This window comes from Periplaneta americana, chromosome 2 (assembly GCF_040183065.1).
Source record: "Periplaneta americana isolate PAMFEO1 chromosome 2, P.americana_PAMFEO1_priV1, whole genome shotgun sequence".
NCBI classification, from domain to species: Eukaryota; Metazoa; Arthropoda; class Insecta; order Blattodea; family Blattidae; genus Periplaneta; species Periplaneta americana.
In genome coordinates this window covers 124,939,561-126,092,993 of record NC_091118.1, presented here as the reverse complement: position 1 = coordinate 126,092,993, position 1,153,433 = coordinate 124,939,561, and the positions used below count along the sequence as shown (strand labels likewise).

Sequence of the window (1,153,433 nt, the reverse complement as noted above, 5' to 3'; positions counted from 1 at the left end):
GCAGTAATAGTACGTTAGCTTAGCAATCCATTATTTTATAATACAAATTTTAACTACGCTCAATCGAATCATGTTAAAATACATAAAATAGACTATAGCCTATATACAATAAATGCAATGCAAAAAAAAAATTGGGTAATGAGCCAAGCAGATTATGTTGCGCTGTTGTAAAAGTTGTTGCTTCTGAGATTCAATTAAAAACTTTCTTATCGGAGTACATCCGTTATCAACGCACTTTTTATATAATATAATATAATATAATATAATATAATATAATATAATATAATACAATACAATACAATACAATACAATACAATACAATACAATACAATACAATACAATACAATACAATACAATACAATACAATACAATATAATATAATATAATATAATATAATATAATAATAAATATGTAGCCGAAAATTTTCTGATAATTTTCGCTTTTCCAAAAATAATTGGTATAACATGTATAATTATTCATCCTGAGATCGAAAATCACTTTTTTGACATTTTTGTTTGTATGTCTGTCTGTCTGGATATTTGTTACCTTTTCACGCGATAATGGCTGAACGGATTTCGATGAAAATTGAAATATAAATTAAGTTCGTTGTAATTTAGATTTTAGGGTATATGGCATTCAAAATACTTCATTTAACGGGGCCTGAATTAAATCGAAATATCTCGCTTATTATTGTTTTTTTTTGTGAAAAATGTTACATAAGAAAAGTTTCTTTAAAAATGATTTCCGATAAGTTTTATTCTATGCAAAATTTGGTAGGTCTGATAGACTTTTAAAATAACAATACAATACGTTTTACCGCCGCCTCAGATTGTAGCGTTGTTGTTCCTGCAGTAATTCCCATGTGCAAAATATAAAATTTTTTAGTAGGAAGAAAAAACACATTTATTCATACCATGGCAATGGTACATAGGAGATCGTGAATTCTTACATTTTCGAAAGAAAGAAATATAATTACATATCACTGTTTATGCTGTATCACTATTTAAGTTATTTGAAGGTTTCAGAACAATAGTGGGCCAAGCGCCATTTACTGAAAACGTAGGAAACAAGGGTTAAAATTAAGTTATTACCATAATTCAATGGAACCATATAGCAGGTAATATAAAGTTTACACATTAAAACTAAATTATATGTCAATCTTCATTAAACTATAGTTGCGTGTAATTACAAATAAGAAACATGTTAAAGGAATTCTCATTGCACCAAATGAGTGCTCTCTGGACCAAAATGATCGCAATTTAATTATTTAAATACAATTTCAATTAAGTAACATATTAAACGATTTGTCCTTCTAACAAACACGAATGTTCCCTTGGATCAAACGTCCTATTTCAATTATGTAATTACTTTATATTTATTTCTAACAGGTGCAGCGGAGCGCACGGGTACGGCTAGTATATAATATATATAAACATTGTAAACCTGTGAACTATTTTTAAGTAATGAACACCATTGTCGTCACTTCAGCGCTTGTCCGAATGTTCCGCTGCGCTGATCGGTCTTCTGTAGATTTGTATTCATTTGAAGATACATAATTTGTCCATTCTATGCAAAAGGCGAAGCGAAGCTACTAGATCAGCCATCTTCAAATGGCCTAACCACTAGTTTGGAGCGCCGAGTCGTTGGTTGAGGAGGGAAGTGCAGTGACAATTCAGCTTTGTGGAAAGAGTCATTCCTGTTTACACAATGTCAAGGAATGTCCACGTGCTTGGTTTGTGGCAAGATATTAAATAATCGAAAGAAATTTAACCTACAACGCCGTTATTCCATTTGTCACGAGAATAATGAAGAGCAATATCAGAGGGGAGAACGAATTGCTTTCATCCAGCAATAAAAGGACGCCATAAAGTTAACTTTGGTTTTTCAAACTGCCCTACTTGAAGAATTTCCAAAGTATTTAAGGACCTTTATATGGGATCTGAATCTAGATTCCAGGATATGGAAAAACTTGAGTGGCACTTTCACATTTTTGCTACTCCATTTCCTATTTACTATATATTGTAAATGCTGAATACCAAATGGAAATAATTTATTTGCAAAATGACACAGAATAGAAAGATAAATTCAAACATGATTTTGTTGAGTTTTGTAATGCATCTTCCCTCACCCCCGAGAAAAACTTCGTCTACATAGGCGCTCTGCACATATGTTATGTATGTTCGCGACCACGTATATGCGTGAGTAGTTATTTTTAATAAATTCCATCACAAAAGCGAAATTTCTGATAATAATTTACAATGTGCCCTTTCATTGTGTTGTACAGGAACTATTACAATGATATTGACAAGCTAGCGAGGGAAAAACGAATTAAAAATCCAGAAAAACCAACGCTCATGATTAGGGAAAATAACATCTTATCATTTTCTATAAAAATCATATATAATTTACTTTAGTCTTGTAACAGAAAGAATTATATGTTTCGTATATTGTAAATAAGAATAAATATTGATTTTGTTATATATAGTGTCAGATACAAAATGAATAATTAATTTTACTTTATTCGCGCCCCTAGCCTTGGTCTTATACAAGGCTACTAACCCGGTCCATGGTGAGCAGGGCAGACAGTTGTCATAACTGTACACACATGGATAGTTCTCGACAGACGCGTCCAAGTCGCGGGGGTGGGCACCTTAATGGTGGCTAAGTTCTGTCGGGGACTCAGTGTCTCAGGGTATAATGAGACCCCCTGCACAGGGTAACGTGCGAAGACTCCAACGGTCACCAGGACGACATGGGAATTTTACCTTAGTTCGGTTTGAGGAGCGGGAGGAGCAACCCTCGCTGTAGGGGTTGGTACACAGCGATGTTTGGCTGGAAACATTAAGGTAGCAGCCCTACCACCAGTCTTACCCTGCGCATCGCTCGTGACGAGGCCAGGGGACATCTTTATTACTGAGAATCTCTCCAGGTAGCGACGATCTGAACATAGAACTTTTGAAATATGCCCCAGTGGGAATAAAACAACGCTTACTGAATATATTAAACATCTGTTGGATAACATATAAAATACCAGAAGAATGGACAAAAGCAATAGTAATCCCAGTATATAAAAAAGGTGACCGCGGAAATCCCTACAATTATCGAGACATTAGTCTATTGAACTCCACTTACAAACTCTGCGCTAAAATAATTACTCGCCGTTTGAACACCATTAGTGAAACAAAATTAGACGAAATACAATGTGGATTTAGGAAAGGACGGTCTTGTGACGATTGTGTGTTTGTGATGCAACAAATAATCCAGAAAAGAAGAGAATTTAATCTCCCTACATACATAATGTTCGTGGATTACGAAAAAGCCTTTGACAAGGTTTTAAGAAATAAATTATGAAATATACTGTCCAAAGAAGTATATCCAACACACCTAGTGAAAACAGTTAAAAGCTTATACGAGACAAGAATATCAGTAAGAACAGGAAACAAGACGAGTGATACAATAATTGTAAATCAGGGTGTTAAACAAGGCTGCCCTTTATCTCCAACATTATTCAATATATACATAGATAAAGCCACAGAAGAATGGCAGAATAAAATAACAACCGGCATAAATATAGGCACGACATTATTGAAGTCCATGCTTTTTGCTGACGATCAGATCTTGATGGCAGAATCGGAGGATGACTTACAGGTGGCAGCTTATCAACTACAATTAATAATGGAAAAATATAATCTTAAAATTTCTAATCATAAAACAAAAACAATGGCATTTGAAGGAGTTGATCACAGAAGACGTAAAATAGTTTTAAATCATGAAATCATAGAACAGGTATCCTCATTTAACTATTTAGGCTGCAATATATCATACGTAAAAGAACAAGACGTCAAAAATAAAATGAGTAAATTCCAACAGATGTGTGGAACAATACGAAGGACCTTAAAAAATAAAACACAACGTTCAACACAATTAAAATTTTATACAACGTTAGCTGTCCCACTATTAATCTATGGTTCAGAAAATTGGTCTATAAACCGAGCAACTAAAAAGAAAATTGAATCCAGTGAAATGAAATTCCTTCGAATTGTTGCTGGTCTCACTCTTTTAGATCATCAAAAGAACAAAAATATACGAGAACAACTAAATATTTTTAATTTGACTGAGAAAATACAACAACAAAAACATAATTGGTACCAACATATAAGAAGAATGAATGACGACCGGTTACCTAAAGTAATACTGAACTATGAACCAAGAGGACACAGAAATGTTGGTAGACCAAGAACAAGATGGATAGACGACATAAACTTTGAAGACGGAACAGGCCAATAGGCCTAATCCCTGTGGTTGATGATGATGATGATGATGATGATGATAGTTTATTCGCAAGACTTTAACAAAAGAATGACATGACTTAAAAATTAGCAATGAGTTCGATTTGTTTAATATTTTGTCACAGTGTAAATAGGTCTGTTTGTTCTCAATTACTTTAAAATAAAAAAAACTTATTTAGGTAATTAAAAAATGTTTTAATACGAAAAAGAAAAGTGCAATTTCATGTTTGCTATATTAAACTATATATTATTATACAGTTATTCTTAAAATATATATTTGTATATTTCATGTATTTAAGTATTTATTTTGATTATAATTATTAGAGATTGATTAGAAGGATGGAACAAGTGAAAGCATGCCATTGCCTTCACCTGATTCCTTCCTCTCAACTCTTGCTGCACAGTTGGCCTCTAAGGGACAGAACTGAACTAGAGAGCAAACGATGCCTCCACCATAGAGCACTGATATGATACTCCTGTACTAGATAGAGTTTAATGTTACAAATATCCTTATTTAAGCCCCAACATATTTCCTTCAATTGTAATATTATCTTAATTAAATGAATCTGGATTACCCAAACATAATTCGTACTTTTTATCGAGACAACATTTATACCCGCATTCAGGAACATAAGTTAATTAGGTGATAAAATATGTTTGATGTTTGTAATTCCACATAATGAATTTAAAGAGCGTGGATTTCCCTTGTGTCCTCCCTGCCGGCAGGATTGTGTAGTAGACTCTATTGACTGTAAAATCTCTTCACAGTTTGTTCCCATTGTTCAAAATCATCCATGCAGGTCCCCTACAATGAGCGACTACAACTCTTGTCGGATCTCATTCCCACGCCTTCTAGTTATGTATCACACGCTTTAATGGTAGAGTGGGATACCATGTGGAATGCATGTTGTTTTAAAGGTGGTAGCGCCGAGACGTATGAACCGAGAATAAAAATAATATTTTTAAACCAAGGCTCAATAAACGATTCCAAAAATGAGTACAATTGTTTAATTCATCCTTAAACATGTTGGCCACATCATTAGTATTCTATTACATAATATTTAAGTACGATGGAAAATTTATTTTTTAAATTGAAAAATGTGCTATTCAGGTAGAATTATTCAGGTATCAGGATGGGAACACATAAAAAGGATAAGATCCGGTTTTTCCAACCTTTGTTAAATTATAACAGTGTGTTATTCCATTTTAACTGTAAACTTAACAGTTGAAGCCGCCCTTAGTGGCACAATTGGTATAGCGCTGGCCTTTTGTGCCCGAGGTTGCGGGTTCGATCCCTGCCCATGTCATTAGGTTTAGTGGCATTACGGGACAAAATTCCGGCACACCGGCGACGCTGATATAATCTCGGCAGTTGCGAGCGTTGTTAATTTAATCATAATTTAAATTTAAATGTCACATGGAGAGAGTACTCTTTAAATTGTTTCTGAAGATGTTCTCTTAATTTTTTCCAGATATGTCTGCTACAAGTTTCATAGTAACTGGTAATTCTGAAATTATTCTACGCTTGGCTAACCAATTCCTTATTTAATTCGATAATAGTCCGGAATAATTTTTTCCTAGACATTACAATGACGAAATTCCTCTATAGTTATTGCGACCCATTGTCACCCTTTCCTTCATAGATAGGTACTAATATGGCTGTACTCCATGCTTTCGGCACTTTATTATGAAAAGAATGGACAAACTGGCTTTTGGGATCGTAAGGGAACCGCTAAATGAAAGTGAAACAATCTTAAGAAAGAAAAAAGTGAAGAAGTTGAATACAGTATTAGTTATATTAATTACCATGCAGTGCTAATGTCAGGACTCTCTTCAGTGTTGTCGTGTGTTTGAGATTTTGTAGCTACATTCCTCTTCTTGTAACACTTCATTTACTTTCTTGCCTTTCTCCCTGATCACGTATATAACAGATTGGCCATCGTTATGTTAAAAACGGTAGCATGTAGAAGAGAACAACCACCAGGATCGCCACCGTTGATTTAAAACAACAGCAAGGTATAAGTATAGTTGTTCCATGTAATTCAAATGGGAATTATGTCGTGATTCTTTCTACTGTCGCTAGATGGCAGTATAGTAAACTTGGTAAACTTTGTTGACGTCAAACCTATAAGGCTGAGCAATCTGTTTGTTATGTAGTGATCAGGGCTTTTCTCTACAGTACTCTACAATTTATCGATCCCCTGATTTAACCTCTTGTGACTTTTGTCCCTGGGGATATGTAGGAGACAAAAAGTACAAAAATAATCCATGAACAGTGAAATAACTGAAAAATAACACACGGGAAATCATCACCTCTGAATTGAAATTGCAACGAGTGAAGCAGCACTTCTTAGAAACAGTTACGACAATTAATATTTGGAACAAGATAGCAAACAGTTTCAGCACTTCCTTTTTTAATTTGGGTGATGTTTTAATTGCTTATATTTTTTTCTACATTACACGAAGGAGAGGTCTGAAGACTAGCACTGCAGTCCGAGGCTTATTGTGCCTCATCGCTTCTTAGATGTGGAAATGGCTGTTGAAATTATTAGAACGGTCGCTCTCCTGTAGATATTGTGCTCAGCTGTGTGATTCCATCTGTCGATTCAACTATGTAGGATCAAGGTCAGGTGAAGGCCAGATAATGTACCCGTTTATCCCCGAAAAGCTTACTATGTATGATCAGACTGATGCCATCTGAACGCCAGTCACTGTACTACATACAGCTGCACCATTTTAAGAGATTCTATAACAAGAGTTATGAATATTTAAATTGGAGAGCGTCTGTGGAATAATGCAGGTAATCGGGAGAACCTTCAGAGAAACACTCAGAAATCTTCACTTTGTCCACCACAAATACGAATCCGCCATCGTCAGGATTTGAACTCGATTTCGCAGTCATCTTAAGCCAATGCTCTGTCAACTGAACTACGCAGGTTTATATTACATTACAGGTTTACATTACATATTACATGCATTATTACTGAATAATGTTTTAGTTTCTATTCCTTAATATTACTGAATATAATCAGTTACAAACATAATTTACTCGCCAAAATTAAGACAGGAAGTGTTAAGAATGTGTATAAAATTGCTTATTAAGTGCCGCAAGAAAGAAAGAAGTATAACATGAATGCACTCGTCACAAAACAAACAATTTAAAATTGTTAAGCATATTCCTTATCCATTTTTACATTATTTTCCCTATTATTTCCGCATTCAAATCAATTTTATCCTTGATACGTTATCACCCGTAGTTCGGGAATTAAATATTGGAAAATTATTGCTATTATTTCCAACACAGTGAGCTGGATCGTCCCTTGAATATACGAACGAAATATAACAAGCATTGTAAAGTCTGCAATATGCCTTAAAATACCTTAAAAAGGAATAATGATGGGAAGAGAGAAATCAGATAAGTTGAAGAGGTAATAAAAAGAGAAGAGTTGGAGGAAGAAGATGGAAAATTACGAAGAAGTTAGAAATTGAACAGGGGAAGGGTGGAATATTGAAGGGGTTGAAATAAGAGGCTTTCAGACGGAAGGAAACATATATTGTTAACATAATATGTAAAAATGTAAAAAAAAAAAAAAGTTAAAAAAGTTTTCTCAGTGTATCCGAGTTAATTCAGCGATGTCTGGTGGATATTGTCCCCAAGCTAGTTCGCTGCCAGACGTGCCCCCTCCTCTTTCAACCCTCTCCCTATAGATTTCGACTTAAGAAAACTTTCTTCTCCTGACTTTTCAGATCAAACTTTGAACTCGAAAAAAGAAAGAATCATAACTTCAATGAAGCATGGTTTATTAGAAACGCAAAGATAAGTTCTCTCAAGATGCAAATTACTTCGAGAGAACACCACCGCGAAGTTGTTTTGATATTGTGCGGCCCTCATACACGATAACGCTATGTTACTATTACACAATTAACCTAGCTCTCATTCAATACAGATTTCATTCATTAATTCATTCATAGTTTTCTACCCAAGGGCAGGTGTTTCACTGCAAACCCAGAATTCTCCAATCTTTCTTATTTTCTGCCTTTCTCTTAGGTTCCGATTATGATCCATATATCTTAATGTTGTTTTCTTGTTTATCATCTGATATGTTCTTCTGCCTCGAACTCTTCTCCGTTCACCATTCCTTCCAGTGCATCCTTTAGAAGGCAGTTTCTTCTCAGCCAGCGACACTGCCAATTTCTTTTTCTCTTCCTGATCAGTTATAGCATCATTCTTTCTTCACCCACTCTTTCCAACACAGCTTCATTTCTTATGCAGTCTGTCCATTTCACATGTACCATTCTTCTCGACATCCACATTTGAAATGTTTCTATACGTTTCTCTTCACTTCCTCGTAATTTTCATGTTTCTTAACTAGTACAGTACCACACTACACACAAAGTTTCACTAGTCTCTCCCTTAGTTCTTTTTCTAGTTGTCTTCCTTTTGAAATACTATAATAATACAATATTATTTTGTTTGTACAGGATTCTGCTCACCACATTATTTATTCTTCGTTACTATTATATGTGCCTTAATTATAGCTCTATTACGTGAAATTCCAATTAATTACAAATGTATCAGAAATATGCGACAGTGCACCGGGCCAATATATTCTTTACAAGATGCTCAAAATCATCGCAAGATTTCCTTTATTTTCACAAGTTCACTTCTTCGATTTGCTTTTATATTCATATTCTCATTTTCCATTATCTTATTCTGTAGTAGTAAGAGATTTCTTGACACATTCCTCCTACACTTCGCGTCAAACGTCATACATAATACGTCGTTCAATGATTTCATCATAGGAGTGCAGGGTTTCCTAATCAATGAGTACCGCTATCATCGGAGACAATATTGGCCCTGGGTGATATTTTATTTAGAAATTCATTAACTTTCCAAGAAGGATAAAGAGAATGAATTACTAACGCTCGAAGAAGAACCATAATTTCAGCTCAAATAGTTTTCTTTGTTCAAATATTACAACGACGCGGGTAGTAGCAACAATGTTGAACGGCAAAGTAATGGGGAACTGGTTAATCTCTCCATCCCTGTTTCCGTCTATCTTCGTCTCACTCTCTCTCGTACGGGGCAACTATGTTACTACGTCGCATCGTTGTGCTATTGGTTCTCACCATATGCATAAGGTTTTCATTTTAGTATAACTACATCTTCTCTCTGACGGTTTCTAATCTAAGTATGAGAAAATGTTAGTTGTCACACTTAGGGCCGATTGTATAAACCATTTAATCTTAGATCAGAGGTTAAATTGATCCTTGTTCTAGCTGAACTTGGGATTTTGTGTTGTATAAAGTCTAATCTGAGATTAATTTGTCTCAAACTAAAGTCAACTTTGACTGAAGAAATTTCTCCGATTAAGTTAGATGGTCCAAGTTCAGTTATTTTTTCTGTTTGAAATATACGAGTGACATATTGTGCAAATAAAAATCCATTATTATTATTATTATTATTATTATTATTATTATTATTATTATTATTATTATTATTATTATTAGTATTATTGTTATTATTATTATTAATATTAATATTAATAGATATGGTAGGTATATTTATATATTTTTTTTTTCAATTGCTTGCCTTCATACACAAACAATCTTATATTTTATAAGGTTCTATCGTGTTCAGCAGTATCAAATAACATAACCTATAATTATATTGTTTATAACAACCATTAATTATTAATGGATATGATAGGTACATTCATAAATTTTCAATTAACTGTGTTACTAAACGAAAATTGTCGTTTTATAAAGCTTTATTATGTTTAGCAGTATCAATCACCATAACATGATAACAATTTGGAGAACAGTCAACTTTCTTATTGTCCGCCATTATTTACAGTGCACAAAACAAACCAGTGTCTCCAACAGAGTGTACGGAAATTCGTCAAAACGTAGTTGTAAAGTCGCTAGATTTCTCATTATCAACAAAGAAAGATTAAATTTTGTCACTATGGGGTGCTAAATCCCTATTTAAGCAATATAAAACTCAAAAGAAATTGTTGTTTAAAAAAAGAGTTAAAGTCGCTAGATTGGCAACACTGAACAAACCTGTACAACATGGTCCGCGCATCACATATTTCACCTGTTTATGCGATGTTGCCAAATCCTTTTCACGTGAACTTAGATTGCATTTGAACCAAGGTAATTTGATTGCAGAAAAGTTTTATACAATAGAAGAAGTGTCTGAACTCGGTTCACTTTTCGATCTTCGATCAAAGTTGATCTTTAGTCAGGGAGTTTTATACAATTGGGCCTTAGCGTTTCACAGTATCTCACATGTGCTCAATTGCGTTGAGATCTAAAGTCTCTCTGAGCTAATCTAATTGGTGGAAGAATTCGATGCAGAACTACTTTCTGATATAAAGCTGAGCTAGTTATCTCACAGTTGTGAAGGGACTGTTGTGGTGATAATATTCTGCAATAGAATTACAGCGAGTATACAGGGTGTTTTTAGAATTCAACCAAAGAAAGTTTAGAGGTTTTAGACGGGTCCTAGGTAAGTATCTAGAAATAGGGAATTAGGAGTCTTCGGGTTCAAACTTGCATGTAATGGTGTGAAATATTTTTTGCGTCAGTACGCCACTGATTGAAACTGCACGTGGAATAGCAATACATTTGGAAATACGTCGAATATAATATTGCTGTGTGTCTGTGGCATAATCGGTAAATATTGTAAATGTGTTCTGAAAGAGGATGAGATAGAAAGTTCAAATTTCAGCAGATAATTTTGTTTGTTTTTTTTTTTTGTTTGTTTTACTTAGGGTATGCAACTTTAAAAAGCCAGCTCTACTTATTTTGTAATGCACAGTTTTAGAAAAAACGGTCTATCGCAGAGATATCGGTACCAAAGTTTTGTCGCACAGATACTGTCTCAGAAAGACGTTAGTGCGCATGGTCAGAGGATGTGCAACCTGGTTCACAAGAAGACTAGATGAGGAATAAAATTAGTTTTCTTACGTTGTATGTCTGATCATGCGCACTGTCTCCTTTCTGGGACTTATAAAGTATATGTGCGACAAAACTTTTTTCTAAGACTGTACGTGATAATGACTGTAATTGTTTAGAAGTTTGAAGAAGGAATGTAGTTTGGGAAATACGTATTCATTAGTGTGGACAAGTCTCGGTATATAATATATCAATTAAATTGTAGTGTACATAAATTGTGCATACCAGTATTCTGTTTAACAGAAAATATCTTAACAAAATGGAGGAAGTAAGCAATATTCAGGAATTACAGTACGGTACGTACGTATATTGTAATAAAGGAAAACAAATTATTATTTCACTACTCACTGTCAGTTGGAAAATAAGATACGGGAATTGTTCAAAGTAGCGACCTCCGCCTTAAATACAGTATTTTTCACCAACAAATCAAATACTTTTTGACACACCTACGTGGAAACTGCTGTTTTTCATAAAACATTACAACTTACTTAAAAATGACTTTTAAGAAACCCGGAGGTAGGCTACATTGCCCTCCTCACATAAGTCCGCCATCGATCCCTATCCTGAGCAAGATTAATCCAGACTCCATCATCATATCCCACCTCCCTCAAATCCAATTCATTATTATCCCTCCATCCACATCTCGGCCTCCCCAAAGTTTTCTCCCTCCGGCCTCCCAACTAACACTCTATATGCATTTCAGGATTCGTCCATACGTGCTACGTGCCCTGCCCATCTCAAACGTCTGGATGTAATATTCCTAATAAAATTATGTCAGGTGAAGAATACAAAGCGTGCTATGTGTAACTTTCTCCATTCTCCTGTAACTTCGTCCCTCTTAGCTCCAAATATTTTCCTAAGCACCTTATTCTCGAATACCCTTAACCTCTGTTCTTCTTTCAAAGTGAGAATCCAAGTTTCACAGCAATACAGAACAACCGGTAATATAACTGTTTTATAAATTCTAACTTTCAGGTTTTTTGATAGCAGTCTGAATGACAAAAGATTCTCAACCTAATAATAACACGCATTTCCTATATTTATTCTGTGTTTAATTTCCTCTCGAGTGTCATTTATATTTGTTACTGTTACTCCAAGATATTTGAACTTCTCCGCCTTTTAAAAAGATAAATTTCCAATTTTTATATTTTCATTTCGTGCTATGTTCTGATCACAGGTTCCTAAAAAGCCAATTGTACGAGTAAGTAAATAAATAAGTAAGTAAGTGTCCAGGGATATTGGATATGTATACAGTGTTGACATCAGAAGATACATATCCTCAGTTGTCCAGAAGTTACAATACTGTGGTTTCAGTCTCAGCTGAATGAAATGGATAAAATTCCGACGAAATTCGTAGATCATTTTTCGACGATTTTCAATTTCGACTCTAAATAATGTCTGCAGTTGAAAACGTCTTTGAACAAAATGATACTGCTGCTGCTGCTTTCTGATGACATGAGCATAGCTCAGCCGTGGCGAAAATGTGATCGTGCGCCGAGCCACTGTGTAACCTGCAAAGTGCATAGTATGAATGGAGGGAGGCGGACACCCGAAGGAGAAGTGAAGCAACTGTCTGACTTATTAACGGGTTTTCATTTTCTTTACGTCAAGCATTTAAATATAATTTTTATACAGTATAAGATTACAAACTAATGTTCAGTACGTGTAACGAGAAAGAAATGAATAAGAAAACATAGGACACATTATCACAACCTAAAATTAACTGTCTTCAGAATATCTCTGCGACAAATTTTCAAAATAAGTAATTATGTCACTTTCTGCCAGTCGTAGTTGTTCACGAAGGTATTTTCTGTCAGTCGCTATTTTTACTATTTTCATTTTTGAAATGACTTCAACAGAGCAAGCGAAAGAACAAAGTTTCGGATATTTATTTTTTGGCAAAGATTTAAAACGTTCAACATTTGTCAAGTCCTTACATCTAGCTTTTATTTAACATCACATTGTAAATCTGTGAGTTTAAATTTTAATTAAAGTTTAGCTAACCGCATTATTCGTACATCTGCTGAAAAAGAATCGACGTACAGAGATGATAATGATAATAATAATAATAATAATAATAATAATAATAATAATAATGCTTAACATTTTAATGTTTCATGAGTGACATGTAGTATAATGTCGTTTTGTTATACAACCGTTTTCCTCGTAATACTTGTGAACAAATCATACATTTAATATTCTCACCATATTGGCAGCAAAAAAAAAAAAAAAAATGCGCCCTACCATCCTACTTGAAACTTTCGATTTTGTAGAGGTACATAGTTTCGAGAGAGACATTGCGACGATACGCCACTCTCAGGTCAGAGACAAATACAAATGGAACGGAGTTTGACTCCAGTGAGTGAGAGGATGGGAGTTGGGGAGGTAGGAAGGAAGACAAATATATAGCTATCATTGCGAGCCACAATGTGTTCGCGAGTCACATTTTCGCCACGGCTGGCATAGCTGTTTAGAATAACCAACACCGATATAAATGTAAACACTAGTGCCTGTACCATAGAATCTCTGTCTTTCTACACTTACCAGTTTTCATAGTAATCATTCGGCTAAAATATTAAGGTCTAGTGCTGAGTTATTGCATATTTGCAAGAGTGTTTCTCAACTATAATGTCCTTCTGGAAGAAACTGATGTTTCGCCGACTGCGCAGTCCATATCATAAAATATTTGTCTCAGTATCAACTATATTCTAACAATTAAAATATTTCTCTGTTACTGTGAAATAGTATGTATACCAATGGAATTGTATTTTCATTTTTTAATTTTGTTACCTGCCTCCCATTGGAGGTAACCCAGAAGGACACAGTATGCTCTCCTAATGAATTTAACAGTAAATGTTTTACAGTACATAAATATTTGTTGACAGAAATTTAAAATAAACATATATGAATTATAAAGTGAAACATGTCTCATTAACTATTAAGACTGCTTGAAATCATAAACACTAATGAACGTATCTCAGTTTCTGAACTCATTGTTACACAGTTAAATACATTTCATAAAATATATATGACATTTAAATATAAATGAATTTAATTACGTTCTGCATAACTATTTTAATGCTGAACAACAGCGTAATTAGCGCACCATGTTGTTAAATGTACAACTTCATTATTCATTAGTTCTGCGTTATAATTTTATTATGTTAGTACTGGGTATCTGTCCAAAGCATATTTACTCTATACAGCAGTATTATAAAATTGGTTTTCATTTTGTTTATATGCTGTTAAAATGATTGATAACAAACGATATGATAGTTTATAAATTGGTTATTAATTTGTACTGAGTGAAATTTCAGCGACGTTCTTTGCATAGACTTACACCGCCAATGAAGTTTACTTGTGAAACAGAAACTAATAATTACAGCTCTTTTCCACGGAATTAAATGGTGCTAACGTTCGAATAATTTTTTAAACATATTTTACGTTGCGACTTCAATTATTTATTTATCAATTTGTTTACATGTATTTATGTGAATAATGTAGTTACTTATATATTTATTTCCATTTTTATTGACTTCTTATTTATATACTTATTCAGTCTCTTCTTTAATTATCTACTTATTTATTTAACTACGTAACTATTTCTCTATGTACGTATATATTTACGTATTTATTTATTTCCTTATTGAAATAGGCTAGTTATTTCATTTTTTATCCTTTTCTTATTTAGGTAGCCATTAGCCTACCTATTTACTCACTTATCGTTTATTTACTTAGTTATTTATTTATTTGTTCCTTTATAATGATATTATTTATTTTCCTATTAATTATTTTTGTTTAGTGTGCGATTTATTTTGTCGTTTATGTAGGTATTTATTCATTTATTTAGTCGTTCATTTATTTATTTATTTATTTAGTCATTTATTATCCCTCCATTGACCCACCCAACCACACATCCACCCACCTACCCACCCACCCAACCACCCACCCACGCACTCTCCCACCCACCCACCCCATCCATCCATTAGTATTAGCGTTTTTGCTCTTACCGATGTCTATATTAGGCGTACTTAAAATTCACTGCTATAAATAATCGAACGAGAAAGAAGTAAAAAATGAAATTATTATTATTATTATTATTATTATTATTATTATTATTATTATTATTATTATTAAATATACATTCTAATGGCGGGTACACTGTGCGGTGACAGTGGTCCCAAAGAACAATTCAAAAACAAACTCTAAATTAAAAATTCACTACTTTAATAATCCTTTCATAAAGAAATAATAATAATATAGTATTAATAATAATAATAATATTAATATTAATAATCATCGTAAATCTTACTGCTGTATCACTCCGAAGTTTTACTCGACCCTTAACAGGCAGATCGTGGCTTCCCATTTGTGATTGAGTTAGCTCTTATTATTTTCGATTTCAAACGATTATTAAAAAAAATCACCACATTGATTTTGGTAATCTTCTATAAACGAAACATCCCAATCAAATCACGATAGCTTATTACATATATTCCTCCATATTATTTTTCCGTCTTTCTGCCATGTGTTCGCATGAAAAATCACTGTCCATCCGCAAATAGTACTATTGCCCACTTGCTCCCTGTCAACAGTGGAACTGTACTTCCGCTTGATACTGTGGAATGATTAGCAGAGCATTGCACGTTTTCTTGCATTCACTTTTGATTCCTGGAGTTTTTTCTGACAGTCCATACTTTAGGCTGGTTCACAATAAACCGGGAACGGAAACGACAGCGAGAACGAGAACGGAAATACATTTATTTTAACATTATTTCCGTCCTCGTTCTCGTTTCCGTTCCCGGTTTATTGTGAACCAGCCTTTACAGTGACGTTTCTTTCTGCGAGATGATTTCTGACCTGAACTGCTGTCGTGTGTCCATTTCGCAAGATATGGAGAATAAGAACCTATCATTTCAGATGGGAATAAATCTCTTAACGTATTATGACTGATCGTCTTAGTTGTGTATGGTGTTAGAGAAAGTTGTAGGTTATGTTGGACGCTACCAAAGACATATTCATGCCATTAACAATAAAACGAAACTTTGGTACGGCGCAGAAGGCGGAAGAGGCACCTTTTTCTCTTGGGGTAACAAAAGATCCGTGCCCGAGGAAACATGGCTAAAGACTTCAACGGCGATACTAATATACTGGTAAAGGCGCAAGATTCAGGCCTCCCTGTGGGGATTACGTAGTACGCAAGGAAGCAAGTTCATAGGCTTAGAGGAGGAGACTCTCCATAGAACTCATCCTGCAAGACGCTGGTTCCGTACTCAGGGGAATCTTTATTACTCAAAGGCTAATATGAAGAACAAATGGACTGATATAACCAATGACGACACCGGAAAACTAACAAGGACAATGCTTTTGGAGCAATTGCTACATGGAATGTCAAAGGGCTAAGGCAAAAATTTCCATGTAGACCGAATTCTCTTAGACAAACTACCAAGCCAAGCATAGATTTATCACCCTGTGGGATAGCGTGACCTGGGTACACCAAGGACGAGATGGAAGTATTCAGTTAGCCTCGGAATGGGACAGCAATGACTCAGCCTTCATAGGAAGAAGGAGAAGAATAAGGACCGTAGAATGAATGCTTCGTCCATCCCCAATTAACGCGACATGTCTCACAACATTTCCTACTTAAGAGCCATTTCAATTAGTCAAATATGAAAGGAAAATTTAAGAATAATCTCTACTTGAGACAGGAAATTGCTTTATACAAACTTCTTCACTTTGCAATGTTTTTATTTACATATTAACTATGATTCTATGAAACAGATTTTTAGTTTCCTATTAGAATTGTACATCAGTAAATAAGTCCAAATGCACTGTCAGCACATTCCATGAGCTTTAAAATTATACAACTACGGTAAATAGCATTTAACTTGGTAGACAATTATAATATAAATCTTTTCTTTTCCGATTTTGAAGGATCTAATTAAATATTTTAGTTGTTGTTTTACAGTTACATCTTACAGTGTTGGCGAACTACTTACGTCACATTTATCTACTTTTAGACATTTTACTAGAACAACTCGTTCTTCTCCATCAAATCCTTCATAGCCAGCTAGCTACAACCCTACATAAGAACACATTCTCCCATTCTACGTACATATATTAAAACATCTATGCAAAGTAGAGGATTCAGCGCGGATCATGTCTATGGATTTAGACGCAGTCTCTTCTTGGACTTAAACTCTTACATCTCCGCCTGCCAAAGCACTGCGCTAGCAGCTCGGACCACGAGGTGCCCTGGGCCCGAGCTCGTGGCAAACCTGTGGCAGCTGCCACCATTGGCCGAGCTTAACATCACTGGTATATTGGATCGACATTACATGTATTTAAATCGTGTTATTAGTCACGAAGTTAGTGTCGGAACGGATCACCCTGAAAACGTTATTTTACCGTTTCCGTCCTGGTACTCCTATGTCGGTTTGGTTTTGAAGACTTTTCACGTCAAATAGCATTATTATTATGTATTCCAGTCTTATAAATAATACAGGTTGTAATACACTCAGGGACAAAAAAAAAAACCGGACACTTCTATATTTGCTTGTATTTTGTTGCCAATTATTTCAAAATGAAACAAAACCCATTTAAACAAAATAATGTTTCATTTAGCACCTTATACGACAACATTTGAAAAAAAAAAGTCTCTGATGAGAAAATTTACAAAAAATTACAAAGGGCGTATAACTATGGCATCGTTTGATCTAACTGATTTTTCATTTTATGGTGCCTTAAACATTAAAAACTCTTTTTAATAACGGATATTACCCCCTCTGGCTTGAATAACTGCATCCATACGTCTTGGCATGCTCTCAATTTGGTTAGCAATGTCTTCTTGAGGAATAAGTTCCCATTCTTCGCCAAGTGCTCGCCTCAACTCTTGTAACGATTCTGGTCTCGGTCGTCTATTCTTAACACGCCGTCCCAACATGTCCCACACGTGTTCAATTGGGTTCATGTCTGGACTCCTTGCTGGCCATGGAAGAACATGGATTCCCACTTCTTGGAGATAATCTCCGACCGCATGGGCAATATGCGGCCGTGCATTATCATGCATTAAAACAAAATTATCGCCTACAAATTGGCCAAATGGCACAACATGATCAGCCAAACATTCATTTATATACCTATCAGCTGTTAGTCTTCCATTTTCAACAAAAACCAACTCTGTACGAGCATCCGTACACACTCCTGCCCAAACCATCACTCCACCACCTCCATACGGCACATTTTCGGAAATGCAACACTGTGAAAATCGTTCTCCCCTCCTTCTCCAAACTCTTTCACGTCCATCAGGTGAGCACAGATTGAAACGGGACTCATCGGTGAACAGAACACAGCTCCACTGTCCATTTCTCCAATCCCTGTGATCATTTGCAAAACGCAGTCGTTCAACTCGATGCATCCTGAGAAGTCTGGGACCAGTTGCAGGTTTACTTGATATCAGTCCACTTGCTTTCAACCTCCTTCTAACTGTTTTGGCCGAAATTGGCGTCCATGCATGTTAACAAATTTGCTGGGCTACAGTAGTAGCTGGCAGGTTGCGCTCCCTAAGAACTCTCAACACCATATACCTGTTTTCATTTGGATTTGTAGCTCTTGGACGACCCGAACCTGGTCTTCTGGTAATTCTAGGGTCTCTCTATACCGTTTTATGGCATCATGGGTTGTGCTTCTAGCCATATTCATAACATTTGCAATGTAACGTACACTGCGTCCATCATCGTAAAGGGCTACAGCTCGAGCCACATCTTCAGGTCGCATCTTGTTTTAAGATAAATGTTACAACCCCACTTAAACTCAGAAAATGTAAAAATAAAGAAATAACGAATGATAGCGATAATGAAGCACAAAATGGTTGAGACAAAATTGTTATAGCTAAGACTCGGAAAGCAAAATTGGAATATTCGGTTGTAATGGCTTGTTTATAAAACAAAAAACAATCAACAATGTATACACGTCTCCATGACAACAGATGGCTACCATAATATTGTATGAGAAGATAATGTTTTGAAAAATACCAGCAAATATTAAAGTGTCCGGTTTTTTTGTCCCTGAGTGTATTATTTGAAATAATTATTTGAGTAAGTGTTATTGTTAATTACAAATCTTCTTGCATGACTAATTTATTATTCTGTATTAATAATCCTGCTCTTGTTAATTATGAATTACCCAATTCATTAGGCCTATTATTTTATTTTCAGTGTTTAGTTCATTTCCCCCCACCCTTTCACTTATTGAAATCCTACAATATAGTCTTTTAATTCACATGACTGTCTTTCAGAAAGACTTTTACACTGATCGAATTTTTTTTCTATTTATCATTAATATTTTTTAGGATTGCTTTGTTTTACGAATCCTTCATACTAATCATTAAAGACCAGCATTTAGTCACCAAGTGAACAAAACAGGTTAGTTGTACTGTGGGGTGTAGATGATAGTTTACTCATGCAGCGCATTCAGTATAGTCAGCGCAGAAGTTAATATAAAAAAAACCGATGGTAACATGGTTAGGTGTCGATTATTAGTATGATAAAAATGTTCTTTACAGAACAATATAGGAAATTTAAACATACAACCACATCATAAACACACAAACCACTCCACCTCACCTGATTCGATTACATATTAGTAAAGATTTGTATATTTCGGTGAACAAGGATCGTACATCAATGTACTACATTTTCAGTATCTTCTTGTGAAATTTATATAAGTTTTCCGAAGTAGAAACATTGCTTATTTGAAAGAAGAAGAACACTTTTCGTTTGAAAATATTTAAAATGTAACCTACATAATCATAGGCTCATTGAATTTAAAAAGAACTACTGAATATTACAGTTGTATATGAGGTCAGACTTGGAATCTAATATTTGAACAGAGGTTATAGTTTTTAATTGTTGTGAAGTCTTGCAATATTTGTATATCGTCGGCTTACAAGCAAAACACATGAAGTCAAAAATATTATTTCTGAAAAAAAAAAAAAAAAAAAAAAAAAAAAGTGTATCTACAGAGTGATACAAAAGTCGTTTACAACGTTTGAGGGATGGTAGGGGAGGTCAAGAGGAACAACTTTTTTTATGTACGAAAATTTATGTACATTGCACATCGACCGTTTTGTCGCTAGGGGCGCTGATAAGGTGGAGCGGTGTTAGGGGCTAGGAGCGCGCACTTTCAGCACAGATTTTCATTTAATATGTGAGCTGGCATTGTAGGCGATCATCTAGTTGAATCTTACATTTTACCCAACTGACTACGTGGAGACATTATAACCTGTTTATACGTAACGTCTTACCACAGCTCTTTGAGCCTGTTCCACTGACACTCAGACAACAACTATGGTTTCAGCATGACGGTGCTCCTGCACATTATGCCATCGCTGTTAGGAGCTGCATCAATTGAAGGTTCCCCAATCGTTGGATTTCTTTCTGTGAGGGGTGATGAAACGTCTCATATACTCGATCCCTGTAGATCCCGCAGAAAGTTTAGTTACTCGTGTTGCTGCAGCAGCAATGGTCATCGGGGAAACTCCTGGCATATTTTAACATACCAGAGAATCAATGGTATGCAGATATTACCTCTGTGTTGAAGTCAATGGCGGGCTATTTGAACAACGTCTGTAAGTTAAACATGTGAACTCACCATTTCGTGGAAATGGTACTTAGTACGTAGTGTTGTGACTCACTATAAGAGGAAATCTGTTGATGTGACATGAATTTTGTACCTACATTAAAAAGTTATTCATCTTGACCTCATCTATCACACCTTAAACGTTGTAAACGACTTTTGGATCATGGAGGATTCGCACTCCACCTTATAAGCGCCCCTAGCGGCGAAACGGTCGATGTACATGAATTTTCGTACATAAAAAAGTTGTTTCTCTTGACCTCCCCTACCATCCCTCAAACATTATAAACGACTTTTTGGATCACTCTGTAGAGTAGCCTAGATAATGTGAGTGTTATGTGTAAGAACTTAGAATTGGAAAATGAAATACACTTAAAGAGAAACAACTTACTAAAATAATATTTTATGGAATCAGTTATGTCAGAACAAAAACACTTTATTCTCAAAATTAATACTTTTGACTTCCTGTGTTTTGCTTATAAACCGACGTTATGTTTTTTTAGTCAATTGTCCGAAGACAGACTTGAACCTCATAAATGACACCAGTAAGACATTGCTCATGAGGTAACTAAGCTAGTATTTTGCATATAACAATTATAATTTATTATATAGCTTAGACTATTTATTTTTAAAAATTATAAGCAATCATGTACGTTTTTTCTATAATATCAAAAATTATCTTTCCTAGAAAAGTGTTTTGCAGATGGAATACACTAATTTATTTCGTGAGTTGATTGTACAAGTTTATATATATATATATATATATATATATATATATATATATATATATATATATATATATGCCGCCGAGTATAAATAGTTGAGTCCTTGCCACATATTTCCATTTCGAAGGTTTTCGTTCAAAATATTTCTTACAGTAACACTAATCTTGCAATATATATTATTCGTTAACAGACTAAATTTTATATTGATCATGTTTAATTCTATTGATTAATTACCTATTGTTTTATAATTACACTTATATATTATATTCATTTCATTTTACAGGTTTTAAGGTACACAATATTTGCGAAGAGGAATACCTTATCATCAGACATCGGATTCTAGGGCAAATGCCTATTTTGTTTCTTTAGGAGAAAAGTAAAAGTAACTATTAATATTTGTGTTTCATGGAAAGAGTTTTATAGTGCCCTAAAATGCCCTAAAACGGTTATTAGAGCCTAATTTGTTAATATTCGCCTAAAAATGCCTAACTCACTGTAAAGTTTCGCATTTTACTCTTACTTTTTATAATTTATACATGCGTTCACTGCGAAATTTAAGGCATTTAAAAAGTGGAAAGTTTGCTTGACACCGGCCATGAAACCATTGATAAAGGAAACAAAATGTTTTGAATCTCACGACACTCGCAATAGATTTCACCGAATTTAACATGTTTGGAGGCATAAATGCCGACAAAGAACCAACCTTAGTTTTGAAGCAGGCAACAATCACAACATGTGCTGCTACCGATTCAGAGATATACTATACTATAAAAATGACTGTTTTCGGTCTGAAACCGATTAGCTATATTGCCCTTCAGAGTGTCATAAAATCACAATTTTTGGAGAAAGAGTGTTTTTGAAATATTTATGAAAAGTCGTAAAACTGCGAATTAGTAGGGTAAACCGTTACAAAATATTTAAAAGAATGGCCCTCCTACTGTTAACACTATCAGGAAATGCAACAATAAGTGGAACTTTGTATTTTTGTCCAATTGAATCTCAATAACAACGGTTCATTTGAATGCTCGTTAACAGTTGCTCTTTCCCTCACCTTATTTGTGTTGAGAAGTTTTGAGCGGTAGGACGTTTTCCTGTGAAGTTTAACGCGATAATGCCGAAAAATATAAGTGCAAAATCTACATTGATCCGGCAATGGCTAACAGAATATTCAGAATTCACTTATGATGGAAAAATAATATTCTGCAAGATTTGTAGCAAACAGGTATGTAACAATAGTTGAAATATATAAATTCTATTAATTTTAATGAGTAGGCCTATAATATTTATACATTGACTGAGCTATCCTGAGGTATAATTCTTTTTAAGACCACTACACTTTAACCTTTTAAATTCCGATAGTTAAAGTATTTGCCGGTCATTAAAATTTTGATTGTTCGAACCCACTAACTTTGTGATAGAAATACGGCAATACAACAATTAGGATTTTATTTTAATTCAGTTTACTTTACATTTTTAGATTTCGCAAGAAAAGAAGTGCCACCTAAAGCAGCATGTGCAAGGAGCGGCTCATAAGGCTAAAGCTCAGCAGAAAAATCAACTGCAACAAACTTTACTAACACAGCCTACTTCATCCAATCTCAGCAGCAATTTAACCAGAGCGTTTGTTGCTGCTAACATTCCCTGGAATGCAATTGAAAATCCGGTTTTAAGACAGTTTTTACAAAAATACTGCAAACAAAATATCCCATCTGAGTCGACCCTAAGAAAAAATTACTTAGACAGAATATACAATGAAACTTTAGCTTCCATTCGGGAGGATATAGGTGATTCTTACATATGGGTCTCTGTGGATGAAACCTCAGATCCTATGAATAGGTATATAGCAAATATGGTAGTAGGAAAACTTAGTCCTGATGGACCTTCGATTCCACACCTCGTATGTGTTAAGGAACTTTCGAAAGTGAATAGCCAAGCCATTGCTTATTTTGTAAATAAAGGCCTACAGTCTTTATACTCAGGTAATATGGACGGTTCTAAAGTTCTGTTGTTTTGTACTGATGCTGCCTCATACATGGTTGCTGCAGCTCCACTTCTTAAAACATTTTATCCTAACCTCACGCATGTAACCTGTCTAGCACATGGCCTTCACAGGGTTTCTGAAACAATCCGGAATGAATTTTCTCTTGTCAATTCGTTTATTTCTAACACAAAAAAATGTTTTTGTAAAGCCCCATCCAGGATTTCAATATTCAGAGAGAACTTTCCAGATATCCCACTCCCACCTCAGCCGGTTGTTACACGATGGGGAACCTGGATTCAGTCAGTGGTGTATTATTCTAAGTATTTTAAAGAAGTGGTCACAGTTATTGATAAATTACCTGAAACTGATAGTGCAGCGTGTGTGAAAGCAGTTAGAGATTGTCTGAATGACTCACGAGTGAAAAACGATATTGCCTACATAACATCAAACTTTTCTTTAATACCTGCAAGCATTGAACAATTAGAACGTGAAAAACAATCTCTTTGTAGCCAAATAGCAATAGTAAAAGAAGCTCAAGTGAACATAGATTCTGCTTTGGGCGAAACTGGGAAAAAAGTTAAAAATAAGTGGGACAACGTATTAAATAAGAATGTAGGATTTTCATTGTTGGAAAAAGTATCAAGAGTGATATCGGGGGAAAGTGTAAATGTTCCAGTAAGTATTGATGTTTCTATTGTACCTAATTTAAAATTTGCGCCTCTCACATCAGTTTCGGTTGAAAGAAGTTTTTCTGCTTTCAAAATGATTCCCAGTGACAAAAGGCAAAGGTTTAACTGTGGAGAATTTAGAAAAAATTCTGGTGGTGTACTGTGCAGATAATTATAATAAAGTCTGAGCATGGAACTGAATTTCAATACCTTAAAATGAGTAATCTTGATATCAGTAATCATTATTTCATTAGTTTCAATATATTAAATTTGTGCAGCTCTGTTTATAAATATAATATAGTATTCTTTTTTAATGTTTAAACATACTTTTTTGTGCGTATTTTAGTGTATAACTAAAAATTTCAGTGAAAGAAATAAGTATGATACCTTGATGTGCCTAAAATGCCTATTTTCATTAAAATAGAGCCTAATTTTACAAATTTTGAGCTTATTTTAGGCGCCTAAAACTACAATTTTAGTGCCTAAAAATCCGATGTCTACTTATTATGTTCTATGAAAGACCTGGAGTTGGTTTATTTTCTGTCCAGCTACACTACATCCTGTTATTAAAGGTAAGAAGTTTTAAGAATTTATATACTAAACCGTTTTGTCTCCTACTCATTCTATCACATTTTGAATTCGTAATCCAGTAGAGAATCTCCTTTTATTTCACCACCACCAACTTCTTCAGCCCGGACTCTTTAAGCTTGCTTAAAATATCGTAGCAACGGCAGCAACAATTTCACCTGTGTTGAGCTCTAGCGCAATAATTAAACTCGACGACTATTCCTAACTTAGCGACAGGTTATGCTCGTAACACGACCGAGATTTGATACAACTCAATTCCTCAATCTCATAAAATGTTATGTGTCGTATGTTCTTCTCAGTAGGCCTATGACCACATATTCGCATAGGCAGTGTGTTACCAATAACATAAAGCCATCGGCTTACTTATATTAATTTCAATACGTCTTGTTTTGTGAAAATATGTAACTGGATGCAAAAACATGGCTTGCACTACTGTTTTTAGTTGTATAATGTGATTTTTAGATTAGAATGATGAAAAACATAGCTAATTATGTTGAAGTGAAGTAAATGAAACAATAATATATTGATGCGAATTAAATTTAAAAATTTAATGAAATGTAAACAATAAAGATAGTTTCATTTATTCTACGCAGAAATATTCAGTTTGTGAGATGTGTTAGAATTACCATTTAATACGTGCTTGTGTGTGATGCCAATGAATCGCAATGGAAGGAGGAGAAAATGGGAGAAGAAACAATTCAAACGTAAGCAATTCCACTTTCTCGGAAGAGAATTTGGGTCTGTGAGGAAGTACCTGTGTGAGTTCCAAGCCTATTGGCCACTTTTCTCACTCTGTTTTTCACCGTTCCGTTGATAGAACTTAAGATAATTTTTGAGCGGAAAAAGCCGAAATTGGACGTAACCTAATAATGGAAGTAAGCAATATGTTATCAGCCCACTAGCATTCACCATATGTAATGCGGAATTGTCGAACATCATTAGATTTCCTATCGATGTTGACAAAAATCAGGATCCTACTCACAATAGTTACCGAATAAGAGATTGTTAAACATTGAGGGGGGGGGAAACAAAGCCTATGTTTTCTGAAAAATAGAAACTATAAACTTGCCACCAATATGATATTATAGTTTTTTGTTACATAGAACATGAACTAATCGCTCTGAAAATGTGCAAGGGTATTTGACTTCCATTATGTATATATTTAATGTTTAATTCATTTTTATTATCAAATAGGCTATCCTTTATTACAAAACATGCCCTGCCACAGATTTCAGACATAACTTCAGTTGCTTACTTCTTTCTAAGATATTTCACAGATAGATTTGAGATTATCATTAAATTATCAAATTTTAAATTTATTTTCATTGTGCTTTTTAAATACGAGTTGCCACAAAAGATACTGTATATTAATTACCATGGTCCGGATTTTGATGACCTAAAATTTCTTGGAAAATTACCTATAAAATGACTCTAAAATGTAATGAAAATGACCTAATAATTACAAAACATGACCTGAAAATTGGAAGTTTTATTTCAATTAATAATTGTTTATAGTATACTACTGTACGAAAGTTATAGAGTAGAGGTTATTGAATTAGTAGGCATAGACACTTAATTTTTAGTAATTATTAAAAAGTAAAAAACAAGAACAAAATTAACGAATTAGTTGAATTCATTAGATAATTTAAATAATTAATTAAAAATTCACAATCCCAGAGCATCATTTTTCTCTTTGGAACTTCTGTAAAGAAAGAAAGAAAAAAATTAGGGCTTGAAATGTTGGATTACAGTAGCTGAGTAATTGTATTTAAATGTTTTATGAAAAAAAAAATAAACATATCAACCATTCAGCATTGCAGTAGATCAGTGGTCGTCAGCACTCGCTGAAATGGGTAAAATGCAAGGAGCGCAACAAAATATGCTCCGTCGTGCAGAAGGGATAGGGAGATTGCATACCCGCCAGCAGCCACGGGTCCACGCTGGTGCTGTAAGAGACCCGCGGGTAAGAGAGCCGAGTGCAGTATGCTCATGACCACTGTAGTAGATCACTGTGAACATACGGAGATGGTCGAAGGCAAATGACCGCCGATTGTCTACCAGGAGACTTTTGTATATAGAGAAGATCCTCTCCTCATCCGAAGAAACAATGCTTACATATTTGAAATACACTAGGTCACTGGAGGGTGAGTTCTTGTTTAATATCTGATATGTCAAACATGTCTCTCGATAGCGCTTTTAAAATTCTGCACAATGTATTGAAACCTTCGTTTTTCCCAAGGGCACACTTCAGCTTACTTGCCACCATTTTTCCAACTTCACCTAATCCACTATCCATATCTAGTTTTATTTTCTTTACAAGCGCCACTGATTCCACCAGAGCCATTCCTTTTTTCTGAAATTGCGCTATAGCTGGTAATATAGACTCAAAATGTGACTTGATGTACGCAAATTTATCATTCCGTTCACTATTTGAATACAATAATGGGAATTTTGAACAGACTTCGCGTCCTCCGATTTAAGACCATCGACAACTGTTTTAACAATTTCAAAATTGTCACAATAATAAATGAAAGCATCCATCCAAGTAACCCAAAGTATGATCATGGGTTCCGGCGGAAGAGGAACGTTCGAAGCTAGGGATTTAAAGTGTTCCCTTCGCGATGGGGCCTTCACAAAGTTTTTGTGAGTGTGTGTGTGTGTGTGTGTGTGTGCGTGTGTGCGTGCGTGCGTGCGTGTGTGTGTTTTTTTTTTTTTGGAGACTACGTCGTCAACTTCAGAAAAGTTTTTTTCAAAACAGCAGTTCCGCTAATTTTAGCAATTATATAACAGATGCATTAATAAATAATAATTGTCTGAGTTAGGAAGGGATTTTCTGTCTAATTCGCCTCAGCGTTGGTGGTAGAAAGCATTTCGTCGTTCCGCTTTTAAGCAATTGCCGTTTTTGTGGACATAGGCTATATCTGCAAACACTTATGTTAATTTGAAGTAGTGGAGTGTCGAAATGCTGTCCCTCTGCTAAGATTCTTGCCTCACAACATTTAAAAATAATAATAATAATAATAATAATAATAATGATTTATTTAACCTGGCAGAGTTAAGGCCATACGGCCTTCTCTAACACTCAACCAGGAGTAAAGACTGCGTTACAAAAACACTACAAATTTACAAATTACACTACAATTTTACGCACAAAATTGAATAAGATAATAATAATAATAAAAAATAAACAACAAATAAGAAACAAATCGGACATAATATATAACATACAGAAAGAAAGAAAAAAGCATAATAATATGTGAACAGCAGGTCAAAATAAATGAGGCATACAAAAAAAAGACAATTATTCATAATAATAATAATAATAATAATAATAATAATAATAATAATAATAATAAAATAAGAATAGTAATAATGATGATAATAATAATAATAATAATAATAATAATAATAATAATAGTAGTAATAAAATAGTGCAGTACAAAGTATACAGTGAATACAATATTTCTAAGTACACACAATAAGGAAAATTAAGATTATATATAGCTCAACTTATCACATTAGAGATATAACATTATCGGAAAATATGAAAACAAAAATATAAAATAAGTTGAATATCATTAGAACATAAAAAAAAATGTGAAAACGTGGAAACATGCAATACAACACTTGTCATAATAGTAAGTTAGTTTGGCAACTCGTCATAAGATAATTTTCTAACTTTGATTTGAAAGAATTCAATGTTCGGCAGCCCTTGACTTCAGGCGGCAGAGAGTTCCAGTGACGAGAGGTAGCAACAGTGAAGGATGAGGAATACAGAGACGATGCGTGAAGTGGAATTTCTAGCGTGTTATCGCGTTGTGATCGAGTATTAATATTATGATAGCGAGAGAGAGTATGAAATCGAGCGAATAAATAATAGGGGGATGAAGAGTGCATAATTCGATATAAGAGAGAAAGTGAGTGCAGATTTCTCCTCTCATGTAACCTAAGCCATGATAACTTCTTGAAAGAAGGTGAGATATGATCATAGTATCGAACATTACAAATGAAGCGGACGCACGCGTTATGAACACGCTGTAGTTTCTGAGCGGAATCAATCCTGAGATCACTGAACAAAACGTCGCAATAATCGAAGTGAGGTAGAATGAGTGTCTGTACCAGCGTCTGTTTTAATTTAGATGGATAATGATACAATCTTTTTAGTGAATGGAGAATAGAGAATGCCTTCTTACATGTATATTTAATATGCGTATCCCAATTGAGATTAGATTCGAAATGTACTCCGAGATTTTTGACGGTAGAGCTAAACGGGATGATTGTTTTATTCAGTTTCACAGGCGGAATATTCAGGTCGTTGACTTCAGGAATTAATCTACGGTTCGCGAACAGAATAGCCTGTGATTTACATGCGTTTAGGTTAAGCCCAAATTGTTGAGACCAGGAAGAGATGGAATCAAGATCTTCATTCAGACTATTAATGCTATCGTTTAGTGCGTCGGGACGGGCTGAAATATACAATTGAACGTCGTCTGCATATATTTGATATCTGCAGTGCTTAAATGAGTTGGAAATTCCATTTATATAAATAGAGAAGAGCAAGGGGCCTAATACTGATCCCTGAGGAACTCCTGTATCTACAGTACGCCAGGAAGAGAAACGATTATTAGATACGACACGCTGCTGGCGGCCAGTAAGGTAGGAGTACATCCAGGTGATAGCACTATCAGAAAGGTGTAGCGTTTGTAGTTTAGTTAATAGTAGATCGAAGTCAACAGAATCAAAGGCTTTGCTATAGTCCAATAAAACTAGTACAGTAGCCTGTCGTTTATCCATGGCTGCGCGTATGTCCTCAGTAACATTCAACAAAGCAGTAGAAGTGCTATGGCCATTTCTGAATCCTGATTGTAAAGGGTCTAAAAGATTAAATTCTATTAGGTAGTCTGACAACTGCTTATGAATGATGCGTTCCAGAGCTTTAGATAAAACGGGAAGAATGGAGATTGGCCTATAGTCTTTTGCAGAAGTAGGTGAATTTACTTTAGGAAGTGGGCGTACCAAGGCTGTTTTCCAGAGTTGCGGATAAACAGACGTGATAATTGAAGAATTGAAAATATGAGTTATTACGGGAAGCACGACATCGACTAACTTATTGATAAAGACTATGCTTATGTTATCAGTGCCTTGTGCTTTAGATTTAATGCTTTTAAGAGCCCTTCTTTGGTAGCAATACGGTCAAGTTCTTTTTCTGTGATTTCTGTGATGTAGGTAATTTCTGTACGAATAGCTTCTTTAAATTTATTTAGGTTATGTTGTTTGTTGGCATACTCTCTCTCTCTCTCTCATTCATGGATGGCTTCTAAACAGGCACTTTTCTCGTCCAATTTGTCTTCACTAAGAACATATCTACTTTTAATTTTTCTTCTTGTTCAGCAATGTTCCCATGGCATGATGTTTTGTCATTAATTTGTAAATCATAAACCTATTAAGAATCTGTGAATTTGGAAATACTTTCACGAAAGTTCTTATGACATATCTAATGGCCATGTTCAGCGAAAGTGTGAAATATAAATGCTATTCAACAGAATATAATTATGTTGTCACAACAGAGTCAATGACGCTGCTGAGCTACTGAGTGAGCACAACTTGGCTTGCTAGCGAGAATAATAGCTTGTTTGTATGAGCAGTACTGCATTTTTTCCTCGCCCATCTCCGCCTATGTCAGACACTCGCTGTAATGAAGGAAAATCGACTAATGAAAAGAGAAGAATAGGATCGGACATTAGATGGAAATAGAGGAAGAAGATGGGCACATAAACAATGGATGGATAGTGAGTACATATAATTAGATACAGGAACTTGAACAGGGAACATGCAGGTTGCACAACTTACTATAAGAGAATAAATATTAGAAGTGATTAGATTTGCTTTCTTTATTGATATTTTCACATGTACATCGTAATTCACAAATAAAAACTGCTTTTTTTTGGCTCGTCTGAAGCTTGAGTAATTACGATTTGGTCGTACAAAAGAACGAGTATGCAATTATTAGATCTCATAGAGCTTGTAAGTTGCGAGTTCGATTTAGAATGACTGCGGGGTATTACATCTAAAGAAAGGCTCGGATCTGTATTTGAGGAAGATCATTTCTTAAAAATAACCGCATAACTTTTACTGAAAAACTCACGTTCTATCTTTCAGTAGATCACGTACTCGTTTCGGATATTTTTATTTATTTTATTTATTTCACGTATTTTGTGATACCTACCGTGTATCTCGGTGTGAACTGACTCTTTAATTTGTGAATCGTGTAACATTTTCTATGCGTCACTAAGATCTTTTGAGTGAGGAAAGGAATATAGTTCTTAGAGTTTACTTCGTTTATTTTTCCACTTCGTCTTTCATATGATTTAATTTCAGCGACAAAGCGTAAATTTTATCTCTCTTTAGAATTGCAAAAGCTATTGCAGAGAAAAGACATGTCAATGATGGACTATAAATTTAGTAAAGTCGCTGGGATAACTTCAGTACATTGCAGGCCCTGTTGTATCGGAGAGCAAGCTGGTAGATTGATCTGTATTCTGGACAGGATCGCTCTTCAAATATTCCTGCCAGCTGGGGGCCCCCGTTGCCTCAACAATGTGGGCACTGCTGCCACCACCGAACTTGATTATCATCAGCTAATTGCCACCCTCAACCCTTCGCAAGGGGGTGAAACACGCTACTGGGGGCGCCGGAAGTAAACAAAAACAATGCAGTGTCCGTGCAACAAGACCGAAGCGACTTGTGCTGACAAAACGTGTAATTAAGCCCCATCAGTATCGACGCAGCGTAATCCTCGATTTCATTGTTGTGAGGCATTTTTACCTTCAAACGAGGCACAATATAGAGGATGTGTTTAATTTATGTGACTGCTATAAATTCTCTCCGCGCGGCTGAAAAGTACATAATGAAACTGAGTTAGCTTTTCAAATTTATTATATGTGGAATACATAATTTACTGTATAATGCGTGAATATGGAGGATAAATGATCATGTTTTGTGACTGACGCGAAAATATACAATTTACGATCGCTAGAAGCGTTTCTATAACCAGAAACTAATTTATCTTCATTTACCCCCTAATTGTCATCGTCATTAAACATTTCAAGGATAATGGTTTCTTATTATAGATTAATTAATTTGTTCTACAGAATAATATCTGTAATTTTGACAATTAATATTTGAGGAGAAAAATTCGCTCCGGCGCCGGGGATTGAACTCGTGTCCTTGGTTCTACGTACCAAGCGCTCTGACCACTGAGCTACGCCGAATTCAATCCACAGTACCGGATCGAAACTTACTCCTTCAGTGTGGCCTGACTCCAAGTTAGGCATATATGCTGACGTATATGTCCAATGTCAACTGCCATTATATTGGGACAATACGTCAGCATATATGCCTAACTTGGAGTCAGGCCACAAAGGGAAACATTGAAGGAGGAAGGTTCGATCCGGTGCTCAGTAGTCAGAGCGCTTGATACGTAGAACCAAGGACCGGGTTCGATCCCCGGCGCCGGAGCGAATTTTTCTCCTCAAATATTAATAATGGTTTCTGTTCACCTGTTCCATCTTAGACTTCAACCGTCAGTATGTGAAGTATCTTATTATTAGTTGTTAATGTGGATATGAAGTTCACATATTTAGTAATTTTTTTTTCAAATTAGTTAATTTCAATTTTTGCAAAATTTAATTACCACTTGTACCCTCCTATTCGCATATATTTCAAATCGATGGATTCAAATCCGAATTTATCTATATGTTTAGCAGTTCAACTTTCAATACCATAAAAATAAAACAAAGAAGACTACAGTATTGTACAATTTTATTTTTAAATTGTTTCGTAATTTGTTGAGTTTCAGAGTATGATTAATAATGTCTGATGTTTTTAAAATCTTTGAAATTTTACTCTCAAAGTCTTTTCATTTCCATATGAAACTACGTATACTTCCTAGGTAGTTGCCTCGTTAAGTTTGTTCTTAATTATAATTAGTATTTCGCTTCTCTCTGAGTTTTTATCTCCAAACGTTATAACTGTAGATTTTGATGTTCAAAATGTTAACAAACTAGAATACCTATAATATATAATCTGTTATTTAACAACGCTATATAATATATAATCTGTTATTTAACAACGCTATATCAATTACGAAGTTATATAATATAGTCTACGAGTTTAGTAAAACTCTGAAATATTTTGATTACTTGAATACGATAATTCACCACGTGAATACCTGATACATCCTTAAAGTTGGGGAAACATGAAAAAACGAAGTAAACAGTCAAACCAGGAATTGAACCATCACCCGATTGCAGCCATGAGCACGAGTTTTGCTTGTTGAAGTTTGAACCATACCTGTAGTAACAGACGCTTCTCAATAATTTATTCCACAAGGACTGGGTTTATAAAGTATTTAGTTCCTGGATATAATTAATTGAAAAATTAAAGTAAATTATCCCCATTCCTACCTTTACAACCAGTCCGCACAAGTAAAATATATAGCTATTAATACCGTCCATCCATCGGTTCTTCGAGCATTATGTTCGGTAATGAATCGAATACCGATGATTTCTCCTGCTGTAAAGCGATTGTCAGAAAATCCCATTCAGGATTCTCAGACTCATCTCGCTATCACCAATTAATTGCAACACTGATGTCTGTCCGTTCTTAGTTTAGGTCCTAATGTACACATTGACCACGTGCTAATGATCGCAAGGTATTGTACTCACAGAGAAGTAGAGCACAGGACAAATGGAAAACAGAAATATGATGGTCGCGTGAGTACAGAGCGCATTGATACAATTTGTTTGTTTATATTACTGTCCATTCTAAGAGTGGACGGAGTATAGATAACTAGGCAGTTCTAAAAAATCGACAGGTGTGTAGCCTTACTTAGATGTATATTTTTACGTAGACCTACGTGTTCATGGTGCGAGGAAAGAAACAAGTAGAGTACAACGGTGATGGGAAGAAATGGATAACAAGGTGCAGGCAAGAAGAACAAGGTAAAGGCAAGGTGAACAAGTTGACGGCAAGGAGAACAAGGGGAAGGCAAAGAGAGCAAGAGAAAGGCAAGGATAATAAGGGAAGTCTATGAGAACAATAGAAGGTTGGGAGGACAAGGGGTAGGCTAGGCGAACAAGGAGTGTAAGAGGAGAACAGGGCAAAGACAGGAAGAACAAGGAGAAGGTTAGGAAAACAAAGGGATGGCGAGGAGAATAAAGGAAAATCTAGGAGAACTAGGTAAATAAAAGGAGAACAGTTCTAATGTAAGGAGAATAGGTGTCATATAAGTTGAGCAGGAGCATGTATTGAGTACAGGAGTAATGCAAGGAGAAGAGGAGAAAATATAAGGAAAACGTGGAAACTACCGTATAAGGAAAACAGGAGGAACTGAAAGAGAATAGGGAGAATGTGAGGAAAATTTTGGTAATGTAAGGAGAACCATTTTCTTAACAAAAAATTGCTAACAATAAACAAAAAAAAAAAAGTAATGGGTCTTCTAAATAAATATTTTCAGGTTAGTTACGCAATTTTCAGATGAACTCGTTACTAACATTATTGTCGACGTTAGTGTTAGTGTTAAAATAAAATATTGTAATGGATCTTCCAGTCAACTTGTAACCAGAAGCAAAGAATATAGAAGGAAGACCAACTGAAAAGTGGATGGAAGGAATGAGATGGAGGGAATGAGATGAAGGAATGAGATGAGGATGAAAGGATTACAAGATGCATATTCATTGTATAAGGGACAGTGGAGGAAAAAATAAGTGAACAATATTTCATGGTGTACAAGTTTGTTTGATTGTGGAAAACTGCAGCATTGTAGAAAATTCTATGAAAGGTAGCTCAAGATTTAAAATTTTAAATTCACAGTCGCACACCACACGCGCTTACGGTTTTGTTTTCAAATCTGTTCTCTCTCATCAATTTCTCATTGTTCATAATAATAATTATTGTATATGTAGTGCTCAATCGTGAAGTAAATTTCAAAATGTGTTCAATTAAATGACTTTCCTATTGAGGTTTGTTTGTTTGTTTTCATTAGCGAAATATGAACTCAAATATTCAGAAAATGCGAGTAGCTCCTCTGCAGGGGCTTGGAAATCTGACCTAGCCAAAATGTAAAAAACAAATTACACAAACACTTCTAATTTTATTCTGAAACATCGTTTATTTCACGTTCGTACTACAATTCTGTCTGTTTCAAATGTAAGAATGGAGTGGCGTTGTATATATGTGAGTGTGAGTGTGTATGTGTGAAAGACAGTAAATCTGTGAAAGAAAGTGTGTGAGAAAGGATCAGCATGTGAACGAGGCTGAGTGAAAGAGAGTGCATGCATAAGTGTGTGAGGGAGAGTGTGTGTGAAAGAGAGTGGGTATGAGTGGTAATGTCCTACAATGTTCGAACATGAGAGAGACAACTAAGACATTAAAAATGTCATCTTATTTCATATCAAAAACTAATCGTAAGATCTGTGATAAAATCCGTAAGCGGTTAAAATTTGAATGGGTAGGATTGGAGAATAGCGAAAAATTTTTTAACAAGGTGGAACAAACAAAATAAGCCTCCTTTTGCACAGCGAACACCGGCGAATATCGAACTTCGCCATAGTGGACAAACTTGAACCGAACATAGCGCCTGTAATGCACGACGTTAGTGTAAGAGTGTGTGACAGAAAATGAGTGTATGTGAGACAGAGAGAGATAGAAAATCTGTGAAAAAGAGAGAGAGAGTGAGTGTGTGTGTAAAATAAAGTGAATATGTGAAAGAGAGTAGGTGTGTGTGAGATTGGAAGTGAAAGATATTGTGTGTGAGTGTGTACGAGATTACATCTGTGAGAGAGAGTATGTGTGAAAGAGACTGAGAGTGTGAGGGTGTGTGTGTGTCTAGGATTGTGTGAGAGTGCGTGTGTGTGAGTGAAAGAGAGGGTGTGAGAGTGAGAGTTTGTAAGTGAGTTTGTGGGAGAGAGAGTGAGTGTGTGTGAGAAGAGAGAGTGAGAGAAAGTTAGTGTGAAAGTGAGTATGAGATAGAGTGTGTGTGTGTGTGTGTGTGTGTGTGAGTAAGGAAACAGATTAGCTCGTAATTCATGTATGTGATCTAGAAATGAGAAAAATAATCATAATATTTTTATAAATGTGTGTGGGTTTTATAGAAAAAAATAAATAAAAAGAAAAAGCTATCGACTAAACAATATTATATTTTTTCAAGAATACTTTCATTGTTATGTTCGTATTATTATTATTATTATTATTATTATTATTATTATTATTATTATTATTGGTATTATTATTATTATTATTATTATTATTATTATTATTATTATTATTAAGTATTATAGATTTTAATATTGTGTACAATAAAATGATTTCATTATGTCACTGTATGAAAATGAGATACGCGACCCCTTGTCCATCTCTGTACAAACATTGGTTGACCGGAGGAAGGTTAAAGCATTTTCTTGTCTTTAAACCATAAATGAAATTCATTTTCTGTGCTTCTTAGAGTTTCAGCATATTCTTCGAAGTAAGGTCCACCACGAACTGGAAAAGAAACAATGTTTCGGGAAATGAGAGGTGTCCTACCTCGTTCTAATAGAGTAGTTTCATAATACTGATCGCTTGACTATACTCGTTTTGCATGATAACATAATACGACGTTTATTAATTTAAAATACGTGGTACATTCATTAAGTTCTGAGACTGAGGGTATAGTGGCGGTGTGGTGCACTAGAACGGATAGGTGGCGCCGTGATGTGGTACCTTGTCAGTTAGTCTCTCGTCCCAGCATCATACAGTTACGTGCATATAGTGTAAGCAGAACTACGGTCTTTGTTGTGACGGTGATTTGAATGCGCGCGTCGGAATTCGAGTATGTTGCAGTTTGAGCAACGGGCAAACGTCACGTTCTGTCAGAAATTAGGCGAAACTGCTATAACCGATCATAACTGGAGACGAAACATGGTGTTTCCTTTACGATCCGCAACTGAAGCGACAATCCGCCACCTGGAAAACGCCATTATTTCCACGACAGAAAAATCCGCAACAAGACAGGTCAAAAAGCAAGGTGATGCTTTAACAGTTTTTTTTATTCAAATGGAATTGTTCACATAGAATTCATCCCACAAGGTGCAACTGTAGACAAGATCCTCTACAAAGAGATTCTTGGCCGTTTACGCAATTCAATTCGTCGTAAGCGTCCTGAGCTTTGGCATAGGAAGAATTGGCTGTTGCTACACGACAACGCCCCTGCACATCGCTCCATCCTTGTCCAAGAGGAACTTGCAAGGCAACAAGTCGCTGTTTTGCCACACCTTCCGTACTCACCTGATCTCGTACCATGCGATTTTTTTTCTCTTTCCCCTCATGAAATCAATCCTACGTGGGCGTAATTTTTATGCGGCCGGAAAGGTCATGACTGTCACAAGAGAAGCCATACGGCATCTTACTGCCAACATCTTTCAGCAGTGCTTCCAGCAGTTACACCAACGTTGGCAGACGTGCATAGACGCCAACGGCGACTATATTGAGGGAGGATGTCGATCTGTTTAAGTGTACGCCGTATCACGCGGCATCTTCTGAGACATCCAGATTCTTGTGGGTGCCTACCCTTCAGGCGTCAGTGTCAGAACTTAATGACTGTACCACGTACATAATACCCTATTGGATGCTTCTCCATGTCTTTCACACAATACACCTCTGAGAGAGTAACTGACCATTTGAAATTAATGTCTTTCTGCCATATGGAAGGGAATATGCCACTTCAGATAAAGAGATACCTACATTTGTTTGATGGTTTGTTTTTCCTCTTTTGCAAATATTTATTCATAAGTGGAATATTTCACCTTCATTTTAGTGTAACTGTTCACTTGTAGAGCCTGATCACAAACTTGTGGCACCAACATGCTCGAACTTCTTTCTGAGGTTTCGGAGTGTGGGATTCTGTGTGCGCGGGCGACTGCTTACTCAGAGAGAGTACTGTCCAAACCCCCCCTCCACCAAGACTCTAGGGAGAGTCCATGTAAGTGGATGCTAATTCGTCTTTCGCGCAGCTGCCACGAGTTTGCGATCGGGCTCTACGTTTCGATTGCAATAAATCTTAGTTAAAATATGACTCATTGTGTATTTGTTTAATTAGGGAGATAGTTATTGTGGATGCAGTGTAGAATACACATTTCTAAATTTAAAACAATAAGAAATAATGGGGATAATACCCACATTACATAGCTTATGCTTCATTTAATGAGATTTTTTCATTGTATCTGATCAAGTCGGTTTAATTAATTCTCAGCAGTGCATTAAGCGTATAATACACAGAAAGAATGAGATAAAAAGTCCTTTACCTATTGTTTGTTTCTGAATTCACTCATACTGCGTCATGCCTCAGGGAAATTACATGCACTTGGGAGGTAGATAGAGCAGCTCAGTCTGCCGTACCATTTTATCATCACTTTGCTTATTTTGTAGTACAGCAGCAGCGCCACCTCCTGATTCCAGACATAATAAAACAAAAGAATGTTATTACGTTGACAAATATTAATTAACTAACAGTAGTTTACAATAGCTTTACTAGATGAGCTTGTATTTAATTATGTTGGAAAACATAGTGGCTAATAATAACAGTAAATTGGTAACAACGTCGTAGGCTTGCCAAGCAAGCCATTTAAATTTGCCGTGCTATTGTTAACATTGTACAGAGCAAGTTCAGGACAGTTTTATGACGAGTTTAAAGTCCAGGGCATGTTGGAGATCAGTGATATTGTGATAAGGCACCGGTGTTACCAATTTAGGGGAAACAACGATAAATTAATGGGAAGAAGAGACCATAATTGGATCCAAATTTTGTGTTCCTGATGTGCGATTTTATGGCTTTTTTATTGGACACAAATTAGGAGACCTAGTTGGTCAGAGTATCATTGAATATTTCAAACATCCTCAAGAAATACGGAGCAAAATACCATCGCGACCAACGTTATGCACGAACGGTGACGGGGGGGGGGGGCGAGACTACAAGGATTGAGAAAATACTACATGTCGGAAGCAGAACGAAAACGAGAATACAAGAACTGGTTCAGGGCCGCGTGAGAGGAAATTAGCATAGTCGAAACAAAGTTACTGTAAATATACAGGGTGTTTCCGTGATGATACAAACTTTCAGGGACGATCAAGAAGGGTAAATCTTTCAATTTGAGTTAAGGAACTCCGATCCGAAAACTCGTCCGTCATAAGTTATATGCTAAAACAGTTTTTCGTAGGTTGCAGGCGATTTAACACTAGTAAGTGTAGACAACTCGACCAACATCAAGGCTTACATCATGAGGGGTTGGGAAAGAAAACGCCGCGAATGAAATGCAGATGGCGTGAGTTTAAACTTTGGCACTGCAATGAAGATGACACGATGTGTGTCTGACGTGATCAGTCCTAATGTAGGTAACTTTGGCTAATTTCGTGACATGGGTAATTTCGTGATATTCATTTTTAAATTTAGGCCTACTACGAAATTATGCCAGCCAAATAGTATAAATGGGAGATGACGTACTACAACATAGATTTTGTTCAATGCGCTCTTGCAGTGACATGAGCGGATTTTTTGGAAATTACTTAAAGAGTTGGCAGGGCAGGGTTTGGAATTGAACGGGTTACATCAGCTTCTTGTCTATGCAGATGACGTGAATATGTTAGGAGAAAATACACAAACGGTTAGGGAAAACACGGAAATTTTACTTGAAGCAAGTAAAGCGATCGGTTTGGAAGTAAATCCCGAAAAGACAAAGTATATGATTATGTCTCGTGACGGGAATATTGTACGAAATGGAAATATAAATATTGGACATTTATCCTTCGAAGAGGTGGAAAAATTAAAATATCTTGGAGCAACAGTAACAAATATAAATGACACTCGGGAGGAAATTAAACGCAGAATAAATATGGGAAATGCGTGTTATTATTCGGTTGAGAAGCTCTTATCATCCAGTCTGCTGTCCAAAAATCTGAAAGTTAGAATTTATAAAACAGTTATATTACCGGTTGTTCTATATGGCTGTGAAACTTGGACTCTCACTCTGAGAGAGGAACATAGGTTAAGGGTGTTTGAGAATAAGGTGCTTAGGAAAATATTTGGGGCTAAGCGGGATGAAGTTACAGGAGAATGGAGAAAGTTACACAACACAGAACTACACGCATTGTATTCTTCACCTGACATAATTAGGAACTTGAAATCCAGACGTTTGAGATGGGCAGGACATGTAGCACGTATGGGCGAATCCAGAAATGCATATAGAGTGTTAGTTGGGAGACCGGAGGGAAAGAGACCTTTAGGGAGGCCGAGACGTAGATGGGAGGATAATATTAAAATGGATTTGAGGGAGGTGGGGTATGATGATAGAGACTGGCTTAATCTTGCACAGGATAGGGACCGATGGCGGGCTTATGTGAGGGCGGCAATGAACCTTCGGGTTCCTTAAAAGCCATTTGTAAGTAAGTAAGTAAGTAAGTTGTGACATCTATAGCTTTGAATTTGTGCGTGAACACACCACCCGATTTTCTTTGTTAAAAGAAGAGTCTTTTGTTGTGTTTTGTGATCCAAATTGTTTCCAATGGTAAGTACTGATATTGTATATTTCTTGGTGAAAAATATATCGCTATCATTGCACTGATCATGTAACAGAGTCTTATCTTGGGAAGTTATTTTCTTAGTGTTTTTCTCATTCCACGAGGCCATTTTGTTCTCCTTAAATTTTTTCTATGCCATAACAACACGCCCTAGTGAAAGAAATATCAAATGCATGAAACGTAAAATATTTGTGTATATTCATAGCATCTCTGATATATTCTGCATGGCGAGAATGTTGCAGATAGCAGATAAGGAAATGCGGAAAGAAATACGATATCAATTATATGATTGTGTCTTAAAGAAATGAAAACTGCGCAGAGAAAGCTCGTCTTTTTCTGGCAAGTTCGACGAGAACTAAAAGGGACCAAAGCAACAGTCAATGGGAATAACATTTCCAGCCTCTCAAATGAGCTAAAACAGTACACAACGAAAGAGCATCATCTTACGAGCCAAACAAAGATAATCTCTGCTTAAATAAAGGCCGAATGATAAGCCCAATGACTAGTTGCGATCTTGCTCTGCTCAGGGAATTTCGAGGACGCCAAGCATGGTGAAAGACACGTCAGTTGTGATCAGTTGTTACATGAATTACGTCAAGACCTTTCAAAATAGAGAAAGAAATTTAATTGTTTGCTTTGTAAGTATGAATCTGACTGAGGAATTTAAAATTTGACTGAATATGCCGAAATATATTTTCAATTTAAGGGCTATCACGAAAATACCCTTGTACTGTCAAGAAATGACACCAGTCTTTTTACAGGGTGTTTCTAAATTAGACCGATAAACTTTTGGGTCGGATAGATAACCTCCTTTCAAACACTTTTCGTTAAAAAAACCCATGGGCTAGGACGCTTCGTTTCAGTGCAAGAATGGTTTAATGCTACCATCCAGTTTGTTTATTCCGTGAGTACAGTATTATTCTTCGATCCGGTTTGTTTATTTCCTCAGCTCGGTATCGTGAATTAACCAATTTTATTACAACCTGTGGTTTATGAAACCCCTGTTGACTCTGAAGAAGATCTTGCAACACACATTGTCTGGGTAGTAGCTGAAATCAGTGAATTTATTTTATTTTATTGGGTTATTTTACGACGCTGTATCAACATCTAGGTTATTTAGCGTCTGAATGATATGAAGGTGATAATGCCGGTGAAATGAGTCCGGGGTCCAGCACCGAAAGTTACCCAGCATTTGCTCGTATTGGGTTGAGGGAAAACCCCGAAAAAACCTCAACCAGGTAACTTGCCCCTACCGGGATTCGAACCCGGGCCACCTGGTTTCGCGGCCAGACGAAGGTGTGGACGAAATCAGTGAAAGCCTGGCGTTTTTGAAAGGGCACGACAAAGTATGGCACGTCGATGCAATGCTTGTCTAGAAATCAATGAACGTGTGTTTCTGCACTTGTTATAGTAATGAGACAGTAATGCAGTGGATCCATCCTTCTAATTTAACACTGAAGTGAATGTTTTTCCTTTTCACTCGGTTTGTTCTGTTTGTGTTTTTCTGTATGTTTGGGTCAATAAATTGTGCTTCTAACATTAATGATTTGTTTATTCACTTTTCACGTAACTAATTACTTCAATCCCTTCCTGTATGATCGAACCATGTAATGACATACACCTTTAACAAAAACTATTTGAAAGAAGGTTATTTATGTGATCCCAAAGTTTGTCGGTCTAATTTAGAAACACCCTGTAGAGTGCTAATTTTTTTATGTATTGCTTGTTTCTAACTAGTGTATAAATTTATTTGAGGTAAAATTGCTGACATGTAGCTTCCTGAAATCTAATAAAGTACGAATATGTGAGATCATGCCTTAACCGTCCGCCCTGTTTCTGTATTAAGGGTTAAACTCGCGAGTCACGAAATGCCGACCACTGATCTAGGATCTCAACGTTCCTTCAGTCTGTCTTCCTCCACAACTCGCTTGGGCATTTGAATTGACGAAGTGGGATATTACGCTGAACATTTGGAAGAGATAGCTAATGTGAATGGATTGCCAGCAGATCTGTCACAGCTATGAAAGAACTGTCGCATGTTAGCAGTTTGAAGAGGGATGTTGTTTACATCCATTCTGAAGTTTCCTTTCTGTCTCAGTGCATAACGGAAGTTGAAGTAGCTGGAAAATCCTTTACATCTGTAGTTAAGGGAGGAGAAAGCAAACTTAAAAAGTTAAACAGGAATATTTAGTAGCTACAGTAATCAATTAAATAAAAAATAATTATACGCCACTGTTACCCATTGCATCCATTCAGTTTGTAAGATATTTTTAATGTCCTTATGATCAAAGTTTTGCCAGTAATGAGATCCATGCACCCCGGTATTTGTTTTTTGTGCCGCTTTAGATCAAGAGAAAAAAATATATATTACTTTTCATATTTCTTTCCCCCTTTGAATAATAGAGATATATACTGTAATGTAAAAATTTATATATCACGTTCTATGTTACTGAGAAAGAAAGTAGTACCGGGGTACGTGCTCCGCACCCTTCTGAACATGATTATCAAATTTAATGATTAACTCTTTAAAACTCTCAGCAGAAAAGCAAGCTGAAGTAAAACAAAAATGTCGAAAAATACAAGTGGTGGGTGGGACGGTGGCTGGGGAGATATAAACGCAGCGCAAGCTTTTAAAAATGGCGACATAAAGACATATAGGGACACCAAATTAGTAGATATCCTACTTAGACTGCTGAGAACTTTTCAACATAAAAATAAAAAAAAACGTGATTTTTTATCCCAAACAACATTTTCAGTGATCCATCGCCATAATATTTTAATCAACGACATATGGTACATATAAAAATGCAAAAATTAACAAATGAAAAACGTATTTTTTACCCAACACATTCATGTGTTTTTACCTCTAATATTATAACAGTTGTAATGTTTTAATGAAGTGATATGTGAATGGTCTAATATATCGGCCTGCTCCCTGCCCTGAAGCCTTGCTCTTTGTTTATACCAGAAACGTTCTTTGTTTTAAATAAACAATGTGTACATTTCACACACACACATCTACACACGTGCGCGCGCAATTCAATACTTGGTTGCGTATGATTCCTACGATCGCAGTTCGTAATACAAATTAACGTAACAGTTTCACAAACAGTTACATGCATTACTTAAATTATTTCTGAAATCTGAAGAAAACATACTCACAGAAACTAATAGATTAAATAGGATATAGAATGAAACGTTCCACACGTAAATTATTCCGTCACTACCGCATAAGAAAGGTTTAAAATTTGAGAAGTCTCAGTGAAGGCGCAAACAAAGCCGATGGATTCTGGAGGCTTAAAGAGAAACTTAGAACTTAATTTAGGCCGCAGATCTTCTTCGCATTCTCAAAGAGAGTGGGAATTAGATGAGGCAGAACGCAGCGTCTTGCTGCAGTGCAGCGGTTTGTTTATTCTTCCTGTTTGAGTTTCACTTCAGATTTGAACTAGAGACGCCTTGTGTCCCGCATCCCGCAACACACAGTCTAATTAAGGAAGAGCACAATGTATCCGCACAATTATTGCATTTTCCTACTTAAGAAGTCTCTCAAACTTCTCACGTCCCAGGTTAAACAATATGACACTGCGACACAGTTGAACAAGATGGCCACGCCTGTGTGAAGTTACAACCACCAAAGAAAGTTGCTGCATTTTCACAAAATTAAATTTGTAATTAATAAGGAATTTTATTAGGAACAAATGTATTATTTACAGGGTGGTAGTGATATACTTTTGCATATTGAAGAGGGCAATGGCATACAATAAAATATATTTAAAAACTTATTATTCGTCTTGTAATTAAGACCATACTTTATTAAAAAATTAGACAAAGTCCGCGCTTGGCAACAGCGCATCGCCGACTCACCTACTAAAACACACAAAAATACTATTATTCTCTCTCCAGGGGAGGGAAAAAAAACTTGGTCTTTTCTCGCACGCAGGCCGCTCGGGTGGGCCATTTTACTACCCAGGATGGAATGGCGTGCATACCCTAAGGCCCCTCACGCTACAGATCCCCCTGCGTCACCTTTAAACTCTCCTTTTGCCTATATGATCCCATAACCTTTTCACGTATGCCTCACTGCGGTCCCTTAATCCCGGGTCCAAGGCTTACCATGAGCCCAGTGGAGAGCCCACTGTGCATAGCGCTACCACCAATAACAAATGACCGCATATCTACGGGGTCCAAGTTTGGAGGCGGCCCGCAGCCGAACCTACATCGGAGCAAGCATGAAACCTAGGATGAAAAAGGGAAAATATAATTATTATGATGAAATGAATCCTAGGTCCAAGTCGAAAGTTACGTAGCAATTCTGGTTCAATTGGTTCAGGAAAAACCTCGGAGAAACCTCAACCTGATAATTTGCTCAACTAGGATTTGAAAACGAGCCCGCTCGTTCACGGTCAGACGTGCTAATCGTTCCTCCGCAGCGGTGGACTACATACACTCACATTCGCAATCACACTCGGTCTCAATGTCAGCGTTCCGTCACTTAGTCATGCCAGTATAATTTGGTAGACTTCCTAATGTCTGGAAATGAAGATACGTGTTAATTCTGTGTTATTTAATTTTGAAGAAAACCGTCCATTTGATTTAAAAACTGAAAAGGAATGAATTATTCCTTGGAAGTTTTGTAATTGCAAGAGTAAACCTCAGAATCGTACTGAAGTACTTATCGAGTAAAAGTATTAAAACTTAGAATAAAATAATTTTATCTAAGAAAAGTATTCATTTGGGACTAATATCACAGTCTAGTATATACAGTCACGAAGCGCAATATGTAGTAAATATGCATCCATAGATAGTTGCTAACCACTTGGATCGCTAATATCGCCTCATTACAGGCAATACGAAATAGTACCGGCACAGACTATTGTTCCTAGCACCCTCACAACTCAAGCTTCGTGACTGTATATACTAGACTGTGCTAATTTGGTATTAGAATTTTTTGTTGTGAACTTACTCTCTCCAAGGAATAAGCTCTTTAAATCTGCAGAGTAGGCTATTTTATTTGGTTTATTTTACGACGTTTTATCAACTGCGACTGCTATCTCTCGTCTGAGTGAAATAAAGTTGATAATGCCAGCAAAATGAGTCGAATGCCGAAAGTCACCTGGAATTTTCTAGAAATAGGTTGAGGGAAAACCGCGGTAAAACCTCGACCAGATAATTTGCCCCAACCAGGATTTTAACAGGGAGCCGCTCGTTTCACGGTCAGACATGTTAAACAGTGCACAGCGATGGATTGTGCAGAGTTATATTACTTCCACTCTATATATACAGGGTGTCCGGGAAAAAATTTACCAATAAGAAAGTTTAATAACTCACCAAATAATTGATGGATGAAAATGCTGCTTGCGGGAATTGACAAAGGGACTTCCAAAGTTTCGAATGACCACTAATAAACTTCTATCTGTGCACCTCTTGTAGTACGACAGATGTCCAGGCGATATTCAAGTTCTTGCCATGTGTTTCGTAACATCTCTGGAGTGACAGTTGCGCAAGCAGCGACAATTCTCCGACGCAGATCCTCCAAATCTGCCACTACAGTCTTGTACACTATGTCTTTTATGTATCCCCAAAAAAAGAAGTCCAGTAGGGTTAGGTCTAGGGATCTGGGGGGCCATGCTGTAGGTCCACCTCGACCAATCTATCGCTGAGGAAAGCATTCATTCAAGTGATCTGTAACATGTAATGTATAATGAGGCGGAGCTCCGTCTTGTTGGAAAACATATCCCTGTGGAATTTGAGGAATGGCATAATTTTGCAGCATATCAAGATACACATTTCCATTGATAGTGTTTTCCACAAAAAAGAACGGTCCAATCACAGTTTCATGTGTAAGTCCGCACCAAACATTAATCTTAGGGCTGTCTCTTTCCAATTCCTTCACTACATGCGGATTTTCTGATCCCCAGATGCGACAATTATGCCTGTTGACGATCCCACAGACGTGGAAGGTGGACTCATCACTAAACACGACCTTCTGCAGATATCCATTTTCAATATAAATTTTCAACAGCATGTCACTAGCGAAATCATATCGTGCAGGCAAGTCGTTTGGTTTCAACTTTTGAACCAATTGAATCTTGTATGCATGCAGACGTAACCTCTTGTGCAGAACATCGTGGATAGTTAACTTTGGAATTGCAAGTGCCCTGCTGGCACGGCGAACAGACTTCCACGGGCTCCGTTGGAAAGCTTGCTGAATTCTGTCGACTTGCGTTTCTGTCACTTTCTTCCCGCGTGGTGTTTTCTCTACAAGAGAACCGGTCTCAAGAAGCTTTCTATGCCAAGTTGTTATTGTGTGCCTATCTGGTGGTTGCTTCTCAGGCCACTGTTGTCTAAATCTTCTCTCCACTATCTTCGGATACTTGAATTCGGCAAGCCAATAGCAGCATTGAACTTTTTGTTGCGCTGTGAACGCCATTTTAATTACAGCTATGTCAACAACAATGACCAAATGTTGCCAACATCACACATAAAACTTAAAATGTCCCTCTTTCATTCGCCGCAAATTTCATTTTCCTATCTCTATTATTACGCGAGTTATTAAACTTTCTCATTGGTAAATTTTGTCCCGGACACAGTGTATATAAAACAAAATTTGTACAGTACACACTGTGTCTTTTCCTGTAGCGAAACCATTCAGTAGCTACATCGCTCCTATCGGCGGAATTGGGAATATAGCCACCAAAGCTTTTAACTGTGCACCATTTCATTTCCAAAGAAAAGTCAGAAACCAGTGACATCAATGGAAAGCAATAACATGGTAATCATTTCGTGACACTCTGTACATATACAGGGTGGAAGTGAAATAACTCAGTAAAATTTCAGAGTGAATAACTCATGTTGTATGTAACAAAAAAGTGTAATACCATATTGGTGGAAAGTCCATAGTTTTCTGAAGAAAAAAATTTCCCAAATGTTTAACACACTCTTATTCAGTAATTATTGCTAGTAGGATCGTGATTTTTGTCCATATCGATAGAAAATCTAATAAAGAATCATTTATCCCTCTGGCGTATTTCAATAGCGTGGACGAGTTTAGTGTAAATTTAATTAAATACCACTAATTTGAAGCCACTGACCGATGCGACCACTTGCAACATTATAGCCAAGAAGGAAGATGGAGCGAAGACAGACAAAGTTCGTTGATTTTCAACTTAATTTTCTGATTAACCATGTATTTAAGGCCTAAGCACAAAATGTAATATAGATTTACTATTCATTTAAGTGTATTCTATCGTCCCTTTCAATTTGCATAATTATTTCACTTCCACTCTGTATACAGTATACATGGTTTAAATAATTTCAGAATGTTAAAGGATGCCATACCAGATAGCCTATTGTAATTTTAGACATTTCATTCGTATGTATTAAGTTTAATATAATGCCTTGGTGTGCACACTCGTACGAGAACGTTGTTTCGTGTAGCGTAGCACATGTTGTTACCGTAGGCAAGGAAATGAATAGGAAATTGTATTCAACGCGTATTACTTTCTTCTACCGTGGCCGGCAAATATTACCCTCCGAGAAAAAAAAAAGCAGTGATTTATCACGTGGAACAGCGGCATTCACGTCGTTATAAAGATGCTATAAAGCAGAACCTCGAGTAATGAAATGACAAATAGCACAATGACTTTTGAGACAAGCATCATTAATTTTTCTTTAGGAGACCGTATTTATTTCAATGTTTAGATTTACATTACTCTACAGAATTAGGTGGTCTCTGTCGCCCTTATTTGATGATCTGGAACTTTGCTCGGGAAAAGGACTCAGACGTGATGAGTTTTCTACATTTCGAATATATATATATATATACATATATATATATATATATATATATATATATATATATATATATATATACATACACTTTTAATATTATTTTTTCTACAAATTTCAATGCTGTCTACATTTAATTTTACACGTAAATTTAATGTATAGAATGAATAAATATTGAGAAGTACATTGAAATTGGTTACATAGTTTCTTCACTATGAAAATTTTAATTGCGAATGAATATTTATACAGAAATTAAAACAACGCCACATTGAAATACCAATATAACAAAAGCCCACAAAATTTTGCTTGATATTTGAGAATGGCAGAATATTAATTTTTTCCAGTTGCATATTTTATATATTATATACAATTACTAATTTATAAATCTTCTCACCATTCGTGAGCTGCCACAAGGGACAAAGAGTACTTAACCATATAAATGTTTACAAGTTCATTGAACCATTGATTTTGTTTTAACAATGAAACTCCTATAAGTACATAGCTGCAAATACGTTTTGAGATTAGTGGAAATATGCCTAGTTTTAGAGAGGTAAGTGTTACAAAAAAGTAAAGAATGCTAATGAACTTAGTTTGATTTCGAATATAGGTGATGCTTTAGGAGAGCAATTGATCCTTTCAATGCAGCTAAGGTTACAATCGGAATAATAGATGTAGGTATTCCAAGCCTCTTAAACACATCTTTCATGAAGAGAGTAGCGGTACCTTTTGCTCCAGCCAGAAGTCCGATTACTTCAAGCTCTTTTAGCTGGTATTTTTTAAGGTAATAGGGAATGGTAGGATTGTATATGTTCTTTTTTTCATTATCCACTTCTGCTGGCTGTTCCTCATCCGTTTCGAAACGCACCAGTGGGTTCAATTATGTATCCAGATCTTATATTATAGAAATTAAATTTGTTTAAATTTATTAATTTATAATAATTTATTTTCATGTAAAATCATCTCAATAGTAGTAATTTTAGTCATAATAATTTTTCCTCATTCTTCATAGGCCTACAGGAAAATGAGAAAGTCTTCCACGTGATTAATGTATCCAGAGATATTGATACTTTAATACAACGTTTTTTTAATTATTGTTTTTAAACGTTTATCCAGTATTAAAGTTGCCATTGTGATGAAAATATTTAAGAAATTTCAATATAGAGTTTAACGTTAAGCGTATGGCAAGGCTGCGGAATCTCTCTACTCTCTAATATATCCTAACTCCAAACAGTAAGAGATGGGTAAAACTGAATCTACCAGCCATCTTTTATGGTTTAGCTGTAGAAAGCTGTTGAAAGTCGGTAAAATTTGAAAATGTATCAATGTTTTTAGGTTATTGTTTAAACGATGCAATATTTTATTTCAGAATAAAACAAACATAATACGTGGATAGATCAATCTTTATTCTTTCCTTTATATATAACTCTGTCTTATAAAAATACACCATATGTAAAGCATTAATAATCCAATTGCATCAGTGTTTCATGCTACTGATCCCTCAATATTAACGTTATTCAACGTTAAAAATGTAATACATTATATACGAGAAAAACAAATGAGTATTCCCAAACGCTTCTTTACATTGCCTCTGACAGTATTTAAAATGTACCTGCCTTAATACACAGGATGTAAAAAAATGTAATTATATTTTCATCATTGCTTCCTGTATACTTCGTACAAGTAAGTGTAGCAGTCAAATAAATTGGTACATATTTTACATCCATTCCACGGGATTTTTTTTATTCAACAAACATAGATATTGTACAGGAGCGTTATGTATATTCTCTAGAAAGCACTTTGCGCGATTATTCTGTAGTTGTGAAAGTTCACTATTTCCCTTTGAAATCAGCGCTGCATTTTCTAACAGCGGCACATCAAGATATACAGGTCAGACAAATGAACGTCCGAAACCATTCAGGTGCGTTACCAACTGCATGAATGTGGTCTTTATTTACGAGCTTTCATACATGAAATATTGACTTTCCTCTGTTCAAAAATGAGGCTTTTATAATAATTGCTGTTTTGTGTCTTTGGATGACCTAGCCCTATCTCAAAGGAAATTATGGAACAAAAACAACAGTAGGTACTATTATTCAGCACTCAAGAGTATTTATCCTACAAGTGTGTGTTGATATTTCATCAACTTTCCTGTAAAAATAACAGTCGTTCTTTTAAAGTCTGTAGAAAACAATATTCATTGAATGGTTTGTATGTATGAACGGGATCAGAGAGATTATATCGTATTTTTATTATCATCATCGTCTTTATTATCTGAATGGAATTTAATTATACCGGTAAAATGAAGAAGGTCAATACATATCCAGAAATTACTTAATCGTAGCTATTTCAAATATTAATTCACTCAAAATAACCTATGAAACCAATAGTAACTGATAATAAAGTAATAGTTTACATGAATATGTTTATGGTAAGTGAATATGAAATTAATATTAGAGAGGCAATTTTTTGAATGATTATTGAAATAAAACATTTTATTCTTTCTTCTTAAACCCTCTATAATACTCGTACTTAAAATCATCAATGGAAAGGAGCAAAACCGCTTTTTAGTAATAAAGATGTATTAGTAATTAATGATCTTAAGTTATTATAGACGTAATAGATCGACAATTGATACGATGTTTTGTATTCGACAGATATTGGAGACAAAATGGGTGTAGAAGGGCACATTACATCTGTTATTCATAGATTTCTAAAAAGGCATATGAACTCGGTTGAGAAAGAAGTTTTCTATAATATTGGTATTGAATTTGGTATTCACAAGAATCTGGTTCGATTAATTAAAATGTGTCTCAGTGAAACTTACAGCAGAGTCCGTATAGGTCAGTTTCTGTCGAATGCTTTTCCAATTCACTGCGGGCTAAAACAAGGAGATGCGCTATCACCTTTACTTTTTAACTTTGCTGTAGAATATTACATTAGGAAAGGCAAGAAAAACAAACAGGGTTTGAAATTGATAGGGTTACACTAACTGTTTCTTTATGCAGATGACGTGAATCTGTTAGTAGAAAATCCACAAACTATTAGGGAAAACACGGGAATTTTACTTGAAGCAAGTAAGGAGATGGGTTTGGAAGTAAATTCCGAGAAAACAAAGTACGTATATGATTTTGTTTCGTGACTAGAACATAGTAAGAAATGAAATTATAAAAACTGCTAATTTATCCTTAGAAAATGCTATTATTCGGTTTAGTTTTTGTCATCCAGTACGCTTTCAAACAAACAAAGTTAGGATTTATAAAACAGTCATATTACCGGTTGTTCTGCACTTACGATTGTGAAACATGTACTCTCACTTTTAGAGAGGAAGAAAGGTTAAGGTTGTTCGAGAATAATGTGCATAGGAAAATATCTGGGACTAAGAGGGATGTAGTTACAGGAGAATGGAAAATGTTACACAACGCAGAACTGCACACATTGTATTCTTCATCTAACATAATCAGAAAAATTAAATCAAGACACTTGAGATGGGCAGGGCATGTAGCACATATGGGCGAATCTAGAAATGCATATAGACATATAGAGTATTACTTTGGAAGACCTGAAGGGAAAAATACCTTTGGGGAGGCCGAGACGTAGATGGGACGATAATATGAAATTGGTTTTGAGAGGGGTGGGATATGATGTTAGGGACTGATTTAATCTTGCTCAGTATAGGGAGCGATGGCGAGCTTATGTGAAAGCAGCAATGAGTCTCAGAGTTCCTTATATGTGTGTGTGTGTGTGTATTTTTTGTCAGTTATTGATTTTCTAGTAATTAAAAAAGTAGAGTTGATAATAAGAGAGGAACAGAGGTTAAGGGTGTTTGAGAATAAGGTGCTTAGGAAAATATTTGTGGCTAAGAGGAATGAAGTTACAGGATAATGGAGAAACTTACATAACGCAGAACTGCATGCATTTTATTCTTCACCTCACATAATCAGGAACATTAAATCTGGATGTTTGAGATAGGCAGGGCATGTAGCACGTATGGGGGAATCCAGAAATGCATATAGAGTGTTAGTTAGGAGGCCGGAGGGAATAAAATCCCTGGGGAGGCCGAGACTTAGATGGGAGGATAATATAAAAATGGATTTGAGGGAGTTGGGATACGATGATAGAGAATGGATTAATCTTGCTCAGGATAGGGACCGATGGCGAGGTTGTGTGAGGGCGGCAATGAACCTGTGGGTTCCTTAAAAGCAATAAGTAAGTATAGTTGATGATACTAGGGTTTGTACAATAAAGTAAGTTATTGAGGCTAATGTTGTGTATGTATTTGAGAAAGATTATATTAAGTTAATTTCTAATCCGATTCGCGCTCCTAATTATGAATTTGACGAAATTGAAATTAACTTCTATCTTATTAGGATTATCAATAAGAGGATGCCACCAGCGTAGTTCAGTCGGCAGAGCGATCCGGAGTTGCGCTCGGGTGTGGTTTTGATTCCCGCTTGTGCTCATTACACAAGTTTTTCCCAATCGTAAGGCGAATGTCAGGTAATCTATGGCGGATCCTCGCCTTCATCTCGCCAAATACCATCTCGCTATCATCAATCCCATCTACACTAAATAACCTAGTAGTTGATACTACGCCATTAAATAACGAAGTAAAAAATTAATAAGAGAATTTTTATTGAATTATTGGTCATTATAGAACATAGGATTTCCTCCATAATCAATTTAAATGGTTTTGACTTGGACATACTTCAAATATTTCATTACAATATAGTGACAAAATAGAATACACTGCTGAGTTTGCATCGAATCACCTTCCCTTGGGTAGAAAACTGTTAATGAAGGAACAAACGAAAGAAGGAATGAACAAACGAACGAAGGAACGAACGAACGAAGGAATGAAGGAATGAACGAATGGAAGAAAGAACAAATTAATGAATTATGGAACAAACGAATGAATAAACAAGTGAGCGAGCGAGTGATCGAGTGAGTGGGCGAATATATTATACCTGTAAAGATAAGGGGGAAGATTTAGGTATGACCGCTACTTCATATTCATAGTATGTTAATGGATTATAAATGTGCGGTATATCAAATTGTAAAACTAAATTTTATTTATTTATTTACTTGGTTATTTTACGACGCTGTACCAACTACGAGGTTAATTAGCCTCGATGGAATTGGTGATAGTGAGATGATATTGCGCGAGATGAGGCCGAGGATTCGCCATAGATTACCTGACATTTGTCTTACGATTGGGGAAAACCTCGGAAAAATCCAATCAGGTAGGCCCTAATCAGCCCAAGCGGGATTCGAACCTTCGCCCGAGCGCAACTCCGTATCGTCAGGCAAGCGCCTTAGCCGACAGAGATACGCTGGTGGCTTTGTAAAACTTTGTAAAACCTTATAAGTTTCAATGTATTTGGTTGGTTAATAAAATATTGAAATTAAACCTGACAATTCTCATTATAAAAATTCTAAAAATATAGAAATCGCATGAAATGATAATAGTCACCTACTGCATAATAAGTCTTTTAACTGCATGCTCCTTCTTTTGATTCATATCAGCCTACAATTCGTGTCTTGGCTACGGAGACACTCTGTATATACAAGAGCATAATCCTGAATTAAATTGGTGTGGAATACTGCGAGTGTCTTGGTGCGACGTATCATGAAGTGGCATCGCAAGCTAATGTTACGCAGCAATTCTCTCCCGTGCACACCGCGATCGGAGTCCGGAGCGCGGAGTAGCAGCGACTAAACTCATTACGATGGTCTGACTCGAAGTCTGTCAAGATTAGCAATTACGTGATGCACCCCTTTCTGCTGCGAGACGCCCGCCCGTCACAATCGCTTATTGTGTTGAGAGGCAGCAAGAAAACTGCAGGAACAATAAGACTCTCTCTTTATTAGGGACAGAGACTTGGAAATTGTACAGTACAAACTCCACGCGTATGTTTATAGTTACAAATCATCAACATCATAATCCGTCACCATTACCAGCATCATCATTAGCATAAAAAACATTTGAGCAACAGTGACATTTGATTACACTGAACAACAAGAATTTTGCTCCGACTTAAAACAATGTGTCCCTTATGGTTTGGTATGCGTTGAATACCGAAATGCATCTCTTTTCTTCGTATCACGTAAGATTTTTAAGATATACTATGATTTCACTTTTCAATAAGCGCTCCCCAGGAAACATCTGACGCGGGTTGGGGGTTGTAAACTAAAAAAAAAAAAGCTAATGCATTTTATGAGTTTGTGACCTATTTCCGGCTTCTTATGGTTGTTGGCATGTTCTTTCGTACTTGTAATAAATAAATAGATATTGGTCCCTTCTATTCAGTAAATTTCATAATAGTTCAAAGTGAAGTCTACGCATTGAAGAAACAAGAGTATGGTTTTCAGTATTTAAAAGAAACATTTACCAGTTTGAGTGAAGGAAAATTAAAAGAGGGCATTTTCATCGGTCGACAAATTCGCACAAAATTATGGCTGACCCTTTGTTTGAGGAAAAACTTTCCCTTACAGGAAAAATAGCAAAGCGCGGTTACAAAGATATTTGCTCAAATTTCCTTGGAAATTCTACGGCAGACAACTACATCCAACTTGTGGAAACCATGTTAAGTGCATATGAGAAAATGGGGTGTAATATGTCTCTCATAACACACTTTTCACATTTTCATTTGGATTTCCTTCCTCCTAATCTTGGAGCGGTAAGCTACGAACATATTTCATCAAGAAATATCTGAAATGAAAAGGCGATATAGACTCTAAAGAAAGATCATCATCCAGCATGCTTGCAGATTATTGTTGGTTCTTTGTAAAAGACATTTCCGGGTCTAGTTATAAACGGAAGTCATCCAGAAAATTGTTTTACATAGTAAGTTAAAATTCCTATATTTCTCTCATTATACGCATGAAATTTTTTTATTGTTGTGTTTTTTGTGTTTTAAACTATGTAACATCATTTTTGTATTCACTACACATTTTTCAAGTATTATGAGACATTTTTAATCCCTAGACTGTTGTAATTTTAACAGTAGCAGTGAAAAATAAAAAAAGAAGTTTATTCATTAAAAAAAATCTATTCACTTTCCCCGGAAATGGTAGGCCTACTTGATGGGGAAATTTGGATTTGAAATTCAGATATAAGGCACACATATTAATAATATTTACCTATTTTTATTTCGGAGAAAGACAAAAAGTAAAAATTTTTTGTTCAGTATCATCATCATCATCATCATCATCATCATCATCAGTAACAGCAGTAACATCATAATCAGCAGCATTATCAGCATAGTCACACATCACCTTCATGATCATAATCAGTAGAACAACTCTCCGTGTGTATGAATCTAGTCCAGTACCATGAAGAGTCGTTTAATATAAAGAAAAAAAGCTTGTGTTCTCAGAATGCATAATATATTTTTAAGCATAAAAACTTTTCACATCATATTTTTACTTTTAAAAAATATGTATTTATATATTCATTGCCTACCCACTTTCACTTGCATGATTCGATTCGTATTCCGCATATTGCGGTTATTTGAAAAAAACATATTAATGATTAAATTCGAGGAGACAACTTCAGCTCTTACACTTTCTTGGCCTAATCAATATCCCTCTTCGAAAACTTAGTGCCTTTGTATCGGAGTACGGTACACAATAAGTAGGCTACACAAATTATATTAGTCAAAGTAGGATTTAAAAGTTAAGAGGTTTCATAAGTAGCGGTTGAACTTTTTACAAAATATAAAGTAACTTGATTACCACTTCATGTATTTTGTTCACATTTTTCACACTTATTCTACATGATTTTAGCTTCAAATTGATATATAATATATCTAGTAACCATGAATATGTTTGAAAGTTTGAATTTTTCCAAGAAAAATATCGTGCCTTACAAAAAAATGTTTAAACTAAACTCAGAAAATAATAGACATTTACTATTTTTTCTTAAGGATTTGGGTACAGTTTACAGCGGTACAATTTTGGAAACATTCAATATTTTTTCCTCCATTACTGTATCTGGTACAATAATGAAAATTAGTATGTGTAAAACAATGTCCCTCTGCTATATGAAAGGAATAGGCTATTTTGACGATTTAAAAATATTATTTACATTTATTTTTTTTTCTGAATTCAGTTCATTGTGCAGTAATGAAACATTTCCCAGATAACTCAAAAACTATTCAACATTCTGTGATAATTTTTTTTTGTGTATTTATGCATGTCATATCTACAATATGGTGCAATATCACGTCTCTACCTTTGATAGATTGTCTGAAAAAAGATAAATTCATTTTTTAAAATGCCCAAAGATCAGTATTTTCTTGTAACACAAAATGAAAAAATGTTATTTATTAAGGAATGTAGTTGAAAGAGCATGGTACTGTAACACGAGTTTCAGTAATAAAATAAAATAGGAAGAATATGAAAAAGTTTAATTTCATGAGAGAAACGCTTCATCAATGCACATTAAACTGCCATTTTGAATTTAAAAAAAATATAAATAATTTTTTTAATCATTAAAATATTTTTTTCATGTAGCAGGACAGTGTTTTACACATATCAAGTTTCATTATTGTACAAGATACAGTGATGGAGAAAAAAAATGGTGATTAATCCCAAAAATATTACTGCTGTAAACTGCACTTAACCCCTTAAATCTAAGATCATAATCTGAAAATTGGGTCACAATGAGCATACATAGAGACAAAGATTTCAAAACTGCGATTTTTGATCTCAGGATAGTTAATTATACACGTGAACACAAGTTATTTTTGGAAAAGCGAAATTTACCGGAAAAATTTTGGTTACAAATTTATTAGCCTATTAGTACAGATTTAAACTTAGCCTAATTGAGTGTAATCTTGAGAGATCTTCGGTAAACGAAGGTTCAAAATTCCAAAAATACGAACATTTATTGCAGTATATTCTACTGTTCTGTACTGTTTTATATTATATGTAGTAGTAGTAGTAGTAGTAGCAGTAGCAGTAGCAGTAGCAGTAGTAGGTTTATTTTGCCTGGCAGAGTTAAGGCCATGAGGCCTTCTCTTCCACTCAACCAGGTTTCAATAGTATACATGAAATACAAAATTAGATTACAAAACAACACAAAAGAAAATACCTTAGAAATTAAATAAAATATAGTAGAAAATTACAAAAGTCAAGATCAGTTACATAATATAAAATTACAAAGAGTCAAGATCGGTTACATAATATATAAAATAAAGTAGAAAGTTACACATAGTCAAAATCAGTTATACAGGGTGTTTCAAAATACGGGTCTTAATTACAGGTATGTATTTCCCACATGTAGAAAATCAAAATAGTTCATTACAACATGTGTCCGGAAATGCTTCATTTCCGAGTTATGGCCTTCACAACATTGAAATTCACCGGAACGTTTTTCTTTCCGCAGGTCGTTGTCATTACAGAAGATGTTCAAAATGTCTACCTCCTGCTTGAATACAGACCTCACATCGATGTCTCATTGACCTGCGAACACGATCCCAAACTCCAGGAGTATTGCGTATGTCCTCAGAACATGCCACAATTCGATTCCGAAGGGATTCCAAATCAGGCACCGGAGACGAATAAACCAATGATTTTAAATGGCCCCACAAGTAGAAATCGAGAGGGTTCAGATCAGGTGAGCGTGGAGGCCAAGCAATTGGGCCACTTCTACCTATCCATCGATCAGGAAACCTTCGATCCAAGTACCGGCGAGCCGTACGTCTGAAGTGTGCAGGAGCGCCATCATGTAAGAAGTGAATGTGTTGACGATTGATCAGTGGAGTGTCTTCTAAAACATGAGGTACGGTATGGTGTTTTCCAGGAAGTTTGTGTACGCCTGCCACGTAAGTCTGTTTACAAGTACATGGGGTCCAACTAATCGATCACCAATGATACCGGCCCACATGTTGAGGGAGAACCGCACCTGGTGATGAGATGGATCAGTTGCACGTGGGTTTTCATACGCCCATACATGCTGATTGTGGAAATTTGTTATGCCATCTCGTGTGAACTGTGCTTCATCTGTAAATAATACTAAGGCAGGAAAGTTCGGATTTACACCACACTGCTGCAAGAACCATTGACAGAACCTTACTCGTGCAGGGTAATCTGCTGGTGACAAGGCCTGTACACGTTGCAAATGATAAGGATACAATTGATACTCTTTCAACAGTCTCCAGACAGTCGTATGAGGAACATTGACTTGCAACGCTACCCTTCGTGTGCTGATAGAAGGAGTCATGTTCACAGCCTCCAGAATCTCCTCCTGTACTTCTGGAGTTGTAGATCTTGGTCGTCCCCTTCCCAAACCAGGAGAGTTAAATTTTCCATACTCGCACAGACGGTAATGGAGACGTACAAATGTCTTCCGATCTGGACATTGTCGCTGTGGGTACCTCTCCTGATACAAACGACGAGCCAGCGCAGCATTGCCGTCCGCCTTACCGTACATGAAGTGTATCTCTGCCAGCTCTTGATTTCAATACATGTCGCACAGTCTAACGCCTACACGACACTGAATGTAACCTTCGCCTCGGAATGAACTGTCAGAGTGCCCTCTTAATGTCTCCTTTGACGGCAACGACCTGCGGAAAGAAAAACGTTCCGGTGAATTTCAATGTTGTGAAGGCCATAACTCGGAAATGAAGCATTTCCGGACACATGTTGTAATGAACTATTTTGATTGTCTACATGTGGGAAATACATACCCTGAAATTATGCCCCGTATATTTTAAACATTCTGTATAACATAAGGGGAATATACACACTCACACACACACACACACACACACACACACAAACACAAATTATAAGACCTAAAATGCCCGAGATATATTCGACGATTAATTCACTTGATATATATTATACAGTTAATATACTAATAGGAGAATACATGTGGGTTACAAGACATAAAATGTTGATTAGCAAAGTCGTACTAAATGGCATACAAACACAAATGATTAAGTAATATATCAAGATAATAAAAAAAAGAAAAGAGAAAAAAATAAGAAGAGAGAGGAGAAAAAAATAACAACTTGGTCATTTAAGACTATTTAGAAACTTTCGCAAGAGTCTAGTTCTGTTCATTAAAAACATTTCTAAGTAGGATGTACTTAAAAGATTTTAGACTCCGACTGCTCCTGATTTCCTGTGACAAGGAATTCCAAGAACGAATTGTGTGTATTGTGAAGGAAGCAAAGTAGAGAGATGTTTGATAGAATGGAATTGATTGAACAAGGTTATGCTGTGAACGTGTATCACGGTTGTGGTGGGATGCTAAAAGTGTGAAGCGAGGAACTAGGTAAATAGGTGTGGAATTATTTTAAATCTGATACAGCAAACAGAGTGAATGAACTGAACGTCTCTCCCGTAAACGAAGCCAAGATAATTGAAAGAAATACTCGGTGACATGATCATAGCGACGGCTGTTAAAAATGAAACTAACACAAGCACTATGAACACATATGTACAGGGTTGAATTTAGAAAGCTGTGTTGGTTCAATGGTTATTTTAACACGAAAATAAAAGTTTCTATACGTAGAAATATTCGTCCTCCTTAGTTACACCATCTCATTAGCACTTGCGTGCTCTTCGAACAAAACATTGATTCACTTAAGAAACAAGAGTTGAAATATGTATTTTTATTTTGAGAGAATATCTCACGGGGCCTTGGCAGCTTTCAATCCAGCTCTCGCCTCGCTTCCTCGACCCTTTTAAATTACACTCAGCTCCTCTGTTTCCGGCATTGTGGAACACTCTCACGTAATTATTCGCTGTGTACAGCGAGAGATGGAAGAGACCGGGACTGCACATTTCCGCTTTAAATGGAATAACAGATGTATCACCAACTAGATCGGTGACGGCTGTTCCCAAGATAAACAATGGTTGTCAGGATCTACAGCTTATCTTGCACGGGTTTGTCTCTGATTCTGATAAGTTATATTCAGAATCAAAATAATATGTTATTGTATTGAGCTCACCTCGAGAGAAAAAATGTAGCTCAAAAATGTAATTACTAACATTATTAATGTCTATAACCTCATAGGAATACATTGTGTCCGTGTATCATCTTTTTCATTATATATTAGAAAAATATATATGTCTCCAGTTATGAGTAGGCCTATAATTCAGTCAATATTTGAGGACAGCGAAGATTACAACGGTTATGAACAAAACTATATAAAACTGAAATTGTACAGAATAGAATAATACCTTTTAAGGAAATGAAACAGTTGAATGAAAATTAAATACACAATATTATACAGGCTGTTAAAAAAAGTATCCAATATTTTATGAGGTGATAGTATGCATTAAAACAAGAAAAAAAGTCTAATAAGCATGGGTCCTACAACACACACATTCTGAGATCTGAACACTTGTTCATAGGAGGTGCTTATTGTGACGTCCATTTATGGCAATGCATTTTTCTGCCCTATAATATAGGAGGCTATCAGATAATTATACTGTAGTTGACATCCCTGACATGGAATACTGATACGTCGCAAGGAACACTGAAAAGAAAGTTTGGTTGCGAATATGAGCGGGGTTCGGCAGAAATTTTGTTGTGAAATTTCGTAATCAGCACGTGTGGGCTGATGAAAATTCCCATGCACTTGAAGAAATAGGGCATCAGCATCGATTCTCAATCAAGGTATGAGCAGGCGTTCTTGGCGATAGATTAAGGGCCATACGTGGTACCTAACTGGGACTCGTTATCAGGACTTTCTTATTAACGTATTGCCTACCTTGCTGGAGTATGTGCCATGTCAGCAAAGACTAGAGATGTGGTTCATGCATGATGGCACACCAGCACATTTTTTCCGCAATGAGCGTGAACACCTGACGCTGACATTTCAGGATCGCGGGATTGATTAGGGAAGCCCCACACCTTGGTCTGCTCGTTCCTCAAATCTAAATCCCCTAGACTTTTTGTTATCAAGTACAACGAGGTCAATTTAAAAGAGTGTGTGATTCCTTACGCCGAAGGGCAAAGGAATGCATTTGCCATGAATGGACGTCACCTTCGATGAACAAGTGTTCAGATCTCAGAAAGTATGTGTTGTAGGACCCATATTTATTCGACATTTCTTCTAGTTTTCATGCATACTAGCACTCTGTATATATTTTTAATTTGTTATTTAATGACACTGAATCAACTACTAGATTATTTTGCGTCGGTGGAATTTGAAATAGCGAGTTGGTATGAGACCGAAGATATGCCATACATTCATTATCTTGATATTCGTCTTACAGTTGGAGAAAACCTCGAAAAAAAAACCAACCAGGTAATCAGCCCAAACGGAATCGAACCCACGCCCGAGCGCAACTTCGGTTCAGCAAAGCAAACGCTCTACCACCTGCGCTACGCCGATGGCACTCAATATTTAACGCAACCCGTAACTACACCAGAATAAATAAGTAAATAAATAAATAAATAAATAAATAAATAAATAAATAAATACTACCCGCTAAAGCGACGCGGAAAATATGTGCAACTATTATTCTGACGTCATTGTATCGTAACATAAAAAGACATGTCCACACCTGTGGAGTAACGGTCAGCGCGTCTGGCCGCGAAACAAGGTGGCCCGGGTTCGAATCCCGGTTGGGGCAAGTTACTTGGTTGAGGTATTTTCCGGGGTTTTCCCTCAACCCAATACGAGCAAATGCTGGGTAACTTTCGGTGCTGGACCCCGGACTCATTTCACCTACATTATCTTCTTCATATCATTCAGACGCTAAATAACCCAGATGTTGATACAGCGTCGTAAAATAGCCCAATTAAAAAAAAAGACATCTAGTCGACTGCAGCGCCCTGACGTACAAGGCCAAGTCGGAAGTTCGCCTTGTCGGGCAGTGTACAATGATTAACACAACACAACAAATCCTTTCTAATGTCTCTCGAATGTCACATTTTTTTCTTTAGCAAAGTCAATGGCCATAACTTCGATCAATACGAATACTGATATATTAACAGGCGCACTTAATGAAACTACTGGTAAAATATTGCACTGCTGTAATGTTAATAAATTAAGATCAAATGACGAGAAAATATTTGATATTAAATGTAACATTAATCGTCCAGGGTATGATTTTGATAATTTTTTTAATTTCTCGGCATTCATATTTATCCTGATTTAGGATGGGGTACGCATGTAAATTCTATGGCTAATAGAATTAGTAAAGGTATATTAATTTTAAGATAGTTAAGTCACAGTCTGGTTCAAGTTCTTTATCGATGATTTTCGTTCAAAGTCACCTTAGTAATGGGACACTGTTATGGGGGAATCATAGCTTAGCTTGACTATGAAAGTTCTTATTTTGCAAAAGAGAGCTGTAAGGATCATTTGTGGAGGCCCTTTAAGATCGCATTACAAACCACTTTTTATCAAGTTGGGTATACTTACTTTGCCATCGTTATATATTTTGAGCTGCCTTCTTTATATGAAGAAAAAAGTTTTAAATTCAACTTCCAATGTTTATCTTCATGATTATTCCACCTATAATAGAAATAACATTTTCCTAATAAGAATAAATTTAGTATCGCTCAAAATAGTTTTGATACGGTTGCAATAAGACTTTATAATAGATTACCTTCTTACATAAAGGAAACTTCTTTTCAAATATTTAAGAGGTTTCTCAAGACTAAATTGAAGGTATATCCTCTTTATGGTCTTGAGAAATATTTTAATATTAATTAGTAGTACTTTTTGTTTTAACGTTGCTATACATTTTTTTAATGTCCCCAGCATAAATGACAAAAAATATTTTTTGTTGGGTAGTATTATTAATTAAAATTATAAATGTGTAATTATAATTAATTTAGTCTTGCAATATCTGTTTAGTCATTAGTCGAATGAGCAAAGACGTCTGAATAGAACTGTTACAAGAAGATTAAATATTGCTGTATGCAATAAAAATAATTTATCTTGGAAATTCGTTTTGCCTAGAGCCGAACTCCACCGTTTCTTTTGCCATTTTATTTCACTAAACAGAAAAAACATGAAGAAAATCATTTGCTATATTGATTGGAGTATATTACTGTTAAGTATTTCAAAGGAAGGTCCACTAATTTTTATTAAAATATATTAAATATAATTTTCATTACTTGTGAATAATTAAAATGATGTAATAAATATGAACATACTCCTACAAGAAATTGAGAGAAATCATTGTACATAAATAGAGAGCGTGGCTAAAATATGTTTTCGAAACCGTGAATTCTTAATACCTATATTTTCCTAAAATTTTAAATATAATCATAGTTATTTATGACACAAGTGCTAAAATGGCATTCTATTTTGTGGTTAGGAATGTTTTCAAAAAGGCCTTGCTGGTTTAAAAAGAGTTTGCCGGACTTCACTGCTGTATTCCCCTTCATTATAATAGTAAAACTGTATCACATGAAAAACAAGCGGTGGTATAGCTCAGTGGTGTACTGCAGATGGAGAAGTACCATGTCCCAACCAAGTTCGACTTTAATAGTATATAATTACATTTAATTCTTAATAATTATTTATATATAGTCATCAATGAATTATTTTTGGAAGTAATTTATTTAATGTTCGTTTCTTAACCAAAAATATTAATTTCTAAAGGAAGACCTTGTATGTTCTGAACCACTTTATTGATCAGATGCGATTGCTGCCGGGTGACATCTGGCGGGAAAAAATTGACGCAAATAGTTGAAGGTCAGTGTTACAACACTTTTCGCACGCTATCGTATAACAGTAAATTTTAACATCCCGTTTGCCTGACATAAAAAGTCTAATTTTAGGGACAGCTGTTTTAAAATTTATTTTTTCACCATTGTAATATTACCTACAGTATTTATATTTTCTATGAGGACAAATTCAAAATGTAACAACTCGATATCGTGTAGTACAGAACTTCCCGATAGTCCACTCCACTTTGAATATTGAATGGTGAAATATTTTCGTTACATAAAAATTACATTTTCCTGAGAATGAAACAAACCCTCGTGAAATTGTTCCAGTTCCTTTCAAAATACATGTCGTTTTCTATTATATCTTGCTCTTATCTCCAGGCAGTAAAATACAATAACCACTCATACAATATGTGGTAGTAATTTCAGTTTCTACTCAGTCAATATCCTACAGAAAATAATGGTATAAACAAAGATAAAAGTTATTGCCTGAGGATCTCACTCAATTAAATGAATATGTTAATGAAATAGAGTAACCAGACGTAAATTGCAGGAGACTACAGAAATGGAAATTTCCTGAAGGTACAGGGTGCAAAATACAAGTATCTGTTACAGAAGTATTGATAAGATGGTCTTAAAACTCACAAAATGATACGTATGACGGAGAGATCTGCCTTTCTTAGAAATAATAATAAAATGAAAGCGGTGGAGAAACATTCAACATAACTCCGCAGAGGCAGTATTTTCTGTGTCTTTCAATAATCATTTACTGCCGTAAAATGGAATGAATAAGGAAGCAGGAAGTGAATAGGGACCAACTTTTTATCATTTTCTCTTTCTTTGTGTCAGAGATTAAATATAATAATAAGAGTGTTTATGTTTTCATTAATAATCAGCGAGCAAATAAACACTCGTATTATTATACATTTACTCTTTGACACAAATAAATTAAAAATAATAAAACTTCGTCCCTATTCACTCCCTGCGTCCCTATTTACCCCATTTTATGGTACTGTAAAAGTGATTCTTTTAATATCATCTGTGTTCGAAAATTTCTAACAAATATCGAATTTCTTTTGCTAAAACTGTATTATTTCAGTCAAAGTCAGAATAACAACTTCTGTGTATGCGAACCCAGGACTAAGTAATTACTCGAAAACAATGATACAGGTTTTATACAGTTTCAAAAAGAAAAAAGCAAAGGGGTAGTTTCAGATCACATGATGCATTACGAATTTTGGATCCAGAATTTGTAGGGAAGTTAAATATATACTTTATTCCATTGTAACATTCGATCATACACTCGGTCCGACAGAGGAATAGGCAATTGTAAATAGTTTGTTATTGACTCAAGAATATATAGAATGGAAGTGAAATAACTTTGCAGATTTGCAGAACGAATAGCACTTATATGTAACAAGAAACAGTAAAAACATATTGCTGTAAAGTTTATAGTTTTTTTTTTTCAGAAAATAAATGTTTCTTCACAAATGTTTAGCACCCTGTTATTCGGTAACTATTGCGAGTGGGGTCGTGATTTTTGACAATATCGGTAGGAAATCTAATACAGAATCATTTACCCCTCTAGGGTATTTCAGTAGCGTGGATTGTTTTCGTGTAAATTTAATTTAAAAACACTAATTTCAAACCACTGAATAATGCCAACAGTAGTCAGAGAGTACTTCACCTAGCGAGACAGGCCGAGTTCGTTGACCTCTTACATCTGTATTACGAAAAGTGTATGTTAGCGGTGATGTTGCTAGACTGCTGAAAATTCCAACTTAATTTTCCAATTAATTGTGCATTTGCAGTACTCACAAAACGTAATATATGCTTTTCTGTTAATTTAAGTGTACACTATCGTGCCCTTCAATATGCAAGATTATTTCACTTTCACCTTGTATACAGATATATATTCAAAGGGACATACATGAAATCATAAAGTACATAATCTGTCATTTATTTCTTGAAGATGACGTCCTTTAAGTAACTACCATTGAGATGCAAAAGTGCTTCATCAGACATCCACAAAGTTTCAGTAAAATATTAATCTTCATCCATAGAAATTAAAATCTCCTCACAAAACGCTCTTTAAATTTCTCTCGCAGTGTTGACTTGTATTCCTATAAACTAGTATTTGAAAGAATTCCCGAGTGTCCACAGACTTTCTCTCGTCGTTCACGTCTTGTAGGTCTGTGAACTTGTCCCTCAGCGAAAGCTCACGTATCCATAGAGTGCAGCAGCAGACTCGCTCTTCGCTCTCATTGTCCGCGCCGGCTTGTTGATTGAATTAACCCGGGCCGCCGCACGATTACTCGTTAGTTACTGCAGCTCAGGTAATTCAATTCTGCGCCGTCCTGCAATGCCAGGCAGTACGTCTTCATCTTTGACGGCTACTGAGGTCCATTCTACTAACTTATCATCTCCACCTACGAACATAGTAGCTAGTTGCGGAAGCATGCAAATGCATGTCTTGCACAATTTCATAATACGGTAAGTACAAAATGGACGGCTGGCGTATCCACACTAGAACAGATGTTTGAAGCACAGAAAACTCTTTGAATACGTTTGTGAAAAATGATACATACATACACACATACATACACACATACATACATACATACATACATACATACATACATACATACATACATACATACATACATACATACATACATACATACATACATACATACATACATACATACATACATACATACATACATACATACATACATACATACATACGTTGTAAACATATTATGTTAACAATTCTTTCTCGTACCAATATACTTCCATAGAATGTAAAGTATTGGCAATAAAAGCCGGACCGACCCTTGTAGCTGATTTCAGAGCCTTGTTCACTCCAGAGCACGATAGGCTGGTAACTAAGACTTTCGTGGTTCGAATCCTGCCTGGGAAGGAAACTTTTTCTTGTTCCTTATTCAAATTTATTCCCAATACTTTTCAATTGCTGGTAAAGTTCTTGTTCTGGCAATAATAAGTTAATTAAGTAGTAACATATCGCTGCAATCGAAAATTATTGGGAATAAATTTGAATATAAGACAAAAAAGAGTTTCCTTCCCAGGCAGGATTCGAACCAGTCTATCGTGCTCTGGAGTGAACAAGGCTCTGAAATCAGCTAGAAGGTTCGGTCCGGTTTTTTTGCCACTACTGTACTTAATTATGAAAATTGTTTAAATTGCAATATGACAAAATGTATTGTAGTAATATACATTTGCATTATGAACAAATAATAGAAATATGATAATAACGACGAAATTATCAAACGCTTCAAAAGAGATTGCATCTTTATGCAAAAGATGCAGGGATGCGCAATTTTATAATTTGCGATGAACTTAACTGGCCTAGACGTAAAGAATTCAGCAATAACACAGATTTAAAATCTCTCAATCAATCCGCCACTGATTTAAAGTGCGTGTTTGTGTACGCTTATTCTAAAAGAATTGTCAGCGTGCGTTCTGGAGTCTTAATATATCTGTTGTACTGAATTTCGAATCTGTTTCAAATAGAAAAAATGTAACTTCATTACACTGAAGATCTCTTGTCTAGATAAAGCAACGGCTTTCAGAGTTAAAAAAACCAATCATTAAACATAAATTTTCTGTTGCAGTCTCGTAGAAAGCAGCTGAAAATTCCATACGTGAAATATAAAAGGAAACTCTCTCACTTCACTTTTCTCGCCAGCCAGAGTTAGAGGTTAATTTTACTCCATGCAAATTATAATGGTTATGTTGTAATTATGCATATTATACTGAAGCGTGTGAATAATTAGAAAGAATATAGCTAGTAAACGCAAAATATTCAGATAGTTCAATCTTGATGAATTACGAATAATTTATTATTCCATTTTAAATTATATTCTGTAAAATATTTCAAGCTTTTGACAATGTAATCGGTCGTTGTTTTAACCCCGCTCTGGTCGCTTTAAGAGCATTTTACTAAGGAGGTGTCATATTCAAGTGACAATCACATCAACATGAAGGGGTTGTAAGTTTGTTCCTCTCTGTATCTGACTTCATAAGTGTTGGATATTAGCTACATACTAGAAGAACTTTCTTCGAACACCACACGGTACACTCTGTAGAGAAAATATTTTTCAGTCCAGTAACTCAGTTGTGATGGAATAAACTCTGTCATGCATTCGTAAATGAAATAGATTTATAATCCTATTCAGGTTTGTTATTTGTTTTGAGAAGTTCCTAAACATGTCCTTGAATGCAGGGATTTCCCTTCCTAAATGAAATAAAATCATGTATTTTACAGTACAGAAATCCAATTGAACACAAATAGAGCCGGAAAGTGTTAAAGCAGGTATTGAAATTTTTTGAAGAAGTTATATATTGTGATACATCAAAAGAATGCCCTAAGTACTGGACAGTGATTATTGTACGATTAAATTTCAATATTTATGTACTCCTACTGTTAGTGCTCATATTCGAGTAAAAGTTGCCATGCTTACACAATAAATCGTTCTGAATTCAGTGGGATAAAAGACAACTAACTTGTTTCTTATGTAAGTGCAAATAAAGAAAGGTCGTAACTGATAACCTGTTTTCCTACTTTGCTAAATATACCTCAAACTTTAAGTACATACGTATTACTTGCTACAATCTTCAATCATATTCCTTTTCTGATTAAGTTATCAAGCAATGTATATTGTAGTCCACCGCTGTGTAGTAATGATCAGCACGTCTGGCTATGAAACGAGCGGGTACAGGTTCAAATTCTGGTTAGGGCAAATTAACTACTTGGGGTTTTTCCGGGGTTTTCCCTCAAACAATTGAAGCAGAATTGCTGGGTAATTGTCGGAATTGGATCTCGTACACATTTCTTTATCATTAATTCACATATCATCATCATCATCATCATCATCATCATCATCATCATCCATACAATATCCCGGGTTAAGTTCACGGTGCGGCATGATATAGGCTATTTGTACAAGAGCACGGCCGTTCGGCTACTCAATCATTCAAAAGAATAGGAGCGATAAGCACAATAAGCCTCAGGCTGCAAACCTTCGGGTCCCTCCTCCGTATAAGAAACAGAGAGAGAGAGAGAGAGAGAGAGGGAGAGAGAGAGAGAGAGAGAGAAATGTATATTATAAATTGTAAACCATTATTTAGTTAAATATTCAAAATTAGTGGAACAGAAAAAAATTAAACTTGATTAGATTTTTTTTTCCATTTTCACAGTGTATATATCTTTTTTTACGTTACGTATGTGATATTCTAATACCCTTAGGGCACGCGCAAGACGGAGCCTGGTTCGTAGTTGGTAGCTTCACCGGTTACCTAGTCGGAAGAATGCCCGAACGTTAAGCAATGGAGACGTGGAAGACGAGGCCTGGTCGGTAGAATCTCGTCTTTCACGTCTCCATTGCTTAACGTTCGGGTGTTCTTCCGACTAGGTAACCGGTCATGCTACCAACTACCAACGAGGCTCCGTCTTGCGCGTACCCTTAGGTGTACTTCATAGAGCATAGGTAGCAGAAAACACTGTAAAATATAATCTAAATAGATTCAATAATTTTAAATAAAAATGCACTTAAGTTTGAGAAACCTCAATTTACGGAAAACTGAACTTAAAAACAAAAAGAGACGTATAAATTACATGCGCCGCCATATTTAAAGAGACCTAATAAAGGCCTTATCTACAGAGATACCGCCTATGTATGCGTGTGTGTTTTGTTTAAAAGAGCAAGTTCTATACTTTTTTAAACGCAAAATGATCGGAGTTTACGCTCCAGATCACTACCCAATACCCTCAAGAAAACACGTGTTCTAACTTCAGCTAGATATTTAATGCCTTTTAAAAGTTACAACAGAATATGTCCAATGCTACACTAGTCTCGGCAAACACTCGAACGGTACTGTATATAGCCATCTCTGCCGGGTTAAAAGACAGTAAGTCAATTCTTGATTAAATGGACGTTTTGATAGATTTCGTATATTTTTCTGGATTTAATAGAGAATGAGACGTACCTATTATACATTCTAGCTTAGTTTTACCATGATGAGTAACTCGTAAACACAACAGAAACATAAATATAAAATTGAAGACCTAACATTCTAAATGTGCTAACTGTATTTTTTTTTTTTTTCAAATTTCATTTAATTCAATCTAAAGGAGGAACATCCATATGAGAATATCGTACTAAATCGTCTTTGTTGTAGCTTAACTGTATGTGAATTTTCTTTGCACCAAAAGACGGTTTTGTTGGTATCTCAACATGCATTTCGCTTTGTGTTTTTCAATACCTCAGAGTTGTTTTTGGCACTTTGCACATTTGGAATGTTAGATTCTCAATTATTAAACTATTACAACAGTTTGCTTTCATTACCACAATACTGAAAGAAATGTCTTGTACCTTTTTTAACAATGACCAATTCAATTACTTTCTTTTTCGTTAAAACATTTACGGAGTTTCTGAGAAATTATATATACTTATGGAAGTGGAGAAAAGAATACAACTATTAAACTTCACTTCAACATTGTAACTTGTGAGCCGACGAAAAGAAGTTACCGAGACGTCCAGCAGAACTCAAACATAAGAGCAATTCTAGGGGCGTAGGGTGGGAAGGGGCTGGGTGCGAGGGAGGAACTGCGAGTTAAAACAGAACGTCATTATTTCCAATTACCAGAGAGTTGAACCACGTCAAAGGCCTTCCCTTCCATTTTCTTTTCTTTTAGTCTCTATTCTTTCCTAATTTCCTCTTACAACAAGAGAGAGTTTTCTTTTACCCCTTTTATTGTCTTAAAGTCTTTCCGGTGGGCAGCTGGTCTTCTCGTGATGTGTTGATTGGCTAAATAACACACAGAGGTATTTACACCGCTCTTCAGTTTATGAAGTTAACAGTGGATGAAGCCACTTCTAAAACTAATGTAGAGAGAATTCTCTCCTTATTACATTCTCCGCGGCAGGAACACTATCTTTTCCTTTCATCTTCAAGAGATAATAAATTTGTTTCACTCCCTTCATGTAGCGCAAGTCTTTGTGTAAAAGTTTTATTTCTCAACACAGAAGACACAATTATGATTTTGGGTGAAATATTGCGCAACTTTTATGTTTGAAGTAATACAAACATAGATTTTTCGTTTTCCGATGAAGAAAAAACGCAAACCTTTTCCAGAAGTCTGAATACGTATAGGTTATTCGTTATCTTTTGACACCAAATGTTTATGTGCGCTGTTGCTCTTAGTAAGAAACTTAAGGTGGAGGTAAGCGAGTTAGCTATACCTGCAAGTGGAAGTGTAGCGAGGGAAGGAAGCTTTACAGTCCACTTCTTCTTTCCCCTTACGCGCAGGTAGATTTCACGAGATAACGAGTGGCCTATAACATTGATAACTGTTACCGTGCAAGGTGTAATCTCGTATAGTGTCGTTCTTAAACTAAGCAATGACTTGTAATCAATCCGTGTAATAACAGGGGAAGTCGATCCATCAGCAAAACACGAGACTCAGCCGATACTTTCGATAAGAAAATTGGTAAAGTTAGACGTTTGTTAATATTTACTAAGAGTAGTTCAAAATAATGAAAGTCGGGAAGAGGAATATCGGCCGGAGTAGGCTGTAGGGGTATTGATAATTAAGGGTTTCTATTGGTAGGCATGATTAGCATATCTGATGTTGTTCCTCCAAACAAAATGGAAAATTAAAAGCGACTGTTTCTAGATAGAAACATCCAAAGGTGAATAGTCAGGTACAATTTGTTTTTTTAATTGCAGAAGGGCTGAAATCTAGCACAAAATAGTTGCAGTATACGAAGAGACATGCCTTTGTAAATCAGCTGTAATGGTTTGATGTACGCAGTTTCATTCCTGCCGAAAATCTCTGCAGATAATCCACGACCAGGACAAGCGCTCAAGGCTGTCAAGACAAATTCAATTCAACATATTGATGCTTTTGTCCTAGAGAATGGGAGAATATCAATAGAGAATTTACTTTATTACTGATCATCAGCCATGGATGTCCATAATATTCTCCAAAAAAATCTGCATTGTCGCAAAATTTGCGCGCTATGGGTGCCACATACTTTAACTGCTAAACACAAAGCCGAATGTGTGAGAATTTTCCATCAGAACCTCATGTAATATAAATAAGAATATGATCACTTTTTCCATCGTTTGTGATAAATGATGAGTCCTAGTGCTATTATTTTGAGCGACGCCCATGTCGGTCCCATATGGAATGGAAACGTCAAAATAATCTCATCTTAGAAGTAAATGGAAAGAAGATCTTATTATCGGGTTTTTCTTCATTATCGAGGTCCATTGCTAGTGGGAATTTTGGAGCGTGAACAATTATATTGGGCAACAAATTTTGACTTCGATCATTGCACGAACTTTGAGATATGATCTATACATTTCGGATGTGCTGAATAAAATCTACAATCACTTATTTTGTATCATAAAAGAATTTTTTGGCAAAGTGGGGATTAAAGCAGTACTAGTAGCCAAATTTATCAACTTCGTGAGATATATTTTCTTTATTTTGTTTTGTTTTAATCTGTAAAATAATCATGCATTCACTATTGAATGATTGTCAAAAGGAAAAAAAATTGTTTGTTTCTTCATAATTATGTATAATTGATTGATTAATGCTTGATATTCTATATCAAAATGCTTATTTGTAACATTTAATTACCGGTATGTCAAATCATAAAAAGGAGATTATAAGTTGACTACTATAACACTGGAATTGCCTATTAGTCTTTTACCAAAAGCTATAGGCCTAATAGTTTTCTTCTTTCAATCATTTACGTTATTTTCAGATAAAAGAAAAATAGAAAAATAAATTGACTACTGTAATAATGACACGATTTATGTTTTAGAAAAGTTCTTGAGGTGACTGTTACACTTAAACATAGACCTATAAACCAGAAGCAATCGCAAAAAAATGTCCTTTTGTTGTATGTTGTCTATGAGTAGAGCTAGAATTCGTATGTAGAAGAGCTAATATTTTTAGTCGGTATAGCCGGTATAGAGCAAGCCATGCTCCCCCCCCCCACTCCTTATACTTACCATTCTTGTCATTCAGTACTTCCAATAGTTAGCGCTAAGGTTATTTAATCCTCTTAACCACCACTTACAAAACAGCGGGAGTTTAAAAACTGCATTTTCTAGTCCTTGTGACTTTTCTTGCATTTCGAGTCTTGTCAACTGGGCTTAAAACCTTTTTAACCGTCATCACATCGACTCAACTATATTCGGCGTCATTCTTAACTCTTACTACATATAAATCCTAGCTCTGACTATGAGTATACAGTCAATGGTGGATGTATACCCTCTTAAGTGCTCCTGATTTCGCCAGTTTTTTTTTTTCGAAAAATAAACATGCCCTTGATCTATGCTACTGCTTCATTACAACACTGATAGAACCATGAAAATAATGTTAACAGCTGCTCTTCGCGGGTACGTCTGTCCTTGAGAAATCACGTGGCTTGAATCAGCGCCTCTGATTTGCCGTATGGATTATTCTTCTTTATACGAAATGTATATATGTACAGATTCGTGTTTGTTCTCAACAACGCATTTTCACAGACATGCATCATGTGAAACGTTCGAGTTTGCTTAAATTGCACTATGTATTTACATTCCGCTCATCCTGTAAGTTCCGTTCCAAATTGTGTCTTATCTTTTTTTAAAATTGTTGACATGCTTCTGTGCGTGGTCTGTTTTCTGTAATTGTATGTATATGTGTGTGTAGCCTATTTTTTTTAATTGAGAACATCGACTGCATGCCCCATTACATAGTAATATTACATGCATTACACTGGACAATTGTATGTGTGTGTATATATATATATATATATATATATATATATATATATATATATATATGTATGTATGTATGTATGTATGTATGTATGTATGCATGTATGTATGCATGTACTTTTTATATAATTACAGCATGCCCCATTATCTAAGTAATTCTACATGCTTTCACTTTCTATGTAGTACAAATATATATATATATATATATATATATACATACAATATTTACAATTTCTTAATCTTAATTTACTTAAAATGTCTATGTATGTATGTATGTATGCATATATGTATGTATGTATGGTCCTTGCGTTGTATCACATATTTTTAACACTGTAGTAGCGCCTGTTAATGTCACACATTTCTAAACTCACTTTTAGTTGCTATTTTATCACACATTTTTGTTTTACACTATATTAGTTGCTGTTTTGTCACAAGTTTATAGATTTTATAAATTGATTGAACGCTTTGAGGTAACTGTTCACAAGCTGTTGGCAAGTCAGTGGCCAATCTCCTCCGTTCATCCTGATGTCTCTCATGAGCGATGTCCTCTGCTGTGTGGTGTCTGCACATTCATAAATAAGATGATTCACTGTTTGCTGTCCTCTGCCACATGTACATGTTGGGTCGTCTATGATGTGGAATCTGTGAAGGTATGACTTGGTTCTGCCGTGTCATGTGATAACTGCTGTGAATTCTGGAGTTGAAGGTATTGATAATTTTAGTCTCTGCTTAATTGACGGGAAGAAGGACTTCGTTTTGCACCTTTGGTTGTTTTATTCCATCTATCTTGCCATTTCTGTATTCCTATTTCTTTTATTTTTGTATCTATTGTTGATTTTGGGGTTTTTCTGTAAATGATTTCTATAGTGTCATCGTTAGCAGCTTGCTTTGCTTAATTATCTGCCATTTCATTGCCGGCTATGCCTATGTATACATGTATGTCAAAATACATTATAAGTTAGAGTTAAAGAAGTACATATTTGTATTATATTGGTTTAATTTGATTATAAGATGTTTCATGCTATCATTGGTATTTTCTTAAAGTCTGTGCCAATTGTTTCATTCAAAGTTTGTCTTTGGTTCCCTGTGTTGAGATAGATTTATAAAAGCCTTCATACTGCCATTGTTCATAATAATGTGAATGACTTCCTGTTGAAGAGCCTCACAGAAATCTTTGATACGGATACCTCTCTGCGGGAGAACTTATTCATAATTCCGCAGACTTTTTTTTCATACTCGGCGTTAACTGCAATTGATACTTGTCGTGGTAAAGGGACTATATTAATGTTTTTCATATTCTTGTGTGTCGCTACATTTGTGGTGTTTGACTTGTTATTAAAACCCTCTGATGTAAGAGTGTGACATTAAGATTTGTTGACCGTTAGTTAGCTTCGTAAGTCCATCTCTGTGATTTCTTGATACTATTAATATACACATGGAGTCATTTCGTCTCTTATTTTGCACACAAATGTTGCAGAAAAACAAATCTATCAATGGCCGCAGAGCAGAAGGACTTACCTCTGTCTCTCCAAGTAGAAATATAACGAAGGTGCAATAGCAGCTGAAACTTGGAGACGTGTGACACTGCGACATGAAAGCCTGCCAACAAACAATTGTGTAGCTTCTGCACATTATCCACGTCCCTACCTGGTTGATACCCCGCGAGAAATTGTGATAAATAAGATATAATGGAATTGACTGGGCATGTGGACGCGGGCTTGTTGGCAGCGCTAAATGATTTACTGCCCATCACGGGGCGATTCTCATTACAAATACGGTTACATAATCATCGGCGTGTGTCGCTAAATGAGCAAGCCGTGTTCCGTGACTCGACCTGTCATAAATCAGGCCTTGTTGAATAATGATAATTAACATATAATATAAATGACGAGGATAGCGACAGTCGCGCAACATCGACACAACCTGGCTCTTACAGCATGCCATGGCTAGCTCCAAGTTCGGTCAAACAGTGCTATTATCCTTTACTAATAGCAGTGCAAGTTAGGACAAGAATATTAGCTTGAAGGATGGGTGGAGCGGAGAAAAATTCTTTCCGGCACTGGGATTCGAACCCGGGTTTTCAGCTCTAAGACGGCGCTCATTCCGTCGGATCCCGGCCACTCAGTCACTCGTAATGAGTGCACCTCAGCACATTAGTATACTGGAAATTGTGCCACTGTCAAACATTTGTGGCACAGTGCATGAGGATTGGCCACTAAAGGGAAACTAAGAGGTGGAACTTAAACTGATAGGATTCAATCCGGCATCGGAATTGGAATCCGGTGTGGCTTACTGGAAAGAGCGTCAACATTTAGTTCGAATCCCGTTGCCAGAGAGAATTTTTCTCCGCTCCACCCGTCCTTAATCAATTTAAATTAAGAATTAAGAATTACATACTTTTACATGAAATTGATTTGTCAGTGTTAGCCGATTTTTATAGGTTATTCTGCGTCTATATAAAATTATCGTTTAGGCCTATCATAAAGAAGAATTAGGATATGAATAGTAAATAACTTAATTATGTATCATGTTTAGTTAATATTTCATTATAGCCCATGTAAGCTTGCTAATGTGCATGAAAATTATTTCTATATTTAAGTATGACTTTCCTATTTTTGTCATTATTTCATTATGTATTTTACTTCTGGTAGTGTGAAAGAGACCTCATGGCCTTAACTCTACCAGAATAGATAGATAGATAGATAGATAGATAGATAGATAGATAGATAGATAGATAGATAGATAGATAGATAGATAGATAGATAGATAGATAGATAGATAGATAGATAGATAGATAGATAGATAGATAGATAGATAGATAGATAGATAGATAGATAGATAGATAGATAGATAGATAGATAGATAGATAGATAGATAGATAGATAGATAGATAGATAGATAGATAGATAGATAGATAGATAGATAGATAGATAGATAGATAGATAGATAGATAGATAGATAGATAGATAGATAGATAGATAGATAGATAGATAGATAGATAGATAGATAGATAGATAGATAGATAGATAGATAGATAGATAGATAGATAGATAGATAGATAGATAGATAGATAGATAGATAGATAGATAGATAGATAGATAGATAGATAGATAGATAGATAGATAGATAGATAGATAGATAGATAGATAGATAGATAGATAGATAGATAGATAGATAGATAGATAGATAGATAGATAGATAGATAGATAGATAGATAGATAGATAGATAGATAGATAGATAGATAGATAGATAGATAGATAGATAGATAGATAGATAGATAGATAGATAGATAGATAGATAGATAGATAGATAGATAGATAGATAGATAGATAGATAGATAGATAGATAGATAGATAGATAGATAGATAGATAGATAGATAGATAGATAGATAGATAGATAGATAGATAGATAGATAGATAGATAGATAGATAGATAGATAGATAGATAGATAGAGAGATAGGTAGGTAGGTAGGTAGGTAGGTAGGCAGGCAGGCAGGCAGGCAGGCAGGCAGGCAGGCAGGCAGACAGGCAGACAGATAAATTTTCCTTCATCCTATGGAAATGCAGAATTTCTGCACGGAAGTGTCGTACGTACTTGTACATCGTAATAATATAAGAATATTAGTGCCAACGATGGGAATACTCTGCAGTCATCACTTACATGGTGATGGCAAACAGGGGGACAAGGATGGATTAAAATGAAGTAAAATTGGGATAGTATTGAAAGAAATGATTCAGGTGGGTTGAAATAAAATAATTTCCTTTCTTACAGTGACAAGGTCCCTTATCTTGCTGCCCCGACGCTAAGAGATGGGTCATAGATGTCGCTTACGTGTAAGAAATGTATATCACTAAAAGCGCTACACACGACCCAATCTGCAGGGTCCGATTTGCAGGGCGGTTGGGTCGGACGATCTGGTTCTGCTCTCCACACGACCCAACCTGCAGTAGGCCGATTCGCTCCGTTGTGAAAAGATATATCATGGCTAGTTCACTTTCCAAGGTTCAAAAAATTGGAATTGCATTGAGTTTCTTGTTACAGAACGATAAACAGGTACTATATGACAAAAATATTTTCCGATTAAAAAATATTTAGGCATATATATATATATATATATATATATATATATATATATATATACAGTATATATACAGTATATATATATATATATATATATATCTTTTTCACAATTGAAAATGTTGGCAGTTCACTCTGTAGTGATTAAGCGTTTTCCTCATAACTTAAAAATTTGTTAACTTTTCATGTTCTCTCTTTTTTTATTTTATTGCTGAAACTTATGTTTACAATATTATGCTCTTTCAACTACATTCCTTAATAAATAATATTTCTTTTTATTTTGTGTTGTAGAAAATACTGATGTTTGACCACTTTTTAAAATGAATTTATTTTTTATCAGAAAATCTATCAACTGTAGAGGAGTGATCTTGCATCATATTGTAGATATGACATGCATAAATACACACACAAAAATTTCATCACAGAATATTGGATAGTTTTTGAGTTATGTGGGAAACGCATCATCACTGCACAGTGAACTGAATTTAAAAAAAAAAAAAAAGTAAATTTTTTTAACCGTAAAAATATATTTTTTTTTTTTTCATATAGCAGAAGGACAGTTGTCTATGCGGATGACTTGAATTTGTTAGGAGAAAATCCACAAACGATTAGGGAAAACACAGAAATTTCACTTGAAGCAAGTAAAGAGATAGGTTTGGAAGTAAATCCTGAAAAGACAAAGTATATGATTATGTCTCGTGACGAGAATATTGTATGAAATGGAAATATAAAAATTGGAAATTTATCTTTTGAAGAGGTGCAAAATTCAAATACCTGGGAGCAAAAGTAACAAATATAAATGATACTCGGGAGGAAATTAAACACAGAAGAAATATGGGAAATGCCTGTTATTATTCGGTTGAGAAGCTTTTATCATCCAGTCTGCTGTCAAAAATCTGAAAATTAGAATTTATAAAACAGTTATATTACCGGGTGTTCTTTATGGTTGTGAAACGTGGACTCTCACTTTGAGAGAGGAATATAGGTTAAGGGTGTTTGAGAATAAAGTGTTTAGGAAAATATTTGGGGCTAAGAGGGATGAAGTTACAGGAGAATGGAGAAAGTTACATAACACAGAACTGCACGCATTGTATTCTTCATCTGACATAATTAGGAACATTAAATTCAGACGTTTGATATGGGCAGGGCATGTAGCACGTATGGGCGACTCCAGATATGGATATAGAGTGTTAGTTGGGAGGCCGGAGAGAAAAAGGCCTTTGGGGAGGCCGAGACGTAGATGGGAAGATATTAAAATGGAATTGAGGGAGGTGGGATATGATGATAGAGACTGGATTAATCTTGCTCAGGATAGGGACCAATGACAGGCTTATGTGAGGGCGGCAATGAACCTCCGGGTTCCTTAAAAGCCAGTAAGTAAGTAAGTAAGTAAGTAAGTAAGTAAGTAAGTAAGTAAGTAAGTAAGTAAGTAAGTAAGTAAGTAAGTAAGTAAGTAAGTAAGTAAGCAGAAGGACAGTGTTTTGTACATATTAATTTTCATTATTGTACAAGACACATTAATGGAGGAAAAAATGTTTAATATTTCCAAAATTGTACTGCTGTAAGCTGTACCTAATCTATTAAAAATAAGAAAACATTTAAACTCTTCTCATATTTTCGACAAAGCATAGATGTGCATATTGATAACGTTGATCCTATTGTGTTGGAATGCTGTGCACTACATAATTTGTATTTTTCGAGAAGAATTTCTGAAACCTGATTACGCATATCTCTATTCAGATAATTTGCGTTTGAAATGTCCCATAAACAAGGCATATCTTTATACAGTTCAAGAATATCCCTCCAGACTTCTTTCTCCTTTTCCGTCATTTCACGTCGCACTCACTGTCACTGTTCTCAGTTCCTCATAAACGCCACTTCTGCAAGCTGCAACTGACAAGAAATCTGCCCGATCGTGCTACACACGACCCAACTTGCAGGGTGTTGGAGTGGGGGAGTCGGCAGATGGGTGGCTGCCCGAACCAACCACCCGACACGAGGTTTGTTGTCCCAGCAAGCCTACACACCACCCGATCGGCAGGGTCTCTGCAAATCGGACCCTGCAGATTGGGTCGTGTGTAGCCGCTTTAAGGGTGCAGTTACACCATTGGCCTGCAAAAGTTTAGTGAAATTCATTTTTTTTAATATCTCAGCCACTATAAAAGCTAAATGAACAAAACTTTTGATCCTTGGGTGTTTCCGAGGTGGTGTTACAAACCTTCAGGGATGATGGTGAAGGGGCTCATGTATCAATTTGAGATAAGAAACCTTGGTCCGGAAATGACCGAGTCGAAAGTTACAAGTAAAACTAGTTGTGTGGAAATGAAATAATTTTATTCCTCTGTACACCTTATTTACGTGTATTTATCTGTACATCTTACAAATACTGTATTCATCTGACATTATTTACGTTGTCTACTTACAGTCTTCCATTCACAGCGCTGTCTGAGGGATGGGGACAGGAAACTACACTAAAGCAATGCAGATAGCGTAATGTGCAACGGACATGGTCGGTCCTGATATGCACGTCTGTAGACAGCAGTGTATGTGTACAAGTTGCAGTGTCCAGTCGATCAGTCCTAGTGAAATGGAGAAGTACACGAGAACGGAATAAGTAGACCTGATTTTCGAATACGAATGAGCCAATGGGAACAGTAGACAAGCTCACAGATTGTATCGGGTCAAAGTTCCCGCGTAGGAGACACCCGGTCCATATCATTTTTCCACGACTGTTCCAAAAGTTAAGGGAAGAAGGGCACATGTTGCCAAATTACAATTCCACTTGCACACAAATGTTTTTGCTTATAACTTTCGACTCAGTCATTTCTGGACCATGGTTTCTGATCTCAAATGGATACATGTGCCCTTCGCCACCATCCCTGAAATTTTGTAACACCACCTCGGAAACAACCTGTATATACATTACATTTTATAAAACATTATTCAGAATATTAAAATAGCTAATAATTACCTGTAAAACATCCAGGTTGCATAATTTCTTTACACAACCATAAAGCATTTACATAACAAAATACACGCTTAATTAAATATCTGCATGTTTATTATATTGGAATGTTTTAAAGACCTACATCAACAACATAGTCTAGGATCTTTTACCTATTCCTTTAGGAAATATTTCTTTCTTAATAAAAATGTAGAAAATTTAATATTGGACATAACGATTAAGAAAAAATATATTTCATGAAGGAATAGGTAAATGATACCAGACTACATTGTTGCATGTATTTAATGAATTGTATATTTTATTATATAAATGCTTTAAAGTTGTAAAAAAGTTATGCAAGTTTGATATTACTTTACAGGTAATTATTAGCTATTTTAATAATTTATATTATAAAGTGTAATGTATGTATATTAAGCATGAATTTTTTTTCAATTAGCTTTTATACTAGCTAAGACATAAAAAAATTAATTTCACTAAATTTTTTTCAGGCCAATGGTGTACTTTCCTCTTAAGTTAGGCGCTCACGGGGAAAAAAAATTCATTCGGATTTTTATTAAAGCAGGGTATCGCTCACTTGTTCATATTTCCGAATCAATCATCGAATAGTGTTGTAATTTACCGCCAGAGCGCATTATTTCATTGTATTGTTCTGAACTGAACAAGGAAATAAAATGAATAGCGGATTCATAATTGATCCAACTGTAAAGATGGATACATACTGAAATCAACCTTCTGAGGTACATCATGAAAAATGCTATATATAAAATTCCACTATACCATACTATAAGGAAAAATATCATTTAACATCAATCGAAATTATTGGATTACTGATTGGGGCTAAAGGAACCATCACAAATACTACATAGGCCCTACACTTCTTTATTCTTATCTAGATATCTTTCGCCGATTGTCCGTAGCAGCCCAATTGCATCTCTTGTACCTTTTCCCTTCCTGAAGCCAAACTGCTCTTCTTCCAACTGTTCTTCCATCTTAGAATATAAACGTCGATTCAGTATTCGCAAGAGAATCTTCTCCGAGTGCGATATTAGTCCTGAACTCCTTACATTGCTTGGCATTTTATATATATATATGTATATATATATATATATATATATATATATATATATATATACACATGGTGAAATTGATATAGTTAAGGACCTACTGTATTATGCGTTTTGTAATTAAGTGCATGGTCAATTAGAAAATTAGGATGAAATTCTGCGTAGTTTGGCAACAGCGCGTCACCGGTTCACTACAGAAGCACACACGGACACTCGGTCTGAAGAGAAGGGTTCCGTCCCTTAGTCACCCCAGTAGGGTTGCCAGACTTTCCAATGGCACAATATGTTTTTTTTTTTATTTTATTTATAATAAAACGGATTCTTTTATTGAAGAAAACTGCAATTCTTAGCTTCTCTAATGATGGGGCGAAAATTAGAATCGTAAGGATGGTACTTACCGAGTTAAACAGTGTTAACATTTAAATGAACATACTTTTTGGGAAAAAAGTATTCCTTTCGGACTAATATGGTATTAGAATTTTTACTTTACTCTGTCCAACGAGTAAACTGTTGAAATCTGCAGAGTTATGCTTCCACTCTGTATGTGAATTAAATTACAAAGATCCATTTAAAAACGAAATTAAAACAACAGGATGAATTATTTTAAGTTCATAACACAATGGCAAATTCTAAGTTATCATTGCAAATAATGCGTAAATTGAAGTGACTTAGTCCAAGCATATTTTATTTTTATTTATTTATTTACTTACTTATATATCCTATATTTATTTATGTATTTAATTATTTATTTATTTATTTATATATTTATTTATTTATTTGTTTTTTCGTTCGTTCGTTCATTCATTTATTTATTCTGGTAGAGTTAAGGACATGAGGCCTTCTCTTCCACACTACCAAAAGTGAAATATGCATTGAAACAATAACAAATAAAGTAATATTAACAATAAGACATTATAAAATCATATCACGTTTACATATACAGTAGAGCATCGATTATCCGAATACCGATCAACCGAAACATCGGTTAACCGAAAGCGTTTCAGTCGGCAAATTCAAATTTGCGCTCGCGCGCGCCATGTAGAAGTTTCGCTGGCGCTGATTGCGAGATTTAGCGGCAAAAAAAAAAAAAAAAAAAAGAAAAAACTAGTCTCAGCTCTGAAGCAAAGAAAAAAATTGGGCTTCTTTTCCTAAACTTTACGCCTACTTTATTAGCCATTTTGAACTTGTCAAACTAGGCTAGTCAGTTTTCTATGTTATTTGTAAGACGTGTGATACAAAATATATACTGTATTTACAGTTTTGTGTTTAATATCAGTGTTTCTTTGTTTCATACTACTCCTATGACACCGGTACAAATTGTTTTCGTAAATGACTGGTTATCCGAACATCCCTCGTCCCCAATTGTATCGGATAATCGATGGTCTACTGTACTTAAAGTAATATTGACTAAACATGTTCGATAATAAGAAAGTAATTTATGTGAGAACGAAAAGCGTTTCCGGCTTTAATATTATTGTTAGTATTATTACTATATTATTACTGTTATTATTATTATTATTATTATTATTATTATTATTATTGTTGTTGTTGTTGTTGTTGTTGTTGTTGTTGTTGTAGTGTAGTCGAGGAGTGGATTGTAGCCTACCAGAGTAGCGTCTTCTACGATTCGTTTATATTTCTCGCCATCAATTTACTTTAGATCCAAAATGTAGAACACGTTCTCTGCAGAAAAGCACACACTCCTGTTTAGACTTTACACGGAAAATTTTTTCTTGTGATCTCGAAAAGAAAAGAATCCAGTCGAAGCCGCTTACTCGGCAAAATGGCGGTAACGACGAATTTCCTGTGCTAATAATGGCGGCAGATCTTCTGCAAACAGCGCTGCTACGGATACCACCTCATTAAATTCAGAACGGTCGGCCAGGGCAGAGCTCTTCCTAAGTTCATTACAGACACTGGCCTTTCCCTTCTGCATCCGCTTTGTGCCAAACAAGCTTTAACCCGCTCACACACCCGACTTATCATTAAATTCTCTGTATCCTCTCATTGCAGGCTTCTGTGTGAATCCATTGTACCATCTTTGAAATGCCCACTCAGTTATTCAGATACAGGAGCTCTGTGTGGTGGTATTCGTCTTCAGTGAGGAATGAAGTAATAGCAAGAACTACAACTCCAACATTATTCAGAATTTCACGTCGTCGAAATTGCTTTATTGCTGACCGGGACTGGGGCTGGGTAGTCTAAGCATATGCCTATTACTCTTCAACCTTTGAATCTATCAATTTACAATTCTTACAGCATTCACACCATATTAGTATAGATATTTTGGTTTTCAGGTTATCTTCCTATCCCATATACGAAATTTTATAAAAAATTTTAATCCTACGAATAATCATTATTTAAGTTAAAAACATGAATATTTTAGGAACATTTTTCTCAGAAATTACAGGGTGATCCGTTTGGGTATGCATAAAATAAAAACACCGTAAAACATTTACTACTGCACTATATTTGTTGAAACACTGAAAGATGGGAGATTCCTCAGAGCTCAACATGACCCCCATTGCGCACCCTGCACAACTCATAACGGTGATGCAATTCGGCCCATGTCCGTTTTAACATAAGAGGGTAGATTTGTTGAAAGCTTGAGTAATTTTTACTCTCAGATCATCAATGTTCCTGGGTTTCTGTGAATAGACAATATCTTTAACAAAACCCCACACGAAGAAGTCAGGAGGGATTAGATCTGGGGAGTTTGGGAGCCAAGCGTAGAGATAGCTCCTTCTCGTACTGGGTTTCGCCTCGACCTCCTGCATGTTTTTTTTAACACAACCTGTTTCTACTTCGATACCACAACATAATGCTATCGTATTTAGGTACATTATGCACACCATACTCACATCGAGTCCACACCTGTGGAGTAACGATCAGCGCGTCTGGCCGCGAAACCAGGTGCTCGGGTTCGAATCCCGGTCGGGACAAGTTACCTGGTTGAGGTTTTTCCGTGGTTTTCCCTCAACCCTATATGAGCAAATGCTGGGTAACTTTCGGTGTTGGACCCCGACTCATTTCACCTTCATATCATTCAGACGGTAAATAACCTAAGATGTTGATACAGCGTCGTAAAATAACCCAATAAAATAAAAATAAATACTCTCATCGAATTTTCCTTTGGAATCTTTTAACGCACTCAAATTTAGCAGAGGCCTACCACAGAACACATAGTGCCCGCTGTTGATTTGTAGTAGCCATTTTAATCATCTACGATTTCCATTTGTCCTTTCATATTGTGCATTATCGATTGTCATATATGGAAACTACCATCTTTTAATCATAATATAACCAGCAAGAAAGTTTTCCTACTATCATAATAGCTTTATAATGTGACACCAGCTGGATTGTTCTGGTTGCCTCAGGAGTATGCGTGCACATCTAGTGAGAAGGAAGGCGCGGAGAAACGGAAACTCGAGCTTCGGTAGGAGCTGTAGCGCGGTACGGAGCGAGGAGAGTAGGCTGCGGTGACGGCGCGGAAGGAGAGAGCAAGGGAAACATCTAGAAGCAGAATTCTCTCGAAGATCCTGAAAGCCAAGCGAATTGAAGTTTCTGGAAAAGATGTGGTGTAATAAATAACACCGTGAGTGCCGACAGAAGGATCAGTCAGTCAGTCAGTCTTGAGTCCTCAAGTCTTGTCTTGGACAGCAGCGAGCGACGGGGACCTGAGTTCGACGTGCAGTGAACTTGAGTGAGTGAGTCCGTAACTGTGGCAGTGTCCAGGCGAGTGCGACGCAGTTCGGGAGACCTGAGTTCGACGTGCAGTGAACTTGAGTGAGTGAGTCCGTAACTGTGGCAGTGTCCAGGCGAGTGCGACGTAGTTCGGAAGACCTGAGTTCGACGTGCAGTGAACTTGAGTGAGTGAGTCCGTAACTGTGGCAGTGTCCAGGCGAGTGCGACGTAGTTCGGACGACCTGAGTTCGACGTGCAGTGAACTTGAGTGAGTGAGTCCGTAACTGTGGCAGTGTCCAGGCGAGTGCGACGCAGTTCGGGAGACCTGAGTTTGACGTGCAGTGAACTTAAACAATGAGCTAGAAGAACTAGCCAAGGCAAGCGAACTGTGAACTGAGAACTGACAGTTTTGTTTTCCACATAGTGCATTGTGCACATTAATTGAAATTAGGAGTACATTGTTGTTGTTCTCAATAATAAACGTCATGTATTGACATTGTCGTCGTGTGGAGTGCAATAACGATTATTGTGTTGCTGTGTTGAGTGGAATACCCATTATTGTAGGGTGAATTATTAAGAATAAAAGTCACATTGTTGTCTGATGTGTGGTGGTTAAAGTAGAAATAAAAGTCACAATAATAATAAATTAATATTATCCATACCCAAACGGATCAGACTGTATTTTGGTTTTCATATTATCTTTCTATGTCATATACGTAATTTTATATTTAAAAAATGTAATCCTACAAATAATCAGCAAATTTAAATTAAAAACATTAATATTTTTGGAACATTTTCTCAGAAACTACTAAGGCTCAGAGACTGAAATTTTACACACTCCTTTTTATATAGTAGTGAAGACCCATGGCCACTTTCACTTTCAAAATACAAATTAATGATTTTACAACCAGGAAACTAAAAAAAATATGAAACTTTTAAACTGAAGTTTTCAGTATGGAAAATATTCTTTTTTATTGAACATACTCATAATATGATGAACATGGCAGAAAATATAATCATCTGCAGTGTAAATGTGCTTGAATTTTTTTGTAACCTGTAGTTCAAAGGATTTCTGAGAAACTTGTTCCTAAAGGACCCATGTGTTTACCTTAGAGGTAATGAATATTTTTCAGGTTTAATATTTTTTTTATAGAACTAAGTATATAAGGTAGAAAGATAATTAATCTAAAAGCAAAAATATACCAGTTAATATTATATGTATGCCGTAAAAAGTGTAAATTGCTAGATTCAAATGTTGACGAGTAAGAGCAATATTTCTTCATCCCTACATAAGAGCCGTAAGTTCAGACTATCCAGTTCCTTTTCAATTAAATAACATAAAATCAAGGCCCGCTTCGAAATGCACGCCTTTTATTTATCTCATAATCAGGCGACATTGTAAAGAGGTGACATTGTAAGGATGTAAAAAATACTTCGGTAATTTCCCGCCAATTCAAGCTTCCAGGATCACTTATGTCGGAAAATAGGTTTTCTGGATTACGTCTGTCAGTTTACAGCTATTTTCTCTAATTATTGGGTGGATTTTGTTCATATTTGATGTTCACTATTGACTATGACATAAAATGTTATATATGTAATGTAATCTTTCATCTTTCCGACCAATCTAACAGAAATTAGCTTCTAATAACTTTCTAAATCTTAATAGTGGAGTACCAACAATTCTCTCTTTTTTTTACTTTTTTTTAAACACATTACCGGTAGGCTACTTCTGTTCTAAGGTTTTTGTACTGTATCTCCGAGCACGAACCATGTTCATTCGAATAGTATTATTACTTTTTCTTTTTATTATTATTAACCCTTAAATTGACAAGGTATCCTATAGGATACAACAGGTTAATAGGCTGTATGCCATAACTTTAATTGAACAATAGAAAAAAAAATTGGTAGGAAAATTAAAATTTCACAATACTACAATATTGTACAACATACAAAATATGGACATTACGATAGTTGTTTTCTTTACAATCCGACAAGGTTTAATAAACTAGTGTGAGAAATGAAGTTTTGCCAATTTTTCCTCATATTTTTTTGGTATCCTTCCGAAGATGTTTATCCCACCATATAGAATTTAAACATGTTACAATTTACAAATATTTCAATTATTTTTAACAAAGCTACATTTGAAAGAACTCAGATAAAATGCTAATATTTAACTGTGCATGTTATAAACAATGAAATGTTACACATTTGGAACTTGAAGATAAAATGCTCTGGCATATATGCTCCTTTGGGTACATGTTTCGCCCTGCCTTCGACGTGCACGGACAATTCTGATTTATAAGGATGGTGATCCAGATATTCTTAAGAATTGGCGTCGAATTACGATCTATTCTGTTCTGCGCAGAATTATTGAGCGTGTATTAGATATCAAGTTACGATCTAATCTTGATTTAAATCTTAACCAACGAGGTTTTATGTCTGGTCCAGGTGTTTTCCTAAATTCCTCTATTGTTAATGGATGCCTTAATGATTCAAAACTTAATAAAAAGGATTGTTGTGTAGTCTTTCTGGACATTTCTAAGGCGTTTGATCATGTCTCTCATCAACACATTGAACAAACCCTCAATGCTATGCCTATACCTCCAAAACTCAAGACGCTTATAACATCGCTTTTAATAGGAAATTCTACTACTATCACTATTAATAAAACTACAAAGACAGCCCCTATAATGATCGAGCAAGGAGTTGCACAGGGGGCTCCACTCTCACCAATTCTATTCAATGTTGCCATTGACTTCGTGATGAAGGAATTAAGCGAAAGTAATATCGCTGGAGAATATGGATACAATATATCACCTCAATTAAATAATCTTTCCATTCTTGCATTTGCGGATGATCTCGTATTACTGTGTAAAAGTAAATCTGCTCCTCAATATTCAACATCACTGACTATGAATTCCTTAGGCTAGAATTGGTCTTGAAGTAAACCTGCATAAAAGTAATGTTATACACCTACGTAAAGGATGTCTCTGCCCTGATTCCCTTACCTTGATCGATGGACCAGAAATATCTTGCATCAAATCAGATGAAGTCATCAGATATCTTGGCATTACTTTTAATGATGAAATAAAATTTAGTGCGGCGGAACTAATTGAAAAACTGACAAAAAATCTTAATCAGCTGGTCACTCCACCCTTACTAATCCCGGACCAAAAGATAAATATTTTAAATCAATATATCTGCCCTCGGTTTACCCCTTCCAATGTGCTCCTTTAAAAGATCTTAAAGAGAAATTTCTATCCGATATTGACAAATAAATTCACAGTGCTGTTAAGGAAATAATTAACATTCCTACTGACACCCCGGATGCTATGTTGTATGCACCAAGAAGATTGCGAGGTTTAGGAGTCTTTAAAGCCCAGTGGGAAGCTTACCTTCAGCATTTAAATATTTGTCAAAGACTTTTACACGTTGACAACCCTCATGTAGCAGCCACTCTGAATCTTCCAAACGAAACTGAATATTGCATCCAACAATTACCAATTACCTTGGATTGCTCTGAACGTATTTCTTCTCAAAAACTAAGAAAAGCATTGCGTGAAGATTCTTTTCATCAATGGAGCAAATTGAAAAGTAAAGGTTTGGGAGTTGTTTTCTATTCTCACTGGAAGAAAGGTAATTCGTGGATCTCAACCAAAAAGGAACTTTCGAACAGTCAGTGGACGCAAGTCATTAAGATGGACTGTAATACAATACCTTTACGTACTCTCCCTGGTAGAACTCTTGACTCAACCCGTTGCAGAAGATGCGACGAGCAAGAAACGCTTCCTCACGTCTTGGGTTTCTGCCATCATGGAGAATTACTCCGAATCAACAGACATAATACGGTTCGTTCTCTCATCCCATCTTCAATCCGTCAGAATGCTTCCTATGACGTTTATGAGGAGGTTGGTTGCTTCTCCTCTGATGGCTCTACTAGACGTGCTGATATCATCATAATTGATCGGCAGGAGGATAAGGGTGTCATTCTTGATCCCACAATCCGTTTCGAGATGCACGAGAAACAGCCACAAGAGGTGTGTCGTGAAAAATAAGTCATATATGAACCTTGTTGTCAGCATCTTGGAGCACAATACCACATGACACATTGGACAGTTTTTGGGCTCATGTTCGGTGCCCGTGGCACGATCCCAAGAGAAACTTTAAATCAACTTAAACAATTTAAAATTTAGGATGCAACGATTAATGCCATAGGATCTCATATGTTAAAATCATCCTTAGCTATTATTAGTAATCATTTGTACCCAACAAACTTTTATTGTAAGTGATTTCCTATGTTTTCATATCATTTATTTTAATGTTGTCATTTTCCTTTAAAATTGTCACACAATTGGTTTTAATGATTATTCTTTAAGAATTGATTAGTACGCCGATCTATTCGAACCCTTATGTAGGGCGGTTTTTTATTACAATTAAATTATTTATGCAATCCCTTGGAGTCATGACGCTAAAGTTTTGGTATCTCAAATCGGCCAAATTTTGATCTCCACTACTGGTTATCGACGTTGCATTACTTATTTGCGTCAACGCTTAAGTATTACTATTCAACGCGGAAATGCAATGAGCGTTTTAGGTACTCTTCCCGAATCCAGCCCTTTGGAAGAACTCTTTCTTCTGTAAAATTTATTAAGTATTATGTGTGTAAATATTTGTATTTAGTTAAAAGTTAAAAATTAATTTAAGTTATTTATTTATATATGTTTAAGTTCTTATATAATTGAGGGGTTCGGGAGTAAAACATGGTAAGCGACGTGTTAGTGTTTTGAAGTTATTAGGTAGGTAAACATTTATACATGCAACAGTTTGTATAGTTACCAGGAAAGTAAAACCTGTATACGTCTACCGTCTGTTGAGATATTGGAAAACTAACTACTGCATTAGACGCAGAATGTAAGATACCATATTATACGTTACATATCTCATTTTTGATCAAAAATATTAGTTACACAGAAAATAAAATAATTGTTCTTTTTGTCTCTTGATAATGGTGAGCACAAGTTTAAGTACAGTACTAATTTTAGTCGGTTTTTTTTTTTTTTTTTTTTTTTCACATATAAAATGATAACTGATTTAGTACTTCTTTGGCTTCCCGTTTCTGTGCATAACTATCTGAAACTTATTTCGCATGGGACAAATAAGTCTCTATTTCTTGCCATTTTTTCAGAAGCATCTTAGTAATGGCATGTTTACTTTATGTATTGAAATGGGAAGTGTTCAACATAAGAAATAACGAGCGAGATGGCTCATTGGTAAAGCACTCCACTCGGATTCAATTCCTGGTGACGATCATTCTGGTTCTTGCATTTCCAGTCGCGATATGACCTATGAGTTAAATCGACTAATAATAAATACAGCTAAAAGAAGGTAAACATTAAAGATCACATACAGCGCTCACATACTTAATAAGATACTCTGCAAGACACCGGCTGGAAAATTCGCCTAAAAATTTCTTCGTCGTCTTTCACAGGAAACTGGATCCCTAGACTTCAGTACGAGAGGCTACGAAGTTGCTCATGGTAAAGCCGTATAAAATTACTATGGTAAAGACATTAAGCCAGGTGGTTCATTACCTGGGAGTAGATTTTGTGAAAGCTTTTTGAGTAAAATGCATGATGGGGAAATTGATCCTAATCTCTTTTTATTTTAGGACGAATCTTGCTTCCAACTACAGATTTGTGTTAATATGCAAGAAATGATTGCTAAATAACAAGTAGACAGTTCCAGCATCTTCTTGGATGACATGAGCGGACACTTAACTATATAGGAATAAAAGTAAATAGTACTTTATTAGTTAATATCGCGAGATTAACCGTGAAATGTTATTGACGGCCGGCCGGGAGAGCATGCTCCACGGCCCGAGAACTACTTTCATAGTAACTTGCTCAGTCAGTAGAGGAGGAGAAGTAATTCTTGTTACATTAAAAATTACGCAAACAGTGATTTTCTGATCAAATTTAAAATACTATAGACTTTCAACATAATAATGTTATTCTTTGGCTTTCCTCGAGCGAATCCTCGGCCTCATCTCGCCTAATACCATCTCGCTATCACCAATCTCATTAACGACAAAATAATAATATAGACCTAACCATACATTTTAGTTGCTCCAATATCCCAAATTTTTTGGCAGAGTATATTGCTATAAACTGTGGGGATCCTAAAGAAAATTGATGTGGATTCAAAAGACAGAAGGCTGTGTAGTAACCTTTATATGAAACGAGTCAAAGTCAGGATAGGAGAAGAAATGTCAGAAGTAAGTGAACTTGGAAGAGGATTACGTCAAGGATGTCCTTTATCAACTTTCTTGTTCAACATCTACTTGGAGGATTTAGTAAAGAATTGTTTTCAGAACATGGAAAAAGTGATAGTAGGAGGAAGAAGAAGAAAGTGCATAAGATTTACTGATTATATGGCGTTATTAGCATAAGAGGAGATGATACTAATGGATATGCTACTGGAGCTAAATGACAGCTGTGAGCAGTATGGAATGAAGATAAATGCAAATGAAACGAAGACCATGGTCATAGAAAGGAAAATAAAGAAGATAAACTTCCGAATTCTAAATGAGGCAGTAGAGCAATTGGACAGCTTGAAATAATTGGGATGTACTGTAAGCAGTAACATGATCTACTACCAGGAAGTCAAAAGGAGAATAGCAATGACCAAGGAAGCTTTTAATAGAAAAAGGAGCATCTGCTGTGGACCTCTGGAAAAGAACTAAGGAAGAGACTAGTGGAGTGCTTTGAATGGAGTGTGGCATTGTATGGGTGCAGAAACATTGACATTATGACAAAGTGAAAAGAAGGGAATAGAGGTATTTGAAACGTGGATAATAAGAAGAATGGAATGTGTGAAGTGGACAGACAGAATAAGAAACGAAGCTGTATTGGAAAGAGTGGGTGAAGAAAGAATTATGCTGTAACTGATCAGGAAGAGGAAAAGAAATTGGTTAGGTTACTGGCTGAGAAGAAACTGCCTATTGAAGAATGAACGGGAGAAGAGTTCGGGGTAGAAGAAGATATCAGATATTTATTTATTTATTTATTTATTTATTTATTTATTTATTTATTTATTTATTTATTTATTTATTTATTTATTTATTTATTTATTTATTTATTTATTTATTTATTTATTTATTTATTTATTTATTTATTTAAATATACAGAATACAGAATATAATTACAACTATAGAAATAGAAATAAAATAATGCAATCAATATAAAAAAGGAGATACAGTAATATTAACAAAATTTGAGGACCGAATGAGCAGCGCTCGTGTTCGGTCGCAGTTCAGATATGTTATTAATAGGCATATAAGAGAATATACAAAATAAAATAAAATAGGAACTAAAATTAAAATTACAGCTACAGTGAAATTATATAATACAATAGGCCTATATTAATATAAGAGGAATATAGAAAATGAAATAAAATAAAATAAGAAATAAAAATTAAAATAACAGAGGCAATGAATTTATATAATATAATATTAAGATAGAGAAGAATAATATCGTACGTGAATAAAGTAGGACAATTTATAAAAAAAAATATATAAATTCCAAAATTATAGAATACAAATATAATATTGGCGACTAGAGAGAGTTGGGTTTGCAGTGAAAGACCTGTCTTTGGCAGAACACAATGAATGAACGAATGAATATGTAAAATATAATCATTTTCCATGTGTTCTTCTTAATCCCTTCCGAGTAACAAAGTAATTGTGCTTTGATGCGAGAGTTTCAGAACTTGAAGACTGACAATAAAACACATTATGTGCCCAATCCACATTGTAAGGCAATACTGTTGTGATAGCTTCCAGTTTCAGAGGAACGTAAACACTGCAAGTTCAGGACCGAGAATTAAAACCAAAACACAAACGGAGTAATCCAGTGTGAGGATGGACGGGCAAGTCTGCGTGGACGGTTCGTTTACCACCGCCATATAAATCAAACAAGTGAAAATTATTGTCCACTAACTGTCATGCAGTGTGTCGGACCGCGCAACAATACCCGCGACGTCACAATAAATGTCCGCGCCCGCTGACACTGCCGGGAAAAATAATATTAATAATGGAAATGGTGGAGAAGGCTCAGGGCGCGATATCGTGGGGCCACAGTTTTCTCACTCATGCATTACTGATTATAAAATTACAGTACACGAAGGAACAGAATTCATACAGGAATATTTAAGATGCAAAACTATTATGTGAATTCACAGGCCTGACTTGGAGCAATACAGAAAATTCATACCAGTCGAATTCCCTATGCGTGAGAGATAATGGAATATTATGTACAGCAAAATATCGCTGGGTGAGAATAAAAGTGTTCTTTGTACATTCAGTCTTATTTTACAGGAGAGAACACTGAAGATTCTGGGCCATCAGTCTTCTGGTTTCCCGTTATAACTTGATCAAAATTCCTGGAGGCTGCAGATGAATAAGTTTGCTGCATTTCATAATGTGATCCTTGTTCATAACTGTTTGCTCTTGAGTGCATATTATGGTAAAATTGTAAATTATGTTTTATTTGAGGGGTTAGGTACAGCTTACAGCAGTAAAATTTTGGAAAGATTCAAAATTTTTTTCCTCCATTACTATATCTTGTACAATAATGAATATTAGTATGTGTAAAACACCGTCTATCTGCTGTATGAAAAAAAATTACCATTAAAAAAAATTATATTTTTTTTAATTCAGTTCACTGTGCAGTGATGAAGCATTTCTCACATAACTCAAAAACTATCCAACAGTCTGTAAGAAATTGTTTGTGTGCATTTATGCGTGTCATATCTACAATATGGTATAAGATCACTTCTCTACCTTTGATAGATTGTCTGATAAAAATACATTCATTCTAAAAAGTGATCAAAATCAGTATTTTCTTCCAACACAAAATAAAAAAAAAATATATATTATTTATTAAGGAAGTAGTTGAAAGAGCATGATATTATAAACATGAGTTTCAGCAATAAAATAAAAGAGAGAGAACATGAAAAATTTAACAAGTTTATGAGTTATGATGGAAACGCTTCATCACTGCTTAGTAGTTAGAGCACTTGGTAGGTAGAACCAAGGACTCGGGTTCGATCCTCGGCGCCGCAATGAATTTTCCTCCTCTAATAACTATTGTTACCATAACAGATATATTCTGTAGGACCAAAAATTAATCTTTACGTAGACGTCGCCGGTTTTCGGAATTTATGTGTAAACTCCTGTTGCATCTCTGTATGTGTTAAAACACGCAATCGAACACCGACCGTAAAATAAATTTTTAAAATTATGTTTTATTTAACGACGCTCGCAACTGCTGAGGATATATCAGCGTCGCCGGTGTGCCGGGATTTGGTCCCGCAGGAATTCTTTTACATGCCTCTGAATCTAGTGACTTAAGCCTTTTGCATTTAAACACACTTAATGCCATCGACCTGGGCCGGGATCGAACCCGCAACCTCGGGCACAGCGTTATACCGTCTGTGCCACCCAGGGCGACCACCGATAATAGCCACCAGGTTTTCAATAATCAAGATACTAATAGATTAGTCTAAAACAATAAAGAAATTCCAACATTTACTCAAATGTAGATCGAGACTTTGTGTCCACCCTGTACTATTATGGCCTGTGCAGTATTTTTATTGCTGTAGCTAAATGACTGGACATGTTTGCACAATTAATATAACTTACTGCAACTTGGAAGAGCAGCTTTTCTAATACTAGGAAAGGGAGATTCCCAATTTTGTGTTAAATACAGAATTGTGCATAATCTGTATCTTATACGCAAAAACTACTAATGTTTTCGATATCAGGGCGTTAGATTTGGTTTTTATACTCGTAATACAAATATTCCGTGCCGAAAAATCGCCGCAGGCCTGTGACCTGAATCGGTTGAAATACGTTGTACTCCTGAATTCTTCCTACATCTTAGATCTGGTACTATCAGTTTATTTCTTTGTTTGTGCTTATTTCAATCTATAAAATAGTATATGAGAAGAAGGCATTCGCGTTTTCACCACGAAGATAACAGTGACGTACTATACCTGGTATGGTTTATCTTGTCTCAATAGCAATAAAACCAAGTCCCTTCAAATGAGGGTGGAGAGGATTGTAAATTTTTAGGATTCCTTTCAAAATCTTGTTATTGTACAGGCTAACGGAACTCAGTTTGTTGAAAGACAAGCTCAGTGACGGAACTATACAGTACGAAGAGAGATATTTTATTACTTTATTTTGCGCTATAGAATGTATCAACTACTCCCTTCCGCCACTGGCATCGCTTCACTCCCCCCATCGCAATAACAATACAGGCGAGGTAAGACATATCTCCTTTGTCTCTCTTTTCACAGTGAGACAAGATTCATCACACAGGCTTTACTGGCCCAAAAGACTAACCATAAGATTAAAATTCTTAATTGTTGTAATGAATAACCTATTTAAATTTTGAAATTTGTATATCATGAAAGTGTGACGATTATACAGAATTCAAATGCAGTATGCCATGATTTCTTTATTTATATTTGTTACAATATCTGAAATTATTTAACAATTACTTCAATACTCGTATGTGTAAAACTTTTCAATTACGTATTGTACGTTAGAAGATATTTTAAGTTGGAATGTAGTACATTTTTGTTATTTCCTTCAGGTTCACTGTATCTCTGCTTCTTTTGGACGTTGTTTGACAGATAGCACAGTTTTGCTTGATCATGATAGAGTAGAATTCCTGCAAGGAGAAAGTAATAACAAAATATAATATTTATACAGTCGGGACCAGACTGAAGGGGCCATGACATCTCTCTTCGAGGCTATCACAAGGTCTTCACGTTTCCTACTGAGATGTATTAAGGCTGACAGAAACAAAAGCAACAAGTCTCTCCACCCACGCGCCTTTTAACAGGACTTCAGTTCTGCTCTGACAACGGAGGGAGGAAGTTCCCATCCCACCCCTGATGTAGTGGTGACATGCGTGACAGCAAAGCGTTTGTTTTCCACTCCCGCTGGACGCCGTGCCACGGCCAGATTGGTCTCCCGGGACTCCGTCTGTATAAATGATATCCGTTTCAAATGCATCTGTTCCTGCAGTGATTTCAGCTTCTGTATAAATGATATTCATTCCAAATAAATTTGTTACTGCATACATATATTTCCCCTCGGGTTGGGTTCCGCGGTCTTGGTAATAAATGGGCGGTCAGCTTGCTCGCAATTCTTTTGGAATCTCACCCTCTGAATCTCATTCCCTAGTACTGGCCATGATGTGTTTCCTGTGGTTTTATATGAGGACCTTCATATTAGTACATATTTACCTCACAAATACGAATTTTCCAGGATTGAATTTCCTTAAGGGGTTAGGTACAGCTTACAGTAGTACATTTTTTGGAAATATTCAACATTTTTTTCCTCTATTACTCTATCTCCTACAATAATGAAAATTGGTATGTGTAAAACATTGTCCTTGTGCTATATGAAAAAAAAAATACGATTTAAAAATAGTACATTATGCAACCAGCCTATAACGGTAGTAATTAAGACGCGAGTATGTTTATGAAACGAGCTCAAGCGAGTTTCATAATTTTCATACGAGCGTCTTAATTGCCATTATAGGCAAGTTTCATACGACTTTTTATGCTCGACCATATTTCTAACTTCAAATTATTCATAAGTATTCATATTATTCCCATCTGAGTGGGGAGCGGAAGTGACCTTGTGCAATCTCGTAAATTGTGAGATGTGCGCAGACGCGAAAGTATTGATTTTTTCCGAGGAACAAATATCATTGACCTTGATATAATCTAGAGAGTAAAATGAACATTAATCTTGATATAACCTGGAAATAGATTTAGAATTGAAAAACGAGATGACAAGTTGAATTTATTTGAATATTATTTGCAATTAACGATAATTATTATAGTAACAGAACATAACCTCCTGCGACAGTATTGGATTTCCAGCCTCCGTGACGTTTCGCTAGTTGTCTTTCGAGTGCATATCCGAGAATAATCGATACTTGCGCTTTCATATTGCTTTCTGATTGGTGGAAAACCTGAACTTTAATGAATATGTGTACTTTAATGAGGTCCATTAAAGGGCTGCTACCAGGTGTATAATTACTACATTTCGGCATGGTCGAGCATAAAATTATTTATATTACTTTTTTTTTTTTTTTCAAAATTCATAATGGTGGTAGTTCACTGTGCAGTGATGAAGCGTTTCTCTCATAACTCATAAACTTGTTAACTTTTTTTATGTTCTCTCTCTTTTAGTTTATTGCTAAAATTCATGTTTACAATATCATGCTCTTTCAACTACATCTCTTAATAAATAATGTATTTTTATATATTTAGTTTTAGAAGAAAATACTGATATTTTACCATTTTTAATGAATTTATTTTTTATCAGACAATCTATTAAAGGTAGAAAAGTGATCTTGCATCATATTATAGATATGACATGCATAAATACACACAAAAAGTGTCAACACAGAATGTTGGATATTTTTTTAGTTAAGTGGGAAACGCTTCATCACTGCACAGTGAACTAAATTTTGGAAAAAAAAAAAGTAAATATCTTTTTTAAATCGTAAAAATATTTTTTTCATATAGCAGAAGGACAGTGTTTTACACATACTAATTTTGCTAATTTTCATTATTGTATAAGATACAGTAATGGAGGAAAAAAATATGTTGAATATTTCCTACATTTTACTGCTGTAAGCTGTATCTAACCCTTAGGAGTGCAGTTTAAAAAGCCTTTTTTTATTTAGTAATGCATCTCTTCATCATTCGAGTGTATACGTTTTACGTAGATAAGTATAAACGAGGCAGGGGCTTTCATTTTTTCGAGCTATATCTAAATACCTATCATTTGGGCGAATTTTATCCATAATTTGGGCTAAGAATTTCAGAAGGAAATTAATCATTTGGGCGAGTGTGGCGAGAAATTTGAGAGTCATGTCATTGTTTGCCTTGGTATCTATTAGCCCAAACGCTAAATGTAACCTAATCTAAGCAATTAATTTTACCCTTTGGAATACTTCTTGTTTATCGCAACTCGTTCTGTAGGTCTATTATCTTTTATTATTCTTATTCCTTACATTATTGTTAATTGAAATAATTTTTATATGACCATCTTCTTGGATTTCCATTAACGTTGAATTATGACGTGAATGTTTGAGTGCAGATGATAAAAGTGTTTATTGTAAGAGCTATGAAAATAATCTCGACCATTACTACTTGTTCTTCGATCTTCGGTTGGCTGTGCAACCTAAAATTGAGGTGGAAATGTAGTTATCTAGCACGTAATCAACAAAGTCTTTCACGCCATTTGGAGAAATTTCTATGAATTCCACAAAACCTCAATGGCTTTCTCAAAATATGCTATGAAATATTTTATTTGAAACAATTTCTATTTCGAAAAGGAACCAAAAACGAGCAAAATTGTATTAAACTTTTTTATTTGAAATATCTTGAAGAATATCCCTCTAAAATTAATAGCATTATTTACGGTACATATGAGCAAATTCTGGGTAACTTTCTGTGCTGGACCCCGGACTCATTTCACCGTCATTATCACCTTCATATCATTCAGACGCTAAATAACATGAGATGTTGATACAGCGTCGTAAAATAACCGACTACAAAAATTTTTGGTACGTAAACTCTCATATCTTATATTTGTAGATTTAATTTGTAAAATACCGTGTTCTTAAGATTGATAGTACAGTGGATTCTCCTAAGTTCGACTGAACAGAATTGAAAGTTCAATCCAATAAGGATAGTGGGTGTCGCAGGTGAAATGAATACAAATTCTTATTGGTTATCCATCAACGAATGTAGTACTGTACTTGCATTTCCTACCCGTCCCGAGACTTGTGTATGCGCTTCTAATACCACAGTGGGTTTCGACAGTTCCGTCTCACAAACGATACAGTTCTCAAATAGAAAAAAGAATATTTCATTAATTTAAAATCTGTGATTAAATATGGATGTACTAATCAATAAAATATTCTGTTTTCCTTTAACAAAAGTATCACTACAAGACACAGAACCAATTTCCATTCAAATGGCAAACCCATTTCTTAGTGCCCGTATAGGGGCATGTCTAATTCTCCTACGTAAGCAGTCGAACTATGGGATGTCGAACTTGTTTTCTGTCGAACTTAAGAGCTACTACGCGACCAAGGCGGGACCCGTCGTGGCAGAATGAGGAACTCCGTGCTCGGTGCGTATGTTTACTGCTCGAGTGTCGTCACATCCAATACCTAGCGTTTCAATCTGGTTGCAATGCCGCGTATAGGAAGACGTGTGTTTCGTAGCCAAGCACGGAGCGTTATTTATAATGCCATAAAGTTTAGAGATGAAGAAAAGACAACTGGTTTATTCCTACTTCTGTCGAAGGCAACAGAGCGTGCTGCAGCTATTGTGAAGGCAAATAAGGAAACAATTAGTAGTCCACACCTGTGGAGTAACGATTAGCTTTTCTGGCCGCGAAACCAGGTGGCCCGGGTTCTTTCCCTGTCGGGGCAAGTTACCTGATTGAGGTTTTTCCGGGGTTTTCCTTCAACCAAATATGAGCAAATGCTGGGTAACTATCGGTGCTGGATCCCGGACTGATTTCACCGACATTATCACCATCTCATTCAGACGCTAAATAACCTAAGATGTTGATAAAGCGTCGTAAAATAACATACTAAAAACAATTAGTAGGATTAGAAAAGGAGGTAAAGAATGAGAAATGCTAAGGTAAGAAATGATATCAAATGCAATATTGTACAAAATACGGTAGCTACTTTAGTTTACGTTACTTTCGATTCATGTTCTCTCCTTTACGAACACCGATGTTGTGGTGTTTTTTCTGAATAGATTTCTGTGTGTCTAAGCATATGATAAATAAATAAACAATAAACTATAACTTATACGAATATATAGCATATAAAGCGTATTAATAATAACGAAACAAGAGCACAGTTCAGCATGTGCTTCATTTTGCATCTGATGCGGACTTTACAGCACGGCCTGTGTTGTGAAGCGAATCGCAGCGCCACCAAACTAAACGGTTCCCGCCTTGGTCGCGTAGTACCACTGTAGTTTAATTATTTGTTTATATTTCGACTGTACGTAAATGTTATTGCCAGTGACCTTGCACCCACATCCAGCACATACCAATATACAATATTGTAACAAAAGCTGCTTCACAGTTCATAACGGGAAAGTATCCTAAATAATGACTGTGTATTCTCTTTTACAAAAAAGTTAGACTGACAATACACATATATTTTTTTTTCTGGGGAAACCATGACAGTTCTAGAATAACCAACATTTGACGTTTTCCTTTACTTATTTATGCTCTACCGCCAGTATTTTTGGACAGTTTGTATCGTTTGCATCATGTATGTATTTATCTGATATCAGCTAATGCACGACTCGTGGACAAAATTAAGGAGCTTATACAGTACATATTTTTAAACGAAACACAGTAGCCTGTTGTACAAAAGAAATAGTTCCGGGACAAAGTTGAAAGTGCGAATAAAAATCTGTATTTATGTTCAGCGATGCAAGTTATGTGCTACCAGTTGCAGTAATCCACGTGTAAATATAACGTTATCTATGTACTACGTCGTAAAGAAACGTGAGCTGCGAAGATTAAAGTAATAGCACTATTCATAACTTAATCTCTATTTATTATGATTGTGTAAATATTTCAGACTATTTGAGAAAATACTTTTTTTTTTTCTTTTCCGGCCTTTCTTTGCTGAGAGATAGTTCTTTTTATTAGCGAGTTAGATAGAAAAAGATGGTCTCGCTTATATCTTGCGAGGTTATAGCTCTTGACGTTCAAAAATGAAATTAAGTGTTGAGCGGACCTCCACCAGAACTTGAGAGCTGACTAAGTTCGTAGAAGCGGATCTTGTTTTGGTTTTGACATAGACAAGTTTGAGAGGAATTAAGAGAAGTTGAGAACTTTTGACGAAGAAAGTATAATCTTTTATTTTTACTCATTTGGAAATTGAAGTGCTTGGTAATTTGATTCCCCAGCTTCGTAACTTAGCTTCGTAAGTAGAGTTCAGTACTCATTGGTTGCACAAAGTACAGACAGTGCGAAATGTGACACATTATGAGCAGTGGACACGGGAAATGTAATTTAAATTTTTTGTTCCATATTATTTTAGTATTATATTTTACTAAATATAGCATCAGTAATATAACTGAAAGAAAATAAAAAAAATTCAAAACTTTCACACAAATATACAAAGGCAAATATGATTATAAAGTATCCTGAAGAAGTGCCAGAAAGGAGATAAGATAGGCCTTCAAAAAATTAAAGTGTTTTTATTTTCCACACGTTATCAAATGTATGAGAGAGAGTATCGGGAAGAGTTGCCACCTTGGTAGCTCAGTTAGCAGATTATTAGCTAACGATGGCTGCGGACTCGGGTTCAAATCTCGAAAATAGGAGGCAGGTCGTTTTTTTAATGGTAAAAACGAAGGTAACTGAGAGTTTTTCTTGAGTTCTGCAGTTCCCTCTTTCCTTCTCCATTTAAATATTCATCATGATTTTCACAGTATGCTCCCAAAATAATGCAGCTGAATGTAGTATGGTCACTAACGCGCAGATGGCATTAGTCGCAACTCGGGTAGTGAAACTGCGCTCTAGTGGCACTTCACAGGATCTTGAGTCTACATGACTGAATCGACAGATAGAACCACATAGCTGAATCACGATATCTACAAGAATGCTGCCATTGGGACTCGAAAAACCGTTTTCACACAAAGAAGTGGCAAATTATAGTACGTTTCGTGTCTCGTGGTTTTGTACACCCTTCGACTTGAATTTGTTACGTAATTATTGATGGCGGGAATATTAAAGCTCGCTTTATTGCCTCTCTTAGTAGCGCTTGTGGTCGTATGAGTAATTTAAGTTAATGCGTACAGGATTCTTCATTATTAAAATACAAAAATGAAGGTAAAGGAATAATAAAAGCGCCTATTCCATTAAATCAACACTTACTTGCGTGGATATAAACTACAGGTTTCGAATCACGCAACAACATCAATAAATGGGGCTTAATTCCAAGTAGATCTATAAATAATTTAATATCGTAGAATGTATGAGGAAAGAAATAAACATTCACACATCAACAGAGGTTCGCCAAATCAACTTCAATTACCGTGTTATTTCACATCTACTTATTTCCAGTAGCATCAAACATTTCTCTCATTTACCAGTTCACCAGTGAAGTGTGAGAATCCGTTCAATTTCAACCAGACACTGGTATATAGTCAATTTTATAACGTGTAAAATATATAAACTGTCAAAATTACATAGACGGTATATACCGGTCAACTGAACATAATGTCTAGTAAAATTCAGTTACTTTTTGTAATTATATTTTAATTTGTAAATTACCAAGTTTTTAAGATTGATAGTACTATAGTTCAATATTTTTTTTTCCATTTTCACCAGGCATGCCACAAATCAGACTCTAAAGCTTTGGTTTCTCTGAACCGACGCATGCGTTATGCGAGGCCCGCCTCGCACAAATCCGGTCTACAGAAGAGATAGTGAGTGGTTTCTATAACTGCGAAATGCGAGGTCTGCGCGCCTCACAGTTATAGAAACCACTCAGTCAGCGTATTCCGAATCTCACCGGTCCGGTAGCATCAATGACGTCACGTTGCAACGAAAATAAGGAACAAAACTGCTGGAAGAATCGATGCTGTCATGGCGACTGTGTAAGTGGTTATCTGTGCTACGCTAGCAAAATTTTGCGTAATTTCCGTACTGCCATCTCGTTCAAAGAAAAGAGATCATAAACAACTTATTTCTTGAACCGGTAGTAATAACTGGTCCGTTGACATGTTCGCTCATAAGCTATTAACATATTGTTTTTACGTTGTGCTCATTACAAACAATACAGCAGAACACACCGCCATGACACAACAGTGCACGATGTCATTCGTCTGCTAATTCCCGCCCTATACAAGAACCAATCAGATTCACTGATGGCGGCTAATGGAGACTACCACCACCTCTGCAAGTTGATGGCACCGGTGCGACACCGGTGGAGCATCAATGACGTCATCGGTGGAATTCGGAACACCGTGATGCCATCGGATTGCTCACCGGTGAGATTCGGAATACGCTCAGTATCTCGTCTGTAGTCCGGATTTGTGCGAAGCGGGCCTCGCACCTCGCATCTCGCATGCGTCGGTTCAGAAAAACGAAGGCTTTAATGTGCAGTTATGTGCGCGGATCGCCTGTCTGTGCAGACTGCATCATGTTCTTAGCTGGAGGGGTGTACAATAATCTATTCTGCGCTTCTAGGGTTAGATTAAACAGACATTTGGACATTATAAACACACTTATCAGAAGGAATAAAACATGGTTATTATCAGTGTCTATGTTTGACAATTGTAATATAAGAAACTTTAAGCTTACTCAGTTATATTTCATAAAGTAGTGGTTTGTAAAGCATAATTTATTAATTTGATTTTTATATAGCATTTGAAAAAAAAAAAAAAAAAAAGAATATTGCGGTAATTTCGAAACAACAAAAAAACGAACAAGTATTTCACTTTACGTAGTATGTACTAATTATTTTAAAGTAATAGACCCTACTCTTTCATTGTTCGTCAAGCGTTATTATTTATTGGGACCATTGGTACACAAATGTTGAAGAAAATATTATACTCCCAATTAATTACATGTAGTAGGACATTGTGAAGTTTTTACACTGAAATAATTTCCTTGCTGTATATCAATATAAATTAAGATTAATATTAATAAATAATATAGCCTAAATTAAGCTTAGAATTTAAATTCACATATAGTTTATTTGAAAAAACGTTAAGAGCAAGTATCGACAAGTTGGGAGCGTTACTGAAAGAAATTAAAAGTGTACTTCACAAGCTGTGAAGCTACGATATTTTATTTATGTTAGGTTTAAAGATTTATTAATGTAGGAGTATATTAGCATAATATAGTGACGTGAGATGGAAAATTTGCCATTATATATTTTTCCAGAAAAATTTTCCGCCTTGCAAATAGTTGCTTTCTTCGCTCCTTACAACCTCAAGAGCCTTACATGTATTCTTCCCTACATTCTCATCACTTACCAGCTTATGAAATGAAAGTCGTAAGTCGTCTAATCTTTGATGGCTGTGTTAGTACAGACTCCAAAAAACCCGCGCTGGTGTCACGTTTGTCTTGCCGTGAGAGTACTGATTAAGAAATAAGCACTGGAAATATCACATTTTGAAAACTTTACTAATCTCATGTAAACTGTCGCAACACTGTTACCTCGACATGGACTGATGAAAGCCTTTCATTTTAAAATAATTATTGTTGGCTGAGGAAAACTTTATAACAATTAATATGTTATATTCGTAATTTCTCTTCTTCGTTATCTGTGAACTCCTCACTTTATTTAATCATAACTATACTTCGTTGAATTGCCACACGGAGCATGCTATCAGGTAGCCGATGTACGGTAGTATAGAGGAGGTGAGCGACCTCCCGGTCTCGTAGAAGCAGCAGTTCATGTTAAGAGTTGTGACCGGTCCAAATAGATAGAGCAGTTACAGCTAATGTATACCTATGTAAGCACTTGTTTTTGCATTACTGTGATTGGAATAATCAAAGGTTAACATTTGTTCAGTGCAGACAAGAATTAAATCAAACATACTACAATGAGAGTGTTGCTGTTCTAAACAATTGCTCCTGGAACATCCTTACCCCCGCAGCCAGTCTTGACCCGTTGGGGAACGTGGTTGGATTCTGTTAATTGTTATGCAGAACATTACGGAAAAATAATGAATGTAATTCATGCATTGGATAGCACAGACAGTTCCGCTGTTGCAGCTGTAAAATTATTGCTTTCTGAACAGCTATTGGAAGACATTCTGTTCATTGATTTTAATTTTAAAATCGTGTACAAAAGCATCATCCTGTTAGAACCGTGTAAACTACAACTCTCAGAAGCCCTTAATATAGTGGATTAAGTATCACAAACCATTATGCAAAATAACAATTAACTAATTTCAGGAAAAGTGGAATGTAAGTTGAGAAACATTATTTCTAAAAATTCTGCCTATTCACAATTTCGTATTATAATGATGTACTATCAGGTCACGACAAGACATCTGAAGTTGGTGTACTAAAAAGTAGCGACTTTCGGTTCTTCTAATATGCACGTATTACATCGTGTGATGTTGAACGTACATTTTTCCATTTCGGAGGAGGTTACTTTGCAGTCGCTCAAAATGTACGTAGCTCTTCACTGTAATGTATATATTCAAAAATGATGTGACTATCTTACATTAAATTTTAAGAGTTAGGGCCTAATATATCTCACTATAAAATAATTGTGTATTTACATGTTTAGACATTTCCTACTTCAATGATCAATCATTATATTTCTTGAATGCAGGATACAGGTTTTATTGTAACCGCAGTATACTGCTCAGTGTTTACATCAGACGCATATTCCATCCTTCGCACGCCCCTTTCTCATACAGTCTATACCGCGTGCACAGTAAACCTTGCGCATCTCGTGGCAATTCCACGAAGTCTAATCATAACACATTCACAGACAGCCAAATCAGTACCCGTATTGAAACTGCGTTACTGAAACAAAAGCTGATATTTTATGCTGTTGCAGGTCTGTATAGCCCTGTCGCGTGCCCCTCCAAAGCGATTCACTCCCTCCAGGTAGGGGAATATAAAGTGCACATCGCACAGAGACTACTGCACAATGTGCAGGGTTTTAGCATGCCTGATTTTGACTGAACGTAAATGCCAGTGCCAGTGACCTTGCGCCTAACACACACACCAATACACAACAGAGCAATAAACGACTACTTCAACATACGTACTGGGTAAAGTAAATACTGACTCTCTATTCTCATTTTAAAAAATAGACTTAAAAAACACTTCTTTTCAGGGAAAACCTTGACTGTTAGAGAAAAGAACCACTTCACTTTGTTTTTGAGTTATTTATGCTTTACCGCCAGTAATTATTTTGGCAGTTTATATCTTTTACATTTTTTATATTGCCAGTCCGTCTTGTTCCCAAAGATTCGCAATTGTTTCTTAGTTGTTAGGACACGCAAATATTTAGAAGACATCTCTTGTTATATTTGTATTCCCATGCTATCGCTTTGTGTTCCCATTGTATCCTTGTATTTTCTCTCTTCCTTCTTGTATTCTACTTCTCCTCCATACAGTCCTCTTGTTCTACTTGTAATTCTCTCTTAGCGAACAACTTCTACATATACTAAAGCTATGCATCCGTGGAAAGGTCACCGCTTCCAATCTTACAAGCAAACATTCTGATGGGGCAGATAAAAAAGTTAAATTTTTATCTTTTACCAAATTAATTATGTCAAAAGAACTGTTTATACAAATTTTGGCCACTCGACCGCAATTACGAGGGCCGTAAAAAATAAGTTCTCCAGGGGCGTTAACAGAAAGAAAACACAATTTCATTAGAACAATTTATTGAAACTAGGGTGCAGACGGTTCTCAAACGCTGGCTCCGATCCCAGGCGGCTGACTTCTACGACACAAGGATACAAAAATTGGTCCCATGATATGACAAATGTTTCAAATATAGTGGGGAATATGTTGAAAAATGGCGCAACCATTGCTGTATCTGTAAATCTTTCCATGCAATAGTGCTTTTTTCTGTAAACGGGCCTAGGCAAAATTACTTTCTGGACGGCCTCGTAATTGCGGTCGCGTGGCAAAAATTTGTATAAGCACTTGTTTTGACATTATTAACATGGTGGAAGAAAAAAAAATAACTTTTTTATCTGCCCCCAACGGAATGTTTGCTTCTTAGTTCTACATAAAGAAATGGAGCATAGTATCGTAAGGCTATATACTCGTTGATTTCATTTAAAACTGATTTGTTATAAGGTTTCAACGGATTAATGTTATTGTAGTGTTTGTTCCAATTTTATTGCCTGTTAAATAAATTGCTTTCTTCATTTCATTGCATATCTTTCCCGGTTTCTTTGTTCTTCTTTTTTTCTGTTTCATGTCTTTCATACTTTATTGTAATTGACTCTAGATTGGTTCGAATACCATTTTTATAAAGCTTTATTCTATTGGAAGTCGATAATATTTATACAGATTCTCTCTTATTTGTTGTTTATTAACTGCAGTTTCTTATACAATTACGAGGTTTGGAATCTCATTTTACCACAGTATATTCGATTTGTCAACGTCTTCGGTTGGTATCACACAGTTATACCCAGGGAGCAAAAAAATATATTACCTTCACATTATTATTTTTTTTTAGAAGTTCAGTTCTTTTTTCGTATGTTCTATTCGTTGAGTCAGAAATAAATACAAATTTTTTCCATCATTATTACTACTATTATTATTATTATTATTATTATTATTATTATTATTATTATTTCTTCACTTACATATTCACTTTACTTTTTCTTAAAAATTTCTCATAATTATCTCTCAGCAGTACAATTTACTTTAAATTAGGCTTACACTTATTTTACATAATTTCTTTTGTTTAAATATCAATGTGATAATTATTATTAGGAAATTGTGATGTAGTTAATGTGATGTTTACTCTTCGGAACTGTTTTACATTCTATCGATTTTTTTTTTTAATATTGGCTACGTAAATATTACATAAAGTAAGGAACATCTAAATTTGATTTCTGTGTCGTATTGCTTCAGGATAATACGTAAAAGTGTGAAAATATTATTTCTGAAAATTAGTTATGAATTTTAAAGTACTGTGCTAAACTCCTACGGCCATTCTGGATGTAATTATTTCAAAATATTATATGAAACGAAGAACTTGAGGGATACCTTAGCTCTACGATAGTACGGCTACAATTTTCCTCTTTGCCTGCAGCAATTATATTACGGGAAGCATAAAATCTCTTTTTTTAATCATTCATTAAAAGTTTTGATACCACCATTTCCAGTTTAATCTCTAGTGCAGAGTGTAGAACACTTTTTGTATTGTCTACATATGGAGAATACATTACCTTGAAATTATGCCCTCTATTTTTGAAACCCCCTATATAGGCAGGTAGGTAGACAGATACCTATACATAATATAGGTATATTGATATATTGGATTAGGTTACATATAATTTCGGTATAATGAGTATATAAAGGTAATATAAGGTCAGTAAATAATAAAAAAATTGCTTAAAATATCTGAATATATACAAACATTTACTGAGGATTTCAACTACCCCGCTTTTTATAAGGAAGGTGCTGAAAAGCTTGGGAACATGAGGGCTAATATGTTGCATTTTCCTTTGGAATAATTATCGTCTTTCAAGTGGGAACCAACAATATTTTTTAGAAGTGTAATTCAGATACAACATTATATAAATTTAACATTGTGAATATCAAACACACAATGATTGTGAACCGAAGTATATGGATACCTTATTTTAGTTATGCAGTTAAGCACATAAACTTTTCAACAATAAAATTAAATTTACATAGAGCCAATGCTATGTTAAGGAATATTTAATGCATGTTTGGAGCTTAATTTGCACATTTTAAGGAAACAGTTTAATCCATATTAAAGTACATCTAAGAGTATAAATTTCTTAATATTAGCGAGTACAAGAAGTACTACATGATTTGTTGTAAGTAAGGATTATGTAAAATAACGCATTAATTTGTTTCGCTTCTGGTATCTGTCTAATGTTCGATAGGCCCTCGTATTCCAAATGGACCTCGTATGTTCCGGCAATCCTTGACACTAATGTTCAATTTTACTTTACTTCGAAAGAAAGGTATATTAAGATCTCATCCCCCTTAAAAACAGAAAAGCCTTTAGCTGGTTTTGAAGCCGGGAATCTCGGAACTAATTAATCACAAACTTAATAATTTCCCGACCACTGGGAACGACATTTAAGAAAATCGTATAATATTTATGCTTGATTTTTTATCATAGTTTGTAGATGTTTATTTCTCTGCAAGGAATAAAGGACAATAAAAGCAAACTTAAATTTATGTAACCTGCAGTGCTTGCACTCTCTTGTTTTCTCTAGATAAAGAATTGCAAACGAAGATGCTTTACGCTCCAAAGTCGAGATGTGATATTTCTCCCTGCCTCTATAAGTGTGGATCGCGGACTCTAGCTTCGTCTACTGAAAGGAACATCAAGGAGCTTTGCTCGTCGTCTTTTTACCATGGCCTCTAGCGGTAATTAACCCCGTCATTTAAAGCGCGTTCAAAAGGACTCGGAGCAGTCTCGGGCGTTCTCTTTAAGAGCCACAAGCGTAAGGCATCTTGTAAAGATCTATGTATAAAAGCATCATTACGTCAACTCAAATATTGACGCAACAAAATGCGACATTGTAGAGAGGCAATGAACTTCATCTCTTTCTGTGTTTTCATCAGTAATAATAATAATAATAATAATAATAATAATAATAATAATAATAATAATAATAATAATAATAATAATAATAATATAATATTTAAGGGATTGTTATCGTATAATCTGGATATAGGTTATGGCATATCCAGATGTTACTAAGGAATAGGAGAATTGAGGCCGAAGGAACGGAGAGTGAGAGGAGAATAATAAGCAGAGAGAATAGAGAGAGGGATAACGTAGGAGACAGCGAAATGGAGGGAAGATTAGAATTGCAGAGCAGTATGGGGGACGATGAGATAATAAGAAATAGCGAAGAAACCCAGCAGGGCAGCGAGAAGGAAAAGGGAGAAGAGTGGATGATACTAGGACAGCTAGGAATTTTAATGAATCATATTTCAGAACAAATGAAGCAGAATTTCGACCAAATGAAACAGGATAATTCAGAACAATTGTAACAGAGTTTGAAACAAGTGGATGAAAGATTAGGTCAGAGTACAGAGCATGTGAAGCAAATTTCAGAACAATTGAAGCAAAATTTTGAACAAATGAAACAGGATAACTCAGAACAAATGAAAAAAATGGATGAAAGATTAGGTCAGAATACAGAGCAAGCGAAGCAAATTTCAGAACAAATAAAGCAAATAGATGAGAGGCTAGGCCAAAAGACTGAACAACTGATGAGGCAAATGGACAGCAAACTATCAGAAATGGAGAGCAGGATAGGAGAAAATTCCAGAGAGATTAGGAAACCGGTGAACCAGCTAATAGAGAGTCAAATAGAAAACTTGGAGGGGAAGATAGTTAAAAATAGTGCGGAGACGGAGGACCAGCTAGGGATCGTAGTAGACAAGATGGCGGAGAATATGAAGGAACTAGAGGAAAAGGTGAGAAACAGCACAATGGCAGAGAACGACAAGCTGAGGTCGGCTATAGAGGGAACGGTAGATGAGAAGTTGCAAGGGATGGACCGGGAGATAGAGGCAATTAGGCGAGTGGTGAGAGACCAGGGAAAGGAAGAGAGGGAACGCCTTGAGAGTTTAGAATCAAGATGGAATTCGATACAAGATAGGATCCATGGAGTCACAGTCGATAATTCAACTAGCGGACCGAGCGTGAGCGGAACGCCTAGCGGGAGCAGTAGTATGGAGTTAGGAAATATAGTAGGAGGTGGTAGCATAAGTAGTCCTGTGGTCGGGGAGAACTAAGACCCCAGAAATCATGATCCATGTAATGTAAATATTGTAAATGAGAGGTCATCTTTAGGTCGTCCACAGTACGCCACGCATATTATTAATGAAATTGGTTATCCCGTATTTGATGAGGTGGACTTCTCAAACCCTCACTGTTATATCCGCGAATTGGAAACGCATTTTCACGTGAAAGGGGTACCAGAGGAACTAAAAATGACCGTCGTGAGAAAAAGTCAGAGAGGACGGCCACTTAATTGGGTTCTCGTAGCGTTAGACGCACAGGTTAGCTACGAAGAATTCAAAACAAAGTTCTCTGACCGGTATTGGGGGCAGAGGAAATAGCAGAAAATTAGGAAAGAAATCAATGACAGCAGGTTTGGTGCTAAGAAAGGCATATCGATGATTGATTACTTTATGGAGCTTGTCAAAAAGGGAAATAGTCTAAATCCACCAATACCAGATTCCGAATTAATACAAACTATCATACCCCATTACCCGGAAAATATCAGGTATAATTTAATCATCGCGGGACCCCGAGATTTTGGGGAAACAATTGACCTCCTGACCGCGCTAATAACTCAGGCATGACACACAACGGAGGCGAAAATTGTGGCGCAACAAATTGTGTAGAAAGGAGAACGCAGGGTTATTCCAGCCACTCGAAGGCGGAGAGAGGGGCACATGGCGCCCTCTCACCCCCTAGAGGGAACATGAATCTAAATAATAATTGGGTAGCTGAGAGACAACAAGGCTATGGGCATAATAATAATAATAATAATAATAATAATAATAATAATAATAATAATAATAATACTCGTGGTCAAAGTGGCATTGTCAGCCCAAACAGAAATAGGAGGGATAGTCAACCTGTTAGGAATATGTACAACCGCAGTAATCTTGGATTTGACCGCGGTAGCGGAAATAATATGAACAGGATGAGAACTAATGGGGCGGTCCAGTACGCAGAATTAATCATATGAGATGGTACACGGATAGAGATGCAGATATGCACCCTAGGGACAGCAACCCACCCCATTGGTTAAGAAATAGAAGATACAGGCAAGGATTCTGGCAGCCTAATTTTGGTAGGGGCTGGAATAACAGGGAAGACTGTAGGAGGCAAGAATAAGAAAGAGACCGCAGAAATGCGTTGTCGGTGGCGGCGCAACAGGGAAATAATAGAATGCCAGCCACGTGTAGCAATGAGTATGACAGGCCGGTAAGTCCGGGTAGAGATCATTCAGTGAGGAGAAATGAAAGGAGAGATGAGCGTGGAAATGGGTCCGTTTCGGAAAACTAGAATACAGAAGTCTTGAGGACTCGGAGATTCCTGCAGCCGAATGTCATAGGACACTGTCTGAAGGGTCCGCAAACGCGATAAATATAAAAAGGACGAATGAAATCACATGCCGAGAAACTGAGAATAAGGGCATATACACATTACCCTGCATAGAGGTAAAGATTTTTGGTATTGATTGTTATGTACTGTTAGATTCCGGGTCAACCAACAATGTGTGCAGCATGGAGTTTTTTTTTTTTTTTCAGAAAATTAAAGATTCAGGAGTAAAGTTGCAGGTACTTCCGATTTGCTCACTGCACTGCGCAGATGCGTTAGGGAAGAAGCGGGAGAAGGTTAGATTCCAGGTGCTTTTCGAGATCGAATGTGGAGATCTAAGACTACAGGCAATTTTCTTCAATTAACCATGGACGTTATAATTGGTGTAGAGAGTTTTTACGAATGGCAGGCATTATTAGATTTCGGAGGAAATAATTTAGGCGTGATCACTCAAGAGGGAAACATGGGACACGTACCGTTTAGCACAGGGGGCGTATTGACCGAAGAAGATGAGAGATCGGAAGGGGAAAGAGAGCTGCAGGAGGAATTATTCTTTGTGGAGCATATTAGAATTTGTAAGAATACCGTAATTAAGATTAATCCATGGGAAAACGAGGGCCGTAAGAAGGGAACATGTAATGTAGACTGCGGGAATTGTGATTTATGCATTGTAGAATTAGCCCGGGTGAAGCCATTACGAAATAGACACTTGTGTGAAAGTGACATTGATAACGCGGTAGGATCGCGATATTGTGTAAACGAAGTAGCCGCCGCGAACAATAGAATTGATTTGGGTACGTTCGAGACAGTGAATAGGAAAGTCAGTGAAGCATACGGGCTTAGTGAGGGAGAGAGGAAACAATTGATGGACGTGGTAGTAGACAATCTAGATGTATTTTCAGATACGCCGGGGTTGTGTAATGTGCACACGCATAAAATTCATATAGAGGGATTAGGAATATTTCGGCATAAGTGTAGGCCCATTCCTTTTTCGATATGAGAGCAGGCAGACGAGGTCATTAACAACATGTTAAGGGACGGAATAATTGAAGTATCGGAATCTCCTTATGTAAACGCCTTATGTTGGGTGAGAAAGCAAAACGGTAGCTTACGGTTCACGATAGATACCCGACACGTTAACTCTTTTTCAGTCCGAGACAACTTCCGCACGGAACCCATAGATACACTTCTAAGTAGAATGACCAATTGTTCAGTGTTCACAAGCTTAGATTTAACGAGTTCATTTTGGCAGATACCTTTAGATGAAGAGTCAAGAAAGTATACAGCGTTTTTACATAACGGACGTGTATATCAGTACACGAGATGCCCTTTTGGTATTGCAAGTTCAGGATCGGCGTTATTAAGAGCACTCGATAGAATTTTCATGGACTCCACAAAAGAGCTCTTAGCACAGTATGTGGACGACTTTTTGATATACGTATGGGAACGATATACAGAAACACATTCGAGATATTGATTTTGTCTTAAGTAAACTCAGGGAAGCTGGCATGACAGTAAAATTAGGAAAGACGGCGTTCTTCAAAATTGAAACCGAATTCCTGGGTTATGTGATTTTAAACGGAAGAAGTTAGCAGGTTCGGAGATATCTAGGTATCCTCCAATACCAAAATAGGTTCTTGGTTAATTTCGCGCGACACGTGCATCCACTTAAGGAACTCCTAAAGATAGATACACCGTTTAGATGGGGAGCGGCGGAACAAGAAGGTTTCGATCGAAGAAACTGTTGTTCGCCGACTCGATTCTGTTGGAAAGGCCTAACGACAGCCTACCTTACCAGATCTACACTGATGCGTCTTCGTATGGTTATGGCGCAGTACTGTGTCAAACAAGCGAAGACAACGAACGACACGTGATTGCCACGGCCTCGAGAGGTTTGTCGCGTACGGAAAGTAATGCATCAATCACGAAGTTGGAAATTTCTGTAGTGTACTTTGCACTACAGAAGTTTCGGCAATACATTTTCAATCGTCAGATTGTAGTGTATACCGATCACGTGAGTTTAGGCTTCCTAAACCGGTGCAAACTAACCAACTCTAGGATATCTAGGTACGTACATGAAATTCTCGCATATGACGTAACAATAAAGCATATTCCGGGATCAGAGAATATCTTCGGAGATTGTCTGTCCCGTTTGAATTGGAAATCGGGGCTGCCGGAAACTATTACGGCCCCTAAATATGAGATCGCGGTCATGAAAATTCATTCCACCGGGAATAGCTCACTCTCGGGTAGATTTCGTAGGATTGCAGATTTGCAAGATGCGGACCCCGCGATGAGAGATATGAAGAACACGGCTAAAGAGATCTCACAGGCTCAAGGTGAGTCCATTAGTCTGCGCTCTGAAGTATTATACAAGTTACACGGTAGAGATGTCCAGAAATGGAAGGTATACATTCCTACAAGCATGGAAGAAGAACTGATTCGTGATTTTCACATATCAATGAGTCATTCAGGGAGTGAGAGAGTTTCGCTAACCCTGGCTGAATCAGTTTACATCAAACAATTGGCAAGAAAAGTTAGGCAAGTTGTATCATGCTGTGTAATATGTCAGAAGGCAAAACCTCCGAATGTAAATTATTAAATTAAATTAAAGGTTCATATGAATGTTGTAAATAATGTATGTAAATAGTGTGAGGGAGGACTAACGAGTATGTTTGAATGGTGACTGTGTGCACAGAGAGATTGTTTAAAAACATATATGTCATGTTTATTTTAGAAATTGTATATAGTTGAGTAAGATGGCGTGTATCCTGGCTGATCGCGATAGGGACAACGGTAGATTGGTATGAATCGAAGGCGAGATATCCCAACAATGAAAGTTCTTTAGGGGAATTTCCATTGTTGAGAAAGGGGCATTTGAAGCGGTAGTCGGATGGTCTAGTAATAGGAAGAGATATTTCTTTTATATCAAATACGGTATAGCTTCATCTCTGATATTTCTTCCTTTCTTAAGTTGTTCGAACCCAAGCGATTGTGGGCGGCGAAGCGCATAATGGTTGTTTTGTCCCCATAGACTTGCAGGCGGCAATTACCTTAAGCCTAAGTGTGTGGGCACTCAACCCGAAGACGCGTGCAAGGTTATTGAACTCTAGCGCATCGTAGGTTCTAGAAGCGTGGAGTTTTCATTGTCGAGGAACGCGCGCGATGTCTTAAGCTAGCCAACAGAAAAGTAGCGTCATGAGAGCGCGTCATCACGGCAGGTATTTAAACGTGTGGCGAACCAAGACGCGCTCTCATACAATTCCCGGCCATTGAGCCGATCGTGGTGGTAAAGTAGCGAACCCGAATGGTCTGTTTTCGAGTTTGTGACTTACTCGGGAAAAAGTATTGGTGATTTAAACAGGCGTTCGATAAAAGAAAAACGTTGCCGAGATTACGGAGAAGATAACAGCCAGTAGTCCGTCGTTCATACTCACGTAGGGACGTGATCATAATAAACTAGATTGGTGGAAGTTTACTCCATGGTTTTTTCATTGTGTTCGTGTGATCGGCAAAAAAATCACAATAAAATCCTTCACCCACAAAACCACAGTTTCCCTGAAAAGAGATCATCTCCACCGTGGGACAGCAGCGTGTATCGGCGTCCCAGCTGAGTTATCCGATCTGGACTTTGTCGGCGATGCGGCAGAGGAAGTAGAGAGCAACCATCGTGATTGGCGCCCACGTAGACCAACACACACGTATGACCGTCGCAATAGAATAGTATGAAAAGGGAAACAGGTGTTGAAAAGGAATAGGTACTGGACCTTATTATTACAAACATTCCTAATGCACGGTTATACTGTAGATGATTATAATCAATGTGGTTGTGAAAATATAATTTATTGTCGATTAATACACAGAGGCCTCTAATAAAATATTTTCTGTTATTTAAAATATTTTTTAGATATAGTTATATTTTAGTAAAGAAGTTTTCCGAGAAAATTATATTACGTAGGTTTTGGATTCATTAATCATCATCCCGTTATCAAGTGACAAATTTGCAATTGAATTAATGTTATCTTGAAGAAATTGACAGTCGGCATTATATTTGATTTTTCGACAGATTTTAATACATAGTCAGAATTTATTCTTTTACAAACGTCATCAATGAAGATTAAAAATAGGAGAGGTCCCAAAGTTGAGCCCTGGGGCACACCACAAATAATACTAAATGGAACAGAGAGAGTATTCGACAGTCTTATACATGATTGTCTATCATGTATTTAATTTTCAAACCAGTTTACGTAGCAAACCCATAGTCCTATTTATCTAATTTAGACAATAGAATACAGTGTGGAACTACATCAAAGGCTTCACTGAAATAAAAGTAGGCCTATATTGCATTTGTTTGAACCTGGGATTCAACAACTGGTACTGTCTGATTCAAATAAGGAACTAGGTTAGTTGTAGTGGATTTGGATTTAGAAAATCCGTATTGTGCAGAATTTAATTTTTAACATGAAATGAAATATATTTGTGAATTATGGTTTCAAAACGATGGCTCAGAACGAGACTGTTACAACTCAAAAATATAGATTTTTCAGTACAGCCATTTAAAGTTTTCCATTGTAGATGGTAAATCAGAAAATCATGGCACAACAATGAAAATTGGTATATATAATCATTATTGTTATAGAAGGTTATTGAAAAATTAATTTTGTCGTTATTTGTTTTATGTAACTTGTATGTGACATTTTTTTTGAGTTGTAACAGTTTCGCATTAAAATATTGTGACAAAATTTCTCAGATATTACAGTATTCCGTAATATATTATTACTTGCAACAGGTTTTTCCTTACATCACTCTGTAATAAATTTAGATAATACAATGGAAAAATGTGTCAAATGTAGATATTGGTTAGTGTCGGGATTACTACAACAATAAAAGAAATAAATTACACCAACCAGGATGACTGCAACAATAATAAGAAATAAATTGCGTCATGTGGCCTAGTTGCCTCATGAGTGATGCCTTATTGGTGTAACTTAGGCCTATGAGGTTCAAACCTGTCTTCGAACAGTCGACTAAACATCAACATGTAGTGAGAAAAAACATGTTTGGTTGTTATTCAAATGTAGCATTATTTTCTTCAACACCATTGGAAACTTTCAAACTTTTACACAGATCAAGCACATTTTCCCCCCACATCTATCCCTGGAGGCGAAGAAAATACTGGCTTTGGTATTGCTAGAGAAGAATTGCGCTTCCGCCTTTGTCGACTACTTATTTGTTCATAGGAGTGCTTATAGAAGATGGGGAAAGGATTATGTTTTCTGACCTCCACGATCTTCATAGTAGACTGGTTTATATTATCACCATTTTTATTTCTGGAAAAATTATTTCCCACTTGTTGTGTTAAGTCTTTCAAATCTAAGATATCTGGTGTATCTAGTTCATTGACTTTGTATATATTGCCTTTTTTCTTGGGCAATTTCAGTACTGGTACCCATTGCGTTGGCAGTAATATAGGTCCTTCTCTGATAACTTCCCCCCTTCAACAGTTGAGTGCATAGAGTCATTCTCATTCTAGGTATACTTGCGACTAAAAATTTCTGTGTTATGACATTAACACAGGTTACTGATGCAGTACAGAAATAATGAGGCAATGAATTTGTTCTTGTTTTACCCAACACAATTGTCTGAAAACATAATTACCTGGTTTGTTACTGTGTTGGGCAAAGAAATAAGAAATTATAGAGGCATGTGCCAATCTCTTTTAGCCAAGCCCTCATGCCAAAAATAACAATGGCACTGGCTGTTTGCGATGTCATATATTGTGAGATTGTAACAGGACAGTTTCTTTTTTATAATATTAAGAGGAACACTCATCACAAGGTGAAAGAAGAACTGCCTGAAGATCAAAGTAGCACACAACTTTGCTTGGATCCTGTTTTCTGATTCAATATCTTTAGTCTTTGTAGCCCTTCATGTTGCTTCTTCTTTTATATATCTATTATAACTTTCTTGCAGTTAATTTCTCTGTTTCTGTATTATTGTTACATGCACTATGTACACATCATTAACCTTTCTTAAAGATATAAAATAAAATATTAAGTGAATTAAATACTGATGTATAAGAATATTCACGATGATTAATGTTTCAATACTACGTTGATGGTGAAGACAAAATTAATAATAACATTGTTTTTAAACAATGCAGCCAGTATTAGGCTATCATTATTGTATGAACTTATTATCAGATGTGCCAAATCTAAACTCGAAGCATGGATATTTTCAATGCGAAAGTGTTACAAGTCAAAATGGAACATTGCTTTTAGTAACAATGTTTGCAGTTGAGAATGGAAAACTGTTACAACCCAAAATATAACACTTTCCAATTGAGAAAAAGACTAAATAGTATAATTTTAAAACTGTTATATGTGCATTTATGTCCCACTAGGAAATTTGTAGAGTTGTAACAATTTCACATAGCATAGTTCTCAATTGAAGTGTTCAAATGACGGTAATAACTCAAAAAGTGAATTTTTTTAGTTGTAACAGTCTCGTTCTGAGCCATCGAAAAATTTTTGAGGAATTATTTAAAATAAAGATTGGTCTGTAGTTGCGAACTACATTTTTGAAAGACAGGAATAATTGTTGCTTGTTTGCAATATGATGAAAATACCCCAGTTTTCAAATTTAAGTTAAATATGTGACCTAACAAAGGTTTAAGAATTTCAGAACACTCTTTAATTATAAAATTTGAAATGCCATCAGTCCCCATTGATTTAGTCGGCTTTAATTTTTTTATTTATTCCTTTACATCATCATGTGTTACTGTAGGTATAGATAAACTGTCTGTACAATTGTTTTTACTGTATTCTATTCTATCTTACGATTAAGTTCTTAATGGTTCGCAAATGCATTGGCAATATCTTTTACATCAATAAAGTGTTTATCTGCAATGATAACTTCATATGCATGGTTATCAGTTTTTCCAAATTGTTTAACATATTTCCAAAATTTCTTAGGTTCTTTTTTTTTTTAAGGCAAATTAATTTATCACTTTTGATTTTAAATTTTACTAGTTTTGTATAATTACAAGAAGTTTAATAATACACATGTTTTGAATTTTTCTTATATTTTTATGTGCCTTATTTGTTTCTAATAAACTCACGAAAGCTATTTGAAAACCATCGAGGGTATTTAGATCTTTTAGTCATTGTGACTGGAATTGCCCGAGATATGGTAATTTTAACAATTGAACATATTGAATTAGTTGCAACATTTACGTCATTAGTTTGATACAATTCCATTCATAATTATATAGACTAACGTAAAGATTCAAGTAATCACTTTGCTCATAATTTTGAGAAAAACTTAGTTGATTATGATTAGAATAACTTCAAGATTTATTAAGAGGGGTGGATGATAGTATTTTGTAACACTACAGAATGAGTGGCCAGTTTGACATCACACTCAGAAACATTTGCAAAAATTAAGTCTAGCAGGTTCCTGTTATTAACTATAAAGTTAATTTGTTTCAGGCTGATATAACTTAGGGATGAAATAACTCTTGTGATTTGATTGTGGCATAATAATGTATATCTTTAGAACAATAACCAGATGTCCAATTCATACCAGGAGCGTTGAAATGGCCAAGGATTAATATTCTATAATTGTGTCAGTCTAGATTGAATTCAACAAAATTAAGATAGGATTTTAAAGTTTTAAGATCAGTATCTGGTAAAAAGTAATGATTGCCAATTAATATATTATAGCCAGCCTTCGAAAATATTTGAATCCATACACATTCACTGTTAAATTCCAGGTCATGTCTCCGATATACTCCAGATGTTTAGTTGTTGACCACTATTAATACACCACCATCACCACCACCACCACGAGTTTTATTGGAATCCTTCAGTTTTCTATCCTCACGAAAAATATTTTAATAGTTAGGAAATAAATTATTTTTAGTCGGCAAGCTCATGTAGCCATGTTTCAGTAAGACAAATAATTTTATAATTATTACTTACTACATTTTCAGAAAGTTTCTTCATTTTTGTAGTCTATCCTCTGACATTTTAAATGACACTCGGGAGGAAATTAAACGCAGAATAAATATGGGAAATGCGTGTTATTATTCGGTTGAGAAGCTGTTATCATCTAGTCTGCTATCAAAAAATCTGAAAGTTAGAATTTATAAAACAGTTATATTACCGGTTTTTCTGTATGGTTGTGAAACTTGGACTCTCACTCTGAGAGAGGAACATAGGTTAAGGGTGTTTGAGAATAAGGTGCTTAGGAAAATATTTGGGGCTAAGCAGGATGAAGTTACAGGAGAATGGAGAAAGTTACACAACGCAGAACTGCACGCATTGTATTCTTCACCTGACATAATTAGGAACATTAAATCTAGACGTTTGAGGTGGGCAGGGCATGTAGCACGTATGGGCGAATCCAGCAATGCATATAGAGTGTTAGTTGGGAGACCGGAGGGAAAAAGACCTTTGGGGAGGCCGAGACGTAGATGGGAGGATAATATTAAAATGGATTTAAGGGAGGTGGGGTATGATGATAGAGACTGGATTAATCTTGAACAGGATAGGGACGGATGGCGGGCTTATGTGAGGGCGGCAATGAACCTTCGGGTTCCTTAAAAGCCATTTGTAAGTAAGTAAGTAATCCTCTGACATTTAATTAATAGATTTCAAGACGACTACTTGAATTGTACATTGTGTGTCTCTTGTAGAACTAAGAGACATCCTTCTTGGGTCCCTCAGGTTCACTACTGGTATTACCAAAATATTCAGGCTTCAAATTTCGAAAAAAAGGAGCTATTAGGTAATCAGCAGGCCATACACCTGTGTTATGTTCGGTATTTAGTTTTTAACTTGGTTACCACCAGCGACCTTAAGTTGATTAGATTCTTAGGAGAATCCTTGTCCAGTTTTTACTATCAACCCTTCAATTAGGCCTACATCCTAATTCAGAAAGACGAGCATTTAGACGTAAATTTCCTGGCAGCTCGCTTCCAACACGGAAAGAAATATTAAAGTTAGTAGGTAAAATAGATTTTGTGACTGACCGGAAAAGAAAACGAGGACGTCTTGTGTTTACAAAAGAAAATCTTGATGAAAAAGGTGTCTTGGAATGTTGTCGAAATTCTCCTTTCCACACTTCACGTACGTCTTCAAGATGAATTTACCACGACACAGTGAATATCTCACGTTTGCACAACACTATTGTACTGTAATGAACTCTCACTCACGACTGCACAACACAACCGTCCAATTCCGACTCTCAGTAAGGGTGGGCATATATGAAGATTTCATGACTTTGGCAGCAGATATTGGTTTCAGCAATGTGCTCAAGGATAGTAATGGAAATCCTTTCCAAATAAGCGAAGTGAAAAGTGTAAGAGTAGAGAACGAAACGTATTAGAAAAGTATTTTACAAAAATTCCTATGCGGAAATAGAATTTCAAAATGGAGATATTTCGAAAGGTAGAAGAAATAAGTCAAGTATCACCATCAGCAACATTTTTGACAAGATTGTTTCAAAAGCTGCTTATCAGAATAAACAACGAATTTCTAACAAAAAGGCACGGTTTACTGTTACACCTGTTAAAAAATTGTATTCGAAATATGTAGTTACCCTGTACCGGTACCCTTTTATTTGTTTTTTTTTTCATTAATCATTATCAGACATCGGATTCTAGGGCAAATGCCTATTTTGTTTCTTTAGGAGAAAAGTAAAAATAATTATTAATATTTGTGTTTCATGGAAATTGAAAGGTTTTCAAAGAGTTTTATAGTGCCCTAAAATGCCCTAAAACGGTTATTAGAGCCTAATTTGTTAATATTCGCCTAAAAATGCCTAACTCACTGTAAAGTTTCGCATTTTACTCTTACTTTTTATAATTTATACATGCATTCACTGTGAAATTTAAGGCATTTAAAAAGTGGAAAGTTTGCTTCACACCGGCCATGAAACCATTGATAAAGGAAACAAAATGTTTTGAATCTCACGACACTCGCAATAGATTTCACCGAATTTAACATGTTTGGAGGCATAAATGCCGACAAAGAACCAACCTTAGTTTTGAAGCAGGCAACAATGACAACATGTGCTGCTACCGATTCAGAGATATACTATACTATAAAAATGACTGTTTTCGGTCTGAAACCGATTAGCTGTACTGCCCTTCAGAGTGTCATAAAACCACAATTTTTGGAGAAAGAGTGTTTTTGAAATATTTATGAAAAGTCGTAAAACTGCGAATTAGTAGGGTAAACCGTTACAAAATATTTAAAAGAATGGCCCTCCTAGTGTTAACACTACCAGGAAATGCAACAATAAGTGGAACTTTGTATTTTTGTCCAATTGAATCTCAATAACAACGGTTCATTTGAATGCTCGTTAACAGTTGCTCTTTCCCTCACCTTATTTGTGTTGAGAAGTTTTGAGCGGTAGGACGTTTTCCTGTGAAGTTTAACGCGATAATTCCGAAAAATATAAGTGCAAAATCTACATTGATCCGGCAATGGCTAACAGAATATTCAGAATTCACTTATGATGGAAAAATAATATTCTGCAACATTTGTAGCAAACTGGTATGTAACAATAGTTGAAATATATAAATTCTATTAATTTTAATGAGTAGGCCTATAATATTTATACATTGACTGAGCTATCCTGAGGTATAATTCTTTTTAAGACCACTACACTTTAACCTTTTAAATTCCGATAGTTAAAGTATTTGCAGGTCATTAAAATTTTGATTGTTCGAACCCACTAACTTTGTGATAGAAATACGGCAATACAACAATTAGGATTTTATTTTAATTCAGTTTACTTTACATTTTTAGATTTCGCAAGAAAATAAGTGCCACCTAAAGCAGCATGTGCAAGGAGCGGCTCATAAGGCTAAAGCTCAGCAGAAAAATCAACTCCAACAAACTTTACTAACACAGCCTACTTCATCCAATCTCAACACCAATTTCTATGCTGATTTAACTAGAGCGTTTGTTGCTGCTAACATTCCCTGGAATGCAATTGAAAATCCGGTTTTAAGACAGTTTTTACAAAAATACTGCAAACAAAATATCCCATCTGAGTCGACCCTAAGAAAAAATTACTTAGAATATGCAATGAAACTTTAGCTTCCATTCGGGAGGATATAGGTGATTCTTACATATGGGTCTCTGTGGATGAAACCTCAGATCCTATGAATAGGTATATAGCAAATATGGTAGTAGGAAAACTTAGTCCTGATGGACCTTCGACTCCACACCTCGTATGTGTTAAGGAACTTTCGAAAGTGAATAGCCAAGCCATTGCTTATTTTGTAAATAAAGGCCTACAGTCTTTATACTCAGGTAATATAGACGATTCTAAAGTTCTGTTGTTTTGTACTGATGCTGCCTCATACATGGTTGCTGCAGCTCCACTTCTTAAAACATTTTATCCTAACCTCACGCATGTAACCTGTCTAGCAAATGGCCTTCACAGGGTTTCTGAAACAATCCGGAATGAATTTCCTCTTGTCAATTCGTTTATTTCTAACACAAAAAAATGTTTTTGTAAAGCCCCATCCAGGATTTCAATATTCAGAGAGAACTTTCCAGATATCCCACTCCCACCTCAGCCGGTTGTTACACGATGGGGAACCTGGATTCAGTCAGTGGTGTATTATTCTAAGTATTTTAAAGAAGTGGTCACAGTTATTGATAAATTACCTGAAACTGATAGTGCAGCGTGTGTGAAAGCAGTGAAAGATTGTCTGAATGACTCACGAGTGAAAAACGATATTGCCTACATAACATCAAACTTTTCTTTCATACCTGCAAGCATTGAACAATTAGAACGTGAAAAACAATCTCTTTGTAGCCAAATAGCGATAGAAAAAAGAAAGCAGAAGTGAACGTACATTCTGCTTTGGGCGAAACTGGGAAAAAAGTTAAAAATAAGTGGGACAACGTATTAAATAAGAATGTAGGATTTTCATTGTTGGAAAAAGTATCAAGAGTGATATCGGGGGAAAGTGTAAATGTTCCAGTAAGTATTGATGTTTCTATTGTACCTAATTTAAAATTTGCGCCTCTCACATCAGTTTCGGTTGAAAGAAGTTTTTCTGCTTTTAAAAATGATTCTCAGAGACAAAAAACAAAGGTTAACTGTGGAGAATTTGGAAAAAATTCTGGTGGTGTACTGTGCAGATAATTATAATAAAGTCTGAGCATGGAACTGAATTTCAATAACTTAAAATGAGTAATCTTAAATCAATAATCATTATTTCATTAGTTTCAATATATTAAATTTGTGCAGCTCTGTTTATAAATATAATATAGTATTCTTTTTTAATGTTTAAACATACCTTTTTGTGCGTATTTTAGTGTATAACTAAAAATTTCAGTGAAAGAAATAAGTATGATACCTTGATGTGCCTAAAATGCCTATTTTCATTAAAATAGAGCCTAATTTTACAAATTTTGAGCTTATTTTAGGCGCCTAAAACTGCAATTTTTAGTGCCTAAAAATCCGATGTCTAATCATTATGCACTAAGTGATTTTGTGAGCATTTGAAGTGAAATAAAATTAATATTTATTAGTGTACTTTAATGGTTAATAATAATAATAATAACAATAAAAATGACACAGGTCAAAATAGATCTATGTGGATTTATTCCGCAATTATACATACAAATCTATACACTAACAGAATTTGCTCTTAAATCTAGTTCACGGGTCTTTTGACAGTATGTGCTTTGCAAAACATTTGCTACTTTGTAGGGTACGTCCCCTGACCTACGATTAAAATCCAACTAGTCTCTATAAAGCACACAGATTCGTACGCAAGTGGTACATACAAACCACATTATAGCAAATATACCCTAACCCAGACCTGCAGAACTGTAGCTCCTCAGAGCGACTGCTTTCCTCCCGTTTCTTCGTTTCTTACCCCACCCACCTATTCTACCTGTGCGGTCACGGCGTTCTAGTTACGCTCGGCTGCATCAACATTCATTCTCGCGGTGGAAGTCGATCATCCCCAATAGAAGTGGAGTGAGGCTGACGTCATAGTTCCCCTACTTGCGAGTTCTGCAGGCCTGCCCTAACCTATCTTATTAACGGACATAACAGTGAATAATTCAGGAGTTTTGATTATCAGGTAAAATTAAGTGATCAAAATTATATCCTTAGGGGATAGTATTTAAGTTAGTTTCAAAATGTTGACTTCCTTACGAAGTGCTTGAAACATGCTTTTTACCATGAGAAGAAAGTAGACTTCCGACTTCATAGTTTTGTTCAGTATAAATTTCCGAACATAATGCTTTTTTTTTTCAATTGCTTCTCCTGAAAATTCACATTTTTCCAGTTGTGTTACTCTTCTTCCGGGCTAGCGATTAATGCATGTTAAGACAACAATCAGTTCACCTATAGAATTTTAATGTGCTTTCAATAATGCTGTTTATAAAGAGAATCCATTGTGATGCTAAAATATTATATTCCAAGATTTTCAGGGAAGACATATTTTCAGCAAGCTTGGTACCAAATATTGACAACTTTGACCCGAACAAATGTAACATTTTAAAATTCCTTTGCAAGACGAAATGTTATATTTGTTCGGATCAAATTTCTGCATATTTAAATGACAAAACTAAAATTCTTTCAAAAATGTATTACTATAATACACTTTTCTCTCTTAAATTGACTAAGGATTTTGGGAATTAAATCAATGGCTTTCCCAAAACACAGTATGAATAATAATATAAAACTATTTTTATGTCGGCAAGGAAGCAAAACCGAGCGAAATTGTATTTCAATTTTTGTTTGAATTATTCCAAATACTGTAATAAGCTAATAACCCTCTGAGATTAATGACATTACTTACGGTTCAGCATATATATATATATATATATATATATATATATATATATACACAATGTCTTGTGTTGTCGGTAATGATGTTCGCAAAGTAAATGTGTGTTCAGTGCAAAATATGTCTAATTATATCCGATTTTATTGTAGAAAGAGTGTAGCTCCATTATTTATTAGACTATAATTTCACACTCCTAAATTCCTGATTACAGACTAACAAATGAATGAAACTGCTAGGTACCTAGGACATATTCTGAAAAAGAAAAGAAGCTAAGTTAAAATATGAATCCTTTTAGAATGTTTCGTGTTTTTTTCCACAACTTTGTAAAAGTGGAGCTACCTCATTCTTGCAGGGAGTCCTTCACATTGCTCTCTGTCTTACCTTGAATATATGAAGCGCTTTCCTCAAAATGCGGCCACGCCATTGCTCTCTTCTATTACGTTTATTATACAAAGTTCTATCTTCATAATAAAGCAACTTTATTGGTCTATGCTTTACCTAGATTACACGTATGAATGTCTCTGCTCATATTGCGGCAACGTTACTGTTCTTTTTCTCACCTCGTTTGTCTTGATTGTATGAAGTTCTGTGCTCAAAATGCAACATTGTCACTTGCCTCTCGTCTCACCTCAGTGATGGTAAGTCATTTTGGCAAAAGTTATCTCCTTTTTTCACTTTAAAATATCTTTTAGAGTGAAAGTTTCTCCTGAGGTTCATATTTGTTAATAAAAATAACACATTTAGACAAAATTGATAACAATGAATCGAACAGATGAGAATCCCCTTTCTTGCCGGCCTAGTGATGAAGCAAATATGTAGTCCCTAAACGTTGAATGTTTCTCCATCAGTGTTTCCAGGTTTTATAAGACGGAAATCCCTACAGATGTTTAAAAAATTGCCACAATAGCAAAAAACAATTCTACGTTGGTAAAATCACAGCTCAACGGTCCCATTTCATATGGATGTAGATCTGTAGAGGATAAAAAAAGCTTGTATTTACAGTTAAATTGAGTTTCCTCGTCCTCACCGACTATAAATAATTATAATTTAGCAATTCTTGTGTTACAGGATAATCATAGCACACCTTTTTTAAGTTTCGCATGTCTAATTTTGAACGCAAAAGCGATTAGACAATGCCTGTGAAGAGTGTATCTATTTATTTATTTCTTGTTGTAATGTCAGAAATAATAAAAAAAAATACGCGTTCCACAGAAGTATTAGAGTGCGACTCAGTAAGACAAAGTTTGGCAAGTTTCGCAGTATTTTGAAACATTAATTGATAGTTGACATTTTGTCATACCTGAAATTTTTTCCAAAATTCCAGAATTGGCAGCAATAAATATGCCGATTTTTCTTTGGCGGAGACAAAATTTGGGAAAAACCTTCTAGTATCGAATGAGGCTTAGCTTGTGTGTATGAGTGAGAGACAAGGAATATACAGGGTGTTAAAAAAGTATCCAATATTTTAGGAGGAGCTAGTATGTATCAAAACAAGAAAATAATGCCTAATAAACATGAGTCCTACAACACATACTTTCTGAGACCTGAATACTTGTTCACAGGAGGTGCTCAATGTGACGTGCATTCATGGCAATGCATTCCTCTGCCTTTCGGCGTAAGGAATCACGCACTCTTTCAAATTTGTTTTAATACGTTCGTAAGAAAGTTCTGATAACGAGCCCCAGTTAATCTCTGTGGTAGCACGTATGGCCCTTTCAATCTATCACCAAGAACGCCTGCCCATACGTTGATTGAGAATCGGTGCTAATGCCTTGTTTCTTCAACTGCAAGGGGATTTTCATCAGCCTACACATGCTGATTACGAAAATTCACAACACCATCTCTGCTGAACCCCGCTCATATCCGCAATCAGACTTCTTTTTGCAGTGTTTCTTGCGACGTACCATTATTCCATGCCAGGGTTGTCAACTACGGTATGATTATCTGGTAGTCTGCTGTATTGTAGGGCAGAAAAGTGCATTGTCATGAATGGACGTCACATTGAGCACCTCCTATGAACAAGTGTTCAGATCTCAGAAAGTATGTGTTGTAGGACTCATGTTTATTAGACATTATTGTCTTGTTTTGATGCATAATATCACCTCCTAAATTATTGGATGCTTTCTCTTTTAACATTCTATATTCACTTGGCACCTGCATAGTTGATGAATACCCTATTGCTTATTTTGCTATCTCATTAATCCTGAATGGTGTTTTCTTTCTTTTTGCGTGCCCAAATGAAAGGAAAAGAGAGAGGAGAGATTACTAAAAGACTGGTGAATCTATAAATGCTTATTTCATCGCTCTTGATTGTAAAATGAAGGCGATTTTGCCCATAGCACAATAGAATATTGATCAGCTATTTCATGTCACGAGGCCTGTAGTATCCCAGTATGTTAGGCTCCTTCTTCCGCTTTAATGAGAGTAAATAATTGATCACGAGTAGCCTAATAAGACAGTAGACAAAATAGAAGAAAAGCGCACACTGAAAATACCTATATCGTGCAGCTATTAAAAAAAAATTCTAAACCCATTTTCGTGAGACAAATTCCTCAGCTGAAGGATAATTCCCTATATATGGCAACACTGCTCTCCATCTACAACAGGGTATAACAAACAAAAAATGTTGCACCAACATTTTATAAACAATTTTCACATTTTAACCGAAGTTCAATAGATTTTTTTTACTATCACTCAACTTGTTTAACAGCTTTTGACAGTCAAATAACAAGAAAGTCTAGTTGAAGTAATGTAAGTAGTCCACACCTGTGGAGTAACAGCGCGTCTGGCCGCGAAACCAGGTGGCCCGGGTTCGAATCCCGGTCGAGACAAGTTACCTGGTTGAGGTTTTTCCGGGGTTTTCCCTCAACCCAATTTTAGCAAATTCTGGGTAACTTTCGGTGCTGGACCCCGGGCTCATTTCACCGGCATTATCACCTTCATCTCATTCAGACGCCAAATAACCTAAGATGTTAATACAGCGTCGTAAAATAACCTACTTAAAAATTGTAAGTAACATTCAAAAGTCACAGTGTCTTACACAGTTGGTTAAATAACATCTTTAAGCAATTAAGTTATCTATTGTTGAGCTTAATCATTATTTGCTTTATTATGTCAGGTTTGTATTGTTAGTGTTATAAATTGTTTGCTTTCTCCTAAATTAGTAAATTTTTCATAAACACAGGCAAAATAATAAACATCTCTCTTTTCCCAAAATCGATAACTCATTTAAACGGAAAATTGAAATTTTCTTCGACTTTCGCTCTCGGTAGCGTAGTTGGTATAGCGCTAGGTGCTCGAAGGTGCGGGTTCGATCCCGGCCCATGTCAATGGCATTTAAGTGTGTTTAAATGCAAAAGGCTCATGTCAGTAGATTCACTGGCATGTAAAAGAACTCCTGCGGGACAAAATTCCGGCACACCGGCGACGCTGATATAACCTCTGCAGTTGCGAGCGTCGTTAAATAAACCATAATTTAAATTTATTTTCCTTCGACTTATTATTATTAGTCTTTCACCTAAAATCTCTACACATATTGCAACAACACTTTTGACCTCTGTTTGATATTCTTTATATAGACTCTCAAAGCAATGTGTTTTGGACCGTCCTATGTAACTGTGTTCTTTATCTATGCTTAACCTCGTTTTATCTCCTCTTGTTTCTCGTAACACTCTCCGGACCTCTCTCTCAGCCTCTCTTCCATATCTCACGGAGGATTACCCGATGTCCAGTTTGTGGCCAAGCAAGCCTGTGCAGCGATACAGTGGTACGAGCGGCTCGCAGTATTTTTAAATGTAATTAAGGTCGAACAATGAATTCTAAATCACCTTTGCCTCACCACAATTATTGTAAACTTATATTGTACAGGAAAAGTGTAGCCTACTTTAGATTTATCACTTCTAATCTAAGAGAAAACCATGTACTATATTTGAATGATTGTTTACTTCCACTTAAGAAAGATTCGAACATACTGGAAAGGAGTAATGGAATAGTCTATGAAAATCACTTTAATTACGGTTATTTTTTTTTCATTTCATTTATTGTATTCCATAGATCTTACATTAGCATTGAAGAATTAAAATGTGGAACAAGTCACAATTTTACAAGATTACAATTTTTGGCGAAATGAAGTGAGGTGAGGTGATGCCGAGGATTCGCCATAAATTATCTGGCATTTGCCTTTTGGTTGGGGAAAACCTCGGAAAAACACAACCAGGTAATGAGACCAAACTGGGATGAAACCCAAGTACGAGCGCAGCTCCGAATCAGCATGCTAGCGAGTCTGTCGACTGAGCTATGTTGGTGGCTCTACAAAAGATATACAGTACATAGCAGATGATTAAATTTACAAATATAAACAGTTATTCACCAGTTGACTTATAATATATAATATATGGCAAGTAAGTTAATTCAATTTAAAAGCATAAAATTTATCAATTATTACCATGCCCCATTTACTCTAGGAATATAATATAATTATACATACATTTACAAACACATACACACACACACACACACACACACACATATATATATATATATATATATATATATATATATATATATATATACTTATGGCTTTTGAGGAACCCAGAGGTTCGTGCCACCCTCACATAAACCCGCCATCGATCTCTATCCTGAGCAAGATCAATCCAGTCTCTATCATCATATTCCACCTCCTTCAAATACATTTTAAAATTATCCTTCCATCTACGTCTCGGCCTTCACAAATGTCTTTTTCCCTCCGGCCTCCCAACTAACACACTATATGCATTTCTGGATTCACCCACATGTGTTACATGTCCTGCCCATCTAAAACGTCTGGATTTAATGTTCCTAATTATGTCAGGTTAAGAATAAAATGCATGCAGTTCTGCGTTGTGTAACTTTCTCCATTCTCCTGATCTAACCCAAGCCCGAGCACAGCTCCGGATCAGCAGGCTAGCGAGTCTGCCTACTGAGCTACATTGGTGGCTCTACAAAAGATATACAGTGCATAGCAGATGATTAAATTTACAAATCTAAACAACTGTTCATCATTTGAGTTATTCAATACACTCTTTTATCACTTATATAATCACTGATGAACTACTAAGTTATTTAACTTAAATAACAACTTCACTGTGTTAACATTTTAAATTATGGTGTTATTTTACCAGATAAACTTGTTTCGATGTTATTTGCATCATCCATTTGATTACTTACTTACTGGCTTTTAAGAAACACGGAGGTTTATTTCAGTGCGCACATAAGCCCGCCATGGGCCCCTATCCTGAGCAAGATTAATCCAGTCTATCATCATATCCCATTTCAAATCCATTTTAATATTATCTTCCCACTTACGTCTCGGCCTCTACAAAGGTCTTCGTCCCTCCGGCCTCACAAACTAACAATCTATATGCATTTCTGGATTCGCCCATACATGCTATATGCCCTGCCCATCTCAAACGTCTGGATTTAATGTTCCTAATTATGTCAGGTGAAGAATACAATGCTTGCAGTTTTGTGTTGTGTAACTTTCTCCATTCTCCTGTAACTTCATCCCTCTTAGTCGCAAAATATTTTCCTAAGCACCTTATTCTCAAACATCCTTAACCTATATTCCTCTCTCAAAGTGGGAGTCCAAGTTTCACAACCGTGAAGAACAACCGGTAATATAACTGTTTTATGAATTCTAAATTTCAGATTTTTTGACAGCAGACTAGATGATAAAAGCTTCTCAACCGAATAATAAAAGCCATTTCCCAGATTCATTCTGTGTTTAATTTCCTCTCGAGTATCATTTATATTTGTTACTGATGCTCCCAGGTATTTGAATTTTTCCACCTCTTCGAAGGATAAATTTCCAATTTTTTTATTTCCATTTCGTACAATATTCTGGTCGTGAGACATCATCCATTTGATTAGGATTTGAAAATGATGCAAACAACATTGACACTAGTTACTCGGGTAAAATAAAACCCATGATTTAAAATGTTAACACTGTGAATTCATTATTTATTTAAGTTAAATGATATAGTAGTTAGTCAGATATATACATTCGAGTTCATATCCCTTCCCTTTCTACTCCGATTGGTCACAATGTCATTGGTCTTCCGTATGTATGTATGTATGTATGTATGTATGTATGTATGTATGTATGTATGTATGTATGTATGTATGTATGTATGTATGCGTGCACGTGTGTACGTACGTATGTATGTAAGTATGTATGTACGCGTGTACGTATGTATGTATGTAGGTCCTATGTATGTATGTATGTATGTATGTATGTATGTATGTATGTATGTATGTATGTATGTAATATCTCCATTAAGATATGAGAAGAGATATTCTTGTATTTGTAGGTCTGAAAAATTTAGGCGTGCGTTTTGACAGTATATTACAGATTAAATGAAATATACGAATACCAGAGAAATGAAATATCACGGATAACGTAATATCACGGATAACGTCGTGGAGATTTATTGGAGGAATTGATCAGAATATTTTCTAGATAACAATCCCGAGGGTTACGTCGCGTCCACTAGATGTATGTGGAGCTGTTCATTTATCTTTCCTGTGGAAGTTGTAATGACCGATAAGTACGTTTAAACTTTATCTTTATATAACAGTGTTTTATGTTTACAAGCGTCAGTATTCGGAAAGTCTACATTTCGGCGTAGCAAACCAGAACTATAGTCGATCCAGTAAATCTGTACCAATATTAATTTAAATTTAATATAAAGCGTAAGGAATTTTCTCTCAACAACGTGGTATAGTTTACTAACGTATCATATAAATTATTGTATTTGAACATATATAGAATAAATCGGACATAAGAGGCGAATTCAGTAAAATGTCGCTAAGAACTACCAAGTCGGCACTCGTATGACGATGTAATAATACAGAGACAGAACATATTGCAGGCTTATTATTATTTATAACTTTTCAGAAATAGCTTTACTTTTCCCAGAGAGTTCAAAGCTCATAAGTTCTCTTATTGTATGAAGTACAAGGGTAAGGTAAATAACTTTCAGTTTGTAGGTATTACTTTGTTTATATTCTTATTTTCTTCCTTAATAATACAAAATGCGCTTGAAAAGCAGCATATTTTCGAATAATTAAAAAGACATCATGTTCCGGATGCAAGGCGACTAAATACAGTAGGATCGTTTTAAGAGATGAATGAGAAAGGGAAATGAAACTTAAAAGTCTAATATCATTAAAGTAGTTTGTGAACGGTTTCTGAGATATTCATAGAAATAAAAGGGAACAGATAGCAATATTGGAACATGCGTGCGCCGTAGCTTATAGTAAGAACCTTATGGTGGACGTAAGTGAGCTAGCTAGCTGCAAGTAGGTTTCACGAGATAACGAATGATCTATAACAGCAGGCCTAGCACTTGAGTCGGGAAATAACACCACATATGAGTAATTATGTACGTAACCACACGAAAGTTTTAGTAATCTAACGCCTCATAGACACTGGTGGCTGTGCATTTCCTCTTTTCCGCTCTAGTTTTCCTCCTATCTTCACTGTATGCACGGTTGCCACGTCTTCCTGTCACACATCTCGTTCAATGACGTTAGGTCCAACAGTCATTGTTACGCAACTAGCCAGTAAGGACACATTTGTTGATCTTTGCTCTACATAATCTCTGAACATCAAACCTCCATTGTCTCCCATTTTCCAGGAATATCCATTCCAAAATTGAACTAAAAATTCCACTTTTCTCAACACTCGTTAAAAAAAAGACAATTATATAACACATTAATTTAGTTGCTTTCCACTTTATCTATGACTTCCTATGAAATAAAGCTGGCAATACGTACCTAATTAAATTTTGTATGATATAAGTCATCAAATTATTCCACGTGGCAAATGATAAGCACATGCATTAAAATATAATCGAAGGAAATGGTTACGGGTTATTTTTCCGAAACCATTTATTCCGAAATGTATTTTTTTCCGAAGGTCGAAAGTTCGTATGTAAAGTTTTCCTCAGACATTTTCTGAAGTTTATTTTATCCGAATGTCATTAATTCCTAAATTTCAAAATAATTTAATAAAACACCAAACAATAGATCTTGTAAACTGTGATTTATTGAAAGAAAAATTAAAATGCATATGAGTTCACAGTAACAGTAGCAGTACCAGTAAAGGTTCATGAAGTAAAGTGGCCTAGAGTTCTAAAAACACAGTGAAATAGTAGTATGCGTTACAAGAGCGATATGTTGAGGTTTTCATGTTCGAGAAAGAGTTTGAAAAAGCGAAACGTAGTTGAGCTTTTTTAATTTCCGAGAATTGAAAGAAAACATACCGCTCGTGTATCGTACATTATTTTGTGCGAAGATCGTTTATTACATACCTGAAAGAGGAATTTCTAATTAGTTGCAATGAAATCTCCATCTTGGTTTCTGTTCAATGACGGAAAATTTGCAAAACAAAAATATCTATCTTCAACATTGTTGCTTTAAAATTTTTTCTGTGTTTACTATACTCCAGCATGCCGTTAACAAGTGAAAAAAGCCAAAACAGAAAAACCTATAGACAAAATACTCATTATCAAACCCAACTGTCTTAGAGTAGATAAAGCAATAATTTTCTTTAAATCATATTCAAAGTTAGACCCTGATATACGTCTGTCTTTTTTTCCCCCAGTCTATGGAATCTTGTTGATTTTTTCACGGCTTCCTTAATGTTACTTGCATCACGAATGCAGTAACTTTAGTGGAGTTGTAGAGTTTACTTAATTTTTGCAAATATTTAAAAACAATAATTAACAGTGCAATTTAGGTGAAATTGCAGTGGTAAGTTTCCAATTTATAATTATTATTACTATATTGAACGTCTCTGAAAATAATGTGTTAAAAGCCAAAAGCAGTAAAATCAATATGTCTCTTAAGCGGTAAGAAGAGAGAAATTGTTATGTGTGTTAGGTTGGAAATACTGAATGTGGAATTTTAGACTTTCCGCGGATTGGTTTTGTGCGGAAACCAAGCAAATACGCACGATCTCGCACAAAAATATTTTCTGCTGCGCTATAATTTTGTATGCAGAACGTAACATGGCAACAACCCTTTATTGTATTTAGGTATTGCGCGAAATGTATCTAGGAGACACGATTCGGAAAATCGAGTTTCGGAATATACAGTATGTACATTCGGAAAAATCGCTTCGGAAAAACAGAATCGGAAATTTTTTTTCGGAAAGTAGAAACATTCCGAATAAATGCTATTCGAAATATTCGATTCGGGAAAAAAGGACCGCAAGGGAAGGAAGTAACGCCATTCTTTCTTTGCACTAAATACCTAAATCAAGCACCGTATAACATTTCTGTCAGTAATAAAATACGAAGCTGTAGCTAACTTCGAAGAAATCGACTAATGAACTCGTGGCGCAAAATTACTTCCTTCCTAACTAACATCTCCCTTCGTTCTTCATTTGTCATCTTGAAAGAAGGTCGCAAGTAATCTCTTGAATGTTTGTCGACGTGACAGACTCGTAAACTTAATTCTTTCAGCCCGTCTTTGTGAAACCTTCATGAGGCGGAGTTCTCATCATTAATTTACATCCGCTGTTAACCAAGATGAAACACGTCGCCGCACGCTGACCTATGAAACGTTAAAGCTACAAGGCCCAGGGGACTCACTTATTATGTAGTACACGTGATGGCTCGAATTGTACACCATTGTTAATTAAGACACATCGCTGGATATTACTTCCATTTTATCTGTCTCCAATGCATCCAGTGCTAGTGTTCCTGCTTCACTTAGTATTAAAAAAAAAAAAAATCACGAAGAGTTCATAGTACTAAGGGAAGGAGAGGTAGAGACGAGCCTAATTTACTTTAGCGGTTCTATAATATTGAAAATTAAGTGCATAATTAAATGCAGAATATAAAATATTAACTTTATATTGTTCTAAAAATTTAATCCTTTATAAAAATGGATAACTATTTCCAATGTCTATCAATATGATCTGTGTCTGTGCAGATTTTATGTTTATATTTACTCTATGTATGTATGTATGTATGCAATGTAATGTGTGTGTGCGTGCGTGTGTGTGTGTGTGTAGGGTAAATGTTTGTAATATTGTGATACTAATAATGTTATGATAGTACTTTTTTTTTTGTCCACACCTGTGGAGTAACGGTCAGCGCGTCTGGCCGCGAAACTAGGTGGCCCGGGTTCGAATCCCGGTCAGGACAAGTTACCTGCTTGAGGTTTTTTCCGGGGTTTTCCCTCAACCCAATACGAGCAAATGCTGGGTAACTTTCGGTGCTGGACCCCGGACTCATTTCATCGGCATAATCACCTTCATTTCATTCAGACGCTAAATAACATAGATGTTGATACAGCGTCGTAAAATAACCCAATAAAATAACAATAATAGTACTTTTTGAGAATTTTTTACAATTTTACTGAGCAAGAGAACGACCGGTTTTGTGCAGAAACTTGTCCACGAATATTTTCTTAATACGTTGACGCAAAAAACAGATCTTCCTCTCGCTCAGTAAAATTGTAAAAAATTCTCAGAAAGAACTATCATAATATTATTATTATCACAATATTACTAACCTTTACCCTACGTACTGTAAACGGGTACGTGTACATGAAACAACACACTTGCTTTGTCTTCGTGCATAAATTACTGTACCCCAGAAAAACAGTAAAAACAGTAAAATACACATGATTCTCCATATTTATGAAGTTTCTCTCCACGCCAAACGAAGGTGCATTTTCTACTATCATTGCACAGTTACTGCTGCCCTTTCTACGGTAGTAACTTTCATTTCTAGAACCTGTTTAGTGGGAAATATTTATAAACAACTTGTAAAGAATGCAAGTGTGTCCTATTTGTCTTAAAAGAAATGTTCAATGTCCTCCTCCTGTTTTAATGCACAGGGTGATTAACGAGGATTTTCCGCCACTTACGGAGCTTATTTCAGAAGACATTCTGAGCAAAAGGTGACATATAAACATGTGTCCTAATCGTAATATTTTCAGAGTTACGCTAATTTAAAGTTTTTAGTTGCTTACTTTCTCTAGTTTTAAGGGTAAATGAATATTACAGATAGGGAATGAACTATTCAGAAATATCATTTCTTTAATTGACTATTGTTCTGAAGCTGAAAATATGTTGTTAATTGCTTTGTACAGATTTTGTTTTTTTTTTTCAATTTTTAATTAAAAATGACATCACTCTTACGCACTTATCACAACATTTGTTCGACTTAATGAATTCGTTACAGTTCAATTCTGCATCCTAATGTACAGTCTTAAAGAATTTACAAGAGTGGCGTGATTTGTAACAATTGTTGTGATAAGTCCGTAAGAAAAATATAATTTTATACAGTAGTTAAAATCGAAAAACAATTCTGAACGAAGCAATTATGTAATTCAGAACACATTTTTTAGCTTCAGAATACTAGCTAATTAAAGAAATGATACTCCTAAATAATTTATTCTTTATCTGTAATATTCTTTCACTTTTAAAACTAAAGAATAGTGATATTTTACAAACGACTTAAAATTAGTGTAGGTCTGAAAATATTGAGAATGTTTACAGTATGTTTTTTGCTCAAAATGTCTTTGGAAATATACTCCGTAAGTGGCGGTATCTCCTCGTGAATCATCCTGTATATCGGATTTCTTTGAAGATTATTCTGGATTTTCGATTATTTAGTGGGAAAAATATTTATAAACAACTTAAGAACAATTCAGGTGCGTCTTACTTTCCTTACAAGAGATGTTCAGCGCCCTCCTGCTTTAATGCATTTCTGATTTCATTGAGGATTTTTCTGGAATTTTTTACTAATCTCTTCTTGCGAAATATTCGAAGCGACTTGTTGGTTATTTTCATCCGCTTTTATCATAAATTAAAGATACATGAATTCGCCTCAATAAGTTGTACACCATTCTCAGATAATAAAAAAAAAATACACAATAACTTGCACTACTCTACGTAGAAATGAATAATTCCTTCACTGTTCTGAAGCCATTAGGGAAAAGCACAATAGCTTCCACTACGTAACGCAACAATGAATAATTCTTTCTCTAACTCAGAGCACACTGCTGTGAACTGCATGCTTATAACGCCCGACAAACGTCTTTCATCTTCGGAGCGTACGACAGGCGTACTGTGGGAGGAAACGTTTCTGTACGTCCCATTACGTCATATTCATAGGACCTTCTTTCTGTAATTTAAAATATTGATCGTTCAAATAAGCCTTCTGTTATTTAGGGCTTACAGGACTTATCAGTTTCTGGCTTAGTAGTTAGTCTTCTAGGGCCATATTCATAGACATTCTTAGCGCAGGCTTCCGGTGGATGATCAGAGAATTAACGTTTTTCGTATTCATAAACCAGTGTTAGCGATATGATATGATATGATATGATATGATATGATATGATATGATATGATATGATATGATATGATATGATATGATATGATATGATATGATATGAATCCTATACAAGTAACCAGTCGATAGCCGGGGCTTGGTTAGCACGCTCGAAGTGCTGGCTAGCGAAATGTCTATGAATAGCACACTCAGGTTTTCTTTACATAATTAGCCGTTCAGATTTTTTCACATGCTTCGTTGCTCAGGATTTTTATACGTTCCTCGCTATTGAAGTTTTCTTTATATGCGTCCCTTTTGACGTTTTCTTCTCACAGTTTACTCTTCAGGGTTTCCCAAATAATTGTCTGTACTTTCCCGTCGTCGGTTCGTTATCGTTCCAATATTACCGTTTGATCATATTGTCTGCGAATAAACATTGCGTTTAAATAAGAAGTGTTTTAAATGTGATTATGTTACTTTTTTTACTAATCGTTTGCCTATTTACAGCAGTAATGGAATGCTATTTGTTTCTGTATGGGGTAGATTGGTTGCGCTAAAATACTGTTGTTAGCTAGCCTACACTTCTTGTGGAAGACCAAAGAACTTAATTTAGTTTTAACTGAGCTGAAAAATTACTTACTTAAGGTCTCCAATTTTACTCCTAGTTGTGTTTTATGTTTGTGCGACCAGCCGTGCGGCCCCCAGAGGCTGTCCGGACCAACAATACGTTCTAGTTTAGTCCACAAGCCATCTCCCTCTTACTCCAGCTCCTCCTTATACTACAACCCAATTTTGTTGTGAAAAAAATACCAATTTGATGCCTGAAAGAAAATTTATCTTTCAATTACTCGTATAGACAGTTTCCTACAGTCCTTTAGGAATGTTAGGCTAGGGGGTCTGTTTTTATAAAGTCCAATATTTCAGATATCTTTGGTAAGCTAATTCAGACACGTTTTAGGATACTAATTTTTTTTTCTGTGGCTTCAAAGAGATTTTTGTATTTTCGAGGAAAGACTTCTAGTCACCCGCTGTGTAGTCTATTGCTGATGCTTTTGTTTTGAAGATAGTTTTGACCTAATATTTTCTTAATTTCTGTGGAAAAATTATCCCTTTTGTTCCTGCACCATTACATTGTTATTTGAAACAGGTTACAGGAAAAGGTGGAGAGAGTATATTTTTTAGTTGGTTATTTAACGACACTGTATCAACTACTAGGTTATTTAGCGTCGATAAGATTGGTGATAATGAGATGGTATTTGGAGAGATGAGGCCGAGGATTCGCCATAGATTACCTGGCATTCAACTTACGGTTGGGGAAAACCTCGGAAAAATCCAATCAGGTAATCAGCCTAAGCGGGGATCGAACCCGCACCCAAGCGCAACTTCAGACCGGTAGGCAAGCACCTTAATCGACTGAGCCACGCCGGTGGCTGAGAGAGTATATGAGAAACACAATACTAACTTGTAGTCTACACCTAACCTTATTATCAATCTTTATTATACTGTATATATATATATATATATATATATATATATATATATATATATATATATATATATAATCTGTCATTTAACGACGCTTTATCAACATATTTAAATACATATATACACACGTGAAACAGACATACAGACACAGGGTGCTTCAGGATGAATGTAAAATATTTCGGGATGTGTAGTTTGGGTTAACCTGCATTGACTTAACCTGATATACCTAGGTCCGAAGTCAAACGATTTGGAAGAAATTAACATGAGGAATACTGGAACGTCTTGCGGTTCCATGTACTGTACTTGACGTGTTACGTCAGATGTTTTGCACAGGACATCATCTGGGAACCGCAACGCCTCATAACTGAATATATGTTCACTTGACATGTAAGTTGAGTTGTATCCTTTTTTATTGCTACAATGTTGTGTTTACATTGCTTTTAATTCTTCAGTAGACTGTAGTATTGTTGAGTACATTGCTCTCACAATACTGTAGTCCTGTGTTTCGTTAGAGACATGAGGTGCCATTCGTGTGTTCTCTTAGTGAATATGCAGATATGCTTTCTGTTTCTGGATTTTGTGCAATTGTTGTTATTGAACAGAGACGACGTTTTCCCAGTTGAAGGGTTACATCTAGCCGTGTGTTGTCCCATTTATCTGAAACTGACAAACTACCAAGTGTTCCATTGAGGTCGGAAAGATAATCGGTACGTGCCTGATATGAATTTATTGGAAAATGGACTCTCTTGCTCAGAAATGACCGGAAATTGTAAACAGACCACTTGCCCGCCAAGCCTATTGTTTGAGACAGAACACACCCGTTTTTATGCTGATAAGTAAACACGGCAGTTCCAGTGGCGGACAGTAAGAAAAGAGCTAGTCTTTGTGTATTACCTCTTCTGTAAGGGAATACATTTAGTTAAAGGCATACAAAATAAATTATTAATGAAGTTGAGCGACGTGGAGTAATCAATTCAGTGGCGGATACGTATTATTTAGAATCAACTCTTCAGCAAGATGAAGTATATTAATTGTAAACATGGCTCAAAATGTCTCAATTAATAGAGGACGCATTAAAAGTATGTAGGTGGCTTATATGCCTTCTGAAGAGATAGCTTTGCGCATACTCTGCAAGGTTGAAGCCGTATTTCAATTGAGTAATGCATGGCAAGAATAAGGCGAAGGTCGGCTGAAAGACAACAGGAAACAGGATTACAAAACAAAAATTACGGCTCCTTAACAAGATGCCATATTTGGGAAGAACTTCAGCTTCATCCTAACTTCTTCGAACATTTAATTAATCAGCGCAATATTGTTTGAGAGCTGCGACAGACAGCAATATTGAAAGGATTAATTATTAAATAATATATGTGTGGGGGGAATTGAAAGGTTAAAATATTATATAGTACTAAATTAAGTTGAAATTTCAGCAGTAAAATGTCTTTGTTGTGTTCATTAATTTCTGATCTGTGGCTTTAAAGGGGCGTTCGTTAAGTTTTCTTTGTTTACTTACACACTTAAAAAAACAACATTTATCATTAATAGTAATCGTATAAATGAAACTGAAAATTGATTAATGTGTTTTTTTGTATGGTTTAAATTTTATGGTCGTACAGAAGAGGTAATACGCAAAGACTAACTACTTTCCTACTGTCCGCCACTGAGTCTTCCGAGTTTACTAATGACTATATGAGTATAACCATGAGCGTGTTCAGTCTCAAATAGTAGGCTTTTACATTTTCCGGCCTTTTCTGGGTATGAGGATACAACGAAATTGTAGATTGGCTTCATGTACTGGAATGTCCCGTTCGGGTGTATGACGAATCCTGCAGCCTTGGTTCAATTCATGGAATCCATAATAAGGGCAACTTTACTCATTTGTCTTGTGTAATTATTTTCTTTTCTTTCAGAGTTTGTACTCAATGCGAAATACAGTTTATTAGAACATCACAATATACAGCGTTTTCAAGAATGTATCATATCACAGTCTTCTAAAACGTAGAAATACGTTTATAATATTAGGAGTAACGCTTTCTATTGCTTGTCTGATACTTTCCTTGAGGACGAAAAGATCATTAGGCCCAATGTTTTCACTGTAAACCTCATTGTTGACATAAACCCAAAGGAAGAAATCTAATTGGAGTAAGATCTGGACTTCTTGCGGGCCAAGTGATGGGTGCATTTTTGTCAGTCTGGATATCTACTGTTTAGTTAGGCGGCGCTTCATCTTGTTGAAATATGATCTGAATTTTAGCGTCTTACATTTGTTCAATTGAGGTACCGGTAACAAAGTTCTTTAACATGGTTGGTTTCAGTAAAGAAAATGAGACCAAAAATCTGGTTATACATTAGGTAGCACCAAACGTTCACCTAAGACAAATCTCGAATGTGTTCATATGTGACGTGTGGATTTTCAGAGCCCCAAATGTGGCTATTGTGCCTATTTACACAACCACTGATATGGAATGTTGTCTCATCCGATGAAAGCATCTTAATTATCTAGAAATCCTGATTCATTGTCAATTTTTTGTAGCATGATAACAACGAATTCAATCTTATGTTCCTTGTACACTGAATAGCTTTACAATGTTCTTATTTCAGCATATAAATTTAGGTTCAGTTTAGATTTAAAATCTCTCCTGGCCCATGTAATTATGATCATCCCATCATATCATGGGGATAATATACAGTTACTCCGGTTTCAGGTGCCCCAAACTCAGAAGTGAATTACACCTCAGGTCACACGATCAGATTGATCAGTCTTATAGGCTTTGAAGGCAACAACTTTCATCAATTTCACTATGCTGCCATCTACCGACTGCAGAAGAAGTCAGACTATAAATCTCATTTAAATTGCATGTAGCAACTGTACTTCCATCAAGCGATCGTTACCAATCAACAGTGACGGTCCTGGTGGTTGTTCTTTCACACATGTTACCGTTTTTAACATGGGGATGGCAATCTGTTCTATCTATGTGATCAGAAGTGACACCTAAGCCACTGTCAGGAGAGAAGGTAAAAAATGTCGAAAGACAATCTGGTGGTAATGGGAAAAAAGTAACAACAATCACTTTTATTATAAGAACAATGACAGGAAACAAAATTATATTAACACTGTTTTTCTAGTTACTGAAGTAACCAAGCGAGTTGGCTTAACGTTTGAGACTCGCATGCGGAAGGTTCCGGGTTCAAACCTTATAGCCGTTCAATCTGACGAGATTTTTCAAGGTTTCTCTCAGTCACAAAGGCAAATGTCGTATTTTAAAATTTGCATACTACTATATGATTAATTACCACTTCAATCACCATTAGCCTATCCTAAACTTTAATTAAAACGTAAAATCAGTTACATGAGCACAAATATCTCTAGCACACGACACTAGAAACAGGAACTGAACAATAGACAAATCGGCCTACTGATACATGTATCCAAGGATCCTATACATGCGATATGACCACAGATGTTAAAGCGTGTATAAATATACTTAACAAAATAAAAAAGAGAAAGAAAATAAAAACGCATGAACGCATTTTTTTTTAATTACTGAATTTACAAGAGAAATTAAACATTTAATAAAAATGACTTAAGTATAACGACAGCAACAACGAGAGAAATAAATCCACGTGAATGTAATCTTTTTGATTACTTACTTACTTACAAATGACTTTTAAGGAACCCGCAGGTTCATTGCCGCCCTCACATAGCCCGCCATCGGATTCCTATCCTCCTGCAAGATTAATCCAGTCTCTATCTTATTCCACCTCCCTCAAATCCATTTTAATATTATCCTCCCATCTACGTCTCGGTCTCCCTAAAGGGTATTTTTCCTTCCGGCCTCCCAACTAACACTCCACATGCATTTATGGATTCGCCCATACTTGTGACATGCCCTGCCCATCTCAAACGTCTGGATTTAATGTTCCTAATTATGTCAGGTGAAGAATACAAAGCGTGCAGTTCTGCGCTGTGTAACTTTCTCCATTCTCCTGTACTTTCAACTCTCTTAACCCCAAATAATTTCCTAAGTACTTTATTCTCAAAGACCCTTAATCTCTGTTTCTCTCTCAAAGTGAGAGTCCAATTTTCACAACCATACAAAACAACGGGAATATAAGTGTTTTATAAATTCTAACTTTGAGATTTTTTGACAGCAGGCGAGATGACAAAATCTTCTGAACCGAATAATAACAGGCATTTCAGTCTTCCTGATTTCCTGAATTAAATAAAAATACCTTTCAATCAATTACACGCAATACAAACTTAACGGCAACTTCATCATACTCCACCATTCATTCTCGAAGATCCTGTAAAATTTTAACTGAGAGAAACCTCGTTGAAGAATTTAGGGCCTACTGTAAGCCTATTTAATTTGGCAAGACGGGCGTTAAGCCAAAGGGAGTGGAAGTAAAAAATAAATGGTTATGAATTAAGTTAAATAATTCTGTGCCTCATTTTACGCTCACTGTAATGTGTTTGGAGGCTTCTTTCATCTGTCGAATTTCATCCGCAACGCTTCAGCTCATCTGTCGGTTATGCGCTTACCTGTCTGACTCTGCATAACGAACTCGAGTGTTTTGTTGTCAGGTCGTGCACTTCGCTAAACTACTGATTCCAGGAACAAGTTATCATGCCGCTTACGTATTATAATCTGCTCTCACTGTTGGGTTTTTATTTAAGCGGAGTTAGCGCTAATAATGTGAAAGTAACACACACACACATACACACACACACTGATATACATATACTGTACACACACATACATACAGAGTGAACCGTAAGTAATGCCATTAATTGCGGTGGATGATTCTTTTAGTAAAGAGCAAAAAAAAGTCAAATACCATTTTGCTGTATTTTAAATAGTTTTCCAGAAAAACGTGAGTTTTAAACTGCATGAATTATGAGGTCGTGCAACGTTGTAGTCAGTAGGCAGTGCACATGAGGTTGTGTTGGTCTGAACAACCCTTCACCTAGCTTGTGCTGAATAGGGAAGTGGAAGGTCATTGCTATGTACAGTTTCCCTGGAAAAGGATAAGACGATTGAATATTCCTAAGTCTCAGATGTAAGACACTGCGCATGATCGGAGACCAGAGCACTGATACACAAGATAACGAATATTGAGTTACTTAAATTCAGGCTACTTGGTTTGTTACTAGCATCGTTCCGAAATTCACTTCAAAACTGCAAAAAATATTATGATTAAAGATGAGGGATTTGTGCGGTTTGTCGTCAGGTTGCGTGTGAATAGACATTATACAGATGTATGCCCAGTGCCTGTGTTGACTTCCGACGTAAACAAACTACACGAAGATTACAGTCTAAAAATGACAAATGCAACGCTCCGTTAAGGTCTAGCAGATGACAGTATACAAATATGAGGAATATGTAGAAACATTAGTATAGTTAGAAGAAGAAACTTGCCTTTATGATTCATCCATAGCTTCAAAGCCATCACAAGCCGAATTGCACTGCACTACTCTCTTAAATTATCGAATGTCAAACGTCGTCGTCGATCACTCAAACAGTTTTTAAACTGCGAAAAGCTTCTTTCACCGTCACAGGACGTTAACGGTGCATATGTCAAGTATACTATACTATCGTCTGATGATTTTGCATTATTCAGCATGTTACAAATTGTTAAATAGCTCTTTTTTTTTTTGCTATTTATTCTTTATTCTCTGTGTGCAAGGTCCTGGAGGTTGTTTCTTGATTTTTTCTGACACCTCTTTTATTATTGCTATTCAATCAGATACATAGTCTTTACGGAGAGTTGTCTGATTCGGAACGCGCTGCTTGGCATATTTTTCCAAAAATCCTCGAACGGAATATTTGCTTTAATCATCATCGCACATAAATCCTTAGAAATTCTGATTTTGCATTTGATAATAATTTTGATGTTGAGGGAATCAGCACCTTTAAAGCGAGTGCAATATTGTCTTTATTTTTTCTGCTGTTACAATGCCTTTCTACGTCATACTTCCTACATAATATTGTAATTTCATACTCACATACTGTAAATACAATTCTGTTTGCTTGGATGCGCAACGTATCACTGCTCTATCTCCGTAACGAAGTATTTAATTTCACATCCTTTGCTTAGTTTCCGTCATTGTAGGTAACTACTGCTCACTACTTCCGTTCACCACTGCAGTGCATTGCACTATGAAGGCCTGTGTTCGTTTCGTGTTGTTATGATAAGACGGCAAGTAGGCAAATGGATAGCGTGTAGTTGCATTTCTTTTGGTTGCACTGGACGTAGTCGTTCACCTGTCTGTCCACCTATTCATTCATTCATTCATTCATTCATTCATTCATTCATTCATTCATTCATTCATTCATTCATTCATTCATTCATTCATTCATTCATTTTATTCCATGAGCAATGAAGCTTTAAGATGTGGAACATGTCAACATTTTACAATATTACAATTACAATTTTTACAAATTTGTATAGTTTTACAATTTAGTAATTTTCTACAATCCTTACAATTTTGTACAATTTTTTTACATTTTGGCGAGATGTAGTGAGATGAAATGAGGTCCGAGGATTCGCCAAAATATTACCCGGCATTTGCCTTTTCGGTGGGGGAAACCTCGGAAAAACCCAACCAGGTAATCAAATCAAAGGGGGTAATCAAATCAAAGGGGTTGATGCCAAGGACTCGCCATAGACCATCCGGCTTCAGTCCCACGGCTGGGGAAAACCTCCGAAGAAACCAAAGTCCAAAGGGGGATCCAACCCAAGCCCGAACGCAGCTCCGGATCAGCAGCCGAGCGAGTCTGCCGACTAAGCTACATCGATGGCTCTACTAAAAGTATACAATACATAGCCAATCAGATTATTAAATTTAGAAACGCAAACGATCATTCATAAGTTGAGCTATATTATAATACAAAACAATTTAATTAAATTTAAGGCATAAACAATTCAACCAGTTGTGATATACAGAAATTGATAATACATATCATGCAAACTACTTCAAATTACAAACACAAACAATTTATCAGTAGAGCTATATAGATTACTATTCAATTTAAAGCATATACAATTCATCGGCCAAAACTATACAAATATATACAATACAAAGTAGCATACTTTCATTAAGCTATACAAATTTGTGCAATTAATATCAAGTAGATTAATTCAATTTATAATCATAAACAATTCATCAGTTGAGCTATACATATTACCATTCAATTTACAGTAGGTCTATATACAATTCATCAGTAGAGCTACACAGACTAGTAATCATTTTAAGAACATATACAATTCATCAGCCAAACTATACAAACATATACAATCAAATTAGTTCAATTTACAAACTTATTTTCGTTAAGCTATACAATTCATATGAAGTAGATTAATTCAATTTATAAGCTTAAACAATTCATCAGTTGACCTTTACAGTATGCTATTCAATTTACAGTACATACAATTCATCAGTATTTCTAAACAAAAAATACAATACATAGTAAACACATTAAGTCAATAAACAGATTCAGTCAACGTGTTTTTCGTGCTGCGCACAAACCCCTTATCTTTAATGATAATATTACATAAATAAAAGATAAATATATACATAAATCGTGTAGTTAAATCGACAATGGACCTTCATGACTAGATCGACACTCCGCACAGAAAGGAAAGCTTTCATGTCGTTTCAATAGCTCAGACGGTAAGACTTCTGCGTGTTGTGTAGAAGAGTGCGAGTTCGATTCTTAGTCTACACAACGATTTTTTTTTGTCTAAATAACGTTGAAATAGCTAAGTAACGTTGAAATAGAGTTTTAGAAAGTCCTGAGATTAATGTTAATGATCGCAAACAATACAAAATTACAAGTTATAATATTATAAACGTTAATCTAATGAATGCATTTATACACACACATATACAATGTAAATGCATATATATTAAAAACTAACAATTAAAATGAAATTAAAAAATATATATAATAATAGACAAACTTTTACAAAGGTTTAGAGTCCTTAGGCTAAGTCATTTGTTGAGTAATTATTACAATCTTTTATTAATAGCTTTCCCATATGTGTAAGAAATGCACTCGCACAAAACAATTTTTGTTAAAAGTATGGCTTTGGATTATTTCATTCTCACCCCTTCAAATAATTTTAACTATTTAATCTACGTTAGGTTTAATTTCATTATCTGAATTTTGTACTTTTTTATTCAAATATATTCTATTTCCCTATTTCATAATTTTTTATAAATTACACTGTACTTCTTGCAGTATCTAAGAACATGAGGATCATTACATTGCAACTCATTACATATAGATTCTTCTTTTTAATACATGAGATTTTGAAGTCCCTGCGTTATCTACATATTTTTACTTTTGAATTTTTTCACAACATTGAGTGAAGAACATCCACTGAAATTATTATGAAATTAAGTGAAAAATTCAATACATTTACTCTTAATATCAGTAGTACCAGTATCATATATGTTTTTCAAAGATTCATTTTGTAGACATAAATGTAAATAATCACTAGATACAGCATTTACGATCCTTTCGTAGTCTTTAAATTAATATTTTGAAATTGTTCAGTGACATTGGAAACACTCAGGATTTGTTTATCATGTTCAGACAAGCCATTGATTATAAGTTCTGTAGAATAGGAATTCAGTCTAATTCTGTGTACAAAAATGTATCAATGGCTGTACTACTTCAGCTTGTATGCTGTGGGAAAATGACTCTGCGACTAAGGTTTCCAATTTCAAGGAGTGAATTTGATTTACTTTTACGGAAAAGTTCCGAGAGATAATCTATGTTTATGTCACTACAGATCACAAATTCCATATGAGATTTCTAAAGTCTTTTCTTTACAAATTCAATGTTGGCTATAAATATTAATAAATAATGTAAGAAATATGAATGATTGTAGTTATAAGTCTGATTTATATTATAAAAAGCAAGAAGTTACATTCCTTGGCAAGATTCGAACTTTCGATGTCGGTTTTGTCGTCCAACGCACAACCACGGACCTATTCAATTCTTATGTTAATAACGTACAATTTAGCTGTAGCAATGTGGTGTCATAACTTGGGGGTTGCTTACTTAATGTAATTAGATTTAATTTAATTAGTTTCGCAACAATTGGACTTCCTGTTATATCCTGCTATTTAGATATTTAATTTAGGGTTGATTTATTAACTCTTACTATGCAAGATGCCTCTTATTTCAATAATTCTATATCACGTTAAATAGTCATTGTCTACACTAATGTATTATCGTCATCCCTTATTACTAGACATCGGATTTTTAGGCACTAAAAATTGCAGTTTTAGGCGCCTAAAATAAGCTCAAAATTTTTAAAACTAGGCTCTATATTAATGAAAATAAGCATTTTACGCACATCAAGGTATCATACTTATTTCTTTCACTGAAATTTTTAGTTATGCACTATAAAATACGCACAAAAAAGTATGTTTAAACATTAAAAAAGAATACTATATTATATTTATAAACAGAGCTGCACAAATTTAATATATTGAAACTAATGAAATAATTATTATTGATATCAAGATTACTCATTTTAAGTTATTGAAATTCAGTTCCATGCTCAGACTTTATTATAATTATCTGCACAGTACACCACCAGAATTTTTTCTAAATTCTCCACAGTTAACCTTTGCCTTTTGTCACTGAGAATCATTTTGAAAGCAGAAAAACTTCTTTCAACCGAAACTGATGTGAGAGGCGCAAATTTTAAATTAGGTACAATAGAAACATCAATACTTACTGGAACATTTACACTTTCCCCCCAATACTTTTTCCAACAATGAAAATGCTACATTCTTATTTAATACGTTGTCCCACTTATTTTTAACTTTTTTCCCAGTTTCGCCCAAAGCAGAATGTATGTTCACTTGAGCTTCCTTTACTATCGCTATTTGGCTACAAAGAGATTGTTTTTCACGTTCTAATTGTTCAATGCTTGCAGGTATGAAAGAAAAGTTTGATGTTATGTAGGCAATATCGTTTTTCACTCGTGAGTCATTCAGACAATCTTTCACTGCTTTCACACACGCTGCACTACAGTTTCAGGTAATTTATCAATAACTGTGACCACTTCTTTAAAATACTTAGAATAATACACCACTGACTGAATCCAGGTTCCCCATCGTGTAACAACCGGCTGAGGTGGGAGTGGGATATCTGGAAAGTTCTCTCTGAATATTGAAATCCTGGATGGGGCTTTACAAAAACATTTTTTTGTGTTAGAAATAAACGAATTGACAAGAGGAAATTCATTCCGGATTGTTTCAGAAACCCTGTGAAGGCCATGTGCTAGACAGGTTACATGCGTGAGGTTAGGATACAATGTTTTAAGAAGTGGAGCTGCAGCAACCATGTATGAGGCAGCATCAGTACAAAACAACAGAACTTTAGAATCGTCTATATAACCTGAGTATAAAGACTGTAGGCCTTTATTTACAAAATAAGCAATGGCTTGGCTATTCACTTTCGAAAGTTCCTTAACACATACGAGGTGTGGAATCGAAGGTCCATCAGGACTAAGTTTTCCTACTACCATATTTGCTATATACCTATTCATAGGATCTGAGGTTTCATCCACAGAGACCCATATGTAAGAATCACCTATATCCTCCCGAATGGAAGCTAAAGTTTCATTGTATATTCTGTCTAAGTAATTTTTTCTTAGGGTCGACTCAGATGGGATATTTTGTTTGCAGTATTTTTGTAAAAAGTGTCTTAAAACCGGATTTTCAATTGCATTCCAGGGAATGTTAGCAGCAACAAATGCTCTGGTTAAATCAGCATAGAAATTTCTGCTGAGATTGGATGAAGTAGGCTGTGTTAGTAAAGTTTGTTGGAGTTGATTTTTCTGCTGAGCTTTAGCCTTATGAGCCGCCCCTTGCACATGCTGCTTTAGGTGGCACTTCTTTTCTTGCGAAATCTAAAAATGTAAAGTAAACTGAATTAAAATAAAATCCTAATTGTTGTATTGCCGTATTTCTATCACAAAGTTAGTGGGTTCGAACAATAAAAATTTTAATGACCTGCAAATACTTTAACTATCGGAATTTAAAAGGTTAAAGTGTAGTGGTCTTAAAAAGAATTATACCTCAGGATAGCTCAGTCAATGTATAAATATTATAGGCCTACTCATTAAAATTAATAGAATTTATATATTTCAACTATTGATACATACCTGTTTGCTACAAATCTTGCAGAATATTATTTTTCCATCATAAGTGAATTCTGAATATTCTGTTAGCCATTGCCGGATCAATGTAGATTTTGCACTTATATTTTTCGGCATTATCGCGTTAAACTTCACAGGAAAACGTCCTACCGCTCAAAAATTCTCAACACAAATAAGGTGAGGGAAAGAGCAACTGTTAACGAGCATTCAAATGAACCGTTGTTATTGAGATTCAATTGGACAAAAATACAAAGTTCCACTTATTGTTGCATTTCCTGGTAGTGTTAACACTAGGAGGGCCATTCTTTTAAATATTTTGTAACGGTTTACCTTACTAATTCGCAGTTTTACGACTTTTCATAAATATTTCAAAAACACTCTTTCTCCAAAAATTGTGATTTTATGACACTCTGAAGGGCAGTACAGCTAATCGGTTTCAGACGGAAAACAGTCATTTTTATAGTATAGTATATCTCTGAATCGGTAGCAGCACATGTTGTGATTGTTGCCTGCTTCAAAACTAAGGTTGGTTCTTTGTCGGCATTTATGCCTCCAAACATGTTAAATTCGGTGAAATCTATTGCGAGTGTCGTGAGATTCAAAACATTTTGTTTCCTTTATCAATGGTTTCATGGCCGGTGTGAAGCAAACTTTCCACTTTTTAAATGCCTTAAATTTCGCAGTGAATGCATGTGTAAATTATAAATAGTAAGAGTAAAATGCGAAACTTTACAGTGAGTTAGGCATTTTTAGGCGAATATTAACAAATTAGGCTCTAATAACCGTTTTAGGGCATTTTAGGGCACTATAAAACTCTTTGAATACCTTTCAATTTCCATGAAGCACAAATATTAATAATAATTTTTACTTTTCTCCTAAAGAAACAAAATAGGCATGTGCCCTAGAATCCTATGTCTGCTTATTACTCATCGTAATGGCGAACCGACGTGACATGAGACAGCGAGTTATAGCTCTAGTTGAGGCTAGATTAGGGCTAGATCTGCTGGCCGTTTGGTCGGTGTTCCTGGAAGTACAGCCGCGAGGTGGGTTCATCGTTACCAAAATTTAGGGGAGGTCGAAAATCGCCCTAATCCTGGGCGTCCGCGGATTTCTTCATTGGAAGAGGATGCTCTCTTATTCGAGACAGTTCGACAGGACCCCTTTCTGACTGCTAACGAAATAAGTGCAACATCTAACTTTTCCGGCTCTTCACAGACTGTGATCAGCAGGTTGAGGAACCGCGGTATTAGGAGCCGGAGGGCTGCGCAAATGGAAATATTGGGGAAAGCACAAGCTGTCGAACGTCTTGCCTTCGCTACCAATCGAGTGGATTTCGATTCGAGAAATGTAATTTTCTCCGACGAAACAACCATCTCGAGTGATTACGAAGGTCCTGTCCGTGCCTACCGTGAGGATGGTCTTCGACATGATCAGACCTATGTGCACCGACGTGAAAGATCGGGGCGCTTTAGCATATCGTGTTGGGGGTGGATGTCTTACGATGGACCTGGCGTTATAGAACGCATCGATGGCCGGTTTAATGCGGAAACTTACGAGCACATTCTGAAAAATATATTCCTTCCCTCCGCCCGAGAACGTTTTCCCGAAGGAATATTGCTGTTCCAGCAGGATAACCATCCCGTGCACTATGCTGCAAGCATTCAAAGATGGCTTCAAAGGAGACCAGAGATCGAAATCGTTAATTAGCCTCCGAAGTCACCTGATTTGAATGTCATCGAAAATTTATGGGCGGAATTGAAAAAGAGAAGGATAGCCACCTATGCCCACCGACGCCCTCGAAATCGAGACGTATTTTGTGGGATCAAGTTGTTGACACCTTGGAAGATCTCGCCGGGGATCAGAACTTATTCCACAATCTCGTGACATCCATGCCGGATCGATTTAGAGCTGTAATAGAAGCTGATGGCATGTGGACAAGATTTTAAGTTAGAAGGTCTCTTTCTGTTTCTTATGATTTTTGGTTGAGGAAGAATACTTTTAACTTCGAAGTAAGATTTATTTTTTTGACGAGGTTCAGCCCACTTGTAAGACCCAGAAATTGGGCATAAATTATTCCATGTTTTTGGACAAATTAGACAGTCGACGAACTCTGAACAAATTAATTACACCTCAATAAAAAAAAAGTTTTACCCGGGATCGAACACGAGACGTTGCGGTTATACAGTGGAACCGACACGCTACTATATGAGCTACCGAGACAAGACAGTGAAAGCAGCAGTCCAGAATGTAGATCCCTTAGCAGGCATTTGCCATTCGGTACAGTGAAGCAATGCTATTTTGTGACTCGAGCTATGTTGTGAAATCCTGACCTTAAATGGCAGTCTTCTTCGTGATCCTTATTCTGATCCTTGTCCTTGTTGTGGTCCTTGTAACAATTCTTGTACTATTTGTCATGGTATGTATCGTTACGTCGATATCGAGTGAACCGCGCTGTAGAACTTTAACTTCCGACGACCAAGAATCGTCTCATTCTTTTTCAGGGTAACTGTACATTTTATTTAAACGTGTAGGCCTAAGAAAAAATACAGATGATGGATATACGGTTTAATTATTCTGATTAAACTGTGTTATAGAACGGAAAATGAACAATGCTCATTTCACATTAAAGAAAATCATGGAATATGGAAAATAAACTCTACAGCCTAATTTTAATGAAATGTTCAGAGAACGCAGAATAGTACATTATGCAACGAGCCTATCATGATAGTAATTAAGACGCGAGTATGTTTGTTTATGAAACGAGCGCAAGCTAGTTTCATAATTTTCATACGAGCGTCTTAATTACCATTATAGACAAGTTTCATACGACTTTTTATGCTCGACCATATTTCTAACTTGAAATTATTCAGAAGTATTCATTTTATTCGTATCTGACTGAAGATCGGAAGTGATCTTGTGCATAGCTCGTAAAGTGTGAAATGTGAGCAGACGCGAAAGTATTGATTTTTTCCGAGGAACAATAATGTCATTGACCTTGATGTAATCTAGAGAATAACATGAACTAATTTAGATATAACCTGAAAATTGATTTAGAATTGAAAAACGAGATGACAAATAGAATTTATTTGAATATTATTTACAATTAACGCTAATTATTATAGTAACAGAACATAACCTTCTGCCTCCGTGACGTTTCCCTCGTTGTCTTGCGGTTGCATATCCGAGAATAATAAAAAAACCTGAACTTTAATGAATAGGTGTACTTTATTGACATGCATTAAAGGACTGCTACCAGGTGTATAATTACTACATTTCGGCATGGTCGAGCATAAAATAAGTTACGCTTATCTCAAAATAAATTTAAAACTTTAAGAAACATGTCTACACTCCCATTTCAATTGAACATTAAAGAGAACGAATATAATAATGATGCTTATTTCACATTATAAAAGGAAAATTTTAAAAAACATCTAACACTGTTCAGGCAAAAACAATAATGCGATATTGTTATTTGAAGGGTTCAGAGCCATAGTGGGCCAAGCGCCATTTATTAAAAACGAAGAAAGTGAGGGTTAAAGTTAAGTGAATATCATAGTTTAATGAAGATTGACATATAATTTAGTTTTAATGTGTATACTTTATATTATTTGCTATATGTTTCCATTGAATCATGGTAATAACTTCATTTTAACACTTGTTTTCTACGGATTTAGTAAATGGCGCTTGGCCCACTATGGTTCTGAACCCCTCATTTAACTTGAACAAATTTAAAGATAATATTTTTAAATTCTTTCGATTTAATTTTAAATATTCGGTGAACACAGGCTTTAGATAGGGTAAGCTTATTTTACGTTTTAAAAATTGATGTGTAAAATGTAAGACTGGCTAATTATACATTTGCTTCAAATCCGAGATCTAGTGATTACTTCCTTTGGGATTCCATGAAGGCGAAAATATTCGTCATTTAACAACAAAGAATCGAGGAGTTGAAAAACTATATTCGTCAAGAAATGACAGCAATACGGAAGAACATGACTAACGGAGCAGTGGAGAACTTCAAGACAAGACTACTAAGTATGTGTATATGCAACCGTGGCAAGCATTTGATTGAAATTATAGTTACAAAGAAACAATGAAGCAACTTCTTTGTTATAAATAACTATTTTATACTTTGTAACATTTTAATTTTAATAATTGATTAAATGGCTATCTTACTCGTGTTAATTATGTAAGGATGTGCGGCTTACAGCTGTTTCGGTGCTATTCGACACCATCATCAGAGTCTACTAGATCTCGGTGCTGTCCCAACTTCGCTGCCTGTTGTGTGGGTGCGTTCGTGTGATGAAGAGTTGTGTCAAATGGTGTGTGTGTTCTGAAATTGATCTGTTTGTTGAGAATTTGACTGGAGTGTGTTTTAGTCTGTCTGTATATTTCATATTGTTCTAGTGTGTTGAGTTTTTGGTTTTTGGGTTGTATGTGTAGGATTTTCATGTCTGTATTTATGTTATTGTATGTGTGGTTAGCATTAGTTATGTGTTCGGCATGTTTTAATATTTCTTTTCGGAACGAATAGTTACATTTGTTCCGATCAAATTTCTGCTCATTTAAAGGACAAAACTAAAATTCTTTCAAACATTTATTGTCATAATACATGCTCTCTTAAATTGACTGATCATATCGAGAATTAAATCAATTGTTTTCCCGAAACACGCTATGAAATGTTTCATGTAAAACAATTTTATCTCGAAAAGGAAGAAAAAAGAGAAGAATTTTATTAATCTTTTGTTGAAATATCTCAAAGAATAACCCATTGATATTATGATATTACTCATGGCTCACACTGTATAGACAGGCAGAGAAATAGGGATGCTAGAAATGTAAATTAACACTACAATGTGAGTATAGGTTTTTCGCAGCGTCAAAATATTTTCTCTGAATACTTCGTATATCTACAAAATAACAAGGTAATAGAGATTATAAGTCTAATATCGCACTCGACGAAGATTCTCTTGCGAATATTGAATCGACGTTTATATTCTAAGATGGAAGATCAGTTGGCAGTTTGGCTTCAGGAAGGGGAAAGGTACGAGAGATGCAATTGGACTGCTATGGACAATTGGCGAAAGATACCTATAGGCCTAGAAGAATAAAGGAGTGTATGTAGTATTTGTAGACCTAGAAAAGGTTTTTGACAGAGTGGATTGGAATAAACTGATGGGGAACCTATAGAAAATTGGTGTGGATTGGAAAGAGAGAAAACTGTTCAGTAATCTTTATATGAAACGAGTGAAAGTCAGGATAGGAGAAGAAATGTCTGAAGGAAGTGAAATTGGGAGAAGAGTACGTCAAGGATATCCTTTATCACCTACCCTGGATCTACTTGGAGGATTTAGTAAAGAACGTTTTTCATAAAATGGGAGGAATGATAGTAGGAGGAAGAATAATAAAGTGCATAAGACTTTCTGATGATATGGAGTTGTTAGCAGAGAAGGAAATGATACTAAATGATATGCCACTGGAGCTAAATGACAACTGTGAGCAGTATGGGATGAACATAAATGTAAATAAGACGAAGACCATGGTTGTAGGAAGAATAATGCAGAATATAAACTTGAGAATTATAAATGAGGCAGTAGAGCAAGTGGACAACTTCAAATACTTGGAGTGTACTATAAGCAGTAATATAAGCTGCTACCAGGAAGTCAAAAGGAGGATAACAATGGCAAATGAAGCTTTTAATAGAAAAAGGGGCATCTTCTGCGGACCTCTGGAAAAAGAACAAAGGAAGAGACTAGTGAAGTGCTTTGTGTGGAGTGTAGCATTATATGGGGCAGAAACATGGACATTACGACGAAGTGATGAGAAGCGATTAGAAGTACTTGAAATGTGGATATGGAGAAGAATGGTGCATGTGAAATGGACAGACAGAATAAGAAATGAAGCTGTGTTAGAAAGAGTGGGTGAAGAAAGAATGATGCTGAAAATGATCAGGAACAGGAAAAGGAATTAGTTGAGAAGAAAGAGCCTGCTGAAGGATGCACTGAAAGGAATGGTGAACGGGAGAAGAGTTGGGGGTAGAAGAAGATATCTGATGATAGACGACATTAAGATATATGGATCATATGACGAAATAAAGAGGAAGGCAGAGAATAGGAAAGACTGGAGAAAGCTGGGTTTGCAGTGAAAGATCTGCTCTTGGGCAGAACACTAAATGAATGAATGACAGACTTAGTCCCAATGAGAGGAAGTTCATTCCCTGCTATCTTAATAAGAACCTCACCCAAATATGCTATATTTCTAGCAACAGACCGTAGTAGAGAACATTTTAACATTTCTAGCAGAAAGTGAAACGAAGGAACTACCACACTGCAGACTCCTCCAAGGCAGAAGAATTTCATCTCCCCACAGGCGCGAGTGGGGTTAAACTTGTAATCCCTGAGCTGCAATACAACTACAAACGATTCGTGCGCCACGCAACATCAAACTTCGGCTTGCATTTGTCTCCCGTCCCTGGCGATGCAACAGTCCCTGCACACGCACGGACGACCGCCGGATCGTATCAGTGGAGAGCGCTGCAGAGGGAAAGGTGAAACCAGTGTCAGTGCTCTTCTGTTCCTTATTCAGGACAGCCAGAGCCTGTCTTGCGATGGAGTGATTACTGTACATGTTAATATACCCGAATTACGTAGGTAGTATTTTAGTATTTATTTATTTAACCTGGTAGAGATAAGGCCATCAGGCCTTCTCTGCCCCTCTACCAGGGGATTACAACTATAATATGAAGAATAAAATTACAATTAATATTAAATTTACAATTACAATTACAATAAGAATTAAAGTACGACAAGATTACCTGATTAATGAAAGCTAGACAATTTATCATGGAAGTTAAGAACAAAGAATATTTTTGTATTTACTGAATTACAAATTAAACCTAGAATTACAAAATTCTATAGTGATGAAATTACCATATACTGAGATATTTTGTGACAGATTAAGAGAACTATTTACAAGAAACCATGTCTGAACGAGTCTCAATTACTGACCAAGTGCCTAGTAAGCTTGCGTTTGAATTCAATTTTATTTCGACAGTCCCTGATGCTAGCAGGTAACAAATTCCAGAGTCTTGGCAGGGCTATTGTGAAAGAGGATGAGTATGAGGAGGTGTGTAAATGAGATTGCGCGGGCAGTGGATTTTAATCTCTAATTCGCCACGCCATGGTATATATATGATGGCATATATGCCCGATTTAAAAAAAAAAACGAATGTCTTGTCTTGTCTTGTCTTGCCTTTTCGACGGCTGGAATCGAATTGGTCCATTATGTTCTCTGTATACGCCATGATTGTCTAAGTCCGACAGGTGGCTCGGGTGGCATTCATGAATCCAACCATGATCTGGTTACGTACACCAAAAATTATTGGTACACTCCTTTCCCTATAAGATCTGTATAAAGGGCAAGTTTAAGAAAATATGTTCGTTTCTTAATGTAATGTAAAACTAAAAGTCGTTCACTGAAATTACAACAATAACACAAAATAATTATTTACAAAATAAAATCCATTTTCTGATTTCAGAAAAGGTATTGGCACATTATATTAATACATACGATAGGTATCTGTAATGTATTTTCAGTATCCTTTATGCAAGCCATTAGCTCTGATGACAGCTTCCAGACGTCTCGGCATTGCATGAATCAAATTTATCGCCGTTTCGGGGGAAATTGCAGATCACACATCCAAGAACCCTCTTAAGCTCTTCTTTATTAGATGGGCGTATCTTGGCCTTTTCTCTTCCGAGATAATGTAATTACTAAGTTCCCTCTCTTTGAGGTTGTGGCTGATATGTACATATATTATCAGCCAGCACATCTCACTTGACTGTATGTGTCAGAGGAAGAACAAATTGTTTGTATACTTCTGAAGTCAGATTAGAGTAATTTGTAACTGGTCAGCGATATATGCAATGGAGGGGGATAGAAACTGGCTACCCTATTTAATTATCTTCTGGCTTAGTTGCCCTATGAGTAGTGCGTTGTTGGTATCACGAATTTTCAACCTGTCTTCGACAGAGAAAAAACGAGGCAGACTACAAGTCTGCATTTCACGAGAAGATCCAAGCAAGGAATGCGAGTTTTCCCCCCACTCTTATAACCTACCCTCGACACGGAACCGATCGGCCATTCATTGAACCTTGTTTATCGCAGCCTACCAATGAAACCACTCCCATCCATCTGCTCCTTCAAGAATGCTGAGTTACTGGCTTACACTCCCCTCTTACCCCGCAAGGATCATACTCACTTCGCAGGGATCCTCTCGTGAAATTTGGACAGTAGGCGTGTGCACCTTGTTTTGTGTGTGTCCTTGTTGTCTTAGGTACTGGATTTGCTTTTTGCTAATCCATGCTCATATTACACAAATGTTTTGAGTCTGTCCACAAAACTTACAAGAATAAAGGTAACACGGAACAATGGGACAAATCCTTGGCGCTACATATCTGCAAAGTAAAATACTGATGTTCTGACAGTAATCTCGAATAATTAATTATTCAGTCGTTGTTTCCTGCTGGTACATGAGACGAGATACATTCGTTGCCACATCAACACGACATGGAAATAAACCACGAAAACATAACAAACAGCTCTGAATGACATTTGCATGACAGTATAAAATACAGTTCATCAAACATAACCCCTGGAAAGGGCATATTCGATTCCATGGATTAATAAAAACATTGAACGCACGTGGAGTATTATGCTGCAAATATCTGATGCATATGAGCCATACGGCTTCTGTTGTAACGTAACCAACACGAAAAGCATATAATTCTGTTCATAAAATATGTAGGTTTCGCACATAATGTATAAGGTATTGTTGAATGTTAGTACTAACCGAATGTTTCATATATTGGACTCAGTGACATCACTGTTATCATACTTATTTTTAAGGGGGAGGTTCACCTTACCAATTGCATAAAATAGGTGTAATATAACATTTTAATTTCTCCGATCTTACATCCCTCGTGAAATGAAATTTGACATACTTAAAGTATTTTGCATATGTTTTACTCTACATTTTTAATATTTTAAATGATCTCTGTCTGTTCAATAGTAATATTAGTGTCCGAAATTTTGAAAAAAAAAAATGGTGCACTGCGTTTTCCGCGGGTAAGAGACGCTAGCCCCAGGGTGCTCTGTGCTGACGACCCCTGCTCTACAATGTTTTAGTAATTACGTGTGCAAAATAAATTAAAATAGGCCTAATTCACTTCTCTCTTGAAAATATTTTTTCTTAAATTTTTATGTAATGAATTATATTTTAACATTTGTCCACCGAGTTAGCTCTGTGGTAGCATGTCTGCCTTCAGACTAGCCGGCGCGGGCTCGATTCCCGGCGGGGTCAGAAATTTTCATCCAAAATTTCTACCTCGGGACTAGGAGAGATGGCGGTGCGCAACTTCTAATCACTAAATTGTGCACCAATATGCCTGAGATAAATCCCAAATCTCTCCACAGTGCATATGAAGGGAAGGCATATGTCACTGTTGATAGTGAGCGATTCGTCCGTCTGACGGGGACGTTAAGCCTGGCGGCCCTCTTGGTGCCATTTAATAGGAGTAGGCTACATGCCGGCACAGGGTTTCCCCTTCTCCCTTCCTAATCATCATCATCATCATCATCATCATCATCATCATCATCATCATCATCATCATCATCATCACTCATTCCAGACACTACACTTATACGGACACTTACATATACACTCACCCTAGTATAGTCGGAGGCACCGATTTTGGCAGATGACCTCGATGACATTTCCAGTAGGCGAGCCAGTATTGTTTGTGTAAGCTGCGAGAATGAGAAGCGATAACATTCTGAGTCGTTCGTATTTTCATAACAGCAGCTCATATCAATTATCCTTATTATGAAACACACCACGGTACAGTTCTACTCAAAGAATACCTTTAATAAATGTAAATGACTTCCGTTCGCAATGATTTTACAATACGTCTCCTACATTTTCTAAATAAAATTAATTCTTAATTAAAAGGAAAAAGCATTGCATTGCGTATATATATATATATATATATATATATATATATATATATATATATATATATAATCCTACCCTTACCAGATCAATATACAAGATTTGTCCAGTAATAATCTAGGGATCTTCTACTGGTGGTACGACAATTCAAGTTAATAAAATTACGATTCTTCTTAATAATCAAAATATAATTTGGTTAATTGGGTAAAATTGCATGCTGCGGAAGTTAGATTTATATAAGAGTATAATAAATAGGATTGTAATGGATATTACAAGGGCAATAATTTCTTCACACGCACATTGTGAATAGAACAGAGAAGAAAGCATTTTAAAATATTCGAAATCGTACAAAATATCGGAGAAACCAATTTTTCCTGCACAAATTGCACCAATTAAAACATAATTACCATTTCACAATAAATACTGTACTTTATGGATTCTAAAAAGTTATTTATTAATCTAGAGGTATTGGCTGATGACTATACTCAATTCCAGCACAACATTCATTCAAAATATGTAGAAATTACACTTTGGATTTTACTAAATGTATAGGCCTACTATCAAAAGGTGTTACATACCCCCTTAAATACTGTACATGTGTTACCTGTGCGATATCCGATGTTTAATTTTTTAAAATATAATTCATAGTACTGAAACTGCCATATTCAATTCGCACAAATTATATTATTCGTAATTTTCTCTCGAAAACCCCTAAGATATCTAATTTAATTTTTCACCCATTTTTGTCCCACTCCACCACTTTAGGGACAAAGTCGGACTAAAAATACCTTATTCGTATTGTGTGATCGCAAAGATCCCCAGATATCGACTTTCATCGAGATCGGATGACATGAGATTTCTCACTTCCTTCTGCCTTTTCATCAGTACCTTAGGATATGGTATTTAAAAATTTAAGAATGTTAAACCAATATTGTAAAGAGTAACCTTCATTTTAAATTTTACGTCTCTAGTTAAATATAGTTTAATGAATTTTTTAAATCGTCGACTTCTTTCTCTCTCCTCTCTGCTCGGAAGTAAAAAAACTGAACTTATTTCAAGGGAGTAGCCTACATGAAATTGAATTTTTTTACTTTCCTTATACATTTTAGAAACAATTCTGAGATATGAGATGAATAGTCTAACCCAATTTTATGAGTGAATCTTTGTTTTAAATTTAAAGGCTGCACGTCTGCTGGTTAAAAAAAAAAATAAATCGGTATAATTATTTTGATCATTACTGCTTCCCATTTTCCATCCCTTAATGTTCGTATTTCGTAAAACTCAGTCTTATCTATTGACTAAGGATTAACATATTTCCATATATACAATAGATTATATTTCCATTTCGTACAATATTCTGGTCACGAGACATAATCATATACTTTGTCTTTTCGGGATTTACTACCAAACCTATCGCTTTATTTGCTTCAAGTAAAATTTCCGTGTTTTCCCTAATCGTTTGTGGAGTTTTTCCTAACATATTCACGTCATCCGCATAGACAAAAAGCTGATGTAACCCGTTCAATTCCAAACCTCTCTGTTATCCTGAACTTTCCTAATGGCATATTCTAGAGCGAAGTTAAAAAGTAAAGGTGATAGTGCATCTCCTTGCTTTAGCCCTCAGTGAATTGGAAAAGCATCAGATAGAAACTGGCCTATACGGACTCTGCTGTAAGTTTCATTGAGACACATTTTAATTAATCGAACAAGTTTCTTGGGAATACCAAAGACACATATAGACTACTGCATTATTTGTTTAGTTTTTGGAGATGAGTGTCCAGAGTGCACAAATACTCGGGCGTGCATGTTTACTCTTATGTCCTACCCATTCCAATGCGACAGAGATAACAGCCGATCTTGCAGCGGTGAGAACTCGCTCTCCAGTACACATCAAGAAAATCCATCTGCCAAAATCCCTGGCGCGACCTATACATGACATAACTTACCACAGATACATATCATGTTCAGTGTGGTCCGCCAAAAGTGGTGTACAACTAGAAAATGGGTCACAGTCCTGCCATCTATCCGCAATATGCGGAACCCGAATCACGTAAAATGAAGTGGGTAGGCATTGGATATATACTACATACATACAATTATTTTAATATTTTCATGACACATGTTATTTAAAAATAATCAACAAATGACGTGGCAAATATTTTAATATAGCCTATGTTATTAAGGTGAAAAAAATGTAAGCATACAAAGTTTCATAAAAATATTTCAAAATTTTTTTGAGTTATTACGAAAAATGTACGTCAAATTTAAATTTTCGGAACGAGCGACAAAGAATGAATTTAACGTGACGGAAAATTGACGTGTGTGAATGCTAAAAAGCTATATTTCGGACATTAAAATACAGATAGCCTATACAACAAATTCTTTCATCACAAGAGAGAGAAGCCGCGAATCCAGGTGGCCCGGGTTCGATTCTCGGTCGGGGCAAGTTACTTGGTTGAGGTTTTTCCAGGGTTTTCCCTCAACCCAATTTGAGCAAATGTTGGACAACTATGGGTGCTGGACCCCAGACTCATTTCACCGGCACTATCACCTTCATCTCATTCAGACGCTAAATAACCTAAGATGTTGATAAAACATCGTAAAATATCCTACTTAGGAAAGAGAAAAGTGTATTTTAAAAAGAAAATATTACTTACTTACTTACTTACTTAGTTACTGCTTTTAAGGAACTCGGAGGTTCATTGCCGCCCTCACATAAGTCCGCCATTGGTCCCTATCCTGAGAAAGATTAATCCAGTCCCTACCATGATATCCCACCTCCCTCAGATCCATTTCAATATTGTCCTCCCATCTACGTCTCGGCATCCCCAAAGGTCTTATTCCCTCCGGCCTCCCAACTAACATTCTATATGCATTTCTGGATTCGCCCATACGTGCTACATGCCCTGCCCATCTCAAACATCTGGAAAAAAATGTTACATTGGAAAATAGAAGTTTTTAACCCATGAAGATGTACAGTCCCTCTTAATAGAATTGATTCATATTCAATAGTTCTGTCTTTTTCCATAAAACAATATTTCTATTTCCAGCTGGTTGGCATATATTTTCACGTCTTTACATTTTATGTCATAATAATAATCCTTCTATTGTTCGTTGTCATGCTGGATGGTCTAGCTAATACCATACCAGCAGCTGAATCTGAAGTTGATAAGTTCAAACCTGTCAGAGGAAAGGAATTTCATAACCTTCCTCCGGGATGGTTGTTAAGCTGGGAGGCCCACGTCATATATTTACTAGTGATGGGGTGTGATTTTGAAGACCTGTGATTTTGTCGCTGTGACAGGTTTGTCATTGGTTCCGACTGTGACTGTAATTTCAAAATCACAGCTCCGAGAAATCGCCTTCTCATACCGATACGTGATTCATAGCCATGGCGACTCATGTAATGAGAGCTCCAGAGTCCAGATAACTACAAGTTGACTTGAAGGACAACATATCTGGGATCTAATTAACTATCTTCCTACTCTAGAAGTTAAGGAGGGCAACTCTCTGGTACTGAAGCTGTAATGACTCAACTTCGTAAATATTCTAGGGACAAATCACTGCAACGCATGTCAGACTGTGTTTCGTTTTTAGTATACTCGCCATGCTAATCACTATTATTGATATTAAGACATAACAGAGGTATATCAATTCAATTCACCAGAAGAACGAATATGTGAAAGAGAAGAATAAACTCATCACTGGTCATCAGTTAGAAGTAATGGTTTGGGTGTCAAAACGTAGATTCCATAACATTCGATTAATGAGATTGTACAGAAATCAGTAATCATTGTCAAATTGTTAAATTCATGTAAATTAATCGCCGTTAGCAATATGGAATATTCATTAGCACTATATTTAATCAAAACATTTTAATGTTTCCCATCACGAGGCGAGATATGTTTATGTTCACCGTTCTACTGCGACGCATGTTTATACAGTATAACTTTTATTCTGCTCTACATATGTGAAATCGCATCCTGATTCGTATTCGGTACATTACAGGCTGTACTATGCCTTTTGATCATCGTTTCATTGTGTTACTAACATCCTCAAAAAATGGCTGGTGTTGTAGCTACGTATTATTTGGCAAGCATATACAATTCTCCCACGAAGCGTTGCTTCATCCTCCACAGGAGTCCTGTACACAAACAACTTGAAGTACCCCTACTCAAAGAAGTCTAACGGGTTTAGATCAGGAGAACGCGGAGGCCAAGCAATTAATCCACCTCTATCTATTCAGTTACCAAACATTACGTATAGCGCCAATTTTTAAGGCGTTAGTAACTCGATGAAACGGCGAATAGAGGGATGCAATATGGGAGGAGGTGGGTATTTTGAACATTTCTTGTAAGGTACTGGTACTCAAGAGAGGGGATCCAATTCCATCTCCCAACAATTTCTCAACTGTAATATTTAATTCTTTTATTCATTTGTTATTGTTACAACTTTCATTAAATTAATGCTGTCCCTACATCTCAATATTCCAGTTATTTTCTAATAATAATGTTGCTACGACGGAGAGTAAGCAGTAACCTTAATAATTGTTTTATTAATTGAATATGTGCAATAAGACTACAAACACTTTATCACTTTTCAACATAGTATAACAAGAACATTTGCATTTATCGTAGTGGGGATTATGTTGAAACGTAATGAAGTGTATGTAGTCTTATTGTACATATTCAATTAATAAAACAATTATTAAGGTTAATGTTTTACTCTCCCTCGTATTTGATGAATATTGTATGTTTATTCATAATATGACATTGAGTATAACTTTAACAGATTACATGGTGTTAATTCATATTAATATAATATAGTGTTTAAAAATAAATGTCATAATCATTTTGTTCATATTTTAACCTTTTTATTGATTTTGTGTATTTCATAATATTCAAATTGTATAAAATTGTTAATTTTCTGTATTCCTCAGTAGCATTTCTGTGGAGTTAAAAATGTTACAAACTTCTATGATGTGTAATATGTCTTTCAATAACATACAATCCTATATTTCGTTTAGTGTACAAAACATATTGATGGATTAACGGTCTATGTTGGCCGTCCGATAGTAAATTTATAAGCGGAATTACGATGTAACAGTTTTGTTCCTCCTGCATAGTTAGCAGATGGTAACACAGACCGTTATTCGGCCCAATGCTTCAATTCTTGTTTGCGAAATGATTCAGGATATGTATGCCAATTTGTAGGATATCAGTTTTGAGGCTGGAGTATATTTATCTTTCTCATAGTAAAAACACAAGAAGCAAAATAATTTTAATGTTGCTAAATAAGAATTTCGTGGATAAGTTTATCGCTGCATAAAATTACAAATTATGCCCAAATTTTGTACCTCTTAAAGAGATTTTGGATTTACATCATATATATATTTTTTTTAATGTTGAAGTTTCATTCTTACTGAGTGATTTATATTAAACATGCACAATGTAAGATTGACTGTTTTGAGTAGAAACAGTATTTTAAACTAGTTGACTTTCAACAATCTGGTACTGTTCCCTCCCGTTCATGGTGATTGTCTTTCTCTTTCTCTCTCCCCTGCGTCACTGAGTTTCAACTGTAGGGATGGCATATTCTTGTTTGATGTAGTATTTGTAATCCTGCATTTTGTCGGTTGTTGCAGACACTGACGGTGTTGTTGAATGAGTGTCTCATTTTATTGTATCAGAAGTCAGATTAGTGGTGCACCTGGATGGAGTGAGAAGTGAGTGATCGGAGAGATCAGCTATCAGTCCTGAGAATGTAAGTGGATTCATGCAAGTTTTTCTTAATTTGTACTAGTAGCGAAAACAATTTCTATATTGCCTTTCTCTCTACAGTAGAAAATTATGATAAATTATAATTTCTTTGCCGTCTTGTATAAACCTGTCAATTGCATGGGTAGAGTGGGTCATTTACTAAAGTGACTTATAGGATAATCGTAAGAATTCGGAAATTGTTACAGCAATATCGTTTTCAAATTATGAAGTTTTTTCTCATTAACCTATTCGCATTAGCGAGAAACTTATTGGCTATACAAAAAGTATCATATGTAGCAGTTGTGTAGGATTGAATTCAACTATGCCAGTGACTAAAATGTCTAGTGTGCTTTCAAATTGTGCCGAATCTGGTGTAATACATTTCAGTTCTATAAAAGTATTAGCAAGATACATATCCTTTCTCGGACATTGACAAAATCCTATTTCTGATTAAAGTTTACGATCTTATAAACTTGTGCTCTGTTATAAATAACATACTTTTTATTTAGACGAGGCAACATTTTTCTTACCGAAACACAAAACTATATTACAAATGATTAGTGTTTTCTGTATTTCCCGAAATCGTAAATTAATCCCTCGTATAAGCTTATAATAGTTTCGTGTTTTTTGTCTATCTCAGTTTTATTATACGTATTTGCGTACACAAGACTCAGAATCCTAATGTAATACGAGTTGTAAGCTGACCAATATTTTATTAATAATAGAATTCTCTCTTAAATCCAATTCAAGGGTCTTCTGATCGTACGTGCTGTGTAAAACAAGTCCTACTTTGTAGGTTTCACGCCCCCCCCCCACCTATGATTAGATCCAATCACTCTCCAAAAGAACACAAGATTAAAATGAAAATGGCACAAACAAAATACATTATATATTATATCATAACCTAAACAGGCATAAAAGTGTATAATTGAGTAGTTACCATTATCCCTTCGTCAGTTCGCATCATACACTTCAACAGCTGAATTTCTAATCTGTCTCACCTTCAAGAGGAACAATCTAGTCTTTTGTTCGCATTCTCTATTCCCCATGAGGTCAAGACATGCAAGCGAACTCCTATTCTGACTTAACATCGAGGGTGGTAGATATTTTCTCCGGATAACCTCTGGATAATAATATCCCTATGGCAGCAGAAATGTTGTTCTTAAGAATAACGAAATTAAGAAACATATTATTATTATTATTATTATTATTATTATTATTATTATTATTATTATTATTATTATTATTGGATATATGAAAATGCATATGTCATAATTGAGAAGTATTGAATTGAACCATGCTGATGTCTGAAGTGAAATAGATTAATTTGGAATTTGTTAACATTCCAGCATAATATAGGCCTACAGTATGTGTGATTTCTATTTCTCTATTGATTGCATATGATGTTACCTCTTTTGGGAACAATGAAGATAGATAATATTGAATATGTCCTGAAAATGATACTCAAAAACTTATATTTTTAGGAGGTAAAGTTTTCTTTGCAGTCGTAGAAAACTAGGTATATTAGATAGAAATGAATTCTATATTTTCTCAATTCTAAAAGGTAACTTAAAACACTATATTTAGGCCTAATAATTCAGTGCCAATACATTCATCTTAATGATTCTTACGTGTATTTTTGTTGTAGAAGTTGTACATATAAATATTAAGAGTAAGTTCTTGCCAAGCCAATATAAAAACAGTATATCAAAGAAGAAAAATTCTATTTCAAAATCTCGATCACTGACGCCATACTGTGTTCCATAATATCTGACAGGCAACGTAAACATTGCCGACAGAGGAAAGGAGAAAGATAATTTCTACTGATCCCATGCTTATCTTCAAGTTGGACGGTCTGAAGCGTCCTACCTCCGCCCAATTTCAACATACTGTAAGTCTGGAATGTGACTTCTGTCAATGGGTGAGTAGCAATTAATTATCTTTCTCTTTTCCTCTGCCGGCAATGTTTATTTTGTCTGTCATATAGTATAGGTGTACGTATTACTAACTCGTATGTCCAATAAATTATACTTTCTTAGTTTATGCTTAATAATTTACTTTACACGGTGGCTGTGATTATTTTTTGTATCCCACGGATTTGATCGTTTTTGTAGGAAGCTCTGCTATAACTTGAACAAACCCAATCACTAGAGGAGAACAAATTGTAGCTTTAAGAATGAAACTTTGTTTCAAGCGATAAAACAAGTATGATGATTTTATAGGATGTGAATAATACTATAACAACCATCAAAAATAAAATCCATCCTATAGAGTTGTGCCCTATACTACCATTTGTAGAACTGTAAATCTATCGAGTTCAAGTCTTAACTGTTTTCATTATTTCGTTCGCTATAATTTAAACAAAAGTGTACTTTGTGAATCTCTTTACCGGAAGACTTTTTCAATTGTCTACTTTTCATTTACCTCTTCCCTGTGAAAACTGTTAGTATAGATGTCTTTCATAGGTAAAACGCCGTTTGTTTTACAATATTATGGTCTAAAACTTCTTTTAATTTTACCTGAACAAAAATGTCTTTTTCAGGTCTATGTATGTAGCTTATGTGTGCACTGTATATACGCCTACATTATTTGTATTTATGCGTATGAACTTTTCTGTTTATTGTTTACCGATAAATATTACATTTGTGCAAGACCGGCTAAGTTGACAGCCATGTTGTTTATTCTAGGGAGATATTATTTCAAGGAGTTCGTATTTTACTTTTTCGTTGTTACATTTAATAAGACATTTTAAATTGTTCTGTGCTCTTTTTTCCCAGTTTTAAATATGCGAATTAACTATAGGTACTCGTTTTCTAATCTCTTGGTATTTTTCATTCCTAAAATATTTTCTTTCTTAATTTTGAGATTTCGTGTGGAAGTTTTCTACTCAATATTTTAACAGCTTTTTGGTAATCCAATCCGCTCCTATATATTTTCTGCTTTCAAGTGCCATAACGTTTATAACTTCCATTGTGGTTTCCAATTCCACGTTGGGAGTATCACTGGTTGGCAGTATAGATCTCATTCAGGTATAGGTTTCACTTATTTTCCTCAGTTTTAGTGTTGATAATAAATCCATTTGATTCGTAAAATTAAAAGCTTCACCTTTTCTTTTATATTTCGTTACACTTAAGCCTATATGCCAATCCAGTTTCCAAATATGACCGACCTGTTTCTGGTTAAATTTAGTAGAGGGCCTCTCACGGATAGAGATTTTTACATGTCATAAATACACGCCATGATCACACAGCTTCGCTTGCCTTCCGGATGGCGTCATGCTAAAGACTTTTAATCTCTTTGAAATTAGCTTTGCCGTAGATCAAATTTTAACCCTTGAATCTCGCATGTTAACAGTGAGAATATCGTCGTTGTTGCTGCAATAACTTCTATGTGCAAAATATGAAATTGTTCAGTAGGCAGAAAAACACATTTATTCTTTCTCTGGTAGCAGTACATAGAAGATTGTGTTTTCTTACATTTTCGAAAGAAAGAAATATAATTACATATAGGAGACCTTATTATTTGCTATATCACTATTTAAATTATTTAATAGAGCAAAAATCTGAAAATCTATAAATATGTCACATGAGTTATTGCAGGGACAACGACGATATGCTTGTTAGGTTTTAGTAATGCAAATCAAAGGCGCAGACTTCTTTGGAATATTTGGGAAGAGAAGGCAAGACTGTATAAACGTTTGAGAGTGCACGACTGTGGAGTAACGGTTAGCATGTCTGACCATGAAACGAGCGGGTCCGTGTTCGAATCCTAGTTAGGACAAGTTATCTAGTTGAAGTTTTTTCCGAGAATTTCCCTCAGTCCATTAAATGCAAATGTGGGATAACTTTCGGCGCCGGACTCTGGTCTCATTTCCCTGGCATTATTATCTCTATTTCACTCACGCTAGATAACTACCGCAGTTGGTAAAGCGTCGTAAAATAAACCAATTGAAGAAAGTTTGAGAAAATTGAATTGATGTTTCTCAAAAATGTCGTTAAGTATGTTTTAGATATTAACATCGTCTGATTTTGCATGCAGTATCTATGGAAATTGTTAAATTCAAGATGGTTGAAAACTATGGCCTTTAAACACTTCATTTTCCCTTTCACTGCTTTGCTCACCCTTGGTTGTAGCGATGATGAACATTGGCTATTAATTTTACTGCTACTACTACAACCCAATTTAACATTGTTTCCGTTAATTTCAGTTTTATTTTGAATAGATTTCTTTATTAAGAATTTATCTATTAGACCAGGGCTGGGCACATTACGTGATTCTGAGAAATGAGCGCTGTGTGCTTTAAAGAGCGGGTCTCGCGAGCGGTGTGATGTATGCATACTGAACGTCATTCAGTGTCGGTGCAGTGGTGACTGTGCAGTATGACGGCGAACTTTGAAGACGGAGCTTCCGCTCATACACTAAAGCGTCCCGCTACTCCCAATGCTTTTAATGTATCATGGGAGGAGAAGTTCTTTTTGGTAGAGAGGAGTGGAATAGCAAAGTGTTTAATTTGTCATAAAACACTCCAACTGATTAAAAAGTTCAATATCCAACGACATTATTCTTTACAATATGCTACTGAATATGACAAATATGTTGGTAATGAACGCCATAAATTAATACAACTTAAAGAAAATGCTTCTCAGGTGCATTATATTAGAGTATCTATTTGATATTTACATTGCACTATAAGTTATTATACATTTAGTAATGTATAATTTTAAATTATACAAGTATTATGATATATAATAAATAATATATCATATTATATATCATGAACTGTAATATACTATACTATGATATATCATAATATTTGTATAATTTAAAATTATATATATTACTAAATCTACTATAATAACTTATGACGCAATATAAATGTTGAGTAAATACTCTAATATAATGTACGAGTACCTGAGAAACATTTTCTTTAAGTTGTATTAATTTATGGTCATATCATATCACATATCATATATATTATATTATATTATATTATATATTATATTATATTATATTATATCATATTAACTTATATTATGTTATATTATATTATATTATATTATATTATATTATATTATATTATATTATATTATATTATATTATATTATATTATATTATATTATATTATATATTAACAGAATGACAATAATGCAATTAGTGAATCGGCTATGAGAATTAGCTACAAAATTTGCCAAGAAATTGCAAAGGAATTGAAAACATTCAACGAACGTAATTTTCTCAAGCGATGTTTAATTATATTGGCAGATGAACTCTGTCCACAGCAAGTAAGGGAAGTGGAAGCCATACACCTGTCTCGTAGAACTGTGGTGAGGAGATTGCAGTATGTGCGTATGGGTTATGTAAATAAGCCTAATGATTTGTGTGTGTGCATAGAGAGAGCGAAGTTTATTTCATTAAATTAATAAGAGTGTTATAAATTCTGTAATGTACAATGGATTGATGTAATACTCTTATAAACTATTATGTACTGACAGACTGAATGACGAGAACAACCATGACTCTTGTTATATTAATGCAGGGAAGGTAGCTGTAATGTGAGTCCGCCACTGCGTGAGCGTTCTGCTCTGGCTTGGAATTGAAGTGCCTTGCGGAGCGAGAGCAGCTCTAGCAGACTAAATGGAGCCGCTCTCATGCCCGGCCCTGTATTAGACCTATAAATAATAGTTCCATCGCAGTCGCTGATCACCAGGCTTCGAGACTTCGGACCCAATAGAGCAGTTCAGTGGGAAATGCGCATAACGGCGTACTGAGTATAGTGGTAAAGCGTACAGTGGGAGGGGATACTGTAGAATGAATGCCAACAAATACGCAAGGGAAAACTCTCTGGATTTGACGGTTCTGATGAATAATTTGGTTTGCATACAAACTTATTTTCAAACTGTGTCAGAAACTATTACACTGTTAGAAAAGTCAGAGTAAGAGATGCCGGAAGCCCTCAAATTAGTTGAGGAAATGACAGAGAATTAATGAGACAACAAGTACACCGGTTACTGAACGTGTAAAACAGAAGTGGAAATCAATTTTATGTAAAAGTAACGGACATGGAACATTGTGTAATATAAACAGCAAATTAGTGGATATAGAGTCACCCGAGAATAAAGAACTGTCTCTTAGAGACTGCAATGATGTTAGGTTTCTTCGTTTGGTCCTATCGCGTCATGCGACATAGAGCGCAGCTTTTTACAGTACAAATTGTGTTTGGCAGATAACCGAAAAAGATTTACGTTTGAGACACTGAAAATGTATCTTCTAGTACATTGCAATTCGGTACTGTAACTGCACTTGCTAAAGACGACCAATAGGATAAATGAAGAAATTAAAATTGCTACATGTTTATTTCCACCATTAACACTGTGTATAATTAAACACAAATGCTTATAAAAGACAGGAGAATAAATGCTTTTCACTTTCTTTTGACATTGTCATTGTGTAATGTATATTTACTTTCAGAATGTACATATGTGTGTGTTCCCCCATACTACCGTACTCTATTCTAAATAGCAACGTTGTTATACCTCAACACATCTCTACCTTTCACTACCTGCAGTGAGTCAACAACCTATAGTACATGCACAGTAAAGTTATTGTATCGGGTCCCAAGTCTCGAAGCCTGCTGATCACTTAACAAGCCCACACCCGCTATGGCGATAATCAAAGAAAAAGATCACTGAAACTGCATGTTGATAACGGTTACTTTTAAATTTCGAAAGAAATTTAATTTTTATGAAATAATAGTGAACATTAGTAATATTTTATTAACTGATATTGGACAAAAACGCAGTCTAATATACTGTTTTTTTTTTACTTTTATTTATCTTTTTACAAGGGAGGGACCCGAAGTCTTACACTGTTGCCTGAGGCTTATTGTACTTACCACTCCTGTTCTGTGATTGATACCGGCCGTGTCGTAATCTTAACCCTGGCCATTATATGGATAATGATGATGGTGGTGATATGTGAATTAATGATGGCGAAAAGAGTCCGAAGTCCAACGCCGAAAATTAACCAGCAATTCTGCTTCGATTGGTTGAGGGAAAACCACCTAGGTAACTTGTCCAACGAGGATTTTGACTCAGGCTCTTCTTTTCACGGTCAGCTGTACTAATCGTTACTCCATAGCGGTTGACTGAATTCACTATTCATTTCAACGGTTAATTCCGTGATATTATTTCTGCTTGTTAATACTTATGACCATTACTTTTCGATTGCAATAGTTCAAAAATTTGAACTGAACTGAAAAAATGTGGACCATAGACAAAGAAGTTGAGTCACGATTGCATTATATGTTTCACCTATCTCAAATACAGGGGGAATGAAATGGTGGGGGAAAACTGTGACATGAGGCATTAACATGTCCGTTATGGCATGTGGTCATCTCCATGCCTTTTAAACAACAAATTATGCCGTAGTACATTTTTTAATCAAAGGAATTATTTTTTAACACTAGAAATGTCTTTTCGATTATTGGGGGTGGGGTCGAGGCCCCCCCATTAATTAAATTTGAAGGGGGCAACGCTCCAGGCTGTAGAAGTTATGGGAACATAAACTTTCTTGCCCCCCCCCAGCCCCAAAGTCGGCGGGAATTCACATAAACAAATATCAGCTCCTACACCAAAATTGTAAGGCTCTGAAATTTTACTATGTGATCAAATATTTTTTTTTTGTCCCTGGCGTACCTGAAGGAATGAGAAGTTTGGCTCCTTATCCTAGTTGCGCTCAGGCGTGGTTTGGAATCCTGTTTCAACTAATTTCCTGGTTTCAATTTTTCCGAGGTTCTTTCCAACTACTGGGTGAACAGTATAGAGCAGAACAGAAACCTCGCGCGGCTTTGAGTCCCCCACCTCCGCGCGCATAGCCGGCCGGCCGTGAAATCTGTTCTGCTCTATACTGTTCACACAGTATAAGACGATTGTCATGTAACTTTATTGAGATTCCACATACGCGTCTTGTAAACTAGTATCTCATTATCGCCAATTTCACCGAAGCTGGTTAACCTCGCTATTGATACAGCGTTGTAATAAAACCCGATTTTAAAATCCTCTATTTAAGTCAATTCCTTAGCTAAGTTGCCTTTCTTTGCCAGTCATAGGGCACTGAACTGCTCATCGTCGTCTGTAATAGGTTTTTCTGCTTGCGAAATAAAATAATGTAACAAATCGGTGAAGGAATCCACGAAAAGGTCCGGAAATATATCCTGAAAGTCTAAAGAATGACGTTTATAACTTTTTATACGATATGGAAGTGATCTGCCGTACGGAATATACGCACTGCTCCCCGAAAAGGTATTACATTGTATTCTGTGTCCACAAGAACAAACTTGCTATTACCGCTTTCCACTTTGTCCCACAAATTTTGTTCCGAGTTGTATCGAATGTAATACAAGGATATTGGATAGCGGTGTAACTTCTTTATGGAGTGTTTTATTTTTTACTTCAGTTGAATGCCTATCAGCGTCGCGATTGTTTTTAGCTTCGGGGAACCAGAAAAATCAATCGTGATAAAAGCTATGACCTGGACGATTGTTATTTCGTTGCGGCAAACAGTTACCAACTTTACAACATAACTGTATCATCGGAACGATTCTTCATAATCCTCTACTTCGACGTAATCATCATCATCATCATCATCATCATCATCATCATCACCTGTCATCGTCGTCGTCATAATCAGCTTCTATGCTGAGGTCTTACGTTGAATTCCAAATGTGTAGGCCTAACTTTTAATTGGTCTTGGTTATCACTACACAGAGTAGCAGGGGACTAAAGAGGACCCTTTTAAGAGCTGATTCAGGTGAGTGGTTTAACATAAAAGTGTAATATCATTGTGGTGTTTTATGAGCAGGTTTTCAGAAAAATAGAATTTTTATTTGAATTTTGAAATGCGTATTCCGCGAAAATCGGACACGTTGGAAGGATGATGTTGCTGGACTTCGTAGAGGAAAATATATAACGAAAAATATTAATTATACGGGACTCACCTTACCGGCCCTATGAAGAATGCAAAAGGAATGCATCAACTGTTACTCCAAAGCTACTTAAAACCACGACCCTATTCGCCAGCTTCCGAATTGATGTCTACAATACAACCTTAATAAAAAATATTAACGAATCACTATATAAAGAAGTGAATATGTAATGCATGTATGTATGTATGTATGTATGTATGTATGTATGTATTTTTTATTAACTCAACCTGCATGCTCCATTACTATGGAGTAATATTACATGCAATGATATTATCTTGGTATACTGTACATGCTATGTTAACTAAATATTACAGTTACTTTCTTACAAGATGATGGATATACAAATTATTCTTTTCATTGTAACTTATTAAAATCTATACTATTTGCATTTTTAATGAAGTTTGTGGTATATTCTGAGATCAGTTTATTTTTGTTGACTGGCCAATTTTCTAACCATAGAACTTTTGCTTTCAAAGTTTCTCTTTCCTGCTGTATTAATTTACAATCATATAAATTATAAGGTGATCCACTGATTGTTCTGCTGTATTACAAGTGCACATAGGATTGTCTATAATTTTATACTTGTGTAAATATGCTTTTATATTACCATGACCTGTTATCAAAGTTGTACAATTAGGACAGGTATTAATTTTGAGTTTTAGTCTCTGGACTACATTTGGGAGAAAAGATTTTGTAGTTACACCTTTCGTCGTTTGGTCCCATTCTCTTTGCCAAGTCACTACACTATTTTCACTCATTTCACTTAACACTACACTTTTCGGGATCCTGTTGTAACACTCGTCGATCTCCCTGCTGGTTGCTGCCTCCTTCGCGAGTCGATCTGAAATCTCGTTTCCGTGATGCCCTGCGTGTGCCTTGATCCATCTACATTCTATGTTCCATCCCTGCAGCTCCATCTCCTTCGTCTTTCTCGTTATTTCTTCAATCAAGTTAGTGTGAATTTTTCGGTTCTTCAGCGACTGTAAAGTTATACGGCTATCAGTGTGTATTGTAACTGTTCTTTGTCCATTTGATTGCTGTAAGTGTTGTAGTGCTTTCAATATCGCTAGCTGTTCTGCCTGATTGTTTGTGCATTTCCTGTTTAACTTGTACTTCATCTGGGCTATAAGATTACTGATGGTGAATAATGCTATACCTAATCCTGTGCCTTCTGTACTCTTACTACCGTCTGTATATACCTGTAGTTGATGCTGGCTGTCTTTTTCGTCATCTACAACTTTGACGAAGTCCGCTGGGTGAGACCAGAACTTCACTTCTATTTCTCTATCTGTCAAGTTACCTTTCTCTCTTATGTACTCATAGTATTTTGAAAATTCCTCTATTTTAATATTAATTGGTGTTAGACCTGTTACCAAGCATAGTGCTTCATTTGAAACTGTTCGATAACCCTAAGCTATTTTTATGTTTATAAGTCTTTGAACTCTTATTAGCTTAGTGATGTAGCATTTGTTGTCTAAGATTCCTTTCCAAACCGGTGCTCCATACAGGATCAGGGGTAAGATTCCTCCTGTATATATTATTCTTAAAGCCCTGTGCTGCAGTCCCCATGTTAATTTCGCCGATTTAGAAAGCTGAAATATGAGTTCAGTACATTTATCTGAGATGTAGTTCACGTGTTCTCTGAAAGTGATTTTCTGTCGAATATTATTCCTAAATATTTAATGCTGTTGACCTGTTCAAGCATTTTATAATTCATGTAGATTTCTATATTTTTTCTCTCTCGGCGCGTTCTACGAGTTATGAGCATTACTTTTGTTTTCTTTCGTTGAATTCTAGCTTGTTGTTTCTGGCCCACTTTGAAATTTTATCCAGTACCAAATTCATGTAATTTTTTGGCTTCAATAACAGATTCTCCTTTACATAATATAATTAGGTCATCGGCGAATGCTATTGTTTTTGTTTTGCTTGTGTATTTCAGATTCAGTAGAGAGTTGTACATTAGATTCCAAAATCCAGGTTCACAGCATGAACCTTGTGGGCATCCTTTAGTGATTGTCCTTTCGATTTTGAAGTTATTATTTGACATTATTGCAGTTCGTTGGCTGAAGTGTGCTTTACTAAGTAAGTACAGATTTTTTAGGGCAGTTATGTTCCTTCAGTCCTTTCAAGATGCTGGGCCACCATGCCGCGTCGAAGGCTCCTTTAACATCTAAGCTGGCCATAACCACAACATTCCTTTTTTCAGTTCTGATTCTATGAATTTCTTGGCTTCCAAAGCTGCGTCTGTTGTGTTCTTTTGTGGCGTGAATCCGAACTGGTTTCCCTGCATTAGTTCATATGTGTACAAATGGTGATTGATTCTATTGATAAGTAACTTTTCAAGCACCTTTCCTAGTGTATTTAAAAGGCTAATTGGACGGTATTTAGATGGATCCCTGTTGTTTTCTTTGCCTGGTTTTATTATAGGAATTATTTGTGCAGTTTTCCAAGCCTTTGGGTAGCATCCTCTTTTTAAGCATTCGTTGAAAATTGTGGTTACAAATTTGGGAAGTGTTATAAAGGTTCTTAAAAGAATGTCTGCTTTAATCCCATCAATTCCTGGAGTCTTTCTCTGGGCTGAAGTCTTCGATAGCCTGCTTTATTTCTTCCTGGGAAAATTCTACGTCATCGCTGGTGTTGACTGTTTCGGCCACCAGTCTTCTTATCCTTGTATGGAGATTGGTATCGTTTTCTTCCTTGTCCTCGGTAATCAGGTGATTCATAATTAAATTCATTGTCTCTTCTATATTAGTGATTTCTGTGCCATCAGGTTTTTGCAAATGGTCATTATACTCTTGTTTTACAGTTTTCCTATTGCTAGTTTGCAAACTGCCGTCCAAGGATTGGTGGTGGGCGTTATGTTACAGAACTCCTTCCATGAATTGATTTTTCCTTTCTAATTTGTGCTTGATATTTTTTCTTTTCCTCAAAATATTGACGTTTCCTATTTTCTCTTAACCCAGATAAGCCCAAAAATTTTTTGTGATAAAAATAGAGTAGCACATTAGTTACTCTAAAAAATCGGTTAAATGATGTTGAAATAAACTGAAACAAGGAACGTATATTTTCTAAAGCTAACAAATACTACCAACATTATCGCACAACTTATAAAATGTCCCTAACACCAACAATGACATAATATCCGAAGGCACTGCAACTGTCCTTAAAAAAGGACGGTGGGAAAATCTGGGTTAATTCCTCATTATTTTTTGTTCTCTGAAATCGCCTTCTTAATGCATTTATTTTCTTTGTCGTGACGGTTAGATTGTCTGAACATGAAGGTACTGATTTTTAATTAAGTGACTTGCTTATTGGATTAATAGTTTTGAAAGTTTTTCCACAAGCAGATTGTATTGCCTTTGTAAATGTTTCTATGATACCTTCTATGTCAGGTACTTGTGTTGCTACTTTTGCCAAATTCATGTCTAGGTCTGCTGTTTCCTCTCCAAGGTCGATATAGTTGAAATTTGTTGACATTTCTTTTGTTATATTGTGGTCAAATTCTTGTACTTTATTGTCTTTTACTGCATATCGAATACCCTGATAATTGTATGTATGGTTGTAGCAATCGGTCATTCCTATATTATATTTAAGGATGTTGTGATCAGAGCAGCTCTCTTCAACGCTGATTTCCCAATTGTTGACGTCTGCTAGAAGATGAGTATTGATGATCGTTAAATCAATGTTGCTTGACCCTCTGCTGTTCTCGAATGTAAATCTTTCACTTTTCTGGTTTACTATATGGAGTTGTTTGCTTGCTATGAATTCTTCCAGTTTCCTGCCTCTTGCATCGGACAAAACGTCATGCCAAGTTGTGGATCGGGAGTTTGTGTCTATGGTCATTAAGATTTTTTCTCCATTGGAAAATTGTAGTAACTCCTCTACCTTTGTAAAGTTTTGTTCTATAGGGACCTCAATGTCAAAATACATACTGGCTGCAAACAGTCGCTGTTTTCCATACATTACTTCTATTAGGACAGTGTCTTCGTTTGACAGCTTCGTTACGAGAACAGCGTCTATTCTATTGTTTGGAATTACTATCGCTGCTCGATTTTTACCGGTTCCTGAAGTGAATACTCTGTACTTCTTGTTAATTCCTACTGGTGTATTTTGATGCAAGTAAGGTTCTTGAATGAATATAATCTGTAGTTCATCCTCTTCTATTACAGTAGCGTGCAAATTAATCCGAACACGACATATTTTTACATTTTCTGTCATTGTTGGCCTCACAGCTGCTCATACCGCTTTAATTGACATCTGTAGTACGTGTAATTCCATTGTTGAAGGTCTGTCATTATTTTTTTTATAATATGCGACATTTTGCCTGTCGTTTTGTACTTATAAGCATTCAGTTGTGTTGAAGACATTACTGCAATCCTGTGTACATTCTGTCGTCTTCACAAATGGATACAACTCCACGAAAACGGTCTAAAATTATAACATTAGTAGAGCATTCTTTATGACACAGAGGCAAATTGCTGCAGAATGTCACATCGGTTTGGCTACTGTTAATTCGATCATAAAACGGTACAGGGAGACTGGATCCATCACACCCCAGAAAAAAGGAAACTGTGGCCGGAAAAGGAAGACTTCACCTGCAGATGATCGTTTAATTGTCAGGAAAAGTAAATTAAATCCTAGACTAACTGCTGTCGACTTAACCCGCGAGTTAATGGTTACCACTGGGGCGTAGGCTTTTGGAAGCTGGACGAAGGGCTCGTAAGCCTATTAAGAAGCAACTGCTAACCCCTGTTATGTGCAAAAAACGCGTAATGTGGGCAAAATTACATCAACACTGGACAGATAATGACTGGAAGAATGTACTTTTTTCCGATGAGTCTCATTTCGAGGTCCACGGCCACCGTGTTTCTTACATACGGAAAGGATCCGAAAAAGTAACAGCAGCTCATCTCCAACAAGCACCCAAATACCCCTCTAAAGTAATGTTTTGGGGTTGTTTAACACATGAAGGGCCTGGAGCATTAATACCTATCAAGGGAATGATGCATTCTGACTTATTGGAAACCAGAATCGTACCCCAGCTGCAAAAATCATTTCCGGATGGCAGAGGTGTGTTCCAACAAGACCTGGCACCATGCCATACGTCTCGAAAAACTACAGAATTCTTCAACAAGAAGAATATTCAGGTACTCCCCTGGCCAGGCAACTCACCCGACATCAGCCCCATTGAGAACATGTGGTCAATTTGCAAAAGAAGAATGCAAAAAATGGATTGTTCCACAAAGGAGAAGATGATTTCTGCCCTCATTGGTGTATGGTTTCGCGATGAAGAAATGAAGACTATTTGTGGGAAATTAGTGGAATCCATGCCAAATCGTCTCAGAGCTGTTATTAGGAACAAGGGAGGCCACATAGATTACTGAGGAATGTCTTAGATCCTTTTTTTTTATCCCGTTTGAGTGTTTTTGCATAAGCAATTACGTTGTTCGGATTAATTTGCACGCTACTGTATATTCATCAAGTTGTCGGTGGCGGCCCTTGAGTGCTGTATATTTATTTGGAGGCATCGTATCCAGTTGCGCGTTTTGTAGTGTGAAGCCATGTTAGATTGATTATTAGAATGTATGTATTTATGTATGTATGTAATTATGTTTGTATGTATGTTTATATATGTATATATATATATCGTATTTGTAACGAGTCAAAGTCAGAATAGCAGGAGGGAGCGAAATAGAGAGAGGAGTTCGTCAAGAATGCGCTTTATTACCTACCCTGTTCCACATTTATTTGGAGAATTTAGTGAAGAGCTGTTTTCAGAACATGGGAGGAGTGGTAATAGGAGGAGAAAGAATAAAGTGCATAATATTTGCTGATGATATGGCGTTGTTAGCAGAAGTGAAAACAATACTAAGAGATATGCTACTGGAACTAAATGACAGCTGTGAGGAGTATGGGTTGAAGATAAAAGCAAACAAGATGAAGACCATGGTCATACGAAGAAAAGTAAAGAAAATAAACTTGCGAGTTCCAAATGAGGCAGTAGAGCAAGTGCACAGCTTAAAATCGAGTGCTGTAGCATGATAGAAGATGTAGTTATGATAAAATTGAAAACAGGAAGCGAAAGGTTAACAATATTAATTACGGAGATATTGAAATGAATTTCCAGTAGTAATATAGGTTTTAAGTGGTATATGTTGTTCAACAGCACGAAGTAATTAGAGCTTGTAGCACAAGAAACGAAACAATGGGGCGGAGTGATTACAATGATACGAGTCGTGATATGTGCTCGGCCCTGGAAGAAGTAGGAATTCTGCTCTTGAGCAGAATGCTTAACATTTCAGTTTGGGATAATAGAAATAACTGTTGAATTAACAGAGAGAAGACTACCCGTCAGAAATTTCAATTGCTCTACAATTGAATAATTATCAACAATTCTGCTTTCACAACCCGTGTGAATATACTGTAGAGTATTAGTTCACAAATTGTGGATCACGACTCCATGTCGGTCGTGTAAGGCGTTGAAGGGGAGTGGGTAGTGATGTCAGTGCGATTGAAGAATTTCAGTACAAAAGTTTAGTTCAATATTTTTTTTCTAGGCTTTAGTGTTCAGAGTAGAGTAAATATTTCCATGGTTATACAATCAGTTATTACGAATTCAGCGGTATTAAATAAAACTAATTAGTTTCTTATCCAAGTGCAAAAAAAAGATCCTAACTGATAACCTGCTTTTCCACTTTGTTGAATGCACCTCAAAATTCAGGTGCACATTACTTGCTACAATCTTTACTTATATATCCTGTACCATACTTCTTTAAGCTATGAAGTAATGCATGTTGTAAATCTTAAAGAAAAATTTAGTTTCAAAAATTTTATCAACAACTTCCGTCATTTTTAAATGCATATATATGTTTTTATCGTGTCATGTGTATAATATTCAAAAGCCCATAGGTCTATTTTGTAGAACACAGGCTGCAGAATATGCTGTAAATTTTTCATGTAAATAGATTCAGTAGTTTCAGAGAAAAGTTCACCTAAGTTTGAAAAATATAAAATTACGGAAAACTGCATTAAAAAAAGATGTGTATGAGTTATTTACATGTAGGATGACCAGATTGACAGCAATAAAAAAGGGGACACAAAACTTAAAAAAGAGGATATTGTTCGGAAAAATTAAGATAGAAACTATGAACTTAGATTTAGGCTTAGGCCTATATTATACTTTTAATTACGTCAATATCTTTTTTATTGCAAAATATTTACAGTACAGAATTAGGCTTATATCCTATTCCACGTATGTTTCTATTACAAAATAATTATGAAAGATCTTAATAACAGTAATTTTACAGTTAGCTACATATGAAAGTCATGAGAACTATAATAGAATTATTAAAGAAGACAGGATATTCTTCTTCTTCTTCTCCCTTCAAGGTTTAGGTGATATCACCTGTTCCGGTCTCTATCGTCCAGCCACCTCTTGCGAGGTCTACCCAGATCCCTTTTCCCGATCGGGCGATAATTCATTATCTTCTTTGGTAGCCTATGACAGAATATTTATGTTTATATTTACATTCGCACCTCGATTTACTATCTACCTCTGAACAACGACTATGATGAGGAGGAGCAAAAGGAATTATGTTCGTTGGCAAAGAGTATATTTCGTCGAAGCTGCTGCCACCTACAGGCAAATTACTTCAAAAGGCGTCAAATCAGATAATTTCAAAATATCAGGCATACAAATTACGAAAAGGAGGACATTTCTTCATTCTTTTTAAATCCGCTTGAACCCCGGACAAAGGCCTAAAAAGGAGGACATGTCGGGACAAAAGAGGACGTCTGGTAACCCTATTTACATGCGGCACCAAGTTTAAAGAAGTTATTTATAGGGATTATTTGCTTACATATTGTTTTAAAGAAAACGTTTTGTACTCATACGTTCAGCTTACATTAATCACCGGTAGGAAAGCGGAATAGTAGTAGTTCATTTCTTTCGCAGCTTTTTGCACAGGGGTAGGTCTTTCACTGCAAACCCAGCGTTCTCCAATCGTTCCCCTTTCCCGCCTTCCTCTTAGTCTCCACATAAGATCCATATATCTTAATGTTGTATATTATTTGATATCTTCTTCTGCCCTAATTCTTGTTCCGTGTGCACATAATATATCCTAGTACAAGCACAGGCAGAGAACGCTTGAAACTACACTACCGGTACTCTTATTGCACTATCGGCAGACGAATAAAAGATGTTAAGTCACTCCACTCTGTTAAAGGTGGCACAGGCTACAAAAACAATTTTGAATGTTAAAAATGATTGTCATATCAGACAGATGAATTTTTTAACTTGTGGCCACATTTTTGTCATTATTTTTCATATAATGAAATGGAAAATACAATGAGTAAAGCCCATTTTGACTAAATAATCCTGTCCCAAGATGTGTCACGACTTCAAATAACCAGGAGTTTTGAATAACTTATTTCACGAATTTTTCCCCAGGTTGGATTTCATTATAGATATTGAATATGAACAAAATCCGTCATGTAGCTTAGGAAAAAAGGCTATACAGGATGGAAGTGAAATAAGTCTACACTTTTTTAGAGCGAATATGTCATGCTGTATGTACCAAAAAAGTGTATTATCATATTGGTGGAAACTTCATAGTTTTCTTAGAAAAGAAATGTATTCTCAAATGTGTACCATCCTCTTATTGGGTAACTATTGCGGATTGGATCGTGATATTTGTCTACATCGATAGAAAATCTAGTAAAGAATTATTTATCCCTCTGGCGTATTTCAATGTCTTGGACGGTTTTCATATAAATTTAATTTTAGAAACCATAAATTTCAAACCACCGAACGATGCAATTCACATAGCGTTGTAGCTAGAGAAGAGAGCTGAGGCAGTTCACGCACGCTGTGTTCGTCGATCTCTTACATCTGTATTGCGATACGGAAGGACACTTTTAGCGGCGAGGTTGCTAGACTGCTGGAACTTCCAACTTCTTCATCATCATCATCATCATCATCATCATCATCATCATCATCATCATCCATCACGAATTAGACCTGTGTAGATCTGTTTCGGTCCCATCTACCAGTCTTCTAAAGGATCTTCCTAACCGTCGATGTCCTCTTGGTTGATATTGCATCATCATTTTGAGGATTCTTTAATTGTCCATTCGTTTTACACGGTGTAGCCAGTTTAGTTTGTATCTGTTGATTTTTTCTTCTACTGACTCTACTTCTAATTGTTCCAGTATTTCTTCATTCCTTTTTCGATCTAAAGGAGTACATCCTGCTGTCCGTCTGAGAAATTTCATTTCCGTTGCTTTGATTTTGTTCATATCTCTTTTCCTTAATGTCCAAATCTCACTTCCGTGTAAAAGGGAGGGCAATGCTAGAGTATTATATATTTTTTTATTCTTGTGGATTTTTGTACTAATTTAGCTTTTAATGTATTATTAATTATTCCTAAAATTTGTATAAATTTGGTGATTTTCTTGTTCACATATTTTTCATTTTGATATTTCACAACCCAGATAATTGAAATTTTGTACTTGTTCTAGGCATTGGTCATTATGTATTATCTTACTCCTGATTGGATCTTGTCCCAAAAATGCCATTACTTTTGATTTTTGTTCTGAAATCTCCAGCCCAAAATCAGATAATATTGTATTTAATATATATAGTCCTCTTTGTAAGTTATCCTCATAATTGGAAATAATAACTTGATCATCTGCAGAGAGCAGGGTATTTAATGTTAAGGTACTGGTTATTATGATTCCTGATGTATAGATTTGGTTCCATTTAGAAATGATTTCATTCATGTAAATATTAAATAGTGTTGGAGATAATGGGCAACCTTGTCTAACTCCATTATTAACATATTTTCTTTCGGATATACGATTATTTATTTTGACACTTATTTTATTGTCAGTGTAGATTTCTATTATGTTATGTAATAGCAGATTTGGTATATTTTTTTCTTGTAAAATGTCAAATACAAGGTCTCTTCGAACCTTGTCAAAAGCTTTCACAAATTCGATAAATGTTATGTGGGTTTCTAAATTAAATTCACTTATTTTTTCTAATAGTAATAATTTCGAACTTAATTTTCTAATTAATCATAAAATATATAGTAGGTTTTCTATTCATTTAAGGGTACCATATCGTCCTTTCAAAGCTGTAAGGTTATTTCATTTCCACTCTGTATACAGCAAGGAAGGAAGAGACACAACCAAAATAATGAACTAAATTCTGATGGGTAAAGGGGTAGAAACATGCCGAAACTTCCTACTTGTTCTCTAATATAGATTCTGCAAATTTTATAGCTTTACAGTTCTTTCACTACACTTCGTATATTTACAGTGTCGAAAGGGAATAAATTAGTGTGTGAAGAAGACTCAGAGTGAAGATGGATGCTGTTTGTGTTGAGACAGGTGAGGAGTTGACAGCTGAAGAGAAGAAGATGGAAGGCAGGAGAGTCTGATATTCTGCTGATGAATAATTCACAGCTGAAGGAGGCCAGGCCACTGCAGCTTGATGGAAGTCCGAGCCACGATGCGAAACCGCGGGTTGATGATGTTAAGCTTTAATTGTGTAACCGCAGCCCAGTGTCAGCTCTCGGCACAGGAGTGTGGTCACGTGGTTTCAGGTTGGATGCACGCTTTGGGAATTACTGATTTCCGGTATAGACAATCAGTTACGTTTTCGTGAGAATATTTTAAATCATCATCTCTTTTTCGTCCTAATCGTCGTCATCGTAATTATCATCACCACCACCACCATCTTCTTTTCTTCTTCTTATCCTTATTCTTCTTTTTGACTAGAGTATGCTCAGCAGTTTCATTTTCCTTGAAATTCTTGAAGATCATTCTTTATGTTGCAATGCATTGTTGTTTTATGCAGTAGTATAATTAGGCATTGACAACCATGTAATTATTATACTGTTACTAATTTCGCCAAAAACAAATAACAATTCATTCTCTTATGTGCTGCTTTTAATTGGAACATCGTTACTGTGCCTCCAAAATCTGCTATATGTCTTTTAAAAGATTTTGCAGGATAAAGAACAAAGCATTTTCGCTTTTGACTCCCTTGATTTTCAAAACTACTTTCTGTACAATTTCAATGATTAGCCTACATGATAAATGATGAAATTATACCGAAAGTAGCTTTGCATATCTAAGAAATTAAAAGTGACAGTGTTTTTTTTTCTTTCTCCTGCAATATCGTTGTATAAACACAGCGGATTTTGGAGGAATAGCGACGATATACTTTTTTCATTCACTTTAGATTTCTTTTGTAATTGTATTGATATACAGTATATATTTACGAGAAATGTAAAAACTGTAAAATGTAAAAGTTATTATAACTGGAGTGGGGATATTGATGAGGTGCATCAGCCTGGGTAGCGCAGTCGGTATAAGTGTGTTTAAATGGGACAGGCTCATGTCAGTAGATTTACTAGCATGTAAAATAACTCTGCGGGACAAAATTCCGGGACAACGGCGACACTGATATAACCTCGGCAGTTGCGAGCATCGTTAAATAAACCGCAATTTAATTAATTTGATGAGGTGTAATAAATTATGTTTCTTTCAACTTCAAAACGATGCTCTTTTGTACAGTAATTCATTTTATGTTATAACCAAACAACATTAATTTTATGTTGTATTTTTTTTTTAATTTTGTCATTTTTATCTCATGGGTAGTTTTAAAAATCATTTTCTCCCATTCTTATTTATTTCAGTAACATTTGTTTTTTAAATATCCTTTTATTTTTCACAAATCTTACATAAAAATTATTTTTCACTCTTACTCTTGTAAGTACTGTAAATTGTTATTACATTGATTCTAAGGAAGGAAATCTGTTTTACCGTTATTTCCTTGGTTTCTAAAGACCCTCAGGTAGGTAAAGTAAAAACAAATGCCAAGATACTAGGGAGGATCGGAAAGTAACGCACAACAATTTATTTACGGTATACTAATTTGGTTAGGACGTTCAAAGTTGCCAGATAGTTTGAATCTTGCGCTACAGACAGCAATGATTCGATCAGATGTCACCCTAGCGGAACGAGCGGTAACTACTGAATAAATATGGAACGTGTGCCAGCATCGTCTACTTGTGAAGGTGTAGTCCGTTTTTTCTGAGCAAAACAAAAAAGTCCGAGTGAAATCCACAGGGAAATGTTGGAGGTGTATGGTGCTGATTTCTGAACAGTAGCAACATCTTCAGGTGGTGTAGGTTCTTCGAAGAGGGCCGAGTAAATCTTATCGACGAAGCAAGTTCCGGCCGACCAGTGACCGCTGCAACACCACCCATTGTCAGAAGCATTGAGGCGGCAGTCACCCATCCTACAATCCAGACCTCATACCGTCTGAGTTTCGCCTCTTCTGACCAATGAAAAAATTCCTAGGATGTCAACGCTTTGGTTCGGATGAAGAAGTGAAATCAATCGTGCGCAGATGGTTATACGTCCAGAAAACGGTGTTTTATGAACGAGGTGTACTGAATCTGGTATCACGATGGGGAAAATTTGTCGAGAGACTTGGTTCCTGTGTTGAAAAATAGGTAAAACCTGTAGCTTTGTACAAATATGACAATAAAAATTATTGAACTGCTGAGACAACTGATGATCGTATGAACCCAGAATGTGACATAAAACCTATTACTATATAATTTTGTGCGGAGAATAATTGAGTTTGTTTGCTGCCATATAAGTCATCTGATAATGCAACAGAAAACAGTATTTTTTGTGAACATAGCCTAAATAATAAATACGAGTACATGGATATGCTATCAACAATATGAAGAGAATGAATAATGTCTACAAGAGAATGTAAATAAATAAATATTGAAATAGCTGAGCCCAAATAGTAGAACAAATAAAAGCCCATGGAACGTTCTCCCGGAGTAAATACTTTATAACTTCCGTAAAAGAGCCAATGATGAAAATGTGAAGTAAATACATATTTGAACAGAAAGGAATATTGAACTAGAAACTCAGTCAGATTGGAGAGAGGAAGCATACACTCCGAGCGATAGAGATTCCTTCGGAGGAGTTAGTCCAAGATAAGAATGACAAGGCAACTGCTTCTCGGCACTGAATTCAGTCTAGTGTCCAGTAAGTAAGTAGATAAGTTGATATAGGCCTATATCAGTGCTGTCATGGTAATTTTTCTCTTGGCCATACGCCCCGCCCCTAGTTTTCACCCTTGAAATATATTTTACTCTCCTCTCTCTATCTCTCCGACAGTCATTTAATGATTTTTTCAATACTAAAGAAGTAAAAAAATAGTTTTTAATTTTACAACAAGCTTGATTTAAAGAATACACCATGTAGCCCCACCGTAGATGCACATTTGTCTCGATGAATCTTGGAGTGTATATTTGCAGAACTTCTTATTTTTAAACCATTACTTTATATAATTCTGGATTCCAGTGTTGCAGAGTTGAACAATTTTTGTTTATGAACATCAAACAAAATACATTAGGAACAGCAAGAAATGATCTCAGATCTGTACAGATCTCCGCGTACAAACCTTAGGTATCCATATGCCGTATGGCTCCGTAGCTTACAGACATTTTTTCCCCCATACGATTAATTGAAACAATTGTAGGTTGCCATATGATGTATGGCCCCGTGTGGCCTCCATGACAGCACTGCATATACCTATCGCAAGTCAAACTCAACTAGTCGAACTGTTATCGATGTAATTTTACCTTAAGGATTTAATAGAGTAGAAATCTTATTACAAGATCAGATCATCTTAATACAAATTATCATAGGCTACAATGGCCTAGTTGCCTCATAAATGTTGCCTTTTTGGATCACTTGTGAGGTTCAAACCTGACTAAACAACAATATAGTTATTTTAGGCGATGAGATGCCAGGACGGTAGGGGAGAAAAATAAAAAATAAAAATATATATATAGGCATAAAACATGGAACGTTCAAAGAGAAATCGAAAATCTAACCAGTTCATTTGTTATTTGTTAATAGTGGAATGGCTAGAGAAAGAACAGGCTATATGATCCTAAGGATATTTACATTTCACAGTAGGCAGTGTAATTAATGGCTATTTTTACGACTAAAAATTACGGGATACATATTTCATACTTGGTCTGATTGAAATTCTGGCTGATACGTACATCTATATTAGCCAATACATCTCACTTGACGATATGTGTCAGAGGAAGAACAGTTGTTTGTATGCATCTGAAGTCCGGTTAGTGCCTTATTGTAACATGTAGCTAGTCGGCGATGTATGCAATGGAGGGGGAAAGGAACTGGTCACCCTACTCCATTATCTCTTGAATTAAGTACCTCATGAGCAGGCTTCGGTTCTGGCTGCAGAAACGCTTGAAGTTCAGAATGCACGGTCGATAGTGTTGTGTTGGTCGAGTGGACTGGGAGATAGAGCACGCCGTTACTTCGTGTCTCAACATGTAAACAGTCCGTCATAGTACGACACAAAATATATTTCACCTGTACAGATGCAGTATATACAGTACATTCCTAGTGTGGACAATAATTGTCTACCATTAAATATTAACGTGAGTTCTAACCTTCAATCAGGTGTCCCTTCGCCGAAGCCTGTTTCACGTAAAGCAGCCAAGCTGCAATACACACAACGGTAATGCACTTTACGGATCCACCTGTGCTGTTGCAGTCACCCCACAAGGGTCATGACGTCACTTGTACTCCGCGTACTCTAAACCTCATACTGGTTACTCTGGGTTCCTAGGCCGAAGCCTGCTCATGAGTGATTACTTATTGGTATCATTTATGAGGTTCAGATCTGTCTTCGGACAGTTGACCAAACAACATATTTCTTACAAGTTAAGGATCTATTTATTTCATAGTATAGCAGTAACATTTTGACAAGACGTTTTTTGAACTATACCTCTACAATTAAACAAACATGCTATGTGTTTTCGTACATATGTATATCTTTATACATATATAATTTCTTAATGTGATGTGCACGATTTTACATAATTTTCAGTGAAGCTGACATCCTATTTCTGTTTACAAAAGATACCTAAATGTTAAACATTTTGACAGCAGACTAGAGGAAAATTGCGCCAGTAAATATGATACAAATAATATTATGGAATTGGTAGTGCCAGTCATGTGTCCAGGATCTTCAAATCAGTTGCAGCACAGTTTGGAAAATTTCTATGAAGAAATTTTTGTCTCTGTAGCCATAAAACTAAAACCAATGTTTACTGTCAATGAAAGCAATAAACAGAAATTATATGATTTTTTTTTTTATTTTTTTACTTTTGTTCTCGGGTTTAACTTGATAATTTATTAGCTGAATAAAGTTTTCTGACAGACGAAGCTCACTAATTCTTTCTTACAGAGTTAACATACTTAATGGAAGGATTTGGTCGAAAAATGAGTCCATGGTTTAATGCAACAAGATCTTCATGATTCTAAGCACATTATATTTCATACTTCACTTTGCAATTCACCATTGGTCCTTATTTCTTCCAAGAAGACGAAAATGGAATAATGGAATCTGTGACAGTAAAAGGGATGCTCTACTGCAGTCTGCTACGGAACTTCGTCACCCCTGGACTGAGGAATTACGACCTGTAAAACAATCTTTATAGAAGATGATGCACCGCCCCACATACACACCTGTGCATAACTATTAATTTCATGGATCTTTGGCGATCCTGTCATGAATAGCCTTCTTCCAAAAATAAAACCTTCAAGATCTCCAGATCTCAATGCGGCTGACTTTTGGTTGTGTGGTTACCTTAAAGAACGAGTTTCCGTGGCGCATCCAAAATCCATACAGCAACTGAAAGATGTTATGTAACAAAAATTGTGAATATTTCGAGACATATCTGCAAAATATAATATCGCAGAAGGAATGTACATGGCAATTATTGTCCAGAGACTAAGTCCACCTGGGAATGACTGTGGAATTATCGTGTGCTCTGTTTTTACACGCTTGCTTTTCCCCATAGGAAGATTCGAAGCCCTATGTTTGTAATTAAAAGAAAGAGCTCTATCGCTAAGCCGTAAACACTTCGTAGGGAACATGTCGTTTTGTGATATATACCCTAGATACGTCGCTTCTACGACGTGATTTCATCCTCGGATCTCGATGCTTGATATTTTCCCGTGTGAACCTCGCGTAAACCCGAGCGATATTTAGACAAATTCACGCTGTAGGAGAACGATCATTTTCCGTATTGAAGGGTGTACGTATTGAATAAAAGAACAGCGGACATATTCCCAATGCTTTGTAAAATGAAACCCCGTTGTTTATCCAATGTAGTGAATTTTCTTTGTTTGTTTTTTTCACCTCAAATATAAAATACAGAGTGAACATTAATTGTTGAGAACATTTAAATTTAAAGTTTAGTGTGTTCTAATTTGCTTTTTATTATTATTTTGTTTTCAGGTCAATATAAAGATCAAAGAAATTGCGAAATTTAGTGGTGTTACTCTGCTAAAGATTATTACTTATCATTGTTGCTTAAAAAAAGGTTCCGTGCTACGTTTGACGGACGTGCATGATGTACTCAGAAATAAATATTTTGCGATATGCTAAATCCCACAGAAATGGTGGAACTGTAACTAATGCTAAACGTATGGGTTTATTGAGATTTGTACGCAATGAACAAACCACTGAAATAGTGAAAATTGCCATCACAAAGAATCCAATGAAGTCTGCAAGAATGTTATCGCAATAATTAGGTGTCAATACAAAAACAGTGCGCAAAATCTGAGAAAAGTTATGAACTTGTAGACTTCAAGTAGACTTTCCCAGAAGATGAAATCGGCTTATTGGCAATGTAGTTTGGCACTGGCACTATGCCAAACTATGATGGGATTTATACTTACTTATTTACAAATGGCCTTTAAAGAACCCAGAGGTTCATTCTTGCTCCCACATAAGTGCGTTTTCAGTCCCAATCCTGAGTAAGAGTAATTCAGTCCCTAGCATCATATCCCACCTTCCTCAAAGCCATTTTAATATTATCCTCCCACCTACATCTCGGTCTCCTCAAAAATCGTTTCTTGGGGTTTCGTAACATGCTCTTTTTTTTGCGGTGATGGATTGTTGGATTTATACTAGCGAATCCAAATTTTAGAGACAGGCTCACATGTTTGATGAAGGGCACTTCCACTTACCCGAGTAAGTGAATAAGCAAAATGTGCGAATATGGAGGGGAGTAAACCCATGTGAAATTCATGAACGTCTTTTATATAATGTGTGTGTGTATGTGCGTATCTAACGCAGGGTTGCAGAACTGGGGAAGAGAGGGGTGGAAACATGGGGAAAGAGTTCGTTCCCTCATCCACAAGGCCGGAGCCTTCAATGACGTCTGTTTGACGTTTGACATGCACACCGTTCTCTCTTCTCCTCTCCCCCTACCGACAATGACGCGAGAGTAGAAGGGAAGGGATGAGTTACGTGTTCGGGATTATAACGCGTGCTTCAATTGGAGCACAGTTTTGCATCCCTGATCTAATGCCTACCCACTTCACTTTGCGTGATTCGGGTTCCGCATACTGCGGATAGATGGCAGGACTGTGACCCATTTTCAAATTGCACACCACTTCGGCGGGCCACGTTATGCATGATGTATATCTGTGAAGAGTTATGTCGTGTAGTAGAGTGAGTATATGTTAAGTGTTCGTGTAAGAATAGTGTAGGAATGGGTGAGGATGAGGATGGTGAGGAAGGGAGAAGGGGAACCCCGGTGCCGGCACGTAGCCTACTCCTATCTAATAGCACAAAGGGGGCCGCCAGGCTTAGCGTCCCCATCCGACGGACGAATCATTATCAACAGTGACATATGCCTTTCCTTCATATGTACTGCAGAGAGATTTGGGATTTAACCCAGGCATATTGGTGCACAATTTAGTAATTAGAAGTTGCGCAACACCACTTCTCCTAGTCCCGAGTTAGAAATTTTACTCCCGTCGGGAATCGAACCCGGGCCAGCTAACTCGGCGGACCCTTTACATAAGGTAAAAAATACTAAGCAATCCTTGAGCAGCGATATTTGAGTAATTTTTAGCAAAATAAAATTCCACTGTTGCTGCTCAGTGTTGGAAATAAAGCTTTCATTGCAATACACCACTAAATTTCGCAATTATTTATCTTTGTATTGATCTGAAAAAAATCAATTAGTATACACGAAAGTTTAAACTTTATTGTGGTCATTGTCACCTTGTATTTAATACAATTTCAATGTGAAGTAACTTTTAAATTACTTTATGTCACTTTGAGCTCAATATGTCACTATTTCATTTTACAATTTGTACCGCATTGCTGCTGTAGTAGATATTTCTGACGCGACGTATATCTCACAATAACAATAATTTCCAGACTGTATTGCTGACGCAAGTCTTTATGTTAGTCCCGCACAAATTGTGCAGTCCCTTCCACATCGCCGTTACGTCTGTGTTATTCTGCTGCCTTTGCTCCACAGTCTACATTCTTGACGCGAGGCGACCTCACACATTGTACTCTGTTCGTTGCGGGTTTCCCTAATTCCCCAATACATGCAGCAACATCGCTATGCACACAGTTCATAAGAGCGGCGCTCCAGTGTTTGTCACTGAACGCAGTGTTAATAACAGCAGGCAGCGCTAACGAGCTGGTACTAGCGCAAGTTAACACGACGCAACTACAGTCATAAAGGTTCACTCGAAATTCGTAATGTGCGTTAGGAACTTATATTATAACCATTCTCTGCTACAGTGTCACGATTACATTTAGTTGAAAAGGTGTTTTGTACTATAGAACATTCTCTGAACAATGGGTTGCGTACGCCAGGAAATACAGGAGTAATATAATATGCAATAACTAATGAAGTTAACCTTTTATTGTATGTACTGAATATATTTTAATTACATACACATTACCCACAAGTTTATTTTACACATAATTTTAATTTGTCAATATACAGAGTGGACGTGAAATAACCCTGCAGACGTGCAGAGCGAGTAGCTCATGTTGTATGTAAGAAAAAACTATATCATACTGATGAAAAGCTCATAGTTTGAATAATTTCGAGGAAAAAATTGTTCTGGGGCAAGATATCGATCCCGGGACCTCTCGTTGAACTTACCAGCGCTCTACCAACTGAGCTACCCAGAAACTCCAACCGACACCGTCTCAAGTTTTCCACTTATATCCACACAACTCGAGTGAGCTAACAAGACGCCAGAGACCCACATCAGTGCACACAAACTCTGTGTCACTTTGAATTGTGGTTTTCTATTAACGTACCTATGCAAGTATATATTATGCAAGTCTAGAGCGCTGGTACGTTCAACCAGAGGTCTCGAAATCGATACCCGGCTCCGAAACAATTTTTCCCTAGAAATTATTCAAGTCTGCTTCACAGGGATAAATGAAGCTCCTTTATAAGTATTTTTTGTTCCAAGTAATGTTTTGAATTCTGTATGTAAATTTGTTAATAGTTTATTACTATTATTTACATATAAGGGTTTAATATTATTAACGGTAATATTTATGTACCGTTCATTATCTTTTTTTACCTGAAAAACTAGACTTGCATAGCCCATAGTTTTCTCAGAAAAAATGTCCCCCCCCCCAAATGTTTAACATTCTCTTATTCGGTAACTCTTGCGAGTAGGTTTGTGATTTTTGTCTATATCCATAAAAAAAAAATAATAGAAAATTATTTAAACCTCTGGCGTATTCCAATAACGAGGACAGTTTTCGTGTAAATTTAATTTAAAAACTGCTAATTTGAAGCCACTGACCAATGCGACCAGCTTGCAAAATTGTAGCCAGAAAGGGACATGGGTAGGGTGACCAGATTCACATTGATAAAAAAGAAGACAAGAAGCTTAAAAAATGGAACATTGTTGGAAAAAAGAAGACAGAAAATATGTACTTACATTTAGGCTTAGGGCTATATTATACTTTAATTTATACATTTCATTACAAAATATTTACAGAACAGATTTAGGGTTATATCATATTAAAAGTATTTTATTACAAAATAATTATGAAAAACTTAATAGTAATGATTTTACGAGTGATGTTAAACGACGTTAGGGATATAATTTCATGTGGAAGAGTCTATATTTATTTTCGGGAGTCTGAAATTAGGGCTCAGTGTTTAGTTTATGCAACAGCTATTATCAATGTTAGAAAAATTATAGAGCTCGTATGAAATATAAAATATTCAGTGTGGAGGTGGCGTAGAACTTGAACGTAAAGCAGCTCTGAAAAACTTCGTAATGATAAATTTGTGTCATATATTTCTCTTTGTTTGCACCATCGAAACATCTCGTTCATACTTATCCCATCTTGCCTTCCGCTGAAAACCGGTTCTCGTGCGTGAAATGTGTGTGGCGTTTGTCTTGCACACTGCAGGAATCTGCCCATCACTGGTTTGAAGGCTTAGGGTGCTATTTATAGACATTTCGCTAGCCCGCGCTACGAGCGTGCTAAACTAGTCCCGGCTATCGACTGATTACTTGTACAGGATTCATATCATATCATATCGCTAACAGTGGTTTATGAATACGAAAAACGTTAGTCCGCTGATCATCCACCGGAAGCCTGCGCTAAAAACACGGCCCGTAAAGTTTTGATGGAACAAGGTAGAATAATACATAAGTAACTCTTCAGAATTAATCCCTTGTGTATAAATGATTGATTCACGAAATTTCGATTTGATACGGGCGATTGTTGGGTGTTTTAATCTAGGAACTGCAATAAGTGTTTTATTCATGCAGTTAAATATTTTATTGGGTTATTTTACGACGCTTTATCAACATCTCGGTTTATTTGGCGTCTGAATGAGATGAAGGTGATAATACCGGTGAAATGAGTCCGGGATCCAACACCAAAAATTACCCAGCAATTGCTCATATTGGGTTGGGGGAAAACCACGGAAAAAAAACTCAATCAGGTAACTTGCCCCGACTGGGAATCGAACCCGGGCCACCTAGTTTCGTGGCCAGACGCGCTAACCGTTACTCCACAGGTATGGACATTCATGCAATTCTATTCGTAACTAAAAATCAGTAACATTTTCATTGTTGTTGAGTTGTATTATTCAATGAGTCAAAAACACCTTAAACTTCTAAAATATGTATCCGAAACATAATTTATTATTTAGTAGACATTGAGTACGCAGTCATTACGAATACAAAAATATAATGTAAAGATAAATTGTCTTTTTATGAGTCGAGTGATGTCATGTGGTACACTAGAGGAAACAATACCTGTCTTGTGACTTTATCATGTGCCGTAGCTATATCACGAATGGATATGGAGGAGGAAGCTAGATTTTGATCTGAGATGAACTTCCGTTCGGTAAATTCGTATAGCTTGGGTGAACAGTATAGAGCTAGGCTCGCGGACGTGGGGAATTCAAGGCCGCGCGATGCCGTGAAACCTGTTCTGCTCTATACTGCTCACCCAGTACATCATCATCATCATCATCATCATTATCATCATCATCCTTGCAGGTATTGGGCCTAGTGGCCTGTTTCGGTCTCCGTCCATATTTTCAGGGGACTTTCCAAAGATCGTATTCCATGCGGTATATAGCGGAGAATTTGTCTTGGGAGTCTGGAACGGTCCATCCTATTGACATGGTTAAGCCATTTTTGTCTGTAATGGTTGAGATGTTCATAAATAGGTGTAATTTTCAATTCTTTTGTAATTAGTTCATTCCTTTTGTTGTCAAACAAGCTGTAGCCGGCAGTTATCCTTAGAAATCTCATTTCCGCAGTTGTTAGGCGTTGAACATCTGAGTTTCCGACAGTCCAGGCCTTACTACCATACATGAGGACAGGTCTTGCTAGAACTTTATATTCTTTTAACCTGTTATGTTTTTGGGTTTTCGTGGTTGTGAAAACCTGGTTTATGGTTCTTAAGGCTCCATTAAAGTGTTGAATATTTTCAGATATATCAGTAACAGGTAAATATGTCAAATTATAACCTAAATTTTTTAATGAGTTTACCTGTTCTAACGTATGGGTTCCAATGCAAATTTACTCCTAACTGGCAGTTTATTTTGGAACGCCATAATTTTTGTGTTGTTTGGAGAAATTTTCATATTCAAATTTTGTGCTGTTATATTCAGATGATATATTAAGTATTGCAGCTCGTCTTCATTTGTAGCAAAAAGAACTTGCTCTTCCGCATATAATAATGTATCTAGAGTACATTATACATAGCATCATGAAACAAACTTTCTTTCTGATAGTTTATTCTTTCTCCTTTCGCACAGCTTATATGCCAGGTCTCGTCTCCTCACCTATACGAAGAAATCAATACGGGTTCAATCATTGAAAGAATACACTTAACTTTTACATTGTCAAGTTCGTAATTAGTCTCATTTTTTGTTAATTATACGCTAATGGATAACGTAGTATTAACTTCAGTTTTATATTTTCTATTTTGGTTGCATTTGAAACAAAATATTTTGATGGACGACGTGACGCTAGCAGCCACTGTAATGAACACAGTCTCCTTTTTCATTTCCCAACTATGTTGCTTCCGCTTGGTCTTCTGTTGACAGAGAGTTAATTGATATATTTATTCGATAAATGAATAACAAGTCGGAAAGTAACATGGAACCCCATGTCTCCGGGATACAACACACAGGCCTGCAGCTATCTGTTACCTAAAGCGCGTTGTTTATTATGTATTCGGAACAAGTCAGATTGCTTTAATAACTGCGAGCATCTCAGTGTATAATTTTACTCTTTTTAGAGCTGTACTACCCGTGCTTGAACTTCCGTTGAGTGATTACTGTGCTCGCAGTTACATGCAACTTCAAACATTGCTGAGAGCGATAATATTTAAAGGCTATTAGCATAACTTAATTAACAAATAATATAAAGCCGAGAATCCTGTGTAATATATTTCATACTACGTAAAACAAATGCACACTTGAATGAAAGCACTCCAGTCAATATTTACCTTCTAATTTTTGCCCAAGTTTTCTGATTCCTTCAGGCACGCAAAACCCAAGTAGTCTTCTATACTGTAATGAAATAGACTACAAATGATGTTCTAGATATTGAGCTAGGACTCTGGAAAATTCTGCAAGACTAAAATTTTCCTAAGACGCAGAATGTTACAGTGAGCGTTAATAAAACTAGCAGTTTGGTGTCCATAAAAGCATCGCAAGTTTTAATTTTTATACTTCTCGAAGAACAACAAATAAAAAAGGGATTTTAAGAATTAAGCAAAATAACTTGTCTCATCGTCCCGCACTGTAGCTGCGCAGTATATGGCGTAATGTCGTGGACTAGCGATGCAGAATAAAACTGGTTCGAAGCCATGGGGGGGGGGGGAATTCTTAGAAATTTGTTACGTAATATGTATTATATATCTTTCGCGTGTTAAATATTGCAGTACCTGGTTAACTAGTTTCAGCCTGTTATTGGCCATCTTCAGGACTGGTTGTTGCTGGTCTTGGTGCCTTTTGTTTGTTTTTCCTGTGGGGGTGAATTTGTAATGTGGAGTCAAAGAGTGTGTGTCTTCTGAAATTGAGTTGTATGTTGAGGAAAAAAACACATCCAAACGAAATTATTAACACAACTCAGGTTCAGAACATACACTCTTTGACTCCACATTACTACTACTACTACTACTACTACTACTACTACTACTACTACTACTACTACTACTACTACTACTGCTGCCATTACATTGTTTTCTGCATTGCTATTATTCATATTTGCTGTGCAATTTATACAAGGTTAGTGGAAGAGAAGGCCTTATGGCCTTAACTCTGCAAGTAAAAGTAAATCAATTAAATAAACAAATAATTTAAATTGTAGGAACGATCATCGTGGTATCAGTCTTTAGTACTATAATGCATTGTAAACAGTCTCTGAGATCTGATTTTGAATCATGAATAGAACCTCAAAGGGAGCACAAGATGCAAGTGTTCCCTGATAGTAACTGTAGCACGTGGCAAACATGACGTCATGTCAATATAGTCTCTAAACAACTAACCTTATCTCCGTACGCCCTGCGCCTGAATACGTTCCCTAATCATAATCGTATTATCATAGTATTGATACAATAGTACCGAGAAGGAATACAAAACGTTTCCTTCCACCATGTACGATTTTTAATATTCTCATTGTTCATTTTCACTGGATTCTTCTTTTTCACTGTGAAATTCGATTCACATAATACAGAAGATTTATTAGGATATCGATCACGACCGCTGTGGAGTAACGATTAGCATGTATGACTGTGAAACGAACGGGCCCCTTGTTCAAATGTTGGATGGGACAAGTTACCTGGGTTTTTCCCTCAACCACATTTGCTGCTTAACTTTCGGCCTTGAATCCTACACACATTTCGCTGGCATTATCACCTTCATTTCACTCATACGCTAGATAACCAACGCAATTGATAAACCGTCGTAAAATAACTTAATTAAAGAGAAGGGAAAACCTATCATTGTTACGGAAATTCTTTACAGACTGTTCCATTATCATGCGTCGATATTGAATCTAAACGTTCTTTAATTCGGCTATTGGGATAATGATACCCTTAAAAAAACGTGTAAATGTTTTTTTCTCTCGTTAAAAGTAATATTAAAGAAGTAGGTACCAACATGAAGAGTGGGAAGACGACCAACCAAGTGAGGGCTTGACAGCTTGTGGATTGGGAAATGTTAGTGACTGAAGTTCTAAGTAATGCGTTTCTTATACTGCAGCGTCCCACCCGGTTTCCATCTCTGTCTGCCCAGTTATCCATCATCCTTTGCTCTCCGATGTCGTCGCTCTTAACTTGTCTTCATGAACTGTTCACAGTAACAACTACCGAAATGTAATGTAAAGTTGTAGTTCAAAGCTAAGAGCGGTTTGTCTCCATTTATCGGCTTTGGTAGTCGAGTGAGACAGAAGCATGCTTTCCATTTTATCTGAGATTCTTTGCTTCAGATTCGACCAAGGACGATGGATTTTTAAGAGCGATAATTTACATTGCCCATAAGGGCTACCTTCGGAAGGGACGTAAAGTCGATAGGTTTTCCTTCTACAGGGTCCTTAATATTATGTACAGTACGATTATTAATTCTGACAGTCGCCGATAATGTGCGCCTTGGTCAGGCGAGTCCATTAAGTACGCCAAGGGATGTTCAGGTTAGTCTGTCGTCTGCAGTCAGAGCGATCGGATGTCACGCATGCGGTATAGCAGTACTGCATTCCTCTACCGACATCTAGCCCTTATCTCTACTCCGGAACTCTCCCCACTACTTCTATTACTTAACCTCTTTCGCGTCGCTGAGTTGTCACGACTAAATAATCCAGGGGATCTGACTCCCGGGCGATAGGTCAAGCATCAGCCAATAAAATGCTGCCTACAACAGCGAAAGCAGAAATTGAATAACAAATCTACCTTACAGTATAGATGTTGAAGGTGTCTTTCCCTTAAGTTGCATTTTGTAGTGGACAAAATATATAATATTAATTATTGTTAAAGGCGTTTGACAAAGTGGATTGGAACAAATTGATGGAAATCCTGAAGATAATAGGTGTTGAATGGAAAGAGAGGAGACTCTTCAGTAATCTTTATCTGAAACAACGACTCAAAGTGAGGATAAGAGAAGAAATGCCAGAAGAAAATGAAATAGGGAGAGGAGTATGACAAAGATGCACTTTATCACCTACCCTGTTCAACATTTACTTGAAGGATTTAGTGAAGAACTGTTTTCAGAACATGGAAGGGGTGACAGTAGAAGGAGGAAGAAGAAGAATAAATAAAGAATAAAGTGCATAACATTTGCTGATTGTATGGCGTTGTTAGCAGAAGAGGAGATGACACTAAGAGATATGCTACTGGCGCTAAATGACAACTGTGAGCGATATGGAATGAAGGTAAATGCAAACAAGACGAAGACCATGGTTGTCGGAAGGAAAATAATGAAGGTAAACGTGCGAATTCGAAATGAGACAGTTGAGCAAGTGAACAGCTTCAAGTACATGGAGTGTACTATAAGCAGTAATATGAGCTGCTGCCAGGAAGTCAAAAGGAGGATAGCAATGGCAAAGGAAAGTTTTAACAGAAAAAGGAGCATCTTCTGTGGACTTCTTGAAAAAGAACTAAGGAAGACACTAGTGAAATGCCTTTTTTCGTATGTGGAACTGTATAGAGCAGAAACATGGACATTACGACGAATGAAGAAAAGCGACTAGAAGCATTTGAAATGTGGATATGTGGAAGAATGGAACGTGTGAAATGGACTGACAGAATAAGAAATGAAGTTGTACTTGAAGATAGCATGATGCTGAAACTGATCAGGAAGAGAACAAGGAATTGGTTGGATCATTGGCTGAGAAGAAACTGACTACTGAAAGATGCACTGGAAGGAATGGTAAACGGGAAAAGAGTTCTGGGCAGAAGAAGATATCACATGATAAACAACATTAAGAGTTGTGGATCATATGAGGAGACAAAGAGGAAGGCGGAAAATAGGAAAGTTTGAAGAATGGTGAGTTTGCAGTGAAAGACCTGCCCTTGGGCAGAACACTGTGTATGTAGGCTATATATGTATGATGCAAGGTTTCTAAGCAAACTGACGCAGATATATCAAGATATACCAGTTGTAAAAAAATGTCATCTTTTAAAATAATATTGATTTTATTTTCTTATTCTGATCTAAAATACATTTTCTAATGAAACTATTAGACATATATAACTATGGTCCTGGAACACAACTATGGTCCACAATACAACCATTCAAAGGCCTACTGGCCTTAGCTCTGCCAGATTAAATAAATAAATTATTATTAATTATTAAGTTATTAAATTTTGTACTCTATAACGTAATACCTCGTTTATCTGTATTTTTGCTGTACTGTGGTTTGAAGTAAACTCATTGCAGCTATTTACGAACGGTCTATGTTTAATTCTACAATGTTCTTTGAATGGTTGTTTCATGGAGCATATTTGTGTTCCGGGACGATAGCTATGGGAAATGACGGTATTTAATGTGTGTTTATTTCATTATGTGTTGTTGTGAATGTGTGTAAAATTTCACTGTTCTATCTATAATATATAATTCCTGAGAAAGTGGGGCATTTGTCTAAAAAACTACAAAATATCAGCATTATATTCAAAATCCAAAGCTTTTTTAAGACCTTAAATTTTTATACAATCTGCGTTGGTTTGCTTAGAAACCTGGTATCTCTATTCTGTAAAAATTTCAGTGTATCTCCAATAGTTTCTGAGATAATTAGTAAATAAAAAAGTAATTGCAAATTGGCGCATTACCGAATATGGTATTTGATATCTTAATTTTGGAGCCCATTTCATAGTCTTATCGAATATCTTTTAGACAACTAGAGTGCTACGCTTAGACATTTCGCTAGCCCGCGCTACGAGCATGCTAAACTAGCCCCGGCTATCGACTGCTTACTTGTACAGCAGTAGTGTCAGAGTTGTAAGCTCCAAAGAACGGAGCTTGAACTTGCTTATTTTTGTGGAAACACCGGAGCACGCAACGAGTCTAGTGGAGCGCTCCGCTCCGTTTAGTCTCTGTCTGGCAACGCTGTTGTACAGGATTCATATCATATATCATATCATATCATATCATATCATATCATATCATATCATATCATATCATATCATATCATATCATATCATATATCATATCATATCATATCATATCATATCATATCATATCATATCATATCATATATCGCTAACACTGGTTTATGAATGCGAAAAACGTTAGTTCGCTGATCATCCACTGCCCGCGCTAAGAATGTCTATGAATATGGCCTCTAATGTCTAATTTTTAGAGCCTGAAAATTCACTACTGCTATTTATTACTTACAGTTCGTATTTGCATCATTATTTGTATATTAAATCCTTCGCTAATAGTGTCTGAAATAGTGTGAGTTTTGAAGGTTTTAAAATTTATGATTTTATTGGATTTCTATGTCATTAATAATGTTAAGAAAATATGTCTACTTGCGAATTTTCTTAAGAAACATAATACTGCTTATAATAATAAGGAGATTTAGTAGGAAGTACTGTAAAATAAAATAAATCGGAAGCAGCATAGGAATATTAGATAAAAAGCGTTCACTATCGTAAATTTCAGTACTGCATTGATGCCGTAAGATGAAACGAATAAGATAAGACAGAGCTGAATTGGACTGTATTGCAGTCGTACTGAATTACTGCACAGAGTGCATTTTCTCACCGTCCTCACGTTGTTTTGCCGATCACTGCGGAGACATGTCCGAACCAATTGTCTGGAATTTTCTTTACGACACTTCCTGTAAACTGAAATCACTGTCATTACAAAAACAAAGACAAAAGCGGTAAATGGGAAATGGAACGGAAGGCGAATTTTCGCGACCGTTACTGCACGATTTAGATTCCAGAATTGGAACAGAGTCTTATATTTGAAATGGTGTTAAAAATGACAGTTAAAACCCACGTCAGTTTTTGTTAGAGTAAGTAGTTTTATGAAATTAAATTGTTCTTTTGGGTTAGCTGTATACGTTTTTATTTTCAGATTGCCAACCTTATTGACGATCCCATTTTAGTATTTCGTAAAGATTTTTATCGATTTCTATTTCTGTAAATCTGTGCACATTACATTTATAATATGAGAATTTGTTAGAAATTTCAATTGCGAGTACTTAGTTATTCAATTCTTTTTGCTGAGCGTAGTAGTTGCTCTTGGTTTCGAATGGAAGGCGAATTACATAGCACCGTGTGATGATTATTTAAGCAATGTTGGAACGTTGGTAAGGATAATGGGAGTATTGCATTGTATTGTATTTATTAACATTCCATGGTATTCATACATGCTTACAGCTAGAATATGGAACAAGTAAAAAAAAAATTAATACTATTATAAAATCTTAATTTATAGTCACAGTCTAGATGAAATATATACAGACGAGATTTACAATATAGTCTACTAGTACAAGACATAGTTTTAGTATCAATTTTATGAAGTGTTATTGAATGTCATGAATTCACCTACCGAATAGAAGGTGTGAGAAATTAGATACTTCTTTAATTTGGCCCTAAATAATTTTATGTTTTGAGTTTCATTTTTTATATCGATAGGGAGGCTATTAAAAATTTTTACTGCCATATAACGCACTCCTTTTTGATAGCACGATAGACTTGCCGATGGAGTATGAAAGTCATTTTTTTGACATGTATTTATGCTATGAACTGTTGAATTAGTTACAAAGTTTTCACGATTACATACGAGGAAGACTATTAATGAAAAGATATACTGACAAGCCATGGGCATTATTTGTAATTTTTTGAAAATAGTCCTACACGACTCCCTACATTTCGCACCTACTATTATTCTAATTACTCTTTTTTGTAATAGAAATATATTGTTACTATCTGTGGAATTTCCCCAGAATATTATTCCAAAACTCATTACCGAGTGGAAGTATGCAAAGTATATTGTTTTTAAGGTATTGATATTTACTATCTTTTGCATAGATATAATAGCAAAACAAGCTGAATTTTGTTTGGGGGTAATTTCTTTAATATGATTTTTCCAATTTAACACATTATCGATTTTTAAGCCAAGAAATTTGGTTGTTGTTGTTTCGAATAGGGATCTATTGTTAATTATTGCGCTAGAAATTTGCGACGTTGAATTTGGACAGGATTTAAATTTAATTATGTTAGTTTTGTTACAATTTAATACTAATTTATTGACTGAGAACCAGTCACACATTTTGAAGAGAATTTCCTCTGTTGAAGATGGGAATGTGTTGGAGTTATTGGCTGTAATTACTATACTTGTGTCATCTCCAATTAATATGGGATGACCTACATCTTTTATAAGGGGGGCAAGATCATTTATAAACACTAGAAAAAGTAGGGGACCTAATATTGATCCTTGAGGAATTCCATTATTAATAGTTCCCCATGTCGATGTAGATTTCATAGTTGTATCACAGTCTACTATATACAGTCGCGAAGTTTGAGGTGCTTTTTGCAAATCTCGTGATAAAGCGCTCCAAGCGGTTAGCAACTAGAAACAATAGACTGTCCATGGTCGACTTTGGACTGTGTCGTATTTCTATCGAGTGCTAGCTCGTTGCGTATTTCACATTGATGCTTGTGAAATGTTCGTTATTGGTTATAATGAAAATGTTAATGGCTAAAATATAATATTTGTAATAATAATATGGGACAAGGAGGAGACGTTTGTAGTGCTATAAATTGTAGCAACAGTAAGAGAAAGAGGCCAAAGTTATCCTTTTTCCGAAAGATTCAGAAAGGTTCCTGGGTTTCCACAAGAATGCTGTGCAGAAACAAAACTGTTAATTTGAACTTCTTTGTGACTGTTAGAATATATTATATCCTTAAATTTCACAATGAAATGTTTCAGTCTAACCGAAAGGACATTAGATACCGGCCAAAGTTCTGTCACTTAGGCTGCTAAATTTCCAGAGAAATAAAGGTTAGGTCTACTTTTTTTTCAGAGGATATATTTTTAATTGTAGCTATTACTTTTGTTATTATTTTTATTTCTTATTTTACTAAAGACGTAGAAAAATTAAGTTTGTTTTAATGAACTTTACTGATCACGTTTTATTTTCAATTCTGGTGGGATTATTATTGCTTAGGCCTAATTTTTTCTTCAAAGGATATGTTTTTAATTATAGCTGTTAATTTTGTTGTTATTTTTATTCGTTGCTTTAACTAGAGACGTAGAAAAAGTCTGTTACAATAAAATGTATTGATCAGGTTTTATTTCCAATTCTGGTGTGATTATTATTGCTTAACCTCATCCCATTTTGTTAAATACGTAAGCCTACACTACAAGTACCGGTACACGTAAGTTACTCCATTAATTCATATTTCCATTATTATTGTTGTAAAGAGAAATGCAAATTAATATTTATTGGTTTCAATTCATAGTTAATTATCGCTATAATCTTGAATGAGTGAAGCTATTATAGTAAATTTCAGTTCGTTTTGCACAAACAAAAATTATATTAACTTATTTCTTGCAGGTATAATATACTTCATTAAAATAATAAATTAACTTTATGCATTTAATATTTCAATAATGGAAGGAAGGTGTTGATTTTTCCAAAAGAACACGACAACGAAAGTGTAACATATTTTGTCGTCTGCTAGGAGAGAGATCTGCGATGATGAGGCGATAGTAGCGATCCTAGTGGTGGGCAACTACCCCTGTTTGCATTTTTACTACATATTGAGCTTCGCGACTGTATATAGTAGACTGTGGTTGTATTGATTTCAACTTTCTGTTTCCTATCTATGAGATATGTGTGAAACCATTGGTGTGCAACACCTTTAATTCCATAATAATCTAATTTATCTAGCAGCATTTTATGATTTATACAGTCAAATGATTTGGATAAATCACAGAAAATCCCTCCAACTTGTAATTTTTTATTTACTGCCTCCAGAATTTTGTCAGTTAAACTAAATGTTGCATTTTCTGTGCCTTTATTTTTCCTAAATCCAAATTGTTCTGGGACTAAAATGTTGTATCTTTCTAGATGATGATATAATCTTTTATACATTACTTTTTCAAAGATTTTGGGGGAGACTGGTAGAAGTGATATGGGTCTGTAATTTTCTGAAGACGTTGTTTCTCCCTTTTTGAAGATAGGAATAACCACTGAATATTTTAATCTCTCGGGAAATATACCATTGAACATTGAATAGTTACATAAATAACTTAATGGCCCAGCTATAATATGTGAACTCGCTTTTAATATTTTGCTTGTTATTTCATCATACCCTGAGGAGTTTTTTTACTTTAGATTTTTAATAATTGCAATTATTTCTTGTTTGTTTGTTGGAAATATTTGAATATTTGGGAATTTTGTCGGAAAATATTGTGTTAAAGAATCTAAACTGTTAGTAACATTATCTTGGGGGATGTTGAGGTTATCAGTTATTGTAAGAAAATATTTGTTAAATATGTTTGCAATTTCATTTGGGTCTGACGTTTTTGTATTGTTAGATATAACGGTATAGTTTGTTACTTTACTTTTTGATCGTCCACTTTCTTTTTTAATTATGTTCCAAGTTGTTTTGATTTTATTATCAGAGTTTTGTATTGTTGTATTATAGTGTAATTCTTTAGCTTTTTGAATTACTTTGTGTAATATTTTTGAATAATTTTTATAGTGTTGTTTTAAGTTTGTATCATTACTACTTCTGCTCTGTATGTATAATGATCTCTTGGTTTTGCATCAGATTTTATTACCTTGTGTAATCCATCTATTGTTACATATTGTTTCATTTTTATACTTTACAGGAAAACTGGATTCAAATATATTTAGAAATGTTTTATGAAACTCGTTGAATTTACTGTTCATATCACTTTGACTGTATACTGATTCCCATGTTTCATTTTTAAGATTTATTTCAAAATCATTTAATGATTCCCTGTTTATATTTCTGAATCTCACTTTAGTTGGTTTTTTGATGATGTGTTAATATTTATACTTAGGAGTTGAGCATCGTGATCCGGAAGACCATTAATTATTGGGGTTGTTTGAGATATACTTATTTTTTCTTTTCCGATGAATATGTTGTCTATTGCAGTAGCTGAATCCCCTTGCATTCTGGTCGGAAAGTTTACTGTGTAAATTAAATTGAAAGATGCTAGCAATGAATTTAGTTGACCTTTCCTATTGCTTTCTGTTAGATAATCGACATTGATGTCTCAGCAAATAATGCATTCACGTTTCAGTTTCTGTAAGTATTCTAGTGAATAAAATTTTCGTAGTCTCCAGATGGTGCTCTATATAGACATATTATAATGAAATTATATGTTTCATTTTCTAATTCAACAGCACAAATTTCTAAATCCCTGTCTTTGCAAAAATGTGAAAGATCAATATTTTTGAATTTAAGGTCAGATCTGAGAAATACACTCACGCCTCCATCCTCAAGAGTTTGTCTGCAGTAACTAGAACCTAATTTATATCCTTTCGGTGAGAGAGACAATATTTCCTGTTGTTTCATATGGTGTTCGGTAATACATAGCACATTCGGATTTAAATGTTCGGAAACTAAGGATGCAAGGAGTTCATCAGTCTTATTTCTTATACTTCTTATATTCTGATGGAATACACTGAATGTTGATTGTATTACGATTTGTTGATTCTGTTTATTATTATTATTGTTGTTATTTTGACTTTTTTATTTACCCTAAAAAAGGACAAGCCCTATGACGGATTACAACAGGAATTTTATTGTCACACTTGCCATGGTCACATTGAAGACTGTCAGCAATGAGACGCGTTAGCGAGTCCTTGCCTCGAGAATTCAAATGCAGTCCATGATTAGTGTATTCCTCTCTTACAATGGAGGATGTGTCTATAATATTAATGTGGGCCATGTCCCTCTCCAATTGAGCCAAGTCAATCCTCAGATTTACACTCTCAACCCTCCTATTCATCCACGGCTTGTCATGCCTCTGGAAAAGGTTCACAAAACCCACATTCGTATGGCCACTCTTCCGTGCAATGTTGTGTATATCTCCATCAATTGAATAATTGAGGTTCCTGTCTAGGCTGTTTCCTGCATCCCCCACTATAATTACATGATCTTCTTTATCAAGATCTTTAGCAAGCGCAGATAGATCCCCTACAACATTGGACAGAGAAGCATTGGGTTTGAAAAAGCTGGTAACAGCATATTTCTCACCCAGTGAAGCCTGGAGCCGTTGACTTATTCCTCTACCATGGCTGCTACCTAACAAAAGTATCTTCTTCCTACGCTTGGGCTCCGATACCGAGTTGGAAGGAGCATCAGATTCAGGTTCTAGAGAACCCAGAACAGAGAATCTGCTGCTCAGTTCCACTTCAGTGCTAGAGGTAGCAGTGGCAGTACTAGGGACACTGGAACTCTTCCCTTTACGCTTCTGATTAAAGACCACCTTAAACTCTGGTGATTTACTTCTAACTTTAGTCTTTATAGATTTCAAGGCTGCAATTTCCTCATTAGCAAGCTCTAATTGTCTGCGTAAATGGGTGATGGTTTCCGCCTGTTCCTTTACAATATCTAATTGTTTACAATATTTACATTTCCATTGACTATTTACATTTTCAGCATTAGTATTTGCACAGTCCCAATGAAACCATATATTACATTGTATACAATTTACACCTTGACAGACTTTCCTTCGACATGCACCACACTTATCTGACATAATGCACATTTTCACTTCACTCACTTCACTTCACTTCACTAATGTTCTATTACTCACACTAGCACATACACTTTTTGACTTTACTATGCTAAACTAAATTAGGCCTAAACTATAACAAGACACGAAGTTGTATTATTCTTATATTTAATCTTACCTCTTAATATATCACTTCACTTCACTTGTATTATTCACACGGCACACGACACTAGCACAAACACTTCTAAGCTTTACTATACTAAACTAAATTAGGCCTAGACTATAATAAGACACGAAATTATTCTTACATTTAACTTCACCTCTTACCTAATATATTTTGTTCTTTACAAGTAGTTTCACAACAGTTCAATATTATAAAATATAAATATGTACAGCAAAAATACAATGAGTCAGAGTGGTTTTAGCACTGGTCAGATACTATTCAATTTCAATATGGCGGCCGGATCAGCTGATTGGGAGTCTAGGAACTAATATTCAATTATAACTATTTTAGTTTTTACGTATTTATGAAATTTATATGTGTAACTGTAGGAAACAAGTTAAATATTTAGTTTATATTAATATTTTCCGATTAAAACACTGTTTTACCTCTGGATTGTTTAACAAATACGGAGCTTACTTTTGCTGCTGAAGTACGTAACCAGTGCTGCCACCACCACCACCACCACGCGAAAGCTTACAATCAAGCACAGTTTTGTTAAAGCAGAAATGAGAGTTGGCTACACCGCGTATGTATTTTAGTAAATATTATGATGATTGGATTTTCTCGAATTTTTTGTTTTATCCTTGATTTTGCTTTACTAATTTATCAACATAACCATACTGTATAACATGATCCTATCTGACCACTTTATATAGGCTACTACAAGGTAGTCCAAAAGTTACTGTCCATTTCTACAACAGTTAAATACTTATAAGAAACCATTGAAAACAGTTTTGAATAGATTTCTCGAATCAGGTACTGTGCGGAAAAGTATGTTTTAACGTCACAGATCGTCATCAGTAGTTTATCAGCATACAGAATTAAAACAATTTGAATGACAACGAAAAACGATTGTCAGTAATGTTTCTTTCACACTGTATTGTAAGTAAATTATAAATGGATTAATGAATTAATGTTTACGAATTACAAATAAGTTTTCACATTGTTACAGAAAAAAATAAATATATGACAGAAAATTAAATAAATACAGATAGGAGTACAGGGTTGTTTCCGATCTCTGGTAACGATTTTTGAATGACGTCATGTGCGTCAGGAGTCACACGACAAATGAACTGTGGTCAGAGGTGATTGACCAGTAGTTAGTGATTTTATAGTCAGAGTTCACGGTGTCTCACAGCACCAATGCCAAGAAAATCGAGCCTTTTTGGAAGGGGTGCATTAAAAACCTTCCCGATGCCAAGTATCGATAAGTGAAAATCATAGGACCCTGCAAAAAACGTGGTTTCGTTATTTCCAAGAAAGGCATCATCTGTGTACTTAATAGAGTCTACGACTGGCAAATCTCGAATGAGGTTAATTCCAGAGGGGAAAAAAGGAAGAAAATCTACCCCTCATCACAAGCCGCAATACCCCAGGATATAATACAAATTAATTCCATCCGAGCTTTACGAGTCTTATTAAGTACACAGAAGATGTCTTTGTTGTAGATAACGAAGCCACGTTTTTTGCAGGCTTCTATTAGGCCCATTTTCACTTAACTATACTTGGCATCGGAAAGATTCTTAATGTACCCCTCCCAAAAAAGGCTCGATTTTCTTGGGAATTGGTGTTGTGAGACACCGTGAACTCTGACTATGAAATCACTAACTGCTGGTCTGCCAACTCTGACCACAGTTCAGTTATCGTGTGACTCCTCACGCACATGAAGTCATTCCAAAATCGTTATCAGAGATCGGAAACAACCCTGTATAAACGGAACAAGTCAATGACAGGAAATATTATAACGAACAAGGGAATATACAATGAAAAACCTATAACTAGATATAATATGCTCTACATACAGTATTCGCTACTAGCATTTTCAACATCCTATCTACATTCTCTGATCACTACTAATATTTTCAAATCCTATCTAGATTCTCTGATCACTACACATTAGCTGCACTCAGTACTTCGTTACTGAAACTTCCTGAACAGGCTCTGTAGTTCACTGCTCATTAATATAAAATCACTGCACACAATCCATAACTCACTGCACTTTTATCTAAAAACACTGCACACACACACTGTATCTTACTGCGCTTTCAACTAAAAACACTGAACACAATCTATAACTCACTGCACTTTCATTTAAAATCACTGCATACACTCTGTAACTTATTGTACTTTTATCTAAAAACACTACACACTTTCTATAACTCACTGCACTTTCACCTAAAAACACTGCACAATCTATAACTCACTGCACTTTCATCTAAAAACACTGCACACACTCTGTAACTTACTGCACTTTCATTTAAAACACTGCACACTCTCTATAACTCACTACACTTTCATCTAAAAACACTGCACACAATCTATAACTCACTGCACTTTTATCTAAAAACACTGCGCACACACACACACACACACACACACACACACACACACACACACACACACACACACTCTATCTTACTGCACTTTCAACTAAAAACACTGCACAATCTATAACTCACAGCACTTTTATCTAAAAACACTGTATCTTACTGCACTTTCAACTAAAAACACTGCACAATCTATAACTCACAGCACTTTTATCTAAAAACACTGCACACACTGTATCTTACTGCACTTTCAACTAAAAACACTGCACAATCTATAACTCACAGCACTTTTATCTAAAAACACTGCACACACTGTATCTTACTGCACTTTCAACTAAAAACACTGCACAATATATAACTCACAGCACTTTTATCTAAAAATACTGCACACACACTGTATCTTACTGCACTTTCAACTAAAAACACTGCACAATCTATAACTCACAGCACTTTTATCTAAAAACACTGCACACACACTGTATCTTACTGCACTTTCAACTAAAAACACTGCACAATCTATAACTCACACCACTTTTATCTAAAAACACTGTATCTTACTGCACTTTCAACTAAAAACACTGCACAATATATAACTCACAGCACTTTTATCTAAAAATACTGCACACACACTGTATCTTACTGCACTTTCAACTAAAAACACTGCACAATCTATAACTCACAGCACTTTTATCTAAAAACACTGCACACACACTGTATCTTACTGCACTTTCAACTAAAAACACTGCACAATCTATAATTCACAGCACTTTTATCTAAAAACACTGAACACACACTGTATCTTACTGCACTTTCAACTAAAAACACTGCACAATCTATAATTCACAGCACTTTTATCTAAAAATACTGCACACACACTGTATCTTACTGCACTTTCAACTAAAAACACTGCACAATCTATACCTCACAGCACTTTTATCTAAAAACACTGCACACACACTGTAACTTACTGCACTTTCAACTAAAAACACTGCACAATCTATAACTCACAGCACTTTTATCTAAAAACACTGCACACACTGTATCTTACTGCACTTTCAACTAAAAACACTGCACAATCTATAACTCACAGCACTTTTATCTAAAAACACTGCACACACACTGTATCTTACTGCACTTTCAACTAAAAACACTGCACAATCTATAACTCACAGCACTTTTATCTAAAAACACTGCACACACACTGTATCTTACTGCACTTTCAACTAAAAACACTGCACAATCTATAACTCACAGCACTTTTATCTAAAAACACTGCACACACACTGTATCTTACTGCACTTTCAACTAAAAACACTGCACAATCTATAATTCACAGCATTTTTATCTAAAAACAGTGCACACACACTGTATCTTACTGCACTTTCAACTAAAAACACTGCAGAATCTATAACTCACAGCACTTTTATATAAAAACACTGCACACACACTGTATCTTACTGCACTTTCAACTAAAAACACTGCACAATCTATAATTCACAGCACTTTTATCTAAAAACACTGCACACACACTGTATCTTACTGCACTTTCAACTAAAAACACTGCACAATCTATAACTCACAACACTTTCATCTAAAACCACTGCACACACTCTGTAACTTACTGCACTTTCACCTAAAACACTGCACACTCTCTATAACTCACTGCACTTTCTTCTAAAAACACTGCACACACTCTGTAACTTACTGCACTTTCACCTAAAACACTGCACACTCTCTATAAGTCACTGCATTTTCATCTAAAAACACTGTACACACTCTGTAACTTCTACACTTTTATCTATAACTCTATAACTCACTGCACTTACACTGCTACTCACTGTAACTCATTCACTTTCACTGTAAATGTACTCATTACTCGGTTAGTGTAACTCACTGAACTAGCTCTGTACCTCACTGCGATTTTCACTACACCACACTGCGCACACAAATATTATCACGCATAACCTTTCACTATTAAGCTCTGCTCACTCACTATAGTCTAACTCACTCACGTTTACTATAAATCTAACAAATAGCTAGCATATTATGCTACCGTTTATTAGTGAAGTCCTTAAGTCTATTTGTTTAATGTTTTTGATTATTGGTTAAGTCTTTAGTAATTCTGCAGACAGAGCATTTCAATTCCTCTCATTACGATTGAGGAAATAAAATTTTCCAATTTCTGTTCTTTGTTTTCTTTCCTTTAATTTATGTGAATGTTCGTTCCCTGAGGAGTAATTTGGAGCCAGCAAAATAATTTTTTTTTTTTTTTTTTTTTTTTTTTTTTTTTTTTTTTTTTTTTTTTTTTTTTTTTTCCAGACAGACTCGCCTTTATACATTTCGAACATTGCGCATAAACGAACTCGTGTTCTTTTGTCTGTGAGTGTGCTAACACTTCCATGCGAAAACACAGAGAGGAGTTGGATATTCATCAAAATATTATCAGTGGCGTAACCAGTAAGTCTGTCATTGGGCCACCTCCAATGTCTCTTGCTCTTCTGCATGCTACTCACAGTCACACATCCTTCATTCTTATTGATGTGATTGACTTGGGCAGGAAGTAGTTCATCTTCATAACCGATTATTTTATTTTATTGGGTTATTTTACGACGCTGTATCAACATCTCAAGTTATTTAGCGTCTGAATGATATGAAGGTGATAATGCTGGTGAAATGAGTCCGGGGTCCAGCACCGAAAGTTACCCAGCATTTACTCGTATTGGGTTGAGGGAAAACCCCGGAAAAACCTCAATCAGGTAACTTGTCCCGACCGGGATTCGAACCCGGGCCACCTGGTTTCGCGGTCAGACGCGCTGACCGTTACTCCACAGGTGTGGACTTCATAACCGATGTTAGCATATTCTCCAATAGAGAGTTCATCATAGATGCTTCTTTTTGACAATAATTGTCGCGGTGGAGACTTTTTTTTTTTTTTTCAATGTTGATGCTTCATTATCAAGATATGGTGAATGTTTTCCTCGAATCCTTCAGTCAGATCCTCCTGTGTAATGGTCTGGTCAGATACCCTATCAACTTCTACTGACAAATATTTAGGTTTTCTTCAATAAATTCTCTCGATACAGCAGCCCGACTCCGTCTGATGTTGGACGCTAGTCTCTCCTTGAGGTTATCAGACTGGCATGAAATTCTTTACTAAAGTCATCTCCTGACAAGTTGTTTTGAAATGTTTCCTCTGTTCTTTTCTTCCATTCTGGTCCACGCAGGCTTTCTTAAGATACCTTTCTAAGTTCTCTGGTCATGTAATTGCGTTTTCCAGGAAATTTTTCATAATTTCTAACTATTTTCTGTCCATTTTCCTGGAAAAGAAAGTATGGCATAAAGTTACCCCAACCTGCATATTGACTGAATTGTTTTTAAATACAAAAATCTCATGTATTATTAATAATAGTGATCATAATTGCATTTTATAATTATTTCATTATACAGGGTGTAAGTAGTATAAGTGCCATTAATTTAACTGATGATTATTCATGACGTATGGAAGAAATAATGTCCTCACAATTTTTCTAATCCAATATTTAACTAATTAATTATTAAAGTTTACAATATTAGACGTTTTACAACTTTTCTGGATGGGGAGGAGAGCACACAGTACAGCTCAAGTATGTACAGACATACCGGAACAAAACAGATGTTCTATTCTAATGCAGGGGCGGACCAGGACATCTGTTGTTTACATAAAACGAACAACAAACGCACACTTTTAATATAATTAGTGGATTGAAAGATTTCCAGTACAGACCTATTATTTAGTCCTGACAGGTCGACGACGCGAAAGAGCGGAAGTAATAGGAGTAGTGGGGAGAGTTCCGGAGTAGAGATAATGGCGAGCGGTCAGTAAAGGAATGCAGTACAGCTTAACTGTGCTGGAAACATATAGCTCTACCTCACGCATGACATCCGTTCGCTCTGAAGGCTAATACGTTTGATCTGACTGCATTTTCAACTATTAGTGATTGTTGGTTGGCTTTTCCATTAACAAGTTATTCATGTCGATTCTTGAAAAATTTCCCACTATTTCAACCTGCACAACAAATTACATTAAAATAATCCATTGATTTATCGTATGTACCAACTACTTTATTAACATAAACCATTTGTAACAATTCTCTTTAAACTCTTATCTATAAGTTTATGTTCACCAAATTCCTCTTATTTTCTAGACCGAAATGTCGTCTGATTTATGTTTTATATAAATCTCAACTGAACAGTTGAGGCATTGAATTTTACCTTCATGAGAAAATAGTCTTGTTCCTATGTTTCTTGGAAATTAAAACGAAATCTACAATTAATTTACCATGCTCCACCACTTTACACACCCCTCATTAGAACGCTATGGTGCCGAGTTCGACCTCTGCTTGCTGTGTACGTACACGCAGACAGGTAGAATATTTGTGAAAGGAAAAATGAAGGGGTGGTTTATACAGTGCCCTTTCGGGAACATAGTGCCCACCCTGCCTTAGTGAGTAGTGTGATAAAATGTTCCTTATATTTTTCAATTGGAAGGGCCTGTCATTACATCTTTCTTCACTGGCTAGCTGCTGAAATGCTTACCTCATAGCCTTGAACTAAGAGAATCTGTCGCCACCATTCCTTATTACGTAAGTTCGACAATGAAAAGTACAGCAAAATGGCCTTCACAATTGCGAGCTTGAAGGACCTGTTGTAGATATCCTTGTTTAGATATTCCCCAGTGATCTGTGTAGCACAATGTCTCTTATTGTGTTGGACTGGACACTCGCCAAGTCCTAGTGATTGGAGGAAAAGGCTTAAATCGATTAATCATTCCCGATTCGACAGCCTCGATATTTCACTACGACTTCTGGAGGCGAGGCGGGCAATCTGTTCTGGTGCCGGCCCACCCCAGTATCGTGTCCCTGTTTCTCACATTGCAGGGCTCCTAGTCTCACACCAAATGATTACACTTTCCACAGTCCATACTTCGATGTAATAGTTACTTTCATAATTTCAATTATGTTCGTTAACAACATCACCACCACCATCTATATCGTCAATCTGTTTCTCCTTTTGCTTATCATTATCATTATTATTATTATTATTATTATTATTATTATTATTATTATTATTATTATTATTATTATTATTGATCAAACAGTGAAAGACGTAGGCCTGGTGACATTTTCTGGTCTCATTATCGTTCCAATATATTTCTAATGAGGCGACGTTCGCTCCGTTTTTCTGTCGGATGGTATTTGAAATTTAAATTCGATAATAACTCATTTTATACAATCTTTGGACATTCAGTCCCCATTTATTTCTGTAGTGATGGATTTAGTCAAGAACTGATTCAGCTTAAAGTTACAGTAATATTTCTGTTCGTTTTGTGATTCTGCCATGTCTATTTTGCTGTCCGATATTATGGTTGTTATTATTATTAGTATTACTATTATTATTATTAGTATTACTATTATTATTATTATTATTATTATTATTATTATTATTATTGCCTTCTTTAGGAAGTCGAGCTGTAGATGGGAGGATAATATTGAAATGTATTTGAGGGAGGTGGGATATGATACTAGGGACTGCATTAATCTTCCTGAGGATAGAGAACAATGGTGGACGTATGTGAGCGTGGAACTGTAATTAAGTATAATTGTTATTATTATTATTATTATTATTATTATTATTATTATTATTATTATTATTATTATTATTATTATTATTATTATAAACGTTCAACCAGCTACAACGGCTGGGGAGATCATCGTCCTGACCACACGTTACCTCCAATCTGGTTGGATGATCGTCCACCTCTGCTTCGGCATGTGGACGTGAGGCCTGCAGCCGGCTGGTTGGTCATGGTTCTTCATGGACTGTCTGCCTTGGATTATTATTATTATCATTATTATTATTATTTTTGTTATTGTTATTATTGTTATTGTGATTGTTATTTTTATTGTTAGTTTTAGTGCTGTTGCTATTAGTATTACTGTTTCTATTATTATTATTATTATTATTATTATTATTATTAAGAGGAACAAAGGTTAAGGTTGTTTGAGAATAAGGTGCTTAGGAAAATATTTGGTGCTAAGAGGGATGAAGTTAGAGGAGAATGGAGAACGTTACACAACACAGTACTGCATGCATTATATTCTTCACCTGACATAATTAGGAACATTAAATCCAGACGTTTGAGATGGGCATGGCATGTCGCACGTATGGGCGAATCCAGAAATGCATATAGAGTGTTAGTTGGGAGGCCGGAGGGAAAAAGACCTTTGGGGAGGCAGAGACGTAGATGGGAAGATAATATTAAAATGGATTTGAGGGAGGTGGGATATGATGATAGAGACTGGATTAATCTTGCTCAAGATAGGGACCAATGGCGGGCTTATGTGAGGGAGGCAATGAACTTCCGGGTTCCTTAAAAGTCCGTAAGTAAGTATTATTATTATTATTATTATTATTATTATTATTGTTATTATTATTATTAGTTACAGCTAACCTTATGGATTTCCTCAAATTCCTGTCACTTCTTTACTACCGGACAGATTTTTAAATGTATACAGGATATACAGTATAATTTTTACAGGTTAAACTATAACAAACATTCATTATGAAGTTGTGGTGTAATGAAGTAACAATTTTTGTACGGTAAATTAAAAAATAATTTCGGGTACATAAAAGCTATTGAGTCAAAATCACATACTCTCACAAGCATACGATTAGTATGAGACATTCAGATAGATGTTAAAACCGAAAAAGTCATTGCTGTCCATTCTCTCTTCGGTAATATAACTTTTTGAATTTATTTTGCTACAAAACAACCTCTGGTTATGTTCTCTGTCAAATTTCTCCGTGCTAACCACATTAACTGCATTGTCTTTAATCATTCCAACAGAATTAAGCGCTGTGAAGGGTCGATACATAACTTCCGTAGGCCCAGAGTACAGCGGATACGTCCATAAAGCTTCATTTAGCTCGGTGTTGTGTTCCAAGTTTAATGTACGAAACTCCGCGAAGTCAGAATTACATTTTCATGTTCCCGTAATTCACTGTTAGGTTCAAAATGCATGGCAACTCTATAAAGGAGAACTCTCGTGTTAAGTTAGTGGGCCACTTTAATACAAAGTTGTTGACGGAGCGGGTCTACGGCTCAAGTATGGGATAAATCAGCCAGTGGGCACATTGCGGATGTAATTCTATTGAATCTCACGGGTAACTGTGTAATGTAATCGACCATTTGCAACGGGAGATCAAGATGACTACTGTGCGAGAAATTTCCAACACGTTCCTCATTTCGTAATTTCTACTACTTTTCTTTATATCTGTATGAAAACGTTTCTATTTCCAGACGGTGAAATCTATTAATGAAACGAATGTAGGCCTAAGCTTATATTAGAGAAACTTAATTAAATTAAATGTATTATATTGATTCATAAATCATTACGCGTAAGACTATAATTTTTTATATTTTATTATTTATTTATTTAAATTTTATATCGGTGGTTTACTACTACATTATTCATGTAGCTTTGAAATATAACATGGACAAAAGAGAATATGGAGCATGACGGTCTTCCTTCATACCCTTCTCCACTTAACTACAGAAACGTGCAACGGATAAACAGCTGAGTCGCCATTTCTTGAAGTCACTGTCATATGCCAAATGTTTTCAAACTATGATCCGTGAAACCGCTGTATTCCGCGAGACCATGATCGTTTAAATATACAGGGTATTTAAAAAGTATCCAATATTTTGGGAGGTGACAGGCTATTAGGCATCTTTTATTTTCTTTTTATTTTTTTTTCTTGGGTTATTTTACGACGCTGTATCAACATCTAGGTTATTTAGCGTCTGAATGATATGAAGGTGATAAAGCCGGTGAAATGAGTCCGGGGTCCAACACCGAAAGTTACCCAGCATTTGCTCGTATTGGGTTGAGGGAAAACCCCGGAAAAAACCTCAACCAGGTAGCTTGCCCGACAGAGATTCGAACCCGGGCCACCTGGTTTCGCGGCCAGACGCGCTGACCGTTACTCCACAGGTGTGGGCTTAGTATGCATCAAAACAAGGAAAAAATGTCCAATAAACATGGGTCCTACAACACATACTTTCTGAGATCTGAACACTTGTTCATAGGAAGTGCTCAATGTGACGTCCATTTATGGCAAAGCATTTTTCTGCCCTACATACAGCAGACTACCAGATAATCATATCGTAGTCGACACCCATGGCATTGAATAATGATACGTCGCAAGGAATACTGAAGACAAAAGTTTGGTTGCGGTTATGAGCGGGGGTTCAGCAGAGATGGTGTTATGAATTTTCGTAATCAGCATGTGTGGGCTGATGAAAATTCCCTTGCAGTGGAAGAAATAAGGCATCAGCACCGATTCTCAATTAACGTATGGGCAGACTTTCTTGGTGATAGATTAAGGGTCATACGTGCTACCACAGAGATTAACTGGGGCTTTCTAATTAATGTATTGCCTACCTTGCTGGAGAATGTGCCATGTCAGCAAAGACTACAGATGTGGTTCATGCATGATGACACACAACCACATTTTTCAGCAATGAACTTGAGCACTTGAAGCTGACATTTCAGGACCGCTGTATTGATTGGGGAGGCCCCACACCTTGGCCTGCTCGTCCCTCAAACCTAAATCCCCTAGATTTTGGTTATCAAGAACAACCAGGTCATTTTCAAAGAGTGCGTGATCCCTTACGTCGAAGAGCAGAGGAACTGTCATAAATGGACGTCACATTGAGCACCTCCTACAAACAAAGTGTTCAGATCTCAGAAAGTAGCCTATGTGTTATAGGACCCATGTTTATTCGATAGCCTATTGTTTCTTGTTTTGATGCATACTAGCACTTTTTAACACCCTGTATATTAATTAATAGTCAATAAAACAAAGTTTGTATAAAACGAACAAAATTATTTTAGAAACAATTTATACTTATACACTTATGTATTTTCACTAATGTATTTGTCCAAATAATGAATTAAAGAAATGCGCAATTACATACGAAGTTTTATATGTTATTGAAGTTCCACAATTTCATATTTAACTAAAGGTTTTCCGCGGAAAAATTTTCGTAAATAATGATCATAGAAATTACTTCTACATCGTTCCTTTCATAACATAAAAATCATATTAAACCTCAAAAGACTATACTTGTTTCTCTGTCAGTTTAGTCGCCTAATGACGATACAAATTTTCTGTAGACCTAAGGAACTTTATAAACTACTAAATATGAATTCATTAAGGGGGAATGCATAGGCCTACTTTTACACCTTAAAAGTCTGTTATGTAAAATACAATACAAAATTTAGATTTAAACACCAGCTATTGAAGTACATTTTTAAAAGGATCTATTTTAGTTCTGAAGTTATGATTTTTAATGCAATAATCATGCTTCCTAGTTAAATATTTTGTCAAAAAATAAATAATAAAATAACTTGAAAGCCTATAAATAAATAAATAAGTAAATAAATAAATAAATAAGTAAATAAGTAAATAAATAAGTAAAGAAATAAATAAGTAAATAAATAAATAAATGAGAGTGAGTGAGTGAGTAAATCAATCAATAAATCAATACATAAATACATAAATGGTAAGTTGAAAAGCTAAATAAATAGTTAAATAAATAAAACAGCCATGTTTAATCTACCAAAATGAAAGAAAAAGACAAAAAAAAAAAACACGAAGAAGTTGAAAATTTAACGAGTTAAGATTCAGTTTGTGACATAGGAACTAACAGCTATTTTCAAATATTAAATAATTGTTTTAAAAACATTAAAAAAAAATTGGAAGCGGCCTCAATATATTAAAATAAGGTTATTCGCGTATTAATTTGCAACACTGCATAAGCCATACAAAAAGAATTGAAAATTATTAATTTTTAATGTTGTAAATGCATGTGATTCTTTAAAGTAAGATTACTTAACCATACACAAAGCTTCAAAATAATAATTGTCTAAAATAGAACATACCTTCAAACCTAATCCTTTGATGAAGTCTAGGCCTATCACTCGTAAAATGGTCTATTACATTAATTATAATCGATTGAATTAAATTAGCTCATAAATTTACTACTTTACCTTATAGGTTTATCTAAATTTAAATAAATATGTAGTCTACCAGTCGTTAATTTAACTGAAGAATATTGCTGGAGAACCTTTTAAGTGTAGTGTAAATATTCGTAATTTATATATGTATTGTATTGATTAAGGCTGGTTGCGTGGAAGACAAGGCCTTATGGCCTTAACGCTGCCAGCGAAAATAAAACATCATTATTATTATTGTTATTATTATTATTATTATTATTATTATTATTATTATTACCGAGAGGGCTGGCGGCGTGGTAGAGGGCTGGCCTTGCATTCGGGAGGTCCGGGGTTCGATCCCAGGAGCCGGTGATCCTAACTGAGGTTTTCCATGGTTTCCTCAGTTATTTCCAGGCAAATGCCGGGATTGTACCTCTTGAAAGCCCGGCCATGGACGGCGATCCTTCCCTTAATCCTTTCATATGTGTGAGTGAATGCTGTGTAATGTCTTAAATGTTTGTATTGTATCGGAGGTGGCCCTGGCATTGAGCTGATCCCTCATCCGGGGAGGCCCTCCATGTCCTTGTGTGGTCAAAAAAGTATGTATGTGATCCATAGATTAATTCCTCTCCCGACAGGCCGCGGCCCTGTAAGGCCCGGGAGGCGTGGGTCGTGTAAAGGAACCTTAAAAAAAAAGGGAGAGGTTAAACTAGGGGAAAGAAAGAAAGAAAATTATTATTATTATTATTATTATTATTATTATTATTATTATTATTATTATTATTATTATTATTTTATGGAATCCTATTTTAATTATATCTTCTTTTTAGTAGGTGACTGTAAGTCTGAATATCTACGCCCGATTTCTTTTCTTACTGTAGTAATGCCAACGTCAGTTGCATTCAGTGTTTAGTGATTACAGTGCAGTGAACAGTTCCGATCAGTGATAATTTATAGCGTCAATGAAATGTGTCCTATAGTTTCAGTGAAATGTGTCATAGTGCCACCACAGGGAGTGAGATGAGAGTAAAGTGAAAGACTATTGAAACTTATGTAGGGCCTATACTAAATTATGTAGTTTACAATTCATTTTAATATATCAATATGCCTGGTAAATTATTAATAAGTATTTAATGAATTTCAATCTTAAGGCATATAAACTTGCAAATGTTTATTTGCTATTTAAGAACAATATATGAACGTTTTCGCCGTTTAGGGCATCTTCAGATATAACAAAACATATTATCTGGACCTATGATAACATATTATGCAAATTACAAGGAAAATAGAGAACAATATATGTGGTACATGAAATTCATGAGCTTTATGTAGATATAACATGAAACAGGATGAATATTGAGATAATCTTTGAATTTGAACTTAGACTGGACGAATATTTTATTTTATACATATAGCTCATGTTACAATTAATATACAATGTTTAAAATTTGTCAATGATGTTAATTTTAAATTTTAAAATGATGATAATAAAATATTTAAAGTAATCATGGCTGAAAGTTGTCGTAAGTTACAAGATAGTATGCGTAGTTAATGTTCTTGTGTTTTGTAATTATTTCGCTTAGAGAGGCCGTTTTCATTAAAATGCCAACGGCCTCTCTAAGCGAAGTATGCGTAGTTAATGTTCTTGTGTTTTGTAATTATTTCGCTTAGAGAGGCCGTTTTCATTCAAATGCCAACGGCCTCTCTAAGCGAAATAATTACAAAACACAAGAACATTAACTACGCATACTATCTTGTAACTTACGACAACTTTCAGCCATGATTACTTTAAATATTTTATTATCATCATTTTAAAATTTTAAATTAACATCATTGACAAATTTTAAACATTGTATATTAATTGTAACATGAGCTATATGTATAAAATAAAATATTCGTCCAGTCTAAGTTCAAATTCAAAGATTATCTCAATATTCATCCTGTTTCATGTTATACCTACATAAAGCTCATGAATTTCATGTACCACATATATTGTTCTCTATTTTCCTTATAATTTGCATAATATGTTATCATAGGTCCAGATAATATGTTTTGTTATATCTGAAGATGCCCTAAACGGCGAAAACGTTCATATATTGTTATTAAATAGCAAATAAACATTTGCAAGTTTATATGCCTTAAGATTGAAATTCATTAAATACTTATTAATAAATTATGTAGGTTGTATTGTAAAATTAGGTATTTTATTTATGTTTTATTATTATTGTGTTAAATTGTATTGTGTATTCTTATTGTAGTGTGTATAAAATTGTATATGTATTGTAAAATTATATTGTGTACTGTAAATTTTATTGTGTATTGCTTATCATTTTATTGTGTATTGTTTATATTGTGTACACCACTACCACCGGTTGCTTGCCCACTTGTAGCGTAAATAAATACATACATGCATACATACATACATGCATGCATACATACATACACACATACATACATACATACACACATACATACATACATACATACATACATACATACATACATACATACATACATACATACATACATACATACATACATACATACATACATACATACATACATACATACATACATACATACATACATACATACATACATACATACATACTCATTAAACTGCCACCACTTTCGATTACTCTACAAAAGGAGTTTGTTAAGGCATCGTATCGTGTTTCTGAATTAAAAAAACTGTGCCGGAGTACTTATTCTCCCATCTGTAATCATTACCCGTTGGAGAACGAAGTTAAACGCATGCAATAATAGCACTGTGACAATTTCCGATCAGCAACGAAAGTGAATCAGTCATATGATTACAGTGATGCCGTAGCAATTAAAATGTTCCAAAAACTGTTTAATGATCCAGTCGTTGAATACAATATAAATTATATTTAGGCGAATTTTAGGTTTCTGTCAGATACGGTAGCAGCCTTAGAAACATACGGTGCAGATCTCGCTTCTAATATACCACTGATTACAATAGCCTATATTATTGTTTATAATCTGATCATGCTGATGATTAAATTTAGAAACGCAAGTGTACGAAAACGAAAAAGATTTCATTACCTATACAGGGTGTTAAAAAGTATCCAATATTCTAGGAGGAGCTAGTATGTATCAAAACAAGAAAATAATGTCTAATAAACATGGATCCTGCAACACATACTATTTGAGATATGACCACTTGTTCATAGCAGGTGCTCAATATGACGTCCATTCATGGCAGTGCATTCCTCTGGCCTTGAGCGTAAGAAATCATGCACTATTAGAAATTGACCTGGTTGCTCTTGATAACCTAAAACCTTGGAGATTTAGGTTTGGGGAACGAGCAGGCCAAGATGTGGGGCCTCCCCAGTCAGTCCTGAAATGTCAGCGACGGTGTTCACGCTCATTGCGAAAAAAATGTGCTGGTGTGCTATCATGCATGAACCATATCTGTAGTCTTTGCTGACATGGCACATACTCCAGCAATGAAGGCAATACGTTAATAAGGAAGTCCTGATAACGAGCCCCAGTTAATTTCTGTGGTAGCACGTATGGCTCTTAGTCTATCACCTAGAACGCCTGTCCATACGTTGATTGGGAATCGGTGCTGATGCATTGTCTCTTCAACTACAGGGGAATTTTCATCAGCCCACACATGCTGATTACGAAAATTCACAACACCATCTCTGCTGAACCCCGCTCATATCCGCAACCAAACTTTTGTTTTCAGTATTCCATGCCAAGGGTGTCAAATACGATATGATTATCTGGTAGTCTGCTGTATTGTAGAGCAAAGGAATGCATTGCCATAAATGGACGTCACATTGAGCACCTCCTATGAACAAGTATTCAGATCTCAGAAAGTAATGCCTATGTGTTGTAGGACCCATGCTTATTATACATTTTTTTCTTGTTTGATGCGTACTATCACCTCCTAAATTTTGGATAATTTTTAACATTCTGTATAAATAATAGATTAATTTACAATGACTGTTAATTTATCACTAGTTCAGAAATATAAATTAAATTTGTAAAGTTAATCAACAGAAAATAAAAACATGTCTTAATAATCTGAGTTCTCTTGAATCAACTGTAGGCTACTGCTGCCAGCATCAGACAATTTCTGGTTGTTCAACCCCATTCCCCGCCACGTAAACATACTACGCTGCGTTGTAAGTGAGTATAAATACTTTTTCCTAAGTCTAGTGATGATAGTGGTGAGCGACGTTTACCGGTGAAACTTTTCTTTTAGGTACGGAAGATTTTTCTAACGTCAACCACGTTTCTATTATTTTAAACTTATCCGAGACTGAAAGCATGTGGCATGTATTTTGGAGAGGTGTAGGGGAAAGGAGTCGATATTCACTGCAGTTTGTATAAGCTTCGCAGGCTCTCGCGTAAATTGCGTCCTTACTTATCACGGGAGAGCGCTATAAAGATGTTCGTGCACCAGATTGTGCCGGACCACGTTTTTCCTTCCTACTCGATATCGGAAGCACGTACTCTCCAGGCCAACTCATCTTTCAAAACACAAAAACTAAATTCAGCCTCTGCCGCCAGCAAACCATAGCACTACCGCTGCTGCATTGTGAACTTCATAAATTATATACAAAGCGGCCGGCACGACCCTCTGCTGGAGAAGAGAAAGAACATGGCGCACCGAAACATCGGACTACTATATTGTTGTCAGAGTTTGAATTATCGAACATGGACACAGGTTCTTGGAAACCAACTATTCATGAAGAAAACAGTTAATTGGATTCAGCTTCTGGCGTGAAAACTACGGAAAGAAGCCTTTTCAAAGTAGACCATGTTTTGCTGCATGAGATAGGTTAATAATTCATCAAGGAAAGTATATCAGCCGCAAAAAACTCTCATTACTTGCACCCAAGAATTCTTCCACTTTTTCCCCTTTGTTATAGTTTTCATAAGCGTATTCCTAATCCGAATTTACCCAATACAGTATTCATAGCAGATTTTTCTTTGTGTGGCATTGTAAGAATAATGGTCTATACAGTAGCAATTTGTTACTTTGCGATTAAAAAGTTTTCATTTTGCTTTCAAATTATCTGGACACTTTCGGGCAAAACGAAAAACATTGTGTTATGTTATTGGAACAAGAAAGATTTAATATACCAGCTTAAAATATATTCCAACTTTTTGGTTGGAGATTGTAGCAGGTAAAATTAATTTCTGTTCACTTATTACATTTTGTGGCAAACAAATAGGCCTACGAAATTTTTCTGTCGTAGAAGTGCGGCAGCCACTGCATATTGATTCTCAAATATTTCTAAGTATGGAATTCAACAAATACTATCCTTCTCCTGGCTGCAGTGCTTTGCAGACATCAAATAAAGTATTATTTATTGATGTCAGAACAGCAGCTAATAAATAATGCTTCTTCTTTCATTATAAGACACGCAATATTTTGCTCAGCGATTTGAAATCTTGGCACGAAGCAAATTAATTTCTGTTTATTGACTGCAGCCAACAAAATAAATTTGTTATTGCAGTTTGTGGGTACCAATCTAGAATTTGTCACCCAACAAATAAATACGTTATCGATTGGCGATTTCAATTTATGGCAGATTAATTTTGTATGGCTGCAGAATGTTCAGACCGAAAAATGGAGTACTACCCTACGACTGCAAGAGTATGAGAGGAGGAAATAGGTTTAAGCTGTACGGTTTTGTTAGTGTTAGATACCAAAAATTAGAATCCTGTTCTGTGACTTCAGAGTGTGAATGGTAACATACTACTGGAACTCCTTATAGGTGTATCCTTGCACATAAGACAAGAAATGTGGTTTATGATGGCCGAGCACCGGCTCATTTCCAACGAAGTATTCGCCGCAATCTTGATAATGCTTTTCCTGGACAATGGTGGGTCTGTTATGTGGCCTCCTCGTTCACCGAAACTTGATTCTTTAGACTTCTTATGTTGACATTTGTATTGTTTAGTTTATAGTACTCCAGTGTATTATGTGAAAACTTTGCAAGAGCATATTTTTGAAGCGTGTTGATGTTGGTTCGTATGCGACCAATTAGGTGTGTAACTATTAATCCAGATCACTTATTAACAGATTGATCAGCCTTATGAATTTGAAGGTAACAACTTTTATCAATTTCACTATGCTGCCATCTAGCGACTGCAGAAGAAGTCACGTTAGATATAATTCTGTATTTATATTGTGTGATTGTTTAGGGACCATATTTTCTGTAATAACGATAAGTACGAAACTATCCACAATTTAAGCAAAAAAAAAAAAACTCGCTATATTTGTATCATTGTGCGAAAAATGTGAATAAACACGAAATACACCCCATCAATCCAAACACTACGAAATGCATTCATTCGTTCGTTCATTCATTTTTGGAGTCTGTACTAATACAGCCATCAAAAGTTACACGACTTACGACTTCTATTTGATAAGCTGATAAGTGGTGAGAATTCTGAGTGAGGAATACATGTGAGGCTTTTGAGGCTGTAAGAGAGCGAAGTAAAGAACTATTTGCAAGGTGGAAAAATTTTCTAGAAAAAAATGTCAAATTTTCCTACTCAACGTCACTATATTATGTTAATATACTTACGTTAATAATTCTTTAAACCTGACATAATGAGAAAGTCGTCGCTTCACAGCTAGTGAAGTACAGTTCTTTCAGTAACGCTCCCAACTTGCTAATTGCTCTCAACGTTTTCCAAATAAAATTCTAAGCTTAATTTATATAATTTGTTAATATTAATGTTAATCTATATTGACATATAGCAAGAAATGATTTCTGTGTAAAAACCTCACAACTATATGTAATTGGGAGTAAAAAATTTTATTTTAAATTTGTGTACCAATGTTCTCAATAATACTTGACGAACAATGAAAGAGCATTATTTTAAAATAATTAGTGCCTACTACATAAAATGAAATAGCTTACTGTGTTTGTTTTTTGTTGTTTCGAAATAATTGCAATATTTATATTTTCTTCAAAATCTGTATAAAAATCATGTTAAAAATAATGCTTTACAAACCACTGCTTTGTGAAATATAACTGAGTAAGCCTAATGTTTCTTGTATCACAACTGTCAAATATAGACACTAGCAATAATTGTGTTTTTGTCCTTCTGCTAAGTACAGAGTACAGAGGTGCACTCATTACGAGTGACTAAATTGCCAGGTCCGAAGGAATATGGCGGCGTCTTGAATCACAAAGTGATTACTTACGCTTTATCATATTACTATGATGTACCGAAGTACATATGGATTTTCAGTGCAGTAATTCTGCGTTTCCATATTAAATTAATTTATTTATTTATTTAAATTCAAATATACAGAATAAAGAAATATAATTACAAAAACAAACAAAGATAAATACAAATAAAATAATACAAGCAATATAAAAAGAAGATACAGTAGTATTAACAAAATTTGAGACCGAATGAGCAGCGCTCGTGCTCGGTCGCAGTTCAGATATAATATTAAAATAAAAAATAATAATAATAATATAAATAAATAAGTAAAATAAAATAGGAACTAAAATATAATTACAGCGGCAATGGAATTAAGTATATACTATAATATTAACACTAGAGAAGAATAATATCGCACGTGAAAAGTAGGATTAATATATATTTCAAAATTATAGAATACAAATATAATATAGGTTGATTAATTCATACACATAGGCTATAAATTTATTTAATCAAATTTAAGATATTAACCCGTTTCTAATTTTCTTGTTATATGTTAGTGGGTTACATGTTAGAAGTTCTGGGTGTAATTTAGTTAAAGCATTGTACAACCGAGGGCCAAAATTTATGCTATGCTTTAGACCAGCAGATGTGAGACATTTAGGTTCTACTAATGTTGAATTAATATTTCGTCTTGTGTCATAATTGTGTGTCTGTAATACAAACTTATTACGATTTTTATGATAAAATTTTAACAGCGTATACTTATAAATTTGTTCAATATTAAATACATTAAATTCAGAATAAATTAATTTAGTTGGATAATCGAAACGTTTCTTCAAACAAATTTTAATTATTCGTTTTTGTAGTAAATTTAACGGACTAAGATTAATTTTTGTACTTCCACCCCAAACAATTATACCATATTGAATGATAGACTGAATAATGGCCAAATAAACATTTCGTAAAACTCTAATAGGTAAGTAGCAGCGAAGATTAACGAATTTATAAATTGTTTTACGAAGCCTCTTACAAAGATAAGTAATGTGATGAGGCCATTTTAAATTCTGATCAATAATGATACCCAGATATTTTACATACGTGGCTTCTTTCAAAGGTGGACATTTACAACTTTTGGGATCTAAACAATTTTCACTGTGTATTATTAGTCGATATTTATCGCTAAATTTTAAATTTTGAACACTGGCAGCTGTTAACGAAAAAGGAACTAAAGTTGATTTAAGATATATTTAAAGAAAGGAAGTTGGAATTAAGCCATTTTTTAACAATGTCAGCACCTACATTAGCATTTCTATATGCTTCCTGCCAAGAAAAACCACTGAAAATAACTACTGTATCATCCGCATATGAATATATAGATCCATTAAATGTTTCTAAATTTATATTTAGCAGATCATTAACATATATTAGAAATAAAATAGGTCCCAAAATTGTTCCTTGCGGTACACCTATATCAATATATTTGTATTCACTAAATTGATCTTCAATTTTGGTCATTTGCCTTCTGTTACTAAAATATGATTGGAATAATTTTAAAACTATACCTCTGACTCCAATAGTATGTAGTTTGTCCAAAAGTAAATTATGATTGATAGTGTCAAAAGCTTTCCGTAGATCCAAGAAAATACCCAAACATTTGTTTCCGATATCTAGTTCATTGATAATTTTTCCAGTAACATTAATAAGAGCATCATCAGTAGAAATATTATTGCGGAAACCAAACTGATTTTTAGAGAGGATTTTATGTTTTTCTAAATAATTTATTAATCTATTCTTTAAACATTTTTCAAGCAATTTGGAAAATGTTGGAAGTAAAGATATAGGTCTATAGTTATTTAAATTATTTTTATCTCCAGATTTGTATATTGGAATTACTATGGCACATTTCAAAACATCTGGGAATATACCTTGCACAAAACATAAGTTAAAAGCATGAACCATGGGTTTTAATATATATTTGATAATAATTTTGAAAGTATTATTCTTAATTCCATCTATACCAGGAGCAACATTATTTTTTAACTTTTTAACCAAAATAATAATTTCATCTTCAGTTACAGGGAAAAGAAACATGGAGGAAGCTAAATGTTCATCTTGTGTCTCATTTTGTAGAGAAGAGTTAAAATTTGACTTATTAATGTTAGAAGTAACTTTGTGTCCTATCTCTGAAAAATAATTATTAAATTCGTTTGCAATCTCTTTTCTGCAATTTAATATTTCACCCTTATCGTTTTTTAACTCCTTGATTGGCTGTTTATTTTGTACATTTACATCTGTAGCTTCATTTATAACTTGCCAGAATTTTTTAGGTTCATTTTTGTATCTATCAAATTTGGATTCATAATATTTAATTTTCGTTTTTCGAATGACAAGAGTTAACATATTTCTATATGCTCTGTAGTAATTTTTTAGTTGTACGTTACTTGGATTCTTTTTAACTTTTAAAGCAAGTTTGTCTCTTGTACGAATAGAATTAATAATGCCGGCCGTGATCCAGGGTTTTATTTTCTTGGATTTATTAGAAATTTTCTGATTACTTTTTATAATAGTATGTTTATCTATATACTTTATGATTAAATTGTAGAAAATTTGAAAACAGGCATTGGCATCATTACAATTATAGACCGACTCCCAGGTTTCTTTTAGAAAATCTGTAATCAAATCAGGATAATTAATTTTTTGCATATTTTGTGATGAGAGAGTAACAGACGGCCTGGAATTGTATTCATTGTTAGACATTTTTAATAAACTAAAAACAATATAGTGATCGGTAATAGCACTAGATAGAACGCCAGGTATGAAGCTATAATTATTTTGAGTTTTTAGAAATATATGGTCGATGCATGTGCCAGAAGTTATTGAAGGCCTAGTGATGGCATTTAAATAATTTACAAAACCATATTCATGGAGAACATTCATATATTTACTGCCAATTAAATCTATACTATTTTCTAATATGTCTATGTTTATGTCTCCAACAATAATATGGTTGCGACAACCTTCTAAATTGGATAAATACTGTTCTAAATTGTCTATGAAATCATTTTTATTGTTTTTAGGGGATCTATAAATGGCGGTGAAAAAAAATTCACTCTTATCAAGCTTAATCTTAAAATGAAGTGAATTACAGTGCTCAATTTCAGCTTCTATTACACTAATATCAATGCTATTTTTAAAGTATATTACTATTCCATCGCATTTATTGTATTTATTAACTTTTACCAATTTATTGTATCCATTAATATCATAGCCAAAATCGTGACATAACCAAGTTTCCGTTAAAATGATAATGTCAAAATCATGAGTGAAGCTTTATAATAATGCACATAATTCCAGGAAATAGATAAGGGTGAGCGGTCGGTAAAGGAATGCAGTACAGCTTAACTGTACTGGAAGCAGAATGCTATACCGCATGCGTGACAACCGATCGCTCTGACTGCAGGCAACAGACTAACCTGAAGATCCCTTGGCGTAACTTAATGGACTCGCCTGACCCAGGCACAGATTGCCGGCCACTGTCAGGACTAAATAATCGTACTGTACTTCGATACATCATAGTAACTTGACCTTGATGTCCAACAGCCTTCTCTCCATATTGCGCTGACACACTTATATCTTCTTGGTTCGATTCTTTGTGAAAGATCACTTCTGGCCTGTATGACGCCGATGACGCAGGTTTGAAGGATTTAAAATCTTTGTCTGGGGTTAATGGATTTATCCAAGAGTATAGATATTGGACTTCAAAACTTTCCCCAGACAAGTCCTACTCTTCTATGGAGCTTGTTATCTATCTTTCCTGTCATGCTTATTGTTTGTCCCCTCAGAGCGAGGAATTTACTACAATTGGAGCTTTAAATAATAGGAAAATAGAATTAATAGTTACATAAATATGTTATTAATGTCACTGTTATGTAATTATGGTGGAATTGGTAGCAAGATGGTATTAATTTATTCAGTTTAGTCTGAGGATTTGTTGTGTGATTGTAGATTGTGGAGACCAACAAACAGAATCCTACTCTGTGATTGCAGAGTGTTAGTTAGCAAACACACTTAAGCTGTATAATTGTAGAATGTGGAGGCCAACTGTTACTCCGCTGAATGCAGTGTGTGGCAGCCAACAAATATACTCCTGCTCTCTAACATTTTACCTCGTGAAACTTTTCATTTTCTTGCTCAGATTTTCGCGCTTCGTATAATATTAATACGCACATAAAACTCATAACCCTTTTTATTCTCCGCTTCCCAACTTACAACGTAAATGGAAAGCCGTTTCTTTCCGTCCTCTTCCTTATTTTTTCTTCCTTCTACAGTAAGAGAAGGAAAAGATTAGTGGGGAAGTTTCAGTGTATATTTTATGTACTCGAAGCTCAACCCATGCATGTAATCCGATTTTAATGAAATTCCTCCAACTTGGGTATGTTATGAGGCAGTAAGGAACTTCTGAGTGTGCTTAAATATTTTCAAGATACAGAACACATAGTGAGGTCTACAATATTTGCTGCTCGTTGCACATCCTCGTTTAAGGATAAGAAGCGATTTGCATGCATGTAGGAAGTAGACTAAGTTTCATCAATGAATATAATTTTTTTAATCCCAGGTCTGCAGAGTTTTATCGAGTCGCCAAAGACCAGAAATACGATGTAATAAATTATTTTTCTTATCGCTATGTACGTACTTGATTTTTTGTTTTTCAATGTAGCTCAAACGATTATGTCCGGCTACATATTAAAATAAAAATAAAGAATTTTATTCAGTGCTGTAGTTGGGCCGGTACGGACCGATATGCCATACCGTCTAAAATAAAAACTAGCTCTTACCGTACCGGAAAAATTATAGACTCGAAAATATAATATTTATGTTTAAATAGTCTTTAATATACTTTGAAATGGAGGATATTAGTTATTTGAAGAACATTTTGATTTTGATAGCCTATCTGGCATAAAATTAACGGCTAGCATCTCATACCTTTTGCTTAAAAGCTTGTCCATTCGTATTATCGAAAACCATGTCTGACACTTCAGGAGTAATTGTGATTTGTTAATTTCAACTTGTATACCGCAGTCGTACGTATATCTATAAGTAATTATTGACGCTAACTTTATGGCATGGTGCCTGGAGAAATCTGCTACACTGATTCGTTAATTTCAAAACTTGCGTAGTTGTCTTCGTACAACACTAATTTTATGATGTGGCGCCTCAAGAATTCTGCTGAACTGATTGGCTAATTTTAAAACTCGCTCAGGTGTAATGCTAGCACTTTGCTACAAGAGGGAAATATTATTAATTTTCGTGCGTTCATAAATATTGAGCTCTGTTACATGTTATAGATTCTATACCAATTTAAACAGAAGAATGTGAATGAGCATTACTGTAATGAACGATATCTGCACTAAGAAAATGAATAAGTTACTCTTCCAGTAAAAGATGTTTTTTAGGTTTTTGTCCCTAAAAAGTGTTGGGTCACCATTGTCAGCGTTTAATTTCTTGCTTTACATAAAATTGTGGCTGCGATCCGGAAGGAGGTCTGCAGAGGGGATTGCACGATGAAAATGTAATCTTGCAAAAGAAGATCAGTACGAGTCCATATAGTCTAGTCTGATCAAGAAGATTTCAAAAGTACCCCCTAAAATTTATTTCTAACTACAGCACTGATTTTATGCATAGGAGGCAAGTGAAATATTTGTATTACTCTTAAGAATTTATTTTAAATCATGCTGACCATATAACAAGCTTATCTCGCTACTTGTGAATTCTATGGGTGGAAGTGGTATATCATTAGGTTTCAGTAGAGACAGGAGCATATGTCGTGCCACAGCTTTTGACGATTAATTCAATAAGGTTTAAGGTGTGATCATTTGAGTCGTCTTCGAGAGCGAAATGTAGATGACTTTTGAAGTACTATTTAGATTATACAGTAAAACGTAGTGAAAAATTCCTACCAGTATGCAACCACACTTACATCTCAGCTGTACCAAGATCCACTCTGTGTTGTAAATAGGGAATAATACGTTCACATTAATTTTAATTTTGCCTTTGAGATTTTGTGTGAGCTTCTCGAAAATTGTACATTGTCTCGCAAAACGTTTGTCTGATATACTGTAGTTTTCCTCGTTCTTAAGTTGGTATTATTTGTACTCACCCCAGAAAAGTAGCGTAGGCGGCACATAGCCTCTCCGCAGGTAACAACCCAACTTTCCTCACAACAGAAAGGTTGAACTAAGCTAGTTGATTCTAAACTTAAAGAGAATCATTTATGTTTACTCAGTGGTCTAGGTAAATTTAATAAACATGGCATTTTGTAGCTTCTAACGCCACGGCTCTTTGCATTATGATGCGCTTCTAGCTTATTTTCCTTTGGCTTTTGCCATAGTAATAACTAGGGCCAGGATTTATATGCACAAAAAGTCAGATATATGCAAAATCAAACTAGAAATATGTAAAAACATGCAAAATAAATATAACATATCAAGTATCGGTAGCAATTAACAAAGTTTTATATAGAACACTGTCGACCTGGTTGGTGAATTGGTATAGCGCTGGCCTTCTATGCCCAAGGTTGCGGGTTCGATCCCGGGCCAGGTCGATGGCATTTAATTGTGCTTAAATGCGACGGGCTCATGTCAGTAGATTTACTGGCATATAAAAGAACTCCCGCGGGACAAAATTCCGGCACATCCGGCGACGCTGATATAACCTCTTCAGTTGCGAGCGTCGTTAAATAAAACATAACATTATAGAACACTGTGAGCATGTGCAGTGCTTGTAGTTAGGCAATATGGGAATACATTTTAAAACCTTCTTGCCCACATATAAGGCGATTCTCGACTAAGAGTGGGCCCATATTTTGTTTCTAGTACTGTATATTTGAAATGAATTGTTAGAGAAAAAAAATACCGTTTCCAAGAAGATAAATTTTAACATATCCGATTTTATTAATTTCACATTTGTGCAAGTATCTTTCTCGTTTCCGATTGACATTATAACCTTTGCATTCTTAACTACCAAAATACAAATTATAATATTTAAATAATTAGGTACTTACATGTTTTTCACAAATTCTCAGAACACGGTCGTTCCGTCTGTCCTCAAGCCTTCTTTATTTGTTACCCATTGCTTCAGGGTGCTCTGGTGCGATGATTTTGTAGATCAGCAAGTTCGAGTAAAACGAATTTCCTTATGCGCTGAAATTTTGTGCTCTCTTTCTCTTTTCATTTCTATCCTTTTCATAACTACTTATTTTGGGAAATTATAAATAGAAAATAAGCGTACGTTTATATAAATACAAATTGCAACTATTTATACAGTATTAGGGGAGAGTCGGGTAGTATCGGACATCGGGTAATATTGGACAGTGAGTTTCTTTCATCTACCACACGATGATAGTACCTGATTGACATGGTTACGTTTCTGTGATGTCGCATAGAGAAACGTAACCATGTCATTCAGGTACTACCATATGGTGGTAGATGAAAGAAACGCACTGTCCGATATTACCCGATGTCCGATACTACCCGACTCTCCCCTATATGATACCGCTCTGAAAAATCAACTAGTCACTACCTCCTGAATACTATGACGAATTGCTCCGGAGAGGAAAAATGGCGAAATAAACACGCGGCAACTAATCGCGGTTTCGTAACTAAGCGAAGTTGTTGGTGCATCGGTTTATAATCTTATTAGTTAATCATGGGTATCCAACAACGCATTCTAACCGAGATTGATACTCTGGGCCATTAGTGTTATCTTTAAGACATTAGAATAGCTACGAAAAATGTCATGGGTGGCAATTGTAATTACAGAAATGTTTCTACTTGTGTTCTATTCTGTGTGCGAAATGTGACGAAATTTGAAATGTGGAATTGCTAGAGAGCAGATGAAACCAGTCATCTGTCAGATGCTGGATCTTAAGTTAAGCGCATTCCGCATGTTGTATCAGAATGTAGTTCCCAATTACATAGCATGGAGCATGTCAAGGTGATTTGTTCCCACATTGTTCAGTTGTATGCATGGTCGAACTAATATACTTGCTCAGTAACTACAAACACAATTCAGTACGCCTGCTCAACCTTTATTCATGGTCGACGAACTTCGCAGTAATATATGCAAAATTATTATCTCTTGTTAACTAATTAGCAAAGTTAATACTTAATGTGCCTGCCGTGGTTTATACCATCCGCCATGCTTCATATATTTGAATTTAATCTTTGACTATGGATAGGATTATTCCTGTTTTGTCAATGCTGTGCTACGTTCTATAGCGAGGTAGACAGTTGTCCGGCACGGTATCGACCGTATATTGTAAGATTGTTTATCTACTGTATGTACCGTACTATTAAAAGTGAGAACATAGTTTTTATATGGACGTGATTTGAACTGGAAACGTTATATTCATATGGAACTTGAAGTGCATTGAAATGTTATAGGGGCACATGGTCAATCGTTTAAAATTATAATCAATTAGATTTGTTATTTAAAACTAAATTATATGAGGGAAAACAAATTTAATTTCTGCATTAAACACTAAGCAGTAGTGGTCGTACTTTGTCCCATAAGGCTACAAGATTAGGTATGTATTACTTGAGATTTTTTATGTAGACGACGCACGTCCATCCAGCAAGCGAGGACCTTGACTGTTTCGTCAAGTGGGGCAGAACAAAATATCAACCACTTAAAAATTCACTAATATTTACAATTTAAATTATATTTACACTATGTAAGCTAGAATACGCTATTTTTTATATTTACACTAACACAAAAAATGTAGGCCTACATTGATCAAACATTATTTACACTATTATGATTATGTACAGTAGTGGCAAAAAAAAAAAAAACCCCCGGACCGACCTTTGTAGCTGATTTCAGAGCCTTGTTCATTCTAGAGCACGATAGACTGGTAACTAAGACTTTCGTGGTTCGAATCCTGCCTGGGAAGAAAACTTTTCTTTGTTCCTTATTCAAATTTATTCCCAATACTTATCGATTGCTGGTAAAATTCATGTTCTGGGAATAATAAGTTAATTAAGTAATAAAATATCGCTGCATATGTTTCTGCATTGATGTTACTCGTATTTAAATTGCTACATGTTTTTATACTGTAGGGCCTACTTGTCGAGTGAAAGTGAAGACTTTAATATGGCCTTAACTCTGCCAGTGCCAGTAAAAAGTAATTAAATAAATAAATGAGCAAATAAATTTAAATAGGAATTTAAAATAGGAAAAGTCATCGTAGTATCAATCTATGTCAATAGAATGAATTTTCAACAGTCTCCGAGGTATAAGTTTTGAATCATGAATAGAACGTTAACTAGAGCACAAACAAGATGCAAGTGTGCCACGCGCCAAATAATGTCACGCCAATATAGATATGAAGTCCACACCTGTGGAGTAACGGTTAGCGCATCTGGCCCCGAAACCATGTGGCCCGTGTTCGATTCCCGATCGGAACAGGTTAACTGGTTGAGTTTTTTCCGAGGTTTTCCCTCAACCCAATATGAGCAAATGCTGGGTAACTTTCGGTGCTTGACCCCGGACGCATTTCACCGGCATTATCACCATCTCATTCTAACGCTAAATAACCTAAGTTGGCGATAAAGCGTCGTAAAATAAACTACTAAAATAAGAAATAGACTATGAACAGATAGATGGATATATGTATTTATTTATTTATTTTATTATATATATATTTTTTCTCCTTTTTATTCAGTATGCTCCACTGCAGTAATGCAATACTACACACATTTGTTGCTACACTGTTTTTACATTTTGTCTGAATTTAAAACAAAAACTAATAGTATACTATATTTATTTATTTATTTATTATGTATATATTTATTTATTCATTCATTCATTCATTCATTTATTTATACAGATGTACTATAGCCTATTACCAGAATTTTCTGTGAAATCGAATGCACGGGTCTTCTGACAATACGTGCTGTGTACCTAAAACAAGTTCTACTTTGTAGGTTTACACCTTGCTTACCTATGATTAGATCCAATCACTCTCTAAAATAACACACAGATTAAAATGAAAATGTAACAAACAAAACACATTATACAGGGACATCATTTTATTTTTACTTCAATTTTTATTGTACCTGAATTTTTTAGTGTACTTCACTCCCACCCCTTCTACTGATTAAGTTCAACCGTCTTGCACACAGATCCAAGACCGCATATAAGCTTACAGTTATAGTAAACAGTACGTTCCAGAAATATGTTCGCGTTTTCCAGTGACGAAAGAGCTTTAAATATTGAATCATTTTCGCACAGGTACTGTCGTCCATTTGCCTACGTCGTATCCCGGTTTCCCCCACCAGATTTTATTCGCCAGCTAGTGGTTAGGCTGTCTTAGATCTTTTCTGAGAACATTAATTTCTGTTAGTAATTAGACGTCTACGTAATATTATACAACTGTTTAAAATAACTTAAATAAAAGGGCCTCGTTAAGTAATTAACTTTCACGTGATTTCCCTCCTTTCTACGATCCTACGACATAACCACTCGGACGGACAGTAGATAGTATGTCTGAATAATCTTATCTTTTCGGATCGGGCAGAAGTGAAGATTGAATTTACAGTACGTAAGGTACTCTTTTATAGAGTAGGTACAGAATTATTTCAACATGAGTTACTAGTACGAAGGACGAAACTGGTAATTGGGATTAGGTACAATAATCTATAGTGCGATAATATGCACATTAGAACTGAAGCCTGTGTCGAAATGAACGGCCACCATTTTAAAAAATGTGTTTAAATATCCATATTATGGTTATTTTTCAATTTAACTTCATTCTCTATATTGTACGCTAATGTGGTGTAGACAGTATAATATACACTGCATAATGAATACGTCCACATGGACAGCTCAGTTCGTGAGTAAAAACACTCATTGTTAATACAGTACTGTATTTTGATTAAACAAAAACTTAATGAAAATTATCAAAGTCAAAAGCGCGATATTTCCTAGTTAACGTAAATGGATGAACTACTTTTCTTCCCTCCTATACCTAGTAAAGTGATTTGTTTGTATATTACGCCAGTATCATCGAACTTCAGTCGTGGAAGGGGTAGCAAACGGCGTTGATCTAGAGGTATAGCCAAGTTAATATTAAAAATGTTAGTAAAAATAAAATGATGTCCCTGTATAATATATCACAACCTAAAACAGACATAAAAGTGTATAATTGAGTAGACTATGAACAACTAACCTTAACTCCGTACTCCCTAGTAATAAACTATAAATTACCTTTCGCTACGTGTTGCTTTCTGCAAAATACATTCTTTCGAATATGATTGATTGTGAAGGTCCGTTAATGCTAAAGCACTCAAGTCTAATCTTGGCTTTTTCTAGGGTCATACTTCTGAATGGGGTCGACAGTAGATAAATCTCGGAAGATGGAAAGTCGTGGGCCGGGTCACGTGCTTTAATTTAGATGCAAACTGCTTCAGCCCGCTTCATGCGTATCACGAAGCGAATTCCAAAACCGGCGAAATGAAGTCTTGAAATATTAATATGCTTAAAAAGCTGCCGGCGGTACCGCAGCGCCTCGTTGAGTCGCAATGAGCCGTGTGCATAAAGGAGAGCTATGTCGCTGTAAAGTGGGCCTGCTGATTCGATTTATGCTGTGCGCTCTTCCGACGCTAACGGCTGTCTTGATGAGCAATGGAAGCGATCGTAAGAAGTTCAACTCATCCTTGTTTAATTCCCCTTCCTTTAAAAACAGGACAACATCATCTCCGAGCTGGTGGCAGCTCAGTTTCACAGCAAGTACTTCCATTAGCTTAGGAGTCGTTCACATTGAATGTAGCTCAGAGTACGTTTAACATATTATTTAATGATTCTCCTTCTAATGGAACCTGGATGTAAAGATCCACTCAACTCTCGTCTAATAAATTGTTGCTATTTTCTCGACAAGAATACATGTAATGTGTATTAATTCGTTTTAAAAGGAGTAGGCCCTATATATTTTAAGGATACAATTTTGTCAATTTTATTTGAAAAAATTATATTTTTCGTCTTTAAAATGAAAAAAAAAAAAAATTCTGTATGGTTCAGAGAACCTCTCCACAAATTTTCATACAGGTAAGTCCTTCCAAACAGTTGATATGGCCGACATTTAGTTAAGGTGTTAGGTACAACTTACAGCAGTAACATTTTTGGCAATATTCAACATTTTTTCATCCATTACTGTATCTTCTATAATAATGAAAATTGGTATGTGTAAAACACTGTCCTTCTGCTATATGAAAAAAAAATTTTTACAATTAAAAAAAATTGTATATTTTTTCCAAAATTCAAAATAGTGGCAGTTTACTGTGCAGTGATGAAGCGTTTTCCTCATAACTCATAAACTTGTTAACTTGTTCATGTTCTCTCTCTTTTATTTTATTGCTGAAACTGATGTTTACAATATCGTGCTCTTTGAACTACATTCCTTTATAAATAATTTTTTTTAAATTTTGTGTTAGAAAAAAATACCGATATTTGACCATTTTTTAAAGGAATTTATTTTTTATGAGACAATCTATCAAAGGTAGAGAAGTGATCTTGCATTATATTGTATACATGACATGCATAAATACATACAAAACACTTCATCATAGAATGTTGGATAGTTTTAAGTTATGTGGGAAACGCTTCATCACTGCACAGTGAATTTTGGAGAAAAAAAAATATATACGTATATATAATTTTTTTAACGTAAAAATATTTTTTTTTCATATAGGAGAAGGACAGTGTTTTACACATACCAATTTTCATTATTTTACAAGATACAGCAATGGAGAAAAAAATTTTTGAATATTTCCAAAATGTTATTTGCTGTAAGCAATACCTAACCCCTTAAAAGGTTGTATGCACTGGATGGTTCTTTTAATCTAAAAACACAATTTTCTCTACTTGCATTTTTCTTTTACAAATTTTATGCTATGTGTGTTACTATGATGTACAAGGAACCCAGACATAGCATAAACAGTTGTAAATTTAGGGTAAATCAACATGAGAGCTCGTAATGCCTCAATCACGTCAACTTTAACAATGAAAGTGTTGGATGATTATTTTTTCAAAGTGAGAAATGCTACACTGCACTCAGTACTTTTATATCCTTAAACTAGCTCATTGTTTTAACCCTTTCTGTGAGTACATTAACATTATTAACATTATTAACATTTATCTGTATAATATTTCATGGGTTAAATAATTAATTTAAATTTACGTAAAATGAACATGAATCATATACTTCGTATTTTTCAATTTTTCGAATCATTAGTTTACTGGCACGCTTAAATAATTTTTATATTTCAATCTTTAAGTCCAAACTGAAATGATTAATTAATTTATCTACCGACTCCCCTACATAATTATAAATTACCATATTCATTCTACGCTTCATGTAATTAAGCGGAAATCTATGGTCTCTATCTATCCCTCACGTACAGATTAAACCTATACCTACCTATAGTCAAGGAACAGCAAACCTCTTTCATCGGTCAACAAGTTTCGTTCCCTGGTCATCACCTTTTTCATCATGGTTTCGGAATGGAATTTACGGGACGGGGGCACTGAGACCTTTCTAGATCTATTGCGCTAACCCTCAAACTAGGCGTATTCCCAGCCCACACCGTCTGACTACACTAAGGTTCGCTGCGTACCCAGGCAACCCCCTCGTCACCAGGAGGCTATCGGGGAGTGCTATGGAATGATGACGAAATGGAGAAATGGTGATGGAATAATGTAGATGGCTAATATGGGAAATCGGAGAAACCCAAGAGAAAACTCCAACTGCGATCTTGTCTGCCACAAGTGTCACTATGGATTTTCAATGCAAAACCCCAGACCAGACCGGGACACGAATCCGGGCCGCCAGCGTGACAGGCTGGAGGTCTGGCCACTCAGCCACTGCAGGCTTTGTCGTCATCATCTTCAGCGTTATGTAAATTTGAACCATTGTAGCTCAACGCATGGGAGTGTTGTTATCAATTACTATTAGATACCGCTACCATAAATAACAAGTATAGCACAAGGTCCAGCATGGCATAAAGGCATACACATTGTTCCATTAGGAGTGTGGTAAATTTCCGTTCCTCTGCTGAGAATCGAACCTTGGTTTATAAATTGTAACAGAAAGCTGCATAATGCCCTTACAAACCTGAGAAAAATATATATTTTTATAATGATACTATGACCAATCTAAATGAAATCTCCACCACAATTCAGTTTAAAAAATTTTCTGTATTCTGAACAAAATTAGTTGATTGTCCATGTACGGTATAATGAATTAGTTAATAATCCCATGCACAGAGTAAGTAATGACTTCAATGTTGGTGGAAACGTGTGTTAGGATATAAAATCGTAAGTGGAGCTCCGACTGGGCTTCCTCTTCAGAACAGCCACCCGCATTACTCTGCTGTCATCTGACTTCCACCGCGTCATATTTCTCCTCTGTTAGCACGCTGCCACCAGTCGCATTCCAGAATTAATGTGGATAATTATTGTGTGAAATTAACGAGAAGGCGGCTTTGTCTTCATATCTTGCTTGCTTTAATCTTAATCTCTCAGCATAACAAACTTTGTGTGACTTTCATTTCCTCTAAAGCCCGAAAAAATTTCGTTCCGTTGAGAATGGTGACTTAAGTAAAAGTTTCCTCTAGCCTTAAACCTTTCAGAATTCAACTTATTGATTAAACGCGTGATACGTCTTTTATTGAAAGTTACACAATTCTGCAGAAGTGGTGGTATGTATGTATGTATGTATGTATGTATGTATGTATGTATGTATGTATGTATGTATGTATGTATGTATGTATGTATGTATGTATGTATGTATTTACGTATGTATGTATGTATAAAAGCTATATTTTGTATTATGATTATGATTATTATGATGATGATGATGATGATTATTATTATTATTATTATTATTATTATTATTATTATTATTATTATTATTATTATATCTGTAAGTCGATCCTTTTTCAGCAGGTGTACGAATAATCCCGAAAAGACTAAGTATATGATTATGTCTCGTGACCAGAATATTGTACGAAATGGAACTATAAAAATTGGAGATTTATCTTTCGAAGAGGTGGAAAAATTCAAATATCTTGGAGCAACAGTAACAAACATAAATGACACTCGGGATGAAATTAAACGCAGAAGAAATATGGGAAATGCCTGTTATTATTCGGTTGAGAAGCTTCAGTCATCTAGTCTTCTTTCAAAAAATCTGAAAGTTAGAATTTATAACACAGTTATATTACCGGTTGTTCTGTATGGTTGTGAAACTTGGACTCTCGCTTTGAGAGAGGAACAGAGATTAAGGGTGTTTGAGAATACGGTTCTTAGGAAAATATTTAGGGCTAAGAGGGATGAAGTTAGAGGAGAATGGAGAAAGTTACACAACGCAGAGCTGCACGCATTGTATTCTTCACCTGACATAATTAGGAACATAAAATCCAGACGTTTGAGATGAGCAGGACATGTAGCACGTATGAGCGAATCTAGAAATGCATAAGTTTATAGAGTGTTAGTTGGGAGGCCGGAGGGAAAAATACCTTTGGGGAGGCCGAGACGTAGGTGGGAAGATAATATTAAAATGGATTTGAGGGAGGTGGGATATGATGGTAGAAACTGGATTAATCTTGCTCAGGATAGGGACCAATGGCGGGCTTATGTGAGGGCGGCAATGAACCTCCGGGTTTCTTAAAAGCCAGTAAGTAAGTAAGTACGAATAATGCGGTTAGATCTTCAATTTAAACTTACAGATTTACAATGTAATGTTAAAATGGAAGCTAGATATAAGGACTTGACAAATGTTGAATTTTTCAAATCTTTGCCAAAAAATAAACATCCAAAGCTTCGTTCTTTCGCTTGCTCTGTTGATGGCATGTTCGCTACAACTTACGTTTGTGAAAAATTATTTTCAACAATGAAAATAGTAAAAACCAAATTTAGATCACGACTGAGAGACAAATAGCTTCGTGATCAACCACGACTGCAGTAAGTGACATAATTCCTGATTTTGAAACTCTGTCGCAGAGACATTCTGAAGACAGTTAATTTTAGGTTGTGATCATGTGTCCTATGTTTTCTTATTCATTTCTTTCTTCGTTACAAGTACTAAACATTAGTTTGTAACCTTATACTGTATAAACTTATATTTAAGTGCTTGATGCAAGGAAAATGAAAATCCGTTAATAAGTCAAACAGTTGCTTCACTTCCCCTTCGGGTGTCCGCCTTCCTCCATAGGTGCTATACACATTGCAGGTTACTCAGTGGCTCGGCGTACGATCACATTTTCGCCACGGCTGCCATAATACTGACCCTCATCAATGACAGTAAATATTCGTAACATGAAAAATGTACGTGGCCCCTTGAAGTGGACTGACATTAATTCCATAGAATTTGAAATGAAATATCATAACTAATGTAATTAAAAACTTCTGAAATTTTTCATATTTAATTTAGACGAAACCAAACTCGTGTACATGTACATGTTCGTTTCGTGATTATGCAGACCTATTGTTACAGATACAACAGAGCAGTGTGTATATCGCAACCGCAGGTACCAACGTCACGAATCAAGTATTACTGAGCGAATTTCTGATCAAATATTTACCCGCTGCAAGAGCAGTCTGAACACTTCGCCGTGAGAGTATGAGAGTGGAATGTCGTTAATAACTCGATTACATGCGCGTAACTCTCTCTCTCAGGTCTTCCGTGTATCTCATGCGTCTTAAGCACTGGATTTGTTACAATTAGTAACGGATTGTACTCTCATAACAGCATAATATGATATCCTGCAAGAATGTAATAAAGGAAAGTTTCCGTAACTTTATTGCTAAAGCTATGTTACTATAGTATATAAAAATAAATAAATTGTAGTGACACATCTCATTTTATCACCAGCAATGAAAAACGTCCACTCCACTCCGTCATCAGATATCACTAGAAGTTGTTCGGGACTCTCCTCTTTAACAACGAAAAAAAAAAATCGCAATCTTTCTCACACTAGTCGACTGTGCATGCACCAGATTGCTCCTGATGTCGCAGACTGATGATTGGAAAAATGGTGATTAGTGTGATAACAGACTGTAGAAATATTTTCCGAATGACTGCCTGCATTGAGAAAATTGGAGAAACCAAGAGATGAGAAGCTCCCCTGTGTCATTGTCAATCATAAGTCACTTTGGATTTTTATCAAATATTCAACCTGTATGAAACTCGAATCCGCACCGCTTGCGTAACATGCTCGCTATTTAATATGTAGCAGGAATTTTAAAAATTAAGCACGTTCCTATTACTATAAATGTTTGTGTATGAATGTATAATATATTTAGTTGCCTTGGATATTAATAATTTTGTTATTTGAAGAAGAAGAATTAAATTTTGCAAACGAGTTAGTTCAGGAGGTCCTGAAAGTTGTCCAAAAAGTTCTGTTTTAATAATTACATCTCCTTTCATTTATACATATTTATTTATTTTATTTATTTATTTATTTATTTATTTATTTATTTATTTATTTATTTATTTATTTATTTATTTATTTATTTATTTATTTATTTATTTATTTATTTATTTATTTATTTATTTATTTATTTATTTATTTATTTATTTATTTATTTATTCATTCATTCATTCATTCATTCATTCATCCATTTATTTTTTTATTTATTTACATTTATTTATTTACTTATTTTGCTAATAATTGTAACATAAAATATAATATAAAGAGACAAATTTTAGCTCGCCCCTGAAAGAGTACAACTCGTGCTCAGGAGCGGATTCGTGAATTGAAATTAAAATGTATAATACGATTTGTCTTATGTCTACTACGCAATAAGAATATATCAATTTAAATTTACAATTTTTCAATTTTTATAAAATCATTACATAACTTTTTAAATTGATTACTAGAACTATTAGATTTGACAAGATTAGGATATTTAAATATAAATTTGTTATATATTCTTGCGCCTAAATTACTACTATGATTAAATACTCAGCAGTCTTGCATTTTGATTCAAACAATCTTCAAGAATTCATACCTTTTGTTTGATAACTATGAGAATACAATTTAAAATTATTTCTTTTTTATGTGTGAATTTTATTAATACAATATAATACATTTGTCTTATTTTAAGAAATTGAAGTCCTAAAAGAATTTTGAGATGGAAAATCAATAGGTTTATGAAGGCATATTTTAATTATTTTCTTCTATAATAAATAAAGTGGATTAAAATTGGATTGAAATGAGCTACCCCATCCTATAATTCCATACATAATTACCGATTGAAATAAAGTTAAGTATATTGTGCGTAATAAACGTATTGACAAGTAATTCCTCAATAAAACGAAATAATATGCCTGTATCATTTTTCGTAATTTATTACGAATGTAATTAATGTGTTGGTTCCATTTTAAATGATTGTCTACAATTATGCCTAAATACTTAACTTCAGAGGACTCCTTAATAATAATAATAATAATAATAATCGGACATTTACACTGTATAAGGCAACAATTAGAGTTATGTAATTTAATACTGAATTTTATAGATGTAGGAGGTTTGTTACATTTTTCAGATAATGAGAATGGAATAATAGAAAGATAATTTGTCGAAGAATTTTTTATTAATTTAAGTCCATTATTTGAATTATTATATGCATCATACCAGGTTTTTTCACCAAAAAGTAAAACTGTGTCATCTGCATTTTAAATGTGCGATAACAAATGCTACATTGACGGCGTTAGAAATTCTATATAGGCCCTATGCCCAGTTTATAAATGTTAAAAAAGAAAAGCAGGTTTATTCATTCGCAATAAAATGAAATAGATCTTATCATTTCCGTAAAATTTACAGATTGTGGAGTTTATTCGTTTAATTAATTAATTAATTACTTTATTTATTTATTTATTTATTTATTTAATATCGAAATAAGGGCAAACCGGATATATATTTGAGTTACAGATACATCACTGTTAATAATTATAATAGTATAATTATTTATAAGAATCAATGAATGACGTGTATTTAGATATAATATACAGTGTCTCCCGTGAACCCCCAACATTTAAAAGTTTATTTTTAATTTAATATCCGGATATATAGCTGAGATTCTGATCTGAAAATAATCGCAAATTCAAAACGTTTATTTAGTAGTTTCGTAGTACGCCTACACGCTACAGCCAGTAACGCCGCAACAGTGAATCATTCATAAAATGGCGATTCTTTGCGAGCGTACTCATATTGTTTGGTTGTATACAGAGACAAAATTTGTTATTAAATTGCAAAGAAACTTCCATCGTGCCTACAATAAGGACCCGACGCTACGTAAAACTATCAAGAAACGAAGACAGGAATCCTGGTATCCAGGAAGAGGCTATTAAAACTGTGCGGAGATTGAAAGGAGTCCAAAGAAGTTAATCAGACAAGCAGCGAGAGAACTTGGAATGAAACGGTTAACAGTACACAGAATTTTCCACCAACGATTACATTTTCATGCCTGTAAGATACAGATTTTAGAGGAATAAAATCCGACGGCCAACCAAAGCAAAAGTCATTAGCAATCGAATGCTGGATTGCATTGCTGATGACAAAAACGTTTTATCGCACATAATGGTTTCAGGCGAGGCTTCCTTTCATCTTTCAGAAGAAGTCAATCGCCACAATGTTTGAATTTGGGGCTCCGAAAATTCCCATGTATTCACAGTAAATATGCTCCATGCCACATGGCGTAAAATCGAGTAAGACTGGACATTCTTCGTGCGCCCTTATACAAGTGCACTGAACTGAAAACTTTGTGAGTTTTACAATCATTTTCGTACGTAGCGTATACAATTTCTTCCTTTAACTCTATGTGTTTAAAACGTTAGAAGTTCATAGTTGACACAATGCATTATACAACATATATGCAATTAATGTTATAAAACATGAAACAAAACATGCAAATAAAGAAAATCTATAAAACTGATAATAAAATATCAAGGATTCTGAAAATACACTGCTTACAAATGGTAGAAAGTGTTTGTAACAGAGGTCATTGGTGAGAATTTGATGTAGCCTGTGTATGTATATGTATTTATTCACACTCCAAATGGGTATATACCCGGTGGCAGTGGTAACTAATTACACTCAATAATGACAATTAATAATAAACATAATTCATAAAATATACAATGAATTATAGTAATAATAATATAATAAAGATAATAATAATAATAATAATGATAATAATAATATAATAAAGATGATGATGATAATAATAATAATAATAATAATAATAATAATAATAATAATAACAACAACATCAGGGAGTATCCTAAATTAAATGAAGCACGATCACTTAAAATAACATTTAAAGTAAATCTAATTTGATCTTAATCGTAAGTTCCAACTAAAACCCACGAGTATGATATGTTCATACCTACACAAGTATCTTTCAGCACTACACATCTCACTCACTGCACTGGAAGTACGACACATTTCACTGATTCTACCCTGATTTCACTAACACTTCAAAAACATTTCACCGTTTACATGAAGAGGATTGAAGAATTAATTAGTATTAATAGGACCCTTTCCTCTGATTGAGGTTCTGGCTGATAGGTACATCTATTATCAGGCAGTATATCTCACTTGACGATATGTGTCAGAGGGAGAACAATTTTTGTATGCATCTGAAGTCTGATTAGTGGAATATGTAGCTAATCGGCTATGTATGCATTGGAGGGGGAAAGGAACTGGCCACCCTACGCCATTATCTCCTGGTCTAGTTGCCTCATAAGTGATGCCTTATTGGTGTTACTTGTGAGGTTCAAATCTGTCATCGGACAGTTGACTAAACAACAAAAATAGGACCCTATTACTTTCGTTCAGCTACAAAATTTGTTTGTATCTTTGAAAACAAAGTAAAGAGCACATAACTGATTATTAATTTTAATTACAATTATAGTTGGCACTTTTACTATATTGAAACGCTGCAAATATTACTGAAATCTACTATGTTTAGTTTTGCAAATTATCAGGATAAAATTTGGTATCATAAAAATTGTAAATTTATCCTTTGAAAAGGTGTAAAAATTCTAGTAGGCCTACCTTGGAGCAGCAGTAACAAATATATTTGACACTCGGGAGGAAATTAAACGCAGAATAAACATGGAAAACGTCTGATATTTACTAGGGGAAATAGACCTTTGGGGAGGCAGAGATGTAGAGAGAGGATAATATTAAAATAGATTTGAGGGAGGTGGAATGTGATGGCAGGGACTGAATTCATTTTCCTCAGTATAAGGACCGATGACTGGCTTACGTGAGGGCAACAATTAACCTTCAGGTTTTTTTAGTAGGTTATTTTACGACGCTGTATAACCATCTCAGGTTATTTAGCGTTTGAATGAGATGAAAGTAATAATGCCGGTGAAATGAGTCAGGGGCCCAGCACCGATAGTTACCCAGCATTTTCTCATATTGGGTTGAGGGAAAATCCCGGAAAAACCTCAACCAGGTAATTTGCCCGACCGGGATTCGAACCCGGGCCACCTGGTTTCGCGGCCAGTCTCGCTAACCGTTACTCCATAGGTGTGGACTAGAGCTGTGCGTTTTACCTTTGAAGCCTACCTGCCCCGTGTCATTCGGAATACGTGTGACATTTCGCTCTTGACCATGTAATCAACAGGCCGAGCGCAAGCTTGCCTGGCAGTACCCGCTCCTTCTCATACCAAGCGTAGCATGACCCAAGCGAGCCCAATGGGTTGTTACGAAGCCTGTGTGTAGTTTAACTGTACGCTATAGATTCTCAATAAGTTGAAGACAAGTTAAGATGCGGAGACTATGTTTTGGTTCATGGAAATAGGAATGGGTCTGAAGCTGGAAAAAATTCTCTTGTGTAAGTGAAAAAAGAAACACCAAAAACGTATGGGTGCTGCGAAATGCAATACGTGTGGACATATTTTAAAAGTGAAAACAGGTACTTCAAGCATGTTGCTTCATATAAAGTGGAAAGAAATGTTCAACACGGGTCAAATATTTTGAAAATTGATAAGGATTTTTTAGTGGAAAGGTGTGTGGAAATTTGCGCGAAAGACTTGAGACCATTTTCTACTGTGGAAGAGGAAGGATTCTTAAAGTTAGGACAGGCCCTATTGGATATACAGTGATGGACAAAAGTATTCGGAAAAGTAATGATTAATGTTTTAACTACTTGTGGGAGGGAATGTAATGAAGAGAAAAGATAATGCTTGTGAAAATAAATAATTGTATTATCATATGTTATAGATGTATACAGAAAATAATCAATTCAACAACTCTTCAATAAAAGAAAAAAACATTGTACGATTCGGCTACAAGACGCTTGGACAAAAGTATTCGAAAATAGACACAAAATACAAACAAAACAATCTTTAGTACTTAATTGCCCACCCTTTCCTGAGAGTGACTTCTTTCAATCGTGCAGGCATGGAAGAAACTAATTTTTCAGTGATATTCTGCCCTAATTCATGCCATTCCTCTAGAATGTTCTGTTTGATATCATTCTTGTTGGATATTCGATGATTCCGGACTCATTTCTCCAGTTAAAACCACAAGAGTTCGATTGGATTCAAGTCAGGGGATTGGGGTGGAGTGTACAAAGTAGACAATCCATAAACGAACAATTTCTGCGGTATGTTTTGGGTCATTATCTTGTTGAAAATAATAATCCCATGAAAGACCAAGTTTATCTGCGCTCTTCTTAAGATTGTCCTGCAATATCTGCTTATTCTTGAACTTTTCCATGGGTAAATTGTCAATAAATACCAGTTCTCCTACACCAGTGGCCGGCATGCACCCCCACCCTCCATGCTTAACTGTTGATAGTATATTCTTCTGGTCCAGTTCTGTGTTCGGTTTTCTCCAGACCAAAAGTCGTCCATCAGAATGAAATATATTAAATGTACTTTCATATGAAAATATAATCTTGTTCCAGAACCCTACATCTTTGTCGGCATATTCATTTGCGAACAGAAATCTCTTCTTTTTATTCACCTTGCTTATACACAGATTTCTCCTTGGCACCCTGGCATTGTACCCGGCCCGATGAAGAGTTCTGGTTACCGTTTTCGGATGAACAATATTGTACCAAAATCGTCCTGCAATTAGCTGCTGTTTCTGATGCACTCACCTTTGGATTTTTCTTTACTGTCTTAATAATGTCTCTTTCTTCCCTGTTGCTTAGCTTTCGTGAACGACCTGTGCGCTATCTATATATTAATGTCTTCCGCTCTCCAATATTTTTTATGATACTATACAATGTAGAATAGCTTCTGTTGATAGCCTTAGCAATTTCGATATTCGTTTTTTGTTGTTTGTGTAAATTTATAATAATTTCTTCTTTCTTCAATAGTTGTCCTATTATACTAGCACGTGTTACAGCTTTGCGTATCAGGAGAATACTGTGCCTCATTCGACTATCGACTACATCAAAACGATGCGGTTTGAAGCACTAGTGAGTGTATACACAGATGCTTACTGTATAGTTTGTCTCCACGACTGCAATATTCGAAAACTTCTGTCCTAGCATACTATGGTTCAAACGGTTGCCAGTTGCTCTATGGTCTGTGTGACATCGATTTCTCAGTGTAAACACAAACAATAAGGAATTATTTTATAATACAAAGAAAAATGAATACAATTATAATGTTTATTTCGTCAGAATGTTGAATTTAATATCGATTAAGGGTTCATACGAATACTTCTGTCCATCACTGTATTTTTGTCCTTAAAACACTATTTATTTAGGCCTATCTCAATAATTGAAGTTTTACGAGAAATAAACTTTGAAATTAACAATAAAATAAAAAGTTAATAGTTATCTTAGACACAACTTTTATACTTATTGAATCCAGCTAACTACACACAAAACAAAACAGAAGAGACACGGTAAGAGCCTGCCATCCTAGGAGCAAGCTCACGTGGAACCCGACTCACACACAACACACAAACTTGTTTCTACTGTTGGGTTAAATACTCTCTTGCCTGTTCACCAGTCCAAGCAGGTCGGGCAGACTGGATGTTGCTGTATGCACAGCTCTAGTGTGGACTTCAGGTTCTTAAAAAGTAATTTGTAAGTAATTGTTTTAAATCTGATCCTTTCATGTACAGTGGCAAAAAACACTTCTCTCTTTGATCCTTTGCACTGTTCTGACATTGCTTGTTACAGTCTTCAAGAATTTGTTCCATCACCGTTTACTAATGTAGGTTTATGTAAAATGGGTGTAAGAAGGAAAGAGATTTGAATCGGCAGCCATTTTGGTTAATTAATTTCATCACCCAGTGTACTTCCAGTTCAGATTTACGTACTTCAATATAATGCGTTCTATAAGAGTATGTCAACAAATTAGTAGGCCTATACATAAACATATATGAAATTGTATATGAAAAGAATAGAAGGTGAAAGAAATGTGAATATTACGGTGTCGGTTAAAAATCTGGAGGCATATACATACTGTACATGTTTTCTCTACAGGCTACCGTGTAACTATTACAGAATTCTCCACCTCGTAAAAGCGAGCTGGAGAATTCCCATTTTTCTGCTAGTCTAAAGTAAGGATATATTTCAGACCTGTTCCTTTATTAATGAAAAATGTATCTACTCACGCGAGGTATTTCATTTGCGTCTTGTGTTTTCTTTAGTCCGCCTCCAACACCCTCTACATTTCCAACACAAGGAAGCGTCATTTCCGCCGCTGTTTGTAATTGTTTTGTTTAGATTTCGTAGACATAAGCGAACATTAAGGTTGCTCAGTACTGTACATTCATTGTACTTGAAAGTTTTTCCGTTTGTACCGTATAATTAATACAGTGTATGTCACAGATTTTTTTTCGCTGTATTAAGTTTTATTAGCATTACATTTTAAAGTGGTCCAGACAACATAGTGTTTTCCTCTGGGTACTCCGGTTCCCAACAGTTCTCTATCATAACCATAATTAACCAATTCTAGTGCAGTAGGCCTATAGACACATCGCTTGTTGTGCACACTGAATAATATCCGATGAACTACGTATGTGGACTATGCTTCTCGACACTATCGATGGTTGTCGTAGAATCAGGGCAAATAACGGAAAGTTAAGGGTCCTTCTTGCATAAAATTATTTCGGCTATTAAAATTCCCGATAATCACATATTTTTAAGTTTCGATTATTTTCAATTTGTTAATAGGCTTATTTTGTATAATAGCCGTCTGTATGATTATCAAGTACAATATAGTTATTTAATACTATAGTACATTTAAAAGATTAACTTTTTCGGCAATATTTGCCATCTTCAGATCTACAACAATAGGCCTAACACATAAATATGAACAACGTACATCAACATTTTGTTAAGATGAAGGGGTTTCTGATTTGGTAGTATTTTTATGTTTTAAGTACATTAGAAAATAATACAGTCTGAACTTTAACAATGTCCAACTGTATGTTTTGACAGTCCAAGAAATCCCTTTCTCTGAAAAATAACGATATTAAATAATTTTATTCTCATGCTCTGTGAAACGATATTACAGTTGGTCTGTGGAATCATCTTATTAGTTCCTAGGCAAACCGGATATATGTACAATAGTGGTAAAAAAAATCCGGACCGACCCTTGAAGTTTATCACAGAGCCTTGTTCACTCCAGAGCAAGATAGACTGGTAACTAAGATTTTCGTGGTGCGAATCCTGCCTGGGAAAGAAACTTTTTTTTCCTTCCTTAGTCAAATTTATTCCCAATACTTTTCGATTGCTGGTAAAATTCATGTTCTGGGAATAATACGTTAATTAAGCAGTAAAATATCGCTGCAATCAAAAATTATTGGCAATAAATTTGAATAAGGAACAAAAAAATGTTTCCTTCCCAGGCAGGATTCGAACCACGAAAGTCTTAGTTACCAATCTATCGTGCTCTGGAGTGAACAAGACTCTGAAATAGCTACAAGGGTCGGTCCGGTTTTTTTTTGCCACTGCTGTACTATAAATACTTTTGGAAATAGTGTATATAATTTTATATTGGATACGTTTCATTGGAATATCCAGGATATAATATCACTTGCTAATAGACAGGTTGTTACTCGTGGACTGATGCATGTAATTAAATTTTGTTTAAAAGTGCATTTTCCACTTGAACGGTATGCCTTCACAGTGTTGGTTACATGACTAATTATTAATAATAATTCTTACTATTACATTTTTATTATGTTATATTACTTTTGACCAATAAAACGGTAGGGAACGACGTGTTTCAACCAATCATGCTTCCATATCTTACAATTTTTATTACTTTCATAGCATTTGGTTTTTATCACCTCCCTAGCATGTGTTGCTTTTTTTTGCCAACATTGTACTTTCAATAATTGTACCTTTTAAATTATTCATGTTTATTCCATCATCCTTAGTGTAAAACTCTTCTATCGTTTTATTTGATTTATATTTTTTTTGGTTATATTATTGCTTCTGCTGTATGAAACTATGCATAGTCACGTATCAGAGATTTTTTAATATACAGGGTGATCCGTTTAGGTATGGATACAATAAAAACACCGTAAAACATTTACTACTAAATTCTATTTGTTGAAACTTTGTGCATACAACACTGAAAGATGGGAGATTCCTCAGAGCTCACTATGGCTCCCATTGCGCACCCTGCACAACTCATAAAGGTTATGCAATTCAGCTTATGTCAGTTGTAACATAAGAGGGGTGATATATTGAAAAGCTTGAGTAATTTTTACTCTAAGATCATCATTGTTCCTGGGTTTCTGTGAATAGACAATATCTTTAACAAGACCCCACACGAAGAAGTCAGGGGGGGTTAGTTCTGGGGAGTTTGGGGCCCAAGCTAAGAGATAGCTGCTTCTCGTACTGGGTTTCTCCTGCGACCTTCTGTGTGTTTTTTTTTAAACACAGAACCTGTTTCTACAAATGTTCGATACCACAACTTTATGTAATCGTATTTAGGTACATTACGCACACCATACTCACATCGAAATTCCGTTTGGACTCTTTTAACACTTTCAAATTTAGCATATCAAAGAATACATTGTGCCCGCTGTTGATTTGTAGTACCATATTAATCATCTATGATTTTCATTTGCCTTTCAGATTATGCATTGTTTAATGTCATATAAATGGAAATTATCATCTTTTAATCATAATATAACCAGCAATAAATTTTCTACTAGCCTATCATAATAACTTCTTAATAATAAATTAATATTACGTATACCTAAACGGATAAGACTGTGTATTGATAACTATTCTGTTATTATTGTATTGTTTACGTAATGTTAATATAATGCATGATTTCAAAAAAGAAAACTCATCTGTTATTAAATAATTATGCAAACAGGAATGTGTAACACGTTTATTTTTTTCGCCGAATATTCTCCGTTAAATAATGTTGATAATTGAAGTGGAATGCAACTGTTTTAATAAAAATTAAACTGAATCAACAAAGCCTTCTTCACTAGTAATCTTCCAGATAGTTCAATGAAGATTGTATAGTGGGCACAACTAATAACAAGAAAACAGCTAATCATAGCACACTACTGACATCTAGCGGAATATTTGTGATAATGAGATGGTACAATGAAACATAAGGCAGTTAGTAGTCAATTAATATTTTATTGTATCAGAGTACTTTACAGCATTTCTTCTAATCTTTGTATACTTTGTTCTAATCGTGTAATAGTCAATTAAATCGCACTCGAGTTTTGATTTTCTCTAGATAAATCAAGCCCTCTAGTGAGATTACTCTCGATAATGATGATGTATGTATGTATTTATTCACACTGCAGTGGATATATACCCGGTGGCAGTGGTAACTAATTACACTCAATAATGACAATAAAAATCTTATTAATTAAAAATACAATTAATAATACTAATAATTAATACTAAAAATAATTAATAACAACAACAACAACAACAGGGAATATACTAAATTAAATGAAACGATCACTTAAAATAACATTTGAAATAAATCTAGTTTGTATCTTAAAACTAAGATCGAACTAAAACCCACGAGTATGATATGTTCATATCTGCACAAGTACCTTTCAAATTACACTCATTTCGCTGTCAACTCACTCACTGCAATGGAATTACGACACATTTCACTGATTCTATCCTGATTTCACTAACACTTCAAAAACATTTCACTGTTCAAATACTATGCACTGCCACTATAAACTATAAAGCTTCACTAACAGGAACACGTTTCACTTACACAGCACACTTTACTGACACGACATACTTCTTCACTGATACAACACACTTCACTGACACAACATAATTCTTCACTGATACAACACTTCAATAACAACATATCATTTACACCCTTTAAATATTGTGTATAATTACCGTCTATTAGTAAGGTCCTTAAGCCTATTTTTAAATACATTTTTGGTTGTTGGTGAAGCCTTTAGTAAGTCTGCAGGTAAAGCATTCCAGTCCCTGATAGTACGATTGAGAAAAGAAAACTTTCCAGTGTCCGTCCTCTGCCTTCTTTCCCTCAATTTATATGAGTGGCCGTTCCTTGAAGAGTAATTTGGCGGCTGCAACCTAATTTTTATTTCTCTCCAGGCAGGCTCACCTCAGTATGTTTTGAACAGTGCGCATAATCGAATTCGCGTTCTCCTGTCCGTGAGTGTGTCCCATTTTAATGGTGAATTTTTCCGACAACACTTGAGAGCCCGTTTTTTAATCTTTTCCAGTGTCTTAATATGTTCTAATCTGTGAGGATCCCAACATGCAGCACCATATTCCATTACTGGACGTACTAGTGATTTATATGCAATCTCTTTTGATTTATCAGAACCTTTTCTTAGTACCCTCATCACAAAGTGTAACGCTCTCCATGCTTTTCCCGCTGTGTCTGTAACGTGTTCCCCCAGCCGAGATCGCTGCTAAAATGTTATCCCGAGGTATTTACATTTATTAACTTCCGGAATGGTTTCACCCCCTAACGTATACGATGCGACTATTTTATTTCTTTTCCTTGTAAAGCTGATGGCTTTGCTCTTTAGAGAATTTATTTTCATTTTGTTGGCTATTGCCCAATCGTTTATTCTATTGAGGTCATTCTGGAGAAGAGTAGTATCTTCATGGCTTTTTATTTCCCTGTATACCATACAATCACCCGCGAATAAGCGAACCCTAGACAAGATATTAACTGGCAGATCATTTACAAAAGCCAAGAATAGAAGAGGCCCCAAGACACCCCCCTGCGGGACTCAAGAAGTAATTTCAATTGGGTTCGATAATTCCTCCCCTACCCGTACTCTCTGAGTGCGACAAGTTAAAAATTCCTTGATCCACTGGAGCACTCTGAAGTCAATCCCCGTTGATTGTAGTTTAACCAACAATATATCGTGTGGAACTACATCGAATGGGCGTGAAAAGTCAATAATCACTGCATCTACTTGGCTATTGGAATCTATTCCGTCTTCTAAATCCTGAAATACCGTTACTAATTGACTCTCACATGAATAACCCCCGCGAAATCCATGCTGACAGTTATGTAACCAATTTGAGTCATCCCACCAATTTGAGTCATCCCATGATAATCATAATAATAACGATAATGATAATAATATTAATAATCTAAAATATAATATAATTAGTAATAAAACTCAAGTATTATACTGCTTTCCAACAAATTTTCATCTTGTCTTCGAAAAAGTAGGCCTAAATCAATTTGAATCACGATATTTGTTCTGAACTTGTTCTTTTACACCTATAATTTTAAAATACAAATTCTTGTTTCGCTCATATCTTTTGCCATCAAAATCTCTATCTAATGAAGCAATCATAAATTTAAGTCCAAGCAGAGTTCTTGTTAAAATATAGTTTACACTACACCTTCAGTAGTTTGTCGAGTATAGAAAAGTTTTCTTCTTTGAAAAATTATACCAGGACTCTACAGTTGAAGCACTTGTATATCAGCGTACGTTCTTGTACTCTTTTCGTTGGTATCACTATCATCCATAACATAAATAGAAATCCCTGTTGAGCTATCCATTCACTTCAGCAATGTATCACTGATATTGAAAGTTTGTTTCCTAAATGGACAATGACCATTAAAAATGACAAGTCCAAATTTATGACGTTGTATTGCAGCTATATGGAGAGAGCATTCAGTTCATGTAAAAAAATTTAACCCCATTCAAATGTCGCACTGTACAATAGTGGGATACACTAATCGATAGAAAACTTCTCTGGAGCCATTACATCAAGTCGGTCACAAGTCTGCTGCAAGTGCACTTTCCTTTATTCAGTAGTTCAGTCACCCTTTGTGTATATGAACTGATGTAAATGAATAAATAAGTAAATAAATCAGTAAATAAATATGCAAATAAACAAGTGAATAAATAAATTAATAAACGAGTAAATAAATGAGTGAATGAATAAACAATTAAACAAGTAAATAAACAAGTAAATAAATAAATGAATAAAGAAATAAGTAAATGAATAAACAATAAATAAAAATAGATAAATAAACAAGTAAATAAGTAAATAAATAAATAGTGAAATAAAAAAGAACTAAGGAACCTTGAAACACAAAAATATTGAATTGTAGTTTAAAAATTATTAGATATTTCTACTAAATCATCGCAAACAAACAATATTAACAATGATATCATACTATCGAAATTTGCAAAATACTAATTAAATTTACAATCACCTTTCACGCAGGAGAAGCATCAACGACATCTACGAACAGACTAATGTGAATAACTTATTAGCAAATTATGACGCAAGCTCACAACTCACTGGGGAAGAATCCTCGTTCTCCTCTTAGAATCTTAACGGAAAGCGGGACATATTTGGAACTGTATTCATGGAATAGCAAAAAAAAAATAAATTCCATTAATATGATGCTATGATAAATTTCTTTCGATGCAAAGCGAAGTATAATGAACCCCGTAAGTGTTACAGCATATCTCATCGGAGTTAAAAATATCTCATAACGCGATAATTTATCGCATATTTGGCAATGCTGAATGCAAATCTGTTAGGACCTGTATTGCATGGTAAAGAATAATAACTCTATATAATAAAATTTTATTATTACAAATTCGTGAACTTCAAACCTTCTCGTCTCTAAACACCATGTGCTAGTAAATTCATGTTGGGGTTTTAAATGATCATATAGAACTAATTATAATGAAATATGATGAACCTGTGAAACAGCTACAAAATGACAAAAACCTCTAGTGAGATTACTTTAGATAAAACATATAAAAACGAGAAAAATATCAAGTTGAGCACAAAATGTGGTAAATAAAATGGCAAGTCAGAACGAACATAAATATTATATTACTTTATCCTTAACATTCTCACAGAACATGTTTCTTGTTTAGTCAACTGCCCGAAGACAGGTCTGAATCTCACAAGTGATACCAACATAGCATCACTTATAGCCCTAGCTAATTCATTAGGTCACAGTAAGGAGTACTATAGGCTGTGTGCTCTTTCGATAATTTTAATAAATTCCGGTTGCTTCAAGCGAATCTCTTTTTATGCGAGCATAATTCGCTCGTATCGTTTTAGGTGTATTAATTTAAGTAAAGTTAATAGAAGATTTTAAATTCTTTCTTATGCTTTCAAAACATATGCTTTCCTTTAAAGCTTTTTAACTTTAATTGTTTAAATTATCTAAAAATTTTATTAATATTGGGTGGATAATATAATATAGAAAATATGCATTAATATAATTTAGAGCGCTCTTCGCTCGAAGGAAATGCCTTCGAATGCGGAACCTTCGAACGAATACGAAGGAGCAAAACATTTGCATTGCAGTACTCTGCACTGGTTCCGATCTCAGGACGCAGACTTCTACGACACAGGGATACAAAAAATTGATCCCACTCTAAGGCAAACGTCTCATTTCCGGTGGAGAATATGTTGAAAGATAGTTCAACAAAATCTGTATCTGTTTCAATAAATTTTTCCTTGAAATTGTGTTTTCTTTCTGTAAACGGCGCCAGGGAATCTAACTTTCTTCGAGGCTCTCATAACTGCGCTCGAGTGGCCAAAATTTGTACAGGGACATCATTTTATTTTTACTAACATTTTTAATATTAACCTGTCTATACCTTTAGAGAACCGGAAACACCTCTTGCTCCCCCCTCCAAGACTGGAGTTCGATGATACTGGCGTAAAACACAAATCACTCTACTAGGTATAGGATGGAAGAAAAGTAGTTCATCCATTTACGTAAACTAGGAAATATCGCGAATTTGAATTTCATAATTTTCATTAGGTTTTTCTTTAAACAAAGTACAGTACTGTATTAAGAATAAGTGGTGTTTTTACTCACGAAGTGAGTTATCCATGCGAACGTATTCATTATGCAGTGTATATTATACTGTCTACAGCACATTAGCGTACAATATAGAGAAAGAAGTTAAATTGAAAAATAACCATAATATGAATATTTAAACACAATTTTGAAAATGGTGGCCGTTCATTTCGGTACAGGCTTCAGTTCTTTTGTGCATATTATCGCACTATAGACTATTGCATCTAATTCCAATTGCCAATTTCGTCCTTCGTACTAGTAACTCATGTTGAAATAATTCTGTACCTACTCTACGTACTGTGAATTCAATCTCCACTTCTGCCCGACCCGAAAATATAAAATTACTCAGACATGCTATCTACTGTCCGTCCAAGTGGTTATGCCGCAGGATTGTAGAAAGAGAGGAAATCACGTGACAGTTAATTACTTAACGAGGCCCTTTTATTTAAGTTAAATTAAACAGCTGTATAATATTACGTAAACGTCCAATTCCTAACAGAAATTAATGTTTTCAGAAAAGAGCTAAGACAGCCCAGCTTTTACAGAGGGGCGAGCAGAAGCAGGTGGGGGAAATCGGGATGCGACGTAGGCAAACGGACAGTACCTGTGCGAAAATATGATTCAATATTGAAAGCTCTTTCGTCACTGGAAAACGCGAACATATTTCTGGAACGTACTATACTCAGTAACTCAGTACTGCTTACTATCTGCGGTCTTGGTTCTGTGTGGAGTTGGAACTTCCTTAGCAGAAGGGGTGGGAGTGAAGTACATTCAAAAACTCAGGTACAATAAAAATTGAAGTAAAAATAAAATGATGTCCCTGTATAAGCACTTGTTTCGACATTATTAACATGGTGGAAGAAATGAAATGAATTTTTTATCTGCCAAATGAGAATTTTTCCTTTTGAGCTTCGAAACATTGAAGCTTTTCACGTAAGGCGGTCGTTAAAGATAATATGCCCTACTAATCAGTGATTTCAGTTGAGCCACAGAGCAGTGCGATTCGGAAGCGCTGTTGAGTGGTTTTGTATGAAACTGCACATAATATATTAAACTTCCTCTGGTGGATGAAAGTTTGTATAAGAGCAGACAGAAGTAGCCTACGTACTCAAACTTTTAATGCAATATTTTGTTACAATTACATAATATAAGGACCAATATTTTACGTGACAATGAAAGGAAATGGATTCTGAATTAAAAAGAAAAATTAAAATTTTCCTAACCACAAAACCAACTGGTCCGCCGAGTTAGCTCGGTGGTAGCGTGTTTGCCTCCAGACTAGCCGGCCCGGGTTCGATTCCCGACGGGGTCAGCAATTTTAATATAAATCATTAGGTTGGGCACCAAAATGCCTGGGTTGAATCTCAAATCTCTCCGCAGTGCATATGAAGAGAAGGCATACGTCTCTGTTGATAGTGATTCGTCCGTCGGATGGGGACGTTAAGCCTGGCGGCTCCCTTGGTGCTATTCGACAGGGGTAGGCTACATGCCGGCACCGAGTTTCCCCTTCTCCCTTCCTCATCTTCATGATCACTCATTCCCTACACTACACTTACACGAACACTTACACATACACTCACCCAAAGTACACGACATAACTCTTTCACAGATACAGATCGTGTACAGTGTGGCCCGCCACAGCGGGTCACAGTTCTGCCATCTATCCGCACCATGCGGAACCCCAATCACGCAAGTGATGTGGGTAGGCATTGGATACACACACACACACACAACTAACTGACGGAAGACTATAAGGTATTGAACTATTTCCAGGATGGATGTTCCAATGCATATAAAGCAAAAATGTAATAGGTAACAGAATAACAATTCGAATTTCTATTATTTGCACAGTTTAATTTCAAAACATTAATTACCGTTATCAATAATACTGTTGTATACGGTATTTAAATATTTATTGTTCATGCCACAGTAACGACTTATTTCCTTCCACTCAACTTCACGTGATAAAGATACAGTGCTTGTAAATCGGCCTTGTTTGAAAACTGGGACTTTTAAATAAACAAGGTGCAGGTAGTGAGAATAACGTTAGTGACTTTCCCCTTGGGATGACGGAGCTATGTACGAAATCGCCACTTACAAGCATTACGACCTTAGTGTGACCACGAGCAATTGCTAGGATCAAACTCAAGAACAGTGGCTGAAGAAATTTATGGCTTGTTTCAACTGATATCCGATAAGAAACCCGTACAAACCCACCGTCTGCTGGCTTAGCTAGCAAACAGCGATAGTGGGAGAAATTAGCCGAATTTATAAGGGACGGTGGTACAAAAGGGTGAAGGAAGGAGCGAGAAGGGATAAGAATACAAAAGTTTTGGCCTTTATGGCATTCGCTCTCGGTAGAAGTGTAGAGTCAGTAGATAGTTCAGTGCAATTGAAAAAAATAGCATATTTATCAAGGCGAGATAGATTGCTGAAATATAAATCCAAGCACAGAATGTAAGTAATACTGCAAATATATTCCGAAGAAAGATTAAATCAGGCCGGTTGAATCATATACTTCAAGACATAATCGATCATATGATGCCAAGATGAACTAGATTGGCACGACACGTTCTCGCTGTTAAAAATGAATGTAAAATAATAGGGCTACATCTTGATTACACAACTTTCAATACTGTATAACTTCGGAATATGTATTAAATGACTTTCTCGTGTTAAATTCTATCGTACTTGGTTTACATGTTTCGACCTGTTATTGGTCTTCTTCAGAACTGGTCGTTGCTAGTCTTGGCGCCTCTTTTGTCCTGTGGGGATGTGTTTGTGTAGTATAATGTGGAGTCAAAGAGTGTGTGTGTACTGAAAAACACACAAAAACACATCCAAATGAAATTCTCAACACACAACTAAATTTCAGAACACACACACTTTTTGACTCCACATTACACTACACAAACACAATCCCACAGGAAACAAAACAAGAGGCGCCAAGACCAGCAACGATCAGTTCTGAAGAAGACCAATAACAGGTCAAAACATGTAAGCCAGGTACGATAGAATTTATAATACACATAACGAAGTAAAATAATAGCCTACAATATTCTCTGTTATGAATTTAGGCCTTTTGATCTGTTTCCATATGAAGAGAGTTTGTCTGCCTCTCTGGTTAGAGAGTGTTCAACATCTATTCTTCCCCTAGGTCTATAATCTAGTAAGAGGGATGGTATTCTGTTAGATTTCATCCTTTGGATGTGCTGGTACAAGTTATCCTGTAGTTCAACTATCCTTTCATTGAAACTAGATATTTTGAGATATTTTCTAATATCTTCATATATATTTTCTTATCTAGAGTGTTAATCCCAACTACTATTGTGTCAGTTTTCCTTTTAACCGAACTCTTTAGTCCAGTTATTACGTGCATAAGTTAAATAGGTACTGCCATCATTTTATAAAATTTTAACGGTTTAGTTTCAGTGTTTGTTCTAATTTTTATTGTTCTACGCAATGTTCCACACATTCTATAAAATCTTTTTCATTTCTTTCTCGTAGTAAAACACATTAAATCCTAAATAATTTAAGTTGTTGAATAAAAAAATAGTCAATGTCTTAAAAACCCTTCATACACTATTAGAGTCTATACACAATTTACAAAATAAGTAGGCTATAGTATTCTGAAATAAAATACCTTGCATTACAATACACAACATTGTACTTAATAGTGTAAATAATGTTCGATCAATGTAGACCTGCATAGTGTAAATATTCAAATAGCGTATTCTAGTGTACATAGTGTATTAATATGAATTGTAAATATTAGTGTAATTGTTAAAGCGGTCATGTTTTGTTTTGCCGAACTTGACCCAAGAGGAGCCGCGTGAGTAAACACAAGTATCTACTTCTCTCGCTACATGCACGTCATCCGCTACAGTAAAAACTCCAGTAATAAGTACTTAAGCTTGGAGCCTATATAGTACAATGCCTACTTCTCGGTCTACTAAAAAATATTAATTCGGTCCTCCGTTTCTGAGACATATCCAGAAACGTATTATTTAATTAATATAAAGCTCAGTTGATGTTAGACCATATGCAGATACTGTGCTACTACTGTGTATACTGGAGGGATATTCTTTGATTTACCCAAAGTATTTGATCGTATAAATCATAAGATGCTGCTAGACAAATTAGATTATTATGGAATTAAAGGCATTGCACACCGATTTCACTCACATCTCATAGATAGAAAACAGAAAATCGAAATCGATACAACTGTGAAATCTGTCTCGACATGGGGAACTATTAATAATGGAATTCCTCAAGGGTCAATATTAGATCCTTTACTTTTTTTAGTGTTCATAAATGATCTCGGTTCCTCTAATAAAATATGAAGGTCATCCCAGATGACACAAGTATAGTAATTACAGCCAGTAACTCTAACACATTCCAATCTTCAACAGAGGCAATTCTCCTCAAAATATGTGATACGTTCTCAGTCAAATTCTGCAGTGCCTGGGAAAAGTGACATAAGTCAGTTTCCACAAACCTTTTTCGATAATTTATAGACAACTGTCAAAGCGAGAGCCGTGTTGTGACTGATCCTCTCTCCGTTCTTACACTTTCAATTTCCTCATTCGTTTTGATTTTACTATGCCCTTGAAGTCAGGATGACTATTATTAGTAGGCTCCGTATTTCAGCTACCTATAAACTGGAAAGAAATTGCCTGATTTGAAGTGTATGTGACGTCACAGCGCAGGTACAGATACGTTCGTATACAAAATAGTTACGCATCCTCTGCACTCTTCTTCTAGAAAGTCAAAACCAGGACGCAGTAATAGTGAGTAGTCTTATCGATCACTGCTCTTACTAGTCGTATTATTTAAATAACTACATCTTTGTGGCTGATTGAAGGTTCATTGCAGAGGTAAAATGCCTTAATTAAGACGCTCAAGCATGTAATATTGCAGAGCATAGTTGAGGATATTTGAACTAATATTTTCACTGTCAATATAGAGAACATTACATATAAATTATGTAAAATGAACATAAACGTGACAAAAATAGTGCACTGAATACCAAAAGGCACAGAAAGTGTGTTGAACGTAATCAAAAGAACCAGTACCATCAAAATCTGAAAATTATGAAGATAATAACTCGACGTTTAGCATGGATTTCTGTAGCCTACCATTTTATTCAGTGCCAACATCCCAATTAATAAATTAAATAATCTACATTTTAGGGAATTTCTAGGGAAGTACATAGAAAATTAGTGTATTTTCAGTGACGAGCGAAATGCAATATCCTAATGAAATACGAAAAAATATCAGACAATAGGAATATCTTGTACTATGCCATGAACCAATAACGTCATGTGCAATTGAAAGAATTTCTTACAATATAAAATCATTTCAAGTTCCGTAATTTACGAATGCACATTATTATTATTATTATTATTATTATTATTATTATTATTATTAGTATTATTAGTATTATTAGTCACTGCACAGATCACGACAAAAATGAACATCACTGCTCAAGCATGTGTTTATTAGTAGCCTATAGCTTCAGAATGTCGGAAGTTGACTGTACTCCAGGAACACGCAGCGACGACCTGTTTGTTTATATTCTTATCCGTTGCATTACCTGTGTTCGGCGTACTATATACTCAATGTGTCTTTAACTTCAGTCTTTAGGTAGCTGGAATACGAAGCCTAATTATTAGCAACAGACATACGCAAACTATTTCTCAGGTTATTGTCACTCATCCTCACTCTGTTGACTTTTTAGAAGTCTTGTAACAGAATATGCCTGATCATAGACATATGTACTTCCAAATATGGCTATTTTTCTTGCTGCATTTTGCTTCAAGTGTACTATTATCAGTACTTGAGGTATTGATGAACTTTTCACGAAGCCGATACGGTCGCACCTTAAGTCGATCATTTCCATTTGTATGGTGCGTCCTGAATACCTTTCAAATCTATTGTAAATAGGGTATCAAAACAGAGAATCATATTTCCATTTTCTCCTTGCTCTCGATAACTTGTTTTGAATTGCTTCTCTAGATGTCTTAGAACACCTAAAAATCCTTCTAGAGAAATATTCGCACAGTTATATAATGCTTTAAGTTTCGGAAAGTGCAGTAGATTTCCGCCTTCCAACTCTTCTATCCACAATAGTAGTTTATTTGGAATCCTCGTATTAAATCCCACAACACTGATATCAGCATATTTTTCTCCGTAGTGGAACATTCAAGTCGTTCAAGTAACCAACCAGGTCTGTGAGAAAAGCTAGACTTGCAATCCATTCTGGGTTTTCGATCTCGTCTGTAGAATTGCCTTTCTTCTGTAAAAATTACAGAATACTTCCTCTTAGGTGAAAAAATCTCTCCAAGACTTTTCTCCGGCTTAGCCAGCGTACTTCAGTGATAATGGTATATCGATGTAGTCCGCATCAATAGAGATTAAAAATTCTCTTAACTGCCGGTGATGGAGAGCATTTGACCTTAAGGAATTTAGTCACTTTTATGACAGTCTCAATTACATCTTTAATTGAAAAACTTTCAGCAGAGAGTGCTTCTCTATGAATAAGACAATGGACTGGGTGAAAATGGACAGGGTCAGTTGACTCAAGTTCTGATTTTAGACGTCCTACGAAGCCTTGCTTTTGGCCGACCATTGTTGGAACACAATCCGTAACAATAAGTACAATATTCTTTAGCGATAATACTTTTCTATGTAGTAGTTGTTTAATACATAAAAATCACGCTTCGTTGTTGTATCTTTCACGAGTATTATGTCCAATAATTCTTTTATTACATCAACATTTTTTGTCACCCCTCTAATAAACACACACAACTGTTCAATATCACTAACATCTTTACTCTCATCTAGGGCAAGTGAATAATACCTTAGTTCGTGTGTCATAATTTTTATGAGTTGGTACTCTGTCTGAAACCATGTCTTGAATCCTACTGAAAATCGTGTTTCTGGATCAATACAGTGCATTATATTTAGAAGCGTCTGTGAGGAAATATGTTTGACGGCACTAGCAATACAATTCTCAATGTAATCACCGTCTGTAAATGGATGACATCCCGAAGCTATGTGATGAGCTAATTCATAGCTAGCCAAGAGAATTGCCTCCGATCAACACGCATTGTTTACATCCTAAAAAAATAAAATCCCAAAACATATTACAGCCAAACTCTAAACAAATTCAACATAACTATATATTGCTTACTTTAGAATAGGCATTCTCAACCGGGTACTCTTTTAATGAAATCTGGTGCTCTCGCCAAGCGAGTAAAAAGGTTCTGGCGAGCACGAACTCTCCTTAGATTCTTTTTTCAATCCAGACTTTGTTGTACGAGCGAAACAAAAGGTCTTCCTATCCATCCATTATAAAATCTTAGAGATCTCATAAGCCTCGTATTTCATGGTGTAAAACTCCATTCAATTCAGTGTGGACTTAATCAGAAAAATTGAGATTGTTCAAGAGAATAATATGTCTCCTCCAGTGGAACTTCAATTGATAAACCTTCAATCCCTCTTTGCCCAAAAATATTTGTTAAAAAAAATAAATTCATAGCCTTTGGCAAGCAGGAGATACAAAAATGCTCCAAACACTGTGGAGTTATTCTCTTAAATATCTGGCTACTAGTATGTTTGGGACAAACTACCTATGTGAAAAAACTTTCTCACTTATGACATACCTCAAGAACAAAGCACGATCTCCGTTAACTAATTCACATCTGCAGAAATGTTTACGTATAGCTTACAAACGATTTCTCCTTGGTTCACTAAAATTCTGAGTAACATTTAAGTTTAAGGATATCATTATACTTGTAAATGTTTTAAAATTATTTGTTTGTTTATTTTATTTCTGTATTCATATAGGCCCATTAGATCTATTTGATTTCACAGCGCTCGCTTATTTAATATTATATGTGGGTGGTGCTCACAATCTTCAAAAGGTTGAGAACCCCTGCTTTAGAACATTTTTCCTTCAATCAATCCAGTAGAATAGTCCTTTCATCATCCTGAAATTGTGCAAAATCGTTCTTATGCTTGGTATCATAATGCTGTTTTATATTATATTTTTAATTGCAATGTTTAAGTTACATAGCAAACATTTACTAGATGTGCCAAAATTCTGCTTTTCCCAAGCAGGATCAAAATATTTAATATTACTTCACGAACAGTTGATACATATGCACATGAAGCCATCGCTATCACTTAACTAGCACCGAGTCAACAGGATTGTTAGGTCTATATATGCAATTTGTTCTGTTGACTCGGTGCTAAAAATATACTGTAGCAAATATTATAAATAACAGTAATACAGAAAACTATGGAATAATAATAATAATAGTCATATTAATAATAATGATAATAATAATAGTAATAATAATAATAATAATAATAATAATAATAATAGCAATCGTAATAACTGTAGTAACATAAAAGGAGTTCACGTTCAGATCTCGATGACATTGATAGTTTCATGGCTTGCCACAGAGTCATAGGTCAAGCCACTGCCACAGGTAGAAGAAATAAAATGACATCGCTGTCTTAGGCCATATTGCGTAGCCTATGTCGAATTTTTGGTATTTATGAGTAGGCCGTAAACTTCAGTTCATTAAACGGTACGTTTCTGGCTATATTCTCAGTAACGGATGGGTCGAATTAATATATTTTTTTTTGGTACTCGGATAGAGTTTATCATACCCTTTAAAGTAAGGTTCTTGAAGATATGGGTAGAATAATTTCGAGGGAAAAATTGTTCCGGAGCCGGGTATCGAACCCGGGACCTTTGGTTTAACGTACCAACGCTCTACCACTGAGCTACTCGGGAACTCTAACCGACACCGATCCAATTTTTCCCTCTATATCCACAGACCTCAAAGTGGGCTGACAACCGTCAAGCAACCAACTTCGAGTGCACACTAACTCCGTGTGACTTAAATTGTTGGTACGTTAAACCAAAGGTCCCGGGTTCGATACCCGGCTCCGGAACAATTTTTCCCTCGAAATTATTCAAATCAACTTTACAGGGAGTTATACCTGAAAATCTTGATTTGCATATGGGTAGAAATTTGAAATTCAAAAGTGGAGTGGAGTTAAACAAATGGAACAAAACATTCAATCAGTGGTGGACTTTGAAAGTCCCTCTCGACAAGTAAAGCGACCTGATTTTCCTCGAAATTCTATACGCTGCACATCTAAAATTATTCAGATCAGAAACTTCGAAATACACACACGAAAGTGAAAACAGAAACACTTTTCTGGCTCCTGCAGTCCTCTGATCAGCACGGTACAGGGCTACCTCTGAGGCAACATAGCACAACAAATGACAGGGAAAAACATCCAATCCCGCGGAAGAAAGATAAATCTCTTCCATTGTCTACTCTGGGAATTAATCCACGACGTTCTTTGATTTGAAACAACTCGTACCCTATTATGTATGATTTACTAAAACTTTCAATTGTTTGATTTTGATACATGGATTACCGAATTGAACATTACGCTTCGTTAAGATCAGTGTGTGAAGACTCAGTTAAACTTTAGTAAAGATTTTTTTTGACAAACTGGAATTTCAATACATAGTTTACTAGTATTCATCCCAATTTCAATCATCTACGTCTTATTAACGGACATTGCTAGGTATTTCAATGTCTGTTCTTGTCCCCTTGTATAATTTTGTTGTTAATTTTCGAGTTAGAAACTTGAATAACTATATTAAATCTATGAATCATTAATATTCAATGTAATATTTTACAGCTTCGTAGAGAACACATATAAAATTGTGAATATCTATGGACTGTGTTCCATTCACGACAAATAATAATATATTGTTTTTTCAGTTAAACGGAAACTATAACTGACCAATGTTTCAGAGACAAAATAATACTAGTATTTTGTTGCCTTGTGTTTGTTCTGCTTTTAGATAAATATTAATATTTAATTCAAAGTGCAAGTAACATTTTTAAAATGTTCGTCACCTTTAATGTATTTAACTTAAATATCTCAAACGATATTACTGACAAAATTAGTTAGGAGTAGATTTCATTGAACTTGTATTTCAACCTCGGTTTATGAAGTTTTAGTTACTGTCTATTAATTTCTTTTTATGGCTTATCATAGAAAGAATTAAAATTTATAGAAGGATATGAATTTTTCTAAACTTTATTCAGAAGGCTTCCTTTCATAGGTTGAATTGAATTATTGCACCCTCCTTCTGGTTATTTTCCTTTGTCTACAAATGTACGTTTTGTTGGAAGATACAGTAAGTTAATAATTTTTCAATTTCGTGGGGAAGCGTGAAGTTTCTGCATTCACCCTTCGTCTGCGACTTCTACCCCCAGCGTGGGAATATAAATCGGGATATTTTCTCCGTTCGCCCTTCCTCTTGTTTTCCATTGAAGAGGAACAAAGTTTTAAGTTCAACCGTTTCTACAAGATGCAGATTCATGTAGTAGGAGGTCTGGAAATAGTTGCTGCCATCACAATCTCTACACAGAGGCTAAGTTTGTCCAATTAATCTCATTTATAGATTGATCTCGCGTCATTCTGATGAACTCTAAATTGGCAATAATTGTTTTCGTGCAATGTTCTTTTCCTATAGATTAATTCTTACGTTCTGTATATTGAAAGTGGTTATTTATGTTGTCCAGAGCTATACACTACCAGAATTTTAAAACAGAGCCTTTACCATGAAATTAGGAATGGGTTTTGGTGGGAAAGATAGGGTTGACAAAGGCTAATGTCGATGGAGTTGGGAAAGAAGAGAATGATTTCCCGGTATTACAACGAGAAAAAAGTACAGGAGTTGGCGTAGCAAGTGGTGTCATAACGCAACTGAACCTCTAAAGCAGTGGTCGGCAAAGATTGTCATATAAAATACAACCCGCAAAACAGAGCAAAGGGAAAGGTGGGAGGGTGAGGTATAACAGGAGAAGGCGGGGAACATGTTCACTATTGCACGTTTTAAGTTCGCAGAGACTGATAGTGAAATACCCAACTTTGAATGAATAAGTCATGGCTCAGGTGAGGGAGATCATGTCTTCCTCCTCCATCTGCTTGTGTGTTAGGAGATTGACTCACGAAATGCCGACCACTGCTCTAAATTTTCTGTACTTAACTTCATAGAAGAAAAGAAATGGGAAATTAAGCTAGTTCTGAAAATGTAATATTTTAGATTAATATTTATATCGAAATCATCAGAAGCAATTTTATGAATACTCAAAGATAAACATCACGAGAAATATTTATTTGATTATACTCAAGATATACTATTAAGGTTTTCTTGATTACAATTTTAAACAACAATGTAACATCACAAAGTGATGCAATTGAAGAGTGGATCCCAAAACGTCGCTCAGTTTCTTTGGTCATTTTTATGATTTATGCATATATTGTATGATAATATTTGAGATCTCTGTCATATTTTAAGATTTTCTTCTAAAACAACGCCAACCTTTTTCTAAAACTTTGTGATAATGTCCATGTAACTTGAAAACTTGCTTAGTTGGCAGAGCGGTGGATAAAATATTAATAGCCCAGTCCCTTAATAAAAATGCTCTTAATGCCTTTTGGCATCACACTATTTGTGTCATTCGCTACTTAATAGCGTTTCCTAAAATAAACATTCCAGTTTTCTTATTTTTTTTCTGTGTGATGGTCATAGCGCTCATTTGATTCATTTCCATAATAGGCTATATTCGTTAATTTTATTTCGTATTGAGATAATTAAAATTGTTTAAAATATAATTATATTCTTTTATTTTTCGTTCTAATGGATTTTTATTTTTATAAGAAAGAAGCAAATACTTCTACTACAGTCAAACGAAACCCCGTAAGTATTTCTTGCGAACCACATATCAATTATTTTACATGGATCATCGTTATCCTTTACCACAGGTTTCGATTGACTGCAGTGCATGGGTTTGAACATACGATCTTAGACTAGTTATGTTGACCAATATTATAACTAACAGTCCTTCAAAAGTTTACGTTTTTTTTTATCCTAGCGGGGCTAGTTTTTCGAAGTGTTCCGAGATCCGTTATCTTTTTCTTTATTCCATTTCGACGGCCCAGTTCAAAAGGGAAAGAACTGAAAATGTAAAAATTTTAGGAACACGAATTTCAAAGTTTTATGTTGGTTAAAAATCCAATAAACACACTCCAATTTAAAACTTTTGGTATATATAAAGCATCATTAAGAGAATTTTGAGTAATTTCAACGATCCTTTGATTTTTTACAGCAAAATAAAGCTTTAAAATTCAGATTTCTCAAAACTTTAAATTTTGAGTTGTTTCCGTTTTGAACTGGATCGTCGATATGTGAAGTAATCGTCAGTTAGTTAAAATAGATAGAAAGAATGACATACAATCCGAAAATATTCACCCAATTTTTTTATGAAATAAATACTATGTTTACCGTAAAATTACTGAATATGTTTCTTTGCAATAAGGTTACGAGTTTAAAATATTTATTTCACTTAAAATGTATGCACAAAAGAAATTGTAACACAAGATTTTCTACCTAGAATGTTTTAGTGAAATGTTATTTAAAAAAACAAGTTGGGTTCACTTTTGTTATATGGCCAGAGGTCTGAATCGGACGTTTTCGCTCGAGCGCCAAGTAGTTCATAGCATAATCCGATAGGTAACGCACATGCATGATGGGTAAAATTGTCTTGAGCGATAAATCCTCGAACGATATAAGCCGAGCGTTAGACATTAGTTCTTGTTACAGTGATGAACTGTGTAGTAACATCATAGATGTTTATCATTTCAAAACTTTGCAGTGTTTAATTAACCTCTCCATAGTACAACTACAAAACTTGCTTTAAAATGTAATATAAATGTTGTAGGTAAATGTTTTTTTTTTTTTCCACTCACACAGGAGTGATTTTGTTTTTGCCATATCTGATAGATGTTATTGGATGTAAATGTAATTATTATAAACGGAGAACACAATCACGATAATGCAAGAAATGTATCAAGTTTTCTAGTAATAATAGTAATAATCTCTAATAATTAGTGTATCAATATTTGCGTCTGTAACAGTTGTGCAGCATGATTATTCGTTTTATTATATTTTCTGTGACGTTATCTCTGTACTAATATTGTTATTAATTATAATAATATTTTGTAAAAAGTTTCTACATTGTCGCAGTATAGTATAGACGGAACACTATGTATGGACCTATCATGTTATAAGTATATGTGGTAAATCAAATATTGAATAATTATTAATTAGGAATAATAACTGTATATCGAAGTTTGTCATACTATTTTATTTATAACTTCATGTTACTGTTTTGGTACGTTCCATTAGACGTTTGTCATAAACGCAGAAAATAAAGCCTTATTTTTACCGTGTGAGCAAAACATATGTGTATCTTATCTGTCGCCTTCCATACAAGATAAGACATGTTGGTGAGATGACCTTGTACTGTGCTTCTATTTATTACGAGCGTATCACGACCGATCTTATCTCACTCGAGCGTGCGACATTCGACCGAGTTCAAGCGAGCGATTTAACTCCAATGCAGCACTCTGTACACTATCCAGCTCTGCCTCAGTGCGTGATGTATTGGCAGCAAGAAAACCTTGTAAAAACTCGCTATTGCTTATAAACTGCGAGAATCTCTTACAGTAAAACCGACTCAGTAGAATCCCCAGTGCTCATCCATACTTGAAATATTCATGTGTAGTAATTTTCACAACACAAAATAGCTGACTGTTCATATTTTAATATTTTTTTCTATACCATAATCAGATGAGGATCAATATGAATCCGATGCTACTATCGGTGCTGAAACGAAGGGAGTTGAGATAACCATACCAGAGAAAATTACTGAAGCCACCAGTTCTGATATATTGCCTTCTATTACTTCACTGTAGTCTCCTATGGTGGTTCTTATGCGTTTCAGAAGTGATATTTAAACTGGTCTTTATTTCAACTTCCTTAGCAACCTAAACAACGGCTTTATTTATAGCACTGAACTAAAAGATTTTAAGGGGAAACGTAGGCTCAAATACATTGTTATACGTAATTAATCACTGATCTCACCATTTTTTAGATATCCATCTGAAATTTGGTACAAGTATTTACAATGACTAACTCTATTATGATACTTAATTACAATATCTTAACTTGTAAGAAAGCTAATTACTAACCCACCTAACCTAACATGATATCACAAAGTATAAGAAACATTTTCTCATGACATATTAAAGATATGGTTCTGAAATGTTCTCTACATTATATGTAACACATATCGGAAGACAATTTGAAAACTTCAAGTGATTTCTTCAAAATAAATTTAAAAAATGTAGTAGTATTTAAAGCAATAATATTGTTGTTTCACCAAGTAAAGTTCTTTAAATATCCATCTAAAAACAAATTTTCTGCAGGGACGTTTGCATTATGCAATAATAAGGGAGTGTGAAAAATTTCATTACTTTATTTCAAATAGTTTCTGAGAAAATGAGAGAATTGGGTACTGCGAATAACAAGTCGTAAAGTTTGAATATGCATGCCATATGATTAATTATTATTTTTTATCTCTTGTGACCACAAGAACAACAACAACAGTTGTTTATAGCACACGAAAGAATTGATAAATCAATTATTCTAAATCCTGTAGAAAAGAATTTTTAGAGTTATTTTCTAGCCCAATTCCCTCTCCATTTTTTTTTCTAGAATACTCTTTGGCTCTTCTTGATTATTAATAAACCCATTTAGACTAACATTTGGGCCGTAAAATTTTGTGGAGAGATTCCCAACACAATGCAATCTCTTTTAGACTAGTTCTTAGAAAATGTGATTTTTGGTCAGCTCGAACCTACATCTCCTCCTATTAAAACTTATTAATTCTCTGCTGTGGATTAAAAATTTTTCCATGACAACCAACATATTAGCAACCATAAAACCCATACATTAATTCATTTATAATTGCTTCACAAACACACCACAAAGAAAAATCCTACGTATAATTTAAAATTAAATTTAGATACCGGTAATGGATAAAATATTGTATAGCACATGAGAGTAGACAGATTTTATGCTCTCGTGGAAATTATCACTTTCGACTTCGTCTCGGACGCTAAATTTATACTCGCCCATAAAATATAATTTTAATCTCTTATACTATAAATTACTATTTTCGAACTTGTTTGAAAGAAATAAGTCTAGAACGTTATCATTACTAATGTTTCCCAAGAGAAGAGAGGATAAATGTCAGCATGCCGATTTCACACGCTGTATCTCTGATTTTCGATCTTTATTACCTCCAAACAATCCTCCTCCGTTTCTGTATCGAAGTCTGGTATGTCAGTTTTATTCTATCCCTGTCTGTCTGCTGTTACAAATTCCATATGTATTGTAGCCTTTCGGATGAATAACCTAGCCTTTGATCTATTCTGTTAAGGGACCCCAATACTTTGTGTCCTGAACGAAACTGTTGTGGTTTAATTCTATGAAGTTTGAAATTAAATTAGCGATTTAGATCTCGCACTTTGAAATAGCACTGTAGGGTCCGACGGTGTAACTTTCGACGAGTCTAGGTAACTTTTACACTATTATTTAACCTATTTTACGAGGATAGTGACTGGGTTTTCATATTCATAGAACAATTTCTGCAATACTGTAACCTGCTATTTATTCCATAAACTATTGTATGTACAGTAGTGCAAAAAAAAAAAGACCGGACCGACCCTTGTAGCTGATACAAAAGAATCCTGTGCTGTGTATTATCTCAAACTGTGGTAATTTCAATATGGATAGTGAAGCCAGGGGTATGTACTGCTATTTAATGTAAAAATACGCAGATATCTTTGCCGAATAGAGGTACAAATGTAATATTGATGCCAGATGAAAATAAAACCCAGTCCACACTTGTGGAGTAACGGTTAGCACGTCTAGCCGCGAAACCTGGTGACCCGGGTTCGATTCCCGGTCTGGGCAAGTTACCTGGTTGGGGTTTTTTCCGGGGGTTTTCCTTCAACCCAATATGAGCAAATGCTAGGTAACTTTCGGTGCTGGACCCCGGACTCATTTCACCGGTATTATCACCTTCATATCATTCAGACGCTAAATAACCTAGATTTTGATAAAGCGTCGTAAAATAACCTACTAAAGAATAATAAAATAAAATTCTCAAAGTTTTTTCGTCTGTAAGTTTTGAGGCACCGAAGGAAACGAAAGACAGTAAGAATCGAACAAATGCAATAAATTTCATTGTTACAATTAATTGTACAAGATGGATGTGTTTTGTGACTAGCAAAATTTGAATCTGTGACACTGAAATCAGCTACAAGGGTCGGTACGGTTTTTTTTTTGCCACTGCTGTACATAGAAAACATCTAATTCGTATGTAAATTTCTTTCTGTACCGTTCACACAAGTATGCAATAATGATATCCATTAATATTTTGTTTTTGCTTCAAAATAACGCACTGTCTGGGATATTATGTCGAAGTTGTAAAAGTTGGATAATCTGTACTAATCGAAGTTATTTGGATGTATCTGTTCATAGTAAACTGTTGCCAAGAAATTATTTATATTATTACTTAAGAATTTCATTAATAGTGCTATTCAAATATTCGTGCCTAAATTCAATGAATAGATCAATGAACGGTAATCATAGAGAGAGTAGAGCTATCGTTAGACAAGTATCGTTAATGAGAAAGAAAGTCAGTGTCTCCACGACGATTTTAAAAGGCGAAGATCGATCCTATTTGGCAAGTCGCCGAAAGCCTCGAAATGTATTAAGAGAATATAGTGGACTTGCTCGTATCTTCTGTGTGTGCACTGGGGCTCTGGAATTACACACAATGCCATCATGATGTAGTACCTCAGACCTAATTGTGGACATCTCCGTAATAGCACCATTATATTATCATTCTTTGTATGAATGGGACTTGAAAATCTGAAGAATAATTGTATTTAATTAAAAGTAATACTCTGTACGAACGCTGCATAATGACACAATCTACTAATTATGATAATAGTGAATATGCAAATGATTTGTTCAATAATCCCATACAGCGCTAAAATCCTACATTCAATATAGGGTCAAGTAGGGCCTAATATGATACAGTAAAATAAGTCGGGCTAATCTGAGAGAGACTTTAAAATGTACCAAAATCCAGGTTTTTTTAAATATTTAAAACTGTGATTATGGAAGTACATTTTTATGTTTTTTGAGGAGCAATATTGAAAAACGTTTTAAAAAATCATTATTAGGCTCATAAATGCATAAAAAATACAATTTTTGTTCAAAAACGTTGACGCGATGCTCGGTTACTTTTGTTACTATTCTTGAATGAATAAAGATAGAATACTTTTTTTAATTTTGTTTTGCTCAGAATACTGTTAACTTCATTTTTCTCTAAAAAAGAAAAGCTCTGAATGTTGATCAGTAATTAGTGTGTGAAAGAAAAGGGATATTATGATACACAATTTTAGGACTATTATAATATACTTTCAGGGTAGTTATGATGCGCTAGAAGAGCTGTTATGATATTATGTTTACTGTGAAGGAAATTTACCAATTTGATAAATTTTCTAACTTTATTGCATTACTTCTTGAGGGATATTTCATAATATCTCAGCTCTTGAAGATTGTTTGAATTGACATGTTGGCACCTACGGGGCAGTATATATATATCATTATTTTAAAATGTATTTTAAAAGTATTTTAGCACTACAAACTGTGTAATTGTTTGCTCATTCTGACTTGTTAAACGAAAGAAACTCATTGGGACATTAAGCTAAATTATAGTATTGGCAATAAGGTGTTAATATTACAGTAAATTATGTAAATGTTGTGAGAAAAAGAGGTCATTAGAAAACGTGCTAATTCTTAGTCAATATTTAAGTGTTTTTATCTCACTTTTAGAGGTGATACATTAAGCATATGCATGTATCAGTATAGCCTTACTTCAGTGCTCTGTATAATATGGCCAGTTTAATAGCACTGTATCACAAAGCCCACACAGAAGTCTATTATGATAGACTGATTTTGTTTCAATTTTATCCATTTTTACAAATAAATCAATTTTACTCCAAATCATTTATGTCTGAAGTAGCACATGATACGATTTTTAAATTTGTATATCCTTAGGTAGAAAAATTACAGTGAAAGATTAATTTGTGTATCAAAACAGCCCTACTTGACCCTACAAGCTTTCATAATCACAATCACTGTAATGCTAAACGACACGATGATTATCTCGGACCTCTTTCTAAGGCCGATCTCGTCTAATTTTTCATCAGTTAGAACGCTTGGTTTTCTAGTTTTCTTTATGTTTAACACGGATCCAGTCTCTTTAATTTTTTCTAGTAATCTGCATATCGTTTAATTATTGGAAATACATACGTTGGGAAATTTCTCTATAAAATTAAGCTTAAATTCCATATACGACTCTGTTCTTTCATAATATAACAATAAACACTCGTTGCTCTCTAGTGTATAACATAGTGAACGAAACTACACACATTAAGAATGGACAAACGTATACTCAATTACACAGCAAACGAAACTGAACGAGGCTGAGCAATACGCACTGTTTAAAGCTAAGACATCTGCAAGATTAATGTTGTTACTAGAAACGAGGGAGGTCGCCGTCTGCGCAATCGGTGAGTGCTGTCTTCCTGCCCAGCTAATACTTTTCGAGCAACGCCGGAGACCTCGAGTTGCGTCGTACGTGAGAAATCCGTTATAATACTATGTCCGTGGGCATCTCCAGCTCATTACCGAAGGAAGATCCTCTGTCTACAAACTACGGCTATTAGTGGTACTGTGAACTTTCTGTACCTAAAGGAAACAATACCGATGTAGTATAACATAAGTAACAACAGATTAGTAGAATATTATCCGACCAAAGGTTTTTATTGGAGAATCTTACCTAATAATGATAACTGTCTTTTTATCAGGAATGGTTTTGCTCATATTAAAAAGTTGTTACATAGAAACAAACCTGTCCTATATCTATGTACTCCATTGCTGAGTGGCCCTAGTGTTCAGATTTTTGTTTTACGATTATTGTTTCGAAAATACGAATCCGGTATAATATATCAATATGTTATTGATAGAACCGATACCGGTACTTAACTATACAAAAGACAAAATTATTACATGAAACAGATAATTCATTTGAACACACATTTCATTTTTATTGGTCAATAAAGACGAAGATTTTTTTTTGGAAAATATTCTTTCCTTTGTAAGGGGGAAGTTTTGCTTCCTGGACAATATTAAATACATGACTTCACTGGTTTAAGTACACTTTGCTCACATCCTTTTTCAATTTAGTTATTTAATGACGCTGTATCAACTACTAAAATATTTAGAGTCCATGAAATTTGTGATGGTGAGATGGTATATGGCGAAATGAGGCCGATAAAACTAGCTACACGACACATGAAATTTTAATAATAATAATAATAATAATAATAATAATAATAATAATAATAATAGTACAGTAACCTAGGCAGAATTTTGGGTGTGATTTGATGAAATAATATAAATTTTTTACCACAACCGTATAATTAGCGGGATTAAATAATGCTAACATTTACTATAAATCGTAGTGCAAATAATTTAATAGTAAGAAAGCGTAAAATGTAGAAATGGTATCACAATATTGGCTGGATAAATACGACAGATTTTTCTGTGTTTCACGTGCTACACAAAGAAAATTTCTTCCGTAACTTGGAATATTTTCCATTTATAGCCTAATAAAGTGTTTTTGTGACTTAAATAATGGAATTTTGATAAAAAAAATCACAATAGTATACTAGTGTAGAAAAATATACAAATATAACGACGAAGTATCGCTTATGCTCTTGAACTAATAAGTAAATGAGATAAAAGTAATTTTACTGTGGAAAAAATATAGAACCAATTGGTGTGAAATTCCATTCTTATCTATTGTGCCTTAAATGAAGTGGACTACAGCATAGTGGACGACTGCCTCGAGAGGCCAAAAAGAACAAGAAGAAAATCAATAGATCCGGATTCGGAGGCTGGAATCATGACCTCGAATGTACGCAGAGCGATGTGTGTGTCGTAGAACGTTACACACCTCCTGATGCTCTGTGCTGAACGGAGATTCCGTTTTGGAGGGAGAAACCAAATTAGGAAGTAACACATCACCAATATAGTTTCAAATTTCACGAATTAAACACAACGGTGACTTTGTTGTTGAATTACGAAGTTAAATTAAAACTTATAAACAACAAACCTTACATGATATTGTTTGGGTTATGAATTATACATCCTTTAAATAAGTGGTCGTCAGCACTCGCTAAAATGTGTAACGGGTAAACAGTGCATCGTAATATGCCCCATTGTGCACCAGGAAGAGGGAGAGAGCATACCCGACAGCAGCCACGGATGCACTATAGTGCAGTCTCTTATCCGCGGGTAAGGGACGCTAGCCCGAGAAGGCACTGTGCTGATGACCGCAGCTTTAAATGGAGATTAGATCTATTTTCTTTCTCGTATTGAGTTGTCTTAAGTGGTAGCTTTGCTTCAGATTTATTTCTACAAAGATTTCTTTTCTAGTGCAGAAATACCTCGCCTCTGGAATTCGTTACCTAATGATGTCAGGGACTGCCGGACCCTATCACAATTCAAAATTAAATTGGAAATTTTTGTCTTATTTTAATGGTTTTTAGTTATTGCTTGAAGTGTTGATTTGTTTTTTTTTTTTTTACTCTAGATTAAAATTGCAAGTTCCTTGTTTATGTTAGTTAATTAGTTAGAATACAATTAATTACGATACTTGACCACTCATTTAAAATTTGTGTGATTGCAACCTGTATATATTTTTGTGTGTCTTGATTTGTTTATAGTATGTCTTCTTTCTTTTTATTTCTATTATTGCATATGTATTTCTGGTGGTGTGGAAGAGAAGGCCTGATGGCCTTAACGACACCAGAATAAATAAATAAATAAATAAATAAATAAATAAATAAATAAATAAATAAATAAATAAATAAATAAATAAATAAGTATATTAATAAATAACTAAGTAAGTAAATAAGTAACTAACTGAGTAACTAAGCAATTAAGTAAGTAACTAAGTGAGTAAATAAGTAAATAAATAAATAAATAAATAAATAAACTTCTCAGGTTACAATCTTTATGATGTATGGGACTTTTGATTGAAGAAGGAACAAGTCACATTTGTAATGGAGAAAGTTTCAGCAGGGGTTGTTATCGAATCTATGCCATTTTCCCATTTTAAGCATAAATAATATTCAGGTCTAGTCTTATTCCATTACCATTACTATATGACCATTTTGTACAGAGAGATTCAGTAACTATTTTACAAAATTTTAGGGATGATAGAGGAGACAATTATGAACTTTCATATAGGTACCTATGTCCGGAAACGTTTCGTTTGGTAGTAAAAAGCCAAGATTTGTTAGTCAATGTAACCAACTAGATTCGAAGTGAAGGCCATCCTTTTGAAGTTTGATTGCAGACCACTTGTTCCTGTAAACGTTGGTGATTTCTCATAAACATGGTATAAGCTAGTTGGCACCGTGAATGATATTATGATTGATTGAACCTTGAAACTTGCTGGTATGCATTTCATTTATGGAAGAGTAAAAGATGTTTATGAGAAATCACCAACATTTGCAAGAATATGTCGTCTGCAGCCAAATTTCAAAAAGATGACCCTGAGTTCGATTCTAGTTGGCTACACTGACTAACATATCTACACTTGTAACAACGAAACAGAACGTTTCCGGACATAGGCTCCTATAAGAAAGTTGTTCATATTGATGAACTCTATCATCCCTAAAATGTTGTAACATAGCCACTAAATCACCCTGCATATGGAACGTAAACAGCAACGTTGCGATCTCTGTTGAACCTCTCTGAGGAAAAAGAAAGCGATAGTCTATGACAATGATCGTCAGCACTCGCTGAATTGGGTTACGGTAAGCAGTGCATAGCAAAATGCATCCTCGTGCAGGAGGAAGCATACCCGCCAGCAGCCTCGGATGCACGCTGGTGCTGTAAGAGAACTGCGGGTAAGAGACGCTAGCCCGAGAGTGCAGTGTTCTGATGACCGCTGTTCTATGACTAGAATAAGAGCGATCGTACTGCACAGGTGACGTAACAGCGGCGCGCTGTGTTCTAGTACAAGCAACTCCGTTCCACAAATAGAACGGTTGGGTAATACACAGCACTCGCCGATCACCGGCTGTTAATGCGCAGAGAGGGCTAGTGTGGGAACGAGCAGGGCTGTCTGCATCGAAATCTTGAAGGGTGCTATTCATAGACATTTCGCAGAACGCGCCAGGAGCGTGCTAAACTAGCCCCGGCTATCCACTGGTTACTTTTACAGAATTCAAATCATATCCTACCGCTAATACTGGTTTATGAATACGAAAAACGCTGATCATCCACCGGAAGCCCGCGCTAAAAATGTCTATGAATACGGCCCGAAATGTTTATTTATTTAATCTGGCGGAGTTAAGGCCATCAGACCTTCTCTACCACACCACCAGAATACAAAATGGACACATACAAAAAACAAATGCAGAGAGAATAAGTAAATGAGAAATGAAGCGAGCGAATTGGTTCATGCGTTCCGCATGGGACTCGCATTCGGGAGGTCCGTGGTTCGATTTCCGGACCGACCTACCTGACTGTGGTTTTTCCACAGTTACTTAGGCAAATGCGGGTTGGAATTTTCATTCCCACGGTCCATTTCCCTTCCCTTTCCGTGTAGGAAAAGAATTTAGCTTTCGTATCATTAATCTTCATTTCATTCAATAGACATATTCAGGTCAAGACGCATGTCTTCATCCTCTTACGACAGGGGGCGTCCTCTCCCCAACCGTTCCTGCGTTCCCAGCTTTCCGCAACATCTCTGCCAGGATGTATTCCTTAAGAGCACTTCCAAGGACGCTTCGACACCTTACAGTGGCCGTGGGAATGGATCCTGTGCTGCTTGGTCACCTTGGCAGTATGAACTTACAGCGGAAGGGGAGTAGGAGACTCCCATTGGATGAGCTGGTGAGGTGTCACAAGCGGCCGGTGGGCTGGTACACCCTCATCCTCATTCGTCCCATAAATTCGGGGTGCACAGTAGGCCTCAGTATGGCCGACCTGCAAAGAGTCGTCCTAACTCGTTGCCGACCCAAGTGGCGCAAGCCGTAGAGGCACGCAATGACTCTACGGCTTGGTCCGAAGGGTTGTGGGTTCGAGTCCCGCCTCGGGCATGGGTCTTGTGTTTGTGTTAGTTTAGTAAACAGAAATCAGAAAAACTGGAACGTGAAAAAACAGAAATCTTTCGGAAAATGGCCTCTGGCCGGATATAGAAATTAAAAAAAAAAAAGTAGAAGAGGAATAAAAAAGTAAAAAAAAAGATTTGAAAAAAAAAACCCTAGTAGACACCGTGACCTAACCTTGCCCGACCTAAATAAGAAATACAATTAAGATTACAAATACAAAAAGGAGAAATGCAAAATGCGAGAAATAAAAAAAAATACAAATAGAAAGATAAGACTACAATGGGCACAAATTGCATTATCATAGACAAATTTTAACAAACAAGCAATTGTAACGTTGAAATAATTCAAAATAACGAATCAAATTTTACTACTCGTATTATGTTGCTTTCAAGCAGCATTTTTTACGGCCAAGAATTGCATTCTCTGTATGACTACTGTACCTGAATAAATTGAACTTTGAGAAGAGATAATTATGTTTAGGAAATAGTGTTGTCACTTTACACCAATATACTGTAGTTAAGTTAATTCGGCCACAGAAGACGGTGATATGAGGTTAGTCATACAGAGATGAAATTCATGATCGTAAAAATGTTGTTTTAAAGCAGCATCATATAAGTAGCACAATTTGATTTGTTATATTGAATTATTTCAACATCACAATTTGCTTCCTTATTAAAATGAGTGTATGATAAAGTTATGCAATTTGTGTTCTTTTGTCTTGTATGTTTTTGGAAAATATAATTTCAATTAATGCTTCGCCATAAATGTAACTAAAACCTTGTGCATCCTTCATGTTTATTGTACTGCACGTCCTCTCCTCACACGTTACCTGCACTTTGTTTACATTCTCACTGTGCCTAAACGAGACGCTCTACTGTACATGAATAAAACAATAAACCCACCAAAGGTAATATTATTATTATTATTATTATTATTATTATTATTATTATTATTATTATTATTATTATTATTATTATTATTATTATTGGTGATTAAAGAAAATGATTAAATACTAGAAGTAAGTAGCCTAACTGATTGCACAATTAAGAAAAACAAAACAGTAAGAATGTCGAAACATTTGCAATAAGTTAGTGTACTCAGTTTACTGTATTGCACTATTGGCAATAAGAAGATGCTTAATAAGTTTGTTTTTGAATATGTTAAATTCCGACAGCCCCTAATGCCACTGGGTAGGGTATTTCACAAGTGCGATAGCAAGATTATGACGATGAATACGACTACGAGAATGACGTGTTGGTATGGTTAATATGCGACTATTATAATACATCTGAAACAAATAAAAATAGCGTATCATATAATTAACAGACAAATCGAAGAGCAGACTGAGTTAGTAGTGAATTTGAAGAGATGTATGAATAGAAACGAGGGCGACTGTCCTAGAATCACTGTCTGGACTGGATTGCTTCCGTTGTTTAAGTTACAGTTAGCTAATTATATTTACTTGGCTGGTGTGCTTGCTCTATATACCAAACCCACATCGCAGTACTAGTAATATACAGCCGTAAACACAATGCGGATACGGTTAACTGGTCGTTAATTTAATTGAGATTGTTGTCATGCTACCCATTTAATTAAATCAGTTTATTTACACAGATATAAAAAATATTCTCTTCTGATGCGTCATATTCGGCCACAGATTTGAATTTTTTTGTTGGGCAGGACGCGGGTAGACTACATGACTCTCTCTGAAAAAAAATGATTTGCATGTATCGTCTTTTGTATGTCCTGGTTACCTTAATCCAGCGATATTATTTCAACATGTACGAATAGCACTTGAAGCAGCACGCGTGCAAGGGACGTAGGCTAGATTCACATAGCTTTGACTTATATACTTGACCCATAAGATCGAATGCTGTATGTGATGGCGAAATAGCGATGACTTTATCCTGAACTGAGTTACATGTTTTATCAACTTTATATGGGGTTAAGATTTAATACGTGATTTAAAACCGTTTGTTTTTTATAAGGAAAGCGTTAACATAACATATTTTGTAAGTTCTGTTAGGAAATTTACAAACAGTATCATTACGTTTATACAAGAGTGGAACCGGTAAAGTGTTAAAATGCTGTGACTGAAATCATAACTTTTTTTGCAACATAAGCTCATTGCTACGTTCAGTTGCAATTTTTTTGTAACTCAACGAGAATTTATTTCGTCACATTATTTTTTTTTGTCGAATATGTGATAATTAAACAAAGTATATATATTTATATATTTACATACTAGCCGTACCCGTGCGCTCCGCTGCACCCGTTAGAAATAAATATAAAGTAATTACATAATTAAAATAGGACATTTGATCCAGGGAACATTTGTGTTTGATAGAAGGATAAATCCTTTAATATGTTACTTAATTTAAATTGTATTTAAAATATTAAAATGCGATCATTTTGATCCAGAGACCACTCATTGGTGCAATGACAATTCCTTTAACATGTTTCTTAATTATTATAACCAATTACTGTATTTTGGAAAAGCGAAAATTAACAAAAAAAATTTGGCTACAGATTTATTATTATGTTTATATTATATTATGTAAAAAGTGTGTTGATAACGGATGTACTCGAATTAGAAAGTTTTTAATTTGTTGTGGGAGCTCTTGAATCTCAGGAGGAACAGCTTTTACAACAGCGCAACATAATCTGCTTGGCTCATTACGCAATTTTTTTGCATTGCATTTATTGCATATATATTTTATGTATTTTAACACGATTCAATTGAGCATAGTTAAAATTTGAATTATACAACAATAGATTGCTAAGCTAACGTAACTGCATACGAAATCGATACACTCTCATTGTTCGTTAATTCTCTGAGATAAAAATGAATATATTCATAAACATTATTTTAAGAAATACAGGAAATGAATATACAGAATAACCTATCACGTTTTCTTTGCATAAGAAGCTATTTTAGGCTGGTATTCATAGTCGACACTTTCGATTAAAGTGTCCTTTGGAAGACGCAAAGTATCACTTTTCCGTTGCACAGTCGACACTTTGGTGCAAAGGAACACTTTGGATGAAAGTGTAGTTCCGACCACACTTTGAGCCGAAAGTGGCACTTTGTATAAAAATGGCGGACGTCTTGGAAGTTGTCGAATTATTAGAACGTGCGGAAGAGCTGGCACAATTAGTGGACAATGTACAAATTAGAGAGAGGACTAAAGACAATCCCGTGGAATTTTATAATGATATAGAATTAAAAAAACGGTTCCGATTTGATAAAGAAACTTATTGAGACTGCTTATATTTTCGATGGCTGGATGACAAAAACGAATAATAGACGTTTGCCAGTGCCTCCAATAATACAGTTATTGACTGCATTAAAATTCTATGCTACAGATATGTACCATACATTAATATATATAATATTATAGTTCAGATATTTCTGTAGTAACATTCGTATATTTAGGCTATAACCTCAATTCAATGAAGTGATATGTAGGTAGATATGCCTATATAACCTTTTTTTATTACTGAAACGAATTTTTTAACTTAAATAATATTAAACTACTAACTTCAATCTAATGTAGGCATAATTATTTTAAATTAGCATTGAGAGACCTCGCGTGCCTGCCTTCTAAGTAGATTCCATAATTATATTGGGTTTAAAATGATTTTGATTTTTGTTGACTACCTGTATTTTGAGATAAGATTTATCTTGATGTTGATATAATCATTACTGTTTTGATACCCCGGTACCGGTAATATATATTTTCACGCCGGTAAGCAATACGCCTACTGTCTTTAGTTCATGTGCAGTCATAAACTCACCATGAAGAGAGATCTCATACTATTAGGCCTATTTTGTTTTGCATTATAGAAACATTTGGCATTCAAAATATTCCTGAAGAGCAGGCAATAATGGAAACGAGAGAGAGAAAACAGTAGTAGTAGTAGTAATAATAGTAGTAGTAATGTGTTTATCTCATTCTTTTTTTACTTCTATTCACTATTCACGAAAAAGACAAAAATGAAAATAACGGAAATAACACGATATATCAATGAAGCAGATACGTATAAAACCTAACCTAACGATATAAATTTAATGATTATATATATGTATATATATATACATACATACACAAAACTTAACCTACTCAGTCCAACTTAACCTAACTATATAAACTAATAGAAGATATGTAGGCTACAAAATCTAACCGAACTGTATAAATCAGTGGAACGGATACATACAAAATCTAACTTAGCGACATAAATCAATGAAAAAGATATGTACAGAACCTAATCTAACTATGTAAATTAATGGATCAGTTATGTACGGTACTGTACAAAACCTAACCTAATTTCACCAGCAGTATCACTATTTAATATCTCAGTTCACAAAGTGCAGTCGTAGAGAACGGTTGTGTAGTAAGCGGCATATGCAAGTAGGTTAGCGTGTGAAGAAGGTATGGGCGACGACCTAAATTCTTACAGGGCGCGAATCGGGTGCTTCAATGCAAGGCAGTGTTGCAGATGTTCAAAAGGTGATAATGTAATAGTGTCGGATAGAATCAACATATTTGTGGCAGCGGCTGCTTTATCAATTCTACTGATTATTGGAAATGTGGAGTTAAACCCTGGTCCTGGAGATACAGAAGGAAGAGTCTACAGTGATGAAGTGTTTCAAAGAGAATGGATAAACTATATGAAAGAAACGAGAGAAGACAGACTGAAGGCAAGTGTTCTACTAAACAAAGTAGCAAGTGATATAGATACATTAGTAAACAGGTACACTGAAGTGGAAAAGAAGTTAAAGGAGGTTATCCAAGAGCAGGCTGTGTTAAAATCGATAGTTAAAAAATGGGAAAATGATAGCAGAATTAATAACATTGTAATTTATGGTGTTGAAGAGTGCAATCATGAAAAAGGGATTGATACTGGTTACGTGGTGTTAGAATTATTAACTAAGTATTTCAGTCTAAACTTGGACATAAGTGCGATAAATAACGCGTATAGAGTAGGTAAGGGAAATAAAAGACCAATTATTGTGAAATTGAACAGTTACTTTATCAAAGAACACATCATTGCCAATACGCGTCAACTCAAAGGCACAAATATATTCATAGAAAATGACTTTGCAAAAGAAATTAGAGAGAAACGAAAGAAGTTAATTCCAATATTAAAAGAAGCTCGAGGTAAAGGATTTAGGGCAACTTTAGTAAAAGATAAAATGAAGATAAACGGAAACATAGTTAACGTAGAGTCCTTAAATAATCAAAACATTGAGGATTTATTCAGTTGCGGTAACAAGAACAGAAATAAGGAAATAGAGACTTGTGGAAATAGAGCATCATCTACACCTCACGTAAACAGAAGAAGTGCATCACGAAACAGGAAGTCTAGAAGCGCAGAGAGGACTGATAAGAATAGTAACTCATCAAGTGGGCAGAAGAAATCAGAAATAACAAATAGAAGAATTGATGAGCTTACGGGAGTGAATGATATTAGAGCATACCTAAGTAAACTAGAGAACACTGTTTTCACAGATCCCTTTAGAAGAAAGAAGAGTGAAGAAGGACAACCTAGTATTGAAGAAGATGCAGGAACCAGTGAAGATGCTGTTTGGGGAGCTGAGGCACAGACTGAGAGAACAACCAGTGAGGGTAGGCTGAGGCGCGCAAGTGAAAACTCAACAAGGAGAAGCGATTGTGGATCAACCGGCAAAGTCAGTGATCAATTTATAAGAATGCCACATGCCGTTGGTAGTCCGGGGTGCGCGAGAGGAAGTGCTATAGTATGGAGGAACTGTGCGTTACCGACCGATGGAATAGAAGAAGGTGACGAACAGTTATTAAGAGGTAAATTGACAAATAGAAACTCTATCAGAAATAAAGTAGATTCAATCAAAACTATAGATACTGAACGAAACTACCTACTAAGAGATAGGCATCAGCTAAGACTAAATTTTCCTAAAATTAGAAACACATATTATTAATTAAATTAGATAAGCAGACAGGTTTTGTAAATAAGATAGAGTTACGTCAAAGTTTTAAAATAATAAAAGTTGAAAATAGAGAATTAAGGTAGTTATTAATGTATTCCGATAGCTATATTACTCGTATTTAGTAAAGGTTCAGAAGATAATTTTGACTTTATGAATTGCTTTACTAATATGTTTTAATTTTAATAATAATGCATTTATAATAAATTTAGTAGGCATTATAATAGTAATGAATTGATAATGAGTACATGAGACACAATTATGAAACTAAATTGAGGTTGATTATGTAAGCAACTTGGCAAGTTTGTGTTTAAGCTGGTATGTGATAGTCTTCATTGAAGTTACGCAAACGTTTCAGCTGACAAGGAAATATTGTAAGAAATAAAGATTAACCTACATATAGAATGTATCGAGTCAGCTAATTCAGGTTCATGACTTACATTATGTCGACATCTGATCACATTTTTTTATAATAATAAGTTATTATGTAATGTAAGACCTGAATAATTACAATTAAATTGTGAAAAGGAGCAGATAAATAAGATTTAATGTATTAATGGTTATCATTATTGGTTTAAACATGCACTAAAACCAGACGTAAGTGCAAGTTTGAACCAATAAATTATTGAGATTTGCGTTAAAATAATGAGTCTAGGAAATTGTATATTTAGTATGTAGAACTACATTTGTTTATAGATCTTTTGTTATATTATTAAGTTTTGTACTTGTGAACTATATCAATAAATCAATCAATCAATACATTCACTATTTAATAAAATGTTATATATCTGAACTGACTGAAATAATCTAAACTATCGGTAACAAAAACTAGAAAGTGAAATAAAACATCTTTAAATATATATTTTGTTCCTCGCGCAAACAATAGGCTCCCAATTCAAATCACAAGCATTGTAATTTGTAGGTTATAGGTCATTAATTTGTTATTGTTTGTTCACTTGTTTTGAAAGGCATTGTGGGACTTCTGTTACCAACCAAATTGTAACTCTACACTTTGCTGGCGTAAAGTGACACTTTGTGAAGTGCACTTCTTCAATCGTCTATGAATACCACTAATATGAAAGAGCCACTTTCGTCAAAAGTGTCACTTTGCAAAGTAGTGATATAAAGTGTCGACTATGAATACCAGCCTTAATCTTACCTGTCCTCAATTCACTCACAAGTTACTGTAATAACATTATAGCATTATGCCCATCCAGAGAAACTACACTTTCCAATGATGAAATAATAATTAATTATACAAATCGGTTAATTTAGCTTCCGATATTACTTCATACAAACACAGAAACATTGTCTGTATGCTATGTTTCATAGCTTTCGATTGACGAAGTCATTTGTTTTTTATTTCAATACACTGCCTTTGATGGCAGTTATTTTAATTTTAAAACTCATTTATCTCATTAACTATCAGTCCTATCAAAATTTTTCGAAGAATAAAACTCATCAGAAATCATTTTTAAAGAAACTTTTGTTATGTAACATTTTTCACAAAAATCAATAATAAGCGAGATATTTCGATTTATTTAATTCAGACCCCCTTATAACCCCCCTTTTAAATAATGTATTTTGAATGCCATATAGCCTAAAATCTAAGTTACAACGAACTTAATTTATATTCCAATTTTCATCGGAATCCGTTCAGCCATTATCTCGTGAAAAGGTAACAAACATACAGACAGACATACAAACAAAAATTTCAAAAAACCGATTTTCGGTTTCAGGGTAGTTAATTATATATGTTACGACCAATTATTTTTGATAAATCGAAAATTAGCAGAAAACGTTCGGCTACAGATGTATTATTAGTATACGAGATTTATTATTTGTTTGTGTTCTAGAAAGTTCTTTCTTGACATTAAAATGCATTAGGAATAAAAGTACATGTGTTAAAAATTGAAAAAAAAATAATAGTTTTCATTAGCGTAAAATTGTAATTTTAAAATATTCAAATTAAAGCTGTTTTTACCGGCGTATTTATTAATTTAGAAATCTTTCAGCATGGAATTTGGATGGTCAAATGTGTTGTTAATCAAGTGTCGTAATTAAAAATCGTCAGCAGAAAAGTTGAAAAAATGAATTTTGGCGGGGTTTTGCAAGTTTCGGATTGCTGTAGCGGTGTATTCTGTATTAGTACAAGGAACTATCGTTCCACAAACAGAATTGTTGGATAATAGAGTCCTATTCCACATAATTATCATTAGTTCATAACCATAGTAAAATTGAGAGCGGAATGAACCAAAGAGTCCAATGCGGTGGTGGTGGTGGTGGTGGTGGTGGTGGTGGTGGTGGTGGTGGTGGTGGTGGTGGTGGTGGTGGTGGTGGTGGTGGTGGTGGTGGTGGTGGTGATTACATTCAAATTGACATTTGTATGAGAACTATGATTCTGCTTTCTAATAATAACACAATAAATAACAGCTTCAGATTCTAATATAGAATCCCGACCTTCCACTGATGTTACGTGGTTGAAGTTTCCCCAGTTCTTTCTCTAGAAACGTGACACTTCCACGAATATTTTGAATACAGACCTTGACGAATACTCTTTGATGACTGCAAACGCCGCTGAAAGAAATATAAATCATATTTGGAATAAAGTCTAGAGATGTCTGCAACTATTAAGAAGCCAGATATTTTAAAGTCTCTTGAATTTAACTCGTATTTCAAGGGAGGTTATTCTCCATGAAGGTTCTTGGTTTGTCCTGAAAAAGAGTCAAAAGCCCTGGAGTTCATGATAGACCCTCATTCAAATCACATTTTAATTTCTGGCTGTAGAAACTAAAAAGAAAAGAAGTAAAAATTCCGCACAAAGCGAGCTGGCTGTGGAAGTGAACGGCTCCGCTGTTAATTGTTCATTATGTGAGCGATAATTACTGCGCCGACCGGCCGGCCGGGGGCTTAATATCCACTTCTTTCATTCGTCTCTGAATTCAGTCCAATCAGCTAACTGCAATTGGGAAAGATATTTCTTGGAACTTTTTCAAGGATAAAATCATGCATATTTTTGTTCGTTATGCAAAGCAACCTTCTGGTAAGATAAGGTAGTGTCATGTGAAATGTCTACATTAATAATTGAATATTGTACACGTTTTACCATCAACTAAAATAACCTTAAAATCTGTCTTCAATATAAAAATATTGTACCTAATGTGTTCTGCTGTTTCTTTTCGACAGGTATCAGCGATATCAGCTATCGCTGATACTGGGTAAAAGGAGAGGAATGTAAAATACCATCTCAATCACTAGCACCACCATAATCATTAATAAATATTGCACATTGTTTCGTAAATTTGCTAAATCTAACATAACTTTTAAATGTTCTAAATACGTTTCTAATTACATTTCTCTTGGTTGGAAGATTAAAATTTGTCGACGCATCCTGTTTAATATATTTCTAACACTTCGAATACGTACCATCAAAATTGTTGTAACATTTTCTTCAGATGACTGTATAATTTCATCGTTTTTAAAGTGGAACGTTTAAGTGGGCTCTGTTTGGGAAAAATTTCGTTACGGTTTCTGTAACACTCTACTCGCATCTTCCTCGTTAGCGAAAAAGTGCCGGTGCAACCCACAAGTACTGGGTGTTCATTTCAAAGTGTGTCATGACGTCACTGTTGTGAGTCGGCGATTTGAATCGAGTTTCAGCTTTTATGTCAATCTGAACTTGAGAAGTGTACGGTATAACTTGAACGTCGTAGCAACAGATGGCGGCCTGTACGGTCTGTGTGCTACCATAACCTCTTTCGAACTGTGTTTTGCGCGGGAAAGTCGTACGCAGGGTATTTGTTATCATCGGATGCGTACCGCAACATTCCACAACTCAAATCAAATGCTCCGTGTCTATGTTGACCGTCCACGTTAATGTCAAAAAATACGTAAGTAATCGTCTTAACCCTCTCGCCATATCCCGACAATAAGAAAAAAAACTCATCTCAGTACGTGTTTCCAAACAGTTCACATTCCTGCTACTACCGGCTTTACCGTATGTATCGGTACGTACTCTTCAGAATGAATGCAGTACTTGCTAGACAACTTCTCTGGAACTTAGGTAATACGCCTCTGTGGAAGTGTAGGAAGATTGAATTCTCTAGGCTCATAGGCTAGCCACATGACGACATACGGCGAGCCATGACACATTTTGAACTGAACACGCAGTATTATTGCTCTTTAAAGGCAGCGGGCCGATGTAAATCGCAAAGTTTAAAGATACAAATAAAATAACTCTTAACAATGCAACATACATAATGACGTTTAATTTACTTCATACATATCATAATCTACAAGTATCAAAATCCATTAAATCATACGTCTACAAATAGCATAAACGTTCCTCGCAATTACAAGGATTTTACAAATCATCTTCTTGTTTACTGGGTTATTTAACGACGCTGTATAAACTACTAGGTTATTTAGCCTCGATGGTATTTGTCGAGATGAGGCCGAGGATTCGCCTAGATTACCTGGCATTCGCCTTATGATTGGGAAAACTTGGAAAAAAAACCCAACCAGGTAATCAGCCCAAGCAGGAATCGAACCCGCTCCCGAGCGCAACTCCGGATCGACAGGCAAGCGCCTAACCAACTGAGCTACCCTGGTGGCTATTAATCATCTTCCATCTTTTTTTATTTAATATAGGCCTACATGTATACATCTTAAGTCGTTTTCATCCACCGCTGTGGAGAAACTGTTGGCATATCTGACCGTGAAACGAGAGGGTTCGGGTTCAAATCCTGGTAGGGACAAATTACATGGCTGAGGTTTTTTCCGGGGTTTTCCCTTAACCCATTAAAAGAAGAATGCTGGGTAACTTTCGGCGCTGGATACTGGACTCATTCCGCTGGCATTACCACCTCCACCTCATTCAGGCACTAGATAAACTTAACAGTTGATAAAGCGTCGTAAAATTACCAATTAAAGAGTAATAGTTTTCAAAATTATCTTATATTAAAATAATTCAGTTGTCACTAACCCAATTACTGACGAATGGATATCATTTGGGCGCCACCGGCGTAGCTCAGGAGGTAGCGCGTTTGTCTGCGCTCGGGCGTGGGTTCGATTCCCGCTTGGACTGATTGCATGGTTGAGTTTTTTCCGAGGTTCTCCCCAACAGTAAGGCGAATGTCAGGTAATCTATGGCGAATCCTTATCTCGCCAAATACCATCTCACCATCATAATCCCATGGATGCCAAATAACTAAGTCGTTAATATAGTCGTCAAATAACCAACTTGAAAAAGTTATAGGGCTTTCAATTCTTTCGTGTATTTTAAATAATCCTATACATGGAGTTTGTGTTTGGTTTTTAAATTATAATCTGGTTTTTAAATTATAATATTTTCTAAGTCTTGCTTGATTCGTTCGATGCATATTATGTTCCCACGCCTCCACGATTTTTCATTTAATATATTTAAATTCAGTACATTTTCCTTCCATATTTAATTTTTCATAATTTGTGTATCATTTAACTATTTTATAAAATTATTTTTCTATTAACTTAATTTTTGTACAACTTCTTCTCTCTTACATTTCTTGGTTGTTAAATAATAACAGTTTTAATTATAGGCCTATTAATACTGTTGGAAACAATTTCATCTAGATTTGCTTGTATTAAATAGATTCCACTCCAAAAGTATTTATGAAGTAGAAAATTGTTTAAAAATTTGATTTTAAGTTTTGTAACTAATCCAGTATTCCCATTTCATATATATTGATAACATTTGAATTTATATTTTACTATTATATTGTTATAGTTGTTTCTTACTATTACACGTTTGTGAGTGTACGAAATAATCTGTTATAGGTAGCTATTATATATAATTTAAATAATAATCAGTAACGTTGACATAATCAATGAAAAGCAATTACATTATCTCACTTTGAAATTGGTCCTTATTCTTTTCATATTCTTAAGTCAAAGCGAAATAAATAACCTGACGTTCACTAGCATTTAGTTCTTAACGTGTAATGATATCAAGAGAAGATCCTCCTTTACGGATATGAACGCTATTAAAAGACCAATAACATCTGAGACCTTTCCACTCCCGTGAGCTAGCTAATCTATGTGCACTTTGAAACAGGTAAGAGCCAGTGAAATTCGTTTCAAAGATGTTTAATAGGATTCGAGAAACAGAAAACTCAACTTCCTTTGCTTGCGTTTATGGGTGGCATAAAATTCGTCCGGCATTACTCGATGGGAACTTTCAGCGCACCATCTACAAGTGCTTTATATTCTTTTACTGTAGTGTAATAAAACGGAATGGAATCCAGAGACTGAAAGCTTAGTTCTTAACTTTACATATTCGACAGCATTTCACTTATATTTTGTCTCGTTTGGATATTGCATTCCTCTTTACTTGCCAGTAAATGAGAATTTTCATGTTCAAAGAGGTCCATTGCTACAATTATTCTGTCTTTATTCCACATTCATCATTTTCATAGTTACTGGCTTCGAGAAGTTTTATTGAGAGATGGATGTTATCATAATTTTGACAAAGTTTAAGGAGACGTATTGACATAGAAAATAAAATTGTAGTTAGAGTTCAGTCGTAATGTGCTGGTTATGCACCTGACAAAAAAGCTAGAGACTTGACTTCATGCAATTATTGTTACTAAAAGTGGCATGGGTTATGCCAGAAATTATAAGTCTACTTCACTCCCATGTTTCACTTGTTCTCTCGAAGTTTCTGTAGAATGGTGATAGTCTCATTCTTCATATCTCACTATACTTCTTATCTCGTTTCTCTTTCGTCTCGTTTCTCTTACCTATACTCTAACCACAACATAAATACCAGATCTTATCTGTGACACGCTAAGTATACCTTTTCATAGAACATCTTTTTATTCATCATCTTTTACATTATCCACCTCGCGACAATGGAATTCCTTGTCACAAAGTATTAGGGGCTGCAATACAAAAACTATTTAAAAAAATAGCTTAAAGGATAACCTTTTTAGCAATTCACTCCAATCATACTGACTTGAACTATCACTGGCTACATTGTTACTTATTACTTTAGACATCATCCTGATAGCGCTGTATTTTCAAAATTGTCTCATAATAATCTCTTTCTATTAGCTAATATTATTTGAAGTATATTAAATTCTATGTAGTTTGGCTTAATTCTGCTACACAGTTTGCATTTCATTGTTTAATTAATACTTCATAGTATTTTGCTGCTTAATTATAAATAACTCTTGTATACTTGTAACTCTTATCTAAATCAAATTGTTGAATTTTTTGTAGCTTGTAAGTTCATACATATATATGTAGATATACTTTTTGGTGGTTGAGTGGAAGAGAAGGCCTTACGACCTTAACTCTGCCAGCTAAAATAAATTATTATTATTATTATTATTATTATTATTATTATTATTATTATTATTATTATTATTAGTTTATTATTATTATTATTATTATTATTATTATTATTATTATTATTTTCCAGTTTTAACTTAAGTTTTGTGAAGTCTTCAGAGAGGCACATTCTGGACAAAGGAAGTTCATATAATATGGTGTGGAAATTGAAAAATTAAATTCTGATTAACTCTTATGCCACGGTTATTGCCAGAGAAGCTCTGTTCTTGAAATAAGATTTTCAGTGGAAACATCATACACATCATTTGAGTGAGTCCAGAATTTATTATTCAGTGAATGGAGCGAAACACTTAGGCTGACAATATACTGCCTCGGACATTCTGTCTCGGACAGAACGTTTTGTCTCAGACCGTTTGATGTGAGGGTGATCATACGCATTCTTATGAGGCTGCAACATACTGCATCGTACGAATATCCTGGCATGAATGTCCAACACAGCATACTGCAGTCTCATGTGTATGAATGCGTGTAATAACACTCACATCGGACAGTCCGAGACAAATCCATCCTGTCTGAGACAGAATATCCAAAGCAGTATGCTTCCGACCTTAAACGAAATGTTGCTCTACATCCTCTTGAAACTTTACGATGGAAATTCTTGTGTTACTGTTATTAAAATGTGTTATTCCCCTAGTCTAAATTTTTTTATAGTTATGTGAACTAGCAATTTCGAGGTCTGCAATGATTATTCTTTTCAGCCAACGTAATGCAAAGGTGTTATAATTTTGGTAAATATTTTTCGTGTTACATTAATCTATAGGCCTATTACACGCCAATTCTGTCGTTCTAGAGTGAAGGTATCGACTATCTATTTCCCATATTATATTTTATTCAAGAGCTCATGAATGTTACTGGGCGCAATATGTACATATTTCGGGAACTCTTACACCCAACGCTGCTTCACATCAACGATATCAACCTCGGTTTGGGGTGGATGGTTTAGGTATGCTATCTCACGGAGAGAAGCGAAATTTACAAGGTTATTAGATGATCTTGATTCACATATTTCAGAAATTATAATCAATCATTTATCGAAATAATAATTGTAATTATACAACGTAGTTGGACTTATGAAACTATCATTGAATTTTGTTTGCTTTGATTTAATTTTTATACTTTGAACCCATGACTTAATTATAAATCAAAATTTTAATTTACACAATATTTTTAAATGGTTTTATTAGAATATTTGGGGCTTCCATTCAGAAGACAAATTTTATTCATTGTGAAGTTCTCATTCATTCATAGTTTTCATCCCAATGATATATTTTTCGCTGCAAACTCAGCATTCTTTAGTCTGCCCTTTTTCCGCCTTCCTCTTAATCTCCGCAGAGGAGCTATATATCTTAATATTATCTGTCATCTGGTGTCTTTTCCTGCCACAAAACGTTTCTCCCTTTCACTATTCTACAATTCTCAGGAAGAGGCCTTGTCTTCTATCCAGAGTTGTTAAGATTTTTCACTAAAATTCCAGATTTCGCATTTCACAGTTAACACATAAACTTTTGCAATCCTTTCACTGGAACTTTATGAATCATCCTTTTTACAGCCGGGATTTAGCCCCATCCGATTTTGATTTCTTTGGGCCACTGATGGAGAAAAACAATTTATGTTTTATGGAAACGTATAAAAAGATCCTATCATAGATATAGTAGAGGAGGCAATACCTGGCTTGTGATTTTATCACGCACAGTGGATATCTCGAATAGGTATGGACGGGGAAAATTATTTTTTAGTCTGAGATGAACTTCCGAGTCGGTAGATTCGTCTAATATCAACCAAACCGAAACAAACTTTGTTTCTGATATCCCATCCTTTCGCCTCTCGCATAGCCACATGCCAGGTCTCGCCTCTGGATCTGTAGTTTGGAACATCAATAGCCGGATTTCTACAGAGAAGAAACCTTCAAGCTTGTGTTATGTGATGTGTATAAATCATCTCGAAGACTAAGTAGAAAAGTAGTAGGCCTATTTAGTTTGCAGTTCAATATTTTGATTGTAATCTATTCGTAAGCTATACAGAAAACCTTAACAAACTTACTTCGTAACTAATGAAGTCGATTATATATTTTTTGTTACTCACGAGTGGAAAATCGATGGAGAGACTGGAATGTATTTCTGTAACCCACATACTGGACGAATGACCTTATCGTGTGCAGGGGGTTTCAATGTAGTATCTGCTGTCCTTACTTTTGTTTCGAAGTAATTCAAAGCCGAGCGCTCGCCGGGGCTCTGCGGCGAGAACCACTAATATTGCGGCCGCTCAAGTTTCTTTATTTCCCACGTCTCTGTCTTCACTCTCAGGAGAATAATATCGCGAAAGTTGCTGATTGAGTTTCAAACTGGCGCTTGTATTATAATATTATATACACTGCTTCGGAACGCAATCCGACTGTACTATAGTAACTCTGCGGTACTTTGTTACCGCACTCACATACTACAGAACGTAGTTTCTGTTCGTGCTACACAATAATATATTGTGGTATAGTACACGGACATGTGGCCGCTTCTGTTGCTGAAGTGCTAGCGCTCTGTTCTTCCAGCCAGGCGGTACGGGTTCAGTTCTCTGTAAGGTCGTGATGATATTTATTTAATTAATTAATTAATTAATTTATTTATTTATTTTATTTTATTTTGTTAATAATTGTAGCATAAAGTATAATATATACAGAAAAACTTTAGCTCGCCCCTGAAAGAGTAGAACTCGTGCTCAGGGGCGGATTCCTGAATTGAAATTAAGAAGTATATAAAACAATTTGTCCTATGTCTACTACGCAATAAGAATATATAAATTTAAATTTACAATTTTTCAATTTTTATAAAATCCATACCTAACTTTTTAAATTTAATACTAGAACTATTAGAATTGACAAGATTATTTAATTTAGGGTAAACATTGGTAATTTCGTGGCAGTGGTTATTTCGTGATACTTTTTCTTTGCTCTTTTGTGAACTAACCAATGGTGTTACGAGATCCAAATTTCCGCCAAGGGATTGAATATGTTGTCCAGTTTCCAGAAACATACAGCTAAGCTTGGTGTGACTATTGTAGTTGCTTCAGTGAGCATTTATGTTTGGAGAGAGCAAGTTTGCGTCGACTTCTCAGGCATACAAATTTTGTGGATGTTTGTAATTACATTACAGGCTTATTACTAAAGGTAAGCATATGATATTTGGTACTAAGATTTATTGTATCTTCAAGAAATTTTAGGAAATGTTTTTGGAATTTTAGATACATCTGTAGTCGCCATATAGGCTTAGCTTTACAAATAGAAATCTTAGCTGTTTGAGGCGAAATTTTGTTGAGCATTAAGTGTTACAATTTTTAAAATATTATAAAATGTATTACAATAGGAATTTTAGAAATCTGAAGACAAGATGTGATAACAAAAAGGAAAACGGAGACGCAATGGGTTCAGTTAGCTTCTGTTTGATTTGTTATCATGCTAAGTGTCAATGATAAGTGCTAGAAGACTTGCAAGAATTGTGACAGAAGAGGGAACATGGCTCCACCATTTTGGACCGGAGACAGAGGCAGACAATGGAGTGGCATAATGCAAATTCACCAAAGAAATAGAAATTCAAAAGTACACCTTCGGCAGGAAACGTTATGGCTACTGTGTTTTTCGATTCAGAAGGACTCTTGCTTGTGGACATCATGCCACACGGAACCACCATTAATTCTGACGGGTGTGTTGCAACTCTCAAGAAACTTCAAGTTCGACTGAGTCGTGTTCGACGACATCGGAAGAAGCAGGATGTTCTGCTATTGCACGACAACGCACAGCCATATGTCGGTCACAAGACCACAGACCAGATCAGAAAATGCAGATAGACAACACTGAAACCTCCGCCTTACAGTCCTGAACTGGAACCGTGCGATTACCAAAACCTGAAGGATCCCTTCGCGGAACGAGGTTAGAAGATGACTCCCTTGTGCACGCTGCTAAAGAGTGGCTCAGACGTGTTGGTCCAGACTTTTACCATGCTGGTCTACAGGTCCTCGTTCCTAGGTTACGTAAGGCAGTTGAAAGGGACAGGGATTATGTAGAAAAGTGACATTTTGTTCCTTAAGGATGCATCTACATTCTGTGAAAATAGCAAAGCTGTAGGATAAAAATATAATTTTTAAACAAACGTTATGCATTGCTTTTGGACTTACCCTAGTAATATAGGCTATAGTAAAGTCCGTAATAAAAGTGTTCACCCTTTCAGGGCAAAGAAGTTCCCTTTTCAATTTCAATTTTTACTTTGATTTGATTCTTATTATGTGTTGATATGTATTTCTATGTTTTCTTGCTATGAATATTAGACGGAATTACTGTGTTTGAAGTCTTGTAACAATAAATGAGAATTTCATTTGACTTTAATGCATTTTTCCACAATTCTTCTACCTCTCACGAAATTATCAATGCAATATCACGAAATTACCAAGGTTATCACGAAATAACCAACTTATCAGCTTAAGTTGTAAAAGTGGTTTTTGGCACATATTCAAAAACGTATCCAATCTTTTATGTCTCCAGATTTGTACAGCAAGTTATCGTCTTTTAGATGAAAAAATCGGAATAAGGATATATTTACACATTTGCATTTTAAATTAGTTTTCATGAAATTATCACGAAATTACCAATGTTTACCCTATATTAAAATATCCTAAATTTGAATAGGTTAGCTTAAAACCACGTAAGTCACTCATTTTGTCATTTTCGTTTTATGAGAGAGAAAAAAAAGAAAGCTGCAGCCTAGACGCATATTCTATTTTGAAACACCATAAATGTGGTGTACGGAATGGTTGTGAGGACAACGTATAGTATATAGTTGATTTGGTTTTCAAGCTCTGTAAGTCACGAATTTGCGGTGTTTCTCAACGTAAACGTGTTTCACCCCTAGATTGAGTCTCTTATAGTTAGTTGTTGATAACTAGATACCGGAATCTTAGCCAATACTCTTTGAAGTTAAGTGAGTACGGAGTTCTTGCATTGAGAAAAATGACTTGACGAAGAGTAGTGGCGCGTGGTGCTGTACGATTAAAACAGATTACTCCCGCAGTCGTGTTGTGTATTACAAAAGAATAAACATGATTTTTGCTGTACCCTTTAACTAAAAATGTAATTGTTTCACAGGAACTATCTTAATGAAATTGTAAGTCTATATTACAACAGAGTAGGCGACACAGAATTCCAGTATGTCTCTGAATATGTGTATTTGGGTCAACTGGTTACCTTCACACACAGAAACCACAAAGAGATTAATAGAAGAATTTCATCGGCATGGAAGGCGTTCTGGAGCCTGAAGTTCATATGGATGGACAAGACAATCAACTGCAAGCTCAAGTTCGAGGCACTAGAGACATTTATAATCCCAGTTTTGCTATACGGCTGCCGAACTTGGACACTGTTCGAGAGACAACGCTCAAGTATACAAACATACCAGAGGAGGATGCAAAGAAAAATACTGGGCATCACGCTACGAGACAGAACGGCAAACGAAACACTACAAAGACTGACGAACACTACTGACGCAGCAGAATGATCCACGGTAACGAAGTGGACCTGGGGGGGGGGGACATGTGGCGAGACTACACCAGACAATATGGACCCATGTAGTCACGATGTGGGACCCCTATGTCGGAAAGAGAGGACAGGGAATACCACGGCTTAGCTGGTCTGACATGTTAGCCAGGGAGGCGGGGAAACAATGGTCGAGGACAGCAAAGAACAGAGTTTTGTGGAAAGAACTAGGGAAGGCCATGGTAAATAGATAACATAATCAGTGTTAAGAGAGTGTAAATAGTAAAGTCAGTATTTGTGAAAGTGTGAGATAAATGTTTTAAATAGTAACGTCAGTGTTGAGAAAGTGTTAGTTGAATAGTGTAAATAGCAATCAGCATTTTTCAAAGTGCTGGTGTTAGTATTATGTGCACACTTCATTAAACGAAGAAAGAACAAAGTGCTGAGACTAAGTAAAGTTTAACAGGGTTAGTAACTATGTCACGACAGTAGGCTATACATGACAAAATCGCCTGGATTGGCTCACCAAGCGAGTATACTTGAGCCATCCCTGTCGAGGAGGTTCTAGCAAACATGGGACATCATGGCAAGCATTCATTCATTCATTCATTCATTCATTCATTCATTCATTCATTCATTCATTCATTCATATTACAACAATATTTGATGCAAAATGTTAACTTAAAATGCTACTATATCAGAGGCGCTATTCTTAAGATGTTAAGACTATATTACAATAATCTTTGATGTAAAATTTTAACTTAAAATGTCACTGTTTTATAGGTACCACTCTTAATGCAATGTTTAAGCCCATAGTACAATAATCTTTATTGTAAAATTTCGACTCAAAGTACCGGTACAACTGTAACACAGATACTGCCCTGAATGAAAAGTTAAAGTCTAAATTACAATAATCTTTTCTGTTAAATTTAACTTAATAAACATTGCTAAACTGAAGTATACTGTACTTGTTTAGGAGTAAGGAATCTGTTGTAGAGTGACCTGTAGTGCGCGTTATTTGTCTTTGTGAGTAGGGTATCTACTGAAGGACATGTGATGTAATTTACGCTTATGTACACTCATTCCAATGCTATGGGACTAAAAAAACTGCCTTTATTGATAATAGACATGTCACTCATACAATAAAGCAAGTTGTGCTCAATTTATTATAGTATTCGTTCTGATTATTTATATTGTACGAACATGTCTTCAATGGACGACTGTGAGGTACGTGAACCCAGGTCTTCAGATGCCCACTCTTGAGCCTCATTTTCATTGACGGTCTTATTGTCTTGTGTCAACTTGAATGAAAGTGGGCTGAGACTAACCTTATTAACCTGTACATTGTGGACGTCGCTATCTGACACCAGCTCTGAAGAAAGATTTTCCACGAATTTCGTAACAAATGTGACGAAACAGATAACCGACAGTTAGCTAAACTGAAAATGACTCTTTCAAATTCATCTTTTTTTACAGTTGCCACGAAGTTAATATAACTTTCTTCGTTTGCAAGAATCCTTGTAAGAATACTTTTCCGATAGGCAATTTTATGTTCCGGTTAACATTCTGATACATAGGTTGCATGTTTGGACAAGTATACAACAGGAGCAGGAGCAGGAGAATGGGATCTCTCGAGCCTGATAAGATTACTGCGTCCTTGGATTTACAGATTCTTAGGATAATAAAGTCCCTATTGTATTAAGAAAGTATAAAAAGAACATCTTAGAGATTTTCTATTAACCAATAATAGTTTTATAACATTACAAAAGTGAATTGTGCAGGCATGAGATATTTCACTTTTAACATCCTTATATTCAACGTTTATAAGGTTATAGTTTTTTATATGAAATTAGAGATATTCTTTAATAATTCTTCATTTACGGTAGACTTAAATGGGTATTCGATTTAAATATAATATTACGAATCCATATTTTCTTGAAGTGAAGCTTCTCAATGCAAGGTACTAATTCAATGGTGTAAAAAATTCTATCTTGAACGTTTTAAGAGGGATTTGTGTGTTGTTGCTATAGAATTGAGTACTTACGTTGTTGTGTTATCGCATAAATAAAGTTGCTGATGTTTGCTGCTTACAACATTTTACAGAAATTAATGCACAAATTAGTAAAAATGAGGATGCCGCCGGGCAGTGCCTCTTGTGTGTTGTGTTATGATGTTATGCAGTTATATCCTGTGAATTAAGTTTTATTTTTAGAAGATTTTTGCTACAAAAATATATTATATATCAAAATAACGGACTGAACGAACGACAGCATGGAGTGAAAGAAAGCTGTCGAAAATTGTGCCAAAAACTAAAAAGAGTAGGCTAGACCGAATGAGAACAAGGAAAATATCATTCTCTATCCTCTCCTCTACAGTTCAGTTACAAAGTAAAGAATCAAAAAAAATATAATGCTTGAAAATTTAAAAAGGTAACTATACATTTTCAGACTAAAAAGATTCACTACACACTATACCAGATGTCTTTGGAGCAGACCATAACAAGGGTCTCAATGCATCTCATGTTTTCGCTGAGCTCCCATTGGTTGGCGAGTCATTACTTAGCTGAGAGCGTTGTAGACACCAGCGCGTGCATATCCTGGTTACGAGACGGTATTCAGAGACGCGTCCACTACTACAGTTCTATTGTGCCTACCATCTGTGCGGTGTATGAGCAGACGACAGCAGTACAACTAGTGACTGATGCAAGAAGGTATGTTCAAAGACACATTACTTTAATTTTCACTTTTCGTTATAAGAATGTAATCGGTCACTTAACTCATAAACAGACATTTAGTATCGTGTGAACCGCGCTCTCTTGCATTTCGTTCCGTTGTTTATATCTGCTCCAAAGACATTTGGTATAGAGTGTAGTTGCCTCTCGTAAAGGTAATACACCCGTTATTTTTCTAGGCGCTACTCCTGTCTATATATTTAAGAAAAATATGAAAACAATTTTTCTTATACCCTAACACGATGTCAGGAACCCAATTTCATTTTTATTTCTTTCCGTCGAATTGTTCCTTCTATGCATATTTGGATCCTGAAATTTGACATAATTGTAGGAACTTATTATTCAGATGTAAAATGTTCATTTAAAGAGAGTTTTTATCGTTTCAAGCTCTTTATACCTAATTAGATTCAAAATCTTTAAGAAAAGCGTCGTGCGATATAGGCTACTAGCAACTAGGTAATTCAACTTCAGTTTTAGACCTCTATAAATTCGTGTCGCATTTTATACTATCTTTGTCTCTATCTCGAATATAAATCCACAATAATTTACAACCGCTGCTAGGTGCTTCTCTTATGTAAATGCTTGGATCGTGTAAGGAATCTGTGATTACTAAGGGAAATGTAATGTTTAAGGACGGGTATTAAGAGTATTTACAATTCGCTTTCCTGAGAATGTGAAGTCTTTCGCTGCTAGTAACCGTATACAGGGGGAGGAAATGTTCTACTAGACAAGTTAAAATAACGAATAATTATATAATTAGAGATAAAATAAATTCAAGTAAGCACACGCTCGTGTGTTCAAATTTGTACACAATCCACTGTAGTAGATTAATATAAACAATTTAAACGCCGTTTTAAACTTACTTATTTTTACATAGAAACATTATTAAACAATATGAGAACTATACAGAACTGCTCAGACAATTCGGAACTGTGAGGGACTGGTCGGATGGCTGATGGAATGTTTGGATAGGAGATTGTATATTTGCTTTTAGATGTCATACCCTGTTCTGTTGGAGTCAAAAGTAAGAGTCTGTATTATGATTTGTTGGGTCTCTCCAAATCATTGGTACGGCAAACCTCATGGCTAGATTTTTCCCCTTTAATCAGTATTTGAGGTACAAGTTTTGCAACAAATATTAGGGGCCCATTTTTATCAAAATCGCCTATTTTTGTACTCGAAATATAATCCGTATGGGTTTTAGAGTTAAAGGGGTTAATTTGTAGTTTTGTTTAACTGGAACGAACTCACCACAAATACGCTATAGCAGAAACTGTCGGTTTTGTTAACATTTTACGAGACATTTTACACTTATCCGGTATAACATAAACTATTAATTATCATTCAAGCACACTTTAAAGAAATACACGTCATATACAGAATACTAACACGACAGAAATCTCCTGGTAAACTGAAGCGATCTCATACGGCGAACCTGTTTCGCTTCCTCCAAATGGAACTGAAAAGGGCAATACAATAATTTCCGCTTCTAGAAGTGGTTTTGGCAGGGTCTATTGCAAAATATAAACTACAGCAATGTAATTAAAGTAATCTCAAGTAAAATAAGGTAAACTCAAGCGAATTCATACCGCAAACCTGTTTCACTCTCTCCAAATTTAGGCCTACTCGTAAAAGACAATAAAATAATTTCCGTTTCTACAAGTGCTTCTAAAATTGTTCCCTACTTATACTAATAATTTTTTCACATAATGGAGCGTCACATTTGTAAAACAATATAGCTACAAACGAAATATTGTGACTTTTTAAATAAAATGCATAGAAAATGAATTGTATTGTTCACCTCGAAACCCGAACTGATGGAACATTTTGCTTAACTTTTTTAAATTCAGGAGGTCGAAAGTAGTAAGAATTTTTTAGATTTATGTCTGGCGGAAAATGACTATAGAGCAGTATATTTATCCCTTTCGAACCGAAAACTTTTATCTTTTAATATGTGCAAATAGCATTTATGTATTTAACCACAATTGCATAAGATAAATTCTGACAGTTCTAACAATAAATTTGTATGTTGAGGTACAGCTTATCGGACTTCAGAATGGTTCTCAAATTCTATATTTGAAGAGTTTATATTCCATGTAATTTTTTTTAATATTAAACACTGATTTTGGTATTATTAGTCTATACTACTTTGGAAATCTTAGAATAATGATCAATAAGAGCTGTTAGTTTCATTATAATAGAACAAAATTAAATATTTAGACTTTTTCTTGAATTTCATATTAAACTACTTCAAAATTATATTCTGAGATGTAAATGACGACCCGGTTATGAGTAGATCTAATTATATTTCCTAAATTTAAACCATCGTAATTATTACTGGAAATAATTGTTTTATACATACACATTAATCCTAAGATAAATCGTCGGTGTTTTGAACGGATATTTGAACATATAACGTACATAGAAAATGGAATCATTGTAGCAAAATAAAGTACAACACACTCTAGAAAAGAAAACTGCGATTCTCAGGAAAATTGCAAACGCTCAAAAGTCGTCTGAGTGTTAGAACATAACCCTCCGCTATCTAGCAATCTTCATAAAATTAACGCGTGAAATATCTTTGGGGAGGGATACCATCGCCATAACAGCAAACGACTATCGTAGAGTTACAACGGATGCAGGGGAGGAAAACATTTGCTGGAGATAGTATGAAGGCGGAGAATTGTAGTGGAGTGCAGATCGACGTTCGGAGTGACGGCGATGCATCTGGGGTTAAAGTTGTGCTTTCAGTATGATTCACCCTTGGCAGGCTTACTTCCAATAAAAAAAGGCAAACGTGATTCGATCCAAACCGGGTCCTTTAAGACACTCTGCCTAAGGGTACTTGCAAAGTTGAATTGTACTGAAAGTCAGTAGTCCTTTTTTATACTCAGTCTTTCCCGTCATATCTTTCACCATCCATATAGTATTATCCTTTCTGTATTAGTTAGCTTGCCTGATAATGAAGTAAGAGGTACCCGGCTCGACATCTGTCCATACCTTCCAAAAATTGGACAGGTGGCGAACTCCCGTTAAAGAAAACCCGATTAGGCTAATTGAATGTGTAGGGATTAGTAACACTGACCTCTAATCCGACTTTAAGTTACGCATTTTGTTACTAAAATGGGAAAATTTTCCATCGGAATGATACGTTATGGTTATATATATATATATATATATATATATATATATATATATACTTTTATTTAGTTTGTTTGATGATATCAATAAACATTTGACTTCGTAAGTTCAACAATCTTCAAAAGCTTTTTGAGTATTTCTGCATTAGAAAATCGATAAAGATTTATGAATTCTTGTGTAAAAATATTCAAAACATTCTCTGGGTAAATATTTAAAATAGTAATTGAAACGGTCGTTTTAAAAAGGAGTCATCTTCACTTCCTTAAATTTTACAGGACAGACATAAACTGTTTTAATCCCCTCATAATGCCGAAAATTTTGAACAATAATTGTGAGCTTTCTTTCCAAAACTCACTACCTGCAAACTTGAAGTTTCCAACTAAGAGTGGATTCATATCTTTGAGGTTAGGTATCCACCGGTGACATTATTTTATCCAAAATAATACTAAAACCCTGTGAATTATCAATGAAAACAATGCAATTTTTTCCATAACTAATTAAATCCAGAGTAAAAATAGCTACTTTATTTCCATGTAACACTATATCTACAGGACCGCAACAGAAATTCTCCAAGAGAAGAAAATTACATGAAAAATGATGTAAGTATAAATTCCTTCTTGATTTTTGCTCGTAGCGATGGTAGCAGAAATTTGCGTTTCTTCTAAAAAAAGACTTTTGGAGAAAGCTAACAATTTCGTATCATTAAAGGACATTGGACATGCTATAAAAAAAGTATACATAACCATTGTTGGCTATACAGGGTGCCCAGGAAAATTATTTTTCTTTCGCGGAGATGTCCGTTTTCAAAATGAATTTGGGTTTGTAAAAGTTTAAGTCCCTTTTTATAAATGACACTTGTACTTTTAAAAAATACAAATAACTCGTCAAAACCTTCCTAGAACAACTTATATAATAGGTAAAATAAGTGTGAGAAAAGCTAAAGTCCAAGAACTTCGTCCATTATAGTTGTCTATTAGTTCCTCTTTAAGTAAGGGGCACGGTCTAGGAACTGCCCTCACACGTAGCCCGCTTGGGTGGACCCATTGTACTGCCCCGAATAGAATAATGTGTATGCCCTTCGGGCTACAGATTCCTCTGGGGGCCGCCTCCGAACTCCCCAAATCCTAGAGAATCACTTTACCTTTCCGCATAGGCATCACGCGGTCCCTCAACCCCGTCCCGTAAGCTATCATGAGTTCATTGCAGGGCCAACGGTACATAGCACTACCACTCGCAACTAATGACCACATATCACGGCGTCAAAGATCGGTGGCGGTCTGCAGCCGATACTGCATTGGAACAAGCCGGAATGTGGGAAAAAACTAAAATTATGATAATGGTGATGGTGATGAAAGATGGGAAGCATAATTATGAAGGCGAAATGAATTCGAGGTCCAACGCCGAAAGTTACACAATATCTCTGCTTTAATTGGTTGAGGGAAATCTCGGAAAAACCCTGAACCAAATAACTTGTCCCAACAAGGATTTGATCGTCTTGTTTCACAGGAACATTCTCAATAAACTGGTAGGCGTAGATTTTGTGACAATCGTCACCTGAAATCTTTCGTGAACTAGAACCGGCTGATTTTCATCTCGTGTCTTGAGGACTTTCATTATTACTCTTCAAATAACATTATCGCTCACCTCTTCATAAGCATAAATAAATAAGTGTACACGACTAACACAGGCAGATGATTGCTAGTTAACTAATGATAAGACCACTGCTTCAGCCAAAATGGGAGCTTGGGGAGAGTATCACCTGTGAAGATAGGCGTCAGTGCGAACGTCACACAGGTCATTTTGAAAACGTGTTATTTCTAGGAGACGACCCGTTCTCAAAATGAACGCTTCAGTGTGACCTTGTCTAAAAGTGCTTTAACGAATGAAGAACGTCCTGTTTTCGTATGGAATATATGAGTGTACGCTTTAGGAATGGGAATCCGTCAAATAGTGAATTTTTGTAAAAATTGGAGATGATCCGTTTTCAAAACGACCTATTCAGTTGTGTTCATAATGTTTAAAACAAATTAAAATAGGTCCAACGGGCTCCATACACTATCATTTTCGACTTCAATGAAATCCTTTCATATGAAAAAGAACAGTTTGAACTCTTTTGCTTGATCTCCACACATTGTTGTCAGATTTATATTTCACATCATCCATATATTTTTGGTACTAGTTTAAATATACAGGTTGGAAAGTAAGGTAGTACATTAATTGAATCGGTCATTGCAGAAAGGGGATAAGTAATGAAAAACGCGAAAATGAGTTAAGAGTGCCATTGCTTTCTCCAGACCTATACACACATTTCCATACAGAAATGGGACAAATTTGCTCATTCTCAACGCAAAGCAGAGTATCATAAGCAGCGCAGTCATTGCAAAAAGAGGACAAGTCAGCGACTTACCTTCTTTCTGCACTGACTGACGACGTGACGCAACTGAGTGCCGCGGATCTAACAAGTTACGCGCCCATCAGCTGATAAGGAAAATGACACATAAGCTAGAAGAAAACTGTGTTATTAGTGGTAAACGTAAACGCAATGAAATTAACTACCGCAGAAATGTAAATAAGAAAAATAAACTGAAGGCACTGGAACGTCAAATACCAATGGGAAGTCTGTAGCAGCCCGTACGACGGAGAACAATGTGGGTAAGAAACTACTCATTGTTTGTTTAGACGCAACTTTGGGTCATCAATTTTCAACATTCACAATTTCAAAGACCATACGGCGCACTTTTATTCCTATCATGAAGGTATAGGCCACAAATCTTCAAATGAAGTATGTTCCTTCTGAACTACATTGAAAATAATGTCCCTTCTTCTCTGATAACTGTGGAGGGCAAAATAAAAATCTTACCTTAATTCGACTGTTGCTTGCACTGACCCAAATGGGGAGATTTAACAAAATCTTTCATTATTTTCCACAATGAGGCCATTCATTTCTTCCCTGTGCCCGCAACTTTGGTGTAGTGAAGCGCAAACTAAGGAAGACAGACAGGGTATACAGTATGTGCCAGACCAATACAATAACTTGATCTATCAGGCAAATATAGACAACAGATTTTCTGTAGAATCAGTTACTATTGATAATATTTTGAATTTTAGATACTGGAGGCCAGAGTATTACAAGAAAACCACCTGCTCATTAGACACACTGAGGAAGAAAGGGAAAGATAAGAATATATTTTCTTCAGCACAATTCAGTGAATTTGTTTACTCTAAAGATGATCCAGGATATGTGACTGCCAGTTTGTTCATTGGTAGTGAAATGAGGAAACACAGATTCTTTATGAAAAGCCCAGGTTCTGGACGCATAGTAATGCCTACACAAAAGCATGCAATAGGAAAATTCCCATTAAAACGAAAAAAAACTTGGAGACGTTCCATTGGAACACACTTTCTTTTGCGAAGAGATCCTGAACTGGCCACCTTGTGACAAGGAATCTACAAATTACGTGGCTTCCAACGTCTAACAATACACTCTATAACAATTGAAACAAATGATTTTGTGTAATACTTTAGTGAATTTTTATTGTACTCTGCTATATGCAGTTTTTAAGTATCAGTTTAAAAGTAGAGTTTTTATTTAAAACTGTGATATAAAATCACATATTGGTACATTTCTGTAGTAACAATGATTAAAATGCAAAAATAATTATGTAAATGGTGACAGTAATGTAGTAATTACACACAAAAACATCGTTATCATAGTAATTATTAACATTTAGTTGGTTTTCAAATATTACATTAGCCCAAAATTGTAAATTATATATTTTTTCTTTTATATTTAACAATTGCTTGCAGAAAGGGGATAAGTCATGGTTCGATTAAACAACTTTAAACAAAAGTGTTTGAGATGTCAGATGCCTAACATGATGTATTATACTTCACTATTCAGAAAAAATAAGAAAAAATATTTATAATGATTACTCCAGTATTGGAAGAAGAAAACAGTTTTTATTGATTATCTCAAAAGTAAGATTTTATGACTTATCCCCTTTCTGCAATGACCGATTGAATTGATAGGAGCGATAGATCTCATTATTTAGAGTAAGTTTTGTCAAATAAAACAAATTATAGGGCTTACGGATAGTGAGATAATTACTAGTGTTTCGAAAGCGCTGACGCAATTGCAAGATGTCTCAACGCCGTATAAGTAGTACCCCACACCCCATGTGGTCAGCGACTTGAAGGGGGTGGGTTAAGTTCAACTACCTTTCACCGTGTACCTTGCAAAAATTACCTACTTAAACTCCGTATATGGACGTAACTGTTATTTGTTTAGTTTGTGTGATTTAATGTCAGGAAATGTAAATTAATAACCCGAATGTACAAAATAGCTCCTATTCGGGCGCAGTTCAACAATGAATACAGAATTATCAACTTACAATGCAATACACTAACAATTCAATACTAAGTATGGCGTAATAATTTTAATGTAAGCAAGGAATACGTACAGTAATAACAAGAAATAACGTGAAAATCACGAAATTATGTCCAAATTAGTGAAAACACTTAGGATTGAAGTTTCAGTTACAATTAAAGAAAAAAGAAAACTGTTGTAACTTTGTGAACAAGATGTAATTAACATTACAGTTTGTTGTTTTACGAATCACTAATTCTGGGCGTTAATAATGAAATAAAGAGTAATAATCTGTATAGACCATATTGCACTCGCATCTTACAGGTACTGTTCAAAATGTCCACCATTAGCATGCGTGCAGCTTTCACTTCTTCTAGTCCTAATTATGACTAACTCTGGCTAGTAGTATTTCACTGTTCCAAATTTTTTCGTGACCTGGATCATGTCTAAGTACTCACGATTTGTGAATTCTGGCATCTCGTAATATTGAAATAAACTAAACTGTATCGCATATGTATCAAATATGAATGAGGTCTCGCCCACCTCATTATATTTTGCTCGACTAGTATGACTAGTCAGTTTGTTTTTATACCATTAAGTACGAGAAAAATTCGTACCGGCACCGGGAATCGAACCCAGGACCTCTCAGCTGTGCGCGCTGAGTGATCTCTAACCAACTGACCTATGCCGAGACCCGATTCACGACGCCGGCCGAACTCCTCTCGTAGTATCGTGTTACGGCCTTACTGCCTGCACTTGAGACGATACACGTCATATATGTACAGGAGCGCATATTACATGACTTTATGGCCATATTCAACAACAGTTTCTTTAAACTGTTAACATCATATATGTATCAAATATGAATGTTGAATATGGCCATAAAGTCATGTAATATGCGCTCCTGTACATATATGACGTGTATCGTCTCAAGTGCAGGCAGTAAGGCCGTAACACGATACTACGAGAGGAGTTCGGCCGGCGTCGTGAATCGGGTCCCGGCATAGCTCAGTTGGTTAGAGAGCACTCAGCGCGCACAGCTGAGAGGTCCTGGGTTCGATTCCCGGTGCCGGTACGAATTTTTCTCGTACTTAATGGTATATAAACTGTATCGCTGTACGTTCAGCTGCACACTAATGCAATGTAAAAATCACACCTGATCAGTTGTGGGTACTACGCAAACAGTCTGCCGTCTCGACAGCGATGCCAGATTTTTAGACCTTCTGTACGTGACTCGACAATCAATGTTCCAATGTTTCTTCACTCGATTAATTCGAAATCTGTGAATTTTCTAATTAAAATGCTGTCGCAACGTGAACATAACAAACGTTCTCTTCGTTGTTATTCAAGAAATTAAACAGTGTTTTAAACAGTATTCGTAAAATTCGCGATCGAAATGTCGGCGTAAAAGTATTGTTTTTGTTTCTTTGTTTTTTGTTTTTTTTTGTTTTTGTTTGTTTGTTTGTTTGTTTTTTCAGAAATCTCGCAAAAACTAGCAAAATGGTATTAGACTTTTTTGTTATTTTGTTTTGAGGAATTACATCCTGCAATCAATATACTACCTTACCTTCCACTCTGTATTCACATAATACTTCAAGTATTTGCATTTCATATTACTCACATGTATTTTACAATATCCATTACATATTGTTCCACGGTTTTCACGTGAATTTTGTATAGGGTAGGAATAAATCAGCTCCCTTTTTTAGATTCTGAATATAATTATAGTTTCCTTCAAGTACGACTACTTTAAATCACGCTTAATTTCCTCAGAGTGCATCTGTTCAGAATATTCCTGGCCGGATGCTCACATTGCAGAATATCTATTATTTTTACGCAGTTTCCTCATTATTTCCATTTCAACTTATCCCTATATTTTTCTCGGATACATCTTTGAGAATATACATATCGTTTCTTCATCCATTTTGGAAAATGTTTGGAGTATTTCTGTTTCAGATTATATATAAATATATCCGCGTGTACTTCAGAATAGTTGCGTAATTTTCTCCGAAAATTTCTTTATCAGAACATTCACATTTTCTTCTGAAAGTTACTTTCGTTTCAGAATATTCATAAAATTATATTTCTCTTTGAGATTACGTGTTGTTTCATCTTAGAATATCCGTATTTTTCTCCTAGATATTATTTAAATTATTCGTATAGCCATTTGTGGGCACTTCTATTTCAGGATTTACGTAGAGCCTAACCCCGAGTAACTTTAAATTATGGTTTATTTAACGACGCTTGCAACTACCGGTGTGCCGGAATTTTGTCCCGCAGGAGTTCTTTTACATGCTAGTAAATCTACTAACATGAGCCTGTCGCATTTAAGCACACTTAAATGCCATCTACCTGGGTCGGGATCGAACCCGCAACCTCGACACAGAAGGCCAGCGTTATACCAACTGCGCTACCGAGGTCGACAACCCCGAATATTTTCGTTTCAGAAACTCTATATAATTTTTCCATGGTAGTTTTCCACAATATTTGTATATAATTTCCTTATTCTGTCTTTTCTGAATATCAACACTGTTTTCTTCTAGTATTTTAATTTCAGAATATCCTTACAATTTTATCCGAGTACTTCAGTTTCAGAATATATGTGTAATTTTTTGTCAGTACAGTAGAGTATTGATTATCCGAAACAATTGGGGAGGGGGGGGTGTTTTGATAACTGATTTTTCGGATAACCGATCATTACCGAAAACAAATTGTACCGGTGTCATAGGAGAAGTGTGAAACAAAGAAACACTGATATTAAACACAAAACTGTACATACAGTATATATTTTGTATCACACGTCTTACAAATAACACAGAGAACTGACTAGCCTAGTTTGAAAAGGTCAACATGGTTAAGAAATAACGCCTACAGTTTAGGAAAAGAAGTGCAAATAATTTTCTTTTGCTTCAGAGCTGAGACTCGCTTTTTTTCCGCTAAAGCTCGCAAACAGCGCTAGCGAAACTTCTACATGGCGCGCGCGCAAATTTGAATTTGCCGATTGGAACGCTTTCGGTTAACCGATATTTCAGTTGATCGGATAATCGATACTCTACTGTATTTTAGTTTCAGCTGTATAGTTTGTTGTACTCGAGAATTTTCTTCCAATATATCCATACCTCTTCTTTCGAAGTATTTTTCTTGTGATGATATAGTCCCACTAATTCCTCATTCTTTTTAAAGCACCGATTAATTCTAAGTGACGTTTTCTGCTATTGTCCCCATTCTCGTCAGATTCGGAAACATAAAACTTTCCACACTACTTGCATTTAAAAAAACCTCACACCATGGTCACATCCCGACGCAATGATTGCATCTATAAAAATGTGATTTTTACATTAATAATTATATTGTATCCAAAATGTTGTTTTAAAACTACATTATTAAACCGGTCACGATTTAATGCTGTACACACAAATGGAGGTACTGAATGACCTTTAGTTTCAAATTACTCTGAAATGAAAGTCATATTAACATCTGCATCTTTTACCTTAAATTTTATTTCTGTCGTCGATTTGCAAAAGGGGACACGTCCAAAGTGACAAAGTGTTGGGAAATCGTAAAACAACCATAGCAAACTTAAAAAATTAAAATGTTCATTGATCCTGATGTATGTACCCATAGTGATCTAGTTAGAAAAAATGAACATTTTAATTTAACTTAGTTATAGTTTTTGCGATTTTCCAACACTTTGTTATTTAGGACATGTCCTCTTTTGCAAATCGACGAAAGATTTGATCTTTCTTCAAATGTGATTTTTATTGTAAAAGTTGCCTCTATAAATTGAGATTTTTATGTTATGGTACATAATTATAGCAAGTTACATGTAGGGGCGTTTAGGGACATCTCGACACGCTAAGAAAAGTTGTTAGTTTTGAGCCAAATTTGTCAATTTAATTCTTATTTTTTCCCCTAATATGTATGGGCATGTTTTCCGTATATTTCATATATGAAGGGTTCAGAGCCATAGTGGGCCAAGCGCCATATATTAAAAACGAAGAAAACAAGGACTAAAATTAAGTGATTACCATAATTTAATGAAACATATAGCAAATAATATAAAGTATGAACATTAAAATTAAATGGCATGTCACTCTTCATTAACCTTCCTTTCTCTGTTTTTAATAAATGGCGCTTGGCCCACTATGGCTCTGAATCTTTCATATCTGGTGCCAGTATAATCATTTTATATCTTTATAATAAAAAAAAATACAAATCGATGTCGAAATGTCGACTTCTTCCATAATTATGGAGATTATAGTATAGATAGATGGTTTGAATTTTGTGTATTTTCCATGATCTTTGAAAATTACTATATTTTCTTAGCACATATTCCAATGCTTACAATACTTAAATTCCTAGACAACACAACTAGCATGTGTTCCTCCCTCTTCCATTATGAACATATCTATAGAGTGGAAATACGTTGATGATCTCCCAACCACGATGTGGAAAAGAAGAAGATCGGAATGTCTCTCGATATACTTCAGCATTCTGCATTGATAGCCTCAATGCACTTCGCATGAAAGGAACTTTTCTTTCCAAAGGAGAATTTTACGACTTAGCAGTCGGATTGGGGTCATTAGATAGAGACAGTAAAATGCGGTTTTCATCCCAGATCTTGCCGAAGAATTATTCTACCTGTTCCAAGTCTTTCTTTTATTTCACAGTATCCCAATGGTGTGTTCTGATTTATGGCCACACTATATCGTATGATCAATCGTGTAGCTCAGCTGGTAAAGTAACTGACTACGGGCTGGAAAGTCAATTCCTGATGGTGACGAGATTTTTCTCATAGTTATAACTTCCAAAACGGCCCCGGAATGTAATTCCTTCTGTCATATAAATTACCGGATATTTTCCGAGAATAAAAGGCGGTCGAAGCATGGTTACGACCACGTCACCTCATTTCATTGCTGAGGTCACGCCAGCATGTAGATCTGTCTCCATGGTCCCCATGCGCCTTCATAGTGTCTGAAGAAGATGCCTTTACCCAGTACGACCGGCGCTGCGCCTGAACTTGCGGAATCATAAAGAAGTTCACCTGTAATGGTCTTTGACTAGTTGAAGCGGGGAAAACGGGATAAATCTGAATACATACATACTCACATCCACTCGCACACATACACATATAAATGCCCGCACGTACACCTATCAAAACAAAGAAGTGGCCGCTCTCTAGAAACTAAGTTCCTTCGGCTATCTCCGCTACAATTCGGAGACAGGGGATGTTACATGTTGTCGGACCACGTTGCCTGATATCTACAGTTATTTATTTTTTTAGTTGGTTATTTAACGACGTTGTATCAACTACTAGGTTATTTAGCGCCGATTACATTGGTGATAACGAGATGAGGCCGAGGATTCGCCATAGATTATTTCACATTCACCTTACGGTTGGGGAAACCTCGGAAAAAATCCAGCCAAACGGGAATCGAACCCGGCCCCGAGCGCAACTTCAGACCGGGAGGCAAGAACCTTAACCGACTGAGCCACGCCGGTGACCTTCTACAGTTATAATTAAAGTCTTCTATGTGTTACTGTTGTAGCGTAATGGTAGCGTTTCGAGTTGATATTCATGAAGTCATGCGTTCGAATACAGAATAATACTTTTTATGTTTTCTTCTATTTTTAAAAGAGATAGGAAATAGAATTGCTCCTCTCTCTTTTACTACTGTTTTAGTAATTAACATCAGGTTCCCGAATGCTTCTGCCATGAATTTATCATTATTTATCATGACATTATGGCTGAAAATGGAAAGAAAAATAAAGATTTTATTCTCAACAAAAATAACTTTCGTGCATAAACAAAACAAACTTACTGGCTTCTGTGTTAGAAAATTCAAACAATTAAAAGTCCAAAAAACAAAACAAAATGCCACGATTTAATATTTAGTCCATCTTCCTCCCATCTCCATCACATGTTGCAGTCGAGTGGGCATGGAATCGACTAGTTTTTTTAGTTCTCAGCCACGGTATCCCAGGCATCCTGGAGGAGTATTCACAAATCATCAGGACGTCTTGGAGGAGGATTGGGCTAATTGTTCCGCATATGCTTCTTTACTTGTGTCCCCATAATTCAGTCGGAAGTATGTCGGAATTTAGATATCAACGTCTCAGGTTCAAATCCTTGTCACTCCTTTTCAATTTATTGTGTTACAGGATATTATAATATAAGAAGAAAAAACTAACACTAGTATTATGCAAATGTATTGTTTTAAATCTAACATCAAATTTATAGCACTTATATCGCTAAAGGACGATAACAGAATAGTTTTGTTCAATTAGGTTTAGTACTAACTGAGATATAAGAGAAATGAATTTTATTAAATTTTTGCAGACCAGTGGTGAACGTATCCCATTAAACTATTGAAACTCAAATTTATTGACCTCAAAACAAATTGGACGACTTAAAGTTAATTAATTTGTTTGTATTACCTACTATTTCATAGTTATTTCACTTTCATGTTATTAGTGGAAATCTGGAAGTAATTAACAACTCAAAGTTATCAGCACATTTCTGTATCTCTGTTTATTTTCGTTCTGTTTCATATTCCCTCTAGTCATCTACTGGTATTGCGGACTAGTGCTAACAACGTATAATCTCGTTGTGTGCTTTTACGTGCCACTAACTATCACTTGACCCCACAAACACAAAACAACTCACGTAATACATATCAAACTCTATGATAGTCAAACCCGGAACCCAAGTGTTCTAGTTAAACTAGTGTTCCCCAGTAGCGGTAAGTAGGTTAAGAGAACACATTCATATTAAACATCGATATTTATGTAAAGGACTCTTCTCTTTACAAAGCTGTAGATTACAGGCTTCAAACCAAACCGAAAGCTGAGAGTTTTAAAAGGTAGTGGCATTAGAGTGGCTTCCTTCGTGAGGGAACTAAATATGTCAGGAACATACTGTAAATTTATGACACATGAAAAACTTTTGTCCCGCGTCGTAACGTCGTGGTCTAAAGCAGGGGTGAGCCCGTTAAGAGTATCAGGTGAGGGGTGGGCACACAATCCCCTTACCGCAAATCTAGTCTTTCAGGTAAAGCTCCCTGTAAAGCACATTTGAATAATTTCAAATTGTTTCGGGGCCGGGTATCGATCCCGGGACCTCTGGTTGAACGTACCAGCGCTCTTACCAACTGAGCTACCCGGGAACTCCACCCGACGGGAGTCCCGGGATCGATACCCGGTCCCGGAACAATTTTTCCCTTGAAATTATTCAATCCAGTTACCCCTATTAATACCTCAAATATACACACTTACTTAAAAATGGCTTTTAAGGAACCCGGAGGTTCATTGCCGCCCTCACATAAGCCCGCCATCAGTCCCTATCCTAAGCAAGATTAATCCTGTCTGTACAATCATATCCCACCGCCCTCAAATCTATTTTATATTATCCTCTCATATACATTTCGGCCTCCCCAAAGGTCTTTTTCCTTCCGGCCTCCCAACTAACACTCTATATGCATTTCTGGATTCGCCCATTCGTGCTACATGCCCTGCCATCTCAAATGTTTGGATTTAATATTCCCAATTATGTTAGATGAAGAATACAATGCGTGCAGTTCTGTGTTGTGTAACTTTCTCCATTCTCCTGTAACTTCATACCTCTTAGCCCAAAATATTTTCCTAAGCTCCTTACACTATTTATTTAATTTCCATCTTAATGCAGACAAACATTCACTTTACATTAACATTGTGTCTTAAGCGTCAAAAGGGTCAGTACGTCCCCCATCATTCTCCTCACACAAAATAATGCGTCGCGAGGTATGATATTCGCATTAGCATTGCTGGTGTAAACTGTTGGGAAGCGTGTCATACGGTGTCCTTCAGTTCATCAACGGTGTTGTACAGTTCCTGTGCAACAGTGCTCATGATGGAACTGCACAGCGCATTGCTACAGATTGTGAGGCCAGGGCTGCGAGGTAGACAATCGAGAGGAGCTGGTAAGATGGTCGACCCACACCTAATCCAGCTTTGTTGAAACCTGCGAATTCCAAATGAGACAGTAGACCATGTGGACAGTTTCAAATACTTGGGATGTACTATAAGCAGTAACATGAGCTGCAGCCAGGAAGTCAAAAGAAGGATAGCAATGGTAAAGGACGCTATTAATAGAAAAAGGAGCATCTTCTTCGGAACTCTGGTAAAAGAACTAAAGAAGAGATTAGTGAAGTGCTTTGTGTAGAGTGTGGCATTGTTATGGGACAGAAACATGGATATTACGAGGAGAAGAGTAGTGAATAGAAGCATTTGAAATGTGGATATGGAGAAGAACGGAGCGTGTGAAATGGACAGACAGAATAAGGAATGAAGCTGTGTTGGAAAGAGTGGGTGAAGAAAGAATGTTGCTGAGACTGATCAGAAAGAGAAAAAGGAATTGGTTAGGTCACTGGCTATGGAGAAACTTTTCTACTGAAGGATCCACTGGAAGGAATGGTGAATTGGAGAAGAGTTCGGGGCAGAAGAAGACGACATTAAGAAAAGTGGATCGTATGCGGAAACTAAGAGGAAGGCAGAATATAGGAAAGATTGGAGAATGCTGGGTTTTCAGTGAAAGACTTGCCCTCGATTAAAAATAAAGAAAAAAATAGCCGTTAATAATACAACACGTAAATTGCATGACTATCGGCTAGATTCACAATCCTTGTACATAGGAGCCAATTCTTTAAATATCTGTATCATCACAATAACACTCAACCGACTATTTAGTAAGCTACATCATTCTTCGCAGTGAAAGAATCCTTCCCAGTCGGTTGTGTTTAAAATGAAACCTAATGAATATTACTCCAGGAATTGCAGTAAAAGCATTGAATGGGAACGATACAAATGAAAGGACGGATTCTAAACTGGCCCTAAGTCCAAATGGCAAATTATGGGAAAATGACAAAAACTGATAAATAAATATGACGCCCTTAGATCCGTTTGAAAAAACATATGGAGAAACTAAGTCAAGACTTAGCAGAGCCTACGTTGGATCTGTGCAATAATCGTATTACCTTCTTCGATACCAGGAAAACCGTCACACCATATGAATACTAAGTTATTCAGCATTAATAAATGTAGGATGAGTCAGTGTTAGCCTATTCATATTTCTAAGAGGGGTTGGTCTTGTCTTTTATCTTACCACTCCATTACACGTTGAATCCTGAATTCGCAAGTTTGTCCCTCTTCGCTATCCGTACAGTCGAGTTGATTTAAAATGAAACACTTTTCATAAAGTCAAGAAAACAGCCTATTGACGGGATCACATTCGCCATGATTTCTTCACATGGCATTATCATTATTAGTTCAATACACTGCTCCGTCGATTTAGTAGAAAGTCAATGTTCACTTACTTAGATATTACATGCGGACCAGTCCCCTGCATTCGGCAAGCAGTATCTTTTGCAAGAGCAGTGGTAAAGGTACCCACTCATTACGTATGTAAAAATGCTGGCATATTAATTTTATTATACTTGTTGATAATTATTACATTATGTTATATTTTCTATTGCAATATCAACTCTTGTTTTTCCTTGCTTGAATACGTAAAACATTATTATTATTCCATTAATAACTAATGCATAATAATAATAATACTAATAATAATAATAATAATAATAATAATAATAATAATAATAATAATAATAATTTATTTTTAGTATAACATCAATCATAACATTTTGTTAATTCTTATATAATTACAATGCAGTTTGGTGGTACAAATATATTTTGGGGTACGTTAGCAAAAAAGTTGGACAGCACTGACGTAAACAAAGTTAACGAATATTATGGACAGTAAATATCGATCATACGGGAATGGGTATTTAAGAGTTGTTAATTCATTATAAAAATCGAATCTGATACAATGTTAATACAAATTAATTTTATTTCCTAGAACATTATATATAAAGAAAATACAATAATAAATTAGTGAATGAATAAATGAGTAAATATGTATATATAAAGAAAAAAAATATATATAATAATAAATAAGTAAAAAAGGAAGGAAGGATAGATGGAATGAGTGAGTGAGTGAGTAATGAAGAAAGGCAAGAAGGAATGAATGAATGTAGGAGTAATTGAATGAATGAATGAATGAATGAATGAATGAATGAATGAATGAATGAATGAATGAATGAATGAATGAATGAATGAATGAATGTTTGAATGAATAAGTCAATAAGGAAATAAATCAGTAAATAAAGAAATAAGTAAAGCAAGTAATAGAAATAAATAAATAAATAGTACCTTACTCTCTCCATGAATATTTATAATATTTGTGCCGTCTTTAAGGCGTTGAATAGTATTTATTTTGTCAGAAATACTCAGACTTGAACGTGTTTGTGACACGATGCCTTACCGGTAAGCGGGGGCTTGGATTCTCGTCACAACGACAGACAACGTTATATTTTCTGCTTTTGATTCTACTAAATGGACGGAGAAGTGTACCATAGCACTGGTTAAGTTCATGGTGGAATGTACTGTATTATCACAAAGAGTGCGGCCGTTCGGCGACAAATATTATTCTCAGAATAGGAGTAGTAAGCACAATAAGTACCATGCTGAGGTGCAAACCTTCGGGCATCTCCTCAGTGAAAAAAAAAAAAAAAAAACAAGCCGGAATCGAACCCTCGTCCTAGCGCAGCTTTGCATCAGCAGACAAATGCGATACCGCCTGATCCACGCCAGGATAATAGCGTTTTGAATCTGGTACACTGAATTGCATTAAAGCCCTCTAGTTCTTTAATCGTACTCACAACGAAACTACGTCTTCTACTACCACCCCTACAGTGCACGTGCGGTTTGACTCGCCTATCTTGTGTAGGCTATTCCTGTTTTCAGTGGTGTTAAGTTTCTCCTCAGTAGGTATAGTAGTAACTTGGGAATTAACAGTGGTATAAAATCCAATTCCCTCTCGACGAGACAAGGAGAATAAGGGAAAAACATGAAAAAAGTGACGTCAAGGAGAACAAGGAGAACTGGGCAAAAGGGGGAATAGGAGGACAATGGAAGATACGGAGAAAATTGGGAGGATAAGTAGAAAAAGAGAATACAATATTAGAACGAAGGGAGGACCAGTATATTGAAGGCAAGAGGACAAAAAGAGAAAAGAAGGAGAACGAAGTGATCACGAGGAGAACAAGGGCGATAGAAAAACAAGGGGATTACAAGGAGAACAAGAGAAAGATAACGAGAACACTGGGAAGACAAGTAGGAGGTGGAAAGTCGAGGAGAAGTAAAGCCAGGACGACGAGAACAAGGAGAAGACGAGGAGATTAATGGGGAGACGAGGGAATAAGGGGAAGACGAGGAGATTAATGGGGAGACGATGAGAGCAAGGGGAAGAAAGGACAACTAAGGGAAGACGAATAGTGCTACGATAAGATGACGAGAGCATAGGGAAGACGAGGAGAGCAAGGGAAGAGAAGACGAATAAGGGAAAGACGAGGTGAACAAGGAGAAGACGAGGAAAACAAGGGGAACACTAGGACAAAAACGGTAAGACAGGAGATAAAGGATAAGACGACGAGAACAAGGGAAGACGATGAGAAAAATGGGAAGGTAAAAAGAAGAAAGGGAATACGAGGAGAGCAAGAGACAGATGAGGAGAACAGTAGATAGACGAGGAGAGCAAGGGGAAGACGAGGAGAATAATGGGAAGGCGAAAAGAAGGGGAAGACGAGGAGAACAAGAAATAGACTTGGAGAGCAAGTAGAAGACGAAGAGAAGATACGAATATGAGGAGAACAAGAGGGAGACGAGAAGAGAGTAAGATGAGAAGAAGGTGAAGACGAGGAGAGCAAGGGGAAGACGAGGAGAAGATGGGAAGATGAGGAGAACAAGAGGGAGTCGAGAAGTGGGTTAAGATGAGAGCAAGGGGAAGACGAGGAGAACAAGGGGAAGACGAGGAGAACAAGGGGAAGATGAGGAGAATAATGGGAAGACGAAAAGAGGGGGGAAACGAGAACAAGGAATAGACGTGGAGAGCAAGGGGAAGACGAAGAGAAGATAGGCATATGAGGAGAAGAAGAGGGAGACGAGAAGAGGGTAAGATGAGAAGAAGATGAAGGCGAGGAGAACAAGTGAAAGACGAGGAGAACAATGGGAAGACGAGAATAAGGGGAAGACGGGGAGAACAAGGAGAAGAAAAGGAGAGCGAGGGATAGATGAGAACAAGAGGCAGACGGGAAGAACAAGGGAAGACAGGAAGAAGAAGACAAAGAAAAAACTTAGCTCAACGTGAGTTATGCAGCTTAGTAAACCTTTGAACCCGTCGTGTTTCTCCACTATCAAGTGTTTTAGTGAAATTCAGTGTGGCCGAGAAACTAATGGACATTTCTTTTCGATAATGATGCACATATATATTCATCAAGGTGCTCAGCATTAAACTTATTGGAAAGTATCGCTCTTAGTTCTAAATTTGTCTTAAGTCATGCCATGAATATTTCTTCATTTGAATGTAATGTCCGGCGAAGTCTTTATTCAAGCCCGGAATTGTGTTTAGTCTGTTATGAAACCACCACTGTGAGTCTTTTCAGAGTCAGGTTGAGAAAAGCTAATATTGGAGTAGGCCGAACGCTTGTATGAACATGAAAGTCGCCTTTGTGAGTCATTCAGGTTTGAGTTCATCCCTGCAGATAAAAAGCGTAATTTTTGTTGTGACCAGAGAGTTCTAGGTCCGGCTGCCTCGCTCGTTCGTGGTCTGTGTGGCCGTGAGTCCAGTCCCCGGATGTCAGGACCGCAATTGTCAGGCGATAGACATTTGTCTGAGTTAATGAGATCAGGGACAGACGCCTTTAGGGAGGGACGTCGTGGTGGTGCCCCCTGTCAGTCCCGCCCGACAATATGCGATTACTGATTCATAGCGTCTCTTTCCTTTCTTCTCTGTATTGCCGCACATATTCTTTTCTATAGATCAGGCATCACCTCTGATTGAGTTCATGGCTGATATGTACACTCTACAGGGACATCATTTTATTTGTACTTCAATTTTTATTGTACCTGAGTTTTTTAATGTACTTCACTCCCACCCCTTCTACTAATGAAGTTCAACCGCCTTCCACACAGATCCAAGACTGCCTATACAGTCATAGTATTCTTACGGTCATTGTAAACAGTACGTTCCAGAAATATGTTCGCGTTTTCCAGTGACGAAAGAGCTTTCAATATTGAATCATTTTCGCACAGGTACTGTCGTCCATTTGCCTACGTCGTATCCCGGTTTCCCCCACCAGCTTTTATTCGCCAGCTAGTGGCTGGGCTGTCTTTTCTGAGAACATTAATTTCTGTTAGGAATTGGACGTCTACGTAATATTATACAACTGTTTAAAATAACTTAAATGAAAGGGCCTCGTTAAGTAATTAACTGTCATGTGATTTCCTCCCTTTCTACAACCCTACGACATAACCACTTAGACGGTCAGTAGATAGTATGTCTGAGTAATTTTATCTTTTCGGATCGGGCAGAAGTGAAGATTGAATTTACAGTACGTAAGGTACCCTTTTATAGAGTAGGTAGGGAATTATTTCAACATGAGTTACTAGTACGAAGAACGAAACTAGTAATTGCAGTTAGGTACAATAGTCTATAGTGCGATAAATTCACGTTAGAATTGAAGCCTGTATCGAAATGAACGGCCACCATTTTCAAAAATATGTTTAAATTTCCACATTATGATTATTTTTCAATTTAACTTCAGTCTCTATATTGTACGCTAATGTGCTGTAGACAGTATAATATACACTGCAAAATGAATACGTCCACATGGACGGCTTAGTTCGTGAGTAAAAACACGCATTGTTAATACTGTACTGTATTTTGATTAAACAAAAACCTAATGAAAATGATCAAACTCAAAAGCGCAATATTTCCTAGTTTACGTAAATGGATGAACTACTTTTCTTCCCTCCTATACCTAGTAAAGTGATTTGTTTGTATATTACGCCAATATCATCGAACTCCAGTCGTGGAAGGGGGTAGCAAACGGCGTTGATCCAGAGGTATAGGCAAGTTAATATTAAAAATGTTAGTAAAAATAAAATGATGTCCTTGTATTATCAGGCAGTACATCTCACTTGACGACATGTGTCAGAGGAAGAACAATTGTTTGTATGCATTTGAAGCCTGATTAGCATAATACATTACTAGTCAGCAATGTATGCAATAGAGGGGCAAAGGAATTATCTCCTGGCCTAGTTGCCTCATGAGTGATGCCATGTTCGTGTCACTTACGGGTTCAGATCTGTCTTCGGACAGCTGACTAAAAAATAACAGATCAAGCATCAGTATGACAGGTAACTCAAATAAATAAACCGTTCGTGATGTGTATCGTATGGAAGGTAAGATAAATCTGTTATAATATTATGAATGGAGAACAGTTCAAATAATTAATAGGTAAAATACTGTTCTCCAACCAGGATATCAACCGTGAAAGGAATGTGCTTACTATTGCGTCATCTTTTGGAGCGAAGTAGATAGATAATATTATCGTTATAACGTCAGTTTAAAAACCATGCGCTCTCCTGCATATGCTATTTCCTTTATGGAGAGATTAAAAGTCCAGGAGATTAACAGTGATCTAATTTTGTAACTAGGGTAGTATAAATATGTGTGTGTCAATGTTATTGTTTGTGCTGTGAGAGCTAGCCAATAGAGATACGAATACCCACGTGTATGACCTTATGACATCTTATGACATCAACATTCATTCACAGCATCACCCCGCTGCGTTTCATTCCGCAAAGACTTTCTCGTAGTTGGAGCGCAGTATTGGAAATTAAGAAAAATTGGGAGAGATTAAACACTGACCGGAGATTCCTAGAATCACTCTACTTGCGTGAAACTTTAAAGTTGTTGGTGATTGTTATGTGTAGAAATAGAGACTGTGGACGTACGGAGATAAGGTTAGTTGTTCATAGACTATATTGATGTGACGTCATGTTTCGCGCGCGACACGGGTACCTAGGGAACATTTGTTTGTTATGTAGTTGACATTTATTCATGATTCAAAACTAGACTCCGCACACTGTTCACAATGCATTCTAGTCATAAATGATATTACGATTATTTTTCCTACAATTTAAATTATTTATTTAATTGATTTATTTTTACTGCCAGAGTTTAAGGTCTATGTTTTCTCTTCCACTCAACCAGTATAAAATACAATGCAAATATTGTAAATAACAGTAATAAGGTACAGAAAACATTGAAATAATAATAATAATAATAATAATAATAATAATAATAATAATAATAATAATAATAATAACAGTAACAATGAGAACAAAATGTAGATGTGTTTAGTTATATGTAATCCCAGCAGTTTAACAATTACAATTTAGTGTTAAATAAGATAATTTGGACCGAAGGACTGATTAACATAATGAAGAAAAATTGATACATTAAAAATAAAAATCATATTTCCCAAAAATAATATTTGAAGAATAACCATATTATAGGGACGGAAAGCAGTTTTTTGACAATCGGCTTTTGAAAGTAGTCAATATCTGCCAGCCCCTTTACACTATGTACAGTAGAATATGCTATTTTTACTATTTACACTACTATAAAGAATGTAGGATTACTTTGATCAAACATACTGTATATACACTACTATGCATTTTATACAAAATAAGTAGGCTTATAGTATTATTAGATAAATTACCTTGGATTGCAATACTTAAGTTATTTACACTATGTACACCAGAATAAGCTATTTTTACTATACACTATCATAAAGGATGTAGTCGGCCTGAGTGGTGCAGTCGGTAGAGTACTGGCCTTCTGAGCCGGAGGTTGCGGGTTCAATCCCGGACCAGGTCGATTGCAAGTGTGCTTAAATGCTACAGGCTCATGTCAGTAGATTTACTGGCATGTAAAAGAACTCCCGCGAGACAAAATTCCGGCACGTCGGCGACGCTGATAATATAACCTCAGTAGTTGCGAACGCTATTAAATAAAATATAAGTTACATAAATAATGTAGGCCTACACTGATCACACATTATTTATACTTTTATGTGCAGTGTTGCGAAAATACGGTCGCTAGAGATGTGATTTAAAACAATCATAGGTCACCACTTGATGATAATCATCTTAGCATAATCATAAAAGAAAGAATTATATCTTGTAGTGAATAATGTAAAAAGTGCAAGAAAATAAATGCAGCATTCGCTACTCGATCCACTGTTAATATATTGAATATAATGTACTATTCGGGACAGCTATCTTTACCGGCGTCTTGTTCCTAAATCAACTCGAACGCTCTGCGATTTCGGGAGTACACTCAACAGCAAATATTGATGTAATCAGTTGTTACTCTGTCACTGTGCGAAAAGGAAGTTACTTCGGGACAGCGTTGCCAACCCTGAGGCTTGACTGGATTGCACAATTGGTTCCAAATTATTGTACTTTAGATTGGAGGATTGTACACTACATATAAAATAGGCCTATTTTGATTATTTTGTCTGAACTCTCTCCACAGTGTTTTATGTAAACGATTTTTTAAAATTCTTATAAGGAAATAATTGTTATAAACTAAATATCAGCACATAAAATGATTTTTTAAACACTTTGTTGTCTCCGTACCTTGGGAGGATCCTCTGAAGAATGAACAACAGCAGGAACATAACAGCCAGAACATACATATAGCCCTTTTACAGTTTGTTTCATCACAGCAAATCCAAGTTTTAAATTAAGGAATTGTTTACCATAATTTTCTACAATTTTATTTTCGTCTTATATATTTAGGTACTCTGGATGTAGATTTGTTGGGAGTAGGACCTACTAGGGCCACTATCACCATCATCTGATTCCATTGCGACTATTTCACGTCAGAAACTACCACAATGACACCTGATTTCTTACTGCCCGTACACTACCACAAAACACGACTGGCACAAGCAAGTATATACCTATTATATTAAATTTAATAGGCTGTTTCTTGTTCCTTTATATGTACAAAATAGGCCCATATATTGAATATGTTTATTTCCTTTTTCTGTTATGGGGTTCTCAAAACATTACTTACTTACTTATTGGCTTTTAAGGAACCCGGAGGTTCATTGCCGCCCTCACATAAGCCCGCCATTGATCCCTATCCTGAGCAAGATTAATCCAGTCTCTATCATCATATCCCACCTCCCTCGAATACATTTCAATATTATCCTCCCATCTACGTCTCGGCCTCCCCAAAGGTCGTTTTCCCTCCGGCCTCCCAACTAACATTCTATATGCATTTCTGGATTCGCCCATACGTGCTACATGCCCTGGCCATCTCAAACGTCTGGATTTAATGTTCCTAATTATGTCAGGTGAACAATACAATGCGTGCAGCTCTGCGTTGTGTAACTTTCTCCATTCTCCTGTAACTTGATCCCTCTTAGTCCCAAATATTTTCCTAAGCACCTTATTCTCAAACACCCTTAATCTCTGTTCCTCTCTCAAAGTGAGAGTCCAAGTTTCACAACCATACAGAACAACCGGCAATATAACAGTTTTATAAATTCTAACTTTTAGATTTTTTGACAGCAGACTAGATGGCAAAAGCTTCTCCACCGAATAATAACAGGCATTTCCCATATTTATTCTGCGTTTAATTTCCTCCCGAGTGTCATTTATATTTGTTACTGTTGCTCCAAGATATTTGAATTTTTCCACCTCTTCGAAGGATAAATCTCCAATTTTTATATTTCCATTTTGTACAATATTCTGGTCACTAAACATAATCATATACTCTGTCTTTTCGGGATTTACTTCCAATCCTATCGCTTTACTTGCTTCAAGTAGAATTTCCGTGTTTTCCCTAATCGCTTATGGATTTTCTCCTAACATATTCACGTCATCCGCATAGACAAGAAGCTGATGTAGGCTAACACGTTCAATTCCAAACCCTCTCTGTTATCCTGGACTTCCCTAATAGCATATTCTAGAGCGAAATTAAAAAGTAGAGGTGACAATGCATCTCCCTGCTTTAGCCCGCAGTGAATTGGAAAAGCATCAGATAGAATCTGACCTATACGGACTCTGCTGTAAGTTTCACTAAGACACATTTTAATTAATCGAACTAGTTTCTTGGGAATACCAAATTCAATAAGAATATCATATAAAACTTCTCTCTTAACCGAGTCATATGCCCTTTTTAAATCTATGAATAACTGATGTGCTGTACTCTTATACTCCCATTTTTTCTCCAATATCTGTCGAATACAAAAAATCTAATCAATAGTCGATCTATTACACCTAGAACCACATTGATGATCCCCAATAATTTCATCTATATATGGAGTTAATCTTCTCAAAAGGATATTCGACAAAATTTTATACGACGTCAACAAAAGTGATATTCCTCGAAAGTTACTACAGTTAGTCTTGTCTCCCTTCTTAAACATAGGTACGATTATGGACTCCTTCCATTGTTCTGGTAAAATTTCCTTTTCCCAAATTGCAAGTACAAGTTTATAAATTTTGCTAGATAATGCGCTTCCACCCTCTTGTATTAATTCCGCTGGAATTTGATCAATACCTGGAGACTTGTACTTTTTCAGATTTTCTATTGCAATTTCGACTTCAGAAAGTGTGGGGTCCGGTATAAATGGCTCAGTAGTTTGTATTTCAATTTCGTCCCGATCATTTCTATTTGGCCTATGTATATTTAGTAGTCGCCCAAAATAGTTTTTCCATCTGTTCAAGATTGAATGAGAGTGTGCAAGCAAGTCGCCATTCTCATCCTTAATCACATTTACCCTTGGCTGATATCCGTTCTTAAATTCCTTTATACCTTTATATAAATCTCGAATGTTTTTATTCTTACTATTTGTTTCTATCTCACTCAGTTTTTCCTTCTAGTAATCTCTCTTTTTATTCCTAAGGGTACGACTTGCTTCCCGTCTTTCATTGAAATAATTATCTCTATTCTCCTCAATTGGATCCTGTAAGAATTTCAATTTTGCTTGTTTCCTTCTATCTACTACAATGGAATAATCTTCATCAAACCACTTTTTCTCTTTCTTAGTTTCATGATAGCCTATGCTCTGCTCAGCTGCAATTTTGATATTATCTCGGATATTGTCCCACACGCTATTAACGTCTAACTCGTCCTTAGCTTCGTCGGAAGTTGCTAAAGCAGCAAACCTATTTGAAATTTCAACCTGATAACGTTGCTTAGTTTTGTCGTCCTTTAATTTCAGAATATTGAATCTACTAATATTAGCTTGTTGCTCTACTCGCTTAGCTACTGATAGTCTTTCCCTTAATTCTCCAATTACCAAATAATGGTCAGAATTACAGTCTGCCCCCCTGAAAGTTCGAATGTCTACTATACTAGTGTGCCTTCTTTTATCTATCAAAATGTGATCTATCTGGTTATGTGTTATTCCGTCTGGAGAAGTCCACGTATATTTATGTATATTCTTATGGGGGAATGTGGTACTCTTGACAATTAAATTTTTTGATGTGGCAAAGTTGACTAACCTAACTCCATTGTCATTACTACTTATGTGTAGGCTCTCTTTTCCAATTGTTGGTTTAAAAATATCCTCCCGTCCTACTTTAGCATTGAAATCCCCCAATAAAACTTTCATGTGATATCTAGGCAAATGATCAAAAGTGTGTTCCAATTCCTCATAGAAGCTATCCTTTATATGGTCGTCTTTTTCTTCTGTAGGGGCGTGAGCATTTATAACTACGATATCGCACCATCTACCCTTAAGTACTAAATACGATAACCTGTCACTGATAAATTCGACCTTTTTTACTGCTGATTTTATTCTTTTATGTACAAAGAATCCTGTTCCTAATTGGTGATTAATGTTTCCTTCCCCATAATACAACAAGTAATCTCCTATTTGTGATATGCCATTCCCATCTAACCTAACCTCTTGTACTCCCACGAAGTCTATTCTATATCTAGCTAGTTCTTTTGCTACTAATGTTGCCCCTCCTGTTCTATATAGACTTGTAACATTCCAAGTACCAAATCTCAAAACCTTATTCCTTTGCTGTGATCGTGCCAGAGAATCAGTCCCATTCCGAGGCTTATTTGAAGGATTCGTAACAAGCTGTTTTTTACGGTGATGGGTTGTTAGCCCTTCGCCCAACCCCAAGCTGGAGGACCACCCCTTATCGGCTGTCCACGACTGCTTATTCAATATATTCGCAGCTACCCTCCATATCTGGAGGCCGCCTCCTCTATCCGCAACCTGAGGACGCGCAACTTGAGGACGTGAGGTGATAGGGACCCACAATACATAGTCTCAAAACATTACAACCAACTTAATAGTTATTACAAGCTTATGTAGCTACAGTAATTATGTTTATACTATTGAGAGGATTGGAGAGACCATTTCTCTGAGATATTAGGAAATAAACAGAGGAATGCTTGTCAGCCACAATTATTGGTTACTACTTGATTTCTTGTCACTATAACAGGGCTGGGCATCGGGAGCGGAACCAGTCTCTAAACGGGGACGCTTAATATTCATCCGTCACTATATCAACGCTGCGCGGTGTTCGGCGGGGAAGAAAGGGGATAGAGAGAAATCATATGGCTCCCCGTGAGAGAGTAGAATCCGCTCTTGCTGCCCAGCCCTGCACTATAATAATGTTCACCAAAATCAAGTTGTCATGTCACCTGGGCTTGGAGACATAGAAAAACAATGTTTTAGAAATACATTTTGCGACAGTCGACTTAAACAGTAATTGTAACGCAGAAGTGCTACATGCAGAAACTACTATAAATGTATAAACGAAATATACCCGTAATACTTAGAGAAATATGTATATGAAATTTCATTGTAATAAATATTTAAAATCCTCTCCTTTTGACATGTTTTACCCTCATTGCCAATAGGATCCTACATTTTAAACGCTATCCCCCGTATCGCACGATCGCACATAATACCAAGTTATCGCACATGCACGATCCATATTGTATGGTTGGAACACTGTTTCCGAAGTATTTTATACGTAGTGGTAGCATAGTGTGTAATTTTTTAAACATGGAAACTCCGCCTAGGAAGTCACCGCGGGAAAAATACGTTCGCAAAGTAGAAAAATAAAATATAAAATATTTAATTTGTGTAAAGAAGAAAAAAGAGTGGTCTAGCTACGCCGGTGTAAAATTTCTACCTCGGGACTAGAAGAGATGGCGGTGCACAACTTCTAATCACTAAACTGTGCACCAATACGCCTGGGTTAAATCCCAAATCTCTCCGCAGTGCATAAGCAGAGAAGGTACATTATTTCACTGTCGATAGAGATTCGTGCATCGGATGGGGACTTGAAGTCTCTTGGTGCTATTCGACAGGAGTAGGCTACGTGCCGGCATCGTGTTTTCCCTTGTCTCTTCCTCACCGTCATCATTCTCACCCATTCTCTGCACTACATTTACACGAACACTTACACATACACTCATCCTAATACACGACATAACTCTTCACAAATACACATCATGCATAACGTGGCCTGCCTGCATAACGTAGTGGTAGCATAGTGTGTAATTTTTTAAACATGGAAACTCCGCCTAGGAAGTCACCGCGGGAAAAATACGTTCGCAAAGTAGAAAAATAAAATATAAAATATTTAATTTGTGTAAAGAAGAAAAAAGAGTGGTCTAGCTACGCCGGTGTAAAATTTCTACCTCGGGACTAGAAGAGATGGCGGTGCACAACTTCTAATCACTAAACTGTGCACCAATACGCCTGGGTTAAATCCCAAATCTCTCCGCAGTGCATAAGCAGAGAAGGTACATTATTTCACTGTCGATAGAGATTCGTGCATCGGATGGGGACTTGAAGTCTCTTGGTGCTATTCGACAGGAGTAGGCTACGTGCCGGCATCGTGTTTTCCCTTGTCTCTTCCTCACCGTCATCATTCTCACCCATTCTCTGCACTACATTTACACGAACACTTACACATACACTCATCCTAATACACGACATAACTCTTCACAAATACACATCATGCATAACGTGGCCTGCCGAAGTAGTGTGCAACTTAAAAAACGGTTCACAGTCCTGCCATCTATATCCGCAGTATGCGCAATCCAAATCACACAAGTGAAGTGGGTAGGCATTAGGTACACATACACACATGTGGTTCTGGAATTCAGCGCTGTAGAGTTGGACCATTTATGTTTATGGATATTAAAGAAGATATATTAAGAACAGCAAGAGATGATCTAATATCAGTACAGATCTTCGATGGGGAAGAAAAGATTCTCCCCATACGATTCATTAAAAAACTGTAGGTTCCCTTACGCCGTATGGTACCGTATGACCCCCATGACAGCACTGATACTAATACCACAGTCTACTATATACAGTCACAAAGCTTGGGGTGATTGTTTGCATTTGTCGCGATAGTTGCTTGCCGCTTGGAGCGCTGTGAGTACTAGGAACAATAGACTGTGTCACTGCCATCGTGATCTAATAAACGCCGTAAGGCAGACCATGTGTCTCGCTTAACCCGATCACGAAGGGCGGCGTTTCAACCATATACATTAATTGGAATGCTTAAAGAGTAACATATATTTCTCTAAAAGGTAGTGTAATTGCATTAATAAAATTTAAAACAGTGATTAGGAGACACTTCAATCATAATTCCTTGCTAGCTAAGGTGTAATATTATTTTTGGTGTGAAAATTACGTTGTTCGTACGTGTAATACCTGCCTTTATTTCGATTAAATATTGCGAAATTCTTGTACATTCATTTATGCACGATTCAATAATTTTCAGTTGCACCGTACCAATATTTAAATATGTTGAAATTATAGGTTATGTTTACTGTACCAGTTGCCCATTCCTGTCTAATTTTAGTGGTCTCTAATGCCCTGCCACTACATATGTACGTTATATCATATGAAAATTATAGGTTATGTTTACTATATTTAACTTATATTCCTATATTCGCAATTATACAGTATGACACCCGCCACATTCTATTTGTCTGTATTTTAATACTACAATTGAGACTGAATTATTGTATTTATATACTACCTAAGAGACGAAGTAACACAATCATACTTACACTAATTTCATAGGAGTGGTATGGTAAATTTTCTGTCAACAATTAAGGAAGGTAGATGTGCTAAATTAAAATCACAATATAAATTAATTTTTATTGAACCTCAAAATAGCTTCCAGCTAAACTTAAAATGTAGATGCGAACAGATTATGTTAACTCTTAAAATTCTCTTCACATTGAAATAACACAGTTTTGTAATTATTTCTGCAACATATTATGCAACAAGAAGTAAACGGAACTTATGGACACATTACACTAAATAAAACTTAGCAATGATACGCAATAAAGTTATAATATAATATTTCACTGAACTACATACACTGAAATAGAAAACCCGAACATACATTACGGCCTGGTCTAGATCGAAAAGGCATTGACTGTGCCGTATTTCGCTTTGTTGTGAAAAGTTGTGTAAACTGTGCAATGTTCTTTATCGGTTGTAATAACTGTAAATGGTCAAAATACAATAATTTGAATAATAATATGGGACAAGGAGACGTTTGTGGTTCTATAAATATTGTAAGAAAAAGAGGTCAGAGTTATCCTTCTTCCGAAAGATCCAGGAAGGTGACTTTATAAAATATGATATATGATTTATGAAAATAATATATAAACCTTATGTGTTTCATATTTCAAAAGTGGAAGGAAGGTGTTAATTTTTTCAAAAGAATACGATATCTAAAGTACAATACATTTTATCGTCTGCTGGGGAAAGGGTCTGTGATCAGGCGATAGTAGCGATCCTGGTGGTTAGCAACTATCTATGGATGCATATTTCAACTGTCTATGTTTGCATATTTAATAAGTATTGAGCTTCGTGACTGTATATACTAGACTGTGCTAATACTGTACTGTAGTTAGCTACTCACACAACACTATCCCTATCGTTTACAGTCCCAGGTTACCTAGATTGCTTCTTCCACCACTTCTTCCATACAAGATGTAGGCCTACTCGCAACGCGTACACATTACGAGCAACAGGATATTTGTCCGGACTCTATTAATAAGGTATAACTCACCAAATATAAATGAACTTTCTTATTTCAATTCGTTACCTTATACAATTGATCTCAAATTCGACATGTAGCTGCAAAAATGTGTACCATTTTAATATCTCCCTTTTTTTTCTTTCTAAAACTAACACCATTGTCCAGTCCTGGCTTGAAGCTTCAGAACCTATTTTTATTGCAGTGTCTTAATTTTCATATTTATAAACTACGTACAACGCAGTAATCACAAATTTGAACTATCTGTCTATGTAAAGCGAGATGACAGTGCCACGTGATATGGACAGGTTTTCAACCAATACACAGAATCCCCATATTTCAGATAAAATGGGAAAATAAAATAGGGAGAAAAGAGTTTATTGAGTAATATGAAAGTTGGGCAAATGTATTGCTTACTGCTATATACAGAAAGCAATTTGAAACTTGTTATTGGCTTTCTATACATGTGGACAACCCCACGGGAAAAAATATATATTACTAATGTAAATTACGTTCTCTCGAAAGCACTGTGATTTCATCATTCGACATCCTTTGATAATTGAGTGGAAGATAAGAGTAAAATCAAACAGAATTACTTTTTAAAATGAAAAATAATTAATAGTTATTGTAACAAAATCATTTTTAATACATTATACAGGGCTTACAATTCAAAACTTCCAAGTTCATATAATTAAATTTAATTTAATTTAAACAAAAATCACGTCAATTTAGATATTGAGGGGGAAGTATGAAACCAGACTTAATTGCATTTTAGATTTACCCCCACCCCCCAGCCACCCCTACTTTGAAATATCAAATGACTGCCCTATATTTTTATACTTAAATATGAAAGAGTATTCAATTGTTTATACACATCATTCGTTTTCGCATCTTTTGTTTTCTGTCGCCTGGCAACCTGGATTGTTGTTATTGTTGATTAGAGCTGAAGAGAATAAAGCTACAAAAACGTATTGAGCATTTCATGTAATAGTTGTTTGTGTATTAAATTATTTTAAAACGGTGTATACTCTACAAAAGAGAACATAAATCACCCTTATTGATTAAATTTAGGAAATTACACAAAATAAGCTGTGTTTTCATCCTACAATCCATTGATAATAACAAAAATACAGGTTGCCAGGCGACAATAGAAAACAAAAGATGCGAAAACAAATGAATGAGGTGTATAACAATTGAATGTCCTTTCATATTTAGGTATAAATATATAGGGATGCCATTTGAAGTTTCAAAGTGGGTGTGGCTAGGAGTGAAATCTAAAATGCAATTAAGCCTGGTTTCAGACTTCCCCCCTCAATATCTAAATAGACATTTTTTTTTCTTTAAGTTCAATTCAAATTAAGTAATTAGCTATTTAGACTGGGAAGTTTTGAAATGAAAGCCCTGTATGTAAGAAGCTTAGGTCCACCGCAGTGTAACGATTAGCATGTCTGACCGTGAAACGAGTGGGCTCTGATTAAAAGCCTGGTTGGAACAGGTTACCTGGCTGAGGTTTTTCCGGAGTTTTCCTACTTATTAAGAGCAAATTCTGGGTAACCTTCGGTGCCGGACCCTGGACTCATTACGTTGGAATTATTCAATAGATAGCTTTAGCAATTGATAAAGCGTCGTAAATTGAACCATTAAAAAGAAGAAAAAAAGAAAATAATTGAAAAATATTATTATATGAAGAGTCCACTGCAAGAATGATGGATGTCACTTTCTTGTCGAAAATGAACCAAGACTGTCAATGCATAGCTTAAGACATATAGAATGTACATACAGAGTTATATGGCATTAAGACTGATAGTCATTGTCCAGTAATGATCGGAAAATCACAGTTAAGGTTTGAGCGCTAAGCATTTCAAACTTTCAATTGCTTCTCCTGCAAAATTTGTTTCAAATGACATCCATCATTCTTGCAGTGGACTCTTCATATAGTATTATTTTATATAAAGTTAAATTTGGCTTAAAGCACTTATATCGCTATTCTCTTTTTCTCATAAAAACGTATCACGGTCTTTCTCTCCTTCGTTCAAAATAGGATTAATGTGCTATGTTTCTTCCTACGAAGTTTCAATTTCGACTCGACAGTTCGACTTTAATAAAATTCTTACTTTTCTTGAAATTTTAATTAATCTCATCATGTCACTTAACTTCATGTATCATTTAGTTTGAAATACTAGGTCAATCCTGTTGTTAGGTACTGCTATTACTGTTGCTGCTGTCACTGCTATTATTAGTATTGTTGCTATTGCTGTTGTTACTGTTACTGCTACTCTTGTTGTTGCTGCTGTTGATGTTGCTGCTTCTGTTGTTGTTACTGCTATTGTTAGTATTGTTGCTATTGCTATTGCTACTGTTGCTGCTTTTTTGTTGTTATTGCTATTATTAGTACCGTTGCTATTGCTGTTGCTACTGCCCCTGCTGCTGTTGTTGCTGCTACTGCTATTATTAGTATTGTTGGTGTCCACCGCGTGGAGCAGTGGTATGCAAGTCGGAATGCGAAACTGCGGGCCCGAATTCGAATCATGGTTGGGACAAGCTACTTGCTTGAGGTTTTTTCTGGGTTTTTCCTCAACCCATTAAGAGCAAATTCTGGGTAACTTTCGGTACTGGATCCTGGACTCATTTCGTCTCCATTATCACCTTCATATCATTCAGACGCTAGATAATCATAGTAGTTGATAAAGCGTCGTAAAATAATCCAGTAAAAATTGAAACACGTATTGTTGGTATTGTTGTTGCTACTCTTGTTGTTGTTGTTATTGCTGCTGCTGATTTGCTGCTTGTTGTTGTTACTGCTATTATTAGTATTGTTGTTGCTTCTGATGTTACTGCTGCTGTTGTTACTGCTATTATTAGTACTGTTGCTATTGCTATTGTTTCTGTTGCAGCTACTGTTGTTGCTGCTGTTGCTGCTGCTGTTGTTACTGCTATTATTAGTATTGTTGTTGCTGCTGATGTTGTTACTGCTATTATTAGTATTGCTGTTGCTGCTGATGTTACTACTGCTGTTGTTACTGCTATTATTAGGATTGTTGCTGCTGCTGCTGATTTGCTGCTTGTTGTTACTGCTATTATTAGTATTGTTGTTGCTGCTGATGTTACTGCAGCTGTTGTTACTGCTATTATTAGGATTGTTGCTATTGCTATTGTTACTGTTGCAGCTACTATTGTTGCTGCTGTTGTTACTGATATTATTAGTATTGTTGTTGCTGTTGATGTTATTGCTGCTGTTGTTACTGCTATTATTAGTATTGTTGCTATTGCTGATTTGCTGATTGTTGTTGTTACTGCTATTAGTATTGTTGTTGCTGTTGATGTTACTGCAGCTGTTGTTGCTGCTATTATTAGGATTGTTGCTATTACTATTGTTACTGTTGCAGCTACTGTTGTTGCTGCTGCTGTTGTTACTGCTATTATTAGTATTGTTGTTGCTGCTGATGTTACTGCTGCTGTTACTGCTATTATTAGTATTGTTGTTGCTGCTGATGTTACTGCTATTATTAGTATTGTTGTTGCTGCTGATGTTACTGCTATTATTAGTATTGTTGTTGCTGCTGATGTTACTGCTGCTATTAGTATTGTTGTTGCTGCTGATGTTACTGCTATTATTAGTATTGTTGTTGCTGCTGATGTTACTGCTGCTATTGTTACTGCTATTATTAGTATTGTTGTTGCTGCTGATGTTAATGCTGCTTTTGTTGCTGCTACTAGTATTGTTGATGCTGCTGATTTGCTGCTTGTTGTTACTGCTATTATTAGTAATGTTGTTGCTGCTGATGTTACTGCTGCTGTTATTACTACTATTATTAGGATTTTTGCTATTGCTATTGTTACTGTTGCTGCTACTGTTGTTGCTGTTGCTGCTGCTTCTGTTGTTACTCCTATTATTAGTATTGTTGCTGTTGCTACTGCTGTTATTAGTATTGCTTCTGTTGCTGCTACTGTTGGTGGTGCTAGTGCTGGTGCTGTTGCTGTTGGTTTCTAATGTGGAGTCGCCACTAGCAATCAATGCATCAGCGATTTTGCTTTCCAATGTTTGCATGTATGATGTTTTCTTCTCCTGTGAGGTCTTCACAGGATGCCAGGTGTTGATCATCCATGATATCTTCTTCATGTTAAAGCTGGCAATTTGACAATTGATTGCATGTAATCGATATAAATGATTCCCGAGCATCGGAATCCCGTACTACACCTCCAGTCTATTTCGACGTTGCAGATGATAGACTAAATGAGGGGAAGTGAGTGTCGGTGGAATAATAGAGGGAGACGGTGGCACCAGCGAATAGGGATTATAAAGAATGGACACTTCGCGTCGGTACCTTTGATGTAGCCGGACCGATTTCAATTACCTTCAAGCCAGCTAGAGCGTCAGATTCTGTTTTCTCCCTAGAGTTGGCGCGGACATCACACCAGCTAGCAGTCGACACAGCGGAAGTATAACACATACAATTAATACATCTAGGTACATTATGTACTCAAATAAAATAAATTGGATCCATAAAATAATAAATCCTTCATTAACTGTAATGTCTAGACTCTAGAGTTCCTTCATAATGAGAGTTCAGACGTTGATCCCAACAACAATTAAAATATGTAATGATTTGATAGCGCTGAAAATGGAAAAACAAAACTCTTACGAGAAGTAAAACCATATACCTATATTATATTATATACAAATATTAAACGAATTCGATACTTAATTTTATAATGTATTATATTATTTTATAATATAATGTATTATATCTGAAATATAAAATATTATTATTACAACTAGTTTGTCACTGAGAAATATTTATTTGAAGCAAAGCGTTACTGGATTATGCAATAAGGTAGGCGATGTTTGGATCCTGTGCCTTAATTCTATTCTCAATTATTATCTTAGCTTATGCTCGATTACACTACCTCTAGCGCTTGAAAGTGGAACTAGCCGCTGGCGCACAGAGAAATAAAACACAGGAAAATTCGCTCAGTGTCCATTCTTTATAATCCCTATTCGCTGGTGGCACCCCGAGAAAACCCCTCTGTAACGTTTGCTCGTCCCCAAAAATTCTATCACTACCTCTGCTGGTGTCAAACCTGTGCCGCCTGGGTGGAAGCCCTGTCGCTAGCACTTGAACTACAAACGCAGAGAGGCGCAGAGTCACACAGTTGAACAAAATGTCGTGAGAACTTGCATGACGGAATGTAGCCAAAGATTGTCACTGACCAAGATTCGCATCGTCTACGCACGTTAGTGAGGACAGACGGTTTGCCTTTCCAGAATATATGAAAAACTTTTCTTTATGAAATCGTAACAGACCGTTTGCAAATTTTCCTTACGCTGAGTTTCGAAGATGCTCTCACAAGCAATCATTCTCATGGGGGCAGATGAAAAACTTATTTTTTTTTCCTTCCCCCATGTTAATGGTCCGGCGTCGTGGTGTAAGGCATCCTGCCCAGGACTCGCGTTACGGAATGCTAGTTGGAGTCCTCATGGGGGAAGAAATTTTCTCATGAAATTTTGGCCAGTGTATAGGACCGGTCCTCCCCCACTATCGTGATGCACTTGTGGAGGTACGATAGGTAGCGAAAATCCGGTTTCGCAAACCAGCTATAATGGCTTGGGGAATCATCGTGCTAACCACACGATACCTCCATTCTGGTTGGATGATCGTCCACCTCTGTTTCGGCTTGTGGACGTGAGGTCAGTGCCGGCAGGTCGGTCTTGGCCCTTCGTGGGCTGTAGCGCCACGGATTTACTTTTATTTTTACCATGTTAATGACGTCAAAACAAGTGCCACTCGAGCGCAATTACATGGACCGTAAGAAATTAAGTTTTTCTGTGGCTATTTACAGAAAGAAAACACAACTTCATTGGAAATATTTATTGGACCAGATACAAAAATTGTTGAGCTATTTTTAAACATATTATCCAATGGAATTGAAACATTTTTCATAGGTCTACCGTTGGATCGACAGAGAGGTGCAGACGGCTCTCACACACTGGTTCCAATCCCAGGCGGCAGACTTCTACGACACAGGGATACAAAAGTTGATCCCACAATATGACAAATGTCTCAATTCCGGTGGAAAATATATTGATAAATAACTCAACAATAGCTGTATCTATTTCAGTAAATCTTTCCATGAAATTGTTTCCTTTCTGTAAACGTCCCCAGGGAAACTTATTTTTACGGCCCTTGTAATTGCGCTCGAGTGGCCAAAATTTGTATAAGTACGTGTTTTGAAATTATTAACACAGTGGAAGAAAAAATAACTTTTTTATTTGACCCCATGAGAATGTTTCCTTGCCAGAGGACCACAATAACAAACGGAGTGCTAATGGACTACCGCGTCTGTGTAGATCAGCCGTGGCGAAAATGCGACTCACGAGCACATTGTGGCTCGCAATGATAGCTGTGCATTTCTCTTGCTTCCTAATTCCCCCAACCCCCACCCTCTCACTCACTGGAGTCAAACTCCGTTCCATTTGTATTTGTCTCTGACCTGCGAGTGGCGTATCGTCGCAATGTCTCTCTCGAAACCATGTACCTCTACAAAAACGAAAGTTTCAAGTAGGATGGGAGGACGAGGTTTTTTGCTGCCAATGTGGTGAGAATATCAAATGTATGATTTGTTCACAAGTATTACGAGGAAAACGGTTGTATAACATAAAACGACATTATACTACATGTTACTCATGAAACATTAAAAGGTTAAATGTTATTGTTATTATTATTTCGATCCTTTTTCAGCAGATGTACGAATAATGCAGTTAGGTCTTCAAATTAAACTCACAGATTTACAATGTAGGCCTAATGTTACAATAAAGCTAGATGCAAGGACTTGACTAATGTTGAACTTTTCAAATCTTTGCCAAAAAATAAATATCCGAAGCTTCGTTCTTTCGCTTGCTCTGTTGAAGCCATGTTCGCTATAACTTACGTTTGTGAATAATTATTTTCAACAATGAAAATAGTAAAAACCTAATTTAGATTACGACTGGTAGACAGATATATTCGTGATCTACTACGACTGGCTGTAAGTGACATAATTCCTGATTTTGAAACTTTGTCGCAGAGACATTCTGATGACAGTTAATTTTAGGTTGTGATAATGTGTCCTATGTTTTTTTTTTTTGTTCATTTCTTTCTTCATTACACGTACTAAACATTAGTTTGTAACATTATGCTCTATAAAATTATATTTAAGTGCTTGACATGAGGAAGATGAAAATCCGTTAATAAGTCAGCTAGTTACTTCACTTCCCCTTCGGGTGTCCGCCTCCTTCCATAGATGCTATGCACGTTGCAGGTTACACAGTGACTAGGCGCACGGCTGGTACAGATAATACGGAAAACAGTAAACGATAACAATAGACGTGTTTAAGCTCATAATTATCTCCTTAAAATGACTTCGCCGACCCCAACTTCTCTATCTCAAAATGTTATGTAAAGCATTATCTATCTCCTGTTTAATTTTTTTCACGTTTTTATGTTAGCGGGAAGAAAGAGCGTTCAAACAGACAAAGAATAAAATGCAATGGACTCGTAAACAAGATTGTTTCCCTGCCGGCAGCTTGTAACTACTTAACTGCTTCTTGAAATTGTTATTCAAATACTATGCAAATTCGTTGATGTAAATAAACGTCAAAAAGATTATGTCATCTTTCAAATATTGCAACGATGGATGTAAGAACGAAGAAGAAAAATAATCTCGTTCCTCTGTTTCCCCTCTAGAAAGCCATAAAAGAGTAAAAGAGAGCAAGGAATCACTTTAGTAAATCGCTTTGTTGGGTCTCCACATGGTTACAACGTAGTGCGACCATTCTGATACTTTTATCTCTATTTTTCACTCCACTTCAATAGCGAAACTCTCAAAATATTAGTCCAGCTCAGAGTGCCTAGCATTTATATAGCCACTTTTTATAGTTTGTAGTGGAACAAGAGCTATTTCCGAAATAAGAAAGACACATTTAACAATGGACGCCATGAGATCTGTTGTAAGTTGCACAATGTCAGAAGAAGAATAGGACAGAACTGTCTTGTGTTCTGTGCCGGAACCATAAAGAAATGAAAAGGCCGGTACCGCGTAAAATGAAGTTCTGGCATTAAAGTATTGTCCTAATTCGCGAACTGTATAAACGTAGATATTGTATTAGTTCATAATGTCTCCACCTCTTTAGTTCTATGTACTGTTCAGTGTGGGATTACTTCAATAAATCCCTTGCAAATGGAAACGCGATTTTTTGCCATAGATTTTCAACTTCCTCCTTTAATCGCCTGTAATTCCACTCCACGATAAATTTCAAATTGGCATGTTTCCCCCAACTCTGTTCCATGAATATAATTTGCTCTCGATGCGCATACCTTTCGTACAGAATTGGTGTCACCATTCACTACGTTATGGGAAGTCGGGTGTGCATGAAACTTCACCTAAAGTAGTAGTCTTGTGTTGCTGGACTCACTTGTTTCTTATCTTAAAGCCATTTTGAGAAATTAAAGGAATCATGATCATTTCCATTAATCAGAGAAACTAATTCCATAATTTCTTCTCAATAGTGCATCCTGTTTTAATGCATTACTTTTACTAGTATTAGTATTATTAGTGTTATTACTATTAGAAGACGGACTGTCATTCATAGCCTATTTCATTTCATTCCATTCACATTTCAAGAGGTTTTTCCAAAGTGACATAAATACAAAATGAATGATTTTTCATATTTACTTTCATAAAAAAGTAGAGAGGTTCCCTCATCTTATAGCAAAAGTTTTAGTCTCAACACGTCTTATATCCCATTTTAATAGATATCTGAAAGCTGGGCTTATTTTCAATGTGATGGAACTTAAATGTGTATTTATTTTCAATGTATCTTATATCCGTTTCGACTGGCTCTGTGGATGCCTCGTGATTAGACGCGGAAACATGGCTATTTACAACTGGTAGTATTGGGGACTTATTTCATGATTGATAGTGATGCATCAAAATCAAGGCTAACTGAATATATTTTGTGATGGTTGCAGTGCCCCGAAAAAAGAAATTATGCTAACAATGCTTAGCAAAGTTGCTTGTCACTGACCAGTTTGTCATTAATGTAAACATAACATTTCCTGTGACGGGACATACAGAGAGAGGCAGCGAAAAGATACCGCACTATACAGGGGACGTCGGGGAACAGATTGCCCGCAATCGATTGCTCGACTCACCGGTAAGCTGTAGCAGAGCGTGCGGGCGTTCAGTTTCATTACTGTAGACTTAAGTTATTAGTTAAGGATTACCTATTGAATTAATTAATGAATTTATGAATGAATGAATTAATTAATTTATGAATGAATGAATGAATGAGTTGATGAAGTTGAAAATTGATGTAGATCATCAAAGCAGCTGTTGAAAATGATGTCCAGCGTTCTGGACACAAATGTTGCACCGTGTTAAAAATTCCGAAACACTCGTTGTATCTCCGCCTCTGAAATTTCAGATATCACTCGTTAGATTTCATTCTCCAGTTTATATTGCTTTTCTTTCTCAGTCAAAATTAAAAAAAAAAAAAAAAATGGCAGCAGTATGTTTTGCATATATCGTTCCGAGTTAACGGTATCATAAAAGAAAACAGTTAATGTTTCTGCTTGCAGTAATGTCACACCAAACTGGCCGTGAAGAGGAGTTTTATGCACTACATGAAAATTGTCGGCGTCCCAATACCTTAAATTCTGAGAATTCATATATCCACTTAAATAGAAATAAACTTCGTCACAATTAAGAGATGGGGATCGCCAATACCATCATGGACAGATTGCAGCATCCATCGAGAGAAATTTACGCTGAAAGCGGATCCCGTTGTGTTAGCTGATGAACCACTGACACTTTGTACGAATGAAAGTGTAGCATTTTCAGTCCCCGTAATGCCGATCTTTGTGAAATACCACACTTCTAGTCCATCGTCGTGAAGATTTTCTCGGGCTGGTTTCAATTCTTGCTTGAATATCTGCAAGGTTTCTCCTCTGTTAATACCCTCTACTGCGGTTCCCTCTTTTTGTTTAAAACAGAGTCTGTTTCTCGCCGTTTTCTGAATAAGTTAGTTATGTATTGTCTCTACTCGTCAACTAAACACTCCGTATGCTTCTCGCTGTCCGCGCACTCCATCCCCACCACTCGGAAGTTTTAGGACTACAGTAGTGAAACTGAACGCCTGCCACTCTGCTACAGCAACCGGTGAGTCGAGCAGTGGGTTGCGGGCAAACTGTTACCCGTCGTTTCTTGCATACTGCGGTAACTTCTCGCAACCTATCTGTGTATTTAGTCACTTGTCTCTAAGTCGTGAATTTAGAAGGGTCGAAAAGTTACTGCGGAAAAGCGAAAATGTCCTATTGCCTATTGAGTGTAACAATATTTTGGAAACGTTGGTACTGCACATGTTCTTGGCAAGAAATAGCATCTCTACACATGGAAATCCTCAGCTAGGGAACACATTAAATCGAAAGTGGATTTTAATATCTCAGAGTTGAAATCTATTGAGATAAATGCAAAGTGTTCTACAAACACATATATTCAGGGATATCAGAATATTTTCACACACTGTTGAAGAGGGATAAAAACGGCCGCCTCTAGAGCCCTGACAAGAACAGTTAGGCCATCCAGTGAAACAGAAGAATCTGAAAAACTTGAAGATATTCTAAATAAACTCGGCATAACTTAGAATTATCCTGCAATGCAATTTCATCAACAAGTGTTTTCCTTAGCTTGCTATATTCATAATGATAGTGCCAGTGATGACGATGATAAAAGACAGTGTAATGTATTTCATGCTCTGAACATTTATTTTTAAATGATTTTTTCTTATGTAAGTGCTGTAACTGGTGGACTTCATTCATAATCAATATCTGAAATATAAGTGTACATTGTTGTGTTCAAACATTATTTAAATGCTCATAAATGTCACTCAAAGCATATGTCAATAAATAATTTAGTTCCAAAACTTCTTAACTCCAGATTACATGAGGTAATTATCACCATTTTCAATGATACGAGAATTTTAAAACACAGTGTCACGATGTGTATACAAGTAATGCACGAAACTACATATTATCATGTCAGAATTCAGTTATAAGAAAATAAAAAAAATTGCAGTTTTTCAGATTTTGATATCATGGATTTACGTCACTGTGGAAATAAGTTCTTCATTTAACGCTTAGAGAAAAATGAATTTAGGTCCATTTACCCCAATTCCAGTATCCCAATTTCTGTATAGACGTTACACGCAATCACAGGGATTTCCTTAAATACCGTGTCACTTTTTATTGCTAAATGTAGAATGAAGACAAACGTATCAGCCACCAAAGTAACTCCAGAAGAAATCGCAAACAAGCAAGAACCTCACCATCTGTTCGTTACAATTTGACCGATGTTGATTCCACGAACTAGCAGAGTGCATCGTATCTCGCCAAGAAATTGTGCAGCTCTTGACTTGTTCCACATGTTAGAGCTTCATTACTGATGTAAGATCTACGGAATACAATAAATGAAATGAAATGAAAATTAAATATCCCTCAACGAATACATAGATCCTCTCAGTGCCCTGAGCTCTGTAATCGCCGACAAAGGTTTGTATAGAACAAAAGTGGCGACATAAGCGCGCAGCGATCGTGTAATATTGAACGCGTAGTAGTTCTGAAGAGGACTAACAATGAAGTCGAAACTAGCCAAATAAGTAATTTATCACTTAGTTTCAATTTAACACTACAAAGTTCTTTCCATAACTAAATTTTAAGTGAGAGAGATCCTTTATTTTCTTATGATATAATTATTTAGTTCACATATTGCCTGCGTTTTTTTTTATTGAAATATTAAACTTCCTGTGCTGTTATTTATAATCTGAAGTTTCTACAGGGATATCGTTTTATTTTTACTTCAATTTTTATTGTACCTGAATTTTTTAATGTACTTCACTCCCATCTCTTCTACTAATGAGGTTCCAACTGTCCTCCACACAGAACCAAGGCTGCATATAGTAAACAGTACTGAGTTAGTGAGTATATTAGGCCTACGTTCCAGAAATATGTTCGCGTTTTCCAGTGACGAAAGAACTTTCAATATTGAATCCTATTTTCGCAAAGGTACTGTCGTCCGTTTGCCTACGTTGCATCCCGATTTCCCCCACCCGCTTCTGCTCGCTCCTCTATAAAAGTTAGTGGCTGGGCTGCCGTAGCTCTTTTCTGAAAACATCAATTTCTGTTAGGAATTGGATATCTACGTAATATTATACATCTGTTTAAAATAACTTACATGAAAGGGTCTCGTTAAATAATTAACTCAAGTGATTTCCCCCCTATCTACGATCCTGCGACATAACACTTGGACGGACAGTAGATAGCATGTCTGAGTAATTTTATCTGTGCGGGTACTCTTTTATAGAGTAGGTATAGAAATATTTCAACACGAGTTACTAGTACCAAGGACGAAACTGGTAAATGAATTAGACGAAATAGTCTAAAGTGCGATGATATGCACAAAAGAACTGAAGCCTGTATCGAAATAAACGGCCACCATTTTCAAAAATGTGTTTAATTATCCATATTATGATTATTTTTCAATATAACTTCATTCTCTATATTGTACACTAATGTGCTGTAGACAGTATAATATACACTGCATAATGAATACGTCCGCATGGATAACTCAGTTCGTGAGTAAAAACACTTTTTGTTAATATTGTACTGTATTTTGGTTCAACAAAAACCTAATGAAAATTATCAAACTGAAAATTGCGATATTTCCCTGTTTACGTAAATGGATAAACTACTTTTTTTCCCTCCTGTACCTAGTAAAGTGACTTATTTGTATTTTACGCCAGTATCATCGAACTCCAGTCGTGGAAGGGGGTAGCAAACGGTGTTTCCGGTTCGCTACTTTAATCCAAAGATATAGCCAGGTTAATATTAGAAATCTTAGTAAAAATAAAATGATGTCCCTGTATATTATGTACTTTCTATTTAGTCTTTAATAAGTGAATTTTCCCGTTTCCCCTTGTGATCAAGATTGCAATTAAGTAGTTTCAAATCGAATGGAAGCCTAGTAGCCTATTTCAGATTATACAGGGTAGATGTGAAATAACCCTGCATATATTCAGAGTTAATAGTTAATGTTATATGTAACAAAAAAGTGAAATACCATATTGGTAGAAAGTTCATAGTTTTCTCATAAAAAATGTTTTCCCCCAAATGTTTAACACCCTCTTATTCGGTAACAATTGCGAGTAGGATCGTGACTTTTGTCCATATAGAAGGAAAATGTAATAAAGAATAATTGATCCCTCTGGCGTATTTCAATAGCGTGGACGGTTTTCGTGTAAATTTAACTTACAAAACGACTTATTTGAAGCCACTGAACGATGTGAGTAGATTGCAAAGTCGTAGCGAGAGAAGGAGGTTCGCGTAGAGCAGGGATACAGAACTGGCGAGAGAGGGGTGAAAAACATGAGGATAGGGTTGGTTCCCCGTCCACAGTCCACCGGCGTTGAATGATGTATCTATGGCCCGTACGCAATCATATACAGACACGGAATACAAATCTCTCCCCTACCAAGTCAATGACGCAAGGGTGGAAGGAAGGGTGAGTGACGTATTCGATGAGTGACCTAACGCCACAATTATCGCCCAGTTCTGCAAGCCTGGCGTAGAAAATTGACCGAGTTCGTTGACCTCTTAAATCTGTAAAACGATATGAAAATAAACTGTGTTAGCGGCGATGTTGCCAGATTGCTGAAACTTCCAATTTAATTTTATAATTAACCGTGCATTTAATCACAAAACGTAATATAGGTTTTCTATTCATTTAAGTGTACCTTATCGTCCATTTCAATCTGCAGGATTATTTCATTTCCACCGCGCATAAGAAATACGTAGGCTATAGCAGCTGTAGGTTACAGTATAATAGAACTGTTGATTTTAAATTGTAATAAAATGTTACGTAACCTTGATAAATATCACGAATCGAATGGAAAGAGTTCCCTAAATTCGAATCATAAAGCTTCTGCTTATAATTCTTCTAGTGTAGATATTTGTCCCAGAGCACTCTTGGCTTAATTCTACACATGTGTTTACACGAATTGTCATATTACTCAAAATTATGTGCTGTGTAAATTTTTCTGCGTATCTAACGACTTGGTCCAAAGTTAATATGAATATACATCAATATTCATTATGTATGAGGTCTCGCCCACCTCATTGAATATTACACGTCTAATATGAAGTAGTCAATGTGTATTATTACCATTTAATACGAGAAAAATTCGTACCGGCACCGGGAATCGAACCCATACATAATGAATATTGATGCATTAACTGTTAACAGTTGTTACAAACTGTTGTTGAATATGGCCACAAAGTCATATATATATATATATATATATATATATATATATGCGCTCCTGCTCCTGAGACGTATATCGTCTCAAATGCAGGTAGTAAGGCAGTAAAAACATTACGAGAGAGGTTCGGCCGGCGCCGTGGATCGTGTCCCGGCAGAGCTCAGTTGGAAAGAGCGCTCAGCGCGCAGAGCTGAGAGGTCCTGGGTTCGATTCCCGGTGCCGGTACGAATTTTTCTCGTATTAAATGGTAATAATCAGGGAACGGATTTATATGGACTAAAAATATATGAAATATGTAAATATATATGTAGTTATTTTTACCAAAATATGGAATTAAATATGGATTTTTACCAAAATATGGAATTAAATATGGACTTAAAATTATAAAAAAATGACTATGTACGTTAAATATTGGTACATTTTAATCAAACTAAACAAAAAATATAATGGACGTACCTTATCTTCCAATGTAGTTTCAACAAAACACAATTTTTATTGTCTGTTACCATAACAATAGGTTACAAACATTTCTTTCAAGTGCTGAAAAGTGAATCTTCTTCTATTGTCTCTGAGGATAGATTTATACTGACTAAATGAGCGTTCGACGTCACAAGAAGTAACTGGTACATAATTCAATTTCACAATGTCTGCTGGGGATAAGTCCAAGTTAATCTTCACTGTTGATTCACCACTCATCACAGCAACAACCTTTTGTAGTTCTTCATATCCAGGGTTTTTTGAAAGTACAGTGTCCACCTTAGCTCTTACTGCATCTGCAACTTTACCTCTACCACGATTCAGTTGTTCCACAGTACTATTTATAATTTCAAAACTTTCAGATAGTGAAAGGTGCCTATTTTGGAGACTTTTGAGCGTTTTTATGATGCATGAAAATGTATGCTGAATGTGAGCTAAGTCATTCTTCATACTTATGTCACAGGTAACTGTTTTCGCAGTATCAATTGAGACTGCATCTTCAGAGTCCAATGCAAGGAGAACATTGTTAATAGAGTCTATATGTTCGGCATAATATTCAACTGCTTCTAGCCATGTACCCCATCTAGTTAAAATTGGCTTTGGTGGCAATGGAATTTCAGGGTACATTTCTTTCAACACGTTAACTCTACTGGGAGCTTTGAGAAATACTTTTTTCACTGATGAAATCAACAAATCTACTTTAGGGAAATTGTCTCTGACCACTTCTGCCACACGATGAAATGCATGCGCCACACAAGTAAAATGAGTCAATTTAGGATATACAACAGATAATGCTTGTCCAGCTTTGACCATATAAGGGGCAGCATCGCTAATAAAGAATAACACATTATCGTACATAATACCCTTTGGCCACAGGATACCCATAGCTTCGTTGAACAGTTTAACTATAGTTTTGTTATTGCACTTTTCTAGAACATCACAATGTAAAAGAATTCGTTCAGAATATTGTTCACTTAACAAACCGATAACTACATTACCAACAAGTCTACCTTCTTTGTCGGGAGTCTCATCAATGGAAACCCAAATTGAACTATCTTTAATTTCATCTCTTATCTTCTGTATTGTCTCATCGTAGATGGATGGAGCATACGTCTTCCTAAGTGTTGACTCATCCGGGATTGTATGTTGAGTATATTTTTCAAGGAATTCCCTGAAGACCTTATTCTTTAGTTTGTAGAGAGGAATATCAGCAGAGATGAGAGAACGGCACAGGTCGATGTTAAACTCAGATCTTACATTCGATGTTGTTGGTTGTGTTAAAAACAATTGTCTCTGCTTGGAATTTAGTTGTTTGTTGGCCTGATGTTTACTAGTTGTAATGTGTTGTTGCACCAGGAACTTTTGTGTAGATGATACTGCACACTGACACAAATTACAAAATAATATTTTATTGTCAGTTGATAAACCATCTTCTTTAAATTCTGAAATGTAACTTGTTAGTTTTGATTTTAAATTGACTGAATGACGTACTTTTGGCATATTTACCGTCTTTATAGTATGATTTACAAAACTGAACCTATGTGTACTCTGACTGGCATTTAACTGTTGAGCTGCACAACTGAAGTCTGTTAAAAATTTTAAATTAAATTAATACAGTTTTGTAACTTACTTTCCCATTGTTGATAGGACTGCTAATTTTCAAATAACTCTGATGTTAAAGGGATTACTGAACATGTGTTTAAATCTCTATTGTTGAAATGTATTTTTAAAAGTTAATGGAATTTTGTTTTGTTTTATTGTTAAACCTAATATAATATGGACTGTTTTATATGAAATATGGAAAATATATGGAAATTAACGAAAATATGTACTAAACTCTAAAATATGGAAAAATATGGAAAATAAAAGTAGGATTTTTCAACCCTACACATTGTGAAACATAAAGATAATGCAAAATATAAATTATATTAGCTTTATAAGTAAATATGTATTTACATATAAATCCTTTCCCTGGTAATAATTAATATGAATATGTTACCAAATGACTGTGATGATCATTTCAGCGAATTACAAACCACTCTACGAGTATATATGAAATATTTCACTACCTAACAGCTTTCAGCGATTTGTCATAAAGGATGTTAAAACATCTCGGGATGTTCTAAAATAATTAATCTAATTAACTATATTTTATACTCAAAATATATATTATCCATGTTATGCGGAACGATTAACTAAATAATTTTCATGAGACCAGCCTCATGGTCTAGTGGTCAGAGCTTCTGGCTATAGGTCATGAGGTCCCGGGTTCGATTCCCGGTTAGAGAACAGGAATTTTTCCTTAAAGGGGATTATTCCTGTGTTCGTCCATGGTCTGGAATTTAGGTTAAATTTAGATTTAAGACCTCTCCTGGCACCACATTATCATAATCATCCTATCACATCATCGGGGTAATGTAACTGCGCCTTCCAGACGCCCCAACCTCAGAAGTGGGTTACAACTAAGCCATGGCCAGGAGAGAAGACCTGAAATGTCGAAAAGACAACCTGATGGCATTGGATTAAAAAAAATAATAATTTTCATGAATACGCACGGCCTGCAGGAAATGTTGAAGTAAGATCGTTAAATATAGTACTTCTGAATATATAACTATTAATTACGTCTGTAATCATTTTGGTTTGAGTTTCGTGTTTGCATTATTCCGTCTAAATGTAGTATAAAGCCATTATTTCATGCAGTAATAGATTACGAATGAAGCACACGAATTTAAAACTCCCATTTCATCTAGAAAACGAAAGCCTTAAACGACGCCTGTGATAAATTGCCTGAGAGACAAATGAGGAAGCCAAGAGTTCATTTGTGTGAGGAAAGGCTTTACATATAACAAGGCTAGGAGAACTAAGGACGCGGTAAATTACCTTTCCAACCGAAGCGCCGCAAACCAGCAGTTGTAGAGGGAAGAATTGTAACTAGTACGGGATAGCTGCTCCCCCAGACTTACTCTCAGACATATAATATGCATATAGATGACATACACAGTGCTGGGTTTAAGTATACTTACTTTAAATGAATATCGTATTATCAGAGGCCCAATGCTACAGTGTATAATTATACAGCTTCATGTACTTCGGAATAGTTACTTAATCAGATTTCATATTGCACAGTTCAGTTAAATTGAAAAAAAAAAAACATCCTTTCTGGACGAAGTTCGTACGTCATTCATCGTTGAATGCTTAACAAAATTATCAACTTGGTTAAAATTCTGTATCTATGACTAGTTCGTTCCCGAACAAGTTAGGAAACTTAACGATTAGTAGGTATATCCTGGAGTTTATGTTCAAACTGTAACCTTAAATGCTTACATCAGAACGCTACGAAAGATAAAACCTAGTTCGATACATAGTAATAATAATAATAATAATAATAATAATAATAATAATAATAATAATAATAATGGCCATGTATTGTGGGTCCCTATCACCACGGCATGGCGCGTCCTCAGGTTGCGGATCGAAGAGACGGCCTCCAGATATGGAGGGTAGCTGTGAATATATTGAATAAGTTTGGAATTGAACGGATTACATTAGCTGCTTGTCTATGTGGATGACATGAATATGTTAGGAAAAAAATCCACAAACGATTAGGGAAAACACAGGAATTTTACTTGAAGCAAGTAAAGAAATACGTTTGGAAGTAAATCCCGAAAAGACAAAGTATATCATTATGTCTCGTGACAAGAATATTGTACGAAATGGAAATATAAAAATTGTAAATTTATTCTTTGAAGAGGTGGAAAAATTCAAATACCTGCGAGCAACTGTAACAAATATAAATAATATTCGGGAGGAAATTAAACACAGAATAAATATGAGAAATGTCAATTATTATTCGGTTGAGAAGCTTTTATCATCTAGTCTGCTGAAAGTTAGAATTTATAAAACAGTTATATCACCGGTTGTTCTTATGGTTGTGAAACTTGGACTCTCACTTTGAGAGAGGAACATAGGTTAAGGTTGTTTGAGAATAAGATGCTTAGGAAAATATTTGGGGCTAAGATGGAATGAAGTTACAGGAGAATGGAGAAAGTTACACAACACAGAACTGCACGCATTGTATTCTTCACCTGACATAATTAAGAACATTAAATCCAGACGTTTGAGATCGGCCGGGCATGTAGCACGTATGGGCGAATCCAGAAATGTATATAGTGTGTTAGTTGGGAGGCCGGAGGGAAAAGACCTTTGGGGAGACCAATGCGTAGATGGGCGGATAATATTAAAATGGGTTTGAGGGAGGTGGGACATGATGATAGAGACTGGATTAATCTTGCACAGGATAAGGACCGATGGCGGGCTTATTTGAGGGCGGCAATGAACCTGCGGGCTCCTTAAAAGCCATTTGTAAGTAAGTAGGTAATGTTTGATTACATAACAGACTTTTACTACATGTGCCAAAATTCTGACATAAGAAAAGCTTTTCCTAAGCAGAATCAAAATATTTAATACCACTTGACGAACAAGTTGACGTAGATGCACACGAAGCCATCGCTATCACTTAACTAAGCACGGAGTCAACAAAACAAATCGCACATATAACACTCTTGCACGTGCATACAAATAGTTCACGTTCAGACCTCGATAGGCATTGATAGCTTATTGGCTTTCCCAAGGAGCCATAGATGAAGCCACTGCCACAGGTAGAAGAAATTGACATCGCTGGCCAGAGACTACCTAACATTCGCCTTACGGTTGGAGAAAACTTTGGAAAAATCCAACCAGTCTCAAGCGGGAATGGAACCCACGCTCGAGCTCAACTCCGGATCAACATGCAAATGGGCTGCCTACTGAGCTACGCCACTGGCATGGTGTTGTTACTTGACATAATAATATATAGGGTACATTCAATCGTTTTCTAACATGTCCAGTTAAATAGGCCTACATTTAGAGAAACAGTCGCCATTCAGTATGTTGAAATGTAGCTGTTCTCTGAAGTACTGCGTTCAGAAATTCAAACAGAGCTCCAATTATATTCGATTTAGTAGCCAACATGGGGGAGTAGAATTTAATTCCGTGCATGCAAGAGAATTGAACAGTAATATCTGGCTAGTCTGTGTATTGAGCGCAAAGTATCTGTAGTGGCGAAGGAATTCTCCTCACGAAATCGGAAACGCGAAGAGGCGGAAGCGTTGCTAAGTGACTTGAAGAGCCTCTCGCAATAAACGAGGCCTGCACATACTTCACCTTCCTTCCCCTTTCCACTCCACGCATTCAGGACATCCTGTCTTCTTTTCCTTTCCACTCTCTTTCCTTTTTCATTTTCCTCCTCCCCTTCCTGAGACTTAAAACATTTCTCCCAAAACAGGTTCTGCCGTTGTAACGTAAGCAAGATTTTCTGTCATTTGAGTCTCTTCCTTTTACTCCGACTCCCTCACCGTCTGATTTTATTTTTATCGTGCTCTTCTCTTTTATACAGAATGCTGCTCTTGCTTACGACTAGTGTGGGATTGATGCCAACATCGGGAAATTTCAGCAGGTATGACGAAAATAAACTCAGTCTACTATTATAGTAAGTTATTATTATAAAGTCTGATTAACTTAGAAATTTGATGAAGGATGGATAGAACAGAGAAAAATTCTCTCCGGCACCGGGACTCGAACCCGGATTTTCAGCTGCTCTGCATGAGGTTAGACCATCAAAGAGAAAACTGAGACGCGGAACCTAAACTAGAGGATTCGATCCGGCATCGGAACTGGAATCCGGTATAGCTTAGTGGATAAAGTGTCAGCATATATAGCTGAATACCTGGATTCGATATGATAAGCAGAATTCCTGCACGGAAATATCAAATGTACTTAGGTACATCATAATAATGTTAGAACTGTGAATTAAGTAAAAAAAAATTGCTTGCATGTACAGATGTGTATCATTCGTTAATGGATGAGACAAAATAAATATAAGCATAACACACACACTTGCTTTTAAGGGAAATTTGAGTTCTTATTGTAAGTTTACCGGTTACTACTTTAAATATTGAAGTGGGAGGAAAGTGACTGAAGAAAATGTTTGCAGTACGGCAAACGGAGATTGTTTAATCATTAATTAGATTTGTATAACGTAAACTAAGCTTTTCTTATTGCCTGTGTTCACCGAATATCCACTTAAAAAAATCTAAAAGTTCAAAACTAATATTTTTAATTTAGTTCGTTTAACGTAAATTAAGCATATCGTATTTTTACTTTTTCCTTAGAGTTTAAATGTTTTAAAGTTTTGTTTTTATAACACGACATAAGCACCATTATTGTTTACATTCTCTAGAATATTCAGTTGAGGTGAAAGAGTATAAATATGTATTTAATCTTATGTAATTTATTTTGAAACAAGTGTATCTTATCGCCTGCGTTTTCTGAACGTTTAATTAAAATTAGGTTGTAGAGTTTATTTTAAATTTTCCAAGATTTTATTTAATGTAAAATGAGCAGTGTCCATTCTCTGCTCTCCAACACAGATTAGACACAAAAATTAAACCACAGTCTAGTGTATACAGTCGCGAAGCTCAATACGTAGTAAATATGCAAACATTAGATAGTTGCTCACCACTAGGATCGCCAATATCGCTTCATTACAGGCAATGCAAAATAGAACCGTCAAGGTCTATTGTTTCTAGCACCCTCAAAACTCAAGCTTCGTGACTGTATATAGTAGACTGTGATTAAACAATAGCAGTATCAGCTTTATTTTCTTCTTACGATTTTAAAAATCAATGTGCAGTAGTGGCAAAAAAAAAACCGGACCGACCACTGTAGCTGATTTCAGAGCCTTGTTCCTCCAGAGCACGATAGACTGGTAACTAAGACTTTCGTATTTCGAATCCTGCCTGGGAAGAACAATTTTTTTGTTCCTTATTCAAATTTATTCCCAATACTTCTCGATTGCAGCGATATTTTACTACTTAATTAACTTATTATTCCCAGAACATGAATTTTACCATCTTACTTTCTAATGAATTTCGAAATGGGCTACGTCAGCAATCGAAATTACAACAATTTCAATAGATTACTCGCTATCTTGTGAATGCAGACGTGGCATGCGCAGTGGCTCATTTCTGGGACTTCGATTATTATTTAGTCGGTCCGGTTTTTTTTTTTTTTTTTGCCACTGGAGTACTTGGCAATGGCCTTCAACTTCCCTGTTCATAACAAGCCAGTGAATGGTGTGTTCAGAGTAACGCATCCATATGTGCACTCCCTAGTCACTGCACAGTGTTGTACAGTTTCTTAATTCATGCATTTTAAAATTCACATTTTTCTGGTAAACTATTCAAAATACAGAAAATGGTATTTGACTTTTTTGTTGCTCTTTACTGAAGGAATCATCCACCAGAATTAATGACTTTACTTAGGATTCAGTTAACATTCACAAAGCATTTTTCAAGTGGTTTGTTAGTTCTTCACAGGAGCCGTATGTCTAATGTAAATTAAACATTAAGATAGACTAGAGAGACATAGTTTCAGATTGCTGATATTTTAATGTAATTTCATAATTATGCCTTGGTGTACATGTTTCCGGTAAAGTAAGTAACATTTTTAGGGACAAGCATCCAAAGTGTATTTGCTAAGGTCTATATTAAGGCAAAATATCTCACTGGAAGAAAAAGAAAAGTATCACTTTGTAACATTCAGATATCTTGAGTTTTAGATTAGTATTCTTCCTCGCAGTTCCGATAGTTATTACCAGGGAAAGGATTTATATGTAAATACATATTTACTTATAAAGCTAATATAATTTATATTTTGCATTATCTTTATGTTTCACAATGTGTAGGGTTGAAAAATCCTACTTTTATTTTCCATATTTTTCCATATTTTAGAGTTTAGTACATATTTTCGTTAATTTCCATATATTTTCCATATTTCATATAAAACAGTCCATATTATATTAGGTTTAACAATAAAACAAAACAAAATTCCATTAACTTTTAAAAATACATTTCAACAATAGAGATTTAAACACATGTTCAGTAATCCCTTTAACATCAGAGTTATTTGAAAATTAGCAGTCCTATCAACAATGGGAAAGTAAGTTACAAAACTGTATTAATTTAATTTAAAATTTTTAACAGACTTCAGTTGTGCAGCTCAACAGTTAAATGCCAGTCAGAGTACACATAGGTTCAGTTTTGTAAATCATACTATAAAGACGGTAAATATGCCAAAAGTACGTCATTCAGTCAATTTAAAATCAAAACTAACAAGTTACATTTCAGAATTTAAAGAAGATGGTTTATCAACTGACAATAAAATATTATTTTGTAATTTGTGTCAGTGTGCAGTATCATCTACACAAAAGTTCCTGGTGCAACAACACATTACAACTAGTAAACATCAGGCCAACAAACAACTAAATTCCAAGCAGAGACAATTGTTTTTAACACAACCAACAACATCGAATGTAAGATCTGAGTTTAACATCGACCTGTGCCGTTCTCTCATCTCTGCTGATATTCCTCTCTACAAACTAAAGAATAAGGTCTTCAGGGAATTCCTTGAAAAATATACTCAACATACAATCCCGGATGAGTCAACACTTAGGAAGACGTATGCTCCATCCATCTACGATGAGACAATACAGAAGATAAGAGATGAAATTAAAGATAGTTCAATTTGGGTTTCCATTGATGAGACTCCCGACAAAGAAGGTAGACTTGTTGGTAATGTAGTTATCGGTTTGTTAAGTGAACAATATTCTGAACGAATTCTTTTACATTGTGATGTTCTAGAAAAGTGCAATAACAAAACTATAGTTAAACTGTTCAACGAAGCTATGGGTATCCTGTGGCCAAAGGGTATTATGTACGATAATGTGTTATTCTTTATTAGCGATGCTGCCCCTTATATGGTCAAAGCTGGACAAGCATTATCTGTTGTATATCCTAAATTGACTCATTTTACTTGTGTGGCGCATGCATTTCATCGTGTGGCAGAAGTGGTCAGAGACAATTTCCCTAAAGTAGATTTGTTGATTTCATCAGTGAAAAAAGTATTTCTCAAAGCTCCCAGTAGAGTTAACGTGTTGAAAGAAATGTACCCTGAAATTCCATTGCCACCAAAGCCAATTTTAACTAGATGGGGTACATGGCTAGAAGCAGTTGAATATTATGCCGAACATATAGACTCTATTAACAATGTTCTCCTTGCATTGGACTCTGAAGATGCAGTCTCAATTGATACTGCGAAAACAGTTACCTGTGACATAAGTGTGAAGAATGACTTAGCTCACATTCAGCATACATTTTCATGCATCATAAAAACGCTCAAAAGTCTCCAAAATAGGCACCTTTCACTATCTGAAAGTTTTGAAATTATAAATAGTACTGTGGAACAACTGAATCGTGGTAGAGGTAAAGTTGCAGATGCAGTAAGAGCTAAGGTGGACACTGTACTTTCAAAAAACCCTGGATATGAAGAACTACAAAAGGTTGTTGCTGTGATGAGTGGTGAATCAACAGTGAAGATTAACTTGGACTTATCCCCAGCAGACATTGTGAAATTGAATTATGTACCAGTTACTTCTTGTGACGTCGAACGCTCTTTTAGTCAGTATAAATCTATCCTCAGAGACAATAGAAGAAGATTCACTTTTCAGCACTTGAAAGAAATGTTTGTAACCTATTGTTATGGTAACAGACAATAAAAATTGTGTTTTGTTGAAACTACATTGGAAGATAAGGTACGTCCATTATATTTTTTGTTTAGTTTGATTAAAATGTACCAATATTTAACGTACATAGTCATTTTTTTATAATTTTAAGTCCATATTTAATTCCATATTTTGGTAAAAATCCATATTTAATTCCATATTTTGGTAAAAATAACTACATATATATTTACATATTTCATATATTTTTAGTCCATATAAATCCGTTCCCTGGTTATTACGTTTCCTGTTTCGTTTGTTGTGTGCATTAAACGATAGACAAAGTGAATAGGCGGATTGTTTCATGACATGGCGCCTGGAGCACTTCCCAAGCCACTGAATAGTTCTTGGTAGAGTTAATGACTTTGGCGGCAAGTCCTCTGAGAGCTGACCGAAGATGATACAATTTGTGAGCTGGCTGAGGGCCAGCATCTGCAGGGATAAGTGAGGTAAATATCTCCTTAAAGGGAATGGGAGAACATAGGCAAATTGAATCTTAGCAGAAGACACTGGAGATATTGTGGCGTGTACGTACCCTCTTGTGGTAGGGAACTCGCCTAGCACAATGAATGTGTGAACGATTTTAGGACTATAACGAATACCTTTAAGGGCCGTATTCATAAACATTCTTAGCGCGGGCTTCCGGTGGATGATCAGCGAACTAACGTTTTTCGTATTCATAAACCAGTGTTAGCGATATGATATGAATCCTGTACAAGTATCCAGTCGATAGCCGGGGCTAGTTTAGCACGCTCATAGCGCGGGCTAGTGGAATGTCTATGAATAGCACCCTTAATTTCCAACGGTGTGTCGATATAAGTTCGGCAGGATTAATATTCGCAATGATGTTCCTAATATGCCTGATTAGACACCAAACATAAAATGCAGTCGAACCTCCGTACATCGAACTTTTTCTTTTCACATCATTATTTCATTACATACAACATTATTGTGTAATATGGAAAGAGAAATAACTTGAGTATAAAGTAACAGAGAGAGAGTTTGGAAATGATCGGGTTACATCAGCTTCTTGTCTATGCGGATGACAAACGATTAGGGAAAACACAGAAATTTTACTAGAAGCAAGTAAACATAATATATGTTTAGAAGTAAATCCGGAAAAGACTAATTATATGATTATGTCTCGTGACCAGAATATTATATGAAATTGAAATATAAAAATTGGAAATATATCCTTCGAAGAGATGGAAAAATTCAAATATCTTGGAGCAACAGTAACAAATATAAAAATACACTCGGGAGGAAATTAAACGTAAAATAAATATGGGAAATTCCTGTTATTATTCGGTTGAGAAGCTTTTGATATCCAGTCTGCTGTGAAAAAATCTGAAAGTTAGAATTTATAAAGCAGTTATACTACCGATTGTTCTTTATGGTTGTGTAACTTGGACTCTCACTTTGAGGGAGCAACAGAGGTTAAGGGTGTTTGAGAATAAGATTCTTAGGAAAATATTTGGGGCTAGGAGGGATGAAGTTACAGGAGAATGGAGAAAGTTACACAACACAGAACTGGACGCATTGTATTTTTCACCTGACATAATTAAGTAAATTAAATCCAGACGTTTGAGATGGACAGGGCATGTAGCACGTATGGGCGAATCCAGAAATGCATATAGAGTGTTAGTTGGGAGCCTGGAGGGAAAAATACCTTTTTGGGAGGGGGGCCGAGACGTAGTTGGGAAGATAATATTAAAATGGATTTGAGGGAGGTGGGATATGATGATAGAGACTGGATTAATCTTGCTCAGGATAGGGACCAATGGCGGGCTTATGTGAGGGCGGCAATAACCTCCGGGTTCCTTATAAGCCAGTAAGTAAGTAAGTATGTCTTTTTTATGTATATGTTCCTTTTACAAACAATTGCCTAGAGACAGATTTCCTCTTAATATAAAATATTTACATGTGCGAAGTTGATAAATAAGCCGAAAATACAATAAAATCACTTTACATTACGCAGTATTTCTTGTACATGTAAGATGACGTAGGCCTATATTTAAGTCTAATAAATTACCAAAAATGAACATTCCCTTCTAATTTAGTTATATATTATACTAAATTATACATTTATCATTTGGCAGTAATGATGGTATATTTTATATTATTGTGTGGAGGCACCTATAAAAAACTACCTCAAATGCGTTAGATTTAAATGAAAAAATCATATCTATCAATATTTTCGTGAGAAAAAAAAAATCCTCATAACCAAAAAAAAATCTGCGGTGAAACAGCCCATTTAGAGCCAGGGTCAACCTGCTGAATGCTGGGTTTACGTCCACATGCTTCCGTAGAGGTGAACGATCATCCGATCATAACGGAGACATTGTATGTTTAGCACGATGAACCTCCCAGGCGTTATAGCTGATTGCCATAACCAAACTTCGCAGTCTATCGTAGGTCTCCAAATGCATCAAGATGCTGAGTGGGCACGGATCCCATAGTCTACATTGGCCGAAAGTTCATGAGAAAATTTATTCCCCATGAGGATTCGAAGCAGCAGGTATTCCGTAACGCGAGTACAATTTATGACGCCACGACATGGGACCATAGCTAGAATAGCAGTTTGGAAAATTGCACATGCTGCTGTTACTTTTCTTTGTGTTTGGATAAAAAATTGTTGTTTTTGTTGCTTTGGATATATTTGACAACTGCATTACAATACAATACAGTAACTTATATACGTGCTATGGTGGTGGTAGACTGAAATGGCCAACAAGACTGTTATTTCTCTGTGAACGTTTACAAATTTCTAGAATATTATCATTCGGTGATGGAGGCAGGCAGGATATGTTCTGGGTGCTACACTAAGAATGCCTTGCAGTGAGACTCGCTAACATCCGAGGGATGCCAGTCAAGAATATCTATGTGACGTTTCGCTGCTATTCCCGAGTGGTTTGTCTTATCTGGTGACCACTATTAGGGACCTTACACTAGACCGACTTTTAGCCGCCAAGGTCGACTGCAAAAAGCAGTCGACCTTACCTTTTTGTCGCGGGGACGCAGTCGGTAATGTATTTAAATGGAAAACGTCGGTTGCTTTACACACGAGCGCTGACCCCGACGGCAGACCGATTGCATCCGCTGTCTTGCAATAGGTCCCCGCGACCGGCGGCAGTGTTTTCTGCTTACACACGGACGACTTTTATCCGCCAAGGTCGGCGACACGCAATGGTTCAAAACATAAATTTAGCTGTATATAATTATTATATTTTCTCCTATTTAACAGATTATCATGTAACTTTGTACAGTAGTTACAAGTAGTACATTTTTTTTTTTTGTATACAAACTCTAATTACGTTTGTACCTGTATAAACGAAACTACCCGCTATAGGAGGTGCGTTTAGAAAAAATTAATAACTTTTCTCCTATTTAACAGATATTCATGAACCTCTGTACAGTAGATACAGGTAGTATATTTGTTTTGTATACAAACTTTGATAACGTTTTTATAAGGAAAACTACACCTTATGGGATGCACTTAAAGAAAATTAACAACTTTTCTCCTATGTAAAAGATTTTCTTAAAATTTTGTGTAATAGTTTCGGATAGTATATTTGTTTTGTATACACACTCTGATTACGTTGGTACAAGGGGAACTACCCCTTACAGAGAGTGTATTTAGAGAAAAATTAATAACTTTTCACCTATTTAACAGATTTTCATGAAACTTTACAGTAGTTACAGGTAGTATATTTGTTTTGTATAGAAATTCTTGTTACGTTTGAGGGAAACTACACCTCATAAGGGGTACATATAGAGAAAATTAATAACTTTTCTCCTACCCAACAGATTTTCATTAAAATTTGCACACTAGTGATAGGTAGTATATTTGTTTTGTATACTAACTCTCATTACATTTGTGTAAAAGAAATTGTCCCATTGTAGGGGTGAATGTAGGTAAAATTAGTCGCTTTTCTCATACGAAACAGATTTTCATCGAAATTGTACACTAGTTAAGGGTAACATACTGTATTTGTTTTGTATACCAGCTTAATTATATTTGTGTAAAGAAAAGTACCCCATTATAGGAGTGAATTTAGACAAATTTAGTAAGTTTTCTTCTATCTAACAGATTATGATCAAACTTTGTACAGTTGTTGGAGGTAACATATTTATTTTGTAACAAGAGCACAGTTTTCTCAGAAGTTAGTGGAATAGGTTTTTATGACAGCTGACATGTACGCTCTTTTTATTTTGTGGCACGTTTCGGTGTAGTAATTGTAATTTTCTTCACAAAGTTAGCAGCATCTTTCTTTCCCTGATCGTTCAAGCTTATCCGTGTAAGAAAGAGAAGTTACTCCTTGTTTTTAGACTGCAGTGTGTTTTTTTAGTTGGTAATTTAATGATCTGTATCAACCACTAGATAATTTAGCGTAGATGAGATTGGTGATAGCGAGATGTTATTTGGCGAGATGAGACCGAGGATTCGGCATAGATAACCTGACACTCGCTTACTGTTGAAGAAAACCAAAAAAAAAAAAAAAAAAATCCAACAGGTAATCAGTTCAAGCGGGAATCGAATCCACGCCCGAGTGCAACTCCGGATCGACAGGCAAACACCTCAACCAACTGACTCCAGTGACCTGCAGTATGTTCCTAGCTTTCCTTCTCTCATACCTTTCAGTAGATTCAGAAAAAATTTTCCTAGGTCTGCACCGTTTGTCACTTTTTCCAAACGATGATCGAATGATAACCCTGACATTATGAAGTAGTGAAGAAAATGATCTTCATGGGCTCGAAGCTCGTGAAAAAGGCAGTGAAATTGGCCATATGCGCTCATTGAGTGAGAATCCGATGTATCCAATATTTTCTATGTTATCACGTCTTTTTCTAGGTCGGAGGAGAAATAATAAAAGTAGTTCTTCCTCGACGTGAATTATTGTAATGCGAGTGAATAATGACGCACCTTTTGCAGTTCGACTGCCGCCGGAACCGACGACACACAACGCTCGTATCGACTGCAGAGTCGCTCATGTAGACTGCTTCGCTAAAAGTCGCTCTGTGTAAGGGCCCTTAGTTGGGACTTTGGGATCTGCCATTGTTGTTTTTTGCTATATATGTACGGGCGAGAAAGCCACGCATATTTTTCCAATTTTAGTCCCTCCAATTTCCTTGAAGTTATATGTTTTAAGGCTCAATAATAAAATATTACTCCTTCGAAGGTAAGGCCCAAATACAAAAATCTCGCACCGTGGTCTATAATGTAAATTTTTATGTCATATCATTCATAATATTGATTTGCTTTCAGTACTCGATATACTTCGAAAAGTATTCAAGATGAAATAAACTATACCTAAACATCTTAGGAAAAGATCACACTGATCGTGTATCTACTGAACCTGCATACGGTAATTATAGGGGAACAACTCACAAAACTCCATTGGTCTGCGCATGCGTCAATCTTAAAGAGTGACACCACACTATTTACCTCCTCCTTCCTAATTGTCAGCCAATAGTAGCGCGTACTGATAACAGTGATGCGTCAGATGACTTGTCAGTCTGTAGCCACAATGATTCAGATTAATGGAAGGATAATCATGACTCCGCCTCCAGCACAACGGTGTACAACGGAGTTTTGCCAGTTGTAGGCCTATAATAGACCGCGAAACTTCATGATATTGAATGTATTTAGACATCTGCAAAACATAAAGTCACGTATTATTGATGTCATAAAACTGCTGCAATAGGTAAAAGACTCACTCGAAGCAGTTCCTGTATCATAAGGTAAAGAAAGCAGCGTCTGCAAAATTTAAGCGTGTGTTAGGAAATAAGAAGAAATGCTCCAAATTGCCAACATTCTCAAAGGAAAATGTGAAAGTCACTGAAATTCGGAATATTTCTGCTTACAATTGTCTACCAGTCACATAATGTCATGTCGAGAGATCGTTTTCGGCAGAAAACTAATTCCAACAGATAGGAGAAGTTTCACAGTAGAGAAATCGTTTGTTGTTGTCTGCCATAATAATTACGTGAAAAGCAAATAAAGTATAAAAAGTTGGAAAGTTAAATATGTACCAATTCAAATATTTATGTAAATGAGTAATTAATTAATACATTTACAGAAAAAGTAGATCCAATAAAAATATTGATGACTTGATGACAATTATTACTTTAACTTTTTTTCATTTATATCGTATTATTAAACCAAATATAAACATATTTCAATTTATAACGTATATTTCAATATACTTGCATGCATATTTTCTGAATTTTTGTACATAAAGTTCCGTGGTCTAGTTACTAACAATAAAAAAGAGTCACATCGTCAACCTAGATCTACTTGTACCGTTTAGGTAAATACTGGTATTAGTAAACCAAGTTCTTGAAGAATAAATAGAAAATATGTATAATTCAAATCCGTTGCATAGTTTTAGTTAATGATTGGTAGTTACGGCGCAATACTAGAAAGCTAGAGGTTGCAAATTCGAGTGCTGATGGCATCACTGGATTTTTATTTTCGTCTAATAACTCGAAAGTCTTTGAAACGACTCAGCGTCGAACATAAATTAGTACTGGGAAGTTATGTTTGAGAGATTGGTTGAAGCCTCAGCGCTGTTTAGTTACAGCAACTAACAAGCGTTTCCAAGTGGCTCTGCCAAGTAGCTCAAACGCGCCACCAATTAGCATGGTTTATTAAGTAAATGATCGAAGCCTCAGCGCTGTTTAGTTACAGCGACTAACAAGCGCTTCCAAGTGGCTCTGCCTAGTAGCTCAAACGCACCATCAATTAGCATGGCTTATTAAGTATATTTGTCGCTTTTTTTCAACTGCTCCATTGACTTTTAACTAAAACTTGCAGCGGTGCTGGGCTACTGGTAGTCCTGATGCAATTTATGTTTAAATTTCTCCATTGTGCTTTGTCAGAGGCAGAAATTCTTATCATTTAGTGATGCCGTGTGAAACGGCAGTTAAGCTTCCGCTTATCTTCAGGCGTTTTTCACAATTATGTTATTTACAATTGAGAATTTCATATCTGAAAAATTGTGTAGAATTATTGTAAAAAATGACTAGCACGTCTCAACAGTGAAGAACAACAGATAATACAGATTGCAATAAACTATAATACAAATCTCAGAAAAGAGAGCAAGAATATCTAAATAAATGATATATCAACTTACGCTTTAATAGATAACGAGACACCGGCATCGCTCAGTCGGCTGAGGCGCTTGCTTGCCGATCCGAAGTTTCACTCGAGCTTGGGTTCAAGTACCGCTTAGGCTGATTACCTGGTTGGGGGGTTTTCCGAGGTTTTCCCCAACCGTAAGGCGACTATCAGGTAATCTATGGCGAATCTTCGTCGTCATCTCACCAAATGCAATCTAGCTATCACCAATCCCATCGACGTTAAATAACCGAGTTTTTGATACAGCGTCCTTAAATAATCAACTAAAATATAGTGTCGAAATGGGGTCAAATTATTTCTGATGGTGCTGCTGTTTCTGGTAATGATTTCAGATATATTCGGAAAAGACGAATTATTCTGTACTATCGTAAGGAACAGAGCAATTGCGTGCATTTAATTGAATTGTGAAATCAATTTCAATCTCACTGTTGTGAGCTAACGGAAACAACTGCAAAAGTTTGCTTTCATTCCAAGAACATTTAAACATTATAGACTGAGTTATAAACTTTGCTGTACTAAAGGAAACTCCAGCTTTAAACATAACAAGCTCTTTAGCTAACTACGGTTGCTTCAAGTTTGTCATATCTAGCAAAATCTATAAATTCCAAGTTGAATCCAACAGATGAAGTGACAATTTGAAACTGTAACATAGACATCACCATTGCTAACCAACCTGGAATTGGACGTACTTCCTTGCCAACAAGGTCTGCACGACTTGTGAAGTAATTTTAATTTACCAAGTTTAAGTATAAAAGAAACTGTCATTATTTTGTTTTGTTTTTCTTTTATTCTCTTTTGTTTTTAGTTTCGTTTATGTTTTTTTCTGTGGTTTGTTTAGTTTTGGTTTCTTAGACTCTCGTTGTTTTTAGTTTTGAGTTTAGTTTTGTGATTCGCTTTTTTGCTTTGTGTTTTGTTTTTCTTTTGCGTTTCGTTTTCCTTTGAGCCTTTGTTTTATTTTACGTTTTGTTTGTTCGTTTGTATAGCCTATATGCGCTTGTATTCTATAGTTACATAATTACCTGCTTACAAATAACTCGGAGGTTCATTGCCCACCTCACGTAAGCCCGCCATCGGTCCTTGTCCTGAGCAAGGTTAGTCCAGCAACTAGCATCATATCCCAACCCCCTTAAATCCATTTTAATATTGCCCTCTCATCTACATCTCTGCCTCCCCAAAGGTCTTTTTTCCCTCAGGTCTTCCGACTAATATTATTCTGGATTCATTCATATCGAACTCCCAGTAAAATAGTGTCGTAACTCGAAAATTGTGATTTGTAAAAATATGCTATTTCCCAGTATAATACTGTAAAAATATTTTAATAAATAGGTATAGTAGCTATCGCCTGTCTTCTTCGGAAAAAGGGTTGGGAAGTTCATGAAGAGGTCCACTGTATTTCTGAAGACGACTCTCACAGAAGAGCGGATATAATAGCAATAAACAGGCAAACGACAAAAGGCTATTATCATAGATCCAACTATACGCATGGAGAGAGATCTAAACCAAGCTCATCAAGTTGATCATGAAAAGAAGGCCATTTAGGAACCTTGTATTCCCTACTTTAGTGCCAAGTACAACATCCCTCTCTTCAATTGGTCAGTGACAGGTTTATTTTTTGGTGCTTGGAGTTCTTTATCAAAATTTACATATAATGTTTTAAAACAGTTATCAATATCATCTTTTGAAATTCAAAAAATCATCTCACAAAATCTTAAAGATTCCCTGCAGATTATACAATTTCATTTATACCACTCAGAAGGCCTTAATTAAGGATATGTTAATTTTAAATAATATCTTTTATTTATAAGTATAATTTTAAAGTCATCTTCTAATATTTTATTTTATAATATTGATAATCAGTGGTGCTTAATTATTACCTTTTATTTTTATAACAATATTCTTATTTAATTAATTATATTTTTATTTGCTATTAATTTCCGGATCCTCGTGGTCATCCTTAATTAAGACCGGACGATTTATTTCTCTCTCTCTCTTATTAGAATATCATAACTCCAACTTGTAAAACAGTGTTGGAAATAATTTCACGAAAGTACTAAGTAATTTTCAACATAGGACAGTAATTTACTAGGTGTTCGGTATGTGCTACATTCCCTGCTCATCTCAAACATCTGAATATAGTGTAATGTAGAGTTACATTGATTTAAATATATTCTCTTTATACATGCGTGTACATCAGAGAAATATTAAGAGAAATCACCTTGGAGATTATGACAAAGATGAATAATTATTCTGCACCTCGAGTATATGTCCCTGAAAATAAAACCACACTTAGTATATGTTTGTGTTAAAATACACAAAAAATTTTCTCCCCCTTCGTAAAACAATATTTCAATATTACATATTATATTTTTGCTAATTCAGTTGAGAGGGTAGCCTACTTTACAGGTGATTAGAAATTAGACAATATAACTGGAATGCGTTCTACAATGTAGCAAACAATTAGAATTTATTTTATATTCCGTTAAAGGCCGGGCCAGGTAGTTAGCTGTATAGGACGTTCCCCCTTAGGCGCCGCGATCTGAAGGCTCGTGGGATCGAATCCCTTGTCGGGAATGGATGAATGTCCCTTGTTAATGTCCTGTTCTGTATGTGTCTCAATACGCTCTGCTAATTTCAAGTTAGGGAGGTCACAAATGTGTTGATATGTAGTATTTGTTTGTGTCCATAGAATTGTCCCCTCCCCTATAGGAATTTGTCTATAAGACCTATAAAAGGAAAAGTTAAACGACCAATGAAAAGGAATATACAGTTAAATGCTTACATTTCAGACATATTAATTTCCACTGTTTTGCAATGTAATGGAGATCGTAATGGGGAAAAATCGTGGAATTTTTTGCGCATATGTTTGTAAACTTTGCACATTCCATTCTTTTCCTTCTAGAAGCTCATAAACGATGTAAAGTTAAAGAGCTGTGCGAGCCACAATGTTTCTACAAAGGAATCCCATTGTACACAAATACAAAAGAAGTTAATGACTCGAGAAGACAGTGTTCGTTGAGAACTTCATTTTGTATGTGTCCTTAATTGTGTTGCTCGTACCGGTATGTAGTTTGTAAGCAGACATACAATTAATTACGAAGAACGAGTTTAAACTGTTCTCTTTACTCTGATGACTATGACTAGCGCAAACGGAGAGAAACGAGAGGGAAAATTAAAATCTTTCACATTGTTTTGCATTGAACATGTAGCCTACTTGTGATCACTCCATCGCATGAATTTTTCAACTATTTTGAGTACCGATAATTGATATAGAATATTCCTCTGCGTGTATCTCCTCTATTACTCCCTTCTTTCCATAATATATGGGTCATTCTCTGAGTCCGCAGCAATAGAGAGGATCAGAAATGAAAAATTATAAATTCCCCAGAGTACTTGAAACACTTCAGTTTAAGTGAACTGATTTATTGCACACGCTTTTTATACTTATCAGAACATTTAATTGAAATATTAATATGATTGATGTTGCCGAGCTATTTTAGTTCCTGCTTTATGGTAACACAAAGGATAGTAACTCAGGGGACATTTGGTTATGTTTAGATTTTTTATAATTTTAAAAATGCCTATATCACGTTGAGGTTATGTTATACAGGCTGATTCACGAGGATTTACTCTCCTTTACGGAGCTTATTTCCGAAAACATTCTGAGAAAAAAATGTCATATAAACATGGGTCGTATTCTCAATATTTACAGAGTTACGTTTCGTTATTGGAACGCATTGCTGTGAACGCGTGATCTTGGTCAGCGTGCAGTCAGCAGCCAGCGCGAGCGCTACGGAAATCAAAGATAGCCGTATGCAGTTACGTAGAGCGTCGAGTGCCGTTCACAAGCGTGCGGCCAAGTGTACTCAAGCGGACGGCGACATTTTTAAAAATGTGTTGTAAACTCTCCAAGACTGTAAATTAGGATGCAAAATTGAACTGCAAATAATTAAGTCGGTGGAAGTGGTGTGATTTATAATAATTGTTGTGATAAGTGTGTAAGAATAATGTAATTTTCTAGTTAATAACAGAAAAAGATGTCTGTACGAAGAAACTAAGGAGTTCACAGCACATTTTTAGCTGAATAGTACTTGCCAATTGAAGAAATATTTCTGAATGGTTCATTCTATATTTGTATTATACTTTTACCTTCAACTAAAGAAAACACGTATTTTACAAACAAATTTAAATTAGTTTAACTCTGAAAATATTGAGAATAGGAACTATGTTTATATGACATTTTTTGCTCAAAATATCTTCAGAAATAAGCTCGATAAAGGATTGTAAATCCTCCTGAATCACCCTGTATAAACAAAGGAACAAGTCGTACATTTACTGAAAAATAATTGACATTTCAGTATTATTATTACTGTCGAAATATTAAATAACTCAAAGGACATATACTTAACCTAACCTAACTCCATATATGTATCACTTGAAGCACAATAACACACTGTAAAGCAATTCTTCTTATTTCCATCTATATTTATGGGAGGAATATGCTCTGATAACAGCACACTCTACAGTAGAGACCAGAAACAAATTGCAAATATATAACTATTACCATAGATATATTAGGTAACACCAAGAACATCAATATTCTATGGCGCATTTGAAAATTACTTTCTAAGTTTAAGTTGCATAGAGTGAGCATATAAAGTGCCTAGGTTTGGTATTAATTTAGTAGGAGTTAGTTTTCAAACAAGTGCATCTGAATCTTCCCACCATCTGTGAAGTTATAAAGGGATATTATTTCAATTTTGTGGTTGTAAACAATTTGTACAGTATTTACAAGTACTTCGACTAGCTTATGGAAATCATTTTAATATATATCATACTTTGAAGCACAACAAGTATTGTCCCAATAATTGTTCTTTGTGTTCTACTGATTACACTGCTCTACAAAATCAAACTTTTCTTAATCATCAGAAATGAAAATATGCGTCTCTAGATCAGTTTTCATATTGATTATGAAAATAATTTTTAATTTTTTACAGTACAGTATATGATATGTTATTGCGGCAGTACATATTGATATCAGTAAATCTACGACCTAAAATATGATGAAATTATAATAATAAACATACTTTCTGTGATTAAAAAGTAGATGACTTCCTCTTTTATGTCTTATGGAGCATCCCGGTACAACATCCAGCAGTAATCCGCAATCATGGAATGATTCCCGAAACCTTGGTAACGTTGCTCCATTGACTTTATATCCTGGTGGAAACGTTCCCCTTGCTCATCGCTTATTTCACCAAGGTTTTCTGGGAATAATTCTAGTTGGGAATGCAGGAAATGAACTTTTAATGATATACGATACTCAAGTTTCTTGTATGAGTGTAGAAGTTGCGGATATCATTCTTGAAATCAGGAGCTTTCTTCGTGCCTAAGAAATTGCCGCAAACCCATTTGAAATTTTCCCAAGCTCCTTGTTCTTTGTCTGTTAGAATAGTAAAGAAAGCTTCATCTTTAAGGGTTTCTCAGATTTTAGGTCCAGCGAAGATACTTTCCGTCAATTTTGCTTCGCTAAAACGAGGAAATTTTTCTCTCAGATATTGAAATCCTTGTGACTCTGTCTTCGCCATTGTCTTTACTATGCACTTCATCAGTCCCAATTTTATATATAGGGGAGGAAGAAATACCTTCTTGAGATTCACAAGAGATTGGTATTTAATAGTATGTTCTCCTGGTTCATACATATTCCTTAGTTCCCAGTTATGTTTAATATAATGCTGATCTGTATTGCGGCTATCCCAAAGGCATAAGAAATAGCAAAACTTTGTGAAGTAGGCTTGCATGCCCATCAATATGCCAAAAACCTGAGATCTCCACAGATATTCCACTGGTAACGATCAGAACAAAGTGACTCTAGTAGCAGTTTCATGTTGTCATAGGTTTCTTGAGATGTACAGAATGAGCAATTGGAATGGAATGTTTCAAATTACCATTATGGAGAAGTACAGCCTTCAGAGTTCGCTGTGAGGAGTCAATGAATAGTCTCCAATCTGATGGTATATGCTCTTGATGCAGTTTTGTGAATAGGACATTAATGTTATGACAATAAACCATTGGACCAGCAACCACAAAAAATTGCTTTTAAGTTCCGATCCCTTATACGGAAATGGCAAACTCTGACATTATCATTTAACATGTCCTTTCCTTCAGTCTAGACGCAAGAAGTTCTGCTTTGTATTTCGGTAAAGAGATATCTATAATTAAATCATTCAGTTCCTGCTGATTAAAAGGTGTCGGCTCTCGACATGGGAACGATACATCGGTATCCAAATTTGGATTCAATATGTCTTACAATAGGCTATATAGGTTTTCCTATAAATTTATCGGGGTTTATGTGGAGTTATTATCAACAAAAAATCCACACCAGACAACTCCGATAATTCCTGACAGATGGTGCTAAAGAAGGTAGACAGTTGCATAATTGTGCAACTTTTAAATATTCAATACAATCAATTCCTTGCTCCAATTGACTGGACTGGAATTCGAATTCAAACTGTTTAATATGCAGCACCAAATTCAAAATGAAGCGTGTGCGAACGTGAGACAGACGGGAGATTTATCTACTACTGTTTTAATATGGTGTTTGGGAATAAGGTGCTTAGGAAAATATTTGGGGCTAAGAGGGATGAAGTTACAAGAGAATGGAGAAAGTTACACAACACAGAACTACACGCATTGTATTCTTCACCTGACATAATTAGGAACATTAAATCCAGACGTTTGAGATGGGCAGGGCATGTAGCACGTATGGGCGAATCCAGAAATGCATATTGAGTGTTAGTTTGGAGGCCGGAGGGAAAAAGACCTTTGGGAAGGCCGAAATGTAGATGGGAAGATAATATTAAAATGGATTTGAGGGAGGTGGGATATCATGATAGAGAATGGATTTATCTTGCTCAGGATAGGGACCAATGGCGGGCTTATGTGAGGGCGGCAATGAAACTCCGGGTTCCTTAAAAGCCAGTAAGTAAGTAAGTAAGTAAGTAAGTAAGTAAGTAAGTAAGTACTGTTTTAATATTGTTCTTAATGTTCTCCAAACCAGGAGCATCTCCCACCATGAAAGGAAAGCGTCTGACCACAAAACGCGTATCAAAACATTTATTTCCATATCTGAAATTGAAAGAGAAACGAGGATAATTACAGATGTGACATTTATTTTGTTTATGGCTATTAAGTTATTCCTTTTAGTGCATAAAAATTCTATCTCTATCATCATCAACAATGTTGTTTGGAATGTTGGAGTGTAACAATAACTTGCAATGTGAACTTACTATAGAACATGGGTGTCCAAACGCCTATTGAACGAGGAGATATTGCACGTCAAGCAGCTCTGCTGAGATCAATAACTTTCCATATCAACTAGGAAAAACTACCTTAAAGAATATGCGCTGCAGGTTGCTTAGGCCAGAGGTTACCTCGTACGAGTTGCAATAATGAGCCATTGAGAGCAGAAGTGGTGTAAGTCAAAAATCGGTAATGAGGGGTTAAAGTAAACATTCTGTAAAATACAGCTCAAAGTAGCAATTACTTATTTACAAATGGCTTTTAAGGAACCCGAAGGTTCATTGCCGCCTTCACATAAGCCCACCATCGGTCCCTATCCTGTGCAAGATTAATCCAGTCTCTATCATCATATCCTACCTCCCTCAAATCCATTATAATATTATCCTCCCATCTACGTCTCGGTCTTTTTCCCTCCGATCTCCCAACTAACACTCTATATGCATTTCTGTATTCGCCCATACGTGCTAGATGCCCTGCCCATCGCAAACGTCTGGATATAATGTTCCTAATTATGTCAGGTGAAGAATACAATACGTGCACAGTTCTGTGTTGTGTAACTTCCTCCATTCTCCTGTAACTTCATCCCTCTTAGCCCCAAATATCCTCCTAAGCACCTTATTTTCAAATACTCTTAACCTATGTTCCTCTCTCAGAGTGAGAGTCCAAGTTTCACAACCGTGCAGAACAACCGGTAATATAACTGTTTTATAAATTCTAACTTTCAGATTTTTTGACAGCAGACTAGATGATAAAAGCTTCTCAACCGAATAATAACACGCATTTCCCATATTTATTCTGTGTTTAATTTCCTCCCGAGTGTAATTTATATTTGTTACTGTTGCTCCAAGATATTTGAATTTTTCCACCCCTTCCTTTATCCTTCAAAGTAGTAATTAATATTCAATTTATTGAAACTATTAGTAGTCAGTGAATACCACGAAGGATGTATTAATTGCTACTTTACGCTGTATTTTACAGAATTTTTACTTTAAACCTTATTACCCAATTTTGACTTACACCACTTCTGCTCTGAACGGCTCCATTGGCCATCTACATATGCTATAGAAGTATTGTATCAAATCAATTGTAAAGTTTGTTGAAACTTGTAACATTCTAAGTAGGCCTACGGTTTACTTACATTTAAAAATAATTACAATTTCTATTTACTTATGTTTAAAAATGATTACGTTTTTAGGTAGAAAAGAGTATTATATCTGTGTCCCGGATTGAATCCTATATAAAATTAGAATGATTGAATCGTGTTCCAGTATCAAATTCTCAGTCATGTAGGGTTCATTAACTCTTTCCCACTATATAATTGAAGCTCACCTTACCTCCACCATAATTTTGATTAAGGTTAGGACTTACATCACATAACATTGAAAATTTATTGTTTATTGTTACAAATTTTATGTTTATGCTTTTGACTGTTATGATGTTAATTTCAATGGTAAAAAGGAATACTAAAATTTAAGTAATTTTATTGTAATACAGTAAATGTACACCTGAAAATGCAATTAGCTTACAGAATAGCGATATATCAATAGGTTTTCTGTATCGATTATCGAAATTAGGTTTGTTATATCACGGCCGACTTGACGCTCACTTCGCTTCTCCTTTACCGGCCTTGCCAATACATTTTGATCCTGTGTTAAAGTTGTAATCGAGAATATATTAAATTCCCGCCAGATGGTACTGACTGCCAAAGTTCACTGAGGAATGTGTGAAGTATGGTTTCTTGTACGATTATACTTAGTAATATCGTGCTTCTTTCTACTGGTATGTGAGTTTATTATGATGTGATTCAAAGTGACGTATTGTTGTGTACCATTGTGTACTTCGAATAGAAAAAAAAGTGGAGGAACAATATCATTCCACGAATTTCCGAGTGCCAGGGAAAGATGATTATGTCTTGTGACCAGAATAATGTACGAAACGGAAAAATTGGAGATTTATCCTTCGAAGAGGTGGAAAAATTCAAATATCTTGGAGCAACAGTAACAAATATAATTGACACTCGGGAAGAAATTAAATGCAGAATAAATATCGGAAATGCCTCTTATTGTTCGGTTGAGAAGTTTTTGTCATCTACCCTGCTGTCAAAAAATCGGAAAGTTAGAATCTATAAAACAGTTATATTACTGGTTGTTCTGTATAGTTGTGAAACTTGGACTCTCACTTTGAGAGAGGAACAGAGATTAAAGGTAATTTCGAGGAGAAAATTGTTCCGGGGCCGAGCGTCGAACCCGGAATTTGCAGAGATTAAGAGTGTTTGAGAATAAGGTTCTTAGGAAAATATTTGGGGCTAATAGGGATGAAGTTACAGGAGAATGGAGACAGTTACACAACGCAGAACTGCTCGCATTCTATTCTTCACCTGACATAATTAGAAACATAAAATCCAGACGTTCGAGATGGGCAGGGCATGTAGTATGTATGGGCGAATCCAGAAATGCATATAGAGTGTTAGTTGGGAGGCCGGAGAGAATAAGACCTTGGAGAGGCCGAGACGTAGATGGGAGGATAATATTAAAATGGATTTGAGGGAGGTGGGATATGATGGTAGGGACTGGATTAATCTTGCTCAGGATACGGACTGATGACGGGCTTATGTGAAGGAGGTAATGAACCTCCGGGTTCCTTAAAAGCCTTAAGTAAGTAAGTAAGTAAGTAAGGGAAAGATGCGAAAATGGCTTAAAGTGATTTCACGCCAGGACTTTGTTGCAGAAGCAACTCCCCATCTTCAGTCGTTTGTAGTTTACATTTCAGGGAAGAAGAGTATTGTAATAATGGGAAATTTAGACGATTAAAACCAAATGCTGTGCCAATAATATTCCCTCATTATCTTAGGTATAAAGTGACAGATATCAAAAGACCAAGACGAACAGTTACTAAAACTGATCTTCCTCCATCCAAGAAACGCAAGTCTTTTAGTAATATTGGTTTTTCACTATTTGAACAATATGTTCCGAGTGGCTCAGCATAAGTTAATGACATTCCCGTCTTGCCATTTGAAAATGACCATATAGCGACGCAAACAGACGTTGTAAACTTTGACGAGCTAAAATGAAATATTAACAGATTGTATGTGAAAATTACACAACTAAATCAGGTATTTCAAGAGAAAGATGAGATAACAAAAACAACCGCAAAACTCCAACTAATTGAAAGAGATCTGTTACATAAAGAAATGGAAAATGTAAAGAAAGAGGCCGATAAGACAGTATTCATGCAAAATTTATTCTAGATCAGCTGCTTAATCATCGAAAGAGAATACCAAACAAGAATATATTAGAAAATTTGTGTTCAGAAATTGAGCCGTTACTGTGTAGATGCCAATTTGTGATGAAGACTGCCAAAAACGAATTGCTGATATCATTGCTATGAAATTTGTTAGGCCACTTCTAGATAACATTGCAGCAGCTTTAGCTGAAAAGCTTGTTCCTTCGAAGAATGCGGCTTATAATCTACTGAGTCGCAATATCTTGAAACTATGATTCTTGAATTTGCAATATCAAGTGGAATGCATCAGTGTAGTGAGTGAAATTATAAAATTTAGTACAAGTTATGGTAAATAATTACCCAAGTGATTACTTTGAAACATCGCAGTTTAGCCTGGGGGTGCTACTCAGCGAATGAACTACAAAATTACGTATTTGTCATCATGTTATTTAAACTGAACAGGTTACTATGAGTTACTTTCCCTGTGTTTAAACTTCCGCTTTTACCATAATGAACAGAACTAAACATAATAATATTTATTATCTGATTTATTATTTATAAATGTTATTATTATTCTTTAATCATTTATTTTAATTCATATTGAGTATTTCTTCTGTGGACACCAAACCTTGGCAGACAGCGCCTCGTGGTGGAATTAAAAAACAAACCAATTTCAGAATAAGATTACTATTGTCAAGGCCGTAAACAAAGAAGCAAACGGAGCATCAAGTCGGCCTTGGTTATATATTGCAATATCAATATATCTGTATTTAAATTATTTCCTCCATCACTATCCGGCTCTGATTTTTTCCCTGGGAGATATTCATAATTATTATGATCTCAACTCTAAACTGTGATTAAGTAGGGGACAATTACCACATTTTAACTCTTACACATGCCGTCATTGCTTTTGTCTTATTTATTGTATCAATTTTATATATCCAAGTAGCACGGCAAACTAGCTGTGGGTGTTGTGAGAATTAAACAATATAAAACATTTTCAACAATTTTGTACATAAAGCATTCTATCTGCTTAAAAAGAGAGAATTTTATACCATTTTCACATGGCTGACAGTCTATCATTTCCCCTAATTATCTAAAAAACTGTACGTGCTAGAAAAAAACTAATCACAGATTTGAAATCAGCAATCCAAACGTAGCCAAATCCGCATATTACTTGTCTTGATGAATTTTCTTTTTAGACCAGTGTTATTTTAAAAAATATTTATATAGTGCAACGGTTGTTCTGCGCTGCACGTTGGTTGCGCCATTTGCGACGGTCAATGCGTGTGTGTTGGTCCACGTGGGCGCCAATCACGATGGTTGCTCTCTCCTTCCTCTGCCGCGTCGCCGACAGAGTCCAGATCGGTTATGCTCAGCTGGGACGCCAATACATGCTGCTGTCCCACGGTGGAGATGATCTCTTTTCAGGGACACTGTGGTTTTGTGGGTGAAGGATTTTAATGTGATCTTTGTAGGTCACACGAACACAATGAGGAAAACCAAGGAGTAAAGTTCCACTAATCTGATTTATTATGATCACGTCCCTACGTGAGTATGAACGACGGAATACTGGCTGTTGTCTTCTCTATAATCTCGGCAACGTTTTTCTATATCTAATGCCTGTTTAAATCACCCTCACTATTTACCGAGTAAGTCACAAACTCAAAAACACGAAGTCTCCACTTTACCAATTCGATCGGCTCAATGGCCGGAATTATATCAGACACCGATCGGCTCAATGGCCGGGAACTGAATGAGAGCGTGTCTTCGGTCACCGCACGTTCAAATACCTGCTGTGGTGACGCGCTCTGATGATGCTACCTTTTGTTTAGGCTAGCTAAAGCCATCGCGCGCGTTCCTCGACAAGGAAAACCCATGCTAGAGTTCAACAGCCTTTCGCGCGTCTTCCGGTTGAGTGCCCACACACTTAGGCTTAATGTGCTAGGCGCCTGCAAGACTGTGAGTAACAAAACACCTATTATACTGCTTCGCCACTCACAACAGCTTGGGTTCGACCACCTTGAGAAACGAAGGAATATAAGATGAAGCTATACCGTATTTTATATAACAGAAATATCTCTTCCTATCGCTAGACCACCCGACTACAGCTTCAAAAGTAAATATGAAATATAGTAGTGATATTTGCCATGGACAGAGGTTGCAGCGAAACTCGAGAATGACTCATATAAAGTATATTTTATTTTCCTTCATGTTATTTCAAGCAGCATAATTATTTTCTTCATTTTTTTTTCTAAATTCTTCTTGGAATCTTCATTCACTTACTTCTTCATTCCAATAATTTTACTCTACTGACTTCTTTTTAATTTATGTATCTCTAATTTCATGTTGCTAACTTCCCCTCTCCTATCCTTACCTTATCTTTTCTTTCCTTTCTCCTCTCGTCACCTCACCACTCTTGTCCTCTCCTCTTTTCCTCCTGTGCTCTTTTTAAATGTATTTTATTAGTTACATTTTAAATTTTATATTATCTCTTATTCTCTTTACTTCTTAATTACATCAATTATAAACCAAATATTGAGAGCTGCTGAAAGGAAGATTTTTCTTGATTGTTACGCATATACACGAATTTTATCATCGCTGAACGGAAAAAGTGTCTTTCCATGACCGGAAATAAATGTGGGTTTCTAAGTTATCAAAATCGGGAAAGAAATAACACATTTCTGCCGCAGAAGACAAAGTATTATTTCGCTCCCTAACGAAGACAGATTTTATCAATGAAACATAATCCTTGTTGCTGTTAGATTTCTTTAGCGTTTGTGGGTATGCGGCTGATAAAATAGCTCCAGCGAACTTCAATAACAGGAATTTGACAAATAAGATGCGACAATTTACTCCCGATCGTGGAAAAAAAAAAATTGGTATGCAGGCCTACACCACGGGATCGAAAAGAATTTTTCCCTCTGTATATTTTTAGGAACACGGATTTATGTCCCTCGGGCTAAAATCATGTACACCGAAAAAAAAAAACATGCATACCTCTCCATTAGTGCACAATCACAGTCTAGTAGATACAGTCACGAAGGTCAATAAGTAGTAAATATGCATCCATAGATAGTTGCTGACCACTAGGATCACTAATATCGCCTCATTACAGATAATGCGAAACAGTTCCTGCACAGTCTATTGTTCCTAGCACCCTCACAACTCAAGCTTCGTGACTGTATATACTAGACTGTGGTACAATACAGGCCTACTATTTTTTCAAGCCGTCCGTTTGTCTGCCTGTCTGTGTACAGAGATTACTCCTAAACTAATTGTCAGATTTTCTGTTAATCTTCACTTTTACGTCTACATGTATCAGGTAATTATGCTCATAATCTAGACCTAAAATCATTTTATGTAAAGAGTTCATGTCTTCATTTATAATTTACAATGAAATAATAGCAAGTTAATTCCAACAGTTGCCTCTCATTGTTTTGTGTCTTGCCATTCTTTGTTTTTCTCTTTTCTCCTTATCCTAGATGGCACTTTATCCCTTCCAGTGATTGTTCGATTAAATTTCGGAGTAGTTGTCGTTGTGTTAATGTATGCTGGCATGCGCTGCTGAGGGTTCACGTTGTTGCCATAACACCACCGCACTGCCTCAGGGAAGGATTCGATGCTCAAGTTAAACAGAACAGAGTTCTACCCTTCTAGCCTATTATGTCTCCAACAAGTTCTTAGTTTCTTATAAACATTGTGTTCACTTAACATGGACCGTGTTCAGTCGAAGATATTACAGGCTGGGTTGTCCGTTACAGTTTGCCATTGGGTGTTTAAGGAAAATTTCAAACCCTCACTGTCTTTTGTTATTTACACAATCTGGGATTCCTATACGAAGCTAATTACAACATTTAGGGTGCTATTCATAGACATTTCGCTAGGCCCGCTACGAGCGTGCTAAACTAACCCCGACTTTGCCAGAGGAGGGACGAATTATTCATATCGCTAACATTGGTTTATGAATATGAAAAACGTTAGTTTCGCTGATAATCCACCGGAATCCCGCGCTAAATGTCTATGAATATGGCCCTTAGACTTTTCAGTTCTAGTTAAAACCTACAGTTATTCGAAAAATTACGATAGAGGTTTATTCATTAAAAATGTGTTAAGATGTTAAGTATTTTTTTAACATCGAGCTTATTGCATTTTATTTTTCAGTACTTTTGTTAGTAAAATAAGAATAAATTCTACAATCAATTTAGACTAGTGAATCAGTAAGAACTATATATGTATGTAAAAATTGGGTAAAACGTGTTTTAACAATACCTCTATCAAGAAGTCACTACGATTGATATTAAAGTTATCTTATAATCAAATATGAAATCAATTAGTTGTGTGTATTTTTCGTTTTTCTATTATATAGGCCTACCAATCTACATTCGGACTATACTTCGTTCCATAATGTCTGACAGGAGAAGTGAACATTGCCGGCACAGGAGGAGAGAAGTATAATTGCCATTCAACCAATGACAGAGGTCTCATTCCACGCTTGACTCAAGTTGGGCGGTCTGAAGCTTTTTACCCCCGCCCAACTTCAAGACAAACGTCGAATGGGACCTCTGCATTGGATGAATAGCAATTATACTTCTCTCCTCCTATGCTAGCAGTGTTTACTTCTCCTGTGAGATGTTATGGAACGAAGTATAATATTACTCGACCAAGCCGAGTGGAGCCCCGGGCGTAATGTAAACTATCGCGATGCGGTATTACGAACGAAGCAGCAGTAGCGTCACGGTTCGGGCTGCACGACTCCACTGGTCTTCATCGAGTAATAACAGAGGTTGTATAAGTTTATTTGGATCTACTGGAACGTAGCTACACCGTTTCTGAAGGAACTATGCACCATTTGTATAACCGCATTAGGATGCAAATGTCAGATAACAGGATTTCTCAAGTGATGAATTGGTCTACACAAATCAGGCCATAGAAATCATTAGGCTATTGTTTAAAGAAACGAACATAGAATACTGCAACATTCATTTTAATATTATAATGTTATTCAGAATTCAATCCCATCGAAACAATAATAATGCTTATACTCGTAGATTATTCCAATCATAGACCTAACAGTGTTAGTTGTGTGAATATATATATATATATATATATATATATATATATATATATATATATATATATATTGTTTCAACATTAATCAAATCTTCCGATAGCCCATATCTATTCTCTGTTGTTTTATTGATCTTCTTGCGGATATAGTTCTAGCATATCGCGCCTTATACCATCCCTCCATGTTGTTTTGGTCCTCATCTCTTGCGCTTTCCTTGAGGTATCCATTTCAGTCTGCTTCTCTGTAGTTGTCGCACTTCCATCCGTTTTACGTTGCCATTCCATTGTGATTGTTATATTCTAATGTAGTCCAAAATTGTACTATCTATATTGGATTTTTATCTCATGATTATAGCATATATCTACTTTTATTTCTTCTGGAGATACGAGCTGCTCTACGACAAAATTTATTTCTGTTCTGAGTAATGTTAATTTTGTTATTTTCTTTAGTGGTCAAATTTCTACACCATAACTAATTAGGCCTATAATATTTATAATGCCATTCTATGTCTTGATATTAAATTTGCCATATCGGTATTAAAATATGGCAAATTTACTTTCATTATTCCTTCTTCATAATCTCCAACATGATTTATCTTATTCATAATCATTCGTTTCCTTGGCTGTATTTTTTATTTCGTTGTGGAATTTTCTAATCATGGTAATTAGGCTATATAAGTTCAGAAATAACATATTCATACCTTACGAGGTTCAAACCTGTCTTCTGAAATTTGACTAAAAATCACAAAACTACACACACGTACGGTGCTTAAATGCGACAGGCTCATGTCAGTAGATTTACTAACATGTAAAAGAACTCCTACGGGACAAAATTCCGGCACACCGGTGACGCTGATATAACCTCTGCAGTTGCGAGCGACGTTAAATAAACCATAATTTAATTTTAACACACATAGACTTGGAAGATATCGCAATATGTCTGTTGAAAATTATAGTGTATTGTATTTATTTACATTTCATGATATTCGTACATTGCTTTACAGATAGAATATGGAACATGTCAAAATATCTTAATAGTAAGTATAAAGACTTAATTATAGTCACAGTCTAGTAAGCAATTTAATATTTAATTTAGCTAGTAAGCAAAGTGAGAACAAATTCACAAATATACAACAAAAATGTTTCTAGTTGAATGTATAGTTGAAATATATATACATAAGAGTTATACAAGTAGAAATAATGTTCCCACAGAATAGCCAGAAGGTTTAGATACGAGGGTTATTCAATAAAGCCTGTGCAATACAATGCACTTGTCCCACCTCCGTTGGCACTCTAGGAAGACAATCTCGAAGCCGTCCTTTGATAAAAACTTCAAAATCGCGTCTAAAGCTTTCACTGCCTGAATTTCATTGTCAAAACGACGTCCCTTAATATCCTTTTTGACGTCAGGTAAAGGAAGAAGTCACAGAGACCGAGGTCTGGACTGTAAGAAGGGTGTTTCCAGTAGCTATACACTTCGACACAACTCTGTTTCTGTTCAGGAGTGAGCAGCAGCGATATCCATCGGGGACACACTCTAGACATGTGCAAATGGTGCGTAAAAAGAGTATGAGCGCTACCAGTCGATATGTTAAGAATGTGTACAGACTGCCTAACAGTGAGACGTGAGTATAGCAAGAGCCCAAATGTTTATAGTTGTCTCTGTTAAGGCTATATCTGGTGCAACTTCTCCTCCCTGCAATTCACAACTTTACCGGCCATCGAAAACAAGCTCGACGAGACATGACAGACTCACCAAAACTCTCCTCTGTTCTTCATAAGTGGCTGAAGCAATTTTGTTCAGGCGAACACAAAATTTTACTGCGTAACGCTGTTCACGAAAATCAGGTATATTGCAAATATTGAGGCGAAACGCACACATATATATCAGTACACTGCTACAGCTCAACTAAGAGGACAAGGTGAACGAAATCGTATGTGTTTATGGGTCTAAGTATGTAGTTTATTCACATACCGAGAGATGGCATGCACAGTCACTTTTAGTTGTCTGGTCTTGAAGATATTACAACAGGCTTTAGCAATAAATCTTATACTGCAGATTTTCTACTAGACATTGCAAAAGCATTTGAGTCCGTGTGGCACTATGGACTACTTTATAAATTACTCCCCCATTTTCCAGATGCTCTCACAAGACTTAATGCGAGCTATCTTCATCAAAGGACTTACTTTGTTAAAGTTGACGGCCATCTGTCTACTGTACATCACATCAATGGCGGAGTTCCTCAAGGATCTGTGATCGGCCCTATCCTCTACTGCATATACAGGATGTTTAAAAAATACGGGGCATAATTTCAGGTATGTATTTTCCACATATAGACAATCAAAATAGTTCATTACAACATATGTCCGGAAATGCTTTATTTCCGAGTTATGGCCTTCACAACATTGAAATTCACCGGAACGTTTTTCTTTCCGCAGGTCGTTGCCGTCAAAGGAGACATTAAGAGGGCACTTTGACAGTTCATTCCGAGGCGAAGGTTACATTCAGTTTTGTGTAGGCGTTAGACTGTGCGACATGTATTCAAATCAAGAGCTGGCAGGGATACACTTCATGCACGGTAAGGCGGACGGCAGTGCTGCGCTGGCTCGTCGTTTGTACCAGGAGAGGTACCCGCAGCGACAATGTCCAGATCGGAAGACATTTGTACGTCTCCATTACCGTCTGTGCGAGTATGGAAAATTTAACTCTCCTGGTTTGGGAAGGGGACGACCAAGATCTACAACTCCAGAAGTACAGGAGGAGATTCTGGAGGCTGTGAACATGACTCCTCCTATCAGCACACGAAGGGTAGCGTTGCAAGTCAATGTTCCTCATACGACTGTCTGGAGACTGTTGAAAGAGTATCAATTGCATCCTTATCATTTGCAACGTGTGCAGGCCCTGTCTGTCACCAGCAGATTATCCTGCAAGAGTTAGGTTCTGTCAGTGGTTCTTGCAGCAGTGTGGTGTAAATCCGAACTTTTCTGCCTTAGTATTATTTACAGATGAAGCACAGTTCACACGAGATGGCATAACAAATTTCCACAATCAACATGTATGGGCGTATGAAAACCCACGTGCAACTGTTCCATCTCATCACCAGATGCGGTTCTCCCTCAACATGTGGGCCGTTATCATTGGTGATCGATTCGTTGGACCCCATGTACTTGTAAACAGACTTATGGGGCAGGCGTACACAAACTTCCTGGAAAACACCATACCTCATGTTTTAGAAGACACTCCACTGATCATTCGTCAACACATTCACTTCTTGCATGATGGCGCTCCCGCACACTTCAGTCGTACAGCTCGCCGGTACTTGGATCGAAGGTTTCCTGATCGATGGATAGGTAGAGGTGGCCCAATTGCTTGGCATCCACGCTCACCTGATCTGAACCCTCTCGATTTCTACTTGTGGGGCCATTTAAAATCATTGGTTTATTCGTCTCCGGTGCCTGATTTGGAATCCCTTCGGAATCGAATTCTGGCATGTTCTGAGGACATACGCAATACTCCTGGAGTTTGGGATCGTGTTCGCAGGTCAATGAGACGTCGATGTGAGGACTGTATTCAAGCAGGAGGTGGACATTTTGAACATCTTCTGTAATGACAACGACCTGCGGAAAGAAAAACGTTCCGGTGAATTTCAATGTTGTGAAGGCCATAACTCGGAAATGAAGCATTTCCGGACACATGTTGTAATGAACTTTTTGGTTGTCCACATGTGGGAAATAAATACCTGAAATATGCCCCGTATTTTTTAAGCACCCTGTATACTTCTGATTTACCAACATCTTTACAAATAACAACATCTATGTATGCTGATGAAACCATAATTTACTGCATTAAATCTCATCCAAACGTAGCTATTGCCGCCATTCAAAGACATGTGAGTTTCATTGAACGATGCTTCCTATGTTGGAGAATACAAATCAACCCTGACAAGTGCGAATCCATAATTTTCACAAAGTGCACCAAAAAAACCTGGTAGTAAACTTACATTATATATGTCAGTCCCTGCAATATGTTGATCAAGTTAAATATCTAGGACTCATCCTTGACAAACTTTTACTCTGGACACAACACATCAAATCTACTACTGTTAAAGCTACTGCTCGGACTTTTCAAATTTATTCATTACTGCGACCTCCTGTGCTCAGTTTGAAACAGAAGACAAATCTTTATAGACAATTAATTCTTCCAATTCTGACTTTTGCTTCTCCTGCCTGGTTTTACGCAACTCGGACTAACCTCAAGCCACTACAAACAACGCAAAACAGAGCTCTCCGGATCATCCATACCTGCGATTGGTTTAAAAGTAATATACAAGTTCATGAAGATCTACAGGTTGACTATCTCTACACTCATCTTCTACAAGCTACAAGACACTTCTACCAGAAAATTCATTCCAGTCACAACCCACTCATCTCATCATTAGGAAGTTATGATTCTCGGCAATTCACCAAATTCAGGACACCAAAATCTATCATTAATCCTTAGGCTTTTAGTGCATTGACTAGTTCTTCTTTATTCTCATTCTGATGGTATCACCACTGAATCTTGATTTAGTGGTTTTCTCCCACTTGTTTTCCTCTCATGTTGTTCAGTTTATATGCGTAGGCAAAAAACCTAGTTTTTTGACACTACTTCTTTATCAATTATACATTTAAAAAAATCTTCGTAGCAGTCACACACTACTTCGGTTGATGGCCGCCAGGAAGACTAAGATCAGGACTACAACAACCAGTTGTTTATCAAATTCAAAACCTCTACACCGAATCAAACATTATCTGAGAATCATATTATCAAAGTTAGACAACTCCATTTTTTGTGATTTCGTGATATTGATTGTTCCTCATAGAATTTTATATGCTGAATGCGATTCTGGAACAGCTTAGGTTCAAAAACGAACAGAACAAAGCGAAAATAGCACTTAATTGTTCGCTTTAGAATCGAAATGTAGACAATTCCACTGTGGCTTGGTTTCAAATTAGGAGAATTTCTTCAGTAGCCAATAAGAAGCCCACAGTCATACCAACTTTTCCCATCACGCATAGCGAATCCAACATGGTTGATTGTTTATATAATCGGTTTGTGGATGAATAACTACTGTTTTACGTAAATTTGCTTTGAAACCGAGTTAGAAGAAACTTAGATTCAAAATTAGACATTTTAACTTTAAATATGGCTTCATTTGGTTTCAAAAACAGACAACTCCACTTTAAATATGACTTAATTTGATTTCAAAAACAGACAACTCCATGACTTACTTTCAGAGATGGACAACTCCACTTTTTAAACTTAGATTTCGACCTGAATATTAATTTTAATTACATTTTGAGAATAAAAAAATATTTATGTGGCCCATGAGAATGTTTAAAAAAAATGTACGTATAACGGTGACATTGGTTTCCAAGGATCTAGTTTTCCGCCTCTCCTGTAAAAAAGCAAAGTGCAGTTGTCCAACTTTGATACCAAGCTTCTCATCTGTACAAATTAGCAAGAGGAGAGACATAGAAGGAGTATCTAATAAAGGTTCATGAGAAACAAGAGTGTTCCTAGTAGAAATACTGAGAAAATAAACTATAGAACATTATGTAATAAACTGATACTGAAATTCAGATGGAGACTCTTGGAGTGTACTCATTGCATTATCCACTTTAAGCTACTAATTGGAATACCCAATCATGACACAGTTTCAGTGGCGGCTCTTGGGTATTGAATTAAGGGGGGCTGCATACAAAAATAAACCAAGCAACTTACTTTATTTAAGGATTAGTTCCATGCGCCTTGTCTTGTTGCTTGCAAACTTTTGAATCATCATCTTATTAAAATCCGATAAATCGTTTAACATAATGTTTATAATGCGGTCAGTCTCTCTTCTCTCGTCGTATTTATAAGATAAGATTTTACTCTCTTCAAACACGAAAAGCAACGTTCAGGTTCGGAAGTTGTCATTGGTATAGTGATGGCTATGCGTAGTAGTTTCACAACTTCTGAAAATGAGGCCTGCAAGTTCTCACATAGAAGAGAGTGCAAGAGGTTGACTGCGTCACTGATATTTCTGAATTCTTGTCTCTGATACAACACAGTGAGTTCCGTTTTTATTTTGTCTTTATCGAACATTGAAAAAAGCTTCACACATACATTTAGATCATTTTCAGGAAAAGAGCTTTTGTAGCATTCAAATTTTTCTTGACACAGAAGAGAAGATAATATCAGATGATCTATGAACTGGAATCGGGTGTTAGCTTGTGTGATAATGAGGTCACACACTTTCTTGGTTGCCGCAACCCTCGTCTGAATCCCTTCGTCCTTACGACGCTTTTTAGGGTTTTCATTTTCACAGATCTCGCTGCTCAACTGTGCACTGTTCCGTATTGTCTGTATGGCATTAACAAAGCTTGATATGCAGCGTCGGCCTCGGTAGCATAGTCGGTTGCGAGTTCGATCCCGGCCCAGGTCGATGGCATTTAAGTGTGTTTAAATGAGACAGGCTTATGTCAGTAGATTTACTGGCATTTAAAAGAATCCTGCGGGACAAAATTCCGGCACACCGGCGACGCTGATATAACCCCTGCAGTTGCGAGTGTCGTTAAATAAATCATAATTTAATTTTTTATATGCAGATTTGAACCTTAGAAATATCTAACTGGCGATGTTGTAGTTGGTTGTGTAATATATCTACATGATACATCAATAAATGAAAAAAGCTGAGCGAGAAATTGAGTTCAGGATCTTCAAGAGTACGCACCAGGGCGCTTGCCTCATTTATTATGATGTTAGATATTTCAGATTCTATTATGGTTTGAAAACATTTTAGCAATGCATCCTCCTTATCATGAACAACATTTACTGCTCTTATTTTAAAACTCCATCTTGTTGCCCCAGCTGATGGAATTGTCTTTGAAACACATTAATCTAATACAAACTGTGTGGAGATCGAGAGAAGAAAGCAGGGATACTGGATAAATTAGCAAAACAATATGCGAGCCTTTGTATTTTGTTTAGCAGCTCTTTCCATTATGAGATTCAACTGATGGGCACTTACTTTCACATTTCTCCTGAATTGTTAAGGTACTGAACTGAATAGACTGTAAATATTGTACAGAATTAAACATTGTTGCACTTGTTATACTCACATTAAAGGAAATGTATTTAAAACTGCGCGCTACTGACAAACTGCTGCAAATTTTTCAGCGCCTGGAAACTCTGGATTCATGGCAAGGGACGGCAGAGGGAGGGGTAAAACTAACGCACAAAGCATCCGAGACGAGACTGGCAGCTCCAGGGGAGGAAGTAGCTTCACCCTATAGTCCTTGTCTCTGGTTTCGCTCTGCCAGCACCAGGGGAGGAAGTGACTTCACTAACGATTGCATGTCAATGAGAGCGAATTTTTTTTTTTTAAATTCGAGCCGCTAAATGGAGACTGTATAATAATTAATGTATTTCACAACATAAAACGAGATAAGAGTCACAAATGTCTGGAGGTGCTGCAGCTCCGCAGACCCCTTCGAAAGCCGCCCCTGCACAGTTTGCAATTTAATCATCATAGAACTCAAGCGAAGGACTACAACTAGTGGCATACAAGATAAGGAGAACAGCTACTCGAAACATGACTGAAAAGAACTTTTTTTCTCATAACTCGAAATTATGATTTTCGTGTTTACTTTCAGTCGTTTACAGAAATATGTGTGCCCAATTTATTCTGTAGGATGACCGAAACTGGTAGACAAGGTCTTGATATTTACTTGCACTGTAATGGCTACGTGCATCAACCTCTGTTAAAGTGTAGCAACATGGTTATAAAGTAACAGCAATAAAATATAACAAATACCAATTGCTTAATGGTTAGCGGACACCTCATTTAACAGCGATAAAACCTGAGATGGAACACTGACTGTTCCTATAAAGTGACAAGAGGAAAGAATCCATGTCTCTGCAAAGTTGATAGTCGGCGACTAAAAACGACTGCGTTCAATGATTTCGACATCGTTGACGAATGTAGTCTATATTAATTGTTGCATTTTCTTGTCTTTCGGCCCTGTTAACTTTGCGTATTCACTTTGTTAATTCGGTGATCTTGGGTTAAGATCTTACAAAATAAACAAATAACGTGAGTGTGAGATATTAATAGATCCCATTACTAGATATAAAAATGTAATAAAAATAATAATCATAAAGGAAATAAGATGTTATTTATTTATTTATTTATTTATTTATTTATTTATTTATTTATTTATTTATTTATTTATTTCTACTGGCAGAGTTAAGGCCATAAAACCTTCTCTTCTACTCAACTAGTATTAGAACAATAGCAAATATAGGATGAAAATGGCAGAAATACAGAAACAATATACAAATAAAAATAATAATAATAATAATAATAATAATAATAATAATAATAATAATAATAATAATAATAATAACTAAATCGAAACAAGTTTAGTTACATGTAATTTTAAGGATCAAACAATTATAGTAATGTCAATCTAAATAATTGTTAAAATAATAAAGAAAATTTATATGTTAAAAAGAAAAGTCATATATTAGAAAAAAATTACATTTTAGGAACGCTCACAGTCTAAGCAGTATATTTGACAACTAGGTTGTGAAAGTAGTAAATTTCTGACAGCTCCTTAAGGTCTTAAGGATGAGGTAGGGAGTTCCAATGACGAGAAATTGAAACAGTGAATGATGAAGAGTATCGGGAAGTGAATAATTTGAAGGTAAAAATTGTTTCGGGGCCGGGTATCGATCCCGGGACACTTCGCTTAGCGCACGAATGCTCTACCGACTGAGCTACCCCACCGACACCGTCGCAATTCTTCCCTTTATATCTACACAACTCAAATGGGCTGACAAGACGCCAGAACCCAACTTTGAGTGCACACATTTCTGTGTGACTTTAATTATGGCTTTCTGTTAACGTACCCACAATTACTGCTTCACAGGGAGCTTCTACCTGAAATCCAGATTTGCAGTATCGGGAAGTGTGTTTTTTGTTTGTTTTTTTTTTAATTTAAACTAGCTATAGTTTCCTGTTTCCTGCTGTTGATGGATATTGTCTCAATGTAATATAGCCACAAAACCATAATCTGAAAATATATTTATTATTATGCTTTCATGCTTTACTTTAAATTTATCTGCGTGATTCACTTTCAAACTAATCTTTCGAACACTATCTACATTTGTGAGAAATTTTGTCGTTTATTTTTACAGAAATTCCACTTAACTCGTGTCACAATTATTATTGTTACTGCATATTTTATTATTCATAATTTAATGAAATAAGTTTGCTTATACGGCTTTATTTATATTTTAAAATAAATGACAACACTGGTATAAAATGGAAAAAAATGTACACACACAAACGAGTATATGAGTCCTACAATACATACCTATATTACGTGACACATTACTATGAGCATCAGGACGTCTGACAAAGCTAACTGATGTCATATCTCCATCCATCTTCCTCGTGGATTACATCCGGCTACAATCCCTTTGCTCGCGTATTTTCAAACCTATTTGAGTATTCAAATCGTGTAATGCAGGAGACTTTCATCCTTTCATTACGAATCAGAGATAATGCTCAAATGCATCATAGGACCGATATGAATTGGATATAGGATTCATCAGGATATACATAAGATAATAAAGCCCGGTTTTTATGCTAGTCTGTAGTTCCTGTCTTATAGGATATATGTGGTCCTATTGAAATACTCGACACAAAGAATGTAGAATGAATTGTACAGAGGCAGTTTTATTAATTTCCAGGCAAAGCCTATCAGCAACGTCGAGAAGTGCAGGCAGTGCAACTTCTTCTGAAATATATATACTTTTCACTCTCATTGGCTTGATATTCGAAAAGTTGACCGTATTTATATAATTAAGATGTGCGCGACATTTTGTAATTCAGTTACATTCTGCTATGTTTTGACATGTAGACTTCAAGTTAACGGAATGGATTAGATCAGGGTACATTAGATTAGATTTAAAGAGTTAGAGCTCTATTACACTAGGTAGGCAATCGATTGCATGCAACCGATTGCAATCTACGTGCCAAACAGTTTCACGCTAAGTAAACAGCACTGCAATCAGTTTAGAGAACGTTTCAGAGTGAATGTAAGTGAAGCCGAGGCCCCGGTATATACCGGATACCGGGGACCTCGGTCAAGCTTAGTCGGGAAAATGTCGTCGAGTAATGCAGAACTACTGCTTCTCGCCTTGTTGAAGTCGGGAAAGAAATTTACCAGAACACTTTCCCAGGCATTTACTTTTGCACTTTTGTTTGAGTACTCTTCTGAACTGCTGTCCCACAAGGCAGGAGATTTCTCAACTTCACATATAAAATCTTGTTTATTAACTTTGCTCTCAAACGACTTCTTTACTTATTTCGTCAAGTTTTCCTTCTTCGTATTGTTCATCGTTGTTTGCAGTTCTTCCTTCATCGCACTGTTACCTGTTGTCCGCTTCTCTGCATCCGTGAAAGTACAAAATACGCGCAAAGAACCAAACGACACAAACGTGCAGTCCGCGTCAACTGTCTCTGCTGAGGATTTGTTGACAAGTCTCGAGTCTGCGCGCGCAGGCGAGTTTCATGCAATTAGTTTCGTAGTGTAATGTGCTCCATTTCGGTCAATGCCCTGCAACGACTGCATGAAACTAAAAGTTGCAAGAGCAGTTTTATGGCCTGCAACTAACTTGCAATCTATTTCCGAATGTGTAACTAATTGCAGTAAGTGTAATAGCTCCAATTTAAACCAATACCCCGCAACTTCTTTCGAAATCAGTTGCATGCAATCGATTGCCTAGTGTAACAGAGTTCTAGAGACCTGCATTTACGAATTTCACTCGGGGTATTAAGTAAGCTGATTATAGCTTCCAGGTTCTTTGTTGCTTTATCTCCCATTTCTATTTTCGGAATATCTTAAAATATTTCATCATCATCTTCATCACGGCATAAGCCTTGTGGCTCGTTCCGTCTTCAAGAAAACTGATCCGACCATCTCATCCGTGGCCTGCCGACATTTCTTCTACCCACAGGTTTATATTTATTTATTATTTGTGGTATACGATCTTCATCCATTCTTTGTATATGATCTTGCCATCTTTGTCTGTATTCAATGATTGTTTCATTTAGACTCTGAATTTCTAATTCTTTTCTAATAATTTCATTTCTCTTTTTGTGTATGAGTCTATAACCTGCCACCTGTCTCAAAAATTTTATCTCAGCAGCCTCTATTTTCTTCTGTTGTGAGATAGTCAAGACCCAACTTTCACATCCATAAAGCAAGGTTGGGATCGCCATTACTTTGTAAAGTTTTAACAGTGTTGCTCTATTACAATTTTTAAAAGTTCTTTTTATTGTATCACATAGTGTTTGGAATTTGTTTAATAGTGTTTGGAATTTGTTTAATTTATTTTGCACATCTCTATTGCCGGTATGTGACACAATGTAACAAAGATAATTAAAATCACTTTGTTGTTGGATGGACTTATTATTTATGCAAATTTTTGCTCTTAACAAATCTCTTCCTTTAAGAGCCATTATTTTCGTTTTTTCATGTGAGATCTTAAAATATTTAAATATCACATTCTTAGTGCTGTTCTGTTTTCTGTTTGCGCTTTCATATAACATGTTGAAATTATTAGATACATCTGTTATTGTTCTTCCCCATCACTGTTACAATAATCGTAATACAGTAACCTATATTAAGTGTTTGAACATATCTGTATTAGTCATTTCAAAACTGTCGTTTAGAATCTTAGTAACTGATCCTGAGAATTTGGACATCCCTGTATTAGTGCACTTCCTTTCCTCCCTTAGAATCGTCGTGCTCCATAAACAGTAGAGATGAAGTCGCAGTATAAGTAGAGAAAGACAGAAGAAAGATTGAGAAGGAAGCTGTGGCAGGGGGAGAGACGCTGGACTGTTCTCCGTGCAAAGACCTGAGATATTATTGTTCTAGCAAACTGGGGTAGTCATGACGAGGTACTCCGTTACGGTAAGCACAAATTACAACTTTCACCGAGGAGAGGAAGAAGACAGCTTGGGAAACTCATTAAGTCTGTCGAAGAAGCCGGATGAGAGCGCCGTGACGTAATGCATCAAAATATCGCGCGTGAAAATACCGCAACGAATTCGAAGAAGAAATGTCATCAACTTTATCATGATCCTATCACTCTACAATGTGTTAGTCCTAGAATAATAAGTTACGGCTTGAGAAGGCGGTTTTCACGCCATCAACATTGAATGACCCAGTGAAATGAAGAGAATAAAACTACAAAGACTATTGTTGATTTCAGGATATTTCAGATTACAACACAATTTAATATTTACCCTTAAGCAGTCGCGTGTAACTTTGTGACATGTCGCGTGGAGTGTTGCTGACACCACAAATTTAATAGGTTCTTATTGGCTATTTTTTCTAGTGAACAATTAAAATATTGCTCTTTTTATTTATACAACTATATGAAATACTTTAATACATATCACAATGTTATAATTAATTACTATTAATATTTAAATATTGGTTCATATGTAATATTCGAACGTCTTCACTCCCAATCAAAATTTACTTTTTATCTTTTTCCAGACAATTTTCTTGACCTTTTTTTGCTCATACTGTTCTCCAACCAGTAGATCAACCGTGAAAGGAATGTGCTTACTATTGCGTCATCTATTGGAACGAAGTAGACAGATAATATTACCGTCATAACGTCAGTTTAAAAACCATGCGCTCTCCTGCATATGTTATTTCCTGCATGAAGAGATTAAAAGACCAGGAGATTAACAGTAATCTAATTTTGTAACTAGGGTAGTAGGGTAAACTGTATAGTGATTGACCACTTAAGCTAATGAATAATAAAACAATGAAATAGCGGAAAACAGTGGTAACTTATTGAGAGAATTTTAAAGGCATTGGGTCAAGTGAAGATTCAGAAACAAATCAAAATCAATAAACAAAAGAAAAAATAAAATTTTAATGCAAAGATAAATTAAATAAACACAACAAGTCCACTTTTACAGTTATTGACCGTCTACTGCACAGTTATTGACCACACGCTTATTAGTGATTGACCGTCTACTGCACAGTTATTGAATACTCATTTATTAGTGATTGGACAACACATTTTCACAATTTTCACTTTTTTCTTGTCTGTTTCGTTTCTCTTCTTCTGATCTTTCTCATTAAGAACTATTCGCCACCGGCGTAGCTCTGTCGGCAAAGGTGTTTGCCTGCCGATCCGAAGTTTCGTTCGGGCGCGGGTTCAATTCCCGCTTGGGCTGATTACCTGGTTGGGTTTTTCCAAGGTTTTGCCCAACCGTAAGGCAAATTTCAGGTAATCTATGACGAATCCTCGGCCTCATCTCGCCAAATACCATCTCGCTATCATCAATCTCATCGACGCTAAATAACCTCGTAGTTGATACAGTGTCGTTAAATAACCAAGATAAAAAATAAGAAAAGAACTCTTCTCGCTGCCTTTTCTTTCATTTCTTATTCGCTTCCTTTCTTCTCTTGCCCCTTCTTCCATTTTTCTCTTTTGTGCCTTATCAGAAGCAAGTGTGTGTCATTTCTCTGATGTTATTACAAATGGCTTCACCCAGCATTGGACGAGGACCAAAGAACACTTTTCCTTCAACGGAATATTTGTTTCTGGACGCTAAGGTTGATTTTAGGACACCAAACTTCTTGGCAGCTTCATTTAAATCAAATCCACTGCGGACAGGTTCTGTAGCGTTTCGTAAAGCTTCCCCTGTATAATGCACTTTACCTGGCTTAGGCATTATACTATAGTGTCAGTCCTGTAAAAATCCCCATCATTTAACCGATAACATATATAGAATTGGAGCAAATTGGTAATTATTCTAACAAATAATTTATGAACGACCAATCACTGTAGTTTGCAGACATACACTTTATAGTGATTGACCACGGCGCATTTTTATGTCATATAAAAACTTTAACAAAATAATATTCTGTGGACGGAAACCTTATACCTTTTCTCACACTGTGAGTGTAAAAACGAGCACCAGAATTTATGTATCCTTTGCAGAATAAATAAATTATTCTTAGCAATTTCTCTAGTTACTTGCACTTGTTTACGTTCAGGTGCATTTCCAATCGATTTCAGTCCTCTCAGACAACAGACACGAACTCAGTGGGATGAACAGCGACAACTAACCACAAATAAGGGTTGTTACTAGAGGTATATGCAGCAAAAAGTGAAATCACGATCGTGGTTTATTCACAATATACTTGAAAAAAGGAACCGGTCAATCACCGTATACTGGTCAATAACTACTTAGTTTACCCTATCAATATGTGTGTATCAATGTTATGGTTTGTGCTGTGAGAGCTAGCCAATAGAGATAAGAGTACCTACGTGTGTGAAATTATGACATCTTATGACATCAACATTCATTCACAGCATTACCCCGCTTAGTCTCATTCCCCAAAGACTTTATCCTGGTTGGAATACAGTAGTCACTACTTGCTATTCATTGTTATTATTTGTTACCAAGTATGTGTCACTATTTAAAAGAGAAGCATTGTTGTAACTTCGTCACCCCACACCACTTAAACCCTTATTATCTCGAATATGCTAATTCAGATTTCAAACATGTTCACGGTTATTGTTGCCTTACCAATTCTCAGAAAGGTACTGAAAGTTTCAGAAGTTCAGGCTCACTCAATATGTAGTTAACAGCCCCGTATATGTGACTGGGATGTTTACAACACCCCGCACGACTACTTAAGGGTTAAGCAAACCTATTCTTCAACAGTTTAAAACAAGTTAGAGGGTAATAAATGTCGAAGTTTTAATTTACGTTATTTTCAAATTTTTAAAGGCATTTGGCAATGTGCCAAGTTGTTCTGTCTCAAACTGCTGGTTCCGCAACTTTTTCCAAAAAATCCTTACGTTAGGCTGTTGAACCTAAAGAGGTGGGCTCTTTCTGTGAAAGATTTTGTACAGAATTGGAGTTGTACTATATCTATATTTTAAAGTAAAGACAAATATATAGAATGTTGCAACTTGTATTTATAATATATCTTATGAAAATAGTAATTTTATGTACCTTTACAAGAAGTATTATATTTGTAAATTTATATATTATATTTCTTACCCGACTGTATTTTACGATCAGCGTGTTTTAGCAAGACTACAGACACTACACATTCAACAGTCCTTTCTTACTTTAGAGCAGAATGGTACGAGTTCATTTAAGAAAATGAAGCAAAGTACCCGTTGCCGAGCTCTACTTATTATGAAGCTAAGGATTACGGCCTATAATTTCCTTCGCGTACACAAATCCTTGTATATGATGATGATGATGATGATGATGATGATGATGGTAATTATTTACTAGTGCCTAGTTTTTGGAAACCATTGCTCTATTTAATATAACAGTAGCATGGATAAATATATAATAGAATGCGAAACTTACTGAGTTTCCCGTAACACATCCTAGAGGCGCTAATGTAGAAACTGATCTTGCTGCCATCTGTTGGACGGAGGAGAACTTATTACATCTAGCAGCGTGCCCAGTAGCGAAAACAAAAACTAATTACTCCATGCATTTAGCAGCGCACCTGGTGACGAAAACGTTACACTATGCAGAAAATATTCCTTCCCTCCCATCCTCATCGATATTCGCATCTAACCCAATTTAAAATAAAACATTTACATTTTTATTTCTCACACCATCTTCCACTGAAAATTCTTACCGGAGTCAACAGGAAGATAAAAGTGGCGGTCTATTTTACGCTACCCAATTAAAATATAACCAAACAGACACATAAAATAAAGCAAAATATTAAATGATTGGAATTGTATTTTTTGGGTATTTAGTGTACAGTGCAATGAAAAAGTCTGTTCAAGTTATTATATTACTATTACTTTACAATACATTCAACGACACTATTTTTACAACGTCCATAAAGATCACTGTTTAACATACACTGCTTATACACACACTTAAGTATCACTTAATTTCCACTCATTAGCAAGTTTCTGGCTGCCATCTAGCCTTCTCGAGCATCGTCTGTTCGTCTCGAACGAACGGATAAATAGAGAACTCTGGGTAATCTACCCAACACGTAGTTCTAAGGTTCACCACCCACGACGTTGGGCGCTGATCATCTTATTTGCACCCCCTTCCGTCAGATGGTGCTGACCGCAGTTTCGCATCCTATTATATATTCATCCATGACAGTAATATGTGACGAAATGATTAGCTCATTGACGAGACCGCTCAAAATGAAATTGGCTGTAAATATTTCGTGGAAGTAACTCCACTTGGTTTCGAGGAACATTCAGAATAAGCGAACAGCTTTACAGGAAAACGGTCCTCATTTAGAGAGTTTGCTACAAATAACAGATTTGCACAACTGGGTACTTAACATCTGAGCCAAATATTGGTGGCATTATCATTTCCGTAGCGGCGACGGTAGGGGAAAGTGCCCTCCCCTCTGTGCGTGTTTGGTTTAGGTCTTAGCCAAACATTGGTATGAGCAGTCGAACATTCTTTCTGTAACGGCTGGCGGAATAGGAAAGTGCTTCCCCCTCTAATTGTATTGGTCTCAGATCTAATCTTACCAGTTATACGCTTTCATTTTCAATCAAGAAAAATGATTACACGGGGTTAATATATAGGAAAGAGGCAGACAAGGGCGCTTAAATCACATTTGAGTCGGTTTTTTTTAGAAACCCCACCAGTCAAATTTTAATAAAACTGAGTTTATTGCTAATTTCTATTCTATAGGGTTAGATATACTACTTTGTATAAAAATATCACAAGTCACATGGTATTTTTGTTGTGACATGTGCGCTTGAAAATTAGATTTCGTGGAGAAGGCCCATACGTCAGATGACACAGAATGAACAAAACTATAGTCTAAGTTGTTGTGTTTGGTAAACTAACTATTTTGTGTCTGAATTTTGGATTTGTTAGAATAATGTTGTCTTTTTTTTATAATGTATTATTCTTCATGTAGAACTTTATTATTTAGGCTATATCCTTACTAACATTTCGTACAGGTTAAACTAAGATTTGCTCAAATAAAACAAAAATTATGAATTAATATTAGAGGAGAAAAATTCGCCGCGGCGCCGGGGATCGAACACGGGTCCTTGGTATAATGGCAGTTAACTTAATATGCCAATGTACATGTCGAACTTTGAGTCAGGCCACAAAGGGAAAGACACTGGAGGAGAGGGAGTCTATACCTGTGGAGTAACGGTCAGCGCGTCTGGCCGCGAAACCAGGTGGCCTAGGTTCGAATCCCGGTCGGGGCAAGTTACCTGATTGAGGTTTTTCCGGGGTTTTCCCTCAACCCAATACGAGCAAATGCTGGGTAACTTTCGGTGCTGGACCCTGGACTCATATCACCTTCATTTCATTCAGACGCTAAATAACCTAGATGTTGATACAGCGTCGTAAAATAACGAATAAAAAAAATGAGAGGGACTCTATCCGGTGCTGTGGATTGAACTTCGGCGTAGCTCAATGGTTAGAGCGCTCGGTACGTAGAACCAAGGTCCCGACGCCGGAGCGAATTTTTCTCCTCTAATATTAATTGTTACCGTAACAGACATAATCTCTAGGACAAAAAATTAAACTTTACGTAGATTCTTCGAGCAGCAGTGCATATTACTGTACAGATTACTGTGCATATTACTGTGGAATCCCGGCCATCAAGTCACTCGACTGAGTGTGCTCCTTGTATAATGCAATTGACTTAATATGTCAATATAGCCTATATGTCGAACTTGGAGTCAGGCCACAAAGGGAAAAACACTGGAGGAGAAGGATTCGATCCGGTGCTGTGGCTTGAACTTCGGCATAGCTCAATGGTTAGAGCGCTCGGTACGTAGAACCAGGGACGCGGGTTCGATCCTCGGCGAATTTTTTTCCTCTAATATTGTTACCGTAACAGACATAATGTGTAGGGCCAAAAATTAATCTTTACGTAGAAAAATTATGAAGTCGGCTTCTAAAAACTGGTTTTGAGAATTAAATTAGTATTATTTTTAACCTAATTTTCAATTATTTCATGAAATAAAGACTTTTTTATTAAATCTTTGCCAGATTTTGAGAAAGCCCGTAAGTGAAATATTTTCAAATGTGAATATTTAGTCCTATTCTATTTTAAAAATATTTTTTTGCGTATAGAAATATTCGTTATGTTTTTACCAACATTTCCCATTTGAAATATTCCAATTCTTAACTCATTCCTTTCTTTTAAACAGTTTTTTTTTTGTGTTTCCCTAAAACTTTATATTACGTGACTTAAGGGTTTGTTAAAAAACTGATTCATTTTTATCTTAGAGAAGAAAACTCCTACATAAAGCTTAACAGCTCTTTCAAAGTTCTGGTAACTCCTTTATATGAGAACTTTTATACTCAGATTCCTTACAACAATAAACCGAAAATTGTTAATAAATTAACACTCGAAAGAAAGAAGACATGACATATCCAAATAAAAGACTCACATTTTAAACAGTATTGAGAGATTGAAACAGGAAAAAAATGAGTAACTCCGATAGCCAAAAAGGAAAATATACGTAGATTACAACCCATCAGCAGAAACTGTAGCTGTACAAGACTTGGAGCAGAGTTAAGTTTGAAACAACTCCCTGTATTTTCTTTGTTTTCACCGCTATAAGAGACAGGACCGTTAGTTATTGATTATTTTCTCTATATAAACCGTTAACTCAAGTCTAAAGTACTCGTAATGTTGGACGTTTTACTTCTCGTCGGCGTAAAGAAACGGAGTTTAATATTCCTCTTTGCAGCGTGTGTAAAGGAATTGCATTAACTTGGTTTGTGGAATAGGAAACAGTTAAACGGAAGGAGGCATTGCAACTGAAATTATGGCTGGAGTAATCCAGGAATTGCAATGAAGGAGAGGATCGTACAAGAGAGAGGCGGGCAGAGCCGAAACAAACCAGTCGCTACGGCAATAAACAAATACAGAGCAGAGATGAAAACACAGGGAATATAGATTACGGGATAGTAAGAGGGGACGTGTTGACTACAGAAAAGCATCTCGACGCCACTAAACAGCGCCAGTTCCTGCCATGCTTTACAGTAAATTACTTTCACGGTATTAAGATATTTTTATCTCTTGTCCTACTTGTTTGTGTTAAACTATATATGCAGTATAAAAATACCTAAATAAATAGTTTTATACAAATATATCTTAATAATAATAATAATAATAATAATAATAATAATTCTTTATTTATACTGGCAGAGTTAAGGCCTTAGGGCCTTCTCTTACACTCTACCAGGTCACAAAGTAGTTAAAACTTAACAAAAAGTTAAAGAACAGAATACTAACATATTACAAAAAAAAATAATAGCATAATAAAATCGACACTAAACAACATGAAAATAATACCATAATAGAAAAAAAAAGAAAGTAAAATACATTGGAATATAGTGAAAGCAACTCATTTAGTAAAAATGGTTTATATGGAAAAACGTAAGAAAGAATATATCAAAATGGAATGTAATAAAATAATAATAAAAAAGAAAATAAATACGAAAATTAAATAAAATTCACGATAAAAAGGCTATGATAATAAATTCATCGGCTGATAAAGAGAACAAAAAGGGGAAAGGAAGGAAAAAGGAATATATAGCCTATATTTTTACAAAACTATGGCAGAGAAAAAGGGCTTAAGGAATCTAATTCAAAAAGTGCAATTTTAATTAATTTTTGAAACTAGACAATGTTCGACAGTCCCTGACATGTTGTGGTAGAGAGTTCCAGAGATGAGATGCAGAGACGGTGAAAGATGAAAAGTAGAAGGATGTTCTATGTTTAGGAATGGAGAGTGTGATATGGTGTTGTGAGCGAGTATCTATTTCGTGATATGAGGACAAATGTTGAAAACGAGAAGCTAGGTAGCTAGGGTTAGAGGTTTGAAGAATATTAAAGAGTAAAGTGAGAGAGTGAATAGTTCTTCGCTTTTTGAGACGGACTCAGGACAGCATATTTAGTGAAGGTATGATACGGTCAGATCTACGGACGTTGCAAATAAATCGAACGCATGCATTATAAACACGCTGTAGTCTGTCAGTCTAATGTTAAGGTCAGTGTAGAGAGTGTCACAGTAATCAAAATGAGGCATCAAGAGCGACTACGAGAAGCAACGGAAGGAGATTTCGAATTCTTTTTAGTGTGTGAATTTTCATAAAAATTATTTTACATAAATGACTTAAATGACTTATTTTAATAAACGTTTCAGTTTACATACGGGCACGCTAATGGATAGTTCTGGTTTGCTTTGACTTTGACTAGTGGGGTAATTATGAGCCAGCCCACCGCTGTGGAATAACGGTTAGCGCGTTTGTACGTGAAACGAGCGCCCTATCATTTCAGCTAGTAAAGCGGATAAGCCTTAGCAGACCCTACATTAGGGTGGAGTGAATCTATACATGAAATTGTTTTTTATCTGTTTTGTAAATGTAATAGTTGCAAAAATCTGTCTTTTCACGTAACTTAGGAATGTGAAAAATATGGAGTTTCTATATTTAATTTCTGAGGTGCCCCAAGGGCTTTGAAGTTTCTTAAAATTATACTTTTTTTTGCGTTTTTACATATTTATTCTATTATTTTGTTTTTCATTATACAGCTGGAGAATTGCTGTAAAATCATATATTTAAACTTTATTTGGAAGACTTTAAATGGGGTTGCAGTAAACAGTATTTTTCTCTATTGATCATGATAAGCACGAATCAATTGTAATGTTCTTTTATGACTGACTGTCGGAATAGATGCCTTTATCCAGATTTCCTTACTTTTGATAGCAACTCTTTCTGAAATCTCTCCAATTGTAGATTCTTTTGACTTGAAGTCAGGTTTTAATTAATTTTTCATACATAGATAAAATTTCATTACGTCATGATATTAGGTAATTGTGATGGGTTCAGCCTCTTCATCATTCCGAGTACAGGGCAGAAGGTCAGGTGTTCTGTCTCAGTTTATTTATTTATTTATTTAACTAGCTAGCGAGTACAACTTAAAATTATGAAACATAAATGTTTCTAGCCACTACCATAAGAGCTAGGCTCATGTACGGTGTGGTCTTATCCAATAATAGGCCTATAGGTTAACATAAAATTCACAACGACAGTTTTTAGTAAACTTCTAACTAATAAATAACATACAAGGGAAAAAAAAAGAAGAAAGAGAAAGAGAGAGAAAAACACATTTAATATAAATTGACAATCAGACAGAAGCCAGTGATATTTAATTAAAAACATGAATATAGTCGACAGAAATAAAAGGTAAAAAAATACATTTGTTACTATTATATATAATGAATAACTTTATAAATTTTTTAAAAGCTTCAATTTTAAGATATTTCAAATTTGCAAAACGGTTTGTAATTTTATTATAAATTCTTGGACCGAAACTAGCACCATGTTTAAGACCTGCACTTTTAGAGTCATTGTTCTGATTTAAACGCTTTGCAACTTCAGAAGAATGAATTTCCATTAGGCCTAATCATATTAATTATATCATACCTAAGAGTTTTGTGATTATACCCAATTTTCTTATAAATTGAGGTTTCTGTGTCATTTCAAGATGAAATAACAGAAGACCAGAAATATGCAGAGTCTTTTTAACATATATTTTTAAAACATTTTTCTAGTATCCTATTCAGATTAAACAACTGGAGAACGTTCTCTCGCTAAAAAAAATCTGAATCTCCAAATGTTGTGAAAATTTCAAATTATGTTGCTCTTGGGGCACCTTTAAATATTAAGCTAAAGGAAAAAAAATTGCATTGTTCTTTATGATATCACCCCACACCTTTTCCCTGGTATAACATTTAGATTCTATAAACTTCATATTTTCACTCCACGCTACCCTACATATTATCTATAATTATAATATCTCACCTCATCCATTTGACGTAGCCTGCATTTGGCGCACAAGCTTCAACTGATGATGTAATCATGCCATTTACCTAACAACAACACCATTTCAAAACTATTTTTAAAATATTTTAATTAGAATCGTTTATTCTCGAATTTAAAATGAATATTATGTTAAGAAAACTTCGACATCTGGCGTCAAATAAGTTACGTCACACTCTTCTGACGTCAGTTGCTTAGTAACGGCAATAAGTTTTGTCTCATTATTCTGACAACTCTTCCTTACCAACTGACCTTTCAGACGAAACACTGTAATTCCATTGTAAATACGTGTACATATATGTGGTATACATTTAACAATGAAGTATAAAAGGAATAATATATCATCATCATCATCATCAAATATGTCGGCCTCGGTAGTCGGTATAGCGCTGGCCTTCTGTGCTCGAGATTGAGAGTTCGATCCCGGTTCAGGTCGATGAAATTTAAGTATGCTTAAATGCGACAGGCTCATGTCAGTAGATTTGCTGGCATGTAAAAGAACTGCGGACAAAATTCTGGCACACTGGCGACGCTGATATAATCTCTGCAGTTGCGAGCGTCGTTAAATAAAACATAATTTAATTTTTCATCAAATATATCATGGTTTAGGCCTTCAAGCCTGTTCAATTTCCAGAAATCAAAACTGTTCTCTCCATCTCTTTCTTAGCCTGCCAGATCCCTTCTACCAACTGGTTGATATAGGAACATCTGTACAGGTTCTCATCAGATATTGGTACCACTGCCGTCTAGGAGAGTCTATGAAGTCAAGAAGAGATTGTATTTGTAACTCTTCACGAATTTCACAATTTCTCTTCTGATCTTCCAATCACAATATAACATACAATAAATGAAGAGTCCACTGCAAGTATGATGGATGTCACTTTCTTGTCGAAAATAAACCAAGACTGTCAATGCATAGCATAAGACATATAGAATGTACATACAGAGTTATATGGCATTAACACTGATAGTCATTGTCCAGTAATGATCGGAAAATCACAGTTAAGTTTTGAGCGCTAAGCATTTCAAACTTCAATTGCTTCTCCTGCAAAATGTATTCCAAATGACATCCATCATTCTTGCAGTGAACTCTTCAAATAATTTCAAAACCTGACGTCAAATAAGCTACGTTACACTCTTCTAAGGTCAGTTGCTTAATATCGGCAATGCGTTTTGTCACATTATTCTGACGACACTTCATTAGCAATGTATCTTTCAGGCGAAACATTGTAATTCCATTGTAAACATTTGTAAAGATATGTGATACACATTTAATGGAGAAGTAGGTTATAGAGGAAAGTGAAACATTAACGGTCTTACTAATACAAACTCTATATACAGACGTTTAACTAACTTATACAATGAGTAGCTCGTTCATACGTCATGTGTAAGTTCCTTACTAATAATCACTAAATACGTCGTGTATAACAGTATAACTAGCCACCGGCGTGGCTCAGTCGGTTAAGGCGCTTGCCTGCCGGTCTGAAGTTTCGTTTGGGCGCGGGTTCGATCCCCGCTTGGACTGATTACCTGGTATGGTTTTTACGAGGTTTTCCCCAACCGTAATTTGAATACAAGGTAATCTCTGGCGAATCCTCGGCCTCATCTCGCCAAATATCATCTCGCTATCACCAATCTCATCGACGCTAAATAGCCTAGTAGTTGATACAGCGTCGTTAAATAACCAACTAAAATAAACAGCATAATTGTTACACAGCTACGTCATAGTTTCGTCATTACTTCATTACGAAAGGTAATAGAATATCTGAGGTGGCGTGTTAAGTATCGATAGTAAAACTGGCTCTAATCGATTACCACATTATATTTTGGTCAAAGAGTACAAGCTACAGCAATATTATTCTAATTATTATGTGCCCTTTGGTTCGTTCTTCTGTGGTTACAAGGCAACCGTCATCATAAAATGGCAGTCGATACAAACAGCTGTTAGAGGGGCGGCCATTTTTTCTCTATATACAACGCTTAAACTAGGGGTTTCGTGTCTATAACTACTGTATAGCAATTCCCATTGTATAGTTATAGCCTGTTTATATATCCATCGCTTATGCATGGTTTGTTAGTCATGTTTTTGTCTCAATTCTGCATAAGTCTCGTATAAAAACTATACACGGTTTATTAGTAAGATTGTAAGAATATAATATATACAGAATGTAACTAAAAAAGTGGGCAAAACTTCAGGTACGGATTCCTCATTTATGAGGTTATATGAATATGGGTCTAGAAAGCCTTCATTTCTGAGAAGGCTTGCAAGCATGATCATTGTGCATTCCAGTACGTTTATATTCAAATTTATAGCAAATTTTCAAGCATATCCTTCCCGCTTCATTGGTTCTACCTACGAGTGTGTTGGCGCTCGCTGACGTTGAGCATACTCAGTCTAGTTAGCTGATGTCATCACATTGCATTATTAATACTCGATTAATACACCTTTAATAAGGTTGTGCAAATGACATAGAATTTGGTTGGACATGAGATTTGTAATCTCAATTACTTTAGGAATTTATTTCGAAAATTCCAGTGTATCTTCTATATTAGTCTGTATTAAATTTCAGGCACTCCCTGTTCAAGTTTACTTAAGTATTTCATGTTTACTCTCAAACTTATCTTTTTCATTTAACAAATGTAAGATATATTATAACATTGTGTGGAAAAGTAGTGGAAAGATTCTACTAGAATACAGAATATATTTGTCATGTTCCATTCTTCCGTTTTCTGTCTGTAGAAGACTACGTTGTGAAATTGTAACAATCATATCACGGCTCTCTTCTTGTCATCTCTATGGAATTTCTGTCTGCCAAAACGGTCCTCCAGGGCAGTAGAATGTAGTCTCTCAGCGCAGCTTCAAGACTGAAGCCGGATGGTCCAAGATTTCGTCTTCGAAACTGTGCACGATTCTGTGATTTGAGTTGACACTCGCGTTTTGTGCAGAATTGACACAACGTGCTGACTCATTTAGAGACAGACTTAATGCAGAAATTTTGTGTAGGCCTACCTATTATGTACGATAACGTTATTTACAGATATTACTTTTGCTGAAAGCTCTCAGCGATACGAATTTGAATAAAAATAAAAATCGATGTTGTTAACGTAAAAGATAAAGCCCAACTGGTAACCTTACAGGCTTACATTATGTGTATACTGTAGAGACTAAAGTCATAGGTTCGAGTTCCACCTTGGCAAGGATTTTGGTAATTAAAATCAAGAGACGTTGTTTCTTTTCTTTTTTTTAAGAGGAGGAGCGGAGAAAGGATGTCATTCCGATCCCGCCATTTCACCAGGAGGCTGCTTATTTTGTAAGAGATAAATATCTGAACAACATAGAAATCGGTCACTGACAAGATTCAACAAATGAAAACAGATATGAACAAGGAAAGAGGAATAGCAGTAAAAGAGATCAAGAGAAACAGTAAAACACAGGATGAAAACTGGTAAAAATGTGGGGGAACAGTGGAAGGGAAATAAAATAAAAATAAAGAACGAAAAGGGGAGAGGAAAGGTTGACATAAGATAATATTATGTGAAAGAGAAACAAAAAGTGCAATTGATAGAAAATTAACAAAGGTAAAATAGAAGGAAGAATAAAAGGTTAAAGGAAAAGGGAATGAAAATAAAAAAGGAGGAGAAATAACAGAGTAGAAGAAGGTATGAAAATAAGAAAGGACGATAAATGATAGGTAAATCGACAGGAAATGGAAATAAGAAAGGAGGAGGAATAAAAGTCTAAGAGAAGAGGAAATTAAAGTAAGAAAGAGGGGCAATGAAAGGGTGATAAAGGAGGGAATGAAAATAAGATAGAGGAGTGATACAAGGGTAAGAAAGGAGGGAATGAAAATAAGAAAGGAGGAGGAATAAAAAGTTAACAGAAGAGGGAATGGAAATAAGAAGGAAACCATAAGGTTAAGAGAATAGAAAATTAATGTAAGAAAAGGGTGGAAATGAGAGTGTGAGCCAAGAGTGATTGAAAATAAGAAAGGAAGAGTTAGAATAACAAATAAGAAGGAATAAAAGGATAAGGCAAGCGGGAATTAAAATAAGAAAGAGTGGAAAAAATTAAAGGGTGAGAAAAGAGAATAATAATAAGAAAGGAGGTACCTGTTTCAATAAATCTTTCCATGCAATTGTGCATTTTTTTCTGTAAACGACCCTAGGAAAATCATTTTCTGGACGGCTTCGTAATTGTGGTCGACTGGTCAAAATTTGTATAAGCACTTCTTTTGACATTATTAACTTCATTGAAGAAAAATAATTAACTCTTTTATCTGCCCCATTATAATGTTGGCTTGTAAGTTTAAAAAACCTTAGTTGACTAGTTTCGACTTGGAAGCCATCTTCAGAACCGCATGGTCCTTACGTCTTCCGGTTTCTTCGCCCCGTTGGGGGCTCGTTTGTGTAGTTAATACGAGTAGATCGACTAAAGCTCTCTTTCAGAGACGGCGTGTCATTATGTACAGTAGTGGCATAGAAAACCGGACTGACCCCTGTAGCTAATTTCATAGCCTTATTTACTCCAGAGCACGATAGACTGGTAACTAAGACTTTCGTGATTCGAATCCTGCCTGGGAAGGATTTTTTTTTTGTTCCTTATTCAAATGTATTCCCAATACTTTTCGATTCCAGCGATATTTTACTACTTAATTAACTTACTATTCCCAGAACATGAATTTTACCAGCAATCGAAAAGTATTGGGAATAAATTTGAATAAGGAATAAAAATAAGTTTCTTTCTCAGGTAGGAGTTGAACCACGAAAGTCTTAGGTACCAGTCTATCGTGCTCTGGAGTGAACAAGGCTCTGAAATCAGCTACAAGGGTCGGTCCGGCTTTTTTTTGCCACAACTGTACTTGCTACTTTCTTAATATTGCATTTTATCTGAGGTGACCTTTTAAGATTTTGCAATCCATTCCAATTACAACTTTGTTTTCTACATAAAGATTGGATATTTATATGCTCAATTATATGACATTTTTTTATTTTCATGATATTCTATACATTTCATATTGTATTTATATTAATCATATCAATAATGCTTTTTTCGTAATCTGTAAATTCCATACATTTACATCTATATATATATATATATATATATATATATATATATGTTTTCGATTAGTTATAATTAGTTCTAATTAAATATACAGTGTTAGCGTGACCGTTACTTTCTATCTCCATTCTGTTTTTCAGAAATTATAATATCCATTATTAGATTTTTAAACGGGCTTGTAAGATCGTCACATAGACTTTACAGCAAGTGTTTCAATTTGCTATTTATTCCTCCAAAATCATCACAATTTTGCCTATCTCCATTCTTAACTTAATTGGAATGTATTATTGCTGTTGTTTAATCATCCGGGTTAATTCCATATTTCCATATTAACACGGCATAATTCTGTATTAAAATTGGTATGTTTTGGATTTGAGGTTTACCGTTTGAAAATGTGTAGGGGAGACTGTTGTACCTTTAGCATAATGTACCTTTGAACATTTTTTTTTTTGTTTTTTAATTTTTGCTGCTACCTAGAGGGCTCAAAATGAAGTAGATTGTAGAGAATGCCGCTAAGTAGCTCTGGTCGTAGTTTCAGTTTGATTTATTGCAAAGTGTGAGTTCCGTGGACAAAAGTAGTTTTTTAGTACCAAAAGTAAACATTACGTTCATTGATGTATGTTTTCTAACACAAAACCAGATTGCATTTGTTAATATCTTTCAAGTACGGTGTGTTCCCTATCATCTGGTGAGTAATAACATATTTTAATTTCCATGGTTTATTTGACTCTCTAGTTTTCGGAGCCATATTTGTTTAAACGTGCATCCTCTTGTACCTTTGAACACAAAACATCTTGTACCAAGGAACATGTTCCAAATTACACGATACTATCGATTTTTGTTTTTCTTTTATTTTAAGGTCATGTCACGAAGTAAGTCTGGAATTAGAGAGGTCCCCAATTGATTCGGATGTCTTGAAGAAAGCTGTTGAAGCAGTTATTGCTTCTCCAGGAAATAAAATCTAAATCAGAGAAGCCTGCTCTGGTTTATGATTAAAAATACATTTTAGATATGATTGTCAGTTTTTACAGCTATATTTCCACCTATATTTCATGTGTTCCAACTTACAAGAGGGTATGTTCCAGGGTACATGATCCTGTTGTACCTTTGAACACATTACATATCTCTTCATTTTATTTTTTCCATCCTTAATAGATATGTAAAACAGTAAAATACATACAGGAAGTTGTAAAGGAATCTTCAATAATTATTTCAAACATTTTTTTCATTTAAAAAATTTCATTTCCCAAAATTAAAAAAAAATAAAATGTGAAAAGTGTTTAAAGGTACAACAGTCTCCCCTATATTAAACCACTAAACTTGATTCCACTTACTTTGTACTTCTAATGAATTAATTTATTTTTACGTGTGAATTAATGTATATTTGAAATCACTATTTTTATTTGAGTGCGGAGAATGAATATAAGAAATTGTATCTCTAAATCATACAAAAACTACCCTGTCGTAAATATATTACGCAGAGAGGCCAACGCATTCTTTCCAGTTGACGTAGCCCATTGTGGAAGATGGTCGTGTATCATGTTATAATCCAATTTTATTGTGTAGAAGCAGTTGGCGTAGTAGAAGGAAAGAGACAGAGAACGAGAGAGAGAAAAGGGGTAAAGTGAAAAGAGAGGCAATAGATTCGATGTTATCTGGAATAAGTTTAAGAGGGCATAAGTAATAAATTCTAAGATTATATAAGCCTAAATGTATACAGCGGTATTGATTTTATTTCTTAGAATCTAAAATATTATTAGTAGCATAAAATTATTTATTCGTATTTGTTTTGTAATACAGAATATTATTCACATTATTAATAACATTACTTACTTAAGACATTTATTGCTAATTTGCCCTTATGTGGAAACTTTATCGTAGTGTGAAAATATCAAATAGTAAGTATGTATGCATTTTAGTAAGAAGAAATAGGAGTTTTAAATGCAGAGGCTTAAGGGCGGAGGTGCACCATTGGCTTGTAAATATTCAGTGAAGTTAATTTTTTATATCTCGGCTAAATGAACGAAACTTTTCATGCTTAATATACATTCGTTATACTTTATAAAACACTATTCAGAATATTAAGATAGCTAATACTTGTAAAAATAAAATCAAATTTGCATATTTTTTACAACCGTAAAGCATTTCGATTAATTAAATATCTGCATGATTCATTTACAAAAATATTCTAAAGAGCTACATCAGCAACATAGTCTATGATCTTTTACTCATTCCTTCAGGAAATATTTGTTTCCTTATCAAATTTAGAAAATTTAATATTGAAGGTAAGTATTAAGAAAAAAAAAATATTGTACTAAGCGGAAACCACGCCAAAAAAAACTTCAAAGTTTTCAGTGTAAAGTCCCTCAAGTTTTTGATCACGTTGAATAGTCTGAAAGTTTATTTGAATACTTCCTGGGTTCCAGTTATGAAAAATAGCTTTTGACAACTGTTTCAAGAGACAGACTTCGCTTAGGTTAGCTCATTTTCTCCAGTAATGGAGTCAGTATAATTATTGTGAAATATCCAGTGTTTCTATATTTATGACACAGTGGAATTCCAAAAGCTTTCATTTTGTTGAACATCTTGGACATGTTGAACGTGATGCTCAAATCATAATGAGTTTTGAAGAATAGTTTTTGGATACAGATTCAAGAGATAGATTCATCTTTTTACATTTCCTCTAGTAAAGGAACCCAAAACCACCACTAAAACGGAGAATAACAATAACTATACCTTTTCCATGCCGTGGACATCTAGAATAAGAATATATTTTGGTGGGTGATACGGATTGAGCTAGATGTGAGACATTTATATATGGCCCAGAAATATAGATACGCAGCGAACCTGAGAACAACCAACTGATGCGGGAGCACATTTTATATATTTATTTATTTATTTATTTATTTATTTATTTATTTATTTATTTATTTATTTATTTATTTCAAATATACAGAATAAAGAAATATAATTACAAAACAAACAAAGAGAAATACAAATAAAATAATACAAGCAATATAAAAAGAAGATACAGTAGTATTAACAAAATTTGAGACCGAATGAGCAGCGCTCGTGCTCGGTCGCAGTTCAGATATAATATTAAAATAAATAATAATAATAATATAAATATATAAGTAAAATAAAATAGGAACTAAAATATAATTACAGCGGCAATGGAATTATATAATATAATATTAACACTATAGAAGAATAATATCGCACGTGAAAATTAGGACTAATATATATTTCAAAATTATAGAATACAAATATAATATAGGTTGATTAATTCATACACATAGGCTATAAATTTATGTAATCAAATTGAAGATATTAACACGTTTCTAATTTTCTTGTTATATGTTAGTGGGTTACATGTTAGAAGTTCTGGGTGTAATTTAGTTAAAGCATTGTACAACCGAGGGCCAAAATTTATGCTATGCTTTAGACCAGCAGATGTGAGACATTTAGGTTCTACTAATGTTGAATTAATATTTCGTCTTGTGTCATAATTGTGTGTCTGTAATACAAACTTAGTGCATACATTTTATCTTTCCACGCTCGCATGTGTGCTGAGTTGAGGGTTTACGTATGCCTGATTCAGACGGCAAGCGGCATAATTCTAGTCCCTGTGCGGGTCGCATTTAACGGAATTAACCCACGCGGAGGCACTGTAGTGGATAAAAGGGAATTCAATCACTTTACATGGATTCCTATTCTAGAATTGAAGTAGCCAGTCGGAGAAGCGTGCCAATGAAGATAACGTCATTTTCAGGAAGGCAAAAAGAAACGTTTCCGTTATTATAACTAAGAAAGTTACCGTTGTCACAAAAGTATATGTCAGAGATCTAGTTTCGGCAGAATGTGTTAAATTTTAATGTTGTTATGTCATACCATTACGGATTTATGACTTTTTAACATCTGAAATTGGCTCCTTGTTCTATAGGACAAGAGGAGCATTATGCGATAATATGCACAAATAAATAAAATAACAAATAAATTTTCATCTCAAATCTCAAACTTTTCATTATTTATAAATCACCAATATCAAGTATATTGTTCTTATTCAATGAGACAAGATCAGGGAAACTCAGATCTTCAAGAAGAGTTACCAACGTATCCAACGTTTAATATGAAGATTATAGACATTCACAAAGATCACACAACGTTTCCTTCTTTAGCCATTCGTATGACGGCCAAAATATATATTTTATGTTGTTTTTTATGGACCCAATTACAGTAATAGCACATTTCTTCAACTAAACAAGATATTTGGTGCATTTTTCTTACATTTTCAGTGGAGGTATTGGGTCATTCTTACCACCAACAGTTTCCCTACCTAACGGAGAATGTTATTGTATCAAAAAGTGAAAGTCACTAATGTCATCTGCGCCCTACTCCAAATAAATTGTTCTAATCGATCCTCCCTATGTGTTTTCGAAGTTTTCGTGAAACATTTTCAGACAGTATGTATAAATATTTAACTTAGATGACTGAAAACAGTTGTTTCAAAAGTCAGATACTCTTACAACATAAGAACGGAGGTAAATCTTCCTATCTTGCAGGTAATGTAAACCACTTCCACTAGTTTTACATCTAGGACGTTATCATTAACATAACTTGCTACATCAGGCGTTCTCAACCTGGTGCTCTTTTAATTACATTTGGTGAACCTGATGCTCTTTTAATAACATTTGGTGCTTTCGTCATAAGAGTAAAAATGTGCTCGCGAGCACGAATGATCCTGAGGTCCTTTTTTTCAATTCAAACTTTGTTGTACAGCCTGAACACATAGTGTTCCTCTTCGTCCACTACACTATTTTAGCAACCTAATACGTCATCCCGAATTTCATGCTGTAGGCCTATAACCCCTTTCAATCTAGTGTGGAGTTAATCAGTAACATCAAGATTATTCAAGAGAATAATATGGCTCCTCGTGAGAAACTTCAATTGATAGATCTGCAGTCCTCCTTATCGCTGAAATATTTATTTTAAAATGAGAAATTCATAGTCTTTTGGGAGCATAAAATACACAAAGACTCCAAATAATGCGAAGTATTTCTATCAAACATTTGACTACATTAAGGACAACTGATCTATGCGAAAAAAAACTTTCTCACTTATGAAATAGCTCAATAACAAAGCACGATCCCGATTAACTGATCTACAGGACTGTTTCTTCTTGGACATCAATAAAATTGTGACATTAAAATTCAGATATCATTACCCTGGTGAGTGTTTTAAAATTTTATTTGCTTATTCGTCTATTTAATCTTGTGTATTCGTATAATCCTATTAAACTTATTCGATTCCATGGTGCTCGCTGAATTAGTATCACGTGTAGGCAGTGCTCACAATCTTAGAAAAGGTTGAGAACCCCTGTGCTACACTTTAATGGAATACTAGGCCTGTAAGTCTTGACCTCAGGAACAAAATGTGACACGCAGATACTGACCATCAATCTGAATGTCGCGCAAATTAAGTCATAAAATATTTATGCGCTTTAAAATGTTGCAACTACTCTGCAACGCGTGAGGATGAATAATTCACGAGAGTCAACAGCTGGATAATTTAACAGCTACTATGTTGTTAACCGTCTACGTGATTGTTATATTTATGTAACACTTCGTTTGCACCACATCCTGCGTCTGATATAGCACGCACTTCATATGAACCTAAGTGTGAGAATATTTCGCAATACGTATCCACATATATCCAATAATCAGACATAAAATTTCAAATTACCAATTATTCGCTCCATCGAAGTGAATCTACAGTATATAATGACTGAAATTTTATAACCCGCTCATAAATCTATCTTATAGCTACAGTTTGATATTTTATTATTAGCGGGAGACGTTAAACTCTAGCACTAAATACTCATTACCAGTCTTAGGAAGTTCGTACCACAACATTGCTCTCAGGTTGAGTGCAGCCAGGCATATAGATTTATTTATTTTATTGGATTATTTTACGACGCTATATCGACATCTAGGTTATTTAGCGTCTGAATGATATGAAGGTGATAATGCCGGTGAAATGAGTCCGGGGTCCAGCACCGAAATTTACCCAGCATTTGCTAGTATTGGGTTGAGGAAAAACCCCGGAAAAAACCTCAACCAGGTAACTTGCCCCGAACGGGATTCGAACCCGGGCCACCTGGTTTCGCAGCCAGACGCGTTGACCATTACTCCATAGGTGTGGACATATAGATTTATTGCACTGGTATACTATACTTTGTTCATATAAACAACGCACAGTATATGGGTGAACGAAACTATGAGTGGATGACTTGCCTCACTACATTACAATAATATCCACAGTTGAGAAACTTCAATTACGTATTACTCGACCGAGGCGAGTGGAGCCACGAGCGTGATGCCAACTATAGCGATGACCCTCTATGAACGCAGGAGCAGTACAAGTGGCGCTGCGGGCCGCAGGACTCCATTGACTCGGTCGAGTAATACTAACGTTCGCAGAAGAGTTGTGCAATTTAACGAACGGTTTTAAACGTAACAGAAGTTAAATCCACCTGAAGTTGTGTGTGTGAGTGTGGGCGCGCGCCCCATATACGTATTCGTATTAGTTCCATATAAATAGGCCTACTTTTCTGAAAAAAAAAATTCCCTAAATGTTAACCCAGATTTACTCTATAAGTACTATGAGTACGATTCTGATTATTACTCTTATCATTACTTACTTACTTACTTACAAATGGCTTTTAAGGAACCCGGAGGTTCATTGCCACCCTCACATAAGCCCGCCGTCGGTCCCTATCCTATGCAAGATTAATCCATTCTGTATCATCATATCCCACCTTCCTCAAATCCATTTTAATATTATCCTCCCATCTACGCTTCGGCCTCCATAAAGGTCTTTTTCCCTCCGGCCTCCCAACTAACACTCTATATGCATTTCTGGATTCTCCCATACGTGCTACATGCCCTGCCCATCTTAAACGTCTGGATTTAATATTCCTAATTATGTCAGGTGAAGAATACAATGCGTGCAGTTCTGCGTTGTCTTTCTTCATTCTCCTGTAACTTCATCCCTCTTAGCCCCAAATATTTTCCTAAGAACATTATTCTCAAACACCCTTAACCTATGTTCCTCTCTCAGAGTGAGAGTCCAAGTTTCACAACCATAAAGAACAACCGGTAATATAACTATTTTATAAATTCTAACTTTCAGATTTTTTGACAGCATACTAGATGACAAAAGCTTCTCAACCGAATAATAACAGGCATTTCCCATATTTATTCTGCGTTTAATTTCCTCCCGAGTGTCATTTATATTTGTTACTGTTGCTCCAAGATATTTGAATTTTTCAACCTCTTCGAAGGATAAATTTCCAATTTTTATGTTTCCATTTCGTACAATATCCTAGTCACGAGACATAATTATATACTTTGTCTTTTCGGGATTTACTTCCAAACCTATCGCTTTACTTGCGTCAAGTAAAATTTCTGTGTTTTCCCTAATCGTTTGTGGATTCTCTCCTAATATATTCACGTCATCCGCGTAGACAAGGTGCTGATGTAACCCGTTCGATTCCAAACCCTGTCTGTTATCCTGAACATTCCTAATGGCATATTCTAAAGTGAAGTTAAAAAGTGATGGTGGTAGTGCATCTCCTTGCTTTAGCCCGCAGTGAATTAGGAAAGCATCAGATAGAAACTGGCCTATACGGACTCTGCTGTAAGTTTCACTCAGACAAATTTTAATTAGTCGAACTAGTTCCTTGGGAATACCAAATTCAATAAGAATATTATATGAAACTTCTCCCTTAATCGAGTGAGATACCTTTTGAAATATATGAATAACTGATGGACTGTATCCTTCCTACTCCCATTTTTTCTCCAATATCTGTCGAATACAAAAAATCTGATTAATAGTCGATGTATTACACCTAAAACCGCACTGATCATCCCCAATAATTTCATCTACGTACGGAGTTAATCTTCTCAAAAGAATATTGGACAAAATTTTGTACGACGTCAACAAAAGTGATATTCCTCGAAAGTGACCACAGTTAGCCTTACCCCCCTTCTTAAAATTAGGTACAATTATGGACTCCTTCCATTGAGCTGGTACAATTTCCTTTTCCCATATAGCAAATGCAAGCTTATAAATTTCGCTAGATACTGCGCTTCCACCCTCTTATATTAATTCTGCTGGAATTTGATCGATTCTTGGAGACGTGTACTTTTTCAGATTTTCTATCGCAATTTCGACTTCAGAAAGTGTGGGTTCGGGTATAAATGGCACAGCAGTTTGTATTTGAATTTCGTCCGGATTATTTAGCCTAGTCTATATTTGGCCTTTGTACATTTAGTAGTTATCATTAGAGAAAAGCATAAGGAATGATTTATTCATTTGTAATTTTCCAATCAAATGGACAGTTTCCTTGCAACTTCAATAAAAATATTAACACGTGCCGCCATTTCCTGCCAGTAGGAAGTCTGGCAACACTACTGTAGTGACTAAGGTAGTGTTGTTCAGACCGAGTGCGTGTATGCTTTCTTACATGAGCCGGTGAGGCGCTGTTGCCAAACTACGCAGACTTGCATTTAATTGCAAAACACACAAGAGATTTTTTAAAATTTATTTCTAATATATTCCATTGCCCCTACAATCAGAACAACTGAAAAATAATATACAATCACCACATCTATATGACTTTCAACCTGTACAGGGCGCATAGTGAGCCAAAGTAATCCTAAATACATGAATCCTTCTCTAGGCCAGCCTTCTGAAAGCCAAGCCAAGCCAATCCAAAGCTAAGGATAAGATATTTGCTTGCTTATATAATCTGAAATGTGATTAGTATAATGTGTAAATAGTCAGCGAAGTACGCAATGGAGGAAGGAGGGAACTAATCACCCTACCCCTTTACCTTCTGGCTTAGTTGCCTCATGAATGATGCCTTATTTGTGTCACTTATGAAGTTCAAACCTTTCTTCGGACAGTTGACTGAAGAACAAAATATTTGATGGAATGAGATTTGTGGAGTATCATTCCTTCTGCGTAACTCAGACTGTAGGTGTGTTTGCCTATTGATCGGATGTCCAATCGTGCGTGGGTTCGGTTTCCGCTTGGGCTGACTACCTGCCTGTTTCTTTTTTACGTTTTCCCACAACTGTAAATCGAATGTAATGTTTTTACATGACGAATTCTGTTCCCATTTCACCAAATACGATCTCGCTGTTACTATTGCATAGATGCTAAAAACATTATAGTTGATGCAGAGTCGCTAATAGCCTACTAAATAGTGACTTCGAATTAATAGGTCCATTTAATTGCGTGGAAAGTTTCTATTCTCGCTTGGGTGTTACTGTGTTACTGTGATAGTTAGATGAAATAATTAATTCATATTATTTAGGAATATAATTATGAGTGAAATACGTCTAATGCAATTTATGTGTTGTAGCTATTATTAATATTATTTTTCCTTCCTATCTTTATTGAATATATCTGCACATTATTTACAATGGAATTATCCAATTTTATCGTTGCTAAGCAATTCATTACAGATGCTAACGAACTGAATTCAAATGTTGAAATTTTTATAACAAATTAATCATTTTACACTCCGAACATAAACGTTTTGTGGTAAAATTAATACTAATGCAGTCATTATAGGTTGGTTTGAATACTAACGGACATAACTACAGTATATTATAACAGATAATAGAGAGTTTTTGCCACACTGGTTGTTGTTCACGGGAAAGTGTGAAGTCACATGATCGGTGTTTTACACATGCGTTACTTTATCGTTACCAGAAATTCTGCTACGGTAACATGTCACTCCCATTCGTGTATCCTGAAGCTTCATCGTGAGCAGAATAGCACAGGAATTGCTGCGTTTCAACATTAATGATGACCTTTTTTTTCTTTGTTAGGAGGGAGGTAACATCCCACGCACTACGACCTTGAGGTCTATTGTACAACCCCCGATATGGGATGAGTTCGTGCCCACCGATCCTCTACGCGCACCGACCTAACCACTTGACCCCCTTAACGACCGGTCCCTACAGCCAACAGAGTCCATATACCACTCCTGCTTCGGCAACCCTCCTCAAGGCTCCCTTAACGTCCGAGGCTGAAGTCCCCCTCCGAGAAGGTCTGCCCCAAGTTCCGTTGCAGAATCTGTCCATCATCACTCGAATACAGTCCACGGAGGCCGGTCGAGAGAGCCAGCAGCTTCGGAGGGCCGCATGTAGAGCGATCTGAAAACCAGAAGAAGTAACGGGATGATGAATGAAAGGATGATAGGGGAAGAAAATAAGTGGCGAAGATGAGGGGGGGGGTTCCAATCGCATGATAAAGTTACCTCATATTCATCCATAGGAGTGAGGGGAAAACCCCGATAAAACCTCACTTGGGCAACTCGTTCCTACCGGGAATCGAACCTGGGCCCGCTGGATTCAGAGTTAGACTCGCTCAGCCACAATGGTGGACTTAATGATGACTTACTATTAATGCGTGAAGTAATTGCAACTAATCCCTAAATGTGTGGTAAGATAGTCATAAGAAAAGAGTGACTGCAACTGGAAAACCTTTGAAGACAAAATGTAAGTACAAAGCAAGAAACAAAACAGCTTCATAATTCAACAATGATCTTAGCTTATCACATTATTTATATTTGGTTGAATATATATGAATAAACATGCATAATTATTAGGGATGGTAGATTTTCGCAATAATGTTTTAATACGAAGTGTACCCAAATACTGTAAAAATAAGTAATTTAATATATTTTAAAAGCATGTTAAGCATATAGGGTAGTGTAATTTTTAAATCCGCGATAAAATATAAAATTAAATACAAAATGCGAAATATATGTGTTTCTTCCATTTTCCTTGTCTTCATCGTATTCAGTGACAGATGGCTGGACAAAAACTATTTTTATGGCAACCGCTATTTTAGTCACGTGACATCAGATATTTTTTTTTCCATACTGCTTTTCGTTTACAGTAAACTGTAAAGTCACATGATCAATGTTCTACGCATGCGTTACCAGAAATCCAGACACGTTAACACGATAATTCCATGTTTATTGTAATGCTTTATCATTATCAGAATGGCGCAGTAAAGGCCACGTTTCAACATTGATGACTTAATATTAATGCGTGCATAATTGCAAGTAATCCGTATGAAAACTTAAAACTGTAGAAAGATATTCATGAAAAAAAAAACAGTGACTGCAACTGGAAAACATTTCTCCCTACGAGACAATAAAGAGCTTATTATGAGTCATCTTATCAAACTATGGAGGAAATCTGACACTGAAAATGTACGAAAGTAAATATAAATATGAAATATTAAATCAAATTATTTCCTTCATTAAAATGATAATGTACGTACAAGGCAAGAAACAAAACAGCTTCACAATAATTCAATAATGGTCTTAGTTTATCGCATTATGTAAATTCAGTTTAATATATGACATGAATAAACATGCATGGTTATTAGGAACGTCTGTTATTTATCAGACAGTACATCTTACTTGACGATATATGTGAGAGGAAGAACAATTGTTTGTACGCATCTGAAGTCTGAATAGTACAATATGTATGTAATGGAGGGGGAAAGGAACTGGCCACCCTATCGCATTATCTCCTGGCCTAGTTGCCTCACAAGTGGCTTCTTGGTATCACTGTGAGGTTCAGACCTGTCTTCGGAGAGTTTACCTAACAACAACAATTATTAGGGATGGTAGAGCTATACAATAATGATTTAATGTAAAGTGTATCCAAATGATGCAAAAATAAGTAATTTGATGTTAAGTATATTGGTGTAGTTCTTAAATTCGCGATATAATGTGAAAGTGAATATAAAATGCGAAATGTTTGTGTTTATTCCATTTTCCTTGTCTTCACCGTATTCAGTGACAGATGGCTGGCCAAAAACTATTTTCATGGCAAAGCCCGCTGTTGTACTTACAGTATTACTGTTTACTGTAACGAGAAACACGTTGTGACAAAAATTCTCTAATCACAAAATACGGTAAAAGAACAGTTTGTGAATATAGTATAATGACTCCAAATTTGCATTTTTAACCTCGTGAAAAAACAAGGTCGTGGATTAGTATAATGGATCACAATTTTTGTTTTATCCTACATCAGGTATGCTCAAAATTGTAAAAGCGCCGATTACACGGATGATGCTGCACTGCATAACACACACAATGTACGACCTGGGCTCCGCAACTATATTGCAGCACCGCCAGAGGCACAGCTCTCACTGTCTTACAAATAGGGATAATAAACTGAATTTGAAAAAGAAAAGAGTATACACTGCAATATTCAGTTATTACATTATTTATTATATTTTATACAGTTATGATACTATTATATCATAAATAATGTTATTTTCATATTCCACATTCAACATGTGTATTCTTTTCTGCAAGTAATCGGAAATCTATTTCCAACGAATTTACTGCAATGCACAAAAGATTCTCATCTGTTAATCGGGATCTAAGTTTGGATTTTTGGATTTAGCAACCTTCATTCTCGAAAATAATTGTTTGCACACATATTTCGAGTGACGGCGAATAAGCTCATCTTGGGATATTGCGTTTTGTTCATTTTTTAACACTTCTATGCTTGGCAAGTCATATTCTCTGCATTTAGTTCAGAATAATTCTGCGTTACTTTGTAAATCAATTAACTCGTCCTGGAACTGCACTCTCACAGATTGTACTAAATTTATTATGAAAGATTAACAAAAAGATTAATATCACTTTCCGTACGTCTAAAATCATTAAATCTATGTTCTGTGAATTCACATTTGAGCTGTTCCAGTACAGAGATGTAATTAACTATATTTTGTTCAGGCACCATACATCTCTTTACAAGTTCACCATCCGTGAAGGGTTTTTAGTGCCTTAGCTAATTCCCAACATACTACATAACTTGCTCCTAAACAAAGACTCTGAACTGTAAGACTGTCTTCAATGTTTGGCCTATCATGAAGTGCTTTCAATTTTTGAAACTTTATTGCACGTTGCACCCCTGAAAAATTATTTTATCATAACATGTATTTCTATTGGAATAAAATCACCACAATAACAAGAGTTGTAGTAGTAATAACAATAATAATAATAATAATAATAATAATAATAATAATAATAATAATAATAATAATAATAATGTTGATATATGAATAGGCCTACATATTACAGAAAACAGCTTCCCTGTCAATTCGGCATGTTCTGGATGGCAGAGCGTATAATGTTTTATGTTGCTCAGTAGTATTCCTGACAATACCTTACAACATAATAAACACTTTACGTTTTCACAACAAAAAGTCTTCCTCCCACACTGTACGGAATGATCGTTTGCTTACAGAAGGTTTTGGCTCTGTCATTGTCCCGCACTGTTCGTACGTTTACAAAGTACTTTAGTTGCCTTCCGCAGCCATCCGTCGAGCTTCGAACGAGGAACAGCACGCTCTACATTCGAAGGTTGTGATTACAGAACGTAATCGGGAGTCAGAGAATGAGCATACCTGTCCTACATCATTAGGCCTACATATTTTTATTTTTGCGATAAAACGTGATAATGTATGTTCCCAATCCTATCCTGTTTGTGTTTTATGTTACGGTTTATTCAGTAATTTTCGTTGCTTGTATAATGGGCGGAGTGATGCAGACTTGATTCATCCACATCTGTTGAATTTTGACACACAAATCTAAATATAGGCCTTCCTTTATTTTTACCATAATTTTTCAGCATTGCAAGACTAATTAAAATTGGCTCTGGTTATAGTGGGAAGACTTTTCATTCTCTACTGCAGGTATTTATATGATTTCTGACCTTCTATTTCCAATACTTTTATTGGTAACTATAGTAGGTTGTTATTCATATTGGATGACCTACGTGATTTGAAGGTTAGTGGGGTTTAATTGTGTTTCGATGCTGCGCTCAGTCTAGGGATCGAATTCTGTTTTGACTGATTACTTTGCTGGGTTTTATTTTCCAAGGTTTTTCTGTATATTTCTATCCTTCGGCGGATGCTCGAACTCAACTCTGCAAATAAAATCTATTACCAATTCAGCAGAAGCTAAATAAAGTTCGGTTAATATTCCGTCGTCGAATAACCGTTTAAAATACTGTTAATAATAATACATTTATTATTATTATTATTATTATTATTATTATTATTGTTATTGTTATTATTATTATTATTATTATTATTATTATTATTATTATTATTATTATTATTATTATTATTATATATTTGACGTAATAACAATAAAGAAATTGACAGAATTTTTCAGAAATTGGTTTTCGTATTTGCATGAAAATGTTATTTCTTGAAATTCCTTTCATTGCTTGCACAATTTTTTCTTATTACAGATTCCAGATGTCGATGGTAAAGAAGTGATACCTCATATCTGTGAATTTGCAGGGGAAACTGAATACTGTTTTAAAGATTAATTTTTCTCAAAATATAATAAGTAATTTATACAAGGTGTGAGGGGTATAAGTGCTGTCCTTTTCAAAGTCATGGGGACGGTCTACAGGATCAAAAAATGTTCATACAACATAGGGTCAAAACTTGATAGTTTTCCGAGAAAAAATGTTTATTTCCTTATTTCATTTGCGTTAAATTGCTTATATTGTTAGTATAATTATGAAAACAATTACATCAATAGGTATATCTAGTAAAGAGTTCATATTAGTTTAAATAAATATTTGTGAGATGGTGTGCCAATCTTCCTTGATACCGTTGTTCCATTGTAGCAATGTCTTGGTGGAATCGCTCTCCCTGCTCATCACTTACAGTCTCCAGGTTCTCAGGAAAGAAATCCAAATGTGAATGTAAGAAGTGGATCTTCAGTTACATACTGCAGGCTATTTTTTTTGTAGTTTCTTAGTAACGTCTCTATTAATTGGGGATAATTTTCTGCCTTGTGATTCTCTAAAAAAGAGCATAACTGAGAACGCGACATGTCAGTCACTCACAATACCGCTGCGGAAAACGAAATCACTTTAGAAGAAAAAGTTGTAATACTTTTTTGTTGGTCATTTAGTGATAAAGCATAATCCCAAAGAAAATTTTAATCAGTCAATTATTGTGTTATTTGGAAGAGTTTTTGTATGTTTATCGTGACTGACTAACTGTAATTTAATTTCCAGTACACATAATTATAGTGATCTTAAGTTATTTAGAACCTTAGAATACGCCAACTAATTTCATATTTACTTCAAAATATAGTATACGAAAAAGAGGGCTTGAAATAAAACAAATTTACATCTCCAAATTGTGACATGAAACATAAGTATCTTTACGTCTTTTTTTAAGTGTTTGGACCATGACAAGATCTGCAGCAAGTTATAGACTAAAAGCCTAGATCATATATACCCTAATTGCTCTGCGTTATAGGCTTTGACGGTAACAACTTTTGTCAGGTTTACTATGCTGCCATCTACTTGTTACATAAGGAGTCACGTCATAACTCCCATTTGAATTGCATTAGCGACTATACTGCCATCTCGTGTTCGTTTACGGCGGACGGGTAGCGATCCTGGCGGCGGTTCTCTTCAAAGTGCGACCGATTTTAAAATAGGAATGAGTAATCTATATGTGATCTGGGCTAAAAGAAAGAGTATTTGAAACATCCTCTTACGGAATAAGGCAATTTAAAGTATACACAAACATTTCTTAAACAAAAATAGTCCTACATCAATTTATTTTAAAAAGTTCATCTCGGTATGACATTTTCATGGAATTGCTCTATTAGGCCTATGTCCGCTAGTTATTCCGAATGAAACAAAACAAATTAATCTAAAGAAATGAAGATAACTGACGCATTAATAAATAATATCGGGACTATAAATAGAGAGAAAGACCCTATTAAACATTAACCAATGATAAAAGCGACTATTATAAACGTTTGAAAGCCGAAAGAACAACATAATAATTAACAGATTGAATGCACATGTTTAATATACAATTATCATACGAAAAGATTCACATGAATTCTAACAACCAACCCCGATTTCTCATGCGAACCCATTAAATACCTCCCACATATCTGGACTGATATTTGGACTGCCTAAACAAAAGTGAACGTAATTGAAGAACAAATACAAAAAAATAAATACATAATATTCCGGACAAGCAAATGAAAATGGTTATAGTAAAACTTTAATTAAGGAATAAATCAACAAAAAAGAGAACTCTATAAACAGAAAAATATCATAAAACTAACAAGATGCGAAAAAAAAAATCTAAATCTTCGTCGTCCCTTACTTACAATAAATACATATCAAACAAACTAAAATGTTCTTCACTTAAAAAATATGTGTGTATATCCAATGCCCACTCACTTCACTTGCGTGATTCGGGTTCTGCATATTGCGGATAGATGGCAGAACTCTGACTCATTTTCTAGTTGTACACCACTTCGGTGGGTCACACTGTACATGATGTGTATCTGTGGAGAGTTATGTCGTGTACTAGGGTGAGAGTATATAAACATAACATTCAAAATTAACAATAAGATGAACAACAATATTAACAACGCATTAAATAACATAGATAAGCTTAATAGGAAAGGAATATACATTATAAAATACAATACATGCGAACAAAAATATATAGGTAAAACGAAACGGAACTGCAAAACAAGATATAAGCCTAAAGAAAATGTAATATTTCAAACTTTAGACATAATAAAGAAAAATCTATGTACGCAGTACACTTGATCAATACAGGACATGAACTAGGCCAATGAAAAATTTACACTAAATATCCCTAAAACCTATAGCGATAACAAATTTATCAGTGTAGTAGAAGAATATTACATATCAAAATATTACAATAATGACAAAACCTTAATTAACGAAAACTTCTTAAACTTTCGGAATCCTGTATACAATATTTAAATAGTTTCATACATATTTTCATTACGCAAGCCTAAAGCCAACGTTACAAACTCAACAATAGCCAGTATGCTACAACATCTAAAAGAGAACAGACTACTACAACTCGTTCATCAATATACACACACAAGTTCACTATAAAACTTTCACATAAATCCTTTTACGATAATATAACTTACACCATAATAATATCATTCACAGAATAATATGAAACTACATTGAGAATTATTTTCTTCAAAAACTGAATTATAGTAACAATCGTCCACTTAATAATGGAAACGTATAATGCATGTAAATTTGTTAATATTTACTGTATATTGCCATTTAAATTTCAATCCAAGTAACCAAAATATTTATTTAAATTAGTCTATTTCAACCTAAAATGAACGTATATATTTTAAATATTATTCAAGAATGACTTAATAGCACATCAATAAAATTTCATCGAGCACAAAATAGGCTTAAAAACAACAAACAGAAGACGAAAATTTCATTTTGTATTACGTAGAATCATTACACATCTCAACAGACAACACGACATTAACGAAATATTACGAATTATTTCAGAAATTGTGACAAATATAAAAAGAAGACATAAATTACATCAACAAAGCTTTACATAAATTGAGTATATATTACAAACACAGTATCATATAAATTTAAACACAAACTTTGATAAACGTATTTAATTTAAAATTGTGGCAATTTAAAATACATAATGTAACTGAAACCATTGTAATATGAGTTTTATGTATTTCAGTACTAAATAGAATATAATTAGTTATATAATGTAGAATGTAGACGTATTTATAACCTAAACATTTTTCCAAGAAGTAAAATACATAATATTCGTGAGTCATTATTACTTAAGTTATTATTATAACACCAATTTGATGGTTTACTATAAGAGGAAACAAAAATTACACTATGTAATTTAGATATCGTAGAAGCATAATTGTCTTTGATGAGACGTAAAAGGCGAAAATATTTATACATTATTTAATATTTAACATGGATTAACAAATGTTAATATTAAATTGATAAGTCATAAAATTGAACAATTTTTAACATTATTGTATGTAAAAGTGAACTCTTAAATCAGACACTCTGTACAGTTTGTTTGTGATAAACCGCTGATGTCTGTCACTGAATACATGTTATTTGTTACTATGCTAACAACCAAACAAACAAAAGACGATCAAAATATAAAGCAAACAAATCTCATGATCTGTTCTGAAGACAAGTTAGAACTTCAAAGCAAATTTGAGTTCAATACTCTTCAGAGTCAACGTAAGGACAAACTCCTTACTAACTCTGAACTAAGCATTTTCAGGGAAATGCTTATATTAAAGTGTTGAAAGTTTTGTTTTTAGGAATATATCTTATGTACAATCTGTATTATTCTCCTTTTACAGTGTCTACCCGTTTACGCGGCCTCATGCTTAACATTCGGCAGGTCTTTGAAATTTAATTGTATTATTGTTTTCAATTGCTTGTGTCGCCGCCTAAATTTCAATGTTGCAACCAATAAGCTGCTTCCATTATAAAATGACATCTACTTGTCTAATCCACGTGGACTAAAACCGACGTTGCAATGTCTTGTGCTGAGGACGAACATTAAGGTATATGATCAAAAATTATTATTAAAGAGATATTATTAAGAGTTAAGAATGTGAACGTACTCGTATATGAAATAATAATAATAATAATAATAATAATAATAATAATAATAATAATAATAATAATAGTCATTTAACAATATAACAAACTAGTGCTTATTCTTATCGAGGAAGTAGACGTGACAACGTAACGCTTAGTGAAACCTACAGAGCAACAATCGGTCGGCAAAATTATGTTTTAAAAGCACACAACACGTTATTGTATGATGTCGACATGTTAAGTATGAGGCCGCGGCGATAATACAAATATGTAGATGAATTCGACTGATAATTTTGAAAACATCTCTTTGTGAAACATAACAATTACATACAGTACTCATTTTTTCGAAAGCAAGAAATGGATCGAAATGTGATCTGCCAGATAGAGTCATGTTCTGAAAACGTGTTAAAGAAACATCTATAAAACAAATAATTACAATGGTGACAGATGTAATATATTATAATAATTTCTTCAGCAGTGAAGTGTTTGTAGGATAATTTTAGTTTCACTTAGAGGAAACTGTGTCATGGATTTTCCTTATTCTCGTCCGGTCTGCAGTCTGGTAGTTGAAGATCTTCGTGTCTACGTGGGTGAGAATTCAATCACATGGCTGTGATTCTGCACGTGCGGGATCCCACACATGACTACTATACTAATCAGCTCTGATCAAACAACATTCCATAAATAATTTGATGCACAGAGCTAATGACAGAGACGTGCTTCAAGAGACAAGGTCCACGCTTATTGAATCTTCCAATCATATGTCCCACAGAAGCGTCTCAGTTGTGAGATGAAAGAGACTCTCTGAGTGGACAAAGGATATCCTTTTGTCCATTTGCAGGAATAGGATTTTGGGTGTACATAAAGCTTCATCCCATCATGTAACACGCTTTCCTTATATTATTCGAGCAAAAAGACTTATTCGCTCTCCGCTTTGTTCGAGCAAGCATCCGGACTTTTCTTTCATTTTTGTCATGAATTTTAAAGACGTTATACAAAATTCTGCACGTCCATGGTACTCTGTTTGCCGCAAATAACGTAGGTTACCAACACGGCATTTCTGGTATCCTAAGTCAAGATAATTTAATGCTGACGATTTTATAAAAAGTGATTCAAAAGTTTGAGTCACAATAAAGTAAAGTCTGAGAAACTTTTCATTAAAAAAGTTCATATATGGGTCAGATATAATATAATTTAATATCTCTTGCCAGTCATGGATTACTTCCTGAGCTACTTTTATCCTATAAAATATTCGGCTGGATGATAATGAGTTTTTTTTCTCCTTTTTATTCTGTATGCTCCATTGCAGTAATGCAATACTACACACATTTGTCGCTATACTATTTTTACATTCTGCCTGAACTTTAAAAAACTAATAGTAAACTATTTGTAACAATAGTAGTGCTTTGATTATTTACAATATTTACAAGGATGTAAAGTCAACTCACTGAATAGAGTTTATGAATTACTTATAATTATTTTAAGATATACGTCCCTCCTCTGGCAAACTAGCGAAAGTGACAAATTAGCGAATCTTCAATTAAGGTCTACATTGTACAACCTATATAAGAACTACACTCTGGCAAAGTATCGTATCTGCAGCTCCTTCTTTATGGCTACAATAAGCTGTGCTTTTTTTCACCGAATTACGAAGCTAGTATATTAGACTATGCAGAAGTAGCGAATCTGCACTGTTGTTAGTTTACCATAGTCATTATTGTGGAAGTCGTCAACACTCACTACGGAAAATTAACGGAAGTGTCTGATCAGCTGTGTAATTGTTAGAATTTTCCCGCGGTTTTTGTTTGTCGCGAGTTTTTTCTGGACATATTAAATATCTCCGAAGATTTAGTCAGGGGGGCACTATGTAGGCTAAAGTCACTGAACAACGAATTTTACTTCCTGAGATGAGAGGGACACATGAACCAAAGAACAAGCTTAATACAGAAGACGAAGCATTCATTAGGGAACACATACTGTCTTTCCCGAGCGTAGAATCACACTACTGCCGGAGGAAAAGTGAATACAGATATCTGGAATCCAATCTAAACATTACAAAAATGTATGAACTGTACGAAAAGAAATGTCGTGACTCAGAAACAAGATATTGTGCAAGTAGGCCTGTTGAAAAGTACAGGAGAATCTTCCGTGAATACAAAATTACCTTCCATGTTCCTAAAAAGGATCACTGCAAAATTTGTTCAGTATATATATTTTTAGTAGGTTATTTTACGACGCTTTATCAATGTCTTAGGTTATTTAGCGTCTGAATGAGATTAAGGTGATAATGCCGGTGAAGTGAGTCCGGGGTCTAGCACCGAAAGTTACCCAGCATTTACTCGTATAGGGTTGAGGGAAAACTCCGGAAAAAAACCTCAACCAGGTAACTTGCCCGACCGGGAATCGAACCCAGGCCACCTGGTTTCACGGCTGTAGGAAAAAGAAAACAGGAAAATTAACTGAAAATGAAAAAGAATCGTACAAAGAACATGCGAAGAGGAAAGAAGCTGCCCGTAATTTGAAAGACGTTGGTAAAGAGAAAGCAAAGAATGACAAAACAATGTTGGCTTTTGAATTCGATTCGCAGGCTGTTTTAAGTACCCCAAAAGGAGCTCAGGGCCCATTTTTCTATGTAAGGAAGCTGACTGTGTATAATTTAACAGTTTACAATTTAGGTGATGCTTCAGTAGAATGTTTTATATGGGATGAGACTGAAGAAAAGAGAGGAAGCGTGGAAATTTCAACTTGCATTTACTCCTCTTACCTCATGAAATACCCTAATGCTGAGACTGTAATGATGATGTCAGACAATTGCGGAGGACAGCAAAAAAATACAAATTTTGTATGTATGTGTCTAGAAGCAGTAAAAAAGCATCCAAAAATTCAGCAGATTGATCATATTTATTTTGAGTCAGGACATAGTTTAATGGAGTGCGACTCTATACATGAAAACATATTTATGTCTGCAAAACAACTCCCAGTGTACACTCCAGAAGGGTGGGTTCAACAGATAAGGAATGCACGTAAGAATCCATCACCCTACAATGTCTCTTCATTGGTACATGATGACTTCCTTGACTTAAACCAAAACAAGAATAATTTTACAGCTGAGGAAGAGAATGCTTCACCTTCCGACAAACGGTGTGGTTTCGTTACACAAAGGATGCACCATGTACGGTTCAGATAAAGACTGGGTATGAAGATAGCTACTTCGAAAGGTTCACTTTCAAGCAACGAAGGGGCCGCCCATTAAAGTCTGAACCAGTGAAACCTTACTGTGCAAGATTATGTATATCTCATGCCAAACGAAAGGATCTGCAAAAACTTTGTGATGACCTGCAAATACCGAAGGCATATCATGGATTTTATGAAAGACTTCCATCATCAACTGTGAGAAATGTTTTAGCAGAGCCAAATATTTCAGAGGAGTCAGACCAAGAATAGATTGGAAATGTATTATTAAATAAAACAAAAGTCTTTTTTAACCATTACTGACAAAAAAAAGTTGTTTCATTATTTCTTGAATGTGCCCTCAACTCGTAAAGTCCATACCTGGGTGGAGTAACGGTTAACGCGTCTAGCCGCGAAACCAGGTGGCCTGGGTTCGATTCCCGGTCGGTGCAAGTTACCTGGTTGAGGTTTTTTCCAGGGTTTTCCCTCAACCCAATATGAGCAAATGCTGGGTAACTTTCGGCATTATCACCTTCATCTCATTCAGACGCTAAATAACCTAATCTGTTGATAAAGCGTCGTAAAATAAACTACTAAAATAAAAAAAATCAACTCGTAAATTAAATGTTCTAATAAAATATTACATACACTTCTTATTTGCTTTCAATCCCTCTAAATGTATCTACTTAAATCATAATCATTAGTAAAACAATAACGGTTGTAGTGCAGATTCAACACTTTACACCATGATGACAGATGGGATGTGTAATAATATCACTCAGGCAAAGTAACGAAACTGCCATTTCTGCCCTTAAGAAAAAGAAAAGCACACAAACCGAAACTAATCTCAAACAAGTTGGTAAAATAGTTTTTTAACACATGAAACAAACCATGTAAGAATAATACTTGATTTTACGTGAGCAATCAAAGTTTGTTTTAACTCTCCTGAAAAATTAACAATTTCCACTTTCGCTAGTTTGCCAGAGGAGGGACGAATGACTTGAATACTAATACTAACACTGGTCAACAATGATTTTGTTAAACATTTCTGCTGTTTCTTATGTAATTTCATCTGCTGATTCCAAAACTGAAGTCAGAATTTTTCTATCACCCACATTTTTTTTTTTTTGTAATTTTAGAAAAATTGGTTCATTTTTATTGCTATCGGTATACATTCCTTAACCTCTGTGTTCGATATAGTCTAAGTGAACTGAAAATCTAGAACGGAGTGATAAAAGTGTCAATTTTGAATGAATTAGTGGAGTGTAATAGGAAGCTAAGTAAAACGATAGAGATAATGAAAATAGGTGAGGAGTATGGAGGGGGAGGCTAGCTAAGATAGTGAATTATAATATGTAGAAAATTAGTGAGATCTGAAAATGAAATGTGCACAAGAAACAGACATAGTAACGAACATATTGGACATTGGTGTAGTATGTTTTAATAATAAGTAAAACAATGTGTGTTCGATATAAGTGTACTGAAAATCAAGAACAGAGTCGTAAAAGTGTCAATTTTGAATGATCAAAATGGGGTCGAAAGTTAAATTATAAGAGCGTGTACAAAAGGTATAGCTGTAATGAATGTAATTGTGGCACCAGATACAAATTGTGAGGTCCACATTACATTGATGGAAATGTTGACATCAAATATAATATATATCATATCATACAGTCCTTAACATACTACTCAAAAGAAAATATTTCATTTTATTGCGTTAACAATTGATCTATTACTCTAGATAATTTTATTGTTGCCTGTGAAGTCAGAATTCATAAAAACTAATTTTATTCCTCATTAGACTGTAAAAGTTAGTATTAATTATCAGTTGAGTTGGAGTTACATGAAACAAGTTTCATAATCTGTCTTTCCTTTGTCCTAATTTTAATAATGGTGAAAGTATGTTATAAAGTGAAACATATCTCGAAATATTGTGTAAATTAGATAAACAATTTTTGTTGCGTTTTTGGTTAGTTAACTTTTAAAGCACACCTTGAATAAAATAGGAATTTACACAAATCCAAATTGCCCTCTATGCAACAAAGAAGAAGAAATGACTGAAGATCATCTACAAACCTGTGAAGTTCTACCTGATGGATCCACCACAGAGAAATATTGGAGAGCAAGAACGCTAATGGCTTCGTTGCCAAAGCCCGGCATTAGATAACAACAACAACAACAACAACAACAACAACAACTTTTAAAGCACACTTTTACTACACTAGTTAAAAGAGCTTACGAGTGTTATTTAAGTGTTAAGACATCGTCAATTTTTGCACTACAAAAAACGAAACACTTCGTCGCATAAAAATTTGTCATTGTTAAAAATGCGTTCTAAATTCAATAAATTATGTAATATATGGGATCCAGCTTTCGCCATTTCTTACATCAAATACAAACTCTATTTTTTACAATTATTTATGGCAGTTGATTTAAAATAATAGTAATTGTTGTCTATTTGTTGCTTTATAACCTTCATTTATACATACTACATTCTTGTATTTATTCTGTATTGATCTATTTTTTTTTAATTTGTATTTCTATTTTCCAATTGCATTTATATCTGTTTATTTTATGTATTTCATTTTCATTTTATATTTGTATTTATATCTGTATCTTATTAACCTATATCTGTATTTATCTCTTGTTTCATTTTTTTCACTTTCATGGCATAAATAACTCCAAATCTGTACTGTCTATTGCAACTAGAGCATTGGCCTATTGTAGACAAATATATATACAGGGTGAGTCAGGAGGAAAGTTACATGGTTTGAAAGGTGATAATATTGTTGATTGTGAACAAAAAAGTTTATATGAACATTTTATATCCTGTTTTTAACGGTCTCAAAGGAAACTAATGGAAACAATGAGGAACGAAAAAATTGCCTGTGATGGTAAATTAAAACATTGTTACCTTATGTTCTGTTCAATTGTGTACTTTTCTTTACAGAACATGTTCAAAGAGTCCACCGTCAACTTCAATGCACATTGCAGCTCTTGTAGACAGTTACTGATTCTGACAAACCTTTTCTTGAGCACAAGCATGTAAAATGCGAGAGACTGCGCTTGTTCGTAGACTTCGCTCTTAAGCCAATAGGGTAAGGTCGGGTGACCTCGGTGGACAAGAAATGACTTCACTGCGGCCGATCCAACGTCCAGGATCCTTCTACAACCTAATATCGTTTTGGTTGCGTCCGCATGTGGGCGCTGATGAACGACATGAGACTGACGCCCGTGATTTTCAAACAGCTGTAAGTCGGTTAATGTTAAGAACAGAGCATATATTTATATAAACTGTTCTGTTCAGAATCACCAATAATATTATCCCTCACACTATGTACCTTTCATGCTGGGTAACTTTCGGTGCTGAACCCCGGACTCATTTCACAGGCATTATCACCTTCATCTCATTCAGACGCTAAATAACCTAAGCTGTTGATAAAGCGTCGTAAAATAACCTACTAAAGAAATATACCTTTCTCCCTGGTTTGCGCTGTATAATAGAATAGTGGCTCTTCTATTTCCCATTTTGAGTAATACTTAATCATTTTTGTATAATCTGATTAAATTTTAGATGCGGGCATAAAAATTTCATTAATCTCTTACAGTTTTACTCCCATCTAATAAATGTAAAAATAAATAATCACACTGCTACTGGTAATTGTCAGCAACCCGCGTGGCTCAGGTGATATCTAGTATTTCTGGTACTGAAATACTGCGTTCCGGAAGCCATCGCAAGGACGCACTGACTTGCTGCAACGTTTTATTAAATTGCGTATTATTTTCTGTTTGCACTATTGCTAGCGTATGATTTGTTTAATGGTTTTTTGAAGGTTGAATCAATTTAGTCGAAATGAAACTTTATTTTAGTATGTCATTCACTTCGGGGAATATTTACTCTAGAAATAATAAAGCTATAAATAGAATATAAATGATGTAGCAGCCTTATAATTATGTCTGTGTATATTATTTTCTTCTGAAGCAATTAATTTAGTTACACGGCAGTGCTCTATTAAAGAAAACAACCGGCGCTTCATAAATTTCAGTATATGAATTTACTGTTTTATATTTATTTCTTGCTGTAACTAAAGCAAAACAATACTCATGTTTGATTTACAATTGGAGTTGTTTTATTTGCGAAGATATAATTGACGAATTTCTACTAACCGAAAATTCCGTTAAAATGTATAATGTGTTTTTTATTTACATATTTTACATTCTCATTACTCGAAATAAAGAGAACGTGATGTGATATCAACAGTCAATTTCGATATTTTCCTGACATTACAACTTTTCAGCAGCAATGATAATGAAAACATGCTATTCAAATAGAAGTCTCTCTGCCTATTTCTGTATATTTATCGGAGAATAATGTATGAGTAAATGAAATAGAATGAAGTTAGTAATCAATTAAAGAGTCTTCACTTGACATCAAAATATAGTATGGCGCATTTCAAACTAAAAACAAAATGTTGTGCAATTGAAACAAAAAAATGGAATGCATTTATTCAGTGGAAATTAATTATAGCTATTTCCTTTTAAATTAATTGGGGTGTCTATATCTATGTTTTAAAAATTACCTAATATTTTATGTAGAGTTATAATTACATTCCGTTAAAGAAATTTTAACTACAGTAACTTCTAGACTTAGACATAGGCCATAATTCTACGATATTTTTTCAGAAAATAACTAAGCTTGCCGATGCTCAATTGACCAATGGCAATCGAATTAAATTAATAGTTTTATACTGCTCAAAACCAATACCGGTAAGTGGCTTTTTTGTTTACTGAGTTAAATTGCTTTATTACAATTTGGTGGAAAGTTTAAGGCGAAATGCTACCAAACAAACGCGTTCATCAGGTGCAAAAGGTTGATGTAGAATTGTCATTAATTATAGCAATAAAATTGTACTATTAATTACTATTAAAGTGAGTTCGTAACAAAATGCATAATGTATAATTATCAAATACAAATAAATAATTACTAATTCAAAATGATGTGCTATATAATTACATATATATGCATACAGGGAGAACAGTAGATATTGTCATTAATTTTAGGGGTTATTCTTTGAAATATTTCAAACAGAGTTTAATATAATTTTGCTCGTGTTTTATATATGTAATATTTCCTAGAATGTTTTGGGAAAGTCATTAATTCCCAATATATTCTGTCAATTTAAGAGAGCAGAGTATTATGATAGTAAATGATAGAAAGAATTTTAGTTTTGTCCTTCACATGTGCAGAAATTTGATCTGAACAAATGTAACTTTTAGTTCTGCAAAGGAATTTTACAATGTTACATATTTTATTCGGATCAAATTTCAACACATTTAAAGAACAAAACTAAAATTATTTCAAGCACTTATTGCCATAATACACTGCTCTTTTAAATTGACGATACATATTAGGAATTAAATCAATGGCTTTCCCATAACACGCTATGAAATGTTTCATATAAAACAATTTTTATCTCGAAAAGGAAGTAGAAACAAGCAACTTCCTTGTTTGTAATGTCTCGAAAAATTACCCCCTGAATTTAATGGCGTTACTTACGATTCATCCTATATACTATATATATTTACTTAATTTCCTACACCGGGAGTCGAATCTCGAACCATTTTTCTGGGAATCAAACACACTTTTTTACATAGCCACAGCGGCAGACTTTATATATTGTACAGTAGTGGCAAAAAAAAACCGAACCGACCCCTGTAGCTGATTTCAGAGCCTTGTTCACTCATGATCACGATAAGACTTTCGTGGTTCGAATCCTGCCTGGGAAGGAAACTTTTTTTTTTTCCTTATTCAAATTTATTCCCAATACTTTTCGATTGCTGGTAAAATTCATGTTCTGGGAATAATAAGTTAATTAAGTAGTAAAATATCGCTGCATTCGAAAAGTATTGGGAATAAATTTGAATAAGGAATAAAAATAAGTTTCCTTCCCAGGCAGGATCCGAACCACGAAAGTCTTAGTTACCAGTCTACCGTGCTCTGGAGTGAACAAGGCTTTGAAGTCAGTTACAAAGGTCGGTCCGGTTTTTTTGCCACTACTGTACAAAACCGAGTCCGGTATATATATATATATATATATATATATATATATATATATATATATATATATATATATAATTTCACAATAAATTATATAATAACTTAAGCATTTGAAAAGAAAGTGTTGTAATATATTAATCTCAAATTTTTATTTGTTAGGAGGCCAAAGCCTTTATGTTTTTCAAATATATATCGACAAATTTCATATAGGCCCTACAAAAAACTTAGGCATGTATTTACCTCATAACCTCTACTATCTCAGAAAAATAATGTAAAACACTCATGCAATAATATTAATTTTTCACGTGGGAATGTTCCATTTATAGTTCTCTGCCTTACAGCAGTTTTTCACCTCAAACCCAGCATTCTCTAATATTCTCTATTTTTCATCTTTCTCTTAGTATCTGCATTCGATTTATATGTCTTAATGCTGTCTATGATCAGATATCGTCTTCTTTCCCGAACCTTCCTCCAATTCACTATTCCTTCCATTTCATTCTTCAGTAGGCAGTTCCTCCTTAGTGACCCAGCTAATTTCTTTCTCTCTTTCTGATCGATTTCAGCATTACTATTTGTTCACCCAATTTTTCTAGCACAGCTTCATTTATCTAGCTGAATATAAGTCGTGATAATTTTCTGTCTTAATTTCATTCTGCTTTAAACTCATGTTTCTTGTCATGAGATAATTAATTCTCTGCCTTCGGCCTCCAAATAATTATTACAAGAAATAATCCGTTAAACTAAATGAAATTATCAAAACACTTTCAGCACTTGAGACATTACTATTAACAGTCTCTGATTTCAGTTAAGAGCGCTTCATTATTATAGAGTATCATCTCTTGCCCTAAATGAATGTCTTATACGTAAATTTTTTATTTTATTTTATTGGGTTATTTTACGACGCTGTATCAACATCTAGGTTATTTAGCGTCTGAATGAAATGAAGGTGATAATGCCGGTGAAATGAGTCCGGGGTCCAGCACCGAAAGTTACCCAGCATTTGCTCGTATTGGGTTGAGGGAAAACCCCGGAAAAAACCTCAACCAGGTAACTTTCCCCGACCGGGATTCGAACCTGGGCCACCTGGTTTCGAGGCCAGACGCGCTGACCGTTACGCCACAGGTGTGGACCCGTAAATGTACGGAAGCAAAGTACAGCATTTCTTTTAGCATTAGTATCAGATTTAAATGCCGACTTCAGTGAATAAATAAACAAAACTGTAAATGATTACACTATACGTATAAATTTATATCTAAATGTCTGATAAAAGAATTTCATAAATATATGTAAACGAAGTCAAAGGTAATAATTTTTTAGTTAAAGATATTCGGAACAACGCGTTTGTGCCTGTTATCAGAAAATGTATCATGCTTTTGCGCTAAAACGCTTGTGCACCAAGTACTTAATATTTGTTGTTTCTTAGGTTGGCAATGGTCTGGCTGATGCATCCTACTTGCTACTGCGATTAGTATTTACCAGTAATTCAAACTAGCCTATTGTTGTATACAGTAAATAGTTTATCGTGGTTCAGACTTAGCAGAGACCGATATAATACAATAATTTTATATTACTACAGTCTAGTCACGAAGCTCAATATGTAATAAATATGTTGTTATCTAATGCTGGGCTTTGGCAACGAAGCCATTAGCGCTCTTGCTCTCCAATATTTCTCTGTAGTGGATCCATCATTTAGAACTTCAGTCATTTCTTCTTCTTTGTTGCATAGATGACAATTTGGATTCGTGTAAATTGCTATTTTATTCAGCAATAAATATGCATCCATAGATAGTTGCTAACCACTAGGATCGCTACTATCGCTTCATTACAGACTATGCGAAATAGTACCTGCACAGTCTATTTTTCCTAGCAACCTCATCAACTCAAGCTTCGTGATTGATACAGAGTGTCGTATTACTACAATAATTGCTAGATAGCAATTTTCTTTCACTAGACGTTTTCTAGACTACATTGAACCCATATCCCTTAACCGCAAGTGGTTTACAACAATTAAAATGTTGTGGTAAATTAAATGTATTAATTCACAATGCTAATTTAATTGTATGTATGTATTTATTTACACTGCAAGTGGGCAAGTACCCGGTGGCAGTGGTATACACAATATAAACAATACACAATATAATTTACAATACAATACAATTTTACAATACACATACAATTTTATACACAATACAATAAGAATACACGATACAATTGAACACAATAATAACACATAGATAAAATACCTAATTTTACAATACTACCTACATAATTATGTATAGGCCCTACGTAAGTTTCAATAGTCTTTCACTTTACTCTCATCTCAAAAATGACGCATTTCACTGACACTTTAGCACACATTTCACTGACACTTTGTAACACATTTCACTGACACTATAGAACATATTTCATTGACGCTATAAATTATCACTGATCGGAACTATTCACTGCACTGTAAAACTATAACCACTGACTCACCTCGCTTCACTGATACAACAGTTCAAATAAGTTAAATAATTACACACTTATGCATACTTATAAAGAGAACTACATTTAAACTAAACATTTCTTGTCTGAGGCCCTCTTACACGCTATTTTTAAATAATTTACAATTCGAACCAAGGAAGTAACTCGTCAGACTAAATAAATACATGTCACATTAAAAAATTAAATATTAAATGTCACCTTAATTTTAATTTGCACTTTATACACAACTTTTTAAGTTATTCTTAAATCTCCTTAAGGAAGGACAGCCCTCAAAGACCGCTGCAGGTAGGTCATTCCAATCATTTATAGTTCTATTTAAACATGAGAATTTACCTACATCCGTTCTCTGTTCCCTACATTTGATTTTAAAATCATGATCGTTCCTACCATAGTACGTTGGCTTTTCTAACCGAGCCGTTATGTCTATCCATGCTTCCTGACCTAGATGTGCTCTATACAATGATGTTATTCTAGTTGTCCTACGTCTGTTTTCCAAAGTTTCGAATTGTATGTATTTATTTACACTGCAAGTGGGCAAGCACCTGGTGGCAGTGGTATACACAATATAAACAATACACAATAAAATTTACAGTACACAATATAATTTTACAAGACATATACAATTTTATACACAATACAATTTAACACAATCATAATAAAACTTAAATAAAATACCTAATTTTACAATACAACCTACATAATTATATATAGGTCCTACATAAGTTTCAATAGTCTTTCACTTTACTCTCATCTCACTCCCTGTAGTGGCACTATGACGCATTTCACTGACACTTCAGCACACATTTCACTGACACTCTGTAACACATTTCACTGACACTCTATAACACATTTCACTGAACTATAGGACACATTTCATTAACGCTATAAATTATCACTGATCGGAACTGTTCACTGCACTGTAAAACCATAACTTCACTGACTCACCTCGCTTCACTGATACAACAGTTCAAATAAGTCAAATAATTACACCCTTATGCATACTTATAAACAGAACTACATTTAAACTAAACATTTCTAGTCTAAGGCCCTCTTACACGCTATTTTTAAATAATTTATAATTCGAACCAAGGAAGTAACTCGTCAGGCTAGATAAATACATGTCACCTTAAAAAATTAAATGTTGAATGTCACCTCAATTTTAATTTGCACTTTATACACAACTTTTTAAGTTATTCTTGAATCTCCTTAAGGAAGGACAGCCCTCAAAGACCGCTGCAGGTACGTCATTCCAATCATTTATAGTTCTATTTAAAAAAGAGAATTTACCGACATCCGTTTTCTGTTTCCTACATTTGATTTTAAAATCATGATCGTTCCTACCATAGTACGTTGGCTTTTCTAACCGAGCCGTTATGTCTACCCATGCTTTCTGACCTAGATGTGCTCTATACAATGATGTTATTCTAGTTGTCCTACGTCTGTTTTCCAAAGTTTCCCATCTAAGTTCTTTTATCGTATCGTTTCCATTTTCTCTTTTACCTTTAACAAATTTAGCTGCCCTATACTGGATTCTTTCTAAGGAATTTATCTGATATATTCTATAGGGATCCCAACATGTAGTTCCGTATTCCATTAACGGTCGCACTAACGTTAGATATGCTATTTCCCTCGTTTTGGGGCTAGCCTTTCTCAAGATTCTCATAATAAAGTGAAGTGCCCTCCATGCTTTACCCGTAACATTATCAACATGCTCTCCCGAAGAAAGTTTGGAGTTTAAATACACTCCTAGGTATTTACAACATTGTACTTGCGGAATTACAACACCACTGAATTCGTAATTAAGACTAGTTTCCTCTCGGGTTTTACAAAATGTTATAGATTTACTTTTAGAACCATTTCATCCTATGCATTAACGCCCAGTTATAAATTTTATTCAAGTCTGTTTGAATAGCATCTACATCTGAATTATTTCTAATCTTTCTATAGATAATACAGTCGTCTGGAAATAGCCTCACATTTGATGTAATATTCTGGCATAGGTCATTTACGTATATTATAAAGAGTAATGGACCCAGAACGCTGCCCTGTGGCACCTCTGAACTTATATTTCTAATTTCCGATATTTCATGACCTACTCTAACTCTCTGGGTTCTACCTTTTAAGAATTCTTGAATCCATAGCACCACTCTTTTATCTATTCCTAACCTACTTAACTTATCTATTAATATGTCATGTGGCACCAAATCAAATGCTTTCGAAAAATCAATCACAATTGCATCGATTCTTCCGCCTCTATCTACCTCTTCAGCTAGATCCTGAACCAGCGATGTAATTTGACTATCACATGAGAAGCCTTACCTAAACCCATGCTGCCGATGTAAAACCAGCCTTTCGCGTTTAGAACATGACGAATATAATCCGATATCAATGCTCCATGACTTTACATACGACAGATGTAAGGCTAATCGGTCTGTAGTTTCCGACATCTAATTTATTTCCACCTTTATGTATGGGTACCACTATAGCTGATTTCCAGTCACATGGAATAGCTGCATTGTTTATGGAAACATGAAATATACGCATTAAGTATGGAATTATGGCCTCGGAACCTAATTTAAGAATCTCTGTAGCAATACTATCTGGTCCTCGAGACATCCGATTTTTTAATTTCGTTATTCTCTCTCTAACCCCTTTGGAAGTTATTTTGAAAGTCGAATTTGGTTCACATTCACAGTCTGTGACACAACCACTCCTATCAGCGGTATTATTATTATTATTATTATTATTATTATTATTATTATTATTATTATTATTATCATTATTATTATTATGATTCAAAACCGAAATGAAATAGGAATTTAATAAGTCGGCCTTTTCTTTGTCATCAGTTATACTTTCTCCGTTTTGATTACGTAAAAGCACTACTCCTTCATTTTTACTTTTCACCTGCGTACATAATTATAAAACTGTCTCCAATTGTTACTTTCATCTTCTTTTAAAATGGTTTTTAGAAAATTTTTCTGAGCTAACCTTTCTTCACACTCAAGTTTCTTAATTAATTCGACATATTTTTCCCAATGCTCAAGGCTTCATTTACGTTTACTAAATGCGCGCCTTGTCTTTTTCTTTAAGTAGCGAATATAATTAGTGTAATATTCTGGGTCCGGATTTTTCTTAATTATTTTAGAAGGTACACATTTTACTAATTCCTCGAAAATTATATTCTTAAATTTATGCCACACATTTTCCATATTTCATTTAGTCCTTAGAAAGTCATCATGCTTTTGTCGTAGAAACGTTTGTAATTCATGGACATCGGTTTTGTTGAAGTTCCAGACAGACACTGGACTTGACCTCGGATTTACTGTGTTTTGCCAGAAGATTTCTAATAAGGCGCTATTGTGATCACTTATTTTATGAAGACTTTCAGAGTTGACAAAGAGAGAGACTGATCTTAGTAGGTAAACATCTAAGAGGGCATTGTCACGCGTCGGACCATTTACTACCTGCGTGAAATCTTTACGCCAGATCAATTCATTAACAAGGGTTTGTGCATCTGAATTTGTACCTTAAATCCCGTTCCAGTTAATTTTCGGGAGGTTTAGATCCCCAGCAATTACTACGTTTCGGTCTTCTGATACTGTATTAAGACATTCATTTAGTTTTTGCAAAGTTAAATTGTTTAATTCACTGGGTGGTCTGTAACATGCTATTAAATCTAAGGTTTCCCGTCCATTTCTTATCTGAACATTCAATATTTCAACTTCCTCATGTATCCACAGAAGATTGCTACTTATTTCTATCTTATTACAAACGAAAACTCCCCCTCCCTGCTCACTTCTGTCCATTCTGAAGACTCTATAATCCGACCTAAAAATTTCCGAGTCATTTATGTCTTCTCTAAGCCATGATTCCGTCCCAATTATTACATATGGATTATAAACATCGACCAAGTTCCAAAACGGAATAAGTGTATTTCTAATACTTCGGCAATTAACCAATTAATGATGATCTGAAGGAATCTACGCAAGTTAAGTACTTAGGAATGATTATTGATAGAATTTAAGTTGTGATGAACATATTATTTCTTCTTTATGTATCAGACTTCCTAAAACAATTTATAAATTAGTAATCCTTCGCTCTTGCATCCCTACAAATATTGTGCGATTAGTTTATTTAGGTTTGGTTGAATCCGTCATCCAGTATGGTATAATCGGATGGGGAGGAGTAACTATATTTACACTTTCTCCGCTCATATTGCTTCAAAAATGATAATTAAAATTTGCTTAAACAAGACAATTGATTATCCAATAAATTTGATTTGTTCTGATTTTAGTGTTTTCGAAATTGAACAAATATATAAATATAAATTATTAAAATAATATCATAAAAATTATCTGAAATATAAAGAAGAGAACAATATGTTTATCCCACCAGAAGAAATTTGACATATCCTTTAGCTGAACCTAAATGTTACACAATCACTGGAATAAATCAAGGTTGTACAACTCTACTTAGATAACGAATCCTGACCTAAGTTATTTCCAGTTTAATAAATTTGAGAAAAAAAAATAAGCAAATTATTTTGTACTCATGTCCCTTTTTCGTTTTCTTAATTTCAATATACCGTTTATTCATTCCAACTTATATTTTGTTCTTGATATGATTCTCTATTTTTATCTTCGTAATTGTGTCTGTTTTGTAATAATTGTATTGGTTTTGTAATTTTATTGAATCTATGTTATGACCTTTAGTACAAAATGTAGTTATTTATAGAAACCGCCCAGAACACGAACTTGCTCAAACGATTGTGCGTTACGTAAATAATATGTATTTAGTTTGTATTTTATGTAACAATAAATACTAAATAATAAATTATTGTTTGCAGTATATATTGATCTGGTGTGGTTAAAATCATGCTCTTTATAAAATTATATATATGTCAGTACTCTCTACAAACTCAACATAAGTATTTTCCACAAAACTTTTAATTCGTTATTATTTGAAGTTTTAATGTGTATGGGTTGTTCCTAAGTGACATTTTCTCTACGGACTCTGATAACTAGCTTTAGAAATAATTTACTAAGGTCTTTCGTGCAAGTCTTTAATGGCACTTCTTTTCCACAATGCGCGAACTATTGAACGTATTAAACTTCTCTCGTTAGTTTCATAATTGTAACTGTCATGCTCACTAAGTCTCGAATAGTTATTATTTTCGATCTACAAGATTTGTTCGTGCACAGCCAACAGATGCAAACGTCTGTATGTGCATATGCTTCACGACACTCATAAGCATCTTTAACAAGTAAGGCTTCTTTCGCAATAAGCGATCGATCGACTTGTAAAATACATTTTAATACAGAATCGGCCACTTCGCTTCCATACGAGGCAACTGCAGTTGACGAACTGGTCAACAGATCTTTACAATCGCTCACTACCGCAAGTTGTCCAGACTATAGCCGCACCGAATCGAGACGTGACCACCGAGAGAAACGCTCGAAGTGGGGCGTTATTTTCAATTGCGCCATTCATACTAGGCGATCGATCGGTTCAACTATCATTCTTCTGCAGTCTTGCTTCGGAACAGCGTGCATTGTTCTCTTATGCTAATTCATCGATTGTAAATGTAGATAATCAAATGTCTTTTTGCACAACGAAAATATTAAAAATTTCCTCTCATACTAACATAGATTGTCATGAAGTGTATAGAACAATCTATTTTCAAATCGTGCACTCATAATAGGATGAACGTTGCATTTTCTTACCCTCCTACGTTTCCTACGTTTAAATAGAAAACGAAAGCAACTATTTCCTTCTTCGGCACCATCATGAATAATAGAAAGGGAAATATGCAGTTGATGAGATAGCCGCTCTTTCAGTCGTCACTTCGACGTCTAGTGTGAAAGAGGCTTAAGTCACTTCCTCGAGTCAAACCTTGCCCCACAATTTGTCTCTAGGGTGACATTTCGCGAATGTAAGCAATATCACCCTACGTCTGCCATTTTGTTAACTATTGTATATGCCTACTAATATCAACATAATTATCACTTTCTAATTTTCGAGTGTATTGTGACGTAGAAAGATTCTGGCGTTATCATATTGCGGCGCAATTACATTTTTGCTTAAAACATTCCAAAGAGACGCGATCGCCCTAGAGAAAACCATCTGTGTGTAATTCGAAGGACAAAAGTCATCTTTACATTTTGATGCAACTTAAATGAATGTATTTAGGTGTATGTTTGAATAGATCTAACAGTTCAGGAAAAACTGTGAATCGTAGGCCTAATACAATTCCGTACGAGATAAAAAAGAATTCAATTGTAACAAAACTCGTACAGCGTGTAATGGAAAAGTGTTAGCCACACATATTTTTGTATTATGTGAAAATCACAAATGTGGTGATGACGTTAGTATACACTGGCTAACATTTAATAATAATAATAATAATAATAATAATAATAATAATAATAATAATAATAATAATAATAATAATGTTTCCATACTTCGCAGATATTAATACTTGTATTCGGTAATTTTTATATAAGTATAGCCATAGTACAAGAAGTAAATTGCAATTAAATATCTCAGTAAACAGAAGACTACAATAATAAATAGAGAGAAAGCGTAGAATGAATAGAACTACCTGGAATACCATATAAACTGCTTCATTACAAACCAGTTGAAAGGAGAAACATAGGACGTCCAAGAAAACGCTGATCAGACAAATATTAAACCACTTTGAAACTGGAACAAACATGACTTAATCCGTGTCGTAAAATATGATGATGCTGATGATGAAATTATTTCTACTTGTTTATTGACAAATGTCCCAGACCAAGCCACATAATCTCGGCCCTGAGTGAAGATTGTCTCATTGAAATAGATTTCTCTTCCCTTGTCATAACATATTTGTAAAACGTAAGTGATCTTACATTATGAGAGTTGTGAAACTTTCGTAGGTGTCACGGGTGTTTTTGGACGAAAATTCAATTTATTTCTGAGTCAATATTCGAAGCATATATCAAAGTAAAATAATTTTAATATATAGCGAAATAAAAAGACGAACTATTCTTCTCTAGATCCCATGCAAAATTGTACTGTTTAATTCGATATGTAGGCCGGAATTAATTTTTGCAATAACACGACTGGTCCAAAAAGGGGCTTCAAGAACCTAAACGGCTGCAAGTATTGGACATATGCCTAACGAAGAATATTAAATATCAATATAATATGTTTAATTCTGTATTATTATGACATACAGCTGTATTTTAATTACATCTAATATTGTTTTATTATGTATGAAAATTGGCTTTCAAACGTTGTCAACACTTATTGTGAAGAATATAGGTCAACAAAACATATAGAAAGCTACACTTTAATATGAACTGAAGAATGGTAAACAATATCTCTTCAGCATTGCCATTATTAAAACAAATAGAACAAAATTAATATTTACAATGGTAACATGTTTTAATGTTGTAGTTAAAGATATTTTTAAAAGCTAAAAATGAGATAAATATGCAGACGGTTTTAGTAACAGACAGTAGTGTTGTCTGGGGAACGAGTTGTGCTATTTACCAAACATTCAATCGACTTCTAGGCAATGTCGGCACTTGGTACTTGTGTAAATGGTGTATATAAGAACTTATTATAGCAAATTTATAATGTAAAAACATTGAGAATAACTGAGATTCCAACCTACTACAATCATTGCTATCTGGTTTAAACTCATGCTTAAGCCACCTACGCTACAATGGCTCATACTTTAATCCGGCTTATTAGGTAGCTTTCTCAGTCATCTTCGTTTCGATCAATTTTGTATCCCGTTTCGATAGATTTAATATTTATCAATTTTATTGCTATTTCTTTCTTCAGAGGCCCTGATGCAGCTAGAATCAAGCCTTTGTTTTATTTTATAACATACATTTTAGAACGAAATACAGCACATTTGCATGGTTTGTGTCATCTTGTGAACTGGAACTTCAAGAAGACAAGTATGCGCAATGTTCTATTTCTGAAACTTAGACATTTGTTGCTGGCCCATTCTTTTTTTAACCCTATTGTACATCTTGCTGGGTTGAAACATGAGGCCCACCATTGTATTTTTATTTGTATAATCATTCCAGGCTTTCTTGACGAACTATTCTCTTGCATTTGTTGTTTTCTTGTGCTCCGTGATCGTTGTAGTTTTATCTTCAAGTAAACTTTCGACTGTAATAATTCATTTAATACGTTTGTAAGTACGAGTGTAGAGGGATGCGACATATGGAATATATATCCTAAGTCTTTCACACGCTTGTGGTATGACCCTGCTTCATATTTGTTGTGCTAGGAGAGTTTAACGAGGCTCAGCCCACAACTCGAATGGGAATCTGCAAATATCTGTTTGAATATAATGTGTTTAGTATAAAATTGGTAAAGTGGGATGATTTTTAATGGGTAGGAGCTATACTGAATAGTTCAATAAACGAACCTCCTAGAAAAGACAACTCAAATACAATTTTAGCCATATCCCAACCTCAGAGTTGTGGTCTTCATAAAGTGCTTTCAAAGCACCGTTTGAAATATGTCTATACCATGATAGCCGTAAGTGAAATCGACAGCTTTTTGTCATTGCATTACAAAATATTTCTTTAACTGAGATAAGTTATGCGCCCTATTTTAAAGTCTAGTAGGCCTATCGCTAATTTGGGTGCGCTCAAATCCAAAGGATGAACACAATGTCTTGATCAAGCGCAACATCATTTCATACTGCTGTTCGGTTTAAATGACAATAAGCAAAATACTAATTTTATGGACTGTTCCATATGTAATAGGTGCATGGTCTACTCCCAATATCGGAAATTCATAATATTTTCATTTGTCTTTGCCTATGTTGCCACATTTCATTCGAAAACTATTACCACAAAAATTACACTGAACAACAAGAATTTTGCTCTCACGTAAAACAATGTGTCCCTTATGGATTGATGTTCGCTGAATCCGAAAATGCATCTCTTTTCTTCGTATCACGTAAGGTTTTTAAGATATACTATGATTTCACTTTTCGATAAGCGATCCCCCATGAAACATCTGGCGCTGGTTGGGGGTATAAGCCAAAACAAAAGCTAATGCATTTTACGAGTTTATGACTTATTTCCTGTTTCTTATGATTGTTGGGAAGTTATTTAGTACTTCCAATAAATAAACAGAAATTGGTCCCTTCTATTAAGTAAATTTCATAACAGTTCAAAGTGAGATGTATGCAATGAACAAACAAGGGTGTGGTTTTCAATATTTAAAGGAAACGTTTACCAGTTTGAGTGAAGGCAAATTAAAACAGGGCAACTTTCATCAGTCCACAAATTCACAGAGAATTGGCTGACCCTTTGTTTGAGGAAACACTTTTCCTTACAGAAAGAATGGCATGGCGTCCTTTCAAACTTTGCTCAACTTTCCTTGGAAATTCTTGGGCAGACAACTACATAAAGCTTATTGTGGAAACCATGTTAAGTTCATATGACAAAATAGAGTGTAATATGTCCCTCAAAATATACTTTTTACATTCTTATTTGGATTTCTTCCCTCCTAACTTAAGAACGGTAAGCGACGAGCATGGGGAAAGATTTCATCAAGAAATATCTGAAATGGAAAGGCAAGATAAAGGAAGATCATCATCCAGCATGCTTGCAGATTATTGTTGGTTGCTTGTAAAATATAGTCTCGGATCTAGTTATAAACAGAAGTCATCCAGAAATGTAAATTCAAATTCCGAGATTTTTCTCATTATATACATGAAATATTTTTATTGTTGTTGTGTTTTAAACTATGTAACTTCATTTTTGTATCCAGTACACATTTTTTCAAGTATTGTGAGGCATTTTGAATCCGTAGTGTGTTGTAATTTTATTAGTAGCATTGAAAAATTAAAAACAAACAAGTTTTGTTATAAAAAATTCAATTCATTTTCCCCGGAAAATGGTACGTGATGGGGCAATTTGAATTTTAAATTCAGATTTAGGACACACATATTAGTACTATTTTTATTTCGGAGCAAGACAAAAAGTAAAAATTTGTTGTTCAGTGTTATCAGCCCATAACCGGGAATTTTAGAGTGCACGACTTCACCGCCCATTAGCGCGTTCTTTATTATTATTTTTTTGTGCTTGTAGGCTGACGCATTTTTCTGTCACTACGCTCTTATATCCGGCTCTGGAATTTATAGACTTATTCACGTCAAAATCCTAACTACGTAATGAAGCTAATCGGGAATTGAACTTACTTCAGACTGCTGGGAGTGCAGCGTGGTTCCACTACACCATGTCAACGGCATTTTGAAGTTCATATCTCTCTGATTTAATACCTTAAGTTTATTTTTACTCGTATGGTGAACACTAAGTCGAATTCACCAATTCTGCGGCTAGAACTTTTTGTAAAATTAGTTTCATAAATATATGCATGAACTATTTACAGTTTCTTAACAGGTAGACTGGTATCTTGACAGCCTATAAGAATTCTTGCAATGAGAAATTAAAAAGTTAAGTTTTGTGATCCATTTCCCAATTCTTTGTGGAATAGTTCTTGTGTAGGAGTGTGAGGGACGCGGGCGCACAGACGACTCAAATTGCGCATGCCCGGACGACGCATCTCCAGTTGTGGCGAGGGAGCGTGTCCTGTGTTGATATTCAGTTGATTCCTGGTCGCGGTAACAAGTGAATACGACGTTTGACAGACTCGTTCGGGCAACTGATGTCACTAGTGTTGTTTCTTATAGAAGACGTTGTCAACCGCATTATTCAAATGAAGAACCTATTCTAAGCGTTCGTAATTCATCACAAGGCCAGTTTCGCCCAGTTTACAAAATCCATACTGACAGTATTTCTCTTGTAAACTGAAAAGAAAAGAAAAAGACGTTAAATGTTGCTTTCTAAATTCGAGCTTTGTGGATTATATATTATTATGTTAAGGGACAGCTAGAACTAGATCCAGTTGGCAATTACATAAAAGAAGACTTTGTTACATCGAAAACTTTCGACGTATGTGTTCTTAAAAGACTAAATGATGTACACATCAGAACGTTTTATGAAATGTTTCGCAATAAACAACAGTCTTCTTCTATCATAGCAAAATCTTCCGTAATAAGAAAAAAAGGCTAATTTCGTTGTTTTCAAAATCTAGTTCGTAAGTACTTAAAATAAACTCTAAATATCTGGTACTTTAAATTGACTTAATTGTCCTTAAACTATTAAAATAATATGTACACAACAGTACACTTTCCATATGTCTGAAATGAATTCAAGGACACTCTCATTGTAGTATTCCAATTGGTGTGCGAGAAGTCACAAATTAATACTGTTGTTGAAAATATTACCTTATGAATATTAGTGCACTTTTGAGTTTTGTGTGTGTCGCTTTGCAAAAAATAAGTGAGTGCTGACAAAAACACACCCATGACAGTGAAACTTTAAACAGAGAACTTCGAACAGTTTTGTATCTTTGGATCACAAGATTGGCCACACAACAATGATGCGTTCGCATTGGACTATGGAGTTAATCTGCCTCGCCCTGACCCTGCTTTTAACACGTAAGTACTGACTTCCGTAGTTGGTATCATTATAATCATGGGCGCATGTTAGAGAAACTGTTGTCTAATGAAACTACTCTGATCTTTCCTTTAATAGCCGGTTTAATTGCTCGATTATCTTGCAATATGAGGAGTCCTGCCCTCGAAGGTTTGCAGTTGTAACGTTTGAGTATTTTCGTAATGCCTTTTACTAGAAAGCATAATCCTCATCGCTTCAATTCGATATTATCTGAGTGGAAGGTCGTAGTGGGCAAACTGCGACTTTGTGCCATAGCTATAAGCGCATCTTTACATTGTTTATGTGACTCCACGTAACAAGATGACAGTATTTTTAACGAGATTATAAATACTGTTCCTTCTTCCTTCAAATGTTGACTTTATTAATCGTTGCGAACACGGTAGGCACTTTTAAGTAATAATAATAATAATAATAATAATAATAATAATAATAATAATAATAATAATAATAACGCCAGTCTTCGATATGTCCCCACGTCACATACGGGATTGACGTCTGATTTGTTTTTCGTTATGCATTAGATGGGTTAAATCAGACGTATCTAAGCAATAGGTATAGCTCGCACAAGAAACGATTACCGAAAAGCAATGATGGCGTTGCTGTCTGTTTTGATGTGTGTATGTAGGCACACCGAGGGGGGAGAGGTGCGAGTCGATGGAGGTACTGTCTCTTCCAAGAAATGAAAAAATGAGGACATGGCTATGGAAATAAAGAACGTAGCAAGAGAAAAATTCGAAGCTAATTAAACGCGCAACATACAGTGTGCATCACGAGGTTTTTCCCCCGGTTTATTGAGATGATTCCTGGTGTTATTTGGAACAAAAATGTAAATACAATAATGGGGTGACATTCATAATTAAGGAGTTACGGCAATTTGAAAAAAGCAGAAAAAACTTTTTATTTGAGAATGTCACTGACAAAAATGGAAATCATAGTTAGAATACAAAGAAGTGTTTAATTTTGTACCAGTCTCTTGCATGTAGAGTGGATTTAAAGCAAATGTTCAAAATTTCCTCTCTGCAGCTGAAGGTAAAAATTCGCACGGGTGTGAACCGCGCGTGTAACATTTCGTAACTTCACATGTTCGTTCCTTATTGTCGCTGCGCCCTCGAGAATCCCTTGAATCAATTCTTCTCGTGTAATCTGCTACACGATGTCTTTCATCCACCCCCAGATGCAGTAATCTAGGGTGTTAAATCTGGGGATCTGGCAGCAAACGGTTGGCATGATCATGTGGTTCTAAATGCTGCACTTTTGGCACATGAAAAGGATACAGTACGTTCTCATGAAGAATTATCCATGCCTTGGAATGTGAAACGTTAAATCCTCCCCCTACACATCATTAGTCCTGCACAAACATGTCTAGCGCTACATACACCATGGCGTGTTTCGAAAATCTGTTGTAACTCCTTAATTATGAATGTCACTCCATTACTGTATTTACATTTTTTTTTTGTTCCAAATAACACCAGGAATCACCTCCATAAACTGGGGGAAAATCTCGTGATACACCCTGTATGTTTACGAATGAATGAAATAATAATACCGTGCGATACAAGACACGTATTCACATGCAGTGGAACAAACTAAAGTCGTAATGTAACTATCACAACGCAAGACTGATTCTATCGATGTCATTTCTCTTCAGACTGTACTCTTGAATATCATTAAAGTTATCTCGTGACCTTTCCTGTCGCCCGCTCTTCCTTATCGCAGTGTTTGATTCGCAATCCTTCCGTCGTATTCCGTGCTTGCTAGACCTTATACAGTCGGAGGCAACGATTTTGGCAGGTGACTTCGATGACATTTCCAGTAGACGAGCCAATATTGTTTGTGTAAGCTGCATGAATGAGATGCGATAACATTCTGAATCGTTTATATTTTCATACCAGTCGCTCTTATCTATGATCATTATTATGAAACACACCATGGGACAGTCCGATTCCAAGAATACCTTAAATACATATAAATGACTTGAAAAGTTATTTGAAGGGAGTACATGAAATAGATTTTTTTTTACATTCCTTATAGATTTTATAAACAATTCTGAGAGATGAGATGAATAGTCTAACCCAATTTTATGAGTGAATCTTTGTTTTAAATTTAAAATCTGCACGTCTGCTGGTTAAAAAAATATATCGGTAGACCTATAATTATTCTGATCATTACTGCCTCTCATTTACCAACTCTTAATGTTCGTATTTCGTAAAACTCAGTCTTATCTATTGACTAAGGATTAACAGAAACCTACGTAGACTGTAGGGTTTAAGGAGCTTTAAGTTGATGAATCAGTCAGTCTGTTGATTATAGAATAGTTTTTTTTATTATATTGGTTTATTATATATAATAGATCACAGACACATTACATACAACAATTTTACGCAAAGATATATTATTATTTAAATACAATTTCTACGTTTTACCTATTAACATATTTGTTTTGTCTTGCACTAGCTTTCATTTTTTTATTATATAGATTGTCTTTATAGTAACGAGGAAAAGGCTGTACAGCGGCAACTGGAATTATCTCGAAAAATGTGTGCCGGGAACTGGTACCTTTTCATATACTACATGCACACACTATAGATTACTGTAGTTCTATAGTTTAGCTATACGTGTACAGTTTTGAAAGTGACTAGCCATCTAAGTCATCTCGGGTCTGTATGTTTACCCTTATGTCCTATCCATTCCAGCTTCAGTTTGCTTGCTGCAGAGATATCAGCCGAACTTGCATCGGTGAGTAACTCGCTCTGGAGTTCAGATTAACAAAATCTAGCTACCAAAATCGCTGGCTCCTACTACAGCGCCGAATCACTGCTGAATGCAGCCCGCAATATTTCCATATACGTTTGAGGAGTGGGGATGAAGAGATAGCTGATACAAATGACAGTGTGTGGCAGCAGTGGATTACTTCATTTAGCTGTTACCATTGGCTGTTTATTTGTCGAATTATCAACATAAATATTATATGCCTATATTTACACAAAATTATTCAATGAAATATTTCCTTAGAGTATTTTTTTAATATAAAACAATTAACATATCTTTGAAAATTAATATAATGCATATTACTCTCTTCAGTGATTCAATGTGTAATGCTTCTTATAGGCTAAAGTATTTCACATACTAATGAACTGTTATTAACTAATTATTAATTACTTCGTTTCTATATCAATTCAATGCACAATTCACTTAAAAGAACGTAGTTTATATGTGTGTGTCTGTGTCTGTGTAATAATTAAGTAATAATTATGTTTAACCATTATTGTTCCCTAATCTTCTTCATCGACTCGAGCAAAAAAGACTTCAAAATCTGATGTTACAATAATAATGATTTATTTTTGCTGGCAGAGTTAGGGCCGTAAAGCCTTCTCTTCCACTCAACCAGCAAAAAGTATATATACATATGCATGAACTTACAAAGAAGTCAACAATTTGATTTAGATGAGTCACATGTATACAAGAGTTATTTACGAATCTGATGTAGTCAAATGTAAGCCTAAGTGTGTCAAAATGTTCTTGTCCAATATACGTATCATGTATTTTGAATTCACAATCTTCATCTGTGAAAAAAATTGACACATTACTTAACACATTAAGGTTGAAGCATACATAAATTGCATGAAACAAGTAAATAAATAAATAATAATAATAATAATAATAATAATAATAATAATAATAATAATAATAATAATATCATCCTCTAATTGAGGTTCTGGCTGATATGTACATCTATTATCAGGAAGTACATCTCACTTGACTATATGTGTCGGAAGAAGAATAATTGTTTGTATGCATCTGAAACCTGACTAGTGTAATATGTAGTCGGTGATGTGTGCAATAGAGGGGGAAAGGAACTGGCCACTCTAACCCCATTAACTGCTGGCCTAGTTGCTTCATAAGTGGTGCCTTCTTTGTATCACTTGTGAGGTTCAAACGTGTCTTCGGACACTTCAGTAAATAATAATAGTAATAATAATAATAATAATAATAATAATAATAATACTATTATTATTATTATTATTATTATTAATAATACATACAGTATTACACACCAGTCGACTATATAGCGTTATAAATGTTTAAAGAATATCATGTAATATGACAAGTACGTTTTTTCTCCCGTTAGTAACGTGAGGAAATACCGAAGTTTCATCAAAACAATAATAATAATAATTACAATCACCACCATTACAATCGACGTGATTTGTTAGGTTTTGAGGCTTGTTCCAACTTAAAAAATATGGAGTTATTATTTTGGATAGCTCTGATGAAAATCCTCGGTCCCTTTGTGCCTGTACGGAATGAGACAGTTCTAACGACAGAAATACTGGACGTAGACATATATGTGGACTTTATCTAGTCTATGGACAGCAGAGAGCAGTAGCCTGCACTGAGACATACACAGGACAGAGAATTAACAAGGGGCATTCATCCATACAGAACCCGTGAACTTGGGATCGCACAACCTAATGGGTTCTTATGCTACTCAAATTGTTATAAAGTATTAAATAATAATGCAAATAAATGAATAATTAATGTTAATCATTCATGCTTCCAGAAGTGTTTTTCGAAATCAAAGTAGCCACTAACCACGTCTCTCGGGTACATTCTTAATCTTTTTCTTCTTCTTGTTGTTGTTGTTATTATTATTTTTATTATTATTATTTTTATTATTATTATTATTATTATTATTATTATTATTATTATTATTATTATTATTATTATTATTGTTGTTGTTCTTTCGATAAGTGTAGAATTTCAGTGTCTCGCAATTTCTTCAATTCACGACTATTTTACTATTCCAATAAATTTGAAAATGTTTACCATGGTACACTTACTGTATGATCATGGCACTTCGTTAAGTTTGCTAAACATATTTCAATTCTATCACAATAACAATGGTCCACACCTGTGGAGTAACGGTTAGCGCGTCTGGCCCCGAAGCTAGGTGGCTCAGGTTCGATTCCCGGTCGGGGCAAATTACATGGTTGAGGTTTTTCCCTGGGTTTTCCCTCAACCCAATATGAGCAAATGCTGAGTAACTTTCGGTGCTGGACCCTGGACTCATTTCACCGACATTATCACCTTCATCTCATTAAGACGCTAAATAACCTGAGATGTTGATAAAGCGTCGTAAAGAACTTAACCTACTAAAAACCATTGCAATATGGTTCTGCGATTGTAGCTTAGGAAAGGTTCTTCTGGAAAACGAAAATTGAACATGAGAAAGCAAAGAACTAATGCCACGAGAGAAGAAGCAAAAGTAAAAAAATAAAAAAGAAATGTGGGAACAAGTACCAAATATAATTTGTTGAAGCACACAGAAAATAATAAGAAAAGAGGAAAACAGAAGTTGGCGACAAAAAAAAATGCATCGCGTATCCCTTTACACGTTGCTTTGGTTTTATTCCGTTGAATACTGTTGACTGAGTGAGTGGTCTGTGCTACATTTGGTTTCATGAGTTTACTGTAAACCAAAGCTACATGGAGTGTCTTCCGCGACCCTGGATATCTGAATGTAGACATACTACGTATTGTTTACACCAACTTAGTCAAATCACTTCCTTTGTATGTACTATGCACAGGAACCATGCCGTCAAGGCATCAAATACAGTTCCGTTTATTAAAGTTCTGTTTATTAGAATGGCTTATTGTGATACATTTTTGGACAGGTCTTGACGAGCTTAATTGAAATACTGAATGATAAATACATAGTGTCATTTAATAAAGAACAAGGTTGGTATTCGTATCTCGTTAATAAAAAACGCTATAATGTTGTCTCCACATCAGTATTATTTCCCCCTTTCAGTTGTAAACCTTTTGTATGAAATAATTTTTCATTTGGTGCTTGCGTACAAAGTTATTTTGGGTGGTCAAAAAATATATATTTGTATGCATATACAGGGTGGAAGGGAACCGATACACCAAAATTTAAACGTGATTCTATAATTTTATTACACTTTTCCTTCGATGAAACACCGTTAAACAGGAAAAAAAAAAACCGTCTTTGCTAAATGTTTGCAGCATTCTATTGCGGTAATGGTCCGAGAGAAATGGCTCATTCGTATACAAGCAGATAGGTGAAAATAATTTTTACAGCTAATGTCTTGAATCTTTTTTTGCAAACTCAACCGTTTAGCCGTGAATTTAAATTGAATAGTTGCAAAAATGGTTACAATAAATCTTGCAATGCAGCGCACTGTCGCGGGTCTCCGACCGAATACAGCAGAGGGGGAGGGGAGGGTAATGAGTGCAGGCCGCGCTAGCTAGAATTATTGCAGTAGCAGTGATCTTGCCAAACCTTCATAGAAACGTAAAGATTTCCTCTAAAACGGTAAAAGTTAAAGAAAAATCTTATTTAGATTTTTCAAATCTCTCCTCATGATTTATTGCCAGTTTCACTTTGGTGCAGAGGCTTTATATGTAGGCTTTATATACAGAATGATTTAAGAGGATTTACCGCCACTTACGGAACTTGTTTCCAAAAACATTCTGAGCAAAAAAGTCATAAATCATGTGTCCTAGTCTCAATATTTTCAGAGTTACACTAATTTCAAGTTGTTAGTAAAATTCATTCATTCATTCATTCATTTCATTCATTTATTTTATTCCATAGATCTTACATGAGCAATGAAGTTTTAAGATGTGGAACATGTCAACATTTTACAATATTACAATTACAATTTTTACAAATTTTTATAGTTTTACAATTTAGTAATTTTCTACAATTTTTACAATTTTGTACAATTTTTTTACATTTTTTATTTAGTATTAAGGGTAAAAGAATATTACAAATAGAGAATGAACCATTCGGAAGTAGAATTGGCTAGTATTCTGAAGCTAAAAATGTGTTGCTAATTTACTTTGTACAGATATTGTTTTTTTTTCAGTTTTTAATTAAAAACATCATTCTCACGCAATTATCACAACAATTGTTACAAAATGACTTTATGAACTTGATGCTTTACAGTAAATTTAATTCTATATCCTAATGTATACTCTTAAAGAATTTACAAGAATGGCGTGATTTGTAACAATTGTTGTGACAAATGCATAAGAAAAATTAATTTTGTAGTTAAAAATCGGAAGGAAAAAAAAATCTGTACGAAGCAACAATGGAATTAGAAACACATTTTTAGCTTCAGAATACTAGCCAATTAAAGAAATACTTCGGAATAGTTCATTCTCTATCTGTAATATCTTTTTTCCTTAAAACTAAATAATATTGGTATTTTACAGTCAACTTCAAATTAGTGTAACTCTGAAAATATTGAGAGTAGTACCCATGTTTACATGATACTTTTTGCTCAGAATGTCTTCTGAAATAAGTTCCATAAGTGGCAGTAAATCCTCGTGCATCACCATATATATCGGCACAAGTCTCTGCGTATAAAAAAGCTGCGTAATAACTTCTTATATGTATATGTAGTTATTCAAAAAGTTGGAAAGTCCAGACCTATGGAGTAACGGTTAACGCGTCTGATATGAAAACAGGTGGCCCGTGTTCGAATCCTGGTTGGGGTCAAGTTACCTCGTTGAGGATTTTTCAGAGGTTTTCCCTCAACCCAATAAGAGCAAATGCTGGGTAACTATCGGTGCTGGACTCCGAACTCATTTCACCGGCATTGTCACCTTCATTCCATTCGGACGCTAAATACAGTAGAGCGTCTCGTTTAGGCACAGTGAAAACGTAAACAAAGTGCAGGTAACATGTGGGACGAGTACGAGCAGTACGATAAACAAGGTTTTAGTTACAACATTTAAGGCGGAGCAGTAATTGAAATTATATTTTCCAAAATCACACAAAATAAAAGAACAGAAATTGTATAACGTTATCATATACACAGTTTAACAAACAAGCAATTGTAATGTTGAAATAATTCAATATAACAAATCAAATTTTGCTACTTATATGATGTTGTTTTCGAGTAGCATTTTTACGGCCACGAATTTCATTCTTTGTATGACTAACATAATATCGTCTTCTGTGGCCGAATTAACAAAACTAGTATATTGGTCTGAAGTGTTAACACTATTTCCTAATCACAATTTTCTCTTCTCAAAGTCTAGTTTTTTTCAGGTAGACCAATATACTGTAGTTTTGTTAATTAGGCCACAGAAGACGGTGGTATGTTAGTCATACAGAGAATGAAATTCATGACCGTAAAAAATGCTACTTGAAAGCAGCATCATATAGGCTAAGTAGCAAAATTTGATTTGTTCTATTCAATTATTTCAACATTACAATTGCTTGTCTGTTAAAATGTGTATATGTTAACGTTATGCAATTTCTGTTCTTTTATTTTGTGTGATTTTGGAAAATATAATTTCAATTAATGCTCCGCCATAAATGTTGTAACTAAAACCTTGTGCATCCCTCGTGTTTATCGTACTGTTCGTCCTCCCCCCACACGTTACCTGCACTTTGTTTACGTTTTCACTGTGCCTAAACGAGACGCTCTACTGCAGTCATGTCAATTGATGCCCATAGGAGCAAGAGCGCGCTTTATAGCTCAGGAGAGCCTGAGCGCTTTACAGCGGAAAGGAAAGAGACAGACGAAAGAGATAGTAGCCTATATGCCGCTTGGTCGAGCTATATTCAGGGATGGCCAGCACTGATTAAATGGATAAAGGGAAGAGAATTTATTAAAACTTTATCCATGTTAATTTTTAGATTTGTCTGAGAAGTAGCCTATAAGTGCATTGTAAGAATGTAAGTTTTAATTTTAATGCTAATTTTTCACAAGTTTGATTTTTTTATTCAAAAGAAATATTTTCTCATTTTTTAATAGAAAAGTGAAATTTTCAGATATAGGCCTATTTATTTAGTAACCTTACACAATGTTTTCGTAAATCTAATACACCGTAAATAGTATTACTGAAGATAGTGTATTGAAAAATTTGAAAATATTCGCATGGAAAGTGTTTGTAAAGAAATGAATTAACAAAGCAACTGCTGTTACATCATAAGCAAAAGATACGTGTCCATGTGTTGTAAAAATGTCAGCTCTATAGCTTTAGCATATTTCGAGAAAATAATTTAATGTTCTGATGTTATGAAGTTGCTCACCAATATCACCTTAAAAGCATAATGCGATAAGAGTTTTGTTATGGAATATCAGTTACACTTAAAACATATACAGCACCTACGTAACTTTGTTTTGTACTGTAATATTGTTTTATTGATTACTCTTGTAAGGCTGAAGTTACCATCAATATCAACTCCAACTTAACATGTCACACTCAATCTCTTTTTTTGGGATATCACTTTCTTTATGAATGATGTGTTTCATCCATTTAGTACAGTATAGTTGTACTACTATGGAATTTATGTGAATATTCCTTCTTAACTCTTTATTATGTTATTAATATTTAAAGCACAACTGCAATATTAAGAAATTGGTATTAGTACTTTTGTTTTACAGGAAATATAGATAATACCAAACACAAATAAGCCATATAAAAATAACGACATAAAATTTCACGTTCCGTCTGAAGTTTGTGCACCGCTGTTTTCTTAATCTAACAGACTGCTTATTCATATACACAACCCTATCTCTTTCCATACTAAGCGCTTGATGCCCGCGCACGACGTCAAGGTCAGAAAAATGCACTTGCTTTGACATCAGTGCTCTACTGTAACCTGATATGAGACAGCTTCGTAAAATAACACACTTAAAAACATTGGAAATAATAAATGTATGCTTATGAATCTCATTACAAAAGTGTAAAGGAAAGCGATCTGTAGGAATATACTCTTTTCAATATGGAAAAAAAATATATTTTTTATGATGTTTAGGTGATTTACTCCTTAAATGTTTGTGTTCTGGTTTTTACGATCGCACTCATTTGTTGATGATGCGTAAAATATGAATTCACTATAACATAACTAGTTTCATTTTATACTCCATTAACATAATCCACATAATGTGAAAATATAAGGACTCACAGTATGTACGTACATAATATTTTTAAGTGAGACAGTAAATTTATTTCCATTAATTAATTGTTATTTTGGCAATCTAACTAAAGTTTGTCGTAAAACCAAACTTGATTTCTGATATGTTTCCATCGCTGGTTTCACTGTCATGCAAAATTCTTCGAACGTGTACTTCTTATATAATCAAACGTTCTGATTGTGTTTCGTGAACTGAACGGCACTAGCTCGAAGTCAATCCTTCGTGCTGGTCCCGCCCCTTTTTCTTGCTCGGAAACTCCAACAAACCACTAAAAAAATTATCGCCCACTTAAACGCTTTAATGTTGGATTGTATTGTCTTTGACTCCTTGCGAGCTGTGGGTGAATGCTTCAGCATATTTCAACCACAGTCCACCGCTGTGGCTATTGCAAAGACTTCTGTACTTCTACATGAAGAAAACTCTGACTCCATTTCCTATAGGAAAGTAAAAATTTCTTATCTCTTGGAAATAAATGATTTTTGCCACAAGTTTGTCATCAATACCGACCTTACGTTACGCAGATTACGTGACCAGTTTGTCCCACTACTTGCTAGTGTGTTCTTAATTCGAAATTATTTTGAAAATTTCTCGCGAACTTTTTCCATTCTGTAATTTTTTACCCAGTATTTTGCAATATAGTCCTATTAATGTTAGCATGTATTTCAAACGAATGTAACATTTATAAAAACCTGCAAGATAAGACGTCCCGAGCCATAGCGTCGTGATCTAAGATGTCATGTGTAGGAATGGATGCTAGTTCGAATCCTCATGGAGAAAAAAATTCTGGTGAAATTTTGGCCAGTTGATGGGACCTCTACCCTCCCAACATCGTGATAAATTTAGGGATCTACGGTTTGTAGCAAAATCCTGTTTCTGAAACCAGCTATAACGGCCTAGGGGAGGATCATCATGCTGACTACCAGATACCCCGTCCTCGTTGGATGATCGTTAACCTCTTCTGAGGCATGTAGACGTGAGCCCAGCAGTCGACTGGCCTGCCTTGGCTCTTCGTAGGCTGTTCCTGCAACAGATTTCATTGGATTGCAAGAAAGACTATACGATGGAAGGTTAGTGCCCTTTGACTCCTGAAGACTTAAAGAATCAGTCACTCTTATTTCATTACCTGTACGTCCTCTTGAATTGCATCAACAAAGAGCTGCTTTTAATATTGGAGGAGAAAAATTCGCTCCGGCGCCGGGGATCGAACCCGGGTCCTTGGTTCTGCTTACCAAGTGCTCTCACCATTAAGCTACGCCGAAATCCACTCCACAGCACCGGATCGAACTCCCCTCCTCCAATGATTTTCCTTTTGTGGCCTAACTACAAGTTGGGCACGTATGTTGACATTTTATTAAGTCAACTGCCATTATACAAGGGGCGCACTCAGTTGAATGACTTGATGGCCGGAATTCCACAGTCATATGCACAGTAATCTGTACAGTAGTATGCACTGTTGCTACCATAACATATATATATATATATATATATATATATATATATATATATATATATATTCTGTAGGACCAATAAAATAATCTTTAGAAAATTCTCCTGGTAACAGTATATATTTTTTTACAGATTACTGTGCATATTACTGTGGAATCCCGGCCATCAAGTCACTCAACTGAGAGCGCTTCTTGTGTAATGGCAATTGATTTAATAAAATGTCAACATACGTGCCCAACTTGGAGTCAGGCCACAAAGGGAAAAACACTGGAGGAAGGGAGTTTGATCCGGTGCTGTGGATTGGACTTCGGCGTAGCTCAATAGTGAGAGCGCTTGGTACGTAGAATCAGGGACTCGGGTTTGATCCCCGGCGCCGGAGCGAATTTTTCTCCTCCAATATTAATTGTTACCATAACAGATATATTCTGTAGGACCAATAAAATAATAATCTTTAGCAAAAAAAGAGTTACTTTGTTTACCCTGTCCTCTTAATTCAGGTTTATTTTCTGTTAAAATTTAAGGAGAGTTGTTATTCATTTTTGTTATTGATTTTTAATTATTGCGTCCAGCGTCAAAGTTTACACCAAACGTGGGAAATTCGGCAACGTCACTGGACTATAGCGCTGTGTTTATTCCACACGCTTCCCTCTCCTCATTCATATCAATCGTGCTACCATTTATGTTAATAGTGATGTGTTTTGCTTATTTATGGATATACAGTACATGATAGCCTACTATTCTTTTTCATAAATGATGTAATTAACAATAACGGTAATTATTATTGTATAAGAAATTCAATATATTACAGAAGTTGGAACTTTGTAATAACAGTAATCTCACTAGAGGTTTTGATTTATCTAGAGAAAATTGAAACTCGAGTGGAATTTAATTGACTATTACACGATTAGAATTAAGTATATAAAGATTATTAGGAATAAAGTACTCTAAAACAACAAAATATTAATTGACTTACTGAAATTATATTTCACTAATGTTAGCGTCATCAAAATATTTGAACGGATCCGCTATTTTCAGTCGTATATCTATGCGGGAAACATATGACGATCGCAAAGCATGTTTTTAGTACCGTAAAGAATTTGCAGTTTGAAATATTGATAAAAACAAATAAAAAATAGAAGGAAAGTAATAAAATAAATACTAGGGAAATATGTATGTATTTATTTACACTGCAAGTGGGCAAGCACCCGGTGGCAGTGGTATATACAATATAAACAATACACAATCAAATTTACAATATACAATACAATTTTACAATACACATACAATTTTATACACAATACAATAAGAATACACAATACAATTTAACACAATAATAATAAACTTATATAAAATACCTAATTTTACAATACAACCTACATAATTATGTATAGGCCCTACATAAGTTTCAATAGTCTTTCACTTTACTCTCATCTCATTCGCTGTAGTGGCATTATGACGCATTTCACTGACACTTTAGCACACAATTCACTGACGCTCTGTAACACATTTCGCTGACACTATAGAACACATTTCATTGACGCTATAAATTATCACTGATCGGAACTGTTCACTGCACTGTAAAACCATAACTTCACTGATACAACAGTTCAAATAAGTCAAATAATTACATCCTTATGCATACTTATAAACAGAACTACATTTAAACTAAACGTTTCTAGTCTAAGGCCCTCTTACACGCTATTTTTAAATAATTTACAATTCAAACCAAGGAAGTAACTCGTCAGGCTAGATAAATACATGTCACCTTAAAAAATTAAATGTTGAATGTCACCTCAATTTTAATTTGCACTTTATACACAACTTTTTAAGTTATTCTTGAATCTCCTTAAGGAAGGACAGCCCTCAAGGACCGCTGCAGGTAGGTCATTCCAATCATTTATAGTTCTATTTAAAAATGAGAATTTACCTACATCCGTTTTCTGTTTCCTACATTTGATTTTAAAATCATGATTGTTCCTACCATAGTACGTTGGCTTTTCTAACCGAGCCGTTATGTCTACCCATACTTTCTGACCTGGATGTGCTCTATACAATGATGTTATTCTAGTTGTCCTACGTCTGTTTTCCAAAGTTTCCCATTTAAGTTCTTTTATCGTATCGTTTCCATCTTCTCTTTTACCTTTCAAATTTAGCTGCCCTATACTGGATATGTTTTCATAAGTATCTCAGAAAGTTGTTTTTGGCACTTAGCGCATTATGTCCTCAATTTTATTCGGATAGGCGTAGGCTTATAGTCAACTGGCTTAACACGACAGTTTCATTATGAGTGAAGCAATTGACACCGATAATAATCGAAATGCTAGAGAGCATCGGGGCTCGAGTGTTGTTGGGTTTATGTGGATTTTATGGTAGGTTTTCTGATGGTAATTCAGTTTTCCCTACCTTTATTCCATTATTTCTCAACCATCTTCATATTCTTGCTATGGTAGGCCTATTTGGTTCCCCTCCTATGGTGAATCTAGGACAACGCTAAAGGAGCGGCAAAAGTTTCAGCTTCGGCGCATAACTCCTAGATTTAAAAGCTTGAACAAATGACACAAGACCAAGTACTCGTCATTGGAGAAGAAAGTTTAAACATTCAATTTATTAATTAAGCAACTTACTTTTAGAACCATAAAGCCTGAATTTTGTAATTGAGTAATCGAAAGTGTGACTTGGGTGAGTGGTAAATTATTTCATATTATCTTTTAAATTATAATTCGTTAGAATCTATAAACAGTGATACCAATAAAAGCACCTTTAAGGTCTGGATTATTGATTTGCAACACATACAACTTGTAAATAAAATGCCGTACACCTTTTGACATGGAAAATTGTCCTGTAGCGTGAGTTTGCCTAACGAAAATGTCGTTCGGGTTGACGCGAGATTCACGCATACATACATTAAGTATCGAGGCCCCAGGATGAAGTCAAGTCGTAGCTGCGACATATCTACAGTATATGTCTTAACATGACATATTCCCTACGAAGCCCTTATGGCTTAGGGATATAGCTCTTGCTTCTCATTACAAAGACAGGGCTTCGAACGCGTGTAAACACAACGAACTATTCCGAGGTGGGACTTAGTCTCTGAACAGCGACCAATTTCCGTGTCAGAGAGAGTACATATATTATTTTCGCGGTACTGGTATTTTCATGTAATTCTTAAGAAAGAACAAAAATAAATTTAAATGGTTAATACATTATTAACATGAAACATTTTATTCCATTGCTGAACTATGGTATACGAGAACCACTACTGCGGAGTAACGGTTAGCACGTCTGAACGTGAAACGAGCGGGCCAGGATTGATATTCTAGTTGGAGCAAGTTACCTGGTTGAGGTCGGTTTCCGAGGTTTTCCCTCAACCAATTGCAGAGTAACTGCTGGGTAAGTTTCGGCGTTGGACCTCGGATTCATTTCGCCATCATAATTACACTTTCTCTCTTTCATTACCATCTCCGTTTCTTCCCAAGGTTACGGGCTCGCTCCGATATAGAGTCGCCTAGTGGCCGCCGCCAAACTTGGACCACGTGGATATATGGTCATTTGTTGTTGGTGGTAGCACTATGCTGGCGGGCTTATGTGAACCTTCGGGTTCCTTAAAAGCCATTTGTAAGTAAGTAAGTAAGTAAGGTAGCACTATGCACCGTGGACTCATGATAACTTTCGGGACCGCGATGAGGCCTGCGCGGAAAGGTAAAGAGATCATGTAGGCTATAGGGAAGTTCGGTGGCGGCGTGCGGTGGGCCTTAGGATGTGCACACCATTCAATTCCGGGTAGTACAATGGGCTCACCCGAGCGGCCTGTGTGTGAGGTCCCAATCAGTGCCCTCCCCTAAAGGAGATACAGTATAATAGATAGATGGTAATGGCTAATGGCCACGTGTATAAACTTCGGTTAGTGTAACTACCGGTTAAATTTACCACCTAACCCGTGGTTAGGGCTGAAACAGGAGATTAACCACGGTATTTTATAACCGGCCATATTCGAGGGGTTAAAGGAGATAACCAGTGATCAGTGAGCTTAATAAAAGATATCCATAGCTGATTATTTCGAAGTCTATTATTATTATTATTATCATTATTATTATTATTATTATTATTATTATTATTATTATTATTATTATTATTATTGTACATAATCATATGGATAGGGATGATGGTGAGCGTGAAGTTTCAGTAGTGGAAAGAGAATTCTTCTTAGAAATTATAGGTGATAGAAAATTTCAGAATGGAATTTGTTTATCCGCTGCAACAAATGGATAAATCCGAATAATCCACAAGCTGTCCTATTTCTCACATGAATTGGTTGCTTACATTACGATTCTTTGCAACTGATATTTTCGGTATTTTGAGAGGGAACACTCAAGTATCTTTTTCCCTACATCGCAGGCTGAATAAGCTGTTCATGTGACTTTTGGTTAAGTTCAGTTTGGATTTCTAAGGCCCGGTTTTATAAATACGGTTAATCTAAATATTATGTTAGACCCAGGTTAAACGTAACTGTGAGTTTAACTCAACGTGCCGTATTACAGAGTCTCTGTTAAGTTAAACCGTGGTGGAATACGATGGTATTACTGCTAGAAAAGAAAAGAAGACGATCGCAGCCGTTTAATTACATTATTGATTTAAAATAGCAGACAGTCGTGGAGAATCTTCATTAAGAAACATCATTGTTCTTCGATATCAGAGAGAGTATCGTAAAAAAAAACCTATAGAGGACCAATGCTGCGTACTTCAATATGCTTGTCAGACTTAACCTCAAATAGTTTCTTAACGCTGGCTACTAACGTTATACTCTCAAACACAATGCAGCCAAACTAAACGTTGCATGATCATGCGCAACGTCAGTAACACCATACAGAATCAACTGAGAAATGAAATAATAATATTAGTGTGCGTATTTTATGTGTTGTTTAGAATGTTTATGAAACAATTCAGTCAATACAATTATTTTTATGAGTCTAGTAAAATTAGGTAATATTATTGATGTGTTTATAAATCAGGCCCCATAGTAAATCTTACCAGGAGACTGTCTGCCACACACAGTACAATGCTCAATAGGTTTATAGTAGATTTATATACATCTTCCAAATCTTCCGTGGTTTTCAGTATGCCTACTACCAGAGGAAAAATAGCGCAGCGCAACTAGTAATTGATGCAGAGATTCAACAGAATGTTTTCAAAAGTAAGAAAGATATCATTTATCTTTTCAAATAATCTTTAAATTCAATCCCTAAAACACATATTTTTGCACTTTCTCATTTTTTCTGTTGCATGTTGTATCCGAGTTTCAATTTTTCGAAACCAGGTTATGACTATAAAGCCTAATTCTGAAGGTTAGGACTCTCTGCTTCGAAAGCCTCAATCTGTTTTACAACTTATATTCATTTATATTTCAAAGTGATGCACTCTATTTCGAAAAATTCTTGGCCGCCTTGGTCGTTCAGTAATATTGATCACTCACTTATCGTCACTCATAAGTTCTTGGAAAACATCCGCAATATTCATGTGTAAGCTATTGCGGGAACCGCCATCTTGTACTGTTGAACCTTGAACTACAATTTAAACGGCAGAGGACTGCCGATCAAGTTAAACTCAAGTTAACTCAAGATTAACGGGTAGTTAAGGTTTATAATACGAAGCAGAACGAAAAAACTTCAGTTTAAACTGAAATAAGGTTTAAACGGCGTTTATAATACCTGCCCTAAGAATAATTTGAGTTACGTGTTTTTTGGTTCAGGTTAGCTTTGGTTCCCTTAGCAAAATTTTGGTCTCTAATGTAGTCAAAGTTAATTTGTTTACGTGATATTTGGTTTCTCCCGCCTCACCTATGATTAAAATCCAAACATTCTCCATAAAACATACAGATTAGTAAGGAAGTGGTAGGCAGGGATCGGCAAAAAATGTAATTATGATCACTAGCAATAGTGACGTCTCAATGGCAGCGCAGTAAAGTTTTCTGAACTGACGCATGCGACGTGCGAGGTGCGAGACGGCCTTGCACTCGCACGTCACATGCATCGGTTCAGAAAAACCAAGACTTTAACCGTTTTTGCTTCACCCGCTTCCTTTCATCCAATTCCTACAATCCCAATACATAAGCATCTATCAGTGACGGGTTACTTGCTTAGATGTAATCTAGAGTGCTTCTTCCTCAAAACCTTCAACGTCTGTTCGGAAACGTGTGTTTAAGGAAGAATGGGGCGAACAGTATTTGTTGCGCATATGGTGACAATGAAGACGCCTCTTGTGTTCTAAAATTCTAATAGGCACTTATAAATCAAACATCGAGGGACGTTACGACACGTCATAATGATTATCACGAAATTACAGGTAAGCATGAACATAAGTTATTCAATGTAATTTTAGGGGGAAATGTATACAGCAGAAAATAAAAATAGAAATAATTTTCTTTTCGTAGGGCTGAACGGGGCGAAGCAATTAAAAGATAAAAAAACAAACTAAATTCAAATATTAGTTCTGATACTAAAATATGATGATAGAAGGTACGAGTCAAAGGGAACTCCATGCAAGTTATGTTATTGTTTTGGAAATCGAAAAAACATTGAAGTCCTATAATGAAGTACAGTTCATTAAAACATGTGTGAGTAAAGGTTGCTATCATTATTTGTCCCGAATATGATGTTTTTGACAGTATGAAATTATCCACTCGAACAATACAAAGGAGGGTAAGAGATATTAAAACACTAGCAGAACGAGAAATAAAATCAAATATGCATCAATCTGTGGTCTATTCTCTCGCTTCACGCGGAAACACAGATGCTGATTACGAAGGATCGCTCTGTATAAAAATATTTTCTCGATGTCATTGCACTTGAAGTCAATAGAACTGGAGAAGAGTTATTCGAAACACGAAGAAAATATAAAGAAGAATTGAATTTGACCATAAAGCAACTTGCATGTGTAGTGCTAGACTGGACTCGAAATATGAATAAAAAGCCTACTAGGTGGACTAACCTGTTATTTAAGAGAGCTGAAGATAAATGAGGATATAAAATGATGCCATTGTTTAACACAACAGACTAGCTTAAATGTATTGAAAATGCATTCCATAGAACAATATTAATAGCCCTATTTTAGGTCGCCTGCCGCTGCCCTACCATAGCTGCTATGTTTGGCTCAACATTTTGTATATTTCTGAACAATTGTTTTCAGAATGAAAACTTGTAAAATCTAAACAAAGATCGTGACTAACAGACGAAAATTTATGAGTTGTATTAAGAGTTTAAAATTGTGACGGATTTTCCTAGGTTGTTGTGGCAGAGTAAAATTTAAGATGAAATAAAATATAATTTGTCCATCTATAAATCATTGTTTTTGTTGCCTACGTAAGAAGATTGTGTTGAGAGTCCGCCACTGGGATCCGAACGGAGTTCTCTATACTCTCCGATTGATATTCTCATATACAGGGTGTTTCAAAAATATGGGGCATAATTTCAGGTATTTATTTCCCACATGTAGACAATCAAAATAGTTCATTACAACATGTGTCCGGAAATGCTTTATTTCCGAGTTATGGCCTTCACAACATTGAAATTCACCGGAACGTTTTTCTTTCCGCAGGTCGTTACCGTCAAAGGAGACATTAAGAGGGCACTCTGACAGTTCATTCCGAGGCGAAGGTTACATTCAGTGTTGTGTAGGTGTTAGACTGTGCGACATGTATTCAAATCAAGAGCTGGCAGAGATACACTTCATGTACGGTAAGGCGGACGGCAATGCTGCGCTGGCTCGTCGTTTGTACCAGGAGAGGTACCCACAGCGACAATGTCCAGATCGGAAGACATTTGTACGTCTCCATTACCGTCTGTGCGAGTATGGAAAATTTAACTCTCCTGGTTTGGGAAGGGGACGACCAAGATCTACAACTCGAGAAGTACAGGAGATTCTGGAGGCTGTGAACATTACTCCTTCTATCAGCACACGAAGGGTAGCGTTGCAAGTCAATGCTCCTCATACGACTGTCTGGAGACTGTTGAAAGAGTATCAATTGTATCCTTATCATTTTCAACGTGTACAACTGTCAAAAGAAAAAGTGGCCGCTCTCCTGAAACAAAGTTCCCTTCGGGTATCTTCGCTACAATTCGGAGACAGGCGATGTTACATGTTGTTGGACCACGTTGCCTGATATCTACAGTTATAATTGAAGTATTCTACGTGTTACACTTGTAGCTTAACGGTAGCGTTCAAGCCTCTTATTCATGAGATCCTGCGTTCGACTACAACCTCGTGCTTTTTATGTTCTTTTTTTTCTGTTTTTGAGAGAGACAAACTATACATAATGGCTCCATTCTCTTTTACGATTATTTTAGTAATTAACATCAGGTTCATTAATATATTATGCCATGACTTTATCATTATGATATTGTGGCTGCAAATGGAAAGAAAAAATATTTTATTCTCAATAAAACTATCTTTCGTGGCATAAACAAAACAAATTTACTGGCGTCGGCCTTAAAACATTCAAACAATTAAGCGTTCAAAAAACAAAACAAAAAGCCACAATTCAATATTTAGTCTATCTTCCTCTTATCTCGATCATCTTGCAGTCGAGTGGGCATGGAAACGACTAGTCTTTGCAAATAGCGACTGTTCTTAGACACGATATTCCAGGCATTCTGAACATACATACGTAAGTGTTCTGTCCATGGGCAGGTCTTTCATTGCAAACCCAGCAATCTCCAGTCTTTCCTATTTTCTGCCTTCCTCTTAGTCTCCGCATATGATCCACATATCCTAATGTCGTCTATTATTCTTTTCAACCAGAGACACAACCAATTCCTTTTTCTCTTTCTAATCAGTTTCAGCATCATTCTTTATTGACTCACTTTTTCAAACACAATTTTATTTCTTATTCTGTCTGTCCACTTCACACGCACCATTCTTCTCCACGTCCACATTTCAAATGCTTCAATTCGTTTCTCTTCATTTCGTCGTAATATCCATGTTCCTTCCCCATACAATGCCACACTCCACACAAAGCACTTCATCAGTCTCTTCCTTAGTTATTTTTCCAGAGGTCCGAGTAGATCCTTCTTCTTCTATTAAAAGCTTCCTTTGTTCATGTTTGCAGTTTTTCTTGGGAAGGATAGGTCTAAATGCGGTAACATCCCGTTGCTTTCCGCACACCACTATCTCTTTCGCATCTTATTACATTCCAGGGGGCCCAGAAGAGAGTGGATTTGACTAATTGGGCACTCCGGACTTCACCGAAAGTCACGGCAAGGCTTAAATATTAATTCTATCAGGATGTTTGACCCGATCAGAGACCGGGAAATCTCAATTAGCCTTTGCCCTCCGTATCCTTGACTAGCTTCTACGAATCATCAGAAAATCTTAGAGTGTAATTGGGCCAATTTTTCCGAAAATGTTTCCACACTTTTGCCCTCGTAGCTCAGCGGACGAACGTCGGAATTTAGATGTCAACGTCTCAGGTTCAATTCCTCGTCACTCCTTTTCATTTTATTATGGTTCAAGATAGTATAATGTAATAATACAAAAAGAAAAACTAATACCAGTATAATGTAACTGGATTTTTCCAAACCTAATATTAAATTTATGTTATGTATATCTCTAAAGAACGATTACAATATAAATAACTTGAATATTATTTTTACAGTATCACTAAAGAACGATAACAGAATATAAATGATAAATATCGTTTTGTCTAATTAATATAAGATATTATATAATACGTATTTAATTATCTAAATAAAATAACCTATTTTACAAAGAAAGATGGTTATTTGTGTTATAATAATTACTTACATAAAATACAGATTATTTATATTGCGAAAGAACAATAACAATATAAATAACTTGAACATTATTTTATAATGCTAATGAAGGAAAAGAGAATATAAATGATAACTTGAATATTATTTATATCGCTAAAGAACGATAACAATATAAAAAAACGTGAATATTATTCATATCGGAATTTCACAAATTTATTACAGATGTATTTAAGAAATTGTAGAAGAATAGTAATTAGTAACAGTGTCCTATTTTTTTCTTCTTGGAGCCAAATTTGTAACTTTTAAAAGTGTGGTTACTATGTTGAAGTGTATGTGTTGCAACGGATGCTTGATTTGTTATGTATGTGAGTCAGTTATGGGATGCTTGATATCGTCGCAATGTCGTAATTATAGTTTGATTGTGTTTGTGTGACTATTGTGTATTAATTTATGATGTATGGTACGGAAATCTGCATATTTGTGTTATAGAAGTGTTACTTATGTGTGTTGTTAATGTTTTTGTATGTTTCAAATTGATAACTGATATTTGTTTTGCAATCGCAATGCCTAATTTACGGATTGTTTATGTTTTGTTTACATCGCGTTAGCTAATTTAATTTTCTTTTCCATTTCTCTTTATGCTTATCCTTTTTGTGTATAAAACTATAGCCCTAACATACATATGTAAAATAGGGCTAACCCCCATTGGAGATACAATAATAATAATAATAATAATTATTATTCATATCGTTATAAAACGATAACAGAATACAAATGATGACTTGAATTTTATTCATATCTCTAAAGAACGATAACAAAATATAAATAACATGATCTCCATAAAGAACGATAACTGGATACAAATGATAATTTGAATATCATTTACATCGCTAAAGAACGATTAAAAATTAAAATGAAAACTTGAAGAAGGCCCGAACCCACAATCTTTGCATCATTAAACAAGCACTCTACCGCTGGTCTACGAGACGCAGATATGAAACACTTTCATAGTTCCGGAACTGCTTGTACAAGCACATGCATCGTGTAACATCGCCGCGACCCGAAGTGGACTTTGAAAATATTCGCTGTTCACGAGTGCGGCCACTTTTTTTTTTTTTTGACAACTGTACAGGCCCTGTCACCAGCAGATTACCCTGCACGAGTTAGGTTCTGTCAGTGGTTCTTGCAGCAGTGTGGTGTAAATCCGAACTTTCCTGCCTTAGTATTATTTACAGATGAAGCACAGTTCACACGAGATGGCATAACAAATTTCCACAATCAGCATGTATGGGCGTATGAAAACCCACGTGCAACTGTTCCATCTCATCACCAGGTGCGGTTCTCCCTCAATATGTGGGCCGGTATCATTGGTGATCGATTAGTTGGACCCCATGTACGTACTTGTAAACAGACTTACGGTGCAGGCGTACACAAACTTCCTGAAAAACACTATAACTCATGTTTTAGAAGACACTCCACTGATCAATCGTGAACATATTCACTTCTTGCACGATGGCGCTCCTGCACACTTCAGTCGTACGGCTCGCCGGTACTTGGATCGAAGGTTTCCTGTTCGATGGATAGGTAGAAGTGGCCAAATTTTTTGGCTTCCACGCTCACCTGATCTGAACCCTCTCGATTTCTACTTGTGGGGCCATTTTAAATCATTGGTTTATTCGTCTCCGGTGCCTGATTTGGAATCCCTTCGGAATGGAATTGTGGCATGTTCTGAGGACATACGCAATACTCCTGGAGTTTGGGATCGTGTTCGCAGGTCAATGAGACATCGATGTGAGGTCTGTATTCAAGCAGGAGGTGGACATTTTGAACATCTTCTGTAATGACAACGACCTGCGGAAAGAAAAACGTTCCGGTGAATTTCAATGTTGTGAAGGCCATAACTCGGAAATGAAGCATTTCCGGACACATGTTGTAATGAACTATTTTGATTTTCTACATGTGGGAAATACATACCTGAAATTATGCCCCGACTTTTTGAAACACCCTATATATGTACTGCGGTTTACGTCCAGTGATGTCATCGTGAGGACAGAATCTAATCTAAGCTGTCTCGTTTTGAAGGGGAATAATTCAGACTTTTTGTTCGTATTCTCTGTTCCCCATGAGGTCAAGATATGCAAGCGAACCTCTATTCTAGCATAGAGGGTGGTAGATATTTGTTGGAGCACAGACAGTGTCACTGATTCGAATCCTGATTAACCGAAATGAGAATCGAATCAACGCCCAAGCGCAGGCTCTGATCACCAGGAAAACGCGCTACGTCGGTAACTAATGTGACAATAAGTTGTCAGAGAGAAGACAAAAAATACATGAAGGATAGTTCATGTGCATAGTCAAGTCATCTCATCTATTACAGAAGTTGTTTTCACGCTGTTGTTTGGAGGAACGACTATTCAATTCGTTGTAAGATAAGTATTCGACTGTACTGTACCTGTACCCGCGTGCGCTAATCTGTGTGTGCAGAATTTTATATCCATTTGATAGTTATAATTATACTAGATAATAAACACAATTGTTATTAAATTGAGATTAAGGAAAATTAATTGAACATACCTGCAACATAAACTTCTTGTAGACGGCCTATGTTACATAATTAAATAAATTTTTGCGATGCCAGAATTGGTACATAATGGTAATGGCATTTCTCCAGAGAGGTGTAGTCTTCGCATATGATCCATATATCTTAATGTTGTCTATCATCTGATCTTTTTTCTGTCCAGAACTCTTATCCTATTCACCATTCCTTCCAGTGCATCCTTCAGAAGGCAGATTCCTCTCATTTAGTGACCCAGTTAATTCCTTTTCCTCTTTCTGATCAGTGTCAGCATCATTCTTCCTTCACCCACTCTTTCAAACACAACTTCGTTTCTTATTGTCTGTCAATTTCACACGCTTCATCCTTCTCCATATCCGCATTTCAAATGCTTCTAGTTGCTTCTCTTCACTTCGTCGTAATGTCCATGTTTCTGCCACATACAATGCCACACTCCACACAAAGCACTTCACTAGTCTCTTCCTTAGTTCTTTCTCCAGAGATCCGTTGAGGATGTTCCTTTTTCTATTACAAGCTTCCTTTGCCATTTCTATTCTCCTTTTGACTTCTTGGCAGCAGCTCATGTTACTGCTTATAGTACATCCGAAGTATTTCAAGCTATTCACTTGCTTTACTACCTCGTTTGCAAGTTTACCTTCTTTACTTTTCTTCCTATATCTAAGGCTTTCGTCTTGATGGCATTTATTTCATCCCATAGTGCTCACAGCTATCATTTAGCAACAGTAGCATATCCCTTATTATCATCTCTTCTGCTAACAAAGCCATATCAGCAAATTTTATGCACTTTATTCTTCTTCCTACTGCTATTATAGCATGACAAGTCGCTTCATAATATTTACTTTATGGGACAAGATATGCCGTCATAATAGAAGTCATGACGTCTTAGTTCGTATGGTAATATTTTGACCTCTGGTACAATTATGTGTCATTATGCACGATTTTTACTAAGGATAAAGACGTTCATAATGCTAGGATTGCATAAAATATATTGTAGCGAGGAAGAATAATACTGTAAATAACCCGTGGTAACTAGGGCGAGGTAGGGAAGAAGATGGGAATTTTAGAGTTAATCCCGTAGAATACCCGTCGGCAAATTTGTACCCACGATGACATCACTGAACGCAAGCCGCAATACATAAGTTGTAATATCAATCTAGGAGTATAAAGCACTCCATTCTGGTCACAGTGGCGGTATCTCAACACAAGTATCTGACATAGAATACACAATATTGCTTTATAGATGGACAGATTATATTTTATTTCACCTTTATTTATACTGTGCTACAACAACCTAGGAAAATACGTCACAAATTGCCATTCTTAATACAACTCGTAAATTTTCGTCTGCTAGTGACGATCTTTGTTTAGATATTACAAGTTTTCCTTCAGAAAACAAGTGTTCCGAAATATATTGAATATAGAGCCAAACATAGCGGCAGGCTACCTATGATAGGACTACACAGATTTTCAGTGGAGAGCATTTCAAATAAATCTAAGCCAGTCTGGTATGTTATATAATGGCAACGTTTTATGTCCTCCCTTATTTCCAACTCTCTTAACAACACGTTACTCCAACTAGTAGACTTCTTTAAAGTCGTATTTACTGTAGAGTCCCGTATATTACTACAGATACAAGTTTCTTTATGTTCAGATTCATGTCTTCTACATATTTTCTTCATGTTTGGAATAACTCCTCTCCTGTTGTATTTCCTTTAAGTGCAATGATATCGAGCAAATATTCTTAGACAGAGAGATCCTTCGTAACTCCGCGAGTGAACATTACCAATTCTACTGTATCAATATCTGTGTTTCCACCTAAAGCGAGAGATTAGACCACTGTCATGCATCTTTGATTTCATTTCTCGTTCAGCTGGTGTTTCAGTATCCCTTATCCTCCTTTGCAATGTTCGTGTGGATAATTTCATACTGTTGAACCATCGGATTATTCGGGACAAATAATGTTAGCAACTTTATTCAGACATGTTTCCATGAACTGTCCTCCATTATAGCACTTCAATGATTTTGCGATTTTCAAAGCAATAACTTAACTTGCATGGTGCCCTTTGACTAGTAGCTTGTTGCATCATATTTCTAGTAACGGAACTGTTATTTGAATTTAGTTTTTGAAATTGTTTTAATTGCTTCGTCCCGCCCACCTCTATGAAAAGAACATTATTTTTATCCTCATTTTCTATTATATACATTTCCGTTTACAATTACATTAGATATGTTCATGCTTACCTATGATTTCGTGATAATCTTATGACGTGTCGTAAGTAATGTCGTTATATTTGATTTATAAGTGCCTATTAGAATTTTAGAACACAAGAGGTGTGTACATTGTCACCATGTGCACAACAAATACTGTTCCTCCCATTCTTTCTTAAACACACGTTTCCGAACAGACATTGAAGGTTTTGAGAAAGAAGCGATCTAAATCTTATTAGGTAACCCGCCACTGATAGATGCCTATGTGCTGGAGCTGTAGGAGAGTTGGACGGAAGGTGGGGGGTGAAGCAAAGATAGTTTACTGCGCTGCCCCTTCGACGTCACTGTTGCTAGTGATCGTGATTACTAAACCGCGGGAGTGGGGGCCCTTTACCGTCAAGTTAAGTATGACTGGAGCGTTCCATGGCGAATGTACTGAACTCTCAGGTAAGCAACTCACTGTGCGTGCTTCAGACGTACAGTCTTGAGTATATGAATTGCATCCTTACAATAATCATATATTTCGTACTTACCTAATTAATGCGATATCGACGGAATCTTTTCCTTTACAATAAGGAATTACAATGTACAACTATGTACATACGTAGATTGTCAAAGGAGAAACTTCTGCGTTTATCAGTTAGAATATGTTTGTACTGCGAAAAGCTTCTTTCGACATCGGATGAGGTTAATGGAGAGTACGTGAAAAGGTTTACATTTTCATTTAAGTTTTTGTCCTGATTTTTCACCAAACTGTTCAACACAGCATAGCCATTATTTTTATTACACTACCTAATTTGTCATTTACCTTATCAGGATATAGTCCTTGGAGTATCTTGTTAATTATTTCCGATAATTTCTCAGTTAATTTAATACACCTGGACATTTGTAGACCAGACGTTTCCAGTTGATTATAACTTGTGGCAAGTTTCCGTAATTGGTCTTTATGAATTGTAGATTTTGGTGCATATTTTCTGAAGTCAGGGAATTTGCTGTTGTAATGGCAGCTGAATCTTTGCCATCTAAAGCATGAACAACTAGATTGAATTTATTTTAATGTTCTGCGAAATATAAGGCAGCTTCAAACCAGGTGCTCCATCTACGGATTAAGGTGGAAGGGGGAGATCTGGTGCAATTTCTCGAAATTTTAATATTCTTGAAGGGGCTTTGAGAAATATTTTTTTTACATACGCTATAAAACAGTCCACATCGCTATATAAAGCACGAATAGCTTCAGCAACTCTGTGCAGTTCGTGCGTCAGACAAGTTAAATGCACTATGTTGGAATACCGCTCTTTAAGTTGTTTTGCTGCCTTAATAATATATGGAGCTGCATCAGTGACGAAAAGAAGTATATTATCATATTTAATCCTTTCCGTCTATAAAAGGCGCATAGCCTTATAAAAAAATTGGACAATAGTTGCATGGTTTATCTTTTCCAATTTCTCTGAAGTTAGCACAACTTTTTTTTCCTGCACAGTTCTCGAAAAGTATAAAGACCACCACATTTGCCACATATCTACCACTTACGTCTGTGGATTCATCAACTGAAACCCATTTATTTTTTGATCGTTCACTCTTTCTCGAATTTTGCCAATCGTATTCTGTTACGACATTGGTAAATATTCTTTACGTATTGTTGTTTCTCCTGGGTTATGTTAATTTGTATATTTTCCAGAAATGATCTTAAGTCGGGATTGTCCAAAGTTCTGAATGGATTTTTTTTTTTTGTGTACCAACATGTCACTTAAGTCTATATTGAATTGTGACCAATATTTGAACTCGATTGGTTCTTGTTTGAATTGTGTTCAACATTTTCCTTGTGTTCTTTACTATTACAGTGTCTTTCAAAATAGTGCTTCTTAGTTTGTAATAATCTGAAATTACACACGACACATACAACACTTTCTCATTCTATAATAGCCTAAATATATCGCGTCCGAATTGTTCCATTAAATTATTTAGTATTTCACTTCGTGAACGAGTTGTTTTAGGTATTGTAATATGTGTCATTTCACATACGCAACTTTTCAGTTTGACAGCTAAACAAACTCTGAATGTTTCGGTTTCGATGCATGGAACAGTACGGCGAAAGGCGAGAGAGACTCACGTCATACTCTATACTCGTCTGCATAGTCAACTGCAATCGCCGTATTAAGGCCCGCACTCCCGCGGTATACTGATTACTAGACTTCGTGGAATTGCCACGAGAATCGTAAGGTTTACTACGCACGCGGTATAGACTATATGAGAAAGGGGCGTGCAATGGATGGAGTATGCCTCTAATGTAAACACTGAACAGTATACTACGGTTACAATAAAAACTGCATCCTGCATTCAAGAAATATAATGAATGATCATTGAAGTAGGAAACATCTAAACATGTTAATACACAATTATTTTATAGTGAGATATATTAACTCTTAAAATTTAATGTAATATACTGACATCATTCTTGAATATGTGCATTGCAGTGAAGAGTTACGTACATTTTGAGTGACTGCAAAATGAACCTCCTCCGATGGTCACTCAAACAGTTTTTATATTGGGAAAATGTATGTTCAACAACACACGATGTAATACGTACATATTTGAAGAACGGAAAGTCACTACTTTTTAGTACCGGTACACCAACTTCAGACGTCTTGTCGTGACCTGATGGTACATCATTTATAATACGAAGTTGTAAATAGGCAGAATTTTTAGCAATAATGTTTCTCAACTTACATTTCACTTTTTCTGAAATTAATGAATTGTTATTTTGGATAACGGTTTGTGATACTTTATACACTATATTAAGAGCTTCTGAGAGTTGTAGTTTAGACGATTCTAACAGGATGATGCTTTTGGACACGATCTTAAAATTAGAATCAATGAACAGAATATCTTTCAATAGCTGTTCAGAAGGCAATGATTTTACAGCTGCAACAGCGGAACTGTCTGTACTATCCAATGCGTCAATTACCTCCATTATTTTGCCGTAATGTTCTGCATAATAATTAACAGCATCCAACCACATTCCCCAACGGGTCAAGAATGGCTGCGGGGGTAAGGGTATTCCAGGGGCAATTATTTGGAACAGCAACACTCTCATTGTAGCATTTTTGATTGAATTCTTGTCTGCACTGAACAAATGTTAAGCTTTGACTATTCCAACCACAGTAATGCAAAAATAAGTGCTTACATAGGTATACGTTAGCTGTAGCTGCTCTATCTATTTGGACCGGTCACAACTCTTAACATGAACTGCTTATACTACGAGACCGGGCGGTCGCTCACCTCCTCTATACTACCGTACATCGGCAACCTGAATGCATGCTGCGTGTGGCAATTCAGCGAAGTCTACTGATTACATTTTTGCCGATCCTTGCCTTAGACTGTGGGATATGTGGCAATCTCATTCCTCGTTGTTTCCACGTAGGATTATCAATTATGTCCATGACCTTTCTACATTTCGGGAGACAGTTGCGTATCAGTTGCCCTTAATTATATTTAAGCAACGTCTATTTAGTAATACAGTACGTTCATTTAAATTTGTAACTGTAACTGCGCGGGAATTCTACTGGCTGAAGGTCATGTCATGATTGTAACGATCTCCAAATGTGAATAATTTCAAGGAAAAATTGTTCCGGGGGCGGATATCGATCCCGGGATCCTTCGCTTAGCGCGCGAACTCCCGGGATCGATACCCGGCCCCGGAACAATTTTCCCTTGAAATTATTCAAACCTGCTTTACAGGGAGCTACTACCTGAAACCCAGATTTGTATGATCTCCAAGTGTGTTCAGATTCTTTTAACATTTTTCTTTGTACAATGGGACGGCTACATAGATCATACTTTGTTTTGCATTTCATGAAAGCGATACATTTACAGTGACTGGAAACTGTAAAATCCGATGATAAGCCACTTATGCAAACAGTCTTATTATTTAAATACGCTGTAAATTTATGTCGGTGAGATTCGTAATGGCGAAATGCTATTTCTCGTTACGACTCCAAGATTGAGGCTACTGACATTCTCCTTACAGTTGGGGAAAATATAGAAAGAAACTCAACCAGATTATTGGCGGATAAGATTTCGTTTATTAACCCTATACTACGCTAGCAGCCAATATTATTTATTGAAATATAGATTAAGAATTGAGATAATACGTAATTTTAATGGTTGTCTCTCAAATGGAAGAAACAGATGATGATCTAACCTGTTAAAATCTATTTGGAGGATTTAGCGAAGAACTCTTTTCAGAACATGGGAGGAGTGATATTAGGAAAAAGAAGAATAAAGTGCATAAGATTTGCTGATGATATGGCGTTGTTAGCAGAAGGGGAGACGATGCTAAGGGATATGCTGGAGCTAAATGACAACTGTGAGCAGCGTGGGATAAAGATAAATGCGAGCAAGACAAAGACCATGGTTATCGGATAAAAAAAAAAAGACAGAAGGCAAACTTGTGAATTCAAAATCAGACGGTGGAGCAAGTGGACAGCTTCAAGCAATAACATGAGCTGTTGCCAGTGAGTCAAAAGGAGTATAGGAATGGCAAAGGAACTTTTAATAGAAAAAGGAGCATCTTCTGCGGACCTCTGGAAAAAGGACTAAGGAAGAGACTAGTGAAGAGGTTTGTGCTTTGTGTGGAGTGTGGCATTGTATGGGACCGAAAGATGGAAATTACGACGAAGTGAAGAGAAACGATTAGAATCATTTGAAATGCGGATATGGAGAAGAGTGGAGCGTGTGAAATGGAGAGATAAAATAAAAAATGAAGTTGTGTTAGAAAGAGTGGGTGAAAAAATAATAATGCGAAACTGATCAGGAAGAGAAAAAGAAATTGGTTGGGTCACATGGCTGAGAAGAAATTTCCTGCTTAAGAAAGCACTGGAAGGAATGGTGAACGGGAAAAGACTTCGTTGCAGAAGAAGTTAACAGAGATCGATGACATTAAGATATATGGATCATGTGCGGAGACAAAGAGAAAGGCAGAAAATAGGAAAGATTGGAGAATGCTGGGTTTGCAGTGAAAGACCTGCCCTTGGGAGAAAACTATGAACGATTGAGATGATCAAAGGAAACCCTGGTTATAGACGACCGTCTGACGAGGAGGGGGATAAGAGCGCTATAAGGTTAGACACATAAAATAATTTTTATGCGTAATGTTGGTCAGAGAGGTTTGTGCACTCTTGTATAGGCTTCGCATATTTGTCACAAGAGCTATATTGGATGGAATAGTTTCTCCTGGTACATTAATGACGTCAGTCAAAGGCACAAGCAGGTTACAAGACCTCTGTGAATTCTGACTTTTGTTATGTAGAAGTATACGTTGTTATGTATGTTTGTATGTCGATGAGTTCATTGTGTTGCCGTTCTGTCATAGAGAAGGTGCACCAGGAGGGAAGCAAATGCCTCCACCTATGTCTACACCGCAGTTATTTACTTCAGATCTTGGAAATGATTATTTTTGTGTAAGAAATGGTGACATATTCTTAGAATGTATATTTTTTGTCATTGTAATAGTAGTTATTTCAATAAATTACTGTTTGTATATGTGTATAAAATTTCTGTTGTATATTTATTATCAGATTATTAATTTTGAAATTCAATTGTAATCAATGACGTGGCAAACATATTTCTTCAAAACGTTTCGATTGTGCAAATCATTAAAATTAAGTTGCAGTGTTGTCATGTTATGCTCATTTATAGGCCTATTTTACATTAGCCGTAGGCCTACTGTACTGCCACTTATGCAGTGAGCACCTGACATTTGAACTCCCTCAGTACAAGGCTATATTTCTCGACAAATTCAGAGTGACAAAAATGCGAAGCCTGCTCATGTATAGTCACTTACTTTGAATTTATTTCAGATTAAATAAAAAATGAAGATATACTTATAATTCCAAATTGGAAATTTGTTTATTATTTCATCCTCAAAGACGAGAGAAAAAAATAATCTTAACTATAATGTTGAAGGAGTAGTAGTCTCTCATGGAAAAATTTTCAGGTACTTAGGAATGTATTTTAAGTGATAACTAGACAGTGGATGCGGGATGACTTAAGGAAAAGTGAAGTTGTTTCGTATCAGAGTATATAGCACGTGCCGCGCCGTCCGTCTTTTGTGTACCTGGCGAGTACAGCAGCGTACAAAACGAAATAACTCCTATCCGCTCATAGTAACATTGCAACGCAATGTGTGCAGCTGTGTTATCCTGCTCAAGTATTTAGTACGCGTTGAATATGTTGTGCTGATCCATTCATAATGGCAAAACGTTAAATTCGCTCAGAGATACGAAATGCAATTAAGAAGTATGAGAGTGACATTTTATGTATTAACGAAGACAATATCGTGTGTAATGTATGTAAAATTGAAATAAAAACCAGAACAACTCAGGCTATAAAGAAACGTTGGACCAGTAGGCCTACATCGCACAGGAAATGCGTTGAAATGAAATCTGAGGAACCATTTACATCATCATCATCATAATCATCATTTAGTTGTGCGGGTCTAACGACACGTGCAACATGATGCTCAGTACAAATATTCCTCTAAAAAAATTGAGTGATCTCCATTTTAGAGGTTTTCTTCAGAAATTCTCTCGATACAAAAACTGTTTAAGCGATAGGCGAAGACGATTCAGCTTCGACAACTTACGATAATATATCGTCGTTTACTGCAACGCTGGTAATTGCATCAATGATGACGAGGGCTGTACCTTGCAATGTATGTACTACAGTACGTTATTTTTCTTTTCCTTCTGACTGTACGGAGATACAGTAGCGTGTTGACGTCGTCTGTTTACGTTTAAAACCTGTTGAGCCAATGGTCTGAATGAAAACAAATGTAACGTATAGTAAATGTGCACTTACATTCAACGATAACTCATCCCGCATTCACTGTCTACTGATAACCTTATGTGCGAAGATCAAACAAAACAATGTGACAAAGAAAGCCTGGAAATCTATAGACCTACACATTATCAGGAAAATAGGCCTACTCGGAAAGGAAAGAGACTGTAAGCACCCTTCTGATTGTGAAATATGAAGTGACTTGCTGGAACCCTTATAGAAACTTTTAGAGATGCCCTCATAGAAGGTTGCAGAAAAGAGGAGAAAAATTCTTAAAAAGAGGCAAGGACCATGGGATCGAAATGTAAATGTGGCCTGGATACTCTGGATACTCTGGCCGCTAGGCGTAAAAATTCGACTTGACAGACCGACACATTACTGAAGGAGAGATCCTAGGCTTAAAATGCAGGTAATTGATTTTAATCATTGATTGCCCTATTTCAAAACGACAACTTTTCATCTTCATGCTTTACAACCACAGGATCCTGTAAGTAGGGTTAATTATTGCAATTAGTTTGTGCAGTCCGTTCATAATGGCGACGTGGACCCACTTTTAACGTTCTTCACTGATGAAGCGTGGTTTCATATTCACGGTCACGTTTCTACTCAGAACAACAGATACTGGGCTACCGAAAATCCCAATATTATTCTTGAAGTTCCTCACCACGCTGCAAAGGTTGGAGTTTGGTGTGCAATGAGTGCGAGTAGAATTATCGGTCCCATATTTTTCGACACAACAGTTCATTCACACGTTTATGTAACTTCAATTTTAGACAATTTTTTTCCGCAACTAAAAAGAAATGAAGTATTGAGTGGCTGGTTTCAGCAGGATTCAGCTACAGCGTACACCGCTGCGAATTCTATGCATGAATTGCGAAGTGTGCTTGATGACAGAATAATTATAGGTATCCTGCAACAAAACTCAGCTCAGACTCCTAGCGCCGCGCATGCTATACTCCTCTTACCACCCTGCAATAGGCGGGTTCTTTAATAGGCGGCTACTGGTATAGCTATAATGGCTACGGTTGCGGACATGTGCAATCAAAGAGCAGCTGTAACAATAACCAATTAAGTGAATATAACATTACGAGATGTCAACATCGTCTCTTTCTAAGTCACAATCGGTATATATCTTCACTGGAACTTTCATATTTAAATTATAGATATTTAAATTAAATTAAATTAATATTTAATATAAAGTGCTATGTGACTCCCTGACTCTGTAGCAATAACACGTGTTCAGTCCAGCACAAGAAGATAATACGTGCGCATGCGCATAGTGTCGGTGGTGTGATCAGAGACTGGGAGCATGCTGGGAAAGGGAGCATACGTCATCTGCGCGAGACAGTCACGCCCGCTGGTTTCTGCGCACTGAGTTTTATTTATTGGATGCCTACAGTCGAGAATTGTGGCCACCCCATTCCCCTGACCTATCTCCATGCGATTTTTATTTATGGGGAATGTTAAAGAATAAAGTGTACGCATCAAATCTGCACACGTTACAAGAATTGAAGGACAACATCACGAGAGAAATACAATCAGTCAACATGAACTTTTACGAGTAAACCAGAATTGTTTTCGGAGATATAGGGAATGTGTTCGAGTTGAAGGTCATCACTTTCAACATCTGTTGTGATGCAGGTAAGCCTAATGTTAGTAGAGTAGTTAGTGTTCCGTACCCATGACTTGCCGGTCGTTTACGTGTAACCCTGGCGGCAGGCGCGCCAATCTTCACCCAGTCCAAGGCCGCCGCGGAACGGTCCGGCCGAGCTACGAACGTATTGTAAAATATGAAGGGGTTGGGGCAACATAGTGACAAGCCACACTCAAATTTTACAGAAAAACAACTCTTAAAGGTTTAAGATTTAAGGGCTCTTTCCCTGTAAAATTTGAGTGTGGCTTGTCACTTTGTTGCCGCAAGCCCTTCATATATTACTCGACCGAGGCGGAGTGGAGCCGCGAGCGTAATGTGAACTATCGCGATGACGTAGTTTGAAAGCAGGAGCAGTACAAATGGCGCTCCGGGCTGCAGAACTCCACTGGCCTCGGTCGAGTAATACATATTATTGTATAGCACCAACAGAAACTACGTTCTGTAGTATGTGAGTGTGGTAACGAAGTACCGCAGGCTTACTATGGTACAGTCGGTTTGCGTTCAGAAGCAGTGTACGGATTATCGCATACCTTTGAAATATTATATAAGTTATATTCCTCCGATTTCCTCTTTTTTCTTTAATTCATGAAAAGAATGGAAAATCTAGATGAAAAGCGACATCGAACAAAACTCATGAAGAATATGTTGTTGAGAGCGCCACTAATGTTGCCGCATTCTAATTGCTAATTATATATCGAAATTATAAAAAAGAAAGTCTTGGTGTGGTCCCAAGAAAAGACGAATTAAATCACTGTAGTGAAAAAAAAAAACTTCGCAATTCAGTGCGTAAAGAAGAATGAAAACCAAACAGAGAAGTTTTCGATAACGGTATCAACGGTAGTGACGTTTACATGAACTCTATTAAAGCTTGGTAGACAGTGTAGCGTTCTTGGCTCTTGCCAGCGTGGGAGGGACTACAATTTCTCGCGACGCCCAGTAATCCTCTTTATTAATATTGGCTTAAGAAGGAAGCGAGTGATTTAATAACCTTCGGGCCGTCAGATTGGGGCTGATTCGGATGTCGGAAAGCTCTCCGAGCTTAACCTGTTTGTAAATATTGGATTTAGAAGGCATCGAGCCGGCTGCAGTACACATCAAAGGCGCAGATATGTCTGATTGAAGCCATGGTCACGAGTTCTAATCATGTGTAGGACATAAATGTCTGCTTGAAGTCGTCGTTGTTCTGGTCCTGCGTAGCAATATTTTCACTCCGTGTTCGTAATTTTAAATTCTGATTATACTAACTACACGGAGGAAATATTATACAGTTCAAATGCTTTTATTTCACGATATGCACTTGAAATCTTTTGCGGCAATCATGACGAGAAAATGGATTTTGTCATATCATCTGTAGAGGGCGGAAAAATGTTCGTTACCACGCGATACAAGTTAGTTTGGTCTGAAGTATGGATGACGTCACAGGTACAAGCGCAAGAACTTAAATGCACTACGAGAGGGCGGCAGTACAAATAGGAACCAACAAATGACCTTCAGTGTCAACTTCTAGTCGTGGGGAAGGAAGCCAGGTGTTTACAATATTGTTTATTGCCTTTGTGCAGGTAGTAGTGTTGTGTAAAAGTGATTTAAAATACCGAAGTCGAAGAAATAAATACGGAAGAGAGATTTTGATTCCGTAAGGAGAAAATATTTTCTGTGCCGTGCGCAAATGTGAAATTAAAATACGTAGGAAATATTACATAGAGCCGCATTGTAACAGCAAGAAACATACCGAAAACGTACAAAGGTCTTTGACATCAGATAATGTAAAACATACACGATCTTAATTTAATGTGGATTGTATATAATATGATTATTTCTGAAAATATTCCTCTCAAGAAACTTGATAATCGACATTTTAGAGTTGGTAGGTAGGTAGGTAGGTAGATGGATGGATGGATGGATGGATGGATGGATGGATGGATGGATGGGTGGATAGATATTAGTTCACAAAAGTACAAAACTTAATAATTTAACAATAAGATCTATATACAAAAGTAGTTATACATAATAAATATACAGTTTCCTAAACTAATTAATTTATCGCAAATCTCAATAATTTATTGGTTCAAACTTGCACTTACGTCTGGTTTTAGTGCATGTTTAAGCCAATCGTAATAACCATTAAAACTTTAAACCTTATTTATCTGCTCCTTTTCACAATTTACTACCAAAAATATTTTTACTACTTTTTAAATTTTAACTCTACAATAAACAAGTGTAATTTTTAGGTCTTATTTTACATAATAACTTATTATTTCAAATAGGTGAGCAGATATCGACATACTGTAAGTCATGATCCTGAAATAGCTGAATCGGTACATTCCATATGTAGGTTAATCTTTACTTCTTGAAATATTTTCTTGTCAGCAGAAACGTTTGCGTAACTTCTATGAAGACTACCGCATACCTGTTTAAACACAAACTTGACAAGTTGCTTACATAATCAACCTCAATTTAGTGTCATCATTGTCTCACATGCACTCATTTTCGATTCATTGCTATTATGATGACTAATAAATTTATTATAAATGCATTCTTATTGAATTTAAAATATAGTAGTTAACCAATTTATAAAGTCAAATTATCTTCTGAACCTTTACTAATTAATATAGCTATCGGAATATATTAATAACTTCATAAATTCTCTATTTTCAATTTTTTATTATTTTAAAACCTTGACGTTATTCTATCTTATTTTCAAAATCTGTCTTCTTATGTTATTCAGTTAATAATAATTTTTTATAGTTTTAGGAAAATTTAATCTTTGTTGATGCCTACCTCTTAGTAAGTAGTTTCGTTCAGTATCTATATCCTTGATTGAATTTACTTTATTTCTGTTTAAGTTTCTATTTGTCATTTTACCTCTTATTAACTGTTCGTCACCTGCTTCTACTTCATCGGTCGGTATCGCACAGCTCCTCCATATTGTAGCACTTCCTCTCGAGCACCCCGGACTACCAACGGCCTGTGGCATTCGTATTAACTGATCTTCACTTGCGCTGACCTTGCCGGTTGATCCACAATCACTTCTTGTATTTTCACTCGCGAGCCTCGGACTACCCTCACTAGTCATTCTCTCAGTCTGTGCCACAGCTCACCAAACAGCATCTTCACTTGTTCCAGCATCTTCTTCCATACTAAGTTTTCCTTCTTCACTCTTCTTTCTTCTAAAGGGATCTGTGAAAACAGTGCTGTCTAGTTTACTTAGGTATGCTCTTATATCATTCACTCCTGTAAGCTCATCAATTCTTCTATTTGATATTTCTGATTCCTTCTACCCACTTGATGAGTTACTTTTCTTATCAGTCCTCTCTACGCTTCTAGACTTCTGTTTCGTGATGCACTTCTTTTGTTTACGTGTGGTGGAGATGATGCTCTATTTCCGCAAGTCTCAATTTCCTTATTTCTCTTCTTGTTGCAGCAACTGAATAAATCCTCAATGTTTTGATTATTTAAGGACTCTACGTTAACTGTTTCCGTTTATCTTCATTTTATCTTTTACTAAAGTTGCCCTAAATCCTTTGCCTCGAGCTTCTTTTAATATTGGAATTAATTTCTTTCGTTTCTTTCTAATTTATTTTGCAAAGTCATTTCTATGTAGATATTTGTGCCTTTGAGTTGACGCGTATTGGCAATGATGTGCTTTTTGATAAAGTAACTGTTCAATTTCACAATAATTGGTCTTTTTTTCCGTTACCGACTCTATACGCATTATTTATCGCACTTATGTCCAAGTTTAGACTGAAATAATTAGTTAATAATTCTAACACTACGAAACCAGTATCAATTCCTTTTTCATGATTGCACTCTTCAACACCATAAATTACAATGTTATTAATTCTACTATCATTTTCCCATTTTTCAACTATCGATTTTAACACCACCTGCTCTTGGATAACCTCCTTTTAACTTCTTTTCCACTTCAGTGTATCTGTTTACTAATGAATCTATATCACTTGCTACTTTGTTTAGTAGAACGCTTGACTTTTGTCTGTATTCTCTTGTTTCTTTCATATAGTTTATCCATTCTCTTTGAAACACCTCATCACTGTAGACTCTTCCTTTGTATCTCCAGGACCAGGGTTTAACTCCACATTTCCACTAATCAGTAGAATTGATAAAATAGCCGCGGCCACAAATATGTTGATTCTATCAGACACTTGCATTTTCACCTTTTGAACATCTGCAACACTGCCCTGCATTGAAGCTCCCGATTCGCGCCCTGTAAGAATTTAGTTCGTCGCCCATAACTTCTTCCACGCTAACCTACTTGTATATGCTGCTTACTACACAACCGTTCTCTACGACTGCACTTTGTGAACTGACATTTTAGAGTTGAAAAGGCGAAAGAAAAATTCCATAAATTCTCCAAAAAATACTGGTTACATAGTTATGTGCAGGGAACGGATTTATATGGACTAAAAATATATGAAATATGTAAATATATATGTAGTTATTTTTACCAAAATATGGAATTAAATATGGATTTTTACCAAACTATGGAATTAAATATGGACTTAAAATTATAAAAAAATGACTATGTACGTTAAATATTGGTACATTTTAATCAAACTAAACAAAAAATATAATGGACGTACCTTATCTTCCAATGTAGTTTCAACAAAACACAATTTTTATTGTCTGTTACCATAACAATAGGTTACAAACATTTCTTTCAAGTGCTGAAAAGTGAATCTTCTTCTATTGTCTCTGAGGATAGATTTATACTGACTAAAAGAGCGTTCGACGTCACAAGAAGTAACTGGTACATAATTCAATTTCACAATGTCTGCTGGGGATAAGTCCAAGTTAATCTTCACTGTTGATTCACCACTCATCACAGCAACAACCTTTTGTAGTTCTTCATATCCAGGGTTTTTTGAAAGTACAGTGTCCACCTTAGCTCTTACTGCATCTGCAACTTTACCTCTACCACGATTCAGTTGTTCCACAGTACTATTTATAATTTCAAAACTTTCAGATAGTGAAAGGTGCCTATTTTGGAGACTTTTGAGCGTTTTTATGATGCATGAAAATGTATGCTGAATGTGAGCTAAGTCATTCTTCACACTTATGTCACAGGTAACTGTTTTCGCAGTATCAATTGAGACTGCATCTTCAGAGTCCAATGCAAGGAGAACATTGTTAATAGAGTCTATATGTTCGGCATAATATTCAACTGCTTCTAGCCATGTACCCCATCTAGTTAAAATTGGCTTTGGTGGCAATGGAATTTCAGGGTACATTTCTTTCAACACGTTAACTCTACTGGGAGCTTTGAGAAATACTTTTTTCACTGATGAAATCAACAAATCTACTTTAGGGAAATTGTCTCTGACCACTTCTGCCACACGATGAAATGCATGCGCCACACAAGTAAAATGAGTAATGCTTGTCCAGCTTTGACCATATAAGGGGCAGCATCGCTAATAAAGAATAACACATTATCGTACATAATACCCTTTGGCCACAGGATACCCATAGCTTCGTTGAACAGTTTAACTATAGTTTTGTTATTGCACTTTTCTAGAACATCACAATGTAAAAGAATTCGTTCAGAATATTGTTCACTTAACAAACCGATAACTACATTACCAACAAGTCTACCTTCTTTGTCGGGAGTCTCATCAATGGAAACCCAAATTGAACTATCTTTAATTTCATCTCTTATCTTCTGTATTGTCTCATCGTAGATGGATGGAGCATACGTCTTCCTAAGTGTTGACTCATCCGGGATTGTATGTTGAGTATATTTTTCAAGGAATTCCCTGAAGACCTTATTCTTTAGTTTGTAGAGAGGAATATCAGCAGAGATGAGAGAACGGCACAGGTCGATGTTAAACTCAGATCTTACATTCGATGTTGTTGGTTGTGTTAAAAACAATTGTCTCTGCTTGGAATTTAGTTGTTTGTTGGCCTGATGTTTACTAGTTGTAATGTGTTGTTGCACCAGGAACTTTTGTGTAGATGATACTGCACACTGACACAAATTACAAAATAATATTTTATTGTCAGTTGATAAACCATCTTCTTTAAATTCTGAAATGTAACTTGTTAGTTTTGATTTTAAATTGACTGAATGACGTACTTTTGGCATATTTACCGTCTTTATAGTATGATTTACAAAACTGAACCTATGTGTACTCTGACTGGCATTTAACTGTTGAGCTGCACAACTGAAGTCTGTTAAAAATTTTAAATTAAATTAATACAGTTTTGTAACTTACTTTCCCATTGTTGATAGGACTGCTAATTTTCAAATAACTCTGATGTTAAAGGGATTACTGAACATGTGTTTAAATCTCTATTGTTGAAATGTATTTTTAAAAGTTAATGGAATTTTGTTTTGTTTTATTGTTAAACCTAATATAATATGGACTGTTTTATATGAAATATGGAAAATATATGGAAATTAACGAAAATATGTACTAAACTCTAAAATATGGAAAAATATGGAAAATAAAAGTAGGATTTTTCAACCCTACACATTGTGAAACATAAAGATAATGCAAAATATAAATTATATTAGCTTTATAAGTAAATATGTATTTACATATAAATCCTTTCCCTGGTTATGTGTAACATTTTGAGTGGAGGAAAAAACGACGATACTATGGCGCTTTTTCACTTGCACCTCTAACATCTTGTGACACGGAAAGAAGCTTTTCGATATTGAAAAACTGTTTGAGTGAGAGACGTCGAACTTTCTCTTTCGATAATTTACGAATGTATATTGTGGTTCAGTGTAATGCAACCGTTAATCATCCGGGCGGTGGCAGTTAACATTTGAGGTAAGATTTTAAATCATTATATTACAACTTCATTCCAGTATTTATAGATCGATTGAATGGAGTGATGAGGTCCTCATTACCAGACTGTACTCTCTTGCCGCTGTTTACGTGAGTGAATGATAACACTATAGTCCGTTGATACTGAACTTAAGGCGTAACGCACATTTTTCCGTCCTTTAATCATTTGCCTTCAGATCTGTTATATTGTCTATTTTTCTCTCTTAGTCTCTCTGCTTATGATTCCCGTGTTGGCTGAGAGATTTAGGAAATCATGAGGATGGCCTGGGGTTCAAGTACCGGTTCATTTCAATTATATTGTTAACTTACATTAATCATATTAATAAGAAATAATACACTAAAATTTAGACCACTGCATAGGCATAGTAAAAATGTCAGAATTGTGTGCATAATATCAAGATTAAATCATTATAAAAAGTATAACATTGTTCCTTATTAGTAAAACAAAAATATATATCTTGAATTACTTAATGGCAGAAAAAACGTAACAATAGTATTCTAATAATGTTAGTAGGCCTGTTATTCACATTTCTTCATCGCTTGAAATGAAATCTGGGTCCATATCTTGAATGTTACAATTTGTCTTCAAATTCGCATAGAAATCATGAAAAACTGGATCAGTGCACTTCAGTAAATCGAGGAGAGCTTCCTTTTTTATGCGCTATTGAATTGGGTCCTTCATGGTAGTTTCATGATTCAGTCAATAGTGCAGTATTTCCATGAATTCTGTAATTCAATTTTTTTTTTTAATTTTCGTTTCTTCATGTGATGTTTTGTACAGAATTAAGCCATAATTATTTACCTCCTCCATTTTGCATGATTCCACAAAATTTTTCTTAGTCTTAATTCATTTTCCTGGTCACCACAAGTGATTGAGGAATGCAGCAAAAAAAAAAAAAACTACTTTATACCATTTCGATCACTCTGAAAGAATTTTTAACAAAGGCTGTGCGAACAATCTGGTACCAGTCCTTAGGGTAAAAGATAGCTACATCTGAACCCGTATTTTTTCTTTAAATTACAGAGTGATTATAATCACACTCAACAAGTGAATAACCCGATATTATAAATTTATGATCAATTTTCTGGAAAGTTGTAGTTAACATGAAAATAATATTTGATCATTCCTATTCTGGCCTCCACAAGTGTCATTATAAAAATAATATTAGCCTACATGTTTTACACTAGAAGGAAGATTGGGAAATTTTATAAATACACGATGCTATCTCATTTGCATCCCTCTTAGCAAAGCCTCGTGCCACATGTAGCAAGTTACTTCTTGAGTTGTGTAGTCATGAAGGGTCAAAATGCATGTCCACAACTGCTTTTTTTTTACAGAAAGCAATGTTCGTGTTTAAGTTAGGTGTTGGGAGACATTGCTGTAATTGAAATGCTATGATTCTCGTAAAGTTTTAATTCTTTGAGGCATTTTTATCATCCAGTTTTGTAGTATATAACTTTTTCTGCTTCTTCTTTGTGGTTCGTACACGCATTCTGTACACCTATAATGCTATCATTCGGAAGAATGTTTAGTGTCATCTGGTAATAGTCACACTTATGATAAGTATCAGTCTTTAGTTTTTTGGAAGAGAGAATAAATGAATGAAATATTGTTTTATAGATTGTTCTGTATGCTGGTTGAACCACTTTTCACAGTATGATTTGTACATTACCGATAATATTTAAAGTTTTATTTGTTGCTTTCATTGGAGTAATGACTTTTGCGCATTGAAAAAGACATAATATTACGATTTCTGACCACTTTCTTCATGGTGGTTTTCTCCCTCCCCCCTCTCTTATCTATGTCTGGTATAATGGATGTTTTCCCTAGTTTCTTAGCTAATATCACTTCAATTAATGCTTTAGTTTCACCTGATTATTTTAAGAAATAGCCTTTCCATACCACAAAATTTTCATCATATACATTCAAGGTGTACGCATGAGTAAGAAAACTATTTTTTCCTCCAATTTCTCAACATTTCTTAACCCTCATATCGCTTTATTTGTCTTCTAATAAGGCTAGGAAGAGGTAAGTCACGAATACTCTTGATTTTTAGAGAATAAGTCAATTATTGCTGCGGACATAAACAGGTTAGTCATGAATATACCTGGATCATAATGGAATAAGACAATTTTGATAGCGGCCAGAAACAGATAGGTCATGAATATCAGAAAATGCTTGTTCAACTGGCATATTTCACTAACCTGTTGATTTCTGATATTAAACACAACAATTTTATGGTTCCCCAACTAAAATGAGAGCATACTCGTAGAATTACTGTAAATCAAAAAAAGTCCCTCCTGAAAAATGTTATTTTTTTTTTTTATTTTTTTTTTTTTTTACTTATCTGATTTTCCCCCGGGATAAGATATTTTGTTTGTTTGAGGAATTAACAAAACAAAATTGTTCTTTGTCAAATAGCATTGAATTCTCTTCATCAACTAATTGAGCAATGCTCAAACAATATGTCGATATCGACCCAAACGCGTTCTGTTTTCCAGATAGCTCACAACTTGACAGACCCAAACGTATTATATCCCTCCGCTGTGTCCGCGGGAGCGAAACATGAGTGTAGTGGGAGGGAGGGAGGGAGGGAAGGTTGAGATGACGTCACAGGACATCGAGTTGATGATCACTGGCGTAAGTGGTCTGCGAGAAGAGACCTCGCGGTATTCGAGTTCGGGAAGATATAAGGTTTGTTCCAGCGAGTAATTCAGAACGCGTTCCGAAATATAATACAACTCTAATTATCCGGAATAATGGGGGGGGGGCAGTATGATCAGGATATGCAGGAATCCGGATAATTGGTGGGAATGGAAAGAGTCTAGAAACAATAGTAGTAAGTTACTGCTTTAAAGTGCAAAATGACTATAGGCCTACAGTTCATAATGAACAAAGTTACACATAAGTTATTCAAACAAAATAGAATTTCAATTAGATTAAAATTATAACAACTCTTCATATTCCATACAGAATAGAACTTTACTTATGTATTGTAGTACAGTACATGAAATAATAAGACCTAAACACATGCAACTTTCTTTGAATTAACAATTTCAAACTCTTCTGAAACGTGATTCGGATAATTATCGGCGATACAGATATTTGGAGTTCGGATAATTGGAGTACAATTGTAATGACGAATTCCTTTAGACGCATGCACCATTTGTTTGTAGTGTACTAGTTCTGACAATAGTTCGAAATTTTACGTTGTTGGAACGTTTTTTGAATTCTGCTTTCACTGCCTTCGGACTTTCTTCTCATATTAAAATTTTAAAATTATATTCATCTTCCGAATTTAATTCGTCGTAAAATATATCACTATCACCTTTCAAATCACTCATGATGGACCATTTTTTTTTTATTTTAACCTGCCTGGTCTCCAAGCATTTTAACCGTAACTTCAGATTAAACCATTTGCGCATGCGTCAAGAGTTCAGAATTTCCAGTTCCTGCTCTTAATTGAGAACCAATTTCACTCCTATCGGACGAGTTTTAAAACACGTTGGAATAGGGAACTGGGAGTTCATAAATGGTTCGGAATCAGTTCTAGTCTTGTTTGAACGCACATTGAATTACTGCGCATAGTTTATTTCAATACTACGAAATGCCAGAGTTCACAAATCGTAAATACTAAGACATGATCCAGGTCACGAAAAAATTCGAAACAGTGAAATACTACTAGCCAAAGTTCGTCATAATTGGACTAGAAGATGTGAAAGCTGCACGCACGCTAATGGTGGACATTTTGAACAGTACCTGTAAGATGTGAGTGGAATGTGGTTTACGGAGTTTATTACACTTTATTTCATTATAAACGCCCAGAATTAGTGATTCGTAAAACAACAAACTGTAATGTTAATTACATCTTGTTCACAAAGTTCCATCAGTTCAATTTTTTTTAATTAATTGTAACTGAAACTTCAATCCCAAGTGTTTTCACTGATTTGGACATAATTTCTTGATTTTCACGTTATTTATTGTTATTGCTGTACGTATTTGTTGCTTACATTAAAATTATTACGTCATACTTACTATTCAATTGTTGGTATATTGCATTATAAGTTGATAATTCTGCATTTATTTTTGAACTGCGCCCGGACACGAGCTATTTTGTTCATTTGGATTATTAATTTACATTTTCTGACATTAAATTACACAAACTGAACAAGCAACAGTTACGTCCCTATCTGGAGTTTTTCGTGGGTCATTTTTGTGCGAAGATTTATCCCCAGATTAGCTCGCGAAGTATTGCACCGAAGCTCAGTACATTTGTTTGCTACCATCCTCCTCTCACCTTCTGCAAGGTACACGGTGAAAGGTAGTTCAACTTAACCCACCCCCTTCAAGTCGCTAACCACATGGGATGTGTGGTACTACTTATGCGGCGTTGAGATATCTTGCAATTGCCGTCAGCCCTTTCGAAACACTTGTAATTATCTCACTATCCAGAACTCCTATAATTTTTTTATTTGACAAAACTTACTCTAAATAATGAGTTCTATGGCTCCTGTCACTTAATGTACTACCTTACCTTCCACCCTGTATTTTTGCTTCACTCATCTTCTTGAGAGTTGGATCAGAATACTCGTCATGGGATTACTTAATATACGTAGTTATAGGCTACCTTCCTATTTGGGAAAAATCTCGTAACAACCCCAATCAGATAATCGATTCAAGCTAAATTCGTACCCACACCTTAACTCAATATTGGGTCAGCAGGCAAACGCGTTACCGCCTGAACAACGCAGGTGACCTTTCTCCTCTTCTTGTCGACCTATTTGCGCAGAATCTTTTCGATTCACCTCTTCATATTCTTGGTAGATTCCCCTGTTTCTTCTCTTTGCGTACCGTAATTTTCTTGATCTTTCCTCTTTTCTTTTCGATCCTCCATCTTCTCGTTGATCCTCATTTCGTTTACTTTTCTCTACATATATTTTGCTATTTCAGATATATTTGTGGAATTACTGTAGTAATTTGTATATTATCTAGACACACATTTGTACATTAGTATACATTTTTCAAACGTTCTGAAGTATAGATATGTATTTATATAATAATAATAATAATAATAATAATAATAATAATAATAATAGCTCCGTTTACAGTATTTCCTTAATTTGTAAATCGGGGATTACGAATAGCTTATCGTGGTATTTTTTTTTTCATTGTTTGAAAACCAAAGTTTGTTTTTAGTAGGTTATTTTACAACGCTTTATCAACATCTTAGATTATTTAGCGTCTGAATGATATGAAGGTGATAATGCCGGTGAAATGAGTCCGGGGTCCAGCACCGATAGTTACCCAGCATTTGCTCATATTGAGTTGAGGAAAAACCCCAGAAAAAACCTCAACCAGGTGACTTGCCCCGACCGGGAACCGAATCCTGGTCACCTGGTTTCCCAGACAGACGCGCTAACCGTTACTCCACAGGTGTGGACCCCTAGATTGTTGTTTCACAGTACAATAGAATAAAAATATTCTTTTATCAAGCTCCGATTTGTCTAGGCATGGAAATAAATATGAAATTGAAATTCACCATGTGCCTACCTCATTCAGCAGAATGCCTGCCACCCTGTGGTTGCTAGTGACGTAGTTTCCAATCAAATAAGAGCAAGAACTGAGTCTGTTTTTTTTTCCTCAACTCGTTCGCCAGTGCTGCCCCCCACTTTCTGTGCTATAAATCGCAGTGCGTTACCTCTGTCATTGATGTCAACTGCAGCAACTTGAAGCTTCGTATAGAAAGCGGAATTCCTCTGTTGGGCACCTCTATTAATGCGGTACCACAATACGAACGCATCGCGCCATATCTGTGGTGTGCGGCCCCACTCCACACTCCGAATAACCGAGGATGAAATGTTATATTTTTATCGACGTTGTCATAAACTTGCGTGCGTGTCCTCCGTATGCCAATGACGATGAAAACTTTCCCGTTTCGTTTCAAAAACAGACGCAAGTATGTTTACTGAAAATAATACAAATTCTTCAGTAGAAATTATTTAAAGCCGTTGTTCCTTCTTGACAAACGGTTTCATATGCGTTTGTTAATAGTTGCGTTTTGAACCGGCAGAAAAAAGGGCTAAATAATAATAATAATAATAATAATAATAATAATAATAATAATAATAATAATTTATTTAACCTGGCAGAGTTAAGGCCATACGGCCTTCTCTAACACTCAGCCAGGAGTAAAAACTGCGTTACAAAAAACTCTACAAATTTACAAAGTACACTACAATTTTACACAGAAAACTGAATAGGATAATAATAATAATAATAATAATAATAATAAAATGTAAACAATTAAGTAGAAATCAGACATAATATATAACATACAGAAAGAAAGGAGAAAGCATAATAAAATGTGAACAGCAGGTCAAAATAAATGAGACATACAAAGTATAAAAAATAAGACAATTATTGATAATAATAATAATAATAATAATGATAATAATGATGATAATAATAATAATAATAATAATGATAAAAATAAGAATAGTAATAACAATATTATAATAGTAATAGTAATAAAATAGTGCAGTACAAAGCATACAATGAGTACAATATTTTTAAGTACAAACAGTAAGGAAAATTATGATTATATATAGCTCAACTTATCACATTAGAGATATACCATTATCGGAAAATATGAAAACAAAAATATAAAATAAGTTAAATATTACTAGAACATAAAAAAAATGTGAATACGTGGAAATATGTCATAATAGTAAGTTAGTTTGGCAACTCGTCATAAGATAATTTTCTAATTTGGATTTGAAAGATTTCAATGTTCGGCAGCCCTTGACTTCAGGCGGCAAAGAGTTCCAGTGACGAGAGGTAGCAACAGTGAAAGATGAGGAATACAGAGATGATGTGTGAAGTGGAATTTCTAGCGTAGTCTGGCGTCTGGCATTTGGAACTTGCAAAGCTTGACAGATCCTATTTTTGTTCTTATTTTACATATTCTATTATTCGAAGAAACTACGTATGAGAAAATCAATTCCAATTATTCATTAAACGTAGTTCTTAACGCCATGTGAGAAGAATTAACGATTCATATATTACTTTAATATTATCGCACTGGTTTCTTTTTTTTAATAATTTTTTTTTTATTTGAACGATAGAATTGTAAAATAAATACAAAATATTATGCAATAATATATTGGAGTAATATAATATGTAACCTACATAGATGATATTTTAAAATTCTATTTGATTTATTGAATTTGGAAGATTCATAAAATAAAATATATATATATATATATATATATATTTATTTATTTCATGTAAGAGACACGACCCAATTCACCTTCTATTGTACACAGTAGAGGGACCCTACAACAGCTAACCTAAAACCACTTGTTTCGCTTCTATCGGGCACTAATGTTTAATGGTTCTAAACGTAGTTAGTAATTTTGAGTTGCAAGAATGCCCACTATATTAATGTTTCGCTATAGTCCCCTATACTATAGATCGGACTTCGGTCTTGAGGCCCGGTTGCATACACATTAGTAATTAGAATCCACTTTCGATTGAAATCAGGAAATGAATTTCATTTAGTTCTATATCTATTTTGTATAATATTACTTTTAGATTATCTTCAGTTTATTGCTGATCACCGGGGAGCGAAACTCAGTGTCCGATGGGAGAGAAGCAGTAGTTTTAGGTTAACTGTTCTAGGGTCCTTCTACGGTGTACAATAGAAGGTGGCGTGGGTCGTGCCCCGTTGAACTACTGTGCCTTAGTTTTTCGCTGTTTACTTGCTTTGTGCTGCAGTCGACGAGTAACTTCCTATTTGAATTGGTTATTTTTCGATGCTTTAACAACTGCGACGAGTAGCTTACATCATGGGCTAGAGACCAGAGAATTTCATTATTAATTTTAAAAAATCGTGATAAAAGTATTATATTTCGCGTTTTGTCTCTGATTAGTTGTAAGATAATCGAAAAAAATTCGTGTAAATTGGAAAGCGACATTTACGTGAAAAAATAGCCCTATGTTACGTTTTAGGCGTCAAAGAATGATAAAAATTTTCATATAACAATTTATTCTACATATTAAAATTAAACATAACTTTATAACACTGAGAAAAAAAACATTATTTGTATTATGTAACATCTGTTGTTTTTGTCTGTCGAATGAAAGCATAGCAGAAGTGACAATATTATTTTCTTTCATTCTGCGCCTACGGTCACTAACATTGAAATTACCGGTATTCACTGAGAAAAACTTTTCTGGGTCAACTGTTGTACAAGGAATACAGATACATTTCAACAAAGGAGATGTAAATTCAGGGTAATTCAACATGAGAGGTCGTAATGCCTCAGATACGTCAGCTTTAACATTGTAAGTGTTGGATGATTGTTTCAAACCTATTTCTTTCAAAGTAACAAATGTTACACTGCAATCAGTACTTTTTATATCCTTGAAAAAACTCATTTTGTAACTCTTTCTGTGAGTGCAACAACATGATAACATTTATCTGTACAATATTTGCTGGATTGAATAATTCATTTCAGTTTACAAACAATGAATATGAATCATGTACCTCGTATTTTTCAATTTTCTGAATCACGAGTTTAATTCTTATATTTCAGTCTTTTAAGTCCAAAATGAAATAGTTCATTAATTTGCCTACCGACTCCCCTATATTACTAGAAATTAGTAGCGTGTACTCTTTCCACGGTTCATATCATTATACAAAAATATATAGACTCTGCCTATCCCTCTCCACCGCTGATCATGACTCTACTCACGCGCAAGTAAACAATTCCGTACCTATAGCGCAGCAAACCTGTTTCATCGGGCAACAAGTTTCGCTGTCTGCTGTTCTCATAAATAGGGCGTACATATGAAAACAGCGCGAAATATTAGGAAAAAATGTATTGATAATTTGACCGTCGTCGTCGTCGTCGTCGTCGTCATCATCATCATCATCATCATCATCATCATCATCATCATCATCATCATCATCATCATCATCATCATCATCATCATCATCATCATCATCATCATCATCCTCCTCCTCCTCCTCCTCCTCCTCCTCCTCCTTCTCCTCCTCCTCCTCCTACATGCTGACAATTAATTGCCTCTGTCAATTTACATACATGATTATCTTAGTTCGTCCAACATTTTCTTCTCCCTATCGGTAAGTAGAATTTTATTTTGTAGGGTAATCTGTTAAGATCCATTGTCTGGAGATGGCATATTCACTTACTTCCATATTTCATTATTTTGTCATTAAGACTAAATATTTGTAACTTGGCATGTATATATATTTTATGTTCTGTTTTGCTATGTCCCCATTAGCGTCGTGCATTCCAAGCCTTATGTTCGGTTCAAGATTGTCGAGTATGGGGAATTTCGATATTCGCCAATGTTTGGTATGAGAAAGAAGGCCTGTCATGTTTGTTCCACCTTCTTATAATAACATTCGCTGTTCCTCACTACCAAACTTCATGTTTTAACTGCTTAAGAATTTTAACACAGATCTTGCGATTAATTTCTTATATGAAATAAGAGGAAGTTTGTAATATCTCTCATGTTCGAACATTGCAGGACACTAGTCCCTATATTGCTCTTAAAAATTTCATTCCATCTGCTCGATACGTCTCAATTCCATATAGCATTTTCGGTATCGACATTACTTTGTAAAATTTCATAACAGTATTTTCACTTTTTTGATAAGTTCTTGTTGTTGTTTAGTCTTCTTATTGTATTACTCAACCAAGGCCAGTGGAGTCCTGCAGCCCGGAGCCGTGGTGCTACTGCTACTGCGTTCGTAATACCGCATCGCGATAGTTCACATTACGGCCGCGGCTCCACTCGCCTTGGTCGAGTAATACCATTAATAAGCCGTGAGATTACTCTGCTAATATTTTACACTGTCATAAACGTATGTTTTGTTTATAAGTAGGACGAGATATATGAGGTACTTATTCTGAGTATAAGGACAAAAAGGAGATATTGTAGATTGTTGTTTAGTCAACTGGCCGAAAACAGGTCTGAACCTCACAAGTGATACCAAGAAGGCATCACTTATAAGGCAAGTAGGTCAGGAGATGATGGGGTAAGGTGGCCAGTTTCTTTTTCCCTTCATTGCATACATCGCCGACTAGCTACATATTACACTACTGTTCTCCAACCAGGAGATAAACCGTGAAAGGAATGTGCTTACTATTGCGTAATCTATTGGAGCGAAGTAGATAGATGATATTAGAGTTATAATGTCAGTTTAAAAATCATGCGCTCTCCTCCACATGTTATTTCCTGTATGGAGGGATTAAAAGACCAGGAGATTAACAGTGATCTAATTTTGTAACTAGGGTAGTATAAAAATGTGTTATGATTTGTGCTTTGAGAGATAGCCAATAGAGATATGAGCACCCACGTGTATGACCTTATGACATCTTATGACATCAACATTTATTCACAGCATCACCCCGCTTCCCTTCATTCCCTGGAGAGTTTATCGTGGTTGCAGTGCAGTAGTCAGACTTCATATACAGTATAAAGCTGAAATGTCTAAATAATGGTTACTGAAATGGACAATATTCTCTCAATTTATTGCAAGTAGAAAGTTTGTTTCCTTTACCCTGAAGAAAACACCATTTAATCACTTCTAATTTTCAACCCCTAAATTTACAGTTATAAACACTTAGATTTATATTCGCGCCAGAGCCCTACTTTCTTATATTTATGAAAACTTGTCACAATTTTGTGACTTCTTTGGTGTGGCTTTTCTAGAGTATTATAAAAAAAATTGATTGGAAGTATCTGTAATCATTACTATTAATTATTCAATTTAGAGGCAAGTGCATTTAGTAACAAAAGTCAAGCATGCTTAATCCATTCCCTACCCCAACAGAACAGGGAAGGCTACATTAATAAGAAAAACATGACCAATTCTTTTTCCTGAATTCGGACACAGAATATATAGGGTATTTCAGAAGTCAGTTCAAACATTAAGCCGCTATAAATATTATAATATTTGAGGTAGGGAAAAAACAAAAACATCACAGTGTTGGGCAAATAACGAGGTTTACAAAATATTGGGAATATATCCGTCGTTCTCTTGTTCGACGTACAGCATTCTGTCTGCGACACCATGCACAGCATTTTGCAGATAGTGTCTTGGAATACTGGCAATTTCTTGCGAGTTGGCATCTTTCAGTTGCAGTAGTGTTATTGAATGTGTCAGGAAAACTCTTTTGTAAGGTAATCCCACAACCAAAAGTCGGCCGGATTGAAATCTGGAGATAGCTGAGGCCACATTGTTGGAAAGTGCCTACTAATGACTCGATCGCCAAACATCTGCGTAATTAATTGTTTTGCGGGGATAAAGATGTGGGGTGGAGCGCCATCTTATATGAAGATTATGTTTTCCATATCGTGATTCCTCAGTCTAGGGATAACGAAGTTCTGTAACATGCTGTAGTAGTGCTTCCCGTTTACTGTAACAGTCTGTCTTATTCCATTCTTGTCCATACCTGTTGAGTAACGGTTAGCGCGTCTGGTCGGGAAACCAGGTGACCCGGGTTCGATTACCGGTCGGGGCAAGTTACTTGGTTCAGGTTTTCCCGGGGTTTTCTCTCAACCCATTATGAGCAAATGCAGGGTAACTTTCTTGGTGGACCCCGGATTCATTTTACCGGCATTATCACCTTCATCTCTTTCAGATGCTAAATAACCTAAGATGTTGATGAAGCGTCGTAAAATAACCTACTCAAATTAATGGTGGAGTTAACACGCGTATTTGAGGTTCTTTTTTCGACCAAAGTCATCAATAAACACGCTTCAACAATGTGGCCTCCGCGATGTCCAGATTTCAATACGGCCGACTTTTGGTTTTGGGGTTAGCTTAAACAACGAGTTATTCTGACACATCGAACAACCGTATTGCAACTGAAAGATGCCATCTCGCAAGAAAATGCCAATATTCCAAGACATTATCTGGAAAATGCTGTACATGGTGTCGCAGACAGAATGCTGTACGTTGAACAAGTGAACGGCGGACATCTTCCCAATATTTTGTAAACCCCGTTGTTTGCCCAATACTGTGATGTTTTTGTTTTTTCCCTATCTCAAATATTATAATATTTATAGCGGCTTAATGTTTGAACTGACTTTTGAAATACCCTACATAATACAGTCACCGTATTGACAGATTTAGGCCTACTTAAAATTAAGTCGGTTATTCATTTTTTCTCCATATGCTAATACTTGACGTGCTATTAAAATTTGCGTAATAAAACAGTCCGCAAGACGGAAGAGCTTCGCATACTTCATACACCGCCAGGCGCTCATATCGTTGTATATTTATTCTCCTAATATTCTTAACCGGTTTTGCAGGACACATCACTGTGGTGTAGGAGGAGGAAGGTATTGTCTCTGAATCAACACTACAAGTCTATACATTACGGGCCTTCCTGGACGTAGGATTGGTATAACACTGAGTCAACGCAGAGACATCACAGGATAATCACAAGACAATCTTGCATTGACCTACGCTGTGAAACGAACCATGGACTGCTTGAATGCGCAGCGCGGACGCTACCTAAGAGCCACCGCGGTCATCAGTAAACACTATCTTTAATTGGCGTATATAAACTGTAATAATGACAATACTTATATACGATAAAATTGTTAAAAATGGTATTTTATTTTGTGGGCAGGGCTATTTGCGAATCATAATTTTTTGTAATCATAATTATTTAATTCTTAATTGTGATGTACATACATGCATACATACATACATACATACATACATACATACATACAAGTCGACCTGGTTGGCGAGTTGGTATGGCGCTGGCCTTCTATGCCCAAGGTTGCGGGTTCGATCCCGGGCCAGGTCGATGGCATTTAAATGTGCTTAAATACAACAGGCTCATGTCAGTAGATTTACTGGCATGTAAAAGAACTCCTGCGGGACAAAATTCCGGCACATCCGGCGACGCTGATATAACCTCTGCAGTTGCGAGCGTCGTTAAATAAAACATAACAATTTTTTTACATACATACATACATAAACATAATCCAGTAATTGAAAATATAAAGAAAGAATTGAAAAAATTAGACAGACAGCAATGGACAGTTCTCTTTAGGTGTGTGAAGGCCCATGTCGGAATATTAGGGAATGAGATAGCTGACCGTCTTGCCAAACAAGCCGCCATAGAAGATGAAGGGGAAATAGTTTATAACAAAATACCGAGAGATATCATATTAACAGAAGAGAGAGAAAAGACCTTAAGAAAATGGCAAGAACAGTGGACTATCTCAGCTAAAGGCGCAATAACGAAATCATTCTTCCCATCAATTAAAGACAGACTGAAAATAAAGTTACCTGTCGGGGCTGAATTTACTTCGATTGTGACAGGTCATGGCTTAACAAGATCGTACCTTCACAGATTCAAGATTATTGCAACTCCAACGTGCCCTTGCAGACTAAAAGAAGAACAGACAGTCAACCATATAATATTAAGATGTGCCACACTGATAAAAGAAAGACGAATTCTACGAGCTACTATAATACGCACAGGTCAAACCTGGCCTCCACCTTTTGATCAGTTCACAACATACCTCAATAGCTTTAGAAATTTTATAAAATCCATACAATTTGGCAAAATGTAACAGCAATTGAAATTAGAAATAATATTAACAATGGTGGTAACCTGAAATAGAAGAAGTACAATTAGGCAACACTTGTATGTATACGAATTTCAAGATCTCAATCAAAATTGTAAAAATCTTGTTCTCATGTCATAAATTATGTAACTAATTGTTGTAATATTTTATGTAAAGCATGTAGTATTACTCCATGTAATGGAGCATGCTGATAAAAAAACATTCATACATACATACATACATACATACGTACATACATACATACATACATACATACATACATACATACATACATACATACATACATACATACATACATACATGCTTACCTGTCAGAAAAAGTTTATATTTGCAGAAATGTAATGGTACACATGCGATTGATGTAACATTTTCAGTCGGCATTATGTAAATAGGAACGACTTGTAAAGCCCGTCATTACAGATTGTTTATTTTATAAATTGGCTGGTATTATGCTCAATTGATAATTATATAATCGCCTTGCTCTAAACACAAGTCACTCTGATGTGTTTTATAAAGCGTATCAAAGCAAACACTTGTGCATTATATGTGCACTTGATTAAATTTTAATTACAAGCTGGTTATTACGATGTAAATAAGCCCGTGCACTCAGACATGAACAATGTACTTGTTGGGATCTTCAGTCAATGTATTGGCTCTGCGTCAAGTGTGGTGTTTGAGAGGACTCTACTATTAATTATTGTGACATAGTGCTTACTTTGACAGGTGACACGTGAGGTCTGGTTTCATGTTGATGTGGGGCAAGAATGCTAAAATCATGACTGCGACTAATTATTGCGAACCGCATTAATTTCAAGTCAAAAGCAGATAAAATTCGTATATTTAGTAGGAGGCCTTCGTAGCACAGTTAAAAATGTACATTGTTCCTATGTCATTATAATACAAGCTTGGTACTTGGAGTATGGTATGGGTTAGAGGTGGAGGGTGGAAGAATCGCACGCTCTGTTAGTCCACTGACTTTGTTTATTATACTGCCTTGACTTTTTTACGTTGGAAAAAAATTGATAAATTGTGTCTAGAATAGTATTCTGTAGAGGGAAGAATTATTTTACTGTAGGTGTGGTAAATACAGTGAGATTGGTTGGAGACGCTCGGATTTTGCCAAGAAATGGCACGATCACCAGGAATAGTGCGTCCGCGCGCAAGCAATGAGTGGCACTGCAGTTCCACTATAGTTGTGTTGTGAGAAGTAAGTTGACGGTGGAAGTTGTAATCTTAAAAATCTAAGTTAAGTTTAAAGTACTCCGTGTAGGCTACTGTTGTAATGACTTATTCATTACGTGAACGTATTTATCTACACAATACAGTCTCCCTCGGTAGCGTAGTTGGTATAGCGCTAGCCTTCTATGATGAAGGTTGCGGGTTCGATCCCGGCCGAGGTCGATGGCGTTTAAGTGTGTTTAAATGCGACAGGCTCATGTCAGTAGATTTACTGGCATGTAAAAGAACTCCTGCGTGACAAAATTACGGCACACCGGCGACGCTATATAACCTCTGCAGTTGCGAGCGTCGTTAAATAAACCATAATTTAATTTAATTTATACAGTACATACGAATCGAAAATTTTGTGCGTCGACAAGGTCACAAATTTCAGTTTCAGCGAGCGGATGAAAGCGAGTTAAATGTACGTTACAGAGCTGTGGAAAGTTGCTTCTTTCCCTACTAGCACAATACACATACATAAGGTTCAACTATGTGAAATGGAATCAGCAATACGCTGGGATTTCACCTTCAACACCTTAACGGACACACATTTATGCTCTAATTCAACGGTCATCAGCATGCTGTACTCTCGGGCTAGCGTCTCTTACCCGCAGGTCTCTTACAGCACCAGCGTGCAACCGTGGCTGCTGACTGGTATGCTGTCTCCCTGTCCCTTCTGCACGACGGAGCATATTTTGTTGCACTCCTTGCACTCTACCCATTTCGGCAAGTGCTGACGACCACTGCTCTAATTGAAGTCGGAAGTGCAGTCGAGGATTTGATATATACTTAAAATGGGGCAATATTAGCAAATACAGTTAATTTCACAGTTTAATCTGATTATGATTTTTGGGTGTGCTGGATATTCGTGGGCTTTCACATGTTTTTAAATTTATCATTAGATTAGAGACAAAGTAAATGTCAAATTTTTCGGAAATATATGTTTAATCAGGATACTTCTGGCAGTTTCTCTACCTGTGTACAAAATAAATTGTCTGTATTTTCTATCGCAGAATCGTGTTGAGCAGGAAGCGTGCCTTTGTCTTAAAAAAAATTATTATGCGACGTCTCTTAGAACTGATTATTTTATAAACGAACTTCCTAATAGTATTTAAGGATAGAATTATCGGTCGGAATGTCTAGCTCCCTTGTAACTTTTATTTCTCTGTAACCATGAAAGAAGATGTGCAAATATAATCCATATACTCTGGAATAACCGAAAAATAGCATCCGAGGAAACATAGGCTCTATACCTTGACGGTCACTTCAGAGAGTGATACGTCACTTCTTAAGAAGACTGTACGTCAACACAGAAAGAAAAAAAATACAAATTTGCCAGTATTTAAAATGCAGATACACAAAATTTGGAGCCATACATCCATTACATTCATAATGCATTGTTGAAGAAAAGCTATTTTAAGTTGCGAGTGAAATTTTAGGTTCATATTTTTTCTAACTATTACACAAAATGTTAAAATATTCTTAAATATGCATAATAGTATAGTGCAAATACTTTAAACATTAGCTATATTATGAAGCTGAAATTTTGTGTAGACGTACATTAGTGGCAAAAAAAAAACCGGACCGACCCTTGTAGCTGATTTCAGAGCCTTGTTCACTACAGAGCACGATAGACTGGTAAGTAAGACTGTCGTGGTTCGAATCCTGCCTGGGAAGGAAACTTTTTTTTTTGTTCCTTATTCAAATTCATTTCCAATACTTTTCGATTGGAGCGATATTTTACTACTTAATTAACTTATTATTCCCAGAACATGAATTTTACCAGCAATAGAAAAGTATCGGGAATAAATTTGAAAAAGGAACAAAAAAAGTTTACTTCCTAGGCAGGATTCGAACCACGAAAGTCTTAGTTACCAGTCTATCGTGCTCTGGAATGAATAAGGCTCTGAAATCAGCTCGGTCCGGTTTTTTGCCACTACTGTACAAAAAGTCAAGTACCTTTAAATAAATAAATTTCTAAATTATAGACATCAGCTCAAAGAATTTTGAGTGACCACAAGGGTCCTGAATACAATAAACATGTATAATAATGTGATGTGATACATTAAAGAAAAAAGAGAGTTAATTGTTGAAGGCAAATATAAGTTGATTAATTGAAATAGACTTATTATGTTAAGCCTATTAATGTAATCATTTCAAGAATTTGAAAATAAATTGACTTCTTAATCAGAGTGATTTTTGGTAATTAAATGCAAAAATTTTCAGTCGAATTTAATGAGAGTAGCACTTTTACAGCATAATGTATAATAAGTTTTAATGAAACCATCTGTGCTTATCTATGTTACAATTGTGAATTTTTACATTTATTAATTTTTCACATTAACGTTTTCGGTACGTAGGTGTACCATCTTCAGAAGTATATATGATATTAATTAGAAACCTTGCCAATTGTCGTGTGTATCGTGAACTTCAGTGATTTGTGTGTGTGCTTGATGCACTTATCCATGATATATTATATTTATTACCTTATGATTGTCTTACGGCACTTGATACGCTAATAAATAATTAATAAAACTAAACTTTTAAAAACTAAGTTTGTTTGAATCAATGTTTAAAACCAATATTTAAAACACCGTTATTTAAAACAAATATTTAAAAGGCACATTGGTCGTTGCTAATCCTTCGTAGTCTTGCTTTCAATATTGTGGTATATTATGCTGTTTAATAGGGCAATAATCTTGAGTTATTAAATATCACTATGTCTCACTTTTAGTTGCACTATGTATTATTTTTACCTTAAAATCCTTGTCTTCTATGTCTATCACTTACTGTTCGTATTTTCCACACTTTCACATCAGTGAACTTCACCACAAGCAACTCCAACTCTAGCGTGTCGAAAATACGAACAGTGAGTGATAGACATAGAAGATAAGGATTTTAAGGTAAAAGTAATACATAGTGCAACTAAAAGTGACCCATAGTGATATTTAATAACTCAAGATTATTGCCCTATTCAACAGCATAATATACCACAATAGAGTCATTCCACGTCAAATCGCACAGCAATAAAACACGACTTTCTCGGAAATGGTCGAATTTTTTTTCATGAATTCCAGACATCAAATAAGAAGACCCGTATTTTTTTATTTTCACAATTATTAATTATTTGTGTAGTTATAAATATTTGAAGTTACGCAAATTATGCGCGCACTATTACATAAACTCGCTTGGAACTCTGTGTGTACATATAATTGAGATTTGCGGTTTGGCGCATTTGAAAGACGAAGTACAACACTTTTTATTACTTTAGGTCTATCACAAATAAATTTAAAATTTGCCTATTTTTTTAATCGTTTCTTTTTCTAAGCAAAATTACTATATTAAATAGCCAAGTTAAAAATCTGAAAAAATATAGACTTGTTCGCTGATGTATTATCTGTATTTATAAATATGGGATCGGCACCCATACATTTGTAACAATTTATTTTCCGGAGGCATGCATGCGCTCGCGATGCCCAGCTAATGAACTGCTTGCAGCCATAGGCTAGAAGGCTGCCCGTGGAAATTCCCCGTTGCATCTGATGTCACCATACTAATCATCAAATGATTAATACCTTAAGGAACAGTAAATATCTTATCTAAAATTATTTTATTATTGTCAGCTCAGCTAAGAGGGGAAGCCCTTCACAGTGCTGCATGTTTATGCTGTATAATAGCCAAGTGTTTGATGATAGCAAGGGTGGGTAAGGCAGTAAACAGATGGCAGGAGAGAGAAATAATCAGTTTGGGTTTGAATTTCGCGCAGTGACGTGACTTCTATACAACATGAATGATGGAAAAGATCGCGTAATATATAACAAGTGTTTAAATCCATTTACCTTCCTAATCACGCTTTTAAAAAGAAAAGTACATTAAAACGCGTAAGTCGCGACTTATTGATAAAGCTGAATTTAAAGGAGTCTTTGAGTGTGCAAATATGTGATTTCTTCCGTAAAAATCAATCAATTTCCGCATAGGTCAGGTGAAATTATATGTGAAGCCGGTAGTTCTTGTGATATTAATAAACATGAATCAAATGAAAGTGCGAACAGAAAAAGTGATTATCCCAGTACTTCTTCCAGCAGTTCTATGGATACAGTGCTAGAAATCAGTAATATTGAGGAATTAAACAAGAGTTTGATGTCAATAGAATCCCCTATCAAGAGCAGAAAGATACAACAAAACGATACCCCCGTGAAAAGTTTCAAAAGTAAAAGGCTCCCTAGCATGTTAAGTTTTTCATGTAGAAGATGCATCATCATCCATTCAAAAGTCAGCCATATTTTATTTTTGACGGAATCCAAAGAAAGGCACAACCTGAAAATTACATAGTTATTGCAGACTTTTCTGAAAATTATTCATTTGTAATACAAAATTCAATACAAGGTGTGCATTGGAACATATGCCAAGCCACAATACAATACAATTTTAATTTTACTTCCTACTTTATTTTATTTTAATTCTCTTATAGGCCTATTAATATTATATCTTAACTGTGACCGAACACGAGCGCTGCTCATTCGGTCTCAAATTTTGTTAATACTACTGCATCTCCTTTTTTATATTGATTGTATTATTTTATTTCTATTTCTCTTGTTTGTAATTATATTCTTTATTCTGTATATTTAAATAAATAAATAAATAAACAAATAAATAAATAAATAAATAAATCCTTTCGTAGTATATTTCAAAGGAGATACAGAAATTCGTTATAAAAGTAATGTCATCTCAGAAACCATGAAACATGACACCGATCCCTTTCACTTTTTTCAATCCGAAGCAATCAATTTCTTAAAGCAAGAATTCAACGATATGAAAAAAATCATCTACTTTTCCAATGGATCAAGTTCACAACAATTTTTTTTTTTTTTTTAATAATTGCTTACATGAAGACGATTATGGAATTAGTGCTGAATGACACTTCTTTGCAATGCCGCATGGTAAATGTCCATGTGCTGGCATTGGAGATACTGTTAAAAGACTTGCCACGAGAGTTAGCCTATACAAGATCCTATAACAACACCAAAAAAAAAAAACTGTTTGATTAGTCACAAAAAACATTTTTAACGTGTCATTTATATTTTGTCCATTCAATAAGCACAAAAACCACACTGAAAATTTGCAGGCCAGATACCATAATCTAAAACCAATAACTGGTACATTAAAATTATATTCTTTCATTCCGTTGTCAAAAACTGAAGATTTAGTAAAACAATTTTCTTTCAAGAAAGAAGGTAGGCGAATGAAAATGTAAAGTGTGAATGAAAAGAAACATTTGAAAAGCATAATGTATAATTATTTGAAGATATCATAATAAGTAAATTAGCAGTGTTTCCTCGAGTAACTTGATCCGTACTGAGTGTAATGTTGCAACGTTCAGTCAATTATCCAGCGCCGATAAACCTCTTAGCGCGCTTTAATGCTTCCCGTCCACTGCTGCTGCGCCGACCGCTACACATTCTGTCATAAGTAATTAAATTTCCATTAAACTATTGGAGATCCCATTCTGATTTTTTCTGGGATTATTATTAAGAATACTTCAGTGCACCTAGTAGGCATTTTTTTTAGATTTTTAATAGGGCTATTTCACATTGATGTATATGTTTTAAAAATGGAATTATAAAAAAATTGTAATAATTATATTAAAATTAGTTAGTAAATATTTAATAAAAGACAATACTTTAAGCTTTTAAATGCATTTTTCAAAAAACTTTTAACATCCATATCGTCAGAAATATGACGCTTTAAATGTTGCAATGTGCGACATTTTTAACGAATTTTAACATGTAATATTTTTAAAACATGTGGACTTAGGAGGAAATAAAAATACACTTGTCGGTTTATGAGACCCATAGAGTTGGTAAAAAAAATATAAACGCAATCAGAAATATGAAGGTCAAAATTTGTATAATTTTGTGCGATTTGACGTGGAATGACTCAGTATTGAAAGCAAGACTACGAAGGATTAGCAACGACCAATGTGCCTTTTAAATATTTGTTTTAAATAACGGTGGTTTAAATATTGGTTTTAAACATTGATTCAAACAAACTTAGTTTTTAAAAGTTTAGTTTTATTAATTATTTATTAGCGTATCAAGTGTCGTAAGACAATCATAAGGTAATAAACATGGATAAGTGCATCAAGCACACACACAAATCACTGAAGTTCACGATACACACGACAATTGGCAAGGTTTCTAATTAATATCATATACACGTCTGAAGATGGTACACCTACGTACCGAAAACGTTAATGTGAAAAATTAATAAATGTAAAAATTCACAATTGTAACATGGATAAGCATAGATGGTTTAATTAAAACTTATTATACATTATATTATTGAGAGCTTATCGGAAAACCAAAACAAAATGAAACTTTTACAGAAGTCTACTTTAAAGTTTATCTTATTAAGAACAACAGTAAGAAATGAAGCTCCTTGTATAATTATTTGTTTTTTAGGTAAGTGCACTCGTACGCATTTAGGCTACACAGATATGGGCACGACTAAGTGAATAGAAACGACTAGAAGCATTTTGAAATGTGGATGTGGACAAGAATGGAGAGTGTGAATAGTGGTCTAAGAAAGAATAATGCTGAAAATGATTAAGAAGAGAAAAATAAATTGGCCGGGTTACTAGGTAAGAAGAAGCTGCCGACTTGAAGGATGTAATGAAAGAAAAGTTCGTGGCAGAAGAAGAGTCGATATTAAGACGTATGGATAGTATGAGACGAACAGGAAGGCGAAAAGGAGAGGAGACTGGAGAATGCTTGGTTTGCAGTGAAGGCCTGTTCTTGGTAGAAAACTATTAACGAATGCTTGTATATGCAAATTAAAAAAAAATTCTCGAAGTACGTAATAGTGAGTAAAAAGCCTGCGCCTAAAGGTTATGCCTCAATATAACACAGGATGATTCACGAGGATTTACTGTCGCTTACTGAGCTTATTTCTGAAGATATTCTGAGCAAAAAATGTCACACAAACATTTGTCCTAATCTCAATATTTTCAAAGTTACACTAATTTGAAATTTATTGTAAAATACCTTTTTTTCTTTAGTTTTAAGGGTAAAAGAATAATACAAATAGAGAATGAACTATTCAGAAGTATAATTTCTTTAATTGGCTAGTGTTCTGTTTATTGATTCCGCATCTGAAGAAATCTGCTTGTTTGGAGTTAAATAATTCGTCAAGCCAAATTTGAAAAGCACCTTCGTTTTCTAAGGAGTTCCCATGAAGATTGTTGGACAGAGAACGGATAAGATGGAAATCTGAGGGTGCAATATCTGGAGAATATGGAGGATGTAGAATCAACTCCCAACCAAGCTCCTAAATAACTCCTTTCGTCATGTTGGCGAAGTGCAGGCATGCTTTATAATGTTGGAGCAGCACTTGATGTTGTCTTCCCAGTCGTTTTTCTTCAATTGCGGCCGCAAAATGTCTAAGGAATTGGCAGTGGATACCAGTAGTTATGGTTAGGCTACATTTCTGAGAAGTAATTCATATTATACGACGCTTTTATTCCACCAGATACACATCATCTTCTATGGATGGACACTAACTTTTATACGAGATGTATATTGAAATGACAGAACCGTTTCCTTGCAGTGCTGTCTCTGATTACATTCTTCCCGTACACGGCACAAGTGTTTCGATCCACCTCCACTGTGTTTTCTCTACTATTGAACTCAAAATAGAAGAATATGTCGGAAGTATTAGTTACTTCCTCCATTTGACACTCCATCTGTTTTAGCCCGCAAATAGTACAAAACTGTCTTAAAATCCGCAAAATTCAAGGCGTATTTACAAGTATAACATTCCAAATAACAAGCGACAAATTATAAACGATAAACAATATCATAACAACGCAATGTTCTATGAACAAAACGAAATGAACTTACGTATCAACCTGTTATAGAGGAATTTATGGAGATTTTTCCATGCATAAGGTACAAATACCCTTAAACAAACTTGAAAGATACTTGGAATAAGAAAGCAGACTGCAACAGTATTTACATTCTTCATTTCAGCGAACGAATAATTCTTTAACTATTTATGATTAATACAAATAATATTTTACATTGATTTTTGGTGAATCGATTACATTTTACCGATAGCAAACTGCATAATCGGAGTCTGCGAGCGTCTCAGCCGAGAGTCCGGTCGCTGCGTTGGATTTTCACTACAGTCTATTCACCCAAAGACGACTTGATCGTGACCTGGAGTTTGTATTGCACCGCGCTTGCACTACAGGTTATATCACTGACAACAGACCCGCATACCCTAGATAAGAGTCTAACTTACGATTGTAGCCTTTACGCAGCGGTAAAACTTTGTACCTTTCATTGTACGCCACGGCCGCTTTACTTACTCCACAGAGCCTTGGAATTTATAGCCAGAATCAAGTTGTGAGCCAAGGACCTCGGCACAGAATGGGGAGTCATTTGAGTCTTTTTATTCCTGGTTTGTTCGTACGACATTTTTAGTGCTGCAGAATAACAGCGACAGTTCTTATTTTGGCCACACATTTCGCCAACGCAGGAGAATAATTCTTATTTCCGTACTCAACAAGGAACTCGGGCCACGACGTTAACAGCTCCTACATTATTTAACGCCTCTTCATCAACTGCACTTGTTGTGTAGGTTTAGAGTGAAGCACCTCTCCTCGAGTTGCTCTGTAATGAATGAGTAAAGACAAGGAATTTAAAACACGACTTGACATGGTTACTATAAAACTTCAAACATGGAGTATACTAAAGTCACTGCTTTTTAACGGCGACACAAAAGGAATAGTGAAACTTAACGTTCTTTACAGCGAAACGTAACGGTTATGAAAGACAGTTCTAAACTCTGAAACTATTTGCATTATTATATCTCTATAGATATTACATTGTCCCGCGCCGTGGCATAGTGGTCTAAGGCATCCTGCCTAGGACTCGCGTTACGGAATGCGCGCTGGTTCGATTCCTCATGGGGGAAGAAATTTTCTCATGAAATTTCGGCCAGTGTATGGTACCGGTGCCCACCCAGCATCGTGAAGCATTTGGGGAGCAACGATAGGTAGCGAAATCCGGTTGCGAAAGCCACCTATAACGGCTGGGTGATCATCGTGCTAACAACACGATACCTCCATTCTGGTTGGATGATCGTTCACCTCTGCTTCGGCATGTGGGCGTGAGGCCAGCAGCCGGATGGTCGGTCTAGACCCTTCACAGGCTGTAGCGCCACGATTATTATTATTATTATTATTATTATTATTATTATTATTATTATTATTATTATTATTGTTAGATATTACAAATCTTGCAACTCTTCCCCGATCAACCTAGCTAATATACGACGTACTACTTCTCTGTATTCGTATGGGGTGTCATTTCGTAGATTTACACTAATTAAAAGGCCTTTTCCCTGAAAAAGATATCCACAAGAACATTTTACAATCACGTTTCCACTCACCAAAGTCAGGATTCGTCTGTATAAGTTGTTATCCTTGACCATGGCCCCATTATCGGTGGTACTAATATAGGCCTATACACAAATCGTTTACAGTTGAACCTCGACAAATCGAACCTTGATAAATCCAAAGCCTCGGTAATTCCAAGTTTTAGTGTGCTCCCTTGGATTACACAATAGGTTTGCCAATTCGAATAAAAAGTAACAGATAAATTGAATTTGGAGAGGGGGACATTTCGTGGTGTATATTGTAGAAATTTAACCTCTATAATTCCAATTTAAGGCAATCCGACTCTCTATAAATCGAATCTACCCATGGAAACCTCTATAAATCGAATTTATAATAGACCGATCCTCTATAAATCGAAGCTGCTCAGTCCCCTTCCCTCTGCCAGATTCCTTCCTTTCCACTCGTGTCGTTTTGTTTTTGATTGCCGTCCTTGAGTGAACAGAGTGTAACTGACTGTCAGGTTATTAGTATTAGCACAGTCTTCACGAAGCTTGAGTTTATGAGAGTACTAGAATCAATAGACTGCAGTGTCTGTAATGAGGCGATAGTAGCGATCCTAGTGGTTAGCAACTATCTATGGATGCATATTTACTACGTATTGAGCTTCGTGACAGTATATACTAGACTGTGGTATTAGTCTACTGCTAGGGAACAGGTTATTACTGAAGATTTTTCTGTCATTGTAATAATCAAACTCAAAATTGATGCTCAGACGCTTAAGACTATGAAGCAAACTAAAATTACAGATTATTATAATCAAAATTGTTCTATAAGTAATGTAAGACATCTAAAGTAATATTAAAATTGAACCTCATTTGTTTTAAATTCGGTAAATTGAAGTATTTTGCCGTTCCACTGAAATTCTATTTATCAAGGTTCGAATGTATGTTGCATCAATGATTCATGACATTAACTCTAGACAGGTAATAGTCAAGAAATGTAAACGGTCGTAATTTTTACTACTTGTTTTCACATCTTGAAAATTCTGTTCACTGAACTTTTGTTGCACAGAATGTAATGTGACAAGAGTATACAACCAATATTGTGTCATATTTTGCCCTCCTTACAATTGAGACACAGTAAAGCCCTATATTTTTAACAAAATGGTTTTCTGCAGTATTTGCAATACGACTAAGTTTTTCGTATTTCTAAGGTACTCGACACTGCTCCTTCTTCTTCTTCTTCTTCTTCTTCTTCTTCTTCTTCTTCTTCTTCTTCTTCTTCTTCTTCTTCTTCAATGCCAAAATACAGTATTCTGAACTCTTTAAATTACATATTTACTAAACCGTTAACCAAAACACTTATGAACACATGAATCTTATAATTTTATGTCCTTTCTGAAATTGTGAACTGTTAAATTATTCCGAAAAAAAAAACATTGTATTAGATCTAATCCACATTAAGTTCGCGTACTATAGTTTTATTATTGGTTATTATTTTTAAATTATGTATTTCTTCTAATATCTCTTTATTACTATTTATTGTTAGTAAATCATGTATTTAATTCGCAAATTTGAAATCATCTATGTATTACTGTGGCTAATTATTGTTCTAAAAATAATGTGTTTAATAGCTAAGTATTGTTTTTAAAATAATGTGTTTAATCTGTAACTGTAGTCAATCCATTGTTATTATCTCTTTATTATTAACTATTGCTTTTAAGTCATGTGTTTAATTTATAATTTTACGTCATTTGTTCTGTTATTCTTTTACTTCTTACTTTTGTTTCTAAACTTTTGTATTGCCGAGTATTCTATATTGCTCCTAAAGAATTTCGTTATTCGTTAACTATAAGTCAGTACTTGTGCTATATTTTATTTATTGTAATTGAGGACCGTTTTTGCAAAACTTGCTAACTGCAAAATTTGCAAAATTTGCAAAATTGAGAATTTAGTGGATTCGTTAACATAAAGCACGCCTCTACACGATGTTAAAGTTATCTTAGTAAAATTGACTTATTTCTCTTCATTATAGTGTGTCAAAGTGTGATGGTTGCACTTGAAACCTACTTGTCTCCATTCAGTTTTTTGTCTCTCCTGTAAAATTTAGTTTTTTCAGTTAGCAAGTTTTGCAAAAACAGTCCTCAATTGTTCCTGAATCATGTATGTATTTTGTAACCGTAAATCAACGCTTGCAATATCTTATCACTACTTGTAATTGTTTTATTGTTCAAGAATTAGCCTATGTATTAATGTGAAACTGAAAGCCAGATATTGATTTATCAGTCTACTATTGATTATCTTTTAAAGTTATGTATTTACTCGTACAGTACTTTGAAACGGTTAGACATACTTGTATATCTTTCGCATTGATTATTCCTCAAACATCTAATTAATCTTCAACAGGAGTCAATCTTTCACTAATGTATATGATTCTACATAATCCATGTAATTTGTAACTGTGACCACCATTTTGTATTACCACTTTACTAATGTATTATGTATTTATAACCCTAATATACCTCAGGGTGAAATAGGGTTTATTACATTGGATTAAAAAAAAAGTATTTCTGAATTTTACTTTTTAATTAACTGTTGACAATCTGGCCGCAGATCGAACCCGGACTATCTGGATGGAAGACCGACGCGCTAATACTTGAACCACAGACGCGGCTAGATATGCCTTAACTTTAGACCACGATGCTTCGGCGAGGAACGAAATAAAAGCAAACCTTAAACTTTACCTTATTGTGTAGTAGGCCTACTGGTTTTCCTAAGTAGACTCTCACTAAAGATAAACAATCGTAGTTATTACAATGGGACCTCTGAGATTACAACATATGTTAACTGTAAAGCATCTGAAAGCACATTATCGGAGAGTTCAACACAAGATTTGAATATATGATATGAAGACAATATACAATAAGAATGACATTGGCCTTGTGATCGTTTTAAACGTACTCCTTATGTAATGTGTGTCTTACACCTTATTGCCTAAATTAAAATACAAAGTAATTTTGCCTGAATTTAAGAAGCAATATGAACATAATAATTACATTCGTAGGCCCTATTATAGTATAGCAAACTGCAAACAATTACCATTACATTTTAAGTCTGGAAGTGTTCCATTGAAATCGCTGCAACCAGGGAACAAACAAGCAGCAGCTGACCAGTCAAGTAAATATTGAATTGTTGATTTGCATGAAGCTTTTGTGTGTGTGTTGATTTTGTTTTCAGAAATCAGCAGCACTGCTGTTAGTTTCTAAAGGATAATGTTTAACTTGTTTGTTTGTCAAGGGAAAACATAAGGCAAAGTTGAACTACATAGCAACAATTGCCATAGGACTCCACTCGTTTTCGTATGGCCATATTATTTGTTAATTATCTTGAAAAGGGTGAAATTCAATTGACGGAGAATTATACTGCAATGTATGAGTACTGTAAACTGAATGAATTTTCACATACATTTCTCCTCCATTACCTTCTTCATTTTTTAATTAGAATCCTAGAATCAGAATTGGTCTTGTGTGTTATTTATTGATTTGAATTAAGTTACTTACTGTATTCAGTAAACTGTCCTTGTAAATTTTATGTTATATTATTGGCTAAGACCACACCGTACACGAGCCTGGCTCTTACGGTAGTGGCTAGAAACATTTTTGTTCTACAATTTTCATTTGTACTCACTAGCTAGGTAGTTAAATAAAAAAATAAAAATAAAGAAATATATTATGTAAATTATTACGTTTTATTACATTAAAATATGAAGGTCACTTTGAAAATGATTAACGAAAATCAATAATTTTCAGTTGGACTATTTTAGGTTTTTAAAGAAAGACAATATAGACAGTCGATATCGGGAAGAAGTAGACCAGGATCGTAAAGAAATGTTAAATTTCTGTCATTTGAAAGGAATGAAAAATCACCGCAATGAGGAAGTAAATGAATAATAAAAATAAAGTGAAAAGTAAATAATACATCTTGATTACACAACTTTTAACACTGTATCACTTCGGAATATGTATTATATGATTTGCTTGTGTTAAATTCTATCGTACCTGGTTTACATGTTTCGACCTTTTATGGGTCATACTCAGAACTGGTCGTTTTGGTTTTGGCGCCTCTTGTTTTGTTTCCTGTAAGGGTGTGTTCGTGTGGTGTAATGTAGAGTCAAAGAGTGTGTGTGTGTTCTAAAATTGAGTTATGTTGAGAATTTCATTGGGGTGTGTTTTTGTGTGTGTGTGCATATTTCATATCGTTCTAGTGTGTTTAGTTTCTGGCTTTTTGGTTGGATGTGTAGTATTTCCATGTCTGTGTTGATGTCTCTGTAGGTGTGGTTAGCATTTGTGATGTGTTCTGCATATGTTACAAAATTACAAAACACCTCTACATATGCAGAACACATCACAAATGCTAACCACACCTACAGGGACATTAACACAGACGTGGAAATACTACACATGCAACCAAAAAGCCAGAAACTAAACACACTAGAACAATATGAAATACACACACACACACACACACACACAAAAACACACACCAATGAAATTCTCAACACACAACTCAATTTCAGAACACATACACTCTTTGACTCTACATTACACCACAAGAACACATCCTCACAGGAAATAAAACGAGGCGCCAAGACCAACAACGACCAGTTCTGAGGATGACCCATAAAAGGTCGAAACATGTAAACCAGGTACGATAGAATTTAACACAAGAAAGTCATATAATACATATTCCGAAGTAAATAATTGAGTAAATGTTATAATAAATAGAGAAAGAGAGAGATAGACAGATATAGGAAGATAGATATATGGAAAGGGATACAGATGTGAAGTGGAAGTGAGAGAAATTGTAAGTGTAATGAAGTGAATTAAATATTTCATGTTTTTTAATGTTGTGGGTTGGGAGTAATATCAGGGGTACTATAACTGTAGGAGTATTAGAGAAATAAATTTATGGAAAGAGGTAATGAAGGAGGAAATTTAGGAGTGAAGTGAAGAGAGAAATTTAAATACGTAAATAAATAGAGGACAGAATAGTAGGAAAATAGTAAGTGATGTGATGTAAAAAGAGAAAAGGGAAATGTAAACAAATAATTTCGGAGGAAATAGCTGGAAAATAATGATTAAGAGTAGGTAGATTTGAGAGTAACTATGCCAGCACATATAAATAATAATGCCTTAAATAATGCATGAGTTAACAAATGAAAAAAGCCAGAACAGAAAAGCCTATAGATAAAATACTTATTATTAAACCCAGCTGTCTTAAAGTTGATAAGGCAATGATCCTCTTTAGATCATACTCAAAACTGGCCCCTAAACCAGCTATAAATATTGTTAAACCAGAAACAAGTAAAATAAAAATGTTTAATCAATCACTGAAGACAACTCTAAAACGAAATAAAACAAAAACCCGCAGTAACCGAAGTTGATGAATGAACCAAAGCAGATACTGGAGTAGGTGCTGCTACAGCAGCAGGAAGTCGAGAAGAAAATGGAATTTGAGCTCTCTTAGTTATTGCTGCTAAAACTACAAGGAAAGAAATAATTTCTATTTCAATTCTACCCTTTAACAATTCCAAGTAATAAATATAATTTCATCTACCAAAATTCAACATTCAAGCAATTGCCATTAAGAAACAAATATCCCCAATCCGAGTAGATAATGCAGTAATTATACCTGCATTATAAAACTTAACTTCCTGATAATAAATAACTAAACAATAAGAAACCAAGCCTAAACCATCCCAACCCAAAAAAATTCAAATTCTATTAGGTCTAATAATTAAAAACATTAGGGATATTACAAATATAAGAACCAGCAAAATAAATCGATTAATATTTATATCCCCATCCATATAGTCGTCACTATACAAAATAGCTAAAGAAAAAATAAAAAAAACCCTTAAATATTAAGGTCATTCAATCTAATAAGAAGGTTATAACAACAGACCCAGAATTAAAGCTAATAATATTCCATTCAATAAAATAAATTATATCATTAAGGATAAAATAAAAACCTAAAAAAAACTAAAATAATTAAAAAAATAAGTAAAAGTTTAAATCTAATAAAACAAATTGATATAGCTATACATCATAACCTAAGATAAATAATTTATATCACTGACACCACAAATCAATATTTTATTATATTAAACTACTTAAGTAACTAAAATAAATAAATAAATACATTTATTTATTAAATAATATAAATTATTATAGTAGGGAATATGCAATATTTAATAGGAAAGCGACAAATGGAAAGGACACAGTCTAGGTATAAGAGAGAGAATAGAATAGGATAGATAGGGAGGAATAGATAGCAATTTATTTAAAACAGAAGACTAGGAAGTAATCAGAAAATACTTGGCAAATTAATGTATTAATAGAAAAGGGTGGTATGTATTAAAGGGATGGTGGATCGAAAAGCAGAAATGTGATGGTCCACCATAAGTATGAATGGTAAAGTTGGCTGACAAATATCATATATCATATCTTATGGAGAGGGAAAGGTGATGAGAGAGAGAGAGAGAGAGAGAGAGAAGGAAATGCAATCGACAATTATTTATTTCATCTTCAAGAGTGGTGTGTAACCGTTGAGTCGTAAATACTGTACGTTTGCAGTTATTATTTACTCTATACTAGAACAACTTCGTGTCTAGATTAATAAAATGATATACATGCGACTTGTCTAGAGTGTAGCACTCTGTTTATAGTGTGCTATAGATTCGATTTACAACACGTATGTGCTAATATTACTACACTATCTTTGTCAGTGCTGAACATAACCTTTTCAGTCGGCTAATCTGTTGAGGTGTCTTGCGAACTCAGTGTAATGCAGTGAGATATTCTGTGACAGCAATATCTTGATGAATTACAGGTACGTGGATGAAGTTACACGTCACACCAGTTCACACTCAAGGCGGCGACATTAATACTTGTGGCAGCATCAGAGAAACGCGTCTTGTACTAAGAGAGAAGTAGTATGCTCACTTGTACTTAATTGCAATCGCGTCAGGTTTGGAACAGTGGCGGTACGTAATATCAGTATCGTCGTCGACATTATCATCTTTTCCATTTTAGGTTCATGTCTGTCGGCTTGTTTCCAACTTCCAAGACATCCTCATATCGAGTGTGAAAGCATCTGACAGCTATTACCTCGGTTTATAATATGGTAATTTTTGTCTTGTTTTTGAGAGTTGTCGTTACCAGCCTTCTAACATTGTGTTAATCCCAATTCGTCCTCATCTCTGTTATGCAGTTCCTTATTACTATTTTATTTTAGTAGGTTATTTTACAACGCTTTATCAACATCTTAGATTATTTAGCGTCTAAATGAGTTGAAGATGATAATGCCGGTGAAATGAGTCCGGGGTCAAGCACCGATAGTTACCCAGCATTTGCTCGTAACGGGTTGAAGGGAAAACCCCGGAAAAAAACCTCAACCAGGTAACAATCTAAGAGCAAGATATCTTGCATATCATTCCGAATCTCACCGGACCGGTGGCATCAATGACGTCACGTTGCAGCGAAATAAGGAACAAAACTGCTGGAAGGATTGATGGCTGTCATGGCGACTGTACATGTTGTTGTCTGTGCTACGCTAGCAAAATTTTGCGAAATTTTCGTACTCCCATCTCGTTCAAAGAAAACATAGCATAAACAATTTATTTCTTGAACCAGTAGTAATAACGGGTCCGTTGACATTTTCGCTCATAAGCCATTAACATATTGTTTTTACGTTGTGCTCATTACAAAGAATACAGCAGTACTAAAGCAGAACACACCGCCATGACACAACAGTGCACGATGTTATTCGTCTGCTAATTCCCGCCCTATACAAGAACCAATCAGATTCACTGATGGCGGCTGATGGAGACTGCCACCACCTCTGCAAGTTGATGGCACAGGTGCGACACCGGTGGAGCATCAATGACGTCATCGGTGGAATTCGGAACACCGTGATGCCATCGGATTGCTCACTGGTGAGATTCGAAATACGCTCGAAGGCTGTTACACTCGATTAACAGCTTCGAATCTGCTGTGTTACAACGAATTTTACTAACAAACACATAAGTGATTAGTCTTTTTCTGTTTAATGTTGGATAAAATAGAGCATAATTTAAGTCATGACACATAATGTTCATTAACAAAAGTGTGGTGTTAGATGTAACGTGTTCACCAACTTTAAATGTCATAAAATACAATAAAATAAAACAAAACATATCATATTTATAACTGTTACATAAGATTTATAAAACTAAAGTCATAATACACAAAATTCGTTATCACAATATTTTCTTTTAAAATACTATACGTATGTATGCCATAGAATAAAAATAAAATAAACTAAAATAAAATAAATTATCACAGAAATTTCATTCTGCTAAGGACGGAAGCCAAGACGACAGCATATAACAATGACTAGAACATCTTAAAAGCCATAACTAAATTAACAGAACATACATAATAGACTAGATTTTGGTTAAGTAGGCTAAATAAAGACAGCCTAAATTATCTGTTTTTAAGATTCCTATAGAGTGACATAAAGAGTTAATAAACTGAAAAATATTTCGCTCTGCAACAAAACTTCTATTGGCAATTTGTCATAAACACTCACTGGCTTTTATCTTCAGAGAGAAGTAATTTATTCCAGCTATTTGTAACGGAATCTTGTGTCAGATCATTCCAACAAATGACAATATTGTTAAGTGCATTCTTTATCATGTACTTCTTTAAACTGTCTTTCGTATCTCCAGGTTCTCGTTAATGTGATATAAATTTAATTCTGGTAATATTAAAAAGTACCTCCATTGACCTGTACACGAAGGTTACAACTGCGAGATATGGATTGTTTAGCGCGGTGAAATACTTCAAGATTAGCGTTTATTTCCCGTGCTGCAGCAAATATCCGGGCCACCAGACCGGTTTAACAAAAAGCACTGCACTGAATCAAGACGTACAAAAAAATGTGAATTTGTAGAATCGTCATGAACTGAAGAACATATAGCCTTCTGTCGGTTTACCTTCTGCCGGTTTAATAAAGATGACATTAGAAAAAACTGTTTGTTTTGGTGTACCATACAATCCCCCCCCCACCCCGGAGTTTGTCGGTTTAATTACCTTCCGTGTTTGTGTGTGTGTGTGTTTTTTTTAACTTTAAAGTGTGCATTTTTGGATAGACTTCGGTGTAAGATATAGTAGACAGGGGCGACTGAGTTGGTGTGTTTGTTCTTGTATAGAGGGCGTTGTGATGTATTAATGAGTTAGTCTGCGATTTTTCCTTGCGCAGATTAAAAAGAAAACATTGTTGTCATCTCAATTTCAGTAGTTTTACGTATTTCACAAGTCAATTCAATTTTTGCACAAATTTAGTTTTACAAACAGGAGAAACAAATTTTATCCTGAAAACGTGAAAAGATTTTTGTCACAAAATATCTTGAAAGATAATGAGTTGTATGTATCAAATTGATTTTAATCATTAAATTAGCAATAGCTAATATAACAATAAATAAGGAATTAAAATGACCGTGTTTTTTATGCCGAATAATTTGAATATTTCTTATTATGCTGCTATTATTTTCCTTTTTGTGGTATCCTATACTGCGGTACATTTGTCGGCTTTTCAGATGTTTTAGTGCATATATATATATATATATATATATATATATATATATATATATAACTGAAGTGTGTATTTTGGAAATTTTAGTGCATATTAGCCTACATAGGTATTTTAAGATTGTTACCTTTTACTATACTCCAACCACGAGAAAGTCTTTGGGGAATGAGACGAAGCGGGGTGATGCTGTGAATTAATGTTGATGTCATAAGATGTCATAAGGTCACACACGTGGGTACTCGTATCTGTATTGGCTAGCTCTCACAGAACAAACAATAACATTGATACACACATATTGATACTACCTTAGTTACAAAATTAGATCACTTTTAATCTCCTGGTCTTTTAATCTCTCCATACAGGAAATAACATATGCAGGAGAGCGCATGGTTTTTAAACTGATGTTATAACGGTAATATTATCTATCTACTTCTTTCCAATAGATGACGCAATAGTAAACACATTCCTTTCACGGTTGATCTCCTGGTTGGAGAACAGTAGGTGTGTTTTCCAAATTATATATTACACCTTGTCAAACCTGGCAACCTTTTCATAAAGGAAGCTTAATTTATTATTATTATTATTATTATTATTATTATTATTATTATTATTATTATTATTATTATTATTATATTCTCTTCACTAATAATGACCTTTCTTCTGTAAAATTGCGTATCATGTCACCGCAGGTATTAATGTCTTCTCTTAAATTTAAATTGAATTTTAATTGAATCTATTGAAATATTTTCACATAGATACATAGAGGTTTTCTTTCGCTCCTTCTAAGTGGCATTCATAATTCAGAACTTAAACGTCGTACTAGTAATGGAGGAAAAGTATGTTGTGTTGAATTCTGTCAATTGCTTGAGGCTAAATATTGGTATTTCTAACTAAATTAAGAAATTTAAGTTAATATTTTGTCAGAGACGTCTTGATAACTTTATAAATCACGTTGCATATTACACTGAACAAAATTTAAACTTTGTTTCAGTCCTTTAGACGAAACTATGTAATTTTAACTAAATGAGAGGTGCTGAGTTCATTTCTGAAAACCAGAATTTTCTAACGATTTTTATGCTACACGCACTTCACTTATTTACACAAATTTGTTACACTAGCTCATAAAGTAACCTTTGTTTGACGAAAAATTCACAAATTAAAATGTCTTTTTGATCTTTTATGTTTGTAGACAGCATCTGCAGTCTCTTTGATGAGTGACCAGCAATATTCAGCCAGCATATTTGCATACCACCTTCCACTGAAACACTTTTCTTGCTGAAACCTCTCCCCGTGTTCATCGCTTATAGCACGAAGGTTTTTTTTGGAAAGAAGTCCAGGTGGCAATCAAGAAAGTGTACTCTGTGACATGTTGTATTCCATAAGGTGAAAGTAGTGCAACATTTCACTAACATTAAATAACTTTTTATTTTGGAGAAACAGTACGCGCTGGACAAAAACTAATTGCAGATTCGTTTTTACCATCACAAAATACATCGAATACACATATTTCTATAAAAAGAACAAATTTCATGTTGTACAGTGTCACTAATCGACGAGATTTCTCACTTTTAGGCAACAAAGAACAATATTTTCCTTCGTTCCTCTCCTTTCCTATAAGACTTTTTCCCAAATACGAGAACGTTCTGTAGACTTAACCATTACCGATTTTTGATGTGCTATCAAAACCATATTTACGGACATTAGTTATTATCAGAGTTGGGGGTTTTGTGGATAATATCGTAGCATTTGTAATTTCTAGCACACTACTTATGTTGCAAACACAATGTGCCTGGGCGAGACCCTAGGGACGAGAGGATTGATGAACTGCTTGAAGTCTTTGACCTTCTCATTAACCTAACATGACGCCGAGCCGTCTATTTCTTCTTATTAACTGTTAAACAAATTGTTGCTGACGACTGGAGACGCTGTCTTAAAATGCCGACCTCAACATGGAACCTTGTCTTACTGTGGTGTAGATCAAGAAATCGTCTATATAGTCAGATAAAGCTCCTACGAGAACTGTCGCCGACTCAAATTCCAATAATTTAAAATTTAAATAATGGCGTAAATGATTGTGTTGGCTGGTTTTCGGTAGATAGTCACAAATTTGTCACCACCACCACCACCACCACCACCACCACCACCACCACCACCTCGCTTTGAGATTCGTCTTGAACTTCTTTATTGGAGTTTGTCAACATTTCGATCTTTGCGTTTCTTTCTCCGCTTTGTGTATGAATATAATTTTTGTTTTTGAAATTACATTTTAAGTCTAAGTTGAGTGATATTTTACAGTGTATAAGTAAAATAGCATGTGAAGTCCTCGAAAAATTAGAAGCAATAGTGATCTCAGAATGTGAAATTAAGAAAGAAGAGATGTTCCAGAAGCAATCGGAAAGCATAAAACATCTGTCTTTTAACACGCAGTGCACAGGAATAGCGAACTTATAAAGTAAAAGAAGTAATGCAGAAACAATTACTAGACATATAGTATGCATGAGGGGACATGAGACAATTTCGTAGGACAAATAGAGGATGATGCTCGTGGAAGCGAATTAATGTCATGCAACTTTGTCCAACATATTAACAAGCCTAAATAGACAGTTCAAATATAAGTAATGAAGAAGAATTGAAACATTACGTAGAGCTATAGCGGAACAGTTATGAATAATGATACAACAATATGCAATGCATGAAAGTTTTAGCAAAGGTGTTTATTCTACCACATTTGAACAACTTTAACTTGTATGTGAAAGCGTTGAATTATGTTTATATATGAAGTTCAGGTGAACAATAAGTTGTAACCATAATTTCATGTAATTTTTGTAGCCTTATAGCTCAGATAAGCATCCAGTAACCAGATTATTACTCCGTCCGAAACATTAATAACAATATGCGTTTGGACATTGAAGGATACTGATTATTTTAATAACGAAATTATTAATAAGTGCTTAATCTAGTACGAATTGTAGTAATAACTTCACTTCTCACTTCCCAAGCATAAATGCGATCATCAAAAACTGATGAAGACTGCATACATTTTACTGAGTACTCGCTACTGAGTCACATAACGTAAGCCTAAACATTGATATCAGTAACATACTTCCCCCTACCTCCTCATCTCCCGCTCGTCTCGCTAGTCTTTCTGTCAGGTTAAAAAATAAAGTTTCACTGCCATATCAAAAGATACGCGTTTGTTACTTTATAAATCTGCACTTAAATTTCATTCTCTTAAATTTACTGCACATTTCTAAGATATTATTTTCTCTTTAAGCAATATTTAAAATTTGTTCAAACTAACCTGGATTTTTCAGTTGTTTTAGAAGAGTTAATTCTGTAGAAAGACTTCCCATGTCTTCAGTTCTAAACTCCGTTTGAAATTGTTTTTGTGCATAAGTTCTGTTCACGAAAAGTGACCTACAAGTGTAGCTGATATTAAAAATTGTGGGGAACAAAAGGTTTTAATTACATTGTAGATACTGATGTAGACACATGTATTTAGAACTTTCTGAAAGAATTAGCACAATCGGTTGGAATTTATAGATTTCATTAGCGTTTATACAAATCGCAATTTCGACCCCTGAAACGAACGATTTTCCCATTCGGAAGTCATACACTAACAAACAGAGCGTATTCCGAATCTCACCGGTGAGCAATCCGATGGCATCACGGTGTTCCGAATTCCACCGATGACGTCATTGATGCCCCACCGGTGTCGCACCGGTGCCATCAACTTGCAGAGGTGGTGGCAGTCTCCATCAGCCGCCATCAGTGAATCTGATTGGTCCTTGTATAGGGCGGGAATTAGCAGACGAATAACATCGTGCACTGTTGTGTCATGGCGGTGTGTCCTGCTTTAGTTCTGCTGTATTGTTTGTAATGAGCACAACGTAAAAACAATATGTTAATGGCTTATGAGCGAACATGTTAACGGACCCGTTATGACTACCGGTTCAAGAAATAAATTGTTTATGCTATGTTTTCTTTGAACGAGATGGGAGTACGAAAATTTCGCAAAATTTTGCTAGCGTAGCACAGACAACAACATGTACAGTCGCCATGACAGCCATCGATCCTTCCAGCAGATTTGTTCCTTATTTCGCTGCAAAGTGACGTCATTGATGCCACCGGACCGGTGAGATTCGGAATACGCTGAAACTTATGTTGCTGTGCACGGGATCATAAAATTTTTGACAGATATGTGTGCAGACACATGAATTTAACATTTTTTTAAGGAATTAGAATAATTTGTTGGGATTTGTAATTTTTATACATGTTTTCATAATTAAAAATCTCGCAAATGTACCACAGTACTGGTACAGTAGTGGCAAAAAAAACCGGACCGACTCTTGTAGCTGATTTCAGAGCCTTGTTCACTGCAGAGCACGATAGACTGGTAACTAAGACATTCGTGGTTCGAATCCTGCCTGGAAAGGAAACTATTTCTGTTCCTATTCAAATTTATTCCCAATACTTTTCGATTGCAGTGATATTTCACTACTTAATTAACTTATTATTCCCAGACCATGAATTTTACCAGCAATCGAAAAGTATTGGGAATAAATTTGAATAAGGAACAAAAAAATGTTTCCTTCCCAGGCAGGATTCGAACCACGAAAGTCTTAGTTACCAGTCTATCGTGCTCTGGAGTGAACAAGGCTCTGAAATCAGCTACAAGGGACGGTCCGGTTTTTTGCCACTACTGTGCAAGAGTAGTCACTAATTAGCGTTCTCGTCGTTAACATAGACAAGACGTATACACATTTTACTGTATACGAAACGCGGGCTAGTGTGCCAAATCATAGAGTCCATTAAATCAGTACAGTATGTACTATGGTGTGTTGTGCTATCGATCTGTGTGCGAGCAGCTGCGAGGTCTGATTCAACTGCTTGATGACAATGACCTTCTCATTAACCCACTATGAAGACGGGACCGTCCCCAATGTGACGCCGGGCTTGTTTATTACCGTCTGTTAAAAGTAAATAAACCCGATGTGAGTAGTCCCGCATTCTAGGTTTCTTCGTGGAATATATAGCAAGTACAGAATTGGAAGAAAAGACAAAGGCACAAGTTTCATTATTGAACGAAAAAGGAACTGGTTGAATGATATAATGATGCTGAAACAGATCAGGAAGAGAAAAATGGAATTGGTTACGTCACACTAAGAAGAAACTGTCTAGCTTACCAGGGTTGAACAACGATCGAGAAAGCAAGACTAACAGCTCCCGCAAAACCGAAAACCCGGACGACTATATTGCATACGTCGCGTCGTTGACGTAAATACTGCTTGTATTTCAAAATTTCGGGACTTCGGTAGTGACCAACTCTCGAACGTCAAGCAGCCTTGAATCGCCACAGTTGTTTATACCAGACTGAACATTTATCTACTTTGGCAACTGTTATATCTGTATAAACAATCAAGTAGCTTATTTGAAACATCATCTCTACCTTTCAGTGCGTAATACTCCGTTCTCCAATCTTTATTTACTTACTAGGCCTTACTAAAAGCTAGGAATTTTCTTTTCGTATGTTTGAGATCAAGTGTACAATCTCAAGTATAAAAATATAACGTTTTATTTAACGTTAAATGTTAAGTGTTATATTTTATTTAACAACGCTCGCAACTGCCGAGGTTATATCGGCGTCGCCGGTGTGCTGGAATTTTGTCCCTCAGTAGTTCTTTTACATGCCAGTAAATCTACTGACATGAGCCTGTCGCATTTAAGCACACTTAAATGCCATCTACCTGGCCTGGGATCGAACCCTCAATCTCGGACATAGAAGGGCAGCGCTATACCAACTCCGCCAACCAGGCATACTATTTATTTATTATTTAAAGTTATGTTTTATGTTTCTTAGAAATAAAAAAATTTATTTGAGAATAATTTTTTTCTATTTATATAACCATAGGTAATATATAATAAAACGAGAACATTTTGATAACTAAGATACTTTTCTGTTTGTCTTTTTGTCTCAATTAAACATTTATAATGTTATTTATTTCAATGATGTATGTTAGTCGAAGTTACGAAATCTTTCCACGCCGACCAAATGCTATTTCGCGAATGATGAAGCCACCGGCGTGGCTCAGTCGGTTAAGGCGCTTGCCTACTGGTCTGAAGTTGCGCTCGGGCGCTGGTTCGATCCCCGCTTGGGCTGATGACCTGGTTGGGTTTTTTCCGAGGTTTTCCCCAACCGTAAGGTGAATGCCAGGTAATGTATGGCGAATCCTCGGCCTCATCTCGCCAAATACTATCTCGCTATCACCAATCTCATCGACGCTAAATAACCTAATAGTTGATACAGCGTCGTTAAAGAACCCACTAAGAAGGAGGAGAGAATGATGAGCGATATTCTAAACACACGAGAGTTACGAAACGAGACTCGGAAGATAAATACAACGAACACAGCGAGCGAGATCAGCAGTTAGTTTTGTTCATCTCTACTGCCTACTGAAGGATGCACGGGTGAAAAGTTCGGGGCAGAAGAAGATATCAGACGATAGACGACATTGAGATATATGGATCGTATGCAGAGACTTTAAGGAAAGTATACAATAGGAAAGATTTAAGAATGCTGGGTTTTGCAGTGAAAGACCTACCCTTTAGCACAAAACTGTGTATGTATGAAACTTATCTATTTCAGTCTCAGAAAAGTCTCATTTTTATGGTTTAATATAAACCATTTTATGAATAATTTCATTTATCCGCATATCTGTTATCAAAATCATTATCGCGGATAATCAAGATTCAACTACAGGCGTACCTATAATTTTAACCTTTGAGTTTCTTAATTAAAAGTTACCGCGGATCTATCAAATCCCTACATGTTCGTAAAACGTTTATGCTATTGAAGATTGTTACTGTGGGCATTATTGGAATTTCACAAATTCACAAATTCAAATGTATTTATTTAATACAAAAGGTTTACACTAGTGTATATTAGCATTGCAGCCCGAAAGAGCAGAAGCTCGTGCTCGGGCGCAGTTCAATGAAGTTATATAAAATTTAAGAGTGTTCATTGAGCACAATAATATTAATATATTATAGTAAAATGCAGTCCATGTAAAAACATAATCGAATATTGAAAATAAAAAGTACACGAGCATTAGATTACAATTTAAACTCATACAGCTTAATAAGAGACAAACAAATAATTAATATAATTTGTTTCCTGAATCTATGTGTGTTCAGTGTACTTAGTTCAGGGTAAGCTCTAATTAATGCGTTATATATTCTGGGTCCAAAATTTCTGCTGTGTTTTAACCAGTGGCGGTTCCTCAGGGGAGGGAAGGGAGGAACGTCCTCCTCACGTTTTTCTTCTTTTGAAAGTAAGTACCAAATGAAATATATGCCTTGAAATTCGAGGAAGATTCGATAATTTTTAAGTTCACAACTATAAGAAAACTCCGGTTGATCGAGTTTTAAACGACGTGCACTCATGTGCTGCTAGAAAACTGTGAGAAAGGTGCGAGATTGTTTGTGTGGAGGAAAGTCAATTCATTCCTCCTTTACTGCAGTTAATATACATAGACAACAGCGCACTAGCGGCCAGAGAAAGAAGCAGAGTTTTAAAGCAAGTGAATGAACGGATAGGGAGGAGATCCTCCTCTGAATCAGCGCATGGGCGGGAAATAGAAACCGACTGGTCGTGCAGCAAGCTCGCTACCGCTACCATCTAACGATGCTGCATTCAACCAGATTATAACACATCTAGGAGGAGACATACTAAAAACAGTTTTAACGCAAAGCTATGAAAGACACCATATAAACTTTTTTTTAAAATTATAAATCAAAATATATTATTCATTCCACTTTATATAAACTACTATTCATGGTTTGAAACTTTCCATGATATCTGAAAGTTGAAGTTGGATTTATATAAAACAAAGAGGAAGTAGTTCTACGTTAGTATCGCAGAGCTTTTTGGGGCCCTGAAATTCACTTCCATTCATTGTCTACTAGACAACACAACAGCCAAGTTGTCAGTTTTGTACAAATATATTTGAAATTGAAAGTACTCCAAACTACATTATTTTTAACGAAAGAAAAATTATTCGGCCACCGGCAGCTTTGAACAATAATGGTGCCGTAGTATGACTTTACAAGAACTGACATTCTTCAAAAGCATGTGATACGGAACTTGTAAAATGTATATGTGGCAACACAGACCACGTGGGTGGGTGCAGTCTTCTCGTTTTCCTAACAGATTATTTCTCATTCCCATTTCCGTAAAACGGTTCCGGTTACGTGTTAGTAGATAGTCTCTAACACGTGTGAAGTTGTAGTGTGCGCGAAAAATGCTGTGAGGTTGTGAATTTCCTTGTAATTGTTAATTTGTGCAATTATTGAACAATGAATGGAAGTGAAAACACATTATATTTTGGACAATTTAGGAAATTCAGTTTACAAGAACAGATTATTGCTATAGGCCAACCCTAACACTACCTGGTTTTATATGTATGCATGTAGGCTAATTTATAGCTTGTTTCTCTCAAGAAGGTGTCATTTTGCGCTGTTAACTTCTTTCCTCCTTTTAAGAAATATGCAGGAGCCGCCATTGGCTTTAACCCAGCAGTTGTGTGGCATTTGGGGGTGTTTAGAAAGGAACTGTAGTTATGTCTCGTATGGTATTCATGAGGGTCAAATTTAAATTTACTGTGATTTTTATGGAAGTAAATAAGCAATGTTTGTTTATAAATTTGTTCTAGATTTGATGTTTTTTTTTTTCGTTTCCGCCTTCGTAATCATCGCATTTAATTTTAACAAGGCTGAACCATCTCGTTAATGATTTCATAATTGCTTGCTCATTCAATGAGGCCTATCTCGAGACAACAATGCAATCTTACGGTCACAATACATATCAATATGACGCCTATGAGTTGTTTAAAATTGTAATGAAAAATAATGTCATTACAGACAATTGGATTCATTTGGAAATTAATATCACGGTTAAATACTTAAGAATTCTACTGTGTTAAATTAACTATTTTTGTCTTTATAAACCCCGCATTTATTATTCACTCCCATTTTGTACGAATAATAATGTTATTAAATTGAAATTAAGTCGAATGAATTCATTATGTCAAAATTCGTTTTACCGCGTTGCCGATTATCACGGTTGGCTGGATTCGAAACTACCTTGTTTTATAAATATAATTTCAATCATCTAAGGACTACTGTTACTAATTACGTCACCAAATTAACAGAACATGTGACAAGATCTTTCCAATCTCAAGCGTATAAGCGTTTAACGTTAAAAATACGTTCCAGTTTTTGTGTGTTAGAAATTTTCTCCTTTTTCTACAGGGTAGGTGTATGTATGTGTTTGTTCCACAGTTTCTTAAGTGGTGGTCGTGTACACTGCTGCCAACATAGTCAATCCTGCGGTTTATCTCTATTTCATTGAAGTGAGAATAGTGAGGATTGTAGTCTAGTCCTGGACTGGTGCTGCTAGTGATGATTCTGTACGACTTTCATGTTTTATATGCGGTGTGTAGGCTACATAAAGTCAAAATTGAATGAAACACAAAAATTATAAAAGGAATAAAGGGAGGCTTGTACATTCGCGAATTAATCTCCGAGAAGAGATTTCCTTCTCGGAAAGCAACTTCGTAAAAAAATATTTTTTTTTTTGCGATGATGAAAAATATAATAGGATGTACAGCAGACCGTCAAAGAGAAGCGGAGAGAAAATAAGACGTAATTGGAAAGGAAATATGAAATAAATTATATATGAGTAAGTAAATGTTGAAAGGAAGATACACGGTAGGAAAAAGTAATACGAGACGCTAAGGCAAAGTGATGACAAAAAATTACAGAAGGAAAAATGGAAGCTACGGAGCGAAGGGAATTAAAGAAGAAGGCATTGTATTTAAACTTCGAATTCCTATAAAAGACGCTCAGAGAAGGATAGTAGTGAAGGATAAATTTGACATAGTGTTGTGTAATTTCTCATGCTTTTCGTGTAATTGTTTAAACACACCTTGTTTTGAGTTATTTAACGACGCTGTATCAGCTACTAGGTTATTTAGCGTCGTTGGTGTTTGTGTTGGTGTTAGCGAGATAGTATTTGGCGACATGAGACCGAGGATTTGCCATAGATTACCTGACATTCACCTTACGGTTGGGAAAAACGTCGGACAAAACCCAACCAGATAATTTTACTTGAAGCAAGTAAAGCGATAGGTTTGGAAGTAAACCCCGAAAAGACAAAGTATATGATTATGTCTCGTGATCAGAATATTGTACGAAATGGAAACATAAAAATTGGAGATTTATCTTTCGAAAAGGTGGAAAAATTCAAATATCTTGGAGCAACATTTACAAATATAAATGACACTCGGGAGGAAATTAAACGCAGAATAAATATGGAAATGCCTGTTATTATTCGGTTGAGAAGCTTTTGTCATCTTGTCTGCTATAAAAAAATCTGAAAGTTAGAATTTATAAAACAGTTAAATTACCGGTTGTTCTGTATGTTTGTGAAACTTGGACTCTCACTTTGAGAGAGGAACAGATTCTTAGAAAAAAATTTGGGGCTAAGAGGGATGAAGTTACAGGAGAATGGAGAAAGTTCCACAACGCAGAACTGCACGCTTTGTATTCTTCACCTGACATAATTAGGAACATTAAATCCAGACGTTTGAGGTGGGCAGGGCATGTAGCACGTATGGGCGAATCCATAAATGCATATAGAGTACTAATTGGGAGACCGGAGGGGAAAAGACCATTGGGGAGGCCGAGACGTAGATGGGAGAATAATATTAAAATGGATTTGAGGGAGGTGGGATATGATGCTAGAGACTGAATTAATCTTGCACAGGTTAGGGGACCGATGGCGGGCTTATGTGAGGGTGACAATGACCTGCGGGTTCCTTAAAAGCCATTTGTAAGTAAGTTATGTATACGATGAAGTGCTCGTAAGCTATCCTATCCAGAGAATATATGTACTATGATCGATTTTATATTTCCAGCTATTTTAAATCTAAATCAGGCACGCGCTAATTCCACTTCACAGGATTTCTCCAACGTTTCGCTAGAAAAATATATGAGCTATAGTAGATCCCAGCGAACATAAAATGTACTCCACAAGAAACAGAGTTTTACAAAACATTTACGTGGATGTCAGCATTGAAAACTTGAACTTTACTGAGTTCACGTCATAAGGATCTCTTGAGTGACTGGTCTCCAGCTTGATAAGCTTATCAAGATGCTTGTTAGCTGCGGCACGAAACTTTCAAGTTAGGTCTTACTTCTTTACAGAGGAAGGCCTTGAAGTTGAAACAAAATACTCTTGAAAGATTATAAATACATCTAGCCGAGAAAATACTCAGAGAGAATATTTCATAAGCTTTCATCTCAGAACTTATTTCTCTTTCTATTTCACTACAATTTTGTTGGAGTGTTTGATTAAATCTAAACTTAATATAAGCGTTATGTTTTAAAATGCAGTATCAGTAGCATTATTTAAGGGGACACTCCACTAAAATTGACAATTTGGTTTAACTAATCATTTTTTTTTCAATCAAATTTTACCATGTAAAGGACTGACAAAATCCAAATTTTCAACTGCCAAATGTTTTTAGCTTTTGATTTTTTTTCTATTCTTTTTTTAAATACTTTCAAATCTAAGTTTTTTGTATACTTATTTCAATTTCTAAGCTTAATTTTTTTATATATTCAAGACAGAGAGAAACATTTCTGTGCATTTATTTTGAGTGGTGTGCGGTAGTGTGACGTGAAGGGAAGAGGTGCCTGTGTGTACTGTATGCCATTGTTCGACTGGGCTGCGATGCCTGTTGTCTACATACAGTGTTTCCATGGAATTGCTTCCCCGAAAACGTCATCACTGAACGCCGCTGTTAATTTTATGAAATGCCACATTTATTCCTTGGATTTGTTTATTTAAAATGTTATTTTTCCTAAAATTCAAGAAAAAAATTATTAATAAAATAAACTAGCAGGATTTCTCACAAAATAAATGCATAGAAACGTGCAGCTACCTCATAATTTAAGGAATGCGTTGTGTGATGTTTCCAAAATTATTGCTTAAATGAAGCCTCCCAATTTAAAAAAAGATCACTTTTCCATTTTAGTTGGGAGACCGGAGGGGAAAAGAAGACCTTTGGGGAAGCCGAGACGTAGATGAGAGGATGATATTAAAATGGATTTGAGGGAGGTGGGATAGAGACTGGATTAATCTTGCGGCCACCGGCGTGGCTCAGTCAGTTAAGGCGCTTACCTGCCGATCTGAAGTTGCTCTCGGGCGCGGGTTCGATCCCCGCTTGGACTGATTACATGGTTGGATTTTTTCCGAGGTTTTCCCCAACCGTAAGGTGAATGCCAGATAATCTATGGTAAATCCTCGGCCTCATCTCGCCAAATACCATTTCGCTATCACCAATTCCATCGACGCTAAATGACCTAGTAGTTGATACAGCGTCGTTAAATAACCAACTAAAAAAAAATTATCTTGCACAGGATAGGGACCGATGGCGGGCTTATGTGAGGGCGGCAATGAACCTGCGGGTTCCTTAAAAGCCATTTGTAAGTAGTCTAACTGTACTTCTTCAGAAGGCGCATCTGGTCAGTAAAAAAAGGGCCCAGTCATAATAAACTGTAACACGTAATGAATATCTCGGTTGGTAGAAAATGCGCTCAATTATTGTTTTTCGGACCTTATTGTAACAATGCCGTATTGCAGTGTGTAGAATAACGCCCAGTCATTTACAATAGAGCCCATTTTCTGTCAGCTTCGATCCATAAGACTGTTATTTCTTTAATAGAATTCAGTCAATTTTCTAGTTTAGAGTTTCAGTTTTCATAGTATGACGTCTCATCTGTTTGAATTTACTTCATGTAATAGCTTAGAATTTGTTATGCAAATCGAGTTTTCAGGTATAACTCCCTGTAAAGTTTTTTGAATAATTTCTAGGGAAAAATTGTTCCGGGGCCGGGCATCGAACCAGGGACCTTTGGTTAAACGTACCAATGCTCTACCAACTGGGCTACCCGGGAACTCTACCAGACACCGATCCACCTTCTCCGTCTATATTCACAAACCTCAAAGTGGGCTGACAACCGTCAAGCAACAAACATTGAATGCACACTATCTCTGTGTGATATAAATTGTTGTTTTCTGTTAACGAACAGTGACTTATATTATGCAAATCAAGCTTTCAGGTATAAGTCCCTCTAAAGTTGATTTTCTGTCTTCAAATTATATTTGTGATAAGGATTTAAGAGGACTTTTGTTTCGAAGGTAGTAGTAGCAGCCTATTGTAGAAGAAGGGCTCAATTCTCTAATTTTCAAATTATAACTAAAGCCTACTTAAGCAATCACACAAAGATAAAATTATACCATGACTTCTCGGAAGTGCTTCAAATATTTAGTATGATGTTAAAGAATTAACTTTTACGGTACTTGATAATGATATATTCAGTTTTTTGTTACTCCTGTAAAATTTTAAAAGACGAGTTGGACCCTTCTATGAATAACTGATTGAAATATGTCTTCGAAGTAACTCATTTCAAATTTTTTTCACAATAACATAAAGAAGTTGTCCAGTAATATTCTTTATTCTTTTATACGTGTGGATAGCTCCTATATTTGTTAATTTTCGCATACATTACCAGAACAAAGCTAATTCACAGAGGTAATTTAATCACTAATTAGTAATTAAAAGTTTATTTTGCACTGTTTATACCTGTTTGTGCAGTACTTCATTCTGTTCTTAGAATCGAATTAATTTTATTTACTCTCCGCAAGTTTGAACAACTCTCTCCCAGGAAATGTTTGATTGATATTACACTTGTACTACATCACTTTGTTTAACACTAGTTATTACTCGTACTGGTTGTATAAATGTGACGTGTACAACAATGAATCGTTACGTAAGAGATATTGAAGTCCAGGTCATAAACGAGAAGCAGAGAGAAGTGTTTTTTTGCGAAACAATGCCAGTTTTTTCTGTCTCTTTTCGGTTGTGCTTCTCCTTTATGTTCTATTATATTTTAATTATAGCATATACTTTAAATGACGTCATCATTATACACAACATTTGTGTTAAATAATAGAAAATTCAGGGATCTGTAAAATACTCCAATGAATAAATTTTACCCACTTTAAGCATAACATTCAGGATGATACTTTTTTTTTGCAGGTTTTTAAATTTTGTTCTTACTGCAAGATAGGAATTGTGAAACAAAAGTGGTATAAATGCTTATTATCAATAGAGTGATCAGAGGTCCGGACAGGTTAATTTCTATTAGCTTTGTCCGGGTATCCGGACTGAACTTTCACCGGCCAGTCTTTTGTCCAAATTTAAACGAAATTGCACTTTAATGAGAAATTAATTGAGTGATAATGTTATGTTTGTAATATGAAACTTCTTTTTAAAAGAAATAACATGATTTGAAAATCGCTTGCTTCAAAGTATGGTTGGAAAAATGATAAATGATTAGACCTATTCATCTACGAGGTGAACATCTTAATAGTTCAGGATTTTTCTTTCGCGCAAGTTGGATACTCTGTTAAATGCGCCTAGTCTGCAGTGTTGCCTATTAGAGTCGTGCAGAACCGATTACGAAAAATATAAAGTATATATTATATTGCTATTGAACGCCTTGCGCTGTAGTCAGTATGCAAAGCTCTTCCGTCTTGCGTAGTGTCTCAGTTTCTTTTTAATGAATATTTGAGTTGTTTCTCACTCTTTGTGGGTGGACGGCAAAGGCAGACCACATTGTTTCTTGCAGGAGTACCAAGAACCCTTGTAAGAACGTAATTATCATCGCGTTGGCATACTGTTTAATTTATAATTCTTCTTATCTCACTGCAATCAATCAATCGTCCATCGATCCATCCATCGAATCATTGATTCATTCATCAGTGGATTCATTAACTGATTCAGTGATTCACTGATTGGTTCATTCATTCATTAAGTGATCCATTTATTGATTCAGTCATTTGTTCAGGTAGCCTATTACATTTGGTATCGTCAAGAGCAAAACATATCTTCTTAAGAATGATTTATTAATGAAATATTGCATATGATTAGAGTAATTAAAAGCATTAAGAACTACTGTTTTAGAGGTATGCATTTTGAGTTTAAAGTTTAAACATTACAATAGAATGTACGTATGTACTTATTTTCTCCTCTATTTAGTAAGTAATTGTAATTTATTCTGTTCTTGCATATCTTTACACATCAGATTTCATATCTCTCCCTTAATATTACAACTAGGTAACTGCACGTTTGCATGAAAATGAATTATATACATTTCCTCAATGCTTGAATGAGATTTTGTTTTGTATTAATATTTTGTTTGTAAGAAATAGGTATTATCAAAAGAGCTTACGTCATTAATAATGTTGCAATTAGGTATCTTCACTGACCTACTTGTAGCATATATTATATTCAAACCAGGTTCCTGTAAAATTACGTAATTTGCAGTTACCTAGTTGTAGCATTAAGGTAGCGATATTATACATTAAATTTATTTCCTTTGTTATTACCGGTCTGCATTAATTGTTCATCTATGGTATGTTATGGCGATAAGTGTAATAAAGTATGCACTCAGTTTAGGGGTATATTAAGCAAATATATATTTTTTTAATTACACGTGGTAAATATTTCCTTCAATTCTTACTCCGTTTGTGTACTCAGAAAATATCAGTGTTCTGTCTAGCATGCAAAACATCAGGGGCGATCGTTTGTAATTCGAACATTCGGTCGGATGCTCTATCTTGATAGATGCTCTCTGACAGGTCGAATGAAAACCGGTTGTATGCCTTATTCTGCAGCTCAGCTCTGTATTGCCTATTGTGCCAGAATTACACTCCGCATAGCTGTAATTTGAGCGGTCTCTTGCTCTTAGTTAAAAATAATTTCTCACAAAGAAAAGGAATCATCTGCCTGACAACCAGGTGACTATTCAGATTCAGATTACAATAGAACACAAGAATGTAATTTCATTAATATGAAAACTGTACTGATCTGGAAACTAGCATTACTAACTATAATAAAATTTGATTAACAACATTAATAGTGGAATACAAATGAGAATTTCTTCTTTATAGCGGACAGCATTGCTAGTTTTTCTATAATGAATGTTAAGTAACTTTAATCCTGTTACGCCATTTCCTTGGCGTTATTCTTACGTTTTTTAACGTTTGTTCTTTTTTCGTTTTTCTTGTGTTTTGAGTTATTTTAGAAAATTTACAGCATTTTACAGTTCAGAATAAAAATGTCGAACAGAAAGTGTAAAGTACAAGACGAGCGGTTTGAGATGAAATTTCTATATTATGTCATGACATATTAATGGCATTGTTAAGAAGTTCTCGACATCTTAATGCCTTTAATATTGCCATTTAATAATAGGCTACAATAATTATAGAATAACGAAGAAAATAGTATGTTACGTTATTGAATAGGTATTTATATTTAGCGGTGTATTTATAAAATGGAAATATATGCTCAATCTTGATATTTATGCTATCTACACTGGAGGTCGTACAGGTTAAATAAAGTATTGCGATTCATCTTCTTTGCAACAAGATTATTCTACAGTTTTTATTTCAAATGTTCCGTTCCTCTGAATTATCAGCGCCATCATCATCTTCCAGCCAATAAAGTAAAAGATCATAAGAATAGTGTCCAAATAATACAGTTTGTGACAATATTTAAAACTAAATCTAGTCGACAAATTGAAGTAAGAAGGTAAGAATAAATCAGAAAAAAGTTCCAATAAATCATAATGTGTTAAAAATATAGATATTGAAGAAGTTAAAGAACTAATCCGGGGAAATCGAGAAGTAAATGCCTGTGAAGTAAGAAAGAAAATGAATAACACCGAGAAAACTATTCACTACAGCTGGAATTAAAACAAAATGAGTAAAGTTTTAGTGGCCAAAATGTGACTATAAAACAAGGCAAGAATAATTTGATTTTGTTCTGAACATCTCCCCAACATTACAACAGACAAAGTCACGATCTTGCTTGAATAGGCCATTACACCCATAAAATCAAGATTGGAAGCATTCTGATTTAACCACTACCAAAAATATTTACAGCAAAAATCACGTCAGAGAAATGTAATTACCATAGGTAGGAAGTTTGTACTAAAACAGTAGAATTCTATTGAGTACAGCAAGGTGTATAAATGTCATCCGCGCCTCGCCCTGCTCTCGCACGCTACAGACGATTCACAGTATGTTCACATAAAGTGGCATTCTGTGAAGATGTGTATAGTAGTGAATAGTTTGAAGAATATTGTTAGTTTATATTCATATTTTAGGTTCTGAACAACGTGAGATATTCTGTTATTATTGTATAATTTACGTAATGCTAATATTATGCATGATTCCAAAATTGTGTGTGTGTGTGTGTGTATCTAATGCTCTGGATTTAACAATGAAGTCATCATCCTTCTTGCTTCCCAATATTTTCATGGAAGGTCCACAAATGTCCTAAGAGTTTCACAATTAGCCAGGTGCTCCATCTCCATGTCCTCTTCTCTGGTGCACAGTAAGCATTTAGGTGAATTCAGTACTCCAATACGATGGAGGTGTTTACTGAGGCAATCATGACCAGTAATCAATCTAAACATGGCCACGGTAGATTTTCGAGGTAGATCAAGAATTAGTTTTGGATCTTTGAATAATTCTTTCCATTTTGAATTTTGATGTTTTGCCTGTTCGCTGTAACTTATTCTTTTTATGACTCGCTTTATTGATTCATATGGGAACTTGAAATTTGTTTTTAAGTTGATATAAGTTCCTTTCTTTGCTAACATATCTGCTTTCTCGTTACCGTTCAGTCCGCAGTGGGCCGGGATCCATTGGAAGACCACTTTTTTATTTAGCATTTGAATTTGTTTTTACCATGCAATGAATTTCTTTTACTTTTTCCATTTTAGGGGATGTAGTTGAGCTGATGGACTGGATTGCAGCTTTGGAGTCAGAGAGGATGACTATGTTTTTGCACTGGTTTAGCCAAACAAATACATTTTGAAGTGATCTATAAATGGCTTCAACTTCGCCATCAAAATTTGTTGTGTACTTGCCAACATTTTTATAAAGAGAAAAGTATTGGCAAGTAGCTCCTGCTCCAGCTCCTTCATTTTGATCCATGAGAGATCCATCAGTGTAAATGTACAACCAGTCCTTTTGTGGATATTTTCTATTAATTGTTTGTAGGGCAATGGCTTTTGCTATTTCTGGGTTTATATCTTTTTTGTTGAAGGCTTCATCAAGATCAAGGCAGCAATCTACTTTGAAGTTATTAAGTGGATTATATCGAGACATCAAGTTCTCCTTTTCACTTGGTATTTCTAGAATTTGCTTAAGCTTTTCTACCTCTTGTATGTATCCATTTTGGGTCCTCAATGTAAATTTAGAATCTTTGTATTTACTCCATTTATCCCAATTTGGAAGCCTTCTTAATTTTTCATAGGTTAAAAGGGCTTGTGTTTCAAGATCTGTTACAACTGATTTATTAGATGTGATTATTTGCATGGCTTCAATTGGAGTAGTTTTGATTGCAACAGTGATGAGACGTAAAGCTTGGTTTTGAGTGCGTTCTAATATCTGTTTATTTGTGGTTGATGAGGTTATTAGTGCTTCACCACAGTACGTTAAGATAGGCTTTATGCATGTGTTGTAGGTTGTGTTGAGTATACTCTTTGAGCTACCCTATTTCGTTCCTGCTAGTCGTTTTAGTAATTTAAAACGATTTGTTGCCTTTGTGCTGATCTGTTCAATGTGATTTCTCCATGTGAGCTTATTGTCGAAATGTATACCCAGGTATTTTGCATTTTGATTCCAAAATAGTAAACTCGTGTGTTATTAAATAATTATGCAAAGAGGAGTGTGTAATATATTTATTTTTTTCCCGGATTATTCTTCGTTAAATATTGACGTCTCGTGCTGTTATGCATTCGGTTGCGTTACGGTTAAAGTTCAACATCGGAATTACGATACAAACTTTCCAGCTGTCATTACAATAAAAATGACAAATTTTCTTGAAAACAATTAAAGCAGTCAGAAGCAAATGGTTGCAAGTACACTTACGTTATTTTCCATCAAATGTGATTAAAAGTTACTAAGCATTCGTAAATTCCGTGAAGTTTTAATTTTAAATATTAAAGTGCGATGTGGTTAAAAGATATATATCTTTGGCACTAAAATTTTAATGCTTTAGTTTATCCTGGATGCACTTAAATAATACACACCCCTTTGCTTCTAACCGCCTCAATTAAGAGAGTAATATTATGTGCCACATACGAGATACACTATTATATTCACAAAGTAGTAGTTCACCTGATGATAGTAAGATTATACTCTGTCACATTTCAGATTTGCTCCAGGGACGACTTGTGACGTAGAACGAATATTTTCAGAGTACAAATATTGTTTATTTTTTTTCTGAACACGAAAGGAGTATTTATTTTGATAAAATGAAAATGTTCCATGTTATTTGATATAATGAGGCTAGAATCATAATTGTATAGGCTACTTACAAGGGAAGTACCCCAGCTCGAACGGCTAAAACCGAGTAGAAATGGTTTAAAATACGGAACTGTGCCTGTTCTACAATCCACCAAGATTATTTATCTGTAAAGCTCAGCAGCTGTGTGCAATCCATGTTTGAAGGATGACGAATCTAAAGACTAGAAAGTACAAGTCCCTGAAGAAACAATATCGTGTAACAGACAGTTATGACAAGCAGATCCACAAAAGACATAAATGAGGTATTATTTGGCAAAAAGCTACAATACATTTGCTTTAAACAGTATAATTATATTAACACATGCAGTACGTAACTGTCCATATTTCCCAAAGTAGACGATGTTGCGTTGTGGTACGATCTTCCCTTATTCGTCATCGAAGTGGAAATGTGGAATTTCAATGATGTGAGTAAAACATAATGGAATGGAACAGTATATACACTTGCAAGAGCATCATATGTAAATGCTACATTGTCTTCGGTGCATCCGCACTGCAATAGTCCAATATCAAAAGCCATAGTGGTTACAATATCAAATGATGCAACATGAATATCAACTTCGTAACCCGACCTTTACCACACATATGTTAACATAGATCTGTACCTCGGTGCAGAAAGTTGGTTGCAGATGACAGAGTGAAGGCGAATGATGAAATTTCGATCGGTTTGTCAATTTGCAAGCGTACGAAATCAACAAGACGTCTTCAATAGAGTTTTTAATGTTTAAAAAAATGACATCCAGTCTTCGGTGACAGTATCTGTAACGTAATATCCTTGTTGGAAAAACATTTTTCTATCAGACTGTAGTCTTTGTGTCCTGACCAAGAATCACAAAGTAATAGACCTTTCCCGCCAACACGTTCACAGAGGACCAACGGTAAAAAGCTTTTCATGTGCTCTCTAGTCATGTTTCCATTTTTACTCTCTTCTACATGATGTTCCGTAGACAGATTGCTGCGGACCAAATGTCCCCTGTGTTTTCTGCAAACAAATGTAAACTTGTTCGCCAATCTACCATCCATGGACACAGCCGTATCTATTCTGTAACTGTGTGTGGAGCTATGAACAGACTATACCACACCAGCTGTTGATTTTTCACCTCTATGTGATAATGTTGAAGAAGACGATAGTTAATGAAAAAATTGTCTCTGGTCACTATTCCACATGCTTTCCTTAACTAACTTATTTAATGAACATGTTCACAACTGCCACAAATGTTTGTGCTCTCTGTGTAATAATATGGTATTCTTCAATCTCTTTGCGAGCAATGAACATAGTGATATGCCTGAACGAAATGTTATATTCATCTTTGAAGCCGCTGACGAAATGCAAAGAAGCTTTAAAATTGTCGACAGCGCACGCTTGAATGTGCCAATAGTGGACTACTGATCCATAGTCTCTGGCTCTGTCAAACTGTGCTCTTACAGTCTCTTTTACAGCCTTCAATTTTGATGATTTGTTTCACTTGAAGTAGAGTGGGTCTTCCCTTTTGTGCGTCACATAATCTAAAATTACGTTTCTGTTGAATTTCGAACGAATGCAGATATAACGGTTCATTAGTTTCCTGTAAGAATTATAACTGCTATTAAAATAATCGTGATAAATATTTTCCAATGTTAGGTCATCAATACACTTAACGTACTGGGTCATGATATTTTTGGGGATGAAGGTGTGTATTAACTTTGACTTGCAGTTCCTTCATTTGCTGGATAGGACGTTTCAGAACTGTTGGAACTCTCATATTCATGTGCTGTTTCTTCTCTGCTGTTAGACTCGCAATCACTATTCCTAGCCAGTCTGTCGGCATGTATGTCTATTAAGTTCCTCATAGTATTTTTTTCATTATGTCACGTAACATGTGGCTCATCCTCTACTCCAAGTACATCTTCATTATTCAGTGTGTAAGTTCGATGTATCTTTAAGCGCAGAATGTTAACAACGTTCATAGGATTAATTGGATTCAGCCTACTCATATCTACCGTTAGTACGTGCACTTCACTACCGAACACCGCAACGGTCTCGCTCGTACTGTCTGTGCAGCTACGACGCAACGAGGATAGTACGGTGACATACAGATGGCGGTAATGGCCGCACATGTAGTTTTACAGATGAATGACATCGATAGTTATTCGAAAAGAATCATCATTATATTTTAACAGCGTTTCCAGTACTTGCTAGTATGTTATTTTTAAGGTATGAGTAAATTATTTTAGTTTGGGAGTTACGAAGTTTATAATTACGAATTATTGTTTTTTATATTGTTCGTTAATTATTTTCTTGTTCTAAGGCCGTGAACGATTGGAACACATGTTCGGTTACCACCCGGCTGTACATGTTTGTCGTTCTGGTTCATTAACATTGAAGGATGCCCTATTACAGGCATCGCAAAATTGTATTTCGTGAAACAGCGCCTGAACTCTGACGTAAGTTTCATGTGACAACACCCTTCTCCGCGCTGAACCCCTTCCTCTAGCGTTGTCTGCACTGTCAGGAGTGGTTCATTCTGTTACCCAATACTATCTGAATAGTGATTTGCCGTTAATAACAGATATTTCTGAACAGCTGAACAAACTAAACTGTCGAATTCAAGAACGTGATCAGAACATAGTTGACATGTATAACACGGTGAAATCTTTTCCATGATGATATATGTTTGGAAAAAGCAATTGAAAGAAAATGAAATTCATAATTTTTCTTGTCTGCAGTAACTTTCAAATGCTTCTGATTCATGTATAGATAAATACTAGGACCTCCTGGAAACACTACTTTCAGAATTTAGAAATATAAGATTTTGTGGTTTTAAACAAATGGAAAATAATGTTTCTCTATTTGCAAATCCTTTTAACACACCCATTCCGAAGGTACGACCAGACTTGCAATTTGAGGCTACTTCCCTCCAAAATGACGACACCTTTGTGAAAAGCAACCATAAGAATTGTGTAGATTTAGATGTATTTAAAACTATTGACTCCTCTAAATATCTACGTTTTACAAATTTACTGCCACAATCGCATCTATGCTCGGTTCTCACATAAGCCCGCCATCGGTCCCTATCCTGAGCAAGATTAATCCAGTCTCTACAATGACATCCAACTTCCCTCAAATCCATTTTAATATTATCATCCCATCTACGTCTCGGCCTCCCTAAGGTCTTTTCCCCACCGGCCTTCCAACTAACACTCTATATACATTTCTGCATTCGCCCATGCGTGCTACATGCCCTGCCAATTTCAAACTTCTGGATTTAATGTTCCTAATTATGTCAGGTGAAGAAAACAATGTGTGCAGTTCTGCTTTGTGTAATTTTCCCCATTTTCCTGTAACTTCATCCCTCTTAGTCCCAAATATTTTCCTACGCACCTTATTCTCACACATACTTAACCTCTGTTGCTCTCTCAAGGTGAGAGTCCAAGTTTCACAGCCATACAGAACAACCGGTAATATAACTATTTTATAAATACTAAATTTCAGCTTTTTTGAGAGCAGACTGGAAGACAAAACTTCTCAACCGAATAATGACACGTATTTACCATATTCTGCGTTTAATTTCCTCCCGAGTATCATTCATATTTATTATTGTTGCTCCAAGGTATTTTAAGTTTTCCACCTCTTCATTTTGAATAATCAACAAGACGTTTCTTGTATACATTATAATGTGGATTGAATAATTTAAAAATAACTGCATTCACATATACAACTTTCGAAACTGCTGGAATAGTACACCATTGTCGTCATAAAAGAAATACTGTTGTACGTAAGTAAACCTTTTTAAATAAAATTTCACAAGAAACTCTTCTTCGATTTCCGCGTCACACCACACTTATTACGTCTCGCAAAATGTCATTTAAACAAGCAAATCTAAGCATAGGGCGCTTATCATGATCGAATAGATTGGCCATTAAACTTGGCTTTGTTAGGTTCATGAAAGCCTACCGGTATGTGCTGCTGAAAGTCGTAATATAAGTACTAATTTTCGCTGAAAATTTACGAATCCTCGGACTGAGTTCATAGTTCAAGGAATTTTAAAACCTGAAGAAGTCCTTGTTATTATACGTACCTGTTAGCACGACAGTATGTGAAAGATCAATTAATTTTAGCTCCAGCTGTGGAGGCAAATTTCATGGATTTACGGAATGGCGGCGACAGAAGAGCTCTAATTTGTGTTGAGCCATTTCCATTTAGCGTCTCTGAATACATTTTCTTAATAATGGAATGTTTTCCACTTATTGAGGATAGTCTGTCTTCTTGTCCTATGCATCGCTCCTCTACTTAACGTATACATCAGGGATGAGACGATATTAGCTCCCAATCATGGTAGAAGAGCTCGATCTTGATCACGAGCGCATAGCGCATCCACTACGTAGCGTCGTAACGTAGACAATAGGGATGTACGTACATGCACATGCAGCGACTAAAGGCAGCAATTATTACAATAACTTGCGTTACTAAATTTCTGGCTATGTAATAGGGCTAATTACTAAGTTGTTTAATATACATGTACATATATAAACAAATCGCAAAGGGAAGGGTTTTTTAGGAACAAAAAAAGAAATAGGAAAAGTTAATTGTATGTAAACCATTTTCTTGTTAAAAGCAATTATTTATTATGTAAATACTTCACTTCATTGGTTAGGAGAAACTAATAGGGTCTACCTGCTCGACATGTGTGATCTCTAAGTACTTTTGAGTATTTGTTGAAAAAATAATAATGGCAATATTGATTGAAATAGAGTATATTGATTGTGTGATTGTAAAATGTAGTCCTTACTCTCCAGTCGTGATTATGTAATGAGTTTTCTTAGAGTGATTTGTGAGATGCACGTAACACGAAAAAAACAAATTGATTAAATTAAGATATTGAGAGCCATCGTAATTTTTGTGGTCAATCATTTAAGGGGATATGTATGACTTTCAAAACTTCCACAATTTCGGCCAAAATTTGTGAAATTTAAACTATATATACAGATCTATAATAATATTTGTACAAAATTTTGTGCAATTAGGTCTAATAGTTTTGAAATTATATTTTTAAGTATATTTTATATTGACGTTACTAAAAAAAGCTCCTTGCATCAAAGTTTTCAAAATGTTTAGTTCATATTTGCTAAAAATCCTAAAATAGTTATTGGAATAAAAGTAAATTAGCATTTTGAGCTTAGTAATAGTATAAGTTAAAGTGCAATCAAAGATAGAATATTATTTATAAATTAAAGAAACACGTTGTCTAATAAAAGTAAATATCCAGAAACAAGGAACAAATAAAACATCAACAATACATTTAAAATAAATTAATAAAAGGAATCTAGATACTATCTACTGACCCAAATGTAAATTAATTTACCTTCGATGTCAATTCCGAAATCAATTTATTTCTCTCTTCTCCTGAATAATGCCTATATTTTTTTCATAATGCCGTTTTGTTGCTTTTTTTTGCAAATGATATTTTTTTACACAACAAACACTGGACTTCATCACCATGTTCGAAGCATAAATATTGTATCTTCCACTCTTCCTTGAAAGCTTTAAGCGCTTCCGTTCCGTCATGATGCGCTGTGTTCTAAGATCTGTACATCCTTTACCAATGTTTACAGGTAAAAGAGCTCCGCGCGCGCAGCGGGCATAGAATAGTTCTCGCTTGCAATTATTAGTCACTATCGCAAGACTGGTATACACAGACAACCTTCGCGCAGCTACCCTCTTGGCGTGTTCTAGTAGGGGAAATAATTTAACCCGCGCGCAGAGTAATCTGCCCGCCACGTGCTTAAGACCGCGCGGGCTTGAATATGCACCACTGTAATACGCAGATATCTCGAGGTAGTCCATGACTCCTAGCTGGAGTAATGGATTCGTATCATTGTTCCGACTGCCTGAGAGGATTCGTTGCCCGGTAATTTCTTTCGTACGTTTTAATCAACATTTACCACAACTTTTTCTTATATTTTTTCGTATAATATAGGAAGAAATTACATGGTCTCAGTGATAAAATTATGTTAATATTTATATGTAATTCTTAAGCACGGGACTAAAAACAATCTTAATCTTAATAGTTATTGATACAAAAGTTTAAATATCCATAAAAATGTACAAGACGTTTTAAGTCGATAGTCCAAAGAGATTCATCTTGTATTCGCAATACTTTCAAGTTTGTTAGAGCTCAGAAATGGAAGTCTCAATGCATCAGTGACTTTTGAAGTACCAAACATGATGCTGATGAAGTTAGCGAATATAAAGCCTCAAATACTTAGTGCATTATGCATAGCGTTTCTTATACAGGAATATGAGACGTTGGGAGCGTTATAAATGTATCTTTGAAAGCATTTTGCTAGAAAGAAGTTCTGAAACTTTTACAGTAACTTCCTACCTGTATTTCTTGAAATATGTATAATTCCCGCAACTTTATAGCACAAGCTGTCACATACGAAGTATATAGACGCCAATATCGCAGCGAAAGAAGTATAATTACTTTGTGAGATTACGACTTTATCCGTCATTATTTTTAGTTATGCCCGCAACGCTGTAGTATAAGTTTCATGACTCGTCAATCCATCTTCGGGAATGAGGTAATAAAGATCTAACAAGGAAGACTCAACAAGTGATAATTCATTTTTACAACAATTTTTTCACCATACGTTCTATTTGAAATAAGAAACCTCCCTATAAATTTCTACACCCGGAGAAAGTCTAGTTTTCGAGATATGATTTTTTCAAATTCTTCAATCCAGAGCTATAACAGCTAATGCAAACAGTGCTAGACATATCAGACAATAAATCTCGTCTAGCTGCATACCGTACTGTCAAAATCTCCTTAAATAATACATAATATTCACGAAATTAACTATAGAATAGGCTATGAAGAAATGATAAGGAAATGTAAGCATACCTCAAATTACTCACTGTACTGATCACAATAGTGGAAATCGTTCTAAAAATGCTTAAAACACAGTGGAACTTGGTACCATGGACATTTCAGAAAAATAAGTTTCTCCCGGCTTTGGAGCAGTTCTGTACTTCAACGTGAAAACATAATTCTACAAGAGTGACGAATTTATAGGGTTTTTCGTCAAGATTCCCGGCTTTATGACAGTCATCTTTAAACATATTTATATATCTAGGAGATGAAAGCTGATTATGTGTTAAGGACTGTAATTTTATCACATTATCTCTTTGATGTAATATAATATTCGTGCCAAGTAACAAAAAGAAAAGAAAAAAAAAAAACACAACTTTCGAATACAAAATTTTTCCAAGGCTTAAAGCCATAAACGTCAAGAGCTGAATAATCGGAGTTGTGTGCTTTGGAATTGTTAACACTTCCACCGTTTTACCTTCTGGAGTTATTCTTTGTGTAGCCTGCCTAACTCGGTAATTGGTTCACGAGTCTACCAAAAGAATGCTATGATCACTGACAGATGGAAAGTATACTTCTTGAAACCGCTTGAAGAAGTGAATTTTCATAAGCCTTCCCGATTTTGAGAGCAATGAATAAACAATAGGGGTCTTAAATATTCTCTTCTTCATGAGATTATGAATGTCAAGCGATTATTTTGAAAAATCATATCTCGAATGCTGGGCCTTCTCCGCATGTAGAAATTTATAGGGACATTTCTTATTTCAAATGGAACGTATGGGGGAAAAATTGTTGTGAAAATCCATTATCACAGGGTGAGCTTTCCTTGTAAGTTTTCAGCTATTTACTGATTACAAAGTACGTTCATTATGTTGTCAACTATTGTATAGAAATTAATATATAATGTGTTGTGGGACTTACTTGAATACTTAAAATGGTCGGTTAGCACGTCTAGCCGCGAAACCAGGTGGCCCGGGTTCGATTCCCGGTCGAGGCAAGTTACCTGGTTGAGGTTTTTTCCGGGGTTTTCCCTCAATCCAATATGAGCAAATGCTGGGTAAATTTCGGTGTTGGACCCCGGAATCATTTCACCGGCATTATCATCTTCATCTAATTCAGACGCTAAATAACCTAAGCTGTTGATAAAGCGTCGTAAAATAACCTACTAAAATAAATAAAACTTAAAATGGACAGTTTATAAAAATTAATATTCATTCATTCAGAGTTTTCTGCTAGGGTAAGGTCTTTCACTCACTGCAAACGCAGCATGCTCCAATCTTTCCTATGTTCTGCCTTTCTCTTAGTCTCCGCAAATTATCCATAGACATCAATGCCGTCTACCATGTGATATATTCTTCTGCCACGAACTCTTCTCCCGTTCACCATTCCTTCCAGTGTATTTTTCGATAGGTAGTTTATTCTCAATCACTGACCCAACCAATTTCTTTTTCTCTTCCTGATCAGTTTCAGCATCATTCTTTCTTCACCCACTTTTTCCAACACAGCTTCATTTCTTATTCTGCCTCTCCATTTCACACGCTCCATTCTTATCTATATCCTCATTTCAAATGCTTCTAGTCGCTTCTCTTAACTTTGTCGTTATGTCCATGTTTCTGCCGTATACAATGCCACACTCTACAAAAAGCACTTCAATAGTTTTTTTCTTAATTCTTTTTCCCCGAGGTCCGCAGAAGATGCTCCTTGTTCTATTAAGAGCTTCTTTTACCATTGCTATTCTCCTTTCGACTTCCTGGCAGCAGTTCATATTACTGCATATAGTGCACCCCAAGTATCTGAAGCTGTCCACTTGCTCTACTGCCTTATTTATTTAGAATTCCCATGTTTGTTTTCTTTATTTTTTCCGATAACCATGGTCTTCGCTTTGTTTGCATTTACCTTCATACTATACTGCTCACAGCTGTCATTTAGCTCCAGTAACATATCCCTTAGCATCGTTTCCTCTTATGTTAACAACGCCATATCATCAGCAAATTTTATGCACTTTATTCTTCTTCTTCCTCGTGTCTCCCCTCCCGTGTTCTGGAAGCAGTTTCTCATTAAATCTTTCAAATAGATATTGAACAGGTTATTTCGGACACACTATATATTGGACACATCAAACGAGTAGTTGTCAAGGGAGTTGGTAGTTTGGTGAGCTGAATGTCGAACAATTGGTCCTACTTCGTTCGACAGCATTATATGTGGAGTCTATCATTCATTCATTTAGTGTCCTACGAAAGGGAAGGTCTTTCACTGCAAACCCAGTTTTCTCCAATCGTTCCTATTTTATGCCTTCCTCTTTGTTTCATCATATGATCCATATATCTTAATGTCGTCTATCATCTGATATCTTCTTCTGCCCCGAACTCTTCTCCCGTTCACCATTCCTTCCAGTGCATCCTTCAGTAGGCAGTTTCTTCTCAGCCAGCGACCCAACCAATTCCTTTTCCTCTTCTTGATCAGTAACGTCTATCAATAACATTATTTATTTTGTTCTTTACACACACCTCTGACCAGTCTGCCAGTCGTCGTCTATGGTCTAGTGGTTGTCAAGTTCATCATTACTTCCAAAGTTTGCGGGTTCTTATCCTGTCGTCAGGAATGTATTTTAAGGACGATAATAATTCTTAATAATGCTTTCTACGGAAATGAAGTAGAGCAGGGGTTCCGCATCGTATATTAACGACATGTAAAGACTATAAAATAATCCTCTTTGATGAAGTGCTCCAGGAACCATTTTCCTATCATTGTTCTCGCACGTAAAATATTAGAAATAGAATAAATGATTAAATCAATGGCTAGATACGGGTGGATTATTCCTAAGCTCTACCAAAAATCCATACTATGACTTATAGGGTATAATTGAAGGGTTCAGAGCCGTAACGGGCCAAGCGCCATTTATTTAAAACCGAGAAAGCAAGGGTTAAAGTTAAGTAAATACCATAATTTAATAAAGATTGACACATCATCTAATTTTAATGTGCATACTTTGTTTTACTTGCTATATGTTTCGTTAAATTATGGTAATCACTTAATTTTAACTCTTGTTATCTCCGTTTTTAATAAATGGCGCTTGGCCCACTAAGGCTCGGAACCCTTCAATTGATATAATTGTGGAGATTGAAGGAGGCATTTGAACTCATTATAATAAATAAGAATATATTCCTGACTTTGCAATTAAAGGGCATGGTTAATTAGATAATTAGGCTGAAAGTGTGCATAGTTTGACAACAGTGCATCGCCGGTTCACCTAGGAATACACAAAGTAACTCTGCCTGTGTCATTTCAGTAGAATTGTGAGACATTCTAATAGCAGGAAATAACGATTGTGTTAATTATTTTATTTAATTTACAAGAAAACCTTAATTTTTTAAACTGCAAAAGGGATAAATGATTTCTTTTCAGTTTCTATAATGATATACAGTATATGAAATCATAATCGTAGGGAGAGTACTTATTGAGTAAAACCACAGTGTAATACATACAGTCGCGAAGCTCAATACGTAGTAAATATGCAAACATTGGGTAGTTGCTCACCACTAGGATCGCTAATATCGCCTCATTACAGGCAATGCAAAATAGTACCGTCACAGTCTATTTTTCTAGCACCCTCAAAACTCAAGCTTCGTGACTGTATATAGTAGACTGTGGTAAAACAGTATTAACATTTGGGGATTCTTTTTTCTGTGTAAAGTATTCACGTGGAACTAATGTGGTATTAGAATGTTCTGTTATACTCTATTCAAGAAATAAGCTGTTAAAGTGTGTACAATTATATTACTTCCACTCTACATTTATTAATCGTCGTATTTAAACATGCTTGCATCGACTAGAGATATTCTTCATCCCTGGGCTGAAAATATTGACTTCGCAATGCTGGTTGGGATGGGAGCTAGAGACTAATGCAAAATGTCGCATTCGAGCAGTCTCACAAATTCATCTCTATCTCCGGTGTCGTAAACCACGAACCCAACTTCATTCTCTGCGGTTCCACAAGTGATTGCATGTGCTGATGCAAATTACTGAATACCTACACGTCAGCTTGCACCTGCGGTTTAGCATCACGACCCAACTCTCTTTCAGTTAATACTAAAATATAACAAATGAGAACGTAATGACTTTATTGCTCTCGTTTACACATAATCATGCATATTTGTAGCGCTAGTTTATCATTGTTATCTTTTATGAGGCTCTCAACAGCTCTATAAAGCCGAGTTACTGCTGTTTGAAATTGCTGATTCATTTTATTTCGCGCAAAAACAGATTGCCGGCAAGCAATATGCTGGTTGCGCCAAGCTGGCATGCACATAGAAATAGAAATGATTATGAAGTTATTACTTAGAACGACTAATTATAATCGCGAAGTCACAAATGTTTCTTCATTTTATCGTTTTATTTTATTTCCCGCTATAATCACATTTTATTTAGGCTTATGAATATTAATTTGAAAGAATTCGTCTACGATCTGTTTTCTCTCGTGAAGAAAACTGACAATTCACAAAAGATTATTTTCACGACCAGCGAATGGCTAGTACTTAATAATTTCTCATTAGCCTAACATAAATCTTGCTGCAGATACGTATATAGCCTGTAGGGTGGTAAATGTTCAATGATAGTTTTTATAAGAGACGAATTCTTAGCTTAGAAGCAAACATTCTCATGAGGGCAGATAAAGAAGTTAACTTTTTTCCACCACACTAATAATGTCAAAGAAGTGTTCATACAAATTTTAGCCACTCGACTGAAATTACGAAAGCCGTCCAGAAAGTAAGTTTCCCCGGAGCCGTTTACAGAAAGAGAACAAAATTTCATGGAAATGTTAATTGGAACAGATGCAACAATTGTTGAGCTATTTTTAACATATTCCCCACCGAAATTGAGACATCTATAATACCTTAGGATCAGCTTTTGTATTCTTTTGTCGTAGAAGTCAGCTCAACAAAATAGCTCAACAATTCCTATATCTGTTCGAAATAAAACTTTCAATGAAATTGTGTTTTCTTTCTGTAAACGAGCCCATGGAAACTTACTTTATGTCTGCCCTCGTATTAGCGCTCGAGTAGTCAAAATTTGTATAAGCACTTGTTGTGACATTTAAATGTTAAGTTTTATTTAACGACGCTTACAACTGCAGAAGTTATATCAGCGTCGCCGGATGTGCCGGAATTTTGTCCCGCAGGAGTTCTTTTACACGCCAGTAAATCTACTGACATGAGCCTGTCGCATTTAAGCACACTTAAATGCCACCGACCTGGCCCGGGATCGGACCTGCAACCTTGGGCATAGATTTTGACATTATTAACATGGTTGAAAAAAGAATTAACTTCTTCATCTGCTCCCATGACAATGTTTGCTTGTTAGTATGAACGGAGAAATATTCTACCATTTTGTTCCTTTGCATTTAGGTTTACCAGAAATAATTATTTTACGTGATACATTTTTTATTCCAATACCTTTTATGAACTGATTTAGGAATACACATTTTATAAACACATTTACATTACAGTTCTCAGTTCCAACAAATATTTTGCTTAATGTTTCTGTCACGTTTATGGTTTAAGAGTATTTTAATAATTATCAATGAATGTCTTCAAGTAATGCATATTTGAAATGCGCAAGGTTTGTGGCGTTTTACTGTGCTGCTCGTTCAAAAGACAGTGTTTTTTATATCTTTTCCCCTCAACGCTGCAGAGAATGGGTGTTGCCATATGTTGGTATGTGCTACTAAATTTACTGCGATGTTGAAATTATTTATTGAAAGGAAGTTCTTTTCCACTTAATAAAAAGAAATGACGTAAAGTGTAGAAGTGAAATCTGTTCTTAACTTAAGAATTTTCTCTTTGGCTTTATATGTCATTACACACCTTGCACTCTGTATATTCGTTTCCCAATTCTTTGACAGATCGACCTGGTTGGCAAGTTGGTATAGCGCTGGTCTTCTATGCCCAAGGTTGCGAGTTCGATTCCGGGTCAGGTCGATGGTATTTAAGTGTGCTTAAATGTGACAGGCTCATGAAAGTAGATTTACTGGCACTTAAAAGAACTCCTGCGGGACAAAATTCCGGCACATCCGGCGATGCTGATATAACCTCTGCAGTTGCGAGCGTCGTTAAATAAAACATAACATTTTTCTTTGACATTGAGGCGAGAAGAATGAATATCTGCATTAATAGATAATAAAAAATCTAAATTAATTAGCCTTAAATTTATAAAATATTACAGACTTAAGACATCTGTATTCATATGTAATTTCATTAAATATTATAAATTTAACACATTTGATTTCTTAACAGAAACTTGATGTGCCTTTGCTATCCAGGATGACTGTGTGTATCTTGTATACCTTGCGATTTTGGTGCAAGATCTTGTGCCATGTTGTTAACATAACTTTAAAATCTTAGTAGTTGTACCTAAACATGTAATCGCTGATAGGTTTGTAATTAGCATATAACGGTATTTTACCTAGAGTCAGCTTAAAGTCTGAAAAATGATGACTTTGTACTCAGAAGTTTGATTTATGATTATTAGATACTTAAATTTGAATATTTTCTTGTTAGAGTAACGGATGTGTCTTCTGCAGGTGAAGGTATTTAATTAATATTTAAGGAGAAAAATTCGCTCCTGCGCCGGAGATCGAACCCGGGTCCTTGGTTCTACGTACCAAGCGCTCTGACCACTGAGCTACGCCGAATTAAATCCACGGCACCGGACCGAACTCTTTCCCTACAGTGTTTCCCTTTTTGTGGCCTGACTCCAAGTTGGGCATATACGTTGACGATTATATTTCAAGTCACCTGCCATTGTACAGGGACATCATTTTATTTTTACTTCAATTTTTATTGTACCTGAGTTTTTGAATGTACTTCACTCCCACCCCTTCTACTAAGGAAGTTCCAACTTCACACAGAACCAAGACCGCAGATAGTAAGCAGTACTGAGTTACTGAGTATAGTACGTTCCAGAAATATGTTCGCGTTTTCCAGTGACCAAAGAGCTTTCAATATTGAATCATATTTTCGCACAGATGCTGTCCGTTTGCCTACGTCGCATCCCGATTTCCCCCACCTGCTTCTGCTCGCCCCTCTGTAATAGCTGGGCTGTCTTAGCTCTTTTCTGAAAACATTAATTTCTCTTAGGAATTGGAAGTTTACGTAATATTATACAGCTGTTTAATTTAACTCAAATAAAAGGGCCTCGTTAAGTAATTAACTGTCACGTGATTTCCTCCCTTTCTACAATCCTGCGGCATAACCACTTGGACGGACAGTAGATAGCATGTCTGAGTAATTTTATATTTTCGGGTCGGGCAGAAGTGAAGATTGAATTTACAGTACGTAGAGTAGGTACAGAATTATTTCAACATGAGTTACTAGTACGAAGGACGAAACTGGCAATTGGAATTAGATGCAATAGTCTATAGTGCGATAATATGCACAAAAGAACTGAAGCCTGTATCGAAATGAACGGCCACCATTTTCAAAATTGTGTTTAAATATTCATATTATGATTATTTTTCAATTTAACTTCTTTCTCTATATTGTACGCTAATGTGCTGTAGACAGTATAATATACACTGCATAATGAATACGTTCGCATGGATAACTCACTTCGTGAGTAAAAACACTTATTCTTAATACAGTACTGTACTTTGATTAAAGAAAAACCTAATGAAAATTATCAAACTCAAAATCGCGATATTTCCTAGTTTACGTAAATGGATGAACTACTTTTCTTCCTTCCTATACTTAGTAGACGATTTGTGTTTTACGCCAGTATCATCGAACTCCAGTCTTGGAGGGGGGAGCAAGCGGTGTTTCCGGTTCTCTAAAGATATAGACAGGTTAATATTAAAAATGTTAGTAAAAATAAAATGATGTCCCTGTACAAAGAGCACACTCAGCTGAGTGACTAATGGCCGGGATTCCGCAGTAAAGTGCACAGCAATCTGTACAGAATCATGCACTGCTAGCTAGACGAATTTACTAAAGATGTTATTAATTGGTCCAACGGAATAATATCTGTTATAGTGACAATTAATATTTAGTCACTCAGCTGAGTGCGCTCCTTCTATAATGGCAGTTGACTTGGAATATAAACGTCAACGCATATGCCCAACTTGGAGTCAGGCAAAAAAAGGGGAAACACTGTAGGGAAAGAGTTCGGTTCGGTGCCGTGGATTGAATTCGGCGTAGCTCAGTGGTTAGAGCGCTTGGTACGTAGAACCAAGGACCCGGGTTCGATCCCCGGCGCCGGAGCGAATTTTTCTCCTTAAATATTAATTGTCATTATAACAGATATTATTCTGTTGGACCAATTAATAACATCTTTAGTAAATTTGAAGCTATTTAAGTTATTTTAGTCATAACTTACAGGGTGATTCATGACTAATAACCCGCGCTGTAGGATTCAGTTCTATAGGCCATTTTGAGCATAAAAGTCATATGAACATAGGTCCGATTATCAACCTTGCGACACTGGCTTTACCTTCCCTCCAGCTGTACACCCACCCCTTATCCGGAACACGGAGAAATCGTACCGTGCCCCGTTGTGTAATTTTTGGGCATGTCTGCTCTATACAATGTAAATATATAAAACTTACGTTTTTGTACAAAATTACAATTTATGTACTAGGAGTATAATATTTGTAAATTTAAATATTGTATTTTTATCCGTTAACACTTATCATCAGCATGTTTGCGGCAACCGACCTGATACATCATCTCCACCAGCCCCTTGTTATTACATAGCAGAAAGGTCCGTGTTCAGTTACAATAGTGAAACAGTGTATTCAAACTCGTGCACTAGTATTTGTCAGTGGAAAACTAATCAAAATATGAAATAAGATTTTATGTACTGCTTCGCTTGTTCCTTCGGATATTTTATTCATTCCTTGAAATTGTCTCACATTAAGTTACACTCCATAATTTAATGTTCTCGCCAAGCTTAGACGACCTCACTCACACCACTCTGCTGACTCGTGCCTTACCAAAAACATAATAAAATCGTACGATACATGTCTGTTAGTTATACAGCGTTGTCACATTATGACTCTGAATTAGCCCAGCCGCTGGGCTGAGGCAAGTACGATGTTTTTTTTTTTTTAACAGAGAAGTTAGTAGTTATCGCTTGCGGCAAGATAAGCTGACCTCTCTACTCGGGCTGAGGCACTGCCATCGTGATCTAATACAGGCCGTAAGGCAGACCACGTGACTCGCTTAACAGCTGATCGCGAAGGGCAGTCTTTCAACCATATCAATTAGTTGTAGTACATGAAAAATAACATATATTTCTCTGAAATGCAGTGTAATTGCGTCAGTAAAATTTTAAACAGTGATTGTGAGGCACTTGAGACATAATTCACTTGCAACGTAAGGTATAATATTATTTTTGGTGTAAAAATTACGTTGTTGCAGGCAAAGTTAGTATGTGTAATACCTGCCTTTATTTCGATTAAACATTGCGTCCTTATGTGGTTAAGTGAATTTGTGGTGTTATAAACAGTAAATATGTGTAATAATATACACGTGAAAGTGAAACATTGACTGGGATGTAAAGTAAATTATGATTATGCCTAAGTGCAGCGTTACTGATGTTACTCTTGTCTAATCCATTATTGTTAGTTTACCGTATTTGTTTTATTAAATTTAAGTTATTGCGCCCTTCTTATGTGTAAATAATCTACATTATAAATAATACGACGTTTGATAATATACACAATTTGAACTAAAAGCGAGATACATATAGTATATTGTGAAAAATTATACCTTATAGTTTTCATTAGTGTTACAGTATCTAGTATTGTAATTAATTGAAATAAAGCACGCTCACTTCATTACGAACTTCTTGCACATTCATTTAAGCACGTTTCAACAATTTTCAGTTGCATCGCACGCATATTTTGATGCGTTGAAAATATAGGTTATGTTTACTCTATCAGTACTTGCCTTATTTCTATATTCGCAATTATGCATCATAATTAAGCATAACGCTACGTATAACTTGTGAATGCAATTTGTCTACACTTCAATTGTATTTATTCGTTTCATACGGTACTCCAGTCTGATTAGTTTAATATGTTACCAGGCCTAAACTAGCACTGAGGTAATTAGTTCCCTTCGTATTCATACACCTTGCATATACTAATTAGTTCGGTTAGTTCAGGCTTTTATTATGCCTTGCTTAGAGGATTAAATGCATCTCCACAAAAAATAAATTCAACGGTTTTCAGTTCAGAAATTACCGGAACTATACCTCAGCGCTAGTAAGTAATATAAACGTATGTACATTTCATAGCTGGGAGTGTGGTGAATTTTCTACCTTTAAGTAAGGAAGATAACCGTGTTCTGAAGTTTATCCTAAATATATTCTTCTTTTATTAAATCTCAAAATAGCTTTCGTTCTCAACTTAAAATGTTGACGCAAATAGGTTATGCTAACATGCTGAATTATTTTCACATAAAAATAACACTTTTATAATCCTGCCACATTATGCAACAAATAAATGGAACTTATGCACACATTACATTGAATAACAATTTAATTGTTTTATTTATTTGTTCCCTACTATACTGGGTCGTATTTAATTCTATTTATCTAACCTACCAGATGAAATAACACACAACCGTACGTACCTACTCTAATTTCATAGGAGGGACTGTGGTAAATTTTCTACCTACAAGTAAGGAAGATAGATGTGCTAAATTAAAATCATAATATAAATAATTCTTCTTTATTAAATCTCAAAGTAGCTTCCATTCCAAACTTAAAATGTTGATGCAAACAGGTTATGTTAACATGTAAGACTCCGTTCACATTAAAATAACACAGTTTTGTAATTATTTCTGCAACATATTATGCAATAAGAAGTGAACGTATCTTATACACACATTACACTAAATAAAACTGAGCACCGACACGCATTAAAGTAATATATTTCACTCAGCTCCGTATACTCAAATAGAAAAGCCCGACCCATCGAGTGACGTCACACATCCTGCATTACGGCCTGGTCTAGATCACGATGGCAGTGGCTGAGGCCATCTATGTTTGGCAACGCTGTTATAAAGCAATTCAGTTATCGGACGTGGCCAACTGTATAACATAAACATCGAGAGCATGTTGATGTGACTTCTTTGACTTCTTTCCTCTGAGTTGCGGTCGTCTAAGTTTGGCGAGTACAATATGGTAGGATGTATTATAATTGGTTTTTGCGTATAAATTAATTACATCTCTTAATAAGACGGATTCCATATCATTTATATGTTTTATGTCTAAACAAATATTATGATTCTTAATGAAAGATTTAATTGGAGGCAGCGTTGTCATATAAAACAAACAAGGCCCATGTCAGTGCATTCGGCCGCAATTAATCTATTCAGCACAACGAACGAGCTTCAAGGAAGCAGCTGCACAGCAACAACTTGGCAGAGATAGGCGGTAATTGATGCACCGGCCGATGACACATCGCGGTCTGGACCATAATTTAAACATTGTTGTTATCTAACCGATACGAGACTCACGGCGATCTCTGTAACAATTTCAGAAATATGGAATAGAAATCGGGGAAAGATACTTTGAATTTTACTTAATAAATAACTTTTCTGTGAAGAACAAGATTAGTACTCGTAAATTACAGAATAATCTAAGTGATAGGGTCGAAGTTTTGTGATTTCCCATATAGGCCTAGATAGCGTAAATTAATTTAGAGTATAATATGAAAAGAGTATAATATTAAAGGGACATGTAATAACATTAATTTCCGTTGATTATCAGGTAATTATTTCCAAATATGGAAACAACTTGACAGAAATCAATATAATACATAGGGTGCCGAAAAAATGTATACACACTTTTACAAGGAGATATTTAATATATTTCAAAGTTGGACCGAAAACAACAGTAATGTGTAGTATGATGTCCTCTAATGAGACTCGCATACGTTATGCTAGCGTTGCTGCGCTACAGGTATCAACAACAACAAAATGGAGCAAAGATTGTTTGAACAGCTGAAAGCAATTTTGAAGTGGTATCTATCTGTCTGTCTGTCTGTCTGTCTGTGGGTGTGTGCATCTTTTTGTTTGGTGTGTCTGTGGATATTTATGGCTTCTTGTCTTATGTATCTATGGGTGTGTGCGCCTTCTTGTCTTGTGTGTCTATGAGCATGTACGCTTTCTTGTCTTGTGTGTCTGCGGACATGTTCACCTTCTTGTCTTGTGTCTGTGGGTGTGCGCGGCTATTTGTCTGATGTATCTCTGAGTGTGCTCGCCTTCATGGCCTGTGTGTCTTTGGGTGTGTGCGCCTTCTTTCCTTGTGTGTCTTTGGATGTGTGGGCCCTCTTGTTTTGTCTGTGCGTGTGTTTGTGTGTGTAAGTGTGTGTGCGCGCATACGTCTCTTCTTGTGTTGTCTGTGTGTCTTCGTGTGCGCTTTATTTCTTGTCTTGTCTGTGAATATTTGTGCAGGGCATATTGTCTTGCCTCTGTGTGGGCGTATTGCTAGTCATTTTTTTATTTTACTTTTTCATCTCTTATGTGGTTTCTATCTGTTTGTGTTTTATCTCACTCTGTGTGTGCGTATTTTATTTTTGATTTTTGTTATTTTTTTGTTTCTCTGGATTATGGCTGATATTTTTCTGTCTACTTTTTCCTTCCACATGTATGTTCTTTTTGTTCTGTTCTCTTATGTGTTCTTTTCTTGTGTGTGGTTGTAGTCTGTGTTCCTGTTCTCTTTGACGTACCATGTTTTGTGTCTTGATTGTTTTCTGTATATGTTTGCATCTTTTTGTCTTAGATTTTCTGTTTCCTTTTTGTCATATTTCTTCCTGTGCTCGTTATTATCGTCTTGTACGAAGTATGCTTTTCATGTTCCCGTCCATGTTTCCAACAGTAACTCGTACTCTTCTTATCTTCATTTTTAGTCCCACTTACCTTCTATATATTACGATCTTGTCTTCAACAGACGAAGCTCAATAACTGAGCCATTTGGTCGTGATGTTTGAGTTTGTGTGTTGATTTGCTTGGAGATTATGAAACCAATTCTACCGAGTTAGTAATGTTATGTCTGTCTGCCTCTCAATATAACTTTAGACTGAATTCCTGAGTTTTATTGTAGCCAATATGAAAGTCGTATATCTCTAGATGATCTCCAGACAAACTCGTAAATTTTACAATTCCAAACATTGTCTGCGTTTATTTGTATAAACCGCAACTCTAATCCATAAATATGACTCTGTGTCTATTGAAAAGTGCAAGAATCATGTGCATGGTCAAATGAGTATTTTCTAGACAAAAAAGTGGATAGGAACTTTGGCCATAGATAGGCTAAAGGAACCAACGTGTTATGCACAATATGTATGCCGCATGGACACATTACTTTTACGTGTTTAATCTCTGGATTTTCCCCAACTGTAAGACGAATGTTAGGTAATCTGTGATGAGTCCTAGGCCTCAAATCGCTAAAATACCCTTCCACATACTCCTAGTACGTTAGACATCCCAGTTGATGCAGACATATAATAGACGATTAAGAAAGAATTTGAATATTCTTTGCAGGAAAGCGAGTATTCTTATGACGTAATTATTGAATTTTGTAATATCAAAGTACAGGTACCATGAAGAAGAAACATCTATTAGAATACAAGGTTCAACTTTGAGTTAATTGTCGAAATGTTTCTTTTAAGTAAATGCTCCTGTAAATCTTTCACCACGTTTCTGCGTCTGTTAATATGCGTTCAGTGGACATAACATAGAACACTAGCAATTAGTGTAATTACAATCAAATACATTGATATGATGGGCCACTTAGACACTGATAATGAAACATGAATGTTATTACGCCTATGTATAATTATTTTGTGAAACATTCAGTCAAAATTTGTATATAAAGACTACTAAGAGAATATTGTATGAATATTTCCATACTCTCTGTATATCCTGTCTTTTTTTTCAGTTGAAACATATCTGTGGAATTATTTTGAAGTATCTATTTAAAACTAAATTTCCTTAAGAAGAAAACTAGGTCAAAAGTCAAGTCACAATATCTAGAAAGAGTATTGAATTATCTGACAAATTATTTTTCATGGTAGTCCCTTCTGTGAGTAAGTAAATGAAAAGTTATGTTATAACTGGCATTGATAGTACCTGAGAAACAGAAATAATATTAGCAGTAATTGTACGGTACAGGTAAAGTAATAAGATTTGGTCTTCAAGAAAATGACAGAAAGATACATTCATTTTTAGTCACAGTTCGTAAATATTTTCTGTTAATTACGTCTGAAAAAATCGGGCAACTGGTGCGAAAGGAATTCAGTATAATAGAAGAAATGCAGTAAATGCAATTGATCTTATACGGTCATGAAATCGCATAAGAGATTAAAGACTACCTAAAAAAAGATTTTCCCTAGGAGAAGAGGATGACCACAGAACACACTGAAGCAAGGAATCATGAAGGCTATGGCCGAAAGGAATCTTGGACAAGGAGATTGGGAAGACATGAATTTTAGGGAAGACATAAATGACTCGGAAATTTTTAGGTCGGATTATAGAGTCTTCTGAAAGGATAGAAGTGAAAAGGGAGGGGGAGTTTTCGTTTGTAATAAGATTAGAAATAAGTAGCAATCTTCTGTGGATACATGAGGAAGTTGAAATATTGAATGTTCAGATAAGAAATGGGCGGGAAACCTTAGATGTAATAGCATGTTACAGACCACCCAGTGAATTAAACAATTTAACTTTGCACAAACTAAATGAATATCTTAATACAGTATCAGAAGACCGAAACGTAGTAATTACTGGGGATCTAAACCTCCCGAAAATTAACTGGAACGGGATTTAAGGTACAAATTCAGATGCACAAACCCTCGTTAATGAATTGATCTGGCGTAAAGATTTCACGCAGGTAGTAAATGGTCCGACGCGTGACAATGCCCTCTTAGATGGTTATAAATCTTCTGGGAAAACACAGTAAATCCGAGGTCAAGTCCAGTGTCTGTCTGGAACTTCAACAAAACCGATGTCCATGAATTACAAACGTTTCTACGACAAAAGCATGATGACTTTCTAAGGACTGAAGGAAATATGGAAAATGTATGGCATAAATTTAAGAATATAATTTTCGAGGCATTAGTAAAATGTGTACCTTCTAAAATAATTAAGAAAAATCCGGACCCTGAGTAGTACACTAATTATATTCACTACTTAAAGAAAAAGACAAGGCGCGCATTTAGTAAACGTAAACGAAGCCATAAGCATTGGGAAAAATATGTCGAATTAATTAAGAAACTTAAGTGTGAAAAAAGGATAGCTCAGGAAAATTTTTTAAAAACCATTTTAAAAGAAGATGAAAGTAACAATTGGAGACAGTTTTATAATTATGTACGCAGGAGAAAAGGAAAAAATGAAGGAGTAGTGCTTTTACGAAATCAAAACGGAGAAAGTATAAATGATGACAAAGAAAAGGCCGACTTATTAAATTCCTATTTCATTTCGGTTTTCAATAATAATAAATAATAATAATAATGATGATAATAATGATAATGATAATGATAATGATAATAATAATCCCGCTGATAGGAGTGGTTGTGTCATAGACCGTGAATGTGAACCAAATTCGACTTTCAAAATAACTTCCAAAGGGGTTAGAGAGAGAATAACGAAATTAAAAAGTCGGAAGTCTAGAGGACCAGATAGTATTGCTACAGAGATTCTTAAATTAGGTTCCGAGGCCATAATTCCATACTTAATGCGTATATTTCATGTTTCCAAAAACAATGCAGCTATTCCATGTGACTGGAAATCAGCTATAGTGGCACCCATACATAAAGGTGGAAATAAATTAGATGTCGGAAACTACAGACCGATTAGCCTTACATCTGTCGTATGTAAAGTCATGGAGCATTTGATATCGGATTATATTCGTCATGTTCTAAATGCGAAAGACTGGTTTTACAACCACCAGCATGGTTTTAGGGAAGGCTTCTCATGTGATAGTCAAATTACGTCGCTGGTTCAGGATCTAGCTAAAGAGGTAGATAGAGGCGGAAGAATCGATGCAGTTGTGATTGATTTTTCGAAAGCATTTGATTTGGTGCCACATGACATATTAATAGATAAGTTAAGTAGGCTAGGAATAGATAAAAGAGTGGTGCTATGGATCCAAGAATTCTTAAAAGGTAGAACCCAGAGAGTTAGAGTAGGTCATGAAATATAGGAAATTGGAAATATAAGTTCAGGGGTGCCACAGGGCAGCGTTCTGGGTCCATTACTCTTTATAATATACGTAAATGACCTATGCCAGAATATTACATCAAATGTGAGGCTATTTGCAGATGACTGCATTATCTATAGAAAGATTAGAAATAATTCAGATGTAGATGCTATTCAAACAGACTTGAATTAAATTTATAACTGGGCGTTAATGCATAGGATGAAAATAAATGTTTCTAAAAGTAAATCTATAACATTTTGTAAAACCCGAGAGGAAACCAGTGTTGTAATTCCGCAAGTACAGTGTTGTAAATACCTAGGAGTGTATTTAAACTCCAAATTTTCTTTTTGGGGGGGGTTATTTTACGACGCTGTATCAACATCTGGGTTATTTAGCGTCTGAATGATATGAAGGTGATAATGCCGGTGAAATGAGTCCGGGGTCCAGCACCGAAAGTTACCCAGCATTTGCTCGTATTGGGTTGAGGGAAAACCCCGGAAAAAACTTCAACCAGGTAACTTGCCCCAACCGGGATTCGAACCCGGGCCACCTGGCTTTGCAGTCAGACGCGCTGACCGTTACTCCACAGGTGTGGACTCCAAACTTTCTTGGGGAGAGCATATTGATAATGTTACGGGTAAAGCATGGAGGGCACTTCACTTTATTATGAGAATCTTGAGAAAGGCTAGCCCCAAATCGAGGGAAATAGCATATCTAAAGTTAGTGCTACCGTTAATGGAATACGAAACTACATGTTGGGATCCCTATAGAATATATCAGATGAATTCCTTAGAAAAAATCCAGTACAGGGCAGCTAAATTTGTTAAAGGTAAAAGAGAAAATGGAAACGATACGATAAAAGAACTTAAATGGGATACTTTGGAAAACAGACGTAGGAAAACTAGAATAACATCATTGTATAGAGCACATCTAGGTCAGAAAGCATGAGTAGACATAACGGCTGGGTTAGAAGCCAACGTACTATGGTAGGAACGATCATGATTTTAAAATCAAATGTAGGAAACAGAAAACGGATGTAGGTAAATTCTCATTTTTAAATAGAACTATAAATGATTGGAATGACCTACCTGCAGCGGTCTTTGAGGGCTGTCCTTCCTTAAGAAGTTTCAAGAATAATTTAAAAAGTTGTGTATCAAGTGCAAATTAAAATTAAGGTGACATTTAACATTTAATTTTTTAAGGTGACATGTATTTATTTAGCCTGACGAGTTACTTTCTTGGTTTGAATTGTAAATTATTTAAAAATAGCGTGTAAGAGGGCCTTAGACTAGAAATGTTCAGTTTAAATGTAGTTCTGTTTATAAGTACAGTATGCATAAGGGTGTAATAATTTGGCTTATTTGAACTGTTGAATCAGTGAAGCGAGGTGAGTCAGTGAAGTTATGGTTTTACAGTGCAGTGAATAGTTCCGATCAGTGATAATTTATAGCGTCAATGAAATGTGTTCTATAGTGTCAGTGAAATGTATTATAGTGTGTCAGTGAAATGTGTCCTAAAGTCTCAGTGAAATGCGTCATAGTCCCACTACAGTGAGTGAGATGAGAATAAAGTGAAAGACTATTGAAACTTATGTAGGGCCTATACCTAATTATGTAGGTTGTAATGTAAAATTAGGTATTTTATTTATGTTTTATTATTATTGTGTTAAATTATATTGTGCATTCTTATTGTATTGTGTATAAAATTGTATTGTGTATTGTAAATTTATTGTGTATTACTTATCATTTTTTTGTGTATTGTTTATATTGCGTATACCACTGCCACCGGGTGCTTGCCCACTTGCAGTGTAAATAAATACATACATACATTGAAATTGGTACCGGAAGGCGATCACGTTGCTGTGACACTATGATATATAGGCTACGTATCATACCCTATATTACGTGTCTGAACGGTAGCAGAACACACAGCAAGTCCAATGGAATTCAAAAAGTCTGTGTATAAAAGTGTTTCCACAATTTGTGGAAGCGAGGATATCAAAACAAATGTTTGTAATGATTTAAATCTGTGGGTTGTGTACATTTCCGTAATATCATAATGAAGGGAAAATTTTGATCTTTGAATTTCAGGGTTATCAAAATTAAAGAATTTTTTTCAAAATAAAAATAAAAAAATCACTACGTTTGTTTCCTTCTATTACGGAAGGGATGAGGTGTAACTACATAAACAGCATATGAATTCTTAAAAGTAATAAGCAATGCACTTTCGTATAATTCCACTTCTGATATTTAAAATAACCGTCAGAGCGATTTTGAACAAAATGTTAAACAAATGCATGAATTGTTACTGGAGAGAACCATAACCCTAACCGTAACCATAATTTTATAAATTAATATTTCATTCCACAATCTATATAAAGATATTATTGTTCCACGTCCTTGATTGTTGGTGCCTTAAGTACATACAAAAAAATTATAGTGCCTGAATATTAAATAGATTCACAGAAATGTGACAGGGAGTGTGAGAAGAAAAATTTCCATGTTCTTTTCATGTCACACCCGTAACTATTACATATTAATTTTATTCTGACATTTATAACAAGTTAATTGAAAATATTTTCTCACAGACCCAAAGAACAACATTAATTGTACTACTTCCCATTTTGGCAATTTTGCAAATACGTGCAGGCACAGATTTTTATGGACGTTTATTGCTGCAGATGCCACACCCGTAACCATGGATTAACCCTTTTAACTATTGTAAATTGTGTATGAAATGAAAGGAAGTTGAGAGTTTATTGTTGGGTTGAGACAAGAGAGTAGGCCTACCCAAAGTAAAACCACCTGCAGCGTCTCACAGTGTGCAGTAACGCAAATCTAGCTGACAAAATTTATCATTTCTCTGCATTTCAATAGATTGTTATGAAATATTGTACAGATCTTATAAATATTTCTTGTGAAAACGTAATCAGAGTTTGTACACAAAACATGTGTGCCACCTGTAAGGCATGTACAAAGTTTCGTAACAATCCGTTGGAATGCAGAGAAGTTATTAATTTTGTCCAGCTAGTGATTTGCGTTCTGATTCACTGTGCATTTGATAAGGTTAGATAAAAATGTGTCCAATGTATTTTTAACCTGATGTTCGATGTCATGTGAATAATTTTGCAGGCCTAAAACACTCACAAGTGATTAAAAATTTTCTTATTCCATGATTCCTTTTTGCTGTTAAGCCAAATATGCAAAAGTTACCGTATGTCTCACCACTGAAAAAAAATTACTGATAAATGCGCAAGAACACTCAAACTTTAAAACAAGGATTCTAAGTGATGCTGTATTAAATGATAAAATAATTGTTGTAACCGGACGTGACCGGATATACACACTCACATTATATTTGGAGAACTTTAAAAAAATATTTTTTTTTCAATTGTAACGTTTAAACCCTTCTGTAAGAAGAATAATACTTCACAAACTTCTAATTGAAGTTATATTAGTAAGAACGTACCTAACTGAACAGATTCTATATCTCACAACACAATAAATCATTAACAATTGGCTCTTTTTCACCCACATATTAAGCCTCTCTGTCTACTGCTGAACAGGAGCGAGAAGTGTTAGGAAAAACTCATTGTTCATACCCTTCTAAATATAGCTTGCCGCTCATAATACAGTAAAAGCTTTAACATTTTGCAAATGTTAAAGAACATGAGTTCATATTCACCTATGTCCAACTAAACAAGTAGAAATTTGATTTTTGTCCACCTAGACTTGGAAAATTTCACACTGTGCGTCATGTTTGTCCATTTTAAATACCATCACGATCTAACCGGGGATCGAAACCGGGACGTCTGGATATTATGTTACAGATGGGGCCGTGTCCAAGGTTATGGCTTATTTTACAGTAAAACGTAGAATACATAAAACGTGCTAAATTCAAATGATCATTGTGGAGTAATAAAAATTTTAGGTGAAATACGGAAACTGTCTTCATTAACTTAGATATTGCAGTGGTATATTATTCACTGATGCAAGCTTTTCAGATGAATATTGTCTACTTGTGTTGCAGAATTACTTCGTCGTACCTATTGAAAACGTTGCACATGGCTGCTGCAAGATAAGGCTGTATCTCGCATTTTAGGAGAGTTATTCTGCCTCACGTCTTATAGCGCTTTAATATTAAAACTAAGTTTTTTATGTTCTCCACCGACTTGAGTTTCGTAACATGTTACGTTTTATGGTTCGCTGGTTTAGTTATGGTTGTATCATAGCGTTGTGCGGACAGCATATGAATTACAACTCTTATAATTCTGAGTAGCGGCTTCTCTCACACTGCCAGTATGTCGCTTCTGGCATTACTATACTACGTAGATTTTCAGGGATTATAATGAACTATTGTATTTACAGATGCGAGTACAATTTTCTGCTTTATACAGTGTCCAACTAGACTTTAGTTGAAAATTGAACTACAGATTACGTGAAAATGGAGCTTTTTAAGAGCTTCATTACAAAATGTTTCTGGACTTTTTCAGAATTTGAATTTGTAATCCAAAACGAATAATACAAATGTTTCTTTGATGCATTAATTAAAAATACCGAATTCTACATGATTACAGTGTAATACTTACTTACTGGCTTTTAAGGAACCCAGGTTCATTGCCGCCCTCACATAAGCCCGCCATCATTGGTCCCCATCCTGAGCAAGATTAATCCAGTCTGTACCATCATATCCCACCTCCCTCAAATTTATTTTATTATCTTTCCATCTACGTCTCGGCCTCCCCAAAGGTCTTCTTCCCTCCGACCTACCAACTAACACTATATGCATTTCTGGATTCGCCCATACGTGCTACATGACCTGTCCATCTCAAACGTCTGGATTTAATGTTCCTAATTATGTCACGTGAAGAATACAATGCGTGCAGTTCTGTGTTGTGTAACTTTCTCCATTCTCCTCTAACTTCATCCCTCTTAGCCCCCAAATATTTTCCTAAGTACCTTATTCTCAAACACCCTTAATCTCTGTTCCTCTCTCAAAGTGAGAGTCCAAGTTTCACAACCATAAAGAACAACCGGTAATATAACTGTTTTATAAATTCCAACTTTCAGATTTTTTGACAGAAAACTGGATGATAAAAGCTTCTCAACCGAATAATATCAGACATTTCCCATATTTATTCTGTGTTTAATTTCCTCCCGAGTATCATTTATATATGTTACAGTTGCTCCCAGGTATTTGAATTTTTCCACCTCTTCAAAGGATAAATTTCCAATTTTTACATTTCCATTTCGTACAATATTCTGGTCACGAGACATAATCATATACTTTGTCTTTCGGGGATTTACTTCCAAACCTATCTCTTTATTTGCTTCAAGTAATATTTCCGTGTTTTCCCTAATCGTTTGTGGATTTTCTCCTAACATATTCACGTCATCCGCATAGACAAGCAGCTGATGTAACCCGTTCAATTCCAAACCCTCTCTGTTATCCTGGACTTTCCTAATGGCATACTCTACAGCAAGTTGAAAAGTAAAGGTGATAGTGCACCTCCTTGCTTTAGCCCACAGTGAATTGGAAACGTATCTGACAAAAACTGACCTATACGGACTTTGCTGTACGTTTCACTGAGACACATTTTAATTAATCGAACTAGTTCCTTGGGAATACCAAATTCAATAAGAATATCATATAAAACTTCTCTCTTAACCGAGTCCTATGCCTTTTTAAAATCTATGAATAACTGATGTAGCTTACAGTATAATATGAATGATTATTACAACGTCTCTGCAATGAGTTAATTCACGTATAGAATTAAAGCGAAGTATATTGGAAAGATAAATGCTGTAAATAATATTTAGGAACTCTAATGGAAAGCCATATGGAAAGAGTGTTTATGTTTACATGTTAAAAAATGTAAAACATAATTCAGCATATCGGGATTGGAACCGTCGATTCTGTACTCTAGTCACGAAGGGCCGTATTCATAGACATTCTTAGCGTGGGCTTCCGCTGGATGATCAGCGAACTAACTTTTTTCCTATTCATAAACCAGTGTTAGCAATATGATATGATATGAATCCCGTACAAGTAAACTGTCGATAGTCGGGGCTAGTTTAGCACGCTCGTAATGCGGGATAGCGAAATGTCTATGATTAGCACACATACGCTTTATTCACACGACCAGTTCGCTTGTTTTAAGCATTAGCTGTTTTCATCACGTGGTAGAATGCTCCCGGCTCTTCTGCACATTTCGGTTTTTTTTTTGTTTTTGTTTTTTTTTTTTTTTTCTAAAAAGAAACTATAGCATTTTACGTCTGTATATTAATTTTATACATGTTTTAAATAACCGCGTCATGTTTTATTTTCTTCTCAGGATAGATATGTAATATTTAAACAGAAAAAACAAACAAATTATATGAACTAGGCTTTTTGATCGGAGCTTGCGCATTGTGGCATTCTTTGTCTTATAAAATACTCAAGCCACTCAACATTGTGTCCCTTACTGTACTTAACTCATTTGTAAATGATGTGAAAATAATTGAAACATATAAATAATAAGTGTAAATGTAAATAATAAATTTAAATATTATGGATACAGTAAGATATGGCAAGGAACATAATTAAGCCCATATACTATACTTATCCTGGCTTCGAATACTCCAAGTTATCTCTCAAAATGTCAGTAGACATCCCCTATGTCCTGTGTAATTTTTGTACGCTTTTATATGAATAATAAAGATATATATTATTGTATTCTGAATTTACCATTTAATAGAAAAGTTCATGTATTCAAATTTTATAAAATCGTTTTAAACAAAAGCATTTAAAACCAACCATTTCACGCTACTTATGAAACTTAGTTTTCAGTAAAGTTCGCATACTTGATTATTATGTAGCAGTTCTAAGAGTAGGCTACTATATACATAAATGTATTGTAACTTATTACTTGTAGTCCTGTTGCTACGTGAAAGTAAATTGTTAACTCCCTTTGTTGTCACAGTTCAGAAATTAGAACGCGAAAGTGCCTGAAAATGTCAAACCGCTTTACACATTATCCTAAGCAACGGAGATTTTAAGGGTCAACACTGCGGCTTCTAAGGCCTTTGCTTTCCTCTCTGCATACAGAATATTAGAATCCAAGTTACAAAAGCAATTACTTAATGTCACATAAATCGCTTTATAGTCATTCCCAAGACACATGCAAAGAAGTTCATCATGTAGTCAGAATAAATTAGATTGGGCGGACTATTCATAGAAGAAATGACAGAGTTCTACGTTCTTACCATTTACTAGCTGTAGTCAGAGTTTACATATACGTATTCTTGGCGTACTTACTCCAGAAAGATATTAAAAACTTCTCTTCTTCTTCTTCTTCTTCTTCTTCTTCTTCTTCTTCGTCCTCTTCGAAATTTCATACCTGAGTAGCTCGCCGTTTTTATCTTCACAAATCTCGGTTGCCCCAACCATAAAGCATAAGAGTTCTTTAATCCAAGAAAGAAAAAAAAACACACACGCATACATATATAGCCTATAAGAGCGGTCCACCTTTTCCTTGCTGCGTACCAGTTTATAATTTTCTTAGGCCACATGTCAGGTAGGCGATGTACAGTCCCAGGGGGGGGGGGAAGTTTTCCGACGTTTGAAGATTCTTACAGAGCACGATTCACACCACAACGATTTTGACAACGGTCTTCAACTCAGTATTATTTAAATAGCATTACTGGAAGGCAAGAAATGATTCTGAAAGTAAGATGAAATTAATGCCCAAGAGTCATTATGTAACAAACACGATACAGTACGACAACCCCGATTATGATAAGTCATCGTAAGAATTGCGGTAGTTTTGTGCTTGCGTGCTACTTAAATAAACTTCAGGGTTCGGATATTGTTGAGGAAATATATTTTTAGTTGATTATGCACATTATTTTTCGTTTACAGTCTTTCTCTTTTACTGCAAAATGTATGAATATTCATCTACTATTATGAATTGATAGATTTTCATCGCATCTATTCAATTGCCTTTCGAGTTACGACAACAATCGAAGTAAAATGAATGTAATTACTGCCAAAGCGATCTCGTGTGGACCTCTGCTTTGAGTACTGAGCATGCGCAATGCGTTCAATCTGGGACTTAATCAAGGGGGGGGGATGCATTTTTTTTTTCTGGAACTGTACAGCCTTAGACAGAAGCTTTGTCGCACAGATACTTTATAAGACTCAGAAAGGAGGCGCTAGATCAGAGGACGTGCTACCTGGTTCACAAGGGAAGGACCTGTTGAAGTAATAAAATTAGTTTTATTACTATGATGTACCGAAGTACATATGATATTTCTGTGCAGGGATTCTGCAATGCCATATGGTGAAGAGTGGGTAGAACAGTAAAAAGTTCTCTCCGGCACCGGGACTCGAATCCGGGTTTTCAACTCTACGTGCTCGCTAAGTCATGCAGCATAGTTGAACTTTGCACGTATCGACAGGTAATCGCACCCACCACGTAGTTTACATAAACATATGCATTATGAAACTATACGCGTGTCGAGTCTTTCCATAGGAATCAGAACGCAAATTAAAAATACAGATGTGCCAGAGTGTTCTTAATAAATGATCTATAGTAATCTCAGACCTCGAGTGACATTTATTAGGACTATTTCGTTAATAAAATAAAAATGTAAATAATATATCCCTAAAATTCGTTCACAAAATGTTAACAATTGTATATTTATGAATACTTAACCTATTCAGACATTGTGAAGTCGAAATAGATGAATAACGATTATTGCAATAAAGAAATTGAATGTTATTCAGTATTGCCAATTGAGAAAAGCGAAATACAAGTTTAAAAATGTTAATTACATGTATTGCGCTTTTCTCTTGTTATTATAACAGAAATAAGTTTTCATTATCTACTGAAATCATAATTAAACCTTTTATAGTATAATTACAAATAACCCGATTAGTACATTAATTAAATGAACAATTGTTATGAAGGAGTGTCATTTTCTTTCGATAGAATGGAAATAGAATTATAAGATCAAGATGTAGATGAAGTAGGATTTCGAACTTTATTTAATACAATGGATTCATGCTCATCGATTTACGTGGAAACAGTTGGCGACACTGACTAAACAAAAGAACGACCATGCGATAGATTGATAGTGATAAATCGAGTTGCAGAAATTATCGCGATGTATGACTGATTGGTTGGAATTCAAAATTTCATTACACTTCATTGGCCGAAAATGTAATGACGTCATATAAACGAAATAGTCAACCTTAATTTTTGACAACTTTAAAATGAGACAACGTGAACTCCAATGCAGTACTTGCTCGTTAAATTCCAACTTTCTTGTTACTTCGATAATAATAAACAGGAACTAGTTAACTTTTTGTGACAATAAATATAAGATGTTAGTGTTGCAATTCAACAAAAACTCTTGGAGTGGTTTTATCCTACTAATTTCGTCATGGAGACATATTCAATTTCCAAACACTGTTATAAGAACAGTGCACGACATAGTACAAACGTCGTCCCTTTTGAGCATTGCAAATGGAAAATAGAATACATTTCTTATTCATTTATAATTAAGTTACCCAAGATTCCAATTCTAATTTCAAAATTGTTCGTATAGCTCGAGGGAAGGTGGCATAATTTCAGCACATCATCAGAATTATCTTGCTACTGGTCGTATTCCAGGAAGCCAAGGAAATGCTACGTACGTAGTTTGTCCTCATCAGGACCTGCCGGGAAAACGACTGAGTACTCAGAATATATATAAAACAATTAGGATATAAATAGAGAACGAAGTTAAGGGTAAGGAGACGAAGGGAAAGAGGAAGTAGCAGAGAAATTGAAACGAAGTACAGGTTGGAGCTAGTCGCGGAAAGTCCTTAATTAGCCCGTAACAAATCCCCTTGACTAACGATGTGCAAGTCCAATTGTAACCGAAGACGCAACTCTGTCCCTCCGCCCGTCTCCATTGCTGAATCTTATACTGCAGCAACCGCACGCAATGGCAGTTATTCTCAGTCGTATTTAAAAGTGTTTTCAAATGTGATAAACTGTACAGGCTGAACCATAATTCACACATAATATAAGTTACCACGTAATTTACCATTGCAAACTATGTCCAAATTATTCTTTACAAAAATTGCGCCCTGCCCCTAATTTCCGAGAAAAATTGAGTTCGAATTACAAAATCTGGCAACACTAGATAAACGGCAGCATGAATTCAAAGTTAACCCATCATTACTTATCCACTTCAGTTACGTGTCCTCGTAGTGTAGGGGTAAAGTGAAGGAGTGTGGAACTGCAACATGAGGTTCAGTGGTTCGAGACCGCTAACAAGTTGATTTTCTGTACTTATTTAAATAAATATTTTAACTTTGCTCTAGAGTATGCAATTAGGAAAGTCCAGGATAACAGAGAGGGTTTGGAATTGAACGGGTTACATCAGCTGCTTGTCTATGCGGATGACGTGAATATGTTAGGAGAAAATCCACAAACGATTAGGGAAAACACTGGAATTTTACTTGGAGCAAGTAGAGAGATACGTTTGAAAGTAAATACCGAAAAGACGAAGTATATAATTATATCTCGTGACCAGAATATTGCACGAAATGGGAATATAAAAATTGGAAATTTATCCTTTGAAGAGGTGGAAAAATTCAAATACCTGGGAGCAGCAGTAACAAATATAAATGATACTCGGGAGGAAATTAAACACAGAATAAATATGGGAAATGCCTTTTATTATTCGGTTGAGAAGCTTTTATCAACCAGTCTGGTGTCAAAAAATCTGAAAGTTAGAATTTATAAAACAGTTATATTACCGGTTATTCTTTATGGTTGTGAAACTTGGACTCTGACTTTGAGAGAGGAACACAGGTTAAGGGCGTTTGAAAATAAGGTGCTTAGGAAAATATTTGGTGCTAAGAGGGATGAAGTTACAGGAGAATGGAGAGAGTTACACAACACAGAACTGCACGCATTGTATTCTTCACCTGACATAATTAGGAACATTAAATCCAGAAGTTTGAGGTGGGCAGAGCATGTAGCACGTATGGGCAAATCCAGAAATGCATATAGAGTGTTAGTTGGAAGGCCGGAAGTAAAAAGACATTTAGGGAGGCCGAGACGTAAATGGGAGGATAATATTAAACTGGATTTAAGGGATGTGGGATATGATGATAGACTGGATTAATCTTGATCAGGATAGGGATCAATGGCGGGCTTATGTGAGAGCGGCAATGAACCTGCGGGTTCCTTAAAAGCCAGTAAGTAAGTAATTTAAATAATAAACCCCTTGAGAGCCGATGATCTTGTTGCACGGCTTCATGCGGCTGTAACGACTGTCAATAGGGATTTGTTGCATAACGTACAGCAAGACATTATTAGGCGCGGAGACTTTTGTCGTCGTATGAAGGGTAATGCTTTTGAGCACAAATTATGAATAAATGAAAAACAGTACAATAAGTGTAAAAATGTATTTCAACTAGAACTTTAGAAACGGTATAACATTTAAAAATGCATAATGGGAAGTTACATCAATAAATGAGTTAATGAAAATTCATTGTACTGTAATTCATTTCGAAATAAATGAGTTTCAGAAACAGTAAAATGTTAATATTATATACAATTTTTTACATAAAAATGAGGGTAAGAATGGGCATTCGAACACGTACAGTTACTTGCTTCGATATGAAGATATTCGCATTACCACGTGGTTGTGAAAGCAACGACATGGACCCATTCCCTTCCTATGGTACCTTTATCCATCGTTGCCAGATTGTGTAATTTCAACTCAATTTTTCTCGGAAATTAGAGCCCGGGCGTAATTTTCGGAAAGAATAATTAGGACATAGTTTGCTATGGTAAATTACGTGCTGGTTTGCATATGCGCGAATTATGGTTCACCTTGTATTTCGAACAATGCTCTGTAATGAATTATTGTTTTATAATTTCCAAATTGACCAATAAATATTTGTATAGCAAGTCAAATTTTTTATTTTCAAATGTGTAAATAATACCACCGGAAAAACAGTTATTCAGTTAGTTTAAAAAAACTGTATATATTACATATTTCGAACAATGCTCTATAATGAATTATTATTTTACAGTTGCCAAATTGACCAATAAATATTTGTATAGCAAGTCAAAATTTTTTATTTTAAAATGTGTAAATAAAACCACCGGAAAAACAGTTATTCAGTTAGTTTTAAAAAAACTGTATGTATTACGTATTTCGAATACTGCTCTATAATGAATTACTGTTTTACAGTTGCCAAATTGACCAATAAATATTTGTATAGCAAGTCAAATTTTTATTTTAAAATGTCTAAATAAAACCACCGGAAAAAGGGTTATTCAGTTAGTTTTACAAGACTGTATGTATTACGTTGGCTAACTTATGATTGGGGGAATGAGACTGACCACCTTACCCTATTATCTTCTGGCTTAGTTGCCTCATAATTTATGCCTTATTAGTATCATTTGTGAGGTTCAGACCTGTCTTTGGACAGTTGACTAAACGACAACAACTTATGATTCAAAGACGTTACTTTTATATAATAATATTATTTCATTTTATTCACTACTAATAAAAGATTCGTCAAAATGTTTATTCATTTACTTGTTTGTTTATTTATTCAATCTTATCTGAAAGTACACGGATATGTTGTCCATAAAAGGACTTCGTTCACAGCAATAATATCTTTAGAAAAATAATGATATAAAACGTACGGTCTGACATAGCATTATATCCTTAAAAACTCATCAACAATATAAAAGCATTCCTTTTAAAATTACAATTTTCACAAGACGTTAAAATTATAGACATTAATGTAATTTTAGTGTTTTCAAGCGGTTTATTTTAATGTTTCATACCTAAGAAAACATGACTTTGAAGATTTCGATAAGCGACATACAGAAATTACAAAGTTTCGTCGACCTCTTGTCTCGTACACCAGCTGGGCGTTACTAACTCGATTGAGTCACTGAAGATCACCCCCTTAACTCCCCACTCCACCTTCCCCGGCTGAGACAGTTACAGTATGTTTTGGTGCGATATGAGCGGACAGGAAGTCGGTGGCGGATTGTATGAGGCTTTTACGAACTTTGTGCTCTCGCTGGTCACCTAAAATCCACCACTGATGCATAGAGCATTACTCTGCGTTTGTTTATAAGGCGGTCCCTTCAACTTTCCCTCTTATGTCCAGGACTGGTATAGACCGAGATTTAGACACATTTAATGAAAGGCTGTTTGCATTAATCTAAAAAATTAATTAATTTATAGGCCTAATAGCATAATTTCAGTTAATTTGCGAAACAGTGTGTCGTCGGCATAAATTGAAATTTTACATTCAGGGACACAAAGAGGTAAATCATTCATAGTAACAATAAGTGAAGAGACGGCTTAACTTTGATATCTGAAGCATACTAATGGTAATATTATTAACAGAGGAAATATTTCTATTTACGTACCTCAACTGATTGCTTTCTATTATTAAGTATGAGGCAATGAGGACATTTTTTAATACTCCACAAATCATAAAATTCAAGCTTTTCATGTATTAAATTATGGAGAAAACTTTTAAAGGCATTTGAGAAGTCACAGAGACTAGCTGTACAGTAGCTGTTCATTTTTTCTTCGAAAACTCCCAGAATATAATTAACGAACTGTGTTACAGCATGAGTTTTAGACTTAGATTTTCGAGTTCCATATTGTTGATCACGTAATAAATTACAGGATTCAAAATATATCACAAGTTTATTAAAAAATTACAAGCTCAAAACGTTTAGCAAAGATCGATATCAGTGATGGATAGTTACGAATGCAAATCCTGTTACAATTTTTGTACATTGAAATGTAGAACATCGTCTAAAATATTTATATTCGAAGGAACAAATTCTCTTTCGTTTCCATATAAAGTTGTGACCTTTTTTTTATAAATGTATAGGAACAATAGGTAAATATGAGATTGTCCCCTTGTTAATTCAGTGGGCACATCGATCCCTTACGATGACAATTTTATCGCTAAAAGAACCATATATTCTGGGAGACCCAGATAACTTTATTCAAATATAAACTCTGGCGTAGTTGTAATTGTGGTGGACAAAGGGAAGATTGTGAAGGATTTTATCTTGCGGTTCTCATCAGCAGGCTCCAAAATTTCCCCTTTCATTAAATCTCTGTCTCGAATAATCAGGCATATCCCATGTTTACGGGACGTCGAAACATTCGTTCCCCATGAGAAAGTTCTACGTGAGCTACGAGGGGCCACTGCCAGATGGCTGGTACACAACCCATTTCATCATAAGTGCATGAAAGCCCTAGTACTTGTGAAAACAATGAAACTGTTTCGTCTATGTCCATTTCTAAATATATTCACAGTCCTTAAAAGAGATCGGTTTGCTTAAATAACTCATACACATTGACTGCCTCCGTGGTCTGTTGGTCAGCATACTGGCTTGTAGGTCCAGAGGTCCCAGGTTCTTTAAGAAAAAAAAAAATTACCAGAGTGTCTAGAATCTGGAAAGTTATGTGTGATTGTGAGTGTGCCGGTTAATATTAATTAACCGATCATCACAATATAAAAATACATCAGGACTGTCGCTGGGCAGTAACCTGAATTCACGTTTCAGCGTCACATTGTTGACAAGTAACTCAATCTGTTAGCAAAATCAGAAAGCATATTATAGATGCTATAGAGTTACCAACAACGAAAAAAGAACCATGCACATCACATATTACATTCTTTGATCTACCTTTTCAATATACTAATTAATTAATAATTTAATACTTGTTCAATATGCTGCAAATATAGGATTATTGTGGACAACCTAAATAAATAGACAAATAAATTAAATACAAAATTTATTTAGTGTAATATACAGTAGATCAAAGAAAAGGATAAAATATCCTGCGAAATATTCTACGAGACAATATAAACGTCAACAAAATGGAGTGAACATGTAAATAGCGAGACTATATGACTAAATATGTCTGCCGTTAATCTTAAAATTAAACCAAAAGGCTATCGAAACCTGGAAAGACTGAAAGTCTTGGATAAAATAATAAGCGCCATCTTATGCATAGCGAGAAGTTTTAATGGTCCTGTTGTTATTTTAGAAATATTTAATAAAGATCATTACTAGGCCTGAGAAATATATGCTATTATACTACCAGTACGCTTCGTGCGCCTCTGACTTTGAGTACGTCTCAGAGTTGGGGTGAGTTAACGCAGCGTCTTTCGTTCGTTTGAACTCACGCTTATCATCACGGTAAGATAGTCCTCAGCATTTGGGTGGTTGAAAGCCACTCATTTGACTTCGAAACACAACTATCTGCTAAAGAAAAATTTAAAGACACCATTTTCTTTGTTAAAGAAAAATTGCGTTATTTTAAAGACATTTTATTTTCTGTCTGTAGAAAATACACCTAATATAACATTGACAAATACCAGCCTTTTTATTTCACTATGTTAATATGATAGTCTATTACGTTTTTGTATTACATAATTTTTCATTTCATATATTTGTTGCAGTGAATAACAAACCACATTTTGAAATGTTCAAAGGAGAATGATGGCCTGTTGCTAGAAAACACAGCCTTATATCTACAGAAACTTCGTTCCACTTCTGCAGAAACAGTTCGGGAATATTTGAAATATTTTACACAAGCATTATTTATCTCAAAATCTGTATCTTTATTACAAATTTCCTCATTTGAAATTGTCGCAAATTTCGTCCTCGGCATCTTGCTTTTATTCTTTATTACAAGACGTTGAATGTTGCCTGTTACGAATAGCAGTATTATGTCGTAATGTAACCGATCAACTGAAGTTCACTGCTGAACGAAACACACTGAAATTCCCCACCACAACGCAATTACGTACTGGTACCTAAAATCAGAGGCGCATGAAGCGCAATGTAACTACATACAATTCTTAGCCCTAATCATTACCATTTCCACGAATGATTGATTTCAAAGTTCTGTATTAAAAAAAAAACAATAACAAACAATACAAACACTTCCTTTCAAAATGCCGGCCAGATAAATCGATAGCTTGACTGCATGTGGAGGGTGAGGCAAACTCACGCCTATGTAGAATTATCTCTATTGGAAAGGAAGTAAAGCTGTGGAATACGACACTTTATAGTTATCAACCCAGTTTTAACTCCGAATGCTATCGCCGCGTAATAACCCCTTAAGCACCCACTAAACCATATAGGATGGGCCGGTTTATACCTCGTATCCAATGTCGATCAAGTGTGTTTCAGCAATCAATTACGAAATTATCTCCGGGCTTTCTACCAAAATAAATAGTTCATGCAGGACTAGTTGGTTATCTGGACAAATCTTAAAGATTTGCAACTATCTGAGGGACACCTGTAATTAGCAGGTTTCGCATGTTTGTCACAAGAGCTATATTGAATGGAGTATTTTCTTCTGGTACCTTAATGACGTCAGGCAAAAGCACAAGCAAGTTACAAGACCTGTGCGAGTTCTGACTTGTGTTATGTAGAAGCGCACTGTGTTACATATGTTTGCATATTGATGAGTTCATTGAGATCCCGTTCTATCATAGAGGAGGCACACCAGGAGACAAATGCTGCCACCAATATCTACACTGCAATTATTTATTTCGGAATTTGGAAATGATTATTTTTGTGTAAGGAGTGGTAACATATTCTGAGAAAGTATATACTTTTTGTAATTGTAATAGTAGTTGTGTCAATAAATAGGTGTAAATGATTCTTTGCATATATATGTAAAAGTTCTGTTCTATATTTTTTATCAGATTATTAATTTTTAAAAGCAATTGTAATCAATGGCGTGGCAAACATAAATTAGTTCGAAACGCTTCGATTGTGCAAACCATTAAAATTAAGTTGCAGTGTTGTTCATAATACGCTCCATTATACAGAGTGATTCACGAGGATTTACCGTCACTTACAGAGCTTATTTCCAAAGACATTCTGAGCAAAAAAATGCCATATAAACATGTGTTCTAATCTCAATATTTTCAGAGATGCACTAATTTGAAGTTGTTAGGAAAATACCTTTCTTCTTTAGTTTTAAGTAAAAAAAAAATACCAATAGAGAATGAACTATTCAGAAGTATCATTTCTATAATTTGCTAGTCTTTTGAAGCTAAAAAGAAAACTCAAGAATAATGGTATACTCAAGAATAATGGTATTTTACAAATAATTTCAAATTAGTGTAGCTCTGAAAATATTGAGATTAGGGCAAAAATGTTTATGTGAGATATTTGCTCAGAATGTCTTCGGAAATAAGCTCCATAAGTGACGGTAAATCCTCGTGAATCACTCTGTATTTTACATTTATCGTAGGTGTACTGTACTACTACTTATGCAGTGAGCGCCAGACATTTGAACTCTCTCCGTATAAGGCTATGTATTTCTCGATAAATTCTGTGTGACAAAAATGCGAAGCCTGGTGAAAACATTTCGAACGAAGCAGAATTGCAGCCTCAAATTAAACTTGACTGAATGAGAAAGTACCAATAATTATTTTATTGGATTCAATAATATTATAAGGTCATTGAGACTGTGAAGACGCCTCTGTTTTAGTGCTCAGGTCATCACATGGAACTAAATTTTAAATTCTTCATTAAAATTTACTGCAATCTGTTCGGATGAAATTATTCTCTTATTTCAGAGGAGTTGGATAAAGTTAGAAATGATACGAGTTAAAGATTAATTTTCCTCATTGTGTAACTACCTCTAAATATAGAGTTGTTTATCGAGCGTGGCAAAGAGAATTAATTTTTGATTTGTAATGTTATTGTTTCACATGTCGGTCATTTAGGTCAGTGAGTAGAGCTGGTTAAGGGATTAAATAAAGCTCTCGGATTCAGTCTCTGATAGCAGAAAGATTTCTCTTTACTGAAACTTCCAGAATGATCCCAGAGTTTACTCAACTCTCTATGAAATTGAGTATCGTGTCTTTCTCGGAGATAAAAAGTTGGCAAAAAAGTGGTCCTGACCACGGAAGTACGCAAGTTGTATTACAAAGTTTGAACTGCCTTGAACTTTTAAAAATTACATATTTATATTTCAGTATTTTTTATCAATTATCGTTTTCTCTTATCTAATTTTACACTGTTAGAGAAACAAAATCTACGTCGTCATAAAGCTTAGTCCTCCAATATAATCCCTGTGCTTGGTGTTGCGGCACGACCGAATGATAACAATGCTATCTTCATTGTAGAGAGGCCTACCACCTAGTACCGACCTCGTAATAAAATGAAGCTGGCAAAATATGGAAATTAACTTGTTGCGAAATATATTGAAAACATTATGACAGTTCTGCAGTGCAGATATTATTGTGCATTGTCGATTTAAAACTCATTTGAAGAGCCGTATTCACCCGTTCTTTAGAGTTTTGACTTGATTGTGAAACATTCGTTTAACGTTTTGTGCATTTGACAGTTCACATTTTTAATATTAATATATATATATATATATATATATAATGTATAATAATATGAATAACATATAGCCTACCGTAACATACACTAATAATAATAATAATAATAATAATTATAATAATAATAATAATAATACACAAAATTTAAAATACCACTGTTGTAAATTGTAAGCAGTTTTAATAGAGATCCTCCCCTTTGACAAAATTTTGCGTACGCCACATAATTCTATTGCCTAGGTTATGAAAGCATAGAGATCTACCTACATACTGTCCATTACATTTAATATTATGTTTATACAGGGATATCATTTTATTTTTACTAACATTTTTAATATTAACCTGGCTATAACTTTAGAGAACCGGAAACACCGTTCGCTACCCCCTTCCACGACTGGAGTTCGATGATACTGGCGTAAAACACAAATAAATCACTTTACTAGGTATAGGAGAGATGAAAAGTACGTTATCCATTTACGTAAACTAGGAAATATCGCGATTTTGAGTTCGATAATCTTCATTAGGTTTTTGTTTAACCAAAATGCAGTACTGTATTAACAATAAGTGTTTTTACTCACGAACTGAGTTATCCATGCGCACGTCTTCATTATGCAGTGTATATTATACTGTCTACAGCACATTAGCGTACAATATACAGGAGAATGAAGTTAAATTGAAAAATAATCATAATATGGACATTTGAACACATTTTTGAAAATGGTAGCCGTTCATTTCGATACACGTTTCAATTCTTTTGTGCATATTATCGCACTATAGACTATTGCATCTAATTCCAATTGCCATTTTCGTTCTTCGTACTATTAACTCATGTTGAAATAATTCTGTACCTACTCTATAAAAGAGAACCTTACGTACTGTAAATTCAATCTTCACTTCTGCCCGACCCGCACAGATAAAATTACTCAGACATGCTATCTACTGTCCGTCCAAGTGGTTATGCCGCAGGATCGTAGAAAGGGGGGAAATCACGTGACAGTTAATTACTTAACGAGGCCCTTTTATTTAAGTTATTTTAAACAGTTGTATAATATGACGTAAACCTCCAGTTCCCAATAGAAATTAATGTTTTCAGAAAAGAGCTAAGACAGCTCAGCTTTACAGAGGTGCGTGCAGAAGCAGGTGGGGGAAATCGGGATGCGATGTAGGCAAACGGAGAGTACCTGTGCGAAAATATGATTCAATATTGAAAGCTCTTTCTTCACTGGAAAACGCGAACATATTTCTGGAACGTACTATACTCACTAACTCAGTGCTGTTTACTATATGCGGCCTTGTTTCTGTCTGTAGGACAGTTGGAACTTCATTAGTAGCAGGGGTGGGAGTGAAGTGCATTAAAACTAAGGTACAATAAAAATTGAAGTAAGAATAAAATGATGTCCCTGTATATCGTCGTTGTTCCTGCAATAACTCCTGTGTGACATTTGATCGATTTTCAGATTTTTACTCTATTAAGTAACTTAAATAGTGTTACAGCAAATAATAAAATCTGCTATATGTAATTATATTTTTATGTTTCGAAAATGTAAGAATTCAAGTCTCGTATGCACGGCTGCCATAGGATGAATAAATGTGTTTTTTCTTCCTACTGAAAAATTTTATATTTTGCACATAGGAGTTATTGCAGGAACAACGACGATATGCAAACATATTATCATAAAACCTCTTTATTTACAACATTTTTCTGGCAATAGTAGGGCACATTGTACAGGGACATCAATTTATTTTTACTTCAATTTTTATTGTACCTGAGTTTTGAATGTACTTCACTCCCACCCCTTCTACTAAGGAAGTTCCAACTTCACACAGAACCAAGACCGCAGATAGTAAGCAGTACTGAGTTACTGAGTATAGTACGTTCCAGAAATATGTTCGCGTTTTCCAGTGACGAAAGAGCTTTCAATATTGAATCATATTTTCGCACAGGTACTGTCCGTTTGCCTACGTCGCATCCCGATTTCCCCCACCTGCTTCTGCTCGCCCCTCTGTAATAGCTGGGCTGTCTTAGCTCTTTTCTGAAAACATTAATTTCTCTTAGGAATTGGAAGTTTACGTAATATTATACAGTTGTTTAATTTAACTTAAATAAAAGGGCCTCGTTAAGTAATTAACTGTCACGTGATTTCCTCCCTTTCTACAATCCTGCGGCATAACCACTTGGACGGACAGTAGATAGCATGTCTGAGTAATTTTATATTTTCGGGTCGGGCAGAAGTGAAGATTGAATTTACGGTACGTAGAGTAGGTACAGAATTATTTCAACATGAGTTACTAGTACGAAGGACGAAACTGGCAATTGGAATTAGATGCAATAGTCTATAGTGCGATAATATGCACAAAAGAACTGAAGCCTGTATCGAAATGAACGGCCACCATTTTCAAAATTGTGTTTAAATATTCATATTATGATTATTTTTCAATTTAACTTCTTTCTCTATATTGTACTCTAATGTGCTGTAGACAGTATAATATACACTGCATAATGAATACGTTCGCATGGATAACTCAGTTCGTGAGTAAAAACACTTATTCTTAATACAGTACTGTACTTTGATTAAAGAAAAGCCTAATGAAAATTATCAAACTCAAAATCGCGATATTTCCTATTTTACGTAAATGGATGAACTACTTTTCTTCCTTCCTATACCTAGTAGAGTGATTTGTGTTTTACGCCAGTATCATCGAACTCCAGTCTTGGAGGGGGGGCAAGCGGTGTTTCCGGTTCTCTAAAGGTATAGACAGGTTAATATTAAAAATGTTAGTAATAATAAAATGATGTCCCTGTATATGAAATAATTGAAATTATTTGCCTGTTGCGCTTTTATTGTTAACTATGTTCTTATAATTCTGATGACGTCATCAACACGTATGCTAAATAATACAAGATACATTGGGTAAAATTATTTGAATTTTTAGTTTGTTTTAATTGATTTATTACCAGACAGAATTTTGGGTCCCGATACTGAACGTTAGGTGTATATCAGTTGCAGGGAGGTCATTGAAGTCAATGCTACGCTCCCTCCGTAAGCCAAGGGACGTGACGTTTTGTCGATGCCTGTTTATTACTAATATGAACTAGCTTGTTGATATCCCTGTTTTTCAAACGTACAGACTTTGAATTACTCTTATTTTATGATTTGTAAGGCCTCTGTGGTACATAATTTCCCCATGTGTCTTCTGCCATTGTCTATCAAAGACCTCTTCGTAATCAGCAAATAATATTCACGCTGGTAAATTACACTCTCATCATTGCAGCGCTACAAATATGCAGTTTGAAAATGGGTAACCTTTCCGAAAGTTACATTATTCTAATGTTAATGTGTACTGTAATCATGAAGCTTGATTGATTAATTGCAAAATATAAACTTTAATACCTGTAACGAAGCACGAGTATCCTAATGTTATTTGACATCATATTTCTGTTCTTTTACTACTAAATACTATATATTCGAATTGTATTATGAATATGTTTCTTCTTTTGTTGCAGGTGAGTATCCGTGTCATCAATGCTCATCATTGTGTGTAAGTACTCAGCGCTTTATTTCTATAAGAGAAAATCGTAGTCAAAGTAGGCCTATCTATCGGAATAATAATCTTGAGAAAATATGGTATGGTAAATTTAATTATATTTATTTATTCTTTCACTCATTTATTCATAGTTTCTGTCTATAGGCTCCTTCGCTGTAAACACAACATTTTCCAATCTTCCTTCTTTTTTCACCTTCGTCTTAGTCTCCATATGATCCACTTATGGCTACAAATGATTGGATATGTTCACGCTTACCTATGATTGCGTGATAATCTTATGACGTGTCTTAATGTCGCTAGATGTTTGATTTATAAGTGCTTATTAGAATTTTAGAACACAATAGGCGTCTGCATTGTCATCATATGCACAACAACCTACCTACCTTGCCTCCCGTTTCAGTTACCTGTCATCATATCATAATCTCTTCACACGCACGCAAAATAGCCGCATACTAGCCATACCAACACATAAGACATCATCGTATTCATCATCATACACAATCTCGCTCTCGCGCTTGTGGAATATCCTACCCAGTGACATCAGATACTGTCGGAATTTAGTAGCGTTCAAAAGCAAACTTATTAAGCATTTTCTTACTGCGTAGAGTAGGTTTAATTTTTACTTAATTAATCAAAAAAAAGTTTCTCTCTTCGTAACTTTTACAATAAACTGTCTAGCTTTTATTAGTCAGTTAATCTTTTAGTACTTCGATTTTTAGCGTATTTGTGAATTTAATATTAATTGTAATTATAATTGTAATTGTATTCTTAATATTGTAGTTGTAATCCCCTGGTAGAGGGGAAGAGAAGGCCTGATGGCCTTATCTCTACCAGGTTAAATAAATAAATAAAAACAAATACTGTTCCTCCCATTCTTCCTTAACCAGACGTTTCCGAACAGACGTTGAAGATTTTGAGAAAGAAGCAATCTAAATCTAATCACAATCAGGTAACCCGTCACTGATAGATGGCTGTATACTGGAGTTGTAGGGGAGTTGGACGGAAGGGAGGAGGTGAAGCAAAGACAGTTTACTGCGCTGTCCCTGCGACGTCATTATTGCTAGTGATCACGATGACATTTTTGCCTATCCCTGTTGTACACTGTTACTATTACACAACACTAAAACAAATATTCAAGATTTGTAATACTGCAGCCACTATTTAAATTAAATTAGGGAAAAATCCCAACCATCTAATTCACGCAATCGGGCATCGAATTTACGCCCGAGTGCAGAACCGGATCAGCAGTCAAACGTGCTGTTGTCTAAGCTACGCCGATTTGTAATTTATGTGAAATTAGTTCAAACCCTGTACTTCAGCGATATAACTTATGAAAGAGTAATGTTTCCTTATTAATTCAATCTAACAGATCTATTAAAATACATGTACCAATATTATTTAACCATAATCTGAACTCATTGTAGTAAAAGCCTAGTATAAACGTAAAATAACATAAACATGCAGAAATATGCGAGTAAATGGCCACCTCCTACCCTCCTTTGATTTGTCTCGCTGTTTCCTTACAAAATTAGCAGCGCAAGAATAAAACCACTAGGCTTTGAAGCTTTTAGGTTCTAGTTTCAGTTCTCCTGGCTTCTATCTTCATCTCTACTTCTCTTCCTCTTGAGAGCTTAATTTATTAAAGTGATGGAAAACGGAAACTACTTTTCTTTTCTTTCCTTAGAGTTTGTTTCTGCCCCATCTCTCGAAAACACTACAGAACCTATCTAAAAAAATATAAAGAAAAGATGATAAAAAGGAGGTCACAACCTTCAAAATGTCAGCAAAGTTGTGTTAGAGTTGAGGCGCTTCCAACTTCATAGAGACCTCTATAAAGAGCTCAGAAATATCGTAAAACTTTCCTCGTTTGTTTAATTTTTGGATATGGCCTCAATATCTCACAATTTTGTACATGTTGTAGAAGAACTGAAGGAAGCTTATAGTTTAAACACCAACAAGCTGCAAGAAAAACCTAGAAATAATTTCATTATCCACATAATGATCACTATCCCAGGATTAGGTACGTCCAACTATACCATTATAAGCAGTTAAAAATATTTTATGAGTAAAACATATCTTAAAATTACAATAAAATCATGCCACTTCTTTTAGTTCTGAAGAAGGCTGATAGGAAGTCGAAAATAGTCAACAGGTAATTTACAGCTTAACTTTCATTTGGACATCATAAAGTTGATATTATAACCGTTTTCCTAAGTGATGTAAACTATTAAAGGTATATAACCAAGATGTATAAAGTCGTGTGTTGGAATTGTAAAATATAGTGTAAAATTATGAACAATAAAAAAATAATCTTCTAATTTAAGAAAGGAATGAATAATAGTTTTCATCTTAGAAGTACTTAAATTGACCATTATCTATGAGTGAGAAGTTTATGACGAGGAGCGTTCGTGTCAAAATTTCTCACATAATGGACTTTAAGCCACGTGTAATACCTAGGCTATATAACGTTTTATCTTATCCTAGTATTTATTGTAATTATTTTCCGTCTTATTTATAATATTAGTTAGTCATAATGAATTCTTTAAACAGTAAATTTACAGTACGTAAAAATTCATTTCTTGCTAAGCTGGCGGTCGGATATAAATGAAATATTTATAATTGATTAAATGGCGATCTTATTCGTGTTAATTATATAAGCATGTGTGGCTTACAGCTGTTTCGGTGTTACTTGACACCATCCTCAGAGCCTACTAGATCTCGGCGCTATCTCAACTTCTCTGCCTGTTGTGTGGGTGCGTTAGTGTGATGAAGAGTTGTTTCAAATAGTGTGTGTGTTCTGAAATTGATCTTGTGTTGAGAATTTGATTAGTGTGTGTTTTAGGGTGTCTGTATATTTCATATCGTTCTAGTGTGTTGAGTTTCTGGTTTTTGTTTTGTATGTGTAGGATTGACTATTTAATCAATTATTTATATTAAAGTGTTAAAAGTAGTGCACGAAAGATTCAACATGGATGAAATATTTGTTTCCAATAAGCAAATTATTTTACATATAAATTAATGAGCTATTTCTAACAATGCTAATAGTTTGATAAATAGTACACTGTCACTTGAATAAGATAACTAAAATTATTTGTCTTGTGGAAATTGTCCTGTACAACTTTGAGTTGCTCGTTTTTAATAATTTCCTTTACAATTTTATGAGTACAAGGGGTTTTTCTTGAATGTATTCTTAAGGTACTTGTGCACTACGTTACTTAAATTGTTTGCAATGTGGAGTTGCGCAAGAAAAGTTGAGTTGTTCAATGTAAACAAACGTGCAACATAAAAATTGCATATGCTACTCGCATTTTGCGAATTGTACTTCGTCTCTCATTATCGACATAGTACTTGAAATGAAATGCACTCAAATTCATTACTGATCTTCTATAATGCTAGTTTTACGGTTTTTTTACCTCTTTCTTGCGCACAAATAGCTCAATATTATGCACTGTGATCTGGGCAGTGCATGAACTGAGAAAACTTTGTAGATTGTAGTTAGTTGAATTACTTCTTTGATGAGACTTGCTTAAATTCATTAACGAAACAACTGGTCGCCTATTATGTGGTGCTTAATTTAAATTGTTTGTTATTAATTTTAAAAAATAATAAAATTTCAAACTGTAAAATGGTATCTAATTATTCTAAAGTCATTGCTTTACTATATTCGGTGAAGGAAAAAATTATAAAATGTGTATACCACATTGTAATGCGTCATAAATTTTGTATACGGTAACATAACTGTGCAAATATAGCCCAAATAACCTCAATGCTTACTTCAGTATTACAAATAAAAATATGAAGCTTTAGTAGAGACTAATATCACATAGTATTATTTAGCAGAAGAAATGATAGAACCATTGCTATGTTTTATACATAGTTTGTATTAATTACTGCATATACACTTGACTGTAACTGCTATCATGGTTCGAATTGCATTTAATTCTGGGATTTTGGAAACGGAACTACTTCCACAACAACATAGACCTAATATTTTGGTGGTTATTACGTTGCGTCGGACGCTTTCTGTTATTTCTGAACTGATCTTTGGAACTTGTGCATTTAATACCGAAAAAGAGAGAACTTTTCCTACCATTAGGCTATGATAATCTTAAAATCTGACTATATAGATCAAAGTTTGGAATCGTGAATTGAATTCCTCCTGAAGAAGGAGTTGACGACCGTTGAGATAATATTGTTTCTGTTGCAAAGCGCGGCTAGCTTCCGTCAAGAATCGCTACTGAACGGGAGATAGAGTTACTTAATGCCGAGGGTGAGATAATGCCCGCTTTCCTTGCCCGCTAGCAGTGTTCAGCGCCCGCGCTCGCTATCGGCTGAGTTGATGATCACTGGTCTAGACTTTGTCTACATTACAAGACGTTATTCTGATCGGGGTTTATTGTCAACACTTTATTGAATATGGAACCGATGAATACATCGTCTTATGATATTTTTTTTTTAAGGAGCAACATGAAAATTAACATTTCTTCTGTATGTACGCTATGCTCTCACAGTGCTGTGTCGGTGGGTAAGGGATATTCATGTTCATTTTACCTAATATACATGTTAGATTCAGAGTCCACAGCAACAACCTACATTAGAAAGGAAAAGAACATATAAATAAATAATTCTGATATTATTTTTTTTAATAGCTTCACTAGTTTTGATACATCTATTATATTACAATCAATTGTATGTTTTACAATGAATTCTAATTCTTTTATTCATGGTGATTCAGGAGAAAGAGTAAATATTGTTAGGAATTGATGGTATGGTATGGATCTGTGAAATACCGAATACCAACACCAAAGATATAGTATAAGAATTTAAAAGCTACAGAGAAATACGTGATGAGATGCATGATGGAAACAGTTTAGGCGGGCATGTCAATCGGAACGGAACTCATTCTGTCATGGGTGCACTAAAAGCCTGTTTGTAGAGGTGGGGTGTGACAGCTCCGGAAAAATTGCTGTAATAGATAACAGCGATTTTGTCACAGTGTGATTTTTTCTATTCAGATGATTTTTGGTGATTTCGAATGTTTCTCATCACGAGCCGACAGATGTTTTATGTTTATAGCTCTTCTGCGAATTGATATACGGTGCCATATCTTTAGACTGGGACGATAATTAATTAGATTCCAGTTATTTTGTGCTTCAAGTTCGTATGAATCTTCTGACTTGCAGTTGTCTGGAGCTGTCACATATACGTACATCAGTTGACAGCAACGCTATCAGCCACATGTCCGGCGGAAATGGCAATTTCTCTGAGCTGTGATTTTCTAACTACAGTCAGAGTCAGAATCAGCGACAAACCTGTTACAGTGACAAAATCACAGGTCGTAAAATTACACCACATCACTACTGCTTTGGCTGAAATGCTTGAGGATTCTCCATGTTCTCCCGAGAAACATCTATAGCTATCTGCACTTTCAAATCTAAACTTTCTTCCTTACAAACAATTTCATGAATATTTAATTCAACAAACTGGTATACCCTTTACATAATTTCACCGCCAACAAACTAAGACGGCAGCGCCTTTGTTTCCTCTTCCGCGGCTGCGCTCGGATGTGATTTCAATTCCGATTTAGGGTGATTGCCTGGTCGGTAATCACATGGCGACTTCTTGGTCTCATCCTAACCTAATACCATCTCACTATTACCAAATCTATCGACGATAAGTAGCGTCGTAGTTGATACCAGTTATTAAATTGTTGACTAGAAAAGTATTTGCAAGAAAAAGACGTAAGTTCACATTAGGAGATGGACTCTTACACAACTGAATCATGTCAAGTCTGTCTCCCCTGTGACGGGCTATGCGAAGGAAGTCTTTGCTGTGCCCTCAACCTAACAGCCAGAGCCTTCCGTTGCTCTCTCAAATCCCACCTGACTCGCTCCTTGGCTTACTGACCCCAACTCGCCCCGTCAGAGGAGATTGTGTGTGTCTCACGTCCTATATATAAACCCCAGATTGAAACAGCCAGCCATGCTGTGCTAGAGATATGACATTTTCTTGAAACTACAGAACTACAAATCTAGATATTTTTAGTATACTGAACTAAATCTAATAGGCTTATTCATAGTCCTCAACATCTGTGGCATTATAATCTGCATAAAATATTAAAAACACTGGCCAGCTCGATTGCCACGTACGAGGATTATGAATCGAGTGTAGACATTCAAAAGTAAAGATCTCTAGTAATCGTGCCCGCATAGCATAAGTATAATGTTTCAAATGGCAGAACAAACACAAGACAAGAGACGAGCATCCTGTCTGCGTACTCGTATAAGGGAAAAATTCTTAAAAAATTGTACTGGAAATTATACTAAAATAAAATACTATGCTATGGAACTATCAATAGCAGAGAAAAAGAAAAAGTGGGAGGGAAAATATCATGTCAAACTAAGTTGTAAAAACTAATGCATGTTTTGAGCAATTTAAAACATTCAAATAGAGTTATTTATGCTGTGATATACAGAGCGTTTCCGGGCTGGTGTTACAAACTTTCAGGGATGATGGGGAAGGGCACATGTATCAATTTGAGATAAGAAACCCTGGTCCGGAAATGACTGAGTCGAAAATTGTAAGCAAAAATAGTTGTGTGGAAATGAAATTGTAATTTGGCACCACGAGCCCTCGTTCCCTTAACCTTTGGAACAGTAGTGGAAAGATGGTATGGGCCGGATATCTCCTACGTGGGTACTTGGCCCGATACAATCTGTGATCTTGTCTACTGTTCCCATTGGCTCATCCGTATTCGAAAATCAGGTCTGCATATTCTCGTGTACTCCTCCATTTCACTAGGACTGATCGACTGGACACTGCAACTTGCACACATACACTGCTGTCTACAGACGTGCATATCAGGACCGACCATGTCCGTTACACATTACTGTATCTGTATTGATTTAGTGTAGTTTCTTGTCCCCACCCATCAGACAGCGCACTGAATGGAATACTATAAGTAGACAACGTAAACAACGTCAGATGAATACAGTATGTGTAGGATGTACAGATAAATGCACATAAATAAGGTGTACAGAGGGATAAAATTATTTCATTTCCGCACAAATATTTTTGCTTGTAACTTTCGACTCAGTCATTTCCGGACCAGGGTTCTTATCTCAAATTGATACATGTTCTCTTCCCCATCATCCCTGAAAGTTCGTAACACTAGCCTGGAAACATTCTGTATATTATGAAAATGAAAAAGATGTATCACCTTAGACAAAAAGAATGATAGCTGTTATACGTGAAGTACTCTTTGGAAGACTTCGATTGATGAGAGCTTAGGTTTACAAGTGAACGAATTTTTTATGTAATATTCAGCTATGTTTTTCTTCGCTTTGTTTGTGTGTTGCTTTTTCTGTCTGTTTATAGATCAAGTGTTACAAATAAATAATTTATAACAATGCTAAAGTTTATAATTAATAGGGCTAAAAAAAAGTATTGGCTAAAGGTTACGCTGCATGGTACGTAAAGTTCTTTGTTTGCAAAATGCTTGTGTGCACGCACGACTAGTTACTGTAGCGGCTGTTTATACAGTCCACTCCGTATGAATGAAGTTATAATAGAATTTACATTTACAGGATTACTTATGTTTCAAATAAATTAACTAGGAACAAATGTTAAATTTACAATAAATGTAATTATAAATTAAGTCAAACACAGTTTCCCCGTGTTCTGAACTCAGTCTTTCTATTATCTGTTTTGTTGGATTTTTGTTTAGGCATTTTGTTACAACTTGACGTCACTTAAGCGGGTCAGCTATTGAGGAGAATCGAATGTTCACTCTTTCTGCTCCTTCAGACAGTAGAGACACCAGGAAACGCGACGCATTTTGTTAAGCAATGTATATAAAAATGATTTACTATCCTTTTACCAATACTTTACTTCAGACCTAATAATTAGATACAGCAGCTTTGGAACGTGCCGTTACGATGATAAGCATGTATACAATGTCGCCAGCACATGGACATGACGTTTATCTGTGACGACGTTACTAGAAAAAAATTTGTTAATTTCTCTCTCACTACATCGTTTTGAACATTACTGAGAGGTAGTGACACTATTAAGGACAAGGTCAGGTAGGGTTTGGTGACGAGATAGATTAGGACAAATAGGCCTTTGCCAGAGACAAGGTTAGGTGTAGTTTTATGAGAGAATAGAGTAGTGACAAATGCTTCACGCAAAAATAACATTAAGTCCCTTTGATATATTTCCATTCCTCAAATTCGTCGATTTCAACTATGTTTCCTGTACATTATCTAATTTCTCTTTCATTCCGCTTTGATAACATGTTATGATACCTTCAAAACGTGCATTAAAAATATCCGCCGTTATAATTTGTAAATCTTGCACTTGAAAATGCAGTGAATTCTTAAAAAATACAGGTAAGAGGTATTTGAATATAGTCACGAATTTTAATAGCAACATTCTGATTCTCTTTTGTTTTACATGGCTCGATACGGCCCGGTTACTGGTGGCGAGCGTAGTCGGCGCTATTGTACGATCCACATTATCCACTTGTCCCCAAAAATATATTTAAGGGATGAAAGGAGAAAAGTAAACATTCTTTTCCTAGTCGTATTAACCAGGCGCCTATTCCGTTGCATTATAAACGGAGCGAAAAAAATATTAGAGGAATTAAAATTGGAATCTTCAGAACAATACATTCAAAATTACGGAAACAATGGCTCTAAAACCTTTTTAAGAATTGTTGAAACAAGAGTACTCTACTTTATTTCCTCATAAAGTAAAAGTAACCAGGACATCGAAAACTTGGTAGATGTTTAAAACCAATGAGTAATATTATAGAGCTTCTGAAAAGTAAGAGGTAATTTTATCTCATATTTTCTTCATTTTCTGTACAATCTTAAAAATTATGGCACTGTCTATCACCACAAAAATGTCTCCTTTTTTCGAATATGACAGACAATCTGAAATCACTTTAATCAAATATGTACATTTACACGTCATCTTCAATAAAAACCTATATTGTTTCAGTTTATCGTATGTCTTTACGCCTAGATATAAACCCATGCCTTCAATAGACTCACTGTCAGACCTCTATTGTGAGACTTACTAAGAAGTTGTTACGGCGATGATGAACAAAATTGTTAGGAAAAGAGACGACTGAGAAGATGCACGACATAAAGTGAAAAATTCTCAGTACCGGCCGAAAACATATTCGGAAGTTATTATTTACAAAAGTGAAAAGTAAAGTGCAGTGTATTAAAGGGTGGTTTTATGAAGTATAAAAATGACAGTCATAAAACTAGAGTGTCTTTTTATATTTTATGACTTGTAAAGTTGAGAGTAATAACGGCCAAATGTTGATTAGTAAGATGAGGATAATGAGCCCACATCATTTAGTATGATTCTTTTAACTACTATTAGGGTATCTGTTGTACCTTAGTCCTCTTTGCAGATTCTTCATTTTTTATTAATCAATGTTGGAAATCTTTATACCTTCAGCCGCAAACCGAATTAGCTCATTCACCTCTTAAGCTAGATAGTATCAAACACTCCTTGCTACTGCTCATTGGTGGCTCGTACATACAGAGTGGAAGTGAAATATCCTTAATAGTTCATGTTATATGTAACAAAAACTATAATATCATATTGGTGGAAAGGTCATAGCTTCATTTTCTTCTTCGGAAAAAGAAATTTCCAAATGTTAAACAATCTCTAATTGGGTAACTATTGCGAGTAGAATCATAATTTTCGTCCATATTGATTGGTAATCTAATAACGAACAATTTATCTCTCTGGAGTATTTCATATAAATTTAATTTAAAATTCCCTAAATTCAAACAATTGCACCGAAATAAGCGAACTACAATGTCTAGGCAGAATGCAGCATACGTACGGAGACTCACCGAGTTCGCTGGCCACTTACCTCTGTATCATGAGTAGAGTGTATTAGCGACAAAGTTTCGGGACTACTCAAATTTCAATAGTATATTATGCAACGAACCAATAATGGTAGTAATTAAGACGCGAGTATGTTTATGAAACGAGCGCAAGCGAGTTTCATAATTTTCATACGAGCGTTTTAATTACCATTATAGGCAAATTTCATACGACTTTTTATGCTCGACCATATTTCTAACTTGAAATTATTCATAAGTATTCATGTTATTCTTATCTGACTGGGGAGCGGAACTGACCTTGTGCAGTATCTAGTAAATTGTGAGATGTGCGTAGACGCGAAAGTATTTATTTTTTCCGAGAAAGAAATGTCATTGACCTTGATATAATCTAGAGAGTAAAATAAACATTAATCTTGATATAACCTTGAAATTGGTTTAGACATTTAAAAACGAGATGACAAATCAAATTTATTTGAATATTATTTACAATTAACGCTAATTATTATAGTAACAGAACATAACCTTCTGCGACAGTATAGGATTTCCAGCCTCCGTGACGTTTCGCTAGTTGTCTTTCGAGTGCATATCTTAGGATGATCGATACTTGCGCTTTCATATTGCTACAATGGTGTTTTCTGATCGGTGGAACATCTGAACTTTAATGAATAGGTGTACTTTAATGAGGTCCATTAAAGGGCTGCTACCAGATGTATAATTACTACATTTCGGCATGGTCGAGCATAAACTTAATTTTCTAATTAACCGTACATTTAATCACAAAACGTAATATAGATTTTTTTATTCATTTACGTGTGCCCTATCATCCCTTTCAAGCTGTATGATTATTTCACTTCTACCCTGTGTAAAAACTCATTTCTACTGGTAATGAAAACGGAAGTACCTAGCTTATTTATAGTAAATAACAGGAAATCAAAAGTCATATTTATGTAAACAAAAAATGATTTATTTAATCACGAGCTGATCAGAAACTTTAACGCAGATGATGATCTTATTCAAAATCCGCCTTTTCTTGGGGACATACAAGTTGTGCTAATTTAATGAAGTAGCTACTTTCATAGCTAGTCTGAAGAAAGTATTTCCTTGTGAATTCAGCCCTGTTCTTGTATTTGAGTAATTATTGTTGGTTGTATGTAATTATTTGTTATGAAACTGCTTTTTAGTTTTATCAGCTGTTTAACATGATCAACACCTTCCTGTGGATAAGTTTTATAGGTGTAGTACCTTATATTATCTTGATGATAATAATAAACAGAAATATAGTTCAATGTATAAAACAGAATAAAGATGTTATAAAGAATTATATTTATTTTAATATAATATTAAACGAGATTTTAACAGGTATCGTCATTCTAGTTCTCTGATTGAAGTTCTGACAGATACATCTATTACCAGACAGTATACTATCTCACTTGACGATATGTGTTAAAGGAAGGAACAATTTCTACATACATCTGAAGTCTGATTAGCGAACTATATTTGCAATGGAGGGAGAAACGAACTAGCACCCTACCCATTATCTCTAGAATTAGTTGCCTCTTTTTACTGCTGACTAAAACATACATACATACATACATACATACATACATACATACATACATACATACATACATACATACATACATACATACATACATACATACATACATACATACATACATACATACATACATACATACATACATACGTACAGTGCGTTCGTAGCTCGGCAGGATCGTTACGCGGCGGCCTTACAATTTTACTCACAACACGCGCACAGACATATTTCCCCCACGACAGATCCAACTCGACTGACTGGCGCGTCAGCGGTAGCTACAGCGCTGTTTTCTGGCGGCAGGCGCGCCAATCTTCACAGAGTCCAAGGCCGCCGTGGAACCGTCCGGCCAAGCTACGAACGCACTGTACATACAAGCATACATACATACATACATACATACATACACACATACACACATACATACATACATACATTACCGTACAGTACACATACAGTACAGTATACTTACAAATAAGGGGGTAACTCATTCCCTCATATACATAGAGAGTGGAATTGTTATTAATTCAGTATGTATTTTGATTCCATCCAATAAATGAATTAATTTAAAATAATTATGTTACTGTGTAGGCACCTTTGTACTTTAATTTGTATGTTAAGATAAATTACGAAAACTTAATATGAACTCTAACAAGAGTAAGGACAACTTGCCTAAGCAAGATAACTATTTAGACAGTTTCGAGTATCCACTTCGGGAAAGATCCTCATGCTTCACTCGGTGCTTCATTTAGTTGTCTTCTTCGCTCCTCTCCATCTTTTGTCTTAGATGCCCAGTTCTATAAACGTGAACCTTTAATTTGTCTTCCAAATGTTTTCTCTGTCATATTTTTCTTTGGTCGTTCTTGAGTACCAAGCTCTTCTTACAAAATTACCTGCATATCTCCATCTAATGTACTTATTCAGCGTTGAGGCTTCTTTGTATCTGTTATATTATTTAAAATTAATGCCCAATGAAAGGGACTTCATAAAACCTCTATGGTTATAGAATCTGAAGAAATTCGGCCCAATTATGTTTAAGCTTTTAGAATGGAAACCATTCTAGGAATGGCATGAAAAGTCGCATTCAAACATTGACGGTTAAACAGTAGAGCAGCTGCACGAGACAAGAATGATGAGTATGGTTGTAATATTGGGAACTGATGTGGTGTGTTACAGTGGTTTCAAGTTGACTATCCGTTCAACAGTCAGTACTGTAGCATGCGTAAACAGTGTACCTACTGAATACTAATGCCGCTGGTTAAATGTTCTCAGGCGCATATTTTTGCAGCGGAATTTGGTAAGAGTTTTGAAGTAAATGACGGGAACATTACAGATATTTATATATATATATATATATATATATATATATATATATATATATATATATATCATGTAATACAAACATACGAGGTGACGAGCGATATTATATACAGATACATTGTAGCACAAGAAAAGAAAGGAGGAAACTCTAACCCATGAATAATTCTATGATAATTCTTTTGCACATAACGAAAGATATGTAAAAATATAGCTTTGTAATGCTATGTAGCGTATATTTACTTTTAGAGCTGTCCAGATTTGTTTATGTGAACCTTGTTATTCCCGTAATCGATAGCATAACCAAGTCAATGTCCTCGTAATAGCTCACGTCCCCGGTCTATGTACCATGCTACAGTCAACTTGTGTAATCGGTCCCTAACACTACAAGCCTAATGATGAGAAAATGTACCTTAAATCAGTTAATATGACGTGATATTCTATTTCACCACATAGAAGAGAGTTGTGGGACTTGCATTATTGTACTTTATATGTCGGGTAATTCTGTGAATTTTTACACACTTTTGGGGAAGATAAGTGTTATCATTATGAAATATTCTGGATGGGTGAATGTATGAAAGTACATCGGGTTGCAAATGACCACCTGACGATTCCCCTAATTATATCCATAGGCCTAGTGGATTTTTGGTGTTGTGCGCGAGTCCCCTCCTGTAGAGAACATGTTAAGCAAGAATGTTTTCCTCTAGCGAAAGACTAGTATGTAGGGTTGTCAAAAGTGAAGACCTGGGTTGATGATCGAGTAGAACTTAAAGTGACTAATTGAATCATCACCTTCTCCTCGATTTCCTTATCGTCATGAAGAGTTTAAAGCTGAGATCCACAGTGTGCTTTCTTCATCTTTAATATGTTTTAAAGTTGATAAGTAGGTATGAAATTGCCTTGCACATCAAGCTTTCAGTAAAGTTGATTAGAATAATTTCGAGGGAAAAATTGTTCCGGGGGCGGGTATCGAACCCGGGACCTTTGGTTAAACGTACCAACGCTCTACCAACTGAGCTACCCGGGAACTCTACCAGACACCGATCCAATTGTCTGGTGTTTGGTAGAGTTCCCGGGTAGCTCGGTTTGTAGAGCGTTGGTACGTTTAACCAAAGGTCCCGGGTTCGATACCCGGCTCCGGAACAATTTTTCCCTCGAAATTATTGAAAGTGCCTTATTCGTGAGGGACAGTCCGTATGTTGGCTACAAATTGAAGTAATCTACATTTTTAATGAGACACATGAAGCTATTCTTGCTAGGTGAGAATATTATCGATGTGCAAACAAGCCAAACAAAGAAGAAGCAGTACAAAAATGACGGCACCGCTGCACGAGCGTAGACCCACAGTCTACTATATACAGTCGCGAAGCTCAATATGTAGTAAAAATGCAAACATGGGTAGTTGCCCACCACTAGGATCGCTACTATCTCCTCATCATCACAGATCTCTCCTAGCAGATGACAAAATATGTTACACTTTCGTTGTGTTCTTTTGGAAAAATTAGCACCTTCCTTCCATTATTGAAATTTTAAATGGATAAAGTTCATTTATTATTTTAATGAAGTATATTAAATTCCACCATAAACTCGAAGATACCTGCAAGAAATAGGTTAATATTATTTTTGTTTGTGCAAAACGAACTGAAATTTAGTATAATCGCGTCACCCATTCAATATTATAGCGATAATGAACTATGACACCAATAAATATTAATTTGCATTTCCCTTTACAACAATAATTTAATAACAATAATAATGGAAATATGAATTAATGGGATTAACTTACGTGTACCGGTACTTGTAGTAGTTAACAAAGTGGGATGAGGTTAAGCAATAATAATCACACGAATTGGAAATAAAACGTGATCAATAAATTTTATTGTAACAGACTTACTTTTTCTACGTCTCTAGTAAAGTAACAAATAAAAATAACAACAAAATTAACAGCTATAATTAAAAACATATCCTTTGAAAAAAAAAGTAGGCCTACGTTGTCTGAAAATGTACAATTATTCAAGGAATCAGCTGATACAGACGTAGAATTAGTGCAAAGCTTTTGTTTCTCAGCTGCAGGTAATAACAGAACAGGTTTATTTAAAACATCAAATAAAGTTGGAACTGCATTCCAGATTAATTTATTTTTGTTTTCATTCATAAATTGTGTGTTTTCGAAATGAAGAGAGCAAAACTTTATATTATTATAAAGATATGCTTCATTCTTTGTCATTAGATCTTCCCTCCTGCTGTTTACTAACCACTTTTTGTATCTATAAGCAGGCGCGGATCTAGAATTTAATAATAGGGGGTGCTAATAGTAATTGAGGGGCTGGGTGCAAGAAGGGCATTTTAGAGGATGTGCCCTTTTTGAGTAAAACGCTTTATTGTGTTCTCTGATCTGTTATGCATATGATCACAAAGTTGTAGTTTAGTACTGTGATCATAGAGGTCAGGAGTACCGGTACCCAAAATGTAAAGGCGTGCATAGATAACATTATTACGGTTTGAATTTTCAACATCAATTTTCTCAAAACTTGCATTTGAGAGAAGTGTCTTTCTTGCACCCAACCCCTCGATTAACATATGAATACAGTAGTATAATCATAACACAGAACAATGGAATTAAAAACAAATAAACAAGCCACAACAATATTGTCACTCTTAGGTTCTAAGTCTTCAGTTAGTTCTAATTCTAAAGGAAATGGTGACTGGAATGGAAAGTCGATTAAATGTTACTTACAGTTTAACGAAGCTGAAGTCGTCTGGGATGTTTTCTTGCGAAAAGTTCTATTACTTCGTCCGAACTTACGTCAATGTTACAATGAATGTTGAGCAATACCAAACCATTCAGTCTGTCCTGGTTCATCGTCGATCTGAGGTAGGTTTTCACACGTCTCAGTGTTGAAAATGACCGTTCCGCGGTGCAAGTTGTCACTGGCATGACACATAATATGGTGAGCAGCTTTCTTATATTGGGTAGAAATTATTCCTAGTATGCAGCAAAGCTTCTATAGCCGTGTCTGTTTTTTTTTTTTTTTTTTTTTTTTTTGTTGCTCCTTCCAAAATTGAAACCACAAATGTAGCTCTCCTCTAAGCTCTGGAATAGTTCCTGGCAGATCCTGTTCATAAATCGTTGCAGCTTGTAGGATGACATCGATATTTTTATCAGGATCGTGTAAAAAGTTAGGAATCAAAGATTGGAGTTTAATTACATCACTGTGCCTAGCAGGCGAAAATCGTACTGACAAATCGCTTAGAAGGTGATCAAGAAAAGGAAGAAATACATTGAGGCGGTAATAATCTTCAGGAGACTTAGACGCAACATTATTGCAATGGATTTGTCTGGATGCAACTCGAGGTACATTTACTTCTACGTCTACAGATTGAGCCAATGCAACAGCCTTCTCAAAAAGAAAATTATAAGTGTTATTATCTCGGCAGGCCTGAAGAGTATTCATGACACATTCAACCATCTGGTAGCACTGACTTTGTTCGAGATTTGGGCTCTGTAGCTTCCGCGAAACACACAGTGTTATTCCAATTATTTCTGCTAAAATATGCAATGAAATTATGAACTCGAATTTTAGAATTGTGTTAAGCATCAAATGTGCCTTTGTACCATAGGATCCAAAATCTTCCAGGAATGATATAACTGCGGAGAAAATTTCTAAAAATTGTAACACTGCGTCATGCCGTTCAATCCATCTTGTTTCACACAAGGTCTTTAGTTTCGTTTTCTTGTGTTCAGGGCATATTTGACTAATTTTTTCTTTCATCAAGATTGACCGCTTGCTAGACTCCCTAACATATTTTGCTATTTCAGCTACTGTGTCTACAGTTTGTCTAACACTGGGAACAGAGCACGATTTTGAAAGTGACAAATTTAGACAATGTGAGGCACAGTGCATATAGTATGCGAGAGGCTGCTCTTTTAAAATTCGCGCTTGGACACCGCGAAACTTCCCCGACATATTAGCACCGCCGTCATAACCCTATCCGCGAAGATTCGAAATGTCTAGACCTAAGTCCCACAGTTCACTTAAAACAACTTTTGACAATGCCTCTCCACTTAGATCTTGCACCACTACGAATCTCAAAAATTCCTCATGCAAGTAACACTTTTCTCGGTCTACGAATCGCACACATAATGATAGTTGCTCATTGGAACTGATGTCGGTTGTTTCATCTACTAAGATAGAAAAATATTTACTTTGGTTAACCTCTTCAACAATTTTCTTTTCAATAATGGTGCCACAACAGTTTATGAGATCGTTTTGCGTTGTTTTACTTGTTAGAGATGAGTTTTTGGGGGCATTTTTAAGATGACTATGCAGAATCTCATCACCGGCATCAACGCGATATTTTAGAAGCTCCCTGAAATTACCTTCGTTTTGATTTTCGCTTTCCAAGTCAATCGCACCATCATCCCTGTGTCCTCTTAATGGAATATTTTGTCGGCCGCACAAAATAATTGTTTTTACTATTGGGACAAGTTTCATCCTGTTTTCGCGCACTGTTTGTAACACTTCATTATTCAATTGAACCAGAACGTTCTCTACCTTACCTTCAAACACTTGTTTAAAGTTGTCACATTTTAAGAGAGCAGTTTTATGATAACTGTTCTCTGAATGTCTCCTGAATATTTCAGAGGCCTTTTTTAATTTTCTTAGAGGTTTCGAAACTAAATTCTGTAACGTCACTTTGCTTCGCCCTCCCTCTTTAGATCCGAATAAAACGCACACGTGACAGAACACACCTTCATCCTTCTTACTGTAAGATAGCCATGGAAATCTTTTAAGCCACGCTCGCTGAAATTGTCTAGACTGTCCCGATTCTAGTGTCTTCGGAAATGGATATTTTTCGTCTGGAACCCACGGATTTGTTAGAGCTTTGTATTTTATCTCGTCACTGCATATTTCTTTTTCCACTAAGCAACCAATATCTAATACATTATGAGTCGTCGAACTAGCGTCATCACTTTCACCGCACATAACCGATTCCACTGTTACGGTATTAACAGGCATACACTTTTCTTCATCAGTTGTATCATTGTCATCCGTACTGCACTTTTCTTTCACTTCACCACACGGCTTCTTGATGAATTGTAAGATATTTGTTTGAAACTTACGTTTCGACATTTTATAATTTCTTATAACTGTTACACTAAATAATTCACCTGTACGGACTGATCACTTCTCGTCTCAATTCAGAAGTCGAATGTAGTGGCTATTGTAAAGTACGATAACAAAGGTGTTGGTAGCGGCCTAGCTACAGTGTGGTAGGGGTGGTTACCGTTAGATTTCCGTTCCGAAGTCCGAGCTATTGTTAAACCCCATGGTAACGACCCCTAAGGAATGCGACCACTTACCTGATCTATTCACTGCGAACTGTAAAGAGAGTTTGTATGCGAAAGAAAATAGCAAAATAATATTAAGTTTAGAGAGTGAAGAAATCATATAAGTTATATGAATGAAAAAATAATGCTTTGTACATTTTAAATTTAAAAAAAGTCTTTGAATTGATAGGGGGGGGGTCTATAGCCCCCCAGACCCCCCCTTGTATCCGCGCCTGTCTATAAGTAAAATAAGAAATTGATGTTAGGATTTTTCTTCACGAGCATCAATGTGAAATACGCAACGACCTAGCACTCGATGGAAATGCGACTCGGTCCACTCTAAATCCAAAGTCGACCGTTGGCAGTCTATTGTTTCTAGTTGCTAACCGCTTGGAGCGCTTTATCGCGAGATTTGCAAAAAAACACCAAGCTTCGCGACTGTATATAGTAGACTGTGGTAGACCGCTATTGACGACCAGATCAGTGTATTGATACACGCTTCGTCTTGAGCTGCTGTTGATGGATCCCAGACTCATCACTAAAGCTGAGGCATCTAGGACGTTTGTCGTTAAGTTACGTGCACCTAAACTATAGCATAGCAAGTAGAGAGAGCGGGGGAGGTCAGTGTACAGACTTTGTACGCTGACCTATAAGGTAAACAACAGAGAATAAGGTGTATATTCACATGACAAATAAACTGGAGCTCAGGTCATGTCATCATTACTGGATTTTCGAGTCTGTTGCAGTAATCACTACCTACGTTTTTATTAGATCTTCAACCCTTTTATAATGTGTAGCAAAATAGACTGCAGCATCCAGCCATGTCCACCATCTAATTACAACGGGTTGCGGAGGTAGAGGGGCTCCAGGAGGTATTTCACTGAATTTAGTAACCCGTCTTGGTGCCTTAAACATATTTATTTGACATTCGATATGAAACTGTTCACATCACTGTAGCAGGAGCGAACTTCTTCAAGTATTTGATGTAGTCCATGGTCTAGGATAACTTTCGGCTAAAGTAGTTGAAGTCCCTTACCAACTTTTAACATATAGGCTGGCAACCGTGATGAAAATAACTATACATTATCATTTTTTATATCGTCTGGCATAAGAGGGTAATAGGTGTTTCAAAACTTTGATTATATTTAAATGATCCACATTCTCAAGAATTTCAGAGGTTAATAAAAATGTTTTATTGGGTTTGTGTGGTGGAAGAATGTCCGTAACGACGTTTGGAACAATTTGTCCAACGGCGTCTGTGCTTTCATTAATGAAATACATATTTCACTATCTCCTATACTTAGTCGTATGCGAGATAGGCTATAACATTATAATATCATTTCGGTGTATAGTATTTCCGTAAAGTTGATTGACTAGGGAGTTTCCTTTTCACGTATTTCCGCATAAAGCTTCTAAAGTGTGTATTTTCAACGTTATTTATTGGTATGTTGACACATACCATCGTTTTACATAAATCGTGAAAAACGTCTTTCTGTGTGGTAGACATTTAATTCAAACTTAAATGCAATTCATGACCTTCTTTCTCAGTTGAAACTGTCATCAGTTCTTTATGTTTTTCGTGTTACAATGTTGTGTTACGAATTTACGTCTTTTACCTTTAATTTCTGTGCTACATAAATTTCACAGAATATCTACCCCACTTACTGCGAAATGTTATGTGTCTAGTTTCTCCAGCAACTTGTTTACTATTCATATACTTGATGATTCTGCCGTTATAAATATTATACGTTACGTAAGATAGGTAATATAACTCTAGAGGACTGTTCACTACACAACGTACATGTGTTCTGTTGTCTGAGTCGCATGCCTCTACACAACCACTCCCCCACACCTTCATACTATTTACCTTCGACAAACATCTCTATACAGTTAACTTGATATTGTCCTGCAGTCCTACATGTCTCAGCTTTACTCATCACTAGTGACTATTCGGACTGGCATATCGTCTCCATTCCGTCTGCACAAATCAAGTCGCCAACCTGTTACACATTTTCCTCTCTGACAAATTCCATTCTCCAGAGAACTTTTACAAGGGGTGGTAGACATACGCTACCAGACATTAGCAGAATTTTGTTTCTTTTTGTGAATATCCTTTCTGCCAGAAATTTTGCCAAGAAAAATTTTACAATGAAGCACAGTTCGAAAATGGTACACTATTGCAGAGGTGCCGAAAATTTCCAGTTCCTGCTTTGTTAATTCCCTTGTACCATTTGTACGCAACGCGATCACCTTGACTCTCGGATAATACTGCCATCTAGCGGTGATAACTTCAGGCGTCGCTACTTCGAATTGTATCTTACTGACTTTCCTTTGCACTAAGAAGGCGTTGTTACGAACACTGACTGGCAAGATCTGATAGTTCCTCACGAGTGGCGGTGTAAATGGTTGATGATTTACACAATTAGAAAGAGAAAGAATATTTCGACATCTGCCATTAAAATATATTTTTTTTAAGTCGTAAATCCTTTCATTAATTTCAATATTGATTTCGAAAATTCCCTTCAACAGTTGATGCAGGAGTTAATATAAATAAAATTAAGATATTTTTGGACAAAAACTTTGCTGTAGTACTTTTTTACTAACATTAAGAAAACTTTACTTGTTTGCAATTTCAGCAAAGCCATTATTTTTACATCTTGATTACATAACTCTTAACACTGTATCACTTCGGAATATGTATGGTAAGACTTTCCTGTGTTAAATTTCAACGTACCTCGTTTACATGTTTTGACCTATTTATGGGTCATCTTCAGAACTGGTCGTTGTTGGTCTTGGCGCCACTTGTTCTGTTTTTTGTGAGGGTGTGTTCCTGTGGTATAGTGTAGAGTCAAAGAGTGTCTCTTTTGAAATTAAGTTGTGTGTTGAGAATTTCGTTGGGGTGTGTTTTTGTGTGTCTGTATATTGTTCTAGTGTGTTTAGTTTCTGGCTTTTTGATTGGATGTGTAATATTTCCATTTCTGTGTTGATGCCTCTGTGGGTGTGGTTAGCATTTGTGATGTGTTCTGCATATGTGGAGGTGTTTTGTAATTTTGTTATGGCTGTGATGTGTTCTTTGTAACGTGTGAAACGATCTGCCTGTCTGTCCTATGTAGAAGTTGTTGCAGGTGTTACATTTGAGTTTGTATACGCCTGCGTGGTTGTATTTGTTTGTTTGTGTTGTTATTTTTGCTAGCCCGGAATTCGGGCAGATCAGCCAGAAATGCTGACAAAAACCCTGAATCCTTCACATACCCCACCAAAAAAAAAGGACACAAGGAGCTAAGTTGGGAGACCGTGGAAGTCATGATAGCAGTTAGTGATAATCAGGCTTAGAGACTTTAGACCCGATAGACGAAAACAGTGCGGTTTCAAGTTGGAAAGCAGGACGATAGTGGGAGGGGGTAGTGATGGTAGCGTCCTACCTATCGTCCCATGTGCTTTATTTACTCAGTCATACTCATAAGGCAGGTACTGTTCTGATAATAAAAACAGTTCCGTCCGCCTAGTTCACGTTGTCAGAAGAGAGGGCAGCAGATAGCAGTCTAGTTTTGATGTGTGCATGTGGTTATCTATCTGATTAGTCGAAGAATATAATTAACAGTAAGTATGCCAAAAGTGAAATACTCTAAGACGCATTTATTTGTGCTGGAGTTCGGAAGCGATTATTTTGAAGTTAATGGGGACCATGTTACATTAAATTGTGTCATGTCAGACTAAGGGGAGACAAAAACGATACATTGGGACCCATTGTAACTCCCAAAAACACATTTCACATATAAACATTTTGTCTCTTAACAGAGAAGAAATTCTACCTGTGTCAGATTAACTTATAAATAAAAGATCCGAGTTCTTCCTAGATCTATGTGAAATGATGGTGGCTGTAAATATATCATTTAATAACGTAAATAATCCTAATTTCAAAGCTTTCATGGAAAAATATACCAAGAGAATAGTCAACACTGACTCGACGTTTCGGCAGACATACTTAGAAAGTGATACGATAGAACATTAAGTAACATTAGACAACAAACAGGAAATAATAAAATCTGGGTGTCGATAGATGAAGCCACTGATTCAGCTGGCAGGTGTATAGTAAATGTCATAGTCGGAACCCTCGTGACTGACAGTTCAGTGAGGTTATAGAAAACGTCAATTATTCGTCTGCTAAAGCTCTAAAATTAATTGAGGAGATAACGAAATTAATTCATCAAGCATCCGCTACACCAGCTAGTAATCGTGTTAAACAGAAATTAAGCTCAGTTTTGTGTAAAGACAGTGGATATGCCATATTCTGTGACATAAAAGACATGCTAGCAGGGAAGAAGTCTACGGACACTGCTAGGGTAGCGTAGACAGATTTCAATGATTTAGTGTTTTATCGTTTTGCACCTATTACATCAGGTGATGTACAACGGAGCTTCTCTCAATACAAATTTTGTCTTGCCGACAACCGAAGAAAATTTAGTTTTGAGACCTTGAGAATGTGTGTTGTAGTACATTGTAACAGCTCAAATAGTATTCTAGAAGATAAAGCTGGAAAATAAGTTGAACAGAACATAAATTCTCATTACAGTACATTGTAAATATATTGTGTAGGCTATATTGTGGGGATACCATGGATTGTACAATATAAGTTGTGTAAATTGTGTATGATTCTTATGTATTTTATTTATTTTATTGGGTTATTTTACGACGCTGTATCAACATCTAGGTTATTTAGCGTCTGAATGACATGAAGGTGATAACGCCGGTGAAATGAGTCCGGGGTCCAGCACCGAAAGTTACCCAGCATTTGCTCGTATTGGGTTGAGGGGAAAACCCCGGAAAAAACCTCAACCAGGTAACTTGCCCCGCCGGGCCACCTGGTTTCGCGGCCAGACGCGCTGACCGTTACTCCACAGGTGTGGACATTCTTATGTATGTTGTGTAAGTATTGCACATGTGTTAATGGAAGATGCCGAAAAGAAATGCATATTAATTTATTTTGAAAATTTCGCATTATAGGTTTGTATTTTAATCTACGTATAGATTTTTTTTGGTCCTACAGAATTTTTCTCCTTTTACAATCATTTTATTTTAATGTTTGATGAATTAGTTGTCTTTCTTTGGAACGTCACTATACAGCACCAGCAGACTGGACTGGACTTGGTTTCATGTACACATGTCTTTCCTTCTGCCGACTCCCATCCACCTCAAACACAGTGACAAAGCTGCCTATAGTATGGACTTAGTAAACTTGTTCTGTCGGGTCCAAAATCTCGATGTCTGGTGATAATAATCATTTCCGATACGGCCAATCGATCGGATTCGCTGTCTGGTGTTTAAGAAGCCAGGAACGCGAATACGAAACTGACTCGTACGTGTTCAACTATTACTTCATGTACAGAAGGACGGTCTGTTGATTTCTCTTCACCGAGGCATAAAGTATACTTTTTTTTGCCAAGAAATTTCTGGTCACCATACTTTTTACATACTTGAAGGTTTAAGTCCTGGGCTTAAATTCAGACTACGTTGATTAATAATGGACTTCACGAAAATAGGAAATAAATTCGGTACCTGCAGTGCACACAAGAGTATTTTTGTAAAGCCAGAAGTATGAGATGTGAATACACCATAATCTGTACGGCGTATATGTATATATAAAATTTACACAATTTCATATAATAATTAACTTTTGCATATTGTAATGGCTTCTAACATCATTTTGGCATTTAGGAAAATTGAAATTTAAAATGATGTAGACATCAAAAGTTGTTAGTTTCGTAATGGAATTTTAAGTACATTACTTGCCTGTCAAGTAATCAATAGTATCATGAAAATTAATGGGGTCGAGGGAAAGTTGTGGAACACTGTCACAATAGGAACATTCGTCCGTATATATAAAGGTAGCACCGTGACCATTGTGTATAATATTGACGACCTTTGCCGTTAAGTCACAGTATATAAATAGCTAATTCATTACTATTGCATCAGATATTTAAGTTGTTGAGATGAAAAAATGATCATGGAATATTAGACACACTCGCGACTTCGTCTTCGGATAGGTTGTAAAATATTCTACAACTTTAAAACTTCGAAGTGTTAAAACAGTTAAAATATGTGTTGTAGTTTAAATCGCTTACGCTTAAATTGCAATATTTAAAAACATAACCTCGTTTTTTTCTGTAGTGTTTCAAGATTTTGAAATTTTAAACCTGCACCATATGCAGAACACATCACAAATGCTAACCACACCCACAGAGACATCAACATAGAAATGGAAATATTACACATTCAACCAAAAAGCCAGAAACGAAACACACTAGAACTATATGAAATATACAGTCACACGAAAACACACCCAACGAAATTCTCAACACACAACTCAATTTCAGAACACACACACTCTTTGATTCTACACTATACTACACGAACACACCCTCACAGGAAACAAAACAAGAGGCCAAGACCAACAACGACCAGTTCTGAGGATGACCCATAAATAGGTCGAAACATGTAAACAAGGTACATTAGAATTTAACATAAAGTCTCATCATACATATTCCGAAGTGTTACAGTGTTAAAAGTTCTGTAATAAAGATGTATAATTATATTTATTGTAAAGGAAACGTAATCAAGTAATGAATAACGAAGTAAAGTATTTAACTCTTAGATAAGTTATTTCCACAAAAAATATATATCCATAATATAAATCTGTATATTCTATAATTTGAACTCATAATAGAAATTACGGAAAAACATTAAACAGATTTTAATGAATGACCCCTCACTTTGAAGCTTGGAATCTAAAAATATGCGGAAAAATAGTAGTTCTCAGTGAAATTCCAATTTTCCTACATAATTTTCCTGTTTTCCAAAATCCATCTGTCGTCAGTTTTGGTAAATATTGGCTTTTCAGAATAAAACAAAACACACAAACTATAATAAATAATATCACATATAAAGGCCATGACCTGCAGGATTGCTGACATATTTAGACATATCAGATTCTCTGATATCATAATGCGAATATGTCGATCTTCACTTGTAGGCCTATACTTTTTTCGGGTATATTAATTATTAAAAACTCCAAGACTTACTAAAGAATTTACAGGTCTGATTCGTGTGAAATTGTCTGAATATAGCTGTGTATTGGATATTAAAAACTACAAAACTTAATTATGTTTCATGAAATTATTAAGTTACCATTAAAAATGAAATATTATTATACACTAATGTTTGTGGAAATTGCAACACCAAGAAGGATACATGTGACTGAAATGAAAATGATGCCACAGATTAAGTGTAGTACATGACAATACACAAATGATTAGAATTACATACTTATCTGTACTTGATCTGTGATCGTGAGATTTCAGTATGCGCTGCAATCAGAGATTCTAAGCGTCGTGGCATGGAATCAAAGATGACCTGGATATGTTCTTGGGGAATCGAATCGCGGTTGGGTTTTTCCCGAGATTTTCCCCAAACGTAAAGAAAATGCCAGGAAAATGGCGAATCCTCGGCCTCATCTCGCCAACTATCTTCTTGCTAACCAAAACCCAGAGACACTAAATAACCGCGTATTTGGAACAGCGTCGGTAAATAACTAAGTAAAAATCACTGTAATTTATATAGATATTTTACCTTCGAAATTTTTATCAGAAGTTTTCGACTGAAATTCATAATTATGTAAGATATAATCTCGTTGGTAGAAACATCTTTGGAAATAGTGTCCCTATTATGTAAAAATAAGTTAATAGAAGAAGTTAAAAGAGATTAAGTAAACCGCCATATTATTTTCTTTGTTTAAATTAAAGACGCACTAAACTCTAATGCAAAAATTATGTTACATGTGCACAAGTATGTGGTGAATTGAATTATATATGGTGAATGTTACCAAAATCTACCCGAAAGTTGAGGAAATATATCCCTTAGCAGGCTGATGCGGCATAAGCTAAAGTAAAATTAAGTTTTACATATTAACGATGATAAAATTTTGCGTTTTTGACCATATCGAAACACCTTTTTATCATCACTGACGTAGGTTAGGCTGTAGCATTTTGTCTACTGTTCCGGACAAAATGTATTTTTGAGTACAGGTATAATGGAATAATATTCTATATTCTCCATATTTCTTGTAATTAGATAGCTGAATTCTACCCTTTAGACCAGCGTTGTCAGACACAGCCTAAACGGAGCGGAGCGCTCCACTATAACTCGTTGCGTGCTCCGGTGCTTCCACAGACATAATCAAATTCACGCTCCGACTGGACGTCTCTAGCACCACAACCGGTTTCAGAGCTTACAACTCTGACACTACTGCTATAGACTATAACATAACATCAATCCATCATTAGTTGCATTCCTTAAGACACTGTTATGAAGTACAATTTATATTTATTATGATCATTATTATTGTTGTTATTATTACTATTTTATGATTATTATTATTAGTATTATTATCATATTATTATTATTATTATTATTATTATTATTATTATCATCTGTATTTTAACGCTTTTATTTTGTGAGCTATGAGGTACTAGTCTCGTAGTCTGTTCAACTAAAACTAAGATTTGTAACAGTAAATATTAATATATCTAGCCTGGAGGAACGTTGCTGGACAGCCAGAAGGAAGTAGATAGGCCTAAATTGGAATGAAATGCGATAAATGCTTCGGGATGAAGCCGCGTCAGGCAGGGAAATTCCCCGCAGCTAAGGCGATAGTTGATAAACCCAAAAATAATGACAGCGATGAAGTAAGACGAGAAACATTAATGCTAATATGCCTTGAAGGTCTGGATGAAGCAGCTTCATTGCCGACAACTTAAAGGATATGAGAGGAATATTTGTACGGACTTATTGATAAAGATGTTGCGCTAGACCCGCTAAAATAAAACCAAAATATACCGGGTGAGGCATTTAAAACAGGCCACCTGAATAACACAGCCATTTGTAGTGATAGAAAATAAATCATCACACAAAAGTTTTGGCGTTAAGGGGGACATATTGTGGTCTAGATATTTGTTTGATAGATGCGATGTCATTACGAAAATCAAGAAATTTGTTAGAGGAAAGCTTCAAATAATCACAAACATGCATTGAAACTGTCACAGGTTAACCTAACAGTAAAGCAGGAAAAGTTAATTACCAGAATTGCATAAAAATACCTTTTCTAAAGCCTCCTTAGTACTGTATTATGTTACAAAATACCTGTAGATGCAGTAACTAATGTTTGTGTTATTATTACAGTTATCTTTAACTTTAAAACGATTAGAGATATCTCAAAATGGATTGCACCATTGTTTTTCTCAGAACATTTCACATGATTTCGAGTACTTTCATGACCTCCCTTCCACTTGAATTCTCAAAGTTGCTTTTGAGATAGCTGAGGACTAGAATCGAATATGTCACTAGTAGAGAATTTAGTCTTACAAGTACAGGTAATCGAGAATGAAGCATATGGAAGATATTTATATGGTTCCAGACTTTTGATTCACTCTGTATTTTAAATTCAAATTGAACTGTACTTCAGCAAGAGGACTCTATTAATGTTAAGAGAAAAAGTAAATATAGTAGATCATTAATGAGGGAGCTGTATTACGGTGTTGCGGAACTATGAGGATCTGAATGAGCGCAAGAAGCGGCATAAATAGCATCGATTTTCAAGTCAGTATATTTCGTAAACGAGGAAAAACGAAACACACGACTATCACCAAGTTCTTAACGAACGAAAAATTATTTTAAATATGCATTTGCATTAAATTCAAGCTCCACAACCTGGGACAATTCCCTTGTCAGAATCTTTTCTTCTATACATTTTTTTCATGCTTAGAATAACTCTTCTCCTGTTGTATTTCCTTTAAGTGGCATGACATCGAGCAAATATTTTTATACGGAGAGATCGTTGGTAACTCCGAGGATGAAAATTACGAATTCTGCTGTATTAATATCTGTGTTTTTGCGTAAAACGAGAGAATAGAACACATATTGATGCATTTTTTATTTTATTTATCATTCATCTAGTCTGTTATCCTCCTTTCTATTGTCAATGGTGAAAAATTTCGTACTATTCAATCATCATATTATTCAGGACAAATAATGTTAGGAACTTTATTATAGCACTTGCATGATTTTGCGATTTCCAAAAGCAGTAACATAAAACATAGATTTGTCTTTGGCATATCTTGTTTCCTCATATTTTGGTAATGGAACTATTATTTTAATAGTTTTTATGTTGTACTGTAATTGCTTTTTTTATCCTTCTTTCCTACTGTAGAAGGGAAGAGAAGGCCTGATGGACTTATCTCTACCAGGTTAAATATATATTGCTATACTACTATTGTATACTTTTCCATTTACAATTAGATTAGATATGATCATGCTTGCCTATGATTTCGTGATAATAATTATGGCCTTCTATTCCTGCCATTCTTCCGTAAACATACGTTTTCGAGCAGACGTTGTAGTTTTTAGGAAATAAGCGATTTAATCTAAGCAGGTAACTCGCCACTGATAGATGCTTGTGTACTAAACGATATTTCATACAACTTGAGAGGACGCGAAGGCATTTATTTCCCCTTCTACTTGCCCTGAGTCCGTTAGTGACAGATTGGTAGCTGTTACCTCTTATACCTCCACCCTCCAAGCTGTACACACTAGCAAATAAAATATTAAATAAAATACAGAAGTGAATATAAAATACAGTGTCATAGTTGTTTGACAATTACATGTTAGAGTATATTTTTGTGTAATTCTTACAATATTTTCAACTAATAATTAATTACATTTAGGAATGTCAGTTTGTATTATGAAGTCAGGGGGAAAGAAACATTTCAGATTGTCCCATTGTGTAGACTGTAGAGTAGCAACTAGCGGTGGAGAAAACATTTATCTTTTGTTGTCAGTAGCTTTTTAATGTGCCAGTTAATATAAACAGCAATAAAAATTCAATATAAACGCTTAGTACGGGCTTTCGAAATATAGAGTACCGGTAAACACTTTCAGAAATAAAATTTGTCAATATGTAGAAAGTCAATAATTCGAACGTTTATGAGATGGACAGTAGCATCTTCCCCTTCACTCATGGTAGGAAGTGTGAGTAGAGGGGAAAGCCTATCAACCAAACTGAAATGGGGTTTAGAGATGTGAGGGAGTTGAATGGAAGGGAGGGGTAACACAATAGTAATATGCGTTACAAGAGCGGTGTGTTGACGTTTTCATGTTCGAGGAAAAGATTGAAAAAGCGAAACGTAGTTGAGCTTTTTTAATTTCCGAGAACATGAAAACAAACATACCGCTCGTGTATCATACGTTATTTTGTGCGAAGATCGTTTATTACATACCTGAAAGAGGAATTTCTAATTAGTTGCAATGAAATCTCCATTTTGGTTTCTGTTCAATGACAGCAATTTTGGAAAACAAATATGTATATCTTCAACATTGTTGCTTTAAAATGTTTTCTGTGTTTACTATACTCCAGCAGGCCGTGATATACGTCTGTCTTTCCCCCTCCCCCCAGTCTATAAATGCGAACTTAAAACAAACGGTAAGGTTATGTAATGATTTATTTTTCATTTTAATATTTTAACAATATTACTTATATAACATATTGCAGTAATAACATCGGCATCTGGAATCTTGTTGATTTTTTTACGGCTTCCTTAATGTTACTTGCATTACAAATGCAGTAACTTTTGTGGTGTTGTAGAGTTTACTTAATTTTTGCAAATATTTAAAAACAATAATTAACAGTGCAATTTAGGTGAAATTGCAGTGGTAAGTTTCCAATTTATAATTATTACTATATTGAACGTCTTTAAAAATAATATGTTAAAAGCCTAAAGCAGTAAAGTGAATATCAAACTTAAGGGGTAAGAATAGGGAAATTGTTATGTGTGTTACGTTGGGAATACTGAATGTGGTATTTCACACTTACCGCGTATTGGTTTTGTGCGGAAAGCAAGCAAACACGCACGATCTCGCACAAAGACAGTTTACTGCGCTTCCCCTGCGACGTCACTATTGCTAGTGTTCACGATTACATTTTTGCCGATGCCTGACTTCAACTCACTTGAATTTTCATTATCTTCTCTGTAATCACGGGTTACTTGTGCCCGAGAGTTCATTTCAGTGAAAGAACAGCACATGATAACGGTAACACAGTATGGATTATAAAATGTTTGGAAGTAGTATTTATTTATTTTGATGTTGCATGTCGTATTACATGGTTCGCGGAATGGATTATAGCAACAAATATTCGTAGTGTTCATGTGCAGACGAGGGGAGTGAGTCTTCAATATTAATACGAAACAATGCTCGTCGGAAAAGTGACTGCAGAACCTCGCGTTATACGCAGGGTTATATTTTATGCACAACTACAGTCCCTGTTTTCATTTCACGTTGACGCGTGTTTTGTCAGTAAGTAAAAAATTAAAATACCCACAGGACATTCTCCGCAATACAATTTCGAGGAGGGCTTTTTATATGTATAGGCTGTTATTATGCATAATAGAAATAATACCTTGGAGCACTCATATCTCATATTTGGAATGGGATTTCAAAAAAGATGAACAATGGAGGAAATAACGTAAATTATGAATATTGTTTTCAACGTAATATTCTCTCAATATCTACATCTGTATTACCATAAAGCAAACAATATAATATAATATTATATTATTATGCTGCATTGAACCGAGAAATAAAACTCCATTAAATTTTTTAAATGTTCATTTCATAGTCTGTTTTCCTATAGCCTGAATGAACTCGGGTGCTATTCATAGACATTTCGCTAGTTCGCGCTACGAGCGTGCTAAGCTAGCCCCGGCTATCGACTCGTTACTTGTACAGGATTCATATCATATCGCCAACACTGGTTTATGAATACGAAATACGTTAGTTCGCTGATCATCCACCGGAAGCCCGCGCTAAGAATGTTTATGAATACAGCCATGTTTAACATAAGTACCAATGAACGTAACAATGTACGAGTAGATACTGTATATTACAGTAATTAAATAATTGATATCGTATATTTGCTGCTATCAAATTGTTCTTAGCAGTAGACGTGTTTGCTTACTGATTCGGAGCTGCGATAGGGCGTGGGTTCGATTCCAGCTTTGGCCGAATACTTGCTTTGTTTTTTCAGAGGTTTTCCCAACTATATGTCAAGGAACACTTTGATTCTGATAAATTCGTAAGAAAAATGTAATTTTGTAGTTAAAAGTTGAAAAAAAATTCTGTACGAAGCAACTATAGAATTAGCAACACATTTTTAGCTTCAAAATACTAGCCAATTAAAGAAATTATACTTCTGAATAGTTCATTCCCTAATTGTAATATTCGTTTACCCTTAAAATTGAAGAAAAGAAGGTAACTTTTAACAATTTCAGATTAGTGTAACTCTGAAAATATTGAGAATAGGACCCATATTTATATTACATTTTTTTGCGTAGGTTCGATTCTCGCTTGGGCTGAACACCTGATTGGTTTTTTCCTAGGTTTCCCCAACCATGAGGTAATCTATGACGAATCCTCAGACTCATCTTGTCAAATTCCATCTCTCTATCATCAATCCCATCGACGCCAAATAACCTAATGGTTGATACAGAGTCGTTAAATAACCAAGTATAAAAAAGAAAATAAAGTTACTCCGTTGTGCTGTATTTTTTGAAAAGCTCTTAATGAGCACTATTCAAAAATAAAAAGAATGCATGTTGTGTTCCATTTAAGATAAAAGAGTTGGAGTTACTTCCGGTTAAACCGGAAGTAGAAAAAACTCTGTAATACCATTATTGAGTTCTTAGTACATGGTTATTCCCACATACCAAGTTTAATGTCACTGAACCATATGCTTCAAAAGTTATTTTGGTGGTGCGAGACTTTTAACTAGCCCTGTATAGGGTAAACATTGGTGATTGCGTGATAATTTTATGAAAATTAATTTAAAATTACAAATGTATAAATATTTTCTTATTCCGATTTTTCCATCTAAGAGACGGTAATTTGCTGTACAAATCTAGAGACATAAAAGATTGGATACGTTTTTGAACAATTGCCAAAAACCACTTTTATAGCTTAAGCTAATTGGTGATAACCTTGGTAATTTCGTGATATTACATTGATAATTTCGTGAGAGATAGAAGAATTGTGGAAAAATACGTTAAAGTCAAATGAAATTATCATTTATTATTACAAGACTTCAAATATAGTAATTCCGGCTAATATTCATAGCAAGAAAACATAGAAATACATATCAACATATAATATTAATGAAATCAAAATGAAAATTGAAATTGAAAAGGGATCTTCTTTGCCCTGAAAGGGTGAACATTTTTATTACGGAATTTACTATATGTTACGAGGGTCACTATAAAAGTAATGCACAACATTTATCCAAAAATTACATTATTATCCTACGGCTTTACTATTTTCAGAGAATGTAGATACATCCTTAGGAACAAAATGTCACTTTTCCACATAATCCCCGTCCCTTTCAACTGCCTTACGCCACCTAGGAACGAGGGCCTGTAGACCAGCACGCTAAAAATCTGGATCAACACCTCTGAGCCACTCTTTAGTAGCATGCACAAGGGAGTCATCGTCTAACCTCGTTCCTCGAAGGGATCCTTTAGTTTACCAAAGAAATGGTAATCGCATGGTTCCAGATCAGGACTGCAAGACGGATGTTTCAGTGTTGTCTATACGAGTTTTCTGATCTGGTCTTGTGACTGACATGTGACCATGCGTTGTCGTGCAATAGCAAAACATCCTGCTTTTCCCGATGTGGTCGAACACGACTCATTCGAGCTTGAAGTTTCTTGAGAGTTTCCACATGTGCGTCAGAATTAATGGTGGTTCTGTGTGGCATGATGGCCACAAGCAAGAATCCTTCTGAATCGAAAAATACAGTAGCCATAACTTTTCCTGCCGAAGGCAAAGTTTTGAATCTCTATTTCTTTGGTGAATTTGCATGATGCCACTCCATTGTCTGCCTCTTTGTCTCCGGTTCAAAATGTTTCCATGTTTCATCTCCTGGCACAATTTTTGCAAGTAAGTCATCTCCACCATTCTCATACTGGTCCAAAAGTTCACTGCGCATTGTTTCTCGAGTTCCTTTGTGGACTTTTGTCAGTATCCTCGGAACTCATCTGACAAAAGCTAAGCCTATATGGCGACTATATTTGTATCTAAAATTCCAAAAATATTTTCTAAAATTTCATTAACATATAATAAATCATTGTACCAAATATCATACTCTTACGTTCAGCAATAAGCCTGTATTGCAATTATAAACATCCATAAAATTTCTTACGCCTGAAAAATAGACTCTAACTTGCTCTCTCCAAACACAAAAGCTCACTGAAGCAGCTACAATAATCACACAAAGCGTTGCTCTATGTTTTTGGAAACCGGATAACATATGCAATCCCTTGGCGGAAATTTGAATCTCATAAAATCATTGGTTAGTTCACGAAAGAGCCAGGAAAAAATATCACGAAATAACCACTGCCACAAAATTACCAAGGTTTACCCTATTGCGTGAAAGCAGTACATGAATTTAATACAAGCTTGGCATTACACAAATAAATAAATAATAATAAATAACAGAATTTACTGGGTTTTCTCATACACTTATACACAGTATACTAGTTAACATTATTAATTGTCTGTGACTTGGAGACAGTCCTTTACAGTCTTTCCTCTTAATACTCGTAGTACTTTCTGTTAATAGTTTGTATTATTATTATTATTATTATTATTATTATTATTATTATTATTATTATTATTATTATTATTATTATTATTATAGGATTGACTGTTCTTCAGATTTAATTCCTTCCATTAGATATTCTTAAATCTTAAGGAAAATTGTATTTATTCATTATAATTCCAGTACTCTAATTCCTCTATATCTATCTATATACATTACATACAACCGTAGAAATTTCCTCAAATCATAATATGCACTTTATTTCTGTTTGCATACTATATTTGTGCACCTTTTTCACTAAGTTACATTTTTGTGATGATGAAACGTATATTCTGAGTTAATTACGACGAAATTTTCTGTTGTAGGATTTTGAAGAGTGTATTTCCATATAGATATGGTAAATTAATATTATTTCCTGTAAATTATATCGAATTCTCACCAATTATGCAAAATTACATAATTAACCACTCAAAAAGCTATAGGCCTAAACGTGTCAAACTAGCACCACAGTCAACTCAGCTTTGAAACCGGTTGAGTATCAGCTTACTTCGGCGTCCGACCTTAACTACTCTGGGAACATATTTCGACCAGTTTCGGATGTTACTGATCAAATAAACCGGTGATCACGCGATACTTGCTCTTAGTTTCCAGTTATTTCATCACTAGAACGCAAGGTGAATTAAATTTCGGGCTATAACTTCTTTAAATCCTCTCATTGAGGTTCTGGCTGATATGTAGGGCCTACATCTATTATCAAACAGTATATCTCACTTGATATGTCAGAGGAAGAACAATTGTTTATATGCATCTGAAGTTTGACTATTGTAATATGTAGCTAGTCGGCGATGTATGCAATGGAGGCGGAAAGTAACTGGCCACCCTATCCCATTATCTCCTGGCCTAGTTGCCTCGTAAGTGGTGTCTTCTTGGTATCACTTATGTGGTTCAGACCTGTCCTCGGACAGTTGACTAGACAACAACTTCTTTTATGTCTTTAGCATGAACTTTCTACAATCATGCAAATTTTAAGGATATAATTACTTCATACAATATTACTAATCCTCTGTCTAGAAAAAATGGACACAATAGACAAAACGATACAGAAGGCACAATCAGAATGCAATAAATTGTATGCGTGGTGCAGTTCACTCGACTCCGAAGTCTCGCATTGTGTTACGAAACTGTAGACGTCAATTTTCGCTTGAAGTTGCAAGTATCTCCGCAACGTTTCACACCTCTCATGGAGAACTGATATGCTGGAAACTTTATCGTCACAAAGTACAAGTTTCATATTTCATTGTAAAGCTGTCTGTGACGACAATGTGACACAGGGCGCAGTTTGTAAATTAATACCGCTTATCTTTGTAAATATTGCAGTCACCACATTAGCGTTTGTACAGTCATTCCTCTGATCTTGGAGACTATTACAGTCTCTTTAAATAGTGTTTGTATAGTAGCGTCTCTTCCATTGATAACTATTACTTTCATGTCACACTTTGTATAATAATGCGTCTTATTTCGGCTACAATAAAATTGTAGCTACCAAGTGTAGTGCGTGTACAATAGTGTTGCTTTTCTTGATACAGTACGATTATTCAGTCCTGACAGTCGCCGGTAATGTGCGCCTTGGTCAGGCGAGTCCATTTAGTTACGCCAAGAGGTGTTTGGGTTAGTCACTCGCTTGCCTTTGGAGCGATCGGATGTCATGCGTGCGGTAGAGCGGTATGTTTCTAGTAGAGTTAAGTTGTACTGCATTCCCTTACCGACCGCTCGCCCTTATCTCTACTCCGGAGCTCTCCCCACTACCCCTAGTACTTCCCCTCTTTCGCGTCGCTCAGCCGTCAGGACTAAATAATCGGTCTCAGATTTGGCTGAGCAACAAACCACGTATGCACTGTTTCCTTCACTTCTTGTTCTGTGGTAAATCGATGGCTCCTTAAGGCATCTTTAAGAGGACAAAAAAAAAATGTAAATCTGATGGGCCGAGATCAGGAATGTAAATATGATGCTGGAACACCTAGAAACCCAGTTTTTGGCGGAAGTATGTGGGCGCGCACTGTCATGCAAAAAAAAAAAAAAAAAGTTTCGACAATAAACTTTGGCGTTTGGTACGAACTGAAGACTTCAACTCGTTGTTCGGCATTTCACAATATTACAGTATTGGTACTTGTGAGTCCCAGAAAAGTGTGAGCATCACTTTTCCTGCGGATGGTTGGTTCTTGAATGTATTTTTGACTGAAGAATCGGGGTGTTTCCATTCCATACTCTGGCATTTGCTTTCAAGTTGAAAGAGACGGATCCAATTTTCATCTGCAATGACTATTCGTTTCAAAAAAGCTTCGCCACCGCCTTCCGTTTACTTGAATATTTTGAAGTATTCATTGTATGAAATGCATGTCAACATGAAGATATTTTTTTGAGTATGTTGCTATAGAAAATTTATATTCTTAATTTTTAACAAACGATACAAAGTAGATTCAGGTTGTAGAATAACTCTTCTCGGGTTCTCAGCCAGGTGAGTTGGAGATTAGCTTCCAAGCTTTCGACGGCTAGCTCTGCCATCTTCTTCAGGGACGAAGTGATGTGGGACCACATCTAGCCGGTATATATGCAAAAGTAGGGCTTCCCGCTGCGGGCCAATCAGGAGCTAGTTCCTAGTTCCGACCGCCGGGACTAGGAACTAGCTCCTGATTGGCCCGCAGCGGGAAGCCCTACTTTTGCATATATACCGGCTAGATGTGGTCCCACATCACTTCGTCCCTGAAGAAGATGGCAGAGCTAGCCGTCGAAAGCTTGGAAGCTAATCTCCAACTCACCTGGCTGAGAACCCGAGAAGAGTTATTCTACATCAAACGCCGGGAAAGCCTCAAGTCATACATAGATTCAGGTTAACCGATTCAAGAAAATTTCAATTCCGGAAACTAGATTCGGGACTATGGGTTCGACATAATCGATTCGGGAAAATGTCCATTCCGAAAATTAGGCCTTCGGGATTTTTAGTTCGTGAAAATGGATGGAATGGTTTTGTACAAAGTAGATATGCTTCCAAAGTACGTGATTTTGTATTTTATCGTTTGTGGAAAATGTATTGTTCCTTCTTCTACTAACGTTCATAAACAATTGAGGATCGATATTTTGCAATCGTTAAGCCCGAAACATCGATTTCAGCTGTCATTGAACATAGAGATTTTGCAATGACAGCGACGAAACGTCATCAGTGTTCCTTCTATATCAGTATTAAGTTTCCTTCGAGTACAGGTTAAGTGTAAATGTGTTGCCCTCCTGCATAGGCGGAGAGAGAATATTTTCCTTGGGGGGGGGGCAAAGCAAAACCATAGAATCCCCATATAACGGGGTTACGGGGACATCATTTACTTCCTCCCTCCCGTTATAGCTTGACCATGGTGCAGTATATCGGAATACGATTATTTAATAAAGGTATTTTCAAGGGCATGTTTCTTACAGTGTTACATCCATACCCGCGATGTCTCGCACCGAGTTGTATAGGGCTTGAACTGTAGGTCTAGTACAAATTATAATAGACCAACAGTTCAAGCCCTATACAGCTACTACAAATTATAATAGAGCATAACTTAAAACAATCTCCCTCTTTTTTCTCTCTCTCGTACAGAAACACATACCGTACATACATCAATAAAATTATGTAACAGTGCTAATAGAAACTTTTTCCATGAAGTTTAACTTCCTGAAGATATAATATGAAACGTGAACTCTAATTACACTGATCAACAAAATTAAACATGTTTAAAAAAATAATGAATAAGTGATTCTTATAGCATTTTTCATGCTGATTTGAGATATTTTTCCAAAATGTTTCTATAACGCAAGATTTTTGAGTAATTATATGAAATGTACTTCAGACTTTTGACTATTGATACCTTGTAACATTTTACCTAAAATCATATTTACATAAAATGTGCTTAAATAGATTTTAGGCTATACTTCGTTTGAGAAACATCTCTTTTGAGGGTTCAGCAGTAGTCTGACAGAATATTTGGGCTCCATTTTTCCTGATAGCGCCTTTCCAGTTCATCAAAATCCTGTTGGTAACGCTCCCCAGTTGGTCGCTCACTACCCGAAGGTTTTGAGGAAAGAAAAATTAAATTAGAATCGAAGAAGTTATTTTCAGAGATACATGACACCCCATCACGGTGTAGGTCTGAAACAGCTCGCTGACAAGTTCTCTGTAATCTTCTGATCTGTGGTTCCTAGAAAGTAACAGTCTGTTGAATGATCTTTAGGTTCCCGGCATATCATTGGAACTGGAAAGGCATATGTCGGGATCCTGCTAGCCAACCAGTTAATAGAATCACATGGAGCACAATAGATTTCAGGGGCCCAGTTCATGTCCTCATCTATTTTTCAATCAAAAGAACACTCTTAAGCTCTTTTAAGTAGTGTAGTGACATTCAAAGTTAACTAATCACAAACGCAACAAAAATTGTTTATGTGATTTATACAGTATTTCGAGGTATGTTTCACTTTATAAGATAGGTACTTCTACCACAGTTACAATAAGGACGAAGAAAACACAGGTTATGAAAATTGTCTCTCACAGTCTTACGAGGAATAAAAGTTATTTTTATTAATTGTGACTTCACAGGCAACAGTGATCTAAAGTTGTAGGTCAATTGTTAAAGCAATAAAATGAAATATTTGAAATATTTTCTTTCCATTAGCATGTTAAGAACTGTATATACCAATAAAAATAAATAACTTTTTTCTAAAATTACAAAAAAATGGTGTGTGGTAGAAATTTCTGACTTCATTTTTTGAATCTGCAGATGAAATTACATAAAAAGCAGCAAAAATTGTACATATTTTAACAAAATCATTGTTGACCAGTGTTATGTAATCTCGTCTTTATGTTTACACCTTATACCGGGATAACACTACTTTTTTTTTTTTTTTTGAATTGTTATTCATATTTGTCCAAGTGGCGCTCTGAATACCTGCAGACTTCTAACACATAGGTGCAGGCTGTTACAAAATAAACATTACGGTGCTTCTATTCCTCAAATGAGGTATAGAAATTCATATACATTCAGAAATTGAAAATAAATATTATAGTCCAGACACATGATCTGAAGACATTAATTCATCAATTTAAGAACAGAAACTTGATCATAAACAAAAGCAAAAAACATCTTTTGAATCCAGTATTTTCTAACATTATGATAATAGAAAAAAAATTCAGACAATTTTAGGGGGGTCCCTGCCCCCATGCCTATGCCCTCCTGAAACTTCAGTAGGCATATTGGAACTCAAACATCTCTAAAATTTCGACGAATTATGTTTTCTGTTCTGAAGGATCGTAGTATTATTTTGGTCTCTATTTCATACAATTCTTCAGAGGTTAATTTTAGGAATTGTTATTTTAATGAATAATTATTTACTTGTTATATTTATTTATGTTACTTTATAGTATTCACATTCAAATGTAGGCCTACTGAGAAAATCTGTCTTACAAAATGTGTTATGTTGTATACTCACCACAATTCGAACTTCACTTTCCGTCTTAAGAAACTAGTATATCCATGAAATACAGTAGTACCTGTCAGAAAAATGTTTCCAAGAAAAGATATGAAAAAGAAAAGGATTATAATCTAGCACACCATACGATTGCCAATGTGTGAGTTGCTCATGTGTGTAACTTCATATCACTCTGTCATCAAATGTTCATCGACTTCATAAATTATGTAGAGCTTCGGAAACTTGCGTTTCTCAATACTTTCTTGTCTCTGAGATGCACGAAAGATGCGGGTTCCACTTCGTTAACAAATTGGAATAAGGGGAAAAAAGCGATCTCAGCGAAACTCTGTAGGAACTACTGAAGCAAATTTGATTATCTGTATTTGCAGTTGGAACTATTGGTTATCTACCTTCGGTTTCCTTACACTAAAGACCTAATGCAGAGAGCGGATGACACGAACTGAAAAGTAATGGAGTTGGACATGTAATCATATGAGAGAAAAGTAATTTTAACTACATTTATATTTTATTTCTCATAATCATCACACTAAAGTACAAAGAAAACTATTGTCGTGCAGCAATAATTAATTTCAATAGTTCGCTATTTATTCAAAAATACTCAGGAACAATGGGAATGAAATATACTAGCAGGAGATACTAGTATTACAACATGTGCTTTCCTGGTTGGCAAGTTGGTATAGCGCTGGCCTTCTATGCCCAAGTTTGCGGGTTCGATCCCGGGCCAGGTCGATGGCATTTAAGTGTGCTTAAATGCGACACGCTCATGTCAGTAGATTTACTGGCATGTAAAAGAACTCCTGCGGGACAAAATTCCGGCACATCCGGCGACGCTGATATAACCTCTGCAGTTACGAACGTCGTTAAATAAAACATAACATTAACTTGTGCTTTCGTTTAAAAATATACATCTGCTTTACGGGTTACGAACTGTAGTTGTTACAGTTACACTGCCAAACTGAGAAGCCCGAAAATATTTAATTTTGCTGCAAATATATGTTTGATGAGATGGAGAATGATGAGCAGTTCTTACAGAAGATTGTGTTCATTGTTGAGTTGACGTTCCATATGTGTCTGATCGTGTTCGTCGATTTTTTTTTCGTTTTATTGGGTTATTTTACGACGCTGTATAAACATCTCAGGTTATTTAGCGTCTGAATGAAATGAAGGTGATAATGCCGGTGAAATGAGTCCAGGGTCCAGCACCGAAAGTTACCCAGCATTTACTCGTATTGGGTTGAGGGAAAACCCCGGAAAAAACCTCAACCAGGTAACTTGCCCCGACCAGGATTAGAACACGGGTCACCTGGTTTCGAAGCCAGACGCGCTGACCACTACTCCACAGGTGTGGACTTTGTGTTCGTCGATGTTATGTCAGGATATGGGCTAATAATCTTAGACTTCGAAGTTCAGGTCCCGATGGAGGAGATACAGGTTGACTGATAGCGGAGTGTTGGACAGAGGTGGGGTACAGGCTAGGACTTGTTTACTTTTTCCGGTCTGGCTGTAGGTTTCGTAAGTAGAGCCCGATCGCAAACTCGTGGCACCAACATGCGCGAACTTCTTTCTGAAGCTTCGGAGTGGGAGGTTCTGTGTGTGTGGGCGACTGCTTACTCATAGAGCGTGCTGTTCAAACACAACCCCCTCTCAGCAAGACTCTTGGGCGAGTCCATGTAAGTGGATACCAATTCGTCTTTCGCGCAGGTGCCACGAGTTTGCGATCGGGCTCTACTAGCACTTAAACTGGGACAGTTACGTTAAGTCACTGGGATGTCGAGGACGAAATTGAATTCGAACAAATTTTAAAATATACTTTATTAAATTATTTCCAAAAAAAAAAACTTACAGTATAAATAAGTAATTCTATTTGAAATGGCAAAATGCGTCACAATTGCTGAAAAAACAGCCTAGCTAAAATGTATAATGACATGATTTTGAAAAAAACTTTCCACCAATATGATATTAATTATAGTTTTTGTTACATACTACATGAGCTATTTGCTCTCAAAATCTGCAAGGCTATTTCATTTCCACCATGTACAGAGAAATAAATGTTCTAACTCATGTTTCTGGCTTTGGGTTAGTGCTAGAAATGAGAGGGACCATTAAAAAAAAAGAAAGAAATTTGAACCAGACGGAGACTTAACAAAGAACTACTACGTGATATTGCAATTGCAACGCTAAAAGTATCTACTTTCATATTGAGAAATGGTTTTTACAAATTTAAAAACTACTTCTCTCTTTTCACTCTTAATTCTTAGATCTAATTACTTTGTTACAAATTTTGAATTCTGGCTTTTAAATTCAGTTGTTTTTCATTTGCTTGTATTTATACTTTGCCTTTATGTCGGCCCCTTATTATTAGAGGAAGTCGTTTCAATTTGATTTTTGTCCTACTAGAAGTACGAAACATTCTGAGAAATCTTGAGCTCATGATATTAGAGTTTTTATTGTGTTATTAGACAAAACATAATGTTCCGGCGGTAGTTAATAAGCATAACTGGACCGAGGCGAGTGGAGACGCGCGCTTAATGTGAACTATAGCTATGACGCTATACGAACGCAGGAGCAGTACAAGTGGCGCTCCCGGCTGCAGGACTCCACTGGCCTCGGTCGAGTAATACTAAAGCAGGCCTGCAGAACTGTAACTCTTGAGAGCGACTGCTTTCCTCCCCTCCGCACCCACCTTTTCTACCTGTGCGATCACGGGTTCTAGTTACGCTCGGCTGCATCAACATTCATTCTCGGGGCGGAAGTCGATCATCCCCAATAGAAGTGGAGTGAGGCTGACGTCATAGTTTCCCTACATTGCAAGTTCTGCAGGCCTGTACTAAAGCAACACAGAACATTTTATTGACAACAAATATTCCCAGGTGAGATTATGATAGTATGATCTTGTGTACATTCATAATTGAAACTGAGGTCCTCACCAGTTGCGCACAGTTCTAATAGTCTTTTGCACTTGAAATGGTACTAAACTGATGATTTTATAGCGTTTCCATATAATTTTGATATTGATAAATAAGCACACTTTAATTCAATTACTTTTAATTGCAGGGTCTGTTGGTTTTTTGTGCAATTACATATAACTTCAATGTACAAAGCACATTCAAATTCGATACTTCCATTTTAATTTAACAGTACCACTAGATAAAAGGGTCATATTGCATTATTACTGATACATAAAAACATGATGAGTTTGTTCCATGTGGTCACACTTATGCAGTGGGGATGATTGTCGCTCAGGAAAAAAAAGCTTTTAATGTGCTTTTAGTACTTTATGTTGTGAACGCAGACTCCGAGGGATTAAAAGCTATATAACATATTCGTTATTGGTTATTATGGGGTTAATCAAGTCTCAAATCATGGCCTCCTATATATAAATGTGTTGCAGGATAGGAGAGGCTGATACGCAGCAAAATTGCATTTTTAAAGTAAACAGTGCTCGCCCACTCAAAGCTCAGTCAGTCCTGTTTGAATGCTACACAGCCTGCGACCATTACCCTACTTCACAGATATTAAAGATAATATATTTCCATTTGCTTACGTAAAATGCTTTTAATGTCGTTACAGAAAATTTGTCTGCTCTTATATGTCAAATGGCTTTAAAAACTTGTTCGCTTATTTGGTTTTTAGTCTCTATTATTCCACATTGAGCCATTTGGTAGATGAGAGGGTCTGTCTCGTAATTGGATTCTACATGGTCCGTGTCGAAACCCGCGCCAGTCGGACTATTAGGATACATTATTGTGGGACACATGGTTTTATTCAGTAGGAAAAGGCGTAGAAAATATATACATCATAGTTATCCAAAAACATTCGTTATGTTTTGATAGATCGCTTCGGTTTAGCTAGCATGAGCTGTGTTGCTCTTGCTTGCATTGTGTTTGGTTTCGTTTCATTTGATTCCATTTATGTGCATTAATCCATTATCTTTGTTTTGGTTCAATCAGAGGATTGATTTATTCAGTGCGGTTTACCTTGTTGATTTGACTTGGATCGGATTTGATTTGCTTCGATTACTGGTTTGGTTTGAATTTTCTTAGATAATAATCGGTTTGGTTTTGATTTGTTTCGATTTATTGGTTCTATACTATTTGATTCGTATTGGATTCGCTTGGCGTATTAACTAGGTTTGGATTTCTTTCGCTTATTGGTTTTGTTTATTTAACTGGTTTTGATTGTGTATGTTTATTGGTTTGGTTGTGATTGGTTTTGTCTATTAATTTCATTTTGACTGGCTTTGTTTTTGGTTTGGATTGGCGTAGATTATTGAGTTGGCTTGAATTTGTGTAGCTTTGCGGTTTGGTTTGAATTTGTGTAGCATTTTGGTTTGGTTTGGAGCGACTTGGTTTATTGTTTTGATTTGGATTTACTTGGCTTATTAATTAGGATTTGATTTACATGGCTTATTGGTTTAGATTTTATTGGATCGACTTGGCTTATTGATTTGGATGAAATCTGCTTGACTTATTGATTTGGATTGGATCGGCTTGGCTTATTCATTTGGATTGAATCGACTTGGCTTATTGGTTGAAATTTGATTAACTTGGCTTAATATTTGGATTGGTTCGGCTTGGCTTAATGGTTTGGATTGGTCTAGCTTCATAGTTTCTATTGAATCAGTCTGGCTTATTGGTATGGATTGGTTCGACTAACTGGTTTGCATTCAATTGGCTTGGCTTATTGGTTTGTTTTGGATTGGCATGGTTTATTTGTTTAATTTGGACTGTTGGCTGATTGATTTTTTATAGATCAACTTAGTCTCATTGGTTTTGTTTCGATCGGCTTAGCCTCATTGAGTGTGTTTTGTTCGGCTTGATCTCATTGACATTTCTTTTATGGACTTGGCTTCATTGTTTTGGCTTAGATCCTCTTAGTTAGCCTACATAGTTTCGTTTGGATCGATTAAGGCTCATTCAGTTTGTTTGTATCGGCATATCCTCTTCGACTTTTGCTGGATCAACTTATTCTGATATAGTTTGGTCCGGATTAGCTTGCTCTGTGGGTTTGAGTAGGAGACCCCTACTTTGTTTGGATCGTTATGTCTGGCGATTCCAAGCTACTGTGCAAGGATATTCCTTATAATTACTGACATAAACAACTAGTCCCTGAAGTTGAATGAGACACTCAAGTAACACGAAAAAATATGATATAATGTAAATATACGTGCAATAGAACTATAAATAATTTATTCGGGATTAATAACACTAAATTATATAGCTTAAAACCGAATCACTAAGTCTAAAAAATTATAGTTACAAGATCAGCGGAGAGGTACCAATGATGCAATGAGTAATAGAAGCCGAAAATGCAAAAATGTGACCTTATGAAATGCACTTAGTTCAACCTTAACTTTTTAATCGTCTATGTCTCTTCATCATTGTCAAAAGTCCTAGTATTATGCGCCATATTTATTTGCAGGTCTGATTTATCAAGAATACCAACATGGTAATCATATAAGTACGATTTACTTAGACTTAATGATTTGATATTTTTCTCTTTGCAAACAATAATAATGCAATTTAGTTTCATTGATCCAAAATAAATTATTTATGGCTTTCTTTCACATTGACTTATATTATAAATTATAATATATGTTTTATTTTTATTCGGGTCTCCATTTGAATCCGGTAGTAAATACTCGTAATAAGGAAAAATCGTCCTTGCTCAGTTGTTTGGAGAAGCCGAACATAATTAGTACAACAGAAAAGACGACCCATTAGTCATAGGCTATATCGTCCCAATATAGGCATAAGGGCCAATGTATCATTTTTTTCATAAAATGAGGTATGTTGACTATGTGATTCTATACCGTATTTTTCATCAACATACAAAAGAACTGACGTTTTCTCGCAATATTGTGGCGTAAATGAGAAAATAATGTTGATTGTTGGGGCCGATGTTAATGAGACATGACCACAAAAAGGGCCATCGTCCTATGTTTACAGTATATAAGCGATGTTATGATGTCATAATGACTTACTGATTTTTCTTTTTAAATATCACAGAGATGCAATAAGCAATAAAAATAGAAATAGCTTCCAAAAACACAGTTCTTCCTGTATAAAGCTGTATTTTGCGACATTTTTGTTTCAATTAATTTCTTTAATCTGCGAATGTTGGTTATCCAGCGTGTTTGATGAGCGAATTTCGCTAATAGAATTGTTGTTACTGTGTTACTTATACAGGGACATCATTTTATTTTTACTAAAATTTTCAATATTAACCTGACTATACTTTTGGAATAACGATTGAGAACCGGAAACACTGTTTACTACCCCCTTCCACGACCGAAGTTTGACGACTCTGGTGTAAAATGCAATACAAATAACTTTACTAGGTAGGCTATAGGAGGGAAGAAAAGTAGTGCATCCATTTACGTAAACTAGGAAATGTTACGATTTTGAGTTTGATCATTTTCGTCGGGTTTTTATTTAATCAAAATACAGTACAGCACTAACAGTAAGTATTTTACTCACTAACTGAACTATCCAATCGGACGTATTTATTATGCCATGTATACTATACTGTCTACAGCACATTAGCATACAATATTTACAGTGCATTTAAATTTAAAAAATAATCAAAATATGGATATTTAAACAAATAATTGAAAATGGTGGTCGTTCATTTCGATACAGGCTTCAAATCTTTTGTGCATATTATCAAAAACGTTTTCAAGCATATCTTCTGAAATTGAATGCATGGTTTCTTGAATGTGATTATTTAATTCTTCTATTGTTGTAGGATGTTTAGCAAACACAACTGTTTCACAGTAACCCCAAAGAAATAATGCAAAGCATTCAAATCAGGCGACATGGGGGAGCCATAAGCCTACGCTTGTTGAAGTAATTCTGTACCTACTCTATAACGGTGTACGTTACGTACTGCCAATTCAATCTTCACTTCTGCCCGATTCGCATTGATAAATTTACTCAGATATGTTACTGTATCTACTGTCCGTCCATGTCGTTATGTAGGAGGACCTTAGAAAGGGGGGAAATCACGTGAGAATTCCTTACTTAACGATGCCCTTTTATTTAAATTATTTTAAATAGTTGTATAATGTTAGGTAGAAGTCCAATTCCTAACAGCAAATGTTTTCAGAAAAGAGCTAAGATAGCTCAGCCACTAGCTTTTACAGAGGGGCCAGCAGAAACGGGTGGGGGAAACCGGGATGCGACGTAACTAAACGGACGCACAGTACCTGTGCGAGAATATGATTCAATAGTGAATGAATGCTCTTTCTTCACTGAAAAATGTGATCATATTTCTGAAACATACTATACTCACTCACTCTGTACTGTTTATTTTGACCGTAAGACGACTTTGCGGCTTTGGTTGTATGTGGAAGTTTGCTACTAGAAGGAGTGGGAGTGAAGTACATTCAAAAACTCAGGTGCAATAAAAATTGAAGTAGAAATAAAATGATGTCCCTGTATAATAAATTGCAATATAAATATTTTTTCACCACTGGATGTTTAAAATGTACAACAATAACAGATAAGTTTAAATTTCATTCACTGTTTTTTGTTCTAATGATATTAACAAGAAACTCTGTAAATTGTTACGGTTTCAAAAATGAGGTTAAGTTCGTCGGACTTATAATTTTAGAATAAAGTTTAAGGTTTTTCGAACATTATTTTGCGAAAGTTATTAATATGAACATTTCTGAAGCTAATTAAAATCTTCAATTTGAATTGAGTAAAAATTGTACTTTGAAATATCGAGCTATAATTAGGTCAATAATTAGGGCAAACGTTCAAATCAAATATGGCGGCGTTCTACCACAAGAGCAAACTTCTCAGTTTTTACATTAACTTGGCAGTTAAAAATAAACTCTCTTATCTATTTTGAAACCATTACAGCACCTTGAAATACAGAGTTGTACCAGCATTTTAAGATAGTTATTAAGTAAATTATTAAAGTGGTAATTTTTTAAATGTTTTTTCTCTCTCCTGTAAAATCAACAAATTGTTACGTTGGCCCTTATGCCTATAATGGGACGATATATTTGCATTTCCGAAACGTTGTAAGTACAGTTGAGGAGGCAAGACCTGTCCTGTGTCCTTAACATGTGCCGTGGATATATCACCAATGGGTATGGGGGAAGATATGTTTTAGTCAGAAATGATCTTCCATGTCGGTATATTCGTATAAAATTAACCATCATTAAACCAACTACCTTTTTGGTGGCTTATTCTTTCCTCTCTCGCACTGCTCACATGCCAGGTCTCGCCTCTTCATCTATATGAAATTTCAGGACAGAAGAAAATGACTACTTTAATATGTTACACAGTCGTTTTGGTAGAAAAACTAAGATATCTATGATGGATTTCAGTAAGGAGGCACTCGCAATAGATCCCCGGACATTCAGAATATAAATCAGCTTCATCTCGGTGACATAAGGCCATGTACAGTATGTTTTCTAGCCGAGCCGTATTTCTCATAAGAGTTGACTGTCGCTTCGGAACGTGTTCTCTTGCGAAACATTCTAGCCGTCTTTGTTTCCCTCAAGTTAGAACCAACAACTTGATCCGAGTCGCGAGTTATCGGCTTTGGAACAAAGTCTCTTTCCCTAATCGTTGCCGAAAATAGAAACAAAACGACGACTACGGCGATGTTTCCATATGGTTAATGAGGTGCCGGTTTCTTGCAGGATATATGGAGGTGCTTTTAAACTATGTCAATTTCTACCATAGTAGAATAACAATACATACTGGAGTAGAGGTTAAATGGGATTACCAGGAGAATCTAATACAGGAGTTCTTACCTGTGTGCATGATGTTAGTCTACCAAAGTGTCTCGAAGAAATGAAATCCATATTGTCGTTTCTTTCTACTTCAATTTATTATCAATCACATACAAATAGTTTATTATATCTGCATATTTCGCAGAGTTCAATTCCAAATGGAGTCAATGTGCGATCCTCATAAAATGCCGTCCGTACGACGTGACGACAAGATCGTCAGAAATGGTTTACCGGTTACCATGCTAGCTGCTGGATTCCAAGTTCGGGCTTCAAATTTGACAATGGACGATGGATATTAAGGGCCAATGATTTTTTAAGTTGGTTATTTAACGACGCTGTATCAACTACGAGGTTATTTAGCGTCGATGAGAGTGGTGATTGCGAGATGGTATTTGGCGAGATGAGGCCGAGGATTCGCCATAGATTACCTGGCATTCACCTTACGGTTGGGGAACACCTCGGAAGAAAGCCAACCAGGTAATCAGCCCAAGCGGGAATCGAACCCGCGCCCGAGCGCAGTTTCAGACCGGCAGACAAGCGCTTTAACCGATTGAGCAACGTCGGGGCTATGGACAATGAATTTTAAAGGAGAAAGGACAATAGATTTTAAGTAAAGTGTGATGGATTTTGAAGGGTGATGTACTTTCTTAAGGGTGATGGGTTTAAAAGGATTTTTGTTCTTGTTTAGTCACTGTCCCGAAACGCCTTAGGTCTCGTTAGTCCAGATGCGATAGGAAGCGTTGGTAGTTTTACTGTCCGTGAATTATATTTCCTTGTAAAGGAAATTTGTTATGAATAACTTCAAAATATTGACTTTTTTGTCAAAGTGAAGCTGTTTGAAATTATTAAAATATACACACAGCTCTTTTGTGCTGATCTGTGCCAAAATTAATATACATATTTAATTGAACCGTACAATGTATAAATGTAGTTTAAGCCTCTGCCTTATTCCCGGATATATTTAAAATCAGTTTCCTGAACAACAGTAAAGTTATCGTACTTACAGTTATCAGTGTTTCAACAGGTAACTCTGCCTGGATCTGTGGTAACCTGACTATTAGTACTGATTCGAACAAATATTAATATGTGGTGACACTATATTGCTCTTTCGTAAATTACAATAATTGAGGGGGTTGCCGGAAGAAAGGCGGATAGACCTCTACACCCTTCTTCGGAAAAACGGTTTAAAATGTAGTGAATAATTCGCTAATTATAGTAGCGAAATTTTGTTTTGATTGTACTGTAAATACCTGCAGGACAGGGCTGCGTGCGTGCGTGTGCGATTTAGTCAGTAAGTCTACAAGTAGAGTTAGTGCTTCGCATTACCGCATACTGTACTGTGTGTGTTTTCTCTTGGTAGAGACTAAGTAAATATATATAGTTCAATTTAGTCAGTCCAGTTGTTTCCTTTGACTGGTTTTTATGTTCATTATTGTCCTTGCTTTAAGAGTAAACAAACTTATGAAATTCATAGATTCAGATGGAAATATTTTGTTCTATAAAGAGATTTGTTACAATATTCAGAATTTTGGGCTTATTGTTATCAGGATTATACAAAGAATAAATTTTATTTATTTATGTTCACACGAAATGGAGATTTTCTTTTTCTGTTATATTCAGAGATTTTGCTTTGCGTACTTAATGTCTACTCAGTATATCTGAAATAATGTAAATTACTTTAGAAGTAGATAATAAATATCATAAAATGTATCTTTGTTTCAATTCCGTGTGAAATTTATATCTGAAATCTACATTAAATCCGCTAAGCAAATCATTATATGGATAAAGGGCGTATAGACCGAGGTTTTATATGGTACAAATATAAGGAAATTTAATAATATAAATTGCCTAAATGCTACAAAACATTTTTACTCGCTAAGATTTTTAATTTAATGTATAATTTTGTTCACTATCTGTATAACATTTTATACAGGTGCGTTTTAAAATCTTAAGATTGCCTGTATCTCAGTTCACCATATTGACGTATACGCCCTTTTTCCGGCAAACCCCTCAATTGATACAGCCTACATTTACTCATTTATACTTTCAACATTTTAGCGGTTTCTTTATGTGACTTGCTGTAAACATTCTACGTTCATACAAATATTTGGATACGTGCGTTCGTAAACCTATGTTACTACAGGAAACGTGTGCAAACTAAAGTAAATATATAGTCTATAACTACAAGGTCACTAAAAATTTAGCGGAGATATCTATGGGGAATGAACTATACTAAATATGCAGTACTGTTAGTAGCAAGTTCTGGTAAATCTATATTTTAATTTTTCGGAGAGTAAAAAGAAAATTATTTGTGCATTTAAATCTTTGCGAGAATAACGATTAGTATGTTTGACCTTGAAACGAGCAGGCTCGGGTTCAAATTCTGGATGAGACAAGTTATCTGGTTGAAGTTTTTCCGGGCTTTCCCTCCCACTTTAAGAGGAAATTCTGGGTAACATTTCGGTGCTGGACCCAGCATTAATTTCGCTGACATCGTCACCTTTATTTCACTCAGTCGTTAGATACCCATTGCAGTTGACAAAGTGACGTAAAATAAACCAATTCAAGAAGTCTATGAGCGCAGTTACGTAACTCACTGTTAACTGAAGTGTACCAGAAACTTGGCATAAGAGTGTTATGAAGAATAGGTTATGTACAGGTAGTGCCATAAGTCACGTTACCCCTGTAATAGTGTAATAGTTTTGGAATCAGTCAACATCTGGTTGCTGTGGTACAGCATTCAGGAATATAACAGAAGATTTTCTTCGCAAAACCTCTCGTCGAACATGGCGTCGTATTCAGTTATGTCATGTTAACGACGGTGCATACACAGATCTTCTGGATAAATAAGGTATGTGTATGTATGAGTCGTTAGTTGTGAAATAAATTACGGGGGAGGGTGTTACGTGACTTGTAGCCATACCTGTAGTGCCAGAAAAAGTAATGGGTCGAGTCTTGAAGACAGTCGTCCTGCATGTAGGCAACAACGTTCGCGAGACTGTTCACACGTATAGTCCGGGTCAGCTTACTTCATACCCTAAGGGTGAAACCTAACCATTTTTCCCCCATTACTACATATGCTAGTGGATTGTGGTGATTTTCTAGTTTGCAGGTTGCATTTTTTTTTTTGCCAACTTCGTTTCGAATTTCGATGCTGACAAATACTACAAATGGTAGTGATTTTGTAACTAGTATGTTGGCAGCTGAGATAAATGAAGAGTACACTGCAAGAATGATGGATGTCATTTGGAATACATTTTGCAGGAGAAGCAATTGAAAGTTTGAAATGCTTAGCGCTCAAAGCTTAACTGTGATTTTCCGATCATTATTGGACAATGACTATTAGTGTTAATGCCACATAACTTTATTTGTACATTCTATATGTCTTAAGCTATCCATTGACAGTCATGGTTCATTTTCGACAAGAAAGTGACATCCATCATTCTTGCAGTGGACTCTTCAAACATAGACAATATTTGTCAGTATTGGAGTTCCATGAAATTGAAATTGTACTAGATTTCTGAGCCTGTTACTGGAAGCTAGTGAAATTTGAATATACTAATATTTAATTAATATCACTATTAATATTAATACATAATAGTTATTTTATGTGTTGCGTTGTGGTTATAATTCAAGACTATAGTCAGGTAAGTTTTCGGAGTTAGTACTAATAATTTCATGTGGTCAAACAAAATACGTTTTTAGGTTAGGTATCGTGAGTCAATTGTTTAGTGAAACCGATTGCCAGACAAAATACTTGACATGCTGATCTCTTTCTCGTATAGTTTGCCTACGAAAATATGTTACAAATTATTGAATTATTTAGAATAACCTTCCAACATAAAGTACGGAAAGTAAATAAGTATTTAGTACGAAGGATCGTGTGATATCTAGTAACAGTTGGCAACACTGACAAGATGGCAATATTTGCTGTTTAGGAACTGTTCTTATGTGACCCTCACTATACCATATTTACAGGCGCTTTTGTTTACTGCACATGAGCAATGGCTTGTATCTGAAACTTAGTGAAGTTAGGCGGGCCATTTATTTATTCTGGAACTATACAAAACCCCTTCAATGTAAAATAAACTTTTTCTTACTTGAAAGAATATTAAAAGTCTATCATTGAATAATAATTCAACAGAATAAACAAGAAATTGTTTTAGCATTTCGGGCGTAATAAAGTATGTTACGCTTTACAAAGAACTTAAAAAAAAAGATAATCATGAGAATTTAAGTATCTACTTCCCATACTCCGACCTTTTTTATTACTATTAATAATTCTGGTTGTTATTATTATTGCGACAGATGTAAGAGTTACAGCGATAGGTGTCGTGGACGCGATATCGACAGCAAATCCCGACTGGAGTGCAGCGAACGTAGTGATATGCGGCCACGATCACTTCCAAGTAATAAAGCAAATAAATATGGAAGAGCTGGTCCGCCCTCAAGAACGTAACAGTCCATTAGGTCCATTAGGAGCTGATGCTGCGTGCGTGATCGCGGTAGCCAATGCGGGTTTAGCAGGCAGGTCTCGTTCTTATTGGCTGTGCCCGCTCAAGCGACCCGGGCAGGAATCGGAGAACGCAATTCAGTGGCTGTTTGACAAAGTAATTATTGTGTTTCGCTGATTTTTAATAAAAAAAGGGATCCGAGGAAATTGGAGCAACAAAGAAACGAGATTACCACAATATAGCCAAACTGTTGTACAGAAATATTGCAACCGGAAAGCAAGGGTATTGACAGAGCAGCTGGTTTAGATAAGGCACGTCTGTGTACTTGTTTGAAGAGAATCGAGAATATTGGTTCTCTTCTAGACGACAAAGTAAAGAGGCGAAGTAGAAGCGAATGGAAAGTCGAATCGTTACTTAAATGTCTTAGCGAGGTACCAGAATAGTACCTTTATTAAATTACAAAGACTTAAGCAGAGCCAACATAGCCTGTATAAGACGAAATAAAATTTGATGCTTTCACGGTGATTGAATTGTGAAGAATAGTTTACGATTTTCAACCATGTGTTGATATTACATTTTCTCAAACATTTCGTATCCACTTCCAAGTTTCATCATGACCTGAAATGGTCGTCTAATATTTGGATTGTGCGTAGCTATACCAACCAACCGCTACAATCGGCAAACTCTTCGAAGTCTTTACTGTAAAGTAAAGTAAAAGTAAATCCATGGCCCTACAGCCCTTTGAAGGGCAAAAACCGACCAGCCGGCTGCTGGCTTCATGTCCACATGCCGAAGAGGTGGACGATCATCCAACCAGAATGGAGATATCGTGTGATTAGCACGATTCCCCCAGCCCTTATAGCTGGTGTGCGAAACCGGATTTTCGTTATTTATCGTAGATCCCCAAATGCATCACAATGCTGGGTGGGCACCGGTCCCATACACTGGCCGAAATTTCGTGAGAAAATTTCTTTCTCCATGAGGACTCGAACCAGAGCGCATTTCGTAACACGAGTCATAGAAAGGATGGCTTAGGCCACGACGCCATGGTGCGGGACAGGTCTTTACTGTACAAACTGCAAATAGTTTCCAAACATCAAAATGGAATCAATTCTCATTTTTCTGATTAATATCTAAGCCTATTATATTAAACTACAGAAGACTTACTAAATACAGAATCCGCGCATAATGTCTATAAACATACATTGTAATTTTTGGGGGAGGGGCATGTATTTACTGTCGAACTTAAATTTTGAGACGTATATAATAATAATAATAATAATAATAATAATAATAATAATAATAATAATAATAGTAATAGTAATGACGAAAATAAAAATAATAATAATAATAATAATATAATAATGGTAATGATGAAAATAATAATAATAATAATAATAATAATAATAATAATAATAATAATATGGGCTAAAAATAATCACTTACAAATGGCTTTTAAATAACCCATAGGTTCATTGTCGCCCTCACATAAGCCCGCCATCGGTCCCTATTCTGGACAAGATTAGTCCAGTCCCTACTATAATATCGCACAAATCTGAAAACAATTTGAATATTATCCTCCCATCTATAAATTATAAATTAGAACGGTTTGTTTTTGTAAAGAATAAACATTGAATAGATACAGGCTTTCGTAAATAGCACTGGTGAATAGAGTTGCAAGTGTCCCGTATTTGAGACTATAAAATTTTGTTAACATGTTACGGGAATTTTTCGAAACGGGCATTTATTCGAAAAGATTTCGTCCAGACAAGTATACACACGGTTCAATTTTTTTCCCGTGTATAATGAAATTTAAGTTATGCATGGGCCGTGTTAATACTGCTGTCCACACGAAATCGATTTGAATAAATGCCGGGCCTACCATGTCAACCGATCCTTATTAAACATATACGGACGTCCGAAATTCTGTATTTACAGTTTGGTGAAAGAATTGCCATTTTTCATAGTTTACATTTAATATTCAGTGTCTTTTTTTTACTGTACGGATATCATATTATGTTAAATTATCGCATTACGGATAAAATTTTGAATGTGACATGGCATTGCTTATTTACAGTCCTAATTTTTGCTAGCTTTCAAAAATAATTGGAGGGAAGAATTACTCTGATCTAACGAAAGCTGAGGTTCAAGTTAACTTAAATTTTAATCGTTGTCATTCATTTTTTGAAGCAAATGAGATAAATTCAATTTTGGTAGTTAATGCTAAAAAAAGAAACAAAATATTATTCATAACGTACGTTCTACTATGCAATAATACTTTAAGCGCAAATTCAGTTTATGAAAACGTATATTTTACACTAGAAGTAAGCAGTCTAATGTTACTGGAAAAAAATTAAGAAGAACAAGGCCAATTCAAATTTTTTAAAAGTAAATTCCAAGTAATGAAGCCACAGTTAAACAAGCTCCTAATTGTTGATTCAGTATGAGTGTTTTTAATATGTACAAAATTGTGGCAATAATATGGCGTGGTGTGCATATGAGGTTATGTCAAATTATGTCCATTTTTATTGCAACAAACATAACACATCGGGGCTTGATCTCATCCCGTTTCGTAATGACATTCTGAAAACTGGTAACACTACTGGTCAACAGTGATTTTACTGAATTTAATGTACAATCTGTTCCTTATGTAATTTTGTCCACTGATTCCAAAAATGTAGTCATAATCTTTCGCACATAATTATTTTACCGTTTCATTTTTGTTCTTACGTATTAGCGTGCCCTCATCATGTCGTTGGAAAGAAAAATAAACTTTACTTACTAGTCTATTGGTGTAATTATTGGCTCTTAACTCTAGACTATGGTTGTCTGTGAATAAAAATCCACAAGAAACATAGGACTTCATTGCTAACATGACTGCGCTAATTTATTACCCACTAATTTATTATTTGGAGTTTGTAGTTTGCGTGTTTTATAAGATGAAATAGGTCTAGCAATTTGCATATCCAGAAACTATCAGATCCGTTCTTTTATAGATTTATTTTCCTACTCATTATTCTGGCATACATTATATTTTAGTCTTTGTGCAATAATGATGTATCTTTGTACTGAATTAAAGTTAAACTATGAAAATGGACGATCTTTATCTCAGACACACAAAGACTTTAAACTATAAAGCATGCGTTTCTCTAATATATATGCTGTTGACGGTAGTGGTCATCATAATCATAGTCCTTGCAGGTATTAGGCCTAGTGGTATTGGTGAGAAAGAATTTGTAGGTATTATTATTATTATTATTATTATTATTATTATTATTATTGTATCTCCAATGGGGGGGGGGTAGCCCTATTTTACATATGTATGCTAGGGCTATAGTTTTACACAAACAATATTCCTAACCATAAAACAAATTGAAAAGAAAAATAAATTAGCTTACACAATGGAAATAAAACCTAAACAATCCGTAATTTAAACATTGCGATTGCAAATCAAAGATCAGTCATCAATTGAGACATACAGAAAACAGTTACAACACATAAGCAAAACATTTCTTATAGCGGTACTCTATAACACAATTAAGCAACTTTCCCTAACATACATAATAAATTAATACACAATAGTCACACAATCAAGCATCTCATAACTATGACTCGCATACACAACAAATCAAGCATCCTCTACAACACATACACTTCAACATAATAACCATACATTTAAAAGTTACAAATTTGGCTGCAAAAGAATATATAGGACACTGTTACTAAATACTGTTATTTCTACAAGGTCTTAAATACACCTGTAATAAATATGTGAAATTCCCTTATGCAACATTGCTTCAGAAGAACTGAAGAAGAATTGGTAGGTAAGCATTTGGTTTTCTTCTACTCGGTACTACCTACTAAACTTACGTGTCGAATGATCTGATGAATAGAATTGTAAAAGTATAAGATGCAAAAGTTTCAATTTTTTCTGGGCACGAAAACTAACTTAAATTCGTATAGATTATGGCGATTCTACTTGACTGTAAATCTATTCAAGGTAATGTGATATTTGGACTACTGCTTTTATAAGCCATAGTTTTAACAGTACAATTTTATCTTGGATACATTAATTTCTTGTGCTGATAACCAGCATCTGAATTCGGGCTTGGTTTGGTCTGCATCTCTTCTCAACTTGTGGCCCTCTATCTTAAAGTGATTCTCTTATTTGCCTGTACACAGATGTGGTTATTGCAGTTCAGTATTTTGGATGTTACAAGATCTTTATGTTCGTTGTTTTAACTGGAAGGCATTTGCAGTCCAATTTCAGCCATTCGAGTATAACGACCTATAACAGAAATAAAGAGTAAAAGTCGTGGAGGTGGAGGTTGCCTCTGTATAAGCACGCAGGCAGTTGCATGTATGTTACACAGACCAGTGTAGTCGTTAGCTTAATGCTCCGGGTTCTACAATGGCTGATGATACAGGTACTGGGGTGGGTGGCTTGTTTGTATCGACGCTCTATCGTCTTCTACGCGTTCCCAGAAAATGAAATGGATGCAGGCATATTCATTTTAAAAGTATGACACGTGGAGGGGCAGCTTCCACGGCCTTTGTGATGTATTCCAGTGACTTACATAATGTAAGACCTATGCAGACAGAACGTGTATTTTTCTCGTTGAAAAGGCTGACAGACATTTGATTTTCTGTAAAATATGTTGCAAAAAAGTTTACAATACACGTTAAAAGGCTGTTTCTGATAATTTCTCTTGGTGTACAGGACCATGAACATGCACTAAGTGTTATTAATGTGACAGAGATACAGACAGCGAGAGACAGATAGACTGGCAAAAAGTGATAGAGAGATACAGAGCTATAGAGAGATACAGATCTAGAAAGAGAGGGAATAGAGCGAGTTAAAGACATACAGACTACAGTATAGAAAGAGATAGAAACATTGATATACATATATATAAAATGAGAGAGAGATAAAGATAGGCTATAGAGATAGAGCTAGAGAGATGTAGAGATATATAGAGAGATAAAACCCGTTGTGTTAAAACCACCTATCTTTTTTTCCAACCAAAAAATACCGAGTTTATTAGCACTTTCTTCGGGAGATTTGTATTGAGTAACTAGTTTTTAAGTTACACTATTTTGGAATATTACGTCTGTAACTTATAGAATAAATACAGAATAAAGGCTCATTCACAATGAAAATTAAACATAACATAAGCGTTAACTTGAGGATATAAACGTTACGGTAAAATCAAGAAGTCATACCATCATTCACGATGGGAACATAAACATAACCGCAAACATACTTGGTAACTATGGAAACATAACAACGACGCCATTTCCTCATTTTCTGTCGTATACTTCAGCGCTCCACGATTGTGTTCTGTTTCCAAATCACGTAAGCATAAGCATGAAAGTTTGGAGTTTGAAAACTTTCATGTTAACGTCTTACGGTAATGTTTATGTCAATGCTTATGTGAATCATTGTGAATGATCCCATTTGGTAGCCTGGGCGCAAACTTCTGTGTTTATGCTACGGTTATGTTTAATTTTCATTGTGAATGGGCCTTAATAGTGGATGCAATTGAAGGGTTGATAGCAAAAATCGGACAAGTCCAAAATATTAATTTTTGGGAAAACAAAGGAAAAATTGTCCCTCACGTTTCTCATACAATAAATAATCTGACATACTTTAAAATTTAGAATGAAAAAATGTAGCAGAAAGTAAATCTAAGGAATAAAATATAATGTACATATTCGAAATTATAATATTCATAAATTGTAGTGATTTGAAATAAGTTTAATATTATCTTTAAACTAATTATTTGACACACGGTTTAATTCACATTCCTGATATTGAAAAGGTTAGCCTTTCACAAAGAACCGTGGACGTGAGGTTGGGTTTTCATTAGCGAATATCAAAGTAGACACAACCACATTGTGAGGTGTGCTGTGTGAACTGCTGTGATATTAACACGTGTCAGAGGTTTCGTTCTACTCAAAGCGGATTCCTCCGCTGCATGATTGTAGGCGTCGCATCAGTCCACAGGTCAAACACAGGATCCTGTTTCCAAATTGTCAGCTTCTCAAATAATCCCAAGCTTGTACGAAGTTCCATTTCATGGTTATAGAGCGACTCTGTAAAAGGAAACCTCATCACATAGTGAAGGCTATATTAGCTTTTGATGAGGATATTGTGAGAAATTTGCAGTTAATTTACTGTTAAAAATATTTCGTCACGTACGGTATTTCTGTAGTTGTTTACGTAGAAATTAAATGTCATGTAACTTTTGAAATGTGTAATAGGCCTATATTAAAAGGAGTTTTGCAAATTCGCCTTGTACCGGAATAAATGTTTGAGGAACCACAAGCACACTAAACATACCGAAGAGTTTGTAAGATATTAACTAGAGAATGAGTTATGGAATTCCTTACTTATGGATTGATAAATGTAGTTTGTATTGATATTTTTAAATTTAAGTAGTAGTGAGGAAGGTTGGAATTTTTGGGGCTTTTTGAAAAGATCTTTCCTAGTAATACGTATTTATGGAAAGTAAAGAGTGAGTGAGTGAGTGAGTGAGTGAGTGAGTGAGTGAGTGAGTGAGTGAGTGTGTGAAGGAGGAATGTGGGGTATCCATTTCTGTTCTATAGTAAAGCTAGCTGTCATAATAGCCTCCCTATATGCCTATTGACTGAAAAGAGGATACTTCGCACACCCAGTAAAATTCTGTCGTAAGGTATGCAAAAAATAACATAGGCCTACTATCTATTTTTGTGAATTATTTGCAACGCTAGTTTACTAGTTTGAGGTATGAAATTATAATAATAAATTAGTACATTCTCAAGGTTATTGTTACCTATTTATTAAAACATTCTTATAACAGTATTTTACAAGAAAATAGCATAACTTTACAAGTCGCTATTTTTCAGTTCTTCTTCTTCTTCCTCTTCTTCTTCTTCTTCTTCTTCTTCTTCTTCTTCTTCTTCTTCTTCTTCACATCAAGGATTAGGCTCATGTAGATTCAAATCCTGATTGAGACAAATTACCTGGTTGAGATTTTTTCCGTGTTTCTTTTTTCTTTTCTTTGAACAAATGTTGGGTAACTTTCCATACTGGAAACTGGGCTTATTCCACTGGCATTATCACATTCACCTCATTCAGTCGCTATATAACCACAACATTTGACAAAGAGTCGTAAATAATCAATTAAAAAAAAAGACAATACCTAGAGAATTTTACTCCAGATGTTTCATTGTAAAACGAAACAATAATTAACTCCTAATCTTTCCTACATGCATATTACTTTCTTACTTAATTACTTACTTACTTACTTACTTAATTACTGGCTTTAAGGAACCCGGGGGTTCATTGCCGTCCTTACACAAGCCCGCCATTGGTCCCTATCCAGAGCAAGCTAATCCAGTCTCTATCATCATATCCCACCTCCCACAAATCCATTTTAATATTATCTTCCCATCTACATCTCGGCCTCCCTAAAGGTCTTTTTCCCTCCGGCCTCCCAACTAACACTCTATATGCATTTCTGGATTCCCCCATACGTGCTACATACCCTGCCCATTTCAAACGTCTGGATTTAATGTTCCTAAATATGTCAGGTGAAGAATACAATGCGTGCAGTTCTGTGTTGTGTAACTTTCTCCATTCTCCTGTAACTTCATCCCTCTTAGCCCCAAATATTTTCCTAAGCACCTTATTCTCAAACCCCTTAACCTATGTTCCTCTCTCAAAGTGAGAGTCCAAGTTTCATAACCATAAAGAACAACCGGTAATATAACTGTTTTATCAATTCTAACTTTCAGATATTTTTACAGCAGAGTGGATGATAAAAGCTTCTCAACCGAATAATGACACGCTTTTCCCATATTTATTCTGTGTTTAATTTCCTCCCGAGTATCATTTATATTTGTTACTGTTGCTCCCAGGTATTTGAATTTTTGCACTTCTTCAAAAGATAAATTTCCAATTTTTATATTCCCATTTCGTACAATATTCTGGTCACGAGATATAATCATATACTTTGTCTTTTCGGGATTTACTTCCAAACCCATCTTTTTACTTGCTTCAAGTAAAATTCTCTTGTTTTCCCTAATCGTTTGTGGGTTTTCTCCTAACATATTTACGTCATCCGCATAGACGAGCAGCTGATTTAACCCGTTCAATTCCAAGCCCTCTCTGTTATCCTGGACTTTCCTAATGGCATACTCTAGAGCAAAGTTAAAAAGTAAAGGTGATAGTGCATCTTCTTGCTTTAGTCGGCAGTGAATTGGAAGCGCTTCTGACAGAAATTGACCTATACGGACTCTGCTGCACGTTTCACTGAGACATATTTTAACCTACATGCATATTATTTTATAATATTAGTCGTGTCACCATTTCAGTCTATCACAGTCCTCAAGCGACGTGACACTGAATTAAAAAATTCAGGATGACGCTGAACGTCTCCCCAAACGTGGCGTCTTGTTAAGCAGTCGTAATCTTTGGTCTGCAATTCCGTTTCCTTTGGTTTTTCGGCCCATCTTTACTTTGTTCTTCCCCTGCGTTAAGTAATCGAAATACGGTTTAAATCTTACAGGACTACCTCTTCGGAAGGCATAAATGCCTCCCACATACCTATAATGTATCCTGTATCAATCAATGAGAGATCTAGGGCCATTTTTACAATTAATATATTTAATTTTGCTGAAAACTTGACTCTAAATGCGTATCCACCATTGCACTGATTACTCCACGTCTCTCAGTTTGTTTATTGTGATGTATGGTTTTAATTTTATTGTCATGCAGAAGGGGTAATACGCAACCCTTTCTTACAACCCGCCGCTGGGTCTGTTGTGTTTACTTACGAGCAGAGCTACCAAGTTGGTACCAAAACTGAGTGACCTTGGACTGTATATCTTATTTTATTTCAAGGAGTGCAGTTCGGTGTTCAAAGGAGCCACCGAACTGCACTCCTTGAAATAAAATAAGGTATATCTCTACCGAATGAAAAGTCTAGTGGCGCGGCTCTCAATGCCAGTGAACCAGAACGACAAACATGTAATACAGCCAGGTGGTAACCAAACATGTACTCCAATCGTCCACGGCCTTAGAACAAGAAAATAAGAAACGAATAATGTAAAAAAACAATAAACTTCGTAATTCCAAATCTCAAATAATTTACACATACATATAAAAATAACATACGAAGTACACAATTATGATTCTAGCATTATTATAACAAATAACAATGAACATTTTCATTTTATCAAAAGAAATACTCCTTTTATATTCAGAAAAAAAAATAAAGATAATAATTGTACTCTGAAAATAATCATTCTACGTCACAAGATGTTACTGGAGCATATCTTAAATATGATACTGTAATTCTTACTATCATCAGGTGAACAACTTTGTGAATCTAATAGTGTATCTCGTATGTGGCACATAATATTAAACTCATTATTGTTTTCAAGACAATTTTTCATTTCTATTGTAATGACAGCTAGGAAGTTTGTATCGTAATTCTGATGTTGGACTTGGACTGTAACGCAACCGAATGCATAGCAGCACGAGACGTCAACATTTAATGCAGAATAATCCGGGAAGAAATAAACGTGTTACACACTCCTGTTTGCATAATTATTTAATAATAGATGAGTTTGCAATTTTTTAGAATCTTCCATAATATTAATATTAAGTAAATAATACAATAATAACAAAATAGCTCACTTTGTTCGAAACGTTAACTATTAATGTAAATAAATAATATTCTTCAAACTATTCACGACTGTACATAGCTTCACAGAATGATAGTATACTTTGTTTGTGAACTGAGTTTCGTCTGTAGCGAGCGGGAAGAGGGCGATGCGCGGGTGATGTATACTCCTCGCCGTACTCAACTGGAATCTATGTACTGTTTTGGTACGAACTTCCTAGCTATGTTTGTGAGCATAACCTCGCGCGTGTTCCGTTTCAAACAGCAGGCTTGGAGCGCAAGTGATCCGTTTATATTGTCGGTCCATTTCTTACCCTGAGTTGTAGTGTACGTTGATAGTGCACATTGAACACATTATCATTGCCCGTTCCTTCTTCAGGCCAATAAGTACTGGAATGGCGACCAGAGAAGAGGGCAATACAGTGAGTTGTTTACATTTAATTTTTTACGAACTGAGACACTTCAAATTTATTTCAAATTGGAAATGTTGGTTTTATAACTTAAAGTGCAGTATTTTATGCTCAAAAAATGCTCACAGCAACCCTACATTTCAAACCGCGTAACTCTCCTCATTTGTCATCGTTAGGGTTACCATGAGAAGAAATTCTATAGGAGGACAGTGAATCTAAAATAAGAGGACATTGCTGAAAAAGGAGGACTTTTTAAAAATTGGTATAAACAAAATTAAAGGTAAAAACAATGGCTCACCTTAGTTTTCTCACTAGTTGCTGGATCAGTATTACATCTGTACCCTACTTATCGGTGGAACTCATTTTGTGCACAAGAGCCTGAACAGACAAACATATCTTGTACTAAATAACTATCGAACTGTTCACAGTACATGTCCTTGAAATTATATTTCGCCATGATGTCTGACTGTCTCCGTTAGCATACGATTTCATTCTTTTGTCCATTGAGCAGATATTAGGGAAAATCCTCTCTCAGCACTTCCATTGTGACATGGGATAAATAAATAGAATTGACATATTTTTAAGAGTTCTGAGAAAGTTTCAGTGCTCGCAGAACTATTGAAATTGAAGAATTTGCACCATTGTTTATCTAAACTTAAATCTTTGTCCAAATTAACTTGATTGGCATATCTTTGTATATTGCAGAATAAAACTGATAAAATAGCTCAGAGTCATGAATAGTGACTTTATAGAGTGTAAGAATTCAATCATGTAGATAGGTCATCATATTTTATGCTTTTTGTGCTCCAGCTTCAACCATTGAAAGCAGTGAAATTATTTCATAGCTTTTCACTATTTGTTTAAATATTCTATGCATAATATCGGACATTATTCAATATTCATATTAATTCTAGTTAAAATGCGCCGGACATTTCAATTTTTTTAACGGCTGCCGGACAGAATAAAATGATTAAAAAAGAGGACGTGTCCTCCTTTTGCCGGACGGATGGTAACCCTAGTCACCGTTCCACTCTGCCAATATCAATACTAACCTGCTTTGTAGTCTTACTGTTGGCAGTGCACAGTGAACCAATCGCAACAAGTTGGAATGATACACTTGGCGGTAATACACCGACATGCTTCGACGGTCCTGGATTCTCTGCACACATAACCTGCCCTGCAACCCCAAAAATTGTTTTACAATATTTTTTGAAACGTCCTGTATACGTAAGTGATATTTACTTTAATTTTCTACACTCAAGAAGATGTACAGCTCTTAATGCAGATGCTGGTGTTGGAATAATTTAGAGTGTCCAGTGTTAAGAAAACTTATCCAAAGGATACCGTGATTCTGTCGACGAGTAATGAATTATACAGGGACATCATTTTGTTTTTACTAACATTTCCAATATTAACCTGACTATACCTTTGGATTAACGATTTAGAACCGGAAACACTGTTTGCTAGCCCCTTCCACGACCGAAGTTTGACGACACTAATGTAGAATACAATACAAATAACTTTACTAGGTAGGCTATAGGAGGGAAAAAAATTAGTGCATTCATTTACGTAAACTAGGAAATGTTACGATTTTGAGTTTGATCATTTTCGTCGGGTTTTTGTTTAATCAAAATACAGTATAGTATTAACAGTAAGTATTTTTATTCAAAACTGAACTATTCATTCGGACGTATTTATTATGCAAAGTATAATATACTGTCTACAGCACATTAGCATACAATATTTACAGTTCAGTTAAATTTTAAAAATAATCAAAATATGGATATTTAAACAAATTATTGAAAATGGTGGTCATTCATTTTGATACAGACTTCAGTTATTTTGTGCATATATTAAAAATCGTTTCCAAGCATGTCTTCTGAAATTGAATGTATGGTTTCTTGAATGTAATTGTTTAATTCTGCTTTGTTGCAGGATGTTTAGCAAACACAATTGTTTCACAGTAACCCCAAAGAAATAATGCAAAGCACTCAAATCAGGCGACATGGGGGAGCCATAATCATACGCCTGTTGAAATGATTCTGTACCTACTCTATAACAGTGTACCTTACTGTCAATTCAATCTTCACTTCTGCCCGATCCGCATAGATAAATTTACTTAGATATGGTATCTACAGTCCATCCACATGGTTATGTAGGAGGGTCTTAGAAAGGGGGGAGGGGAATCACGTGACAATTACTTAACTAGGGCCATTTATTTAAATTATTTTAAATAGTTGTATAATATTACGTAGAAGTCCAATTCCTAACAACAAATGTTTTCAGAAAAGAGCTAAGACAACCCAGCCACTAGCCTTTACAGAGGAGCCAACAGAAAATGGATGGGGGAAACCGGGTTGCGACGTAATGAAACGGACGCACAGTACCTGTGCGAAAATATGATTCAATAGTGAATGAATGCTCTTTCTTCACTGAAAACTGCGATCATATTTGTGTAACAGACTATACTCACTCTGTACTGTTTACTATGACTGTAAGACGACTTTGCGGCTTTGGTTGTGTGTGGAAGTTTGCTACTAGGAGTGGGAGTGAAGTACATTAAAAAACCCAGGTACGATAATAATTGAAGTAAAAATAAAATGATGTCCCTGTATATCTTATATAATGCTTGCATGTACATACAGGGTGATTCACGAAGAAAGGTAAAAAAATAGGGTGTGAATTCTGAAGTCATTCTGAGTCAAAAAGTTCATATGAATATAGGTCCGTTTTCGAACGGTTACGGAGCTATGGCTCTTTGATTTCACAAAAACTTCTGAGATTCCATTGTACTAACTCCCATTTAGAGACAGATATCGGGCAAATTTAAAGTTTATATTCACTTATTCATACATACCTAATGTATGTATGCATGTATTTATTCACACTGCAATGGATATATACCCGGTGGCAGTGGTAACTAATTACACTCAAAGACAATAATAAACACAATTAATAAAAATACAATTAATAATAATACTAATAATTAATAATAATAATAATAATAACAACAACAACTGGGAAGATACTCAATTAAATGAAACGATCACTTAAAATAACATTTGAAATAAATCTAATTTGTATCGTAAAACTAAGATCGAACTAAAACCCACGAGTATGATATGTTCATATCTGCACAAGTACCTTTCAAATTACACTCATTTCGCTGTCAATTCACTCACTGCACTGGAATTACGACACATTTCACTGATTCTATCCTGATTTTACTAACACTTCAAAAACATTTCACTGTTCAAATACTTTGCACTGCCACTATAAACTATAAAGCTTCACTGACAGGAACACGTTTCACTTACTCAACACACTTCACTGACCCAACATAATTCTTCACTGATAGAACACTTCAATAACAAAATATCAATTACACCCTTTAAATACTGTGTATAATTATCGTCTATTAGTAAAGTCCTTAAGCCTATTTTTAAATACATTTTTGGTTGTTGGTAAAGCCTTTAGTAAGTCTGCAGGTAAAGCATTCCAGTCCCTGATATTACGATTGAGAAAAGAAAACTTTCCAGTGTCCGTCCTCTGCCTTCTTTCCCTCAATTTATAAGAGTGGTCGTTCCTTGAAGAGTAATTTGGCGGCTGCAACCTATTTTTTATTTCTCTCCAGGCAGGCTCGCCTCTGTATGTTTTGAACAGTGCGCATAATCGAATTCGCGTTCTCCTGTCCGTGAGTGTGTTCCATTTTAATGGTGAATTTTTCCGACAATACTTGAGAGCCCTTTTTTTAATCTTTTCCAGTGTCTTAATATGTTCTAGTCTGTAAGGATATTCCATATTCCATTACTGGACGTACTAGTTATTTATATGCAATCTCTTTGGAGTCTTATCTTAGTACCCTCATCACAAAGTGTAACGCTCTCCATGCTTTTCCCGCTGTGTCTGTAACGTGTTCCCCCCAGCCAAGATTGCTGCTAAATGTTATTCCGAGGTATTTACATTTGTTAACTTCCGGAATGGTTTCACCCCCTAACTTATACGGGATCGATGTTTTCGCACATTTTCAAAGGTACCTCCTTCTGCTTCAATGCACTGTTGCGCTCGGGAGAGTTGCACGTATGTAGCTGTTCTTTATGCCGCATCCAAAATACGGTCGATTAGCGCCTCTCTCGTTTCCCTCCCTTTTGCTATACCAAGTCTTACGTCCAACCCCATAGAAAGTAAGTACTCTTCGATATGGTACCCTTCTGTTCGGAAAGCGTCGTTCATATTCAGCGACGACACGCAAGGAACTTCCATCGCACAAACCATAAACATACACTATATCGGAGTATTCTGCAGTCGAAAATTTATAAGGCATCGTGAAAAACACAATTTAACACTTCTGATAACTGTACCTGTGTAACTACTGTAATGTAGGTAGCTGACTGAACTGCTGTGAATTGATGATAGTATAGGCTATTTGTGCACTTGCAGTCCCATTACTCACCTATGGCTGCGAAAATTGGACACTAAACAGAAATAACAAGAGAAAATTAGAAAGCAGCGAAATGAAATTTCTTCGAAGTGTTGCAGGCCTCGCATTATTAGACGAACAAAAAAGTGAAGATATACGCAATAGATTACAGATATATAATCTTTATGAGCGGGTACAAGCACAAAAACAAAACTGGTACGAACACATCGAACGTATGGAATATTATAGACTTCCTAAAATCGTTCTCAATTATAAACCTATTGGTAGGAGAAGCGTTGGAAGACCTAGAACCCGCTGGATAGATGACACCATCCTTTGAAGTCGGAACAGGCCTAAAGGCCTACACCCTGAAGGTGAAGAAAAGAAGAAGATAGACTATTTGTGTTATCTGCGGGTTCTGTGTCATTGCATCAGATAAGAGCAGGCGATTGGACATTTGTCATGCCCGCATCACCCGGTTTGTTTCTCTTATCTACATCGCTCACAATGCAGATTCCAGTGTTACGTCATTCATAGCGATCTTCACCTAGACCTTGTCTCACGTCGTCATATGGTAACATCTGATTCACATTGGGGCGAGACGTTTTACCAAAAAAATGTATCTAGCTCCGCCATCGTTCGAAAACGGACCTATGTTCATATGAACTTTTTCACTCAAAATGGCTTAAGATATATCCTAAATTTTTTGCCTTTCCTCGTGAATCACCCTGTATTTGTCCGGACAACCTAGTGTAATACAATTCAACAACCTGCCCTTTGCATAACGGCCATTAACACGACATGTAATTAACATGTCCACATTACGAGGAATTTGCAATGTATCATTCTTGTGGGAATAGTGACACTCATTTACAACCTGCAACAATTAATTACCTGGCTAATTAATAAAGCTAGGAAGGTCGAAGCGGCACGCACTGGTCCGTGACATGCACGCACATACGCACCTGCTCTCCTTGCAGAGAAAGAATTTGTGTGTATGATTCTGCTCTCCTTCCATCTTGCTATCATTTTTGCCTCTATCCTTTTCCAATCCTATAAGGCACAATTCTTCATTCTTTAACTTCCTGAGCCCTGAGACTTTTTTGTTTTATTTTTGAAGTTCAATATAATTCTAAATTTGAAAAAAGATTCACTGACATGAGGAGAAGTTATGAAAAAATTCTGCAGGTTACAGTTAAGGCACAAATGTAGGTACATTACACTATACTTAGGGTCTCTGCATATAGGCCACAACTTATATCATAATTTTTAACCTTTAAAATATAATGTTTACTGTATACTTACTTCGGAAGCATGTCCTACGGTGCTTGGCGTTGAGTTGCTGATCGCAATTTTCATGTATAAATAGTATAAATACGCATTTAAATTATTGAATCGATCTTCTTGTGCTTTCTGTTAAGTCCCAAGAGATGTCAGGATCTTGACAAGAACAGGAAAGAACTGATCGATAACCATTCCACCTAATGGAAAATTTGAAAATAAATGCATGTATGAGTATAGTATACTATACTTTAGGACCCACGGGGTTAAGCATTTAGTTATTGTTATATATTTTAAATTTAGTCTGTTTTCACTGTTGTTCTGAGTCAAAACTCTGAAAGAAGAATTGTAGTATTGAATTTTTCCGACGTTTATATCCTGTCTTGTACCTAATTTTGTTACAGAGCTGTGAAATAGATATATTACGAGTTAAAAATATTTTATTTCGTGATATATGTTTCAGAATTCACATAGATACACACCAATAAATTCTAAAAATTGAGTTGACTCGAGCAGTTAAGGAAATGTTCTATTTATTTTTTAACTATCATAAACCTATAAGTTACTAGCAAAGAATATCACTTTTCAGTTAGGTCCTAGCACTAGTTGTTACTCTAAATTGCTATGTGAACCGCCAATTAAACTTCATTCTATTGTTAATTGAAAATTAAATTCAATTAATATAAATATTTTAATTTTATCATGAATAATTTTTAAGAATTCATCCTTAGAGTTAAATAGTTGTATAGGCTAATTCATCTTTGAAATAAAAAGAGCGTTCTGACTTGGTCCGAGTCGGTGAAATGTATATACATGCGTGGAGAGTGGCGTGCGTCGTAGTGAGGTACAATATCCATATAATAGATACATAACTTAAAAAACTATGTACATATATCGGCCTTATTGTTCTTCTTACAGTTACAGATCATGCACCAGATGAATTCTTGTTACCACAGCCAAACAAAATAATCAGAGTTTCTGCAGATTTGAACTTGCGACTCTAGATATTCTTTAATCTTAACGAATGAAAGTTAAAATGTAAGATGGTGAAAAATATTTCAACATATGTTCTCTCAAATTATTCTATAATTTCCAAAACGCACTACCTTCCTTTCTTTTAACACTGATATAGGGAGAAGAATTACTTCATTACAGATTTGTTAATGTAATTCTGAGAAGCAGACGCCTGATACCACAAGTCGTAAGTTTAAAACCAGTCGTAATTGTATATTAGTTTTCACCCCCTTACCCTTAGCCACTTCACTTTGAAATTTCAAATGGCACCTCTATGCAATTAAGATTGGTTTTAAATTTCCCACTCAATATCTAAATTGACGTATTTTGTGTTTAAATAAATTGAAGTTAAATAATTGTTTAGATTGAAAAGTTTTAAATGACTGCTCTGTATGTGAAAGATGAAGTACAGAAGTGATATTTTGTCCTCTTGAGTAATACAAGTTCTCATGTGTCCATACGTAAGCCTGCATGTATGGGTCGTTCTATCTCCGCCAGATCAACCAACAGAATAGGGAGCTTCGGAGACTCTTTATACAGAATGAAATGGAATTTCTGGAGGGAAGCACTGCGATCTTCGAAGATCTATTGCGCTAAACCTCAAACTGGGTGGATTCCCAAACCCACAGCAGCCGACTACACTAAGGTGTCGTTGCGTATCCAGGTTTCGAACAGGCAACTCCACTCGTTTATAAACCAGCCCCTTCCGTGCGTCGCTAGCCGGCGTTCGGGGAATGCTATGGAATGATGAAGAAATAGAGGAAAGTATGGGGGAAGGGAAGAATCCGGAGAGAATTTCCAACTGCGGTCTTGTAGTCAGGAACCGTCCGTAACTATCGTGAGCATGCGCAGTACAGAAAAAGCGTTCCAATACCCTCCAAACCAGTTCTGAACCGGAAACATGTACTGCAGTCGGGCGTTCCAACAAAATTTTGACACGGGTGCGGAACGGTCAGAAGTAGTCAGCGGATTGAGGCATGTACTGATGAGTACGCGAGACGCGCATGCGCATAAGTTCATCAACGTCTCCTGGATACTGAAGAAAGACATGATCGACTCTTCACATCCGTGAGGTTAAGATGAAAAGTGACAGTGTAGACGAATAATAAAACTAGAGATGTAACTTAAATTTTTGCCAAAAAGAAAGAGAATGAAAATTATTTGGGTATTGAAATAGTTAATTACAATTTCAACATGCAACTTTGATTAAAAGTATAATAAATAACGTACATAAATTAATAATTAAAAAAAAATAACTATTTTTAGATGAGAGTCCCCCACTACACGACACTGAATTACCGGAATTCTTGTCTTCCATATTTTTTGTCATCTTTTTACAGGAAATTATCGAAATTTTATTTTCTGCAATTAGAATTAGCTGCGAAATTATAATAATTAAGCATCCCATTCTTGGCAAAGAAGATCACAGTTACAGCATCTCTGAATTTAGTACATAACGATCCGTGAAATCGTTCCAACAGCGTCCTGTTTAGTTTCAATTCCATAGCACAGTGGTCGTCAGCACTCGCTGAAATGTGCAAGGAGTACGCGGTGCAGTCCTGTGTGCACTCTCGTGTAACAGGGAGAGTTAGAGAGCATACCCGCTAGCAGCTACGAGAGCACTATAGTGCACTGCGTTTTCCGCGGGTAAAAGAGGCTAGCCCCAGCGTGCTCTGTGCTGACGACCCCTGGCATAGCAGATGCTCAACTAGCGCGTGCGCATAAGATGGTACAGGAACCGTACATGAACTGATTCATGAACCGCTTGTTGGAACGAACCTTATGGAAAAATCCCAGGCCTGACCGGAACTCGAACTCGGATCGTCTGTGTGGCAGGCCGAAGGTCTGACCAGCGAATAGGGATTATAAAGAATGGACACTTCGCGTCGGTAGCCGGACTGATTTCAATGACCTTCAAGCTAAAGCGTGAGATTCTGCTTTCTCCCTAGAGTTAGCGCTGACATCACACCAGCTAGCAGTCGACACAGCGGAAATATAACACATATAATTAATACATCTAGGTACATTATGTATTAAAATAAAATAAATTGGATCCATAAAATAATAAATCCGTCATTAACTGTAATGTCTAGACTCTAGAGTTCCTGTATAATGAGAGTTGAGACGTTGACCCCAACAACAATTAAAATATGTAATGATTTGATAGCACTGAAAATTGAAAAACAAAACTCTTACGAGGAGTAAAACCATATACCTATATTATATTATATTATATTATATTATATTATATTATATTATATTATATACAAATATTAAACTAATTCGATACGTAATTTTATAATGTATTATATTGTTTTACAATATAATTTATTATATCTGAAATATAAAATATTATTATTACAACTAGTTTGTCACTGAGAAATAAGGAAAAGCTGTTAACTTGAATTTATTTGAAGCAAAGCGTTACTGGATTATGCAATAAGGCAGGCGATGTTTGGATCCTGTGTCTCAAATGTGTTATCAATTATTATCTTAGCGTATGCTCGATTACACTAACCTCTAGCGCTTGAAAGTGGAACTAACCGCTGGCGCACAGAGAAACAAAACACAGGAAAATTCGCTCAGTGTCCATTCTTTATAATCCCTATTCGCTGGTCTGACCATTCAGCCATCACATGGATCTTTTTATACGTAACTATTAGTAATCTAGAACTCACCACCATTAACTTCTACCGATCTGTGGAGAAACCGCGAGGAACATTTTTTCCTCGACTGTGGAGTAAAAACGTAAGATATGAACTCTCTATTTTCTGTCAACTTTATTACACTTCGGGTAAAAAGGGAGAGATTAATAGTATGTGGCAATTAAATCTCTCGTACAAAGAAGATTATTTCCGTTAATTCTAAATTTACAAATTTTTTGGAAATAATAAATCCATATAGAAAAGAACACTTCACACATGCAGAAAAGAATGCAGCTCACATGAACTAGACAATGGAAGCAGCAAGTTGGAGTGCCTGTTATCGTTCTCCTCGATAAACAAGCAAGTTTGGAAAGGACATGAAACACGCAAGCTATAGGCGTAATAATATTTGGCCTACGTCCAGATTATTACAAAATTAATGGAAACGTTATAGGAAGTTAACTGCTCGTGGTAGCATTAATTCTGCATTAAATGTGTACGCCAATCAGCACTATCAGAAACGTCAGTGCGTCATTGTGGAGTTATTTGATTTATACACATATTAATTACTACGCCAAAGCAACAGAAAACAGTTCATTAACGGGGTACATCATATTGCTAGTTTCTGGTTCATGGTAACTATAATTGTGTGATTGAACACAACGAATTTGCGTTTATTGCACAAGCAAATGTTTACGTTTGTCGACTGATGTTTTAATTGATGGAAATTGGTGTCATTATTCTGTGCCCACAGACGTGCCTGATTAAGCTGCATCGATTAATTATATATACAAATATGACCTACATGCCTATTAATCTAAGGTAACATCATTGCCGCATTTGTAGAGTTAATGACGTGTTCATAAAATATACCTGATAACTTACAAAATATCTGAAGGTCATTAATTGGTATCGGTTATCAATAAAGTGGATGTGGCCGACATAATATAGATGCTAACTAGGATTTAAAACTTTTAATTGTACTAGGCCTACATAGAAAAAAAGTTGTCTCGGATGTTGGCTCTAATGATAAGTTAATTGTAGAAGAAAAGTTCCCCATACTTGCACCATACAGCATTAGAAAATCGATTTGTATAGATTGGGATAATCAAGCTCCACTTTCCAGTGAAAGGCAAGAATAGTGCATTTGGAAAGTCTTTCACTTTATAGAGATCTTACGTTTGAACCGCCAATATCGTCTTGATCTCTAATGTTCTCCTGCCAGCGATTAAGTTTTCTGCATAAGGGGTTAGGTACAGCTTATAGCAGAAAAATTTTTGGAAATATTGAACATTTTCTACCTCCATTACTGTATCTTGTACAATAATGAAAATTGGTATGTGTAAAACACTGTCCTTCTGCTATATAAAAAAATACGATTAAAAAAATTATATATTTTCAAAATTGAATATGGCGGCAGTTCACTGTGCAGTGATGAAGCGTTTTCCTCATAACTCATAAACTTGTTAACTTTTCCATGTTCTCTTTTTTATTTTAATGCTCAAATTCATGTTTACAATATAGTGCTCTTTCAACTACATTCCTTAATAAATAATATATTTTTTAATTTTGTTTTAGAAGAAACTACTGACATTTTACCATTTTTAAAATGAACTTCTTTTTTATCACACAATCTATCAAAGGTAGAGAAGTAATCTTGCATCATATTGTAGATATGATATGCGTAAACACACACAAAAAATTTCATCACAGAATTTTGGATAGTTTTTAGTTATGTGGAAAACACTTCATCACTACATAGTGAACTGAATTTTGAAAAAAACAATCTAAATTTCTTTAAATCGTAAAAATATTTTTTTCATGTGGCAGAAGGACAGTGTTTTACACATAATAATAATAATAATAATAATAATAATAATAATAATAATAATAATAATAATAATAATTTAATAATTCTTTATTTATACTGGCAGAGTTAAGGCCATAGGGCCTTCTCTTACACTCTACCAAGTCACAAGATACAGTAATGGAGGAAAAAAATGTTGAATATTTCCAAACTTTTACTGCTGTAAGCTGTAGCTAACCCCTTAAAGGCAGGAATGTCAAACGCCTGTATTACGTGTTCATACTATAAGCAATATAAATCGAACAAGGTTCACTTATCAGCAAGATAAAGCACAATTATCGCTCTTAAGGAAATGTTGTGCGGGTTCTTTAGAGCACGCAGTGCAGGCGTCTTCTTTCCTTGCTTGATAATTTACGATCATGGACTATGTTTATCGATGTGAAAATATTCCTGTGTCACCTAATTTTATATATACAAATGATGTTAAGTCGTCGAAATTGAAACTCCTTTTCCAAAAGAGTATTTTTACAATTTATTATTATTATTATTATTATTATTATTATTATTATTATTATTATTATCATTATTATTATCTAGGATCCTCCTGTTTTTCTCTCTCTTCATAAACTTCGTTGGTTACTCATTCCGATATTATTTCAAGGCTGTACCACATCTTATCTTGCCTTGAAATGCTATATTGTGCATTATTTTATGTTAAATTCTCTGGTATCTCTTATATATGTTTGTCTGTTGTTGCCTTTAGCGCCCTAAATCGTCATTTAGACTGCAACTACGCAACCAATTCTTATACAATTAAAGGGAAACGTATTATTATATTATATTCAAATCCTCATTTCTGAATTTTCTATAAACGTACACTTACTTCTTAGTTAGAAACTATGTCCTGTTGTTACCTTTCGCTACATTTCGAAATATATTTATACTGTATATTAACATATTTACAAATATTCTTTCTTGCGTTCTTTAATTACAGTTTTAATGCCAGCTTGAAGTAGACTTAATCACCGAAAGTCCTCCCCCATTGAGACTCATATATTATTATTATTATTATTATTATTATTATTATTATTATTATTATTATTAAATTTCTTCCTGTAACCACTACAGGTTGCCATCGACAAAGAGTACCATGATACAATAGAGTAAATGCCTTGAGGCTTAGTGATACATTGTTGTTAGAGTGAAAAATAGCAATTTGAATTACTGTATATTGAAACACATGATATTAAACGAAGTAACGTCAAGGAGATGCGAACTGGTCATGGTCCATATGTATGATGCCTGAAAATAGCTATTGAGCCTTTGAGTGCTGCAATTGTTAGATCTCTTAAAATATTTTTATGCAGGCCAAAAAGACTTACAGAAGTCGACTAGGAACCGGGGTATGGTCCCACGGGCTCCTATCATTAGTCCCGTAATGACGATGGATTCCAGATGGTATTTGTTCTTGTTCTTATAAAAACTGATGGAAGGTTCATGTATAAGTTATATATACAAGCACGCACGCTATTTCTTTATCCGATTTGTTCAGCTCTGAAGATGACCACAACACAGCGGTCGAAACGTCAGCCACCAACACCAAGACAATGCGGTATAAGCTCCGAAGTTTATCTAGAGACCAGGCTTATAGCAAGCTTGTCGGACATAAATTATTATAATTTGAGTGCAGTGAAAATATATTTTCTTGTTTGATATCAGTATAATTTGTAAAAGCTGGGCACACTGTGAAATTAAACCGAAAACCCTGTACATTCTTATTATAAAAGAAACGTATTCATCCTAACTTCCTTTTGATTGCTTTAACCGAAATACAGAATGTAATTGGGCACAAAATTTAGGCCTACAAATTTTTTGTAAAATTTAATTAATTTTGAGGTGTAAAATATTATTATTATTATTATTATTATTATTATTATCATCATCATCATCATCATCATCATCATATCATATCATATCATATCATCGTCGTCGTCGTCATCATCATCATCATCATCATCATCATCATCATCATCAGAACCAGAATTATTAAAAGGCCCAACACTTGAATCAAACACCACACAATAATATATGATACATTTGACTGAAGCGAAGAGAAGAAGTGCCACTAAACTCCACTTACGGAATGATGTCGAGAAGTACTACAGTATATTACAGACCTACTCCATGTCAAGAAAACCCTTGCTTACGATAGAAATCTATCTTTATTGCAACTTGATCAGTGTTCGCTTGACACCGGGAGGGCAAGCACGTGCAGTATCTTGCTCTCACGGAGTTTGCCGCTACTTTCTATCTTGTCTTATCTTGTAAAGTCCATAAAAACCTTACGTTCTCCTTTAACTTCATCCCTCTTAGCCCCAAATATTTTCCTAAACATCTTATTCTCAAAAACCCTTAATCTCTGTTCGTCTCTCAAAGTGAGAGTTTTGTTCCAATTGGACAAAGTAAATTTCTTTCAATTGTTACTCCGTTTGTGTACTGGCAAAATTTCGAGAGTTCTTGCATGTTGAGGTGCGCCTGGTGTTCTGTGTAGCCTGCAGAACATTTTGGGGGCCGCTTGTAGTTCGAACATTCGCATTCGGTCGGATGTTTAATCTTGTCGAATGTTCTCTGACCGGTCGAAAATAAATTTTAAGCACTTTTCTACAGCTCTCTACGTGAAATTATATTCGTCTTACAGTTTGTTAAAACATCGGAGAAAAAAATTAACTAACCAGGTAATCAGTCTTAACGGGGATCGTACCCACATTGAACAGTATCTCCGAATTAGCAGGTATAGTGAGGATCACGTAAGTGTAGTTCCTAAAGGTGCAATTTGGCCGTCTCTTCAGTGTTGCCAAATAATACCAGTTATCACCAAAGAGAGAAAAATCACAATGCTACGTACTGAAATAATAATAATGATGATAATAATAATAATAATAATAATAATAATAATAATAATAATGCAGGAATTAACAATAACTATATGTCTTAATTATTCACCACATCTCATCTTTATGTTGCGAGATTTTTTCTACATGATTCAATAATTTAAGAAATAGTATATTTACCTTCTAGAATTCTCTCGTATTATGTTGGTAATTAGGATTAGTACGATCTAATGTTAAAACTTATTTTGTCTGGCAACATTAAATTATTTTTTTTAATTAAAAAGTTTACGATTCACGTGACCTAACCTAAACATGTAGCTTGATCACGTGAAACGATTAGTACGAATTCCGAAAACAGAACACCACTTTAAAATATATAGCATACTTAAAATACTTAGGCCTACAAGCACTTTCTTTCTTGGAGAAGTTGCTACCATGCTATTTCCTCTCTTAGACATTTTAATAAAAATCTAAACACGAAAGACTTTCATTAAAATGTCAATACATTTACATGCATGTTTCATACGAAGTAGGTCTGTAAGTTATATCTTATTTAATTACACTTATCTGAATATAGATTTGAATTGGAATCACAACGAAACGGAACTGAATTGTGTATTGATATTAATATTAATATCGGTATTACTAATTAATTATTAATTCACAAGATTAGGTGCTTGCATTTCCATCAGTTTACTTTACTGCAAACCGAAGTTATTGATGCCAATATAACAGTTAGAAAATACCTGCCAATTGTAGTATTTGTTAGTACCCGAAATTCGAAACGAAGTCGGTAAAAGAAAATTCAACCTGAGAGCTAGAAAATCACTATAATCCACAAGCATATGTAGTAATAGGGGGAAAATGATTAGGTTTCACCCTTACGGTATTAAGTAAGCTAGCCCGGACTATAGTGGCTACAGCCTAAGCTACTTCGTTGACTTTAATAACGTTAGGTTTAAGTAATATGAAATGTGGACATCATTTAAAAGGAAAGCTGGTTCTATGAAAACAACAGTATGTAAATAGCAAGCGAGACGTTTTCTCTCCAACTGTTTTGCCTTCATCATTTCATTTTTGATGGTGATGACATCATCACAATGTTGAAAGCATTTTCCGGTACATTACGTCTTTAAATGAGCCAGCAATAAAACAGTATAGGTATGTGTGGCTTAACTGCAGTGATATTCGCTTTTGATCTCTTCGGAATCAGCAGTTGAATCCCTTTCCTGTTACTAAACCAATCCAATTGGAGCATGGATCGCTATTGTATAACTGGCTATGAATTCCAGAGAGTATTGACAGAGTTAATCATCGCGCAGCGAGAATGCCGCAGGTTGGAGTCTGATTGTAGATACATACATAGGCTATACCTTAATCGGAAGAGAGGAAGTGAATTGAGATAAATGGTTAAGCGCTGTGGAAAAGGATTATTGATTGAAGTCCTTCATACGTAAGTCTATACGTGAAAGAGTGGAACAAGTGCTGCTTATTAATACAACTATATTTCACTTTAAATAGGAAAAGATGAAATAGTGATTTATTCCTATTAAAATAACTTTCTTCAATACCAGTGGCACAGAACGGCCTGGTATCTCAGTTGGTAGAGTAACTTGCTACGGACTGGAAGGTCTAGGGTTCAATCTCTGATTATTTCAGCGGTATTCTTGCTATGAAATGAAATATCGGGTCTTTCCAGGAGTTACAGGCAACAGGAGATTGATACCGAGGTCATAAAAGCATTAAGCATCCTCAAATAACAAGAAGATACTGGTAACCATAGTAACAAATGGAGAAACATTTTATCGGAAATGTTGTAATGTGGATATTTGAAGGGTTCAGAACCATAGTGGGCCAAGCGCCATTTACTAAAACCATAGACAACAAGGGTTAAAATGAAGTTATTACCATAATTCAATGGAAACATATAGCAAGTATTATAAAGTATACATATTAAAACTAAATTATATGTCAATCTTCATTAAACTATGGTATTCACTTAACTTTAACTCTTGTTTTCTCAGTTTTTAATAAATGGCTCTTGGCCCACTATGACTCCGAACCCTTCATTTGATCTATAAAATGAATAATAGTTCAGCAACACTGAGTATGAAAAAAATACGCAGAATGCTTCTCTTTACATGAAAAATATATCCATGAAGAGAAACCTTATTCAAAACCTAGGTCAAGTATAATTATATAATTATTTTTTTATATAGCCTACCTATGTATACATTTTGTATGGTGCAATATCTTTTAAAACAATTGAATTGCTTATAACAATCATTCTTCTACAGCCCAGATATGTGGAAATGACTAAAGCTTTCAGATATAACGAAGAATAAAATTGTTCGAGTGTATACACCAGCCCTTAGAAGTCCGTAGGCCTATAGTTATTAAAGCAAAAATTAAAAGTGCACTTAGGACGCATTATGAGTTTACTGTGATGTGCCACTTATGAGATGCAATATTAGATTGACAAAGCTATTGTTCACTTGATGATATACGAAGAAATACTGTATCATGTTTCAGATTTGCTCCTGTGACGTAGAACGAAGATTTACTGCATGCAAATAGTTTTTCTGAACATAGAAGTAGTATTTCCTTCATTAAAATGAAAATGTACATTGTAAGACGTCTAGAGATACATAGTATCACTATGTACTTCATTAGTTTACTTTTATACCTGTGCGTAAATTATTTTAGACTGAAAATTACGAAGTTTCTAATTGGCAATTAGTGTCTTTTCATATTATTTGCTCATATATTGTGCTTCTTGCTCTTTGCCCACGGATCATTGGCACAAAAACAAGTTTGGTTACTACCCGACTGTACATGTTTGTTGTGCTTGTTTGTTGATGTTTGGAGCTGCGTTACTACTATTCATTCGGCAGAGATATAGTCCGAGCTCACACAAGTTAATACTTTCGGTAACAACTTCCTGGAAATGGTAATGTCCATAACATTTTAACAGTAGAAAATATTACCTGGTTTAAGATGAGTTAAATGACAAGAATTGCCTTGTAATTTGTAACATATGAACCGTTCAGAGCAAAAGTGGTGTAAGTCAAAAATGGGTAATGAGGGTTAAAGTAAACATTCTGTAAAATACAGTGCAAAGTAACAATTAATATTCAATTTATTTAAACTATTAGTAGTCAGTGGATAGCACGAAGGACTTATTAACTACTAGTTTGCTCTGGATTTTACAAAATTTTACTTTAAACCTCATTACCCAATTTTTACTTACACCACTTTTGCTCTGAACGGCTCATATATAAAATTATGAAGAAAGTTTTCCATAGTATGATTTTTAATTTAAAATTTTTTACATAACAGGCACATTAATTTGCGATATACTAGCGTCCGTCTTGCTGTAAAATATTTCTTAGATGATTAATTACAATGCATTGAAACTTCTACAGTAGTGACAAAAAAAATCGAACCGACCCTTGTAGTTGATTTCAGAGCCTTGGTCACTCCAGGGCACGATAGACTGGTAACTAACGAGTAAACCTTCAGGTGGGGTAAAAAAAACAAAGACTTGCCTTTATTACCATTCGATTAAGCATTAAAACCAATGCAAAATACGTAAATTTTACAACTCGAACGCAATGAACACCGGAGATCGCGACCCATAAAGATCAAGTTGACATGGGCTACTTAGATTGCAAACAACTATACCATGTAGCAATGCTAGACGCGTGAGCGAAGACAGTACTGCTATAGACGCGCTGTCAGCTAGTTTGTACCTTGCAGTTTATTGTGTAATGTTATGTGCAGTGAGCTGAAGAAGATGAACCCAGTGAATATAGTGATTAAAATTCTGGATAAACTAAAAGAAGAGGGTTATAAGGAGACAAACTGTGAAATGTCGCGGAAGGAACTTGAAGTTGATGATATATGACTTATTAAAGAGTTATGAATCGGAAGCAGTTGAAGAAAGTCATACTCTGGACATTGATGAAAATGAAGCACGAAATGATGATAATGACATGCCTCATGTACGAGAATGGGAGACTGAAAAAACAAATACTTCGTCAGAAGAGGAATCAAGTACTTCACAAAGTTCCGGTTCTCAATACGCTCCGTCCCCTCCCAAAACACCCCTAGTCATTGACTTTGAAGAAAAATGTAAGGTAATAGAGTATTGGATTCTGCCAGGTGTACCGACAAACAAAAAGAAAAAGTTTAACCATAGGTCAAGGAGCAGTATGAAGCATAAATTCACGTGGTTAACACACGAAAGTCAACTCTACAAAATGAAGCAAGCTGTCGAACAACAAAACGATGTCATGAATAAAATGAAAGAAGTGCACCGAAGAACATTTGAGGAATTCTGTCTGCGGCGGTCGTGGAATGAAATTGTAAAAGAAAGTGACATAAAAAGAATTGCACTGACAACAACTCGTGATTTATTAGGCATAGATCAGAAATACTTCAACGCAAGTCCTACTTGGTTGCATCGCTTTAAAAAGCGTCAGCCGAAAAATAACATCATATGTAACAAAGCGTCAGGTACGCGACAAGACAGCTCTCGAACAATCAAAATTTTCAGACGTGAGTGCGCACCACTTACGGACATGTACGATGATGATCATGTGTTTAATGCCGACGAATGTGGGTTTCATAAGGAAATGCCTTTCGGCAGAACATTAGAACGTCAAGAAACCAGTAAAGTGTATGGTATCGTGCAATCCAAAGGGGCAACTACACATTCCTACACTATAATGCCGGTGGTTTCTAAAGCTGGAAAACTAATGTCAAAGTTACTACTGTTTCTCCAAGAAGTGCAAGAGTTGCGGAACGCATTTTCCAGAGTGACAACCTTGTCGTAAAATGGACGCCGTCGGGAAAAATGACCAAAGAAATATGGATAGAATTTTTACGAGAAATATTCCTCCCTAATTCTGCAACACGCAATCTTCTGCTGTTAGACTCATATGGTGTCCACTGCAACGAAAATACAATTAAGCAACTGTTAGAAGAAGGGGACTATGGTCTTGAAAAATTGGTAGTGAAAATCATACCACCAAATATGACTTATGAATTGCAACCTTTGGACAGGTACTTCTTTCGAATTTACAAGCATATGATTCGACACATTTCTCATAATGTAGATTTTGATGATTCATCTGATACATTACAACAACGCAACAATATACTGAAACTACAGTTGCTTGTTTACCAGCAGTTTCTTTCTCCACGATTCCAACAGGCGCATGGCTATGGTTGGGTGTTAGCTGAATTGGGATCCAGAAGTGGACAACGTTTTCAAAACACTGCAGAGTACTGTAACCGAAATGTACAAGGAATATGTACGATTTGTGCAAAATCAGCCTTTATAAAGTGCGGGTGGTGTACTGACAATTTGTGTTTCCAACATTTTTTTGTTAGCTATCACTGTTGTGAGACATATGTTTCTGGATAAAAACAAATCAGATTCTGGAATACGAGGCATTAAGTAACATGATGACCACATCATCTTTTCCTTCTTATGCAGTAATCTCTAGTTGAAGGTATGTTTTCGTGCTGCTTGAAATCTCGTGTTCTGCGCTGTGTATCGCACTTGATAATTGCAGTCAAGTTACGAAATTTTAGGATTAATCATATTTTATTATGCTGATTCCAAAAATATAAGTTTCATTTTCATTGTTTTTTACCTCAGGTGAAGGTTTACTTGTAAGACTTTCGTAGTTCGAATCCTGCCTGAGATGGAAACTTTTTTTTGTTCCTTATTCAAATTTATTCCCAATACTTTTCGATTGCTGGTAAAATTCATGTTCTAGGAGTAATAAGTTAATTAAGTAGTAAAATATCGCTGCAATCGAAAAGTATTGGGAATAAATTTGAATAAGGAACAAAAAAACTTTCCTTCCCAGCCAGGATTCGAACCACGAAAGTTTTAGTAACCAGTCTATCGTGCCCTGGAGTGAACAAGGCTCTGAAATCAGCTATAAGGGTCAGTCCGGTTTTTTGCTACTACTGTACATATATTTACTGTAAATGAATAAATAATATGACTGAATGAATGAAGTACATTTATTTATACGTAATATGTACAAACACATGTACACATGATCGTTCGCACGAGCCTGTACGGCCACTTCTACTATAATTATGCACAGTTTGAATCTTCAAAGGAATTAACACATAAAGAGATGTAAACAATTATGTTCAGATAAGATATAATATTATTTAATTCGCCGCAGTAGATTAAAAGTTTTTCAGAGATGCAATGCTGAGAGGATAAAAAAGTAGGAGCCTAGAAAATCCGTGTTAGTAGCAAATCTCCCTTATTATGATGCAGTATAAAATGCGAGAAAAACAAACACACTGTTTCAGATGTGTAATAATATTAGTGGCGGACAGTGTGGTTTTGCTGAGTCTCGCTCGTACACAGGACATGGTGTCCTAAAGCTACGAATCTAATTTACTGATTGAATAGCTTGCTATTCTCCTTGATTCGAATTCCATGTCACTGAACTTACTCAACGCTCTGAGATTCTCTATGGCAATACGTGGAATTGATTCCGCTTCCAATTTCAATTTAATTAATGTACTCTGCCTCGGACTTTAAAGCTAAGAATAAAAGAGACATCATAATATTATATGTTACAGACAAAATCCCATATCAACTCCTACATTACACTCCACGGGGCAAAAGAGCAAGAGGATACCCTAAGAAACGTTAGAATGATTAGTTTTATCCGTGAGGATGTATCAGGCGGAGAGGTGAAATCCATGAAGTTTTAGATGATGATGATGACGATGATGATGATGATGATGATGATGATTAAGCTTAGTATTCCGGCTACCTAAAGATTGAAGTTAAAGACACATTGGGTATATAGTACGCCGAACACAGGTAATACAACTGATAAGACTATAAACAAACACGTCGTCGCTGCGTGTTCGTGGAGTACAATCAACTCCCGACATTCTGAAGCTATACTAGTAACACATGCTTGAGCCGTGATGTTCATTTTCGTCGTGATCCTTGCAGTGAATACAGTAGTAACGTGCATTCGTAAGTTACGGAACTTGAACATACGCGGATGTCACTACAAATTATTTTATACTGCAAGAAATTCTTTCAATAGCACATGACGTTATTGATGCATGATATAGTACAAAATATTCCTATTGCCTGATATTTTTTTATGTTTCATTAGGATATTGCATGTCGTTCATCACTGAAAACCCACTAATCTTATATGTACTTTTCTAGAAATTTCCTAAAATGTAGATTATTTAATTCATTAATTGGAATGTTGGCCCTGAACAACATGGTAGGCTATACAAATCCATGCTAAACGTAGAGTTAGGCCTACTATCTTCATAATTTTCAGATTTTGATTGTGCTGGTTCTTTTTGATTATGTTCAACACACTTTTTGTGCCTTTTGGTATTGCAGTGTCTTTCAGTGCACTGTTTTTTTGTCACTTTTACGTTTATTTCACACAATTTATATGTAATGTTTTATATATATTGATAGTGAAGATATTAGTTCAAATATCCTCAACTATGCCCTGCAATATTACACGCTTGAGCGTCTTACCTAAGGCATTTTATCTCTGCAATGAACCTTTAATCAGCCACAAAGATGTAGTTATTTAAATAATACGTCTAGTAAGAGCAGTGATCGATGACTACTCACTATGACTGCGTCCCGATTTTTACTTTCTAGAGGAAGAGAGTAGAGGATGCGTAACTAATCGTATTTTGTATAGGAACGTACTTATACCTGCGCTGTGACGTCACATATACTTCGAATGCGGCAACTTCATTCCAGTTTATAGGTAGCTGTAATACGAAGCCTAATGATATATTTAGGATTTGTTACATAATAACTTGCTGAGTAATGAATCACGTTGCTAGCATTAAAACAAAATGGAATAGTCTGTGAAATTTGTGATCGTAAGTGATGCCATCTTAAATTAGCGGCAACTTTCCTTCATTCGAGAAAGTTCTTCCAATTTTTTTTCGTAATTTTATACTAGAAAGTATTGCTCCGGCTACGTGGCATTTTCCTTCTGAACTCGTTAAATTTCCCTATAATTAGGTAAGACTAGTATCTTTGAGCTTTGTGTACTTTCATTAGTTGTACATCCATTATACTCGGACATCACATTCAAAACGCAATGTAACATGTGTGAGTGACCCGAGTTTAGTACAAAATCACGAGCAATGTCTCCGCTATGGGAGTAAATTGTATTATAGCCTACAGAGTGAACTGTAAGTAATATCACCGTTTTCAAGGGGTTATTTCTTGAGATAACTTATTTCAAACAAAAACGTTTAATACAATTTTGCTCGTTTTTTCTTCCTTTTCGAGATAAAAATTCTTTTATATGGAACATTTCTTAGCGTGTTTTGTGAAAGCCATGGATTTAATTCTCAGTGTGATCAGTCAGTTAAAGAGAGCAGTATATTATGATGATAAATTATTCAGCTACTTTCAGTCTTGTCCTTCAAATGTGCAGAAATCTGAGCAAATGTAACATTGTAAAATTCTTTTGGAGAACGAAAATTTACATTTGATGAAATCAAATTTCTGCACATTTAAAGTACAAATATAAAATTCTTTCAATCATATATTGTCATAATACATATTTCTTCTAAATTAACTGAGCATATTGGGAATTAAACCAATTGCTTTCCCAAAACACGCTATCAAATATTTCATATAAAATAGGGTAATTCCAGGTTAGATGGCCATAGTTTTTTAAATCACTTATAACAGGATAACCGACTGGTAAAGAAATACGAAACAAATCAAATACTGTACGTTCCTTCAACGTTATATTTCACCACTACAGTGCCTCAGGGCGCATAGAATTCACTGATGTAATAAAAAAACAAGTTTCAAATATAATAGGCCAGTGGCCATCTCACCCAACATATGTGGGTGAGATGGCCATAGGATATAGGGATAGATGGGCATCATTATTTTTAAGTAAATTCACAACAATTTTTTGTAAAACAATGAGGTTTTATGCACTGGACACATAAATATAGTGTCTAAGTGCATAATTATGATTGTTTGGAATTTTTCAACAACTTGATTTTTTGTTTTTTTCCTCTTTCAGTGAATTTTCCTTAAAATAACACAGAAATAAATTGAAATGCTTATGAACACATTGTAATAATAATCCGAGGCACGACAGCCCATGAAGGACCATGATCGAACAGCCGGCTGCTGGCCTCACGTCCACATGCTGAAGCAGAGGTGGACGATCATCCAACCAAAATGGCGGTATCGTGTGATTAGCACGATGATCCCCCCAGCCGTTACAGCAGGCTTTTGTAACCGGATTTCGCTACCTATCGTAGCTACCCAAGTGCATCACGATGGTGAGTGGGCACCGGTCCCATACACTGGCTGAAATTTCATGAGAAAATTTCTTCTCCCATGAGGGCTCGAACCAATGTGAATTCCGTAACGCGAGTCCTAGGCAGGATGCCTTTCTGAACGGCTTCGTAATTGCGGTCGAGTGGCCAAAATTTGTATAAGCACTTCTTGTGACATTATTAACATGGTGAAAGAAAAATAGTTACTTTTTTTATCTGCCCCCATCAGAATGCTTGCTTGTCAGCCAGTCAGAGAATATTGCCAACTTCTTCAGCAAAAATGTAAGCGAGACTATAGACATCGGTCCCTGTAAGGGAAAAACCATGTTCCTGCATATTTAATATGGCGAACAAACCTACATTCACTGTCATTGCTATCTGCCACTTGATCCCATTGCACCCTTTGTAGAATTGCCTGTTTTAACTCTTCTTTCCAGGGCTTTTCTTGGAATATAAAATGTAATGAAGGCTTGACGTACAGAATTGCCATATTTAACGGCAAAAGCACGGTTTAAGTCATCTTTATTCCAAAGACGCGGTTGCTGCCGGGCTTGCTTTATATTTTATCGGAATCTAGAAATATCGATACTTTCAACATAAAAATACTCCCCAATTGTAGGCCATCTATCCCGGAAAAATGCTGGCTATCTCTCCTTTTTTACGGGAGAGATGGCCATACCGCGTAATAAAAACTGGCAGCAGTGAAGAGAACAAATACAGTTAAGATAGAATGTTTGAAGATGCCTTACCTCTTTAATAATGTTTCCAGCAAATTTCCTCACAAAACGCAGTATTTTTCTATTGTTATTTCAGGAAGTGTAAAATTATTGCTTGCTCACAAACTTACGAACGGCTACAAAACGCGGATATAATATTACTTTTTCGCAGGTGCAACAATCACTTCGTTTAATTAACATCTGGCGGCAAACCGATTTTCATTCGAAACAGATGATTAGGATAAAAATGAGAGCGGTTGCCCGTCTCGCCCGCATGGCTATTTCCCTCGGAATTACCCTAATTTTCATCTCGAAAAGGAATTAAAAACAAGCCAAATTGTATTAAACTGTTTTGTTTGAAATATTTCAAAGAATAACCTCCTGAAATTAATGACATTACTTGCGATTCACTTTGTATTTGAGTAAAAAAAATGCAGTAAATTCCTTTCTCCGAGTTGGAGATGAACCATTATTATCTGTTTGAAGAGTAATATTTTTTAGAGGAGTTAAGTTTGTATCAACAGATGCGAACATTTACCATAGAATTTGGAGTAAAGAACAATTTCATATTTTTATACATAACATCCAATTCAACATAACAACCTTTTCGCAAGAGTATGCATATTATTTAAAATATTCTCTCTCCATGAAGCCCTATCTCAAATAGGAGTAAATCTTCTTATAGATTTCCAGGTAAATAAAGCAGACTTCAAAATATTCTTTCTAACTGTAAGTAAGTTATATGAGAAATTCTTGTTTCGAAGAAATATTTTTCCAACTTTATGTTAGAATCGTCGTTAGTTACTGAGTTTATAAGTGACCTTTCTTTAGATCAAAATGACGTTTCTCTGTTCCCATAACGTCGATTTAATGTAAATTTTAGTGCAGAGTGTAAATTTTGTTCGCATTGCTGCTATTGGCAACCATGTTCATCAGGAATAGTCTAATGGACAGCTAATGTTCCCAGTTGATTTTAGCCTGGGATAGTAAAAAGACCTTGTTAATAACGCAAAATGCTGAAGTAGAGCTTGTATGTGTAGAGTGACGCTTGATATCATGCGGTAATTAATTACTACTTTAATTATGTATTATGAAATACAGAATTACATAATCGACATTATTAGTACTGGTAATGTAATTGAGTATTAAAAATGATTAATTGCTTCACTAATTGATTATAATTTATGTCCTATCCCGTAATACATACATCAGATACTTATTACTACGTAATATCAAATATCAACAATTATAGTCTCCCCTTTAGCTGAAGTTTCCAGTTACATGTAACAGGATCAGCATTCGATTACAGGTAGGGAATTGCAGACCCAGCTTTCTCATTAGGACTTAGTGTGCTTTCCTCAACCCAATCTTCCGAAGATTTTTGTTGAATTGTTGGTCATTAGAGAAGAGAGGGTTTCCTCTATAAATAATCGTACTGCTAATGTTCCGGGCCGAATTATATTTTTAATTGTTTCAATACACACTATAAATGGTATTAAGATTGGGGGAGTTCCTCACACCTGTGGAGTAGCGGTCAGCGCGTCTGGCCGCGAAACCAGGTTGTTCGGGTTCGAATCCCGGTCGGGGCAAGTTACCTGGTTGAGGTTTTTTCCGGGGATTTCCCTCAGCCCAATACGAGCAAATGCTGGGTAACTTTCGGTGCTGGACCCCGGACTCATTTCACCGGCATTATCACCTTCATTTCATTCAGACGCTAAATAACCTAGATGTTGATACAGCGTCGTAAAATAACCGAATAAAAAATTCTATTCTATCCTGTGCTAAACGGTAGCCTTGCATCATATCTGTCGCATAACGAAAAAATTGCAATTCTTATGAAATTTAAATTTAAATTAACGACGCTCGCAACTGCCGGGGTTATATCAGCATCGCCGGTGTGCCGGAATTTTGTCCCGCAGGAGTTCTTTTACATGCCATTATATCTAGTGACATGAGCCTGTTGCATTTAAGCACACTTAGATGCCATCGACCTGGGCCGGAATTGAACCCGCAATCTGGAGTACAGGCGGCCAGCGCTATACTGTTGAGGTTATGATTGCGTTCCGGATACATTACCCGCCTAAGAAGCGCCATCGTCCTCCATACTACATACGCCTCTCTAGTTACAAAATCCGAGCATCAACCTATATCTGGTGATGGTCTGCCGTACCTTTAAGATCTACATGAGTTTTCTAGTCCCAGTCACAAAAGGAAGAACACAGGAGTCCCCAGTGCTTCTCATGCAAATGCGTAAGTCGTCCAAAATCCGTCACCACTGTCATCTACCAAGCCTTGGACAAATCTTGAGGAATACCGATTATGGCGGGCGATCGATTCGGCATCACAGAAATACAAATAATTTCCTATTTTTCGATGCCGGTACTGAGATGATAATAAATGGGAATTGTAAAGATTGATGGTGAAGTGACTACAGAACTGCCGGATTTATTTATTATAAATACAGACCGATTATTTAGTCCTGGCAGCTCGACGACGTGAAAGAGGAGAAGTAATAGGAAAGTGGGGAGAGCTCCGGAGTAACGGTCTGTAAAGAAATGCAGTACAGCTTAATTGTACTAGAAACATACCGCTCTACCGCACGCATGACATCCAATTGCTCTGAAGACAAGCGACTGACTAACCCAAGCACCCCTTGGCGTGACTAAATGGACTCGCCTGACCCAGGCGCACATTGCCGGCGACGGTCAGGACTTAATAATCGTACTGTACACCCCCACCATCGCCGGGATTTGAACTCGGATCCACAGTCGTCGTAAGCCAGCGCTCTGTCGACTGAGCGAGGAGGGCTGTGTTGATACTATAGCGCATTACTACTGATTACAATAAAACATTGGAAACCAGTAACAAATCCCGTATTTCTGGAAGGGAAATGCATGTTCACTTTCCCTTTGAGATTCGAACGTGGGTTAGCAAGCTTGTTAACTAGAAATGTTACGGTTCTGCTGTGTTATCTCCGTTGCATTTGAAAGCGGATATAGACACTGAGAATATTATACGGCCTGTTGGGGTAGAAATGAAACATTTTGAGTTCATCTAGGCGTGTGATGTCGCTCTTCCGCCACGCTCATGATTTAATTACATGTGTTTACATATACGAGGCTTAGAAGTTAAATGAACAGGGATGTGTGAGGCATTGCCCTCAGGGAAGTCTGAAAAGTCACGTCGTCGTATGGGACCCAACTTATTTGAGTCAAACATTAGCGCAATTACATTTAACACTTACGTGAGGGCACAGAAATCCTGAAGTAGCGAGAGATGTATCCTTAACAATTGAACTTCTACCATTGGGGATTTCTTAATAGTTCTATAGCGATAGCCAGGTTTCTGTATCAGACTTTTGTTTAATAAATAGCAGATTTTTTTTATACAGCAGAGTTATAAATCAACGTGATCGCTTAACAAAATCGTGCACAATATGTCACATTATTGTTCCAGTGCGGTAAAATTTTACAATGCCAACTAAAACGTATTGACATATACAGTGGGTCCCAAATTGATGTATACACATTTTGAAATACTATTTCTCAGCAACGAGATGAGACAGAAATACGATTTTTGAGGTTTTGTATACCTTAACCACAGAACTTTCTAATGCAGCTCAACTAATGGGATTAATGATTAATCAAGAGAAAACTAAGTATATGGTAATGCCTACCGCCAAAACTAGAAACATTCCTCAAAACTATCAGTAGGAGATATGGCGTTTGAAGTAGTTAAACAATTTAAATACTTGGGCGCCATAATCGATTACAATTGCGATATGAGCGTAACTGTTAAGGACAGAATACTGGCAGGTAACAGAGCGTACTTTGTGAATGTTGAATTGCTTAGTACTCGGCTAATTACTAGAACAACCAAACTAAACATATACCACACTTTAGTTCTACCGGTAATAACATATGGATCTGAGACCTGGACACTAACTAAAGTAGAAGAAGATCTCCTACGATGTTTCGAGAGAAAAATCCTAAGAAAAATATACAGACCAGTATATGAAAACAACGAATGGCGGATACGTTATAATGAAGAAATCAATCAACTGATTGGAGCACAAGATATTATTAAATTTATAAAATCCCAGAGGTTGAGATGGCTGGGACACATACAAATAAGGGACGAAAACAGAATTTCCAAAAGAATGTTACAAGAGAAAGTCCACAACAGAAGAAAGAAAGGAAGACCTAAGAAGAGATGGCTGAATGGGGTCATCAAAGACCTAGAAATAATGGGAGTGAGGGGTTGGAAAAGAAGACTGAAGATAGGACAGAATGGAGAACTGTTGTACGAGCGGCCAAAACCCACCTAGGGCTGTAGTGCCAGATGATGATGATGATGATGATGATGATGATGATGATGAAGCCCGCACATTTTTAAAATAGCCCCCTTCCGCCACAGTGCACTCCCAACAACGCCGTGCAACAGCGACATACCAATTGGATTGTTGCTAATGGAATATCCTTACAGGCTTATTCAATCTGAACTCTCAGTTTCTACAGTGTTTGTGGTTTTGTGGCATACACTGTGTCCTTTAGAGCTCCCCATAGGTAGAAGTCTGGAGAGGTTAAATACGGAAATCGAGTCGGGAACTCCGCAGCACTTCCTCTTCATTCTATCCATCTCTGGGTCGACCACATTTAGTGCGTGAACAAGTCTCAGAATGTAAGGCTTCCATTTTTGAGCTCGCAAAATTCGATGAACACTGGATTTGCCTTTACCAATCTCACGAGAACATTGCCTCATTGATTTCTTTTGGGTTTGTGCAAAAGCCTGCATGACTGCATCAACACTCTCGTTATCGGTGGAACTTCTCTTTCTTCCGCATCACCCTTTCAACACATCTTGCACCGTTCCGTCGACTTCAAATGTGTCTCGGATTCTTGTTATGATTAAGCTTTTAGATGGGTGTGTTCCAAATTTAACCCTCCAACGTCGTTGAACCTCAACAACATTCTCCACTTTCAAAAAAAACATTTCAGTATCCACTTACGTTCATCGAACGATAATTGCACCGCCATGTTTGTTTATAAAACAGATGAACATGTTTCCATGCTTTCCACCGCCTTCTGAATCATAAACCGCAAAAATAGTATTTCTATCTCATTTCAAAGAGTGTATACGTCAATTTGTGACACTCTGTATTATGACGGCGTAATTGTATTATGAAATTAATATTATGAAACGATTTTTCGTAATATAACTAATACATCATTGCTGTTATAGCAACTCATTCTTTACAAACACATCATCGCAGTTTAATATTTTCTCTCTTTATTAGTATCGTTTTGGGAGTTCTCGACACTTTTAAGAAAAGTAGCCATTGCGAACACTGTTCCTAATGAAAAATGTTCGAACTACATGAGATCTGTGTTGACTGTGTTTGTAATGTCTGTGTAAGTGAATCTCGTGGCTTCAACTTGTGTTTTACTTTCACAGAAGACAATAAACATTAAATATGAGTTAAGGTTGATCCACAATAAACCAGGAACGGAAACGACAACGAGCACGAGAACGGGAATATTGTTAAAATAGATGTATTTAAATGTGAGCATTCACAATTATCGAGAAGCTTGCTGGAGACCGGGAACGGGAATGTGAAAGTTAATTGTGAATGCTCACATTTAAATACACTTATTTAACAATATTTCCGTTCTCGCTGTCGTTTCCATTCTCGGTTTATTGTGGACCAGCCTTAACACTTTCCTTTTCGGTCATGAAATATAATATACCATTTTTAGTTTATTGGTTTTTACTGTCTCATTCAGGATATTTAGGCGAGATAATCAAAAGGTTCAATTTTGAAACCTCTACAACAGTACATACAGTACATGTTTGTGCAACATTCTTGATGAAGAAAAACCAGTTTCTGGATGCTGTCTGACCGTCTCTCAATTTTGCACAGAATTTACCCTTACATTATGTAGCCATTTTCCTCTTAATCGCTGTATACGTATCAATTCATGATTTTTTCAATTGTACTTCAATAATAGGGAAATAATACTTCATAATCAGCATCTCTGATTATAAAGAGACATCATTTTATTTTACTAACATTTTTAATATTAACCTGTCTATACTTTTAGAGGACCGGAAACACCGCTTGCTCCCCCCTCCACGACTGGAGTTCGATGATACTGGCGTAAAACACAAATCACTCTACTAGGTATAGGAGGGAAGAAAAGTAGTTCATCCATTTACGTAAACTAGGAAATATCGCGATTTTGAGTTTCATAATTTTCATTAGGTTTTTCTTCAATCAAAGTACAGTATTGTATTAAGAATAAGTGTTTTTACTCACGAAGTGAGTTATCCATGCGAACGTATTCATTATGCAATGTATATTATACTGTCTACAGCACATTAGCGTACAATATAGAGAATGAAGTTAAATTGAAAAATAATCATAATATGAATATTTAAACACAATTTTGAAAATGGTGGCCGTTCATTTCGATACAGGCTTCAGTTCTTTTGTGCATATTATCGCACTATAGACTATTGTATCTAATTCCAATTGCCAGTTTCGTCCTTCGTACTAGTAACTCATGTTGAAATAATTCTGTACCTACTCTACGTACTGTAAATTTAATCTTCACTTCTGCCCGACCGGAAAATATAAAATTACTCAGACATGCTATCTACTGTCCGTCCAAGTGGTTATGCCGCAGGATTGTAGAAAGGGAGGAAATCACGTGACAGTTAATTACTTAACGAGGCCCTTTTATTTAAGTTAAATTAAACAGCTGTATAATATTACGTAAACGTCCAATTCCTAAGAGAAATTAATGTTTTCAAAAAAAAGCGCTAAGACAGCACAGCCACTAGTCTTTACAGAGGGGCGAGCAGAAGCAGGTGGGGGAAATCGGGATGCGACGTAGGTAAACGGACAGTACCTGTGCGAAAATATGATTCAATATTGAAAGCTCTTTCGTCACTGGAAAACGCGAACATATTTCAGGAACGTACTATACTCAGTAACTCAGTACTGCTTACTATCTGCGGTCTTGGTTCTGTGTGGAGTTGGAACTTCATTAGTAGAAGGGGTGGGAGTGAAGTACATTCAAAAACTCAGGTACAATAAAAATTGAAGTAAAAATAAAATGATGTCCCTGTATAATGGGCTTTGGTAATGTAGAATTAACGAAGTTAGTCTTTTTGAATGTTACAGAATCCACACCAATACATATTAAAATAATAATAATAATAATAATAATAATAATAATAATAATAATAATAATAATAATAATAATAATAATAATAATAATTTAAGCCTTAGATTTCTAGTGGGGCAAGGCCTCCTACTTGGACAGAAGTGGTTCGAGTCTTGATCATCAGAAGAGCCGACCTGATGGTATATATTAAATTACATTCCTAGTTTTCTTGTCCACTGGTTGTTGCTGCCACTCAAAGTTGGTTGACTGCGTCCTTCCACCGTGTTCTTTGGCGTCCTATTCTGGTCCACAGTCCTAGCTGCAACTTGAACTCGTCCCCCCATCTGGTTCTCGGTCGTCCACGGTTTCTCCAGCCAATTCTTGGATCCCACAGTGCCGCCGTGTGTGCCCATGTGGTAGGTTGCATTCGTACCACGTGTCCTCCCCAACGCCATTACATCCTATTAGCGAGTGTGACCACATCCTCTATGTCGCTTCGTCGTCATACTTCTTCGTTTCCGACTCTGTCCTTCAGGCTTATTCTGAGTATTTTTCTTTCCATTCTTCTTTGAGATCACCATAATTTTAATGCCTGTTTCTTGGTGAGTGACCAGGATTGCTCCCCATACAGAAGTACAGGTGCAATGCAGCTGTTGAAGATCTGCCTCTTCTGCAATTTCTGGCTCTTGTCCATTAGGATGAAGGACAGACTCCAAAACGTTTTCCATACTGATGCTATTGATCTATCGATTTCTTTATCCTGAAATTTTATTACGAAAATATCATGAAAAATGTTAAGTGTACAGATCAAATGTATCCAAATAATCTTCCTCCAGAGGAGTTACATATAGATTTACTCGCTGCATAATGCATCGATGTGTATAGAAGGCTTCTTAATATCCAGATATTATGTAAAACAAGTACGAATATGTAGTCACTGTTTAAGTTTTTCTTCGTTGCTTCTGTTTGTTTTATATTCCTGGGATAAGGGTTGGAATAGAAGAGTAAATTAGTAAGAAATTTCTGAAATTGCGAAAAAGTTTTGTCAGATCGCTTTCCAAATAATTTAACAAATCTGTAATTTTTATTTAACATGATGCTCAATGCAATTATTTGCTTCTTACTTAAGATAGATTGAATGATCAATACTTCTTGAATGCAACCCAAATGTTATATTTAACTACTATTCTCCAGATTTTTATTTGAAAACCAATCATTTGAAATATTTTCTTAACAATCTATTGTTACCGGATCTTTATTACTTTTCAATAAATGCATTGATAAAATACGAATCAGTAAATTTCAGTAACTTCTGAAACTATAGTCGACTGTAAGGTGTTATAAAAATTTAATTATTTTAATATTTCTAACTTTCAATATTTATTCTCACTTTTGTAAACAATACATCTGACATTATCACAACTATTCTAATAAATTTATTATGTAATATAATATGTATGCAATATTAAAGCACCATCATGCATAAAAAAGACACCGGAAATAACTATATTTTATTGTGTTGCTATTTTTAATACAAATTTAATACCTTCTTCTTTTTATTTCAGGTGAGTACCTACCTTTGTCTTCAGTACATGATATTGCGTAAGTATGAAATGCTGTAGCAATAGTGTCTTTGTTTCCACTCTATTTCTCTAATACTATATCACCATAAAATCTGAAATTTGAAGTGTATATACCGACTACGCTACCGAGGCCGATACGGTTCTCTTATGCAGATTTTTAAATAGTATAGAATCCACTATCACTGCTATCTAACAACCTATCTACATACAAACCGCGAGAAATACCCCACATGGTAGACCATCGATTCGGCGTCATGCGAAAATATGAGCCCAACTTTTTGGTTTGGAGATGGTGGTAAAGAATTTAGTAGAGAAAGTCATTTTGAAACATTCATTTAAAACAATGACTGATTGCATCTAATAGCTGGATAAACTTGTATTCTTGATTACAGTCGCGCTCAAACCTCCTGACGTTTGCAGGTGTGTCTGCTTATCGGCGATAGCCAATAGCGGCATGCTGCGTTGCAACATACGCAGACCCGCCGCATAGTCGCCGCTTAGAAATCTCAAAATCAAATAACAAGTTCGCTGGGAAAATTGGTATGTTGTTGGGACCCTGCATGTATATATGATGAATGTTTAATGTTTTCTGAACACATAGAAATAAAAATCACATTTCTACTCCCAGTGGTTCCAGTTTTATGGGTTAATACGGTAAAACCCCGATAAGATGCTGTTCAAGGGACCGCGTGTAAACCTCGTATTAACCGGGACCGCGTATTAGACGGGTATACTAATTTCGACTTATATACAATATCTATTATTATGTTTCTTTATTGAAATACATGATTCATGAAAGGTAATACAGTATTACTCCATTATGTAATTACTGTACTGTACGTTAAAGACATTTACGATATGTACTGTACTCAACTCTTTCGAAAAAAGTAATTTATAATTATTTGTCGTGTGCGTGTTTCCAAGTCCTCATGTTTATCACCTTCACTTTCCTGCGCTTACATCCTTCCGACGTCGCAGCTGCAAAGATTAAGTCGCGATTTTTTATTATTGTCTTTAATGTGGATGATGGGATTTCTAATGAATCAGAGAGTTGTTTCTGATTAATAGTACTGTTTTCATCGTAATTTCGTATGATTTCCAATTTTTCCGTCACAGTAGCTTCTGCCTAATTCCTTTTGTGCTGACTTCCAGCAATGAAGTAGTGGACGATGTTTATACAGCTGCGATGCGATAAGGAATGTTTATCATATGTAAGAATTTTGAGAACCACAAACTTACAGCTTCAAACAAAGGGTCTCTTCAGAATATAAACAGAGTTATCTGTTTTTGAGAGAAGAGAAGAGAAGAGAGACTACTAAATTGAAATGTCAGTTCGATTTCTGATGGTGTTGTGTGCAGTTGGCTCTGTTTAAAGTACGGTATATGAAAGTGTAATGTAATATCTTTTTCATGTGTTGGCAATTTGGCATTCTCAAAACTATTAATATGTCTCTTAGTGAGCCCAGTACAAGTGGGAATGGTGGATCCAGTGAATATGGCAGTAAAATTCGGAAAATGGTGTTTAGTGTTTATATTTTCTTTAGGAAATATTCTTCTGAAGAAATGCGTAAAAATCTTAACTTTTCAAAATGTCAAACACTGACTGCCGAGGCTTGTTCTTTAAGTGTCTCTACAGTGCCCCGTGTATGCAGAGAAGTTAAAAGAGCGCAAACACAGGGTGCCGATAAATTGTTCCATTCTCCTAGAAAGCATAGGCCTATAAATGTTCCTAAAATAGTTACAAATCTAGACGACTTGCAAAAAGACGTTGTACGACGTACAATTTTTTACTTTTACAATAACGGAAAATTTCTGACAGCTGACAAACTAACCGTAGGGCTACTGCTTAGAAAAAAAATTACTCAGGTTCAGTTTCTTCCACTAAAAGATTATTGAATCGGTTGGGATTCCGCTACAGGAAAACCAATGATGGGCGAAAATATCTAATGGAAGGGAATAATATTGTTGCCGCAAGACTGATGTTTCTGCGCTAAATGCACATGATCAGATAGATCATCAGGTGACATAGATTTTTCCTTGATGAAACGTGGGTCAACAAAAATCATTCTCTGAAATATGTTTGGCAAGACTCAAATAGAAATGGAGGTCTTAAAGTGCTTTTAGGAAAGGGAGGTAGACTTATTGTTTGCCATGTAGGATCAGCTGAAACAGGTTTCGTTTCAGGTGGTAAATGAGTTTTCAGATCAAAGAAAACCAGTGATTGTCACAGAGAAATGACGGCACAATCATTTCGCGATTGGTTTTTAACAGATTTCTAAATCATCTAGATTCTAAAGCAAGGGAGTATAATTAGAATAGACAATGCTCCATACCATTCCGTTGGCATTAATAGAACACCAAATACCTCCTCTAAAAAAGATGAAATCAGTGAATGGGTGAAAAGTAAAGGTGTTAGTTTTTCTCCCTCAGAAACTAAGTCAGAACGTTTGGAAAAAGTGTTGCCTTTAAAGCAGTGAAAAAGTATGAACTTTATCAGCTGGCCAATGAAATGGGGCATGAAATGATGACTCCCACCTTATCATTGCCAGTATAATGCAATAGAACTAATTTGGAGCCAGATGAAAAGGGAGGTTGCTAGAAACAACAGAACTTTCAAAATGTGGGATGTGGAAGGACTTGTAAATAAGGAACTTGATAATGTTACAATTGAGGACTGGGTAAAATGCGTGAAACACGCGGTGAAATTACAAGAGGAACATTTCGTTAAAGAGTTTGGCCGGGATAACATTTTAGAACCAGTGGCCATTAATTTACAAGAAGACAGTGACACAGATGACAGTGAAACAGATGGTGAGGGGGCTGACGACGACGATGTTGGCTCACTATTAGCTCTGCCACTGGAGTAGAAATTTTCAGCACAAAAGGTACGTTTTATTAATTCATCATTTTCCTTAAACGGAACACAGGCATATAATAACCGCCATTTTTGTAAGAATGTGCTCTGACAGCATGGACATAATGCTATTTAGGACCATGTCAATTCAATCAATTCATTTGTACAGAAAATTACTATTTAAAATTAATCCTATTATTCAATTTATTTGATCATACTGCGCCTTTATGTCATTCGACAACTTTATTACTTACTTACTTACCTACTTACTTACTTACTTACTTACTTACTTACTTACTTACTTACTTACTTACTTACTGGCTTTTAAGGAACCAGGAGGTTCATTGCCGCCCTCACATAAGCCCGCCATTGATCCTCATCCTGAGCAAGATTAATCCAGTCTCTACCATCATATCCTACCTCCCTCAAATCCATTTTAATATTATCTTCCCATCTACGTCTCGGCCTCCCCAAAGGTCTTTTTCCCGCCGGCCTCCCAACTAACACTCTATATGCATTTCTGGATTCGCCCATACGTGCTACATGCCCTACCCATCTCAAACGTCTGGATTTAATGTTCCTGATTATGTCAGGTGAGGAATACAATGCGTGCAGCTCTGCGTTGTCGACAACTTTATTAACCCTAATAAAAGTAAAACATACAAAAGTGATATAAATTCAGCGATTTACGTCTGACTCAACTAATTTTTCTATATTTTGTGACTTTTAATTTCATTCATTGCAATTTGGAGATAATAACAATTATTATTATTATTATTATTATTATTATTATTATTATTATTATTATTATTATTATTATTAAGTCTTCTGGATCTTCCTATCAAACCAACCTCGGGTAAAGGGTCGCGCTCCACAGTTTTAAAAGTACTGCCGCTGAGTGACAGAGACGGAGAGAGTAGTTGTGACAACGTCGCGCTCGCATGTTACTGGCTTTCACGAAACGTCAGGAGGTTTGAGCGCGACTGTAGTCAAATGGTTCTGCTAGTAAATACTGTATAGTCCTAATGAAATAGCCTATACCCCTGAAATTATTTTCCTTTCTCCTGAAACGGGTGTTATAGATTTGTTAGTTGCACCCTTATTCCTGGGAGTTGTTTAGTCAACTGTCCGAAGGCAGGTTTGAAGCTCATAAGTAACACCAATAAGCCATCACTCATGAAGCAACTAGGCCAGGAGATAATGGGGTAGTAGCCCAGTTCCTTTTTCCCTCCATTGCATACATCGCCGATTAGCTACATGTTCCACTAATCACACTTCAGATGCATGCAAACAATTATTCTTCACTGACACATGTCGTCAAGTGAGATGTACTACCTCATCATATAGTAGATATAGGTACATATCAGCCAGAACCTCAATCAGGAGGTCTTCATAGTCTCCTTAAAATATTAATTTAGAAATCTTCTCACTATTCGTGAGTTGCCACAAGGGACAAAGAGTACTTCACCATATAAATGTTTACAAGTTCAGTGAACCATTAATTTTTGTTGTGACAATGAAATTCCTACAAGTACATAGCTGCAAATACATGTTGTGATTGGTGGAAATATACCTAGTTTTAGACAGGCAAGTGTTACAAAAAAGTAAAGAATGCTAATGAACTTGGTTTCATTTCGAATATAGGTATGCTGCAGGAGAGCAATTTTATTGATCCTTTCAATGCAGCTAAAGTTACAATCGGAATAATAGATGTAGATATTCCAAGCCTCTTAAACACATCTTTCATGAAGAGAGTAGCGGTACCTCTTGCTCCAACCAGAAGTCCGATTACTTCAAGCTCTTCTAGCTGGTACTTTTGGAGGCAATGTGGAATGGTAGGATTGTAGATATTCTTTTTTTCCTTATCCACTTCTACTGGCTGTTCCTCATTCGTTTCTAAACGCATAGTAGGATCAATTATGGATCCAGATCTTGTCGATTCCTTGAAAGTATTATATCTATGCGCCTTGTACTGTGTTAAAAAAATTTAACTCTATTACTGCTCTTTGAAATTTTACTTTGTTGTGATAACTTGATAAGATGTCCTCTGGATAGATAATTCTAATATGTTACAGTAATACTTGCAGGAAAATATCTCCAGTGCTTGGGAAAAGTGACATAAGTCTGTTTCCACAAACCTCTTTTGATAATTTGACAACTTACGGAAAATCTGCTGGCTTGGAAAAAAATACAGAAGTGTTTCTCCCATTACAATAATTCATACAGAAAAAAATCAAATCGACATAAACCAGTGTAAGTTGTCAATAAATTGTCAAAAACGTTTTGTGGAAACTGACTTATGTCACTTTTCCCAAGCACTGCAGATATGTAACTGTATGTACGAAGAAACAAGTTCGCCGTTGTTACTCTACAGCAGCCGTGGCGAAGAAGAGTTCGTGCGCCGACCCACTGTGTAACCTGCAACGTGCATAGCACCTGTGGAGGGAGGCGGAAACCTGAAGGGGAAGTAAAGCACTTTGTCTGACTCAGTAACGGAGTTTCATTTTCCTTATGTCCAGCATTTAAATATAATTTCATACAGTACAAGGCTAAAAACTAATGTTTCTTACGTACAACGAAAAGAGAAATGTACAAGAAAACATAGGCCACATTATCATGACCTGAAATTAATTGTCTTCAGAATGTCTCTGCGACAGAGTTTCAAAATCAGTAATTATGTCATTTACTGCCAGACGTAGTTGGTCACGAAGGTGTTTGCCTGTCAGTCGTGATCTACATTTGGTTTTCACTATTTTCATTATTGAAAATAATTTTTCACAAACGTAAGTTGTAGCGAACATGGCTTCAACAGAGCAAGCGAAAGAACGAAGCTTCGGATACTTATTTTTTGACAAAGATTTGAAAAGTTCAACATCTGTCAAGTCCTTACATCTAGCTTTCATTGCAACATCACATTGTAAATCTGTGAGTTCAAATTGAAGATCTAACCGCATCATTCGTACATCTGCTGAAAAAGGGTCGACGTACAGAGATATGTCATGCTCTAAATTTCTTAAATCATGAAATCTGTGTTCACAAAATTCTTGTTTAAGAATGTTCAGCATCTCAGTGTAATTATGTAATTTATGAGGAGCAATATTTGGAAGAGACTGTAAGCATGGAAAATACTGGAGCTGGGACTCGTTTAAGTGTTCCATCAAGAGCTTCAGCTTTCTTATGAAGCCTGAAGTGTGCTGTGCATTGCAACAACATTTTTCTGGCGACCTCGAAGTCTCACATTTAAGTTGTTCAAATGCTCGCAAATGTCACACAAATAAGCCAAATCACAAATCCAGGTTTCGTCGCTTAGTTCTTGTATTTCCATGCCCTAAAAACAATTATACAATTATCAGAAAGTAAATAAATAAATCGACAAATAGTAAAATTTAGCGACAATAAATTATGGAAGTTTACTGAAATTACCTGCTCTCGCTTAAATGTTGCTACTACTTCACGGAGGTCAAAGAAACGTCGTAACATCGACCCTTTGCTAAGCCACCTAACATCGCAGAAATACTTTAGATCTTCCGTGGATTCTCCAAGGTCTTTAAGCAGTTGTCTGAACTGTCTATGCTTCAACGCACTACCTTTTATTTTATTTATTATCTTTACAACAATATATAGAAGTGATTTCGACGACACTGACTTGGCGCAAAGTGCCTCTTGATGTAAAATACAGTGACTTGCATGAACTTTATTCAGTATATTTCTTTCAACAAGAAAAGTTTTCAATCTTCCAAGAAAGCCCTTACAACTCTTCGCAATTTCCCAAGCTACCAAATAACTAGCGTGGTTCCTTTTCTGTGCCATGCTTTGTGTATTACTAGTAGTCTGGGGTTCATTTCTTTCAATTCCAGCAGTCTATTTGCTCGGTCTAGATCTGTTAACGAAATAAAGAGTATGACTATTCATCCGCAAATAAAGACTGATAATTATTCCGATAACAATAATAACAATAGTAATAATAGTAATAGGCATATAATAATAATAATAATAATAATAATAATAATAATAATAATAACAATAACAATAACAACAATTACCTTTCAATGTTTCATAATGTGGGTGACATGTAGTATAATGCCGTTTTATGTTATACAACCGTTTTCCTTGTAATACTTGCGAACAAATCATACATTTAATATTCTCACCACATTGGCAGCAAAAAAAATGCGTCCTCCCATCCTACTTGAAACTTTCGTTTTTGTAGATGTTCAGTACATGTATTGGAGAGAGACATTGCGACGATACGCCACTCGCAGATCAGAGGCAAATACAAATGGAACGGAGTTTGACTCCAGTGAGTGAGAGGGTGGGGGTTGTGGGAGGTAGAAATGCACAGCTATCACTGCGAGCCACAATGTGCTCGTGAGTGGCATTTTCGCCGCGGCTGCTCTACAGATAGTGTACGCGCGTCCCAAACCAGGAGTCCGTAGTTCTATCTCCGGTGTGGGCGGGATTTAATACTTTTTCTGTTGCTCTTGATGTTATTCCCTTATTCTTTGACGCTTCACAAAGACCTACGTGATACCGAATTCAAAATCAGGGATAGGCCTATCCACAAAGTGAATGTGTCTAAAGCTTTGTCAAGGAAAGTACTGATTTCTGACAGCTGTGTAACGTCTATTTTTGAACTCACTTTTACACTCGCTATCCTCATGGATCAGTCAATAAAAAATGAGTTCGTCACTCGCTTCTCCGGTGCTACAAGGCAAGTGAGGACGGCGCTGATGTGTAGATCTTATTCCATTTGCCATCGATAAACATTTATTTACGCGCTTATCAGTAACGAACACAGCCAGCTTGGATGGCGCAAGCGGTAGAGGCACGACATGTCTTTATTGCTTGGCCTGAACGGCTGTGGGTTCGAGTCCCGCCTCGGGAATGGGTGTTGTGTTCGTACTAGTTCAAGGAAATCAGAAAAACAGAAATAAGATAAACAGAAAAAAAGAAACTTAGAAAAAAAAGTGGTCAGATAGATGACATTATATTAAAAAAAAAAACGCAAAATCTCTGCTTACCTTCTACCTCCAGAGCGAGAAAGGGGTGTATGCTGCTGGCTGGAGCGCTGAACTGTGGTCCTGCACCTTCTATAAGCTTCGCTAGAAATGTCAGAAATCGATTCTTTCCTTGTGCATTAGCTTGTAAATCGATATGAAAGCAGAAGGTGAAACATACAATGGATTAAATAATAATTAGAAGGAATAGCGGAAAAATTAGTGCGTAGTTCAGGCGATAACTACGTTTTCGTGATGAACTGGAACTCTCCTGGGATGTGGGTTCCATTCCCATTTGGGTTGATTACTTGGTTGGGTTTATTCGAAGTTTTTCCCATTATTGTAAGGAGAATGTCAGGTAATGTCATGGAGAATTCTCCGTCTCATCTGCTATCGTCAATTTCATAGACACTAAATAATTTAGTAGTTGATAGATGCTACATAAGACTAAAAACTAGAAAATATCACGCTCAAATTATTTATAAATAAATAACTTTAGCATGATCTGTTCTGTTATGAATGTTCTAGCAATAGTTAATTTGTCTCAAGTGCGCGTTATTTGTTGTATAACTGAACGAAGTGGTAAATGAAACTAATTATAATAAAAAGTTAGCGATAGCTATTCGAGAGACAATAACTGTTTTAATTATGAATTCTGTTATGTAGTTATTTATCCGCATCCAACTTCATTAAAAACAGTAACGTGGTACATCCATGCTTTTTGACCTTTACGAGGGATCGAAATGAGAGGTGAATCTTTTCAAGTTTTGTAGTCTCATATGAAGAGGGTAAAACGACTGAATAAATTCAGTATCGTGTTCATGTCGGAGGAAAATGTTTTGTTTAATTGCGTGATATTTAGAAAATACCCTCTAATGTGGCAGGCAGTCTTTTTCACAGTACTTTCAGTGCAGTAGATTTTTCATTATAGGTCAGAGTTAAAATCGCGGCAAATTAAAGTGGAATTTCGTGTTACAAAAGATTTGAGGAAGTACTCGTATTTCTCGTTATACTTTTGTTTTTCCTTAATTTCAATAATCTGTACTACTTGTATCACAACTTCCCACGTTGAGGGAAATGAACTGAAATTACATATGCAAACACTATTCCATTCTTCGGAACACAATCCGTCCTCCTAATGTCATCACTCATCAGTGAGTTACGCTGATGTTTGGTAGAAATGAATACTACTGCATAATAATAATAATAATAATAATAATAATAATAATAATAATAATAATAATAATAATAATAATAATAATTTACTTCTTTATGTACTTATATTTAATGTGCAGTACAACAGCCAGTGGCCAATTACAGTTCTGCACAAAGAATATAACAATAAAAGTACAAAGAAATAATTAAAATAATGGCAATTAAATAAAATGATATTACAAAGATACCTTATACAAGATGACGAGAATATTTTAATACAACGACAATAATGACATTGAATGGACGGAATAAAATGGATGACTAAACTACATAGAATAATGACAATTAAAAGTAATTGTAATTGAAAATGAAAGGATGGAATCATGTAAATTAATAAACAACAAAATTATATAAAAGGTAACGAGAATAATATTAAAATACATATTTAATCAAAAGACATAAATGAAACTGATATAAAACTCCAAAGTATATACTGCACATTAAATGGATCCAAGTTAATAATAATAATAATAATAATAATAATAATAATAATCATAATAATAATAATAATAATAATACTTGATTGCCAGAACAAAGGTACATATTGATTTTTTTTATAAATAATTTCTCGGATTATGACTGCTGACGCAATCTTTTGATTCTCAAAGCCCACTCTTCACTATTATGCGACCGAGACAGGAATAGAATCGGTGAGTTCGGGAATTACGACCTTCGTACACTAGCATTCCTGCCGTCAGCCCTACCACTCGCTACAGTAGCGCCGTCAGTCCATGCTATTCCGAGCTTGTTTGAGTAATATTTTAGGTCATTAGACTAAATTTCTTCTTTCAATCCTCGATATTGCACAGATCAAATGATGTTTTCTTGCTGGAACCTTACCGATCTCACTCGCCTTTCTCGTCTCACGTTGCTTTTTTATTTAGCTGAACTTTTCTTATGTCTTCGCCTGATAGTAATTCTAGTCACGTACATACATACATACATACATACATACATACATACATACATACATACATAACTATAATGGTCGAGGGTATAGATCGAACAACAGACTCAAGCATCACAACAGTCGCAGAGGGAATACACAACTTATTAAATGTCTACAAATTAATTTAAAACACAAAAGAGTTTCTACTAGCAATCTTATGCACATAATGGAGATAATAACGTGGACATTGCATTTATCCAGGAACCGTACACACTGCAGAACAAAGCGGCAGGAATCACCAGGAAATACAGAATCTTCTCACAAGGAGAAAACCGAATAAGAGCGGCCGTACGTCTTGCAAATGAACGAATAGATGGGGTGCTACTAAATCAGCTATCTGACGAAGATGTGGCAGTTGTAGAAATATTATATAACGATTACAAATTCTACGCAGTTAGCATGTATATGGACATTACAACAGATATCAACAACGACTTCGCAAAATTGGACAAAATATTAGAAGATATGAAAGATGTTGGAATAATATTTTCCATAGACAGTAACTCCAGGGTCAGCGGTATGGCACGACAATAATACTAACATAAGAGGCAGACAAGTTGAAGACTATTTGAGCTCAAAACAATTATATGTAATGAATGAAGTTAGTGAATTCACCACATTTGAGAGCAACACAGGAAAGAGCAATATTGATCTTACAATAACAAATGACAAACTAGTATCCAAAGTGAATGAATGGAAGTGTGGAGAAGAAGAAAGTTGCTCAGACCATCGATTTATTACTTTGAATATAAGCAATCATAAATATTATAATGAGGAAACCTTTCAAGGTACAAAATACATGATAAAAGATGGCCAATTCGAGGATTTCAGTAATAAGATACAAAGAGAATTTTCAAAACGAATACAAAATAAAGTAGATATTAACACAACCGAAGACCTTGACGAGGAACTAAGCAGAATCGCCAACGAAGAAACCAATACAGAAAAACTAGTACGGGAGTATGAAGAATTCATCACAACAGTATGCAGAATGTGTTTCAGAACATCAAATTCAGCACGAAAATTAACCCATAGGAAAACAATTCCATGGTGGACAGACGAGCTAACGATTCTGCGGAAGAAAACAAATTCAACGAGAAGGCGATATCAGAAAACCAAATACAACCAAGAGTTAAGAGAAGAAGGAAGGTATCAATATCTGGAAGCCAAAAGGGAGTATGAGAGAACAATGACTAAGGAAAAAATAAATTCCTGGAAACGGTATTGTAGTCTAACACCATCAAGCAACCCATGGAACGAGGTTTATCGCATAGCATCCGGGAAAACGAGAAAACCCATACCGTTGACAACTCTGAAAAAACCAGATGGCTCTCTTACATCCAGTCTAAAAGAAACATTACAACACATGATAGACTACTTCGTACCAGAAGATGAAGAAGCAGCTGATAACAACTACCATAAACAAGTAAGACAGGCAAACAGAATATCATTAAAAACACAAGATGATGTCGACTTCTCACAACAAGAAATCAGGCGAATTATTGAAAAAAATGGACCCGAATAAATCACCAGGAGATGACTGCATAACTAGCAAGGTTTTACTTCAAGTAGCCAAAATTTTACCGAGATATGTGACAGCCATTTACAATAATTGCCTCAGACAAGCTTACTTTCCTGAACAATGGAAGAAAGCAAGATTACTTCCTATTATAAAGCCAGGTAAAGACGCCAGCATCGAGGTCACAAAATTTAGACCGATAAGCCTCTTAAATACAAGTGGGAAAGTGCTCGAAAAACTACTAATAGACAGAATAATGCATCATATCCAAACCAAAAACTTGATGAATAGCAAGCAGTTTGGCTTCACCCCACAACGAAGTACTGTGGACGCTGTAATGGCACTAAAAGATTGTGTAGAAGAAAGTCTAAGGCAAAACCAGTACTTGGTGCTTGTTAGTCTTGACATCCAGGGTGCCTTCGATTCAGCTTGGTGGCCGAGTATCAAGCAAGCTTTGAGGAAATTCCATTGTCCACGTAACTTGTACAAACTTACAGATAATTATTTCAGCCAAAGAGCAGCAATATTAGCGGCAAACAACATCAAACTCGAGAAGAAAGTAAGTAAAGGCTGCCCTCAAGGATCGTGCTGCGGACCGGGATTCTGGAATATACAGTACGACTCATTACTCAGCCTAGAGTACACAGCAAACACAAAGGTTATAGCATTCGCAGATGACCTCATCGTGATAACAAAGGGGAAAACGATTCTGGAAGCTGAAAATTATGCCAATCTTGAAATGAAAAAGATAGCAGCATGGGCTATAAAGAACAAAACCAAATTTAATGAGCAGAAGTCGAAGACGATGCTAATAACACGAAGGAAACGAAGGGAACAAAAAGATATACACATCTTTCTCAACAACAAGGAACTACAACAAACCGACAAGATTAAATATCTAGGAATTATCATCGACAGGAGATTTAGATTCAACGAACATATTAAATATGTAACAGAAAGATGCACAAGCCTGATTAATGCCCTTTCCAAAACCGCTAAGATAAATTGGGGTCTTAAACACACAGCATTAAGAACCATATATAAAGGTGCAATCCTGACCTTGTTATCGTATGGGGCTCCTGTTTGGATAGATGCCTAGGAGAGGAATTACAACGTCAAAAAACTGAACCAAGTGCAGAGGCTAACAAACATACGTATTGCAAAGGCATTTCGCACCACCTCATATGAAGCATTATGCGTTGTTACTGGACTCACTCCCATTTTGTTCAAGATAGAAGAAATAGTAAACTTGTACTTTGCAAAAACAAGACATAAGTACGATGGTCTAAATCTTGACTACATAATACAGCACAAGAACTGGACACACCCTGCAGAACTCATCGACATAAAAGAAACAGAACAAAATACAGAATATACGTATGAAATATACACGGATGGCAGTAAAAGTAAACGTGGAGTTGGAGCAGGAGTAGCAATATTTCAGAGTAATGAACTAATCCAACAACTAAGATTCAGATTAGACAATAAATGTTCAAATAACCAAGCTGAACAACTTGCTATCATGAAAACGTTAGACAATATAAAACGAGTAAGAACAATAGGTGAAAGACCATTAGACGAAAGACGAATAGCCATGTACACTGATAGTAAAATTACTCTGGACTCTCTAAGGAATGGAAGCAACAACAACAACGTAATTGAAGGCATCCAAACGAATCTACGGCTGGTGGAGAACGACAGATGGCTAGTGGACTTCGGATGGGTCAAGGCTCATGTGGGGAACAACAGTAACGAACTGGCAGATCGTCTAGCGAAGCAGGCAGCGAGTGACGTCGATCTACAGATCTGTTACGACAAGGTCCCGATGAGTGAAGTAAGGAACCAGCTAGCGGTCATATCCAAAGGAAAATGGGAAAGTGAATGGTCAACCACTTCCAAAGGTACTCTAACCAAGGCGTTCTTCCCTAGTGTCCAAGATAGATTGAAGTTGAAGATAGAAGTAACTCCTAACTTGACGACTCTGTTGACCGGGCATGGAAGACTCAACGCATATTTTCATCGATTTAAAATCAAGAATAATGCGACATGTGTCTGTGGGGATGGGGATCAGACAGTGGATCATATCATTTATGACTGTACGACATTAGGAAAGGAAAGAAGAACACTAATCCAGTCTATACATAAATGTGGTGGGAAGTGGCCTGTGGACAAGACAAAATTAGTGAAAAGTTATGTAAAATATTTTATCAAGTTTGCAAATAGTATAGACTTTGAACAACTACAGTAGGCTGGCTAGTATATAAGGATAAGTTATTTTGGAAGATAGGTTAAAAGTCAGAATTAAGTGGTGAGTCAAAAATAGGTTACTTACATTCTGTAAAAAAGCTATAATATTATAGGGTATAATTTATCTGAAAATAGGCTCATAAAGAGATAGTAAATATGTAAATACTGTAAATATTTAAATGCTAGAATATGTAAATAGATTCTTGTACTCCATAGGTTAGAAATAGGAAAATAAGTTATATTAAGAAGTACCAATATTATCTTGGCAGTTACACATAGTAAATGAACTACACTAGTCCATATTTAATCTAGAATGGCAACATAATAATATAATATAATGTAAATGGATTATGTACTTGAAGGTAAACCTAGGCATGTAGTATTACTTTCAATTTGTAATGGAACATGCTGCTCAAAAAAAGGTATACATACATACATACATACATACATACATACATACATACATACATACATACATACATACATACATACATACATACATACATACATACATACATACATACATACATACATACATACATACATACATACATACATACATACATACATACATACATGTTCTGCCCATGGGCAGATCTTTCACTCCAAACCCAGCATTCTCCAATCTTTCCTACTTTCTGTCTTCCTCTTAGTCTTCGCATATGATCCACAATATCTTAATGTCGTCTATCATCTGATATCTTCTTCTGCTCCGAACTCTTCTCCCGTTCACCATTCCTTTCGGTGCATCCTTCAGTAAGCAGTTTCTTCTCAGCCAGTGATCCAACCAATTCCTTTTTCTCTTTCTGATCAGTTTAAACATTATTCTTTCTTCTCCCACTCTTTCCAACACAACTTCATTTTCTTATTCTGTCTGTCCACTTCACACGCTCCCATTTTTCTCCATATCCAAATTTCAAATACTTCTATTCGTTTCTCTTCATTTTGTCATCAAGCCATAAAATTTCATATCGTATCCATATTGTTCCATTTTTGGAGATCTAACATTTCACATAGAGTCTAACCGTCCTTATGCCTAGGGGTTAAAGGGTTCTCCTTTGCACCACAGATAGAGTTCGACAAGCTCTATTCATCCCACAATCAGCAGCTTTCTTCCCACTGAACATTCGTCCGGGTTATGGCGGCGAGAATGTTCGCCATAACCATGTCATTCTAGAGTCCGTGTCTGGAATGTATAGTCCTTACCGACACATTTTGATGGAGATGGAGAGAAAGATCGGCAGGCAAGCGCCTTAACCGACTGAGCTATGCCGGTGGCTTGTGCATATTAGAAGTGAATACAATTCCTAAATGAAATAATTATAAGACTACGTATCCACCATTAGCTATACCAATAGCAGCATCACGTATCTTTTCTTAGATCATAATTTTTTTTTTGTCAAGTTGAGTATAATCCTAGATCATATATGTAAAAGATAGATCATCGCTATGTTAAAATCGTTTGCACTTTGAAGAGAACAACCGCCAGGATCGCCACCCGTCCGCCGTAAACGAACACGAGATGGCAGTACAGTCGCTAATGAAATTCAAATGGGAATTATGACGTGACTCCTTATGTAACAACTAGATGCAGCGTAGTAAACCTGACAAATGTTGTTAACGTCAAAGCCTATAAGGCCGACCTATCTGGGGTATATGATCTAGGATATAATCTACAAATATGTGGAGTAAATACAGAATTTTTCAATATAGAACAAACATCTTTGAGCCATGATACGTTATAAGAAAAAAGAGAGAAAAGAGGAATAAAATTTATATGTCGAATCTGCAGAAAAGACCTGAGATTTCACGAAGATGCAATCTTCCCCCTTTGAGTTTTGAGAGTGTGGGAGATTTCCCGAACCCGCGTCGTATAAGAGCACCCATCTCGGTTTGAATGTGGTATATAAGACCGTCCTATAAAACGTATAACCGTCCTCGATAGTTTGCAATTTTCAGTCAATGTTCCTTTTCTCTTATTTTTCATTTTTTCCCATCTTTGTACTCTATCAACAGTTGTTGCTTTAGTCGTATAAAGCAATGCGACTTTTTATAGCTGTGATATTGTACATGGAAACTGAAGCTGAATGTATAATAGATGTATTATATTCAAACTAAAAAACATTCCGCGTTGTCGCTACTAGCGTTACCGTGTTTATGATTACATCTTAATTTATCACATTTCAATCAGACATTAATGGAAGCACATGTATCGTAATAGAAAATACAATTCTTAGCATGAATTCCTTATAAATTAGCCTACTTTATAAGTTTACTGTCATTCATTTGCGATTGCGGTATCTAAAGAAACCTTTCGCAGAATTAAAGATCACAGATAAGATTAGTTAACCCTCCTGCTATCAAAATCATACATCAATTGTAGTTCAGAATTTGGAATATAAACAATTTATGTAGTATTGATTATAGCGTTACAAAAATGTAAAAATATGAAATAATCACCTTACTTTTAAAAACATAGAATGGTTCAAAAGTTCTCTTCCAGTTTGTTGAAAACGTGCACAAAAATTAATGAACTGTAGATATGTTACTGATGAGTAGACCTCGGATTTTAGGTAAAAACCTATTTTGTTCCCTCATGATATATACAAAATAAAAGTTGTATATATAAGAATTATGGAAATATATGTTCGAAAATGGTGGTCCTATACAACCTAAAAATATCTAATTCCACGTTAGAAACTATTTTTACCTAATTACATTTTCCAATTTCTACAGTTGGTAATATGGAAACGCTGTGTAATTCTGTATGCCAGTCGAGCCTTGACAACAATCGCAGCATAGTTCGTCTCCTCTGTTCATTACAGTGTGAAATTTCAGAGCGAAGACATTGGGCCAAGTGAATAAAAACTAGTTATTGCTTAATCTAGCAAATTTTAAGTTCATACTACCGATTCTGTGAATAAAGTAAAGTTTATTCTTAAACTTATAAGCTATAACTAGAGCTGAATATTACTGAACAAAGTTTATACTAAGGCACGCAGATAAAACTTAAATTTTCCAGCAAGTGCTCTAAAAAGTGTGAATAAAACTCAGTTAAAACTATTTAACTACAAGTTTAGTCTTACGAATTTTCAAGTGTGCCTCTCACCAGACTTAACATCAGTTTGTGAGGCTACATAATACAGAATGGCTGCTTTCATGAATATTCGGAGTCCTAAATTATACAGAGAACGTAAGTCAATGCACACAGTAGACTACCATGGTCTATTCAGATCGAAGAAGAGAACGTTGAATGGCTGGCTGAGTATTTTCTGGGTGATACTTCTGAAACAAGAGGAGGTGCTTTAAGTCAAAAACAGCGAATGGAAACATATCTACGATTCCTAAGTGATCCAGGTTTCCAATCAGGGATCGCACAACACATAGTGGATCGCACAACGGTGTCAGGAAAGATCTTGAAAAACATGAAGAAAAAGCACAGTGGACTGAACGATATGACTTTCCTAATGCAATAGGAGCCATAGATTCAACGCATATTCAAATTCCTCAACCACGAAATAATGGTGACGAATATGTGAATCGGAAAGGTTTTTGCAGCTTAAATGTACAGTGTACTTGTAATGCGAAAGAGGAAATTACTAGTATCGACGTGCAATGGTCGGGATCAATCCACGACAATAGAGTACTAAGGAGATCTGTTATTTATCGGGTGATGAATCAAGGCAACAGTGATGTTCTGTTAGTGGATATGGAATTATGCCTTGGCTGCTTACTCCTTATGCAAATCCACGCACTTCAGAAGAAACAATTTATAATAATCTGCTGAAAAAAACGAGTCATCATAGAAAGGTGTTTTGGACAATTAAAGCGAAGATTCCCTATTCTCAATTTAATACGTGTGAAACTAGATAGAGTGCCGTCTGTGGTTATCAGCTGTGCAGTGCTTCATAACATTGCTAAGTACTTAAATGGTCCACTGGAAGAAGAGGTAGGCGAAGATGATCAATATGAACATGAACATGAAGAGGAAGAGGAAGTGGAAGTGGAAAATGACGATGAGGATGAAGCAAGAATGCGACGCCGAGAAATGTTAAGAAGGGAGGAGATAAAGGATATTAATTTAAGAAACAACGTGTAAATTATTTTCACAATGAAACACAATTTATTTGAAGAAGTTTACATGCAAAACTGAGGGTTACAAACATTGCATTGCATAATTTATTGGGTTAATTTCTCCACCCTCTTCATTGTTAGATTGCAAACGTTTAAGTATAAGTTCCTCTTTCTGTAGTTGCAGGCTAGTTAATTTCAGCTGCTCTAACAATACAAGTCTTTGAAGTTCAGAAGTTGTCAAATCATTTGTCTCAGTTGTCTGTGGCAATGCTGATTCATTCTCTTTAATGGTCTGGGTAGTGATAATGATGATGATGATGATGATGATGGTTCACTCAAGTTTAAATCTTCAGAAGTACCTGAAGACAAAGCTCCTGTAACAATAATAAAAAAATATGTGATATAGCCTATTAGGTGCCAATAATGCTCAAATATAAATATAGGTAAATGTAATAATATTAATAACAGAGCTGTAATTGTTATCATTATTGCAGTGTAATACCTATGTTAGTCAATGTAAAAAGTCGTTAATTATAATGATTTTATTGTTATTATTATTATTATTATTATTATTATTATTATTATTATTATTATTATTATTATTACTAGTAATAAAATGTATGAATAAAATGTATACCTATTGTTAACAATAATTAAAAAAAAAATTAATATTATTAAAATATTACTAATATTGTATTATGAATATACATCACAAAATAATTATAATATTATTAATAAAAATTTATTATTATGAATGATATGAATCAGAGTAAAATTTTATTAACAATACAGTATAGCAGAAATACTAATAGGAGGTTATAATTACCTGCTATTTTGTTGAAAACGAGATTTTCATCAGATGACAGCAAGTCCAGTAATATATTTTTTTTCCCAGTCCTTTAGAACCACTTTCTTATTTCCTGTAGCATTTTTATCCGTCTTCTTTTTCAATTTGGTCTTCATATTTTGTATCTTCTTCTTAAGTTGCTTTTCTGTGATGTCTTTATTAACATTTTTTAAGAATTCATTCCTCAATACAGACACTGATCTTTCTTTTTCATCTCTAATTTTTGGCAGTTGAGACTTGCTAAAAAGTATCTTGTGTTCTGCCAACAACATGACAAATTTCAATTGTGAATCATTATTTGACTCTTGAATTGTTTCTGACCCTGACTCCGACCCTGACTCCGACCCTGACATCCTGCAGCACTGTTCGTTTGCTTGTAAACTACTGCCTTACATTCCCTCAACAACAATACTTTAGGCCTAATACTTGTTAATAAAATCAGACGTGTATTTAACACTGCCGTAATTAAACCAATTTATACAGATTCTTTTGCAGGTGTTCAGTTCAGCACCAGCTAAAGCTTTAAATTTTCCAGCATTAACTTAGAAGTCTAATTTCAGTTTTATTCACACTTTTTCAAGCTAAAGCTAGTGCTTTATCTTAAAACTTGATAGCTAGAGCCATTATTAAAACTTAACACTTAAAGTTGTAACTTGATATTTATTCACCTTTAGTGGAAAGTAAAACATGCCGAAAGTACCGAGTAGCAGGTGATTTCTCCTTCAATATTGAACATGTGATATGAAATGAAGCCACTCACAGCAAAATTGTATTCCGAGTTGGAAGCCTAGCGTGACGTCCGATGTCGAAATGAGTCCTGAGTGGCGATCACAGACTCTTCATTTTTCAAAAATGTCTCTGTGATGAAAGCACTTTGTACACCAGATCAACACCATGTTCTCAACTGAAACTGCATTCTCTCCCTGACCCAACAGTCGTGGTCCCCCTCACTCTATCCCTCCCCTCGCTGCGTATCAATAGTTTGAAATCCATCCGTTCTTTCTGACGCACCCTGTATAATATGTTGTTTACTCAGTTAAGTGTACCCTATCGCCCCTTTCCGCCTCCAGGATTATTTCATTTCCACCAGATATATGAATTTATTAATCTTGATAAAAGAAGCTCATGATCAACAATCACTGAAACTTTTCAAACAAAGATATTTAAAATATTGTCACCTTGTTCCATGGAATTACAGAACTACTATGGTCATCCAAATAGTTTGTAATCCACACTAGTTTAGCCTCGGAAAGTCCTCGGTGCTGTAGCAAGGATTAGAGATTGGAACAAACACAGCGAACAGAAATATATTTAAAATTTTCAGATGGGAATTAATGTTAATCCCTTGAGAATTGTACACCGTCCTTAAAAGTTATTGTTAAATAGTTTTTGTGACTGCAGTATACGAGCTTCGTAAAATCTGTGTGTGTAATCTAGGGAGCAGTACAATAAAACTGCAGAAGCTATATTTTACTTCAAAGCTATTAAAGCCCAGAATGATTCATGAAGACAATTTGCTGGAACATTTCTAGTAAGAGACAAAAGGAAGACTATCTCTGCAGAGTTACACCACAAGACGGGACGTGCTGTGCTTAGCTATCGGCTCAGTTCAGATTCCGACAAGAGTTAATAAGTTTACCTCCCTCAAATGGGACATTTGGGTGCCGAGACAAGAGCTTCTGAAGTGCTGGAGATCTCTAAACGTTGTACAGTCATCACACAAACGTAATTACTATCTCTCATAAGCATAACTTAAATTCAGGAACTTGACTTTATCAATATTGTTCATTATGATATAATCTCTTGTTGTGCTCCATAACTACACATTTGCTGATTAGTATTATTATATCCACGGTGCAATTCGAAAGAGAAATAACTCAAAATTTAAAATTTAGAGACAATTGCATTTTAAAGATTCATGTTGCTATGAAAAATTCAATGAACATCATTTTAATTTGAAACTTATATGGCCAGTCCAAGAAATGTTTAATTTGGCTCAACTAATGTTAAATTAACAGCCTGTTTATTTTTAACTTTTCGTTAATGTATTTTCCATTTCTTCAACATAATTTTGTTTAAAACAACCAACACTTAACTATAACAGTCGTTAACACTATTTTAACTACTCAGTAGCAGTTGGTAATGATTTTGCACATGTAAGGCAATTTTTTATTGGCTGAAATTATTGTTTAAGTTCTGTATTGTAGAGTAAGTCATGAAACATGTATAAAATCATAACTTAGTACAGTAGGCCATGATCGATAAAGAAGAAGAGAAACGAAAGTTGTAGCTTACTACTATAATAATCAGTGGCGCTACAGCCCGTGAAGGGTCTAGACCGACCAGCCGGCTGCTGGCCTAACGCCCAGATGCTGAAGCAGAGATGGACGATCATCCAACCAGAATGGAGGTATCGTGTGGTTAGCACGATGATCCCCCCAGCCATTATAGCTGGTATTCGCAACCGAATTTCGCTACCTATCGTAGCTCCCCAAGTGCATCACGATGCTGGGTGGACACCGGTCCCATACACTGGCCGAAATTTCATGAGAAAAATTTCCCCCCCCCCATGAGGAATCGAACCAGCGCGCATTCCATAACGCGAGTCCTAGGCGGGATGCCTTAGACCGCGACGCCACGGCGAGGGGGACAGGTTACTACTATCGAATAATAATATTATTACAGAGTGAGGTTATAGTAAGTCCTAATGCTAACATATGACTTCTCAACGAAGCAATTTCTGCTGAAACCTTTTTAATATAATACTCACTGTGTATTTTCAAACACTTTTGGCATTGGCTATAGTTAGTTGAAAAGAGCCAGTATCATAGAATCAAGAGTAAATAGTAGATGCTGAATTGGAGTAAGTGGTTCATTTCTGTTTATAGGATTTTCAAATCTGGTTTAAATTACTTGTACAATTTTGAGGCCTACTTGTTTTGAAAATCTATAATTATTGTCACCAATTGAGTATCATGCATAGTATGTAAATCATCATTCCTAGTTACCTTGCCACGTTGAGATCCCGCATTTTCTAAATATTCAATATATAATAGCAGAGTATCAAAATAAGCAGTCGATATGATAATCAGTTCACTTTTGAAGATTATCTTCCCTATATTAGCTTTCAAAGTGTCTTTTAAATGTTATGCTATGTCATTCACGACACATTCCTTAAAGAGAGATATAAAATATTATTTCCACAACTTCTGTTTGAACAGCTATGGTGTCATGTGCCATATTTAATTATCTGTCAAATGAGTTAACTACCTAAAATCAAATTAACAACATTTAACAATCTGTTAAGCCAAACTTGTGTTGAAGACATGAAAAAAACTATATTTAACAAACAATTTAGAGTTTAACATTCGTTAAATGTTCCAACAATACTTGGAGAAATCGGCCAATAATATATTAGCTGAATGCTCCCCGGCTGCGTTGCATTAAGTCGGTTGTCTCCAAATATCTCTACGAACCACTCTTGACATGCCTGTATTAAGTCTGTCTTGAATACACTTGAATAATAAACACACGCTCTTCTAAAGTATACGATCCATTTCAACTGTACTACTTGCCTTTCCACGAACTGAATTGTATTGAGTCTGTTTTCCGATACACGCGAATTGAGGACCGTTTTTGCAAAACTTACTAACTGAAAAAAACTAAATTTTACAGGAGAGACAAAAAACTGAATGAAAACAAATAGGTTATCGGTGCAGCCATAATATTTTGACACACTGTTCATTATAATAATGAAGAGAAATAATTCAATTTTACTAAGATAACTTTAACATCGTGTAGAGGCCTGGTTTATGCTAACCAATCCACCAGAATCTCAATTTTGCAAATTTTGCACTTAGCAAGTTTTGCAAAAACGGTCCTCAATTACGAATAAACACAATCAACAATCAATGATTACACACGCAACCCAACAATCACAAATAAGCCAGCGCACAAGCGCATTGTTGCTACTCCAAGTTGCACCACACAACAGTGATGAATATCTTCATTAGTATTGAAATTATTGAAATAAATTCCGAGTTTGCTAGCGAGTGGGACACACTATATATGTGTGTGTGTATGTGTGTGTTTTTTCAGTGTAAGATTTTTTAACCGATGATGATAGAATATTAGGGTGCTATGCATAGACATTTCGCTAGCCCGCGCTACGAGCGTGCTAAACTAGCCCCGGCTATCGAGTGATTACTTGTATTATACAGGATTCATACCATATCATATCGCTAGCACTGGTTTATGATTACGAAAAACGTTAGTTCGCTGATCATCCACCGAAAGCCCGCGCTAAGAATGTCTATGAATATGGCCCTAAAATTCTAAAAAATGGTTATGGTCCGGGTATACAAATCCCGGGCGCCAGGTCATCACGGCACCTAAAATTTTTTTGTGGCTCCTGAGTTTGTTTACTGAGTTCAAAATTTTTTAGACTAGCCGCCACGGTGGTCTAGTGGCTAGAGCGCAGAATTTATAATTCTGTAATCCCATGTACGATTCTCAGCGTATTCCCAAATTATAACATTTGTTGGGCAAGCCAGTCCAGGGGTTTTTCCGAGGCTCCGGTTTCCTTGTTTCATTCCAAGAAATCATCTCATCTCATCTCATCTCATCTCATCTCATCTCATCTCATCTCATCTCATCTCATCTCATCTCATCTCATCTCATCTCATCTCATCTCATCTCATCCCATCTCATATCTCATATCTCTCACATCTCTCATCTCTCTCACATCTCTCATATCTCTCACATCTCTCATCTCTCTCTCATCTCTCTCATATCATCTCTCTCATATCATCTCTCATCTCTCTCATATCATCTCTCATCTCTCTCATATCATCTCTCATCTCTCTCATATCATCTCTCATCTCTCTCATATCATCTCTCATCTCTCTCATATCATCATCTCTCTCTCATATCATCATCTCTCTCTCATATCATCATCTCTCTCATATCATCATCTCTCTCTCATATCATCTCATCTCATCTCATCTCATCTCATCTCATCTCATCTCATCTCATCTCATCTCATCTCATCTCATCTCATCTCATCTCATCTCATCTCATCGTGAGCGTAGCTTAGACCAGCCTCTAATGGCGCACTCTGGACAACGACTCTGTCGGTCATTTGGTCTACATAACTGGCTTCATATGGCAGAATGATTAACAGTTAAGTATCCACCATTAGTAAGATCAACATACTTTCATTTATTTTATGTTGCTCCGACTAATACATAATGTTAACATAAGCGGTCAAAGAAATAATTTCTCCACCAATATGAAGCCAGTGTGTAGATCAATTTACTGACAGCCCCTCATGGCACCCTACAACTTGGAGTTTTGTTTATCCCTGTATATAATGCATAGGACTAATATTTAATGGTTTAATACATAACATTTATTGTTCATTACACTCGTATTTATTTTAATTTCAAATCACTATAATTATACAGATGGAATTACAATTAAAACAAAGCAGAATAAAATCGAATGTCAATAAATATACTTCAAAGTTATTCACTGCCCTTTAGATCAAAAGGAAATGACTATGCCCTAGCAACTACTCTGAAAATGATAATAGTACAGCAGAAAATGTTTCGAGATGTTGCCGTTTTGAACTGGTGAAATAACAATCTCACAGATCGTGAAGGAAACATTTCGAGTTGTTGTAGTCTTGAACTGCTTGTTTTGATCAGTTCCATATGGATTTAGTCGTTTTATGCAGCGTATACGCAATGTTAAGAATTGTTGCTGTATTAAACTAGGAAGAGTAATTTTGTGCCATTCTGATGGTATGTTTAATTGGAAAAATCAATTTTTTTTAGTTGTTTTCTTTCTGACCTGGGCCATCGATATCTAGATGCATAATTTGCAAAATGATATTCCCATTGTCTCCAGTCACATTACATTAAATAAAGTATTTCCTTTCTTTCATATAGGCCTATTCTATGAATTATAAATTTGTATTGGCATCAAGAAATATTTCAAATTTGCTCACAACAACACAAACATAATAATAGAAATCTTTTGTAGTAACGGTACAACAAAGTTAAGTTTCATAAAATCATACGTCCAGGGTATTGAACGTTACATTTTTGTGCAGACAAAGGTCGATCAAGTCACATAGAGTTTGTGTGCACTCAATGTTGGATCTCTGGCGTCTTGTCAGCCCGCTTGAGGTATGTAAATATAAAGGAGAAAAATTGAGCCGGTGTTTGGTACGTTCTGGGGTAGCTTGGTCGGTAGAACGTTGACGCGCTCAGCCGAAGGTCCCTGATTCGATACATGTACAGTATACATTTGCACAGTATACATTAATAAAAGGTAACAGCAAAACAAATGAAATTATAGGAAATTCGATCCTTAAGAGCCTCGAAATACTATATTAATTAAATGGAATGTAAAGTGCCAATCTTACGTACAATCAATATGGAATGATGTAAGACAATGCTCAAGAATTGGGATCACAAATTTATCTCCCGTATCACATTTTACGTCAGGTAAAAAGAAGCATGCTACCTTTCAGAGGACAGTATTTCGATCACAGAAATAACTGCATAAATTAAATTACAGTCAATACTGGGCCATATAGTTAATCGATTAGCAAGTGTGCAAGAGGAGCTGAGCTACTATGTACTATCGAGACACCACATGAAAATAAATCAACTTTGATTTCCAAGTGGGGTTGTGATAGGAGTGCTGGACATAGTTAATATAAGCAAGCTTTTAAGAAGAATGCTTCTCTGACGAATATTTATTTATTATAATATCTTTTGTACCTTTACAGTTGTATGCTGAATGTTCTGATAAAACAATAATTATGTATTCATTTCATGTCTACCCAATTATTATGTTATTGTTGTTGTTATTGTTGTTATTATTATTATTATTATTATTATTATTATTATTATTATTATTATTATTAAATGTTACTTTTAAGTGCAATTTTATTCAGTTACGTGTTGCAGATTAACATGTTTTGTATATTTATCTACTGCTGGACAATATTATAATTTTATACAGGATGATTCACGAAGATTTACCGTCCCTTACAGAGCTTATTTCCGAAGACATTCTGAGCAAAAAAAAGTCATGTAAACATGTGTCATAATCTCAATATTTTCAGAGTTACACTAATCTGAAGTTGATTGTAAAATATCATTATTCTTTAGTTTTTTAAAGGCAGAAAAATATTACAATAAAAATTAACTATTCAGGAGTAGGCTATCATTTCTTTAATTAGCTGGTAATCTAAAGCTAAAAATTTGTTGTAAATTCCGTAGTTGTTTCATACAGAATTTTTTGTCGATTTATAACTGCAAAATTACGTTTTTCTTACGCATTTATCACAACAATTGTTACAATTCACGCCATTCTTATAAATTCATAAAAATGCATAATTAAACTGTAAAACATCAAGTTCCTAAATTCGCATGATTTGTAACAATTTTTGTGATAAGTGCATAAGAATGATGTAATTTTTTATTAAAATTGAAAAACTAAATTTGTACAAAGCAATTAAAAACACATGTTTAGCTTCGGAACACTAGCCAATTAAAAACGTGATACTTCTGAATAATTCATTTTCTGTTTGTAATATTCTTTTACCCTTAAACCTTAATAAAAAAGGTATTTTACTAACAACTTCGAATCAATGTAACTCTGAAAATATTGAGATTAGGACGCATGTTTATATGACATTTTTTATGCTCAGAATGTCTTCGGAAGTAAGCTCCGTAAGTGGCTGTAAATCCTCGTGAATCACCCTGTAGCTATGTTTTAATTATGTTCCAAAGTGTGATGTATTGTGAAATGTTTAAGATTTTAGATTTTAGGCATATATGCTAATGAAAATAGAGTAAGTTCTTTTATATCTGTTGAGGCAGTGATTAAAATGTTTTCGTGTCAGTCTTATGACTGTCCGAAAATTATTTCTCCAACATTTAATTCTAATTATTTCCGGTTAAAAAGTAATAAAAATTTTCAAATTATTAAACAGTACATCTCAAAAAATCGTCTCAAAATAGAGACTAACCATTCGGCTATTTAGTGACTCAGTTAAGATGAGATAGGCGGGAGGGCATAGATATTAATTAAATTTAAACTAATTGCCAAGGTCATGGGGATATGAATGCAGGTCCGTGGCCCATTTCTTTTAGGGCTCATCCCGACATTTGTCTTAGCGCCTTAGGAAAACCACGGAAAAACCTTAGGCAGAATGAGTTGTCTCAATTTCAGAGACTAACCACTTGACTATTAAGTACAATGACTCAGTGAATCGATGGACATACAGTATACTAGCCAGTTGGCTCTATGATATTTCCATCGATCTACAAGTGGAGATATTGTTAGGGAGTGATTTGTTTAGGCCAGTTAAGACAAGGTCATTTCAAAGCGGTTCCACTATCCAAGGAGTCTCATCGAGCTGAGATGTCACTACCAAAACCTGGGAGTTACGCCAGCTTCCCTGTCCTCCTGTTTCAAGAGTATAGCTACAATAATGTTTCTTTTTAATTGGCCAATTCAAGAATATTCTATGCCAGGCTCCTTAATGTAACGTAATTTTCTGTAATCCGTAGAGGTTCGAACCGGCATCCTCGTTAGTTCAGAAACCTCGCGCATCTGAAATTGTAGTCGAATGATACAGTAAGGATAATATCATATAAAATATTGCTATGCGTGCTTATAGAAGCGACAAATATTTTTGGTCAGCTAGATTGGCGAAATGTCACACTGTGACGCTCTGAATTACCGCTAAGCGGGCTGTTATTTTCCGTCACTTTTCGAACGGTGCTGTACTAAGCGAAATTATGAAGTCAACCGCTACGTACAAGTCCTTAGATACGCATGTGTAATGCTTCGTGAAATTCCTCCAAGAATGTCCGTTGTCAATTCGAAATTTTATATTAGTGCAGGCCCGGTGTTGCATTGACAACAAATTATCGCTATTCCTTTAATATTAGATTGTAAATTCAAGTAGATGTTGAAATAAGTCCTGCAAGATTTATTAACACGTAGAAGAAGAATATTATTTTCGAATATATTTTGTACCTCCGACTTATTTTTGATTTCAGCTGGAATTTTGATTCCGATTTATATTTTGGATATTTTAGCTTCATTTTATTTTTAATGTTCATTGTTTTTAAATTGTTTTTGTCTTCGGAAATATAACCTTCCTCTTCCTAATTTTTAAATTTGTCACTGTTAATTGATTTGATCATCAGATATGATCTGAGAGTCCGACATCTGTGGAGTAATGGTTAATGCGTTTGGCCCAGGTGGCCCGGGTTCGATTCCCGGTCGCGGCAAGTTACCTGGTTTAGGTTTTTTCCGGGGTTTTCCCTCAAACCAACATGAGCAAATGCGATGTAACTTTCGGTGCTGGATCCTCGACTCATTCCACCGACATTATTACCTTCATATCATTCAGACGCTAAATAAACTAAGATGTTGATAAAGCGTCGTAAAATAACGTACTAAAAATGATCTGAGCCGACAAGGGACATTCTCCTGAATACGCAGTCAGAAATAAGTTACGAAACGTTGTCAACTAAAAATAAAGCACGTTTGAAATGTTCTAAGTATAACCACGATTTATGCATTGTCATTAATCATAGGGGAATGGTACAATATCTTACAAATACCTTCCGTTTAGAAGACATTTTTCTCATCTTTTGTCACCAAGCTCGCATAAAAAGCGCTTCCAGAATAGATGACTTCAGTTAGGACTAAGTCAAGTTTCAAAGATGTCTGAAAAGGTTTCCGGGATTTTATCTCTGACCGACATTATGTTCCTTAGAACTCGAGTTCCGGCAGGAATCAGCGTCTTAGTAGAACTCCAGCGTCAGTCTACATGTGCAGCATTTTTCTTCTTGTTTTATCGATCTCTTGCTCAATGTCATCTCCTTACATTGGAAGTTTTGACTAGTATCGGACCTCAGCACAGATTACAAAAAGCACATATTAGATTCTTACGAATAGTAGTAGAAGCAGGAGTAGTAGTGGTAGAGTTGGTGAAGGAGAAGTAGTGGTAGTGATGGTGGTGGTAGGAGTGGTAGTGGTAGGAATAGTAGTGGTAGGAGTATTATTTTTAGTGGTAGTGGTGGTGGTAGGAGTAGTGGTGGTGGTGGTGATGGTAGGAGTGGTAGTGGTGTGGTAGAAGTGGTGGTGATGGTGGTGATGATGGTGGTGGTAGTAGTGGTGGTGGTGGTGGTGGTGGTGGTGGTTTGGTAGAAGTGGTGGTGGTGGTTTGGTAGAAGTGGTGGTGGTGGTGGTGGTAGGAGTAGTAGTGGTGGTGTGGTGGTGATAGGAGTGATGGTGGTGGTAGGAGTGGTGGTGGTGGTAGATGTTATGGTGGTGGTGGTGGTAGGAGTTGTGGTGGTGGTGGTGGTGGTGGTGGTGGTAGTAGTAGTAGTAGTAGTAGCAGTAGTAGTAGTAGTAGTAGTAGTAGCAGTAGCAGTAGCAGTAGCAGTAGCAGCAGCAGCAGCAGTAGTAAAGAATATAATTACAAACAAACAAGAGAAATAGGAATAAAATAATACTAACAATATAAAACAGGAGATACAATAGTATTAACAAAATCTGAGACCGAATGAGTAGTAGTAGCAGCAGCAGTAGCAGCTGGGTAACTTTCGGTGCTGGACCCCGGACTCATTTCACCGGCATTATCACCTTCATCACATTCAGATGCTAAATAACCTTAGATATTGATAAAGCGTCGTAAAATAACGTACTAAAATAAAAAAATATAAATAGCAGCAGCAGCTGCTTTATTTTACCTGGTAGATTTAAAGCCATAAGACCTTTTCTTCTACTAACCCAGATTTGATATCTAAATAAAATTGTGAACGAATATGGAACAAATTAGTTTAAAAATTTAAATTGCAGCAGCTGCTTTATTTTGCCTGGCAGAGTTAAGGCCATATCCGAGTTATATATCTAAATAAAATTATGAACGAATGTGGAAAAAATTAGTTTACAATTTTAAAATTTCAACTTATAGAGATACTTGACGAACATTAAGGGGCACCTTAGCCCCCGAGATTCTTTTCTCGACGAAGGCATGATGATTCATGTAGATCTGTTCGGTACAAAAGGCCGTGACGAGAAATAAAGTATAAGGATTTTATGATTTGAAAGCCATGCATGGTCTGACTGGTTATGGAGCTGGCTTAGCCGGGTAGCACAATCGAGACGCAACTCATTCCATCACGGGTGCACGAAAAACCTAGTTGGACTGAAGTTATTATGGATGCTATATGGAAAATAAAATAAAGAAAGGAAGAATTATAAGGAAGGAAGAAATAAAGGAATGAAGGAAGGAAGAAATGAAGAAAGAAAGAATGGATGGAAGAAAGGAAGGAGAGAAAGAAAGAAACTTAAGTGTGCCAAGAATGAAGTGGATGTGTCAAAGTAGCCTATCTGAATTCAAATCAATAAAATAAACAGCACATATGTATTTCCTTTGTTATTCTTCAAAAGCTAATTAATTAAAACATAGCTAATTTTATTGTATCCATCTTTTATAGATTTCAGAGTGGTCTTTAACAGTGGAACGACATAGGTTAAAGGTAGCGTTAGTGAATTTAAGGCCTGACATTCTCATGCATGGCAGCTGTAATGTGTCGCAGCTAGTTTTTCGCTCCTCGATAGTCTGTACTTTGTCAACGGAGATAACGTCTTTCATGATATCGAAGTAAGAAAATCAAAGAAGTTAAATCATAAGGTCTAGGAAGGCAAAATATTTGGTACCATTCTTAAACAATTTCACAAATGTGCAGACGTGACGAGAAACATAGAAACTGTAACTGCTATTTTACAAGCTGTAGCTTCTTCAGCAAATAATGTGCAACGATCACGACTTGAGGTTATTGTATCAATGCTCACACACATTGAAGAAGATAGTAATTTTCTCGACATAGTTTTCTTTTTTAATGATGTTGCCTTTTCATATACGCAGGAAGATGACTATAGCTGAGGTGTGTTGGGCATTGAGAATGCACACAACATTTTTCAAGCTCGAATTTGATTCATTTAAGATAAATTTCTGGTGTGAATTTAAAGAATAATAATCGGTAATCTGTACAGTTTTGTGTGGTGGTGCAGAGTAGCCTACATTTCAACTTTAAGATAAATCTGGCATTGTTAGTCCAGTGTCTGTGAAACACATAGATATAATTCACTATCTTATTTATTTATTTGTTTCTTTATTTATTTCTTTATTTTTTCATTCATTCATTCATTCATTCATTCATTCATTCATTCATTCATTCATTCATTCATTCATTCATTCATTCATTCATCCATTTATTTATCTATTTAATTATTTCTGCATTTTAACCATGTATATATACAAGCACTTGAAATGCGGATACGGAGAAGGATGAAGCGTCTGAAATGGACAGGTAAGAAACGAAGCTGTGTTGAAAAGAGTGGATAAAAAAAGAATGATACTGAAACTGATCAGAAAGAAAAAAAGGAATTGGCTGGGTCACTGGTTGAGAAGAAACTGCCCACTGAATAATGCACTGGAAGGAATGGTGAACGGGAGAAGAGTTGGTGGCGGAAGAAGATATCAGGTGATATACGACATTAAGATATATGGATCATACTCAGAGACAAAGAGGAAGGCAGAAAATGGGAAATACCGGAGAATTCTGGGTTTGCAGTGAAAGCCCTGCCCTTAGGCAGAACACTATGAATGAATGACAAGTAGCGAAATCCGGTTACGGAAACCAACTATTGGAAGGGTCATCGTGGTAACCACACGATACCTCCGTACGGGTTGAATGATCGTTTATCTGTGTTGAGGCATGTGGACGTGAGGCCAGCAGCCGGCTGGTCAACCTTGGTCCGTCGTGGGCTGTCGCGCGAAGGGTAAAATTCTTTAATTTTAATATATTTTTTTATTTTACTAGGTTATTTAACGACTCTGTATCAACTACAAGGTTATTTAGTTTCGATAGCGAGATGACATTTGGCGAGATGAGGCCGAGGATTCGCCATAGATTACTTGACATTTGTCTTATCGTTGGGGAAAACCTCGGAAAATCAACCCAAGCGGGAATCAAACCCGCGCCCGAACGCAACTCCGGATCAGCAGGCAATCGCCTTAGCCGACTGAGCTACGCCGGTGGCCAATTTATATGTATATATATATATATATATATATATGTATATATATATATAAGTGTATAATAAACTATTTTTCCGCTATAAATTCTAGAGAAATTCTCTATAAACATGGGGCCCCAAATAATGTTTCCAATCGGGCCCCGCAACTCCTAACGCCGGCATTGTTCTCTCTTTCATTCTTACTCAACGTCAGTTACTGTTCAATCAAAAGATTGAGCTGCGTAGCACAGAGATAGAAATTGGCTAATATAAGTATTTTTCCTCCATGTCGTTTCGTAACAGCGTAGAAGCTTAGCATATAAAAATATACAGCATAAACAAGAAGAAAAACATTTTTTCTTTCAGTTTCTTCTATCTTCTTAAAGTCTTCAGTCATTGGTTCAGTAAGAGAAACAAAAGAAAATATTTTGAATAATACATCACAAGTTCCTAACTCTCAGTAAAAATGATGCGAAGAAAGATCAAACAGCGCGTGCACTACAGAAACTTAGAATAACGTCAACGCAGTAAAACGTGTAAAACGATGTTACCCATCATCTGCCATTGTGTGTTTATAAGATGTGTCCGCTGACATAAAACAGAGATCACCCTGCTTTGCGTGGTGAATGTCAAACAGATCATGTGCTCGTGCAAATTGAGATAAGTTAAATACACTCACTCTCTTAACTCCGATGTATTCATTTTCAGACTTAAGTTTCCTCTTAGTTTATAATGCCGTGATTTACATTTTTACATTGTAGAGTGTATGGTTATAATAATGAAGGTATCTCAATACAGACTGATACCGGTGTTTATTTTTGATGAACTATATTGATAGCTCGAAAACTAAAGAAATGAGATTAAATAGTAAAAAGACAGATACAGTTATAATAAATAATAACATTGCTACTGTTCAAGAATTTAAATTTTTGGGTAGTATAATTGACGAGGATGATGCAGCCTTTGAGGATGTAATGATCCGAATAAAATAGTGCATTTGTCTAGTTGTATCCAAAATGGAAATCTTATATTAGCCTATATCTAGATCTACGAAAATTAAAATCCTTAACAATAATGTGAAATCAGTCTTACTATATGGCTGTGAGACATGGAAAACAAGTAAAATTATACAAAATAAACTGCAAACATTTGTTAATAGATGTTTACAGATATAATCACAAATCAGAACTATGGAAGATAACTAATCAGAAAGAAATCACAATAGAAATCAAAAGACGAAAGTGGAATTGGATAGGGCACACAATCAGGAAATAAGATGGAGCAGTAGAAAGAATGGCTTTGGATTGGAACCCCCAGGGTAGTAGAACAAAAGGAAGGCCAAAAAATACATGGAAGAGAACAGTTTTCGAGGAAATTGCTAGGAAGGGGAAAACATGGAGCGAAGTGAGGAAGTTGGCTACTAATAGGGTCCGATGGAGACACTTTGTGAATGCCCTATGCTCCTCATAAGGAGATACAGGAGTTTGATTGATTGATTGATTGATTGATTTATTGATTGATTGACATTGATAGCTCATTGGTGAAGTATGGATGACCATAGATATTCGAAGTTAGATTGAAAGGTCGATTCGAAGTACAGAGATATGGTACATAACAAGAAAGTTGGGTATTGTCTTTTGGATCATAGAGTAACATGAACATTTTGGAAGAATAAAATTAGATACGCAGTTAATTTCAAAACTATTTAGGACTATGGATTCAAATGAATGCAGCATTTAGAGAAGATGAGTAGGGACAGGATGCTGAAACAGTTTCTATGGATTGATCGGGTCGGATTGATTGATTGCTGAATCCGGGAGGAATCCTTGCACTTGGCGTCTAGGTCCATATGCGATGATTGTCTAAGTCTGACGAATGACCTGGATAGCATTAGTGAATCCGACGTATACAGGCTGGCCATCCTCCCTATTCCTGCAGGTAAGGTCCCATCCTCTACTGACGAGTTCGAACCTAGAGTCCGGACCCACAAGCCCTTAGAGCCTAGATCACCATCGGAAACCCGTATTACCCCAAGACACCACCACAGTCTAATTTTACTGTTACAGATAATGGATAAAATGAGGGGGAATGTAAAAGGGAAACTGGAGTACCCGGAGAAAAGCCTGTGCAATATCTGTTTTGTCCACTACAAATTCCACCCAGACAGTAATCCTGTAATCCAACAAGTTATTTCTGCAAGAACCGAAAATAATGATAGGATAATCTTTTCTTCGTCATAAAGTGTAATAGGCCTATAGGCTGTCCTAACAAGAACGTCGGTTTTAATAATGTGAATAAATACAAAAAACAGATAACGGAACATACATCAAGATTTCCTAACCAACAAGATAATGGTTCAATATCTCAACAATATCTTGTTACTGTTAAGGTTCGCGCCACTGCTGTCTCCTTTGTTATATATTTTTGTTGCATTTATTCACATTATTAAGGGCACTGGGTAGTTACAGGGCTGTTTTGAGTGCTCAGAATATAGACATTTTTAAGCTTCTGTATTTTTCCAACTACTACGGAATAATTATAAGGAATTTTGCCACAATATAAAGCTAACTAAGAAGATTGTAATGCATATAGTTAGAAATAATTTCTTTACGGGTTATTTTTTTAGAGTTGTTTTCATTGGCTATGCACTAATCCTTTTCTTAATATTCGGGTACATTTTTTCTCAGAAACTGTTTGAGATATCTTAATGAAATTTTTACTGTACATTTTTAATGACAAATACTACAATTTTCAGCAAAAATGATGAACCGGTGTCTTTTAGTTTATTTTAAAATTATTTTTTATTGCAAAACGTTAAAATTTTCTGAAAACAACATTAAAAAATTATTTTAGTTAATCAATATATTGATCAAATTTGTGGTAGAAATTGTCAGAAATGTTTTTACAATAACATATAAAAATTTGACAGTCGTAGGTCAAACAGTTTCTGAGAAAAGTGTACTTGAATAAGAGCATGCATACAAACAAAAAATTGGTATACAGCCAGTGAAAAAAAATCTTTAAAAAATTAGCCTGTACAGAAATTATTTCCTACTATATGCATTAAAAACTTCTTAGTTAGTTGTATATTGTTGTAAAATTTCATATATTTATCTGTACTAGTTCCAAAAACACAGAGGCTTAAAAATGTCTACATTCTGAGCACTCGAAGCAGCCCTGTAACTACCCAGTGTCCTTAAATCCGGTGTTCATATTGGAACACTCTATATAATAGTCACTTTTATAGCAGAGAACTCTAAATTATCATCAACATGAAGTGATCTGGTTTTCTTCACTTCCTTTTCCCACTAACAAAAGAAAAATAACAACATATCTCCTTTATTCGGTGCTATGATTAATGAAGTTTATTAATTATGATGCTGTTTGTGAAATAGCTTCGTTCAATCACCCACACGGACCACTTTCCGTTGCGATTGTCTTCTAGTTCGATACGGTCAATAGGCATACTAGCCAGAATGAAGTAAATCCACGTGGATAAGATTGCTTTTTTTTATTGGGTTATTTTACGACGCTGTATCAGCATCTAGGTTATTTAGCGTCTGAATGATATGAAGGTGATAATGCCGGTGAAATGAGTCCGGGGTCCAACACCGAAAGTTACCCAGCATTTGAGTTGAGGGAAAACCCCGGAAAAATCCTCAACCAGGTAACTTGCCCCGACCGGGATTCGAACCCGGGCCACCTGGTTTCGCAGCCAGACGCGCTGACCGTTACTCCACAGGTGTGGACGATAAGATTGTTACTTATGGCTCATTATTCTCCTTTGCCAGATATTAAGATGTTTCAACGTTTATAGGCTAATGTGAAAGTTGTACTTAATTACATTAATAACCATCCCCGAGTTCAAGACTTCATTGGATAGTTGCTGTGTTATCTAAAACTCCGACGCTAGTTTCTGGGTTGCATGTTTCGGATCTTCCAAGAGCTCTGACAAGGCAACGGCCAGCAATCACTCTGATTCCACGTCATATTTAGTGATGCGGGCTGACAAACACGAAATGTTCGGTAAACGTCTCCATGTCAGTTTCATTTGTATTTGACTCGAGTTCACTCACAGAACAAACCCAGTCCAATTACGCGTGTTGGTATATGTTTGAGTTTCATGCAATGTAAATAGCGATCAAAGTTTTCCTGAAACTTCAAAATGGAATTACAGTTTGTGCATGATATCAGGAGATGATTTTAGTCTAACCAATGTGAGGGAATAAGTGGTAGTAATGAAGAAGCGTTAAAAACCATTTTTATTGGTCACTTACCGAATTTTTTTCTTCTGTATCTCTGCAAAATATGAAAAGGAGACTGGAATGCAAATTGAATTACTTTCGCAGTTTAATAGAACTTTTTTAAGGCACCACGCTAATTATTTAGAATATAACGTACATCCTAACTGCAATAGTGATAACCCATTTTTCATGGATATTGGTCATCATTAAAATTCGGTATGCAGTCACATTTAACACAAGTTACTTAAGCACAAGTATATGAACAAGGACAGGGGCGGAAAGTACGTCTAGGTACCTTCCTGTGTCTTGTGTATCATTTGTATGTGCAGGTATTACTCGACCAAGGCGAGTGGAGCCGCAGGCATAATGTGAACTATCGCGATGCGGTATTACGAACGCAGGAGTAGTAGCGCCACGGCTCCGGGCTGCAGGACTCCACTGGCCTTGGGCGAGTAATACAGTTGATTGACACAATAAATTGTAGCCTATACAACTGTAAACAATACTTTCATAAAAAAATATTTGGCATATAAAATAATTTACTATATAGCCTATACAACAGGAAATTGCTTTAAGAAAAAGGTTACAAGAAAATTTTGTAACAAATCCAAAAGTTAAAATTAAATGTAAATAAAAAGGAAACGCTGTAGAATTTTAAATTACACAAAAATGTAATAATATGTTACACTTAGCGATTATGTTGAAAGGTAATACAATATTAAATAACTACATAATCTTAATGTTTCGAATAAAACATTTCTTCTTCTCTTTATTAGGCAATGATTGTATATCGAAAAACTTCATTCAGCCTCCTAGAAGTAAATAGTACAAAATGAAAATTGGAATATTAGAGATGTATGCATCGTCCAATATTATTAAATGGCATTGTTCCAGCGGTAACATATGATTGAATCTCTCAGTCACGTCAGTTGTTGCATTTGGAGAATGCCATACAAACAATTTGTCATATGTTTAAGATTGTATTTAAAGATTTACAATAATATTCTATATGAAAATTAATTAAATAAGAAAATATTTGGGGCTAAAAGGGATGAAGTTACAGGAGAATGGAGAAAGTTACATAGCGCAAAACTGCACACATTGTATTCTTCACCTGTCATAATTAGGAACATTAAATCCAGAAGTTTCAGATGGGCAGGGCATGTAGCACGTATGGGCGAGTCTAGAAATACATATAAAGTGTTAGTTGGGAGACCGGAGGGAAAAAGATCTTTGGGGAGGCCGAGATGTAGATGGGAGGATAATATTAAAATGGACTTGAGGGAGGTGGGATATGATGATAAAGAGTGGATTAGTCTTGCTCAGGATAGGGACCTATAGAGGGCTTATGTGAGGGCGGCAATGAACCTGCGAGTTCCTTAAAAGCCATTTGTAAATAAGTATGAAATTAATATTATAATATATTATACGCTATACTTTACATTAAATAAAAAAATGTCAAGCTTCATATCACATTATATTTTTCTTCACATCATATGCCACATCACATTTCATACCGCATCAAATTTAAAACATTGATAAAATGCATGAAATTCCGTCCAATGAACAAATGGCCAAAAACAGATGTGAAAATTTTGCACATCATCTGTAATGAAACACGGCCGGTATTAAGGTAGTGTCAACCATTGGAACAGTGCCACACTTGGCTGATTCGTGGCCGTAATGCATTTCAAACACATTCCGATTTTATAACTCAAAACTTTTGCAGAAAAATGTTTTATGATAAATGAAAGAAGGAACAGGCTGTACGAGAACAGGAAATTGTGTGAATAGAGTCTGGAAGCAGACGTGGAAATCTAATAAGAGCTAACTGCATCGACTTCCATATTCGCTCCTCAAAAAGGAAGTCACATTTCTCTTCTGGCGCGAATATTCTGGTAGTAGCAATTTATTGGGGCGATAGCTCACTTCTGTAAAACATGCTCGACTAACGATCGTGTCTCTTGCCCGTCATTTGCACTTGCATAATTCATGAACATTCGGATTATAAATTGTTTCTCTTACAGTACAATGAGAGAGATGTCTTTATCACGATGCTTGCCATGAAAAGATTGAAGTATTTTAGGAACGTTAATATAAATTAATGTTCTTTGGAGAACACGCTATAATTATTCAAGTTTGACATTAAATTTGACGTGTTTACAAGGATTTGTATTACCGTTACATAACATATATTATATTTCATGAAAATCGGTCCCCCCCCCCCGCTCGTTCTGGTGAACTGAAGAAAAAATGTCATAATCTCTTAGTGATTTCCAATCAAGGAGTCCGTTGTGGCAAAAGAATCTTGCTCTGCATCAGGGATACACCGTCACCAATTTTGGAAGTGACGATGCAGTTTTTTTTTTGTGTGAATTAGAGATGAACAAAACTAACTGCCGCTCTTGCTCGCTATGTTCGTTGCACTTTTCTTTCGAGTCTCATCTTGTAACTCTCGTGCTCTTCGAGTCTTGCTCATAATTATCGAAATAGCATTTGGTCGGCGTGGAAATATTTCGTAATTTTGAATAACATACATCATTGAAATAAATAACATTAAAGATGTTTAACTGATACAAAAAGACAAAAAAACTGTATCATAATTATCAAAATGTTCTGGTTCTATTATCAGATATTACTTTTGGTTATATAAATAGAAAAAAAATTGCATTTCTAAGAAACATAAAACATAATATTAAATAAAGCGTTAATATTTTTTTACTTGAGATTGTACACTTGATCTCAAACATACGAAAAAAAAATTCCTAGCCTTTTAATAAGGGTCTAGTAATTAAATAAAGATTGGGAAACTAACTATTATACACTGAAAGGTAAAGATGATATTTCAAATAGGTTATTTTATTGTTTATACATATATAACAGTTGCCAAAAGAGATGACAGTTCAGACAGGTATAAAAAACTGTAACGATTCAAAGCTGCTTGACGTTCGAAGCCTTGATCGTTTCATTCACTCACAAGCAGCCAACGACATCGTTATTGTCGTGCGGGTTTTCGGCTTTGTGGGCGCTGTTAGTCTTGATTTCTCGATCATTGTTCAACTCTAGTTTGAATTATTTTTGCTTCAGTTCACAAATACAGAGTATGGATCTATGATAAGAAAAGTAATCAATTAAAGCTGTGCAATGTATTTTCTCTTCATAATAAGCGATATTCCGAAATTGGTTCTAACTCACAACAAAGTTGTTTCTTTGGAAACGTATTATGTGTCTTTCACGTGTTAAAATATAATACGTTTCCAAAGTGATATAGGGTTAAAAGTTGTGTAATCAAGATGTATAAAATTGTTTCATTATGGTTGACTTATCGTACGTGTCTGTTACGCTCGTATCAATTTAATATCGCAGAATTTGAGTTTATAATTAAATGAGTAGTTGCATAGGTTTGTAGCTCCTCTCGATACGGGGATATTACTGAGAGGCAACGCTGCTAATTTTGTACTCAACTTCGGCGACTCCATACCCGTAGCGAGAGGAGGAGACGTCATTGGGCGTGGTCCCACAAGTTACAGATATTGTTCATGGCATAACACTAGCATTTGGCTGTGGTTCATATTGTTAATAAACATTCGAAATTGTGTAATTTTTTGTTTCACCACAGATCCCGTATCGAGTGTCCACTGTCCATACTCGGTGCGGACAGAGATGTATTCTACGTCTAAAATAGAAAAAATATTGCTTGCAAAGTGTTTGAAATGTCTTTCTAGTTTTCTGTACGAATAGGTAATCCGAAATATGAGTAATTTACGCTGCAGCTTGTCTGAGTGGTTTAAGTTATCGTCCCTTGCACTAGGGGTACAGAATGAGCCTGGTTCAAGTCTTCGTCAGAGAAGAAAGTTTCTTATGAAATTCGATCAGTATATGGGACATGTACCCACGCAAGAATCGTGATTAATTTGATGAGATGCGGAATCCAGTAAGCGGACGTTACTCCTGAATTAGTTGAAGGATCTTTCATCTCTGCTGAGGTCAATGGGCTCTTGCGGCAAAAATTTGATTTAATTCTTATTAATTTAATTTCGTAACATGTTCTATCCGAGTATGCATAAAGGTTCTAATTTAATTAAATAATCATATTCCGATAGAAATTTATGTTTAGTTTTCTAATCAGAGAGTAGGCCTACATCAGAGCATACAAATTATTTTTCATTATTTCATTGTGGGTTTCAACAGAATTCCCGGAGTACAGACATACGTCTAATTTACACAATTGAATTAATTCGTATACATCTTTTCTTGTCCAGGACGCCATGTATTTTGCAGTTTGTTCCTATAAAAATTTCGAATCTCATTGGTTAATTCCTTCAAAGAATTGTGAAGTCTATGATCAATTAGAACATCTTCTTATTTACTTTCAATACAAGCAAAGACTTTTAAAGTGTTGTGAATGATTTGACAATGAGACTTGTAAAGTATTGGCAAGTCTTATATAGTCTTGTGAAGTGTTGAATTTCACAGAAGATTTCATCGTATAAAGGAGTTTGAGTTTGCCAAGTGAAAACTCATAAACATCTCGTTCCGGGACACGTTATCTAGAAAACTAGTCCCAAATGCATCGGCAACATGTATTTCAACTTGCCAAGCCTCTCTAAAGGAAGAGAAATCAGCTAACTAGTGACCGACTTAAGCCATTTACATAATCAGCCAGTGTTACATCTCTTTTCGATAGTTTAATCTTGCTAAGTGTACATATCGATTAGTCGTTCTAATATCTGAAGAGTTTGTTCTTCCATTCCGCATTATGAAAATTGTACAAATCCTCCGACTTAACCTGTTTTCAGATGCCTGTTTCCGGGATCCTGTAATAATTAAATATCCTTCCTTCTTCCCCTCACTAAGATTGAAGACAGTGACGGCTTCCGGGGATTGTCTGGAATTAACTGGAATTATTGGCCCTACGATAAAATAGCGTGGAAAGCTAGTCTCCTCTTTCTATTCTGTCCCAGACTAAAATTTAATTTCCAATGTATATAAATTCTTACTCGAGTAAAGAAAATCTTCTCAGGGATTCAATTTCTCTTTGCATTCCGCGACCAATTTGTTAATTAAGAAACACTGTAATGAGTTCTGAACTATATACAGTATAAATAAACTTTGTTACGAGATCGTCAAAAGCAGGCATCGCAAAACTGTTTTTCGTGAAACAGCGCCTGAACTCTGACGTAAGTTCCACGTGATAACACCCCTCTCCGCGCTGAACCCCTTCCCCTAGCGTTGTCTGTACTGTCAGCAGTGCCTCACTCTGTTATCCAGTACTATCTGAATAGTGATTTGGCTTTCATAACGGATATTTCTGAACAACTGAACAAGCTAAACTGCCGACTTCAAGGACGTGATCAGAACATAGTTGAGGCGCTGACATGGGAAAGGTAGTAACTGCCAAAAACAAAATTTTTCAGGGGAAGCAAAAAACAAATTTATGAACACTTTCTCACTTACATTATTACAGAAACTGCTTTAAATGAAAGGCATACACTCATGTTTGTGTTAAATATGAAATTTGAAAAGTCTGGCACAGATTTATCTGTGAAATCCTATTTTATGAAAATACAACATTGAAATCACTCCTTAGCCAAACTGAGAATTAACGTTATTTATACATTATGCACAAATTTTTCGGTAAAATGCATGATACTTTTCATCGAGGAAGTCTAACATAGATAACAAGTCTCTCTTCTTGGCATTAGGGACGACTGGTCTTCTTTCAAGGCGTTGCAAGCACTGCAAGTTAGTGATTGACGTTAATGACTGTCCTTTCTTAAAAATCCTGTGCTCTGCCCACATTTCAAGGTCATTAAATGACTGTCTTGTTTTTATTAGAGGAAGATCAGCTCTTGAGAGTCTAATCCAGTTGAGGGTGCTGATTTTGATAGAAGTTGTATTCAAAAACTTGTCACATTTGCAGAAAAGTCGAAGAATTCCTCATCCTTTATTATTATTATTATTATTATTATTATTATTATTATTACTATTATTATTATTATTATTATTATTATTATTATTACATTATTAGGCCTTACCTCTTCTGGAACTATGGTCTTGTATATATTTTTTTTCTTTTCTCTATGATGCCAAATTCCCTACCACATGGCATGTAGGAATGTTCTGAAACCAGGAATTTCAAGTCCACTGAATCAAAATGTTTCTTGGCAATAATGTAAATCAGGACCATTAGAATCATCCGATTCTTATTCTGCCCTACACAGTTAGCAGCCCATATTTGTCTAGACACACTCTGATGTTGTAAAAGGAGCTAATACCTTCTCCGCGCCAACAGCTGTGCACATACAACTTACAACATCTAGTGACTACGTTTCCAACTTCGTTTCATTACATACGGACATACAACCTTCTCTGTGCCATTGGCATAGCCATATTTTACTACCCTCTCAATGAAAAACCTAAAATTCGAATTTTTGGCAGTTACGACCTTTCCCATGTCAATGCCTCAGTTGACATGTATAACGCGATGAAATATTTTTCCATGATGATAAATGTATGGAAAGTGTAATTGAAAGAAAACGAGTTTCATCATTTTTCTTGTCTGAAGTCACATTCAAATATTTCTGATTAAAAATAGATAAATACTGCGACATTCTGGAAACATTTCTTTCAGAATTTAGTGATGGAAAGTTTTGTGATTTTAAACAAATGGAAAGTGTTTATCTCTATTTGCAGATCCTTTTAACTCACCCATTCTGAAGGTATGAGAAAACATACAATTGGACGGAGTTACGCATTAAGAGACCAACCGCCAAAAATGTGTTTTCGAGATACTGACCATTGAAATTAATCTGGTTTTTATTAAACATTTTATGCAAGAATTATTTTAACATCATATTATAACAAAAAGAACACAAATAGGCCAAATACTAAAATCAAGGACTAACCGATTTTTAATAACAATCAGTTGATTTAATATTGCAAAGAGAAATAAATAAATAAATTAATTAATTTTATGCAATAAAGAAATTTTGCTTATAAAAAGCAGCAAAATGCAGATATTCCATTCTTTATTTTATCCGAGTTAAATAATCAAGCCAACCATAGGCTAGATTTCTGCAAAATCTCAATTTTTTTTCAAATTGTCGGTTGGTCTGTTGTGTAAACCCGTCCAGCTTGAGGTTGCTTATCTACAAAATGACACCTTTGTGAAAAGCAACTATAAGGATTGTGTTCGTTTAGATGTATTTAAAAATATTGACTCCTCTAAATATCCACGTCTTAGATCATTTGCTTCACAATCACAGCTATGTTCGGTTCTACGTTTGTGAATAACGTTTTTCAAAATTAAACATATTAAAATAAAAAATGACAGGATTTATAATCGTCATTCACATTTTGGCACTGGTTACTTATTAGACAACCCCTAATTTTGATACCGAATGAAAGTATTGTAATAAATAATAAGAGAATGCAGATGAAAATAATATAAGCCTAAAAAGATATTCATTCCTTCTTTCTCTTGTTATTTCTTTGTTTTGAGCAAAGAAGTAGTGACGATCACAAACCGACTCTTTTCTTAGACATATGTATCGGTACCACCACTATTGAAAAAAAAGAAAACTTGATGGAATGCTTTGACTATTCATTGCAATACAGTGCTGTAGGCTACTGATTGCTATCTGTGAATATTAGTTAATATTGCCAAACATAAGCTCCGTTTGTAACTATTGTTATGACGATTTATTTACAGACACCATTTCCCAGAAAGATGGTCTGGATTTTCACGTCTTCATTACTATTTTAATTTCAAATCCCTGTGTTTATTCTCTAGAAGACAACGGTAATTTTATGAGTTCCACAAATTTTACTGTTGTTTAGTCAACTGTCGGAATATGTTTCCAGAAGCTTGTGTTTTGTGGAGTATGTAGCATAAATCCTAGTATGATATGAAATCATGTCACCAATTTCACCACACTCGCATGGTGAAAATTCTAATAGTTTAATTTTATGCCACTATTTTGGAGCTAAAGCCACAGTTAATTTAATTTTATTAATAATTGAAGCTTTTCCTCTAGTAGCAGAATATTTAATGAACCATGGTTTTCGAAGCTTAAATGGTACAGAACGCTAAAAGCCCAGCGATCAATAATGCATTCAGTATTGTCAATACTCTTAACAAAAAAAAAAATCCAAATGAAATGAATTATATAATTATTATAAAAAAGAAAATAAGAGTTTTGTTAAACCGCTTAATACTGTATTTTGTACTTTAAAGTCTTTTATTTTTTTTTTAATTACATTTTCGAATAATACGTTACATTGCTGTTAATGCGGTATTGGCATTGGAAGGGAAGGGGTAGGTAGACGAATGCAAGTCGCAGTAATCACAGATGGGTTTCAAGGTTACATGCATACCATATTCCTGACTGCCTGCACAGTGGGACAGGAAATAACAATATAATAAATAGAGTGCTTTTAAGACCTGCAATATACAATTATAAATTAAAAGAACATTCTGAGAAAGATGCTATTGTCCGGCTTTGGGAAGAAATATCTCAGGAAATAAATAGCCTACTTCAGGGATGCAGTAACATTATTATTTCTAATATATTATTATTAGGCCGGAGAAATATATGCCGTTATACAACCAGTGCGCTTCGTGCGCCTCTAACTTTGAGTACGTCTCAGAGTTGGGGTGAGTTAACGCAGTGTTTTTCGTTCGTTTGAACTCATGGTTATCATCACGGTAAGAAAGTCCTCAGCATTTGGGTGGTTGAAAGCCACTCCTTTGACTTCGAAACACAACTATCTGCTGAAGAAAAATTTAAAGACATCATTGAAAATGTGGTTTGTTATTCACTGCAACAATATATGAAATGAAAAATTATGTAAAACAAAAACGTAATATACCATCATATTAACATAGTCAAATAATAACGCTGATACTTGTCAGTGTTATATTACGTGTATTTTCTACAGACAGAAAATAAAATGCCTTTAGAATAGTGCAATTTTTCTTTAACAAAGAAAATGATCATTGTCACAAATTTTACATAGAGCTAAATATCTATAATTTGTATGCAGTACTTTTTTCATCTTGTTTGCTACATTTCTTTTCCTATTTCATGTTCCAATTATTCGGTTCGTCACAATTTTATTGACTACATGCTATTTTATGTTTGTAGAAAATACACGTAATATGACATTGACAAGTATCAGCCTTATTATTTCACTATGTTAATATGATAGTGTATTACGTGTTTGTTTTACATAATTTTTCATTTCATATATTGTTGCAGTGAATAACGAAGGAAAATGACTGCTTATGGCTTGAAAACACAGCCTTATATCTAGAGAAACTTTGTTCCACTTTTGCAGAAACAATGGGGGAATATTTGAAATATTTTACACAAGCATTATTTATCTCAAAATCTGTATCATTATTACAGATTTCCTCATTTGAAATTAAGTCCAAATTTCGTCCTTGGCATCTTGCTATTATTCTTCTTTACAGGACGTTGAATGTTGGCTATTACGAATAGCAGTGCCTATTCGGTCGTAATGTAACCGATCAACTGAAGTTCACTGCTGAACGAAACACACTGAAATCCCCCACCACAACACAATTACGTACTGATGTACGCAATGTAACGGCATGCAATTCTAAGCCCTTATTATTATTATTATTATTATTATTATTATTATCGTTGTTATTATTATTATTATTATTATTATTATTATTATTATTATTGCAAATTTGTATCTATCTTACCTACTTTTACTCGTATCTTCCCATTTAAATGGTAAATTGTTATTATTATTATTATTATTATTATTATTATTATTATTATTATTATTTCCATATTCTAATAATTTCCATTCTGTTCACATGTAGAAACCAGCTTTCTCTAAATTTCACGATTATTGTTAAGACTTACGTTTTCTCTAATTAATTTTGTATTTTCATGTTTCGTTTCTTATCAATTCTTCCATCTATTCACTTTTCAGCTTTTTGTTAACTTCAAGCATTCAGACGCATAGAAAGCGAAGGAGTTAATGAAACTTTATAAAACTTTAGAAGTGTGTCAATCCTTACTTCTGTGCGGTGTTCGTCTTATTGCATCACAAAGAAGTTTGAATGTATTCAATATGTCATGAATACTTCTCCTTTTGTCAAATTTATTTCAAACGCTAGAAGATATATTAATTTCTCTAACTTGTTCTACTAATGTAAACTAATGTATTGTTTATCATTGTAAAAGTCCTTGCAAACCCAATTCCTTTCAATGCTGATCTTCCAAATATTTTTACTGTGTTGGAATCAAACTGCATTGCCTAACTAATGTACACCATTGTTCACCATATAGTAATGCAGAATTCCTGCACGTATCATATGTACTTCGGTACATCATAGTAAAGTGTAGATAGAATAAGAAGGTACTTAGGTATTCTGCGACACAGTGAAGATTAAAACTAATAATTTACACAACTGTAATTCTAAAAAATATGTACAGTAGTGGTAAAAAATAACGGACCGACCCTTGTAGTTGATTTCAGAGCCTTGTTCACTCCAGAGCACGATAGACTGGTAACTAAGACTTTCGTGGTTCGAATCCTGCCTGAGAAGGAAACTTTTTTTTGTTCCTTATTCAAATTTATTACCAATACTTTTCGATTGCTAGTAAAATTCATGGGTGTTTGAGAATAAGGTTCTTAGGAAAATATTTGGGGCTAAGAGGGATGAAGTTACAGGAGAATGGAGAAAGTTACACAACGCAGAACTGCACGCATTGTATTCTTCACCTGACATAATTAGGAACATTAAATCCAGACGTTTGCGATGGGCAGGGCATGTAGCACGTATGGGCGAATCCAGAAATGCATATAGAGTGTTAGTTGGGAGACCGGAGGGAAAAAGACCTTTGGGGAGGCCGAGACGTAGATGGGAGGATAATATTGAAATGGATTTGAGGGAGGTGGGATATGATGATAGAGACTGGATTAATCTTGCACAGGATAGGGACCGATGGCGGGCTTATGTGAGGGCGGCAATGAACCTTCGGGTTCCTTAAAAGCCATTTTTAAGTAAGTAAGTAAAATTCATGTTCTGGGAATAATTAGTTAATTAAGTAGTAAAATATCGCTGCAATCGAAAAGTGTTGGGAACAAATTTGAATAAGAAACAAAAAAAAAAAAATTCCTTCCCAGGCAGGATTGGAACCACGAAAGTCTTAGTTACCAGTATATCGTGCTCTGAAGTGAACAAGACTCTGAAATCAGCTACAAGGGTCGGTCCGGTTTTTTTTTTTTTGCCGCTACTGTACGTTTCGCTTGTAATGAAAATATATGAGAAAATCAGAATAGCTGTCAAGGGATAAAATTCAGGAGTAGAGGAATGGCTATGAGTTTATAAAACCGCGTACCCACGAAGCGATACTGATTCATCATGCTTCCTTCGCTCAATGGATACCTTGCCTCGCAGTAGTGCGCAGCTGCCTCGCAAGGTTTCGAGGCTGCCTCTCAACCTTGACCCAAATCCAGTCGGTATTTGGATGCCATCATAGGTGCCTCGCGGTGATTAACTCGCTGTGTGTGGACGGTTCGTTGGTAACGATGCCATCACATCACGCAACCCGATGTTAACTGCCTCAATCGCCGCGCACTAACTGGTGGATCAACTGCTTTTCGATCGTGCCTCGCTACCAAAAGACAAAACCGCGACGCAAACAAGAAGTGAGACTATTTCGAGAGGGGCCGCGCATGGCAGTCTCGCTTCTTGGATATGCGGTTTTCGACTTTTGGCATTCCTCAGGCAAAGTTCCTACAGAGAATGATAGGGCAAAATTAACGCTTTTCTAGCACAGTTAATAGCCTATTTAGAACTTTCCGCAATAAAAAATCATTCTACAATTTTATAAAATAAATTGCTAAGTCAAGCCATAAAATGAAAATTTGTCTTGTATTGTGTAATGAGGTTAGACGCTTCGGATTTCATCTGAGGCTGATTACCAGGCTTCGAGACTTTGGACCCGATACAATAAGTTTACTGTGCGTGTACTATAGGCTGTTGACTCGCTGCAGGTAGTGATGTAGAGATGTGTTGAGGTAACAACATTGCTGTTTAGAGTAGAGTATGGGGAAACATACATATGTACATTGTGAAAGTAAATATACATTACACAATGAAAAAGAACGTGAAAAGCATTTATTTTCCTTTCTTTTATAAGCATTTGTAATTAATTATAGACAGTGTTAATGGTGGAAATAAACATGTAGCAGTTTTAATTTCTTCCTTTAACTTATTGGTCGTCTTTAGGAAGTCCAGTTACAGTACCGAATTGCAATGTACTACAAGATACATTTTCAGTGTCTCAAACATAAATCTTTTTCGGTTATCTGCCAAACACAGTTTGTCCTGTGAAAAGATGCGCTCTAGTCGCATGACGTGATAGGAGCAAAACGAAAAAACCTAAGTCTCTAAGAGACATTCCTTTATTCTAGGGTGACTCTATGTCCACTAATTTGCAGTTTATGTTATATAAAGTTCCATATCCGTTATTTTTACTTAAAATTGATTTCCACTTCTGTTTTACACGTTCAGTAACCGGTGTACTTGGTGACTCATTAAATCTCTGTTTCATTTCCTCAACTAATTTGAGGGCTTCTGGCATCTCTTGCTCTGACTTTTCTAACCGTGTAATAGTTTCAGACACAGTTTGAAAATAGGCTTATATGAAAACCAAAAAATTATTCTTCAGAACCTTCAAATCCGGAGCGCTTTCCTTTGCGTATTTGTTGTCATTCATTCTACAGTACTCTCATCCACTGTACGCTTTACCACTATACTCAGTACGCCGTTATGCGGATTTCCCACTGAACTACTCTATCGGGTCCGAAGTCTCGAAGCCTGCTGATTACAGAACAACTCGGACAAAGTGTGTAACTTTTATTCCTGTGTGCTTGTCTGTAAAAAGAGAGAGAGTGTATTTGAAAATGTGGTTAATAAAATATAGTCCTGCAATTCGTATGAAAACAGCATTATCTATTTAGTAACAGCTGTTGAGGTCATAAAAATTGTTCCACTGTGAATTCATATTTTAACAAGCTGAACAAGGGGAGATGCCAAACAACACACAATTGCATTTCGAGTGTTGATTTCGGTCTACATTGAACAAGTAGAATTCATATAACAAACCGTTAAACTGATCAAAAGCGACGGAAACATATTATTCTGAATTACTGATTGACGTAATGTGTGTTGATATCATTTTATCGACGGGAATTATAAAGAGAAAAAAATAAAACAAATTGTTGTGGAAACCCATTATTAACTATAACAGGATGAGGCAATGGCATCATTTTTTTGACATCCTTAGGCTAAAAAGAACAATATAGCAATAAACAGAAAAGCTACAGGCCAAAATAAAAAATATCTTAAGATAAATATGACAAATTTTTTTTGTCTAAAATATGATTATGTCCATAAAATTTAAACATTTCTGCTAAGTATTCTTTAGATCAGGTCAAGAATATTAGGAAGGCCTTTAAACGTTGCGGTATAGCCAGACATAGCCTTCCATTCTCGACTCGCGCATGACGTCATTGTTCTGGATTACTTATAACCCAAGCCACTGTTTCTGATGTGTGAAATAAGTAATGGGAACGTTGAGAGCGAGTATCTTATCTTTACCGCAGTCTGTGGGCGAGAAGCTGAAAACTGTGATTGGCAGATTACTGACGTCGCTTCTGTTTAGGAGGTGGTATCACTCTCAGCCGAATTGGCAACAGATGTCACTGACTGAAACAGTGTACTCAAGGACATACCCCAGAATCGCAAAGTTCGAGTGTCTTGCCTTTGCCGCCGTCAGTGGGCGATAATACTGATAACTGTGATTGGCAGATTGCTAACGTGACGTGTGGGTGATACCGTTCTCAGCTGCACTGGCAACAAATGGTCACTGACTCAGGGTTGCCAGATGATTCCAGACCAATGTTGCCAACTATACACCTACAGGGCGCCAGAAAATAGCCAGTTATCTCTGAAGTTGATAGTAAAAGGAGTAATAAACTTAAAAAAAACCTACAGTGTAATTATGAACATAACTATTCGTATAATAATTTTATTGTTAATGTTAATATTATTTAATACAAAGATTCAGGATCATTAAATGGCGTTATTCAGCTATGATACTTGCATTTACATACAGATATTACATACTGTAGAAATTGCTTCATTCGAATTTTTCTTAAAATCAGTATCTTCTTGAAGCCAGCCTGAAAATATTAATTTTAATTTTCTGCATTAGGTGTGTTTATAGTCTAATGGTGCATTATTTAAAATGGTAGTGGTTTTGAATTATGACTAAATACCGGTAGCGAATTTTGGGGCTTGAATATATAATTTTAATTAAATTACAATTATATTTAGCCCAGGGCCGCTTCTCCCACGCCTTGTTGTACTTTCTGCACCTCTCATATTTCGGCATCTTCTACATAAACGTTATCACAGTTTAAGAAAGCAACCAAGTGAAGGAATCAGCTAATAGGCCCGGTAAATCGCTGATTTCCCGCTATTATTAATTAACGGCTTACATCTCAACGTCGTTCCTACTAATTAACATGTATTTTAAACTAAAAGTTCAATTGGTAATATAGTCCACTTATTTAATCCATTAATGTAATATGTTTATAAGTATTAATTCCACTTAATTATGTTATTAAAGACATCGTTGTAAATCACAGATCCCCGTGTCATTGCCTGGGAAAGTTTTCTATGCAACCTTGAACGTTAGTCTGCCATCTTTTGAAAATTAAGGGGAATACAATAACTGACGAATATTTACGTTCTGAAGAATATTACGTACAAGGAATCACAGTCACTCGTGTGAAAAAAAAAGTCTTGATTAAATTATTTTTATAATTTTAACAATAAAGACGCCAGAAAGGTAGCCAGGTCGCCAAGTGGAAATTTTCATCGCAACAAGGAACATAAAAGGCGCCAGAATTGCGACAAGTAGCCACATCTGGCAACTCTGCACTGGGCTGGCTTTTTACTCAAGGACACGCGCCAGGAACGCTGGCGCTAGCTGCAATCCCCAATCCAATCTGACCGGTAGGAGCATTTGGTTTCTGCGCACTTCGAAATGTATGTTGCCGGGCTATAATTTTGTTGTTATAGGCAGAAAATGCATGAATATTTATTATGATAATGTGATGTTCCGTTCCATATTCATATTGTCAGGATGATGATAATTATCATTACTATTAATATATGAATGGAATAATTTGTATATCATGAACGTACGGTATATCATATGCTATCTTTTACCAAATTCATACAATATCTCCTTCCTCTGTTTCACATTCCCTCTTTGTAGATGATGTTCTCAAATCAAACATGATTGTATAATTATTTTTCGCTTAACTCCGTAGCATATGTAATGGAGAAGCATGAGCCACTTACGGAATTACAACGATGACATACAAGCAAATCCCTCTAGAATTTTGTTTGTTTACATATTAGCAATAATGTTTGCTTTATAACAGAGGAGTTTCATAAACATGAATATTTTACGAGCGTGGCAAATCGGAGGCGTACTATTTCGCTAGTGTTTCAAGTGGAGCTTTCCTAATAATCCTATATTGGAAAATGTTTTATTTAGCATTACATGTGCCATATGTACTGCGTCAGTGGTTTGCATGTTTATTCGGTTTGTTTACAACAACAAACATCATATTAATATCCATAATGCTATTATAAACAATATCTTTTATGTATTGGATTGATTTCATTTTGATAATGATTACCAGTGACAATGAAGAGATGATTCCATTGCTTAGAAATTAATATTGAACATCCTGGTATAGGATTACAATACTTTTGTAACGTGTATGGAAATCAGCTAATTACAAGTATAGAGGTCCAGATATTTTTTTAGTTGGTTATTTAACGACGCTGTATCAACTACGAGGTTATTTAGCGTCGATGAGAATGGTGATAGCGAGATGGTATTTGGCGAGATGAGGCCGAAGATTCGCCATAGATTACCTGGCATTCACATTACGGTTGGGGAAAATCTCAGAAAAAACCCAACCAGGTAATCAGCCCAAGCGGAGATCGAACCCGCGCCCGAGCGCAACTTCAGACCGGCAGGCAAGCGCCGTAACCAACTGAGCCACGCCGGTGGCTTCCAGATGCTTGTTAACATTACACACCACCACCAAATTTTAAATTTTAGCTTGTATGTTTGAACTTATAATGAATTTTTTGATATATAGGATGTTCTCATGACTATTTTACGAACTTCTGCCTATAGTAGAGAGAGTCAGAATGAATAATCTGTTGTATGAAACCTGTGTCCGGAAACATAACGCTTTAACCACCAACTTATCTTGCTTGCCTTCTGATTCTGAGCTGAGCTCCGTTGTGAGTTCGATTTCCACTTGGGTTGATTACCAGGTAAAGTTTTTTTCAAAAATTTTCCCGAACTGTAAGGCTAATTTCAGGTAATCTATAGCGAATTGTCGGTCTCATCTCGTCAAATACCATCTCGCTGTCACCAATTCCATCGACGTTAAATAACCTCATATTTGATACTATGTTGTTAAATAACGAACTAAAAACATCTCATTTAACATTCGTTCATAAACCATTAAAGCTATTAATGAATTACTGTAATAGGAACAACTGTATAATACGCACGGTAGATCAACGTCGGTAGTCGACGTTGCTCGCTGGCCACTAGTCACCGGGCCGTACCGAGCCGTGTCAAACGAAGACAATCAAATTATAGTAGTAAAATTCGCGACTATATTCTTAAATAATTCACTCCATTAGTTAAGTACAAGGTTTATGCAGTAGAACGACGGTCTTATGAATGCACCAAAAGAAAATGCAGATGTAGTAAGATGTTAAATTAGGTTATCACATCACCACGCAGTGCATTTTCGTTCCCAAACTTACAGTGGATCGAGTAGTTTCTTCTGGTACATCTATTACATCACGTGGATGCATAAGCAGGGTAGAACTGCAAGCAGATACGCATGGAGTAATTAAATAACAATGATGTAATGTATTATAAATATGCCCCTGTAACGTCATATGACATAAAAAGAACATTATCTTTATTTAAACAAAATTTATGTGATGTCAGTAAAAGATTTGCATTTCATAACCTCAGAATATATGTTTTCGTTCACTGCAACGGTATAAGTTTTATAAATGAATACAATATAATATTTTATTACTCAGTCGATGACAAATCAATGTAAAATAATGACTTATTTTATGGTCATTAACTTTATATAAATGAATTACAAAATTGCGAACGTTTTCGCCTATTCAGGCATCCTCAGGCAGAGTTATACAATATCTCAATGTCATATACGTAGCTATTGGTGGTGAGTACTATTTGAATTAATGATGTACAAGCCATCTCCATTATTAAAATGTAATATTACAGGTAGTAAACTTAAATGATGTTAAAAATGTTAAAACCATTTAGTAATTAAACTTCATAATATGTGGAACTCTTTGACTGAACAAGAGTTCCACATATTATGAAGTTTAATTACTAAATGGTTTTAACATTTTTAACATCATTTAAGTTTACTACCTGTAATATTACATTTTAATAATGGAGATGGCTTGTACATCATTAATTCAAATAGTACCCACCACCAATAGCTACGTATATGACATTGAGATATTGTATAACTCTGCCTGAGGATGCCTGAATAGGCGAAAACGTTCGCAATTTTGTAATTCATGTATATAAACTTAATGACTATAAAATAAGTCATTATTTTACATTTATTTGTCATCGACTGAGTAATAAAATATTATATTGTATTCATTTATAGAAATTGACAATCTGAATATTCCATCATGCTTTCTAAGGTATAAGTTTTGATAAAATAATTATTTGTATATATTTTATAAAATGTAAATATTGCTAATTTGTACATTGATTTTTGTTATTATTTTGTCCCTGTAACGTTATGTGACGTAGGAAGAACATTTTCTTAGCTTAAACAAATTTTTGCTGGCAGTTATAGTAAAATATATAAATTTCATAAACTCAGAATAGCCTATATATTTTTGTTTACCGTAACGGAGTTGATTTCGTTAAATGAATTAGCCTAATTGTATAGTATTTTATGTATAGAGTATGTACAGTTAATGTGTATTATATTTATATTATGTTCTATAATATAATTGTATATACCAGGTCAGTATTATTATCGATCTAATTATATGTTCTGTCATATGAAGCACTAATATTTTGTACAGGGCTAGTTTCGCAGTGTCGGTGCATTTATATGTTTAAAAAGTAGCTGGGCAGACCATTTCAATTTAGTAGCAATCCCACTTACAGTTGATTATGGAAGAGTGGAACAGAGAAAAATTCTCTCCGGCACCGGAATTTTAACCCGGGTATTCAGCTTTATGTGCTGACGCTCTATCCACTAAGCCACACCGGATTCCCATCCCGATGTCGGATTGAATCCTCTTGGGTTCCCTCTAGTGGCCTAACTTCATGCACTGCGTCATAGATGTATGACAGTGGCACAATGTCCCCACCTCTAGAGGTGCACTCGTTATGAGTGACTAACTGGCCGGGATCCGACGAAATAAGCGCCGTCTTAAATCACAAAGTGATTATTTTTCGCATATCATATATTACGATGTACCGAAGTACATATGATATTTCAGTGCAGAAATTACAGTTGTCATGCTCCATTATTATTATTATTATTATTATTATTATTATTATTATTATTATTATTATATACCGAACTAGGTTATACCCTTCGTAACGTCCTAACGTAAGCATTTAGGGTCAGAGTTTGAAGTCTAATACTCCAGGATATACTAACCGATAAATTTACTAACTTGTTTGGGAACGAACATGTGCTGCCTGGTTATCACAACGAAATAAAGGGGGGAAAAGGTGTGTTTCAAGGAATATTATTCAAATGAAGGAAAGTAAATTTCCGGTTAACGTTCACCAAAACATTAAGTACGTAATTATGACCGCGCTGCCTTTTATTTGTGGTCTAGAGAAAATACCCCTCGTCTTTTATGAAGACAATTTTTAGCGGCCATCAAAGTATTCACCGCTTTCATCATATTATTGTTTATCAATATTAAGAAACAAAAACTATCTTAAGGGTCATGACCGACAGAAACATATTGGCTGTCTGCGCATGCGTGGACTTGGTTAATAAAATCCTAAACTAACCAAACCAAATCTTCGTACAATATGCAAGATGTGTAACCGGAGCAAGAAGGATCTTCTTCTTGATCTAGAATGTACACACGAAAATAAATTCAAGTAAGGATCATGCTGCCACTGCATGAAAGGTCAGTGTATGCGCAACAGCAAAACTGTTCTTTCGTGAGCCCCTCACCTAAGCCACGTAATCTACTTGAAATATTTCTGCAAGTACATCTTGTCGCTAACAGTGGTGCTATCTCTCAGTAATGTTCAGAACGAAGGGATAGAGAAAAATGAAAAAAAAAAAAAAAAAAAAAAAACTAATTTCTTCTTCTAACGACGCCACAGACCAACGTCGTGTCCTTATGTTGGCGACATTGTGTATTTAGTTAAATTTGGTCGTAATCGTAACGGCATGGTTCAAAGCCACCGTAGCAAATTCTCCAGTTTAGCACAGAAATGTTTCCATGTTACCTTGTGCCAAGACAGCTTTTTAACATTGTCTATTGGCTAAATTGCTTACTGTTTAGGAGTGTTTCACTAGCTAGCTATCATATGTGCACCACCTGAGGCGCCACTTTAATTTAGAAGATAGCCTTTGTCCTCGACTTCGCCAGTTCAGTTCACATTTGTTAATAGTACTGTATGGTTCAGTACACGTTATCATAACTGACATTCACTTTGTGTATGGAACAGCTGGAAGTAGTAGCAACGATATCGAACGTCACCCAGCTCACAACATAGAGCCTAAAGCAAAATTGCTGGTAAGATTAATAACTAAAATCAAGTTTGCTTGAAAATGATGCTATGAAGTGAAAGCAGAATCCTGAATTTGAGCAAGATATTCTTTTATAATTGTAAGGGATCCCTGAGGCGGCAGAGTGTTCAGACCTCCAGCGTATCACGTAGGCAGTCCGGGTTCGAGTTCCGGTAAGGCCTGGGATATCCATTGGAAAAATCCACTGTGACACTTGCGGCATACAATTTCGCATTAGGGGTTTTCCTCGGGGTTCTTCCGTTTCCCAATATTAGACACCTACATAATTCCGTCCACATTTCTCCAATCCGTCATCATCCTATAGGATTCTCCGAACGCCGGCTTGCGGTGTATGCCTGGTCGAAACCTGGGTCCTACGTAGCCAGTGTGTGTTCGGGAATACGCTAGCTTGAGGTTAGCGCAGTAGATCTTGAAAAGTTACAGTGCTTGGCAGTTATATCCCCCTCCCGAAATTACATTCCATTTCAACCTTATAAGGAAAAGTATTTCACCAATACTCGAACACCATCTGTAGACTTAATGGAAATTCCGGAATATCTTCTGCCACTTTTTCATTAACAATATATTTAAGTTAAATAGAGTAAATTGTGCAGTAATATTTTAGCAACAATCACGGTGCCATGCATATAGGCCTACAGCGTTTAAATTTTATGTAATTTGGTACCGGTAATCTGGCTTCCAAGGTGGCACGGCGCATTTTTTGGCCTCTAATTCCTTTAATATTTAAGATAATAATAATAATGGGTGACGGTAGTGATTTCAAAATTTGAAGATGATTATTAATTTTGTGGTGACGAAAGTAGCCTTGCTGGTGAAGATAATGACTTAGATGGCGAAGGTGATAACATTTCGTAGATGATTTCGCAATGACTTTTGTGTTTACGGTAATGACATTGTTGGTAACGGCCGTCATCGTTTGTGGTCATCGTAATGACGTTAATAAAAACCGTAAAATCGTAGATGGTGACGTGATGTCGCAAATGGCGATAGTGATGACGTTGATTTTGACGCTGATGCGTAGATGATGTCAATGATGGTGGTTATCGTAATTGATATTAATTTTCACTCTTATGATGTTGGTAGTGAAGACAATGCCGTTAATAGTTGACGGTAATGACTTCGATACTGATAGTAATTATGAATATGTTTTAGACGTTGCGTATATGACATCGTCTGTAATTTTGGCGGTCACGATATCTACGTGATATTGACGATGATATTTGTGATAACGTTCAACCAATCAAACTCCTGTATCTCCTCATGAGGAGCATAGAGCATTCACAAAGTGGCTCCATCGGACCCTATTTGTAGCAAACTTCTTCACTTCGCTCCATGTTTTCCCCTCCCTAGCAATTTCCTCGAAAACTGTTCTCTTCCATGTATTTTTTGGCCTTCCGCTTGTTCTACTACCCTGGGGGTTCCAATCCAAAGCCATTCTTTCTACTGCTCCATCTTCTTTCCTGATTTTGTGCCCTTATCCAATTCCACTTTCGTCTTTTGATTTCTATTGTGATTTCTTTCTGATTAGTTATCTTCCATAGTTCTGAGTTTGTGATTATATCTGGCCATCTAATTTTTAAAATTCTTCGTAAACATCTATTAACAAATGTTTGCAGTTTATTTTGTATAATTTTACTTGTTTTCCATGTCTCACAGCCATATAATAAGACTGATTACACATTACTGTTAAAGATTTTAATTTTTGTAGATCTAGATATAACATAAGATTTCCATATTAGGAACAACTGGACAAATGCACTATTTGCATTTTTTGTGATAATGTTAATTGTTACAATTAATATGTGCTTCTTTTGTCGATAACGACATTAGGCCTAACAGGACGTTAATGACGTTAGTTATGACGGTGATCTTAACATTGGCTCTAACTTGACGATATTGATATGACGATAATTTTGTTGATGGCTTTCATATTTCATAATGACAGGCTTAATTGTTAAGGTAATGAAATTGCAGTTTATGATGATGACAATGATGATGATGATCGGGGAAGTCAAACTGCTTGCATTACAATTTCAACAAGGTTAACTTTTTTCAAGAAAAAGTACAACCATCGCTCTTAAGAAAATGGTGTGCGGGTTCTTGGGAGCACACAGTGCAGGAGCTTTGACATTGGTGATGGTGATGGTGATGGTGATGGTTGTGATTGTGATTGTTTTTTGAACTGGAAAGTGTAGTTTGTGCATCGCCCTTCTCGAATCGGTGAAATTCAGCGTTATCCACAGCACCGTAAAATTTCACTTCATCCTAACTCCACATTAGCCTCTAAATTTACATTCTTATATTGTGAACACCAGTAGTAGTATCTGAAATAAATACGACAGTAGGAATTATTTTTATGTCACGTTCTTTTGAGACAATATCAACCCCAACCGAATTCTCAGAGTCGCGTTTGAGAAATGAGGAATAAACCTTGTCTATACTAAGTACTCTTCGCTTTCATTCATTCATAGTGTTATGCCCAAGGACAAGTCCTTCACTGCAAACCTAGCATTGTCCACTCTTTTCTATTTCCTGTCTTCCTCTTTGTCTCATATGATCCATATATCTTAATGTCGTCTATCATCTGATATCTTCTTCTACTCGAACTCCTCTCCCGTTGACCATTCCTTCCAGTGCATTATTCAGAAGACAGTTTCTTCTCAACCAGAGACCCAGCCAATTCCTTTTCCCCTTTCTGATCAGTTTCATCATCATTCTTACTTCATCTACTCTTACTCTGTCTATCGACTTCACTCGCTCCATCCTTCTCCATATCCATATTTCAAATGCTTCTATTCGCTTCTCTTCACTCCGTCGCAATATCCATGTTTCTGCCTCATGCAATGCTACACTCCACACAAAGCACTTCACTAGCCTCATGCTTAGTTATTTCTCCAGAGGTCCGCAGAAGATGCTCTCTTTTCTATTAAAAGCTTCCTTTGCCATTTTATCTTCTTTTTGACTTCTTGGCAGCAGCTCATGTTACTGCTTACAGTATACCCAAGTATTTGAACCTGTCCACTTGGTCTACTGCCTCATTTAGAATTCGCAAGTTTACCTTCTTTACTTTTCTTTCTGTGACTAATGGTCTTCGTCTTGTTGGCATTTATCTTCATTCCATACTGCTCACAGCTGTCATTTAGTTCCAGTAGCATATCCCTTAGCATCATCTCCTCTTCTGCTAACAACGACATATCGGCAAATCTTATACACTTTATTTTTCTTTCTGCTACTATCACTCCTCCCATGCTCTGAAAACAGTTCTCCACTAAATCCTCAAAGTAGATGTTGAACAGGGTAGGTGATAAAAGACATCCTTGACGTACGCTACTTTCTATTTCATTTCCGACATTTCTTCTCCTATTCTGACTTTGACTCGTTTAATATAAAGGTTACTGAACAACCTCATGCCTTTCCATCCACATCTACTTTCTTCAGAATGTCCCTCACTTTGTTCCAATCCACTCTGTCAAACGCCTTTTATAGGTCCACAAATCCTATATACACGTCTTTATTCATCTTGAGGAATCTTTCACCTATTGTTCTAGCAGTTCAATTGCATCTCTCGTATCTTTTCCCTTCCTGAAGCAAAACTGCTCTTCTTCCAGCTGTTCTTCCATCTTAGAATATAAACGTCCATTCAGTGTTAGCTGAAGAATCTTCGCTGAGTTTGATAACAGGCTGATAGTTCTCAACTTATTCAATTACTTGGCGTTATTTCTCTTCGGTATTGGAAGCAACACTGTCTCCGTAAAATCTTTAAGCCAGTCGCCTTTCTCATATATTTCATTGCATAATGATAGAATTTGCTTCTTGTCTTCACCCAAGCATTCCATTAATTCAGTGGGGATTCCATCAACTCCTGTTGCTTTCCCATTTTTCATTTCCTTAAGCACTAATTCAACTTCGTCGCTTAAAATTGAATATCCTTTTTCGTCTTTTGATGCGGCTTCTTCGTCTTCTATAGCTAAGTCATCTGGACGATTTCGTGTCTCATATAACTCTTTTACATACGTATTTCGTCCATATGTTTAGTATTTCTAGTTTGTCTGTTGTTTCAATTCCGATGTCCTTCTCTATCAACCACATGGATTTGCTTTTCTTACTTGTGAAGTCGAAACATTTTACTTCGCGATACATTAAATTATATCTTACTTTTCTCTTTAGATCCTCCATTTCTTTACATTTCTCTTTCATCCTGTCTTCCTTCACCTTATCAGTTTCTTTTCTTAGTTCGTTAGTTTTTTTATACCTTCTTCCGTGTGATGTTTTTCCATTATCTCCTTTCCTCCATCTTCTCCAACATTTTCCCTGTGACCCAAAGTTTCTTAATTCTCACACCTTCTCTGTTTTCTATTATTTCTTCTGCTGTTGTTTGTATACAGCTTTATAGATGAGTCCAGTACTCATTACTAAGCTGAGGTGTGGATTCTAATGTAACGGCTTTCTCTTGAAAAAACTCCTTCCTTGTAGGAAGATTTATTTTGTTACAGGAATCGTATATACTGTACAATGTATTATCTATGTAGCGTTCATGGCGGCATGAAGAAATGTCCCTGCAAACATTGTTTTCGGCCGGTTGGAGAATGCAAGGTTATTAAAGTTGAGCCCTCCAGGGATCTGCATTTCATCCACCGATCAACGTACGTGTACAGTCTGAACAAGCCCTCATTGTGCCTCTGATTCGCAACAGCACAATACGCGTTCGCTATAAAATGGCCGTTTACAGAAGAGAAAGATGTTGTTTGTTGTGATCCATGTAATCTGTGTCTAGAGGATTGAAGAATAAAACACCAAAACTTCGGAATATAATGTCCTTTGCTCTGTACATGTTTATTAAGGGAACACCATTCTTCTTTCGGCGAGTGAGTCATAGGCTATCCATTACACTAGTCAATACTGATTGTAGTTATCAAAATGTCATATATTTTGGGGAAAAAATGAAATGGAGTTCAAAATATCGTACTAATCCTTCGAATTTTCGGTCCTGTTTTTTTTTTTTTTGCCACCACTGTACATGAGTCATTCTACGTCAATCGCACAAATTTAATCTCGAATTGACTTTCATGTCTCTGATTTAGATAAAACAAATTTTGCACATTCTATAGATTGAAAAACTAAATACGTGTTTTATTATTGTTGTCTATATCGATTATTGTAGTAGATATGTGTTATCAAAGATTCTGAAATAGTTCGCGCATCATTATTGTTAAACGTGATTATCTCCACTAATAATCATCACAGAGATTTGCTCTTTGTCTCAATTTGAAGGTGATATTACATACTTTGTTCTTCGCATAATAATATAAAAATATAACTTTGTTAACTTTGCTTTAAAAAACATTTAAACACATAAAAATATGTTTTAATGGCTGCTACTTGCTTTAAAATTACAGAAAAAATCCTTAAATACGTTGAAATTATTTTAACCATTCTTAAAAAATCAGAACGCTACTCTCAACCGTTGAAGAATAATTAAATGATTCACCAAGCTGCGCGTCTTGAGTGCGGGGGCTGCATAAGCACTGTTGCAAGATGATGTGCAAGTGCAGCTCTGGATGAGAGTCGTGTGACCACTTTACATTGTTCTACGTTCAGAATATCACTCTTTCGCGTAAATTATGTAATATAGTACTGTATTTAAATATTGTTTTTGTAAAATATACACTTGTAAGAATGATAACTACAGTTTACAATATGTCTACAGTAGTTAAATTGTGACAAGTTACCAGTTTTCCTTCACAGTAGTACAGAGTGTGAAGCATATGAAGAGTTCGCGGGAAAAACGATGAATGTCACATTTCTGTTAAGGATTAGATAATGACCTAATTGAGTCTATAACTGCAAGATGTAGTGCTGTTTATATAGAAAATAAAGGAAAGGATTACTGTATTCGTGGTGATAATTCTTCTTTTTACCATTTTTCATAAGAACAACATTAAATTTCATAGTGATCCATTGAAATAGATGACATCAACCTTAACAAAACTGTGACATTCATCGTTTTTCCCGCGAACTCTTCATATTTCTTATTTGCGAAACTGGAAGTAGAGAAATCAGTGAAATACTAACAGAACGAACTACTTTACGGTATATTTGAAACAAATGTTCTGTGTCTTAAAGTTAAATGACTACCATCAGCCTACTTGATATCTACCATGCTTTTTTTTTTCCTTTATTTACGGCACTTACCCAAGTACAGATTTTCGAAGTTAATTCCGATATGATGATGTGACGGTTTTCCTCGTATTTTACTTCCAAGAAAAACTGTAGCTATATTTTCTGCATCATATCACAAGTTAGTCCATGAGGTTCTTCAGACCTTTCACGCATCACTGCCATCAATCAAGTGACGCATAATATTGTATTATCTTCATTATGCCTGATATTAGAACTTTAAAAGTTAGCTACTTGGTAATTATTATTACGCAAAATATGAAGTTGAGCACTCATCCATTTTAATAAGGGCTGACAGAAGCATTCTTCACAACGTGGTGGGTCGCTTGATATCGAGCCACGTGTATCCGTCATCGCCAGTGACAGCTTCAGGGCCAGATTCTCCCCTCAACTTGGAGATTGCTTTCACTGTACACAACGACGGAGCCGACGTCGTGACACGAGATTTTCACCATGCAATCCCTCTCGTGGCCACAGGAGAAATATTGAATGTTTCCTGCAGTTTCCCGACCACTTCTACCCCACGCTTTACTCAGGTTGTTTGTATAAAGAGGGACATGGTGACAAATATAGCTGCATAATCAACACTCTTGGCTTAAAAATTTTCCATCCATTTTGTTGAAAGGATTAAAGACTCATAATATCATACGCGTTACTTGTCAGTTGCCAAATTTGGTTATGAACTTCACTTATGTTAATGTAGCCTACTGTAGCTACTAGAGATGTGATAAACTGTTCTTTTTAAGAACTAGTTTCGACTATAACTGTTTCATGAACGAAACTGTTCCAAAATAACAGTTTCAAAGAAACAGTTTCATAAGAATATGTTTACAACATCAATGCCAACTGTTCCAAGTGTTCCACCTGTTTCAACCGCTCATCTACTTCGGGAACATGTTTCAAGGCCCTTGAATCGTCTTTAAATCAGCTGTTCAGTGTCCTATGACGACGAAAGATAGTTTTCGTAGGTTATTATTAAGGATACAGTAAATAACAATTCAAAATAAATCGGTTTTAGTAAAAATAACGCATATAACCTTCGGAGATTTTAATAACGATGACATTAGCCGATGATATTTTTCCCGGTATATTAATAATTAACACTATGTCAGGGCACCATGAACATATTCTCAACCAATGGACAGCTAATAATAAGGAGATTTATTAGGGAATTTGATTCGTAAAATTAAATTGCGCGATCCTAAATAGGATAACTTACTGTTGCACGAAGGCCGTGTGGAACATGGATATTATATCTACTTTCGATTGGAGGTCAATGATAGCGCTACACCTGGCCTTTGCAGACAACAAAGAAGAGGAAAAATGTTTAGAAACTGAACTGTTTATCTGTTGGAACCATGTGGAACGTTGAAGTTATCACTGGAGCAGTGGAACACTCTTTGGAACATTTGGAACAGGTTATATCACGAAACTGTTTCGTTCGATTCGAAACAGTTTCAGTTGTGAAACAGTTTCAAATAAACTGTTCCAGCTTTTTTTTTACCCATCTCTAGTAGCTATTACAGTAAATCTACGGTACTAGTAATAATGCTATCACATTAAATTTAAAAATAAAAATAATAATGTATTTGTTTGTTTAATCTGACAAAGTTAAAGCCAGCAGGCATTCTATTGTACCCAGTCGGGCTCTAATTACAATTACAATACACAATGATCCGATACCATCAGCCCATGTAATAAAAATCTGGATTCAGAACTTTGAAGCAACTGGTTCTGCGTTAAAGAAGAAGTCTCCAGGTAAGCAAAGATCTGTACGTACCCCGGAAAACATCAACACCATAACAGTTGCTATGATTCGTAGTCCTAAACCAGCGGTGACCAAAGCGGGTGTCGTGATTATATCGTGTAATCACTGACATTCAAACGGGTACGAGGAGTTTCCTACGTTGCTTTGTGTTTCATTCACGTATTGAAGGCAAGCAGTGGCGGTATCATGTCGCTTTACAAACTCTATCTCTACAAGCAGTAAGAGGTGATTTCGTAAAGAATGGGAAGGAGAACTTTTTTGTTGTTCTGTCGGACAAAATGTAATAGGCCTATGTTTACTTTACTCAACGGTTCAATTAGGAGTAGGCCTATATAGAAACATTAATTGCCACGCTGAGTAATGCATTATTATTATTATTATTATTATTATTATTGTCCAGTAAGAATGTGTTTCTATAATTCTTCTTTACGTGCATGAATATTGATTTTTTTAGATAAAATCATTAGGTTTTATCTCAATTTTAATCTTCTTAATCTTTAGATGAGGATAACAATTTATTGGTTATTAATTTAATAATAATATTGTAGAAAAACTGATTCAATATTATGTGCCAACGAACTATTAAACGCCAGGAATTGACATGTCTTAAATCATAGCCAGGATGAGAAAGATGAGATAAATAAATGTAAGGAAGTCAGCTACCTAATGGGATTTGAAATATCTCGTGCTCTAAAGCCTTTTAATAGAACTGAATTTTTCAAAAGAGTAATGATTAAAATAGCTTAAATAACTTATCCATAAGAAGTTTTTAATTTAAAAAAACTACGAATTTCTAGACCAAGCATCGAGAGAAGAATTTAGAAAATTCCTGATTATATCCAAGAGGAAGGTTAAAAAAAGAAGCAAGAAAAATCGTATATTATTCACTGGCTCTTGATGACAGCAGTGACATTACTGATGCAGCAAAACTTGAGATTTTTATTCGCGGGATTGATCAAGATGTTAGTACAGGTACCACCACTGGTTGTAGTTTTCTTATCAAGTACCTTTCTTCCGTCTCCTCTTTCATAGGCTGTCTGTCGCATGTAATCACTGCCGCTCGAGTTTTGGTCACCGCTGTGACCTAAACGTTCTGCCCGTCGTCATGCAATTTCACTTTACTTGTCAAACACCAGTATATGACTTACACATGCATCCATACAAAATTCAAGCAGTGCAGACATTAAAAGATGCTGATTAAGTAAATCGCATGACTTTTCGCCAAGAATTCTGAATCTAAATGTTAATGGAGACATTGTCCACAATATGCTGATGAATGATGCTCATTTTCATCTCTCTGGATACGCCAATAAACAAAACTTTCGATACTGGTCACGAACTAACCCTTATGAAATGCATGAGGAACGATTACACAGTGTCAAAGTCACAGTTTGATGTGCAGTAGCTTCATTTGGAATCATCGATCCTTGTTTATTAGAGGACGATAATGGGGCATCTGTTACTGTAACATCACAGCGATATGTCCGAATGATTCAAGAATTTTTATTTCCACAAATTGCCAATAATCCTCTCATCAATACAGACACGTAGTTTCAACAGGATGGTTCAACCAGCCACACGGCTAGACTTATACTAGAAGAATGTGTGCAAAGAAATGGGTTCCACCTGCAGGATGTGGTGTTCAGAAAATAAGAATTTCTTTAGGTACAGTAAGTGTTATTGTGTATACTTTAAATGTAAAGTGAAAGTTTCCATTCAAACTAATCAGCGCAATAATTATTAAAAATATTTAATTGCCAGTTTCATTCTCTCACCTTGTAAAAGCACGTGAGAATATTCCGAAAGTATTTTTATTCATTCAAGTAGATTATATGTACGGTAAGCTATATGCGGTCTCCTGTGGTGTATAATAATGGACTCGTTGACAGTGTTGTGTTTATCGTATATGACGTAATCATTTCCGTGGTGAGCGAAGTAAAAAATGATGTCAGTTACGTTTTACCAGATCGTTTAATTTTATCTATTAGTGTTAAAGCAGTAGTTTCCAAGAGCCAGGGATCCGACGCACCGCGGGTGAAATTCTGTTGATACTTGAGGTATACAGCGTCGACTGGTTTTTATAACAGAGTGTCATTGCGTCGCTTTAAGTCAAGATGACTGACACCATGGATCTAGCAGTTATTTGTTAGAATGAGGCAGAGATGGAGGAAATTCTAATGATGTATATATGTAACCTAAATACATTTCCCATTTTCAACAGTGATGTTTTAAGTAGTAAATTTTATTACCGTTATTATCGTATGTTTTAAACATTTTAGTCATTAAATTAAAGTGTTATTATTTTAATATATTTAGTGTAGAAACAGTTGCCATAAATATATTTTATTGTGTATAAGAAATATGTTTTAGTTATGTCAAAATAAACTTGTAGAAATTGCAAGATTTTAGATATTAATTATCTCGCATAGAAGGTTTCCGGATGTGTTATTTAACACAAAAATTAATGAAGCAGCAAATGTCACACAAATCCAAAATGATGTTAATTATATAGTTTATTTTAAATTAACCATCACTATATATGACTACATGATAAAACTATATTTTTAGTTTTGCTTTAAATTAGAGTCAGGATAATCTATCAAAATATGTAATAAGAGACGAATTTGAAGACACAGTAAACTTAATAGGTTTTCCCAATCAACTGACACGCATTCTCTTCTAACGTTATGTTTTTTATAATTATTATTTGATAAAATGTATAAAATGGGGTGATTCCGTACTAAATCCATATATTTTCCATCCATTTCATTGTTGAACTCAAATGCGATTTTTTAACAATCCCGCTGTCAGATGCCGGCTATTCAAGCGAACCTTGACGCAACCTTGTGCAGACTGAGTGTGTGCAGCGGCGTGGCATATATTAGAAACGATCATAACGTAATGTTCTAAGAGATGTCTTTCCTTGAAAACGAAATTCTCTCCCCGCATTACCTGGCGGGACATGCGTGGCTCTTGGATGCCACCGCTTTAGTATATGTCGAATAAATATTTCATACTTCATTGAGATTTATCATTAATTTCAGTGACTGTCTACAGTTCCTCAAGAACAAATGTGAGTTGAAAACAACGAAACCAGCTTTGAACAAAATAAAAAGCCTTTTACCACATCTATGACGAGTGCAATACATGTTGAAGAAGAAGAGAGGGGCTGTATTTCGTACTTTCCTTTGCAATAGATGGTCGAATGAGCTGAATAAGTATTATTTCCAAGTAACTCGGAGACATGCGGGTGAAGTTTTTAAAGAGTAAAAAGTGACAGAGGTTTGAGGAAATCCTTATAAATGATGTAAGATCTCTACAGCAATAAGAGTAATGGAATTATAAATAAATATTATTACTTGCCGTCTATACTAACTTTTTCCACTAACTCACACATAAACATATACAACGCCACCTTAAAAAATCCCAGAGTCATTTGTTTTCATTTTACTATCAGCCTATGAGGCGGCGCGGGTATAAAACACATTGTTATTTTAGAACTCATTATCTCGTTAAAGATTGGTCCTTAACAATTTTGCTTAGAATAAACCTTTTGGGAAAATTTTTTTAAAGCAACTATAGTTTTTTTTTATTTTAGTAGGTTATTTTACGACGCTTTATCAACATCTTAGGTTATTTAGCGTCTGAATGAGGTGAAGGTGATAATGCCAGTGAAATGAGTCCGGGGTCCAGCACCGATAGTTACCCAGCATTTCTTCGCAATGGGTTGAGGGGAAAACCCCGGAAAAAACCTCAACCAGGTATCTTGTCCCGACCTAGAATCGAACCCGGGCCATCTGGTTTCTCGGCCAAACCTCTAACCGTTAGTCCACAGGTGTGGACAACTATAGTTATGCAATGTCGTCGTCGTCGTCGTCCAAACAACTTATGTAATGTTATCCTAAAAAAATAGTAATAAGCGAAATGTTTCAATTTATTTACTTCAGTCACCCTTATATACCCCCTGTTATTTGAGGAAAGTATTTTGAATGCACTATAGCCTAAAATGTAAGTGGGATCCAACTTATTTTACATACAAATTTTCGTAAAAATCGGTACAGCAATTATCACGTGAAAAGGTAACAAACATACAGACATACAAACAAAAATTTAAAAAAATATGCTATTTTCTGTCTCAGGACAGTTCATTAAACATATTAACAGCAATTATTTTTATAAATGCCAGAAAAATTTAGGTTACAATTTTATTAGTAGTATGGATTAATTTCTGCCTCCTATTCATCTCAAATATAAACTTTTGTTGCAGAGAGAAAATGCTACGAAATGCAGTACTAACCTAATATAATACGGATATACCATATTAAAACTGATGGTTTTCTTGTCATTTTAAATTTAGTGGTAAATGTCATAAACCTTGAGGTTTTTTAGTTATCACAAGGTTCAGTTGTCTTTACATAACGTTCCCTGATTCCGTCACCCGGTTCCTTCAAACAGATTTTCTTAATCTGTTATTTTTCATTTTCTGTTTGTTCTTTTTTGTTTTGTATGCTTTGTTTAATGGCAGCCTCTAATATTTGAGGAAACGCTGGTAAATAAATAAAATAGTGATCCTTCGATATACATGTACTCGTATTTATGTTAAAATATTTATTTGTAACAGCTGAACGTAATTTCAATTCAAACAAAAAAACACGTCAATTTAGATATTGAGGGGGAAGTCTGAAACCAGGCTTAATTGCATTTTAGATTTTCTCCCCCACTCCCAATCACTTTGAAATATCAAATGGCATCCCTATATTTTTATACTTAAATATGAAAGAGCATTCAATACTTTATACGTTGTTTTCGCATCTTTTCCTTTCTTTCGTCGCCCAGCAGCCTGTATGTTTGTTATCAATTGATTGTAGGATGAAAACGCAGCTTATTTTGTGTAATTTCCTAAATTTAATCAATGAGGTTGATTTATGTTCTTTCTTGAAGGGTATAAACCATTTTAAAATAATTTAATACACAAACATAATTATTACATGAAATGCTGAATACGTTTTTGTAGCTTCATTCTCTTCAGCTCTAATCAACAGTAACAACAGTCCAGGTTATCAGGCGACGATAGAAAACAAAAGATGCGAATACAAATGAATGAGGTGTATAAACAATTGAATACTCTTTCATACTTAAGTATAAAAATATAAAGTTGCCATTTGAAATTTCAAAGTGGTTTTGGCTGGGGGGTTTATGCAATTAAGCCTGGTTTCAGACTTCCCCCTCAATATCTAAATTGACGTATTTTTTGTTCAAACTGAATTCAGTTTAAATAATTAGTTAGACTGGGAAGTTTTGAAATGAAAGTCCTGTATACTGAAAAGATGTGTCAGTTTTGTATATACAGTAATTAGCAATGCAACTCGAAATGTAATCGAAGACAATGTTTAAACATGTGATACAGTTATTTGCTGTTGGAAGTGAGCATGACACAGTAAAAGAAGACAACGGAAAAATAACAAATGCATGGTGTCATAAACCCTGCCGGTTATGAAAGATTTATAACAAGACATTTGAAGACTGTACTGTACATAAAAAGGCTGAAAGTGCCAATATCGATGAAAATTAGTTTCTCCCCCCCCCCCAAAAAAAGAGTCTATGTCCCTGGCTTATTTAACTAAGAAAAATTATATAAGTTCCATTGTAATTTTATTCAAACCCTAAATTGTATGTATGTATGTATTTATTCACACTGCAAATGGGTATATACCCGGTGGCAGTGGTAACTAATTACACTCAATAATAACAATTAATAATAAACACAACTAATAAAAACAGTAATTAATAATAATAATAAAAAATAATATTAATAAAATAATGATAATAACAAGGAGCATCCTAAATTAAATGAAGCATGGTCACTTAAAATAACATTTAAAGTAAATCTAATTTGCATCTTAACCATAAGTTCACTCGCTCACAGATGTGCAAAACGTATGATATTACTGTTGTGTTTAGATGACTTGGCTGGTCATAACCAAAGAGAGCAGATCGGGTACGTTATCAGTGGACACAAGTTTACTACACCGAGAGCTTTGATTACGTCACGAGGTGGGAGAAGGGGTCTTACCTACCAGGTACAGTCATTGTACGCGCTGAGCTCTCTGATGTTGAACGTGCTGTCTGAGATAGTTTTCAATAGATGTGCATTTCTTGGGTATTTGAATTTCCTGTCTTCTTTATATTCTTCTTTATTGGTCCTTCTACACTATTTTCTGTATTTACTTTTTTCCTATCGCAGTCCTTCTAATTTGTCCTACTTATGTTTACCGTAAGTGCAAAACATTATGAGAACAATGTCGCTGTGATCAATCAATTTGATGCCAATGGGAGCCAGGCAGTTCTCACTGTGCAAATGTTGATTTTTCCACAATTACATGATGATACTGTATTTTGTTTATCTGTGATGATTTTAAATGTGTGTCTAAAACTATAAAACAGTTAGAATCTTCCGATTTAACCATGGAAGAAGCAATCAGCTTAGTAGAAGAACTAGCAAGTCACTGAAACAGGTAACGGGGGGGGGGGATTGGTGGAAGAGTGCAACAAAGGTTGGAAAATATCATAGAAAAGAATACAGGTTATTCCGTAATGTGTGATATGGCGGACAAACTATCAAGAAACGAAACAAATGGAAATAGTAACATAGCATATTTCAAGTTCGCCCCGATCACATCATGCCATGTGGAAAGACGTTTTTCTCACAATCAGTAGGAAAATGCTGCTTCACGGAATATCGTACCCAGTTCACCTCTGAAAGCTTAATGAAGTACGTATATTGTCGTGCATTGTAACAAATGCAGTCATGAAAAAGAGCAAAGTAGTACAAAATAAAATACTATGTTTTCTATATTGTATTTATATACAATATTATTATGTGCATTAATACCTTGTGACACAGAACTATGTATACTTACTTATTTACTTTCAAGGAACCCGGAGGTTCATTGCCGCCCTCACATAAGCCCTCCATTGGTTCCTTTCCTGAGCAAGATTAATCCAGTCTCTATCATCATATCCCACCTCCCTCAAATCCATTTTAATATTATCTTCCCATCTACGTCTCGGTACAGAACTATGTATGTTGTAATTAAATGCACGATATAAACAATTGGTTATTTAATATTATAAAGTGAAATTACTGAAGAATAAAGATAATTTGCTGCAGGAACTGTACTCCAGTCGTTGTTATTGTAGCGACACGATGACATTCCCTCCCCTCCCTTCCTTGCTTCCTAATACATTACGATATAGTGCGTGTAGCAGTTAACTCAACAGTTTACGTACACCAAATGCTCTCTCTAGTCATAACATTATGCGCAGTAAACCAGGAAATTTCATTTGATACAGACAACAACAAAAAAAGTGTGTGTGGGTTAGTCGCTTTTCAATTCCTGTAGAGAGTTCACTTCTTTTTCTTGTGCAAGTGCACAGTATACTAACTATTGCAAAAACATTGTGAATGGAAAAGTGAGAAGAGAAGACTGCATTGTGTTTGGATAGCAGTGAGAGGAAAAACTGTGATCGCCCATGGAGTGCAGGTATGTGAAAAGTGTTTTTCAGCATAGCTATAACTTACGTTAGCATGCATGCAGTTCTCCTTTCCCCTCCTGTCCCACTGAATATGCTGAGAAACTGACTCACTCCACATCACCCCTACTCAAATGTTCCCGCACTACACCGGCCAAGCTATCTAAACACAACAGTACATTACTAGTCTCACAAGAAAGCCCTGTTTTCTACGGTTTTTCTCTTTGGCACTTACAACCTTTTTCATGTCTAGTCTTTATTTATTCTCCAGTTTACGCTTTCTAAAACAGACCAGTAAAACTACCGAAAATCTTGAAAAATACATTGTCCATCTCGGTCGATGTTTTGTTTCAATCGTATTACGAACACAAATGACGAGGAATTGAATTGTCTGCAAGAGAATCATATAGAGGAAATGATTTGTGTGTCCACGTAAATTCTTTCATTAGCCCATGCTATTCCACAGCTTCGTGCCAACTGCAGCGGCGGAGGGAGCAATTTCCTGGAAAAAGTGTGTGCAGCATGACGCGACTTCATCTCCCCATTTCCTATACCCTCACCCCATCATTTGGGCGTCTCCCCCTGCACTTCATCTGCAGTCTACTCAAATTATTGCCAATTGCCCGCAGGCGTTTATTTGTTGGGCCTGTCTGCTTGGACAGTGAATTACTCTCCCGACGCATGCGCACCAAAAGAGCTCTTTATTACGGGAAATTTTTAAGCTTTGGATGACAACTACAGTTATAATCAACACCAGAGCTTCAACTTTAAAGACGTTTGTGTAATGAAAATATACTCGTCTTATATGATAGAGATTTTACCACACTTGCTATTAAATCCGAAGTATGTGTACGATAAAACGATTATCGTAGTTATCTTTGAAAGGTAAATAAACCTGGGTGCCCAGCCGTAGAGCAGTGGAGCGTAATGAGACACTTTTTTGATTCGCAGGATCAGTATAATAATTTACAGACGCTTTATACATTAATATTTGCTATCATAAACGGAAATAATGAATTCCGTCTCACAGGAGCCTTCATTTTAGAAATTGAATCATCTATACTATCAGATTAGAAGAGTTCAGAAACTTCTGAATAAATATTTCTGAGATCTGATCCTATGAAATATAGGATAATATTATGTTAGTAAATGTGCTTGTAGAAAGTAAAAATGAGAAACAATTGTTGCTTTAAAACGTAATACCTTTTTATTGAAATATTTTTATTATTTAAATAAGAAAGGAATTATTTATTTAATGCACACGTACGTCATACAGCAGAAATATTTGCTGTCATGAATGAATGAATATATAAGTAAATAAATTAAAACAAAGTTGTAAGTTCCATCAATTATACATAATACACCATACACCCTTTCGTCATCATTCCAGTCGCACACAATGCACAAACTACGTACTTCCGCATTGTCTACAGGTCTTCGTGATCAGTCAATAGCATCGTCTCATCTACCAACATCACAATAAACAATCCCACTCTCACTTTGCCGATCTATAATTGTCATCGTAGGTTTCCAGGGTGTCAGCCAAGTGCTCGTTGTCTCGCGTGAGGGGAACGATCATCTCTTCTACCGGGTTGTTATTCGCCAGATGGAATGGTACATTGGATGATTGGGATATGCGCAGTGGAATACGTACAAATAAATAGTGTGAATTTTCAGTAACAAATATAATTAACAAAATGGATAACAATTACATGAATGATAGAATGAAAGTTACATGTAAATATGAAATTAAGTGAACGAAAAGATATTGCAAGTTAATCTCAATAACCAATAAACCAATCACTGAATCGTCGAGACTTTAACTAAACTGGGCCAATGTACCTACAAGTCATGATACAATCTGATTAACCAATTCCCAATAACAGGTTGCTGACCTATTAAGCGTTTACCCGTTGGAACATTCTCTCAATACATATATATATATATATATATATATATATATATATATATATCCAACAACATATAAACTTTAACATGAATGCCCAGTCAGTATGCTAACTCATAGCACATGCCCCATTAAATCAGTTACCGTGAAATGCAACAAGCAAATTCAACGTACACATTGACTCAGTATTACACAAAGAATTAACCCAATACAAACTGTCACACGACTGATCAATATACAGATAACTAATTAAACATATGTCTCACATAAACTCTGCACATAATACTGATAATAATCTCTGTACCCTACAATCAAATAATGCCCAAAAGATATATATATATATATATATATATATATATATATATATATATATATATATATATATATACGATAGAAAATATGTAACCGACGATAGTTTCAAATATGAATACTCGTTTGAATAGCAACAGAAACTCAATACACTCGGATTCCTGAATACCAGCGTGTGGAAACTAATGATAACCAACATGGAGTGTCAAGTACTAGAATAATTACGAGACCCATACTATTCTAGTCAATTACACCGCCTATTACGATGTAAGCAAAGAGATCGTAATCACCGCGATATCACCAAAACTGACTTGGAATTTCGATTCAACCTCACACATCAAAATTATATCTCTTCACGTAATCCCAATCACTTAAACCAAGACGTATAATCAGCGAGTGATTTTGATACACGATCCACCAATATACCGCAAACACATACAACCAAATATGAAAATAATATCACAAGCCTAATTTAACTACTCCAGTAATAAATCTGATACAAACTTATAGCAGCAATGAATCCCAAGATATATTCCAAACAAGGTTTCATGTAATCCGTAGATTTCTAAGTGAAATATAATGCACAATTCCCGAACAATCTTACACATCGATTTAAGTCTCAAAGTGTACTTTACAATTCGAGCCCTGCTTCCGGAGTGTAGTAGTATGTAGGAATCCTAGCTCCTGAGTAAAGTTGTCGGTACGCGCGTTGATTCCTGAGTAAAGTTGTCGATACGCGCGTTGATTCCGAAGTAAAGTTGTCGATACGCGCGTTGATTCCTGAGTAAACTCAAATATATCTGAGCGTAGCCAAGTAACCTCCCCTTCCCTCTCTCTTTTGTTTGACGAAACCAACCGGCCAATAGGAAAATTTAGGTATGAAAATGAAAGGAAATGTAGCGCTATCTATGATATGCTGTCTGAGTGCACTCTGTCGGGCGAAGTGACGTACTAGCTGGATGACTGACGCATCGAGCTCGGCTCACGCGGCTTCTTGAGCTGCTTCTTGCGCTGATTCGATTTCTTACACTTGTGGGGTATCGGCTTCTTGAGTCCATGATCTTGCATGAAGCGGATTCCCTGTTTCTCCAGATATTCCTGTATCTTCAGGTCATCCATGCTCTCAACTGCCAGAGAACGCCAGAGTTTCTGGAACTCATCGTACACAGGCAAAGCTCCAGCTTTGTTATTGTAGAACACAATATTCTTCTTGTCAATCGGTCGCGAGGTGTATATGATCTCATTCTGCAAATCCTTGACGGCTTTATCACAATGTGGCAGAGATTGCTGATGTCTTCCAACAGAATTCCTTCAAGACCCTTGAAGTCATGCTGCTTCAACAAACGCAGTTGTTTTGATATTTGGCCAATATTTATAATTTCAAAAATAAAATATTTCCTCCAAAGCAGGTAAATATTGTAATAAATAAAAATCAATGTAATAGTTATATGATCACATTTTATAAGAATCGTTAGAAATTAAAAAATCAGACATGTTTCGAGGTTGTATGCTACCCCATCTTCAATTTGGGAACTGCAATGATATAATAATAGTTAATTATGGTTAAAATTGATTACATATTAAATTGTAAAAATGAATAATTTAATATGTAATGAATTTTAATCATAATTAACAATTTATAATTACATCATTTCAGCTCCCACACTGAAGATGAGACCAGTTTTGTGAGCGCCTGTAATTTCTACACTACATGCCATATTCCAATGAAATAAACGGCTATTGACAGAGAAGGATCAAGTGTCCAACGTGACCTTCAGTTACAGCTGTTGACGTCATCTAGAGGTACTCGGGAGGAAAGAAGTTTACGCACAAATTGGCAGGTCGCAAGGCAGCAATGTATCGCGAGATTGTGGAGCGATAGCACGTTCGCAGTGATGTCAAACGATTAGTGAGTAACCAAGGTACAGTATTTATTTAGCGTCAATCGGCAATCGACAAGTTAAATGGGAAAAATTCGAGAGTGAAGTTGAGTGAAGGGATAAAATGAAAAATGTTGAGGCATATGCAGCGCAAGTGAAAACGGGCATATTAGCAATGAGTACAAACGATAGATCATAGCCGTTACTATAGTATCCGACATGTTTACTCTCAATGCATACAAGCAAGCGACCTGTTATAAATAAAATTACACTTGACTGCTTAAGGTGAGTGCATCCCTTCAATCTTATACCTTACATACAACGTACCATCCCGAGAGACGTATTTATACATGATACAGCTTACCCTGATTTTTTAATGATCGTCAACTGAATTAATTAAAATGTTAAGAATAATTGAAATATTAAAAATTAATTATTTCATAAGTGGAAAGTACTCCTATAAGAAATAATTGTACGGCGTTGCAGGAGCATTATGTATCTTCTCTTGTTTCGGTGCATGTAACTAATTTAACGTTTATTCAGAGAAATTAAATTTGGATGCTCGAAAATTACCTAAGTTACATTTGGCTAAATAGTTTTGTGGCAATTTGATGCTGGCAGGAGTATTAGTTGACGTGCCAGAGGATGTACAAATTTACTATTACGTTTAATTTTTCTAAAGATAGATTCTCCCTTATGATAATTTTTACTTACAGCACTAGTGAGATAAGTAATCATTACAACACAGTTTCCCATTTTGTTAGTGTAGTATGATAAGATATTGCCAACTTTCGAGGCTTGTAATCAACAGTGGTAAGTACGACGAAGTACAAAATCCTTTATCTCCCTTGTTAATTCTTCGTATAACTGTCCTCAATTTTCCAGTAATAAGTTTATAGTGGCTCTATTTTCCACTTCTTCAATATTCTCTACTGTAAGAAAACATGCCATTTTTTCCCTTTCTTCCTACATTGCTCAAGCGAGTCAAATAGTGACAGTGACAGCAACAGCAATGGTCGTTGATTTTAGGTAGTTATACTCGTAATATGATTACTACGAAACGGTAATGTGGCATTGTGCACTATACAAAAGAAATGAAATTTTAACAATACTCTTAAGAATTTGGAAAAATACACAATACACAGATGAAATATCTTATACGACTAGTTGCTAAAGTATCTTTATTGCACTTTTGAGTCTTAGAACACTCCCCATTTTCAATTAGTCGTATAATATACTGTTATTGGTGGATTAGAAAGAAAAGACGCTGTTCAGTACCAATATCTATATGATACAACGAGTCAAAGTCAGGATGGGAGAAGAAATGTCTGTAGGAAGTGAAATAGGGAGAGGAGAATGACAAGGGATGCCCTTTATCACTTACCATGTTCAGCATTTACTTGGAGGAATTAGTGAAGAACTCTTTTCAAAACATGACAGGGGTGATAGTTGGAGGAAAAAGGAATTTAGTGCATAAGATTTTCTGATGATATGGAGTTGTTAGCAGAAGAAGAGACTGTACTAAGGGATATGCTAGTGGAGCTAAATGACAGTTGTCAGCAGTGTGAAATGAAGATAAATGCAAACAAGACGAAAAATATGAAGAAGATAACGTGCCAATACTAGGCTAATGAGGAAGTGGAGTAAGTGAATAGTCTCAGATACCTGGAGTGTACTATAAGGAGGAACATGAGCTGCTGCCACGAAATCAGGAGGAGGATAGGAATGACAAAGGAAGATATTAATGGGGAAAAGGATCATCTTCAGCGGAGTCTGGTAAAAGAACTGAGGAAGAGCCTAGTGAAGGACTTTTATGTGGATCGTGGCATTGTATGGAGCAGAAACATGTCACTTAAGACGAAGTGAAGAGAAACGATCAGAAACATTTGAAATGTGGATATGTTGAAAAAAATGGAAAGTTCGAAATGGACAGACAGAATACGAAATGAAGCTGTGCTGGAAAGAGTGGGTGAAGAAAGAATAAGTAATACTGAAACTTATCAGAAAGAGGAAAAGGAAATGGTTGGGTCACTGGCTGAGAAGAAACTACCTACTGAAGGAGCGGGGAAAGGAGAAAAAGAAATAGAAGTGGAGAGAAAGAACAGGAAACAAATACTTATAGCGGAGATAAAGAGGGAGGGATACGAAGAGAGAGGAAAGAAATAAAAATAAATTAATGGGGAAAAGGAAAGAAAGATGACACAAAAAGGAAAGAATAATTAATTCATGACGTAACTAAAAATAAATGAGTTTTCGAGCGCTGAAATATGTACGTAGGCTAGTTAATTTTTAATTCAGCTTATTATTATTATTATTATTATTATTATTATTATTATTATTATTATTATTATTATTATTATTATCATTATTGTTACTGGCGAATCCAGAAATGCATATAGAGTGTTAGTTGGGAAGCCGGAGGGGAAAAGACCTTTGATGAGGCCAAGACATAAATGGGAAGATAATTTTGAAATGGATTTGAGGGAGGTGGGATATGATGGTAGAGACTGAATTAATCTTGCTCAGGATAGGGACCAATGGCGGGCTTATGTGAGGGCAGCAATGAACTTGCGGGTTCCTTAAAAGCCAGTAAGTATTATTATTATTATTATTATTATTATTATTATTATTATTATTATTATTATTATTATTATTATTATTTATTGTACTACTTTAGGCTCATAATATATGCTGGTAATATTTCATTGCACTGAGTTGTAAGAAGTAAAATGTTGTGGGTAATTGTGTGATGACTTCACTGAATTCTAAAAGCGAGTGTTGTGAATATTTGCAACTGAAACAAGATCTGAACACCTGCTATTAACCAATAACAGGCAATCTGCGGGTGCAGTTGCTACACGTGTCTAATTAAGGAGTTGCGTCACAAAGTAAAGCACATTATCGAGGTTCGTATTGGTCTCCGTGCTTCCCTCGGTGCATTGAAGTGAGGAGGAAGTGATCAATGGCATTCTGGCGCCTCTACTTACAATCACGAACTAATTTGTTGTTCATCTACTAAATTATTATAGCAGATGAGGGCAGCAGATGTTACAGTCTGTGTGACTAGCGTGCGATGAGGTGTAGAGTAATTACGAAGTGCTGGACGTGAATTCACCGCGTTAAGTCGTTAAATTGTCGGAAAGGCGAGAAATGTCAAAATTAATAATAATAATAATAATATAATAATAATAATATAATAATAATGTCACGAAAACATACTGCCACGTATTACTCGACCAGGGCGAGTGGAGCCGCGGGCGTAATGTGAACTATCGCGATGCGGTATTACGAACGCAGGAGCAGTAGCGCCACGGCTCCGGGCTGCAGGACTCCACTGGCTTTGTTCGAGTAATAATTATAATCCGAAAACAAAAACATGTTGGAAAAACAAGAAAATGATGAACTTAACACTGCATCTTGGGACAATCTTTGCATTCCTATTAAGAATATTACTGTTGATATTAATAGTAATAATTATTATTGTTCTTTTTTATGAAGACATGAATGAATATCTATTAAATACAAATAGGTTTTATTTGATAGTTTCAGAAAGATAAGTATGGGTCATTTTCCCGAAAAGGTACATTTTACTGTCACAGCAACGTTTCTCTGAAAAAAAATAAATCTAAGCACTCAGTATTTATATTAAAATTAAAAGTAAAGCCAGGTAAACATATACATACACACAGTTGAAATTGTAAATTAACTTCACAGGGTCCGACATAATGATCTCCCCGGTGAGAAACATAAATAACAAGAGCAACACAGATCCTATTCAAAATTTTATTTTATCATCTTACAGAAGAATATTTGCCATTTTGACATCACTTTGTCTTAAAGATAATATCGTCACGAGATTTACACTCCTCAAACAGTGACCGTGCGACCTTCTTTCTCAAAAACGCATAGCTCTTTTATTCCAAATTGTGAAACAGCACACAAACAGTAACACTTTCACGTCGTCTGACTTAAGAATAATTGGACAGAGTTACGCAATAAGAGACCAAGCGCCAAAAACCTGTTTCGAGATATTGGCCATTGAAATAAATCTGTCTTTATAAAATATTTTATGGAAGAACTATTATAACATTCATACTATTACAAAAAAAGCACAAATAATACGAAAAAATGCTAACCGATTTTTGATAAAGGGCTAGGAGTTTAATTAATATTTCAAAGCAAAATAAATAAATTAATTTTATGCAATAAATGAATTTTTGCTTATACAGTAAATAGCAGCAAAATGCAGATGTCACATTCTTTATTTTTTTCCGAGTTAAATTAGCCTGCCATCAACAGGTTTGTGCAAATATCTGATTTTTTTTTCAAATTGTCGGTTGGTCTATTGTTGCGTAACTCCGTCCAATTGTAGTTCGAGACTCTCTATGTACAGATATGGGATTAAAATTTGGATCGAATCTCGATGGGAGTCCATCTGTATGTAGGCAACAATTTCGCACGACTGTCCACAAGTAGCATATATACAGGGGCTCTTGTTTACTGCACACGCGCAGTGTGTTGTAACGGAACTTACACAATAAGGGAGCTCCAAATTTTATTTCCGTACCTATATAATTATGGTCACGGGAATTCTTTCTGTATGTATTGATGACGTAATTCAGTTTAAGTTATAGTTAATCTCATCTCCTCTTGGAACTATGAACATTTCTATTGCCTTTGAGTTGGTGCGTGTAGTCTCATTTTGTAATTGTAGTTCGTAATTCTTTGTGGTTGGCACAAAATCCTTCTAGTAGTTCGTTGTCATTTCATTCATTATATGACTTTTAGTTATATCTATTCTTTTTAGCAACTTACACCAACTCTATATTCTTCCGGACTGTTTGAATATGTGGTGTCCACACCTGTGAAGTAAAGGTTACCGCGTCTGGCCGCGAAACCAGGTGGCCCGGGTTCGATTCCCGGTCGGGTCAAATTACTTGGTTGAGTTTTTTCCAGGGGTTTTCCTCAACCCAATATGAGCAAATAATGGGTAACTTTCGGAGCTGTACCCCGGACTCATTTCACCGGCATTATCACCATCTCATTCAGACGCTAAATAACCTAAGATGTTGATAAAGCGTCTTAAAATAACCTTCTAAAAATATGTAGTCTGCTTAAAAGTTCTAGGTCTACTGTCTTATGTTGTTATTTGTCTTTTCTATATTTATTCATTTAATTTGATTTTTCGACCTATACTTCTTATGGTTTCTGGATCTATTCAAATTTCTCAGTACTCTGGAACCATTAATGACTTGATTTCATTGAATATTCCAGTTACATTACATGTCACAGTGGACAATATTTTGCTTCTAAATTCTACTGCAAACTCATAAATATTTGTAAAATGTAAGATAGTACATGTGAATGAAGACATTGCATAATTTTCCATTATAATAAATTGTTTCGATATCACGAAAAAACTGTTGCCTCTGTCATTCATTGCATTCAAAAATTAATAAATTTCCTGTGACCAAATTTTATACAATTCATAGAAATTTTCTTTCTCCATTCATTTCTATCTTCCCAGTGACCACTCCACTCTCTTCCTTCATGACAATAACACACTCCCGCCATGTTTTCTTAGATCCTTCTCTCTTTTTCTTCCCAGCTGGGACCTATTCTAAATTGCTGTCTTGTAATCTGCTAGCATCCGTCCTTTTCACATGTTGAAACTATTTTATTTGTTTTAGTTTTCACGAACCGTATAATAGCAATTTTAAAGTTCATTTTTATATTTTATAATTTATAATTCTATGTAGTGTGGAGCACCTTTCCATGGATTCCAATTGTACAATAATTGTTGCTGTATTAGTGAAAACTTCTTAAAAAAACTTTTAATGTATTTAGATATGAATTAAAAGAACATTTAATAGTTTCAATTTAATTTTATTGACAAAATTTAGTACACGTTTTTAACTTCAATGGGCTAATAATGTAACAAAACAACAAAACTCTTTGAAACCTGGAACTTTTTCTCTGTTACTCCGTGATGACAAACCTATTTGTTGTTGAGTTTTGATTGCAAATTTGAGTTACACAATTAAAATCCGGGTAGTGTAAAAGCCTGAAGGTAGCTTATAGACACGCTCATGACCTAGATTATAGATTTAAAAGTACAGGCGATATCACAGACACTACGATGCGATTTTCCTCTGTAGTCTCAGGTGTGTAATTAAGCAGCCTAAATATTACAATGCATTGTGTGTATGTGTTGCGAATTAGGAACATACGAATGCATGCTTTTGTTGTAGATCGGATTATAAAAATCTCACTACACACAGAAGTTAAGCAGTTTTAAGTCTTATAAATTACCTGCTCTAAGCGAAGCAAAAAACCGTGACGTACATGTGTTCCACGCAGATTAAATTCTTTGTCATACACATTCTGCGTTACTGAATCTCTTGTAACATTCATACCGGGGAATAAATTGCGCGTTAAATTACCTGGGGTGATTTGTTGAACTGAATTTGCTAAGAAAGACATTTAGTTTTCTTATGTAAAAGAGGAAAAAATGTAATGTTGTAAAAGTATAATTCGAGATATACATAAAAATATTCCGTTGATCTAAAAAGTTGTTCTCGAAATATCATGTTTTGTGTGCTGTGTGCAGGGATTTCTCACAAACTCTTCGGACAGATTATAACTTACTTACATTTATGTACTGAGTTCGTCTTAGAAGTCAACAACATTTAATGGTGAATAACTCAGAACCAAAGAAGAGGAATTTCGTCATGCCTATTTTCTGTTATGCAGAATAAACAAAGAAATTTAATTTTGTAATTAGTATTAAAAGAAAAACCCCCTCCAGAGAATGTAATTCTTATTTATAGCGCTACTCTTCACCGACTGGTTTTCAATTTTTTGAGTCAAACACGTTTATGAACAACTACATTACTTCAGATACTCTGTAAATGCGGCGCACACTGGAAATTTCTGGAAACAGATGTAGGAGCTCATAGAAATAAAATAGATTGTTTTTGTTCAATAATAAATGAAATTCAGTTTGATAGACAACATTGTTTTTTCTTTAAATTTAATACAAAGTTTATTTCCTAATTTAGATGCTAGAGATTTTTTAAGTTAACAATGTAGGCCTATCAATTTCCGGGCTAAAGCAAGACGATGCACTATCACTTTTATTTTTTAATTTCGCTCTAGTATAGAATATGCCATTAGGAAAGTTCAGAATAACAGAGAGGATTTGGAATTGAAGGGTTACATCAGCTCCTTGTCTTTGCAGATGACGTGAATATGTTAGGAGAAAATCCACAAACGATTAGAGAAAACACGGAAATTTTACTTGAAGCAAGTAAATCGATAGGTTTGGAAGTAAACCCCGAAAAGACGAAGTATATGATTATGTCTCGTGATCAGAATATTCTACGAAATGGAAATATAAAAATTAGAAATTTATCCTTCGAACAGTTGGAAAAATTCAAATATCTTGGAGCAACAGTAACAAATATAAACTATACTCGGGAGGAAATTAAACTCAGAATAAATATGGGCAATGTGTGTTATTGTTCTGTTGAGAAGATTTTGTCATCTAGTCTGCTGTCAAAAAATATGAAAGTTAGAATTTATAAAACAATTGTTCTGTATGGTTGTGAAACTTGGACTCTCACCTTGAGAGAGGAACAGAGATTAAGGGTGTTTGAGAATAAGGTGGTTAGGAAAATATTTGGAATGGAGAAAGTTACACAACACAGAACTCCACGCATTGTATTCTTCACCTGACAATTAGGAACATTAAATCCAGACGTTTGAGATAGGCAGGGCATGTAGGACGTATGGGCGAATCCAGAAATGCATATAGAGTGTTAGTTGGGAGGCCGGAGGGAAAAAGACCTTTGGAGGGGTCGAGACGTAGATGGGAAGATAATATTAAAATGGATTTGAGGGAGGTGGGATATGATGATAGAGAATGGATTAATATTGCTCAAGATAGGGACCAATGGCGGGCTTATGTGACGGCGGCAATGAACCCCCGGGTTCCTTGAAAGCCAGTAAGTAAGTAAGTAAGTAAGTAAGTAAGGAAAATATTTGGGGCTAAGAGGGATGAAGTTACAGGAGAATGGAGAAAGTTGCATAACGCAGAACTGAACGCATTGTATTCTTCACCTGACATAATTAGGAACGTTATATCCAGACATCTGAGATGGGCAGGGCATGTAGCACGTATGGGGGAATCCAGAAATGCATATCGAGTGTTAGTTGGGAGACCGGAGGGAAAAAGACCTTTGGGGATGCCGAGACGCAGATGGAAGGATAATATTAAAATGGAGTTGAGGGAAGTGGAATATGATGATAGAGACTGGATTAATCTTGCAGAGGATAGGGACCGATGGTGGGTTTATATGAGGCCAGCAATGAACCTCCGGGTTCCTTAGTAGCCATTTGTAGGTAAGTGTATCTATGTCATTAATTTTAGTTCACAAGATTTTCGAGATATGATTTGTTTAATGTTTTTAAGTGGTTATTGAAGCCAAAGAATGCATCCTAGGACTAAAAATGCTTTTGGAAATGAAGAACCATCGGCAAGTCCGTGACAGCTGAAAAATAAGTGGAATGCGTAATCAAAAACATGACTAGAATATTTTTTGTATTCAATAGGTAGTTTTGAAAACAGATCACATTATCCTAAGTCGAAAGCAGCAGCGACCCAGAAACAAAATTTGAACCACCTGAAATTTCAAAGTGCGAGTTGTAAGGTACTGCGCATGCCCAGTGCATTCTCAGTGCTTATTGAATATGTGCAGTGTTTTATAAATGAGACTTGGAAAATTCAGGTGGCCCAAATTTTCTTTCTGGAACTGTACATTAAGGGCTATTGTAAAAATAATTATATCCTAATTTTCTTTGTAAAATAAATAATAATTATTAATGAAGATGCTTTTCTAATTCACTGTGGGCTAAAGCAAGGACATGCACAATCACCTTTACTTTTTTAACTTTGCTCTAGAGTATACCACTAGGAAAGTTCAGGATAACAGACAGGGTTTGGAATTGAACGGGTTACATCAGCTGCTTGTCTATGCGAGTGACGTGAATATGTTAGGAAAAAATCCACAAACCATTAGGGAAAATACGGGAATTTTACTTGAAGCAAGTAAAGAGATATGTTTGGAAGTGAATCCCGAAAAGACAAAGTATATGATTATGTCTCGTGACGAGAATATTGAACAATATGTCTCGTGACGAGAATATTGTACGAAATGAAAATATAAAAATTGGAAATTTATCCTTTGAAGAGGTGAAAAAAATTGAAATATCTTGGAGCAATAATAATAAATATAAATGATACTCGGTAGGAAATTAAACACAGAATAAATAAGGGAAATGCCTGTTATTATTCTGTTCAGAAGCTTTTATCATCCAGTCTGCTGTCAAAGAATCTGAAAGTTAGAATTTATGAAACAGTTATATCACCGGTTGTACTGTATGGTTGTGAAACTTGGACTCTCACTTTGAGAGAGGAACACATATTAAGGTGTTTGAGAATAAGGTGCTTAGGAAAATATTTGGGACTAAGAGGGATGAAGTTACAGGAGAATGGAGAAAGTTACACAACACAGAACTGCACGCATTGTATTCTTCACCTGACATAATTAGGAACATTAAATCTAGACGGGAGGATAATATTAAAATGGATTTGAGGGAGTTGGGATATGATGGTAGAGACTGGATTAATCTTGCTTAGGGTAGGGACCAATGGCGGGCTTATGTGACGGCGGCAATGAACCTCCGGCGGGTTCCTTAAAAGCCTGTAAAAATAAGATTTTTCTGCACTTAAAAAAATATACGAAGTAATAGCTTTGTAATAAAATTTTTACTTCTTGTGTACCTTCCACTGGTGTGCCTTTACCTAGTGTACCGGTACCTTCGAAATTTAAAGTACCTATTATTTGTATAATTCCTCAAATTTGAAAAATTCCTAAAATTTATATGAAGAGTGCTTCATTAAAAAAGTCAGAATACCACAAAAAAAGTCAGTTATTCCATTTGAAATGCTAAATTTACTACTTGTGCACTTTAAAGAATATAAATAAAGTTGTCGGTGTCATTAAAATGATCGGGATTTACCTTACATTTAATATAAAGGATTTGTTGCGTTAATAAAGTGATATAGGGAGTGACTGTAGTTTACATAATTACCGTATCTGATAAAACCTGTATTTGAGCTCTATTCACATTTGTAATTTCTCGTAAATAGTGTCTAGCGCTTCGAAAACTCACAATCAGCGACAAATAAAAAAGAAGTGCTAGAATGTCGCCATCAATTCCTTGAAATCTGAAGAGTCTCGCTGCTCATGCGGAATGACGCTATCGACGCTTTCATCACATTGAAAATCCAATCGTTATCCGTCCAATTTAGCGGATAGATTGCTGCAATAAGCCAGCGGCTGACCGGATCGATGGAAATTAATTAAGCATGTATGCTCTCGACTTCATGTAACAGGGATTTAAGTACGCCGCGTTATTGTAACGACCCTGAAGTTTAAGAGACATTTCCTGACTGCTTAAATTGCTTTCATTTGTGTTTGTTGGAACAGTAGAGAAAGTTTGAGAGTGGTAATTGGTCTGAATGGTTTTCAACTAGGATGATACAAAATGATAACGCAAATCCTTTAGTGCGAGTTGCTTTCTTCTCTTTGAGTGATGTGTGTATTTTATACGCTGTGCATCAAGTGATCGAATTTTCAATTGCAGTTTCAAAGAACTCAGGTTCGATTCTAGACAAACAATTCGATATTTGTCTTTTTTCATTAGAATGTTTTTGACTCTCATGGTATTCAACGTGGTGAGAATTTTTTTTTCTCCCCACATTGTACTACACAATAAAATCACATAACGTTTCACCGCCACGTAACGGTTTCTATGTCAGCGACGAAAAGTAGAGAGTCTGTTGGATGACTCGCCCAGAGCTAATCGCCAGAATTGAACGTCAAATGCAATGTAAGGTAGGCCTACATTAAGTGTGTGTAATGAAATATAGTATAATGAATGTTACATTTAATATAGGCCTATATAAGTCACTATAAATCAGGAAATTTCTTTGTTTTGTGTGAATTATAACAGCTGTATTTAACACATTAGGAAAATGCAAAACAACATTAGTAACTGATGCGCGAAGTTTTATAAACTGTATAATAATTGTGTTTCCTAAAATACTTGAAATTTAAATAAGTTATGTGACTTGTGTGTATTGATTTTCTTGGTTTTTACAAATTGGATATTTATTTTAGATGTTATTGTCAATAATGATTAATTAACCTCGTGTACAACTTCAATATTATATCATTTTTTGTATTTAGCATACTTTTTTAGTGCCGATGGCATATTTCACAAGTGTTACGTATTTCTTTCGTATTATAACTTAATATCTGATCCAGCTAATAGTGTTATTGGTTTATCAGTATTGTTTTATTAAAATTATCTGAAATTATTTCCTAGAAAGACTGGTCTTTTTCTAACAAAGTAAGACATCCAATGTTCGTCAAGAAGGCAACAAATAGAAGGAAATTTCCTGGAAAATTGAGTGGTAGTGCTAACCTAGCGTCTGAAGTTCTGAGATATGCCGAAAATTGAAATTTAAAAATGAAGAATCCACTGCAAGAATGATGGATGTCACTTTCTTGTCGAAAATGAACCAAGACTGTCGATACATAGCTTAAGACATACAGAATGTACATACAGAGTTATATGGCATTAACACTGACAGTCATTGTCCAGTAAAGGTCGGAAAATCACAGTTAAGCTTTGAGCGCTAAGCATTTCAAACTTTCAATTGTTTCTTCTGCATAATGTATTCCAAATTACATCCATCATTCTTGCAGTGGACTCTTCAAATTTCTACAAAAAAGCTCCTTCAGTTGTAGAAAACCTAAAGTAAGCCCGTGTTATGTGAGTGATGCTTGCAGATTGTCAGTAAGGATGTATGATCTCTTACAAAGGATTTAACAATTCTGAAACTACAGTTCAAAGAAAATTATTCTAAAATTTTCTGATAGCAAGATCGTTCAAGAGAAATTCATATTTCAACAGAAGATAAGTATAGCAAAATTTATAAATAGACTATTAGGCAAACGATGACAGGAGCGGAAGTAATTTGGCGTGATGAACTCGCTTATCAATCTTTAAAAGTAACGGAATCAATTATGTGTGCCGGCCAGAAATAAAACCTTCAAACCCTGAGTGCTTCATCGTAAATTAAAGCATTCCGTTCCCCCTCATGATCTGGTAATGGAGGTGTAGAACGCCTTCAGACTTTAGAAGGTACTTTAAACACAAACTTGAGATTCTGGGACAGATATTGCTACCATCCATTGTCTACTTAAGGTCGTTTAGGGACATCTCAACACACTAAGGAAAAAATGATAATTTTTGGACCAATTTATGCATATTTTATTCAAATTTTTTCCTCTAATATTTATGCATATGTTTCCCGTACATTTCACATATCTGGTGCCGATATGATCATTTTAACATGTAACAAGTGAAAATAGCCTATTGTTGTGTGATTCCTGGTCAGGTAATACAGATCGTACCCTTCTAGACGCAAGTTTTCCAAACACAGATGTTAAGCTGACGATATTGCCACCGAAAACAACAAAATATTGCCAACCCTTTGATGTTTACTTCTTTCGGCAGTATAAGCTCTATATCAGAAGGATTACTGATTTTGTAAGACTACAATGTGCCAAACCACAAGTGAAGATACATGGTCGTTATTAAATTTCATCATGAAACTTCACTCTGTGATTTAAAATCTTCCCTCAGGATTTGCTGAGAAAATAAGCATTACTGGATTATTTGGTTCCATCCGGGTCACATGACCCGCTCATCTGAGTTTATTGATCTTAAGTTTCCTCACCAGATCAATGTCTTTATACAGATCATAGATCTCACAATTAAACCTTTTTCTCCACACACCATTGTCATTCACGGACCCAAATATCGTCCTCAAAATTTTCCGTTCTAATGCGTTCAATCGATTTTCATTATTTTTACTCAATGACCATGTCTCGGTTGCACATGATAACACTGGCCCAAATATGAATTTTTGTCTTTCGTGATAATTGTTTAGAATTAAAAATCTTTTGTAGTACGTAATATGCTCTATTTGCTAAAACAAGTCTTCTACTGATATCTTCATCTAAACAATTGTTATTTGTTATCAGGGACCCAAGATACAAAAATTCATCAACTATCTCGAACTTAGGGTAAATGTTCCAAATTGGATACTCCGTCCAAAGCTTTCTCTTCTCGCCTCTGAAGTTGAGGTTATCATCAGTTTGGTGTTCTTTTGATTTATTTTAAAGCCAAATGAAGCTGAAGTTTTTTCAAGATTCATATATCCGACTGACTATTATTACAGAGGTGTGAAAATTATTAGAATAATCTTAATTTTAAAGCTTTTTAATAGTTCCTTCACAAATATTAATTGAATTAATGAATATTGATATATATTACTATACTGATGTAGGATATATTTACTACTAACAATGCCGGAAGCATTGTTGTACATTGGTATTTTTCTTATTTTACAATTGTTATGGGAATTCAGAAATTATTATATTATGTTGGCGGAATTGGAAACATAAAAAATTATATGCACAAAACGGATGTATACGTTCATTTGAACCTTCAAAACAATGTAAACGCAAAGAACAATTTGTTTAAAGCATTTCTTAATTAATTTTTTATGTTTCCAATTTCGCCAACATAATATAATAATTTCTGAATTCCCATAACAATTGTAAAATAAGAAAAATACAAATGTGCAACAATGTTTTCCGGCATTGTTAGTAGTAAATATATCCTACATCAGTATAATAATATTATATACCAATATTCATCAATTCAATGAATATTTGTGAAGGAACTATTAAAAAACCTTTAAAATTAAGATTATTCTAATAATTTTCACACCTCTGTATATCGTCAGCATAAGCCATCAGCTGGACAGATTTATTCATGATAGTACCAGATGTATCTATGTTACCCTTACTGATGGCCATTTCAAGAACTAGCCTACATTAAAAAGTAAATAGAGCAACGAATCACCCTGTCTTAGACCTTTTTTGATTCAAATGCTGTAGATAAATCCCCTTGAATTTTTACCATACATTCTGTTTTTTCCATGATTAATTTCAATAGGTAGATTAATTTTAGAAGACCATAAGTTCTCTAAGTCCCTTGTACAGTTCACTCCTCAAGACTGAATCATAGGCAGACTGATAGTGTATGAATAACAAATAAACATCGATTCCATATTCTAAATATTTTTCCAGGACCTGCCTTATACAAAATATTTGATGAATGGTTCCCTTACCTCTGCGGAAACCACACTGATATAATTCTATTTCCAAATTTCTTTAATATTATATACTTACGAAAGGCACTTCTCTCAAATGCAAGTTTTGAGAAAATTGATGTTGAAAATTCGAACCGTAATAATGTTATCTATGCACGCCTTTACATTTTGGGTACTCCTGACCTCTATGATCATAGTATTGAACTACAACTTGGTGATCATATGCATAACAGATCATAGAACACAATGAAGCGTTTTACTCAAAAAGGGCACATCCTCTAAAATGCCTTTCTTGCACCCAGCCCCTCAATTATAATTGATCTGCATCATTTTCGGGTACATTTAGTGGCAGATACTATTAAAATATTCGCGAAATAACTCGGAATAGATCGCAATACCCAGATGAACGAACAAGCAGACGGATAGAAATGTGGTATATCATAGATCACTTTCTCGTTACCCGGAATGCTGAAAACGTAGGTTTATAAAATATTAGCGAATATATCAAAATAAATACAAGGTGATTCGAAAGGTTACTGTGAAATAAGTTATTAGGTGGTGAAGATATTTTGAACAGAAAATATAAATAGACACTGCATTTTTAATACAGCAGAATAATGTCTGAAAACTATAGGAAACAGCTAACATGAAAGAAAACTCGGGAGGGTCTGTATTTAGGGGAAACCCGGCTAATTCCGCTTTACGGGTAATTCCGCTGTAGTGCATATATGATTTTACTGCGGCTTTATAATAGCGTGAACGTAAGTTTTGAGAGGCTGTGAACAGAAGGCATGTCCTCTGCAGTGCTATAGAAAAAAATCAAGGATATTGGTGGACACCTCTGTCGGCAATACATTGACACATCGAAATTTGGCTGTTTTTCGTGTTTTGCTACACCTGTGAAGTTAGTGAACATTGTTACATATAAATTGTTCCTTTTATGTTACTTCAATAATGTATTTCATAATTATTCACTGCTACGGAATTAGCCAAGTCCTATTGCGGATTTATTCTCACTGTTGCGGAATTACCCGAGTTCTTTTTAAACTGTAATGTATGTACAACTAAATATATTTGCATTTTAATAGATCTCTTTATCTCATTTGGTAATGAAAGGTTTCGTCCATGTCTACATACCTTGATAATATTTTTCAATAAACATTTTGATAAAAATATGACAGATTTACTTCTTAATATTGCGGAATTAGCCGAGTCTCCCCTATGACACGGTCTTAAATATCTCAGAAAATAAATATTTTATGAAAACTACTTGCTCCCATCTAAGGAATAAAAATAATGCAGATGTCTTTGCTAGTACGAGTAAATTTGTCCGTGAACTAATTACTTGAATCATAATTCTGAGATCTAAATACATTATAAATAAGAAAATTAACAATCCGACTGCAATAGAAGTCTACTTTCATTATAATTTCATGTGATAACAGAGATATTACAAGATTAAATGATTTTTAATACCGTCGATAGACTTGCTTTCGTTTTAGTTCTAGATGGTTTTCGTGTAACATTTTCCTTCTTTCAACAAGATAATATGATTCGTCAAAATTTTCAACGATTCACCTCGAAACATTGCTTTTATACTTGATATATCTGTAGTATATTGTTTTATATATCTCCCAGCTTGTTTAATATATTACATATTTTGCTTCCGTTGATACGTTTCCTCTCAATTCGAAGGGATTCGTTGCGTTCTCTTATGCTTCATATTCCTGGAAATGTATTATGTTGTTTATTCATTAATTGCAATTTCAGAGCTGCGGTTTTTCTGTTTCAAAGGATTTTCAATATATCCTGTTTCTGTTTCCTGGGTAGTTCTCATAAATTGAAAATGCACACGGCGGAACGACTTTTTCATTCACTTCAATATAACTCACGTCTCGTACTTCTCTGGAGATTTTTCTGGTTCGTGAATACTCTTTGGCTTGTATTTCGAGTTATTTTCTCATGAAACACTTCGACTTCTCCTCCAATCATTTTCCTGCATTCTTAATTCTATACGACTTATTCTTTTGATCTTATCCACCTCAGGACCTTATAGTTTGCTACTGTTCCAATTCTTTCTGCGACGGTCGAATTTGATAGCATAGTGTTACCGTACTTGTCGCTGTCTTGGCAGCCCAGACGGCAAAGCGCTGGCTTACGATGACCACGGAAGCCAATTATATTCCCGGAGATGGCGAAGTTGTAGCTTACTTGTGGCGGTGAAAGTTAAGGCAATAAAGGCTGGTTCACAATAAACCGGGAACGGAAACGACGACAACGAGAACGAGAACGGAAATATTGTTAAAATAAATGTGGCCTATTTAAATGTGAGCATTCACAATTAACTATTGTATTTAAACTAACTATTAAATACATTTATTTTAACAATATTTCCGTTCTCATTGTCATTTCCGTTCCCGGTTTATTGTGAACCAGCCTTGAGTTGTTCCCGGGCTTCTCTTCTTTTTCCCTCGTCTTTTAAGCAACATTTGTCCCATTTATGACCATCCCCGTTTTGAAAAATCAGAACACCATTTATGTTTATATAGTGTCGAATCGATCGTCCGCTATGATGAATTTTCCTTGCGGTTTCTATAAAGCTTGATAGATGTTAGTAATTGTGAATTCTAGATGGCTCATATTTGTATACTTGCAAAAGGGAGATTGAAATCGTTAACGTTCTTCCCTTCTCCTGACGGGGATATGATGTTCAAATAGATCTATGATGTACAGCAGACCATCACCAAGGGCAGAGAAGCAGAACTGACAGAGATGGGTGGAAGCATGGGGAAACCATTGGTTCCCCTTCCACAGTCCACGGGCGTTGAATTACATTTCGGTGATCCGTCCACAACCATGTGGAGGATTGAAGCAAACTGGTACTCACGAACAAAATGACGAAAGTACTTCCGATCACAATAATTATAACACTAAACTTAACCAACAAATTCGAATTAAATGCATTACATAGGCTATCTAATGGTATATAAATGGATACAATACGTAGGCCTATAAATTTAAGAAGAACGTTTTGAAAATATTGAAAAATGCACAATTTCTCATTTAAGTTAAATTTTTTCAAGTGATCTGATGATACTGAATAATGCTTAAACAAAACGCATTCTTGTTATAGTCTTACCAGTTTCGGAAAACTTTAGTAAAAAAAAAATGCTGAGCAAGGTAAACAGGGGTAAGCGGAACTTATAAATTTAATAGTTCAACATTGACATTGAATAACTTACTGGATTGAAATTAAAATTTGTCTCAAATTTGAACAGGTGACCATCAATACCTTACCTAACTATGGTGAAAAAGAAGAAAAATTACGTTATTAAGTTGAGATCCACGAATGCAAAACATATATGTGGGTTCATACGTTACTCTTGGTCCCAGTGCTAGGCTAGTGTAACTTTGTACTTTTCTGCAGCACAGATTAGATTATGTCTTTGGGCAAGTGGATATGAAAGAACATTACATTATGTACAGAATGAGAATTTTATATTTTGGACATTTAATACACTGCAAATATGTAAATGACAAAATGACACATAAACTAAATAAAGAGGATTCTTTCTGTTCCTAAGAACTTTTGCTTAAGATAAATTGAAAAAATCAAAAGACACTTAGAACGAGAATTTTATATTTTGGGCATTTAATGCACAGCAAATATTTAAATTACAAAATTACACATAAAGTAAATAAAAAGCATTCTTTATGTTCATAATAGTTTTTGCTTAAGACAAATTTAAACAATCAAGGGACATATAAAATCAGAATTTTTTATTTTGGGCGCGAAAATGTTTCCAGTCAAGAACATATTATGTGAATTAGCTTCTAGTAGCTTGAACATTTGGTTGTTGGCACCACTTTACAAACTCTCCTTTTTGTGTTTAATGGCATTGTTACACTTGCCTAAAATTACACTAACCCCAGTTCACCTTACTTCCTTTCAAAACACATTGCTATAAACTATCAGATTAAATATCTTATTCTTTTATTGGTATTTAGGCCTGTATAATGTGATTGTATGTAAAAAAATTACTCTTAAACCATTCCTAACATTTTTAAGAGTATAAAATTTACTTATCTTCTAGTTTAATTGAAATATATAATATTGATCTCATAGTAGAAACTAAAATAAATCTAATTTCTCGTGTGAATATAAAGGAAAATAATTTCTGTACTGTCCAAATTTCACGAGAGGATCTCTGCGAGGGGAGTATGGTCCTTGCGGGGTAAGAGGAGAGAGTAAGCCATTAACTCAGAGTTCTTGAAGGAGCAGGTGGATGGGAGTGGTGTCATTGGTTGGCTGGTACAAACAAGGCTCAGTCGATGGCCGACCGGTTCCATGTCGGGGATAGGTTATAAGAGTGGGGGAAAAACTTGCATTCCTTGCTCGGATCTTCTCGTGAAATGCGGATAGTAGTTAACTTAGCATCAATTACAACGTGCGCCAGATTCTTTATGTTAGGTTATACTGCCTTAGGAATGATATCAAATGTGCACCTGTCAATTTATAGCGAGCGTTGCTCTTATTGAAGTTCATTTTCGAAAATGCTTGTTCACATAGAGTATGTATGTAGAACCCTAGATCAATTATATGTAACAGATAACTCCTCGCTGTGTTAAAGTCGACAGCACTTTGAAGAGCAACCGCCAGGATCCGCCACCCGTCCGCCGTAAACGAACACGAGATGGCAGTACAGTCGCTAATGCAATTCAAATGGAAATTATGACGTGACTCCTTATGTAACAACCAGATGGCAGCGTAGTAAACCTGACAAAAGTTGTTAACGTCAAAGCCTATAAGGCCAACCTATCTGTTACATATATGATCTCGGGTAGAACTAAGCACAGAGCTTATACGCGCTTTGTAATTGTTTAAATACACAAGTGATCATTTTCCATTGCTCAAAATCTGGTATTTTCCGAACATCGCGATGAATTCAACCACTAGACAGTGAATGCATACACGCTCTACCGTAACATGTGAATGATCCGTGGTAATGAGGGAAGGGATGAATGACGTATTCCAGCTTGTGACGTATACTATAATTGGGGCTCAGTTTTGCATCTCCGACCAAGGGTATAGCATACGGATTTGATAGCTAAGAGAAATGCGTAGTGTAGTGGTTAGTGGAGCTAAGATTAGCAGACCGGCACAATCGGTAACAAATCTTTTTAATAACGGGTGCATAAAAAGCCTATTTGTACTAAAATTATTAGGGATGCTTATGTCCTATCCGATAAGAACCTCTCTCTCTCTCTCTCTCTATATATATATATATATATATATATATATATATATATATATATATATATACAGTGTTGTTTCCGGACGTTTAGTACCACAGATTGAAATCTGGCTAGGGCGATATAATTATGACAAAAATAAAATTCGCGACTTCCTCGGAATGAAGAACTAAAGCCGTTCGCTCTAGGTGTTAAGATTGATTTACGTCCTAGACTTCAATATTTGTATCAGAATTTAATTTATTTTGCTTAAATTCAACCGATCAAACTATTGTTTGGTAAATTTTAATGTTATATTTTCGGATACGTTATGATCTAGTGCAATATAGCGAAAGGTTGCCTATATCGTACCACTTTTCAGTCTTTGTTTAGTTATTTCAAAATGGGAAGGAATTTTAATAAAATATATTGTTAGACATTGAGACAGTACCTTTGGACACAAAATATATTCTTTTCGGAATTTTTTTATAATTGTCAATTGTTTTTAAAAGGTTTTATTTAAAACTCTACATGTGGTACGATTTATGAGCCTAGTTTCCTAAATCGTACCTAGAGGTTGCTTAAATCGTACCCATTTGTAAAATATATAATTTTCGAAGTGAGAACTATATAAAGAATAACGTAATTCATATTATATTGTTGTCATTTAATATGACATTTTATTAATACAAATTAGAAACTGAAATGTTTTAAGATACAAGAATTATTGTAATATACAAATCTAAAATATTATCAGGATTTAGTAAAACGAAAACACGAAGGGTCACTCAAGATTAAATCCTATTTAACACAAAACAAAGATACCTACTTGTCAGATTCTGTCGTTATACATGTCACAGACAAAATGAGAACGTTCTTGTGCCTTAGAAACTCTTGCACATATCTCATACACCTATTGATTGCATACAGAGGAAGGAATCATATTTTCAATAGCAGTTTCTTCACAAATAAAACAAGACCAGTCCTCTTCTTTTACATGAATATGGATCATGTTAGAAGCTTTTTTCGTTCTTTTTGACAGCTGAGTTGCTTTTTTCTTTGTTTCTTTGAAGTTCCTCTTTTCGGTTTCTTTTACTGCACTTGATTCTTATAGGGACTTGAAGTTAGCACAACAGTTTGCTGAGCACCTTTTCTCGTTCTCGTTTGAACTGAAGTCTTTGGTTTAGGGAGAACCCCGTTCCGTCAACGTTAAATATGTGCAAAGTGCCTATGAATTTCTCGTCGACTACCTTCTCCAAATGATAAAAAAACGCTTTAACAATAGCTTTATTAAACCCTTTGGAAAAAGAAGCAGATATATTTTCGGGTTGCCTAAAACTTAAATTTGGATGTCTCTTCATGAACCCATAACAGCACTTCTTTCTCGCCAATCGTATTTCTTTATTGAGCGGATTAGGAAGATGTGGGTTCGCTTCCAACACATCGGAGGCAAGCTTCCTGACGTCTGTTATAATAGGCTATGTCCACAAAGATATTCTTCAAATATCAGAATATGTTGGACCAATTTCTTTTCTATTTCCCGTGGAACAGCTGTAGCCAATTCCTCCCGTTGACACATTTGCAGGACGATTCAGACCTCTCTTTGCCTTGCCCATAAAATGTCGCTTGAAAGTCGGTTTCGGAATTTCGTACTTACGGCAACATTCATTCAATCTCACTGCTCCCGATCTAAATTAATCCAATACCTTAAGCAAAGCACTTGGTTCCGATTTTCCGTATTCTCGTTTGGCCATTATCTCTCCTGAAATTTTAAAATTTTATGCACCTAACGTTATTTGTTCACGTTGCCAAAACCGTACTGGTACGATATGAGCAACCTTTTAAAGGTACGATTTAGGAAACTAGCACTTCAAGCAAACTATTCATATTATAACTTAAACAAAGCTGTTACAGTGATTATTTTTACCTTTTTAATAATAAAAACAATCTTATATACTAGGTGTAATAAAAGACATTCATTAAACTAACTCACTATTTCAATAAAAGCTTACGGAAGAGTAACAAAATCTTATATGAGAAATCAGAACTTACTATTAAGCATGATTTAATACAGCTGTTGTCTTGAATGAAAGGTGGTAAACTGAACTAGTAACTTATCAGTTTCTATTTGTATTTCGTGAAAAATACCCCAGATTGCTCCTACATGCAATACTTTCCTCAATATTAATAGTGGTACGATTTCGGCGCCGCACCGGTACGATTTAGGCTACTTTCCCCTATATTTAATAATTCAGTCTAAAACTTATCTTGTATCTAATTCTGGACTAGAAAGCCATTACGGTATATAATATTCAAATATCTACTCAGATGGGCAGTAGCACAACGAACAACTACTCAGCACGGCCATAATGCCCATCTACAAAGAGCTAAAACTGTGCACAGAGCTAGATTCGAATATTATAATAATTTACGATGCTCGTGCAAATCTGTTTCAGTCTAAAGTCTCAAAATATATTCTCGCAACCGGACTAATACACCTTTACCCTATGGAACTCGTCATCCGCTAAATATTCGAACTGTGACGTAGGTACTCCATAACTGAACAAGTTAAATTTATATTGACAACAAGGCTGAAAGGTCGTCTATATTAGGATTTCCCTTTCTCTTTTCCCCCGCTTCAGATAGAGAGTTCACTGGTTTAGTCTGTATAGCCACGCGAAATATGGTATTACCTATTGGGAAGGCTGGCTTATGCCGACAGAGGTATTTTAATTTCTCGCCCAGGTTAACTAAATAGCGAAATATTGTTCTCACACTCTATGTATAATTTGAGTTTTCAGGAAAAACGCCAATGAGTAACAGCTGAAAACTAAAAAAAACAAGAGTCTTAGGGCCGTATTCATAGACATTTTTAGCGCGGGTTTCCTGTGGATGATCAGCGTTTTTCGTATTCATAAACCGGTGTTAGCGATAGGATATGATTTGAATTCTGTACAAGTAACCAGTGGATAGCCGGGGCTAGCTTAGTACGCTCGTAGCGCGTGCTGCGAAATGTCTATGAATAGCACCCTAAGAGTCTAAGATATTATCTTTTCTTGTATAGCTATTGTCAGAGAACAACGAAATTATTTTGCCTAGTTCTTTTTAAAATTTTAACTAATTTATTTAAAAATGATTTGTAATACTTAATAATTTCATTGCCTCTGATTGAGGTTCTAGATTATCTATCTAGTACATCTCACTTGACGATGTATGTCAGAGGAAGAACTATTGTTTGTATACATCTGAAGTCTGTTTTATGTGGTTAATTGGCGATGTATGCAATGGAAGGGGAAAGGAACTGGCCACCCTACCCTCTAGTTGACTCGTAAGTGGTGCCTCGTTGGTATCACTTATGAGATTCAGACTTGCCTTCGGACAGTTGACTAAACGACAACAAAATTCATCATAATTTGTATGAAGTATAGATAATTTAATATAAATTTCAATAATATATTTAAATAATATAAAAGGACAAATTAATCAGTAGCGCTAATAGAGTCGTGCACAACCAGTTACGAAAAATATAAATTATTTATTGTTATTGAAACCCTGGCTCTGTAGTCAGTATGCAAAGCTCTTACGTCTCGGGGAGTGTCTCAGGTTCGGTTTAACGAATATTCGAGTTGTTTCTCACTCTTTGTGGCTGGACGGCAAAGACAGACCACATTGAGCCATGCAGGGGTTCAAGAGCCCTTGAAAGGACGCGATTAGCATCGTTTAGGCCCAATATTTAATTGATAATTCTTCTCTCACTACAATCAATTAATAAATCATTGATCCATCCATTCATTCATCTACCCGTCAATTCGATTCATTCATCCACGGATTTATTGATTGATTCATTAACCGATTCATTGATTCACTGATTGGTTCATTAATTAATTAATTCATTCATTCATTCATTCATTCATTCATGTATTGCAGTTGGTATTGTCAAAAGCAAAACGTATATTCTTAGAAATTATTTATCAATGAATTAATTCATCTGCTTAGAGTAATTAAAAACATTAACAACTACTGTTTTAGAGATATGCATTTTGAGTTTAATGTGTAAACGTTGCCATATTATATATATATATATATATATATATATATATATATATATATATATATATATATATATATACTTATTTTCTCTTCTATTTAGTAAGTAATTGTAATTTATTCTCTTCTTGCATTTCCTTATACACCAGATTTCGTATTATGCATTACACTTATTTCTTTTGTTGCTACCGGTGTCCATTTCTTCACCTATATATCGACGGTGTCCAGGTAAAATGGCATTATTCAGAAACAGCTATAATTAAATGTTAGCTCATTATTGTTAGTAATTTTATATGTAAGAATGTAAACGTCAATGTCAAAAAACATATTTTCAAGTTTTGTAATTAAATTTCAATAATATATTTTTTTAATTACACACTGTAAATTTTCTTCAATTGTTACTCCGTTTGTGTACTCAGAAAATGTGTTCTGTATAGCCTGCAAAACATCATGGGCAACCCGGTTTAAATTCGAACATTAGGTCAGATGCTCTACCTTGACGAATCCTCTCTGACCGATCGAATGAGAACCGGTTTTAAGCCCTATTCTGCAGCTCTCTAATGACTAACGTATCTATAATTTAATGTACATTACGTTCAATCTGGATTATAACAGTCTTAGAGCGTTCAATTATGGGTACAACATTCAGTAAGTGAATTATATCAGGCCTGTTACTGTCCATAATCTAGATGTATTATTCATTATGATTTACAACGTAGGTTAGTCTACGGCGCTGAAATTCAGACTGTCTTCCCGGCTGTTAGGTAATGTCCTCCGCCTACACGCTGGACAGAGGCTACAGAACTAAACCTAAGAGGAGTGAATGCCATAGTCCAGGGACGGGGAACTCGTATTGTAAACAGAGCTGTCAGCATTTGAGTATAGTCAAGATCAACTTACTTAATATCCTAAGGGTGAAATCTAACCATTTTTCTCCTATTACTAGATTATGCTAGTGGATTATAGTGATTTTCTAGATGTCAGGTTGAATTTTCTTTTACTAACTTTGTTTTGAATTTCGAGTACTGACAAATACGACAACTGGCAGTTATTTTCTAACTCTTATGTTCGCAGCTATAATTTTGATTTCCAGTAAAGGAAACTGATGAAATTGAAGTATAACTAAGGTTGTGAAATCTTAACGTAATTAGTAATTATTTAGTAACAGAGGTATTAATATTAATGTCGCTATATAATTCTGTTGTATTGCATTGTGATTCCAATTCGATACTATATTCAGATAAGTGTAATTAAATAAGATACAGGCTTTACTTGGTATGAAACATGCACGTGGCTAATGGACATATTTTTTAATAAAATGCCCAAGAGAGGAAATAGCATAGTAGCGACTGAGGAATATGTAATTTAAGCATAAAATACATATTAAAATTTTTAAGTAGGGTATACTGTACATTTCAAAGTGGTATTCCGTTTTCGGAATTCGTACTAGGCCCTAATCATTTCACGTGATCAAACAAAATATATTTTTAGGTTAGGTCTCGTGAATCGTAAACTGTTTAGTCAAAGCAATGAATTTAATGTTGTCAGACAAAACACATTTTAATATTAGGTCATACTAACCTACTAATTACCGATATAATCTGCGAGAGATCAAGGAGGAAAATATTACTCTCACATTATTATTGAACCATTTAGAAAACACCTTCCAACATAAAGATGAGATCTGGTAAATAAGCAAGACATTGTTATTGTTAATAATAATAATAATAATAATATTATTATTATTATTACTATTACTATTAGAGCCTATTATTATTATTATTATTATTATTATTATTATTATTATTATTATTTTAGTACATGACATTGTGACTTTACCCTCTTTGGTGATATCTGGTATTTGTTGGCAGTACTGAAGAGACGATCAAATTAGTCTTTTAGGAACTTAGGTGATCCCCACTAAACCTACGTACAACAGCAACTGTAGCGGTAGAAGCTAAGCACTCTGATAGAGACTGTTCCCCGTCCCTGCCATAGTCAATCCAATGTGTGATCCTAAACAAACAGTATGAGATTTTCTAATGATCAAAACACAGGAGGATGGAAATAAAAAGGGAAGATTCTTAATTAGTTGGCCTATTTTTTTTCGTTTTACAGTAATCTGTAATTGAAGAATGTGATCCCAAAACGCGTCAAGTCCAGTTTTATGAAAGGACTTAGCTAGTCTTTTTATCCACCTGTCTACGGATTGGGCGAGTGTTAAAGTGACAAGCACAATAATACAAACTTTTAGACAAGGATTGGCGTCCTTTCGGGAGAAAATAGGCTTCAAATATAATTTTAAAAGATCTGAAACATAATCATCAAGGCTCGGATTTTGATGACCTAAAAGTTACTAAAATGACCGAAAAATGTCAGAAAATTATCTAGAATTCTAAAAAAAGACCTAAAAATAAACAATCCTATATATAAGAAGTAAAAATCCTACTTCTAATTAAACGCTCTCCTCGCCATTGCAATATGTGACAGTGTACATCTGAAGATTCTGGAATGTAAAGACCTGCGGTTGTCGGCGAGGATATTGTTATGCATTAAGAAGCTTCTTTCCACATCCATGCTGACCGCAGGAGCATACTTGATGAGTGACAGATCATATAATGTTAATTCTTCTTGTATCTGTGCTGTTTTAAACCTTTTTCCTGAGAGTATTTATCGTTGTGCATAAAGTTTGTATCCTTGATTTTTGTCTAACACAATTCCTTTGTTTGAAAGGTAGAGCTTAAAACAATTCAGCCGAGAGCTTCATCTCTTATTCTATTTCTCTCCTTGCTTCTGGCATCATTTAGCCTACTATCGAGAAAACCCTTTCGGATTTCGCATTTGAACGAGTCAGTCAGTACTAATTCCGCGAGGTTTTCTATATTGGGAAATTTTTGTTCGTCTTTCAAGTCTTTAGCTTAAATGACTACAAAATCACCTTAAAATTAAAAAAAAAAAAAGAAAAATACAAAAATTACCTTCAAAATTAAAAAAAAAAAAGGCCTAAGAGATTAAAACATCGAAAAATGATCAGAAATGACGTAAAAGCTCTACATTTCTGTAACAAGCAGCTCGTATCTTGGATTTATTATATTTACGGGCGTTGCAAAGGATGTAAAGAAAAAAAGATGACATGTCATCAAACTTCGCTCCCTGATAATCATATATGAAGGGTTCAGAGTCATAGTGGGCCAAGCGCCATTTATTAAAAACGGAGAAAGCAAGGGTTAAGTTAAGTGAATGCCATAGTTTAATAAGGATTGACATAGCATTTAGTTTTAATGTGTGTACTTTATATTACTTGCTATATGTTTCCATTCAATTATGGTAATAACTTCATTTTAACCTTGGTTTTCTACGGCTTTAGTAAATGGCGCTTGGACCACTTTGGTTCTGAACACTTCATATATGTATAAATCACAAAAATGGTCAAGAATAAGCGAGTTTTGGAATCACACTTTTCAATTGTAGTAAAAAGTACACAGGTCAACCAGTAAAAACATTGAAATTCAACTCAAGGCGAAAGACAGCAAAGATTCACGCATGTAAATCTCTCGCTTAAAGGCATGCGAAACTTTACCTTCTTTCATTTCACGCTCGCTGCTAAAATTGCACTGCATGAAAAGTAAATTAGCTGATTCGATGGGCAGGTGTCGGTGAAATGTTGTGGCTTGGAAGCTGTCACAAAGCTAGTGGACGCTCACCTGTGTCATGTATTTCATGTAGACATCTCTGCAACGTGCTGGTAATTTAACGCGAACTTCGCCGACAAGATCCCCTGTCTGAAAGTTGTCTGTGGTTCCAAATTGCATTAGACAGTCTCTGGGATCGTTCGGTTTGTTGTTGTCGCAGTTTGATAATGGAGTTGTATGGCAATTTACCTAACAGCAGGCCCTATTGCATTGTAGTAGCTCCTTAACAAACGATTCTGTGAAAACGGGTTGTTGAACAGACTTTAACAACCAGAAAGCATAATTTTGTTTCCTCTTCTCGGTTTCTCTTTCATATCGAAAACATTATCTCACTGTCAGTCGATATTCTAAGTAAAATTGTCTAACGAACGAAAATCAATCTTTGTAGTGAAATTTCGTTAAATTGAAACTGACATTTAAAATCATTAGAAGTACTATATGGAATTATGTACTCTGAGCGTTCGCTTCAGGTCTGGGCCGAGAGAGAGGACCGAATCACTGTCAGCTAATGTCCCACCATCTCAAGGTCACGTAATAAGCGTGTATGTGGCGCACTTTATTTCGTAGTTCCCCCGTTCATTGTGCAGTGTACAGTGTGGTAAGTATTTTACAGATGGAGTCTTGTCATGTAGTGTGCGGTATCATTAGTGTCTTGAAGATCAAGATGTGTCGTTACTTTTAGTGTTCTTTCTAATTTAATTTCAGTGTGTACATTAAATTAGATTGTTTGGCCATCGAAATGCCAACAGAAGATCCTGCTAGAACGATGAATTTTTATGTATGACATGGGCAATTGAGAGAGAGATTCGCTAGCGTTCCAGTTTCAATTAGAGAAACAGACAACTTGTTAGATTAAAGAAAACGGAGTCGCCAAACGCTACGAGTATTCCTAAGCCAAAACGAAGGGAGCTAATGTATGTATGTATGTATGTATGTATGTATGTATGTATGTATGTATGTATGTATGTATGTATGTATGTATGTATGTATGTATGTATTTATTCACACTGCAATGGGTATATACCCGGTGGCAGTGGTAACTAATTACACTCAATAATGACAATAATAAACTTATTAATTAAAAATACAATTAATGATAATACTAATAATTAATACTAATAATAATAATAATAATAATAATAATAATAATAATAATAATAATAATAATAGGGAATATCCTAAATTAAATTAAGCACTATCACTTAAAATAACATTTAAAATAAATCTAATTTGTATCTTAAATCTAAGTTCGAACTAAAACCCACGAGTATATGTTCATATCTGCACAAGTACCTTTCAACATTACACTCATTTCGCTGTCAACTCACTCACTGCACTGGAACTACGACACATTTCACTGATTCTATCCTGATTTCACTAACACTTCAAAAACATTTCACTGTTCAAATACTTTGCACTGCCACTATAACCTATACAGCTTCACTGACAGGAACACGTTTCACTTACACAGCACACTTCACTGATACGACATACTCCTTCATTGATACAACACACTTCACTGACACAACATAATTCTTCACTGATACAACACTTCAATAACAACATAGCATTTACACCCTTTAAGTACTGTGTATAATTACCGTCTATTAGTAAGGTCCTTAAGCCTATTTTTAAATACATTTTTGGTTGTTGGTAAAGCCTTTAGTAAGTCTGCAGGTAAAGCATTCCAGTCCCTGATAGTACGATTGAGAAAAGAAAACTTTCCAGTGTCCGTCCTCTGCCTTCTTTCCCTCAATTTATATGAGTGGTCGTTCCTTGAAGAGTAATTTGGCGGCTGCAACCTATTTTTTATTTCTTTCCAGGCAGGCTCACCTCTGTATGTTTTGAACAGTGCGCATAATCGAAAAAACCTCGATGAAAATGGTGAATCAATTGAACGTTCTCTAACGAAATCTGCATGTCGTGTTTAAAATATAGCTTGTGTTTAAAGAATTTCAACCCACAAGTACATTAATCATTTCAGACGAAACCATACAGAGCGGTTAATAATCCAAGAATTTCGGCCTCGTGACGTAAGTCGAGTGAATTCATGGACTTAATAATTATTCTTAACAGATTATTGTTGATGGTATTCTTGATACACATACAGTAATTTTCTCTGATGAGGCATGGTTTCGTTTACGTTGTCATGTTGCTTCAGAAAACAATAGATACTGGAACACAGATAATTCCCCAACAATTAAATAAGTTCCATTACATGAAGACAGTGAAGGCAGAAATGGTATAGTGTGCAGTAACTGCATGAAGAATACTTGTGTCCATATTAAAAAAGAGACACACTAATACTCGTACTATATTTTTAATTGTTGTCAGATGATGAGAGATAAAAAGATGCATGTATTCAACAGTAATCTTCTACAGTCTACACTGCTAATGAATTTTTGGAATTAATGAGAGTGTTGTTTGATGGCAGGATAACTTCTTGTGGTTTGTGGCCCGCACGTTACCCGGATCTAAACGTGTGTGATTCTTACTTCTGGATAACTGTAAAAAATTGATCTACGTAAATAACTCCCAGTATATATAAACTTAAGAAAAACATAAAAATTATAAGAATTACGCAAGAAGAACTTTTGAGAGTCAATTCCGATTTAATTAAGAGGAATATGTGAATTTAGGCGATACCACTTTAAAAAATTTTAACACAGGACTCACTATTATTATTATTATTATTATTATTATTATTATTATTATTATTATTATTATTATTATTATTATATTGTATAACATATGATTGTGTGTATGTTATAATTAATAAAAGTTGTATGTGTTGTACCACTCGGGATGTTACAGGTCGAAATGTCTGCCTACGTCAGCCCAAAACCGAGCCGAACATTTTGTACAATCAGGCATACGGTGCAGATTATTGCATCTGCCTGTGACCTATTCATGGTATTACATTTCTTTCTCCTTTCACGAGTATTGATTCGGGTTTCATTACTTTGTGTAAGGTTAAAATTAACTCCATGGCTCGAACAAGAGAATGTCGAAAGTTTGAAGTAAAAAGTCTTAAGATAATGTTCTTTTTTTAAATTTTGTCAATAAAAATAAAATAAAAATTTCCCTACTAGTACCTTATGAATTTTCTAGAGGTTTATGGGTCTAACAGTCTCCAGATCTAACAATTAAAGTAAGCCTTGATTTCATTTTATTATTCAAAGTTTAGAATCTGTTAAATATTGTTTTGACTACATTAAAAGTGTGGAGCTACTGGAATATTTCATGTGACATGACAACATTAATGCGGTGAAAGGCAGAGAAATTTAATATGGAGCGGACTGTGACTGGAAGAGAGGACGAATATAGCGAGTCTAGTTTTAATGAAGAGAATTCAGTTGGTTAGCTGAGCGTTCATCTCGGAGTGAGAAGTAAAACAAGAATCTGTGCTTTGACTTAGGTGAGCTGAAAATGGAGATATTCTCTTCTTTTTTAAATAACGAAGGATTGCAAATATGCTTAGGGAAATCATACGAGTTCGCTTCACAATTGCGTGCAAAACGATTAAATTTCTTTTGTAAAAAGTAATAAAAATTATTCCAGTCTTTATAAAATTCCCCCGAGATAATGATATCGGAAAAAAAAAGTGTTGTGTTCGAAGCGATAGAATTTTCCTTGTGCTATAAAAGCTATGAACTGCACTCGCATCTGCATTCCTAAGCAAACTCAAGACTCCAGATTCAATTGCATCCGTTTCATTTTTCATGTTCCGAATTTTCCAGAATTTCAATAAAATTCTCTTTTTCAAAACGTTTTGCTATGTGGCTTAATTACGTTAAGTAGCATATAACCTTTGTCTGATTTTAAATTTGGAAAATTGGATTTATTGTGTGTGATAGAGTATCCCTGACTGAGGATGTTAGTAAAATCAACAATTTTTGTTAGTGGGTTATTTTACTACGCTGTATCAACATCTCAGGTTATTTAGCGTCTCAATGAGATGCAGGTGATAATGCCGGTGAAATGAGTCCGGGGTCCAGCACCGATAATTACCCAGCAATTGCTCATATCGGGTTGAGGGAAAACCTCCGGGAAAAACCTCAACCAGGTTAACTTGTCCCGACCGGGATTCGAACCCAGGCCACCTGGTTTCGCGGCCAGACGCGCTAACCGTTACACTAATAATACAACCAGCATAATGCTGAAATCTGAGCGTACGTTAATAGAGAAAATTATAATTTCATTTTTTATTCATAAAATTTAAAATTTGCTAGCTGTTATTCGCTTTACTTCTGTCCTTGCTTGAGAGGGTCTTAGACAAAATTTCTTGCCTTTTATTCTCATACAATTACTTTGTGTAGTTCTTACATGTGTGACTATGTTCTAGTGTTGTATGAAGATTATAGGCATCTCAGCAGCAGAATGTCTCCTGAGATTGTATACCTATTTGATGGGGAAATGCCGGGAAAATAAAACTTGCGTTTGTACACAGTGAGTCTAGATATGAACAGTAGATATGTTTTAAAATAAGTAGATCTAAAACACTCCGGATATTATGTTGGATTGATTCCTTAAAAGTTTAATCTTCATTTCAGTATAATCCTTGATCTATAATATCAGAGTGAAATATAAACACTTTCAGTTAAAGATCTGAGGCAACAGAAATACCATTTCTGATAACATTGCGTGGAACATGACGAGACGTCCGATACGCACGTAAAATTCTAAACAATATTGACGAGGGCTGAATGAAATAAAGAGATCACGTATAGGAATCGATAGCGATATGTCGCCGATCCTACCGTGACTCATCACTTCTGCCGTAACATAATAGAATGGCTTATTGCATCAGCTGGAGGAAGACATTTCCGGCTTAGCCTACTCTTTCAACAGGATGGCGCTCCCCTACACATCTACCGAGATGATCGTCAATACCAAAGGGCCACCTTTCCAGGATGCTGGATTGGCCATGCTCGAAGTTAGGATTTTCCAATGACGCTCTGGCCTTCAAGAACGCCAGATTTAACATCCTGCTTGTGGGAATTCATTAAAAATGAGGTGTAACTTCATTGCTATGGCACCTGCCTACACAGAGCAATATTGATATCTGGGGATGTGCTGGAACTCACCTTGACTGCCGTCTTAACATTTGGTGTGTCACCAATATCGCTCACATCGAACACCTATAATATTCAAGTGAAATGAAATTTATTAGATACTGTTATCATGAATAAGTCGTTTTAAAAATAAGTCAGGTTTCTATTGTGTTACTCCCTCTTAAGGACAGAGGCATGGTTTGGGACTGCTTTCACATGTACGCCGCTTGGGTGGGCCCATTGTGCTATCCACGAGCTACCATGACTCCAGGAGAGAGCTATATAGCTCTACCATCAGCAACTAATGACCACACATCGCGGGGCCCAAGTTCTACAACGAACGCAAGCCCGAAATATTGGAAAGAAGCGGAGTTGATAATTAAAGAGAAGGAAGTGTGCGAATGAGTCCGAGTTCCAACGCCGTAAGTTCTTCTTAAATTGAATGAGAGAAAACGACGGAAAAAACCAAAACCAGACGACTTGTCCCAACCAGGATTTCAACCCTGGGCTGCTAGTTTCACGGTCAGACATGCTACTCGCTATTCTACATCGGTGGACATAAATCAGGTTTAGCCTATTTTTGCATCATTCTTTTTTAATGAAGTTGTATATAGGGTAAAGGTTGGTAATACTGTAATGCGAGTAATATTGCGATAGTTCTTTTTGAGAATTTATTACAATTTTACCTAGCGAGAGGAAGTTCGGTTTTTTGCATCAATGTATGAAGGGAATGTTAGTGGACAAGTTTCTGCACAAAACCGATCCTTCGTTCGGTCAGTAAAATTGTAATAAATTATCAAAAACAACTATCACAATATTACTCGTATCACAATATTAGCAACCTTTACATTAATTCATTATAAAGTTGTATTATGCAACACTCATGTTCAGTTAAATATTAATAAACATTAAGTTCATCCAAACAAAAGAGAACATACATATACAGTGTGTTCACATATACAACTATTTTGATATACGTGTATATTGAAAGTTTATTGTTTCAGTCATTGACTTTACTGTTGTGTATGTTTTAGGTGTTAACCTTTACATTATAAGTTACAAGACGTATAAACGTTTTCGTTGAACAGTGTCAACATCTTCAGATACGAACAATCAATTTTGCAATATAATTACTCTCTACATTCTCTACACATACAATACATGTTTAATGGCATACGGAGATAAAATCTGTTAAAATAATATAATTATAAACACATTAATATTCTAATATTCAAATATAGGTGCGCTAATGTCAACATTTAAAAGTGTACATATAATGTACAATAGAAATACGTTTGCAAGTCTTCACATGTGGGCTGGATTAATAATAAGATAATATTGTGAGCCTAGAAATAGGGTTAAATATAAAATTGAACTGACTATATATCATGTTGTATTATACATGTGAAGATTTGCAATTACAATGTTGTATTACATATTTTAATTCATCTTTAAATGTTGACATTAGCGCACCTATATTTGAATATTAGAATATTAATGTGTTTATAATTATATTATTTTAACAGATTTTATCCCCGTATGCCATTAAACATGTATTGTATGTGTGGAGAATGTAGAGAGTAGTGATATTGCAAAATTGATTGTTCGTATCTGAAGCTGTAGACACTGTTCAATGAAAACGTTTATACATCTTATAACTTATAATGTAAAGGATAACACCTAAAACATACACAACAGTAAAGTCAATGACTGGAACAATAAACTTTCAGTATATATACAGACTTTTCTGAAAATTTACATAAAATGAATTGCAGAATATTTTGATATAGTTTAGTCGACTGGTTATTGATTTTTCTTTGGTTATAGTTACTTCTTATTGGTAGATCTAATTATATCATGTGTTGCCGTCAAGATATTATTTTATAATTAATTCGCCAGCATTAGATTTTAAAAATAATTCGTTCTTTGAAATTATTACATCAAATGCAGTCATTATTTTCTTCGGACAAACCAAACTACGTAATCAACCTAATCAACCTAAAGAGAAATGGAACCCAAGCAAGAGTTCAGCCAGCTCCTCTTTTCTATTCTGCAGCCTGCAGACTGTAGTCCTCAACCGACCGCCAAGTAAGACCGCCAAGCCTACCCGCAGTCTCCGTGAACTCTTGCTTCAGTGTTCGTGCTCGATGCAACGAACTCTAGGCCACAGAGCCCTAGACTGCTGGCCCGCAGAGCCCACGTAGGCCTGCTTGGAGACCGCAGTAATTTCCTTCACAGTTCGTGTGAACTCCGAACCCTCTCAAAGACGACATAGCCTTCCTCTTTCTGTCCCCCTTCAACGATTGATCTATTTGCTTATATAATATTAACCATTCTTTCTGCAATTAATGCATTACAACAAAATATTCCTTTACTTTATGCATAATGTAATATATTCATGTAATTAATCTTATCCTTTACTCTTATTATTTTGAAAGTAACAGTATTGCGAAAATAAACTTTTTCATATTCGAATGAAAAGTAAAATATAGAAAAATACTCTTATTTTATGCAACTTTACGTCAATCCTTCAATACAGAGTGAACAAATAAATGAAATGACAATATTTTCTGACACTATCACCATTCATTCTCATTATTAATTGGATAATAACATATATTCATTGCTCCCAGATGTGTCGTCCATATGAGTTCCGTCGATTATCTTTTCGTCTACTCTTATTTTTCGTCTGCACTACACTGTAAGTAGCCCTAAGCTTGTATCTTTCTCCACTCCCTTTCAATCCACCTATATTATTCATCCACAAGAATTTTTCGTCCATATGATATCACGGTCATACAAAATAACAGTAGTGGTGGTGGTGGTGGTTACTGGCTTTTAAGGAATCCGGAGGTTCATTGCAGCCCTCACATAAGCCCGTCATTGGTCCGTATCCTGAGCAAGATTAATCCCGTCTCTACCATCATGTCCCACCTCCCTCAAATCCATTTTAATATTATCTTTCCATCTACGTCTCGGCCTCCCCAAAGATCTTTTACCCTCCGGTCTCCCAACTAACACTCTATATGCATTTCTGGATTCGCCCATACCTGCTACATTTCCTGGCCCATCTGAAACTTTTGGATTTAATGTTCCTAATTATGTCAGGTGAAGAATATAATGCGTGCAGCTCTGCGTTGTGTAACTTTCTCCATTCTCCTGTAATTTCATCCCTCTTAGCCCCAAATGTTTTCCTAAGAACCTTATTCTCAAACACCCTTAATCTCTGTTCCTCTCTCAAAGTGAGAATCCAAGTTTCATAGCCTTACAGAACAACCGGTAATATAACTGTGTTATAAATTCTAACTTTCAGACTTTTTGACAACAGACTAGATGACAAAAGCTTCTCAACCGAATAATAACAGGCATTTCCCATATTTATTCTGCGTTTAATTTCCTCCCGAGTGTCATTTATATTTGTTACTGTTGCTCCAAGATATTTGAATTTTTCCACCTCTTCGAAGGATAAATCTCCAATTTTTATAGTTCCATTTCGTACAATATTCTGGTCACGAGAAATAATAATAATAATAATAATAATAATAATAATAATAATAATAATAATATGGAATAATAATAAAATTATTATTATTAAGTTTATTACTATTTAATACGAGAAAAATTCGTACCGGCACCGGGAATCGAACCCAGGACCTCTCAGCTCTGCGCGCTGAGCGCTCTTTCCAACTGAGCTATGCCTCGACACGATCAACGGCGCCGGCCGAACCCATCTCGTGGATCGTGTCCCGGCATAGCTCAGTTGGAAAGAGCGCTCAGCACACAGAGCTGAGAGGTCCTGGGTTCGATTCCCGGTGCCGGTACGAATTTTTCTCGTATTAAATAGTAATAATGCGTATTGGCTACTTCATAGTAGCCGTGTAATATTCAATGAGGTGGGCGAGACCTCATACAAAATGAATATGTGATATATTATTAAGTATATTTGTCTCTTCGTCAAAAGATTTGCCTATAATTAATAATGTTCTCTTTCTCCTTGTTGTTCTATCTAATACAATTTAATTTTCTAACTTATGATCCTAAAACACAGGTTAATGTTGTTATGTTTACAACATGTTTGATATCTACCCACAATTTGTTATAGTTACCGTTGCTTCAGGATGTAAACTATCTTTTTAACAGGGAATGAGATGTTTACGTGCCCCACGGATAACTGTAGAATCGGCGTTTATTTTTCCGAAGATCTTTTTCAATGTATTCCAAAATGTCCCAATGTTTAAGTGATGTGTTCTAATGATTTTTTTGAAAACGGAAGTGTCACCCTTCCACATAATTTATTAGTACTCTGTACTCTATTTGTCTCTTAGCCATAGACATTCCAAAATGCGAGTGAAAATTTTGGAAGTAGCCGTCTTCTGCCTCTTGCTAGACGGTCTCTTGCATATATTGCCTCAATGTATCCAAAAAGATCTTGGACAGCATCTTCACAACTGTCTGCTATTTGGTCTAAATTATCTTCTACATCTTCCAATGAAACAAGAGGAAAGATCAGAAGGCGATGAAAGCCAATGCGAACGATATAATTTATGAAATGTTCAGGAAGTTCAAAATTTACTGCGTGACGCCAAATGTTTTAATGAAAAAAGGAATAGATATCCCTTTGCCATACTTTTGGAACGAAATTTGAGCGGCATTTATTGCACTAATTTAGAATTCCACTAAGGTTAAATTGTAGTTTCAATCCGAGTTTATTCCTTGTGCTGTAGTTTTCAAATGCTTTATATACTTTCATTTTTTCTAACGGAAAGTGCATATACGTAGTTTAACCGGAAAAATTTTGTCAAACACAATTCCATTGACTATGTTTGTTTAGCTGTAAAAATTGAAAAGATATTTTATTACTTACAGACATTAGACAGCTAATAAAATGGACGTAGGTCCTAATGTGGAGTGGAGTATCTGTGAACGAAAAATTTTGCTTATGTAAGTTGTTATTCGTGGTAGTGAATATTTTGCCTTATCGTTACAGTTATCTTTTATTCTTATTGCCCTCCACATCAATATCACAATTTTAATAATTTCAACGCCTTCAGTCACTGAACTTCCGCTCAAAATTATAAAATACTGAAATGTTAAAAAAAATGTCTGGGAAGAGTTCCGTAGGCGATTTAAAGATTTTGACCTGCTACGGCCCAAGTTGAATTTGTTTTGTGATCCTTACTCATCAAAGCCAGAAAATATACCAACACAGTCACAATTGACTACCTGAATTGACAAACATCACAAGTCCAAAATTTATCCAATTCGACTGTTTACTTAACAAGTTGTGTTTTACATAGGCTACCATTCTATAACAAAAAATAACCTAAGTCCGACTCTAAACCTGTGTTTTTGGATCATACAAATATTTATTTCAATAATCATAATGCAAGCCTATATAGTTTCTTTGCGGTCCTGAAAAATTTACTTCAATGGACTTGGAATGTTAGCCAATCAGATCTTCCATTAGAACTTATTTTACTGCAGGAACCAACATTTCACAGGACATAAGAAGGCTGGTGTCGGCAAAAATCAGAAAAAGCACTTCAGAAATACGCGAGAAGTCAGGAATTTAAATTTGTTTCTAGAAGTGTGATGATGCTCATATAAATAGAACATGATTATTTAACAGTTAATAATAATTAGGCTAATATAAGCCTCATTATGTAAAACTGCTTAAGTTAAAGAGAAACTATGTTTATTATTTGTTATATCCTACTATTTTATAATTAATTGCATTTATTAGAGAGTATTAGAGAGGTACATGCTGCAAAACGTGCTTTTATTTCTTGTTTTCTTCTCTGAGCGTATCTATTACTGAAGAGCAGTTTAATTTATCTTGCAGCGGTAGGCCAATAGAGTTCATTTTGCTCACCCCTTCTTTTTCACCGCTACTGCCTGTAGAATAGATACATTAGAACCCGTGAGCGCTTCGAAGCACGTAGTCTTTCACTTGCTCTGACCTTGTCATCCCTGAGCTACCCTTTTAGATATGGGCTATTCCATCTCAAATCGACCGAAATATAGAGAAAATTGACTTTGCAATTTTTAAATACAATGAAACTTTTTCTGTCCGTAGACAACTAAGATACAATGCTTTGTACAAAGTTTGAGGCATCAGAACTTCATAGTGTTTAAATTAAAAAATATTTTGATTTATCGTAATTTCATAAAATTAGCAACTTTAAACTGTTGTGCCTCCGAAACCCTTTCACCCAATGATCAAAATCATGGTATATTTTGATGCTGAAAAGTTAAAGTTTATATTGACATGTAAACAGTTTTTCTTACTTTTTATGGAAATGGAGAAATTTCGATTTTTCTTAATTAATAAAACACTTTTGCCCACGAAAAAATATTTTTAAAATATATGGTTAGATTCCGCATTGAAAGTACAAATAAACATGTATTTTTACTGGTGCAACGTTAATAAGAAAGTATTGAAAAATCAAATAAATAAAATAAATAGTACGCGCGTGAGCTAACCAGCTGACTGTGAGACGGGAGCTAGCCTAGGCAAGCAAGGCCAGGAGACATAAACACGTGATGGTTCGTCTATTAGCGCATAGCTGGGTTACCTTTATCACAGGTTTTCATGAACACAGGAGTAAAATGACGCCCAACGGTCCCTTATCTTCATCTCTCGGCCAGTGCGTGCTGTGTTGCGCCTTTCATGTCTAGGCATGTGAAAATAATTTATTTAATACCCCCGAAACTTATTGCCGTGACACTAACCAAACAATGCCGAATCCCTCTTAATAATGCAAGGTTTTTTCTCAATACTTTTTTTTTTTAATTTTTACAAATTGGAAAAAAGCCTAAAAGTAAGTAAAATCAAATTTTCTGTCTCTCTGTATACAATAAAAATAAGGATTACTTCTTATCATAACCTACCAAATGTCAGCTTCAAAATGAGTTCACGTTCAATGTTCTGCAGTAAATGATTCCAGAGTTCTGAGGCTTGTTTTTCTAAAATACGCTAAATTTGTCGCTCAACAATACGAAAACCGTTTGACTTTCGATAGTATATTTTTGCAAATGCACTCTCCTCAGCACCTTGTATAAATAGGAAAAAAATTAGAGTATAAAAAATGCGAGGTTTTTTACTGATCGATTTCATATGGAATAGCCCATATGCAGTGTGCTTTACTTAGCCCGGGAAGTAAAAGCAATGGATGATAAAAGCCTGCATGATATGAAGACGCAAATTACATTGGGCCTGGGATGGCCCAGTGCTCATCTCTACCTCGAAGCTCAACTTCTAAATGCTTTATGTATTGCATGTTCTTTGCTAGTGGACGCAGCCAAGACCCTATTTGTGTCCTAACATGAAGTAATTGTGCAAGTGGTGTTGAACCCATGTGTGGCTGTTACAACGCCGCAGTACATCTTCATTACGTCCACTTTTATTTCATGACTGCATGCATCAACGCACTTCGCACCCTCGCATCGAGGTGTTAAGAGGAAAAAGGCTCGAACGGCTTCTAAACGCTGAAAATATGGCATCTGTAATGATAATTTAACATCGTGTTGCATTATTTATGTTCTCAGCTGTGTGTCCTGCCGTTGTTTTGAGTGACTGTTGTGAATGTAGTGTGTTTTAATTTGATTCATTACAGTAGGTACCAAGCACATCATAAATAATCCAAGAGGAAAGTCAGTATATTAATTCATTTGTCGCTTTATAAAACATTGATACTTCCTAAACTCTTCTCTTAAGGCGAATGTCGAGACTTCAAATCGCTTGTAAGAGTAAAATTCTTTCAGTAACAATGAGATATTTCTGTTACGAAAAGGAGAGAGTCTAAATACAACACATTAGGCAATGATCAATATGTTATATATAATTAATTACTTTCAATAAACCCAAGGCGTCTATTTATAAATCAATTACTCTTCCTGCCACCCAAGTAGAAATGTGAACTAAGATACTTTAATATACGTATAGAGCGTTCGCTTCGTCTCTGGGCCGAGAGAACGGGCCGAATCGCAATCGGTTGATGTGACGCCACTTCAAGTACTGTAATGCCTGTGTATGCTACGTAGAGTATTCAGTAGTTTTCTTTATGGAGCATTGTGCACTCTTAAAAATTAAGACGTGTCGTACAGTGTGAAAATTATGTTAAAAGTCAAGACATGTCCTTAGAGTGTTAGTTCTTTCAAATGTAGGCCACTTTTAGTATATATTGGGCCTAAATTGAACTGATATACCATTGAAAAGCCAGTCTAAAATTTCACGCCATAACAAATAATTATATATGACACGCATGTAAAAACCGAACAATATCGAAATATGTACAGACAATTTAGAGAGATTTCAGTAGGTTCTTCTTCAAAGTGGACAAAAAGAAAACTCGTTCCTTCATTAAGGGAAGCGGGATTGCTAAACGTTATAATTTCTAAGCCCAAAACGACGGATTCTGACAGAACAAAAATTCCGGAACGTCCGCCGGAGGAACTATTGTCTTGTTTCACAGGAAGTAGGCGTTTCATAAACCTCAGCCCATACGGTTATCAAACATTTAACACTGAAACCTTACATCCTTACAGAGTGGCTATAATCCAAGAACTTGGAAAACGTCTGTATACAGGTTAGTAGGGTAGGCTATATATATATATATATATATATATATATATATATATATATTTACTCACTAAGAAATAATAATAATAATAATAATAATAATAATAATAATAATAATAATAATGTGATTGTGTACATGGAATAATTAGTACAGAGGCTACAGATCGAAAGTGCCTCTGACTACATCGCGCGTCTCTCGTCACGCTTGCATGCGCTTTATCGGCCCAGACCCGACCTGAACGCTCTTTATAATAAAATGCACGTAGACTACATTTCTAGGAATTTAAAAGTAAGTTGTAATCATTTTGCCCGCACTTGCTTATATGCCAGAGAATGAACTTTTAACGTCAAGAACGACACAAAATTGGAAGAAAAAAATTGTTAATTGGAAATTTTTTGCTTACAGAATTTTGTTAGACAATATTGAATAATTACCGAAAATAGTAGCGTCTTTTAGAAGGGATCTTGATATGCAGTGTGTTCATCAAGTATGGATTATTACTACGTATAACGTCTTAAATTGTAATTTTACAAAAAGAAAGTTTCATACAAATGTTGGAGATAAAGGCACCGTGCATGGGTCTCAAAATCGTACTGGTGGCGCCGCGCAGTGTCTCAATTCCTAATTAACTACAGGCTCGCAGTCCTTCACTAGTCATGTGTGATATAGAAATTACATGCGGCTTTCTGCCGATAAAAAGTTGTAATATTAGTAAGTACCTATGGGATCATTGATTCATCGTGTTCTGCCCAAGTGCAGATCTTCCACTGCAAACCCAAGAATCTCCAGTCTTTAATTATTTTATAGACTCAGTGGAAAGTTCAGTACTGCTAGAGAAGTGTAAAAATGTAATTACAAAGTTCCTGAAATATCAGTGTAGTTGTTTGATATTTAAATCAGGTTTCAGACCATTGAATGAAGGTGAACAGTCATATTACGAAAACATTGACTGCTGATGTCATGACGTGTGTAATATTTATGTGTATAATGAATGTATAAATTAAGTATTTTAATGTGATTTAATTCTAAAAGTAGTCTTAATTACACTTCCTGAATAATGGGCGACTGCAAATCCTCTAAAACACAACACATAATGAACAATATCATCAACATACTACCTCTGATTGAGGTTCTGGCTGATATGTACATCTGTTATCAGGCTGTACATCTCACTTGACGATATGTGTCAGAGGAAGAACAATATTGTTTGTATGCATATTAAGTCTGACTAGCGTAATTTGTTGCTAGTCGGCGATATATGCAATGGAAGGGAAAAAGAAAGGCCACTCTACCCTATGTTATTCTGGCCTAGTTGCCTCATAAGTGGTGCCTTATTGGTATCACTTATGAGGTTCAAACTTCTCTTTGGACAGTTGAATAAACAACAAGATCAACATGCGGAAGCAGTTCAATTGATAGTTTGTGTAAAATGTTATACTGTGTATTTTAATTCGCTGAATGCACCTTTCAACATGAATTCGAACACTGGCAACGCTGTAAGTAGTTTCGACTTCTTCAACTGTTAATTTACCATCATGCAGATACGGTGGAGTAACAACAATGATCCCTTTGTCGGAGAGGTTTGTTATTATTCCGGGAAAACCTGACTTCATCACCACCTTCTAATAAAGTCAATAATCCGCAATCAGTTGTTATGAATGTGTCACTCGATCTGCCTCGGTAGCATTTAGATTTGAAGGCCACCATCTGATCCACATTGGGTGGCTGTTCCACTTCTGAACAATTAATTGTCACTCTACATTTTTCAATATTGCAGGCATTGTTTCCTGACTACTTTCTCTACTAGGCCAAAACCCAAAATTACAGTAACCATTGTGGATGTCAACAACATTAAAGTGGCGGTGAAAATACATTATAATTATAATTGTACGATTAACTCCGAACATCACCCTCATAGCAGAATACGACAATCCAGTTTTCATTTTAATTGGAAAATATGAGTAGACGATTTTCTTTACTAATCTTACTCTTGGACAGAATTTTTCGAAAGCTTTCGATGTGAAATCCACTAATAAAAAAGAAAAAAATAATAACATGTATAGTCTACATCTTGGGGCGTTTTGACTATCTATGGTAGCTATTTTTGGGTTAAATGATAGAATTGGAAATATTTCTTATTATGATTCTACGGGTATGATTGTGTTTCAATTGGCAGCAATTTTAACAATATATTCGAAACCACAAATGTCACTCCCATTAAGTCTGGTAGTTCTGTCTCATATTTTATTGTAGAATAATTTCGGAAAACTTGCATTTCATTAAACATATCATCTGTTCCTGAACTCTTGTCATAGCATTTCTGCAGTTCGGCATGTAATGGAATAGACACTTGAGTAGACAATTCACACAATTCAATTGTGAAAGAATAAACAAAATCACTAAGAATGGTTTCATTTACTTCTGCCTGTTAGCTACTTCATTTTTCGAAATAACACTTGTTGAGCATTCGCCTTCCATAAAACTTAAATTTTCATCTTTTCTTCTTTATGCGTCTCTTTCGTACCTTTCCGGAGCTAGTTGAGATGAGGCAGTCATTTTCCTGTAATCGTTTATAAAAATACTGGGAACGGTATACTAGTTTTGGGGGTGTTATGATCTAGTTCCCAATAAAATGAACACCGCAAATTTTTGCTGCGGGTGTTGGTTTCCAAGGTGAACCATCAGCACTTGAAATCAAGAATTAAATATCGATATGAATACATTTAAAAAAAAAGTATATTATTATTTATTGTTGCTAATATTATACATAATATATATGTAAAGAACTCAGTAATTATGTACGTTTTGAAATTTAAATGATAAATTCCTGTCGTTGACAACTTAATGGTTATTTATAAACATAATACCATATGCATTCTATTTTTTATATTAGGCCTTGTATACAATAATACTATGATTACAAGCAGTGTAGCCTTATTTACTTTCGTCTGCGTACTGCATGGATCCACAATTAGCATCGTTGCGCTTCAGATTTATGTTTTGGGAATGAATAAAAACAATATCGGTTGGTGTGTTCCTATAAGCATTACTACACTCAAGAACACAGCAATTTGCATTACCTTTCCGCTTTTTAGGATCATCAATATTTCTAATCATTTAACCTGAGATGTTCAGTATATTCATACGCTTCAAGCACAACTTTATCGCTGCTGTCCCGCAGTTAGTAACAACAGTCGCCACCAGAGGAGCTTGCACGGTGCCTAAAGATTATCAGCATTCGAAAAAAGTTAATTAATGAGGCATACGGAGTGTGATAATAAACTTTTTTAATGGCACCGTAATTTAAGATTTGAACAAGAACCAGAAATTGCAGAGCAAGAAGCAGATATTCAACAGCTGTATTGCACCTGTATGGGGCGCAATCCTGGTAACTTACCAAGAAGCAGGCATTAAAATTAGGAAGATGTCAAAGAAGAATGGAAAGGAGAATACTCAGAATAAGCCTGATGGACAGAGTGAGAAACGAAGTACGGCGAAGAAGCGGCATGAAGGACGTGGTCACACTAGCTATAGGATGAAATGGCACTGGGGAGGACACGTGGTAAGAATGCAACCTACCAGATGGGCACACACGACGATATTGTGGGATCCAAGAATGGGCTGGAGAAACCGTGGACGACCGAGAACAAGATGGGGGGACGAGTTCAAGTTGCAGCTAGGAGGACTGTGGACCAGAATAGGACGCCAAAGAACATTGTGGAAGGACGCAGTCAACCAACTTTGAGTGGCAGCAACAACCAGTGCTAGTGTAACTGTGGACAGTAGAACTGGGAATGTAAATAGAGACCATCAGGTCGGCTCTTCTGATAGTCAAGACTCGAACCACCCCTGCCCAAGCAGGAGGCCCTAACCCACTGGGGACCTAGGGCTTATATAATAATAATTATTATTATTATTATTATTATCATTATTGTTATTATTAATTTAACATTTACATATTCCAAATCTCTGTTACATTTTGCGTGTGAATGAGTAGAAATTTTACCCATTCGCCCGTTTCGTGTCCTTTAACATTTATTAAACTTCTTTCATGAGCTTCAAACTTGAGACAAATAACTATGTAAAATCGTGTTGAGTAGGTCATAAAATTAAACAAAACACTAACACTAACCAAACTTTACAATAGATTTCCAAAATGAGAACCATTCACAGTCAAACAATGTTGCAATCTGTAACGAAAGCACTCCATTGCAGTATATCTCACGAATCCGAGTGGTAGCGCGCTGATTTTGATGCCAAACGAAGATCTCGTCTATATCTGTCGATTTAAGCCAGATGTATTCACGTAAAACTCACAGCCGTGTCTCTGACACAGCAACCCCTACATTTTTTTCCATGAAAATGTTTCTTCCTAAATACAAAGTCTGACGTGTCTAAGCTTTCCCCCCCCCCCAAATCCTTTCATTCAGTTTTAATTTCAATTATATGTTACTTTTGCAAAATGCTATAGACCTATATTTTAACTTGCTTGTCAGAAACGACAATGCAGAGACAGAAGTACTACCGATAGCAGACTGGACTAACACTGAGTGTTTCACCTTTACTCATACTTCATTCCGTGCCCGTACAATGTGTGTTTCTTCGGTTTGATGGCGTAAGATGGTCTGCAATAACGGCGTCACGTTGTCACATCACAGCCTCGTTTAACGCCGTTTGGATGTAATTTCCTGCGGCCAGCTGTCAAATCCTTGTCCTGCGTGCACGCTGTCGAATTGGATCTGCGTGTAACTCACACCAGCCGCCCCCCTATGGCTTTGACGGGGTCGATCTCCTCTGTCACAAAGGCGTGTCTACCTCGACACAACAGCTGTCACCTCGAGGATACAACATGAAGCCGTTGGTTGTATCGGATGCGTGGTCACGATATTGGAAGTGCCCCTCCTGCGTTTAATAAACTTCTGGAAACAGAGTTACGCAACACAACCACTGGAAAAAGCTTCCCTGTCCGATCTAATTATCGTGCGATGAATGTGATTATTATCTGTTTGCCATTGGATCGCTGGCAATATTGTTTTACCCATATCACCACCATAATTATTTATATATATATATATATATATATATATATATATAGATTTGTCTTTTGAATTCATTAACAACGTAAAGTAGAGTCATTAAAAGCCCTTAGTTATGGAACCATTTACATTCATTTCCAATCTGACGGTAATGTGCTCAATCATTCAAATTCATTACCATTGTGAACTACTTCTGGTTCTCTCAGAAATTATTCACTTAATTGTAGAACCCTAGATCACATATACCTAGATTGTTCGACCTTATAGGCTTTGACGGTAACAACTTTTGTCAGGTTTACTATGATGCCATCTAGTTGTTACATAAGGAGTCACGTCATAACTCCCATTTGAATTGCATTAGCGACTGTACTGCCATCTTGTGTTCGTTTACGGCGATCCTGGCGGTTGTTCGCTTCAAAGTGCTGCCGATTTTAACATAGGGATGAGCAATCTGTTACATATTATATGATCTAGGGTAGAACTAACCTCATTACAGCAACACAGTCCTCGTTTGCTGAAACTCCCACTTTGTTACTTAGGTGTCTCTTATGGGAGTCTACAAATTAATAGCTGTATGATTTGAGGCTTTCTCGGCGTTGGTTCGCTAATATGTTTTCGCGGGATATCAGCCGAGTTAAGATTTTGGAATGCTCCAAGCTTTCGACTGCTATCTCTGCAGCCATCTTCAGGGAAGTGATGTCCGAACAGAAAGTCGAAAGGTAATATAGATGTTAGGCTGTCTAAGGTGAAACGGGATTGGTTGGCGGATCGGCCAATCCGGGGCCGGGAATTGTCATTCCTCGTAAGCTCCCCCCTCCCGGGATTCCTGTGTGAAGTTTGGCGGGCGGCGAGCCCTGTTCCGCCGGTTGGAATCGGTTGCCGTCCTCGGTCCGTGATCTTCATAACCTTGATTGTAAGAAGGCCTAAGTTGGTCCAAGGCCGGTGTCCATGCCTGACTGAGCTGGAGTCCATTGTCTCTGTTAAAGTTGTTTCTCTCCAGCTTGATCTCTATGGCCTCCTTGATTGTACGATCCCAGTAGTGGCTTGATTTTTTAATGACCTTGGTGTGGTCAAACAGTATTTTATGCTCCTTTTCTATGCTGTGTTGCGCCACTGCAGATTTTTCCGGGTAATAGAGCCCCAGGTTCCTCCTATGCTCTTTGATTCTATCTTCTATTGTGCGGCCAGTCTGCCCTATGTATACTTCGCCGCACTCACATGGAATCTTGTAAATCCCTGGTGTCCTTAGGCCCTGACTGTCTTTAACCTGACGTAGATGACTCCGGATTTTGCTCTGTGGTTTATGGATGGTTTTGATATTTACCTTCTGGAGGATTCTGCTTATTTTGTGTGAAACGCTCCCGCAGAATGGAATGAAAGCTTTCTTTCCCGGTTCTTGCTTGCTGTCTAAGTCTATTGTATTGCTTCTCGTTGTAGCTAGTTTAAGGGCTTTGTTGATGTCTCTCCGGCTGTAGTTGTTTTGTTGTAGTGTTCTACGAAGATGGTCCATTTCTGTAGGCAAGTTGTTGATATCGGATATGACTATGGCGCGATGTAGTAGACTAGTCAGGACGGACTTCTTCTGCGAAGGGTGGTGGAGGCTGAGTGCATTCAGGTACAGATCTGTGTGCGTCGGCTTTCTATATACGCCATGTCCGAGAGTACCATCTGCTTTCCTGTGTATGTGGATATCCAGGAACGGCAGTGAGCCCTCTGACTCCACCTCAATGGTGAACTGGATATTCGCGTGGATGCTGTTGAGGTGTTGTAGGAACTCTTGTAGTTTGTCTTGTCCGTGCGGCCAGACCACGAAGGTGTCGTCTATGTAGCGGAAGAAGTGGCTCGGCTTGTGTGTGGCTGAGTCTAGGGCCTGGTGTTCGAAGTGCTGCATGTAAAAGTTAATTAATAGCTGATTTCAAAAATAACTTATACGCCATTTTTTTCTATTTTCATTTTTTTTTCGGTATTCTTACCTTACACGTGTTGAGATCAAAAACATTCGAAGGTTCCGGATACTTTGCGGTTAAACACGATACTGAACATTGCAGTGAGTGTAAGAACAACCTATTTGGTGGATATAGAAAGCCCAAAAAATCTGAAGAAAACAAGGTTGTTTTGGGTCTCTGTTTTGATTACATGCAAAATGTACAGGTACCACGCACTTTTGTACAAGACGTCTTCTACTTTCGACAGCTTACTGTCTTAGTATTCTGTATTCATAATCTAAAAACTGTGAAGTCTGTTCTCTGCATTTACCACGAAGGCAATGGAAGAAACGATCCAAATGAAGAGTTGATATGAAATTTTGAAGTGGCCCACTGTTGGAATGAAACATGTAGACCTTCCAGCAAAATATTTTTCTATTTTAGTAGGTTATTTTACGATGCTTTATCAACATCTTAGGTTATTTAGCGTCTGAATAAGATGAACGTAATAATGTCGGTGAGTTCGGGGTCCAGCACCGAAAGTCACCCAATATTTGCTCATATTGGAATGAGGGGAAAATTCCGGAAAAACCTCAACAAGGTAACTTGTCCCGACGCGAATCGAAAGCAGGTCACCTTGTTTCGGTGCTAGACACGCTAACCGTTACTCCACAGGTGTGGACTCCATCAGAATAAGGACTGAATATAAGCTACAAAAGATTGAGTGAATGCTTAGTAAATGTGATATGTTATATTTCTATTTCTTCACAGTTAAGACAATTCATTTCATTATGGTTTTGCAGAACATAATATGGATACTTTTGTAAAAAAAACAGTATAATATATTGATAATATAGTACAGCATCACATTTTTCTGTTTATTGTAAAAACAACCTATATCCACAAACTTTAAACAATTAGCTCAGTTGCAAAAAAGCCCTCAGCGCGCAGAGCTGAGAGGTCCCAGGTTCGATTCCTGGTGCCGGAACGAATTTTTCTCGATTTAATGGTGATAATACACATTGACTACTTCATAGTAGTCGTGTTAATATTCAATGAGGATAGCGAGACCTTATATAGCCTAATGAATATTTGATGTATTAAACAATTATAGTTAAATTATTTTTAATTGTGAATGTATGTGCTTCATAACAGGTGTAAACAACGTAATAGGCCTATTTGCTGAACATACAATTTATGAAACAAAAATAATCATAGTTTGAAAATATATATATATATTTCCCCCCCCCCCTAAATTTTACTTTTTGTGATATAGGTTGGTTTTTAAATCAACCATTCAAATGGAACAAATACCTAGAAACTTTCCCATTTATTGCCACTTGCTCCTTTCCGTTCCCACTTTCATGTTCGATATAATTATATGTTGGCATAATATTAAGTCAACTGCCATTATACAAGAAGCGCACTCAATTGAGTAACTTGGTGACCGGGATTCTACAGTACTGTATATGCACTGTTGGACGAAGAATCTACGTAAAGATAATTTTTGGTCCTACAGAATCTGTTATGGTAACAATTATTAATAGAGGAATATGAAGTAAGGCTACAAAGGGAAAAAACACTAGAGGAGAGGTGTTCAATTCGGTGCTGTGGATTGAACTTCGTCGTATCTTACGGTCTTACTAATAAAAACTCTATATACAGACGTTTAACTGTCTTCTACTTATACAATGAGTAGCTCGTTTATAAGTTGTCTGTAAAGTCCTTACTAATAATCACTACATACGTCGTGTATAACAGTATAACTGTTACACAGCTACGTCATAGTTTCATCATTACTTCGTTACGAAAGGTAATAGAATATCAGAGGTTCTCTACTGGATCCGGTAGAGCGCTCTAGTGTGGCGTGTTAAATATCGATAGTACAACTGGCTCTAATCGATTACCACACTACATTTTGGTCAAAGAGTACAAGCTACAGCAATATTATTTTAATAATTCCATAATCTTTGGTTTGTTCTTCTGTGGTTACAATGTAAACATCATCATAAAATGACAGTCGATACGAACAGCTGTTAAAGGGGCGGCCATTTTTTTCGCCATATACAACGCTTAAACAAGGGGTTTCGTGTATATAACTACTGCAAAGCAATTCCCATTGTATAGTTACAGCCTGTTTATATGTCCATAGCTTATTCACGGTTTATTAGTAACGTTTTCTGTCTCAACTCTGCATAAGTCTCGTATAAAAACTATACACGGTTTATTAGTAAGACTGTTAGTGGTTAGAGCGCTTGGTATGTAGAACAAAGGACCTGGAGTCGATCCCCGGCACAGGAGCGAAGTTTTCTCCTCTAAATAACAATAATTACCTTTGTCAAGTGAATTATCGCTTTCGTCATGACCACGGATCTTTCAATAATAATAATAATAATAATAATAATAATAATAATAATAATAATAATAATAATTTATTGTCAGATCAAAGATACATATTGCTTTTTTATATAAAAACTCTCGCACCCTCAGGAAGAATAAGTTACATACTCGTGCTCAGGGGCATTCTACGTAATGTTAAGACATTTTATTAAATAACAGAGAAAAAAAGTAAAAAAATAAAACGAAGAATAAGAAGGGAAACAGATATTACAATAATTGAACTCTAAAGTTTTTCTCTAACTATTAATTTTTAATTGATTTTTCTAATAAGGAGCATTAGCAAATTGTATGTTTGGAAATTTAGCTATTATCATGTTATAAAGCCTTGGACCGAATTTGCTACTGTGATTATATGCTATAGTTGTAGTACATTTAGATACTGTCAAGCATAAAAAATGTTGGTTTTATATATATGTGAATATAAATGAAATATATTTCGGGTTTTATGTACGAAACTCAATAATACATTCTTATAAATTTGATGGAAGTCAGATACTTTAAATTCTGAATACAACAATTCTGAAGGATAGTTAAGAGGTTTATTAAGGCAAATTTTTATTATTATTTTCTGTATCAGAGTTATGACAGACAATATCAATTAAGCGTTTAACTATCTCTCTGTTTTCCTTCACCTTCTCGTTATGTTGCAATGTTGCCAGCCGCTTTTGTCAAGTTGAAAATCAATTCTAGATATGCCAAACGTTGCAAATTATATTGTAGAAACAATGTAAGATTTAGAGTGTTCATGTCGTTTCAAAGCTTTATGGAGATTGTTTACGTCGCTGAAGTCAGTCTTGTTCCATACATTTTTTTCGTTTTTGAACAAAATAGGCTACATGGCCAACAAAACGATTTCCTTATAATACAGCAACCACATAGCCACTCTCTTTTACTGTTTTGCAATAAATTTAACTTTCTCACGCATAATTTTGTTTCTATAAGTTCTTTCAGATCGCACATTGGTGTCCTATTTCAATAATTATTTTCTTTTCAAAAGAGTCCCGAGAACCAAATTCACGTTGTAAAGTTTTTCTATTTGACCATTACACTCGGGAAGTTGAGATTTCATTGTTATTTCTTAGAAACTGAGCTCAACATCTCTCGTCACCCCTCTTCACAAGCCACACGCAGTCAGCAGACTACTCCACTGGTTATAAACTTGCTTCCCTTCCACTCGCTATAAGCCTACATCTCAATTTTATATTTAAAATTACAAGTAATTTAGAATCACATTAAACACCAACCGATAAAATAATGTTAGAGGTCTAATGTAAGACAGGAACGGCACACAATATGTGTAAATGGCGTACAAAAAATGTTATATTTTGCATACAAAAAGAAATTCCCAATTTCCTACACATTTCACGAGGAAGCAGCTGACATAGTGCTGGCTGTGGGCGGAGTGGTGAAGTCTTCCGAAGTTCGAATGGACATAAACGATTTTGCCTCGATAAGTACAGGCACCTCAAGGCCCTAAAGCTAGGCCTATATTACATTATCAAATTTCTGTGTCACAGAAGTTTGATAAAATATATACAGTATGATAAAATCTTTTACAGTGTAATATAGCATCTTTGGTCACATGTAACTGTGATAAAAGTTACGGTCATCATCATACCTTTGATAAAATCTGTGACTGAGAAGAAAGAAAATGGCGGTCATTAAGTACACATGATCTGTGAAACCCACAAAACATTTAATATCACATTACGAGTCACATGAAATGTTTCATCATTCATTATTAAATATTTAGTAGGCCTATATGTAGGATTTCACATCTTCACACTGAAATTCTCTCACAATCAGTAGAGCTGGATGGATTCCTTTTGTATCTTTTCTCCCTACTCCAATCTCTAACCCAAATCGTCGGCTTAGAGCGTAAACATGCTAACTAACAAAAAGGAAATTTTACAGGAGAAACAAAAAACTGAGTATAAATTATCTCCAAGTCTGTACTTTGCATTTGGTCCTAACTTCAGAGTTAATTTATACTCAGTCTTTTGTTTCTCCTGTAAAATTTTCTTTTTATTAGTTTGCAGGGGTTCGAGCCCTCATGGGGGAAGAAATTTTCTCATGAAATTTCGGCCAGTGTATGGGACCGGTGCCCACACAGCATCATGATGCACTTGGGGAGTTACGATAGGTAGCGAAATCCGGTTACGCAAACCAGGTGTAACGGCTGGGAGGCTCATCATGTTAACCACACCATACCTCCATTCTGGTTGGATGATCGTCCACCTCTGCTTCGGCATGTGGCCGTGAGGCCAGCGGCCTGCTGGTAGGTCTTGGCCCTTCAAGGCTGTAGCGCCAGAGATTATTATTATTATTATTATTATTATTATTATTATTATTATTATTATTATTAGTTAGCAGGTTTACACTCTAAGCGACGAAATACGTTTTTTCTTCTGTAGTATTAAGGCAATATAGCTACATTACTGCATTTACAGTTGCAACAAGCATAGATCTGTTGTGGATTCATTATTAGAACTGTGATGGAAGATATGATAAAGACTTTGACATAGTGTAATATACTCAAAATTTTACATTTAATCATATATATTCGATCAAAAATTTTATCGTATTCTGTGACACAGAAATTTGATACTGTAATATAGGCCTAAGAATATGATAAACGAATTCGTCTCCACCAGGACAGGCGCTCAGAAAAAGAATTTTGTAACATTATAACATTACAGAATTCACAGTTCTCAAGATTAAAATATCATTTCTGTAATAAATTTCTTCTTTTCCTCTATATGAACAGGGGAAGGAATGGTTCCCTTTCCTTCCATGTACGGCACGCCAGGGACTGGTAAGCTGCTCCATATTACTGATCACAGACATGTATAGAACTTGGAACGAGGGTCAAATGAGACAAACATTTATATGAATTCTTCGCATTGTTTTTGTGCCTCTTGCCCACCGATGAAGTGAGTTCTGAATATAGCGAAAAATTCTGTGTGTATTACATGCTATATATTTCACGTAAAATACACGTAATTTACATCGCGTAGAAAAACTAATATTTTACACGATTTCATACACGGCGTAATAAATTATTTTCATGGAAGTAAATTAATAAGTTACATACTCTACTACATAGCTTTCGAACCAAGATGTCCTCTCACTACCGTTCTTTGCTTACCTATACCATTGTTTTCCCGCAACTTTCGTAAACATGTCAGACCACATGAGCCGCGGTCTTCTCTGTTCTCTCTTGCCGACTTAGGGGTCCCACATTGTGACTTGACTGGTATAATGTCGCCACGTTTCGCTCCCATATTCATTTCGTTGTTGTGGTACGTTCTGCTACGTCAGTAGTGTTGGTCAGTTTTCAGATGATAGAAAAAATTAATAATTAATATGAAGAGCTCGAGTAAATTACCGCAGGTAATGCACGATAATAGGCTGGAAACACGAGTAATAATTTAACACTTTGCTTATTTAATGTATTACAGCAAGTTTTGAATTTTTTACAATTTTAAAATTTATAGCATAAATTATATATTTTAAGCGTTATTTAATGTATTGGGCCTGCAGCATTTTATTTATTACATTTTTTACAATTGTAACATAAATTACTTATTTTAGCGTATTTTATGCGTAGTTGTTGTTCAGTCAACTGTCCGAATACAGGTCTGGACTTTACAAGTGGTACCAAGAAGAGATCACTTATGAGGAAACTAGGTCAGGAAATAATGTATTAGGGTGGCCAGTTCCTTTCCCCCTCCATTGCATACACCGCCGACTAGCAGTGGCGTAGCCTGGTTTTCAGACTGGGATATGTAACCCAGTTAATATAGTTTGAAAATGGAATTTCCCATATCTGTATCCAGCATAGCGTATATACCGAATACAATTGTATCATGTAATATAAACACTGCACAAACACACGTTTGAGATGGGAAGGACATGTAGCACGTATGGGCGAATCCAGAAATGAATATAGAGTGTTAGTTGGGAGGCCGGAGGGAAAAAGACCTTTGGAGAGGCCGAGACGTAGGTGGGAAGATAATATTAAAATGGATTTGAGGGAGGTGGGATATGATGGTAGAGACTGGATTAATCTTGCTCAGGATAGGGACCAATGGCGGGCTTATGTGAGGGCGGATGAACCTCCGGGTTCCTTAAAAGCCAGTAAGTAAGTAAGTATAAACACTGCATATATCTTCCTTGCTAATACAAATTTACAAGTATATTACGTACCTAGTAAAACATCGACAAATAATAGACACACTGAAAAGTGTTTTAATAAACTTAGTTTAGGACTATGCAGTAAAAATAAAATTAATAAACTCACGTTTACTATCCTTGGAGTTTTTTTTACTTGGTTATATAACGACGCTGTATCAACTACGAGGTTATTTAGCGTTAATGAAGTTGGTGATAGTGAAATGATATTTGGCGAGATGAGGCCGAGGATTCGCCGTTGATTACCTGACATTTACCTTACGGTTGGGGAAAACCGCGGAAAAACCCCAACCAGGTAATCAGCGCAACCGGGAATCGAACCCACGCCCGATTGCAACTCTGGATCGGCAAGCAAGCACCTTAGCCGGCCGAGTTACGCCGATGGCTCTCCTTGGAGTTTCCCCGAACATTTTTAGTCGTTTTTTTTTTTTTTTCAAATATTATATGGTTACAAATATAGTTATGTTTCTTGGCTGCCTTATAAATATTATTTAAATCTTCATAGCCATTGGTATTTCAAACGGACTTTTCATTAGAAAAGAGAAGACAAGACCAGCAAAACAGTTTGTTTAAGGTCTTACAACCGCACAGCCACGACTCACTTTCATAAATCTTTACATTAAAATGTCTTACACACTTTTTTTTTATGTTCGTAGTAATATTCAGTACTGGTTTTGAAGGGGCTGCTTTAATTACGTCTTCTTTTTCACAGAACGTTAAAGTCTGGAAGCTCCTTACCTTCAATTTTTCGATTATACAACAGTTTGTTTCCATATTTGATGCATTGCGACAATGAACACGAAACAATTTCCCTTTCACTCACTGCGTGACCTCTTGGATGTATATTGTCAGCGTACATATCTTGAGCCATAAGCGCGTAACACAAAGATCTTAACCTAAATAATTTATTTCAACACTAGACAATTAAGCTTTCAAAACAGTCTTCAGTGTTCACAAATGAAAAGAGTAACATTTTGGAACAAATAACTCTCTCATCATTCTTTATAAGTCCCTGGAAATAATATTATAACACAAGCATGACTATACTACAATATGTATTACAACGCTATATATCCCCGGAGTCACGAGCATGCTCACTGCACGAGTTTCCTCGGGCTGACGACAGATGTCGTTGAGTCGTTGCGAAGTGTTTTTAAACATCAAGCGGGCCGTGCCCATAGAGTTACAGTATAATTCTTACTAATGGTCGCGCCTTCTGTTCAAGGTCATTAAAACATAGTGCGAATTCAAAATCAAACATTCTGGGAAAACTTGATCTGTCCGAAAACGATTATATGTTACAATATTATAATTCATAATTCAGAGTCACCTTGAAGGAAATTGCAGGGTATGTAACACATCTCCCACATCCATGGACGTTACGCCCCTGCCGACTAGCTACATATATTACATCTACTCAGACTTCAGATGCATCCCTGTGACACACATCGTCAAGTGAGATGTACTGCCTGATAATAGATGTACTTATCAGCCAGAACTTCAATCAGAGGGAGTTACGCATAGTATAGAAATTAATTTTTTATTCGTAACTTTCCAACCCTGTATCTGTATACACTAATTTGGATTATGTTTCATGTGAATCTTTCTAAGATAAACTATATCCTACGACAGTGCTTCCTAACCTTTTTTGACTGACGACACACTTCACTGAACGCCCACGATATCACGACACACTTATTTGATTTTAATAATAATAATAACCACTAATTTTCTTCTGGAGAAAAAGGTGGTCGAACTCTGTGTGGAATATTTTATAGCGGACGGGGAGATTGGGTGTCAAAATTTTTAAATTAGTCCTGAACTCTATGAAAAATATTAAATTTCTGCTCCAATTTTAGGATCAAGAGAGATTATTGTTCACCGGACGGGAATTTTTAACCTCCTTTTCGTTCAACTAAGATTTCCAAGATCTAAGTGAGAGGAAGAATTATATTAAAAACATAGTTATTCACACATATATTGGTTCCATGATGAGAAATTCAACAAAAAGGTGCCGTTCCAGCGCTTTCCGCCAGAAAAAGAGCACTGATCACAACTTCTATGTAGTGTCGAACATCCAGTGTTGTGGACAGCTTGTTGTTAATACGCAATCGAAAATTTTAAAAGAAGAAGCAGCAACTTGAGTGGCATTAGAAAAAAAAAAAAAACAAAAATATGTGTCGAAAATCCCAACTATCTATGCTGAATGTCCTATAAAAGATTATTATCGTTTTTAAAAACTAGCCTACTTAAATTAATGTGAAGTCTGCACTTGGTGGGTTGCATAGAGTTTCACTATACGTGGCCTTATGGTTGAAAAACTGAACTGAGCATTGTTGGAGGTGTTCACGTTTCATTGGTAAAGTCTGTCTCAAAATTAAATGTACCATATCAAAGACCTCGTTGCAAATAAAAATACGCGTTGTAAAGTTTCTGGATACAATAAAACTTATTTTTCAATTCCAAAATTTCGCGACACACTGGTTGGAAACCCCTGTCCTACGAGATAATGAATATCAACAAAATGTATCTAATACTTTAGAATCAATAAGTGTACACTGGCATACAGATGGGAAGTCGGAAACCACATTATTTTGTCAGAGATGCTGAAAACTTGTACGTCTACGAATATCTTTATGTTTTGCAACAAAGAAAGCAAATGATCAGGTTATTAATTGTTAGAGGTATGTCACTGCATCGTCTTCTTTACTATTCGTCAAAACGTCGCTCTCATAACCATATTACCGTTTTTACAGCGCTATGTAGTCTTATTTGTCCCTCTAGTAATGATATTTATACGTTTTATGACAGCATATATTTCACGTCATTCTCACAAAGTAATAAAACCATGAGGGGAACCCTCAGTCTCTGGTGTCATCTTTATAATGCAGTCTCACAGCCAGTTTAATAGGCGGCCTGACAGAAAGCTTACACAAGCGTATAAAACCTGCCCTCTCACAGGAAAGTGCAGAGGGTTTCGCAGTACCATGTTGTAATCGTAAATTTATATACCATCTATTCAGCCTGGAGTATAATAGATATCTTCAATTATATAGGAGCCGCAATATTGCTGCTTTAAACAGTCCCTCTCGATTTATATTCTGTGTTTACAGCATACCTGCATATGTGATTTTAATTACACCGTAGGACATGGGAATGTTTGTTGCAGCAATGGAATAAGAGACATTTAATCACGTGTAGCATTTAAGCTCAATTATAACGTTGTATTTAATTATAGTAAACTACAGTTCATCACTTCCCGCATCGGATGTAATTTTGAAAGGCTCGTTTTAGGAATTTCGCGTTTTTTACTTTACTAAATTTTGGAACTATTACTTCTTGCTGTCCCGGATTCAATACCGGATAATGGTAAGATTTTTCTCGTTATTTAATACCTCCAAAACGGTCCCGATGTCCACTCTTCCTATCAAATTGAGTCACATTTGATTACTCTACGCATCCTGTTACTAGTCGACATAGTGGAGAAGCGAACTGCTTGGGCGCGCTCGTGTCGTTGTGTGTCCTTATTAGTCTCCAGCGAAAATACAGAGAGGACGTGAAATAACTCAGCAGATTTCCAGAGCGAATAGCTCATGTTGTATGTAACAAAAAAGTGTTGTATGGTCAAAAAAAAAAATCCTTCTAATGATTAACACGTTATTCGGTAACTATTGCGGGTAGGATAGTGATTTTTTTTCTATATCGATAGAAAATCGAATAAAGAATCATTTATCCCCCTGGCGTATTTCAATAGCGTGGATGGTTTTCGTGTAAATTTAATTTAAAAACCATTAATTTGAAGCCACCGACCGATACGACCAGCTTGCAACATTATAACCAGAAAGGGAGACTGAAGGAAGTTCACTAAGGCAGACAGACTGAGTTCCTTGACCTCTTACATCTGTATTACGAGAAGAAAGAGGCGACGATGTTGCCAGACTGCTGAAACTTCCAACTTAATTTTCTAATTAACTGTGTATTTAATCACAAAACGTAATATAGGTTTTCGATTAATTTAAGAGTACTCTATCGTTCCTTTCAATCTGCAGGATTATTTCACTTCCACTCTGTATAGTGTATACTCTGCATCATATAAACACTGGAGCATATAAGTGGATACGTAAAAGTGGCTGGAAAGCTGTACACAGTGTTAAATAAACAACTTACTAATGTTATCGTGGTTATTATTATTATTTTTAATGTTATTATTATTATTATTATTATTATTATTATTATTATTATTATTATTATTATTATTATTAAAACTTGTTTATTTATTTTACTTCTAATTTTAAAACAATTTGATATAATACTTAATCGTAATTTAGCAAACATTTTAACTTACGAAATCTCCTTCTTCCTAAAGTAGCTCAACTGCCCACTTCAAACACTCTGTGTACTTGTCGGTGGTGTCAAAAGCAGCTTTTGCATATCACTTTTTATTGAGTTACTTGTTGGAGTTGTTGTTTAGTCCAACTGTGTGAAGAAAGTTTTGAACCTCATAAGTGGCACCAATAAGACATCATTCATGAGGCAACTAGGCCAGGTGATAATGGAGTAGGGTGGCCAGTTCCTTTCCTCCTCCATTATATACAGCGCCGATTAGCTACATATTCCACTAATCAGACTTGAGACGCATACAAACAATTGTTCTTCCTCTGACACATATCGTCAATATTATACTGTCTGACAATAGATGTATATATCAATCAGAACCTCAATCGGAGGTGTTGTTGGTGTTATGTTTTTTTAATTGGTTATTTTACGACTGCTAAGTTTATCTAGCGTCTGAATGAGTTGAAGGTGATGATGTCAGCGAAATGAGTTCAGAGTTTAGCGTCGAAAGTTACCCAGCATTTAATCTTAATGGGTTGAGGGAAAAACCCGGAAATAAACTTTAACCAAGTAGCTTGTCCCAAGCAGGATTTGAACACGGACTTGCACGTTTCACGGTCAGACATGCGGAGTTCTGTTGTCTTATTTATTACTAGCCGTACCTGTGCACTCCGCTGCACCCGTTTTTTAAAATCATATCACACTTTTTTGTTACGTACAACATGAGCCTTGCCAGTATGAGAGGAGAATTTCGACATCGTAGATGAAGTTTACATTTACATTGTTTCTTTCCACCCATAAGCAGTGCTGACTAGATCAAACGCTATGGACAGTACTCTATAACAGAGTCGCCAGTATGAGAGGAGAATTTCGAGCCTTTGGCGTGAGACGAACTCGATAGCTCAGTTGGTAAAGCGCCTGACCGACGTACAGGAAGTCGCAGGTTCAAATCCCGCTCGAGGTTGTGAGATTTTTCTTTCATATATACTATATATACTATATAATATTTATATATTCATTAATATGTCACATCAACGGACGTATATACGTCATCCAACATCGTAAGATGAAGTTTATAATTACATTAATGAAAATAGGATACTTGATCCAGGGAACATTCGTGTTTGATAGAAGGATAAATCGTTTATTATGTTACTTAATTTAAATTGTATTAAACAGATTAAAATGCGATCATTTTGACCCAGAGACCACTCATTTGGTCATAAAAATTATTTTAGGAAATACAGGAAACGAATGTACAGAATAGCCTATCAAGTTTTCTGTGCATAAGAAGCTATTTTAATCTTACCTGTCCTCGATTCACTCAGAAGTTACTGTAATAACATTATAGCATTATGTCCATCTAGAGAAACTACACTTTCCAATGGTGAATTAATAATTAATTATACAAATCGGTTAATTTAGCTTCCGATATTATTTCATACAAACACAGAAACATTCTCTGTAGGCTATGTTTCATAGCTTTCGATTGTTGTCCAAGGCCCCTTTTAAATAAAATATTTTGAATGCCATATAGCCTAAATTCTAAGTTACAACGAATTTAATTTATATTCAAATTTTCATATAAATTGGTTCAGTCATTATCGCATGAAAAGGTAACAAATATCCAGACAGACAGACAGACAGACATACAAACAAAAATGTCAAAAAAGCGATTTTCGGTTTCAGGGCGGTTAATTATATATGTTAGGAACAATTATTTTTGAAAAAAAAAATCGAAAATTACCAGAAAAATTTCGGCTACAGATTTATTATTAGTATAGATAGTAAGGGACATCCATAGCTACAATGCTTCCTTCTGGTAGTCCTGGGATTAACTGTATAGACAACCATTTTAAATAGTTTTCATTATTCATTTCTCTATGATAGTCACCATATTTTGTTTTGGCTTGGTTCATAAAAATTGTCCCCGAAATTAACCTCATTTGACCATTTGCATGGACGACATTCATTCTCTGCCCTGCGTTGTCAATAGGCTACTTTGCTAGTATACACACCAGACGCATTCACATCTTGCCAATTTTTTGGTAGATATAATGCGTATGAAATCACGTTTCGTCGATATGGACTACAGGTTTTTGTTCACCTGTATTATTCTTTCCCATGAAACGAAGATATGCAGCTTGTTTGGCTGCAATATCCGTGCGCAGCATTAGGAAGTGTCGTTTGTTTTTCCAGTTTTTTAATTTGAATTCCACAACTTTAAGTGTGACGATGAAACATGTTTCCAGGTTTCTGTCTAGTGACAGCAGTAATATAATCTATTTTATTTGAAAACTGGTTAATTAATAACCCGGTGAACTAGCATTCACACAAATTTCCAGGCTGTTGACACCCTAGGAAATTCTCTTCCCGAGCCCGGGAATTGAACCCATGACCTACGGATCTGGAGGCCGACATGCTGACCACCAAACCACGGAAACAATTTTATTTGAATTTTGAAACATAATCATTCAGAAAGCATTTTCTGAGGACAAATTTTGTAAATGTTAAGAAGGAAACCAATGTAACCCACAGGCGAAGAGCATTGCTCGTTACTATCTCGTTAGTAATGCACTCAGTTCTCCGCCTTCGGGTGTTCTTGCTGGTCGTCGCACTTCAATGTGTATAATAATCTCTTTAGAGCTCTTCGATCTCTATTTTAAATTATTCTTCAATTTTAGTTTTCATAAAAAATTGTAATCCATCTCTTCCACTATGAGATATTTTGAATTTTAAAAAAGTTTTGAATACTGTTAGACAATATACAGGATGATTCACGAGGATTTATCGTCCTTCACGGAGCTAATTCCGAAGACATTCTGAGTAAAAAATGTCATATAAACATGGATCTTATTCTCAATATGTACATAGTTACGTTTCGTTATTGGACCGCATTGCTGTGAACGCGTGATCTTGGTCAGCGTGCAGTCAGCAGCCAGCGCGAGCGCTACGGAAATCAAAGATAGCCGTATGCAGTTACGTAGCGCGACGAGTGCCGTTCACAAGCGTTCGGCCAAGTGTACTCAAGCGGACGGCGACATTTTTTAAAATGTGTTGTAAAATCTAGAAGACTTTAAATTAGGATGCAAAATTGAACTGCAACTAATAAAGTCGGTGGAAGTGGTGTGACTTGTAATAATTGTATCGATAAGTGCGTAAGAATGATGTAATTTTCTAGTTAAAAATAGAAAAAGGTGTCTTACGAAGCAACTAAGGAGTTCACATCACATTTTTAGCTTCATAATACTTAATACGAAATATTTATTTTCAGTCAATGACTTTACTTTTTAGAAAGTAAACTCATTGACTGAAAATAAATATTTCGTATTATATATCATAGAATTTTCTGAAAATTAATCAAAATGAGTTGCAAAATATTCATAATACTTGCCAATTAAAGGAATGATACTTCTGAATGGTTCATTCTCTATTTGTGTTATTCTTTTACCTTCAAACTAAAGGAAAAACGTAGTTTACAAGCAACTTTAAATTAGTGTAACTCTGAAAATATTGAGAATAGGAACCATGTTTATATGACATGTTTTGCTCAAAATGTCTTCAGAAATAAGCTCGGTAAAGGACGGTAAATCCTCGTGAATCACTCTATATTTGTAATGAATTGCGACACTGTAAAACACCTTGATATTTCCCCCGTTAAAGTAAGTTCAGTGCATATCTGTTTCAGTTCTTCAGTAAAAATCTTGGCATTCGCATGGATAATTATTTCAACTGGGACATGCAAATCACAAAAACCTGCAGAAAAATATATTCTATTATCCATGTGCTAAAAAGGATAAATGTTCATCTCCCCTCTTGCTTAAAAAGTTCCTTGTGCAGACACTTGTATTTCCCTATTTTGACTATGCTGACATTTTACTGACTGACCTCTCCAGCGACAACATAACGAAACTTCAACGTGCTCATAATTTGTTTGTACACTTAGCGGCAAAAAGAATGGGCCGACTCTTGGTCGATAGAAATGCTAAGTTCTATCGCGCGGTTCACTCGTGTAAACGTAACCCAGTGCAAGGCATTGCTGCGGTGTCTCTTCATTGAAAGTCATCTGTCTATAATGTAATAAACCTTACGAGCAGTGTGTGGCCCAGTGGTAAGAAGTCTGACATCCGTGCCAGAGGTTGTCAGTTCGCCTCCTGGTACGGTAAAATTATATTTTTTATTTTAACTTTTACTTAATTTATTAGTTTAAATGTGAAATGGCATTTGTTAACAAACTTCGTTATGCCTGCCTTGTAAAAATATTATTTCCCATCATCTGTGAGCTATTAATAGGTGAGACCTGGCCTGTATAAACAAAAATACTTGTTTCACATCCTAAAAAAAACGGACGCATATCAAACACAAATAAATAATTAAATTAACAAAAACAAACAATTTGTTAATATATTAACAAAACAAGGCTGTGGTGGGCACTAGCATCTCGTCCACAAACCACCTGCGTCAACATCTGCCCTCATTCTGCGCGGCATGGAGTCCACAAGATTATGAAACAGGTCAAAATTCTTGGCCATCTTCTCCCTTACATCTAGAACTCTGTCCCACAATTCCTCAGGTGTCCGAACGGGTGGTTGTTCTGCCCAATTACAGCGTAGGATCCTTTTGACTGCAGCCCACAAATTTTGAAACGGATTCATATCTGGTGAATTTGGAGGCCAGTCGACTGGGTCGACATCACGCCTCCTCGTAAACCATCTTTGAATCCGGTTGGCGGTGTGTATCGGATGATTATCCTGCTGGAAGAAAAGTGTTCCTTCTGGATATCGTTTTCGGGCGGAAGGGATCATTACATTTGCCAAAATGTGTTCGTAGACTTCTGCCGTAAACAGACCGTGGATGCGTTCCAGAAGTCCTGCCCCATCGTATGACATCCACCCCCAACACGCGACCCTCATGCGAAGCGTATCGGTGGTCATTCATACAATAAACTAGGGCAGTACTATAATTGCTATTGGAGACAATTACCTCGTCGGAGAAAATGACATTTCTCCATCAAAGTCCTGTCGGGGAGTAGCATACACAGAATGTTACTGGAGACAATTACCTGGTCGGAGAAAATGACATTTCTCCAATCGAAGTCCTGTCGGAACCAGGGCAATGAGTTATTGTTTCTGTGCCATCTTCAAGCGTAATGACGAGACAGAACGTTATATTAACAGAAAGCAGTATTGCTTGAAAGAGAGCGGGAGGTTGATTATTTATTAGAGTTTGGGCATATTCTAAGATATATCGCCACGTAATTATAGCTTTGCGAGACACATATGATGGCAAATTTGTAATAAAAAAAAAAGAAGATTGGGGGAGATTCGAACCTTGAGCTACTACGATCAATAAAGCAATGCCGTAACAACTTACGCTACTGGAACTGTTTATATCAGTTCGGCATAATACATGGTTTTCCTGTTCATATTCGCTCCGGTCGATTTTGTATAATTATTAATTTTATTATTATTTCACTCTTCAAGGGCTCTGATGTATCTAGAATCAACCCGCCATTCGATTTTATTACATAATTTAGCCTCTTAAACAAAATACAGCAAATTTAAATGGTTTAATTATGTGTTACCTAGTGAACTATGGCGTTGACGAGACGAGCATGCGCAATGTATGTCTCTGGAACTTAGAAATTGTCGGCCGGCCCATTCTTTTTGCCGCTAAGTGTAAGTTTTTTTGTAAGCAATGCACGTAAATATGAGCATATTACCCCATCCCTGAAGCAATAGGTTGGCTTAAACTAGATAAGAAAAGAAATTTACATTCACTTCTCTTTCTCTTCGAAATCTTGAACTCTTCTATTCCTTCGTACCTGTCGTCTCGCTTCACTTGCCTTTCTTCCCACCATAATCTGAACACACTCCCTCGTCATGAAACAATACTAACAATACCATCCCATCGCATCTCCTCATACTCAACCTCTTTCACAATAGCCCTGCCAAGACTCTGGAATTCGCTACCTGCTAGTATCAGGGACTGTCGAAATAAAATTGAATTCAAACGCAAAATTACTAGGCACTTGGTCAGTAATTGATTTCTTGTAAATAGTTTCCTTAATCTATCACAAAATATTTCAATATCCAGTAATGTCATCACTATACAATTTTGTTATCCTAGGTTTAATTTGTAATTCAGTAAATATAAAATATTCTTTGTTTTTTCTATGATAAATTGTCTAGCTTTAATTATTCAGGTAATCTTTTCGTACTTTGATTTTTATTGTAATTGTAATTGTAAATTTAATACTAATTGTAATTTTATTTGTAATTGTAAATTTAATACTAATTGTAATTTTATTCTTCATATTATATTTGGAATCTCCTGGTAGAGGGGCAGAGAAGCCTGACGGCCTTATCTCTACCAGGTTAAATAAATAAATACTAATACTAATACAACAGAATATAAATTCAGTATCTGTAACGAAAAAGCAATGCGAAATTCGCAATATACTGTATGTGCATGAACTTTTTTTGTTGTCTTTAAGTCCTTTATCCATGCACCAAAGGTTTCCCACATATTGGTTAATACTGTGTATAACACATGAAATGTTCTTTTGGGTCTCATATGAGCTATAAATGTGATGTAAACCTCCTTTCAAAATACGGCCATTTAATGAAACCGCTCTCAGCGCCATTATCCCCCCGGTGCATGGATCCTAAACAAAACAATATTTAAAGTAAGGCGTTGGCTCCCCAGACAAAATGAAATACTGCTATCAATTTGCTGGCGGTCATGAACCCATGCTCTTAGGTAGTGGCGGTTCAGACAATAACCTGCGTTCCTTATCGGAGCAGCGCGATGCATTGTGTGCGGAATGTGGCGGTGACAGCATTCCTAACTGCGATTGATAACCCTGTAAAGAATTCGAATTCAGATTCGAGACAGACCTAGGGTTGTGCTGTTGTTTCTCTAGGGATCATTTTCCCATCCCACACATAAACCTCGCCCTTCCTGTTACCGGGGCGAACATTAATGGTGGTGGGAAATGAGGAAATACCGGAGGGATGGCAAGGCAATATAACGGAGCTCTACATTTCCGCAATCCTTCCGAAGTGAGGAGGATGGAAAGGTCACTCTTATGTACAATGATTGAATATCAGCCAAGCGTGAAGTGCGTATAATCAGAATGCTTACAAATGAAGAGTCCACTGCAAGAATGATGGATGTCATTTGGAATACATTTTTCAGGAGAAGCAATTGAAAGTTTCAAATGCTTAGCGCTCAAAGCTTAACTGTAATTTTCCGATCATTACTGGACAATGACTATCAGTGTGAATGCCATATAACTCTCTATGTACATTCTATATGTCTTAAGCTATGCATTGACAGTCTTGGTTCATTTTCGACAAGAAAGTGACATCCGCCATTCTTGCAGTGGACTCTTCAAATGAAAGGTTACATATAGATTATAGTTTCTAGATATGCCTATTCCAGCGTTCTCAGAGAAATAGCGCATGAATGAACACTGATTCCTTCACGTGCTACATGGTTGTGGAGTATATTGCTGTAACGTATTATGTAGCAGTGATCAAAAGACAAAATGAACTTTAGATACAATGCCTCTTTAAAATTTTTGCTAAAAAATGTTATAAACGTAATGAAATTAACTCACAACAGAATAAATTATATTATACTCGTACAAGGTGGTCGACATAAAGTGTTAAAAGTTACTGTCTCTTAAATGGATCAATAAAAATAAATGGCAATTTCCCCAAATCTCATTTGAAAAAAGGGGCTTTGAGATTGCGTAATGGACGTCATGTCGATGTGCCACAGTCATGGGTCACACGGAGTAGCTCTGATATAATAGTAATAATAATTTATTTATTTATTTATTTATGTATTTATTTATTTATTTATTTAATCTGGCAGAGCTAAGGCCAGTAGGCCTTCTCTTCCGCCCAGCCAGACTAATTCGAATTGAATACAATTGGTTACGTAGTTATTACATTAATATCTAGACCATAAAACGACATGAAAGTGAATATTGAAATTAAAAGTAAATGATGAATTATCAGTAATGTTGGTGAGACAATAATAGTTGGAAGAAGAGCAGTTTGGCTTCAGGAAGGGAAAAGGTACGAGAGATGCATTTGCACTGTTACGGACAATCGGCGAGACCTGTTTGTGGACCTAGAAAAGGCGATTGACAGAGTGGATTGGAATAAACTGATGGGGATCCCAAAGAAAATAGGTGTGGATTGGAAAGAGAGAAGACTGTTCAGTAATATTTATATGAAACGAGTCAGTCAGGATGGGAGAAGAAATGTAAGAGGGAAGTGAAATAGGGAGAGGAGTACGTCAAGATTGTCCTTAATCACAAACCCTGTTCAACATCTACTTGGAGGATGTAGTAAATAAGTGTTTTCGGAACATGGGAAGAGCGATAGTAGGAGGAAAAAGAATAAAGTATGTAAGATTTGCTGATAATATGGCGTTGTTAGCAGAAGAGGAAATGATAGTGAAGGGTATGCCACTGGAGTTAAACGACAGCTGTGAGCAGTTTGGGATGAAGATAAACTTGCGAATTCTATATGAGTCCGTAGAAAAAGTGGACAGCTTGAAATACTTGGAGTGTACTATAAACAGTAACATGAGCTGCTGCCAGGAAGTCAAAAGAAGAATAGCAATGGCAAAGGAAGCTTTTACTAGAAAAAGGAGCATCTTCTGCGGACCTCTGGAAAAAGAACTTAAGGAAGAGACTAGTGAAGTGCTTTGTATGGAGTGTGGTATTGTATGGGGAAGGAACATGGTCATTAAGACGAAGTGAAGAGAAGCAGCGAATAGAAGCATTTGAAATGTGGATATGGAGAAGAATGAAACCTGTGAAGTGGACATACAGAATAAGAAATGAAGCTCTGTTGGAAAGAGTGGGTGAAGAAAGAATGATGGTGAAACTTGTCAGGAAGCGGGAAAGGAATTGGTTGGGTCACTGGCTGAGTAAAATGCCTGCTGAAGGATGCACTGGAAGAAATGGTGACCGAGAGAAGAGTTCGGGGTAGAAAAAGATATCAGATTATAGACGACATTAAGATATATGGATCATATGAGGAGACAAAGAGGAAGGCAGAAAGTAGGAAAGATTGGAGAAAGCTGGGTTTGCAGTGAAAGATCTGCCCTTGGTCAGAACACTGATTGAATGAATATCTGTCCAGGTAGAGCGTTGTATCTATGCAAATACTATTGAAAGAAACTGGTAGCCTATGTTAAGAACTCTGTGAAAGAAAAAAAAAACAGTTCTAGGAATTTGGAAAAGCAGGTAATTTCGTGAGGTGTGCTATTCGTAAGAAGGTGCATGAGTATTTTTTCATTAATGAGCCACCTTCTTTAAATGAGATTTTAAACAGTGTTAACGACGGTCCTGTATTACTCTATTTTAAGATATCAGCATTTCATATATTATTGCGATGTTTTGGGTTCCAGTTCACCAGTAGAAAGAAAGTGAATGTGATTATTGACCGGGACGATATCGCGTTATCGAGGCGCAGTGCACTCTGTCCATTCATCTCCTGACAGCTGACAAGAATGGCGGGAGGGGGGATGCGAAACTAGCGCATAGTGTTACATTAGTATGTGTCTTGGCTTGGACAAATAATAGTGTATTATTTAATGGAAAAATTATTTCTAGCTGGAAATTTGGAGGTAGATTGTTTAGATTTGCAGAATGAGGGTGACAGGAGAACACTAACTGAGACGTTCTCTAGAACAAGAACTCGACTACAAAATCTTAAATCTGAGATACAGAGCATCAAACATTTTAAATTTGGTAAGTATAACAGCATTGAAAGGTTCCTAGAAGGCTCTGCTTTTGTTGGAGGGAAATATTTTTTTAGGCGGGAAACCTGCAAAAAAGTATTCTCATTAATCCATTCGTTTAGGCGATTGAAGAATTTTCTACCCTTTTCCATGAAAAAAATCTTAGTGCAAACACTCGTGATGCCCCACTTCGATTACTGTGATATTCTGCTTACTGACTTAAGCGTTACTTCGGCGCAGAGACTACAACGTGTTCATAATATGTGCGTCCGTTTCGTCTGCAATATTCGCCGGGCTGATCACGTAACACCATCCCTCGAAATGTTGTCCTGGCTCCGTCTAGAAGATCGTAGGAAAATCCACTGTCTTTCCCTTCTCTTTCACATATTGCATTTCTCCACTCCTGTCTGTCTTGCGTCTCGTTTTCAAACTTTACTCACCCATCATAATCTAGACACACGATCACAACATTCCTCAATATTATCCATTCCCTCCCACCGAACATCCTCATATTTATCTTCTTTCACTGTGGCTGTTCCTCGGCTTTGGAATTCCCTACCGAGTAATGTCAGGGACTGTCAGACATCAAACCAATTTAAGAATAGGCTAACGAAATATTTTTCTAACAATTCTTGTTAACAATAATAGCTGTTTCAGGTTTCTCAATGTTTAATGGTTTTATATATATATATATATATATATATATATATATATATATATCACAGATAAATATCTAAATTATTTCATCATTATTATTATTATTATTATTATTATTATTATTATTATTATTATTATTATAACTATTTCTTATCAGTGTTTAGTATTGTCACACTAACATTAGTTATCCAACTTTCATTATTTACTTTCATGTTGTTTTATGGTCTAGATATTAAGGTAATAACTATGTAAGCAATTGTATTCAATTAGAATTAGAGTCTGGCTGGGTGGAAGAGAAGGCCTACTGGCCTCAGCTGTGCCAGATTAAATAAATAAATTATTATTATTATTATTATTATTATTATTATTATTATTATTATTATCATATATTATAAAGAATATATGCTGGAAACAGAAAAACAATGTAACCTACGTTAATTTTTTTTTTTCAAGGAAACATCTAAATTTGTATTGGATCACTTTCACTGTCACTGAGCTCTGCTTTTCTTAACAACCAAAAATGTTTTCCACATATTAAGCACAGCATAAGAGCTAAGCGGATTCCTAGTCTCCAGACGGTGGCGGTAAGGTTAGCGCACTCCAGAAGGAATGCTGACAATAACGGAACAAGAAACACGGGCGCTAGAAAAAAGGCGAGTGGTGATAAAAAGAGAAACCAAGATTCAGAAAATGATAGGGAAGAAAGTAGTGAAAAGAATAAGGGTGCGATTGTAAGTGGAAATCTAGTATGTGAAAGTGAAAGCGTGGGGGGAAAAATAAAGGAGGAATAGAAGAAGAAATAAATAGAAAGACAGACAAAGACAGAAATAAGGCAGAGACGAACAGTAAAGAAAGGTCAAAACCTGCGACAGCTGAGGATATAGCAGAGATGTTTGATACGTTTAAAAAAATGTGGATGTGATCAAAAAGTGCAAACAAAGTGAAACTGGAAAAGATCGAGAAGTATAGGGGAGAGAGAAAAAGTGTATAAGCAGATGTGTTGAATAAAATATAAGTAGGCTATTTATGGGAAGTGAGAATAGTGACAATGGATTAAGTGTAAGCAGTATAGTGAGAAAGTGAAAGTGAGCGCAAATAGGAATGAGAGAAAATAGTGAGAAAGGGTTAAGAGAAGTGAACAAGTGACAGCATAAAATTAGTACTTACATTTGAACGTTAGAACAGTAAATGAATATAAGAGAAAGATAGGAGAAAAGGTCAAAGAACAAATAGGACAAATAATTCAATATGATAATTTATAGAGATAAATTGAAATTGAGATTTTAGTGAATTGTAGTTAGAGGATAAAGGGGGTGTGAAAGTAGTATAGAATATCAGATATATTAGGATTAAGGAACAAATAGAGAATAGCAAATGAAATGTAGGAGAAATACTGAAGGTGAGTTTGACCAAATAACAAAAAAGGTACATAGTGTAATTGGGAGTATTTGTGTAGACGTGTACTGCAAATAATGTGTTATTGCAATAATATGTTAATGGTGGCACCGGATACAGAAATGTAAGGTACACCATTACATGTAAATAAGTGCTGTGACGAAATATATCATATCATATATCATATCATATATCATATCATATCATATCATATCATATCATATCATATCATATCATATCATAGCTCGCGCAAGGAACGATTACCGAAAAACGTTACTGTCTGTTTTGACGTGTGTATGTAGGCACACCGATGGAGCGAGAGGTGCGGGGCGATAATAGTATTGTCTCTTCCAAGAAGATGAACAGATGAGGACATCGCCTGTGGAATGAAGAGTGCAGCAAGAGATCAATCCGACGCGAATTAAACGCGCAGCATATGTTTACGAATAAAATAATTATAACCTGCGAGAGGAACGCTCCATCCATCAGTACATAGTATAATAAAATAAAACCACATATTCACACGCAGTGGAACTGAATAAAACATTAATGTAACTATCACAACGCAAGAGTGATTCTATCGATATCGTTTCTCTTCCGAATGTACTCTTGAATATCATTCAAGCTATCTCGTGAACTTTCCTATCGCCCGCTCTTCCTTATCGCTTTGTTTCGTTCGCATTCTTGCCGTCGGTATTCCCTCCTTGCGAGACCTACACTTGCTCCATGAATAAGACAAATTGCACACATTCGGACTGAAATTTAATAGTGCAAGCCTTCGTGATGATTGCACTATTTACACCCTTTCCTCATATCTATTTCTGTTGCGGCTTGCTCAGCGCCTTCTGGCTGCATATACGTGTTTGGGCTCATATAAGCAGTTATTGTGCATAGATTGACATCGCTGGCGTAAGTCATACAGGGACATCATTTTATTTTTACTAACATTTTTAATATTAACCTGGCTATACCTTTAGATAACCGGAAACACAGTTTGCTATCCCCTTCCATGACTGAAGTTCGATGATACTGGCGTAAAATACAAACAAATCACTCTACTAGGTATAGGAGGGAAGAAAAGGAGTTCATCCATTTACGTAAACTAGGAAATAACACGATTTTGAGTTCGATAATTTTCATTAGGTTTTTGTTTAATCAAAATACAGTACTATATTAAGAATAAGTGTTTTTACTCACGAACTGAGTTATCCATGCGAACGTATCCATTATGCAGTGTATATTATACTGTCTACAACACATTAGCGTACAATATAGAGAAAGAAGTTAAATTGAAAAACAATCATAATATGAATATTTAAACACATTTTTTTTAAATGGTGGCTGTTCATTTCGGTACAGGCTTCAGTTCTTTTGTGCATATTGTCGCACTATAGACTATTGCATCTAATTCCAATTGCCAGTTTCGTCCTTCGTACTAGTAACTCATGTTGAAATAATTCTGTACCTGCTCTGTAAAAGAATACTTTACGTACTGTAAATTCAATCTTCACTTCTGCCCGATCCGCACAGATAGAATTACTCAGACATGCTAGCTAGGCCTACTGTCCGTCCAAGTGGTTATGGCGCAGGATCGTAGAAAGGGGGTAAATCACGTGACAGTTAATTACTTAACGAAGCCCTTTTATTTAAGTTATTTTAAACAGTTGTATAATATTACGTAAACGTCCAATTCCTAACAGAAATTAATGTTTTCAGAAAAGAGCTAAGACAGCCCAGCTTTTACAGAGGGGCGAACAGACGCAGGTGGGGGAAATCGGGATGCGACGTAGGGAAACGGACGACAGTACCTGTGCGAAAATATGATTCAATATTGAATGCTCTTTCGTCACTGGAAAACGCGAACATATTTCTGGAACGTACTGTACTCACTAACTCAGTGCTGTTTTCTATATGCGGCCTTGGTTCTGTGTGAAGGACAGTTGGAACTTCATCGGTAGAAGGGGTGGGAATGAAGTACATTCAAAAACTCAGGTACAATAAAAATTGAAGTAAAAATAAAATGATGTCCCTGTAGATAGATATTTGTGTTCGTGGATGTGTGGCGATATACTAATATCGTAAAATCTAGTTCTTGATATGTCTTTTTTCAGTAATGAACGGGAATTTAACCCAGGAACGTCCAATCCGTAATCTGTTGCTTTACCCGTTCTGCTAAGTGATCTACCCAGCCACAAGTGTTTTGTGTTATAGAAAATTATTGCCGAAAAGAACTGGAAGGAAGGGAGTTGTAAGATAAAGAATGTTGGATAATAAGAGGAAATATTAAAGAGAGAGGAAAAAAGGCGAAGAAATTTACGCTAAGGAAAAAGAGATGACAAAATGAGAAATATAATTGAAGACAGAAAGGAATTAAGAAAAAAATATTTAGGTAACACAACAAAACGAAAGGAAATAAGATAATTACAGAGGATGAAAGAAAGCATTGAATTAAAAAATATAGATAGAAAATAAAAAGAATGAAACCAAGAAAGAGTGAAGTAATAGAAAAATTAAGAAAGCAGTGTCATGAAGAAAAATGCAATACAACAGACATACATACGTTAAGTTGTTTTTCTCCAGGGAACATCTCAATTTGTATTGGATCACTTCCACTTGGTGTCACTGGACACTGCTTTTCTTAATAACCAAAAGTGTTTTCTATATATTAAGCACAACATAATATCTCCTACTTGTTCCATATATACGACATACTGCACATTCGGACTTAAATTTATTATATATATAATACTGCAGGGAGCTAATACGAACATTTAAAAAATATGTCCTATAGCAGGGTTGACTTACTGCTAGCTGACTATGTAGCTTTAATCGACATTTCATTACAGAGCACAGAACTCGAGAATTCGACTCCCTCCCACATTTACGGTAAACAGATGCTAATTGTTTGGAAACCATTCTATAGGCACCTCATGAATAAAGCCATACAGCCACCTCAGCATCGTATTGTAGGACGAGTAAAATGATTAATCTTCTCTGACTTTAGTACTCGGCAAGAATGTTGAGATTTTCTGTGCTTTTTGAACAAACATACCTATGGCACTTCTCGAGTGACAGTTCGTACTACTATATTTTTATTATGAATATAACCATCGTGAAGAAATTGAACCTTTTTGTCCGTTTTATTCCATCACACTCCAGACCTTATAAGAATATTACTTATTTTAAATCAGTGGAGCTTTTTGGATATGTCGTCAGCATGGCGCAAACAGACGCTTAATAAAACAAAGGAAAAAATGTACGGTAAGTGACACAAATTCCTGTCGAGAATAGAATACCGTGTCTTCTGGACGTTTAGCCTGGCGATCTTGCCAGACATGAAAGACAAGAACCTCTCATCCCTAGTGGGAGTAAATCTCGTACGGACTGATCCCGGTTGGTATTGATTTCACGAAATCGTTGTAGGACACAATGCACTCTTTCAAACGACACATCCATGGCATTAATCGAGAAATGAATACTTCGTTCATACTCAAAACAATGTGACATGTCTGGTAACATTTAATTTTTTAGTTTGTTGTTTAACGACGCTGTATAAACTACTGAGTTATTCAGCATCGATGGAATTGGTAGTTTAATAGCGAGATGGTATTTGGCGAGATGAGGCCGAGGGTTCGCTATAGATTATCGAAAATGCGCCTTACGGTTGGGGAAAACCCCGGAAGAGACCCAACCAGGTAATCAACCCGGGGATCGAATTCACGCCCGAAAGCAACTCTGGATCTGCAGTCAAGCGCCTCGGCCAACTGAGCTCTGCCAATGGCTGTAACATTTCCTTCCTTTGAAAAGGAATCTCAATTTGATGAATTTAAGCAAAATACATGTTTCCTTTTATTTTATGAAGGAGGGGCCTGAAATGGTTTTTTTTACCTTATCACTCTTTTCTCTAGGAATGATTGATTCCGAATCGCCGCTTTCTTTGTAGATATAGTGACTCAGCTACTGTATGTGGTTCCATCTATCAATTCAGCCATGTAGTCCCAAGGTGTGATGAATTCCTAATAGAGTGCTCTTTCACCCCACGAGAGCGTACTACGCCTTCACAGACCGATGCCATCAGTAAGCAAGCCACAGTACTACACCACGCTCCAAGATTTTGGGTAGATAGTATAAAAATGGTAGTGATGATAGTGTTGAATAATGAAGTCGAGTGTCATAGTTCATTGATGGAGGGGTCAGACATTACTTATGTTTACTCTTACTGGTGACATTCAAATAGTCAATAAAGTAGTCAGTTATTAGACAGAATTAATGCATCATTTGCAATGCAAAACATAGTTGGTTCTCATTTGAAAGAAGAAAGTTGACTCTACAGACGTGGGCAAATTATCAGACTGAAACGTTTCCCTTGGAAACATAATATAATTCGTCATATCAACTATCAGTATAATTCACAGAGTCTCTATTGTTGTAAATATGATTGTTTACATCTTCTGGTATATTTTTTTTCAATGTTTGAATATATTTTGTCTGGCTGTGTTGATACTACTGGTGTTTTAATTATATACTGTAGGAGATATTCAACAGTCTGTTCTCCTATGGCCTGCAAGAAGACCGGACATGAACGAAATTGAAAATCTGTGATCTATACTGAAGAAGAAAGTGAACAAAAAGAGGCTTACAACAAAACATAGACGGCTTACAACAAAACATAGACGGTTTACAACAAAACATGGACTCATATAAGCACTGTCTGATATCTGGTTAAATGACGCTGATTTTCAAAGAAAGTATCAAACTTTGGATTCCAGCATCTCTGACAAAATCAAGGTGTTAATGAAGAATAAGAGAATGTTCACAAAATATTAGTAACTTCCAGAATCAATTTTCTGTTCATTATTTCTGTGCAAAATACATTTTTGTTCATTATTTCTGCCGATAAATACAGCTTCGTTGCATACATAATAAATTTAGTCTAATAATTTGTCTACGTCAGTAATGTCTTTAAAAGTATTTCATGTACAAAAAAATGCATTACGTGTATTAGATGTCTCCTTCGATGCAATTTAACTTCTAATTGTCGGTTTGTGTATATCTTAAATATTTCACACACTATTGGAGGTGAAAGATTTAAGTGTGCCACCCTATATACTTTGGGACAATTTTTCTGTCAGTTTTGAATAAAAATAAGAAATTTGGTTCGTTGGACATTTTTTTTTCGTAAGGATAAAGTTGAATGACAGATTAGGTTTTGCTTTTTCAGGGTTTTGAAAAACGTTAGGTAGGTAGGTAGGTAGGACTCACCTGGACTATAGTAAACTACAGACTTAGTGTGATGGTTACGCCATTGTTGTGTATGAAAATGTCGGGAAAAGTTTATCTGTCGAGCATATAAGAAATGAAATATTTGGAGCAGCGGGGTTGGTGGCTTTACAGCTTTCTCTGTGTTCACGTCATGCCTCTAGAGCAGCGGTGTCCAAAACTCGAACGGTAGTCATTACACACGAGAGACAGTCTATGAAATAAAGAGATGGGGGAGAGGTATATGGCATGAAAACTACAACCAGTGGTGGTTCGTGCACTAACATTGAGTTCTTCATCAATCCGCTAATAAAAATCGCAAGCTTTGCTGTATCAGTAATTCAGTCCTGCCATTTTCTTGCTTTTTTTTTAATATTCCCCGTGAACACAATGAGAAATTTCCTGAATTCTCTTGTAGGTATTTAGTTGAGAAATGCGCAGTTTCTCAAAACTAATTAACAACTTTCATTGGACAAATTATTTCAGCCACTCTGATCATTACGTTTTTATCAAACTCTCCTTCGTTGGAAGTCTTAAGAGAACGAGCTATTTCGTTCGTCACTAGGTAGCTGGCTTCCTTACATTTTATTTATGCAATATTTCTTTCATGACGATGATTTATGGCTGATTTCAGTTTTTGGAGTTTAATAGCTTTTTTCATTACTACACTAGCACGTAATATTCAATCAGCTTCTCTATATTATTCTTATTGTTATTATTATTATTATTATTATTATTATTATTATTATTATTATTATTATTATTATTATTATTATCATTACTATTATTAGTCTATTATTACTACTACTACTGCTGCTACTGGTAATGCTATCAGTAGGCTATTGTTATTAGTATTACCATTATTATTATTATTATTATTATTATTATTATTATTATTATTATATCAATAATTAGTAAATAACTGATAAGTCATCAAAAGATTTAAAAAAATTAAAATGGAGATAGAGCGCAGTCTAGTAATTATTTTATCCTTCAAGGGAAGATGTAGGCCTATATATTCAGAATTATGGTAACACTTCCTGATCAATAATAATAATAATAATAATAATAATAATAATAATAATAATACCTGGTATGCCTATGTATTCAGCGTAATGCCCTGTAATATCGCTTCTATATACTACTACTACGTAATTGAACCGTTGAGCAAAGCAACATATTACATTTTCTCCGACAGAACAGCGAATAAATTCCTCTTCTCATTCTGTACGAAATATTCTGTTCCTGCTAGAGACGAGGGTTTATAGAGCGATATGGTGCCGACACTGCTTACCTTCAGTACGTGAGCGAGACATAGAGCAATGTGCAGGAAACTCCCCTTACCAGTATGAATGTCTGTGATTACACGATGTAATCACGACACCCGCTTTGGGCACCGCTGCTCTTGAGCAACCTGCTACAATTATGAGGTTATTTTGAACTATTTAAATGTGTGTCTTCCTTCTGCATTTTTTTTTATGCATAGGGCGTCGAAGGTTCACCATAAACAATATACGGAGACATAATTATTTCGTATCGTAAGCAACTGTAAAATTGTAGTACAAATATCCGCTAGACCGAGACTATGTGTCAGTCATGCAGTTGCTTATTTCGTGAAATCGGTAACATCATAAATGCCGAATTTATGAATTCAGCAATAAATCTACCTATTTCATAAAATCTACAACAGAGTTGAATTAATAATAAAAAATGCAAAATTTTGCCAATATTCAATATTTCGACGTAACATATAATAATTATATCGATGACACAGCGCACATAGAATGCTTTCATTTTACGAGAAAACTTCCCATCATTTCGCCGCCGGCCGAGTTCCTGCTCTACCTGCCGCAGTGTGGGAAGCCAGTTCTACAAAACGTCCGGTCAATTGCTAAATGTCTCGATTTGCCGGTAGTAACGGAACAGGACACGCAGGAAAGTGTATGCCAGGGTTCCGCTGCAATATAGTTTTCTCGTTATATGATAGCACTGTATATGTTACATGTTAATTATACGATGAAAAGTAATGGAACGGAGAAAAATTCTCTCCGGCGCCGGGATTTGAACCCGGGTTTTCAGCTCTACCTGCTGATGCTTTATCCACTAAGCCACACCGGATACCACCCCGGCGTCTGACAGAATCGTCTCAGATTAAGTTCCAACTCTTGGGTTCCCTCTATTGGCCGCCCTCTGCACTACGTCATAGAGGTATATGAACGTAGGACTGAAGTCCATACATGTGCTGAGGTGCGCTCGTTATGAGTGACTAGTTGGCCGGGATCGGACGGAATAAGCGCCGTCTTAAATCACAAAGTGATTTACGCATATCATGTATATTATATTAATGTACCGAAGTACATATGATATTTCCATGCAGATATTCTGCGTCATCATACGATGAAAGAGTAATGAAGTCACTCATAACGAGTGCACCTCAGAACATGTATGGACTTCAGTCCTACATTCATAGACCTCTATGATGTAGTGCAGAGGGCGGCCAATAGAGGGAACCCAAGAGTTGGAACGTAATCTGAGACGATTCTGTCCGACGCCGGGGTGGTATCCGGTGTGGCTTAGTGGATAAAGCATCAGCACGTAGAGCTGAAAACCCGGGTTCAAATCCCGGCGCCGGAGAGAATTTTTCTCCATTCCATTACTCTTTCATCGTATGATGACGCAGAATATCTGAATGGAAATATCATATGTACTTCGGTACATTAATAGTCTATAATATGCATGTTAATTATAGCTTTTCTCAGTTAATAAATCGTAATGTGCAAGTTCTCATGATACCATTAGTATCTTAAAACATTTCTTCACTTAATATTTAATTCAAATTCGGCATTAGTTGATGTTTGCTTTTCCCACTTGTATACAGTAGTCTAAAATTTGTCATAATTTGTAATGTATTGCACACATTTTACTGAAAACCTATACTTCAACCCGTATTTAGAATTATCAAATATTTCACTTCATTAAAATGATTATACAGTATGTAGGCCTACTGCAACCGACACATGTGAGAGCATAGGTTTATTTTATTGATAACGCGGTGTCTATGTAAATGTGAGATACTGAGCAGAACATGAGCAAACAATATGACTGCTCATTAAACATGTATTGAGTTCGATGAAAATAGAGTTTGAAGCAAATCCTGCTAATAATGGAGTTTATATTATTGTTTGGTATTGTAGCCGCTGTTACTACGAAATTGTAAAGAAGGAATTTAAAAGACGGATCTGTTGAAGATACTGATGGTGAAAGACAGAAAATATATTCCTGTGAATTAAATTCATAAAATGTGGTTAAAAGATTGAGAAAGGGACACTTTTAAAGTTAAGTAAAGCTCTTCGTAAATCTATTGTTATAAATTCTGCTGAAAGTAAAAAAATTAAGACGAATGTATTGGCGAAGCTATCATGGTCATCTGTACTGATAGCCATTGATAGTACTCAGATAACATAAATTATAATGAGTATTGTGTGCTTATAAATAAAATATATTTCAAAGTTACGATTTCAATAAAAAACATATATGAAAACGAAGACTAGAATTTTATTGAAATTTGCACCATAAAATTGTGTTCAATATGAAAACTTCATAAAAATAAAGTCTACAAATAAATGGAAATAATGTGCCAGTATCGTGTTTGTATGACAATTATTTATTTATTTATTTATTTATTTATTTATTTATTTATTTATTTATTTATTTATTTATTTATTTATTTATTTATTTATTTATTTATTTATCCATGGCAACCATACCCTACACCTTTCGTATAAATATTTTCTTCATAAAATTAGAAATAACGAAGTTACAAGAATTGCTCCATGCTTTTTACTCATTCTGTATGTTACAGCTTATTTAAATCCCTTACAGTATTCTTACATATCTTGGTACTGAAAATAAACTTTTCTTAGTCATCATACCACACAGGAACACAGTCATTTTTTATTATCCAATTTAAAAAACTCTATTTCACCCTGAGGTATATTAAGGTTATAGTTGGCATCAAAATACATATTCTATAACCAATAAACAATGGTAAAATTATAATATAAAATTGTGGTCACAGTTACAATTCACATGAATTATGTAGAAGAATGCACCGTAATGAAAAATGGATCCTGTTAAAGATTAATGAGATGTTTGAGGAACAATCAATGCAAAAGGTATACAAGAATGTCTAACCGTTTCAGAGTAAATACACGATCTAAAAAGATAATATAACAAAGTTTGACTTTCACTTTCAAATTAATACTTAATTCATGAACAATGGAACAGTTGAGAGTAATAAAGGGATATTACAAGCAATGATTTACGGTTAAAAGTTACATACGTGATTCAGGAACAAGTGCAATAATTAAAGTAATAACACAAGTAATGACTTAGAACTAACGAATAACGAAATTCTTGAAGGACAATATACAGTATATTAGTAGGGACAATACAAAAGATTTAAAAACAAATGTAAACAGTAAAGGAATAGTAGAAAAATTGACTTAAAATTACAAGTTAAACACATTCTTTTTAAAGCAATAGGGAACAACGAAGAGATACTAATAACAATACACTGACTGTAGTTAGAGATTAAACACATTATTTTAAAAACAAACACGCAAAGGATCAATAGCTATTTTCAGGCATTATATACATGGACCATGACTTTAATTCACACCTTCTTGACGTTACTTCGTATATTATTTTGTGTTTCAGTCTATTTCAATTTGTTATTTTTCACTGTAATAACAAAAATATGTTTCATAAAGCCTCAAGGCTTTCTCTATATTTATTGTATCATGGTACTCTTTGTCAATGGCAACCTGTAATGGTTATAGGAAGAAATATATAATAGCTATTAAATACATTATTTTAGAAGCAATAAATAGCTATACTAAGAGATGACTTAAAATTTACGAATTAGGTTAAATACATTATTTAGTAACAACAAATGGCAATAAGGAGGTATTACAAGAAATGGCTCAAAATTAGAAATAAAATATCTAATTAAAAAAAATTAAAACCAATAGTACATTACAGTATGCGAAATTGAAGACTTACAGTTTCATAATAGTTGATTAGAACCAATACGATTTTTTTTTCCCAGAATAATTTAACATTTTACAATTTCACGAATATTCTATTCAAGAAGGACATGAAATAATTATATGATAGTTGGTAAGTATATTGGTTAACAGTTTGTTAAACGTATAGTTTAAAGTGTTCAGTAACAACTCAAACTCGTATCAAACACAGTCATTTGAAAGCTAGTTTTGTGTAAAAGACTAATTTCTTTATCCCTTGTTAAGAATGTTCTGTTTGATTGTAGAAGACGGACTTTCTTTTACAATCTCATTACCGTTTACACGTAACTGAATATTTATATTTTCTGCATAAGGCTCTATTATTCAAACAGACTCTACCTCTTCTACTATTTTACTGTAATTGAGAAATTGCTAATTTCTTACATAATCCCATAATAAAACTTCATGGGTGTATTAAACATGTTGTATTGTATATAATTATTTATGGTTTCTTAATGTATTTGTATTTAAAATTTGTACTTAAAATCGTGATTAAAAGACACCCTTCCTCTTCAATATATACAGACGCCACTGAAGCCAATTGGCTTGTCGTCAGCACGACACCTCATCCTGCTCGAGGTTGTTCCGTGGTTTCCCTTGAGTAATAAGACAAATGTCGGGATGAGCCCTAAAAGAAATGGCCACGGACCACCTCCCTTCCCCCACTCTTGCTCTTCTACTATAACGAAGAAATTTATAATTTCTTAGATAATCCCATAATATGATATTTATGAGGTTATTATTCAATATCAACAGTTCAGTAAGATATTTATGCTGTAGGCATATTGTATTTTTTTTAATTTTTGTAAATCGGTATAGTGTATATACCCGGGCCAGGGGCAGGTCGATACTCGATGGTATTTAAGTGTGCTTAAATGCGACAAGCTCATGTCAGTAGATTCACTAGCATGTAAAAGAACTCCTGCGGGACAAAATTTCGGAACACTAGCGACGCTGATATAATCTCGGCAGTTGCGAGCGTCGTTAAATAAAACATGACATTTTAATAAAACCAAGAAATTGAAAATGATAACTGTTTGTGAATATAGAGTTCAGACTTTAGAAGCTACTTTATCGAAAAAAATATATGTATACATTTATTGCACTAATTATTTTTTACTGTATGATTAGTATTTTCATGTTAAGCGTTGCTTATATTTGTGTTTGTAAATGCAACATAAATTTATGTTAATAAGGCATTTTTTGTTTTATTTTGTAAATCATTTCGCGATCCCCTCAGCTCTTTAGACGATCCCCCAAGGCGACCCCTACTTTAGGAACTTCTGTTATAGGTCTATCCAAATTACTTTGTTTCTGAATTAATAACATTGCATTCTTGATAGCTACTCTATTAACAAATAGACATATCAAAGAAACCTATTTTACTAACCGTTGTTCGACATTTGGGTAATTGGAAAACTTTTGTTTTTATTTCTGTTAGAATTATTTTCCCAGTTAAATACTGAGCACTCTCGACCGCCTTTTCACTTATTAACATTTTATTACAAAGTTGCAACATTATAAAACTTACACATTTAACAAATTTAACACACTTTAGGAACGACTGCTATTTACCACGTTTCAATATGGCGGGCATTGGTCATGCGTAGAAAAAATTGGCGTACGGATTACAGCACTTTCCATTCTATGTATCACCTATTCATTCTGTTTCAAAGATAAGCAAAACATATAATTTGAACTGAATTTGTACAATATATTGCATCAAGATTGTGATTTTAAATCATTGTTATTGTTGCATGTAAATCAGTAAATAAATTTAATATTGCTTGCATCCCATTCCGCTGAATGTTGGAATCAATTAGGAATGATTTCCGAAAGTAAAATTCAGTATATTAAGCGAAAAGTCTCACATCAGTATCAACAAACTCACTTTTACATCCTTGATGTTCTAGAATTGTTGCAAATTACTTATGACAGATCCTAGTTCTCTGATGCTAAGAGGTTATAATTATGATCTGCTTACTCCTACAAACTACATTGGTCGAGAAAAAGAGTGAATCACATAATATATAAATTTATTATCGTACTTCCATGCCTAAGAGGGGATATACAAGTTTGAGGGTCCAAAAAAAATTATTATTTTTTTTATATAAAGATTGGACACTTATCTCCATGTCAGTGAAGGAATTCTTACGATAGGACATATACAATTTTGTAGATATGACCATAAACGTGCGAGCGTGCGCTTATTTAGCTCTCCAAACATAAGGTATATTACATGCTTATTTCCCGTAAGTTATAGTTTTCAAAACCGTTATTGGGTGATAACTCGATGAGTTTTTAAGATTCCGGAGTAAAATGTTGCATGCAACTGTCTTTCATACTTGTGAACAAGATAAACTACAAGTAACATTTATTGCTTTTTTTCTTTTTTATCTAAAAAAATAGAAAATTTAACTCTCATAAGATTATTAAAAATTATGCTTCTATTCTAGACGTTTCAAAGATAGTAATTCATATTTTTCGTTTGACATTCAGAAAAAAATAGAAAAAAGAATGGCTCAAAAATATTCATATTTGTGAACATTATCATAAAAATGGCACATCAGTGCACAGAAACGGCCCCTTTTTGTTATGATAATAAAATAATAGTGAAACGTTTAGTAACTCGGAAAATAGTGTATAATTTCAGAAGCAGTGAATACTGAACATATCAAATTGCAAGGCAAAAGAGTCATTAGTTGCTGAGAAAAAATATTGAATTTCCCTAATTGTCTAGTGCTCAAATATGTATATCCATCCTTAACTTTGTTAGATTATTACAATTGAAGAGTCCACTCCAAGGATGATGGATGTCATTTGAAATACATTTTGCAGGAGAAGCAATTGAAAGTTTGAAATGCTTAGCGCTCAAAGCTTAACTGTGATTTTCCGATCATTACTGGACAATGACTATCAGTGTTAATGCCATATAACTCTCTATGTACATTCTATATGTCTTAAGCTATGCATTGACAATCTTGGTTCATTTTCGACAAGAAAGTGGCATCCATCATTCTTGCAGTGGACTCTTCAATTGCTTATTACGAAATAACTCAACAAAATATTACGATATACTGTATTCAGGTTACTTCCTTTATAAAAATTTGTTTCATTTGCAATGGGGGGCTGGGTGCAAGAAGGGCATTTTAGAGGATGTGTCCTTTTTGAGTAAAATGCTTCATTGTGTTCTGTGATCTGTTATGCACATGATCACCAAGTTGTAGTTCAATACTGTGATCATAGAGGCCATGAGTACCCAAAATTGAAAGGCGTGCATAAATCACATTATTACGGTTTGAATTTTCAACATCAATTTTCTCAAAACTTGCATATGAGAGAAGTGCCTTTGTTGCACCCAACCCCTCAATTTCTTTTTATTATTATTATTATTATTATTACTATTATTATTACTGTTATTATTATTTATTATTATTATTATTATTATTATTATTATTATTATTATTATTATTATTATTATTATTATTATGCAGTTTAAAATGTATAAGGTTATTCAAAAGTAAGTTCCCATTTTGAAATCGTAATAAGTTTGTCACATTTTTAGATTCCACAAAAATAAAAACACCAATTTGTCCGTAAAGAAATGAGATTTTGTTAAAACACGAAAATATTAAATATGACCACCACCGTATTATTCAATAAGAAATAGTATTTCTTTTATGCTAAACCCGGCAGTAGTAAGCACATTTCTAGGAATGTCTTCAGTGGGATCTGATATTGACTGTTTCAGTTCCTCACGTGTAGTAGGTCTACTAACAAGGGAGGGTTTTCAGTAGGGCACGATAGATTTGGCTGAAAGTGTCAATGTAGATTGATTTAAGGTTCCTGAAAATGATTGTGAAGGTCTGTCGTTTCGGAATTGCATATTTGTGAAAATACAGCAATTTTTAAAATCTGGATTGCATGTCGTTCTTGCGCGCAGATTGCAATCATATCTACTTGCAGAGAGCACTAGAGACGAGAAAATTACTTACTTTCATCCCTGTTAGAAATCTAGAAGTGAAATATGTTCAAGTTTGCATTTAAGACCAAATGGATATTTTTTAAGGTAAACTCACCTGTTACGTTCACACTTGATAATGCGGGTTCACCAAGAAATGTTCAGGACACAGAATCTTTTCATAATACAGGCATCTTATAATGAATGCTTCGTCACACTCATCGACACACAGCCACTATTTCCCACAGGCAACAGTGTTTGAAATACATTTTTGAATGAGTTTATTTTTCTTCCTGTATTATATCGAAATTTTTGCCAAGCATATATTAACACAGCTTGTAGAAGAGGAGAGCAAATCTGATGGTAATAAACTAAGTTAAACTTTAATATAAAATTCTGTCGTCAAAGTTATTATCAGGATGTTCCATAATACTGTGACAGCCCCGTCGAGACTCGATCACGCGTCCCACAGAGGGCAGGGGCGAACGTGGAAGGATCTGGCGACGCGGCAAATGAAGTTGCGCGCGCATCTGCTTCCTGGGGCATGTGCGGCGGCGTAGAGAGGAGAGGAGAGACGGCGACAGCGGCAGTGAGGGGAGAAATCCGATAATTCGAGAGGTGCCATCTTCTAGGCATCTGTCGATTTTTCGCGAAATCGTACTCTCCAGAAACTATGGTTTAGTTATAAAAGAAGAGACGCAAGTGAGCTGAGAGCAGTTGTTGTTGTTGTTGTTGTTGTTGTTGTTGTTGTTGTTGTTGTTGTTGTTGTTGTTGTCGTCGTCGTTGGATAGCAAGCCAGCCAGTCTTGTGTAGCAGTGAAGCCAGGTTCGAGACCGGAGTTCGACTTGAGTTGTGTCCGTAACTGTGGGAGCCGGAAGTCCTGAGTTTGGGTGCAGTGGACCGCAATTGGGGAACCTGAGTTCGAAGTTCAGTGGACTGTCTCTGAAGGTCTGGGGTTCGAGATACTGTGAACTCGAGTGACTGAGCTAGAAGAACTAGCAAAGGCAAACGAACTGTGAACTGAGAACTGACAGTTCTGATTTGTAAATAGTTCTTTGTGAACATTAGTTAAGATTAGCAGTACATTGTTGTTCTCAATAATCCAAGTAAATTGTCATTGTCGTCTGTGGAGTGCAATAACGAATATTGTGTTACTGTGTGGAGTGGAAATCCCATTGTTGATGGGCGTGTTTACATTCAATTATAGAAAGTAATTATTGTTGTTTTGAATAAAAATTACATTATTGTTTTGTATTAAAAAGTTACAATACATTTATGTCTTAAACAGTCCTCCAGTCGTCGAACGACTAGCTTGTACTGTCGGAAGAAATAGATATCCAAAGGCTGAACAAATTGTATGGTTTTTGGCGGGATAATTTCAATCTGCAGCGATTTAATATGAAGAGCATTTTGACTTCTTCATTAGAAAATAAGTCACGTAAAAACTAAAATAAACTCCTTCAAAAATGTACTTCAAACACTATTGTGAAAAGATGCTGTGTCCTGAACATTTCTTGGTGAATCCGCATTATCATGTGTGAACATAACAGATAAATTTGCCTTAAATATTATCTATTCCTTCTTAAATGCCAATGTGAACATATTCCAATTCTAGACTTTTAACAGGGATGGAAGAGAGTAGTTTCCTCGCGTCTAGTGTTCTCTGCAAGTAGGGTATGAACAAGCTGCGCGTAAGAACGACATGCAATCAAATTTTAAAAATTGCTCTTTTCACAAATATGCAATTCCGAAACGAGAGACCTTCGCCAACGTTTTTAGGAACCTTAAATCAGTCTACTTTAACAATTTGTCAAATCCATCGTGTCCTACTGAAAACCCTCCGTTGTAAGAAATACCTTTCCTTTTAGACAACCCCATAACCAGTAGTTAGCTGGATTTATGTCTGGTGACCTAGAAGTCCAACTGTTACCAAAATGCCTACTAATGACATCATCACCAAATGTGTTGCGCAATTTTTTTTATATTATTGTGTATGTGAGGTGGAATCAGTCTTGCATGAAAACAATGTTTTCGATTTTATGATTCTGTAACGCTGGTATTGCAAAGACTTGCAACATTTGAAAATATCGCTGCCCGGTTACCGTTTTTTGTTTGTCCATTTTCAATTTCTTCATAGAAATACGGTTCTATTATGAAATGTGACGTAAAATCACACCAGACAGTACCCTTATTATTATGCAATACTTGCTGTATAAAATTGTGTTCGGATTATCTTCTGCCCATATCCTGCAATTATGAGTATTAAAATTTCCGTTCAATTCGAAATCTGCTTCATCTATCCACAAGATATTGTCTAAACACTCAATGTTAATCTGAATTTGTTTTAACATTTGCAAAGCGAAATTGATACCAATCGGTCTATCTTGTTCTTTGAGTTCAAAACACATTTTCATTTATTTGGGTTAGAACCGAAGCTGTCTCCTCAGAATTCGCCACACTGTTGAATAACTCATGCCCAGACGCTTTCCAACTTTATTAGCGCTACAAACATTATAGTCTGAATTTTCACTAACTCCTGGACTTCTCGTAAAACTAGAGCTAGTGCACCTCGTTTTCTACTAATTTTGGTCTACCCGATCGCTTTCTATCGGCAACTGAGCCATTTTCCTCAAATTTGTTCATCAACTTACGAAATGATTTTATAGAGTAGGGTCCATTTCTCAATCCATGTAACGTTCGATATCTTCTCAATACATGTACGTATTGTCTATTGCAGGCGTCCTCAACTAATCGTAGCGCTAGTTAAGTGAAGCGCCTCGCCTGCTGTGTAGCGATGTCTTTGCAAGCGCACGGACACAGTTCGTTTTCTGTAGTACACAGTAGCGGACCAGAAATGTCAGAAGAAGGGATGTCAGATAGGCCATCCAAGCCATTGAATTGTTATTTTGGGAAGAGTCATTTCTATTTGCTGAAACGTCGGGAGTGTCCATGTGTTTGGTTTGAGGTAAAGTTCTGAATAACGGAAGAAATTTCAACCTACAACGATATTATTCGTCCTATCACTCAAATGATTATGAAAAATATAAGGGTGAAGAACGATCCACTCTCATCCAAAAATTACTAATAACTAATATGTATAATAATAATAATAATAAACTTAACATTACGCATTTTTTTCCTAACTCTTTTGGTACAAAAGTAACTAATTTTTGTAATTCGTTATCATAAAGTAAATTTAATAAGCTCATTTGGCATTTACTATGATTCTAGAAATGAAAATAAGTTTGTCAAATAAACTGTACAGGAAATCAATTCTCTTATATAGGCTGTAGTTTGATGGAGAATAAATACTGAATATAGTTTCTTAATTTGTATTAGTTGTACATATTTGTGGCCTTTATTTTCAGGTAATAATTTATTTTACGATTGTTGAAAAAAGAAATAATTAATGTTAAACATAAAATTGAAAAAATTGTTTCTAGCTTTAGGAACAAAATGGGTCGTTAAAATCAGTGTATTACTCGGCTAATTTCAAGATACTGTATTTAATGTGTTCCGTTTGTTTACTAATTTGCCAGAAGAAATTAATGATGATATGATTAAAATTCTTTAAGTTGTACGTATATTTCAAATAGAAACGCATGGAATGGTGCATAAGCATTGCTTATTAAGCAATAGGCTACAAGAGTATACTGCCACTGACCGCCCCAAAACCATAACGCGTTCTATAGGAGAAGTTGCGAGGCGGATATCGCTCTGCAAAACTTTCCTATACCCTTGCTCTACCATTAGGCGCCCTGAGCCAAAATCACTACTCATCCGTGAACAGTACTTTGACACTAGTGGGTCCACAGTCTAATTCCGGTTCTGTCGCGCGTAGAGTAACCGCACAGCTCGCTGTTGGAGAGTGAGGTGAGAACCAATTGTAGTTCTCTTTGAAGTCAAATTGGCTTCCCAGTGTCTCACTCACAGTGTTGTTCCTTACTGCTTCAGATTATTTATGGCCTGGAGTACGGTCATGTGGAATCTCGCAAAATCTGGACAAAGAACCTTTCATCCATGGATGATACAGGTCTCCGAAGGTCTGATTCCGTCCGTCCGTCCGTTGTCTTTGGTATGTACGGAGTTCACTGAAACGATGAAGCGAAAGTTGGACGCTTCTAAACGACGCACTCATGGTATTAGCCATGAAACGAATGATACGCCCATTCTCAACTAACGCGAGAGATGTCGCAACATTTTCTCTTTAAGAGACATCTATAACTTGTTACACCTGAAGGAGAAACTATAGCAAAACATTTGTTTAGAAATTTGTGCCGCATTTTGATAACCTATCCACTGCTTCCTCACCATCAGTACAACATTGAAAGCGACCTCAGTCACCTATCGTTTAGGCGGGAGAGTTTTTCGTGGGGTGGCATCTTGTCACTTCAAAAATAAAATAGTAATTCATCTCGAAAACACACACATAAAACAACATATACCGTCTCGTAAAAAAAGTCAGTTTTAGAGCAAAATTTTTCGAATTAGAGACCATTCAATTCTATTGTCTTGAACCACCTTACAATGACTTTTGTTATCCCGCGACTGTCCCAGTTTCTGGTTTTTGATACGAAGAATCGATGATACCAGTTTCATCATCTTCCAACATTTGGAAATTTTATTTCACGCACAAAGCGAACCATGGATCGAAATAGATGGTAATAGTCGAAGGCTCAAGAACAGGGCTATATGCAGAATATGGTATCAGTTCCATTTCTTAAAACTCCTGACTTTCTTCCATGGGTTTTCGAACGGTAAGGAGTCTGGCACGTCCTGTTGTAAGAGAAGTATATTTCGAATAAATAATTAAGGGTACCTCTCACTTTAGCTGTTCAGAATAAAGGTCAGTATTGACTCCACGTACCTTTGGGAACAAACTCTCAGTTAATAAAATCTTCAAAATTTCACAGGACTCTTAATATTATTTTGGGGCCGAAACGATTTTAATGACTTCTACAGGCTGACTTGCACGAGCCACTTTTTCGACGTGTCAGGTTTGCGGTAATATAGTATACCCATTTTTCATAACATGTGACAGTTCTCACGATAACTGCCATCCATGGGATTAGCGATATATTGACAATAGAATATAATATCCACTCTGCGTTGAGTTTCTTCGTTGTCAATTCATGAAGTACAGATCTACAACTTCTTTATACGATCGTCTGTCTTAGTGTTGCTCTTTATACCATAGTCTGTCTTAGTGTGGCGTTGTATTATATCTTTTCAAGCACCAAGTTCTTTTGACGGTCTGCAAATACAAGCTGTTAAAAAGTATCCAATATCTCAGGAGGTGACAGTATGCATCAAAACAAGAAAAAAGTCTAATAAACATGGATCCTACAACACACACTTTCAGAGATTTTAACACATTCATAGGAGGTGCTCAATGTGACGTCCATTTATGGCAATGCATTCCTCTGCCCTACAATACAGCAGACTACCAGATTATCATACCGTAGTTGATGGAATACTGATATGTCGCAAGGAATAATGAAGAAAAAAGTTCCGTTGCGAATATGAGCGGAGTAGAGCAGAAGTGGTGTTATGAATTTTCGTAATCAGCATGTGTGGGCTGATGAAAACTCCCATGCACTTGAAGGAATAAGGCATCAGCACAGATTCTCAATCAACATATGGGCAAGCGTTCTTGGTAATAGATTAAGGGCCATACATGTTACCACAGAGATTAACTGGGACTAGTTATCAGGACTTTCTTATTAACGTATTGCCTACCTTGCTGGAGTATGTGCCATTTCAGCAAAGACTACAGATGTGGTTCATGCATGACGGCACACCAGCACTTTTTCTCCGCAATGTACGTGAACACCTGACGCTGATATTTCAGGACCGCTGGATTGATCGGGGAGACCCCGTACCTTGGTCTATTCGTTCCCCAAACCTAAATACCCCAGACTTTTGGTTATCATGGACAACCAAGTCAGTTTTAAAGAGTTCGTGATACCTTATGCCGAAGGGCAGAGAACTGCATTGGCATGAATTGACGTCACATTGAGCACCTCTTATGAACAAGTGTTCACATCTCAGAATGTGTTCTAGGACCCATGTTTATTACCTTGTTTTGATGTATACTAGCACCTCCTAAAATATTGGATACTCTTTTTAACACCTTGCATTTTTTTTTCCCCCCAAAAATTCTTGTATTCTCTATATTTCATACTTTAGATCTTCCAGGATGTTGTAACTAATATCTCCTCCTCCACTATTGAAACCCTGAAACCATCGTTGAGCTACTACATCTCACTAACGACACCTTCAACCTCGAATTCACATATATTTCGAGCAGGGGCAGCAGCTTATAATCTTATTTCTATTAATGCGTCTAGAAAAATTCTAATATCAGAATTCATCACCTCCATTTTGTTTTTTTTGTACTAAAATTGACGACTGTAACATGCAATAATAACCATAGCAACCTATAAATTACATAGCCCAACTACATAGTACATCATTAAAATGTCACAAGATACCAAACTTGAAAAACCGACATTACTTATGAGACGATAGTGTAATAATGTTTATGTTTTTTTTTATAAAATTTTATTTTTATAGGCCTCTCTACCTTTTTGCTGGACAGTGTAAATACGCTCCAACGAACTACGTGATAACCAGACATCGGATTCTAGGGCACATGCCTATTTTGTTTCTTTAGGAGAAAAGTAAAAATTATTATTAATATTTGTGTTTCATGGAAATTGAAAGGTATTCAAAGAGTTTTATAGTGCCCTAAAATGCCCTAAAACGGTTATTAGAGCCTAATTTGTTAATATTCGCCTAAAAATGCCTAACTCACTGTACAGTTTCGCATTTTACTCTTACTTTTTATAATTTATACTTGCATTCACTGCGAAATTTAAGGCATTTAAAAAGTGGAAAGTTTGCTTCACACCGGCCATGAAACCATTGATAAAGGAAACAAAATGTTTTGAATCTCACGACACTAGCAATAGATTTCACCGAATTTAACATGTTTGGAGGCATATATGCCGACAAAGAACCAACCTTAATTTTGAAGCAGGCAACAATCACAACATGTGCTGCTACCGATTCAGAGATATACTATACTATAAAAATGACTGTTTTCGGTCTGAAACCGATTAGCTGTACTGCCCTTCAGAGTGTCATAAAATCACAATTTTTGGAGAAAGAGTGTTTTTGAAATATTTATGAAAAGTCGTAAAACTGCGAATTAGTAGGGTAAACCTTTACAAAATATTTAAAAGAATGGCCCTCCTAGTGTTAACACTACCAGGAAATGCAACAATAAGTGGAACTTTGTATTTTTGTCCAATTGAATCTCAATAACAACGGTTCATTTGAATGCTCGTTAACAGTTGCTCTTTCCCTCACCTTATTTGTGTTGAGAAGTTTTGAGCGGTAGGACGTTTTCCTGTGAAGTTTAACGCGATAATGCCGAAAAATATAAGTGCAAAATCTACATTGATCCGGCAATGGCTAACAGAATATTCAGAATTCACTTATGATGGAAAAATAATATTCTGCAAGATTTGTAGCAAACAGGTATGTAACAATAGTTGAAATATATAAATTATATTAATTTTAATGAGTAGGCCTATAATATTTATACATTGACCGAGCTATCCTGAGGTATAATTCTTTTTAAGACCACTACACTTTAACCTTTTAAATTCCGATAGTTAAAGTATTTGCAGGTCATTAAAATTTTGATTGTTCGAACCCACTAACTTTGTGATAGAAATACGGCAATACAACAATTAGGATTTTATTTTAATTCAGATTACTTTACATTTTTAGATTTCGCAAGAAAAGAAGTGCCACCTAAAGCAGCATGTGCAAGGAGCGGCTCATAAGGCTAAAGCTCAGCAGAAAAATCAACTGCAACAAACTTTACTAACACAGCCTACTTCATCCAATCTCAGCAGCAATTTCTATGCTGATTTAACCAGAGCGTTTGTTGCTGCTAACATTACCTGGAATGCAATTGAAAATCCGGTTTTAAGACAGTTTTTACAAAAATACTGCAAACAAAATATCCCATCTGAGTCGACCCTAAGAAAAAATTACTTAGACAGAATATACAATGAAACTTTAGCTTCCATTCCGGAGGATATAGGTGATTCTTACATATGGGTCTCTGTGTATGAAACCTCAGATCCTATGAATAGGTATATAGCAAATATGGTAGTAGGAAAACTTAGTCCTGATGGACCTTCGATTCCACACCTCGTATGTGTTAAGGAACTTTCGAAAGTGAATAGCCAAGCCATTGCTTATTTTGTAAATAAAGGCCTACAGTCTTTATACTCAGGTAATATAGACGATTCTAAAGTTCTGTTGTTTTGTACTGATGCTGCCTCATACATGGTTGCTGCAGCTCCACTTCTTAAAACATTTTATCCTAACCTGACGCATGTAACCTGTCTAGCATGGCCTTCACAGGGTTTCTGAAACAATCCGGAATGAATTTCCTCTTGTCAATTCGTTTATTTCTAACACAAAAAAAATGTTTTTGTAAAGCCCCATCCAGGATTTCAATATTCAGAGAGAACTTTCCAGATATCCCACTCCCATCTCAGCCGGTTGTTACACGATGGGGAACCTGGATTCAGTCAGTTGTTTATTATTCTAAGTATTTTAAAGAAGTGGTCACAGTTATTGATAAATTACCTGAAACTGATAGTGCAGCGTGTGTGAAAGCAGTGAAAGATTGTCTGAATGACTCACGAGTGAAAAACGATATTGCCTACATAACATCAAACTTTTCTTTCATACCTGCAAGCATTGAACAATTAGAACGTGAAAAACAATCTCTTTGTAGCCAAATAGCAATAGTAAAGGAAGCTCAAGTGAACATACATTCTGCTTTGGGCGAAACTGGGAAAAAAGTTAAAAATAAGTGGGACAACGTATTAAATAAGAATGTAGGATTTTCATTGTTGGAAAAAGTATCAAGAGTGATATCGGGGGAAAGTGTAAATGTTCCAGTAAGTATTGATGTTTCTACCGTATTGTACCTAATTTAAAATTTGCGCCTCTCACATCAGTTTCGGTTGAAAGAAGTTTTTCTGCTTTCAAAATGATTCTCTGTGACAAAAGGCAAAGGTTAACTGTGGAGAATTTAGAAAAAATTCTGGTGGTGTACTGTGCAGAAAATTATAATAAAGTCTGAGCATGGAACTGAATTTCAATAACTTAAAATGAGTAATCTTGATATCAATAATCATTATTTCATTAGTTTCAATATTTTAAATTTGTGCAGCTCTGTTTATAAATATAATATAGTATTCTTTTTTAATGCTTAAACATACTTTTTTGTGCGTATTTTAGTGTATAACTAAAAATTGCAGTGAAAGAAATAAGTATGATACCTTGATGTGCCTAAAATGCCTATTTTCATTAAAATAGAGCCTAATTTTACAAATTTCTAGCTTATTTTAGGCGCCTAAAACTGCAATTTTTAGTGCCTAAAAATCCGATGTCTAGTGATAACATTTCCATTTCTTAAAAAATGAATTATAACTCTCAACAGCTCATGAAACCATTATTGCTGCTCAGTCTTTGTTCATTCGAGTTATTTAATTCTATATAGTTTTGCGCTTAACCCACATGTACAGCCCCAGAAACAAAACATGGGTGTGACTGAGCATGTGCAATATTTTATAACTGGAACAAAGAAGATTAAAATAAAATACTGGATTGTCCTAACAAGATTATAAATAATTCAGAATCCTTGATGAAAAAAGAACTATGAATATGAATGTAGAATTTAAGGTACGCATAATAAGACTCTAAATAATTTAACATGCATATGAGAACGAAATATGAATATCAAACTAGTATAGTGTCATTTTCAGTAATTTTAAATTAAATGAAATAAACAACTTTGTGGATTAATCCAGTAAGACTATAAATAACTAAAAGCAGATACTGAAATAAATACGAATATGAAGGCAAATGGACATTGAAACGATGTGTCAATGTGAATGTAATATTGTATAGGCCTATTATGAATAAAAAGAAGTTACTGAATCGAAGTATAAATGTCTGTACGAAATAAAATGCCGTATAATGTTAAAATGAATCAAGTACCGGTACTTCATTGAAATGTTTACGGGAATGGAAATAAAATCTTAGATTATTATTAAAAATTTTAAATAATATCACTACGTCTTTAATAAGTAAATGATGAATTATTAATTCTAATGAATTAAAAAGTATCCATTGAAACTATGCCTGAATATGATTAGAAAATAGCAGAGTATTCTAATGAGAATTTGCTTATTGATCATAATTATACATATCAAAATGTAATTCCGTTAAGTTTCAAAGAAAGATTACAATAAACAGGAATATATAATGATAATACGATATTCTTGAAATATCCTAGCACAGTAAGTACAAGAACATTGAATAGGAAGTTAGGAAATGGGAACAATATTATCACTTGTTCATTAATAATGTGAAAAGAATTTATTGCATATACATATCTATACGAAATTGGAGAATTTGCATAAACGTAAACAAGATGATTTAACCCATGGAAATAAGGACTCTAATAGTAAAAACAATATCGAGAGCATCATACCGGATGGGCGTACCAACAATTGTTACGTTATTGAAATATTTTAGCGGAACATATTTATGTTTGAAAAAAATTGTTACAGAATTATAATGGGCATGAGAAAGAATGAAATAATGTACTTGTTATGTGGACAAGAATAGAAAAATTCATTCCATATTTTTTTGATTCTAATGTTAACTTGAAGTTTTATTGATACGCCCTTCTGAAATGATGATGCCCACGATATGCTGATAACTTCAGCTCTAAATGTCAAACAAAAAAACTTGTTCAACTGTCACACCTTGAAAGTCTCTGATTGCGTAAGGTTACAAAGTCCAATGCAGAATGTCCAACGCAGTGTGCATACGGTGCAGTAATTTCCAATAAAATGTCCACTACTGAAATGTACACCATGTCGATACAAACACATACATACAAATCTTTATATTGTTCTAGTCTCTTTGGAGTGTATGAAAACGACTTATATATTTCCCTTACTAGAAACTGTAATTGGCGAGGAAAAACTTCGGCAGTCTTTTCTGCGCAAAGGTGAAGGGAATGGATAATACCTTTCAATACTGTCGAATAAGGAACATCATTCTTCAAATGAGATGATACAAAATTGAACGATCCTATCACTACATCAGCACTAACAACCCCAATTCCTACCAGATTTTCTAATTTGAGACCATCACTTTCTAATTTGCTTTTTATAACGTGATAAAATAATATGTTGGGCATCATCCGCACTTAATTGCTATAGATAGTGAAATGACGTTACCATGTCTCTTTTGGCAGAAGGAAAGCATCTCATTATAATACAAAGACGTTTTTGTGCTTACATCAGTTATTAGGGAATTTGAAGTATTTCCTATATCTGAAATTTAAATCCTCTTGCAAACTGCAAGCTAATACCTTTTTTTATCAGCATCTTGCATGTTGTGCGATACATACATACATAAATACATACATACATACATACATACATACATACATACATACATACATACATACATACATACATACTCATTTCATATATATATATATGTGTGTATATATATATATATATATGTATATATATATATATATATATATATATGTATATTGACTGGTAGATACAAAGTGTGGACAAAATCCAAAGAACTGTTTGGAGAATTTTCTGCACATCGTTGGAATAACTAATATACACTTTTTCTCTCTCTGGGATGTTGGGAATAATATGTACCTATGTTTGCGAAAACCTTGAAATTGAACTTCTCGCTTACATTTTGTGTTATGAGAGAATAAAAATTAAATTATTACTTTACTTTGTCTCTTGATTGCTAAGGTAATCAGATAAATAATATATTTCCCATTTTCCATGGGTAAAATTGTTGTTTGTGTATTTAGAGGCTCACACCTTTTCATATTGTAACTGTCTGTAATGATTTCTGTGTGAGTTCTGACCTTTAACGCAAACCTGCAGTCTCGATTGCTGTAGAATCTATATCCTCTATCTATACATTGACGTGTAACGATTTGTTCAAACAATAAATGGTGTAAAAGAAGTTTAAAGTCATTAACTTCTGTGGAGTTTTCCAGTTGTCCCGCTATCGATGGGAAGGGTCTTGTGGGCTGGCTGCGGTTATTAAATTAGTAGCTAATGGAATGGTATGCGGCTTCCATCGTGGGGGAACTCCACCCTTCAGGTAATAGTCACTTTTGAGCGGCAGGTTCAATAAATGTTTCACAACCGCTACCTTGTACAGTCAACGAGATGAAGAGAGAAGTTCTCCACTCCTCCACCCGCAGAGGTCGACCACTATCCAAATGAAATTCAGTATCTATGTAATTTCTCGAAATTGGGTTTTCTATTTCGTTTCAGACCGTTTCTCGTTCTCATGGATTAATACAATTTAGTAGGAGGGTCTTGATCAGTCGTATGTTACATACTTCGACTACCTAAAATAGCATGAAAATTTCATGAATTGGATTATTCGTACGTATTGTATGGCTTGTTTCCTGACTGTGGGCACTTAACAGAAATAATAATCTATCTTCAAAGTACAGGAAATATTTTTCAGGAAAATTTTCAAACGCCGGTAATCGAATCTAAGGTCCCTGGATTTGTAGTTATTAATACATGTCAAATCTAGAGGCAGAAACGGAACTGAATATGCAGTACTTAATTACAGTAATTATTATATTGAAACAAATTACAATAATCTTCAAACAAAATTACAATATATTTCTTTATATTTTATAGTAATCGTCCTTGAAATTATAAATCAATAACTGAATATGTAAGACAAACTGCTTATTATTACGTATGGTAGTGTAACACAGAAGTAGGGCTGAAGAAAAGTATTGATAGCAGGGTAGTAAATAATTTGTATATACATTGTTTACCAAATGCGTCGCGTTGCCGGGTGTCTCTACTGTCTGAAGGAGCACAGACGGTGAACATCCGACTCTCAACAGTAGACCTGCTTAAGTGTGTGAGGTTGTATCAGAATGCCGAAACCAAAATCCAACAAAGAACAGATAACAGGAGGACTGAATTCAGAACACGGGGAAATTGTGTTTGTCTTAATTGATAATGATGTTTTTTTTTTGTAAACTTAATATTTTGTTCCGAGTTAATTAATTTGAAACACAAGTAATCCTGTAAATATAAATTATATTATGAGTTCATTCATACGGAGCGGATTGCACAAGCAGCCGCTACAGTAACTAATCGTGCGTGCACACAAGCATTTTGTAAACACAGAGCTCTACGTACGATGCAGCGTAGCCTATGTATAACCTATATTTTTTGCAGCCCTACTCAGAACAGTATTTGATAGTAACCAGTGAAGCAATGGTTCCCAAGATTCTTGAAGAAGCGACCAACTATTGGACGAGATATTTGTTTGAAAGCTATTGCTACAGTAGGCCTACCGGTGCTAAACTCCATTCGATACAAATCCCTATAAAATCAAAAACAACAATAATTTCATTCAAAGCCAGTGGATACCATCCAACTTGTAATGTACCTATATCTGCTTCACGAGAAATCAGAATATACAAAAGCATATTATTTTCCAGTTCTCTTTTTGCCTTGTTAGGCTGTCCTTCCTTTCTGATATATTTTTCGAACACTTAAAGAATTTGAATAATAGTTTTCAAGTCCAAGATGTTGACATAATAATACCCAGAGATGAAATAGACAGAATTTTTAGGAAACTTTAATTCTGGTCGTTATCACGTGACAAACAGAAATTAAATCCATTGCAGTGTAGTAGGACTAAGTATGATATATGACGAATCTACGATTATTCGTCCCGGAAAAGTCGTACCGCGACAATTCGTCCCAAACTATTCGGCACAACGCGTTTTGGTACCGCTACAAAATTTCTACTGCGACAAATCGTCCCAAACTATTCGTCACAACCCGTTTTGGTACCGCTACAAGATTTCTACCGAGACAAATCGTCCCAAACTATTCGTCACAACGCGTTTTGGTACTGCTACAAGATTTGTACCGCGACAAATCGTCCCAAACTATTCGTCACAATGCGTTTTGGTACCGCTACAAGATTTGTACCGAGACAAATCGTCCCAAACTATTCGTCACAATGCGTTTTGGTACCGCTACAAGAATTGTACCGCGAAAAATCGTCTCAAATTATTCGTCACAACGCGTTTTGGTACCGCTACAAGATTTGTACCGCGACAAATCGTCCCAAAATATTCGTCACAACCCGTTTTGGTACCGCTACAAGATTTGTACCGCGACAATTCTTCTCAAACTATTCGTCACAACGCGTTTTGGTACCGCTACAAGATTTGTACCGCGACAAATCGTCCCAAACTATTCGTCACAATGCGTTTTGGTATCGCTACAAGATTTTTACCGCGACAATTCGTCTCAAACTATTCGTCACAACGCGTTTTGGCACCGCTACAACATTTGTATCGCGATAATCGTCCCATCATATTTTAGTCCCACGTTTATGCCAAATAAGTCATAAATATTTTCAGTTTACTACCGGTATTGAAAGAGAGGAGGCGTCCTTATCATTTTGAAAACGGTCTGGTATGACTTCCAAATCATTCAGGGATTTGGGATCGGGTGGTAAATTTTCTTTACGAACCCTTTGCACCAAATGATTTAAGGTTGGATTTTTTTTTTTTTTTAAGTTTTAAGTACGTCTCACTTGACACCGCACTGAAATGACGATTCACTCTTGAATATGTTGCTTCGTTGGATGACTGAGCTCACTATTTGATCTCTGCTAAAACTTCGATTGCTCTGCACTTGCCCCAATCAGTAGCATGCGTCTGATCATTTCCTTTTAGAACTTGGTGTGACCCTACTTCTAAATGAACTCTAGCAGAACATTCTCCTCTTCTTTCGCATCTCCATTCTGTTTTCTCTCTTCCTTCCCTATGCTTGGTGTACAAATATCCTTTCCAAATTAATTTGATTTTGCCTTTCTGAGATATGGTGAGATGTGGACGTTCCATGATATTTAACCAGTTTGTACAACGAATTTTGATCTTGTTTTAAATTTTCACCTGTTGTTAAGCAACTGCTAATGATTATTGCTAGACAATTGCTTAATTATTGAAATTTCTTAATTATTAAAATTTCGCAATGGGGACAATATATCGTGGTACGTCGTTGATTCGGGACGAAATACAGGGTGTTTCAAAAATACGGGGCATAATTTCAGGTATGTATTTCCCACATGTAGACAATCAAAATAGTTCATTACAACATGTGTCCGGAAATGCTTCATTTCCGAGTTATGGCCTTCACAACATTGAAATTCACCGGAACGTTTTTCTTTCCGCAGGTCGTTGTCATTACAGAACATGTTCAAAATGTCCACCTCCTGCTTGAATACAGACCTCACATCGATGTCTCCTTGACCTGCGAACACGATCCCAAACTCCAGGAGTATTGCGTATGTCCTCAGAACATGCCACAATTCCATTCCGAAGGGATTCCAAATCAGGCACCGGAGACGAATAAACAAATGATTTTAAATGGCCCCACAAGTAGAAATCGAGAGGGTTCAGATCAGGTGAGCGTGGAGGCCAAGCAATTGGGCCACCTCTACCTATCCATCGATCAGGAAACCTTCGATCCAAGTACCGGCGAGCCGTACGACTGATGTGTGCAGGAGCGCCATCATGCAAGAAGTGAATGTGTTGACGATTGATCAGTGGAGTGTCTTCTAAAATATGAGGTATGGTGTTTTCCAGGAAGTTTGTGTACGCCTGCCCCGTAAGTCTGTTTACAAGTACATGGGGTCCAACTAATCAATCACCAATGATACCGGCCCACATGTTGACGGAGATCCGCACCTGGTGAAGAGATGGAACAGTTGCACGTGGTTTTTCTTACGCCCATACATGCTGATTGTGGAAATTTGTTATGCCATCTCGTGTGAACTGTGCTTCATCTGTAAATAATACTAAGGCAGGAAAGTTCGGATTTACACCACACTGCTGCAAGAACCACTGACAGAACCTAACTCGTGCAGGGTAATCTGCTGGTGACAGGGCCTGTACACGTTGAAAATGATAAGGATACAATTGATACTCTTTCAACAGTCTCCAGACAGTCGTATGAGGAACATTGACTTGCAACGCTACCCTTCGTGTGCTGATAGAAGGAGTCATGTTCACAGCCTCCAGAATCTCCTCCTGTACTTCTGGAATTGTAGATCTTGGTCGTCCCCTTCCCAAACCAGGAGAGTTAAATTTTCCATACTCGCACAGACGGTAATGGAGACGTACAAATGTCTTCCGATCTGGACATTGTCGCTGTGGGTACCTCTTCCTGTACAAACGACGAGCCAGCGAAGCATTGCCGTCCGCCTTACCGTACATGAAGTGTATCTCTACCACCTCTTGATTTGAATACATGTCGCACAGTCTAATGCCTACACAACACTGAATGTAACCTTCGCCTCGGAATGAACTGTCAGAGCGCCCTCTTAATGTCTCCTTTGACGGCAACGACCTGCGGAAAGAAAAACGTTCCGGTGAATTTCAATGTTGTGAAGGCCATAACTCGGAAAGAAAGCATTTCCGGACACATGTTGTAATGAACTATTTTGATTGTCTACATGTGGGAAATACATACCTGAAATTATGCCCCGTATTTTTTAAACATCCTGTAAACTAGGAAGAATTTGTCGTGGGACGAATTATTGTTCTTGGAACGAATTGTTGGGGTACAAATTATATTCTTGGGACGAAATGTCGCGGTCCGTATTTCCCGGTACGATTTGTCGAGCTTTCATATACGACAAATACTGAGTTTCCTTTTGTGTGCATGCAATTAAATTTTGCACAATTTTAAACAACTCAGAATAATTACAACATATAGGGATGGATAGTGAATCCGTTCCTACACAGTTGCGTTCATCTGGTTGAAATTCCAAACAGTAATAAGGAAAGACAGATTGAAATGTGTACTCAGGAAGAAAAACCTGGCGGTATATAATCTATATGAATGCGAATAATTTGGATGGTAAATTAATAATATGACATCAAGGACGCTGCAGGGGAAAACGTGTAAGGCTTGGTTGATGATTATGATGACACATAATATGTTACAAAGTATTACCAAATCCTTATGTAACACCTCATTTGAAATTCATCCGACTCAATATGAAGTACTGTTGTTTTACGAAAGGATTACCTAGCAAAATTTTTTGACACACGAAATATCTGAAGCGGGACTTTCCGCTCCTGCTCGGATTGTTCACAAAGCCTCTTCTAGATATGTAAGACTCGAACCTTTCCAAGCATAAAATTCACAACACAATACACATTTAAAACAGACCCGCTGAGAATAGGTTTAATTTGTACTGAAATAAGTTCATGTTGTTATAATAGAAAATCCTTTTTTTTCGTCTCTGGAGTATCTTTATTGCTTGGGATATGATATCCCTAGTGTCAGAAACGGATATGAGATAGAGTCGAGGAAAGAATATATCCTCAATTTAAAAATCTTCTTCTTCTTCTTCTTCTTCCCTTCAAGTATTAGGCCAAATGACCTGTTACGATCTCACAGTTGAATTTTCAATCCAGCGCTTCTTTGGACGACCGAGAGATCTCTTCCCGTTTGGACGATAGTGGAGCATGACTTTTGGGATTCTATCTCTATGCATGCGATGCAGATAATCTATCCAGTTGTTCTGATAATGTTTCACGTGATTAATTACAGCTTCTAGTTGCGATTCTTCCATTACATCTTCATTGCGTTTGTGATATTGTTTCGTATATCCCGCTGTATATCTCATAAATTTCATTTCATTAGCTGTTATTCTGCTCTCGTCTTTCTTCCTCAGTGTCCATGCCGTAACAAAGTACAGGTCTCGCCAAGGTCTTGTATAGGCGAATTCTAGTATGCCTTTGTACTAGGGAAGGTTTCATAATGTTGTTAATTATTCCCATTGATTTGGTATATTTAGACATTTTCTGTGAAATGTCTACTTCATCGAAAAAAGATAATGTGTATCCGAGATATGTAAAATAATTTACTCTTTCTAATATTTTTTAATTCAAACTTATTTTTCTAGGCACAGGGTATTTTCCGCAGAAGGCCATAATTTTAGTTTTTTCTTCATTGATTTTCATACCATATTTAATTCCAATTATGTTAAAATTAAAAATTGAACGTTGTAATTCATCTTCTGAGGATGCCACCAGAGCTAAATCGTCTGCAAAAAGTAATGAATCTAGTTGTAAATGTCTGTTGAGTTGTATATATCCATGAGGCAATTGTTTCCATTCTCCAGAACCTATAAAAAGAGACAGACAGAGATTAAACATGATGTCATATTATTTAGCATGTATAAACATTTTAATTAACATGCTGTAAGTCGGATATGCAGAGATTGTAATACTAGAATGGCGAACTTTCAATTTTGTGTTAAACACAGAATTATGCAAAATCAGTACCTGATACGCAAAAACTATTATTATTTTCAAAAATCAGAGCATCCAATTTGACTGTTATGATGTAAAATATTCCTTGCCGCAAAACCGTCGCAGGCCTGTGTTATTCGTCAATCGATTATATTTTGCCGAACACTGCAAGTTACTCCTTCCATATCTTGTTTTACGTCGAAATTATTTCGCTACCGTGAGCCATCATTCCGTTATCACAGCAGTAGAATAACTTGATGGTGTTTGTGTAAAGGGAAATAAGTCATAAAAATTAGTTTTGAGATGAATTAAAATTAAACTTCCAACCCTTATTGCAAATTTATCATACAAATAAAACAAATAAATTAGTAGCATTATTTTGTTTTTTGTTTTTGTTTGTTTGTTTGTTTTTTTGTTTTTTTTTTTTTTTTTGCACAACCAATTATAGAATTTAACTTGTGTATTCACTTGAGAAAGAAAACTACATGTGCATAAAATTTACAACGCCATTTACCCGAACATCATAGAATTTTGCTCGGCTATTTCTTGTTAAGGACGATATTCAATAATTGCGAATATGCAGTGGCAATAAAAAACTCACGTTTCAGATTAAATCTTATCCAAGAAATGTGCTTCTGTTAGCTGGAAATTAACTTAGAATCTTCAGTGTACAAAATATAGGCATACATACACCCTCACTTAACCGACATCCTCGAGCAAATAATGACCTTCCAAAAACTAAGTAGACATTTGTAATTGAGTGGAATATTTGAGAAAGTATAAAAGAGAAATAAAAACAATTACAGCGATTCTGAGTCACAATGGAAGCCTGCTTATAGTTTAAATTGTGTCCAGAAGCGTGACATACGGAAACGTAAAAGGCTTTACAAACGACTGCACATTGTAACTTGATTAATGTAGGGAGCTCTTAGCTTCAGCTGATTTATGGAAAGCATTTTACATGCCACAATGGGAAATCTGGACGGAGGAACTAGTTATACACCCACCACCATTCACTCCTTCCATGGTGTTGTTGCGTTTAAAGGTGTCAGAGCGCAAGTGAGGTCGCGGTAGACACGTTTGAATGCAACCTTACAGTTCCTCCGCAGCTCAACCGAGTAGCCGCTGTGAATATTGGATTCACACGCAATGGACGAAGAGCCGCTTTGTGCTCTAATTCGCTCCTTTCTCTCGTGCAGCGTCTGGTTTGAAATGCCCTCAAGATTACTACACGCTGCAAACAAGTCCTAAAAGGAGATGATTTAAAGTTTATTAACTTCGAGTAGCTGAGTGTAAATTATGCAGCAGTCCAACCTCTTCTCTATAGAGGGAACGAGGCAGATCGGTTGGGGCATTGTAAGTTCCTCTAATTGGAAAGGATTTACAATTTCGTCAATGTAAATTCCTCTAAAGGTAAAATATTGGACATATATAAATTCGCCTAAATTCAGAACCATTTAACTTTACCCAGAGGACACCAAGAAGAGGCGGTTCTAACAATGCTCCAAAAATTATTGCAGTTTTCCAAATAACTGCAAAAATAATTTGGTAATTCAATGCCTCATCCATATATATATAATTTTGGCTTCGCACAGAACGGTTTAATTGAGTACTACGGGATAATATGCCGCTTTGTCATTTATATTATTATTTAATAGCAAATTCTCTCCCCGCTCACTTTGAAAATGCATATCATCAAATACATTATGAACATCTTCGTCAATGTTGGTAAAAAGGCATCACTTTCACAGTGCATTGCGTGTATTCAATTTTTTAGGTCTGTAGCAACCAATTTAGAAGTAGACTCGCATTAAAGGCTTCTTGCTTGGCTTCTCTTCAGGATTGTCATTTGCTTTTCGTTTTGACTTTGCAGTTATTTGTTAAGGCTGCAAGATTCGATCAGTCTGTGGTTCTTCATTACGAACCTCATTACATGAAATAAAATGTTATTCTATTCAGGGCCTAAAATTATTAAAAGGCAGAACATTTTGTTCCTAGTGCACCGATAATTTTTTCATCAGTGATCAGAGACCGTCCAAAGTAAAACTTGTAATAAATGAATACAATATAATATTTTATTACTCAGTCAATGACAAATTAATAGATTAATACAATTTCCACTAAGTAAAAACAATTACAAGAAAGAATATAATAAAATAATACAGATAGCCAACGAAAATGGCTATAGTACTAATTTGATTAAAAAACTAATAAACAAGAATAAAAGGAAAAAAGAACTAAGCAATATATCTACATTAACAAAACAAGACCAACAAAAAATACTTCAGTTTAACATATAATAAATATATATCTAGCAAATTAGCTAACTTTTTAAAAAAAGAAAATATTTCCATAGCGCACAAACCAACTAATAAACTCGATAACAATTTAAACAATAGACTTCAAGAAGTTAACATACTCCATAATAATGGTATTTACAGATTGGAATGTTTTACATGTAAAGAGAAATATATATAGGACAAACCAAAAGAAATGTCAAAATTAGATACAATGAGCACATTTCTGATTTTAAACATAATCGTAAGAAATCTACATATGCATCTCATCTAATAGATACTGGACATGAATTAGGCCCAGCAAATAAAACCTTAAAAATATTAAAATCAGGAATAGGAACTAACTTGATAAATTCTGCAGAAAAATATTACATTGCTAAACAGATTCAAATAGAGAACAGCATTCTTAATGAAAATTTGACCCAAATCCGAAATCCCCTGTACAACCTCTAACCCCGTCACCACACAATATCCTTCCGCGTGGTTGTTTACACGAATACACACTCCCCCCACGTCATACCAGTTACAGTCCTAATAGCAGCAGGTCGCCTCACGTCTACGTAAGTACGTCCATAATTTAACCCTCCAATTAAGTTTTCATATTCTTCTAAAAATTGATATTAATTATTATTTCATTACAGATAATTTACATAAAACACAGGATGTTTATAGTGATCCATACAGTTGCTAACTATGCAGTTGTCATATTTTAAACGACGTGAGTACTTTTAAATATCCAATCCGATTACAATTTACATTTGATAATTCCCATTTCTATTCGTATTTTTTATATATTTCAGACACATTCACCACTCATTGGACTGAACAAGTGTTCCACATATTATGAAGTTTAATTACTACATGGTTTTTAACATTTTTTAACATTATTTAAGTTTATTACCTGTAATATTACATTTTAATAATGGAGATGTCCTATACATAATTAATTTTAAATAGTACTCACCACCAATAGCTACGTATATGACATTGAGATATTATATAACTCTGCCTGAGGATCCCTGAATAGGCGAAAACGTTCGCAATTTTGTAATTCATGTATATAAACTTAATGACTATAAACTAAGTCATTATTTTACTTTGATTTGTCATTGACTGAGTAATAAAATATTATATTGTATTCATTAAAAAAAATCATTTGTCATTGACTGAGTAATAAAATATTATATTGTATTCATTTATAGAAATTGACAATCTGAATATTCCATCATGCTTTCTAAAACTTGTAATACCTGAACATTGTTCTCTTCTTAACAACACACAAACAACACAAACAAACAAATACAACCACACAGGTGTATACAAACCCAAATATAACACTTGCAACAACTTCTACATATGCAGAACACATCACAAATGCTAACTACACCTACAGAGACATCAACACAGACATGGAAATACAACACATCGAACCAAAAAGCCAGAAACTAAACACACTAGAACAATATGAAATATACAGGCACACAAAAACACACCCTAATGAAATTCTCAACACACAACTCAATTTCAGAACACATACACTCTTCGACTCCAGTTTACACCACACGAACACACCCTAACAGGAAACAAAACAAGAGTCGCCAAGATCAGCAACGACCAGTTCTGAAGATGACCCTTAATAGGTCGAAACATGTAAACAAGGTAACTTACGTCAGAATTTAACACAAGAAAGTCTTATCATAAGTATTCCGAAGTGATACAGTGTTAAAAGTTGTGTAACCAAGATGTATTGGCATTTTATTTATTTTTCAGTATTGGTGCCTATGAATCGGATAGCGACTTAGTCATCATTATTATAATGTTTTTTTTATTACTTCATTTATAAAGTGGAACGATTCCCGGCATGTTATGACTATAGAGCAAAATATTGCGACATGTTTCTATGGTTGAACTGTATACCGTAGATAAAATTCATGACGTAGTCTACTCTTACCCCGATTAGGGGAATTTACCACTGTCAGATAGAGCGCTTAGAGTAATGTTGAGGAATTTTCTTCTTTTTATGGGAATTTAGGCGAATTTACACTTACCGTTTGGCTATGGAACACTTTTCGTTGAGACTTTCTTATTCCACTATTCTGCCCTTACCTAATTATTAATTCATAGCTTTCTGCCTCAAGACAGAACTTACCCTATAAACCCAACATTCTGCAATCTCCCCTAATTTCCGCCTTCCTTTTAGTCTTCCCATACGATCCACATACGCGTATCTTAATATTGTATATATTCTGATACCTTCTTTTGCTCCGAACTTTTTTCCCGTTCACTATTTCTTTCAGTACCCTTCAGTAGGCACTTTCTCCTTAGCAGTGACCCAAATAACTTCTTTTTCTCTTCCTGATCAGTTTCAGCATTATCCTTTCTTCACCTACTTTTTATACCACCACTTCATTTCTTATTCTGTCTGTTCATTACATACGCTCCATCTTTCTCTATATCCATATTTCAAATGCTTCTAGTCGTTTCTCTACACCTCGTCTTAATGTCCATGTTTCTGCCCCATACAATGCTACACTCCACACAAAGCAATTAACTAGTCTCTTCCTTAGTTCTTCTTCCAGAGATCCACAAAAGATGCTCCTTTTTCTATTAAAAGCTTCCTTTGGAATTATTGTATCCTCCTTTTGACTTCCTGGCAGAAGCTTATGTTACTACTTATAGTACACCTCAAGCATTTGAAGCTGTCCACTTGTTCTACTGCCTCATTTCCGATTCGCACGTCTAACCTTTTTCTTTTTTCATGCAATCATGATCAATCTCTCTTTACATTTTTTATCTTCATCCCATTCTTTTCGCAGCTATCATTTATCTCCAGTGGCATACATATCTCTTAGAACCATCTCTTCTGTTACCAACGTCATATCATAATGTAATTTAATATCGATTAAATTACATTTATTTCGCTCTGAAATATGTGGGGTTTAGAAAAGGACATTCGTGCTCTGGCTGTAGCCATTATGCTATGAATGAAGTATCTGCTTATGCTTAGAAGTAAATTTTGTTATAGGAGATAAGCGACTGATTTATTTAAATAGAACTCCTGATTTCGATGATATACTTGCTTCTATTTCGCTGATTATTTTTTTAAATATATAGTCATTTTAATGTGTACGGTAGTTTTCGTTATCACATTTTATTTAGGATATCTATTTGCTTATACTTGTTATATACGTAATAAAGAAAATATTACGTTCTCAAAATTTAAATATGTACCCAAAACGCACACGTAGTATAGTTTCAACATTATCTCAATGAAGTGTTGTGGTGCAACAGTCGGTAAGTACTTTGGTACATGCTAGAAACCCCGTCTCGCTGTTCACATTTTATGTTGAAAACCACGGTCTCTGCAAACACTTTGAAGCAGATTCACTGAGGAATATGAACTTTATATAGCGGCTAAAAAAATTGACTACCATTGGAGCCCACAACGTACAAGAATTTCTTAATGAATATAAAAAAAAGACTAGAACAGCACGGAATAAAGTTTTTTTAATTATTTTGTAATTTTCGTGATACAGGGGTCTTATTTCGAGGAAACCGACATATCTCGCGCAAACATAAATTTAGTCAAATTATGATATATGTAATGGTGTAAAAGACGGAATATTGGTACCGCTAAGTATCGTAGATATCTCGAATGTTTTCGCTTTTATCGATATTACCAAGAAATCTGGCCTCTATTCTATTTATAGACTACATGTAGGATTTGTAAGTTGTGCGAATATGACACAGAAGGCTACCATACATACGTTATTTTTATTTTAAAAATATATGTGTGATGGTTTCCAGATAATGGATAAAAAAGAAAGCAACTATTTCTCCGAAATTGAAGGATAAAGGCAGATATAAGATTGGGCGTCTAGTCTTGCCAACATTTCTGAACATACAATATTTACTGATTAATTACAAACTTCTGTGCTGTGTTTTTATACTTAAAATGGACAATGAAGTACAAGAACGAAACTAGTTTTTTATATTAACACTGTAAAGAAGTACGTACAGTTACTGGGGCTCCCATATCTTGCAATACGCATGATACTGAACATTAACCTTGTGATAAGCGCCCACTTACTATAGGGACATAATTGGTATGATTGTAATTAATTGTAGGGTGACATTATTAATACTGTAAGTCTAAAATGTATTCCATCCTCATAACTCGTGCAGACTTGACCTAAAATTTATAATTTGAGTCATGTATGTACTGAGGTTAATGACTAAAAGATTATCTGTCAGAGTTCAGAGGCAGGTCATCGCACTGGCAACGGCGTGGGTACGCCATGGAGTAGACGCGAATCACGCGGACTTCAAAGGTCACCGTAGCGTCACTGGCGCAAGGTGATAAAACATTGCGGCGATCGTTGGAGAAACACAATTATTATTATTATTATTATTATTATTATTATTATTATTATTATTATTATAGCTCTGCAGTCAGCAGAAGTGCTGAGGGGACGAATGGCCCACGTGGCAACGACTAAACATTATCATCTTCCTCAATTCATCACTTGTACTACGCCTTGTATTTCAAGATAAAAGACTTAGGTCTTTTACTACCCCACCTACAAAGCACTCCAGTAGAAGTTATTCCAAAAAACTTCATCACAACCTGAAACAACGCAGGTAATCACATCGAGGATAAACATAATTCCTGAAGCGTGATTTCTGCTCGCGATTTTTGAATTCGGATTGTACGCAACGTTGAACTGCTTTTCTGCCGATGCCTGCATAAATACAAATCATGAACTAATTGTTATTTATACGATCTCGTTATATTTTTCACTGCCAAAATGTAACTTCTAGAAACTAATCCTCTGAAGCAAATGTTTGTCTTCGTCAAAGCATTCAAAACTGACATACAGTAGATATAGCGCATAAATGGGTCCCAGTGATCGGTAGATGGAATCTCAGTCCCTGGGAGTCTGGTTATTAATGGCGGACGTGGTTAGCTGCAATAAATATCGCAGATGCAGATAAAAGAGACAGTTTTATAGGATATAGAGGCGTGCTTGCATAGAAGTCCCATTGCGACCATTCCTTAAATGTGAGCTATAAGTTGGTCTATAGGAGCTATAGCGACGTTAACACTTTCATAACTTTAAGATGAAATAGCCATTCTGTATGTATTGTTAAATTTAGATATCCAAGTTGATCCAGTTAAAGTCTCAGAGATTATAAATGGAATTTTTTTAGTGAACAAGGGTTGAATTTAATCAGGATTTTACTTTCTCATGAGAAAAATATATGCACATCAATTTTGACAGTGATTAACGTTATAACCTTTTTTCTGTGTTAATACTGTATTATAAAAATTATCAGGCTGACTAGTTTCGACGTGGTATCCGTCAGGTAATTTTTATAATGTTAACACAATAATTAAGTTCTAACTAGAGATCATATTCTATCCCAGGGCGTTCATAGACTATATTGGCGTGACGTCATGTTTCGCGTGCGACACAGGTAGGCCTACTAACTTGATTGATTTATTTTTATTGGCAGAGTTAAGACCTCTTCCAGTCAACCAGTAAAAACTACATAGCAAATATTATAAATAACAGCAATACAGAAAATAATAATAATAATAACAATAATAATAATAATAATAATGATAATGATAATGATGATGATAATGATAATGATAATCGTAACAATATTAAGAGCAAAATGTAGATGGGTTTAAATACATGTAAGTCCAAGAGGTGAACAATTACAATCACGTATTACTCGTTGCACGAATGATTGCCGGCGGCCAGTAGGCGAACTAAAGCATAAACACTGGATCGGATCGTATCGTATAACGCAGCGCCAATGCCTCTCTCGAAATCGGCAATCATTCGTGCAACGAGTATTAGTTGATGAGGGAAAGACTACTTCCTAGAAGAGTACATAGATTCAATACAACAGTGCTAGATTAAATCAAACGATTGCCGGCCATTTTTACGAATAGTTTATTCCGAATGACTATTTATCCCAAAGATACATCTGCGAATTTGTTTTTCATGAGCCAAGTTCCGAACGTATGATTTCCGAATGCTATTATTTACGAATATTTATAATATAATATGTTTGAATAAATGAAGATATAAGGGTGGATGATGTCTACTTAATTTCATTAACTTATCAGTAACAGTTAACAGTTTTAAAAATATGAATACCTACATAAATTGCAGTGAAGTTTTGCCCAATGTCACAAAGATACCCCAGGCGACGATTTCTTCATTGTATTGGTGGTAAAGCATAACAATCGTTTTAATTCTTCTTTGAAGCGATATCCACTTCTTTTTAGGTAATGACTTCAGTTGTAGTCATATCCTAAAACCCCATTGTAAAGTTCCTGTCTCCGTTTCTTCTTTTTCGAGTTCACTAAAGCTGTATAAAAATTTGGAAGATGTCTTTCGACCACCAATCGAAGGATATTGTAAAATTCTTCCTTAGATTGTTGGTGTGATGTTCATTACGCAGAGTATCCTGGTGCTGATTTCTGATAGCAGTTGAGCAATTGAATATCTTCTAGGAACTGTTCGTCTATGACGTGACTTCTTTCAAAATATTCCAATATAGCTTCAATTTCTTCATAAGAATTTTTCGCATTTTTTTTCGAATGGTATGTATTTGTATATTTAGTTGACTATTTTGTCGTCTATCAGTCCTTCAGAGGAAGGTTCGGACTCAGGATGGAATGGTGTGCTACAGATCTTCCTGCGCACCGCCTTCGAACTCCCCTACAGTCTACAATCTACATTCTACATGATCACTTTACCTGTGATCTTCCCCCCCCCCCTGCCTCATGAGCCCATTGGAGAACCGAAGGTACATAGCACTACCACCAACAACGAATATCCATGGTCCGCAGCCGACTCTACATCGGAGCAAACCCGAAACGGAGATGATGAAAGAGGGTAAGTATAATGAATTATGATGGCGAAATGAGTCCGAAGTCCAACTCCGAAAGTTACTTAGCAATTGATTGACAAAAAAACTCGGAAAAATACCTCAAGCAGGTAACATTTCCAATCAGGTTTTGAACCAAGGCCCGCTCATTCTATTTTATTCTGTTCTATTCTATTCTGTTCTCGTTTCACGGTCAGACGTATTAACCGTCACTCCACAGCGGTAAACTAGTTGACGGTTTCAAAGTTATTATATAGCTCCTATCAGCAATCTGCTTGTATTCTTCTGTACATACTCTGCACTCAATGGAAGAGTTAAGCAACACAGCAATCACACAATTCATTATGACTTTCGAAAAATCACACATTACTTTAGTTGGCAACTCTACTTGAATCGCAAAATGTTGAGCTACAGACAGAACAATTTGAAGTGTCTTCGTATAAGAATGTTCTTCTTTGTTAGCAAGCAAATGGAAAACCAATTTTTTTACACTCCCAATAAATTCTTCCATCTAGCCAGAATTAAATTTATAATATTATACATACCAGTCCGATAATAATTTCACCCTCCTCTTCCAGACTCAATTATTATAGGCTCTTTCCTCTGCATGTTGATACTGTGAATTTTGAAATAGCGATACTCACAAAAGATACTGATGATATAACCAGAATTTCATATTCAGATATCCGTAGTAACAGCAACAATATGATACATACCTATAAATTAATTTTTATTAATTGTTAATATTGTTGCTCAAAAGCAACCATGTGCATGTTTCTTACACGGAATTTTTCCAAATCGGGAAAGAAGATGATTTCGATGTATATTCATTCGGAAAGATATCCATTCAGAAACAGATTTTCTGGAAAACGAATTCCGAATTAATCTTATTCCAAAAAATAGCCGTTCCGAATAATACTTTCGGAAAATTGGTCGGCAAAGAAGTCAGCAGTTGGTTTTACTTCATTTATATCCTTGCATTCCGACTGAAGCAGCTGCAGTAAATAATAATGGTTCAGTTGAGGAGTTCTATGTAAAAGGGGCCCAACCTCGGAGAGGCCCTTTATAGGGAGATTTTATATTCTTATCCATCACATATTTCTTTTTTTAGAAAAATACCACAAGTCAAACAGTATTTCTGTTATGACGTGTGCACTTTAAAATTAGGTTTCGTGGAGAAGGCCCATAAATCAGTAGCAAGGGCATCTCAGAATGAATAAACCTATAGCCTCAGCTGTTGTGTTTGGAAAATTAATTATTTTGTGTCTGAATTTTGTACGAGTATTTGTCAGAATAATGTTGTTGTCTTTTGTGTAATGTATTATTACAGTATATAATAGAAGCTTTTGTCATCCAGTCTGCTGTCAAATAAATCTTAAAGTTAGAATTTATAAAACGGTTATATTACCGGTTGTTCTGTATGGTTGTGAAACTTGGACTGTCACTTTGAGAGAGGAACAGAGATTAAGGGTGTTTGAGAATAAGGTGCTTAGGAAAATATTTGGGGCTAAGAGGGATGAAATTACAGGAGAATGGAGAAAGTTACACAACACAGAACTGCACGCATTGTATTCTTCACCTGACATAATTAGGAACATTAAATCCAGACGTTTGAGATGGGCAGGGCGTATATCACGTATTGGCGAATCCAGAAATGCATATACAGTCTTAGTTGGGAGGCCGGAGGGAAAAAGGCCTTTAGGGAGGCCGAGACGTAGATGGGAAGATAATATTAAAATGGATTTGAGGGAGGTGGGATTTGATGATAGAGACTGGATTAATCTTGCTCAGGATAGGGACCAATGGCGGGCTTATGTGAGGGCGGCAATGAACCTCCGGGTCCCTTAAAAGCCAGTAGGTAAGTAAGTATTATTGTATTAGATTATTTCATGCAGAACTGTTTATTTATCTTCTTAGCGACATTTCATATTACATGTTAATACTATAGGGAGGTTAAGCAGTTTTGGGAACAGGAAGAATATATTAGACTAAATTCAAGGGAAGAGAGAACAGGAATGTCATGGTGGAGATTAGGTATCTGGACACTCAAGAATAAAAGAGGGAATGTAGAGAAGGATAAATGTCCTTTGTGTGGACTAGCTGAAGACGCAATGCATATTGTGCTAAAGTCAGGCAACGAATGATTTGAGACACAGGTAGATAAACAATTTCTACAAATAAACGCTATAGTAGCTTATAAGAAATGAATGGTCACCTTAACGCCACCAATCTGCATAAATTAGGAAAATTTATTTTTAGAGTTAAAATTAGATGGGAAGAGAAAGTCAAAGCTCTAACGGAGATGGAATTATAAATGTTGAGCAGTCACACGATAAGAAACAACGAGGAGTAGTCAATGAAGTTAACAGAATAATTCTTAAGAGATTGAGCATAAAATGAAAAATCTAAGGTAGGAGTTTTAAATACAAGAGCTATACTTATTATTAGTTGTGTATTATTATTATTATTATTATTATTATAAGTATTATTATTATTATTATTATTATTATTATTATTATTATTATTATTATTATTATTATTATTATTGTAAACAGAGGATACTTACAGGTTCAATGTGTATTAGTTTTTGTTATATTTGTATAGAGAGTGATGGCGGTTTAAGAACTGGAACACATCTAATCCGCCATGACGTGAACAAAGATTGATGAAATAAATAAATAAATATTACATGTTAGAGCAAAAATTATGAAGTCAGCTTCCAGATACTGGTTTTGAGAATCAAATTCGTATTATATTTGAACCAAATTTTCAATTATTTCATGAGATAAAGAGATTATTTTGTTATATCTTAACCAGATTTTGAGAAACCCCAAATTTTCAAACATGAATATTGAGTAATACCACAGTCTAGTATATACAGTCACAAAGCTTTGAGTTGTGAGCGTGCTAGGAACAATTCACTGTGCCGGTACTATTTCGCATTGTCTGTAATGAGGCGATATTTGCGATCCTAATGGTTAGCAACTATCTATGGATGCATATTTACTACGTATTGAGCTTCGTGACTGTAAATACTAGACAGTAGGTTAGTACTCTATTGAAAACATATTATTTTGCAGGCAAAAATATTTGTTATGATTTTACCAATTCCTCTCACTTCATTCCAAAACTTAACTCATACACTTATTTTAAACAGTGTTTTGTGTTTCCCCAAAACTTTGAATTTCGTAACTCTCGGGCTTCTAAAAAACCCGATTCAATTGTTTTTAATTACATTATAGTTATTGTCAAATTGTTCACAGTTTTAAAATGTACAATGTATGTAAATTATGTCCATGTTCAGTGATTTTTGACAACCCTACTTATAGCTATCTAAGTGGTTAATATGTAGGCTAAGACGGGAATTTGTCGGTCACAGCATTATTATTCGACTAAGTTCTCTGTTTGACAATTATAGATAATGCAAAGAAGTCGAGGGACATGCATCTGATTAGTACGATTGCTGTCGATTCTAATGCTTCCCAATAAGACTGGATGCTTGCTGAACTCTCAAAGTAATGAAATGGTGATTCTGTGGACGGTTGCTTCAAGAGAGAAAGTTTTTCAATTTCACTTTAGTTATTCGACCAACTTATAAATCAAATAAAGGCAGATAATGGAAATGTAGGGAAATTATTCCTTCTCAGATATTTCCTAATGTAATGCAAGATTGACTTCCACGTACTGTGTAAGCAAACTTTTGAGACGTAGAAGATCAAATCAATAGCGATACAGCAAAGGCCCTTCAAGCCATATATTACGAAATTCCAATTCAGCAGCAGATGTTGTGTTTAAATTACATTAAGAAACAAATGGAATGCACACGTGAAAATAGCACTAAAAAAAGGAGGAATAATACTTGCCACGGAATTAATGTTTACTCGCATAGTGGAGTAAAAAGAAGTAAATGACAAATGACTTAGTGCAGCGGTCCTCAGCACAGAGAATGCTCGGGCTAGCGTCTTTTACCGGCGGAGAAGACACTGCACTATGGTGCATCCGTTCCTGCTGGCGGGTATGCTATCTACCTCTTCCTACTGCACGACGGGACACGACATGTTGCTCCGCTTACCCCTTACCCATTTCAGCGAGTGCTGACGACCATTGACTTAGTGTATAGGAGCCACCCCTACTCAGTTTTCTCTGTTGAGTTCTACATGCTCATAGAGAAAGACTGATTGCCTGGAGAGAGACTGCTCTGTCGAAATGGGGAGAAAAAATAAGGAAACGTCTTTTGAGGAGGCAAATTATTCTCTAACTTCACAACGAAGAAAAATCATATTCCGAGATAGCAAAAACAGATGGAAGGAGCCGATCAACTGTCCAAAGCATAATAAATAGGTTGAAAGGTAAAATAGTGTTATAGATATCCTACAAGCAAAACTCAGCTGTAACTCCTCGCGGCAAGCATGCTAAACCCCTCTAAACCCCTGCAGTAGGCTTGAGAGATGCTGGGAACGGGAGCCTACGTCATCTGCGCGAGACAGTCACGCCCGCTGGTTTCTGCGCACTAAGTTTTTCTTGTTGGATGCTTATAATGAGAATTGGAAGAAGTGGACGTCCAGAGAAACTGTCTTCAAGAGGAGAGAGGTATGTAATAAACTTAATTAAGAAAAGCTCTAAAACAACTTCATCTTAAAAATAGCAGCTCAAGTAAAAGAATATTAAAAAAAACAGTAACTTCACAATTAATAAGATGGGTCCTTCATCGTGCTGGATATAAAGCTAGGGTACTAAGAAAGGAATCCCACATAAGCAAAATTTAAACAAAAAAATAGGTTAAAATTTGTAAAAGAGTATGTAGAAAAATAGCTTATGAGTTTTGTGTGAAGGTAATGTTTGCCGACGAAGGCAAATTTAGTATTTTCCACAATGATGGATGTATTTTGGTTTGGAGACAACCTAACACGGAATACAATGAGCATAACTTCTAACCACTGTGAAGCATAAGGATGGAGGTGTTATGGTATGGGGGTTATGGCCGCTTCAGGTGTAGCCTTCTGAGTTCTGAGGTTATAGAATACTAAATTATACTTCATACATGACTATGATATAAGATGGATGTGCAGAGACCCGAAGTACAGTATAATATACCTGCATTTGTGCCCTAAATGCAACCAGGAGAATTTTTTCAGCATTTTTCCTCATGTCTGTGACTTTTTTTTTAGTTTAGAATTACGCCTATATTGAAGTTTAAAAATAAAACAACAATTAATGTCTCAGGACTCAGGAGGGTAGGAGAGTTCTTTTTCATAGAGGGGAAGTAAGGATAAATTTAAGTATTTGAACATCTTAAAAGAAAATTAAAAAAAAAAAAAGCGCAGAGAAATAAGATCTTTATAATGATTTCTACTTTCACACAATGACCCCAAAAATAGGGTGGGCATTGTTCGTGTCTGGTTACTTTACACATTGCAAACACCTCCACAGTCTCTGAAATGAATCCCAAAGACTACCATATAGCATCTGTGAATTGAGTTAAAGAGTCCATAACGAGAAAATATCATCCAACAAACAAGTCGCAATTGAAACACCTTCTGCAGCAGGAATGGAGAAGAACTGGTTCAGAAACGACACAGAAGCTAGTGCAGTCAATACGAAATAGGTTAAGAGAAATTTATTATATAGGCTACAAGAAAGACATGCAAACTCGCTATTAAAATCAAGTAAACAATACTGTTTCCCTTATTCACTGTTCTTTGAAGGTGTATGAACCCTTACGTTAAATCACATATTGTCGTGCAGTGAGAATATGCATTTTTATTTTGTATTATTATGTATTGTGATTAAAATTTTTATGCAGTGATGTAAAGACTACAGTTTTGTTTGCAGCAATTTGTACAATCTTAAACATTTTTGTACAAATATACAAAATAGTTTTCTCTCTGTACTAATATTTTTGTTCGTGTCTGTGTATGTTCCTGTTTTGAAAGATTTTCTACTAGAAGTCAAAATATTAGTTAACTGTCCAACTTTGTAAACATATTAATAATGTAGTTGATCTTAGTAATGGTGTGGTTAAATTAAATAACAGTTTTTGTACATACGAGAGGTATCACTTCTTAGCCATCAAATATTCCGATTGGCATTCGTGAATGTGAATGTGAATGCGAATGCTTAATAGACGGCCACTCTGCTTCAGTATAATAACGTTTTACCTCTGTTGAGTACCTGATAAGTCCCTGGACACAGAGCCATGACCTAACCCCTAAAGTCCTTAAATTCTAGTTCAGCGTAGGAGACCTATATTATCCCCAAAACTTCACTTAACCTGTTTTATCATGAAACATTTATGCTAGAGTGTAAAATGAATTAAACGTTATAAAACCTCCATATATATATATATATCAGTTTCTTAGCAACGGCAATGAATTACGTCACACTATTCTCACGTAAGTTTTGTTAGCAAGGCAGTAAGTTATGTCACACTGTTCTAAAGTCTCTTGCTAGCTAATTACGGGGTGCTAAAGGAGTTTGAGCTTCAAAACGAAGCAATTCATATAAGAGTTAGGGTGATAAAATACGGGTTAAAATTATATTTGGGGATCAGCCGATTTTACGTCGATTTGCTACAAAGCAAAGAGAGGAGTGGGAAAAAGGGTGGGTTTATAAACTGCAGAGAGGGCTGCATCATACAGGAAAGGGGTGGGTGTGGGAAAAAGGAGATAATAATAGAAGGAATGTATGGCGTAATGTGAAGATGCGTTTAGTTGATATCGAGAGACAAGAGATTGAGCTCCAATGTTCGTAAAATTCCTCACTACATTTACAATCAATCTCATGCTTAACTGGGAGAGGTGTGACTACATAAATTCTTGTAACAAAGACAGTAGAGCAGGTTTAGCGTGAGCAAGATAGGGGGCATGGAAGGGCAATAAAATTGTCAATGAAGAAGGAGAGCGCCTTTGTCCACTGTGCAGGTAAAAGAAGTCCTGGAGACATATTTTATTGCAGTGTGTCGAATCGGAACATATCCGGAGAAAATATCTACCACCCTCAATGCTAAGTCAGAATAGGGGTGCGCTTGCATGTCTTGACCTCATGGGGAATAGAGAATACGAACAAAAGACTGGATTGTTCCTCTTGAAGACGAGACAGATTAGAACTTCAGCTGTTGAAGTTTGCGATGTGAACTGACGAAGGGATAATGGTAACTATTCAATTATACACTTTTATGTCTGTTATAGGTTAGGTTATTGTGTTTTGTTTGTGTCATTTTCATTTTGATCTATGTGTTCTTCTGGAGAGTTGTTGGATCCAATCATAAGTGAGGGGAGTGAAACCTACAAAGCAGGACTAGTTTTACACAGCACATACGGTCAGAAGACGCGTGCATGGGATTTAAGAGAAAATTCTGATAATATAGTACATCCGTATGTATAATATTGCTCAATATATCTATCTATCTATCTATCTATCTATCTATCTATCTATCTATCTATCTATCTATCTATCTATCTATCTATCTATCTATCTATCTATCTATCTATCTATCTATCTATCTATCTATCTATCTATCTATCTATCTATCTATCTATCTATCTATCTATCTATCTATCTATCTATCTATCTATCTATCTATCTATCTATCTATCTATCTATCTATCTATCTATCTATCTATCTATCTATCTATCTATCTATCTACCTACCTACCTACCTACCTACCTACCTACCTACCTACCTACCTATCTACCTATCTACCTATCTGTCTCTCTGTCTGTCTGTCTGTCTGTCTGTCTGCCTGCCTGCCTGCCTGCCTGCCTGCCTGCCTGCCTACCCGCCCGTCCGTCCGTCCGTCCGTCTAGTAATTTTTAAAAACTGCAGATGATAGGGCCTAGATAAAATGAGAAGATGGAGAGAGTGTTGATAGAATATGGGGAAAAGGAGAATACCCTGAGAAAATCCCTGTACGAAGTCTGTTTTGTCCATAATAATTCTATCACGACTTGGCTGGGGATTGAACTTGGGTCGTCTTATGTAAGACCAGAATTATACCGCAGATCCACATTAACGGCTCTATCATAGTACTATATTAAAATCGTTAAAGTATAAACTCAGACTACGTCATTATAACATGTGTTGTTCAGAACTCCATACTATGTACATAGCTGCCGATATTGTGGCAGCTACTCGTTAATATCTCCCTGAACAGAAATGAAGGAAGACGAGGAGACAGAGTAAGACGCGACGCAACAATCAAACGTGATGTGTTTCGCAGTCGCAGTGGGGTCGTAGCATTTGAAGAGTCCCAGAGGACGCGTTACGCAGACATTATCTGCCGTCCATTCTTCAATATCCGTGCGCTGCCTCTCTCTGAAGCAATTTCAGCTGAGCTGAGAGTAAGGGAAGGGGGTGCAAGTTTCAGCATAGCGTGGTGATACGTGGCTCGTGAGGGTGGGAAGTAAATCTTGAAGTACTCTCCGAGACGCAGTTTGTACGCTTCTGTTGAATGTGGTTGCATGTGAAGATGAATGTGGCAATGACGACGTCAAAGCTAGCAGCATCTCTGCAATCATATGCAGAGATTTATTACGACGAACGTCTTGGATTGCGTTAAAGTACGCACTAGAGCTCAAGTGCTCCAAGTTCCTGCATATATTCCATTGAGAGAATTGTTCAACATTTTCGTCATTTAGATATTATATGCACGGGAGAGCCGAAACAGCAGCACTACTACTACTAATAATGTTACTACTGATGCTACTGCTGTTACCACTACTACTGCTCCTACTACTACTGCTCCTACTACTACTGCTGCTACTTTTGCTGATGTGGCTACTACTGTCATTACTACTGTTACTATTACTAATACCGCTACAGCTACTACTACTAACATTACTACTGCTATTACTGATACTGCTGCTGCTACTACTACTACTACTACTACTACTACTACTACTACTAATAAAAGCTACTGCACTACTACTAATACCACTACTACTACTGATATTGCTGCTGCTGCTGCTACTACTACTACTACTACTACTACTACTACTACTACTACTACTACTACTACTACTACTACTACTACTACGTCCAGGGGGATAGCATGGCTTCTATCTGAAAAGTAAAGTCAGTTCCCACGGTGCTTGTTTTCTTGCGTGTTTCCTTGCTGGCTAGCAAGCTGGTTGCAGTGGTGGTTACGGTGCTGGCTCCCGTGTTGGCTGCGGTGATGGTTGTTGTTCTCACGGAGCTGGCTCTTTTCACAGTTCAAATTGGAAAATCATCTGCTGTTTCATCTGTTGCCAACACTCATGGTCAAAAAGAAACTAAACCGTGAGTGGAAAACATCTGAAGTTCTACATTAACAATAGTAAATGTCGTAATAATGTAATTAAGCAATAAGTGCAAAACAGAGCCCGATATTAATTGCTGTTTCTTAGAAACTAAAGAATATAGAAAAACAAGTTTAGTTGGAAAACAACGAACATGGCGACATGATTTCAGTGGTGATACTATATCATCATCTTTGGTTCCAGCCTGAAAATCAACACGAAAAATAGCAAGGAACCTACCCTCGAAATCCAGCAAGCTAGCCACCAAAGCAGCCACCAGAGCGCATTATTTCCAGCAAGCGAGCACGCAGGGTAGCCATCAGCGCAGCCACCTTAGAATCCATCACGGAAACAGGCACCGTGTGAACCGGGCTGAAGTTTCAGAATTACGGTATATGACACGCAAAACGAACCTTGTCTTTGGATGAGAGACCTCTAGGTAATTTTCACTGGCCATTTCTAGTCTACATAAAAATTGGGAGCTATAGGTGCGGCAAAAAATAAAAGATAACTGAACTTTGTGTTAATTAATATATACAGGGTGAAAGTAATCCGTGCAAATTTTAGCACCTTAGTCCTTAGATAGATTACAAGAAATATTCTTATACCAAATTTGCCCCAAATTAGTACTTCTCTGAGAAAAAAAATTCCCTAAAAGTTAACGTTGTTTTACTCGATAAGTACTTTCTGCACGATTCTGAATTCTACTATTAACTTATCATTAGAGAAACTAATAACCATTGATTTATTCCTCTGCAGTTTCTAAATAAAATGGACGATTTTCTTTAAAGGTAAGTGACATTAGGATTGAGTTTTAGAAGGAAAAAAAGTAAAAAAAAGAAATAAATTTTCTTTTTCTTTGCACGGAATTGTTCCTTGGACACTTACGAAGTTGATACTAAGAACTTTTTTTTGTCTCTACGACTCCTTTGAGTTGCTCTATTCGTTACTACTGCATCCTCGTTTACAAATTTGTCCTTTTCTCGAAACTACATTTTTAGACGTTCAGTGAAAGTATTCTTACGTGTACATGCATATACTTTCTGAGTTTCATCGTTCAGAAATCTTACATATCTTGAAAATCAAGAGTTAAAAAATATTATGTATATAAAGAAATATGATAAATAGACTGCGTGGCTCGGGGCCCTTATCTTCTAGGTTAAAAGACTGGAGTGTTCCGCGTCGGTCGTGTGTTGGACAAAGTGTTGTAATCCCTCAAGAATGCCATTTTACGTGCACAGGAAACATGCAATTAAGAGTTTTCATGCTGATTTTCAATTGTTTTGTGACATTTGTGATCAGGAATTTCTACAACGGTTCTTTCAGCAAGAAGAAGCAACTCCACATGTGGGACTCTGCAACGCAGCACTTCTGAAGGAACTCGTTCTAGATTGAATTATGTAACGAGGAACAGGCTCTTCCTACCCATCCCGATCTCGAGTTATGTGACTAATACCTGTGTATTATGTTGAAAGAAGAGTAGGCATACTTCACACCGACACCCACAAATCTGCAAGAGCTTCGCTACAGCACTGAGTCCGTTATCGAATCTATAACACCTAACTATTGTTCCGCCATGGACAATGCAATATATATAGTATGCATGGAATAAGTTGTCCATAAGGAAGGGAGAGATAATAATAGCCAAACTGATCCTTTCGTTCCTTCTTCTTGATGTTTACTTTATAAAAATTTATTGCTAAAATATAAAACTTTTAAACTAAAAACTTTAAACGTTCTTAAGTGTATTTAAAAGATAAAATGCATTTGGTAATCAGACGGCACCGTTTCTCCGTAATATTTCGCCTTCATCAACGGCTGGTGTTACTGGTTGCACGAATCATTGCCGGCGGCCAGTAGGCGAACTAAAGCATAAACACTGGATCGTATCGTATAATGCAGCGCCAATGCCTCACTTGAAATCGGCAATCATTCGTGCAACGAGTAATACTGCATCGGCTGGGGCATTCGTGACTTGATTTTCTGTGTTCTGTCTTCTATGGAAGGTGGATGTTCTGGTGGTAGTGGGGGATGTTTGCTTGTTGTGTGCTGCAGTTGTTATTAGTCAACTGTCCGAAGACAGGTCTGAATCTCACAAGTGATACCAACAAGGCACCACTCATGAGGCAACTAAGCCAGGACATAATGGGGTAGGATATCCAGTTCCTTTTCCCTTCCATTTCATACATCGCCGACTAGCTACATATTACACTATTCAGACTCTTGATGTATAAAAATGTTCTTTCTCTGACACATATTGCCAAGTGTCATGTACTGCCTGATAATACTGCGTGTTTAGTTTAAAGTGTGTCATGGCTCCCTGTATGCCGTCATGTGGCTAGCCGATTAGCCTAGAGAATTCAATCTTCCTACACTTCCGCAGAGCCGTATTACTTATATGCTAGAAAAGTTGCCTAGCAAGTACGGCGTTCATTCTGAAGAGTACTTGATACGTATGGTAATTCGATGGTTCAACTTGATATAAGAATCTTTATTTCAATAATTGATTTCCGAGTTGAGTTGTGCTTCACGTACACGTATTGTCACACCTTTTCCCTTATTAGACAGCGTGGTTCACATTAATCATAAAATGTAGACCAGATAACGTGCCTCCCATTGTAACACCCAGAAAACGCTTAATCAAATAATCTCAGTGGTCGTCAGCACTCGCTGAAATGGGTAAAGGGTAAGCGGAGCAACATGATTTGCCCCGTTGTGCAGGAAGAGGTAAAGAGCATACCCACCAGCAGCCACGAAAGCACGCTGGTGCTGTAAGAAACTTGCGGGTAAGAGACGCTAGCCCGAGAGTGCACTGGCTTGACGATCGCTGATATAACTTGTTAATCTTTCTGGCACAACACTACCAACTTTCATTCATTCCGCACAGATAATGTTTTTCTTAACATTCGCGAAAGGGAAGCCTAAACACTTTCTGCTGACCGATAATAACAAATACCCTGCGTACGGCTTGCCCGCGAAAAACACCGTTCGAAAGAGGTTATAGTAGCACACAGACCGTACAGGCCGCCATCTGTTGCTACGACGTTCAAGTTATACCGTACACGTTCTCAAGTTCAGATTGAACGCCTTGATTAATAGGCAACTTCTCTGACATAAAAGCTGAAACTCGCTTAAAATCGCTGACTCATAACAGTGATGTCATGACACACTTTGAAATGAATACCTAGTAGATTATTATGTAGAATAGTGTACGTGTGTTAAATTATAATTGGGTATTGGGTGTATGTTGTGGATATGTTATTGTGTGTGTGTGTGTGTGTGTGTGTGTGTGTGTGTGTGTGTGTGTTTGTGTGTATATATTTCATATTGCTCAACTATGTTCAGTTGTTGACTTTCGGTTCAATATGTAGTATCTCCAATAGCTGTTTCTCTATGTCGTAAAGGTGGTTGCTATTGATGATGTATTCTTAATTTTATGCGTTGTATTGTTTGATTATTGTTTTTCCTATGTTCGTCGTGTCTTATTCTGAATTATCTCCTAGTTTGCACGATGGATGTAGAACTCTGGCAAATATTTAATATTGATTTGTAGGCTCCAGGTAAATTGTATTCATGTGTTTGTGTGGTGTGAATGTTTAGATATTTCTGTAATATGTGTTATTTGTTTTGTATGTTACGTTCTGTTTTAATTTCTTGAATGGAGCTGCAATTTTATGTATATAGTAGGTATTGTGGTAAGTGTTAATGTTTTGTATATATTTTCATGCTGTGTTTATGTTGGTTTACTATGCTTTAGTTTGTTTTTTATTAACGATGCCATTATATTTAGATTGTATCCGTTATTATGTCATACATATTCACAGTATTCTGTTCTCAAATGTAGGCATCGTAATTCGTTGATACATTAATCAATCTGTGTACCATTGTTCAGAAATCTGTATATTTGTGTTATAGTCTATTGGATGGCTTGAAGTGTTGTGTATGCGTTGTACTTATGAGTTTCCTTTGTATCTTAAATTCGTGCTTGTTTTCATTTCTTATCTTAATGCCGTTCACTTATTTTTTTTCAGCACTCTTTATTAAGTTAGCCTATTTATCTTTGAGCCAGTTATTTCGATGTTTCGCAAAGGCAGAAACAATAATAATCAACATCCGCCTCATAGTATGGGACATAGTGTCCTGTTACAGTGTCATGGATTTCATTCTCGGTCTACCTTCCTTCTTCTTAAGAGTTTATATTGTAGGCCTACTATTACATCTCCTTCTCTTTCTTCTTTCCTTCCTTCGTATCTGTAAAATGGTATTGTCGACCCCATGATCAAATGGATACATTGCTTGTCATCAGAACTAATTTCAGCGTGTTCAAACGCGTCCATAACAGTTTAATTTTGAAGGGCATAAATACATTAGTAAGCTGTCCTTCGGAAATTAGAGGGGTTAGCGAATCTAAGTCCGAACCCAGCGGCTCCGGGTTGGATTCCCGGTCAGAACGAGTTGCCTGGGTGAGGTTTCTTCGGGATTTTCCCCTCACTCCTATGGATGAATATCAAGTAACTTTATCAGGCCATTGGAACCCCACTCATCTTCGCCACTTCCTTTCCTCCCCCATCATCCTTTCCTCATCATCCCGTTTCTGGTTTTTCAGTTCGCTTTACAGGCGGCCTCCCGGCACTACTGGCTCTCTCGACCGGCCTCCGTGGAATGTAGCTAAACGAAGTTGGATGGCTTCTTCAACGAGCACCCGAGGCGGATCTACTCGGGGAAGGAGTTTCGCCTCGGGGGAAGTTGCCGAAGCAGGAATGGTATATGGATTTCTGTTGGCTGTAGGGACTGGTCGTTAAGGAGTCATTTGGTTGGTTTGGTGCGCGTAGGGGATCTACGGCATGCAACTCATTCCATATCGAAGCTTAGCGCAATAGATCACAACAGATCGCACCTGAGCCATCCGTGCCCCCTCACTTAAATCCATTCCATTCCACCCTATCTTACACTTACTCATGTAAAGAAAACTGTCCCTTAACGAGATAACAGTAAGCAAAATTAGCAGCCATTGTCACTCAGGTTGAAATTGAAACTTCCTTCTCGTTTCAATCGTGAACAGATTGAGCGTCATCTTTTCACACTGAAGACTCAGTTTCAAATAACTCTGGATTCAAGTTAAATTTGTGATTCTTCATTTTTCTATATAGAGTGATTCACGAGGATTTACCGTTATTTACGGAGCTTTCCGAAGACATTGTGAGCGAAAGATGTCATTAAACATTTGTCCTAATCTCAATATTTTTAGAGTTACATTAATTTGAAGTTGATAGTAAAATACCCTTCTTCTTTAGTTTTAAGAGTAAAAAAATATTACAAATAGAGTGAACTGTTCAGAAGTGTCATTTCTTTAATTGGCTAGTGTTCTGAAGATAAAAATTTGTTGTTAATTGCTTTGTACAGATTTTGTTTCTCAATTTTTAATTAAAAATTGCATCATTCTTACGCACTTATCACAAAAATTGTTACAAAACATATGACTTTAGAAACTTGATTCTTTACAGTTTAATTATGCATCGTAATGTACAGTCTTATAGAATTTACAAGAGTGGCTTAATTTGTGACAATTGCTGTGATAATTGCGTAAGAAAATGTAATTTTGTAGTTAAAAATCGAACAAAAAATCTGTACGAAGCAACTATGAAATTCACAACATATGTTAAGCTTCAGAATATTAGGTAATTAAGGAAATGATACTCCTGAATAGTTTATTCTTTATCTGTAATATTATTTTACCCTTAAAACTCAAGAATAATAGTATTTTACAAACAACTTCAATTTTGCGTCATTCTGAAAATATTGACATTAGAACATATGTTTATACATTTTTTGCCCAGAATGTCTCCGGAAATAAGCTCCGTAAGGGACGGTAAATCTTCGTGAATCACCCTGTATACACTTTTAACGCTTATATGTCACTGATTAAATTGCAGTCTTCTTTACCGTGTTAATATATAGGATTTACCTTGCTTGATTAGTTTCGAAGTGTTGTGCTTCATTGTCCAAAGCCTAGTGGTTATCCTGCGATATCTTGTTTCCCACAAATAGCACAAACTTTCTTCAAATCGCAAAATTCAAGATGTATTTACATCCACAACACTCCTAGTAACAAATGACAATTGAGAAACGATAATCAATCTCCTAACAATGTAGTTGGTGATGAACAAAAACGCTACGAACCTGTGCATCAAATGAGCCGTTCAGAGCAGAAGTGGTGTAAGTCAAAATTGGGTAATGAGGTTTAAGGTAAAAATTCTGTAAAATACAGCGCAAAGTAACAATTAATGTGTCGTTCGTGCTATCCACTGTCTACTAATAGTTTAAATAAATTGAATATTAATTGCTACATTGCGCTGTATTTTACGGAATGTTTTTTAACCCTCATTACCCATTTTTGGCTTATACCACTTGTGCTCTCAACGGATCAAATAATTAAAAACGTCAGGATCCCATAGATCTTTCTTATTCCACAAAAAATTATAATGTATGTCAATGTTCACGATATAGGCCTACAAGTCTTTATTTGTATTTATTTAGTCGCTTAAACTAATAGGTAATATCACGACTATCTCTAGTTTACTGTTTGGAATACGCTGTTCTACTGCGTCAATTATTTCGTGGTAATTGGAGTTCAATCCGGCATTCGCCTAAACGGAAAAAAATCATTGTATTCATTCGAGAAAAACTACGGAAGAAACCTCGACCAGATTGGTTGACACCGAAAATCGAACCCGGGACTTCCCGAACGCGAGTAATTGCGTTACCACTAAGTCACTTTGCTCTGTTAAATAAGTTTTCGCTTCCTATGCAAAATTTCATTTGTTAGGCACCATGTATTTAGTGTTCTATTTTCCAGGAAATTAGAAGCATCGTAGTAGATATGTACAGAATTTACATTACTAACATGGCGTGCAACGCTCAATCCAGCGTGTTCATAAAATTTTGATCAAGCTGGCATATTCCTCTGTTTCTCATCGCTGTTGCTCAAATGCTAGATTAAAACGCGCGCCAGTCCACTAAACTTGCTCTCTCTTTGCTGCTGTACCGTACGGTTCACTTGTTTCAGTAGATAAACAATCACGATAGGCACTGTAATTGCTACACTGGCTTTATACTATAAACTATTTTATGCTGTGTAAATAATTCGTAACAAAAATATGAATTCACTTCGTTGCAACAATAGCTGCTCTTTTTGGACACTATTTCGTTCTGTTGTCGCACAGTGTGCAATTTTCCCAATCTAGGTGGACAAAAATCAAACTTCGACTTGGTTAATTAGGCATAGGTGAATAATCAATTCATTTTGTTTAGCATTATTTGAAGAATGTTGTGAGAAATAGCGTTTACTCTTTTATTAACGGCAAGCTATATTTAGAAAGGTACGAACAATGAGTGCTTCCTAACACTTCTCGCTCCTGTTCAGCCGTAGACAGAAAGGCTTACTATGTGGGTGAAAAAAAGCAAATTGTTAGTGATTTATTGTGTTGTAAGACATGGAATTTGTTCAGATAGGTACGTTCTTACTAAAATAACGTCAATTACAAGTTTGTAAAGTATTTTTTTCTTTTTACAGAAGGGTTTAAACATTGCAATTGAAAAAAATATATATTATTTAAAATTTCTCCAAATATATTGTAATGTGAGTTTTAGTATAGCCGGTCACGTCCGGTTACAACAATTTTTTTACCATTTAATAGAGCATAATTTAGAGTGTTGAATCTCTGTTTTAAAGTTAGCGCGTTCTTGCGCATTTATCAGTAATTAATTTTTTTGAGTAGTGGGGAATTCGGTAACTGTTCCATGTTTGGCTTAACAGCAGAAAAGAATCATGGAATAAGGAAGTCTTTAATCACTTGTGAGTGTTTTAGGCCTGCAAAATTATTCACCTCACATCGAATATCAGGTTAAAATACATTGGGCACATTTTATTTAACCTTATCAAATGCACAGTGAATCAGAACGCAAATCACTATCTGGACAGAATTAATAACCTCTCTACATTCTAAGAGATTCTCATGAAACTTTGTACATGCCTTACAGATGGCACACATGTTTTGTGTATAACTCTGATTACGTTTGCACAAGAAAAACTACCCCTTTATAGCGGGTGCATTTAAACAAAATTAATAACTTCTCTCCTATCTAACAGATATTTATGAAAATTTATACAGAGTTACAGGTGGAATATATTTTTTGTCTACAAATATGATTATGTTTTATAAGAGGAACTGCCCCTTTATACTGGTGCATTTAGACAAAATTAATAACTTCTCTCCTATATAATATATTTTTATGAAACTTTGTACAACAATTAGACCTACAGGTAGGTAGCATACAGATGTAATCAGAATTTATACAGAAAAATAAATTCTACCTGTAACTCTTGTACAAAATTTCATAAAAAAATCTGTTATGTAAAAGAGAAGTTAATTTTGCGTAAATGCACTCCCTGTAAAGGGGTAGTTCCTCTTATGGAACCTTTTTTCTTTAGTTTTAAGAGTAAAAAATATTACAAATAGAGAGTGAATTATTCAGAAGTGTCATTTCTTTAATTGGCTTGTGTTCTGAAGCTAAAAATGTGTTGTTAATTGCTTTGTACAGATTTTGTTTTTCAATTTTAACTGAAAATTACATCATTCTTACGCATTTATCAGAAAAATTGTTACAAATCATACGACTTTAGCAACTTGAGTCTTTACAGTTTAATTATGCATACTAATGTACAGTCTTAAAGAATTTACAAGAGTGGCGTGATTTGTAACAATTTATATGATAAATGCGTAAGAAAATATAATTTTGTAGTTAAAAATCGAAAAAAAAGTTATGTACGAAGCAACTATGGAATTCACAACACATGGTAAGTTTCAGAATATTAGCTAATTAAAGAAATTATATTCCTGAATAGTTAATTCATTATCTGTAATATTATTTTACCCTTAAAACTCAAGACTAATGGTATTTTGCAAAGAACGTCAATAGTAAATATATAGTTTGTACACAAAAAATATATTCTACCTGTAACTTCCGTACAGTGTTTCATGAAAATCTGTTAGATAGGAGAGAAACTATTTTAGTCTAAAACTACCCCTATGAAGGGGTAGTTCCTCGACACAAACGTAGTCATAGTTTGTAAACAAAAAATATGTGCTATTTATAAAGTCTGTACAAAGTTTCATAACGATCCATTGGAATGCAGAGAAGTTATTAATTTTGTCCAGCTGGATTTGCGTTATTGCACACTGGGCGTCGTAGGAATAAGGAGAAGGACCTTTATAACCTGCAGACCATTTACTAGTATTAGTTAGTTTCTATAAATCTCATTAAAAATCTCTGCACATAAGTGGAACCATTCGAGTTTCGAATCTAAATGTTGGTACCCCTGGCCCAGTTAAATAAATTACGTAAGCAGTATAGCCTCTCATCCGGAGAGTCGCAATATTTCATCATTTAAAAACAAGTGCTTTTTTCATAAAGCATTTACATGATATTCCCATATTTTGTTCCGCACGTCTGTGGTGAACTGCTGCGTGCGGCGGGGTCTATATTCCAGTTTAGCAAATAAAAGAGATAAGAAATGGGACCCCCGGAGTCTGCGAGCCACAGTTTGCGGGACGACAAAACTACTTTCTGATGTGATTTATCTTCAGCGAGGAGATGTGGAGGTTCCTGTGGATTGGTTGGGGTGAGTCCGTATCTTTAAAACAGTGCATGGGGTGGGTGAGAATTGGCACTGGGCCATTATCTGTGCAGTCTCGCACAGAGCAAGTCGTCCTCCGAGGTCTAGTAGCTACACTGCTTATCGCTGGATCCGGGGTTCGCGGGTTCAAACCCAGATAAATTACACGTAACGACTTCTTTTGGAAGGGACATAAAACCCGAAATCCCATGTAGTGGATTTACGACAAGTAAAAGAAACCTGTATTTGAGTAGGTGTTCAAAATTACGAGTAGTAACTTTTAGTCAAATATTTTTGCTTTTGAAGACATTGGGAGGCAGAAATCTGTGCTGCTCCAATTAAGAACATTTAGTGATGTCTGTTATGCTCACGATGGTTCCAAACCCATAACCTGGAAGATAAAACTTTAAGAATGTTTGCAAATTATTTACTGATTTGTGAAGCTGTGAAGGATATAGGCCTATACATACACAGAGACTCTTTCCGTCTAAAATCTGATTTCAATATAAGTTACATTTTAATACAAGCATCTATGATTATTTAGAATAAATTTGACATGTTACTCTTCATGTTTAGTTGGATCATGCATTACATATAGTGCAAGTTTCCATAAAAAAAGCTAAGAAATTAATTCGTTTTGAAGAAGGAAGTTTATTTATACTATTCAAAGTTTATGTGAAGATACAAAAATGGTAATTGAAATAAATGGAAAGTTAACAGAAGGGATTATAACGAAGTGTGGTTTAAAAGAGGGGTGTAACCTTCCCCAACGCTTTTTAATATACTGGGTGTTCATTTCAAAGTGTGTCATGACGTCACTGTTGTGAGTCAGCGTTATGAAGCGAGTTTCAGCTTTTATGGCAGAGAAGTTTCCTATTAATCAAGGCGTTCAATCTGAACTTGAGAACGTGTACGGTATAACTTGAATGTCGTAGCAACAGATGGCGGTCTGTAAAGTCTGTATGCTACCATAACTTCTTTCGAACTGTGTTTTGCGCGGGCAAGTCGTACGCACGGTATTTGTTATCATCGATTGCGTACGGCAACATTCCACAACACAAATCAAAATGCTCCATGTCCATGTTCCAAGTTAATGTCAACAAATACGTAAGTAATCGTCTTAACCCTCTCCCCATATCCCGACAGTAAGAAAAAAACTCAATTCAGTACGTGTTTCCAAACAGTTCACATTCTTGCCACTACTGGCGTTACCGTACGTATCGGTAAGTAACCTTCAGAATGAACGCCGTACTTGCTAGGCAACTTCTCTCGCATTTAGGTAATACGCCTCTGCGGAAGTGTAGGAAGATTGATTTTCTCTAGGCTCATCGGCTAGCGACGTGACGACATACAGCGAGCCATGACACATTTTGAACTGAACACCCAGTATATTTGGACGACATTCTTGATGAATGGAAACAAGTAGTTTATGGGGGGGTTTTGGAATTGAAGTGCATTATGTTTTGCAGATGATATAGTTTTAATTTTTGACAGAGAGGACAGGCTACAAAAAGCAGTTTATTAACTAAACAAAATATGTAAGATTATAATTTGATAATATCAAAATCTAAAACTAAAGTAATGGCGTTCCAGTGAAGGAACTCAGTAAGGACAAAAATACTAATAGAAGGCAAAGTAATAGAACAGGTTTCACACTTCCAATATTTAGGCTGCGATGTAACTTAAGAAGAAGAGCATGACATAAATAAGAAAACACAAAAATTTCAACATATTTATGGAACAATAAGACGTTCATTGAGGAATAAAGTAAGAAAAGACACGCAGCTAAGATTTTACACAACGATGGCACTACCAGTGGTGATATAGGAAGTGAGGCCTGGGTCTTGAAGGAAAAAGAAAAGAGTAAAATTCAGGCGGCTGAAATGAGCTTCCTACGGGCTGTGAAAGGTTGTACACGAGAAGAACATATTAGAAATGAGAAGATTAGAGAGGAACTAAAAGTACAACCACTCCTACAGCAAATAGAAGAACATAGATATAATTGGGTGGAACATCTAGGGAGAATGACAGAAGACAGAATACCGAAGATGGCAATGACATAGACCTAGAGGAAGAAGAACAATAGGAAGACCAAAAAAAAAAAAACGCTGGACTGAACAGATGTGAGATCGGAACAGGCGAAGACCTAATCCGTGAAAGGAGATGATGATGATGATGATGATGATGATGATGATGATGATGATGATGATGATGATGATGATGAACTTTATTTATTGATTTATGCAAATCTGGCTTTCAGGTAGAGCTCCCTGTGAAGCTGATTTGAATAATTTCAAGAGAAAAATTGTTCAAATCATTCATTGATTTGTTTGTTTATTTAGTTACTTATTTACTTATTTATTTACTCATTTGTTTACCCATGACTTTGATTTAAATTGGCCTTTATTTCACCATCCCTAGCAACCTAAACAATGGCTTTATTCACAACAATGTATTACAATTTTAAAATCATAACAGTGAATTAAATTTGTTTAAATCACTCTCTCCATCACAACCAACACATTAGCACAATGAAACCTATATTTAATTCATGTATAGCTTTGAAAGTAACACCACGGTCTAGTATATACTGTCACGAAGCTTGAGTTGTGAGGGTACTAGGAACTATAGCTTGTGCCGGTACTACTTCGCATTGTCTGTGATGAGGCGATAGTAGCGATCCTAGTGGTTAGCAACTATCTATGGATGCATATTCCCTATTGAGCTTCGTGACTGTATATACTAGACTGTGGTAACACATTGCGAAGAAAAAACTTACCATTTAAAATTAATTTAGATACCAGCAATACAGGCTTTTTTTTTTAAGTAACTGTTCACTCGAAAAATATACTAATGTTTACGATTTTTGGCTGTGCTGCACATCTCTGCTAGTAAGAACCTGTCCACACCTGTGGAGTAACGGTCAGCGCGTCTGGCTGCGAAACCAGGTGGCCCGGGTTCGAATCCCGGTCGGGGCAAGTTACATGGTTAAGGTTTTTTCCGGGGTTTTCCCTCAACCCAATACGAGCAAATGCTGGGTAACTTTCGGTGCTGGACCCCGGACTCATTTCACCGGCATTATCACCTTCATAGCATTCAGACGCTAAATAACCTAGATGTTGATACAGCGTCGTAAATAACCCAATAGAATAGTAAGAACCTTTCCCGGTGTCGTACATTGTAATTGGTTATGTGTTTGCCCAACAGAAATCTCCACTTTACTCTGCAGGAATGAATGAATCTGTCGCTATGAAATATAAAACTTAGGATTAGTGTCAACAAGCCACAAATTACGATAAATTGCAATGAAATTACACTGATAATAACTATTTCTCACAGTTCTCAACAAGTCTTCCGCCACTATGAATGCATAAATGCAAGCGACGGACCATCTGCTCATGCATTCTCGAAAAGATTTCAGAAATAACCACAATTCTAGCCATCAATTTCGGGATGGTGCGATGTTTATCTGCAAACACACGATCCTTAACAAATCCCCATAAAAAGAAATCAAGGGGAGTTAAGTCTGGAGATCGTGGCGTCCAAGCCAACTCCTATAATTTTTGGTAATAGTGACTATTCACTAGAGGAGTTGGCAGTGCGCAATTTATTACTGCGCAATACCAAATAATTATAAGTTGTTCACCTAATTTAAATGTAACTATATCTTGGATCTTGATATCAAATCAACCTATGATATTAGATGACGTTTTAATCATATGTATGTTAATTATGACATAATTTTAACATTCTAATTCAACTATAGTTCTTTGACGTGCCAAATATCTACGACAAGGGATTTAAAACTAAACTTCTCCTCCGTAGTCCTTCGAACTATGTTGAATTTTAACTCACAAATCTCCAATTAACTATTGGCATTGCGGTCACTAGACCACTTTCATAGAGGCAGAAAGTAATGCAAGTTGAAATATGCCGAGTGCATTATTTTACATGAGAAATAATCTGTGACACACATTTTTTTTTTAGTGGGTTATTTTACAAAGCTGTATGAACATCTCAGATTATATGTCTGAATGAAATGAAGGTTGTAATGCCGGTGAAATGAGTCCGGGATCCAGAACCGATAGTTACCCAGCATTTGCTAATATTGGATTGAGGGGAAAACCCCGGAAAAAAAAACCTCAACCAGGTAACTTGTCCGACCGGGATTCGAACCCGGATCCATGAATGCATACATACATACATACATACATACATACATACATACATACATACATACATACATACATACATACTTACTTACCTTTTTGCCAAATGGCAAGTCTGTCACTGCAACTCCAGCATTCTGAGATCTTTCCTATTTTCTGCTTTCCTCTTTATCTCCGTATATGATCCATACATTTTAATGTCGTCTATCATCTGATAGCTTCTTCTTCCCTGATCACTTCTCTTGTTCACTATTCTTTCCAGTGCATCCATCAGTAGGCAGTTTCTTCACAGCCAATACCTCAACAATTGCTTTTTCTCTTCCTGATCAGTATCAGTATTATTCTTTCTTCACCCACTCTTTCCAACACAGCTTCATTTCTTATTAATTATATCTGTCCATTTCACATACTTCATTCTTCTCCATATCCACATTTCAAATACTTCTATTCGCTTCTCTTCACTTCGTCGTAATGTCCATGTTTCTTCTCCACACAGTGTCACACTCCACACAAAGCACTTCACTAGCCTCTTATTTATTTTGCCAAAGGTCCGCAGAAGATGCTTCTTTTTCTACTAAAACCTTCCTTTGACATTACCAGGGAACGGATTTATATGGACTAAAAATATATGAAATATGTAAATATATATGTAGTTATTTTTACCAAAATATGGAATTAAATATGGATTTTTACCAAAATATGGAATTAAATATGGACTTAAAATTATAAAAAAATGACTATGTACGTTAAATATTGGTACATTTTAATCAAACTAAACAAAAAATATAATGGACGTACCTTATCTTCCAATGTAGTTTCAACAAAACACAATTTTTATTGTCTGTTACCATAACAATAGGTTACAAACATTTCTTTCAAGTGCTGAAAAGTGAATCTTCTTCTATTGTCTCTGAGGATAGATTTATACTGACTAAAAGAGCGTTCGACGTCACAAGAAGTAACTGGTACATAATTCAATTTCACAATGTCTGCTGGGGATAAGTCCAAGTTAATCTTCACTGTTGATTCACCACTCATCACAGCAACAACCTTTTGTAGTTCTTCATATCCAGGGTTTTTTGAAAGTACAGTGTCCACCTTAGCTCTTACTGCATCTGCAACTTTACCTCTACCACGATTCAGTTGTTCCACAGTACTATTTATAATTTCAAAACTTTCAGATAGTGAAAGGTGCCTATTTTGGAGACTTTTGAGCGTTTTTATGATGCATGAAAATGTATGCTGAATGTGAGCTAAGTCATTCTTCACACTTATGTCACAGGTAACTGTTTTCGCAGTATCAATTGAGACTGCATCTTCAGAGTCCAATGCAAGGAGAACATTGTTAATAGAGTCTATATGTTCGGCATAATATTCAACTGCTTCTAGCCATGTACCCCATCTAGTTAAAATTGGCTTTGGTGGCAATGGAATTTCAGGGTACATTTCTTTCAACACGTTAACTCTACTGGGAGCTTTGAGAAATACTTTTTTCACTGATGAAATCAACAAATCTACTTTAGGGAAATTGTCTCTGACCACTTCTGCCACACGATGAAATGCATGCGCCACACAAGTAAAATGAGTCAATTTAGGATATACAACAGATAATGCTTGTCCAGCTTTGACCATATAAGGGGCAGCATCGCTAATAAAGAATAACACATTATCGTACATAATACCCTTTGGCCACAGGATACCCATAGCTTCGTTGAACAGTTTAACTATAGTTTTGTTATTGCACTTTTCTAGAACATCACAATGTAAAAGAATTCGTTCAGAATATTGTTCACTTAACAAACCGATAACTACATTACCAACAAGTCTACCTTCTTTGTCGGGAGTCTCATCAATGGAAACCCAAATTGAACTATCTTTAATTTCATCTCTTATCTTCTGTATTGTCTCATCGTAGATGGATGGAGCATACGTCTTCCTAAGTGTTGACTCATCCGGGATTGTATGTTGAGTATATTTTTCAAGGAATTCCCTGAAGACCTTATTCTTTAGTTTGTAGAGAGGAATATCAGCAGAGATGAGAGAACGGCACAGGTCGATGTTAAACTCAGATCTTACATTCGATGTTGTTGGTTGTGTTAAAAACAATTGTCTCTGCTTGGAATTTAGTTGTTTGTTGGCCTGATGTTTACTAGTTGTAATGTGTTGTTGCACCAGGAACTTTTGTGTAGATGATACTGCACACTGACACAAATTACAAAATAATATTTTATTGTCAGTTGATAAACCATCTTCTTTAAATTCTGAAATGTAACTTGTTAGTTTTGATTTTAAATTGACTGAATGACGTACTTTTGGCATATTTACCGTCTTTATAGTATGATTTACAAAACTGAACCTATGTGTACTCTGACTGGCATTTAACTGTTGAGCTGCACAACTGAAGTCTGTTAAAAATTTTAAATTAAATTAATACAGTTTTGTAACTTACTTTCCCATTGTTGATAGGACTGCTAATTTTCAAATAACTCTGATGTTAAAGGGATTACTGAACATGTGTTTAAATCTCTATTGTTGAAATGTATTTTTAAAAGTTAATGGAATTTTGTTTTGTTTTATTGTTAAACCTAATATAATATGGACTGTTTTATATGAAATATGGAAAATATATGGAAATTAACGAAAATATGTACTAAACTCTAAAATATGGAAAAATATGGAAAATAAAAGTAGGATTTTTCAACCCTACACATTGTGAAACATAAAGATAATGCAAAATATAAATTATATTAGCTTTATAAGTAAATATGTATTTACATATAAATCCTTTCCCTGGACATTACTATTCTCTGTTTGACTTCCTGGCAGCAGCTGATTTTACTGCTTACAGTACACCCCAAGTATTTGATGTTATCCACTTGCTCTACTGCCTCAGTCAGTATTCGCACGTTTACCTTCTTGATTTTTCTTCTTCCGATAACCATGGTTTTCGCCTTTTTTGTATTTATCTTCATCTCGTATTGCTGAGAGCTGTCATTTAGTTCGTCTTTTCTTCTGCTAACAACGCCATATCATCAGCAAATCTGATGCACTTTACTGTTCTTCCTCTTACTATCACCACTTCTTCAGTAAATCCTCCAAATAGATTTTTAATATGGTAGGTGCTAAGGAGCATCCTTATCGTACTCCTCTCCCTATTTCACTTCCTTCAGACATTTATTTTCCAGTCCTGATTTTGACTCGTTTCATATAAAGATCATTGAACAGCCTCCTCTCATGATATATATGTAGAGTTACCAGACGTCCTCTTTTGTCCGGACATGTCCTCCTTTTTAGACCTTTGTCCGAGGTCCGGGCGGATTTAAAAAAAATCAAGAAATGTCCTCTTTTTCGTAACTTGTATGCCTGATATTTTGAAGTTATCTAATTTGACGCCTTTTCCAAGTAACTTGCCTGTAGTTGGCAGCAGCTTCAACGGAATATACTCTTTACCAACTATCATAATAACTCTCTTTGCTCCCTCTTATTATAGTCGTTTTCACGGGTAGCTAGTAAATCGAGAGATCGAGGCGCAAATGTAAATCTAAATACAATATTTTTTGTCCTCTTTAATAATTATAGTTCCCTTGACGTTTATATGTAGCTAACTGTAAAATCATTACTATTAAGTTTTTTCAGAATTATTCTGTAATAAAATAGATACATACATACTTTTATGCTCGACCATGCCGAAATGTAGTAATTATACACCTCGTAGCAGTCGTTTAATGCATGTCATTAAAGTACACGTATTCATTAAAGTTCAGGTTTTCGATTTTTCTCGGATATGCAATCGAAAGACAACGAGGGAAACGTCACGGACGCTGGAAATCCAATATTGTCGCAGAAGGTTATGTTCTGTTACTATAATAATTAGCGTTAATTGTAAATAATATTCAAATAAATTCAATTTGTCATCTCGTTTTTCAATTCTAAAATCAATTTCCAGGTTATATCAAAATTAGTTCATGTTATTCTGTATATTATAACAAGGTCAATGACATTATTGTTCCTCGGAAAAAAAATCAATACTTTCGCGTCTGCGCACATATCACAATTTACGAGCTATGCACAAAGTCACTTCCGATCTTCAGTCAGAAACGAATAAAATGAATACTTCTGAATAATTTCAAGTTAGAAATATGGTCGAGCATAAAAAGTCGTATGAACTTGTCTATAATGGTAATTGAGACGCTCGTATGAAAATTTTGAAACTCGCTTGCGCTCGTTTCATAAACTGTCATACTCGCGTCTTAATTACTATCATTATAGGCTCGTTGCATAATGTACTATTAAGTGTGATATAAATATAAATCTGTACTGTAAATATTTTGTAATAAAATAGGCTATATTGACGTAATTTAAAGTATAATATAGGCCTAAGACTAAATCTAAGTAGCCTACATATTCCTGTCCTCTTATTTTCGAACAATGTCCTTTTTGAAGCTTTGCGTCCTCTTTTTTTCCGATGTGAATCGAGTCTCCCTAATATAAAGTAACAGATAGCTAATTCCTATGTTAAAATCGGAAGCACTTTGAAGAGAACAACCGACAGGATCGCCAACGAACACGAGATGGCAGTACAGTCGCTAATGACATATAGACCTAGAGGAAGAGTTATGACGTGACTCCTTATGTAACAACAAGATGGCAGCATAGTAAACCCGACAAAAGTTGTTATCGTCAAAATTTATAAGGCCGAGCAATCTGGGTATATATGATCTAGGCTATAACCTAACTTAGGACTAAGAGTGTTTGAGTTTGCTCTTCAGTCTCTGGAGTTCATTATGGATTACTTTGAGTGTTTCCACTTTGAGACCTTTGGTTAGGATTTCTGGTCGTTAACATAATTAGCTTAGGCTTTAATACTAGACTCAATATGTGGTACTGTAGTTCTAGGTGGAGTTGGTATTTATACGGGTGAGTTGTGTAATTAATAAATAATAAATACATCGGTAGCGTCAGAATGTTTGCTGAAAATGTCAAGAACAGATTACACTGCAGACGTCTGAAAAACTTGAGATTGGAAGAGTTTGCAAAAGTTTCACACTCTCAGACTGAAATGCGAAGAGGGTGTAATCCAGTTGCCTCGTCACGAACTTGCCCCATGATATCAGCGTCTCTCTAAGATTATGGAATACCGCTGTAGCTCCTAATTACCGTTAATAAATAATTATCCAATTAACGAAGCTTTCAAAGGCGTCTGCAAATACAATTTGGTCTGCGAGAATCTTGTAGAAACACGAGCTCTCCTCGTGGAGCTGTCACAGGGTTTCCATGGTGACGCCATTCTTCTATTCTGCTTGTGGAAATGGAGACCGAAGCGGACGTGACATCTGTCTGGATTGCAGCGTGGCACGTTTTCAGCGCTTTCAACTTCACAATTTCACTCTAAAAGAATTTAATTTAGATTACCGCCAAAACTTCAAAGAAAGCTTCCAATATAGTTCATGCATAATTGACCAGTTCTCGTTCTTCTTTGAAAATAAAATTCCATGTTCATACAAGAAATTATATTTGAATTCTAAACTTATTTTATGAATAAAAAATAATATCTTTGCAAATAACCAACATCGAAATCATTGTCATCGCTTACATTATTAGCTCCAGCTCCAGATATTACACCGATCTTTCTGTAGAGATAAGAAAATTCTATCTCAATCTAGGAGTTCGGCTTCTTCTACTTCTGGATGGTTAGTTAGTGTTCTACGCACATATCGATGGCAATTTACTTCATAATATATATTAATTTATAAAATTTGATTTTTAAGTTCTTGTGGTTGCATTAGTTGCACTCTGTGTTCAAATATGGCATTCAAGGAAAAAGGAAAATATGTTTAAAATATTCAAAAGCTCTGGGAGATAGATCTAATGTTGAAAGGTAAGTTAAAATTTTGTATCGACTTATGTTACATAGTTTAATATTTATACGTGGCAATACAAAAAAATAATTATTTAATTTCTTATGTACAAGAATTTTTAATTATTACAATAATATACCTATCTATATCATCAGTGCGGTTTTCGGCGTAATAGATCGACTATTGATCAGATTTTTTGTATTCGGCAGATAATGGAGAAAAAATGGGAGTATAAGGGTACAGTACATCAGTTATTCATAGATTTCAAAAAGGCATATGACTCGGTTAAGAGGGAAGTATTATATGATATTCTTATTGAATTTGGTATTCCCAAGAAACTAGTTCGATTAATTAAAATGTGTCTCAGTGAAACATACAGCAGAGTCCGTATAGGTCAGTTTCTATCTGATCCTTTTCCAATTCACTGCGGGCTAAAGCAGGGAGATGCACTATCACCTTTACTTTTTAACTTCGCTTTAGAATATGCCATTAGGAAAGTTCAGGATAACAGGCAGGGTTTGGAATTGAACGGGCTACATCAGCTTCTTGTCTATGCAGATGACGTGAATATGTTAGGAGAAAATACACAAACGGTTAGGGAAAACACGAAATTTTACTTAAAGCAAGTAAAGCGATCGGTTTGGAAGTAAATCCCGAAAAGACAAAGTATATGATTATGTCTCGTGACGGGAATATTGTACGAAATGGAAATATAAATATTGGAGATTTATCCTTCGAAGAGGTGGAAAAATTCAAATATCTTGGAGCAACAGTAACAAATATAAATGACACTCGGGAGGAAATTAAACGCAGAATAAATATGGGAAATGCGTGTTATTATTCGGTTGAGAAGCTCTTATCATCCAGTCTGCTGTCCAAAAATCTGAAAGTTAGAATTTATAAAACAGTTATATTACCGGTTCTTTTATATGGCTATGAAACTTGGACTCTCACTCTGAGAGAGGAACATAGGTTAAGGGTGTTTGAGAATAAGGTGCTTAGGAAAATATTTGGGGCTAAGCGGGATGAAGTTACAGGAAAATGGAGAAAGTTACACAACACAGAACTGCACGCATTGTATTCTTCACCTGACATAATTAGGAACTTGAAATCCAGACGTTTGAGATGGGCAGGGCATGTAGCACGTATGGGCGAATCCAGAAATGCATATAGAGTGTTAGTTGGGAGACCGGAGGGAAAAAGACCTTTAGGGAGGCCGAAACGTAGATGGGAGGATAATATTAAAATGGATTTGAGGGAGGTGGGGTATGATGATAGAGACTGGCTTAATCTTGCACAGAATAGGGACCGATGGCGGGCTTATGTGAGGGCGGCAATGAATCTTCGGGTTCCTTAAAAGCCATTTGTAAGTAAGTTTGTATGTATACCTATCTATTCTAAAGTTACATATCCTTGAAACTGTTTTGTAAATAAATTGATAGGCCTAAAAATAGTAATATAAAAATATGCATTATTTTAAATTAATGATTTAACTTTTTTGCATTTCTCATAATTCGTCCTCGCATTACAAACTGGTTGCCTCCGGATCCATCCGGACAACAATTTGTTGCATTTTGCAAGTATTGCCACGATACTTTGAAAAAAAAATAGGGGAAAAAAAAGATTTGTTGAACCGTGTAAAAAAAACCGAAGAAAAAATTAAACTTACAAGAATTGTAAAATCATGTCAGGAACTTCATCCCATTAAAAATATGAGCAATAGTGTTGAAAATGCAAAACTGAAAATTGCTATTCATATTGCTCAGCATAATTCCATTAGTAGTGTTGATCATTTGGGAGAACTTTTCCCGTCACTAGATCCTGCTTCCAATTCTCTGAAAATTTTGAAAATACGGATAAAGAACTAAGGAAGAGACTAGTGTAGTGCTCTGTGTGGAGTGTGGCATTGTATGGGGTAGAAACATGGACATTACGAAGAAATGAAGAGAAATGAATAGAAGCATTTGAAATGTGGATATGAAGAAGAATGGAGCGTGTGAAGTATAAGAAATGAAGTTGTATAAGAAATGAAGTTGTGTTGGAAAGAGTGGGTGAAGAAAGAATGATGCTGAAGCTGATCAGAAAAAAGAAAAAGGTTTGGTCACTGGCTGAGAAGAAACTACCTACTGAAGGATGCACTGGAAGGAATGGTGAACGGGAGAAGAGTTCGGGACAGAAGAAGATATCAGATGATAGACGACATTAAGATATGTGGATCATATCCGGAGACTAAGAGGAAGGCATAAAATAGAAAAGATTGGAAAATGCTGGGTTTGCAGTGAAAGGCTTGCCCATGGACAGAACATGTATGTATGCATCGCAAAAAATGCAAGATGCTGATCAAAAATATAATGCCTAGCAGTTTGCAAGAGGATTTAATTACAGATATAGGAAATTCTTCATATTCCCTAATACCTAATTGATGTAAGCATAAAAACGACTTTGTATTATAATAGATACTTTATTTCTTCCAAAAGAGACATTGTAACGTCATTTTACTATCTATTGCAATTAAGTGCGGATGATGCCCAATATATTTAACACGTTAAAAGATGCAAAATAGAAAGTGATTGTCTCAAATTAGAAAATCTGGCAGGAATTGGGGTTGTTGGTGCTGATGTAATGATAGGATCGTTCAATGTTGTATCATCTCATTTGAAGAATGATGTTCCTGATTTAATAGTATTGAAATGTGTTAACCATTCCCTTCACCTTTGCGCAGTAAAGGCTGCCGAAGTTTTTCCTCACCAATTATGGTTTCTAGTAAGGGAAATACATAACTGGTTTTCATAAAGTCCAAAGAGACTAGAACAATATAATGATTTGTTTAAAATTATCAATGAAAATCAAAATCCAAAAAAGTTTAGGTCTCAGTGGTACACGTTCGCTTGCTAGATACTCGGCTATTGAGACAGTACTGGAACAGTGGGACTAACTGAAACTTTTGTTTTCTCTTTCTAAAAATGAAGATAAATGTAACATGACTGAACAGCTATACAATATCGTGGATTGTTCTGCTTATAAAGCATTGCTTGTATTCCTAAATCAGGACTAAAATAAATTTGCAGAGCATAAATGCTACGAGTATTTCAAAGTGAAAATGAAAAGCAGTAAAATTGCTAGAGGACATTTTTCTTCTTTTCAATTTTTTTCTCAAAAAGATAGTTTTACCGAGTCTACCTGAAAAACAAAAAGATGTTGATTTCCCCTATTTCAATTTTGAGAACCATTTAATGCACACAGTATCATGAATGTATGGGTGCTTTGATTATGATTTTGAATGCACAGCTAAAACACTTAAAGTTGAAGACTGTTCAGATATATGTGAACATTGCAGAAAGTTTGTAATTATATTGTACTCTGAGCTTCAAAAACGTTTGCCAAAAAGATTGAAATTTTGAAAATGATGGCAATGTTGCATCCATCTGTAGCAACATTCCAGAAAATACAATATATTATACAGCTAGAGAGATGATAGATGACATTGTATCTGAATGGAAATACTTACACAACAAGCAGTGGAAGAACACTTCTAGCTCTGCTGAATTCTTGACTGAAGTACTAGAACATACTGATGCATCTAGGAGTGCACGTGCCAAGTTTGCAATTCGTTTGCTTACAATTCCAGTTTTTAATGCTACTGGTGAACGTAGATTTTCCATGTTGAGTTCTTTAAAGAACATTTCAAGAAATAAACTTTCTCTTGAACTAACGAATAGTTTGTTAACAGTGAGATTACTTCCTAATGAGAGAGAAATATGTTGTAATCAATTCAAGCCAACTTCAAAAATGTTGCAGAAGTTAAGTGTTTCAATACAAGATCACAAAAAGTCAGAAGCCTGCACAGAAGATGAATTAATTTTGGAGAATCTTTTCCATATTCAAATTTACAGTAGCGTGCAAATTAATCCGAACAACGTAATTACTTATGCAAAAACACTCAAACGGGATAAAAAAAGGATCTAAGACATACCTCAGTAATCTATGTGGCCTCCCTTGCTCCTAATAACAGCTCTGAGACGATTTGGCATGGACTCCACTAATTTCCCACAAATATTCTTCATTTCTTCTTCGCGAAACCATACACGAATGAGGGCAGAAATCATCTTCTCCTTTGTAGAACAATCCATTTTTTGCATTCTTCTTTTGCAAATTGACCACAAGTTCTCAATGGGGTTGATGTCGGGTGAGTTGCCTGGCCAGGGGAGTATCTGAATATGCTTCTTGTTGAAGAATTCTGTAGATTTTCGAGACGTATAGCATGGTGCCAGGTCTTGTTGGAACACACCTCTGCCATCCGGAAATGATTTTTGCAGCTGGGGTACGATTCTGGTTTCCAATAAGTGAATATATTTGTCAGAATTCATCATTCCCTTGATAGGTATTAATGCTCCAGGCCCTTCATGTGTAAAACAACCCCAAAACATTACTTTAGGGGGGTATTCGGGTGCTTCTTGGAGATGAGCTGCTGTTACTTTTTCGGATCCTTTCCGTACGTAAGAAACACGGTGGCCGTGGACCTCGAAATGAGACTCATAGGAAAAAAGTACATTCTTCCAGTCATTCACTGTCCAGTGTTGATATAATTTTGTCCACATTAAGCGTTTTTTGCACATAACTGGGGTTAGCAGTTGCTTCTTAATAGGCTTACGAGCCCTTCGTCCAGCTTCAAAAAGCCTACGCCGCACTGTTGTAACGTGAATATTCGCCCCTGTGGTAGCCATTAACTCGCGAGTTAAGTCGACAGCAGTTAGTCTAGGATTCAATTTACTTTTCCTGACAATTAAACGATGATCTGCAGGTGAAGTCTTCCTTTTCCGGCCACAGTTTCCTTTTTTCTGGGGTGTGATGGATCCAGTCTCCCTGTATCGTTTTATGATCCAATTAACAGTAGCCAAACCGATGTGACATTCTGCAGCAATTTGCCTCTGTGTCATAGAAGAATGCTCTACTAATGTTATAATTTTAGACCGTTTTCGTGGAGTAGTGTCCATTTGTGAAGACGACAGAATGTACACAGAATTGCAGTATTAAGTCTTCAACACAACTGAAATGCTTATAAGTACAAAACGACAGGCAAAATGTCACATATAAAAAAATAATGACAGACCTTCAACAATGGAATTACACGTACTACAGATGTCAATTAAAGCGGTATGAGCAGCTGTGAGGCAACAATGACAGAAAATGTAAAAATATGTCGTGTTCGGATTAATTTACACGCTACTGTGTAATTTCTCAAGAAATCATCTCCCAGTGCAAGGACATACAGGATTACACTATGACTACTTTATCTGTTGTGTTTCACAGTGTGCATGATGTGTGAATATATTTCGTGTTCAATTGTGTAGAGTATGTTTAATTACATGTTCTGATTTTTATGTTGCGTTTTTCCAAGTATAAATTAAAGTATTTTGAGGATATCTCTGAATTTTAGAGGAATTTTCAATGTGATATATTGGGATTTATTGTCCTTTGTTGGCAACACTGCTAAGTAGGTTAGGCAGTTGGCGCGTTTGACTGTCTTTACAGAGCTGCGCGAGGACATTGGTTCTATTCCAGCTGTAGCTGGTTACCTTGTTGGGTTTTTAGTGAGGTTTTCCCAACCTTGATGCGAATTTTGGGTAGTCTATGACGAATTCTCGGCCTCATCTCGCGGAATGCCATCTCGCTATCACCAATCCCATCAACGCTAAATAACCTAGTCATTAAAGTAACGTCTTTATTAACTAAGTTAAAAAAAGGAAAAATATTTAATTACCGGTATTCAATTATATGCTTTCTATAACATTTGAATATCACATATTGTATATTCGTATTGAACATGTTAGGCTATATAAATTAAAACAAACATAAAACAATTAAACTGAGTTCTGAATTCACATGTCACTACTATTGTTTTAATTAGCATTTGGTGCACAGAAGTGCGCCTCTAGCAGAAACGGATGCCATTGCATAATCACCGGTTTCAAAGCAACAATCCATTAGAATATATCAGCTTGGTAATATTATACTGTAAGCAACGGATTCATCAATCCTTTCACTGCATCTGAACTGGCGTCTATGGCTCTATTCAAATGTTGACAACAAACAGCGCTCGATAACATTCGAGAGATGAGCTGATTCGTATAGGAGCTTACTTATTGTTACAATCACGTTACGTTGGATGTAATACTGCTGCTCGTTGCTAAATGCTGTGATGTGGAATATATTGAAATTGAGAAATAGCAGACATGCATTCCGAGTATGGAGGTGCTGAACGCAATGCAGTCGAAGTATGCCAAAAGAATTTCTAATTGTCTGTCGTATGTGAAGACGTGCCAAAGAATACTCGAATGCTTTGGGGATACAGTTTCCTGCAAAGAATGCGATTCAGTGGCGTACCAGACTAATTATTTTGGGTGGGCCAGATATGCAGGGTTTAGAAAGTACCTGACCCATCTCCTGACAATGCCGCTGCCGCCAACTCTCTAGAAAATCATTCTCGGAAGTTTTATTTAATAACATGCAAAATTATGATAAACACTCATCCAAGGCATACCTATACAAACAATTCATAAGGTGAACTGGAGCTATCGAGATTTCCTAACAACGAATCTGTCGACCGCTGATGATGGGTCTTTCAACAAATCCCAACTTCTCTCTCTCTCTCTCTCTCTCTCTCTCTCTCTCTCTCTCTCTCTCTCAATGGATAGAAATGCTAGATTACAAAGCCTTGTGCTTAACATGATTGTCGAATTTTTCTTCATTTCAGAGCTTTGAAAAGTTTTGTATCATTGTTTTAATGAAGGACGAACATTTACTAATATCCATTTTTGGAGACTGAGGTGCTTCCGATAATGAATTTGCAAGAGCAAGAATATCGTCTAAACATACCAAATAATATGAAGTGTCAAATTTTTCTACCTGATGTAACAATTCAGTAGCCTCCACGGCTTCCTTTTTATCGCTGCCAGACAATTTTTAGGTTCAATCCAACACATTTAAATTGGATCTTGAAGAAATGAACGCATTTTTTACTTCTTACCTTAATGCTATCGACTGTAACTATTGCTCTGAATCCATGGTTTAGTTTTAATGTTGAGTATTTTGCATAAAAAATGCAAAAATTTTCATATTTTTTGGGTAAGCCTGGGCCCACCTGGCCCACCCGCAGGCTACGCCACTGATGCGATTCAAATTATTCCCTTGAGTACCAGAGCAAGTGGTTTAGGAAATCGTTAATGACAATGGCCATAACACAAAAAACAGAGGACATGTTAGATACGAGGGTCATTTCTTAGGTCATGACCACTATATTATATCAGCCAATAAAGCTGCAGGAATAGAAATGCACTATATACAATTCAAGATCACTGGAATGTGCTTCGCAATGCTAGTATCAAATTTGGTCCGGGTACAGCAGACAATGGATAAGAGAAATTGAAATATGCGTAAATAGATATCATTGTTTTATTATGCACAAGAGGAAACAAAGTACATTACTCACAGTTAACACTTCAAAATAATCCTCCAAATAATCTTTGCCAACGATGATGTAGGCGTTGAATACCATCGGCTATGTGCAATTTGTCTATGTTACCACCTCTCGCCCAAACGCTGTTAACATGTCCTCCCCGTTTGCAAACCGCGTCCCACGCATTGGCTTCTTCAATTGCTTCTCGTAACTCAGAATGACACTGACGAGCATTTCTGCCACTAAGAACTGAAATTTTCACTTACAATCGCTGTTCAATTTTACTTACAACCATCTTGAAGCACAGCCTCTAGCATACTAACTTTTGCGTGTGCTGTCAACTAGCTACCAATGCACATAGATGCATTCTGGCGGTGGCATCCTGTACAGTGTACAACAGGTTTTCAAACGTATATAGTAAACTAACCAAATTTTCGGTTATTCGGAGTATTTTTCAACAGCAAGTATTTCGTACTAGCTCAGAATAACTGATATTTTGGAACGTAGTTTTCCAGGGTTAATTTTTGGACCAGTTCCAAGCAAGGAACTATTCCAAAATAACCGTTACGTTATTTTTTACCCACCTCTAGTCTTGTCTACGCTGGCATCGAGTAACGTTCGTTGCTCCGTATGCTGCGGAGTAAAATACAGCGAGATGAGAATAGTTGGATTGAGCGTGTGTTGAGAAGCCGTTCTACCATAGTTAAAGCACAGTCTAGTATATACAGTCACGAAGCTCAATACATAGTAAATATGCATCCATAGATAGTTGCTAACTATTAGGATCGCTACTATCGCCCCATTGCAGACAATGCGAAATAGTATCTCCGCAGTCTATCGTTCCTAGTACCCTCATCAACTCAAGCTTTGTGACTATTTACTAGACTATGATTGAAGCATGGCATAGTCGTCTCGCGCAGGTTATGTGGACGGCAGAACGTGGAAATCTTGGGAACGTTACTAGTTACACTGATCGTTCGATCATTTTAGTTTTTTGCCAGACTGCATCATGCTACTGGGATTGGAATTTTGTTGTGTTTTTTTTTTTGTTTTTTTTTGTTTTGATAGACAAGAAATTAACATTAACTCAGAAGATTTATATGCCACATTTCTATACTGTGCGTTGTGTTATAATGGACTTTGCTTACTGAAGTTTGTTTATATTAAATATTGTTGAAATAACAGTAGTAGGAATGATTATGATGATGATGATGATAATAATAATAATAATAATAATAATAATAATAATAATAATAATATTCTCAGGGATGCATTTATGTTCTGAGAAGAACGTATAGGGTTGCCTTTCACTTCGCTTGAATCAGATCTTTTGCCGAAATTGTAGACCATTTTGCCGCAGAGCGTTGCCCAGGGTGCACCAACTTGGAGGTACAGCTGACGCCAGCGTTTTTGGCGTGAGTCCTAGATAGTCTATATAGTGCCCACTTTGTGAGCATGTTACTAGTGCAGCTGAGAGTGGTACCACTTACTATATAAGTCACATTAGCCATTTGCCAAACACAGTTGTCAGATTGACTGCGGCAAATGTAAAATACTCACACTTAACATTCCCATTACTTTTTTCACGCTAAAAACGGTGACGTGGACTGTACACTGTAGACTGTAGGTCTACTTTGCACTTAATGCGCTGCGCGCCTCTTCGCAGAACATCCGAGTTCGGAAAATATTGGGAAGTCAGGATTAAGATAATGAATCAGATGGACAATTGATGACTATTTGTTAATGTTCCATGCCATTAGAGAAATAAATAAATAAATAGATAAATAAATAAATAAATAATAATGATGATAATCGTCGTCATCATAATAAACAGATATTTGAATCAGTTGTCATTTTGAAGTGCTTTGTTTATTAAATATTGCCTGATGAAACACCTGAATTTTGCGAAAAATGTGTCCGTGTCCGTTAGAGTGCACCGAGGCGTAAAGCAATTTCTCTTTGTCTTTCTCGGCGTCGCGAGGTAACGGATGGCTGCGATGCGAACTGTCAGAGAATCTGCTGTATCATGTCCCCGTGAAGATATCCGTATAAACTGATATCCGATCAATCGTGCACACATGGACGGATATAGCAACACTCGTTGTGTAGCGCCCTTGTACCCATTCATCACTCGTGGGGACGAATAATTTCCTATCGTGTGAATATACGTGTAGTTCGAAAATGGACGCAGCCTCGTGTAATATGTCCATTTCCTTCAAATGACATCTGTGCCACATTGCACGTGTTATTGGAATTAGTTTACATTGGCAACGTGTTTAATTACTATAATATAATAATAGTGGTACATTTATTAGTTAGAATTCCAATCTCATTTGTTTGCAATGGCTATTCCAAAAAAAAAAAAAAAAAAAGACTAAAATGTATTGCAATGAATATAGTTGAGAAGTATTTCCATTGCGCAGGATTGGTCACAGATAATGCCTAAATGACGCCACATTAAATACCCGGTACCTTGAAAAGAATTGAAAGTTCTGTGTAAATGAAAGCATCACTTCAGTATCTATCTACGCTGTGAAAATAAAGAATGACGCTTTGTGTTAAATTTTGTGTTAAACTGAACTGATCGTACGTGCAGGATAATTGTATAATTATTAGTATGAAATCAGGAAGTACATAATACAGTATTATAATTAATGATACAATACGAGTTCATTTACATATCTGCGTTGTGCATATTTTATTACATAGGGTTATAACAGAAACAGTTATCGTTTTATACAACATTGAAAGCGTGTATCTATAATATCGACAAGCATTTTGCGTTGTTAGATTGAAGAACTGTAGAAGTTTCGATAGACACAATATTCATGCTAATGCGCTCATTGTTGCTCAGGTGCAAGGATAATAATAAGATGACTATCTGAGATATTGACGTGCGTTTTGCGCTGCTTAGTTGCGGAAACAACGTGAAGACGGAGGGGGGTGCGGACTTCATCTTCTAACAGGTGTGTCAGAAATGAAAAATTATCACGACGAAACTTCCATAGCGTGAACTGGGCGTGTTGACAGAGACAACCGCGATCTCGCACGGCGACCACCAAGGAGCCCCGATCTCACACTATGCGACTTTTCTTTCAGGGAATTTATGAAAGGCAAGGTTTACCTCCTCCACACTTTATAATGATTTATATCAACTGAATTTTAGATGAAATTTTTAGATTTAGGTGAAATTAGGTGAATTGGGATAAACTAGGCGACCACCTTAATGAGTGGCATGTGACACATCGAGAACATATTGAATGTTTGTGAGTTTCCAAAGTAAACTTGAGAAATTGCTTTATAAAAGTTTAAACTGATTCCTAATAACCAGAACTGCGATTCCTTTAACCAAAACATTGAAAAAAGGTTAGTGATGTCTAGACTATAGCTGCAGTCTGATGTATAGAGATACGAGCGTACACTCGCAACGAGAATACGATATCAAAGGAGGTCGTCCAGTGAAGGTTTGTTTTCCTTACTCAGGTACATGGACATTAATTTATTACGAACACAAGCGGTAGTCAGAACGTAGTCTTACGTTGTTCAGAAATATGCCGAAAATAAGAAAACACAACATGCAACAAATATTGGTAAACAAATTTGGCTGTGAGTACTTTCGTGTGAAAGGGTGTAATATATTTTGTAATGTGGAAATAAGAGCGGAAAGAAATAAATTTCGTTCAATCTCATTGTAATTCAAGAAGACATAGTGAACATATGAAAATTCATGTTAAAACACAAGAAGAAGAACTCCCGTCCACCTCACGGAGCACAAGTACCCAACAAGATTTGACTGCACCTCTTTTTCTTACGATACAATCAGAATGTGTATTGTGATTTATTGTCATAAAGATCAGTGAACCAGATACTGATATTTGTTATGCATAGAAGTATATTTTATTTATGTCAAACTGTAATTACTAGTTTTTGTTGTTCATGGAAGTGTATTGTATTTATGTATTTTATTTTATTACTTTTCAAAGTTATATGAAGTTTACTGCGTTAAATTCCAGTGCAAATATTGCTCAATAATGAAAAATTTAGTGCACATGGAAACTTTGTTTCATTGATCTGCTAGAAGACTTTTCACCCGATTGTACCTGTATACACGCTTCCGAATGGGATCATAAAGGCATTCTCTGTCTCTTTCTTTCTTCCAGAAACATAGTCGATGCATCGTTTACAGTACCGCGCAGGTTAAAGGAATCTCAGCTCTGCTAATAACATTAAATTTTTAAACACTGAATGTGTAATTTATTTTCTAGTAGACCTGTATTATGAAAACGTCAATATTGAAATGTGTTATAGTTATCAAGAGGAATAATTTATTATCCTGAGGAGAGTGTACACAGTATTTTTATGTAAATACAGTGCAGTTTGTGCAAAAGAAACCACTCAGAATTGAAACAATAGAATAGGTCTGGCGTTATAGATCAATAAAAATACTTGATGCATCCTGAAAAAATTGTGAAAATCATTTCGAGGGTATCACGCCATAAGGGCGTATCAACATATATATGAGTTTTTCCTGTCCTTCTCTGCATAACAAGGCAATTTATTTGAGTCTTTCTCATGTCCATTGTAATTCTCAAGATAAATTATTGGTATATGTATGATAACTTTCTTCTGTTAAATTTTAACGTACCTTGTTAACATGTTTCGACCTATTTTCGGTCATCTTCGGAACTGGTCGTTGTTGGTCTTGGCGGCTCTTGTTTCCTGTGCGGGTGCGTTCGTAGTGTAGAGTCAAAGAGTGTATGTGTTTTGAAATTGAGTTGTGTGTTGAGAATATCATTGGGTTGTGTTTTCGTGTGTCTGTATATTTCATATTGTTCTAGTGTGTTGAGTTTCTGGCATTTTGGTTGGATGTGCAGTATTTCCATGTCTGTGTTGATGTCATTTGTGATGTGTTCTGCATATGTGGAGTTGTTTTGTAATTTTGTTATTTCTGTGATGTGTTCTTTGTTACGTGTTTGAAATGATCTGCCTGTTTGTCCTATGTAGAAGTTGTTGCAGGTGTTACATTTGAGTTTGTATACGCCTGTGTGGTTGTATTTGTTTGTTTATGTTGTTTGTGTGTTGAGATGTTTTTGTAGAGTGCATATACAACCACACCACACAGGCGTATACAAACTGAAATGTAACACCTGCAACAACTTCTACATAGGACAAACAGACAGATCATTTCAAACACGTAACACAGAACACATCACAGAAATAACAAAATTACAAAACACCTCCACATATGCAGAACACATCACAAATGCCAACCACACCTACAGAGACATCAACACAGACATGGAAATACTACACATCCAACCAAAAAGCCAGAAACTCAACACACTAAAACAATATGAAATATACAGACACACCCCAATGATATTCTTAACACACAACTCAATTTCAAAGCACATACACTCTTTGACTCTACACTACGTACGCACCCGCACCGGAAACAAGAGGCGCCAAGATCAACAACGACCAGTTCCGAAGATGACCGAAAATAGGTCGAAACATGTTAACAAGGTACGTTAAAATTTAACACAAGAAAGTTCTTATCATACATATTCCGAAGTGATACAGTTTTAAAAGGTGTGTAATCAAGACATATAAATTATTGTTTTCAAACATAAATGGGTTCCATGTAAACATTTCAATAACGCAAAATTTGCTGATACGCCCTTCTGGTATGATGCTCTCCATTTTGTATTGGTAATATGTTCATCGCTAAACCTTAATGTAAATCGGAAAGGTGTTCAATATCGATTTAAATGGCACATTCATATAAAAATAATGGACGAAACCAGACACGTCCTGTATTTAAAACTCAAAGATAGAATATTAATGAAGATAAAAAGGAAAGAGATTGACTCTTCAAGGAAATTTGTAATAGACAATATGTTGTAATATCAGGAAGAAAAGGTTGGAGATAGTAAAACAATTGGCTTGACAGACTGAGATAAGGATTAAGAATATTATATTCAAAATAAAATATTAACTTACTTGATATCCAAGTTTCATTTTGAGAATATCGTGGTAAAATGTTACTTATTACTTATCACTTAGGCCTGCATTTTTTGAGTCCTGAATTAGTTGAAACTAAATTATAGGAAAATATAATTTTTATTGACATGGGGCCACTGGCGTAGCTCAGGCTATAGCGCGTTTGCCTTTTGCTGATCCGGAGTTGCGTTCGAGCGTGGGTTCAATTCCTGCTTGGGCTGATTAACTGATTGGATTTTTCCGAGGTTTTCCCCAACCGTAAGGCGAATGTAAGGTAATCTGTGGCGTATTCTCTGTCTCATGTCGCCAAATACCATCTCGCTATCACCAACGTCATCGACGCTTAGTAACCCTGTAGTTGATAGAACGTCGTTAAGTAACTAAGTAAACATAAAATTTAGACATACTGACATGTAATTCCAGTTTCTAATAACTGTGCAAGATTTCTTGTATATGGTGCAGGGCTGGGCATCGGGAGCGGAACCAGACTCTAAACGAGGAAACGAGGACACTTAATATTCATCCGTTACTGAATCAACGCTGCGCGGTGTTCGGCGGGGAAGAAAGGGGATGAAGAGAAATCATATGGTTCCCCGTGAGAGAGTAGAATCCGCTCTTGCTGCCCAGCCCTGGTGTAGATTATTATTACAGTACACAATTCCTTTTGTTTTAATTTTTTAAAAGGTTTCTGATTTTGACACCAAAGAAATTTGCCTCTAGTAAAATATATTAGTCATCCATGAAATAGCTCACTCCTGTGCAAATATGGTACAGCTATTCTTTGCTGACGTAAATTACAATACGAGATAATGTAATACAACTACGAACTTCTTGAGAATGTTTTATAATCTTGTTTGCCGTCTATCTTAATCTGACAGGCCCCTTTACTTGTTGATTATAGGAGCTCGTGCCCTGAAGCTGGAGAGACTTAATGTGCCGCCCACGGCCGACATCTTCCAGCCCGTGACGCTGAGCTGCGAATATGACCTGGAAGGCGGGAATCTGTACTCAGTCAAGTGGTACAAGGACGATTGCGAGTTCTTCAGGTTCATGCCCGACTACGACCCCCAGAGCCAGGCCTTTCACACTCCTGGAATCACACTGAACGTAAGTTTTGTAGGAGTAGGCACTATTTTCAAAATAATTACTAATAAAGAATCGTTATACCTACAGTAATCAGTCTCATCGCCATCATCATCATTATCATTATCGTACTAATGTAGCCATAGCCCAAACAAGCCTTTATTTAGAGTTTCTCACTCCAACTTCAATTCTCGTTAATTTTCTCCTGTTTCTTTTGCTCTTCTTATCCTCTGTAATTGAAAGCTAACATCTTCTTCGATATACATTCACGTCAGTTCCTTGGTTTGATTACCTCATTCCACCGCATCTGTCGCCTATCTGTTGTCTGAGCACCAGCTCTGAAACCGTGCGGCATGAGGAAGTGGGGAACGGGAGGACGTGACTCAACACGGTCAGCTAGGGAGTGTGTGCGGGTGTTCCCTCCGTAGTACAAACGTTAGCTCTCGAGCCTTATGCCATTACCAGCTTATCGCTTCCACGTCGCATTCCTGCCGCGGTCTTTATTTTTAGCCTACTTTATAGTCTTACCTCATCACCCCTTTACCGGTCCCATGCCGCATTCCTGCCGCGGTTTCAAAGCTTGCTTTCAGACAGTAAAGATACCCTGTTGAGGCATGCAGTGACGTAATGTTTTATTAATGTGTGAAATGATTGCAAAAAGTATCACAATTCCATTTTCTCAAAGAGGTAGACTGAAGGAAACCCAAAATCTATCAACGTATTAATATAGATGCGAGTTCTACTGGTCTGATATGATTTGAAAACCTGTGATTTTTTCGCTGTGATAGGTTTGTCACTGGTTCCGACTTTGACTATAGCTCCTAGAAATCGCTGTCTCCGACAGATACATGATTCATATCCATGGCTACTGATGTATGTATATGACAACTTTAGAGTTTAAACAACTGCAAGTCAGAAGATTAACTTGAAGGACAATATAATCTGGGATCTAATTAACTTTCGTCCCACTCTAGAGGTTAACGAGGGCTACTCTTTGATACCTTAGCTGCAATGAATCAATTCGTAAACATTCTTGGGAGACATCACGGTAATGTAGGTCAGAATTTGTGTCTAATCACTATTGTTGATGTCCCGCACCGTGGCGTCGTAATCTAAGACATCCTGCCTAGGACTCGCGTTACGGAATGCGCGCTGGTTCGAGTTCTCATGGGGGAAGAAATTTTCTCATGAAATTTCTGTGCCCACGCAGCATCGTGATGCACTTGTGGAGCTACGATAGGTAGCGAAATCCGGTTGCGAATGCCAGCTATAACGGCTGGGAGGATCATCGTACTAACCACACGATACCTCCATTCTGGTTGTATGATCGTCCAGCTCTGCTTAGGCATGTGAATGTGAGACCAACAGGCGGCTGATCGGTCTGGACCCTTTAGGGACTGTTGTGCCACGGTTTATTATTATTATTATTATTATTATTATTATTATTATTATTATTATTATTATTATTATTATCACTGTTGTTGATATTAAGGCATGGCAGCGGTATATAAATTCAATTCGCGGAAGAACATAAACATACCTCGGCTCGTGATGGGAAACATCAAAATGTTTTGATTAAACTATATAGTGCTAATTTATAGCTATAAGGTGATTAATTTAGAAGAATTTAACATTTTCACCCTCTTTACTGATTTATGTAAAATCTCCATAATCGAATGTTATGGAATATATGAAAAAGAAGATTGAACACACCACTGGTCACCAGTTAAAAGTAATGTTTTTGGTCTCAAAACGAAGATCCGTTTTCGGCCATTACGGGCTGTGCTATGCCTTTGCCTTTTGATCGTAATATTCGGATTGATTCCGACTTTGTTTCGATATGAATACCCATGCAAACAACAGTCATTTTTTGACTAGAATAGGTATACAAATTAATTTTAACCCAACAACTTATTTCGTAATGACTAGATATTTAGCAATGAACAACTAGTGTCTCCTACCTGCTGATAAGAGATGCACTAGCGTGCTTTCGTGACTGCTGGAGGGTATGCTTTGTCCCGTTCCCTTCTGCACAATGGCTCATATTCCGATACACTCCTTACCCTTTACCCATTTCAGCGAGTGCTGACGACAACAGATATAAATCAACTCATTAAATTTTTAAAAAGTTATTGAATGTGATTATCGTGATTCTTTATTTGCTTATAATAGTAGTGGTGGTGGTGGTGGTGGTGGTGGTGGTGGTGGTGGTGGTGGTAAAAATTATGTATTTGGTAATATTTATTTATTTATTTATTTATTTATTTATTTATTTATTTATTTATTTATTTATTTATTTATTTATTTAATCTGACAAGGTTAAGGCCATAAGGCCTCTTCCATCCTACCAGATAGCACATATAAATAGAAAAAAAGAAATACAGACGCTGATGAAAATATTACAATACAAATTTAATTTGCTGTACAACAGCCAGGGCCTATTAACAGTTCAGCACATGGCATTTTCAATACAAGAACATTAATAATGATATAAATTACAATAAAAGTACAAAGAAATAATTATTAAAATATAAATGAATATAATACAAATTATATAAAAGGATAACAAGAATAATATTATAATACATATCTAAACAAAAGATATAAATTAATAACTGACATAAAAACTCCAAAAAGTATGAATGAATGAATGAAGTGCATTTATTGATACACAATTATACAAACTCATGTACACAAGATCCTTCGCAGGAACCTACGGCCATTCGTGCTGTAATTATGCACAGTTTAATCTTCAAAGAAAACGAAAATAATACTACTAATAATAAAACAGTGAAACAACAGTAATTATTATTACTACTGTTATCATTAATTATCACAAATAAAACTAATCTAACTTCATACCAAATTTCACAAAAATAATAAAAATAAAATAAATGTAAGATATGAAAAAAATACAGTGAAACATACATACAAACAATTCAATTCAATCCCTTACTGAAACTGCAATAAATAATTCAAATAATAAATATAAAGGTAAGACATAAAAAACTTATACACACGAAATAAAAAAAAAACTAAATACAAAAAGAACATTATCCCCTAATTACCTCATTCGCTCAGTGTTAATACTACACATTACAACACAAATAAATTACTCTTCCCCATATTTCCTCTGTCCCCTCACCCTCGGCCAGTTCCATCCTCAGCTGTCGAACTTTTGCCATATTTTTTCCCACTCTCTCACAGAATTTAGCGTTATTTAATATATCGTATGTTGCCATGTGTCCCCTGCTAGATGTTGTGAAGGAGTCTGGCAGGAATCGTTTCCTCAGAGCTTCTGCAAGTGCCCAAAACAGCCCTCTAACTACTCCGTATCCTTAATTTTGAAATGACCATAAAAATGCATTATAATAAATAATGGAAAATCTCTGAAAAAATGTAATAGTTATTTTGGGGATGTATAACATTGCCTTTTTACTTGTTTCAGTTGCAGAAGTCAGATATGAATAGAGTGACACTGATTAACCTCCACTTCAACACAAGCGGCAATTACAAATGTGAAGTGTCTACAGAGGCGCCCAACTTCGTAACGGTGGCTCAGAGCTCCAATATGACGGTCATGGGTAAGTGTCAATTTACAAATCATATTCAAATATACGGTTTTACTCAGAATTTAAAGAGAATCTATAATGAGGAAATAATTTCTTCTCAAATGTTGAAATAAATGTTATTAGTAATTGAATATTTTGAAGTATGAAGAAAGCGCTGTTATGTCCTGTTTGTACCTTTGTCATATTATATCTTGTCATACGTATATAAACCATCACTGTGTAATACATAAAGTAAAATGTTCATATTTTATTGTTTTAAAATGAAATTCATCTGATGGAATATAGGACAGAATAGATCGATCACTGATAAATTAAGAGCAAATACAATTTTACGAATTTAATTTCGCTGGCCACTTAAACAGTTGTTCACAAATTGTTGTATATAGAGCGATATTTTGTCTGTGTCAAATATATTTTCACAACAATCGACAGAGCTCTAGCACTATTAACTATTATCTTCACAGCAAACTTGAATCTATTTTAATAGATAGTAACGTAATAGTGCAATTATTCAAGTTTTAATATGTATACAAAAATCACATACTGAACATGTAAATAAAATACAACTTGATATAATATCAGTTTCTTTATCTGTCGTGTAGATAAAGTCATTATGCTGTGGTTTTTTCAAAGAATTGAATTTCAGACGTCGTCCATGTAAAATCACTTTATTAGTCTTTTTATTTCTTATCTTTTTCTACAAGAACAAGAGCAATTTATTTATTCACATTAAAAAGATACATTGAGAAACTAATATATATACATAAAACACAAATACAAATTAAGGAATTTACCCCTGTATGAACAAACGCTCGTGTTCGGCAGTATTATTTGTGTCACAGCAGTTGTTTTGAGGGTCAATAGACATGCAAATTACAAAAAAATCTAGATCTAGATCGAAAAGTATTGGGAATAAATTTTAATAAGGAACAAAAAAAAAAGTTTCCTTCCCAAGCAGGATTCGAACCACGAAAGTCTTAGTTACCAGTCTATCGTGCTCTGGAGTGAACAAGGCTCTGAAATCAGCTACAAGGGTCGATCCGGTTTTTTTGCCACTACTGTACAAGATACAGTAATGGAGGAAAAAATGTCGGATATTTCCAAAATTTTACTACTGTAAGCTGTACCTAACCCCTTAATCATTACCAAACCATATTCTTATATATCACTTCATAGATAATTAAATTACTTCCCTTATTAAGTCTTATACCATATTAGTATTTTAATTACAATTATAATTTTAGATTCTCCGGAATATCATGGATTAACTTGATTCGATTAATTCGTAAGTTTCATTCAACAAATAATTTTTTCTCTCAAAATGAATTTCAGAAAAAAATTTGAGAATCCCTTAAGTTAAACCATAATTTCCTTTGTTAAGAATTGGAATTAACAGCACACATTTCGTAACTGAGTAATGAATTAACGGCTCGTAACGATAGTGACTACAGACTAACAGACTACCATCCAATTCGGCGCTGCTTACATTAATGAGCGAATCCTTGCAGTGTTCAGGAGGTCGCTGTATGAGGCGGGTCAGTATAGATTGCATCAGCATCCCCTGAACTAATTTGATACTGTTAGCTCGCTCCGCTGCGAATAATTTAAGTGTCCGTGACGTGAACCGAAGCCGAGGCTTTAGCCTCGTGTTGTTATCCGCTTCAATTGGAGGATTGACTTCATAAGTTCTGCTGGATTATTGACTGCTTTCAGAGAACAACCACTGTATCAGACGCGTACAAACGTTTTAAGCTTGATATTTTCTTTTATCGAGTTCAATGATTATAGGGACTATTTTCAATATTGCTACTCGTGGCCAGTTTCTTCAAGTAATGTTTAATTTGGCTTAACAAATGTTAAATTAACTATTCTAACTACTCAGCAGCAGTTGTTAAAGATTTTGCACATGTAAGGCAATTTCTTATTGACTGAAATTATTATTTAAATTCTGTACTGTAGAGTAGGTCATGAAACATGAATAAAATCACAACCTGTTACATTAGGCCATGATCCATATAGTGCAGAGAGTTGATAAATTAAAGTTGTATTGACTACTATTGAATAGTAATTATTATAAGTAAGGTTAAAGTTGTAATGCTAAATATTATTTTCTGTTTAGAAAAATCTCAGCATTATGATCACCAGGTGACAATAATTACAGGAATGTGTGGGTAGTCAACTGTACACAAAACCTCGAGGAGAATTCTGTATCATATAAATTCTCTAATCACTCTTTCTGCTTTAGGTCCATATAGAAATTATGATACGTAATTTCGTCTTAAAGAAGCAATTGTTACTGGAACATTTTGATATATTTACTCATTGCGTATTTTGAAGCGCTATTGACATTGGCGTCATCGTTGTCTTTCCCAGGAATTCAAATCTATCATCAATTATATCATACGTAATTTTCGTTTATCAGATATGGTTATGGATGCCCGAGTTTTTAGAGGCCAGGAATTAGAAACGGATCATTATCTGAATAATTTCAAGGGAAAAATTGTTCCGGGGCCGGGTATCGATCCCGGGACCTCTGGTTGAACGTACCAGCGCTGTACCAACTGAGCTACCCGGGAACTCCATCCGACACCGTCTCGACTTTTCCCTTTATATCCACACAACTCGTGTGGGCTGACGAAACGCCAGAGACCCACATCGAGTGCACACAATCTCTGTGTGACTTGGAATTGTGGTTTTCTGTTAACGTACACAGTGACGTATATATTATGCAAATCTAGTATTTCAGGTAAAGCTCCCTGTAAAGCAGATTTGAATAACTTCAAGGGAAAAATTGTTCTGGGGCCCAATACTAATTAGCCCAGTACATTTAAAACCAAGATGGTTGAGAAAGAAAACGCATATGAAAAATTATAATTTACTCTTCAAAGTCAGTTTACTTAGAGATTTTAGTATTGCTAAACGCGTTGGTACTTTTAACCAAAGATCCCGGGTTCGATACTCTGCCCCGGAACAATTATTCCCTCGAAATTATTTAACTCTTCTCCCGTTCACCATTCCTTCCAGTGCATCCTTCAGAAGGCAGTTTTTTCTCAACCAATGACCTAGCCAATTCCTTTTCTTCTTTCTGATCAGTTTCAGCATCATTCTTTTTTCATCCAATCTTTCCAACACAGCTTCGTTTCTTATTCTTTCTGTCTACTTCACGCGCTACATCCTTCTGCATATCCACATTTCAAATGCTTCTAGTCGCTTCTCTTCACTTTGTCGTAATGTACATGTTTCTGCCTCATACAATGCTACACTCCACACAAAGCACTTCACTAGCCTCTTCCTTATTGGGTGTACATAAGGAATAGGAAATCGTATGGTATAACCAGGCGAATATTCACACGTAAATATCTTGACAAGCCACTAACCTTTAGATCCAGCCTACATGTACAATATTAAGGTTATTCTATAAACTCGTTGTAACAGGTTCTTTCACTGGCAAAAGCCACAGAAGCGCCGTCTTTGTACGAAGAAAAAAATTGTGAAATTAGTGCGGCGTTTGAGCATAGTCCTTGCAAGTTTCTGAGACGTTTACCACAGGACACAGGAATTTACTATGCAACTGCAGGAGTGTCAACTCCAGTATTTAATTAATTACTGCCCCAGAGTTGCAATTGTAGGCTTAGGTTTTGTAATTGGATGTTAGAAAAATTAAACATGACGTTGGTCACTAAAATTTGAAGTGTTTAAGATGAATTTGCATTCGCTAGATGAACTAAAAGAAAATATCCACATCGCAATGGAAGTAATGCGTGTGAATGACTATTTCCTAAGAAGGGTGAAATATGTGTAAGTAAAAATGAACTTCACCTACAGCATCTTCTGGGAGCAGGATGAGTATCAAATGTTGTGTTACATGTATGTACTTAAGTTTTAATCTAGCTAACTCCGGAAACTATAAATCCTCTATTAGCAGTAGATATCTGACATTCTACCCGGTATGCAGTCGACAAATTTCCCTATTTATATGACTTAGACGCATTGTAGTTTCATAGTAAAACATTGAAACTCAATTACATATCAACATAGTACATCTTGCATAATACAAGTAATTTAGACACGCTGATGTTGTAGTCTACATGTTACAAGTATGCGTTACCAAGAAATTAAAGTTTGAAATCTTTTAAAGAAGTATTTTCTAAGCGATTGTTTACCCAGTACTTTTGTGTACTGAAGTCTAATCTTTAAAACCTACCACTTTATAAGAGCGTGATTAAACTACCTCGTTTCTTGGATGTGATGTCACCATATAAACCTAGGCGCATATGGTATGTATTCACATATCACAATAAATCTTCTAAGTACTTTCATTTGATAATGTTTGTTGGCACATCTGGCAGAGTCGCTTGCGTCTGTTTCTAAGAGCGTCAATTAAGAAAACAGCTTCTAAATGAAGATTAATGTCAGTCTACACTAACATTTGGAAATCACTTCTCAAGACGGAGTTCTCTTCGTTGCTATTATTTTCCCCCACGTCTTGCAACAGTTAGATTACTCCTCCCCACAAGTTTCTTGGATGTAGAGGAAGACTTATAGAGGTATCATGTTTAGACGGAGATCTTTAATAGAAACCAGCTTGTTTCAGCTGATACAATGTTTGAGAAGTTACAAGATGAAAATTTTTAATTGACTAATTCTTTGTTTCTAGGCTAGATTTACGAAAATATGTTTACAGAAGGAAACAGAAACGAAATTTTCCAATAGATGTAGAAGTACTTCATCATCTTCATCTTCCCATTTATTGGGTCTAGTTACTACTACTGTCCCTTATCAACGTTTAACGGTCTGTCCAAGGATTTCTTGCCCACAGGCGAGAATACAACATTTGGTGTGTTCTGTTTGTATTTTGTTTGCATATATTATCTTTTTTTATTGCGGAAGTTAATTGAAGTGAATTTATTATGACTTGCAGAGTAACTATCTCATGCCCCCATGTTATATTGCTACCTATGCACTTCATTAGAACCAGGTACCCAGATTCGAAGCCGTTAGCCCTGTGAACTTACAGTATATTTATTTTCCCCTATTATCATATTATAGGATTATCTAAGAAATTTGCAAGTTCTTTTTGATAGTAGAAGAGAAAGAGTGGGGGAAGGGAAGTGGTCCGTGGCCCATTTCTTTTAGGGCTCATCCCGACATTTGTCTTATTACTCAAGGGAAACTATGGAAAAACCTCGAGCAGGATGAGGTGTCGTGCTGACGACAAGCCAATTGGCTTCAGTGGGGTCTGTATATGGGCAGGTGGAAGGTTGTCTTTTAATCATTATTTAAAATACAGATACATTAAAAAATACATAAAAGTTATTTACAAGAAAATACAATGCATCTATGCAGCCAATAACGTGATGACCCTGAAACAGAGAAATAACATTATTAGTACATTAGTAGACTTATGTCTGTCCGTAGAGTCATGTGGTTGTTTAGTCTTCAAGTTGATATTCGTCTTGTACGTTATCGTTCCAAGCTAGAGGGTGGAGTACGCTCTTAGGTCTTTTGTGTTTATCTAAAGAAGGGTTGTAGTTACGTAGTGAAGAAATTAGTGGGTTTGTGCTGGTGTACGTGCAGAAGGCTTGATTTGAGATATAGCTACTCTTTTATTGTCCAAATTTCGAGTTCTTTATGAATCAATCTAACAGGCGTTACTCTAGGTAGTCCTGTAATGAATCTTAAAAGTTTGTTTTGGAAAACCTGTAATTTTTTAAGGACTATAATAGGTGCATGTCCCCAAGCAGGACAAGCATATAATATTACTGATCTAATTAATGTTTTATACAAAATCAAGGCTGTGTGTGTTTAAATGTCTGCTTTTATTTAATGTTGGGTAAAGCTCCAACATTCTAGAGTTCGCAAGTCTGAGTTTTTGTAGTACATGTTCGGAGAAAGTGAGCCGTGTGTCTAGTGTTACTCCAAGATATTTAACTGAAGTTATCCAATTCTTCCTATAATTTTATAGGTGATCTACGATTGGTTCAATCTGTAGTTCTTTCATTATATCACAGTTTCTCATGTGATTCATTCATGAGTATCCTAATGTACACTGTGTCCCGTTGAATCACTACCATAAAGAAATATAAATATCTCGTCAGTCAATGAATTTAGAAATATGTTTCTCATTTTGTCTTACGTAGAAACTCTCCAAGTTTGGTAACAATTAAAACTATAACTCTAGTGCGCATGCTCGGGGTATGACAACACATAAGAGTTAAAATGGCGGAATTCACGGTACAGTAGAAAGTGAAATGTTGTTATTGGTTAGCCGAATTGGAGTTCCCAATTGCAGCGCAAAGACGATTTAGGCAGGAAAATGATGCAAATGCTCCAGAGCGTCATACCATTGTGAAATGGTATAATCAGCTATTGGAGACAGGCTCTGTGTTGAGGAAGAAGAGAAGCGGCAAAAAATAATGTCCGCAGCTAAAGTTGAAGATGTTAGTCAAGCATTTCAGCGCAGCCCAAAGAAATCAATTCGGCGGGCCAGTTCAGAGCTGGGTATTCCGAAGTCGACTGTTCACAACATTGTCCATAAGCAGCAAGCTCTTGGTATGTAGGCCTAGGTATTATTTTCCCTAAAACCTGAGCAGAAATGGATTTGTGGATTTTTTTACCAGATATGAACTTGACTGCTTGCCTACAGCAATAGCCCTGTTATAAAAACACCAACTGTCAGGTTCTGTTGGGCATTTCCTGTGAAATGGCTTTTCATCTAGACCCTATAGATGAGCAGTGATGTAATGTAGCCAGGACTGCAGTTTTCATTCCTGTGAGATCTTGTTTATTATTCTTTATGGCATTGACATAGTAGTTATTTAATTTTATTATGGTGCTACCTGTGAGGCTCCCTGGTTTCGTCACATCCATTTGAATGGCTTAAAGAAAATGCAGACATTTAAAAAATGACCGCCAAAACAGCTGTTTGGATTGCGGAAACGACACCAAACTTCACACACGTGCTTAGTAGGGTGTGAGCAGGATGCGAATTAACGGGGGAGATATGGGGATTTCCCCCCTGTTGGAAAGTTATCCCCCTCTCATAAATTCATATTAACTTCCCTGCCAGGGTAACTTCTGTCCCCCCCTCACAAAATACAATTGTTTTAATACGCGTATAATTATGTACTTTATAAAGTATAAAGTAAGCAAAGAAAATAATATTTCTGTATTATTGTCACTGGCAAGATGACAACAATCAATAACTTAGGAATTAAACATCTTATCTTAAGCCTATTCATGGATATAATTATTATAATCAATATACAAGACAAGCAAGTCAGTGCGACCAAGCGTTGAGCCGTATCGAGTGAGGATAATAATTTTATGTGTGGTATTCTCTATCTAGGATTCTCTCCCCCTCATCAGAAATCTTAATTCGTACCCTGGGTGTGAGGTATTTTTTAATAAAGTAGAATTTTCAAAATTTGACCAAAAATTGCCATTTTTCACCAGTACCTCCCCTTAATAAAAATGATGGTTGAACGCTTTTATAATGGCATATGAAAGTGGGCAACCAATCTCTATATAATTTTCACGTCTATGTGTGATATCACATGGAGTACGTTAACGGGCGATCTTCACTCGAACAATGAAATATGTTCGTGAAAGCTAAACAAAAGACGCCTTGTGGCTAGTTATAGATGGTCATGGCAGTTAGAAGCCGCATAAGTGGCGTTTTGATTATGTTGGGGCCTTGTTTGTGATCTAGCAACAGTTGTAGATCTTCATGAGACCTCTGTGTGATGTCTTTGAGACTGAGAAGCCAACCGCAGGGTTTCCCATTCAAATAATTCCTAATTGTTGGAGATGACATAACTAGATGATCAACCCAATCGGTATATATGCGATACACTTTATGTATACTTCTCTCTTACTGAAATATAATTTACCGTGAAGAAAGTTATTTTCCATTTGATTAAATAGCAGAAAAGTTATTTATTGATAAACAATTTCAGAAAGCTGACACCAAACTTGAATAGTGAACAAATTATCTGATCATGAATATGATTATGATGATAATGATGGTAAGCCGTTATTTTGTAAATCTCTTTATATTGCTATCATTATTATTATTATTATTATTATTATTATTATTATTATTATTATTATTATTATTTTTATTATTATTGTGGTGGTGGTGGTGGTAGTTTAATTACACTATTTGAAAGAGTTTAAGCCCAACATAATTGGTTAATAAAAACCATGCCATTTATAAAACATTTTCATAATATTATACAATATTTAAAATTAGAACGCTATCGCTTTCCAGAAATAATTGATTTTAAATTGTAATTATTTATCATAATAACGAGTTCATTTATATAATAATAGTTCTTTGAGTTCAGCGAAAAACTAGTTCCCTAGGAACAGCATTGTGTTAAATTGTTTAGAGGAAATATTTATCTCTGTGGAATCCCAGTGAACTTCATTATTATTACAATGGTCTAAGTTATTCAATTTTGGTTTAAATTATCTAAATTCTGTTCTTAGTTTAAAACTGAAACAAGTGCAATTTTTGTAGCGTTGGAGGTTATTCAGATATCTTTGTATATTTTAAATTGAACAAGTTTCTCTAATTTTCGGACGGAAGATTTGAATGCTTTCTATTGTTTCGTATCATTAATGTGGAATTAAATTTCACGAGGTTAACATATAGGCCTACTACTTCATTACACGTCTTTCGTGTTTACTGTGAGTTCTATGATGAAGATACGAATCATTTTACCGTTAGCAATTAATTTTCCTTCAAACGACATACACGAATAAAATCACTTAATATCATAAATAAGAAGTGCGCTTCGTTTTCTTGATTCCATAAGAAATAAAGTTTTTATTACTTTAACAAATGCTACTTCATTTATACGCACATTGTTTATTTTATGTAATTATAAGCAGGCATAATTAATGTTATAGAATTGCACATAATAGGCCTATCTGTCGGTATCGGCCTAACATAACAATTATTTCCTAATATTACTTTTCTATATACTGAAATCAGTACTTGCAAGTGATATCTCCTGATATGTAATCATTATTTTCTAATATTACTTTTCTATACACTGAAATCAGTACTTGCTAGTGATATCGATGTTACGCCTTTAAGGGGTTAGAGACAGCTTACAGCAGTGAATGTTTTGGAAATATTCAACATTTTTTTCCTCCATTACTGTATCTTGTACAATAATGAAAATTGGTATGTGTAAAACACTGTTCTCCTGCTATATGAAAAAAAAAATATTTTTAGGGTTTAAAAAAATTATTTTTATTTTATTTTATTTTATTTTATTTATTTTTTTTTTCAAAATTCATAATGTGCAGTTCACTGTGCAGTGATGAAGCGTTTCCCTCATAACTCATAAACTTGTTAACTTTTCATGTTCTCTCTCTTTTATTTTATTGCTGTCTACAATATCATGCTTTTCAACTACATTCCTTAATAAATACTTTGTGTTAGAAGAAAATACTGATATTTGACCATTTTGTAAAATGAATTTATTTTTTGTCAGACAATCTATCAAAGATAGAGAAGTGGTCTTGCATCATATTATAGATATGAAATGCATTAATACACATAAGAAATTTCATGATAGAATGTTGGATAGTTTTTCAGTTATGTGGGAAACGCTTCATCACTGCACAGTGAAATGAATTTTGAAAAAAAAATGTAAATAATTTTTTTAAGTCGTAAAAACATTTTTTTATATAGCAGAAGGGCAGTGTTTTACACATAATAATCTTCATTATTGTACAAGATACAGTAATGGAGAAAAAAATCTTGAATATTTCCAAAATTTTACTGCTGTAAGCTGTACCTAACTCCTTAAAGTGTCACCCTAAAAAAATGTTGTATATTTTAGATTTCTAATACCGGTACTTTACTTGAGTGGTTAACCCCCACGTAATATCTTCATATTAGACCAGTAATCTCCTTAACAGCAAGGGAGTGCCCGCTTGTTTCTCACCCCGTCATCTCGTGAGAGCCTGAGACTTCGAAAATGTGCAGATCAAGAAGCATAATATTTTACTCGCAATAAACAATAATGAGGGACTCGGGCGTAAAACATAGTAACTGACATTTTGGTCAAAAATGAAATAATATGTAACGTATAATATGGTATCTCACATTCTGCGTTTAACGCAGTAGTTAGTTTTCCAACATCTCAACAGATGGCAGAAGTATACAGATTTTACTTTCCTGGTAACTATAAAAACTGTTGCATGTGTATAAATGTTTACCTAACTAAACACTAAAACGTCACTTACCATGTTTTACTCCCGAACACCTCAATTCATCAAAAAATATATATATCTTCATCGGTGCTATCTCGCTCGTTTCATTTATCTGTACATTCTTTGTAATATAAAAGTTCCCTAGCGCCATTGCGTGTTCCTCATTTTCAAATGTGCACCCAATCGTTCGTAACTACAATTTTTATATTATTTCATGTGCACTATTCCGTAACAAACTGACAGATACTACGAACAAATTTCATTTCATTAGTTCAGGAGATATTTCTGTAAAATGATGGACGGACAGACTGTATGTAAAGACTCATTTTTTTCAATACTAAGATGTTGAAAAAGATTGTTTTTCCGAAAAACATTACAGTATCTCATTCGCATAATTTTCATTGAGCGAGGATGGCACGCAGCAAAGGAAGAAAACTGCTTATATAGAGTGTATTGAAAATTGGACCAGAGAAACAATAATATTTGTAGCACATATAGGCTATAATATAGGTCACATAATATCATGGGATTTGTTCCCATTGCCTAGAAACAAAAATAAAAATACTGTTAAGCTTACTGCTGAATACTCGCCATAGTTAACACACTTCTCCCATTGTAACACCAAGTGATGTATTGGCCCGTAGAATCCCTGTGGACTTCATGTGAACCAATATGTATAACAGCATTTTTCACTGTTTATCCAGTAGAAATGTGATCCTTTACATACATTTCTTCATATCTACAAGAATGTGGAAATCGCATTAAGATTTGTCCGATCTCTAAGGAGGTTGTAGTAGTGTTCCCAGCGAAATCTTTTCAACTCGTCCCTTACTGATATGCCATTTTGAGCTTGAGCAGTGACATGGAATACATGACTTTTTAGTTAAAAGACCTGGGCATTTATTCTTTGTGTTTTGCCTATGGTACCGGAGAATGTCTGCATAGAACTGGGCATTGATCATTTTTACATGGTTAGGAAATTCCACTAGCAATGTACCTAGATTATAGAAAAAAACGATAACATGCAACTTTAGCTCTTCGAGGCGAGGTTCTACAGTGTATTATCATTACATGCTAGATCCACGGAGACATGGCTGAGACTGGTTACACCAGGACTGGTCACCTGTCACAATGCGATGCAAGAACTGATCACCTTCTTCCCGATATCCTTTGAGATTATGTTGGCTGATTGTCACACATTAAAGCGCCGCTCTAACTGCCCGCAAGCTTTGCGATACCGCAGGTGCTGTGGAGTATTTTATGGATACCTCTCTTGCTGATATTCAGTACTAAACTGAGTTCTCATATTGTTATTCTCCTATTCTCTCAGGTAAGCGCAGCAACATGATGAATTGAATTTGCCGTGATAGACTTGAGCGCTTTCCCTGGTCGTGGATTGTCCTGCAGAGATAGTGGGGCAACAAGAAATCGCGCGCATCGATTCTTTAAATGTGACTTCCGTAGACACATCTTCTCATATACTGCAACCATTCTGCGATGGATCTCAGCAGCTGTAAGCCTCTCTGCAGCCAAGAAACGAATTTTATCACGCTGTCCACAGTTAGACGTCTCATACTGTTCCTATCGCTTTGGTTTTTTCATTCACTCGAAGAAATGACATATGTCGAGTATACCTACGAATAGAAAGTCGGGCCACCGGCGTGGCTCAGTCGGTTAAGGCGTTTGTCTGCCGGTCTGAATTTGCGCTCGGGCGCGGGTTCGATCCCCGCTTGGGCTGATCGGAAAAAAAAAACCCAACCAGGAAACAGTGGTTATAGACTTTCTATAATTTTTAGTTGGTTATTTAACGACGCTGTATCAACTACTAGGTTACTTAGCGTCGATGAGATTGGTGATAGCGAGATGGTATTTGGCGAGATGAGGCCGAGGATTCGCCACAAATTACCTGGCATTCACTTTATGGTTGGGAAAAACCTCGGAAAAAACCTGTACTAGGGGCAGAAGAAATCGGCAGGTCTGGCGAACCCCTACTTCTCTACCCCCACTCCTACACCCCTCAGAACCTGCTTGGTGTATGGTCCTGTCCCAAATAACTTTCTCCTCCATTGATACTTTTTCACTGCAGGAAAACTTAGAAAATAAATAATAACGTGATTTGTAGTAATTACAAATAGGACCTACGTTCTTTACTCAATATTATCATTATAATATTTCGCAAGTTAAGCCATTTCACAAATGTAATAAAGTGTAATGTAAATCTAATATAAATCAAATATTTAGAATTACACAACTATTTTGTATTTATGTATTTTCAGAATGTTGCATTGAAATAGTAAATACTAAATAATGTTTATGCAGTATAATTACCAACTTTATAAATCACGACAAAATTAAAAATTAAAGTACAAAATATTAATGTATGTTTACTGATTGTGGAATATGTATATTATTATAACATGAACGAGTTTCGTATTGAAACCACACTTACGAATGTCTTAGCTTAATAAAATAAATAACACAATAAGTATGACACAAAAATCGTTCTATAAATTGGGCACTCAGCATTATTCTGATTCTATGCGGTAAGTTTCATTCAGTCTTGTTTATGCGTCTGTATTATTGAAGACCATCAACAATTCAATACAAGAAGTGTTGAAATATCATATATTCAATGAAAAAAATGTCGATAAAATAGTCGCCAGTCACAGTTATATCTTTTCAAGTTAATATATTATTGACAAATTTTTAAATAATATTTCATTTTATGATCCTAATAATATTTTATTGCCAAACGTAAGTATTTTACCTAATTATAACTAACACTGGAGCTCCTAAAAATTAAGCAGTAGACTACAATATAATAATCCATTTGACAGGGACATAATTAGCATACCAATTAAGAAATTTACCTTATTCCGTGAACAATTAAAAAAAATTAAATTAACCTAATAATGGTCTTCAACAATCTAAATAATGAAACAATTTTTCATTGTTAATGTCTTAAATAAACAACTTAATATAGCATAAAATAAAATGTTACAATATCTAAAAACAAAGACTAATTTAAATGTAAAATTCCATATTATCTACATTTGTCCGTGTATTCTTTTAATAAATATATGTAAAATTAGGCTCCATAGGATCATTGTTTTACTGCTATTCGTCTCTCTTTTGCACAAATTCTCTGGACCGATCGTAAAGAAGCGCCACTGGCCTTTGACAGTGACTGTCTGCGTTGATGATAGGACATGTTTAATGTCCTCACAGTTCTTTCAAGAAACAGTGAAGTTGATATATAACACCTTTAGTAAGGCTTCTGATATCAGGGCCCGATTGAGACATGATAACGATGACAGTACTCGGATGATTAGTAGCTGTTTAAAAATACTGTTTATTATGAGATATATTGTATTTACAAACACAAACTGTAGCACAGTAGTATCACAGACGAGCACTTGTCAATAACTAACATTCGAACGGAGCGACAGAAAGGTCTCTTTGTTCAGGTCATAAACCGCTAGAGAAAGTATGGAGTGAGTTGTTTCCGCACCAAACCAAAAACCCGCCTATTGATTCTGCCTGTACTATAGTAGCTGATACAGCGTCGTTAAATAACAAACTAAAAATAATAGACATTCTAAAACCATTGTTTCCTGGTTGGGTTTTTTCCGAGGTTTTCCCCAACCATGAGGTGAATGGCAGGTAATCTGTGGCGAATCCTCTGCCTCATCTCGCCAAATACTATCTCGCTATCACCAATCTCATGGATGCTAAATAACCTAGTAGCTGATACGGCGTCGTTAAATAACCAACTAAAAATATAATAGAAAGTCTATAACCATTGTTTCCTGTACTCCTCATGTGAATTGCAGTCAAAACTGTAATTGCCAATTCTCGACTGATTTTCATTTTTAACTATGCGGATACTAAGCGGACATGTCTTTACATTGAGCACTATACATATTGCATTACCTATGGGGCTTAACGGATTGGACGTTAGCTAGCAATCCAATGCATCAATAAGTACTGTTCCTGACCTAAGTCAAGATTCGCGTTATGACCTTGCAATTAAAATGTTTATAATTATTTTATCCATGTATAGTTTTGTGCCCAAGGGCAGAACATTCACTGAAAACCCAGCATTCTCCATTGATCCCTATTTCTGACTTCTTCTTAAGTCACAATTCATATGTCTTAATGTTGTCTTATAATCTGGTATCTTCTTCTGTTCCGAACATTTCCCCTTTCACCATTTCCTTCTGTAGGAGTTCCTTAGAACATGAACCAGCCACTCTTATTCCAGAGGTCCCCAAAAGATGTTCCTTTTATACTAAAAACTCCTCTGCTTTTTTCATCCTCCTTTTAACTTTCTGGCAGGAGTCCATGTTGCTACCTGCAGTACAGCCCAAATATTTTAAGCTAGCCACTTGTTCTATTCGTTTCTTTCGAACTTGTACGTTTACATTCTTTATTTTTCTTTCGATAACCATGGTATTCGTATTATTTGCATTTATTTTATCCCATTTACTCTGGGCTATATTTTATCTCTAGTAGCATATTCCTTAATATCATCTCCTCTTCTACTAATAATGCCATATCATCGACAAATCTGATATACTTTATTGATTTTTCTCTTACTATCATTCCATCGATGTTCTGGAAACAGTTCTTCACTAAATCCTTCAAGTAGATGTTGAACAGGGTACGTGATGAAGATCATATTTGTTGCACTCCTCTCCCTATTCCACTTCTCTCTTACTCATGATATCCCAATGTCACCTACAGGTGACGCTCCCTAACAAGCTGTCCAAAATTACCAATAAATATATTTAAACATAAATCGCCATCGACAATGCCTTAATAGATATCTGGTAACTCAATTCCAACCATTTTTGGCGACTAGCTCGTAAATCTGCAACAGTAGAGAAGAAAACATCAGCGTGGATGCAGAAGAATCTCAACTTTGTGCGCACTTCACATAATGGCGTGTGAAAATAGAACTAAGAGTTAAATAGTTTTATTTTTGTTTCCATATATACATTACTAAACTATTGATATTTTATATGCAATTTTCATAAACAAGTAAAAAAGGTGCCTATATGTATATAGGGACTACAAAGTGCCATGTCACCTCCAGGTGACGTTGGCCAGATACATTAAACGTCCGATCTCATTATATTTGTATAGTTATGTTACTTATTTTCCTTTTATAATCTGACTGTGTATGTAATACCGGAGATGATGGACGAAGATACAGTTGGAGCATCGTCTGTAAGTGATATTACCATATTTCCACCAGCTGATGGACCAGTTATCGATGAGGAAAGTGGTGACAAAACAACCAGTGACATCAACAATCTTCCAGGAAGAATACTCAGATCTACATTTGAAGTCAACGTTACTTCTGCCAATGACGTACTAATACATAATGATGAAGGAAATAACCCGAGACCATCAACAATTGACGAGATAATAATGTCCATTTCTTATATTCAGGAAATAAACACTCAAGTTTCAACAGACAAAAAACAAACTACCGAATTCAGATATGAATATACATGGAAGAAATAATTATGTTCTACGAAAGAACACAGTGTTATTCTAACATTTCTCGAGATGAAAGACAATCTATTTCTAGTATCAGACTTCAGCAGAGAAAAAAGAACAAAATAATCTACTTCTAATATTTCTTTTCGTAATAAAGAGTGGTCTGACAAAGAAGAAATATTTACTTGTAAATCTGGAAGAGGCGACGTAGATGAAACATTTACAGATTATAATGAATCAAAACTTACTCCTGTCTAATGTTTCGAGCTCCTGTTCAGTGAAGAAATACTCGCTGTCATGTGTAAAATGTCAAAATTGTATGCCCTCCAAAGTAATCATTCTATTGAATTTGATATAAAAACTTTACATTGCCATTCTTTTACTGACGGACTACATGTCTCCCCAAAGCATAACAATGTTTTGCGAAACAAAATCAGATGTACACAATGAATTTGTATCCAATACCATGAGGAGAAGTAGGTTTACAGAAATCCATAAATATTTACCTCTTTCGGACAATTTCAATCTTCCTCCTAATCATGAATTTGGTAAAGTCCGAAGATACTTCGAGATTCTAAATGATAATTTTAGCCAACAGTTTGAAAAGGTATGGTCGAGTCACAAATCTATTCATGAAAAAATGGTTCCCTATTATGGGAGACATAGTGCCAATCAGCATATTCATGGAAAGCCATTGCTTTTGTATATAAAATATGGTCAGCAGCTACACGTCTTGGCTATCTCGCTGCGTTTCAACCATACCAAGGAGCTAAATAGGGCAAGCAGAATATGGTTAGTAGCTGCTGTTGTGTTGAAACTTGGAAGCAGATTACCGGCAGCATTTTCACCTTAGATTTTACTTTGACAATTTCTTCACAAGTCTCAAGTTGTCAGTTCTTACTGAACACAAATGGAGGAGCAGGAACCATTAGAGAAAAAACCCATGAGGAAGTGTGTCGTTGAAAAATGATGCTAAGCACATGAAAAAGCGCAATCGTGGTGTAATATCTTTCGCTGTGATACAGGCTGATGCTGTTGTTCGATGGCATGATAATAATATTCTCACTCTTGCTTTAAACGGACACAATGTAACTCCAATTTTGAAAGCAGATCGAGTCAGTGTTATTGCAGGGAAACGAAGCAAAATTCAAGCGGATTGCCCTTCGGTTATTGAATAGTATATCAAATACATGGGAGGAGTAGATAGATTTGACGAAAATGTTCATTCTTTGAAAGTCAGCTTTCATGGAACGAAATGGTGGTACCCAATTTTGCATTTTATCTCGATGCAGCCTGTCATAATGCGTGGTTAGTATCAAGAAGAGATGCAATACAAAAAGACCTGACATATTGTAAATTCCGGCGAAATATTGTGCAAGTATGTTGTGGTCTCTATGGGAAAGATCCATACAGACATCCAGCCAGCGATTCAGTCTCATCCAGTAGTATTATGCTATTTTAAATATTCTCCACTGAATAAAATATGTTATTGCAGTCATTAAATGTGACAATAAGATTTATTGCCCAATGTCACTTACAGGTGACACCCCTACAGTTCGTTTGTAAATATGATTTTCCATGAATTATCAATAAACAAGACTTCTACAGGCTATAATTAACATTATTTAATCATTTATAAACAATTTGTACATCTGTAATGAGTTTGGGCTAAGACGGGTTAACACTTCTTCTCATATCCTGGCTTAGCAAATATAAATGAACCAAAATATAAGAAAAAACTTCTCTTACTATTTCGTATCCTGAGAGAAATTGGTAGCAGTGTTTATAAAACTCTCATTGAGTGAGATTAAATTCAAATTGTAACATCTATTTTACAATTAATTCCTTATTGTGAAAAACAAATGCTCACTTTGAAAGAGATGTCCTAATTTTCAAGAATGCAATAAAATTTACCTAAGATGAATGTAGTTTGAATTCTCTCTACTCTTGAAAAATCATATACTTTTTCGTGCTTTTCACATTTTTAGTCCAGAGAATGGCACTGCAAATATTCTGCTTTTTTTTTTTTTTTTTTTTTTTTACAAAATTCCGTGAATATCGCCTATCAGCTAAATTCAATGATAAACACTTTAATAAAAGCAGCAATTTATATGATTGACTCACAGCATCTGGTATTTGTAATGTCTCAGGTCCTGTTCAGCCTCTGTAATGTGACGCGAAGCTTCTGGCATTTTAGTTACAATTAAATTAATGTTCCTGTAAGGATTATTAATTAATATAGACTAACGTATCCAGCGTAGGATTGAGACGTAGGTGTGTCCTCCGGCGTCAGAGCTCTCTTTTAATTAACCCACACTGTTGCGAGTTGCTATTTATTTTGTTTTCCGTTTCATAGGCACAATCTGCCCTTGCATTTAATATGAACACGATGTCAGCCGAGTCAGTCTTTCATATCATGGCTTTAATGATTGACCTAAAAATTGACCGGTCCTGCATGTAGGCCTGCTTTCGTCATACCTTTATTAAAGTCAGTTTCTCATTCTCATTTTAAGGATTTTTCGGAATAAAATTGATGTAATGCGTGAATTCAGAAGAAAATCTAATTCTGTTCTGTAGACTTTGTACTAATATGTGGAATTATGAAGCATAGTCAGCCAATGGAGAGACTGTTTCCCTCGTTCATTTGCATTTTATTATTTTCAGTTTTCATAGTCTGCGTTCAGCTTAAGTGACTGTTTAGGTATTTGTATGGTATTATAAGAGATATTGATATACAGGCTGACTAGTATAAGTTATTATAGGCCTACGTATACCGGTGCCAATTTTAGCTGAAAATAGAAGATAGATTTTTTTGAAGTTTTCAAGTTTCTGTCGTTAGTTTGTATATTTTAGAGTGCAGTCTCTATATTAACAAGATAATTTCGGAAACACTTAAAATTAAAAATTGAAATAAAAAATATACCTGTATAGTGTTGTTATATACTAATTTCTACTCATTTACATATGTTATTCATTATTAAATAAGTCAGCAAGACTTATGCATAAGAAATTATGTAATCTCTCGTATTCAATCAGTTCTGTACGATAACACAATACAATCACATCTTAAATGCAGAAGGGAGTAGTGTGCCTGCCATACGTTGTTAAGAGCTCTTGTTTTAATTTGGATACCCCGAAATACCCCACATATTTCCTCCTCATTGATTCTACGTCAACGGTGTCGTAAATAACTTATACTCCATACTAGCGAGGCCAGAATTTCAGATATGTATTACAAAATCGTTGTGCTTAACACTTTCATTATTTATAAATAAATGAACTTAATATGCTATTAACATTTGTTAGTAACCTGTCAAAGGTGTTTATTTAATTAGTATTTTAAAACAAAGAACAGTATGTCTGATATCAACCGGTGCCAACTTTCCTTTGTAAGCCAATTAATTGCAGAGTTTCCATTTTCAATTAAGGAATTACTCGCTATGGAAGTATAAAAAATGTCACTCCAAGAAACGGGTACCATAATTTGTTGGCATGTTATAATATGCAGGGTTGCATATAACTTATTAACAAACCACAAACGTATCGCTGTGTATAATGTATACATCACTTCATTCTTGTACAGTCTTTAAGACTGTACATTTGGATACACACTTAAACTGTAAAGAATCAAGTTGCTAGAAGTCGTGTGATCTGTAACAATTGTTGTGATAAGTGTGTAAAAATAATGTAATTTCTAGTTAAAGATTGGAAATAAAATTCTGTACACAGCAACTAGGGAATTATGAACACATTTTTAGCTTCAGAATACCAGTCAGTTAAAGGAAGTATACATCTGAATAGTTCATTCTCTATTTGTAACATTCTTTTACCCTTAAAACTAAAGAGAAAGGGTATTTTTGTAACAACTTAAAATTAGTGACTCTGAAAATTTTGAGAATAGCACACATGTTTATGTGGCAGTTTTCGCTCCGAATGTCTGCAGAAATAAGTTCCGTAAATGGCGGTAACGCCTCGTGAATCATCCTGTATATATTTTACGTACCAATAGACCTACTGAGAAAGACGATAATGATGATGAAGTTATTACAGTAATAAGTATATCGTCGCTTAAGAACCAATACCGCGTAACTGACAAAATGTAAATTTTACAGGAGAAGGAAAAAACCGAATAAAAACCATAAAAATAACGCAATAGTCTTGAAAAGTGGTGTATGGCTCCGAAATAGCATAACTAATTTGTGACCAAGTGAAAATGGATGATCATGGCCGTACACATTTGGCCATGTCACTTACGCGGTATTGGAACTCTGCCGTTGACTACATTTTGTTAGTTACGCGGTATTGTGAGACAACTTTAGCAGCTTCAGGACACATGCTGACAAGCGTTTTCTTTGCGTGAAAACTGCCTACTGGAAATATTATTCGTACTCTTGTATGTGTCAATGTGTTATCTGAATTGTTGTCCTACCATGTGACTTGAGGTCAAGGTCGGTAGGCTGTAGCTTGAATCAGCACTAGATTACGTTCCAGACAATGATTGCTGCTTCTTAGTCAAATGCTGAAACTGGGAAAGGAAAGAGAAGACACAGTTCAATGTTTATTGTTATAATAAATATAATAATAATAATAATAATAATAATAATAATAATAATAATAATAATAATAATAATAATACTTACTGGCTTTTAAGGAACCCGGAGGTTCATTGCCGCCCTCACATAAGCCCGCCATTGGTCCCTATCCTGAGCAAGATTAATCCAGTCTCTATCATCATATCCCACCTCCCTCAAATCCATTTTAATATTATCCTCCCATCTACGTCTCGGCCTTCCCAAAGGTCTTTTTCCCTCCGGCCTCCCAACTAACACTCTATATGCATTTCTGGATTCGCCCATACATGCTACATGCCCTGCCCATCTCAAACGTCTGGATTTAATGTTCCTCATTATGTCAGGTGAAGAATACAATGCGTGCAGTTCTATGTTGTGTAACTTTCTCCATTCTCCTGTAACTTCATTCCTCTTAGCCCCAAATATTTTCCTAAGCACCTTATTCTCAAACACCCTTAACCTATGTTCCTCTCTCAAAGTGAGAGTCCAAGTTTCACAACCATACAGAACAACCGGTAATATAACTGTTTTATAAATTCTAACTTTCAGATTTTTTGACAGCAGACTGGATGATAAAAGCTTCTCAACCGAATAATAACAGGCATTTCCCATATTTATTCTGTGTTGAATTTCCTCCCGACAATCTGATACCAGGTACTTTATTTTCACACTACGTATTTGAATAGATAAGTAGAATTGTTACTAAAACGTTGCTGATAAATATAATTTTATAATATAATAATAATGGTAATAATAATAATATTATTATTATTATTATTATTATTATTATTATTATTATTATTATTATTATTATTATTATTATTATTATTGACAATAGACTTGAGTGACTTGCGAATAATGAAAAGAAAATCATATAAAAATATAATAATGATGATAATTTTTCAGGCACAACATTCGTTAAACACAATAAAGAAATAATTATAGGCCTATGCTGAAATCACAAAAAGTAATCCTTAACTAACCCTAGTGTGGAATACTATCATAAAAACTATGGCACAATCGGTTCTATATACAATAATGTGACGGTAATTTAGGCAGGCTACTAATGCTCTTTTTTCTGTGCTTTTGCACGAGAACATGACTTTTTTTTACTGAAGGGACGGCATCAGTACTATTAGGTAACCAATATCGCACAGTTCATTCTTTAATTCCCAATGTACACAGAAACATCTTTTTGTAAACCTGAATTTTTTTCTCATCAACTTTTAGGTTGTAGACAAATGTTCTCTTTAAATTCTTGATTCAGAATTTTTACTGCCAGGTCTTTTCGCAGGAGTGAAAGACACAAGATTTGATACGTAAACGGTCCTCTGTTCCCAAGTCAAAATTTTCCAGAATGCCTGAAAGATGTGTCTTCTCTCATTAGAAATTAAATTACATCCCCTTACTTTCGAATTTTGACACATTTTATAACTACACTCTAGCCCCAAATTCTTTGCATCTCTTTCCGTATCATGTGTCACTTTGCCATCTTTCGATCTCTTGTAGCTAAGATAAGCTTCCTCTTCCGTTCTAAGTTTTCTATTTTTCATTTTCTTCCACTTATCCTTTTGTGGTTTTGAACTTCTTTCTCTTTTCTGTCAAATTTCCATGAAACGCTTGTAGATTCTTCTCTTTATCTTTTTCTGACGAATGTAAAGATGTAGAATAAGTAGGACTCACGAATTCTTCGAGGTCGCCTACATCTGAAGACGCATCCGAAATTTGGTGTAGATCCTTTATTGACGGAGTATTGTCTTCAGTTTCTGTCCTATCCTATTTCTAGCGGTATTATTTTAATAGTGTTGCTTTAAATCATACCAGACTGCATAATACGATCATAACCTTACCGGTAACACTGGACGGCCAATGCCTGACCTGCAGCAGCCCATTTTCAGAAGGACGGTTTTCTTTTGCATTTGAATTATCAGACAGTACACCTACGAATAAGATGAGATTACTAGTGTTTATAAATGTGATATAAATGGATTAAAAACATGTGTAGTAAATATTATCATCAATTTACATCTTCCTCATACCGGAGGAAATGGAAGGAACCAAGCTCAGCACCACTGAATGTAGCACAAATTATTTTAGCGGCCCATTCACGATTATTTATATTAAGTACTTAAATTAAGTTTGCTGTTATCATTCCGTAACTGAAGAAAAATAAACGTTTAATAACTGTGATATTTCTTATGCCATACCTTCGTTAATGTTCACAGAAGTTTCTCCCGTCTTGAATGCAGAACATAGCACAGATAGGATTTCGTTCTCGCTAAACTGACCGTCGTCTGATTCATTATCCATTTCTTTTCTTGTATCTGTGGGCCTATATAATAATAAAACAATAAATGTAGCCTACTATACTTCAGTGAATGAACTTGCAATAAGATTCTGCGGGAATTCAGCTCAACTAACATTCAATTGACATTAGTGAAATAATTCTATTATATTTACCTTTTAAATAATTAAAACTGAACACTTCTTTAATCTTCTCAGAATATTACACACTGTTGACACAATTGTACAAGCCAGTAACGAGAACCAGCTTCCGTACTGAGGGCGCGCAGGGAGTAGACATAATATCTGTTGTCAGATACGCGGTATTTCCTACAGACTTCTCGTGACTTCAGATACGCGGTATTGTACCCCCCTCCTTCGCACGCAGGCCATTCATGCAATCAAATTTCCGCGCTTGTCAATGCATGCAGATGACAGTAGAGGTATCATCTGTGCAAAAAAGCAGTTTTGACCAAAAATATCAGTTACGCGGTATTGTTTCTTAAGCGACGATATACCAAATAGGGATGCAGAGTATATGTACAGTACCAGCCGCCACTGTCAATAGTACAACAGTTCTGTTTACGTTATCGCGCCCGGTCCTACCTTACGTTCAATAAAATAAAAGGGACATGAAACAGGCAGGAGGATAGTAACCACCCTCTCCATATTCGTTCGCGTCTTGGGAGCTCGAGTTTGACAGACATGGTATAGACCTATTAATTTAAGATTGATTTACGTAGCTGGGCACCGGATTTCTAGACGTTCCTTCAAATACTGCAATTCTTTACTGATAATGGACAAGTGAATCGCTCTGTACAATTTTATTTCTCTGTAATATGTAATACAATACATTTGACAAAGAAAGCATCCTTTACTTTGTGGATGCAGCTGTTCACGTGGTTGGTATAGATCTACTCATTTAGGATTGATTTACGTAGCTGCGCACCGGACTTCTAGACGTTCTATTCAATTATTTCAATATTCTTTACTATAGTACGTTTTATATTGTCTGTGTTAACTCTGACCCGACTTTGTCACTATTCCTGTTAGAACATAGGCTAAATTACTAAAAAATATTACAAATATAATTTCGACAGTCTCATTGTTTCATAACAGCGCATAAAAAGGAATTACTTTATAACATTTTAGCAGGACTTCTTCAGAAACCCATTTGAAGTTTAGATAGGTACATGGTGCCACAAAAACAGAACATTCCCTTAGTTATCTATCTCACAATTATTTCCATATTTTATTCTTCATCATATACGAAATTTACCGGCCTAGGTAGCGTAGTTGGTGTAGCGCTGGCCTTCTGTGCTCGAGGTTGCGGGTTCGATCCCGGCCTAGGTCGATGGCATTTAAGTGTGCTTAAATGCGACAGGCTCATGTCAGTAGATTTACTGGCACGTAAAAGAACTCCGGCAGGGCCAAAATTCCCGCACACCGGCGACACTGATATAACCTCTGCAGTTGCGAGCGTCGTTAAATAAACCATATATATTACTTAAAAAGGGAAGTAGTATACGATATTATATTGATAATTAAATCAATTAAAGTTTATTTTACGAGTACTTACGTTTTATTAGTGATCTTATAAATTAATCCATTTTTCAAGTCTTCATTTAAGATAAGTTCGTCGCATTCGCTTCTCTTTATACTGGGCATTAAAAGTGTGCGTTATTACGTTTGAGTACATAACGATGGCCCAGAACCAGACTGTTCGAAGTACAGTTTACTTTTTTTTTCAGGAGAGCTATTTTAAGCTTCTGATATTCAAAACGTCATGAAACCGTTTGGAATAACTTCATAGCAAGCTTAAGGAAAGGAATATTTACAATTTTGTTCGATTCATGTAAGTTATGCAGACAAGAACTGGAACACAGTTGAACTTAGAACACTCTGGTTCTCAGCCATCGATAATACGCTCAAACATTTCTTTAAAGTAAATGAAATTGTTAATATTTTGAAATTCTTGTAAGTATAATATGTAAAACTTCATTCATTGTACTTCTTAACTACGGATAAATAGAAGTTTAAATGGCTGAAGAGAAACGTATTGTCAATACAGAGAAAATCAGTTGTCTAATGTACATGGATTTAGGAATTTTAGGCCTAATCCTAAAGTGAAATTTTAGCTGAGAACCGCAAAAAAGCAAGAAGAGAAAAAAATTAGAAATCAAAGAATTGCAAAAATTATGAATGTAGAAAATAACGTTATTGAAATAATTGAAGAACGAGATTAAAATTTGTTTGGACACGTGAAGAGGATGAAATTCGAAAAATATCGAAGATGATGGTGGAGTGGAGGGGTATGACTAGAGGATCTTACTGAAAAAGATGCTGAGGAGCAAAATTTCTTTTGGTGAAGGTTAACTACTGCATTGTAGAAAAATCCATAATAACAATTTAAAAAAAACTAATTCAAATTCAGCTTTCTGTGTTAACTTATAGAAAGCATTGTTAATCACACTCATCTTTAAGCACACAATTTACATGTTATGATCTAGCCTGTAAAATAGAGTATGAAACTTGGAAAACTTCGTAGCACGCTAGTCTATAATGAATGTATTGCGCCACATACAAGTATTGTAATTCTTCGACCTAGAAAATCAACGTAAATCTGACGCTGTAGTTTCGTACACTGCAAGGTGATGTGAGTAAACTGCAGGGGTATATTCGTATGGAAAGTAACGGAACGTTTGGCAACCAAAACAGAGATTTCTTTTTCCAGTAGTAAAAGAAAGCTGATAGCCAAGTTGCTCCATTTACTGAGTCGTGGAATTTCCTGTATAGCAAGAGCTTGCCGTTCTCATTTCAGTACAAGGACCCGGGAAAGTTGTGTGTTACTGGACAGTGGTGCCGAACGGATTGGGAAGTCACGTGAGCCAGGCTGCCATAATCCAGCCTGATCAGAACTTCTATAAGTCCCTCAAACTTATTTGTAACTCGAGCGTTGTGCATCTGATACCGCTGAGCTTCTCTTTTCCCAGGAATGCCATGTACTTTGATGATGGATTAGGGAATTACAATGCAAAATTCATGCAGTTAATTGTTGTAATTTGTCATTTGCTATGTAAATTTATTGAGAAATATTCTTTTGTGTTTAGCATTATGCAACGTTTGGATATGCAGTCTCTCTGTGACCTATTTTTCAATCATTTTTATTTTACAAAACTAATGTAACTTAATGAGACTTGGCCTACAACGTTACTCTGAATTAGAATACTGAATAAGTATGGAAGCACATGCAGAAGATTTGATTTTTGTAAGGGAACGTGCTATTGAATCTAGATTAAAGTCTTTCTATTCTATAACTGTGAATATTTCTCACGAAATAATGGATTGTACGACAAGATAAAATAATATGATAAAAATTGCAATGCCTCTATCATAATTGAAATTTAAGTTTCTTTACGATATCATGTTATGAAGGACTGCAAACAAAGTAGTCAATTAAATGTTACTATTTTAAGTACAAGTTTATTTACAATCCTAATTTTCTTAACAGAATGCTAGTTAAATCGGCAGTGGTTAAAGTCCCCATTAATTTATTATATTTTGTATAGTAGGCTATCCGTCTCAGAGTGGACAGTATGCAGATTATTTTCTTTTGTATGTAAATAGAGACTCTACTAAATAATTATGAGGAGAGGGAAAATTATGGTTACACAAATAAAAATAAAATATGAAATAATGATGCAGTATATGCCGAAATATAGCAGCAACAAAGGAGCAAAAAGACGAATACCTTGGAAAAACTTCTGGAGACCAAACTTCATCGTACAGAATAAAAGACAGAAATAGTAAATTTAAAAATATATCTTAGACAGTTGTATACGCCCAGCATAATATATGAAACACAAACTTGGACACCAAGTCAACAACAGTAGACATACTTACAGGCAACTCGGAGAAAAATGGAAAGTGAAATTTTACAAATCGCACTCAAAGGCCGTATCAGAAACATAAATAAAGGACACAAGTGAAAGATGCCGTATATACAACTCAAATAGCGAAATAAAAATAGGCTGGACACACAATAAAACTCAACTGCAATCAGTGGGCACAAACAGCAACGTTTGGTATCGCAGACTTTAGAAAGAGGGTCAGGAAGACCGAAAACAAGATGAGAAAAAACGCTGGCAGCATGTGGACTAGGACTTCGAGGAACCGAACCCATCCGCTTCTTCAGTATTTATATATATATATATATATATTTTTTTTTTAATTAAAACTTTATAGGTCTTACTAAACGTTATGTTTGCGCAGAAAACTTAGTAATGTGAGGACTACCAAGACTATATAAAAAGAGTAAACCAATATTCCGTTAACAAGACTAAAAGTAGACTTTCTGATATAACGTCAGATTGAAACAGCTCTTAGATACTTCGTACACGGATAAATGCTGGAAAATGTAGTTTATCTAGAAATGGTAGTTGATGAGACAAAAGTATGACGGAAAAAGGGTTTGAAATAAAGTATAAAGTGTCCCGTTGTGCTAGTACCTGAGGAGCCTTTCTACTCATAGTTAATAAAAGCAAAACAGATACGTCATACCTCACATTACAGCAGAAAGAGATTGGTCACTTACAGTTCAGAATTTAATTAGGTAAGAGTCTGCTATGGACAGTGAATCTAAATACCTGGCAATAATAATAATAATAATAATAGTAATAATAATAATACAACATGGTGAATGAAAATGAGACTATGCTTTTTATTTGATACACAATCGTAGCAGAGATGTAGTTAAGGATCACGGAGTTCCATATCAAGTTCCTCTTCTACAAATTCCGGAATTATAATACTTTCCCCCTCGAAATTTTCTAGCGCTCCTTAAGTGGAGCGGCGAAATCTGAAGTGAGCCAAGTGGCCAACAAGCTTGGAGCTCACATATTCAGTTTTTCACAGCCCCAACTCCCTAGCAAGGACGTGTTTTCACGTACCTTTAAAGTTTCTCCTCCCATTTCCCTTCATGCATTCATTCATTCATTCATTCATTCATTCATTCATTCATTCATTCATTCATTCATTCATTCATTCATTACTCAAACGTATATATTCGTCATTAGGCAGATGTTTTATATTACTTATACAGTTTTTATTTTAGTTTTAAATCTTTCTTTATACCGGAATTTTATTGAGCATTCCTGTGTTATAATTTTGAAAAGTTCCATTGTGAGAATTACATTTTACAGATTCCTGCCCAACGCTGTGAATTTGGTTCCTAGGGACGTATTTCCAGTCAGATTATTTTATCGATGCGGTAATTTTATATTTGTGAATTTTTTATATCTAGTTGTGACTTCCTATATCTAACGACTGATACCGAATTCTGTATCAGTTTATTATTATTATTATTATTATTATTATTATTATTATTATTATTATTATTATTATTATCATCATCATCATCATTATTATTATTATTATCATCATCATTATTGCGATAAATATAAAACATTGATACAGGTATAACTTGCTTTACTTTACCACAGAAAACTGAAATACCTTCCGATTCACGTAGATAACATGTTATTCAGTTAATAATGGAACAAAAATACTCAATTGAAAAAAGCTTAAGGATGTAACAATATCAATGCACATCATAATAATATGTAACGCCTTCGGATGTCGTATTTCAGGATTAAATGAGGTTTGAAAATGTCATTATATCTGAGTACTAAATCCTTTTTATGAGTTAATTACATGTGGAAATTAGTTTATTTATGCTCTAATTAAAATAATATATCATAACAACATTATTCCAATTGTTAACAAAAACATATCTAATTTTCCTTCAACGAAAGGTAATAAAATAAGTTTTCTTGTGCATTTTTCGCAATTAAATTCTTGCATAAAATATTTAAAATTGATACCGTTACAGAACATAACTTGACTAATATTGGAAGGCACGATAGCATTCCGACCGCACTATGACCTTGAGGTTTATTAAGCCTCTAACCTAAATGCGTACAGAGTCATTGCCTTGGGCAAGGGATGCAGAACTGGGGAGGAGAGGAGTGGAAGCATGGGGAAAGAGTCTATTCCCTCATCCAGAATCTTCGGCCTTCAATAACGTATCTGTGACGTTTCGTTAGCACACTGAATATATATCTCCTCGCCTCCTACCATGTCCAATGACGCGAGGGTTGAAAGGAAGGGATGAGTTACATGTTCTGGTTTGTGACGTCTGCCACAATTGTAGCACAGTTTTGCATCCCTGTCCTTGGGGATAAAAACGGCAAGCACCTTTAACTGACATCCTTACTGCTGCTAATGTCGTCGTCTAGGAAAGATGAGAGCCTCAACCTCCCATTACTCTTACACGACCTATAAGGGTTATATTTACCACTTGTTATTGGAGGTATCACTACTACCCAGCATTGGGATCTAGAAAATATTTTGGGTTTATTCTCCAGTTAGACGTGTTGTCATATCTCAGCTGCTGAAAACATAATTTCAGCTGAGAATCAAGGTTTCCAACAGGCAACTTCATTCGTCTTTATACCACTTCCTCCTCGCTAGCTGGCGATTGCGTAATGCATTAGAATGATAATGGAATGGAAATTTGACGGAATGATGTTGAAGCTTACCATTTGGTATGAGGGGAAACCCCGAGTAAAGCCAAGATTGTGACTTATACCCAACGAGTTATATACTATAAAGAGGCTGAAGACCTCTGATAAGCGCTCCCTGCGGAGGCCAACAATACTATGGATCGTTCCCTAAAAAACATGGCGGTCTATAGTACCGCCAGCCTCCGCAAGGAGTGCTTATCAAAGGTACACTGCAACGGGTTGGTACATGTATTATATTTTTCAGATACATCAATATTTAATTTAAACATTTCGGTATAGGTTTTGTAAAAAGCTGATTTATAAATGAAAAAAGTAATAATTAAGAATTTAAAATTTCCAAAAATGTCTCATTCCCTCGGATTTAAATGAAATGTACCGTAAATCATAATATTCGTTGCTGGATAATTAAACCCTCTCAATACAGGTACCATTGCCGCAGAGAATTATAAGATAAGACGGAATGAGCATAAGCGAAATATCTGTATTAATAAGTTTGTACCATCAAGAGTTTGGTATTTATTGTGTTTATAGGGCCTACTCCAATTTTCTTTTTATTAATGCGTAGGGCTCTTTTTGTTAACAGAGAGGAAAGTTAGCACTTGCATCACACACAATTTGTCATTATTGTTCAAAATAATGTAAGAACAGTTTTATTCTGCAAATGCCTCTGCTTAGTTGCGAGACACGTGTGAGATCAATATTTGTTTCAAATTATATTAGACTACACCAGTAATGTCAGAGTTGTAAGCTCCATTACCGGTTGTGGAGCTAGATCGGAGCTTGAACTTGCTTATGTCTGTGGATACACCGGAGCACGCAACCAGTCTAGTGGAGCGCTCCGCTCCGTTTAGTCCCTGTCTGACATCGCTGGACTACACGATGTCTCTATCACGCGACAATATTTGTTTCAAATTATATTAGACTACACGATGTGTCCATCACGCGAAAGGAAGTGTAGCTAGCTGTGGCTCCTGTTGTTTCTGATAACAATGTTAATCGTAAGTATCTTATCATTTCAATAAATGTGGTGAGTTATGATCATGAGTAACTTTCTATTAGTGTCATTCTTTAATTATTATGTTGCATGCTAAGAGGTTATTTGTAGTTTTAATAATTGCAGTTTTCAAAAGTCCTCTGTGTTAATTCCAATTCCAAATGAATTTTTCTCAATAACTTATTACTTGATATATTTTTTTTTAATTTTCGCCACTACCTTTCCTATATTTTACTCCTATTAGTTACATACGTCGTCTCTCTTGAAATCTCCTGGTGAGCACTGAATTACATAATTTCATATTAGGTTAGATTAGCTGTAAGGCAATTAAATTTGTGACGAAGTCAAAAAATTATTTATTTTTCTTCTTCCGATTAAATTCATCCGTCTTTAGGTGCTTTGCTTTGGTTGCATCGAGTATAGTTTGCCATTTAATATCTGGGCTATATTTAGTGAAACTAATAAAACATAGGCCTACAGCTGTTATAAAACGTAAAGTTTCGTGTGTATTTTACTTTTTACTTATTAATATAGTCTTAATATGTAACTCAATTCACAATTATACTAACTTCATTACAGTCATTTCCTACAACATCCGAGCCACGCCCCTTTGTTTTGACTAACCGAAACATGGCGGACCAATGTTCAATTGTCTTCAACTTTCTGAGGTCTTTGGCCTCTCTATAGTATCTAACTCGTTGCTTATACCCAAGCCGTTGTAACCTTGCACCTGACAGCTTTGCGTAATATCGTCAGCGAGAGATGCAGCGTTGCCACTATGATGACTACACAACAGCTGAATAAATTGTCCTTCGCAATACTACTAATGTAGTAATATACTACGCATTTATGAAATGGATTTTCAGTCCTTGAGTTACCATTCTCCGAACCGTCTTGTTGCAACATTTCACAGCAGGACTAACAATTATTTGGAACAGTAACACAAAATTACGCAAGTGATAGTAACACAATAGTCAGAACACCGAAAACACGGCAGCGCTTCGCGTTGCATAGCGGTATTCTCTAGAAATAAGGGGAGAGCCAAAAGTGTGAAATAGTAATTTGCCGAGAGCAACATCATTCAGTAAACAATTTCTTCATTATTTGAATGGAAATGAAATCTCGCTGTTAAACGTTCTTTTACCAAGATGCTTGAAAGTTGAAAATTTGATATATGACAGCAAGAACAACAAAGTATTTTCAAAAAGTGCATATGAACTTCATGAAATAAGTAACACTGTTTATAATAAGTGAATAGACCTACCATGTATATTTATTATATACAAAATAACTAAAGTAAAGAAAACCAATTTATTACTTACTGGCTTTTAAGGAACCCGGAGGTTCATTGCCGCCCTCACATAAGCCCGCCATTGGTCCCTATCTAGTCTCTATCATCATATCCCACCTCCCTCAAATCCATTTTAATATTATTTTCCCATCTACGTCTCGGCCTCCACAAAGGTCTTTTTCCCTCCGGCCTCCCAAGTAACAATCTATATGCATTTCTGGATTCACCCATACGTCCTATATGCCCTGCCCATCTCATACGTCTGGATTTAATGTTCCTAATTATGTCAGGTGAAGAATACAATGCGTGCAGTTCTGTGTTGTGTAACTTTCTCCATTCTCCTGTAACTTCATCCCTCTTAGCCCCAAATATTTTCCTAAGCACCTTATTCTCAAACACCCTTAATCTATGTTCCTCTCTCAAAGTGAGAGTCCAAGTTTCAAAACCATATAGAACAACCGGTAATATAACTGTTTTATAAATTCTAACTTTCAGATTTTTTGACAACAGACTGGATGATAAAAGCTTCTTAACCGAATAATAACAGGCATTTCCCATATTTATTCTGTGTTTAATTTCCTCCCGAGTATCATTTATATTTGTTACTGTTGCTCCCAGGTATTTGAATTTTTCCACCTCTTCAAAGGATAAATTTCCCATTTTTATATTTTCATTTGGTACAATATTCTCGTGACGAGACATAATCATATTTTGCTTTTCGGGATTTACTTCCAAACCTATTTCTTTACGTGCTTCAAGTAAAATTCCCGTATTTTCCATAATCGTTTGTGGATTTTCTGCTAACATATTCACCTTATCCGCATAGACAAGCAACTGATGTAACCCGTTCAATTCCAAACCCTCTATTTATTTATTACACAAATGAATGTACCTACTGTACTAGTCATTTTCCTGCACTGTGAAGCAATGTTCTAAGCTTTTTACTGAATACCGGACACATTTATAGTGAACATTTTAACATTCGTCACAGGTTATGGCGAAGTTTTACTGTAATTTAATTTTTAATTACCGGTACTTTTATTTACGTCGCACAAAACACAAGCTCATCAAGAGCTTTTGCAAACAAAGTTCCTGATTCTACAATGCGAAATATGAAAATTATTATATCATGTCTGAATGTGAAGATGCAAAATCCATTCAGGATTTCATGTCCCTGTAACTTACGTACTGAATATACTGTGTACACAAAGCGAAGCGAGCACTGTGTTTGTGTTGTTCATGAAGCATCAAACCCGACTGCGTCCATTGTCACGTTGTTTCGCCTCGCAAAATGTTTATGACCTAGTAGGCCTAACAAAGCCCCAGTCCATCACGATATATGTAATGCAGTATACTGCTCAGTCGTCCCCACGTCATGGGAATAGATCAGAATTAACAATAATTGAACCTGAGAGACTGCAGGTTGTGTGCAGAATAAACTAGTCTTGTTATGAAAATATTCAACACGATTTATGTGCGAAAATAACAAGATGTGTACTCAAATATCGAATTGTCACTTACGTCCTATAGCAGTGTGTAACATTTGAACCGCTGTGGTCTCGTAGTAGCATCTTCGCTCCCGAACTCAGCGAGTCAGGTTTCGATTCCCCCGCTTAGAATGAGTTGCCTGGGTGAGGTTTTTTCGGAGTTTTCCCCTCACTCCTACGGATGAATATCAGGTGTATGAAATTCAACTCATTCTCGCCACTTCCTTTGCTTCCTCATCATTCTTTCCTCGTCATTCTGGTTGTCTTACTTGGTTTTCAGATAGCGCCTGAGACGGCCTCCGAAACCGCTGACTCTCTCAGCCGGCGTCTGTAGATATGCCAAGCATGGTAGTCGGTGGCCAACAGCGGAACTCACTCTCCTCCCGACGGGACAGGGGGCCTACACCTCAGACCGTTGAGACAGGAGAGGTGGCTTACACCTCAGACTGTTTGAGAGGGGAATGTGGAGGGGCTGTTGGGCTGGAATGATACACGGATTTGGAAGGATGGCGGGACTGGTCGTTAGGGTGTTAGCGGTTAGATCGGTTCGGCGTAGGTGGGTTCGGGGGTTTGCAACTCATCCCAAGGCGCACAATATAACTCAGGTCGCAGTGCACAGGGCTGTTCCCCTCTCACCCTCATAGAGAGAGGAAAAAAAAAACATTTCAACGCTAATGGCGTCACTGGGAAAGGCAATGAATTGCATGTATATGTGGGGAAAATATTTACAGTAGTATAATATTTAGATTTTAGTATCAAAATGAATATAGTAGTTCATTATACAGATGAACAGTAAATATGAATTTCTTTTTCACTATATTAAGCATGGAAAAATAACCGAAATTCGTGAGCTACATACCTTCTCCATCGGAATGATATAAAAAGAAGAAATTGTTTTGTCTTCCTTAGCAAGAGTCTTTTTTTTTTACCTTCCTTATTAAAATGATAATTCGAATTATAATCTGTAGCTATTTGTAACGCTGTCTGGGAAAACCCATCTTAAGTAGACAGACATGATTAGTTTATGGATTATCTACGAAATACGGGGCATTCCATGTGAAATCGGACATCAAAAAACCTTATAAATGTGTAATTCCTTGAAAAAAAAGTTTATTTATATATAGGGATAGGAGATACGTTACTCAGTTAAGTCTGTTCTCCTGTAAGTCTATTAGTTATCTATTGTTACTGCGTTACATTTATCATATTTCATTAACAATCGCCAGTTTAAAAGAGCATAAATTAGAAACGACTTGTGACATATTTCAACAAAAGTTCATGTGAGAGTACGATTTTCATAACTCTGTATGCACCATATTTTATATTAATTTTTAATAGGATTAGAAGTAAATATATCGGTACTTCATAGAAATTCCCACGAAAAATAATAAAAATAAAATTATGAACTAATTCATTTCTTTCTGAAGAAATTGCATCAGTTGTAATTTCGGCGATACATAAAGAAGTGTTCCTGTAAAAAGAAATAATTTCCTTAAATTATAATATTAGCTAAACCCGAGTCCTGAGTCAGGTGATGGTGCGCGCAAACTTCGGTTCTGTACGCGTGACGTAAGCAATAATTCTCGTGCACTGCTAGCAGAACGGCAGATTAGTTTGTCTTCTAGAGGGTACAAACATGTCGCAGCTCCTATGATAGTCAATCAATGATGGTGTAATTTTTTTGATTAAAAGTCAGTGTCTAAGGAAAAAAAAATGAAATACCTTTCTTAAAAGCGAGGAAAAAATATTAACTTCGAAATGATCTTTCAAAATAGACATTTATATTTTCAAAAGTTGGTAAGAGGCAAACGTTTTTGTTTTTCACTTTATATGGGGATCAGAGCGAGAGAAATGTTGAGAAAGGATGGAAATTACTTTTGAAAGTTATTGCTGCTCGTAATCATTACTGGTTTCCGAGTTACGGTGAGTTAAGAGTCAAGACTTAATCAAATGCTTATAATTTAAAATAAACACAAAATTATATAAATTGAAAAGCACGAATTCTCTAGTAAAGCTACAGGTTAACAAATAAAAGTCGTTCCTCCTAATTAGGAAAGTCACCACTAATATCTGGTCCACGGAACACGAACAGTCACCACTACAACGTAATTCTTAAATAAACCTAGACTTGCGATCCAACATTGCGTAAATTTGGCGTGCAAGACAGATATAAGGAATTTAATTTCTGAGTATGAAATATTTTATTTCCATGCTTGCATAACTTGAATAAAAAATCAGAAAACTGCATTAATTACTCCTTAAAGTTTGCAATATTGCCATATTTATGTTTTTCATTTTATTTGTGGGGAAAAATAATTCAAATGCGATTGTGTCCTAATGTCATAAATAATGAGCATGTTTTAACCTTAAATTGACAATGACGTATCCTATAGGATACAACAGGTTAATAGGCTATATGCTATAATTTTAATAGAACAATAGAAAAAAATTGGTAGGAAAATTAAAATTTCACAATACTACAAAGGACAGCCCGAAGACGTACATGAGGAGAAACGAGCAATCTACGTTCCAACCATCCCGTATTATAAAGATAAATACCAACTTCACGATATCAATGTTACGGGATTCATGTTTGGAGCAAGAGGAACGATACTCAACTTCTCTTCTAAATTCTGTAAGACCCTAGGACTGCACAAATCTTTTCTGAATGAACTGGCCCTCCTCATAACTAGAGAGTCAGTCAAACTTTTACGGAACCACCTGTATGGACTCTAATTCAGTGTATGGAAAAAATTGACGCACCATTATCATTTTTCTTTTTCCTTCTTAGCTTTCATTGATTCTTAACTTGAATTTTTTTTTCTTCTGTAAACTGCCATTGTTTGTTTCTGTATTTGTTTGCCTTTTTTCTTACTCTTTTAGCCCTCATCATCTATTTGTTCTTGTATTGTTTTTATTGCTTTGTCTAATGGCAGCCTCTAATTTGAGGAAGCTCCGATAAATAAATAAATTGTACAACATATACAAATATGGACATTGCGATAGTTGTTTTCTTTACGGTCCGACAAGATTTAATAAACTAGTGTGAGAAATGAAGCTTTGCCAAATTAAGGGTTAAAAATCGGTATGATCGGGAATATAACAGCATTAAAATAAGATATTGTTCAAATTTCAATTTTAAAGCGTCCGGCAGCTATGCCTGCATAAAGAACGTAATTTTCTTCATATGCCGTAGATTTGACGAATTTTTGTAATAAACCTATTACACCTAGAGATGTTATATTTCGTAGAAACATCTATATGTATCTGTTCTAATTGCATAATAATATCAAAATTAAAATTTGTTAAATCTATTTTCCTAATTTTCCGTCCGATATCACATGTAATTGCCCATACGGCTCCAAGGCTGTCGGGTATCGAAACATGTTATATTGTTATTAAAATGATGTATTGCATATAATTACGAACGTTAATTACAATTTATTCAAAGTGTCTTCTTTGGAAACTGATTAAAAATTCAAGAAACATTACATTTTTTTGTATATTTCTTTCAAATCTTCTGAATTAGCTAACTAGAAGGAGGTCAAATTTTTATCATATAGTCTACTCATACAGTTAACTTGTGTTACCATATAAAATTTGAACTTCATATGTAAAATACGTTTTTATTTACTAGTTATAATTATGTTATTGTTTTATTGTTACATATACGTACAGTAGAATGGTCCATGCTTTGCAGTTTTATTCTTTTGAACTGAAATTTTGAAATAAATTTATCAGCTTATAGTGAAAGTTTCAAGGTTATACAACAAAATAGTTCACGAAAGGAGCATTTTATATATGTCAAAATGTAAAAACAAAAAAAAAAAAAAAAAAAAAAAAAAATGCAAAGCTAGGAAATACCATGAAAACGTATTAAATGCTGACCTCAGAATAGGTTGCGTTATATGTTACCCCGCAGTATGCTTTAAAATGGCCGCGGAACGTAACTTATGACTAAGGCTAGGATTTTATGTAATATCAACATGCAAAATATGTACATATTTATGTAACAATATTAGGCGAAATATGTAGTTAAATATGTAATATTACACAACAATTTCTTAAAATATGTAATAGTGAAGTACATTAAAATTCAATTTTTATATAAATTTTATATTAAACATTAAATTACTTCAAGCGCCCTTCATTTCATTAATTATATTTTTTGCAAAATAAAGTGTGATGCAATAATTAATTAATTAATTAAATATGTCGAAATTATATTAAAAATTTAATAAATTGCATTAATCTGTATGAAAAATGCGAATATATAATAGACGTTACACAATTATTTTCATAGTCACTGTTTAAGCGATCTCTCCAATAAACATTATTTTACAGAACTCAATCTACTTACTTCATTTCGAAGTGCAATGAACTATCAGATACATCTCCAAGCTTTCCATTGTCATGGAATGCCGTTGGTCAGAGAGGATTTGTACGCAGAAAATGATCTTTCCACATCACAGGACGTTGCTGGTGCAAATTTAAGTAGATGAATTTTTCAGGAGAGATGTCGTCTGGAGGATTCTCTTCTTCTATGCTAAGGATCTTGCACACTGCAGTCAATGTCGAGAAGCCAGGGTTTATTCCCATAACAGACACAAATTTCTTCATTATTCCTATTCCAACAATCCCTTCAACAGCACTTAACTTTGATTTAACATCTTCCACAATGTCCAGTGATGTCTTCAAAGGCATCCTACGAGTTTCTAATTTTATAATGCTGTCAGCAATGAATCCAAATATGCTTTGAATGTATGCTAATTGGCACTGTACTTTAGAATCACTGAAGGCACTTTGGGCCTCTCTCACTGAAACTGCCGATTTCCCTGGAAACGAATCTATCACAGATTTCACTTCTTTCAAATGTTCACTATAAAAGCAGGCAGCCTCGATCCACGTACCCACCTAGTCAGGACAGGTGCAGAGGGCAATTTCATATTTGGCAATTGTTCCCTGTAGTACAACACACGTTGGGAGGCTTTAACGAACACTTTCTTGGTGTTTGAAATAATGCTGTTCACTTGTGGATAGTTACTTCGCACTTCTTCGGTGACACGTTGCAGTCCATGGGAGAGACAGGTGAAATGGATCATATTTTGATAGAACACACGTAAAGCAGTTCCCGCTTTTAACATGTACGCAGCAACATCAGAATAAAGAACAAGAACTTTATCTTCTAGAACGCCTTCAGACCACAACACTTTAAGTCCATCATTCACAAAACTAGCCATTGTTGCATGATTTGTGTGTTCCATCACTTTCGAAGAAACCAGAAAAGGTGTGGGGGATATTTCTCCATCCAGCTTACCAATCACAAGGTTGGCAACATAGCGCCATTTTATATTGGTAGTTTCATCGACGGCGATCCATATATAATAACATCGCACATATGAAAGCGCTTCCTCGTAACACAAATGCAGGTAGTTTTTCGGAGCGTAGAATCTTTAGGTATCTGCCTCCCGCAATACTTCTCTAAAAATGCGCGATATTTAGGTACCTGGAGTTTGTACCATGGGATATTTGCGGCAACCATAGCACTACACATGTCATGGAAGAATTCATTCCTTCCGTTTGAAGACTGTTGCACTGCGGACATGTTGCTCAAGTTGGGATTTCATTGAACATCCTATCTTATTATTACAAGCCTGGCACAGAACCACATCACCGTCAGTAGTGAACGAATCGTCTATTTTAACTCACGATTTTAACTTCGATGATAATTTTGACGGTACAGGAGTCATCACTTGTGAAATGCAATGAAAAGCTGTGGTTGCCAAACCAATACTAATGTACAAATTTAAGAATAAATTTTGTGAGGTGCACTTTTTCTTTGCGGGGTGGGAGGAAAGATAGCAACGCCCTTTCCAAACAACAGGAAGAAAAGAAGTGCCTCAGGCACTCACTGGACAACTAAAAAAAATAGGGTGGATGACCTTTCTACAGTAATGCAAAATGTGAAGAAGGAAAGCAGGGTGTGAGGTAAATTCCCATACCATTTTCTCCGGCAGTCCCTTTACAATTTCTTGGAATGCTGGAAAACCAGCGGTGTAGCTATCCTTATCTACGGTATTGAGTGAATAGAATTCTTCCCTGACCGTTTCTCAGCAGCTTTTGAATAACTTGAAAAATCCGTTTCAGTGTCAGGTACCAGAGTTTCTAATGTGAACAAATATTGGCATACAGACTGGTCCACACCTGTAGAGTAACGGTTAGCGCGTCTAGCCGCGAAACCAGGTGGCCCGGGTTTGATTCCCGGTCTAGGAAGTTACCTGGTTGAGGTTTTTTCCGGGGTTTTCCCTCAACCCAATATGAGCAAATGCTTGGTAACTCTCGGTGTTGGACCCCGGACTCATTTCACCGTCATTATCACCTTCATCTCATTCAGACGCTAAATAACCTAAGATGATAAAGCGTCGTAAAATAACCTACTAACCATACAGACTGTTTTAAATCATATTGCTCTTACGACATTTTTATTTGAATTAAGAGACAGAATATGTAGTTTTACATATAAGAAAGTAAAAATATGTAAAAATATGTAATTATTATCAAATATGTAATGAAAAAATTTCATATATGGTGGGTAAAGTTCTAATTCGTGAACATTTATCATTTTTAGTTATGTATATGCAAAGAGAAAAACATGTAATTACATACAAATCCTAGCCTTACTTATGACATTTTATAAAAGAAAAACGTTGGAGTATTTTTAAGCAACGAAGTGAAAAATTGATAATACTGACGAAAGTGTACAAATTTCAGCCCTAATGTTCCTTAAGATTTCTTTTCCCATGCAATTTATATTATACTGTAGCTTTTATCAATAGTGACGGTAAAGAGAAAAAAGTATGCGGATGACCTAAATTTGTTAGGAGAAAATCCACAAATTATTACGAAAAACACGGCAATTTTACTTGAAGCAAGTAAAGAGATAGGTAAGAAGTAACCCCGAAAAGACGAAGTGTATGATTATGTCTCGTGACCAAAAATGGAAATACAAAAACTGGAAATATATCCTTCGAAATGGTGGAAAAATTCAAATATATTGGAGCAAAAGTAACAAATACAAATGACACTCGGGAGGAAACTGAACGCAAAATAAATATGAAAATGCCTGTTATTATTTGGTTGAGAAGCTTTTGCCATCCAGTCTGCTATCAGAAAAACAGCAAATTAGCATTTATAAAACGTTATATTACCGGTTGTCAAACTTGTACTCTAACTTTGAGAGAGAAAGAAAGATTAAGGGTGTTTGCTTAGAAAAATAATTGGGGCCAAGAGGGACGAAGTTACTGGAGAATGGAGGAAGTTGCACAACGCAGAACTGCACGCATTGAATTCTTCCTCTGACAATAAGGAACATTAAATTTAGACGTTTAAGATGGGCAGGACATGTAGCACCTGAGGGCGAATTCAGAAAGGCATATAGAGTATTATTTTGGGAGGCCGGAGGGAAAAAAAAAAAACCTTTGGGGGGGGGCCGAGATGTAGATGGGAGAATAATATTAAAATGGATTTGAGGGAGGCGGGAAATGTAGACACTGGATTAATCTTGCTCAGGATAGGGACCGATGGCGGGTTTATGTGAGGGAGACATTGAAGCGGAAAGGACATGGGAGGAGGATTTCAGAGTTCCGTTCCATTTCCCCGTTGTGCCCAGGGTTGCTCTACTATATGTGCTTGAAGGGGAAAATAAATTGTCACTTTTGAATAGGCCTAATATCAAAGGAAAAATTGTTCCGGGGCTGGATATCGATTCCAGGACCTTTGGTTGAGCGCGCCAACGCTCTACAGACTGAGCTACTCAGAAACTTCACCCAACACTGTATCAATTTTTCCCGGTAGGTCTATATCCCTCGATTGGGCTGACAAGACACCAGAAACTCACATCGAGTGCACACAAACTCTGTGTGACTTGAGACGGTTTCTGGTGAATTCATGGGTACCTCAGTCGGTAGAGCGTTGGCGCTGTCAGTAAAAGATCCCGGGATCGATACCCGGCCCGGAAGAATTTTCCTTGAAATTATTCAAGTCTGCTTCACAGGGAGCTTTACCTGAAAGCTAGATTTGCATAAGACACTTTCGTTTACATTTCACTGATGTTGAGTTGTTCCACTGGTTTGTGGTCTACATTGAAGTTGAGCTGGGCTAGGTGATGAGTCAGGTTTCACCTCCTGACAGAGCCAAGTTCTGTCTGCAGACGAGTAGCGTGATACGCCGCAGGGTCCGGGAGCTCCAAGCATCGGAATCCTGTACTATCACGGAGACTTCACTCCACCCTAGTTTTAATTTAGAAGATTATAAAAGATATAAGAAGGAGGTGGAGAGTGTTGGTGGAATGACAGACGAGAACGGGAATACTCCAAAAAACCCTCTTCAACATATTTGTCCACCACAAATTCCATTACGACCTGGCAGGGGATCGAACCGGGCCGTCTGATTGAAAGACCAGCGCGCTAGCACTTGCGCCACAGACGCGGTAACTCCAACCTGAACATATCGTCAAAATGTATATTATACTGTATTGAACATCATTTTCAGTTAATATAATGGATGTTAGGGTCAACAAATACTGATGCTAATGAATAATGACGTGCATGAGTTTGAGAGAAATTCTTGTACATTGAATGACGTAATTGACGCAGATGAATCACATGTCAGTAATGTCACTCCATAAACGCGCTGTTATCAGTGTCCGTGAAAGTGTAACAGATTAGGTGATAGGTCACCGCGGATGTGTCACCTGTCACAATTTTAAGGCCCTAGTATATGTTACAAGCGCCAATTTTCATCGCATATAATGTGTTTAGTTCTAAGTTGCCAGTCGAACAGAGATTCTGTGAATATTGCGATTATAAACTAGGGATGAAAGTGAATGAACACGTCCATTTGAGAGGGGAAAACAGCGTTTCATGACTCAGCTTATTGGTAATAGCTCTTCTATGATTTAGGAACTCTGTCTGAATTCTAAAACGCCCTTTTTATACAATCTTCCCGATGAAAATTTCCCATGCAGACGACGTTCGTAATAGAACAGTGAAATAAACACATCTTGTGCATATTTAAATAAGGTTCATAAGCATAAGCCTTCTCAAAGATCACTCCTCCTAGTTGCCAAATTTTGTAATTGATTTTTAGGCTAACTGACTGAACCAACTCACTAAACTGACTTTTTTTCTTTCCCTCTTTCTGAGGAAGGTCCAAAGAATTGTACCACAGCCTGAGAACATTGTATTGACTTCCTTATTGTGGAATGGTTATTGAAATGCTTAGGACATCATTCCTGCGAGTATGTGACTCACTACTTGGTGCTATCTTATCGATTAATCCAGTGGTTCCCAACAGTTTTCGTCTGACGACACATTTTACTGAATGCCCACGATATCGCGACACACTTATTTGGTTTTATTTAGTAGTAGTAGTAATAATAATAATAATAATAATAATAATAATAATAATAATAACAACAACAACAAAAACCAGTTATTTTCTTCTAGAGAAAAGGGTGTCAAACTCTGTGCAGAATATTTTATAGCGGACGGGAAGATGATTACTGTTCACTGCATGGGAATTTCGTCGTTTTGAACCTCCTTTTCGTCCAAATAAGACTTTCAAGGTCTAAGCGGAATTCAAAGAAAAATGATGCTAAAACATAGTTATTCACACATATTTTGGTTCCATGATGAAGAATGCAACAAATAGGTGCCGGAACGTCGTTCCAGCGCATTCCGCCAGAAAAAAAAGCACTGATAACAAATTCTATGTAATGTTGGACATCCAGGGTTGTAGATAGGTCGATGTTAATACGCAATCGTAAATTCTAAAAAAAAAAAAACTAGCAACAACTTGAGTGGCATTCACATTTCATTAGTAAAGTCTGTCTCAAAATAAAATCTACGGTATCAAAGACTTCGTTTTAATTAAGTAATGCGTTGTGAAGAGACTTTCTGGATGATATAAAATTTATTTTTCAATTCCAAAATTTTGCAACATACTCCATGAGGCTGCGCGACACACCAGTGTCTCCCTGTTGTTATTCTACAGCCTCCTCAGAGCAATGGTAGGCCTATCAGTTCTACTACGTACTACGTCCTACTACATACTATATTGGCCTGAAGATGGCAGCACTGTAGATACCGTGATTCACCACGGTACCATCTGTCCTAGGGAGCCACACAGCTCTAATAGCTCCCTGGTCTGGCATAGTCCGCTGTGAAAGTTCTCCGCGTCCCTGGGATCTTTGCAGCTCCTCCAGATAGATAACACAATATAGTGAGGGTCACATAAGAACAGTTCCTAAACAGCAAATATTGCTGTCTTGTCAGTGTTGCCAAGTGTTACCAGATATCACACGATCCTACGTACTAAATGACTTATTTACTTACCGTACTTTATGTTGGAAGGTTATTCTAAATAATTCAGTAATTTGTAACATATTTTCATAGGCAAACTATACGGGAAATGGATCAACGAGTCAAGTATTTTGTCTGGAAATACGAAATTCATTGGTTTGACTAAACAATTGACTCACGAGAACTATCCTAAAAATGTAATTTGTTTGACCACATGAAATTATTAGTACTAACTCCGAAAACTTACCTGGCTATAGTCTTGAATTATAACCATAACGCAACACATAAAATAACTATTATGTATTAATATTAATACTGATATTAATTAATTATTACTATGCTCAAATTTCACTAGCTTCCAGTAACCGGCTTAGAAATCTAGTACAATTTTAATTTCATGGAACTCCAGTACCGACAAATATTGTTGATATTTGTCTCAGCTGCCAACATACTAGTCACAAAATCACTACCATTTGTAGTATTTGTCATTATCGAAATTCGAAACGAAGTTGGCAAAAGAAAATTCAACCTGCAAACTAGAAATTCACCATAATCCACTAGAATATGTAGAGTCCATTGCAAGAATGATGGATGTCACTTTCTTGTCGAAAATGAACCAGGACTGTCAATGCATAGCTTAAGACATATAGAATGTACATAGAGAGTTATATGGCATTAACACTGATAGTCATTGTCCAGTAATGAACGGAAAATCTCACTTAAGCTTTGAGCACTAAGTATTTCAAACTTCTCCTGAAAAATGTATTCCAAATGACATCCATCATTCTTGCAGTGGACTCTTCAAATGTAGTAATGGGGAAACAATGGTTAAGTTTCACCCTTAGGGTATGAAGTAAACTAACCCGGACTATACAGTATGTAGGTGAATTATGTTACCACGTCTGCTGCATCTCCTGGTCGATATGAAACTATTGAATATGATAGATGAAGTTGAAATCAATTAAAGCTTAGTGAGTTGTAGGTGCAACGCCTAAAGTTACCTAGCAATTCTGCTTTAAGTGGTTGGGAGAAAACCATGGAAAAACCTCCAACCGTGTAACTTGTTCCAACCAGGATTTGAAACCGGGCCCTCACGTTTCACGATTGACACACTATCCGTTATTCCACCGCTGTAAACACTCAAATGACTTACTGAACTGAATAATGGAATCCACTACAACGATTAACTCAACTGACAAGTAAACATTCTGATGGGGGCAGATAAAAATGTTAATCATTTTTTTCCACCATGTTAATAATGTCAAAAGAACTGCTTATACAGATTTTGGCCACTTGACCTCAATTACGAAGGACATAAAAAATAAGTTCACCAGGGCCGGTAATAGAAAGAAAACATGATTTTATTGGCAAAATTTATTGAAATACACATGTCAATTCTTGAGCTATTTTCAACATATTCCCCACCAGACGTGAGATATTTGTCGTATCATAGTATCGACAAAGAGATGTAGACGCTGTAAAACAGTAGTTCCGACCCCAGTCGGCTGACTTCTACGACACAAGGATACAAAAATTAATCCCATGGTATGACAAATGTCTCAGTTTCAGTGGGGGGATATGGTAACAAATAGCGCAACAATTGCTGTATCTGTTTCAATAAATCTTTCCAAGAAATTGTGTTTTTTCTGTAAAAGACCCCAGGGAAAATCACTTCTGGACAGCCTCGTGATTGGGGTTGAGTGACCAAAATTTGTATAAGCACTTTTAATATTAGTAACAAAGTGGAAGCGGCGTAGGGATGTGGCGACCCTATCGCCCGGTTACGGCCGCAGTCAGCCAACCCAATGCCTGGGGGTATATCTAGGCCACCCTGTCTCCAGGGGATATAAATATGGAGGCCCCTAGCCAGGGTTAAGGTGAAGACCTCAACGACAGCGAAGGTGGAGATGAAGATCATCGGTACAGCGGACCTGGCGGAAGAGGCAATCCAAGATGGTATGTCTGTTCTCAGATTGAGCGGTACCTACTTGGGAATGGGCAGATGAGGCTCAAAGGTGCAGAGAAACCAGCTCATCTAGGGGAGGATACCCCAAAATCAAATCAGGGGTAGACTGGACTCTATAGCCATAGTGAAGGCAACCAGTCTAGGGGACGGAAACCCCAAAATCAAATGACCTGGTCCTCCAGGTTGGGGGGTTGAAACGTGAGGCTGACAACCTCACTTTTGTAAAAAAATTTTACCGTTGAGAAACCTAAAGAATGCAGCCGGATGGATTTACGGAAACGACCTGGCAAACGTAAAATGGACATGAATTTGGCTACATGGAATGTAAGAAGTATATACCGAACTGGAGCATTAAGAAACCTTATACAAGAGCTAAATAAATATAATATATCAATAGCAGCTATTCAGGAGATACGATGGCGGGGCTCTGAAATTTTTGATTCTGAAAATTATACTGTATTATATAGTGGAAGTGGAAATAGAAATAATTTTGGAACAGGATTTTTGATTCACAAGAAATTTAAAAGTAACTTACTCAACTTTGACCCTATTAATGAGCGGATGTGCTCTATAAGATTGAAAGGAAGGTTCTTCAATACTACAATAGTTTCTGTACATGCACCTACCGAAGATAAGGATGAGACAAGCAAGAATAACTTTTATGACCAACTAGATAGAGTATGTCAGCAAATCCCTAAATATGACGTTGTTATTATCATGGGAGATTTAAATGCTAAAATTGGCAAAGATTATAAGGCTGCTAACATTGGTAAACATATCCTTCATGATATTACAAATGATAATGGTGAAAGATTATGTGATTTTGCGATAACTAGAGACTTTGTAGTATCCAGTACCATGTTTCCACATAAGAACATACATCTGCAAACATGGACGTCACCTGATGGTAATACAACTAATCAAATTGACCATGTGTTGGTCAGTAAAAGACATGCATCAGATATATTGGATGTTCGATCATTAAGAGGAGCAGACTGTGATTCTGATCACTTTTTGATAAGAGTCAAGTATAGACAGAGAATGTGTCTATTAACCTCGCGCCCTAATAAGAGATGCATTAAATTTGACATCGGACGACTAAAGGACAAAGTAATAGCAGATGATTATCGAAGATCCATTGAAAATAAAATGGGCGAACAAACAATGGAAGACATGGACATAGAACAGAAATGGGTTTTTATCAAGCAAACGATATGTAATACAGCAACCGAAGTACTTTCAACAGTTCAAAAACAAAATAGAAACCAATGGTTTGACAAGGAATGCCAAGAAGCAATTAAGTCAAGAAATGCTTATAGACTTAAAATGATGCAAAAGCGAACTAGAGCAGCAGAAGAAGAATATAAAACTGCACGGAGAGCCACAAAGAATATATGTAAAAAGAAAAAGAAAGAGCTAGAGGAAAGTATACTTTATGAATTAGATGAAAACTTTGGGAGGAACGAGAGTAGAAAATTTTTTGAAAGTGTTCGACACTTTAAAACAGGTTTCCAACCAAGAACTACTATGTGTAAAAATAAAGAAGGAACCCTTGTTGCCGGAGAACAAGAAATACTAAAATTATGGGTAGAACATTTTAATGATTTGTTAAACGAGGGCAGGGAAGATAAACCCACATCAAATTTGATCTATTTTGGACCTGATCCTCTTGTTCCCCCTCCAACTATCTTCATGGTAAATGATGTAATTAGAAGGATGAAGAATAACCGAGCCCCAGGAGAAGATTCTATTAACATGGAATTAATAAAACATGGTGGCAAAGCTTTATGGAAACATATCTATAATTTGATTCTTGATATTTGGCAGCTTGAACAAATGCCTAATGATTGGAATGTAGCCATTATATGTCCTATACACAAAAAAAGGCAGTAAATTGGAATGTAATAACTATAGAGGAATCTCACTTTTAAATGTCACCTATAAAATTTTTTACCAATATTTTATCTAAATATATTGAACTATACACTGAATCAGCTCTTGGCGATTACCAATGTGGCTTTCGTAAAGGAAGATCCACGCCTGATCAGGTTTTTTCCTTACGTATGATTTTAGAGAAATTTTATGAATTTAACTTACCGTTACACCAGTTGTATATTGATTTTAAACAAGCATTTGATACAATAAATAGGAATTATATATTTGATGCAATGGCAGAATTTGGAATCCCTAGAAAGTTAATTGCCTTAACCAAGATGACCTTAATGAATACACAAAATAAAGTTAAAATACAGAATAAATTATCAGAAAAGTTCATAACTCATAATGGAATTAGACAGGGTGACTCCTTATCAACACTCTTATTTAATATTGGTCTAGAGCGAGTTATTAGAAAGATTGCCATTAATCCAGGGGGAACCATTTTGCTGATGATGTAGCTGTATTTGCACGGAATGTGTCATCCTTAGATGATTCCTCAAACAGATACATAATGAGACAAATGCTTCAAATTTAAATATTAACAGAACAAAGACAAAGTATATGAATAACATAACCACGAGAGACAATACTGTAAAAACTGTTGTCTTAAATGAGGTTACTTTTGAGAAAGTGTCAAGGTTCCGATATCTCGGCTCGATAGTCACCGAGGATAACAAAATATTAACTGAGATCAAGGATAAAATAGCCATTGGCAATCGAAGCCTCAGAGCATTAGATAAAATTATAAGAACCAGATATATCTCCAAAAAAATGAAGGTGAGGATTTATAAAACAATTATTAAACCTACAGTGACTTTTGGAAGCGAAACCTGGACTCTACCTGAACGAGCAATAACCATCTTAAATACGTGGGAAAGGAAAATTTTAAGAAAAATTTATGGCCCTATTTATGATAAGGGAGAGTGGAGAATTAGGACCAATTCTGAACTACAAAAACTATATAAAGATTCAAGTATTGTCACTGATATAAAAATTAGACGGCTGGAGTGGCTGGGCCACATTATCAGAATGGACAATAATAATATTCCTAAAAGATTACTAGATGCCACGCTAAGTGGTAAAAGAAGAGCAGGAAGACCAAAACTACGATGGTTGGATGATGTTCAGGATGATCTAGTTAAAGCAGGAATTAAGAGATGGAGACGGAGAGCCCTAGAGAGGGAAGATTGGGCGGCAATTCTTAAGGAGGTCAAGGCTAAACTAAAAGGGCTGTATGACCACAGATGATGATGATGATGATGAACAAAGTGGAAGAAAAAAATTTAAAATTTTTTATCTGCTCCCATCAGAATGCTTGCTTGTGAGCGGAAATAATATGACTTAACTGACAATACACATTTACTGATCTGATCTAAACCGAACTTAATACAAGTGGCTCTCCGGACTGAATTGACCTGGTCTGACTCCCTGATGGCCAAAGTTACTGAATTTATTACTGGATGTTGGGCGAAATAACATGAATGGCTAACATACAAAATAGTGAATTGATGTAAATCGTGTATAATTCTCATTTCTGTTATATATAATGTGCAGTGCAGCATACCTTGATTCATACAGATGTTTGAAACTAACTTTATATCAGCAGTTGTGGATTAACGAGGAAAAATAAAAATAAAGCATTACAGAGTGACAGCAATGTTGTATATACATGTGAGGTGGCTTTCAACGCATTACGCACATAATACTGACGCTCTTTGTGAGCAGAAAAGAAATTTGGAAGCGAACCAGCGATAATTTTATTCTATTGATGCAGGGATTCATGAAAATACGTTCAATTACAGGCGACAATATAAGCCTGTAAAAGTAGGATATAGATATAATCTCGTTTACGGATTTTTGAGCTAATATGAAATTGGAGCATTAAATCTGATTATTGAAGAAAATAAAGAACACATTTCTATAATTCGGGTCGTTCGCTAAGCCCCTATTACGCTACGCAGATTTATACTTGAAAGAGAAAGTAAAACCCGGTCTGAAACGTGTCTTTCTCTATTAGGATACGTAATAACCGGACTTCCATGAGAATTGAAGTGTGTATTAAATGTATACGTATAACGATACGGGATTTGTGTTGCTTGACAAACTGAGCGCATTTTACGAACGGTGGATCTCCTCGTGTTTCCATAAATTTAATTTGAACAGATATCTGATCCCTGCCCCAGTGCATTCTGAAAATCCTGCAGGATGTGAAAAACATTGTGGGTACTCTGTGGAGGAATTACTACCCGTAGATATAAAAAATTCTGATAAGTAACTCGAAATAAAAAATTCAAGAAATTACGAAACACGGCTTCATACTGTATACTGTACTTCAGAACTCACCAACTGAACTAACTCACTGGCTGACTGGCTACATGGATGGACGATTAGAAGGCTTAATGAATGACTCAGCGACAGATTTCTGACAGATTGGCAGACTCAAGGACTGGGTGTCTTATTGGATGACTAATTCACTGAGTAATGTACTCAATGTCAGTCTGACTAATTGATGTATTTACTGACTCTCATTCACTTACCAATTGATTCGTTCACTCACTCATTTATTCAGTTATTTAATCACTCACTCAGTCGTCCACTCATTTACAAACTCACTCACTCACTCAATACTTCACTAAGACACTCAATCGTTCACTCACTCAGTCGTTAGTTAACTCATTCACTCAGTCGCTCATTCATTCACTCAGTCGTTTACTCATTTAATAACTGTCATTCCCAAGTCACTCACGGACTGACTGATTTATCGACTCTTTTCTGGCTGGCTGATTCATTGACTGTGTAACTGGTATGGTTATGTTATTCAATGATTGGCTCCATCATTCACTAAAAACCTCCTTGGTAGCGCAGTTGATAGAACGCTGGCTTACGAACGTGGGCACGAATTCACATCCCAGCGATGGTGAAGTTGTATTTGTGGTTCATAAAGCCAAGGTTGAGGTTTTTCTCAAGTTTCTTCCCCTTTTTTTACTATTCATTCCACCAATATTATTTACAGTTCTTCTGCCGTTATCATCTCCGTTTCGGAAAATACGGTACTTACTCTGTCGGACGTCGTATCGAACATCCGCCGTGGCAGATATACCTCGTAATTTGCTTAAAGTTTGGTAGATGGCAGTGATGATGGGTTCAAGTTGGGTTTTACTATTTTTACGTTTCAAATATTCAGCCATAACACTAATGCCACTTATACTTATGGCTTCAAGTCTCTTTATAAAGTCATTTCGCTAATATGTGACCCGTTGCGCGGAAAGGGACCTAAAGTCGTGAAAGGAAATTTTACAGGAGAACAAAATAACGAGTTAGCGGTGTAAAAACTGCATTTCTATGTTTTGACATCTTGCGCTACCTACAGGCTTTCTTTACTTACTAAACTAGGACATAGTTTTATTATTGGCCACAAAATCGCGCAAAATGAGTTTTACAGACAGAATGCCGACAGCAGAAAATGGAGCCAAAGTCGTTTATGGGATTATAACATTGCCGATTTTAAGACCCTTTCATTTTGTACTATAATAATCAGCTGTTGGAATTGTGCTTGATTTAATGTCATGGAGAAGGAAATTAATATAGAAGGTTTAAGTGGCAAATTTCAAACTTTTAATACTGATTATTTTACATCACGTGACAGTGAAACTGAAACAGGAAGTGACTTGATGAATAAAAAATCTGATGGTCAGCTAGAAGACATTGTTTCATTTATTTTAAGTTCTTTATGTTTTCTGTATGTATTTCTGTAACTTAATGTTTAGTGTGTGTGTGTGTGTGTGTGTGTGTGTGTGTGTGTGTGTGTGTGTGTGTGTGAGTGTGTGTCTGTGTTTTTTTGTATTTAATATTAATTTATGTTCACTTTACGTGCAACTGAGTTTGCAGAATAATTTACTTTTATATTATCAATCAAACACAGTTTGCAACATACTAATACATAAATAACCATTGTTAATGTTATTTTTATTTCATGTATAACTCATACCATACCATACCAACACATAAGACATCATCGTATTCATCATCATACACAATCTCGCTCTCGCGCTTGTGGAATACCCTACTCAGTGACATCAGAGACTGTCGGAATTTAGTAGCGTTCAAAAGCAAGCTTATTAAGCATTTTCTTACTGCGTAGAGTAGGTTTAATTTTTACTTAATCAATAAAAGAAATGTTTCTCTCTTATTAACTTTTACAATAAACTGTCTAGCTTTTATTAATCAGTTAATCTTTTTGTACTTTGATTTTTATTGTATTTGTAAATTTAATATTAATTGTAATTATAATTGTAATTGTATTCTTAATATTGTAGTTGGAATCCCCTGGTAGAGGGGAAGAGAAGGCATGATGGTCTTATCTCTACCAGGTTAAATAAATAATATCACTGGCCTCATTCATCACCGAAATCATATTCATAACAAATCAGTAATACATATAGGCATACAGTCGCCATCTAGTTCACAACAATAGAACCAGTCTCAACAATAGTACACAGGCCTTCGGATTTCAACCAAAGATTAACTCGCAATATTTCCAAAAATGTTAAAGCCAGTAAATATAAATAACAGCGAGGGGGGAAAAAAAACTCATAATAACTACACAGTGCTTCTTAAATAACCAAATCTTTCTTATAGTTTCTAAGAAAACAAGCGAAAACTTTAATTGCATTTTTCTCTAAAAGTACATAATGTAATATATTAAAAACTATAGCACCTAGAACCATGAAATTTTTTAAGTGCTCAGTATTTCATCCTCTTTTTGAAAAAAAAATCCTACTTCAGGCCCCATTTCTTGCAACTGGTCACATATTTATATTCTGCAACCCTCTTTGTAAAGTTCCGTAACTAGTGTATTTGCAAATGAATAGTGATTCCTACAACTATATACTCTAGTCTTTATAAACTTTCTTAAAGTTTTCTCCATTACGATTCTGCACTGCTGGAGACCACGAGCTGTAAAGTTCTTCTTTATGTCGTCAGTGCTTATTGTTCTCTGTCTTCTTTGGTGTCGTTCTCCAATTCTCGATTCTCATATTTGTTCTATATGTGCCCTGCGCTTGTGGTTGAATATGGCATTATTGAGTGCTCTGCCTTTTTCATTTCAGTATCTGTGTCGCTGATGCAGCATCTTTTAACTGTGTTACTTTCCTAATATCTGTGCTTGTTATAGACACATTGGAGTTCATTATTTAATAACAGTTAAAATTCCTACGAATAATCCATTTATTCTCATGAGATCTTAAGCGAATGTTAGCTGGAATTCTCAATGTAGTACCATATAAAGCTTTTGATACAATAGACATCTAATAAACACGTGTTGCATCTAAGCTCTAGTGATGGAATAATATTACATAGAAGAGAGAGAGAGACAGAAACTGTGACAGAGGGAGAGAGTAGCCAATTGAAAATGATTGATTACTTTTTTATTTATGTGGCTCTATAAACCTGAGAAAATTTCTGGCTTCACACCAATACGATTTCAAACAGGTCTATCCCTAGTTCCATTAGTGGATTCTACAATAGTAATTAAAGCTTAATAAATTTGATTTTTTTTTCTAAGTTTTGTTCTGCTGATAGGTCATTTGTTATTCTGCCGCAAAACAAATGAAGTTCTTAAAAGTGAATTTTTTCTCTAATATGACATATCTAACCTTCAAGTTTTGACTGTTTATATCAGATTATTTTAAAAGATTTCGGATTTTCAGTTTTCTTCTCAAATTTTCCATTGTCTGTTTTCTACTACAGGATGAAATATTCTTCGAGAGCAAATGAAGCGTCATTTATTAAAAACGGAGAAAGCTAGGGTTAAAGTTAAGTGAATAATTAAGATTGACATATCATTCAGTTTTAATGTGTATACTTTATATTATACTTGCTATATGTTTCCATTGAATTATGGCAATAACTTCATTTTAACCCTTGTTTTCTACGGTTTTAGTAAATGGCGCTTGGTCCACTATGGTTCTGAATCCTTCAAATAATGATCATTCTGACTGCGTCCGAGTATTGGAGCCATAACATAAACAGTATGGACAATGGTTTTGTAACTCCTCAATTTAGTACAGGGACATCATTTTATTTTTACTTCAATTTTTATTATACCTGAGTTTTTTAATGTACTTCACTCCCACCCCTTCTACTAATGAAGTTCAACCGTCCTCCACACAGATCCAAGACCGCATATACGGTCATAGTAAACAGTACGTTCCAAAAATATATTCGCGTTTTCCAGTGACGAAAGAGTTTTCAATATTGCATCATTTTCGCACAGATACTGTCATCCATTTGCCTACTTCGCATTTCGGTTTTCCCCACCTGCTTCTATTCGCCTCTCTGTAAAGGCTAGTCTCTGGGCTATCTTAGCTCTTTTCTGAGAACATTAATTTCTGTTAGGACTTGGACGTCTACGTAATATTATACCCATAAAACTGTTTAAAATAACTTAAATAAAAGGGGCTCGTTAAGTAATTAATTGTCACGTGATCCCCCCCCCTTTCTACGATCCTGCGACATAACCACTTGGACAGACAGTAGATAGCATGTCTGAGTAATTTTATCTTTTCGGATCGAGCAGAAGTGAAGATTGAATTTACAGTACGTAAGGTATTCTGAGAGTAGGTATAGAATTATTTCAACATGAGTTCCTAGTACGAACGACGAAACTGGTAATTGGAATTACACACATTCGAACTGAAGGCTGTATCGAAATGAACGCCCACCATTTTGAAAATGTGTTTAAATATCCTTGTTATGATTATTTTTCAATTTAACTTCAATCTCTATAGTGTACGCTAATGTGCTGTAGACAGTATAATATACACTGCATAATGAATACGTCCGCATGGAGAGCTCAGTTCGTGAGTAAAAACACTTATTGTTAATACTGTACTGTATTTTGATTAAACAAAAACCTAATGAAAAGTATCAAACTCAAAAGCGTGATATTTCCTAGTTTACATAAATGGATGAACTACGTTTCTTCCCTCCTATAACTAGTAAAGTGATTTGTTTGTATATTACGTCAGTATCATCGAACTCCAGTCGTGGAAGGGGGTATCAACCGTTGATCCAAAGATATAGCCAGGTTAATATTTGAAATGTTAGTAAAAATAAAATTATATCCCTGTAGTTCTAGATCACATAACATTTCATTTAGGGCAGAAAAGCATTTATTGGTGTTAGATATTCTTCATATGACGCTTGTTCCACCTCAGAATTTATCAATGAAAAACTTAAAAATACCATGATCACTTCGTGTAACTTCATAAATTTAGTTCTTTTTTAATATAATTGATTTTTAAGCAAGGTTTAGATTTCAGTGCTCTAAGCAGGTGTCAAATATCTTCACTGCCAGTCAAATTCACGTGATCAGTATGCCAAAATATTGAATTGATTTAGTACTAGGTACAATCCCGTATCTACAGAGATTTGTTTTTAATTACTAATGGTATCCTTCTCTCTGTTACATTTGCAAGTGAATCGTCTTCAGTGTCGAGTGCTTGCCACACTTGCTACTAAACCTGAGTTAAGGAGGAGAATAATCTTCGGAATTAAAGTAGAGAATTTAGGTCTGTATAATAGATTTATGTCCCCTAGAAAAATTCCTGTTTCTGAATGAAGACAGCATCAAGAAGAATGTCGTGTCTCCATTTCCTCGATAAAGTTTCTTAATTCAAACAAATATCTCTCCAGAAGTTGCGTCTGGTGAAAGATTCGTGAACATGGAAATCATATTCTAGCAGTGCTGAAAGTTTCGAAAGAATCGTGTTACCTTTAAAACTTGTGGAGAACCGCGGAACTGGGTTAACATTATACACTCTTCACGGTCGTACAGAGAACCAACAAGCTGACGTATATAGTGACTTCTGCTGCTGCATTCACAAAGACAGGTTCGCTCGTATAACTACGGCATTGTGTATAATGATAATGTGTTTTTTGTCTTACATTTATGTTTATTGTTTGGATTATTTATTGCAATTTTGATAAGGAATTGAATTGAATTGTTAATGCATATATATTTCATTGTTTTTTTTTCATATCTTACTTTTTTTTTGTGAAACCTCGTATGAAATTGGATTAGTTATAATTACAAAAATGAAAATTGGTGATAACAATAACAATAATAATTATTACTGTTTTATTATTAGTAATATTTTCTTTCTTTCTTTCTTGCTTTCCCTCTCTCTTTCTTTCTTTCTTCCTTTCTTTCTTCATTTCTTTCTTTCTCTCTTTCTTTCTCGCTTTCTTTCTTTCTTTCTCTCTTTCTTTCTCTCTCTCTTTCTCTCTTTCTTTCTTTCTTTCTTCCTTTCTTTCTCTCTTTCTTTCTCTCTTTCTTTCTTTCTTTCTCTCTCCCTTTCTTTCTTTCTTTCTTTCTTTCTTTCTCTCTTTCTTTCTCTCTTTCTGTCTTTCTGTCTTTCTTTCTTTCTTTGAAGATTCAAACTGTGCATAGCTATAGCACGAATGACCGTACAGGCTCGTGCGAAGGATTTTGTGTACGTGAGTTTATATAAGTTTGTGTATCAATAAATGCAATTCATTCGTTCATTCATTCATTCATTCATTCATTCATTCATTCATTTATTCATAATGATTTGGGAGCGAAATTTTATGTGCTAAAAGGCAGTAAGTTATCCCAACTCCTTATACATAGTAGAAACTAGCAAGCAATAGTCCCTTTCTGGTAGGCCTATTAATAATACCGTTGGTTTTCAAAGCATTAGTCAGTTGTAGTCAATGATGCAACTCCGTGTTCTCTTTTAATTGACGAATTTAATACCACTCCAGTCTACATCTGTGGAGGAATGGTTAGCGCGTCTGGCCGCGAAACCAGGTTGTCCGGTTCGAATCCCGATCGGGACAAGTTACCTGGTTGAGGTTTTTCCGGGATTTTCCCTCAACCGAATACGAGCAAATGCTGGGTAACTTTCGGTACTGGGTCCCAGACTCATTTCACCGGCATTATCTCCTTCATCTCATTCACACGCTAAATAACCTGAGATGTTGATACGGCGTCGTAAAATAGCCTACTAAAAAAATACCACTTCATACAATTGGCTAGACTAGAAGTTCCGCTGATGTATCTACTTATGAGTAGCTTCAGTAGATGGCGCTCGGTTTTCAAACCCAAGTTCAAATGAATGGCCTCAAACATTATTTATAAATAGCTAGATTAATTCTTCAAACTATGTGAGCCAGCTCTTCTCTGTTAAATTTCAGTGTGTTGTGAACAAGGTTTCAAAATGGATCTAACCTATTCAGACATACGCTGTGTCATTTTCAGCTTTTAGTACATAAAATCCGATTTCAATAATTTTAATGATTAGGGCCAATGGATTTATATTAACCTGTATGTTGAAATAGCTGGTATCGAGTGACAAATGACAAGGGTACCAATACGAGTGATTCAAGGATCTGTATTTTAAAGAACATAATATGATTTATTTTTAACACGAAATAAAACTACTGGGGAATATAAATCTGAAGAAATTTAGCGCACTCAAATAGTACTGATTCAGGAAGTTAACTGACATGATAGACACGAAAAACGAATGTTAAAGTAGTAAAGCAGAGAGTGTCCAAAAATATCAGCACATTGTTCTAAAGCAGCGGTGACCAAAGTGGGTGTCGTGATTACATCGTGTAATCACATTCAAACGGATACTAGGAGTTTCCTGTACATTGCTGTGTGTTTCATTCACGTACTGAAGGCAAGCAGTGGCGGTATCATGTCGCTCTACAAACTCTGTCTCTACAAACAGTAAGAGGTGGTTTCGTAAAGAATGAGAAGGAGAACTTTTTTGTTTTTTCTGTCGGACAAAATGTAATATGTTTACTTTGCTCAATGGTTCAATTAGGAGTATATAGAAACATTAATTGCCACGCTGAATAATGTATTATTATTATTATTATTATTATTATTATTATTATTATTATTATTATTATTATTATTATTATTATTGGGTCATTCCATATCAAATCAACAAGGCGCTCAACCCGACCGACTCAGATTTCTTTCAAATTTTGAGGGTTTGTGTTACCTGCCGCGCTAACTAAAACTGCCGAGTTTCATATGTCCTGTGCTTTTCGTTTTCTGTCAGTGGCGTTTCAAACATGAAGAAAAATCATATTTTTGTAAGCAAGCCGCTTCAATTAAAATTATATATATATATATCTCTACAACGACTCCAGATAAATTTACAAAAATTGGGTGATACATTCTTAATATGTGATAGTTTTTATTGCTTATATTGTTTTCTGCATGTATTCAATTACACTAAAAAGCATGGTGAAACAATTTTCATATATTCATATTTAAAAATGCGGGGGTTCTATTTTAAGGAAAAAAATATATAGTACACCTCAATTAGTGATACAATGAACTGATAAGTTTCAACTTGGAATCATCATAGGTTAAAAAGATAAAAATTATTATGTCACTGCAAGCGTAAGCTAACCGTATAAGTCGCGATAATTATGTCCCACACATTCGTTGTATTTAATTATATTTGATCATAGTCTTGAATGTCGCTATGTAATTTAACATGTAGTACATAATTCGAATTTTTTTAATTATTACTTGAAATAAATTATTGTCACATGGATTTTGTTAAACCTGAAGTTCTGTAAGAAATGCTTATCTTTCATTGCTGAGATGAAATAATCTGATCATCTTTCCAGACAGGATGCTGCGTTGTTTCAGCTGCATTTTAAAACTGCTTAGCAAGTATAATACCCATCCTAAACAGCAGGACTGTATGAAACTTGTGTTCCAGGCACTGAGGTGGATTTTGCAAATCGAAGAGCAAGCATTTTTTCCTCTTCAGTATAGCTTTTTTCAGTCACATAAACGGTATTAATGTTTGGGAGATGATCCCCTGTCCAGTCGTACAATTCCCTAGGCGTAGTTATTTGTTTATCGGATGGTTTCTGCAAACTAGCACAAGCCGCAAACCTTTTAAGTGTCCCACCTACAACGTCGCATGCTCTTTTGCCATGCGATATGCAAAAATAATGCAATTCTGTTGGAAATCCAAAATCTTCTTCATGTAATGTGAGGTTCAGGAAATGTTTTCCTATTTTTATACTGAGCAGAGAATCCTTCGGAGAAATACATAATTTTTGTGGTGAATTACAAATGTTTGTTTTAGTGACTCCATTAGACATTTTCGAAACAGATGTACAGCTGTAGTGTCATATTTCGGGCAGTGTAAAATTATTATCAGATTTTTAATAGAGACTGTATCGGATGACGATTCGTTATAATATATATTACGAAAGTATGAATGGTTGTCTGCACATTAGTCCTGTGATATGACTGAATTTCATCTTGGATTACGAAATAGTTTTCAGCGAAGTCGCATAACACAACAAGCTGGCATGGCTGTACAAATGATTTCATATCACGTAGAAACTTACTTTGTTCAGATGATATAAATGAGTGAGTCAGTAAATCACTAAGTTTCTCCAAGAGACAGTCGAAAAATTTGTCTGTGGGTTTCATTATGGTCTCAAGCGTTGATCGGTCAGTCGTCATCCACTGCTTTTAGGTCACTGATTCACTGAAGTTTTATACGAAACATTTCTCTAAACCCTCTCTTATTTTCAATGGTTCAGGACATTCTGTACATTTCCTGAACAAGCAATTTATATGAGGAGGATTGCACACCATAGTAGCCAAGAAATGTTAAGTTGGAAGGTATAAAGAAAAATTTTTTTGAAATCCACATAGACCTGAAACTTTAATAAATTGCTTACGGCATAAGTTTTACATTCTGATAAGGACACAAACACAGACAGTATTGTTCCACTAACTTCAGCTGGAATACAATTTCTTGGTCAGGTTAGAATTTTTAAACACTGCATATAATTAATTTCTGCTCATGTGATTTACTCCCTGATTCTTTAAACACAACAAATATTTCTTACCAGGCATCATTCTGCTTATCTCGTTAGAACAACAGAATTCTTTAACTTTACCGGCAACAGCCGCGAGCAAGGGTTTTCCACGTTTCGGATTTGGTGAACACAAAATTCCCTTTCCCTTTGCCAGGACTTTTGCTTTCCGAATTATGTATTCGAAAGCTGAAAGAAACTATTTTTTATATTATTTACGCTCCAGCTTTTAGGTAGTAGTGTTAAAATGGTGATTTTCTCACTTTTACCTGAATTTTGAAAATTTTCCTGCAACTGAGACAAAATTTCAGAATCAGAAAGTTCCTGGTTCCTCGGCGTCTTTAATATCGTAGACTTTATCTTTTACAATATTTTAAAATTTCTGTCTCTTATATTTCTCTTGTTGTAGCCTTTCTTGTTTAATAAGAAACATACCTTGGTCAAAAAGACTTGTATTTAATGAACTTACATTTGCTGTAGAGTCGACGTATTCTTCATTACTAGGGTCATAATGAGGATTCTGCGTAATAGCATCATATTATATTTTTATTTCTTTGCGACACATAGCGCACACCTTTTGTTCCTGTTTTAAATGAGGAAATACATGAAGCATCCACTATATAACACTTCTTAAATTTTCCCTCTAATTACAATGTTCTGATTTCTCGAAGGGATTGCAGCAAACATAGGCCTATAACTTAAAACGCGACTCCATTACATCGCACAAAACTACCACATACTACAAAAATTAACGACACTGCACTTGAAATAGGTTGTACGTTTTGTATAAATTGAAGACTGTATAAATTGCCACTTATGACGGCCTGACAGATCGATGACGCAACTTATCAGACAAGTACGAACTCGCACGCATGCAGTGTTGGTGTAAGACGGGTTTAAGTGCTACAAACCAATACATTGATATATTTTTTTACTGATATTCCTGAAACGTTTCCAAAATTAAACTTACACCAAGGGGAGAATACTCTTACCTCTATAACATACATTTTTCACGAAATAATTTATTTCCCGCATTTATAGATATGCAATGTTAAAATGTGTTTCACGTGACTATTCAATAAAGAATTCATTACTTTGATGCAAACCTATTTTTATTGAAACGTATGATCCATTAGCTTTAAGATAAGTACAAGTTTAAGATTCTACCTCAATTAGAAGAGAAGTTATGAATTATTTTTGTTGACATAGTATGCGACATTTTTACATTTTTTCTCGTATTGACAGAATTGCTGTATGGATATCGTGCATTATTGAGGGCTAAAATTTTACATAATTAATTAGCTTAAGGTTCTTTACCATCCCACCAAATTTAATGAAAATCTGAGGTGGTCGGGTTGAAAAGTCCACTTTTTTGTGTTGATTTGACATGGAATGGCCCTATCATTACTGACCACTAAGTACGTGCTTCTATAATTCTTCTGTACGTGCATTAATATTGATATTTTTAGATCTTCTTCCTAGAAGGATAAAATTATTAGGTTTTATCTCAGTTTAATCTTTAGATTAGAGTAACTATTTGTTAGTTATTTTTTAATAATAATGTTGTAGAAAAATGATTCAATATTAGGCCTATGTGCCAACGACCTGTTAAACGCTAGGAATTGATATGTCTTAAATCATAGCCAGGAAGAGAAAGATGACATAAATAAATGTAAGGAAGTCAGCTACGTAATGGGGTTTGCAATATCTCGTGCTCTAAAGCCTTTTAATAGAACAAATTTCCCAAAAGAGTAATGATTAAAATAGCTTAAATAACTTGTCCATAAGAAGTTTTTAATTTTGAAAAACTACGAATTTCTCGACCAAGTATCGAGAGAAGAATTTAGAAAATTTCTGATTATAGTCAAGAGAAAGGTTAAAAAAGAAGCAAGAAAAGTCGCATATTATTCACTGACGCTTGATGACAGCAGTAACATTACTGATAGAGCAAAGCTTGACATTTTTATCCGCGGGATTGATCAAGATGTTAGTACAGGAACAACCACTGGTTGTAGTTTTCATGCCAAAGTACCTTTCCTCCGTCTCCTTACTTCATAAGCTGTCTGTCGCATGTAATCATTGCAGCTCGAGTCTTGGCCACCGCTGTTTTAAAGCATGATGACATGATAAGAAAATTAACTTGCGATATTGCATTAACGTTGCTAAATTAAGTTCTAAACGTACAAATGTAATCTTTGCGGTCATGGGTTTCGTTACATAGCAATTCCTCTAGATTTATCCATTTGTCTGTCCATACACTTTAATTTCCACCCTCAACAAATTGTAAATGGTTAAGTTCTTTTGACAATCTACATTGTATTAAGTATAATTATCTTAAAATAATAGTGATTTAAGTACTTTTGAAGGTTTATACACAGGTATAAAGCGTTGGTATTTTTATACCATAATATAAATTTGACATACAGTAGACTAGCTTTATAAATTCTTATCTCTTGTACATGATTACAAATTTAGTAGCCACAGACATGCCTGCTTTTTTATCTAACAGAGAAGTGTAAATGGGAATTCATTCATCGCACTCTCTTGATTTTATTTCCGAAGTGTCCTGCAGTATTCCACCGCCACATTCACTGTCGATTTTGTCGTGCTGGGTTGTCACATGTTTTATAGCCGAAACTCCGAGCTAGACGAAGCTCAGACGTAATCTTCTTTTCTCTTTTTCTCCTCTCAGTTCTTTCAGCTTAATTTGTTCCTTCCCTTTCCGCCCTCTTCCTTGTCCACAACGCCTCTTTCTCCCGTTTGCTGTCAGTCTGTCACTTCGAATTTCTTTCTCTATCCTGGCCCTTTTTATCGCCGTTTTCTTCTTTTGCCCTGTCTTTCAAGAGGATTGTAAGCTGTACGTTTTATGGATCCCATTCTGTCAACCATTCACTGCCTTATCATCAGAGTTACATATTACTGTTTCCAGTTACATGGGTTACATTCATCTCACTGCAGATGAACTTATGATATGGATACGCATTGTCAAAAAAGTAACACGAAAGTTACCTTCAAACTGTAGTGGTGGTAGTGCTAATGATAGTGGTAGTGGTAGTGGTGGTGGTAGTAGTGGTGGTGGTGGTGGTGGTGGTGGTGGTGGTATTTATTTAACCTGGTAAAGATAAGCCCATCAGGCCTTCTCTTCCTTTCTTCCAGAGGATTACAACTACTTTATGAACAATACAATTACAATATTATAATTACAATTAATATTAAATTTACAAATAAAATTACAATAAAAACTGAAGTACGAAACGATTACCTGATTAATTAAGGCTAGACAATTTATTGTAGAATTTCTCTTGAAAAATACCTTCTAGTTCTCAATCCTGCTGCACATCCTTAAGTTCATTTTTGACATTTCTAATCTCAGGGCCAAAAATTGACAACCCAGTTACATCTGCTGTCATTTTTAATGTTCTTAGTTTTCCTGCTCACAATTTAGAATTTTTAGGATACTTGCAGTCAAAATTTGAATTCACGGTATTATAATGCCTGTTAATATTAAATCGTTTATAACCTTGAACTATATCATGACATAATAAACACATGGCACTGCCTTCCATTTTAGCAGATATAAAGAAAAATCATGCTCCCAACTATTTTGAAAAACTCTTCCTTCCTCTTCAAGTTTTCTTTTTTATCCCTTCGAGAGAAAGAACACCAGCCATTACTAAACATTGCACTGCAATAAACTTACCATTATCAATTAACTGTTCAACTGAATAGGAATATAACAGTAACCGAGTATTCGGTCGTTTGTTCGTAGAAACTAAGAAAAAAATATATTTAATTTTGAAAGCTTTCGACGACAATGAATAAATTCAAACCGACTGCAAAACAAACGTACACCTCATCAAGACCAATAAGGCTGAACATAGACGTTTAATACATTGCATTGTTGAACACGTGGGCTCCTGCACTGCACTGCTAGGAATTATACAGGGATATGCAAAGTTTTGTAGAATTTGAATAAAGATATATTTATACTTAAAATTTAGATTTTAGAATTTAGATGTAAATGTAATGAAAGTAAAATTATTCCAAGAGGCACAATAAATGTCCTCAAGAGCCGCATACGGCCCGCGGGTCGCGTAATGAGTATCGCTGGTTTAAAGGTCAGAAATGTCCACTCGGGTGAGATCGTTTCGGCTCCCAATAACCTGTTTTGACTTTTGGCTCTTGATTGGGGCAGGTCGTTTTGGCTCCCGTTTCAACACTGGAGACTGGTCGTATCGGCTCCTGCTTTGAATTTAACAGGCTTAGGACTAAAATGTTGGCATGGTTAAAAATTTTGTTAACGCAAGAACGTTTCGTCTAAGTTATGAATATAATGTCAACAGAAAGTACGTTTCGTCCATGCTATAAATATTGACTTGAAAATTTATAGCTCACTTTTTTCATGTATGCAATCTAGTGATCTTCCCTTGTTGGAAGTCATTTATGGCTGCCTGAATAATTCTATCAACTGTGTTCCGTTTCTTTGATTTTCTTCTGTCGTTATTGCTTCGAAGCTTCATGAATGTCTTCTTGAATTTCCTTCACTAGTTCCATGAAATTATATACGTATATCAACATGGGAAGCATTAAATTCCTGATTGAATTTCTCATGAAACGATTCGCAGCAGTTCGTAGTCCGGTCTTCTGTATTACCAAAATTAGCCCACAATTCAGGAGGGAAGTCAGATTCACAACAGACAGCTCAAGAGCCGTTCAGGAAAGAATACCGCTCCACTCTCGGGAGCAGATACTACTGTTCAGGAAAGAACACCGCTCCACACCCTGGAGCCAATACGACCGTTCAGGTAGGAATAAGGTTTCAGACCAAGGAGCCAATACAACCATGAAGTGTGGCTCGGTTCATTCTGATCATGCCTGTTGTAACGGAATCTGATTTCGTGGGAACTTAACATTTCCGCTTGGTTCAGTTCCTTTCAATAGCCAGGTATAAAGGGCGAACCTTCAGGCTCTGATGATGGTACACTCACCCGAGGTTCCAAAATGTTGTAGATGTTTAGAGTCGACGGCAATTCGGAAGGCGGTAGTCTTCTGTACTAAAAGCCAGGTTATGAACCGACTAAACCGGAAGCAATGTTCTGTTGCTCGCTTTCTGGGCTCTGTTGCCACATAGTGGCGTGAGATTCAAAGCATGTTCAGCGTTTGTCACCGATATGTTTAAAATAACTACTGTATATAGTTCTCTATCAACAATATTAGTAATTAAAATTACTGTTTTTAAGAAAGCACAAGCTAATGACGCTGGTACGAAATGCGACTCGTAATGCACGTGGTACTCCAAAGGAACTGGGAAGTTTGGCTACACTGTCTCCGTGATTCCGTTGCCAGATTTTGTTAGCAGACGACATTTTCACGTGAGATCCAATGAAAAGCTCCGTTCTCCTTCCCCCCTCCGCCCCGCCATACTCAACGTGTCATCGCTGCACAGGCTACCCCTCTAACCCGCACTTTCTTCTCGCCCTGCCAACTACTTCCTGTTTAGTCGGTTCATAACCTGGCTTTTAGTATAGCGTTTGCGACCAGAGAGAGAGAGAGAGAGCAAGGCAGCGTACAACATTGCCACATAGTACTTCACGCGCACGTGCAATACAAATAGCTCAGGAGAGAATTTAAATTATCAAAAGACAATAATGATCTTAGCCATTGATTACTGTAAGCATGACACCAAACAAACCCTCTTTCCTTCACTAACAGTGTTCTTTGCACGGTTCTCAATCCCACACCACATGCTTCTGCAGTCGTTTCTTGCGCGTTGGCAACGTTGCAGCCAGCATCAAGATGGCCGGCAGCGTTCTGCTCGTTAACGTTTTTAAAATAATTATACACCTTAAACACTATTTTCTGCACCTGCCTGTGCAATACTTGTCTTTTTACAGTCTCTTCTTTCATTTATTTATCTTACACACACACACACACACACACACACACGCACGCACGCATACACACACACACACACACACACACACAGAAAATGTTAGTTTTACTTATTCACTGTATTGAAACACTCACACGTGGACAAACGAACTCGGGAAGTATTTGTTATAGACTGATTCCGATTGGTTCTACTGTACACGCTTGTGACGTCACATACCAGCAATGCTACGACGCATATAGCAGGTGACCATCTTCCGAAATGCCGTCCTGTCTAGCTACAGCACACAATAGAATACTAAAAAATCTGCTTGTGAACACAATGATCGTGAAAATCTAAGAATTCACATGTCTTCCTATATCTTCGTCATTAATCTCTCTTTTTAACATATTTATGTGCATTTAAAATGTCTTCTGAATATTGATGTGATGTATTTGGATATTTGCAGCTACCGAATGAGCCATTTGCAATGTCTACTAAAAATGAAATAACTTAAGTTCACAAACTCCTTCGGTGTGTTAAAGCTATGTGACTCTCTTGTAAAATAACACGGTTATAAGTCTTTCAATTTTTATGTACTTCAAAATGAGGACATAACAGTCCATGTGAAGTTTCCAGTTTAAAGTTGTAGATGCTATCTGCAACTTTAGAAACATCCACAACCACGTTTGTGCAAGTAGCTTTATAGAGAAGATAAAGCAGGTTATATGTGCAAAAACGTCGCTTGGTCTATTACTACGTTCTGCATTCAGACGTTACCAAGTTTAGTGCTACATTTCATAAGAACGGCATAATAGAAGAAAGGCAAGTAGAACAAAATGATCTTTAGTAGGAGGAGGTGCTTGAAACTTAAACTCGTTGGATCACGATTGCTTGTAACGATAAACACAGACCATACAAACATGAAGTTATGAATCGCCGAGATACGAACTGAGAAATAGTGGAAACTAAAATGTCTTGTTTCGCTTTTTCGGTCTACCTTACTTTTTTATATGAAAGAGATTAAAAAAAGTTAATGGATGCTCGTAGTTCGAGTCGCTGAGTGGCTTTTACTGACCAACAACTGAGTATATGTGGCAGTAAATAGAGAAAGGAATACTGTTTATATATGAGATTTAAGAATGAGGAAACAATAAAATGAACTAAGTTAAATAAAATCTCCAGGATACCATCTAATGCATCGATAACGGAACAAGGGATGAGATGAAAGTAGCAGAATAAGCATGGGGCAAGCCAGCCATAAGAAAAATCATGATAGTCATCTACTCATTTATATTTAGAGTACACAGAGATATGTGCGCGGGACGGAAATATCCGCTGTAGATATTTATAGAAGCATTAGGTCACTGATGTAACATTAACACAAAACAATAAAAAAAAATCAATATGAGCAATACCACTCTGTTACAATTATTTTTAGAAAAGTTGTAGTCAATTATTTCTTACTGGAATGAACTCATCTTGAAAATATTAAAAAAGAACTTAAAGTCAAAATCGCAAATGCGTAATATCACTACCATAATTATACGGTTTGAAACAAAATGTTAAGTCGATAAAGCATAAATGTATATATTATATTATAATCCTGAAGAAAAAAGAAGACCGAGCCTACCTCATCGGAGATGGCGAGAAAGATTCTGGGAAGTGGGATCCTAGTTATTGTAGTGGTTGCAGTAAGTTGTGTTGCTAATCCCACTTAGTTTGGCACAAGATCGAGAGCTTATATTGGTTTCATGTCAGTTGTTCTGGTGATAGACTGCAGTAGTTTTCTGTTGTTTCTGCAATGGATGTAAAATTGAGAAGTCTGCAATTCATCATTAGACAACAATTCTAATTTTACTTGCTCGTTAAATGACTTGCTGATTGGGAAATGAGCTATTACCTGGAAAATGTTATTCTCAGAGCGAATCGTTAATCTTCAATGCTACTTACCCATTAGAGTTCTACGAAATGTTTATTTGACCATTTTTCAGTCTATCATTCAATATGGTATTATTGTTAGTGGGAATACAAAAATTAATCTTAGTCTGTTAAATTTACAACAAAACCGAATAATTAAAATTTGTTTGAAGAAACGTTTTGATTATCCAACTAAATTAATTTATTCTGAATTTAATGTATTTAATATTGAACAAATTTATAAATATACTTTGTTAAAATTTCATCATAATAATCGTAATAGGTTTTTATTACAGGCACATAATCATGATACAAGACGAAATAATAATTCAACATTAGTAGAACCTTAGGGTGCTATTCATAGACATTTCGCTAGCCCGCGCTACGAGCGTGCTAAACTAGCCCCGGCTATCGACTGATTACTTGTAAGGGATTCATATCATATCATATCGCTAACACTGGTTTGTGAATACGAAGAACGTTAGTTCGCTGATCATCCACCGGAAGCCCGCGCTAAGAATGTATGTTTCACATCTGCTGGTATAAAGCATAGCATTAATTTTGGCCCTGGGTTGTATAATTCTTTAGCTAAATTACACCCAGAACTTCTAACACGTAACCGACTAACATATAACAAGAAAATGAGAAACGTGTTGTCTTCAGTTTGATTAAATAGCCTATATGTATGAATTAATCAGTCTATATTGTGACAGCGACGTGAGATTCGAACTCACGACCAGCGTCCCGCAAGAAAGCAGATCGCGCGGAGCACTTTGGGATGGCGCGCGGCGAAGAGGGGAAAGGGCCAACGCGGCGAGAGAGTGGAGAGAGAGTGCGCGCGCATCTGGTGCTGGTAGAGAGGAGAGGGCTCGGGATTTTTCTGGAGTGCCATCTCTAAAGACGCGTGGAACCTTCGAGGCTACGTCGCTGTGGTTATAAATTACGGACTCGAAGGAACGACAGCAGTTTCGAGTTTTCAGTTATTCAGTCAGTGAGTAAGCCAGAGCAAGCAAGCCAGACTTGTGTGCCGGAGTTCGACTCGAGTTTGCGTCCGCATCTGCGTCAGCATCCGAAGGCCTGAGTTCGCGTTAGTGGACCGCAGTTGGAGGGACCTGAGTTCGAGTGCAGTGGACCGCAGTTGGAGGGACCTGAGTTCGAGTACAGTGAACTGTCTCTGAAGGTCTGTGGTTCGAGATACTGTGAACTCCAGTGACTGAGATAGAAGAACTGTGAACTGAGAACTGATAGTTCTGATTTGTAAATAGTGCTTTGTAAATATTAGTTAAGATTAACAGTTCATTGTTGTTCGTACTAGTCCAAGTAAATTGTCATTGTCGTCAGTGGAGTGCTATAACGAATACTGTGTTGAGTGAAAATTCCAATTGTTGCCGAGAGCGTTTAAGGCGAATTGTAGAAAGGAATTATTGTTGTGAGGAATAAATTACATTGTTGTTACTAATAAAATTCACAATATTATTCCTTAATTTTGGAAAATATATCTTTTTCCATATATTGTCCATATTGTCATGAACTAGATACTGGAAACAAATGTTTGGGTATTTTCTTGGATCTACGGAAAGCTTTTGACACTATCAATCATAATTTACTTTTGGACAAACTACATACTATTGGAGTTAGAGGTATAGTTTTAAAATTATTCCAATCATATTTTAGTAACAGAAGGCAAATGACCAAAATTGAAGATCAATTTAGTGAATACAAATATATTGATATAGGTGTACCGCAAGGAACAATTTTGGGACCTATTTTATTTCTAATATATGTTAATGGTCTGCTAAATATAAATTTAGAAAAATTTAATGGATCTATATATTCATATGCGGATGATACAGTAGTTATTTTCAGTGGTTTTTCTTGGCAGGAAGCATATAGAAATGCTAATATAGGTGCTAACATTGTTAAAACATGGCTTAATTCCAACTTCCTTTCTTTAAATATATCTAAATCAACTTTAGTTCCTTTTTCGTTAACAGCTGCCAGTGTTCAAAATTTAAAATTTAGCGATAAATATAGACTAATAATACACAGTGAAAATTGTTTAGATCCCAAAAGTTGTAAATGTCCACCTTTGAAAGAAGCCACGTATGTCAAATATCTGGGTATCATTATTGATCAGAACTTAAAATGGCCTCATCACATTACTTATCTTTGTAAGAGGCTTCGTAAAACAATTTATAAATTCGTTAATCTTCGATGCTACTTACCTATTAGAGTTCTACGAAATGTTTATTTGGCCATTATTCAGTCTATCATTCAATATGGTATAATTGTTTGGGGTGGAAGTACAAAAATTAATCTTAGTCCGTTAAATTTACTACAAAAACGAATAATTAAAATTTGTTTGAAGAAACGTTTCGATTATCCAACTAAATTAATTTATTCTGAATTTAATGTATTTAATATTGAACAAATTTATAAATATACGCTGTTAAAATTTTATCATAAAAATCGTAATAAGTTTGTATTACAGACACACAATTATGACACAAGACGAAATATTAATTCAACATTAGTAGAACCTAAATGTCTCACATCTGCTGGTCTAAAGCATAGCATAAATTTTGGCCCTCGGTTGTACAATGCTTTAACTAAATTACACCCAGAACTTCTAACATGTAACCCACTAACATATAACAAGAAAATTAGAAACGTGTTAATATCTTCAATTTGATTACATAAATTTATAGCCTATGTGTATGAATTAATCAACCTATATTATATTTGTATTCTATAATTTTGAAATATATATTAGTCCTACTTTTCACGTGCGATATTATTCTTCTATAGTGTTAATATTATATTATATAATTCCATTGCCGCTGTAATTATATTTTAGTTCCTATTTTATTTTACTTATATATTTATATTATTATTATTATTATTTATTTTAATATTATATCTGAACTGCGACCGAGCACGAGCGCTGCTCATTCGGTCTCAAATTTTGTTAATACTACTGTATCTTCTTTTTATATTGCTTGTATTATTTTATTTGTATTTCTCTTTGTTTGTTTTGTAATTATATTTCCTTATTCTGTATATTTGAAATAAAATACTGTAAAATACTTTATTCACGTACGATATTATTATTCTCTATGTTAGTATTATTTTCTATATTCCTCTTATATATTATATTATATTATATTATATTATATTATATTATATTATATTATATTATATTATATTATATTGTATTGTATTGTATTGTATTATATTATATTATATTATATTATATTATATTATATTATATTATATTATATTATATTATATTATATTATATTATATTATATTATATTATATTATATTATATTATTTCACTGTAGCTGTAATTTTAATTTTAGTTCTCATTTTATTTCATTTTGTATATTCTCTTATAGGCCTATTAATAATATATCTGAACTGCGACCGAACTCAAATTTTGTTAATATTACTGTATCTACTCTTTTTATACGGATTGTATTATTTATTTCAATTTATATTGTTCTAATCATATTCTGTATATTTAAATTTAAATAATAAAATAAATAAATAAATTTAGTCATCCCTATACTGTTGGCTCCGATATTACAACTAAGTGATTCATTTTAGAATAGGAAATTTTAAATAATGATTGTAAATAAAATAGGGTTCGAGTTTTTTCTTGTATTGTGCAAATTACTCAATATCATACACTAATATAACAATAGTAAATGGACTGATAAAGAAATATTAGAGCGAAGATATTCCTCTTTGTAAGTAGTAAGCCAGTCTGTTTATTGCCTATACTGCATTCTTGATATAAGAGTATAGACTAATATCCTGAAGGGACACAGTGTTAATACGTTTTCAAGAGCGCTTACTTTTTTTTATGGAAGTGGATGAAGAGTAATTTCTCCTTTTAGAACGGAATACTATTTTATGTATAAGTCTATATGGCATTTGTTGGAATTGAATCACTCGGGAAATCAAAAACACATATAGGCTAATAGGTATTGATGGAGTATCTGAAATTTCTGAGAAATTGGTGCTAATTCAAACCAGAGCATTTCCAGTTGTAATTAACAACGTTATTAGTTAGTAAAGCTTTGTATGTTTCACGAAACAATATTATATATGAGGCGCAGAGCGCACAAATGGCTCAACCCACAAAATGTGCATATTCACTTTATTGCTTTAAAGAGCTCCTCATATTGTTCTCTTCAAATTCTAAATCGGCATAATCATTATTTGCAGCTTTTCCATAAGATTTCAGCACAATTTTCGTTTGTGTATCGCATTTTGTGCGCTGTTACAGAAAGGTAAAGTGGAAATATAATTTTGTGGGTTGGGATATTTATGCGCTGAGCGCCTCATACATGACTAAACAAAAAGCCGTGGTTATCGCGTTTTCAACGTACACGACTAGAAGGACTAATGAGACAATTTTGTCCAATTCCGAAAATTGAAACCTTACCACTCATACAATTCAATACTTACAGTCTTGAAATTGCATGACTTTCATTTATTGATTAAAGTTCTCGTTAACACTTTGTTAAAACCATAAAATTTACTTAGTCTTTCGTTAAAAAGTGTTATACCTTTTTTAACAAATTTAACACTTTTTAACGTAAGACTAAGTAAATTTTATACTTTCATTTATTTAAGGCAGACGTCTCAATAGGGCCTTCTCGGAGCACTTCCTTCTCTCTCTCTCTCTCTCTCTCTCTCTCTCTTTCAATGTAAGAGTGGAACAAGATGCGGGAGCAGTTCGTGTATCTCCAGATGACGTCATTGACCCCGACGTTTGAATAGACATCTGTAACCGCTTTGTCTCCATCTCCAAGGAAAGAATGTCCTTATTACCGCAAATGTATGAAGAAATAAAAGCTTTCATAGGGAAAGCGAAATTGTGGGAGTTCCAAGCTTCAGTGGATAACTGTTACCCCTTTATTAATCTAAAATTGTTACCTGATTTGAATCAAGACAAGTATAAGAAATATAATGAAGTACTGAAAAGAATTTGAGAGGACATATCATAAGAATACATACCTTAGCAATAAACAGTTTTAATTATAATTTTATTATTATTATTTTATTTTATTTTGTTAAATATGGGTAGTATGAACTTAAGAAAAGAGCGATACCAAAAACCATTTACTAGAAATGAAGTATTTTGTTGTTTAGTCAACTGTCCGAAGACAGGTCTGAACCTCACATGTGATATCAACAAGGCACCACTTAAGAGGCAACTAGGCCAGGAGATAATGGGATAGGGTAGCCAGTTCCTTGTGCTTAAATAACTTAAATAATTACGTAACATGTATGGTTCTTCAAACTTCAGATGTCTTCTTTTTACTCATAATATATAATTAGAAAATACATTTATTATTATTATTATTATTATTATTATTATTATTATTATTATTATTATTATTGTTATTATTATTACTACTACTATTACTACTACGACTACTACTACTACTACTACGACTACGACTACTACTACTAACTACTACGACTACTACTACTACTACTACTACTACTACTACTACTACTACTACTACTACTACTACTACTCCTGCTGCTGCTGCAAACGACTTAAGAAATTTTATTCCTTCCGAAAACAATCGTCTGTTATGACAGTACAACTCAAAAGTGCCGCTTTGTGGAATTTCTCCCGCGACAGAAACAACTTAGCTCACTCATGCTTGTAACATAAATCAACGATCGGCTATCTTCAGGTATTGCCCTTCTCTCTTCAGCTGACTACGCTATCTACATTTGCTCTGTGTAACAACTTTTATGCGTTGGCCTTGAGACGCCTGATTTAAGGTTTAACTACCTGTAATTTGAGTTTTAAAACCTTGACCCTCTTTGTTTGGGTTCTATAAAAGTATTTACCTAGAAGGACGGTTGGGCCAGTTTTGACCCATTGCATTCCTTTTTTAGTTTATACACAATTCTTTTTCTTATAGACATCGGCTTGTCACAAGAGTTTATTATTTGTAAGATTTACTTATTAGTGTGTTCCCAAGACAGTAATAAGATATTTTCGTTAGACCTAACTACCTTTTCCAAGAAAATTTACTTTACCTGAATTATTTTCGCAAAGCTGTTTGAAAACATAATAGTACCATCATAGTAGCTTCAGTTTTGAATACTATACATTTATCTTTGTGCTACCTGCTCATAATTAGGCCCATGTTTCATGCAGTGATAAGGCTCCTCCAATTTGCCAGAAATTACCAGCTCTTTTCTTTACAACAATAATTATACAGGGTGTTAAGAAAAAAGTATCTAATATTTTAAGAGGTGATAGTATGCATCAAAACAAGAAAACAGTCTAATAAACATGGGTCTTACAACACATACTTTCTGAGATCTGAACACTTGTTTATAGGAGGTGCTCAATGTAAGGTCCATTTATGGCAATGCATTTTTCTGTCCTACAATACAGCACACTACCAGATAATCATACCGTAGCTTAGTGATGTCAAAGCAAGCGCATTTTTCTGACCTTGACGTCGTGCGCGGGCACCAAGCGCTAGGTATGGAAGGAGCAAGGATGATGTATATGAATAAGGAGCCTGTTGGATTAAGAAAACAGTGGTGTACAAACTTCAAACAGAACGTGAAATTTTATGTCGTTATTTTATATGGTTATTTGCTGTTTGATATTATCTATATATTGTCTGTAAAACAAAGTACTAACGTCAAATCCTTAATATTGCAGTTAATACCATAATAAAGAGTTAAGAAAGAATATTCACATAAATTTCATAGTAGTAAAACTATACTATATTAAGTGAATGAAACATCATTAATAAAGAAAGTGAATCCCAAAGAAAGATATTAAATATGACATGGTAAGTACGAATTGATATTGATGGTATCTTTAGCCTTATAAAGGTAATCAATAAACTAATCAAAACAATATTACAGTACAAAGCAAAGTTACCTAGGTATATGTTTCAACTGTAACTAATATTACATAACAGAACCTTTATCGTATTATGCTTTTAAAGTGATATTTGTGCGCAACTTCCTGTCATCTGAATATTAAATTATTTTCTCAAAATCTGCTGAAGCTATAGAGCTGACGTTTTTACAACACATGGGCACATATCTTTGTTGATGATGTAACAGTAGTTCCTTTGATAATTCATTTTCTTACAAACATTGTCTACGCGAATATTTTCAAAAATTTCAATACGTGTCTTCAGTAATACATATTTACGATATATTTGGTTTACGAAAACATTGTTTCAGTACCTGTAAGGCTGCTAAATAAACATATCTGAAAATTTCACCTTTCTGTAAAAAGTTTAGAAAATACTGCATTTGAATAAAAAGGAAACTCGTGAAAAATAAGCATTAAAATTGAAAGTTACTATACTTCTCAAACAAATCTAAAAATTAACATGGATATAGTTTTAATAAGTTCTCTTCCCTTTATCCCTTCAATAAGTGCTGGCCATCTCTGTATATAGCTCTACCAAGCGGCATATACTACCTCTTTCGTCTCTTTCATTTCCGCTGTAAAGCGCTCAGGCTCTCCTGAGCTCTGAAGCTCGCGCTTACCCATATGGGCATCAGCTGACATGACTGCCGTAGTTGATGGAATACTGATATGTCGCAAGGAATACTGAAAACAAAAGTTTCGTTGCGAATATGAGCGGGGTTCAGCAGAGATGGTGTTGTGAATTATCGTAATCAGCATGTCTGGGCTGATGGAAATTCCTATGCAGTTGAAGAAATGAGGCATCAGCACCGATTCTCAATCAACGTATGGACAGGCGTTCTTGGTGATAGATTAAGGGCCATACGTGCTATCACAGAGATTAACTGGGGCTCGTTATTAAGACTTTCTTATTAATGTATTGCCTACCTTGCTGGAGTATATACCATGCCAGCAAAGACTACAGATGTGGTTCATGTATGATAGCACACCAGCACACTTCGTCCGCAATGAGCGTGAACACCGGTCGCTGACATTTCAGGACCGCTGGATTGATTGGGGAGGTCCCACAATTTGGCCTGCTCGTTCCCCAATCCTAAATCCCCTAGATTTTTGTTTATCAAGAACAACCAGGTCAGTTTCAAAGAGTGTGTGATTCCTTACGCTGAAGGGCAGAGAAATACATTGCCATGAATGGCCGTCACATTGAGCACCTGCTATGAACAAATACTCAGATCTCAGAAAATGACACACACAAGTGTCTAACTTTCACCAGATAGCAGGGATCGCTTCTCGAAACCCAGTGGGTCGGATTAGGTTGCCAAGCTCAGTATGATCATTCCACGTTCAACGGATATTAGCGAGAGAGACAACCTGTCATTCAACGGCAGGAATATCCCTTGATCAGTCAACACATACTACCCATTGAGCTTTCCCGACCGGGTAGGGGCATAGTCGTGAAATTGCACATAAATGAAGCAAATATTCAACCGTTTCCACTCTACATCACCGAAGCACTTACAGCTTATCATATACAGGTTGATTCATGAATTTTGGCCCCTGCAAAAAGTAAGTAGATGGACTATAAGAGCGAGTTCCTCATCACTACTGGCGGGCGGGTCACATAGGTCAGGCCGCACAGTCATAACACCTAACACTTCCTTCTTGTCTTGTCGCGGTACACTCCGTCTTAAAATACAGTATTCTTCCACACGTCCCGTTACTAACCACTACGTCTGTTGACTAAACAATGTCATGATGATATATATTTTCTTGACATGAGTGTGTCCTAGCTTCGAGCATAGATATTATTTTCATTCTTCCTCTTCCCTCTTCCCCTCCTATGCTATTTGTGATTAAATTTCTTTCTTATGACGCAACACACAGCTCGCTCACTAGCTAAACAACCAAGGACAGAGGCCATTAACGCCGAATAGAGCTATAACAATAATGCTCGATGAAATGAAATTAATTGTAACACAGAATTGAAAGTGTTCGTGGAGTGAAATGTGCAATGTTGAAGGAAAGCGGAAAAACCCAGGGGAAACTTACCATTCTCTAATTTGGCTATTGAAAGTAAGAACGCTACGCTCTAGGCTTATGCGTACTTTATTATTCCGTCGAATGGCATGAAAGGGTCTGTCCTTGACTCATATTTTGAATTTTGTAATGTGACAATGTAAATATGATAGACAGAACCACTTCTGGACGATAGGTCAACAAACAATACATGATGGATTGCCTACATGTAAACAATAAATTCAAATATTAAATATAAATGGTATGTGTAAATAACAATTGCAAATACTAAAAGTACATAATTTAGTGTAAATATTATATGTTGGTTGCCGTCATTTCACCATCTTTTGTGAGGTACAATAGGGTACATTGTTCGTAAATTATATGAAAGTAATTTTAAAATGTAGGTAAGTGTAATGTAAATAGTAAAAGTACAGATTATGGAAAACAGTAAGCGATAATGATAGACATTTTAAGCTGATATCTCTTTAATCTGACTCCACAGATCCCAAGTTCACATCCAAAATGTTCTAGAGAGCATCCCCTATTTTCTGTTCAATTTTTGCATGCCTTTACATAATCACGCTGTATGATGTAAAATGGAGCTCACATTTTCAAGTGAAAAACAGAAGAGCTGCTATAAATAACGGTGCAAACAATGAACTTATAAAATAATCTACGAATTTTAAATATAGAATTTTGGATTTTTAAAATTAATTATGACTAAGAAAGTAAGACAGTAACTGAATAAAGAGATTCCTCTATAGTTATACCATTATTTAAGGCAGGGGAAAGTTAAAATTTCGAAAATAGTAGGAGGATAAATTTATCAAGTACTAAGTCTAAAGTACATTGGAAAATTATCACAACTAGATTGAAACCAATAGCAAACACAACGTTACTAAAGAAGGCAAATAGCAGTTGAAATTTACAGTTCATTTTGGCCTATAGATAATAATTTTATAATGCAACAAGCAATCGAAATACTTACAGGGTACTTATTATTATTACTATTCTTATTATTATTATTATTATTATTATTATTATTATTATTATTATTATCAATAATTGTCTAATTTTTTATACTTTGTATGCCTCATTTATTTTTGACCTGCTGTTCACATTTTATTATGCTTTTTTCTTTCTTTCTTTCTTTCTCTCTCTATGTTATATATTATGTCTGATTTATTCGTACTTGTTGTTTACATTTTATTATTATTATCTTATTCAGTTTTCTGTGTAAAATTGTAGTGTACTTTGTAAATTTGTAGTGTTTTTGTAATGCAGTTTTTACTCCTGGTTGAGTGTTAGAGAAGGCCTTATGGCCTTAACTCTGCCAGGTTAAATAAATCATCATTATTATTATTATTATTATTATTATTATTATTATTATTATTATTATTATTATTATTATTATTCATAGACATTTCGCTAGCCCACGCTACGAGCGAGCTACTTTTAGATTGTAACGATATTTTACAACTTAATTAACTTATTATTCCCAGGACATGAATTTTACCAGCAATCGAAAAGTATTGGGAATAAATTTGAATAAGGAACAAAAAAAAAGTTTCCTTCCCAGGCATGATTCGAACCACGAAAGTCTTAGTTACCAGTCTATCGGGCTCTGGAGTGCACAAGGCTCTGAAATCAGCTACAAGGGTCGGTCCGGTTTTGTTTTGTTTGTTTGTTTTTTTTTTTTGCCACTACTGTACATTTCAAAAATTATTTTTGTAGAGTAGATATAAAAATTGCTTAGTGAAGTCATTAGAACCGGAGGCATCATTTTACATCTGGTTGAGGAAATAAAAAGAGAGACAGAGAGAGGGGGGAGTTCTAATTGAAAAAAATATTTTTATAGGTATGTTTTGAATTTAATTAAATAGTATTATTACAGTATATTCGCGAATATACTCGGCAAGCTTTTTAATGCCGACATGATATCTTATCCGTAGATGACGTCAAAGCGAATTACGTAACTGTTTTCTTTAACATAACAAATCCTTTTTAACAAATTGTACCAAAATTATTTAGCAATAAATGCTAGCCGAAAGCTGAATACTGATTTGAAAAGCTCGTGTTTATTTATGCATTTCACAGACAATGTGAATAAATCCAACTCGTATCTTAAGCGTGGCAAAGCGATTGGAAATGGGGAAATAAGCGAAAATTGTTGCGTTTTTTTACCAATTACGTAACAATATGTAAATTATTTAGTACCGATACGGAATGCAATAAATTACATGGATAAAAAGGCCTTTATTTGCTTTTTAATTTACAGACAAGTTTGTGAGTCCTATCTTTTGCAGGTACTGAGTTATTGGCGTTCAATGATGATGTACGTTCTAGTGGAACTTTCATTTCATGTGTAGCCTCGTAAATAAAATTTATTCAGCTTTAAGCATATAATATATATGTGTGTGATTTTATAGCAGAATAATTTTAAAAAGAGATAACGCAGAATGAACTGTAGACACAAATCAAAGAGTACGACAAGGCTGCACTATGTCAGCGATTTTATTTGACATCGTAGAAAACATATTTCCTTTACAAGCCATGAAGAAACTTGAGGGACATAGAAATAGAGCTTCAAGCTTTCTTGATCTCGACACTACACTCCGTTTCTGAAATGTCTAAAGTAAGTCGATGGATTTGGTTGGAGCCGATAACAAGCGAATGGTCGGAGCCTATCAGTGCGGGAATGTATTGCGAGCTGCATGGGCTTACGGCCGCTAAGGGGTAAGATGCGCGTGGAGAAGATGTGGCGTTATAGACGATCGTCTTCAGTCAATGCTATCCCCAGAGCGGTTATTGCACTCTCCAGTTTGGGAACACATTTACTACAGAGGTCTTTTTTCTCTCTTGTACGGAGGAGGGACCCGAAGGCTTACACTGCAGCCTGAGGCTTATTGTGCTTACCACTTCAATTCTTGTGAATGATTGGGTAGCCGTCGGCCGTGCTCTTGTACAAATACAGCACGCTGCACCGTGAACTTAACCCGGGCTATTATATAGATGATGATGCTATGTGAATTAATGATGGCGAAATGAGTCCGAGGTCCAACGCCAAAGTTACCCAGCAATTCTGCTTCAATTGAATGAAGGAAAACCCTAGAAAAGAACCCAACCAAATAACTTGTCCCAACCAGGAGTCCTACATGGTTACTTAAAGGACAGAGTCATCGCCACACTCTCCCAGATATTCGATGATTTGAAGCAGAACTTTACACAAGAAATCAGTGGTTGACAACAGAGTCCTCCAATGAGCTGCCAGTAACATGGAAAGAAGTGTTGAGTTGTTCCTTGAGCAGGAGGGAGAACATTTTCAGAAATTTCCATAGAAGTTAGTAATCTCTGAGGTGCTCTATATTTGTAGTCAGCATCATCCTTGTTCAAACAAATAAAGAAATGTGTTAGGTTTATATCAATCACTCTGTAGAAACAATTGAATATCGTATAAGTTTATAAATAAAATGGAACCTACTAGAATTCCATGTTATCTCTTAAATTACACACCGAACGTAAACGAAGTATAGGACAAGCAAAAGAACATGCAACATTTAATTTTCATAAGCGGGAAAGCCTAATGCTTGATAGATAATAATTTAGAGCCCGGAAGTTCAGATATTTACTTTTGTTAAGATAGGCAAGCAAATAGGTACTTAAAACTAACGAAATAGACAAAAATAACCAAAATAGGCATTTAAAAATTATTAATTCAGACAGTAAAATCATCAAAGTAGCAACTTAATATAGGCTACTTAATACACCTCTGTATCACACTTCAATACTTTTACTTTCCATGCTTACATGCCACAAACAGAGTTTTCTTGAAGTTCATAACTACCGCTTGTTAGAAAGAAAATTTCTCATCATGGGAAAGGATCGTTTTACTTTCATTGAAGTGATTGGAGAGCATATTTAAAACATGCTAGTGCGTATTGTCGATAAACTCATATTTGTAACAATAGAAAATTTCGCTTTCAGAACATCACGAAAGTATTTAAGTTTTTCTAGGTCCCCATTAGCACTTCATAACCATAAAGTTCACAATAATGTGCTGCTGTGAATGCGGGATCATTGCTGATTTGTTGTTAGCACAGGAAGTTTCACCTCTCAAATTGAAGAAGCTTTCTACGCAAAGGGAAAAAAACTGGAGGAGTGGGGTTCCATCCGGTGCTGTGGATTGAACTTCGGCGTAGCCCATTGGTAGAACGCTTGGTACGTAGAACCAACGATCCGGTTTCGATCCTCGGCGCCATAGCAAAATTTTTTCCTCTAATATTAATTATTTTTCCCTCTAATATTAAATAAAGTAGCTTTGTTTTCTGATATAGAATGGCTCTCGGCTTAGGCTGGCCTGTAGCCATGCCGCTATAAATAATTTAATTGTATTAATGTAGAGTGAGATTCGCTGTAGAGATTCACGCAATACCAAAATATCGTTTAATTTATATACCTTTCTATGTTTATAAATTTAAACTGAAATTTTTGTTTGTTTATAACATTAATATAATACAATTAGTACATTTTTATTTTCTTTGTTATAATTTATTTTAATATACAGTTAATAACAGAAAGTATCCAAAACAAAACAAAACAAAAAAGGCAAGTTAAGCATAGAAGCTTAAAATAGGCAATGGCTAATTTTAAATTTTACAGTCATGTTTGTATGATATCCGATAAGCTAAATTGTAGAAATGAAATATCAATAAATAATGTATTGACGTCTTGGTTAGCTTATCGAAATTGCTAAGTGATTTTTTATTCACAAGTTGGCATAACAAATACAGAATACTTTAACAAATGAACGTTTTCGGCATTGTGAATATGCTATCTTCAGATAGTAGGAAATGGTACTCACAAAATATGGACACTTTACAAGTTAATATGCATTCAATATCATGGTTTTAAACAAATGTCAAATGTTAAAATATGAATATAGTATTGCTAAAAGTTAAGTAGTTAAAAATATTACATTAAAATGTATAAAACACCAAGAATATACAGGGTGATTCACGAGGATTTACCGTCCCTTACTGAGCTTATTTCCGAATACATTCTGAGCAAAAAAGTCATATAAACATTTGTCCTAATCTCAATAATTTAGAAATTACATTAATTTGAAATTGTTAGTAAAATACATTTTTCTTTAGTTTTAAGAGTAAAAGAAATATTACAAATAGAGAATGAACTATTCAAGAGTGTCATTTCTTTAATTGTCTAGTGTTCTGAAGGTAAAAATGTGTTGTTAATTGTTTTGCTCAGATTTCATTTTTCAATTTTTATCTAAAAATGACATAGTTCTTACGCACTTATCAAACATTTGTTACAGATCATATGACTTTAGGAACTTGATTCTTTACAGTTTAATTATGCATCTTAATATGGAGTCTTAAAGAATTTACAAGAGTGGCATTATTTATAACAAATTGTTGTGATGAATACGCAAGAAAATGTAATTTTGTAGTTAAAAATCGAAACAAATATCTGTATGAAGCAACTATGGAATTCACAACACTAGCTAATTAAAGAAATGATACTCCTGAATAATTCATTCTTTACCTGTAATATTCTTTTACCCTTAAAACTCAAGAATAATTATATTTTACAAACAACTTCACATCAGTGTAATTCTGAAAATATTGAGATTAGCACAAATGTTTATATGACACTTTTGCTCAGAATGTCTTCGGAAATAAGCTCCGTAAGGGACGGTAAATCCTCGTGAATCACCCTGTAGACAATGGTTGTTGCCATGGGAATTGTATGTTGATTCTTGTAACAAATGCTAATGACAAACTCTTCCTGTGGAAGGACTGTTAAATGGCCGTTAAAATAGTCAGAAAAGCGAAATGAAAACTGGCCCTACAGCTCCCAAATTTACGGAAACATGTTTTTCTAATTCTCTCATATATCCACCAATTAAAAAAGCCAATTTTCCTAACTCCAGGGCTTTAATGGTTAGCCCTAAGTTTATTATTATTATTATTATTATTATTATTATTATTATTATTATTATTATTATTATTGGAAATGAACGGGTTACATCAGCTTCTTGTCTATGCGGAAGACGTGAATATATTAGGAGAAAATCCACAAAAGATTACGGAAAACACGGAAATTCTACTTGAAGCAAATAAAGAAATGGGTTTGGAAGTAAATCAGGAAAAGACAACGTATCATATATGATTATGTCTCGTGACCAGAATATTGTACGAAATGGAAACATAAAAATTAGAGAGGTGGAAAAATTCAAATATCTTGGAGCAACAGTAACAAATATAAATGACACTCGGGAGGAAATGAAACGCAGAATACATATGGGAAATGCCTGTTATTATTCGGTTGAGAAGCTTTTGTCATCAAGTCTGCTGTCAAAAAAAAAAACTGGAAGCTAGAATTTATAAAACAGTTATATTACCGGTTGTTCAGTATGGTTGTGAAACTTGGACTCTCACTTTGAGAGAGGAACAGAGGTTAAGGGTGTTTGAGAATAAGGTTCTTAGGAAAATATTTAGGGCTAAGAGAGATGAAGTTACAGGAGAATGGAGAAAGTTACACAACACATAACTGCACGTATTTTATTCTTCACCTGACATAATTAGAAACATTAAATCCAGACATTTGAGATGGGCAGGGAATGTAGCACGTATGGGCGAATATAGAAATGCATATAGAGTGTTAGTTGGGAGACCGGAGGGAAAAATACCTTTGGGGAGGCCGAGACGTAAATGAGAGGGAAATATTACAATGGATTTGAGGGAGGTGGGATATGATGATAGAGACTGGATTAATCTTGCTCAGGTTAGGGACCGATGGCGGGCTTATTTGAGGGCGGCAATGAATCTCCGGGTTTTTTAAAAGCCATTTAAGTAAGTAAGTAATTATTTCTTCAATAGTAAATGCAAGTAATGGAAATCCTTCCAAGCTTATGTTAAAAGAATTTCATTTTGGAAAGAGTGCGTAACATTAAAACACTATAGGCTTATACGAGTAGTATATATTTTTTTGGAAAATTACGAAAATATTATTTCCATATTATTTCACAGAAATAAACAGTCAAATACACAGCTAAATTACTGAAAAATTGCAGATCAAAACACAATTTTCATATTACGACTCTTCTGTTTAGATTTCAAAATGTTATGTCAAATTGGATTTTGCATGAAAATCGGTGTTGTGTTCATAACGATCTCCAAATCCTGCTCATAGCTAAACAAACTCCAACACATTTATTTTGAGAATTGACTTCGAAGCAAAGCAAGGGCTGGGAATATTCTATAGTTGTGGAGGGATGAAAGAGAATCATTTCGGATTTTAGCCTTGAATAACAATAAAATTAATAGGATCCCTGTAACTGATCTCACAGAAGCATAAACTAATTGCATGAACCGGAGCACTGTATTGTACATGAACATTTAGAACACAAGTGAGTGGGGTTATTTCTGAATGTTGTCAGACAGACGCTGAATATTGCAGAGGCTCTCGGGAGACTGCGGCAGTGAACGCAATCGATGCTTTTGTGTTTGTAATGGTAAAAACTGCCAAATGTTTGGTTTAATTACAGGTCTAACTGTGCCTATCTCTGCTTTCAATAATGGCTGTTGGTACAGTTGCTGGTCACTGCCAACTAATTGCGTATTTAATTTTAATGATACTCTGAAAATACACAGAATTTATGTCGTTAAAGAGTAGTGCCGTTAATTAATGAAAGCACGATTATTTATGAGGCGACGGCCAAGCTGAGCTGAAATATTACAACAGAAACAGTTTAGGTTCACACTCCCAGTATTCTGAAGGATCTCAGACCAGTGCAAGATCTTCAGGCCTGTAGAAAGTAGGAAATTTGGACTTCCATCTTTTAATAACATTGGCGCTACAAGATGATATGGTCAACGGAACGTTCCGGCCTTTATAATTCCCAGAAGAGTCATGGTCCTTACGTTTGTAGGAAGCTGAGAGGATGCCAGATCTGTTGTGAAATTAATGACAAGATAAAAGGAAAATCTTGCCTTCATCTAGGTATGAACCTGACCTCTTTCAATCAATAGTTTGAGTCTGCTGACAGAGCCGATTGAGCTCTCACGCCCTTAATAATAATAATAATAATAATAATAATAATAATAATAATAATAATAATAATAATAATAATAATAATAATAATAATTCTACATCTTGATTACACAACTTTTAACACTATATCACTTCGAAATGTGTATTATATATCTTTCTCGTGTTAAATTCTATCGTACCTGGTTAACATGTTTCAGCCTTGTATGGACCTTCTTCAGAACTGGTTGTTGCTGGTCTTGGAGCCTTTTGTTTTTTTCCCCTGTGGGGTTGTGTTTGTGTAGTGTAATGTAGAGTCAAAGAGTGTGTGTGTTCTGAAATTGAGTTGTGTGTTGAGAATTTCATTTTTATGTGTTTTTGTGTGTCTGATTATTTCATATTGTTCTAGTGTGTTTAGTTTGTGGCTTTTTGGTTGGATGTGTAGGATTTCCATGTCTGTGTTGATGTCTTTGTAGCTGTGGTTAGCATTTGTGACGTGTTCTGCATATGTGGCTGTGTTTTGTAATTTTGTTATGGTTGTTATGTTTTCTTTGTAACGTGTTTGAAATTGTCTGCCTGTCTGTCCTATGTAAAAGTTGTTGCTGGTGTTACATTTGAGTTTCTATACACCTGTGTGGTTGTATTTGCTTGTTTGTTTGTTGAGATGTTTTTGTAGAGTATTATTTGTTCTGTATGCGATGTTGTAATTTAATTTCTTGAATGAGGTTGCAATCTTGAGTGTGTTATTGTTTTCGTATGTTAGTGTGATGTATTTCTGTGTCCTTGTATTTGTGTTGTATACATAGCAAAGAAAACGGATGCAACCACAACATAATAGACAACATAATACGAAAGACAAAACATAGGCTAATCACAAAAAAACATAAGAATACAACACAAACACAAGAACACAAAAAAAATATAACATAAAAAAATATAACATAAATAATCCTAATAGTTGTTTATATGATTGTTTAGAAGGTCTAATTGAACTATATCTGCATCTAACCGCTATACTTCTGGTAGTCCGCTTTGTTTTTTTTTTTTTTTTTTTCAATATCTGCATAATGGTATTTGAGGAATGCCGGTACTGTGTTGAGAGGAACATGGCACTGCGGAAGTCTCCAGCTCTCCGCATTTTCATCCGCCGTCTTTTTGCTGTCTTCTTTAAGTCCACAGCTGAAATTTCTGTGTCTGGGATTCATGCGCTAATCTGGCTTTTGATCATTCGGGCTGCAAGACAGGGCCTAGTTACGTAATTTCCTGCACGCTGATGACGGGATTACAGAAGGGAATATCTCATCAGGAGGCCAAGGGATAACAGAGAAACGAAGCGCAAAGCGACTAGCTAGAATGAAATACTTGTTCTATTTCTATGTCGTCTGAAAAGTCAGCTACTTTTTCATCGTGTAAGTAGTGGTTTATTCAAAGGACGCGTCAGCAACTACGGCTGTTTACGTCCTTGCCCAATGAATTTTTGATTACAGTAAAGAATAAATTCTTCATATAAAAATGAGAATCTAATTGTTAATGTAAAGGACCTTTTCGTTTAACCAAGTATGCAACTATTCTATTTATCGGGATAAAAATAATATATGACTAACTTTGATTGTTGGAGATCATTTTGTTATTGTAGTAACAGTTCATACTTCGTAATATTGGATGTATATAGGATGTTTCACGAAGTTCTCCCCCGGTTTATGGAGGTGATTACTGAGATTATTTGGAACAAAAAAATTAAATAAATTAATGAGGTCATATTCATAATTACGGAGTTACACACTTGCAAAACTTGTCACAGTGAATGGAGCGCTAGGCATGTTTGTTGCCATAACTACGTGCATCCTTAGATTACTGCATCTGGAGGTGGATGAAAGATATTATCATATATCAAGTTAAGGTACAAACACGCGAAGAGTTGCTTAAACGCATTCTGAATGCCGCGGCGACTGTAAGAAACAAATGTGTCAAGTGCGAACGGTTGCCATGAGATTCAAGGAGATATTTTCGAAAATATGATTTAAATCCACTTTAAATGGAAAGGACTGATACACAAACAATCGTTTTATGCAAATCTGGCTTTCCCGGGTATCGATCCCGGGACCCTTCGCTAAGCGCGCGAAGAAACTGCACGAATACACCACTTCGATGTTAAGTACAAGGCAGAGTAGCTATAACATGGGCTTACTGGGAAACGTTGGCAAGTCAAATGGCTTTCCTATGTAGTTACCAAGTTTTTCCAGTAAGCCCAAGATATAAAATATGAATGATTGAGATTATCGGACGTAATTCAAGATTTGGAACCACCTGATCTGGAAATATTGTTGGTGATGAACTGATCGAATATTGGAGCAACATTCTTAACGCATATGTGCAGGAGGAAAGTAAACATATTTTTAATTTTATTGGGTTATTTTGCGACGCTGTATCAACATCTAGGTTATTTAGCGTCTGAATGAAATGAAGGTGATAATGCCGGTGAAATGAGTCCGGGGTCCAGCACCGAAAGTTACCCAGCATTTGCCCGTATTGCGTTGAGGGAAAACCCCGGAAAAAAGCTCAACCAGGTAACTTGCCCCGACCGGGATTCGAACCCGGGCCAACTGGTTTCGCAGCCAGACGCGCTGACCGTTACTTTACAGGTGTGGACAAGTAAAAATATAAAGGACAAAAATATAAAGGTGGAACAGAGAGATGGTGCGAGGAAAAGGAAAATAATGTGGAGAGGGAAATGAGAAGAAGAAGAAAAAAGAGAGGAATAAAATGAGACTATAGTAGGCCGAAAAGTGTGAAGATAAGGAGAAAAAGATACACGATTGCAATGAAGAAAAGAGGGACGATGGGTAAATAGATGGGCGAAGGAAAGAACGAAGAATTGGGCGAGGAGCACAAAGAAGTCGTGAGTGAGGAATAGGCGGAAGAGAAGGATGCGGAAAAAGAAATAGGGATCGAAGTGAATAGGAAAATGAACACGAGAAAGCGGGAGAATATGGGAACGAGCAGCAAGAGTAAGAAGGTACGAGGGGCAGGGGGAAGAGAGATACGAGGAGAAGGGGATTGTGGACACGAGAAGGGAGAATTTTTGAACGAGCAGCAGGAGAACGAAGGGTACGAGTAGGAAGAAGAGAGATGAGATATGAGAAGGGGCATTACGGACAGGAGGTGAAAGGGAGAATATGGGAATGAGCAGCATGAGTAAGAGAGCACGAGGAGCAGGGGGAAGAGAGGTACGAGGAGAAGGGGATTGTGGACACGAAAAAGGAGAGTTTTGGAACGAGCAGCAGGAGAATGAAGGGTACGACCAGGAAGAAGAGAGATGAGATACGAGAAGGGGTATTACAGACAGGAGGTGAAAGGGAGAATATGAGACCGAGCAGCAGGAAGAAGAGAGGTACAAGGAGAAGGGGGAATATGGACACTAGGAGTAAAAAGAAGAAAGTGAACAAGAGGAAGAGGGTACAAGGTGAAGGGAAATACGGACAAGAGAACCAAAATGAAGAGAGATATAAGATGCCTAAGGGAGAAGAGTACGAAGAGAATGGAGAGTATGAGAACGAGGAGGAAGAGCTGAAGAGAAATATGGGGACGTGAAGTATGGTGAAGAGAGGGAGGAGGAGCAGGAGGAAGAGGAAGACGAGGGGTGGGGGAATATGGAAACGGGGAGGAGGAAAAGCAGAATGAGAAGATAGTTTGTGGAGATGTGTACAGGAAGGAAATGAGAGACAAAGAGAAGTAGTACAAGCAAAAATAGAGGTGAAGGAGGATAACGTTGTGTAGAAGAAAAAGAATTTGAATGGGGAGGAGAAAGGAGACACAAAAGATTAGAAGAGGATAGACATAATGAGGAAGATAGTCATATAGGTGCAGAATAGGGAAGACAAGGGATGAATAATAGTGATGAATTTATAATTGTCAACTTCTCACTAATATAAGAGAATTAGTGGACATAGATATGGACTTGCAATGTTTTTGGCAAAGAACCGAGGTTTCGCCACGATAGAGTAAGAGAGGCACAACAATCACTTCGCACATTTTATTGAAAATCTATGTCCTATACGGTGCGAGTGGATGGATTTCTTGAAAGTGATGATGCTCTGTAGCCTTTATTCCTCTTTGTGTGGTGAATCTTCGGTGCAGGTGCGGGTTAGGGGCTATTCTTCCGTGGGATTAGGGTTATATCTTCTCCGTCTATGGGACAGTAAGGCCAGTGAAGTATTCCGATAGTGACCGGGGAACTCTTGAATTCCAATAGTGGCGGCCGTTTGGATCAGGTAGACGACCGCATGTGCGTGCGGAGAACGTCCGTTTCACGTCTCAGGGTAATGTATGAAGGGATTTGTTCTATCGCTTAATCCTGACATATCTCCACACTTGGAAGGTTCCAACCTGCATCGAACGCTTTGACGACTAAGCCCCGCTATAGACTGCAGGTTTTACTGAGATCGATCACAAATGTGCTAGAATACCAGTCTCAAATTTCTTAGTCAACGAAAATTTTAACGCTTCGCGGGCTTGCGTATACTTTTTTTTTAATACACATGGGAAGTGTGTTAATAATGCGGCCGTAAAATGAGACTGTCGACGTATTGTAAGTCTACGTCTAAAAATTTATAATTTATGTTTTTATATACAGATAAATCAGTTATTAAATACAATAAATAATGTTAAAACATTCGATCTTATGACTTATCAATTTAATATTAACATTTGTTAATACATGTTATGTATAAATAATCTATAAACGTTTTCGTCTTTTACGACATCATCAGAAACAACTTGCTTCTACGATATCTAAATTACATAGCGGAATTTTTGCTTCCTCTTATAGTAAACCATCAAATTGGTGTTATAATAATAGGTTATAATATGTACTGTAATAATGACTCACGAGTTTTATGTATTTTATTGTTGGAAAAAAATTAGATTATAAATAAGTCTACAATATAACTAATTAATTTGGTATTGAAATACATAAAACTCATGTTACAATGGTTTCAGCCACATGTGTATTTTAAATTGTCATAATTTTAAATTAAAAAACGTTTTCCAAACTTACGTTTTACTTAAAAATATGATATTGTGCTTGTAATGTATAGCTCAATTTATGTAAAGCTTTTTTGATGTAATTTATATTCTTCATTTTATATTTGTCATAATTCATAAAATTAATTATTCTTAATATTACTTTATTGTCGTGGTGTCTGTTGAGATGTGTAATGAGTCTACGTAATATAAATGAGTTAATAGCACACCAATTTCATCAAGCACAAATAACCTTAAAAACAACAAACAGAAGACGAAAATTTCATTTCATATTATCGTAGTAGCAAGTTGTATCTGATGATGCCGGAAAAGGCGAAAACGTTTATACATTATTATTATTATTATTATTATTATTATTATTATTATTATTATTATTATTATTATTATTATTATTAATTATTTATTTAAAATGTATTAACAAATGTTAATATTAAATTGATAAGTCTTAAGATTGAACATTCTAACATTATTTATTGTATTTGTTATTTAAAAAAAAACTTACAGTGTTGGCATATAAGTCAAAATAAGATTGCAATATTTTTATATATTTGTTTCTGCATTCACATAAGTAAATAAATATATGGTACAGTACTAGAAAACATTTGTTGTGACTGTGATGTACAGTCGAGTATGACGATTTATGATGAATGAGACAATTTATTACTTAACCCTGAAGAGTAATTATGCGTTTGTTGGAGCACAACTAATAAAACTGCAAGCAACACTACTACTGCTATTCATATAATCACCATACTGCCGACACCATCTCTATGTAGACGACCTTCAAATATACATAAAATTCCACACTGACGAAATAAATGATGAAATAACTAAAATTAATGACGATCTGGACTCAATCTGGACATGGACATGGAAATTCCGACTTAAACTAAATCCAGAAAAATCACAGTCAATCATTGTGGGCCATTCTCGTTTGTTAAGCACTATTACCATACCAAATTTGTCCCCGATTTAAATGTACGGCGCCGAAATTCCGTTCAGTGAATCAGTAAAGAATCTAGGTATTTATATGGATAAAAGTTTAAATTGGAACATTCAAGTTGCAGAAACCTGCAAAAAAGTATTCTCATTAATCCAATCGTTTAGGCGATTAAAGAATTTTCTACCCTTTTCCATGAAAAAAATTGTTAGTGCAAACACTCGTGATGCCCCACTTCGATTACTGTGATATTCTGCTTCCTGACCTAAGCGTTACTTCGGCGCAGAGACTACAATGTGTTCATAATTTGTGCGTCCGTTTCGTCTGCAATATTCGCCGGGCTGATCACGTAACACCATCCCTCGAAATGTTGTCCTGGCTCCGTCTAGAAGATCGTAGGAAAATCCACTGTCTTTCCCTTCTCTTTCACATATTGCATTTCTCCACTCCTGTCTGTCTTGCGTCTCGTTTTCAAAATTTATCCACCCATCATAACCTAGACATACGATCACAACACTCCCCAATTTTATCCATTCCCTCCCACCGAACATCCTCATATTCATCTTCTTTCACTGTGGCTGTTCCTCGGCTTTGGAATTCCCTACCGAGCAATGTCAGGGACTGTCAGACATCAAACCAATTTAAGAATAAACTAGCGAATTATTTTTCTAACAATTCTTGTTAATAATAATAGCTGTTTCTGGTTTCTCAATGTTTAATGGTTATATATATATATATATCACAGATAAATATCTAAATTATCTCTTTATTATTATTATTATTATTATTATTATTATTATTATTATTATTATTATTATTATTATTATTGCGTCCTCAGGTTGCGGATAGAGGAGACGGCCTCCAGATATGGAGGGTAGCTGCGAATATTTTGAATAAGCAGTCTTGGACAGCCGATAAGGGGTGGTCCTCCAGCTTGGGGGTTGGGCGAAGGGCTAACAACCCATCACCGTAAAAAAACAGCTTGTTACGAATCCCTACAATAAGCCTCGGAATAGGACTGATTCTCTGGCACGACCACAGCAAAGGAATAAGGTTTTGAGATTTAGCACTTGGAACGTAACTAGTCTATATAGAACAGGAGGGGTAACATTAGTAGCAAAAGAACTAGCTAGATATAGAATAGACTTCGTGGGAGTACAAGAGGTTAGATTAGATGGGAATGGCATATCACAAATAGGAGATTACTTGTTGTATTATGGGGAAGGAAACAATAATCACCAATTAGGAACAGGATTCTTTGTTCATAAAAGAATAAAATCAGCAGTAAAAAGGTGGAATTTATCAGTGACAGGTTATCATAATTAGTACTTAAGGGTAGATGGTGCGACATCATAGTTATAAATGCTCACGCCCCTACAGAAGAGAAAGACGACCATATAAAGAATAGCTTCTATGAGGAATAGGAACATACTTTTGAGCAGTTCCTTAGATATCACATGAATATTTTACTGGGGGATTTCAACGCTAAAGTAGGACGGGAGATATTTTTAGACCAACTATTGGAAAAGAGAGCCTAACGCAATTAGTAGTGACAATGGAGCTAGACTAGTCAACTTTGCTACATCGAAAAATTTAATTGTCAAAAGTACAACATTCCCCCATAAGGATATACATAAATATACTTGGACTTCTCCAGATGGATTGACACACAACCAAATAGATCACATCTTGATAGATAAACGGAGACATACTAGTATAGTAGATATTCGAACTTTCAGGGGTGCAGACTGTAATTCTGACCATTATTTAGTGATTGGAGAATTAAGAGAAAGATTATCAGTACCCAAGCGAGTAGAACAACAAGTTAATATTACTAAATTCAACATTTTGAAATTAAAGGACGAGGAAGCTAAGCAAAATTATCAGGTCGAAATTTCGAATAGGTTTGCCACTTTAGAAAGTTCCGACGAAGTTGAGAAAGAATTAGATGTTAATAGCGTGTGGGAAAATATCAGAGATAGTATCAAAATTGCAGCTGAGCAGAACATAGGTTATTATGAAACTAAGAAAAAGAAACCGTGGTTTGATGAAGATTGTTGCATGGAGTAGAAAGAAGGAAACAGGCAAAATTGAAATTCTTACGGGATCCAGTTGAGGAGAAGAGAGATAATTATTTCAATGAAAGACGGGAAGCAAGTCGTACACTTAGGAATAAAAAGAGAGGTTACTTGAAGGAAAAAGTGAATGAGGTAGAAACAAATAGTAGGAATAAAAACATTCGAGATTTATATGAGGGTATAAAGGAATTTAAGAACGGATATCAGCCAAGGGTAAACGTGATCAAGGATGAGAATGGTGACTTGCTTGCAGACTCTCCATCAATCCTAAACAGAAGGAAAAACTATTTTGCGCAACTACTAAATGTACATAGGCCAAAAAGAAATGATCGGGACGAAATTCAAATACAAACTGCTGAGACATTTATACCCGAACCCACGCTTTCAGAAGTCGAAATTGCGATAGAAAATCTGAAAAAGTACAAGTCTCCAGGTATCGATCAAATTCCAGCAGAATTAATACAAGAGGGTGGAAGTGCATTATATAGCGAAATTTATAAACTTGTACCTGCTATTTGGGAAAAGGAAATTGTACCAGAACAATGGAAGAAGTCCATAATTGTACCTATTTTTAAAAAGGGGGACAAAACCAACTGTGGTAACTTTCGAGGAATATCACTTTTGTCGACGTCGTACAAAATTTTGTCCAATATTCTTTTGAGGAGATTAACTCCGTACGTACATGAAATTATTGGGGATCATCAGTGCGGTTTTCGGCGTAATAGATCGACTATTGATCAGATTTTTTGTATTCGACAGATAATGGAGAAAAAAGGGAGTATAAGGGTACAGTGCATCAGTTATTCATAGATTTCAAAAAGGCATATTACTCGGTTAAGAGGGAAGTATTATATGATATTCTTATTGAATTTGGTATTCCCAAGAAACTAGTTCGATTAATTAAAATGTGTCTCAGTGAAACATACAGCAGAGTCCGTATAGGTCAGTTTCTATCTGATGCTTTTCCAATTCACTGCGGGCTAAAGCAGGAAGATGCACTATCACCTTTACTTTTTAACTTCGCTCTAGAATATGCCATTAGGAAAGTTCAGGATAACAGGCAGGGTTTGGAATTGAACGGGTTACATCAGCTTCTTGTCTATGCGGATGACGTGAATATGTTAGGAGAAAATTCACAAACGATTAGGGAAAACACGAAATTTTACTTGAAGCAAGTAAAGCGATCGGTTTGGAAGTAAATCCCGAAAAGACTAAGTATATGATTATGTCTCGTGACCAGAATATTTTACGAAATGGAAATATAAAAATTGGAGATTTATCCTTCTAAGAAGTGGAAAAATTGAAATATCTTGGAGCAACAGTAACAAATATAAATGACACTCGGGAGGAAATTAAACGCAGAATAAATATGGGAAATGCGTGTTATTATTCGGTTGAGAAGCTCTTATCATCCAGTCTGCTGTCCAAAAAATCTGAAAGTTAGAATTTATAACACAGTTATATTACCGGTTCTTTTGTATGGCTGTGAAACTTGGACTCTCACTCTGAGAGAGGAACATAGGTTAAGGGTGTTTGAGAATAAGGTTCTTAGGAAAATATTTGGGGCTAAGCGGGATGAAGTTACAGGAGAATGGAGAAAGTTACACAACACAGAACTGCACGCATTGTATTGTTCACCTGACATAATTAGGAACATTAAATCCAGACGTTTGAGATGGGCAGGGCATGTAGCACGTATGGGCGAATCCAGAAATGCATATAGAGTGTTAGTTGGGAGACCGGAGGGAAAAAGACCTTTAGGGAGGCCGAGACGTAGATGGGAGGATAATGTTAAAATGGATTTGAGGGAAGTGGGATATGATGATAGAGACTGGATTAATCTTGCACAGGATAGGGACCGCTGGCGGGCTTATGTGAGGGCGGCAATGAACCTTCGGGTTCCTTAAAAGCCATTTGTAAGTAAGTATTATTATTATTATTATTATTATTATTATTATTATTATTATTATTATTATTATTATCATTATTATCATTATTATTATTATTATTATTATTATTATTATTATTATTATTATTATTATTATTATTATTATTATTATTATTATTATTTCTTACCAGTGTTTATTATTGTCACACTAACATTACTTATCCAACTTTCATTATTCACTTTCATGTTGTTTTATGGTCTAGATATTAATGTAATAACTATGTAAGGAATTGTATTCAATTAGAATTAGAGTCTGGGTGGGCGGAAGAGAATGCCTACTGGCCTTAGCTCTGCCAGATTAAATAAATAAATAATTATTATAACTGGTATTAATCCTATTCTATTACTACTGCTTATTCTGCCACTAATACCGTTATTACTGCTACTGATCAATAATCACTCATATACAGAGTGAACCGTAATTAATGTCATTCATTTTAGAGAGTTATTCTTTGAGATATTTGAAAACAAAAAAGTTTGATATAATTTTTCTCGGATTTGCTTCCTTTTCAAGATAAAAATGATTTTATAAGAAACATTTCATAGCGTGTTTTGGGAAAACGATTGACTTAATTCTCAATATGCTCAGTGAATCTAAGAGGTCAGTGTATTATGATATTAAATTAATGAAATAATTTTAGTTTTGTCCCTTAAGTGTTCAGAAATTCGATCCGAACAATTGTAACATTGTAAAATTCTTTGGCTGAACAAGAACTTACAAATGTTCGGATCAATTTTTTGCACATTTAAAGGACAAAACTACAATTATTTAAATAAATTATTATTATCATAATATACTGCTTTCTTAAAATAATTGAGCTTATTGGGAAATAAGTCAATAGCTTTCCCAAAACCATAATGAAATATTTCATAAAATCTAACCGCTACTGACATTAATGTTGTCCTACTATTGATACAACTACCACCATCATTACCACACAATCATTATTACGAATTCACTACTATTACTGCCATTGTTGGTATATACATTTTTTTCTTTTGGACTAGTTTTTTTCAATTTAGATTTCCTATAATTTTAGTTATGTCGCTTAAGTTCTAGTATTATATTATTTAAACGAAATTGGCCCAAGTATGAGCATTTGTTCTTTTGTGTGTAAAGTGTAGGCCTATACCGGTATTTAAATGTGCATTATGTAATTAGTAATTTCACTTTCAATAATTGTAAATTGTAAATTCTGTTACTGAAAAATTGGTGCTTATGCATTACTGTTTCTTTTTTATTTCTTCACTACTTTATTGACACTTCCTGTAATCATATTTTTGCACTACTGTTATTGTTATTCTTAGCATTGTAATTGCTAGTGTACTATTATTTTTACTACCTGATTAATAACCCTGAGCTACTAATATTGCGGTGGTAACATTTCTGTACTACTAATATTATCACTACTACCGCTGAATTTACGTAGGCCTACCACTAATATTATGATTCTGAATATTGATACTGTCCATTGTCCATAGGATTTCTTTTAGCGCTCTTATTTCTGCATCACTAACACTATCATTCTTTGAATTAGTACTCTGTACTACCAGTAAGATCACTTTCAGAATTTTTATTTCAGAACTATTAATACTATCACGTCTAATATTACTGCTTCTAGACGAATTATGTTCTTCTTATTTTCATTTCTGCATCACGAACACACTTTTCGTAGCATTTGTAGACTTACTCGGCATTACTAATATGGTCAGTACTGGATCTTACGTTTTTTCATCACTAATACTACCATTCTTGGCATTGACATTTCTGCAACACTAATAGGATCACTTAATATTTTTATTTCAGCATCACTAATACTGTCATGGTTAGAAATTATACTTCTACACTAGAAATAATCACTCTTGGCAACGTTATTTATGCAGCACTAAAATATCACTTTAGGCAATGATCCGGTAGTTCGGAATTACTAATACTGATGAAAGGGACAATAAGAGATTATTTAGAAGAGGCGTAACTTGCACTTCTTCCATTCCTGGTGAAGTATGAAGAAACTTAGATCTTTAAGAAGATTATAACTATTTTTGTCTCTAAGTAAAGAATAACCTTATAAATCTACCCTACTTATTGGGGTCTAATATCTATGTAAGTGATGTGAAGTTAGCAACTTTTAGGGATTCCAACGAGTAGGATATCCTTTTGACACTTAGTCACCTGAAGACGAAGGTATGTACACTGGCGCTGAAAGATATCTGTCCTAGAATATTCTGATCGTAAAAGCCAGTCCTGGGCGCTATTAACTCTATTAAGTTATGCAGACCATTCTTTAATTCCTCACTCCACCTTCCCGGACTGAGACAATAAAATCTTGATGCGGTAGGAGCAAACAGAAATTAGTGACGGATTGTATCAGTTGCTTTCACGAACTTTCGGCTCTCCTTGGTCGTCTCAAATCCACCACTGATACACAGAGCCTTGTTTATAAGGCGGTGTAAGCGAAAAGGACATGGGCGGAGATATCTGCGTCCGTTTCACTTTCCTCTTATGGCCAGGGCTGGTGTAAGCGAACTTTTCAGCCACGGGATAGCCAGAATCAAAGATAGTCTAATAAGGACAAACTTTGAAATAGTTCCGTTAGTTCTCAGTAGGTGATATTAGTCTATTGTTGGGTTGGGTAAAATTGCGTTAGGAAAAATGATGATGTAGATTAAGTATAAATTCGATGGTGTTCGGGTAATGGGAGTTAAGTCGTTTTTTGTGGAAATGAAGTTTTGTGCCCTAGGTGAATATAATAGTTAAATTACAATTGGGTGTACAAAAAGGAAAGTAATACTAGCATTTGATGGTTTTTGTTTGTGTAGAAAATTATTTGCAATAATTGTCCGAAGTTTATTTTTCATTTATCTCAAAATTTATTTTTATGACATCTCCTTTTTCTCAAACACCAACTAATTATTCACAGAATTGAAAATATCAACGGTGTCTCGCTGAACTAGTGCTTTTCACAATCACCAGAGAGGGATGAAATTTTGAATTGTATAATGTGGGTATATTTATGTATACTATTCGCGACACTGACTGTTACCTTCGCCACATATTCACTGAAGTAATAATAACTAAAGAAGCACACTTACACGAACAAATTACCGATCCCTATTGATTAGTAGGGGTCAGGCATCTTTGAATGCCAATGTACAACCTTCAAAATGTTATGATTTTATAGATAATACATACTTAACCATTAATAGGAAGGGTTCAGAGTTACATTTTCATCCCACTTTTGCTCCAATAAGATGAACTTCATTTTAGGACAACAATAATTGTCTCATTAGTAAATGCTGTATAGGGAATGTAACACAAATTACTTAGAACCAGTAGTAAGACACACCCATCGTTAAAGTCTGACATAATTATTATGCTTGAAAGTAGGCGACTTCCTTCTAGCAGTCCACACCTGTGGAGTAACGGTTAGCGCGTCTGGCTGCGAAACCAGGTGGCCCGGGTTCGAATCCCGGTCGGGGCAAGTTACCTGGTTGAGGTTTTTTCCGGGGTTTTCCCTCAACCCAATACGAGCAAATGCTGGGTAACTTTCGGTGCTGGACCCTGGACTCATTTCACCGGCATTATCACCTTCATATCATTCAGACGCTAAATAACCTAGATGTTGATACAGCGTCGTAAAATGACCCAATAAAAAAATAAATCCTTCTAGCAATTTTTTCTTGACTGTCAAAACAACACTGTCGGTTATACTGTAACACAATCATTAGGCCTACTGCCGTTGGAATTAACTTCTGTTACAACAATAATTAATTTGCAGTACTTTTATTGACACTTCTATTGCAATTGCTATTAATATTGTAATATTGCTAGTACTACTACTACTATTATTACCGGTATTATTATTATTATTATTATTATTATTATTATTATTATTATTACTACTACTACTACTACTACTACTACTACTACTACTACTACTACTACTACTACTACTACTACTACTACTACTGCTGCTACAATTATTACTACAATTCCTACACTAATGCTCCATTTGTCACTATTACTACTACTACTATTACTACCACCACCACCACCACCACCACCACCACCACCACCACCACCACTACCACTACTACTACGTTCGAAAAGTTATTAATATTTTTAAAATCCTGTCTTAGTAGCCTACCGTACTGTGTGGTGTAAATTCGTAATTCATACATAACTGAAGCGCAATGAAATGGACCATTACGAAAGACAGTGAAATATTGCTCTGATGATATGCCGTGCAGGTTATATCTTAACAACAAAAAAGAACATTATTAGCAGTCACGCGACCCCTAATCCATTTAATAATGATTACTCAAGAACTTTCTTTTAGAAGCAAAGTACTTCGCGAATGAAACATTTATGGGCGTGTCCTCGAAACTTTCAACACGTCGATGGACTTTTATAACGCAATCTAATAAAACTATATCGTTCATTCGATCAATTAATATCTTCAAGTTAACATGATAAGTCTAGCGTTGGAAGAACGGCTAGGTCCGGGTTCAAATCCTGGCAAGTGCAATTGGTAATTACAGCGAACAAATAACTTCTTGAGTAGAATTTGTTGGGCCTTTTGCTTTCCTCCTTGTAATTCTTCCAAATTTCGACGATTGTCTTATCATAATCTCCCATGAGAAAGAATTGTGTCTCAAGGGAGAATTAAAAACTTTATTCTCCGAGGAGCTATTGGTGTAAACTTCATATCTGAACAGAAATTTTGACTTCATTGACGTGTCCACTCTATTATCCTAAATTCGACGGACCATGGTAATTTATATTACATATACTTTAGAGCACTTAGAATGTATGATACATATTTTAATTTTACTGTTAGGCCTATCTTTGTGTATTATTATTATTATTATTATTATTATTATTATTATTATTATACGGCTGGAGGGATCATCGTGCTAACCACACGATACCTCCACTCTGGTTGGATGATCGTCCACCTCTGCTTCGACATGTGGGCGTGAGGCCAACAGCCGACTGGTCGATCTAGGGCCTTCACGGACTGTAGCGTCACGGATTATTATATATATATATATATATATATATATATATATATTATTGTTATTGTTGTTATTATTATTATTATTATTATTATTATTATTATTATTATTATTATTATTATTATTATTGCACAAAAAGGAAAATTCCACTTATTTGTCTCTTCCTAGTGATCACGAACTATAATCATTGTCATTGGCTGTCAGAGTTTTTCTTCAATTCGTTAGTGTATCGTGTTTATCTTCCCAAATTTCTGTTGCTTATTTTTGTATTTATTAATTTATATTCAGAAATAGACTTCTGGATATTTCACTTTGAAATTTTACGCCTCCAATGTTTCGGAACTAGACTAAATTTGATTGTCATTTTTTCCCATGCTGAGTTTCGACGCTGAATAACATCTTCAGCTGAAGGATTCTTTAAACAATGTGAAATCAAATACATAAAATACTACTACGTACGTAAATCACATTTATAAGATAAAATAACTATTACTTTCATTGTGACATGGAGTGGAAAGAAATGCTTATTTTTTAATATTTGGCATTTCAACCTGCCAATTTTAGTGCTTGGCATAGCAACAAACATATTTCTCTGTGGCATAAGTAAATAATTGAAAATTTCTTCGGCCGTCTGCAATAAATGGAAACGCAGCACACCTCCAGTGGCTTGATTCATAATGGCACTGAGCCTATATATACGATAATACGGAACAAAATTCGGACCATATTTTATTACAGTATTTCAGAGCCAATTAGTTATAGGTATCCTACAAGCAAAACTCAGCTCGGATTCCTCGCGGCGCTCATGCTATACTCCTCTTACTCCCCTGCAGTATGCGTGAGAGCATGCTGGGAATCGGGAGCATACGTCATCTGCGCGAGACAGTTACTCCCGGTGGTTTCTGCGCCCTGAGTTTTCCTTGTTGGATGCCTATAGTCTCCTAAATTGAGACAACTCATCCTGCCTGTGGTTTTCCGTGATGTTCCTAAAGCTCTAAGTCAAATTCTGGGATGAGCCTTAAAAGAATTGGATCATGAACCTTCATCTGCCTCCCCACACAATTTCCGGAATTTTTCCAAATTAAATACTTTCGAATCTTAGTCCTGGCTTTCGCAAATTGCCTTCGGTACACTGGAACGAGTTTACTCGATCGCCACTCGTACGGCGCAAGGCTTCTGATCCCTCCGAGACACGCTCGACGATCCTGACCCGTTGCTGTTCAAATAAATTCGAATTATGGTTTATTTGACGACACTCGCAATTGCAGAGGTTATATCAGCGTCGTCGGTGTGCCGGAATTTTGTCCCGCAGGCGTTCTTTTACATGCCAGTGACACGAGCCTTTCGCATTTAACCACACTTAAATGCCATCGACCTGGGCTAGGATCGAATCCACAACCTCGAGCACAGAAGGCCAGCGCTATACCGACTACGCTACCGAGGCCGACTCGTTGCTGCTCTGTAGTGCTTCTCCCTCCCTCATGTGTTAGTTATTAGGTTACGTCCATTTTCGGCTTTTTTCCTTCAAAATTCTACAATGTTCCTTCAATGAAACAGTGAAAATAGTGAGTCAAGTGGCCAACAGGATTGGAACTTACAGGATATAGACACATTCTCTCAGTCACAATTTCCCTCGCAAAGGACGCGTTTTCGCATACCTTTTTAATTTTTCTCCTCTCATTCTCCCCAACGTCATTGATGTTGCCAATTGCAATTGACAGTAAAAAATATCGATATCCTAGATGAAATTACGTACCTAGGATTACAACAAGGGCTTCTGCTTAACAATGATATAAAGTAAATACTCTTGTACTACCTTGATCATCATCACGAACAGTGAAGTTTAGGCTTGTTACGGGTTATAATTATATTAAATTGTATAATTTTCGTCTTTCAGCTTCTCCTGTTTTACATAACCTTTCTTAATAAAGTATTACTTCTAGACGAAAATAATTGTGACATGATTATACTGAATATCTGTTTTGCCTTTGTTACAGCATTTCCGTCAGAGGATCCGATGATTGAAGGAGTATTGTCGGCATACATGATCGGAGATTACGTCACTGCAAACTGCACTTCTGGAAAATCCCACCCTCCAGCCACTCTTACTTGGCAAATTAATGGCATACGGGTAGGTGCTCATTCTAACTTCAATACTTATATACTTATGTAATTTGTTCTATGCTCTTAAACTATACCCTAGATCACATTATACCCAGATTGCTCGGCCTTACAGGCTTTGACGGTAACAACTTTTGTCAGGTTTCTATGCTGCCATCTAGTTGTTACGTAAGGAGTCACATTTGAATTGCATATAGCGACTGTATTGCCATCTCGTATTCGTTTACGGAGGAGCGATCCTGGCGGTTGTTCTCTTCAAAGTACTATCGATTTTAACATAGGGATGAGCAAACTGTTATATATGTGATCTGGGACTATACTTTATAGAAGTCGGATATATAATATGTTGCGCTGAAAATTGGTCCTGGACTGAAGGGACACTAGGATTGAGTTTTTTGGTCAATAATAAAATTCCTAGCGGTTTCCATTTCCTCCGATTTACTTGAAACTCTGGAAGAATACTCAGCATACTTCAATACACAAAACTGTGCATGAAATCAGGTCATCACACTGAAAAATTTTCATGATATGAATTTTTAACTTTTAAAAATTAAAGAAAATTATCAAGCAAATATTATGATTTGTGAGAAAGTGTTTATCTCATGAACCACTTCTCACATTTATAAATCCATGTGAAGTTTTCTTTACCATGAAATGCAAGTACTTCACATAAAATTTTTAAAAGAAAAAACAATTCTGAAGCCGTGAGGGATGTTTTGAATTTACACATAATTTAATATAATTAAAATAAATTAAAATTAATATCAGGGGAATTAATGAATGAAACGTGATTAAATTTGGTACCGTTATTTAAATGTGCAGACACGACAATCCCGCATACTTTAAAAGAAATTAATCGAAAACTTTAAAAGTTTCAAAACTTGGTCTCAGTGTCTCTTAAGGGTTAGATTTTTCCTGGGGGCAGGCCGATTGATTACAGCATGCATTCTAAATTTTTACTGTAAGGTTGTTATCATCGGTTCACTTGTCATCATACTTGTCAATAGATTCGGGGCTCGCATTTCCAACTCGCTATAGGAAGAGAGATTTTAAAGATTACAAACAATCTGCATAACTTGTTTTTGGGGAAAAAAGTAAAGGTGGGAATTTCATGTATTCAGACTTACAGCACGTACAAGTAATCTCTCCGTGAATGATAGCGTACTGAAAAATATATCTAATGTGTCGTACCTACGTCAAAATATATAGGAGAGTATCACTAGCATAATTGCACCTGTAATCCATGTCATATTGGAACAAATGCCAAACAGAAATACTCTATATACAGTATAGAGGACAGCGGTAGCTTCTTTTCTCTGGACTTTATTCAGCCTCTAGCAGAAAAGAGTACCAGGGGCAGTTCTTTGGAGTTAAAGGCGAGAATCCAAGCTCGTAAAAATTGGCATTACTACTGCTACCAATGGCGACTGTCTGCAAGAGTGGATCCATAACCTCTCGCTGCCCTGCGGGTCTCCAATTCCTGTAATATATACTGCGTCACATAACATTTGAGAGAGCCCTATAATCTTTGCAACAGTCCTATAACTGGCCTATTTTAGTATATCTAAAATAATTATTTGGTACTCAATCCGTAAAGTGTTGCTTTAGAGACATAACGGTCCGTAAAATCAACCGTTATAAGAATCAATTCTATAAAGTTCTCATGACAACATTTTACGGATTGAATTTGTCGTAACCATAACACATTATCAGTTGGTATTATTAAAATGTATTTCCGATATCAATTTTACAAAGGCCCTTCATAATGTGTTGCGACATTATTCGCGAAGAATGGAATGCAAGGGAAAGACTAAGACAGATCACGAAATACATTGATCACCATACAGCTCTTATGTTTTATTATGTCGAACGCTTTTCTTAAATCTAGGAATACTCCTAAACATTTCTTGCCTTCTTCTAATGCTTTTATGATATTATTTGAAGTCACAGCCATTGTAGCATCTTCGGTGCACATATTCTTAAAAACCAAATTGAAATTTTGATCCAAGTTTGTTCTTCTCTAAATAATTAACGAACCTTTTCTTAACGCATTTTTGTCAAATAATTTTGGAATGTTTGATAATAGAGATATTGGCTTATAATTACTTAGAATGTTTTTGTCACCTGATTTATATAAAGGAATTATAGTGGCACATTTGAATAGCATGGGGAATATTCCTTCAGATAAGCACATATTATATAAGTAAAAGGATTTGAGATAAACGTAATAATTGATTTTATTAAATTTAAAGAAATTTCATCCTCCCCTGGAGAAACATTGTTTTTTTAAGTCACCTGCTGCAGTAATTAACTCATTTTCATGAATTGGAGTTAGGAAAAATATAGCAGTTGTAATAGAAGTAGTAGTTATGTTGTTTACATATTCAATGGTGTGCGTTGTTATATCGTTGGTAATTTGAAGTCCAATTTTAGAAAAAAATATATATGTATTAAATTCATTCGTAATTTTATTTTCATTTCTGATAGTTAACACTTCTTGTGTTTTAATTCCTTTTTTAGATAACTTATTTCGTTTAATTGTATTTGTTTTCCAAAAACATTTCGGATCATCAGTATATATATATTTTTTTTATTTTACTTCGTAATACTTTACACGAGTGAAATAGTTGCTGTATTTTACCTACGGTCATGTTTCACTCATATAGGTCTACATATATTTTCGTTGCCCAATGGTAGGCCACTTAGTGAGCACGGTTTACTTTTCCCGTGATATCGGGGAAATTGGTCTCAGACAAGTACCGTATAGCCTGGAGCTGGAATAGGCTACTATCTCGTTGTTCAAGGTGTTGGCGTGTATGAACACAAGACAGCAATTAAACTCCGTAACGCTCGGGTTATTGCGAGCAAACCACGCTAAATATAAACAAACGAGCAGGGTGCAAGACAAGCAGACGCCCTCAGCAGGTGGGACAACCAGATGCACCCGATCCGACCTCGGCTGTCCTTTGTGTGGCAATTTTCACCGCAGGAACAACAGTGCAAAAATCTGGCGACATAATACTCGTTTTTTCTTCATTCTGTTCTCAATTTTATAATATTATTAGTTCGTTCATTTACTATAAATTTTTAATGAAAACAGATAGATAAAATTTTCAATTTCAAGAAAGTTATTTAACAAAATACAGTGTGCAAATTAACCCTTAAATTGGCAATGTGACCTGTATGATACAACAGGTTAATAGCCTATATGCTATAATTTTAATAGAACAATAGAAAAATATTGGTAGGAAAATTAAAATTTCACAATACTATAAAAACAATTGCACAACATATAAAATATGGACACTGCGATAGTTGTTTTCTTTACAGTCCGACACGGTTTAATAAACTAGTGTGAGAAATGAAGTTTTACCAATTTAAGGGTTAAAATCAGTTGTTAAAATTAAAAATAAAAAAACCGTTGAGCTAGACATGTTAGGGACGAGAAAGAAAAATGAAGTTATTCCAAATACCTTACTATAATAATACCGGACAGCTGTAAATGGCGTGGAATTACGTCCACAAATACAAATATTAACATAGAGGGATTCGGACTACTGTTTAAAACGTGAGTTACTAATGTGAAATAATATATGAAACACTTAAGAAATGTTGAATAGTACTTAATGTAATCTTCAAAGCTGCTTATTATGAGAAATATTGCATATTTTATATTACTTTCTGTAGCTCTGTAGTAGCGTGTCTGTCTCCAGACTAGCCGGGTTCGATTCCCGGCGAGGTCAGAAGAGAGACTAAGAGAGATGGCGGTGTACAACTTCTAATCACTAGATTGTGCACCAATATGCTTGGGTTAAATCCCAAATCTCTCCGCAGTGCATATGAAGAGAAGGCATAATGTCACTGTTGATAGTGATTCGTCCGTCGGATGGGGTCGTTAAGCCTGGCGGCCCCCTTGGTGTTATTCGACAGGAGTAGGCTACGTGCACCGTGTTTCCCCTTCTCCCTTTCTCATCTTCATCATCATCACTCATTCCAGACACTACACTTACACATATACTCACCCTAGTAAACGACATAACTCTCCACAGATACACATCACGTACAGTGTGACCCGCCGAAGTGGTGTACAACTATAAAATGGGTCACAGTTCTGCCATCTATCCGCAGTATGCGGAACCTAATCACGCAAGTGAAGTGGGTGGGCATTGGACACACACAGATAGGCCTATTACTTTCCGTAATTAATTGTTACATAGCCTATTGGTTTACTGAAACAAAATCAATTCTGACATTAAGAATGAATTTACAATAACGCTTTATATACGCATTGCTGACAATTGCAAAGATAAAATTGATAGTAATCTGATGCTTGTAATAATTAGTAAAGGCATGTGGAGAACAATAAAACTTAATTTGATAAAACCTTAAAATTTCCATTACATTTTAACTTCTTTCATTTATTAGGTCTGAATAGAAAAAGGTAATTTGTATTTTTCTATCAACACAAAGACGAAGGAATTAGGCCTGCTGCAGAATGTTGTTGACTCACGTCTTATGATCCCTCGGAAATCGAAAGTACGATTTGGAGCAATTTGTAATGCTGTAATTTTGTAGCAATTATAAACAGGACTTATATACTCTGACATTTTAACACAGCACTAATTAATAGAACTATTAACTAGCCCAGCAACAATATACATTGCAGTTGATTACAGCTTGTTTCGCGAGTATCGCTACACGGGCCGCCTAGGTAGCAGCACCAGGGTCGTTCGCGCGCAGAACTGCTAGCTGTCCGGTATTATTATATTATAACATTTGGTTATTCGTGTAAGAATGGAATGCAAGAGAAAGACTAAGACAGATCACGAATTGCATTGTGATCACCATACAAATTAAACTTTTCAAATTGAAATTTTTTAATGATTCTGTATGAAGCTTGCGTTTATTTAGCGTCGGCGGAATGGGTGCTACCTAGATTGTATTTGGCCAGATAAGTCCTAGTTTTCGACTCGGGATAACATTATCTAATGAGAATACTTAGCCTTTAATTGTATAAGGTTAATATTATGCTGTGCCCTCTCCATGTCTTATATACATACGAGAATTTAGCATCAGTGTTCAGCTTTACCATGTACAGTTTACCTCAAGAGGCACGAAATGTATATAATTGTAAATGCCAGTACGTGCATTACTTACTATGTTATTATTGCTAGATCAACTTATCACCTATTTTTAAATATTGTTTGCATCTCATGCACCTGAAGATGACTTTTTAATGTCGAAAATATTAGTGACTTCGTATTAAATATTGTGATGTAACAGATATCTGACCTCACAAATTGAAAAGTGTATTTGACTGAAAATTCATTATGTATAATTATTAAGCGGAAAATATTGTGTAAGGTGAAATAATTATTTTAAAAACGTTGGCGAGCACAACGCTACCGGCCATCTTGATGCTGGGTGCAACGTTGCCAACGTGCAAGAAACGACTGCAGAAGCATGTGGTGTGGGATTGAGAACCGTGCAAAGAATATTGTTAGTGAAGAAAAGAGGGTTTGTTTGGTGTCGTGCTTACAGTAATCAACGGCTAAGGTCATTATTGTCTTTTGATAATTTGAATTCTCTCCTGCGCAATTTGCATCGCACGTGCGCGTGAAGTACTATGTGGCAATGTTATACGCTGCCTTGCCCTCACTATCTGTCTCTCTCGACACAAATGCTAGCAGACTACCGCCTTCCGAATTGCCGTTGACTCCACCTGGGACCAGTCTGCATAGGAACTCTTTGTACACACAGGCTATTTATTCATTCGTTTAGTATTCTGCCAAGGGCAGGTCTTTCACTACAAACTCAGCTTTCTCCAATATTTCCTATTTTTTGCTTTCCTCTTTGCTTCCTCATATGATCCATATATCTTAATGTCGTCTATTATCTGATATCTTCCCCGAAATCTTTTTTCCGTTCACCATTCTTTACAGTGTATCTTTCAGTAGGCACTTTCACATCAACCAGTGACCCAACCAATTCCTTCTCCTCTTCATGATCAGTTTCATAATCATTCTTTCTTCACTAATTCTTTCCAGCACAGCTTCATTTCTTATTCTGTCTGTCCACTTCACACGTTCCAATCTTCTCCAAATCCAAATTTCAAATGCTTCTATTCCTTCTCTTCACTTCGTCGTAATGTCCACATTTCTGTCCCATACAATGTCACACTCCATGCAAAGCACTTCACTAGTCTCTTCATTAGTTCTTTCTCCAGAGGTCCGCAGAAGATGCTCCTTTTTCTATTTAAAGCTTCCTTGGCCGTTGCTATCCTCCTTTTGACTTACTGACAGCAGCTCATGTTACTGCTTATAGTACACCCCAAGTATTTGAAGCTGTCGACTTGCTCTACTGTCTCATTTAGTATTCGTAAGTTTATCTTCTTTATTGCTCTTCCTATGACCATGGTCTTCATCTTATTTGCATTTACCTTCATCCCATATTGTTCACAGCTGTCATTTAGATCCTGTAATATATCCCTTAGTATCATACTCTCTTCTGCTAACAACGCCATATCATCAGCAAATCGTATACACTTTATTCTTCTACCCCCTAATATCACTCCTCCCATGTTCTGAAAACAGTTCTTCACTAAATCCTCCAAGTAGATGTTGAACAGGGTTGGTGATAAAGGACATCCTTGACGTACTCCTCTCCCTATTTCATTTCCTTCTGACATTTCTTCTCCTATCCTGACTTTGACTCGTTGTTTCATATAAAGATTACTGAACAGTTTTCTCTCTTTCCAATCCACACTTATTTTCTTTAGAATCCCCATCACTTTATTCCAATCCACTCTGTCAAAAGCCTTTTCTAAATCCACAAATACTACATAGTCTACACTCTACTCTTCTCTACAGTAGGTGCCTTTTACCGATTGCCGTAGCAGTCCAATTGCATCTCTCGTACCTTTTCCCTTCCTGAAGCCCAACTGCTCTTCTTCCAACTGTTCTTCCATCTTAGAATATAAACGTCGATTCAGTATTCGCAAGAGAATCTTCGCCGAGTACGATATCAGGCTTATAGTCCTGAATTCGTTACATTTCTTTATATTATTTTTCTTCGGTATTGGAAGCAACACTGTCTCCGTAAAATCTTCAGCCCATTCTAATTTTTCATATGTTTCGTTGCATAATGATGGAATTTCCTTCTTGTCCTCACCCAAGCATTTCACTAATTCAATGGGATTCCATCAACTGCTGTTGGTTAGGCTATAGTACTTACAATTCCGAAGCACTGTCTTCTGTGTTTAAGATACGACTGTACTGCAATATGTGGCTACCTATGGAAAGCAGGTAGGACCGGTTAACATACTATGCTGTACTCCAACCAAGAGGAAGCTTCAGGGGAATGAGACGCAGCGGGGTAATGCTATGAATGACTGTTGATGTTATAAAATTTCATAAGGTCACACATGTGGGTACGCGCATCTCCATTCGCTAACTCTCAGAGCACAAACGATAACACTGATACACATATTTATACTACCCTAGTTACAAAATTAGATCACGGTTAATCTCCTGGTCTTTTAATCCCTCCATACAGGAAATAACATATGCAGGAGAGCGCATGTTTTTTAAACTGACTTTATAACGGTAATATTATCTATCTACTTCGCTGCAATAGATGACGCAATAGTAAGCACATTTCTTTCACGATTAATCTCCTGATTGGAGAACAGTATCTCCCTACCTCTCCAATCGCTCATTTCCTTTTTAACTCATCGTGGCGCGAGAATAGCATAATGCAATTTTTTGTAATTTTCAATTCCATTTCTTACAAATTTTCTCAAATATTTTTAAAATGTTTTAAGTATTATTTCATTAAAATTATGTTTATTTTGTACACGATTTAAGACCTCTTTCGTAACAACCAATGATATTCCATTTTCCGAATATTTCAATTTTGTTGATGTGAATGTTCGCCCCCAACTCTGGTTCACGGAATGTGCAGACACAGCCTTCAGCACCCCATATCGGTTTCTGCTTTTAAATGTAATGGCAACCCACTCCACCTTGAACTCAGGATGAGTAGACAAACAGAGCGAGGGATTTGTGCTGGTCCTACAATCTGGACGTATGGCGCACCCTCTCCACCCTAGGATAAGTCGAGGGATGATTTTCGTATAAGATGCGGGCTGGTCTAATGGAGCTCACTCCCACGTTCCCAAGACGTAATGGGATCTCAAACACTGCTACTCCACGCAAGACCCGGAATTTAATCGTGTGCTTTCTGCCATAACCGGGACCCACAGTGTGCGATCGGTGAACTACCACGAGAAATTTTCTGTTATAGAGGAATATGGAAACCTCTGTGCTGGCACAGCATTCGACTCGTCGACACTTCATCAGTTCATTTTCAGATCATTGCACTTTAGACTTTTCTGTGCAGCTCGCAGGAGTTTAGTCATGGAGGAGCTTTGTTTTGAAAATCAAAATGTCAAATAAAAGGATCTAAAATTTTATAATGTAAAGTAATGCTTAGTGAGAACTTGCACTTGTGTTACATATTTGAATTGAAACAAGCAAGCAAAAACAAGGGAAGAAATTGTCAATAACTTCCACAATGAGGGTTGTCTCCGGAGCCCATTTTCGCAACCTAGGGCCTATACCAGCTGACTACACAGAAGTTCGCTTCTATAGATTGACAAATCGAACTGAAATCCTGACCGAGTTACTACGTGAGCGCTGGCTGTCTTGGGGAGGAGCAAGTGAGAAAGCACGGGGGGAAGGGAGAGAGCACTATGCACTATGTACTTTCAGGTCCACTCACAGTTTGTCAAACCTGCTAACAAAAGCATTAAAAGGTTGACTAGTTGCCTGCAATACTAGCATAATGGAACCTTCCTAGCCGACAGTCGAGGCAAAAATGAAGAATCCGTTATTTTGATAATACTGGAGAGTGATTCTTCTATTGGTCGCGATGCCCGCCCACACACACACGCACGCACGCACACACACACACACACACTCTCTCTCTCTCTCTCTCAGATATTTACGTGGTGATTGGTGACTGAATGACGAGGAGCGAGGGAGATAGAAAAAAGAAAGAGACAGAGATATTCCAGAAGTTGGCGTGTTTTACGGGGTTTCACTTGAAGTTGTCAAACTATATGTAGCTGATTATATTTCTTATAAACCAAGGGGCGTTGATAGCGAAAAAATATTCAGTTATATGTACAGGATGATCCACATGGGTATAGGTAAAATAAAAACACCGTAAAACATTTACTACTGAACTTTATTTGTTGGAACTTTGTGCATACAACACTGAAAGATGGGAGATTCCTCAGAGCTTAACATGACCGCCATTGCGCATCTTGCACAGCTCTTAACGATAATGCAATTCAGCCCATGTGCGTTGTAACATAAGAGTGGTGATTTGTTGAAAAGCTTGGGTAATTTTTTACTCTCAGATCATCAATGTTCCTGGGTTTCTGTGAATAGACAATGACTTTAACAAAACCCTGCACGAAGAAGTCAGGAGGGGTTAGATCTGGGGAGTTTGGGGACCAAGCCAAGAGATAGCTGCTTCACGTACTGGATTTCGCCTGCGACCTCCTGCATATTTTTTTAAGGCAGAACTTGTTTCTACAGATGTTCGATACCACAACATTATGGAAATTCCCTTTGAACTCTTTTAACACTCTCAAATTTAGCATACCAAAGAACACATTGTGCTCGCTGTTGATTTGTAGTAGCCATTTTAATCATCTACGATTTTCATTTGTCCTTTCAGATTATCCATTGTTGATTGTCGTACATGGAAACTCCCATCTTTTAATCATAATATAACCAGCAAGAAATTTTTTGTACTATCATTATAGCTTTATAATAATAAATTAAAATTATCCATACCCAATCGGATCAGACTGTACAGTATTAACAGTTAAATAATTTCCTTTTGGAATGCGGGAATAATCGTGTGATTGCCAAAACTCGCAACATTATGTTTCCCTTGAGTAGTAACTTCTAAATATTTACCATAATAAATAAAATTAAAAATAGTTAAAAAAATTCCCAGTTTGGGATTATTCCCAACAATCATTCGGGAATATTCTTAGATAAATTTCTTCCCGCGAAAATTTTCCTAGATCCCAACACAACTGTGATGTCTCCCGCAATGGCCCGCATGTCGCTGACCCTCGTTTTGGGATAGTCTGCTGTGGGTACAAAAATAGCTTCTTCCCCACACCGAATTCGAGTGCAAAATGATAGAAGGGGAAGGTTGTTTGGTACTGAAAAACGATAGAATTATGTGCAATATAACTGTTATTTGTGTTATTATATCCGTAACGAAAGCGCAGTGCAGCACATGCGTTTCCAAATCAAGCAGTTCCTGATTTGGTACTCGGCGTGGACAGAGATTTACCTCCATTCCACAGGACTGGATGTTTATCTGTTGTTTTTATTCGTCTTCTGATGTCTCCGCAACAGCTCTGCTATCATTCTGACCACACTATCAGGTGCCTTCAGTGTGTGAGAGTTTAGTGTTGGTAAAATATACTCGTACATCCTCTCTCGGACTGCATTAAAGTGTAAGTCGGTAAAATAGAGGAGGTTAGATACAAAAGGCAATCCATCATAATTTTATACATTATTAGACTCTCTGCTTTGCACCATGGCGGCTCGGGTTCCATCCCTGCGTGAGTCACGAAGGAATTCGTAGTGGACAAAACGGAAGCGACATTTTCTTCTCGGCGTTCTCCCGTTTTCCCTTACCATTATTACCATTCCATCATAATCCACAATCACCCTCACTCTGCAACGTCTCGAGCCAGACCTCCAGAACAAATAAAAAATGGTTAAAAGTTGTACACATTGTATTAATAAATAATATAATAATAATAATAATAATAATAATAATACTAATAATAATAGTTATTATTATTATTATTATTATTATTATTATTATTATTATTAAACATTTAAGAAAATTAGGAATATTAGGCCTATGATCTATATTTTGAAATATGTCCGTTTTTCTCCCAACGTGTGTTACGCACGAGAAAAATTGAGCCTTACAATACTAATCTTTCACCATTAATATTAGACAGTAGGTTGGTGACAGTTATAACCTTACACTGTCACTTCCATTATTGTATGTAACTTATGTATGTATTTATTTACACTGCAAGTGGGCAAGCACCTGGTGCCAGTGGTATACACAATATAAACAATACACAATAAAATTACAATACACAATACAATTATACAATACAAATACAATTATACAATACAAATACAATTATACAATACACAATACAATTATAGACACAATACAATTGAACACAATAATTACAATTAATAATAATACGTAAAATAACCTAATTAATAAGTGAACCTAATTTGACAATATAACCTACATATGTATAAGCCCTACATAATTTTCACATTGGTACTGATAATATTCTTTCACTTTACTCTCATCTCACTCACTGTAGTGGCACTATGACGCATTTTACTGACACTTTAGGACACATTTCACTGACCCTCTATAATACATTCCACTGACACTATAGAACACGTTTCATTTACACTATAAATTATCACTGATCGGAACTATTCACTGCACTGTAAAACCATAACTTCACTGACTCACCTCGCTTCACTGATACAACAGCCCAAATAAGACAAATACTGTACTTACACCCTTATGCATACTTGTAAGTAGAACTACATTTAAGCTAAACATTTCTAGTCCAAAACCCTCTTACACACTATATTTAAATAATTTACAATTCAAACCAAGGTAATAACTCGTCAGGCTAAATAAATACATGTCACCTTAAAAAAATTAAATGTTAAATGTTATCTTAATTTTAATTTACACTTTATACACAACTTTTTAGATTATTCTTGAATCTCCTTAAGGAAGGACAGCCCTCAAAGACCGGTGCAGGTAGGTCATTCCAATCATTTATAGTTCATATCACATGTTACGACATAAAAATTGTCTTTTACACGCCCATAAAATCTGTAAAAATAAGAAGTAAGGCAGAGAAAGTCCGTCTCTTTGGTCTTGAGGTAGCGTGCTGGGCTTCTGATCAAGGTGGCCGGGTTAGATTCCCGGTCGTGAAGTCAGGGTAATTTAATTCGGACCTCTTTACGGAAATTGGTTGTCTGTCCATTGTTCCAGTGTGTGTGTGTTGTCTCGCAGTGGCCCCCGGGTACTCTGACCGAGTAAACGGGAGTGTCCTGCAGTGTGTGCGTGTGTTCAGTAGAGTTGCCCTTTTAAGTTGTCAAAGCGCCCTCGGAGGTGCTCTTAGGGAATGGACCCTGGCAGAGATATTGCCAAAGGCTCAGAATCCAGAGACGGTTTCGGGGAGGACGCCCCTCCTGCAAGCAGGCGAAGACATGCGTCATGACTTGAATATGCCTATGGCAGGCGTGGCGAAAATGCGATCGTGCGCCGAGCCACTGTGTAACCTGCAACGTGCATAGCACCTATGGAGGGAGGCGGACACCCGAAGGGGAAGTAAAACAACTGTCTGATTTATTAACGGTTTTTAATTTTCCTTACGTCAAGCACTTAAATAAAATTTTATACAGTACACGGCTACAAACTAATGTTTAGTACGTGTAACGAAGAAAGAAATGAACAAGGAAACATAGGACACATTATCACAACCTAAAATTAATTGTCTTCAGAATGTCTCTGCGACAGAGTTTCAAAATCAGGAATTATGTCACTTACTGCCAGTAGTAGTTGATCACGAAGGTATTTGTCTGTCAGTCGTGATCTAAATTTGGTTTTTACTACTTTCATTCTTGAAAATAATTTTTCACGTAAGTTGTAGCGAACGTAGCTTCAAAAGAGCAAGCGAAAGAACGAAGGTTCGGATAGTTCGGATATTGATTTTTTGGCAAAGATTTGAAAAGTTCAACATTTGTCAAGTCTTTACATCTAGCTTTCATTTAACATCATGTTGTAAATCTATGAGTTTAAATTGAAGATCTAACCACATTATTCGTACATTTACTGAAAAAGGATCGACGTACAGAGATGATGATTATGATGATGATAATAACAACAACAATAACACTTAACCTTTTAATGTTTCATCAGTAACATGTAGTATAATGCCGTTTTCCTCGTAATACTTGTGAACAAATCATACATTTAATATTCTCATCTTATTGACAGCAAAAAATTCGTCCTCCCATCCTACTTGTAACTTTAGTTTTTGTAGAGGTACATGGTTTCGAGGGAGACATTGCGACGATACGCTACTCGCAGGTCAGAGACAAATACAAATGGAACGGACTTTGACTCCAGTGAGTGAGAGGGTGGGGGTTTGGGAAGGTAGGAAGCAAAGGAAATGCACAGCTATCATTGCGAGCCACAATGTGCTCGTGAGTCGCATTTTCGCCACGGCTGGCCTCTGGAATGAGATGATGAAGATGAATGATATGATATGAAATCTAAATTCTTTTTCTAAAGGGAAGAGGAAGGGAAATGCACCGTGACAATGAAAATTCCAAACCGGCACTTGCCTAAGTAACTGTGAAAAATCACGGGAAAATCCACAGTCAGGTTGGTCCGTCAGGGGATTTGAACCGCGGACCTCCCGAATGCGAGTTCCGTGCGGAATGCATGAGTCACGTCGCTCGGTAGTGTACAGCTATATAATTAAATTTGTAAATTCAATTAACGCAACATTGTAGCAAATACAACGCAAGTCGACCACCAGTGTACAAAAATGTTTCCCGGTTGTCACTCGAAAACAATTACACCACAACAAGCAATATTTGGCTATGTCATGATGCCAAATATTTGTAGAGCGCGCGTAATGCTTACAACTAGTTAATAGTGGAAGCAGACTGTGCAGTGAACTCGGTTTATACCTTGCTTTGTTATTTCAATAGGTAGGCAGCTAGAGGACCAACTATGTAGGCTACTTGACAATTTAACCACATTGTTTCAGAATAAATTATGGTAATAATTATGATGACAATAATGTATGCGCAAATTTATGTTTTAATCCGTTATTTAACGGTGCTGTGTCAACTACTACGTCATTTAGTGTCGAAGGAATTGAAGAAATCGAGATAGTATTTCGTGATATGAGGCCGAGGAATCGCTATGAATTACCTGACATTTCTCTTATAGTTATGGAAAACTTCAGAAAAAATTAAACCACATAATTAGACCAAGCCGGAATCGAACCCGCTCCCGAGCGCAGCTCCGGATCAGCAGGCAAACGCTCCCAACTCGCCAGCCATGCTGGTGACTCGCGCATAGTTTTAGTTTGAGCTCTGATCACAGATAGCAGACTGATAAGCCTAATAGACTTTCAAGTCAATCAATATGCTACCACCTACCGACTGCAAAAAAAGTCATGTTATAACTCAAGGAATTGCATGGACCAACTGTACTTTCATCTAGCGGTCGTTGCGAAAAAATTCCTTTCCGACAGTGGCGGCTGTGGTGGTTGTTCTCATTTTATATTGCCATTTCGTAACATGGGAATGGCCTATCTGATATACACAATAAAGAGTAGAGTAGGACGATTTCAGATCGATTTTGGGGAAATTGTATCTAAATTAAATATTGTAACATATTTTCAAAGAACTGTGTTGTGAATTGAAAGGTTACTCAATTGCCTCTAATATATAATATAAAAATATTTCTTTAAAAAATTCTAATTTAGATTTTTCGTGTTTCTTACAAGTCTTGCAAACGATCGGATTCGCCCTCCAAGTTCGGGTGAATCCGATCGCATGTCGGATGCTTCTGATCGTTGAAATTATACACGTGAAAGACTCACTAGAAAACAAGTTATATTGTCCAAATACAATGACAGACATTTATCAATAATTAATAACACAAATAACGTTGTATAAACTGTTTCTGGGCAACTGACTATTGGCCTTGAAAAGATTCTGTAAACTGACGCCTAAGAACAAAAGCTTTCATTGCTCAGCATGGCGTCATATATCCTACAATCTGCATTCATTTTTCACAATTAAACTGTTTTCTCCCTTTGGCTCCCATATAGATCTCGTGGTACCACTCTTTTGCTTTCCGTGGCATTAACAGATCGTGGGAATCATAAGACAGAAAACAAAACTGACACACAGTTTCGTCTTTCAATTGTAATTAATGATCTTCATCAACACTTGAATCAATATTTTTTCTAAACACTGAACGCATTTGCTTATTTCCTATATTTGATATTTTCTGCTTCTCCATGTCACTACTTTTCTTCCTTTGCATTTGCAGAAATTCAGATGATGTCGAAATGCATGTGGATTGCTTAGGTCTCCTTGATTTCTATATCGAAATAAGTCTGTAAATTCCTTTATTTAAGTCAAGTCCATGGTCATCATTAAACATTTCAGAGACCCCTGCCTTTTCTTGTTTTCTGGCGTTATTAGGATCCATGCATTCTCTGTTTCTATTCCGAAGTGTAGTATAAGAAATTTTAAACCGCCTCGCAGATTCTTTAATAGACACGAAACCTTACTGCACAAGGACCTCTTCCATATCCTTTTCTGTCCACATTTTCTCTTCATTGCTTTTTTATTTTCCCATCTGTAACAGGAGAAAATATAAAAACTACGTCGTTAAATAAACGTGAACAAGCGATCGGAATCACCCGCGAAACGGATCGGAATCATCCGTCGGCGTAGTGTAATTTTCAGCATGAGGTTTACGACACTGGTAACTTATTACACCAGATTTCATTGTAGGTTATGTCCACAGAACATTATTTTATTTCATATCAATTAAAAATCTACATGAACATTTTAATATAAAAATTCTCAAATTAATACATATAGAAAACATGGAAAATAAACAATTCTGTGGTATACTAGAGTTTGAAATAATTTCGTAGCTATTTCAATACAAATTATAGCGACTTACACTCGAGCTGCCACAATAATTCTCAATAGTAAACTTCTCCCAATGGACCAGAAGTAGCCACTTACGAACACAAAAATTCCGCGTCTTATCCGTGAAAATCAAACACGATCGGATTAACCCACCTTGAGAAGGCGATCAGAATCGCCTTACTCTACCCTATGTGATCAGGGGTTGAAATTCCTGTTGTATGGAAATATTCCGACATTTGATGCAAATGTTAATGACTCCATTTTTTTTGTTAAAATCAGTCTTTTTAATTGGTTTCTTAACGTAGCTGTATCAACTACTGAGTTTTTTTTAGCGCCAATGAAATTTGGTAAGATGAAGCCGAAAATTTGCCATAGATAACTTGACATTTGTCATACGGTTAGGAAAAACCTCCGAAAATCTAGCCAGGTGATCAGCCGAAGCGCAATCGAATCCCCACCCGAGCGCAACTCCGGACCACTCTAAAATCGGTTGAGAACACCATTGTATTCGTCTAAATACAACACACTTTTCAGTTTAAAAAAAGAGCATTATTTCATGCGTTTATTAATATCTACACAGGCTTCTTAATATTTACAGTACATTTGAAAGGGGGGGGGCAAAGTCTAATTGGGATTTTCCGGTCTTTGATGGGGTCAAAAACCCTAATAGAACAGATATTTAACCTTTGGGATGAATTTGGGTGAAGTTCGGAGGGCCTAATTACTCTAATCCACTCTCCTCACCTCCACGCTGGGGCCCCCTGGGATCTTTTAAGATGCGAAAGAGAGAGTGGTGTGCGGAAATCAAAGGACTACCGCTTTGCCTTTCCCAAGAAAAAAGATCATATGAGGAGACAAAGAGGAATGCAGGAAATAGGAAAGACTAGAGAATATTATTACAATGTACCGAAGTACATTATGATATTTTCATGCAGAAATTCTGCGTCATCATATGATTAAGGATGGGTGGCACGGAGAAAAATTTTCTCCGGCACCGGGATTTGAACCTGGGTTTTCAGCTCTACGTGTTGACGCCCTATCCACTAAGCCACACCGGATTCCCATTCCGATGCCGGATTGAATCCTCTCAGTTTAAGTTCCACCTCTTAGGTTCCCTCTAGTGGCCAACCCTCATGCACTGCATCTCAGATGTGTGACAGTGGCACAATGTCCAACACATTAATGTGCGGGGGTGCACTCATTACGAGTGACTAAGTGGCCGGGATCCGACGGAATGAACGCCGGAATGGGAATCCGGTGTGGCTTAGTAGATAGAACGTCAAGACGTAGAGCTGAAAACCCGGGTTCAAATCCCGGTGCCGGAGAGAATTTTTTTCCGTTCCACCCATCCTTCATCATAAGAGACTAGAGAATGCTGGGTTTGCAGTGAAAGGCCTACTCTTGGGCAGAACACTGTGAATGAATGAATTTGAAAGGGCTCCATTCCTAGGATAAGGCAATTTTTATGGAGATCTGATTGCTGTTGTAATTTTGAAATGAAATACTTTGAGAAGTGATCGATTCGATAAATTGTTACTGCGCTGTTTCAGGACGACGCGTGCTTGTGTTTGTGTATGTATAGGAGCACCAAGATGACTGAACCAATTATTCGTACGGTACTCTTGCTATGATTGAAATTGTTGTCACGTGTGGGTACCGCGATAGTTGCAGCAAATCATGACAAAGTACTCGTTAATTCATGAAATATTATCGCGTTGTTACAGGATGATGCTCGCGTGTGGGAGTACCGCGAGGGACCCGACGAGACGGACCCGCAGGGTCTGCATACGAAGACTGTGGGACTCCACTTCAGGATCCAGGACTCGCACTTCACCAACAACGGAGGAAGTCTCAACAACAGGATGGAGATACGCTGTACGTCCACCGTTGGGGGTGTGAGCCGCCACAAGTCGATGTTTCCCACCCTCGCTAGGACCCTTACCTCTAACAAGTTGGCTCAGGAGAGGTACGGAAATTCAGCAGGTGAGTTCTTACATTGACTTCTATTTAGTTATTTAGAGTAACTCAGAAGGAATAGTAAATGTTTTAGGGAGCTATATAGACTACTATGAGTAAAAAAGTACAGTGAGTGTGGAAATACAGCTGTTTGAAAATTATTCGTAAATAACCTTAACGAATGGTATGAAACTTGGTAGTCTTAGGAACTTAGTACCAAAACATTGCTTTCAGGCTGAGTGCAGCCTGACATTTACATTTATTGCACTAGCATATTATACTCTGTTCACATAAACAGCTCAAAAGTATATCGACAACTATGGGTGGATGACTTGTCATTAAATTATGATAATATGCACACTAGAGAAGAACTTTAATTATGCACTAACGTTCGCAGTGGAGTCGTGCAGTTTAATGAGCGGTTTTCAAAGTAACACAAGTTAAATCCTCCAATCGCAAGAAGTATAGTGCAATACTTCTCTGGTAACAATTGTAACAAATGGAGGAACATTTTACTGGAAATTATGTAATGTGAACAATTAATATATAAAACGATTAGTAGTTCAGGAACACTGTGCTATGAAAAAATACCTCTATTTACATGGGAAATACAGCAATGAAAAGAAACCATGTTCCTCAAAATTTGAGTCAAGTGTACATAATGTATACATATATAATATATATATATAATATATATATATATATATATATATATATATATAATGTTGGTATGCTGCAATATCCCTTCAAACAATTGACTGTAACAATCATTCTTCTGCAATCCATAATTGTGGAAAAGAGTGAAGCCGTGAGATATGTGGAAGAACACTATTGTTAGATTATATATATACACCAATCCAAGTCTCATTTTGAAAATAATCATACGTTTTATATGATGTGCCACATAACAAGATGCACTACTAGATTAACAAAGTTACTGTTAACTTCATGATATAGTACGAAATACTACAGTATCATATTTTATATCTGCTCTAGTTACATTCTACGACGTAGAACGAACATGTTTCGCGTACAAATAGTTTTTCTGAACGTAGCAGGAGGTTTGCCTTTTGTTGAACTTAAAAAGTACATTATTAAATATTGTAACATGTCTAGGGAGATATCACTATGTATTTGATTTGTTACTTTTATACGTACCGTAAATTATTTTAGATTTAAATTTACGAACTTTGTAATTTGACAATTAGTGTCTTTTATAAAACAGTTATAAGCCCTATTACCGGTTCTTCTGTATGATTGTGAAACTTGGACTCTCACTTTGAGAGAGGAACAGAGGTTAAGAATGTTTGAGAATAAGTTGCTTAGGAAAATATTTGGGGCTAAGAGGGATTAAGTTACAGGAGAATGGAGAACGTTACACAACGCAGAACTACACACATTGTATTCTTCATCTTGCATAATTATGAACATTAAATCCAGACGTTTGAGAAGGGCAAGGCATGTAGCACGTAGGGGCGAATCCAGAAATGCATATGAAGTGTTAGTTGCGAAGGGTGAGGGAAAAAGACATTTGGGAAGGCCGCGACGTAGATGGGAAGATAATATTAAAATGGATTTGATGGTAGAGACTGGATTAATGTTGTTCAGGATAATGACCGTTGGCAGGCTTACGTGAAGACGGCAATGAATCTCCAAGTTCCTTAAAAGCCATAAGTAAATAATGTATTTTTATATTAATTTCATATAGTGTTTCGTGGCCTATGACCATAGGCCAGTGGTCGGTATTTCTTGACTCGTGAGTCAAACCCTTAATAGCCTACACAGGCAGGGTGGAGGGGTAAGGCATGATCTCCCTCCCCTCAGCCATCACTTGTTCATTCGAAGTTATGCAGGGTGGGTATTCAACCTCTCCTAACTTCCCCTTTGCTGTGTATTATGGACTGCATTTTACAGACCACTGCCATAGACCATTGGCACAAAGACAAGTTTCGCTACCATACGACTGTACATATTTATTGTGCTGGTTTGTTGATGTTTAGAGCTGCGTTACTACTGGTCATTCGGTAGAGATATGGTCCAAGCTCACACAACATAATCGTTTTGGTACCAACTTCCTAGCTCTTGTCACAAAAACTACTCGTACTTCTAGTTTGTACTCGTGTCATTAGAGATGCAGTTTTTAAATAAAAGCAACGTTTTTCTTGAAAGTTAAACAATAAATTAACATTAATAGTTACTTTCTGCCATTAGATTTCTGGCAACCCTACTGCGGTGACTAATGGACTGAATGCAGCTTTTGAGACCGGAGTTCGTGTCTATTCTAGCCTATTTATTTATTTGGATCGAATAAACTATGCTTGTTTACATTTTCCTAATTTTTATTAAGTTACATTAATAATTACCCATTATACAGGTTGAGCCGTAAGTAATGTCATTAATTTCAGGGGGGTTTTCTTTCAAGTACTTCAAACAAAAGTGTTTAATACAATTTTTCTCGGTTTTGTTTCATTTTATAAATAAAAATTATTCTATCTGAATCATTTGTTAGTGTTTTTTGGGAAAGCTATTCATTTAATTCCTAATATGCTCAGTCAATTTAAGAGAACAGTGTATCTAATGTAATAATGAATAATTGGAAGAATTTTAGGTTTGTTCTTTAGATGTGCAGAAATTTGATCCGAACTAATGTAACTTTTCGTTCTGAAAAGAAATCTTTCAATGTCATATTTGTTCGGATCAAATATTTGCACATTTGAAGGACAAAAATAAAATTTTTTGAATCATTTATTATCATAATACGTTGTTCTCTTAAACTAACTGAGTATACTGGAAATTCAGTCAATGACTTTCCCAAAACAAGCTATGAAATGTTGCATATAGAACAATTTTTATCTCGGAAAGGAAGGAAAACCGAGCAAAATTGTATTACAGTTTTTTGTTTCAAATATCTCAAGGAATAACGCGCTGAAATTAATTAAATTACTTATGGTTTAACCTATATATTAAGGGAGAGGAGAATTGTTTAACGGCCAGGGATTAAGGACGCCTCAGCGTCGTACTAGATATATTATCTATTACTTACAATTAACATACATATACATACACTGTCCTGTGTCTCCCTTTGGGGAGCATAGGACCAGAACAAAATAGCGCCATTCTGACCTATTTGTGGCCGGGGTCTTCAATTCTCTCCAGCTCTTCCCTAGATTTTGGACTTCTTCTTGAACAGACTGCCGCCACGTTATCATGGGTCTTCGTCTTCTCTTACTTCCCTGAGGCTTCCATTCGAGTGCTTCTTTAGCAATGTTTCCTTCTGGGTGTCTTAGGCTGTGTCCAATCCAGCATCATTTTCTTCTTTCTGTCTCCAGATCAATGGGCTTCCGTTGCGTCTTCTTCCAAAGTAATGTATTTGAAATGACGTTCGGCCACCATACCCCCGATATGTTACGTAAGCACAAATGTTTGGAGTTTATGCGTGAGGTTTGTGTCACTTTTCTTGTCTCATTGCCATACCAACTGTCCAGATACGCAGCTGAGGACCATTGAAACCTTTTAGCCACCGCCGTAAGTCAGTCGGCTAAGGCATTTGCCTGCCCATCCGAAGTTGGTTTCGGGCGTGGGTTCGTTTCTCACTTGGGCTGATTACCTGGTTGGGTCTTTTTCGAGGTTTTCCCCAACCGAAGGGAATTCAGATAATATATAGCGAATCCTCAGCCTCATCTCGCCAAATACCATCTCGCTATTACCAAGTTCATCGACGCTAAATAACCTAGTAGTTGATACAGCGTCATTAAATAACTAACTTAAGAAATGAAGGTGTTATTCTTCCAGTTATAAGTGTAAATGACTCTGGACTAGAGAAAAATATTTAGTGTTTGTAAAAGTTATACAAAATCACATAACATATAAATACTTAATGGTTAATTAAATTATAGACGTAAAATTAAAATTTATGATTTATGGAAAATTCTAACATGATAGGCAAGAAGTAATTTCTTGTAAAACTTGACAAAAGACACTGTTCAGTTTCTAGTCAGCAAAAATCATTATGAAAGACGAAATCATTGCTAGTTTAGAAGATAGCCCCTCTTTGGCAGAGAAGGAATGTTATAGATACTCTTTTGATAGTCCTTGAATCACATCGTTATGACTTTAAAATACTTAAATAAGTTCACTCTTCTCCCCTTTCGTAAATTTATAAAGTACTAACTTGTTTCTTCTTCTTTACAGGTTTATTGATGATGTCGTCTCTGAACATTCTCTTTGTGTTGTTGACATCGATCCAGATGGTGTATTCATCCTGACGTTAGAGCACTTGAAAGGTGAGAAATACGAACTGCGAAAGCGACAGTGGCTGCAAATAATATATACATAATCAACTAATTCCATTCCACACCAAAGAGTGAGAACTTTTTTTTTAAGAATGAAGGTGTAGCAAGATATTTTATTGTTCGAGAGTGATACGTTTACGGTTTCAGAAACACGCAGTGTCGGAATTTGCGAACTTGTGACTTTTGTGAGAAGTAAAACTGGGTGCGTCTGAAATAAAATACGCGGAGATGACAGAGTGGAGAAATTTGTTGACATATTTCTGATTTGTTGTTATTTAAGATAAGTGTGAATTCGTATACAAGTGACAATCTATTGCCAAGTCTCGTGGTTTGTTGGTTGCACAGTTTATCACGAGAACAATGATGTTTAATGGTTTCAGTTCCGCCTGTCGTGTTAGTCCTAGGCCACAAGAAATATTTCTGATGTATATAATACAATAAATTACAAAACAATGTTTTTATGAAAGGAGAGGAATGTATGAAATCCATGGAGGAATTGTCTTACACAAACATAATAATTATAAAGTTTATCTCAGCTCTATGGTGTCAGTGTACATAAAAATATTTATCACAAGTGTCATAGTTGCCTCGGTGAATTAATACCCAGCATCATACAAAGTGGACGCTTTCCTTTAAAGGGTTGAGAAAAGAGTTTATTGATTAGGCCTCATGAAAAACCGCTCCAATCACAAGAAGCTGTAACACATGTCTACGAATAATGCGCTAACATTTTCAAATATTTGCATGTCAACTCCACGTTGTCATGTTCACGAGGTGATTGATGACGACTGAAAAGGTTAGTGGTTTTAATTTCGATTTTAATTTAAAGTCATATAATATCTTAAAATTTAGTCACTGTGGATGATGATGATAAAAATTAACTATTAATATCGGTAATTGTAAAATTTTATATTTATATATATATTTTTTTTCTATAAATACAAATAATCTTTACAACGAAAACATGACAACACAGCTGAACATTACAAGTATTGTTGCGTGCATAAAAGAGATCTATTCAACACGAAGCTTGCTGCTAGGGTACTAATTAACTGCGACAACTCTACTAGTTGTGGATTCTCACACGAGCATTCATTCTTTTTAACAATAAAAAATTATATAGATAAGTCACTAATAATGTACGTAAGTTTGAACGCCGTGTTCATTTTAGTAGATCTGATGGGTTCCACGGAATCGTTCTTCATAAAGCAAGCGGTGTACTGAGAGATAATTTTTTGATGACTCACTAATGATGGGTTGTAGCTCACGCTCTAGCGCTATTTTTTTTTACTTGTACGACACAAAAAACTGAAGAGAATAATAAGGGTAGCATCGCTTCTTTTGTGTTTCATGCAAGAGTCTTCACAAAATATTCTCTCTCAAAGTTATGTACGTAATTATTGTTGTTCATAGTATAGGATGAAATAATGAATATCTGACTCTACTCACACCTCGTTTGAACTGAATATACATTGTGGAAGTGAATTAATCCTGCAGATTGAAAGAGGCATTATAATACACTTAAATGAATAGAAACCCTATATTACCTACATTTTATGATTAAATACACAGTTAATTAGAAAACTATGTTGGAATTTTCAACACTCTGGGAATATCGCTGCTAACACACTGCTCTTTCTTTTCGTAACACAGATATAAGGCCAACGAACTCACGTCTGTCTCCCTAGGTGAAGTACCTTCCACCTCTCTCACTCTGGCTACCGCCTTCCAATCTACTCGCATAGTTCAATGGTTTAAATAGTAGTTTTTAAATTAAAATTACACGAAAACCTCCCACGAAATTGAAATACAGCACAGAGATAAACGACTCTTTATTAGATTTTCTATTGATATGGACGAAAATCACGATCCTACTCCCAACAGTTACTGAATAAGAGGGTGTTAAACATGTATGAAAAAAACATTGTTTCTTTTCACCAATATGGTATTACACTTTTTTGTTATATAAAACATGAGCCATTCGCTCTGAAAACCTGCAAGATTATTTCACTTCCACCCTATATCAGTCGAAATTTGATGAAGTTTTCTTTAGATATTATGAATTTTTCTTGTCATATTTTTTTCTAGAAATTGATCTCTTCGTTGCAAAACAATTTAACATTGAGATTGAAATTAATTGAAATGAAACAAACCACGAGCGACGATGCCATCACCAATCACTTGAAATTATAGATAATCGCAATCGCGATAAATGCGAAATATGACCAAGTGCCGTCGAAATAAGTTACTTCATTTTTAAAAACATAATTCAGTAATTGCATAGATTACTGTAGTTACTTAATTCGCGATACAAAGCAAAATTGAGTACAGATGCGAAATGAACGTGTTTCTGTGAAATAAGAGCGAAATTACATTGTGGGCCTATGAAACGTTTTTGTGTTTTTTCTATAAAAAACAAAAATCTATCTGAAAGCCCCACTGCATACACGTTCTTACATTCTTTCAAATACTTTGATCACCCCTTCACGTTAGCTTTTACAGTATGAATAACACAGAAATGTCACCTAACTGATATCCTCTTTGTTGCTACCTATACGGGATCCTATTTCGACTTTTCGACTAGTCTGTAAGTGGTACCGGATGATTGAGATTGAATAATAAGTTGAGTCGAGATAAAATCATACCATAATTTTTTACATGTTTCGTAACGTTCAAAATTTGACTCCAATTTGATATGTTCCATCTCTTATTAATTATTTTCAATAATTGTAACTTGAAAATCTACAGGGTGAGTCAGGAGAAAAGGTACATGGTTTGAGGAGTTAATAGTGGTGATTCTGAACAAAATAGTTTATATGAATATATGTCCTGTTTTCAACGGTTTCAGAGAGAACTAATCGAAACAAAGACGAACGGGAGAAGTACAGATGATAGTAAATTACAACATTGTTACCTTATGTTCTATATAATTGTGTACGTCCCTTTACAGAACATGTACAAAACCTTCACCGTCAACTTCAATGCACTTTGAAACTCTTGTAGACAGCTGCTGCGTTGCTGATCTGAGCTGATTCAGACATCCCTTTACTAGAGCAAAAGCATGTAAAATGCGAGCGAGAAATTGCTCCCGTGTTTCCACTTTGCACTTGTAGACGTCGCTCTTAAGCCAACCCCACACACACTAATCCAATGGAGTAAGGTCGGGTGACCTCGGTGGCCAAGAAATGACTCTACCGCGACCGATCCAACGCCTATTGCGCATTGAAATAGCCAATAAAGACAATACTACAGCCTAATGTCGTTTTAGTTGCGTAAGCATGTGAGTTCTGATGAAGGACATGAGACTGACGCCCGTGATATTAAACAGCTGTATGACAGATACTGTTGAGAACAGGGCATATGTTCATATAAACATTTTTTTTTCAGAATCACCAATATTATGACTCCTCACACCATGTACCTTTCCTCCTGACTCACCCTGTACAAATTATACCTCTTAACACATTGATGACATTGAATTTCTACCACCAAACGTTCCATAAAATATGTCCCATACCAAAACGCTACAAAATGATAAATTCTTACATGAAAAATGCTATAAGATGTCAAATTTGGTTTTAAAGCGCTTAGTTTTTAATTTTAAGTTGCTAAAACCTACCACCTTTGCTAATGACTTGAACATTTTGAACAGTCAGTTCATTGACGTCATTCTCCATATAGCCTATTATGTACAATTACTTTCTACGTACGTAAATTCTGCAAAACTTGGCCTTGGGGATATAATATGGTACTAATTCTTCGACTCCATTTTATATTAAAACATTTGGGTGGAGACCTTTAAAAGTATTCCCATATTTTATATGTTTAGAAAGACTGCCAATATTTCATATAGGCCTACGAATTTCTTATGAGAATTTTGCGATACTTTTTCTTTTTACTGAGATCTGTTGATGACTGACCTATAATGGAAAATTGTTTTTGAAAACTATAGACAATTATCACTGGGGCCTTAGGGCCTGGAAGTTCATGCATTTGCATATATTTTTTCATTGGCTATAATTAATTGGTGATTAACTATTTTTACGAATCATGAACATTTCAGCTAATCAAACCAAATTTTGTTGCATATATTTGGATATTTTTGTTTTTTTTTTATAAATGCATAATATTTCATTATAGTTATAATATCGTGGCATATTTTCGCGTTTAAGCTCATTAGAACTGATTTTTATGTTGCATAAAAATGCATAGGTTGGAATTTTTTTAATAAAAGCATAATATTATATTTTTGAAAACTGGTATTGAGAGAAATTATTATAATTATTTTTACCAGAAAAGAATTTAAAGTTTCGTGGCACACCTAGGGAATTTCACGGCCGCGAAATACCGGTTGAGAACCAGTGATTATAGAGCGTGGGAATATTTGTCACGTCAATGCTCGGTTGGGGAAGGTTTGGACAGTCATTCACATGCTTCAACTTCTCAACAATAATGAACTATAAATTTAATTTCATCTAGTTTGAACTATAATATTATTATATTTATTATTATTGTTATTATTATTATTATTATTATCATTATTATCATCATATCATCATCATCATTATTTATTACATGTTATTAGTGATATATCAAGAAATATAGAAGCTTATTAGTGCACATTTACTGGCATACTTCAAGGGTTTTTATGCTCGACCATGCCGAAATGTAGTAATTATATACCTGGTAGCAGTCCTTTAATGCATGTCATTAAAGTACACCTACTCTTTAAAGTACAGGTGTTTTCAGCCAATGACAACTCAGCTTACAGGTGTTCAGCCAATGACAAGTCAGCTTTGTAGCGTTATAAAACCGCAAGTATCGATTATTCTCGGATATGCAATCGAAAGAGAATTAGCGAAAAGTCATGGAGGCTGGAAATCCAATACTGTCGCAGAAGGTTATGTTCTTTTACTATAATAATTAGCGTTAATTGTAAATAATATTCAAATAAATTCAATTTATCATCTCGTTTTTCAATGTCGAATTCAATAATCAAGGTTATATCAAGTTTAACGGGATTACATCGAGGTCAATGACATTATTGTTCGGCAGAAAAAATCAATACTTTCGCGTCTGCGCACATCTCACAATTCACGACCTAGAACAAAGGTCACTTCCGATCTTGTCGGATACAAATAAAATGTATACATCTGAATAATTTCAAGTTACAAATATGGTCGAGCATAAAAAGTTGTATGAAACTTTCCTATAATGGTAATTAAGAAGCTCGTATGAAAATTATGAAACGAGCGCAAGCGAGTTTCATAAACATCCATACTCGCTTCTTAATTACTATCATTATAGGCTCGTTGCATAATGTACTATTAAAGGCATATTTGCATGCATATATAGTAGCTTTATAGTGCATGAACTTCCTGGCCCTAATTATCACAACTACGCGACTACACTTCGATTTCAGACTTACGAAGAGAATTGTGAAATTTATCTAGGATTTGTTGAGGCCGCAGGAAAAAAAGAATGCAAACTTATACTGTATCAATTGAGAAAAAAATCGCACGAAGGAACACAGTCTCTAAAATCCCGTAGTATTTGCCAATTAATTAAGAGAATCCGAAGTTGAAAATATGAAATAAGAATTTCATGGTCAGAAGTTCCATCTTATGCGTGCATTAATTCTAATTTTGATGCAGTGTTCAAAGGTTGACAAGCTTACTAGGATATCTATCCATTATTGCTGGATTAAGGCGTTTTATGACGCTAGCTGACGTCCATATTGTGTTGTGTAATACTAGGGCATTCGAAAAATAATGGCAACATAGTTACTGTTTCACACTAAATTTATTTAAGTTACTTTTGACATTACATGCTTAAAATATAGTCTCCTGCCAAATTCTTGGAAGACGGCGGACTCCATCTGCAGCAGCATTTCTGGATATCTTTCTCACTGATCAGTCGGATGTCAACTCTTGATTGAAAGCGAATGCTTCGCTTCCATCCAATTTTCAATTGTTCTGTAAGCTAGGACTTCTCTCCTAGAGATTTCTTGTAATGCCCTAAAGCACTGAGTTGCATGTTTTTCTCTTGCAACTTGGATTTTTATGAATAACCTTTGTTCGTAATTTTAGAGCTGTAGTGTTTACTACAAATCAGAAACACCACTGCATTTACAAAATATGGCTACTTTGAATAGTATTGCAAAATTATTAAACAATCGCCACTCTGAATAATTTCAAGGGAAAAATTCTTCCGGGGCCGGGTATCGATCGCGGGACCTCTGGTTGAACGTACCAGCGCTCTGCCAACTGAGCTTCCCGGGAACTCCACCCGACACCGTCTCAACTTTTCCCTTTATATCCACACAACTCGCGTGGGCTGACGAAGCGCCAGAGACCCACATCGAGTGCACACAAACTCTGTGTGACTTGGAATTGTGGTTTTCTGTTAACGTACACAGTGACGTATATATTATGCAAATCTAGTCTTCCAGGTAAGTTCCCGGGTAGCTCAGTTGGCAGAGCGCTGGTACGTTCAACCAGAGTTCCCGGGATCGATACCCGGCCCCGGAACAATTTTTCCCTTCAAATTATTCAAATCTGCTTTACAGGGAGCCTTACCTGGAAGACTAGATTTGCAATAGCTACTCTATTACGTAATACAAGATTTCAACACTGATTTATAACTTTGTTGCCATTACTTGTCGAATGCCCTAGTATTTGAATTTTATTCCAAAGAAGCTAAATACATTTCAGTACTGAATTTAAGATCTTAACGAATTAAAAATATTTCGACGTTTGTACTTTAAATTGTTTGTTTTTCACGAATGGATTGTGAGTCTACTCAACGGAACTTAATAAAAGTGCATTGAAAAGCTGCTCAGACTTACTATAGTACTGTTCACGTTTAAACTTAAGTATTTATTGATAGGCCGATCTTCGATTATATATTCTCCTATAAAGAAACACTTTTCCTTAGGAGACACTGTTGTCTAATATTATACAGGGACATCATTTTATGTGTACTAACATTTCTAATATTAACCTGGCTATACCTTTGGATTAACGATTGAGAATCACAAACACCGTTCGCTACCCCCTTCCACGACTGCAGTTCGATGACACTGGCGTAAAATACAAATCACTTTACTAGGTACAGAAGGAAAGAAAAGTAGTTCATCCATTTAGGCCTACGTGAACTAGGAAATATTGCAATTTTGAGTTTGATAATTTTCATTAGGTTTTTCTTTAATCAAAATACAATAGTGTATTAACAGTAAGTGTTTTTATTCACGAACTGAGCTATCCATTAGGACGTATTCATTATGCAGTGTATGTTATACTGTCTACAGCACATTAACGTACAATATAGAGACCGAAGTTAATGGAAAAATAATCATACTATGGATAATTAAACATAGTTTTGAAAATGGCGACCATTCATTTCGATATAGCCTTCAGTTTTTTTGTGCATATTATCGCACTATAGACTATTGCACCTAATTCCAATTACCAGTTTCTTCCTTCGTACTAGTAACTCATGTTGAAATAATTCTGTACCTACTCTATGAAAAAGTACGTTACGTACTGTAAATTCAGTCTACACTTCTGCCCGATCCGAAAAGATAAAATTATTCAGACATACTATTTACTGTCCGTCCAAGTGGTTTTGTCGCAGGGTCGTAGAAAGGGGGGAATTCATGTGACAGTTAATTACTTAACGAGGTCCTTTTATTTAAGTTATTTTAAACAGCGGTAGAATATTACGTAGACGTCCAATTCCTAACAGAAATTAATGTTTTCAGAAAATAGTTTTTACAAAGGAGCGAGCAGAAGCGGATAGGGGACCGGGATGCGACGTAGCCAAAAGGACAACAGTACCTGTGCGAAAATATGTTTCAATATTGAAAGCTCTTTCGTCACTGGAAAAAGCGAGCATATTTCTGGAACGTGCTATTCTCACCAACTCAGTACTGTTTACTATGTCCGTACGGCGACTTTGATTGTATACGCTTTGGTTCCGTGTGGAGGACGGTTGCAAGTTTACTACTAGAGGGGATGGGAATGAGGTACATTAGAAAACTCAGGTACAATAAAAATTGAAGTAGAAATAAAATGATGTCCCTGTATAAGCATCTGAACTGAGACTACCTGTAGAATGAATATAAACACAGCATACGTTGTTAAGTTTTAAAGAAAATGGGGATCTCTCACTGTATTTTACAGTATACGGTGAATTACAATTGTATATATTTAAAGGGCAAAGTAATGCAGCGATGACAAAGAGAAACCGAATCACTTGTAGAAAACTTGTCAGTAGATTTTCATCTTCCACATATCGCACTACTGTATGTATGGTGGGAATTTATTCCCAGATTTCGTCATTGAGTGGAATGTAGTGTATGTAGAATGGGTGAAAATTTTAATTCGTGGGAATTTTTATATTTCTGTTGTGCGAATACGTTACTGTGGAAAAGTATGTTGATATAAATTTATTATATTTTATGAAATATGTCGTTATCTCGGTTTATAAAAGAGTTGTGTATAACTACAAATCTGTTTTCAATTATCAACACTGTATATATGATAATGTTTTATAAAACTTATGCATCCTAATCTTGCATAGTATCCAATACATCGAGCTTTCAGTATGAGCGATAGTCAATCTACATGGATTGATGTATGTGTCAGATCCAGTTATTGTAAATTACACGAAAACACGAATATCAGATTTCATGTATTTTATAGAACTTCACTATTCATTAAACTCGTATATTAATGATAGTAAAGTTGTATTTAAGGGAGGGTTCTAAAGTTCATATTTGTTGTGTTTTGTGGCTAATTGTATATGTAGTTTACAATTTAAATCTCAATTCGAGTGGTTATCTTTCTATTATTCGTATTTTTTCAAATTTCTCTAGTTTTTATTTTCATATGTTTCATCGTCCTTTTTTGTTGTTTGTTTACGCTTTCTTTATAAGGTTTCTCTCATCATCCTTTGGTTTGTGTCCCTTTGTATCTGTTCTCTTTCTGCTTATTTTCTTATTTTTCTACTTTTTTCCACTTCTCCTTCTCTCTCTTTGAATATTCGTTCCCTGGTTTAATTCCATATTTTTATTTGTACAGTGGAAGTCCGATATACTGCAGAGTGATATATTCCAGACGTTAAAATTTAAAGGGTAAGGGTAGTGTGGATCATAGTGAGAGAGGTTTTTATAACTTAAAGATTCATTACCCCTGCACAGATTTAAATGACGTTTTACAAACGATTCTAATTATATAAAAATTGAGCACGAAATCATTATATTTATGTTGCATACAACAGATTTTTTGTAGTCATTACTACGAAAAATATGTCATATATCATATTAGCCGAGATTAAAAATCGAAATTCCCTACACATATTTTTCCAATTTTCCTACATGCACTAGTAAAAGTTGCTGTATTTAGATTCAATGCAAAAATTAATAACTGTCATAAAAAATAAACTACAATTTATTCATACTAATTTCATCATATTGTATGAATTTTTGCGCTATACTCACGCCCAGATACTGTATATACTGGTTGAACAGTATAGAGCAGAACAGGTTTCACGGCCTCGCGCGGCCTTGAGTCCCCCACCTCCGCGCGCATAGCCAGGCGGCCGTGAAACCTGTTCTACCCAGTACTATGACACTTAGAAGACGTTTAAAACAATTAAGAAATGTAGCTTTGACTGTTTCTGAGAAATTGAGGTATACGTTTCTAAAAATAATAAGTACAAAAAATATAACTTAATTTAATTATTCTTATGAAATATGTAAATAAATGCGCAACCTATAAAATATAATTTTAGGACCTTAAGCCTTCGTAGAAATATGAACGTACATCTATTTTGATCGACAGGAAATACTGAATGTCTAAAGCCAAAAACTGAAATTGTTGTTATTGTTGATCTATACTAAATCATTTCCCTTAACCCGGTGGAAAATACATAAATATGTCCCACGATATATTGCAATCCACTGATATAAATTCAGAGGTAGGTCTACTCTTTCCTCGGTGAGGACATTTTATTTTTTTCTTGAATTATTTGCTTACTATGTACAATGTAGAATAATTAATTATATGCAACCCGATATAATATTTGAAACTCCCTCTCATATAGGCTTTTATAAAATAATGTTGAAACAGCTGTATTTTATGTGTCTTAAAAATGAACGTGTATAATTGGTAAGTTTTTCTGCTAGTGTGGTTGGTGACAGAATTACGTACAGCCGGGCAATATGTTGTGTTGTCTTTCTCCCTTGTTCTTCTTACTTCCGTTTGTGACTTCTAGGTTACCTTGAGATGTATCGGCGATAAGTTAATTATAACGCCGCATTATATCAGGTTTTTACATAAATGATTATCACATTTATTCTATTGTAAGTTCGTTTTCCTCATTTTACATTACACCATTTTCCTCTGTCCGCTCAGTATTAATTCTATTGTAATATTTTTTTGTATGTCGGTATTAATCCTATGCTTGTTTGTTTCCACTTTCCTTTAAATAATTTATTAATCGTTCGTTTCGTTATTGCGGATTGTTTTTGGCTATTTTTCTTCACTAATGTATACCGGATGGCGCAAAGGTCTCTTTACAATTATGACTATAAACCACTTAATTTTGTATTTTAATATGGTATCACCAAGGATGATAATTTCAAAATAATAGTATTGTCTCCAGAATACTCGCTGATTATTAATGTTTCACCTTTTCATAATGCGTAACAGTAAATTAGTATTGTAGTGTCAAGTGACTTTTGCACCACTCTATATTTTATGGTGTTGTTCGTTTGTTTAATGTGTTCTTACTTCTATAATCGTTTATTTCTTGCTACATCCTTTGGTTGTTTATTAGTTTCTATTTAAGTCTGTACATTTTCGTGTTCTGTTTGTGCGTTACATTATTATTGTTAGTTTGTTTTATTAATTTAATAGCGTGTGCTTATTTCGACGTTAATAACTTCCTTCTTCTTTGAGCTTTTTTCGTTTGTTTCGGTTCTAACTTCATATTTTGTTACTTAAATTGTTCTGAGACATTCTCTATGTTCGCGTGTTATTTTTATTGTGTTCCGTGTCTATTATTTCCGCCTATAGTGTCATTTTTGTTTTACTTTATATTATATTCCTTTCTTGTGTCGTGTGTAGCTATTTTATTGTGTATGGTTGTTTCCTTATGCCTTCTCTCTTCACACTGAACTTCACATATTGAAGTAAATAAAAAATTAAAAGCAATTCAACGCATATGTGGGTCGTGATGTAAATAAATATATATGGCGGAAGTTTTATTAATTCGTTATAATGCCTTTCAACAATCTAGTTCCTTTATGCACTATGAAAATAATCCAGTAGAACGTAAGGAAATGTACTGTTGTTCAGTGTTTGTAAAACAAGATTTTATTTATTTCATTTGTGTTGTATGTTATTAAATTTCTTTCGCATATTACGAAATACTAGCATAGCATATGACATGAAAGGAATTCTCAGCAACAATAAATAAAATTACGGATTTCAAAATGGCTGAATGCTGCGAATATATTATAGAACATACACAAAGACAGCCCCTTAACTTTTTGCAGCATAGTGGTTGTTCAGAAGAACCACTGTTTTCTTTCATTCTAAATTTTATGGCACAGATATTTCACCAAGGAACCACCTCTTGAGTATATATAGAAGTTCCACCTGTGTTTTGAAATTCTGTGCAGAGTTAAAATGTTGAAAAAAATTGATCGAAGCTTTGTTATGATCCATGAAATGAAAAACACAAAAAAATTAATTTGTGCTGCAAAGGGTTAAAAGTGGTGAAAAGTCGACTAACCTGAATGTATGTTATAAATTAGTGAAAAGTATCCCACGCTATTCAAGATATTACGAAACTGATTGCAGAGTTTACAGCCGTATCTGTGAATATTGCTGATCGCTCGGAAAGATCAAAAACAGGAAAATCAACATCGCCAGTGAGCAAAATGAAACACAAGAGAAACTTGTATTAGGTCGTTCGTCCACGAGGCGTCGCTTCGTGGATTCGTCTTAGACGCGACATTGTTTGCTTGAAGTTTTTATGCAGCGGCTAATGTTATTAAATGAATATTCATACACGAGGCTGGATCGTCACGCTTTTGTCATACATGTAAGCAAAATGCAACCAGGCATACTGCAATGTCGCAATTAGGGACATGCTTATACAAGGTGAACTATTAGGTTTTGTTTTCTTAGACCATTGCGGTTAGAGATGAACAACCATCGAGAAAACGAGACTAACAGCGCCCGCAAAGCCGAAAACGCGCACGACATTGTTGTATTACGTCGCGTCCTTGACGTAAAGACTGGTTGTGAATCTTCCGGGACTCGATATTCATCATCTCCCATAGTCCCGAAATCCTGAAGTCAGCAGTTGTTTATACCTTACTGAACTTTTATCTACTTTGGCAACTGTTATTGTATGTATAAACAATCAAGTAGCCTATTTGAAACATCTCTACCCTTCAGTGTATAATAATGCGTTCCCCAGTCTTTATTTAATTACTAGACCCTTATTAAAAGGCTAGGAATTTTCTTTTCATAAGTTTAAGATCAAGTGTGCAATCTCAAGTAAAAAGGTATTAATGTCATGTTTTATATTTTTTAGAAATGCAAATTTATTTGAGAATTTTTTTTTTAAATTTATATAACCATAGGTAATATCATATAATAGATCCAGAACATTTTGATACTGTTCTGTTTTGCCTTTTTGTCTCATTTAAACATTTATAATGTTATTTATTTTAATGATGTATGTTATTCAAAGTTACGAAATCTTTCCACACTGACCAAATGCTATTTCGAGAATGACGAACGAGACTCGAAGCGCAGCGAGAATGACGAGTCGAGACTCGGAAGACAAATGCAGCGAACACAGCGAGCGAGAGCGACAGTTAGTTTTGTTCATGTCTAATTGCGGTAGGCGTGTTTCATTTGTTTTTTTTTTTTTTGAGTAATCAAAAACAGAAATTGGTCGGAATCTTCACTTTTTGCCCAAGTTGTGAATAAATATCCCTGTCTCTATAATAATCCTCCTGCGCAGGATTAGGTAGTCTCCGGAGCAGTTGTTTGAGTGCTCTCACTCGGAGACCTCCGATTACTTCCGATTGGAGCCACAGCTACTTTCCTTTGGATTAAACAGCACATTGTGTGTGTGCTGTGGCGCAGATGTGCACTTTCAGCTGAGCATTCCTTTAATCGAATCATGTATCAAATCAAAGTACTTTTTTTAATAAGTGTGTAATTGTTGTATATTCTCTCATTTCTTTGGCTCTGTCTTTGTTCGCTTAAAGTGCTACTTTAGAAAACACATTTTTTTCAGCATTTGAAATTCATAGCATTTGTGGAAGAATGTGTTAGTTTTGTTATTGATCAAATTAATGCCATTAAATTCAATTATTGCGAAATCTACAAAAGTAATATTTTTCAGTAACTAATTTAAACAATTATAATTCACCTAGAAACAGTCGTTTATTCACAAATAGCTACTACCAATTAGTGTAATTGATTTACTTTAACGTAAGATATATTAAATGGAATCTCAGAATGGAACCGAAGAAACGTGGGGTCTGAATGTGTTAAGGTTTACTATTCAAAAATAATATATTCAGGCTCTTCGTTACTTTTAACTCTAGAAAACACTTTTACATAATATTCATGAATATGTTCTATTACAACATAATATAATATTAATAAATATACCGTAACATAATAATAATAATAATAATAATAATAATAATAATAATGCACAAAATTAAAAATATGGATAATGTAAATTGTACACAATTTTAATAATAATCTCCTTGACAACATTCTGCTTCTTGAAACTAAATGAAAGAATTTCAATGTGTCGGATCCCATCTTCAGTGTCATTTTATCCCACTGACAACTACCGCCAGTCCCGCCGGTCTGTCGTCCTTGAGAACTCCGTCCTTCTATAGTCGCTTCCCTCCGAATCTCCGCGTCCCTCTGTTTAGCCCCCTCTACCACCTACGGTAGTACCGGAGATCACCGGAGGGGAGCTTTATTCGTAATATTCGATTCCTCCGTCAGTTGTATTCGCTACGCTGAGCAGCACTGCTCTATAATTTTAAGATACCAGATTATGCTAGGAGAGATGTTACAGAAAGAGCTTGGACTGAAGTCTCAAATTATTTTTTTTTCTGGAGTAACTGATCCCCGCATATTTCTATTTTGCCTTTGTATAATATTCCCACGATATCTGGTAAGTGTTTTTTCTCGTTCTGTGTAATAATTTAAATTTGTCATTGTCCTCTGATAGTTCCTTAGCTCCTGCTACAAGTCTGCAATTAATAAGTTGCTTCTTTCTTTGTACGGATGAACCCAGGCCTTTCGTCTGCGATTCCGAATTAGAAAATAAGTATGCTTATACACTTATAAGACCAGAACTTCTCCATCGCTCGATATCTTGCCACTACATAAAGGCTGATTATACAGAGACATCATTCTATTTTTACTAACGTTTCTAATATTAACCTGGCTATACTTTTGGATTAACGGTTGAGAACTGGAAACACCGTTCGCTACCCCTTCCGGGACTGGAGTTCGACGATACTGGCGTGAAATACAAACAAATCACTTTACTAGGTATAGGAGGGTAGAAAAGTAGTTCATTTACGTAAACTAGGAAATATCGCGATTTTGAGTTTGATAATTTTCATTAGAATAATTTCAAGGGAAAAATTGTTCCGGGGCCGGGTATCGATCCCGGGACCTCTGGTTGAACGTACCAGCGCTCTGCTAACTGAGCTACCCGGGAACTCCACCCGACACCGTCTCAACTTTTCCCTTTATATCCACACAACTCGCGTGGGCTGACGAAACGCCAGAGACCCACATCGAGTGCATACAATCTCTGTGTGACTTGGAATTGTGGTTTTCTGTTAACGTACACAGTGACGTATAATTTATGCAAATCTAGTCTTTCAGGTAAAGCTCCCTGTAAAGCAGATTTGAATAATTTCAAGGGAAAAATTGTTCCGGGGCCAAGTATCGATCCCGAGAACTCTGGTTGGTCACACAGAGATTGTGTTCACTCGATGTGGGTCTCTGGCGTTTCGTCAGCCCACGCGAGTTGTGTGGATATAAAGGGAAAAGTTGAGACGGTGTCGGGTGGAGTTGCCTGGTAGCTCAGTTGGTAGAGCTCTGGTACGTTCAACCAGAGATCTCGGGATTGATACCCGGCCACGGAACAATTTTTCCCTTGAAATTATTCAAACCTGCTTTACAGGGAGCTTTACCTGAAAGACTAGATTTGCATAATATATACGTCACTGTGTACGTTAACAGAAAACCACAATTCCAAGTCACACAGATTGTTTGCACTCGATGTGGGTCTCTGGCGTTTCGTCAGCCCACGCGAGTTGTGTGGATATAAAGGGAAAAGTTGAGACGGTGTCGGTTGGAGTTCCCTGGTAGCTCAGTTAACAGAGCGCTGGTACGTTCAACCAGAGGTCTCGGGATCGATACCCGGCCCCAGAACAATTTTTCCCTTGAAATTATTCAAATCTTCTTTACAGGGAGCTTTACCTGAAAGACTAGATTTTCATAATTTTCATTAGGTTTTTGTTTAATCAAAATACAGTACTGTATTAACAGTAAGTGTTTTTACTTACGAATTGAGTTATCCATTCGGACGTATTGATTACGCAGTGTATATTGTACTGTCTACAGCACATTAGCGTACAACATAGAAAATGAAGTTAAATTGAAAAATAATCATAATATGGATATTTAAACACATTTTTGAAAACGGTCGCCGTTCATTTCGATACAGGCTTCAGTACTTTTGTGCATATTATCACACTATAGACTATTGTACCAAATTCCAATTAGGCCTACCAGTTTCGTCCTTCGTACTAGTAACTCATGTTGAAATAATTCTGTATGTACTCTGTAAAAGAGTTCCTTATGTACTTTAAATTTAATCTTCACTTCTGCCCGAGAAAAGATAAAATTACTCAGACATGCTATCTACTGTCCGTCCAAGTGGTTTTGTCACAGGGTCGTAGAAAGGAGGAAATCACGTGACAGTTAATTACTTAACGAGGCCCTTTTATTTAAGTTATTTAAACAGTTGTATAATATTACATAAACGTCCAATTCCTAACAGAAATTAATGTTTTTAGAAAAGAGCGAAGACAGCCCAGCCACTAGCCTTTACAGAGGGGCGAGCAGAAGTGGGTGGGGGAAACTGGGATGGGACATAGGCAAACGGACGACAGTATGCGAAAATGTGATTCAATATTGAAAGCTCTTTCGTCGCTGGAAAACGCGAACATATTTCTGGAACGTACTATACTCACTAACTCAGTACTGTTTATTATGACCGTAAGGCGTCTTTGATTGCATACGCGGCCTTGGTTCTGTGTGGAGGAAGGAAGGTTGGAAGTTTACTAGTAGAGGAGGTGGGAGTGAAGTGCATTCAGAAACTCAGGTTCAATAAAAATTGAAGTAAAAATGAAATGATGTCCTTTATTAAATCGAAACTCTTATTTATACCTGCTGATATAGTATTAAGCACGTGTGTCCGTATTTATGAAATCATATGTTTCGCATAGGCCTATATTAGGCACTATACTCAGCGCATTTTGAAATGGCGGATCAAGGTCAAGCAATGGACTGCATTTGTCATGTGTGCTTACCTCCAATCCTGGACCATTCTCCTCAACTAAGGTCAACTGGACAGACGGAATTACCAGTACTTCAGTTTAAACTTCAGTTCAGTGACTCGTGCGTGGTTTGTACGTTTCTACGTAACCTTGTTTCTCCAGTTCGAAATGCGCTGAGTATAGTTACGGCGGATTAAAGTACAATGTTATTGTTTACATCAGGACCCAAAGATTCGTTATATTATAATACATTGATTTATATGCTACAATGTTGAATCGAGTTCTAACAACACAGATGTAAAATCTATCTATCTCTGTTGTCTACTAGTGATTCGAATGTCAAGAACAACAGCAAATGCACCAAGTCAGGCGAAAGAAAGTGGTGCCAGGAAGCGAAGATACTTCCATGATCGGTTATCTAGATGGGAAAACATTATCACCAGTGTCAGTGTCGTTCAATAATTGCGATTCATCGGCGATGGGCTTAATCAGGTAAATAATTCTAACTGTAAAATGTACGTTATAATTTTTTAGAACTTTGTAAACCTACATTCGAAAACTGCATCTTTCAGCATTACGCGCTGATAATAAAGAGCGTGAGTGGAATTCATTTACTGGTAGTGTCGTCATCCACAGTACATATTTGAGATATTGCAAATTCGTTCATATTACTAAGAGATCCTTTCATGAAAACATTGTTTATAATATCTGATAAGAAATGAAATATCTGTAATATAATGCAACGTTGAAGATTGTGAGAGGAAATTTACCTTCACAACTTTCAAGTACATCAATTTATATTTTTAACGATCTTCAATTACTTGTGAAGATTTATGAAATGTGGCTACATAATATATGTGTAAGACATTGCACATTGTAGTGCTCTGCTATGAATTACGAGTCCAATGGTAAATGTATATAAGTCTACTTGATTTCATTTCTTTTTTTTTTTTCACTTTTCTCTTTTCGCACATTCTGCATATGTGTTCGGAGTACACTTAATCTTTCCATTTGTGACTTATTACATTGTTGTATTTCAGAAAACTGCACAAAATATATGTTATTCAATCTGATGTTAAGTTATGGATATTTTTTTTTAGACTTTGTATCACCTCCATTGAACTTCAATTTTGTTTTAAAATCATCGAGAATTAAAGGTATCCTGAGGAAAAACTGTGTTATTGGAAACGTGTATTTCGAAATTTCAATGCAAATGAACGTTTTCTGCATTTTTGCTACATAAAATTTATTTTGGTGTGCTAATTTTCTTGTCAGTGTCCCTGCCTGTTGGCTATACATAACATTTTCTCCGTAGCCATTGCATTCTTTTGATATTGAAGATACTTATATGCCAACACATCCAGAGAGTATGCCTGTTATAGAAAATATTTTAATCCTGAATCAGCATGAAATGGCATGATCATAAAATATCAACGGAAGATTTATTTACTCCGTACTTCTTCTCAAATTTTAACTGGCTTTAAAATAATGTCATCTTAAGCAGCATGCCATAGATCTATGAAGTTATTTGATTCAAGGCAATAGATGTTTTTATGAAACATTATATGTAAAATAGGAGTCTCATTAGACACAATTTAGGTTTTTGAATGTACACACAAATTCGGTGAATTCAAATAAAAATGTGATATGTCATGCCTACTGCTTTCCAGAGGCGAACATTTAAAGTTTGAGCGACAGAATAAAAGCATAAGAATCATGTTTGATAAGAACGGGTTACAGCGAAACGCACACTGCAAAGCTTCGCTCCCGTGTTATCACCCGAGCACGGTCAGAGCGCGACAACCAATGGTAACCATAACATAATTCTATAGGAACAAAAAATTAATCTTTACGTAGATTATTCGCCCAACAGTGTATAAGTATATACTGTGCAGACTTGGCCACCAAGTTACTCAAATGAGTGCGCTCCTTGTGTGATGACTTATACAGGGACATCATTTTATTTTTACTAACATTTTTAATATTAACCTGGCTATACTTTTCTATTAACGATTGAAACAGGTAACACCGTTTGCTACCCCTTCCACGACTGGAGTTCGATGATACTGGCGTAAAATACAAATCACTTTACTAGGTATAGAAGGGAAGAAAAGTAGTTCATCCATTTATGTAAACTAGGAAATATCGCAATTTTGAGTTTGATAATTTTCATTAAGTTTTTGTCTAATCAAAATACAGTACTGTATTAACACTTAGTGTTTTTACACACGAATTGACCTATCCATTCGGACGTATTAATTATGCAGTGGGTATTGCACTGTTACAGCACATTAGCGTACAATATAGAGAATGAAGTTAAATTGAAAAATAATCATAATATGGATATTTAAACACATTTTTGAAAATGGTGGCCGTTCATTTCGATATAGCCTTCAGTTCTTTTGTGCATATTATCGCACTATAGACTATTGTACCTAATTCCAATTATCAGTTTCGTCCTTCGTACGAGTAACTCATGTTGAAATAATTCTGCACCTATTCTATAAAAGAGTACCTTACGTACTGTAATTTCAGTCTTCACTTCTGCCCGATCCGAAAAGATAAAATTACTCAGAAATGCTATATACTGTCCTTTCAAGTGGTTTTGTCGCAAGGTCGTAGAAAGAGGGGGGGGATCACGTGACAGTTAATTACTTAACGAGGCCCTTTTATTTATTTTAAACACTTGAAAATCTCCCTCAAAAGAACGTTGTATATCAACGGCTTTTGCATATGATATACAACGTTCTTTGAGGGAGGTCTTCACTTGTATAATATTACGTAGACGTCCAATTCCTAACAGAAATTAATGTTTTCAGAAAAGAGCTAAGATAGTCCAGCTACTAGACTTAACAGAGGGGCGAACAGAAGCAGGTGGGGGAAACCAGGATTCGACGTAGGCAAACGGACGACAGTACCTGTACGAAAAAATTATTCAATATTGAAAGCTCTTTCGTCACTGGAAAACGCGAACATATTGCTGGAACGTACTATACTCACTAACTCAGTACTGCTTACGCGCCCTCGGCTCTGTGTCGTGAATGGTTGGAAGTTTGCTGGTAGAAGGGGTGGGAGTGAAGTACATTCCAAAACTCAGGTACAATAAAAATTGAAGTAAAAGTAAAATGATGTCCCTGTATATGTCAAACATGGAGTAAGGCCACTAAGGGAAAGTACCAAAGGAGAAAGTTTCGATTCGGTGCTGTGGATTGAGCCTCGGGTAGCTCACTGGTTAGAGCACCCAATGCGTAGAACTGAGTGTCCCGGGTTCGATTCCAGGAGCCGAAGCGAATTTTTCTCCATTAATAACCAATAAAAATAACGTGAGATTAAAATTTCAACTTTCTCTTTACCTAAGTGGTAAAAATTATTTATTTACTACACCAGTGAAATATACTGCATGATGTAAATGATATTACTTATCTCGTGAAGCAGTATTTAGAATTTTCCTGCCTGAAAATCCACAGCTCTTTACCAGGAATGGATCCGCAATACTATAGCTCAAAGCATGTCTTATAACTGCTAGATTACAAACCCCGAATCTAGTGTATTGGTAAGAAGTGACAATAAAACTCACTTTTTGTTTACTCTTATATTGTATACAGCTTGGCTCATAACGAAGGCAGTTTACCTCGTAGATGAAAGAACGGTGGAATTTCTTGTTGGAACAATGCCGCGATATTACGTACCCTAAATTAACCAATATGCGAAGGACTTCGTGAGTTAAAATTTGGGTAGTGGGTGGTTTCTCGCCCACTAAGAAGTTTAATAACGTCTTTTGTTTGTTCGCAAATATGTGCTTTGATTTTGATGAACTTGGCGTGGTGTCTTTAGCAGAAGTAGCTATAGTAGATTTCACTACATAGAAACTAGGAAATGAAACACCTGAATGAGGTCAGATATTTCCAACCTCATCAGAAACAAGAAGAAAGAAGTATATTCTGAAAATCTGTAAGTTCATTTAAACTAGTGCATTGTTCAAGAACTTAAGTCAGAGAGAAGAATTTTATTACAGTATAAAGCAAATCTGAATCACTTTTGCGTTCACTCAGCAATGTAACGCAACAGTAAATAGTCAGAAACGTTCGTTTCGTCTAATACGGAATAAAGCCTGTGATTTGTACAATTTTTTCACGACAGTGGAAATGGCTAACATAGAAAGTCTTAACGAAAAAGTTCACACGTACTAGAAAACTTGAAATTGAATTGTTTCACTATAAATTTTACAAGCGGAATATAGTTTCCTCCAATAGTAAAGAAACGCCACCATTGTCACGCAACATGGAATACTCCAACTGCACCACCTTTTCGCTATATTTATCTCAACTTTACGAAAGCCATTGAAGAACCGTATATTCTAGGATTGTCAACTGTCAACGTCAGCGCTACGAATAAGTAATGGTAGCATTTGTAGCAGAGGATAAATTGAACGTGGCTGTGCGCGCAAGCAAATGACGATCACAATCGAAGTCTTGACTGTGTACGAAAGTGGTTAACAAGTCTGAATAATCAAACAGTTTCCACCGAATTGATAGGCCTATATTATATAATTGTATGCAGGGTCATTCTGTGACTTCATTACAATTTTTTGAGGATAATACAAAGGATCATTATGAACAGCTTTCATATAGGAATCCCTGTCGGAAAACGCTTCCTTTGGTAATTACAGAATATAATGTGTGTGCTAACCTAAGTAACATTGGATGCTTATAGTAAAATAAATGATTTTGTTTTCTTTAATGTATGTCATGATGTTGCCCTGGTAATTTTTGTAATCATTATAATGTTCATACGAATTGGTACAGAACCTTGTTTACAGCGTAGGCCTACATTAAAATAACCATCTCGGCTTGGCTTTTTGAGGGTTTGATCCGGGTCGGGTCCGTACACTAAAGACTTGATTTCAAAGAGCAACGCATGTCCCGCCAGATAATACGGAACGGAATTTTGTTTCCACGCGAAGACATCTCTTATGGACAATATACGTTATACTGATTTCTAATGTTACGCCGCTACTCACACTCGGTCTGCACAAGATTGCGTCACAGTCCGCTTGGATAGTCGGCAACTGTTCCGACATCGACGTGACGGCGAGATTTTTGACAAAAATGGCATCCGAGTTACGCAACCATGTGAAAGAAAAACGGATAGATTTAATACGGAATCATCCCATATTCCACAATTTATCAAATAATAATGTTTTTAATCTTAATCTTTTTCAATTGAATTTTCATTTTTCATTTAATTTATTGTATACTATAGATCTTACATCAGCATTCAAGCTATTATTTTCTTCTACTCTTTTGCAATAGTGTTGCTCGATAATCAGAAGGAATCGAAGAGAAAATATTTTTTGTCATACTTAGTAATACATTTTTAAATGTAACTCTCATCTTTAAATGAATGGAATTACTAAGACAAGACAAGAACTATTTATATATTTACATTAAAAATATACAGTAAGAAACTATTATGTACATAAAACACAAATACAAATTAAGGAATTTACCCCGTATGAGCAAAAGCTCGTGGTCGGTAGTAAAATGAAAGGAAAGTACTGCGTGTTCAGTTCAAAGTGTGTCATGGCTCGCTGTATGCCGTCATATGGCTAGCCGATGAGCCTAGAGAATTCCATCTTCCTACACTTCCGCAAAGGCGTATTACATATGTGCCAGAGAAGTTGCCTAGCAAGTACGGCGTTCATTCAGAAGAGAACTTACCGATACGTACCGTAACGCTGGTAGTGGCAGGAATGTGAACTGTTTCGAAACACGTACTGAGGTGAGTTTTTTTCTTACTGTCGGGATATGGGGAGAGGATTAAGACGATTACTTACGTACAGTATTTGTTGACATTAACTTCGACAGTCAACATGGACACGCAGCATTTGATGTTGCCGTACGCAACCGATGATAACAAATACCCTGGATACGACTTGCCCGCGCAATACACAGTTCGAAAGAGGTTATGGTAGCACACAGACCATACAGACCGCCATCTGTTGCTACGACGTTCAAGTTATACCGTACACGTTCACAAGTTCAGATTGAACGCCTTGATTAATAGGCAACTTCTCTGACATAAAAGCTGAAACTCGCTTCAAATCGCTGACTCACAACAGTGACGTCATGACACACTTTGAAATGAACACCCAGTATAGGACGAGTCCATATCACACGAGGACATTATCGTTAAAATAAAATGAATGTAAAGGACGAGTACATATCATACGAGGACACTATCGTCAAAATCAAATTAAAATGAAAAACAAGCCCCTATCATACTACAAGTGTATCGTCAAAATCAAATGGAAAATATAAGACGAGTCCATATCATACGAGGAGAGTATGAAAAACAAATGAAAGCGTATTATTAGTCCATCTCGTACGAGGGGAGAAGGATTAAGTTGCGCAATAAGTAACGTATAAATGAGTCAAATATCGTGCGTGAATTTAATATTTAAATACACTTGCAGTGCAGCTATAACATATTAGTAGTAAATAATTTACGAAAATGGCATTATGTCAGTAAGTTTTAAACCTCACAGTCCTTTCATTGACATTAAATGAGGCATGTAATTGCAAAATCAGATACATCACTTTTTTTTTCGAAATGAGTTAATGTTACATTTCATATCTTCATATGATTCTACAATTGCTATAGCGCTGTTATGCTTTAAACCTAGATACATCACATGGATTTGATGGATTTGTATGATGAGAAATAGTATTGGTTGCAAATCCTTGGTTCCTTGGTTACTTTTTTGCTTCATCCTGAAAAATTATGTTTTAGTGATTTATCTGATTTTGCAACTAAACGCCCCAAATATAAAATGAAATTAATAAGATGGCAATCCAGAAAATGAAGATTTACTTAAGTAATATAATTCCATGTCACTTTTCTCCTATCTTTCGAATTCAGACGAACCTTATAATATGATCCTGTATCACAGCATACCATCTTTGCATTGTTTTCCTGAAAGATACATTTCTGTAAGTTTATATTTCTATTTAAACAATTTCTCAGAAGCTAACCTTTCCTGCATTAATGAAAAGTTAATCCCTTGTCTTCCTTGTCTCGTAGAAGGATCTGTTAGTATTTTGACCGAGATGTTTGACAAAGCGTAACACACTGCGGATCGAATGGGCAATCCACCTCGTCCATTTTCTGTACACAGAACAACGCAATCAGACCGGGACAAACATCCGAGCTTGTGATGGGATCTGGCCAAACAATGCAGAACAACCGACCCGCACCTTTGACCGAGTGACCGCAGAGCTTGCATCTGTAACATATTGTACTCGTATATGAACTAGCAATGTGCACTTGGCAGAGCGACCACAGGCTGTATGCACTGGCACCTCGCAATAGTACACTTTGCGACGTCTCAAGAAAACCGTGCTTCTATTATAATGAAATAACTTCGCGGTTTTCAAATCTATCCGAGGGCAATAGGTGTTAAGGGTAATGAAGTCCTTGGCATTACTTCTCCAGGAAGAAAGTAAAGACATGAGATCATAGATTTGCAGCAAGTAAAGATATTCTTTTCCTGATAGAGAGCTGCAGACAAAATCGGTCTACCTATTATATCTCGTGCACAATGAATTTCGACACTGAATAACTTTGGCAGTTAAAAGTTTCGTTGAATATACAGAGTGTTAAAAAAGTATCCAATACTTTAGGAGGCGATAGTATGCATCAAAACAAGAAAATAATGTCTAAAAAACATGGGTCCTACAACACATACTTTCTGAGATCTGAACACTTGTTCATAGGAGGTTCTCAGTGTGACGTCCATTCATGGCAATGTATTTCTCTACCGTACAATACAGCAGACGTATTAAAACAAATTTCAAAGAGTGCGTGATTCCTTACATCGAAAGACAGAGGAATGCATTGCCATGAATGGACGTCACATTGAGCACCTCCTATGAACAAGTGTTCAGATCTCAGAAAGTATGTGTTGTAGGAGCCATGTTTATTAGACATTATTTTCTTGTTTTGATGCACACTAGCACCTCCTGAAATATTGGATACGTTTTTAACACCTATATAGTACTTATTTATAATTTAAAATAATTTACGGGGTCAAATTAAGCATCGTTGTACATTTTATGCTAATCTGTAAGATTTAATAATCTCTAAAAATCTGGAAAGTAATCTGTCTCTCCATTTGACACGCTCCATTCTTCTCCATATCCACATTTCAAATGCTTCTTGTAGTTTATATTTTTCCCTTCGTCGTAATGTCCATGTTTCTGTCCCCACAGAATGTCACACTTCATTGTTCTCTTCCTTAGTTCTTTTTCCAGGGGTCTGCAGAAGATGCTCCATTTTCCATTATCACAATGTTCGAATTGTGCAAATGTATCTCATCTTATTCTCTTTATTGCTTGAAAATGTACATTGAATTCTTGAACGTTATTAATTGTTATCATGTTTTTTCATCATGTCTGATTAGTGGAATATGTAGATAATCGGCGATGTATGCATTGGAGGGGGAAAGGAACTGGCCACCCTAACCCATTATCGGGAGTGCCGCAGGGCTCCGTATTAGGACCACTACTTTTCTCTATCTACATTAATGACGTATCAAAGAACTTAACAGTATTGCCGATATCACCTCTATGCCGACGACCTACAAATTTACATACATTCCAGACCCAATACGATCAATGAATCGATTGACAAGTTAAATTGTGACCTAGCCACTGTCTCCACTTGGGCGGCCAATTTCGAACTCGCACTTAATCCAAGTAAGACTCAAGCCATAATTATTGGACATAAGCGTTTAGTTAACTCCCTTAATAACAGTAATCTTTCAGTTGTTACCCTTAGCAACACGCTAATCCCTTATTCATCTGTCGTAAAAAAATCTTGGCTTCTTTTTTGATAATAATCTAAGTTGGAATTTTCAAGTTAAAGAAACGATAAAAAAAAATCTGTTCCTCCATTCACTGTTTGAGTCGCTTGAGAAACTTCTTGCCCCAGCAACTAAAACTTACCCTAGTAGAAACCCTAGTAACGCCGCACTTCGATTATTGTGACGTTTTGTTAAGTGACCTAAGTTCTGAATTGTCAGTCAAGTTACAGCGAGCTCAGAATATGTGCGTCAGATACGTGTGCAACATCCGACGATATGATCACATATCACCGTCCTTCGCAAGTCTCTCGTGGCTCCGACTTAAAAGAACGTAGAACTTTACACTCTTTGTCTTTACTCTTTCGAATTCTGCACACTTCAACACCAAATTACCTTTCGTCTCGTTTCTCTTATCTATACTCTAACCACGACGTAAATACCAGATCACTTATCTGTGGCACGCTAAGTATACCTCTTCATAGAACATCTTGTTATTCATCATCTTTTACAATATCCACCTCGCGTCAATGGAATTCCTTGTCACAAAGTATTAGGGGCTGCAAGACAATAAACACCTTTAAGAACAGCTTAAAAGATAACCTTATTAGCATTTCACTCCAATCATACTGATTTAAACTATCACTGACTACATTGTTACTTTTTTCTTTAGACATCATCCTGATTGTGCTGTATTTTAATTGTCTCATAATAATCTCTTTCTATTATCTAATATTATTTGAAATATATTAACATTCTATGTATTTTAGTTTAATTCTGCTACACAATTTATTTCAGTGTTTAATTAATAATTCATAGTATTTTGTTGTTTAATTTGTAAATAACTTTTGTATACATGTAACTCTCATCTAAATCATATTGTTGAATTCTTTTTAATTTCATGCATATGTATATACACTTTTTGCTGGTTGAGTGGAAGAGAAGGCCTTACGGCCTTAACTCTGCCAGCTAAAATAAATCATTATTATTATTATTATTATTATTATTATTATTATTATTATTATTATTATTATTATTATTATCTACTGGCCTAGTTGCCTCATGAGCAATGTCTTATTGGTGTTACTTATGAGGTTCAAACCTGTCTTCTGACAGTTGACTAAACAACAACATCATGTTTTTTACATTTACTACTTGTGCTTTCCGTTCAGTACTGTGACACAACTTCTAGCAACACAAAATATTGCAAGATAGGAGTTTTAAATAGAAAACGGAGATGAAAAGGAGAGTTTTTTTATGATAACCGGGGTGAAACCCCGCTCTCCAAAATTTCTTGTCTTTCTTAAATATCTGAAAATAAAATGGATTCTGTTGAACACAGATAGAAATAAATAATCTGTTGCGTGGAGACGTATTATTAACATAAGAAAGTAAACAGGCGCAATAAAATATCCCTTTTACAATTACGTGATTCCATTCCCACTTAAACTTCGTAGTTTTCACTTTGAGTGGCTGAATTTGTCACTAATCTAACCCATCGTCAAACCCTATCTAATATTGTCACTGATAGTTTGGCTATATGTTTGAAATAGTGAAGATACAGTGAGACTATTTGTCACTGGCAATGTGGATACATTTCATAGACAGTAATGACATGGAATAAAGAAGAAATAGTGCTTGAAAATGAATGAAAAGCAGCTCTGCATAAACGTTACTGACAAGAAATAGGATCCAGATTTTACTCAGAATTCATAAATTGGAATTATGATTTCCTTTGGCACGGACTATCTAACATTATTAATATTACACAACTGTTTAAAATAATTTTAAAAGTTCTCCATTAAATAAATATCCTTTCACGTGATTTCCTCCTTGCCACACAACCACTCGGACGGACAGTATCTGCCTTGATTATGGAACCTGTAAGTACTTCCGGAATTTTTTTAATTTTAAATTCCAGGACATGATGGAACAACCAAAAGTCAATTTATGTTTATATTTACCGCAAAATGCCTAAAAAGGCTTATAAGTAGACTTTGAAGTTCAGTTCACAGTCGGAGAGATACAGGTTAACAGCGGAGTATTGGGCGGAGATGAGGGAAATAGACTAGGGTTCGTTTACTTCTTCTATCTATCGAATCGTCCACACCTGTGGGCCGTTGTCAGCGCGTCTGGCCGCAAACCCAGGTCGGGGCAAGTTACCTGGTTGAGGTTTTTTCCGGGGTTTTCCCTCAACCCAATACGAGCAAATTCTGGGTAACTTTCGGTGCTGGACCCCGGACTCATTTCACTGGCATTATCACCTTCATCTTATTCAGACGCTAAATAACCTGAGATGTTGATACAGCGTCGTAAAATAACCTAATAAAATAAAAAAATCTATCGGATCTATCCACTGAGCTGTCTGTCTACGACTGGTTCGAAGTTTCTTACGTACCCTAGCACTGAAGTTGGAACAGTTTGTAAAAGCCATTGCGATGTGTATAACAATTTAATCGCAACACATTTTAAAATACAAATTATTGAATTCCTTCCACAAGAAAAAATCTTACAAGTAGAAATAAATATATTTTATTTGAAAAGACAAAATTCTTCACAACTGCTGGCAAAAAAATACAACCTTATTTGTGGAATAAACCTTTATAATGACACGATTTTGATGTACCATTATCTATATTAACCTCTTCCCTTACTATATATTTTACCAGTTTTGTAAAAAAAAGTCATATTTTTTTATTTTCATAACGAGGTCTTTTAATATTGCAGAATCACTGTACATCACTAATTTTCTTACATACTATGAAATAGACATACATTCATACCTGAGTTATTATCCCGAGTTATCTCGTGCACCTTGATTCCAGCTCTGGTAGTTGTCCCACTTTTATTTTCTCCTGAACTATTTACCAACTTATGTTTTTTTATGGATTAATTTATGAGGTACAATACCAGTGCTGTTATCAAGGCGTTAAATGTTGCTTGTCGTGTGATAGACTCGAAAGCAGGATATTATGCACAGTGGCACATTGCATTCCGGACAGTAGTATCTGCTCTCCTATATGAGAGAGTTTTGGGAAGAATGGTGTAGCAGTCATTGAATATTTGTACCAGTACATCTGTTCTTCAGGTTTATGAATAATGTTCTGCAGTATCACTATGCCCAAAAGTACACATATTTTAGAGTCTGTAGTAGGCCGCCACGAATTATTTTCAGCATTCTGTGAACACTTATTAGCATGCCGAATCGTCTCCTCGAATATAATGTTGATGAGGTCATCATTAAAGAATAATTTAAAAAATTGAGAATTATCGTTATCAGAAACAATGTTAAAATTTCAGGGAATGGGGACCTCGGAGGTGCAGAAGAAATGGTGCCAGATGTCTCCTATTCAAACCACTGTCGAAAAGACGCGACATCAACTGATCAGAAATTGTTTGTTGGTCTATAACGTCGTCTTCTGATACCGATATTTCAATTCCTAATCTTCTACAGGAATATATTCCTGATCAAAAGTTTCGGAATCACTGACTTGATCCATCTTTACATAAAACAGCATAAAAAACACTAAACACAAACAGAAACCGCCAAAACTAACTAGAATCTACTCACTACTGTGTGTGAATGCTATATGAGCATAGAATTCCACTCGCAAGGAAAAGTACAAAAAACACGACCAGATATAGCAATATCACTAACTTCTGTAGCCATCTAGTGAGGGAAAGGTTAATGAGAGAATGGAAAGTATATTCGGGATATAATCCTTAGCAGCGAAAATGGGACTCAAACGAGTTAACTCGGGTTAATAAATTTTGACACAAGTTAGCAACCCGAATTAACCCAGGTTAATCAGGGAAGTGGTTAAAAGTTATAACGTATAAATCCAAATTAGAAAAAGCAGATATTTAGAATACGTAATTTAAACTTGCACTAATATAGTCTATTAAATTTAACAAACTGTGTAATGATACTCGAGAGGAAATTAAATGTAGAATAAATATGGAAAATGCCTGCTATTATTCGGTTGAGAAGCTTTTGTCATCTAGTCTGCTGTCAAAAAATCTGAAAGTTAGAATTTATAAAACAGTTATATTATCGGTTATTCTGTATGGTTGTGAAACTTGGACTGTCACTTTGAGAGAGGAACAGAGATTAAGAATCTTTGAGAATAAGGTGCTTAGGAAAATATTTGAGGCTAAGAGGGACGAAGTTACAGGAGAATGGAGAAAGTTACACAACTCAGAACTGCACGCATTGTATTTTTCACCTGACATAATTAGGAACATTAAATCCAGACGTTTGAGATGGGCAGGGCATGTAGCACGTATGGGGGAATCCAGAAATGCATATAGAGTGTTAGTTGGGAGGCCGGAGGAAAAAAGACCTTTGGGGAGGCTGAGACGTAGATGGGAGGATAATATTAAAATGTATTTGAGGGAGGTGGGATATGATGGTAGAGACTGGATTAATCTTGCAAGGGATAGGGACCGATGGCGGGCTTATGTGAGGGCGGCAATGAATCTCCGGGTTCCTTAAAAGCCATTTGTAAGTAAGTAAATATATTTTAAATAAATACCTTGTGAATTTGTGGTGACGGACGTACTTTATTTTAATCATTTCATTCTCAGGTTACTGTATTTTGTTATCAAATTAATCTACAAAACTTTCATTCCGACTTCTTAATAATATTAAATGCTCACTAATACAATACTTGATTTATTTTCATTTTTAATTATAATATTAAGCCTATCTTTCTTTCTTCGTACTCTATGCTCAGTTGTCCCCCGAACACGAGTTTAGTCACAAAAGGGTTAGATTTATATTAAGTAAAACATATTATTTTCTAAATGTTTATGTAAATGTTATTTCTTTCATAATAAACTTATTATTCTCAGATAAGTCTACTTCTGTGACCTATAATTTATAATTATTGTAGAGTAGACTAAATATGTTGGTTCGATTCCTTACATTGTAATTTATGTACAGTTACAAATGATGTGTGTTCTGTTATTCTAATAAAAATTATTATTATAATTAAATTATTTTATTATTATTATTGTTATTATTATTATTATTATTATTATTATTATTACCACCACCAATACTACTATGAAGTACCTTTGTAAAAACACTATTATCCTGTATAACTGTTTATAGGCCCAAGAGAAATACAGTAGGACTCCAATTATCCGGACTAATAGAGGGTAGTATGATCTGGATATGTAGGAATCCGGATATTTGGGTCGGATGTGAAAAGAGTCTAGAAGCAACAGTAGTTAGCAACTGCATGTATTAAAAGTGCAAAATGACTATAGACTATAGTTTATACTGAACAAATATTCAAACAAAATAGAATTATAAATGGCTTAAAATTATAAGAATTCCTCATATTCCATACAGAACAGAACTTTACTTATGTATGGTAGTACAGTACAATAAATTAAAAAAAACTTAAACATGTGTAACTTTCTTCGAATAAACGATTTCAAACTGTCCTGAAACGTGATCCGGATAATTGGCGATCCGGATATTTGGAGTTCGGATAATTGGAGTTCTACTATAGTATATTTCTACTCTCGAGAGATGATAATACAATGTATTATGACCTACATTTTTTTATTTATTATTTAAATTTAAATATACAGAACACAGAATATACTTACAACAATAGAAATAGAAATAAAATAATACAATCAATATAAAAAAGAGGATACAGTAATATTAACAAAATCTGAGGACCGAATGAGCAGCGCTCGTGTTCGGTCGCAGTTCAGATATATTATTAATAGACCTATATAAGAGAATATACAAAATGAAATAAAATAGGAACTAAAATTAAAATTACAGCTGCAGTGAAATTATATAATGTAATATTAACATAGAGAAGAATAATATCGTACTTGAATAAAGTAGGACAATTTATGAAAAAATATATATTTCAAAATTGTAGAATATAGGCTTATAAATTCATACACATAAGCTATAAATTGATTTAATCAAATTGAAGACATTAACACGTTTCTAATTATCCGTTATATGTCAGTGGGTTACATTTTAGAAGTTATGGGTGTAATTTAACTAAAGAATTATACAACCGAGGGACAAAATTAATGCTATGCCGTAGACCAGCAGATATGAAACATTTTGGTTCTACTAATGTTGAATTATTATTTCGTCTTGTGTCATGATTATGTGCCTGTAATATAAACTTGTTACGATTTTTATGATAAAATTTTAACAGAATATATTTATAAATTTGTTCAATATTAAATATATTAAATTCAGAATAAATTAATTTAGTTGGATAATCAAAACGTTTCTTCAAACAAATTTTAATTATTCGTTTTTGTAGTAAATTTAACGGACTAAGGTTAATTTTTGTACTTCCACCTCAAACAATAATACCATATTGAACGATAGACTGAAAAATGGCCAAATAAACATTTCGTAGAACTCTAATGGGTAAGTAGCATCGAAGATTAACGAATTTACAAATTGTTTTACGAAGCCTCTTACAAAGATAAGTAATGTGATGAGGCCATTTTAAATTTTGATGTACCCAGATATTTCACATATGTGGCTTCTTTGAACGGTGGACATTTACAACTTTTGGGATCTAAATAATTTTCACTGTGTATTATTAGTCTATATTCATCGCTAATTTTTTTTTAATTTTGAACACTGGCAATTGTTAACGAAGAAGTAACTAAGGTTGATTTAGATATATTTAAAGAAAGTAAGTTGGAATAAAGTCATTTTTTAAACAATTTTAGCACCTATATTAGCATTTCTTTTTGTTCTTGCCAAGAAAAACCACTGAAAATAACATAATATTATATATATATATATATATATATATATATATATATATATATATAACATAATATTTACGGTTGTCCCTCAGGCGAACGTTTTATTTTTTTCTTTGCTCGGCCTGTATTGCAAAAGCCCCATCTAACTGACATGATGTGTGTATGAAGGGAGAGGACTACCTTGCCAGCTCCTTTCTAACACTGTGTTACTCTGTGTGTTAACCCTACTTAACTTCAGAGTAAATGTGCGTCAACTTCGAAGTCTACTTACGAGTATAAGTACTATGTACTGCTATTGTTGCTGCCAGAACTACTGCTGTTAGTACAACTAAAATTCCGAATGACCCAAAGAATAGCTCCTGGAGTACGCACATGAAAGTTCTCATACTGTTACAGTTGCAGTTAGCAAGATGTGTGGCGTTGTATCTGGCCAGTGATCCATCCTCTTTATATGGAAGCTGTGCGATGTTATAAGTTCTTCTATTTCTTCTGCTTTTCAACGCCTTTTCCCGACTGTTTTTTAACGGTTTCCCATTTATCTGCAGATCAAGTGACAGCTCCATTAGTGGATATCGATGACTGCTTCCTACAAGGCGAGTCGTGTGTTCGCGAACTTCCTTCATGCAGCGGGAAGACATTACTGGAACTGATGATATACGATGCGTTGCATGTACAGACGGGTCAGCAAATAAACAGGTGTGAGAGAGATTGCTTCTCAGCATTTCGCTCTATCTCGATAGTGTCCTCCCATATCAGCACCTCGGAAACTTAACCTCACCTCGATTTTCAACATAATTTTGCCTATAAAGAATTTTTATTTAAGAACACGCTTCGAGTATGTTACTAAGGCTTTGCTACCGCAATTCCATAACTTTTCATGTAAAACGTTTCTAATAAGCAGGCAGCGCATTTTCGTTCCCAAACAAGTTAGGAAAGTTATCGGTTAATATATCCTGGAGTTTTAGGGTTCAACCAGGGGCGGCTCGTCCATAAGAGCTGCGGAGCTGCAGCACTCCCTACTTTGACAGGAAAATAAAAATAATATTTATTTTAATTTGTAGAAGAATTGTTACAGCTTTTATTGGTAAATTGCTTTATATTTCATCTGGCCAGGAATATGTACTATTACCTTATGTATAATCTTTTTGCGCGTCGACTGTACTGGAATTGACACTGCATTCAAAGTCGTCCTGGAATCTCCAGGGTGGGACAGATCATAGAGTGTGTGTCTTGCTAGGTCAGGGTGTAGAGAGGTGAAGGGAAGCAGAGGGAAACTGCCGCTTTTTAAAACCCATATTTCGCTGCAGTGGCTTGCAGAGCCAGGCGACAAGGGAAGATCTTTCCTCCCCTCCCATACCGCTATTGTAATGCTACTTCAAATGGATTCTGTATTCCCTTGAAACTTAATGACAAAATTTTTATTATCTCTTCACATACCGTAAAGTGGGGTGACTTTGAACGTCGAGGTGACTTTGAACAGTAATTTAGCCCTTTCTAAATTAAATGCTGTACCCTATTGCGAAAAAACTGAACTAATTTATTGACAACTTAAACAGTTTTTTCGCAATTGGGTACAGCATTTAATTTAGAAAGGCGCTAAATTACTGTTCAAAGTCACCTCAGCGTTCAAAATCACCCCCTTTACGGTACTTATTATTGTAGAATCTTATCGAGTTAATATAAAGAAATTAATATTCTCTTTTGCCTTATGATCACGTATATATCCAGTCTCCAGCAGAACCTAATATTTGCCTTAACTCAAAATGATTGCACGGGTATAATCCTTTTGATATAGCACGTAAAATACGAAAGAGACTTCTTTTCCAGTTTTAGAAAATTGTTGACCATCAGTATATCTGAGTGTTGCTTTGGTGTGACGTTTTAGTACCGTAATTTAACCAGTGCAAATTGTCAAGCATGAGTGTGTGTGTGTGTGTGTGTGTGTGTGTGTGTGTGTGAATTAGAGAATATTAATTTTATTTTTCTCAACTTTCCCTTGCGGAGAAAATTGATGTAATGAAGTGAAATTAAAGGGTCGTTCGTTACGCGACTTAAATCTTACTCAAGCTTCATCCAGCCGAAATAGTGCATATATGTAAGGAAGTATAACAATGAAATTTACGCCGAGCATTTGTGGTTGCCTCTTTTTCGGTGGTGATACTGCATAGACTAGGAGTGGTGTGACAGATTTAGGACATTTGCCCCTAAAAATTAAAAAGCACGAATCTTCGCAATCTCACCTGAAAAATGTTGTTTCATTGGCTATGTTAGACAAAACTAATATTGCTGGGCAATTAAGTGAAACTAACAGAACAACATTCTCAAATATAATCAAGAAGTGAGAAAAAATCGTGAAATTATTTTAAAAATTATTGATTGTATGAAATTTTCTGGCCAATATGAACTTCACCTTAGGGGACATGATGAAAAAACGATTCGAAGAACTCTGGTGTATTTCGTGGGTTGCTACAGTCCGTGAGTAATCTAATCGAGCCTCTCAAAAATCATTTGGAATATGCCATTGTTTAAAGGTAATTATAAAACAATTCAGAATGAACTGGTAGATTGCAAGTTGAGTGCCTGCCGATCAGAAATTCAGACTGAAATCGATGGTATTAGTTTCTTTTTTTAGCGATTAGCAAATGATGCCACAGACGTCTCCCAACTGAGTCAGAAAGTTTTGGTTTTTCGATATGTAGTGCATTTATTTTTGTCCTATACTTATTAGTAATGGTATCAAGAAGTGAAATTTGTATGTACCAAAATCTACTGCAGCTCTCCCAATCCACAAGTTCACGAGCCGCCACTGGTTCAAACTCTGATCCTAAATGCTTATATCAGGACGCTAGGAAAGGTATAACCTAGTTCGGTACATAATAATAATGGAGCATGACAACTGTAATTGAGATTGCTACTAAATTGAAATGGTCTGTCCAGCTACTTTTTAACTATAGCCTACCGTATTTCGCTTAGAGGGATCGAGAAATAAGTGATCATTTCAATTGTAAGTAATGGTTTACGAACATTCTTTTACATAACTTGATGTAAAAGCAATCCTAGTTTCAGAGAATGCTCAATGAAACTCGATGTGTGCGCCTTGAGTTGCACTGCAGACATCTAAACAGTATTCAACCTCCCGCCAATTGTTCTCTGGCATTTGTGGAGTCACTAGCGCAGCTGAATTTGTGATGCGTTACCTCAGTTCCTCCAAAGTTTCTCCTGCCTCTTTGGTACAAAGCATCCTTCAACAAAATCCCAGAAAAAAGTCCACAGGGTCAGATTTCGGTGACCTGGATGGCAAGGCAAGAGGTCTTCGTCTTTCGATCCACCTATGGGGAATTTTTCATCCAAAGACTCATGCACCCTTTGATGATAATGGGGTGGGGCTCCATCTTTCTGAAAAACAGGTCCTGAGAGAAGTTGGTCAACAACAAAGTTCTGCAACTTATCCAGATACACATTTCCTGTGACTGTAGTTTCTATGAAGAAGAATGGTCCAATGACGGAGTTCCTCGTCAATCCACACCAAACATTCACTGCTAGCCATAGCACGCACTGAACTTTCTGTTGTTGTGTCCACATGTTTGCCATAGCGTGTATTCCTACAAAATTGCGTAAGGCTTGTTTTAGTGCCCTAGCAATAAACAAAGGAAAGCTACGCATGCAGCTGTTTTCAAACTTTGTTGCATAAACTTGGACAGTTTCTCTATATTGTCAGATGTAAATCACAACGATATCTTTATCTGATTTTAAGTGATGAGCATTTACTTCTCGATCCCTCTAACCGGGACAGGGTGCATATAAATACACTAAGACTGCGAAACTAGCTTTGTACAAAATATTTGTGCTACATATGACTGAAAATATAATTAGATTGATAATAATACTGAACTAGTATAACTGTAAATACTCTATATATAATATATACAATTAATTCATTTAACGAAATCAACTCCGTTACGGTGAACAAAAACATATATATTTTGATATTATGAAATTCATATATTTTACTGTAACTGCCAGTTAAAGTTTGTTTAAGCTAAGTAAATGTTCTTTCTACGTCACATGACGTTATAGGAACAAAATAACAACAAAAATCAATACAAAAATTAGCAATATTTACATTTTACACAATATGTACAAATAATCTATTTATCAAAACCTATCCCGTTGCAGTGAACGAAATTAAAATCTTTTATGAACATCACATAAAATTTGTTTAAACTAAGACAATATTGTTTCTACGTCATATGACGTTACAGAAGCATATTTATAATACATTACATCATGGTTATTTAATGACCTCATGCGTACCTGCTTGCCATTCTTCCTGCTTATGCAAACACGTGACGTATTAGATGTAACAACAGAAACTACTCGATCCGCTGTACGTTTGGGAACGAAAATGCACTGCCTGCTAAAAAGTGATTTAATCGGATATAAAATAATATCTGTAGTGGTTTGCCTGCTTCCTGAAGCAGATGTTAGAAAACGTAGACGACGATGACTCGGACAGAAGTCTAATGTTCATTTTCGGAAACAGTTGAGGGGAAGAAGCAGAAGTAATTTTGAAATTTTTGTGGTTGCAAACTACTGTAGTTTGAAGGGACAAAAATTGTGCAGCGACAAACTTTGCTACAATTCTGCATCGGCTGTTTTTCCACTGTGTTAACGCAGCAAGAACTATTCCCATTATTATAGACTATACCCACCCCAAATAAAAATCCTTCATCTGAATAAATTTCAGTTATGGCATTCCACACCTAGCGATGAGATATGATACGTACAAAGGAAGGAATTTCAAATGAGAAATATATTAAATATTAAGCCACTGTTTTAATATAGTATCTAAAAGTTTAAGAATGTATCGAGTAAATAGCAGATCACGAGCTGCTACCAGGAAGTAAAAATGAGAATAGCAATGACTAAGGAAGCTTTAAATGGAAAAAGGAACATCTTCTGCAGAATTGTGGAAAACGAAGTAAGAATTAGACTGATTAAATGCTTTGTGTGGAGTGTGGCATTGTATGAGGCACAACATAGACATTACGACAAAATAGAAACATTTTAATTATGGGTATGGAGAAGAATGGAACGTGTGAAATGGACAGACAGAATAAGAAATGAACCTGTGTTGGATAGAGTGGGTGAAGGAAGAAGATGCTGAAAATGAAACTGAAATTGAAATTGGTTGGGTCACTGGCTGAGAAGAAACTGCCTACTGGAAAATGCACTGAAAGGAATGGTAAACAGTAGAAGAATTCGTGGCAAAAGAAGATATCAGATGATAGACGACTTTAAAATATAAGGATCATATGCGGACACTAAAAGGGTGGGTAAAAATAGAGAAGTTTGGAGAATGCTGAGTTTACAGTGAAAGACTTTCTTTTGGTCAAAAAGTATGAATGAATGAATAAATGAATTAAATAGTGAACAGACAACTTTTAACGTCCGAGTTCTGTTTATTTCTCTATCTCTTCAACATCCTAGTACACGAATTTGGTTCATATTCGTACGCCAGGTGACAGGAAACTGCACAAGTCAACGCTGTTGTATACTAGTAAGAATCTATCTAAACTTACCGCTCCCTGCCATAGAGTTTACTACACGTAATAGATTAGTCAGTCGTATTAATGTGGAATGAATTTCAATCCATCGTCTCCTTTGATAAATGAAGACTATAATAAACGAAAAATATAATCTTAATATATTATTTCAAAGCTATTTGTTGTACATTAGTGTTTAACTGTGGGCTTCGTCTTCCTTCAGATATCAAAGTACAGTACTTGTGTTTTATATTTGCATCTTTTATTTCGAGTGGTCAATAGCCTTGTAACTCACATTGATATTCCAGTCACTCCCGAAAATTCTTACAAAACAAGTGAGAACGTGCATAATGCTTGATTCTGTTCCATTTCCATTGTTTAATTCTGGTCGGTCTCTTCAGCTGACCTCGTACGGTTAGAGGTGTGATTTTATTGACTTCGCTGGAAGCATCCCTTGTTCTAATGTGTGCGTTAATATTTTTTAAGGTCGTAAGAAAAGACTTCCTGTTTCTCTGTTATATAAACGCAACTTCATTCGGTGTATGTTTCCTCTATCACTTTTTTTCTGATCTCCCAACTTCTCGAAAAACTTAGACCATCCCAGCACGAGTACATAGAGCAACTTTTCTTGCCACGAAAGTTTATATTTATGCATGTGGCAGTATATGAATGCATCTGGAATTTTAAATACGACCTTGCCACAACTCTCTTGTTCTGTCCGATGCTGGAATTGTGATTCCTCAGAGATTTTGCAGTTATACGCACCCCTTTCCAGCGGCTGTGCTAATTCAGTATCAGAATCAACGTGAGGAAGAAAATACGGCAACCTTGCATAGTTTGACAGACATGCACCGTATGATATATTTCGTTTCAGGTCAGCTACGAGTCTGGGTGAGTAGGTTTTCTACGCTTGTAGAGAACTAAAATCTATTGTGAGTTCTAACCATTGGTGACATGTGCCGGGGCTATGTTACAACGGTGGCTGGAAATGTCTGTGATAATTACTACAGTAATTCCCGCATTTAAGCCTATTATGAGCTAAAATTATATTTTAATCTATATAGTTTATAAACAACATACAAACCTTGTTCCCATTCCTTTTAGATGGCATTCAGTCCCTTTGGTAGGTACAGACGATAGCGCTCTGTTCACAACAAGCGTTCTTTAATCATGTTATTCAGTTCTCTATTGTTAGATTTCGAACACAATATGCAGTCTCGTGGCCACTATTAACCTTTATGGCATATAAATCGAACCCTAAATGAGGTAATAATGAAGCATTGGTGGAATTATGGTGGGAGAACTGGGCGTATTCAAAGAAACGTATCTTCGAATACTGTTTCATTAAAACAAAAATCGCAGTTACTAACGCTCGAATTAAATCTCCTCCCTGAAAAAGCAGAGCTCTTAGCTATACTTCAGATAATCCAGAATTCCTTCTCATTTGCACATTGAAGCTGCCGTCTTCAGATATAATCTTGTCGAAACTTCTCATAGGTCTCGTAAGCATGCGCCATGAATTCGTTAGCCAGAAAGCCCAGCGAATAGAGATTAATGAGAATGGACACTGACCGAAATTCCAGGCTTTGTTTTTTCTTCTTTGCTCTAAATTAGCGTTTAATTTCACTTACAAACGGTAGAGTTCAGTGTAATCTAGCATCCACGAATGGTGGAACAACAATTCCTATTTGCTGTCAGGTCTGTTAAAATATATTTCTGCTGTCTATTGCGAGTGCGATATTAGTGCCAACTCTAAGGAAAAGGAGAACCTCACGCTGCTGTAGGTATAGCTGGTTTGAAGGTCATTGAAATAAGTCACTGTTACATTAAAGGTATCGACGTGCAGTGTCCATACTTATAATTCCCTATAAGCCGGACAACTCATCCATAAAATAAGTACAGAGCTTTCAAATAGACATTCATCTGTGAGTGCACGGTCGCGCGTGGCGGCTGGAAGCGCGCTGTTTGCCGGCAAAGTCGGATATTCATAGCCCCTTAAGTCAGTGCATAGGCTGCTCATGCTAATTACAATTACAACAACTACCTACCTTTGCAATAAAATATATTGTCTCAAGGATTATGGCTAGGAATCAAAACGAACAAACCAGGTATTATTTAAGTTAAAACAAATTTAAGCGAATTAAATGATTTTTAAAATCATTTTGTTTTCAACACAGGTAATTTCTTTGATAAGATTGCTGTAATGACACTTGATGGCTTGCATCATGTTCTTCCACAGTGAGAAAGCAAGAAAAAAGATTTTAACAATCTGATTATTTTGTGTATCACCTATACCAAAAGTCCTATGAAGGTGTTACGAAGTAAGGACTGAAAAGCGGGAATATTTTGCTGGCCTTAGCAATAGTAAATTTGATTCACTATTTCTTTTCTGTATTTTCATAATAAGCTTCTTTATATTACACAGTAAGAAATATTAAGGACACTCAGAATTTTGTTGATATTTTGTTTTGTGTTCAAGAAAGGTTAATAGTATTATTCAGTTGTAGCAAGATTGTAATAAATAAATTTTTTAAAGAGTATATAACATCAGTCTTTAAACTTTTCACCTATTCAAAACGCACACACTGGTTAAAAAACATAGCTCGTTTGATAAATTTAAATTATAGTTTACTTAACGACGCTCGCAACTGCTCTTTTGATATGAAACGACAATATTTACTTATCTCTTTTTCAGATGATCTACACAATATATTTTTTTCTCTAAATACTTGTGAGGAAAGCTTGTATAAGCAACATATATCACAGTAGCTAATCTGAAGTTGATTTACATATTTCTTTAAATAATTTTAACAAGAAATTACAAACGTTGAACAGTTTTTATTGAATATCTCGAAAACTTGATTTTTGGTGCTTGGCTCCTTTAGAATTTTCACTCTTCATTTAATGTGGCTTGATGAAAGATCACGTGATTCAGGAAGTCATTGTGACGAATTATATGTACCGGACATGTTCACCGAATATTTTGTACTTCAATTAACTGGTGATATGTTGTAGCAGGACGGAATTCTGCTCACCATGCTGACGTTGAGTGGAAATTTTTAAACTACCATTTACAGAACAAATGTATGGGAAGAAGTGGGTTCACAGCTTTGGCGCCCTAGGTCGCCAGATGTAACACATTTAGGCCCGATTGTATAAATCATTTAATCTTAGATCAGAGGTTAAATTGATCCTTGTTTCAGTTGAACTTGGAATTTTGTGTTGTTTAAAGTCTAATCTGAGATTAATTTGTCTCAAACTAAAGTCAACTTTGACTGAAGAAATTTCTCCGATTAAGTTAGATGATCCAAGTTCAGTTATTTCTTTTCTGTTTGAAATATACGAGTGACAGATTGTGCAAATAAAATATCCATTATTATTAATATTAATAGATATGATAGGTACATTTATATATATATATATATATATATATTTATTTCAATTTCTTACCTTAATACATAATCTTGTATTTTATAAGGCTCTATCGTGTTCAGCAGTATGAAATAACATAACCTATAATTATATTATGTTTATAACAATCATTAATTATTCATGGATATGATAGGTACATTCATGAATTTTCAATTAACTGTATTACTAAACGAAAATTGTCGTTTTATAAAGCTTTATTATGTTTAGCAATATCAAACACCATAACATGATAACAACTCGGAGAACAGTCAACCTTCTTCTTATTGTCCGCCATTATTTACATTTCACAAAAAACCAGTGTCTCCAACAGAGTGTACGGAAAGTCGCCAAAAAGTAGTCGTAAAGTCGCTAGATTTCTCATTATCAACAAAGAAAGATTAAATTTTGTCACTATGGGGTGCTAAAAAGGTCACTAAATCCATATTTAAGCAATATAAAAGTTAAAAGAAATTGTTGTTGCAAAAGAGTTAGAGTCGCTAGATTGGCAACACTGAACAAACCTGTCCGCGCATCACGTATTTCACCTGTTTATGCGATGTCGCCAAATCCTTTTCACGTGAACTTAGATTGCGTTTGAACCAAGGTAATTTGATCGCAGAAAAGTTTTATACAATAGAAGAAGTGTCTGAACTCGGTTCACTTTTCGATCTTCGATCAAAGTTGATCTTTAGTAAGAGAGTTTTATACAATTGGGCCTTAGACTTTTTTCTGTGGGGCTATGTGAAGAACGTATTCTATCAAATCGGAATTAATTTATGAAAACAAATGAAACTAGGTACTAAGTGGAATGAACTATAATTTCTTTGTGTGTCTTGCAATTAATGGAGCACTTATCGAAATTTACAAGGGACGGTATGTAATTTTAATTTCTTACTATAGGAAATATTTTACATGATATTTATTTTTCTTCATTGGACACATTCTCGGACACATTGTGTATGCAATGAGGTGAATACCAAATAATCCACAAAGTGTAAATAATGTCAAGCAATGTCACTTGTGCATGTATTTCAGAGCGTCATCCGCAATTTAAAATTATGCATAGAAATACGAAATGTAATGATAATCCATTTGTGGGTTTGTTGTGATTGATAACAGTATATTACAAATATTATCTCCTGTGGCTGTTGCAGACATTTAATTTCAATTTTACACGTCAAAATTCACAACGTATTTATAAAATCAATCAATCAGAAACATATAATTCAATTGTTGCCAATTTGAGTGCGTTCCAACCGTTGCCAAAGGTTTAAAATCCTGACCACGAAACAATGTGGAGCTCAATCGGATGTGGCGACCAAAAGAACCACAGATGATTGCGTGCGGTGTCCGCTAACTTACACCACTTCAGCTGGCCATGTGCCCGACGCGGCGTCCAAATGCCACGGATATAGATGAATCAATACTTCATCGAAGCAGTCTGCGAATTTACTGTTTCGTGTTTAGAACATTGCAAATAATGTTTTCTTTTTCCACACTTACTATTTTCATACTAGAACGTTAATGAGATTCAAACCCAGAACAGAAGGATAGATCTTTTCTAATCTTTACAGACATTTTTAATATTTCTTTCTATGCTAGTTGGGACCCTCGCGTATTGGATGCTGATCGTATGAGAGAAAATATGAATAATGTCTCCTTGATATTGCCAGTGATTTCGAGGGGATGAAATGAAGTTCTTCACAAAGTATAGGCCTATTACTATTAAGGAAACAGGGGTGGATTATATCGATTTTAGAAACAATATTACCGATAATTAAAACAATGAAAGCATACCAATTCTCATACCCCAGAAAGTTTCGAAGGCAGAAACCAATTAAAAAATTATGCCATTAGTTTTTCAGATGAGGAAGGATTGATTCATTCATAATGTACTGCCCAAGGGCAGATCTTTCACTGCAAACTCACCTTTCTCAGATATTTTATATTTTCTGAGTTGGTTTACCTCTACCAACTATTCCTTTCTTTTCAACTAAACTTCGGTTGGAAAAGGGATAACTCAATAAGTCCACGATTGTGGCTGAGGGATTAGCGAGTCTAACTCTGAACTCAGCGGTCCCGGGTTCGATTCCCGGTCAGGACAAATTGCCTGGGTGAGGTTTTTTCGGGGTTTTTCCCTTCTACATTTATCAGGCGATTGGAACTTCATCTGCACCACTTCCTCCCCCATCATTCTTTCCTCATCATCCCGTTTCTGGTTTTTCAAATGACTCTACCGGCGGCCTCCAGAAGCTGCTGACTCTCTCGACCGGCCTGCGTGGAATGTAGTTCAGCGATGTTGGATGGATTCTGCAATGGCACTCGAGGCGGACCCACTGGTGGGGGGAGGAGTTTCGCCTTGGACCTACAGGGGGGTCTTGGGGGAATTTTCCGAAGCAGGAATGGTATATGGATTCTGTCGGCTGTAGGGACAGGTAGTTAAGGGAGTCATGTGTAGAGCGGTGCGCGTAGGGGATCTGTGGCATGCAACTCATTCCATATCGAGGGATAGCGCAATAGATCTCAATAGATCGCAGTGCTGGGCCATCCGTGCCCCCCTCAGTTAAATTCCATTCCAAGTATTTTATAATATGTGACGCGGGCATACCCTTATAGACACGTCCATGGATCGATTACATCATGAGGAATGGAGTAAATCAGGAGAAAATCTATTAGGTTGTCTTAAAAGGATATTCTGCATTCTTCTTTTTCTTCGCATATGATCCATATATCTTAATATCGTCTATCTTCTGATATCTTCTTCTGCCCCGAACTCTTCTCCCGTTTACCATTCCTTCCAGTGTATCATACAGCAGGCAGTTTCTTCTCAGCCAGTGACCCAACCAATTCCCTTTTCTCTTCCTGATCAGTTTCAGCCTCATTCTTTCTTGCGAACCCCAAGATATAAACTCCTTGTCAGTGGCCTCCGAGCGGAGAAGTGAGAAATATATTCCCAAATTGAAGCAGCGGAAAGCCGCCATTTGTTTGGAAGAAAACGCGCGGGATTTCGAAATCGCTTGGAGCGTTATACATTGTATTTATTGTGTTACATGTTAAGATATTCTAGTAATTCTTATTTTAAGTTACTGTGTTACATTGTTAGCGGGACTAACAGTGCTAACGCAGGCATCCGCCTCTGATTTGTTGATTTATGTAAATTCACATGGCATGAAAATAGGTATCAATTAAAGACATAATATTTCCTCCAAGTACAACTTTTTATTTTTCAACATGACGCTAGGATTTCAATTGACAATCACTGTCCAGTGGTGCCTATCAGGTAATTTCACCCCAGTGGCCTGTATTTCCCGTCTTAAAGAACCCCGCGCGGAGGAGCCGTTGTTGCAGTATTAAAGTCCAATGACCCTCCCCAGTCTTTTGTCTTGGATAGCGAGCAGAGTTAAAACTGTGGGGAGCCATTTCTCCTGCTTATTGCTAGCATGTTGCAGAGTGCATTCTGCCATAAATCTTAACGCCGAGCCAAGAGTCTGTCCGGTCTCTGTCACAGGAACACGGAGAAAAGACACTAGAAATGCTAAAAATAGGGGATTTCTTTTAAACTTCATTTTGCTCTCCATTAATTCATACATATTTGATTGCAATAAGGTACGTATCTTACATGATTAGAATGATAATGCTTGCATAACTTATTTAACTCTAAGTTAATGTGTATTGTTCTTAGAACACTTCATGCTCTTTCATTTGAAAGGCTAATTATAATTTAATTTTCGTCAAGAAAATTGCCATCACCCTCATCACTAGAGTCCTGATATTTGGCAAAATGCCTTTTTACTGCGTGGAAGTAAATCATTAATTTCATAGATATAAAAGTGATTTGGAATAAATCTAAGTGATAGGGCTGATTTTTATTTTGCCTTTTTAAGCTGTTTCATACTCATTCCATAATAAATGCCTTTTTTGTCATTTTAAAGCAGTATTTCTTAGAGAGCATGATGAAAATTGTTCAGATTGTCAATTAATATATATAAATACAATATAATATTTGTTACTCAGTCAAATGACAAATCAATGTAAAATAATGACTTATATTATATGGTCATTATTTTACATTGATTTGTCATTTGACCGAGTAACAAATATGATATTGTATTTATCTATGCAGTATTTCTTGTTTATTTGCAATTTTCTAATTAATTATAATGTAATGTGTATGAAATTTAAATATATGAAACAATGACTCACTTAACTAACAATAGGTCCACACCTGTGGAGTAACGGTCAGCGCGTCTGGCCGCAAAACCAGGTGGTCCGGGTTCGAGTCCCGGTAGGGGCAAGTTACCTGGTTGAGGTTTTTTCCGGGGTTTTCCCTCAACCCAATACGAGCAAATGCTGGGTAACTTTGGTGCTGGACCCCGGATTCATTTCACCGGCATTATCACCTTTATTTCATTCAGACGCTTAATAACCTAGATGTTGATACAGCGTCGTAAAATAGCCCAATAAAATAAAAAACTAAAAATTAACTAACAATAGATAAAAGTAATTTATTTCGGTTCTTAATTTTCTAATAATCGTGCTTTAATACTGTTGGTGTAATATGAATAATGATCGACAATCGACAGTTACAAATATGTCATGTCTTCATTATACTAACAGTCAGCTTTACAATTTAATATCTTAACCCGTTCTCATAGAAGTTGTCACGTAGCATTTTCAATTGTTTTCTTTCTTATTATCAAATCTTACTATTATAATTTTGTGCTACACGTGTTTATTATTGTTGGAGAAAGGAATTCGAGTGAGGGACAGTCAGTGATTTTGGAGTGACAACGGATAAGCTCGGTTGCCTATGATGCCTAAATCCAGTAAACCATTGAAAAGTAAACTTCATGCTTAAATTAGTGAATATGATGCACATGTGTTTTCAACTGCTGGAACAGGTTTGTGAAAAGACAGTTAATCACGAAAAAAAAAAAAAAAGTATTTTATAAGTCATCATGTGTCAACTACGAAGTACAAAATGTGAGTTATGTTGATATAATTTAAATTTATTGCTGATATATAGCTATAATGCCTTTTTAAAATGTATAATGCCTTTTAAAATATATTATGCCTTTTTCACGTTTTTATTGCCTTTTTTGCCTGCTAATTTTAACTGTTATAAATGCCTAAACATCCGGGCTCTACTCATCACTATCAACATGTTTTAAGAAATCTCACACTATAGGTTCCTTCGAAATTCTACTACCGTCCTTTCCATAAGTAGGCCTATATAAACTGTCCAAAACGTTTATCGATTTCTACGACAGTATTCACAAAAGTTAGTAAGTAACTTCTAATATTAGACTATTATATAAGTCAGTCAAACTATTCGTCTGACCAGGAGCCTCGCATTCATTCCCGACTTTGTCATGGAGTTTTTTTCTGGTTTAGGAATGTGTTACTTCATGTAGCCTATGTGACCTTGCAATCTATGTTAGATTTCGCTAGATATAATCGTTAGGAAGAGACTCGAGCACACTATCTAAAATATTCTGAGAATATCAAAGCAAGTGATCAATCACTAGAGTTAGAAATTGAGGCACATTTCTTTAAAGTTATGTGCACACAGGATAGAACGTGTTTACAAAACAACTGCAAGGTAGTCCTCTGTCCTCATATACATACCATATCAGTCGAATGGTTTGGAGCCGTTGTAATACAGGTCCAGCAAGGTGCGAAACCTTCTATTGAAGGGCAAACGTAAATATGTTGGACTGAATACAATGTACAGTATTATCGTTTCTCAGGTGTAGAAAAATAACATTTTTCTTAGGCCTAAAACAGTTATTTGGAGCAATACTATTTACAAAGGTACTTTGTAGTACTACCGATAGTAGTTGTTGTGGTAGTGGTAGTAGTAGTAATAGTAGCAGCAAAAATAGAAATAGAAGCAATAATAATAATAATAATAATAATAACAATAATAATAATAATAATAATAATAATAATAATAATAATAATTTATCAGAATATCAGTACCTGCATTTGTAAATGTACATGAATTACAGTACAAGGAAAAGAATCGACATAAATAGAGTAATTATGAAGTATACGTCACAGAAATAAACTTGTCTTGTTTTAATTGGGTTATTTTACAATGCTTCATCAACTGCGATGGTTATCTAGCGTCTGAACGAGATGAAGGCGATAATGCCAGCGAAATGAGTCCAGGTTCCAGAGCCGGAAGTTACCCAGTTATAGATTGAGACGAAAACTTGTCTTAAAAGAATAGCATTAATATTAAAGAAATAAATTTTAGACAATAATATGTTCTACGTTGTTTCAATATGATAACATTCTGATTTTTTCAATCGATTAAATCTATTTTATTTATTTTAGTAGGCTATTTTACGACGCTTTATCAACATCTTAGGTTATTTAGCGTCTGAATGAGATGAAGGTGATAATGCCGGTGAAATGAGTCCGGAGTCCAGCATCGATAGTTACCCAGCATTTGCTCATATTGGGTTGAGGGGAAACAACGGAAAAAAACCTCAACCACGTAACTTGCCCCGATCGGGAATAGAACCTGGGCCACCTGATTTCGCGGTCAGACGCGCTAACCGTTACTCCACAGGTGTGGACAATCGATTAAATAACTTCTTCATCCAGTGAATTCTTCCTGATTCTCTTCTTTGTTGCCAGAGAAATTAGGTCTATCCTACAGCACTGGTTGCACACTGGAGATTAATACGCCACTCCGCCTAGGAGAGAATTTAAGAACGCACTAAGAAGGAATGCAATTATTACCTTTAAAAGTTGTTCCAGCTTCAAGATAACGTAAGTTTATGTAAGACTGGAATGGAAGTGAAAAACAGCTCTCTGTTATGTAAGGAACGGCCTTGCAACATCCAAAGTGCAACGCAGAAGTCGCATTTTGGGAAATTTGGGGATTTCGAATCAAAAGAATTGTGAGGCAAGAGGTTTTTCAATTCAGCTGCATTATCCATGTATTAGTCTTCCTTGAGCAGAGGGACACGGGCTGGAGACTGTCCTCGCACGTAGGCCGTTTGGGAGAGCTCATTGCACTCCCCAGGATGGAATAATGTGCATGTCCTAAGGCTCACCGCGATTCTCCTGTGCGTCGCCCATGAACTTCCTTGTCTGAAGAATCCCATTCACCTTTCCACGTAGTCATGCGATCTCTTACCCCCCTGATCCTACGAGATACATTAAGCCCTAGGGGAGAGCCCACGGTACATAGCACTACCACCAGCAACTAATGACCACATACGACGGGGTTCAAGTTCGGTGACTGCCCGCATCTGACTCAAAATCAGAGAAAGCCCGAAATATGGAAAAGAAACTGAGATGAAGATGAAAGAGAGGAAATGTAATTATGATGGCGAAATGAGTCCGAGGTCCAACGCCGAAATTTAGCCAGAAACTCTGCTTGAATTGGTGGAGGGAAAACCTTGGAAAAAATCTCAGCCAGGTAACTTGTTCCAACCAGAATTTGAACCTGGGCCAGCTCGTTTCATAGTTAGACATGCTAACCGTTACTCCACCAGCTGCATTACATAAAGAAACATAGCTCCATCTTTCTATACGTCACCTTGTTCACACTCCTGACCTGATGTATACACTGATTAGTCGAACTATACCATAATGTAAGATTTAGATTGCTTCTGCACATTAATTACTTGATCTCGTAAACAAATTAGCCGCATAAATTTTACTGTGATTATTGATTGACATAACTGATCAATTGTTGAAATTTTCATCCGTATTATTTCGCTTTTAAATGAATGTAATATAATAATATGGTATTATTATACAGAAAAGTTATAGGACTGAATTTTCTGAACAACGTTTTCGGCACAGATTACAACAAAATATTTGTTTCAATAAATATGAACTAATTGAAGCACATTTCGACGGCCTAGTTCAAAAGGGAACAACTCAAAATTTAAAGTTTTGAAAAACTGCATTTTAAAGCTTTATGTTGCTGTGATAAATCCAGTTAACATACTCTTATTTGAAACTTATAGTATTGTTCTCTCCAAGCTTAGACGAACTCAGTCACGCAACAATACTGACTCGTGCCTTACCCAAAACATAATAAATCATACGGTACATGCCTGTTAGTTATGCAGCATTGTCACATTATGACTCTGAATTAGACCAGCCCTGGGCTGAGGCAAGTACGATTTTTTTTAACAGAGAAGTTAGTAGTCATCTCTTGCGGCAAGATAAGCTGACCTCTCTACTCGGGCTGAGGCTGTCTATGTTTGGCAATGCTGTTATAGCTCGTGCAAGAAACAATTACCGAAAACTAATGGTGTCGTTGCTGTCTGTTTTGACATGTGTATGTAGGCACGCAGAGGAGGGAGAGGTGCGAGCCGATGGAGGTACTGTCTCTTCTTCAGTTATCGGACGCGGCCAACAGCATAACATAAACATCGAGAGCATGTTGATGTGACTTCTTTGACTTCTTTCCTCTGAACTGGGGTCGTCTAAGTTTGGCGAGTACAATATATATGAAACATCATTAACTGAATTTGGAGTACTTTCAATGATACTTTGATTTTCCACAGAAATATACAGCTTGATGAAAGTTTCTCAAAACTTTGAATTTTGAGTTCTTTCCATTTTGAACTCAGCCGTCAATTTTTTTCATAGAGAAGAGCGTTATATTATATGACTAGAACTCTAAAATTTACAGTAGAAACTACCATGGTTGGCTTTGAGTGCGGTATCATATAGTATAAATAAAAATAAAAACATTGCTTTAATTTGTCTCATTAGCTGAAGGCATTTTTTTGTAAACAATCAAGCTTTACAACTAGAGCCCGAGGGAATCTCCCTACGTCGACACTCGACAAGTTGTGACAGAGGACGTACAGTGGCTTCGAATAAAAATGTTATAATTATTGTGTTCATTCGCAGTGTATAAGCGAGACGAAGAATTTATACCACAGAAGAAAATGACGGCCGAGCCAAAAATAATACCTTTCAGAAAATACAAATAGTTGTTCATCGGATTAAGTCGTCGATCTGTTAATGTCTCATATATTACGATTGTGTACTTGTGTAATAAAATCCGAAACATTTTGTGTGTAGAGTATTCAGTATAGGATTTGCTTTGAACTTTTTGGAAACGTATTTTATTTTACTTTTTTTGTGCGTACCGTTTTTCACCGTTTAGTCAGTTGAAATATATTTAGAGGATGTTTAACCAAATACCTTACTGTAATAAGCATTGAAGTGAGTGCGAAATGTCGCAGAGCTGGCATCTAGTGATATAGCGGGAATCCGAAATCGGACTATTGTTTAAAACGTGAGGTACTAATGCGGAATAATACATGAGACACTTAAGAAATGTTGAATAGTATTTAATGTGACATTATTTTGTATCAAAACTATATATTATGAGAAATGTTGCATATTTCGTATTACTTTCCATAATTATTGTTACATATTTTTTATTTGCTTTAGTGAGACAAAAATAATTCTGACATTAAGAATGACAGATGACAGCTGTAAAGATAAAATTGGAGTAATCTTATGCGAGTAGTAATTAGTAAATGTATGTGGACAACAATGATACTTACTTTGATAAAACATTAAATTTTCCAATACATTTTAAATTCTATTCATTTGTTAGGCTTAAATAAAAAACGCTAATTTTTATTGTTCTATCAACGCAGAGACGAAGGTATTAGGCTTACTAAAGAATGTTGTTGACTCACGTTTTATGACCCCTTGGAAATCGAAAGTACGGTTCGGAGCAGTTTGTAATGTTTTAATTGTAGTAGTTATAAACAGCACATATACACCCTTATATTCTAACACAGCACTAATAAATAAAACTATTTACTAGGCCAGCAACCATCTACATTATAGTAGATTACAGCTTGTTTCGTGGGTTTTAACACAGCTTGGCGCCTAGGTAGCAGCACCTGCGCCGCTCGCGCGCAGAACTGCTAGCTGTCCGGTATTATTATACTGAGATATTTGGTTTAACCATCTCGCAATGCTTAAAAACCAAGAAGATATAGCCCTCTTCTGTTGGTTATTTAACGGCATTATATCAACTACTAGGTTATTTAGCGTCGAGGAATTAGTGACAGCGAGATGATATTTAGTGAAATGAGGCCGAAGATTACCTCAAAAAGACCTCAACTAGGAAAATAGCCTAAGAAGCAGGAATCGAATCCATGCCTGAGTGTAGCTTCAAACCAGTAGGCAAAATAAATGAGTTATTGCCTGGCAACATCATAAGAAATTGTAAACTTAAAATGGAGAGATTTACTACATACCTTATGAGAAATTATTTTTGCTGTTTATAAGTCATCAAGTTATAGCAGCAAAGATAGAGATATTTTACAGAATATCAATTTGGAATCACTGAAAAGGAGAAAAATAATAATTCCTGAATAATTTCGAGGGAAAAATTGTTCCGGAGCCGGGTATCGAACCCGGGACCTTTGGTTTAACTCGAAATTATTCAAATCAACTTTACAGGGAGTTATACCTGAAATCTTGATTTGTATAATAATTCCTGGTCAATAATTGAAGAAGTAATTTATTCCCAGACTGGCACAAATCTTTTGTAAAATATATGATCTAGCAGAGACCTTCAGGTGTTTACTTTCTGCGTGGAACAATACGGAAACCTTGAACAATAAATTTTGGAAAACGAGACAGACTGAAATCTTGTTTTCCAATAAAATCACGAGAGTACTTTTCAAAACATCTGCAGTGACATTTTGAATGAAATCAGCTCATATAGCTTAGAATGCAATAAATAAAAACGTGAAGAAAGAAAGAAAGAAAGAAAGAAAGAAAGAAAGAAAGAAAGAAAGAAAGAAAGAAAGAAAGTAAGAAATCAAACAAAAAGAAAGAAAGAAGGAAATGGTGTTGTCAGAAAATTCGCAAAACATGTTAGAAGATTGCAATATGATGGCAAAAGCAATTGGCTGAAAATGTGCATTGAATGGAAGAAGAAAAATAACACTATAAGACAGTCATTTCACATGCTGTCGGTCAGTATCGTTTCTCATTATTGCTAACATTAAGATAGTCGTCACTAACTCGCAGCTGACACATGTAGGCCTTCGATGAAAGAAGCAATGGAAAGAAAATTGGCGGCTTTGTCAAATTTTGTAATCCAATATTATGTAGTCTTGCTTCCATGAACTATAGAGGGATAACAATAGTCATAACAATTCAGTTCATGCTACAATATTATTTTATTTAACGATGTGTTAGCTAGCTTTAGGTTCTCCCAGAGTCTTTACATAATATATCTCAACTCAAGTTTCAGCTAAGAGCTTCTTGAACAAAACTGCTAAGAGGTTGGTCGGCTTCTGTTTCCCGCTTGAATAGAATTGGCGACGTTGTCAGTTTGGAATCCACTACTATTAGGCTTGCTTTTATATACTATCTACAGATAATTACATACATAATAATTTAGTTCATGAAGCAGCATTTTACTTCATTCAACGGTGTGCTAGCCTCAGGAGTCTCCCCCGAGTTTTTCACAAGCTTTCGCTAAGTATTTGGGAACATTGCACAAAGATCAACCGACTTCTGCTTCCCGCTCGAATAGAATTGGCGAAGTTATATTATAGTTAATTTTTTGCTCTGTTTCACATACTATCTATAAATAATAATCTCAAACATAATAATTCAGTTCATGTAACGGCATTATTTTATTTAACGATATGTCAGCCTCACTACACCTTTTCCAGTTTCAGAAAATGTCAATTGTATTTCAGAAATTATCAAATGTATTTCAGATCAGTCAATTGTATTTCAGATGGTATCAAATGCATTTCAGATTTGTCAATTATATTTCAGATGGTACTGTATCAAATGCATTTCAGATTTGTCAATTGTATTCCAGATGGCATCATATATGTATTTCAGATAGTATCAAAAGTATTTCAGATTTTTTATCTTCAATTTTTTTGTTTTATTTTTATTTTTCTGAAGTATATTGGGTTTCATATAAGGATTTAAAAAAATGTACTGTACTGTACGGTAAAGTACTTCGTAATGCAGTAATAAATTCCAAAGTTATTTATAGCATTATTATATACGAACATTATTCATTTGACAATTTCTGAAATACAAATGATAGTTTTTGAAATACAATTGGCAAATCTCAAATACTATTGATGTTTTCTGAAATACAATTGATACTATCTGAAATTGAATTGACTAATCTGAAATACAAATGATAATAATAATAATAATAATAATAATAATAATAATAATAGTAATAATAATAATAATAATAATAATAATAATAATTTATTTATTTAATCTGGCAGAGCTAAGGCCAGTAGGCCTTCTTTTCCGCCCGGCCAGACTCTAATTCTAACTGAATACAATTGCTTACATAGTTGTTACTTTAATATCTAGACCATAAAACAACATGAAAGTAAATAATGAAAGTTGGATAAGTAATGTTAGTGTGACAAAAATAAACATTGGTAAGAAATAGTTATAATAATAATAATAATAATAATAATAATAATAATAATAATAATAATAATAATAATAATGATTAAATAATTTAGATATTTATCTGTGATATATAACCATTAAACATTGAGAAACCTGAAACAGCTATTATTGTTAACAAGAATTGTTAGAAAAATATTTCGTTAACCTATTCTTAAATTGATTTGATGTCTGCTGTCTGAAATTAAATTGACATATCTGAAATACAATTGATAATTTCTGAAATTAAATTGATATTGTCTGAAATACAACTGGAAAAGTTGTAGTATCCCCAAAGTTTTTATATCCATCTCAATTTGAAGCTTGAACTAGGCGTTTTCGACCTTTGGTAATATTACATACAGATCGGCCGAATTTTGTTTCGGGCTTGAAACACTTGCTCACTTCATAATCCAAGTTCCTTGTATATTTATGTGTCTTGGTTCTTGTTCTCTCACGTCAGATTAACATACATGCTGTAAAACTCAGAAATCTGAATTTTTTTTTTTTTTTTGGCACGTGGAACAGAGATGCTGACCCAATGAATTTTAAAATCTCATGATTCTCAATAGTAAAGTCGCATCCCAGTTCATCTGTCATTATTCGTGAAAAGAAGAGCAAACCATTAATTTAAAAGGAGTCTTTCTCAAAATTGCAGTGGTTCACTTAGATTTCATTTATGTCTCGAAACCTAAAGCAATGCTATGCTTGCAGTGATAATACTGGGAACTTCCACTGTCTTAGTGTCGGTTTGTTTAGTCAACTGTCCGAAGACACATTTGAACCTCACAAGTGACTCCAATGCTATATAAATAGACTACAAAAAGACAGAAAAGATTTGGGTCGGCCTGCGAAATGTGGAGAAGTGAAATTTAACTCTTAATTTAATAATAATAATAATAATAATATTATTATTATTATTATTATTATTATTATTATTATTATTATTATTAAATACTATTATACTCTACTATTTTCCTGCAATAAAGAAGTGAAATTGAAAATGTTTCAGAAAACACTGTGCATTATCTAGAAGAATATATATTTCTTTTTGAAGTAGAACAATACATCAGAATGCTAATAACAATTTACAGTTGCCATTAATTTATGTCTACAGTGAAACGGACGAAGAGCTTTTCTTTTTGTTAGTGTATAGAATTCATTAGTACTGAATCAGTAAAACGTATACAAATAGACTAGGCCAACAGGGGAATATTTAACATCCTAGTTAATTGACGAAGACACGAGTACTGTTTATGGACGCCCCGTTTGAATATTCATGACACAAGAGGCTCCCTTACAACTTCGGTTAGAAAACCGATTGTCGCCAAATTATCATTCTTGCATTCGCCCTCTAATGCGTATACATTGCTGCTTCGTATATCCAATTAAAGATTATCTGCCTTGAATATATAGGCCTAACTATGTTCATTGGAATGCCTTCTTGGTACCGATGAATTCAATGTTTGATACAGCTTCCCCAATCCAATTATATTCTCTTAACATTGCATCCTTCAAACTGAAAATATGTTGCTGTTAATTCTTAACTTTATCAAGAGCTCATCTATCTGTAACTGCGTTTATCTCAACTTCGATGTCTTCCAAAGCGATCATTTCCCCTTTTCATACCACCACATACGCGGGGAAAAGAGGATGCGCTCGAAAAACTGGCTGCAGAACAAAGAAAGAAATCGCGGAAGATGTAAGCACAGTCTAGTATACAGTCACGAACCTCAATATGTAGTAAATATGCATCCATAGATAGTTTGTAGCCACTAGGATCGCTAATCATTACAGACAATGCGAAATAGTACCGGCACAGTCTATTGTTCCTAGCACTCTCACAACTCAAGCTTCGTGACTGTATATACTAGACTGTGGTGTAAGTCTCCACATTGAAAGGAACTTAATTCTTTTGCAGTGCAAGTGGAGTCGAGAAAACTCGCTCGTGTAACAAATGTGATGTTCGATGACTAAGGCAACGGAAGAAACGCCGGGAGTTCTAAGTTTGCAAATCGAAAGGTTCTCTGTCCTTTCTCAATGCGACTAGAGACGAATAACCTCCCTCATGTAACGGGTAATATACGGAAGCTGAGTCAGGGTATTTGTGTCGAGAATTTAAGACGCAAAATTTCGGGAACTTTATAGGGAAGGGCATGTACATCCATGGCCCATTTATTTTAGAGCTCATCCCGACGTATGTCTTAGCGCCTTAGGAAAACCACGGAAATACCTTAGGCAGGATGAGTTGTCTCATTTTAAGAGACTAGCGAATTGGCTCTTAGGAAAGAATTTGAATTGATTTGAATTTAATTATGACTTGAGTCTGTTGAATCCTCTCAATACAGAGATCAGCCAATTGTTTCTATGATGACTGAATTAGGACGCGATCGGCGAGAGGGCATTAGTGAAACGATTATTATTAAATGTTGAAAAAAATACCGGGTACTAGATGGGAAAGGGAATGCAGGTCCGTGGCTCATTTCTTTTAGGGCTCATTCCGACATTTGTCATAGCGCCGTAGGAAAACCACGGAAATACCTTAGGCAGGATGAGTTGTCTCAATTTCAGAGATCGGTCAATTGGCTCTTAAATGAGGTGACTCTATGAGTCGACGGGTGTAAACTAGCCAATTGGCTCTATGGTGATTCCATCAATAGGCGAGAGGAAGGAGGAAAATATTCAGTAATATTTTAGAAATAAATATGTAGCCATCGTTGGAGAGTCCACCGCCGTGGAGCCGATTGACAGGCCTGACAGTGAAACGAGTGGGCCAGGGGTCAAATCTTGGATGGGACTAGTTACCTGGTTGAAGTTTTTCCGCAGGTTTCCCTCTATCCTGTAAGATCAAATGCTGAGTAACTTTTGGTGCTGAACCCTAGACTTATTTCGCTGGCATTATCATTTTAATTTAATTCAGAAGCTTGATAAACATAGCAGTTGATAAAGCGTCGGAAAATAATCAAATTAAAAGAAATGGGAATGAACGGAAACAACAACATTCCAAGACCCCTCTTACTTATGATTAAAGATAGGAATTAACTCACAACGACTACAAGATTAGGTATGCATAGAGTGTTCGTTGTACGCACGAGAAACATATTCTCATTCAATTGCTGCGATACAAAACACATTTCAGTTGTAACCTGGCCATACCTCAGTCTTCACGTCATTCATGACGCAACGATAGTCTAAGCACAACTAACCTAATATCGTCATGTTGTACTACAAATTCCTACCTTAACTTATGATTTATGAACCATGTGGAAAAAGAAAAGTGGGTCGATCTGGAAAGAGATAAACAGGATATGTACTGCAGATGCATCTAGAGCAGCGGTGACCAAAACTCGAATGGCAGTGATTACACACGAGAGACAGTCTAAGAAGTAAAGAGACGGGAGAGGTACTTGGCATGAAAACTACAACCAGTGGTGGTTCGTGCGCTAACATATATATATATATATATAAATTTTCTTTGTTTTTTTTTTAATATTCGTCATGAACATAATCAGAAATCTCCTGAATTCTCTTCTGGATATTTAATCGAGAAAGCGCAGTTTTTCAAAATTAATTAACAACTTTCATTGGACAAATTATTTCAGCCACCTTGATCATTACGCTTTTAAAAAACTCCCCTTCGTTGTAAGGCTTAAGAGAACGAGCTATTTCGTTCGCCACTAGATAGCTGGCTTCCTTACATTTATTTATGTCATCTTTCTCTTCATGACGATGATTTATGACTGATTTCAGTTCTTGGAGTTTAATAGCTAGTTTCATTACTATGCTAGCACGTAATATTCAATCAGTTTCTCTATTATTATTATATTTATAATTATAATAATAATTATTATTATTGTTATTATTATTATTATTATTATTATTATTATTATTATTATTAAATCAATAACGAGTAAATAACTGATAATAGTAATCAAAATATTAAAAAACTAAATAAATGAAATGGAGATATAGCGTAGTCTAGTAATTATTTTATCCTTCAAGGGAAGATGTAGGTCTATATATTCTGGCACGTATATAAGAATTATGGTAACAGTTGCTGATAAATAATGATAATAATAATAATAATAATAATAATAATAATACTTGTTATGCCTGTGTATTCAGCGTAATGCCCTGTAGTGTCGCTTCTATATACTACTACTAATTGAGCCGTTACATTTTCTCCTACAGAACAGCGAATAAATTTCTCTTTCCATTCTGTAGTAAATAACTGATAACAGTCATCGAAAGATTAAAAGAAAATAAATAAATGAAGTGGAGATATAGCGTAGTCTAGTAATTATTTTATCCTTCAAGGGAAGATGTAGGCCTATACATTCAGGCACGTATATAAGAATTATGGTAACAATTGCTGATAAATAATGATGATGATAATAATAATAATAATAACAATAATAATACCTGTTATGCCTATGTGTTCAGCGTAATGCCCTGTAATGTCGCTTCTATATAATTACTACTACTAATTGAATCGTTAAGCAAAGCAACATATTACATTTTCTCCGACAGAACAGCGAATAAATTCCTCTTTCCATTCTGTACGAAACCTTCTGTTCCTGCTCGTAGAGACAAAGAGTTTGTAGAGCGACATGGTACCGACACTGCTTACCTTCAGTACGTGAGCGAGACTGAGAGCAATGTACAGAAAACTCCCCTTACTAGTATGAATGTCTTTGATTACACGATGTAATCACGATACCCAGTTTGGTCACCGCTGTTCTAAAGAATGGTGACGATAAAGGCTCTAAACTCATTGGAGCGGTATTTTTCCAAATTAAATGTAAATCACTTGTTATCTGAATAAGAATCAACATGCATTAGTACTTCTTATGAATCAGAATGAGAAAAATATTTTAAGATTATAATAGATGTATTGCATAATTTTCTAAAGGTACATTTAATTATGAGACTGAAAATAAATTTTCTTTATCAAGAAAGGCATTGCAGTATTGAAACGCTTGTGAAGAGTCGCAGACTTCATATGATCAATGAATGAAATTGGGGTAATGTGCGAGACTGGGAAGAAATGGCGACTTGATTCTATCATTTATATGGATGAAGCGCGATTATAAAGAGGGGAGACACTCTCGAGGGCAATTTGTCGGTTTGAGAGATGGAGGAGATTCCCTTCTCAAATTTATGTAAATAAATTCATAGCATTAGCAGACTCATACATACGTGAGTTTGTATTTGTCATGTAAACTTTAGTCACAAACATACGTCGTATTTGTATAGACACGATTTAGGTCAAAGTCGTTATAGCTGCTACCCAAATACTCCGGTGTGCAGTCATAATTTTGCCGTCGTTATGGTTCTGAATGGAGATATAAAGTTCTAGATTACTTAAGGGACATTTAAACCCAAAATATATGTATCAGATTTATATACTTAGATGTATATTAGTTGTACCACTTCTTACATTATGACAGTGGAAATTGGTTTTTGAAAATCTGAAGAGAGAGGAAAATTTTATCGGCAGAAATACGATTTTTCAGACAGACAACTGGGTATAACTTAAAAGGCCACATTCAAGAGTACTAATGTCTTATTAGATTAAAAATTAAAATTTTACTGTTACTTTTTAAGCCTTGTACACTTTTTATTAGAGGTTGCCTTGTAATGCTGTTCGCCTACTTCTCTGATCTTCCTGTATTCCTCGTTCCGTCAGTGTTCCAGCAATTCCCTCTCTCTAAGACAGCGGTGACCAAAGCGAGTATCGTGATTACATCGTGTAATCACAGACATTCAAACGGGTACGAGGAGTTTTCTGTATATGGCTGTGTGTTTCATTCATGTACTGAAGGTAAGCAGTGGCAGTATCATGTCGCTCTAAAAACTCTGTCTCTACAAGCAGTAAGAAATGGTTTCGTAAAGAATGAGAACTTTTTTCCTTCTGTTGGACAAAATGTAATATGTTTACTTTTTTCAACGGTTCAATTAGGAGTATGTAGAAACATTAATTTCCAGGCTAAATATTATTATTATTATTATTATTATTATTATTATTATTATTATTATTATTATTATTACTACTACTACTACTAACCATTAAGTATGTGTTTCTATAATTTTTCTGTACGTGCATGAATACTGATATCTTTAGATCTTCTCCCTAGAAGGATAAATTATTAGGTTTTATCTCAATTTTAATCTTCTTAATCTTTAGATGAGGGTAACTATTTATTAGTTATTCATTTAATAATAATATTGTAGAAAAACTGATTCAGTAATATGTGCCAACGAAGTGTTAAACGCCAGGAATTGACATGTGTTAAATCATAGCCAGGAAGAGAAAAATGATATAAATAAATGTAAGGAAGTCAGCTACCTAATAGGGTTTGAAATATCTCGTCCTCTAAAACCTTTTAATAGAACAGAATTTCTCAAAAGAGTAATGACTAAAATAGCTTAAATAACTTGTCTATAAGAAGTTTTTAATTTTAAAAAATTACGAAATTCTGGACCAGGTATCGAGAGAAGAATTTAGAAAATTCTTGATTATATTCGAGAGGAAGGTTAAAAAAAGAAGCAAGAAAAATCGTATATTATTCACTGGCTCTTGATGACGGCAGTGATATTACTGTTACAGCAAAGCTTGAGATTTTTATCCACGGGAGTGAACAAGATGTTAGTGTTAGTACAGGAACCACCACTGGTTGTAGTTTTCATGCCAACTACCTTTCCTCCGTCTCCTTACTTCATAGGCTGTCTGTCGCTTGTAATCACTGCAGCTCGAGTTTTGGTCACCGCTGCTCTATGACATCCAAATACAATTTGTCACTCTTCTTTCTGGAAGGAATCACTGAATGATTTGTTTCGGTCATCTCTCCTTGTAGGTGGACATTTACCTTCTTTTAGTACGCTGTATCACATTTTAATTTATACTATAGGTGGGATATAACTGCGTTTCGCCGTCACAGCTCCGAACTCTGGCAGCTCCAGAAAAATCGCTGTGAACTAGATACCAGTGATGTTGTCACAGTATGATTTTTGTGTTCGGATGATTCTTGGCGGTTGTGGGTTCCGTTTCCTGTCAGTAGATTTCCAAGTCGTCTAGAAATAAATTTCACTTCCATCTACTTATCTCTGAACAAACCACGAGGAATAACAATGTTTCTGATCAAGAGCCGACAGATGTTTATGTTTATCGTTATTGTGCGAATTGAATTTGATATACCGGTGCCATGTCTTATATCAACAAAAGTGATTAGCACGGTGAGTACGAATATACTGAAGAAAAATCACGCTCTGACCTCTCAGCTGTCATATCGCTATGTGTGGGCGCGTACATTTGTCCACAAAAACCATCTGAATCAACAATCTACAAAATAAATTAACCCAGATCAAGCAACACTGTTGTGATGAAAGTTCGAAAAGGAGAGATTTGTGTCCAGTCGTAATGTGAAGTGGTACTGGGGAAATAAAAACACTGGATAAGAATGCTACACAATAATCTGCAATGGCAGTTTCACTTCCAATAAATGAGTAGAACTAGTAAAACCTATTTAATGTATTTACATAACAGGATATGACACAAAAAAATAGATAGACTTTATTTACTGTAGCAATATGTAAATACATACAAAGCGCACTGCAAATGTGAGACAAGCTATGATAAGAAGTGCAAATTCTAAATTAACACTAACAATAAAAATACAAAATGTTTTAATTAAGGGTAAACCGAGGTGAAATTGCAGTTTTCTAAAAGAAAATAATGGTAGTAGTTTGAAATTTTGTACTCTTATTGTACCCTTATAAATACGTTGTATACCAGATTTGGTTAAGAATGTACGAATTATATTTTTTATTTAAATAATTTTTCGCTAAATCGCTATTATTCCTACAAATTTTAACACTTCTGCATCAAATTTTATTTATAAATTTCAAACTGCTGCAAAATAGAACTTACTTCCGAGTGCTTTCATTTCTTTTGCTAAAAAAACGTATTTTATGTTGTCAACTATAAAAACTGCCGAAAATTAGGGTCGCTTCCGGATTGCATGCAGGGTCAGTGCAGGTCGAAAAAGTAAACATTGAATTGCATGCGGGGATTTTTGACCTTACAATTGAATTCTATGCTGGCGTGCCCGTGTACGTCTCCTAGGAGTCGAATCTGAAACAGACTATCGAGTACATACTGTTGGTTCGTAAGCATGTCAACTTCGTCGCTTTCAGTGGTGTCTTCAGTCTTGTAATAGAACAGTGAGAGTGAAACAATGTACGAGGGTGCTTAAAAGACTAAGGTAACAAGAACTCTCTTGGACAAACTTTATTTCACAGGCAGATATACTGATACACTGTAGTAGGGCACTGGTACGCATTACTTTCCAACGTAGTCAACATAACGCATCGATGACGGCATAAAAGAAATCTGCATTAAGTCCCTGAAGCCAAGCCATGATCAGAGAGCGGATTTTGGGTCCCCATATTGAAAGTTAGGTGTACGTCAGTTGCAGGGAGGTCATTGAAATCATTGCTACGCTCCCTCCATTCGCCAAGGGACGTGTTGTCTTGTTGCTGTGTAGGGACCGAAATTCCGCTGTCTGGTTATGACGGCTTGCTGAACGGTCGTATCAGTGTCTTGAATGGTCCGAAGAGATGGAAATTACTGGGTCCCGGGTCGGGGCTGTAGGGACATTGGTCCAGTACATCTTACCAGAAGCGCAGTGATAATTCACGCTTGAAAAATGAGAAGGGAAACTTTACATGTTTTGCTCTGTTTAGTCCTGTTTATACATGTGAAAATGATGGCACGCAACTCGGATACCTCCTAGAAAACCTCGGCACGCAACTCGGTCATTTTTGTCCGTTTCCGCATACAATTCGTAAATACGGAAAATGACCAACTCCTGCAAATTAAATTAAAAATATATATGAGATTTGAAGCAAATCCTGATACAACATTAATGTTTCGATCTATAAGAGCTGAAATCATGGGGAAAAATAATTCCTAATTCCCCTGTATTCGTTCCCTTAATTCAGAGTGAAGAGAACAGAATGTATCCCACGGAACAAGCGACCGACTAGAATTCCTGGAATTGGGTCGTGGGTCAGATATGAATCTATTTTTAATTCGGCGAATTGAAGCTGGGGCAGAAACTGTAAATCAAAAGTGGCTCCAAACACAATGAAACCTCTTTCATATTTAATCCGTGTGTCGCTAATGGCAGTCAGTCATTCGCACATCGATTCAATTAGCCGGCATTGTACGCGCGAACAATGCCTGTCCGTGAATGGTTTTCGTTTAATTCTCTCATTCAATTTGCTTTCTGTCTGTGGCGAATTGAACATTTTTATGTTGGACTGCATTATGGGCCCCAAAGTTGTAAACCATTGATATCCGTCCTCCCAGACAATCGTGTTTCAGCTATCAATAAAACAGAATTGATGCTGCTAATTTCAGTCGTTTTGTTTTCATAGCCTAATAAAATAAAATTTTTGTATCTTATTTCATTTTATTAAATTCCACTGTCTACCAGAATGCTCTATTTTATGTGAAAATGACCCATTCGATTTAAGACTGTGAAATCTCTGCGTACCAATTGAGTCCCAAAACTTACGACCAGAATCTATGTCATTTTTGTGTTTATTACTAACTGAGTCCCAAACTACGATAATAACAACTGGTTCGAAGTAGGAAATTCAAGAATGCCAAATGAACAACATTCAAATATTAAGTTACTAAACACATGAATTAATGAAGATAAAAATTAAGTAATCTACTAAAATTGAACTGGTTTAAATTTATAAGATACGGGTTTAAAGAATTGTAAGATATATGTTTCTTGTCTCTAATAGTTTCATTTTTTCTGCCATATAGCCTTATTGTTCTTTCCTTCTAATGATTTTCCTCCAGCGTTCATTTCTATCAGTTATGATGTTGTGGTACTTATATTTATGTCCATTAATGACTAATAAATCTTTTCCTCTCGATTAAGCGAGTCGGGTTTAGTAAACATCCCTTTACAATATACAGAGTGATTCATGAGGATTTACCGCCACTAACGGAGCTTATTCCCGAAAACATTCTGAGCAAAAAGTGTCATATAAAAATATGTCCTGATCTCAATATTTTCAGAGTTACACTAATTTCAAGTTCTTAATAAAATTACTTTTTCTTTAGTTTTAATGGTAAAAGAATTTTTCAGATTGAGAATGAACTATTCAGAAGTATCACATATTTAATTGGCTAGTGTTCTGAATTTTGCAGTTTATTTATTTATTTTTTTTTTCAGATAAATCTTAAAGAGATCTTTAGTTGAATAAATATATTGTTTATTTTTCAGTCAATGACTTATAGCATAATATTTAAGGATTTATTCCTTTATATTACATTTAATGTTTTTTATTAACGTTTTCGTCGCCCAGCGACATCAACATATAAAACATTATGAATAGGCAATATTTTAACTGAAGTTTGTCAATACATGTACAGTAATGGCAAAAAAACCGGACCGACCCTTGTAGCTGATTTCAGAGCCTTGTTCACTCCAGACCACGATAGACTGGTAACTAAGACTTTCGTGGTTCGAATCCTGCCTGGGAAGGAAATTTTTTTTGTTCCTTATTTAAATTGATTCCCAATACTTTTCGATTGCAGCGATATTTTACTATTTAACTACCTTATTATTCCCAGAACATGAATTTTACCAGCAGTCGAAAAGTATTGGGAATAAATTTGAATAAGGAAGAAAAAAAGTTTCCTTCCCAGGCAGGATTCGAACCACGAAAGTCTTAGTTACCAGTCTTATCGTGCTGTGGAGTGAACAAGGCTCTGAAATCAACTACAAGGGTCGGTCCGGTTCTTTTTTACCACTACTGTGCATCAAGCATCAATTATCACTAAATAAAATAATAAAACTATAAAATAAGAATAATGAGTTTAATTAAAATCTAGATAAAATATGTGAGAATACAAATATTTACAACATATACATATTACGGGTTTGCACTTACATTTTGAAAGTATGCATGTAATTGGTTAATGTAAGTGAAAGCTCGCTTACAATGTGATCCATTTTATTTAAAATGTGTAATGTTTCGATTTGTTGTTTACCCTAAGTAAAATTTTGGCATATTATTCTAAGTTGAAGTCAAATGATCAATGTTTACACTGAATTGGATACACAACTTCAGTTTAAAATTTATGTTAAATTATTTTATTATTATTATTATTATTATTATTATTATTATTATTATTATTATTATTATTATTATTATTATTTCTTTAATGTAATATAAAGGAATAAATCCTTAAATATTATGTGATAAGTCATTGAGTGAAAAATAAACAATATAGGCCCTAGTGTTCTCAAGCTAAAAATGTGTTGTTAATTGCTTTGTACAGATGTTTTCCAATATTTAACTAAAAATTACATCATTATTACGCATTTATCGCAACAATTGTTACAAATCATACGACTTTAAGAACTTGATTCTTTACAGTTTAATTGTGCATCCTAATGTACAGTCTTAAATAATTTACAAGAGTGGCGTGATTTGTAACAATTGTTGTAACAAGTGTATAAGAAAAATATAATTTTGTAGTTAAATTTGTAAGAAGCAACTATGGAATTCACAACCTATTTTTGGCTTCAGAATACTAGCTACTTATAGAAATAATATTCCTGATTAGTTCATACTTTATCTGTAATAATCTTTTACCCTAATTCAAATTAGTGTAACTCTGAAAATATTGAAACTAAGACCCATGTTGATATGACATTTTTTGCTCAAAATGTCTTTGGAAATATACTCCGTAAGTGGCGGTAACTCCTCATGAATCACCCTATATATTAACCTGGAATATATTAAAAAAATTAGTCTGTAATTACAATTATTTGATATTTTGATTTATATATTGACTCAAATGGCAACATTGTAAAATGGGTAACCCGCAGATATATAGTAGGCCTAAATCTATAAGGTAGCTCAACTGATTGCCATAAGTCAACTCTACTTGCAAGACGATACTTCCTCCAGTTCTACTGCATTTTTGATCGATACGTTTCAGTACCTTGTTGCTGCTCTCGCAGTTAGTAAACAATGTGTGTTTTAAGTGCGTTGAGTGGCAAAAAAGTAGTGTTTTGATATCGTATTTTACACTATTGACAGACACATATAATTACATCAATAAACATGGATTCATCGTTAAATAGTGAAAATGTTGCAATACCTGTTCCGAAAAAGAAAAGTTGCAGAGTTAATTTAGTAGCTAATGGCTCAGTAGTTTTTAATAAAAGGGAAAACGACTATAGTGTTCACTGTCTTGTGTGCCCTTCGTATTTTAGTGTTTCTAACGGAGACGAAAATTACATTAAAAGCACGTGAACACTGCTTTGCAGAAGACTAGAAATCTCATGATAAAGTCGTATTCATAGACATTTTTAGCGCGAGCTTTCTGTGGATTATCAGCGTTTTTCGTATTCATAAACCAGTGTTAGGGATAGGATATGATTTGAATTCTGTACTAGTAACCAGTGGATAGCCGGGGCTAGCTTAGTACGCTCGTAGAGCGTGCTGCGAAATGTCTATGAATAGCACCCCTAATGTCTTAAGTTAGCTTCTGAAAACCCGATTTCGCTTGGAAAAAACCTGGAAACTCTGTTGACAGCAGAAACACGATATCAGAGGTATCTCACAAAGAAAGTATTGTTCCTGTAAACGAAATCATTGAACTTTCTGATCCATAATACAACACATATTCAAATAGCGGTTTCGAAATTCCTTCCCAGCAAATGGCGGCTTTCTGCTGCTTCAATTTGGGAACATATTTCTCACCAATGACGTTATAGTTACTTACCTAAACGCACAGCGAGCGCTGCTGTGCTGTACAAAATTGAATTCCTTCGCGCATCGTCATCATTGTAGCAAGTGTGGCATTTAGCGGCTGGTTGTGATAGGGATATCCAGTGTGCATTTGATAAATCTGTCATAATGATGCATTCTTGTAAGGCTTATAACTGCACAAATCGCTTCAGGAAAGGCTCCAGCCACTGCCATCGTGATCTAGACCAGGCCGTAATGCAGGTTGTGTGACGTCACTCGATGAGTCGGGCTTTTCTATTTGAGTATACGGAGCTGAGTGAAATATATTACTTTATAGCGTGTCGGCGCTCAATTTTATTTAGTGTAATGTGTGTATAAGACCCCTTCACACTTCTTATTGCATAATATGTTGCAGAAATAATTACAAAACTGTGTTATTTTAATGTGAACGGAGTTTTACATGGTAACATAACCTGGTTGCATCAACATTTTAAGTTTGGAATGGAAGCTATTTTGAGATTTAATAAAGAAGAATTATTTATATTGTGATTTTAATTTAGCACATCTACCTTCCTTACTTGTAGGAACAAAATTTACCACAGTCCCTCCTATGAAATTAGTGTATGTACAGTTGTGTGTTAATCTGGTAGGTTAGATAAATACAATTCATTACAACCCAGTATAGTAAGGAACAAATAAATAATACAATTAAATTTTTATTGAATGTAATATGTGCATAAGTTCCATTAATGTGTTGCATAATGTGGCAGGAATAATAAATAAAACTGTGTTATTTTTATGTGAAGAGAATTTATCATGTTAACATAACCTATCTGCGTCAAAATTTTAGGCTTAAGTTGAGAACGAAAACGGTTTTGAGATTTAATAAAGAAGAATATATTTTTAGGATAAACTTCAGAACACGGTTACCGTCCTTACTTATAGGTAGAAAATTCACCACAGTCCCTCCTATGAAATGTACATACGTCATATTACTTAGTAGCGCTGAGGTATAGTTCCGGTAATTTCTGAACTGAAAACAGTTGAATTTATTTTTTGTGGAGATGCATTTGATCCTATAAGCAAGGCACATTAAAATCCTGAACGAACCGAACTAATTTGTATATGCAAGATGTATGAATACGAAGGGAACTACCTCAGCGCTAGTTTAGCCCTAGTAACATATTACTGGAGTACCGTCTGAAACGAATAAATACAATTGAAGCGTAGACATATTGCATTTATAAGTTATACGTAGCGTTATGCTTAATTATAATGCATAATTGCGAATATGGAAATAAGGCAAGTACTGATAGAATAAACATAACCTATAACTTCAATACATTAAAATATGCGTGCGATGCAACTGAAAATTGTTGAAACGTGCATAAGTGAATGTGCAAGAATTTCGTAATGAAGCATGAGTGCTTTATTTCAACTAATTACAATTCTAGATACTGTAACAGTAATGAAAACTATAGGGTATAATTTTTCGTAATATACTATATGTATCTCGTTTTAAGTTCAAATTGTGTATATTATCAAACGTCGTATTATTTACTCGTATAATGTAGGTTATTCACAAATAAAAAGGGCGCAATAATTTAAATTTAATAAGACAAATACGGTAAACTAACAATAATGGATTAGACAAGAGTAACATCGGTAACGCTGCACTTAGGCCTAATCACAACTTACTTTACATGCCAGTCAATGTTTCACTTTCACGTATATATTATTACACATATTTAGCCTACTGTTTATAAGACCAAAATTTCACTTAACCACATAAGGGCGCAATATTTAATCGAAATAAAGGCAGGTATTACACATACTAACTTTGCCTGCAACAACGTAATTTTCACACCAAAAATAATATTATACCTTAAATTGCAAGTAAATTGTGTCTCAAGTGTCTCACAATCACTGTTTAAAATTTACCGACGCAATTACACTGCATTTCAGAGAAATATATGTTATTCTTCATGCACTGCAACTAAGTCATATGGTTGAAAGACCGCCTTTCGCGATCAGCTGTTAAGGGAGTCACGTGGTCTGCCTTACGGCCTGTATTAGATCACGATGGCAGTGCTCCAGCATCACTTTTCATGCCTACATACCGATATTTAAATCTGTCTAATAGTTTAACGTTCAGTTAATCCGGACACTAAAGAGCACTTCCATGTATATTGAATTATTCTATCAGCGTATGGCAAGGAAAATTGCCGCTAAAACTATTTCGGCGAACATATTGATATGATAGAGGCATTATAATAAAATACTGTTATTTCCAGCTTGATCCTAAGAAAAAAGCCCTCATCTCTGTTGAAATTATTGCCATCTAGCTGTATTTCGCGGCTAAGCGTCTTATACGGTAGATCTGCTAGTAGTTTCAGGATCTTCGCATCATATGTGGTGGATGGTGGACTCCATGACGACCGAGACATTTCCTTTATCTGCAGGTAGTACCACAATACTTCCATCTTCGTATAACGAGCGGAGTTCTTGGTATTCTGCCTTTGTGATGTTGGGTTTGGCATTACCGGCCTTTCTGAGGGCCACGCAGACGTCCCTGCGAATCACTTCTGCAGTGTCGGCAGGGAGTTTTTAGATGGCTTGTTCAACTCACAAGCAAACATTCTCATGAGGGCAGATAAAAAAGTTATTTTTTTTTTCACCATGTTAATAAAGTTAAAACATGTGCTTATGCAAATTTTGGCCACTCGAACGCAATTACGAGGGCCAAAAAAATAAGCTTACCTGGGGCAGTTTATAGAAAGAGAACACAATTTCATAGAAATATTTATTGGAACAGAAACAGCAATTGTTGGGCTATTTCACAACCTATTCCCCACCGGAACTGAGACATTTGTTATACTGTGAGATCAACTTTTGTATCCCTGTGTCGTAGAAGTCAGCCGCCTGGGATCGGAACCAGTGTGTGACAGCCGTCTGCACCTCTCTGTCGATTCCATGGTATGACAAATGTCCAGGGTGAGAATTAACGGGGGGATGGAAGGGGGGAATTTCCCTCGTGTTGGAAAGTTATCCCCCCTCTCATAAATTCATATTAACATCCCTGCTAGGGATACTTCTATCTCCCCTCACCTCGTCACAAAATATAATTGTTTTAATACTTTATAAAGTACAATAATAAGAAAATAATATTGATGTATTATCATCACCGGCAAGCTGATAACAATCAATAACTTAGGAATTACATATCTTATCGTAAGCCTGCACATGGATATAATTATTATTATGATCAAGACTCAAGACAAGCAACTCAGTGCGACCAAGCGTTCAGCCGTATTGAATGAGGATAACAATAATTTTATGTACTTATTGTATACTTTATCTAGGATTCTATCCCCCCCTCCATCAGAAATTTTAATTCACACCTTATGTCTCAATTCCAGGAGGAATATGTTGGAAAACAGCTCAACAGTTATATCTGTTCCAATAAATTTTTCCAATGAAATTTTGCTTTCTTTTTATAAATGGCCCCAGGAAATCTTATTTTTACGGCCCTTTTAATTGCGCTTGGGTGGACAAAATTTGTACAAGCACTTGTCTTGACGAAAATCGTGCATAAAACTAGAAGGGACAAGGTTAGAAGTGAAGAGATTAGAAGACAGTTAAATATCCAAGCAATAGGTGATTGAATGGAGAGACGAAGAACTGAATGGCACCAACATGTATCAAGCATGACATTGGATAGAATTGTACGCGTAGCAAAGGACAGTTTATCTGTGAAGGGAAAGAGATCGCCTGGAAGACCGAAAAAGAGATGAAGAGACTCCTAATTTCTTGGTGGAACAGGCTGTAGGCCTAATATAAGGAGGAGAATACTACTTACTTACTTACTTATCGGCTTTTGAGGAACCCGGAGGTTCATTGCCGCCCTCACATAAGCCAGCCATTGATCCCTATCCTGAGCAACATTAATCCAGTCTCTACCATCATATCCCACCTCCCTCAAATCCATTTTAATATTATCTTCCCATCTACGTCTCGGCCTCCCCAAAGGTCTTTTTCCCGCCGGCCTTCCAACTAACACTCTATATGCATTTCGGGATTCGCCCATACGTGCTACATGCCCTGCCCATCTCAAGCGTCTGGATTTAAAGTTCCTAATTATGTCAGGTGAAGAATACAATGCGTGCAGCTCTGCGTTGTGTAACTTTCTCCATTCTCCTGTAACTTCATCCCTCATAGCCCCAAATATTTTCCTAAGAACCTTATTCTCAAACACCCTTAATCTCTGTTCCTCTCTCAAAGTGAGAGTCAAAGCTTCACAACCATATAGAACAACCGGTAATATAACTGTTTTATAAATTCTAACTTTCAGATTTTTTGACAGCAGACTAGATGACAAAAGCTTCTCAACCGAATAACAGGCATTTCCCATATTTATTCTGCGTTTAATTTCCTCCTGAGTGTCATTTATATTTGTTACTGTTGCTCCAAGATATTTGAATTTTTCCACCTCTTCGAAGGATAAATCTCCAATTTTTATATTTCCATTTCGTACAATATTCTGGTCACGAGACATAATCATATACTTAGTCTTTTCGGGATTTACTTCCAACCCTATCGCTTTACTTACTTCAAGTAGAATTTCCAAGTTTTCCCTAATCGTTTGTGGAGGAGAATAATAATAATAATAATAATAATAATAATAATAATAATAATAATAATAATAATAATAATAATAAGACTTGTTTTGACATTATTAACATGGTGGAAGAAAAAAATTAACTTCTTTATCTGTCTCCATGAGAATGTTTTCTTGTCAGCTTAACTTCCATTGCAATTTGATTTTACCGGAAAACAGCATGATCATTGGCGGATACTTCATGCAAGGATTATTTACCTTAGCTGTTAACAAAATAATCACAATTTCCTTAACACTGCCGTAGATTGTAGATATTGGCGGATAATTAACCTTTGTCACATAGAATTACGTCTTTCTCCGGAGTAGGTGTGTGTGTGTGTGGGGGGGGGGTACTTGGGAATTGACTGTAACGAAAAAAGAAATGCAATTTACTCTCGCCGTCTAGAACGGAAAGACAATGAGAAGAAGACAAAGACAAGGGGAAAATGCGAAGACAGAGGAAAAGTGGAACACAACGAGAAAGAGAGAAATATAAGGAGAAGATATGGAGAATAAAGGAAATGCTCGCAGAACAAGGAGAACACATGGAGAACAAGGGGACCAAATTGGGAACAAAAGGAAGATAAGGAAAGCAAACTTTACACTTATCGACAGGTGATCGCACCCACAAGTTAATGTATGCAACATGGTAAAAGCTGCTTCTAACGGAAAATTCTGTAGATCATCAAGCATTTTGTGTGCTCTCTGGATAATTCTCCCTTTCCCTTATATTCATTTATGTCAATTCAACAATATTAGTGATATTATACACGTCATAAAACAAAACACGAACAAAAAATCGACGTGCATAATTGACTATAATGCTTTACGAGGGCTGGAACAGGGGCGTGTCCGTACACTCAGACACGCTTTGGCCCCTTGTGCGCCCTTATATATACGAAGATATCCAAGTCCGACAGGTGGAGTGGAGGACATTCATGGCTCCGACGCTGACAGGTGGGCCATCCTGCCTCAACCCCTCATAAAGCTAGATGCCGTTTCGTAGAAGACATGGAGAACAAAGGGAACAAATTGGGATGATGATGATGATGATGATGATGATGATGATCATAATAATAATAATAATAATAATAATAACAATAATAATAATAATATAATCATCATCACAAGAGGATAACCCTTAAATATTGTTGTTGATGTATATTTTTATTTTAATAGGTTATTTTACGACGCTTTATCAACATCTTAGGTTATTTGGCATCTGAATGAGATGAAGGTGATAATGCCGGTGAAATGAGTCCGGGGTCTAACACCGAAAGTTACTCAGTATTTGCTCATATTGGGTTGAGGGAAAACCCCGGAAAAACCCTCAACCAGGTGACTTACCCCGACCGGGAATCGAACCCGAGCCACCTGGTTTCGCGGCTAGACACGCTAACCGTTACTCCACAGGTGTGGACGTTATTAATGTATATCTACCTGTATGTTAGTAATGCAAAGCTTGTGTTAACTTTTCTATAATTATGCATGAATTGTGCATCCGTGTGTTTCATGTCCATGTTAAATCAAAAGTTAATAGCATTAGCATTTTTAAATATATCTATTCCAACTATCGTCGTGCATTACAGGCTCTACGTTCTGTTCAAATTTGTCCACTATGGCGAAGTTCGATATTCGCCGATGTTTGCTCTGCAGGAGGAGGACTTTCGTGTTTGTTTCACCTTATTACAAAAATATTAGCTGTCCTCCACTCCCACTCCTTCATGTTTCATTCGATTAAGGATTTTAGCGATTAGTTTTTCACAGGAAATACGATAAATTTTGTAATGTCTTGGTTGCGTCTCTCATGTTCGAACATTGCACGGCACGAATTCCAGTCCACACCTGTAGAGTAACGGTTAGCGCGTCTGGCTGCGAAACCACGTGGCCCGGTTTCGAATCCTGGTCGGGGCAAGTTACCTGGTTGAGGTTTATTCCGGGGTTTTACCTCAACCGAATTTGAGCAAATCCTAGGTAACTTTCGCTGCTGGACCCCGGACTCATTTCACCGGCATTATCACCTTCATCTCATTCAGACGCTAAATAACCCAAGATATTGATACAGCATCGTAAAATAACCTACTTAAAAATAATTCCAGCCCCTCCCTTGGATATTGGTTTATAATAAATGCTTTCAAGTAGATTACGTATACGGAGTGTAAACGATACAAATTGCCAAAATTATAAGTATAGACTGAACATGTTGGTCAACTGAACAAAATGTCCGGTGAAATTGAATTATTTTTATGATATTATTTTTAATTTGTAAAATTTAATGTTTTTAAGATTGATAGTAATCTAATTATTTGTTTACATTTCAACTGAACGTGAATGGCATTGACAATGACCTTGCTCCCAACCAACACATTATCAATACACAACGGCGCAGAGTAACAAACGACTGCTTTAGCCTACGTATCGAGCAAAGTAAATACTGATTGCCTATTCTCTTTTTCAAAAACGTTTAACTCACAAAACATTTGAAGAGTTCGCGGGAAAAACGAATGTCACAGTTTTGTTAAGGTTTATGTCATTATCTAATTCAATGGATCATTACGAAATTTAATGTTGTTCTTATGAAAAATGGTAAAAAGGAGAATTATCACCACGAATACAGTAATCCTTTCCTTTATTTTCCATAGAAACAGCACTACATCTTACAGTTATAGACTCAATTAGGTCATTATCTAATCCTTAACAGAAATGTGACATTCAACATTTTTCCCGCGAACTCTTTATTTTTTATTCTGGGAAAACCATGCCATGTACAGTAGTGGCAAAAAAAAAAAAAACCGGACCGACCCTTGTAGCTGATTTCAGAGCCTTTTTCACTCCAGAGCACGATAGACTGGCAACTAAGACTTTCGTGGTTCGACTCCTGCCTGGGAAGGAAACTTTTTTTTGTTCCTTATTCAAATTTATTCCCAATACTTTTCTATTGCTGGTAAAATTCATGTTCTGGGACTAATAAGTTAATTAAGTAGTAAAATATCGCTGCAATCGAAACGTATTGGGAATAAATTTGAATAAGGAACAAAGAAAAGTTTCCTTCCCAGACAGGATTCGAACCACGAAAATCTTAGTTACCAGTCTATCGTGCTCTGGAGTGAACAAGGCTCTGAAATCAGCTACAAGAGTCGGTCCGATTTTTTTTTTTGCAACTACTGTACATAAACATTGTTACTTAACATTTTTCTTCGTTGAGTTCATCGGATATCACATAAGGATTTCAAATACACCCAAAGTCCAATGAAATTAGTGTTATTTCCGTTCCACAAAATCGTTTAATTTTTTTCTGTTAATGTATGTTGAATATAGACGTTCCACGTTAAAGCTAAGAAATTTATTTGCAATTCTTGATTTTCTGTACTTTACTCGCAAAGAATTCCGCTTTCTTCCAACAACTTTTACAGCTGTTACCTGCTCTTTACTTGAACAATTGAAACAACGCATGAAGGATTACATCATGCACACACTACGCATTTTTATACCAGATTAAGTTACCAAGAAATCTAATTCACTTTCCAGTTATAATCCCTCAACACGAGGGCAGCTGGCGGTTGAGGCGGAGATGGGGGTGTGGGAATTCCCACTGCACTCATTTAAGCAATTAGAATTCCGTGTTCATATTATGATTTTGAGCTGACAATTTTTTGCGTTCAAACTGTAAAATTTATTTGGTTGTTTTAACGGTCAGACACGTGAGGAAAATTAAAGCTACAAATTCTATGCAAGGGTAGGGGCAGGGGGAGATCCAATAATGGAAATGTGGTTGTGTTACATGTTATATCCTTGCAAACTGCCTCGCTCCACACTTTGTGTAATTTGTGTTGGTTATTCTGTGTCATGCTTCCTCGTGCAATGACGACCTGAATTTTTATGTGCGAAAAATTATGACTAATTTGTGCGTTGCAAAACAGTTCATGGTTATTGCAGGTGTCAATATTAATTTAAAGTAGACAATGTATATGAGAATTACAGGGGGGAAACAGTTAGAGCCACTCGGAGACGGTTTTCTAGCAGAACATAATAAAGGTTTAGAACAAGATTGATATGTACCTATTATTAATAAATACATAAAGCTTTTCCACAATTATTAACATTATGATACCTTATGAGTGAAAACATTACAAGTGAAGAGTCCACTGCAAGAATGATGGATGCCACTTTCTTGTCGAAATTGAACCAAAACTGTCAATGGATAGCTTAAGACATATACAATGTACATAGAGAGTTATATGGCATTAACACTGATAGTCATTGTCCAGTAATGATCGGAAAATCACAGTTAAGCTTTGAGCGCTAAGCATTTCAAACTTTCAATTGCTTCTCTTGAAAAATGTATTCCAAATGACATCCATCATTCTTGTAGTGGACTCTTCAAATGTCTTTATTTTCCAACATTAAGTCTCCTAATTTCACCTTGTATTCATATAAACTCCCCCTAGTATTCCATTGCACAGCATTTCTTTGAATACATTTCACTAAGTGATTGTTAATGTTACCCCAGTACCCGTTATATAGGATTCTGCCTGGCAAGGAAACTTATTTGTGGCAAAAAAGTATCGCTCTTCTCATTTTTCCCTGTACCGCGACTAGTTGGTTGACAACACCTCCAGAAACACTCGAAAAATACCTTCCTGGTCTCAAATTCCTTCATAGTGTAAATAATTAATTTTCTAAGATGGCGTATTTCTAATTCGTAACTCATTTCTCCGAGTGATAGAACGGAAATGCACCGAACAAATGCGAATTCCTCTGTCAACAGTTTAAAAATTTGCTGATAAAACTGGTGTCTGCAGTCTTGTCTCCAAAAATGACGAAAGGAAATCAACCTGATAAGAGTAAAATTCAATGAGAAGTGAAGAAAAATCGCAGTGTTGTGCGTAAACAGGGACTGCAGGGACTGCAGAAAACAAAATTTTGCCACAAATTTGTGTAAGAAAGACAAAACATTGTTTTCGACACAAAAAAATACATAACAAAAATGGAAGTGCAGTATATCCTAGTCCATCCCTGGGCGTAAAGGGAAAGAGAAAATGAAAGGAGATACTCCCGCCCATGTCCTTTCCGATTACTCTCCTTTAGATACAAACCTACAGAAAGGTCCTGTGCATTATTGTGGTTTTTAGGCGACCGGCGGGAGCCGAAAGCTATGATGCCTGACTTTTACAATCCGCATTCCGTCATCAGGGACTGGATTAATCTTGCTAAAATTCGGGACCGATGGTGAGCTTATGTGAGGACGGTCATGGACCTCAAGGTTCCTTAAAAGCATATGTAAGTAAGTAAAGTTGAAGTTGTTACTGTTGTAACTAATTTGGTAACAAAACGAATGTTACTAAGCTGTAATTTCACTGTGATTTTTGTAGACTGATTGCTGACTGACAATGCCATAATAAGTTTGGTACTACAGTGATATTATGAGTAACATCGTGATATTGTAATCCCGTTTAAGGACAAGCGGCATTTTTTTGTGAGCTGCCGATCTCAGTTGCATTATTGACTTGTAAAATTAATAATATTACTGTAACCACCTGACTCACTTCATTGCGTCATTGACACGTCTAGTTTTTCTCAGTGGTGTTTAAATCTAGAAATAAGTTATTGTAAGTAATGGTTGTTACCATTAACTGAGATCCGGCAACAACGAGGCACTCCAAGTCAGTTGATGAAGAGCTAAATAACAAGTTAAATGGAGGCATAAGATTTTATCTTCCAATCTGCTGTCGAACAATCTGAAAGTTAGAATTTATAAAACATTTATATTATCAATTCTCCTTTATGGTTGTGAAACTTGGACTCTCACTTTGAGAGAGGAACATAGGTTAAGGGTGTTTGAGAATAAGGTGCTTAGGAAAATATTTGGGGCTAAGAGGGATGAAGTTACAGGAGAATGGAGAAAGTTACACAGCACAAAACTGCACGCATTGTATTCTTCACCTGACATAATTAGGAACATTAAATTCAGACGTTTGAGATGGGCAGGGCATGTAGCACGTATGGGCGAATCCAGAAATGCATATAGAGTGTTAGTTGGGAGGCCGGAGGTAAAAAGACCGTTGGGGAGTTCGAGACGTAGATGGGAAGATAATATTAAAATGGATTTGAGGGAGGTGGGATATGATAATAGAGACTGGTTTAATCTTGCTCAGGATAGGGACCAATGGCGGGCTTATGTGAGGGCGGCAATGGACCTCCTGGTTCCTTAAAAGCCAGTAAGTAAGTGAGTAAATGGAGACATGGTCCCGATTTCAGAGATCTGAACAACAATAATGACGCAATAACGAAAATCTTTTACATACCGTTTGTTCATAATGGCATCAAGACTACTAGTCGCGTCGCTGTTATTTCCGGTGTGGCTCTCCTTTTTGTTTACGTCTGAAGCTGGCCGCGTTGTTGCACCTTCTATAACTTCTTGCTGCCGAGCAGAACAGTAGGCCTATAAAAACAGCTGTTTATTAAATGTAGCAGCAGTGGAAGTGCATAACGTTATCAGCGGCAAATGACAAGATGGTAACGTTTAAATGTAGCCGAGATGCAACGTGATTGGCTACCGGAAATAACAGCGACGCGGATATTTGTACTGTGTTCGAGAGCTTATCAGGGTTCTAATGAGCGAAAGAAAAGGAAATTTTGCGCAACAACGTGTCAAGGAACAATCCCTTAAGGGGGCACTATAGTAAAATTCGCAGTCCATATTTTTTATTTTACGCTATGATATACTTAATACCTTCCATATTTGTAGAGCTATAGTAACAAATATTTATGAGTGGTATATCCTATTAATACAGACAAATGTACAAAATTTCATCCGCATATGATAAGTTGATTGCATTTTATTAAGATTTTAATCAAATATTTTGTCGCTTTATACAAAACGTTTCTTGCGTCAGAATTTACATTATTTTTAACTGATATTCATTTATACGAGGCGCATCCAGAAAGTAAGTTTCCCGATTTTTTTCCCCTTGAAAGTAAACGTAATTAGCCGTGTCAATTGCGCATGCGTAACAGATCTATGACATATCAATCATATGCCAGCCGGACAGGTCCCGTCTGGTGCCAGTAGCGTGGCAGCAGTGGTCCGAAATGAATGCTCTTATTCCTTCTCCCGCCGCCTGCGAGGTTCGGTCGGTGATAAAGTTCTTTAATGCACAAAGCATTGCGCCAATTGAAATTCATCGGCAGCTCTGTCAGGTCTATGGGCCGAACATCATGAGTAAGCAGATGGTGCGTCGCTGGTGTAGGGAATTTTCCGAAGGTCGTCGAAGTGTCCATGATGAAGAGCGCAGTGGGCGACCGTCCTTCATCAATGATGATCGTGTTGAGCTGATGCGGCAGTGCATCATGGAGAACCGTCGCTTCACGATTGCGGAGCTGAGCAGCCATTTGCCGCAGATATGGCGATCCTTGTTGCATGAGATTGTCACTAAGCACCTGCTGTTCAAAAAAGTGTGCCAGGTGGGTGCCGAAAAACCTGACACCCGAACACAAAATGCAACTTTTAGGAGCAGCACTTACATTTCTGCAACGGTATCACGATGACGGCGACGAGTTCCTCGACAGGATCGTCACGGGCGATTAGACTTGGATTTCTCACTTCACCCGGAAACCAAGCAGCAGTCAATGCATTGGCGGCATAGTGGATCTCCGGTCAGGACGAAATTCAAACAGACGCTGTCGGTACGGAAAGTGATGTGCACGGTGTTCTGGGACAGGAAGGGCATTCTGCTCATTGACTTCCTTCCAAGAGGTGAAACAGTGAACGCTGACCGTTACTGTGAAACACTGCGAAAATTGCGACGTTCCATTCAAAACAAGAGGCGTGGAATGCTTACTGCAGGTGTTGTGCTCCTCCATGACAATGTTCGTCCACATACGGCTCGGTGCACAGCAGCTGTTTTGACGGAATTTGGCTGGGAGTTGTTTGATCATCCACCCTACAGTCCTGATCTTGCTCCCAACGATTTTCACGTTTTCTTGCACCTAAAGAAATTCCTGTCCTCCGGTGAGCTTTTTGGCAACGACGAAGAGCTGAAGACGTCTGTCTCACGCTGGTTCCATTCACAGGCGGCAGAGTTCTACGACAGAGGGCCACAAAAGTTGATCCCACGATACGACTAGTGTCTCAATTCTGATGGTGGCTATGTTGAAAAATAGCTGAAACATTGCTGTACCTGTTGCCAATAAATGTTTTCCTGAAAATGTGTGTTCTTTTTTTTAAATAGGGAAACTTACTTTCTGGATGTGCCTCGTATGTTTCCTTATGTGCATGGGAACAAAACTTGGGTTTTGCTGTAATGTGAATCAGTAAGTAAGTAGAATATTTAATTTAAAAATAATAAATAAATTAGCAACAATAACAGTAATACGAGTAATTAAAAATGTATAGTTATGTACCGATTCATTTTACAGCAAAACATGATAAGTTTTGTTCCCGCGTATATAAGGAACCACATAAGTAGTCAAAAATAATGTAAATTTTGGCGCAAGGAACTTTTTATATAAAGCCATACAATATTTTATTAACATTTTTAACAAAACACAAATTACTTACCATATAGGGATGGAATTTTATACATGGAAGAGTAGAGGGGGAAAAGTAGCTGTTTTTACACTAGAGCTAATTAAAAGTTTCAAGAACCATAAGGGTAAACATTGGTAATTTCGTGGCAGTGGTTATTTCGTGATACATTTTCTTTGCTCTTTCGTGTACTAACCAATGGTGTTACTATATTCAAATTTCCGCCAAGGGATTGCATATGTTGTCCAGTTTCCAGAAAAATACAGCTACGCTTTGTGTGACTATTGTAGCTGCTTCAGTGAGCTTTTATGTTTGCAGAGAGCAAGACGTTAGCGTCGACTTCTCAGGCGTACAAATTTTGTGGATGTTTGTAATTACATTACAAGCTTATTACTAAAGGTAAGCATATGATATTTGGTACAATGGTTAATTATATCTTAATGAAATTTTAGGAAATGTTTTTGGAATTTTAGATACAGCTGTAGTAGCCATATAGGCTTAGCTTTACTGATAGAAATTTTAGCTGTTTGAGGCGAAATTTTGTTGAGCATTAAGCGTTACATTTTATACTCTTTTAAAAATTGTATTACAATACGAATTTTAGAAATCTGAAGATAAGATGTGATAACAAAAAAGGAAAGGGGGACGCAGTTGGTTCAGTGTAGCTTTTGTTTGATTCGTTAAAATCCTAAGTGCAAATGATAAGTGCTAGATGACTTACTTGCAATAATTGTGATAGAAGATGAAACATGGCTCCACCATTTCGGACCGGAGACAGAGGCAGACAATAGAGTGGCATCATGCAAATTCACCAAAGAAATATAAATTCAAAAGTGCACCTTCGGCAGGAAAAGTTATGGCTACTGTGTTTTCGATTCAGAAGGACTCTTGCTTGTGGACATCATGCCACACGGAACCACCATTAACTCTGACGCGTATGTGGCAACTCTCAAGAAACTTCAAGCTCGACTGAGTCGTGTCGACGACATCGGGAGAAGCAGGATGCTCTGCTATAGCACGACAACGCACAGCCATATGTCAGTCACAAGCCCACAGACCAGATCAGAAAATTCGGATAGACAACACTGAAACATCTGCCTTACAGTCCTGAACTGGCATCGTGCGATTACCATCTCTTTGGTAAACTGAAGGATCCCTTCGCGGAACGAGGTTAGAAGGTGACTCCCTTGTGCGCGCTGCTAAAGAGTGGCTCAGACATGTTGGTCCAAACTTTTACCGTGCCGGTCTACAGGCCCTCGTTCCTAGGTTACGTAAGGCAGTTGAAAGGGACGGGGATTATGACAATGGAAAAATGGCATTATGATCCTAAATTATGTATCTACATTCTGTGAAAACAGCAAAGCTGTAGGATAAAAATATAATTTTTAAATAAATATTATGCATTTCTTTTGGAGTTACCCTAGTAATATAGGTTAGTAAATTCCGTAATAAAAGTGTTCATTCTTTCAGGGCAAAGAAGATGCGTTTTCAATTTCAATTTTTACTTTGATTTCATTCTTATTATGTGTTGATATGTATTTCTATGTTTTCTTGCTATGAATATTAGTCGGAATTACTATGTTTGAAGTCTCGTAACAATAAATGAGAATTTCATTTGACTTTAATGAATTTTCCACAATTCTTCTATCTCTCACGAAATTCTCAATGTAATATCACGAAATTACCAAGGTTATCACGAAATAACCATCCTTCTAGCTTAAGTTGTGAAAATGCTTTATGGCGCTTGTTCAAGAATGTGTCCAATCTTTTATGTCTCCAGATTTGTACAGCAAATTATCGTCTTTTAGATGAAAAAACGGAATAAGGATATATTTACACATTTGCATTTTAAATTAATTTTCATGAAATTATCACGAATTTACCAATGTTTACCCTATATTCTATTGTCTTCGGGTTATCACTCTTCAAATTTCTTTGGACTAATGATGTTGTTATTCTGTGCAGTTAAACTACATATATATTATCTACACTACCTGAGCTATTACATGACATCTAGAACAGAAAATCGACAATATTGGACATATGCTTGTTACGTTTTCCACTGTGCTCTTCATATGTTATTATTAGTCCGATATACCAGTGTTAAACATTAGGTGAATCTAGCTTTAAAACATGGAAGTTAGTAATTTCAGTATAGTGTCCCCTTAATACGTTGACGCACAAAACCGATCTTTCATTCGCTCAGAAAATTGTCATTCATTCTCAAACTATCACCATATTACCAACCAACAAAAGGAGACTTGCAATATTTTCCCCTTCCATTTACTTACTTACAAATGGCTTTTAAGGAACCCGAAGGTTCAGTGCCGCCCTCACATAAGCCCGCCATCGGTCCCTATCCTGTGCAAGATTAATCCAGTCCTTATAATCATATCCCACCTCCCTCAAAGCCATTTTAATATTATCCTCCCATCTACGTCTCGGTCTCCCCAAAGGTCTTTTTCCCTCCGGTCTCCCTACTAACACTCTATATGCATTCCTGGATTCGCTACATGCCCTGCCCATCGCAAACGTCTGGATTTAATGTTCCTAATTATGTCAGGTGAAGAATACAATGCGTGCAGTTCTGCGTTCTGTAACTTTCTCCATTCTCCTGTATCTTCATCCCTCTTAGCCCCAAAAATTTTCCTAAGCACCTTATTCTCAAACACCCTTAACCTATGTTCCTCTCTCAGAGTGAGAGTCCAAGTTTCACAACCATACAGAACAACCGGTAATATAACTGTTTTATAAATTCTAACTTTCAGATTTTTTGACAGCAGACTGGATGATAAAAGCTTCTCAACCGAATAATAACAGGCATTTCCCATATTTATTCTGCGTTTAATTTCCTCCCGAGTGTCATTTATATTTGTTACTGTTGCTCCAAGATATTTGAATTTTTCCACTTCTTCGAAAGATAAATCTCTAATTTTTATAGTTCCATTTCGTACAATATTCTGCTCACGAGACATAATCATATACTTTGTCTTTTCGGGATTTACTTCCAGCCCTATCGCTTTACTTGCTTCAACTAGAATTTCCGCGTTTTCCCTAATCGTTTGTGGATTTTCTCCTAACATATTCACGTCATCCGCATAGACAAGCAGCTGATGTAACCCGTTCAATTCCAAACCCTGCCTGTTATCCTGAACTTTCCTAATGGCATATTCTAAAGCGAAGTTAAAAAGTAAAGGTGATAGTGAATCTCCCTGCTTTAGCCCGCAGTGAATTGGAAAAGCATTAGATAGAAACTGACCTATACGGACTCTGCTGTATGTTTCTGTGAGTCACATTTTAATTAATCGAACTAGTTTCTTGGGAATACCAAATTCAATAAGAATATCATATAATACTTCCCTCTTAACCGAGTCATATGCCTTTTTCAAATCTATGAATAACTTATGTACTGTACCCTTATACTCCCTTTTTCCTCCATTATCTGTCGAATACAAAAAATCTGATCAATAGTTGATCTATTACGCCTAAAACCACACTGATGATCCCCAATAATTTCATCTATGTACGGAGTTAATCTTCTCAAAAGAATATTCAACAAAATTTTGTACGACGTCAACAAAAGTGATATTCCTCGAAAGTTACCACAGTTGGTTTTGTCCCCCTTCTTAAAAATAGGCACAATTATGGACTCCTTCCATTGTTGTGGTACAATTTCCTTTTCCCAAATTGCAAGTACAAGTTTATAAATTTTGCTATATAATGCACTTCCACCCTATTGTATTAATTCTGCTGGAATTTGATCGATACCTGGAGACTTGTACTTTTTTACAGATTTTCTATCGAAATTTCGACTTCTGAAAGCGTGGGTTCGGGTATAAATGGCTCAGCAGTTTGTATTTCAATTTCGTCCCGATCATTTCTATTTGGCCTATGTACATTTAATAGTTGCGCAAAATAGTTTTTCCATCTGTTTAGGATTGATGGAGAGTCTGCAAGCAAGTCACCATTCTCATCCTTGATCACGTTTACCCTTGGCTGATATCCGTTCTTATTATAAAAAAATATTCTTTCACCCAATCTTCACGGGATTTCCGTTTAAAGATGAGGATTATTTTGAAAGTATTGCTTCTAGCTTAATCCACAATTGCTTCTTATGAAGTTTGTTGAGAGATTGAAGACTTACAGCAGTGGTCGGCATTTCACGCGGCAAGCGGCACCTTACGTCATACTTTTGCAGGGGCAGTTCTAAAGGGAGAGTACATAGAGAAGTAGTTGTAACTGACGATCAGCATGTCTGTTTCCAAACCATTAAACGAATATTTGTAAAAGAACGGGAAGAAAATTATTTTGTTGTGCACAGCAAGAAAATGTAATATGTTTATTATATTTTAAACTACTTAAATGATTTCATATTACTGCTATAAAGAGGCATTATACAAAACTCCGTTAAGAAAAAAGTGTTGCTGAATATCATTTTCCGATATTATAAAATTTTGAAACTTTGCAAAGAAGCCTAAATGAGGGAAAATTGCTCAGATTAAAGAATTTCCCAATAATTCACTACAGTTGAAAATATCCACTCCTTAGGTCATTTTGTGCTATGTTTATTTCAATGTTAGGCTTGACATATATATATATGTAAGCAATTTAAAAGAAAAATGAAACCTGTTAAATATAAAGCGCGCTCCCGATTGACGGATCAACATTTATTTGAATAATTAAAACTTATGATGGAGAAGCAGATTTCATCGTAATTCGGTTAATTATTTCCAGACTACGGGCGAGGTTCAGCCCTCTCCTCTCCACAGCGTATTGCTTTCTACAATCCTTCGTCTTGCAAGGCGCGCTGGTTTCATACTATGACGTCACCTACATTGACGTTTGCCGATGCCTGACTTATAGGGTAGCAAGGAGTACATCGACAGAGGCTACAGAGAGTAACGTTCAAAGACTTTGAGCCATACTTCGCATGATAAATTAAGGAGAAACAAAGTAAATCCGTGGCTCTACAGCCCATGAAGGGCCAAGACCGACCAGCGCAGGCCTGCAGAACTGTAGCTCTTGAGAGCGACTCCTTTCCTCCCCTCTTTTACCCCACCCACCTTTTCTACCTGTGCGGTCACGGCGTTCTAGTTACGCTCGCCTGCATCAACATTCATTCTCGGGGCGGAAGTCGATCATCCCCAATAGAATGGAGTGAGGCTGACGTCATAGTTCCCCTACTTGGCGAGTTCTGCAGGCCTGGACCAGCCGGCTGCTGGCCACACGTCCACATGTCGAAGCAGAGGTGAACGATCATCTAAACAGAATGGAAGTATCGCGTGGTTAGCACGATGATCGCCCCAGCTGTTATAGCTGGTTTGCGAAACCAGATTTTCGCTACCTATCGTAGCTCCACAAGTGCATCACGATGCTGGGTGGGCACCGATCCCATACACTGGCCGAAATTTCATGAGAATTTTTCCCCCATGAGGACTCGAACCAGCTCGTATTCCATAACGCGAGTCCTAGACAGAATGTCTTAGAACACGATGCCACGGCGCGCGACATCAGATACGTTCACTCGCTTATCCTAAGCTGCGTTCAGCTCTATGTTTAATTCCCGCGTGGTCTGATTGCCTGGTTGGGTTCCATCCGGGATTTTCCTCAAGGGGAGGCAAATGTCAGGTAACATATGGCGAATCGTTGGCCTCATCTCGCCAAATACCATCTCGCTATCTCTAATTCCATCAACTCTGAATAACTTGATAGTTGTTACAGAATCATAATTAACCAACTAAAAGGCAAGAATAAAACTTCATTCAATTACCCTAACGTTTGGGGTTACAAATATACATCAGGCATTAGTGGCAATAATATCAATAATATCAGCTTACTTATACATAATATGATGTCCAAAAACTATTCCGTGCTCATTATTGCTGGATTACTTCACATCTACGATTTGTATTTTGCTATGCAGTAAGCGGATCTGTGTCACTGCAGTTTTTGGGTCGTAATGTCATTATTCCTAAATCACTTTTACTCTTTGTTGCTTGTTATTTTATTCAAGTGTACGAGTCCCTCGTAGAGCGTGTTAATTGCATTTCAGTCCATTTGTCTCTCCGCAACTAACAACTCTATTTCCAGAATAAATTTACATGAAAAATTTTATCGAGCATGCGCAATAATTCAGTTAATTTGTGCAAAAACGTTTAAAGCAATTCCAGAAAAAAAAAACGTTTGATGATACAATTCTGTACTGATATTGAGAATTAAATTTTTAATGACACCTGTAAGCGGATTTTACTGTGAGGATTTTAATTACATTTCACAGACTATAATGACTCTTGTCACACAATCCACAAAGAAGAAGGTCGAAGTTTACTTAGCTAAAGCTAAAATAAATAAATTAATTAAAGAAATCTGTCATTCGAGATAGTTGTCTTTGATCTCCTTCTTACTCACAAACACTATAATATTCTACGTCATAAATATATATGGTATATTATTATAGTCATTATTATTACTATTATTATTATTATTATTATTATTATTATTATTATCATCATCATTATTACTTTGATGTCTTAAATCTGTACCAATAATGATGATGATGATAATAAAAAAGATGACGATGATGATGATGATAATAATAATAATATCTTTATCATTTTTTTCTAGAGGAAAAGGTGGTGGAACACTAAAGTTATGGTAGGTATTCGTGTCAACGATATCAAGCGACGAGGTAGCGAAACATACATTATATCGTCATATTCTGGACAGCTGTCAGAATTTCTTACATGTTATTTTTCTGAAGTGAATTAAAATTTTATATATGTTTTTCGGATTCAGAAAATATTATTAAAACGCAGTAGTAGATCCTCCCCTTTGTATCTAGTCCCCGTTCGTTTACATACTTTCAAACCATCCTGTTAACTTTTGTGTTGTCTATCCCTTCTACAACGTCTCACTAAGAGACAGTGCTGCAATCTGATTGGTTGTTGAGGAATTATTTGTTTAGTATGGAATATGTCCGTCATTGTACAAGGAGTGGGAAGCGTCCTCGTATTAATTTTACGGTATCAATTTGTGATAACGGTATTGGATTTTCTGTTTGTATATAGTATTGTAATTCTCGTGTTCTTGTGAAATTTCCTGTTTGAGAAGACTTTTCAATGTGAATTAATAAGAAGATGGATGGGCAGAGACTTCCAAACATAAACGTACATCCACATTAGATGGACGGCAATTCAAAGGTAAGTTAGATTTTATTTCTTTCTATGTGAATGCCTGCAAAATACATAAGCTTACATCTTTCTACATAATTTATTCCGTAATTTCTGTCAAAATTGCCTATATATGTTTAAAAATGAAGCATAAATTTTAATTTGTAATTGCAAGATACGGTGGTCAATTCCCTTGATATTCTTGCTGAGCTTTTTCGTGGTTTCCTCATTTAGTTTAAACAATACACATAAAGGGCGCAAATAGCCATAGTAGCTGACGCGCCCTTCTTAAACCCTACTACTACTACTACTACTACTACTACTACTACTACTACTACTACAACAACAACAACACATAAGCCACTGTAAACGAATTTTGGTTAAACTAGAACAGAGTTAGTTACCTTCGTACTGACTTACTCCTCTTATACAGTACGGGTGCTATTCATAGACATTTCGCAGCACGCGCTACGAGCGTACTAAGCTAACCCCAGCTATCCACTGGTTACTAGTACAGAATTCAAATCATATCCTATCGCTAACACTGGTTTATGAATACGAAAAACGCTGATCATCCACCGGAAGCCCGCGCTAAAAATGTCTATGAATACGGCCCTACATCTTCAAGTGTTAGAGCTCTTTCCTCAGTTATACCAATATAACTTTGGTAACATTACGAAAAATTCACGCTAGTGTACACTCACTGTGTTATGGTAATTGGGAGGCCGAAGGGAATAAGACCTTTGGGGGGGGGCCGAGACGTAGATGGGAGGATAATATGAAAATGGATTTGAGGGAGGTGGGATATGATGGTAGGGACTGGATTAATCTTGCTCAGGATAGGGACCGATGGCGGGCGTATGTGAGGACGGCAATGAACCTCCGGGTTCCTTAAAAGACGTAAGTAATTAAGTAAGTAAGTAAGTGTACACTCACTATGCATTGCATATGCGAATCTGTGAGAGGTTAGATTAGCTTTTACTTATTTTATGCTTTGCATATACGAATCGTGTAGGATTTTCAAGCACTGGGCAAAGACTGGTGATTCTTTGTTCTGTGATGCTGTCAGTACTGGTCTGTAATAAGGTAATGTAATGGTGGATTTTCACTTCTGAAATCCCCAGAACTAACTGTGCGCTAGTTTCATCAACGCATTGACTATTGCACAAAGAACAAACTTAAGGAACGAAATGTAAAAATTATAAGCAGTCGTTTAATCAAGTCGCCATTTTGTCTTCAACCTTACTCCCGCTTCTTCCACTAGGTGATTCCCGACTCTGTGTTTAGCAGGGATGACAACGTCTCAAAACAAAATGATACTAAACGTGGTGCCTAAGTTAGAGATTAGTGACGTTAGATTCGAGATTAGTGAAGGTTAGTTTAGTTTATTTGTACAGTATTGTTGTTGCTTTTATTTAAGACGCTTCTGTCATCGATGGTCTTCCAGCGTCTGAATCAGTGAAGTAACGTAGTAGAAGAACAGCTATCCAGAATTATAAATTGTTTAACGCATATTTCCAACGTATCTTTTGGTTGTACTTTAAATGTCACCACTGCGTAATAATTTTGATTTATATTTTGAAAATGATCTTTACTTCACCATATGAGATTAATTAAATATTCCATGATCTTGTAAGGTCCGTGGACTAGAAATGCCATGGTTACCGGTGGTTGAATATATTATTTTTTCACTTAACTAGAGAATAAGGTACTGTACGGCAGCTTTCAACCGTGCCATTACGTTGATAACTTAATACAACGAAATACAAAATGTCGACAACATATAGGTATAACTTTTGTCTGTGACGTCGTTACCAGGAGAAATTTGCTTTTTTTCTCTCTATCTACTTGGTTCTGAACATTACTGAGAGGTGGCGCTACTATTAGCGACATAGTAGGATTTGTTGAGGAACGATATTAACCTAAATTAGACGCAGTGGCACTCGTAAGGTTTCTAATATTTAGAAATATACGCTCGTTCGCATTATGTTGTTCTTCATTAATATTTCGAAATATATTCTCGTTAGAATTATGTTGTTCTTTATTAATCTTTTGAAATATATTCACGTTAGCATTGAGTACTGTTATTTTCTTATTAAAATGAGCGCCGTTTTCGACTATGTTTCACTGTCTACCGCAGTAGTACAGAGTTGTAAGCTCCAATACCGGTTGTGGAGCTAGATCGGAGCTTGAACTTGCTTATGTCTGTGGAAACACCGGAGCACGCAACCAGTCTAATGGAGCGCTTCGCTCCGTTTAGTCCCTGTCTGACATCGCTGGTCTACCGGCATGTTTCTGCGTAAACTTTACGAGTTAAAGGTTACGTGGTTTAGGTAAGGGAAGAACTAAGTAACATGGGGCCTAGTGATGTGAGAAGGTTGGAGTGGATTTGATGACGGGATAGTTGAATGACAAAGGTTAGTCATCGGTCTGTCTCCGTGAAGTGCAGGCGTGTTCACTGTCATCGTTTATCATCCACAACTCATTCATGTTTTTTTTTAAATAGTTAGTCACCGGTCGGTGCGGTACTTCGGTGCTATTTATTCTGTACATAAGAGAATACAATTTTACATTAGAGAATTTAGCTGGCTACATGGGATCATTGAATTGAACCCGAGGCCAAGAAAGAGAACAAAGAAGAAGAAGAATGACAAAGGCCAAGAAATGTGACATGATTAGGTTAGGTTGGGTTGGTTGAAGGATAGACACGGGACATATGAAGGGTACACGGGAAAAACGAATAATGCCACATTTCCATTAAGGGTGAGATAATGAACTATTTCAGTATATTACTGAAAAAATTATTAATGTTTCTACTTTAAATGAAGGAAATGATGAGTGTATCCATGGTTTTAATTCTCCTTTACCAATTTTGGTAAAAATATCACTAAAGTTTGTATTAATACAGTGAATTAGATATCGATATCATCCTTAAAGGAATTGAGACTGTTCGTTCTTCCCGTGTACCCTTCATATATAAATAAATGTATTCACTACGTCAACTAATCTAATTACATTTTTATCTTTCCCCGGCAAGCTCATATTTAGGATATCAAGGTGATGAAATAGATCGGTCGAAAAAGCAAGGTCACACAGCCATTCTTCCTGAGTTATAGAACTTCGTGGTCCTACAAAAAATAAATATTATAAATTATAAAAAATGAATTATATTTTAGGAGTGCCTTATAATAGATATTAAATACGAGTAGTTTACATTTTAATGTTTACTTGTTTTTTCATAAAGCTATTTATCTCACATCGTAGCTGGAAGAAACGTCTCAACAGGGCTTCACTACTGAGCCACCTAATATGACAATAATATAGCAGATTTTCACAATGAGATCCTAACTCTTCTAGTAACTCTTTAAATATTATGGCGAGGGAGCTTGATTTAGTGAAATTCACGCAGTTCACAACAACGGATATAACGTTATTTAAGGGAATTGACTTTGTACATAAAGCCTTCCTATGAATTATGTAGTATATAGACAAAAAATCAGAGGGCACATCCATACTCCTTAAAAATTTCCTTAGACAGCCAGTAAAACCATTTTCATCCCCTTTCTTCGACGGGGCCCCATCGGTCGCAACACCTAACGAGTTTAGCCCAAAGAAGTTCTAACAACTCGCACAACACTGAAATTATCTTCACCACAAATGTGTTTTAAGAGAAACTACGTTTAGAAGCTCTTGAATAATGTTGAATTCACTAGTAACCCCCCCCCCCTCAAAAATACAACCAATTGAGCTTTATTAGTTATGTCCGTGCTTTCATCCAATGCTAGAGAAAAACATGTTAATGATTTTATTTTGACCTGTAACTGTCTCATCATGTAGATTTCAATGCTAAAGTAGGACGAGAGGATATTTTTAAACCGACTATTGGAAAACAGAGCCTACACGTATATGGTAATGCAGTTAGGTTAGTCAACTTTGCCACATCAAAAAATTTAATTGTCGAAAGTACAACATTTTCCCCCATAAGGATAACATATAGGCTACATAAATACACTTGGACTTCTCAAGATGGAATAACACATAACCAGATATATCACATTTTGATACATAAAAGAAGACATACTAGTATAGTAGACATTCGGATCTTCAGAGGGGCAGACTGTAATTCTGACTATTATTTGATAATTGGAGAACTAAGAGAAAGACTATCAGTAGCCGAGCAAGTAGGGCAACAAGTTAATATTAGAAGATTCAATATTCCGAAATGAAAGGACGAGGAAACTAAGCAACATTATCAGGTCGAAATTTCAAATAGGTTTATCGTATTAGCAAGTTCCGACAAAGTTGAGGAAGAGGTAGATGTAATAGCGTGTGGGAAAATATCCGAGATAATATCAAAATTGCAGCTGAGCAGAGCATAGGTTATTATGAAATTAAGAAAAAGGAACCGTGGTTTGACGAAGATTGTTGCATGGTAGTAGAAAGAAGGAAACAGGCAAAATTGAAATTCTTACAGTATCCAATTGAGGCGAATAGAAATAATTATTTCAATAAAAGGCGGGAAGCAAATCGTACACTTAGGAGTAAAAAGAGAGATTACTTGAAGGAAAAATTGAATGAAGTAGAAACAAATAGTAAAAATAAAAACATTAGAGATTTAATAAGGGCATAAAGGAATTTAAGAATGGATATCAGGCAAGGGCAAACGTGATCAAGGATGAGAATGGTGACTTGCTTGCAGAATCTCATTCAGTACTGACAGATGGAAAAACTATATTGGGTAACTACTAAATATGCATAGGCCAAATAGAAATAATCGGGACGAAATTGAAATACAAACTTCTGAGACATTTATACCCGAACCCACACTTTCAGAAGTCGAAATTGCGATAGGAAATCTGAAAAATTATAAGTTTCCAGGTATCGATCAAATTCCAGCAGAATTATTACTAGAGGGTGGAAGCTCATTATCTAAAGAAATGTATAAGCTTATACTTGCTATTTGGGAAAAGTAAATTGTACCAGAACAATGGAAGGAGTCCATAATCCTACCTATCTTTAAGAAGGGCGACAAGACTAACTGCAGTAGCTTTCGTGAAATATCATTTGTTGACGTTGTACAACATTTTGTCGAATATTCTTTTGAGAAGATTAACTGCATATGCAGATGAAATTATTGGGGATCATCAGTGTGGTTTTAGGCGTAATAGACCGACTATTGATCAGATATTTTATATTCGACAGATAATGGAGAAAAAAGGGAGTATCTGGGTACAGTACACCAGTTGTTCATAGATTTCAAAAAAGCATATGACTCGGTTAAGAGAGAAGTTTTATATGATATTCTTATTGAATTTGGTATTCCCAAGAAACTAGATCGATTAATTAAAATGTGTCTCAGTGAAACGTACAGCAGAGTCCGTATGGGTCAGTTTCTGTCAGATGCGTTTTCAATTCACTGTGGGCTAAAGCAAGGAGATGCATTATCACCTTTCCTTTTTAAATTTGCTCTAGAGTATGCCGTTAGGAAAGTCCAGGATAACAGAAAGGGTTTGGAATTGAACGGGTTACATCAGCTGCTTGTCTATGCGGATGACGTGAATATGTTAGAAGAAATCCACAAACAATTAGTGAAAATACGGGAATTTTACTTGAAGCAAGTACAGAGATATGTTTTAAAATAAATCCCGAAAAAACTAAGTATATGATTATTTCTCGTGACGAGAATATTTACGAAATGGAAATATAAAAATTGCAAATTTATCTTTTGAAGAGGTGGAAAAATTCAAATACTTGGGAGCAACAGTAACAAATATAAATGGTACTGGGGACGAAATTAAACTCAGGAAAAATATGGGAAATGCGTGTTATTATTCGGTTAAGAAGCTTTTGTCATCCAGTCTGCTGTCAAAAAAATCTGAAAGTTAAAATGTATATAACAGTTATATTACCGGTTGTTCTGTATGGTTGTGAAACTTGGACTCTCACTCTGAGAGAGGAACATAGGTTAAGGGTGTTTGAGAATAAGGTGCTTAGGAAAATATTTGGGGCTAAGAGGGATGAAGTTACAGGAGAATGGAGAAAGTTACACAACACATAACTGCACGCATTGTATTCTTCACCTCACATAATGAGGAACATTAAATCCATACGTTTGAGATGGGCAGGGCATGTAGCACGTATGGGCGAATCCAGAAATGCATATAGAGTGTTAGTTGGGAGACCGGAGGGAAGAAGACCTTTGGGGAGGCCGAGACGTAGATGAGAGGATAATATTAAAATGGATTTGAGGGATGTGGGATATGATGATAGAGACTGGATTAATCTTGCTCAAGATGGGAACAAATGGCGGGCTTATGTGAGGGCGGCAATGAACCTCCGGGTTCCTTAAAAGTCAGTCTCTTCATATGGCACCCCAATTCTTCCATACGCCTTGTCACGGTATTTCGAGATGGGCTTACTAATTGAAAAGCAGGTATTAAATTGTGACGAACTTCCTCGGCTGCTACAATTAAACAATCTTTTACGAATTCCCCTTCATTAAAAACTTCATATTCTTTGCAATGTGTTCAGAAATTCTATACGAAACTTCAACAACATTGTCAGTACTACGGCCGTCAGGAGTCGGCGCTTTCGTATTGTTTAGTTTCAGTAATCTTGCTTCACCTGCAAGTGAAATATATTAATTAAATAATCGATTGAAAATTTAACAAATAGATTCAAATTCAAAATATAATACCAAGTGTCGTTTAATATTATATCGTGAAACCCACGATAAATGTGTATTGCAAATAAAATGCTTGATTGTCGTTTCCTTTGCAACACAAAAATATTTTTCCTCGAATTATTCTGATTCGGATATGTTTGGTTACAATGGAACATGCCATTGCAATCAGTCGTTACTGGTCAGTGGTTCATGCACTGTCATGCCTCCAAACGAAGGAGTTGGGGTAAAGCGGCGCTGTGACGTCATTAGCTTTTAAGAGAAGAGGTTTGTAATCACCTTAAATATTTTTATAATTTTCTTTGTGATTTTTTCGTAATGTCTTTCCACTTCATATTTGTTGGTGATTTTTTTGCTTGCATGTTATGCATTGTGTCTCCATAACACTTTTTTTACTCAAAAATAAAGCTCCATTCTGAGTTAAATTTAATGTATGTTCTCTTGCATGTACGTGTTGAATACCCCTAACCTAAGGCTTCCACTAACCCCTATTAGTAGACTAGCCCGTTCGTTCAGTATGTTCTTGTCTAATCTCCCGACGAGAGCTGCGGGCACACTGAGCTCTAAAGCGAGTGCTTGTGCCTATAGGCATCAATTGACATGCCTGATCTAGTGTATAGTGAAGAATGAAGGAAGGGATTAAAGAGACTATATCAATCCTATAGATCTCCTGTATCCACTTTCACAAATTGAAGGATTTTGACAGTAACTGGTAACAAATAGAGGGAATCAACCTAACAGTGACTTTTAACGAACGTTTTGCTTTAAATTTAGTGACTTTTTAAATTCAAACTATATAAATCATTAGAATTCATTCTTAGCAACCAGTATGTGGGCATAATTCAATGTGAACAAAATGGTCTTTAGGGGGTTTTGAATGTAGAGGATTCATGTCAACAGACCCATGGCGAAGTGTATAAACTCTGTTAAAGACGTAGTAACACAGTAACCGTGATCAGAATATAATTTCATCCCACCATTCATAACCACTGCTTACTTAAACGTGATTAGCTTCAACGTAAATTCTGTGGTGTTACAACCTTTACTGCAAAATGATACGAGGAATGCATACGTAGCACGAAAAAGGTGATACTCAACATTTAGCGACAGAGCTTTGTCCGTTGTACAGTACATCGAAACTAACTATCCAATACTTTCATGTTACGTTTGTTTGTTTTCCGGCGCTGTTAATGTTTCGGTCTTGTATTTATTTGTCTTTCGATGTTGTTAGCTTGAAATCACATAAAATGGAAAATGTAACTTGGAAATATCGTTACCTTTTTCCAGTTTTTATCCGACGTTCTGATAGAAATAATTACTTCATAAAAAATGTAATACGAAACGAATAAAATGCAGGGGTATATTTCAGGCCTGGCGCGCCCTGGCGCCGCCAAGAAAGACTACTATTTTTCGTGGCTTGGCGGGACAAGGGCGTATTTCTGATTTTCACATTATCGTCAAATTTTTCACTTAAAATAGTAATATTTTATTCGCAGACCTGACAACCCGTTTATCTGTCCTGTCAGGAAGTCAATCCAATTTTATTTTCTATACAGGCTGGATGGTAACCTCTGCACTAAAATGAAACTGGTAATAGATCATGAGGATAGATTTGAAAAATCTAAATAAGTTTCTTCTATAACATTCACCGTTTTAGAGGAAATCGTTACGTTCCTATGAAGCATTTGGCAACATCACGGCTACTGCAATAACTCGAAGCAAGCGCGGCCTGCACTCCTTACGTTCCCAGCCCCTTCTGCTGTACTCAGTCGGTGATGCGAGGCAATGCGCTGCGTTGCAAGATTTATTTTAACGATTTTCGCAATTATTCAATTTCAATTCAAGGCTAAGCGGTTTAATTTGCAAAATAAGTCCCAAGACATAAACTGTTCAGATTATTTTTACCTATCTGCTTGTATCTTGAGTTCTGGAGGACAAGAAGATGTAAATGTATCCTATTTTGGACCTGACCCTTACATGCCAGTACCAACGAATACTATGGTATACGATGCAATAAGGTAAATGAAAAACAATAGAGCACCAGGAGAAGATTCGATTAATGCAGAGTTAATCAAAAAGGGTGGAAAGGAGTTGTGGAAATGTATTCATAATCTAATTGTGGACATATGGAATCAGGAACAAATGCCTAGTGATTGGAGTGTAGCTGTCATATGCCTTATACATAAAACAGGCAATAAACTGGAGTGTAAGAATTATAGAGGCACATCACTGCTAAATACTACATATAAAATTTTCACTAATATCTTAGCTAAGTATTTAGAACCATACATAGAAGCAACTCTTGGAGAATACCAGTGCGGTTTCCGTAAGGGTCGATCAACAACAGATCAAATATTTTCTTTACGCCTAATTTTAGAGAAGTTTTGTGAATTTAATATACCTTTGCACCAACTATATTGACTTTAAAAGCTTTTGACTGCATTAGCGGATATTATATTCTAGAAACTTTAGGCGAAATTGGAGTTCCCAATAAACTGATCAGTTTAACTAAAATAACTTTAACACAAACTCAAAATAAAGTTAAAATGCAAAATAAACTCTCCGAAAGCTTTATAACTTTTAATGGCATTAGACAAGGTGATGCCTTATCAACTATGTTGTTTAATGCTGGATTACATAGAATTGTTCAAAAGATAACCATAAACCCAGGAGGTACAATCATCAATAGAACGGCACAATATATGGCATATGCGGACGATATTGTTATCTTATCACTCAATGTAAGTACAATGGATGAAATACTCAAACAAATAGAAGCTGAAGCAATCAAACCGGTCTGGAAATTAACAATGATAAAACTAAATACATGTATAATATGAATCATGACAATACTAATAAGATTAATTTGAATGATACTAATTTTGTTAGAGTTTCTTGTTTTAAGTATCTGGGTTCCATGGTGAAAGACAATAATGATGTTATACTGATATAAAAGAGAAGATTTCAGCTGGGAATCGAGGTCTTTGGGCACTGAATAAAACTATGAAGTCCAGGTGTATCTCAAGAAAAGCTAAAATAAGAATATATAAAACTATTATTAAACCAATAGTAGTACATGAAAGTGAAACCTGGACTCTATCACAAAGGGTAATAAAGATCTTAAATGCCTGGGAAAGGAAAGTATTACGGAAAATCTTTGGGCCTACTTATGAGCAAGGGTTTTGGCGAATCAAAACAAATGCTGAGTTATATGAATTATATAAAGATATCAACATTGTTGTTGACATAAAACTCAGAAGGTTAGAGTGGCTGGGACACGTAGCCAGGATGGAGAACAATCGCACACCCAAAGCTCTACTAGATGCATTGCCAGTAGGAAGAAGGAAAGTCGGACGACCTAAATTGAGATGGCTGGATGACGTTCAGGCTGACCTAACAAAAGTTGGAATTAGAAGATGGAGAACACGAGCATTAGACAGGAGTGATTGGTCGGATGTTCTGAGGGAGGCTAAGGCTAAACTATAAGGGCCGTAATGCCAATGATGATGATGATGATCTGCTTGTATAGCAATCAGCCATTTTTCTCGTGTCATTAACGCAACAGAGCGCTACAAACATTGGGAAAAGACTTTTTTTTTTCCTAAAAGGTGTTTCAGCGACAAAAAATGTAACAAAAGTTTCGTTGTCACCCCTTAAAATTTGGTGAATTGGTCCCCTTCCACCCTGTAGTATGTCCGAAGACAGGTTTGAACATCTTAAGTAACACCAATAAGACATCACTCATGAGGCAACTAGGCCAGGAAATAATCGGGTAAGGTGCCCAGTTCCTTTCCCCCTCCAATGCATACATCGCCGATTAGCTACATATTCCACTAATCAGACTTCAGATGCATACAAACAATTGTTCTTCCTTTGACACATTTCGTCAAGTGAGATGTACTGGCTGATGATAGATATACATATTAGTCAGAACCTCAATCAGAGGTACGTCTAAAATTGTAAACCTTAATAAATAGTTAAATAATGCAATTAGAAAAAAAGTTGTGAGAACATTTTGTTTTCCTTATGACATGAATAATAGTCAGTTAAAATAATGGTACTTATACCCCTTACACCCTGTACTTAACTCTCACTTGAAATATTATAAACTAAGTTAAGTTTGAGTGACAATTCTGGTTTTTGGATTTTTGCACTACAGTAATAATAATCGAACGTTATGACGTGCCGTAATTAACGAAACGCCCTGTGTAATATACTCTGGCAACGAACACCAGTGTTGAAGCAATATATCCATAGCACCATTTCTTTTAATTAATTCGTAGTTTCAGGATTTCTGTCATATAGTAATTATACCTTGAGTATAAAGGCTATGCGAGAAGGAAAAATTACAGTATGAGTAAATGCGGGGATGTACGAAGAGAGGTGGAGGAAGCAGGATAGAATAAATCCATTAGGATTGTAGAGAACTAATGAAATGCAGCGGATGGAACGGGGAGTGGGATGAAAACGTGCAATGTCCGCAGGGGTTGTAACAAGGCTGGGGGCAGTCATATGAACACACACAGTCTATTACCCTCTAGTCTTGTCTCGCTGGTGGATGGATATACGGCAGGGGTGTGCATTTTAAGACTTGATTCTGTTGCGTGTGGCGGCGGTGTTTGCTGTATTTCTAACAAACTCGTCGAAAAGATTTATGTTCTTAATGTAATGTGTAATCTTTCGATTATTGGTGAGACATAATAATAATAATAATAATAATAATAATAATACTTTATTGCCAGAACAAAGATACATATTGACCTTTATATATAAGCACTCTCTAGCACCCTCAGAAAGAGTAAGTTACATACTCGTGCTGAGGGAGCATTCCGCATTAAGTTAATGTTAAGACATTTTATTGAATAACCTAGTAAAAAGTAATAAAAGAAAAAAAGAGGAAGAAAAAAACACATATCACAATAATTGAATTTTATAAATTTTCTCTGTTAACAGCAATTTTTAATAAATTTTTAGAAATAAGGAGCATTAGCAAATTGTATGTTTGAAAATTGATCTATTATCATGTTATAAAGCCTTGGATCGAAGTTGCTACTGTGATTAACTATATGCTACAGTTGTAGCATATGTTGTCTGATCTTTTGGTTTTATATTTATGTGAATATTAATTAAATATGTTTCGGTTTTTATGTACGAAATTCAGTAATACATTGTTATAAACTTGATAGAAGTTAAGTACTTTAAATCTATAAGCACTACCCCATCCTATAATGCCGTATTGTAATATAGCTAGTTCTAATGCGAGATAAATCAGTCGTAAAGTATGGACAGTCAAGTAATTTCGTAGGACGACAAAATAGTGAATAATATTTCTTAATCTATTGCACAAAAACAGAACATGTTTATCCAATGTAAAATGTAATGTCTGTAGTAAATACTAACAGTTAGAGGTTAGAGCAAAGGCTGTAAAATAAGATGAAATGTGTGTACTGTAATTTATAGGAAGGAGTGCGGTGAGTTTAGTATGGAGAAATACGATTATAGCAGAATTTCACATTCTTTCTTATAGAAATTGTATTTTGATTGAATGTAGGCTATATCACGATTTCAGAGTAGTTACTACAGTTGGATGTGTTGCGTCGTGGTCTAAGGCATCCTGCCTAGGACTGTCGTTGCGGAATGCGCGCTGGTTCGAGTCCTCCTGGGGGAAGAAATTTTCTCATGTAATTTCTGCCAGTGTATGGGACCGGTGCCCACCCAGCATCGTGATGCACTTGGGGAGCTGCGATAGGTAGCGAAATCTAGATACGAAAACCAGCTATAGTTGCTGGGGGGATCATCTTGCTAACCACATGAAACCTGCATTCTGGTCGGATAATTGTCCATCTCTGTTTGGGCATATGAAAGTGAGGCGGCCACTAAAGGGCTGTAATGGATTATTATTATTATTATTATTATTATTATTATTATTATTATTATTATTATTATTATTATTATTATTTCCTACTTTTGGGTTGTTAAAAGGAAGTACTTGAATGTTGTTTCCTGATGTCAAGTGAAATAGGTAATTTTCGCACGGTTGCCAATTTGACATTACATGTTATCGTGGTAGGTAGCCTGGCTCAAGACTTGTGACCAGGCAGCGAAACTTAGTGCCCGATGAAACAGATTTGCTGTTCCTTTGCTATAGCTACGGGTTTGTTTACTTGCGCGTGAGTAGAGTCTTAGCATTGGAGAGAGATTTTCGCGTAATGACCTGAAGTTACGAATGAAGTAGAAGAGTAGAATGAATATAGTAATATCTGGTAGTGTATTCCACCGAGTTAGTTCATGTAAAATTTCTACCTCGGGACTAGTAGAGATGGCGATGTACAACTTCTAATCACTAAATTGTGCACCAGTATGCCTGGGTTAAATCCCAAATCTCTCCGCAGTGCATATGAAGAGAAGGCATATATGACTGTTGATAGTTATTCGTCCGCCGGATGGGGTCGTTAAGCCTGGCGGCCCCTTTGGTGTTATTCGATAGGAAAGGCTACGTGCCGGCAACGGGTTTCCTCTTATCCGTTCCTCATCATCATCATCATCATCATCATCATCATCATCGTCGTCGTGTCGATCTGGTTGGCGAGTTGGTATAGCGCTGGCCTTCTATGCCCAAGGCTGCGGGTTCGATCCCGGGCCAGGTCGATGGCATTTAAGTGTGCTTAAATGCGACAGGCTCATGTCAGTAGATTTACTGGCATGTAAAAGAACTCCTGCGGGACAAAATTCCGGCACATCCGGCGACGCTGATATAACCTCTGCAGTTGCGAGCGTCGTTAAATAAAACATAACATTTTAACATTCGTCGTCGTCGTCGTCGTCGTTGTCATCATCATCACCTATTCCCTACATTACACTTATACGAACACTTACACGTACACACAGTCCTCATCAGTGGCTGTCTACTTCCGAATTTTGCATACCTCTAAGAAAGAGTTAGACAGTTTTACCCCCAATGATAGTACATTAAACTTCACGTAGCCTAAAAAATTGCGTTAGCTGGCTGACTTTTCGAGGGTTGAACTTCAAATGGAACAATGCACATATGCTTACATTGGTCCATTGTGCGCCATACAGGGTGGAGAGGATATAACTGTGCATCTTTTAACAGCTTATTCCATGGATACAGTACAACAGAAAATTCTAAAACCATATCAGTCTTAAATGAAGACTTTTGTGGGAAAAACAATTCCCCTAAATGTTAACACTGTTTTACTCGATGAACACTATCCGTACAATTCTGATTTTTACTATTATCACTACAGAAACTGATAAGAAATTATTTATCCCTTTGCAGTTCTTTATATTTGCAGAATGGACGGTTTCTTACAAATTGAATAAAAAGATTAACACGTATCGTTATTTCCTGGCACCTAGATTATAATTATACAGCGAGATTGCTTGGCGTTATAGGCTTTGAAGGTAACAACTTTTGTCAAGTTTACTATGCTGCCATCTAGTTGTTACGTAAGGAGTCACGTCACAACTCCCATTTGAATTGCATTATCGACTGTACTGCCATCTCGTGTTCGTTCACGGCGCACGGGTGGCGATCCTGGCGGTTGTTCTCTCCAAAGTGCAACCGATTCTAAATAGGAATGAGCAATCTATATGAGATCTGGGCCTGGCATTAGGAAGTCTGGCAACCATACTGGAGTGACTAAGGAATAGAACTCAGCTGTTCAGACCGAGTGTGTGTGTGTGTGTGCTTTCGTACGTGAGCGTGTGACCGCTGTTGCCAGACTATGCAGACTTTGTCTTAATTTCTAATTAGCCATGCAGTTCATTACAAAATGCATAATAGGTTTCTTATATATTTTAATGTATTCTATTGCCACATGCAATCTGCACAGTTATATCATTTCCACTCTGTATATGCAATGATTATTTGAGTCCAACAGATGACACGTGAATCTGATGCTGAAAGGTGGGGTATTCTTCCTTACCATAAGAGATACGTCCCATCATTAAACGAATACCTATTTGATAAATCCAAGGACTCCTGAATCTACAGTATATCATCTTAAGCTTATACTAACCTAAAACTTTCACTCTTGTCTATAATTATTGTAGATGATAGATTCAATGGCGTGGTTGTGGAGAGTGTTGGTAGAATAATACAGGGAAATGGGGGTACCACGAAAAGAAAGCCTATAATCTGATTTGTGCATCACAAATTCCATCATAATCTGGCCTGGAGGTCAAATCATGCCGCCTAGATAGAAGATACAATCGCTAGCGCTGAGCGAAAGATGGAGCTAGTAAATTCGTCCCAAGTGAAAACTTTAATTGTAAGATCTGAGAATAGTACGTATACATTTTAACTGATCGTGCAACATCTATGATATGTTGTAAATGTACTCGTACTTACCTATTCCAACACATGACATTCGATTTGCCTGCTGATCAAGAGCTGATTAGTTGCTTCTGCATCATCTCGCTAAATACCATTTGGCTATCACCTGTCCATCGACGCTGAATATCTTAGTACTTGATACAGATTCGTTAAATAACCGAGACTTTTGAATTACATAATTGTCATAACTAGGGAAATAATTTTTGGAAAGTGAGAGTTGTAAAAGCAGGTACAGTCCATCCTTCCAATTATCAACATTGCAAGTATTGAGTCATCCAGTTATCATGTGACCAGAGCTGAAGCAGGGATTGTGCCGAGTCCATGGTTCAGCGATTACTTGTGTTAGAGTGATTTTTCTAATAAATTCGAATGCACTTTAAAAAGTTATGTACTCATCCATGGTATGGAAGGAGATGCTGGAACTACCTGCCTCCATTTTTTACACATTTCTAGCATCTGCTTAGGAAATTACCCATCACCTTTCTCAGTTATCTTTCAGAAACTGAACTGATCTCTTGGCGGATATTATCCTTCAGTTCGTCTAAAGCAGTGGTCGTCAGCACTCGCTGAAATGGGTCGAGTGCGTGGAGGATAAGGAACGTTGCTCCGTCTTGCACAAGGGATAGAGAGACAGCATACCTGCCAGCAGCGACGATTGCACGCTAGGGCTGTGTCTTGTCCGCGAGTAAGAAACGCTAGCACGATCGTGCAGTGTTTTGATGACCGCTGATCTAAAGTGTGTGGATTCGTCTTGTACACTTCCCGTTTCCCGAAATTTATTAACGGACATGCGTATCTTAAATAAACACCCGATGTGGAATAGAATAATTGAGCCTGAATGAATGAATGAATGAATGAATTAATTAATTAATTAATTAATTAATTAATGATGTCCAAAGATGGGCACAGCCCTCATGTGATGGTGTTAGAACCCCCTCGACAGGGATGGCTCAAGTGTACTCGCTTGGTGAGCCAATCCAGGCGAGCTTGTTGTGTATAGCCTACTGTCGTGACATGGTTACCAACTCTGTTAAACTTAGCCTCAGCATTTTGTTTTTTGTTCATTTTATGCACTGTCCACACAATACTAACACCAGCACTTTGACAAACACTGATTGCTATTTACACTATTTAACTAACACTTTCTCAACACGGACTTTACTATTTACAAAATTTATCTCACATTTTCACAAATACTGATTTTACTATTTACAATATCTTACCACTGATTATGTTATCTATTTACCATTATCTTTCGTAGTTCTTTCCATAAAATTGTGTTCTTCGCTGTCATTGACTATTGTTTCCCCGCCTCTTTGGCAAAAATGTCAGACCATCTGACTGTACACGTGTAGTTTCTTTCATTGTATCGCGTGAGAAGTCAAAACCAGTTAACCGCTCCCGCTCACTTCCCCGTCCAGCCGTAGGCGTTGCCTTATCGGCTGAGGCAGATTCCGCCGCAGCTATGGTCAGAAGATAATTCGATGACCCAGTATTTTGCAACATTTCAGAGTATGTAAAATATGTAATGCATGTTGCATATATCAATGTTGGCGTTATAATAGATATGTGGGGAAAATAAATCATTTCTGGAATACATGGTGTCCAATTACTATACTCAGATAGATTAGTTCTGGAATTTTATTGTAGGATTTTTTAAGGCACCCTAAGATGATTAGTATTTGTCAAAAATTTTATCAGTATTATTGAGAATGTGCTGGAATAGATTGACATATTGTCAATACTGAAATTAGGCCTTTTGATGGGGTGATATGATGCAAACTAAAACGTTTTTAATACTGACAATTCATATACATATATTGTTCCTCTGAGGTCCATTGTAAGACAATACCAGGATTCAACGTTTCTATTAACTGACACTAGAGGTGACTGTTGTGCACCATATGGCTCGTAAAAAATTAGAGAAAACTGAAAACTCATCGGATGCAAACAGTGATTGGACAACAAATTCTGTTGCCGGAGAAGCCTTGTTAAGCTTACTGAAAACTACAGAGAGTTTCGAATGTTACGGGACGTGACTTCAAATGAGTCCATGCTCTTGTGTTTCTTTGGTAATTTTTTAGCCCTATGCTAAAATAATAGCTTCACAAGCTTTCTTTTGATCTGACTTTTTAAATTCCAGTCAGGAAATTAATATTGTCAAAAAAATACTGATCGTATGATGCCAGTGCAGTTTATAAATGTTTAATGATTACATTGAAAATATTTTGTTAACAATATATAATAGTTCATACATTTTATATTTCAAAGCTCGCGGTAGTGCACGATGTTGAGAGTGGAAAGATGAAATTGTTGAATTAAGTTGGTTAAAAATGTATGGAGAAATTCGGCTTTTATTTTTTATTGTGATTTGGCTTTAGCATTTTAGTTAGGTCTACTTTTTTTGTTAATTATTTAATGGGTTTTATTCTTGCCTATTTTGCACAATATAATGATCGTCGCTTTAAGTTTAAGAAATCATTAGTAAACTGACAATCATTTGAGGATTAGAGCTCGAGGTGCATGTTGGAACGAATTACATCAGCAGTAGGTTACAGATCCTTCCTTCGGTAATTAAATCTTGATTTGCTGTAGTCGTAATGGGGAACAGCATAACAGACTGCCTTAGGGTCTCTTTTACATGTAGATGTACTACTTTTTGTGACTGCTTCAACCATGTTGTGTCGTCCTTTAATTCCAAACGGTATAAACCACTTGATTTGCATCGAACAGCTTTTGAGTTGTTTTGCATATGGGACGATGCTCCTACTGTGTAAGTACCATGCTATCATGGATCACATAGCAAAGCGATTACTGACCGCAAAGTCATTGTCCAGTCTCACTGTCAGCACAGCGAAATTGAAAAAGATCGCCGTAGTATAGCAGGACTCTATGTTGCCAACTGGATTCTTAAAAACCCGCTATGAAACAGTAGAGAAATCGCAAAATTGCTGTATTGTCAATGAAAAATGAGATTATTTTGCCGCTGTGAGTGCAAAAAATACCCGTTAAATCTCTATATCAGCAATAGAAATTTGAAAACATTTACTCGCTTAACTAACACTGCTCAGATTGAGGTTCTGGCTGATATGTACTTACTTACTTACAAATGGCTTTTAAGGAACCCGAAGGTTCATTGCCGCCCTCACATAAGCCCGCCATCGGTCCCTATCCTGTGCAAGATTAATCCAGTCTCTATCATCATACCCCACCTCCCTCAAATCCATTTTAATGTTATCCTCCCATCTACATCTCGGTCTCCCTAAAGGTCTTTTTCCCTCGGGTCTCCCAACTAAAACTCTATATGCATTTCTGGATTCTCCCATACGTGCTACATGTCCTGCTCATCTCAAACGTCTGGATTTTAAGTTCCTAATTATGTCAGG

General features: G+C 35.6%; 1 protein-coding gene, 1 non-coding gene and 1 pseudogene across 2 annotated transcripts; 2 read left to right on the top strand and 1 right to left on the bottom strand.

Moving 5' to 3' along the window:
- Positions 1 to 453,663: 453,663 nt before the first annotated feature.
- Positions 453,664 to 1,066,956, top strand: LOC138694561 (uncharacterized). The gene is made up of 6 exons (XM_069818420.1): positions 453,664 to 454,569; positions 921,278 to 921,483; positions 924,908 to 925,043; positions 1,025,965 to 1,026,098; positions 1,043,661 to 1,043,919; positions 1,048,084 to 1,066,956. Exons 1-6 carry the CDS (start codon positions 454,509 to 454,511, stop codon positions 1,048,155 to 1,048,157), a joined length of 870 nt encoding a protein of 289 aa, XP_069674521.1. The 5' UTR covers positions 453,664 to 454,508; the 3' UTR covers positions 1,048,158 to 1,066,956.
- On the bottom strand, positions 525,138 to 688,852 carry LOC138695361 (NADH-ubiquinone oxidoreductase chain 5-like; annotated as a pseudogene).
- TRNAC-ACA (transfer RNA cysteine (anticodon ACA)) lies at positions 801,401 to 801,476 on the top strand. The gene has a single exon. It is a non-coding gene; the product is annotated as a tRNA-Cys (tRNA).
- Positions 1,066,957 to 1,153,433: the final 86,477 nt, after the last annotated feature.

What these genes read in the sequence shown, in the direction of transcription:
- LOC138694561 (XM_069818420.1), top strand. Translation starts at nt 454,509, where the DNA reads ATGATGCGTTCGCATTGGACTATGGAGTTAATCTGCCTCGCCCTGACC. An exon ending in CTCCAATATGACGGTCATGG is followed by an intron (nt 925,044 to 1,025,964) that starts GTAAGTGTCAAT and finishes CCTTTGTTACAG; the next exon opens with CATTTCCGTCAGAGGATCCG. An exon ending in GAGGTACGGAAATTCAGCAG is followed by an intron (nt 1,043,920 to 1,048,083) that starts GTGAGTTCTTAC and finishes TCTTCTTTACAG; the next exon opens with GTTTATTGATGATGTCGTCT.